Source organism: Camelus bactrianus, chromosome 35, assembly GCF_048773025.1.
Source record: "Camelus bactrianus isolate YW-2024 breed Bactrian camel chromosome 35, ASM4877302v1, whole genome shotgun sequence".
Lineage (NCBI taxonomy): Eukaryota > Metazoa > Chordata > Mammalia > Artiodactyla > Camelidae > Camelus > Camelus bactrianus.
Window position 1 is genome coordinate 19,394,142 of NC_133573.1, and position 1,153,433 is coordinate 20,547,574.

General features: G+C 41.3%; 9 protein-coding genes, 2 long non-coding RNA genes and 23 pseudogenes across 48 annotated transcripts in view; 19 read left to right on the forward strand and 15 right to left on the reverse strand.

Annotated features, from left to right (window-relative positions):
• Window positions 1–46,646: 46,646 nt before the first annotated feature.
• Window positions 46,647–50,695, reverse strand: LOC141576046 (uncharacterized). Its single transcript, XR_012504273.1, has 2 exons — window positions 50,556–50,695; window positions 46,647–50,379 (listed from the first exon to the last, which is right to left on the reverse strand). It is a non-coding gene; the product is annotated as an uncharacterized LOC141576046 (long non-coding RNA).
• Window positions 50,578–171,237, forward strand: ARHGAP21 (Rho GTPase activating protein 21). Of its 5 annotated transcripts, none has more exons than XM_074358339.1 (26): window positions 50,578–50,716; window positions 52,719–53,160; window positions 100,211–100,390; window positions 102,921–102,945; window positions 128,216–128,308; window positions 129,855–129,933; window positions 132,428–132,482; window positions 139,537–139,566; window positions 140,906–142,799; window positions 150,423–150,581; window positions 150,727–150,829; window positions 153,899–153,935; window positions 156,224–156,349; window positions 157,455–157,739; window positions 158,909–158,973; window positions 159,053–159,189; window positions 159,736–159,878; window positions 160,617–160,772; window positions 160,871–160,949; window positions 161,626–161,699; window positions 161,780–161,869; window positions 163,151–163,276; window positions 163,466–163,507; window positions 163,837–163,942; window positions 165,865–165,896; window positions 168,748–171,237. In XM_074358339.1, exons 2-26 carry the CDS (start codon window positions 53,083–53,085, stop codon window positions 170,443–170,445), a joined length of 5,892 nt encoding a protein of 1,963 aa, XP_074214440.1. In that variant the 5' UTR covers window positions 50,578–50,716; window positions 52,719–53,082; the 3' UTR covers window positions 170,446–171,237. The 5 variants fall into 5 exon arrangements, with proteins under 5 accessions (XP_074214440.1, XP_074214437.1, XP_074214441.1 ...); XM_074358336.1 differs by lacking the exon at window positions 50,578–50,716 and adding an exon at window positions 51,227–51,362; XM_074358337.1 differs by lacking the exon at window positions 50,578–50,716 and adding an exon at window positions 51,456–51,769.
• Window positions 171,238–196,229: 24,992 nt separating this feature from the next.
• KIAA1217 (KIAA1217 ortholog) lies at window positions 196,230–869,392 on the reverse strand. 18 transcript variants are annotated; one of them, XM_074358470.1, is made up of 23 exons: window positions 868,768–869,392; window positions 629,423–629,577; window positions 463,972–464,255; window positions 342,814–342,894; window positions 329,420–329,618; window positions 292,016–292,214; window positions 288,059–288,152; window positions 256,713–257,545; window positions 238,064–238,168; window positions 237,506–237,555; window positions 232,459–232,625; window positions 222,012–222,187; window positions 216,557–216,687; window positions 215,880–216,027; window positions 213,116–213,563; window positions 212,017–212,200; window positions 208,830–208,993; window positions 208,005–208,169; window positions 204,812–204,931; window positions 200,929–201,006; window positions 199,215–200,816; window positions 198,575–198,697; window positions 196,230–197,870 (listed from the first exon to the last, which is right to left on the reverse strand). In XM_074358470.1, the coding sequence occupies exons 3-23, from the start codon at window positions 464,083–464,085 to the stop codon at window positions 197,376–197,378; spliced, it is 5,676 nt and encodes a 1,891-aa protein (XP_074214571.1). In that variant the 5' UTR covers window positions 464,086–464,255; window positions 629,423–629,577; window positions 868,768–869,392; the 3' UTR covers window positions 196,230–197,375. The 18 variants fall into 18 exon arrangements, with proteins under 18 accessions (XP_074214571.1, XP_074214570.1, XP_074214573.1 ...); XM_074358469.1 differs by lacking the exons at window positions 629,423–629,577; window positions 868,768–869,392 and adding an exon at window positions 551,968–552,359; XM_074358472.1 differs by lacking the exons at window positions 629,423–629,577; window positions 868,768–869,392 and adding an exon at window positions 474,741–475,178 and having other exon boundaries at window positions 196,230–197,561.
• Window positions 361,755–365,134, reverse strand: LOC123612130 (galactoside alpha-(1,2)-fucosyltransferase 1-like; the record flags this gene model as incomplete). Its single annotated transcript, XM_045505045.2, is given in 2 exon segments — window positions 361,755–364,468; window positions 364,471–365,134. Coding segments are annotated over 2 exon segments (1,086 nt in total), but the record flags the coding sequence as incomplete, so codon positions are not given.
• Window positions 371,984–373,977, forward strand: LOC105079237 (heterogeneous nuclear ribonucleoprotein F-like; annotated as a pseudogene).
• LOC141575970 (caveolae-associated protein 3 pseudogene) lies at window positions 376,778–383,243 on the forward strand (annotated as a pseudogene).
• Window positions 434,714–435,275, forward strand: LOC105079258 (transmembrane protein 134 pseudogene; annotated as a pseudogene).
• Window positions 513,519–548,560, forward strand: LOC141576057 (AP-3 complex subunit sigma-1 pseudogene; annotated as a pseudogene).
• On the forward strand, window positions 561,567–562,307 carry LOC141575965 (transmembrane protein 250-like; annotated as a pseudogene).
• Window positions 592,836–593,453, reverse strand: LOC141575987 (neural retina-specific leucine zipper protein pseudogene; annotated as a pseudogene).
• On the forward strand, window positions 613,318–617,072 carry LOC105079265 (nucleus accumbens-associated protein 1-like). Its single transcript, XM_074358213.1, is given in 8 exon segments — window positions 613,318–614,222; window positions 614,225–614,529; window positions 614,531–614,756; window positions 614,845–615,000; window positions 615,003–615,017; window positions 615,571–615,676; window positions 615,781–615,875; window positions 616,431–617,072. Coding segments are annotated over 8 exon segments (1,797 nt in total). The 5' UTR covers window positions 613,318–613,591; the 3' UTR covers window positions 616,694–617,072.
• LOC105079266 (keratin, type I cytoskeletal 18 pseudogene) lies at window positions 642,055–643,991 on the forward strand (annotated as a pseudogene).
• On the forward strand, window positions 650,691–654,480 carry LOC105079240 (RNA-binding protein Raly pseudogene; annotated as a pseudogene).
• LOC105079241 (fascin pseudogene) lies at window positions 666,630–668,322 on the reverse strand (annotated as a pseudogene).
• LOC105079243 (vasodilator-stimulated phosphoprotein pseudogene) lies at window positions 692,280–698,262 on the forward strand (annotated as a pseudogene).
• LOC105079267 (diacylglycerol kinase zeta-like) lies at window positions 700,046–703,530 on the reverse strand (annotated as a pseudogene).
• On the forward strand, window positions 721,050–722,448 carry LOC105079268 (plasmolipin-like). Its single transcript, XM_045505050.2, has one exon. The coding sequence runs from the start codon at window positions 721,428–721,430 to the stop codon at window positions 721,803–721,805; it is 378 nt and encodes a 125-aa protein (XP_045361006.2). The 5' UTR covers window positions 721,050–721,427; the 3' UTR covers window positions 721,806–722,448.
• LOC105079244 (obg-like ATPase 1 pseudogene) lies at window positions 757,972–759,397 on the forward strand (annotated as a pseudogene).
• Window positions 778,674–796,492, forward strand: LOC105079245 (BTB/POZ domain-containing protein KCTD1). Its single transcript, XM_010967966.3, is given in 4 exon segments — window positions 778,674–779,033; window positions 779,197–779,377; window positions 779,380–779,607; window positions 779,610–796,492. Coding segments are annotated over 4 exon segments (765 nt in total). The 5' UTR covers window positions 778,674–778,727; the 3' UTR covers window positions 779,660–796,492.
• Window positions 796,633–799,202, reverse strand: LOC105079269 (RAC-gamma serine/threonine-protein kinase pseudogene; annotated as a pseudogene).
• On the reverse strand, window positions 825,919–828,610 carry LOC105079247 (beclin-1 pseudogene; annotated as a pseudogene).
• On the forward strand, window positions 832,118–834,539 carry LOC105079270 (prolyl hydroxylase EGLN2 pseudogene; annotated as a pseudogene).
• Window positions 852,047–868,755, forward strand: LOC105079271 (SWI/SNF-related matrix-associated actin-dependent regulator of chromatin subfamily A-like protein 1; annotated as a pseudogene).
• A 12,856-nt stretch (window positions 869,393–882,248) lies between the features above and the next one.
• Window positions 882,249–883,849, reverse strand: LOC105079248 (AP-1 complex subunit mu-2 pseudogene; annotated as a pseudogene).
• Window positions 883,850–885,959: 2,110 nt separating this feature from the next.
• On the forward strand, window positions 885,960–891,108 carry LOC105079272 (ezrin pseudogene; annotated as a pseudogene).
• A 64,706-nt stretch (window positions 891,109–955,814) lies between these two features.
• LOC141576001 (group XIIA secretory phospholipase A2 pseudogene) lies at window positions 955,815–959,338 on the reverse strand (annotated as a pseudogene).
• Window positions 959,339–969,110: 9,772 nt separating this feature from the next.
• On the reverse strand, window positions 969,111–995,550 carry LOC141576063 (uncharacterized). 7 transcript variants are annotated; one of them, XR_012504296.1, is made up of 8 exons: window positions 995,459–995,550; window positions 993,200–993,248; window positions 992,116–992,264; window positions 988,412–988,522; window positions 981,233–981,319; window positions 974,771–979,912; window positions 974,590–974,680; window positions 969,111–969,357 (listed from the first exon to the last, which is right to left on the reverse strand). It is a non-coding gene; the product is annotated as an uncharacterized LOC141576063 (long non-coding RNA). The 7 variants fall into 7 exon arrangements; XR_012504299.1 differs by having other exon boundaries at window positions 974,771–977,427; window positions 978,457–979,912; window positions 988,412–992,264; XR_012504297.1 differs by having other exon boundaries at window positions 974,771–977,427; window positions 978,400–979,912; window positions 988,412–992,264.
• A 21,443-nt stretch (window positions 995,551–1,016,993) lies between these two features.
• OTUD1 (OTU deubiquitinase 1) lies at window positions 1,016,994–1,020,207 on the reverse strand. The gene has a single exon (XM_010967967.3). The coding sequence runs from the start codon at window positions 1,019,685–1,019,687 to the stop codon at window positions 1,018,230–1,018,232; it is 1,458 nt and encodes a 485-aa protein (XP_010966269.2). The 5' UTR covers window positions 1,019,688–1,020,207; the 3' UTR covers window positions 1,016,994–1,018,229.
• Window positions 1,020,208–1,042,992: 22,785 nt separating this feature from the next.
• On the reverse strand, window positions 1,042,993–1,045,416 carry LOC105079273 (ATPase family gene 2 protein homolog B-like). The gene is given in 4 exon segments (XM_074358112.1): window positions 1,042,993–1,043,094; window positions 1,043,096–1,044,741; window positions 1,044,744–1,044,993; window positions 1,044,995–1,045,416. Coding segments are annotated over 4 exon segments (2,310 nt in total). The 5' UTR covers window positions 1,045,307–1,045,416.
• A 22,925-nt stretch (window positions 1,045,417–1,068,341) lies between these two features.
• The window catches only part of C35H10orf67 (chromosome 35 C10orf67 homolog), a 105,266-nt gene continuing 20,174 nt past the window's right edge, over window positions 1,068,342–1,153,433 (forward strand). For 4 of the 11 annotated variants that reach the window (XM_074358267.1, XM_074358270.1, XM_074358268.1 and 1 more), the window contains exons 1-14: window positions 1,068,342–1,068,790; window positions 1,078,010–1,078,130; window positions 1,084,829–1,084,972; window positions 1,087,675–1,087,749; window positions 1,104,045–1,104,200; window positions 1,110,200–1,110,347; window positions 1,111,452–1,111,510; window positions 1,120,664–1,120,729; window positions 1,132,676–1,132,735; window positions 1,133,390–1,133,557; window positions 1,145,064–1,145,123; window positions 1,145,807–1,145,889; window positions 1,145,964–1,146,029; window positions 1,148,807–1,148,894. In XM_074358267.1, coding sequence (XP_074214368.1) covers window positions 1,068,681–1,068,790; window positions 1,078,010–1,078,130; window positions 1,084,829–1,084,972; window positions 1,087,675–1,087,749; window positions 1,104,045–1,104,200; window positions 1,110,200–1,110,347; window positions 1,111,452–1,111,510; window positions 1,120,664–1,120,729; window positions 1,132,676–1,132,735; window positions 1,133,390–1,133,557; window positions 1,145,064–1,145,123; window positions 1,145,807–1,145,889; window positions 1,145,964–1,146,029; window positions 1,148,807–1,148,894 — 1,404 coding nt within the window. In that variant the 5' untranslated portion in view covers window positions 1,068,342–1,068,680. Of the gene's footprint in view, window positions 1,068,791–1,069,112; window positions 1,069,228–1,073,435; window positions 1,078,131–1,078,411; window positions 1,078,724–1,084,828; window positions 1,084,973–1,087,674; window positions 1,087,750–1,104,044; window positions 1,104,201–1,110,199; window positions 1,110,348–1,111,451; window positions 1,111,511–1,120,663; window positions 1,120,730–1,132,675; window positions 1,132,736–1,133,389; window positions 1,133,558–1,145,063; window positions 1,145,124–1,145,806; window positions 1,145,890–1,145,963; window positions 1,146,030–1,148,806; window positions 1,148,895–1,153,433 lie in introns of all 11 variants that reach the window. The other 7 variants (XM_074358278.1, XM_074358274.1, XM_074358275.1 and 4 more) reach the window with 7 other exon arrangements.
• On the reverse strand, window positions 1,086,244–1,086,780 carry LOC123612129 (ubiquitin-conjugating enzyme E2 D3 pseudogene; annotated as a pseudogene).
• LOC105079251 (ADP/ATP translocase 3-like) lies at window positions 1,115,642–1,116,992 on the reverse strand (annotated as a pseudogene).
• LOC141576038 (paxillin pseudogene) lies at window positions 1,121,863–1,130,387 on the forward strand (annotated as a pseudogene).
• Window positions 1,148,906–1,153,286, forward strand: LOC141576039 (E3 ubiquitin-protein ligase RNF130 pseudogene; annotated as a pseudogene).

Sequence of the window (1,153,433 nt, forward strand, 5' to 3'; positions counted from 1 at the left end):
GTCATTAGAGCAAGAAATATTGGTTCCTGGGCTGGGCATCCAGGAAGACTGGGCAGGGAGCTCACAGACACACATTTACTCAGGGCTCAGCACGTGCAGTGACCACCTCCATGTGTTTTGATATGACAGCGTGCAGGTCCTCACCTGGAAGCTGGACTTGACAAGAACAGACTTGACAGCGACCTTGATCATTTCCTCTCTGACACAGAGCCGACAATTTTGGTGCTAAACAATGGTGTTTGAAGGCTTGATTGTAGAAAGTGAACCAAACACCTGGGCTGTTCTTGAGACTGCGGTGCGGATCTTCAGAGCACAAGGAGCGAAGATAAATGTTTCCCACTAAACACATGTGTGGATGTGTGTGTGTATGCATGTAAATCTGCGCATCAGCTTGTCAGTATCACTCTCTAACAAATACAGTTTCTCAAGGTCTGCCCACAAATTTTAGAGTAGATGTAACTTAGAACATGAGTTAAATAAATACAAGTACATAGGCATCAGTTTAATTCCTTACTGGCTACATTTCCAGTTTTCGCCATTAAAGGTGACCCTAGTGTTTATTACCAGGGCAAGGGAGAAAATGAACTTCCCCCTTTCCAGTCACTGAAAAGAGAGAATCGTGGCGAGGGGTGGTATAGCTCAAGTGGTAAAGCACATGCTTAGCACACACGAGATTCTGGGTTCAACCCCTGGCATCTCCTCCAAAAATAAATAAGTAGGTTTAATTACCTCCCCCCCAACAACAACAACAACAACAAAAGAGTCGCTGTCTCTCTTGTAACCAGCAGATAAGGAGTATTAAAGATGTTCAAGGAAAAGGCACAGCCTAGGAACCAGTGTTTCCTGGGACAGTTATTCTGTTTCCAATCAGGAAGAGGTTCTCTTGATAATCAAGTTCCCCATTTCTTCTTCACTCTTCTCTCCTTGGCGTGGCAATGAAAATAACTTCACAGGGAAGACTAAGGATTCCTTGCTAATTCTGTTCCCTTCCCACTCATCCTCCATGCCAATCTTGACTTTTGCCAACTTTTTTTTTTTAACATGAAAAAGCAGAAGAAACAGGCAGCAGAGAATGAGAACAGATCAAGCTGTAAAACAGAAGTGTTAATGTGGTTCCCTACCAGGTGTATTCCTTCATCTAGAGATTCGTAATCTGAGCTCTGCTTCCTCAAGGAAAATATCCAATATGGTAGGTTGAGCAGCCCCTTAAGGATAGAGGATGCATCGAATTAACGTCACTTTCTAATACAATTGTTGTTCTTCAGGGTTTCCAGTGAAAAGCAAATTTAAACAAACACAATATGAAATATATCCATGAAAAAAACCACCTGTGAAATAAAATTCACTTGTTTAGAACATCTTTGCAAAACAAGCTAAATTGGAGGTCATCAGACGTTTTTGCTCACAGCTCACCTCCCCCTCAAAGAAGTTTTAAAAAAACTCTGCCATTCCTCACCTGTTTTAAAGATAACATCCAAATTTTTTCAATGTGAGTTTAAATGATTGCCAAGGGTGCCGTTTCCAACAGACTGTAACTGTTAATATCTTAGACGAAAAGTACACATCCCTCTGAAATGTGTCTGATGGAATCTAAACATCTAGACAATTTGATACTCATTTGCATCTGCTAAAAATTATATGAAAACTCTTAATACATGGAAATGGTGTGTCCTTTATTTTTAACCTTTCCATTTGGCACAAAATTTCATACTGATGGAATTTACTTTTATCCTTGAAAGTCTTTCATTAATCATGCTGTTACACTTCAACAAAATGGGTTTACAAACTGTGCTTCTGGCTGGAATTTGGAGGGAGGATTGGAGATAGATTTATGGTCCCAGGAAGGGACGCTGCCCTAGGAAAGTGCTCGCCAGGTTGGTTCAGTGTGGGAGGAGCAAACAGCATGGCGCCCGGGCATAGATGATTCCGCTGGTTCATCTCCTGGTGAACAAGCTGTGGGGTCTTCATGGGTGAGATGGGGAAGCAAGTACAGATGGAAAGTTCTGCTATTGTGCAAAAGTCTCTGTAACACTCTGGGAGCATAAAGCAGCACTACTTTGGCCTGAAGGATGAGCTCATGGCCTGAAAGTGAATGAAAAGTTCTGTCCCTTCTTCGATGAGGCCATTTCTGGGCATCATGGACACAGTGAGACTGTGGCCCTGGGAAGCAGGATGCATATCAGCATGTGTAGCCCAACTTGGGTGGCAGCTGACCCCCAGGCAGTAGAAGAACCCACCCCAGAACCAGCATCAGGGCGACATCTGTTGTAGGCAACAGCCCCATTGGCAGGACCATGCTGGTGGCACCCACTGGCCAGACACACCCCAACATTGCGCTCAGCGCCCCTACAGCAGCCGTGCCTTCAGTGGTTGCCATGGCTTCAGTGGCAGCTAATAACGGAAACCGTGACCAATTGTCAGTTCTTCTCTGTGGCTGAGGAGCTTTGCTGCAACTTCCAGGGTGATGGCCCCCTGCAGGAGCCCAAGTAGTAACAAATGGTGATCCCAGGAAATACTTGTTTGCAAACCCATGTGAGCTACCAGCTGGGCCCCTCTCAAAAACATTGGTGTGAACTGCAGTAGCCGAGGGAACCCTGAACCAAGGAAGGTTTGATTTGCTTTTCGCTTGACGCAACCCTGTTTTGGCTTCAGACCTTCATAGCCTGGGCAAACTTGAAGTCCGACAGAATCTCTCCAGAACTTCCAACAGACCAGTGCATCATTATGAGATAAGCAGCAGCCAGAAAATCGGAGATTCTAAAATGGAAGGTGCCAGGATGGTATCTGACTTTAACCCAAAGTGCACTCATCTTATTCTGTTAAGATGTAAACTAGGAAATTCCCAGTATGGGAGATGACCCTGGTTGCTTAAGGGGAAATGCTATTACTGTAGGTCAAATCAGTAGAAAGTGGTAAAGAAAAGCAGAAGTTGGTGTTCTTACACCAGAGGAGAAATAAAGGGGCATTTGCTGAACATCAGCTAGAACTAGAGAGTTCCTGCCTAGAAAATGTTGAATGCCAAACGACCACGACCTTCACCGGAGGGCGCTGAGCTGAGTTTAGCTGCATTTTCAGAGTCTGAAGTTCTCTGAGACGTAATGGAGATGTGCCAGGTATTTTGCTGATGCACGAGTCTCCCTCCTCTCTGTGCAAAACAGAGGGAGGCAGGTAGGAAGAGGATCTGGGAGAGACTTCACGCTCTAAGACAGAGGCCCTGCTTCTAGCAAATCACCGAAACTTCAAAATCAGTAGGCAGCTGAGCCTGGCCAAGAACTTGTTCTGAGAAGAAGTTGCTGTATGCTCTCACAAACTACCTTTGTTTTTGTTGTTGTTGTTGCTGCTGCTGTTGTTGTTGTTGTTTTCTTCCCCGAGAAGGTGAGAAACCTTGGACTGGAACAGCTCTGGGCTGGGAAAGCATTCTGACTCCTGAAAACAAGTCAGCCCATGTACACGTTCCCAGAAGACCCCAGACCCTGACCCACATCAGCATATAACCCCCTGAACCCCACTTAGCCTAGAAGTGCTTAACTCTGTGGTACAGGAGCCACATACAGGCATCAAAGCTTCATCTCTCCCACTCTGAACATCAATAAGACCCACAGACTTTTGTCCATAGTCCGTCACTTGGGTTTGTTCTACATTACTTACCTCCTTGTTGGGTTTCTTCTGCTAAACTCTAAGCTCTTTTCTTCTTCCTTTATACCCGCTGAGAGCACAGGACAGGCCTTAATAAATACTGTTAAATTGATTGGATACACAGGATTCAGCCACTGGAGGAAACAAGCCATTATCGGAGGTAATTTAGGCCAGCCCTGAACACTGGACCTTTGCACATCCTTTAAGTGAATGTCCTACAGAATAATCATGAGGGCCTTGCATATGCTGGTGTTGTCTGGACTGACCCGCTCCTGCAGGGGGAGTCTTGGAGATGGGTTTTTGGACTAATAATCATGCATAGTAGAAAAAGGAGAGAAGAATGAGAGGAAAGGGGTTCTGTCATCTGCAGAATAATTTCACATCTGCTCCACATTACAACACAACACTGAGAAACGAATTTTACAGATGAAGGAACCAAAGTTTATAAAGCTGTGAGAAGTTGAATCGGGGTAAAATTGGAACTTGGATCTGACAGACTCTGAATCCTGGGCTCTTTCCAGCACATCACAATCCTCCTTGGAGAAGGAGTCGAGGTTAGGTCATCTTCAGTTCTGCTCAGCGCGCTGGCTGCCGGCTCCCGTGTGCAGGTCCCTCCCACCTGCCAGCCCCTCGCGTCCCCTCACCTTGGGCAAGGGGCTCAGTGGGGCAGAGAAGGCATAGCAAAGACTCCCGCTTCTCACAAAAGCCTCCCTTCCAAATCTGAAGCTAGTCATGGCCTTCTGAACACATTGCATCTATTTATAGAAAAAGAATCAGATAAGGAAGGGAATTTCCTGAAGAGGAGGAAAAGGAAATCTAGGGTTGTCACGTGCGCCCAGGAGGAGTGCCCTGGACCCACTCTATTCACATGCGGAATATGGACTTTATCAGGCCAACTCAAACTTTCGCTTTGGAAATATTGACAACAAGGAACAAGGTGGGTCTTCAAAAAGGAGTCTCTTGTATGTCATTTGAGGTTTGGTTGCTAAGAAATTAGCTCCGCATCTTGTATTTGATCAACAGCTGTGACTCTAGACCATTCGGTTTTGTTTTGACATCTAATGAGGCCCTTAAAACCAAAGTGACCGTCTTAACATCCCGTCATTTCAAATAACAACAGCAGTAATCATAGCCAACAATTATATGGCACTTAAAATGCAGGAGGCAGTATTTTAATTTTACTCTCACAGTTACCCTACAAGCTGGGTACTACTGTAGCCCCATTTCACAGATGAGGAAACTGAGGCATAAGAGATTAAGTATCTTTCCCGAGGTCACAGAGCTAATCAGTGGTGGAACCAGGATTCAAACCCAGGCAATTTGTCCCCAGTGTGGGCACCTAACAAGTCTAGGAGAAACAGCCCACAGCTGTCCCTCCGTGTCCACAGGGAGTGGTTCCAGGATGCATCTATCCCTCCACCCTCCTCAACCCCTCCCCCTCAGGTACCAAAACTCGTGAATGCTCAAGTCCCTTGTATAAAATGGCTTAGTATTTGCATATAACCTACAGGCATCCTCCTGTAGCCTTTAAATCATCTCGGGGTTACTTGTAATTCCCAATACAATGTCAATCATTGAAAATACAATGCAAATGCTATGCAAGTAGCTGCCAGCATGTGGTAAATATTTATTTCCTGGAATTATTTTTCCCCCTGAATATTTTTGATCCGTGGTTGGTTGAATTCACAGATGTGAAACTTGTAGATTTGAAGGGTCAATTGTTCTCTGAATTAGAAGGATAGTCATTACAGAGATCACATCAAATGCATCATCAGAAATCCAGCACAGCGGCGGTGGCATCGTGGTGTCAGTACCTTACTTTCTTCTTGCCTTTGCTGAAATTGTTATAAAGAAAAAAAAAAAGGAATTCAGTCTAGTGCCCTTAAGATGAAGTAACATCTGGTCCCTAGGGTTAACTATTTTAATAATTTCTGTATTTAGGTCAGATTTGTAGACTGGCACTCAGAATGACTCCTGGCCATGTATGCACCAATCGGTCCAAGTAGGTAAAACCATAGATCTTTTCATTGTTAGCAACAGAGGAGGGACTGGTGAAGACAGAAAGAGATAAGACTTCAGGCAGCAGGGAAAGGCTGAAACTGATTGTTGTCTTTTACATCATTTGCTGCCAAGAGGCAAGGAGTTAATGTTTACTAAAGAAAAGGGAAATCATATATTCCTCATTCTTTGTTCTGGTCAGAAACATTTTCCCAGTAACTCCTTCCACTGCAAACTATGGACATTTTTGCTTCAGAGTTTCACTCGAGAAGCTCTTTGGATTTCTGGTGAAGATCTGGCGGGTTTCACACAAGCCTAATATGTCTAATAAGATGTCAGGTATAAAATGTCAGGAATAAATAGGTCAGAAGTCCAGAAGACCAAATGAATGATATGTTAACATCTCTTTAGTTTAAGAAAAAGAGAATGGATGCGATATGATGCAGAATGGAGGCCGGCCACCTAAATGCCTGCGAGAGCAAACAACAAAGAACAGAGAACCGTCCCCTCTGCTCCCCATCCCCCACCCCAGGGGCTCTAGAAAGCCTGGTCTTGAAGTCACCACGCAATATGAAGCTTGCTGAGGCATGGAACCAAAACCATGGATGAAAGACTGCGTACACAGGGCAACTGCTCTCCCTTTCTCTGTGTAGCCAAACTGCCTGCCCCACTACACACAGACACACAATACACACACAGGAAACAAGACATTATTTTCAACCTGAGTCTCTTGATTTAAAAGGGCATGTTCAGCACCTCCCACAAAGGACCCAAACCAGAAACATCTCTGGGAAATTTCTGAACATCAAAAATTAAGAGAAGATCCTAAGAGGATCTCTCTAGAAAAGAAAAATGAAAAGTGTTCACATTAAAAGTATCAGGAACCAAAATAACACTGAACTTCCTCATAAGGACAGTGGAAGCTATAGGTCAATGAATCGTTACCTTCAAAAAAATGTGAGGGATATTTTTTTCCTGCCCTTAGTCTATAACCAGCCAAATTCTTAGTTCTATATCCAGCCAAATTCTTAACCAAATATAAAGATAGAATAAAAGATCTTTTTAGATACTAGAATCCTCAAATGCCTCACCTTTCATATGCTCTTTCGCAGAAAAATACTGAATGATGTTTTCCAGCAAAAAATGGAGAAAAACCAAGAAACAAATTAGAGGACCAGAGGATGCAACAGAGGATGGCAGCTGGCTCGGAGGCCAAGAAAGCAACTGATCCAGGCTGGAACATGAGAAGGAAGCGCTTTGGGGAAAAGATCTGGATAAAAAACCAAAACGAATGCACTTGATTGTGCAGAAAATAGAATTGAGGGGCGTATTACAAAGCTACTGGAGTATTTATAATTTATGAATGTACAAATTGAGAAAAAAATTAAAGCGTCAATTAACAACTCCAGGAACATGAAAAAAAAATTGACTAAGGGAACATAATCATGCTATTCTACTCAACTGAAAAAGAAACACATTTTCACAATCATCATAATGACAACTCTGAACGTCAATTTTCTTAAAGTTATAAATAGGAAGGTAGAACTTTGATATAAATTGTGATATAAATTAGGAAAAAAATGGGAATCACCACTGGATTTCTAAAACTGTGTCCATAAGTTCCTTTAATAAAAATTGAAATTAATTAACCTGAAAAAGCACCCCAGAATGTGTCTACCAGGCACCTAGGATGACAGATGCCATGTCTTTGTGTTTGTTTAAGCCTCGCAGAGATTGCTGCACAGAGTGAAATAAAGTGAAAGAGTAACAATTTTAAGGCAAAATACACAAAACTGAGAAAAACCAAAAAGCGTTTGAAGAAGAGGAAAGGTAGCCAGCAGTTTATACTCGGCTTAATTACTGAAATAATCACTAATAGTTTATGAGGGATTTCAAGAGATAGTAAAGGTGATTTGGAGTTTCTTCTCATTCCATATAAATATATCTATATAAAAGTAGCATATTGTATATGTATATATACAAGCATATATATTTATAGTAAGTTATATATATGTGTGTGTGTGTGTGTTTATGTTTTATATATATTCCAAAATGCAAGCAATGATGGGTATTTTGGTGTTAATATTGTGAATGATTTTGGATTTCATCTATGTGCTATTATTGTTATAGTTAGAAAAAAAACAGTTTTAAAATGAGTTCTTTTTATAAAAACTGTGTTTTCTGTTTACTTTCCCTTTTTCATTTGTAAAATTATGCTGTGTAGAATTCGAAGAGACAGGAGATTGAATTAAGATAGCGAACTGAGCACAGATGCCTAAAAATGACAGAAAAGACATGTTTAAAATAACAAACCTGCCATATAACTGGAAAACTGGAAGAGATATTCTTGGCAGACCAGAAATAAGAAGGAATTCCTAAATAAGAGAAGGCAAGCAGGATTGGGATAATAGAGGAAGATGTTTTTCAAAAAGCAAAAGGCTGTCGTGGAAGGAAGAAATCATTCTGGAATGCTCCAAGCCTCCAACCCCAAGCTATGAGAAGCAAGAGAGGAGCCCAGAGGCTAATGTAGGGGTGACTGGTTACAGAAATACAGTGGGAGCAGTCGGATGGGACAAGTTCTGACCCTCCTTGCCAAGGAGAGATTTCTGCCTTCAGGCAGGAGCAATGAATGTGAGCTTTGGAAGGCGGCTCTAGAAACATCCAGAAAGAATGGGGAATCCCTACACCCAGAAGACTAACTACCGACACACCCCACCTGACAGCATGACCCATTCCTGCTTAAGAATACTAGGAAGCAGAGAAAGCATTCACAGACCGTCTCCAAGGAGATTCCAGCTACAGTGATGAGCTCATAGCTAAGACTGGTCATCATTTGAGACAAAACAGTATCCTGAATAGTGGTACCAAACTCAGTAAGTGGAAGTATCTCTTCCAAGGACACAAGGTAATCCTATGAGACATAACAGGGAATATAGTTTCTCTGAAACTGAACAGGAATTTTTTTTTTAAGGAAATTATCAGAGGCTTAGAAAGAAAAGCTATGATGGTCAAATAGGATCGAGTCTGTATTTCCCTTTCTACTGCATTCCTGATCATCTCTGTGTCAACAGGGGATTATCTTAATCAAGCAGTCTATTCTACTCTTGAAGAGCTCAAATTTAAAAGTTGAACAGTTCTCTTTCAAACTGAATCTTGTTTCTTTGCTCTTAAATCTGGGTCCCGGGTACTAGGTCTTTTTCTGGAACAAAACTAAGCCGGCTTCCTCTTCCACAAGAAAGCCTTTCAAATATTTGCAAGCATTTATTATCTCTCTCTCTTTAGTCTTCTTGTCTCCAAGCTAGTCAGTTCATTCAGCTGTTTTTATCTGGCAGCTTCCACTCTCCTTATTCTTCTGCTTTTTCTAGATTATCCTCAATACCTAGGGTAGAGGCTACTTAAATCAGGCCTGGAATTGCACACGGTATTTCAGATGTGGCCTCATTTTCCCACAGCCGTATTATTACTTCCTCTGGTTACTCAACTACTATTTTTAACATCTACGCTGACATGCGTGTGGTGCTTTCCTTGAAGAATTCCAGGAAATGAGTAAGTAGGTCTGTTTCTCTAATGTTTAGTATTGGGTTCATCTCTCTAGTAAATACTCATTAACCACAGGTTGGGCTCCAGAGAATGTCCAAGGTGCTCCTGGGGCTTCGAGGATGAATGCCATGTAGTTGCTGCCCTCAGGAAGCTTACAGTTTAAGTAGGAATTTTAAGACACACGTATAAATAACCTCCAACAGAGAAAGTGTAAAGGATGGTGGAATAGTTCAGATGTAGAGTTAGGGGACCCAAAGGAGATGCATAACCTAAAAGCAGAAGTCCTTCCTGATAAACGGTACCTCAAGAGGCCGACCGTGGAGTCCTTACTGCTCAGGTTCCCTCACTAGACTTTACCCCGCAGTCTCTTCCAGATTCCTCCTCAGTTCCAGTGCTCAGCATGCATCCCTGTTTTTTCTTATTGTTCTGTCCAGGCTTGAAAATAGCCTGAGAGGCCTGGTTTTAAGAACCAATCCTAGGGGGAGGGTGTAGCTCAGTGGTAGAGTGCATGCTTAGCCTGCACAAGGTCCTGGGTTCAATCCCCAGTACCTCCATTTAAATAAACAAACAAACAAACAAACAAACAAACTTGATCACCCCTCTAAAAAAAAACTAAATAAAATATTTTATTTTAAAAAGAGAGAGAGAATCAGTCCTTCCAGTGAACTCACTGCTGGGTAATGTCCAAAAATATTAAACGCAGGAACTCAAATAGATATTTGTACCAACATGTTCATAATAGTATCACTCACAATGGCCAAAAGGTAGAGACAACCCAAGGGTGCATTGAGAATGAAAGAATGAAAAAAAGTGTGGTCTATACATACAATGGAATCCTTTTCAGCCTTAAAAATAGAAGGCAATTCTGACACATCCTACAATGTGGGTGAACCCTGAAGACATTATTCTCAGGGAAATGGGCCAGTTAGAGAAGAACAGATACATGTGTGATGACATAAGGCACCTGCAGTAATCAGTTCACTGAAACAGAAAGCAGAATGGCGGTTGCCAGGTGATGGAGCAAGAGGGGATGGGGGGGTTGGGGTTTGATGGGGACAGAGTTCAGTTTTGCAAGATGAAGAGGGTCCTGGAGATGGATAGTGGTGATGGTTGTACAACAAAGTGAGTATATTTGATGCTATTGAACTGGACACTTAAAAATGGCTCACGTGGTATGTTTTATGTTATGTGTATTTTACTGCAACAAAAAAAGAATCAGCCTATCCTTGGGCCTTAGATAGTATAGCGTTCAATTCTTTACCTCTTTTCCTGGCTCTGATCTACAACTTTGCCCTTCCTTCTAAAGCCTGTGTTGATTTAGAGATACTCCTGACGTGGCGCTGTCCCAAGGCTGCTGTGACCGTGACAAAGGAAAACTGTGTTCCCAGAGCAGAGACTTGTCTTCAAGGGCCACAGCCAACTAACTAATGCTAGAATCTACTGGGGGTGAGACTCATGTGCCACTCAGGGTCTCATCTGCCCATAAACCTGCAGGGAACCTAGCCCCATCGATTAACCAAGAGCCTGTTTGGCCCTGGTCTGGAATGAGCCCGAAATGAAGGGCCCCTCACCCTGTCCCTGCCAATCTGGCATTTTTCGCTGAAACTCATTTTGAAGGAGGCTGTTTGCCCAGCATTCCGTTCCTCCGTTCTCAGGAGAGGGCCTCACCCTCGGAGTTTTAAAGTCTGTACACAAGCCGACAGACTTGAAGAAACTGAAGTAACGGGGTTAGAAAGAGCAGTCTATTAATTCATTTTGACAAGGGTTGTTTAATTGAATTATTTATAATGCTTTATCGTCCACTAGAGACTGCCCAGAATCCATTCAATAGGAGGTGAGCGGCCGAGTAACCTGACACCTTGGCTTACCTTTCAACTGTCAGGTCCTTCTTACGAGGAAGGGTGAGTCTTTTCAAGAAAGAAAAGATTTCTTCATTAATTCAATAAATATGTATTGACGTTGATCTGCCAATTACATGGTGTGTGATAATAATAGGGTTATGATAATAAATGAGTCTGTGATTAAGTGAAAATGTATTGGTGGCAGGTCCATAAGCATTCTGCTCTTAGATGAATCTTACAGGCCCCAAAGCCATTGTATTTTCTGGGCGTTCAGGGAGGCCACTAGTGACATCTTACATTCTGTCCCCTCCCCTCAAATTCATATTTTGAAATCCTTACCCCCAGTACATCAGAATATATTTAGAGAAAAGGTCTATAAGGAGCTAATTAAGGTCAAATGAGGTCATTAAGGTGGACTTAACCCAATGCGGCTAGTGTCCTAGGAGGAGATTAGGACACAGACACTCACAGAGGAAAGACCATGTTGCGGCACAGGGAGAGGACGGCCATCCACCAGCAAAGGAGACAGACATCCGGAGAAACCAACCCTGCCAACACCTTGATCTGACACTTCCAGCTTCCAGAATCATGAAACATTAAATTTCTGCTGCTTGAGCCTCCCAGTCTGGGATGCGTTGTCATGGCAGCCCCAGTAGTAATACATCCCGCCATTGCCCAGTCCGCCTCTCTGATGCCTTAATAACCCATTACCTTCAGTGACATCAGATCCAGGACATGAGGACCCAACTGTTTGGATTCATGAAGGAGCTGAAGAAACACACAGCTCATAAATTCTCCCAGGAACTCAGGGTGCCTGAGGAAGGGAAAAACAGGGTGGGAGGGGACGGGGATGCGCCATGTCACAGCTCAGCAAGCTGGTAATCTCCTGAAAAAGCAGATTTGTTATCACTCACATTTCCTCCCGGAGTGGGACTCTTCCAGCTTCAAAAGGCTTCCTGGAGCTGGCATTGCCCCGAATAGCTGCTCAGCCAGGCATCTGTCCACCATGGAGACCGTGCAGTCGCTAAATAAGGCCCGTGCTTTGATTGGACTTTCCATGAACGTGAAAACCCCCAGAGTGTCATCCCGGAAGAAGCATGCCATTTCCAGCAGGCAGAGAACGCAGGTGGGCGGCTCCTGAGTTTTGCGCTCCTGGAACGTCTGCCGGCTGCCTTCACCACCATCACCTCCGACACACAACCCCCCCTGGAGGAGCCATATGGTCACACCGCCCACAAGCCTGGCCAGGCCAAGATGCACTTTTGCTTCTTCGGGAACATTACAGCCTCCAGCCTGAGATGCCTGGAGCTTGGTTCTTTGGCTCAAGCATGATTCTGGTGCTGTGGGCTCTCCCTGCTGCCTACAATTTCTTGCCAGGATGTGGAACTGTTTTCTCGGCTTTCCCCTCAATTCTTGAGCCTTGTGCTGTGTGCTTCTTCATCTATCACCACTCCTCTGCTCCAGGTTTGTCCATGGCTGCTCTCCTGACACTTGGGTACTAGCTTCCAACTCTCATCTGCTCACTTGGATGGTGCCCACCAGTTTTCCTAGTTGAGGGTTGTAAGCCGGTCACTGGTGGCCTGGTTAATACTGGTAATACCTTTCTAGACCTGGTAAGAACTCCCACGCCAAAAACACCCTTTGCACTTTTTTTTTTTTTTTTTTTTGCTTACCTATTTAACTGCCCCAAATCTGGCTAACATTTAAATACTTCCCCCTTCTCATCTTGTAGAAGGAATCTTTGTGCTCCAACTCCATGGCAAAGCAACTTTGATATTTGTTGAAAGCCAGGCAAAAGATTTCTTCCTAATGCCATCTTCCCACAGTTTTACTGATAGCAAAGCTAAGAACCCAGCCTACTCTCACATTGGAATGTATGTTAGAGGCATCAGAAAACATCGTTCACAAAATGTAAACCAAGACTAAGTGCGCCGCTCCCAGCCTCCATTGGGAATCACCCCTTTCTGTTTCCGGGGTTCATCAATTGGAGCAGCTTCACCACCTTTCTTTGAAATCAACACTCACCTAAACCCTCACCAGCTGTTAGACTAGGTGACAGGTTTGCTTCTGCCATTTTGCCACTTTGTCCCCATTTTCTCCTTCCTCTTCTAGTTGGCCACAAACACGCTGTGTCTCCTAGAATTCTGGGACACCTTTCTTTGCTCTTCCATTTCTCTGCACGTTAAGACTTTCTTATTGTACCATTTCTGCTTGTTCAAAACCAGAGGCTGTGGGTGCAGAGTGTTTATGCCCAAGGCTGGGCATTGTATGCTGGCAATAGGGTGATGCTGCAGCCACTACAGCGTTGCCCGGGGGAACACTAATTGCCACGCTGATAAACTGAGAAAGAAAAAATGCCTTGGGGACAATGCCAGACCCTTTTAAGAACAGAATCCTTAAAGTACATCTCCAGAAACTTCAATCTTTAAAAGAAAACAATCTTTTTCTCTCCCTCTCCTCCCCATTTTTTTTTAACTTCCTTTGGCTTCATCCTGTTCTCTGAGACCATTCTAGGATGGATCCTTCCCAGACCTGAACAAGACATATCAAGCTTAAAAAAAAAACAAAAAACAACAGAGCTCAGAATCAAGGTCTCTGCTGTTGTCAAGTTCAGGATTAGCTGGAAAAGCCCTGCCTTTCTAGTCGTGTCTCACTATGGTGAAACGCCATTTTCCCAAGACATTCTTGTAATCCATCGCTGTTCACCAATCAGAAAGCCCAGTGGGGTGATATTTAATTCATGCCTGTCAATCACGACACAAAGAGAAGGCCTTCAGCTGGCCACCGAGAGAATCCTCTGCAATGGAACAAAGAGTCCGTGGGGATCTGTGTCCCAGCCTCGCCCTGCGCTTGCTGCTGGCCCTTGTGTGGTTTCAGAATAATTGTGGCTTTGGAAGCAGCAAGGCAGATTAAAGAGATTAAATCTGCAGTGCATCCCTTCGACATAGTCAGGGGAGAGTGAGATTGGGCCTTTCGTGTTTTAGCCTTTCAATCACAGATCAGCATGTCCTTGGCACTGGACCTCTGCATCGAATCCAAATATTTGAATTTTAGAGTAACTACGGTCGCCTAGCCCTCTGGACTGGTGGCTGTCTTAGCTCCGTAATTTTTACACTGACGTATCAGCAAAACAAAGCAGCCGAGATATGAATCTAGTGTATGAAAATGAAAAGGCTTCACTTCCCTGCTTTGCATTTATCTTTGGAAGTTGGAGGGATATGAATAATAAATAAACGAAATGAAACGCTTCCGTGGCAATTGTCGGTGACACAAACACAGGATTTGAAGGCAGCAGCTGGACAACAAAGGAACAGTGCCTCAAGTTCAAGATTAGCTCACCAAAGCTTTTTTTTTCCCCCTTCAGAAACAGTCATGGGGAAGTCCAGTGTGTGTCCCTTCTCTCTGCCTCTCCTGTACCAGTATTGGAATCAAAACGGTTTTGTGTATGTATACGCGTGACTGGGACATCGCGCTGTACACCAGAAATTGACACATTGTAACTGATTGTACTTCAATTAAAAAACAGACAAATGGTTTTGTATGTTGACACTGTGTCTGGACTTAAGCTGAGGCTCCTTGGTAATGGGAGCCATGTTTCTTTTTACTGCAAATATCCTTTAAATATATTTTGCATGTTATTCATTCAAAATACTTTCACATTTGTTCACTCAATTTTAATGAAGGTGAAGGATATTCTACTAGCCCTTTTCTAGGCTCTTTTTACAAATGGAAAAAAAAAACCAGTAAGAGAGGGTAAAATAGAAATAAATGAAGATTCACGGTGGAGGAACAAAAAACAGAAGCAAATAATTTGAGGATGGGAGAGACCTAGTTTTGAATCTCACCCTCTGATTTCTAGCGCTCTGACTTTGGCAAGATCCCTAAACCCTTTGAACTTCAGTTTCCTCTCCTGTTAAATGGAAATAATTCCTTTCTCACTGTCTTCTCACTACAATTAAATCAGGTAACATTAGTAAGAGTTCCTGGCACGTGACAGAGATGGCAGTTTCTTCCTTAAGTCAACAGCCAGATGACCACAGATCGCAAGCTCCCACCTCTAAGCTGGATGCCCCGGCCCTGGGCCGTCTCAGTTGACCTCGCAGTTGACTGGCCTTGCTGGCTTTGCTCCGTAGGCTGGACGCCGAGGGGCTCCCTCCTTGCTCCAGCAGCAGCAGCATCCTTTCCAGAAGTTTCCTACCCACCGAGTCCTTCACTGTATCTGCTGCCTCTCCCATGGAAACTTGAGAGGGGAGGAATTTCAGGAAGGAATTAACCCAGTGAGACCCAGCACCTTCCTACTGCGCATACCTATCGTCCTAGGCTGCAATGAATATTTCAATAGTAGAAAATCTCCGGGAAATTTTCCTTTCAAACATGCCTGCCTTACAAATGGAGATGCAACAACCACAGTGTTCAAGTTAAAAAAAAAAAATGCTCATTGGTATAACCAGCATTTCCTCCAGGCTTAATCTTTGAACTTGAAGACCCATTTAGCTTTTCCAAAACCTGTTAGCTCAGTGGTAAAATGAGGTGCGTGAATGAGAACAGTTCTTCGGTTCTCATTCTTTATGTAGCTTCTGTATCTAAGTACTATAAACACGGGATAATCATACCTCACACATAAGTTATTGTGAGGCTTGAATGATATAATCCACATCATAATTCTGATATACACGTCAATCCACAAATTCTGATATAAAAGAAATATATGTGTGTGTGTATATATATATATATATATTTTTAAATCACATATTCTCCAAGCCCTAAGCCTCTGCGTTACTAGAAATTTTACTTCGGATCTTCTTGGAGCTTTGTCCCCACATCCCCAGACAGGGTTCCAGGGCCTGATATGGTACCAGGATGTAGTTGGGGTGAGAGGTGAGGGATTCTAGTCCATCTTTGCGATGTCTGCTGCCCTTGCCACTGTGGGCCTTTCGGTCACTCTCCTGCCATGCTTGTATCAAATGAAACAAAAATATACAACTGAAAATTTGATAATTTTGTTTTATATGGCAGACTTACTGAGGACTTAAGCCCAGGACACAGCCTCTCAGAAGCTCTGAGGGACTGTTCCTAACAGGTATAGGAGCCAGGATACACGGGCGTTTTCTCCACAAAAACCAAGTTGTCCAAACATCAAAAATTACTGTTAATTAAAGAAAAACCAGACATCGCAAGCTAATGAATTTAGTACTTTTCTCTGTGTAGGAAGAGGCAGGAGTCTGGGCTTATGGCAATCATCCCTTTGATATGCACCTTAACTGTCTAGGGCCAATCTCCTGTTTTTTGCTGTTTTTTCTTTTCCATCCTGAACCCCTCAGGTGCACCACTGGGGTGGCTGATGGCTTGACGGCTGAAACATCCTTTGTTGACTGGTACTGGCAGGCGGCATCCTTCCTCCACACTTGAGATGAGAGAATCTGTGATTAGGCTGGGAAGTCCAGTCCCTGTGGCTCGTTCCCTCTCTGAAGTCTTGCCCACTCCCCAGGTCACTGCCAGGAAGCCCCTCTTCTTCCCCGTGGACCTGGGACCCATATCTTCTCACCACCGTCAGTAAATTCCCTACCGCTGTGCACAGCAGGAAAGATCTTCCTGGTCTGGAAGCCACCGCTTTCCCACTCCTCGTCCTGCCATCTTTCACAGGTGTCCTCCATGCCAGCCACGCCAAGGAGCTGCCTGCAGCTCACCACGTCGGCCACTTTCCCTCCTGCTTTCCTGCCTTGCCTGTGTATCCTTTCTACATCGAGTATCTTTGCAGACCCCGCTCCCAGCTTAGGTCAGCTGTTATTCGTTCTTTTAAGCTCACTCACCAACACATTCAAGAAGTCTTCTTTCTGCTGCCCCAGACGCTCTGGGCTGTCTGCCTAGCACAGAAGTTCCACGGCACTGATTCTGTTGCCCTGGAACAGCCTGGGGACTGGTCTCTTCACTACTCACCTCCAAGCAAACTGAGTTTCACCTCTAAGTGCAGCTCCTGCCTGAAACACCGCAAGCACCCGTGTAGACTTCAACCAGTTTTCTTCTTGACTGCAGCTCTGTCTCAGCCTTCCTCTTCCCTCTCTCCTCTCCCAACCAGCCTTGCCCTCTGCACTTGAGTCCTTGGCAGCGCTGTCCACATCTGAGCCACTTGGGTATTAATGTGACGACCTGGTGACTACAGATTTGAATGAGTTACATGTTCCCTCTCCCAGCCGTCTAATTACAGAGCCTGGAAGGGAGCTCAGTGCTCAGCCAGTCCAACCTCCTGTTTAGCGCAAGACCTGCCTAATGGATGGTTGCTCAGTCTTGGCTGAAATAACTCCTAAGGCTTTCCTCTTATGTGCATAGAATGGAAGCATCATGGAAGTCACCAGCACGTGGGGTAAACATTTCCAAGATGACACCCTGCCCACAGGAGCTGCTTCACTCTGTTGGTGAGGACAGAGCATCCAGAACCAACAGAGGCTGAGAAAAAAAGGGATATTCTGTTTTCTTCAGCAAAGCTTGTTTGTTTTTCAGATTGCCATCCAGGTGAAAAGGATGCTTGAATGCCTTAATCTTGCGGGCTGTGGCCTGTGGGCTGGTTTTGGCTGAGATTCTACAGGTGAAATGACTACAGCCTTCTGCTCAGTCTGCGAGGAGCCTTTGTTATCTCCACAGCGAGTTTTGGGCCCTAACAGTTTTTGGAGAAGAAAAAAAGAGGCCAGGACAGTGGCTCTTTGTGCCTCTCAAAGGCAGCACTGTTCCCTCTGGCTGGCACAGCCCTTCATGCGAGATTGTTTCACTGCCCCGACACACGGACTGCCCGGTGCCAGCCTTCCTGCAGGAGAGAAATGCTGGATGCCCCCTGCAATGCCAGGACAACTCACACAGCAGCAAACGGAGATCACCTCCTGATGATGCTGTCAATAATCCATCATCTCTTCTTACGTCCCCGTGAAGCAAGTCTTGGGCAGTTGCTTCCTATTACCTGACTGACCCATGGCGCCTAGCCGTCCGTCAACAGTGGTCTTGAACGTGGAAATGAGTTTCTAAAGATCTCTCTCCCATTTCCTTTATTTAGATTCATTTTCAGAAGTGAAAAGTCAAGGGACAGCTCAACCTTTATGAACACATATCTGGTTTTTTAAATTGAATTCTTGTTGATTTACAATATTAGTTTCAGGTGTACAACACAGTGATTCAATATTTTTAGAGATTGTACTCCGTTTAAAGTTGTTATAGGGAATGCTTATCTGCTGATGTAATCTGAACCCTTCTGTCTGTGCCTTCATTCACTGATACGTTTAACAGGCGTTTTTGAGGACCAAGCTCTGTGCCACCCACTGAGCCTGGTGCCGAGGTACCAAGAGGAAACGCTCCTGTCTTCAGGGAGTGTTATAAATAAATGACAGTTCACCAGGATAAGTAACAAAGAGGCAGCGTGTGCCACAGTTCCCAGAAGCAGGGTCATGGAACATGGCCAGTGGGAGTCATAGCGCCCCACGATGTAGGTGGTGACTGGGTTGGAAAAACAAGTCAGCCGGGCGCCAGTGACAAGGATGGGCATACAGCATCGGGTAGGCAGTGGGAAAGCACAGCACACAGGATACTGAGATTGATTTAAAATAGCTAGAGGGTGGTAGGGGGACGGCCCGAGATATGGAGAAAAATAGTGATTTTGAAAACAAACCGTGGGTGCCCTTCAGATTTCAGGTGGATATTCTAAAGGTAACTGGGAGATTTGGGAGGATTTTTGCAGGATGGTGACACGGTTGGGTCCGCCATGCAGACCATGAGTCTGGACCATGGATAAACCAGTCCCACATAGAAGGCAGCACATTGCCAGTGGGTGACGCCAAGCCCAAGGAGCAATGCTGCCATAGGAGTCACAAACACAAGGTTCAGAAAGCTGGAACCTGTCTTTTATCTGCACTAGACACTGCTTTTTGAGGGCAGTTTTTTATTCTGATGCCTCTAAAATGTGGCTTAGTAAAAAGTAATAGGTGTTCAAAAGATGTTTGTTGAATGAATGAATGAATGAATGAATGATTCTGCCCTCTGGGAGAAGAGGGAGCAAGTGTAACCTTTCTTCTATGGGACTTTATATGAGATTTTCTGATACTTGAAGACCACTATTCCTTTAGTCATGTTTTCTGTTCCACACCCTGAGATCCTTCAACTATTTTCCACGTGATATGATTCATTCCCCATCATCCTTGTTGACCTTGTTCAGATTTGCCATGGCCCCTCTGATTACAGTGTGGTCCTGAGATATAAGCGCAAATCCCCAGGTAAGCTCTGGCCTCAAGAAAGTCTCTCAGGGACCCTTCCTCTGATTGCACTTAACTTGGTTTCACCTGGTTATTTTGGCAATCACTTAATCCTGATGACTCAGATCATGCTTACAAGTAAATTAAAATCCTGAAATATTTCCCATGCATTCTATTTTTAATCCTTACCTCCTTCTACAATAAAATAAATTTTAAAATATGTCTCCTATTTGGGATATTTGGTTTACATCTGTCAGCTGAGGGAGGCTGATGTGGGGTTCTAGGAGGTGAGCAGCCCAAACAAAAAAATGCACAAGGAGTTGCCATACCACCAGACAGACTTCAGCCGGAGACACCATGGGGTTAGCAACACTTTATTGCCACAGGGAGGTGCGTACCTATGATGCACCTGTCCTGCTTTTATCTGTTTTTTGTCAACACATGCACAGTCTGAGTTTCTTTGCTCATTAGGCTTACAGAATATCTCTAGCACATGCATACTTCTATTTTCTTTGTTCTAAATCTTATATAACTGATGCATGCGTGGAGCAATTATTTACTGCATACTATAAACATGCTCTGATCGTGGCCTTGGGTCCCACAGCCTTAACTCATCTCAAGACCAGCTCACATCTTTAGGCTCAAGTGTGGGGTTACACATTTAACTCTTTTAAACCTCAATTTATCTTCTTGACCCATTGCTGCAGCCTATTAAGGACATACTAGCTACATTTTCCAGTCTAATATCATCCGTCTGCAACATGATCTGTGTTCAATGTCCTACATCAAACACTAGGAGAAACGTTTAAGAGGCTAGATCTTGTGGCACACCAACTAGAAACTTCCCTCAGGTCACTGTTTTCAAGCTGAGGTGGTAATCCTTTAGTGGGTCATGAAACAGTTTAATGGGTTGAAATCAGCATTTAAAAAAAAAGCATAGGATAGAACATATCAGAGTTTATTGCATGTAGTAAAGACAAGTTAGATTTTGTGAAGCTTTGTCTCAGTTACACATGTACATAGACATAGTAAGGTCTGTGTAGCCCAATTACAGACAGATACAAATAATCTTGTCACATGAATCACATAATTAAATTGGAGCACAAATATTGTACTACCTCTTAGAAACATCGTAAGTGGATTTACATAGAAATGGACCGAAAGCTTCATTTTCACATTTCCAATTCTTGACTTTTTTAAGTGAAAACATTGTTTGACAATCAGGTAACTCCTTTCCGTTGAGATATGTTCTTGAAGCTGCAATCTAGGGTTTTCCAGGGTTTCTGAAGTGTCTCAGGCCCTCTGTGGGAACTCTGGGCCTCCAAGCCCAGTTCAGGTGGCTGAGATCCACTTTGGTTTCGTATGCCAAGGTGCAACATAAGATTTTATTTGGGTGTCCACTGAGGGTGAAAGTTTCCTCTGGATGAACAAAAAGATTAAAGTCTACTATCAAAGACCATGTTTCCTAACACAACTGATCAGAAAATGTCTTTGGCTTGCTAAGTAAGCATACAGAGAGTATATTAGCAAATCAGTCTAGTTTTGCCTGGAAGTTTATGTTTGGACCATTTATTGCAACTGCTTTTATCCTTGTGTTCAACTTATGTGATACATTTTCAAGGTTCTAATGTTCATGTATTGATTAGCAGTAAATGTGAAAGTTATTCTTTTGAAGACAGCAAATACTTTCTGGTGGTTGGTATTAAGAGTTCCCGTAGATTCTCCTCGCATGTAATAGTCCTTGATCTATCACCATTTTTCTTTCTTCAACTGTGATGTGATAGCCATTAGAGCTGGTCACAAATATTCTGATCCTCCTTGCTCCAGGCATATGTAGATTTGCACGTCACTCGATTGAAGTTAGTCATGGCCATGTGACTTACTTCGACCAATGAAATGAAACTGAAAGTGACACGTGTCACTTCCAGGTAGAGGCATTTCATTGCCGGTGCTGGGGACTTCAGTGCTGTAACCCCCTTCCCATGTTGACTAAGGAAATACTGGTGACAAGAACGAGCAACTCCCTTTTTGCAGATCCATGCCAGACACAGAGCAGAGTGAAAAATAAACTGTTATTGTCTGAGATTTGGAATGTATTTGTAACTAAACCATAAACTAGCCCATCCCAATATGTGGTCTATTATACACTTATTTTCCTGTATTTTAAGCCATATCTATTCTCTGTTTTAATTTGTGTCTTTGTTTCTATAGTGATAAATCTTCATTTTTCTTCTATTTCTATACTGTTTATTGAGCTGTAATAATCTGCTCTTCTGATTTTCCAGTGGGTTTTTTTTTTCCTGTGAAAGAGTCACATTGCAAGAATCTTTCTTGAATGAATATCAATAGTGGGGCAGTTGGAAGTCATACTTTTTTCATTATATTTGGCAAAGAAAAAATATACTTCTTTTTAGAGGCTCCCCACCCTTCAGCTGCAACTCATTACTGTCTACCTAAATGCGCTGAACTAGCCAGAAAGCAAATGTTTCCCATTATAAATGACATTTATCAGCTCGTCTCAGGAATAGGTCTCCTTCAAAATTGATCTAGTTTGGAAGTAACAATTATGACTCACTACTGGATCTCCCAGTGCTTTCAAAGTGAAAAAATTCGATGGATGATATGATGAACATTGACCTATTGTAACTTTTGTATGTATATATCAAGTATAACATTTCTTTTTCCAATAGTACATTTTCTTGGCTCCCAGTATTTGAATGCCTTCCTGAATATGCCTGGTAGCCTTTTGTGTGCATTAATGCTTTACATTTTAAAGTTTTTCATATAACATACTCTTTATTATATCCTTAGAATCTGCGATTTTATTTTGTTCTGTTGCCCATAACTTTAATTATATTGGTTAAAAAAAAGTGTTTGAGCTAATATCATTCAGACTTTAAACCTGATTGAAATATAGAACGTCCCCAGCTGCCACATGGATTATGTTTTAAGAATTTACAGTCTCGTTTTTGGAGCTTGGGTGACATTTCCCAGAAATAATTCTGAAATCCATGATTAGTTCCCACCCTAACCAAGCAAAGCCAATCTCACTCTTAAAGTAGTTGAAATATATGGTGTGTGTGTATCATCTTAGACGTCTAATCACCATACGTAACAATGTTTGAGAAGACCAATTCTTTGGCATCAAAAAAGGCACACATTTAATTGGAGAAAATGTTTGTCCCCCTAAACTTTCTTATGAGAAGGGAAGAAATGTGGCAGCCCTAGAAACACCTTTTTTTTTTCTTATAGCCATGGAAATAATAGTGTACTGAGAAATAGTGTACACACACACATACACACACATATATATACACACACACACACACACACACATATATATATATATATATATATTTTTTTTTTTTAAGCATATGGAAGTATAGGACTCTTCTGCCTCTTCAGGTAGTTGAGGTGAGCCTCTAAAAACATCTGGTAGGGACTGAGATGGATGGTAAAACAAAAAAGTCTTTGTAAATCAGATATCTCCTTCAAAATACTTATACTTAATTTCACAGAGTAGCTTAACAGATATAGATCCATGTGGAAGCAATATAATGCAAAATGAACCCATATGGGGGTCTCACCTCATTCTGATTTTACAGCCATAAAGTATTGATCACAATCTAATTTCAATCTAATAATAATTTTTAATGAGGTAATGTAGCTGCAAAATTCACCCTCTAACAAGTCCATCCATACACCCTGGGGAGGAGAATTGGTATGACTTTGAAATCCTAAATTTGGAGATGTGGGACAGTCAGCATCTGCTTATTTAGTGATAAATTGTGGGTGGGCTGTGTCTTGCCCCCTTGACCTAAAGATGAGCTAACTCAGTATTGAATCAGCAGGGATTTTGTTTTTAGGACTTGTTTGCTCCCCTTTGAAAGCAACAAGATGGTAGCCCATGAACAAGAGAGGGAAGTAAAGAGGAAAATCTATGATCCAATAAGGAATTTATACCATGATGCTGCCTTTGACCATAATACAGTACTAGAAACTCAAGAAAAATATTTTTTCTCTAAGAAAAAAAAAAAAAAAGGAAATCAAGAAAGAGATCCAAACAGTATTGAATGTTTGAAATCTTTTAAACAGCTATGCCTCAGACAGTCAATAACATTGACAACTAAAGCCTTCCCATCACTTCTTTAAGAGTAAAACTAGAGTCAACCGTGAGGTTAAATGGTCTTGAGAAGATTATCTTATCGTAAAACTGCCTAGAAGGCAAATGGAATTTTTGGTAGGTCACCAGTATGAACTTGTTTGCTAAACTGAATAGAGAACACCAGGAAGTTTGAAAAATCTGGAAGAAAGGTGAAGCAAAATAAAGTATGGTACAAGAAAGTACACCAGACCCTGGATTTCAAGCCAGGAGGTCTTGGCTTTAATTTCTCTCCTGTACTAACTTCCTGGTCACTTTGATGAGTGAGAGTTTAATCCTCTGCAGATATATCTCATTGGCTTACTTGCTCTCTAAGTCTTTTCCAATATGTCCATATCTCACCTATCACTGGTCTACTCAGTCAGCTAGAGGCGTCTCTATGTACTAAGGGGTGGTAGCATCCAGTCATCAATGTTGGTCTTAAGTAACCATAGTGACAGCAGATACATTGCCATTCACTGAAATTCACTAAGTAAGCTTCTACGCTGAATCCTTTACACGCATTAACTCACATGATCCTCAAAATATCGTTAGAGACTTTATGTATTTTTTTCCTAGCCCTCCCAGCTATAAAATGCCTAATGTGGAAAGAAGTAGTGGATATTGATCTTTTTATCATCTGCTTCTAAATTAACCACCATAGTAGCTTTCAATAAAAACATAAATCTGATATATCCATTCGTACTGGAAATTAGATGTCTTTGTGTGTATTGGCAACAGATTTTAGTTTAGGTAACATTTGGATCCATCCATGGGTGTTATTTATATGCACTAAGTACACTCATAAAGTCATACAATGTTAGAACTGTTAGAGATCTCAAAGGCCATCCAGTGATGCGCTATCCAAAATAGTAGGCACTAGCTGTGTGTGACTATTTAAATTTCAATTTTAACTAATTAGATTAAAAACTTACTTCCTCAGTCACCAGCCACAACTCAACAGACACATGTGGCTGCCATGCTGGTCAGTGCATTTATAGAACATTTCCATCATCACAGAAGTTGCTATTGGACAGTGTGACTCTAGGGACTAAGTTCTAATTGAACCCCTCTATAGCTAGTAGGATGCTTTGGGTTGCAAGTAGAAGAAAACCTGGCCAAAACTGACTTAACCGAAGAGTGAAAAAGTGGGGAATTTATTGGTTCACATAATTGGATAATCCAGGACTTGACTCGGGTTCTTACGGCTGTATGGGTTCCTACTCCTGTTATCTATTTATCTGTCATGTCTACCCTCCCCTCACTTCCTCCCCTCCCCCCAAAGCCTCAGCTTTGTCTTAATGCCAGATCCATTCATGGTGACAAAAGCTCTAAGAGTTCCAGACCTTCCCATCAGAAGGAAAGCTTTTGGCGAGGGGCAGGGGTAGTTAGAAGAATAAGGGAACTAATTTCTCAGAAGCTTTACCCTGTATATAGATGTGTCTCATTGACCCAAATTCGATGATGTTTGTCTTTGAGTAATCCTTATGGCCAGAGAGAATGTTCTGATTGGTTTAAGCCAATCAAGGCCCATGCCTGGATCAATCCCACTGTAATGACTATAATTTCATGACTAATATACAATGGATTCACAAAGAGACCTCCCGCCTCAAAAAAACTCAGACTACTTTAAGCAGAAGAAAAGAATAGATTTTGGTGAGTTACCACTCAGATATGCACTATAGCCGTCATCTTTACTGTTTCTCCAAAATGATGTCTAGATTATGTTAAAATGCTGCACTGGCAGTCACAGAGCTCAGGCAATAGGTAGCCTAGATCAGGTTCTGTATTCCTGGGCACCAGACTTTCTACTATGCTGTGACAGCGTAGCAGATGTTTACATAAAAAGGAAATAGATAGATATAGATAAATATAGATATATATGTGCATGTGTGTGTGTATATATATTTGGGTGGGTATCACAGAAGGTATAAAATTATTGGATGCACCACAGTAATGGGAATTCAATTTCAAGAGCTTTGCCCAGACCTAAGGAGGGGGGACTCGGTGTATGGCTAACCTCCAGGAATGCTACTACATAAACTTGGGTAATTTAGTTAACCACTACTAGTGCTACTACTTAAGCTTTTGTAAAACATTTCTCTTGCATTCCCTATAATGCAAGTCAGTATCACTGAGGTCTCTGAGTCTAAACTGATGTTTTCTAAGGCTCTTTGACACTCTAGACCAGAGGGTGTTATTTAGGTGAAGGATATTGTTACCCAGTTTCACTTAACATGGAAGGAAATGGTACCAATAGTCATCAGTTACATTTCTTTCAAGTCTTTGCTCTTGATTTTTAATAACTATGAAATCTGGACCTTATATTGTTAAATTTCTAAAGTTTATATAAATGTTGAAAAGAGGGAATGCCCCAGCCTGCTCCTTCCCCAAATATAAATATACAAAAGAAGAATCCACACAAGTCTGTTTACAATTTAGAACAACAACCCAGAAAAAAAAAAAGAAAGAAAGAAAAAGAAAAAGTCATGGTGATGAGTCCAGAATGTTCAAGCCAGTTTTAAAGCAGCTGGCCTTTGAGTTGCTAAGTGTGTTTATTTCTTCCATTCTCTCCTGAAACCATAGTTGCTACAAAATCCCAGAAACAGAGCTGCCCTGAATTGACAGAAATGCTTTATTCCATCAAACCCCCAGTCACCGAGCTGTGATTAAATGGGTGTGAAGGAGTAAAACAGCCCAAGGTTCCTAAAATGTCACATATTTGTAATTTGACCAAAATGGAACCAAGCCTGTAGGCTTGTCTCGTTGCTTTTTGGAAAAAGAGAAGTGAATATCCATGGAAATGCTCTTAAAATTGTCCTTATTTTCTTCTGAAAAATCATACCAAGTCATAAAGAAATCTTAGTCCTCGTCAAAGGGGTCAGCACACCCAGCAAACAAAGACTCTCAAAGAAGGATCCAACTACCCCAAACTCTGGTGCTACTTTGATGCTCTGAGGTGCTAGTTGGCCAAGTAAGCGTACATTTCAGAACATGCTCTCACCTTGATTAGCTCGTAATAAGGGGCTCTCTCCTCCTTCTGTGAAGCCTAGATAGCTAGCCTTTCAGGAATGCAGCTGCAGCTTTCCCCTGAGCTGAATGGAACAGCCTCTTTGGACCCACAGGAAGCGTGTTGTAATGACCATTGGTTATGAGGGGGTTGGATCCTATATATAACTGCCCATCATAGAAACCAGCAGACCCAAGATTCTGCTCACAGATTCCAAAGATAGATTCTACCGCTAGGACACTTTTTCCTTATTTGTTTGTCTGTTAATTTGTTTTAGAAGTTTTTGAAGATGCCAACAGCGTATATTTTTCACATTATCGTCTCATATTAGCTTCTTATTTAAGACAGCAACCAAACCTATCAGCTGAACTATCTCCAGTGTCTTTCTTCCTTTTTAAGTTAAAAAAAAAAAAAGAGGAAATTCATAAATCAGAACCCCCTGAGCCTTTTCTCTACCCCTCACCACACACCTGTGCCTTTCAGGACGCACATTCGATAACACTGGGCCAATTAGCATGCTGTTCTGGGCCTGCTGGTTCTATAATGTACTCATAAAATGTTACTGGTATTTAAAATGTTATTGGTATTCTTGTACGACTTTCAGATAACAACAGTATGTCACTAATTAGATGGATTACGTGAATACATATACGAGTCCTTAATAATGGTTAAACCTAAGGAAACCTGTAGAATTGATGAGGAAAACTTGGCATTCTCCTTAGATGGAGTTCCCTGCTCTAACAGAAAAAGAAATCCCCTGATATTTATTTACCAAAGTAATTTCAAAAAACACCACCCTGTGACGGCAAACAAAGATTCTGAGCATTTACTCCTAAGTTATTGACAATAGCTACTAATATTAATCTTTTTTTTAATTAAAGTATAGTCTATTTATAATGTTTTGTTAACTTCTGGCATACAGCATAGTAATTCAGTTATACACATATATATGTGTGTGTGTGTATATATGTGTATTTGTATATTCCTTTTCTTTTTTTCTCTTTTTTTTTAGATTCCACATATATGTGATATCATATGGTATTTTTTCTTTCTCTTTCTGGCTTTTTCTGGCTTACCTCACTTAGTATGACCATCTCCAGGTCCATCCATGTTGCTGCAAACAGCATTATTTTATTCTTTTTTATGGTAATATTTCATTGTATACATATATCACAATTTCTTCATGCAGTCATCTGTCACTAGACATTTAGGTTGCTTCCATGTCTTGGCTATTGTTTATAGTGCTGCTATGAACATTGGGGTGCATGTCTCTTTTCAAATTATAGTTTTTTTTCTAGATATGTGACCAGAAGTGGGATGGCTAGATTCTATGGTAAGTCTATTTTCAGTTTTTTGAGGAATATCTGTACTGTTTTTCATAATGGCTACACCAAACTACATTCCCACCAAAAGTGTAGGAGGGTTCTCTTTTCTCTGCAGCCTCTCCAGCATTTATTATTTGTGGACTTTTAAATGATGACCATTTTGACTGGTATAAGGGGATACTTCACTGTAGTTTTCATTTGCTTTTCTCTGATAATTGGTGAAATTAAGCATATTTCCATGTGCCTGTTGGCTATTTGTATGTCTTAATTGGAGAAATGTTTGTTGAAGTCTTCTGCCCATTTTTTGATTGGGTTTTTTTTTTTTGTTTTTGTTTTTGTTTTTTTTTTTTGTTATTGAGTTGTATGAGCTGTTTTTATATTCTGGAAGTTAAGCCCTTGTCAGTCGCATCATTGGCAAATATTTTCTCCCATTCCATAAGTTATCTTTTCATTTTATTTATGGTTTCCTTTGCTATATAAAAGCTTATAAGTTTAATTAGGTCCCTTTTTGCTTTTATTTCTATTGCCTTGGTAGACTGGCCTAGGAGAACATTGTTACAATTTATATCAGAGAATGTTTTGACTATGTTCTCTTCTAGGAGGTTTATGGTGTCTTGTCTTATGTTTAAGTCTTTAAGCCATTTTGAGTTTGTTTTTGTGTATGGTGTGAGGGAGTGTTCTAACTTCATTGATTTACATGCAGCTGTCCAGCTTTCCCAACACTACTTGCTGAAGAGACTGTCTTTTCTCCATTTATATTCTTGCCTCCTTGTGTCAAAGATTAAAAATTGATCATAGGTCTGTGGGTTATCAGGATCTAAGACAAGTGTTTTTATGGGTTTCCTCAGGAAATAGACAATAATGAGATGAATTGAAACAGATTATATGTCTGAGAACAAGCATGTTTTTCTGAAGACTCTCAGAAGGAAAAGGATGCAGTGTGGTGTTCAAGGACAACATCAGAGATGGCACTGGGGTCAAGATCTGGTGCTGATGCTTCATGACTCTGTGGCCTTGAGAAAGCCACTTGAACTCTCTGAGATTCAGCTTCTTCATCTACAAAGTGGTGATAATAATGCTCTCCACTTTGCCCTATGGATTATCTTAAGAATCAAATGATTCTTAGAATACATGGATTATCATCACGAGGTTTGTTCATTATCTAATGATCAAAGCCAATGACCCTTTCTGTCTTTGTGCTACTCAAGCTTTCTACATATTCAGTTAAGTAACCTCAGACTCTCTCCTTTTGTAATGTTAACACCGTACGGGTTCTACTTCCAACTTTAGAAAACTTTCTTTATCCATATCTTTTATTGACTTCTCCTGCCTCCTAAAGTGAATGCCCCTGAAAATCGTCTCTTTGGGCTTCTTCTCCACTCTGTCTCTGTCTCTCTCTCTTTCTCTCTCCCTCACCAATTTCATCATTCCCTAGGGCTAAGTATCCCTCTTAGGTGGATGACTCACCTATGTCCCTAATCCACAGCTCTGTTCTGAAATCTACACTGTTTCCAACTGCCTGATTAATAGATCCCCCTAGAAAGCTCATAAGTAATTAACGCTCAGGATTGACACCTAGAGTCAATTAATCTTTGACAAAGGAGGCAAGAACATACGATGGAGAAAAGACATTCTCTTTGACAAGTGGTATTGGGAAAGCTGGACAGCTACCTTCCCAAACCAGCTCTTCCTATGAGATTGCTATTTCTATAAATGACACCATTTCCCTCCCAATTCCCCACTAGCAAAATGTCAGATATATAATTGACTTCTCTATTCCGTCTCCTTCCCAGTTTTCATATTTTGTTGGTTTGCCCTCTACAGACTCATCTGTACCTGTTTCCTTCCACTGTCTATGACACCACCATGGCTCTGGCTTACTTTGCCTCCTGTCAAAACTATTCCAGTAGCTTCTCTTCGCACCCAGCTCACCTCCTCTAATTCATTCACCATACGCTGCCAGAAAAATCTTCCTAAAACACAACTCTGGACAAATCGTTCTCCTAAAACTTTTAAAGACTCTGATTGCGTATGAAATCAAATTCAGACTTCTTATCCTGGCTCCATTTATTTGTTCATTCAATGAATATTCATTGTTAAATGCCGGAACTACAACAATGAGGAAGACAGGCATGATTCCTGCCCTCACTGAATTTTCAGCCTAGAATGGAAGACAAACATTGCATTAACAGGCAAACAAAAAATTAATTAGGAATGTCAGCACTTGATGGAAGAGAAATTAAGCTTATTTCAAACAACTTTCCCTGGTCCAGAGGATCAGAGAAGGCTCTCCCACAGAAGTTTTGTGTTTATATATCATATATGTAGAGACTTCAGTCTTCCCAAATCCTCGACTCATCATCGATCTGTCAAACTGAATTTCTTGGAATCCTTGATTATGCCTTCTTCTTCTGCACTTTGTTCACACTGAAGCTTTTATCTATAATGTATTCTCTTTATCTTTCAAGTCCCACCTCCTCCACTTAGCCTTTTTAAAAATTTCTCCAATTACCTATGATTTCTTGCTCCATTAATCCAGTGATCCAATGATCTTGTTAAAACCATGCCTGTTTAGAGCATACAAGGTCAAGATGCAAACATTAGTTGTATTTCTAGGTACTAGAAACAGCAAATGGGAAATGAATGCTTGACCATCCATTTGGAATAGCATCAAAAATTATAAAATATGAACTTCTGCTTCCAGCCCAGTTTTACTCTACCACCTGAAACAACCAAAAATCAATAAATAAAATCAATAAATAAACTCAGACAAACTATATGAGACAATGACTTTAAAGACACCAAGCATGAGGCAGGGAAGGACAGTGATCTCTTAAGAAACAGAAGTAAATAAAAGGAGTGGTTGCCTAAGCTTGAGAGAATTTAGGGGCTTCTAGGCTTCAACATTGAGAGAGAAAACCAGGCAAAACCCAGTTGATTCTTTGAATTGAGGAGATGGCACTGAGAGTCCACAGAGACTGTGGGAGTTAGACTATTCAGGACAGAGTAATAGGGAATTTTTGCACAAAAAGAAAAATCCAGGTACCCCCTCAAGTATGCAGCAGAGTGTCAATCAGTGGATGTGTGTGAGGCAACTACTGGAAAGTGGACTCAGATTAGTATGTATATTAATAGTCAAAAATGTATATTAATAATAGTCAAAAGCTGGAAATAACCCAAATATCCATCAACAGTTGAATGGACAGATTGTGATATATCCCTGTAATGCGGTATATTCACACTCAACAATATTGACTGATCCCAAAAATAGGATGTGGAATGAAAGGTGTAAAAACTGTATCTTTCCACACAGGAAGTTAAAGAACAGGCAAAGCTAATCCATGGTGATAGGAATCAGGACAGTAGTTGCCCCCTGGGTGATGAGGATTAATTGAAAGATACATAAGAGAACTTTCTGGAGTGATGGAAATGCTGTCTTGACCAGGGTGGTGGTTCCATTGGTTGATACACTTACCAAAACTTATCAAAGTGTATGCTTCAGATTTCTGCATTTTATTCTACATACATCTTGCTTTAAAAATTAGACAAATATTGAACAGTACCTATATATAAATTTAAAAGAGAATTAGACAAATATTAATAGATGCTTGATGAGTGACAGTTTATAAAGCTTATGTTTCTGAATATTTACTTTTTTGAAGTAGGCTTCACATTTCTACTCTGTTCATAAAGCTTATGTTTCTGAATATTTACTTTTTTGAAGTAGGCTTCACATTTCTATATGACATCTATTCAGACTTAAAATGTATCTGTTTCTAAAAATGGTAGATATTTCTGAGACTTTACTTCATCAAAGGGTTAAAGCCTTTCAGAACTAAAAAATTGCTGACCCACATGTAAAAGACTCAGAAAAACTATAAAACATGCTACCGAGATAGCTCAGATAAGATGGGACAGGCTTCAAGACTGAACTGAAACTCTGCAATAGGGAAGAGCAAGAACAACGAAGAAAGGGAAAACCAACTAAAAATTATAAGAATAATTAAGCACCCTAGGACCCGTGCAATCGAAGTCATGGGTGGGAATAACCACCAAGCAGTGATCCATCCCTAAGTCAGGAAATATGCGTTAGAACTGGGAGCCCCGCCGTGACCTTGGGTCCTGTTCTCATACCAGGCATACCTCTCATTCCACGGGACACAAATATGCCTTTCATATTAGAAAGAAGACTATTTCCTATATGCTTGGCCTTTCCAGTGGCCGTCAGCACAGAGACAGACACTTGGACAGAAGCTACTTATGTTTTCTGAAACCCTTATTTCTTCCCAGACAACTGTATCTTACTCTCTGAAAGTTTACTTCTTGGACTTATTAAGTACTGTATTTGAGGACACAGTTTTAACATGAGTTTTCAGGAAAACGTTTAATTTGAGAAATAAGATGCATTCATATAATTAATAAAGATCTGCTAAGAAATAGTCATGCTGGCTATAGCCTCTTTCTCCCAATTTGTTTTATGTTAGAATTATTTATTCACTCTATTTTCTCTGTTCAGCTATAAACAACGTAAGGGAAGAAACTGCATTTTACTCCTCTGTGTATCTCCTTCAGAGTCTTGAACGTGACTGGAGATGAACTATTATTTATTCAATTAAAATTAATCAAATTGCCGTCACTTTTTCCTCTGCATTTCCAGGCACTCCAGTGTCTCTCTGTCACAAGTTCCTCTAGTCTGGATCCTTCATTGATCTTTGTAGTGTGTTTTGAAGGTGAATATTTTTTATTCATTCATGCAGCTCTTAACTGATTTCTTCCCCCTTTCCCAAGGAGTTCAGCAGCTAAATAGGTACACCGTTTCCATCTGTGGGAAAAGTCCTATTTTTCTCTATGATTTCCTCTAAAAGAAAGAGCAATAAATAAAGCAGGGCAAACATGAGCTGTGCCAACATAGCAAAACACCTGTAGGACAACAACTCTAAGCTGACAAAGACTTACGCAACTTTTTAATGGTTTGTCCTGGATCCAACAGTAAGATTTTCCTGACAGTAACTCTCTCCCTGCCAAAGAGATCATGACCCTTGAATCTGGTAGAGAAATTGAATATAATACTGCACTGTTGCCTCTGAGAACGACAGAATAAAATACATGGTTGGAATCTTGGTCACAAAAAGATGTTGTACATAGATTAGCATATGAGATGGAAAATGATCAGAGCCGTGCAGCCACAGCATCTAAAATATATGCAGGGTATACAGTTTGCAAAGCAGTTTTACACATGTTATAGCCCCTCCTCCTTCAAAACACTCACACTCACACACACACAACAAACCAGGAGGGTGGCTGTAATTTTGTTCACTGTGCAGATGAGAAATGGAGGTATTTACTCACATAAAATCATGTTCCACCTTGATATTTCTGACTTCTAAACATTAATCATCTAATTCAATTTATGAAGTATGCAGTATCATTGATCTGTAGTAAAGCCATTCCTCAGCTTTGACACAATATCATTTAAAAATTCATGAAGGTGGGGAAAAGGGGGGAAGGGATCGATTAGGAATTTGGGATTAACAGATACAAACTACTATATACAAGATGGATAAACAATAAGGACCAACTGTATAGCTCAGAGAACTAGACTCAATATTTTACAGTAACCCATAATGGAAAAGAATCTGAAAAAAGAATACATATGTATAACGGAATCATTTTGCTGTACACCTGAAACATTGTATGTAAATCACTGTGTGTTTCAATTCAAAAAAAGATAACAAAGAGGAAAAAAAATTCATTAAGGTAACTTCTGGTTTAGAAAAATATAAAATTCCTCCCAATTGCCCATTAAAATAGCTATGAAACTACAGAATAAAGAAGAAAAATTGTCACAAGGAAAATTAAGACAGTTGTACAACTTATTAGAATCTGGGGTAAACCTTGCCTAATGGAGGAATATACTTGACAGACGTTAATGGAAAACACCAAACACTTATCTCATGCCAGGCACTGTGCAAGGCACTGGGAATATATTGTCAATAGATGCAATTGCAATCAGCCCTTACAGAGCATACAGTCTAGCTCAGCTGACTAGAATCTCCCAGACAGTGGTATCATCATCTACCTAAACTGCCAGAAAAGAGGGAGGAACACGATTTTTACCATCCCAATTATTCCTGCACTCAGAGACCCTGTATCTGTGCCAACTGGAATACTGGGCGGATGGTTCTTGGTCTACAGCTGCTGACCTATCTGGCAGCCAGAGCACTGATTCTTCTTGCTCCTCATCTCACTCTCCATTCCCATACCCACCCACCCCCCGCATTTCTATATTTTTGCAATAGCTGGGACAGTAGGCATAAAGTCCTTAGCCTAGTCCTTGAGTCTGAATAGGTTCCCATTCACATTAGGCATTTTCATGCTCAATTTTATCTTTATAACTCAGAGGTGATTGTGATTCCAGAGAGTGACTGCACAGAAGTAGGACTCAGGAAAACTGGTGGTCGTATCTTGCGGGTGTAGACTCCATGCATAATGTTCCAAAGGCAGAGGGCCAAGACTGGAGAACGCCAGTAGGAGTGCTCTATGAGTCAGGGTTCTCCAGAGAAACAGAATCAACAGGATGTATATAGAGTGAGATTTATTGTAAGGAATAGATGCACCCAATTTTGGAGGCTGAGAAGTCCTGAGAGCTGCAGTTTCGCAAGCTGAGGACTTGGGAGAATGATCATGTAGCTGAAGTCTAAAAGCTGGCCAGCTTGAAGAGCCAGTGTTTCAGACTGAGTTCTAAGGCAGGGAAGAACAAACAATGCCCTAGCTCGAAGGCAGTCAGGCAAAAGGAGTTCCTGCTCCCTCAGCCTTGTTGTTCTATTCAGGCCTTCCACTGATTGGATAAGGCCCACCCACATTGGGGAGGGCAACCTGCTTTATTCAGTCTACCCATTCAAAGATTGCATTCATCCAGAAACACCCCTACAGACACACCCAGAATAATGTTTGATCAAATATCCAGGCACCCCATGCCCCAGTCAAGTTGACACAAAAATTAACCATTATAGGGGGAGGGTATACCTCAAGTGGTAGAGTGCATGCCTAGCATGCATGAGGTCCTGGCTTCAATTCCTAGTACCTCCATGAAAAAAATAAATAAGTAAACCTAATTACCTCCCCCTGCAAAAAATTTAAAAACATTTTTTTAAGTTAACCATTACAGATACCTAGTGAGAATATTAATTTTTCGACCATTCCCTAATTACAAAGTGCAAGGGGTGAAGATAAGATCCCAAGAGTAGAATCACAACAATTGAAAATACACTAAAAACTGGCAGGTGTACAAATAGCATTTTAACCTGCTCTCAAACAGTCGATTCAAGAAGGGAACTCCATCTTCCCACACAGGTGCAGAGCAGGGCCAGGACAGTCCACGCTCCTATCTGGCAACCAGAAAAGTCTGACTAGATCTCAACTTATTGAAGACTGAGAAAAAGAAGAAAAAGAAGTGTCTACAAAATGTAGTAAAACACCAGAGGGAAAGCATAATCTTCACAACGTCTTGAAGAATTTCAGGAATCTCTTCGACTTCCTCAACAGAGTGCAGGAAGATGCTGTCTCTGAATTAAAGCAGAAAGACAAAAGAGGAAAGAAAAAGACCAAAAAGATGATAGGATGGGATTAAAAAGGGAAAGCAAGACTTAAAAAGCAGAGTGGGTAAAATAAGAAGAACGTCAAAACAGTAAAAACAAACAGCAGAGGGAAAATAAAATTGTTTTTCATTTATGAAGACAAGATGATGACTTTTCTATCTATGCAAGGGCTAAGTAAGTATCTAGTATTTGTTCCCTCAGTAATTGCTGTTATTCAGAATTGCCCTGGTCGTTCTACTCATCAAGCATAATAAGAAAAAGACATTGACACAAATATTAGAAGAGGAAACAGAAGCTCTTAGAGCTAAGGAGAGAGTTTGATAAGTTGGCCAGTTATAAAATAAATATGCAAAATTGATTATTTTTCTGGATACCAGTAAATGGTTTGTATATATATATATAATCACAAACCATTATAAAGTATAAAATACCGAAGAAGAAGCGTAGTAAGAAATAAGTTGGAAGGACAGGAAAAAAATGATAAAACTTCACTGAGGATGATAAAAGAAGACAAATCACTGAAGAGAAAAATCTGTGTTCATTAATAAGAGAGTGTGATATTCTATTCTTATATACTAAAAGTGAATTCTTTCCAAATTAATTTATCCATTTAATACCATTTTGATTAAAATCTTAATGGGATTTTTTGAGATGACCAGTCAAACAAGAAGAGCCAAAAGACAAATTAGAAACACATTATTAAAGGAGGCTTACTTTACCAGATATCACTAATGGCAGATACAAGATAAAAAACGTACTTTCAGCTCCAATCTTGTTCTGACAGCCAGACTCAGCTTTGCAACTACTGGCAGAACTGAAATTCAGCCAGAACTTTGAATCAACACATCCAAAGCTCCTCCTCCCCAAATAGCTCTCCTATAATCAATTAAATCCCACATCAAAGAGATTCAACCTGTCCAATAATTCTCTTCCATTTCCATTACTACTCTTCCATTTCCAATCCTGCTCTTAACTTCCCTATCTCTAAGCTACTGCCATGGTCCTTGCTCAGATTTCTGACTATTCTCTCCTCTATATGTGAGTTCCATCCAGCAGTCCCTCCACCAACCATACTGCTACTATCTAGTCCCACTCTGCAGAGTTTGTTTATAGTTTTCTGCCAAAAATGTCTTTCCATAAATGCTTTTGGATCTATAAATTGTACACACATTATATATAATCTATTTTAACTCATCTGAGATAATTCTATACCTACTACTACCTTGCACATTTAGTGCACATTTATTTATTTATAGCCAAATGCCTATTCTCTATGGGGATAGCTTGGTGTAGTTAATCAAACTCGTTTTAGAATCCTGTGGGGTTTTTTTTTTACTGCAATTGCAGTATAGTCAGTTACAATGTGTCAATTTCTGGTGTACACACAATGTCCCAGTCATGCATATACATATGTATATTAATTTTTATATTCTTTTTCATTAAAGGTTATTACAAGATATTGAATATGGTTCCCTGTGCTATACAGAAGAAATTTGTTTTTAACTATTTTTATATGTGGTGGTTAACATTTGCAAATCTCAAACTCCCAGAATTATCCCTTCCTACCTCCTTTCTCCCAGTAACTATAAGATTGTTTACTAGGTCTACAGGTCTGTTTCTGTTTTGTAGATGAGTTCATTATTGTCTGTGTACTATTTGTTGTAAAATATGAGGACACTTCTTACATGATTTGTAGCTATACTTTAGGGATTAGATAATGATGGGGAAGTGCTGTGAAATTATTATTACGGTGCCAATGATTTGATTGTCCCTTTTTTGTCACTCAAAAAGAACTTTTCCCATCTCTGCTCTTTAAGGGTATATTTTACACTTTTAAAGATATGCAAATTTTAAAATACTCAAAATATTATATTACACTGAACCTTAGATGGAGAGTAAATGTGAGTAAACCTTGTTTATATCTTGGGTTTTGAATAGAATAACCAGGTTTCAAAATTGTCTCCCTCTCTGCGTAGCCCTCTGTTCTCAATTCCTGGAAAGACCAAAGGAATTTAATATTAGGTAAAGAAAGTGTGTCTTACATATGCTTAGAAATTAAGAGAATTTGCACCAAATATACCCATGACTCTGAGGTGCAGAAGCATTTGCAGTTTCCGGCTGGAAGACTTTATGAAGAGACACCCCCGTACATAACTGATGACAGGTGAGAATTGTAAGGAAAAATTAAAATCCCCCAAGCAGTATTGACACACCTGGAAAACACCACTTAAAAAAGGAAAAATAGATTGGCATCAGAATAGTTCTCTGTAATATTAAAAACCAGACCAGTGGGAAGCACATATTTAAATTCTGTGAAATCATACAATCTCATTTTATGAAATGCATATGAATCCTCTACAATAACTAGAAATAATTGAACATATTCCTTGAAGTGATTTGCATTAGTTCATTAGATCCTCAAAACAAGGTAAGTGTTATTCCTATTTTGCAGATAGGAAAACTGAGGAAAGAGTAATAGACTAAGTTTGCACAGCCAGGATGTAATTGAGCTAAGATTTGGACCTTGGCCATGTGAGAGCAGAACTTGACCCCTTAACTGCTATTCTACTTTGACTCACCATAAAAGATAATGTGGTATTTTCCTTCTTGCTGCTGCTAAATACCACTGAAAACCTGGACAGTATATATAAGACAAACATAAGAAGAGTACATGAAAAGACATTTTATGTCAATAGCCATCAGGGAAATGCAAATTAAAACCACAATAAGCCATTACTACACACTTATCAGAATGGTACAATAAAAAATAACAATGCCATAAAAATAATGATAACACCAAATGCTGGCAAGGATGTGAAGAAACTTGATCACTCACACATGCCTGGAGGGAATGTAGAGTGGTAGAGTCACTCTGGAAAACATGTTGGCAGTTTCTTTAAAAACCTGTAATTAGCATATGACCCAGCAATTGTACTCCTGGGTATTTATCCCAGAGAAATGAAAACTTATGTTCATGCAAAAACCTGGACACAAATAGTTTTATTGCAGCTTGATTTGCAAATTGGAAAGCTGCCCCAAATTGGAAAGAACCCCAATGTTCTTCTTCAGGTGCCTGGTAAAACAAACTGAGATAAGCCACAGTGTGGAAGACTACTCTGTTAAGAAAAAGGAGAAAACTATTGATACACACAACCTGGATGAATCTCCAGAGAATTTTATTGAGTGAAAAAAGAGATGATTCCAATAGTTTACAGAATGTATGATTCCATTTATGTAGTAACATTCTTGAAATGACAACATTATAGAAATGGAGGACATGATGGTTGCCAAGAGTTAAGAAGGGTGTGGAGTGGGAGAGACATGGGGGTGTCTCAAAAAAGGACAACCCCAGGGATTGTTGGTTGCCGTGATGGAAGTGTTCTCAGTCTTGGCTGTACCAATGTCAATATCCTGGTTCTCCTATTGTTTTGTAAGATGTTACCACTGGGGGAAACGGGAACTCAGGGTCTCTCTGCATTATTTCTCACAATTGCATGTGAATCTACAGTTTCCCCAAAATATATATAGAAATTGATAATGTGCCTAAATCTGGAAAACCACATTTATATGTTCAAGGGCAACAGAAAGACACACTCAGATTTACCACTCCAGTGTCCCTTATGAAATGTCCCTTATGGGTGTCCTTTATGTGTCCCATATATGTCCCTTATGGTGTCCTTATGGGGTGGCATGGGTGGAGCAGGGTGGGGTGATAGCAAGGCTGGAAGAAATTCTTCAAATGGAGAGGTTAAGAAAATAGAACTCATGAAAGCATATGAAAAACCTATTAAAAGACACAGCATAACCAATAAAAGAAATAGAACAGTGTTGAGACTAAACAGTTGATATTACGGTGATTACCTCCAAACACCTCACCCACTAAGTGATGGTAAAAGCATGTTATAGAGACCATTTCCCCCCTCGCCTCACCTGCCTACATTAATGCTCCATGTTTTCAGCTTGGTCCTGAACTCAAGTACTTTATACATTTTTAAGCTGTTTCAGTTTTAGTAGGGCTTCAATATTTACTTCAAATACCCATTAGTTGGATTTATACCTTCTCCTTCATGAGAATAAGAAGTTGAGCTCTATGTTTTTATTAAAGCCTTTGAAGTACTAGGATTTATTTTATTTCTTGAAATAATAGACTCAAATGAAATCTTAGCTATAGAAATCTTTTCTATGGAAATAAGGGAGAAGGAAAATTTAAAAATCCCTTTGGAAAGGATGAATACTCTTCTGTACCACTCAGAAAGTCAAAGCTATTTTGATAGGTTTTAATTGCTGCCTCACCCGACTTGGTTCACTCCATTGGAAACCAGAATAACTTCCTGTTGCGTTGCCAGATGGTTCAAGTGATTTCATGGCGGCAAAATCGCCCACACGTGCTTTCATGAAGTCTAAACAGAACAGTTCACATTTCTGGGCTAAATCAGAACTCCTAAAATGCCTTCTGCTCTGGAATAAAAGAAAGCAGAGATACAAAGCTTTTTAAAGGGTCAGGCTTCTGCAGGCTTTTGTAATCTAAGTTCCCTTTTCCTCGATTTGCATCTACAGCGGTGGGTCTCAGTCTTGACTGCAGGATGGGATCACCTGAGACTCTTTCAAAAACACTGATGCCTGGGCCCCACCCCCAGAGAGCTGAAATGATAGGTTTCCAGTGTAGCCTGAGTCTCAGGAGTTTTTAAAGCTTCCAGAAGTTTCAAATGTGCAGTCTGGATTAAGAAGCACAAATCTTGCCTGCATTTGATTAAAGCCAGGTGCTATTTAATTTGCTGTTTTTATCAACTCAATTTGATGAAACTGCATTTTTCAAAAAATATCATTGGAATTCGAAATCAGACTTTTACATCAAGTTCTAAGTTCCCTCTTTAGTAAGTAGCTCAATTTTAAATTAGTAAATTAGTTATCTTCACCTTGGTAATCATTTTACAAAATCTGTGTATATCACACCATCACGTTGTACTTTTTAAATACCGACAACTCTGTGTCCATTATTCCTCAATAACATTTAAAATAATGCATCTAAATTTTACTAGTAAAAAAAAATCAGTAAATTAGATTTTGCAGTTTGGCTGTTCATGAACAAACTGAGGTCTCTGACATGTAGCAGTTCGTAGCTTGGCTCTAGCACAGATTGGAACAAGATCGCTACAGGAGCATGTACCTCTCAGTTCCATTTTGCAGTTCACTTTGGGTATGGAGATAGTTACCAGAAACATTCAATTGTGGAACATTTTCCTTCCTTTGTTGATGTTCTGACATTTTGGTTTTGATCACCTGTGTAATACATATATGGTCAATTCTTACAACTGTTTCATGGGAGCCTGACAGAAAGTAGCCTTTTATTTTCAGAGGAGGAGTTTAAATAGAAACTTATTATTTCAAGCTTGTTAATTGTTATTCTGGTCCTCAGTGTTTTAATTTTTTTGTTTGCCTTGACAAGGACTGAAGAAAGGCATTTAAAATATGTCACTTAAAAAATGGAAGTAATGCTTTCTCATAAATAATTTTAGAAAAAAAAAACAAAACTCCAAATGGTGATCAAGGTGTTTCTTCTTCTCCCTCTCCCATTCTCAGTTCCACCCCTCAAAGACAAATGCTGTTAAGAGGTTCTGGTTTTACAAATATATGTATGTTTATGCATAACTGGGACATTGTGCTGTACACCAGAGATTGACACATTGTAATTGACTGTACTTCAATTTAAACAAAGAGTTCTTGGTTTTAGTATGTGTTGTGGAAGTAGATAAATAGAGTGTATGGTATACTAAATTATGTCTAAAGTATATTGTATATGTTGAAGAATACACATATTATATGTATTCAGAGCTTTTAATTTTTAGTGGAGGTACTGGGGATTGAACATAAGACCTCATGACTGCTAGGCATGTGCTGTCCCACTGAGCCATACCCACCTCCCCCTAGAGCTTTTTATTTTAAAGAACTAAAAATGTTGCCTCTAAACACTTGCCCCCTCCCTCTTTTCTTTCCTTCCTCCTTCCCTCCTGAAGTGGATGTTTATCATTCCACGATTTTTACACTTTAATTCTGATATGTATATTATAAACAATATATGTTACATGTATAGATATGTAGATACATATATACACATCACCAAACTGCTCATCCATCCACAATTTGCCTTTTCATTCAACGTAATTCTTTTGATATAAATTGATAGATGTTGATATATTTATTTTACCTGCTAAATAGACTTGCATTGTCTAAATCAAGCTGATTTTATCATTTACAGACTGAAGAGCATGTAATTTCTGCTTTTCTAGAAAGGGTTACTTTATACTTTCTGCTTATGTACAAAGGGGACAGTTTCTCTGGGTGGAGATCCAGAAGGAGATTTTTCTTTTAGAATAGAGTATGTGCATCTTCAACTTTCCTAGTTACTGTATTTTAAAATGTGCTTTCCAAAGTGGTTTTTATTTTACCCTTCAACACTTATTTTATTGGGTGTCTAGTATATACCGGGTCTGTTCCAGGAACAGGGATTTAGCAATAAACAAGAGATTTATTTCCTGTTCTTCTGAGGTTCACATTCTAAGCTGGGGAGAGAGGTAATAAATAAAAATATAAAACACCGGGTGGCAATTAGTGCTTTGAAAAATTAAAGTATAAGGGATGGAGAGAGCAGTTGGGTTGGGGTGGGAAGGGTGGATATGATGCTATTTTAAGTGGTGGAGGAGTCAGGGAAAACCTAATCATCTAATAAATAGTCTGTCTAATACATAGAATACAATCTTGTGGTTGCCAAGGGGGTGGGGGGTGGGAAGAGACAGACTGGGAGTTCAAAATTTGTAGATACTGATAGGCAAATGAAGAATAGATAAACGAGATTATACTGTATAGCACAGGGACATATATACAAGATCTTGTGGTAGCTCACAGCGAAAAAAATGTGACAATGAATATATGTATGTTCATGTATAACTGAAAAATTGTGCTCTTCACTGGAATTTGACACAATGTTGTAAAATGATTGTAACTCAAAAAAAAAATTCTGTCTAATAAAGTGATGTTTGAGTGAAAGACTGAAAGAATTGAGGAAGAGACCCGAGTGGATATCTGGGGAAGCACAGTCTAGGCTTGGGAAACAGCACGTGAGCTGAAGGAGGGCGCGTGCATCCCTGCGAGCGCGTGTACACATGCGTTTGAAAAACAGCAAGGGTATCGGCGTGGCTGCACTGGAACCAATAACCAGGAGGTGGATCCAACAGAACCAAGATAAGCCATCCTAAGAATTTGGGCTTTTTATCTGGGTGAAATAGGAAGCCCATAGAAGGTTTTAAGCAAAGACATGACCCAATCTAATTTAGGTCCTCAAAGGGTGCCCCTGGCTCCAAGGTTGAAAGCAGACGCAAGCAAAGTTGTGGGCAGAAGCTCAAGACCAGTTAAAGACCATCATCATAATCCCAATGACTGATGACCCGGCTTGGATTTGAGTGTCCGCTGTGGAGGCGACCAGATTCCGGGTACCATTCGATGTTAGAGCTGCCAGAATTTACTGATGACAGGATGTGGGGGCTAAGAGAAAGGAAAGTCAAGGCCGCCTCACAAAGGTTTTGGTCTCAAGCAAAAGGATGAACAGAGTTGCCACTGAATATGGGAAAAGCACACGAGGGCAACTTCAATTTGAGGCTCCTTTTGAAAATCAAGGTGGAGATAATGGTCAACACGGCTGTTGCAGACAATCCAGGGGCTGGAGCCTGAGCAACCAGAGTTAGCATTTCCAGGTTTTGTGGATTTCTGTTTCCCGCCTTCAGTGTGCAAGAGCTTCTGTTTTCATCAACACTTCAACACCCGCTGTCATCAGACTTATTTTTGCCAGTCTGATGGGTTTGAAATGGCCTCATTATCATTTTAATTTGCATTATTCTGATTCCAGTGATATTGAGCATCTTTTATTATGGTGAGTGGCCACATGTGTTTCCTCTTTTGTGAATTGCCTACTTAGCTTTTCTGTTTTATTTATTGGTTTAGAGGGGCTCCTCATAAACTGTCGATAGAAATCCTTGGTGGGTTATATCAGTGACATAGATCTTCTGCTAGTCTGTGGCTTGTCTTTTCACATTATTTCCAATTATTTAGTCACTCAACACCCCTGCCTTAAATACCATAAGAATACTATTTCCATAACTCCCTATAACTTTGAAGAAATTACAGCAATTAACACTTTTTTTACCTTTCTCCTTCTACCTCTCTTTTTTTTGTATCCTCATTTTTTTCTCGTATATTATAGGTACTACAATATTATTACTTCTCATTGTAGTACTTTTTCCAGATTTACAACATGTCCATTCTGTATAATCACAATAGCAATCAGTTTCAGTTTCAGTTTCAGTCCCTTTTATATTCACTTTAAATCCCCTCTTAGTGGATAACAGTATCATATTATATAATTCTGGGGGGAAAATTGATATATTTCCCAAATCTTTACAGAGTTGCGAGTGTCTTTCCGCTGCTTTTAAATGTGGATGACTACATGGTTGTCATTCTTTTTTTCTTCAAAACCCTTTTTCTATCAATTAATACTGAAAAGAGTTCTGAGGTCAGTAATTTTTTCCTTTGGGCCAGAGGTCAGCAAACTTTCTGTAAAGAGCCAGATAGAAAATACTTCACCTTTGTTCCAATTACCTGCCTCTGCTATTACAGTGCTGAAGCAGCCACAGACACGGAAACGAATAACCGTGGGTCTACTCCCTAAAACTTTATTTACGGAAACAAGCAGCAGACTGGATTCAGGCTGGGGGCCATAGTTTGTCAAACCCTGCCTTCTGTGATTCACTTTGGTTTACTTTTAGGATTCCTTTTTGTTTAAAGTTTCACAACTTTATTATTTATTTATTATTTATTATTCTCTTTTAATAATTCCTGTAACATGGTAAGTCCTTTTAATCTTTGGCATTGCAAAAAAGTATTCACATATAGTTAAGACAAAAGCTAAGCTCCTGTACCAAAAAGATCTTAAAAATAGGGTGGTCCTTATGTATAGAAGTGGTGACCTCGAAGTTTATGTCTGTCTGGTAACAACCCAGATGTAGGCAATTCAGACCTGCTGCAATGGCTCTGCCTTCTTCCACAGGTGACTTCCATCTCTGGGGCAAAGGAGATGCTCCTGTTCTCAGTATCTACGGAGGGTTCCCAGAGAAAATATAGGACACCCAGTTCAATTGGAATTGTAGATAAACAAGGTATAATTTTTTAGTACAAGTATGTCTCACACAATAATTGAGATATACTAAAAACATGCTCATTGTTTATCCGAAATTCAGGTTGAACTGGACATTATTTATTTTTATTTGCTTAATCTGGGAAGCCCTGTTTCCCAGCCATCATGAGGAGGAAGAGCCTAGGAAGGTACAGGTTCAATGCTTTTAGGGAAGACCTCCAGAGTAGCAGACACTCATTCCTGCCCACATTTCATTGCCTAGAATGGAGTGTTAGGGCCACACCTAGTTAGAAGGAAGGCTGGGAAATCAAGTTTAGCTGATTGAGCCCATGGCTAGCTAAAATACTCTTCTTAGGGAAGGAGAGAACAGATATTGGACAACATTTAGTAGTCTGCTACATTATATCTTTTAACAACTGTTTAGGTCCATTAGTTCCAAACTCTTTGATGTGTCAATTTCTCTAAGTTTGCGTTTTGGTTACTTGTCCTCCATATTTTCCATCTCCTGTCCAGTCAATTTAACCTCTTTGTCCTTTTCCTTTACATTTGAAATGCTTTTAAAAACCCTGTCATCCAGCCACTGTTTTCTGTCAGCTGTTTCTTCTTATTCTTTATTACTTACAATTCATTTATTACTTCTGCTATGCTATGGTTTTTTTCCTCTCAATATCTTCTCTGAGCTTTTCTATCTCCTTTTAGATCTCATTCATTCTCTTGTCATTTCATTTTGGGTGTATTTTATTTCCTTCAGGATATAAAAACATTTGTCTCTAGTTTTCTTCTATTTACTGAGGTAAGCTGTCTTCTATAATACAACTTTTCTTTCTCTTTAAAATAATATGCTTCTTTATTTCATCTTCCCCCTTTTCTCCCCAATTTAAAATGTTTACATCAGTCTTTTTATTTTCTTCCCATTCATCTTTGATCAGATTAGCTCTCTATACTTTCTATTTATATAAAGACACAGTGGCTGAATTATCTTTGAGTGGATCTAGCCAACGAAGAGCCACAGTAGGAGTCTGGAAGAAGGCAAGAGGGTAGGTTCACAGAATGTAGCATAAGACTGCTCTCTCAAAGTTGCCATATCTATTTGTTTTCTTTACATGTTACAATTTTGAAAAATTAAAATGTAATTGAAAAAATCTTTTAGGAGAAAAGTTATGCAAGCCTGCATCTATCCTACTGAAGCCCAGATGTGAATTCTACAAGTCATCCTGCAAACCTTTCCTCTCTAGAGATAGAACCCTTGATTAGTTGACTTTGGGATCGGATAGGAATGCGGGCAATTCTAGGAACAGAGGAATGGGATCTACAGGACAAGGGAGGATTGAAAGATGGCAAATTTCATTGAATCAAGGAATGGAGAGGTCTTTCCACATCTCTCCTACTTCTGCCCTGTGAAGATAAAAGGGGAGGCTATGATATATATATATTTTCATTCTGACAAAAAAAAATTTTGGTTGTTCTGGATTAGGCCTATAATATCAAAATCAATTGCTAGCCCAGTTTCCTAGTTGGAATTTAGCGTTCTATTCTAAGACGATGAAGAGGTATTTCAGTTCTCCAGTTTGAATCTGAGTTTCTGCCCAGATTGCACAGTATTTTCACAGGATGTGACAGCCTGTTGGGTGGGTGGAAACATTTAAAAAACTAGCATCGTATTTTGAAGAAAAAATGGAATGCTTATAAGTGGAAGTCACGATTCTTAAGGTAAAAAGAAAAACGTGTACATTTTTATTCTTTTTTCCCCTCAAAATATAGAAATGAACTCTGGAAAATGCTGATGAATAGGAAGACCATACCACTCAATTTTAATTATGGAGCTACTGGTGCTGAAAGATAATTTGAATCCAGAAGAAAATGTTTGCTTCATGATTATGGCTAAACTATGGGTTTTATAATTATGGCCAGAATGCAGGCGATATTAATTGTTGGCAGGCTAGTGTGGCCAAAAATGAGCTCAGTCACCAGAGGTGAAGTTAGGGAAAAAGATAAAATATGGCATTTCTGGAAATTGAGGCCCACATCAAGTGTTCTCTCTGTGGATACCTCTTGTAATTTACACTTTCCCTTTTAGGCATGCTCACACAGACATACACACACATCTTCCAGCAACCCAGAGAATTGTTGGACAGCCAGGAATTTCTTGAGGTATAAATATTTATAAATAATAGTGATACAATAGTGATACAAGATACAATTCTTGAATAATTTTGTAGTGAGACGTGTAAAAGCTGTGGTAGGTATTATGTCAGTCTGAAAAAGAAGCGAATGCCCTAGGAATCTGCCCTAGAGAAATTTATATAATCTAGATAGAAAAGGAGATAATAACCAGGTAAATAATAATATAAGATTGTTTATAATCACGTAACTAATTAACAGCAACAAACAAGCCAAAAAGAAGCATTCAAGTAGAATACTAGTCCAGAGAAAGGAAAGGCCACACTAAGCAGAGGGCAGAGAAATTATTCAAGTGTATCTATTTCACGTGGTACTTGCTAGGCACTGTGGACATTGAATTAAATAGCATCAGTACCCTCTAGATTAGAAATTAATAATTGAGGATAGATAGTAATCACGTGGACAGAAATAATGTCATATTTAGCAGATGCAGAGCCTTAAATTAGTAAATCATTTACATTATTGATTTAAGAGGTGATGAAGGAAGAAGAATCTTAGAAATTATTTATTATAGAAAATCACTCCCTTCCCTTGATTATAACAGTTAAATACCTTGCCAGAGAGGTGAGTTTTCTGTAGCTTTTCAATCCAACAAGAAGGTCTTTTTCAAAGAAATACTAGGAGATAATGTGTCTTTTTAGTATTGTATGGATAAGAAAGAAAAACTACAGTATTGTCCGAAAATCAAAAAAAGGCCTTATTCCTCAGAGGGCCGTTGGTCTTAACTGCCTCAGACACATAGTTTTGTACATGCTTCATCCCTGGTTACACGTTTCATCTGTGGAATTCACTGGCAAACACTTGTGCCTCTTAGAATTGCCAGCTTCTATATTGAGAGTAGAAATTGTCATAGATTATCTCAGAATGACATTAGACCAGGGGCGAGGGCATTTTGGTTCTATTTCTGGCTTTGACATATTTCCTTGATAATGGTTCACCAAAACAGTATTACTGTGTCATTAACAAAGTCAAAATGTAACGTTTTGAGGATATAGTTCTCATCTTTAAAAATGTCTTGCCTACATTGCAAGAATCATAGTGTGCAAAGTTCTCTTGTAGTTATTGATATGGCTGTAGTAATTTCTGAGGCTATTTCAAGGGAAACTCGGAAGTTAGATTCTAAGAAATCCACACATTTATTAGCAATGCTTGAAAGAGGAAAACATGAGCCTTTCAAAGTAAACAAAGCTAGATTTACTGTTAGCTCTTGCTTATCCACGCTATTTGGGATAAAGAAAACTACCAAGATGTCAACTGCGAAACCCGAACCTTGTTTTAGTTACTATGATCTCCAAACCTATTGTTTCACCGAATCTCTCAGTGGAGCAGGTTAACAAGTAGCCACAGGGTTTAGGTTTGGCTGGGTTTCCTTTCTCCTGCCCTCCCTCTGGTGAAAGTGTTAATGAGTGAAACACCCAAGATGGGCAGCTGAAGAGAAGCCAAGAGTTTGATTAGCGTCCGGCATCCTCCACAGATCAGACAGTCAGCCTTTAGGATGGAGAATGCCTGGCGGATGGCTGCCACTTCCCTAGAGGGCATCCACTTTGCTCTACTCAAAGCATCAAAATGAGAGCTCAGTAGTTATTAAAGTCTTGTTACTGCGCATGTCTTCAGAAAGTAATAGAGCTAATTTTTAATTGGGTTAATATGTTCCTAATAAATACCAAAGACATGCTATAAAAGCATAGGGTTCCTGTTGGGGGAAACAAGACAAGCCCCTCTTTCGTAATAATATTTTAATTGGAATAATATTTTTACATTTTTAAAACTCGTTTACATCTATGGTCTCACTGGATGCTCTCAGCAGTCCAGCAAGAGAGGGAAGGTGCTGTTCTTCTTGGAGGACCCAGGTTTCCCAAATTTTAGTTCTGGGCTTTCCCTCTTCGCCATCTAGATAGCCTAATACTCAACAGCAACTTAGAATAGCACATGGCATGCAACTTAGAATGGTTCTTAAAAACAATCTCAGGTTTTAGAACAACGTAATCATACCGATCCCAGAAGTAGGATTACATGTTACCCTCAAAGCACAATGATCAGCATTTAATAAGCTAAGTAAATGGTAGCTATTGTTATTAAAAACTGTGTTAGAGGTAGGATAGTGTTGTGGAGAGAAGTGTAGAGTCTGGACCCTACCCAGCCCCGGGGCTGGAATCCTGGCTCTGCGACATACCTATCTCATTAAGTTGTGTGTAAAGCTCTTGGATGACTACTCAGCAGGGAGGCAGAGCTACATAGATGGCAGTCACTGTTATTACTTGATAGCTCCAGTCCTTTCACACATAATAATTTGCTGTAGGTCACGTGGTAAATGATGGCGCTAGACTATAATCCCAGTCCATTTACCTCTTACAGAAATGTCTTTCTAGGTTACTTTCCCACAATTCCTGAAACGTGTTTTACCTCCTTTTCATAGTCTCCTTCCACGGCCAACTTTTAGTCTCCTTTACCACACTGAAAGCCTTTTACAAAATCAACATTTATAAAAATTTCCATTACAAATACCTTAACCCTAGACATCCTCAGCTGTGAGGTACTCAGTTTATGTCATGCACGCTCATCTGCATTTGTAAGAGCTGCTTTGTGCTTAAAATCGTTTTTCCTTTCTGGACCTTTTCTATAAGCCCTCTAGAGGTTCCCTACTTGAACCCTGCATTTCTATTCACTTTTAGTTCATTTACTCTACAGTATCCAGGACTGGATACTGCTCTAGCCCAGTGGACCATTCAGTAAATTACCAACTGACTGGCAGGCATTCCCTCCGTTTTATCCTATTTTTTTTCTTTGTTATTATTGGCTGACTAGTTTTGTCAGGGGCTGTCAAGAACATGCAAATTTCATGGCCATATAAAAATGATCTAGTCAAAACCGTTCAGGCTGAGGATTTAGTTGTCTGTTCTAAATGTTGGGCACCTCCCACTCTTAGGGAGATCTGAACAACGAAGGCACAGGTACTCAGGCTCCAGGGAGTGGTTTTCGGTCTTTTCTCAACAGAGAAACAGGACCCGAGGCAGCGGATGGAGAGCTGGGTGGGGAGGTTGGGGTGGGTGGAGCGGGGAGGTGTCTCTAAATCTTCAGGGGAGAGAGTGCTAAGAAAGGACAAGGTAAGCAGACCCCAAAGCTTCTTGGTTTTGTTCTTTTTCCCTCAGGACAGTGGTGGCAGCAGATCAGACACAATAGCTGGCAGTTCCCGGCCAGCATGAGGATAAAAATGACCCTCAACAGCACCAGCAGGAGGACTGGGAAAGGGAGGAAGGGTGTGTCTGGGAGGAGGCGAGGATGAGGGTGACAAGGTGACAAACCCCACCGCCTCGGCGGGCTCCCCCACTTCAGCCCGGCGAGGACATGAGCTTTGAGACACCTCCCCCCGAGCGGGGCGGGGTGGCAAGGGGAGACCGAGGGGCGGTGGCTTTTCCTACTGGGGGCGGGGCAAAGGGTGGAGGGAAGCCTGAGTCAGCAGCCCCTGATTGGCTGGCGTTCTCTCATCGCGTCTTCCGATTGGGCCATTTGCAGCGGGAGATGTTGTGAGGCGCGGCAGGGCGGAGCGAGCCGCCCGGGGTCCGGGGCGAAGGCCCGGAATAGGGCGGGGAGGGGCGGCGGTTGTGCTCGGAGCCGGCACCGCTGCGACCTGCGGGGTGGAGAGCGTCGCCTCCTCTCCTCAGTTCCGCTAGCCGCTTCGAATTGTTCGGCTGCCCTGAAGATGTAAAAAGGGCAAAGGATTGAATGAACGACGCTTCCCTGCGGCCCCCCTCCCCCCGCAAAGCAAAGCTATTTTGCTGTCGGGAGTGAAAGGACACTCCCTTATCTTGAAGTCCCACCCCGCACCGCAGCTTGTCTCCCCTCCCACTGCAAAAAGGGGCAAAAACAAACCTAGACGTGTCCGCCGCGGTCTGGGACCTGTGGTCCCCCAATGATGCTTGTCTAGCTGTATGAGCGCCCCCGTCCCCGGCCCTGACGCCGAGCTCCGAGTCTTCCCCAGTAGAAACCCGGGTTCCTGGCAGCTCCCGCTTGCGCTCGGAAGATTGGAGAAGGCGAGGAGGGTTTTGTGTGTCTGGGGTTTTTTTGGGAGGGGGTGTTGGGGGGAAGTGAGGGCTTGCAGGTCCCGACACCCATTGGGAGGGGCTTGGCGAGCATCCCCCCACCCCCGCCCCAGGCTAATCCCCCTTCTCCAGCGTCGGTTCCCGGGACCGTATTATTCAAGACAGAAAATATTCAGCCCCAGAGCCTCCCCTGGGGAGGGGAGGGGAAGGAGGTGGAGTGGGAGGAGGTGGATCCAGGGAGGAAGAAGCGAGAAATCCGCCCCCGGGAAACAGCTCGGCGCGGCAGCGGAGCAAGGCACTTCTGTCACTTGGCGATTGCGGGCGCCCGAGCACGGCCCCGGCCCGGCCCGGCCCGGCCCGGCCCGGCCCGGCGAGGGGAGAGTCCGGCGGCCGCCGCCCCGCCCCACGCCCTCCCGCGGCGGCCGAGAGCCCGGGGCCGGCCGGGGCAGGTCGCGGCGGTGCCTGGGAGCGGCCGGCCGGGGGCGGCGGCCTCGGAGCGCGGCGGCGGCGGCGGCGGCGGCGGCAGCTGGCAGCGCCGGCGCGTCCTGCCGCTCCGTCCCGTGCACTCCGGGCGTGCTGCGCGCGCCGTCCGGGGGCCGGCCGACCCTGTGCGGATCTACTCGGCGCGCTTCCTCTGGTGCGTGTCTGCTTTCTTGTTTCGCTTCGGCCCAGCGGGCGGGTGGAGAAGGAGAGCTGGGCTCGCCCCGGGCTCCCTCCCTTCCCGCCACCCCAGGCCACCCCGCCCCGTGCTGGCGCGGGGCCGGAGGAAGCCGTGGCGGGTGCCCGGCGGGGGCGGAGGGGCCGCGCCCGCGTGTGCGGAGCGAGGGAGGGCCGGCGGGAGGAGGGAAGGGCACAAAGGCCGGCGGCGGGCGCAGGGGTCCCTCCGGCCGGCCGTGGAGGAGGGGCGCGTCCCGTCCGCTCATGAATATTAACCGCGCCTGCGGCCTAGCGCGTCCCGGCCGGGCCCGGCGCCCGGCCCGCGTCCCCGTCGCCGCCGCCGCTCGCCGCCGCGCCTCGGAAGCCCGGCGAGGCGGGGCGCGAAGGGTGAGCCCCCTCGCTTTCGGCCTTTCCCCCGGGTCTCCCCACTCGCTTTTGAAAGTACATATTTGGGCCGCCCTTCCCGGGAGCTCAGGATCCCCGACCCGCCTCTGGAAGGGGCGGGGGAAACAGTGGTAGGTGGGTGGGTGGGTGGTAGTTTTCTTTTTCCGATTTTTTTTTCCTTAGGGGGACACGGGGAAAGGGATCGTTTCGAGGCGTAGTTTGGGGCGCGGCAACTGAAGAAAAGTTGCTGGGGCTGCGGCTTCATTTCTGTAGCTCCGGAATAATGCCCCGGAGAGGGAGTCCCTCCCGGCGCGGCGCACGCCTCCCGGCCCGGCCCCGCGCCGTCCCCGCCCAGCCCCGCCGCGGGCCAAGGAAAACAGCCGCCTCCTCGGGGACACCGGCCCGGGCGGAGGGCGGAGGGCGGCGGGCGGGCGCCCCGGGTCCCCCAGTTCGCCTGGAGACGCCGGCGGAGCCGCTGGCTGCGTCCGCGCCTGGCTTTTTGTTTTTATTTTGGGGAGCGGCGGAGGTGGCGGCGAGCAACGAGGGTTTTTGAAAAACTATTACCCAATTTAGTCTCGGGGAGAGCAGACTTCCCTGGGTGATGTAGGAGAACATACACTCCCTCTTTTCTGCCCAGAAAATACATGAATTAAAATGAACTTGAAGAGGGATTTTATTTTTTTTTGTGAAGTCTGCCCAACAGCCAGGCGTGTTTGAGGCAACCGTTGTGCAGTTCTGATGTTTCTCATCCCCCCCCCCCCAATTTATAAGATTTTTCCTTTTTTCTTTCCTTTCTTGTATGAGAAGATTCATCTTTCATACGTGCAACTCATCAGCATGGACCGAATTGTCTTTCCAAGTGTGGGAAAGGCGAACTTGGGGTAGACCTGTGGGCAAGGCTAAGGTTAGCATCCGGAGAAAGTTCATGCCCTTTAACTTTTCCCTCCTCTAGGAAAGGTCTCCTTGGGCGAGCCTTCACGACGCTTTCAAATTGCTCTTGAACTCGGGAGTAGCGCTAAGACGGAGGGGACCGATTTCTGCAGTTGGCATCATCAGCTGCCAGGGAAACCTGTCTTTGTTTTTTACGTCTGGAGAAATGGACGAAGACGGTGAAGTCAGTTGAAGTCCGAAGAAATAATCAGGGCATTCCGAAGGCGCTTCATCCAAACCTTCATTCCCTGGCGCGTTGTGTATCTCACTAGCCCTGCAACTCCTAGGAGCCTGGTGTGGAATTCTTACCTTTTTGGTGTGTGGTGGCATTTTCCCTCCAATGTGGACTCCCACGGGTTGGTCCCTTCTTTGTAATCTGAAATGAAATGATGGCCACACGTCGGACTGGTCTGCCGGAGAAAGATGGTGACAAGCTCAAGGCCTGCGGGTCCCTGGCCTGCGAGGTAAGTGCGGAGGCAGCATCCCTGCCCAGCCCGCTGTGGCCCGTATCTGTGAGCTGTCCTGCCAATGCGGGGGTCAGCTCCCTCCGGAGCCTAAGAGAGGCTTTGGGGGGCTTTGGTCTGGTTGGTGGGAGTACTCCAGCTTGACCAGTAGGGAGGTGAAGACGTACCCATTTTTGTTTTTAGGAACTTCCATTGATTCTTTTGCAAGGACATTTTTCTTGCTTTGAAATGTTCCCGTCTTGGTCACCTCAGAGCGCGGCATTCTCCCTTTTTAGGTGGCTGGGAATACTCCAAGCCTCTTATTTTCCCTCAGTTCCCATCCTCCAGTATTTTTGGAGTTGGGCTGGTTAAAGGGTGGCTTTGTACATTTCGTGTGTGTATCCAGGGTTTGCTCTGGAGGTGGAGAGAGGGCAGTTGGTATGCATGTTGCTCCTGGACGGACCTGGCTGTTGGTGCTGCAGATCTCTGCTTTGGGTAGAAAAACAGGTCTTTTCCCAGGGACAGTTTAGGCACAGCCTTGGAAAACTGCTTTGTGGAGCTGTAATTCCAACTCCTGTCAAAATCCGCTGCCTTTCCCGTTTTTTTAATTTATGCCCTTATTTTCACTGCTCAGAAATCCTGCCTGGGCTGTCAGCTGGCTTGCGTTGCCTTCAGACCAGCAGCATCTTTGGAAGGGTCCAGAAGGCTTTACACCAGGCTTTCTGGAGTTTTTTGAGCAGGCAGGACAGAAAGAGGAAATTCTTTGATCTGTGGCACCCCTATGCCCTGTTGCCTCTCCCATCTGTTTTCCACCTTACATCTGGAGTTCTGTAACAGTTATTTTGTGTTTACTTCGTTATTGGTTGTTTCTGTAATTTGCTTAGCTAAATGTACTGAGTATTGTTTTCCTTTAGACTTTGCTTTTGAGAGGCCTGTATTTTTATGGGAAGGTTGAAGATTACTTCAGATAACAGTAACATCCCCCAGTGAGAATGATTTATTTTGTGCCTTGTAAGTGTTACATTTGAACTTCATGGTCATCGGATCAAGGTCTAGTTCTAAGTGTGTGAGTTTTGGCATTTTAATAAAAATGAATCAGAGGTTAAGTTTTGGTTGGTAAAGCAGGCAGAGGGACTTGCTTCATGCAGCTTCTTACTCCATACTGGATTAGGAAGTTTATGCAGAAAACAGCAAGGTAGGTACAGTGTGCAATTATTGTACTATGTATTAGAACTGTAGGTTTACAGTTAGAAACTGTTTTATTTCTCGACACCTGTAAACACCTGCATGCAGGTAAAAACGTGATTAAGCATAACACCACAATCCTCTGATTATGGTGAACCATAATAACCCCTTTTGGAAGGCCTACCTACAACTTAGCGATGGCTTACTGTGTATTGTAGGTCCATAATGATAGGTGCTGTGGTCCTAAGTCATTGTCTGGTGAATACTTTAATTAGCATGCTGTTTGCATTGTATTTGCAAGAACTAATGTTATTTGATTTTTTTTTTCTGGTCATTTAAGGGATATCCCAGAAACCAAGTATTTATAATAGACACATCTTGTCCTTGGCTAGAAGGCAGTGTTTCCAGCTGTATACTTGGCTTTTATTAACAATGACAGTTATGTATTTTTTTTTAAGGGGTGTGAAATTTGTTTTCATTTAGACCTTACTGCCAACATAGCCATAGTAATTCTAGTTTGGGAGCCAAGAAAACACTGTATTGCCTGTATTTTGCACATTTAGAGACCATATATACAGTACTTGAGTTTGGTATTAAACTATGATGTTGTTTGGCTTTTTAAAGAATAGGCAGATAGTTTGCCTTGATTCTATATGCAAGTAGAAATAAAGGGGCTATGTGCTGTCAGAAAACATTTAAAAATCTCAGAGGAAGGAATGAGGGGAACTTGTGTAATTACTGCTTCTGTTTTGTTGTCTCATTGATAATCCCGATGCACATTTAATCATGTGAATATTTATTAGTAATGAAAAGAAAAAGAGTTGCCACTGGAATACTAGGGGTATCAACTTTGGGTTGATAAATATTTAAGTCTTTGAACACTGCACTTGATTTTTGTGTTTTTATTAGAATTACATTCTGGAGTAGTACTGTCATTCTTTAAAAAAATTTTTAAAAACCAATTGCTGTGTTCCTAAATCTGAATTGAGTAATAAATTTGTATGTGTTTTTACCTTACAAAGAGATGAGCATATGTATCTTAATATTAATGGTATTAATCAGCCAAAAATTAACTTTGCAGAACAGAAGAAATCAGTGTAGTGAAGTAAGAGTCCCTGTGTTCTGCTTTGTCTAATTGGCTAACTCCACCTTCCATGAATAAGGTCTGCTGTTTTGTTTACAATCAGAAATTTCTTATTCATCTTAAGTATTAGAATCTAATTGTGTTGCTGTATGAATAAATGTAGGTACCACCCCGCAAGACTATACTGGAAGGTTCCAAAACAAATAACAAACAAAGCTCTTCAACTAAAGAATTGTGACAACTTAGTAGAATATATCTGGGCGTTACAAAGTAAGGATAGCACAGTGGTATTCACACAAAATTATGTACTTTGCACATCTAAAGATGTATGTTTCAAAATTGGCTTCGCTCACTCTGAGCCAGATGAGTGTTTTTTTGGGGGGAGGGGGTGCACTTGTGTATATAGCCTGATCCGTGACACCTAGCCTCACATAACTCTGCTCACCAAATCACTTTGTGTAGACTCTGAATCCTCTTGGTGTTATCCCCCTTTTCATATCATATAGTGTTTCTTCTTTAAGGTTCAACTGGCTCGCTTTCTTTCTTCCTTCCATCCTTCCTCCCTTTTTCTTTTCTTTTTTTTCTTTCTTTCTTGCCAAAGCTTTGTAGACTGCATTGTTTCTCCCATTTCTGACATTTATTTCACTTTTTTATCTCTAGTCCAGAGGGTTGTCCAAGTGTTCAGCACTTTCACTGTCTATTATTAGAACAGACTTATTTACTCCTGCTCGTTAACTTAGTTGATTTTATGTTTCATTTCCTCAGCTAGGCTAAGGTGATCCTACAACTGAAATGTATTATAAGCCAATGAAAAATATTTGTTGGTTGATTTTGGAATAGTGTAAATAATAGAATAATTCATGCATTTTCTGTGCATGAGTTCATTTATATAAAAATTCATACTTCTGCGGTTCTTCTTGGAATACTTTACCCTTTGCTTTTATCCCAGACTCTTGTTCCTTGTCAGTCTCTTATCTCTTTCTGCCTCTCCCCCTCTCCCCTTCCCCCTCCTTCTCTCTCTCTTGCTCTCTCCCTTTAGGCTTCTTGCTCTGCTGCCTCGTTCATGTTGGTTTTTACAGAGCCAGGCGTTTCCATTCCTCTGCTGTCTGCCTTCTCACCCCCGGGTTTCACTTTACACCCTCCCAGGGCTTTCGTCCGCATGCCCGTGATTCCTAATTTACTACTCTATCTCAGATTTTATGACTGCTCTCTAGACCTAGATAGCCAATTGCCTATTTGCCAAACAGTTTTTTTTCTTTAATTCTTTCTTTTCTTTTCCGATAGCCTACCGGTGCTTCAAACTTAAATTCTACCCTGAGCACCACCCTGCCCAGCTCCCTGACTTCCTGCTCTTAGGGAGGAGTTACCTGTCTGTCCAAGTGAGAAGCTAGGCTACCATCCCTGACCCCCTTCTCCTCCTTCCTCAAGTCAAAGTCCTGTCGAGCCTACCTTCGAGTGAATCCCACTGCCGGTCCCTGAGTTCAGGTCAGCTGCTTCCAGTGGCCGTGAATCAGGCACCAGGCTCCCTAAGTAGTGTCCCAGTCTCTCCTGGCCTCGCCCCCTTCAGCCCTCTGCAGGATGCTTCTCCTGAAATAGAAAGCTGATTATTGTATTCCCTGCCCTAAAACAGTTTTCTGGCCTCCCAGTGCCTTTGGTATAAGGTTCAAACTCCTAAGAGAAGTCTTAAAGGACACTGCTAATCTGGCCCGCCCTTCTCCTATGTCCTCTGTCACCTCCTGTACTTCCGGTATGATTTTCAGTCCCCCTCCCCCTCCTTGCCAGGCATCACAATGTCTCTCTTCACTTCAGATCCTTACAAATCCTGTTTTCTCCTATCTTTCCTTCCAGTCTCCCCTCCTCCACTTCTACCCATTTCCTGATTTTTACTATAGTTGTGGTCTTTTCTTCAAGATTACTTCCCCCAGGAAGCCTTCCCTGACCTTCCAGACTTGGTTAGTTGGCTCTCGTGTGTTATCCTCAAACATCCTGTGCTTTATCAGGAATGGCACTTACAAGTTTATGTACCTCTGTTCCCCTGGATTGCATGTCCCACAGCAACAGGGACCACATCGGTTTCTGCAGTGTGCGGCACACAGTAGATGCTCAGTAAACGTGTGTCCCGTGAATGAGTGAACCTGCAGGGAGGGCTTTACTTCTCATTAAATGTTTGCTTAGATTCCAGCACACTGACCACCCGATTGTCCTGCCTCACTGTTCTTGCCTTGTCGGTCTCTGAAGTTGCCACAGCTTCCTGACCTGCTAAGTCTTCATGTTCCTCCTGACTCAGTGTGACCATTTTTTTTCCTCTCCAGACTCAGTTTCCTGGGTGTAAATATCAGGTACAAACAACTCTTGTTCTGTGGGTACACAAGCAGAACGTTCCCCGGAGCATCCCCACTCGGGTACCCTCTCCTTGGAACACCTTCCCCCAGGTGTCCTCCGGGTTCACTTAGAAGTCACCTTGTGGGAGAATCAGTTCATTGAACGCCCTTTTCCCCTGCTCCCCATGACACAATCTGTCCTCCTTCCTCGCTTTTTCTCCCCATCGATAAACCTCCATCTGACATGCTTCTCCATCTGATTTGGCTTATTTCTTTGGACAGAGAAATATATGTAAGTGTTAAGAGTACGGTTTGTCCATTTTGTTTACCTGGTATTGCTTGTGCCTGGAAGGGAGCGTAGCACACAGTAGGCCCTCAAATATATTTTTTAAATGAATGAATGAATGAAGATTTAAGAAAAATTTCCAAAATGTTCTGGAGTTTGCCTCTAGGCATGTAATACGTGAATACTTAATTGAGATTGTACAACAGTGTGCAGAGTGAGACGCAGGGTCTTCCTAGGCCTCCACTTCCATTAGGATGGCTGTTCACATTTTTGTTCACATCTTTCTTACCTTTGGGAAGCTGGTTACTAAGCAACAGTAACCAAGACAGTGTGTAGTACAAACGTATGATAATTTGCACAGTAAGGTGAGATAATGATAATTAACAGACTAGTGGGAAGGGACTCAGACTGAGGTGGGGGGGAGACTATAAAAAGGTAATACAGTCATTCCTCAGTATCCACAGGGCACTGGTTCCAGTCCCCCCATCCCGTGGATCTAGAATCTGAGGATGCTCAAGTCCCTTATATAAAGGGTGTTATATAATAAGGGTATTATATGTAGCCTGCATATCCTCCCTTTTGCTTTAAATCATCTCTAGATTACTTACAACACTTAATTCAATGTCAGTGCTATGTAAATGGTTGCCAGTGTGCAGCGAATTCAAGTTTTGTTTTTGGAACTTTTTGGAAAATTTTTTTCCTGAATGTTTTTGATCCTCCATTGGTTGACTCCACAGATACAGAACCTTCAGATACAGTGGGCCAACTGTATGTCTGATGTTTTCTTTCTTAAAACAACTGGCCAGTGTATGAATGTTCCTTATATTTTTAATTTTTTAATGTCACAAATATTTCATTGTAGGTTAAAAAGTGATCATTGACTATGGCAAAATGTTAACAGTTGTTAATTCTGGATGGTGAGAATCCAGGAATTATATTATTTTTATATTTTCTCTTTTTTGTTTAATTGCAGAATTACAATAAAAAAGACATCATTTACAGATTTTAAAAATAGGTGATATGTTATCAGTCTTGTGAAAATGCGGTTTCTAGCAAACCTACACTGCTTAAAATTATAGGCACTATTTGAAAAAGATACCACACATTATTCAAAACAATACTTAAACATTTAAAAAATGTTTTCTGCAGTGGAGGATTCATTCTAGGCTATAGGACAATATAACGTAACGCTGCTATTTAATTTAAAATGTGTGTTCCTTCGTATACCTGAATCTCAGTGGCAAGAAGACCACTGCACCTCAAAAGCTTTCTACTGCAAGTTAGGATTAAAAGTACAGCCTGTTGGAATGAAGAGGCGGGGCACAAGTCTGGATTTGGAGGGGTTGGGTGGGACCTGGTAGTCTAGCTAAGAGCCATCAACAAAGTGAGTACCCAGGTCTAAGAAAATTTCTCCGTACGTTGTTAGTGTTTCTTAGCAGTCATTTCTCCCAAGTGACACATTTTATGAAGCCCTTGGGCCTTGATTACAGAATCTCTAATCCTTTCCTCATTTCTTTAGTTATTACTGGGTCACATCATCTGGTACAAAAGTGATGCTCAGTTTCTTTTGTCCTTGGCTTTGTGAAGGGACCTGTCGTCTTACTCCACTGGGCAGCGTGCTGGCTGGAGTCTGGGCAGTGCTGCGTACAGACGCACAGACGCTGTTGCTGAAGGCGGCTATTTTCTGTTACAGAAAGACCATATGGCAGGCACTTGTTTTCCTCTCTGGTTGATGTGATTAGATGAGTAAAATGAAAGGTTATTGGGCTTAGATTGCTCTAGTATTTATTTAATTTTAATTGCCCGTAAGGAAGTAAAAATACTACGAGCCGTCTGAATATTCTGTTGGTTTGAAGTAGGAAGACATCTCTGCTCGACTTAGTTTCGGATTGCTTCCACCGGAACAGTTTTTCAGTTTAAGTGGTCGTATTCTTAAAAATATTGAGTGCTGTGCCAGAAGTTTATTTAACAATAAAATTTGGAAGATGGCCTTTCATACGTCTAAGATAATCTGAAAGGCAAATGGTTATATTGTACTATAGGTTTAAGAAACTTAATGTGGTGGAAATGGTTTTTTACAAGTCCTCTTTTTTTTCTAGTTGTCTATTAATACGCAGAAATTCCACTGTGTAGATTTGTGAATAGTAGATTTAGAACCCAAATTTGATATTTTTGAATATTCATCTGTTTTGGGGAAGGCCTGTGGGCAGACCAGTACAAAGTATTATTATCAAACAATGGCAAGCTAAAGAGTTTATTTTTTCCTTAGACTAGCTACCGTTCGGCCTTCCTTCTGTTTGATCCTGGGCGTGGTTTTGATTCAGACTTGGTTACTTATTGCCTTTTCGCCTTGTTGCTTATCTCTGTGCTGAATGGACACCTGGCATGGTTTGCAGGACAGGGGATATGTATGTGTGTGTAGAATCCCTCCACTTGTTTTTCCTTCTCTGACCTAATGAAAACAGTCTCTTGGCATCTACTCTTCTTTTGTTCACTGCATTCATCTTTAATATATCTTGACAGGGCTTATATTCTTAAGAATATCTTGATTTTTCTTCTCAAAGTGGAGAGTGTCCTAGAAAACCAGGAGTCAGAAAGCTGGGTTTGTGATATTTCTCCTGGGTATGTCATAGCTACTGTGATCTTGGGGATTAACAGGTATCTTTTTTTTTTTTTTTTTAACGTTGAGCTATCTAAACTTCTTTAATTCCCAGTGTTTATTCAATAAATACAGATTCTGTATTTAAAAGAATTTGTGTTAGCGAAATCAGTGAGACCTGCTTTCTCCTTCAGGTTTTGCATATTGGCCTCTGGAAACATTACGCACCTGTGAATGTGAGGGGAGGGAAGTACTCTGGGCACCCAGTTTGAATGAGATCTTTATTATAATGCTTTTAGGAAACTGTTTTCAGTTTACTTATTTTCCATTTAATAATATGTTACAGATACCCTTCTCTGTTCATAAGGGAGATATATATCAATTTTATAAATGGAGGAAAAGAAACTCTTAAAAAAAGCACCATAGAAAGATATTTTCAAGGATTGTAATATGGAAGAGAGATAAGATTTATTTTGTGTGGCTATGAAGGGTAGGGCTAGGATCAGTGGATAGACAGATGGGCCACTTTCCAGAATTCAGAAGAAAACTTTTTGTTAAATTAGAAGTTAGCTGAAATTGAATGTGTTCTTGGCAGAGGTGGAATGCCCTTCAGTTAGGGGATTACAGGTGGGATTCCTGCTTCGGTGGGAATTTAAATCAGGCAAATCTGGATGATCTTTAGAATCACTCGGGCAACCTTTAAACTACAGATTCTTGTCCCCTCCATTAAGTTAATGAATCAGAATCCTTGGAAATGAGACCCCCAAACCTTAGCTTTAAAAAGGTGCCCTGGTAAATCTTCCATGTTTGAGAACAACAGAACTAAATGACATTCAAGGTTTCAGTTCTTCGGCATCCTGATTTTGGAATTACATGACCAAATTGAAATCAGTATAAAGAAAACAGCAAAAATATGGAGAGGAAATTTAAATGACTGTAAACCAGTGAGAATTTCAACCTTAAAATTATAATTATTTCCTTCAGTTTGTAATCAGATGTATTTCTTTTACATGTCATTAGTATAACAAAATAATACCCTTTTCAAATAAAATACATTTTATGTCAAAAGAGCACTTTACAATTCTACAGTAAGAGGTGTTGTACTCTTTTGTATGTAACGCTTTTATCAAAAGTTAAATATTTTAAAGTGATAGAACTCTGACTTTGGTTATATCAAAGGTATTGTTCCTTTTTAGACTTATTATAAAAGTAGTTTGTTTCATGTCATTTCCAGATGGGCATATTTTCTTTAAGCAGGTAACTGTTAGAATGATTTCTTTGTAATCATTTGTTCATATTTACTCTTTATCAAGAGTAGGAAAAGTTACTTTGAAAGAAAAATTTGTTTGTCTTTACCTAAGTATACGTTGTGAAGGGTTTCAGAAATCATTCTAACAGAAATAATAATTAGGGAATCATTAACAAAATAATTCTCTCTACACCCTTCCTCATTTAACACCAACAGGCACGCCATCTGTTCATTGAATCCATCTTGTCTCTCTCCCTTTTTTTTTTAATTTAAGTATAGTCAGTTTACAGTGTTGTGTCAACTTCTGGTGTACATTACAGCACAATGCTTCAGTCATACATGAATATACATATATTCATTTTCATATTCTTTTTCACCATAAGCTACTACAACATATTGAATATAGTTCCCTGTGCTATACAATATAAACTTGTTAATCTATTTCATATATATTAGTATCTACAAATCTCGAACTCCCAGTTTATTCCCTCCCACCCCCGGTAACCATAAATTTGTTTTCTATGTCTGTGAGTCTGTTCTGTTTCTGTTTCGTAAATAAGTTCATTTGTCTTTTTTAAGATACCACATATAAATGATATCATATGGTATTTGTCTTTCTCTTTCTGGCTTACTTCACTTAGAATGACATTCTCCAGAGCCATCCGTGTTGCTGCAAATGGCATTATTTTATCATTTTTTATGGTTAAGTAGTATTCTATCACATAAATATACCACAACTTCTTTATCCAGTCATCTGTCAATGGACATTTAGGTTGTTTCCATCCATCTTGTCTTTAAATCTCGCTGGTTATGAGATGCACTGGATAACATACTGCAAAGACAAAGTAAACCAAAGCGTTCCACTACCAGTTCTGCAAAAGAAGCAGGGTTCCTTGACATCAGAGAAAGTGATGTTGGAGAAGGAGGAAAACCATGGACACAGAGGGTCTGGCAGAACGAGACCAGTCAAAAGAAGAAGAAAGCATAATCAAAGTGGTTAGGCATCTCCGAAGAGAATGATTTGAATCTGAAGGAGAAAACTAATGTCCTTGAAGGTGATTGTATGGGGAAGTGACATTATCTGCTAGGAAGTGATATTTAATGCTTTAAGCTCTGATTGCCAAGAGACCCTAAAAAGTGGGTGTGAATCTAGAAGAAGGCGTAACAGTAGTGACCAGACTTCTCTTGTGCTTTCTTCTTCTAAGAGACAGTGCCACTGAGAGCGAATAGAATATCCTGGCTTCTCAAGTTGACTTAGAAATAAAACTGTTTAAACAGGGGTCTAAGAGTAGCATCTTGAAAGATCCTGCTATTACAATAGTTCTTAGGTGGACAAATATTTCAGAGTCTGAATGTTTTAGATGCCTTCATCTCTTTTTTTAAAAATCTGTTTATTAAGGTACAGTTGACATTTTAAAAGCTGTATATATTTAATGTATACAACTCAGTGAATTTGGGAATAAAATACACCCATGAAACCACCTCCACCATCAGGACCATAAACGTATTCATTTCCTCCTCCCATTCTCTTTATTATTATTGTTGTTGTTAATATAACTATTATAACAAACATAAGACCTACTTAACGTAAAATCTACCCCATTAGCACATTTTAAGTGTACATACAGAATTGTTAGCTGTAGGCACCATGGTGTTGAGTGAATTTCCAGAATTTGTTTCTCTTGCGTAACTGAAACTGTACCCTTTGACCATCACCTCTTCATTTTCCCCACTTCCCAGCCTCTGGCAATGTTCTCTCAGCTTCTAAGAGTTTCTCTATTTCAGATTCCACATATAAGTGAGATCATATAGTTTTTTCTGTACGTGGCTTATTTCACTTTGCATTAATGCCCTCAAGTTCCATCCAATTTGTTGCAAATGGCAGGACTTTCCTCTTTTCTTAAGGCTGAATAATGTTCTCTTCAAGATCCTGCTTTCTGTTCTTTTGGATGAGTACCCAGAAGTGGGATTGCAGGGGCACATGATAATTTTTCGAGGAACCTCCACGTAATGGCTGTACCAGTTTACATTCCCGCCCGCAGTGTACAGGGGTTCCCTTTCCTCCGCATCCTCTCTAACTCGTGTTATCTTTTGTATTAGCAGTAGCCATTCTGAGAAGGGGAGGTGATCTCTTTGTGGTCTTGGTTTGCGTTTCTCTGTTGATTGGTAAGGTTGAGCACATTTTGATAAACCTGTTGGCCATTTGTAAGTCTTCTTGGTAGAAATGCCTGTTCCCATTGTTTGCCCATTTTTTAATTGGGTTATTTGTTTGTTTAGCTGCATTTATTTCTGACTCTCACGAGTCTTTGCTGCCTAAAAGCACGGATGATGCCTTAGCAAAATGTGCAGTTGATTAAAAACCAACCTAACCATCCTAGTAGGAACAGTTACATTCTAGACTTAGTGGGAAAGACCTACCACTGGTGTCTTCCTTGGGGTGGCACGAACCAGACTAGGATCCCTAGCTGAGGATATTGGCAGAACTTCATAGTTCATGGCTACGGCCGCTGCCTCTGCCTTAAACAAAGGGGGAATGCAAATCCTCTTCCGTTTAGGAGAGGAGTAATTTTCTCCAGTTTAGTCCTTGGCTACCGCTACATCTCTTGGCTGTCTTTTTGTTTGATCACCATAATCTTTTTATCTATTATTTTCAAATAAGTTACTGAAACATTGTGTTTGGAGAAAGTGGGCTCTCTAGGAAAAAGGTAGGCAGGTATATAAAGCCTGAAATACACATATATTCAGGGAGTGCAAGGGTACCCCAACACACATGGCTTAGAGAGGAAATACTCCTTGATTTCTACAAACTAGGGTGAAATGTTCGGCATATATTTGACAGGAAGAAGGTATGTCTCTTCCAGTTGGCTTTGAGTTTGATAGCAGATGAGACAGGGATCTCTGAAAAGGGTTTCAAATATCAGAAATCAGTTTGTGTGATTAACAAAGAGGGAAAACCTAAAATGCCAATATCAGGAATAAAAGAGGGGACATCATTCAGAGCCCACAAGGCATTGAAAAAGATAGAATGTTGAACAACTTTATGCCTGTGAATTTGACAGCTTAGATGAAATGGGCAAATTCTAGATAAGGATTCTGATACCAATTCAGAGACGTGTGTGTGTGTGTGTGTGTGTGTATGTGTGTGTGTTTGTGTTTGTGTATGTGTGTATGTGGGTGGTGGTCGTGGGGTTCCCCCACCAAGCAATTCTCTGACACCAGCTCAGTGTCCTACAATTCAGCTTAATTCTGATGCTGTCTGCCTGGAGATAGGGTCAGATCCCACAGGTTAAGAGCTCAGTCCCACAGGACTGCCCACCCCACCTGCCCCCATAACTTCAGCTGCCAGTTGCAAGTCTAGGTTGTCACCTGAGCTTCCAACCTGACTACAGACTGGAGGTTTCAATGACCCCCTCCTTGGGTTTGATTAATTTGCTACTGCGGCTCACAGAACCCAGAGAATCATTACTTACTAGATCACAGGGCTCCTAACAAAGAGTATAACACGGGAACAGCCAGATAGGAGGGATGCATGGTCGGCATATGGGGTAAAGGTGTGGTTTCCGTGCGCCCTCCAGGTGTACCATTTCCCCAAGTCCGCATGTGGCCACCAACCCGCAAGCTCGCTGAACCTCATCCTTTTGGGTTTACACAAGCACATTACACAGGCACAATTGATTAAATCATTGGCCATTGGAGGTTGGACCAACCTCCAGCCCCTCTCCCCCTCTCCCCCTCCCCCGATGTCAAGGTGGGATTGAATGTTCTGACCCTCTAATCACTTGGGTGGTTCTCCTGACAATCAGCCCTTTCCTCAGGTGCATTCCAAACATCACTTCATTAACATAACAAAAGACACCTCTGTTGCTGTCATCACTTAGGAAATTCCAAGGGTTTTATGGGCTCTGCCAGAAATGGGAGTGAAGACCAAGTATGTACTTCTTATTATGAATCACAATATCACACCTTGAAAGATATAAATTACCAAAACTGCCACAAGGAGAAATTAAAAAAGGAAAAAATCTGGCTACTGCCATATGCGTTAAAGAAATTGAATTCAGAGTCAGAAACTTCCCACAAAGAAAACTCCAGATCCAGATGGCTGCACTGGTATGTTGTGTCACATGTTTAAGGAAGAAATCATACAAGCTTGGAAAATAGAGGTGGAGGGAACACCACCCATCTTATCTTTATGATGCCAGCTTAAGCCTAGTAACAACGGGGCAAAAACAGTATAAGAACAGGAATTCGGAACAATAACCCTCATGGTTGTAGATGTAAAAATCCTTAACAAAATGTTCGCAAATCAAATCTAGCAACATATGAAAAGGCTACAATATCATGATTAAGTTGGAGTTATCTCAAGTGAAAGATTCGTTTATCATTTTAATGTAGCAACAACATACGAACCGTGAACGTATTAACAGAATGAAGGAGAAAATCTGTATGATCATCTCAGTAGACACAGAAAAGGCATTTGACAAAACCTTAGCATTCATTTGTCATGAAGACTCGGAAAGTGGGGAATATAAGGAAACCTACCCAGTTTGATAAAGGGGATTGATGAAAAAACCCACAGCTGTCATGCTTGGTGAGGTATTGAACACTTCACTGACGAGCGCAGGAACGGTACGGATGTCTGCTCTCAACCGTCTATTCACGGTCCTACTGGAGGCCTTACTTGGTGTGATATGTCAAGAAAAGAAATAAAAGGAAGGAAGGAAAAACAGACAGAGGAAATAAAGCTCTTTATTTGTTCGCAACATGATTGTGTACGTAAAAATACTACAAGGAATCTACCAAAAAACATTCTAGAACTAACAAGTAAATTCTGCATGGTTGTGGGGATAGAAGGCTACCAACAAGAATACAAGGTTAATATACAAAAATTAGTGTATTTCTATGTTCTAACAACCAACAGTCGGAAAATGAAACAAAAAATAATAGCACTATTACTTTAATATTTTAAAGACAACCTCAGTAAGTTGAGAGAGATGCTGTATTTATGGATTGGAGGACTCTGTTACTAAGATGGGACTTAGACACAAATTGCTGTGTAAATCTATTTCAATCCTATTTAAAATTTCAGTAGCGTTTAAACATTGTTTTGGTTAGAAACAGAAAAGCTGCTTCTAAAATTTATATGGAAATGCAAAAGACAGAGTAGCCAAAACAAGATTGAAAAAGAACACAGTTTGGAGGACTTACACTACTATTTTATAATACTGACTCAAAGCTGCAAAAATCAAGACCATGTAAAATGATGTAATGATAGATAAATAAAACAATGAAAGAATTCAGGGTTGGGAGACCCATGTCTATGTGATCCTTTGAATTCAGTGGGGGTGAATTCAAGTCGTACTGGAACAAAAATGCTCCTCCATGTTTACCTCACACAGAAAAGTTAACCTCAAATAGGCTACTGATGTAAATGTGAATGCTAAGACAAAACTTCAAGCCAAGATCAAAATATGCATGGCTTTGGGGGAGACAGAGATTTCTGAGACAGGACATAAAACCACCAACAGGAGAAAAAAAATTTTAAATTGGTCTTCATCAAAATTAAAAACTTCTGTTCTTTGTAAAAAAAACACCATTAAGAAGATGAAAAGTTAAACCACAGATGGGGAGAAGATACTTCCAAAATGTATATCTGATCAGGGACTTGCTGCCAGAATATATAAAGAACTCTTGTAACCCAATAATATTAAGACATCCTAATTTTAAATATGAGCGAAAGTAAACTCCATAAAAGAAGGTGTATGAATTGTTTAAAAGAACATGAAAAGATGTTGAATTGCATCAATCATCAGAGGAAAAAATGCTTAACATTTGTTATTTTCCATTTAAAATATTTATTTTATTTTATTATAGCCAACCTATGTATGTATGAGGTAGTATCTCATTGGGGTTTTGATTTGCATTTCTGTAATGACTGGTGATATTGAGCATATTTCCATGTGCTTGTTGGCTATTTATGTATCTTCTTCGGAAAAGTGCCTCTTCAGGGTCTTTGCCCATTTTTAAATAGAGTATTTTTTTGTTGTTGTTGAGTTTTAAGAGTCCTGTATATAGTCTGGATAGAGTAAAACACACAACTTTAGTGCTTGGAGCCTGGAACTTATTTTTGCTACTTAGTTCAAACTGTTTTTGATAGATTCGAGTTCTACATAGGGAACCTCTGGTATATTTTATGACAAAAATCTGGTTTTTAAAAAAAGCTGGAATAGCTAGCTGTATGTATGTAAGTGAGTCATTTTTTTTTTTTTACAGAGTCAACCTGTATAATCTGTTAATTCTCACAAGCAAGTTGGTCTGAGGACCCTGGGAAACAGTGATACTGTTTTTAAGCTTTCTTTTTTGAAGAGTTAAATCAGATAATTCTTCTTCTTTTTAAATATTTTAATGTATTCTGGTTCTGTAGCTGCCTTCATTTATTTAATCTTTGCTTCTGCTAAATTCCTTCATCTACTATTTTATAACCTGTAAAACTGCTAGGGTTTTATGGCGTGGTTTTGCTTTTCTATGGATGATCTGAACGAGCAAGGCCAGGAAAAGTGAATTTGTTTTTGTTAAATTAATGACGAATATTTCTAGAAGACCATCTGCCAAGATGGTCTCAGACTTCTGGTAGGGGAAGAGGCCAGTTGGATTTTTTGGTCTTTGACTAAAATTAAAGAACCATCAGAGTAAATTCCCAATAGCTGGGTATAAAAGAGTCATTAAGCCTCTGCAAAGGGTTGATAAGGATGTATATAAAGTCTGTATTTTATTTTGCCTAAAAATATGTAAATCAGAATAAAAAGTTAGTAGTCCTTTAATTTCTGGCATACAATACGTATCTGTTTGTCTCCAGTTTTGAGTGTCACAGCCTTTGAATATTTTTTGTTCAAGTTATAATTTTGGTATTTATGCACTTGACATTTGCTAGCCTTAATATTTATTTCGTCTTCATATACTGTTTGTAAATGCTAGGCTGTAATGTCTGTTTCCTAGAAACAGAGTGAAGCAAAGTAGATTTTAGATAACTTTTTAGGGTTTTCAGAGAGAACACTGAGCCCTTACTAAGTACCTTAACACTGGTTATTTACCTGTTTAATCCTCGAAACAAACCCATGAAACGAGGTTTGACTGTTATATCCATTTTAAAGATGTGGACACTGAGGTGCCAAGAGCTTAGTTAATTTAACCACCATTACCAGCCAGGAGGGGAAGATAGTAAGTTGATGGATAAAGTCTTAACTTGACCATAAAAGCTTTAGTAGCAGGAAGAAAAAAACATTAGGGAGAAAATCTTTACTTTGACCTAGATTTATGCATTTCATCTGGATGGAAATACTTTGTATTTGATTAGCCAAATGGTAAACAGTTCAGTGGCAGATTGATAGCTTGACATTTTTGTCAATCCTGTGTTTGTCTCTCTGCAAACTGGGAAACTTGATGACTTATGTATCTTTAAAGTATCAACGTATGATACACAGATGACTAGAGTCTTCTGTTGCTTCACTGTGTTAAATTAGTGAGAAAAAGACATGTGCTGAATTTATTGAGCCTCAGGTATGGTCTTTAAGACAAAGGTTTGGAAGATAACTTTTTAGAGTCTCTTAATTTTCTGCTCATCATTTCTCTAGAGTGACAGATGGATCGTCACATAAACATGCTTTTCTGAAGGAAGCCTGCAGCTCGGTTAAAGCTGAGCGGCTCTAACAGGATGTAAAGTACACCTGTTTTTTCCCCACAGTGTCCCACTGTCCCGCGGGAAAGCGTGATTCAGAGCACGTGGCAGCTTCGTTGTCCCCTGAATATACATGGAGTGTGAAGTGTTTTTGTGTTTGTTCACGTTCATTTTGCCAGAAATGCCTTTCCCGTGTCTTGTCATTTATATAAACCCCGTACTTCAAAGTCTGGCTGGCATTTTACCTGCTTACAAAGCTTTCTCTGACCTTAGTGACCGAAGGTAGAAAAGATGTTCCCAGTCCTGGGGTAGACTGTTTTGCTCTCTGTAATCTTCTTCCCTTGTTCTTTTTTTTTTTTTCCTTCTGGACTCCTGCTGTCTAGTTACCCTTATTTCCAGTTCTTTTTGTGCAGATCTATAATCCAGTATCCAAAACCCTTGGGTCTTCCAGAATTCAGAAGTTTTCATGTTTTAGAAATGTGAGATGAGGCAGGTTTCGGGACTGCCCCCAGTTATCAGAGTAGTGATTTCTGCTATAAAATGTATGAATATTTATACTAATAAGGACTTAGAAAGAGCTTCATGGCAGGGCAGGTTTTGCTATCAGTGAGTTGCAAAAATGTTTTGACTTTCAGAGCTGTTTGAATTTGAGAAGTGTCAATGTAGGATTATAGATACATATTACCTAATTTTTTTTAGAAGTAAACTGTGCACATTGAGAAACTATCTAGTAATCGTTTGACACTATGATTTTTTTTTTCATTCTTTCCTTTTACTTATGGAAGTGAATCAGTACCCTAACCAAGTTTCAGAGGTGACGTGTGTGTGTGTGTGTGTGTGCGTGTGTGCTATTTATCTATCTAGTATTAACTGGTGGATGTTTCGTTTCTTACTCTATCTCCATTTGTCCCAGTTTTGACTTGTGGTAGCCTCTTCAGGCTTCCTCCTAAGTCCTTCATATATGAGCCTAATTGTCTTTGGTAGTTCCCTTACTGTCCAGTATGATTTCCCAGCGTTAGCTTTTATGTATATATCCTGCCCAAGTCCTGGAATCAGCCATTCCTCTAAAAAGCCCTGCTGTTTTTTGTTTTGTTTTTTTTTTTTTTTTCTCTCTCGTGGTGAGTGATGTGCAAGATCACATCTGGAATTTAGAGATGTTCATTGCTACTGGGTTCTGACTGTTCATGGTCCTTTTCATACTAACTTTTTATTTTGAAGTAAGTTTAGACTCACAGAAAAGTTGCAAAACAGTTCAGAGTTCTTTTATATCCTTCATCCAGATTTTCCCTAGTGTAAACATCTTAAATAACCATAGTACGATAATCAAAATGAGGAAATTAGTATTGCAACACTATTATTATTAAATTGCACACTGTGTTTAGGAAAGATTTATAAAAGCTTGATTATAGCTGTGCTTTTAGTCTCCAGATCCTTTTTTGAGATCTGAACTTTTGTTTAATGGTTCGTAACTGTAAGGTCTATGAGAATCACCTAGGAGCTTTTGAGAATCAGATGTCTGAAACCCTTCCCTCCCCTCCCCTCCCAATTATCTTTCACAATTTTTCAGAACCTCGAGGTAAAGCGCTTCTCGGCCTTCCGGCTAAGATCAAGTGCAGAATCTCGAGGTAGGGATAGATCACGTGCTGTCAGTGCAGGTACATAGGGATTTTGCTAGAATCCCATCTGCTCCAACAGCTTAGTGGGATCACTTGAGGAAAGAAGCAATTTGTATTTTGCTCCCAACTAGTGATAATGACCCCCTTACACCCCAAAATAAAAATTATTCTATCTTAAAATGATTCAGGTTTGCTGCTTCTAGTGCCAAAGATTCCTGTTCCACTCGGAGTTGTCCTTCCATATTTCTTAACTGATTCAACAGATTATTTGTTGAGTGCTTTCTAAGTGCCAAACACTAAGTGGGGATACAGCAGTGTGAGGAAATACAGACACGATCTCGTCTCTGCATCCATGGATGAACTTGGATAGTGGGAAGTGGGAACAACTGAACAAGTCATTCTCATGTATTTTACTTTATTGGGGGGTAGTTCGGTTTATTTAATTACCTCTTTAGTGGAAGTACTGGGGATTGAACCTAGGACCTGGTGCATGCTAAGCACACGCTCTACCAATTGAGCTACGCCCTCCTCCTGAACAAGTCATCCATATCAAGTGTGGAGAGGGTTTTTATAGGAGGAGATCAGGCAGACCACACCTCATGTGGAGGTTGGGGAAAATCTTCCTGGGAAGATTGTGTTCAAGCTAAGGCAGGTAGGCGTTCTCCAGGTAAGAGAGAAGATTCTGGCAGAGGGAAGCAAACTTAGTTTCTGAATATGCCCCATGGCTCCAGCTACAAAGAAGTTTTAATATCCCACTGGAGAGAAACATACAAGACCAAGGAAGAGAGAAATGTAGACATGAACACTAGCCTTTATTGGATGTTTTCAAAGTCTTCAGGTTTTCATAGAAATAGCAACTCTCATTTTTACTCATTGCATCAGCTTCCGTATCATCTAAGCTACATAATAACAATACCAAAAGTAAAACCGACATAAAGAGATACCTGCAAAAATGAATTGACTGTGTTAAGCTTGAATCTTGTTTGATGGGAGCAGAAATAAGTGGCTGGAGAAAAATCTTCCCAGCTTGCCATGGGTCGGCCAGTATTCCTACAGCAGGAGTTGAGAATTTTGGTTTTCTTGGCAAGTCAGTTAGGTAGAGGTCAGTTAAGCCATCACTGACTATAATTATAGTTTGGGGAATAGATGAGCTCATTGAGAGGGATGCGGAGAGAGAAGGGCAAGGTTAAAACCTTAGGGAACATCACCAATTAAGTGAAAGACAGAGGACAACAAACCAACCAAAGATGTTAAGAAAAACTAGTTGAAAACAAGCTTTCCAGGAGGCTCACTTTCTAGATTTTGAGACCTTTGAATCTGACCTTCCTACTTTGATTCTGAGCAGTCTTGCAACTTTATTTATTTTTGTTTAACCTGTTTTTTTTGCGCTTGTTTGCCATTGGAGGCCTTTTCTTTTTTTCTTTTTTTAAACGTAGCTAATTCACATTCTATATCCTATAGAAGAAGTAACACCCTACCTTGGGAAACACTGCTGTAGGCAGCAATGAGCAACAGAAGGGACTTGGGCAGGTAGATACTGATTAGCTGTGGCTTCAGATTCTTCAGGTGGTCCTCTATGGGCAGGACTCCAGAAGGGAGTGAGACAGGATGTTTGGAAGACCAGCTAGAGGCACTTGTGGTGGTCCAGGAGGAAGCTGACGAGGGTCTCAATAGAGGCCGTGACAGTGGGGTTGGAAAGGGGACAGGCTTACTGTGTGTTGGAGCACCAGGAGTTAGTAACGGAAAGTGAGAGATAAGGAAGAGGGAGTCTGGATTATGCTGGTTTCTCTTTGCGTGACCAGGGGGATGAATGGTGCTGCCATTATGCAGGTGGGGGGATGCGGAGCTGGGGCAGGTTGTGAAAGGGAAGATGAGTTCCGTTTTGGACATGTGGCGTAAGGTATCCAGGGACACGTGCAAGAATTCAGACAGGAAGATTTGGAGCTTGGGAGAAAGAGTGGGGCTAAAGAGAGGTTTGGAAGTAATTCACAATGAAACTCATGGGTCAGGAGGATGACATCATCAAGGGATAGTGTGAGATCTGAGAGGTAGAATTCTGATTTATTAGACAGGAAGGAAGCTCATCGTAAGGACAGTAATAATCATTTATTAGATGTTTCTTAGAAATTGTTTCAAGTATGTCACAGATGTTGTTTTATTTCATACTAAAAACCCCAAGAGAGCAAGTGTTATTGTCTCCATTTTACAAATGAATGAGTTGAGGCTAAAAATTAAGCCATTAGCTCCTGGTTGTACATTTGTAGGTGGCAGTTGAAGTGAAGTCTGTCTTACTAAGGTCTCACTTTTTGTTTTTGTTTTTGTTTTCGTTTTTACAAGGGAGGAATGGTTAGGGAAGCAAGAAGGAAACCAAGAGAGTGGGAACAGGGTGCCCAGGATGAGACATTTAAGGAGTTGTTACAATTAAGATGTACTGAGAGATGACAGAAGGACCATGAGATACCCTTTGGATTGAGCACCAAGGGGTGGAAAGTTCACTGATGCCGCCTCAGCCTTGTTGTGGGGTGCAGTCGGCATGGCTCCCCAGGTTGTAATTTCATTGAATGTATAAATGCTAGACTGTGATACCCAGAGAGAAGGAAAAAGCAATAATCTTTTTAAAAAGCAAATAGTAACAAATACAGAATACGACTTTTTAGGGAAAGCCTTTCCTTCATGATGTAACAGTCCGAAGGTACCAGTGTTTAGGAGGATGATGCAGTTCTGCCAGTCAGCCATCGGGGCTTGGGGAGGAGAGGAAGGGGAAGAGCCTGTTTGCAGATCACATCACTGCAGAGCTCCCACAGCAGCCCTGGTGCCGACAGAGGCTGAGTCAGAGAAGACGCGCAGGCTGCGCCCTAGGCAGTCATGGCCCAGTTCAGGATTTTAGACTGCATGAGCAACCAGAATTGGAGTTTCTTGTGCAATCTGTATTGTGCGTGGAGTGGTCAGGTTTGTCTGATAAATATATATATATATATGTGTGTGTGTGTGTGTATGTATATTTGCTTTTTAATTCAAAACTGCTGGAATGTATAAAGCAAAAAAAAAAAATCAATGAAAATGCCGGTTATGAAATCACTGTTCCTTTAACAGCAAAAGCAATCTTTAGGCTATTGCTTTTTATTGAAATACTTGTTTAACAGGACATATCTCAACTCTAATCATGTGGATTTCTCTAAAAGAAGTAAATTAGCTCTGAAGTTGCACAAATGAGACTTCATTTGTAGAACTTTAAGTGGTGGGGGAGGGGAAGTTAGAACAAATTAAAAAATGAAACTAGGAAAAATTAAAGCAGTAAAATTGACATGGTAAATGTTACACATTTTTAGAGACACTTAATATTTTTATCTGTAAGAAGGTAGGCAAGATTTGGAATGAGTTACTTTTTGGCTGGTTTTTCATTTTTAATGAAATACAATTCTGGATTTCTTTCACTATGGGATTAAATGTAAATTCTATTTTGAATTCTGTTACTAGACAGGCTTTTGAGAAAATAGTTAATTTTTTGATAGAGAAACTTTACCAGTTTATTTTTTAATGATAGTTATGATATGCTTTTGAGTTTTCTTCCCTAAGAAGCAGAAACTATTCCTCCCTTCAGCCTTCAGCCAACATTGTTATTATCAGGTAGAGTCTGCTTTTGTAATTCATAAATAATATTGTACATATTTAGCATAAAAGCATCTTGTACAAAATAGGAAGAAACCTGATTGATATCTTTTGTTCCAGTTATCAATGAATCTTACAAATTATTTACCTTATAAAGGTTGTTAATCACTTTGTGGTTGTCCATCTTTGTTATTTAAAAAAGTTCTTTAGTATTGCTTGAATTTAGAAGAAAGCTAAATTTAAAATATTGAAAGCAGTGAAAAAGTGAAATGTACCACCCCACCCCCCACCCCTCCAAAACACACACACGCCACCTTTTCTCAGTTCCCCCCCATAGCCATGGCATGAACAGAAGTTTTAGAGACATGAACTTAGTTCCAAGTAGGACTTTCGGGTCCCTAAAATCTTTCTTTATGCCTATTCTCTTTATTCTGGGGTGGTGAAAAGATATTTTCATAGTTTACGTTGGACACAATGGACTAATGTATCAGAGAAATTAGAGATGGAGAAGGTCATTTAGTCTACATTTCTTCCAGTGAAAGATTGATCCCTCAGTGCACTTTCTAGTTCTCTCCCTAATGGATTTACATTACCGTAAAAATATGGATTTCAAATGGCTACTTAGAGAGTAAAAGAAGATAGATACTCCAATTATCTTAGCATGTAAAATTCATAATATCGGGAGCCTACCAGAGCTGAAACTTTATTAAAAAAAAAAAATCTAGTGTTTGGTAACCAGTTTGCCCCTATGACTAACCCTATTAGTCCCATCATTGGAAAACTTTCTAGTTTGAGACCCAGGACCTTGTCAAGGTGTCTTCATTCTGGCTAACCCCTAAGGAGTATTTGGGTTGCAATCCAGGGGTGAGTTGATCCAGTAAGTCAGCAATACAAAGTGCTTTTGGACGTGCCTTGGCCTGGGCTTTTGCAGGATTGCTATTTCTCCTTATGCTGTGGTTTCGATCTGACAATGGGCTATTTAGTTGCTGGCATCTCTCAGAAGGAGGGTTTGCAGAACGTAGCATGAAGTAAAAATAGCATGTGGCCACATCTCCTGTGGCTTTTATGACACCACTTAAAGCATTTGGTGGAAGTCACCGACTGCGTTTGGGGCTAGGCTAGTTCCATAAAAGAGTGAGGAGAATTGGAGACACTCCACTGTGGGTCAACAGGGGCTGGTGAAGACTGTGGCTAACTGGGGATTCAGCTTCAGGAGATGGATGCCATGTTGGACCTACTGTTGTCAAAGTGCTGAGTTTTCAAGAGAAACTAAAACTTTGCATTTTTCATGAATTCATCCTAATTTAAAAATGATGACTAATTCAAGTTTTTCAAAATACTGAGATCTAAGCAAAACACATCTGTGGCCAGATGTGGCTCTCAGCTTCCCGTGTGTAATTTCTGATTTATAGAAACACTTAGGGCAGCAGCCGGTTTTATTTGAGTTCTACTTTCGAAGCTTAACAGTGCCCAGGGATGCTGCTGGATACCTCTGGAAAGCTCCTGCCTGGCGTTGGGAGCGGAGCGTGGGAGAGAAGGAAGAGGAGGGAACAAGAGGGCAGGATGTGGGAGGCTCTGGCTCTGTGATGACTCTGGCATTACTCACTCACCTCTGTCTCCTTCCGCATTTCTCACAGCACCTGCGTCTTGGCGTGTTGTGAAGTTTAAATAAGGTAACCTGGTTACAGCATCTCACACAGAGCCTGGCACAAGAAGTGCTCAATACAGGCTTACTATTATTAATACGTTCTACGTTAATACAGCATACCTAGGGGCAATGCTCTATGAAGTTTATATTGGAAATAGACAGGAGTAAAGCAGTTCCATTAAGTTAATTTTTTAAATTGTAAAAAAAAAAATACCCACTGTAAATAAAATGTATGGTTACATGTAAAAATTGGAAAATATAAATTAAAGATGATTTACCTAGTTCGGTACTAGTTTTGTTAATATTTTGATATGTATACCGCCAGGTTTCTCCCATGCACAGTGTTTTTTTCCTTCTATGTGTGTGTGTGTATTTTACAAGTTGTAATCATATTATGCACTATCTGCTGTGTTGTAACATCATTTTTAATGGCTGCATAATATTCTAGCCAGCAGATATATGTATATGCACACATACACATATGTAACATTATAGTTAATATTTTATGTGTATTTAATTATCATTTAAATTGCTTCTACTTTTTTGCTCTTAGAAATAAAGTATGGTGAACATCTCTGAGTAAAATTGTTTTTTCCTGTTTAGGATTATTTTCATTGGATACAATCTAAGAAGCAAAATTACCAGGTCAGGATGATGATATTTTTAAAGCGTAACTTTTACAAAAGACATGTCTTATATTAATTGAGAAAGACTTTGAGAGGAGAGTGTTCTTGGATTTTGTGAGAGATGAGTGATATTTTAAATTTTATAGATGGTAATAATGTTAATTCCCACAGCAATGTTAGGAAGAGGAGAGCCCTGTGTTTTTCTCTCTTTTTTCCATGTTGATATGTGGAGAAATTTCATTTCTTTTTCATATTCTTCATAGGTTGCTACAAGATAATGAATATAGTTCCCTGTAGTATACAAGATGAACTTGTTTATCTATTTTGTATATAGTAGTTATCTTCAAATCTTGAACTCCCAGTTTATCCCTTCCCACCCCCTTTCCCTCCTGGTAACCATGAGTTTGTTTCCTATCTCTGTTGAGTCTGTTTCTGTTTCATAAATAAGTTTATTTGTGTCTTTTTTTTTTTAGATTCCATATGTAAGTGATATCATATGGTATCTTTCTTTCTCTTTCTGGCTTACTTCACTTAGAATGATGATCTTTAGGTCCATCCATGTTGCTGCAAATGGCATTATTTCATTCTTTTTAAATGGCTGAGTAGTATTCCATTGTATAAATATACCACACCTTCTTTATCCAGTCATCTGTTGATGGACATTTAGGTCTTGGCTATTGTATATAATGCTGCTATGAACGTTGGGGTGCTTGTATCTTTTCAAATTGAAGTTTCCTCTGGATATATGCCCGGGAGTGGCATTGCTGGATCATGTGGTAACTCTATTTTTAGTTCTTTAAGGAACCTCTTACTGTTTTCCATAGTGGCTGCACCAATTACATTCCCACCAACAGAGTAGCAAAGTTCCCTTTTCTCCACACCTTGTCCAGTGTTTATCATTTGTGGATGTTTTAATGTTGGTCATTCTGACCAATGTGAGGTGATACCTCATTGTAGTTTTGATTTCAAATGCTCGGATCAGTATTTAAAGTAGGGGCCGAATGTATGGTGATAGTGGGGTCAGATACAAGGAGTTGGGCATTAGAAGCTTCATGTCTGAACATATCCCATCATCTAGCTATTGATTTTCCCACAAGCCTGGTGACGCGTGAGATTGCACAACTCAGAAACGATATTCTGGGAAGTGCCAGGCAGGGGAGATCCTGGCATTATTATCATTCTTTGTGTATGTTTGTGTACAGCCTGCAGTCTGTTTTTAGCTCAGCAGCCAGTCTGATCTTGTTCAACAGGAGAACGCATTTCTCTACTCAAAGCCCCCAAAGACTGCCCAGATCACTCGGCATAAAAGCCAAGGGCCTTATGTGATTTATCCCCCTTCCTCCGTCATCACCATGACCTTGTTTCCACTTAGATCTTTCTGTCCTCTTTTCTGACCATACCAGGCTCCTTGCTCTTCAACCCCAGGGCCTTTGCTCTTCCTGTCTGGTCCCTCATCCTGAAATGCTCTTCTCCCAGATCTCTGGGGGACACCTGCTTCACTTTCTTTAGGTTTTTACTGCTTGTCTCCTTCCCAAATCAGTGTTCCATTCAAATCTGTGATAAAATGTTAATGAAGGGAAAAATTATCACACCACTAAAGAAGAGACTTTTTTTCTCTGAAAAAAGATTGTAAAAACAATTAGGAAACTATCATTTAACGGAAATAGTCATTCTGTGTAAGGCTGTTAAGGGGAAGGAGAGTCAGAGAGGAATCCTGGTTGTTTCCTTGAATTGGAAACCAGTAGGTGGCTGCACCAAGGACCCAGGCATAACTGTGTCCTCTCTCACCCCTGCAAATCAAATGGGAGACAGAGGAGAGGGTGGCGGAGAACTTTTTCTTTTAATTGCTTCCCCCTTGAAGCTCCTCCTTGATTATGAAGAAGCAGTTGGGAGCCCAAGGCTCGCTTTGTCCCTTAGAGCTGTTGGAACAAGCTGCTGCTTCTCACACCAGTCGAAAGAGGCTTTCCTCGATAAACTAGGAAATTGGGAAGAGGGCCTTTTGACACTTAAGGTATCTTAAATTCTCACTGCTCTGTGTGGTCCACAGACCAGCAGTGTCGATGCTGCTGGGAAGTTCATAAGAAATGAAGACTTTCAGGTCCCAGCCCAGACTTAAGAATTGGCATTTTAACAAGATCCTCCATGATTCTCCTGCACTTTGAAGCTCTGCCTGCAGTGAGAGTTAAAGCTGTTTTTTGTTTGTTTGTTTTAAAAGATGCTTAATTTAACTTTTTCTGTAAATATTACTTTACATTGTATCTTCTTTTAAAAATTAAGGCACCATATACAGAATAGATAAGCAACAGGATCCTGCGCTATAGCACAGGGAACTATATTCACTAGCTTGTAATAACCTATAATGAGAAAGAATGTATATATGTATAACTGAATACATATGAATACACTGTGCTGTACACCAGAAACTAACACAACATTGTAAATCAACTATGCTTCAGTTAGCAAAAGATTAAGGCAAATGCCAAGTATTATGGTGTTACCACTTATTAGATCACTTAAATAATTGTATTCGTAGAAAAATTCTAAGTGGTTAAATGCTGCTTTTTTAATCATTGGGTAAGAGACCAGTTAATCCAGAATACCTGAACATAAAGAACAAGGGGTCAACTTTTCTTGTTTTATGCTTCATTATTTTTTTTTAATTGAAGTACATCAATTACAATGTGTTAATTTCTGGTGTACAGCACAGTGTCCCAATCATGCATATACATATGTTTATTCATTGTCATATTTTTTCCATTAAAGATTATTATAAGATAATGAGCATAGTTACCTGTGCTATACAAAAAAAAAACTTTAAAAAAATATATATATAGTGGCTAACATTTTAAAATATCAAAATCCCAAATTTATCCCCTCCCACCTCCTTTCCTTGGTAACCATAAGATTGTTTACTAAGCCTGAGAGTCTGTTTCTGTTTTTTAGATGAGTTCATAGTGTCTTTTTTTTTTGGAGTCCATATATGAGTGATATCATATGGTATTTTTCTTTCTCTTTCTGGCTTATTTCACTTAGAATGACGATCTCCAGGTCCATCCACGTTGCTGCGAATGGTATTATTTTATTCTTTTTTATCACTGAGTAGTGTTCCATTGTGTAAATATACCACAACTTCTTTATCCATTCCTCTGTCAATGGACCTTTAGGTTGCTTCCATGTCTTGGGTATTGTAAATAGTGCTGCTATGCACATTGGGGTGCATGTGTCTTTTCACATTAGAGTTCCCTCCAGATATATACCCAGAAGTGGGATTGCTGGATCATATGATAAGTCTATTTTTTGTTTTTTTGAGGACTCTCCATACTGTTTTCCAAAATGGTTGCACCAAATATTCTTCATTATTAACAGAAAAGACACCAGAGCTGTCTTTTATTATTTTAATTCAGGTAGCTTGAAAAGGAGGACTTCAGGTTATTACGGACCCCAGGATTTTCCCTTGTGAGGCACAGTAGTGTAAATGGCCTTTTTCTTGGCTTGACCTCCAGTTCAGCCCTCTGTGTAGCCTTGGGATGTGCTGTTTGTGTTATTTCCTCCCTCACTTGTGTGCACTGCCCGCTTCCATGCAAATGGCCTGGTGCTGGAGATGTTAGGGGATCTCGGATGTGTAGGTGATACCAGCTGGAAGACGTTGCTGGGCAGGCTGAGCATGAGATTAGCAGGAACACTTCCGTGCTCGGGGGTACAGTGCCAGAATGCACAGATGGCGAGTTTTCCACGGGTAGAGTTTGCAGGTAAAACCAGGGGGTCCGAGAATTCAAGGAGAGAGACCTCCTAAATCATTTAATCATTGTGAGGAGAAATCCAAGCAGACTGTTTCTCCATTTCACCAGTAGTGTTTGAGAATTGTTGGCCTAAATTGTAACTCTCAGAATTATTGGTCTTAGGCAGAAGAGAGGAAAAACATCCCTGTGCCCCTATGACTAGCCTTTTAACACGAAGCCTCTAACATGCTGGAAAACCATCGCAAGGAGTTTTAGTTCAATATTTTGTGAGAGATAAAAAGTGGGTAACATTTAGTGAGCACTTAGTATGTGCCAGACACTACATAGTTAACCTCCTTTAATTCTTATGACAACCCTACAGAGGTGATACTATTTTCATGTTCCCATTTTACAGGGAGGAAACAGGTGAAACGGGGGTCAGGTGACTTCCCGGGGCCATACAGCCAAGAGGCTGCAGAGCACAATGGGGTGCAAACCTGGGGTTGGGGATGAGGGGTCAAACCCTGTCCTAACTGCTCACACTGTACCGAAGGATTTGATGTGATGTTCAATTCAGTAGCTTTTAAAACTCGTAATTCTAAAGCTGTATTAAGAGTGTAGAGTAAACAGTAAAAATTTTTTGGTATGTATACTGGAATATATATATATATATTTCCAATTGATAGCCAATTTAGGGAGTAGTAGAGAAAAATGGAAGGAAAAAGGAGCAGGGAAGGGGGAAAAAGGGAAAGGAATGCCTGGAATGATGGATACGCAGGACTGAAGAGATAAAAGCTTGACGAGCAGGCTAAGAAAGGTAAATAATAAAAAGGGAGCATTGGTTTTACAGTAACTAGATGTTGCTGTGAAGTTTAGGTGAAGCCTTTTGTATTGTTGATTTGTTGGTAAGTCGCTTTCTTTAGCCCTTCTGATACTGAACCTTCAGCATTGTTAATATTTATGACTGTCAACATAAATTTATTACGAGTTGGTCACCATGTTCATATAAGCAATATCATTATAAACAGTGAGTCTCCGTGAGCCAAGTTTAATGTTGAAGTAAAGTTTAAAAAGTAGCATCATTAATGTCATTTAGCCTAATCGCTGTTGAGCTGGAAAGTGGTTGAGTTCCGCTAGTTTATGTTGATGGTTATCATCGAGCCGGCTGCTTCTGGATCTGTAATTTAGCCCAGAGGCTGACTCTGTCTTGCTCATTTTTGGCTTAGGCGTCCTGCCTGGGAGCTTTTAATGAGTGAAATCAGGTTTAAATGAATAAGAAATGGAAATCTCTAAAGAAAAGGCAGGTTTCAGAAGGACAGACCAAATGGGATGTAGCTGGACGGAATGGTCGATCCTCTGGCCTGATGGTGGTTGGACTTGACTGCAAGGAGAGAAGCACTTACAAATATCACCTCCTCCCCAGCTTTGGGGGAAATGGCTTGGCAAGTTGGATGGTCTGGTGGAAAGAGAGCCTGGGACTGAGTTGAGGCTCCTGCACATCTGTCCCCTCTGCCACCTCTTGGGTGTGGATTCTGAACAATTCTGTTAATTCTCTGGATTTTAGTGTTCTTACCTATAAACTGATCAGAGGATTTTTCAAGGCTTCCTTCTTCCAGTCTTTACAGAAAGTAATTCTTACGTCTTAAGAAGCAGCAAAGGGGAAGAGCCAGGGAGCGTGTGGGCAAGGCAGACGTGGCGGCCCTTTGTGATCTAATCTTAGAAGTGACATCCGTCACATTTGCCGAATTCCATTCATTAGAAGCACATCATCAGGTCCGGTCCGCACTCGAGGGGCGGGGTCTGCGCGGAGCAGGGGGATCCCAGCCGGAAGGCGGGGTCACCGTGCCCTTTCTCCTTTTGTTGTTCTGCGGCTGTGATTCATCCTCGTCCGCTTCACAGTTGGGAGATGCGTGAGAGACTCCCCCAGGTCACCGCCTGTTTCGGTGACTTGCCGAGAGGACTTAGAGAATTCATGATACAGTGGTACTCAGAACTGTGACTTCTTACAGCCAGCGGACAGAAAGCAGAACCAGCAAAGGGCAAAAGCCATGACATAAAGCGCCGAGAAAACACGCACAAGCTTCCAAGGGTCCTCTCCCGGTGGAGTCACGTAAGATGCACTTAATTCCTCCAGCAACAGATGTGTGAAATGTCGTCAACCAGGGAGGCTCATTCGAGACAAGGTTTTTATTCAGAGCTGGGCAGGTGAGCACCTTCTGATGGGCATGTGCCAAAATGCCAGACTCTCACAAGGAAAGCAGTTCAGGGTTAACCACATTGCCTGCCCTGACAGTGGAGGGGCCAGTGGGCCACTCTTGCCTGTTCGGGAATGCGGGACCCTCCTGAAGTCCAAGTTCGCAGATGCTAACCAAGGGCCAGCCTCGTCAGCAGTCCTTCTGTGGACAGCATCTCAGGCCTGCCATGTCAACTCCTCTCTGCACAGAAGGGAACGGGAAAATGATAAGTTTATCGTCAATAATGATTATCAGTCAAAGTATTCTGTTAAATTGCTGATTCTGGCCCTGTGCTTAGTGGGGCGGGGGAAACGGTGCTTTTTAGGGCCTAGAGAGTAAAGGAGCCTAAGGCAGGCAGTGGTCCTGGTATTCAGATCCTGCCTGGGCTGTTACAATACATACGGTAGTGAGCTCAGAGGAAACGAAGTGTCAGTGGTCCGTGGATGACCTGCTTCTTTTGTTTCCAGACATACTCATTCAGTGCCTGGTTTTTGCCTGGCTATGATGTTCAGCATTGCCTATAAAATGGTGAGCATGTAAGTCGGTGTTCCTGGAGATTATAATTGAGTCGGGGAGACAGATATTAAACAAATAAACACAGAAATAAAGATACAATTACAAATATAAACTTCCCCTGACAGGAAGAGAAAATACTCATTTTCTATTCATTCACTACATTTTTTATGAACCTCTTTGTGCTGCTGTTCTGGCGTGAACAAAACAAAGTCCCTGCTCTTTTGGACTTTACGTTTTAATTAGGGGAAGAGAGGGAGCACAGACAATAAATAATTAAATATGCAGTATTGTTTCAGATTGTGGTAAGTGCTATGAGGAAACATAGAGCAGGATGGAGTGATGGGGAGACTTCTTTAGATAAAGGTGGTCAGGAAAAGCCCCTCTGAAATCACTTCTCTGAGTCGATAATGTGTAAGCAGAATCCTAAATGAATTAGGAAGCAAGTCGTACAAATGTCAGCCCTCCAGGTAGAGGGACTTGCCCAGGGAAAGTCCCTGAGATGGGAAAGAGCTTGGTCCCAGAGGGTCTGTAAGAGGAGTGTTTTGGATTTTCTTCCCAGTGTGATGGGAAGCCTGTACCATAGGGTGTTTAGCTTGACAGTGACATAGCCAGATTCGTGTTTGAACAAACGTGAACACATTTTAACAAACATGTAAACACTGTAACTGGAAATATAACAATCATAAAACGCGTCGATCATAAATATATATAGCTTGATGAATTTTACCAGGTGAACGCACCTGTGGAGTCGTTACCCCGATCAAGCTGTAGGACATGAACAGCCCCTCCGCAGCCTCTGGTTTACCCCCCGGCAGGTGCCTTCTCCCCTCCAAAGTTGATGACTCTCTGGGCCCCCATCACCTTGTATCGGTTTGCCTGTTTTAACTTTTATTGTGAATATTATCGCACCTTAGTACCCTTTTGTGTGTGGCTTTTTCCCTTAAGACTATCTTTCAAATTCGTCTATGTTGTTGCATTAGCTTAAACCTAAACAAAATTATTTCTAGTAATTGGCTGTCTGTCTTTTTTTTGCTGCCATTCGGCTTGTTTCTAGTTTCAGCCACTGCAAACAATGATGCGGTGGCTAGTTTTGCACGTGGCTTTATATGCATGGATTTCTCTTGGGTGTTTGTCTAGGGATGGAGGTATTAGGACGTGCACATTTTATGGCCCAACTTTGAAAGATACTCCCAAGCAGCTTTTCAAAGTGGTTGTACCAATTCATACCCTCAGCCGCAGTATTTGAGAATTCCTGTTACTCTCCAGCCTGGCCAATAGTTGTTTACCAGTTAGAAAATATTTATTTTTAGCCATTTTGGTGTATGTGTTGTAGTGTCTTGTTACGGTTTTGATTTTCATTTGTCTGATGACCAGTGAGGTTGAGCACCTTTTCACTAATTGTAAGAACTTGGAAAAGTTACCTAATTTCTTTGAGTGCAGTGTTACAAATACATAAAATAGGGATACTGTCATCTAATTTTCAGTTTCTTTGAATAGTCTGTTTGAGTAATGAAAGCAAGTTAGTACCCTTCAAGCAACTTCGTCTTCCAGATATCCTTAAGAACTACTTATTGACTATTTTCTGCATTGACAATATTTACTTGAATGTAAAGATTTTTAAAGATAGAAGGTCCAGAGAGTGAGTGGCAGTGCCATTGTAGCCTAGGTAAAATGGATACAGAGAAAGCAGTTTTCCCAAAGCAAGATAATTTTATAGGAAGACAAATTCTTGTTTCTTCCTATGGAAATGATAATGATGTAATCAAATTTGAATTAATTCAACAACAACAATAATATCAATGTCACTAACAAAAATCTGGAAATTGATTTGGGAGACGGTCCAGCCAGCTAGTATTTAAAGAAATGCCCTGTGGCATCCAACTCAACCATAAACTGCTTGCACTAAAGCCAAAGCAAAAGAATGTAAAGGAGGGTAAAAAGTCCTTTTAATGTGTAATTCCCTTTTGGCTGTTTGGGCTGAACTGAATGATTAATGGTTCTTATTTCTACCTTACACATTTTTAGTAAAATTTATGGTGTGTTGGATTTGTATGTGTGTGAGGACCGTATGTACTTTATAATACTTTAAGCTTCTCCTCATGTAATATGTAGCTGGTATAATTATATTTATTTAAAAATTGTGACAGTTTGCATTTGTAAATGATTATAGGGGCTTCCAATAGTTAAATCTTTGCTTTTCTGATGTATTGTTGAATCATTTCTGTATTTTAGCCAATTAAAGCATTTTTTCCTATGTAAAAATGTTGTCTTTTCCAAAATTCATTTCATAATGTAGTTTCCAGAAAAACATTATGTTGAAAGGCAGTTGTATTTATGGGACATAAATTATGGAGTGATTAAGATAATTTATTGCTTCCCAAAAGGCTTCAGCCCCAGGGTTCTTTCAAATAGTAAGCTCCACCAGTGCCTGTAAAACATGTACAAAATACTTCTTGATATTTAATCATAACTTTTCACGAACAAGTTATGAAACAAGGACCTCCTGCATTTGGGATGTTTTTACTCAGCTGGGTTTTTGAAATAAATAAGACACAATTGAGTTGGATTTAGAAACAGTTATGCATTTGGAAGGGCTAAGAAGACAGTATGTTGGTACATTACCACATTGGAAATTGACAGCAGCCGAGCTGCTCCCTTTCCAAGCCTTGTCCCCCTCCTCCCCACCATGGGTTCTGTGGATGCAGTTAGCTCCCTGTGCATCACCTCCCTTTGCTGACCTCGCACCTCAAAGCCGGACCTGCTCTGGTGTCTCCACCTGAAATTGGGGTGCATCTCAGCGCTCAGGTTAATCTCCCTTTCCAGTTCCCAGGGATTTTGCTCTGGTTTCTACTGCTGTGTTTTAAGACATTCCTATTAACTGTCACTTTATATGAGAACTATGTTCTGAACTCCAGTGACAGCATGTTCTTTTGCAATTCAATCTTAAACAAGTTGGACGCTATCTATATATTCTTTTCTATGTCATTTATATTGTAGGTCTTTAAGAATGAGATGAAAGTTACATGCAAAGATGTTTAGCCTCACTGCTAATGAAAGAAACAAAATTAAGACAATAAGAACCATTTTTCATCTTAGCACATTGGCAAAGATTAAAAACCAAGTACTCGATGTTGGCTAAAATATGGATATAGTGGTCTGATATGCTGTCAGTAGGTTTGTGACTTGGTTCCCCATTTTATAGACAACCCTTTGACATCTTGTGTATAAAACTGTAAAACAAGGAAAGAAAACACAATGATTTGATCCAGCAACTCCATTCTTGGGAATTTATCCTAATGACCTTTTCATGGTTTTCCACAGGGATTGGTCCACAGGTGGTTATGGTAGCAGTAGTGACACTAACAGCGATAAAAACCAGAGTAGTGGTTTAAAAAAGCTTAAAGAACTGTGTGCATTCCTAAATGACAAAGAGAAAAGTGAATACATAAAATTTGGTGTATTCATGTGGTGAAATACCATGAAGTCTTTCAAAATAATGTGTAGATATATGTTAACATGGAAAGACATTCATAACATATTAAATAAAAAGAAGTAGTTTAGAAGAACATTTTTCTAAAGCATATATTTATATATATTTACATATGAAAAAATCTGAAAAGATATATATATATACCAAAATATTGACATCAGTTTAGAGTGGTAATGTTACATGAGTTAAATTATTATTATTATTTTTGCTTAGCTTTATTTTCTAGCTTGTCTTTAATGAACATATATTATGTATCTAATAAATACCAATTATAAAAGGTATGTCACCTGTTATCCTCAAATTGCTGAATCAGTCTGTTCGTGGTGTAGCCTAGTGGGAAAGTTCCAGGATCAGGGGATAATTGGAAACCTAGGTTCTAGCCTAAGCTGTGTCACTAATTAGTCACGGGACCATCAGCAAGTCTCTCTGGGCCTCCGTTTTTATATTTGTGAAGTAAATTGGTTGAACTACATCTCTGATTTTTAAGCTCCGTATCAGACTGTGAGGATTTCCGAGGAACTAGCCAAATGCGGCAGGTTTCTGTTTAAACTCTCCTGCCCGGCTCCCCAGACATAGCAGCTCTGTATATGTGATTATTTTTGGATACTGAGTTTTTGTTTTAAACTATCTTTGAGCAAAAGGTAAGGAAGAAGTAAATGGGTAGGGGGAGAATACACTGTTTCGAAGATTCAGTAATTCTCAATATATTTTATGTGACTTCTTTAAGCTTAAGCTTCCCACCCCCTTCCTGTTCACTAGGGCAAGTTTCCTGTAGGACAGAACTTACCTCATATGTCAGGATGCCTTCGCTCTGCTGGAAGTGTCAGACTGGGATAGTCTACGTTCACTGAGAGCTAGTGAGTAAATGAATAACTCGCATTACAGGGGTGCCTTCACCCGCGCTCACAGGGAGACCTGTATTTTTACACGTCTAAAAAACCATCTTAGCATCTTTTATGAATTACTTCCCCATTTGCTCCTGATCCATTGGAGTGTGATAGTTTCTACCTGGTCTCTCCTACTTCAGTTTGGACCCTGATCAATAATTGTATACCTTTTGGCAAGTTACCCCTCGGAGACTCAGTGTTCTATAAAATGATGAATGATCAAGTCGGCTTATGTTATCTCCACGTTTCCTTCTAGCTGTATCAAATTCTGTAACATTTTTCTGTAGTTCAGGCTAACGAAGTTGAGTCAGCTATTAACACTGGTTGCCAGTGTAGTGTCTTTGATAATCTGAAACCAGCATGGATTCAGAAAACTTAACTTGTGTGTGTATTTAATGAGTCTCTGATACTCTCGAACACTATAATGCTTCAAACAGAATAGAAACCACACCGTATGGGTCTGACCGTGCCCGTATCTTCTCCAGCCTGTGTACGTGCACATCACCACTGTGTCTGCTCAGACAGGACTGCAGTATTTCATTGGTAGCTGGGATGAACTGAAATTCAAGTTTGTCTCTTAATTGGGAGATTCCTGTCTACCCAAAGGATAGGGAGGTAATTGTTTTGAACTTAAAAAATACAATCTGTTCTCTGATTCAGAGTAAACAAAATTTTATTCATATCAGAAAATAAGTAGCTTCTGAAAATAACTCTATTATCTCACCATAGAGCCTCTTGATAAGAAAATATGTGTAAAAATAGACACCTATGTTTGAGTTAATGTCTGTTTCACTGTCTTTGTCTATCTGATGTGAAATAGGGCTGTATGCATTTACTGTTTCAGATGAGAAAAATGGGGAAATAGGTAGAAAGTTTTAAAGTAGTTGTTTTGTTTTGTTTTTTTATTATCCTTGTTTTATGTAAACTCTACTCATTTAATTCATTTAAATGTAATTTCTGGGTCCTACTTTCTGTCCGGATTTGTGGTGGGCACTTGAGTAAGACATAGATCTCTCTCTGGAAGCTGCTCTAAGATTGAAAAGATAGATGTATCAGCAAGTAGTTATAATACGGTAGGGCCCATCCTTCACTAAAGATGCTCTGTGCATACAGCGGCTGGGAGAAGACTGTTTCTCAGTATTGCAGTGCGCTGGTTGGGATGTTCTGCTATAAGGCACTTTGGAACCAAGAGAGAAATGGCTTATTCAGTTAGCACAGGTGAAGTTTTCAAAACACAACTTGTTACCAGTGGATGGGCTGCACAATATTGCTGGCTGATGTGAAAAGTACCATTCATATATGTTTCTTATAGAAAAATCTATGAATTGTTTAGAGAAAAGGAACCGGGCTCCTTATTCCAAAGTGTGTGTGTGTGTGTATGTATGTGATTAAAATAATTTTAATCCTTCCATGACACTTTATTTTTTTCCTTTTTTTTTTTAAATTGAAATATGGTCAGTTTACGATATTTTGTCAATTTCTGGTGTACGGAAGAATGTTTTAGTCGTACGTATACATATATATTCATTTTCATACTCTTCCATTATAAATTACTACAAGGTATTGGATATAGTTCCCTGTACTATATAGAAGAAATTTGTTGTGTATATTTTTTATATATAATAGTTAGTATCTGCAAATCTCGAACTCTCAGTTTATCCCTTCCCACCCCCTTTCCCCCTGGTAACCATAAGTTTATTTTCTATGTCTGTGAGTCTGTTTCTGTTTTATAAATAAGTTCATTTATGTCTTTTGTTTTTTATTTTACATGTAAGTGATAGGGTATTTTACTTTCTCTTCTGGCTTACTTCACTTAGAATGACATTCTCCAGGTCCATCCATGTTGTTGCAAATGGCATTATTTTATTCTTTATGGCTGAGTAGTATTCCATTCTATATACCAGAATTTCTTTATCCAGTCATCTGTCGATGGACATTTAGGTTGTTTCCATGCTGTGACACTTTCATATTACCTTTTCCCTCAATATTATATTTTGGGCATTTCCCTATGCCATGAAAATTTTTCCATAATTCTGACTTCAGTAGCTGTATCATAATTTACTTTACTCTTCCTCTTTGTTTCTCTTGTTGGACATTTAAATAGTTTTTAATTTGAGCTTGTTACACCTTGGAATGAACATCTTGTAAAATGAATCTTTGCCCTATCTCTTACTATTTCATTAGTTAATAGGTTAAAAGGTACAAAATTTAAGTCTCTTGATAAATGTTGCCAAGAGGGTTCATAGGCAGTTTGTGCTCCCAGTAGAAGTGTTTGAAAATTCTTATTTTTTTTCCTGATTGATTTTAGTGTAGTATCTTTTCTTCAGTGTCCTTTCCTGCTAGTAGAGAATATTGGTAATGAGAGACTTCCCTAAACTTGAGATTAGTAAAGTAATTCCTTCAGAAATCCTTTGCAGAAAAATATTTTGGAAATGTAATATCTTTTTCTTTATAATTTGAAAATCTTATGGCATGGAATGAGATTTTAGGAATGCTATATTGAAGAAGACAATTCTATGTATAGTATTATATTTTTGAAAGAGGGTTTTTTTTTGTTTGTTGTACTAAATGAGCATTCTATCTTTGCATTTTTGTGGTTAGCAGATAGTTTCTGGCGAATTAGCAAATAAGGCAAGTAACTAAAACTATGTCCCCTGATGCTGGTAGACATGCTTAAAGAACAACAGATTACAAATGCTCAGTATAGCTAGTTAGGGTTTGAGGGTACAGGCAAGATGCTTGGCTAGTGTAAGTTGTGTTAAGCTGCAAATATCGACATTGATGCAAGGCTCTGTTGTTGTTTTAGGTGTGTGCTAAATGTGGCTGACTACCGCTGTAATCTCAAATAGGTGTTTAATAGCTTATTCATTTCTTTTTATTATTTGGCTCTCTTCCTGCCTTTAGGAAGCTTCATATTTATTAAAATGTAAGCAAGGAAAAAGCAATTAAGCAGAAGTATTTAAACTTATTAGTATAAGGCTGCTACATGGCTTGTTGGGGAAGAACTTGAACGGCTCAAGTTACATTTTAGATTTTTTTTTTCATTTTGTATCTATTTCATTTAGTCATTCTATTCTGTGCTCCTTTACTAAAAAAGAAAAGAAAAAGGAAAAGAAAGATAAGAAAAAAGAGGTAAATAAAAGTTTACACAAAGCAGATTTAAATAGTTTTGGCCATCCAAATATCAGTCATTATTTGTTCCAAACCCATTTCCAATATGCTTGGAAGATGTTCAGCGGTCAAACGGATACACTTCTTTTCATAGGTATTTACTTTGGAATTTTTGTTTCTGCAAAATCTATCTCAAGCTTCATTAAAAAAGAAAACACTTGAGCTGTACAGTAGACCTTCTGTGTGCACTTAAGTATGCCACGTAATGTAAGGAGAATCGCTTATTGAAATAAATACTTGAGTTAGTTTAATGTGTATTTAGTTTTATTTACTAATAATAAGTGGACTGATGAACATTATTTTAAAAATGAAATGCTGTTTAGAAGTCATTAGTATCATGAGGCTTAGCAAACATTCTTTTTCTGAAAAATATAGTCCTAAGTCAGTAAGTAAAGATTTCATTGGAATATATAAGAATCATATTGAGTTCTTGCACTTTTTTGGGTAGAGAGCTGCTTTTAGGTAAGAGGTGTCTAGCATTGAAGTTATGTTTTATGACTATGGGAAAGTCACTTTACTTTTCTGAGACTCATTAAAAAAAATGTAAATAGATGCCTGTCAGTTGTTGACAGTTGTTCAATACGGCAATACTGATGTAACACGTGGGGCGTACTCAGTACTTGTTTGCTGAATGTTACCTGAACTTTTATCCTCATGTTTAGTTACGGTTAATAACTAGAGAGTTCTTGGAATAGTGATGTATCCTGGAATGCAACTATTTCCCTACATAAAGTAAAATGTAGACTTTTCTATCCTTTGAGAAACAACCCTGCAATGTAATGTAGTGTGTGTGCAAAATGCTTTATAAAAATATTTCCCATGTGATTTCTTCGTCTCTAAAAACAAATCAATAAACCATTTTTTTTAAAAATGAGAGCTGCTTTTTTATATTTCCGAGGATAGCACCAGGGGAGTACGTGTGAAACTTTGAGGGTGGGACATTGAGCGGTCTGTGCATGTTCAAAGACAGGTGGTCTCCTACCCACGTGCCCCTCTCGGTGGAGAAGGATGGTGGGGATAAGTGATGGGGAGTGGCCACTCGTGGTCACGGTCCAGGTCAGGTTCCTGAACAACACGTTTGAAACTTCCTATGTTAACAAGCCACCATCTGTCATTATACTATAAACATCTGGCCTGTACCAGCTAAATACCTTAGAGCAACCATCCAAATCCTGTGTAAACGTACGTAAATACCGTAAAGAAACCGTGTAACTACTTTGTAAATACCTTAAGAAACAATGATATGAAGGATGTCTTTATAATCAGGAGGTGTTTTTAGCAACATTTTTTTTCTTTTTTCTTTTTCTTTTTTGTAATAGTAAAATAACTGGGGGGGGGGACCTATTTCTATTCAGAGGAAAATAGATAAGATGTGGTATATTCACAATGGAATTTTATACACGAGTGAAAATCAGTGAACCACAGCAGAGACTGGCTGTTCATCAACCCTTTTCCTCCTCTTTCTGGTAAACAGCTGGTCGCACTCTCCAGCCTCCCTTACTTTAATGAATATATTTAATAGCAGATTTAGGAAGTGATGTCAGAGGCTATTAAAGATGAGAGGATGAGTGCATAAAATATGCCAGATTTAGTCATATTTGCTTCTGGAATCAGGAATAGAGAGGAATTCCTTCACACTATATGGAAAGTTATACAAATGCCAGGTGACAGGTGAGGAGTCTCATTAAGGTGTCATCTTGAAAGTGATTTCTCTATTTTAGGAGACAAGCTCAGATCTTCCTCTAATATCATGAAGATACTTACTGTTCTTCACAAGGAGGTCCAAGGGGGAGAATTAAGTGGATACACTCTAAAGCCACCATCGCTGCTAGTGAACAACTGAGTATGAGTAGGAATATGCTTAGGAAATGGGTCTGAATGGGTAATTTATGAAGAGAGGTACATTCTGATCTTTACCATTTTGTGAAACTGGTAATATTGTTACCAGATTATTATATGTCTCAGAAGTCAACTAGAAATAGGTTTTCAAAGTCTTAACAGTTGTCAGAACTAAGCTATTTATAGGACATTTCTAGAAAGTTCATTCCATTCTTTACAATTTTTTTCATTTACTTCAGATTTTAAAATAGCCATCTTCTATGAGTAAATTTCTAAAATTGAGGAATTAAGAACTCATGTCTTTGACGTGATGGGATCTGAAAGTAAATAAGAGAGAGAAGAGAGACAACACTGTCTAGATAAAAATTACATTAAAAACCAGAACCCTGGAAAGGGAAGGAAATCACATAGGAAAATTGCAGCTGATTTAAAATAATCCATAAATAAAACCAAACAGAAACAGAAACAGAAAGGACCCATATCGACAGTCAACTTAGAGGAAAGATATTATAAATGAGTGTCCAAGTAAATAATAAACTTAAAATTTAAAGATTTATATTTGAAAAAAAGTCCAAACATTTAATTTGAAATATTTTGAACTACATCATCTAGATTTTTTCAAGTCATGAGAGCATTAGAATGTCTTTGGTCATCTTTCATTTTTTAAATATTAACGTATCTACTGAAAACTAGAATTAATTCTCGGAAAAATACATCTAGACACATTTAGATATTGAACATTAAAGGAGTTTCAATTGTTTTCAACCTGGATTGGCAAAAACAATTTAAAAACTTTTTTTAAGGAAGATACTTTATCGTAAGAAGCTGTAAATCATGAGTTGCCAGGTATACATAGCAGATAAAGAAGATTTATTCAAGATTCTTTTAACTTGGTTGGAATTAGACAAACAAGCTCTTTAATTAAAAACACAAGGTCTCCACGTGATGTGCATTTTGCAGAGAAGTGCCCCATCAGAGATACTCAATATGTGAGGAATAATTTGCAGTGAGATTAACTCTCTGCAGCATTAGGACTATGGAGAAAGTAGTTTAAAGATGGGCGATACCCAGATGTTTAAATCCACATGTTATTCCCCTTTTGTTCACGGTGTCTAGTAGGCTCTATCCCTTACCAGCTGTGTTTTGCCAAACTACTCAACCACCCTGAACGCATTTCTCCATCAGGCTTCTTGTGTGTACATAAAAATCTATGTTTTAAATGCTGTTCTTCTGAGTATCTGAAAAGTGTTACCATGTAACATTCTTCTGAAATAAGCCTTTCTATATTGGGGACCCCTGTGATTTAAAAAAAAAAAAAACCAGTTAAATAATGCTTGCTACGTGTGTTGTACTTTTTTAAACACTGGACAAACTTTAACTCATTTAATCTTCATAAGAAGCTAATGAAGTTGGCACTATTATTATCACCCTCATATGGAATATGAGGGACCAAAGTTCAGGTGTGTTAAGGAACGTGCCCAAAGTAAATTAGGGACCCAGGCCCAGGGACCCGGGCTGCAGAGTCCATGCTTTTCCCCTCTGTGTGCACAGCTCCCCATGTAGTAAATGAAAAAGCATCAAACCAGATGACAGTCATAACTATGAGAGTTGAGCAATTCAACTATGAAAAAAAAAAACCTCACATATTCAAATCCCTTGTGTTTTTCTCAGCAAGTGTCATCTTAAAAAGGGGTTGCATCACCACAAAAAAGTCAGGCCCTGAAATAAGGGAAAAAAATCTTACTTTAAGCAACTGTTACTATTAATGTTTTCAGTGGTAAGATTAAAAAAAAAATAGCAAAACATTTTCAAATAATCCCTAGGAGTAGGGCTCATAATCTTTAGATATATGATGGAACCGATAATTACAATCTTTTAGGATGAACATAATATAATACTTTTTTTTTTTTTTTTGCTTTGTTGTGAATGATTCCTGGAATATACTAGGAAGCTGTTCCCTTTCAATTTAAAGTACAAATGATGACAAAAGCTAGCTTAGGAGCTGTACAGTTGCTGGGTATACAGAGATTCTTTCTTCAGTCTCCTGTGTTTGCTGTGTCTTTCACCTCTGGCAAACATTCAGACTTTGTACTTTTTACCTACGCCAGTTTCTTTTTTTAAAACACCTATGTCGAAGTGTAATTTACATACCATAAAATTCACCCATCGTAAGTGTACATTTCAGTGGCTTGTAGTAAATATAGACAGTTGTGAAACTCCCATTACAGCCTATGTTTAGAACGTTTCCTCCATCCCAGAAGGGGCTCTCCTGCCAGCGCAGGTTCCCTTCTGTGAGGTTTTTATTACCTTTACTGTTGTATGATTAGCGTTTTCCCCTTGTACCTTCTCTCACTCCTCTTTGCTTTGTCTAGCTGTTATATCTACTTTTTGTCCTTTATTTTGGTTTCTTTTAACCTTGAGCTATTACTCAATCAAGTGACCTTGTTATGAAGTCTTTTAAGGGAATCAAATGACAGTTCTTAGTCCACAGGAATTTAACTGCTGTTATTCCAGCCACATTTTGGCTTCTTACACGCTGATGGTGTTGGTCCATGAACTGGTGCTCATGGTGGGGAGATGAGACACGTGCAGAGAGAGAACAAATTAAGGGTCTTCAAGGGGAGAGATCTGACTGTGTGTCTGTAGTTAGCCCTTGTTATAAAATCCTGCAGATCAAAAGGCCCCACGGGTGAGGAGGAGAAGGAGCAAGAAGGCACATATGTATATGTCTTTTCATCTTCTCTTTCTCTGTAGAAAGAATTGCAACCCTCCCTTCTTTCCCGTAGGGAGCAGGTAGGGAGACCAGAGAGGACTCAATGCAATGTTCTGAGGAGGGTGGAATAATTGAAACAATGGAGCTTTTGTTGCATCAAAAAATCTTAGTTTGGAGGGAGCAAAAAAGAAATTGCCAACCCTTCATCCCATCTTCTCCATTTTAGTAAAGAACTCAGTAGAACAAGACACAGCAGGCTCAGTTCAGAACCTTGAAGCATGACGCCATGATCCGAGAGCCTCATCCATATGGTTCAAAGGAGAAGGAAAGGAAACTTGAATATATTTGGCAGCTGTGAGGCCAGACTGCAGTAATGCACTAGAAATAAATTTAATACGTGTAAAGTGTTTGAAGTTGTGAAATTAGGGTCCTGCAGAAAAATGAAATATAAAAATAGTAAATCATATCAAAGAGCTTTTGGGAAGAATCAATGTAGACTACACAATAGAAGAGATGATGAAAAATACCGTGACACAGGGGAAATACTCCAGCCCCAGATTCAAAAAACCGTGATTTTTATTCTTGCCCTGATACTAGGCAGCAGTAATCTTGGACAAATCACTTAACTAATCCAGGCCTCAGTTTCCTCATGTGTAACAGGAACAGGTTCACTTACATTGACTAAATCTTAAAGATTCTTTTGTGCTTTAAAATTACACAAGAAGATGGCAACTAAGCACATGAAAAGATGCTCATCATTGGCCATTAGGAAAATGCAAATGTTACAAGACATCATCACACACCTGTCACAATGGCCAGAAGGAAAAATAATGACAATACCAAATGTCACTGAGGATGCACAGATATTGGATCACTTACACATGGCTGGTGGGAATTTAAAATCATACAATTACTCTGGAAAAGTTGGGCAGTTTTAAAAAAAAAAACATGCAATTACCATACATACAGCCCAGCCACAGCATTCTTGGACATCTGTCCCAGAAAAATGGAAATTACATTTACACAAAACCTGTATATGAATGTTCATAACACATTTTTCATAATAGTCAAAAACTAGAAACAACCCAGATGTCCTTTAAATGCACTGCGGTACATCTATACCAAGGAATACTACTCAGCAATGAAAAAGAACAAACTGTTCATACACACAACCACCTGTGTGAATCTCTAGAGAATTATGCTGAGTGAAAAAAAACAATCCCTCAAATTTACTGACTGTATAATTCTATTTATCTAACAGTTCTTGAAACAACAAAATAACAGGACCAGATTAGTGGTTGCCTAGGGTTGGGGAGTGTGTGAGAGCTGAAGGGAGAAGTGGGTGTGGTTATGAAGGGGCAGCAGGAGAAATCTTTGTCGTGATGGACACACAAACCTCCTCATGTGATAAAGCTGCATAGAGCTAAACACACACAAGTACAAGTTAAACTGGTGAAATCTGGATAACGTGGATGGATTGTATCGATGTCAGTATCCTGGTTGTAATATTGTACTGTAGTTTTCCAGGATGTTACTGTTGAGGGACTCTGCATAAAGATTATGGAGGATCCCATTGTATTATTTTTTACAGTTTTATGGGAAGCTGTAATCATCTGAAAATAAGAAGCTTAATTAAACTAAATTGTACATACTGCACTCACCCCTGTGTCTCCATTGTGGAATAGTGTTGAGTAAATAGTGGGTGCTCAATAAATACTTATTTACTGAATGAACTGGGGGGAAGGGAGAGAGAAAGAACAAACTTGTGTGCACGTATGAAATAATTCTCATTTGGATCTCAAAAGGAGGAGCCAGCCACTACTAAAGCTTAATTAAACTATTTGGATAATTAAGCCTAGAATAATAACTTTTATCCTACAAGTTCTACCTGATCATACGATCACTTCCGCAGTTATTCAGGATTCAACTGGAGTCTCCCATGTTGATGTTTGATGTTATTCCCCCTCCCCCTCCATCCCCGAGCCTTGGAACGGGGGATAAATTAAAATGCATTTATGATAAATGAGTTTCCATGTGCAGTCTCCGTAGTGCTCAGAGTCTTGCTGACTGTAGCTTTATGAGAAGTCTTGTAGCGTTAAGTGCTCCAGTTTTGTTCTGCTTCAGAGTTGTTTTGGTTATGTAGGTCTTCTTCATTTCAGAGGGAATGTTAGAAACAGCTTATCAACTTCTTCACCAGAGTCTCCTGGGATTTTGATTGGGATTTCATTGCTTCTGTAGATCAGGGTGGGGAGAGTTCATGTTGTAACAGCATTGTGTCTTCTGAACCGTGGCACATCTCTCCATTTCTTTAGATATTCCCCAAATCCCTCAGCAGTGTTTAGGAGTTACGGTTTACAGGTCTGGCAAATATTTTGTCATATTTATCCCTAAGTATTTTACATTTTAAATAGTATTTAAAATTTTTCAATTTCTGATTGCCCATTGTCAGTGTATAGATATGCTGTTTGTTTTGTATATTTAAATTACTTCTATTCCATTGAGTAGGACTCGGTCACAGCCTCCCCCCACTGCAGGTTTGGCTGGGGAATGTTACTATCAAGCTGTCTTCCCAAATGGAAAAAATAAAATAAAATTGATGAACAACTAACTAGTAACAGCCCAAATGTTGACTTAGGATGAAAATGTTCAGGATTAGAAGACTCTTGAAAAAATGCTTCCAGGAGCACTTTTTAAAGTTCAAATACCTATATATATATATGAAACAAATCATTGTGGAAGGATAAGATTCACTAGTGAAGCATAATGAAAACGGTAATAGAATCAAGCATATTTAAGTATTTGTTGTTTGATAAAGGTGACATTTCAAAGCTGCTGAGATGAACTTGGAGTTGTAATTTAATACAAAATCTTAGCAGCAAGGTACATGTGTTAAGTTTGAGATACCTATGAGATTGAGGAGATCTCTGAGCTGGAGATAAAAATTGGGAAAATCACCAAAAAAATAGTAGCGGTAGAAAGATCCATTGACTGAGTCCTGGGTATAAGTTCAGAAGTTTAGCAGATGAGGAAGTAGTGAAGGGGACTGAGAAGGAGCCGGTGAGTTAGGCAGAAACTCAGTGTGGGAAGTCACATGGAGAAATTCTTCAAGAAGGAAGTAATCCTTGCAGCAATTGATAGGTCACGAGAGCCGAGAATTGACCTTTCAGTTTAGCGAAGCCACTGGTGACCTTGACAAGAGCATTTTCAGGGAATTATGGTGGCAAAAGCCTGATTTAAGGGGATTTAAGAGACAAATGGGAGAAAAAGAATTAGAGATAGCAGCTGTAGACAACTTTCAAGCAAGACAACTTTTTCGCTCTAAAGATAGGCAGGGACGCAGTGTGCTGGCTGGAAAGGGCTGTGGTCAAGGGAGGATTTTTGTTATTTTAAGATTAAAAAACTTAGAAAATGTACACACACATGCTCATGGGAATGATGCAGTGAAGAGAAAACAGATGATGCCAAAGCAAGAGGGAAGAATGGCCGAAACCAGGTCTTTGTCTGGTGAGAGGGACTGGGATCCAGTGCATTAGTGGTAGGCAGATACAAGGCAGAAAACAGGAGCATGTGGCCCAGTCGCAGGTGGGTGGGCAGATGTGTAAACCCCCTGAGTTCCCATCTTACCGCTTGTGTTTTCTGTGTAATAAAGCAGGGGAGAAGGGATGAAGTAGTCGTCCTGGATGAGGGACTGGAGAGAAATGGATTATCACTGACAGACAGCTCTGGAGGCTCTCTTGAGGCTGGTGGTCATGAACTTAGCGTGAAAGCAGTCGGCTTAGTTTTTGTTTGTTTCCACCCACGTTGGGCCATGTAGGTGCAGGTCCAGAGTAGGCAATGTTGATTGATCCAGGGTTAGGTTTTCTCATGTGGCTTGGAGGAAGTGAGAAAGGCCAAGGGGTGAGTTGAAGCTGGCTTAAGAGGGGAAGTGAGGATGTGGGGTGGTGAGGGATGGGGACAGGGTGGTAGGGTCAGCCTCAGATGGAAGAATTGTAAGGGTTGGCACGTGAGAGGAATGAAGTGTGAGATCTTGATTTGAGATTGCACAGGGTCTTCGCTCATGACCAGGTGAAAGCCAGGAGTAGAGGAGAGGATAGCAAAGAGCTGGAAAGCCAGGACATTGGAAGGTTATCTATGTGGATACTGAATTTGTGCTCAACACCTGAAGCCGTCTCTCTTTTATTTTCTAATATTCTTTGCTGCTGTTGGACTGATAACAGTTTCAGTGTTCTTACTCAGCAAGAGTTTCATGTCTCTTCTTTCAGTTTGTTTCCTAGTCCTCAGCGCTCCATGGGATTTTTCTTCATAAAGAAGAAAGAAGTGCTATCTTTCATTCCTCCCATTGAATTTAAAATTTTCGCCATTCTAGTTCTCATTTCCAAGAGTTTGTTCTTGCTTCTGATTAACTTTTCATAGCATCCCCTTCTAGGAAAAAGAAATTGTTTTTGATAATCTGCATAATTTGTTGTACCATATACAGTTCATGTGTCAGAATGTGGTTCTTTTTCTCCATTAGGTTCCTGTCTGCACTCAGGTATTTTATTTTTACATATAATTTTTTCCCCATTGTTATTTTTTAACATTAACTTTGAATTGTCTTTTCATTTTAGGTATCAAAAAGTAAAGATGGAAAAGAAGAAAGTGAAACTGTATCACCATCCGAAGATGAAGCGTTCTCCTGGCCAGGTCCCAAAACAGTTATGTTGAAAAGAACATCTCAAGGTTTCGGTTTTACATTAAGGCATTTTATTGTTTATCCCCCAGAGTCTGCAATTCAATTTTCATATAAGGTAAGAGAAGTGATTACGGTGGAACACTGGGCAGTTCCTGTCTCCTTCTCATCTTCCTCACATACTGCCTTCTTTCTGTCTTAAAAAAGGATTAAGTGTTATATCTGCATTTTTATTATATTCTTTTACACCTTTTAGATAGTTTTTCTACCTTCTAGAGCAAAAATTTTAATCTGCTCTGAAAAGGTCCTGTTGATTATGAACGCCAAATCTTTCTCACTAGAGCGTCTAATTCTGATCGTCATTCTCCTTTGTGTAATATGGAGCTGGTTTTCTAATATCTAGAAAGCTGGTGAGTTTTCTGGGCAGAGGGTGCAGAGGAAACAGTTTGTTAACACATTTGGACAGTTATAAAACGTTATTGGAATTAGACTAACACTTAACTCCCAGACACGTAATATGATGGCAAGTCAGAACTTAAAAACACAGCTTCTCACCAGAGTGAATTACCTTAATATACCTTGACATACAGTAACGTGGTCTCGTGAGAGGCGGCATGGAATGATGACATGCTGGGTGCTTGTTCTGAGTTCTTTGCTGTCTTTATGAGCGATCTCTCCCTTTATTATTGGCCCTGTGTAACAGATGTGGGAACTGGTCTGAGTCATATAACGAGTAAGTGGTGGACCTAGGAACGTGAACTTGGCCAACATGGATGCCTGATGCCTGGCTGTTGTACAACAGGGTAATGGAAAAAATGACGTTCAGGAGACTTGTGAGACTTCGGCCAAGCCTCTAGATTTCTATTCTAATTTGAGGGAATTGAACTAGAAGATTAGAAAGTCCTTTCTAATTCTAAATATCTACGAATCTAGGGCTGTCTTTTTAAAATGTAGTGTCAGATCACTTCTGGAGACCACACTCTTCTTATATCTATGTTAAATGTTTCTTTCTAGTCAAATGTCTTACAGGATAAGGTTTTAAAAGTACTGAATAGTTTTTAAGAGTTATGAATAATTGCTACCTTTGGAATTAAAATGTCCCAGTTTGGCTTTCCTGACATGTATAAAGCAGTTGAACCAGATTCCCTAAGAGTCTGCTTGATCTTAAAATGTCCTAAATACTATCACTTAGGTATTAAGGTCACATGTGAGAGTCATTGAAAATTTGAGTCCCTTGCTTTTATTTACATACTAAGACTGAATCTTTTTTTTTTTTTTTTTCATCTTTTGTTTTTGTTTTGAAGAAGAGCTCTGGGTCATGATGAACAGATACGCAGTACAGTTTTTATAAGATAATTGTACCCAACACAGGTTTAAAATGCATCATGATCATGATCATTATTATTGTTATTATTGGAAAATATTTCTAGAAATTTTAGTAGTGCAGCGTAACTGTTAACAGCAGACAGCAACAGCACCTTCCTCCCAGGTGGCTGTGTTGAGTAAGTGATACATACATGTGAAACAGCACAGGAACCGGCACACAGTAAGTGCTCAGGAAACTTCAACTATTAAGGCTATTATTTAACACAGATGTTCTTGCAAATAGTTCCCAGTCTTGTAAATTTTACATGGAAAATATATATTAAAATCTTTTCAATTATGAAAATGTGTTCATTCACTTCAAAGGAGTTTATAAAAATTAATACTATATAGCTTTCAGAGAAGGTGCAATTAATACAATGTCTTTATTATGTTACGAACCTGGCAACCCTAGCAGGCTCAGAACAGAGCTTATAACCAGGAAAAAAAGAATGTATTTGGGCAGCGAGAATAAAGGTCAAAAATTATATAACAAGTTATCAGCCCTTTGCTAGATGTCTGTTTTTCTTTCCACAGTACATTGTATTTTTCATATGATAGAGGCTCAACAAATATTTGAATCAATGTGTTTTTATGCTGGTTTTTCAAAGTTGCTTTTCTAATTTCCCAGCTAGAGGTAGATAACTTGGCAGAGAGAGAGCTCGGTAGCAGTGAAAGCAACCAAATAGATAACAGCTCAAAATTGAATACAGGGAATTAAGTAGAGAGCAATTTGGAGCCAGTTTATACCAAGACAGTTCTGGGTCCTGTAATAGCCTACAAAGGCACATTTTATTAAGGTATAGTGCATAAATATATAATGACCCGACTGGCCCTCTCATCCAAATTCTAGATTCATCTATACCGCTGCCCACTTGGGCAGTTCTCTTTGGATGTCTGTTTCATGTCTTTGTTTGTTTGTGTTGGGGGGAGGGAATTAGGTTGATTTATTTATTTAATGAAGGTGCTGGGGGTTGAACCCAGGACCTCGTGTGTGCTAAGCACACACTCTACCCCTGAGCCATACCCCCCCCCCCACCCTGTGTGTCTGTTTTAGACACCCTACACTCAGTAAGTTAAATCTGAACTTCCGACGTCCTTCTCATAAAGTTGGCTTCACCCACCATCTTCCCATCTGCATTCACGGGAGTTCCATCCTTCTGGCCAAGGCACTGTTAGTGAGCTTGTTGAGGGAGAGCAGTTTAAACTGAATTGAGCCTCACTGTGACTTCACCAAGCTATAAAACATGCATTCATATGTGAATATATATTTTTTTATTTTGTAGGATGAAGAAAATGGCAACAGAGGAGGTATGTTGTAAACGTTTTAATTTTTCTCTGTATGTGTTTCTACCCGTGTGCTTCCATTCTTTAAATCATTTTAAATGAGATGATGTAGATTTTGGAGTTCAAATGTATAACAATCCTTAGAAGTGAGAGCATAGAAATTAAATATTCTCCTATTTTTCCTGTGGACTTGAACATGTGATGATTTTATTGTTAATTATGTATCAGTATTCACGTGGTGGACTAGATCATATGATTCTGAGGGAAGTAATTCTGAGATTTCTATTCAATTAGTAATCTTTTAAATTCACTGATTTCTTTTAGTGTGTGTTCTATCTACCAGATTTATTGGTTCAAATATTGAGATGTAGTATTTTGGTTCTTAGAGCAGTCTTACTCTTGATCTAAACATATTTAATGAGCTTAAAAGGAAAGTCAGTCTGGGGGTAGGTTTATGTCTTGAAAGTTGCCATTTATTTTTGTTTTAATTTTATATGAGCTTTGAATTAAAATTTACACGTAACTTTTATAAAATAAAACATTTATTTCTAGATGGCTTTAGACATGTAAAAAGTTAGAAAAATAGTGAAGAGTTTCCATATATCCTTCATTCAACTTCCCCTAACGTTAAAAACATGTAACTGTGGTGCAGTTAACAAAAGCAAGACAGCAGCTTTGGTACGACACACCTGCAGGCTTTATGTTGGTTTTGCACCTTCTCTGTTGCCAGATCCGACACTGCATTCACTGTCACGTCCCCTTGCTCCTCCTAGCCTGCGACGCTGCCTCAGCCTCCCCTGTAATTCATGGCCTCGATACTTCTGAGTAGTACTGGTCAGTTATTTTGTGGAATGTCCTTCAATTTGGTTTTGTCTGACGTTTTTCCTATCATTAGTTTGAAGTTATGCATTTTTAGCAAGAAGATCACATTTGTACCTAATTGAAGTGTACTGTTACACTTAAGGTTTTGTTTTGATAAGTATGTAACTTGGGAAGCCACCATTCCAAGCAAGATGTGATGTCAGAAAGAATCTTTTCATCATTCCACAAAGTCCCCTTGTATCACTTTGCTGTCAACACTCTGCTGGCCCCAGACCAACACTGATCTGCTTTCTGTCACTATTGATGACGTTTGCCTCTTCTAGAATCTCTTACAAACGAATAACACAATATGTACTCTTTTGTGTCTTTGACTTGGCATAATATTTTTTACAATTCACCATATTGTACATGTAGGTACTAATAGTACTACCTTTTTTTAAATTTTTTAGATTTTTTTTTGCTTAGTGGTTTTCCCTTGTAATAATAAACCATAAATTGTTTATCCGCTCACCTGTCGATGAACCTTTGTAATACCCTATCTGATTTGAGGTCTTGGAATGGTTCTGTTAAGTGTTAAAATGAGAGGAAAATGGTTTCTTTCAGCACTGTCAAAGTAATCGGAGAGTATAGGGCGAGGTAAGACCCTCCCTAGTTGTCACCATTGTGCAAGATGGGCCACTCCTGTGTCACCATCTGTCATGCACCAGGGCTCAGGATGAATTCCAAATATTACTTGGCCGTGGTGGGGAAAGGGAAAACGGACAAAACCAGTATAGCAGAAGAGGACATGGGTCTTCTGTTTCCCTGTCATCCTACGGAATGATGTGCTAAAGCCTGGGTGACCTACCAGACGCACAGCACCTAGAATTTCGTGCCTGTCATGTTCTAGTTTTTATTGGGAGAAATATTCTTCTAATAAATATAGAAGGACATAGTTATAAAACTTTACTATGCAGATGATTATATATCTGACTTAGCTCACTGAAATGAATGGATTTAGTTATATGCTTTGACTGGAGAGAACAGACTTAAATATTTGTAAGGGAAGACTTGATCTACATCTAACAGGAGATTGGGGGAGGCAGAATAGAATAGGACTAAAGTCTGTGATCTGCTGGGGAAAATTACAGTTTAAGTACTATTTTATTTATTAATTTATATTTAATCTCATTAAAAAAAGAGTTTGTGTCCATATGCAAAAATACATGTATTTATAGTAAGATAAAAATAAAATTAAAAAGTTCATGGTAGGGGGGAAATGAACAGACATTCAGGAGATTTAAAACATATGAAATACATGCAGTATGTAGAATCTTACACTGTTGTCAAAAATGGGCTATAAATTTGCTTTTGAGCTTTTCCAGTGGCAAAAAAGAAAGGAAAAGAAAAGGAAAAAAAAAGAGGAAGGAAGGAAGGAAGAATTAGTTAAGGATTCACATTATGCATAAGAAAACAAAATCTGGTTTGCACTGAAAGTCTGAGACAGATTTCTCCTATGGCTCCTCATAATGGAAAACAAAGGCTAATACAGTAGACAGTATCCTCAATACTGTTTATATGACTGTTTATAAACAGCCCTCAATGTAAGCTGATTTCAAAACCCCATGGTCCAACTTAGTGTAGAGGGCTTCTTAACTGGGGACAGTTTTGCTCCCCAGGAAATACATGGCAACATTGTGGACATTTTCGATTGTCACATTTGGGGATTTGGGGTTGTGTTGCTGGCAGCAAGCAGGTAGAGGCCAGAGATGTGGGTGAGAATCCTGCATTGCACAGGACAGCCCTCCCACCCTCTCCCCAAACAATTACCTGGCCCAAGATGTTATAGTGCAAGTGTTGAGAAACCTTGGATTATAGGGGTGGACACCAAAACAATGGCCCAACCATACAGGTCCCCAAAAGTGTGGCTTGACCTGGTGACAATACTCAGACCATTTAGAAGAATAAGTATTCAAGACTGCATATCCAGTGATGTTTAATGATCATTATCCCTCACAACTGAGTTTTGATCTGAACTGAGCTACTGCTATAGTTTGAGGTTAAATTATCATTCTTCTGGCATTGCATGTTGTCAGTGAAGGAATAATCATAAGAAAAACATTACAGTTCAAGAAAATAAATAATCAGTATATTAAAAACTACAAGATAAAATAGCTAAAAGAAAAATCAAAGAATGTAAATAATTGAAATGTAATAAACTTAACATGAGGAATCGAACAGATTGAGGGAGAAAATAATTATAATAAGCTAGGTTAACGCACGATTTAATTTAAAAGACTAATAGAAGAATTGAAATAAACACAACATAACTAAGGTTTTAAAATAAGAGAAATAATGGTCAAGCACCTTAACTTCCTACAAAGCAAGTCCATCTAAGATTAAGTCCAGAACTGTGTGTTTTCTTGCTAAGAAGAAGAATATGAAAAGATGTGAGAATACCTAAAGAAATTATTTTATGATATGCTTGTAAGATACTTAAAAGGAGAACTGCCTGGTTTTTTTTTTTTTGAAGGGTGGTAGAAATTAATATATGATTGAGGACTTATATATTACTATCCTGTTTAATCCTCATTATCATTCTGTGAGGTATGAGACAATATCCCCACTTTGTAGGTGAGCAAACTGAGGCTGAGAAAGATGTAAAGTAACCTGCCCAAGATCGCACAGCCACATGACAGAGCTGGACTTCCAAGTCAGGCATGTGGGACTCTGAAGTTCATCTTCTTTAAACTCTGCCATCTTACTTCTGTTGAGTTAAAAAAAAAAGAAAGAAAAAAAGTTTGACTTATGTAGGGTCTAGAATTAGTAAATTAACACAGGGTATATTTCCTATGTTAGGAAATTAACTCTGTGAAATGTCTCTGCACTGAGAAAGTTAAAAACAAGGAAACTTGTCACATATTTGTGAACACTTTAGGACGAAGAATTCACAAGAAGAAGGTCAGGGAAGCCCCATGTTTAGAGGCCTCGAGCATCTCCGAGGAGCACCCATCACTGAATACCTGGCTGGCAGTGGACCCGGGAAGCTGAATGAGTTTAAAGAGTTCCCAGGGGTCTGTCTCCTTTTGCCTCCCAGGGCCTGGCTTGCTTTCATCATCCCAGTTGGCAGTGGGGGTCACAGGCTGCTCTTCAGAGACATCCTTAGCTTAAGTTCAGTCCTCATAACACCATTTCAACCAAACTGATCAGATCATCCATCAGAACATACTCTCTATGTGAGAAAAGTTCTGATTCGTGAACAGTTATTTAGAATACCACCTATTTAGAGAAAGACTACATGTAATCTATCATTTTGATTCAATGGAATGTTTCAATATTTATTTTGTAGTCTCATTTCCTTTTCAGGCTTACTTTCAAGTGTATTGAGATTATGAAATCCTTGTATGTGAATTTTGTTTTAATGAAATAGAATCCCAGCCTCCGGTATAATGATCTGAGTCAGAGTCTAGAATCACTGGAGAGAAAATAATTGCCAGAATTTTATTCAAGCTCCTAGGAGATCCTGCTCTGTTGCCAAAATTCTGTGAAACAGTCGAAAGGTTTTGTTTTTGTGTTCTTTCTTTTTGGCAAATTAGTGGAGTCTCTTTTTGCCACTTAATTTTCTGATTATGCTCCTTTATCCAACTTTTCCACTCTATTATATTATTTCTCATATATATCTTGTATATGTGTACTCACTTGTGTTTTAAAAATTATTTTTCTTTCTTGTTGGTTAGTTTTCTGCACTATAATGCAAATAGTGTTTACAAGAACGTAGTAAAATGTTTTCTGGTGATAATAATGCTAGTGGATAACTGCTGTCTGTGGATGTCCTGTTTTCCCTTAAATCATAAATTCATAATAAAAATAATTGAAGGTTTATAATTACCATTATTTCTTTTTTACTTACTCTGTGAGTAAAAATTCTACCTCAGTGTAGTTGTAGGGACATTTTCAATGTTGTAAAATGTGCTTCAATAACTGGTAGGTTTCTACTTTGGCATTAACATGTATATTCAAACACGTTAATAGTAGGAAAGAAGTGTCTAAGAATTTGATAAACTTTTTCAGTAGTAAAAGTTTGTATTTTGTGGTTGCAGTCACTTCTAACTAAACAGCTCTTTAGTCTATGTTCAAGTCTTCTAATGCAGGATAATAATTATAAACCTTCCTCAAGCCACCTCAGGAAAGATGTGATAATTCTTTTTTTTTTTTAAATTGAAGTATAGTCAGTTACAGTATGTCAATTTCTGGTGTACAGCATTAATGTCTTAGTCATGCATATACATACATATATTTGTTTTCATATTCTTTTTCATTAAAGGTTATTATAAGATACTGAATATAATTCCCTGTGCTATACAGAAGAAATCTGTTTTTTAATCTATTTTTATATAAAGTGGTTAACCTTTGCAAGTCTCAGACTCCCAAATTTATCTCTTGCCACCCCATCTTCCCCGATAACCATAAAATTGTCTGCAAGTCTGTTTCTGTTTCATAGATGAGTTCATTAGTATCCTCTTTTTTTGTTTTTGTTTTTTTTAGATTCCACATGTAAGTGATATCATACAATATTTTTCTTTCTCTTTCTGGCTTACTTAACTTAGAACAATGATTTCCAGGTCCATCCACGTTGCTGCAAATGGCATTAGTTTATCGCTTTTTATGGCTGGGTAGTATTCCATTGTATAAATATACCACAACTTCTTTATCCAATAATTTGTCAGTGGCCATTTTAGGTTATTTCCATGTCTTGGCTATTGTATACAGTGCTGCTGTGAACATTGGGGTGCATGTATCTTTTTGAATTAAGGTTCCTTCTGGATATATGCCCAAGAGTGGGGTTGTTGGGATCATAAGTCTATTTTTAGTTTTTTGAGGAATCTCCATACTGTTTCCCATAATGGCTACCAAACTACATGCTGTGCTAATTCTAAAAAAAAAAAACCAAAAGGACATATCCAAATTCAAAGTCAAGCACTATAGGATATCCAGGGTGCCACAGACACCAGATTAGGACCTGAGAGAGCCACCCAATGCAAAGAGTAACAACAACAAAATCTTGGCATCTGATCTTCTAAAGGCCCAAATGCTGGTATTTACAGGATGATTTAAATGAGTTTCACAGTTCATGTGATTATACGTGACTGTCTCGTGTGCTGACTCTGTAGACAGTACGGCCCTCGCTATCTTCTTCCTTCCTTCCTCTCTCATCATTGTCATTCCAAATCCCCTGAGAGGGAAATCTAATTGGCCTAGTTTATCACTTAATGAACTGCACTCACTGTGATTAGAGATCAAATGTTCTTCAGTTTAATGAAGAGCTAAATTCTGTAAAGCTGACAGAATTGAGTGTATTTTATGCCACTGATTTCCATTAATAGGTTGAAAACCTATTTCCTCAGAATAACATAACACTAAAATATGGACCTGAACATTAGTTGTAAGAAAAAATGCTTATTTTGGGTAGACCTGTGGATGTCAGAATTGTGCTCATGTTACTTTTGAAATGTAGTGGTCCTAACCTGACCGGGTGGGCACCATGGAGCTCATGACATCTTTGAAAAGGAGCATTAACTGAGCCCCTTAAGATCCATTTTTAACTCTCTTGACAGTTAAATTATTTGAGTTTTGAGTTTCTCTGGGAGTTAGGTAGATACACTAATGAGCTGCATATTTTTACTAACTTTTAGTGCTGTTCAGTTGACGGATCACAGATGTCTTAACTGGTCTTGAAGATATTTTAGAAAGTAGAAATGATGATGATGATGAAATGACCGTGGTGCTGGTGGCAGGGTGGTGGCTGTGGCAGTTGCTAGTTTACAACGTGCCAGGCTCTGTTCTAACATTCTGCGTGGGTTAACTCATTTGATCATCACAGCAACTTTTAGGGGTGGGCATTATCGTCACCTCCATTTTTAAGATGAGGAAACTGGTGCAGCAAGTGTCTAAGTCACTAGGAAGTGGCCGAGCTGGACTACAAACTCAGGCGGTTTGATTCTAGAGTTTCCTCTCAATTCCCACCCCGGCTTCTCAGAAAGATCTTTACTCCCACATAAGTCATTCTTGAAAATGTGTAAGAAAGGGGTTTCTGGTCCTTTGAAATTCAAGCAGTATTAAAAGATTGCTTATTCAACTTTCAGATATAATTTTTAAAAAAATTTTTTTTCTAGGGACAAGGAGGAGGTAATTAGGCCTATTTATTTGTTTGTTTGTTTATTCATTCATTTATTTATTTAGATGGCAGTGCTGGGGATTGAAACCAGGACCTTGTGCATGCTAGGTATGCACTCTACCACTGAGCTATATATATACCCTTCCCCCTGTAAGTTTGCTAACATAGTGTAAGCGTATCATACCTGTTCTTTAGTTTCCTTCTTCATAACTGGACATGGACTATTGGCTTACATCTGCTGAGCTTAAGGATAAAGCATTGTTGCTTTAATGTCTGCGACTGGTTTTCATCTTTGATTCAGTTATATTATGACTGATAACACTTTCTCTTTTTTTACTGATTTTTGTGAAATGATAACACTTACAGTTTATGAAACATGCTTGCAAAAATATTTGTACAGAGCTGTTCATAGCTGCTTATTCATATTAAGTAAACACTGGATTTGACCTAAATATTCATCAGCATATGAATTGATGACAAAACTGTGGTATGTTCATATACTGGACTACACATGGCATCACTGGTCAATCTCAAAAACATTTATTTCATTGAGGTGGAATTCACCTAACATAAAATTCAGCATTTTAAAGTGAACAATGCAATGACATTTAGTACAGAATTAAAGGATGCATATGCAATTTGCATCTCTGTCTAGTTCCAAAACATTTCATCATCCCTAATGGAAACCCATGTCCAGTAGGCGGTCACTCACGGTTCTCTCCTCCCCTGCGTCCCTGGCAACCACCAGTCTGTTCTCTGTCCCCATGAACTTACTTAACCTATTCCAGATATTTCATATAAATGGAATCATACAATATGTAATCTTGTCATATGGCTTCTTCCACTTAGTGTAATGTTTCTGAGGTTTGTCTGTGTGTTGCATGTATCAGTATTTCACTCCATTTTATGGCTGAATGATAATTACATTGTACGCATAGACCACAGTTTGTTTATCCATTCATCCACTGATGGACATTTGGGCTTTGACTATTGTGGTTAGTGCCGCTATTAAACATGCAAGTAAAGTATTTGTTTGTGTCCCTACTTTTAATTTTTTGAAGTATATACCTAGAAGTGGAATTGCTGGGTCATATGGTAAAATGCTACGTTTAAGAGTTTGAGGAACTGCTAAACTGTTTTCCATAGCAACTGTACCATTTTTACATTCCCCTCCGCAATATATGAGGACCCCAGTTTCTCCACATCCTCACTCACAACACATGTATTCCATTTTTGTATTATAGTCAACCTAGCGTGTATGAAGTGGGATCTCATTTTGGTTTGCTTTGTATTTCCTTAATAACTAAAGATATTGAGCATCTTTTCATGGGCTTGTTGGCCATTTTTATGTCTTTGGAGAAATGTCTATTCAAAGTCCACTGCCCATTTTTTAATTGGGCTGTCTGTCCTTGTGTTTTTGAGTTATACGTGTTCTTTATAAATTCTAGATACTAGGCCCTTATCAGATACATGATTTGCATATATCTTCTCTCATTCTGTAGGTTGTCTTTTTATTTTCTTGGTAATGTCCTTTGACGCACAAAATTTTAAATTTTGATGAAGTCTAATTTCAAAAATCAAAATTTTCAGAGTTTTCAAAAATCAGAATAAATTTGATGAACTCTAATCTACTTTTGTTGCTCATACCTTTCCTGTCAAACTCATTTTGATTAGTGAAGAAGCCAAGTACAAAAGAGTGTGTATCTAATTCCATTTATATGAAACTCTAGGAAAGACAAATCTAAATAAAATCTGTGGTTGCCTGAGTTGACTGGGCAGGGGCACAAGGGAAGTTTTTGGCATGATAGAAAAATGTTCTGTATCGTGATTGTGGTGATGGTTGCATGGGTGTATATACATTTGTCAAAACTTACAAACTGTACTTAATAGATACATCTTGTCTTAGGTAAGCTATAATATAATAAAGTTGGTTTAAAACAGACAAGAACCTATACAGTTTAGTTATTCAATTTAATGTTGATGGACATTTAGGTTTTTCCCAATGCTTAGCTATGTCACATACTGCAACTATGAGCCTTGTTATTACATGTACTGATGTGCATATATATGCTCATTTCTAGTCGGTATATACATCTAGGAATGTCGTTACTGAGTCATAGGTAAGCACACAGTCACATTTAGTAGATACTGCTAAAAAGTTTCCCAAAATGAGTGTACAGTTTTTCACAACCACCAACAAGGTATGGGAATTCCGGTTGCTCCATATCTTCACTAACACTTGGCACTTGTCAGTCTTTTAAATTTTATTCATTCTAGTGGGTGTATAGTGGTGTGGAATTTGGATTGATTTAAAATTTCTTGATGGAGAAGGAAGTAGCTCAGTGGTAGAGTGCACGTTCAGCGTGGAAGAGGTCCTGGGTTCTATCCCCAGTACCTCCATTAAAAAAATAAAATTTCTTGAAAGTGATGAAATTGATTACCTTTTATTTGATTATTAGCTATCAGTCTCTTTTAAATAATTTGTAGGAGTCTAAATATTCTTGATGAAAATTTGGTTAGTTTTATGTATATATAATATATATAGATATACTAGATACTCAGCTATGACTTGCCTTCAATTTCTTATTAGTAATTCTGATAAAGGAAATTTCGTAATTTTAATGTAGTCCAAATTATCAGTCTTTCCTTTTATGGCTAATAATTTGAGTGCTATTGAAGACTTTTTTTCTACTTGGTGGTCATGAAGATATTTTCCCTGTGTTATCTTCCAAGGTGCTTTATTGTTTTGTTACTTAACAATTAAACCTGCAATTCACTTGTAATTGATTATTTTTACATGTAGTATGGGATCAAGATTAATTTTTTCCCCATACGGATATGCATTTGGCCCAGCACGATTTAGTGAAAAGACTGTACTTTTTCTATGGCTCTCTAATACCACCTTGATCATAAAGTGCCTGTATATGTGTGGCTGTGTTTCTGGAGTTTATTCCAGGGGTTGGCCTGTGCCTCATTTTTGCACAGCTTCCAAACTAAGAATAGTTCTCTATTTTTAAAGGGTTGTTTAAAAAAAGAAGAATATGCGACAGAGCCCATGTGAGTCCTGCAAAGGTTAAAATATTTACCATCTGGCCCTTTACAGAAAATTCTCACTCAGTTTGCTAGTACATCAGTACTTCATTGGATGGTTTGCTGCCCATGTCTTTGTCCCGTTAAAATAACTATTCTGTCAATAGTTATAATAAAATCACTAAGGTATTTGTACTTTGCTATTATGGGCAGTGCTTCCTAATGTAAAAACGTATACCCACATGTATGCACTTACACACAGATAATAATAAGTGATTCTGTGTGTTGCTAGTAACAGGTTAGCTTGGTATCTTTGATTTGTTCCTCTTCATTTGACAGGTGGGAGACATGGGAAAGGAGGGCTCCAGGGAATTCTAAGTAAACAGGACAAAACAAAACACTAGGGAGCCCCAGATGTAAAGGACAGTGATGGGGGGGTGTGTGTGTGTGGTGATATTTATGTATTTTTTGGAAAGATTGAAGGAACTTGAAACTTATGCTTAGGGAGAGAAAGTGATAGCTTTCAGTACATTCAATAGCTTTCAAATGTTTGAAAGGCTATTTTGTATAAGGTGGCTTAGGTTTAGGTTGATGTTTTACAATTTATGAAAGACGGAAAGAGGCTCCTTCCCCAGTTTCAATCCCGACTCATATTTTGGAGACAGTTAATCTGAGTGATTGTGGTAAACAAGGAAAGACTTTCTGCTTCCTACTGTACCTGTTCCAGGGAGGTGACAGCAGTAACATAGATCTGATACAGGAAAATAGAAAAATAAGAAGGGTGATGATATGCTTTATCAAGAATTGTTCTTTAGAATGTTCGAAGTAAAATTTTCCTGCATACCCAGACTATTCTTTTTTTTTTTTTTTAACGTTTTCATATGTTACTTTAAGAACAAAGGTCACTAAGGGTGGAAACTGCCTTTCATTGTTGAATTTTCAGTGCCCAGTAAGTACATGGTATGTTGTTGGAGCACAAACATGTGTTGGGTAAATGTACTGAATACAGGGTGGTACCACCACCTTCACCGGGCACAATTTAAAAATCACTGTTTCTAAAGCTGCAAAGTTGAACAAGTTAGTGTCTGACCTCAGCTGTTGAGGAAGAAAATTACCTCTCTCTTCTTCCTTCCTATTTTCCAGTCCTAGACTGTTCTGGAAATCACTTCTCTATAGAAAGTGTTTGTTCCAGAGAGGACCTGTAATTCAGTGGTTTTTGAGCTGTCTTTTCCTAGTTGCTCCATAACTTAAGACCTTGATCAAAGACACTTAACTGGATGGGCCCATTTTTCCCCTGATTGCTCTTGGTTAGTCTACACTCAAAATATGTGATTCATAGATCCAGTTAATAAAAAGTGAATTCTGCTAGCTATGGTCCCTGTTCTTGAAGTTTTTGTTTGTTTGTTTGTTCGTTTTCCAACACACAAAAATTAGTTTTATTTCTTTACACTGATAATGAACAAACCAAAAATAAGAAACAACTCCATTTACAGTAGCATCCAAAAATAAAATACCTAGGAATAAAGTTAACAAGATGTTAAGACTTGTACACTAGAAACTAGAGAGCACTGTTGAAAGAAATTAAAGAAGACCTAAGTAGAAGGAAAAATATTTAGTGTTCATTGATTGGAAGACCCAATGTTGTTAAGATGGCAGTACTCCCCAAAGCAATCTACAGATTCAGTGCAGTCCCCATCAAATTTTCAATGGCATCTTTTTGCAGAAATGGAAAAGCTAATCCTCAAATTAATAAGTAACTGTAAGAAATCCCAAATAGCCATAACAATATTGAAAAGAAGACTAAAGTTGGAGTATGCACACTTTCCAATTTCAAAACTTACCACAAAGCTACAGTAACCAAAACAGTGTGGAACTGGCACTAGGTAGGCACATAGACCCATGTGACAGAATTGAAAGTCCAGATAGAAACTCAAACATCTGTGACCAATTGATTTTTTTGGTAGTTTGTACACTTTAAAAAAAAAAAACACGCCTTTATTGTGGTATGATTCCTGTACAGTAAACTACACACATTTTAGATGTACAGTTAGATGAATTTTAATAGATGTATACACCAATGAAGCCACCACCACAATCAAGATAGCTAACATTTCCATCCCTCCCCAAGAGGTGCAATTTTTGAATCCCCAGTTTATCCTTTTTCCTCCCTAGAAACTGTACGTTTGTTCTTTATGTCTGTGAGTCTGTTTCTGTTTTGTAGATAAGTTCATTTGTGACCTTTTTAGATTTTTTTAGATTCCACATGTATGCGATATCATATAGTGTTTTTCTTTCTCTTTCTGACTTACTTCACTTAGAATGACAATCTCCAGCTCCAAGCATGTTGATGCCAGTGGCATTATTGTAGTCTTTTTTGTGGCAGAATAGTATTCCAGTGTGTATGTGTGTGTGTGTGTGTGTGTGTGTGTGTGTACCACAACCTCTTTATCCAGTGGACATTTGGGTTGTATCCATGTCTTGGCTGTTGTAAATAGTGCTGCTGTGAACATTGGGGTCCATATGTCTTTTTGAATTATAGTTTCCTCCAGATATATACCCAGGAGTGGGATTGCTGGATCCTATGGTAAGTCTATTTTAAGTTTTTTGAGAAACCTCCTTTCTGTCCTCCATAGTGGCTACACCAAATTACATTCCCACCAACAGTGTAGAAGGATTCCCTTTTCTCCACAGCCTCTCCAGCATTTATCATTTGTGGACTTTTTAATGATGGCCATTCTGACTGGTGTGAGGCGATACCTCGTTGTAGTTTTGTTTTGCATTTCTCTAGCAATTAGTGATGTTGAGCATCTTTTCATGCTTGTTGGCCATCTGGATGTCTTCTTTGGAAAGATGTCTGTTTAAGTCTTCTGCTCATTTTTTTATTAGGTTGCTTTTTTTTTTTTAATACTAACCTGTATGAGCAGTTTGTATATTTTGGAAATTAGTTGCTTGTTGGTCACATCATTTGCAAATATTTTCTCCCATTCTGTGTGTTGCCTTTTCACTTTTTTGATGGTATCCTTAGCTGTACAAAAGCTTTTAAGTTTAAATAGATCCTATTTGTTTATTTTTGCTTTTATTTCCATTAGTCTAGGAGCTGGTTTGAAAAAAATATTGCTGTCATTTATTTCAAAGGGTGTTCTGCCTATGTTTTCCTCTAGGAGTTTTATAGTATCTGGTCTTATATTTAGGTCTTTAATCCATTTTGAGTTTATTTTTGTATGTGGTGTTAGAGAATGTTCTAGTTTCAGTCTTTTACAGGTAGCTGTCCAGTTTTCCCAGCATCACTTGTTGAAGAGATACTGTCTTTTTCTCCACTGTATATTTTTACCTCATTTGTTGTAGATTAATTGACCATAAGTGTATGGGTTTGTTTCTGAACTTTTTATCCTGTTCCATTGATCTATGTGTCTGTTTTTGTGCCAGTACCATACTGTTTTGATAACTGTAGCTTTGCAGTATAATCGAAGTCAGGGCACCTGATTGCCCCAGATCTGTTCTCCTTTTTTAAGACTGTTTTGGCTATTCAGGGTCTTATACAAATTTTAACATTTTTTTGTTCCAGCTCTGTAAAAAATGTCAATGGTATTTTGATGGGAATTGCATTGAATTTGTAGATTGCCTTGGGTAGCCTGGCCACTTCCACAATATTGATTCTTCCAATCCAAGAACATGGTATATCTTTCCATCTGTTTATGTCATCTTCAATTTCTTTCATCAGTGTCCTGTAGTTTTCAGTGTACAGATCCTTTGCCTCCGTGGGTAGGTTTATTCCTGGATATTTTATTCTTTTTTGGTACGATGGTAAATGAGATTGTTTCCTTAATTTCTTTTTCTGCAATTTCATTGTTAGTGTATAGAAATATGACTGATTTCTGTATATTAATTTTGTATCCTGCAACTTTACCAAATTCATTGATGAGTTCTAGTAGTTTCTGGTCGCTTCTTTAGGGTTTTCTATGTATCGTATCATGTCTTTTGTAAACAGTGACAGTTTTACTTCTACTTTCCCTATTTAGACCTGCACTTGAAGTTTAGCAGATAACTTTTCATCTTTGGTATAGAACCACAGGAGAAATATTTGCATGCGAATGCTAAATGCATCAAGTCTAGAAATCTATTTCCTGTTGTTTAGTGAGCATTTGTTGAGTCATTGCTGTGAGCCAGTCACTGAACTAACTGCTGGGAAGGGAGCAGTCTGACCCTTAATCTCACTTCCTTTAGGTAGTGGTTCAGATGTCACCTGCTCGAGATGACTTCCCTGACAGTTTCCTAAAAACAGTATCCCAGCCCTGCCTCTCACCCTCCCTTCCCTTCTCACGATGTTTATTATTCTCCGTAACACTTTTCACCAGCTCTCATACTACTTACTTCTTGTTGAACATTTTTCTACCTCAGTTGGATAAGAGAGCAGGAACTTCACTTTGTTTTTTACTTTTTTTCTTTAAGCTCAAAATAGTTTCTGGCATATATAGTGAACATTTATATAGGACAGTGGAAGGTGAAGGTGTAAAAGAATGACATAGTGGAGAAACAGAGACAACTACAATTGTGGCAGGGTCACAGCACAGTGAATCATCTTACCACTGGGGAAGGCTTCTCAGATGGAATGTGCGTTGTGCTGAATAGGGTTTCATCAGGACAAAGGAGAAACAGCATTCCAGAACAGATTTCTGAGATACTTAGAAGTTGTATTTGCCCAGATTTGGTGGTAGGACTTGGGGGTAGATAGTGTGTCACCAGTTAAAGATGACTTGTGGAGGATTCTGCGTGGATTTTCTGGCATGAAGAGTGGATAAGTGGAGGTAGCATTACCTGAGGGTTACTGAAAGGGAAACACAGCTACCTCCTTCTCCTGGGGAAATGAGTAGTTTGGGATGAGTTACATTTCTGATGCTGGTAGAATGTTCAGAACTTGGTTAAACACTGGAATGTGGAGGTCACAGAGAGAGGTGGGGGTTGAAAACAGATTTGGAAGTCACCATTATAAATGCTGTAATTAAAACCTAGGCGTAAATGAAACATACATACACACAGAGCATGAAGACATGTGCGTAGATAGAACCGTAGGGAAGACAACATCTAACTGTCGGTCAGAGAAAGAAGGCTCAGAAAGGGGATCTGAGAGTAAAATTTGGAAGGTATGAGGACAACCAGGAGGAGTCGATGATTTGCTAATTAAGAGGTGATAATTTTAGGGGAGGGTGGATGATTTGTCATTTGTCCTTAGAATGGGGACTAAAAAGACACGATTGGACATGACCTGATAAGTAGCAAATTGGTAAAGTTACCAAGAACAGGTTCAGTACAGTGGGCCGAGGGGATAAGGAAACCAAGTATCAGTGGCTTGCAACATAAATTAGAGCGATGAATGGATGGGAGTGGGGTGGGTGGGCGGTTCTGCCCCCAGGGGATACTTGTCAGTGTCTGAGAAACCCTGAATTAGAAGCACAGAAATGAGGGTGAGCTTAGACTGTTCTTCAAGGAGAATGAAAATGAAGGGATGAAGCATGAGAGATGATACCTGTGGGGAACGGTAGGGAAAAGATTTGTTGTTCTCTTAAGGTGGGGAAGCTCTTTGTATGTTGTGAGATCTGGAGAGAAGAGAGTTTGGCTAAAGTTAGTTTGTTTTTAATAGAGGTACTGGAGATTGAACCCAGGACCTTGTGCATGCTAAGCATGTGCTCTACCACTGAGCTATACCCTTCCACACTCCACCCCCCTCACCGAATTTTTATACTCAGAGACCATTTGGGGAGCAAGGCCCTGAGGAAGGCTGGTAACTAGTCCTCACTTGAGATAGAACTGAGGGAAGTAAGGATAGGCAAAGGTTTGGGGAAAAAAAATTGAGGATACAGCAGTTGAGATACAGTGAAAGTAAAAGACAAAGTCATCCAAATAGAAAATCCAGATGGAATAGCAAGTCCAAGAAGGTTATTAGAAGCTGGAAACAGCAACCGTGAGGGAATGGAAATTAAAATACAAACAGCAGGAAAGGATGTGGAGAAAAGGGAACCCTCCTACACTGCTGATGGGAGTGTACTTTGGTGCAGCCATTATGGAAAACAGTATGGAGATTCCTTAAAAACTAAAAACAGACGTACCATAGGATCCAGCAGTCCCACTCCTGGGCATATATCTGGAGGGAACTCTAATTTGAAAAGACACATGCACCCCAGTGTTCATAGCAGCACTGTATACAATAACCAAGACGTGGAAACAACCTAAATGTCCATCAACAGATGACTGGGTAAAGAAGGTGTGGTATATTTATACAATGGAATACTACTCAGCCATAAAAAAGAAAAAATAATGCCATTTGCAGCAACATGGATGAACCTGGAGATTGTCATACTAAGGGAAGTAAGCCAGAAAGAGAAAGAAAAATACCATATGATATCACTCATATGTGGAATCTAAAAAAAGAAAAAAAGAGGACACTAATGAACTCATCTACAAAAGAGAAACAGACTCAGACATAGTAAACAATCTTATGGTTACTGAGGGAAAGGAGGTGGGAAAGGATAAATTAGGGAGTTTTGAGATTTACAAATGTTAGCCACTATATATAAAAACAGATTTAAAAAATTCTTTATAGCACAGGGAACTATATTCAATATCTTGCAATAACCTTTAATGAAAAAATATGAAAATGAATATATGTATGTATATGCATGACTGGGACATTATGCTGTACACCAGAAATCGACACATTATAACTGACTATACTTCAATTAAAAAAAATACAAGCAGCAGGCTTTAATGAGTAGTGCCAAGCACTTTGCTGAGCTTGGAAACTCTAAATCAGGGGGTTATGGAGTTTTACCCTGCTGAAATCTCAGAGGAGGGGGTCTGGTTGGAATTCTCCATGGTTGGACGTGGGCAAGTGGAATGCTTTGAAAGTTCAAGGGGGAAGAGAAGTTGAGGTTGTTTGTGAATGTGGCTATAATACTGATCTGTGGGCAACCTTAGTGAGAAAGTGATTTCTGGGAGACCGATAGTCTTGAAGAGCAGAGAGGACTAAAGGGATTGATTGGAAGGTCTCGAGAAAGATGAATGGCAGGTTTAATCAGTTAAAGGGTCGGGCAGTGGTGAGGTCAGAGATGGAAAGATAGTTGCCCCTGGTTAGAGCCCTGCAACAAATTTTTCTGGGTTTGCATAGAACTTAAAATCTAGCACAACTGGAATAGCAGGGCTGTGAATCCACACGTGATACATACTTTGTGAAATTCCTGGAGGTTTAGAGAGAGAAAAAACGATGCTGCATAAACTTCAGGTACTCCAGAAGACAGATCCCAGGACTGTTTTGTCCGTTGTAGGGTAATCGGCTCCTGGCATTTCGTAGGAGCCCAGTAAATATTTGTTGAATGAATAACACCCTCCGGAGTCTTCCTTGCCTACATAGTTGATGGCGCCGGAAAAGTTCTGGTTCACGTCTGACACCTAGTGGTATTGTACTCCAATTACAATTAAGTGGCAGCATTTTCCTTCTATTTGAGGTCCTGAAACAAGTCTCCGAGTTGGTTTTGAGCAGCCTTGCTATTGGCATTTACCAGGACTTTTAATTTACCAGCAGTAAATATTCATTGAGCACCCACTAAACGTCAGACACTATTCTGTGTGCCCTAGATTTTCATACAGCGCGTGTTCTTTTGCATGTATGACCTCACTGAATTTGAATACATAGGCAGAGCATTCCATCAAGAGCAGGAAACTTGTTCCAGAACTTAATTTTGGGCTTCTATTGTGATTACACATATGAGACCTTTCTAAATTTGTTTCACAGTTTTTGGTGCTACCATTTCTATGTCATGAAATACTGCTTTTCATTAGTGCCAGGTATGCTTTTAGGAAGATGAAAAGAGAAGGAAAGCTTGCCTTTGTTGTCAGTTTATATGATCCACATTGTGCAGGACACCACATAATATGGAAAACTGTGAACAGGATTTTGTTCTCTTTAAGAAGAAGTAAAAGTTCTTATTTGTTAGTGATGCATACTGAAGTATTTAAAGAATTTATGAGTGAATGGACATGATACCTGGGATTTGCTTTAAAAATACTTGAAAAAAAATGTGAGTATAAATGAAACAAGATGACAGATTTTTAATAATTATTTAAATTATGTTCTTGGGGATTTATTTTGCTGTTTTTCTCCACTTTTGTTTATGCTGGACATTTTCCACACTAAAAAGTAAACCCCCCAAAATTAGATGGGTGTGGGCTGGAAGAAAGTTTGTCATGATTAAATTAGAATGTGATCTGCTTTTTAGTATTTAGCAGATTTCCTTACTTCACTTTGTTCTATCTGATATTACTTGAAGATGAGGTTGAGTAGCAAGTATGTGTTTGCTTATACCAGTTGAAATGTTATTGAAGCCTGACAGGTGACTTTCTACTGACATTGTCTAGAGGTTATTGGAATTTTCAGTTTGAAGCTCAAAGATTGGAGGCTTGGGAGATAGAATTTTAAAGTGCTGGCTGTGATTTTGGAGATGAGAGCATCTTAAGTGGAAATTTGGCGACACCTAGGTTTAAAAAGCTGTGAGTTTTTTGTTTGTTTGGTTGGTTTTTTGTTTTTTGCTTTGGGTTTTTTTTAATTTTGTTTTGTTTTGTTTTGTTTTGTGCTTCTGCCCAGTACTCTGCCGTTGCCAGTCTTCTTATATTGGAGTCTACTTAATTACCATATAGGATGTATTTATCATATGATACATCTAGATTTTTGATGTTTGGTGATGTATCTCTGTTGGGCTCTTCAGATAGTTTTGTATGCCACTAGCAAACCAAACCCCTCAATAAAAATTAGAAGCCTGTTTTCAGCAATAAAAAACCTCTATGAAATATTTCAGGCAAACATAAAGGGGAAATATGTAATTTCCAAATGCTTGCCACCTCTCTTTGTCATCTTAACATTTTTACACCCCCATCCCCATTTCTCCCTCCTTCCCTCCCCGCTCTGAACCCCCCCCCCAACATAGATGATTATAAATATGGTTGAAGCCCTTCTCTACCACTCGTTCCCTGTTCTCTTCCCCCAGAGGTCACCACTAGCCTGGATTTGGTGCTTATTACTCCTTCTGTTTGTTTTTTGCCTTTTGCTCAATAAATGCTTCTCCATGCCCTGTTTTTCTGTGGCAATCTACGACCCATTAAAGAGAAGCAAAGATCATCTTTCATTTTTTAGATAAAACTTTTTTTTTCATTGAAGTGCAGTCAGTTACAGTGTGTCAATTTTTGGTGTACAGCACAGTGTCCCAGTCATGCATATACATACATATATTCGCTTTCATATTCTTCTTTTATTAAAGGTTACTGCAAGATATTGAACATAGTTCCCTGTGCTACAGATTTAACTTTGATATCTATGTGTCTCATTCTATATTTGGTTTCAATTATTTTTGGTCTGAAAAATAGATATTAATTTCAATAAGCTATTTAGTTGATTTTCTTTAAATAATGCCTGGAGCTTTAGTGCTACATTATATGACCTCTTTAGCTTCCTGCCTTTGTTCAGAGCACGTGCCTTGCAAGGCTTATCTAACTTTCATATGAAGCACAGATTAATTTCAACAGCCTTTTCTGTTGTAGAGGTAGAGGGGTTGTTTGGGGTTTTTTGTTTGTTTGTTTTTACAGCAAAGAAACCAATTAAAAATACTTAAAAATAATAACTATCATTATAAAAACAGAGAAGATTTGGTTCCATTAAAGAAATTGTTAACAAACTTAGGGAGTACCAGGGGGTAAAGGGAGTGGGGTGGGAAGGGAAGAATTGGGAGTTCGAGATTTGCAGATACTAAATACTATATATAAAATAAACAACAAGTTTATACTGTACAGCACAGGGAACTGTATTCAGTATCTTGTAGTAACCTATAATGAAAAAGAATACGAAAATGAATATATATATGTATGACAAACATTGTGCTGTACACCAGAAATTGACACAACACTGTAAACTGACTATACTTCAATTAAAAAAAAATTGTTCAGTAGTATCTGTGAAAACTCAGAGAGAAGGAAAAATTCTTTAAAAACCTTCAGTCTCTGTGATAACCATTATTTTCTGCTGCTTTGCTTTTGGTTAAAATGTAAGATGGTATTTTTGTTTGTTTATTTCAAGTATTTTTTTTTAACTATTAAAAAATACATTTCTCATGTCCCTAGAATTATAGGATTCCCTGATCTATACATGTTTATTTCTCTGTGTATCTTCATTACAGGGTCTTTTTTCTAACTGGTAGCATTCAGAATACGTTGTTTCTGAAAATAATCTGTTTGCTTTTAGTCCTGCTTGCTTTGTAGACTTAATATTTCAAATTTTTTTTAGCATTCTCCAAAGAAGAAGGTCACTAGAGCACTGTGGCTCTTAGACCCCAGCCTCTCTGAAGACAGATGTGCAGTACCTGTCAGAGCTGAGGGACATTTTTTAGTACAGTCTTTCTTTTTCTACCTTCTTTCCTTCAGTGTTTTTGGTCTTTGATTTCTGCTCTCTGGCTCCCCCTACTGTATGCGAGTTAAGTTTGTGTAGTTACTCTTTTTTTTTTATAACATTTTTTATTGATTTATAATCATTTTACAATGTTGTGTCAAATTCCAGTGTAGAGCACAATTTTTCAGTTATACATGAACATATATATTCATTGTCACATTTTTTTCTCTGTGAGCTACCATAAGATCTTGTGTATGTTTCCCTGTGCTATACAGTGTAGTTACTCTTTGAAGCAGTACCTAATCTAGCACTGGCAGTGGGACAAGCGCTGTGTCCCCTGGCCTCAGTCACCCCTGATCTAGATGTAAACTTTCTGAAGGTTTGTCATCGGACTAGCACTTATTAAATACTCTCTGGTACTAGGCGTTATATAAGTATTTTAATGAATTCTCTCTTCTAATCGTCACAACAGACCAGCCAGTAAAAGTAAATGATCATCATCCTCATTTTTCAGCTGCGTTAACTGGGGCACAAGTAAATAATTTGTCTAAAATCACTTGAGGATGAGGTTGCCAGATAAAATACAGGATGCCCAATTAAATTTGAATTTCTGGTAGATAATAATTTTTTTGCAAAATCCAGTTACCCTACTTGGAAAATAAGTAGTAGAACTGGGATTTTAAACCATATAATCTGGTTTGGGGGCTAAGGCTGTTACGTACTGCATTTACACGGGATATGGAGACACTAGATACCACATCACCTGGATGTTCATCCAGCATTTGGATGGCAGCTGCTACCTACATATTATTATTATTTCTTTTGGTTGAATTTTTTTTCCCCAACTGATTGTATTTACTAGAATGAAAAGTATGTGTATTCTTTCTGATTTCAAAGGGTAACATTCAGTTTCAAGTAAATTCATATATGCTTTTTATATTTTCTTGTTTAAAGTCTTTACTAATTGTATGCTAAATGGCATAAAGTGGGTACCTGGTCATTTTAGCCATTCTCATCCATGTAAGATCCTTGTCTTTTGACTTCCTTTTCTCAAGTACAGAAAGATTTAATTACGTGTGTGTGTGCTAACAAGACACATTTCCCTTTCCTTTGATAAAGTGAAGGAAATGACACTTGAATATTCAAGTTATTTGGCAGTTCTTTGAAACCTGTCCTAAAGTGTTCTCAAGAAATTGAGAAATTATACGATACAGATGTAGAGCTAACTGAAAGAAGCTTTTTACTAAGAACTGCCAGGGAAGCCATTAGTCTCTGCTGAAAGATCCTACAGGGAAGGAAGTAAGGAATCAGTTTTTTCCTGAAGAATTGCCGCAATTCATGATCGGAATTTTAGTTCTGCATATCTAGAAATTGACTTTAAAAAACTAGAGGCATAAGAGATTGAATAACACACACTTTAAATCTGTTACTTACGATTTCCAGTTCCAGTGGCTTTGCAGACAGCATATATTAAAAAGAAGACACTCTTACAATTAATGAACCACGAGTTTAACACAAGACTTTTAAGTGTCAAGAAATATGGAAATTGAAGAGGAGGGGTATTTCTTAGTTAAACCTGCCTGTAATTAAAAGATACCTATGGGAAAATTTTCTGTTGTCCAGAAGGAATTGGTTAACATCTAGGTAGTTTTAACAGCAAGTCAGAATTTTAGAAAAAAGTCCAGGAAGGAGCATGAACAAGAAGAATCAGAGAACAGCTTCTCAGCAGGTGTAAGAGTGCTTGCTGTCAGATTGGCCCTTCTTTTAGTCTATTTCATTTTCATGTGTTTTCAGGCACAATGTACTGAAAGATTTGTCAGCGACAGAGTCTCTTTGATTTTATAATGGTGGTCATTGCAAAAATTAGTATTTCCTTCATAGAAATTAAAACAGAATTATTTTGGACTACATTTGTTCTGCATAAGTGACATTTCTTATCAGAATTTTTACAAGTCACTACATTTGCTACCCAGCCAGCTTTTTATTATTTGGTAGAATTCATTAATGCTCATTTATACTTTGTATTTTTAAATATAAGTATGGTATAATCACCTTTGGGATATAGTGGCCTAAAAGACATTAATAAAAAAAAAAGTGCTCTCTCTTTTATTATATAAATCTTTCCATGAAAGCAATGACTTGGCACAACAAAGCTTATTCAACCTTCAACTCTCTAGCCAGGAAAAAATAGATGGTTTTTCTCAAACACCAGCTGTTGTAAATGTTGAGTTGGCTACATAAGGACCTAGCCTGATTACCAACTTGATTGGAATTAAGTATTTGCCTTTTAAGTGATTCACATTGAAAAGAAACTTCCCTTTTAAATTAGCTGTGAGTGGACTGTCTGCTTGCATTCAGTAAAGCTTGACAACTGAATGAGTAGTTCATTCACTTTGGAAGCATCAGGGAACAGCATGCTTGGATGCGGACCCGGGTTCAAATCCCTGCTCTGCCTCTTCGTAAGTTACTTGGTCTGTTTCTTCCTTGTGCAGTGGCAGTATTAGGATCATAATGCCTCTCTTGAAGGATTGATGTAATAATCAAATAATAAATTTGCTTGTTTACTGAATAATGACTTAATGAATGCCTGTTATGTGCCAAGCATTGTTCTGGGTGCTTTGAGTATCAGTGAACAAGACAAAAATCTCTTCTCTTTATTTTAGTATAAAAGACAAGCAACCAACATGTCATTTTAAGTAGTGGATGACAAGTTCTATGAAGAAAAATAAAGCCTGGAACGTACAGAGCGTTTTATTATGATTTTCAAAGTATCGCAAATAGTTTGGTCCACCTGGATTCAACAAATAACGTGTTGAATATGTATTTGCTTTATCTGACCATCCATATGTGTGTCTGGGTGTGTGGGTATCTTGGTTTATTTTTTCCCCAAAACCATCTGAAAATTAAGTTTCAGATATCATCATCATTATAATAGTAGAAATGTACTAATATAATACTGAACTATGATAATGTAATGATTACAATTAGCCCCTGAGTACTTCAGCAAGCATCTCTTAAGAATCAGGGCATCCTTCCTTGTGTTAGGGATTTAACTAGTATTAGTTCTCTTTCCTCCAGACCTCATGGAGAAAGCAGTCAGGGCTGTCTGTCAAGCTACTTAGAAGGGACAAAAGGATTTATAATACTTTCATGTTATCTCAACATAGAAAACCGTGTAGAGTTTCCTTGGGAAGATATCTGATACATACGTTTATGGTTTTTAAAGTCATATAATAGGTACTTTGCAGATGTGTTTTTATTTTCTTTGAAGTTTTCAATTTTTGAAAACATAAAAAGATGACCCTAGTCTTCATGTAAGCACCACGGAGAGTGGAAATACACATTTACTGAGGAATTGCTCCAATTCCTGCTATGCTGAGCGCTTTCTCGTGTTACTGAGTCTTCATAGAAACTTCAGGAATGCAAAAGCATAGAATAATTATCTCTGAACTATAAAGGTAAAAATTTATTTAAGTAAAAAGTTTTATTTAATTGCAATTGGACTACCAAGTGGCAAAGCAAGGCTTTGGATCTGTGTCTCCTGGCTTCTAAAATGCAGTCAATTTCCGCGTTTTGAGTAGAGTTGGCCATTTTACTACTTTTAGAGGATTTCTTTTCAGAGTAAATAGCTAAATATGTGAGAGAGTTGCTGATGGATGTTCCTTCATTAGTTTCTACTTCTGTTGAGCCAACTTTTGTAATACACCTGGATAAAAATTTGGTTTACATGGCAGTAATTATGGATTCTTTATATTTGACACTCAATCATATTCTTACATTCTGCCCAACTTGGCAGTTTAACAAGTATGAGTAAATTACTCCATACAGGTACATGCCTTATTTTCTCGGTTATCTTCTTCTTTAAGAATGAGGGCTGTGTCTTCTGTTTCAGCGATTCTCAGACTTAATGGTCACATCAGTCTCTGATTCAGTAGATCTAGGGTGGAGTGCACAGATCTGCATTTCCAGCACACTTCCTGGTTATATCAGTGCTGCTGGTCTGGGGACCACACTTTGAGAACCACTGTCTACCTGTTTGTCCCCTCTCAGTACTTGGTGCTTAGCACTTAGTTTAAATGTCCTCTCATCTGTGACTCATTCTTGGACTTCTGTGTATTCCAACTGTCAGTTGTTCGCAAATGTTAGTATAGAAGGACCATCTGGAAACTTGTTTGCAAGGCAGATTCCTGACTGAATCCCAAATCGTTGATCTTTAGCAAGCACCTTAGCTGTTAACGCCGATGATCCGTGGATAGCAATGTGTGAAATACTGACTTTCAGATCTGATCACGGGCTCCTCATCCCCATGATTGTGCGTTGCATCTGTCTCTGCTTTTTATACTGCAGTGTTAACTGTTTGTTCATGTGTCTGTCTCCCTCCAGAGTCCCTAAAGGGAAAGAACTATGTTTCGTTTAACATCATGACTTAATGCTTAACACCACGCAGTGTTAAAAAGCAGCAGAAGGGGTACCACCAGTGCAATCTAGCTGTGTGACCTTGGAGGATTTATGTAATCTCTCTGAGCCTCAGCGTCCTCTTTTATTCACTGGTGGTAGTAATACTTGCTGAGGAAATTAGCTTCAGGTATGTATAGTATTTAGCGTCATAATTTACGTACAGAACATTTCTAGTAAATGGAAACCACGACTGTGGTGGTGGTTGTGTTATGGAATAAGCAAAATGTATTTGAGTTCATCAACCCCCCTTAATGATGACTTTAGCATCCAGAGTCAGGATATGTGTTTACCACTTCATTGAAAGAATCTTGGCTTACTTGTTGCAGTTAAGTATCATTTTATGTTGCTATTTTAAGAAAACATGGGGAGGTAAAATCTTGCCTTGGATCTTTTCTCTCCCACAGGAAAACAAAGGAACCGCCTGGAACCCATGGATACCATCTTTGTTAAACAGGTGAAGGAGGGAGGACCTGCTTTTGAAGCTGGATTATGCACAGGTGCTTATACTTTAATTTAAACTTGCCTTTTCATTTCTTTTTTATTTTGTTTCTTCCACATTTCATTTTCCATTATTCTTCCTTCTCCCTCCTTCTGTGAATTTCTTCCTTTTTCTTCACATCAAGTATTACTATTTTCCAGACCTACTAAGTTAGATGTTTTTTGATACCCAAATGGATGGGTCTGGACAGAAAGAACGTGATATGAATTGATAAATTGTGAAAGCTTTGAGTTATCAGTCACATAACAGACTCTTGGAGGCCCTTTTAAACAGCCTATTTTGCATACATTTAGTTTTGACAAAGGTTTACCAAACAGCAAAATGATGAAGGTATTTTTTGATATAATTGAAATAGCCTTCTTGGATCTCTGAGTCCTGGAGGTGCCTGACCTGCCAGAGGTGAGTGAATCACTGCAAGACAAAAAGCAGTTTAAGTCTCCAGTGCAACAAAGGCCTGGCTTCATCTGTAGATGAATGTGGATGTGGTCTGGCAGGTGTATATTCTAAAGTATCTTGTGATTTGGGATTTTAATTAAAACTACGTAAGATTTAGTTTAGATTAATGCGCACGCTAAAATTTTCTCGCCTTTAAACATAAAATCATTTAAAATGGGAATTAGTGAAAAATATTTTTTACTGCCTTTTGAATAAAATGTCATCTTTTCGGCTACAAATATAGTTTGGAAGTGTCATTGCCAAGATTTATTAGGGATGCACCATTAATTTATTAATTATCTTTTTAGTCATAGTTAAAGGAAGTCTAATTTCAGTATTATTAGTATATATAATCTGCATATCAGTGAACATACAGGATTCCATTACCTAGAATCATCTGTCATGTTCTAAGCCTCACAAGGCTGGGAAGATGAAGTGGAGGGGCTGTGTGCACAAAAAGTACATTTTAAATATTTTCCTTTTTTCCCTGTCTCTTCTCATGATTTTCCTTTCTGCTCTGCTCAATTTTTCCGAGTAATCCAAATATCCTTTTCCCCATTAAAATGAAGAACGAGTTAATATATATAAAGTCAAAGCTATGTGTATAACCATGTTTAGTTCTGTAATGTAGCACCAATCAATGAACTAAATAGATGGGGAGAATGCCACAAGGAAATCAGCTGGACTGAAATTAGAGGACACTGAGATCACAATCAATCAGTTGTTTAAACCTGTTAAAGAATGTTTCTCTATTAGAAATGACAGGGTGAACAGAAGAATAACTAGTTCTACAACTCCGAAGACAAAGGATAGGGATGTAAATGTAACTAGTGTACCTGTGGTCACTTGGTGATTATACTTTCTGGAGTTTCCAAATTCATCAATGCCTGGGCTCTTATTTAAAACACAGTTATATTTCATAAGAAGCTGGATATATTAAAATTTAGATTTATTTTTGTAAGAGGTACTTGAAAAAGCAACAAGCAAGGATATATCAAACATAAGTATATTACTCAAGAAATATTTCAAAGGTACTCAGAATTGACTTTTTAAAGGAATTCCTCATGTGGTTTTTTGTTCTTTTTTTTTTTTTTAACTCCTCTTTGAAGGTGACCGAATTATAAAAGTCAATGGAGAAAGTGTTATCGGAAAGACTTATTCCCAAGTAATTGCTTTAATCCAGAACAGGTAAGATTCTTGGAATACGATTAATTTTGGCCAAAGATGGGTTTTATAAATCAATGAAGCAAGTAGATTTAATGCAGCATTGTATTCCTGTAAGGAATTGATACAATATGGAGATAATGGAACTTTCCTGAAAGTGGAAAACGCATTTGAAAGTTGCCAGGAATGAACTACCTGAGGTTGGCTTATTTGGTACCTTTGTTTTGGCAAATTTTTTGATTTGTAATTAAAATCCTTTAGAGCCTGAGAGGCATATATTTTAGATTTACTGTTAAGTTTCCTACTTTTACTTAAAGTGACAATCAAATTTAGAATTTATTTATAGTAAGTATATAAATAAATGCATAATTTATTTTAAACCCTCCTACTAAGAAAACTTACCTTTAAATAGCTTACTGAATAATATTCTTAGCTCATATTCATTTGTCTTAACAAAGCAAGAAATTCCCTTTTAATTCATCTGTCCACTTGCATTCTACAAAATAGGATTTAGAGTTCTAAAGGTAAATATTTATAGAGTGGTTGACTTAAAGATAATTTAGTCCTGCTCACTTTCTCTGTGTCAAACACATAAAATTTTTTTTTTAAATTACAAATAAAGCCAAAGAGGTTACCATATTGAATTTCTATCAAGAGTAGACCATGACTCTAGGGTCTGACTTCCAGGTCATCACTCTTGTAAGAGATTCTTCCCAGATTCAAATACAGCAACTTTGGGGATTATCTGTTGCTTGCTATTAGCCATACTCACCTGTCTGTAATTAAATTGAAGTTCATGATTTTTTTGAAGACTTCTATCAAGCTCCTCTAACCATGTCTAAAGCAGTTCATGCGATAATCTAAGTTATTTACACTAATGTCCTAATATGTTGCCACTTTTACAGTAAGGTGATGTGATCATGATTTATTGATCAGTTTTGTCCGTACTCTTGGGTTCTAGGTATTGCTGACGGTGATGCGTGTTTGATCTTAAGTATTAAGCAGACCTGGGGATTGGTGGAGAATTGAAAGCTTCTCCAGAGGCACTGGGGAGATCCACCCAAATTTTCTTTTACCAAAAACAATTTAGATCGTAATAAATACACCAATATGTTTTGTCAACCTGTAATTTAAGGAGTTTTAGTGTATTTATTAACATCTCTTCTTTTAAAATACTACTTTTCCAAACAGCGATAACCTAATCTTTGTTCTCCTCAAAATCCACATTGTTGGTTTTTTTGTTTGTTTATTTTTATTTTTGTTACTGGTGCAGTTTATCTTTCAGAATAATAACACTTGGGAATGACAGTCTTAATTTTTCAACCAGTAAAGCAATTTGAAAAATAAATACTGTTTTTTCATGATCTTATTTTTCTTTTACAAAATTGTGTTCCTTTTGTCTGCAGTTGGTAGCAAATGGATTAATGCAGCACAAAGCCATTGAGATTCTGCAGTGTATTAATGTAAAAATGTATCCTTGCAGAAGAATTTATCTAAGCATCAGTATGTATTTTCTACCAACTCTAAATATTGAAATACAAGTATCTACGTATTTTCTTAATATAATCTCTTTGAACCTGTGGTTCTTACTGGTTTACTATTGTCTCAGCATTTATGACCTGAAAATAAGGGTTCAAATAGAGACACCAGTAAATTATTAGATTTTTGGGTTTTTTGTTGTTGTTTGTTTCTTAATCTCTTGATTGTATTGGGGGGAAATCTATCTGATCTTTTTAGGTTAGATATTGAAGTACGTGATGGGGCTAGCACCACTGTCCTTGCCTTTCCTAAATGTAATTCCAGATCACAGGACTCTCTTAAACCTAGCGAAACTCCTCTTATTATTTTTAATAGGACATTTAGAGTACCAAAATAAAACGAGACTTTGAGCTGCTCCTGTAAATGCTCTAAAACTAAATCACAGAGAAGAAAGCACATAGTTGAGAATGCCGCAAGGTTTTTAAAAATAAGGAGTCATCTTGATGGTTGTGACGGTGAACTATGATTTCTTTCCCCTCTGAGGCCAAGAGGGAATATTTCAAAATTAGGATGTTTAATGTTGTTTAAAATGTTTAATTTGAGGGTTCTCTGGTTATTTTTATGTTAATGTATTTTTAACTTGATAGACAGCGAGAATATGTGGTAAAAATTTGTAATTTGTTCTGTGACTGGAAATAAAATAAAACATAATTATATATTAATGAGTTTTGTTCCAGGAGTATTCAATAGAAGTAATATACTTCATGTTTCTAAATTAGAAACATGCTATAAAGAACACTTGACCAATTATGAATAGCCAGACATGGCAGGGTGCCCTCTTTTTACATAATTAGCTTTTATATATATAAATGACTTCTTTTCATTTTAATGAGTTGGATTTGAAAAGTAAAGATTAAAAAAAAACCAAATTAAACTCATAAACCATTTAAGAATTACTTCTGAGTTAACTCTTTTTCCTTTATGTCATTCTTACATACTTCTGCCTTCTCTAAAATAGTGTATGTGTATTCAATTTCAGTGATACAACATTGGAACTTAGTGTTATGCCAAAAGATGAAGACATTCTCCAAGTGGTAAGTTTTATTGATTAAAATATGGGTTGTTTCATAATCATGACAGTTAATAAAAATTCTTTAAAGATGGAGATATATTAAATTTTAAAAAAGATTCTAGGGGAAAAAAACCCAAACCCTCTATTTTTCTCTCTATTTAAAAAAAGAAAGAGAGAGAGAGACTATTGTCAATTTTTTTACAATTAAGCAACATGAGAACTTTTTATTGATTCCACAGTAAACTCATATTATTGTCATTTGGAATGAGATTCCTAAAGAGTCTTTTTGCTCCAAAATTGCATTCTAGGTAGTGCTTTGACCAAAAGCCAAAGCTCCTGGTATAAGTACTTGTCCCCAGAAATTAGATTTTTTTTTTTTAAATCAAGCACAGAAATTTTATGAAAGCCATTTAAAAATTTTCCAATAAGTATTAAAATTAACTTTGTAAATTAACTTACCTAGCAGATTTCTTTAACAGTATCAACCCATTATGTTAGAAGTGATGTTCACAATGAAGAGTCTCCACTTTAAGGGAAAAATATGTTCGTGTCTTAGAGAATGAAACTGTATAGTTGAAAACTTTAGCATTTGGCTTAGAATACTTTTCTCATCTTTAGAAAGAAAATAAATTGAATCAAACACTTAACTCTCTTATTAAGCTTAGATATTGCTGAAGGTAAAAAGATGATAAAGTTCATCCAAGAAAATAGTATCTTTCTTAAATTGACTTTGTAGTTCAGTGGAATACAGTAATTATTAAGTCTAGGAAGTAGCAGTGGCTACTGAAGTTTGTAGTTTTAAAAAAGTTCCTTTTAGCAAATAGTTGTTGTTTTCTGTTTTCTTACCCAGAATTCAGGGATTCTTTGTGGTGGGACAGGAAATGGTAATGCTTTTCATTTGTCACGCATTAGTTTGAACTTCATTCAGTAATCTTCTGTAAACTTTCTTTTTAACAAGAAACCCCTAAAGCCTGATCCTAATGATTCAGTTTATTCACGGACACACAAAATATAATTAACTGAAATCCAGGGACCTTGTGTTTTCAAGGCATGCTGATTTTATTTCAGAGTGACTTTTTACTGATAACTGATTACCCTTAAGCAGACAGTTCTGTTGGGGTTGGTGCCTGAACAAGGAAGAAGGTGTAACCATCCACGGTGGTTTTCTTTGTCAGGCAGAACTAGTTGCAGAGTTCTTTCCCTGATAGTTCGGCACAGCGAGGATGACACACATAACCAGGGAAGGCCTTGGAAGTCACGAGACTGAAAATAAATAGGGGCCCCTCCTCTGATGCACCACGTATGCAGAGGACTCGGGGGTGATGCGCACGTGGTAGGGGAGACTGAATCCTCATGCAACCTCATGACTCAGAGTGCGCTTCCCAACAGAGCTGATTTCTCATCTTCAGTAGACTCTTTCCTTGGCAAAGGGAAGGCACTGATGGGGCGCTGTTCAGAACAGTGAAGTGAACAGCTCATTTCACAGAACAGCTGGCTTTGTACTCAATTCCCAGGGAAGGAATCAAGCACAGAATTACCACCCCAGCCTGCTGTGTGGTAGATGCAGAGAAGCAACGGTTGGAGGTAGCAGCAGTGCGAGGAATAATTTTCTGATGATGTGATCAGTGAGAAATCAGGTTAATTAGTCTCCTTATATTGTACTTAAGATAAATACATTTAAAATAAAGGAAAAATACAAAGTGTTGCAAACCCAGGGGAAAGCTGGTTCACTAAAGTGACCTGAGCACACAGGTTTTCAAGGGTCCATCAGGAAAGGATCCTGATACACATATTGTAACAAAATTCATTCTTCAAACATGTTATTAGAGTTATTTTAATCATAAGAAATTAAAAGCTCAGACCCTTAACAATGAAAGAAAACCTCACTTTTAAACCTAGTCTCCTTTCACATTTGAATGTACTGTAACTTGTTAGGAAATCAAAGGAGAATATGTCATTAATGCAGACCATGCGTTGTTCCCTGAAGGAAAATGGGGCACCTTCTTTTTTGAATAAATGTTTTTAGCTGGAATATCTACACATGTCATTTTTTTTTAATTGAAGTACAGTCAATTACAATGTGTCAATCTGTGGTGTACAGCACAATGTCCCAGTCATGCATATACATACATGTATTCATTTTCGTATTTTTTTCCATTAAAGTTTATTACAAGATATTGAACGTAGTTCCCCGTGCTATACAGAAGAAACTTTTTAAAATCTATTTTTTATATATAGTGGCTAACATTTGTAAATCTCAAACTCCCAGATTTATCCCTTCCCACCCCCTTTCCCCAGTAACCATAAGACTGTACACATGTCATTTTAAAAGCTATTATAAAACACAGATAATCTGTTATTTAAAAAACCGTATGTGGAAATACCTCTTAAACAGATTCTAGAGCTAAAATGTTCTATCAGGGGCCTCAGAAGTATTTATGTTGGTCTTAAATCTGTTATCCAAAATATATACATCTTTAAAAAAGATGTATTTGTCCCTGTGAGGTTGAATATTCATTGTAAAAAACAACACAAGCATGACCATTTTTACAGCTGCCATAAACATTATTTACCCAGGAGAAAGCCTGTCACCGTTTGTGTATGTTTGCCTGGGTAACAAACCCAGGATTGGGTATGCATGAAAGTTTGTTTCCTCAAGTGATGCATGGACCAAGTTGAATGTCCTGGAGGTACTCAGCTCTCTGAGAGGTGGCGCAGAAGATTTAATTTGGTGGTGGGGAGAGATATATAGCTCAAGTGGTAGAGTGCATGCTTAGCGTGCACAAGGTCCTGGATTCAATCGTCAGTACCTCCTTTAAAATTAATAAATAAACCTAATTACCTCCCCCCTAAAAAAAAAAAAATTTTAATGAAAATAAGTAAAGAATTATTAAAAAAAAGAAAATTGAACTTGGTTTGAAACTTGCCCCATGTAAGGACAGATATATAATAATAAACTTAATAATTTATAGAAGGCAGTGAAGTAATGTTTTTGACAAACACGAAGTAAAATTAAGAGTTACTATGTTACTAAATTCATGCTGGTAAGAGTACTCCTGTACTTGACAGTCCCATTTTTTAAACTAACATACATTGTTTAGATTAACAATATGCATAGTACTGTATTCATGTCAGTCATTTGATGAAGTAGCATTACAAAATAAAAGGCACTTCCTGTTGCATTTTCAAAAAGACAAAATGATTTTGTTACCCTCTCAGACACTGTTCATGAAATCACCACCACCTATCAAGTCACCTAAACAGTACTGCTGACTGAAAAAAACGCATCCTCAGATAGGCCTGTGGCGGGAGTGCTATGTTTCCATGCACGTCTCAGGATGCTTCGTTAAGCCTTTGGTTCAGTGGACTCAAAATTCAATCTTAAGTCAGATGGCTGTGGAGATTCTTGGGTGTTTAATGTTTGACCGAGGCATTTGGAGCTGCTTTGTGCTGCTCTGGTTCAACAACTTTGCAAGCAGAACAGGGAAGAAAGTGATGGCGCTGGGACTTGAACCCAGGCAGGTGGGAGACAGCCTGTACTTTCAGCTCAAGCACAGTCCCATGCCGCCCTTGGGTGCAGACGAAGAGTCCAGGGGCTGCCCCCGCCCCACTACCAGTCAGTGGCAGAGCCGCTGCCCTAACTCACCTCTGGACTCTGCATCTGTTGCTCTATGTCGCAGTCCGTGAATGTGTGATGGAAATTGAAAACTTCCATTTAACCCAAGTTTCTCTTCAGATTTAACAGAATTACTTTCAGAATAATTATTTACTATTTTCCACAGTCAGTATACTATTCTATTTAAAATTAGGTATTTGTCATGCGGAGATCAAGGTGGTCCTGCCTAGAGTGGGGAAACAAGAGTAGGAATTCTAGAGGGTTCTTTTGTATTTTGCAAGTTTGAAGCAGTTACTTTGTTCTTTTCTTTTTACAAAAATTTTAACTAATTATAAGAACAGTATATGCTTGTTAGAAAAGTTTCAAATAATTGAGAAAGGTATAAAATAACCTCATCATCCCCGTCTCCCATGCCCCACTGCAGCATGTCTGGTGTGTACTTTAAAATTATATAGGAGAAGGAGTATCAACTCAGTGGTAGAGTGTGTACTTGGCATGAAAAATTAAATTAAATAATACAAACAGATATGTAGTTATTTTTGCTTTTATCGTAGGTAATGGCATTAAATTAACAGGTCAGCCTGTTAACAGTGAACTGGTGGGCAGGAATTTTAATCTTAACAGCTTATTCTGCACTTTTTTTGTTTTGTTTTTACTATTGAAAATGGTACAGCAGTGGTCACAGGTATGGTAATAGTGACTTTGATGCAACTCTGTTAAAACTGATCTGAAAGATTATTTTAGGATTTTTTTAGTTACTGTTAGGCATTGTACATATAATCAAGATCCAGACTGTTAATATTAAATTTTATTTAAATGCTCTTTACAATTCTGATTCCAAATGAAGAATTCTGTGAGTCATCTTTCCTTACTCAGCCCCAGCCCCCCCTTTTAAGAACCTTTTGGATCTGTAGGCATGATAGGGCTGCTGTTCTATTTTTATTAGGTATGGTTTGAATTTTAAAATACAAACTTTTGAACTGCTAAATTATTTTCAGATATAAATCTAAGTACAAAGGTAAAGGAAATTCAAGAAGAAAATGTCAAGTGATAGATAAAAGGACTAAGGAAAAAAATTGGCTAAATTTTTTTTTGTCATATGCTATTGAATTCTCAAGCTCCAGTCAGAAAAAATTTGAGTTGTTGTCTAATTATATCAGAACTTCGGATACATACTATGAAGTATCCATTTGGGCTTAAAACAAACATAAAAATAAAAATTATTCTGAGCCAAATATGTAATTCTTATGACATTGGTTTCAAAATTTCTAGGCCATATCATTTCAGACAAACTTATTAATTTGGGGTGATTTTGATGTCATTATTAAAGATTATAAATTGACATCATTATGTAAAAATTACTTTGATAGTTTGTGTTGTTTAATTGGTGCCCACTGACAGTTCAAAAATTCCCAGTGGGTAATTAAAACATTGAAAATGTCTGACTATGATGTCTCAGTGAAAGATTTGGGACTTTCTGACCAAGCACTCAAGAGAAAGCATCCACAGTCACAGCTGTGAGCAAGCTACAGAGTTTTTAATTCTGTGTTCACAATGTAAAACCTTATCTGGTGGGTTCCATGTTCACCCCAGACAGGCAAACGTCGTAATCCCTCCTAGTGTGAACGCAAGCCTCGTCCAAAGCTTTCCTTAGTCGGCAGTTTGTTTTCTAGAGCAATACTTAAAGGTATCATGAGGGAGGAGGATGCCTTAAAATGCACATTGTCCACTCCTAATTTACTTCCCTAAACTTACCCCAGGGCTCATCTGTGTCTGTGCCACACCTCTCAGGAGAGCCATAGAGCTTACTCCCGTGACCTACCTGGAACACACTCAGCAGCCTCAGAGCACTGCTCATTTCCCCACGGATGTTCATTGAATGGTATTGGTTCCCAAACCTTACGGGAATGAGCAACTGTTACATAGACAGATAGGTAAATAAGCTTTTTTAGTGTCCATGAACTGAAAGAGTATGTGAGGAAATTGAATACTACTACTGAATGAATTTACATTTTATTTATCTCAACTGTATCTTCCTACATGAGACAGTAGTACTGTATGTGTAAAATACTCTGTTTAGTCAGCCCACTGTTAATGCAGGGTTCGTGTGTATGTATTTAAGGGCCCCTTTGCCATAACTTTACCCAGAAGTGGGGACCCATGAATATAGACTATTCAGTATTTAGAGCTGGCTGTGTAGAAATCTTAGAGGTATCTAAAGTATATCAAATACTTTTTCAAGTATTTCGTAGTTCTGGTCATATACTTTTATTATTAAAAGATAATCTTTCTCCCCAAATTTGAATAAAGGAATTATCTCTAAATTACTGGTTCTAGAACAGCATTTCCCAGCAGAAATTCTAATCATGTGTTAAAACCCCCGGGGGAAAAAATGGGTACCATGGTTGAATAAGTTTCTAATTCCATGTCGAGTTTTACATTGTACATTAATGTAGGAGAGGTTTTGAGAAGTCAGGAAGCTGACCAGCTGACCTTTCCTACATCATCGAGCATAGTGGATATCCTCTCCACTGTCGCCCCCTTTAAGGCGATGCTTAATAAAATTGCACAAACACGCTGCGGAAAATACTGTCTGACTCCACTCATCCACACTTGGTTTTCCTGTCGGTATCGGTGTGACTGTAATCCGCATTAAAAAGACAGGCCTGTGTGTCACTGGCACATACCCCAGAATACATATTTTGATTGACTGTATTCATACCTTAAAAATATTACGGCATGCCTGTTTTCTTTTATCTACTTGGCTTGAATTTCTCACTGCATCCTGGTTTAGGTTCCGTAATAATCATTCTAAGTTAAAAAGAATTATTCTGGAAGTCATACTTTTGTGCTCCATTCAGTGGTTATTTTCATAAGCTAATAAAACAAGACAAAAGGTACAGTGTTGAAAGGCCTTAATTTTGGAGGGGAACCCATTTAATGAAACAGTCATTCTTTTCTTCCAAATCATAGTGTGAAGGCAGCTGTAGTCAGCTGACAGCTTGTGGCTATGCTCTGAGTTACAGGGGGAGGAGGACGTTGTACTATTGTAAAAGCATAACAGAGCGTTTCGTCATCTAGAAGCAGAGATGGAAGAAGCTCAGGGGAAATGAGAGGCATCAATGTTGCTCTCGTGGAAGGGAAGGTTTGCAGCACATTGTCAGACAGCCGTGCACACTGAAGGAATTATCTGTCATGAATGCATGTCACCAGATGTATTTTGCTTTCAAGAATGGTAGACAAAGCAAATAAGGACCAGATAAAAGCCTGAGAAAAAGATGCTCAGAAGGATACTGAAGTTATTCTTTATGCCTCACTGCCCTTTACTTCTCTTGGTACCTTCCAGAGGAATCAGTGTAGATGTATTTTTAGCTTGCTGTTTTCCAGCATCAGTGTGACAACATGATTCTGTCTGTATATCAGTAAGCAGCTTCTACTATGTTTTCCTATTTTCTGCTAGCTACAGTTTACAAAGGATGTCACAGCTCTGGTAAGAAATGCACAGAAGCCATTTCCTTGCTTTTTAAGTCATGTTTTGTAGAGATTTGTAATAAGCCAGTCTATTAAAACTGTAAGTTTGCTTAGAGGAATCTCTCCGTGGTGTTAATCTTACTAATTTGCAGAATGTGTTTGTGATGTCTTGTTTTACTTTTCCTGTTTATGTTTGGTTTTCTTTTGTATCCTGTACATAACTGGCATTAAAGCATAACATTTATCTGCATCTGTATTTCTTTAAGCATCTCACCCTCTCTCTTCTAGTACTTTGCTGTTACGTTATGTTTGTGGCTGCACTTGAGCTTTGCAGGCTGTCTAATGCAAAGACAGGATGTGATGATAGTCTTGAATTAAGCTTGTTTTGATTAGGGGAGAATATGTAATATGACACCACACCTAACTGTCTCAGCTGCTGTACACAGTCCTGAACTGCATCGATTAGCTGTTTTGTAGAGTCGTCTGTATTTAATTTGTTAGTTTTAAGTTTTAAAAAATATTTCTAGATAATTTCATAAATAATTGATAAAGAATAATTTGAGCTGCATGCCTGCCTGATAGTAATAGAGCAATGTCTCCTTATAATAGGTAAAAGAGACCAAATAAATTTGTACAATATAATCTTGCATTCATGTGAAATAAAAATTACAGATTATATACAGGAAGATGAATCACCTTTTTTCATATCTTATGCCTTTAGTAAGTGTTTAATTTCTTAAATGTACATATTCTCTATTTTAAGTAAGTATTTAGCATGGCTGCTGGAGGACTTAATTTATCACAATGGATTATTTTTAGTGACTCAGTAATCATTCATTGGCAGGACAGCCTTCAGTATATTATTTAATTTATGATAACAGTAGTGCCTCAAATAAAGGTGTATTTGGTGAAGATTTTTCATATTTTCACCTTCGCTCTGGCAAAAGACCAGGTTCTTCTTTTGCTGAGATGTATTAGCAGCCATTTAACCTGCCAACTGCTGGAGAAAAAAAAGAAAAACTATAAAACTTGAAAGGGGAAATTTTTAGAAGCAAGACATCTATATCTGATTGATGGTGGTGGTGGTGGGGAATTTGGTGTGTTTCAGACCTTTTGGGGAAAAAGGCCATTACAATTTATATTTTTTGCAAATTCTACAATTTATTTGATTTCTGAGAGACTAGCCCCTTTCTGCATTTGTGGAGTACCCTTATGTTGTTACGTTTGCACGCATGCTTTAGTGAATGCCATTCAGGCATGAGGCCGGGCACTGTAAAGTAAAGTAGTGCATTGCAAGAGTGGAAGTGAGTGTTCCTTTGATGAATTTTAAGTGACCCCTTTCTCTCGTCTCCACGTAGGCGTATTCTCAAGATGCCTACCTGAAAGGCAATGAAGCCTACAGCGGCAATGCCCGCAACATACCCGAGCCCCCACCGATCTGCTACCCCTGGCTTCCGTCCGCCCCTTCAGCCATGGCGCAGCCAGCTGAAACGGCTCCTCCAGACTCCTCCTCCAGCAAACAGCAAACCAGTCCACCAGTACTGACGCAGCCCAGCAGGGCCTACCGGATGGAAATCCAAGTGCCTCCGTCACCCCCAGATGTGGCCAAGTCAAACACAGCAGTGTGTGTCTGCAATGAAAGTGTAAGGACTGTCATTGTACCTTCTGAGAAGGTTGTAGATTTGTTACCTAATAGGAACACCCACACGGTTCCCTCGCACAGAACTGAAGAGGTGAGGTATGGCAGAAATGAGCAGACCTCTTTAAAAACAGCGTCAAGAACCACATCACCACTGTCATCAGTTCCCACTGCCCATCTAATTCATCCAGCCGGCTCCAGGTCGTTGGAACCTTCCAGGATTTTACTGAAATCTGGCAATTACAGCGGACACACAGAGGGACCATCAAGCAATAGATCTCCAGCTGTGGATTCGCCTTCTGTATCTGTCAATCACTATTCTCCAAATTCCCATCAGCACATAGACTGGAAAAACTATAAAACTTACAAAGAGTACATTGATAACAGGCGGTTGCATATAGGTTGTCGGACAATTCAGGAAAGGTTAGACAGTTTGAGAGCAGCCTCTCAGAGCACTGCAGACTACAACCAGGTGGTACTGAACCGCGCCGCTCTGCAGGTACGACGTCGGAGCACCTCTCAGGACCGAGTGCCCCAGTCCGTTCAGATCCGGCAACGCAGCGTGTCCCAGGAGAGGCTGGAGGACTCCGTGTTAATGAAGTATTGCCCGAGAAGTGCATCTCAAGGAACGCTGACGTCTCCATCTGTTAGTTTTAGTAATCACAGAACTCGCTCGTGGGATTATATCGAGGGACAGGGTGAAACTTTAGAAAACGTCCATTCTGAACGTCCGCTCCCTGATTCAAATGGAGACCGAAAGCAGACTTACAAGTGGAGCGGGTTTACCGAACAGGACGATCGGCGAGGTATTTATGAGAGACCCAGGCAGCCAGAAATTCACAAATCTTCTCGGGGTTCCAATTTTACGGTGGCTCCAAGCCTTGTGAATTCTGACAACCGTCGGGTGAGTGGCCGAGGGGCGGGATCAGTGTCTCAGTTTAAAAAAATTCCGCCAGATCTCAAGACACTGCAGGCAAACCGAAATTTTCAGACTACTTGTGGGATGTCCCAGCCTCGAGCTATTTCACAGGACAGGTCACCTCTTGTGAAAGTCCGAAGTAATTCTCTGAAAGCGCCTTCTACGCATGTCACAAAACCCCCCTCCAGCCAGAACTCATTTATTTCTATTAAAGACCAAAGACCAGTAAATCATTTGCATCAAAACAGCCTACTGAATCAGCAGACATGGTTAGGGGCCGAAAGTGCTCCTGGTCACCAGGTGGACACCGGGAAACCCCCTTCTCTAGCTGAAGCTTCTGTTAAGCTCACACCTCTGATGAATGAGAGTTCTGGCACACCAGATTCAGAGTTACCCATCACTCAAAGGAATCAAGATTTAAATTTACAGGAGGCTGAAGTTCAGCAGTCCAGTGCTGTAGATAATAAAGAAACTGTCATCCTAAGAGAAAAGCCTCCATCTGGTCGCCAGACGCCGCAGCCTTTGAGGCATCAGTCTTACATCTTGGCAGTGAACGACCAGGAGACGGGGTCAGACACCACTTGCTGGCTGCCCAATGACGCACGCCGAGAGGTCCACATAAAAAGGATGGAGGAAAGGAAGGCCTCGAGTACCAGCCCACCCGGTGACTCCTTGGCTTCTATCCCATTTATAGGTGAGCTTATTTCACAGTCGTTGGCTAATGTGTCGAACATTGAACAAAACTTTTTCAGCAAAGTATTTCAACAGGCACAGGAATTTTACACTGTGATTTTAAAATACTTGTTGTGCATTTTCTACCCTGTGCTAAAACCAGAGCCATAAGCTTTTACTCTCAAAAATTATTTCTAGTATTAATTTTTTTTTAATTTTACGTACTTGATACCCATTCTTAATTTTGATTTTGATGGAACAAATTCCCACCTTCTGGGGCCAAGAGACTCGGCAAACGAAATTATACTTGTTGATTCAGGTCAAACAGTTTTAATCACTAGTAATCAACTTCGTTCAACTAGTGCTTTTTTACTTTCTAAAGCTTATTTCTTTGTAAATTTAACTTGGGCCCAATGGAAAGACCTCTTTATTGTCAAATTACTTTGTCTTAGAATAAATCCTGGAGTAGATGGGGGGAAATTATTTAAATGACAAGTATGCGCCCTGATTTGGGACAACTATCATGTTTACTGAGGCTTTAGTCTGCTCCCACACCGCCCCCCCCCCAGGTGTACTGCCCACAAGGCAGCCGGTGTGATGTTTTAAAAATGTAAATCAGATCATGTTACTTCTTGAGGGGGGCAGATATAGCTCAGTGGTAGAGCACATGCGTAGCATGCATGAGGTCCTGGGTTCAATCCTGGTACCTCCATCAAAAAATAGATTAATAAATAAACTTAATTACCTCCCCTCACCAAAACAAAACAAACACACAAACAAAAAAAACCCCACCAAGATCATATCACTGCTCTGATCAGAACCCTCTTTTACTTCCCATGTTACTCAGAATAGAATCCAAAATTCTTTACTGTGGCAGGCAAAGCCTGTGACCATCCCCCCAACGCCACTCCCATCTCTCCACCCCCATCTCCTGTCTACCCACGCATCCCGTCCTTGCCCACGCATCCCGTCCTTGCCCACGCTGGTCCCCTGCAGTCCTGGAACGCGCCGAGCTGAGGGCCCTGGCACCAGTTCCTAGCCCTGGAGTGCATTCCACAGATACTCACAAGACTCTGTCTCTCAGTACATTTGGGCGTCTGTTCAGATGTTACCTTATCAAAGCAGCCTTTCCAGAACAGCCTGTCTGAAATAGGTACCCTCCACACATACACAGAACCTGATATTTTCTGTCCCCTTAAGCTACTTGATTTATCTTTGTACCACTTGTTTCCACTTGACGTTTGTATTTTTTGTTTATTACATGCTTCTTTGTAGAGCTAAAACAGAAGCTCCATGAAAGCCAGGATTTTAGATCTTTTGTTCATTTCTGTGTCCTTAACGCCTAGGACCACTACCTGGCGTATAGATGGCACTGAATAAGTATTTGTTGAAATGATAAGGTGAATGATAATTTTGAGATGATGGTTAAATGTGTAGCAAAATTTTTTTAAAAAGTTCTTATAATTACTATGGACCCCTAGGACATCATCTGCCAACAGAACTATCATACATGTCCTTTGTGCTATCTTTATTTACTAAATGAGAAATTTAAGCTATCGAGAGGTTAATTAACTTCCCCAAAGTCACACAGTTACTAAACAGTAGAGACTGGAACTCGGCTTCACTGATTTCAGCCTCATCGCAGAGGACAACTCTAGAGGGCACCATTTGTACAGAATGCGTTGTGCAGAGCGCCCTCTGGAGTTGTATGATGCAAGGCCTTGCTTTGAGGCCAAGGCCATACCCTTCCTCACCCTCTTACCCCGTAGGTTCATGAAGAGTTAGTTCTCCATCATTTTATAATGTAATGTGTTTCCCTTTGAGTAATATTTCAGACTTTTTCTTTTCTAGAAAAAACTTTCTAAAGCTGTTGCACTATTGGAATGTCAAGTGACATTATCAGAATCAGCTTTTTTAAAAAAAAGTTCCACATAACATGCTTTTTATAAATATGACATATTCAAGTTTTAAACATCATGGGGAATCTCAACCTAAATTGTACTATATCTGTACCCTTAAGTCCAACCTCAAAGATTAGTAGAATTTTATTGTAGATGGAACCTTACAGATGTTTTATAGAAATGATTGTTTCACAACTTTTTTAAAACATTTACAAACATTTTTTAAACATTTTTTTTTAAACATTTACAACCCATGGCTGTATTTCACAGGCCTATGAGATCTCAGCAGAGTAACAGTATTGTATTTTTTCCCTGTGTAATAAGAATAATATAATCAAATTATATTGGAGTAATAAAAAGTTTCCTAGTTATATCTGTTAATATTTCTTCCTCGTTACCACTAAGTACAGGAATAAAAAGATCAATTACGTTATTGAAGAGAGAACTTTGGCTAAAATATAAAACAAAAATCTAATTCTATATACATAAAGATTTAGAAAAATGATTAGACCATTTTGTTTATTCATTAAAAATGAAAATACTATTTGGTTCTGATCAGATTCTACTTTAAGTGCTTTTTTAGACTCTCCTTTATAGTTCTTAGTGAATGATATTTTTTGTTTTATGAATTACTACTTAAAAATCACCCAGCATAGAAATGTCTTTATAATCCATTTATTTCCTGTATGTCTCCCAGGACCTTAATATATAGCACACAATTACTCTGGTGTATCAGCTGAACAGCACCAGTGGAACAGGGTAAAGAACAATTGATTTCACTGTTTTGACTGTGAATGCTGTCCGTGGATGTAAGCGTTCTTAAGTTCCAGAATTTAATATTGAAATCTTTGTATTATTGAGCTTCAAAGTTTTATCTGACCAATGGATGTGTGTCTTTCCAATCTAGCTATTTCTAAAAATGTATGTTTTACTGGGATAGACACCAACAATGAAATGGAGTAAAAGAGACAATTTGCAGTGTTTCCCAAAGTATTTTCTAGGAACACTTAATTCCATTTGATTAAGGGGGGGGAAATAAGATTAGTGATCAAATAAATTGAGAAATGCTGAGTTTTAAAAGTTTTGTCTGTTTTCACAGTAGAACTCTCAGAATCATTAACATGTTCCTATATATTGTGAATTTTCTAGGCAGGATATAATACAGTTTGTCTCAGAAGTATTTGATCATGAATCCTTTCTTTTTTAATTTAGAGTATTTCAGTTTTAGTACACCATAAAATACACTTTGGAAAATGTTGGTCTAAAATCTGTGCTATTTTATGGAACATTTAAATTAAAAGGATGAAGGGAAAAGAGTTAAGGCTTGCTTTTGTATTGTCACACTCCAGAATCTTATAGTCTGATTTTTAGTAATTATTTTTGTTACTTGAAAACATTATAACCAATGCAAAGACAAATAAATAAATGCCTTGGCTTTATTCCCAAAATATCAGAGAATTAAGCCAATTCATTTATTCAGTTATCTGTATACTACAGAGCTAATGAAACATCTTAACGGAAAGACAGTTTTCCAAAATTTTGCTACACATTTAATATCTGATACTCCTTTTGGGTCACAAAGACTTAGAAAAATGAAGAAAATAAACCACTTTGTTTTTAAAGTAGGAATATTAGTCATTAACAGTATTTTGTTTACGTCTACTCATAAATCTTCAAAATAAGTCCTGAAAATAAATTTCAACTTCTTTTACAAGTAAACACAAAACACAACATGAGTAATGAATTCATAAATAATTTGTTGTTGAGTAGCAGGTTTTAAGGTGTTTTCTCCAATCCTGACTTTCTACCTTTGATTCATACCACTCATAACTATTAATATAAAGAAACCAGCCGTATGACTCACATCGAGTTCTTCTCGCATCCATTCTCCTCTGTTTTTTTTGCCGTGTTTTTAATACTCCTCCCTGTCCTCCCCACCGCAAGGTTGGCCAGCATGCGTGTACTTACTTAGCACTGGCCTAACTGAAACTGACTTTGCAGCCTTGCTGGCACTGCCATTTTAAACCGATTTAGAAGTTTTAAAGCTTACAGGCTATAGCTGGATTACAGCATCTCTACAGGTGAGCTTAGCCCTCTGAAATTCACCCAAAAGCGATAGAACTGGGTAACTGTCACCTTGAACCCAGCCTCCTCCTCGGGGAGCTCTAGTCTCTCACTCCAGCAGGGAGGCTGCAGCCAGGACCCCAGCCCGTCTTTTACACAAATACGGACTGGGTCTCTCTGCAAAGCTTATAATCCATGAAAGGAAAAATTACACTGTATCATCTTATAATCCTTTTTGTATATCAGCTTTCCCCTAAAATTTGATTCTGTTAGTTCTTAAGCTTAGAGATAATTTTGCTTCTATTATTTGAGTGATGATGTGAGGTAATCTTTAATATAATGACAACTCCCCCCAAAAAACCCCAAATTATGCAGTACTTTAACCTACCAAGTATTTCATGTACCAGTCCTTAGGATAATCATGTAGGAAATTTTGGTCAGGAATAAATACCCACTTTATGGATAAGGAAAGTTAAGTCCTTGACTTAAGGTCTGTCGGCAGGTAACTGACGGAGCTGATTGCCTGCTCCAAATCTCGTGTTCTTTCAACAGTGCCCTAAAAATGTGCTAAAATTTAAATCCTGGCCTTTTACTCTTTTGAATCTTAGGCTAAAGGATAATTCTGAATTTAATATTCACTCTTCTTAGCTCAGATTTCCCAGGTTTGAATTGGCATCTTCTTACTAGATAAATTTATGTGTTCCAAGTTTAAGAAAACTGCTCCCCACAGAATAATTCTAGGTGTTCATTTATCTTCCTTTTGGTAGTAGCATGGCTTTTATCCTACAATATTTCAAATTTATCTGCAGCACCCCTTGTAGAATACTATGCTTATTTACTTTGGGGAATAATTTTTTTTTTAACTTCGCACATATAAAAATTATAGAATCGCTTCCCTAAAGCAGACTTACTGGATTTTCAGCGAGTTCCTTTAATGTTGAAAATAAAGCCAGTAGTAAGTACATTCTCAGCCAGATTTTTCAGTTTTTAAAATAAATTCAAACCTCAAAAGCCCCCTAAAAACTCCCTGGCTTATAAAAATCCAGAAGTATTTTATATTCTTACATAAATTAAACAGATAATTTTACCCCTTTAGTGGCTTTATTGTTATAGTCCTCTTGAGCTAGAAATGACCCTTCTGATAATCCCAGTCCAGTTTCTTTACAGGGACAAATTTAATACCCAGAGGAATTCCAACAAGACAGGATCCAAGTCTCTTGACCCTCCCCTGGAGCTCAGTCTTCTCCATTCCTAGTAGCTGGCTTATTCTGTGTGCTAAAATTAATCATTCCAAAGATAGACTTGTGAAATCAGTGCCTAATATTTATTAAATTCTTTGAAGATAAATGCTAGGTTCCTTGAAATTAATACTTCCAATATTTGTCAGCTGGTAAGCGGGGTCATCTTTCATACACACGTGTCTCTCACATACACGCAAACCCACGAAATCTTATCACCACTCATTAACTTGTCTGACCCACGGAGGCTGCAGAAATTCAGCCAAGTAACTGTGACCTGCGGCAGGTCTGAAAGCAATACTTCCACCTGCCTTTTTAAAATCCAGAGCTTTGTGCTGCTGTGATGTTTGCTGCCTGTAGGCGAGCCTGCAGTCCCAGTCCGGACCATAGTCGCACATTCCTGCTTCTGCTCTAATTTCGCCACCTGCCTTTCAAATACCTCCTCCAACAGCAGCAGTTAGATTTACAGCGCCACACTCTGTACTTGCGGCCATGTGGGCATGGTAGGGTGAAAAAGTCTCTATTCAAAGTTCTACCACTTCTTAACCTTTTATATCTATTAGGAAGTTATAGCACTGCATTTTTGATTATCAAAATAATGCAGTCTCAAAATGCCTTTCAGATAGCCAGATGTTCATATAAATGCATGTTTACTGACCTATGAAAGAAGCTTGGTCTTAATTAAAACACAAATTTTCATTACAATCATGAGTTGGGTTATTACTATGACACTTCGGGATCATTGAACTAGGTGACGGCACCCCCTTACCAGTTGTTAACAGGTGTATCACCTCGTGAGCTCTGTTTATAATTAGTGAAAAAGCTTCAGTGAGTGTCTAGAGATCTGTCATTTGATGGTCAGTTTTGGAGATCAGAAGCACATGTTAATTTATTAGTAGCTTGATTTTTTAAAGCATTCTTTTTTAACCATACCTCTTTAATGTAAGTGGACTTTCTTGAGCATGCCACTTTTATGAACCTCAAAATTTTTCACCTTATGGTCACTAATTGGTACTAATGAGGTGAAGTAAAATTTTCCTAGGGAGATCAGTTTTTTAAGATGACCTTATTTCACTGGGTTGAAGTTAGATTTAAAAAAATAATACCACCTCTGGTGTTGCCAAAGATTACTAAGTTGTTACTTATAAAGGGCTTCTATTTGCTTATTGAAGATAAAATTCAGCCTCATGTAACTGCTTTAACTGAATGTATGCATCTCAGAAGGCAAATGAAAAGAAATGTTTGTCCCAATTGAATTTCTTCGTAAGATGAAGACTCCATTAACAGTATTTATTTATTCTCCTTTTATAAACTGTACTTTGTTTGAGGTATAGATTGGATTTTAGGTCACTTGCAGTGAATGTCCCTTCTCCTAGGACTGGACCAGAAACAGTGTGTTCAGTTTCCTTATTTCTAGTAAAAGAGATTTATCTGTACATGCTTTTGGGGCACTATGTATTTTTATATATACTTTCATATTAGTCACCATTTCTTCCAACTTACACAGACTTTCTCCTCCCCTTGTGATGTGTGATTTACTCCATCATTGAATATTATAGCATTAACATGCCTCATTATGCTGTGATTTGGGGAAAGGGGAGAATAATCTCTTCCCTAACAGATGTGAAATGAAAAGCAAAATTACTCGGCCACAGTCTATGCCCAAAATTCTGATAATTTCACTGAGTTGTGGAAGATGATTCTCAGTCTCCTGGCTCACATTGTATCCTCACATGGTAGAAGGGGCAGGGGAGCTCTCCGGGGCCTCTTTTGTGAGGGCACTAATCCCATTCATGAGGACTCCATCCTTGTGACCTAATCACCTCTCAAAGGCTTCGCCTCCTAATAGCATCACAGTGAGGATTAATTCTCAACGTATGAATTTGGGGAGGACACAAACATTCCCTCTGTAGCAGTGGCCTTGATGATGAATAAGTTCTTTTGGAAGAAGCTATAGCTTTTTGGACAAGAGCTGAAGATACACTCATTTGTGTATTTGTGTGGTGGGAGGTGGGAGGTGTAGGTTTTAGGAACTGATGCCTTGAAAGTTGAGCCTTGCTTGCTTCCTGAGATGATAATGTGTGATACACTTAAAATTGGGGAAGTAATTCTTTTACCATGGTGTGTGTTTATTCTGCTTTTATAGGTCTAGGTTCTGAATATCTGTGAACTTTGGTGTCTTATCAGTTTAGTGAAGGTATTAATTGTTTGGTAGAAGCAGCAACTCATTTAATTTCTTAGATCACATTCTTGGAATTACTTGGAGTTACTGTATAAGGAGATTTTTAACAGACCAACTATGTCATTTATTGTTATGTCTGTGGATGTGTTATCTTTATCTAGTTTTTACAGTAATGAATACTGAATATTGATTCTGCTGTTATTGTTAATAGTAATTAGGCCATTTAACATCTGAATATTTATTTTCACTTTATCTGACAGATGAACCAACTAGCCCCAGCATTGATCATGATATTTCGCACATCCCTGCTTCTGCCGTCATCTCGGCCTCTACCTCCCAGGTCCCCTCCATAGCAACCATCCCTCCCGGCCTCACAACGTCAGCTCCTTTAATCCGACGTCAGCTGTCCCACGACCAGGGTATGTTTCAGTGAGTGGTTATATGAACTGTCTTGCATTCTCAGTTTTCCGTATAGAAAACTGTAATGACACACCATGATCTTCTCGCCAAGAAAAGCATCTGGAAACCACTTGCACATGTCTAAATGTTGAGTTTTAATTGCAGAATCTGTTGGACCCCCCAGCCTGGACGGCCAGCCCAGCTCAAAGACAGAACGATCAAAATCATACGACGAGGGCCTGGATGACTACCGAGAAGATGCAAAATTGTAAGTCTCAAGTGTGTTGTTTTAAATACTTGTTAGGGGTGTTAAGCATATCTTTGACATACAAATGCTGAATTAATGATGCCTTTTGTATTTTCTAACTTGATGACATTAGACATGCAAATGAAAAATCAAGGTTGTTACGTGGTAATACATTCGGTTGAATTTTTTAAAAAAATTAATATTTCAAAGTCAGTGATACACAAACATAATACAAAAATACATGTAAAACTGTGTATATTAAATAATCACTCCCGCTCTAGGGCTCCGGCCACCCAGTCCTGCTCTCACACATAACTATGTTATCATTTTTTTAATATAATTCCAGAGCTATTCTTTGCATAAAGTCATACTCACATTTACATATGCTTACATATGTGTGTGTATTCTAATTATTTTTATAAACAAATGATAGATGCCCTACACACTGGATCTTGAAGAGTATTCAGTGCATGTATTCCTGGCACATTCTTTTTCATGATTGTTTAATTTTCCATTGAGTAGTTATACCATAATATATTTAACTGGTATTTTATATTCTGTTAAGAGACATTTAGATTGATCAAATCTCATGCTAAAACAAATAATACTTCAGTGACTTTATACCGTGTACTTCAGTACATAGCTCATTTAGCATATACAGGAGTGAGTACGGTTGGAAAAAGGATTGTTACATCAAGGGGTCTGTGTATTTTTTATTTCAATATCCATTGTCGGTTGCTCTCCATAAAGACTAAACCAAATCACAGTCCCTCCAACAGGGTACAGAAGTCTTTGCTGCTCCTCTCACCAACACAGCATGTTAATTAACTTTGGTGGGTTGTTCTTGTTATTTTTATTTTTTTAACAACTCTAATGGTATCATATTACAGTTTCAATTTGAAAATTTCTTATTAATTGCACATTCTTTCATATATATTTAAGGATGCTTATGTTTCTTTTTCTGCAAACTGCTTTTTCCTGTCTCCTAGCCATTTTCCTCCTGGTTTTTCTGGGTAACTTCTGGGGCTTTTTAAACAAAAGAAACTAGCTCTTTTCTGAGATAAGTGTTGCAAGTCTTTCCTCAATATTTTTCATTTGGTTTTCTGAAGTTTTTTGTTTGTTTGTTTGTTTGTTTAAACCCTGCAAAATGTTAAACATTTTTTTGTGTGTGTGGTCAAATTTAGGAATTTTTTTTTTAAGGAATTTTTTTTTAAGGCCTTTTGATTTTGAATCATACTGAAAAAGCCTTTCTTTCTTCCAGAATTATAACAGATTCTTTCATGTTTACTTCTCAAATTTGTGTGTTTTTCTTCATCTTTTTCCTTTTTGTACATTTACAACTTTGACTCATCTGGAATTTATTCTAATTAGTGAGATAAAGAGCCAACTGTGTATTTTCCAGTGTGTCTCAGTTGTCCCGAGATCATCTATTAAATGTCATACTTTTCCCACTGATATGTCATCTTTATTATAAACGAAATTGTTATATGTCTTTGGTTTTATTTTTAGACTCTGTTCAGTTTATTTGTCTGTCTATCATGTCTGCCAGATTCTATTAATTACAATGGTTTTGTAGTGTTTTTATCATCTGGTGGGGCTTTTCTCCCTCATAATGTTCTTGCAGAATTCTGGCTGTTTTTATTTTACTATTTGAACGTTAAAATCAGTTTCTATTTCTTAAATTCTTCTGGATATTTTCCTTGGCACAGAGTTTAATTTACAGATTAATTGAGGAAATACTGACATCTTTCTCATACTGATCCTTATTCTGTCAAAGAACGATTTGTCTTTTTTATCATAGAATTTTTGTACAGATACTCTGAAACTTCCATTTGATTATTATTTATATTCTAATACAATTTGTTCTTCCTGGACCAGCTACTTGGGGGGGAGTGTGTGTGCAGTGTGGCCAGGGCAGTGGTGGTGGCGATGGCAGTGGTGGCTAGCAGGGGTCTTTCTTATGGTGCCGGGGTGGCTTTGTGAACTGTTTCAGCCTTTGCTCTTCCCCCCTGGAAGACAGCAGTGATGGCCCCATTTCAGAGTCGGCTTCACTTACCTCTTCCTGCAAAGATGGCAGGACTGCATGTTTCTCCTTCCTCCTCACCTCCCCTGACACTCCGTGGTGATACATGAGGCTCCGGTCCCCAGCACCAGCATCCCAGTTCCCACTGTTCCAAATAGAGGGAGCTTGGTTTTACTCAGAGAACAGTGCTCTGCAGTTTTGTTTGAGACGTGCAACCACTGGTGACCTCCTTCCCCGAATCCACTTTTTACTTCACGGCACTTAACCACCCTTATGCATATTTCCTAGTGCAGAGTTCCAGGGGTCCCCTGACACTGGAGACTGAGTCTTCACAGCTGTTGCTGGTGGTCTTCTTGTTTGGAGGGAAAGCAGGAGGCAGATTCTGAGAAGAGAGGACAGTGCCATCTCAGCCACACCTTCCTAAGTTCCTTCAATGAATTTCAAATTAACAGCAGCAGCAACAAGATAACTTTGTCCCCTAAATTTAAGCTGTTTTGAATAATTAATGTGAACCCCTTCTCGAAGCCCTGAGCCTCTTCAGTGGCAGCCTTTGTCCTCTGTACTGAAACATCCAGAACGTGGTTGGAGGGAGAAGCAGCAGTCATGATCAGCCTGCACGGTGCTTTCCTGCCGCAGCGTCCAGGCTGGACCAGTGCAGACGAGCTGTCCTCTCTGTAACTCACGGCCAATGGTGACCACTTACCCATCATTACTGACCATGTGGAAGCTCTTAATAGAGCATGACAGCTGTGGGTACTAATGATATAAAGCCCAGCATTTAAGTCTGAGTAGCTTTTTCTTTGAGCTTAAAAAAAAATGGATGAGAAAAAGTCACCTTTTATGCAGAGACAGTTTTAATTTCCAATCTAGAAAGCTTCAATCATTGAATCAGAAGTTTTATAAAATTAGCTGCTATTCCTCACTTGCATCGAACACTGAAATGAACATGGTAACAATGAAATACCCACTTATTCATGAAAGGCTAGTTGTCATAATCAGATCATTTTTACATCTTTAAGGTGTTTTACGCACTTACTGCAAATACTGATATACTTCTTCTCCAACAGGTCCTTTAAGCACGTATCTAGCCTGAAGGGAATCAAGGTAGGTGTTTTTTTAAATACACAAATTTTTAAAATATCAGCAAATGGGAAATGTTTCTGTTTACCTTAATTTACTTTAGTTCTCCATAGAGAATTATTTCTTTTATCCATTAGGCATTTCATACTTAAATGTCATAACCTTTTATTCTGTAAGTTTCGAGTGCATCTGGAAAATATCACTGTAAATTGTGGTTTCTAAACATACTTGTCACATATGTAATTTCTTTAACATACAATTGTGCTGATTTTTCTCACTTTATAAGTTTATGGCCTGAAAATCTGACCGCCTGGCAATTTGTCTGTTTTTCTATCCTGAAAATTATTATTTCATTCCTCCCCTCCACCCCTCACCTAGTACAATCCTCTGTATATCTTCGGGGAGATCTCTGGATAAGATCATCGAGGAAATGAGGGTCGATGGAGAGGAAAGAGGGGTCAGAACCAGCTCTAGACCTTCCAACACTGTAAATATTAGGCAGCAATCCAAGCAACCATTCTCCTCCTGTCTACTTTTTCCTCCTTGAAAAAATAAAAGCAGTTAGACAGGAATTTCCTCATTTTACCTTCTCCAAAAATATCAGGACCTTCTGCACACCTGCGCTTTCAGGCTTCCTTACTCTTATCTTAATAAACATCTTCTTACTTGGGACATTATGCTATTAAACACCAACCCCACATTTCTTCTTTGGGTTCCATCACTTTTCACTTTCTCAAGACCCCTGTCTCTTCTGTAAAATCACTCTTTCCAGCGGCTCAGTCAGCATCATATAGAAGCATTCTACTATTTCCTGTGTTTAAAAGAAAAATCTTCCTCGATTCTACATCCCCCTCTACTTACTGCTCCGCTTTACCCTTCTGCTTTTCACAGCAACACTCGTTGGAAAAAAAAAAAAAAACTATCCGCAGGTTCCACTTCCTCACATCATGTCTTTCTCAACCCACACACCTGACAATGACACTGTCAGGCCAAGGTTACTGGAGACTCTCAGGTTCCAAAACGAATGATTGCTTGGATTTTTTATTTGACCTTTCATTAAGTGGGCAACACAATTTCCCAGTCGCTTCCTGAAACGCTGTCCTCTGCTGGTTTCCATTTTTGCCTCTGCCTGATATTTAGTGTTGGAAGGTCTAGAGCTGTTTCTGACCCGTCTCTCCTCTCAGTCGGCCCTTATTTCCTTGGCACTCTTATCCAGAGATCTCCCCAAGGATACATCTCCAGACTTGACCTCTTCCCCAGACTGCAGCTCACAGAGGCTCCTGCCTGTGCACCGTCTGCATGTGGATGTTTAATGAGCAGTTCAAGGTTTCCGGGGCAAGTGGACCTGTATGATGCCCAGACGCGTCTGTCCCTCCCGTCTCCCCATCTCACTAAGTCCCCTTCCATCCACCCAGTTGTTCAAGCTCCAGATCTAGGAATTCGCCTTTTTTCTTTTCTATTTCAAGTGCCACCCACTCTGCCTCCAAAACATAGCCTGAATCTTTACATTCCTCTCTGCCTTCACTTTAGTCAAGTCCCAGCTGCCATCACCCAGCACCTGGGCTCCTGCAGTAACACCTCCTTTCCTGGTTGTCCCTTTAGAACCCCCCTCCAGGTAGCAAGCAGCACGACCTTTCGGCTGTGTCATCCCATGACGATCCTCCCCGCCTTCATCAGTTCACGCCCTGCCACAGCCTGGGAGACCCTCAACAGTCTACAGTTAGCTATTTCTCTTACTCCCATCGAACACTGACCATTTAAAGTGATAGCAATGAGTGCACCTTCATTAGCTGTACCTTCTCTCTCAACTTTCTTTCCCCTGACCTCTCGTGGTTGGCTGTTCCTTTAAATTTTTTCTCTGAATTTCATTCTACGTGTTCTTTCTGCACAGAGGCTTCCTCTCAGCATCACCAACTTACAGCTCCTCCTCAGTTTCCTTCTCCAAACGGCACTGATCACAGTCTGATCATTTTCTTGTTTATTTTTTACTCTTCTTTGTCTTTTCCCAGCAAAATGGGAGCTCTTGAGAGCAGGAAAATTATATGACTTCTATTATTGTTAAGCGGTTAAAAACTTCCTTCAGGTGACTTTTAAAAATGATGGGTGGTCGATTACCATTTAAAAAAAAAAAAAAAAAAAAAAAACCCAGAAATTTTTCTGATGTAACTGATAAAGTGAAGATGGTTCAAAAATAGCTCTTCCCTTGGAAGGTTAAATAGAAGACTTTTTCAGCAAAGCAGTTTCACGTTGCAAATATATTTAAAAAGGAAAATGCTGACACTTTGCTGTGTTTTCTTCGGCCTTTTCTGTAGATAATCGACAGCCAGAAGTCGTCAGAAGACTCTGGATCCAGGAAAGATTCTTCCTCAGAGGTTTTCAGCGATGCTGCCAAGGAAGGGTGGCTTCATTTCAGGCCACTTGTCACTGATAAGGGCAAGGTAACATGTTTTCTCAGCTACTGTGAACGTATGAAATGCAGGCCCTGAAAAATAAAGCATTAAGCCTGTGTACATAAAATGGCAAAATATCCAGAATAAAGAGTGGAAAAACATCACTGATAGCATCTTTTTCTATGTAAAGGAAAAATTATTTTTAAAAATTCTAATCAGTGATCTCATTTTTATACCATTTTCATCCTTTGTATTGGTTACATGTGGAATGTGTTGCCCTGTATCTTGGCAATGTAAAAGAGACACCAGAGTATTGAAGAAGGAATTCTGCTTTCCTTATTAAACAGTTTATTGCCCACAGATTGTGACAGGGTAGTCCTTTAGGGAGTGGCAGTTCTCCATATTAATCATTTAAAAACTTTTATTCAGTGTTTCCCAGTTGATTCTTTTAAGTTGCCTTTATAAGTTTATTGTTTCCCTTTGTAAGTATTGAGTCGCATCAGTGAATATCACAATATCAATATGTGCCTCGTTAAGTCGGTAACAATATAGTAAAAGTTTGCCAGAAAATTTCCTACAATATTTGGACAGCTTATTTACAAGAAAGCCTTAACACTGTCAAAAGAGTATGAAAAATTTTTTTAAGAAAACCCACCTTGGATGTAGATACTGTTGTTTGATCGTGTAAAGCTGATCAGTTTTGTTAACTAAGTTCATTACTCGTACATACGTGGCTTTGGGTTCTCCTTACGCAGTGTTTGTCATTTGTGTGATTTAAGACTTGTCTTAAGCCTTGCTTTCACTCAAGATTTTCCTGACCGACCTTTTTCCTTATTTTCTGTTCCCTTACCTTTTTTTAAAATTCAGTTTGCTACAGCTGCTCTATCCTAATTACTTTGTTCATTTCATTTTCTCCACCAAATGAAAGTGAGTTTTCACTATCCTTGACTTTGAAGTGAACACATGGCCCAACTTGGTTTACGCTCCACAATTTTTGTCTTTCCTCCCCTGGCAGACAGACATTGACATAAAGCGGGCGCCTGCTGCCTTGGGTGCACGCTGACACGTGCTGGCAGTGCCGCTGAGGGTGTCTGTCCTGTCACTAAGGTTTAGCCGAGGATTGAGCGGTCCTGATCTGCTTCCTGTTTTCCAGCGGGTTGGCGGAAGTATTCGGCCATGGAAGCAGATGTATGTTGTTCTTCGAGGTCACTCTCTGTACCTGTACAAAGATAAACGCGAGCAGACCACTCCGTCTGAAGAGGAGCAGCCCATCAGTGTGAACGCATGCCTGATAGACATCTCCTACAGCGAGACCAAGAGGAGGAACGTGTTCCGACTCACCACCTCCGACTGCGAGTGCCTGTTCCAGGCTGAAGACAGGGACGACATGTTAGCCTGGATCAAGGCCATCCAGGAGAGCAGCAACCTGAACGAAGAGGTACGTGTTCAAGGTGATGTATGCGGATAAAACAGGCACCTTCGTGACTTTTTTTTAAAGAAGACTGAAAGAATCTGATAGATGACCTCATCTTTGAAACACAGGACTGTTTTAAGGACTGAATGAGATAATGCTTAGGAAGCATGCAGCGTGGTGCCTGGTAGATCATGAACACTGACTTCATGTCAGCCTTTAGAGCAGCATCGTTATCATCCAGTGTTAAGACACAGGGAGCTCCCCCAGCCTTGTAGATAAGAAAGTGATCAGTCACTGAGCATATACCATATGGCAGGCAATCAGAAGCATTTACATTAGTTAATCCCAGCAATCTCAGCAGTCATATTATGATAATAACCATGTTACAAAGAAGGAAACTGTGTGGCAAAGAGAGGTTAAGTGATTTCTCCAAGGTCACCTACTGAGAAGTGTAGGGCTAGGATTTACACCCAGGCAATCTTATTCTAGATCTTAACCACATCCTCTTTCAGTTGGAAAATGAGAAGAATCGATTTGAATTCAAGATTGTTCAACTCCAAAGCCTGTATTCATTGTAAGTTACAATGTTCATTGAGATCAAAATGAGACAAGTCAAAAAAAAATATGTGAGGACATGTATCAACATATAATTGGAATCAGTAGGGGAAAAAAAAGTCACCACCTAATGGTCAACTCTGAGTTCTCCATATAGCGTGTTTTCTAAGTTAGCCTGTTGAGGTTAAAAACAGTTGAGCTTTTTTCTTCTGATAATCTAACTGCTACTTCTGATCCAAACTGATTCTCGATCTCACTGCTTCTCCAAATTAACCATTAACTGATTTTGGTAGGATTCCACTTTTTGTCCAATTGGATTATTTTGAAACTCCGATCATTCTTTCTGGTATGAGAGAAAAAACTGGCTCCCTGCTTCACAGTCATTTATTTAAAATGTCAGGTCAAGAAGTTTCAACACCAGTGACTTGCTGGTACTAGTCTAGGTGTTGGCAGAGCACAGAACCTCAACGGAGAACTCTTGTCCCACAGTTGTGATTTGAATAGAGGTTTTAACACAGCTCCACAGTGTCCGTATTGAATAAACAAAGTAGCGCAATATAGAGCCCCTCCCCCCAAATGAGAATTCCTATTCAAGTTTAGAATCGACTTTCTAATTTTACCTTCTGTTTATTCCACAGGACACTGGAGTCACTAACAGGGATCTGATAAGTCGAAGAATAAAGGAATATAACAGCCTGATGAGGTGAGAACCCCACCACGCCTGCGAGGCGGCTGGGATGTAAGATGCGCGCTTGTTCAGGAACGCCCCCTTCTTCCGGCAGCAAAGCGGAGCAGGTGCCCAGGACGCCCCGGCAGAGCCTCAGCATCCGGCAGACCCTGCTGGGTGCCAGAGCGGAGCCTCGAACGCAGAGTCCACACTCGCCCAAGGAGGAGCCCGAAAGGAAGCTTCTCAGCAAAGGTACTGGCGTCCGCGCTTCTCATGAGTCTCGGCTTCGCCCCGGGGCGGTGTGGGCGCTCCCTGTTTCTCCGGGGCGTCTCTGCAGACGTGAGCGCAGGGCGCGCGCGCCCCGGGATCACGCCCTCAAGGGGGGGTCCTCGCAATAAAGACCAAGTGAAGGAAAATTCAGCACATACATCTACATAAAAAAATATAGATAGGAGTAATGCAGAGGATACAGGTGCTTTCATTTTGAAATAAAACCATTCTATTTCCTTGGGCCAAAATCTCACAATAAAGATCTCACAGTTATTATTTTTTCCTGACTGTTTTAAAGAAAATCCTTCATGGTACAGATTGTCAAAGGGTGAAGAAACATAAATTGTATGGAAGGTTGAAAGGCGTGCTATATTAGGAAGACAGTAGAATATTTTTGATAAGTAAAGGATACGGTACTTATAGTACAGGACTGATTTATATAAATATTGATAAAGGATCGTTAAAGTCATGATTTAAACACTCGTTTCCATTTTCTTATGTCATTTTCTTTTGAATAATGATCAAAAGAGGACACCAGTCCCCCGAAGGACAAGGGCACATGGAGAAAAGGCATTCCAAGTATTATGCGGAAGACATTTGAAAAAAAGCCCACCGCTACAGGAACCTTCGGGGTCAGACTGGACGACTGCCCGCCAGCCCACACTAACCGGGTAGGAGACCCCCGCCAGCCGGATTTCCTAAAGCCAGTAATTCAGCCGTAGTCATAACAGAACCTGAGCACACGGCCGTGCAGACCTCAGGGGGTGTCTGTCGGTCTGTTGGGTGTTTTCCTCTTCTTATCAGGTCTTAGTTTCTCTAAGCATTTCTGACCTATACAAGTGTGTTGAGTAATTTTATCTACAGTGCTTTTTTCCTGATGCATTGACTTTGAAATAGAATATTCAACCATTAAGAATGTATCTGGAAGGGTTGTAAGAATTCATTTTCAAATCGTGTATTTCTGTTTTTAGCATCTTAGAAGGATGGGAACAAGGACTTGATTAAGAAAGTATGATAAATATAAATGTGCATTTGTGTGTGTTTAGAACATCTGTGTTAGGATCCGTATCACAAGTGGATGGATGTTTTTCCTTCTCCCCCTTCTTTTACTCAACTCAGCTGCTCCCACCTGCTCACCTTTCCTCTTGGGATGTTCTCTCTCCATGAATCCTCCTCTTTCTGTGTTGACCTAATGGTTCTCCTTCCACTGACTCAAGTATCTCTTGCTGGTTGTTATCTATTCCCTGTTCTGCAATGTCTGTATTCTCTATTTTCTCTCTATCAAAGAACAGCAATTTATACAGTGGTTCCTCCTGGATGAAAGGATCTCTTACCTATGATACACATCTATTCATGAAAGATAAGCATTCGTGCTACATTAAATAAAATGTTTCTTCCTTATTTTGCAGTATATTCCATTAATAGTTGACATATGCTGCAAATTAGTTGAAGAAAGAGGTCTTGAATATACAGGCATCTACAGAGTTCCTGGAAACAACGCAGCCATCTCAAGTATGCAGGAGGAACTCAACAAGGGAATGGCGGACATTGACATCCAAGATGATGTAAGTTTATTTTATTTCTATTTGAGTAACTCATCTTTGTTTTTTCTCTCTGATGGTACTGACTTTGAAAACACTGTGTTTTTATTTTGCATACCTAGAAATGGCGAGATTTGAATGTCATAAGCAGTTTATTAAAATCCTTCTTCAGAAAACTCCCTGAACCTCTCTTCACAAATGGTGAGTTAACGTCCATGAATGATACCAAGTGGAACCGTTTAACATGGCACTTTTGGGAAAACACAGCATATTAAATCGAACTGGGAGAAAATATTTCTGTCAAAGGAACAGAAGATTTTGTTCAGTTCTTATTTATATACAAGGCATGGTTATGTGCTACTTTTTGCCATCTGGATTTTTTTTCTCCTGATACATTTCAAAAATAAGAATTGATAAAAAATTGTTTAAGTTCAGTAAAATATATATTATGCTGTTCATTCATGTTTACAATCAAGTTAAAATATATTATTCTGTCAAAAGTCTTGATATGTAATAAGGTACAGTTAGTAAAAAACCATTTTTTCAGTCAAGCCAACTATTTGACTTACACAAGACCGTGTGGTAGAGGTTGTGGTCAAGGGACAGAGAGTGGCAGACTTTATAAATATAGAATGTACCGTCAGAGAACTCACATTTTAGGGAATTTCCTGTATTTGATGATAATTATCATCATGTTCATTAAAAACTTATAGCAGTTTTAGGGAGTTAATATTTCAAACGCTATTTGGGGGGGGGTCTTCCCTACTTTTTTTTTTTTCTTTTTAATTATGGTTTGAAATTGAAAGGAAAACTAGATTATAGTTCACCTAAACAATTTAAGATAAATTCGCTTTTCTGTTCTTGATGTTGTTGTCAGATAAATATGCTGACTTTATTGAAGCCAATCGTAAGGAGGATCCTCTAGATCGTCTGAAAACATTAAAAAGACTAGTAGGTATTATTTTGTATTTTTTGGAGATAACAACAAAAAGACCAGCATTTAAATCCATCATGAAAATAATATGTTTCAGATTCACGATTTGCCTGAACATCATTATGAAACACTCAAGTTTCTTTCGGCTCATCTGAAGACAGTGGCAGAAAATTCAGAAAAAAATAAGGTGTGTAAACTGTATATTGAAAAGATGTCTTGTCAGTGGCTTTGGTCGAAAAGACATGGTTCAATGCTTCATGCCAAATAGTCAAAAATAGGTTATAATTAAACAAAAGCTCTAAAATACATCATATTGGTGATCAGTTCCCGCTAAAGATCACTCTTAAAGCAGAAGATCCCCAGAATATCCATTGTTATTTTTTAAAGACATTTTCTTTTACATTTATCCATCAAGAAAAGTGAAAAAGTCAGAAATTTTACTTCTTTTTATTTTTCAACTGTATAATAACAATTTAAATGGGAAGTATTTACAATACAATTCAAAAATGTGCCAAATAGTATACAGTGAAAAATAACAGCTATTTTCTTGTTTAGTTTTGTTTAGACTTAAGAAGATAAGACTTTTGTTTTGTTTTACCACCACCATATTACCTTTATCAAACACAAAAAGAGCACATAGATACAGACAACAGAGTAGTGGTTACCAGAGTGGAAAGGGTCGGGGTGGGGTTGAGAGGACAAAAGGGTAAAAGGAGGTTGAATTTTTTTTTTTGAGTTCTGCAGTGATTTTTCTTTTACCTTCTGGTATGTTTTGGGGGTTGGTTATTTAACATTTAATCAAATCCTAAGTTCAAAAACTTTCACCAAACACTGTAACAAAGGAAAACAAAGGATTTGCACCTTTGATAATTAACCAGGAATACAGAACACCATGGAAATGAACACACAAACATACAGGCATGTGATATTGAGGTGCTCGTGTCGGCGTACAGATAAGCAAAAAGCTTTGGAAGTTTTGGTTGAAGTAAAAATTTGGTCAAAAAAATATTTTCAAACATTAGGTTTTAACGTATTAGTGATCTTGATGTTACTACAGGGGTAAATTTGGAAATTTTTATTTTAGTTTTTGTGGGGAGGATTTCCCTGTTCTTTTGAGAATTTATTCTCTTTGATTTTAATATTTTTGTCAGTTAACCCAGCTCTGGTAATACTAGTTTTGAACCAAATCAATTGTTTTCAATCACAGACTTCCTGGGGGAAAAATGAATGCCAGTTAAGCATTATACATTGTCATTAAAGCGAGAAAAAGGACTTCCATAAACCAATCTGTACGAACATTCTAACTAGGAAGTATTATTACTATTTTTTTAACACACGTCAGTCAACCGTTCTTTGCATTCTTTTTCATCAAAAGAGCCTTTCAGAAATAAAATGCCAAACATGCAAAGAGAGAATTTAAACCTACTTTCTTAAGAAAAGTGGTATCTTACACCATCCTTTGTTTCAGATGGAACCAAGAAACCTAGCCATCGTGTTTGGTCCAACTCTCGTGAGGACATCGGAAGATAACATGACCCACATGGTCACACACATGCCAGATCAGTACAAGATCGTGGAGACCCTGATCCAGCACGTAAGTCCAGGCTTTATCTCATTGAGAAAGTTCTTTCTCGTGAGCAGCTGATATTTGGTAGGGAAAAAAAATTTATTACCAAATTCTGTCCTAAGAAAATTACCTTTTGTTCTATACTGTCCTCCAAATTAGATCGATTTCGGGGGTTATTTAATTTCTCCTTTTCACCTTCTTTATTTTAAATTTTAGCATGACTGGTTTTTCACAGAAGAGGGTGCGGAAGAACCTCTTGTAAGTATTGTTCATCAGTGCTCGGGCTCTGTCATTTTCTTTTGGGACGCCACAAGATCCTGGCCCTGCAGCAGTGTCAGCTTCCTGCTTTGTATGCTATATTGTCTGCTTTGCATCCCGGAAGCAGGTCACCATAGCTCCTCAGTTTCTGATCTAATGAAAATACATGTATGATGCCTTTTTTGCTAATTAATTATATGCAAACAGTGTAAAAAAAATGAAGCACATGTCCTCCACTCAGAAATGTGTCTTTTACTAAAATGTTGTTTGAATTTTAAAGAAAGTATCTTTGAAGAAATGATGGAGAGATCTTTGTTTATTAACCATAGACGACAGTGCGGGAGGAAAGCACAGTAGACTCCCAGCCAGTGCCAAACATAGATCATTTACTCACCAACATTGGAAGGACCGGAGTCTCCCCTGGAGATGTATCAGGTAACTCTTGCCTGGGCAGCATTAATCTCTAGGTTTTTAAAAGCTAAATTCTTGTAACGTGAAAAAGCAAAACTCAATCCTAAGTTAACAATTCACTGTGATTTTTTTTTTCCTCTCCTTCTTTTTCTTCCTTTCCACTGATAAAGAACTTAACCTTCCTTTTCTGATGGATCGTAATCATCTTCCAGTGACTAAAAGCCATTGGCAGTGCATGGAGTTGTAATGCTTGTCAGAAAAGGGAATACGAGGGAAAATGAGCATGCAAACCACTGTTTTGTTCTTTCTTTTTTTTTTTCTTTAAATTCACAGTTTCCATGTAATAGTCATCACAAGGTAAAACAGATGAACGCTACTGAGTATGTGGTTGCTGTGATGGCAGAAAGTGTGGTCTAGGCTGTATGAGTAGTTCTGATGCTCAAGCTGGACGTTCTGTTAAAAAAGCAGCAAGTTAAATATGTGAAATGCTCCCGGGCACCGTTTCCATAATATACAGTGTATTACTTGTCACCACAGGTGTCATCGCAAAAGTCGATCTTCTTTGACAGTCTTCTGTTTTCTAATTGCCGCCCTAATGTTTCGGTTAAAGTATTAGGTTTTATAGGCTCTTCCGATGCAGATTTTCTCCTGCCAGCCTGTTGCACTAACCTAGCATGTCGTCTGACATCATGTTCTCCCTTTGTTCCCTCTAGTTCTTGCTTTAGTCCTAAAGGGTTTTTTTCAGCATTACTGACACAGGCAAATCTATACTGATGTTGACCAGGTGAGATGGGAGGAGTCTATCACACGGTAATGTCGCTAGTGGATTCCGTGGTGTCCCTGATGGACAGCTGGAACTGTAGGAAGAAGGAGGGCTGCTGTCCCCACTGCAGCTGCCTTGTCTGCAGAAACCCCCGCTTCTTGTAAATGCCAACCGAGTTGATCTGTGGTGTCCATTTTCTCTCAAGATGCTTGTCAACAGATCACTGCTACTTTCTTAAAAGTCTTTCTGCTGTTTCTTGTTATTTCTGAAGCAGACCGTGAGGAGAAATAGCATGGTATGGTCTACCAGTTCTTAAAGTCATAAAAGCATTGAGCCATGTGTTGAAAGGGGCGTGGCATGGGGCTCAGCTCATTTAATTTTGAAAATCCATTTCCCTGAAGTTCAAAGGAGAAAATTTCAAAATTGGTGTTGTTCTTAAGAGTGCTAGCCCCTTCCTACCCTCTTTTATACTTGTATACCCTGAGTTTTTGCCAGACAGTGAAATTATGCTCTCCATTTTTCCATTTCCATAATAGCCTTTGTTAGTAGATAATGGCCAAACTGGTAGCAATTCTAACTAGTCAAAAGGATCCCTGGCTGCACAGACGTGAAACAGGGCTCCAAAGCACAGAGGTCAGCATCATTCAACATAAAACCAAAGTGACCCGGCAGCAGGGTTATCTACGCATAAGTAGATGCTTCTAAAATTCAAGATTGACAGTCTGACAAAAATCCTCCTCATTACACCAAGTATAAGTGTCTCAATTTGTAGCAAGGGCAGCCAATAATCTTAAAAGTTCTACATTGTGTATCAGTTTCAGATACAGGATGTGGCACATGGTGCAATTCTTCAAAAGGTCTTGGAGCTGCTTTATTGCTAGACATAACACTTGGCTAATTTTATCAACCCTAGTGTCTCTGTTTCGTTTAGTACAGGGCTCCTTTGCCATCCCTATCATTGAGCTGATTCTGCCTACAATTCACAGCATCCTTTCATGGCGGTGGCTTTCTGTGGTGCAGCTTGCATCTCTGTGAGCTCTGACTATCCACTGTGTTCTATTGTTTTTGAGTTTGGCTTTCACATGTTGTTCTGTGCCTGTCTTTTCCATAAGTTTTGCATTGTTTGTTGAAAGCGGTGACGAATCTGACTAATACTGACCGTGTTCTATTTAACTTCTCACAGATTCAGCCACTAGTGACTCAACCAAATCTAAGGTAAATTGTTTCGTACACTTTGGAAATATTTCAGTGGTGGGGGAATGGCTTTGTGGCCAACTGTTATGATTCAGATGCAGACATACCCCGGTCCGTATCAGGTGATAGAAACCAACAAAGTCTTATGAAGGGAAAAATCAACGCTTAAAAATAGAATACGATGAATACTAGATTGTGAGTTGGGATGTTGGGTTTATCTCAGCATAGTTTAAGAAGTAGGCATTTTCCAGCATATACAAAAGTAAAGAGAATATTAGTATCCTGAGTCTTCATTATCCATCCTAACACACAGCCAAGATTGTCTCATCTGCATCCACCCACTTGCTCCTCCTCGGACTATTTTGAAGCAGATCCCAAACATCCAGTTTCATCTGTAAATATTTCAGTAGTAGGATAGACTTTGTTATTATTATACACTGTTTATGGAAAATAGGTGCCTTCCTTTCAGCAAGATCACTAACTTTGTTTTTAGAATCAGTTTTTAAACATAATTTGTGTTCTGTTGACACCTCCAAGAAATTCCTATAGTTCTTAGACAGTTTTTTATCAGTTGGTCCAAATTTTGGTCTGCTGAGACAGTAACAAGTAGAATGGTCAATAAATTTCTAAAAACGCTGTTCTATTTAGAAATGAAACCTGAACTTTACATATCATTTCTAAATATAATGGGGTCACATGTGACTAAATTATAATTTAATTTCTTGCAGAAAATTTTACAAAGTATTTTAATGATATATCATTCACTATCACTTACATTGTGATTTTTACCTTTTTGTTTTTGGCAGGGGGAGGTAATTAGATTTTTTTTTTTTTTAATAGAGGTACTGGAGATTGAACCCAAGACCTCTTCCATGCTAGGCATACCCTCTAGCACTGAGGTATACCCCTCCCTCCACCCCAACTTTTTATTTTGAAAAATTTTAAACCTACAGAAAAGTCCCTGGTGTAATAGGACACAAACCTTTTGCCCTAGATTTATCAGTTAGTGAATCTTGATATATATATATATGTCTATATATATGTTTTTTTCTAAATCACTTGAGAATTACTTATAGACATGGTAAGACTTTACCCCTAAATGCTTCATTGTGCCTCCCTAAGAACAAGGACATTCTCCTTTATAATCACAGTATAATTATTGTACTCAGGGAATTAACATGATACATTATTATTTCTGATGTATAGTCTTTATGCAGATTTCCCGAATTGTCCCAACAATGTTGTTTTCTGTCTCCCTGGACAGGGATGCAGTCAAGGATCACTCCTTGCATTATGTTGTCACGTCTCCTTAGACTTAACTTGGAGCAGGTGCCCCATCCTTTTTTGCCAGAATATAAGATTTTAGACTTCATGCCTGTTTGAAGTTCCCTCCTTCCCACTTACTAGATGCATATTTTTTAATCTTTGGTTATAGCAGTCACTTTATCTTAATTATGGTGGTGCCTGTATCATGCCTGTAATATATAATGGATACCCAAATAATGTAATTCTTTGTAACAACTTAGGAAATCTTTTAATACAAGAGCCTAAATTTTTACTTTACTTTTCAAGGCTTCAATATAGTAGTTCCAGCTTGTCTAAGATTTTTATGACAATAGAGAAATGTGCTGCCTGCCTGCCTGCTTGTCTTAAAGTGTGTATTAAACCAGCTAATGTTTTGACATCCCCCCTGCATTTACTTAGCCGGTGGGCATTATGAACAGGTTAATTAAATAGTCTTCAATAGTTGCCGTCAAGAACCCATAGCTGGCAGAGCCGGTAGGCTGCAGGCACCCACCGCTTCCCCCAGGCGGTGCACTCCAGTGTTGCTATGGTAAGGATTTAAGATCTTTAGTTGACTTTCTGTTATTTAAATTTTCTGATTTTTGTAGTTACTTGAGATCAGCCTGACTCCAAACCAGTCTCCAAACCCAGCCTGGCTGAGCCAGTGGGAGCTTATTTGACGCAGGATCCATGTCATGTGGGATCTGTAATGAGAAGATTGAAGGCAGTCATAAATCTTTTGTATCCGATGTCAGAATGTTGTATCCAACTGAGTGGGAATATTGACTCTTTATGAATCCCATGTTCTAGATGAAGGGACCTGAGGACCCTCTGAGCCTTGCAGGAGCAGGGACGGTCAGTAGATTCAGGGTAGTTGACAAGAATAGGAGACTAGAGCAAACCAAGCAGCAAATATGTCCCTGAAAGACAGGCGTATGTGAGCTGTGACTTGGCACATAAATAGCAAACAAATACCACCAGCCAAGAAATGGGCTAATTAAATAAAGAGAAAAATTTATCTTAAGTACAAGTTAAAAGGAGGTATAAGAAAGCATACTCTGTTAGTGCTCACCTTTAGTAGTTAAGAAATATCCGGGGGGGTGGGGGGGGACTTTTTCAGAAAATGAATTCAGTAATGTTCTTGTTACGGAAATGACAGGCCAGCCAAGAAACAAGCACCACTCGTAGGGTTGGAGTACTCAGATTTATTACGGCGGCGGGCTCAGAGGGGCTTCTGCTCTGAAGTTCTGAGCACCTCCAAGACGTGCACATGAGGTTTTATAGGGTTAATTACAAGTATGGGGCTATTAGCCAATAAGGTTCAAACAACAAAAAGCAAGGAATCAGTACACTAGAGCTTATCAATTTGGAACAGATCACGTTACTGACACTTGTTGAGCTTGGATTTATGAGTTAGCTTGTTAGCCCAGTAAACTGACACTAAACTTCAGATTTATGAGTTAGCCCGGCAGAACTTATATCAGTAAACCGACACTTATCACACTTAGATTTGTGACTTAGCTCGTTAGCCCATCAGGGCTTTTCCTTCACATTCTCACGTTCAAAGTCTGGTTTCTCTGCTTCTCAGGGTTCTTGGGGATCCGGAAAGGACCAGTACAGCAGGGACCTGCTTGTGTCCTCTATCTTTGCGGCCGCCAGTCGCAAGAGGAAAAAGCCAAAAGAGAAAGCGCAACCCAGCAGCTCAGAAGACGAACTGGACAATGTGTTTTTTAAGAAAGAAAACGCAGAGCAGTGTCACAACGATATTAAAGAAGAGACCAAGAAAGACAGCGAGACCCCGGGCAGGAAACATAGGATGGTCCCTTCCAAGGAGAGCAACGCCAGGAAGGACGCGGGCGCAGCCAAGGACGAGAAGGCAGGGGCGCGGAGGGAGAGCGCGCCGGTGGGGGAGCCCCCGCCCCCGCCCAGCGCCAAGCAGCCCAAGTCGCCCACCCCTAGCTGTCGCCTCGCCGTCCTGCGGGAGAGCCCCAGGTCCCTCGCCACACAGAAGGCCTCGCACTTGGAAGACGCGGGGTCCGACTCCGGCGCCCTTAGCGCTTACTCCCAGGCATCCTTGGCCAGGTTTTCCACCAGGAAGTCCACCAGCCCCGAGACGAAGCGCGGCGAGTACCTGGCCAACGTCAGCACCGTCACCTCCGACTGCTCCTCGACGTCGTCTGCCACCTTCCTGACCGGCCTGGACTCCAGCCGGCTGAGCCCCGAGGTGCAGTCGGTGGCGGAGAGTAAAGGGGACGAGGCCGACGACGAGAGGAGCGAGCTGGTCAGCGAAGGGCGGCCGGTGGAGACGGACAGTGAGAGTGATTTCCCCGTCTTCCCCGCGGCCCTGCCGTCCGACAGGCTCTTCCGGGGAAAGCTACAAGAGGCCCCTAAGACGAGCCGGAGAAATTCGGAAGGCAGTGAAGTTAGCTGTACGGAGGGAAGCTTAACACCCAGCCTGGAGAGCCGGAGGCAGCTCTTCAGTTCCCATAAACTGATAGAGTGTGACACGCTGTCCAGGAAAAAATCCGCTAGATTCAAGTCGGACAGCGGGAGCCTAGGAGACACCAAGAATGAGAAAGATACCCCTTCGATCACAAAAGTGTTCGATGTTATGAAAAAAGGAAAATCGACAGGGAGTTTACCGACACCACCAGCCCGAGGCGAATCCGAGAAACAGGAGCCCACGTGGAAAACAAAAATAGCCGATAGGTTAAAACTGAGGCCCAGAGCGCCGGCAGATGACATGTTTGGGGTAGGAAATCAAAAACCCATTGCCGATCCTGCCAAAAGGAAAAATATCAAACGTAGACACACGCTGGGAGGGCACAGGGATGCTACTGAAATCAGTGTTTTGAATTTTTGGAAGGCGCAGGAGCAGAGTGGGGAGAGAGAGCCGGAACTTTCAGCTGTGAACCGGTTGAAGCCGAAATGCTCAGCCCAGGACCTGTCCATCTCGGACTGGCTGGCCAGGGAGCGCTTACGCACCAGCACGTCCGACCTGAGCAGAGGGGACGCAGGGGACGCGGGGGACGCGGCCCCCGAGGGCGGCAGCACGTTCCGGGCTCCCGCGGCGGACCCAGCTCGGTCCTCTCAGTCCGATGCAGACGGTTCTCCCAGCACCTTGGCTTCAACCTCCAGGCCCCCGGTTTCCATTCCACCACCGTCACCCGACCAAATAAACGGAGAAAGCTTCCAGAACACGAGCCAGCATGCTGGCTCTCCCGCTACCGCCCAACCTCATCACCTGTCGGAAACCCCAGGCAGTAAAGCACATCCCTGTCTTTAAACTGGGGGTACGTCCCCTCGAGCGAATCAAAGCTACTGTTACACGTTCCGGTCACTGTAAATATTTTCTTGTACCAGAATTGTTATTATGCAGCCTTCATTTGGGCTGGTTTCATCATTTTGCACTGTGAAAGGGCTTTACAGTGCATTACTACAGCCAGAAGAACATATATAAATATATATATATTTAAAAATATATTGGATAGTTGTATACAAATGAGGAAAGTATTTGTTGCAACTCACCACATAGTGTAATACCCAAGATTACTGAAGAAAATAGCTGTCACCAGTATGCAGCAAGCCTGTTCTTTTGATCTCATCACTAACAGAAGTGCCTCATCATAAAAACACATTTGGTTTTTAGGGTGCCATACTGTTAAAATTAGGTAACTTACAATGAGTAAACGAATGCGTCCGATTGGTAACAAATTTCATTACATTTACCAGTTTTAACACAGGTGGATACAGAACTTCCATTCTTTAGTCATTCCAGGTGGATCTCTGAGTTTTATATTCAAACTTTTAATACAGTTTTTGAGTTTTGTGTGACTTGAATTTTTAATCTTTCTGTAAAATATGTAACTTAAATGAACATATTGTATGTGTATCTTTTCTTCAGATACCAGATTTGATATAAATGTTGTAACATAGGTGTGTAGATAGTGATCTGGATGGAACTGGCTTCTTTATGGAGAAGTATATAATTCTGCATGAGGACTTAATGGATCCAAACCTGTGTCATGCCTGTGTGCATACCCAATTAAACACTGGAAATAAAAATTGTTTTGGTGAACTTTGCGTGGCTTGAAACTCATTCTAGTATATATACATATATATATTTGAATGTCATCCACTTATAACTGCCTTAATTGGTCCAGACTTTTAAAAAAATTACCTATTCTAAACATCCCTTTTTTTTTTTTTTTTTTTTTTGCTGTGTCTGGCAGGGATCTTTTGTGAATGTTTCCATTGGCCCAGCTTCACTCATGGACTCAGATAACATTTAACTTAAATGATGATGGTTCTAGGTTACGTTTGGAACAAAATAAAATACATTCTTTCCTTAGTTTTCATGCATATGACTAGAAAAGCCAGTGTATCATTAAAACTATTAAAATACTTTTTATACGTAAAAGAGAAGTTAGGTTCAAGGCCCAAAGGATATTTCATTCATTCCTCTCACTTTTATCCCTCAAGTTAAGTTGGGTTGTGCTGCAATAACAAATATGAGCTCAGGGGCTCACAGCAGGAAATGTTTCTCCCTTTCTTGTGTCCCCTTCGTGGGTCAGCTGCAGCCCTGCTCCCTGTCTTCTCCACTCTGGACAGAAGGTGGTAGAGCTGCCTCTATCCAGACCATCGCCAGGCACCACATCACCAGCCCTCTGGTGCTCACCGAGCAAAGCCAGACCCGCATCCGGCTCCCCAGGGCCTCGGTGCAGGATCCTCCCGCCAGGTGGGCACTGAACCCAAGCGGAGATGCTAGACACCTTCCTCCTCCAGAGGCCATTCTGTTTACCTCATTACATCCCAGTCTCTGCTAACCCTCCTACCCTGTCTATGAGAGACGGGTTTTTCAATATAAACAACTTTGTATGAATTTCCTATCATCGCTGTTAACAAATCCACAAATTGACCAGCTTAAAACAGCACACATTTATGTGCTTATATTTCTGGAGGTCAGAAGTTCAAAGTCAGTTTCACTGAATTGAAATCAAGGTAGGATGATGCTCCCCCGGAAGCTCTCGGGGACAAGCTGTTGTGTCCTCTTCCAGCTTCTAGGGCTACATCCCTTGCACTCCTTGGCTCACGGCCCCTTCCTCTGTCTTCAGAGCCAGTGCCCTAGCTTCCTGCTTCACTTGTCACGTTACCCTCTCCTGCAGTCAGATCTCCCTCTGCCTCTCTCATAAAGGCACGATTACATTTAGGACCTACCCTGATCATCCAGGATATTCTCCTCTTCCTGAGATCCTTGACCTAATCACATCTGCAAAATCCCTTTTTCTATATAAGGTTATGGGATTTACAGGTCCTGGGCATGAGGACCTGTGTAGCTTTGGGGGGGCATTATTCTTGTTGGACAACCGTGATCTACCAAATTTTTTTTTAAATTGAAGAATAGCTGATGTAGAATATTATTTAAATTACAGCTGTACCATATAGAGATTCACAATTTTTAAAGGTTATACTCCAATTGTAGCTATAAAATATTTGCTGTATTCTCCATGTTGGACAATATATCCTTGTAGCTTGTTTCATAGGCTAATAATTTGTACTTTTTAATCCCCTAACCCTGTCGTGTCCCTCTCTCTCCTCTCCACCACTGGTAACCATTAGTTTGTCCTCTGTGTCTGTTTCTTTTCTATTGTATACACTGGTTTGTTGTATTTTTTAGATTCCACATGTAAGTAATACCACACAGTATTTGTGTTTCTCTATCTGACATTTCTCAGCATAATGCCTTCCAAGCCCATCCATGTTGCTGCAAATGGCAAAAAAAAAAAAAAAAGTTTAAATGACTATATTCTAAAGACATACCTTCTTTCTCGTATAGGTTAACCCTAAACATACCAAACCTAAGGAGGCAGAGGCCAAGAACTTGACTCAGTCTTAACTTTCTCCACGATGCTTAAGCAGCTGAGTTTCTGACAGCTGCTACCATGACAGCGAGCACTATCATTCTTTAGGAAAGGACTTAACGGACAGCATCAGAGCAGAGATGCAGCTCAGTAGGGCTCCTCTTCAGCACTCTGGCCCCCAGAAGATCGTCTTTACAGCCTTTCTCAACCAAGATTTCTCATCGGAACCACACAACCCTGAGGATGGTTTGAGCAGCTTTTTCTCAACTCATCCAAGGCTGGGTGGTCCGTGTCCAATACCGCTCTAGAGTCATAAAAAAGCCAACTCATGACTGACAATGGATGTCTTCGCATCACCACACTTAGATACTCAAGCAAAACCATTACCTAGGCTGAAGAGGTGGTGTCATGTAACAGTTAGTAGCTGATATCCTGAGGGCGGACAGACCGATGTCAAACCCTAGCTCTGCCACTTACACGTAAGAACAGTAGCATCTACCAAGGATTCAATGCGTTAACATCACGGCTTAGAACGTGCCTGGCGCAGAGTAAAGGCCGTATGTGTTAGTCATCCAGACTATAAACCCCACCATGGCAGAGATCTCTGGTTTGCTGTCATATCCCAAATGCCTGGAACAGTGGCAGGAACAGAGTGGGCAGGCGCACAGAAAACATCTGTTGAATGAATGAAGATCTTGCGGAAAGCCTAGAGTGAGGGGGGGAAGGTCGTGTGGTTGGATATAGGGTCACTACATAATTTTTTATCTAAAACTGGACACCCTTGAGAGAAAAGGATCTTGATCCACATGACTGATTTTTTTGCACTTGGTGAGGTAAAGATCTGTATTTTTTATCCTATGGTCCTAATCCCACATACTTAATGGTGGCCCGTTTCCCCACTGGTGTGCAATGGCAGCTTTGTCATGTATCACATCCCCATCCATGTGCAAGGCTGTAGCACTCACTACTCGATTCCACTGGTTTCCTCTAGTCCATTGGTCCTGCCTAACATACTTTATAAATATTGATGGAAAACGTCCCTTCCTCATTCCCAGTCTCTTCTGGGTCCTATGAGATTCCTCATGAATTTCATAATGATGTCTTTAATTTTTCTTTCTATGGGAGAGAGAGGGTGGTGTCATTCTCTTCTCTTTTTAATTTCTCAAGTTGAATGCTTAGGCTAAGGAGCTCAGTTCATTTGTTTTCTGTCCTTTCTCTTTTGAAATATCATTTAAGGTTGTACTTTTCCCTCCAAATAGTATAAGCTATATCAAACAAGTTGCAATGCTGAGTATTTTTAAATTTCCTCTGTGATTTTTTTTCTGGACACATGGGTTGTTTAGAAGTATATTTTCAATTTCCCAAAGAGACAAGGGTTTTTCTAGCTTATCTTTCTATAATTTTTTTCCAAACTCAACTGCATCGTGGTACAGAGTGGAGTATGTGGTTCCTATGATCCTAGCTCTTTGCAAATTATCTAGACTAGGACACAGTTCTGATGAATGCTCTATGTGGGTTTGGGAAACATACTCTCCAGTTGTAATGCAGACACCACTCTATGTACGTCCACTGAGATTTGCAAATCTTTACCCTTTTTGACTTTTAGAGGTCAGTCAATTACCAAGGATGGCTGCCCACTGGGACGGTAGATTAGTCACGTTCCCCTTGTTCTTTTGGTTGGTTGGTTGGTTTTATTTCTGGAGACTTTTTTTAAAGTCTGTCTTACAAATTTAGAACTGCTTTAACTTCCTGCCTCTCTCTTTTAAAGACACTTGTGATTACGTGATGATTAAGCTTTTACCATGTCCTACTGATTCTTTTCATCGATTTTTACTTAAAGCCCATTTTGTATTTTGTCTTATATTAATATAGCTATACTAGCTTTGTTTTGATTTGTATTTATTTGGTATATTTTCCCCATCCTTTAATCTTTAACCTTTCTATGTCTATGTCAAGCTTGTCCTTACAAACAACACAGAGCTGCATATCCTTCCCCTTTCTTTCACGTGTTTCTCAGTTAGTCTAATGAACGATCATTTTACCTCCACGATTAGTCTTTCACGTTGACTGTGCTCATTGATTTGTTTCTATCATCTGTTGACCTTGATTTGTTTCCGTCTGGTGCATTGCCTGCTTTTTCTTGTTTTATTTTCCTTTCACCCTTTCCTTCCCTTTCCTTAATTTGGATTGATTTTTTTCCCCTTTCCATTTTCCCCTACCAAATTTCTACCCTTTTAGTAGATGCCCCCTGAGGAACTTGAATATGCATACTAAATAAATGTAAAATGAATAAACAGCTGTACAAAGATGTAAGCATATTTAATTCTACCTATCCTTGCTCACTTTATATCCTGTCATTTCCTAGAATTTAGTTTTTATTTTTACTCCACAGTTGGGCGTCATCGTTGTCGTTTTGTGCAGTCAATTTCAGTGCCTAGGGCTACTCGCACACTTACCGTTTTCACTGAGCGCTATTGCTCCTTACACTCCAGGCCCACCTTCTGGGATCCTTCTAGGCAATTTGGAGATCCCTTTTGTTTGGATCACATTCTGAGCCCTCCTTTTTTTTTGTCTATAAAATGTTAAACGTGTTGATGTTAGCATGAATTCTAGAAACAGACCTAGACTCTGCCGTTTACAAATTGGATGAGTTTGAACAGCTACCTAACTTCTCTGTGCCTATTTCCTCACATGTGGAATGAAGGACAGACTAATCCCTGCCTCATAGCCACTGTGACGTGTGTTTGCTGCTGCTGTTGTATTTTGGATCTGATACTTGCCACAGCTTCCATTTTACCAGGTCTCATTCTTTCATCTTTAACCTTCAGTTCTTTAATCTGATATTTCTACTGACCTTTACTTATGGTGATTCTGTTTTCTCATATGGTTACAGTTTCTATTCATATAAATCAGAAAGATAGATTTATAACTTTATCATTATCATTTTTGTGCCAAAAAAGTAAACATTTTCATGGTATACACAGTTCGATGTACCCAAATGATAATTTTCCCTTTTTCAATTTTTTAAATTGAAGTACAGTTGATTTACAATATAGTGTTAATTTCTGGTGTACAGCATAGTAATTCATATATATAATATATATACACATACATATATATACATTTTCATATTTTTTTCATTATAGGCCATTACAAGGTATTGAATACAGTTCTGTGTGCTACACAGAGACCTTGTTGTTCATCTATTTTATATACAGTAGTTAGTATCTGCAAATCCTGAACTCCCAATTTACCCCTCCCTACCCCCTTCCCCCCCCCCCCCCGGTAGCCACAAGTTTCTTTTCTATGTCTGTGAGTCTGTCTGCCCTTTTTCTATTTTTGAGAATACTAGAAGGCTGCTTTTCGATAAGAAAGGGGGAGGAAGAATCAGGCGTCTTGGTGCCACTTCCTCTGTGGCTTTGAAAGTCAACTCAAGACTCCTAGTAGCTCAGAGTCACACGAGAGCCTCTGGAGAATTTGCTTAGAGGAGCCTTTATCTAAGAACCAGAGAATAAATATCTATGGACTAACACCAGCCAGAACCGCTGTGAAGCCAGGTAACTGGACAATATTTCACTTTTCTGTGGTTAGTCTCAATCACTAAAAACTCAAATCCTGCTAACCCAGGCAACAAACGTCGACATTTTAACATTTTAGACTATACTGTTGACCAAAAAAACCAGTCTCCTTCGTTTCATTTTTCAAGAAGCCAGAGAGCTTTAAATGTAATGTGTTCATGATCTATTCATTCCGGCCAGCATGACTGATGTGAGGTCGTCTTTTAAAGTGTCCCTTAGGCTACGGAGGCTTTTTTATCTTTTAATCTTCCAAATTTTTCCTTCTCCTGAATTCTTAGAAGGAAGGAGATACATCCAATTTATTTCCTTCCCATTTTCCATGATCGACCTGTTCTGAAAAACCTAAATCTAGCCCCGTAGAACCTTTAACTGTGGAATAATGAAGGAAGCCAGGACGTTGATTTCAGACTTGGTGGTTCCTAATGGTTGACTATTAGCGGTTAGCAGACACCTCCCCTCCCCATCTTGGGAAAACATCGTTCTAAGGGCGAAGGATTCACCCGCAATCAAAGACGGAAGGAGCAAAGCCATCTCCTTATGCATGTGGATTTCTCACCCAGGGAGAACAGAGCAAAAACTCAAACCAGGGCGCTTCCCCACACATCAAAACACAAAAACAGAAACATAGCTTTGTTCTTTTTTTTTAAATGAACACTATCATGTTTCTAGGATAGGTAACATTTTAAATGTTGGGAAACCATAATCTTCCGTTGCCTCCAGCCCATCGGAATTGACATCAGGCAAAGAAAGCTCTCAAATCATAAAATTTGTAGTTTAAGTATTCAAACTTCCTTCCCTGGGCTCCTTGTCCTGCTGAGAAGGAGCTGCGGACTGAAGGACCGGGAGCTCACCTCGCCCCTCGTCCTTTCCCACGTACATTTCACAAGCACGCCCTCCAGCTCAGGCTCCTGATTGCTTTCTCCAGCCTGCCCCTTACCTAATTATTTTCATCTCATGCCATCTTAGTGGACTGATTGCTTGCCTGTGGCCATAGTAAGAATGTCCCTGGTGCACAAAAATATGTCATGTCAAAATCCAGCTTCTTCTGAAACTGGAAGATCGGGCAGCACTGAGCCCACATTCCCACAGAGCAATAATGACAAAGTAGCTGCCACTCCTTGTAGAGAGAGCACAGGCTTTCTGGCTGCCCCAGTGCCCCCAGCCCTGCCCCCAACCTGCTGGAGCCACTGGACACAGCAATGCAGTCTCTGGCTTAAGCCCCAAATTCCTACCCTGACTCCTAGGGTGAATCAGATGTCCTTGAATAAAGAAGGGTCAGCTGCAGCCTCTCTCCCCAGCCCCAACTCCAGTGTCTAAAATCAGGGCTCAGAAAGAATAGAAAAGGACAGCAGAGGGAGTTCTTTGACACCCCTGCACATGCGATGACAACGGCACGTGCGAGGTGCAGAGGCTGCCGGGCACCCAACGTTCTAAGTGTTTTCTGTGCTTGCCAACTGGCTGCAGGTCGCACAGGCCTCTGCCCGAAGGGACTGGGCTTTTCTTCCCAGAACTAGCTGGGGTTCCCACCGCAGGGGGAACCAGAAGTGGGCGGCACCCTCTTTGGAAGCAGGTAAGGCAGGACGGTTCTGCCCTGACCGATTAGAGGGGTGGTTAGAGCCCTGGGGTGGTAGATGGTGTGGCCACCCCACAGGACTGGTTCTGGGAGAAAGCTGGAGGAGCATCAAGGCATTTGCCAGGAGATCTGTCCGTCCTTAGGCTTTGGTGTAATTGAGCTGATTTTTCAAAACTTTGGTCTCCAGTTTAAAAAAAAAACAAAACCTTTCTTTCTTTTCTTTTTTTTAATATTGTGTTTCTCAGTGCCATCTTGCCAGCAGCACCTGGTATCACCATGGCAACAGAACGAGGGCCAGGTGCTTGGCTGCGTGAGCAACGCCGAATGCGGGTGGAATTCAGAGATTTCCCTCTCAGGAACGTCATCCGTGGGCGAGCAGGATGTTTCCATGTTGCAGAAGGCGAAGGTGGAACGAAGGGGCAAGAGAAGTGAGACTCCAGGCCCAGTGGAAACACAGTCCCCACACCTCCAGTTAGGACCAGATGGAGTCTGTGATCCAGCCCCTTAGCTTCCGCACAGCAGCAGTTCACACCCATGAGCCTGCCCACCTCCCCACACCACTTCCGAAATGCTTTTCAAGATGCAAATCATGTTACTTTTCTTCTTAAATTCCACTCACATTTCCCTTCTGCCTACCAGGAAAATTGCTCCCTTTGTTGCTTACTAATGCAAGGTCTTTCTTTTTTTGGTTCCAACCTCCTTTTTGTGACATCGCCTCTGCTCCTCCCCTCAGGCACCAGCCCCGCCAAGTAGCGTGGGTCCAGCTCCTGCTTCTCCACGTGGACCCCACGTCTCCAGCTCCCGGCTGCCCGGGAGGGAGCGCCAGCCTACTCGGCGCCCCCGCGGGCTCCAAGCACCCCAGCAGCCCCAGGGTGGTTCTCGAGGCAGGTCAGCAGTGGGGACGGCCATGCTCTCAGGAGCTCCAGAGACTTCAGGTGGTGGTGGCCAGGGCCTCCTCAAGGGCAAAGGGCCACTATCTCAGGGGCTGGTTGAGCGAGACTCATTGTTAGACAAAGGCCCTGAGCACAGTGGCCGGGAGCCCGTCTCCCCTGGCACCCACAGGCTGCTCCCCGGGCTCCCAGTGGCCCCAAGACGGTGGACTGCTTGGGCCCCCAGCGGACACGCACGCAGCATCCTCTTTACCCACCTCTCTGCCTCGTTACTCCCCGCGGGTCCGTCAACTCTCAGCTGTGATGACAGCTCTCCTGTGGGGGTCTCCTTCCCGCCCCTCCCCCCAGAACACAGGTTCTCTGTTTTGGGGGTCCCACAGCATTGGGGGTGTCCTTTATTCTTGGAGGGGTGAGAGCTCTCAAGACCCCAGGTCACCCTGGGGAGGGGTGAGTTTCTTCCGGATGACACGCTCCCTCTTCAGGGAACAGGGTTTCTGGAAACCAAGCGTGGAGCTCACACGTTTTCCGAAATGGGCGCACCAGACAGGATTCCCTACGTGGGGCCCTTAGAGTGTGCGGGGAGGGAGGGAGCAAGAAGCCCTGACGGTCTCACAAAGAAAGTTGAAGGTGCCTCAGAACTGGCACTGGGCCTCCAAGCTGCGGGGGATGGAGGCAGCACCAGGGCCTCAGACCCACCACCTCCACCCTCCTCCTCTGGCGGCTCCTCTAACCGGGGCTCCCGGCTTCCCTGCCCCAGCCACCTCTCTGACCTAGGCGGGCTCCCCACCTTGGCCCTGCTGCTCGGAGAATAAATATTCTCAGGTCAACGGCTCCTCAAACCCCCAGCCACCAGGACTCACAAGAGCAGGTCACTGACACCCTGCGAAGGTGAGGAGCCGGGCGGGGCCGCAGGGCCACCAGGTGGGCCTTGTTGGGAGAGCTGCCCCCGTCACCTCAGCCCTTTCCTACCTGGCAGAGCTTCAGACCCACCCGGTGAGCTTTTCCAGCAAAGTCTTGGCCCCCGCCCAGGCCACAGTTAACTGTCAGGTGTGGTCACACTTGAGACCATGGCTGGCCTGGCAGTTCCCACTGCAAGGGGGCAGGACCTTGCAGCCTGTGATGTCCGAGGCCTTCAAAGCCCTACCTGTGACAGGGGTTTGTTAGGTTAAAACAAACATGAAAGGGTGAAATTCTGAAAAGACTAAATGGTGGGGCCAAGGGGTGTGTGGGCCAGAGGAAGGAGGCCCGGTGCCCTCAGGGAAGCAAAGGACATTTTCCTTCTTCCCCACTGGGGGGCCACGGTCAGCCCAGCGCACAGCCATCGACCTGAAGCCCAAGGCAAGAAGGGGCTCACTTTGGGGCAGGGCTGCAGCTGCCCATCCAGTGCCCCTGCTGTCCTCCCGAGATGGCAAGAAGCTCTTCCACTTGCTAAAAAAGCAACTTGGCTGTTGGTGGTAAACTCAAGGCTCCTGCCTTGGGCATCAGGTCCTCACATCACAGAGCCTGGCCAAGAATAGCCTGTGTGCCCTTGGAAGGGACACAGAGCTCGTTCCTGTCCCTGGGAGGTGGGGGCCCAGGCATCCCCCTGGCCATATGAGCCACCCGCCCAGGAAGAACACATCTGCTCACTTTCCAATCTCTTCTCTCTACAGAGAGCAGAGACCAAATGCTAAGGTGGTAAGGAGATTCTTGCTCAACAAAGCAGTGGGAGTCTCAAGGATTATTTTATACCACACACACGATACCACAGTTGGCGGCTTTCCAGAGACTACAGGGGTGCACATATCTCCCCAAGACCATATGGTCTCAACGTGAAACTGCCTCTTAGGAGGCCCAGATGATTCCATACCTTTGATTCTCAACACATATGAATGTCAATCTTCATTACAACCAGAAGGTCAAAGGGCTACAGGAACAGTCTGTCTGTGGTTGTCACGACCGGGGCCACACTCAACATTTGGAGGGTTACTCCTTCTCTTGGAAGGCTAAGAGGCAGTGAGGGAGGAGGCATTTGTCCCAGTGACGTGGATGTTGGGAACGGAACCATCCCGAGGGGCCATTCAATTACCCAGCAGCGCGGCCAGCTCAGTAATCCACCCTGGGGCTTACATGTTGTGGGCAACCTGGATGCAGTAGAAAACAGTGGGGTGTCTGAATTCCAATTTACTACATCATTCCACCGAAAAACTATGAGAAATAAATGAATTCAGTAAAGTTACACAATCATTACACAAAAATCAACTGCATTTCTAAACATTAATAATGACCCATCAGAAACAGAAAAGAAAAAAAAAAAACCTATTTACAATTGCATCCAAAAGAACAAAATACCTAAGACTCAATTTAAGCGAGGATAGGAAAGACCTGCACACTGAAAACTTTAAAAGGTTGATGAAGAAACTGAAAAAGACACAAACAGATGATCAGATATTCTCATGGAATGGAAGATTAATATGGTTAAAATGTCCATTCTACTCACAGCCATGGACATAGTGAATGCAATCCCTACCAAACTAGCAATGTTTTCTTCGCAGAAATACAGCAAATCACCCTAATTTTTGTGTGGAACCAAATCACAAAGGACCCTGAATAGTCAAAGCAACCTTGAGAAGGAAGAACAGGCTGGAGGCATCTCACTTCTCGATGTCACATTACATTACAAAGCTACAGTCACCAAAAAGTGTGGAATTGGGACCCAAACAGCTGCATGGACCAGAGAGCCCAGAAATCAACCCACACGGATAGGGTCAGTTCATTTATGATAAAAAGGCCAAGAACCCAGCATGGACTCAGCCCCATGTTGTCCAGAAGCTAAAACCCCGGTGGGTCCTCAGGAGACTTCACCTTGGATCAGCACAGACGCTGACATTTTGGTTTCCCCAAGCCCAGGTGGTGCCTGAGAGACAGAACTTTCCTCTACACTCAGAGCCCTGTCCCAGGTGGAAAGCGCATGCGCTATGAGTCAGAGGCAGGCTCAGTGCCCCGCTGTGGGCAATGCGGGAAGTTCAGGCCAGGCCTCCTTCACAGTTCACCAGAGACAGCGACCCTTGGAGGCAGACCTGCTGAATCCATTAAACTTTGAAAATTCAACTTGAAACGGAGTCAAATATCCTGTAACTTCTCCAAAATAATTAAGGAACAACTCATTGACAACTGTATGAAATGAAATGAATGTAGACACAGACCTTAATGTACATCAAATTCACTGAAAATGCAAAACTATGCAAAATTATAGAAGAAAACATAGAAGAAAATTGACATGAGCTTGGGTTTGGCACAGTAGATCATGAGCTTTCAGTTTTAACACACAAGACAAAAAGGGAATCCACAAAGGAAAACAAGGAATATCATGGACCTTATAAAATTAAAGGTTTCTACTCTGTGAAAGTACTCTTCTACTCTTATTCAGAAAATCTAAAGACAAGTCACAAATCAGGAGGAAAATATTTGCAAACACATATCCAATAAAGGATTTGTCTCAAATATTCAAAGAATTCTTAACACCAACAACCTCATTAAAAATAGGGAAAGATCGGAAGGGACACCTGGCCAAAGAAGATACACAGATAGTATATCCAATTATGCCCAAGATTTGGCAGCAGAAAAACAAAGGTCCAGCTCAACTCCCTGAGTCTTGTGTGACCTTGGACTAGTGCTGTCCTTCTTGGAGGCCTGAGTTTTGGAGTGGGAGGAAGGGGAAGAGGGCCAGTTATGCTTAAACCTAACTCTAGCCCTGACCACTCTCACCACATCCATGTGACATGGTCTAGGAAGTCCTAGCCATAGTAATTAGATGAAAAAAATAAAAAATAAAAAATAAGTCAAAGGAATCCAGTGGCAGGAAAAAATAAAACTGTCACTGATTGTAGATGACATGATACTCTGTATAGAAAATCCTAATGACATCCAAGAACAAATAGACTTCACCTGAAAATTCAGTTAAGTTACAGGATACAAAGTTACTCTACAGAAATCTGTTGCATTTCTATACATTCACAACAAACTATCAGAATGAGAAAGGAAGAAAACCACCCCACGGACACTGACATTAACAAAACTGAAATACCCAGGAATACATCTAACCCAGGAGGTGAAAGATCTGTTCTCAGAAGACTGGATGACACTGATGAAAGAAACTGAAGACAACACAAACAAATGGAAAGATACACCATGCTCATGGACTGGAAGAATGTGCATTGTTAAAATGATTCCACACCACAAGGCATCTAGAGACTTGATGCCATCCCTATCAAAATACCAATGGGATTTTTCAGAGAACTAGAAGAAAAAATTCTGAAATGTATATGGAAACACAAAAGAACCTGAAGAGTCAATACGATCTTAAGAAAGAAGCACAAATTTGGACATAGCAAACGCTCCCTGATTTCAAACTATGCTACAGACCTAGAATCGGAACAGCATGGTATTGACACAAAAGAAATCCACAGAGATCTATGGAACAGAACTGAGAGCCCAGACATAAACCCACACTTATATGGTCACTTCATCTGTAACAAAGGAGGTGAGAACATACAATGGGGGAAAAGATAGCCTCTTCAATAAATGATGTGGGGAAAACTGGACAGTTGCATGCACAAGAATCATACTGGAATCCTTTCTCATACCATCTACAAAAACCGCCTCAAAAGAAATCAAATACTTCAACGTAAGTCCTGAAGCCATGAAACTCCCACTCCCCAACTATCCTATCAATATTCTGTGTGTTGGGCACTATCATCTACAAGGACATGTCATGATCACCAGAGTCCACATTAGGGTTCACTCCTGGTGTTGTACACCCTATGGGTTTTGACAAATGTATCTCATCATGAATGTATCACACTGAATAGTTTCACTGCCTTAAAAATCCTGTGCTCAGGCTATTTACCACCCCTCCCACCAACCCTGCCACAACTCCTAGCAACACACTGATCTATTCACCCTTTCCATGGTTTGCCTTTTCCTGAATGTTATATATTGTTGATACCCTAAGATATGCCACCTTTCCAGATTGGCTACTTTCAGTGAGTAATATGCATTCAAGGCACCCCACCTGTCTCCTCATGGCCCCATATATCTCTCATTTCTTTTCAGTGTGGAATAACATTGTATTGTATGGGATACAGTACATATGTCCATTCACCTCCTGAAGGACATCTTGGTTGCTTTCAATTTCTGGCAGGTATTAATAAAGCTGCCATAAATGTCCAGGTGCAGGCTCCTGGGTAGATGTAAGCATTCAACTCATTTGGGTCCATTGATACTAAGGAGTTTGAGGGCTGGATCGTATGCTAAGAATATGTTCCATTTTGAAAGACACAGCCCTGTTCAGAGTTTCTGAAGATGGTAGCTGAAAGCATGTCAGCATACAGAAGAATCAAGCCAAAGAAGGAGGCAGAATTCAAAGATGCCAGCAAGAAAGATGTCGTCAAGCCAAAACCAAACCTCCACCCTCTAAGAGTTGACAGCTGGTCCTGAAAATTTAATGGACACCAGGCGTATCACAGGAGAGAAGCATACACATTTATTTCTCGTGAGTTTTATATGACAAATGGCACCCTTCCGAGGAAATGAAGAAAGACCCAAAGAGGTGGACTGAACAAAGAGGCAATTGTGGCAAAGGAACTACATTATGTTGGGAGGCTAAGGAAGATGAGAATTATGTTTAACAAGGTCTATTTGTACAGAATTCTCTCATTCACAACTTTTTGCTCTTGACAATAACAATGTCACTCTCCTTCCAGCAGCGGGAGCATGTCTTCCATGAGGTTGAAGGTCAGAGGTGGATATGTTACCTCCTGTCCCGGAAAGAAAGAGTAGACAGTCCTCCTGCCCTTACCACCCACCACCCCTGGGGACAGAGGTTCCCCCCTCCCCCTGGGAGTAAGGTCAAGAGACAGAGGTACCTTCTCTCTCCCCCCAAGGGGGTGAGAAAAAGAGCTTCTTCCCCTCTCCCCATGGGTAGGGAGGAGCAAGAGAAAGAGATTCCTCTTTCCTCAATAAGGCAACAGAGATCTTAAATGGAACCATAGAACAGATAGACTTAGTTGATATTTCAGGACATTACATTCAAAAAAAAAAAAAAAAAACCCCAAAACCAGAATGTTCATTCTTTTCAAGTACAAGTGGAACATTTTCTAGGCTGGACCACACACTTGGACATAAAATAAGCTTCAATAAATTTAAGAGAACAGGAATCATTTCAAGTATCTTTTCTGACCATAACAGCATGAAACTAGAAATCAACCACAGAAAGAGAAACGAGGGGGAAAAAAACCCCAAAAAACACTGCATAGAGACTAAACAACATGCTACTGAAAAACCAATGGGTCAACGATGAAATCAAAGAGGAAATTAAAAAAATACCTTGAGACAAATGACAATGAAAACACAACTACACCAAATCTATAGAATGCAGTAAAAGCAGTCCTAAGAGGGGAGTTCATAGTGATACAGGCCTTCCTCAAAAAGCAAGAAAAATCTCAAATAAACAACCTAACCTACCACCTTAAAGAATTAGAAAAAGAACAGTCAAAACCTAAATTCAGCAGGAGGAAAGAAATAATAAAGATCAGGGAGGAAATAAATAAAATAGAGATTTAAAAAAAAAATAGAAAAAAGTCAATCAAATCAAGAGCTGATTTTTTTTGAAAGAGTAAACAAAAACAACAAAACTCTGGCCAGGCTCACCAAGAAGAAGAGGACACAAATAAACAAGATAAGAAAGGAAAATGGAGAAATTACAACCAACACCACAGAAATACAAAAAGCCATAAGAGAATACTATGAACAAATATATGGCAAAAAATTGGACAACTTAGAGAAATAAACAAGTTTCTAGAAACATACAGTCCACCAAACCTGAATCAAGAAGAAATAGATCATTTGAGCAGACTGATCACTAGAAGTGAAATAGAATCAGCAATGAAAAATCTCCTTGCAAACAAAAGTCCAGGACCAGATGGCTTCACTGGGGAGTTCTACCAAACATACAAAAAGAACTTACAGCAATCCTTCTCAAACTCTTCAAAAAAAAAGATTGAAGAGGAGGGGACACTCCCAAACACATTCTATGAAGGCACCATCACCCCGATATCAAAAGCAAAGACACCACTAAAAAAAGAAAACTACAGGCCAATATCTTTGATGAGTATAGATGCAAAAATGCTCCACAAAATATTTGCAAACTGAGTCCAGCAACACATAAAACTTTTCATACACTATGGTCATGTTTGATTCATCCCAGGGTCAGAAGGATGGTTCAACATATATAAATCAATCAATGTGAAACACTATATCAACAAAAGAGAGGGCAAAAAATCACATGATCATCTCCACAGACGCAGAAAAAGCATTTGCTAAAATTCAACATCCATTCATGATAAAAAAAAAAAAAAAACCTCTTACCAAAGTGGATATAGAGGGAACATATCCGAACATAATGAAAGCTATTTATGACAAACCCACAGCCAACATAATACCCAATGGTGAAAAGTTAAAGACCTTCCCACTAAAATCTGGAACAAGACAAGGATGTCCACTCTTACCACTTCTATTCAACATAGTATTGGCAGTCCTAGGCATAGCAATCAGACAAGAAAAAGAAATAAAAGGGATCCAAATTGGAAGAGAAGACGTAAAATTGTCACATGACTATAGAAAACCGTAATGACTCCACCCAAAAATCACTAGAGCTAATAAACAAATTCAGCAAGGTAGCAGGATACAAGAGTAACACAGAAATCTGTTGTGTTTCTTTACACTAACAATGAAATATTAGAAAAGGAAAGTAAAAGAAAAAATCCCTTTCAAAATCACATTAAAAATGCTTAGGAATAAACCTGACCAAGGAGGTGAAAGGCTTATATGCTAAGAACTATAAAACATGCTAAGAACTATAAAGCATTGATAAAAGAAATTAAAGATAATTTAGAGAAATGCAAAGATATCCCATGCTCTTGGATTGGAAGCATGAATATTGTTTAAAATGGTCATACTGCCCAAAGCAATCTACAGATTTAATTCAATCCCTATTGAATTACCCATGACATTCTTCACAGAACTAGAACAAATAATCCTAAAATTTATATGGAATCACAAAAGAAAAAGAACAAAAAAGAACACCAAACTTCAGACAATACTACAGAGCTACAGTCTTCAACACAGCATGGTATTGACACAAAAACAGATATATGGATCAATGGAACAGAACACAGCCCAGACATAAACCCAGACCCGTGGTCAATTAACCTTCAACAAAGGAGGCAAGAACATGCAATGGAGAAAAGACAGTCTCTTCAGCAGCTGGTGTTGGGAAGACTGGACATGTGAGGGTCAATGAAGTTAGAACACTCTCTCACTCCACACACAAAAGTAAGCTCAAAATGGCTTAAAGACTTAAACATAAGACAGGACACCATAAATCTCCTAGAAGAGAATAGAGGCAAAACATTCTCTGACGTAAATCATAACAATGTTCTCCTAGGCCAGTCTACCAAGGCAATGTAAAGAAAGGCAAAAATAAACAAATGGGATTTAATTAAACTTATAAGATTTTGCACAGCAAAGAAAGCCATAAACAAGATGACAACCTATGGAATGAGAGAAAATATTTGCAAATGATGCAACAAAGGCTTAATTTCCAGAATATATAAACAGTTTGTACAACTCAATAAGAAAAAGAAACAAACAACCCAATCACAAACTGGGTACAAGACCTAACAGGCATTTCTTCAATAAAGACATACAAATGGTGGATAGGCACATGAAAAGATGTTCAATATCACTCATTATCAGAGAAATGTAAATAAACACTACACTGAGATTAAGACCTCACACCAGTTAGAATGGTCCATTAAAAAGTCCACAAATGATAAATGCTGGAGGGGGTGTGGGGAAAAGGGAACTCTCCTACACTGTTGGTGGGAAATGTAATTTGGTGCAGCTACCGTGGAAAACAATAGGGAGATTCCTTTAAAAACTAAAAATAGAGTTATATATGATCCAGCAATCTCACTCCTGGGCATATATCCAGAGGGAATGCTAATTAGAAAAGACACATGCACCCCAATGTTCATAGCAGCACCATTTACAATAGCCAAAACATGGAAACAACCTAAATGGCCATCGACAGAGGACTGGATAAAGAAGTTATGGTATATTTACACAATGGAACACTACTTAGTGATAAAAAAAGAATGAAATAATGCCATTCGCAGCAACATGGATGGACCTGGAGATTGTCATTTTAAGTGAAGTAAGCCAGAAGAGAAAGAAAAATGCCACATGGTATCATTCATATGTGGAATACAAAAAAGAAAAGAAAAAAGCGGACACTAATGGACTCATCTATAAAACAGAAACAGACTCACAGACATAGCCAACAGTCTTATGGTTACTGGGGGAAAGGGGATTCGAGGAGATAAATTAGGGAGTTTGAGATTTGCAAATGTCAACCACCATATATAAAAATAGATAAAAAACAAATTTCTTCTGTATAGCACAGGGAACTGTATTCAATACCTTGTAATAACCTTTAATGATGAAGAATAGGAAAATGAATATATGTATGTATATGCATGACTGGGACATTGTGTTGTACACCAGAAATTGACATATTGTAACTGACTAAACTTCAATAAAAACAAGCAAACAAACAAGAAAACTATATTTCAGTAAAAAAAAAAAATGTGAATTGTGTGCTCAAAATGAAAGAAGATAAATCTCTGGGCCATTCCATCTCCTGTTTATTTGCTGCAAGAGAAACAGGGGAAAGGAATGAAAACAAGGACATTACTACACTTTTTAGGCTTATGCAGCTCTTTGTTGGACTCTAAGCTCCTTTAGAGGCCAAGGACTGTCTACTTCACATGTCTGCAAGATGAGAAGACTCAAGTAGACAGTCTGGAAAGACTCTTTCGGCCCTGGACACCCTACATTCTATGAGCTCCTAAAGCTGCATCCCATCTTTTTGGTCCTCGATTATGGGCCATTTGAAGGCTCCCTGAATGACAGCATTTTAGATTTAGAAGTCGTTTTAACAATATGAATTGCTAATATCATCTCAGGTGTTTGCTAGACAATGATTCAAGTTCTTCACGGGTATTAATTTGCTTTAGTCTCCCAGCAACCCCATCCGTTAGGTACGAATCACCCTTATCTTGCAAATAAACTGAAGCATCGAGAGGAAGTTACTTGCCCAAGATCACATGATTGGTAATTGGTAACAGCTGACCCAGAGCCCAAGCTCTAAACCACTGTCCTCGACTGCCCCCCTGGGCTAGGACCCGAAAGAATCATTAAGTCCAAATACTTGTAGTCACCCCTCTCCCATCAAGGGTCTTGCATAAAGCAGGTGTTCACTAAGGTCCAGATGACCTGGCGGGGAGAGCATCAATATTTAAGGAGTTGTCCTGCTCAAGTACCCTTGTGTTCCCCCCACTTTCATATGTGCTCACTCCCAGTTCCTCAGAACGTGACCTTGTCTGGAAATAGGCACACTGCAGATGTAATTAGCTGAGTTACAATTAATTCATACTGGAGTAGAGTGGGCCCCTAATCCAGTAAGACTGGGGTCCTTATTTTAAAAAAAAAACAAAAACAAAAAACAGGTGCACACAAGGAGAACACCATAGGAAGGTAAAGGCGGAGATCACAGTGATACTTCTTCAACCAAGATTGTCTGTAAATCACCAGAAGCTAAGGGAGATGCATGAAACAGATTTTCCCTCCAGCCCTCAGAAGGAACCAACCCTTGGGCATGTAGCCTCCAGAACAGAAGACACAATAAATTTCTGTGGTTGAAGCCACCTTGTCTGTGGCCATTTGTAACAGCGGCTCTAGCAAACGAATAGAAAATTCTTCCAGCTAAAAAGAGTTTCGAGTCCTGGCTATGAGTTCGACCTCAGCAGGTATCTGCAAACGCAACTCAGCTGAAACAGGATTCAACACCTTCCAAAAGCTCAGCCAGGTAATTTTCCTCCCTCAATGGGGAACCTGAAGAGCCAAGATTGTAAACACCTGCAGAAAACCCTCCCCCTTCCTCCAGCCAGGGTTCCTCCTCCTTCACCATCCTAGGGAAGAGGCAGAAGACAGGGCCGTGTGGTCTGAACTCCCTACAGATCACTGCGGGTACTGGTTTCAGAACGTGACTGCAAAAGTTACCATTTGTTGAGCTCTTAGCGTGGGCCAGACCTGTGATGAGTACTGTATATGCATCATTTCACCAAATACATCCACGACCCTGCCAAACAGATATGAACATTCCCATTCTATAGGGAAGGAAACTTAAATACTTTTCTGAAACAATCTACTTGACCATTCTTGTGTATCGGTGACAAATCTGACCTAAAGTATCAGACTTGGGGCATGTAGACAATGTAGAAATACCGAGCAGGCCTGGGAGGCGAGACCAGCACACCCCCTCTTTACAGCAAGTGAGTCAGGAAAGCCCAGGAGCCTGACTTTCTGGTTTTCCCTGCTACCAACCTCTCAAGAAAATCACAGTTTCTCCTTGGAAGAGGAGGCATTCTCCACACACTCACACTCATGGTGCAAAATCCTTGACTCCAAGACCACCTAGACATCTTCCCTTCTAGAAACGCCCAGGTTCACACAACAGCAAGGCTCAGACCTGAAAAGGAAGCCCCAGATTCCCCTTTCAAAGAATTTCCTGGGCAGTACCCGGGCTGGGGTCAGACAGAGGCTAAAGGCCAGGCCTCCCCGGGCCTATCCTTGGAGTTCCTATTAAACATACAGGCTAGGCCCACGGGCTAAAATAAGGCCCCCGACTCCACATGAGGGGCCGATGCCCAGGAGGAGCTGGACTGCTTTTACAGGATCCATTTATTGTCACACTAGCTCTACTGCCTTTCCGGGCTGACACGGCTGAGCACGGCTACCGGACTGAATATTCCCACAGGCCCAAGCAAGCATCAGTAGGTCACCGGCGAAGCCCACTAGCAACACCCGAGAAATAAGAAATACAATCTGGGTAATAAAAGAAACTCTAACCAACCCCCTCCTACCTTTTTAAATCCCTGTGTGCTGCGCAGTCTAGCTCAGAGGGCATCCTGTGCAGAGGTCTGACCCCGGGTCCTTCAGGGGAGAGCTCCCGGAGGCAAAGGGCTGCTCCCGGCACCGCGGCTCCGCCGGGCCCCGCGTGCAAAAGCTCTGCGCCTGCGCCCTGCGGCCTGGGCAGCGCAGCGGCATCCGCTTCGCGACAGCTTCGCCCGCCTCCGCGCTGATGGGAGCCCTAGGAAGCAGCCGCCCAGAGGGCCTTTCACGGAGAGCAGGGACTCCCAGTGTGAGCTGGCGTCTCCCCATTATTTAATCAAAGAAGCAAACTTTCCTTGGCTTCTGAACTGACTTCAGTCTTGTTCTATTGACTCCAGGCAGGAGGACTAGAAAGGGTCGGTAAGGGGTGTAACCCCATAGCGCTTTGGAACAGATTTGGATTGCCTACTAAGTACAGTCGCCTTCACTGGCATCATGCTGTAGTGCTCACAAAGCGCTTTCATGTTCACTAGTTCATCAGAGCCTCAAAAGAACGGTGTGACAAGCCCAGCATCGAATACGGGGCCAATTTAATAGAGGTTCCAAGAAGCGAAGTAGCCTGCCCAAGGACACAGAGCAAGTTAGAAGCAGATCTGGGGCCAGGACTGAGGTCCTCAGACTCCCAGCCCCAAGGCCTTTCTAGAATGTTACTCTGCCTCTTAAGAACAGCTGCCGCTCATACTGTTACCTCTCTTCTCTCGCCTGCTGTATTTCAGTCACCAAGTTGTTAATGATCTTATCTTCCACACAGTGATCAAATACATTCGCTTTTCTCCATTATCACTGCCACCGCTCTGTTTCACGCACTTTTATCTGTGGCCTGAATCACTCTTAACAGGAACCTGTCACCAGCATTCTGGTTCCCTCCAATGCAAACAGCAGCCAGGATGCTCTCTAGCCTTGCCATTCAAGGCAGCATTAGCAGCACTTGGAAGACTGCAGGAAATCTGGAACCCCAAGCTCCACCCCCAGTCCTCCAGAATCAGAATTTTAGTAAGACCCTAAATGATTCCTGTAACTTTTACATGTGTGTGTCAAAGTTTGAGAATGAGAGGAGAAACCAGAGACAGAGATAGGAAGGGGAGAAAATATTTGCAAAAGATATACAGTTGGCCCTCTGTATCCACGGGTTCCTCATCCATGGATTCAACTCACAGATCAAAAATATTTGAAAAGAAATTCCAGAAATTTCCAGAAAGCACATAGCATTTACATTGTATTAGGTATTATAAGTAACTTAGAGATTATTTAAAGTATATGGGAGGATGTGTATAGGTTATATAAAAGTACTATGCCATTTTGTAGACAGGATTTGAGCATCCATGGGTTTTAGTATCCACAGGGTTCCTGGAACCAAACCCCCATGGATACCAAAGGAAGACTATCTGATAAAGGACTGTTATCCAAAATATACAAAAAACTCTTAAAACTCAGCAATAAACAAACACCCTGCTTAATAAAATGGACAAAAGACCTGAAAAAACATCTTATTACCAAAGAAGATATTCAGTTGGAAAAGATGCTAAACATCACATGTTATTAAGTGATTGCAAATGGTAACAACAATGAAATACCACTAGACATTATTTAGAATGGCCAACATCCAAAACTGAAAACACCAAACGCTGACAAGGATGTGGAGCTACAAGAACTTTCATTCATTGCTGATGGGAATGCAAAATGGTACAGTCAGGCCATTTGGAGACAGGTTGGCAGTTTCTCACAAAATCAAACATAATTTTACAGTCCAGCAATGATGCTCCTTGGTGTCCACCCGCCTGAGCAACCTTGGGGAGATGGGGAGTTAGGGAGCCCTCTATGTCTGTGGGAAGGATGGGGAGCCCTCTCTCACTGTGGGGGGGATACGGAGGCCTCTGTGTCCATCCGGTGGGGGAAGGGAGCCCTCCATCCACGTCTGGATGTTCAATGCCTTGATTAAACGTTGCCCGCCTCCTATAGCTCTAAAGTGCTTAGAAGGAAACAGTTTTCTAGTGCTTTTTCACTTTCCCCCAAAGAGAAATGATGGGAGGCGGTGAGTCGTTCTGAAAGGGAGGCCCTGAAATGTGGAAAAATGCCACCTGCCTCACACATTCATCCAGGGTCCCGGCCGCATCCCACCGGTGGTTTATACATTTTTACAGCTGTGGCCAAACCTGGGATGAAGGAAGTTGGATCCAGTGAGGACCGGGGCTTGCCATAGTCTCTTAGAGGATGTTCCAGAAATGACCATCAGGTGGCAGCAAGTGAACGGTTGTTTTCTAAGATGCCGCAGAACTCATGGGCGTCTTTAAGCTCTGGTGAACCTATGTGAGCCTCCCATCCCCTTCCACGAGGTTCCACAGAGGAGCATGGTCTCCCATGGTTTTTAGCAGGTCCTGCTATGGGCCCCCCAGTGTGTCTGTGTGGACTTTAATTCCTGTACTTCTTAAATTTTTATTGACTACCTCACACCACTATATAGTGCCAACTCCTCCAAGGATTATGCAGGAGAAGGTGTACATATCAGGGCCCTTGATCCAGGCTTCCTGGAGAGAACATTCCAGGCAGAGGGAGCAATGTGTGGCTCGGGCTTGTCTGATGGGCAGAACAGATAGCAGGGCAGCTGGAGCAGGGTTGGGGTTGGGGGCTGAGGGGTGCAGGGTGCATGCGGCAGATAGTTTGAACTGAGGTGACGGGCAGGTAGCAGCCAGATCTCATTCGGCAGGAATGCCTTACTTTGGGGAGCATCTCCTTGAGAAATTTTAGACAGACGAGGCGGATGGAAGTCACAGCTCCTTTCTCTGGGGTCACTCAGTGAAAGGACGTTCTTTCTCCAGGATCTGCAAGGTGTTTTAGACCTGGCGGGGCCCCTTCCACTGTGTGATTCTGTTTATTTGTGGAAATGAAGGATGTCTGATTGCAACCATCATAATAATGGCATTTTTATCCCTGAAAGTCTTCTTCCCTGACTCCATCTCCAGGTGAGCGAACTGTTTCTTGTGTGTAAAACATTCCCTCTTGGCTTTAGAAGGACTTTTAGGCATTTGTGAGAGGTTTTCTAGTTGTCACAGTGATGGAGGCAAAACTGGCATTTCGTGGATGCTGGCCTAGGATGCTAGGGGTCCTGTAGTGAGTTCCCCTCCAGCAGGACCCGGTGGTAACGTTCCACCAGACATTTGCATAAGTGAAAAAACCTGTATATAATGATCTGCGTCCAGAGACCAAGTCTGTTTTACAAATAAGCTTTTTCACATGCTTAAAACAGGCAATAAAATCTTCAGGAATGTGTAAAATGAGGGAGAATTGTACTTTCTTTGAAGCTTTAAGCAGAGTCGTTCACTAATTTGGGAAAGTCACATCAGCCAAATATGTTCATGGGGTTGGTCTCTAAATGCAGCTAAAGCATTTGTCGCTAAATTCTGCTTATCTGGCATGTGATGGCTTTGTTACACTACCTACCGTTAGGGCACTGTATTACGTTTTGTTTGGAAACTAGGTAAGTAGGTAGGGTATGTCATCAAGCATTTCATCTCAAAACACTGGGAACTTAAGAGGAAGTGTAGGATCAGATGGGACTGAAGCCCCCGTCCACGCATTTCAAAAGCTTTCTCTGAGGAGCTGAACTGCCCCCTCACGTCTGTGTCTGGGAAGCCTCTGGAAGCAAATTTCTGAGAAATATCTCTTAGGGAGCATTTGGGAGCCACTTATGTTGAGACTGGGATCCGGACCTGAGAAGAAGCAGTTCAACCAGGGACCAGGAATGAAAAAACCGCCCACCCCGAGCAGAACGGTCAAGTGTTCGCCACCTCACTCAGCCTCATCCCGGACGGGCGCCCTGCACTTCCCATCTCTTACTCAGCCTGTGTGTTCTGCAGCGCCATGGGGCGGGATGGCGGTAGTAACTTTCTCACAGGGCTTTTGTGAGGATGAAAAGGCAATATATGCAAAACACTGTAGCCCATCAGCAGGCCCATAATAGGCGACAGATGGCAGTTATTGTTGTTCTCTGTTCACAGACGTGAGGATTAGACTTCCCCACATATGCGAGGCCATTAAACTACTTAAGCATTTTGTGTAAATCTAAGGTCTGCACCGTAAGCTCCCTTGCCTTCTTGGTGGAGTGCGCAGAGCATAGCTTGACCTTCCTGCCTCCAGGGTGAGCTTGTCTCGGAAGTGGCTCTGGAGCCCTGGCAGAGTCTGGGATTTTTTGTACCTAAAGAGTGTTAAGATAATGAGCTTCCTTTCTATTGCTTTAACTTTGTATCTATCTGAGATGGGGGATGTTCATTAAACTTCCTGTGGTCATCACCTCATGATGTTTGTAAGTCAGATCACCAGCTGCAGACCTTAAACTTGTAACAGTGCTCTATGTCAATTACATGGCAATGAAACTGGACAAAAAAGGGGGCAAAAAAGGATGACTTTCCTGTGTGTCCTGAAACATGTGATTATAATTAATATAATAGGTTGAGACATACATTTCTGGTGAAGGCATCCCAGCTCAGTAAACTGGAAGTTTGAGAAAATCAACAATCAGGTGCTAAAATTACAGTAATATTTGTACTTTATATCAAATCAAGTTAAATATTTGGTGGGGGGGGACAAAAAATAATGGTAAGTGGGTTCCTGCGATTTCTTGTAGTCAATTCATAATCTTGGTATTATTTTCACCAGCTTTTCTCATGATTTTTAAAAATGAATACATACGGTGTAATGTTAGCTAGCATATTTTCCTCTAGATCAATAATTTTTTTTAAATTGAGAATTCAAAAAAAAATCCTCGTGATAAAGGCATTTTATTTCTATTTTACTTCTACTGGCAAGTGAAAAAAAAGGCAGAACAGTAAGAATTCATCTGGTAAATGAGGTTGGAAACTTGCCATCAGCCAAACCTTGGTAAGCCACCGAGAAGAGAGTTAGCCAGTTTCACGGGAAGGAACTACCCTTCCAAAGAATTTATCAGAAACTCATCACGAGTCACCCCGGAGCTTTCAGAAAAGTTGAGCTTTCCGAAAAACCAGTTTGTGTCTGGTTACATGTTTACTAATCGAGCCCTCAAAGCCAAAACTGAATTCAGTAACAGTTAACGTTTGTTCTTTGCCTAGAAATTCGTTATAAAAACAAGGTACAAAAAATAATAAGCATGCAGCCCTTTATTTAGTTTTGCAAAGTCTCTGCTTATAGTTCTGTATTTTACATGACTGTGTTATACAAATACATTTATTTACAAAAACACTCTAGCTGTGCAAACTTGTTGCTTTTTAAAAATGTCCGTGAAGTCCCATTTCTGCCCTTCCCAATATATGTTTTTAAAGCATGCATAAAAATTAACTTTGGTGTGGGAAAACTACTCTGTGTGCTATCACATACAGTACTTTTGGTGTCTATTTATATATTTACAAAAAAAGTTACCAGTTTACAGAACCGTACAGAAGTGTACATTTTAAAATCCACAATGCAATAGTGTGGGTTACCATGTCTCACAAAACAAAGGATTTAGATACTGCAAAAGAAAACTAGAGAATCCCAACATGTTTTAAAAAAAGAAAGAAAAGCAAAGAAAACTAGCTTGCTTGGGCTGGCAAATGATCATACATAGTTTTCATGGCAGTGCAACAGGGTTGATAATTGCTTTCTACATGTGCCTTTGTTGGCCTGTGTGGAATTTCACTAGCTTACTGTCTAGCACGCTACTTCCAAATGTACAATGCTACAGTATCAAAATGTTTTGGCAAAAAAGATCTTGAAAGGAACCATGAAGTTTTGACAAAAATAGAAATCTGTAATAAAGCTAAATAACACTAAAATAAAAGGAAATATTATAGTATCTGTTTTACAATTTGTATAGTCACACTTGTGTATTTCTCTGTTCACTTCTAGTCTCCGTAATGAAAAATATTTTTATACAAAACATACTAAAATTCTGGAATCATATGTGTTTTACATGCTCAGTACATCTTTTTTTTTTCCTGTCTCACGCACACCTTTCTCTCTCGCCAAACTCTCTTTTTGTAACACATGCTTACTTCATATAACAGGTATTGCATATAGACAGTAAATGCTATGTAATTATAATAGCAACAAAGTAAAAAAAAAAAAAACCAACAAACAAGCTTTATGGAAATCTATTAGTCCAGTATTTAGCACATACTTAGCATTAAGCCTCAAACAGTACAGCAATATGTTACATTCTCTTGTAAAAACAGTTGCCAAAGACTGTTTAAAAAAATTTTTTTTTCCTTAAATGTAACTCCAACTTGTGCCTAATAGGATTTTGGCCTTTAAGAGGTTTCCTTTGCTGTGGATGGGGTGGCTTTGCTTGAACTTCCATTCTGTGCCTTGTAGCTGGTGAGGCTAGGAGTATGGATGGTCCTGACGCTCTTGGCACCTTGATTCAGTGAAGTGGGGGAGGCGGGGGAGGGGGGGGAGGAGGAGGAGGCAGGAGGGGCTGCTCGGCCATTTTGAGTCTGCAGTGAGAATGAGAGATGGTGACCTTTACCTGTATGAGTGGGGCTCTGAAACTTTAAGGAGCCATTAGAGACAGAGGGGATGAGGGAGGCAGAGGGAGCAGATCGTCCTGTTTGGGGGCTGAGAGGGTTAGAAGGAACCGATGGTTTAGTAGCAGGTGGATTAGGGAAGTTAGAGCTGTCACCACTAGAAGAAGGCAGAGAACTGCTTTTCCCAGAGCTGGGAGAAAGGGCTGGAATCTTAGAAGCAGGTAAGGAGGGGAAAGCAGGCTTACAGTCCCCACCAGCTTTCTTAGCACTTCCATTAGCCTGCAAATAAAGATGGCGGGAGACAGTTCGTCAGGAAGCTGGTAACACCATCAATCCACAGGGCCTGGCAACACAGCCCTTCTGAGAATCATTCAATGAGACATCAAACCAAACCAAACCATTCAAGGCCTGAGCTAAGTCTCGTGGTGCTGTGCTGGACCTGGTAGGAACCCCCAAAGTGCAGAGCTGAGGATGTGCAGAGCAGAAAAGAAGGAAGAACGCATTTGGGAGAACAGGCACACCCTCCTGCTCCCATCTCTGGGTGCCGGGTGGGCCATGCGGGGGGTGTTACCAGGTGGGGTGGGGGTGGGGCATCGTGGCGGAGAGTTAAGGGGCCTCCAGTGTGATGCAGTCAACACACGTTAGTACTGGTGACTTTCAGGGCAGGTTTGTCTGTCTTGGTCTCCCAAGGTGTTCTGATGAACCACTATGCTCCCCCAGGTAAAACCAACTGGCTTGCCACCTCGTGTTAACAGGTCAACTTTGGCGTCACAAAGTAAAAGATGTATTATTGCAAGCATGCAAAAGCGTGGTGAGAAGTTCAACAAAGGCTTTTAGACTGTCTTCATGGCCCCCAGATCCAGGGTGTCTACGTAAACTGGATCTTACAAAGAAAAACGCAATATTTGGTATAAACTAAGTCAGCGACTTGCTTCTTAAGCGCAAAGAGTGTCCATCCGAAATCGGGGTTAAGGTAAAACTACCTGACGATATTGGCGGGGATCCTGCAGTTTGGACGGCTTGCCGGGTTTGTCCAGGCTTCCGGGTCTGTTCTTGGAGCTCATGGGAACAGGCATCCTGCTCGTCTGAGGGGTCCCACTGGAGCCCTGTGGGAAGGAGCAGCGAGAGGGGGGGACAGAAAGGATGCTCGTGAGCAGATTGTCACCAAGGCCGCCCCACTGTGTGCAGAGAAGCTCAACGTGAGAAGCCACAGCCCTACATGCAGGACAGATCTAGGAGACGGACATCAGGAGACACCACTGGGGTTAATTTGAAGAATCAAACAGAATAAAACTGCTCCACTACTGATCAAACGGATTTTAATGTGAGTATCAGAGCAATCACTTCAACAGCAAATCCTTGCGGTTTTCCCAACACCAGTCAGCCACAGAGGTAAAAAACAGAGTCGATTAGCTGTTAGACACCTAGTTGTTGTTGTTTGGAAGGCGAGGGAGAAAGTGTGAGAGAGAGGGATCATGGTGAACAGACAAAAAAACAAAACAAAACAAAACGAGCCACCTGAAAGGAAGCAAGTAAATCACAAGACACCTTTTGCTAACGGTGATTATGGCAGATTTTAAAAAAGCAGCTGGTTCTTTTCACTTTTCCATCAGACCAAGATACCTTACGTGAGGCTGAAGGAATAGACGAGGGGGGCTCTAGGGCAGTGGGAACTTCATCCGGGACTAGCAAGGACTGGGGACCGGCCCCCTGGACCCTGTGGGAGGAGCTTGCAACAGAATCTCTGCTGGAAAAACACGAGGTATCAACTAGGGCTTTGGGACTCATCTCACTGATCGTGTTTTCCAGCTGTTTGATGGTCTGCTCCAGGCTGTCCAATGTTCTGTAGGTGTTTTTTCTGATTTCATCAGTTCTCGAAATCAGAGCCGTGCTCTCCAGACGGGGCTGCTCTGGTCTCCTGAGCAGATTCTTAGGGCTGTCTTCAGATGGAGATCTGCTGATCTCAAATCGCTTGGCTTCCTTGTGCTGCTTCAAAGTGCCGTCCTCCTCCTCCTCTTCGTAGACCACCACCTGCAAGGTCTTCTTCCCTGTCTTGGTTCCTGTGCGAATGGCTTGGGTGAGAGCGGCAAGCTGCTTCTTCGGGAATTTGAATTTGAACTTTTTCTTGGGGCTTTCAGACTGGTCATCAGTCACGTCCCCCTGGTTTTCTGAGCTTAGCGAATCGACTTGGCTGAACTTGCTCGGCTCAGTTTTATTCACCTCCTGTCCTCCTGACAGTCCAGTCTCTGCTGAAAGGAAGTGTGGCTGTAATTTACTCTCAGCCTGCGGCCCTGATCTGAGGCTGCCCGAGACAGCCTCCTTAGGAACCTTTTGGGAAGTGTTATTCTGGACCACAGGATCTCCATTCTCCTCCTCTTCCTCTTCCTCTATCTTTTCCTCCGTCATCATTCTCTCCAGTTCCTCATCGCATTCCTCAAATATGGTTGAAAGTCTCTTATATGCAGACCGGATGTCCATGGGTTCGTCAAAAATGATGATCACAGGTTTCTTGTCGAGGCACACGACCGGCTCTTCACTTTCAGTGCCTTCTTGCGGGGCAGTCGCCTCTTTTTTGGCATCAATGTTGACTGTCTGTACATCTTCTCCCTGTTTGCTCACTATATCTCGGACCTCCCCACTGGAGAGAACTTGGACCGCGGTTTTGGTGATCATGAAGGCAATGTTGTCGGTGGTTGCATTTTCCTCGGTGGGAGAACTTGGTGTCGATTCCCCACCCTCATTAGGGATCCCGTTAGCATGCCTTGCTCCCTTGGGTCTTAAGATAACTTGGCCAAATTCTGTCATGGGAACCTCTTGGTCTTGCGTTTTGATGTCACGAATCGTCGATTCAGCTGATCTAGTGGGAGAGGGAAGGTGGCCCTTATCTGTATTTTCTTGTCCTTGCTGACTCACCCTCTTCGTCTTCCCGTAATTCATCTTCTGATTCTCAGTGTCAGAAACAGGATACTGCAGCCCTGGGATCGTAGGTCCTTTGTTGATTTCATCTTCTAATGAACTAACACCAGAGAAACTAGAATTGACCTTAGACACATTTTTCTGGGAATAGTTTCTACCGTCTCGAAGCAGACTCTTGGTGGAGATGGAATTTCCCTTCACGAAGATGTCAGTTTTGTATTCTGATGTTCTTGGTGCATCAGAAATACTATTCTCCTTTCCTCTGTCCCACTTCGGATGGTCACTAGGTGTGAGAGCCCCTGCGGGAACCTGGGAGGGAGGGTGGAGGAGGGAAACCACATATAGTGATCAGAAACTGATCTGCAAAGGAAGGGCATGAATCTACACGGTAGCGGTTGGAACACACGTCTGGTGAACTCACCTTCCAGGATTCCACTTGGGGGCCATTTTCATATTCAACATCAGATTTCCGTACATCTTCATGGAAAAATTCCAAATTCTGGTAGAACAGTGTAGGACATGTTACTCCACAAAACCACATCCCCCCCAAGTGGACACTATACCTAGACTGTTCCTTTAATTACACTTCCAAAACATGCGGGCCAAGCACATTTGTAACACACCAGTCCAGAGCCTACAGCTCTGTTTACCTTGGTTTGCTTGGGTCTCCAACTTCCAAAAATGCCCTGTGTTTGTACAAGATGAAAATCTCAATTAGCCAAATACTTCAAGGATTTGACACTGTGTTGGGAGGAGCAGTTAAGAGAATAAAGGGACGGGTTCTGTACCAGCACGTCCTCTTTTCAACATCTGACTGTGAGCTTAGCAGACTCTAAAACCAGAAGAGTAGGGGCGGGGGCATTGCTGGAAGCACACTGTATCAGCAGGCAGATTTTGATTCTAACCCAGATCTGCCACTGAACTGTGTTATTATTTTTAGGCAAGTCCTTTCATGTCCTTCCTGGGCCTCAGTTTTCTTGCTTCAAGGAAACTAGACCAGGAAAAGTTTTGCATCTCTGCCGGCTACTTATTTCAGTTTCATCTCTGCTTCTTTTATGGGAATTTTCCTATAAGAGGTCTGCATTGGTTGGGTGTGGTACTTGGAGATGGGAAAAAAAAAAAAACCCACATTATTTTTCCCTGGTTGAATCACAGATTGGAAAACATACTTGCAGTTTGTACTTGCACTTGCCAAGTAAAGTGTCAAAATAACCTTCATACTAATAATAGCCAAGATGATCAAATCCAAATGCAGAGTTACAAGGCTGTCAAAAAGTCATCTAAACAATTTACAGAACAGAAATTTGAGGCTCAAGTGGAGACCGTGACATCATGCTTCAGCTTTGATTCTCTGTGTGCTCTCATGCAGAGGGAAGATGCATTTCTGAGGGCTCTCACCAGGATTCAGAAGGTAAGAACCCAGCCAGCAGGGAGGACCAGGCATGGAAGGTGCTCCCCCAGGAAGCACGGCCTTTTCCGGCATGGGTTGGACCAGTAGCCTCGGGCCCCTGCCACAAAGCTATCACTAGCCATGCCCTGTCACTTCCAAGGCACGGCTGTCCTTTCTTCTTGCTGCAGAAGCCCAAGAGGAGGAGGTGAGAGCAGAATGGGACACGATCCCAAGAAGGCTGTTGGGTTAAAGCAATGACAACATGACGAAGCACAAGAACCCAGGCCCCACTGAAGACAAGCCGGAGCCATCCTACTGCCCGGTTAGAAAGGGAAAGAATGTTCGTACACATTCAGGGAGTAAAACACACAGACAATGTCAGTATTAATCACGGGGAAACATGGCACGGACACCGAGGTCCTATTTTTAACCTCCTCTTGCCCCCCACCCAGCACCCCCAACCAGGGCAGTAAGATTCAGCTCCTGCAGTTGAACAACATAATCTCTTTTGCGGGATTTTATGTTTAGATTCAACAACCAAGGCATCAAGTAAAAGGTTATAAGAAGAAACAGAAATGAGGTTTCGGCCTAAAGTTTCCACTCCAAACAGGGAGTTTGTGTAGGTCGAACTAGGACCTGAGTGTGAACTGATCCTCGAATCAAAGGAGGAACTGGCATCAGCTGATATTCTTACTGGGCGGTTAGGGCTTGGCATCCAACCTGATTGGCTGAGGCTGGGTGACACCATCGTTAACTATTTCAGGTGCCACCCAGCGATATACGGACTTTAAACTGGCTCTGGCAGCAGGAATACTCCACCAGGGAAGTCACTCAGAGAAAGATGTCAAGTTTAGCCTCCATGTGATCTAGCATTTTTGGCCCTGGGCTGGAAAAATGAAGGCGTGAATCAAAGCAAGCATGTTAACTTTATCCAGGGTCACTTGTTCACAATTGTCATGTAGTCTCAGACAGTCTTAGACAGTCAGGTCTCTGCATGAGAGCTGATTAAGCCTCTTTAATATCTGTTCTTAGGTCCTGAGATTTGGGTTGTTTAGACAACTGGTGAAGCAAGGACAATATGCATTTGGGCAACAAATCAAAATCAGAGACATAAGTTGTAGAAAAATTGCATAAGAGTAAGTACTAGGCTAGCACTTGATGATGAGAGGAGAAAAACTCCAAGAAACATTTAATTTACAGAAGAGCAGAGGAATAGCCCAGGAAGAGGTTAATAATGACAACAATTTGGGGACAAGTCTGACAGTCACGGTTCTCATGACGTACATCAATCTCCTGAGTATAACTATCCAGAACAAGCACCTGTAATTCAACCTGGTGTCTAATGCCCCAGGATCGGGCACTCAGTACAGACCCGCTCAGTATCTGATGGACCCTTGATGGAGATAAATGTCATCGATGGGATATGGATTTCTAATCACAGGGCAAGAAACCCCACACAACTTTTCAGCAAGTGAGCAGAATTCTACAATGACTGTCTACAGAGGGGTCTCTGAGAAGTTCCCGGTCAGTATTTTAGAAGACACAGTCTCACTGGCCTGAGTGTGTCATGTAACATGGGACAGGCCAGAGCCTTCTATGAGTTGGTTTTAATAAAGCCACATAAGGAAATACGACAGATTGAAAAAGTAATGTATTTCCAAGGTGACTGTCATGGGTTCAATTCACAGCAATAGGAGGCTTTCTTCATGAGAAAGATTTAACAATGACAATCTCACAACCTCCCCAGGTGCGGCAAGAGGGACCCCCTATCACCTGGCTAATGGTTTCATTTGCCAGATACGTGGCGCAGATGGGGTTTACACGAAGGCCCTGTGATGATGTGACCGGGGGAGCGGGTCAGCCTCTGTGGCGGGGCTGCACGGCTGGGAGCAGAAAGCCCCTGGACTGCATCTCTTGAAGGAACGTGCTAGAACAGACCTCCCATTTTGTGCTCCTATATCTCCTTCACTGGGCTTACTTATGCCTGGACTGAGGTACCCACTTGGAGTAGCTCCTTGGCTACCTTGTGGCTGATCTGTTTGACTTTACTTAAGGGAAGCTAAAACCTTTGAATTCTGAGATACAAGTTCCTGGCCGGAAAAAAAAAAAAAAAGTTAAGACTTGAATTGGTCATCATAAGCATTTTATCCTGAAATTTAGACAGAGGCTTCAATCAAATAAGATGGCTCTACATCCCAAAATCACAAAAGCTCGAGATCCAACTTAACGACGTTGAAGTTCAAACCTTCAGGCTAACGTCCTCCCCCTAAAGTACTTAAGTCATGACAGTGACCTTTGTTTCAGAGCTTGGACATCTGTTTTGAAACCATGAGAGTGGTACCCAGTACACTAGCACTAAAACTATACCGAACTTCCTATCTTGGGAGGTACACTTTGAGAATTCCTAATAGTAACAAAAACTCTGGCATTCTTGAACATGTGTGCAAATACATATGTGTGTGTTTCCACCAATGCACCTGTGGATGATGGCGAGGATACAGCTCTGCTGGCACCTAAAGCTTTCACCTGCTTTTAACATAGATGTCTTTGGTCCAGAAGAGAAGTTAAACATTAGAATAAGTGCGACCTACGTGGTTAACGTTTCCATTTTTTCTCCCCCCAGAGCTGTTCTGGAAAACCTTGAAAGGTGCATGTGTATCTTTGGTTTGGGAGGAAAATGCCTAAATTCTGCGTCTGTAATTGTATGCTGTGCACAGGAACACAGCGCCCACTCTGGAAACCTGAACCAGATATCTCTGGTGAAACCCCAAGCTGTGTCTCCATTAGTTTGAAGGAAAAAAAAAAGGGAGGAAACGGAAAAGTCACAGAGGCTCAAGCACAGGAGTGGTGTTAGTGTCAGAGCAAGGAAAGAAGGATGGGCCACTGGGTGGCAAACGTGTAACTGCCACGTTACCTTCTTCTCCTTGGGCGGGACTGTGGCCCCCGGCCTAGTGTCTTTAACGTGACTGTCAGCCCGGGACTGCTCAGCGTGACTGTTTGAATTTACATCCATAAGGGGACACTTCTGGAATGCCTAAGGAATTAAAATACTTAGGTTAACAGGGATCCGAGTATAGCAAGAAGGTCAGAGGGAACAGACAGGGAATCTGGAGGAATTCCCCATCCAGACCCAGGCCCATCCTGCGTGAGGGCCAGGGAGGCAGTGCCCTAAAAACCGGCTTCCTGTTTGAGTTCAGGCTGGCAAAGCCCGGGGCAAAGGCTTCTTTATTTCCTGGGCCAGACCAAGATGAACTAGACAGAGCCCTTGAAATGGACAGAGCCCTTGAAAACAATGCCCTTTCTTCCCATCTGCATGAAACTGATTTGCACTTAGTAGGGCTTCTCTTAAAGGGCTTTGACCTTTAAAAAATGCTAAATATGTGAATGAATTCAGACAAAAGGAGACGCTATCCTTCTTTTCTCTTCATTATTGTTTTAACCAGTTTTATTGAGATTATAGATAAAAGGGCACAAGGTATTGCAAACTTTTGAACCTTAAAATGAAAGTAATCCTTAACAATTAATTGTTCACAGCCACAGATACTCCCACACTCTGAGCTGTTCTGAGGCTCATGCAGGGTCAAGTGAGGCTCTAGCAGACGTGCGATTCTGAGCGGCCTGGGAGCTGCCTGATCCGCCTAGACTTGTCTCTGAAAACTAACGATTATAGTTACAGCCACCCGTGGCCACTCACGGGGACACTGGGGGGGGGGGCTGGGTCTCAGACACAGAGGAAGCATCAGCTGTGTCTACAGGACAGATAGGGAGTCACAATGTATATGATCCTTAGAGCTGGAGAGACGGTAACCCAAGCCCCAGAGTTTCTTGAAATCAGGCTACGTGACACCCAATTAAAAAAAAAAACAAAAAAACTACTGCTACCCAGGCCTCACCCAGAGAATAAAGTCAGACTCTCCACGCTGCAGGACTTTTTTTTCAACTCCTCAAGGTATTCTCATGTGCAGGCAGGATTAAAGGTCAGTTATTTAAATGAATAATTTCAAATAATCACCTTATATTTTCTTAATGTCAAATACTGTCTTTTTTTTTTTAAACGAATATTATTATTTGGAAATAACTGCAGACAGAAGGAACCACCCACGCCCTCCCCAAGGGAACATTTCAGCAGTGGTTTTAAAATCAGAGCGGAGCAGAAGCCTGGACCTTCCGCAGCCTGCTCTTCCCCGGCTCTGCTGACTGACTCCCTGTTCCCGCCGTAGACACCCTGGTCCTCGCTGGCCCTGGAGATGCCCAGGGCTTTGCTTACTAGGGCTACTTGCCATCTCCGTGGGCCGTCAGACCCCAGGCTTTGTAGTTTCTTCTGAAGCCTGATAACACGGAGCAGGACAGTGGTTCTGCAATTACTCAGGGGGCTGCAGCTGTTCCCTGTCCTGCCTCAGCGGGAGCTGAGGCGGGTATAGACAGAGCCCGCAGAGCCGCAGGCCGACTCCTTGATGCAGCAGGTTGGGCCCTCCCCGTGGCAGGAAGGGGAACAAGGTCACGTTAGGGTTAGAGCGCTTCACTCACGCTGGGACCCAACCACCAAGAATGTAACAAGAAGCCAGATACTCTGCCCTTTGAGAAGCTTTCAGTCAAAGAAAGCATCAAAGATATTCTGACTTCGATGGGAGGACAGAGTCTCAGGTGATGGGCTCTCAGTGTCTGGAACAGATGAGTGACTTCTCCTGAGGGCTGGTGCAGGGCTGCTGACAAACCTAAAACCTACAGTTCTTTGATGGCTAGTGGTTGTTCACCTTTCACAGGTTACAAAGCTTGTTTCACATTATCTAGTGCTTTCTCTTCTGTTTGAGCCAAACCGGGCTGTGATTTATTCACACCATGATTTATTTATTATTTATACGGTATTTGTTGTATATGCCATAATTTGGGGGCAAATGCTATCATGACTGGCCCCAGCATCTGCCTGACACAGCTCAGGCCGGGCACCAAGTAGCCTTGACACACTGGTATCTGAGTCAGAGGGTCCTCACTGGGTAACTGAGTGATGGAGACCACCATGCTCCCAACTGTTTCGTGAGTCACTAACTTTCTAAATCTACGGTTCCTAAGAATGAAATTCTCCAACCTGTCTAAGCACACTGTTTGATGGAGGGCATGGGTCGGGCCAGTCTGAGTTTTAATGGGTCTGGAAGGGCTCGTGTGTGTGACAAATCAACCAGCAGCTCTGTTTTCCCTGGAAAATCCAAGCATCTCAATGTTGGCAGTTATCACCATGGAGAGCAGATGGGGAGAACTGGGGTGGGGATGACATGGTTTGAGAACTCTCTCTACTCCAAATGAACAATGCAGATCCCAGGGCCTGCTCAAAACCATTGGTATACTGGTGAATGTGTTTTGGAGCCATAGGGAGGTTGTGATCTGATCATCGAATGGGCAAGAAAAAAATCCTACCTTAATTCATGGATCAAAATGAAATACTCTATGAACAGACTTGGGTCTGGGACTTGTGTTTATGACTCTGATTAGACAAGTTCTTAGAATGAACACCTTGGGCAGAGTCACACCCGTGACGTGAATGTGGGTGTAGCCCTGTATCCCATCCTCAAGCCTATGGGTAGACGGTGACAATTTGTTAACAAATAAAAACAAATGAAAATAAGTATTTCTCAAAGAGACCAGAAAAAATGGGAAACAAAACCATCCAGCTTTTCAGAATACTTAAAAAAAAGATGAACGGGAACTTAGTCTGGAGGACAGGAGGCCACATGATTTCAGGTCTATCAGCCCAAGAATGAAAGCCAAAGAATGGGACCCCATGTGAAGGCAGAGACTGGTAACACTGAAAGAAAGGAAAGGAAGTTCTACCAGCCAGAGCTAAGGAAAGCTTGCAATCGGTTTTTCTGTATAAACTTCCTGAGTTGTTTTGTGCAGCGGTCATTTCCTCACACGTGTCTTAAAGGCGCCCGAGAGCCTAGTTCAGCGCCATCTTGGAAAAGTGGTGGCCGAGGCCAGAGAGGCAGCTGATACATCCCAGGTGCACAGGGCTCTCTTCCAGCCCTTTCTAGCTTGGGAATCTGTGAGAGATGCAGCCAGAGTCCCAGACAGGAAGGGCAGGGAGCCACGGTCAAGTCACCTCATCCACATACCTGGAGTTCTGCCATTATTTTGTCTCCTTCTTCCTCCTCCTCCTCGTCCTTTGAGGAGGAAGCAGTGGCAGGTGGTGGCGATGGGGTCCAGGCCGAAGCAGGCTCCTCAGTGGGACACTTGGTGGCTCTAGCCTGCGGGCTTGCTCCAGCATCTTCACTGCTTGCCTGCGCAAGATTCAGACCAAAAGATACTGGCTTAACACCCCCAGCGCAGGCAAAAAGAGGGTCAGATCACAATCCAGCACACGTTCCCTCACTGTCCGCTGCACTGGCTTCCCAGCTTACTGAGCTGGAAGGCTGTTTTGTCCACTTGCATTTAGTTTGGGTTTTTCTTTGCCCATGCTGTCGCTTTGGTGCATGGATTGAAGAATTATAATAAAACTGTAACTCCTCAACTTCAATTTCTTTAAGAAAGGCCCTCCTTGGAGACCGTATTTTACATTTAACATAAAAGACACAACTTGCCAAGTTAAGTGGAAGTTAAAGCTCGCTGAACCTCTTTCTGTATAGATTCCCTGACTGTGTCAGCTAGTCTCAGTTACCTCTGTGAGGCGATCTTCCTTTTGCTTCCCCCTCTGATCCCCATTTTCAATCTTAGGATGCTTTGCTGGGGAAGTAGCTGGGGATCGCAGCTTAAAGTCAAATAGGGCTACAGCTCCTGGTGCTCAATCTAGTCCAATAACATTGGCTGACATTTTCCATCTGTGGTGCATCCTTGGAGATTTACTCTCCACTTCTCTGCCTGGCTATGAGAGCAGAGAAGACTTTTTCTGAGGGCATCATCTGAACCCAGAGACCAGTTTATCAGGGCTTAACCCGTCAGACCTTAGCAGCAATGTTCTCCTTCCTGCTGGTGTAGACCACGTCGCCGGACCTCGTGGTGGTGAGCCCCGATCCTGGCAGGTAGCTCCGCCGTGGCGGCGGGGGAGGAGGCGGTGGGGACTTACCCCCCAGCTTGTCCAAGTCCTGTTCTGAATTTGGAGAGTCTTCTGGAAGACAATGTGTCATTGCAAAAATCATCTTTCAAGATAACATCCAGAAAGTCCAGTGTAGTTCTATAAACTCAGACTTAAAATTTACTTCTCTGTTCTCTCCATAGTATAACAATGAAAGATAAAGACCCCAAAGCCTGACTGGTTTAAAGTCCCAGAAAGGCCCTGCGCAAGTTCATTAACCTCTCTCTGCCTCAGTTTTCTCATCTGTTAAATGGGTATGCTAATTATACCTTCGCCACTAGGGTGTTGTGAAGATTCAGTGGTTTAATATACATAAAGCATTTAGAATAGAGCTTGGCTTATAGTAAATGCTATGCAAGTATGACCTGTTATTATTAAGCAAATTTGTTACCCAAAAAGTTGGTGTTACTCGGAGAAATGAAAGATCGGGGCCTAAAGGCAAATCTAGGGGCCCCTGCATGGTCTCCAGGGCCTTCATCCCTAGTGTGGAAAACATCATCCCTAGTCTGTTAGTAGGAAGGATTCATGTCGAGGATGTTCGAGTAGAATCTGGCCCAGGAAGAGCCAGAAGGGAGGGGAGACAGATGGGGTCAGAGAAAAACATCGGAGAAAGTGGATTATTTTCTTCGATCATGGTTATACGGTTAGAAAAGGCTCTCTGCTAATGCACGAAGGCAGCAAACACAGAAAGGAGGGATTAATAAATTTAGGTTAGGAGAAAAAAGGTTAGGAGAGGCAGCCAGGTGCTGAGTTTCCCCAGAAAAAGGCATTTTTTTACTCAAAACTCAAACAGCTTCATTCCTTCATCAACACCCCTTGCCCCTGCCGGTTACTAACCCTCTACCCAAGTGCTCACAAAAGCCGTGAAACCAGCAATGTGGGCTGGAAGCTTCCAGCTGGCCTTTGCCCCAGCTCTGGGGATGTAGCCTGGCCTCCTGGGAGCGTGTCTGTCTTTTCCGAGCAGCTGAGACAGTTGCTTAGAGGAGGTGCTTGAGGACTTTCTACTTTAAGTTGGAATGAAGACTTGGGGAAGTCGTCAGGGTGACACACCAGTGATTCTGTGTAGCGGACAGTCTCTGTCTCGTGCAGAGCCCAGCCTCAGGATGGCTGCTTCTGGGGATGGGCACAGGCCGAGGGCCCCTGGAGGTGGGCTCCGGTCTCCCCCTCGTATGTAACGACACAGGCTCCCTCTATGCCCAGCTTGATTCAGGCTCCTCTGACCCCTTTTGTGCACTAGACCCTGCCCTTGGTCTGCTGAGCCTAGTTTTAATAAAGACCCTCAGGTTAGTTTAGCAACCCCCTACACCCCCATCTTGACCTTCGGTCTTCATTCATTCTTTACCACTGACAGCTATGCCCTTGGCCTGCCGTTAGCATGACCCCCCTCCCTGATACGCGGCACCCAGAGTGAAGTTCAGTTTCTCTCTCTCATGGCAATAGTCTTGAAAAAAGCCTTCTTTGCTGTTTGAAAACATATGTCTCGGTGAATATTTTTGCCTTAACACTGAGGCCACAAGCCCCCAAATTCTCCATTGATTTTTGGGGGCCATCCATCCTTCCCAAGAGGGAAGTACCTAAGATCTAAGTACTCAGACAATTCACACAAAAGGAAATACAAATGGTTTTAAAAAACCCCAAGCTTAGAATTTTACCTTGTTAGTAAGCAAAAATAAATAAAAGCGGTAACACCCATGACAAACAAATAAAAATTACAGAAATCAGCATTTACAGATTTATACACTTCTGGTGGGCTAAATATGACATTCTATCAAGAAAGAACTCGGGCCATGAATTAAAAAAGAAAAAAAAAAAAGAAAGAAAACAACAGTAAGAACACTTGAACGGAGTAAAGATACTCTGGAGAGTAATTTAAAAAATAATGTATGCAAAATTTTTTAAATCTGAAAGAATAAAAAGCCCAAACGAGGTAAGTTAAAAAAAAATGTAATGTGATTATTTTTGTTGTACAATCGTGGGAAGCAAAAATGATCACTGATTTATAATTTATTTATAATTATAAGACATCAAAGGACTAGATGAGAAAATTAATAATGAGAGGAACCAGAATTAGGCCAGAGAGACACCCTAATGAGGTAGATCATTTTATCCGCTGGAATTCCTGCCTGGGAACTTTGGGAGAAAAGCCATCTTTGTGAGAGCAGAGACACATCTCCCATGTCCAGGCCTTGTCTGACCCTCCAGGGCCCTGGACAGGGCTCACACAGTTAGCAGGTGGGAAAGGAGGTGAAAAACTCAGCATAGACTGAGGGGAAAAGTTTCAAAGAGTGATGTTTTAGAGCAGCTGGGGGAACAGAAATTTGGGAGGAGAGTGTTACACTGGTCATTCCACATTCACGCTCCTTGCCAGGCAAGTCAAGATGGTGATTCTTTTTCAAATTAATTTTAGTCACTGCATGAGACATCACTGAATGGGACTCTGAGAAACATTGGCTGCAAGTAAAATAATGTCTTTGTCTATAATTTTAAGATCAGAATAAGGCACGTGGTTTGTAATTGGCTTAAGATTAAGTAGGTTTTTTTTTTAACAGCTATTTTATACTGTTATTGACACATTGATGCTTAATTTCCATAGTTTAGTTGGTTAAATATACCATGTAATAATTTTGATTTAAAAAATGCAGTTTGGCCTTATGATCTAATATGCCCCTGAGAGCTCATAAAAGCTGGCATTTTCTTTCTGCAGCCCGTGAAAAGCTCTCCATTTAAACGCAGGCCTCATATTCTCCCAGCTGGTGCTGTGAAGGGTCATAAACTCGTAGAAAAGGCAGAAGCTGGGACTCTGCCTTTTTCCTTAGTGGGCATTGTTCTAGAATCCTAACGCAGAACACGGCTTCCCTACTGTGGTTATAGTTAAAAGGTAGGAGTGAGGCTCGAGGGACACCTGAGGCTTTGTTCTTCCAATTAAATTTTTTTTTTAATTCATAAGATTCTTAGGAAGTGAGAGATTGGTCCCGTTGGCCGGCACGTGCAGACGTGGGCAGCACCACACTGCCCGAGGGCAGCCAGTACGTGCACTCGGTTAGTACCTCGGTTACCTGAAAGTTCTAGCTTGTCTCCTAGAGCATCGCCCTTTGGCTGTGGGCCCGAGGCTGGCGGCATCTCCAGGTTTGGAATTGACTTCATAATATTGGCTTGAGCTTCCTCTAGGAGCTTCTCAAACTCTTTCCCATTATAGTGGTCCAGATTTTGCCTCTTCTCCTCCCACTTCCTTTCTGCTTTCTGAAGGACAACAGCAAGTGAAGAAAGTTTAAAAACCAGCTGGAAAGGCTAATTGATAGTCCCGAGATTTCATATCGGGGTAGGGGAAGCATAACACGGTTAACGCGTTGGTAAAATGATGCTCCAGCTTCCAAGCCCAGGGACATGTCCGCACATCAGACAGACCTGACCCGTGCTGTCTGTTGCGCCTCTATAAACAGGCTACCACGGAAGCCCAAGTGATACCCATTTGCAGAGAAGCAAGCTCAGAAATCCCATCATCCATTCATCAAATTATTACTGAGCACTTACTATGTACCTCTACCAACGCCCATGGAAAGAGATACAAAGATGTGCTCGCAAAGGTATGGATCCTGTAACTCTTTTCCTACACTGAGTTTTCATCATAGTGATGTTCAAAGAGAGAGAAACCAACACCAAAACACTCGTTGATATCAGTTTACATCATATATAGATAAAATAGAAAGTTATATATATTTTTTGGGTAAAAATATAAAATGCATATTTTGATAAAACATATATTTGATAATACACATTTATTTGATAAAATGTATTTCACATTTTATAGTATATTTTACAAATATTTTATAAACTTATGAAAATTTTACATTAAAATGTGTGAAAATTGGATAAATGAAGATTTCCACGGGCCTAATCGAATTGCATTCCTAATGTAATGACACTGCTGAATGAGGAATCTCTTGCATTTTTTTGTATCAGCTTTTCATATTTTTGTTTCACTTAAAGAAAAAAAGCAAAATAAATAAAATATTTAGTACTTCCATTTCAAATATAAAAATATACCTTGGATACATATATGCATTATCTCTACAACCAGACTGTAAACCCTGGGAGGGAAAGGACCGTGTCCCTTCCTCCTTCACCGAATTCCGAGAAACCGAAAGCGAACTCTACCTCAATAGACACGGCCCTGTTCCTGGCGCTCACGCCGTGGATCTCCTCGATGAACAGGCTCTGCATGGCAGAACCATTCACGGGCATCTGTGGGGACTGAGGACCCTGCGCCGTCTGCAAAGCCGAGGTCACCTCCTGTGTGGCCGCGGGAGGGCTGGCCGGGTGAGGGCCGGCCCCTCCAGGCGGGTGCTGGGCAGGGTTCAGCAGCGCGGAGGAGAGCTGGGACGGCTGGATGACCACAGGGGAGCTCTGGGCGTGGTGCACGGTCAGGGGCACCACTTCCGACTTCACGTCCCCAGGGACGCCCGCGCCGGGGAGGGGCTGGCCCGAGGCGTGGGGAGCCTCCTCCTGCGCCTTCAGGACGTCGGCGGCCGTGGCCTTCTCCATAGCGACATACTGTGCGGCCTGGGCTGCGTCGGTGCCTTTCAAGAGCCCATCGGTGACATGCCTGGAGAAAGGACGCACAGCAGCGTTAACTGCTGAGGCTCGCATTTTATTTTTAGGGGATCCTTGAGGGCTGTGTCATCCCAAAGCCCGGTAAGCTCGCGTTGCCCAACGAAGACATTCTACAACCCCGAGTAGCAGCTTGGCGTGGAGGGTTTCCATAGCAACCTAACTGCCCCCTGGTTATCTCGGCAGCTGCCTTCTTGCGTCTTCCCTCAGGAGAGGGTCTAGTGTTCCCTTTCCACTCCCACTCTTGTGTCCAGACTGATGTCCTTTCATCACCCTTTGGGTGGTGGTGGCATAAAGTGAACACATGATTCTAACAATAACTCCTCCACCCAATCCCAGCCTGGGCAGCAGCCAGGGATGCTCAGTTCTAACCCCCAAAGCTTCCTTCACTCTCCTCCTTTCACTGCCACGCATCCTGGGAGGGTGGTTTATATTCTAATTCCTTTTGCTTGCTCCTCCTGCCGCTCAGTCTGGTGCCCCCCCACCCCCACCCGGCCTGACTAGGCCTTTCTTCAAATCTAACAGCTGGGTCAGCCCTCATCCTCCTCTGCTCTTTTAGGTCATTTGATGCGGAGTGTCTGTCTCCATCCACGGTGCAGAGGAAAAGACACGACCTTCGGTGTCAGGCCTATGTCTGAATGTCAGTTCTACTGTGTTCTGGCTCTAGAATGTTGGGAACTTTACCTCTGTGAGCCCCAGATACTGTTCTATAGAAAAGCAGTCTATGAACGGTACCAGTGACGACGACGACAGTGGTGATGGTGCCTTTCAACACCGCCCTCTGGGCTGGTTGCTGTGACCACTTTAGTTACACGGAAGACATTGTCGAACGTAGTACTTGACCCATAATTTTGATTTAGTCCCTCATTCCCTTCTTACCAAAATGCTATCTTTTTTTGATTTGAAAAACGGCACTATGACCACTTCTTGGCTTCTGTTGCTCTTTATCTACCTCATCCCTTCAATCCCAAATCCCCAAGGATCTGTTTCCTCCTTTCCTTCTTGTTCTACCATAGCCATCTCTTCCATTGCCAATAATCATCTTCATGAAGGTGACTTCCAATTCTAAATCTCTCCTTCCTCTGAGTTAGGCAGGGACCCCGTCTAACTCTGTCTCTTGAACTTCAACCCACATTCCAAGTGGCTCATGTGCAACTCTGTTTGGATATCCCTCCAGCACCTCAGATTCAACAATGGTAAATTCAGGACTGCCACTGTTGAGAAGTGGTTTATTTGTGGTAGTTGTGTCAATTTCCCACGTGAGAGAGGCAATTTTATGAAGGCAGGGGTCCTGTTTGTTTTATGATTATATTCTTGACAACCAACACGTGAGCTGGAGCAGACAGAATGTCTGATATTACTGACTGCCTGGCTGTGAGATCAGAACCAACAGCAACTCTGGGGTCAAACTGTCAGCCCAAATCCCAGCCCCACCTCCTACCCTCTGTGAGCCTCCCCAAACCTCCGGGTCTACCTGTGAAATGAGAATAACATGAGTGCCTTCCCCATGCGGTTTTTAATTAGGACTGAATGGGCTACAACGTGTAAAGGGCTTAGTTCAGTGCCTGATACACGGAAAGTACTCATGGCTGTCAGCTAGTCTGTGGAGAAGAAAGAGACCTAATTGTCACCCAAAAACAGAGTCTATCATGGTGCTCCGAGCAGCGCAAACCCAGCATGCGTACAGGACCGGCACCTTTAATGTAGGTGTGAAGTTGGGGCATATTCTTTTCAATGAATGTCATGATGAGCCAGTGATTTTTCAGTCTTCCCTCCACTGTGACTTCCTGTGCGGGCGGGCGCATCCGCGGTGCGGGTGACTGGCCTGTGCCACCCAAGGGGCTGCAATGCTCCTTACTAAGTGGGACTTACATGCTCTTCCAGTGGGTCATTCAAGAAAGGCTTCATATGTTTCCACTCATTTTCTTCTAATGGAAGCCACCTATGCTCCTGAAGTGAACGAGGCTGATAAAATAATTTGACCCATCGTTCAACTTCAAAATGTTATGAAAAGTGGGTTTTTAGACTCATGCAAATGACTTTTTAAAAAATATTTACTGCATTCACTATTTTTCAGCCCTAGGACATGCCTGAGGTAGCAAGCTGTGCTGAGGAGTCAGGACCTTAAGCCACATGGCAACAGAATTTTCAAGGTGGGAAGGAGCCACTGTTTCTTCTCAGGACACTGAAATAAGGTGTGATTAGTCTCGTGACAATGAAGATGGGGCGAGGGGGGGAGAGCCCCAGGAGTCCTCAAAGCTCCTCCCCATCCTCCCAGGACCCACCCTGTCCCTCGGGAAGCCGCGGTCACCTCCGCAACATGGTCAGAGTGTCCGTCATGCTCCTCACTCTCTGCAGGAGACTGTCCAGCCGATGCGGCTCCTCCTTCAGAAACCGCACGGCCTCCACTTCTATGCGCAGGATGGCTCGCATCTTGTTTTGTAAGGTTGGGAATTCTCCTGAAGGCCAAGAGCAGTGGTGAGCTGTAGGAGAAAAGGCCAGAACAGCAAGCCCCCTGCCCCGCACCCGGACACCGGACAGGGTTGAGAGGTGTGGGGTTCGCCCTCCACCGCGCGGCTCACGCGTCTTCAGGAGGCAGTGCCGCAGCTGGGTTCAATGTGAGCTCGGGCAAGGGCGGAGACCTGCTAGGTCTCATTTCCTATCTGTAAATCAGGGACAAGTTCAAGCATCCCTTGGACTGTCTTTAATACATTTGTCACAGATGCCCTGGTGCATTGTTAAGAGCCCAGAGAAGAGAAACTGTTATTGGTACCATTTAGTCCTAAGCATCACAGCACTCTCTGCAATGTCGGCTCCAAGAAGACAGGGGTGCTTGCCTGTTTTGTTGAATGAGGTATCCCAAGCGCCCAGAGGAGCACCCAGCACACGGGCTGCACCGCAGGCGTGCGTGACTCCTTCAGCATTAACAGATCTTTAAACACCTCAGGAATCGCGCTTAAGACTTCTGCCTCCAAGGAGGCCGCTCACCTTTCAGGGAAGCTACGGCTTCGCCCACCTGGCGCAGGAGGAAGGCCCCGTCTTCCACGTCTTTTAGAGTGACCACGCGGCTGGCCGATGCAGAGTCCTTCTTTAAGTCTTCAACGAAGTCTTCCAGGTCACTGGCGGGGGGAGCAGACCGTTCGTGGAGTGAGCACCGAAGCTTTCAATAAAGACAGTGCAGGGGCAAGGGCTCCCATCCAGGGGACGGCGTCCCGGCCCCTCCCTTGCCTCCCACTGAGACGGGGGAAGCACGGGGTAGAGGAGTTAGCTTGGTCTGGTTAAGACAGCCCGCTGCGGTGTGAGGTGGGCGTGAGGAAGCTCTCCCAGGGCTGTCCACGGGAGGCGGGGGCAGGGGGGGCGCAGGTTGGCCACTTGGCTGACAAAGGACCCATTTCTTCATTTTAAGTGGTGCTGACGCCAACTAAGAGGGGGGGGTGTGCACTCTGTGATGTGCAGAGGAGAGAAAGAGCTGTGTTGGAGCAAAATGAGGAACCCAGATGGCTCTATAGCAGGCCTCTCAACCTTGGCACTTGACCACTGGAGCCAGGTCATTCTTTTTTTGTGGGGGGCTGCCTGTGCACTGTAGGATATTTAGCAGCATCCCCGGCCTCTACTCACTAGATGCCAGGAGCATCCCCTCCCCCAATCTGTGACAAACAAGAATGTCTCCAGGCATTGTTAAATGTCCGTGGGGGAGGGGAACAAAACTGCACCCGACCGAGAATTTCTGGTTTATACTGATTGTCCCACCAATAAGGATTGAGTGTCCTCTCCAGGCCACAAAGAGAAGAAATGATCACAGATCTGATTTCTGGGGCGTGTGTGTGTACACAATACACACACCTCTGAGGGTACTGCCAGTCCCAACAGAACTAAATTAAGGTCTTCCACTTCAACAAATGAACACACCAGTAACGGCATTCTGTCTCCTGGCACATTAATAACCCCACCCTAAACAGATGTATGCATCATTTCAGTTTGCAGGTAAATCTGACAAGACTGAAAACTCCCTCTAAAAGAAACTGGAAGAGACCTTTGATTTCAAAACCACTAGGTGGCAGTAAATGAACAGCTTTCCAGGGCTGGCATCTTCTGTGGCTCAGGCTGCTGGACAAGAAAAGTACAAACTCCCAGTTATATGGTAAGTAAGTGCAGGGATGTAATGTACAACGTGATAAATATAATTAACATGGCTGTGCGTTATATATAAGAGTTGTTAAGAGTAAATCCTAAGAGCTCTCATCATAAGGAAACTTTTTTTTTCTATTTAATTTTGTATCTATAGATGATGGATGTTCACTAAACTTCCTGTGGCAATAAGTTCATGTGTGTAAGTCAGACCATTATGCTGTACTTACACAGTGCTCTTTGACAATTACATCTCAATAAAACTAGGAGGAAAAATAGGAAGGTACCATGGCTCGCCCAGACCCTGCCCACCAGGTGGGCCAGCCGATGGAGCGGTGGATGGCATGGCAGCTGTCACGGCAGCTGTCACGTGTCAGGCAGCATATCACACGCATTCAGCAAGGACCACAGGCAAATGACAAATTCATCTACCTCCAAGAAGGGGGATGAAGTGGTTGGTGACGTCTTTCATTCTATTATGAACCAAACTGCCTACGGCCGCTTCCAGTGAAACGATGCACCATCAGGACCAGAAGCTGGAAAGTCTCACCCGCTCAACGTCCTCATTTGCAAACTATGGAAAGGTAACTGGTTTTGTGTGAACTCGCCCATAGGAGGCTTCCTAAGGGCTACTGCATCCCTGAGGTGGAGGGAAGGTGTGCTATCCATCATAAAGGCCCAAATATGGTACCTCTGTGTGGAAAAGTGCTTTCCCATTCCATTACCAAACAGAACTATGTTCATGTGTAGACTGGACACACTGTCCAGTTTTTTTTTAAGCTTTGATGGAAGAACTAAGACCCTAATGTTATCATGGTTCCATTAACAACACACAAGCCTGCCAAGTTACAATTAATACTCCAAGGAGCCGTCAGCTGACCCAAAGTCAGTCTGCCTAAAATTCTATTTTAATCTCTTCTACACAGTGTGCCTCTTGGGTTTCATAGCCCTGCACTCAGGAGACCCTTAAATGTCACAGCTCTTCCTCTGTTGCTCATGGAACACACACAAACGTGTATGGATGTTACTGTACGCAACAATGTTGCTTCTATTCATGTTTATGAGATCTATTTACAGACAAAGCATTCAGATGAAACTTAGTCAGAGGCCATGAAGCTAAAATGAGTGCCGAGAATACATTTTCAACATCACAGTCATCAGTAAGACTTTAAAGATGTGAACTTTGCTCAGGAAGAGTGTCAGACATTCAAAGATGCTGTGGTTTATAGGTAAATCCATTCTATTTGTTGAAGGTGCTTTTCATTCTACCGTGGTTAAAAAGCAGCATTAATTTGAGACAGATTTCATCTGTTATTAGAAGCCCACCTATTATGTCCACATAGAAACCCAACAGAGAGAAATGATCTTGATCCAATTTCTCTCCATAGTTTTAGACCCAAATTTCATTTCTCTGCCATCTGAATGGCTCACCAACAACTTTCCCTAACATGATTTCCAAGAGAAATTATTTTCCTCTGTGTATGTGTGTGTGTGTGTGTGTGTGTATGTGTAAGGAGAGAGGCAGGGAGAGGAGGAGTTGGGAGGTGGGGGAGGGGAAGGAAGACATAATTGAATGTTTTCCTGACATATGAGAGTTGAAATTTCAGGCTGTCTTTTATAACCCACTCTTTCTCACCACTCTGATCCAACCAATTCGTCTATTATGTATTTGATTTATTTTCCCATCCCTACTTCTACTTGGTTTGGGTCTTACGGGTTTTTGTCTGGACCGTTATATAGTCACTTCCAACATGGCTTCCTTGATACCAGTCTCTTCCTCCCACAATCAGTTCTGCACGTGATTGCACCTGAAATACAGCTTTTACTTCCTTGATCAAAAAGTTCCAGTGACCTCCTCACCAGGCCAGGCAGTAACTCTCAAATGTGAAGATGCTTCAGAAACTCCCCCATACCTTTGTGAAGTGCACATTCTAGGCGTTGGACCCAGGAACTTGCACAAAAAGCCAAAAATCCAGGCTTCTGTTGCATGATCTTCCAATTGCAGTAAACACAGGCCAGAGAGATACCAAGCAGGCAAGCTGGGCGTGAGTAGAGTCTAGATATGGGCTGGCACCATGCAAATGGGAATGGCCCAACCCCAGTATGAGACATGATAAGCATCCTGCACTCAACTCACCTGCCTATCTGGACTATCCCCACTTCTCCAAGGACATCTTGCACATTCCTGGCCCTGACACTTACTGGTTCTCGGGCTCCTCTGCCTAGGAGGCCCCTTGTCTAGCCTCCACTGATGAATTCCCACTTGGCTTCAAGGCCATCTCAGTTTAGTTTAACAAACCAATGCACATGGTACCACCCTTGGCTTGGGGGCACATGGTGCAAGCCAGAACTCAGGGTAAGTCTTCCCGACCCCTGGGGCGTGAAGCAGTTTCTCCTTTCACCTGGCGCACCTGTAGTTCACCTGCTTTGTGCCATCACATACTCCTGTGTTCTGCTTTGTCCCACTGAAGTTCTTCACGTGCCCTGTACACACTGTAGTCACATGTGACTGTCCCACAGAGCTGGCCACATAAAGCCCTCTCATATTGGTTTACTCCACGCTCCTTCCTAACTCACTCCTTCGCTGGGCTGCTAGTGTCAGGGTATTATTGAGATCAGAGACGCTGCTTCTAGGCCAGAAGCAAGTCAACCACTAAACACAATTTTTAAAGGAAGGGCATTTACTTTTTCATAATTTAATTGAAAATTCTATAGACATATTATTTAAAAGGCTGTATTTTTTTAAAAAAGAAGTTTCCAGAAGAACCTTGTGACCTAGTTGTAGACAACTGGGCTGTCACAGAAATGGTTTCAGACAAGTAATAATAACCTTATTACCTCATGGTGGGTGATTAACTGTCTATAAATGCATGAACTAAATCAAAATTTAGAGGCTATATTTTGAGATGTTGATGAAGAGTGGTCAAACTTAATTCTTAGGAAATTAATATCTCAAATTGATATTTTTTCTCTAGTCTGCTAAGAGGGATATTCTAATTTTAATCAGACACATTGGATTGGCATCTGAGGTGACATGAGTTACAACTAGAATATCAAATTGGAGATACAGCATATAACTTTCCCCATCATGTAGACTTCTGGTGATTCTGGTCATAAAAAGGATTTGAAAGTTGCCCCCTTACAATCCCAACTTGGGAGGTTTAAGCTTTCCAAGAAATGAGAGAATTACCTATACACAATGGAATACTATGCAGCCATAAAAAGGAATGAAATTTTGCCATTTGCAAGCAACATGGATGAACCTGGAGTGCATTATGCTAAGCGAAATAAGTCAAAGACTGTATTATCTCACTTATATGTGGAATCTAAAAAATACAACACACTAGTGAATGCATAACAAAAAAGAAACAGACTCACAGATATAGAAAAGAAACACCTGGTTACTGGTGGGAAGAACAGGAGAGGGGCAACATAAGGGTGGAGGAGTGGGAGGTACAAACTGTTGGGTATCAGACAGGCTACAAAGACATATTTATTGTACAACATGGGGAATGTGGCCACTATTTTGTAATAATTGTAAATGGAATGTCACCTTAAAAATTGTATAAACATTTTTAAAATAATCAATAAAAATGGCTTTGAAGAACTCAAAAAAAAAAAAAAAAAAGAGAGAGAGAGAGAATTACCAACACTAGAAGAACTCAAGCCAAAGACTGTTCACTAAAAGATGAAATGGTTCTATGATAAATCTTCATCGCATAACAAAACATACATTAACGTAAAAGATGGGTCTGCCCCAGTGACTGGGAGTAATAACCCTCAGCTCATATCAATACTGGGACTTGATAGATGCTTTCAATAACAACCTCAGCAGACTGGTGACGTTCAAGGAAGCATCTTTCATTCTGGATCAGATATACTCTACATTTAAATTCTTCTTTTGCGATTTTAACTACCGTTGAATAATCGTAGGGTAATTTTAGTGCCATGTTATTTCAGCTATTAGTCTTAATTTATTGAGATGAAGTGAAGACTTCCCATTTATCACTGGGGTTTTGCCACTGGCTGCTTTTCATTTCATGTGTGGCTGATCCCTGCAAAACAGCGTGATGTTCCAGCTTCAAAAGAAACTAGCTCAGACCCCCGAGGATTGCTGGATTTCCTGGACCTGGCTGGAGGGACAGTGGCTGAGGGTCCACAGAGACCTAGAACCAGCCGAACTCTATCTGTACACAGTAGGTGCTCCATAAAGAAAGAGGGCGAGAGCACCGTGTAGGAAGGGCCTCCTCTTTAGCAAAGACAGGTTTCCTTTGTAGGTTGCACAGCTACGCATGCAGCGAGGGGCTGCACTCACCACAACTTCCTGACCACCTTCTCCTCCTCGTGCAGGTACTTCTGCCTCTCCTGCTCCACCAGGACCCGCTGGCGCTGCACAGGGTCCTCCAGTCTCTTCATCGTCTCCATCACTTTGCTGCTGATTTCCAGCTCAGCCTTCTTCATCATTGCCCGCAGCAGCTCCTGGTTCTGCAGCTGTTGGACAAAGGAAATTGAGCTCCCTGGGCTCTGCCGGGTGGACACAGAGGTGCCGGAGCGCCCAGCAGTCCTCAGGAGTGAGTTTGAGTGAATAGCCCTGCAGCAGAATCTTTATTTCAATGAGAAACGGAAGGGAGCACAGACTGTATACAATATTGCTGCCTCAGCCAACATTCGAGTTTTAGCAGCCAGCTGACAACCAGACTTTCACGTCCGCGTCTGCAAAAACAGGATCCTTTCTCCACACTGGTAGTGCATCCTGGATGACGGATGTAAACTCTCACTGGCATGTTTTTATAAGAGCACCAGCTTTGGCTCAAACCCTAAACCCTGTCCCTGATGCACTGTGAGACTTTGGGCACATTCCTCTTGGTCTCCCATTCCTTATCTCTAAGGATCAAGACTCAGTTCTCTTGGTGGGGCTTAAATGAGTTACTGCTTGGTATAGAAAGGTTCTCACCCAATGTTGATTTGACTACGGACCATTTCAGCATATCAGTTAAAAGAGAATCTGTGTCCCTCTTGTTAATGGGTCCATGTACCAAATACCAGGTAATCCCAGACCATTAAAACACAAGATTTGATGTCAACAGAGGCAATGATAATGAACCCACATGAGCCCAAGGCTCTCAGCAATGAACTCATTTCCCTGCATTACACATAGGCTGCTTGCATACCTAAGGCCACAGTTTCCATATAATTTTCCACATAGTTTCCAGAGCACTCTTGTTACTCACCCCAGAGTGCAGGATGTGTGGGTTTGAATCCAGGCTTCGCAAAAATCTAGCCAAACACTTGAGTCCTGTTTCCAAGAAGGCATTAAGTGCTTCCCAGGGGCAGGATAATTTTCTGACAACACATACATCAAGTGAATTCATTCAATCGGCCTCAAAACCAATAATTATGTTATACCTATTACATCGTACCTAAGTTCCCCTGAAATTTCAATTAACCGTTATTGTTTCCTTCATTTTCTGGTTTCACAGATTGTGTGTCACATCCTAGGAGTGATGACATCTTTGTCAACCTATCCATTATCTGAGCCCATGGTAGGGGGAGATGCCATTGGACCGTGTTACTAGCCACTTGAAACCTCATCGTAGCTTCTATTTTCTCTGAATAAAGGTGAAAAAATTTCAAATGAGCCCCAAGCAGAGCCAACATCATGTTCCAGCATCAACACAGCACCGCGATCAACTGGCCATCCAACGAGAGACTGCCTGGGCCCATTTCCCAGTTTTACCACTTTGTAGCCGTGCAGTTGTGGGTGAATTATTCATCTCTCTGTGTCTCTCCATAAAAAAGCACAGTAATAGTCCTATCTCACAGGCTGGTAGTGGAAATTCTGTGAGGCAATGAAGTGCTTACCATAGTGCCAGGTGCAAACCTGGCCCTCAGTGCATATGATCTATTGTTATGAGGGAGCATAAACCTGGAGGGTGGGGCGTGCGGTTCTGCCTGGGAGGGAATCAAATAAAAACGTGCCACTCTTGGGTGACCTCCTCTAGATGACTCATGAGCAAGCTTGCACACTGTTCTTGCTAATAATGTCTTTTTATTGTGGTCTTAAAAAGAGTTAGTATATTGCTGAAAGGCAACACGTTTGGAGATGATGCACAGACGGCAACTTCCTCCCACAATCCCTGCAGCTACAGCTCCGCCCACGGAGCATGGCGGTCTGCTGCTTTCCCACAGTGCCAGCCTCCTCCCACTGCATGAAGCCAGCACCCTCTCTGCTCCAGCCACGTGACCATCCTTTCAGTTCTTCTGACTGGCCAACCCCCTTTCTGCCACAGGGACTTTGCACGTGTTATTCCCACCACCTGGTTAATTTCTGCTCTCCACGGAGTCTCCAGGACACAGTGCTTGGCACATAGCATGCAGTCAACAAATATTTATTGAATGTGTGAATTAAGTTAAGCAATAATGTTGGTAATAACAGACAATGAAGAACCCAAAATTCTTTCCTAGATGGTAGAAATACGGGGTGACCCATGGACTCAGATATGCCTTAAGCTCAGTGCTAATGCCCTGACTTGCTCTGAATACAGTTGTTGTGAAATACACACAGCAACACCAGCTGTTATCAAAATGGTTATCAAATTCAGTGCCATGTGTCAGATCTTCCAGACCTACTTTCTTTGGGGCTTTGGGGGGTGAATGGTAATGGATATGAAAGGGACAAATAAATAGATGATTAAATGTGTTTAAACGTGACTGACTCCTAGGTCCATCCCTGGGAGATTCTGACTTAACTGGGCTGAGATGCAGGCTTGGCATTAGGAATTTTTTTTTTAAAGTCCCCAGATGATTCTGATGTGACACCAAGGGTGAGCATCATGGTCTAAGAAAAGGGTTCTTGAGTGGATAGGTATCACTGTGCTGTGAGCTGTGTGGGACAGTCCTGTGCAGCTAACCCTCATGCCCAAATCTCACATACAAGCTCGAATAAAGTTATGGTCCAGTCAGCAGTAGATAATGACAGTGGCTGTCAAGCTGGAAATGATTCCTAGACTATTTCAAATTCTTGAAATTTGAAAGATGGGAGATGTGAGGCCCTGAGAGATTAACTGACTTGTTCAGAGTCACTCAGCAATTGCAGGGTAGAATCAGTTTAAGAACCATGTCTTTCAAATTCAATCCAGTAACTTTCCAATCACCATCTGCTAAATAGGGAGTACTAGACAGCAATGTGTTTTATTCCCAGCCACAAGCAGTTTCTGGCACACGGTAGGTACCCAATACGTATTTGCTAAATGAATGACAATACAGTTGACCCTTGAACAATGCAGAGGCTAAGGGTGCCTACTCTCTGCGCTGTCAAAAATCTGGGTATAACTTTACAGCTAGCCCTCCATATCTGCAGTTCCGCATCTATGGATCCAATCAACCGTGGATAGTATGTATAATGTTCCTGAGAAGCCTATGGACATATCAGAAGAACCCAACTGCGTGTAATATGCAAATTATTCAACTGGTTAACATGGTCAGATCACATTCACATTACTGCACTCAATGGGGAGGCAGGGAGAGACTTGACTGGAGTTGCAGGCTGTATGATCCTCCTTTCCAGAAAGAGAAGCCTACCAGAGCCAGCTAGAGAGAGACTAAAAAGCGAATTTTCCATAGCACACTGGGTGGCGCACAGGCAACAATGAGTTAATCATGAAGGAATAAAGATGTGTATAGGCTCTTTCCACTGTCCCTTGGTCCCCCACCCTCCCCACATGGCATTCTTGCTACTGTCTCCAGGACTTCCTCCCAGGGTGTGTAAAAAGCCACGCTGAAGGCAGGATGTGGATCAACATCTCTCACTAAGTGTTTCAAATAAATTAGTCACCAGCACTTCAAATCGTTACATTTATTTTTGCTTAGCAGGGATTCTAAATTTCAAACAACTTTAAAAAAAAAACTATTAAGGTATAGTTTACAGACAGTAAAATGTACCTATTTTGAGTGCTCAGATCAATGAGTTTCGACAAATGTATACACCAATGGAAGCACCACTAAGAAGGTGGACAACGTGTTCTCACCCTAGCGAATCCCTTCATGACTCTCTGCACTCCATCTCCCAACCCCCAGCTCATGGAAACCACCCATCTGCTTTATATCCCGCTACACTTAGTTCTTCCTGTTCTAGAAAGTCATACAAATGGAACTGTGCAAAGTGAATCTGTGTCTGGCTTCTTTCCTTCAGTATCTATTATTTTTGAGATCCAGCCATGCTGCTGAGAGTTTCAGTAGTTCATTCTTTTTCACACTGAGGGGTATTCTAAATTCCATACATGTAGATTTGATTCTGGTGATCTTGCTTACATTCATTTATTTCTGATAGCATGTTTTTGATTTGATAGGTACACAATCACGACTGCAAAGTCACTTGTGAGTAATGCCAATTACACTTTTAACTTTCCCATCCATACGCCTTTTCTTTCCTTTTCTGGCCTTCCTGCGCTTGCTAGGACATTCCGTACAGAGTTAAGCAGAAGTGACAGGAGGCTTCTTTGGCCTTGGTCCTGACTTTGTAGGAAGTATGGTCGTGTTTTACCATTAACTATAATGTTTTCTGTAGAATTTTCAGACACCCTTTATCACGTTAAGGACATTTCCTTCTATTACAAGAGCGCTGAGTGTTTTTTATCATCGGTATTGAATTTTGTCACATTTTTCTGCATTTATTGAAATATAATTTTTCTCCTTTATTCTGCTAAAAGGTCAAATACATTGATTCTTTTTTTTTTTTCATATTAAAACAGTCTTGGACTTCTGGGATAAAATCCAGGATAACGTATTATCCTTTTTATAAACTGCTGGATTCAATTGCTAATATTTTATTAAAGTTTTCTTCCATATATTTTCATGAGGCATATTGGTCTGTGGCTTTCTTTTCTTATAATACCTTTGACTGGTTTTGCTTTTAGTGTAATGCTGCCTTCATAAAATGAGTTGAGAAGTGTCCTCTATTTTCTGAAGGAGCTTTTTAATTTCACTGGTTTAAAGCTGTCATTCCATTTTTTTTTACTTAACTTCTGTCTCTGTCTCTGAGAAGTTAATTTTTTTGTTTTGTTTTTCAGTGTTCTTATCTATGGTTCTTTGTATGTAATGTGTCCCCCCACTTCCCTCCAGCTGCTTGTAAGATGTATCTCTTTATCCTTGGTTTTTAGCACGTTGATTACAATATGCTTTAATGTGGTTCCATAACTGCTTATCCTAGGAGCTTGACTTTTTTTGGTCTGTGGATACAGAGCTTTCATCAAATTGGGAAAAATTTAAGCCATTATTTCTTCTAGTAATTTTCTCTTCCCTTTTGACCACCTAATATTGTTCCAAAAATCATTAAGTTTCAGTTCATTTTCTGAACAGCCTTTTCCTTCTCTATCCTTCAGTTTGGACACCTGGAATGCTGTGTTTTCAAGCTGACTGATATTTTGTTTCAGCTGTGACTAGTATTCCATTAAGTCTGTTCAGATGTTGTGTTTTTCAGCTCTTGAAAGCTCCACTTAGATACTTTTAACATCTTCTATTTTCCGTCTCATTGTGTTCATGTTTCTCTTTGAATCCTTGAGAATTATCATAGCTGTTTAAAAAGCTCTTGCTGGTGATCCCATGATCTCTGTCATTTCTGATTGGTTTCCAATGACAGATTTTTCTTAAGGTTATGGGTCACATTCTTCAGCATCATCACATGTCTAGTCACTTTTGATTGGATGCTGGGCATGGAATTCTGGATTTTGTTTTTTTCCTTTACAGATTTTGGACTGTCTTTGGCAGACAGTTCAGTTCCTTGTGGATCATTTTTATTTTTTTGGAAGCTTGTGTTTAAGCTTTCAGAGTGAATAGCCTTTACTCTAAAGCTAGTTTAGTCCTAAGACTAAAGCATAGCCCTTCTCTGAGCACCACTGAATGCCCCAGGGAATCAATAAACCCTCTTTACTCTTGCTGGTCAAGACACAAACATCTCCCCGCCGGGTGTGAGTTCTGGGAATTTCTTAGCTTGCAGCCTCCCACTTCGTGCCTGGCTTAGTGGTCTTTCACAATACACATGCGTGGCTTCTTAGTCGACAAGAGAGCCACAGATTTACATCATTCTTTCTCCACAGAGCTGCCTCTTACTCGGCACTTCACTCCAAAAATCCTAGCTTCTTCAGCTCTTTACCTTCAACTCAGTCGGATGGTCAGTGCGCTGTTGGGGTTATGCCTCTGCATCACGATCTAAAAACTGTCCCCAGACAGAAAGCTGAGGCGTTTATATGTTTCACCTCCTTTCTTTCCATTCTTCTAAGGATCACACTCCTGTGCTGTCTGTTGTCCAGTATCTGAATAGAGTTGTTTCATACATTTATTTATTTTTCGGTGTTCTAGCTGTCAGTGGTAGGAAGGCAAGTACGGTGGCATTGATCCCTTCACCTCTGGAAACTTGTTTATTGTAAATGCCGTGCCTTGACATTTTTATAAAAATAAACAGAAATAACGTTTTTGGCTATTAAAAGCTGAACTGGACCAAATAAGTTATCCATATCAACTTCATTGAGAAGATAGGAAATGGCCTAAACCTAATTCCACCCACCTCAAGATGGACATGTCCCTCACATACTCATCTTGATTTCTTAGGTAACGTCTATCAGTCTTGCCAGTTTAATTGAACTGATTTTGCTGTTCAGCAGTGACAGTGAACAGTGGTTGTGCCACAAATCAGGAAGTTTCATGATGACAGCCCATCCCCAGAATGACTCCTGACCACTTGGGTTAACTCCCTAGGCTGAGGGAACAAGGAATAAGATGCCTGTTCACAACCACATGTTACCTGGGAGATGTTACCCCATCTTAGACAGTCCCTGTGTGCAGGTCTGTTGAGGGCTTGGTACATTGTCTGGCAGCCTGATCGTCAAGTCCTGTGCTAGTTCCATTTATTATTCCTGCCTGCTAGGGGAAAACACTCCTCTTGCATGCTTTTCTCAGGGATACACTTTCCCATGACCGTTATTTTTAATGTCAGAAGATAAATGAGACTCTGGTGCATTTCTGTGAGGCACTAGCTTATAAAAAGACACCTTAAGACTACGGTACTGAATTATATCATTTCAAATACTAAGGCTCTGTGTACTGCTATGTTTCTTTTTTATGTTGCTGTTTTACCTCCTCCCTCTCTTGGGAAGACATAGTAGATTCTCAGTAGTCTTAAAAATGGAACAGTAAGTTCAGAAATAATCCAATTTTTAATTTATCAGGAAGCAGGAGATAAAGGACCAAGAAAAAACTGTGGGAACTAGAGATGTAGGAAATAGCTGTTCTCTCTTCATGCCAAGTCTCATCTAGCCCCCAAGGAACTTGAACCATCTCTTCCAGAAAGTTCTCTCTCCCCTCAACCCACAGAGAGGGACAGAACTGCAGCCACTTTGGTGGATACTCAGTGACCCTGGTAAAATCCAAGTATTGTGGCATTTTGGGGAAAAAAAGATGTAGCTCATCACTTTTTTTTTTTTCTTCCCTAAATCATATTAGAAAAGGTAATAGACAAAAAGACGATCATCTTTTGAAGGGTCCATTTGTTAGATGTAAGACCTTCACCTGTCTCTCTTTCCATTGCTATCAGCTAACTGCAGGTGCAATTCTTACCTTGGGGCGGGAACATAACAAAATAAAGGGTCCATATGGCTCTGGTGTCAGTTATGACTAAGCAGAGAACACGTCTGATTAGCCAGTGGGAATGAGGCGCATATTTAGCATCTGGGCTTTGAAGTCACTGAGTGTGTTTTTCACGTTTACAGGGTGTTTCTGCTTCTCTCCTTCTAATAGCTGACTGAGAGCTCAATTTCCAAGAGGCATCTCTTGGACTACGGACTGAGTGTTCACAGTATCTGAGAACAGCAGTTCTCACCCTGGAACATTCTAGAACCACTAGTGCCTGGCTCTTGATCCACACTAACAAAGTCAGACTCTGGCAGTGGTGTTCAGGTATCACTGTTTCTATGAAGGGCCTCAGGTGATTCTCCAGGGGTTAAGAATGGGTCCCTTAGGCTAACACTGCATGGGAGACCGGAGAGCAGGGAGTTTTAATAACCTTGATCATCTTCTCAGGCTGTCCATCTCCCTCTACATTTCCCCCCCTATTTAAATCCACCCACCCCACTGTGTCTACATCAAATTCCTCCTTCTGAGAATAATCCATCAATCCGGCAAATGAAATGCTCAAATAGGATGTGCTTTACAGTCTAGGATTTTCCCGTTGATTTAATTATCTCATTACTGGAGCCGGCTGCCAAGCACAGACTCATTTGTTTTCACTATTTTGTAACACAGTTCAAGGAACATCTGAATTTCTACTTCAATTTTGGTTCTTTTGAGACTCTCCCAGAGTTCCGTAGGTCTCTGATGGTAGCTCTGCTATTGGGCTTACAATTACTTTGGGGTTGCATTTTACTTTTGGCGTATAATGCATGTGCTGAGATGGCTTCATTATTCCAAACTGGTTTTGTCTTAAGCAGACTCCCCTGAAAGCAGGCTGGGGTACAGAGGATACAGAGACTGGGGCAGAAACAAGAGCATCCAGGCTAGGAATCAAAGCTCCCCCTTCCCCGCACGTCTACGCTTTAGACCTGCACCAAAGCCCGAGCTCAAGAGCATGCCTGCTCTGTGTTCCTTCCTCCAAAAACCCGGAAAGCTGACCAGCTTCAGGGCAATAAAGGAACTTGTGTGGTTAAGGGAGTGTCCCACACTGGACTGGAGAGCCTCTTTGTTTGAGAAGCTCTGATTCTGCAGCTGAGCCTCCCCAGTTCAAGGGTTACAAGGAGTGGCAAGTTGTGGGAGACCCCTCCCTCCCAGCCAGCCCCTGGCAGGGTGATGCCACAGCCCACACATCGCCCCCTGGGTATCAAATTCACCACACTTCACGGGAGGGGTCGTATTTACAGCCATTCCATCTCCACCCCCACACCAACAAATGCTCGCTTTTGAAAGCAGTAGGTACTCCTACATAAACGACACTTTCAGAAAGATTTGTGCGCCCACCTAGGAGCGCACAATTTCCAAATGGCCAGCAGGTGGCACTAAAAGGCAGGAGTGGCGTGAGATGGGGTTTAACCTCCAAAACCCCCAGGTGAGAAGCTGGGAGCCCACTGACCCTCTCTGGCCTGCAGAGTATGAAATTACTGATTTTTAAATTACTTTCCAACATTTTTAGAATGATTACAGATATTTCATATGAAACATCTATTTCCAGATTCTCCTGAAATATTGAAACACCTAGAAACACTGGCCTCTTCCACCCGATTAAGAGCTACCTGGAGCTGAGGGGTGACTGTCCTTTAGAGGAGCCAACTTGCCATTGTCCCTCATCCACTCACTCGTTAAGTTACCGCCTGGACACTGTGGGCATTGGACTTGGTCACTCTGCACACATCTTTGGCCCGACCTGTACACTATTTCACTGCAAAGTGTCTTTAAAATCGCAAAGCAAGGAGAAGCAATTATAAAGACTGGGGCACTTCCTCGGTGACATGGTTCAGAAGAGGATTTAAGTGAATTTGCATGAGATGTCCGAGGAGTGTGGGACGTTGCCTGAGAGACAGTAGCTTTTGGAGATCTGGGCAGTGTGATCTGCGATGGGACCTCAGGGCCAGCTCTCAGGCTCCCCTCCCTTCTGTAGGTACAGGGCAAGAGGAATTCACCTTCTTAGCTTTAATTAGGCGGTGAAAAATTCAGGGCACAAGTATTAGTGAACTGAAGAGGGAAAGCAGCTGTGGTTTGAAGCCATTTCCTCAACGGACTCACGGGCACCAGAGCCTGCATCCCACTGAGGATGCCACACCTGTGTGGCTGCTATGGGCTCCTGGGTGTGTTTGCCTTTTACCAACATCTGGACTATGAGCATCTCCAAGTCAAGGAGGATGCCTGGGCACAGTACAAGCCAGCACTACATCCTTAATGACTAACCTGCCACCAAAGGCAGGGAGGCGTGAGGCTGATACACGAAGAAGCAGACATATAATCTCATGAAGAGATACACTCCCCCAGTTCCTTATTGCTTTGAACTGGGACACACGTTATCCCGCCTTGTCAGATTTATGGGATTTGTTCACCAAGATTTGTGATATGAAGGCTCACTTTCCCCTGCCCTCTGATTGCCATGTAGTTCATATATTCCTCAACAACGGGAAAAGGGTAAGGAGAATAATGTGAAACACACACACACCATCCAAATAAAATGCAGATTTTTTTCTCAAATCAGCCATGATGGCTTCTTTTCCTTCTGAATTCATCCTCTGATCCAAACTCCTACTTCTAAATGCATCATGGTTCCTTGCAAAAAACAAACAAACAAAAAAAAACCCCCCAAAAATCCCTTAGCTGCCTACAGCACCTTTGCACATGCTCACTGAGGAAAAGCAAAGAGCCAAACACTATTAAGCAGGAAGTCATAACTGGCTGTTCGAGTGCTCCATGGGGCTCCTCTCCTTTAGCTCTCCTCCAAAAACCAGATGTTTAATGTTTTTTTCATGTGCAAAAGCGTGCACAGCTTAAAGAAGAGGGTATAGATAAATTATCATTGCAGCAGAAGGCTCTAGAGAAAGAGTGTGTGCAAAAGAGGAAACCAGGACATCATGGTGCCTGCATCCTGGTCCTCAGTTATCCCAGTGAAAGGATGGTGGATGAAGCCCGGGAAGATTCTGTGGGGCTAGGGATGCAGGAGGAGGCGGACGGGAGGAGGAGAAAGCTGACTTTGGGCAGCTAAGTAAGAGGATGCTGTCCACAGGGGACAAGGTCTGTACCTGGAGCTGTCGCATCTGCTGGAGCTGAAGCCTGAGTTCGGCCACACTCCGCCTCATGTCCAGCAGGCTCAGATGGACGGCAGAGGTGCTGGCAGGCGGGAGCTGGCTGAGTGTCCCCGAGGACTCCAGGGCGCCGAGAGTCTTCCCGCCGGGAACTTGGGGCGTTCCTATGAGAAAAGAGCAGCCCTGAGAATGGCAGAAAGGAAAGTCGAAGCTGTGAGCCGCATCCCAGTACAGATGACTGATAACCCTGAAAATGCCTCTTTCCTTCACTGTGAAAAAAAAAATTTTTTTTAAATGATGTTAGTTTTCTCTAAAGGGCCAAAAGAAGTAATTGGGTTTAAATAAATTATGGAATGGTGATGCAATGTTATAATATGCAGTCTGTAAATGTCATGTTCCAGAAGTCTGGTGCTATAGGAAGGCAGATCACAGAGCAGGATGTACAGCATGACGTCGTATTAAGGAAGCTGTCTGTCTGTCTGTCTGTCTATCCATCCATGCAGCTTCTTTAATAAACACACAGATTTGCATAGAGAAAAGATAAATGTATATATGACAAAGTGTTAAAAGTAACTCTACCTGGTAAGTATTCTGTGAGTTTTATGTTTTTATATTACTCCTTTTTGTACTTGTGAATCTGTATAGTAATATAATTTTATAATAGAAAAAAGAATTTTAAAACTCTGGGCCCCAACACAGGGTGCTAATGTGACTGCTCCCTGCAGGCAGATGTACCCCAAGAACATGCACTCTTAGTTCTGGGCAGAGATCTGGCTGAGCACCAAGTGGAAACTAGTAACAATTGGGTACTCTCCTGAATCCCTTCAGGTTTCCAGACCTCTGCACACATCTCTTTGGGTGAAAAAAATCATGCATGAAGTGAATATTCTTTAGGAGAAGAATCAAAAAAGGCAGCAGAATGAAACTCTGCCTAAACTCTTCCCAAAGTTTTGTCGCTGCCATAAACTTTGCTTCCTGAGTCCAACTTAAACAATCCTCATGTATTTCCCAAGTCCATCTGGGCAGGGCCTGATTTGAGCAAGTTTGCTTTAAAAATGCCCCCAAAAGGGTCCCGAGTAGCAGTCACAGGATCAGCAGGGTGTGGGAATCAAAAGGAGATGCTATCTCCTTTTTAGGGCAACACAATTTTAAGGAGCAGGCTTCAAGCAGAGAAGCAGACAAGGAATCTGCAACACATATACACATACACAAACACACATCCATACACAAACACACACATCGGAAGGCCTGTTTCAGCTCTTTCCTGTAAGATACAAAGTGGAAGGTTTGCAAGAGTCTAGGCTGACCTTGCACGACAGAACCCTTTTGTTGCTTTGTGTACCTGGAGTTATTACAAAGTAGCGGCCCCTCTTCCTGTCTTTCCTTTCCCAGAACACACAGCCTTGCAGGCCTGACTGAGTGGCTGCTGTGGCTATGGGGGGCTGTGCCGGTGAGCGAGGACTGCCCCCAAACTCTCTGCTTACTTGCTTGGTCCCAGCAATGCCAACGGAGAGCTGATGGAATCCCAGATTCCTCCTCCTTGGGTGCCCGTCCCCAGAGAACCGGTCTCCCAGCAATCACGACCCCCTTGCAGAGCAAGCCCCAGCAGACCAGACAGGGAGCCTTCAGTTATCTTTATGAGCCCAACTGGCCACTCCTGTCATCACCAGTTGTGCCTCTGACCAACTTTGGGCCATTACCACTCCCTTCCACCAGAATCAAAATCACCCTCAGAAGAGCAGGATTTGGCATCCCTGCAATTGTCCCCAAAGAGTGTTCTCCAACTGCGAAGGTCCTCAGTGAAAGGCTGTGCAGAGACGTTTCCTGTAACAGCAGCATGTCTGAGTTAACACAGCACCTCGGATCAAGTGTTCTCAGGGGAGAACAATAAACCGAAAGTTTTCCTTTAACATGCATGCACGCGCACACACACTCACATCACACAACATCATTTCCTTAAGGTACTTCTCCAACAAAGACGACACTGCACCAGCTGTCCTATTTGGTGCAGTGGTCCCCGGAACACACCTTCTGTGCACTTCATGGCCTATTCTTCCTCCTGCCAGGTCCGCTCATAGGTAATTTACTTCAGTCGGGGTACACCCTGATGTAGTCTTACTACATACAGATTTGATGGGAATTTAATATGTCCTTTTGCGATTGAAAGAACATGGGTTTTAGGGTTGGCCAGACTGGCTGTGAAACTTACCAGCTCTGTGGCTAACATCTTCCTAGGGTTATGTGTTTAAATGGCATAATACACTAAAACACATGGTACGCCTTTGAAATGGGAGGCTCCTTCTGTTCTCTTATGTCCACGGTAAGCCAAATATTCCTAAAGGAACAGGAAGGCTGGGTTTCCCTTTCTCATGTACCCTTGGCCAAATGAGCGCCTTGCAATAATTCTGCATCCTTGTCTACAGAACAGCAATAATAGTTCTTGTCGCTCACTTCCCAAGATTATGGAAGAATTAATATATTTTGCACACTGTACAAGGCTGCTATGGCAACGAAAGCCCTGTGGACCACATGTAGCCCTGACACATTAGAATGAGAAAGACCAAACCCAGCAGAGACCCAGGGGAGCAAACACATGTGCATGTTGCCGGTGGCACTGCAAATTGGCTCAACCTTTCCTAAGTGAAAACTGGCAGTGTGTCGCCAGTGCTACTCAGCTTTTTGTCCCTTTGGACTTACTGATTCCACCTGGGGCAATGCATCCCAAAGAAATTACGCCTGCTCCTTCCCCCATGCTTCGAAAAAGATACTTGCAAAGTTGTTCAAAACAGAGAAATGAAACAACCTACGTTTCTTTAAAGAAGCTGGGGCTCCTTAACACGAAAAGATGAGATACAATGACAGGTTGGTGGAGCACGTTGATGGGGTCACATGTGGACAGATGTGTGTTCAGTTTCCACATCTAGAACATGGGAATAATAAGTGTACCCATCCCATGAGGCTGCGTCAGGAGTTAATGAGTCCATGCGTGAAAAAGCACTCAGAACAGTGCCTGGCACTTAGGAAACACTCTTTAAATGCTTCCTGAAGTAATAATAATTGTAATTACATTAATTATAATTATATTTATAATTTATTATTATTATTATTATTATTATTATTATTATTATTATTATTATTATTATTATTATTATTATTATTATTATTATTTCTAGAATAGAATCCAGAGGAATGGAATGCTTTAGTGTTTGGTAGCTTCATTCCCCCCCAACTTCATTAATTTTTTTTTTTTTTGCTGGCCCATGATATATTTTTATATATATGTTTTTTATTGAAGTACAGTCAGTTTACAATGTTGTGTCAACTTCTGGTGTACAGCATAATGCTTCAGTCATACATGAACATACATATACTTGTTTTCATATTCTTTTTCACCATAGGTGACTACAAGATATTGGATATAGTTCCCTGTGCTGTACAGTATAAACTTGTTGTTTATCTGTATTAGATAAAATTGACATATAACACTGTGTAAAGTGTAACTTTAAGGTGCACAGTGTGTTGATTTGATACATTTACATGTTGCATTACTGTCTTCCTAATGCACCCATTCCATCCCGTCACATAATTTCCATTTCTTTCTTGTGGTAAGAATATTTAAGATCTATTCTCTATTGGCAGCTTTCAAGTGTATAGTGCAACATTGTTATCTATAATCAGTACATTCTGGTCCCCAGAACTTACTCACCTTTTAACTGGAAGTTTGTACTTTTCGGCCAACATCGCCCATGTCCTCCACCCCCAGGCCCTGGCAACCACCAGTCCACTCTCTTGTTTCTATGAGTTCAGTAAGGGCCCCTTTCCCCCCATGAGTTCATAACAGATCAGAAAATAAATGAATACATATCTCCAAAGCAAACTGGCAACTGCTCTGAAGACAGGTTCAGCAATTTCCATGAAATAATTCTCTGGCCGCAGCCAAGGTCACTGAACGATTTCTAAGTAAACCAACAAATTCCAGGAGGACTGGGGAGGCTGGAAGACCAGCCCTGCTGGCTTTACAGCTGAAGCGCCTGAACTTCGTGCAGAACCAGGACCAACAGATGTCTCAACTTAAGTCCCCAATTCTGTTCTCTCCACCACGTGGCACCACACTCTGTGGCTTCCCCAAATGAGGGGTTTCACCCAACTTGCCACATGCTTCCTAAGTAATTCAGTAGCCAAACATGTCCCTGGTAACAATTTCTACTTCTAACCCAATGGAAGGGAAGACTTCATATTCTTGACAGAGGCCCACCTTGAGCCTGCAGGATAAGATCTACATCCAAGAAACCTGGATACCAGGAAAGTCCACAGGAAATATAACTGAGGCTCCCTAGTGGGGGGAGGAGGTGCTGGCATCTAAAAGGAGGCCCAGGTTCAAGGACACCTGTTCCTGCCTGGACCCCTGATGGCCGCCTATCAGCTCTTGCCCCTTCTCAACCAGTCACATACTGCAGCTGGGCTGAGACCCTCAGTGTAGAACCTTCCAACGGCTTCCCTCTGCACTCAGAATAGTAACTAAATTCCTCACCAGGGCATTTGCACTGGCTCTGCTCCCTACCTGGATGGCTTCTCCCCAAACCTCATCCTTTTGGCCTCCGTTTGTGTTACTTCCTCAGGGAAATGCCGTTGGTGGAGGCTAGACCTGTTGGTTAAATATGCATCCTGCACTTTTTCTGAACACTCAACACACATGTACAATTACCCATCCCAGATCCATCTTCTGCATGCGATTAGGAGATAGGCAGCCCCGTCTGAGTGATGCCCACTGTTCTTGCCCGAGACCAGGTATTTGTTGGATTTATGGCCTCATAAATGAATAAATGAGTAAGTGAATGAACGAATGAAGACTAAAGGGAGAGGACTGAGGGGATCAGGCCCCCTGAATTAATGACTCATCTGGAATTGCAGTATAAAGCAGGGAAGGAGTGGTGGAGTGGTGAGTTATCCCAGATGACTTAGGCAGAGATTAATAGGTCTGGAAGCAAGCCCGGGTGCGTCAAAGGCAGCCTCCTGGCCTCCTGCTGCTCCGAAGAACACTTACCTGCACCGTCTGTGTGGTTCTTACTGGCTGCGGTTTTCATCATTTTCTCGCTGAATAAAAGAAAAAGAGAGTCATCTCTCCCGTCTCTGAAATGCCTTTTCCCCCTTTCCACCCACTATTCTAAGCGATCAGCAGCAGCTAGTGATGGGATTAAGCAATGAAGGTATTTCAGCATCAGCACCACTAGTGGCCAGGATGGAAGAGGCTTCCCTGGTGTGCAGCTGACACCGCTGGTGGAATGCAGCTGAGGCGCACTCGTAACCTTCAGATGATGGAGGATGTGGAGATGCGTGGATGGAGGGTGCAGCCACTGCGCAGTGGTCCACGAAGCCACATGCACTGGGAAGCCCATTTACCCTTCTTGGGCCAAAGTGTAACCTTCGACCAAGAATTACCAGAAACAAACAGACAGACAAACAAACCATGATTCATAGAGATGTGGATATTTTCAGCCTTGAAATGATTATGAGAAAACGATTTGAATGAATGAATTATCTTAATAATTAAAGAGAAACAGATTGAATTATTTTGAATCAGCTTGCTTTCTTCTTTTTTTACCTAGACGCATCTTTGCTATTACTTGTAAGGGGCCCTTTAAAAAGCGCAGACTGAACAAGGCCAGTTAAACTGGCAATCTGTTTCTCCATGGCTTGCATCCTCTCTCTGTAAAACAAGAGAATTGTTTGTTAAAGCTCTGTTGACTTTCAGACTGGTCTGTCTAGGTGAACGATCATCTGAGGGTTATAAAGGGTTCCACCTAGGAGGCCACCAAAGTTCACCCCAACTTGGCTTGGGGAAGCTACAGAGGCTGCAAATCCATGCTGAGCTCAAGATTTGATGATCAGAGTTTAGTATTAACCCGGTGATCTCACTAAAGACACTGGACAGACCAGCAGATGCCACGTGGAAAACAGAAAAGCTTCTCCCTTGGAAGTAATTCTTTGTGCATCTTTGTGTTTTTGAGCCTTTCTGCCCTGCTTTTGCTGTTTGACCCCTGCACCAGCGGGGTCCTAGGCCAGCGAGGGCCCCATGGCAAACACTTCTGAGCTGCAGTACCCCCCACAGCTGGGAGGCTGCTGACCGATTTTGATGTAAAGGATGGAGACGTTCGTTGTATGTATAGAGCAAAACTTGTTTGACCGCCCAAGAGCAACACAAGTGGATGTCTCTTTAAGAGCACAAAGAAGTAGGGTTGAAATCAATCTTACTTGAGGGTAAAGGGTATTCAAACCCATGTCATGGGAACCTGGGGCTTTTTCAGGATGAAGCAGAAAACAAATGCCCCTAACAACTTGGTTATTTCAAGCCATGCATGAAAACTCTTCCCAATTTTTAAATTATGCACACAGACACCACGCCTGTCTGGTCAGGGCTCTCTAATGCTACACACGCTTTATCTGGCTTTTGAAACAGGCTCACACTTTCGGGCCTCAGTCAATGGCAGTGTCATGGAACCATTCCTGTTATTTGTAACACATCATAAAATCACCACAACAGACTGACCTCTGCTAAGTGCAAAGGTCAGGACACACATCGTGGCACGTGAATTCAGTTATCCTCACTTGGTAGTTTAAGGCAATAAAAGAAGAGGGGAGAACAGTCAGAACAGTGTGGACGCCTGAATTACCATTGGATCCCATCAGCAAGTGTCTAGTCTGAGCCTGAGACAGAGAAGGGACACCACTCATCACTGGGGGGGGGGGTGTCCTCTATCCCATTGGCCTCTTGCAGTGGGAGCAAGTGACACTTTCTGTGCTACACTCAGCAAATTCAGACATTGTGGCTTTTAAATATAAGCCAACTACTTTATCTGGGGCCCCGTGAAAAAAAATCATGGTGGCCTGTTCTTTCACTAGAAAAAAATAATGGGCTATGGGTTATGTTGGATTTCATGAGAGATGCTGTATCTGTATCTTGAACTTCATGGCAATCAAGAGCATTTTCAAGGGTAATTTTGTTCATACACAACTTACTGGGCTTTGCGTTTTGCCTTGGGAATATAACCTTTAGTGCCATAGAAAACATTCAGATTAATTTCCAAATGATAAGCTTCTGATTCCAGAGTTCTATGCATTTTCTTTAGTTTAACATGGATGGTTCTGTCACAATGTGGGGTTTCCTGGATGGAAGTCATGCAGTCTGGAGAGTGGAAGTTTGTAAACCCACCGGGTGCGGGGGGCAGAATAACTATTTATAATATGATCTCTTTGTTCTAATAGTGAGGAAAGAAGAAATCTCAAATAGTAAGACTATCTTTGCATCTATCCAGAGTGACTTTCCAAGGGTTTCCAGGCATAGCAGTGAACGCTAAACCTGAGCTATAGTGCATTTTCAGTCATACCTGTGTTCTGGGCATCCTGTTGGCCATAAAGCAGAGCGTGTGTCAAGAGAAAAGCTAGTAAGAAATTCCACTCAGGAAAGCAGGTTAGTAAACACCCAATGGAGATCCCAATTTTGTCAGACCCGAGTTGCAACGGCACCTGAGAAATGATGGGGTGGTGGCTGATCACGCCACCCGCCACGCAGGAGGTGGACTCACACAAATGGGTTCCTGGGGAGTGGCTGGCATCTGAGGGGACCTGCTGAGTTCTGGTGGATGCTGTCGAGGGCCCCTACTCTTCCCACAGTTGTGCTGGAAGCCAAACTCATGACACTAAGAGTGGGGTCCTTCAGAGCTCCCTTGAGATGTATTTAGTTTATCGCTCTTACTCAATCCTAGGCAAACGTAAAGGGTTTCTTTTCTTTTATAGTGGCAGGACATTCTTAGGGTCTAGACAGCTCTGGTTTGGAATGGGTTCTGTGAAGCTGGAGTGTAGGACAGGAAGGTTAACTACACTCAGGGGACGATAATATCAAGAAATGTAAGCGATAGGCAAGTCTACGGTTCTAAGCAAAGTCTGGTAGGAGAGAAATGGCAGGATGGATTCCAGCACTGGCCTAGGCACAGTCCTAATCAGGGCAAAGTCAGTGTTCTTTCTGGTCCCTCTCTGGTTACCACCTTTCATTACCTGGTCTAGCAAAGGAGGGCAGCAGCATTAAAAACTGCAACAAAGCACCTGCATCATTCCAAATTCAAGACATTGATCTTAAATGGATTCATCACCGTAGTGAGAACTGCAGAATGGTCCAGCACAGACTGGTGCATCCACAGGGCTTCCTATGTATCTATGGCATCCTTCAAGGCTCACTAGGTACTTGGCTTCCCCTAGACAATGGTTTTAGGATGTAGAGAAAGAAAACCTCCAAACACCACCCATTCTCCTTACTCCCCAGGGATGATGTGAATGTAGCTGCAGAACTACCAGGGATGAGGGTTCAGATGCTTTCAAGCAAAAGCCCTGCATTCAGTCCAGGTATCTACACATTTGCTTCTCCTTTTTGTATCTGTGATGACAGGGACGGATGCTTCTTGGGTGGCTTCCTCCAGGCTGTGTCACCAGTGGGGCCACCAGGAAGGAGACATGATCTGTTAGAACCTCGAGAGTTCAGTGTACTTAAGCTTGATGGTCAAGGGGGAGCAATTCTCTCCCCCTGCCCAGAAAAAAGTGTCTGCCCCAGGTGCCGCACACATGGATTGCACATATGTGTACAACAGCTTGGCCAAGACCTCTTCACGAAAATACAATTCTTTTGACACATGATAATGAGAAAACTTTTTCCCTCCTGTTTAATCGTCAGAGTGTTTCTGGTTTCAGGATTCATTTGCGGGAGATTATCTGATTTATAAATTCATAAATAAGATTGTCTTTCCATTTCATGGTTGGTAATCTGGAAACAATTTTATGGTTTAACTAAATTACAGCAACTGGAAACTTACGCAGGCTTCTCCCATGATGAAATGTTATGAAGTACATTTTAATGTGAAAGGGGAAAAAAAGAGGAATGCAGTGGAAGAAGAGAAATCAAAACGACCCTGTCATTTTATTGCAGTGGCAATTTTGTACGATAATCACCAGAATATTAAAGATGTTTAGGTTCATTCTTGCCAATATTGCTTGGTTTAAGGTATTCTAGGGCTGGTATGATTATTGTTGAAAAGATAGTTTGAAAATGATTTCATAAACCATTTTATATCGTTCCATAAACCACATTTATGTGATTAGTATGTATGGTTAACTAGTCATTTAGTGTTATAAGTCAGCCTGGCTGAATGAATCTTCTCGGGGCCCAAGCATAATATTAATAAAAATTCAAATCCAATCCAGAGAAAGTGCTGATCCCGGGATTAAATTCCTGCTGCTACAAGCAGCTTGCTGGTGAGCCCGTGTGTTTGCGATCATGAAGCACCACCCAGGCTGCTCCTGGCCTGCGCTCTGCCGGCGCAGTCCAGGGAAGGAAGAAACAAATCTGCATTTGGGGGGCTGTTTTTAGCCAGTAACTCTCTGTATACACCTTCTTGATTCAAGTTTTCACCTTCAGCATTTCTTGACTGGGTACTTGTCTTTGGACTGACCGAGGCCTCATTAAGCCTGAATTAAGTCTTTATCATTGTGGATCTAAGGAAATTAATGGCTCTTAAAAGGCAGGCATGAGGTTGGTAATTCCCCTATAATGAATCCCAAGGAAGTGCTGGGAGCTGGCTGAAAACAGCCAACCTAGCTGACAGGATTAGGCGCCCCGTCTGCATTCACCTTCCTAACCAGTTACTAACTTTGGAACCCAGTGGTGCGGGATAGTCAGTAACAACTGTAGTGACCGGGCTGGCATTCTGAGAGGACTTACTCGGTCCGCCATTCACTTCTAGCTCTAATATTTTGTGATTTTTCCCAGTTCCTGCTCTCCCTCTGGAAAGCAGTCAATGGTCAAGGGTCATCAACAAACATTTCTGAGCACTGCACACATGCTAGAGATGCCATGCAGGCCGCTGTGGACACAGCAGTGAATAAAGTATCATTACCCTTAAGCTGTGCCTTCCTTTCACAAAGCCTTTTTTTTTTTTTTTTCTGAGCGCAATCTAAGTGAACTAAGACCCTTTTGTCTTGGCAGTGCCAAAGGCGTTTTCCAGAACTGAACAGTGAACAGGTTTAAAGCTAGGCTATACCCTTATTTGCTCATGCCCTGATTCTTGGGTATGAGGGGAAAAACCCAGAGTAATTAAAGACACTGTTTTTAGATGAGTTCAACAGAACACTGGAATTCAGATGATCTGAATTTGTGGTAAAGCTTTAAATAGGACTGTGAGCCCTGAATGTTCTATTTTTGCCCAATGTTAACCTATTGGGGAAAGAGCTGTGTAACTAAAGACATTCTTCCAAAAATGCCCAATAAATTTAACTTGTCATTGAAACATCTAGACATACTGAGGAAATAGTAATGGAGTTGGTGGTAACTGCAGTACACCTACAATGCCACCTACCTCTAAGTGTTTCGTAGGCATCAACACCGTCCTGCTACTACTGCATGCTCTTTCGGGATAATGACCCATCTTGCGCTTTTCCTTGCATTCTCAGTCCTTAGGTGAGGACTGGGCACACACAGGGTCATGATGGAGTATCATTTATAACCCTGACCTCGAAGGCAGCTACCTCTCCCGTTGCCCTCTGCTCATGAAGAATGAGACGGCGGATGTTCTATCTTCCCTTAGCCACTTCAGTCCGTCATCTGTCCACCCGCTCAACACCTCCCCTGCTTCTGAGTATGAATTACTCATCCTTAAATTCCCCTACCAGCATCCAGGAAATCCCCTCACATCCTTGGATGACTTCAGCGCAGGAAGCTGGCCTCCTGTCCACCACACCCCAGTCCATCACCCTTTGTAGCTTCAACATCCTCCCTGATAACCCTTTCAAACATTCGGCATCATAGATCCTCAAACCCTTCTTCAGACATATGCTGACCTTAAATTCTTACTTGATATGGTAAAAACATTCTAGATCGGAAACACCACATTCGTCTTGAAGTATAGAAAACTTTGGCTGTCTTCCATCCCTTATTCACACAAACCAGCTCTTTGCCTGCCTGCTGGCCTGACTCCCTTCATCCCCGGCCATCAATACTATCTGGAAATTCATTTTAGTTTTCTTGCTCCTGACCCGGTGGACCCCACACGTGTTCTCCACTGTCTTGGCTTATTCTCTGGCTTCCAGCCTCTTTCTCCCCCTTGCTGTTCCTCGGCTGGCCTGACTCTGCTCCCGACTGAGGAAGGGAAGAGGTGAGAAGAAATGGTTCTCATGTCCCTTCTATTTCTTCCCCCATCATTTCCTTTGGTGACACTTTAAGGAGATAGAGTGGGGAACCCTCTCATCAGGCAACCAAGTTTTCCCGAAGTCAGGGAAGAGGCAAAGCCCAAACCAAAGGAGTCTGTCTGGAATGGTCAGCATTTTAGTTATGATCCAGGAAGACAGACACATTAAATGATACCCATGAGGAAAGAGGCAAAAAAGGAGCTTCATTTATAAGGATATAAAATTTTAAAAAAGCGATTCCTACTCTTTCTTCATAAATTCACCAAGACACTGAGAGAAGGAAAATTTATACTGAGATGTGAAGAGAAATACCACAGAGATGACGACATTTCTCGGAATAAGGAATTCTTCACATAGTAACGACCAGTGCGTTCACCCAGAGCACCTCAGCTGATGTCTGATTCCCAGCAACTTCAGTTCAACAGTCACTGCTGAGGGTGGGCACGTGATAGCAACGGAGGGGAGATGCTGCCAGGGTCTCTGTCCTTGACCTCGGGCTGAGATGATGGAGCTTGGATGCGCACAGGAGGCGGGATTCTGCGGGGGTGGGGCACGTGCTCTCCGGGGTCAATTGCCCCTGGATGCCGGAGCCAGAGCAGTCAGCGGGTGAAAAGCAAGTCCTCCTAAAAGGAGACTTGTGAGCGGGGCGGAGGGGGATGGCAGGATCTCGCTGGAGGGAGAAGGGGAAGGAGGAGGGGAGAATGGAGTTCTAAGCAAGGAGAGTTCTAGGCAAGAGCAGAAGCATTAGACTGAGGAAGAGTCAATGAAAGTCAGAGCCCCAGGCCAGGAATTAACTCAGGCTTGTGCTCTGACTCCATTACTTACAGTGAGGGGAACGTTCTTTCATCCATTAATTCAATAGATGTTTACTGAGCACTTCCTGTGTATCCAGCAGTGTTTGGGTGCTGGGGATGGAAGTGAACAAGCAGACAGAAATCCTTGCACACGAGGAGGTTACGCCCTACTGATAATGTGCAGAATGAATAATTAACCTTGGACACTAATGTCAAGAAGGAGAACAACAAAAGCCAGAAGGGAGATAGGAAGGGGATTTAAGATGTTAGATGGGGTGACCAGAGGGGACCTCACTGAGAAAGTGATTTTTGAATAAAGGCCCATTGGAAGATACGGAGCAAGCCATGTGTATTATCTGGAGGAATGTTCCAGGCTGTGGGAGGAGCAGATACACGCGTCCAAGGCAGGAGCATGCTTGGCTGGGCTGGGGAGCAGCTGGGGGCCAGTGTGCCTGGAGTGGAGTTAATGAAGGTGTCAGAAAGGCAGCAGAGGGCCAACCTCGTCAGGGATTATGGGGGCGGGGGTCATACAGTTTACCTTCCAAACCAGGGTACTTTTGAAAGTGAAAGGAGGAGCTACTGATTATTGCAGAAGGACGCAGAGATGAACTGGAGTCATCCCAGTCCAACTGGGAAGTCCATTCTCCCCACCTGTAGGTCATTTTAGGAGGCTCTGGCTTTGACCCTGATGTGGTGGGAGTCACCGTGGAGATGTGAGCAAGGAGGGACACCAAGGGGCCAGCATTTTAACCAGATCACTCTGGCTTCTCTGCTGAGAACAGACAGCAGGTGGGCAGGGACAGAGTGGGGAGACTACAGAGGAGGCCATGGCGGCAGAACAGGTGAGAGCTGTCGTGGCTGGAACAGTGTGGTGGCCGTGAGGTTGAGAGCAATAGCGGGAGTTGGGGCATCTCTGGGCAGAGAGCTGATAGCGTTCTCGGGTGTCCAGTGTTGGGTGGGAGAGACAGTATCAACGAGACACCAAGGCTTTCGGCCTGAGTGACGGATGCAAGAAGCTGTCACACTTGAGATGGGAAGACCGGAGTTCCTTTTGGACATGCCGAGCTGACCAACAGACATCCGAGGGGACACCCAAATCAGCATGACAAACCATGTCTCCGAGCCTCAGTGTCCTCCACTGTCAAACTAGGGTAGCAGCCGCCTTACCTGCCCCACTGGGCTGTCCTCCTGCAGGGACGCGGGCCAAGGGGGCAGAGGAGCAAACACCTGTCCCATCACATGACAACCTGCAACACGTATGGACGCAGAAGGTTTCCTTTGATCCCTTCAACTTCATTCATTCAACGACTGTTTTTCTGGCATTGATTATCCCAGGCACAGTTCTCACTGCTGGGGACAGTGCGGTGACTAAAACAGCGGTCTTTTCCTAGTGGAACTTACATCCCGGGGGTGAGGATAAAGGTATGACAAAATAAGTAAAAAAAAAAAAAGGGGGGGGGGAGTCTATATGTAAATATATAAATATACGCGTATTGTTTGTTTATATTACTTGTAATATATTAATTATACCATTATGTGTGAGTGCGTAGGGGTGTGCGTAGGGGTGTGTGTGTGTGTGCGTGCAGGTGTTCCAAGTTCAAATACAATGGCTGGAAAAGGCCTCGCTGAGCTGATGGCCTTTGACCGGCGCCCTGCGGCTGGGCGGAGCCAGGCAGGCAGACGCAGGTGGGAGGGTGCACGAGGCAGGGCAGGCGCAGACGCAAAACCCCGGAGGGAAGAAAGTCCCAGCAAGTTCAAACACAGGAAGCCAGCGAACGGGCCCATGGAGGGGATGGGAGAGGCTGAGTGAACTCGGCACACAGAGGAAACAGGGCCCGCCCCCGACGGCCCCCACCCCTAGTTAAACAGAGGTGCCCGTTCTCCCGACCCCACTCCCTGGTGGACACCGCACCTGAAATCCTGCCAGGCACAGAATTCTAGACTCACACAATTTTCTGGTTGGAGAGAACTTTTTAAAACCCCACAGTTTCCTTCCCACTCTGGTTTGATGATTTTGACTGAAGCAAAAAGAAAGGGGGGAAAAAAAGGCGTGGCCAGCCCTGCAGGTCGGGCAAAGCTTAGCCACCCCCGGGCCTGTGCCCCCGATGGGCATGATCACCGACTCCAACGCGCGGACGGGGTCCTGCCCAGCAGGGCAGCCGCACTGGGGGAAGCTCCAGGTTGCCTGGAATCTGTTTCACAACCTACTTTCCAGGCAGGCTGTTCCGGGTGAGACCAGAATGCAGTCCCGAGTCAACCACAAGGACGCGCAGTCCCCAAAGGGCCCGCACCCCGCTGGCTCCTCTGTGCAAAGGGGCTGTGGCTCCTGGGTGGTGTGTGCCAAAGGTCTTTTCTTAATGGAGAACTTCCCAGGTCACAAAGGGACTTCACACCTATTTTCATTTCAACAGAACCCTTGGGAAGTCCCAGCTGCCGTCTCCTGGTTACAACCAGGGACGCTGAGGGTTATTCTTGAGGTAGGGTCTAAGGAAATGGCTGGTTGGCCTCCCCCTACCCCGCCCACCCAGTGCTCCCAGCATGGCTCTGGGCTCAGGGCTGCCTCCCTGTGACTCACCCACCGTCTGGGGTGAGGCCCTACTTCTGGGTGACGAGAGCCTTCTCTCCCCAGGGCAAGCCTATACACCCTGCCTTATGAAATCACCTACTTTGCATTTTCTTTCTCTTCCTTGAGGGCAATTTTTCATATTCCTGCTCTGGAAGTGACATCTCTCTCTCATTTTTTTCTTTGGTGCAGTTACAAACCAGTATGAATAGCTGTGTTTGTATTCTGGCGACCTGAATAGGGGCCTGCCATTTACCTCCCAAGGAGGCAATGTGGCGCAGGCTCCTGGGAGATGGTCTCTTACGTGACCCTCCCCTCCCACCTGCGTCTGATCTGGGAAATCTCAGGGGGGGACTCCAAAGAAATAGGGTAAAGACTCTCAGAAGGAAAGCATTTCCTATACCTGGCCTTTCTTTCTTTTTTTAAAAAAGTGTGTCTTCTTAGAGACCTGTGCCTGCTGGAGGAGTGAAAATACACTCCCTTTAAAGACAAAAAAAAAAAAAAAAAAATCAAGACCGCATAATAGTGAAACATCATCTGACCAGAGGAGTGGCAGTCATCTGTCCTCTGGGAAATGTCCTGTGTGTTTCTCCTTCTAAAAGTCAGCAATTAAGAAACTGGATCCCTTCAGCTCTGAAGACGGACAGAGGGAGAGGAGGCATTACTGGCCCTGTAAGAGTCAATGCAGATGTTTTTAAGACCTGCAATTTTTTTGGAAAGTTTGAATTAATGCTTCACCCTGGCTATAATTTTGAATCACTTCATTCATGAAAAATAAAGTCCCTAATTCAAATAAGGACACGTGAAACCTCCGTGAACTCCGCCAGACAGCAGGTCAACTAACCACAAGAGCCGCTGAATGGCCGGGACATCTCGACAGCCCAGGACCATCCAGCTGCTGGGCCGTCTGGGCACTTAGACGAGCCCCACCTTCAGGCTGGGCAGCAGCCACATTGACTCTGCGGTGAGTTCATCTTGCCGATTTTCAAGGAGGCTCAACCTGTACCTGAACATCTATTCCTCTTCTCTTTGAAGAAAGAGGCTCCAGTCGGCAAGGAAAGGGGCTTGTCTGAATCTCACAGAATTTAGGTTACTCTGGTTGAGTTTTGGGTTTCAGGTCTAAGGCATTTGACAGCACCTCGTGAATATTCAAAGGAGATACAGGGGTGCATTTTAATTTCACTTAATTAGTGACAGATGATGGCCTTCCCATTTTAAGAAACTGGTGACAGACCTTGTGACAGTCATTCCACTGGTATTTCTGATGGACTATCCCTTGTGTAAAGAGAAGGGCTATGCTTCATAGCACGGCTATCAACCATAATCTTCATATTGGTTGAATATCATGTTTATCAAACAGCTCTGACTAAACTCAGCAGCCTAAGGAAAGACTAGCAAATATTATTTCACTATGAATTTATATTCCTATGAATGAAGTAGTAATTAATGTATCAGCACCAGTTTGATTTTGGAGACTGGCAAAACATGACATCTGGCTCTCATTTTTATAGGTAGCATAATGGTAGAAATATAGCAAATTTTGGAGAGAGATCAGTCTGTCTTTCCAAATGGCATCCTTTCATTCCATTATGTAAATTCCTTAAATTCGAGGCCAACTCAGCATTCTCATGAAAGCTCCCAGATCAGCCTTAGTTCAGGAAAGTACTCCCTTTTGTGAATTCACAGCAATTACTGTCTGTATCACTTCTTTGGAATTAGTTATGTACAAGCCGTCCCCAAATTATGGCAAGCTTGTGATTGAAAAGTTTTCTTCTACTTCCATTGTTTAGAACTTGGAATGAACTGTGGTTGGATTTCCAGCTGGCCCACGGAAGCCTCTTCAACCTACAGTGTATTGTTAGTCTGTTCATTGTTCCTCATTGTTTTCAAGGAAAACGTGTCCTGACTTTCCAGCTGAACTTGGAGATGCTGGGAACAGACCTCCCCCAGAGCTGCAGCCTCAGGGAAAGGCACTTTCCCCCTCAGTGGCTTGCACGGCCTCCTCCCTTCTCTCCGCTTCGCCAGGAGACACTGCCATTCCTAGGGTGACAAGAGCACCCTTGGGCATCACCTAAGAATGAAATCTTATTGTGGTTGTTCCTGAAAAGCAGTGGTTTAGTAAGCATTTCGTAGCTCAGAAGCCTCCTGTCCTTTAACCGCAGCATCGCTTACACGTTCGCATCATGCCTTTAATGTTTTATGACTGTCTTCCCAGTTTATATTCCTTGCAGGTGGGGACACATCAAAGTTTCTTTGTATCCTGCAAAGCATCCAGTCCACAGCTAAGCACATAAAGAGGAGCTCAATAAACACTCATTGATCCCTAATTAGAGCTACACGGGAAAGCAATTCAGACACCAGCTGCGTCAGTCAGGCACCGTTAGGCATCAAAACAGGCATCTGATAACCTAATAATTTCAGCTCTACCTGGCTAAGTGTCCTTAGCATCCACCATACAGCTCAGGTGCAATTTTAAAGAGACGCCATTAAGTTGGGGGCTAGGGCTCAGGGGTAGAGCGCGTCCTTGGCGTGCACCAGGTCCTGGGTTCAATCCCCAGTCCCTTCATTAAGGAAAAAAAAAAGCCTTATCCTGGCTTGTCTCTTTGCTCCTGGACCCAAGAAAATGTGAAACACACCCCCTCCTTCCGAAATGGATTTAAAAGTGGCTTTGATATTCTCAACATTGTAACTGGAATCTTTAACCCCAGCTAATTCCATCCTCTGTGCACTTACTTATGTTTCCCACCCACCCCCCACCTGCTTTATGTTCCCCCTGGTATTATATTTGACCATTTGTCTCTCTGCTCTGTCTGGCACAGTCCTTTGTCTGCACCATCTCTGTGTATTCACCTCTGGGTTTAGGAGCATTGGGTAGACTGCTTTGGTCAAAGTGGGAGCTCTCCAGCACTTTGTCTGTGCCAGGCACGGCACAAGGCACTTAATTGCAATGAGATGTTCCATCCTATGAGGTTGGTGTTACCAGTGTCTCTATTTTACAGAGGAGCAAATGGATGCAGAGCAAAACACAGTGATCTGTCAGTTTCCAATGGCTAGCAAGTGTCAGAACAGGGATTTGAACCTAGGCAATCTGGAACAACCAGGCGTGTTCATAAACACTGCACCTTACTGCCTCTCAATAAATGGCTGATCGCAGGCTGATTGAACCAAAGGTCCCAACAGCAAGTTCTAATAATAATGAAACTGCTTGATCAAGAGGTAAAGTAAAGGGCAGATTTGAGGTGATAATCATCAAGGCCCATGTTTTTGATTTGACAGCATTTGCTGACATCTAGAGACATCTTTGGTCATCACGACTGGAGTAGCATTTTAGGGGAGTTTGCTACTGGCCTTTGGTGCGGTAGAGGCTGGAGATGCTGTTCAACATCCCATGATGCACAGGACGGGCCACTGATATCAAGAGGCAGAAGTTAAGGAACTTTGCTCTAGAAAGATCCCAAGTCTAACTACTTAGGAGATACCAGACATGGCTCACTTTTGATGATACGTTCAGGAAGAGGAAAAATTAACCATGCTCTTCCAATCATTCAGACTCATCTCACCAGTGGGATTTATGGCACAGTTTAGAGAATCTTCAAAGGTCTGCCAGTCACTGGGAACATTTTTTGAAATGACACAAATATGGATTTAGACTTTTACTCAGACAACGGGTAAACCAAGGCTGCACCCTATCCCTCAAAGGCACCAACATGGTAACACTTAATCCTCATAAAATGAGAAAGTGGTGTCAGATGATTAGGAACAGACCCAAGCTACCCGTGAGCATGCAGACTTCCTTCTGTGCACAGAAATTTTCTTCCCCCTTCTTTCTGAGAAAATCTGTGATGCCTTAGAAATCATAGCAGATCTCGTGTGGTTTCTCTTCCTCCAGATACAGGTGCTCCGATGGGGCAAGCATTTGCTCCATGTGGATTCTTGACTTTTTTTTTTGTTGAATTGAGCTACTGCAGGTGCAGAATAGTGTAAAAAATATGATCTCAGTTCAAGTTTACCATGTCTTGAAAAATACAACATTAGGAGGACTCTGTTATACATTTGGAAGGAGAGCTATTAGTCACTTTGCAATGAGCACCCTCGAATTTCGAGTGTTATTTTGATGGAGACGGTTCACACATTATATGAGCTAAACTATAAACAGAAAAGAGCAAAACATAAATGTCCTAGAGTTTTACAATTCTTAAGGGCTGTTTTATGTTCCATGGATAGGGATAACGATGCTGTTTAATGAAGTAATTTTATAACCTAGAGAAGACAGAGCCTCCTGCCTTAAGTCATCTGCCACACACCATCTCCTTCGAGAACAGCCTCACAGTCACAGGGACCCATGCTTTTCTTGGAGTCCTTGTTGAAAGGAAATCATCCGGGTAAAACCACCTCACTGCTCAAGATCATTTTCTTTCTAGAATCTTGGAGGTGAGAATTACAGTTGGCCCGCCATATCCATGGGTTTTGTGCTTCCCCAGATTGAACCAACTGCAGATCGACTTGAGCATCCTTGGGTTTGAGTACCCACGGGGGCTCCTGGAATCAATCACCTATGGATACCAAGGGAATAACTGTACCATCCTGTACTGTGCTGAAGGTCAGAGCAGTTGTAACCTGCTCTTCTACCCCAAAGTCCTTGGCCACCTTAGGAGGAGAATGCCACCATCATATATGTTCTACACTAGCTTTTCCAGATCTCCTATATATAACCTGTCATCACTAGATGCTTTGTGGAAGTATCTTCATAAGAAAGGAGATGCCAAATTAATTAAATCAAGGCACACATGAACTAAGTTCAAGAATCAAGATGAAATTACTTTGTCTTTAGCTCATTTTCAAGTCAATAGAACTGTTATATAAACTCATGTTAAAAAAAAAAAAAAGCTGCCTTTGGAAGTTTCCTGAGTACAGATAAGAAAGAAAAAATTTCTCTCTGATTTCGAACATCCCACTGTTATTGGGCTACTTCATAGAAGTGGTTTTCTGAAGACTATGTGAATCCAGCAATCCCCAGAAAGGAATCATGTCTATAGATTTCTCAGTCACCCTCCTGTGTTTTTGTAGCTTCACATCTTAGATGTAAAATTTCACTTGAGAGTTTTATATGCAAGAAAAGCACTCACAGATTTATTTGCTTTTTAATATAATGAAACTGCAAAAGAAATTGGTTTGGTGCTTTATTCCTGAAGTTTATTTTTGACCCTGTATTCCTAAAGTTGAGACTTTTAGGAGTTGAAGACTTTTAAAAATACTTGTACAGATTACATATATCTAAAATAACACCACAGCATAGGTGTAACAATGGACTATAATTTTGTGCTATAGTAATTGTTTCTGGCGTTCTTGTTTTTAAAAATTTTCTTTCACATGGTGCTCACATTCATTTTCTTTTCAAAATAAAATCTACAAAGAATGTTCTCTTCTTTCTTCCCCTATTTCTGCATAATTGTGCTAATATATTAGCGAGGGCAGTTACATTTTAAATGACATGTATATATTTAGCAGCATAATTATGCAAATTCGACCATGTTTATGATTGTAAATATCTTTTCGGAGCAGCTACTTAGCATCTAGTCCTGGCTGAAATGCTTAGAATTCACTCCTGAATTCGCTTCTCTGCTGGGTGAAGGCAGGGCTAAATAGTTCTCACTCACCAGGAAGAACACTGCACGGTGTGGGAAAGGGTATGGATTCCTTAAAGCACCTGGACATTCTATCTCACTTACTGGCTTTGTGACCTTGGATGAGTTACTTAACCTCTCTGAGCTCAGTTTCTGCATCTGTAAAATAGGGATGATGACAGTATGGATTCACTGGGTTGTCGTGATGGTTACAGCATATGATGTATAGAAACTGCTTTGTGTTGTGTTTGGCCCATAAACAACTCTCAATAAATGACAGTGTCATTCTTCTTCTTATAATATTACCCAGTATTACTCAGCAGTGCCACATTTCAACCTAGTCATCAAGCTGTCTAAAAGAGTGCAGAACTGTAGTGGAAGATGGCGAGTGGGGCATTTCTTTCTTTGTTCCACATTCTGACCTGTCCAGGTAACAATGCGGTGGTGGGTGGGAGTGCTGAGAGCAAAATGTCCAGACTTAAGTTCCTTTTACTAGAGAATCATTCTTTTTTTTAAATTGAAGTATATTTCATTTACCATGTCGTGCTACTTTCTGGTGTACAGCATAGTGATTCAGTTATGCATACATATACATTCTTTTTTAAAAAATATTTTATTTACTTAATTTTTGTTTTGGAGGGTAATTAGGTTTATTTACTTATTTATTTCAGTGGAGGTACTGGGGATTGAACCCAGGACCTTGTGCATGCTAAGCATGTACTCTACCACTGAGCTATACCCTCTCCCCCATACATATATTTTCCTTTTCATTATACACTATTACAAGATATTTATATAGTTCCCTGAATATAGTTCCCAGGGCTATACATTAGGACCTTGTTATCTGTTTTATATATAGTAGTTTGTATCTGCTAATCCCCAAATCCTAATTTATCCCTCCCCCTCCTCCTTTCCCCTTTAGTAATTAGAAGTTTGTTTTCTATGTCTGTGAGTCTGTGTCTGTTTAATAAATAAGGTCATTTGTGTCACATTTTTAGATTCCACATATAAGTGATATCATATGATATTTCTCTTTCTCTTCCTGACTTTTACTTCACTTACTGTGATATTCTCTAGGACCATCCATGTTGCTGCCAGTGGCATTATTTCATTCTTTTTTATGGCTGAGTAGTATTCCCCTGTAAATATATACAACTTCTTTATCCAATCATCTATCATGGACATTTAGGTTGTTTCCGTGTCTTGGCTATTGTAAGCAGTGCTGCTGTGAACACCGGGGTGCATGTGCCTTTTCAAATTATAGTTTTCCCTGAATATATGCCCAGGAATGGGGAGAATCACTCTTTATATACTTTTGTCATGTGCCTGGGTTGAATTAGTGGGGATGTTTAGATGTTTCAGTAACAGAAACTCTAAATGTAGAGAAGTGTGTGTGTGTGTGTGTGTCCATCTGTCTGTCTGTCTGTCTAGGGCTGCTGGAGAAGGGAAGCTAGCCTATCTGTGTATACACACACACCCCAGTTCCACCAACTCCATCCTCTGGAGATAACCTGATGAACAGGTGAGGAAACACCTCTGCAAGATGTGAGATAAAATTCAACCTCTGCTATTTCACATTTACAGGAATGAAAAAAAATCAAAAATGTAAAATTATATTCCAAATTACAACCAAACAAGTAACCAAATTACAACCATACGTCAGAATATGGTAGTGGTCATGACAGTATATTTTAGGTGAGCATTAATCTTTTTAGTCAATTTTCAAATACTCATTATTCTAGAAATAAGATAATTTGGATTTTCTAAAAGGAGTTTCTAACACGTAAGACAGAAATCCACAGCATTTTCTGAGCCTCAGTAGAACAGAAAACTCCAAGGAAGCAGAGGCTTTGAAAAAATACTGATGCTGCTTCAGGCTAAAATTCTTCAAGACTCTGACCTGGGAGCAGTACAGAGGTGACCACACGTCAGCAGAGGGTCCTTCATTTTGGTCCCGCCCATAACCCTACCCTGGGAACTGTGTTCAATGATGTTCAGTTACAGACACGTGGGAACATACATCAAGCTCACATGACAATGAACTAGGTGCTAAGGGAGAAGCCAGACACCATCATTGGCCAAAATGTGCCATTGTTGGCCAACAAGGTGTGAATGGCTTAATGTGCTACAAGGTGGAATCAAGCTCACAATCCACTTCTACCCACAAGGTGGGTAGGCATGGGGGTCGGCAGGGATGGCAGGGAGGATGGATTCTGGCCCTGGAGATGGAGAGTTTTTATTGTTCCCTGGACTAAATTCTTATGACTCGAAGTCCCACCCTATCAGTGACAGGCATGTCCCAACCAGCCCTGCACAGCCCACTGCAGCGGAAGCTGCACCCTTTCTTAGAAGCACAGGGTGCAGGCTTCCTCCCCTTCAGGCACGTCTTGGGAGAGTTCCTCTATTTGCTCCAATGAGCCTCAGTATTCATTCCACACCCTCAGCTTTCTATGGTCACAAGAAGCATCTTTTTCTTTGATTCTTAGAATTTCACTTCCTAGGGACTTCAGAAAGGAGAGAATGAACACCGTTTTCTGATTGTTAAATTTTTAAGTCCTGCATAATCCAGCCAGTCACTGTTGCTGGCTGGTTTGTTTGTTTTTCAGCTGTGTGAGAGGGTTACAATTTGTTGGTGCATTAATGGTCCCTAAACTTCCACATTTCTTTGCCTTCCACCTTCCTGGAATCTTTCTTCTGTGACTGTGGCCCCTTCATGATAATGTTCTGCCAGTGAGGACAGAGCTTTCTGATTTGTGTGATAAGGAAGATGGTAAGATACACAACTCACATTCCAGTCACAATTTTGGCCTTCCTTCTCATGACGCTATGTAATAGTAAGTGATATTATCATTTTTGGTGAGGAGGAGGGAGCAGCAGTTCCAATAAAGTACTGAGTGGCTGAATATCTGATTTGTGTTTTTCATGCCCCTTCTGAGTCCCTCTAGGACAACAGGCCAAATGCTTCACCTCTTTTCGACTCATTTCTTTGACTAGATTTTTGTGATTATAATTATTATGTTGGCTTTCTTCAACCAATTCAGGCCAGGGAAATTCCCTCTGCCAAAATTAGTTTTTCCCTGTAATAAACTACAATGAAAAAGAATAGGAAAAAGAACGTGTATGTGTATGTGTACGTGACCGAATCACTCTGATGTACACGAGAAACTAACACACATCATAAATCAACTACACTTCGACAAAAAAAAAATTAGCTTTTCTATTACTATATGAACTTTGGAGGGTTTTCAAGATGTAGTAGGCAGGTTCAGAGCTGGTAAATTATAAAAACATGTATATTAAAAAAGAAATTTAGGGGCAGGATATAGCTGAATGTTAGAGTATGTGGTTAGCATTCAAAAGGTCCTGGGTTCAATCTCCAGTACCTCCATTAAAAAATAATAAATAAATAAACCTAAATACCCCCAAAAAATTAAAAAAAAAATTTAGATACCCAGAGTATCTCATTCACTAGAATAATTTTGCTGATCTCAGTACCACTCCCGAATGAGTATTACATCCACACCATTCTATTTTTATGCCAATTCACATTTTATCACCCTGGATGACAGACAATGACACCTTCTTTCCATTTCCCCAAAGCAGATGAGAAAACAAAAGGGCACTCTACAAGGAAAAACTCGAATTACCATTTCAAACAGTTAACCCTTGAACCACTCGCTCCTTACTTTCAGTGGGAGATCCATTACTATCAGCGCTTGACTGATTTGTCTGAATGGTTTCTGAAAAATCATAATTTTCCTCCGAATTACTCAGACTTACACGGATGATGATGCTGGTAGACCCACATTCTTGTTGGGGTGCCTGCCTACCTTTAGCCTGGTGACTGGCCAGCCTGACTTGACCACCAGATTTAGAAGGGCCTCTGATCCCATTGTTTCCACCCCCTCAGTGCCTGCAGGGCACACTGCTCCAGGTTAGTGCTCAGCTGACGCTATTCTCTTGGTGTGACTCCCACAGATCAGAACTCAACAACCCACATGTAGGTGTGGACCACCCTCGGCTCCCCCATCACCGCCTTACCTGGTGTCTCTGTCTTTGGGTATTGTAGCCGTGCTGTAAGCAAACACTTGCTTCTCAACAAGAGGAGGGCCGAGGTCCACCATCCCGGATAATCCTGGAGTGGCCCGGGGCTTTTCAATGTACACCAAGGCGCCTGGCTCCTTTTTGAAGGCCTGGCGGCTGGGCGAAACCCGGTCAGGCTGCATGGTGTGGGGCGGCCCCAGGGCGTTATGGTGAGCCTGCAGATCCACCATCCTCAGGTCACTGACTCGGTGAGGAGAGGCCGGGGGCGTTTTGGCGCCCAGAGTAGGCAAGTGGCTCTCTGGATATTTCCTTGATTTCTGCCTGTACAGTGACTGCTCCATGTGCATTTCCGCTTGCAAAGAGGGGTTGCAGTAAGCACTTGCGGACCGAATGGCTGTGCGGTGATACGCAATGATGTGGTCGGGGACGTCCAGCGGGTGCCCGCCGTGCGAAGAGGCTATGCTCATCCGTCCCTCGTGATAAAGGTAGGGATCAGCATAGAATCCCTCGTTTCGGTACATGGCCATGTTCTTGCCGCTCAAGTCTTCATCCGGCTTTACGTCTCTCCTTTCCAGGATGGCGCTGGGGCTGGGGGAGATGGATCTGGAGACAGGCAGGCTGGAGAGTCTGTCCCTGGGGATGGTGGCGTTACCAGGAACAACCATGGGGCGGGTGCCCCCGTAAGGAATTCTGGATGGGGAGGGAGGCATGGAATGGGGCACAGGAGTGGACGGCGGAGAATTTGGAATGGCGTGGGGTGGATGGGCTGTGGGTCCGGGTCGAGAGGCACCCGGCCCATCTCCTCTGGCATAAACAATTTCTCTCTGCATCTGAAAATGAAAAGAGAAATTAGAAAATCTGCTTCGATATTCATGTTTTTAGAGACATCTTGGTGGGGCTTCTCTGATGAAGTAGGATGAATAGTGGCCTCTGTAAGACGTCCACACCCTAATCCCTGGAACCATGTTCCCTTACACAGCAATCGGACTTTGCAGGTGTCCTTTATTAAGGATGTTGAGATGGGAAGATTATCCTGGATTATCCAGGTGGGCCCAGTGTTGTCACAAGGATCCTTATACGTGAAAGAGGCAGAAGGGTCAGCATCACGGGAGATGTGATGACAGATGCAGAATCAGAGACATGGGAAGATGCTACACTGCTGACTCTGAAGAAGGAGGAGAGAGCCAGGAGCCAAGGAACACAGCAGCCCCAGAAGCTGGAAAAGGCAAGGAAAGGCATTCTCCCCAGAGCCTCCAGCGGGCGGGCAGCACTGCCAACACCTTGATACTGGCCGGTGAGACCCATTCTGGACTTCTGAACTCCACAACTGGAAAATAACAAATTTGTGGTGTCTTAAGCCACTGTGTTTGTGGTGATTTGTCACAGCAACCACAGAAATGAATGTCAGCCCCTGATAGAGGGCTGAACACTGGGGATTGTGAGGGAAAAAGACTGCAGGGGTTTAGATACTGAGGTCACAGCTTCTTAGAGACAAGAAGAAACTATGGGAGTCTTAATGTATCAAAAATGCTAAAATTAGGTTTTCTAAAGCTCATCCCAAGCACATTTTCCTGGTGTTAGCCCTGGAAAACAGATAGTAAACACCTTACCTGTTTTTCCAAACTGATACAATGTAGGGGCATGGCCACAGGAGGAAAGGATACAAGTGGGAAAAACTGGGAGGGAAGTTCCACTGATCTGCCAACTCTCTACTTGAGCCCGTGAGAAATCAGCTCCACCCAAGAGGTCAGGAGGAAGTAATGATTCAGTAGGTAACAGTGCAATTGGCAGCAAACTCACAGTGGGGACCATAAGGAAGAGAAGAGGGAAGAATCCCGCCCTCTGGGGCTGCCGTGTGATGATGAGGAGTGTGTGGGGACAGGCCATCGTGAGCCCCGTACTTCTCGCCCAGGCAGCAGTGACTTCTGGGCTGTGTCCTGACCCCCAGTTCAGGAGAGTGGGGACCCTCCCACCCAAGGTCTCCCATCAGCTCTCCTTTAGAAGAAACAATGACTCAAGAATTGACCCAAGAGTCATAGATACAGGAAACAGATGGGTGGTTGCCAGCTGCAGGAGGTGAAGCCTGGGGCGGGCGGGGACAGGGGGGTGAAATGGGTTAAGGTGGTCAAAAGATATAAACTTGCAGTTATAAAATACATCAGTCCTGGGATGTCATGTACAGCATGGTGACTATAGTTAATAATAATGTATTCAAAAGTTGATGAGAGCAGATTTTAAAAGTTCTCATGACAAGAAAAAAAATTGTAACTATATGTGGTGATGGATGTCAGCTAGACTAACTGTGGTGATTCTTTTGCAACATACGCATATATTGAACCATTAGGTTGTACATCTGAAACTAATACAATATTATATGTCAATTAGATCTCAATTGAAAAAAGAATCAAGTTAATGGGAAAACAGGATAGTAATTTGCAACCGCACTATTGTATTTACCAAGGGGCAGAATTAAAAAATACAAATCAACTCAGGATGTGAATTTCTGATACTTTTTTTGTTTTGATCAAAGCCCAAGAGGGTCTTGCTTACTGAGATTCTCCAAACAGCTACAAGGAAGGGGATGGGCATCCAATGGGACCTCCCAAGCCCATCTTCAAGTTCTAATTGTGCTGTCACCTTCCCACACGGGCTTCTGGAAGATGTGACAGACGGATAAGGAGAGCATAAATGGTTGGGGGTGGGTGAGGTAGGGGCACGGAGGAGAGGAAATGGGCTCCTGAGAGACTCATGGTGTGGGTGACGGGAAAGAGAGAAGAAAAAGACGTAACAGATGATGGTTGTAAAGGAAGCAGGGCCCAATGCCCTGAATGCATGCTGATTGCTTATCTTAAACATTTATTCATGTGGTGAACGTGATTTATCAAGCACTTGCTGAGAACCAAGCATGCTTCTAGGACTAAGTTCTAAACAAGCCCCAGAAGCTCCTGCCCTTGAGGGGAACTTCCGGCCCTGCAGGGACACATTCTTGTGTGCATCTTGTAATGAGAATGCAGGAATGAGCCGGCCGGACTCTCATGATTCCCTCATCCTGTCTCTAGAAGGATCCAGCAGTGCAGAATCTCTGACCTGGGGCCTTTATATACTGTAGCGGGTTTTAGCATAGAAGTGGTCAACAAAAAACGCAAGCTAAAGGCAAATATGGAGCCAAAAAAGGGGCCCTTTGAGGGGTACATTACCTGTACTGTAATGTACAGCCAGCACTATCGAACTGGCTCCTCAGTCCCCTCAGGGGATCCCCGAGTATGCAAGCTCCTCACTCGAAATTACAGTTTTATCTCCACTAACCCCACCTCCCCAGCACATGCACACACTCCCCCAACAACAGGCTAGTTTGTCCTCCCCCTGTAAACCAGACTTGGGATATCCTCAAGCTGTCCTCACACCTGGGACCTTCTCCCCAGTTCCTAGCCCTTGTGGAGTCACACTTAGGCTGAGGTCAAGGTTGACAAGCACTACAGGTGTGTCCACTCCACACTGGCCCAGCCCAGATGCTCCAGCCCACGCAGCCCTCATGGCTCAGGGGCTCAGGGCCTTAGACCAGGAGGGCATGCCCAAGGCCTATACCCAATTGTCAGGCAATCTTTTTTTGAGATAATTAGGTTTAATTACTTTTAGAGGAGGTACTGGGGATTGAACCCAGGACCTCATGCATGCTAAGCGTGTGCTCTACACTTGAGCTATACCCTCCTTCCCTATAGCCGATTTCTCATTCCAGAATGGCTGGAGCAACCATATAGCCAGGGTTTCTGCAGTAGATCAACACAGATCCTCTATGAATACCTCTCCCACCCACCCTGTCTTCCTCCATGCAGGGCTCAATGAAAAGAAAGGTCTGGCTTAGTGTTAGCAATGCAGGGCCTCGCAGGTGGTAAATACAAGACAGACTGGCTCAGCCAGCAACGCATATTTGACCAAATTCCCCACCTAATCGGGCCACACGATGCCAAAATCAACCCAAATTCCCCACCTAATCGGGCCACACGATGCCAAAATCAACCCAAACAAACGTAAAGATAAATCCAAACAAGCCACTGCATATAGTATCCCATGGTACTCAAGGCCAATCAGGTGCAACAAATGGTAAGTACTATTGTTATTACTGTTATTAATTCTAAAAAAAAAAAAAAAAAGAATAGGGTTTGAAATGCCTGTAATCCATTTAATGAACAGTAATCCTAACAGGATTAGTCACGATTCCTTGTTCTCTTTTCCCTCCGTATCTGGCTTCACATCATATCTTGATTTGAGGGCTCCTGACCCTAATGAACACACAGAGAACCACCGTCCCCCCAACTTTTCTGGCAAGAGAGTATAAAGAAATATCAATATTCCTAGGAGTAGAGAACTGTCCAGAAGAATAACAAGTATTCATGAAAGAAAAATGTAAAGTTAATTTTAATTAATGAAAAGTCAAGGAAATTTCTTTTAGAGCATCAGAGGAGCCTGTATAGGTGTTTTGAAAACATGTTTGGTGATGTGAAAAGAAGTGGTCAGGAGGTACATTATATAACTAGATGAAATTAAGTTACATAAAGTTAAAAATGAAACACACACCAAAAAACTCACTAGAAAAAAAATCTCACCAGACTTTCTGAGTGTCATGTACAGATGAACTCATAAGGAAATGTAATAATGAATGAACAATAATTGAGACATGCTGTGCATTCATGTGGGGGATGCGAGTGATAGTCAAAATATTGAACATCAGTAGCCAGCATGGCGTAGGTACCACGCAGCCAGAATGAGACCTCAGCCAATGAGGATGGGTTTAGCCATGAGCAATCAGCACCATGTACCTGATGATAATGCTGTGTATCAGACCTGCCTTATCCACTTCAAAATAATCTTGCCAGCATCCAATAGGGTCACTGAATCACTGTCCAGCTGAGTTACCCACAGTGGAGGTGAATACAAGCACACAACTATGATAGAACAGGTAATCGAAGGTTGAATGTCTCTCTCGATACGGGTGATGAAGAGGCTGGAAGCCTTTGGCAAAATTCTTATGTTGCCTTGCCAACCCATGATTGACTCTCCAACATGAACCTTGATAATTTCATCCTTGTCTCTGCAGAGAGCCCAAGAAGAGAATGCTATGATCTTCCCACGACAGAGTGGGGAAAAGTTTCAAACCTACAACTTGAATAAATCCTTCAAGTTAGAGAACTTGGGTTCATACACTAAAGGATACAGATCAACCAAAGGCAACACGCTCTTAGGATGTGGTGGAAGGTATGGCGTGATAAAAAGAATCTTTTCAAGTCTTTGCTATTCCAATAAAAAGTGGACTTTGTATACTGCAGGAGATACTCATTGTTTGACTGACTGAACCAGGATGATGATTAAGATTCTATAATTCATAGTTTTAAAAAAGCCCCAGCCCTTTATATTAGTGTTCTTTCCATGCAGATATCTTCCTAGAACCAGGCACCTGCATAGTCTGGTTTTGTTTTGTTTAACTGTGTTTTGGTTAATGAGTAAAGAAATGGCATTAAATACACACTAGGATTTTCCGATACTAGTACTCAAAGTCAGAGCTTTTAGGAGAAAATTATATTAAATGTGAACTTAAGTAAGCAAAACACGTACATACACACAAACGCACACAGTTGCTATTCACCCCAATATATCTGAATCCTTTACTCTCCTACCAGTCTCTCTAATGCCACTGATTTTCTCTATCATCTCATCTCTCTGAGAAAGTGAAAATGATCTGAATATGTTACATCTTTGACGCTTATGCCCCAGAAGATTTCAACCCTAATGTCCTTGTGAGCTTTAAGGAATTTCATTTTACAGTAAGAGATGAGCAAAACATAAAAACAAAGGTCCTTTTAACACCTTCTCAGAGCACAACATGGGTATTCATTTGCCAGCACCTTGGTCCAGACAAAGAGCAAGTTCATTTATCTGCACTAGGTGTGCTGGCAATGCATGACGAGGCTGTTCTCCAGCCTCCATCTGCTTTGTTGGGCATCATGTCTCCCTCTTTCCATTCCTCCCGAAAGCACTGCTGGGTCTCGGTTGAGTCCTTCTGGTTCTGGTAAAGAGCATGGTTTCTTCCAGAGCCTTTGCACCCTGGCCTCAGCTGAGAGGCTGCTGTCCCCTGCTCAGAACACACGGCTCAATACGCTGTTTGGCTTGTACTGCCTAAAGACCAGAAAAAATCTGGGGCGGTTTCAAATTAATCACCTGAAGTTTGAGTGAGGAATCCAAACATACCTATATTTGGTTCCCCCCAAGCACTATAAGTTAAATCAAATATTACTCATTTACAAGTTTCTCAAATGTCAGATAAGAGGGGGAGAAAAAACTAAAAATTACTTCTGGAAAAACATCTAGCATGAAAAATATTGATTTCAAATCATTTGGGAAACTTCTCATGTAATCATGTCTCTTTGTGGCACATTAAAAAAATGTGTATATATACACATATATCTCTTTGCGGAAAGGGATATCATGTACAGTTTATTGGATTTCAAACCCCACCCTTCCAAGTCTAGAATTTGTAAACATACCACTCAATCAGACCATACAATGAAGTCACCGGACAAAACTGAAAATGATTCTTACAAGACACTTTCATCCTCAAAGAATTAAAGCCACTTACTTTTTCTTAAGGAAATCACCTGTGTAACTAACGCCGGGAAAAAGCACATTGGCTGAGCTCCCAATTACACGATTCCTTTGTTTGCTGGCTTCATCTAAATCCTCCGTTCCACACTTGGATAATTTAGACAGCTTTCTCTTCAGAGAAGAAATCACCAAAAAACAAAACAAAACAAAAAAACCAAAAAGCCCCCAAAAAACCCAACCCCCCAAAACAAACAAATCCAAACAAACCCACAGATCCTAAAATGTTCCCCAGCTTGCGTATTCACAGCCAGGAAAGACCATTTTGTTTCACCCCGTCTTCCGAGCGAAGCTGCTACAGGCATGGATAAAAAGTTGTCCACCCCATGATAAGCCAATTCCTCCTCCCCTTGGAAATTAGTCACTGAATAACCTCAGCCCACATCCAACCACAGGCTACCGCACGGGTGACTCAGTCCTCTAACAATTGCTTACACAGAAAACACACCAACAAATGAACTCTGAGAGGCCTAGGTAAACGGGTTAACAATGAAGGAAATATTATAAGACAGATCTCACCAAAGAGGATCACTAAAACTAGCGAACAGTCAGGCACCAACAAACAAAACCATCAGAAACCCCAACGTGCTAATTATCCCCAGGACCCACTCTCAGATCAGTTGTTCTGTTGGGGATGGGGAGGGGAGGGGTGCTGCTGAGAAAACCCAGAGAGGCTAGCGCCCAACACCCTTTCTGCTGCCAGACTTCTGAAGTCCGTGGATTGGAAACCCAAGGAAACGTGAGCCTCTTCCCCCGGTTTGTAACACCGGAGGGAAAACAAGAGGGTGACAGAGGGGAGGCTGTCTATTAATTAACCAGCCAGCTTGCACCAAGCTGAACTTTGAGTAGCAGCCGCTCACCCATCCTAGGCGGCCTCAGGCAAGCAAAGTCAGTCATCCTAGGAAACATACCTGAAAGGAGAAGGAAAGAGGGAGAGGGCCAGCCAAGGCTGAGCAGAGGGTATTCCAGAAAGGTAACCAGCGCCCTGATGCCCCACCCTCAACATGGCAGACGAGGAGAAGGCCAGGGCGGTCCCCAGAGACCGCCCCCCACCGTGGGCAACTGCCATCAACACAGCTATTTCCTTCCCAGGGAGCAGGCGCTGGGAGGTGCGGGTACCAACAAGAAGTGGCTTGTGCGGCCCTCAGCGGAGACAGGCATCAAGACAATACCAACAAAAGGGGAGAGAAAGGAGGCATTTCCTGAGCTCACAGGTCGGCTCCCTTTAATCCCCATCCTGCTTTCGGGCCCTCGGGGGCCAAGCGGGGTGGAAAATGGAAATCCAGTGACAAGGAGCTCCAGGCCCGCGGGCCTCAAGCCACCCGCCATGACCCTGCTCCTGGCAGCAGGGGCATTTCTCAAACATTTTCAGGCCTTTAGAGGTTGTTTTTGCCATGACTCCACCCCTGCCGCACCCCTCGAAGCCCCCGTTTTAGGGCCTAAGATGTCCAACCCAGCAGTGTTTTTTCTTTTTAAATTTTTTTTTGACGGTGGAGGTAATTTTTAAAAAAATTTTTTTTAACAGGGGAGGTAATTAAGTTTGTTTTTTTCCACTTATTATTTTTTTTCTGATGGAGGTACTGGGGATTGAACCCAGGACCTCATGTATGCTAAGCATGTGCTCTACCACTGACCTATACCCTCCCCCCAATTTTTTGCTAACTTTTTTTGGGGTGGAGAGGTAATGAGGTTTATTTACTTATTTAATGGAAGTACTGGGGATTGAACCCAGGACATCATGCATGCTAAGCATGTGCTCTACCACTGAGCTATACTCAGCACCGCTCTTGTACTAGTTTCCCCAATGCTTATAGGCGCAGGACTGTTTGGGAGAGTGAACAAGATTGAGGTGTCTGGGTGATGCCACCCCCGCCCCCCAGGAAACAGACACTGAGCTCTCACTGCCCCGCCAGACTCAGCACGCGAACCCCCATCAGCTGTTCTAGAGGCAGGCGGCTTCTGAGGACCCTGCTACCAGGGGAGTCAGTGGGTGTGAGGTGAGAGATGGTCCTGTTCACCCCTCCCATCTCTTTCCTACCCAGTTCAGAGCAATTTCCTTTCACTTTCAAAATGCTTCTTCAGGGCCCTGTTGGGGAGGACATCCCTGGCTTCGTCAGTATGTCAGTTAGTATGTCAGTACCGGAGCAGTAATCCACTGTCAGGAGTTTGAAAGCTGGCCCCATCCTGCGGTGAATCATGATGAGTTAAATGCTCAGCCTTTGTGAACCTGCTCTTCCCAGCAGTGTGTTAAGTGTCCTACTCTTGGTCCTCCCTGCTCCTTTCACTGACTGGCACTATAAGCAGAGTGGAAGCAATTTATTTCTAGTGAGTATTAAGAAAAGACATGCTAATAAGTCATCAGCATTACCTCAACAGGAAATGCTTTTTTTATGCTCTGGTAAGGCTAACAGTCTTGTGAAATTTATTCCCATTTTCCCTTTCGCATTCACGTCTTTACTGACTTAAAAAAAATTACATGTACTAAAAGAAAATCTCAACTATGCTTATAAACGTGAAAATACTATCGTGAAGGTACGTGATTTGGATGCTGGAAGAATTTCAAATTCATCTTGCTTACACTGTTAAAATTGGAAAGATGGTCACTTTTGCGGTCTTAACTAACCTATTAGTGTTTCACTTGGTCATAAATGGAACGTCTCCCAGACACGAGACAGACAGGCTGTTGCCAAAATTATTTAATTCTCAGGAAAGAAATGGTTAGCTGACGGCTATATTTAAGATGAGCATTATTCCCACAAATATTTTGACATGGGGAACTCTGCTGAGCCGTCCAGTACCAGACCTGCTGGCTGCCTTAATACTGTGCCCAGTGATGACTCAAGATCTCAGTGTGGAAACGAATAAACAAACAATGTTAAATAAATCATGTAACTTCTAAGCCACAATCAGTAACTGTGTGGAGCTGCAGCACAGATAAAAGAATAATGTCTTTCTCTTACTGATACTCAGTCTTCTGTTGGGATACCTCTGTATTATCCAGGCCAAGGACAACTTCTTTTTATATCTAAAATAGTTACAGTTTGTAAAGTGATATTTTTTTCTACTACTTGCAACAGATAGTACAAATAACTCATTACTTATCTCCATCTCTGTATATCCACCCGTTTCCTAGACGGACACTATCTTTCATACACAACTCCCTTGTGGTGCTTCTAGATAAGCCATCTCTCTTACCCCAATATAAATTTTCAGAGCCTTAGATTTTGTTTTTCTTTTTGGAACAGTCCTCTAAACTCCTAATTAACTGGTCAACATCATACTGCAATATATAATATACTGTTTAATTATTTATAACATTTATTCTACAAAGGATTTTATTTTATTTATTTTTATTGAAATAGAGTCAGTTTACAATGTTGTGTTAATTTCTGGCATACCGCAGAGTGATTCAGTTATACATACATACATATATATATATATTCCTTTTCATTATAGGCTATTAAAGATATTGAATATAGTTCCCTGTGCTGTACAGTAGGACCTTGTTGTTTATCTATTTTATGTATCTGCATCTCAAACTACCAACTTATCCTTCCACTCCCTTCTTCTCCTCCTAGTAACCATAAGGGTTTGTTTTCTATGTCTGTGAATCTGTTTCTGTTTTGTAAATAAGTTCACTTATGTCATTTTTTTAGATTCCACATGTAAATGGTATCATATGTATCATAGTATGACAATCTCCAGGTCCATCCATGTTGCTGCAAATGGCATTAATTTATTCTTTTTTATGGCTGAGTAGTATTCCATTGCATAAATATACCACAACTTCTTTATCAGTCATCTGTTGATGGACACTTAGGTTGCTTTCATGTCTTGGCTATTGTAAATAGTGCTGCTGTGAACATTGGGGTGCATGTATCTTTTTGAATTAGGGTTTCCTCCAGATATATGCCCAAGAGTGGGATTTATGTATCATATTTTCAGTTTTTTATGGTATCTCCATACTGTTTTCCATAGTGACTGCACCAAACTACATTCCCACCAACAGTGTAGGAGGGTTCCCAACAAAGGATTTTAGTTATACACACACACACAAATCATCCAGCAGTTTGCCGTTTAGACAGTGTTTTCAAGTGTGATTTTATTTCACAAGCCTCTGGCCTCAGTGAAAGGCGCAGGTCCAGTGTCACCATCCCCATCTGAGTGGTTAGGAAATGGACGTGCAAGGAGATGAGAACCTGCCCAACTTCACATCGGACTAAGCAGCAAAGCAGCAAGACCCCCCATCTACGGCCTCACCACTGTCACTGTTTCCTTCCCTGTTTCCGTGTGAAATCCCGTGCCCTCCAGGACATCAGGCAGCTCTGAGAGGGCTCGTGCTCCCAAGGCCTTCCCTGCAGGGCTTACTGAGGGTACGTGCTTGAGTTTTGACCCTGAGTGGGCAGCCCGGTGAACTCCGTTTGAGCAGCACCTCGTTTGCTCCACTTTCAGGTCCAGATTTTCACAGCAAAGGAAAAGAGTAACAGGACATCTCAGTGGGTTTAGGCTCTAATTATCCAGATGCTCTCTTGACTTTACTGTTAGGTTTTATCTTCTTGCCTCAAAATCAGTTATATTAGTTATATAATTAATTACACATTGTATTTACCTAATATACATGTTAGTACCTACTATGCTTATATATAAAATATACTGACATATACTCATGCATTATGTATCATGAATCAATTATCATTATATAGATAACATGACATCACTAGTTATACATGTGTAAACATGTGTATACATACACATGTGTATGTATACACACATATGTGTATATTAGTCACAGACACCAGATTACTTATGGGATTAAATAGCTGGGCCTCATCTGATGAACATCCTTCCCCATCATGGCCCCAGTCCCACTACTGGGTGACATTCCTGGGACCACACCTCTCAGAGATGCATCCATTCCATCTCTGTCACTGTGCCTTAAGCCCCACTGATCATTCATTAAGGAAACTGATCAAGTTGATTATGTCGTAAGTGAGAAAAAAAGCTGATACAATATTATAATAGCTTTAGGATGATCCCAACAATGTAAGAATTACAAAAAAATTTAGTTTGACGATATGATAAAACCTCATCATATCTAAAGATAAACAGTGAACCAATTACAAATGACACAGAATTTGATGCTCTACAGTGGCAGCTTAAAAGACAGATATTCCTCAGAGACCTCTGGAGAAAATGCTGGTAAACAAACTGATGAATGGTGGATGCCAATTTGGAAAACAAACGGTCTTTTATTCTTGGTCTATCACTGTCCTCTCACAATGTAGCCACTCAAATCTCGGGGCCTCCTCTCCCTGCATCAACCCCTTTGTCAGGGCTACGAGCAGTCTCAGCTTCTTAACACTAAGGGTTCCCTGATACATTTAACCCCTTTGCGCCTGTTCCCTGCCCCTCTGCAGCTCTCCCTCTTCATTCCTCCCAACTTCTCTGTAATCAGCCCTGTGCACCTGCGTTATAACAGTGGCCCCTCTGTTGGCCCCATCCCATGGCCTGCATTCTGCTCTGTTTTCATATCAATCAGAGGAGGCTATGCGCTGGTTCTATTACCAAGTAATAGAACAAACAACACAATACAAGATGAGCTATGCCAGCCGAGCCAATTTTAAAGGGAATTTTATGGATGGCTTCTGATGAAAGGTGGTTTCGTTGTGCCATTATTTTGATCCTCAGCTGAACAATATTAGCCCATGTGTCAAAAGAAGAAAAGGCTGTGGGAGGGAAGAGCCCCAGAGGATAACACTGGAGGACAATAATTCAACAAATCCACCAAATTCAATTTTTTTCCTCCAAATAGACATGGAAAAACAGCGACGATGATCTGGATCAAAATGGCCCTCGTGCCAATTTTTCCTGGGTTCAGAAGAGTCACTGGCTCTCCTCTTAACGACAGCTCTTGAAACTAAAAGAAGCTCTGTGTGTACCCCTGGGATGCTGAGTATGTGAACTGGGGAGGTTCCCTCATGTACGATGGGGAACAGACACCATGTTACATAATTCAGTAGGGCTTGAGAACTTTCCCAGTTCTCATTCGTTATGAAAGAATCAAAAAGCTTCCCGGTTATAAATTACATGAACACACCTTTGAACCCTCCTTTGGGAGGCTTCCCCCTGCGTTTTCCTTGGGTTTGGTTGGAGTCTGTGGCAGCAAACAAAGAACACCTGCTAGTCTGGACCAGGCAGGTGGCCCGAAGGCCCCCACTCAGGTCTCTCTCCCCCATCAACGCAGCATGAGGAGAAGCAAGAACACTAACCAGGGAATCGTGGAACCTGCCTTCCGATCCACTTGTTAACAGCTGCTTTATCTGAAAGCAAGACGTCTGAGCTCTTGCTGTCTCTAAGGCTCATTCCAGCTATAACATTTTGTGGGTCCCCGAAACAGTTATCAAGGAGTCACTATGCCTGCAAAGCCCAGGCTTAAGGCTGATGAAGAGAAAAGAATCTTCAAGCCATAATTCCTACCTTTTAAAAGTAGAGAAGACAAGGCATATACGTGAGTATTAAAAATAAGACAGAAGCCAGAATAACGTTGGCAAGTTTGGAACGAGAGCAACAGACAAACCCTCTGGAGTATATAGAAGAATACGATTTTTCAGGCTGGGATAGTTAAGGAACACTTCTCCAAGGAGGTGAGATTTAAGTGGGTCCATAAATTACAAGCAGAATTTCAGAAAGAGTTTCCTTTCTTATGTATTCCAGGCAGAGGGTAAGGCATGGCCTGAGACAAGAGGTGGGGCAGTGGCAAGTGCCCTGGGGGATGGACAGACCTCTGACCCAACTAGCAAATTATTCTCGGGCAGTGGTTCTCCAATTCAGAATACATCAGAATCACCTGGAGGGCTTGCTGGAACACAAGTTTATTGGTTTCACTTCCAGAGTGTCTGATTTAGTAGGTGTGGGGTGGGGGGCTGAGAACTGTCTTTCTAACACGTCCCCAGATGATGGTGACCTGCTGGTCCAGGGACCACCCTTGGAGAAAAACTGTTCCAGGGAGTCAAGGGAAGAGGTAAGCTCACACATCAGAAGCTCCATTCTAGTGTGGACTTGGTTAAAACCTAATTCAGAAAGCCAATCTTATTTGGGTGACATTCATAATTACCTGGAGTTTCTCCATCTGTAAATACTTTCAATTAAATCTGCCAGAAGAAGATGAAAATAAGGAAAGAAAACTCATATTTTTGGAGACTTCTCATTTACCAAATGCTTTCCAGAATTTCCATTTAATTCCCAGCACATTCCCATCAGATAAATGAAATAATCCCCATTTGACAGATAAAGGAACTGGGGTCCCAAAGTCAAATAACAGGGCCAGAACAATCTCAAACTCTAGGGTTAAAACTCAGAGGCCTGAGGTTCTCTGAATACCCTTCAAAGGAAGGCAAGTGGTTCAAGGATCGCTAAGATCAGAATTATTCTGTCTAAAATCAGGTCCAGAAATACCTGAGCGAAGTCATCCGGGTTGAGTGTTTTAAGTGGCACAAGAGGAGAGAACAAAGACCAGACCACATCACTGTTATCTACAAATGTGGGGAGAAACCGCCTTCCAAACGATGACTCCAGGGCATCCGTGAGCCCCAACAAGAGTGCTCCATTTCAAAGGAATACCTTTGTGTTTTCAGTTCAAATATCAAGCCAGCCAGCAAGCCAGCCAGTGGACATGGCTTGGAAATCTGAGATGGTCAGCAAAACCACTGCGTCTCCTTATTTGGATAAATAACAGCCTCAAAGACAACCAGTTTGGGAGTCGTGGGCTTGGAGAGCTTCGCCGCCCACGCCCCGCCTGGCCTGGCCCTGCTCTGACAGCCAGGTCCCTGCTCCCCACCAGGTTCTAACACTGCCAGGAGCCTCTCCCAGAGACAAGATCTGCTTGCCTGCATCCCAGGGACACACTGAGCATTCCTAGAGTGACACCCTGCATTCCTCATATGGGCTAGCCCAAGAGGAACCAAAGGGACAGATATCCGCCCAGTAAGGAAATCACACTCCACGTGACAGAAAGCCCACTTCAGGCAACAGTCTAGATGCACCCCTCTCCCCCAACACTGCCCCCTTAAAAGAAGGAGTCTCCTATCACAGAGGAGGTGAGGCAGGTGATGAACAAACTTTGTCAGCATGGAGTGCCTTTCAATGTTCATGATTAGCAGCAAAATCTTCCAAATCACTTCAAACAGAATCAGGATCCAGGCTGACCTCAAAGTAGCTCATTTTCCCCCACTGCCCACTCCAACCTCCAGCTTTTTCTTCTTCTTCTTCTTGTGTTAGCCTTTCTCTCCCTTTTCTTCCCTCCTCTGAAAAGTAACATTGGAGCAAAATTTCTCCCAGAGAGGATAGCAAGATATGGGTCACTAAACAGACAAAAGGAGTTTCTTAAAATCAGAAGACATTGGCTTGATTCCAAAGACCCTCAACTCCCAACTTCTCCTTCAATGTGCTGAAGTCTACCAATCAGTTTCCAATTTTTTTTTTAAAAGGATTTAATCATCCTTCCTCTTCGATCAATACCCTTCTCCATCATGACATGGAAGGAAGCCAGTATAGGGCGATGGTGAGAACGCTGGATTATAAATGAAAAGACTTGTTTTTGCTTCCTGAGAATCCCCCTGGGCTGTGGTCTCATGCTCACGACTGTGGTCCTGCCGCTGAACTTTTCTGAGACTCTGATTCTGCTGCTAAGTTGGTTCAGGAACACCTTCTTCACTTACCCTTCTGGTTTGTGAATATCAAATGAGCTAAATTATTATTCTTATATGACTTCGCATGCAGAGAGTGCATTCAACATGCGATATGATTAATATCGCCTACAGACATTCATGGGCTCACTTCACGAATTGTGAGAGCAAAACCAATAGGATGGATAACCCCCACTTTAATATATGGAGGAGGAAGAGAATGACACACTGTCTTCTTGAGATACAAGAGCCCAAGAAAGAATGAAGATTCTAAATGCAGTTGGTATAAGAACACCACGCTCTTATATTCCAAAGACCTCAACCTTGAGAAAAAAGTCCAGTTATACACCAAGGACTCTCATTCAAGGAGGTACTTTTCCTCATTTCCATTCCCAAATTAACTGGTGATGCTAAATCCAGATCAGGCTATATAAGACTCCCCGTCCCCTTTATACTGGTACCAGCAGGCTCAAGTATTAATTATTTAAAAAATTTGTGAGATGAGTGACGACCCACATCTTTGTTTTGGATCCTTCTTCTTCCCATCTTATCACCTGGGAGAACCTCTCTTTGAGAAGGAAAAGATAATGCATGTCATCACTTGCATGTGGATGGAATAAAGGTTTTGGCTGGTGAGAAGGAAGCTGAACCAATCAGCTAAAGACAAATTTTTGCATGCTCTCAGAATTTTAACTCTACAGTCCATTCCTGTCTTGTCCCACAATTGTATTAAAAACAGGGATCTGTGTGCATTAGGATAGTTCTTGGTAGAAAAATGTTTATCTTGTGGTATTGCTCAAAAAAATAATTTTTGGCTTTTTTGTGGGTATAGCAAAGTGGTGATTGAATGCAAAAGCAGACATGTTGTGTTACTGAGCATATATGTTGAGATGGCTTTTGCACATGTATTCGCTGTACATTTAAAATATAAAAATGCATTTGGGTCATTTTCATATTATTAAAATGCACCATGTATATGCATACATATCTGTAGATAAAAATTCTCTGCCCAAATTAAAAATATCAAAATACCACATTTGACTCATTTTCATGCTGTAGTCACAAAGTGGTACTGAACAGAAACTTATTAGCATTTCACCAAGTTTCTTCAGATCATTGTTACGAATAATAAAAAAAAATACATAAACATTTTAAAAGAACATATTTCTGTCCTAAAATGGTCAGATTAACATAATTATAGCCTGAGGTTGCCAACAGGGGCACATTTTTCATTTTCATGTGAATGCAGAGGTCCTGTCGTATTGCAAGCTAATAGGCTCCTTGGTCTAAATATATACAGTAAAATCTGCAGCCAACTCCTCAAGCATTAAGATCTGAACCCTGGAGATATCTAGTGAGTAATTTGCGCTGCAGTTGAGCAGATTTTTTGTTGTTTTGCAGTTACACAGCTGCTGGGATATATATTTTTAGATCTGCTTTTAAAGACAAGCAAAAATGATATCCACTTTGTGGATATGTATCCAGAATGTTCCCTTGCTCCCTCTAGCAAGGGAGTTAGGGACCCACCTACAGAATATTCCATTCAGTCACCTTCTTCCTTGGAAGTGACTACAAGGAACAGAGCGAGGCACTCATCCTGGATGAAGCCATCAGACCCGGACCGTGACACCCAGGGCTTCAGAGGCGTGATTCACGAGAAATATGCTTTGAACTCAAAGCACAGTGTAGATCCAGTCCCTGCTGGGTCTGAATTACCTCATCACTGACATCGTTACGATTTGTTGTGTAGCTTTTTCCACGGCAGCTCTTGCTACCATTATCAACGGCAAACGGAAAGGAACAGGTCCAAAGACCTCAATCAGAACAAGGGAAAGCATGACCTTTGATTTCACCGGAAAAGAAAGAAAAAAAAAAAAAAAAGAAAGAAAGAAATGAAAGAAATCAAGTGCACATGTCGGTCAACCAACTGAGGGATACATCTTCTCTGGATTTCAGGAATATGGAGTGAATTAGCGCTGCCCGAGCCAGAAGGAGCAGTCCTTCAGCTGAAATGACACACTCCACATTCACAGCTTTTACTGGAACAGGTCTTAAAGAAATAAGTCCGCACCAAAACAATGTACTGAACAGCTTGTCTTTTGGCAAGAGCCTGTCACCACTTTAGCCATATCCTCACAGCAATTGTATTATTATTATTATTATTATTATTATTATTATTATTATTGTTATTATTATTATTATTACTACTACTACTACTACTACTCTTTAATGCTTTTCTTTGTGTCAATTTTAAATTAACTTTTTAAATTTAGTTTCGATGAACAATAAAATTCATTAATTCTCAAGTTCTTTGTGCTACTTACCTTTCCAGTACTAGCTACAACATTTTATAATTATGAAAATGTAAAAAACCTGTTTTTCTATGTGCTGCCAAAAATCACTGGTTCCAAATGAAGAACAACTCTGCAAGTAGTCTGAGTAGGGACATATGAAAGTTTCCAACAAGGTTATCATAGGAGCCATTTGAGCAAAGAGGCTGACTTTTGCAAATAATGCTATAATACTACTCAACCCTTTTAAGCCAAGATTGCTTTATTCAAAGAATCTCATAATTTGAAGCAGCTGGTATTTTTCAGTTGACTTGATGGCTTATTCTCCTTCCATAAAAATATTGGATAATCTAAATCTGGTTAGCTCAAAATCCATTTATTTTTGGTCCAGGCCCATCCATGCATTTCCAATTAATGAGCTCTGGCCCCACGGCAGGCCTGTGTTGCTATCCGGACAGGATGGGAAACCTGGCTGTGTTCAACCACAACAACGGATGGCTAAGCGCAATCAGATATAGGGTGTTTGCCTAAGTCAATGAAGAAAACACACCTTGTGAGGCCCTGAGGGGTGGGAACAAAAGCAGGAAGGCACTGGAGATGGAGAAAGACGGACTGGCGGCCTGAGCTCCAGCCCTGTTTTTGTCACTTCCGTATTCTGTGATCCTGACCAAGTCACTCCATCCACGCCAGGTCTTGCCTGGCAGGTGAATGGGTTATAAAAGGTGATGCATAGGCACTTCCTTCCACCCCTAAAACCCTATGATTCCTAGTCAGCCAGGCCTGTTTCTTGAGGTAACATCAATGACACAGATCAGGTGTATTTTCTCAGCTGCGAATCCACAGCAGCAGGTCTAGTGCCTCAGGACCAGATGGTACCCCACCTGCAAATTACACGCCGACCCCATGGGAAAAAGTGGGACAGAGAGGAAACAGCCTGGCATCAGGTGATGTGCAGCTAAAAAAACGTTTTCTCCTCTTTACACAATGAACGTGTGCTTTTTCGCCTACAAGTATGTATAAAAACAACATAATTTATAAAAAAGTATTTATATAAAATGCTCACCTGAGAGATTTTAGGAAAAGTGTGAAGAAAAGAATGGTCCCCAGATACACCCTACTATATATAAAGTATATAAGCAAATGAACTGCATAGCACAGGGAACTATACTCATGATCTTGTAATATATATAATGGAATTATAACAGAAAATAATCTGAAAAAAATATATATATAACTGAATCAATTTGCCCTACACCTGAAACTAACACAGTGTTGTAAATCAACTATACTTTAATTGAAAAAAAGAGAATGATTTCCCTGGAAACCCTCTACAGAGTGAAATCTTGCACCAAGGGAGCCTGTGCTGAAGTAGTTGGACACAATCTCATAGAGTCAGGGCTACCCTGATGGGGACTCACAGAGGAGACAGAAGCAAAACCCCAGGAAGAAAGGCATCGTGCAGGTGCAAAGGATACAACTTGAAAAATGCCAGGACTTAAGCTCCCCATAAGGGGCAATTTCCGCTAACATCTATATAGATATTTATGACAGCCAAGTCAAGAGATGCGGTTTGGATATCAAAGGGCAGAGGGTGTGGCGTTAAACCTCTTCTGATCTCTCCAGCAACGGCTAAGAGCCCCAGCCCAGGCTGGAGCAAGAGGAAGGTCCTGCTCCCATCGGCTTTCCATTGTGTTGGTTGTTAGCCAGCCCTGGATTTTATGCAGCAATGGAGTTGGAAACAAGTTGCCTTGATCCCGCAGCCCAAGTTCAGGGCTGGGATGAGCAGCTGCATCTCTGCTGATGTTGTTGGCAGTAATTACTTTGCATTGCAAATCACCAGGATATTTTTGCCTCCGTGTATATGTCTCAATATTTGGGCGGTACGGGTCCGGGGTGGGGGTTGACGAGAGCAACTAGTCTCTGCTTCCAGAACCCTCCCCTTCAATGCTCTTTAACTCTCCTCCTGTCCTCTCCTGACGGCTCTGCCAGAAGTCTGGAAGGGCAGCAGACATGTAGGCAGTCTCCATTCAAAGAATTCTCACTTCCAAATCAGGCTCATGAATCAGCTCCCTGCCCTGTCCTGTGAAAAGGGTTTTTATGAGTGACACAGCACATGAAGCCAAGAAGGAAGCGGGAAGGAGGAGAGGGCAGTTCGTCCACAGTGCTCCTTGCTACCCCTGCACTGAAGTTCACTGTGTTCTTTTCACATCGAGAAAGTTGCACCAGGTCCCTGAATAAACAACCAGTCTGATACTAGGTTTTGGATGCTACGGAACTAACAAAAAAATTTCCAAAGTTGTACGAAATAATTTATCTGGAAGCCAAATAAGCGCTGCTTGTTTATAGTTATTACTTTCAAGATCAGTTATCTGTATCTGACTCCAGACTTGGAGATCTTAGCTACTGGTAAGGAAGGGTGTGCAGAGTAGGATTTAAAAACAAGGACTAGAGAGACAGTCAGGCTGGGGTTGAATCCCAGATCTGCAGCCTTCTAGTGTGTGAGCTGGACACTTAATCTCTCTCAGCCTCAGTTTTCCAATCTTAAAATGGGCATGATAGTACCTATGCCACAGGATTAAAATGATGACTAAATGAAAGAGTATATATCATTTAAACCACACTGGGTAACAACTTCTTATCCATACTAACTCATCTAAAAATTGGGAGAAAGATATCCACAGGGATATGAATAAGCAAATCTATGCCCACGTGGACTTTTAAAAGGAAACAGATTGATTTAAAGGGACAGTGCTCTTATTAAATTTCTTAAAAAAGAAATAAATGCAAAACATTGTGACAACTGTTGCAAGAGTAAGACAGAATAGTTATCTCAAGTAAATATAATTTCTGCCAAAGATTTTTTCCCCCAGGTAATCATTAAACCTGATATAACAGGCTTATATCTGTTATAAAAAAAAGTAGACATTTTTAATGTCATACATAAGGCTTAAATTGATATTTCTTAAGCAATATTTAAAAATCAAGATAAAAGAGCACTTTCTACTTTAAAATTTAAAGTGATTTTCACAAGGAAAAAACAAGTAATTTTTCTCTTGAATGTTGAAAGACACATACAAATTCTCCCCCCCACTCCATCAAAACTGTACCACGCCTTCAAATTTTCATTTGTCTCAGAAACTGAATGCAAGTCAACATCTTCGTGAAAATACTGAAAATTGTCTCAAAGTGCATAAATCAACGAGATCTGAACCAGCAAACAATGTTGACACTTGAAATCCTTTTCTAAATTGTAAGGTTAAACAGAAACTAGTTTACAGATTTATAGAGTGGAGACAGCCCAAGGTAATTTAAATGGATTTTAAAAAAACAGACTAACGCCAGTAACAAAGAAGTTCCCTTCTAAGCCGTGTGCAAGAAGTTAAAATAAAAACCTAGAATTTAAATTCCACACTGAATTGAACTTGAATACAGAAAAGTTGACTCAGTTGGATATAAATGTGCTGTAGCAGGACAAAAAAAAAATTCTGAAAATCATATATTGTCAGTAAAGGTGCAGGTCTTACCTTACATCTCCCACGAACCAGTCTCTTCTAGAAGAAACTTTCTAGACTCGCAGGGACCTTGAAACCACCCATCTCTTGAATGCTTCCAGCTCTGCCTGTCTTGATGGTAACTAAATGCAAGGCTTGGGTTTTTTTTTCCTTTCTTTCTTTTTCTTTACAGAAGGAAGCTTTTAGTCAAAATATGTGGTTTAAAGAAGCAGTATCCACCCTTGTTAAAACTATTTCACGGACATTCAGAGGTTTTGTTTCTACTCTATGAAAGTTAAATCTGAGTAGGAAGGCATTTTTCCTGTCCCGGAAATCAGCATAACTAAAAACCAATGCTGAGTTAACGAGAAATGTTTCTTCCATGTGTTCCATCTGGCAGAAACTGCAAGCCATATCAAGGGAACACGTGATGTTTATAAATACAATATGGTTCATGTTGTCATAACCTTTCAATGACAAAAAAAAAAAAAAAAAAAAAGCACAAGGAAAAGCCAGAAGCCACACACAGCAGGAAAGATGAGATTTGTATCACTTGGAAGCCACATATCAGATATGCACATATTATTCTTTCTTGCTTCTTAAAAAATAAAGTAGAGCTGGAAGCACTGAGGGGGGAAGAAAATACCTACTTTGTTCTGGATAGCCACTGAATTAGAATGTGTTTGCCTAGCTAATCATTTCAATGAGTAATTCCTTATGAACTGCAACACACACATCTTTTCGCCTGTCAGAAAGACACGTCATAAAAGGGACATAATTACGTACATACCTCCTAAGCCAGTTCCACTGTGTTAACTCAAGCAAATAACAGAATGAAAGCAAGATGTCACAGAGCCTGCGACAGATGTGAAAATTACAGATGTCTGTACCATATTGATGACTGACTTTCCGATCTATGGAGATCTGTGACAGCAGATACCATTACTTGGTCACTGTTATGTCTTTGGAATCTTGTACAACAAGCGTGAACCACAGGAGGGACTCAGGGACTCAATGCATGAGGGCTGGGTGACCGAGGAAGTGAAGCTTCTCAACAACAAAGGCAGGTTCCAAAATCATCACTCCTGTGTCTGAGTTTGGAGGTATTTGAAATATTGATCACCAATTCAATTTCAAAGCAAGATGTGTCCTGCTGAGTTATAAATACAGTAAACCAAGATCTGTCTTATTTAATTTTTTTTTTCTTTTTGGGGTAATTAGGTTTACTTGTTTTTGTTTTTGTTTTGATGGTTCTAGGGATTGACAGGACCTTGTGCATGCTAGGCTTGTACTCTACCACTGAGCTATACTCTCTTCCTAAGACCTGTCTCATTTAATTTATTATCCAGAGATTTGCTTTCTTTAGACCATGGGTGAATCTAAGTCTTGAAAATAAAATGCAGGTATGTGTGCATTTCTGACAATCACTTAGTTTAACCTGACAAATCTGTTACTCTCATCTTAAATTATAGGGTAATTAACTGAGGTAGAATTGTATTTATAGGATGGATCATTTTGTTAAAATAGACATTCTTATTTCTCATTTTGGTCAGGAACTACTCCTGGGATAAACAAGGAAGTGTTCTGTAAACCTCAAATGTTTACATGTGCAAATCATTGTACCGGTCTGAGCAGAGAAGGCATTAGCTGAACGTTTCACGATAGGACAAGTGCTGACGTGAGACCCTTTACTGTCCAGAGATTTAATGAGAATTTTGTCTAAGCAGGACATTGTCCCAGGGAAACACAGAGAGTGTGAAGATGAATGGGGTAGGGGCTTTGCCCCCCAAGAAGCTTGGAGTTTAGAGAAGAACTTAAGAGATAATACATCAGTAAGTACAGACAGGCAGGGAAAGGTAAGTGTCCTAAAAGACAGGGTGCGGGAGAGACTGGTCAGGGTCTATGAAATCAGAGAAGGGACAGTGGTGAGTGAGGCTTGGAGAAGAGAGGAGTAGGGAAGGCTGGATGAAGATAGTGGCTTTTGAGTTGGGTCTTCCAACATGGGCAGCACAAAATGTGTGTGGGGGGAGGGGGTCCTCCCATACTGTGGGTGGGACTGTAAACTGGTGTAGCCACTATGGAAAACAGTATGGAGACTCCTCAAAAAAGAAAAAGAAAAGAAAAAGAAAAAAAGAATAGAACTATCATATGACCCAGCTATTCTACTTACGGGTATTTATTCAAAGAACACAAGAACACTCATTTGAAAAGATAACTGTACCCCCATGTTCACTGCAGCATTATTTACAATTTCCAAGATATGGAAACAACCTAAGGGTCCATCAGTGGATGAATGGATAAAAAGATGTGAAACATACACAGGCATACATATACATACACAAAATGGAGTACTACTCAGCCATGAAAAAGAACAAAAGCTTGCCATTTGCAACAACAGGGATGGACCTGGAGGACATTGTGTTAAGTGAAGTAAGCCAGACAGAGAAAGACAAATACCATATGATTTCACACATGTGTGGAATCTAAAGAAACAAAAACACCAAAATCAATAAGCAAACAAAATAAAAACAAACTCACAGATGTAGAGAACAGATTGGTAGTTATCAGAGGGAAAGGAGGTTGGAGGGAGGGCGGCATGGGTGAAGAGGGTCAACTGGATGGTAATGGATGGAAACTTGACGTGTGGTGGTGATCACTCTGTAGTACATACAGATGCTGTACACCTAAAATTTATATAATAAAAAAAAATGGTGGCATGTGGACAGTGATGATGAAGATGTTAGTGTAGGGCAGGACAGAGCAGTGACCACTGGAGTGATCAAAAGGCCACTTCTGGAGCTGGCCTGTCTGGCTCTGAATTGAGCTCCACCTCTGATGAGCTGTGTGGCTTTGAGCAAGTTCCCCAATGTCTCTGACCTTCACCTTCCAAATCTGAGACAGGGGATCATAAGAATTCCTCCCATATTGGGTTGTTTTGAACAAATGAGAGCGGTTACAAGCACAATGCTCAGCACAGTAGCTGGCACAAAGCAAGCGCACCATGAACGCTACTTGTTAACATCACTGCCATCACGGGAGTGTAAGGAACACCAGGGCGGCTGGGTCAAGGAGGACCTTGAACGAAAGAAAATTAGCTAGAAGTGTTTTCCAAAACTTCTATTTCTAAGGGATTCTCTTGTCTTTCATTTCTATAGGATTACTTCATCCTGCCTCAAATCCCAAACCTCTTCTTAACCAGAGCACTGCCCTGTGGAAAGAGGGCTCTGAGCTTGAAGGCATGACCACTGTGGATGGACGGACGAAATGGCATGCACTTCTTTTTGTCTATTCTTTTTTGTTTTGTTTTGCTTTTGGTGGGATATCTTTTTAGCCCAGCCAGAAGAGAACAGAATGGAGTATGTTAAGTATAAAAAGAGGCCAGGAAACAGACGCACTATAGAATTAAGAAGTGTAACAAATATTTAAAAAGGATATTTTATATGTTCTAAAATCTCATTAGGAGGATCATTTCAAGACTTACAAAACCTGAAATGTCAAGGAAGGGAGGCCATGGGCTAAATACAGAGTCAGAAAGAACTGGGTTCAAATCCAATGTGCGACACGCACCAGCTGTTCGGGCCTGGGCAAGGCATCACTGGTCTCAATTTTATCCTCTGTAAAAATTGAGTCGTTATCCCTACTTTGCAGACTCGTTGACTAATTTAAATAACATATAACTATTTAACACACTGCCTTCTATGTGGACACAAAAAGATCTATTATCTTATAATCAGAAACACAATGATATAAATGAATATGACTTAAATCCTGACTGATTCCACAAAGAAATTAATAGAGTTCACATAATTATAATTCTGGCCCCCAAAAGTCAAAGTGGAACATATGACAGAGAGAAGACGAAAGTAGGAAAATTAAAAAGAGGAGCCAGGCACGAAGCCAGCACACAACCAACACGCACGCTGTAAACGCCTGGACGCTGGCTGTGGGTGGGCCACAAATTTAATTCTAAGCTTTACAGTAGCAACACAAAGAGGGAAAATGATCACTTACAAGATTCAAAGGGTCCATACGATAAAAATAAACCAGGAGCAACACAACTATTTCTGGTGATGCGAACAGGGAGACATGTTTCCAGTGGGCTCTCATTAATGACAGAAAAATGAACAACACACTATTTGTAGCACCGTCATGAGAGTACGATGCGTGAGTTTCACAAGCATTTACACTCACCATGGGTGAGACAACACGACTGGCTTTTGGAAGGATAACAGATGAGCGTGAGCTGTGGGTGCCGCTGGAGAACTCACATTCTTGTGGATGAGATAAACACGCATCTAAATGATGCAAATACCAGGGGAATGTGCAACATGCTCCCCAAAAGCAAAGATTCAATCTGACAGGGAAAGCTTTGTGGGGTAGGCAGGCTTTCATTTGGCCTCTAAAAGCCAAGTTTTTATTTTCTTAACCTTCTATTACAGATAGTTCACCATAAAAATAAGTAAAGAAAATAACAAAATGAACTCCCATCATCCAGCTTTGACATTTTTCAGCATTTTACCAATTTCGTGTCACCTAGTTCTACTTTTGGGGTTTGTTTTGCTGGAGCATGTTAAAGCAAATCTCATCTGTCATGCCATTTTAGCCTATAAATACTTGAGTGTGTCTCATTCTTTAAAAACATAAGCACCAAGCCATTATTATACCCAACAGAATTACTGGTGATCCCTTAATATTATCTGATTTCTAACACATGTTCAGATTTCCCAAATAGTTTCAAAGATGTCTTTTACAGTTGGTTTGCTCCAATCAGGATCCAAACATGGTGCACACATGGTCTTTGGCTGTTACGGGATAGAGGGGACCTGAGAAATTTAACAGGGTCCCCTCCCACCTTTTTTTCATGCTGGCAGCATGTGCATTTCAGTGTATTTCAGAGACTGAGTGAGAACGGTGAGGCTGCTCTGCTTCGGTGCTGGGATGGAGATGATACTGACCATCAGCTGGGCTATTCTTTGTACAGCATGAAGTTGGGCTTAGGGAGATGTCTTGGAAGGTAGTTGATAGATTGGAATAAAAAGAGTTGGGGAGACTGGTTAAAGGCTGGTCTATAACCGACTGATAAAAAAATGGTGACCGCTATAACTCCAGCACCAGAGCCATGCTGCTAAGAGCCTGGGACCTGCAGCCAAGCTGCCTGGATTCAGATCTCGGCTCTGCCCCTCTCCAGCTGCTGACCTTGGGCATTTCTTAACATACATAAGCAACTGTTTTCTGAGCTATAAACACAAGGCCTCATACCAACACCTGCCTGAAAATGTTGTCTTGAGGATTCAAATGAAATTATCCATGAAGGTGCTTAGTCGGTGTACAAAAAAGTTAGCTATTATCAGTATAGGGGTCCGGGCAACAGCAGAAGGGTCACCTGTAAGAGGCCCCTGTGGAGTGAAATGGATGGGCTCTGGTGACTGGTTGGGTGTGTTGACAGACAGGGGTTAGGCAACTGAAGAATCAGTGATAACTCTTTAAATCTCTTCTCTCTTCACCCTTCAAAACATACGGGGCACATGCACTCTTATATGTACCATCACCATCACTCCATCATTGGCAAAGATAGAAAAACAAGGAGGAAAAGGCTTGGGGAAAAAAAAAACTAAGATTTTTTTCTTCAATAGGATACACTGGAAGCATATCCATGTGGCGACAACCACTTGGAAGTGGAACACTGGTCTTGAACTTGAGGGACACGGTAGAGCTTAGGATAGAGGTTCAAGGGTCATCTACATTGACATAACGGTTAAATCAGAAGTGAGACAATAATGTCAAGTGAAAAGGTGCAGATTAAGCAAAAAGAGCAAATTAAGACATACACACAGAGGAGAAGCCTGCCTGAAGTCATGGAGACCATTTATAAGGCGGGAGGGAATTAGAAGACTGAGTGAATGAAAGAGGCTGAGGTGTTTGCAGTCAGGCAAGGGATTTTGAAATGGCAGTGTAATGGAAACAAAGGTTTCTAAGGAGACTGCCCATCGGTGTCAGATGAAGAGCTCAAATAGAAGAGGTCTGAGAGGCAGCGACTGATTTGGGTATCAGGAAGTAATTTAAGATGCAACGCAAATTTGGGGGTACGTGTTCTAAATGCAAACCTGGAAGCTGTCTACACGGAAGTAAAAATTAAACACATACAGGAAGGAGAGAACTTAACGATGGGAGCAGAGAATCTCAGGAAGTCATCTCAAAGCACACAAGAAGGTGGAAAAGCCCCCAAACTGTGGAAAAGCCACTGGGTTTGCTGAACAGGCAGCCCCTGGTACCCTCTGAGAGTCAGGGGATGGAATGGCTCATCTTCCAATGTGTGAATTACAAACCCGTGAGTACATATATAATTTTGGCAAAAGGGATCGTTCCATGTGGTGAGCTCAGTCCCCCCGGGAACTGAACTATCAAAGCTACTATCTAATGTGACAAAAACGAAAGCAAGGCGATTCATTTAGATCAGAGTGATTTGTACCCATGTGTAAAGAATCAGGAGAAGCTCAGTTCCAGTAGAGAACCCCAAGTCTCACTGCCCAGCCCAGTCTCAACTCCAGAAGAAACAAAAACTCTAAATGGAAGATACATGTACTGCAATGTTTATAGCAGCACTATTTACAATAGCCAAAAAGACATGGAAACCCAAGAGTCCATGAACAGATGACTGGCTTGAGAAGATGTGGTGTACACACACACACACACACACACACACACACACACACACACACACACACACTGGAATATTACTCAGCCATAAAAAGAATGAAATACTGCCATTTGCAGCAACATGGATGGACCTAGAGATTATCATACTTAGTGAAGTCAGACAGAGAAAGACAAATACTATATGGTATCGCTTATACGTGGAATCTACTAAAAATAATAGTAATGAATCTATATACAAACCAGAAACAGACTCATAGACATAGAAAGCAAACTTATGGTTACCAAAGGGGAAGGGGAGAGGGACAAATTGGGAGTATGGGCTTAACAGATACAAACTACTGTACCTAAAATAGATAAGCAACAAGGATTTACTGTATATTCAGGATCTTGCAATAACCTATAGTGAAATATAATCTGAAAAAATAAAACTGAATCAATCCCTTTGCTGTACACCTGAAACTAACACAATATTGTATGTCAACTGTACTTCACTTTAAAAATTAATTAATTAAAAAAATGCTCAGCTAGATGCTCGATGAAAACTTAGGCACGTGCCTTCCCACCAAGCATCTATTCCATGCAAGCCCAGGGTTAATGCTCAGGCTACCATGCTTCCTGAGTGACCCCACGACCATCATGGCCCTGCTCTGGAGAGCTGACTGTTTTAGATCCAGAGTGTTAACATTTTCTTTTTCTCTCCTAGTCAAGATATGAAATTCATCACGTAAGGAAAGTCTCTGAGGCCACTGCAAGGATCTGGTGTTGCTGGTGTTGTGACTCTGCTTGGTCCTACCAGGGTCTTCCATGATATGCATCTACATACTGGTAATGCGTGCACAACTGGGAGGTCTGTCCACCCTCTGGAGGCTTGTGGATGAGGACGAATGACATCAGGTCCATGGCTGCATAACTGATTCAGGTGAGCAGTTATCCTCAGATTCCTTCCCCACCATGCACACACTGCACACATACGGGAGGATGGAGTGCCCCTCAACCCACTGTGCAGCTGGGTTTAGTCTATAGCAGTGGGCCCTGGCTTGGTTCTCCATTTCTGTTCTGTACCATCAGCAACAAGGGTTGTACAGGTGTTCCAGACAGGACTCAACACAGCTTCCTTTCCTTCATCAAGAAGGAGGGAGAGAATCCCAGCCCCCAGAGCCCAAAGCTGAGGGTGAAGGAATTTCATGTCCTTTAGCTTCCGGAATCTGGGACTACGAGCCAAGTCACAAACTGCAGGTGTAATCACACCTACTTGGTTTTAAAACTGCATTCTCTTTCTCATTTCTAAGTTGTCTTCCCTGAAACATGAAGGCTTTTCGGTAGGTTGGATGGTGAACTTTTGTTTTTCCTCCTCTGGGGTTAACAGTTTGATGTTCTCCGCCAGAACACCGCTGTCTAAGGTAGGCTGAGGGCAACTCAGAAAGTGACCATGAGGGTCTTGTCTAAAATAAAAACAGAGCAACTTTACTGAAATCCATGGCAAAAGTTCTGAACCCTAGTAGGCTCTGCCCATATGGTGTCTATTTGAGTTTCTCCGCGCTCACCGCTGGCCCTTACAGAGGTACCACATCTGCTTAAGAGTTAAAAACAGGTGTCCTCCCCAGCCATAAACAAGAATTTCAGAGGCAATTCTGGGCCCCCGGGTGGGCTCTGCGTAACAAAAACAGAACTCTGAACATGAAACTCCAGTTTGAAGGCTAGACATATCGAAAAATGAAGATATCTGAGGGAGCAAAGACGCTTAAGAATGTCACTGAGAAAAAGAGAAATGAAGTCATGAAAAGCCATGAGTCCCATCACAGTCAGTGCATGCTTCGCGATTAGCGTGACTCCATCTGTCTTCATGTGGTGCTGGTTTACATTTAAAGTGTCACCGCCTAAAAATAAACCTCAAACCCCTCGCTTTTCTGAAGTAGCAGCACAGCCTTCACTTGAAATCACACATCGTTTCTGACATAAAAAAGCAGCTGTGGAGCATGTAAGAGGCCTTTTCCTCCAAAAGGATGTAGGCTCTGATCCCGCAATGTCAAAACCCATATTCCAAGTCCAGAATGACGCAGAAATCCTTCTGGAACTTTCTATCAGAGCTCCTGGCCTCTTGGTCCTAAATTCACAGACTCCATGTGGTAGGCACAACAAAGATGCCCATGTCCTCATCCCCAGAACCTGTGACTACACAGGAAAGCAGACTAAAGCGGCCATTGAGCTGACCCTAATATAAGGAGATTATTCTGAAGTATTGGGCCCAATGTAATCCCGTGTCCTTAACAGTGGGAGGAGTAGAGCTGGAGATGTGATGACAGAAGCAGGGTCAGAAAGATACCATTTTGCTGGGTTTAAAGATGGAGAAAGAGGGATGGAAGCTGAGGAGTGTGGGTAGCCTTTAGAAGCTGGGAAAAAAAAAAAAAAAAGGAAACATACTCACAGTAAAGCTTCCAGAAAGGAATGCCAGTGACCCCTTGACTTTAGTCCACTGAAGTTAGATCAGACTTCTGACATCTAGAACTGTTAGATAGTAAATCTGTGTCGCTTTAAGCCACTAAATGTAACAGTTTGTTATAGCAGCAGTAGAAACCTAATACCTACTGCCAGGAAGCAGAGAGAGTCTTATTTCAAGAATCCTGTTGCAACTCCAGGACAGACGGTGCCGGCGTTTCTTTGGCAATAAAACCTACTCATTTACTTTTTTTCTAGTTAAAGTCCAGCATCCAGTGCTAACCCTTAAAAAGGATGATATAAAATGTGGGAGGCACCCTCTACATTTGTGTAGGGTGATGGGGTGGGGTAGGGGGGAAGGTGCATCTGGAGAAGTTAATCATTTTTTCCCCTCATTTTTACCGCAGAAGGTAGCACTATTGTCAGTAACTCAGTCCCACCTAGTGGACCTGCATTAGTGTGATTTTACAATCTGTCTTTTCAGTTTCCCTGTTCTTTAGACTTCAAAACGTTCCTGTGTGTTTTGAATGTTTGGATAATCTTCTATGGTGATCTAAATGTAGAGATTTTTAGCTCCCAAAGCATGCAGATTTTTGTACTATGCCCTCAACATGATCCAGGTTGAGATTTGATAATATTTAACACAGCACAACAGCAAACAGTCCTGAATTAGAGGGTGAATAATTTAATTAGAACGCTAGGACTTGAAACAGCTGATACAAGAATATTAACAGATTCTACATGCAGTTGTGCATGGGTTTTGTTGTCATTTGTGTTAGTTTTGTTTTAACCAGAAGAAAAATAGCAAGAGATCCTCTGAGTAAGTTAAGGTATTGTGGACCTGGGACCCTTTCATGTACAGATTTTCAGGACACCCCCGTGGAGTGAGGACATAACTAAACTCCATGCTTAGAGATGAATTAGGATGTGTCAGGCCCTGTTTCAATCCGTTTGCTCCAAATGGCCAGGAAATCTGATTTCTCTACTAAGGAATAAATAATGAGTCATCAGACAAGAGGAAGAGCCCCCAAAACCTGGTATTGGGGTGTGATTATACCTGGAGCACAAGACAAAGGAAGGGATGGTTCAATTCACCGAATAAAAGTGAAAATAGAACTGAGAAGACTTACCCTCATGTCTCCGTTCACAGTTTTCGGCGTGTGGTTGAATGCGTGGGCAGGGTCCTTGTTGTACACTTTGAGAAGGGATCTGTCCTGAATGTTCCTGGAATTAAAAACATCAGTAACTATGGCAGATGAAAGGAGACTTAATTTGGCCATTTCCTTTGTCTGCCCCTAAGAATCAGGTAAAAGATATTCACAGACGATTCAGCTGTTGTCCGCCATCAACCAGACATTAAGTTCCTTTACCATAAAAATAGGCAAAACAAAAAAGGCAAAGGAGAAAAATGACTTCAGCTTTTCTTTTCTTTTCATTCCTCAAGAAAGTATTATTCTTTCTCTGCAGCTCTCCACCCATAAACATCGGGTAGCATAAATTTTCTTTCAAGATTCTGAGCAAGGAAAGCTAACACTTTAAGAAACAATAAAGCGCCCATATTTACAACACGTTCAAAGAGATTTGGTTAATATTTAAATATTTAATTGTTTACTTTGCCCAGACACCTGGTTTTCTGCTTATCTCATGAAAGCACACAAATGAAAAATGCTTTTTCCCCCCTTCAAACACCTTTAGCAAGTGAAAGAAAATGTATTTGCAGTCCAGAAGGAAAAAAAAAAGTACCACAGAGATCAAAGCTAGTATCTTTACGATGCCTTTTTTTTCCTCTTCCACAGTGGATTTTTAAAAAATACTGTTCTACATACAAGTTAAATTACTGGGTAGGCAGGGTATTTTAGAAGGAAATGCAGGGGATAGATTCTTCCCCTGGTCTGCCTCTCCAAAGGCAGCATTCAGAATCCTGGAGTCAGGCATAATGCAGCATCTTGCTAAGAGCCTACCTTAAAACTATTTGAGAGCATATGAGTGTCTGCGAAGTCCTTGTCCCTCCAAATTTGGCTTTCATCAGCAGAAGGGCCACCGAAGGCAGTTTCCACCCCGGCTACCCCGCGATTCCTGCCAAGGCCAGGGCAGGAGCTCAGGGAAGCGCGTGCAGGAGGACACGTCCCTTCCCTGCAGGTGCAGCCGCACATTTTGTGGGCTGATCACAATCACTGGGATTACTGGGCGGTGTTTTCATTTTCAATGAAGTGGAGGATCCTTGGACTAGTCTTACCTCCCGCCTTCAAATATCCACCAGTAATCGCTTTGAAGCAATGACTAGCCCAAGCTTGCAGGGTTGCTGCAAACTTTGAGCAGCTCATTAGAAGTTTGCTTGGGGGTGGGGGCGGGGGGTGTGCAGTCCTTGTTATTAGAAGAGACCAGGTTCCCAGGAAGGGACGAGTTCACAGAAGGAAAGGATGCGGGGATATCACTGCAGGAACTCATCCTGGGGCTGGGGTCGGGGGACAAAGCCACAAGGGACGATGTGAAGAAACTGAAAACCTTACTTAAGCCACCAACCAAAACTTCATGTGGTTCTGAAGGTATTTAAAACACAGGAGTGGGTTTATAATTAATTTAGAAACATGTTCATCCAAGATGAACCAACAGGAAAGGCCCAGACTGCATTTACCATGGCAACATTTACAACACAGAATTTCAACCTAAACTCTCTGTCACATTTCCCGCAGGAAAATATGGAGAACCCAACACCATGATGAATGAGCCAAATGTTTAACAAATATGCCCTTGCTTCAAAAATACCGGATGTGAAATCAGATTCATCTATGGGTTTAGAAGATTAAAGCCAGCATCTTCAGGTAAAATCTACATGCTACTTTCTTTTTTTTTTGGTGGATTTGAGGTTCTATTTCATGCTGATGGTGAGAATTTATTCTACCATTCAAAAAAAATATAATTGAGGCATTTTATGCATAAAAGCAAAGAACAGTAATTCTTTGGAAAGGGCGTCCATGTGATCATCTAGCACAAATATGATATTCATCACCAAATAAACAGTTTGTCCACTTAAATATTTTTAGATCCACTTTTTATATGTAAATCCAAACACTGAAAAGTCAAATTATAGACAATCTATAAACCAGTGACTTTACACTTAAATGTATTAAATGAGTTTTTTTTTTTTTGTTTTAAATCAGGCTCCCAGGACTGCAGCCTAAGGATCAACAAGACCATCACTTTTGCAAACAGAAACAAACTAACTGAAAATTATTAAGATTTAAGTGATCCCTTCTCACAAGCTCTGTTTTCATTTTGTCAACTGAATTTGCATCAAGAAGGATCGTCTCAGTTTGGAAGTTCGGGGACCTTTTCTTCTCTGTCTTCCCTCCCATTTATCTTTTTGGGACTAGGTCACAACACACCCAAAGAATATGTGAAAGTCTTGGTAATACTGTGAGGCTTGGGAAAGCCTCTAGAAAATCATGACTCACTGTAATACAAAAATTCTTGCATGGGCTGCAAGACAGTGGGGCCCAATATTTATAATAATCTCACCAGCCTTGAACTCCACAGTCAAACATGCCTTTATGTAGTTTCATGCGTATCTATTATTACCATATCCCTCAATTTCTCTAACTGCAAAATGCAAAAATTCAAGAAGATTGTCCGTAAAACAGCACATCCGTGTAAAGATGACACGAGATTATACTGGGAACATACTCTCTAAATATAACGTGCTTAGTTCACGTTTAAGTTTATGCTTTGTAAATTGAAAATTTTTTTGGTGACAGCTTGATTAATAATTTACTTCAAAAAACAAACATGAATTTTCTGATACCCATGAATATTTAAACGTGTTTTTAAAAAGCAGGGAGGGTGTGCAAGAGATACAGCACCTATACCTTCGGGTATGTGTCAAATGTTGAAAGCTCTAAATTACTCATACACCTTGGCACACGCCTAACTATATCATTTCTGATCATTGTCAGATATCTGTCAGTTTACATTTATCATTTACTGGAGGCATATTTTTTTAAAAAGTGGTTCTTATTAATTCCACAATGAAGAAACAGGACAGCCTGCTATCCCCACAGGGAAGGGACTCATAAATCCACGGTGGGGCCCAGCTGCATTGGGGAGAAAACATTTTGAGGGAATAAAAAATTCCTGACCGAGAATGTGAACAGTCAGGTTGGGGCTGAGTTTGGAAATTAATTTGCTCTGTGACTTTGAATAAGTCTCTTAATGTTTATGCATCTGAGTTATTGGTCCCATCAGATCAAAGTCACTCAATCATTTTTTCAATTCTAAAATATTTAGCAGCTGGACTAGCAACTGCTTGTTGTGTTGACTGAAGTTCTGTTTCTCAGGCTTGTTTGGCTGGAAGAGATCAGACGGTCCCTTCTGTTCTATACACACCACCACTACAGTCCATAAAGGTACTTCTATTTCCCTGCCACCTACCAGAGCATGGATCCATTGCACCTCGTTTTAGACTACATTTTACCAGGGACCCTGGAGAAAGCCCACCTGGAAAGTGAGACCCTAGAATAAAGACCACTGATGTAAGAAACAAATGGAAAAGGACAAATGCTTCTCAGCCTCTTTTCTTGTGGACCACAGCATAGAGTCCCCTAAAATTCTAACCTGTTCTTGTAAATAATGGCCCAGTAGGGCCACTGCCTAACACGCCCACAGGCTGTGTCTCGGCAGATGAGAACCCTTGAGAAGGAGCTGGTTAAGTTCCACCTGCGAGTGTGACCTTCAAGTCATCTGGTCTCGGCCCTTCCTGGGTCATAGTTTCTCTTAACTCTTAGATAAACAGTGGATGGGCTCATTTCTGCCATTCTTTTCAGACATGACCTGCAAAGAGCTATGTGGCAGAAGTCTGTCCTCACCTTTGTAAACCAGACTTTGTAAAGGACTTCTAGAAAACCAGATAGTGGATTTACATCTGGGTAGGATAAGCCTGCCAACAACAGCTGTCCTTACCTCCCCGGGGGACACGGAGAGGAGGAGGACTCAGTACCAACTGTCAGTGCAAGATGGTGGACACACACACGCACACACACCTGCATGCACACGCGCACATACACACACACACAGGTGCTGTGACCGCTTACCTCACATCACTTAATTCATAGTAGACATTTCTGCTTTCATCTTTGATGTAAATGGCGACACTCGGCGACTCCAGCATTTTCATGGTGAGCTGCTGTGGAAAGGCACTTACGAACAGAGCACGGATTGTGTCTGCACTGGTAATTTCATTCGGCATCCTGAGCTGCTTGGTTTCATCTCCATACTGGAGATAAAGAACCCCTGCAAACAAGAGGCACAGAGTTCTCAGGCACAGATCAAGAGCCACACGACACACAGGCACACGCTAAGCCACTTTTGTCCTTCCCAGAGGCAGGAATGTTCGGAACATGCAAAGCATGTAACAGGAGACGTGTGTTTGGAATTTCCGAGGAATGCACTCTCCGGTTATGACAGAAATACCCACTTTCATTCTTTGGAGTCCAGGCAGGCTAATTTTCAACCATTTTAAAACCAAAAAGACAAGAAGCTAACCTTTGGTAGCCTAAAGTACAAGACAATACTTAACTCCCTTGAAAGGTCTACTTAGGAATTTGACATCATACAGTGATTTCCCGCCCCCCACATCTTTCACTAACTAGGAGCACAATCATGACTGCAACAGTAAGCTATAAAGTTTAAGTCCTTATAATCCGCTCAGAAACATTTTAAGTGAAAATGTTACAATATTTCTGTGGCTCTAATACATATTTATTGAATGTTTGTACCAAATGAAATTACCTACAGGAAGAATCTGGCGCCCTGATGGTTCAGAAAGAAAATGGAGCACTGGTTACATAAGGAAGAACACAAGGGCAGAATCACAGAATTTTAGAGTTCTAAGAGGCACATGGCTCCCCGTGAGCCGTGCCTCCCAGCACCCACACCCCCACAGGGTGTCGTCCCTTCCCACATGGAGTCTGGGCTTGGCCATGGGACTTGCTTTGGCCAAGGGGACATTAGCAAGTGCCATGCAGAATGGAGACTTGATACGTGTTTGCACACGAGAGCTTGTCTTCTTGGTAGCCGTGGTCTTGGATGCTCCCTCATGGAACCAAGCTTCTGTGGAGTCCAACGGAGCCACCTGGGGAGGCCACATGAAAAATGGAAGCCTTGACCAGTGGCCCCCACCAAGCATCCATGCTACAGCCAGGACCACTGGCTAGTCATGTGGGTGAGCCATCTTGAGAGGGGAACCCTCAGCCCCAGGTGAGCTGCCCCAGCTGATATCCTATGGAATCAAAATGAGATGTCCCCTCCAAACCCTGCCCAAATTGCAGAATCATGAGCCAATAAATAACTGTGGTTGTTTTAGGTCATTATGTTTAGGGTCACTTGTTCAGAGAGATGCCTGAGACAGGGGATGGGAGATCCTGACATCTGAGTTGAATCGTACTTCTTGGGAGACTCTACGGGGCAGGCTAGTACCATTAGAGAATCTTTGGCAGACGCAGAAGAGACTAGAATAGTGGTTAAACATGGCAGTTCTTGTAACAAAGTGACTTCTGGCTCCTTCTGAAATTCCATCCCAAAAAGCATACATCAAATTAAGGGAATGAGAGAGGATACAGAGTAGACAGAAGAAAGCTGGCACTGAGGTCTTCAGGTGGAGGGCTCCACAGCCTTGCAGGGCCCGGGAAGCTCAGGGCATGGGGCACCAGACCCTGCTGAAGGAAGGAGCACAGAGTGAGTGGAAAGCAGGAGGGCTGATTGAACCCACGTCTCTACAGCAGAACCACTGAAGAGGTTGAGCCAACAGACTGAATCCAGCTCCGCAGGTGCAGGGGAGGGGGAGTGAGGTGCCCTCAGACAGAATTCTGGCAAAGGGGCTAACACCTCAGTCAGGAAACTGGAGGAAGCCCTGGAGGAAGGCTGACTGACCGCCCTCCAAGAAGAGACCAGTAGCTTTTTGAGGGTAGGGTTCAGATTCCGTCTGGTCACCCCGCTGTGAAGCAGCTGGAACCATCCACAGAAGTTTCCCATCAGTGCGACCAGGCCAGGCCTCCCTCGTGCAGGGACAGACTAGCGAGGATTAGCAGGCACTTCATAAAAGCCTCTTTCATGTCAGAAATAAACAGAGAACAGAAACTCAGAAGAGATGAGGCAGTCCAAGAAAAGGGGAACATTTGGAGAGCAAGAGTGAGCTCTGGGGACCAGGAGAAAAGGAATAAAAAATTCAGTGGAGAAAAAAGTTGACAAAATCTCAGAAAGGGGAGGGAAAAGGATGGGGAAAGGATGAGAACTAGTTAACAAAATAGAGAATTGCTTTAGAGCCTCCCAATTCCTAAGAATGCGGATTTGGGTAAAGAGGTCAGGAAAAACAGCAGTTTTCCCCAAGCATTATACGATTTTTTTCTTCTCCCCGAACTGAAGAACATGAGATTAGAGACTGAAAAGGTCTGATATGCTCGACGCACACGGGCTTGTCACTGAGACGTTCCAGATGGCAGGGGAAAACCAGAGGTTCCTACAAGTTCCCGGGGGTGGGGAGCCAAGTCACAAAGGATCAGGAGTCAGAAGGGCATTTTGTGTCCACAACGGTAGCCCAGAAACCAGAGACCATGGGAGGAACAGCCTCAAAAGTCTGCAATGAAATATTTTCCACCTAAAGTCTACATTACCCAAACCATCCATCAGGTCTTTTGTTCAAGTCAGCTTCTCAGTGAGGCCTCCCCTCGCTGCCTGACCCAAAATTTCAGCACCCATTTTCTCTAATATCTCCCATCCTCTTCCCTGCTTCATTGCCGTTCCTGAGCATTTTTCACACTATAATTCATATTTTGATGATTGCTATCATTTATTGTCAGTCTCTCCAGCTAGAATGGAAGCCTCATGAGGCCAGGGATTTTTTGCAGGGGGAGGTAATTAGGTTTATTTACTTATTTATTAAATAAAAAAAAACTGGGTGGGGGGATTAAGTTTACTTATTTATTTACTTTTTAGAGGAGGTACTCAGGACTGAACCCAGGATCTCGTGCATGCTAAGCACGTGCTCTACCACTGAGCTATACCCTCCCCCCGACCAAGGATTGTTTTTAAAAACATTTTTTGTTGATGATGCTCACCATGGTATCCTTAATACCTGTGAGACTGCCTGTGATATCATAGTAGGTTCTTAATAAAAGTTTGTTGAATGAATAAATGAATGTATAAATGATTTATTAATCATCCAAAAAAAATGTTCATTTGGCGATCCATCTGGGCTGTAAGAGCTTTGGCTGCCTGATGCAAACAGCTTAGGAATCTCGTCCCTGGTTTGGATACAGGGGAGAACCACATTCTGAAGTGGCCATTTCCATGAAGGGAACAGACCTTCTGCATCGGGCAGAAGCAACTTCAGTTTCTCCCCTCTGTCCATCACCACTTCGATCCTCAGCTTCTTTAGGGGGTGAATTTTCCAGACTTTCCATGCTGTTAACACATTTTTCACAGAGTATAGAGAAAAACTTTTCAAGCCTGTTGGATCACAGATTGTGCAACATTTTTGCCCCAAATGGGAGATGTGGTGACTGTCCACGTGATTGCTAATGTCATAGCCAGAGGCCAAAACCACTCTTGAGGTCTGAGCCCCAACCAGGCCTGGGCGAGGCCCCTATACATGGACTACTCATGGCCTCACCACAGTCAAGTATCAGCTTCATTCCCCAAATTGGGCCTGGTTTTTGTTCCCACATCTGCATTCTGTACATGTGTGTGCTTGAAATAGAATTTGTAGGCTCTGAGTGAAAAAGTAAAAATTGGGCCTAAACTACAGTTACCTCAAGGTCTGGCTGGTGCAGCTGCCAGCTGGGTACACAGGTCCAGTTACAGATCATGAAAATCTAGAGAAGATGGGGAAAATGCCTTTACAAACAGAGAACTGTCTTTTTACACTTGGTTCAGTTTGTCTTCCCAGTTCAGGAAAGGTATTTAGAAATGCTTAAACTCAGAAGGAATTCTCTTAATCTATGACGGCGTTTTGCTGGCACAGTGAAGAGATTCAGCCTGCTCTGGCATCCTTCCCTCGCTCGGAGTTAGTGCTGGCTGTTCCAGGTTCAGCGGAAGTCCGAAGGGCTTTGGATTTAGAAACTCCCCATTTATGAAGAAGGGCAGAGGACAGGGGAAATGCATTGACAGGATGTCTGCTGTGTGTCGGAAATGGTACACATGCAATTTCACTGAATCAGCACCTCTGGTCGACTTGGTGTTATGGTCCATTTCACAGAGAGGGAAAAGGAAGCTCAGAAGAGCCAAGTCACTTGTCTAAAGTTACAGGTAGCAAATGGCTTAACTAACTTATGTATTCAATTTTGTCAGTCCGCAGAAGCCACCCTCTCTCCCTAAAAGCATACAGTCTCTGACATTTTGCATTTAGCCACATCCATCTCCTCCAACTGTCCTCTCTGGACCATCTTATCTGTCCTCACAACTTATACCCTGACCATCTGCTGGAAGACGTGGAAGCATGACGGGGGCAGCTTGGAAAAAGATTCCTGTCCTGAAGTCCATGATGACACACGGTTAGAAGCAATCCACATGCTGGGCGGAGTGGTGGAGGGCCCAGAGCTCTGAAAGCAAGTGTTAAAGGACCCTCACAACTCTTGGAGACCTTCTGAGAAGCTTGAATACTCAAGAGTTCTTCCATCCCAATGGCTTTGCCAAGAGAACATGCGTTTTTCACCAAGACTCTTGGTGACATTCTGCAAAACATATAGTGCACCTGGCAGGTCATGTTGTATGACACGTCCTCATAATCTTTTGAATCTCAGCATTGGGTCCAGAAGGTGGGACATCTTCTAAAATGTTCTTTATCTTAATATGGCACGCAAAGATTTTTACCGTGTAGCCTCGCTATGGACTGAATTTTTGTGTTCCTCCAAAATTTGTGTTAAAACCTTAATCCCCAGTGTGGTGGTATTTGGGGGTGGGGACTCTGGGAAGTAATTAGGTCATGAGGGTGGAGCTCCCAATGGGACCAGCACCTTTATGAGAAGAGGCATGGGAGAGTTTCTTTTCTCTCCTGGCTCTCTGGCTTGTGGGGTTACTATGAGATGATGGCCACCTGCAAACCAGGAAGCCGGTCCTCCCCAGACACTCTGACCTTGGACTTCCCAGTCTCTGCAACCATGGGAAATGCACTGTTGTTGAAGATACCCTGTCTTTGGTAATTTGTCATAGCAGCCCAAACAAACTAAAACAGACCTCAACCTCCTGTTCCTGCCTTAGTCCCTTAAATCATGCCACATCCCTAGGGCATCAGAGTTATAATGGACGTCTTGTTGCTCTGGGAACTTACCAAGCACACCCACCTTCCATGCGGTGCCATCCATTCGGGGGGCCCGCCTACCACCTCTTCACTTGGCACATGCTCTACCTCTGTCTGAGCCATCTCCCCCAAACACTCCTCCAGCACTTTTCCATTAAGAATTCAGGAATTTTCCTCAAATATGTTTTAGTGAAATTGCAAGCATGGCTTTTAATTTTGCATTATGATTTGCTGTATTCATCGGATGGTAATATATAGTAAAGATGCTCAAATAGCTTTTAGTTGAAATGAATTCACTTCCTCCTGTAATGTGGCCGAGTTAATCTGATGTATGCCTGCGTTCTGGAATGCCTTCTACAAATTTTCCCCTAAACAGCATTTTTCACAGGCAGATGGTGGTGACAATTTCAAATGACCTAAATCCCTGTTTCTCCAAATCCAATTTAAGATTATGCAAATCAATACTTAACATACAGCTATGGCAAATGGCTAATGCCTTAAAATATAAAGTGCTCTTTTAGTCCTTTCTGATGGGTAACTAACAGTTTCCAACTTAGTAAGAAACATATAAATATTAAAATAATATGATAGCTTTTTACACCCATGAAATTAGCAGAGGTTTTTCCAATAAAATACATGGTGCTGACAGGGGTTCAGAATGAGTCCTCTTACATATCACTGTTGGGAAAGTAAGTTAACACAAGCTCTCTGAAGGGCTATTTGTCAATATGTGTCAAAAGCCTCCCCAATATACATCTGGTTTGAACTAGTAATTGAATTTCTACATATTTATGCACAAAGATGTGTTGTTTATAAGAATAATGGGGTGGGGCAAATTCCAACATTAGAGGATTCATTTACTCAATCAATTCATGTAATAAATCCATTCATCGGAACACTACAGGGTTATTTACAGGGATTCTGAAAGAAAAATGGCAATGAGAAAACAATTCATATTTTGTTAAGTGGCAAAGTACATTATAAAACAGAAAGGAACTAGATTTTTACAGATCAATTAATCACCTCAATGGCAGGGATAGATCCAAGTTTTGAGGGGCCTGAAGCTTACTACAGTTTTGAGGGGCCTCTCTAAGAATAAGAATACAAAGTCAGAAACATAAAATTCATAGGAAAGGGAATCATGCATTTATAGGGGGCTGACCCTTGGTTTCACCAGGGTCATGGTTAAATCCATGTATTTGATGAATGTCAAGAGTAGCTGTCTTTGGGTGGTAAGTTCATGGGTGATGCTCTGTTCTTCAAGATTTTCTGTTTTCTAAAATAAGTATGCTTTGACTTGATCATCTTAAAAGACAACCCACACAGATCTAAAGAGACTGGCCAAGAAGGTTCCTACTCAGTTAATTGAGTAATTTTTTTTTAAGCCAGAAGAAACGGGCCAAGGGAGGCACACATATTAAAACTCTCAGTGGAGTTGGCATCTGAAATGGGGAGGACACTGCTACTTAATATAAGCAAGAAATGCCAATATAGTTAACATCGTGGTATATCCTTAGGAGACTGAATTTCAGAAACATGGTTTTAAAAAAGAAATGTAAATGCACTGAGAGGTACCTTAGAAGGCTCTGTAGATGTCGCTTCCTTCATTCACAAGACCAGCCCCTAAGCTGTGTTTGGTTCTGTGCCAGGTACAGAGGGGCAGGGGGTGGAAAATGATAAACAACTAATCACAGCCCTCACAGTGGTTCCATAAATAACACTGTTATTTAGAAATTAATGATTCAGATCTGACACCAGCTGACATTTTGTTTCAGACACAGCAGACATCTGAAGACAAGGTCACGTGTATTCCTTGAAAAGTACTAACATGCCCTCTGATGTTGGGAACGTTTCACATCCTGGACAGACTCATGCTTCGGTGTCCCTTCCTACGGAATAGCTTTCCAAGTAGGTGACAAAGCAAGATGGTGAAAGTTGTCTTGCAAAGAAGAAGATAATAGAAAATCAGAGTGGGGTAGGTACAGCTCAATGGTACAGCACATGCTTAATGTGCAAGAGGTCTTCAGCTCCAGCTCTAGTACCTCCATTAAAAAATAATAAAAAAAAAAAGAAAAAAATTTATTCTCCACAGAAAGTCTGAATAATTTGGGGGGGGGGAATAATTTTACTCTCAGATTTCAGTGTCTTTGGGTAAACACCAGATCTTTGCTGCAGTATCTGAAATGGATTATACCAATCGAATGTTTTCTATTTCATTCAGATACTTGATATTTAAAGACAAGGCAAGACTCTATTAAGTCTTTTAACTCATTTATCTTCTATTAGTTATAACTGGGGAACTGTGGAGACTCTCTGGAGAATCTTTATGAAAGACTGAGAAATTGCAAGAGCAATTTTAAGTGAAATTCTAATTTAGAATGTACTTTAAAAGAGTCATAATTGTGGTGCAGCCTGTGTTAGCATCATGGGAGAACATGTTAAAAATAACGTTGTAGGAAATGAAATATGGTAGAGTCTTACCCATCCAACAACCTGACAGACAGCAGTCACAAGACAGAGACCTTGTTGAGAGGGATCAATTCTTGATAGAGAGCCTTAGTAATGGCACCATCAGTGCTTAACTCCTTAACTTTGTCTTGTTCCAGACAATCTGGTAGAGTTGGGGCTCAAGTGAAATGATAATACCGTTGAAGTGACCATCTGAAAGCATTTCTCTAAAAATAATACCTTGAAGAATCTGATAACTTTTGGAATTCAGCCTGTGTTAAAGATGTGAATGTCTAAGATGCAGATGCTGATTTCTTGTGCTGTGAGCCTATCACGCCCTCTTACGTGGATTCGTTAGAGACCTGTGTATGAAGGAGTTAATAGTGCAAAGTCACTACAGAACAAACAACAACATCAACAGAGTCAAGAATTTAACCTTAAAGGTTACTCAACAATTAAGGCAGAACATAGTATAAGAAAATGCTTTGAAAAACATTATAACTGACTGCAGATACACTACAAGCGTAACTGGATTCTTTCTTACACTTAGGGCGACCTGTTGGTTAAGTTAAACATTGCACTATCAACTCATATTGTAAGGCTGGTATTAACCTGGATATTAAGAAAGTAATAAAAGTAAAGATTTCAAATTTAAATGCAACTCCCTAAATTAAACATTAGCAAAGCAAATTTAGCAATGTATGAAAAAAAAAAAACCCATCATAACCAAGAAGAGTTCATCTCAGGAATGTAAGGATGGTTTAACACCATAAAGTCCAGTACTATTATATGCTGCAATAATAAATAAGAAAAACTCTACAATAATCTTGATAGTGTCAGAAAAAATGTTAAGAAAAATCCAAAACATATTCAAAATTAAAAACAACAATAATAATTTAACAATTAAAGAGAACTTTTTTAACATAATGAAAGGCATCCACCAAAAACCTCAAACAAACATAACGCTTAATAATGAAATCTTAGAAGCATTCTCTTCAAATTCAGAATTTGTGCTATTGTTGCATCTAAAGTCCTGGCTAGCCCACTTAATACAAGAAAAAGAAACGCAAGGTATATGGATTAGAAAGGATAAATCAAAACTGTGATTATCCTCAGATGATATAACAGAGAGTCCAAGGAAACCTGCAGACACAGTATTAGAACTAATAAGGATTCAACACGACTGAAAGATAGTCAATTATAAACTCCAAAGCAACCCCAAATACTAGAAAAAAATCAGAGAATATTGTTTGATAAAAATACAGCACTTATATCACCAACAATATGACAGATTTGAAGAACAACAGTAAGAGGGAGTACTTTTCTATAGCAACACTACTAAGACAGTGTGGTTCTGGTACAGGGATAGAGCAAGGAGGTTCATCGAACAAAACAGAGCCTAGAAAAAGACATAGGCTTTACAAAAGCTTGATGTATGACAGAGATGGTGGTACAAGTCCATGGAGAAACAGCTGTTCCATAAACAGTGTCAGGAAAATTGGTGCACCATATGGAAAAAGTAAAAAAATATATCCTTTCCTTACAACATAAGTAAAATAAATTCCTGATGGACTAGAGTCCTGTATGTGAGAAGCTAAATGATGAAACTTAAAAAACAAACCAAGACGAAACACGGTATTATCTCCTACTATGTTGGTAGAGGGAAAGACTTTTAAAAGAAAGAAAAATCATAAGCCACAGAGAAAAACATTGCTTAATTACACTACATGAAAATGAATATTCTGCACTACAAAAGACATTGTAAACAAAGTAGAGAAACCAGAGTCTGAGAGAAGACATATTTATCACCCGTTTGCTCTACCAGGGATTAATAGTCAGAAAAATTAAAGAACTCTTATTTATCAACGAGAAAATAGAAAATGGGCCAGAGTGGATATACAAAAATGGATATAATTAGGTAATCCATACAGGAAGAAACTCCAGCAGCCAATAAATATAAAAAAGCCCAATCTCACTAGTAATTATGGAAATGAAAATGGAAACAATGAAACATTCTTTTAAACCCATCAGATAGGCAAGAGTCAGGAAGTCTGCTAACTTCAAGTATTGGCCAGGTCATGGGAAAATGGAGTCTGTGATTCACTGGTGGTGAAAGTACAAATCCACACCATCATTTTAGGACACCTGGTGACGTGGAAGATGTGCATCCTATAACCTGGCTATTTCTTTTAAATTATCTATCACAGATGAAATCTCATGGGCGGGCATCTGGTCCACGATGCTCACTGTAGCATTGCTTCCTTCTGATTTGTTGTTCTCAGTGGTTCATTCTTATCATGGAATCGTCAACAGCAGTTATCATGAATGAAATAGAATCACACCCATCAACATGGAAAAGTCTCCAAAACACAAAGTTGAGTGAACACGTAAGGTTACAAAAGGATACATGCACTATGACCCCACTTATGCAAAGTTGTGCAACAGACAAAATAGTAATATACATTGTTTATGTGTGGCGGCCACACCCTGTGACTTCAGCCAGACGCTTCCCACTAGCTCTGGGAAAGAAGAAGGGGGATGGAAAGATGATGGGATTTTAGATTTTACTTTTTAAAAAAATATGAGGCCTAAAGCTGTTATAGAAACATATTTTTCTTTCTAAAATTTAACCCCTTATATAGCACTCACTATGTGCCAGGCACCGGTCTAGGCCCTTTCCAAATAGTAACTCATTTAACCTTCTTTATGAGGTTGCACTATAATTATCCCCATTTTACAGATGAAGTAAAGAGAAGTAACTTGTATGACTCACTCAGCTAATTATGTTAACCATTGTGCTAGGCTGCAAATATCTGTTTGATTTTGGTAGTGTCTATTATAGAATTTTTTTTTATTGTCTGTATTTTTTCCATCCATAAAATTAAAGAATATTTTTATTTAATTTTTTTTGTTAAAATCATAGTGTCTGAATAGTGTCACTTCTACAGAGCACCCAGATCCGACTGCGGAGCTTAAACCTGGATGTAATTATGAAAATTTGGAAGTTTTCCTCGTCTTTTCATAAAAAGAAAAAAAAATGGGTGCAGAAATTCTATAATACAGAACCAAAGAGTAAAGGCCACAAAAGGAAGGAGATTTTCTTAAAGAACAAAAATATAAAAGTACGATAACCATGATCCCAGAAACAAAGGAATTGGCCTTTTAAGGATATGAAAGGTGCAACTTTTACAGAATTTCCAATGAATGTTTTCAAAGTAGCAGAAAGATTTTGGCTATAAATCAGAGTGCATGTGCCCATCTCCACCAGAATATTTATACATCCTGCCTGGTCTTCAATTATACTGATGAGCAGATTTAAGACCAGAGATTATGGGCATTAGTAAGAAACCATCTGAGTTAATCTGAAATTTATTTTCTTCTCTGCTAAGTTATCAGTATTTTACATCATAATAACCAGTAATTATTATGGATGAATGAATATTTCTTGAGGAAACTTTTCAGTATGAAATGTTAGTTTTTATATAAATTACATGTAGATTTTTTTAAAACCCCAATATAGAGTATCAAGAATTTTATTGTTCATAATTTCTTATATTTTTTACTATTATGTGAAAATTATTTTTCTTGAAAAGGTACAACCACTTTAGTCCCTGTGTTGGGGGAGAAAGACACTAGGGGGTAGTGACAGGACAACCTTCTTTTCCCCTCTGGTAAGCGTACCTCAGAATCACCAACAATTTCCAGAAGAAACTTTCAGGGTAACTGGAAACAAACGCACTTCTTTATACTTTGACACTCTAAGTCACACAAATGACAAAAAACAGAAACCATCCTTTGATGACAAATGTTGTAAACATACGCCAGTACACCCATATCTATGGATTCCACTTCCCAAGACAGTCTCCTCCCTGTTTCAAATTACGTTTTAAAAGCAGTAACTGTGGGATGCTGGGACCCCAGAGAGCCATGCCGTTTGGTGCCACTTCTTCCCACATCTTTCCTATCCTCCCTCTCGCTCCTGGACTCCACATCTTGGTGTCCTTTGTGGCCCAGCCTTCTGCCGGGGCTCTTGTCCCCCAGCGATTCTAGTCCCCATCAGTCTGGGACTCTCCTGGAACTGGTCCACTCTCTAGCACCTCAGGGAAGGATCTGGGGAAAAATCCATCAGTCTGCAAACAGCTGGCCTTTGCCACCCTTAGGTGCACCCACTCAGGTAACGGGGGCAGACGGCAGGAGGGTCTCTGTGGAGGGGATGCTCCAGCACAGGCAGCCCCCGCCAGGGGTTCGGGAACACTCACATTTCACTCCTTGCTTTTCTGCTCCCAGGTCTGTGGAGAAGGCAGTGCGGTTGGAAATGTGACTGTCTGGGAGGGTGAGGCACGCGCTGAGTTGAGTGGCTGTTCTTTTTTGGGGCTGCCTTTTTCTCAGCTGCTTCTTGGGTGTTTGAGGGGGAGGCTCAACATTTTTTTCCAGAGAATGGTGAGAAAGAGGATGTGGGCAGTTGGGGGAATTCATCTACCACTGGCCTTCATTTTGAAGGTCTTAAAAAAGAGACTGGCCCTATCAGTGAGAAAGTAACTCATCTATCCAATGCTGGCTCTCACAGCAGTGATCAGCTTCCCCTAATTTGATTTGATGGATGTGCAGGGCTTATGTCTGTAAGTCCTGATGGAATCAGGGTCGAACTGTGTGATGGAAGAGGAGGGTGGCAGAGGGGGCCCCCACCCAGGGGGTCTACACTTTGGAACCCCTCCCCACCCCCAACATCGCTGAGTGCACCCCAAGTGCTGAGGGCGGTCAAGGCTGTAAGCAAGAAGCATGGGGGTTGGGGGCTTGCCCCTGCAGGTTGGGCGTCATGCACACAAAACATGAAAAGAGATGGCGGGAGAAACGGGAGGAGAGTGGGCTGCTACAGATCAGGGCTGAGGCGGACACTCCTTCATCCCGCGATCTGGCAGAGAACTCGGAAAATTTTAAAAATTCTAAAATCACATCTGCCTTTCTAGGTGGTGGTGAAGGGATCCTGGTCAAAGCATGAGGCTAGAACATATTTTACCCAACTGTTTGTCAGCCTGATTTACAGCTTTCAAAATATTTAGGCACACGGTCCAGATGTCTCTGTGCAGGTCCCAGGCAGGCTCGTGTGCGACAGAAGGATTAGGAATGTTTCCTGAACATTGGCGTCAACGCTAGGAATAGGTCCTTCCATCAACAGATGTGACGTTGCTGACTTTCTGAGTAGTCCTGATGGACGCAGGTACCTGGGTGTCCTCTGCTTCTCCCAGACACTTGCTTACTTTATTTTTGGCTTCACGTTGGCAGGAGAGCTCAGTCGTGCTGAGCTACTTTGTGTCTCCACGTCACAGTCATTGGTGACTGCTTCTGTGACTATTTAAGCTTCAATAAAAAAAAAAATGTTTTTTTGCATTTATCCTGTTTGGTGTTCTCTGAGCTCCTTGGATCCATGGTGCAGTGTTTGAAATTAACTTGGGGGGAATTATCAATCTTTTAAAAACTTTTTTTCAATATTATCTTTTTTTTTCACTTTATTTTTTTGGGGGGAAGGAGGAGGTAATTAGGTTTATTTATTTATTTATTCATTTTTTAATGGAGGTGATGGGGATTGAACCCAGGACATCGTGCATGCTAGGCATGCACTCTACCACTGAGCTATACCCTCCTCTCCAAGTTTCAAATTTTTTCCATTATTATTATGTGCTAATTATTTCTGTTACTTGTTCACTATCGGGTTCTTCTGAGCTTTCAGGAGGCTGTCTCAGGCTGTTATGAAAGTTCTCTCCACCCTAACAGGCCACAGCTGCCCTGTGGACACTCCCAGACAAATCCAACCAGGCGGCACAGGGACAGAGGGAGAGCCAGGGGCTGGTCCCTGGCTGCCAGCCCCCACCCCTCCCTGCGTCTTCCCTGCCGCTCCTCCTGTGTCCCTGGGTCCGTGCCAGAGGGTGTGGCTCTTCTGGAAGCCTCTTCAGCATCACCCCGTCGTCAGCCCTCTCCACACCCTGCCCCTCTGGGGACATCTGGAATGTTCTTTTTTCAGCCCTGGCCAGAGGAATGAAGGGGTTCCAAAGTGAGGTGCCTCCTAGGAGAATGCAGACCCCTGGCAGTGGGCAGTACCCCTGCCCTTGAAGGCCGGACAGGTGCTCCGGATCACATGTGCAAGGCAGTGTGAGCTGGACAGCGGAGAGCATGGGGTTGAGATGGATCTGTCGGTTGTGTGTGCCAGGTGAGGTCACTTGGTGGCACTTGTCCTGGTTGGAGCAGGGCTTTTAAAAAGTTTTTGAAAGGTTTATCTAATTTCTGTAAGACATCTCCTTGTAGGCCCCATCTCGCTTTACAGGCAAGTGGAAAAGGGCAGAGTTGCTGCCGGGAGAATTCCAGGTGCACTAGGGTAATAAGATCCTCCCAAATGCCCGGCCTCCGGCTCGCAGGGGCTCTACGGAAGGGCTGGGTGCCAGATCCCATGATGTGAATCCCCAGGGCTGGGCCTGACAAGTTGAGCTTTCCAATCTGCCCTCGAAAGAACCCAGAGAGACTTTACTGTTACCGTTACCTTCTGTTGCCCTCCGGTGCTTTCTGAAGGGGCATTTAAGGGACATCACACATGACTGCTTCCTCCTCCTCCTCCCCATTTCCCTTTGTAGTTTCAGTGCTGCCTTTTGAACTTAGCTTCTGTTCTCCAGCACATGATCACAATAAAGAACAGATGTCTGAGGGTGGCAAAGACAGCCCTGGGAGGGGTGGTGAGGACAGACCGCGATGACAAAGTAGCCCTGCTCAGATCCATGTCACCAGGTCTCCCCATCACTGTTGACAAAATACAACCCCTGTTTCCAGGCCCACCATGAGCAACCTTTCTCCCTGCTTGCAGAGGTAAGGGTCCTCCCCCCCAATCCCTAAATGCCTCAAGATCAAAATGACAATTGTTGGCCCTCCTACCCAAAGGTCCTGGGAAAGAAGCAATAAACCCACAATACTTCTACTCGCTTCAATGGCTGAAGAACTTATCAAAGGCATCTTGGGCTGCCCCATCACAACAGACATTGAATGAGTACATACCCTGGGCTGGAAGTCACCTGGAGAAACGAGACCCAGCCCAGATCACTATCACATCCAGACATCTGTGCATTCCCTTGGCTCTATCTTCTACAATGCAGTTCAACTGATATATAAATATTATGCTTTAAAACAAGCATAACAAAAGGGAGAATCGTATGTCCCTTCTCCACAGGACAAGTGCTTCAACCGACAGGGTGTGCTTATGCAAGTTACAACAACTAAAAGCAAAAGCAGATTGAACTGTTATTTTGATCCTTAGGTGAAAGCCTTAAGATGGGAGAGACACTGATGAAACTCAGGGCTGTTTTAGGTTTAGAGCAGCAGCAGTGCAGAATGAGTACCATAAGAGGCAGATGTCACTCCTAGAAATATTTATATAGTACCCGTGTGTGCCACACAGTCTTCCAAAGGCTGGGGATAGACGGTGAATTCAGATCTTCATTTCTACTGATGTACAATAGACAATGAGTTCATGGACAAGAGTGGAGAGTGTGCCAAACAACAGGGAGTGAAATAAAACAGGGTGTGGGGGGCAGAGAGCAGTGGGGTGGGAGTGGGTGGGTTGCTATTTTATTCACAGTAGTTGAATGTCCTGCTGGTAAGATATTTGAAAGAAGGCTGGGAGCAAGGCTTGCAGATATCTGGACTAAGAACAGTCTGGACAGAGGGAGGAGCATGCCTGGTGCATCCCCGGGCCCACAAAGGACTAGTGTGTTTGAAGGAGAGTGAGAGAGATGGGAAATGGATGACATGAGATCAGAAAGGAAGCACGTGGTCAGACCCTGCAGATGCAGACCCTTCACTCTCGATGAGCTGGGAAAACAACAGAGGGACGTGAGCAGAGGTGGGATGAGATGAGGTTCATTTACCAGGGCCGCTTTGAGGAGAGCTCACGAAAGGGGACAAGGATGAACACCAGAAAACCACAGGAACTTAAGGCAACAATCCAGGGGAGAGATTTTGGTAGTTTGGACCTGGGCAGAGAACCAGAGGTGGTAAGAAGTGGTCAGATTTCAGTTTGAAAGTAGAGTGAAGAGGATTTCCTGACAGATTGGATATGAAGTAAGATATATAAAGGGTTAAGGAGAATGGCAGTGGCTGATGGCAGGAGAGGGTTGCCATGTACTGACGCTGGAAGATGTAGGTTTTGTTGGGGGAATCAGAAGTTCACTATTGGACCTGTTAAGGGTGAGATGTCAAGTAGGTGATGTGAAATATGTATCTGGGGTCTTCAGGAGAGGTGAGGGCCAGAGGAGACATCACCATTGCTGCAGACTGAATGTTTGGTACCACCCCTGTCCCCAAATTCATATATTGAAGTCCCAACCCTCAAAGTGATAGTATTTGGAGGTGGGGCCTTTGGGAGGTGATTAGGATGAGGTCATGAGGGTGGGGCCCCCACTGATGGGATTAGTGCCCTTGCAGAAAGAAACACCAGAGAGATCTTCTTTCCCTCTCCATGTACAGACACCAAGGAAAGGCCATGTGAGGACACATCGAGAAGGTGGCCCTCTGCAGGCCAGGATGAGAGGCCTCACCAGAACCTGATCTTTGACTTTCAAGCCTCCAGAATTGTGAGGAAATAAATTTCCATTGTTTACCGCATCTACAGAATTTGGTCATGGCAGCCTGAGTTGGACTAAGAATCACATAGGTGACATCTGGCCCTGAGAGACTGGATCAGACCACTTAGGGCACCAGCAGAGCTGAGAAGAGAAGCCATCTGTGGGCAGTGGCCAATGTTTAAGGGTGAAAAATTGAAAAGGAATCAACAAAGAAGGCCTTAGAGGAGCGGCCAGTGAGGTCAGAAGATAACTGGGAGTGAGGGGCACTCAGGAGGCCAGGAGAGGTACATGTCTTAAGCACAGGAAGTGGTCTAGTGTGGCAGGTGCTGACAAGAGGGCTTTTTAACATGCTGTGGGGGGTGGGGGGGGTCACAGGTGACCCTGACCACAGCTGTTTCTATGGAGTGGTGGTACTGTAGGTCTGGATGGATGGGTTCAAGAGAAACCACAAGAGAGGAATTGGAGATGGTGCTTATAGATAATGTTCTAGACATTTTGTCACGTAGCTGGAAGGGGAGTTCATAAAACATGGAGAACTTAAGCTAAAGCATTGGGTAATCCAGTCTCAAAATAGTCCCAAAGGATTGCGGAAGACTGGCAAGCAATTCAGATGAGACACTGCTCAAATGCCATCAGTAATAAGAGAAATATTTATAGAGGGCTCAGATTTCTCTTCTTCTTTTTCTTCTTCTTTTTTTTTGTTTTTTAACCAAACATTTTTGTAGTTTTGTCACAATCTTAATGGAAAAATTATAACAAACATAAAAAATTGCAGCGGATCTTTCTTTTAGAATTCTGCAGACGCAAACAACTTTTAATCCCAGCATAATATCTGGCAGTCCAGCTAGAGTTTGTTTCTATGCAGATACTGCGAATCCAGCCTCGGTGATGATGTCCCTTGTTTTATAAGGCATGCTCTGTTCATGAGTTGGACGTTACCTCCATGATCTCTCTGTGGTATGCCTGGCCAGAAGCAAAAGCATCAATTTTCATTAGCAACTTCCTACTGGTAGTATCTAGACTCCAGATTCTAAAGAGAAACTAAAAATATTTAACATTCACAGCTAGGCTCGAGGAAACATGCTAGTGTCTGTTTAGATGTGAGACGTGATGCAAATGAAAAAAGAATCACACAGGAGTCTTAATTTTCCATTGTTTTTTTTTTCTCTCTGCTTGAACAGGCTTGCCTAAGATTACTGAGTGATACTTACAAGCATAGAAGTTTGTCCCAATTTAAGAAAATCACGTATGTGTGTGTTTATATATAAATATATATATATGTAAATATATATATATATTTACATATATATGCACACACACACAATTACTCATGCTAGATAACCAAGGAGTAATTATTAACATTATGAAAGAATTCACCAAGCACACCCTTTAGGTAGTAATTAGTATCTAAATGCACTTAAAATCACAACTATAAATTGATCAAGAGTCTTAGGGATATACGTGAAATAAATGGGATAAACCAATCAATTTAAAGCTGAAAGAAAGATTCCCTAATGATTCAAAACAAAAAAAGTAGTTTTAAGGATCTCAAAACACAGTATGTTTTCTTTGCATTACAAAATATTTGGCATTGGTTCTAGTCTGTCTCCTTGAAAGTTGGTCTGACTTCTTTGAATCCCTCTGTGCACTTTCCATTCAGTAGGTACTTAGTAGCACATAATAGGAAAATTTAAAAATAAGTGTCCATTTAAACAGAAAAATATTGATCAGCTTGAGAGCAGCTGCTCTGCCAGGAACAGATTAATTACAACGTGGCTTATTTGACCACATTAGGTGGAATTTCAGCCTTAACTTGACCTGACACGTACACCTTGCTGATTCCTTTACTGTTTTCTTTTTTCCCTCCAGTTCTCTTGATATTGTTTTTAATAGGGAATGCATCTCTTAAATAGTAAATATAAAAAAAGAGCTTAACAGTGAGTCCTGTATGTGCCAGGAGGCATTTAGAATGCCTCATTCACAAGGGAGAAAAAGAAACATGCTCAAAGGATTTTGAGAAACAGATATTTTTGGTTCTTGGGGGGAAAAATGTTACAATGTGCCAATAAAGAATGAAAGGAAGGAGAAATGTGGCTTTCATACTGAGAAACAAAATTCAGGGTTATCCAGTTTCTCATTCCCGTACCAAAGCTGCTGTTCTATGCGACCCCGGTCAAATCATTTAATTCTCTAACTTGTACAAACTAAAATTTCTAAAAATCTGCAATTCCTCAAATACTATCCAGTTACTTTTGGCTATTTGATTTTCACTTAATTTAAGGAATGGAACTTGACGTATGTGATAGAGAACATCTCCAAACCTTAAAAGCACGGTTCCCTTTTTCCACACGGAGGAATATATAAATAAATGATATTGTAAATTGAGAATCATTACTGTTAATGACCCAAGGATCTGCCAATGTGGCTCCTGTCAAACTTTGCCATTAAAATGCTGTGTGATCTTGAAAGTTACATAATATTTTTTTAAAAAACAGCATTTTTTAAGGTAAAATAACATACCAACAAATTGTATATATTTAAAATGCACAAACTTGGTAAGTTCTGATATATGCACATATCCATGAAACTATCACCACAATGAAGATACTGAATATCTGCCTTGCTCCAAAATGTTCCCTCATTCCTTTTGTCATCCCCCAATCAATCACTGATCTGCTTTCTGTCACTGCAGAAGTCTTTTTGGGATCAGACCAATTTTTTATTGGTGTACATGCAAGAAAAGAAATTTGCTCCATGCTGATTTTCTACTTTGTAGAGTCAAATACAATTGTGTATGTACAAGTGCTTTGAGAGTCACATAAAGAACTACATCATCCACTCCAGTTTGCTAATTTATCCATCACGTATTCATTGGGCATCTAACTCTATGTAGGCATCATATTAGAAGATTGTAAAATAGCAGCAAACAAAACAAGACATCTGCTGTCCTAGACCTTTTATGTGAGTTGGGGAGAGGTAGGGATGTGCCAATAAACACATACTATGTTAGGCAGTCCCCAATTTAAAAGAGTTTGACTTAACAATTTTTTGACCTTATGATGGTGCAAAAGAAATACGCTTCAGTAGAAGCCCCCGTACTTCAAATTTTGAATTTTGATCTTTTATTGGACTAGAGATATGTGGTAGCTACTCTCTTGCGATGCTGGGCAGAGGCAGTGAGCTGCAGCTCCCGGTCAAGCGCGTGATCACCAGGGTGAATGACCTACACATTTAACAACCATGCTGGACCCACACAACCATGCTGCTTTTCACTTTCAGTACAGTAGTTAATAAATTACATGAGATGGTCAACACTTTACTGTAAAGCAGGCTTTGTGTTAGGTGATTTTGCTGAACTGTAGGCTAATGGAAGTGTTCTGAGTACGTTTTTTAGTAGGTGAGGCTAAGCTACAGTGTTTGGTAGGTTGTGTGTATTAAATGCATTTTCAACATAGGGTATTTTCCACTTACAATGGGTTTATCAGGATGTAACCCCATCAGAAGCCAAGGGAGATCTGTAGTCTACTGTAGGGAGATAAAGCAGGTTAGCATAAACCTAATAGGAAAGGGAACAATATTTCAGAAAGGGTGGCCAAGAAGCCCAGTTCAGATGAGACAACATGTGAATAAAGATTGAATGAAAAGGCCACCCTTCTTATAGATGTTTAGGAGAACATTTCAGACAAAGGGAACAGAAAATACAGAGGCTTGGGTAGCAATAAGCTAGGCTATTAAAGGAACTACCAAGACATCAAGTAACTGGAACAGAGGGATGGGGGTGGCAGAAGATGAGGCCGGATGGCGGATTCACTTGAACTCGTCCAGATGGTGGCTGGGCTGGTACTTTGAACAGATGGTGGGCCACGCAGCACACAGAAGAGTGATGTGACGCAATTCAGGGACTGGGACGACCACCCAGGGTGCTCTCTGGAGACTACTGGTGGCAAGAAGGAGAGCAGGGGAACCACTTAGGAGGCTACTGCAATAGTCCTAGAAAGAAGTGGTGGTGCACTAGGAGCAGACGAGGTAAAAAGCGGTCAGGCTCTAGATACATTTTGAAGATGGGCTGATAGCCCATGATTTATTTGCCCACAGTGGCTTTATGAAATGCTTAATAATAACAATATTCCAACTATGTAGTACTTAATATGGTTCAGGCACTATGCTGAGCAATTAACATAAACTAATTGACGTCTCACTACAACACTAGGAAGTAGGTTCTACTTTCATACCCATTTGCAGATGAGGAAATTGAGGCAAAGAGTAGTTAATTTGACCAACATCACATGACGGTAGATGATAGAGCTGTGATCTCAAGCAATCTGGCTTCAGAGTCTGTGATTTAACCATATGGTATCTGTCTTCTCAAGATGAATGTATAAGAGAGTTAATAACTATTTTGATCCAGGTGAACCTTATCCAATAACAAAATTGAGAAAAATATTATAATGGCCATTCATGGAAAACTTAAGAGTCTCAAACAAAAATTTCAGAAATAACCTTTTAATCTTTTGTGGAGAATAAGATAAACCAATATTCAGTGAAGCCACTGTTCATAGGTCCAACTGGATAAGGTAGAGTTACCTGGCCACTTTTCATGACGTATGAACGATGAGTGCTGTTAACATTGCACTGAAGGTGACCCTTTGGAAAACCATCATCTCCAAAACAGGGCAGGGCATGATGAACCACAGCATTATGGCCGTGGCTGCCTGCCTTTTGGGGAATTCTTTCTTTCTGGTACTTTCCTTTTTGTTTTTGCCTTGTAACTATCTTCACTTCATCAAGGGCACAACATAAACCAGTGGCTCCTTATTTTATCAACACCAAGGATTTCCAGGAGACATTCTGTTTTTCATAACCATTTGTCTAGATCTCCTTCTTCTCAGATCTCCTGGGAAATGGGTCAAGATTTTATGGATGAGGAAATCAAAGCATAAGAAGGATGTGAGATCTGCCCAAGATCTCTGACCTGGTCCTTGACAGCTGGGACCAGAATGCTCCTGGTGTTTCTAGAGACAGTGGTGAGCTCAGCCCCATGACTGGCATTTTTGTTGATAAGATAAAACAGTTGTGGAAGAGCTGGGCACACACATTCTGTAGTCTGCACACAAACAGGTGGGCGAGCATACCTGTTTTCAGAGTTTGAGGCTACATCTTCCTTAATGCTCTATTTGAGTTTTCTTCAACACTTCCTGCCAATGCAGAATTGTGTACACATTAAGGAAAGTTGGACGGTTCAGTAATCCACCTGATTATAATTCTAACCTCGGGAAGCAACATATTCCAAGCCTTTTCCCAGTACACTCGCGATAGTCATCCTAAGTACAACAGATGAGGCATAAAAGCTTTTATGAGCCAGTAAATAGAAGCTTCTGCTGAACAATGTTTCAAGTGAGATAAAAGTACCCCTTCTTTCCAGCCCTATAAAATGGAGAGCTATACTCATTTATTCCAGACCAAAAGGAGAAAAAGCCTGCTAGAGCAGAGATGAATCTGCAGGGGTTTTTTTTTTATTATTCAAATTTGTTCAACAAACAGGAGAAACTAAACCCTAACACCTCTTAGAGGGACACATTACCAACGTGTGTGTGTGTGTGTGTGTGTGTGTGTGTGTGTGTGTTCTTCCTACAAGCTCTGTGAATATGTGTGTGTAAAAATGTATCTTCACATACTTGGGCTCCAAGATCATTTTAGCATCAGGAGAAAAAGAAATAAGATTTACCGATGGGAAGTTAATCAATAGTTCAATGACTTGTGGTTTTCTTTGATCTTCAAAATACCACCTCCCTTTTCTCATCCACACAGGGTAAGATTTTAAAAAAATTGTATTTCTAGGCTCAGAGCTTGACTGAGAAAACATTAAATTTGAGAGTTAATTGATGCTCTTTATTCTTCCAGGTAACACAACTAATTGAATGATGGGCTCTTGCGATCCCCAGCTTCCCACGACTGCTCAGCACTGACAAAGGAAAAGAGAAGATGTGAAAGCTTTCTATTTTGCCCTAAGTCTTGCCCATGGTTGGGTGACAAAATGAAATGCCAGGAGTAGATACAAAAGCTTTCTGTTTTGCTCAGAGTTTAGAGATAATTCATATTTCATTCCATAAAAGGTCAAACTATTTCATCTTCAAAACACAGCAGACATTCCCTTTTGGAAAATTAACTTACTTCAATATTCATTTTGCCCAGGAGGGCAGAGTGGAGTCATAAGAACACAGGCTTAGGCATCAGAGAGCCTTGGATTCAGACTCTGTTTTGTCACTTCCTGTATGACCTTTCATATGTCATTTACCCCTGTTTAGGATCTGTGTTTCTATAAATGAAAAGGGGGTTAAATCACCTTCTTTCACGACTATGATGTCAGTAGGTTTCCAGACACACAGCAGGTACTTGGTAAGAGATTTTACTATGAGTTAAAATAGCACTGGTTGGTTTAGACACCAGTCTACTGTTTCATCATAAAGACTCTTCAAAACATACAGTTTTCTGTCCTAGAAAACAAGATTTTAGAATGCTTTTACTCTGATCACCCTCTCTGGTCTTTTTATTTTATTTTGCTTTTAACTCCCTTAAAAAATTCGTTAGGATTGACACTTACATACAGCTTTCTGGAAAACATGACTACCAACTCATTTTTCTCACCATAACTTCCCATACTCTACTTTTTCCTCCTAGGTTTAGTATAATTCTTGGTACTTTTTTTTTTTTTCACTTTTTATTTTGAAATAATTATAGATTCACAGGAAGTTGCAAAGAAATGTACAAGGAGGTCCCACGCACCCTTCACCCTGCCTCTGCCAACACTGACATCTTGTAATAACCATGTACAATAACAAAACCAGGACACTGAAATTGGAACCACCTACAGAGCTTACTCAGATTTATACATGAGTGCGTGTGTGTGTGTCATTCTGTGAAATTTACCTCTGCGTAACTACTACCCCAATCATGATACGTAACTATATCATCGCCACACGTCTCCCTCATGCTACCCCTCTGGGAACACCCCATAAACCCTGGAAATTACTAATTTGTTCTCCATTTCTATAATTTTATTTTAATAATGTTTTATATAAATGGAATAGTACCTTTAGAGATGGGTGCTGCCCTCCACCCAGCCCACTCTGCATAATTCTCTTCAGGTACATCCAAGCTGTTGTGTGTATTAACAGTTTGGCCCTTCTATTGCAGCAGGATTCCATTGTGCGGAGGGACCATACTGTAATTAACTCTTTGCCCACTGAAGGGTATCTGTGTACTTCCTAGCTTTTGGTATTACCAACAAAGCAGCTGTGAGCATCTATGTACAACTTTCTGGGTGAAGAAAAGTTTTCATTTACTTGAGATAAATGCCAATGAGTGTCAACTCCTGAGTCATACTGTAAGTCGATTTTTAGGGTTTTTTTTAAACTGTAAAACTATTTTCCGGAGTGGCTGTACCATTTTATATTCTCACCAGCCGTGTATGATTGATCCAGTTTATCTGCATCCTTGCTAGCATTTTGTGTTATAATTATCTGCAAAAGTCAGCCTCTTTGCTGAAGTAAATGGCTCCTATGATAACCTTTAAGGAAAATTGTAACCATTCTGTCATACGTGTAGTGCTATCTCTGCACAACATTTAAATCTGTACATCCCAAAAAGCCAATGATGAACATATTTCCATTTCTTGTTTACTATCTTGTACCTCCTTTTCAGTTGAAATGTCTCTTCCTGTATTTTGTCCTTTTTCTAATTGGATTTTTTTATTTTTTTATTGTTGAGTTTGAAAATTCTCTATACATTTTAAATATTAGTCCCCTGTCAGTTACATGACTACAAATATTTTTCTCCCAGACTGTAGCTTATCTTTTCATCCTCTTAACAAGGTCTGTTTTTTTGGCCTCTGTTTTGGAAGAGGTCCATTTTATCAATTTTTCCTTTTATGGATTGTGCTTTTGGTGTTACATCTAAGAACTATTCACAAAACTCAAAGTCCTGAATAATATCTCTTTATTTTTTCCGAAAGGCTTCAATTTTCAACATTTTACATTTAAGTCCATGATCTAGCTTGAGTTAATTTTTGTACAAGTGTGAGAATTAAGTTAAAGTTCTCTTTTCGGCCTGTGGATGTCCAACCAATCCAAATATCACTCGTTGAAAAAGCTGTCTGTCTTCCACTGAACTGCTTTCACAATTTCGTCAAAAATCAGTTCAGTATAATTTTCTGGGTAGAGTTCTGCGTTCTCTATTCTGTTTCATTAATCTACATGTCTGTCTCTCTGCCAATACCACACAGTCCTGATTGCTGTAGCTCTGTGGTCAGGCTCAAAATCAGGTAGATTGATTCCTCCCATTTTATTTCTTCTTTGTCAAAATTGTTTTACCCTTTCTAGCCCTTCTGCCTTTTTATATAAATTTTAGAATAAGCTTGCTTCTGTTTCTAAAACAAAACAAAACAAAAAACTTGCTGTGATTTTAATAGGAGTTATCTTAAACCTGTAGATCAATTTGGAGAAAACTAACATCTTTACTCTGTTGAGGCTTCCAATCTATGAAAACAGTATCTCTTCACTTACTAGGTTCACGATTGCTTTCATCAGTGTATTGTAATTTCCAGCATACAGATCCTGTATGTGTTCTGTTAGATTTATACCTAAGTATTTAATATTCTTTGGAGCAACTGTAAATCACATTATGCTTTTCATTTTGGCTTCCATGTGTTTGCTTTGTGTATACAGAGATGCAGTTGAGTTTGTATGTTAATCTTGTATCCTGTGACCTTGCTGAACTCACTTATTACTTCTATGAGAGGGTTCTGTTGGTTTGTTTGTCTTTTTTTTTTTTTTGGGTACATCCTTTGGGATTTTCTATGTAGATAGGTCTTTTGGAAGCACAGAGAGTTTTACTTCCTCTTTTCTAAGTGGCATGCTTTTTACTTCTCTTCCTTGTCTGCTGCACTGGCTAGAACTTCCAGAATTACGCTGAATAAGAATGGTGAGGTTGGATAGTCTTGCCTTCCTTGTTCCCAGTCTTAAGAAGGAAAGCATTCAGTCTCTCACCGTTAAGCATGACGTTAGCAGTAGGTTTTTTGGTAGAGGCTCTTTATGTGTTGAGAAAGCTCCCCTCCATTCCCAGTTTGTTAGTTTTTTTTTTAATCATGTATGGATACAGTTTTCTTTCAAATGCTTTGTAATATGTTAGTTGATGTAATCATACGATTCGTTTCTTCTTTAGCCCGTTGATATGGTAGATAACATTGACTGAATTTCAAATATTCAACTAGCCTTGCATACCTGGGATAAACCCCTCTCAGTGGTGATGTATTTTTTTCTAATAGATTGTTAGACTTGATTTGCTAATATTTTGTTGAGGATTTTTATGTGAAATACATGTTACCAGTTCTTTCAGCCAGAGTCTTTGGATGCTAAATACTCTTAATCTGCTCACCTGAAAATGTCTTCTCTTCACCCTCACTCTTAAGTAACAACCTTGCTGGCTAAATGAATACTTGTTAAAAGTGATATTTCCCCCAGGATCTTGAAGACATTATTCCACTGTTCTCTGACTGTTTTCTGCTTTCCCTTTTCAGTACAGTACAGTGGTTTAGTACATGGGCTCTGGAGACAGACTGCGGGGGGTTCAGATCCTGGCCTTGCTGTATAGCATGTTAGATACCATGTATCTGGGGGGCCAATGTCAGCTACTCTGGTGATTTCTTACATAGATATCTCTCCTTCATTAGAACCTCTGGATGGCAAGGATTCTTCTTACTCTAATTTCAGAACACATACAGAATCCAAATTCTTCTCACTGCTTCCACTGCTAACACCCTCATCTCCTTAGATTACAGCAAGACTAACTAGTCCTCACAAATTCTGCTTAGTCCCCCATTATTCTACTTCAAACCCAGCAGCCAGAATACAATCTTTAAAATGGGATCAATGCCCACTGCTCATAATTCTGTGATATAGCCATTCCCATTGCAACGAGGACAGCGTTGTGCAGATATCTGCTGTCGTCCAAGCCCTATATTATCCAGCTCCCGTTGTTTATCCAGACTCATCCCCTAACTCCTCTGTTACTGTGCCAGTCACAGTGGTCTCCTGGCTGTTTCCTGAGTGCGCCAGGTGTGCCCTCCCTCAAAGCTTTTGCACTGGCTGGTTCCTTTGCCTGGAATTCTCCTCCCCAAGATGTCTGCATGGCCTGCATCCTCATGTGCTGTGGGTCATGGCTCAAATGCTGCTTTCTCAGTGATGCTCTCCCTGTCCACCCTTTTCAAAATGACAACTTTCACACCTTCATCACTGCAGCACTCACTGGACCCCTGCCTCTATTTTATTCCTCTCCATGGCATTTATACCATCTATTCTGTATTCTACTTGTTTATCATCTCTTCTCCCAACATAATAGCAGCTCCAGAACATCAGAGGGTTGTGATTCTTTGGTTGACAGCACCCAGGGCTGCCTTAGTAGGAACTCAGTAAATATTTGTTGAAAGAATGACTTACTTTCTTCCTACCTAATACAGCACCACGGGCATTCTAGGTATTTAATATGTATTTAATTAATATGTTAAATTGAAATATTTTACTCTTAAAAGGGTTCCTGTATTACCTGACTCTTCGTACAAAGGCAAACGGGAGCATATGAAAGAACGCTGCCCTAGAATCATGCAAAACCAATGACTGAATCAAAGCATAAAGCATCTTGTCCCAAGGGATCTCTCTTCTCCAGCAAAATTTTCAGCTGCACTGGACTCATCCACCAGCTTTTGCCCTGTCAACACCATATCAATACCAATACCTGGGTCCTAACTGACCACGGCTGGTGCAAGAGTTTCCCTGGGGCAGACAAGGGCAGGACACTGGTGTGGGGGGGCATCTCTGAGTTCAGGAAATCGAGCTGTGGGTACAGAGAGGCATGATGTCCTATGAAAAGGCCAGGCACATTGAATCTGTACATTTCCAAGTGCATCAAGCTGGGTGATGAGATGGCAGATAAAGGCAGGTCACAGATCAAATAGGGATCAAAAATAGGAAGGGCACAGAGCAGAAGAAGGCGAGGCAGGTTGGCTCTACAGTACACTGCAGGAAGGATGCGTGATTCTCACACTTCTTATGAGGGCCCTCTGAGTCAAGTGAGCTGCAATTAAATACTCCAGTTCAAGGACGTGATCTGCAGCAGACATTATGGTCTCCATAGTTTCCTGCTAATGTAAGAGGACTGCTTTCCATCCACTATGGAGACTAAATAAAATGCCCTCATGTGGTGCTATGTTGTAATGATACTTTAAATCTTTCCCAGGGAGTAATATTACCCTGAATCAGGGATCCCCTGACCAGCAGCATCCAGGTGACCCAGGAACTATTTAGAGCTGCATATCCGTGGGTCTCACCATCATTCTACTGAATCAGAAAGGCAGTAAGCAGAGCCAGACATCTGTGTTTTAATACGTTCTCTGCTAAAATTGGAGAACCACTGTTCTAAATGATGTATCATGAGAAAGAATGTAGATGGGTAAGTCAAAAGAGGTTGGCAGGGTGGGTGCCATCTTACTCAGGGGAGGGCTCTCTGATGAGGCTGTTTGAGCACAGCTCTGAATGCAGTGAGGAGGGGACCATGCAGACATGGGGGGCCCACAAGTGGGGGGTGGATCCAGACAGAGAGAGCAGCATGGGCATGTTCCTGATGTGGAAGATGCTGGAACAGCTGGGAGCCAGTGAGGCTGGGTGTATGCACAGCTCCATCCATGCAGTCTTTGATTTATGTATATTTTAATGGCTTTACATGGTTACCATGTGTCTTCAGTTATACTGAAAATTCCTTGAATACAAGAACCAGATTTCATATATTTTTTTAAATAACTCACCATGGCACCTTTAACAGTGCCAGGAACTGAACAGATTCTTAATAAATGCATAAATACATAAATGGAGAAAAAAAATTGAGAAATGGGCAAAACCTATAAAGAAAAAAAAATGGAAGGATTCAGTTCTTAAATCATTTTTAGCTTTATATTATTGGGAGAAATTTAGCCAGAGATGTCTGAAAGCCAATTAACACCTAAGAAAAGTTCTGAAAGTGTCAAGTTGGTGGGAACATCATCTTTAATGACATCACCAAACTTGCAAGAACTCAAATTTGGCATGATGAAATTTGGAGCTTTTCTTGATGAGATACAGTTAAATAATTTAGATGCGAAACAATTTTCATTTGCTAAGTCTGAGGATGGGGCTTGGGAGATGCCAGACAGAAAAGTAGTTATGGAAGTTGAAACTGTCCCAGGGGTTTAAAATGTCCCCTTGCAATGCTAAGAGACCAAGTCGATGTACTGTCCAAAGGCTGAAAGGCGTAGCAATAAAACCCAAATTAGAATAAACAGAAAACCTGACTAATTGAATTTTCACTGTCTTGAAGAAACAAACACTTTAAGTTTGTGACAACTGCTTCAAGCCTGACTGTCTCCTTGTATAAAAAAGGAAAGAAGAATGTCCCGTGTTCCTGTGTTTGCTTGCTGGCGCTGCCATTTCATCCACACACTGGGTGACTTCACGACAGAAATCTATCCCTTCACAGTTTCGGAGGCTGAAAGTCTTAGACCAAGGAGTCAGTGGAGCCGATTTCCTCTGGTGTCGCTCCCCTTGGCTTGCAGAGGGCCATCTTCTCCCTCTGCCCTCACACAGTCTTCCCTCTGTGCCCGTCTGTGACCTAACCTCTTCTTGTAAGGACACCAGCCCTATTGGATTAGGACCCACCCTTATGACTTCATTCTAACTTAATCACCTCTTTAAAAAGGCCCTTTCTCTAAATACAGTCACATTCTGAGAGACTGGGGATGGTGGACGTTAGGTCTTCGACATACAAACTTGGAGGGGGGTAGTGAGAGGAAGATACTGTTTGGCCAATAACAGCCCCTAAGAGAGTGGCTAAGCCTGACAAGAAACTGCAGACCATCTTGGTGCGGCCTCGGGGCTCACCTACTCTCATGCTCAAAAGCAGCTTCTGGATGGAGACTGAGTCCCCAGGTGGTCTACACAGGACCTCATCTCTGGACCTTGAGGCTGCTTAGTTGACATCCTGTGTCACAGGGGTTACTTGAGAAATCTGGATGGAATTCACTGATTCCTTCACCTATGAAGACTTACAGCGACCCTCTAACAATGCAGACACATACTTCCCTCTCTTCTTACACTCTGCCTGAAACAGAAGAAACTGCCCCAAATCTCAGTTTCCAGACGCCCCTGGGCAGCTTTCTGGAGGTCATGTCTAGGATGAGGGCACCAAGGATGGAATTCTACCTGGGTGTATAACATAAAGCTGGTTTGCATCTTAATATTATTTTTAGTAGTTCATAGAATAATCTTTAAAAGCAGGTGCAAACAATGTGTGCAATCTCTTAGAGAATTAGATGAGCATCAAGGATTATATTTTAAAGCTGGCTTTGAAAGAACAAAGTTAACTTGGCAAGAAACTCTTAAGGGTGCAATGAATTTTACATTTACCAAAAAAAACAGCAAGTCATTGTCAACAGATTTTAGGTAGAGTTTTCGCAGCAAAGGAAAAACAACAGCATTCAATAAACTAAATCTTTTCCCCGCAAAGCAGTTCAGGCAACATTTCTTAAAGCCTCATCTTCTGTTTCAACCAAACCGCAGCAGAGCATATCAGGCAGGGCACATTATCTGAATCCAGATACCTCCAATCTCATCCCCGGAAAGAGTGCAGAGCAGTGGTTGGTATTACTAGGAATTTGGAATTTGGAATTTGGGGATTCTTCTCCAAATCTTTTGCCTTTCAAGCATTCTACAGTGACCTGCCCCTCAAATTCTCCCCTCTGTCTGAAGTTACCCACCCTAATGAGACCATTACTAGCCAAGAGCCAATCATTTGGGGGCCAGGTCAATTATCAAGACTAGATGAACTTTTGCCATGTATCCAATTACATCACCAGAAACCTACAAGAGTCCAAAAGACACAACTTCTAATAAGATAATTTCATACTATGTCCTTGGATTTTAAAGTTTTCTACAAAGAATCTTTCCATAAAACAAGTGTTAAATATAACTGTCTATTACATAATACGATGTCAACAACATTAAGATACAGGAGTTCTTGGATTATAATGCTCTAAATGAGCTGCTATAAACCTCTTCTTAAATAATGAAATCCACTGAACTCATTATATTTCTTCTTTTATCTTCTTTTTTTTTTTATCTTGGCTGCAATTAACAGCAATTATTCTTATCTTAATTTTCCTGGCACACATATTGTGCCCAACTGCTACTTGTATTAATTCTTAGTTTAATGGTTCTTATATACTTTTATTGTTTTAAGCCAAATCAAATCTATTTTGGATGTAGAGAGGTATAAATAATGGATGAAACTTGCTTTTTTCTGTTGTCTTATGAAACTTGATGATGACTTTTTTTTTAACTTTTTTAGTTGATTTATAATCATTTTACAATGTTGTGTCAAATTCCAGTGTAGAGCTCAATTTTTCAGCTATACGTGAACATGTGTATATTCACTGTCACATTTTTTCTCTGTGAGCTACCATAGGGATCTTGTATATATTTCCCTGTACTATACAGTATAATGTTGTTTATCTATTCTACAATTTTGAAATCCCAGTCTATCTGTTCCAACCCCCCACCCCCTTGGAAACCACAAGTTTATATTCTATGGATGACTTCCTCTTTGAATAAAGGATAAGCATAAACATTATCTAGGAGTCTGGGTTTGGATGGGGTTTCACGGCTGTGACATAGAGAAAGAAATATTTCACACCGGTTTACCAGCAGTCTGATTTTCTGAAATAGCTTTGGCAACTAAAGTCACCTTTCCAGTTATTTAACCCTATAGCTCCACCTGCAGTAGAGAAATGTTTTCTGATAACTTTACAAAAAGGTGACCTGTGATCCAGGTTTAGGAACATCCCAGCGATAAAGGAAGAAACAGAAACAGGAGACCCACAGTCTTCTCCACGTCTTTTCACTGGTACTTCCCAGCCTCAGACAGACCCTGTAAAATGATGGTCTCTCGGGGAGGGCTCCAACTCTGAGAATCCATCAAATCTTCTATCCACCTTTGTTGACACTTTCCCTACCTGCATCCTGTCTGCAAAGTAACCCTCAAGATGTTGGTGATGGGCACAGAACTCCTCAGGTACCACATTAACTAAACCATTTCCTCAAAGTCTGAGAAGCCTATTCTACAGTTTCAACCCAGGAATGTTAATAGCAAGGGATTTTGAAAGACATCTGACTAACTTTATTTTTTAAAGTAAGTACAAACAAATCATGAGTCTACACAATCTTTTACAAGAACATTCTTTCTTATGGGTGAACTGAGAGCCAAGTGGGTAAACTTGGATAAGTACTCCCTTCTTTCAGAAAACCTCACATATGAAAACCCAAGCTTATAAAGGAAAATTCGGGGGTGATTACTTGTATCACAAAAACATGTTTTGCTCTACCAAGAGGATTTGTTGAAATGTTTCCTTCAGTGGTTAATTCCTGGTCCCCCATCCATTCCCCCTCCTCCTTAGTTTAAAGATTGATTCAGTTTTTAAAAGCTACCTTTCAAGACATTTGTTACATCAAGTGCAAAAAAACAAAAACAACTAGGAGGCAATCTTTTTGACTCACTCAATATGGCAAAAGAGAAGTACTCAAGGATTCTTGCTGTCTAGAGGAACTTTCTTCATAACTCCCCTATTCTTCCATGCCCCTTGGTCTACTTAATGTATTTTACTGTGTGTTAGAAATTTAGCATAGCTCATTTTCCAAATGAAATCTTATATGAAAGTGCAATATTTACAGTAGAGAAAACACCACAAAACTCCAGAGTTCTAAGGAACACAGTTGGGAAACCACACCTCCAGTTCATTCTCCAGTTCACTCTCCAGTTCACTGCCAAGTCTCTAAAAGTCATCAGTCTGTACTGGTACTTGTCATATTTTCTGAAATACACACAAGAGGCAGCACTACAATTTCTACAAATACAGCAAATCAGACCCCTTGTAGCAGCTGGGGTTCAGTTGCAGAAAACTGAACTGAACTGACTCCAGCTGGTTTAAGCAAAAAAAAAAAAAAAAAAAAAAGGACTTATTAAGTGGCTTGCAGAATCATTGGGCCAAATTTTCACTCTAGAAGTGGGACAATGCAGAACCCATTTGACAAAGAGGAAGCTTCTGGCCACCTTGGACCCCTGAGACTCCAAAGCCATGGCTGTCTTGGTCAGGAAGCTGCTGGTTCTGTTAGAAAGCTGGACCACACCTGCATCCTTAGTAGTAGAAAAATGGATGCTTTGCACCCTGACTTCCAACCCTACCAAGCGAGTGACTGTGCTCTGAGACCTTTGATGCCAAAGAGAACCCAAAACCTCCACCAGTGCCCTGCTCCCTACGTCTGGAAGCCTGCACATCTCACATTCCAGAATGAGTCTTATCAGCTTCTAAAGTAAAGAGAGGCATGCTAGAAGGAAACTGAAGTGGACCATGCCAGCCAGTCGTCATAGTCCCCCACCCCTGTCCACTTAGTTTCCATGCTAGAGAAAATCCTCTTGTAATAGAAGAACAAATCTGACTCCATATTGGATCTATTGTTCTTACTTTAACCTCTGTATTCTGTTGCCTTTGCTACAAGTTTAATCACCAAAAGAATGTTGCCTACAGCCTGAAATATACAAGACAGTCCATTCTCCAGACTCTTAATCTTTAAAGGTATAACACTCTTTCCATTCATAGAGATAAAACGTTGCAGAACAGAGAATAGCCTTTGTCTTGCTGGAGGTTCATAGGAACACCGTGAACAGACCTACAGAAGACAGCTGCAAGCACAAAAGAGTCTGACACCAAGAAGTCTGCAAAAACCAACCACACCCTCTCCTTTAAAACTTGTGAATCACTGTATTGTACACCTGTAACTCATATAATATTGTACATCAACTATACTTCAATAAAAATATAGAAACAAAAAACTTTCTCCTGTAAGTTTTAGTGTGTATAATATTATATTTCAATCACTACTGGCATTTAGGAGGACAAATTCCATAACTGCTTCACTTACTCTATAGAGTAATACTTCTTTCCATTTGTCTGAAATTTATTTCTTTTTTAACTATCCAGAGGATAACTTCTTCAAGCTCAAACAAGCTCATAAGCTAGTAAGAGGCTTGCAGTCTTTGCCCATAAGCCTTCTTGGTTTTCCACTTTGCAGATGGACGTTTCCACAATTTTTTTCTCTAACCTCCTACTGACCCTTTTGCACAGGAGGGGAGATGCTGGCAGTGGTGACCCTTCTGTTCCTTAAATCCCCCCACCAGGAAGCAGTCACCAACACTGTTACCACCTTGAAATAGGAGAACAGCCACAAAGATACTCAACAAGTCACCTATGTTGGGAAAGTTCTCCCTCAATTAGTCTAAAATCCTCCTGAGCCTTTTAAAATCATTCTTGCCTGTTGAGTCGGAGTGTTTAAGAGGTAATTTGTTACAGAAATGGCAGCACCTCTGGCTGTCAGGCTGGGAGGAGAGGAGTCTCTTCCAAAGCTAACCGTTCAGACTCCCATCAAGGAAAGCATCTGGCTGCAGCGAGAAGGAAGCTGCCGCTGCTGCTCTGTTCTCAAATTCCTGAGGGCACACAGAAGGGTGGGGACATCTTGTGGCTACCCTTTCCCCCAGGGCCCACCACCGAGCAGCCAGACACCAGCCCCTGCCCATGGTTGCATTTCAGACAGACATTTATAAGACAGCAGTGATGAAAAGGAAACGACTCCATCACTCAGACCCAGACCGAGTTTCAGCGGGACAATTTTTCATGGAAATTATTTTTTAAAACCCAACTCCACTGCAAAATGGTCTTTCACTTTCTTCTGTAGACTTCCTTTCTCCTAATTTCACTAAAGAGAGAGGGAAGCAGGGATGGCATAAATACCACTGAGAAGAATTTCATTTGGGCTCTGGGTGGGTGGAGCCCACAGGGAACCCACCACTCTGTACAAGTAAAGATTTAGAGGTGCTGGCTCTTTGGAACCTGGTCACCTTATAAATCAGAGCCGCTGAGCAAATTTCTTTCTTTACCTTTCTGTTTTGTAAATACCCAAGAGTGCCTGGTTGGCCCTCAACCAACAAAAAAGATTTCTGGGTTTTGTCACTTGGCCCTGCCTGCAGTCCCAGAATGAGACGCTCACATCGTGCACGCAGGATGCATCAGAAATGATAGACACCAATGACATCTAACTTCACTGTCCGAAACAGCCGCTTAGAGCCATCCCTTCTCCCTCCTGCATGTCTTCCAAGCCTCTGCGCAATGCAGCAGACGCAGCCTCTCCGTGCTCCTCCCATCCCCTAAATACGCCAAAGCAATAGAAAGGAGGGATTATTCAAGTGGAAAAATGATTAAGCCGGCAGGTTTATCTCCAAGCACAGGCTGCTTGAAATGAGAGCAAGGTTGCATCCCATCCAGGGAGCAGGAGGGGTCTGAGGATGGGTCCAGTCCCTGCTCCACCCTCAGGACTGGGGCTGGGCAAGGTCACCAGTAACACAACACATGTGCAGAATGCAGCCTAGGCGCAGGGCTTTCCCGACTCCGCCTGCTTCCTGGCTCTGAGATCACCCCGATGGTGTGTGAAGTTCCTGGGGTGACACACAGGGGGCATCTACTGGGTTTAGGAGAGTGAGGTAATTTACGGGGCCCCCTCGAAACTCAGTAATCAAGGTAAATAATATTTTAATGAGATATTTTAAAAAATCAAAATTAATGCAATAATCCATGATGAACCAAGTGTGACGATTTTAAATAAACACCACATTAACAGGACTTTGGGGGAGGTCGTAACATTCGGTGGATTAAGGGAAAAATGACATTGTACAGATAGAACCCAAAGGAAACTCGGGGCTTCCAGATGGCACCAAGAGTGGGTTCGCAGGAGGTCACAGCTCAGTCTCAACCTGCAGCCTCTGAGGCCGCAATGCTAGGGGGACATCCACTCGCTGCTCCTGGCCCTGGACTCTCTGGGGAGCCTACTGTTCCCAGGAACCTGTCTGGGTGTTATATGCAGCCAGGCACATGGGGATTTTCCCCAACACAAGGCCACTGGCAGGGGGACTGTGTTTAGACTCTCCCTGACTCACACTTCCCTGTTTATTTCCCATCCAGGCTCAACTGAGTTAACACCACAAAGGCCAGGTGAGGCTGGGAGGACATTCCCAAATCAGCCACAGAGAGGCGGTCAAGGGCAGTGCCAAGCCCACTGGCCCAGTGCCAGCCTCATTTTCTGGCCTCAAGTCTCCCCACGCTGGGACAGACTGCTCATCCCTCCCCTCCCCTCCCCTCCCCTCCCAGCTCCTCTCCTCTCCCTGTGTTACTTTGTTTCTATCCAGGAGTTTTGCAAATCACTGGCCAAAAACCTCCTATTGGAGCTAGAAGAATAAACACCTCATATGCATGTTTTAATCAGCTGTGACTCGCCAGAACTTCACAGCAAGGTGTGCTCAGAGGAAAACTGAGTGTTTTGCAGAACCTCAGCCACCCCACGAGAAAACACCAGCCACTCTCAGCAATTCCTAGGGCAAGGCTGCCATCAGCTTCTGCATCCTGAAGGCTGCCAGCATCTACCTGCATTGCCAAGTGCACTTGGCTGTGGGGAGAAGTTCCTGTCTGCAAGACAGTGTCCATTCTTCAACAAGCTCACTCTTCCCCAGGTATGGGGGAGGGCACACAGGCAGTTATCCTTATCTGCATTCAGTTTTGCAAAGCACAGTCTATCTTTACAGAGACCTGAACCTTGTTCATTTCCTGCAAAGCACAAGGGAGAAATTCCACTCCTTGCCTGGCTCCGGTGCTCCTGCCTCAAGCCTGAGTGGGGTTAAGAGAACACAAAGCTCTGTAATCCAGATGGAAAACCCCAGCCTGTGTCATCCTGTCACTGCCGGAGCCCTGTATCCCTGGGTAAACCCACCCCTGCAAGTTCCATGCCTTCATTTGTAAATGGGGTGAATAGGAACTGGAGGGACTTCCCGCTTCTGCCATTTAATTAACTGATCACACACACACACACACACACACACACACACACACACACACAAGCAGATTTTCTGTGGCTTTCTTCTTTCATTTGTAAAATGAGGACCCTGGATTATTAACCTAAGATGAAGTACACAAAATTTAATGTTAAAAATTAATATCAATAATGCAAGTAAATAATAGGGATTTGTTTGGTTTTTGTTTTTAGAACAGCTCGGACAATGTCTGAACCCAATCTGCTCTAGTTTTCAATCTGTAACTGAGGAAACAAAATCAAGATGCCTCCCCATGTCCTTCTTATCTTTTCTTCTTTAAGCAAGGCATTTGCTGAGTTTTAAGAGGCAGAATTTAACTGTCTTTTGCAGGGGCCAGACCCTGAAGCCTTTGTGCGTTGACCCTGTTCCTGTCCCCTCTTTCCCCTGACCCCAAATATCTGCAGACACAGGTGTAGTGAGTTGGAACCTTGAGATGGCAGGTCAAGCATATGAAACACCAGCACAATTTGCAAAAAGGTCAAAATCTTCATGGCCTGCACATTTCATTAAAGGGCCAGCATGGGGGGGGGTGCAAAAAAAGCAAAGCAAGATAGAAAATGAATATCTAATATGAAAAAGTAAGTGACGAGTGGTGGAGGCAGAAAGATAGAATCCTGCTTTTCTTAAAAGCTTCTTGAAAGGCAAAGCTATGCCAAACTCCTGCCAAGCCCCTCCCTCCTTTCATGTGGCATTGGGGAGTACAGCCCTGTATTTCCGGCTTTCATTCCCAGTTATGGGGGTGTTAGCCACATTGCACCTCTTCCTCCTGGAGCCATCAATGTCCTCCCCTGGACTGCCAGACAGTGGAGCAGGGCTCATATTCCATCCGTGCACAATTCTGAAACTGGGGAGGAGGTTCCCTAAGAAATGAGGCTCATTCTCCCTATTCCAGGAACACAGGCAAGCACAGCTAGCCTCTTGAGTGCCCAGCCCAAAGACAGCTTAGACTTGCTGTTTCCTCAGCAGTCCTCAAGCTTGATGCTAAATCAGTGAAGTTTCTGATTACTTTTGTTTTTACAAATCAAGATCAAATTAACATTCAGATGCAGGGTATCTGTTCAGAAATATAAACATACACACATACAGTAACAAAGTGTGAAGCTTACCCAGAGATCTTTCTTTCGTCTGGTTGGCCGACCTAACCACCGGAAGGCTCGCTCGAGTCCGGCTGCCTCTGGAAAAGGGACTGGGGGCGTCTCCCTCAGACATGGCTTCCAAAGAGTCACCAGACGCCTCTGATAAATGCTCGACTGGGTCGCCCAAGGTGGGAGGTTGAGGACTGTGAGAGAGTTTGGGGCTTCTTGTCTGCAAAAGGCATTGGAAAGAAAGTGGGAAAACAGATGATTATTCATTAGGCTGAAAATATTTTCAAGGCCATCAAGGTGTGTTAATCTGGAAAAACAACATGGTGGCGAGAAGTCCACTGGAAGGACTCGATACAGAAATAAAGACCCAGTGGGTCAAATTCTTGATTGTGAAAGTTACTGAAAAAATAGTTGCCCCTGAGTATTCCACTCAGATTTTTATCACTGGACATTGTGCAAATGCCATTTCAAGCAAGGCACTGAGGATGGGCCACATTACAGGAAAGAATGACGGCAAATCAATTCCTTTTGTCGGACAAATGCTCACGGTTGTTATCATCACAGCAGACAGGGCTGTGCATTAACATAGAGGATGCGCTCACACCAGAGTAAACTGAACACAACCAGTCCTTTAAACTCTTCTATCAAGACTGTTTCCAAAATCAGTAAAGTAAGATTGTGAGGGAGATAGCACAGTTGATCTTTTTCCTTTTTGAGACAGAAATCCCATAATTCAGATGATGTCTCTCTAATTGGCTATTACTTACCTCACCAGTCAACAGAAAGTATGTACAATAACTTACACACACACAATACATGACTGTGTATAATTACAGTATAGATGTAATGGCAAGGGACCGAATGTGTAAAACACTCACAAGCTGTACCGGTCAATAACATTCCTTGAACATACACTACCGGCTGAGCACTGTGGGACATTCAGACAAACAGATGCATGTCCAAGAGTTGCAAAACTAATTGGTGAAATTACTGAAGGACAACAGATTACACAAGATAAGTGTATAATTAAGTTTAAACTATGAACTGTGTCATACATCCATTCATCCTTTCAAAACAGACAACTATTTAGTGCCTACTATGCCCAGGTACATACTAGGTACAAGCTAGGTACGTGCTAGGTACATGCTAGCACATGCTAGGTACTGGGGACAGAACCATGCACAAAACAGACGTGATCCTGCCCTCACGGTACTTACAGCTGAGTCAGGGGGCAGACACTGAAGCAGTGAGAGTGTGTAACCCAGATTGGTGAGTGGGTGTATGTGGGTGGAAAGTTGGAAAAGCAAGTAAACTGTGATCTTAAGGATGAGGGAAGTTGGAACGAGGGGGCAAGCCAGAGGGTGGGGATGAAAAGAGAAAGGCATTCCAGATAGAGGGGATGAAATGTGCAAAGGCCCTGAGGCAGAAAGTGGCAAGCACTGAAGACTTGGTGGGGCTGGAATCCAGCAGAGTCCAAATCATATGAAGCCTTGGAGCTGAGGGGAGAATTCTCAATTTGACTGTAAGATATCAGAACACTATTGAAGTATTTGAGGCAGAGAGAAGAGGGAAGAGGGCCAGGATCCAATACATTTTTTAGAAGATCACTTAGGCTATTGTGTGCAGGCTGGAGACCATGCTTGTAGAAGATCAGAGGAAGGGAGGCAGTGATACTGGGGGGATTAGGTTGAATGAATGCACGATTTCAGTTTTCCCCTCTCCCAAAGCCCCACCCTCTCTGGAAGGCAAATTGATGTGAATTAGGCAGGTGAGTTTTCCCTTACTAAGGTGCCACAGCTGCTGATGGCTGGTGGTGGGATACAGACAGTCCCCAGGAGCCAATTTTTTTGGGGGGGAGCGGAGGGAGTAGTTTGCATCCCTTAATTTCCTCTAAGTCTTCCTAAGGATGCTAATGCACTGTGAAGTTAAAAACACCGAAGCACTTAACATTGAAGGTAGGACCAGCTTTGTGAGTGTACAACCCGCCCAGTGCTTAAAAGGGCTCTGTGCTTGGTTTCATCCTCTGCTGTGGCCATCTTGAAATTCTTAATAATTTTTGGAACAAGCTACACTAAGAATCAGACAGCTGGTCCTGCCTCAAGGCCTTGGCTACAGAGCTTTTTCAGGGACACCCCAGGTGCGCCTGGTACTCTAGGGGAGCCCTCCGAGGATGCGATGATCAGCTTCTTTCCCTTTTCTTGCTAAAAGTACCCCTCTTGGCAGGAGCACTACTGCATTATCCAGACACCCGAACCTGGCTCACCCCTCAGGACATTTCCATAGATGAAAATGGTAAGAAGGTCAGCACATAGCCCGCTGCACCCCCTTAAGTGCAGGATGTGGCTTTGGGGAGGTGGGCAGCCTGGGTGTTCCAAGGAAACCCTCAGCTCAGATTACTGAGCTGATAGCACAGCCAGAAAGGACACCCATTAATGGTTAATTTGTCTCTGCTTTGGGTTCATTTTTCTGTGCAAGGTCCCAAAGTGGTTTATTTTTCATAAAGTCTGCTTCTGTTACAAAACCTGGGATCTGGCTTTGGCATTCCTTAAGAGTATTATTAGACTAGAAAAATCAACCCTCAATCATTGCTCAGCTTACCAAGAGTTACATAAATTCATATGGTCTTCAGTGAAGTAGCTACCTGGTTACTATGCTCAGCAGAATATCAAGCTAAAATGTCCTCATCTCTGACTTAAAAAAAAAGAAAAGAAAATACATTCAGTTTAGCAAAATAGCCAAGAAATAATATTACTTGAAGCAACACGGCTGCAATCCCAACCTCTGCTGTCTAGTCATCTTTGCAGCCTACGGCAGACACGATGCATTTGATGAGTTGTCATTTTCCATTGCAAAAGGCAATAATCCTTGAAGAAAATCAAAATCAAATTTTGATTTCTTGCTCAGGGTCATTGTGGTGGGAGTATGTATAAAAATAAAGATATAAGGGCTAAATCTTTTTTTTTTTTTAACTTCCTCTATATAGCCTTTCAGTTCCAAATATAAACTCTGGCTCTTGTTTCCATGTCATTCACTTCTTCTCACTGCAAACTATCACTGCATATTAGCAATCTCCGCACATGGTCCCCTCCCCTCAGTTGCCAGCTCGCTGCTGAGACATCATTTCGGGCAGAGAAAAGACAATGGAAATTGCCGACACTACTGTCAGATACCCTGTGATTTGACATAGTTAAAAAAAAAAGGAAAAAGGCACTTGGAATAGGGACTTGGTATTGAGCACAGGGTGAGGCTCCAGGGGTTAAAAGTATATGGTTCTTGAGCTCATAACACATTTAAGGTATATTTGGGGGCCAAGGCTATGATATATGTTAACAGTTGGACAGGAAGAGCTGAGAGTTGTGTCACTGTGACAGTGCCATGCAGCAGGGACGTGGGGGGAAAACTGCCAACATGAAAGGATGGGTCCAGAGAGGAGGAGGAGCAGGGGTGAGGAAGCGCTAAGGCTGGGTCTGAGCAAAGTCACCCACCCATGTTTGCGGGTCTTTGTGCACTCAGGGGGCATGCCAGAGGAGAAGTGGGACAACTGGTGGTCTCTAAAGGAGGTGTCACCACTGTGCACACTCTGAGGTCTTTCTCTGCTCTCTCAAATGAGCCAACAGTGCTGAACACCAGAAACTGACATACTGTAACTGACTGTACTTCAATTAAAACAAACAAGCTAACAGATACATCATCCAGAATTAGCTGAGTACCAAATTGTCTTCAACAGGCAACCTGGTGTTCCCGCAATGCTCTCTAGTAAAAATGAATATGTGAGAAAGTTCCACTTTTATTATTTGACTTGACACTTACCCATCTTTGAAAGGGTTCTGGGCCTCAACAATGCCCCCTTCCCTGGGGAATTCCTCCCTGCCCTTCATGGATCAGTTCCTGACCCCCATGTCCCACACCCAGGGTGAACACAGACACTAGCATCCCTGGGACCATTTTCTGCTCTGCACCCACTGTCCCAGTGTCATTATTAGTAGCAAACCCCCTTTTCATGCTCAAAGGTCTACTGGTTTGAGCAATGAAGTGTATGGTCACCCACTCCCAGCCCAGCCTCGTCTGACTGAACCAAGCAGGAGCCACCTGATCTTGGCTGGACCAATCACATTCTCTCCCTGGAAATGGAGCCCTGGGACAGGGGAGCTCTTAGCCTGTGTCCACTGGGAACTTAAAATGCGAGGTCATTTGAAGTGGTGGCTGACATGGACAGGGAATGTGAAACAGACAGAGAAGGGTACCGAGAAAGGATGGAGCAGATCTGTACAGGAAATGGGGCCCAGGAGATCCCATGACTCCAATGGAGAGCCTAAAAGATAGAACAGCTATCTAGGCTCCTGGGCGCCCTGGTTCCTGAGTCCAGGACACAGTGAGGTCCTTCTGATGGACTCCTTCCAACTAATTCCATTCTTGTCCTTAAATGAGTTTGAGATGACTCTGTCTTACAAGCTGACCATCACTGACAAAGACCTAACAGCTCCTCTGACTGGACCACTGTGACGCTCACATGTTTATAATGCTGGTAATAACTGTGGAGAAAGCTCAACTGTGGAGCAACAGTTCTCATTATTCTGTATTTCACAAATTAAATAGTAAAATAAACAGTTGCTAAGATTTTATTTTGTAAAGTAAGGGGCATCCAAAAATGCCCTCTCTACTGAAATTTTCTCTCTATGTGGCATTATTATTGCCACAAGAAAGAAAAGATATTTTAATACCAAAGAAACCAGGAAGCAGGGTACTCACACAATTCAGATTTGGCCTCCCAAAAAAGTCTTTCTGTTGGGCATGATTGTCCTCATTTTGGCTCAGGGAAGCCTTTTCTTGCATGGTCATGCATGGTCTATAGCATGGCATTTGGAGCACCTGCCCTTAGATTCTGAGTGGAGAGCTGCCGCTAACTGGGAAGATTCGAGTAACAGAGGATGGTGGACACACTCTTTGGGCCACCTGGGCAGGACTCAAGGGTCTGGAAGGCTGGATTTCACCTCAGCATTTCATGGTCACCTGTGACACCCACCCATTTCCCTCTGTTCCCACTGCAACCTTCGAAGGTTTCCCCCCAATCATAAGGGGACTCCAAACCTACAGACCCAAATGAGAAGTCCACTGGGGACATCAGGAAGGGGGATCTCTTTAACCAGGCCACCTGAACCCCACTTGTCCATTCTAGTCTTCTCTTCTTCAAGAAGGGCTTTCTATCACCAAAGAATGCTGGGGTAACAGGCTTCACACAGACCCTCTTTGCTTCATCTGTAACATACGCAGATTGGTTCTCTGGGAAGACTGTCTTCCTAATGAAGGCGTGTGGGAGAGAGAAAGGAATGCACAGATTCAGTGTCCACTGCACTCTGACTGGTGTGTGGCCATCTATTTAACCCTCACTGCCACCTCCTCATACTGGCGACACTGAGAAGACAAATCATGAAAGCAACATACCCAAAAATTACAGCAAGTGAAGGAACTGGGTCCCAGTCCACAGGATTCCAGAGCTGACAGCGGTAAAGTCATTTAACCAGAAGTCTGGAGATGCTGGCTGGAGTCCAGCTTGGACCCAAATTGGGCAACACAGTCTCACTGAGTCATAGTTCCCTCTTTTGTAAGATCACAGGTTGAACGAGTTGGTAGTTAGTCCTTTCAGGACTAAAACTGCATCACTCTAAGATCCACACCACACAAAGAAGAAAAAAATCATGTCACCCAGAAAACCTCGGTCTACTCTATACAGACAGGTAGCTGGTGTGGGCACCAGGATTGAGATTCCTCTATCTGTGTTCTCAAGTGCATGCAACTTAGCTGCATGGCCTCAATTTTAAAAAAGACTGCCGTTAATGCATTTTATCATCTTGAACAAATATTTGCTGAAATGTTCACCATGCTTGCTAGGAGATGAAGTTTATGCTTATTCTTTGCAATGTTGTATTTGGAGACTAAAGCCAAAGAGAAGAGAAAGAGCTAGCGACGATGTTTTGTCATTCCCATCTTTTCCCCAGACCCTTTAAACTCTATGTTGAAATGCTGAGGTCCAGAAAATAAAGTCTGTAAGTGTAGCTTTATGTAATACATTTCACTGTCAGCACCAGTGGGGTGTCTGGTTAGCCGGGGCATCCACTTCGCATCAGATTACGTTCTGTTTTGACAAGAAAACTCAACATTGCCTTACTAAAGTTTTACTTCATTTTAACGAATGCCCAGTTTCCACAGAGAATTCGAGAATAGAATAAAGCTTCCCACATGCGCATGCAAATGCATTCGGCGTGCCTCATTATCCTCATGCTCACTAATTGACAGCGTTGATTTAATCATGACATTCATTCACTTTCACCCCATTTGCACTTGTGAAGCTTTCAACTCAGAAATACAGTCAAAATTCTGACGCCAACTGAAGAGGACTTTCTAGGTGTTATGTACTCTTATGAGACATACAAGGAGCTAAATATTTGAAGGTAACAAAAGTTGGCTGATTCCCAGACTTTTCTTTTACCATCCCGGCTCCTCTAACCACAAGATAATTAACAAATTATCGCTGTGGAAGGTTCAAGCCTTGAAATTTGCTCACAGAGTCCTTTCTAGAACCACAGCACACAGTCACTTTCCTCCCTTCTCTGCACCCCTGTTTCCCAGTCTAAGTTATCTGCTGGTTTGGGTCTGGGGGTGTGAGGACTCAGAGCTCCCGTAGACACACCCAGCTCTTCCAACTGCTTCTCGTCCTTACATAAACCATCCAGGGGCCACCTGGGCTGAGACCCTCTCTCCTGCCACCTGCCATTCTCAGGTGAATCCCAGGCCCCACACCCTGGGGCGCTTCTGATGCAGGGGCTGTTTGGTTACCTCCTACAACTTCCGAGGCTGATGGGCAGAAGGACAAACCCTGCCTCAACACCTCCTCAGCGCCAGTCTTACTCACAGCCAATCTGGGGAATAGCCTGAGGACATCCCCAGTTCTAGAATATGACAGAGTGATGTGAGAACTGCAATACAAATGCAAGAGAGAACTGCACTTACTTTGGTAATAATTATGACACTTTTGGGTGGGCCTGGTGCTCGAGACTTAGAAAAGAAGAAATCAGCTTTTTTATTTAATAGAAAACCTGGGTGCAAACACTCAAGGGTCCTGCCGGTAAGACAAACACACACGACTGAGTGTTTAGTGTGTGATCTGGGTGCTGCGTGTGCGTGGTCTGTGGACACATGCCAGGTCAACTGGTAACCAGGAGCTGCTGGCCCTGATAACCAGAAGACATAAACGCACCCCACCTCGTTCTAATATCAACTTCCAACTGTGCATATTTGAGATTCTCTTAAGGACAGACTTAGGTTTAGCCCTGAAAATTATTATATCCCTCCCCACCGTGGACAAAGGGGATGCATTTTCTTGAGTATTTGTTTTGATGAATTATCCTTGATAAACTCAGTTTCTACCCTGTTTCTTCAGTGGTAATATTTCAACCCCTTCCTCCGTCTTTCCACCAAAAGGGCACCCAGACATTTTTCATGATTTTCACCTGTGAAAACAGAAAGATGTTTGGGCTGGAGGGAAATCAGACGATTCAGCAGTTGAGCGAAGTACAACTGTGTCTTTTGTTTCCCCATTTTCCTTTAGCGCGCGTATTACTTCATTATCAGATCAGAAAGATGAAAAGGCCGTCATGCTGAGTAGTTACCACCCCTGATCTCCCCTGTCTAGAGCCGGCCACAGGCATCCATGCGGGAGGCAGGCACTGCCCTGAGCCGAGTGAGCAAGAAGGACCCCTCTGCCAATGCGCTCTTGCCATGCAAAGCCCCCTGCAGACGCCAAGGCACACAGGACAAGGACACTTGCGTGCAGACAAGGACGTGTCCTCATTATTTAAAGAAGCATCACATGACACAGACACTCTCTTTCGAGGTATCTGTGCATCAGATGCATCTTCTGAGATATAATCAATCTATCTTGTCCTGGTAGTTGTTGGCAACAAACAAAAAATCATGGAACATCTACCCTTATCCCCACCTTCTTGGGAAAACTGCCAAGCCTTTGTGTTCTAAGATCTTCCCAGGGAAAAGGGCTTTTAGCCGTGTCTCTATGCTACAGAGGACACCTGAGGACTCCCTCCCTAGACTGGGCTCAGAGGGTAGACATTTGGAAAATAAGTCTGAGGTTGCCCACTCCCCCACCCCCATGGGAGAGGAGGAAGGCTGCTGATTGGGCGGGAAGAGGTGGGGTGACTTCCCAGGTCCAGGAAGAGGATGCTAGTTTTATTGTTGGTGGTGATGGTGAGGGTGTTCTTCAAATTGTGGAGACATGACTTCCGTTTACAAGGAGTGGTCCCAAATAGGAGGAGGGATGGGTGCTGTGCTCAGAGTGACTGAAGTGTGTGCCTTGGCTTAGCTTGGCAGAGAGCCCCATTAGCCCACCTGCAAACAGAATATTAGGAGGTCATTTGCTGTGCCCCAGGGACCCAGAAACCTGACTCAGTTCTATAGGACTAGATACGTCCCCTAAGATTTTCTTTATGACCCCAAATGATGAGAATCAATTTCTCAATAACTGCTGAAGTGAAGTCAGATTAATTTGATTTACACAAATTAAGGAAAGTGATACTTCCTGTTCCAGGGGGTCAGGGAAAAAAATCTGTACCTAATACACCTTTTACAGAATAAACCAATCTAGAAACAACTTAGAAGGTTGCTTAGCAAGTTATACTGTAGCCATACAATGGAGTACTATGCAGTCATAATCAAGGTGTTTGTAAGAACTTTTTTTTCATAATTTAAGAAATGAAAGCAATACACCCAACTATTAGCACTGGTTTACTTTATATGGCAGTATCATGAGTGACATACTTTCCTTTTTGTTTCTCCAAAATGAGAATAATATTGTTTTTGCAAATCAGAGAATTACTGAGTAAGCATGATATTTTTAAAGAGTGGGTCAGTAGAGGAGAGGGTATAGATCAGCGGTAGAGTGTATGCCTAGCATGCACAAAATCCTGGGTTCAATCCCTGGTTCCTCCATTAAAAAAATTAAATTAATTAGTTAACAAACAAACCTAATTACCTCCTTCCTCACCAAAAAAAGTTAATTAAAAAAAGGGGGTGGGGAGAGTATAGCTCAACTGGTAAAGCGCATGCTTAGCATGCATGAGGTCCTGGGTTCAATTCCCAGTACCTCCTCTAAAAATAAATAAACCTAATTACCTACCCCTCGGCCCCTGCCAAAAAAAGAGAGAGAGAGAGAGAGAGAGTGGATCAGGGGAAGGGAAGGCTTTGAATCCCAAAAGATTCTCATCTACGGTGACCTGAAGACACCCAGGCCCATTCCTGTCTTTTTGTGTGTATTTCATATGATTAGATTCCAAGAAAAAGGATTCATCCTCATAGGTGGCCCCTAAGATGAGGACACAAATTCATGGGGAAAATACAGGAATGGAGACACATTTTCATTTTCATGCCATGCAAAGTTCTGCAGGAATCCAGGATTGCAAAGACTTCTACTTCCAAAAAAAGAAACGGTTAAGAAAGAAGAGCGAAAAGCCATCAATTAAATTTTGGACACGAAGATCACGCACTTCACTTTTTAACTAAGAAGGTAGGCTCTCCCATTGATGGTTCTGACATCATAACAGTAACTTCATTTTAAGGCTCTGAAAACCTGACTCCTGGTAAATTTGGAATTTTGCCCATTTTCTATGATCTTTCAAATATTTTCTACTTTTCAACCCCTTTGTAATGTGTAGATGAATCAATTCTCCTTATTTTATTTTCCTTTAAGAGGTTTGGCTGTGCCCAGAGAAGCAGCTCCAGCCTGTTGCCCCACAGACAGGGCGGAGCCTCTTCTGGTTCCAGGATTTTTTTGATGTTGAACTGCCACCTGCCCACCTGCTGTCCTGCCTAGGACAAGACACAGACTCGCTTCTGAAAACAGCACCTTGAATCAGCTGCTCTGACTTCCCTTCAAAGCCAGAAAGACGTAAATCCTATTTTAAGGAGGTAAGATCTGGTTTTCCATCATCTCTACTTAGCATCTTTCCATCAAGTGAAAAAGTTTCACCATCAGCAAGTTCCAAATCTGGATCTGGTTAACTCAGCCCCCCACCTCTTTCAGACACACATTCCCGCAATTGTTATTTTGTGTTGTGCTTCCCCCTTGAAGGAGATGATGTGAAATAAAAGGCCGGCTGAAGAACCCTGCTGTTTTCCATCTGACCCCATTGGTGATGGTAATGCATGTCCCTTTCTTGAAGGCATGAGCAAACCACTTTTTTTTTTTTTTTAAGAATTTCAAACAAGGAAAATAATTTTGCCTTGTAAAGGAATAATAAGTATTACTTTGTCCTATAACAAGATGTGTATCCAATATACACAAAAATATCACATATATCAGAAAAGCTGAAGCTAAATTTAATGTTCAAGTGAATCACAGTTATACCTGTAAATTTGTTTCCTCAAAATTTGCTTTTTGATTTTTAGTTTATCCACCTGAAGGTAGATGTCTCTATTGCAAGCTGCCTTGAATAAGTCCCCCTCCCCCCTTTTTTGGTAAACTTTTGAAGCAAGAAGATGTGCATTATAACAAAGTTTCAGGCTTTGGCTCCCAGACCCTCCCAGACCCAGACCCTCACTGGGAGACAGGCCTTTGCAATTCAGAGAGCCTGGGATGCACTTAGAACGCTCTAGAATAAAAAAGGTGTCTGTGTGAGGTTTGTTATTCTTACAGTGATGAAAGGAATGGGAACTGTTTGCTGGGTTTAGAATCTCAAGTAAAATACAACCAGCATGACCCATAGAGCTAAATACTCACCTTAGAAGGCATCCTTACAAAAGCCATTATTGAGCTCACTCCTGCAGCCTAGACTTTGGTTTGGAGAGGATGTGGGGCCCCAGGCCCAGGGGTGGTGCCCTATAGCTTAACTACATTGTTGTGAAACCAAAGAGGCCTTTCCTGATAGCAGAGGCCCCTCCCTCAGCCTATCCTGGGAGATCTGAATATGTCCTTGCCCATCCCACAGGAAAGACACAGAGAGCTGGAGCAGAGGGGACACCGTGGGGCCCGAGGGCACCAAGCCTTCAGTGCCAGTGGCCAGACCCTCTCCAGACCTCTAGGGAGTAGATTCTGCTGTTATGCTCAAACTGTCATTTCTAAACACACACAGCCCATCACCACTCCTGGCTGCCCTCCCAATTTCCCTGGAATGACTTTCAGATGAAAAAAACACCTTGTGAAAATTCTGATGTGCTTTCCAGGCTGAAGGTTCTTTTCCTCTCTAGTTCTGTCTAGAGGAACGACCACCAGGCTTTGGAGAGATGGAAGGAAAACACGATTGCGAGCAAGAGGACTTCACTCTTTTTATCACACTGTTCTTGCAGGATGCCGATGCCAATCCTGCCATGTGCTGGGAGCACCATCCCACAAGAAAGCTCTTTGAACCTTAGTTCTCACTTTTATAAGAGAGCCAGAGTATCTCCTTGATGTAATTGTGGTGAGGAGTAATTTTTAAAAATGCACAGAAATTTGTCAACTATAAATGTTGGAAGGTGTTGAGCTGCTTGCCCTTATGAACCCCAGTCCTTTCAGGATGCTTCTAGATGGCTTGGCTCCCTGTACCCGGGAGACCCCATGGCCTGTGGGGTCCTATGTAAGAGGTGAGGATACAACCAACCTCTTACAGTGCCCACCTTGCCTGAAGTCGATTCTTTCCAACTTCAAAATAGAGATTCGGACACTCTGAGGCCCTGGGAGTTACTCTCTTAGTAGAGATGGGAGAACACCTTCAGTTTCCAATCATAACTTTCATCCCACTCTTCCCCCCTCCAAAACACCACTGTCACTGTGTTTAAATGCTTAGGGGGAAAAAAAGAAGTTCTTGGAAAAATTCTCAAATATCCCATTGTTTGCTGATATGTCAAAAAAAAAAAAGGCAAAAATCAGTATTGAGAATTTATTTGTATCAAGCTTTAGGAAAAAAAGAATGAGACACTCCCTAGAAAATCCCTCATCCTCATGCCATATCTCTGTTCTGAAGGTAGAAAGGAGAGGTTAACTGCAGTGGCTCGACTTGCATGGAAGAGAGCGCCAGGGTGTTTGTTTCCTTTCCTGCATTTGTATTTGGTGAACAACATGCGTGCCAGGAGATCAGAGAGACGTCTCTATTTTGCATGAATTCTAGAAATGTGAAAACGATTTAGAACTTGTGGAAAAAATGAATGGTAAACACCCCATCGGCACTGAGCTAGTGGAGGGATGGACAAGTCTCTGCAGTATGTGTCACCCAGCTTTTACTTCTGTCTATTTGTTTGGGAAGGAACTTTCTAATTTGAGCTTGTGACCCTAAAAAGGATCAAAGGGCCTGATTATTAAGAAAAGGAAGGCGAAGAGGTCACTGAAGACTGACCGAATGGACAGGAAGTCACACAGGCACAAAAGCCAGATGGGTGGAATCTTCCAAAGCACAGTATGTTTCAAGCCTCACAGTAAAGACCAAATGGTTCTCATCTGGGCAAGTGCGGGAGACCATAAAGAAATAGGCCACATTTGGGGGACAGAAAAGATGTGAGTGGCCATGTGCCAAAGGGCCAGTTTGCACAGGTCTTCAGTACTAAGTCAGGTACCCAAGCATTGGAAACTGTCCCCACTCCCTTCCAGTTTTAACATTCTAAACTGACCTATTGTGAAACAGAGGACATTGAGGGTTCTGAGGAAATAGACCATATGTTGAAACTGACTCTGGGGCCTGACTGCCTGGAGTCCCAAGTCTGTAACTTACTAGCTATATGGCCTTGGGCAAGTTACTTAACTTCTGTGTGCCTCAGTTTCCTCATTTATAAAATGGAGACCATAGGACGCCTACTGCATGGGGTTGCTGTGAGAGGTAAATGCTTATAAAACATTTAGGACAATGCCTGGTGCCTAGCAAGCTCTATCTGAATGTGTCCATTCTTATCATTTTTATGATGAAGACATATGTCAGTGAAATCATCTGGGCCCCACACTGGATGTTTTGGAGCCAAGTGAAGGGGAAGTCCCAGAGCTCTGAGATGGTCAGAATGACAGGTCGGTTTTACTTCCACCACCACTCTGCCTGGAGTAAGCTGGCGGGGATGGAGCCCCATTCTCAGAGGAGCGCACAGCGATCTCTCCATCGTTGCCGCATTACTGCTGATCCCACAACTCAATCTGGGGAAAGTAAATGAAATGTTTCAAAACAAGCATGCTATTAGTGCTCATTTTTAGTATTAGGTCTCACAGAAAAAAAAAAAAAGCACACATTTCAGAATGCTGCAAGCGTTTGGCTCTGAGAGCTTTAAACCAGGGCTTGGGGTAGACAGGGAAAGGGACAGGCTGACACTGATTAGAATGCCACACGCAGCCCAATAAAAAGACACGCGGCGAGGTGTGACTCAATGCAGAGAAGAAAAGGTAAAGTACTAACTCGCTGAGACGAGTCAATTTTCATCAAGTACCTTTGAATGTCAAGTTCTGCCTGAAGAGAGATCAGCATGCACTGCAAAGCCTGTGTGCCAGGAGAAAAAGAGAGAAACAGAAAGTGGGTGAAAACAGGCACAGAAAAAGAAGAGTTGACCCCAAGGGATCATCTCTTGGTTCAGGATGAGAACGTAGCACAGTTAACGCCTCCCCGCCCTCAAAGAAAGGTGGCAGGTCCGTCCTTAGGATTTAGAGACATGGTGAACACAAGCCCTGACTGGCAATGAGTTTGCCCCCAAATATCTTGCCACAGGCTCTTCTAAATTCACCTTGTCATTTGAGACCATGTCATCCTGGCCTCTTGTCCCTGAGGTTGCCCCACAGCTGCAGGGGAGTGACCAGAGACAGAGTGAAATGCCTCCCTTGGTCAGAACACAGTCTGGTGGTGAGCCCCAGCTGCCATCTTGATTGGCACTGGCCGCCGGGACACTGGCCACCACCGGCTGCTCCATGAAGACAGGATTCCAAGTACAGTGGTCCGTCACGCAGGATGAAAAGCCTTTTTCACGAATGTGAATACAGGGACAGAAGATCAGGGAACAAATTCTGACATCTGAACCCGGCTGACTCTGGAGAACACCTTCCTTTTACTATGTTTACTACATCAGTATTTAAATATTTCAGTTCAGGTTGAGCCACTGACTCATTTTTGGACAACTTAATTAAAAAAAAAAAACCCATGGTGGAAAGATATTTTAGTGTTTTAAATAATGACAACTGCATAATCCTCATGTGAGAAGAATGCTTTACTTTGCATCCAAAAATCAGCCAGTGAGAAGGTAAAGTAGGGTCTCAAAGAGATATTTGCACCACCCCATTCATAGTGGCATTAATCCACAATCGCCAAAAGGTGGAAGCAACCCAAGGATCCATCAGCCGACAACTGGATAAACAAAATGCGATATATACAAAAAATGAAAGATATTCAGCCTGAAAAAGGAATTCTGTCACGTGCTACAGCACGGATCACCCTTGGGAATATTACACAAAGTGACATAAGCCAGTCACAAAGAGACAAATACTGTAAGCGGCCACTTCTGTGAGGTGCCTAGAAGAGTCAGTTTAGAGAGATAGAAAGTAGGATGGTGATCACCAGGGGACAGGGGACAGGGAATGGGGAGTTGTTGTTTAATGCATATAATTTCAGGAGTCTGTTGTTGTTTTTTTTTCCCTTAATGGAGGTACTGGGGAATGAACCCAGGACCTCTTGCATGGTAAGCATGCACTCTGCCACTGAGCTATACCCTCTCCCGAATGCATACAACTTCAACTTGGCAAATTTCAATTTCACAGAATGAAAAGCGTTCTGGAGAGGGGTGCAGAACCAGTGTGAACATACTTAACACTACTGAACTGTACACTTAAAAATGGTTAAGGCGCTAAATTTTATGTTATGTATATTTTCCCAGAATTAAAAAGAAAGAGGAAAACAAAATCAGTCAATGAGGAGTCATGGCTTGGTGGTTCACTTCATAACTCACTGTGCACGCATACAGAGAGCAGATATATACAGTTGGATAACCAGCACCCACAGAGCCTCTAAACACGCCATCACTGAATGACACAACACCCATGATTCAGACCATTATAGACTTAGACACAGATATGTACTACCTGTGTATTTCTATCATTTCTGAATAACGTTTATAACATTTAGAATCTAGTCTCACACATAGCAGCACAAATCTCCACAAGAAAAAGAACTCTCAAATACAGAGGGCTGTCTCCAACAGCCCCAAGGCTAAAAGAGAGCTCTCCAGACAAGAAGGTACTAAAATGTTCTACCCAGAGTGCACTTAGGGGTTAAAAAAAAAGAAGGAAGAGCCCTCGAAGGGACTTTTCAGAGACAAGGGGAGTGACACCATTAGAAGAATGATTAGCTAGACTGACCTCCTAAATGCCTTTTTTGAGATGAACACATTCTCGCTTGAAAGTGGGGTGGGGGTTGCCTTAGGGCCTCTGATTCTTCTCTCCCAAGCTTACAGGCTTCATCGACTAGGGAAGAGCTGTTCCAACGCAGACCACAAATAATAATGCCCCGTGGGTGCGTGATAAATAAAAGTACAGGATACAAACAGGATGATAGATCTGAAGAGCTGCCGTGGACAGACGAGGGGGGAACGGGTACGGAAGATCAGAGTTTCCATTGCAAGGAGATGGGGAATAAAACAGAATGGAGGCAGAGGACCAGGTGGGATGCAGCCCTGCACAGAGATGATGGAGAACAGCAGGGGCTGGAAAAGACCAGGATCCTGATGACAAGGCCGGCAGGAGGGGCAGAGACCCCAACCTCTCTCTGCAGGGCGACCCTCAGGAGAGTAACCTGCAACAAGAAGAGAAAACCTGGACAAGAGTGGACAAGGAAAGTCCCCAAGGCAGTTGCTTTAGGTGAGAATCAGTTGAAATTCAAGGAAGAAGGGGCAAGATAAACACATAAATGGTCAAAGACTTCCCTCTTGGAGCAAATGCAACCATGATTGTGTCTTTCTTGCCTCCGCTGACTGAGTTCAAGGCAATGAGGAATCTGGAAGAGTGTCCTTGGGTCAGAGGAGGGAGGACCCAAGGGTGCTGCATAGACAGGAGCCCATCTCAGAAGATGCAACGTCTCCTGCAGAGAAGCGACTCCCAGCTCGAGGCCACAGGAGTGTTAGTCTCTACGATGATGTACATTTTCTCAGAATTACAAAATGAAACTCACAGGAGACTCACTTCTCACCAGGCTCCATCTGCATGGGAAATGCTTTGAGCCCTAAATGTTCTGAGCCCAATGCTAAGAAAGCAGAGAAAGAAAAGTTGATTTTATCAGGCTCCTCACATACTCCCGTTAAATCAGGTGTGTAGGACTCAGAAGCCTGATTTATGGATTTGACTATAAACTAGAAAATTGCTCAAAAAAAAAAAAAAAAAAGACTGGGTGGGAAAAGAGCTGAGTGTGTGCGACTCACTTCAGAGAATTACAATGATAATCAAGTACTTTATCACTATAAGGAGGTTGCATCAAGATTAAGGGAAATATAAGTGGAAACACAACAGCTCACAAGGAAACAGCTGGAACAGCCAAAATAATAGTGCTGTAAAAATTAAACAGAAGGATGCTTTGATTACCTCAAAGACTCCTGATAAATCCAATGCCTCTCCTAAGAGGAAAATGGTAGGGAAATTACAGATGTTGCTGTTATTCTGAGTGGTACTTGGGATCTCTTTGAAAGGCTAAGCGTGGCTGGAAGGAAAAGGGTGTTTCTCCCCTAAGAATAAAGACAATGCTGATAAGCCCCCAGAAGACCTGATCGGGAATAGCAAATACTGGGGAAATGCCTAATGCCCAGAGGTGCCAGAGAGAACTGTAAATAAACAATAAACATACAGCGTTTGTAACAGTGAGTGGTGAGTGACATTTATCTTCTTTCTTTTGCTGTGTCTCTTTCTGAGTTTTCTATAATAGAGTTACATGAAAACATACAAAGAAGAGTATTCGTGAAGGTGGAAGAAGTAAAATGTAGGTTTCTAGTGAGTAACTACGAGAGAGAAACCATAAGAAATGTTGGAGATCACCAAATTTTTTTTAAAAAGTCACAAAAAGTTCTGGTTTTGTTCAGAAATTGGAGATTTTCTGATAAACTTTAGCCTGAGTCAACTTTTGATGACTTGGGAGCAGTTTAACCAGTTTGAAGACTAACTGTGGTTAAAGAATATGCATCCGGGGAAACAAGTTATAAAAGCTGGTGAAAACACGTCTATATGAGGAGTTTCCTAGAGTTTGTAATTATACAATAATCATTGAATTGTGTAGTGTATCTTTTAACATGAAGGTTTAAATGCCAGAGGCTTAACTGAGATGTCTCCTTGATGTTTCTAAGTTTATGGAAGCACAGGTCCTCTTTCTCCCCTTTTACTGTCAACATTCTTTTCTTTATTTTACAGATGGAGAATTACTAATATTAGTTCCCACTTAGTTCAAAATTCAAGGGACGCCAAGTGCCTTTTTACCTAGTTTCTGAAAGCCTACTACTGTCTTCCTGCTTTTGAAATAAGTCACACAATAGCTATTTAATTTCCTTAAGCCTGACTTTCCTTATCTGTAAGGGAGGATATTAACAGTATTTACTTCGCATGATTGTTGTGAGGATTAATTGAGATACACAATTCCTGGCACAGGCTAAGAATACAAATGCTAAAAACTTGAAGCTTTTTTTTAAAAAAAATTACATTATCAAAAAGATGCTTTACTTTAATAATGAGGCAATAAATATCAAATGTCTTAAAATTTTGCACACCCCTTTGATTCAGCCATTCTATTTTGTGCAATTGACTCTAAGGAAATAACCTGCAATGACCCACAAGAAGGCCCTATGTGGTGTTGTGTTTGTATACTGCGGCACGTGCAACACAATGGAACCAACCAAATCAAGCAACACTAACAAGGAGGAAGGTGTAATAACACAGAATGAAGTTCACATATATAATCACGTTAGAAAAAAGTGCACGTTTGGTTTTCTTTTGAGTCTAGATGCCTAGAAAAAAATGGATAGACAACAAAATGTTAATCCATGTGGGTTGTGACTTTGTAAATGATACTTTTACCCTTTCTCTGCTCATTCTAATATTTCTAGAATATATACTTATTACTTTTGTAATAAAAAAATAAGAAATTATTTCTAAAGTCACCTGGGACTTGGCATCAAATTATTTGGGCTTGCTTTTCTGATTCATGTCTACCTCCCAAAAATGTATCATTGAGTATGATGTAAGTAGCTGCAGAAGAATTTAAAATCAAAAGAGAAAGAAACGTCTTATTCATTTGAGAACCTTAAAAACGAGGAGAGCAATAGGATTATATCTAAATGCACTGCCTCCTTATCACTTGTAATCTTGCCATTTTGTTTTCTCATGTTGATGAGTTCAACTGCACCACAAGGGGGAGCCTTGAACTTAGCAAGTACATTAATAGTCACTGGTGTGATGGAAGGAAACAGCTGACTTCTGAAACTTGGGAGGAAACAGAACACACTCCACACTGAATGCTTTGAGCCAGTCTTTAACCTTCTCAATCTAACTCACAGAGTCCCTTGCACAAACTCACCTTGGCTGTATGCAACCAGTCTTGAAAAAGCCACAATGGACCGACCGCTTGCATAGCTATTACCAACGACAGAAGGGAAAGACAGTTGATTTAAAATTAGTAGCCACTGTGACATACAGCTAAAGAACCTAACAAAAGCAAATGTTGGGGAAATAGTCTTGGAAATAATTCTATCCTAAAGACACAGAGTTCTATCAGTAACTTGGAGACCAAAGCAATTTCAAGTTATTTGAGGTAAAAAAAAAAAAAAAGTTAACTCAGCTGAGAAACCCAACTGTCATATAATTCCTTTTCTAAAAGGGTTTAAAATATTAAAGATGGAATAAAATTAGGTAGACATTTGAGACTTTGTAAGTCATGCTAAGCTTTATAATTGACCTAACCATGCAATGGACCCAACCATGCAATGGACCCTTGAACAACTTGGGGGGTTAGAGTTACAGCACCACCACCACCCACTCCACTATGTGGTTGAAAAATCTGTGTATAACTTTTAATGCCCCCATAATCTAACTACTAATAGCCTGCTGTTGACTGGCAGCCTTACTGATAACACAGTCAATTAACACATACTTTGTATGTTATATGTACATCTATATATAATTTATGCATTCACGACATACCTTTTTCTTAATTTTTTTGAGATTTCTAGGCTATGTAGTTCATCTGTGAATTTTTTCAAACTGTTGCAAATCTTTTAAAAATTTTCCAATATATTTATTGAAAAAAATCCACATATAAATAGACCCATGTAGTTCAAAACTGTGCTGTTCAAGGGTAAACCAAAATCTTAAAAAGTCCTCAGGATAAAGTCTGAGGACCCTGAAGGATAAAAAAATACACACACAAAAAGGCTGCAACATGAAACAAAGAGAGTTCAAGACAGACATCTTAAGAATTTCTAATTAACTAAGAATCCTAAGAAATCTTAAGAATTTCTAATTAACTAACAATCCTAAGTAATTCTGTAGTGAATTGAGGACAGTGATTGGGAATACAACTTTTGGAAAGAAAACTGGGCTTGAACCTCAATTTCAACACTTGATTTCTGAGAGACTTTGAGCTTGTTGCCTTGGGCCATGTACCTTGGAAATGCTGCCTTCCTTGGTCGTGTATAATTTCCTCATCCATAAGAGAGTAGAAATAGTAGCAATAAGGCTTAAATTATAGTTTGTGGCATGGAATAAGGTAATTTACGAAAAAGGCTAAACCCAGCACCTAGCATACAATAACTCAACACCCAGCTTAATAAAAGGCTGTAACCACTGCTTCTGTTTGGTACGTGGCCAAGGGAAGTGTCTGCACCCCTCTGTGCTTGTGTGCTCATGAGTCAAATGGTGGAAAGGTGTCTGATTTAAGGAAAACAAACAAACAAACTTAGAGTACTGATGCACACAATGGAGTGATGGTCTTCAGAGTAATAGGTTTGTAAGGTCCCACAATGATCTCTATGACTACTATCTGCAAAAACAGATGGGGAAGTAAGGACACAAACCTGCCCTATGCAGGGGGGACATGCAGCCTGTTCCCCTGTCGCTGCACCGCCTTGGTTTCTGGCCACTTCCCGCAGTGGCTGTGAAACCTGAACACGATCTCTTGTCATTCATCTTCAGTTTTGTGTTTCAGTCTCCACTCCTCCCACCTCCTAGGGTATGAGACTTAAGTGATGCAACAGATCAATGACAGATCTGGAAAAGCTAAGTCTCATGGAAGTGAAAGGTGACCATGGGACAAATGTTTCTAGGAGCTGTTTATAAGATGGGCAGGTGTCTCCGCACAGATACCCGAGTTCCTTCCTGAGCCTCCACATTCTCACACAGCAAAGAGGGGAACAGAAGTGAGCTGACTTGGAAATAAGCCTGCCAGGTGATCTGGAATGTTTGGAAAGTGAATCCAGGTCACCTCCACGAGGGTGACAGATACTCCCCAACGAGGTGCAGCCTACGGCCATCAGTGTGACTAGCTCCTGGAGAACTTTGCTGGTTTTTCTTCCACAGCACTTAACGCCACTGGATACACTAGATATTTCCCTTACTTGACTGTTTCTTCTTTGTCCCCCCAGCTCCCTCCCTCCCTCCACGCAGACACGAATGTAACCACCAACAAGGCAGGGTATCTCCAGGGCTCAGATTTCCCTTCCAGAAGGAATGGATGAAAAGCTGGAAGAGGCATTGGCTTCCTGCAGCCTGCTTGATGTGAAGCTGCCCCCTTGACCATAAACGACCTCGCTGGGTCTGCGAAGTTCAGACATGGGTCTCAGGCAGCTGTGGTGACACCCCGGCTGGCTCGCGAGCGGCTTCTCCAGCCAATCACTGGTTCGTGATCTGCCAAGAGCATCCCAATCCGTCACCAGACTCCCCCGCGCTTCTGTACTCCTTGGCTCATCTCACACCTTGAAAGGGAGGAAAATCTCCCATCTGACAAGGAATTTCTGTCTGGTGGGGCTTCTCTTCCATTTTCACCCAAACTCTCCTGCCCTGGAACACTGAACTCCAGTGAAACAAAAATAATCCAAACCCACCAAGTAAGTAAGAACTTCCAAACCAAAGGTTTCTGTTTCTTCTTCACCACACGAAGGCTGTGCAGCACATTCCATCCTTGCGTTAGCGGGGCCTGGCCGCTAAGCCTCTGCAGAAGAGCTCAGCTTCGTGCCAGGGCCACGGGTACCAGTCAACAGCCGCCTCGGCCGTGATCCGACTGCACTTTGCTTTGGGAACAGGCTTCTCAGGCTCAAGATCTGACTAAAGGCAAGGATTTTCAGAGGAGGGGGATGTGGGATAGGAGATGGGGTCATTTGTTGAGGCCGGCTGGGAATGCATTTCTGATTCCCCTTTTCCTCCCACAGAAAACAGACACAGAGTCTCATCTCTTAGATTCCCAAACCTCAGAAGTGGGAATGATTCCCACCAGCCCAGGCGCCAGCGCCCAGACCAGCTGGAGGTCGCTTCTGAAGTGTCTCATCTTCCCTGACCTGTAATCAAGGGGGTGTGGCCAGCCTTTCACACAACTTTTATTCTGGAAGCTCCCCTAGTGGCTGGCGGGGGATTCAGGGGGGTCCTGTGCACTCTATGAGGGAAAGTAAGGCTCAGTGGTCCAGAGAGCACTGGGCTGAGAGCAGGAGACCCCCACTCAACATAACTTAGACATTTGCCTGGTCCCCACTTTCCTTATGTGTAAAACAAAGAGTTAGATTTGACCTCTATGGCAAATCTTAGCTTTGGGTTGCTCTAGACACAGCATGCCTCCCATCAGTCATGGTCCCATCAAAGCCATTGCCAAGGAAGGCTTAGCACGTGGGGTCAGAGCTGCAAGTCCTCCATACCCAAAGCACCATGCGCAGGTCGGAAAAACCTGAAGTCAGAAGGTCCCGGGTTCAAGACCTCCGTTCTGCACTCATTAACTGTTTCACTTTGGACACATTACTTGACCCGACAATAGGCTGCACAGGGGGCACATTAAATCATTGAGTCTTTGCAAAATGGCAACAGCTGTCCCGCCGACATCGCAAGGTCACCGAGGAGCACAGGTGATGTAGGTCAGACAGAAACCCTGCTAACTGTAAAGCTCTAAAAACTAATCAGGCAGTGGTGTGATTATTAAGGAGAAGGAGCTTGAGGCAGGCACACAGGAACAGAGTTGCTAAAGTGTTTTGCTGCTGAAGGATGAGGTCTGGCTGTGCCCATCCTGGCAGGCTTGGTGCAGGGACAGAAGGCCTTTGACGTGCAGCTGCAATTCATAAACAAATGAAAGTCATGGCGGGAGATGCAGGCACCCCCATCCCCGGCTGGGGGCCTGGGCCGAGCCGTGAGACTCGCTGTCCTGAGAGCTGCAAGTTCTCCTGACCCCAAGCTAACTCCTTGGTTCTTTGCCGCCGTGAGTGTGGGAGCCCTGGGGAATGGGCTCCACCACCCTTCCTGCCCCCAGAGAGCTCAGTGCTGGCCTCTGGCCTCAATTCCCCGCTTCTGGCCTTTTCATCTCCAGAAACATATTTTGGGGGCTGAAAAATTAATATGAAAATGAGTAAGTTTTACTGGGAGAAAAATACCTCCTTATACAAATACTCTTCCTGAATTTCACTGGGAATCGCAAGCACGTAAGACAGGGGTGCTACTTCTTAAATTAAAAGATGGACTGACATTATTTGCATAGACAAGGAACGTGAGCTGTCACTGTTTGCCAGTTTGTGTGATCAAATATCATCATTATAGGAAGTACAACATATTTACAATGGGGCTATAATTACAAATTAGTATTTTTAACATTGCAATTAAGGTAAATAATCCGTGGAGAAGCAAAACCACCACCACCACCAGAACCCCAGACATAGCTCTCTGGTATGACTTTTTCATGGTACGAGAGTAGAGTTTGTAATCCTTCTAGGTGGGTGACTTACAGCTGGCTGCCATTCTTAATATCCAGTCAAGTCTCTTGTTCATAAAATAAGTAGAGATTTCAACCTTTTGAAACAGAAGGTTGGATTCCGGCAGTTCTTGAAGTTTCAGACGCATCCCTCTAATTACAACGAATTAAAATAGAATGTGTGCACATAACAATTCAACTCTAAACAGACTTTGCTAATTGCTTGGAAATAGCAGAAGCAAAATGTTGAAAGCAGGCTCCAAGTTCACCAACAGCCTCTGGCCTTCCACTGAAAAATGGAGAGACTGCAATCGGGAAACAGAAGACAGCCCTTTAGCAAAATTAAAAGTTGTGGAGCTCCTGCTTATCATCATAAATACGGAATTTGAGGAGCTGGGGTGCAACCACAGTTCACAAACAGCAGGGCATTGGATGATGCCAATAAAAAGCTTTCAAAAAAAAAAAAAAATTTAAGAAGATTGCCAACTACCCTTCCAGGAGAAGGGCAAAAAGAAGTGGATGTGGAACTTCTCTGAGACCCCTCCCATCAAAACGTCACAGAAATTGAAAATATATGATGGAACACATCTAATGAGGTATATGTTGAAAGAGAAAGAAAAACAGAAATGGTAACTCACAAACAAAATACAGAGCTATTGTAAAGGTGGTTTTCACCATAAATAAGCCCCAAATGGGTGCTGGGGTGACATTGTTATTTCACAGACATTTCCATCTGGACCATCTGCTGGGGTTGCCCCATCTCCTGTCCTTGAGAGCATCAGGCAGGGGCAATACTAGAATGTCTACACCACGGGGTGGAGGGGCTTTCTATTCCTTCTTCTGAAGGAGGTCTGGTTCCACAGCTTTGAGGTAGAGGAAAGGCATGAGGGAAACTGCAGTCAGGAAGCAAAGAGGAAATCACATCACTGAGATGAGGCCTCGCCATTGGTCTGAACACATCCTGCCTGGAACACATCTCTCTTCTGCCTGGAAGACCCACGACGCTGCTGTGTAGGCATGTGGGGTCATTCTAGGGCTCAGCACCGTTTTCACCCTCCAGCACTCCCTAAAGAATCCCATAAGAACTTGGCCAGCCACCATTCTCCCCACCCCCAAATCCCTGCCAAGCCACATTCCCTCCATGGGTTTGCATCCCCCAGGCAGGAGGGTTTAGGATGAAGTTGAGAAGGTCACTGACAATTTTCAGACTATTTGCTCTGTGGTATTTCAGCTCTTAGCCAGGGATGTCTAGCATGGAATCTCTCTCTTTTTGACCCCCCTGGCCTCTCTCATAATTTACCAAGTACCCCGAGAGCCTTCTACTTACTTCACAGAATTAATAAATCCCACTTGCATAGCATCAGCTAAAGCTCAGTGGCAGCTCCTCTGCCTCTGGGAACAGTTACTCACTCTTTTCAGGCAAGACTGCAGAAGAAAGAGACTCTCCACTTACTCCCAGAATGACACTGACCTTCTCACCTTAGAGCTGATTTTGAGATGCAAGAGCTTTAAAATCCAGAGCAGAGGACAGAGTTTAAGCAGATAGAGCATTTGATTGGTTGGCATAAAAAAACATTATATTCTGGCCACCATAATCTACAACAGACAGGGCAGTGCCCACTTATGAGAAAGGGAAAGCAGTGCTTTTAAGTTTATACTTAAAGTATACATATATGCCTTGCAATTAATTGCCTATAGATACAGAATTACTACTGGCCCATGATTGGCCCATGTGGAACTCTGGAAAGAAGGTAAATGTTCTATAGACCTGATCTCTAATGGATTATCTCCGTGAGTCACCCTCCTCACCATTCATAACGCCATTCTTTGGTCAGTTGAAAAGACTTAGGATGAAGGTGCAATAATCCAATGTCTAGCTCTGTTGGAGACTGTCTACCACCACCCCCCCCCCAGCACACTCGAGTTGAGGCTCAAGGGGGAAGGCAGGATTCCATAGGAACACACGGAGCCATCATGCTGAAGGCATCTTACCACCCAGGAATGAGAAAGAACAGCCCAGCCAGACAAATGATTCAACCAAAAGATGTCCGGAAGGTCCGTTCCTGACCTTGAGCTGCATCACCCCCCCCCCCCCCAGGTAGGAAGATCCAGTTCTTCCCTATCCTGTTACCAGCCACCAGTGTATACGGTCCCTTGTCCTGTTCATCAGCCACAAGGGCAGAGTCTGCCCTGTGAACAGGCAGGACAGTAGCTTGTGGATGGGTCATGAGAAGAGGGTTATCTCATAGGCACTAAGGAACCATCACCTTGTTCCAGAAATGCCCTGCCAACCTGCCAGCTGAACCCTGCAGATGCCCAGCTCTGTGGTGAGCGGAACAGGGACTCTGGGCTCCATCACTGAAAGTGCAGACACCACTGGGACAGAAACAGCAGCAGCCCTTATCAGATGGCTAGACTTAGTGTCAATAATGTAGAAGAGTTTTTCTGGAGAGGAGATTTTGATGAGATGCAGGAAATGAGATCCAGAAATGAAATCACCGATGCAGAGGCAGATTCCTCACTCCATGGTTTTGAATGAGTTCACAAGCCCAGACCCAAGGTTGAGGAATATCCGGTATTCTCTCGGGCTCTCAGGCGCTCCCTCTCCTGCAGGACGGACTCCCAACTTTACAATGGGCAGCAGGACCAGACTGTGGTTAGTGTCCTCTCCCGCCAGCACACCCACAACCCACCCACCTGCTGAATGACCAAAGGAAGACGTGAATGAACGCTGACCTTGAACTGTGCTGTGAAGGTCATGGTTACTGAGACTGACGGGCTCCAGAAGAGAATGAAGCCCAGGACAGGGGAGAAAATGAAGACTCTTAGACAGGAAGAAAGGAAGCCAGATAGAAATTTATGAAGGGTTAGACTCCAAAAATCTATTTACAAGCCACGTAGTTACCCTTCCAAAAAGTAACAGTTGAAATACATGGCCCATTAGTTCTGATCAACCATAAAAATCTCGTATCTACTGTCAGCTAGCTCCAATGAATGTAGGAGGGCAGGATTGGGGAATTCATCTGTTTTACCAGGTTTCTTTTGGGTCTAACACTTAATCTCATTCTAATAAGGCCAAAACTGAGACTCACTAACACACTACTGAGGAAATACAGATCCTATTTCAAGGTCAGCTCCTAATGGGCAAAAAGAGTTGACTGTGTCCCTCCAGAGATGTCAAAAATTAAATAACAAAAGCAGAGTTTCCTTGATTCTTCTCTGAAGGAGAGTTTTCCTTAATTACTGGTGTGTTACAGTCATCTTGGGTAATCTGAACTGATCATGAAACACACATCAAAAGTATGTCATCCACACAAAGACCTTTTTAAAACCGCAAACAGGCAAGAGAGGTTTATCTGCAGTACTGTCTCAGAAGTCGAGCGCAATGAAAAATTATCTTTACATCCAGCAGAAGTCACACTATGAATAACTTAGCTTCGGTTTGTTCCCGATCTAAATCAGACTGCCTCCCCTTCCTCCTCAATTCGTAAGGACTACCCCACGGCTGCTACTGGAATTAACATGATGTGGAAGATTGTCTTTCTGAGTTGATGTCATCATTAGTTTAGAAGCCAGGTCATCGTTTTTTAAAACCAGGAAGCATCTGCAGCATATAAAATTACATTCAACCTCTCAGGCTTCTAGGACTAAAGCCAAAAGATAATGAGTTAACTTAAAAATGTCTTCTATTTCTTTAAAATGAAAAAAAATATTTGGGGGGCGGGTGAAACAAAAGTGATCTACACCCCGTTACCCAGGGTGTAACCCTGGGAACCCATCACGCCTACCCATCACGCCTGCTTCTAATCTTCCCATTTTCTGTTACCTGTCTTTTCTTCCAGGATCAGAATTCTTTCCACACTCAGATTCTACCTCCTTTCCACAGCAGTTCCCCCAAAGGCCCGCTCTTCAGCTCTGGGGGCTGAAGGCATTCCAACCCACAAGCTTTTCATTATTTCTTAAATTTCTTTGCTGCTGACCATGATCGCATGTGAACTTGCCAACAGGCTCTACTCAGGAGAGAGATTCAATTCTTTTTAAGAAGCAAAATCATTTGGTACTTTATTCCTCTGTGAAGCTCTCCTAATCAAAAGAAGTTCAATGCATCCAGTGAGCGACTCATTTTCCCTTACTGGCTTTCAGACATCAGCATGCGCCCTCCGACGTTTACAACTGCAGGACCCTGAGCAGAGAGGTAGCACAGCCTCGGGTGATGGGAGGAAGGGGCCATGACCACTGCATCTGGTACAGCCAGCTGGCCAGGCGCGGGAGGGTGTTTGAGAAAGGGAAATGGCTTGGAAGCAGACTAACCTAGACATAGATATTATCCACCAAATAACTTAGCCTGGCTGAGCCTCATCTTCTCTTCCGCAAAATGGGAATACCACCAAGGTAGCTTATCCGAAGTTTCAGTGAGGAGTAAATGAAAAACCACTTCTGTGCCTGGCACACAGTCCATGCTCAACAAATACTTTGCTTTGCTCATTCTCCAACCTCTCATCAAAATGTCCTGCTAGAATACACACAGATGGTAGGGGAGCCCCAGGCTAGGTGGGTGTTTTCTTTATTACACAGTGGCTGATTCCAGAGGTCATTTTTCTTTTCCTTCCAAATGTCCAAGGTTACACATTCTTCACAAAGTCACTAAGTGAATATGCATCTATTGATCATGAATGTAACCCCCTGGAGAAACATTAGTGCCCGGCTCACTCTGTGTGCTTCGGTCTACACCGGGGGAGCTGGGACTCACTCAGAGCATCATCTCCTCTTCGCTGGGGCCCCATGTTTCTCCCAGAGTCATTGCTTTTCACTGAATTCACTGCTCAAGGAATGGGTGTGAGGATGTGGCCTCCTTATTCTTGAGATAAGAGATTCTATCCTTCACTTGGATTTCTAGTTTCCAGTATCTACAAAATTCCTTTGGAACAACCAAGAGATGGCTTTCCTGACCTGAATATGATATTTCTTCTTTCTCTCCAAGATCTCACTCATTTTTTATTAAAAAGAAAGTCATAACTTCTCCTTATCTTAGCTAATTTTTACCAAAAATGTAAGATAATTTTAAAAGATCTCTTATATCCTTATATAAATAAGATGCATATATATGTACACTCATATAAATAAGATATATAAGTACACAGAAATACTTATATACTTATGTAAATAAATATATACTCATATAACTAAGAGTATTTATACTTTTATAAATACAGAATAAAAAGAAAAGAGATACTTGCTGTGAGCATATAGTCAAGGCCAATAAATATGCCCATTTGCTCCACTGTTCTAAAGCCACTGCCATCCACAAGCAACAGCCATGCAAATGCACCTACACATTTCTAGCTGCTTATACATCAGGTTTTATAGCAGTTATATTCCCCCAAAGTTGCCTAGAAGTCAAAGAAATTTTAATGGAATTAGAGTTTTCGTTTCTTAAATACTTAATTATTAGGATTATGCCAGTGCTTTTAATTTCATTTGTAATTTATCTTCATTAAATTTTTACCATTAAAATTTTACTTTTATTATATAGCTCTCAAATACCTCGAGTGTGTTATGTCAATGCTGAAATGAACTAGTCACTTCTCTTCGGGAAGTAAGTTTACTGGTAATCCTTCTGGGATAGGAAGAATCGTACCCTACGTTCACTGGGTGAGTAATTAGCTCTTAGTCATATAGTAACGTTCTTAAGGTAAGGATATGCAAACGGCATACACAGAGGGATCCCGTCCCATCTGAATTCAGGAAATTCAGCCTCTCTTCACAAAACTGACGTGGAATTTGAGTATCTTTGTGTCTGTGTGTACTCTGTATTTTGGTTTTTTAAAAATTAGTACTCTCTTTTTTATTCTACTACAATTTTTTTCATTCTCCTTCCCCCCATGCTAATAGAATAACCTCCAGCTATGAAAACAAAATATTTCAAAAACAAAAATTATGATGTAACGACTTATGGCTTTTTCCATGGCATCACCCTGATCATTAATCTCCCACTCACTCAGTGCCTAGTGGTCAAAGCTGGCACGTCTGTAAAAAATAAATGTACCAAGTTTCCACATCTTTCTTCCCCTGAGAAATGTGAGGAAAGTATTGAGTAAGGAAAGTACCCCAGGGCAGAGGATGTGAAATAATCTCAGTGGTCCCTTCCTCCCATTTTCCGGACCTTAGAGCATTTACCTACTGGAGCCTCCGAGAACGTCTGGTGAGAAAGATCACGTCCTGTGTCTTTGAGGAAATAAACCTCAAATAAACCACACCTCGGGCTTGGAGGTCTGAAAACATGGAAAACACACCTTCCTGGATGCCGGGTAGAGGGAAGTCAATTTAAGAAAGTAAACATCTCTCACCAAATGGCTGCCACCTTCATCCTTCGACTTCCTTGTGGCTCCTGTGGCTGCCTGAACTTGACATGGGGAAGATTTGAGGTCTCCAGACCAGTGAACAATTGCGGTAACTTATTTCTAAAGCCATTGTTTGGACTACTGTTATGTGCCTGAACACCTACTAAGCCAGCTCACTGTTACTGACAATAAATGTCTAACTAAGGAAACCTCTTAAGATTCTAAAACGATTTGGTTGAGACACAGTCACAAGGATAATGGCAGTGTGGGTGTATTTTATTGATTAAAAGTGAACAGAACCTGAATGCTCACTGGCAGAAAAATATACAAACAAGATGTGGTCTACACACACAATGGAACATCATTCAGCCTCCAAAAGAAGGAAATTCCAACACACGCTACAAGACAGATGAACACTCAGGACATTATGCTCAGTGAAATAAAAAGCCAGGCACAAAAAGACAAATACTGTATGACTCCACTTCTGTGAGGTGCTTAGAGTAGTCAGTTCACAGAGACGGAGAGGAGAATGGTGGTTGCCAGGAACTGGGGAGGGAGGGAGGGTTGGAGAGTTGTTGTTTAAAGGGTAGAGCATTTCAGTTTTACAAGATGAAAACATCTCGGCGATTAGCTGTCTAACACTGTAAATATACTTAACACTGTTGAACTGTACACTTGAAGATGGTTAAGATGGCAAAATTTTGTGTTACATGCACTTCACCACAATTAAATATTTTAAAAAATAATAAAATTCTGTCAACTGTCAAAATAAATTAAATGAGAGGAAAAAAGTGAACAAGAAAAGATAACCTCCAGCCTGAGTTCTCTACAAAGTCTCTAAATATATAAGGAGGGCTCAAAGGGCAAATTATTCCTAGTGTATCATCTGTGATGGGGGGCAACTCTTTGTGTGTTTAGTCAAAGCTAAGTTGTACCTGGATGGCTCTCTCCAGAGTGGAATGGCTCTGGACTCAATCAAGTTCGAATGAAGATCTTAGTCATATTCATTTGGCCTGATGGTCCTTTGGCATTTCCCCAATCTTTTGATTCCTTGAGATAGGTGACCATGCTCTTACTCAAATGCTGGGCTATATACAGATACTCCCTGGATAGGCTGCATTATCCGGTGGTCAGTCTACACTGCCCTTCTTACTGGGGTAGAGTGTAATGTACCAGCAAACACTGGTGTATTTGTACCCAGTGGGCAGCTCCATGCAGGGCTGAGGGAAACTCAAGCCAAGCACTACAACTGTCCCTCACGTGCTATCTGCCACAGCTTTTCACAGATGTTTCTTGTGTACTGAAGGAACACACACGTGTTCATTTTCAGTGCTAACTGTCCATGAAGAAATCACTATTTTGGTGTCTCACCTACACTGCTTCTCTGACTGGGGTCTGGGATTAAGAAGTAACCATGTTTGTTTCATTGAAAAGACACTATCAGGGAACTAGATTCAATATGTTGTAATAACCTATAATGGAAAAGAGTCTGAAAAAGAATATATCTGTGTATATGTTTAACTGAATCACTGTGCTGTGCACCTGAAACTAACACAGCATTGTAAACCGACTCTACTTCGATTTTAAAAATTAATTTAAAAAAGAAGCATCAAACTGCCCATTGAGATGAAGACTGATCAGCCTGGACAGCTGATATCAGATTCTCTGAGAGAGTCCGCAGGGTTGATTCTGAGATGAGATCAAGGCTTTGTTACAGCGACTCATTGAATCCACCGTCTGTTTTAACTCAAAGTAGATACGAGATACAATCCTACCCCTAACCATATGGAAGACAGATAGAAAGAAATCTCATTTATTTTCTCTCCACATAAATGGTAAGATCTTGCCTTTGAACTATAACATGTACAAATAAGGAGATTTTAAAGCAGGGACGGTTCTCTGGCCATGTTTAAGTACAGATCTGTGTAAAGTAAAAAGTTAAAAGTTACATTCCTATTATTAAAAGTTCAGACTCTTTTAGAAAATACTTAATTAGCTCAGGGGGAGAAAAGATCCTTCATTGTTCACATTAAGGAAAGGAAAGCGTTAGGTTTCCACATTCCCCAACAATAAGATCAGAACTGACTCTTGGAATCTACCCCAAAACCTCAACTTTCTGCTCTGCAAGATTTACCTCAGAGAGTGACTAGGTCCCCACCGTTGCCAAAAAAGACCTTTATATGAAATCAATCAGGTCAGGACAACCCATAACTCTATTTGATGTGCCACATACTAAAAGACGTGGTGCAAGAAATACTAATACTTTTCTGGCTGAGCTACAAATGGGTGAATAGTTACAGTAATGTCTATTTACGGAACATTGCCACCAAAGCAAGATTTCCAGGTAAGATTTTAAAAATACCTCTTTTAGCTGCTTAAAAAAAATCTTATTAATTTTTAATTTGGCATATGTTCCATTTTCTTAAGCTTCGTCATCACAGCAAAAAGTTAATTCTTTTTGGATTATACGATGTCACTGTGAACATTAGTTCTGATGTTAATAGTGAAAATGGAAAACAGAGGACCCTTCATTAAGTAGTCTTTAGACAGTGAGCCTGTGAATCGAGAAGAATGATGGCTAACCTTCTTCTTGCTTGACTCATATCTGAAAATACAGCAACTCAAACACACTGGCATTGGAGAAGGAAAAAAAAAAAACAACAGTTCAGTGGGACCAAACATGGAGCTCAGGAATGGACTCAAAAGCAAGCAGCATCTGGATCTTACAAGGTGGTATTTTTGAATCAGTGGGGGAAAGGTTAATTATACATTCAGTGGTAGTGGATCCACTGATCAGCCACTTGGAAAAAGAAAGAAAGCTGTACCCCTGTCAAACTCCTTACCTCAAAAGAAACTTCAGAAGGGTCAAATATTACAACCTAGGAAAGTTAAACTCTAAGTACAAGTACTAGAATAAAACACACACGATTGTTAATATGTAATATTGGAACAGGGAAGTCTTTCCTAAAAACTCAACTCTAAAGGCAGACATATGAAACAAGAGCTTTCTAAATTTGAGTACATGAAAATTTTAAATTTCTAGGGAAAAACATTTCCACCAACAACATCCAAAGACAGACTGGAAAAATATTTGCAACAAGTATGATAGAAAGTTAATTCTTTTTAATTTATGACTCCATCTTACAAATCAATATGAGATAGAGTCACCATCCAATTAAAAATGGGAAAAACCACAAACTGGAACCTTATACACATACACAAATAAACTAATTAATATAATAGGAAAATAAACCTCAACATTATTTAATTTTAAAAGATAAATCAGAACAATGAATGTCTTTTTCCCCACTTATTAGATTTCCAAAATTTTTTACAAATTTGATATCCAGGGTAGCAACAATAGAGAAAACAGCATTCTTATATGTTGCAGGAAGAGTTAAATTGTTTCAGTCTTTCTGGTAAAACTTGTAAATGTATTGAACAATCAGTTTCACTTTGAGGAATTTACCCCATAGAATAGCTGGGGGGGGGGGGGGGATACCCAGATACAAGAACAGAATGAAAACAAGAAGAGAAACACAGGTGTTGCAGGTTGAGAGAAGTGGAAACAGAGAAATGATCATTTAATTTGCAGGGGAGATTGATTTTAATATGATCATCTATACTGCAGAAAATAATCTAGACCAAAAAATGAGTTGATTCTCCATTAGACAAGTCTGTGAATATACTAAACAACATTGAATTGCATAAATAAAATCAACATATTGTATGATATACAAATTACATCTCAATAAAGATGTTCAAAGAAAGAAACAAACAAACAAATGAGTCGATTCTGTATCACCTGATGTGGGGTATCTTAAAATTCATCATTAAGAAACAAGGTATAGAAAAAAAATCATACATTATGACAATTTATGTAAATATAAAAAGAACCTTTGCCTGTCGGTACTAGGAGACGCACATGCTATCTTTAGAAATGACCAACAAGAAACTATTAACAATGTTTACTTTTAGAAAAAGGGACTGGGAATTGAGGGTAGAAGCTTTTAATTGTGTGGGTGTATGCAGGGCTTAATGTATGATTTTAAAGATTTTTACCATGGATCTGTATTACATTTAATCTAATTTTTTTTTTTTTTGGTGGTGTGGACTTTTCATTCATAACTCCTTCTCTCCCACCTATGGCAGCTGAATAGAGAATAGTCCCCCAAAGCTCCCTGAGAAGACTAGAGAAGAGCTTCAATTCTCAGACAACTCTGTAATAAAAGCATCTACCTCCACTCCCTTCAAAAAGCATCAAGGGGGGCCTGAAATCTGAGTCAAGAATCACATCCTCTTTGGCCAGATCCTGTGCTCCTGCCTGGGTGGGAGCCCAGTCTGGGGTCTGCATACATTCTGGTCTTTTCATCTCTGACTTGCCTGAAGCCAGATTCAGTGGTTCTGGAAATTCAGAGGCAGATAGTGGTTGGCAAAGGGCACAGTACCTGCAGCTTTCTGCAAGCCCAGAGGGTACCCTTATGCCAGCTGGCTGTCAGTAAATTGACCTCATCATCTCCAGCAGCCTCACTGAAGAGGAGAAAACATCCTTAATTGGGAGAGACATGCCTACCTTTGGCAGTTTGGGGTTTTAAAAAAAAAGCCCCTAGATTTCTGGAGAGCCTTGCCCTTAAGCTGCCACTCTCCCTTTCCCCGCCTCCCACATTTTAGCAGATCTGTGGTTTTTTCAGGGGCTGAGAATTTGGGTCCAGTTTCACTCTGTTCACAAACTTTCCCAGCTACAGACCGTTTACCTTCCATCACCTTCTAAAAGCGGTGAGGTGCTGCACCCCTAGTTGTATCTTCATTAGCTTCTTTGCCAAGGTTATCTGGAATTCCAGAATCCCATCCCCTCTGAAAGGGCTCCACAAGTTCTTTACAGGCATTAGACTCGACTCTAACGCAAATCCCCCCTCTAAAATCACTCCAGAAACACTGAAGGGGAGTTGGTAAATGCTTGTGGTAGAGTATCCACAAGTTTCTTCAGTCCTGATGACCCAGGGGAGGAGAAATATCCCGTCTAGAAAAGACTAGGCTGGTCAAACACTGGAGTGGGCAGTTCTTTGTTCCTGGGGGTGGCAGCCATCTAGAAGTACTCTGGATAAGGACTGAGAAGAACAGATAGGTACTATGCCCTCTAGAACTGCCATGAGCTTCTCCAGACATTGCCAGCCATCATGAAAAGATCTGCTGGTTCTAGAATGTTCAGGCAGTTACAGAAAGCCCCTTCCTTTTTTTTTTTTTTTCCCTCAAAGTCTAGCCAACTAGAATCACTCTCGAAATGGATGCCTGCCTGCTGCAGGAACACAAGCTCCTCCAGAAGCTACTAGGCTTCCAGAGACACATAATACTGGTTCCAAGTTGGTCAGGCTATTCCAGAAAGTTTCCCTGCTGCCCAGCCTACATCTGGAGTGGAGACAAGTCTGCATTAACGCCCACCCACTCAGGCAGGAAGGCAGCCTCAGGTTTAAAGATTTTCAGGAATTTGTTGTCAGGCAGGGTGAAGTTGGCCAGGTAGACAGTGTCTCCACCAGCCAGGTAGGCAGCCCAGAAGCCAAAGGTGCCAATAGTCATGATGGTGCGGTTGCACTGCACGAGGAGAGCGAAGTCCTTACTGGGGGCATCCTCCTGCCCATCCCCAGCAAAGACCACACGCCCCCGGGAGGTGTCAGTATTTTTCCGGCACCACCCCATGCCGTTGCTGGTGACCACAAAGATGGGGGCTTCATGCCGGGCCCAGAACCAGTCCATAGCCTGCTGGAGGTAAGCGCGATCTCCCACCACACCCTTCCAGCAGTGGGGCATCACCTCCAGATAGTCACACCCACGAAGGTGTTCGGGCGCTTCCCGGTGCGTCGCAGGCGGAGCTGACTCAGTAAACACTGGGCCTCTTGCCTGAGGTGGTCATGCAGAGTGAACTCGCGGCGGATCTGTTCCCGGAGATAGTGGAAGAAGGTCCAGGAGCAGGGGAAGCCGGTGAGCTTCAGCCAAGGCTCCTCCAAGTGGGCGTACTCCTCCAACACCCAGTTGTGCTGCTCGAGTTCCCGCCAAGGCGTGTGGCGGTCTACCTCGGGCGCCAGCACGGGCAGGGTGATGCGGAACACAGAGGCCAAGGCAGCGTGCATAGTGGGCTGGATGAAGGCCCGGCAGCCGTTGAGCTGGGCCAGGGCCAGCAGCGTGGCGTACTGCCCCATCTGGTTCCCGAACCAACCGTCTGGGTAGATAGTCCAGGTTCCTGAGGACGAGGCTGGATGCTTGGGACAGGAAATGGAGGTGTTGGGGTTCACAGGTGTGCCCGACAGGCAGAAGATGGCCACAGGGCATGTCACCAGGTTATGGTCTGGACACAAGGCAGACAGGTCCAAGCCATTGTGAAAGAGGTCTTGGTGGATGTGGAAGAAGAGGGTTGCAGCAGAAACACAGACCAGTAGGAAGGTCAGACAGAGGTGATGGCGGCTGGGGGCCCACGTGGCTGAGCTCCTGACTGATGGCAGATCCAGTCACCTTGGTGTGGCCGGAGCTCTCCATCTGCAAGTGCAGCCCACATTCTGTATCCCCCGGAACCCTGCACTCCAGGTTCCCTGGCCAAACAGCCCTCCCCCTCCACGCTGCCTCCCCAGACTGGCTGTGAGGGCTGGGGAGGGGAGGTACGAGAGGGAGCGGTCCGGAGGTTCACAGCCTCCGCCCCTCCCGGGCCAAGCAGGTAGCTCGGTGGTGGAGCCCAGCTCCTTCCCTGGTGGCAAGCCTCACTCCCCGGGCTAGGGTGACGGCCACTGCCCTCTGAACCCTCCCCGGATGGGGAGATCCGCGCCCCAGCCGCCTCATCCTGCAACTGGCCAGCCTGGGGCAGCCTACTAGGCCTCCCAGCAGCTTCATCCTTCCATGGACGTGGATATCTAGTGCCAACTGCAATGCTGGACTCAGACGTTCGGGCCCATCGACCTCTCCTCTTCCCCTCCAGTTCTGGGTTCGGCCATCCGCCCTGGGCACCTGGATGCGCTGAGTCCGACCACGCCGCAGTGACTTAATCTAAATTTTTGATAAAAAAATTAATCTTCTTTCTGCTGTCAGCTGCCATCTTTCCGTTGTCACAGTCTCCCACTAAATTGGCAGGTGTCTCTCTAATTGAAATGCTTAGGATTAGTGCCAAGCATTCATTTCATATTTTAAACTGAAGTATAGTTGATTTACAATGTTGTGTTAATTCCTGGGGTCTGGCATAGTGATTCAGTCATACACACATATTCTTTTTCATGATAGGTTATTACAGGCTACTGAATATAGGTCCCTGGCTATATAGTAGGTCTTTGTTGTTTATCTACTCTGTATACAGTAGTTAGTATCTGCTCATCCCAAACTCATAACTTTCGGGATGAATTTATGGCTAAATTCCAGATGTCAGTGGTGCTTGTTCTCTGTGATTGTGGCCTTGTACACATTTGTACCCAGAGCTCAAAGGCCGCTCTGACATCTGCAGTGGGTTGCGCGTCTCAAAAACAAGCTAACTGCTGGAACAGGCCACCGCGCTATGCTTCGAGCGTTATTTCATGCCGCAGGAACAGTCTGGTAGACTTCTTCAAATTTTAATTATTTGTGCAAGATCTGTGTATCAGTGCTCCCTTCAAACAACGTTAATTATTATAAAGGGTGATTTTTTGGAACAAATAAGGATATTTTCACTCTAAGCAGCTAGCTTTATTTCAGAGTCCCGGAATGTTGACACTAAAAGGAATTTCCAGGCCATCCAGTGCAGCCCCCACACTTAAGAGATTGGAACCAAAGTTAAATGCCTTGTCTACAGTCACCAGGTAACAAGTGGCAGAGCCAGAGGGAAATCCTATCTCCTGAATGTCAGTTTCATCCTTTTTGCTCTGAAAGCCACATTGAGGAAATCAAAACTACAACCTCAGTTCATAAAAATAAATATTAAAAGAGCCATAGGATATGACATAGAGGATGAAAGGAAATAGGCTTTGTTTTCCTGATTCAATTTCCTTAAGTTTTTCCAGGAGGGTGGGGTTCAGATAAGGGAGAAGTTATACTTAATCTAGAGGTGGAAGTAATGAAATAAACATCAAGTCTCCACCGAAAAGGAAAGAAAAAGGAGAACTCAACTCTGGATAGTGATTTAAGAAAATTTAAGTAAAAACAACTTTTCAAAGTCCCTGTTTCAGGAACAGAGGAGGACATGACAATCTCCCAAGTGATCTGATTGTCATCTTAACTGAGCTTTCATAAAGATTTCTGCCTACATGCAGAAGACATGAAAAAGGGAATCCTGTTACATATGATGGCAGAATGCTTCTAGAAAGAAACAGGAAGTTCATTTGCAAGCCAGGGCACTGAGTCCCACTTCAGCCCAGGAAGAATGCATTTCTGGGTTTTTCTTTTGCACAGTGATGGTTGGTTATTTTGACAGGAGGAGCAGAAGGCTCTAATCCATACAGATTTGGCAGCCTGTTGAGCACAACACAACATCTACAGGGAAGGAAAGAGTGAAGCATCCAGAGAACAGGATTTGTACTTTTAGGATTATCTGACAGAGAACTATCTCCATACAACATGGGCCAGACACATTTACACATACACACACACATACTCTTTCTTTCTAAGAATATTCCCAGCACTAAAAAGCTAGATTGAATGCTGAGGTATTTCTGCTCACTTGAAAATAGTTTCCAAGTGAATCCTAGGAGTCCCTGTGAGGCGGACATCACAGAAGAAAAGAACATTCAGCTAAATGTGAGATAGTCAGCAACAGAAGAGAGGGTTCATTCGATGGCAGTTTAAGGCCAAAGAAAGCTCCCAGGAGTGAACTTCACAAGGAATCATTCCGCTGGGGTCAGGGGAGCCCTGCCCAGCCTCAGGGATAGGAGGGAGAGACGGAGACTGGGAGGGAAAGATGGAGGTTGGGAGGGAACCACACAGCACCTGTGGTTGAATTCATGTTCCTCTAGGGCAGAGGCCCGACCGGACAGGCCTCCTTCCCTCCCCATCCCAATGGCTTGGAGATCAAGTCCTGATCAGATTCCTCTTCCGTTGTATGGAGAAGTGCACAGCCTGCAGCAGGGCTGTTTCCTGACATCATGACACTGTGATGATGGGATCAGCTACATTGATTAACGCACTCTAACCAATGACCCCATCATCCTGGCAGGCAGAGGGCAGCGGGAGAGAAGACAAAGGAGAGGAGAGACTGTCTGGTGAGACAAACCAACGTGGCTTTGCTGGGATACTGATGTTCTGCGTGTTAAAGACGTCATCCTGTAAGCACGCCCCCTAAACGCAATCAAATTGTGGAAAATACTAAAAGTCTCAGGCAGGCCCAGGTGCAGCCTTGGTCTAGAACTTTCTCAGAGTGCCATCCTGAGTGAGCTAATCAACCTCTAAGGACCTTCATTTCCTCTCTCATGAAACAGGGATAAGGACACCCATGGGAGGGCTGTGAAGATTAGACTAGAAAATGCATGTAAGTCACGTGGCCTCATTCCTGGTTATTAAACAAATAGGCAGCAACATTCCTGCCTATCGGCTCACCTGTGAGTGTACTATCTTCTGAACCTCGTAATCCCACAGGTCCATGCAAGGTTGAGGCCAAGCCCCAAATATACTACTTTGACACAAAGAAAACAAATCCTTTTTACATAGGATGATGGCATGGGATTTCTTTCCACGTAGAAGGCTAATTTTCTGTAGCTTGAAAATTTAGATTTAGATTGTAACTGATGAACTATACATGAACATTTATTTGAATGGCCCCAAATTAGGTAGGAATGGCCAAAAGCGGGAAAAACATATTCAATGAATTGCAATAACCTAGAAGAAATATATTTGCTGTGCTGATAAAGAGATGTCTGACAATGGGATAGTATATGTAAGAAAAAGAAGTTAAGACACAAAGAAGGTGTGGGAGAGAAAATGATTATTTGAGAAGCTACTATGTTTACCTGATTCCTATCAGATTCTTTTTACATGTAGCATTTTATTCAATCCACACAATACTGAGAAAAACATGTTTGTTTATTTTATAGATAAGGAGACCAAGCTTGAAAACTTGCTTCACAAAGCTGGTTCAGGCATCAGATCAACCTGGATCTAAATGCATCACTTTGACTCAAAAGTTTTCCTTCACCATGTAAACAGAATTTATTCTAGAAACATTAGTTTGTATTTTCCCATACGTCCTTTTAAAGGATAGTTTCCACGTGATTCTGTTAGGATAAAATTACTCTTCCTTAAGAGTCATCTGTCTTATAAGAATCCATCCTGTCTAAATTTCAAAGCCACAAGCAAAGAAGAAAGGAAATAAACTTAAAATGCCTTAACTTGACAATCGTTTAAAAGGAACATGTATTACTTCCAGAATCAGGGGAAGAAAGACATACGTTTACATTAGTGTAAAGCAAATCCATTTCAAACCAGTTTTAGGTTGGACACAAACATCAAAGTCAAAATTATAAAATACAGTTAACATCTTAAAAACGTGACAGCTACCTTTCTTAGAAGGATTAAGTTCAGCCCAGCTTGAGTGAATGAATAATTTCAAAGTTCTTTCCAGCATGAGCACATCCTATAGGATTTGAAGAGTATCTGTCAGTCCTCCAGAAGAAAGAGGCCATTGAGGTCATTTGTTTCAGTGTCATTTAGGTGTGATTGTACAGGACTGGGGGACTCAGGCTAAGATTGCTTACAGTTCCATAAAGGGATAAGTATTGTGAAAGGTACCAACAAGAGCTCTGCCCTTTAGACACGAGAATCACCTGGGAAGGGACCCTGGAGGAATCCTTGACAGGAGAACCTAGAAAGATGACCCACACTGGGACAAAGACTACTCCTGATTTCTGGTGACTCTTACACCAGATTGGGCATTGAATTTGGTTGCCTTCTAGACTTCAAACTCACTTAAGTTAAATTTAGAAAACATTTGGAGAGATTACAATGTCCTTTTCTTTGCCGAACCTGGCAAAAAGTCTAGGAAAAGGGAAAATGAGAAACAATTGTCTAAAGATTAACAAATTGCCATGCATCCTGCTCCCAGAAAGTGAGGTATGCATGGACACTCCAACCCAAGATGGCAAGACATCGGTCACAGAAGAAATAATGTGTATGCAGCATCCATTTTCCAGATCTCTTTCCAAGCATCAGAATTACATTTCATCATTATCAGGAAGTCTTTGGTTTCTAGGAAGAAATAGCTCATGAGATGCAGTACTCTCTTTCAAAAATATACTATGTATAAATATACTTTTAAATTATTGAGTTGAGTACATCAGTATAAAAAATATTACTGCACCAATTACAACAACAACAACAACAACAACAATCACTATGAAATCTCATGGAGTTTGGCCCAGATGATGAATATCAAATCCCAGGGTTTACAATAGTGTATTAAACACTGTCAAAAATGTCAACCACTGCTTGGTTCACTCAGTAATTTTGAAGTAAAAGCTGTAAAGAAACCTGGATGAGTTCATGCTTGCTGTGCTTGCTATGGTCTAGAAGAAGCATCTGAGGATACTTCTGCTGGGACAGGTGACATGGGACTTTCATGGTAGACCTGTTTATTTAAGTAATGTGTCAACACATTCTAAGGGAAAAGAGTTTGTTTTGTAGAAAAGGTGTTTACCAAATATAATTCTTAAATACCCTTTGCCAAAGGCAACCTGGACAGTAGAACAAAAACTGAATTTTGTGCTGTCCGAGCATGTTCTTCATGCTCTTTGTCTCGCTAAAGGCCCATTATCATGGTACCTGATGCCCCATGAATGCACCTATTAAAAGTGCACAATTTAGCACAGGGAATATAGCTAATATTTTATAATAATTTTAAATGGAGTATAATCTATAAAAGTATTAAATTACTATGTTATACACCTGAAACAAATATATTATAAATCAATTATACTTCAAATAAATAAATAAACAGGTTTTTTTTTTTAATTGTAAAAAAAAAAGGTGTACAACTTCATGGTTTTTTGGTTTATTCACAGGGTCGCACAACTATCATGGCACTCAACTTTAAAACATTTTTCTCATTCTGTAATGAAACCCCATACCCATCTGCAGACAATTCTCATCTCCCCTCAGCTTTCTCAGCCCTAGGCAACCACCAGTCTACTTTCTATCTCTGGGTTGGCCTATTTTGGACATTTCATATACATGGGATCATAAAATATGTGGTCCTCTGTGACTGGCTTTTTTGACCTAGCCTAATGTTTTCAAAACAGGTCCATGTTGTAACATGTGCCAGTACCATAAGATAAACTATGAATAGATAAATAATTGTGGGTTTCAAAAATTAACAGATAAAGATATAAATATATATACATATATATATATATATATAAATTATGTTGTCCCTGAGGACCTTTTGTAGATATAAAGAGGGGAAAAGGGATACGGTCATGGAAATTTGAAAACTTAACATATCAATTACTCATTTATTCCTAGTAAATAAAAAATAAGGGCACTGCCATGTCTGTTCATAGAGCTGTTTTACAGCTCAGTAGCCCCGTTTGGATCCCAGAGAGTCACAAGGTCACACCCAACAATGACTAACATTCCAGAACGGAGTGTACCACCATAGCGTGGAGCAGATGGAGGACACTAGGTCCCAGAATGCTGAAACTGAAGGAAATATAACATGGATTTAAGATTACATTCTCTGGAACTAGAGTTTCAATCTTGGTCTGCCATTTGTTGAGCTGTGACCCCAGGCAAGTTACAAAAATCCTCGGTGCACTGTTCTTCATCAGTAAAATGGGAATAAAAACAAAAGTACATATTCAAAGAGTATTTGAGAGGCATTAACACCTAATACGTAATAATATAGAAAGCATGTAGGACTCAATGAGCAATTCCCTTAAATTTATACCGAAAGGGGACTTTACAGCAAGTAATAAAATAACAAAAGCCCACTTAAAACCACACAGGTAACGACATTTTTGGGAAAGATTGTTAAAATCTCATTGCTAGTTCTCATCAAAGAAGTGATGCCAATTTGGAAGACAGCAACTAGCTTGCATCCTTTCTAGTATAAATGCAATGAGTTTGCACTTTTCATCTTAACTTCAGAAAACAAACAAAAACCATTTTATGCTGTCTTTTGCTTGTATTGTTTGTTTGCTGGGGGGGAGGTAATTGGGTTTCTTCTTTGATTTCCGCTTGCAGGAGGTACACGGGATTGAACCCGAGACCTCTTGGGTGCTGAGCATGCACTCTACCGCTTGAGCTATACCCTTCCCCCTATGCTGTCTTTTGAAATAACCAAGAAACAAGTATAATCCAATGAAAGGAAATCCAAAAGTGGTATGCACAAAACATTTCTACCGTGGACAAGAATTCACCACCTCACTCTGCTTAAATTATTACGCATCATTTACACACCATCAGCTGTTTCACATCACTCTCTTCCCTAGTTACCAACAAAACACCAGTCTACTTCAGCTATAACTTTCCTATGTGTAAGAATTTTGAGAACCAGTATTAATTCATATAATTTTGAAAGAAAGGAAACACAGCAATTTATATTTCCATTCCTTACTGGAAAACAAGAACGCCACAAATCATACTGTGGATAGCCCAGTTGAGAAAACGCCGAAGTGTAAGAGTAGGAAAATCCGTTTTTGTTTGAGATAATACATGGCCGACAAATCAAAAAGCATGACATTTAATAACACAGCGTCGTTCACTTCTGTTTGTTTTTGGTAACCATGCCCTTCACACCTTTAGATCTGAGAAATGTTAGAGCACCCTGGAAAAATGAATTAGGGAAGCACACCGTCTGTGTTACAAAGAGCTTTTGTCTCCGGCTCGGTCTTGGAAGTGGGACTGCTCCGCGTCTTACTGGAGAGAAAGGATAATTCGTTGTCTACCTGGAGTGTCTCTGACTGTGGGCATCCTTCACTGTTCTCTCAGCCACAAGAAGTGGCACCCAAGCTTGTCTGACGTCTACCCTGTCAAGTGTCCATGATGTTGAGCCCCAAGGGAGGTGAAGGTTTTGTGGTCAAGCTCCGTGGCCTGCCCTGGTCCTGCTCTGTTGAGGATGTGCAGACTTTCCTCTCCACCTGCACAATTTAGGATGGGGCCGCAGGCGTTCATTTTATCTACACTAGAGAAGGCAGGCAGGGTGGTGAGGCTTTTGTTGCTTGAATGAGAAGAAGATGTAAAAATGGCCCTTAAAAAAGACAGGGAAAGCATGGGACACCGGTACATTGAGGTGTTCAAGTCCCACAGAACCGAGATGGGTTGGGTGTTGAAGCACAGTGGTCTAAACAGTGCCGACACCACCAATGATGGTTCTGTGCGGCTTCGAGGACACCTATTTGGATGCACCAAGGAAGAAATCGTTTAGTTCTTCTCAGGGTTGGAAATCATGCCAAATGGGATCACACTGCCTGTGGACCCTGAGGGCAAGATTACAGGGGAAGCCTTTGTGCAGTTTGCCTCCCAGGAGTTAGCTGAGAAGGCTCTGGGGAAGCACAAGGAGAGAACAGGGCACAGGTATATCGAGGTGTTCAAGAGCAGTCAGGAAGAAGTCAGGTCATACTCGGATCCCCCTCTGAAGTTCATGTCAGTGCAGCGACCGGGGCCCTGTGACTGCCCCGGCACAGCCAGTAGGTACGTCAGCATTGTCAAACAAGCAGGCCTGGAGAGGATGAGGTCCGGAGCCTACAGTGCAGGCTATGGAGGCTACGAGTAGTACAGCGACCTCAGCGATGGCTACGGCTTCACCACCGACCTGTTTGGAAGAGACCTCAGCTACTGTCTCTCTGGGATGTATGACCGCAGGTATGGAGATGGCAAGTTCACTGTCCAGAGCACCACTGGGCACTGTGTCCACATGAGGGGGCTGCCCTACAAAGCCATGGATAACGACATTTACAACTTCTTCTCTCCGCTCAACCCCGTGAGAGTCCACATTGAGACTGGCCTTGATGGAAGAGTGACGGGTAAAGCTGATACTGAGTTTGCTACTCATGAAGAAGCTGTGGCGGCCATGTCCAAAAGCAGGGCCAACATGCAGCAGATACAGAGAACTTTTCTTGAATTCCACAACGGGGGCCAGCAACGGGGCTTATAGCAGCCTGATGATGCATGGCATGGGGGTGTCAACCCAGTCCACTTACAGTGGCCTTGAGAGCCAATCCGTGAGTGGCTGTTAAGGGGCTGGCTACGGTGTCCAGAACAGCATGGGAGGGTGCGACTAGTTTTGTAGCAGCATTTGAGTTATTTCAATCAAAATTTCACAGGCAGCCAACAAGCAGTGAAAAGAAGTTATTACTCTAGAGGAAGCTGTGGGGCCCGTTTTGCACCATGAGTTTGTGAAATCTGGAAGAAAAAAAATTACCTCTTCAGTGTTTTCTCACGCAAACTTTCTTCTAGCATGTGATATTGAGTAAACTAAAACTATTTTCAGCTTTTCTCAATTAATATTTTGGTAGTGTACTTCTGGAGTGATGTTATCTGAGTTGTAAAGTAGATTTAAGTATGTTAAATGTGGATCTTTTACACCATCATGAACACATTGGGGAGGTGTGCTTTTTTCTCTCTCTCTCTCTCTTTTTTTTTGAAACCTCAAGGTACTACACCCCTAATTGAAACAGGAACATTTCTCATGTTTGTTCATTCTATTTTATTTTCATTTAAAATCTTTTAGGTTAAGTTTAAGCTTTTAAAAAGTTAGTTTTGAAAATTGAGACACATTTCTAATACTGTAGGAACTGGTGAGGCCTTGACTTAAAACTCTTTTTGTACTGTGATTTCCTTTCGGGTGTATTTTGCTAAGTGAAACTTGTTAAATTTTTTTGTTAACTAAATTTTTTTCTTAAAATAAAAAGACGTTTTCACAATAAAAAAATAAAAGAGCTTTTGTCTGTTTTTCTCAAACTAGGCTACCACAAAGATTTGTACTTCATGAGCTAGATCAATGTATTCTGCCATAAGAAAAAACATTTGCACTCTTTTTAACTTAAGTTGGGGTGAAGGAAGCAAGTAGAATTTTTGTGATTTAAGGCTTTCTCCTCTAAGATGTTAATTTCAAGATCCTGGAGATATGGTGAGTAAATTGATAACTTACTGGAACCTTTACAACTTAGGACATCTAACAGCATCCACAGAGGTATTCTAGTGATGGAAGAGCTTGATGGAAAAGATAAAGGAGTAAAAGCTGGATAGAAAGTAAGTTCCCTTTAGCTTCCCAGGTTTCCAAAGTCTGCATGTGGTGCTTCCATCCAGACAGTCCTGAAACTTGCTGAAATGGAAATACTGCTCCCAACAAAGCCTTCACAGGGAAGGTCAGGGCCCCTTTAATTGGTATATTTCTGACTTAAGATACTCTTTTCCTGGGGCTCATTGCTGAGTTATTCATCATATCATCCATGTGAAGAGATTTTAATGTCTAGTAACAATAATAATTTCATGTATTTAAAAAATTAACACAAGTATTGTACAACCATGAAAAATAAAATGACAAGACATTAAGTAATAAATACTCTTCTAAAATATGCCCAAAAAAATAGAAAGACATTTCTACCTGTAAGACAGGATATTTTAAAATGCTTTTTGAACTTTCTGAATTTTCCTAATGGATGTGATTTATGTAAAAAAACATTTCCAGAGGACTAAATATTAATCCTCACCTCTACTTGTGATTTACTTTTAAACTGAGTAAAAAAGAAATTTTAAAAAGGGACATATTTTTTAAAAAATCTATTAAAAATATTTGAGCTTAAAAAAAATTTACTAATCTCAAATTGAATAAATGCTGGTAAATGAAAAAAACAAAAAAACAAAAAACCAAAAACTTCTACCTATTACATTGCTCACACAGTCTTTTAAATGAAAATCATGCTCCCAAGTTTTTCCCTGATATGAGAACTTGGCTATTGGACCTCTGGACATCTGTCCTCCCCACCACCCACCCCGTCAAGGACCCTCAGGACAGTTGGCCATATAGGGCATAGTTCAAACAATGCACAGTCACACAGTCAAATTGAAGGCATCATGATTAAACAGTCAGAAACACTTTCCAGTGATTCCTCAACCCCACGTGGGTCTTAGCCTTCAATCCCAATCCTCCTTCCACTTCAACACACCTAGTTTGGATTCTGTGGTCCAACTTCATGATCAATTCCTTGCCAATATCTTCATCTACCTTGAGCCTCTCTTCCGCCATTGCACCAGCCAGGCAATCAATACAGGTTGAACCTAACTAACTATTTGCAATTGAGCAGCTAAAATTGCTGGAAAGGGAAAAAAACAAAAAACAAGACAAAACCCCGCACAACTCTGCTTAATGGTCTTACCTTAACCTCATTACCACAGATCTCAAGGGAGAACTCAACTCTGCTCAACGATTCTTCCACACTTTCCTCATTAGTTTGCTTTTTTGTTTTTCAGGATGACAATCTATTTCATAGGTTTTCCTCTCTCCTCAAACTTCCAACATCCTTTTCTGACTCTCAGCAGATCACCTCCCCTCATTTGTCATTGACAGACAAGAACTACCTTATTCCCTTACCCTCATCCACCAAATCAATGTACCCAAATACTATCTCTTTCCTACTGTAAAGATAGAAAAACTGGCTCTGTTCCTAAGGCCAACCCTTCCACTAAATCGCAATCCTTCGTTCAGTTTCTTCCCTCCTAAAATCACCCTCCACTCTTCTCTGGATCATTACCATTAGCATACAAGCTTGCCTTACTATTGCTCATTTTAAAAACCAAAAATGATAGTTTTATGTTCATTTCCCTTTAACTACATAATCCAATGATATATATGCATATACATCGTATATATACACATTATATACACACACACACACACACAACACACACACACATATATGATGAAGTGGAAAGAAAACATTTTAGCTGCTATGATGATGATCTATTTAGCTGAGTAGCTCTAAGTACATGAAAACCAAGCAGTTTTCAGAAAATTATTATGCTGTTTTGTTAACAATGTACCATAAAAATGGAACAAGACCACATACAGTATGAACAAAATTTAAAACAAAAAATGTGAGTGTAATTATTTGGCATTCCCAAGTGAGTTTTTTTCCTTCTAAATTCATTGGAGGGATCATTCAGAGAGTGGATTCTCTTTCAAATGCATGGATGCCATGATGGATAAGTCTTCTGAGAAAGAGGTGAGGTACTTGGGAATGGTACCCTCTTTTCATTCTGGGTTGATGAGTCTAGGAAAAAGGAACGATGGTGTTCTCTTAGAAACGTCTTGAGCTGGCCTGGGATCTGGACCTGCCTGCCCTCCCAGGGGTGCATGGGAGGGAGACAATCCTGAAAGATGCTAACATACATAGTGTGGATGAGACGACTAGAGGCAACAATGCCTAACTTACAAAAGAAAGAGACCAGCACTCCAGATGAGGGACGATGGGGACAAGTGCATATCCTAGGATTCATCCTTATGCTGTCTCCTCTAAATTCCAATTTACAGAATAATGTTCAATGTCAGAATAAACTCCTTTTCTTAATAAATGAATGACTAAAAGTTTGAGCCAATTTTTCAGTAACATGCAAATTTTATTTAACAAGTTACTCAATGGGCCCATAAGTAAGTGTGTTGGCGAGGGAGGTGGCAGTGACCCACCCTTGTTACCGAGGGCTCCACAATTGTAAACCATCAATGCAACCAACTAGAGTGGACAAGTGACTTAACCAGTGCATACGTTCCCACCTGTAAGCTCAAATAATTCTAGAACCTTGGATTTGAAGAACAAGAACCCTAAATTGAGTCCCATAGAAAATAATTCAAAGAACACAAACCCCCACAAGAACATGGCACAGGGTAGAAAGAATATAAAATATAGAGATTGACCTTAGGAGAGAACCTAGCATATTAAGAGTGTTCTTCATTTTCTTCTCTTCATCCCCACACCAAAGTGTACATACATGCCCATACATGCCCGTTCATACCCTCATGCAAAGCAAAACTTCTGCCCCACGACCTGTAACTTATTACTCTGCATCGAAAGCAAAATTTTCTCTACTCTTAAAGCCAGACCAGACAAATTGGTGCATTACAGTATCAACTGGATGCTTGTAATTAATCTTGTCTGAGAGGTTTAAGAGAATCCGTCCAGACCGTGTTGTAAAATGCAGTTGGTAAGGGGCATGGTGGCTGATTTGAGAGCTCGGTCGAGAGCTCCCCCATTGTCTCTGAGGTCTCATCTGTAAGTTGAAGGGATGAATCCAAGATGACCTTTCCACTCTCATTCTTAGGTGCTCACCCAGGGACCAAACACACCCTTCTTTCTTATCTCATCTTGCTTCCACATCTCCCCACTTAATAAATCCCAATTTATCCACAACTCCAGGAAGAGACAGCTGAACTGCCACAGCCTGCCTGAGCTTTCCTCTCTGAAATCCAAGAGCCAAGCTCCAACCCTGAAAGGGAAAAGAAAATTCCCCAAGACAAGATGCCACCTTCGAAGAACCTGCAGATCACTGCCCCACACGTCTGTAATGAGGGAGTGCTGAAAGAATGAAGACCGGTCAGAAAACTGAGCTGCTATTTCCACTTACTGCTCACTTCCAGGTGGCTCTGGCATTGCTCCTTGATAAACAGAAATGAGAATTTCTAGGATTATTTCAAGTTGAGAAGGTGGCACTCAACTAGTACCTTGCTGATCACCTGCTTATACCTTCCCCAACTTAAGTTCTGCACAGACAGGATCTCAGGGGTCAAGTTCATGATCAATCCAGGAAGGCAAGGCTCTTTCAAGCAGTCTCTGAGTAAAGGCAAGTACACGCATTATTATGAACACACATGATGAGCTCAGGCTCCTACCCAAGAAATTAGCACAGGAGCAGTACAAGTTTGCAAGATTTGACAAGACCAGAGCACGAACAAGTATCAACACCACCTTTCTAAAAAGCAGAGTCTAAGATACAGAGATTACTGAAGAAGCAGAACTACAAAATAAACAACTAATGAACCACAGCTTGGGAAGAAAATTCCAAGAATTCTTAATAATACTTCCACCCGGCACTCAACCCCCATCTGTATTTTCCTCTCCCTATTTACAGGGGCTTTTCAGCCCAAGATCTAATGCTTAACTTCATAACATCTTATGATTTATAATAAAATTATAAGATTTTTACGACCAAAATGATTATTCCCCCTTTGGTTTTTAGAGACATTTTTGTTCATAAATCTAACATTAACCAGGGCCATGATTTCTGGTACTTAAAAAAGAAATATGACAAACACCTTAAGTCAGTCTCTCACACACACTCCCCTCCCCAAAAGAAGACATTGCCATTTGGCGATCTTAATGCTACACAAATTTTTCTTCCAGAAAAGATTCAGTCAATACTTTTTTCCTTCCTAGCACAGCTGGTTTTTAAATGGCATTATAAAGCAGATGGAATGCTAATAACCAAAAGCCAGGGGGCTGATCAGGCTGTTTGCAATCTGCACTTCACAAATAAAGAAGTATTACTGAAAAGTAAAGGTCACTCAAAATGAATTGTATTCCATCAAGAGCTTCAGCAGGGACACCAGGGCTGACTATCATTGATTGCCATAAAATTCTCTGGAAAAGGAGAAATGCAGCATCATCAGGAATTTCTCCTGGCATGGAAGGATTTACTCAATTGAACAATGGTTCGTCTTAGCGAGCCACTGAAGCACCCGTGAAACTCTCTGTGCACGTGTAGAAACTGAATTGATGCAGAGGTCACTCCATTAGCCCGATGTTCAATAAGGTGCTTCTGGGCCAGAAGGTTCACGAGGAAACAAAGGGCTGGACCAAGGTTCACATCCTCACAATCAAAAGAGGGAAGGATCACTTGCAAGGCACGTCACCACATCTCTCTCAGAAGCGTCTATACAAGTTTTTTATTCTATCATGAATCACTGGGGTGGAAAGTAATGTGGTCCATTCATTCTGAGCCTCCCTTCTATCTCTGCTTCACTCCAAGCAGATGCGTCACAACTATTTTCTAGATTCTCACCTGAGCAGCAAGACCCGGGGCAGAGATGGGGCTTCTTGGAGGCATGACAGACATCCACCCATTCTGCATGCTTTGAAGGACACAGTAGCCCAGATGTGACTGAAAGACCCTTCTGGCCCATATGCACAAGTTATTCCAAGTGTCTGCAGTTTCACTCACTGGATTAACTCCTTGGCTAAACCAGGGTCATCTTTGCTGGGCTCTACCTTCTCTCCTTCCGGTGCTTAGCTGTCCCCTCCCATCACAGGGAGGGAGGGCACCCCACTGTTGGCTGTACCACTCAGGTGTAACCATTCCAGAGATCAGCCCAGGCCTTAGACCAGAGTCACTGCAGCTACCCAGAACCGAATTTCTCTGGTGAAGCCCCCTCCTCTGCAGTTTTTGATTTTGTTTTTTCCAATGGTGGTAAAATGAACATGATATAAAATGGCCATCTTAACCATTTTTAAGTGTACAGTTGGGTGGCATTAAGTACATTCACACTGCTGTGCCATCTCACCATCCATCTCCCGAACTCTTTCCATGCTGCAAAACTGAAACTCCGTACCCATCAAATAATCACTCCCTATTACCCACTCCCCCAGCCCCTGGCAACTTCCATTCTACTTTCTGCCTCTTTAAGAATTTCACTACTCTAGGGACCTCATAAAACTGGCATCAGATGGCATTTGTCCTTTCTTGACTATCTTTACGTAGCTTAATGTCCTGAAGGTTCACCCATGTTGTAGCATGAGACAAGATTTCCTTCCTTTTTAAGGCTGAATAATATTCCATTGGATGTGCAGACCACATTGTGTGTATCCAATCTTCCACTGCTAGACACATGGGCTGCTTCTACCTCTTCTCTGTAATGAATAATCCTCCCCTGAACATGAATGTACAAAAATCTCTTTAAGTCTCAGCTTTCAATTCCATGAGTACACACCACGAAGTTGAATTGTTGGGTCATATGGTAATTCTATTTTTAACTTTTTTTGAGGAACCACCACATTGTTTTCCTAGCAGCTACACCATTTCTTCTGTAGTTTTTAAGGTGTCCTTAGGTGTCTGTGATGAGAATAAGAAGGTGAAGAACCAGTGCTGGGCCCGCAAAAACCATCTCCTTTCCATTAAATCAATGCATGGCAACTACTACTGAAAGTTGTTTTGTTTTTACACAGTGAAAACAGCTGTGTTTTTCTCAGTCAGTTCTGGTTATTCTGATAAATGGATAGGAGCTGTGACGTTCTGAAAATTGCCCAGGTCGATACTTAGTTTAATAGGAGCCTCCTCAAGATCATACTTTAACCAAAAAGGAATGAAGAGTGTAAACCAGGATTAGGAGAATTTAAAAATTAACTTTCACTTCAGAGTCACACTTCAAAAACGGTGCAGCCTAAGATCTAAATTCTTAATTGTATACAAAACTGAGGAGAAAGTAATCAGCACCGGCATACAATTTATTCAATTTATATCTGTGATTAGCCATTCCATGTCTGATTTACGGCTTTCAGGTAGATGGGTACCAATTTATTTTTCCTCCACAGAGCTCCATGCGTGAAGTGTAATTACAAATTTGTTTGCATTTTCTGTGGTGTGGAATTAAAATCATAACCTTCCTGGAGACTTGGAACAGGATGATTTCTTGTCTTTTAATGTTTCCTCAAAATAAAAGTAGATGCCAAGTAGAGTTTCATATTGAATGCAAAATAAGCCCACTGGTTCTAGCCACATGACTCTTGAAATTACTGTTTTTACCTGATGAAACAACCAGTTACAAGATGATAGTAAATCCCCCCCAAATCTGGAATTTTGTGTTTACCGATGTCAACTTTTCATTGTGTCACACTGCTGTATCATTAATACGGGCTTTAGTTAATGGATAGAAAAACTTTACCTGAATGGACCCTTCGTGAAGCTAGATCGATGAATCTTCTTGTAGGCAAATTTTCAGTAAAAGCCAAGAAACTTCAAACTCCGCCTGCCTGAGTCACGGCCAAAGCTGGGGAGGAGCCGGGAAAGGCAGCCCCAGCCCAGAGCGCAGCCGGCGGCTGCGGGGAGAGCCAAGCGGGGCGGTCGGGGATCAAGGGGGAGAGTGTGCTGGAGCCGGGGCCTGGGCCCGGGCCGCCGCCGGGGGGCCCGGGCCGCCGCCGGGGGACCCGGTGCACACGGTCACCGTGGTGACCCTGCTGGAGAAGCTGGCCACCATGCTGGAGGCGTTGCGCGAGCGGCAGGGGGGCCTGGCTCAGAGGCAGGGGGGCCTGGCCGGCTCCGTGAGCCGCATCCAGAGTGGCCTGGGCGCGCTGAGTCGCAGCCACGACACCACGAGCAACAGGCTGGCGCAGCTGCTGGCCAAGGCGGATGCTGCCCAGGAGCGCGCCGCGCGCCGCGCCGCCCCGGAGCAGCGGCTGGAGGCCGACCACGGGCTGCTCCACGTTCTGCTCTTCCAGGAGGAGGCAGAAATCCCAGCCAGAGCCTTCCAGACGGCGTCGGAGGAACAGGCCGAAGCCGGCCCAGAGCAGCCGGAGGCCGAAGATGAGGAGAGATCAGACGAGGAGCCCGTGGAGTCCAGGGCGCGGCGGCTGCGGCGCACCAGGTGCAGAAGGTCCAGAGCCTGCGAAGGGCCCGACCGGACCGTAAAGGCCCTGCTGCGCCGGCACCCACGACTGTTAAGCCCCCTCGCCTTGGGCCTGGCCGGAGTGCTGAGGGCCAGCCCGAAGCCCAGCCTGCGCTGGAGGCCAAGCCAGAGCCAGAACCTCCGCGAGACACCGAGGAAGATCCCGGGAGACCTGAGGCTGCCGATGCGGCTGTGCTCCAGATAGAAAGTGCGGCCTGATGGCTGGTGCCGCCAGCCTCCCCCGTGTCTATGCCTGGTCCCACAGTAAATCTTCCTCTCCGAATGCAGCATTCCCACCCAAATAAGGAGTGAATCCTGCATCCACAGCCCAGCTCTGGCCCTCCCTTCCCGGCTTCTTCAGCCTAGCACCCTCTGAAAGAGGAACAGCCACTCACACCTGCTTGCACTCACTATCAATAAAAATAATGTCACCCCCCCCCCCAAAAGCCAAGAAACTTTAAGTGTTTTGGTAAAGACTGATATCTTTACTGCTGGCTTGAGGAAACCAAGGCTGTGTGTTAAAGCAGGGCCTGACACCATCCGTCCAGGTTCTTTTGCTCGGGTCATGTGCAAGTGCAGTACTAAGGCTCACCCCATGTGTTCCTCCCAGCTCCACTCACCTGGGCCATTCTCACGCCCTCCCCAGGGGCCGCTCCAGCCGTGCTAACCTTCGACCTCCTGCTCCAGTGCACGGGGCCTTGGCTTCTACTTGGGGTTTCCTTGTATAGACTTCAGCCAACCTGCTCTACCTCTTACCTCCCCAACTCTACTGAACATTTCATGAAGAAAACCAAACCTGGAAATATTTTTTCCTGTTATACCTTGTTTTATTATCTCTTTCTGCCTAATCCCGCTCTCCCCCCAACTCACCCAGCACACGCACGCGCGCGCGCACGCGCGCGCGCACACACACACACACACACACACACACAGCTCAATGCTGGAAATGGATGGAAAAAAGGAAAAAATAAAAGATCAAGTGTGTTGAGTAACAGGAAAGCAAAAAAAAAAAATGTTTTTCATGGTTGTAAATATGCCTTTCTTCATTATACAATGGAGACACAGACATGTAAAAAAAAGGTGGAAAAGATAGAAAAGGGTGAAAACATTACCACAGCCCCATTCTCCTAACTGCAACCATGTAAGCATCAGAGAATATTTCCTCCAGCCTTCTGTCCTTCGCCTGGGTTCATTTCTTACCTGTGATCGTCTTTTCCTTGCTCTGTTGAGACAGAATATCAATTTTTTCCTATATCTCTAGTCTCCCTTTAGAATCTCCTCTCAGAAGCTCTTCTTCTGCTGCTCTTCCTTGCTGGTGTTTTCTGGGGCTCATCTCTAATCTCTGTCTTCGCTAATCCCAACCCCACGACTACTGCCAAGCCTGGACCCACAATTCCCAAACTGTTGCGTGTAGGTGCTGGATGCCACAGCCAATGCACAGAGCGCTGTGGGATGTGTGACATTTCCAAGGGGAATATAGCCATGTTTGACACTTGTTAGATACCGTGCAAAATACTAGCTTGAGGTAGCTCCCAGTATCAACATGAGATCACCTACATTCCTTTGAATGATGTCATCTTTGCAAAGCGGGGTTCTGGGAAGTAGTTGTGATAAAAAGCAAGCACCGTACAAAAATCACAGTGGAACAGGAAACAATCTCCCATCTGTTTCCAAGGTTTGAGAAGTCGTGCAGTGCCCCACGGTGCACACATACCATTGCTACGTGTTCTCCAGAGAAACAGAACCAATAGGGTGTGTGTGTATGTGTGTGTGTATGTACAGAAAGAGACTGATTTTAGGAACTGGTTCACACCATTGTCGGGGCTGGCAAGTCCCCAGTCTGCAAGGCAGGCTAAGGCCTTAGGGGAGAGTTGATGATGCAGATGAGTCTGAAGACAGTCTGGAGGCAGAATTCCTTTGTCCTCCAAGGACCTCAGCCATTATCGCTTAAGGTCCTTGGAAGATTTCCTGATGCCCACCCACAGTACGGAGAGAAATTGCATTTCTCAAAGTCTACCAGTTCAATTCACATACAAGCAAAATCTTAAAGAATTTAGCAACACTAAACCCATGCTAAAAGAAATATTCATAGGTCTACTCTAAATAGAAAAGAAGCAGGATGCTACAAAAATGAGAAACTCATAACTGGAAAGGAGATAACTGCCATGAATTACAAAAAGAATAAATATAAAATTGTAAAAGAAAACATCTAAATCATTAAGAGTGGGAGAGGGAAGCAAGGAAAGCCACTGTGGAAAACAGTATGGAGATTCCTCAAAAGACTAGGAATAGACTTACCATATGATCCAGGAATCCTGCTCCTAGGCATATATCCAAAAGGAACCCTACTTGAAAATGACACCTGCACCCCAATGTTCATAGCAGCACTATTTACAATAGCCAACACATGGAAACAGCCTAGATGTCCATCAACAGATGACTGGATGAAGAAAAAGTGGTATATTTATATGATGGAATATTATTCAGCCACAAAAACTGACAACGTAATGCCATTTGCAGCAACATGGATATTCCTGGAGAATGTCATTCTAAGTGAAGTAAGCCAGAAAGAGAAAGAAAAATACCATGTGAGATTGCTCATATGAGGAATCTAAAAAAAAAAAAAAAAACCCCAAAACAGAAATATAAAACAGAAACAGACTCATAGACATAGAATACAAACTTGTGGTTGCCAAGGGGGTGGGGGGTGGGAAGGGACAGACTGGGATTTTAAAATGCAGAATAGATAAACAAGAGTATACTGTATAGCACAGGGAAATATACGCAAGATCTTGTGATATATTACAGCGAAAAAAAGTGGCAATGAATAACTGTTCATGTATAACTGAAAAATTGTTTTCTACACTAGAATTTGACACAACATTGTAAAATGACTATTACTCAATAAAAAAAAATGTAAAAAAAAAAAAAAGTCTACTAGTTCAAATCTCATCTAAAAAATACCTTCATAGCAACATCCAGACTGGTGTTTGATCAAATATGTGGGTACAATGGCCAAGCCAAGTCGGCATATAAAATTAACCATCACTCGAGGATAAAAAAAAAAAGAAATATATATATATGTTTCCCTTTCACTTATATGATTTTATTTTCAATTGCCCACTAGGTCATTAGGACATAAACACTAAGTTGTTAAGACTTTACCACTTAATGACCAGAAGTGCTAGGTCTTTCTTTTGGCCTACAGGCACTGAGAATGCCATAAACAGAACAAACTTGAGAACACACCTGTATACACCAATGGCTGCAGCCCACACTGCATTCCTCAAGTCCAGACACACATATTCTAAACGCTTGTGAATATGCATATATTCCAAATACATTCCAATACACAAGTAGGTTCTAAATGTATGTCAATATACATGTGTATTCCAAGGAGAACTCCCACAGTTACCTCATCTCAAATGTCTCAAAACTCAATTTCTTATTTCTTCCACCAAACCCACTGTCAGTGCGACTTCCAATAACATCTTTTTTAATCCCCACCACTTCTCCTCCCCATTAACTGTCCCAATCCACCCCCACCATGGCATTCTCTTGATGCATAATACAGTGATTTTTACCTATGCTACATTTTATTATAAAGATAAAATGAAATAGATGAACCCTAATCTCAAATTATGGGTTTATCATTTTTAGGGGAGAATATTTATTTTTCACTTCTTCCATGTCTTCATATTTAGAAAAAGCAGTCAAGATAAGGTAGAGAAATTACCCAGCCGGGTGATGAGTAAGGTTTTTTTTTAAGGGAAATTCTCCTTGATTTAGAAAAGAACAACACTTTAAAATGTTGCCTCAAAGGAAACATTCTAGAGGCAGAAATTTCATTAAAATGAGTCTTGATAGGATGAGGCCATCCCATAATAATAAACTTGAGCCAGTCTCTGTTCTAGCCATGAGCCCAGCCCCACTCAAATAGCTGAGTCTGTGGGTGGCTTAAAAGACAAGTGTAACATTTGACCTTATAAAGCAAAAATCAAAGGCAGATAATGCTTTAAAAAGAAAAAAAAAAGAAAAGAAAAAAGAACAACAACATATTCATTGTATCTATTTTCCCCTGAGAGCATAAGCACCTTAGAGTGAAAGATAGCCAACTATTACCAGGCAAAAAACTTTGATCGAAAATTCTTTTTCACTTATTTCTCATAATTAAAGCTGAAAACCACTATAAGTTATTTCCTCTCTTATTTCGCTTTTTTGTTTTTGTCGGCAATATTTGCTCTATTGAATAAAGATGTGTTCCATCATGCATTGTAATACTTATGGAACTGCTCTCCTGAGATACCAAGGCGATATGATTTTTCTCTCTCAAGAAGGGGAACTTGTTATTCATGGAGGGCAGTTGGTTTGCCATTAAAAAGAAGCCAATCCATTCAAATGGGGCTGTGGGCTCCCGCTGGGTGAGTGTTGCTATCACCAGCCTTCAACAATACCTCAAGACCTAGGCAGCCCTGTAAAAAATTCAGTATTGTACTGAAAGCAAACATCAGAAGGCTAAAAAGAAATGATAACTCAGAGGAAGGCCATAAAATATTTGGTTAATGCTAAAAACTAGGGAGCATTACAGGTTGCATGTATTCATCTAATAGAAAAACAAGTCTACATGATGAGATTTACAATCAAGGCAGCAAAATATAAGTGAACTCAAAATTGGGGCTTTTTGGATAAGCAAGAAATCTAATAAAAAAGCACATCTGACATAGGAACAGCACAGTTAAGCGTATTTGTATTTCTCTGTGAAAGTACTTTCTTGGTTTATTCTCCTTGGCCAATGTATACATTTTTGGGCAGTGAACTAGGGGAAAATCTATAGGCTGACATATATTGCAGCATTTTGGGGAGATGAATTTTGCCACCCGGTTGATGTTTATAATAATTTATAATTCCAGCATTTTCTAGACTACACAATCTCACCAGCAACCCCAGACACTCCGAATAAACATAACCTGATTTTTCCAACACCATTGCTAAAAATAAAAGGACCACACAGGGGGAGTATCTTTCATGATCACAAGAACCATTGGAACAGGAAGTTTTCCTTAAATTCATTTCATTCAAAGCCTTTTGAAAATTAGCACTTCTCCATGGAAGACCACAGAACACTGGAGCCAGAAGGAATATGCGGGCATAGTCACGGGCTTGGAAATATACTATTTTTTTTTAAATTTACAATGCTGTGTTAGTTTCAGGTATACAGCAAAGTGATTCAGTTATCCATATATGTATATTCCTTTTCGTATTTTTTCATTATAAGCTATTACAGATATTGAATATATTTTCTTGAGCTGTATAGTAGGTCCTTGTTGTTTACCTATTTTATATATAGTGGCATGTGTATCAGTTAATCCCAAACTCCTAATTTATCCCTCCCCACTCCCTTTCCCCTTTGGTAACCATAGTTTGTTTTCATTGTCTTTGAGTCTATTTCTGTTCTGTAAATATGTTCATTTGTATCATTTTTTTTAGATTCCACGTGTAAGTGATATCATATAATATTTGCCTTTAGGCAAAGGGGATACCCTGTCTTTGCAGCCCACCCTGTGCCCCAGTTTGCAGGAACAAAGAGCTCCCAAAGGGGAATGAAGCCATTCAGGAGTCATTTTGGTGTTCTTTTCTAGAAGGAGAGAGTGAAGAGCTGATCAGCTAGGCATGGACACAGGGTATTTTGGGACAAGTCCACTGTATTCGGTAAAAATAAGATCAAGAAAATTCAGAATGCCAACCGTTTAATCTTTTGAAATGTAATCCTGAAGTTTCTGGTCCAGTCCATTACCTCACACAGGATGACAGTTATCCCGGCTTGCCCAGGGCTTTCCCAGTAAGAAAACCGGAAGTCCCAGGTCCTGGGAAACCCCCGTCTGCTGGCCAGGGGGGGACAGGGCAGTTACTCTACCCTCCAAGTAACATTAGAAAATTGCTCCTGCTGGCAGCTAACCTCCCCTCCCTTTGAAGTGACTCAAAACACAGTCATCCAGCAACCAATGAAGAGCCCAGATGAAAAATACCTGTCAGAATCGATGCACCACCTGAAGGAGGTGGAGGAAACCTGGTGTTTCCTACATCATCATCAGACTGTGTCCTCAACATATGAACACCACTAGCTGACGATGCTGTAGATGGGGCTGGATCTCATCTTTTAGGTAGAAAGGGGTACTCAAAGCGTTTAAAGACACATGGAGGCAAACCTGAAGTTACTGTTTCAATGATCAAAAGTTAAAGTCATCACAAGTAACAAGATGTGTGAAGTATAAACTCATACTCTTTCACTGTTCATAGTTTTAAATACTTTAAAATACTTAACTCCCATTCTGGCAACAGACAACATTACAATTGTTTCTATCAGTGGATGTCACATTTGAAAATATACTAAGACTTAGAGCCCAGGGGCAGGAGGTCTGGCTGATCAGCTGTGCCAATGTGGGGCGGGAGGGGGTCTGCCCTCTATGAAAACAGGAAAGTGCTTTTTTTCAGGATTCCTCAAAGCTGCAACCTCCTTCCTTTCAAATAGTCTCCAACACTCAGAATTACTCTCCAGGAAGTAGATGGAGACGTGTGTTTACCCATGTTTCTACCTCCTCTAATGATAGGATTTCCATTTTTGAAGTAGAAGATCTGACAAAGAGAAGAATTCTGATTTGTCCTGGTAATCCTGTGAAACTCTTGGGCTCATTTCCACCTTTGAAGAACACTCACTCTGTCTCAAATTTGGTTATTCCTTTCTTTAAGGAAACGGCACTGGTTTTCTGCCCTTATCTTTAACATCAGTAGCTGAGGCAACTTCTGGTGCTCCCAATGGCTTTGTGCCACCTTCTCCTCTTTGTAAGTTTCCTGTTCATTACCTCCCCCACCCCTACCACCCTGGCCCCCTCCTTTCTCTGCATCAGCCTTCCAGAAATGCCTCTGGAGGTCCCACGGAAGACCCTGAGTGTTGGAGACTGATGGAGAGCCACCCGAAAGACACACATGGGTTCTTGGGGAAACAATGGGTTTGTTTTGTAGATAGCAGACATGATGAAATAGCACATCTGAACCTCCATCAGTAACCAAGGGAACTAAGTGGAGCCATAGGACAATTCCTCCCGCACACACCTGCACTCACGGGGCCAGTTAAAATGCCGCCCCGGACAGATGACACAACTTTGCTGAGCTGCGGGGTTATTCCTCTGCAAAATGGTTCTAAGCCGTCCCCTTAACCGCCCCAGACAAGTCTTCACCATGTTCTCAAGATGCTTACATTTTAAGCAGAAATGTTAGCACAAATTAATGGGGCTAGTCCTCTGCAGAGCCATGTAATGGAGTCTCTTCATTTTATAACACATAAATAGAATGACTGGAAGAATTGCATTAGGCTAAACAAGGCAATACGAATTTATTTTCTAAACAAAAGTATGGTAATAATTGGTGTTTTTGAAGCTCTCTTGCTAGGATTAAATTGCCTTTCAGAAGCAAATAAGGTTGTCTCCAGCATTCCCAAGGATGCCCACCAAAACCATTACAGCATTTCTAGCAACCCACACTCAGCTTTAACGTCACAACCTACAACCATTAGCCATATGGCAGTTCCATACGCTGTCATCGGATGAGAAGAATCCACCCAAAGAACCTTCTCTCACCAGGCGGTTTAACCAGCTCTCTGCAATCCCTCAGCAGTCAAAATCAACACATTTCTGCAGGTGGTACCCAAAGAAGCAAAACAATCATTCTTTAAAACCAACCCCTCTCTGTAGGAGGGCACCTGACATGAAAACACACAAGAATTTCACGTCGACTCCGTACTAAAAAGCTCCATTGCGCTCTAAACCCAGATGGCTTTAGTTACACAACCCACTGATATTTCAGCCTCTCTTTCTTCTTAATTGGACTGTTGGTGAGCCTCACACTCAGCTTAATGGGCTCTTCAGAACACAGCCACACTGCACACTGTGAAGTAAGAACACTGGATCGCCAGGCTGCTCTCCTACCAATGAGAGCACTCTATCCCGCACTCATGTCAGCGCTTGTCAACAGACAGAACCACAACTTCACTCTCCGCTCTGCTGACAACCGGGGCTCCCATCACTGTCTCCAGAGAAATGTTTGTACGTCTGCCCTCCCAGATCCCCTACAAATCAACAGTAAAGCTGCAAAATCTGGTCAAGGTAACTGCTGATTTTCATCAAGAGATTAACTGGAGGAGGTGATGGAGGAAAGAGGGAAGGAGAACACAGGAGATGCTAAATTTCCCTTCATGTGTTATTAAAACAAAATATCTTCTGCCAGCTTCCGCACCTGGTGTATTCTTAGACATCAATTTTCAGAAAAATCTATGATTTAGGGTTCCACTTTCAGAAAACGTATTCAGCTTTCCAGGCACTGCTATTTATATCCATTTTCCTTGAAATGACTTGTAGATTGGCCCCTATTAGCTAGAATCTTCTTCTTGGTTTTGTGCTGAAAGGCTCTTTGTGGGAGCAGGCATCTTGGGCATCAGTAAGTCCCCTTCCTCTGGAGGAAAAGCATCAGCCTTGAAGAGGAGGCCTGGATTCCACAAATAAACTGTGATGTTGGTATCATCTGCTTCTCCCCCTGTCACCTGAGGTCTCCAGAGAATCCAACACCGGCTCAGGGAGGAAAAATAAAATTCCACTTCAAGAAGAGTCCACTTGGCAGGGCAGAGAGCGTCTTATCAGTGGGCCGTGGGGTCAGTGAGTCATCAAAAAGCTGTGTTTCTGTACCTTTCATCATGTCTCCACTGCTGAACAAAGTTCAGGAGCCACCTGTCAAGTCCCTCACTTTTCTCATCCACAAGAAGCTCCTCCCCATTTCAAATGCTTTTCTTTTTCACCCTCAGAAAGTAAAAAGGAGACATTAAAAAAAAATTCTGGAACAGTCTTTTTTTTCCCCAGATGACAGAAAAGAGCCAAATGATTTTTAACATCCTGACTCTAGACACATGTGTCTCTTAGTGAGATACAGGGCACCCTGACTCAAGCCTAGAGGCCACCCCTGTAGTATCGCCTTGCATGAGATCAGTTATCAGGGACTGAAGGTAATTATTTCAGGTAATCAGGCAGAAATAGTTATACAGAGCTGAAATCACTGGCTAGGAAACGTAACATGCTCAGAGTCAGTGATTCACTCAGAGAACAGCTCAGAATTGGTCCTGGGGATATTTTTCCCCCATCACTGTCTCCGTAGCAAACATCAGGGAGTACACAGTGGATACCCAAACATCTGCTGATTTCTTCAGCCAATATTTACTACTTGACTCCTGTGTATAAGGCAAGGTGTGAAGCTCAGACCCTCGTCCAGCTCAACTTAAGTTCATTGCCCTCAAGATACTTAGATGACAGCAGAGTATCTGGCAAAAGAAAGCTGCCTTTCTCACCTCTGCAAATACTAATCAGTCGCACTCACTCTCCCAATGCTTTCAGGGCACAGCCTATGACCTAGCACGTTTCTGATCCTGGGGCTACATTAAAAATGCAAAGCACAAAGCTCTGAATTTGGGGTCACTCTAAATCACCCAGAGAGCCTGAGATCCCCCGTTATGATTGCTGGCATTATGGGAAACAGCAGTTTTTGACTTCAAGGAGACCCCTGCTCAAACTTTACGTATTTAAATTGTTAATAGTAATTGACATTTTAATATTTGACAAGATTCAAATGTACATGTCTCATCTCATGAAAGTTTTAGAAGAACCTGTGGAATGAGGTCTCTGAACTCAGTAGAACCCCAAGGGATTCTGTTGATCTCATTGAAAACAGAGATATGAGAGAGAAGGATGCCTAATCTGTGATTTTAAGCTGTGAGATGTGTTATAGCTAATTTTGTGTGGCAATATGATGGGGCCATAAGGTGCCCAGATATTTGGCCAAATGTTATCCTGGGTGTGTCTGTGAGGTAAGTATCTGAGGGGTAGACTGAGTAAAGCAGACTGCCTGCCCTATCGTAGGTGGGCCTCACCCAATCAGTTGAAGGCTTGAATAGAACTAAAGGGCTGACCTTCCCCTCTATACACGAGTAAGTGAGAACACTTCGCTCCTTCCTGTCTAAGCTGGGACATCAGTTTTTCTTGCCTGTAGACTTGAACTGAAACATCAGCTCTTCCTGGGTCTTATGCCTGCTCCTTTCAGACTGCTCCTTTCTACCATGGGCTCTCCTGGGCCTCCAGTGTACTACCTGCAGATCTTGGGACTTCCCAGTCTCCAGAACTGAGTGAGCCAATTCCCTCAAATACAGCATAAATGTGTACACACACACACACACACACACACAAATCCTGTTGGTTTCATTTCTCTGGAGAACCCTGACTAATATAGGATACGTAACTTTTGTTTCCTGAAAAATGAAAAGTTTTCACCTAGACTTGGTGAAAATAAAGACCTCAAGGTTCACAATGAGAGGGTTTTCCAGTCTTCAGCTTGTCCCCATCCCCACTCATCATCAGAGTCATCGCCATCTTTTATTGCCTGGTGGCCTCAGGCTTATTATTCCTAAAGCTTCGGTCTCCTCATCTGCAAACCACAGAGAAGAGCGCATACTCATTGGGTTGTTCTGAGGAGTGAATGAGCTACAGCCGCAGAGTCCAGAGCAGTGCCTCGTACGTGGTAAAAGCCAAACAAACGCTCATGGCTGTCATTCGTGTTATGCATAGTTTTCAAACAGCCATTTATTTGGTAGGCTAATAAAAAAAAAAAAATTCCAGAAAGACCTTTCTGTTTTAATACCCAATTTAGAAGAACCTGGAGAGTCAAGGAAAAACCAGGAAAAGAATGTCACCAGAATTTAGGCAGAACAACACCCACACATGTAAAAGTAACTATGAGCGCTCTGACATACTTTGCCTTTGGGGGAAGCAGTTTTTTAAAAAGACAAATTTTACAAGAGAAATGAAAATTGTCTGCCACTGGTTGTAAAGACTAAGGAGAAGAGGCAGCATCTGCAGAAACAAGAAACCCCTCATGTGGGGCCAGCGTGCCGCAGAGAAGTGCAGGGCATCAGTGTGGAAATTAACAACCAGGAAGGAGCCGCCTTGCGCTACGTGCCCAGAAGATGGTTTACCCGCTTTATCTGCTTTAATTCTCATACTTCAGGAAGTGGACATTATCCTCCTCTTGCAGATGAGAGAACCGGAGACTAGAGCTTCCTTAATTTGACTTGGGATCACAGAGCTACACATGGTGGTAGCCATGATTCAAACTCTTGTCAGCTGGACTCAAGTCTATGATGATTTTGTAAATTGTTGCCAGAGCTGGCCAGAGTGTGTTCAGTGGGTTCTGGTTGTAAAGCGATGTAAAGCAGAGAATTCCACAGGCAGATATTTTGGGAGGAAAGTTGAGTTACCAGGTTGTCTTCACTGCAGGTCTTTTAAGAGACTTCAGTGTGCAAATGTTGATCCCAGATATGATATAGTGTCCAATGTCTGCAGATTACAGAAGCCTCTGCACACGTGTGTGTGCAGATAGGTGTGTGCACGTGTGATCTGTCATGGTCTACTGTTCCACAGAATAGTTTGGTAAACCCACACTTGCACCATATTGCTTCCTCCACAGCACTGAGTGCAAACTCTTTATCCTTAAAATTAGGCTTTGTTGTTCTCACCCTTTCCTCCACTCATTAACATTTTCCCTGGTTTTGACACCATTGCTATTCATTCATTCATTCACTCATAAAATGTTACACTAGACACTCTGCCTGGGACAAAGGAAATGAATGAGTCATGGACATCTGCTGGCATTTATCAGAACTTACTTCAGACCCCTATGTCTGAGAGAGAAGGACAGGGGGATAAAAGAAGTAATTGGATGGATAAGCACTGGTTTTTTTCTGTCTGTATTCAATATCTTTGTCCCTTTCAGAGAACAAAAGGCAAAACTCAGGGCCCACGACTGAGTTAAACCCAAAGAAAGTTGATGACTTGCCCTGTTCTCCACGCAACAGACCTCACCTCATTCTAAAAGAGTATGGGGATTGCTTGTGATTTTGAACTTGGCCTGCGTCCAGGTGTCCAGACCACCCTATTACTGCTTCCCTGCAATCAATTATATTAGGTCCACAATTCCTTTGATTCCTTTCCAATCCAAATTCCCCCCTTTCTGGGGGTGACTCTCGATGGTCTAGCCAGTGTATTACGGGACAGCGTATGGAATCTGGAATGGCATTTCCATATGAGGCCTCTGTGCATTCCTTTTCCAGGTTCCATTCAGAGACATGTGCTATCAGTTAACACAGGAGGCTGAGGAAGTGATGGAGAAGAAGAGTCAGGGACTCAAAAGGAAGGCTCCTCACATGACCCAGCAGGAGAGAACGTGGTTCCTGGACAACAGTCCTGATAGGTCCTAACAGATCTGATAAACTGGTTATTGTATCCAATTAGCTCAGGCTAGAGTTTTCATTTATAACTGTGAATGTCATTGGTCAGTGAAATATGGCTGCTAGAGTCAAGAAGAATGTTCTAAGTCTTGGGTAGTGAACCTACGGCTCAGGTGATGACTTAATGATTCTGTTTCCCTCCATCACAATCCCCCCAGCAGCTGCAGGTCCACAGGAGGCGTTTCCCTGCACTGGGTGAGACAGTCCGCCAGCTCTGGCATGCTGGGTGGATGGGGACACTCTTCTGTCCTGACAGGAAGGAGAGAGCGTGGGGCCGGGCAGTGCTCACCCAGAGGTGGATAGTATCAGCTCTCTGCCAAGTCTCCCAGGGGGAAGCCTGACACAGTAAACAGCCCCAGCAGCCACACTCTCAGTGATCAGTTAACATCCCAATCCATCCCTCCCTCTGTGCTGATGCAGGCTTTAGAACGGAAGAACTCTTGAGAAGGAGTCTGGCCTGGAGCTAATGGGAAAGGAGAAATTATAGCCACTAGTCAATAAAGGTTTCAAAAAGGAGACTTGTGAAGGACTTCAGAATCTACAGGTTAATTCAACAGTGCACAGGGAAGACATATGTTATCAGAATGGAGGACCAGAAAGAACACTTTGTGATGGGGGAATAAAATAAATTAAGGCTTTTTGAGAATCAAGGACAAGAAAGGTGGCCAGTAATTACATAGCTTAGGCTTTAAAAAGTGGAGAAACAACAGAAATCAAAGTACAAACATCTATGTTAGTTAGTGCCTGGCAGGAAGCTGTCAAACTCTCCCTGTATGGATGAGAAGTAGACGTGAGGATGAAAAATGCAAAGGCTGAAGAGGACAGGACCCTCAAAATTTACAAAAGGAGACAGACAGCTAGATACTAGACAGTTAAACGAGTGAAACCAGAAATGTCACATTCCAAACCGTGGAAGACAAGATGTTCCCTTGCAGGACCCAACAGAGCACAGGAAGTGAAAGGGGACACCTGGATTCAGGGCTACTGACCCAAAGAAGTTATTTTTATCACTTGGAAGACACAGCTGCTGGAGCACTGTTTCCCAGGCACGTATGTGATGTGGGTCCGGCCCGCCCTGACGCATGCTGTGGCTTCAGAGAATAACTCCTGTTAAAGGCCGATGGCTTAGTGGCCAGAGAGACAGCTTTAAACACCAGAGGAAGGACCTGGAGTTTTGGGAGAGAATTCACAAGTGTAGGCCTTTATTATTCTCCTATCTTACCTTGCAGGAATCCACACTGCTGGTAAGAGGAGGCTGTTTGATTTTGTTTTAATTGTGGCAGGTTGGAGGCAAAATGATGCTCTATGTCAACTTGTTAAAAAGACTCCTGAAGGCTCAAGCACCACGGACAATGTACAATATCAAGGATGGAACAGCTGTGCCCTAAGTTGCAAATTACTGATGCTTTGGGGGAAACCAGAACATAGTTATCAAAGACTGAACTTCCAAGTTGGTAGTGGTGGTTTCAGAGTAGAAAGTGCATCTTTTTAAAATCTTGACATTGACACCATCTGGCACTGTCTGAAGGGCGATCAAATAGCTTCTATTCCTTTCTTTCTTTCTCTTTTTCTTTTTCTTTCTTTCTTTCTTTCTTTCTTTCTTTCTTTCTTTCTTTCTTTCTTTCTTTCTTTCTTTCTTTCTTTCTTTCTTTCTTTCTTTCTTTCTTTCTTTCTTTCTTTCTCTCTCTCTCTCTCTCTCTCTCTTCCCTTCCTTCCTTCCTTCCTTCCTTCCTTCCTTCCTTCCTTCCTTCTTCTTTCTTTCTTTCTTTCTTTCTTCTTTCTCTTTTTGCATTGTCAGCAGGATGTTGGTCTTTTGTTTTTAATTAAACAAAAATATGGTACTATTTTCCTAGGACAGGTACCATTTGGTTGGCCAGAAAATCTTAGTAAGAGATTAAATCAACCAGAATTTGGAGATAACTTTTTAAAATTTATTTATTTTTGTGGGGAGAGGTAATTAGGTTTGTTTGTTTGTTTGTTTGTTTATTGATTGGTCCTGGGGACTGATCCAAGGACCTCCTGCATGCTAGGCATGCGCCCTACCACTGACATCAATTCTACTCTACCCCAACAACAGAGTAGGACCACTGGTATCACAGAAACTCTCCCTGCTTTATTTCCTTTCCTAGAATGATCTCTTTCTTTCCTATCTAGATGTTGAAGACTTCTAAATGTGTTCCAAACATGTCCTTCCAGGCCAAAGTCTCAGCTGAGCCCTGGAGCTCTATCTCCAGCTGCCTAATGGATGCTCCAAGGACCCCATAAGGAGGATGTGGGTCCAGGCAGATCTATGGCACCAGGTCAGCCTCCACCTCACCCCGCCTGCTCCTCGTTCTGAAATGACATCACCACTCATCCGAGTAGATGTCGCAATCCCACCCGTCAGATGTCTCTCTGAGAATTTGGTGTTCTCATCCACATCCCAAATGTTTCTACTTGCATTTGTTTAATTTAATTTTATAAAGACTTACATAGTACTGAATGCGTGCCAGTCACTTGTGTAAGAACTTAACGAGACCATTATCATCTTTTGCCTTCATCACCAAGAATCTCCTTACCAGTCCTCCCTCACCTCCCATCTGCTCTTTCTAATGGTGGTCAAAGCTGCTTTGCCTAAAATACAACTCTCATCACAGTAATTCCAGACTCTAAACTTCTGAAACTCCTCACTTTCTGTACCCCTTGGCATAGCCCACAATGACCTTTCTTTTCTGCTCATCGCCTGTTCCTCACTCTCTTCACACCTGCTATGAAGTTTTTGGTGCAGCCACGACCAGCTACCCACCTGCCCTCACCTATCTCTTCCCTCCCCCAGTGATGGCTTTCTCTACCTGGACCCCCCACCATCCTGCAAGTTTCAACCAGGGATAAGGAAGTTTCCTGAGAGAAGGATTTCCAAGCCTGGAGAACCCCAAAGGCAAACAATAAAACCTGGAGTGGGTCTAAAACAAAAACCCCCAGGGCAAACAAATGGAACAGTTGGTTCAACAGAATGGAAGACAGTTGCCAAACTTTCTTAACCATATGGTCAGACCAAAAAAAATTTTAAAAAAAGGAGAAGAACCTAATATAACATTGCAAATGATGAAGCAATGACAAACTGGAATACTTTCTCCAAGCAAAAAGGAAATGTGGAGGAATCACACAGCTGTAGTCACAGAAGCAGCTCCTGAGTCAGCCAACTCCGGGAACACAGGCCTGGGAATCAGAGATTGATGATTTATGCTCATTTACTTACATTTGGTCTGAGTTCTCTCTATTTTGTACTTCTAAGCCTCCCGTCAGCATCATTTCTGGTCCCACCCATTTTCAGCAAGTTTCGTACAGCCTTTTTTTTTTTTTTTTCTCCCAATTGTCTCTTCTCTGCTTTTATAGATGATCATGAAAAAGAATAAGAAAATGCAAGTGGAACCGCAGGCCACTTTCAGAGACGCCCACGTATGCAAATCTGAATTCCAGGAACGCACACACAAGCGTCAGGCTAAGTCCTGTGAGCAAGGACTTCTACAAACTGACTGGAGAACACAAAGGTGATGAAGACATGACCTTGAATTCAAGGACTCAGAGTTTTGGAAAAAGACTCACAGCCCACAGTCTTGGGTGTATGGCAGCCCTTCAAACGTAGGATGTCTAACACCCAACTTGAGTTTGTCCCTCAAACTCGACCCTCCTCAGACCTTCCCCATGTCAGTAAATGAAAACATGAATCTTCCAGCTGCTAAAATCAAAAACCCTGTTTATGATCCCTCTTGACTTCCCCCGTTCTCTCATGGGCCTCCACAGTCAGACCAGCAGCACATCCCGTCTACTCTGTGAACCAGGTTCTGACCACTTCCTGCCCCTCAAGCCATCACCCCAGTCATGGCCCCACCGTCTCTCCCTAGTCCATTCAGGAGCCTCCTTGTGGGTCTTCCTGCTTCCAGGCTTGACCTACCCTCCTACACAGGAATCAAAGTCAATCTCTAAACAAAAGGGATGTCGGTCCTTCAGATGTCCAATGACATACTGTCTTAAGTAAAAACGCAAGTCTCACCGTGGCCCCTAGCTCCACCTGGCCTTGTCCAGCTCTGTCTCCAGACCCGCCCCACCCCGGTCCCTCAGCCATGCCAGCCACACGGCCTCCCTGCCCCCTGGTTCTCAGACACCCCCAGGAACTCCCACCCCCGGGCCTCTGCTGTTTCCTCTGCAGCCTGGGCTCTTCCTCTAGACCGATATCCATGTGGTGGCCTCCTGCCCACCTTCCTCAGACTATCCTTTCATTTGAAAGACCTTCTCTAAAAAAGCACCCCTAATCTCTCCATTTTCCTTATCCCACCTTATTTTTCTACACAGCCCCTATACCACATGCCATTTCTTAGATTTGTTTACTGCCTGTTTGCTTCACTGAAATGTTAGTGTTAAGAGGGCAGGTCCTTCGTCCTGTTCACTGCTGTGTTTCTACACCTGCGCGGTGGCACATAGTATGTCCTTATTAAATGTACGTCCTTAAGAAATGAAAAGTTAAAAGAGAAACAAGATATGCACACAATAATTGAAATGCCAGATCAAAGGTAGTTCATTTAAGTAGAAACTCTACTCTAAAAAAAGACTCATTTGCCTCCTGGGAAAGTTTCTTCTAAACAATGAGCATCTCTTTGTGTAGGATTCCATTTTTAAAAAGTCAATTCACAGGCAACTCTATGCATAGCTAGTGTAGAAGTGGTGTCTACCTGATTACCTGTTCAGAACACACTGGAGTGACTGATGGATAGTCAGTGCATCAGACCTGGTGCAGTTAAGTATGAACTGGTCATCACCTGCCCTCAAGGAGTTTCTACTGTGTTACATCCAGGAAGACAAAGTGGGGATATAAAAGATGGAATGTGGAACCTCTGTTGCCTCTTTTGCAAGCAAGAGACCTTTTGGAATTCAGAAAAGGGCAAGCCACTTCCAACTAGGGTGATCATGGACCTGGCTGGACCTTCAGCAAACGTGTTAGAGCAGGCAGGTACTAGATATGAGCAGAGAAAGGGGAACATGGGCAAACTGTAGAAAACCATTCATCCTGTAAACAATGGGGGACCTGGGACAGACGAAGAAAAACAGAATCCTCTGGACTAATTAAAAAACCATACCTTCCAGGTTGACAATTGTCCTGGAGGCAGAAGGGTGGGGCAGGACAGGAATCCCCACCATCCGAATGTAACCGTTTGTTCATTATGACCTCATCCAACTTCCCGATCTAGACTAAATAAGGATGAAAAATCCCTCCTCCCCACCTGGGAAGGTGGAACTGGGATGAAGATCAGAAAAGATGATCCTGAATCCCTCCCCACCGATGAATATTCTGCCCATTCATTTTTATGCTCATATAACAAGGTTGCCAAGGAAACTCAGGACAGCCACCCATCTGGGTCTGCCTGCTCTTTCCTCGAGAGCGAACTACCTGTCCCTTAATAAATCCTCACTTTGCTTTCTTAACCTTCGCGTCTTTTCTCTGAATTCTTTCTACAAAAGACAAGAACCTCTCGACCCCCAACAAATGGAGACAGTTGGACTTGGGGGAGAGGTAGAGGGAATTTGGGATCAGAAGTGGAAGATGCTTGTGGTACTGAGGGGGAAGCTGCACATGGGACTGTGGTGACCTGGGACAGATGGTAATTAAATGTCTGTTTTCCAGGGGAGGATAGAGCTCAGTGGTAAAGCATGTGCTTAGCATGCATGAGGTCCTGGGTTCAATCCGCAGTACCTCCACTGAATAAACAAAGAAACAAACAAACAAACAAACTGATTTTACCCCCCCAAATCTGTTTTAAAAAATGTCAGGTTTCCAGATACTGAATACCTCGGTGTGAAGTCACTCAATATGCTTTATAATCAATTTTTATTGAAGAGGAGACGTGAAAGGTTAGTAACCTTAACTATGAAATGCTTCAGGAAATGTTCTAGTCATTTTAAAGGTTTCTTTGGGGGGTGTTCTTAACACTTGATTATTTAGTGCATTATGAAAATGTCATTGATACAAAAATAATGACTTGGGTTTAACTGTAATGAGCCAAGACCAAAGAGAAAGGTCAGAGCAGAGGGCATTCTCTGCCCCAGATGCACTGGATTTTACTGTCTGAGATGCCAAAGCGTAGAAGCAGCATTATGAAGGCAGATCCTGCCCAAAATGCAGACCACAGTTGAAAGGAACCATGCATGAAATGCTAAGAGAGCAGCCTTTGTACCTGGACAGGAGAGAGATGTCTTTATACCACATGTAACTGAAGACAATCTTGCCAAAGACAGAACAGAAGGAACCCTTGTGAACATTCTGTGACAAGTGACTAAAAAGGTTGTGAAGAGAAAAAGAATGGACAGGAAGGTGTTAATAGACTCGGGGCCACCTGGTCACTTTTCTAATGACTAGCATTTAACTTTCAAAGGAAATCTGAAGTAATTCTTCAGATAGTGAAATGAATAAGACACCATCTCTGCACGACAAAACAGGGGACTCTTCATTATTATCATTTAAAAGGAATTTTAATGCAAAATAGTAACTCACATTGTCTCACAAAACTCACATTGTCTCCTTTAATCCCCCAAAATGTCCTGGGAGGGAGGGGAAGAGGCAGCCAAGCACTGCTATTTGCATAGCCTTAAGGATGCCCCAGGTCAAGTAGCAACCATTCTTAAAAAGGTCTGGAGCACTTGGGAAGGCTATCCCCCTGTATCTGAAATTAAACAAACTAGTAAAGAATTTCTATAAGTTGTGGCTAGATTGAGAGTTTGCATTAGTTCCCAGGGCACGAAGAGAAGGAAAACAGGAATGGCCTGGTGGGGAGGGAAGTTGGGGTGAGAGGGAGATTTGATTCTCGGGAAGCCTCCAAAGGAGCGAACAGCTGGAATCCAGAGAGAAAGGCGCCGGGGCTGCAGGACAGAGCTCAGCACCCGGTGGGTCCTGGGGAGACCAGTAGGAAGAGCGCGCCTGCGGAAATACCTCTGCCCGTCTCCTCCTCCTTCCTAAAACTGCAGTGACTAAACACTAACAACAACTAACAGGTGTCAAAGACACAAGCTGCCTCGAGAAAGTCACACGGTTGCTGGAGGGACTGTAGGATGCTTGGTGTAATTCGATGCAAGGGTCCCTTGCGGGTGAAACAAGTCTGGGGGCTTTTAAAGGGAGAAAGTGGTTCAAATCAGGAGTTCTACCTGCGGTTGGGTCCGAGTGTCCGAATAACCTAAAGAACCTGGGTTTTTGAGCCTGGACCCAATCCAGCCCTGAGGAATCAAAGAAAACTCAGTCAACCTCCCTGGAAGCTAGTGTTCTCTCTTCTTTATTTGCCATTTTCAGAGTTATATGATATTGGGGTCACTATATGTAGTATTTATGGTTTTCAATATTTTTGCACCTCTATGCCAAGTTAAGGTCATTATCTCTAATATTCACTCTGACCCTACGAGGATGTGCAGAAACCTGAGCCTGACCAAGGCCACCCAGTAATAAGTAGCATGGGAGGGCTTGGCACCACGAAATGGTCTCTTCTGCCCTATACGTGCATCCCCCGTAGCAACTCCAAACCATGCTTCTCACTCAGCGTCTCCTCCTGGGGGCTGTGACTCTTCCCATTCCTACCCCATGACTGAGTCTGAGCCTTCACCATCTTTAGCCAAGAACTAATGAGCCATCTACATCAGACAGCTTCTCACACCTATCAGATCCCACGCCTCTTTTTATATCCTGAGATGTAATTAATTAAAAAAAAAAACTGCCTGGTTATATACAATTAGAAAAAAAAAATCAATAGCATGTCCTAACCTAAATTACATAAAGGAAAAATAAGAGAAATTCATAACAAATAAGATGCACTTCAATATACAAACGCTCAGGTACAACTCACACCAGCAGATGTTAGAAGGCGGATGCAAACACCTGTAGGTAAGACCAGGATGAATTCAACAGCTACCCATGCAGACTGATAGGAGTAGTGACATTATTTTTCTGAAATAAACGTATAGTAAAGTTCTAAATAAAACAAATAATAACTTCTCAATCAACATGGTGGTTGCATACCTGGAAAAATCACCATGTATTTAAAATGTTTTTTGTATATATATAAAAATACAATATATATAATATGTACATATAACTATATATTATATTAAATTATATTATATATGTAATACATACTATGTGTTAATTACTATACATATTTTATAAAATATAAATATATAAACTTTTATATAAATTATTTTTTATATAAAATACAAATAACTAAAATATAAAATAGGTTTAGACTTTAGGTTTGTGATGTAAACAATTTTTCACCCCTGGATATGTCTGGCCAATGTGTTCCAAAGTCATGGTCACAAGGGACAATTCTTCACAGTGTGAAACAATACTACGCATCACGGGGCATCCCTGGCTTGCGCCTGTGCAATGCCACCCTCTCGCTGTCGTGACAAGCAGCAGTGGTCCCATGAGTTCCTACCATATGCCACCGTGGGTGGTATTTCTGACTGCTCTAAACTGTCAGCAATACTCCTCCTCATGTTACAAGTCTTTCCCTGCTCTCCTCCCTGCTCTCCTCTTATTCCCAAGCAGCTCAGGATACTTTAATATCAAGTTCTTTAGTGCTTTCAAAGTCTCAGCATATCACATCGTCTTCTATCTCCTTCCCTGGCTATTAGCAAATCCGTGTGAACTGGATCACTCAGCTTTTGACCCCGTGACAGAGAACATCCCCCTAGCCTTCAGTTGTCACTGACTTGGTCCTGAAGGAACAGCTGCCAACACGACAACATGGTACATGCCACACGAGTGCTTATTTTCAGACATTAGCCATTATTTTTTGCACATAATCTATATTTAGACTCAATTAGCAAGCTTTCCTCTGTATTTATTTACCTAAGACCAACACTACCCTGGGAGGGAACTTTTTAAAAATGAAAAAAAAAAAAAACCCAAAAAACCCAAACCCCCCCAAACCCCAAAGACCAAAAACCAAACAACTACCAAGGTGACCCAAAAGTAAGAAATCAAAGATTTTTAAAAGGAAAAAAAGCTCAGTCATAAAAAAGAATGAAATAATGCCATTTTCAGCAACATAGATGGATCTAGAGATTATCATATTGAGTAAAGTAAATCAGACAAAGAAAGACAAATATCATATGATATCACTTATATATGGAATCTAAAAAAAAAAAAAATTACAAAATCTATTTACAAACCAAAACAGACTCATAGACATAGAAAACAAACTATGGTTACCAAAGGGGAAAGGGCAGGGGGAAGGATAAATTAGGAGTTTGGGATTAACAAATACAAACTACTATATATAAAATAGATAAACAACAAGGACCTAGTGTATAGCACAGAGAACTATATATTCAACTTCTTGTAATAACATGTAATGGAAAAGAATCTGAAAAGAAAATATATATGTATGTATATGTATAACTGAATCAGTTTGCTATACACCTGAAACTAACACTGTAAATCAACTACATTTTAATAAAAAAAGAAAATTAAAAAAAAAAACATTTTAAAAGGAGAAAAGGGTCTGCATGATTTAAGACTAAAAATGGTCATAGAAAAATGATGTACTCTGGGTTACATTTTCTATGTTTGATTATGAGATAATCTTCCCAGAAATCAATGAGAACAACCTCATCTTTTCATGCCATTGATTCATTCAACAGATACCCACGGGGTCCCTGCTTCACACCAGGGTCTGTGCGATCTAACAAAGCAGAGCTACCCCAAGTTTCAGGTGTGTTGTAATCATCTCGGGCACAGATGGTAGGGGGACGTGTTAACATGTGGGGTCTAATTCATCAGATTTGGGATTGGGACTGAGATTTTGGATTTCTAGCAAGCTTCCAAGAGATGTTGATGCCGGGGGTCAGCACATCATGCTTTGAGTAACAAGGTTGCCTAAATGGAATCAAATAGTTACATTAAACAGAGAGACCCTGCCTTTGAAGAACTTAGGTCAGGAGATGCATATACCTTTCAAGTAAACAGAAGAGCCACCTGCTATAAGAGCGATACAACAGACAAAGTGCTATCCAAGGTCAAAGAATGACTCCTGACTTGGCGGTGGCTGGGTGTCTGGGAAGCAATGGTGAGAAGGTGGTACGTAGGCCGGTTCCTTAGTGGATGTGGGACTGGGCTTGTCGCCACAGGGATGATGTGGCTGGCAGACGGACCAGGGCCAACAAAGGGACAGAATTAAAGAGTGTAACATGCTCAGGAGAGGAGGGAGAAGTCCCACTGGGAGGGAGTGGTTGCAGGAGGTGTGAATAAAAAGGTGAAAGACGGGGTTGTGAAGCCAACTTGAGAGAAGACGGGGAACCACCCAGGACACCCCCAGTCAGGACCTCTAGAACCGAGCACATGACAACCATCCACAGAGCAGCGGGAGGGACAGAGTTGGGTGAAGGGAAAGAAACAGAGGCTCCAGACCAATGAAAAGTCTCCTGAAATAGTCCAGAGAGAGAGAGTTAAGGAAGACCCAAAATAGAGACAGTCATAAATCTCTGACAAGAAAAAAAAAAAAGCTCAGCCATTTATATCTGAATTTCCTATACTGGGCTTTATTTTGAATAATGCTCTACCTTCTCCTGATTTAACAAGCAAAGTTAGACGCATTTCTTAAAAGGTTTGGGCAAAACAGGTACATGAATTAAAAGTTATGCAATGATGCTCTCATTCCTAGGTTATATTAGCCATAACTAAGAAATGCTGTCACTTTCCCCAGAGGCTTAAGATTTAAGTTTGCTATGAACGAATAATGTCCCACCTCACGCAAAATACTGGGTCATTTTTCATTCTCAGAAGAAGTGGCCTCGGTGTCATTAACTACGTTTTCCCTGACTCCGATGCCTGGCACTGTGTCAGTTTTGGGTCACCTTAGAAAGAGATGGATTTCCAGAGAAAAGGGGCTGGCTTTAAAAAAGGGTAAGAGGCTGCCTCCAAAACATTAGTTTACAGAGTGAGAGGATGCAAGCTGTCCCAAGGCAGAAAATATAACTTTAAATTCCCCCATTCCCACATTATCAGGCAAGGTCGTGTGATTTGACACTCTGGTAATGTGGACAATGTCTGAACTGTGCCTGCCGTTTGGATCTTAAGGTTTCAGATCACCGATATTTTTTCCCCTCTCAGCAGGAGTATGGAACGGACCACACGGAGATCTTAAAAGTTTCCAAGTTCCTTTCTGAATCCTGATTAAGTGAAAGTTCTTCTAAGGAGTAATTTTGCTCTGGAGCAGTTTGTTGGATTGTACAGTGCAGCAGAGCCACATTCTGTTAAGGAAACAGATGCACCGACTGCATTTCTGTTTACCAAATACATATTCAGTAGTCTAGTTCCTCCTCGGTGTGAGAGTATGTAACTGCCACTAATTTGCCTAATGGAAGCAGCAAACAGCATGCCCCTTGATGGGCGGAAAATGTGCCATGTCAGTGTTCAGTCTCCATTTCACTGGCATAAAAAAAAATTAGGGCCTTTAACTATTTAACTACAAAAAGTATTTATCTGAGTAGCAACTGCATTAAGAAATTGAATTGATGCAAACTAGCAGAGGGAAAGAGTGAAATGTCCATGAAATAAGAGAAAACTGTCTGGACCATCCTGGAAAAGATGAAAACTCAAGGTAGCCAGTCCCACCCCCTCCCCCTCTTGGGGGAAGGACAGCTGTGGGGACACTCATGCCAGGTGCTGGCAATGCCAGTAAAACTGACCCTGCATGGTTTTCTGTGTCCCAGGTGTTAATTTCATAACTCTGGCTGTTAACGGAAGACCCTGTTGAGGACGCAGCTGATAAAGAGCAGACAACAGGGAGCTTCACAGGTTGAAGCCCACACACAAGACATCCTGGACATCTAAGCCCCACGGCGCATGCTCAGGGTGGAGAGCCACAACGGAAGCTTTGAAGCTGAGCCCCCTCTAATCCTGATGGCTGCCAAGCCCAACAAACACACCTGGTTACAAGTTAGAAGAAAAGTCCCGGAGCATTTGTGTCATTTCCTGGGTATACAATGAAAGATGCAGAATGCCAGGTGCTTTCCTCTGGTAAGTGAGAGGGAGCAGGGGGGTGTGGGAGGGGGGCAGTGAGTTCAGGGGGAGGAAAGACAAGACAGAGCTCATCAAATTACTACCATTAAAAAAGACTTCCTGACCTTACAGTTAGGTGCATTTTGAAGTACAACTTGCAGGAAGCAGAAGTCAGATTTCTGGTTCATAGGCTGCTGCAACTAAGTCCTGGATGTCTGTATATTTTCAGAGATTGCTTAAATAAGAATATATTAGACCAGCTTTTTTTGTTTGTTTGTTTCTTCTTAAAACCAGGGACGTGCTCCATATCCCCTCCTCACCCCCCATGAAGAGCTTGCAGAAGTGGTCACAATAGGCAATGTCTCACAGTCAGGATGCAACAGCCTGAATTTTAACTTGACTCAGACTCTGATCTCCAGACAGTTCCCCTCAACCACCACCTGGCAGTTTTTCCTTATCAAGGACATAGAGCAATGCAATGGGTTTCTCCATCTTTGGAGTCAGCACGTGAGCTATGAATGTAATTCCACTACAGATAAGAAGCCCACCATAGTCTGGGGCAAATTCCACCTAGGTTTTAAGAAGTTAACGTATTATGTTTAACTAGCTGAGGGGTAAGGACACCCACTGTTTCCCCATCCTTCCCCCTAACCTGTCCGCAGCTCACAGAATAAACTCCGGGCGAGGCACCAGACTTCCTTCAGAGCCAGAACCACATGGGTCTTGGGGAACATTTCCTTGACCAGACTGAGCCAACAGGGCAGAGGAAGGCATATTTGGATGGGCAAGGTTTGCGATGACAGGAATACATGGGTGACACTTAGCCCCGTATCATTGGTCCAAACTGGTCCAATTCAGTGCCTGGGCCCATCTTCTGGAGTTTTCCATCAATCCACCAATTTCCACAGCAAACTGTTGTGACAATTTGGCCCTAACTCCAAACTACATCAACTTAATCCTTTGGGATTTTTTTAATACCACCATAATAATCCATTTCATACCCAGAATCATGCATTGTTTTGACGGTTTTATTTTCCCATGCATGTCTCCCTTAGTTCTCCAGTGAGCCTCTCCTGATAAACAAGAGCTGAGAACTTGTCAAAGCATCTCCATCAGAGACCCAGAAAATGTGCTTTAAGTATTACTGAATTTTTAAGCCACTAAACAAACCCCCTCCAATGCTGCTTCATTTGATTTCAGGATACAGACTGTGTGTGCAAGCGACAGAGGTGGGAACACATCTTAACTACGATTTCCCTAAAGCCTGTGTGTATATATATATATATATATATATATATATATATATATATATATATATATATGAGAATTAAACACATGGAAGATAAACCAAATGTCCTTAGTCTTAGATTCTGGGAATCCCTTATATTTCAATAATAGCTCCTGATTTGAAAAATCTGCAAGGGATATATAACCCTTCATGGGACTCTTTTTCAAATGGGGGTGGAAAAGCAAGATGCAATGAGTTAATACCGTCTGAGATGGGTTAATACTAACTCTGTGATAGGACATAGAAATAAACATTGCAGTTTGACCAAAAACATACTTCTGATAAAAAGCTCATGAGTAGACAGGAACATAAAAGTCCCCACAGACTGCCTTAGAAGTGTCCCCACATGCCAAGGAGGAATGGGAGGAACAGACGCGGGTGGTTCGTCAAGGTTTTTTAAATAAGATAAAAGCTGGTGGGAATTTCCCACTGGGGATGGGGCACTGAGGCTGCCCATGGGTACATGATAAGAAAATGTAGCTTGGGTCTCTTTGTCCACAAGACCATCTCAAGGGGGTACACTTCCTATCCCAATGCCCACTGCAGTCCAGGTGAGGCTGGCGGCATTGTAAAGCTTAATATGAAACAGAACAGTCCATGTAATTGATGGATGGAAACCAAACTTTGAAAAGAGAGGAGAGCTGGCTGTCCCTACAGGATATGCTTTAATCCTCCCGAAGTAAAAGTTCTTAAGAGAGATGTCTGTTCACACGACGCTTTGCAAAAGCCTCTTCCTGTTGTACTTATGACTGTGGTCAGATAAAACTCAGCAGAGGAGAAAGGAATACACCCCCCCCCTCTCTTTTTTGGAACCTATAAATCCTCTCAAAACTTCAGGGTATTTTCAGAATTCCAACAAATTCCTACTTTGGGTCACTTTTACCCTTTTCCATTGTGAGAAATTGTGATACAAATCAGATTTTAAGAGTTACGTTTAATTTCCTTAATGCAAGGAAGAAGCTTTTTTTTCTACGGATGCACACACCCCGTGTTACATTAATCTGTACTCCTATTCAGAAAATGACTGCATTGTTCCCTGATGATTGGAGCCCTCCTCCCCTCTCTCTTCACTCTAATTTCTGCCCCCACCTTGAGTGGCCCCAGTGCACTGAGGATAAGCCTTTCACACCTCTGCCTCCAGGATATTTGGTCTCCTTACCATAAAGGAACCTTGCCTGCTTACCTACATTAATGGCCATTCCTTGGAACTGAGTATTGCCCACAAATGTTGCCCCAGGTCTGAAACTTCCAGCTTTCTTTTATCCTCACTACTGATCACACCCTTTCATTTCTCACAATCCCCTCCTCTGAGTACATCTTGACTTCTTTCAGTTTCCTCATTGTTACACATCTATTCCTAAACAGACTGCTATTATCTATCACTTTCCACACTTTTCTCAAACCCTTCATCCCTTTTGACTGGTCCTCTCCCACATCTAACCAACCAAACCTTAATCTCCAGTCGAGCCAGGAGGCAAGTGGGAAGGGCACAACCATTAAAAGAATGATATAGCTGTTGAGGACATGTATAAACTGGTTAGAACCAACTAGGCCCAAGATGGCAGAAGGTTTGACTTCCAGTGGACCTTGAGTCTTATTATACACTCACTGTAATATATTTGCATGCTAAATGACACACTCACAGGCACCAAGACAGCTCCTAGGCTGACCATAAAAGGCCAAAAAGTGGACAGGGGGCCCAATTCCTGGAAATCCTTGCCCCTTCCCCAAAACAGTTGGAATAACCCGCCCAATTGTTAGCATATGAAATTACCCAGCACATAAAAATGAACCATCTCTGCACCCCAGGGCCGCTCTCCCTTCTGAGACAAACCACATTGTCTGTGGAATGTGTATCTTTCAAAATAAACTTGCTTTCATTTTGCTATGGGTCACTCTTGCATTCTTTCCTGCGTGAGACAATAACCTACTCTCTGGTAACACAGTCAGTGCCCATATGGATTTCCTCTGTTCCCACATTGGGCTGCTGATCACTGTGGAAGAAAATCCCCCAGCCTTGCTGTGTGGCACTGCATCCTACCCGTGGTCTCCAGCCTGGGATGGGCTCTCACAGAGCCTTAGTCATAATCCTTCCCACACAAGCACGCCCTCGAACCTTGTCCGTTCTCTTCAGATTCTTTCCTCACCGGCCTCTTCTCCATTCTCAGGAGAAGATCTTTACTGGAAAAAGATTGAAGGGAGGAGAAGTAAGTCTTCTCTAACTTCCCACACTTCACAATTTCATCTACATTCAAGTTCTGGTCTCCCTGCATCGATAGTGGAAAAGACATTTCCGTCCCTCTTCCTCCTCCTCTTCTTTCCCCTCTTGAAGGCAAATCCACCCACCAACTTTCTCAGGCCTTCAGGCTCTCCCCTCTCAGGTTTCCTTAGGGAACACACACCTCTCACGATCCTCTTTGGCTAACTCCTTCCTTTCCTTACAGTTCCCAGAAAGAGCATCTATATTCTCCACTTCGCCTTCCTGACCCGCCAATCAATTCCTGACCCACTACTCCTGTCCCTCAATTGAAATGGCTCTTTCCAAGGCTGCTGAATCCAACGGTGATGGCAATATCCTCACCTTAATAACCTCGTAGTGTTATTATTTTATTTATAACATTGGACTTGGTCATGTTTATAAACCCAGGATGGGATGAGACAGGTAAAAGTCAGTAGAGAGAAAGGGGCACAGAGTACAGGAGAGAGCACACAGCACACCTAGGCACACAGTAGGGCGCCACCCCGTGGTAGCTGCGTAAGTGTGAAGGGCATCTGGGAGCTGCTTTTTCATAAGATGAAACTCAAACCCTTCCCATTGGACTTGCCTAAAATGCACATTTGGTCATGACACTTCCCTAATGATGAACTTTCCATTGCTTCCCATTGTCCACAGGACAAAATCAGACTTCTTGGCCAGACATTCGAGTATGTCACCGATCCAGCCCCAGCTCCCTCACTTGCCAGATGCCTCCCCAGGTACACACTGCATTGCAGGCTCATTAAACTACTTATAAGCCATTTCTTGGACAACAGTGATCTCTTTGCTCCCACCTGACTCTTCTGTGTCTGGCAAACTCTGAATCATTCTTCAAGAATCAGCTTCAGGGTCAGTGTCTGTGGACAACCTTTCTGATCCAAATCACCTCTCATCTCGTTGCTCCCTCCAGGGTTAGGTGCCCCCCACCTCAAGTCCCACTGCATGTTCTGTCCTTCAAGCCAGCAGCTACATCTTATGTAGCAACCCTGTGCCACCTCCCGCAAGAGACTTGAGGCCAAGGGCTGAACACTGTCCACACTTGAAGTTCCATTGCCTGGCACATGGTTGCCATCCAATACAGGCAGACTTTGTTTTATAAGGCTTCACTCTGGCCATCTTTTTTAAAAAAAAGAAAACAACATTTTTTTTTATTGAGTTAAAGTCATTTTACAATGTTGTGCCAAATTCTAGTGTAGAGCACAATTTTTCAGTTATACATGAACATACATATATTCATTGTCACTTTTTTTCACTGTGAGTTACCACAAGATCTACCACTGTGCTATGCAGTATTATCTTGTTTATCTATTCTGCATATGCCTGTCAGTATCTACAAATTTTGAAATCCCATAAGGCTTCACCTTACTACATTTTTCACAAAGTGAAGGTCTGAGGCAACCCTGCATCAAGCAAGTCTATCGGTGCCATTTTTCTAACAGCATTTACTCACTTCTTGCTTCTGGGTCACATTTTGGTAATTCCCACAATATCTCAAACTTTTTCATTATTATTATATTTGTTATGGTGATCTGTGCTCAGTGATCTTTGGTGTTACTGTTGTAAAAAGATTACGACTCGTTGAGGGCTCAGGTGATGGTTAGCATTTTTAGCAATAAAGGTTTTTTTTTTTTTGGTTAAGGTATTTTTTAATTAAGGTACGTACATTGTTTCTTTTTAGACATAATGCTATTATTGCATGCTTAACAGACTACAGTATATTGTAAACAACTTTTATAAGCACTGGAAGCCAAAAGATTTGTGAGACTCGCTTTATTGTGATGTTTGCTTTACTGCAGTGGTCTGGAACTGAACCCGCAGTATCTCTGAGGGGTGCCTGCATATAATTGTTAAAGGAATGGTAAACAGAAGTAGGACTCAGAGAAAATGCTCTATATGCAACTGCCTTGCATGGACTGCAGTGAAGAGCAGAAGAAAAAGCAAAATAAAGATCAAGTCCTGAGAGCATAAGCCCATCAAACTCATGTCTCAGTTTACAAATCTGTAAAATAGGAAAATACTTGGTAATACACTTTGACATTTTCAAATTAAAATAATACACAGGAAGAAAAGCAGTCATAATATATGTTGTCCGACCTCCAACCCAATTATCTTCCAAATAAACAAGTTGTGTTGGCAACGGAGTAATTAGAGGAATATTAGAACATGGACTCTTAAGCAGCCTGTCTATTACATTATTTTAAAATCCTGTAGTACTTTTCAAATGAGAATAAATTGTAAAGGCTGGATGAATTTCAACCGGCAGGATTACATTCTGCCAACTCAGTCCTTCTCCAGGCTTTTGAATTGACCTAAGATGCCCTTCTAAACCCATGTGTTTCTCTGGTAGTTACCAAATGCCAAAGTGACCATTTAAAAAGAAAAACAAAAGCCTCTCATATTACCAAGTGAGATACACTTTATATATCTGAATTTTAACCAGTTTGGAGAATCAAATGATGGTTTCATTTAATCAATACTCAACTTGTAAAATTTAAAGCAATTCATTGGTCACAGAATGAGGGGTATGGAATTTGATAGATATCAGAGGTCAAAGGTCTAGTTCAGTTTAATCATGAGCAAAGCAAACATTTTCTTTAAAAATGTTCAACCACTTCTACTAATAGACTCTTAAAAAATCCTATCAACTAATTTCTTTGATTTCAACAAAATTCATTTCCAGATCCACAGCAGGAAGTTATAGAGTGCAAACTATAAGCATGAAAGAGTATAGTATTTTTTATAATGAGCTTAGAGAAAAAAATTAAAAAGACAAACAAGCTTCTCCCAAAGAAAAAGGCCTTTAATTGCATCTACAGTAGTTTGTGATTATTTTCTGTAATTAAAAACTTGATTTGTCAGACCAAGTCTTCTCAAATATGAATGTGGTCCTTTTTGACTCACAAAAGTTCTCACTGACCTAAACAGTCTAACTGAAAGCAAGACAGAAAAGCCTCTGAGAGGTAAAGTATTAAATCCAAAGTATTAAATCCAAATCCATAGGTATGGACTGGGGAATTCTGCATTATTAGATTTACTCAAACATAATTATAACCACCCCCCCAACTATGATTTAAATTGCAATAAATGGGCTGACCAGGTGGCTATTCCAATTACTGATAAGTAGAAAAATCAAGAAAGGGTGGACATCTTCTGTTCATCAAAGCTTCCATTCCTGGAAGGGACAGCATGTTTTGCTGAGAAACTACAGAACAGAACCTTAGCACTTAAGAGTCGGGAGTAAACAAAATCACCCAGAAATCAGATTTTTTAACACCACTTCAGAGAATGCAAAAATGTCTCGGGAAGACTTCAGAAGTCTCCAAAGCCAGAATCAGCCAAGGATAAAAAAAAAAAAAATATTTATGGGCTAATTGTTCTTGAAACTTTCTGCCTTGTTTCCCATCAAATTAAATCTATAATAATACCTCCCATTGATTCTTCCTTCCTGAATCATAAACTTCTAAAGGAAGGGTCCTTGTCTGGCTCATATGATGTGGATGAATATACTTTTATATAAATCTGTTGAAGCTAAATAAATAAATCTTCTAACCTGTATTAAGAGAAGAAGGGTAAACCTTATTCTAAATTAATAAGAAATCCTGTAAAAGTAAAAGTTGATAATAGCACTTAAGGTCTCTTAAAATATGTAGAGTATTTTGGTTGTGAAATTATACAGAGAACTCTTAAAACTCGACAATAAGAAAACAAACAACCCAAATAAAAAATGGGCAAAAGATATGAACAGACACCTCCCCAAAGAAGATACAAAGATGGCAAGTAAGCATAAGAAAAGATGTTCCACATCTTATACCATCAAGGGAATGCAAATTAAAACAACAGACATCACTGCACACCTATTTTGGTGAAGATGTGGAGTGACAGGAACACTCATTCATTGCTGGTGGAACTATAAAACGGCGTAGCCACTTTGTAAGACAGTTTGGTGGTTTCTAACAAAACTAAACATATTTTTGGAAAATGATATAGCAATTGTGCTTGTTGGTATTTATCCAAAAGAATTGAAAGGTTATGTCCTCACAAAAACATGCATATGGATGTTTACGGCAACTTTACTTACAACTGACAATCTTTGAAGCAACTAAGATGTCCTTCAGTGAGTCAATGGACAAATAAACTCTCTATGTTACATCCAGACAGTGAAGTTTTATTCAGTGCTAAAAAGAAATGAGCTATCAAGCCATGAAAAGACATTACCAAGTAAAAGAAACCATTCCGAAAAGGCTACATACTGTATAATTCTACAAAAAAGGCAAAACTATGGTGACAGTTAAAAAAAAAATTAGTGGTTACTAGGAGTTGGGGGGTTGGAGAAGCAATAATGATCCAGAGCAGAGAGGATTTTTAGGGCAGTGAAAATATTCTCTATGGTATCATAATGGTGGCTACATGTCATTATTATACATTTGTCCAAACCCACAGGATGTACAATAAATATCAAGACTAAACCATAATATAAATTTTGGGCTTTAGGTGACTACGATGTGTCACTGTAGGTTCATCAGTGGTAATATATGTACTCCTCTGCTGGGGTTGGGGGAGGCTATGCATGTGTGGGGGCAGGCGGTACACAGGAAATCTCTGTACCTTTCCCTCATTTTGTTAGGAACCTAAAGTTGTTCTAAAAATGTCTTAATAAAAAAAAATCAAACAAATTGAAAAAGTACATTGAACAAGTCTCATCTGAGGGGGAGTCTGCAAAATACAGGACCAGTACTCCTTCAAACTGTCAAGGTCATTAAAAACAAGGCAAGTTTGAGGAACTGTTACAGCCAGGAGAACCCTAAGAAGACATGGCAACTAAATGTACTGTGGGATCCTGGGACAGAAATAGGACAACCAGTAAAAACCATGCAAAGCTGAATACACTATGAACTGTAGATAAAATAATAACATCTATCAACACTCATTCATGTTTGGGACAAATGTATCATGAGAGATGGTAATAACTTGGGAAACTATGTGTGGGGTAAATGGGCAATGTGCTATCTTTGTAATTTTCCTGTAAATCTAAAATTGTTCTAAAATTTTAAGCTTATTTTAAATTTGTAAGTGAAGTTTTGAAAACTACATTATTTTCTACCAAATATTGCCTTGGTGGTCTAGTTTAAGTAAATAAAAAATATCTATTTGAAATAAGCTATCAACACACCGATCTAAGGAATACTGGCCTTCAGGTGTGTTGAGATCACACTATTTAAATATAAACAACATTTTCTTGTATATTTGATAACTTTGTTTTCTTAAATGGAAAAATATCTCTCTTAAGTTGAAGAATCATAAATAAATTAGGGTTTTTTAATTGAAATAATTTTGTTTACATATGGGGGAAAGGTCATTTTCAACTTAGAATCTAGGTAAATTTCAAATCATCAGAGAAGTTCAACACCCTCTCATTTGTCACAACTGATGAAACCACACTGATGTGCGGTAATCACCCAAAGTCCACCTTTTGTACCCCAGATTATTCCAGAAATTCCAGCAAAGCAAAATTGTCTTGCTTCTTTCAATTTTCTGTTACATGTTCGCAAATGTTTTGTCCTTGAGACATGGAACTTCCTTCCTTTTCAACTCAGTCAAATCATTGGTCTTAGTCCCATTTAGAATTCAGCAGCATGAAGAACATGAAACTGCAGATATTCACCTGTTTTTGACATATGTAAGTGTCTATTTCATATGGTTCCATGTGAGAGACCTCAATATTCTTCTAGAAGACATCATGAGTAACCTGAGCACAAAGGAAGAACGTCTATCTCTACAAACCTACCCTCATGCTAGGTTAGGTTTGTTTTTAATGCTCAATCAAGGGTCCACATGTTCATTTTCTTTCAGGGAGTTATTTCTTCAATGAGATGAATCTTCACCGAATACACATGAATTTTCAAAGTAGTTTTTAAAAAGTCAAACATTGATGGAGAATCAAATGGCCAAGACCTTCCTTACAGCATAGTTTGGAGCGATCAGATGAACTGAAGCCCTCTCAACACCTCTCACTATTTTTTCTGTCCACTAGCAGTATGATTTTTCACTTCTCTCCTATAATAACATGTTTATCATGTAATTTTTTCCCTCTGGCATTGCAAAAAGAAGCAGTAAAAAGCTTTAACTGGAGTTGGTGCAATATCTTTTATTTCTTACATTTTTAGTTTTATATGTTCTCACATAAATTCCAGATTCTTCATGATAGGCTCTAATTTAATTACTCTTTTTAATTGTAATAAATATTTTAATAGCTATTTGCATTTAATATGCAGAATTCATAAACCTTTGATTTATAATATCTTTTTCATGTGCTCTTTTGCAAACATCCCTCATTCCTTTTCACAAAGACTTCATTTTCTAGATAAATTTCCCACATATTCATTAATCAGTAATATCCCCCAGTTAAGTCGTAAAAACCTCCACTCAAGTATTACGGTAGATTTTATAGTGATGTATTCTAAGACAATTATGTCTCAGTCAGATAACATCAGTGCTAAAGGACGTGGAAATCAAGGATGCTACTATGATTTGAGGTAAAAAAAAAAGCATGTGATAGACACAAGTCTCTTTTTTTTTTTGACACACCTGCAAAAAACAGATACAAGGGACCAGAAGGAGAAATCTTAAGCCCCTATACCTACTCTGTCCTCTCTGAAATCATTCCTATTAATTTGAGTCCAAGGGGATTCAACTGCCTCATCTCTTCATTACTGATGCCTGCACAGTAAGCAATCTTCAATCTCCTTTTTATGTAAAAACAGAGATAAATGGTCATTTGATGGAGGCAAGTTTCTATCTAGCATGACATCATAAAGCATGGTGGTGGTAATGCCCAACTCATTTTGCAAGGAAATATCAGGCTACTGGAATTAGTGAACTCAGAAACTGTTGTGCCTTGGTTCAATTCTGATTTTCTAGAACATACCTCGTGCCTTGAACTCGAATTGGTGATTTACATTAGCCAACCACCACCCGTGTGTGATGGAGTCAGGAGCAATTCTGGGTCCTGTTATGCCAAAGCCATATTTGAGGAAATAAGACTAGAGCTCATTCACCTACAGTAGTGAGTCCTTGAAGGTAGACGTTATGTAATGTAGTTTCCTTAGCTGATCCTGGGATACTTTGTACGTGACATGATTAATTTATGCTTTCTGATGGAGACGGTAATAGTTATGACATGCTACACATCCAGCTGGGATTCTCCACAACTGAATGCCATAAATAATGGACTGTCATTGCCCATCACATAGTTAACCTGACATCTTTGGTATAAGACAGAATAATTATAATTATTTCTAAGGGTGTTATGACAAGGTAATTTTACATTTACTGTTTAAAGACACTCACTAGGAATAGGGTTTGCTGAACAGCAGGAAAGGGATTGGAGAGTTGGAATAGGATGAATTTTCAGTTTTAAGAGGATGTGAGCAAAGTTAATTTATATTCCTTATTTTGATGACTTGAGAATATGCTCCCGAAAAGTTGACAAATTGAAAAAGACCAGAGTGTACTAAAAGATGCTACTTTTGTCTAAAAATATCTACCCATGGATAACATACTGAAAGTTATAAACAAAAAATGTGAACAAGAATTACTTCTTGGGGCTGGTTTAGGAGGGAGTAGTTTTCATATTTTTTGTGACTTTTTTACCCAGAATTAAAAAAAAAAATTAATTAGCATCGACACCACCCCACAAAACCTAGTGATGACCTCCGTCCCTAATAAAACTGAACCCTGGGGTTCAGAATATGCTGAAATGCATATTATGTTGGACAGGGTGGGTCGGGACAGACAGGGTGCAGCATGAGAAGGGACACACAGATTCAGAGTGTGGGGAAGGTCAAAATGCAAATCCTGAGTCTACCTGAGAAGCAGATGCTGGACAAGTCTTTCAAGGAAAATGCTTTCAGCAAAGTTCAAGGTACTTCAATATTTTGCCCAAACAGATGCAATTAGGGAACCGCTCCCACCTATGGTGTCTGGGCGGTGACTTCCTTAGATAAGACCATGCAGCTGCCTGAATCAACTTAGGATTCCATGGGAGGGAGCTGATGTGACCTAAGGCTCAAGAAAGAGTTTGCATGGCCTCTTAGTCACCAGAACCTCACACGTAAATGAGGTATGCACACTACCTCATCTCCAACCTGTTTATTAACCTCTAATTATAGAACCACCACGGTCGCTGTAAACTAGCCAGATGTTAAACCCCTTTATGTGAAGGTGCCATTAACTTGTAACTGGAGGCACAGCAGGGGATTCTCGGCAGCCCCTTGCAAGTCTGAGTTACCTTGCTAAGAAATTAAAAGTGTGCCTTGGACACGTCTTCATTTTATATTCTTGGCTTTCCATACGATCTAGATCATTAACTCTATGCCAATTTCCTCTGCAGAAATTACTTTAAATAAAGTGCCTCAAATAGAAATGCAATTTAGAGATAAATAAGAGTAAGTTTTTCAAACACAGAACATCGTTTTCCTAATGTGCACTCTGGAGGGTTTTAGCGCACCCTTTCTTGACCCAGGGACCACAGCAAAGACTTTTAAAAACGTTAAGCTGGATCCCAGTGAATGGTAAGGAGTCTTCTTTCTTGCGCACCTGGAGAACTTATCCTCACTGCTAATCACACAGGAAATCTTCACAAGACTAAGAGTAGAACATGCCTGCCAAGCTTCTCAAGCCATTCATTTTGATGCCAGCACCCTTTCTGCAAACCTGCAGAGCTTCAGGGATTTAAATTAAAATATCCTCCATGTTACTGAAGGGAACACTTACACAATTAAAAACAACTGTACTTCCCTGCAGAATAGAACACTTTTTTTGTTCTATTTTATTTGCAAAATAAGAGTTGCAAGGGAGGTGTGGCTAGAAGGGTTCAAATCCTACCCCCGAGAGAGAAATTCCATAAACCCCTAAAGAACAATGTTTAACTGCAAAGCCCTTCAGCAATTAGACATCAGTTTTGCTGTCACTGAGCCTTGATCTACATAAATAATTTCCCTAAGGAATGTCTTACTTTCTTAGAGTATTTTGTCTCTATAACGTTCTCCTCACCATTTTTCTAAACTTGTCCAAACCTGTTTTATTAAAATATAGTTTTGTTTCTGCTGTTATTAGCCAAAAAAAAAAATGTAGAAAATCCCCTAACCTTTCTGTTCACCCTTATGTGATGGCTGATATTAATGAATCAAAATTGGTAAAATGCAAAGACGTCTCGGAGAGAGTATTCAACTTTTCTGGTCTACAGGGTTGTCCTCTGTCATCATCTCCTTGCTCTGCCTGCTCCCCTTGGCCATGCCATCCACTCCCTCGGCTTCAAATGATCCGTATGTACATCAGCCTCAGATCAGTCTCTCTAGCTCACATTTCTCTCCTGGATCTAACCTGTGTTGTTTAATTGCCTAGTGGACATCCCCTCTTGAACATCCTCTGTAATCCCAGACACAGTAGCCAAAACCAACTCCTTATCTACCACAACCTCTCAAGCTGCTTCCTCATCTTGAGAAAGACACCATCATCCACCTGATGTCCATCCTAGAAACTGAAGAGTCGCTCTTGACTCCTCTTTCTGCCCCGCCCTCTCCCCATCCACCAAGTCCTGTCCACTTCAGCTCCTTCATACACCTTAAATCCATCTGCTTCTCTCCGCCCTCCCTGCTACTCACTGAATCAGGCACTCCTCCTCTCCCATATGACCTTCTGCATCAACCTGCAGTCTTCCAACAGCCTGTCCCTCTGTCTCCACTCTGCAGCCAGTGACCTTTCTAAAAGCAAATCTTCGATGGCTGTCTGTCACCCTTAGTGCAGCTCCACCAAAGACCCATGCTTTCTTCTCCCTCCAGGCCTCTGCAGATGCTGGTCTGTGTACCTGGAAGCCCAGCCCCTCCTCGGCTGGCCTGGCTAACACACCTTTACAGCTCAGTGGAGATTCTTCTTCCTCATGGGAAAGCTCCCTAGCCCCACAAGTGAGGTGCCCCTTCTATGTGCTGGCATGACACCCACTTCTGGTATCACCAAACATCCTGCAGTGTATTTTAACTGCCTGTGTGTCGGCTGTCCCCCCGAGCCTGTGAGCTCCCCATCTCTCTTAATCCTCTTGTCTCCCTAGTGCCCAACAGGACACCCAGGCCCAAACCAGCACCCAAACATTCGGAGAATGAGTGAACGAGACTCAAGTATGAGGTGGCTGCCACTGACCTAAAAATGAGCACTACGTGGCTGCACCTGCCAGATGCTTTGACTGGATTATCTCTTATCCACACAAGCGCTGTCTTATTTTTGGATGTTTTACCAATTAAATAGCTTTCTCTAGGTCACACAGCTCATATGTGAATAGAAAAGCAGGTCTGCACCACTTCAAAAAGTCCTTATCTCCCTGCAAATGCTGCCTCTCCCTGTAGCCCAGGCACAAGGACCAGAGCCCTGGGCACTGGGCCTCACAGAGTAACTCTAATCCATCTTCAACACAACAGTCTTTCAAAAATGAAGACCTGCCAGAGGCTGGTGGTTGGGTTGACCCTTCGTGCGCCCACTGTGGTTTGAACATGCTTCTCCATGGTGCCTGTGGCCCTTCCCCAAGTGGCTCACCAGGGTCTGACTCCTCATTGCTCTCACACGGAGCCTAGGAGACCACATCCCCATCCTCAGCCCTGCAGCATCTCACCCACGACACCCCCTCCAGCTGCCAAGACCAGGCCTCCACAGGACAGAAGAAATATATCATCCAGTTGCATCCACAAGCATCACAAAGTACAGTCAGCACACGATGCCTGACAACAGGGGACACTGAAGTCCAGGCCTGGCTGCTGGCTGGCTGTGCTGGCTCTGGTCTGCCTCAGGTGAGGGTGAGTCAGAGATGACACGGGACAAACACAGACAGCAGGCTGGCTTCTGTCTTCCTATTTGAAAGCCACCCAGGGCAGGGTCTCCCCCCCTTTGCATACGAGGCTTCCCGTAGATGGTCGACCTGCCACAGAACCTTCTGGCTCCACTGTGTGTGGGAGCCACTCCAAGGTCCATCTCAAAACACATGAATCATTGGAAGTAAATTCAGCAATTCAGAAAAAGCCATGCTCTGGAAGCAACAAACCCAGGCTGAGGGACTGACAGCCTATATTTGAAAAGTTGCCACCTTTTAATCAGGTTAGAGTTAAGACTTGGCCCCAACAAAGTAAGAATTTTCACTCTATCCAAACCAGGAATGGGGCTGGAAGAGGATGAAACATTTGATGATTGATATGAACGCTTTTAAAAACTTCACACGCAGATGTCCCCAGCATTTAGTAGCTATCTCAGAACTAGGAAAGGGTGCTCTCAAACCAGGCGGAACCAGATAGAGTTGGAAGTCTTTTACTTTTAAGTTTTGTCTTTTACACTTCTGAAAAGATCTTGCCTTTTCAAAGGACATCAAAGCTGAAATGCCACATAATTCCCTTTGTGTTTCTGCGTCCTGTTTAATGACCTCAAGATGACGGAGGATCACCAAACCGCATCTAAGGCTGTACTATTATTAGAATGAGTAGAATGATAACACGGAAAATACGATATGAAACAGCACTGATGCCAATGATCTTGCAGCCCTGATCAAAGACAGTTTTGAGAAATAAGAGCCAAATCAACAGGACTCAAGCTGTTGAACTTATGAATTAAGTTCAACTTTTCTTCCACATTCTGAGTAGCCCTGGGCAGAAAGAGAAATGGTTGGCCCTGGGGCGGCAGCTCACCTCTCCTTCAATATTCCGGACAATGCTGCCAAGTTCACCAGAGGGTGGAGTCTAGGACAGGTTAGAAAAGAGAATCAAAGAAGCCAAGAAGGAAGAAGTGATGGTCAGGACTCCAGCTGCCAGAGTGGTGGGTAAACTCTACTTTGAAATAGTCTATCAAGAAAAAGAATATATATATATACTTAATTACATATATACATATATGTAATTGAATCACTAAGCTGTACACTAGATGTTAATATAATGTTGTAAATCAACTATACTTCAATAAAAAATAAATGAATAAAATCAGCCAAAAAAAAAAAAAAATTACTCTGATGCTAAAGCCAGACAAGAAGCACCAATTTCACCTGCATTTTTTTTTTTTTTTAACTTCTGGTCAAAAAACAAATGTTTTTTTGTTACTGAGGTATAACTGACCAATAAAATTGTGAGATATTTAAAATGTACTTCATTTACCTGCACCTCAAGCAAAAGCTTAATGGGGAAAAAAAAAAAAAAGACCCTGGAAACCACTGTATTATTATACAATCAATTCTCATTACTCACAGATTCTGCACTTACAAACTCGCCCACTTGCTCAAGTTCATTTGTGACCCCCAAACTAACACTCCCAGCATTTCGGCAGTCATTTGCCGACATGCACAGAGCAAGGAACAATGAGTTGCTGGTAGAGCATGGTCCCAGCCAGTGTTCAATAAGAAGACTACCATCTACCTTCTTGTTTCAGCTCATGCTATAAAAAAGGTGTCCTTTTTGCAGGCTATGTAGTGCCAGAATTTTTCCTGGTTTTTTGGGGGGGGGGTGATTTCACTATTTAAAATGGCCCCTGAGTATGCTGAAGTTCTGTCTAGTGCTTCTAAGGGCAGGAAGGCTGTGATCTTTTACAGACAAAATATGTGTCTGAGACGAGCGTCCTTCAGGCATGAATTATAGTGCTGGTGGCCATGGGTTCAATGTTAATGAATCAACAAGCGTTTTCAAACAGAACAACCTACAACAAGCCTTTGTGTTGACTAGTTGACAAAAATGTGGTGAACAGAGGCTGACAGGAACTTAACCTGTATTTCTTGCAGAAAATTCAGTATACATGAATTAATTCAGTATTCTCTAATTCAGTATTTGCAGCCACTTTATAGAACATAACTACTGCAAATAACAAAAATTGACTGAATTTTCAAATTGCAGCAAAAACGTCCTAAGTGTGTAAAATAGGCCTTGGAGGGAAAAAAGCCAAGGAGATTCAGATTATTTTTTGTTTTGTTTTAAGAATTTGACAATTTCTGATCACTGGCTCACACAGGAGAACATAGATAGTATTTACAAAGACCTTTATAACTTGTGATGTTTAATCATAATTAATCAGAATTTTTATGATAAACTGCTAAACTAACGTATATTTTCACCTGAAAAAAAAAAAGTTTACACATCGTAACCACCTGCAAAATGGGCTTCCTGGAAATGAAGATTTCACAGGTGTACTATACATATTCATGGGCCAGTTAAGACTTCAAGCCTTCAAGTCTAACCTTCCCTGTTCTGCAAACTAAGACGAATGTGTGCTCACTCTGCAAAGCTGATCATTAACAAAAGCAGCGTGAAACGTTAGGTCACTGCTTCCACTCAGGAACAGTGTGCTTACGCCGCCTATGTCACATTGCCATGGCTCTCCAAGACCTATTTTTTATGGAAAGCTCAATTTCAACAACTTGGTTGTTAGAACAAAAACAGACAAATCTTCTTAATACAGACTAAGTAAAAGTTATTTAACCCAGTATTGACACCTTTGTAACCACTGTCATCTGATTTGGGTACCACTTTGTCAAATCTATTTCCAAGATTTTTAAGGTAATCAATAGTTGAATTTCCTTATCGCCAAGTCCTGAAAAGCATTCATTATCCCCCCGAAGTATCCAGTGCTATTGGGCCTATCTGAAAATCAGCCTCAGTCACTTCAGGTCTTCCCCTGATTCAGAAATTTCCAGTGATCTGCATAAGATCAGTTCATATATATGCGGGCTGTTGAGGATGACTCTGGTAGTATGTGGAACACAGCATATTACCTTATTATTTATGAGATTTTAGTGGTTTTTGTTAGCTTGTCTAAAGTATGTATTTCTAACTCATTGGCAGTGTCCTGGAAAATTCACTGCACTAAATGTCTGTTCTAGTCTGGCTCCAGATCTTAAATGTTCAGGTTTGGGAGTATTATTCACATTCTCAAACTGAGATAGGGAAAGGGATGCACTGTGCTCCTCTCAATGACAACCTGGGCTTCTAATTAAGAGTGTGGTGTGGGACAGGCACACATAGAAGGAAGCAAAAGGTCCTTCTGTGGGATCCTCACTGGGTTGGGATAGTGAGCTAGATGTGAGAGATTCTGCCATATCATTTGCCTCAAGTACTCCAAAAGGGGGAACTGAAAAAGGAAAAAAAATGACATCAAAGTAGCAAGGGTATATTTTGCTTCAAGGAAGACTGTTAATGCCTGGCATGGACTCTCTAAGAATATCTCTAGAGAAAGGGGGATGAAGGAGAGAGTAATACTTAATTCAATGATGATTTTTGAAGTGTTCTTTCCCTGTTCCCACTTTGTAAAAGTTAGTGAGAGTCTGATCTCTTGGAAGGTAACCACAGGGAACTTTCTCAGTTTCTAAACATAATCCTTACTCTCTCCCCTGAGCTGGGCAAAGGGAAGAGGCATCTCACAAGAAAATGCCAGCTTCTCTTTCTTATTTATTTAGTGTGGCTAAAATAACTCATAGAAAATGAACTCATTTTTAATATTTTTTTTTCTTCCCAAAGGCTGTTCTCCATAAATAGTCAACAGACCAACTGTCTTAGAAGCAGAAGGGTGTGGACTTTTATACAGTGGGAGTCCCCTGACATTCCTCCCACAGTCAGAGGCCTCATTCTCAGAGCCCGGATCGCAAAGAAAGGATTGGGGTGGACGCTATTCCCATGTTTGCTCTTTTCATTAAGACTTTTCAAAGGACACTTTATTCTAGCATGTATTTAGAAGAAAAGTTAGGAATTTTTCCTCTAGGAAAATAACTCATAAGGAGGAAAAAACCCTTCAATATGATTTATGTCACAGGGATCAGTAAAAAGTATGTGAAAACAGATCTCTGCTAAAACTCCAAGATGGCTGATAATACTTACCCTAAAAGAAATAATTAAAAAATTTCAAACACAAGTATTAAATCTGTTACTATATTAACAGCTATCTCAATTTGCCTGGAAGGTGGCTAAAATTTGTGTACATACATTTAATTTGACTAGAATTTGACAGGCAACCTCCATATTTTATTCTCAACAATGACAGGGTGGCTTGGTGAAGTCGGGCTCCCTAGAGTGTGACTTCAGGATGACCCTTCACTCGGGGACTTTTAGAGTTGGAAGACATCTCAGACATCACTTCATCATCTATGAAACTTGAACCTTTTTTCCAATAGATGAGATTGTTAAGAGTAGAGCCATCTGGCCTCCTGGTTGGGGCTCCCATCACTAGCCTGGGCCTATAGTGAGAGCATCACTGCCATCCCTCCATCCCTGAGTGAGTAGTGATTTTCCTGATGGTTCCCTCTTATCTAATTTTACTACCTAAACATACTGACATCTGTTACAGGAGTGGGACCCTGATAATGTGGAGAGAAGGGAGGAGGCCTGAGGGACCCTCTAATGCCATTGCCAGTAGACATACAACTGAGGGTAGAGAAATGCCAGGTTGCCTCCCCAGCCTAGAGCCCCTCCCACCATATTTCTTGCTCTTCTAAGCACCTCCACGGGCCTTGGTCTCTCTGTGTTTCTTGTGATCAGCCTATATCAGAGGTGAGTTGGGCATGGGCCCGACAATGAAGGCCATTTCATCTCGTGTGTGGCCAGGTCATATTTTTGAATGAAACCTCATGTGAAGAGGCTGGGGGGTGGGGAGCGGGGCCAAGAAGTATGTATATCATTAGAGTGGGTGATGCACAGGGGAAAGTTTTTTAAAAGGCCTGTGTGTGTACAATTTCATTATCCTTATTCTTTGTCAGTAAAAGCCAGTGCTCACTAGTGAAATGGTTATTGTAAGAGCTGAAATTAGCACTTATGATCTGGAATCTCAATCAAGATTCAGTTGCTTGGTTATACTGGGAGATTTCTTTAGTATCTATAACCACTACATTGCATCCCGAGGGAAGTGATTACAAAGTTCAATTGAACTGAATTCCTTACCCAAAAATGCATTAATATTTTCCCCTTCAGAATGCTATGTTTTATGTCATTCAAAATAGAAAATAATCCTAAAATTAAATGCCATTTAAAAAAATAATGTTGATGCCAAATTGGAAAAGAAAGCTTCAAAAGTGCTTTGAAAGTAGAACCAAAGTACCAATTAAAAGAAAAATTACAGACAAATTAACAATATGTCTTTTCCATCAACACTGAACCTCAGTAATTTTCTCCACAATGATTTGAAAACCCTATAATTCTCATAGAAATCTGGCAATTTCACCCATTTCCCCTCAGCAGAATAAATAGAGAGCTATATGTTGTGGTTTGGAGTTCAAAGAAATATTCCTTTACAATGGAAATGGGGGGGACGCACATGCCAGGACTGCTCTTCTGTCTCATTAAGAAGAAGAAATCAAAGCTACACTTCACCACCATGTAGTAGCTTAACTTAAGTAGTAAAAACCTTTATTTTTCATGCTTGCTAATTGGCAAAAAGATGAAAAAAACAAAGATGTCCAACTACACGTAATGTAATGACAGTGTATTCTGTTTTGATGGAGTGTGTGCACATGAAGTGCCTTTAAAATGATGGAGGGATAATTTGTATTTGATCTGACATCCCACTGGTAACAAGGAGATTGCCATTGGAGCCTGTTAAGGGGGTGGGTGTGAACCACCTAGGACAGAATCCATGAGAGTGTCACAAAGCTGGAAGGGATGGTGATCAGTGACCCAACTTACACTTTCCATCAACAGTCTTGGTTATTGGTCCAGGGTCACCGTTTAATGTGAATGATTTACTAAGAGAGATGATGGATGATGAAGACTGATTGTTCTCCTTTGAGTGTGTACTGAGGATTTTCCATTGCCAACACCTTCCTTCTGAAGTTAGAGAAATAGACCAGATCACTGACTTAGGTTGACCTAGTCCCAGAACTCAGTAATCTGACCTGAGTTCTAGTTCCATCACCCACTGCCCTCTCCCACGGTTGGGGAGACACTTCCCTACCTGTACTGACATAGGCATGAGCCTACAGCAGACGGAGACATGTCGGGAAGAGATGAGGGGCCCTCTCTCATTCTCTTACAACCACAGAATCAAGGTTCATTTAAGTTTATACAGCATGGGGTCCCAATCTTTAGGTGAGGGGGATCATTTGATACTCTACAATTTCTTGAAGTGCCCCTTGATAAATATCTGCCTTGTTTGAACATATCACAAAACCACGCCTATTCTGTGGATTGCGCAGAACAAAGACCAACAACCCTTGGTCCCAAAGCCACATTTCTCCGAGAAAAAAACTGACCCCACTCATTCTGCCTTCAGCATAATAAGCCCTGAGTGAGTGCTCTGATCCAAATATTAGCCTTCATGCTTCTGCCAGAGTATAATCTGCTATATGCTTTTTGATGAATGTTTAAAGCAATCATTTTTAAAATGGACAAATCTTGGCAGGAAGTTAGCAAGTCAATTAACTGGCAGGAAGAAAGCGTAGTGCAGTTTTACACCTCACTTTAAACAGTAATTTCAAATGTAACAGGCTGTAGATGTATTGGACACAAGGAACTGTTAGTTCGCCCATGAAAATCCAATATAAGAAAACTGACCTTTCTACCCAAAAGAACTAGGGAACAAATGATTTGCACCAGAATCCTTTCCCCTACTCCCTGACAGTTTTTTTTCCCCCAATAACATCACCCCTACTAACTTACTGTTAGTCTAAGGGCACTGGTGATTAACTGCTGGGGAAGGGGGCTTTAGGGCAGGAAACAGTTAAAGAAATAGCCACACTGCCAATTATGAGGTAATCAGAAGACACACCACTTCTTTAATTAAATGTAAGATAATGGGAAATGTGATTTGATTTATGAAAGTCCAACCCACACCCAAATTTCAAGACTCCATTTGTTGCATAATGTTAGACAAAGCCGGCGGCACTGAGCAAAATACAAACTTGTTTCTAGACCAAATATGACACCTAGATGAAAAGGAAACAGGTTTGCTTCCATTGGTGCTTTTTCTCTCTTTAAAGCATTGTTACTCATGTTAAGCCTTAACTCCAAAAATAATCTGACTCTATAAAAAAGCCTGTTTAGCTGTATTAGCAGTCTATCATTCTCTTAAAATCAATTCAAATACCTCCTTCTGTCTGAAGTCCTTCCAATTTCCCTCACCTGGAGAACTCTCTCCTCCTCTGGATTCCAACAAAGCCTTACTCACATTCCCCACAAAAGATTTATTCCTCCATAGATCTGAGTCTCTGCCACCAGACTGAAGATCCTTGAGAACACAAATCATCTTTATTCATCTTTCTGTTCCCATCAGTGACATGAATTCTTGGCTCTTAGTGGATGCTTAGTGAAAACTGATTTCATTATATTTATGGAGAAGAGGAAAAACATAAAGTCATAAATCACTCAATCTCATTGTAATCAAAGCTGACAAATTTCTACTCCAAACTTTTCACCTCCAATGACAGTCACATGATCACAAGAGCACACTGGCAGCTTTGTGGTGGGGAGGGGGATAGAATTCCTGTCATCCAGTCACAGGGGACATTGCTGTTGAGTGTGTAACAGTCAAAAGTAATGTTAATCTGAGAAAGAGAAAAGATGAAGTATCTGGAAAACCAATAAAAAATGACCAGTCTTCATAGATGCACAGATCTGGAATTGAATATAATGTAGCATCCAATGTTCTGGATTAAAAAAAGCATCTTTTGCCCTTTCCCTTTGGAGCTGCATTGCTTTCTCCATCCTCTTCTCTAAAGATACATTTTAGCGGTCAGGTCTTTGATTTCCTCTCTGGGTCTCCTCATTCAGACTTCCCTGACCCCTCAATCCCACCCACAGACATTCCTTACCATTTTTTTTCCTTAACACTCACTGTCTTTCTAACTATTTAATGTTTTGTTCCCCGCTAAGAAGAGAGAAATTTTGTGAAGAGAGAAATTTTGTGCATATTGCTCATTGAGGTCTGACCATTGCCTAGCACAGTGCTCAGGATGAAACAGACACTCAAACTCTTTATTCAGTGAATGGAGGACAAAAGGGAAGAAGAAGAAAGAACTTTCACAGGAAGATGGGTCAGATGAAGACATCAAGATGGAAAACACTAGTGGGACGGCCAGTGTCTCGTCACCCTCTACTCTTCCCACTGAGAGCTGCTTCAAGAAAGTAGAGTCTTTGTTTAGACACTGTCTTGGGATGAAGACAAGAGCTCAGGAAAGCAAGCTAAGGGGAAGGCTGAACATGGAACACTGCATGAGGCTGTGGGATTAAGGAAAGCAAACTGCTTGAGGGTGAAAGTCACAGTCTTGTCAGTTACAAATGATTTTCTAGTATTTTCTAAAGGACCACACTCATACACACTGATTGTTATTTGACCTGAATGAAATGTTGGTGGATCTAAAACTTTGGGTGTGACCAATTTTAAGCATGACTTACGGTCGAAGATGTGAGGTCTTCAAGTCCAGATCGGTGATGAAAGCCATGACCAATGTCTCTGAAATACCAAGGCCAACGCCATCCACAGGAGGTTCAGATTAAATTAAGAAAAACTGCTGATAATCAATGTCATGTCAGATAGTTCCTTCCTGGTTCTTTACAAATGCCTTGTGCTGTTTTTATAGTACTGGTCCTTAACCCCACTGGCCTCAAACAAATCTTTGAAGGAGAAGAAGGAAGTATGTTATCACCCACAGCTCAGTCATGTCTGGAATGTTCTGTACGTGCTTTTCTTTTTCTTCTTTTTTTCACCTCGAAAGCATAACAAATTCAACACGTTACCACAGATCCCCTCTTCCGTCCCCTTACACAACTGTGTCAATGGGATAAACTCAGAACTTTTCTGTTTCTGTTTCCTCTTGATCACCCTTTCCTAAATTACCACCCGGGTGTGTGTTCGCTGGCGGATCCCTCTAAAAGGCATCTTTTTCCTGTCCCTGTGTCTCAAGAATATAACAAAAATAGGGAAAGACAATGTCAAGCACTCTTATAGTTCTAACCTTTGTTACGTGCATTTTCCTCAGCCTGCTCACCTCACAGCAGAGAAAGAAAAATCACCCTGTGCCTGCATGGATGTGAGGTGTCTGACTGATGGAGTGTATTTGCCACTAAGTCTGTGATTACCCTACATAACCTTAAATACTCCTCCCAAACCTACTCTCCAATAGACTGCAAAAATTATTTTCCTACTAAAAAATGTTAGCAGCTCTCCATAGAACTGTGACCACAACTCCACGCCATTGAAGGAAACAGCCTCTCAAATCTAAAAAGAAGAAATGTTTCATGGCTAGTCTCCCAGACACATGTGGGAGATGAACAGCTCATTTACCCTGGGCTGGAACACAAGTTATCAAGAGGTTAATAAATGCCTTTCGAGAGTCCAGATGAGTCAGTGATGGCAGATGTGGGGGAAGGGGACACAAGTTCTGGCCTTTAAGAGCCCTGAGTCCCTCCTGTAAGAGCCTAGGTCCTCTCCTGAAGCCCAGGCAGGGGACAGGGAAGCAGCCCAGCATGGCAAGCATCTCCCACGAAAGCTGAGCACAGTGGGATGTCCCAAACCTTTCTCTTCAAGCCTTTTTCTCCTCCCTCAAATGGGCTAGCATTTTTGCACCTTTTTGGTTCAAAGCCACCTGCATGCAGACACTTGCCTCACAGCCACCAACATGCAGTGAAGCAGTGGATGGTTCTTCAGGAAGTGGGATTCTTAAATGTATAAACAGATGCTAATTGTCTGTGGATATTTCCACACATGGCGTGGGGGGAGGAGGAAGATGGAGAGTGGGAAAGGGGGAGGGGGAGGTTGTGAGGGTGCCAGGCTCTGGGCGAGGCCCTGACATGCACATGCTCACATTCACGTATCACGAGTGTCTTGGACAGAGACACAGGGAGACTGAATGGGTGACTTCAGCTCAAGGAGGTGCCAACAGCCAGAGAGAAGAGCCTTCCTCTTGGGAGCACTTCACATGGGAGTGGACCTTGGCCCTCATCCATGATAGAGTTACCAAGACTACATTAATAAGGTACCTTAGCCTTAAGGACACCTCAGGGGGAACCCCCACTTTCGTGAGCCCCTTCCACTGGGACTCCCACAGATATTCACTCTTTAAGACAGATCATCATCCAGCCTCTGAGACAGCAATGACCCACCTACCTAATCGGTCACAGAGGTCAATGTTTTGTCACAGCAGCTTGTCCAACTGGGCCAACCAATATTTTGCCTTAAAGTCTTTTCCTTCCTGTGAGGTGTGGCTCTCTCTGGACATTTGAAATCATATCTGAATCCTCTCCAGAACAATTTCTATACTTGCAGACAACACACATCTCCGGCAGCCTTCTCTTCAATAACAACCCCATTCCTGGGTCATCTGCTGTCTTTTCCTCCCTGAATCCACCGTGATGACTAGCCCGGGCTGAACGCTGTGATATGGACCTGATACACTGCAGGGACCCTCGCGCATCCATATTTTTGCACACACACAAGCTTTGAGGAGTTTCGTCCTCCTATGAAACTGGATCCTTGTATGTCAAAAACTAGATTTCCCTAAGGCCAAACCATTTTCTGTGTCTTGGCTCAGGTGCTGGAAAGAATGAAGGTCTCTCAATTTAGATTTTTCCCATGGCTTAGCTCAGACAAATGTCCTTTCCATGCACCATGCACAGCCGCAGGCCCTGCAACTCTTCCCAGCCGTCAATGGCCCCCAGTCTGCCCTCAGGGCCCTGGTGATAGTCACCAAGCTGACACTGCACCCCTGCCTCCAACCAGCAGCCCCACCATCCCTCATCCCAGGCCGAGTCTGCTGCCCCTAACCCCGGCCCGAGACAGAACCGTTTCAGAAGTTCCTTCTTCCCACCTGGGCAGACAACCCTGGAAGACCCTCACCCAAAACACAGCCTCTCTACCCACAGTACAGAGGAGTGGCTCCCCTCTCATGTACCACTCCCCTCCCTCCCAATCACCCGATCACCCACCCGCCACCTCACAGCCAGGGAAAGAAGTGCTCACTAATCCTAAGACAGAATTAGAACTCAGGACCCATTTCCCACAATAACAACAGAAAAACCAGGGCACAGGTGACCAGCTAACTTGCAGAATGAATGCACTTCTGCGGGACTCTTTGGAAGGCAGGTGCCGCACAACCAGCTTAGAAAATAAACTTTTGTAGCCATAAACAGTCATATGGGGAATGACATTTTATTTTATTTTTATTTTTTTGCAGGGAGAGCAAATTAAGTTTATTAATTTTTTTAGTGGAGGTACTATGGATTGAAACCAGGACTTTGTGCGTGCTAGGCACGCAATCTACCACTGAGCTTTACCCAAAGAGGTCTTGATACACTGGTTCTGTGGCTTTGAGAACCACCACCCAGGACTGACACCCTGAAGAGTGACTTGGTCATATAGCTCGGTAACTTGGTCTCTTCTATGAAGAGGAATTTTGAGCCTCCACCCCTACACAGTGCATCCAACATAACTTCTCTTTTCATCATGACAGTCCTGCAGTCTAGGTAAAGGACGGACACCTGTGTTCACAGACAGAACAGGTGAGGCGAGGTAAGGAATACAACATTCCAGTACTTAACAATTTCAAAGTCTAGAGGAGAGGTTGTAGTCTAGATAGAGCCGACAGTGGACTCTTTTACTTCCCCCAAATCATCTTTTTAAAATATGTTTGTGCCTTTCAACTACAAATTCAAATGCTGACTGTGGCATGAAGGAATACAACAACAAATACTTTGTTTTGTTTTTCCTGATGTTTCCCCGAGTCAGCGGCTCCCTAACCACTTTCAGAGAGCCTGTCCGAGGAAGATGGATGAAAACTCACTGCCTGGGGTGCACCTGCTCAGATGCTGCATCTCCTTCCCGATCCATCCAAGAGGTCTGACTCGGCCTCCATCTCTCCCGCTGGCACCGCGCAGACACGGAATCCGGCTTATCACTCCACAGAGTACTTTGATTCCAACTAGCTTCCCCTTCTGCTTAGGCCCTCCCGACCAGGCCGAAATCTTTCTGTTTCTTTACAGGGTGAGGAAAACAAACCCAAGGAAGGCCCCTCAGTCCCCTGCAGGGGACAGAGCTGCAGAACCAAATTTTAAAGCCATGAGAAAATTCTAAAGTCAGACATCTGGGCTCATTTGAGCGACTGAGCCAAAACACAGATGGAATGGTTGGGCCCCTCAGAATCCAGTTTCACAGGAGAAAGACTCTCAGCCCTGGGGGGGTGTGTGTGGGGGGTGAGGGGTGTTGGGGGTCTGCCCTGGGGGCAGGGAAGGAAATATAAGACTCTTTGCTTTTTCTCTCACATCCCTCTCTCTCTCCATCTCAGGGAAGAAGGGATGAGAGAGGTGGGAGGTGCTGAGACAGAACATCCTCCTTCACACCTGGGAGTGACCTCTTGGTAGGACAGTTGGAAGTGGGACCCAGCACAGGAGCCACCCCCAGGCTACCCTGTGAGCCTGCCATCTTCATGGGTCCTCTGGCTCCCGGAGGGACAGAGATGGGGGAGCACAGAGTTCAGTTCCAGATTCCAGGACTTTCTAGGAGGGACCCCTCAATGAGGGCCCATTTTTAGCACCAACCATTTTGACAGGGTTCCTATTAGGGTAAATCCCAGCAATTTGGCAAGCACGCTTTCAGTGAGGAAAGACAATGAGAAACCGCCCAAGTTTAATTCGTGAAAAATCTGTGCTCTCATTTTCCTATTGAAATACTTGCAAACACAGACACACAGACGGATCACTCTATTAAAAAAAAATACCAGAGTCCCCTGCAAAAACAGTCCCCTAATTACTGACTTTGGCTGGAATCTCATCCTAGTTGAACGGGGCAGAAGTAGCTTAATGGCCCCCCGTGTACACCTGCTAGAATCTGACAGTGGTTCACCTTTGCAGAGCTGCCCTGAGCCCCGGGCTTTGAGGGGAAGATCGCTTGCTGGAGAAAGCTATCACTTTTGTGATGACATAATGCTGACAGGCATCTAAGGCTCATTAAAACGTAAGCCCCCAGATGACAGGATGTCTCCTGAGTGCTGTCTGCACCCTGGGCCCGCTCTCGTTTCAGTTACCATAACACTCAACTTCAATAATAGACTGTAGTCCCAGCCACAGGTCCCCGTGCTCAGCCTGGACCTTTCACACATTTGCCTTTTTTTTAACATAAGTATATTATTTTTATTTTACTTACATTTAAATTTCATTATTCAACACCAAATGTAAGTATATGCTGGCCTTGTGTTCAGGTTTTTGAAATAAAGTCAGATGGACAATTTGAAGAGTGTGAGGTATTAAACACTGCACGATCAAATAAACAACTTGTACCCCTTTTTACATTTAGTAGCACAAGTATCTGGACAATTGGAGGAAAAACCTATCCAGGACTGAACTGAGAGGTCTTGCAAATTTGCCTTTTTATATTTGCCTAAATATAATACAAATGTTGGCTTCGGATTTTCAAAGCCAGTCAGGATTTCAAATATCCCGTCCCATGTGTCTGTATGTGTGTATCTGCGTTTGGGGTATGGATAACAAAATAAAAAAATCAAGTGTGGGGGCAGGCGGCCTCAGATGGCGACGGCACAGGGCACCTGAGTGGTCCGGGGCCATGAGCACCTCCTGGCCCCAGTTCAGCATGGATGATGCCTTTGAGCTGTCCCTGGAGGACGCAGGCCCTGGGCCTGAGTCCAGCGGAGTCGCCCACTTTGGGCCGCTGCATTTCGAGCGCCGGGCCCGGTTCGAGGTGGCCAACGAGGACAAGCAGTCCCAGCTGCGCTACCAGAACCTGGAAAACGATGAAGATGGAGCCCAGGTATCTCCAGAGCCGGACTGGGGAGTCAGCACCAGGGATTCTGGCCAAACATCCATCCACAGCTCCCAGCGGTCTTTTGGCACCATCAGCAGCAGCACTCGGCGCTCCTACAACACCTGCTGCGGCTGGACCCAACACTCTCTGATCCAGAAGAACCACCAGGTAGTGCTAGCCTCCTTCCTGCTCCTACTGCTGGGGCTGGTGCTGATCCCGATCGCCGGGTGTCTCCAGCACCATCTTCTTCGTGCCTGGCTTCCCGTTGTTGGTCCCGGGAGTCTACCACGCGATCTTCATCTACGGTGCCATGAAGGGCCACCGGGGCTTCCAGTTCTTCTACTCGCCCTACTTCGAGATGTGAACTGCCTGCGGGTGGCGGGATCCAGCATTGGCTCCGAGAGGCCCGGTGCAGCCTCCTCGTGCCCCTAGAGGGCTTTCCTGGGGCCCTCATCTCAAGGGAAAAGCCCCTCCAGAACCCTCGAGCCCCCAGTCCCCTGGGGAGTTTGCTCAAGAAGTCTGGGGCATGCGAGCTTCGGACCTGCAAAAGTCGCCCCCTCCTTGCTCTGTGCCTTAACTTATTCTCGGGCCCTGGGGTTGCTGGGTTGGTGATATTTTGTGCTAATAAAAGGGGTGCTTGATTCCAAAAAAAAATTGTGTGTGATAGTTCCTTCTTCCCTGCAATCACCATCCTCTCCCCATCCAGAATGTGTGTGCCATATAACACTTGTCACAGAGTGTGCTGGTCACCAGAGTTTGTCGCAGAGACACGTGAGCCCTGGGGAGGTGCTGCCTGGGTGAGACCCTCCTTCAGCTTCTGGTGCTGCCCTGTGTGGCCCATCGAAGGAGCGTGAAGAGTCCAGAGGTGGGGTCTGAATCAGGCTGGGGAGCATCTGAAAGCAGGAGCCTGGGCCCCGGGGGGTGCCATCAGGCCATGTGCCCTAGCAACCTGTGCCTCCTCAGTCAGTCTGCCTTATCCATGTTCTCCTGACCATTCCTCAAGGAGGAAGTAAAAGTCTCAGGAAGGCTGAGCTGTGACCCTGAATAAGTCACCTAAGCTTTCTGGCCTCAGTGACCTCATCTCACACTTAGGGAGGGCTTGGCTATATTTTTCAGCTCCTGTGTTCTCTGATTCTCTGAGTGAGAGTTTGCTCTGAGTTAGTTTGACTCTCAGATCAAGACTAAGAGGACTTAACTAGGTGGTAACCCAACAAGGGTCTTAGAACTGTGTGAGGGAGTCAGGGATCCACTGGATCCAGGATCTGATTATCTTGGGGAATTCAGAGTGTGGACCCAAGGCACTCTCCCCTCTCAGGCCCCTCCATCCTCCCTCAAGTAATACACCTGGTGCTTCTGGTCAGCTCCTTCTCTAAGAAATGATAGCTTCCTTTGCCTTTCCTCATAGGCCCTAGTCTTAAAAGCCATTAGAAAATCAGGTGGAAACAGAAGGATCCTCTCTAAAACAGAATGCTCTTAAATCCTCTATTCTGGAAGGGGACAGAACTCCATCATCACACTTCCTACCATTGCCACCAACACCATGACTGTGCATTTCTTGACCTCACTCCACTCACACCCTCTTTGGTAAGTGTTTTTCCTGACCACCTTGGTTAAGTCCATTTATACGTACTCCACCGCCTTTGCTCTGCCCAGTCCATGCTTCACAGTCCTTGGTCCGAGCCTTTCCCTCTTCTCTGTGTCAGTGACTAGCATCTTCTTTCTCCTGCCCACGACCTTGTGTGACCTATTCTGTAATTATTCCCTGCTGACCCAACATCCCATACCTTGACCCTCAGCCCTTCCGCTGCCAGCTCGGTATCAGCTTGGCCCAAAGACATCAGAACAAGGCACAGTGGGTCAGGGAATCAACTTCTTAGACTGAGAGGGTGACAGAAGTCTGAACCAAAATGTTCCACTGCTAAAACACACAGCAAAACACACATGCATACATATGACAAATCCTCGTATTGTCCAACATTTCTATTAAAACTTAAAACTCAGGTTTTGAAAACCACAGTTGGTTCAGTTCCTTCACGAAAATTCTTCTTTTCCCCTCCATCCTATCCCTGCATCAAACTTGATAACCATGACACATTTCCTAAGGTTTCTTTTCAGGACACCTTAATTCTGGCAGTGAGAAGTTAGGCACGTGAGACAGACTCATCAAATGAATTCCTGGTTTAGGGCTTTTCATTCTTGAAATTTTTCTTTTTTTCTTTCTTTTTTTTTTTTTTTTCCCAACACAAGCTTCAGCCAAGATCTCTTGGTGGCCTGCTCTGCCTAAAAGCATTTTCCTCCTGGGAAGAGAGCCAGTCAACTTCTCAAACCCTGGGAAGAGTTGAGGCTTCTCCTGTCCCAGCTCTGTGGGCTCCTGGGTAGTGCAGCACTGTCTGTGAGTAGGGATTAAGTCAGGAAGGAACAAGATGGGACATGCCAAACCTCCTCCAGGCTTTGAAAAGGTGATCCAGACCGGTTCTGAAGCAGCCATGCATGTCTTAAGAGACTCCTAACAAAAGTTAGCCACTCTGAAACAAAGAGGGAGGAGGAAGGAGGAAAAAGCACTCTTTTAGGTTTCTGAGAAAATTCTTAACCAGAAACACTTGGTTTGCTAATCTTGGTGGCATTTCCAAATCAGGATCCCACTGCCATTATTTCAGAGCCCCGCCTGGGAAGACAGATTACATCTTACCTGGAGACATTCTCTATAATCACAGAAAAATGCCTCCTGCCTTTGTACAGAAAATGAAGAGATTTTTCAAAATAAAGAAAAGCAACTTAATTATCGTTAAGCAAACTAACTGCTGTGAGCATCATCCTCTGCACCGAAGCACAATTTAACTTCAAAGAAACCGCAGTGACCACGGCCCTCGCTGGCCCTCCCCCAGCAATGAGTGGCCAGGAAGAGCCCAGACCCAGGTGAGCCGCCCCGGTGGCCAGGAGTGCATGGCACAGCAGAGGGAGACCCCTAGGGAGGGACAGCCACCCCCAGAATCGGGCCACTTCGGTACCTTGCTCTTGTCTGCTGCACAGCAGGGCCCCCGACAGCAGAAACTCAAGAAGCCACCTTCCTTGCTTGGCCTTTTCACGGGTGGGTGCAAAGCTGGCTCCATGTCCAGCTCTGAAAGCGGAGTGCAGCGGTCACCTGCCCAGACCTCGGGTGGCGGGGCCCTCCCCGTCCACACTCCGCTGGCCTCCAGCCGGGCCCATCCTTCCCAGAAGCCGTTCTGACCCACCCCTGACAGACGGAAGCCTAGGATTTGGAATGTGAATCACGGATAGAAAATACCGGTTTTTCACAGCTACGCAAAGGCACCAGGGGTGGGGTTTAGGTAAATCTGGATGTGGACACCAAAATGCAGGGCAAGACTGTGCCTCTCTTCCATGTTTCCCTTGGCCAAAGGGGCTCCGCCCGCCCACCACTCATTAAAGAAAACTTGAGGCGATCGGAGTGTGCAGGGGTCACCTAAAGTTCATCAGCACCGCTGGGCAGTTCACGTGCAGGTGAAGTTTCAGACTAGAAACAGACACATCTTTACTTAGTTCATACCGAAATCTATGCATCATGTCTCTGCCGCCACGAGCCACATCACAAACAGCCAACAGTCTCGCACCACTGGTCAAATCGCTTCATCCTCAAAGGCAGGGCAGTCATGGTGAATATACTTCAAAACCCACCAGGCCAGAACTTCTAGAACAGGATCAAGAAGTGGGGAGGCCACAACATTCAAAGGCTCGAGAACCACCCAAAGGACAAACCCCCAATTTCCTGGTGGCAGGACCTGTGCTACGTGCTCCCCGTTCATCTGACCATTCTCAGAATGTCGTTTCCACAGCCGGTGTGCAGAGGTCACTCAGAGTCAGAATCCTGGATCCCACAAAGTGCGAGGGTAACCTAACTCACATCACTTCCCTAAGCCTGTTTCCTTACCTGTAAAATGAGGGCAATGAATGCTACCTACTCACCTTTCCAACATTTTCATCATTTTTACTGACAAAACCAAAGCGGACAATGCCCAGCATCAAAGGTGTTAGCGGGACTCACACTGTCTACACTGCATGGTTCAGCCAGCCTTCTCTGGGGGCCATCTGGTGGGCTCCCCGTGGGACCTGGTGCTTTCCACTGTTGACCTCAAATATCTTACTTCAAATCAACTACCACAAAACAAAAAAGCCGAGTAGGACTGAAATATAAGCTAATGATTTCTTTTTTCAGTTGAGAGCAGCTGAAAAGGCACAGGTATGATGTATCATGATATCCTTGGAAAAACCCAAACTCAGGGACGCATGACACATGTATCCTGTTTCAGACAGGACTGCGTCGACTTACACCTTTTTCTGTGGTCGAGGGGAAACATTTTAGTGACCTGAGAGCGAACACAGTACATGAGAGCAGATGGAAGTGCTGAGAATTTGGAAAAATACAAACAAAAAAGAACAGAAGTCCCAGCTTTCGGCCTTTGGGTTAATGACAAGAACATGGGCTTGTGTTTCTGGACACCAGGCAGAGGGATCCTGGGTGGGCAAGTCACAGACCTTTGGGATTCTGTAACCTGCCTGCACTGGGGTCTCCGTGATGCATTATGAGGGGCCCTGTAGAGCCAAAGAGCCCCTTTGGAGACCCTCCCAGAGATGGAGGGAGGGGAGGATGGTATAGTTAAACATCTCCTCCCACCAAAGGGACTTTTGCATGAAATAGTATTTGAACAAAAGCTAAAAATATTCTATACTCTTCCAAAAACATTTGCACCACACAAAGAATAAAGTTCAAACCCACTGTTGTGGCTTATTAAGCCTCTGGCCACCTCTCCCAAGTCTCCTGGTTCTTCAGACAGGACCTTCCTGCCTTGGGGCCCCTACACTAACTGCTCCTCTTCCATGCCTGGTCCCGCTGTTTGCGAGCCGGGCTCCTCCTCACACAATCCGCTTTATTTCTCTCCTGGAACTTTTTCCATCTGAGGCCATCCCTGCATCTGTTTTCTCCTCTGCCCCTCCCACCCCACCCCACTGAGACTCCAAGCCCTCTGAAGGCAGTGGCGCCTGGCACAGGACCTGTCCGGCCTAGAGACTCAATCCACGCTGATGAATGAATGAATGAATGAATGACAGTTCATTCTTTCTAAATCTGATGATCCTGTGTCACTGGATCATCTTCATGTTAATCAAAATTACCTTATTCTCACACTTAACAATTCAAGAAGCACTTTCACAGACTTAATCCTCAAAACCAGACTCCAAGGCCTTTTTGTGGTTTGGCGGGAAGTCACTGGCCCTGGACTTGTCTGCCATGAAATAACAGAGTTATCTCAGACCAGTCATCTCACAGCTTCCAAGTCCTTCTCCATCAACCAGGGTGTTCTCTGAAGCAGCTCTAATCTCCCTCCCACCTTGAACAACCTGTATCTGAGACTTTGGCTGGTAGACACTGACCCTTTCGTACAAAATGTTGTGTGAGATTGTCTCCATGATGTTGCCTCCATGAATCGAGCATCCCTACATGCCGGGTACTGGGTTAAGTACTTCTCACACTCAGGTCTCTGATCTACAAACCACCCGGCTGGGTAAGACACCTTAGCCCTTCTCTACAGAAGCAAAATGGAAGCTTCCTCAGCTCAGGAGTCTCACCCAAGACCACACCAATAGTAACTGGGAAACCAGTTCCCCAGCCTAAGTCTGTCCAACAACAAGGGCCAGGTTCCTCCCACTTCCCAGCAGCGAGTGTCACATGGAGCAAACCTACAGAAACCAAAAATGAGGGCTCTCCCCATGGGAGTCAGGCAGGTAGGGAGACAGGTGTGGGATGGAAAGTCGGGGGCTGTCATGACCCTATGAATCTGTACCCCACCTCATCTTAATGGTTGCAATGTAGCTCTAGTAGAAATTATAACAAAGGAATCAGAGCCCCGTGTTCACTGATCATCTTCTTTTTTCCCCCTTGTAACGTAAGATATGTGACTCATATATAAAACTCCTAATTCTGCAGAGTTTTGGTGGCTTATCAAAGTGTGTAGAAACCATTGTGCAGGCCTGTCTGGAGAACCTGGCCCCAGGCCTGTGCCTCTGACCCACAGTTACTCTGCCTGCACCAGGAAGGGGCCTGTCAAAATTGCACAATTCATCCCTTCAGTTCCAGTGAGAACTTCCGCAATCACACGGAGAAGTATTTTGAAGGGGAGGGTGCGTGTTTGGGGGTTATTGTGCAAAAGGCATGAGCCACACCGTCTTGTGAATTTTCATTTCTATGAACCACCAGGTATTTTCCTTTCTCTGGGGTGAATTCTAAAGGTCTGTTCACAGGGGCACAGGTTTCTGAAGGAAGGAATTTGATGGACAGATGAAGCTTCTCCCTATAATGCCGGGAGGATGGTTGCTTCTTGAGTGCTTTCCTGACGAGCCTGCTCCAGGCTGGACTTCAGAAAAACTGCAAATAAGCAGCAAAACGGACCACCGTTCCAACCCCTCAGGTTCCTCAAAGTCCACCCTTTGTCGTAATGTTGAAATGGCAAAAAAGGTAGGAGGTGGGAAAGAGAGTGTGAGGCTATGGGTATAAACCCTTCCCCGTGTGACTGTACTGCCTGGACATCCCGCCTTGTACAAGGAACAGCACTTCTCATACGGAACCTCTTAGGGAGCCCAGGAAAATGCCGCAGGTTTGCATCAGAACCACTGGGTTCAAATCCCAGCTCTGTTGCCTAAGGACTCAACTCTAGATTCTTCTGAGCCTTGGTTTCCTTACTCAGATGTATGTTTCTACACAGGTTCATAGGGTTTTTTAGAGGATTATAACTTGTGTGAAAGTTTCCACATATAATACGCAATAATTGTGGCCATCAGAATGGACTTATTTGCCGCGGTTTGACTGCATACAGGGAAATTTTTTTTTTATTGTATTGTGTTGGCATTTGAGATTTTTATGTATCTTAAAAAGCCAGTGGTATTTAAAATTTGGAGGAAGAAAATATTGTATTTACCCCATGATACTGAAGTTTGGTCCATTTTTTTTAATGATACAGAAAAAGTTCAATTAGGCTTAAAAGTGACCTGCCACCACCCCCAGGCTTCAGTAATTACCTTCTCTTTAATGCAATTGCTTAAATTATAGCTTGCCTTGTTTTGCACATCACAGCCACCATCCTACCCTTTTTTTCTCTAAGCATAGTTATTCCTCATTATTTCTTAGGTTAACTGACAAATGCCAGACATACGCTTATTTACAAAATACCAGATTAAGGGACATTTATTTTATATAGGCTTCTTTTTGCAAATATTTGCGGCTAGCTGCAGAAACATTGTATTTTATGAAGTTAAAAAAAAAAAGAATATGTCTGGGAAAGAATGTGATGTTTCAAAAGTAGCTTTTGAGAAGGAGAAATGAAGAAAATCTAATTACAGTGGAGATACATACTGATTTGTGTGAAAGGAATGGTTTCATCACTTGCGGTTTTAATGAATCCTGGCCATCTGAATTAAAAAGAAGCTGGAGTTTAAAATCATGTCTAAAGCTTTCTTCAGTGATTTGGGAACATTAAAAAATGTTGTTTCCTTTCTTTTAGAAGGCACCTCCGACAGGATGCCTTCTGTTCTCAATTTGTCCTGTTGTAAAAGTCTTTTCAAATAGAGATATTCTGTATATAAAAATAGGGCTTTTTTTTTTTTTTCATCAAGGAGACTGAATCAGAGTTCTAGAGTTACAGACTTAACATAAAAGCCTAAGTACCCTTTACTGCAAACGGATCCCCTGAAACTGGTAAGGGGTGACATTTGGTTGTATTTTCATGAGACCGTGAAGTGAATGTTTTATACGATGGGTCAGGGGATGATGTGACCAAGGAAAGGTGGATTTAGTGCTTTTGGTGACAAGTTCAGGCACCTTAAGCATATTTAATCCAAACACCTGAGGCTCAGAACCCCAAACAGCATTTATTTAGTATTTTGGGATCGTGATTGGAATGAAATGGTTTAGGGAAGATTCTGGAGGGAGTGAAACCACTGATGTCATCAGCAGTGACTGCTCCAACAAAGGAGAAGGGGAAAACCACTTCCTTCTTCAAGGGACAACTCACTCAGAGTGCAGATCCTTCTCCGTCTCAAAAGACGGGAAAGTCAAGGTGGAGAAAGTCACTTTCTCAGGCTACCTGGGAATGGAGGGCCTCTCTGCAAGAACACAGGCTATACTCCAGGGAAGTCTTCTGCATATGATAAAACTACAAATTGTAGAGATGTGAAGAAGTCAAAAATAAAAGCTTCTGTCCTCACTAGCCCACTCATCCCTCTTTCTGATTTATTAGGCATCATTCTAGAAATTTTTAATGGATGGATAAGCACACAGAAGATGGATACGCTTTTTCATACAAATGGGATCCAGCCTTTTAAAAATAAATGGATCACAGGATCTCCACTGCTCCATGAATAGCACTGCTCATTTAACACAGCTGGGTTATGTGTCTGCCTCAGTGATACAGACTATTTCATACGTTGTCACGACTGCAGAGAACTGGGTCATCTGAATGGACAGTAACATACTACCATATTCCTATCAACAGAGTAAACTGGTATTAGTAATCAATTACTGATCAACACCAGTAATGCTTGTGAACTAACAGTAGAAAACCGATAATTTGACATCTAGGGATTTGTGTTTCGGATTTGCTCACACATGCACCACTACACAGGTCGCTGCAGTAAGTTCATAACAGGGAGAGAAAACAGAAGCAATTGAAACAGCAATTAAAAGGGGTCAAGTTAATATATTATGGGGGTCACTACTTTAATTGTTCTGAAGAGAGAATAGCTCTAAATCAGTTTGTGCACTTCTCACCATTGTAGACACACCCACACACACATACACACACACACATTCCCCAAAGACAAAATTGAAAATGGTCCTTTATGAGTCAATTGGCTGGAGTTGCTATCTTTCATAGTCTTGAAACTTACCCTGAGAAAGGATTCAAGTAAAGTTACAGTTAAAGGTAGAGGGAGTCCATGCAACATTTCCTTGCACAGAATTCAAATAGAAGATTAAAACAAACAAACAACCAAAAAAAAAGGGTCCCTTGGCTGCAGCAGGCTGCATGATGGTGGCACGTTCACCTGACTAATGACTTCCGTGAAAATGTGACGGGATGTTCATGTGACATTCTGAGTAGTGTTTACAAACATTCTTAATGTCAAAGACTGTAAATGACCACAGGTCCATCTGAATCTGCTTTCTCAGCCATTCTAAAAAGTCTGTGAGGCAACAGACCACTTTCCTTCCAAGTGGCAAGAAGGAAGGTCAAAGAAAGTCCCTTTCGATAAGTTGACAGTGTGCACTATTGACCAGTAAAAACCCCTCTCAGTCGTTATGCCATCTGCGCAGATCCCAGAGCAGGGCAAACAGGCAGGGAGGACCCACAGCTACAAGGACAGTCCCCCCATCAGGTTTCTAGGAACCAACGTGATCACCTGCATTTGGGAGCCCTAGTAAAAATGCTAGTGGGAAACCCGTCATCACTTCTGTTGCTTTAATCTTGAGCAAATGAGCAGGAGTGGAAGTTAAGGGCACCACATGTGAGTTGAAACTACAGTATAAAATCCTAGGTCCGGACGGGGCCACAAAAGCTGTCACCTGCCTTTACCCTGGACGGACTGTGCCTATGTCATCATATACAATCAGCTGTATGCTCCTTTCCATAAGATCTCCAGAGAAGTATTTCCACAACTATGTAATAGTTTATATTTCCTCTTGGGTTTCATACAAAGGAGTAGTTCAAAATTCTTCCTGCTGTCCGGAAGTCTGGATGCAAAAGCAGTCTCCATCCTTTGTCCCTCCCTCCCAAGTGTGTTTGGAATTCCATCCTTTCCACCGTGGCCCACAGTCCCAAGGCCTCCAGTTGCCCGGATGTCACAAAACCGTCCGCATAAACCAAGGAGGACTTGTTTTGGTCCTACAGGGGAGGGCAGATTTGGTAACTTCAGAATCCTGCCCACCTTCCAGAAAAAAACAAAATCCTTCTCCCCCATATTTTCTCTCATCAAGCTACAAGTTAAATGTGTACATCAGGGAGTTTATGAGAAAGCAAGCTGTATTGAAACGACTTACAAAGAAACTTCACCCTGAAATACCAAATGGCCAAAATTCAGACTCAGAGCCTGGCCTTGGTGCCCCACAATTCAGAATAAAAACAAAGCCCTAACTCAGGCCTGAGGAATTTGAGCTTCCACTGAATTATGGTTCCCCTGCTTAAGAAACAGTTGAGGCAAGAAAATGGAGAGGGAAAGGGATTGCTGGGGGAGTTCATGTTCTCACACGTAGGATTAGGACGCTTCCAGCCCCCAGCTCGCTGCTGTCCTCCGCCGCCACCACCGCCACTGGGGAATCCTCCTCGGCCACCACCACCACCACTGCCACCACCTCCAAAGCCTCCACGGCCCATGGGTCCTCCTTGCCCTCGGCCTCCACGACCATTGCCACCACCCCGATTAAAGTCTGCTCGTTGAGTACCAATGTGCTACTAGGAGCTGGCTGCTGGCCATAGCCAGGGTATGAGGACTGCTGCCCATAAGATGACTGAGAACTTTGGCTGCTGCCATAGCCACTAGTTGAGCCATAACCCTGGGGAGCTGACTGTGTGCCATAGCCTGTGTTCTAGGTCTGTCCATAAGAACCACCATAGCTGCTCTGGCCATAGCCTGAAGTGTCCGGTGACTGGCCATAACCATTGTAACTCTGCTGTCCGTAGGGCTGATTGCTCTGCTGGGAATAGCCCTGCCCAGGCTGGGTAGGGTAGGCCCCATAGCTTTGGGTTACTTGTTGGCTATAGTCATTTGAGGCCATGTCCGCGCACGCGTGCACAGGCCGAGAAGCAGTAAAAATCCAACACTACAGAGCCCTGACGCCTCAAGGACTGAACCCATGACTCATTTCTACTTTAAACTTGTAGCAGGGTGGTTCATACTTGGAATTGAAACTTTGAATGAAACCAATCTTAGCTTTCAGACTCAGAGATCTGCCCTTGAGATAACCAGTGCTCTTTCCAGAGTCCCAAACCAGCGCCGTGCACCAGAGCCCGCCACCCAGCTGATGCTGTCAGATGACCACAATGAACTAATTATCTGGGACAGAATGAGTTCCCCCTCAGCAGCTCAGAGATCAGAATGCCTTTAGCATCCCACTCGGAGTCTGCCCAACACTCCTGCTAAGAGCCTTCTTTCAGGGGTGTGGAACCTCAATAATTCTGGGCAGTCTGCTGTGGACCACTTGGAAAAGTTGAACAAGCCATTAGGAAAACCCTGGGACTAACGGAGTGTTTTCTCTGGCTGGAAGCCCCTGTGTTATTAAAAATAACACAATGAAAAACATACTTGCCCCTGACATACAATGGATGGAGAATATAATTATGAGCTGTTTCGGTCTGAGAAGTGGACAATGAAGGGAGGTGTCAAAGTCGAGAATACAAAGGAGAACAGACAGCGTGTCTAAGCCCTCGCCCCCTGTGGCCATTCCCACAGCCTCTTGGTGTCTTGGTTTCCTGCTCAGGTAACAGTAAAACCTCACTCCCTGACTCTTCCTGCAGGGCCCAGAAACATCGCAGTGAGTTCAGAGTTAAAACTGCAAGCCTGGGAAATGATAGTGTCCTATCAGTAGGTGCCAGTAAAAAAAAATTAATATCACTTCTCTTGTCTCTCTAGAAAAAGTGTCACAAATATAATTAATGTAAAAACACGAATACCCTAGCTCCTCTGACATACTTAACAGTTTGTGTTTTAATTACTTTACAGTTGCCGCTGGGAGTTATTTCAGAAGTACATTAATTTTTTTCACCTGGATTCCTAAAAGGAGAAAAAAATAATAGGAAATGGAGGACAGCTTATTGTGTTGTGTGTTTCAGCAGCTCTCTGAGCCACGGTTTCTTCATCTGTAAAGTGGGGATTAAAAGATTCTGCTAATCTCACTGGGCTGTTGCAATGGTAAGATGAAGTAAAAGGTGTGAAAACACTTTACAAACAGCTCAGTACCAATGAGGAGTAAACAAAAACAATCGCTAACACATGGAACTTAAGTCTGAGAACTACGCTATGTATAGTTTGTCATTTAATCCTCACGATGCCACTATTATCACTCCCATCTCATGAATGGAGGAGAAAACTGAGGCTTCAGGACATGAATTTACTCTCCTAAGCTTACCCAGGAAGGAAGCAGTGAAGCTAGGATTCAACACCCAGGCATTCTGATGTTAGGGCCATAGTTTCTGCCCCTCGACTTTTCTGCAGTAACTGCGGTAACCCAACGATTTAATATGAGTATCAATTCTGGTGCTAATCCGCATTATCTGACGGCCAAATTTCAGGAGGCTCTCTTTCTCACACGTTAGTCAGTTTTTAAAATATCTGAAATCCTGTCCACTTTGTTCCTAAACAGTTTTGGTTTCAAACGCCCAAGTTCTCATTACACAGGTATCTTTAAATTATTCTTAGCTCTGTTTGCACCTTATGCAGCGTATGAAAGTGACAAGATATGATTTTCGCTTTTTAAGCTTGGTGGACCTAACTACTCACATCGCAGCCTGATGGCCCCAAACTAACCCCTTTAAGTCAACTTCACAGATACACAGCTACCTCCAGTGATGGTTATCACACCCATAACGCTGGCAAGACTGTTTACTCAGTCTTGCTAGTGACTGAGGCAAACAGAAAACCTTGTACCACCAAAGTGAGCTTTCCTTCTTAAAGCACGCTTTAAAAATGACTTTTATCAACCATTACCCCCACCCTAGAAGCATTTATCTGTCTTCTTAGAATTTACAATTCCTGCTTCCTTAAGTCCAGAAACTCTGATATCTCAAACAGGATATTTTTCTAGTCTTGTAAAATGCCTCTGTGAGAAAAGTATACAGACACACTGGAAAAAAAAAAAGCAGGAAAAAAAAGTGCAATGTTCGTAAACCTGACTGTTTCTGCAACATTCCATGGGTTGTATTTTTGGCATTTTGCAACTCAAAAATACAGAAATACACATCATCCCAATTTCAGATCTGTTCTAAGACTTAAAGAAAAAAAAAAAGAGAGAAAGAAACCAACATCTGGGAATAATCCACAAATACATATAGTTTCTCAATTCTCAGATCGTCCTTCTAACCCTTATCTAGGCATTTTTACAACATTATTCACAGGGCAGAATCAGCAAAATGCATAAAGCATCACTTGCTTTTCAGCTCTATTCAAAAATCTCAGTTCATTCAATAAAAAAGCCCTGAAAAAAACAGCCCTGAAGCACAAATACTCAGTGTGGGAAAGCTGTGGTTCTTGATTCAGTGTTTTCTGCCAAGAGAACAATGCATAGAAACAGACCTCAATGTTTCCAAATAATTTTTGGCAATAACTCGAAAGAAAAAAAAAAAAAAACCCGTATTTACCTGTACCTGTAGGTGAAGCGGCAGTTAAAAGGGAGAATCTAATTCGGCTTCTGGAAGTTTTCGTCTGTAATGGACTCCCGGGTTATTCTTCGGAGTTGTCAGGTAAACCCCCCCTCCATGTCTCTACTGTTTTCTTTTGCAGTTTTTCCCAGTGAAGCTCTTGTCATTTGCATAAAAGCTACTTCCAGCCTATAGGACTTTTTGAGTAGCTGCTCGTTAAATTGGCTGTCTTGACACGCTCTTTCAAGCGTGACATCATAAATCTCCACGGAAACCCGAACCCCACCTGCCTACACACCAACGTTACCTGTTGGGTGAAGACTTAAACAATCGTCTGAAATTGCTCATTAATGAAACCTTTTGAGGGGCTTTGGATCTCTGCACAGTATAATTTGTGCTGTTGGCAGAAACTTTGCCAATAACGATGGCTTCATTTTCAAAGCCTGAGCTGTTTTGCAGAAAACAATGATCAAAATTATAGGCATTCGTTAATCTGCCCCTCCCTGTCTAACAATGCACTTAATCGGTCAAAGAAAACCCTACAGTGGTCCCTGTGCCTCTCTCTGCAGGATAAAGTTACGTTGAAAACTTAGGTTTTGAAACCCTTCTATGGGTACTTCTAAGGCTTTTTCATTCTGCTCCCCAGCAACCCCCTTCCTTCTTTTTACCAGCAAAACTTGCAAAACAGGTTCTTTGCTGGAATGTGAGTGTGTGTGTGTGTGTGTGTGCGCATTTTCTCTTGGCCTCTGTGTTTGTACAGGCGGTAGGAGGTGTTGAGAATTTTTTAACTCTTTCCTGACAAACTCATGTCTTTTGTACGTTTGTCTTCCTTTATACCTTGTTACCATGATGGCACTGAAATCCATGTTCTTGACTTTTCTTGGGAAGGGTCAATAGGCTCTAAGGTATTCAGTCCTTCTTTCTTTCATTCACTTTTCACTATCCCAAATTTTATGGGGCCCCTCAGGTATGCTCTCAAGTCCAAGACTGCCGACACTTGGGTACCAGAAAGGTTAAAATAGCATTTGCTTCAAACCCACAAGAGTTTATAATAATGTTGTCAAATGGTTGTCAAATGCCATCACAGAAGATTCTTCAGCAGGGCTGAGTCGGGAGCAGGGAAGCACCTGAAGGCAGCTTCCAGCAGAATCCACGACACTGCAGAGTCCTGGGAGCAGTGGCTCACAGCGCAGCCTGCTTTAACTTGCCAGGATCTGGCTGCAAACTTCAACGGGCTCAGCAGATCTGTCCTCCCAGGTCAGAGAGCAAATATGCACCCCCACACCTTGCTGAACCCGCCCAGGTATTTGCAGAAAGAGGAGTCACCTTCACAAAGCACCACCTTCACAAACACAGAACGACTCTTTTTGAGGAAGAAGCTGCTTTGGCTCCCCAGCTCTGACAGTTCTGCGAGTTTTGCACTGCCATCGCTCACAGTCAACAGATGGGACATGACCTTCCAAGGGAACCAAGAACTATCCTGGTTTAATATAGCAGCCCAAGTCAGAACGCTCCTCGGAGGCAAGACTACTGTCAGAGATTCAATTACTGCCTCTGTGAGATGAAAATACATCCCGATGAAGCCCATGCTTGTGCTCTACTCAGTGGGAAACAAACAACGTGAAACAAACAGAAACAACATATAACCAGACTTAGGCTTTGTTTGGTGAAATCCAAAAATGAAGTGGAGGCTTTATTCAATGACGTTTATTCCTCAAAGTTCCATTAGGGAGAGGAGCATGCAGAGTTGATGCAGCCATCACAGTGGTTATAAATTATGCTGCATCTTTCCTTTGGGTTATTTAGGAAACAACAATATCTCAGCTTTTACTTACGGAATTAAAGCTTGGGGAAGAGTGTGAGAAGACAGAATCTGAAGGTAGGCAAACAGAGACAGTCCCACAAATAAGTCAGATGTGAAAGCAACCCAACTGACCCATTCACTCATCACCGGCTGAAGGGTTTGTAACCAATGATGACATCACTGTGATGTGTGAGGATCTTGAACTACTTAGAGTGGGGGAAAGTTTCAGGCAGAAATCTCAGAAATAAGGACAACACGTGTGAGGGCTGGGCAGACATAGCCAGATTTGCTGAGAGGTGACCAGTGCAGTAATGATTTTTCCTACCGTCTCTCAAATGGGGAAACCATCGAGCAGGATGGAGCTTTAAGAGCGCTGAGACTTGCCTGATAGCAACTTAACACCACATTAGCCAAGTCAGAGCCCAATATATCCCTGTTGATGGGCTACATTGTTTCTAAATTTAGCAACATCTTAGGTACCCATTACTGACTTGGATGGCAAATAAGATTTTTTCTCTTGCATTTGTTTCATCAAACCTATTTTATAACAGACATAAAAAAACTGCTCACTGAAAAAGTCTATGGAAAGACAGGAATACAAATAACAGGGGAAAGAGGTTGGCTCTCACCATTGATGGCCTAAATTTTTGTTTCTTAAAAAACATGTCTTAGAAATTATCATGTAGAGGAGAAATACCACTTTGAGTAGGAAAAAAAAAATACTTTCATAATGAAAATAACCAATCCTTACTTCATTTAAACTTCATAACAATAGTATGATGCAAGAATGATTAATACCCCATATTGCAGGAAGAGAAAGTGAGCCGAGAGGTTAGGATTTGAGTGATAGCTATTCAGTGTTGGGAGTCTTGACTTGAATTCAGGCAGACCCGAGATTTGAATCCAAAACTCATGTGCTTGGCCACTAGGGACTACTATCCCTAATTTAATAAAATTGCCTATAATTCACATGGTAACGATAAAACTCCCAGAAGAGAACATAGGCAAAACATTCTCTGACATAAATTGCTGCAATATTTTCTTAGCTCAGTCTCCCAAGGCAAAAGAAGTAAAAGTGGAAATAAACAAATGGGACCTAATCAAACTTACAAGCTTTTACACAGCAAACGAAATCATAAACAAAACGAAAAGACAACCTACAGACTGAGAGTAAATATTTGCAAATGATATGTCTGACAAGGGCTTTATTTCCAAAATATACAAACAGCTCACACATCTCAATATCAAAAAAACAAACAACCCAATTAAAAAATGGGCAGAAGACCTAAATAGACATTTCTCCAAAGATGATCATGAAAAAATGCTCCACAGTGCTAATTATTAGAGAAATGCAAAACTACAACATACAACCACTGACACTGTTGCTAGGAATGTAAGCTGGTGCAGCCACTCTGAAAAGCAGGATGGAGTTTCCTTAAATAACTAAAAATAGTTACCCTAAGATCACTCCTGTGTGTGCATTCGGAAAAAAACCAAAACTCTAATTCAAAAAGATACATGCACATCATAATCTGTCAATATCTTTGCCATAGATATTTGCTGAATACCTACTCTGTACTGGGCATTAAGGGAATGGATGATGAGGACAAGTCTCCTGTCTCCAGGAACCTTCAATCATTCGATGAGACTCCATTCAACAACTTTTTTTAAAAATAATAAAAAAAAAAAATTTAGGGGGGGTGGTAATTAGGTTTATTTGTTTGTTTTTCACAGAGGTGCTTAAGGTATAAACTGATACCCTGAGATTCACAGCATGAGGTGTGATCCAGTGTGATCTAAGTTCTGCTATGATACAATTAAATTCAGGACCTTGTGCATACACACACTCTACCGCTAAGCTATACCCTCCCCTCCATTCAACTTATCTCCTGTATGAAATCTTCCCTCTCTGAAATCTCCCACTGCTCTGAATGTAAGCTTTCACCTTCCATTCCACCATTTTCTAATATATCCCATAAAACAAAAGTCCCCAAAACAATAATTCTGTGGCCAAATAGATCTGGGAAACATTGTATATTTAATTCCTACTCCCAGATCTCCAAACTGACATCCACAGCAGACTTTTAGCATATCAAAAGGTCTGACCAGTCCTGCGTATAGAAATTCATTTAACTTTGGTTAACCAAGAGTGTCCCCCAAATTAGAAACTTTCTCCCTGTTCTTCAAACAGCTCTTAACAGCCTGAGGATTTCTAGGATTCTGTAGCATACACGCCTCTCCAACGCTGGTATAGATCATTGCAATTTAGGACTTAGGACGTGCACTGTCTCCTGCTGCCCTGATGGTACTGGCCTTCACTTCCCCACAAGAATGCTCTTCTTGATGAGAAGAATTTGGGCATGCATTCAACACCCGCAAAAGTGGTGATGTATTATCTCATCTAACCAGCACCACAGCACTATTATCTGTCTCATTTCTATGGTTAAGAAAGGAGCCTCAGGGAAATGGACTGACTTGCCTGCAAAAGACAATGCTGAGTGTCCCAGCACATAAACACTCATTCCTATTGGACTCAAAAATTGGTACTCTTTCTGCTAAAGAGATGTATCCTTGGCAGGGCAGGTATTGTGTTTTCTACAATTTATACACTGCCAGATGCCAAGCTCATAGTGTAGGACCGTGATAAATAACCCTTTGACTGAATTTATCCGAGAAAACACTGCAGGAGGAAGAATGAGTAACAGCAAAAAAGGGAGCCTGCTGAGTGAGGAGACGGAAGGACAACTTTGACATTTATAATCTAAGCTCTGCATCCATGCACTGGACTGAACCACATCGCTCTTTTTTGGATTCTTCAGTACTGAAATTTCCATCAAGTTTAGTGCAATTTTCTCTAGGTTTTCCTAATGATCACTTTCCAGGTGTCTCCTGCCACTGCATAGCTATACTTTGCTTTTTGAGGCCCCCTAACTTTTCCACCTACTTCCAGGCACCCTTTAGCAGATTTTCTGTTGGAATCTTATTTTAATTTCTTTTTTTTTTTTTTTTTTTGGCAGAGTTCTTCTTAATATAACACTCCTGCCCTTCCACAACACTAATTAAAATGAAAGCTAGTGCAGGGGTTGGTAGTACCCAATTAACAATGGCTCAAAAGCCAGGCATGATAAATGATCCCCATTCAGGATTCCTCTTCTCTTTTTCTGTATCCTGGGATGATTAATGCCAACTTGAAGTCAATTTTGTGAGTTAAAAACTGCAACCCCTTGAATTTAGTCTTTTTTTTCACTGAGTCTCCACCATGTCCTACTCCGAACTATTCCAAATCTGCTGAAATGCACTTACTTCTCCCATCTTCTAAGTCACAATTCAAAATAACAGCCTTCTGGGAACTATTTCCAGGACAGCTCCTTCATCTAGTCCCTTGAGAAGCATCATCTGTTGAGTGTCAGGCTGCTCTTTCTGCTTGTTTTTTTTACTACTGTTCTCCATCACACCCACATTCAGACGACTATCGTTTCTGACCACACTCTAATTTCCCTTTGACATATCCAGTATTATTTGTTATTTCTGAGAACAAGAAACTGTTTTCATACTGACTTTTTCCATCCTGTCACAATTTTTATTCACAGGCCTTTGCTAGTTCATTAAACACACACTCACCCAGACACTAACATACGTTCTCTAAATACAACATGAAATTCCCTTAGGACACATGCTCCTTTCATTTGGAGGCGTTGCTCTGGTGACGGTAACATTTTCTCAATTTTTACCTTTCTCAGGGACACACCACTACTGATGCCATTGCTTCTTTTGTGCCAAATTCCTTTTCTCCCCCAAAGTACTAAAGGCTGATCTAATCAGGAGGTGGCATGTCAGCCGATCCAAGAACCACTCAATTCTTACATCTTGACACTGGGCAAACTGGGTCCCCCAGTCCAATCCTTCCTTACGTCTTCTATGTGTTAGAGTATCTTTGGATTCTGTCACCCCTCAGGGAGATGGGATAATTGGAGGTTAAAAGCAAGGTCCCCACCCTGGTCATGCCACTTGCTTGCTGTGTCTCTTTGGGCAAGATCCAGCTGCTCTGTGCCTCCGTCTCCCATCCTGTTAAGGAAATTCAAAAATACATATTGCCTACTCCACAAGGTTTTGGGGAGGATGGACCCTACTAATATGTGTAAAAAACAAGTGTCACTATTTTAGCAGCTGCCAATAATATGTTCTCCTTGGGGGTCTTCTCCACGTTTCCACCACTATAGACAGTATCTGAGAAAACAATGTTAAAGAAAAGCTGGGCATTTATCTAAGATTCTCCACATTCACAGCAGTCTCTGTAAGGGTCTTTCTTCCCTCTTCCTATTGTGACTTGGTGTAAATACTATTTGCTCTGCATACACTGTATTAGATTTCTTACCTGCCAAGAAGCTGTTTCTTTTTCCCTTAAGGTTTAGGTAAGAAATGAGTCTGTGAACCTCCACTCAGTCATTAGCTCAAACAGCTAAATACGATTCTGCTGCTAATTGTGGCTACTCCACCATCATTTTCCACTTTGGATTAGAATAAATTAACAGTGCTAAAGAGGAAATTCTTAGCTGGGGGTCTGTTTCCTTTACTAACTTATAAGCTTTCCATTTGTGCATTAATTTAGAAAACATGTATAATTGTTTAAAACCTACCCCTCGACAATGTTAGCCTTTTACCGGACCTTCACCGTGGCCTAAGGCTTCCACTAACTGAATGGTCTATCGTCTTAGTGTATCTTTAGTTCCAATTAGCCTTACCTTCCAGATTTTGTTAATACATCTATCCATGAATATTGATGCATATTTATGAATTTCAAACACTTTCACATATCCAGGTTGATCAGGGTTGAGACAAATGTGATACACAAAAAAAACTGATTAATTTGGAGTTTTTCATACAGGATGGAGAGAGTACATCTATCCCTCAAGGTATAAACTGATACCCTGAGATTCACAGCATGAGGTCTGATCCAGCGTGATCCAAGTTCTGCAAGGATACAATTAAATTCATCAAAAATAAGCCAAAAGTTGCCATTTCATGGGGATTGAGAGGTACAAGTTATTATGTATAAAATAAGCTATAAGGATATAATTGTACAACACAGGGAATAAAGCTAACGTTTTATAGTAACTATCAAAGGAGTACAACCTTTAAAAATTGTGAATCACTATATTGTGCACCTGTAACTTATAAAATATTGTACATCAACGCTACTTCAATTAAAAGGATGATGTCATTACACGCAGATTTATATTACACGTAGATGCGATTGAGACTATTGTACAGATCGGTATAAAGTGCTGCCTACATCAAAGCTGGTAAAACCATTCATTACAGTTGGGAAAGCTCATATAAGAAAACAGCAGGATTTCTTTCTTGAACTACATTTCACAGCCCAAGTCTGGATAAACCCAACATCCCCGTCAGTGCTAGAACCAAGACGCTCTGGGGGAGGAAACTGACATAAGCCACTTCTGGGCCAATGTATTTAAGAGTCTGTGCAAAACCATTAGCTCTTTCTTTCCTTTTCATGATGACTTGGAATCCATGTGTTAAGATGCTATCATCACATGATGGACATAGCCTGAATCACTAAGTTATTTGCAAGGACAGCTTCTCGGGAGAGTTGCCCAAATAAAAGACTTCGTGTGTGTGAAAAATAAAATGTTTTTGTGTCATATCACAAAAAACCTACAGGGTTTACTTGTTATGCAGCATAATCAAGATCACCCTGATTGACACCAGTTTTAAGGTCTACCACTCCTATTGACGCCTTTTTAAATAATAACTCCCATTGGAATGGGGCCGGCCAGCTCCTGACAGGTAGCAGGCAAAAGGGAGAAGTCAGCAGGGGCAGCCTGCACCACCGTCTCTGATCTGTGACATCAAATGCCCTCGCCACAATAGCATGTTACTTCTTTGCGCTAAAATCACGTTACCCTCACTCTTCAATCCCGTGGCACTGAGTGTCCATGAAACACACAGCACATGGCCCTTTAAATCCCAGGCTTTCTGTGTCTGGGAGTGTTCTGATCTGGTAACACTGCCTCCTCTCATCCATGAACTCTGCTTTTCATCCAAAAGCTTGGTCTATGGAAGGTGAGGTCAAGATCATACAAACTGTTGGTAGCACATTTTCTTTAAAACAAAAAACAAAAAACTATTTCACTTTCTACATTCTGTGAATACTGGGTTTCCACAAAAACATTCCACACTTCCTGATCATTTCCCTGTTTCTTGCAAGATGAAGTTTTTTTCCCAACTTTCTCTTTCCATTGTTAACAGCCTTAATTGTTTTCAGTGAGTTATGAAGGAACAGGAGTAAGAATGCCTTCATTTCACCAACTTAAAGTAGTGCTTGCTTAAGACCTACTCTTTGGATTCAAATGCAGTTAAGACCTCTCTTGTCTTCTGTCTTTAACTGTGTAATTTTCCATGATTCTTGACAAAATCAACTATATATTATCTGAAAAGGAGATGTTAGTCAAACAAATGGACATTTTTTAAAAATTGAAGTATAGTTGGTTTATAATATTGTGTTTCAGGTGTACAACAGTGATTCAGTTATATATTTTCAGATTATTTTCCATTATAGGCTACTATAAGATATTGAATACAGTTCCCTATAATATACAGTAAATCCTTTTTCTTTATCTATTTTATATATAGTAGTTTGAATCTGTTAATCCCCTACTCCTAATTTATCCCTCCCCCAACTCCCTTTCCTCTTTAGTAACCATTCAGCTTGTTTTCTACGTCTGTGAGTCTGTTTCTGTTTTGTATATAGATTTGTTTGTATTATCTTTTAGATTCCACATGTAAATGATATCATATATTTGCCTTTTTCTGTCTGACTTACTTCACTTAGTATGATAATCTCTAGGTCCATCCATGTTGCTTCAAAAGGCATTTCATTCTTTTTAATGGCTGAGTAATATTCCATGGTGTGTGTATACACACACACACACACACACCCCATATCTTCTTAAACCAATTGTCTGTTGATGGGCACCTGGGTTGTTTTCATGTCTTGGCTATTGTAAACAGAGCTGTTATGAACATACATCTTTTCAAATTAGAGGTTTCATTTTTTTCTGGATATATGCCCAGGAGTGGGATTGCTGAATCATAGGGTAACTCTTATTTTTAGTGTATTAAGGAATCTCCATACTGTTTTCCATAGTGGAGGAATGGATAATGCTGAGCTTGAACCAAAGCTTCCAATTCCAAGTTCCAGGGTACAGCTCTTCCCCAACGAATAAAGTGCTTTAGAGGTTGTTAAAAAGACTAGAGTGAACTAGACCTTGAGATGTTTATGAGTAAACAGACAGGTACTTTCCTTGTTTTCATTTCCACAGCTGGCAGCATAGTTCCATGTGGCACCAGGTACACCGGACTAGAGCGGACAACGGTGAGCGGTGCCAACCTCACCAGGCACGGAGAAAACAGCCCTACTGCTCTTTCCACATGGACACAAAAGAGGCACGAGGGAGGCATGCGGGCACTCTGACAGCATGACCACGGACAAGATGCCTCCCTGACCCCATTTCAGATAGTCCCATGGTTCATGTTCTTATCTCCTTTATTCTAACCCTCCACAATGATCGTGTTAAAGGGAAATAACCTTTACAGCTCTCTCAACTTTGTATTGAGTGGAAGAACTCATCAAACTTCTAAGTTAAAATGTACAGTTATCCCAGGTAGCCATGGGGGACTGGTTCCAGGACCCCCCTCAGATACCAAAGTCCAAGGATGCTCAAATCCCTTACATAAAATAGCATAGGATTTGCATATAACCTACACACATCCTTCCACAGACTCTAAATCATTTCTAGATCACTTATAACACCTAACACAATAGAAACGCTATATAATTAGCTGTAAATGCAATGGAAATGCTACATAAATAGCTGTCAGAGTGTAGCAAATTTAAATCTTGCTTTTTGGAACTTTCTGGAACTTTTCTTTTCCAGTATTTTCTATCTGTGGTCAGTTGAATACAAGGATGTGAAACCTGCAGATACAGAAGGCCAACTGTGTTCCTCTTTCTGCCAAAGATTTGACCACATTAGATAAAATAAAACACATTAAAATCAATTTTAACCACAAAACAGGTACTCTGTACCTAGTTAGTTAAATAGAAATTCTGTGGATAACTGGGAAAAGACTGAAAAAACGTTTTCAGAAGAGTTTCTGAGACCAAGAGTGGGCAGCTGGTTTCTGCAGGTGAGAGGCCTGTTGGACATCTGTTTCTTCACTAGTGAAGACATGAAAAGAAGAGCTTTTCCAAACTGTACAGTGACACAGTGACCATGACCGTGAGAACTGGTGGACCTGCAGACTTTTCCAAACTCAGAGCTATTTCAAAAAAGTAACTTTCTTTCAATATAAAATATATACAGAAATCTACTTTCTATGGTTATCTCATATGCTCTGGAGTTGGATAAGACTTCTCTTTTTAAAGAAATGGCAAGAGGACGTCTCTACTGCTTGACCCGTGTGACCTACCTAATTTGCTATCAAAATTTTAGAAAAATTAAAGGCAGAGGGAGCAAAGCTCAAGGTCAGAAATGAATGGGAAGACCACAGACCTGTGCTTTTGACTTGAGAGAAATGACTTAGCCTTCCTTCCTTAGCTGCTTAGCTTCAATCCTGTCTGACTGCCTAACTCAATCTCTTAATCCTTGGATTCCCTGCCCCCTCCACCTGTACCAAACAGTACCTATCACATTCTAACAGTATTAGAAACATTAGCTTGTTCATTTATTCACACAGCAAAAAGTGATCGTGCCTCATTTAGGTTGTGTACTCCTATAAACGCTGGCTTTACGAGGTGATCTAGACAAGGTTCTTGCCTTTCAAAAGCCTCCCCTAGATGGGAGAGGCTGTTCTCAGTCTACTAACCTCATTACCAAACAATTTTATCTTCCTCATGCAGAATGTTGATCTTACAGCAAAACTGGAATCTGCATTTTCAAAATTTCTCCATCTCGAGGCAGAAAAAAAAAACTTTGTCAACAGGAGCTATTATCTACAAATGTAGTGCAAAAGAAATGTGAAAAACTAGAGGAGGAAAAAAAGAAGCTGGCAGAAGAATTAGTAAACCTCAAATGTAACCTAGAAATTAATACAGTGGAATGCAGTCAAGTAGAGCAGTACTAACGGGAGACTATAGAGCGAGCAAGACAGGATGTAGTAGAAAAATTAAGTCAACCAGTTTTTACAGGTGAATTTACTTATCTGTAATGTGCTCTAATTCACTTCGCTGTGAATTACTGTTTGGATGTATACATTTTATACGTTCCCTCTACTTCCCATATAGCAGTTTGTTTTGTAGATTTCTGGAAAGAAGGTGGCATTTGTTACTCCCTTTTAATATTACAGTTTTCCATCATTACTATCACTAAATTGATCTTTCAGGACAATTCTCACTAGAGAATCATTTTATTTTTAAGATCAATTGGTATAAATCAAGACTACTAGGTGAAAAAGAAAATATTGTGATTTAAGTATTGTACTACATTTGGATTACTCTTAGATTGTATTGTTCAATTTTAAAAATTTTAAATTGATCCTATTATTCTTTGAATTATCACATTACCATGAGTACTAATATAAGAGTGATTCAACTTTAATTTTATAATTCAGATTTAATTCACTTGACATTGATAAGTATTTTAAAGCTTTTTTTCACAGTTAAAATTACTCTATGAATCACTAACTCAAAACTAAAGGGAACTCTTTCTCAGTCATCTTGCATATTACAGTTGTTTTACATAATAATAAAAAGTCAGTGTAGTGGAATGTCTTTCACTGTACTTCTGTGGAGATTTGCTGCTTCCTGAAGGAGACTGTGGCCAGCTTATGCCTTGCTGTGACATGACAGAAAGTATGCCTGCAAAGGTAAAGTCCATTCCTTTTTTTCCCCTCCATTCAGACCTTTAGTTTTTCACCCAGTGCCTCCCACTTCACTCCAGTTCCCATCAAATCATGGTCATGGGATCTGCTGACTCAGTTTACAATATAAAGGAAAAGTACAATAAAAGCATGATGACCTGCCAGAATGCAGGTACTGCAGGATGCTATGACCAGCTCAGAAGGTGTGACTCTTAGGCTGGATTTGAAGGACTAGTCTCTGTACACAAACATCTTATTTCTTTTACTGACTTGAAGGCAGGGACCACGCCTCACTGTGTGTATTTCTCACAATGCCTTTTCCAGGGTAGGTGCCAAATAAATATGCATGTGATGAAGAAGTGAAAGAAATCCAAATTTTAAGCTTTTCATGAAGGAAAAACACAAGTAAGCTTCAGGAATATAATAAAACTGTGCTCCGACAACAGGAAAAATTAACTTCTCCAGGTACTCAAATGGGCTTCGATTAAAAAAAGTGAAATGATGTTAAATACTAATTTGAAAATAAGCGCCTCTGGAATCAGAAATCAGAATACTGTTAATACTAAGAGATGCCATTGAAACAGGAAGAGGATTCACCATTTTCTTTCCCAATTCTTTTGCTAGAGGTATTATCTGCCCCTGACAAATGAGGTAATCGAAACAAAAAGACGAAGTTACTAGCCCCAAACCATACAAGGAGCATATGGTGGGGGCTGGATTCCAACCCAGTCCTGCCTCACCCTACAGCCAAGCCTTTAGCCGCCAGACGGTGTAGCTGTACAGCCTGGCTGCCCTGCACAAGTGTTTTGGGGAGTCAGTGAAGATGACATCTACCACTACGCAGACAAGCACTCTGCTGCAATGGTGGCCATCAGCATTTTTTGAAGATGGTAGAAGAGAGGTAAGAAAACCTTATTGCTTCTTAATAATTTAGACTGAAGAAAATTCGTGATTGACTTATTTTCAAAGATGCAAATATAAGTTTTCAACCATGAATCTTTCAAGTGTTTGAATTCATATTTCAATACATAACACATGCTCTAATTCTCTTTATGTTTGATACCAAGGAATTAGAACCTGGATTTCCTCAGCACCAAGACGTGCAAAGTGATGCAAAGTGCTGGGTACAGCATTTCCATCACATTCATCTTGATTTCTCTCATTGGAACTCCTCTTCCTAAGGCCCCTTTCTCTAGGAAGCAGGCAGGAAAACAGCCACCAGAAGAGTGCGTGGTGTTCAGAACCCCTGTGTCTGGAAAGTGCATCAGGCTTGTGTTATTTGCATTCTCCCTGATGGCTGGTCACGTGACCTTCCTGCAAAGGAAGCCTGGAATAATCCATGGCCAGGATGTCAGGGAGGAAGCAAGGGTGTTGCAGAGAAGAGAAGAGGAAAGAGGAGAAAAAGAATGAAAAAGACATAGAAGGTGAAATGCTGTCAGTAGGCATTTCCTAAACCATCATCTCAGCTCATCTTCCGATGTTTACTGTGCCGAGTAGAGTTCGTCAGCCAACACAGCAATGGAATGAAAAACGTATACACAGATCCATGCATGCAAATCCTTCCCCTTCTAGATGGCCAGCTTGGGATGCACAAGAATTCATTTCAAATTACCCAGCAAAGGGGCCTCTGACCAGCCGTGGCCAGACGACATTATGGTGGAGACATGAGCGACAGGATATTGGAGCTTGAGGTCACTAAGCCACATTCATTATTCCCTGTCTTCTGACACCATCACCGTTTACAACCTTCTGGTCACGTTTAGGCTCCCCATGTAAAAGTTTCATCCAAAGCCATCACAATAATTATGACCTCACAAATAATTACAGTAACAATCATCACCAAAATCTTTTAAAATGGAAAATATACCATTTCTGGCAGACTAATTTCTATATTTCCCAGTAAAATAATACATTTTTACCTTAAAAATATATATATATTCAGCTTCCTCATTCAACACATAATGAACTTTCTAGCCCCTTTCACCTAGGACTCTGTCCCTGTAGTCACACACACACACATGCCCTCACCATGTCCCCAACATCCCACGTACAGAACAGATGATGCTCTGTAAACAATGATCTTAAACTTATGGACCAGTGGAACAAACAAGGATTCAGGCTTAACTGGATTAAAATTCCAACTTTCCCTTAGCAAACTGTTTAATCGTAACTAGCCTGAGTTTCCTCAATCTGAACTGTGCTGGGTAAAGTGTGGTGCCTCACACATTATGACATGGAAAGAGGCACAAATTCCATTAATTAAACAAACAGTGACCAGCATCACTAACAGATACAGGGGTATTTTTGTTATATATCAATTATATCTCAGTAACATTGGGGGAGGGGGTAAATGAATACATAAATGTAGATAAGTAGAAATAAAAGAGAACAGGTGTATTTTCTATACATGCTTGAAATGAGGTTGGCCATCCTTTTCTTAATTACTGGAAGAGTAGTCTGCCCATCTCCACATCAACCCAGATTCCTGTTTGTTTTCTCCTCTTTGGGGCCTACTGCCTTTTGGCAATGTGAACTTTTCAATACACAGTTCAGAAGGCCTATGTCACACTTTTAGGCACTCTGATAAAGATTTCAAAGCAGAGAAGGTTCCAACTAAGGGAGAAGATGAGAGCGAGGATAAAATACAGATTTCAATGATTCAGGCGGCTGCCAGTCTCCATTTCCACAGATGATCAAAAGCCGAGTTATTAGCCATCACTTTTTATAAGTAATGACTGACAAGAGAGCAGATGGAAAACACTGAGCTTGTCTCTCTACCTGGAGCATCGAAACAGTAACAGTCAGCCCTCCTCCCAGGCCATGCGCATCCCTAAGTGTGCTCTGCCTCCTTTACTGTGTCCTCCATCCTCAAAGGCCCATCTGACAGCATGCCTGTGGGGGCTACAGAAGAGGCCAGCCTCCCATCTCCTGTGACTCTAAACTGGCGATGTCTGCTAAAAAGGAACTGCTCACAGACAAGAAACAAAAGCATCCCAAGCCACAGTTGGGTGATATCTGTGTGGCTGTCAAGATAACCTGAGAAAACAGGTAGCTGGTGACAGCAGAAAGCCAAGCATGCAAAAGGAAAACATCTGTGATTAAAAAGAAAAAAAAAAAAAAGTAGAAAACAAGACCCTCATGTCAGCTTCTTAAGGAAAAGGGGTTTATCACAAGTCTATCCCTCTGTGCTCTGTTTTAGCCTGGAAATGTATTTGTGTATTCATCCATTCATTCATTCATTCTGTCACCATGCTAAGCACTCAGTGCTATCAGGGTGTATATTAGTTGGCCCTCTGCTTTACTCAGTCAAGTGACATTCCCGCATGGCCTGCATTTTAGCTGTATTTGTGGTTGAATATGGGACCCTCTTTTAGGAGAACTGCATGCTCTCTGGGTCTCTCCTCTCCCTCTGGCTGTTGCTGGTAAAGAGGGCTGAGCCTTCAGGTCAAGCCTTTTCTGCAACCTGCCTCCTCCCCTCAAAGTTCCAAAAGAGATCTGGGACAACACAGTAGTGGCACTGTCCACTCAACTATGTTTTTCCCTCTAAGCTGAACGTCTCCTTGCTTTCCCTCATGTTCATTAAAGAATGAGCATTTCAGGGGGAGGGGGAATTGGATGAAGGTGGTCAAAAGGTACAAACTTGCAGTTATAAGATAAATATCTACTAGGGATGTAATGTACATGAGAAATAATCACAAACGCGGCGGTAGGTTACATATGAAAGCTGTTAAGAGAAGAAATCCTAAGAGTTCTCATCACAAGGAAAAAATATTTTTTTCTATTTCTTCAATTTTGTATCTATATGAGACGACTGACGGATCATCACTACATTTATTCTGACGATTTCACAAAGAATGTAAGTCAAATCATGATGCTGTACGCCTTAATGGTAAAGTGCTACTAGCCAATTATATCTCAAGAAAAGTGGAAGAAGAAGGAAAAACAGAGCTTTGCAGAGTGAAATGGCAGCATGTTTGTACCTGGTCTCTCAGCCTCTCTTGATGGCCCATGATCGCTGTGGCATGATGCGGGTACTTCTGCTTTAGATGCTCCAGGAAAGCTTCTCTCTTCCTGTCCATCTCCGATGTTTGCATTCCCAGTATTTCTTTGGAACTTCGAGGCCCACCTAGGGTGTGTCTCCTTGAGATGTTGCGGGAAGATTTGGAAACTGAAACCCGACTGTTTCCATTAGAAAGGCGCTCCTTGGTTCTGCGACATTCTGCATCTTCTAAGGATGTTACCTGCAGGTTGCTTTTTCCTTGTTCTAAAACAAAAAAAAGATACAGCTCATGATGAATGATTTCAACTAGCAACCTCATTCACAGAACCCTAAGATGGCTTGTGGCAGTTCTTAATGTATGAATGCAACTTAGCAAAATTTTTTAAACATTTTTTTATTGAGTTATAGTCATTTTACAATGTTGTGTCAAATTCCAGTGAAGAGCACAATTTTTCAGTTATACATGAACACACATATATTCATTGACACATTTTTTTTTTCGCTGTGAGCTACCACAAGATCTTGTATATATTTCCCTGTGCTATACAGTATAATCTTCAGATTTTTTTTTTTGAGGCCAGAAGGGGAAAAAATCAACAATTGAAAGAAATATGAAAAACCGCACTTTAGAAATGAAGGTGTTGCAGCAAAAACCACAATTTCTGACTCTTTCCCTGAGGTTATTCAAAATGAGATCACCTGGTCAGACTAGCTTGTGGCCAACTGGGTTACCCTTAACCTTCATTTGTAATTATAGAAAAGTTAACTTCAGGGATTCTGATAATTTCTTTAGCTTTAAATACAGTTCCATCCTGGTAACAGGATTTTCTTGTACTTTTCTAATTTGAAGGTGGTTTCTGAAACATTTGTCTTATCTTCAAGGCCAAAAATAGCTATTATAATCACTGACACTGAACCACTTGGAAATTCTATTTCTCCCTATTAGCATAAACCAAGCAAGCATACAAATATTATTAGAGGTAATAATCAAAGGGGTGGAAAGTAAAGGTTTAGACACATTTTATTTGAAGTGGACTTTATCTCAAACACCCAATAAAAAGGGAAAAGATACGGTGAGTTTTGAAGGTCTTGACCTAGATGCCTGGCCTCTGAGCTGGCCTTGGAGAGACAAGTGATTTAGATCTGAGCGACAGAGGCAGGCGGTGACAATTCGAGTGCAGGATGTGGACAGGGAATCTCCACTCCCTCTCAGCGGCTGGCAAATGGAGTGTCAGGTTTGAATATTCCAGTGAACTGAGAAAGAGGGTTACTTCTTAAAAAAAAAAAAACAAAACAAAACCCAAAACAGAATACGAAAAGAAAGTAATGAGCATTCTAAATACTTTAGAAGCTTGCCAGGTTCTCTTCAGGGAGAGCAGACTTTATACAGTATTACAGATGCAGGCAGAATAAGGCATCCTTGTTCACTGAATTCCCTAGAAAAAGCACAGGGCTGGGTCTCAGGAGTCCTGCCTTTAATCCTAGATGGAGGACAAACTGACCTCTCTCAGCCTCACTGTCTTCATTAATAAAATGAAGATGGTTGGACTAGTATTAGATATGCAGAGTCTTTTAGCTCTAGATCCTTTAAATCTATCCCAAATTATTTAAAAAAATAAGCTTACAATCTTTTTATTTTTTAATTTAATGGAGGTACTGGGGATTGAACCCGGGACCTTGTGCATGCTAAGCCTTCACTTTACCACTGAGCTATACCCACCCTTCTAGTTTCCAATAAGAGCTTATTTACTCATTTGTCTTTAAAAGTTAAGGATAGAAAGGAGATCCAATATTTAAGAGTTCTAGAGTTGAGTCTCAGATAATCTTCACGCCAGCAATGTAAATCAACAGGTGTCCAGAGTTTACACATAAACTAGCTCCTCTCAAAGCAATGCCACCAACACAGTTTCCCTCTTCTTTGCCTGGAAATACCTGTGTCTAGAACTGCAGGTGCAACACCCATTGGTTAGACACAGAAAATATTGTAATCCTGGACTCATTTTCCAGCTCCAGTTTGTCGCCCTCACATGCATGTTCTGGGGATAATTCTTCTTGTTTATCCTTCACTTCTCATTACATTGCTAATTATAGCATCTCCATCAGACACTGATGAGGAAAGGGAAGGGAAAAAATAGCCCAATTAGTTCATTCTACTTTTCATTAGTTTCAGCAAGATGTTCAGAAGGAGGAGAAAAATGGAACTATTGGTTAAAAAGATATTGAAGAAACTGATCCATAAAAAGGCTGTGGGACCCAGTGTTAAATCAGTGGGGCACGAATCACTGCTGAAATAATGGAACTGAAACTGGGATCTAGAGGGATGAGTATAAATTGTTCCCTTTCCTGAAATCGTGAGGAGTCTTCCACTGAAAATCACCTTGAACATGAGAGCCCCTCAAGTTACTTGCAACTGTTGAGGGAAGTACTTAAGCAGGGAAGGGGATGAGGGTAGGAATTCGAAGCCCTGAGTACTAGTCCCCCTTCCACTGCTTACTCCCCATGGGGTTTCAGCCAGGCATCCAGTGCCTCTGTCTTGCTTTCCTACCTACAAAAGGGAGAGTTTGATCATATTACCTGAGCTATCGACACTGCAGGATCAGTTAGAAAATTGTGAGAAGAGAACTTGACTCTCTCTGTGAGCTTCTATGCATGTGTTTCTTTTGAATGTCCCTTAGCACTCAGTTCATATGAGTCACTAGTAAGCATCCAATAAATATCATTGAGTTGGAAAAAAAAAGCTATTAGGAGATTAATTATAATTCCATTTATTTAGTTTACCTTCTCATTATATGGACTCACATAATGGCTACCTTTTTTTGTGGTTTCTTCTTTAATGACACAGAGGTTAACAGGATCTATTGAATAAAGCCAGATGTACAAAATGCTGTATCTCAGGTGGGAAATACATGGGCAATCTGAAGAGGTTTAGCCTTATCTTTTTGAGTGAATGTGTACACATGAGTTCTATATTAGCCAACATTGTTGTATACTTGATATAACACTGTTGACTTCCAAACAGATCTTTAAGATTACTTTTGACATGAAAATAATATTTTTAAAGTTATTCAGGACATAAAGAAATTGTGGTGTATATATATATATGTGATATATGTATATATACACATATACATAAAATAGAATACTACTCAGCCATAAAAAAGAATGAAACACTGCCATTTGCAGCAACATGGGTGGACCTAGAGATTATCATACTAAGTGAGTAAGTCAGACAAAGAAAGACAAATACCATATTGCTTACATGTGGAATCTAAAACAGTGACATGAATGAACTTATCTACAAAACAGAAACAGACTCACATAGAAAACAAACTTATGGTTATGGGGTGGAGGGGTAAATTGGGAGTTTGGGATTTGGAAACACTACTATATATAAAATAAACAATGGGTCCTACTGCATAGGGCAGGGAAGTATATTCAATATCTTGCAGTAACCTATTATGAAAAAGAATATGTATGTGTATATAAATAAATCACTGTGCTGTACACCAGAGACTAATGCAACATTAAACTGACAATACTTCAATTAAAAGAAAAAAAAGTTATCCAGGACAGCTAGAGGATGGAATCTCCGGGAAGGCAATCTCCTCACATGGACATAAGACTCAAACATCCACATCCACCCATAAGGATAAACACCTGTGTTCCTTACCCCCCAAAAAGGGCAGAAAGTTCCACTGTGCCTTGCTCTGCCACACAGACTCACAAGAACTATTCTGTTTCATCGAAGGATTCTCAGAAGAGGTCAAAACAGCCAGAACAGCCAGCCCCTTGGAGACCGAAAAAAGTTTTCCACAATCTTTGAAATAAACTGGGGAAGAAGCCGGGAGGGGGTGCGTTGGAGTTCAAAGTCAAAGACTTTATCAACATTCACTTTTGAGCAGCCCCAACTTTCTGACCCTCGAAACCCCCTTCCTTTCTTGGCACAAAGAAGGTCATGTCAATCTTACGTTACTTTTCCATTTTTCTGTCTGGTGGCTTCTTCTAAAATGTCTCCAGTTGCTTAATGAAAGGACAGCGGCACATAGCACCGAGGGTTCACGTACCAGGAGCTAAGGACTGTGCCTTTAATTGTCCTGCAAGCCCCCTCCCTCCCGTCCACACCTCCCTGCCCTGCGGCTCACTCAGCCGTGGGCCCTACCAGCTCCCACCCCACGCCAGGCACCTGCTCCACTTTCACCCACAACATCCCAACACACGTTCCACACAAAGCCTCCAGGTCCCTTGAGGTTTTTCCTCTATGTGACTCAGTTCTCAGAAGCTACCAACTCCCACATCTGAGGGAGAAGGGACCCCTCTCCCATTCCAGTCACTGGGAGAGGATGCCATCTTTCAGCTGAGGAGGAAACAAAGGAGAGCAGCAAAGGACATTTAGTCACAATTCCACGCATGGAGTCAGAGATCCCGAGTCCCATTACCCACTTGGACAGATTACTCAAGGCATGGAAACAGAAATACAGTTCTACCCTTTGTCTGGAATGCACTTTGGTGCTAGCAGTTAAGGATGGGTGTGCCTAGCTGTGGGCTATTCTGGGAATCCATGTCAAATAAATAAGCTGGAGCCTGAAGACAAGGCTACCAGCTTTCCCCTCGTGCCCCTCCCAGCCTCTGCACTGCCCAAAGGGAGCACAGCTCCTCCTGCAGCTCATTTTAAGCAGGGCAAAAAGCAACGATGGGCGCTTCCAGTGGAGAACAGACCCTCCAACGTCCCCTGGAGCAGAGGTGGGAATGAAGGGAGCAGAAGGGCCAGAAAGAGACTTTCCTGAGTTTCTAAGGGCTTCCTGGGTGGGATGGAGACTTCTGGAAAGGAAAAGCAGAAAGTGGGGGCTGGTGGGAGCAGGTAGCAAGCAGGCAGAGGATTATGGGAGATGGGTCACCCAAATTATGGGAGATGGGATACCCACACAGAAGATCCTGCTGCAGTCAGGAGACGGTGGGAGCTGCTGAGGCTGGCTTCTTGGCACCCTACCCCCGCTCAGGTTGCCAGGCTGGGTCAGCTGACCCACAGCCCCGGATCTGGACCTTGCATTATTCAAACATTCCACACCTGCTTCCTACCTGAGAGCCAGGAACAGCACCGATGACTGACTTCCCTGAGGTTCTATTCCTGGATCAGATCAGGCAGGCCCCAGTCTCCTACTGAAGGAGTCCCCCACTGCTTCATAGTGGCTTCTGGTTAGCTGTCTCTAAAGTGTTGCTTTTTAAATTGTGCCGAGATGCTCTCTTGCACCTGAACTTAGTGGGGAGTTGCTGTTTTGTCTGGCTGTACAACCTATCCAGACCTACCGTGGCAGCAGCCAGACTTTCTGTGTATTCAAATCATGACATCCTCCTAGGCACACATGGAAAACTGCATTTTCCAGTCCCCTCCATCTAGCTGGGCCTTGTACTAATTCTGATCAATGCAATGTGGGCAGAAGTGACAATGGGCCACCTTTAGACCTGGTCCCTGATTTCCTGAATAATCTTCCGTGCCCTTTAACTTTCCCCTTTGGCCAGTTAAATGCAAAAAAAACTCCAGCAGAAGCCTCCAGGACCCTGGGGAATGGCCTTATGGCTAGACAGAAGGAACCTGGGTCCCAGAGTCGCCTGGAGGTAAGCCACCCAGCAGATCCGCCCAGCCAGGAACAGCCACATTCCACTGTGTTCAAAAGAAGTTAACCTTGATTACGCTAAACCACAGAGAAGACAGGGTTGTTACAGTAGTCAGGTTATCTGACTCATGTGTATCATGGAGTCTGTTGGGGGCACACAGAGCTCGTCAGTGTTCCAGCCCCCTTGTTAATATTACACAGATCACCACTATACAGACTGGCACAGAAGTTACAGCTGAAACCAACTTATGGAATATTTCTCTAAAGAAAAAAAAAAAACACTTTAAAAATTAAACAGAAGGTTTCTGGTAGAGATTTTAGACCAAATAGCAACAGCCCCTCCCCTACCCAGAAAAGCATTCTTGTCTCAATTGCTGCTTTGTTGATTGATTTGAGTGATTCATTTTTCCAACTATTTATTGAGTGCCCGCTCTGTACACTGAAAAGTTTGGAGATGTCGCGGAATGGTAATCAAGATAGACTTAATTCCCTTCCCTCAGAGATGAACCACTTTATAATTAGGAAGGCAGACAACAAACACTGTAATATAAATGCAACATGGTGATAAGTGCTCTGAAGGATAAAGCAAGACAAGAGACAGAGACTGATGGGGCAATTTTAGAGTAGACTGAGGAGCAAAGAGCAGAATGTCTGGGACTCTCCAAGCTTGCTGTCTGCAGGGCTGCCAATACTATTTTTCTTTTCCAGCTTCACTGAGATCTAACTGCTATCTAGCACTGCCTGAGTTTAAGGTGGACATTATCATGAAATGATTACCACCATAGTGAATACTCGTGTCTTAAAACACCGGTTTCACTGCACCTGCAACAGGGGATTCAAGAACTCAGGAGTCAGAGCAGAAGCAGACAGACACCTCAGGGCAGCTGTGAGCAGATGCGAGCATCTCAAGGAACCCACCTCCAGGGCCACTCTGAGGAGCCCACGGCCTTCAAAAGAAGCATGATAGTTAGATTCAAATCCAACCAGTAATTACTCAGTAGCACTCTGTACTTCCAAGCACCCTTTCACACTGTTATTACCCAAGAGCTGACTGCTCAGCCAAGGAAGTCTCAACAATTAGAGCTACCTTCCTGGTGACCATATGCCCAGTTTGTCAAAACAGTTCTGGGTGACAACTGTTGTCCCAGCGAAATTATTTACAGCGTTCCTTTCCACTTTCAAAAGTGTCTCGGTCTGAACAACTAGTTACATGATCACCAAGGGATCCTTATCTACAATGGGCTGATAAAGTCAAAGCCGTGGGGGGGGGGGTAATTAGCCTCTTGTTCAGCACATAATTTACTGGAAGGCATCTACCTTCCTGATGCTCTGTTAGGTGCTGGGAATGTGAAGATGAAGAAGGCATGGTCTTTGCCCTGAAACACCATGCTGTCACTGGTATTACAAGGCCAGACACCAGCACAGTGACAGGAATGGGCACATGGTATACAAGTGACGTGAGCATCAGAGGCCTGGTCCTTTAACGCACCAAAGAACTGGAGGTGAAGCCACACTCCTTCACAGCATCATTTTTGCCCAGAACTCAATGGGATCTGAAAATCGAACCTGAATTCTCGGCCCCCTTTCACAATGTCTCAGCCACCCTGTCCAGGCTCCCTGACCTGCTGGAGTGCCCCAGGGCACATCTCTGGAAACTTTCCTTCTGCACAAGGACCCAATCCTAGTCCAGCTTTCACAGTCCTCCCTCCTCAAATTAGCCACGACTATCCAGGTTGCAATCAGCACCTCCACCTGGATGCCAGATAAGCTCCTGGATCCTAGTGTAGCCAAAAGATTTTCTGCTCTCCACCCACTTCCAGGCTGTAAGCACCCTCTCAGATACTCTGAGATTCTCAAACGCTTTCCCCTTGAGGTAAATGGCAACTTTTTTCTTCTAACTATGCAGACCAAAATTTCTGGAGTTATCTTTGTCTCCTCTGTCTCTCTTACACATCCAATCCCTCGGCCAATTTGTTTGATCTTCAATGTACACCTAGAACACATCTCATTTGCAACACCTGCTCTATGACACATTGGTCCAAGCGAGCGCCTGGTTTACCGGGGAAACCTCTTAACTGGCCTCCCTGCCCTTCCCCCACTCCCTCTTGGGTTATTCTCAGTACAGCACCCAGTCTTCACCTTTTATAAGACCAGTCAGACCTACCAGCAGTTCCCACCACCCTGGAAATAAAACCCTAAGTCCTCACCAAAGTGTCACAGCCCCTACCTGACCTGGCCTAGAATTGGGTCTTAACCTCTTTTTTTTTTTTAATAGAATTTTTTTTTTATTGAAGTAGAGCTGATTTACAATGTTGTGTTAGAACAGCAAAGTGATTTAGTTTTACATACATATATATATATATTCTTTTTCTGATTCTTTTCCATTATACGTTATTATAAGCTATTAAATACAGTTCCCTGTGCTATACAATAGGACCTTGTTGTTTATCTATTTTATTTTTGTAGTGTGTATCTGCTAATCCCAAACTCCTAATTTATCCATCCTCACCGTCGCTTTCCCTTTTGTTCACCATAGTTTCTCTTCTATATCTGTGTCTATTTCTGGTTTAAAAGTAAGTTCATTTGTATCTCTCTCTTTTTTTTTTAAGATTCCACATATAAGTGATATCATATGATATTTGTTTTCCTCTGACTTTTTTCACTTAATATGATAATTTCTAGGTCTATCCACGTTACTGCAAATGGCATTACTGCATTCTTTTTTATGGCCAAGTCCTATTCCATTCATTGTATATGTGTGTGTGTGTGTAATCTTTATCCAGTTATCCACTGATGGACATTTAGATAGCTTCCATGTCTTGGGTATTGTAAATAGTGCACTATGAACATTGGGGTGCATGTATCTTTTTGAATTTAGAGTTTTCTCCCGATATGTGACCAGGAGTGGGATTGCTGGATCATACGGTAACTCTAATTTTAGTTTTTTACGGAACCACCATACTATTCTCCACAGTGGTGGCACCAATTTACATTCCCACCAACAGTAGGAGGGTTCCTTTTCCTCCACACCCTCTCCAGCATTTACTATTGCAGACTTTTGAATGATGGCCATTCTAATCAGAGTGAGTTCTGATTTGCATTTCTCTAATAATTAGTGATATTGAGCATCTTTTCATATGCCTGTTGGCTATTTGTGTGTCTTCATTGGAGAATTGCTTGTTTAGGTCTTCTGCCCATTTTTTGATTTTTTTTTTTTTGACCCCTTAACCTCTTTTCCTCCCATCCTTTCTTCATGCTGTTCTTTGAAAATGCCCTTTCTGTTCCCTTCCTCACCTCTTTGTTCAAATATCACACCAGTGAGGATCTCCCTAATAATTCTACTAGTTTCACTCCCACTCTCTCCCCACGTTCCCTATTCCCTTTCCCTGCCTTAGTTTTCCCCACTGCTTTATTCCTACCTAATAGGGTTGCTAGATAAAATACAATATGCAGTTAAATCTGAATTTCAGATAAATAACAAATAATTTGTAGCATAAGTATGTCCCAAATATTGCATGGGATATACTTATACTAAAAATTATTTGTTGTTTATCTGAAATTCAGATTTAACTGGGCCTCCTGTATTTTTATTTGCTAAATCTGGCAACCCTGTCCTCTAACACACTATTCTACTTATTCATTCATTACCTTTCTCTACCCCTCCCCTTCCCACAAACTTGGCCCTTAGAATATAAATTCAATGAAAGCAAGTATTTTTGGTCTACTTTGTTTATTGCTGGATCCCCAGCAGCTAAAACAGTGACCATAACAGATGCTCAATATTCACTGAATATGTGAAGAAAGAAAGTGATCACACTCCCTCAGTCCAACCATCTCCAGCCTCTGAAGTGTCCTTGAATTGCTGCGGTTGTTTGAAAGTTGTCTCTTCAATCGGTCCCACTCTAACTGCCCCTCTAGATTCTGAGACATTTCTTTTAACAGAAGCCCAGAGGTTGAATTCCTGCTGAAGGATCCTGTCTATCAAAAGGGGAGAAAGGAAGGGGAGGGAACCCCACTGACCGGGGCCCTTAAGGAGAGAGGGCTCTGCTTGGAAGCACAAACACAGCCACCTAGACGATGACTAGACTCCAGGAATTCTCTGGGGTTTACTCGTCTTAAAATTTCTTGCATTTCAAGATGGGGAGGGAGGTGGGGGTGGAGGGGCTTTCTATCCCAATTGAATTTTTCTTGTCTGGCTTAGCTTTGCATTTTCAGTGTGGATGAGTCATTTGTTACTTCCCTTTGCCTTTTTCAAAAACACACACCTTTTCCCCTGTGCATTGTCACTACTCCCACGCACAGCCCTGCAGCCCCTCAAGCACAGTGACTGACTGGCCCCTGGATGAACCTGGGTTAGGGTGGGTGCTGGGTGGTTCTGGACTGTGAGGTGTCCCAACACGCTGCCTGTGTGATACTTCAGGAGAGGCTCTGGAATCACAGACGTCAGACACTGGAGAGCAGACACGTCCTCTCTCCACCCAACCCCACTGCAAAATTTCTTTGGAACAACATGAGCTTCTGGAAATTCCCTACGGAAAAGACAAGTCTATTGTAAACACAATTAAAGGGAAACCACTTGGAGAAAATTGACCAAAATTGTCTAACAGCTCCCAGCTTTTGAATTAAAGCACACAGATAATTCAGAGTTCCAGCTATCCTCCACATGTACAAGTGCCCCCTTGCTGCTCCGATCTGTAAAATAAAATATCCCCCAAACTCTGCAATTAATCTCTAAAACACAACAAAACTTGCATGGAACATGCATTTGCTCCAACCAATGAATGGAAGTGCTGCCTCCCCAGAAAGAGGTCCTCTCTCCCACGGCTGGAGCAGTGAGGATTAAAAGCTGCTTTTCACGATACATTTGTCACTGCCTAGAGATCTAGCACATACTGACTGCTTACTGTGCTACAAATGTGACATCACCCCTCCACTTCTTTAGCTGCTTAAAGAAAATCCTGCCAGAGATCAAGTCAAGCTCACAGCTCTCCAGTTTGGAAAACGCATCACCCCAAGAAATATGCCTTCTTCTGTGCCAGGCGCCCCGTCTCCAGTTCTAAAAAAGCAGCAGCAAGCGGCAAGCGGCAAGGGACACTCGTTAACTGTAACTCCATCTTTGAATGAGCCTGTTACTTACCCTGCATCTGTCGGCAGTCTGCTGAGTAAGGAAGGCTCGGCTCACATTTCTGGCTTTCATTTTCTTCCATTGTCCCTGCCTATGGCCCCAGCTCCTCGCTGTTCTTCAAACTTCAGAGCGCAGTTCTGAAAAAGCTCCCAGAAAGCGCCTGGAAGGGGGCCCCGGGGGGCGGGGAGGAGGGGACGGTGCGAAACCCCACCCCAAACTATTCTCCACTCCCATGCAAAGTCTCTCTCGCCGCGGAAAACTGCATTCCAGCGCCGGGCCTCCCGCGTCCCTCGGCGCGCGCGTCCCCGCGTCCGTCCGCCCGTCCGCCCGCTCGCCCGCCGGACGGGTCCACGAGGAATGCGCGCTGCGCCCCCGCCCTGCCCGCGCCGCGCGCTCCCGGAGGCCCCAACAGGTGATCGGCTCGCCTGCCCCGGGCCCCAGGCGGCCCGGTGCCCGCGCCGCAAACGGCTGTGACTCCGCGGCCGGGAAGGAAAAACATTTCAGTGGATCACAGGCAGGAGCCCTTGCTGGAAGCCGCTTCTCTGGTCTCTTTAATCTCAGGCTCAGAATCAGCCTCCCCAATAGGCTGGTACACATAGAAATAAACAGCCAACTGCTGAACGTCCCAAATTTCAGTGAAATCGGTTTTAAAAAGAACAGTGAGAAAGAAGGGGCCTCTGTGGAAGGTTCTTAAGGAAACACTTTCTTGCACCGACTGTTTAGAGCCTGATTAACAAACACGAAGATGTAGTTGACTGTTCACACTGTCAATTTCAGTCACTTCAGCGGGACTTCTAAAAGTTTGTGCTCATTTGCCTAGACTTTCTGGACTTCCCCCTACCCCCTACGCCCCCACCCCCACCCCGCCTTGACCACAAAATCTGAAAAGTAAACTAGTAAAAAATCAACCTTCTGACTCTCTCAAGTGAATTACTTAAAAATATCTGAAAGGCAATTAATGTGCTTTTTTCTTTGGATGGGCAAAGTTATATCCACTGGACTCACTCTCCTTTTAAACTACCTACAAATATTTATTTAGTTCTTTACCCAGTCCTTGAAACACTGGCAAATTTCCCAGAAAGTGAAAAGAGGAGGCACAGTGTCCAAAAAAAAAAAAAAAAAAAAAACCAGGAAAATAATCTGAGCAACGTTGGCGCTGCTATGTGGGATATCAACAAGTAACACACCCACTGGTAAGAAGAGCGTGATGTTTTAATCGATGGGGGCCCCTTCATTTGCAGAGGAAGAAATGCACAATGGTTAGCCCGCTGACCATAAATTGACCCAGTTTACTGGCCATTCAGGCAAGGTTGTAGATTAATTTAGATGAAGAATGTGGGCAGAACAATGGCTGGCCTGTCCTCCAGATTCTGACCTTGAGTCACCGGTGTGTTTTGGCAGCATGGGGGACAGATTTTGTCCATTTAGGACAAAAAGACTCAGTAGGCTGTAAAGGACATAGGAAAGTAATGGTGCCAGGAAGTGAGCTCAACTCACATCAGGAGAAACAGAAGAGACCCCTCAATTCCTAAAAGGATTTCTCTTGAAACCCAGGAGGATGTAGTGGATCTTCCAGAAAGTTACAGCCAAGCCGGGCAGCAGGGAGGCAGAAAGTTGGGTGGCCAGGGTAGATTACTCAAGGACGCCATGACTTTGCAACAGAATGACCTGGTAATCTTGCTTTAAGGAGGAACTAATCTTAGTTTCTGGGCTGGTGGCCTGCGGCAAAGGCCCAATGAATCTCCTTAAAACTTAACTATTTCCTCGGGTACACAGTGTTCAGGAAGAAGGGATCTGTGCTCAAGCCCCCAGATCCAGATTATCCAGACCCTTGTAGAGATGTTGTGTGTGTGTCTTCAAATTATTAATGCCAGGAAGGATGGAGGCGAGGTAGAATGAGAGAGACAGAGAGACATCATGCCACACTGCAGCACCAGATCATCAGCCTACACCAGATGCCCTGGGCTTTGGGCTCTGACCCTAACCCGACTTGAGCTGGTGTGTGAAGAGGCTGCTCCTGACAGTTTCTACCTGTCACTTGACACAGTACAGAGGCAAAAACCAGGATGGAGGAGACAGCCAGGCATCTCCAATTGCAGTCCTCCATCACCAACAGCACCCTGTGCTACCTGGGGCCCTTCCTGGCAGCCTCAATCCAGGCAGAAAAGATCCATTTTTAGATGCAGATTATGCTCGCCTGGGTCTGTCTGGAAAGTGTGAGAGCAGATAAGCTCTCTTGTTGATTCTCAGATAAGCAAAATGCGGGACAGCTCTCCCACCAGCCTGAGTCTCCAAGCAGCCCAAAGAACCCCCGGTCAACCACGTGGTCCAGCTGCTCTGACCCTCCCCTCCCCCACAGGCAAAGCGGGCTGCTGCCTCTGTGGACATTCCTCCAAGCAAATTCTTTGGGGTATGCACAAAAGAAAAAGGCATTACCAGTGGAGGTAAGAAACATAAATCATTAAGGATCACGAAATCTAGACATTTACAGTAAAACATGTTCTCTTGAGTAGTCAAACTTTCTGATCATCCTGGGGAAGAGCTTCTATTGTATTAGTTATTGGCCCTTTGTTCCTCCTGGAGAGCTGGAACTGAAAACAGCTTGAGAAGGCTCTGCATTAATGCCAGGGCACTGACTTTTCTATACATCTCTCCCTGAAGCACACAGACCTTACTAACAACTTTTCACTGATTTCCAGTTTCTCTGCGAAGGGTCTCAGGAAAACAGTAACTGTACTCTGCAATCTGCATTAGTTTAGTAACTCAGATCTTCATGAAAAAAACTATCATTTTCACTGCTGTTACTGTGGAGATGTTCTTTCTGGAAGAAACCCTATTTGAACTCGAAGTACATGAGGCTTTTTGGTTTAATTTAATTTCTGGGTTAAAAAAATTGCTATTATGACCCAATCTGCCTACTGCCATACTTTGAAATTGGCTGTGAAAGGTGTAAGGAAAGTGGGGAAGAACTTGCAATGTGATTTTTCCTGCAGTCACAGACAGCGTGACAGGAAGGAGACTGACGGGCTAAATTTTCAACTCCATTTCTGTTAACCAGGAAAGGTGCAAGACGATTTCTCGGTTAATGGCTCCATATGTTGGCAATTCATGACTCCAAATGAGCTAACACAGAGAAAAGTGTCCTTTAAAAGGAAAGACAGCTGATGAGATAAGAGTGCTGTAAGGGCCAACGGTGATTTTGCAGTCAGAGGAACCCATTACAGAACTGGGCCATTATTGGTTGTGATAACCCAACTCCAACGGGCGTCCGCCATGATGGGCGTTAGTCACAAAAATCATAAACTATTGCGTAAGACTTCTCAGCAGGCCTGTTTAATTACAGGGCTGAAGAAAGCATGTCAGCTTCCTTTGTGTAAGCTTTTCAAGAGAGAAATCATCGCTAGCATCAAGCATTAGTGGAATTATGCTGCTATGTTTCAGTTTTGTTTTTGGTTTTTTTTTCACTTTAAACCCTATTAAGAACACACTGGTTTAAAATGATTTGACATGGGGACACAAAAGAAATAATTAATGCTTGCTGAAGTCATAAAATGCCATTTTCCAAGGCAATGATAACGGTGAAAGTAAAACAAAACAAAATGAAAAACAAGTAAGAATGTTTCAACCAGAGACCTCATGTTTGATGTGTCACCCATCTGCTTTTCTAAAGGACACGCTGTTGTGTGTCACTCTGTAAGTCAGAAATAAAGGGCTTTTGACAACTGGGAAAACATTTGCTTAAATGGATGATCTGGTGAATGAAATGCAGGATCTTCAATCCTACTTTTGCCAGCAGGGTGTCAGCTGGCTCGGGTGACCTTATACTTAAATATAAACCAGAGCACTTGTGATCAGGAAAGGGGACACCATTAATAATGACAACAGGACAAGATGCAGAAACTACGACTGTCCGTGGCAGACCAGCACAGATGATCACCTATCTGTAGCCCAAGATAAGCCCTATGCGCTCCTCTGGTTTCCAAACGTGAAATGAACATAATAATGCTGTTTGAGTTTCCAGACGCAGACCTCACAAGAGAAATCGAAGCATCAATTAAAGGTGTGAACGTCATCAGAGCTGCATTACAAGCACCACCAACAATTTCACACTGGAAAACACAAATTCCACAACACGATACTCTGCATGATTCATTCACCAAAACAGATTTTCCTTTCTGTGTTTAGGGCAAAGGTCTTACCGATGTGACCCAGTAACCATGTATATACCTCCAGCATTCTCGCCAGAGAATAACCCATCTTCCTGCTCTTACTTGCAGTTCTTAAAATCCCAGTTGCTCCACGGAGACCCTGCCGGCCAAAGAGAAGCAAGGTGGCCAAGAGCCCCCTCCATTGATTTCAGTCTCTCTATTCTGACGTCTGGGAACTTTCCTTCCCTACTCCATACAAATTCCTCATGTGCTTATAAATATGCAGCAGACTTAGATCCAATGTGTTAATGCTTTAAGCAGATTTGCTTTCTTTTCAAGAGAATCCATTGATGTTCATTTTTACTGGGGTTTCTTTTTATCTCTTTTAAGCTGCTGGATACTGAAGAGCAAAGACCTCATCTGCAAAACTCTGTAGCTAAGTTCCACGTGTGCAGCACATCAGGGAGAAACCAGGGCCTGGTCACTGCAGACCAAGTCTGGATCCCAGGTGGCAACGTTTAAGTGAAAATTGCAACTTGCATGTGCTCACGCCTCTCCTCCCAGAGAGAAGTAAACCGCAACAGACTCCACTGAGTTCCTAATGGCCCCAGGGAGGAGTCCATGGCACTGTGAGAACATCCACAAATACCAGATCCTGCTTGCTTCCTTGTTTTACCCAGTGGGGCCATTGTGAACCCTTTCAATATGGAGTGTTTGGTGAGGCCTCCATGGAAAGGCACTTCCCTGGTCTATGTCTGCCTTGGAGCTTCTGCACGTGGCCTCCCTCAGAGCTGCACTGAGCTGTTAGGAGTGGGAGGGGACAAGAATGACAGGGAACCAACCACAGAACCAGAAGACCCGGCTCCTATGTGGTTCATGTCTCCCCGTTTCCTTCCCCCATTCTTCAGATGAACAAACTGAGGCCTGGAGCCTTACCGCCAGTCAGGCTCCTGTCGCTCCTGTATCCCAGCCTTCACACTATCACACTTGGTCAACACTTAGGATCTTTTATCCTCTTTTCTTTTGACTGCCCTAGGGCACCCCTCAATTATACTAATTCCTCTTGCTCTGCGGAAATGAAGAATCAAGTCAGGATCTGTAATTGGGAGGGTGTACCTAGTTTTTTCCAAAACCCCTCTCCCCTCAACTGTAGCATTGGATCTGGTATTATTTGGGGGGGGAGGGGGACTGCTGTACAAGCCTTGAGGCATCAGACATTAAGGTCCTCTCTGCTCACTGAGACCTGGTGTGAGCTGTGTGTGCCTGCCCATGTGCTGGTTCTGTACCACCATGGACCGTCCCAGGGGGGCAGGGCTTCCCGGGGAGGGGAGGCTGGGACCAGCCATCGGAGATGCTGGAGAGGAGCCTAGACAGGTTCAGCAGCAGAAAGGGCCTGTGAGGTGAGCTGGGGGAGGCACAGCCGTGAAAGCACACCTGTGCAGCACAGGGGTAGGGAGTGGGGGGCTCTGAGAGCCTGTCCTGGAGATGACCTCGATACACTGGAAAGCCAGACCTATGACAGGCATACTGGGAGCCCAGCCGGGGGGAGGGGCTTTACTGCTCTCTCCCCTGAGCCTGTGCTCTCCTCTGCCCCATCCTCTAGAACTCAGACCTCCTCACCTTCTCTATCAGCACAGGGGAAACTCACTTGAAACTGGACTGATCGCCTCTGTATGCTTCAGTGCCAAGTAAATGCTGAGCTAGACTTTGTTTCAATAATGCATCTAGATTTGTTTTTTAACTTTTGTCATCAATTCTTAGCTTCAGTGATTAACAGCCAGACTTGATTTATAAGAGAGCCACGGACAGCAGAGAATGCAGGAGTCAGTGCCAAAACCTTTCTGTTTCACCCCCAGAGGCTGATAGGTGTGCACAGTGACACAGAGATGATGAACTGCGCTGGCTGTGCTCTCCACAAATGGAGGGCAGTGCTGCCAAAGCCTGGAGATGGAGACGTGGGGTGCTCTCAGGTTGCAGGGTGCCCCGGGGGTGTGAGATGCAGTGGTGACAGCACCACCCTGCCTGGAACCCTGGCTCTCTCCAGCTTTTCCACCCTTTACTTTTATGGTCAGTTCCTGAAAATCAAACATGTCCTTCAGAGCTTAAGTATTTTTACAGTGATTTCATTTTTCTCTCCCCCAACCCAGCCCCCAGAATTTAAGGGAAGGGGAGAACTTCTGTCTCTTGCAGATGGGAAAAACAGTTTTACTAATGAAGGACCTAATTTCTGGGGCCAAGTGGGTGGGTGGGGTGCTGAAATTGGCCAAGTAGATGAAGACCTCCAGCAGTGACCAACTGCTCCGTGGCTCAGTGTCTCTGCCTTTAGTCACTGTGAATTCTGTCTTCATCCTCACATGCTATTAGAGCTTAAAAGTCAACATTTCCCAGATTCCAGTGTTCTGGTATTGAAACATTCCCTTTTGCAAGCTTTACATTCTCTGGAGTGGACAAGGTCGAGTGGGATCAAATAGAATTAGAAGTTGGGCCAGGGTTTCCATAACACTTTATGAGGAGTTTAATCTGTGGAACATGATTGGTTTCATAAAAGTAAAGGGGATGAAATGATAACAAGTCATTTCTACCGACTCCCCCACATATGCACACACATCCCCCGTTCAATGCATCCGCACCCGATAAGCATAAGGAGCCAGGATGCTGATAAATGACACACTGTACAAAGTGAAAAGAGGACCTGAGAAGAAGTGACAGTATTTCCAGGCTTGCTCAGCTCACAAGTCCCTTCTGAGAAGGATGCTGGGGAAGCAGCTCTAGGCCACTCCCAGGCCTGACTTCGGTCCAGCCAGTAGGGATAAGCATCCTGATGGGAGAGCCTGGTGGGAGAGTCTGGGTGCTATGGGCTGGGGAAGGGCTAAGAGACCCAGTCAGGTCTCCCCTCTTCTTTCTTACAGACTTTGAATATGAGACACATAGAAAAGAGATGATTTGCCCAGGACTTTGGGTGTTTCTAGGATGTGGAAATTTGGGGATTAAAACCTGGAAAGTCCCAGAGAAACTGAGTTGAGTTGGTCACCCCAGATGTAGGCAGTATGGTGGGCAAAAGCTGAGACCCACAGAGACATTAGTGGGTAAAAGCCATGGAGGAGAGAGAGAGAGAAATAGTTGAATGGCAGCTGCAGATAGAAGAGACCAGGCAGGCATGGAACAGCTGAACGAGGGACAAGGACAGATCCCTGTTGGTTTCCCAGAGTTGCTGTCACCATCGTGTAGCTACTGCTATACCCTACATGTCAAAGAACTATGCCCAGTGGCTCAGGGGGCCTGGGAAAGCCATTTCCTCATCCTCCTACTTCCTCATATAACCCAGCCTTTGTGTGCTCACCTGAACAGGTCACACCTATGAAAGGACATTGAAGAGGAGAGTTTACAGAATCACTTCTAAGTTAAAATATAGAGACTGCAGAGTCAGGAGGCACCATATACACACTGTTCCTCCTAGCCAGCCTCCTGGGCGTGGGTCATGAAGGTAAAGCTTGGGAACCAGCTGCACTGCCTTCCTGGAGGATCCCTGTACCCTCCACATGTCATCAAAACCAACCCCTCACTCCAACTCTTGCCTTTACATCTTAACCTCATGTAAATCATCATCATAAACAGAAAGGAGTGAGGTTGATAGACGTGGAGCCAGATTTTAATTTATGTACAGACAGAACCCCAAATCTGGGTATTTTCAAGTAATCTCCCATTGAGGGAAATAAACCTGATCTTTAGGTCACAAATAAATACAAACATAAATGAAAATGTGGTTTGGTACACCTTCAAAACACACACAGTGTTTTTGCCCTATCTTTTAAAAGATATATATTGCCCTGGGTTGCACATTTTTTACAGCAAAAGATTTGCTTCAAGAGATTCCCAAAATTCTAAAGGCAAATTTATACAGACTGGATTCAGGGAAAGAACAAAACCTAAAAAAAAAAAAAAAAAAAAGGAAACAATGAAAATGATCTTAACTCAGTATTTCTCAAAATTCAGCAAGTTGTTTTCTGCCATCTAATTCTTACATTATAGTATATTAGTATGGACTTAAAAAGATTAAACTTTTTGTCACCTATAATATTGTTAACAGTATGGGTTTGATAAACAATTATATATTTTCCTACATACAGTAAACACATAACAGTTTTTTTTTTTAAGGTAAAATGTTTTGTTCATGTAATTTAAAATTGCCTCATAAGGCGTTGCAGCATGGAGTACTGATTTAGGTTAAAGGTGACCAGTCTAACCATCTCATCATTCATTCACACCTTCATTTGTTTGAGAAATCATACAGCACTGATTTGCCATTGGTGGATGCTAAGGATGGGGGGATGGATAAGACAAGCCATAGATTTGTAAACGTTGAATGCACTGCACAGTATTTAATTGTTTATACGTGAGCTTGTCTCCTGAGACTGTGAGGTCTCAAAAGAATGGGAATCCTTTTAGATCATCTTTGAGTCCCCAGCTCCTGCCACTGCCCTTGACCCACTGAGACACCGAGAAAATGTTTTGCATGATGGGATCCGAGAAGGAATGATGATACCACATAGACTAAGAAGATGATATCCAAGTTCACTTAACTAGGGAAAGAAGAGAAGAGTTCTAGTAAAGACATAATTCAAGGGCATGGGAGGAGGAGCAACCATTCTTGTCAAGAACAGGAAAGGCCTGGGAGAGAAGGTGCCATGTGGTCTCAAAGAATGAAGAGACTTTCACCAGCTGACTCACTGGGGAAAGAGAATGTCAACCCAGGGACCCCAAGTGCATTAGCCAATGCCTTGAGAGTAGAAATGTGGTGTGCATATCAGGTGGTGGCAAATAATGGCAGAAAGTGAAGGTGTTTTAAAAAAATGAATAGTGGGTGGAAGACCTGAATAGATATTTCTTCAAAGAAGGTATACGGATGGCCAACAGGTACATGAAAAGATGTTCAACATCCCAGGGAGATGGAAACCAGAACCACAAGATTTCATCTCACACCTGTCAGAATGGCTATTGTCAAAAAGATACAAATAACAAGTGTTGGAGAGGATGTGGGGAAAAGGAAATTCTCATGCACTGTTGGTGGGAGTGTAAGCTGGTGCAGCCACTATGGAAAACAGTATGGCTATTTCTCAAAAAACTAAAAATAGAACTACCATACAATCCAGCAATCCCACTCCCGAGTATATATCTGAAGGAAATGAAAACACAAATTGAAGACACATGCACCCCAATGTTCACAGCAGCTTTATTTACAGGAGCCAAGATACGGAAGCAACCTAAGTGTCCATCATTAGATGAATGGATAAAGAAGATATGGTATGTACACAATGGAATGTTACTGAGCTATAAAAAAAAGAATGAAATTCTGCCATTTGCAACAACATGGATGGACCTGGTGGTTATTATTACTTCTTCAAGTAAGTCAGACAGAGAAAGACAGATATTGTATGTCTTCACTTATATGTGGAAACTAAAAAATAAAACAAAGGAATGAATATAACAAAACAGAAACAGACTCATAGATACACAGAACAAACTAGTGGTTACCAGTGGGTAGGAGGGGGGAGGGGTAATTTAGTGGAAGGGGATTAAGAGGTAAAAACTACTAAGCATAAAATAAATAAGATACAGCACAGGATGTAATGTACAGAACAGGGAATATAGCCAATATTTTATAATAACTTTAAATGGAGTATAAGCTATAAAAATACCAAATCACTATGTTGTACACCTGAAGCTAATATAACATTGTCAATTAACCACACTTCAATTTCTAAAAATGTTTAAAAATAAAAATAAATAAAAAATTGATGGTGAGGATGGGGATTTGCAGAAGATTGATAAAATATGTAAGGGCTATTCTGAGGGTTTCTTGCATTTCAAATGAGAAGTTTAAATTGTAAGCTCTAGGCAGTGAGGAATGAAGGGACCAAATAGGTGCTTTAGAAAGTGATTCTCTTGGTACAATGGAAGCTGTATTGAATGGGGGGGGGGCGAGGAGGAGGGAGGAGGTTGATGAGCGGGAGGGCAATTAGTTAAGAGCTGTAATAAATGTACAGTTTCATGGTACGTCTGCTGAGAGTCACGGACAATGTCCCTCTGTTACCCCTTCCCACCTTCTCTGTGTATTTGTTCATAAGAACAAGAGCCCTGCAGCCCTCCAGCCCTGGTTTAAATATTCTCCCAAGTTAAAGCTCACCCATCTCACACAGGTTCAAGTCACAATGACACAGAAATCACGTAGACCATCAGACCAGCATCTACGTTTATTCACTAAGAAGAAAAAAATCAAACCAAAAAAATCAAGCCCTGTGAATGAAAATTCCAAAGATCACAGAACCAAGGCAGAATGTAATCATGAACAAAGCTGGTTTGATTCAGGTTCTCAGTTTACCCAGAAGCAGACTCACGCCCTCTCCTGAGCTGTGCAATCCCGGATGAGCGGTTATTTAACCTGTCTGGGCCCTGGAGTTTCTCATCTGTGAAGTGAAGGCTTTAGTCTGGATAAATTCTGAGACTCCTCTCAGTTATAAACTGAAATCTCAGTTTTTCCACTGCAGCTTTTCCAGACAAGCCAGGTCCCTATTAGTGAGGGAAGAGAAGAACCCATCATGACAAGCAGCCCTCCCGGCCAGTGCCCCAGCTGTATGAATGGGAGGGAGGGGACAGTTACTTGGGTTGATGTTCGCTGTTCTTCCTGGAACTCCAATGCTGACAACACCTACAAGCTACTGCCTAGTTCTCGAGGCCTCACCTTTACACAGGGGCTGAGCAGGGTGCCCCACTGAGCTCTAAGGTAAAAGGAACCACATGGCTTTAAGCACCTTGGGCTGCTAATATTTCATATTTATTTTTGATGAAGGTACTGGGGATCAAACCCAGGACCTCGAGCATGCTCAGCACATGCTCTACCCCTGAGCTACACCCTCCCTGGAGCTGCTAACATTTCTGCAGGAGTGTCAGCATGGAGAGAGCACAGACATGAATCCAAGCCTGAGTCTCTGCTCCATCACTTACTTGCTAGGCCAGACTGGGCAGGTGACTTCCATTTTCCTACCAATAAAATGGAAATAATAATAGTACCTACCTCCCAGCGTTGTGGTGAAGATAAAAGCAGCTCAGAGCCTGGCACATAGTAAGTGCCAGTTTAGTTGTGGTACATGAATGAATAGAATGTCACAGGTCATCCTGTGAATCTCGGTCATAACACGATAAACCAGCCTTTATCATCCCACTGTGGGTCACGATCCCCAAGAGACCCAGACAGGTGACTAAAGCTGGTGGGTCAAAGCAGAGAGTGGCATTACTGGGTGGGACCCCTTAATATTCACCAGGTCACACCCACATGGTGGTATTGATCGCTCTTCCCTCTCTACTGAATTCAGGGAACTTATTTTGTACCTTTTGTCAATGCCTAGCACTCTCAATGACAATAAAATGCAGGGACCTCAGTAATCAGGGACCTCAGATTTGAGTGTGGCAGGCCTAGTGACAGTGCATTTGCAAGACGGATTAGGGAGGTGAGACTATGTCGAAACTGAGTGTAGAAAGCACCTGCCAGAAACAAGCTCTTAAAACACAGTCAGTACAGACTCATGACATGTTTACAGTGGGATTTGGTCACCTTGGGGCTACATGGATTTACAAAGGAGAAAACTCACAAGCAATATGGCACAGAGCAGATTTATGTTTGGATAGTCATCTGACAGGTCCACAGACCAACTCAGAGCACCTGCAAGACCCTGGCAGGAATGTGATGGGAAGGATGATGGAATGATGGTGGCTGTGGCTGGACAGGTGGTGGTCTCCTGCGTTTGATGAACAGAAAGCTTGAAGTTTATCCTGTGAGCGCTGCGGAGTCACGATCTGTGCTTTAGACAAATCTGTATGGAGAATGGATTTCAGAGAAGCAGGAAAAGGGACTCCACTAAAATGCCTATTATACTCGTTCAAGAAAAAGAGACATGAGAATCTAAACTAAGGAGGAAGTAAGGGTGAAATGAGCAGACAGATTGGAAAGCCACCTGGGAAATTGGCATGAATGAAAGATTCATCGCATGCCGGGTGGCAGACTCAGGGAAGAGAGTCCCACCAAGCTGCACAAACTGAAGTGACATATCAACATCCCACCTAGGTTTTTCCACTGATTTTAGTTGGGTCAATACTACTGCAGATAGGCCCAACTCTTCCCAAACAACTTCACTCTTCTAACAGCTTTCTGTTGATATATTCATTCAATGTCAGTAACTCAGCATTGCTCATTCTAGGAAAGGGGAAAAATTCAACATTCTGCCAAGGCCCTTTTACATATATATATATGAAGTTAGGAATAGCTCTAGGCACATCACATGGCATTAATTTTGTATTATATGAAATCTGATTGACTACTGTGCCAAATTATAAATAGTTGCCAAGAAGTCTAATGACCATTTATCAAAAAGACGCTGTATGTATGAGTTATGAAGAAAGAAGGTGGCCAGAAAATTGGAGTTCAACTGAAAATGGATCCGTCATTTTGCGATTCTAAAATCCCTGTGCCTAGTGATGTGTGTTCAGTTTGCCTTGGGTGCGGTTTCTAGAGTGCTGCACAAACTCTTAGGTTTAACTCCATGTGTCAGACGTGATGCCAGCACCCAGCACCATGCCTGGTCCACAGTAGATACTCCGGTAATGTCTGTCAGGTGAATGAAGGAACATTAAAGGCAACTGTGGGCAGATTCCATCCCCAGGACCTGGAACCTCACTCGGGAGCCACATGAAGTGGGAGGAGGCAGCAGCACAGCCTGCGACACCTCTTCCCGGGTCCAGGCGCCACCCAGGCTGGCTTTGGGGTTTGGCATCTGCCTGTACCTGCATCTTCTGACGTCCTTCTCAGTTATGTCTCTTGCTGCAGGTAGTCCAAAGACACGAGAGATCCTAAGCAGGAACTCAACCCCCCGTTTAGGCATTTGGCCACTAGAGGGCAAGAAAGTCAAAAGCCTGCTTCTGGATGTCATGTTGCCCTTCGCAGGCTGGAAACGTCCACGCTCCCTAGGCAGCACCCTCAGCATTTCTTCTCACTGACAGTTCCCCATACTTGGTACAGCAGGAACTAGTGTGATTTCACCCCCAAGCTATTTGAAATAGCCATCTTTGGCAATGCTGTCCCCCCCCCCCTTTTTTTGCTAATAAGTTAGAAACGAAACCAGAACACAATCGGGAACATTTCCCATGGTTGACCAGGCAGGACTCTGCTAGGAGCAGCTTCCTGTGCCAATTGCCTGGAAGCCTTGAGGCTAGATGTGCTTCTTAGAGCAGCCAGGCAGTGTGCCCTGAGGCCCTCTGGGTCAGGTGGGGGCACCAGGTAAAATATAGGATGCCAAGATACATTTGAGTTTCAGATGAAAAATGAAAACTTTAAAAATATGTCTGCCCCAATTTGGGGGGGGTGTTACCTCCTGCTTCCTCCTCACATTGACTTGTGTGCCCCACAGCGCTTATCACACCCACCTAGCGTGTCTGGCAGGTGTGTGCCTGCGATGGGATGGGTGATTCTCCAGAGGGGTGGGACGGGAGGGGACAAATTTGTGTCACCTGGGAGGAGGAGTCATTCTGCAGGTTCCTATATACAGGAGCAAAAGCAAGGTTGGAAACCACTGCCCTGGTTTACCAGCCCCTTGGGGGCAGGTTCGCCACCCCATCTGGTGCTCACCTTCCTGTTCTCTGTGTCCAGCACAGAGACCAGCTCCTCGTACAAACTCAACACTGTTACATGTTCTTAAAATCTTATAATTAGCAAAGTTCTAGTTCTTTGTTATTTAAAAAAAAAAAAAAACCCTCCCGTTGTTCACTTTCTGGTATGTTTTATCCCTCGGCTGCATCTCCTCCTCACTTCCTCTCCGCAGTCTGCCTCTTCCTCACCCATCCCATGAATGAGAGCCCTGACCTGATGACTTGGTGTCATCAGGTTTTCCCACAATCCTACTTTCCCGGGAGTTTTCACACATCACCTTCCTGGCTCTGCTGCCCCCTGCTGCCCTCGTCCCTCTGTGTACCCACCTTTCTGTTGGTGGATGCTGTAGAACAAAACCCTTTATCCCCCATCCCAATAACTGATACCCAGGGAGCCTGGAGGATGGGGCAGGTGCACAGCGCCTCAAGCATGAAATCCTGGTGCTCCTGGAGCCTTGTACTGGGCAGCGCGTGGGTTCACAACCATCATCCAAGGATGACTCAGGTGTCCGTTTAAACAAGGACAAATGCCCCAGGGCCATCTGCCTAGTGTTTGGTTCAGTTGGGGTGTGGAGTAAGAAGAGGTGGCACCCTGCACCGGCTACTGAGGAGTGTTTAATAAATGGACTGCACTGTTTACACAGGGGTGGGCAGGTTCAAATCATGCCCACCAGGGCTGCTGCAGTCAGGGTGGGGATGCTTACCCACCTTTTCTACAGAAAGCAAGAGGAGGGAGCACTCAGTGCGGCCTGCAGGGAGAAATCTGAAGGGCTGCCTGGAGGAGTGTGGCCTTCCCTAGAGGGCAGTTCTCCAGGGTGGGGGTGGGGTGGAGGGCCTGCCTTGTTCTCCTTGACCTTAAGTTTTTATTAAGTGGTTGTTGAATTGAATTAAATAGCAAGTTCACCAATCTGGGGATAGAAACACTGTGAAGAGTGGAGACAGTGTGGCCCAGAAAGGTCCCTGGATCTGCCCTCACCTCTGCTCCGGGCTCCCTGAAACAAGTCCAGCTGCTTCCTGTGTCCTCTGAACAGAGCAGGAAGTGACACAAAACCTGGGGAAATGGTGTGATGCCCACCATGCACAGGGCACTGAGGGGCGTGGAGGGAGGAATGTGGAACATGCGATGGGCAGAGAGAGAGAACAGGTACATAAAACTGATGCAAATACAGGTTGCCTGTGCTAAGGACCAAGGGAGTTCTATTGATGCCTGGATTGAAAATTGAGCAGAGGGTGAAAATAAAGGCCAGGATTGGTGGGGAAGGTCGCCTAGAAGGGTTGGCAAGTTATTTACAGTCTCCTTGGAGATTCTTAATGAAAACAAACAGCAAAATACACAGCGCTCCTTCCTTTATTCCTTCAGAAGCGTTTGTTCAGGGCTCCCTCAGTCCAGGTCAACTGCATAATCATTCAATCTCAGTTGAATTGTAACTGCTCACAGTGAGTGACCACCTTGGCAGGGGGCACTTCTTCCCATTCCCTGACTTCCCAGAAGGCAGGATTCCCCCCCAAGCCCTCTTAGCCCACTCCTCACTCCTTCCTAGGGAGGAACAGGGCATGCCTAGTCTAACACCCTCTCTGTCTCTCTCTGGGCTGCCGTGTTGGGAGGCCTGAGATGGTCCCCATGGGTCTGGGATTGGGGAGGAAGCCTAATTCTGGGGCGTAGTCCACTGCTGCCTTAACCCTGCGCTATATTGGAGCGTTGGGTTTATCAAGGAACCAAGCCAATAGTTTAGTTTCTTTTTGTCTTATTCTTTTGTTTACCTCTTCATTTGTTCAGCACTTGAGTAAGGACAGTGGTATACGTGAGGCCTTTTTAAGAATCCCAGACTATCCCTTAGTCGGTGTTAGTCACTGTTCTAACCTCTTTAAGTGTGCTTTCATATTTAATCCTCACTACAGTATTAGGAAGAAGGTCTCCTTATGATTATCTTGCAAATGAAGAAACAAGACATTCATTAGCTCAACAAAGCGCACCCTCTTAGGATGGGGAGGAGCTGGGATTCAAACTCACATTTGGGCAGTGGAGCCCAGAAGCTACCTCCAGGCAATGCTGCCTCCACTAGGATTTCTTTTGTGTTATAATCTTCTCTCTCTCTCTCTTTTTTTCTAACCAAGTTATTTTAAATTCTCTTTCAATCAATAGACCAAAGTGCCAACAGGACTATTCTTTTTGTTAAAAAAAAAAAAGCAGGGAAGGGGGAGAAAACACCAAGACAAAACAAATGCCCTCCTTGGAGAGCTGAGATCCGCTCTCACACGTCAGATGTTAAGGACTGAACTATTTTTCTCATCTACTGTTGACGTGGACAGAGCTATGTGGGTTAGTGCATCTAGCAGCATACTTCCCTCCTCAAGGAGAGCCCATTTAAGCCATTGCTTTTGTTCAGGTTAGATGGCAGCAATTTAGAGAATTCTCTCCTGTGGCTCAAGGAAGAAAAGTGTCATGTCACCTGATGGTGGAGGAAGAAGTTTCTCACGCTGTATTTATGATTCAGCAGGACAGACGGAGAGCCAAACGACAGCCAAGACCCTCTTGTCTACATGGGGCTCAGTGTTTGGATCCTGGAGGGACACTGCCAAGAAGCTGTTTAAATTGGACGCTGGCATAAATCTTGTATCAGATATCTACTGCTGCAAAACCAATAGTCTCTGCAGATTGAAACTAAGCAGGACACTGTGGGGCTCTCCTGGGTACAAAAGCCCCTCTCTGTATCCTCCACTTCTTATTTGTAGGAAAAAGGCTTGAATCTCCTAGGCCTTCCCAGAGTCCCAAAGGGCAGACCCATGAAGTAACTAATTAGGGAAGTAAGGGAATGCAGAAACAAAGGAAAAGCAGTTTGAAGAAAATTAATGATACAGTTCAGCAATAAAACAGATTCCCAGTTTCTCCTCAAGGGGAAACAGAACAATCTGAAGAATATCTTTGAGTCATTCTGTAGGGACTACAGGCACCCCCACCCCAGCCCTGCCCAGGTGGGGGACGGTGACTCCAAGCTGAGCACAAGCCCTTACACCCCAGACTGGCTGGCACCAGGAGGATGATGACTGAGATTCCTGAAACATCACACCCCGTTATCTCACCACCAACCAATCAGAAGAAAGTCATGCATCCTATAGCCCTCCCCTCAAAAGCTGTCTTTAAAAGCCTTTCCCCAAAATCTTCAGGGAGTTTGAGACTTTTGAGCATGAGCTACCTGTCCTCCTTGTGAGATCCTGCAATGAATGCTGTAATTTCCTTCACCACAAGCCAGCATCAGTAAACTGGCTTTGCTGCACTGCAGGCAAACAGACTTGAGTTCGGTTCGGTACTGAAATCAGTCCACAGGATTCCAATAACAACAGAACTATAGGATTTGCTGGAGACTAGGAAAAAGTTAATAAGGGAGTGTTGAAGCCAGAGATTTTTAGTCATTATCAATGTAAGCTTCCCAAGGTCTTGAGGGAAGCCCTACCCTGGCCACTGCTATGTCACTTCTGGTCACAAACAGAATGAATTCACTAGACCCTATGCTTTCCTCCAGGCCCTTAGGGATCTTGCTGGTCCTCACCTGGGTGTGCACTTCAGCTCTGGTTGGAGGACTCTAGCTTGGCCTCATGTCATCTGTCTTGAATGTGCTTCTCTTGGAAGCCTGGGCCATGAATAAAGCACTTAACCTTGCAGAGATGGCTTTGGAAAATAAGGTCACAGTACCATTTTGCTGCTTCAATCTTTGATCCCCATCTGATTTCTTTTGCAGGAGCTTCAAAACTGTAAATATTGCCCCTGAATGAAAAACTTTTCTATTCTGTGCCTTCAATGTGTCTTACTCCTAACCAAATCAATCAGGTAACAATACAGGTCTTAAAATAAAACAGAGTAAAACTGTGCTAGGAAAAAATAGACTCTGTGTTTCAGGGTTGCCTGATAACTTTTGAGGAAGACAGCATGACAAACCTATGTACGTGTGATCCTTTCCTCACCGTGAAATCACCTGTTCATCAGAGCACTTCACTGATACAGATTATACATTGTTTTCTTATAGAGTCCATATAAAAGCTAATTGGAGCATTCTGGTTGGCATCTCCTGGAGTAAATACCAAAGGATGGGAAGATGTTAAAAAAATAATTAATCAGTAGTCTGTCTCCCCTTAAACATGACACCGTCAGTGGCTCGTTCTAATTCCGGAATTCCTAGAGCATGCTGGGCTTTCCCAGGACATATGGGGGATGGGGCAATCTGTGGATAGGAGAAACTTTGGGGCTTCTTATGCTTGTCAGCCAGGGCAATCCTGCCACGAGAAAGCTCCAGGGCTAACTTCTAAAGCTCAGTGGGAGTCCAGGGCTGCCTACGGCTCTATCTACTGTGAGCTAGGTGGTTCAGTGTCCCAGGCATGCCAAGCTCTTCCGGGAAGTTCTGACTTTAGGAGAAAAGGATGAGAAATGGCTGCAGCATAAGACCTGTAGGCAAAACCTTCCTCTACTAAGTTACTATTTTTGGGTAAGAGTGTATGCGCATGCATGGGGGAGGGGGGAGGGGGAAAATAAATGATTATATTCATTGTGGGAATTTTGGAATTTCACACCAAGGCAGTTAATTATTATCTGGAGCTGCTTCCTAGTCTCTGGGTCACATTTTCCAAGTCTTTTTGAACAAAATGTTTTGGGTTTGTCCTATGAGCCCTCCATGTCTTCAGTCAACTTTTGAGCAGTAGGGACATCTGCCTTTTAGTAAGTGCACACGTGTCTCAGGATTTGAGTTGAATGTTTCCACAAGTGGCATCATTTATCCCTTTCAACAACCGGATGAGGTGGGTACCATCATCATCCCCATATATACGACAGGTGAGGAAATGAAGTCTTCACAGGTCAACTAAAATGCCCATAGACACACAAACACCAGGAGTGGTGCCAGGGTTTGACCACAATCAGGCAGTTTGAATGCAGAGCCCAGGCTCCCAGACAGTCCACTGGGCTCCCTCACTGAGGCTCAAGACAGTGTCTGGTGTCCTGGAGACTAAAAAGGAATCACCAGAAAAAACCTATTTCAATAGCTGACTCCTGACCATCAAAGTATACACAGACATTATAGATGATTCTTTAAGGTCCCACCTCCATCTGTCCTTCAGTACAAAGGACAATTGCAGGTTAGTTAGAACAGCACCAGGAATCAGCCAGAACAGGCAGCAGCTTACTGTAGGTAGTGAAGAAATCTTGTGCTGTCAGTTCCAGTCAATTCCACAAACAATTACTGAATGCCAATCTGCCCCTGGTATGGTAACAAAGGCCAGGGATTCCAAGATGCAAATGAGGGACCCTTTTCAACATGTGATTTATTCAAGGCTGCCATCCTTGTACCCCTCAGGATCCCCCAAGGACATCCTAGAAAGTTCTTGAAACCTCATTATTATTATTACGGCTTATCTCTTTGAGGCTTCAGTTTTACTCAAAGATTAGAGGTGGGATGCAGGAGTTAAGTAATTTAATAGCTGAGCAATTTGAGACACTTCAAACAAACCTTTTAAACAAGCACAGATATTATGGAGCTGAACAAAAATATTGCCTTATTTTTAAGGTAAAATGCTGGACTTCAAAGAAATTGCATGCATGAGGTCGACCTCCTCATCATTAGACTCTTTAAATTCCCTAGGGTACTAACAAGTACTTTTTTCTCTGCTGATAGGGGTTCCTTCATAACTAGGTGGAAACAGTTTAAAAAGCACAAAATGTATTAATTAGAGAAGGGAAACAGACACATATAGACAGTGATACTTTCTAGAAGTTGGACCTTCCAAACTGAGAAATAGATGATGAGGGAGGCAGGGAAGAGGGAGAAACTGAGGAGATGAACTGATTGGCTCCGTCAGCTACAAAAGTTATGTGAGCAAATATCAAAAGAGACAAGAATGAGCGAAAGAGGCTTAGTGAACCCATAACGTTGTGACGAGGGAGGAAGCTCAGGTTAGGAAAAATTGAGTGCAAAATTGGGTTGGGAGGAACGTTTCAAAGGCACATAAATAAAGCTATCTTAGAACTGAGGCAATGTTGGAAGAAGAAAAGAGGGGGAGGCTACAATGCTGGAAAGACAATCTGAGTCAGAGAGTAGAATTGAGGAAACAGAGTGAAATGAACTAAGGGGCAAAAAAGGGTGAAAAGTGATTAGACCAAAAATTATAAGGAAAACAAAAGAGATCCAACTGGTCAATAATGGGTATCTCTGGAGAAGAATCAGGAAGAAAAAAAGGTAGAATTCTATGCAAAGATCATTCAAGAAGCTTTTCTGAAATAAGGCTTGCATGTACAAATTGAAACATAGACTTAGAACAACAACAAAAAAGTGGATACAGATCAAATCAGGAGAGGAAAAAAGTCAACCCTGGAAGGCAGAAGGTAAATAGCACAAAAGCTTCAGACGTGTCAAGTGTGACGTGAGAATTTTACACTCAGCAATGTCATGCAAGCGTAAAGGCAAAGGGTTTTCAATTTTAAGAACTCGGGAAAACAATTTCTGTGAGCCCTTTTGAAGAAATATTGGAAGGCCAAACCCCAGTCCTCCAAGAGACGACTGAAAACACTGGAGTCAAAGGGCTGCCTCGGGGACAGAATGCATCTGATGCTAAAACTGACAGCTGCAGGAAATACAATTTCTGGACGTATTTTTATGAACAACAGCCATTTAAAAATAACAATATTGCTAAAATGTAAAGGGAAGTGGAGGGAGGAGAGACTAGTACTTAAGAGTAGGTATGTTGATTCTTGGTTTTTCCTCTTGTTACTTTGTTCCTTTGTTGATTCCTTTGTTTTTCTTATGGAGAGTCAAAAGGCATTCCTTAAAGTTGGTAAATAGGTAAGGATTCTTTTTTTTTTAAATCATATTTACAAGTTATTTTTCTTTAATTTTTTATTGAGATATAATTGACATATAACATTGCATAAGTTTAAGGTGTGCAAAGTGTTCCGTTGATATATTTGTATATTGCAAGATGATTACCACTGTAGCACTAGCTAACCTCTCCATCACATCACATAATGACCACTGTATTTTTGTGGTTAGAGCATTTACAAACTAGCCTCTTAGTAATTTTGCAGTTTCTAATATAGTGTGACTATAATCTCTATGATGTGCATTAGATCCCTGGGACTTACTCATCTTCCAGTTACAAGTTTGTATTTTAACAACATCTCCCCATTTCCCCCACCTGCAGCCCCTGGTAACCACCCCTCTGCTCTCTGCTCCTAGGAGTTTGACTTTTTTAGATTCCACATATAAGTGAGATCATACAGTATTTGCCTCTCCCTGCCTGGTCTATTTCACTTAGCGTAATGCCTTCAAGCTCCATCCATGTAGTAGCGTGTGTTAGTATTTCTTTATAATTGCTAAATAATATTGCTACAGATTACTTTTTAAGATAAATTAAAAATAATAAAGTAACAGTTACAAGGAAGAGCTTAAAGACTTCCAAGGAGGATGCTGATGAGAATGTCTTGGAGGGGATTATTTTTACCTACCAAAGGGCAGGACTGAGTAGTGTCCTGGTACATGCACTTGTACCTTAGCTCAACTGGAATTTTTTGTTGTTGTTGTTGCCCTTTTTTTTTTTTTTTACATTTTTTATTGATTTATAATCATTTTATAATGTGTCAAATTCCAGTGTTCAGCACAATTTTTCAGTTATTCATGGACATATACACACTCATTGTCACATTTTTTTCTCTGTGAGTTATCATAACATTTTGTGTATATTTCCCTGTGCTATACAGTGTAGTCTATTCTACAATTTTGAAATCCCAGTCTATCCCTTCCCACCCTCCGCCCCCTGGTAACCACAAGTCTGTATTCTCTGTCTGTGAGTCTATTTCTGTCCTTTATTTATGCTTTGTTTTTGTTTTTGTTTTTTAGATTCCACATATGAGCGATCTCATATGGTATTTTTCTTTCTCTTTCTGGCTTACTTCACTTAGAATGACATTCTCCAGGAGCATCCATGTTGCTGCAAATGGCATTATGTTGTTGGTTTTTATGGCTGAGTAGTATTCCATTGTATAAATATACCACATCTTCTTTATCCAGTCACCTGTTGATGGACATTTAGGCTGTTTCCATGTTTTGGCTATTGTAAATAGTGCTGCTATGAACATTGGGGTGCAGGTGTCATCCTGAAGTAGATTTCCTTCTGGATACAAGCCCAGGAGTGGGATTCCTGGGTCATATGGTAAGTCTATTCCTAGTCTTTTGAGGAATCTCCACACTGTTTTCCACAGTGGCTGCACCAAACTGCATTCCCACCAGCAGTGTAGGAGGGTTCCCCTTTCTCCACAGCCTCTCCAGCATTTGTCATTTGTGGATTTTTGAATGACGGCCATTCTGACTGGTGTGAGGTGATACCTCATTGTAGTTTTGATTTGCATTTCTCTGATAATTAGTGATATGGAGCATTTTTTCATGTGCTTTTTGATCATTTGTATGTCTTCCTTGGAGAATTGCTTGTTTAGGTCTTCTGCCCATTTTTGGATTGGGTTGTTTATTTTTTTCTTATTGAGTCGTATGAGCTGCTTATATATTCTGGAGATCAAGCCTTTGTCGGTTTCACTTGCAAAAATTTTCTCCCATTCCGTAGGTTTTCTTCTTGTTTTATTTCTGGTTTCCTTTGCTGTGCAGAAGCTTGTAAGTTTCATTAGGTCCCATTTGTTTATTCTTGCTTTTATTTCTTCTAGGAGAAAATTTTTGAAATGTATGTCAGATAATGTTTTGCCTATGTTTTCCTCTAGGAGGTTTATTGTATCTTGTCTTATGTTTAAGTCTTTAATCCATTTTGAGTTGATTTTTGTATATGGTGTAAGGGAGTGTTCTAGCATTCACTGTTTTACATGCTGCTGTCCAGTTTTCCCAACACCATTTGCTGAAGAGACTGTCTTTATTCCAATGTATATTCTTGCCTCCTTTGTCAAAGATGAGTTGACCAAAAGTTTGTGGGTTCATTTCTGGGCTCTCTATTCTGTTCCATTGGTCTATATGTCTGTTTTGGTACCAATACCATGCTGTCTTGATGACTGTAGCTCTATAGTATTGTCTGAAGTCTGGGAGAGTTATTCCTCCAGCCTCTTTCTTTCTCTTCAGTAATGCTTTGGCAATTCTAGGTCTTTGATGGTTCCATATGAATTTTATTATGATTTTTTCTAGTTCTGTGAAATACGTCCTGGGTAATTGGATAGGGATTGCATTAAATCTGTAGATTGCCTTGGGCAGTGTGACCATTTTAACAATATTGATTCTTCCAATCCAAGAGCATGGAATATCTTTCCATTTTTTAAAGTCTTCTTTAATTTCCTTCATCAATGGTTTATAGTTTTCTGTGTATAATTCTTTCACCTCCTTGGTTAGATTTATTCCCAGATATTTTATTACTTTGGGTGCTATTTTAAAGGGGATTGTTTCTTTACTTTCTTCTTCTGTTGATTTATCGTTAGTGTAAAGAAATGCAACTGATTTTTGAATGTTAATTTTGTAACCTGCTACCTTGCTGAATTCTTCAATCAGCTCTAGTAGCTTTTGTGTGGACCTTTTAGGGTTTTCTATATATAGTAACATGTCATCAGCATATAATGACACTTTTACCTCTTCTTTTCCAATTTGGATCCCTTTTATTTCTTTCTCTTGCCTGACTGCTGTGGCTAGGACTTCCAGGACTATGTTGAACAGGAGTGGTGATAGTGGGCATCCTTGTCTTGTCCCAGATTTTAGTGGGAAGCTTTTGAGTTTTTCACCGTTGAGCACTATGCTGGCTGTAGGTTTGTCATATATAGCTTTTATTATGTTGAGATATGTTCCCTCTATACCCACTTTGGCAAGAGTTTTTATCATAAATGGGTGTTGAATTTTATCAAATGCTTTTTCTGCATCGATTGAGATGATCATGTGGTTTTTGTCCTTTCTCTTGTTGATGTGATGTATTACACTGATTGATTTGCGTATGTTGAACCAGCCTCAACTGGAATTTTTTATACTGCAGGGTTAACATACAGTGTATCTTCTGGGGGCATTAGTATTACCCAGACATTGGGATCTTACCCATGATTTTACTGGTACACAGTGCAGGTGGAAAACTTTTACATCAGTGACAGTTGGGTAAATGGTGATCCCAAGAGTCCACTCTCGAGGAAAGAATGTCCCCTTTTAGATCATAGATAAATGGAGAACACAGGTTGGAAGGGGAACCTCTTCTTGAGGGTCTCCTATTTCATTCTAGGTCAAGCTTTTAGGTAAGTGATTTAAAAACTATTATTTCAGCATGTCTCTCTCCCTCTTTTTTTACATACAGAAACACCTATTCTATAAATGATACATGTATCTATATTATATACTGTAGATAATGAGAGAAATACTTTCTCTTCTGAGATAATACATTTTTGCCCCTCCATCAACCAAGTGCAGGATGCACCAGCCCGTCTGTGATATCTTTCTTGTTTTAATGACAATCCATGGGGCTAAGCCCCCAAATCCAGCAGTGAGGTTAATTAGGAAAAAGAGTAATGTTATGTTGCTCCTGGCTTTGAGTCTAATACTCCCAGCTATGGGGCCAACCTTCCTTTTCTATTAAACCTGCTCTACTGACCAGTGACCTCCCTATTAGCGGAAAGCCTGCCCCAGACAAGTCAGGGCACTGAAAGTTTCTCGAGGCCAAGAAGGAGATATGGTTCCATCCAGACCCTCCAAGACTTGGAGTAGCAGATTGTGCCCTTGGAAGGGCTTAGCCAGGGTGGGTGACAGTCTGAAAATGCCAGACAAATGGAAGCTTATTTGCATTAGAAAAAAGATCTGGGCTTTCAAACATCTCCTCATGAAAAGGCTTTTGCTAGGTGTACTAAAATAAAAGATACCATCTAAAATGAACATCTGTTCTAACAGCTGTTCCGAAAAGCAGATTAAGGTACAACTGCAACATAAAAAGTGACAAAAGGAACTATCTTCCCATTTTACTTGGATGGAATTTAAAACCCCTCCCATTTATTACCGAGTCATTCCACAGGGAGTCATCAGCAAATTTCAAGTCCCACGAATGAAAAACCACTCTGTTATAAACCCAACATCAATATTCCACCTACCGCGAGTGCCTCAGACTTCCAAAGACAACACACATCCCACAGAGCCCCTGGCCACCACTCGCTGTCCTCCATTTAAAATGAAAGTGTTTGTCATTAAACATAAGCACATGAACAATGAAGAGGCTGCCGTCCCCCTGGACGTGGCCCTGGTCAGTGTGGGTGTCACTCAGAAGCTGGTGCCTGCCACTGGAAAGGAGACACATTATAAAGATGCTTGAGGAGTGTAGAAATTGAGCCTTATACAAATGTATTGGAGGGACTTGGAGCTATTTAGTTTGCAGAGGAGAAGACTTGTGGGGACACGGCAGTTGCATTAATAGATCTGAAAGGCTGTCACGAGGAACATGGATTTATTCCGTGTTGCCGCGAGGTGCAGAATCAGTGTCAGCAAGTGGGCTTATTTTGATACATTAAAGGACAGATATTCTGTCTAATTGGATTTAGTAACAAAGTTGGTTGATCCCTAAAATAGAGGGGGAGCTCCCTGCTTGCCGAGAGTACCCAACTAGAGGCGAGTTGAGCATTGCTCAGGAGTTGTGTGGGGAGGTTTCTCATCCCGGAATGTAGGACCAACCGAATGACCTATTTTTACCTTCAGGTTCAGTTGAAAGCCTGTTATGTAAGTTTTGAAACAGAGAATAATGATTTGGGGTTGATTTTTAAGACACAGAGAGTAATTTAGCCCTGTTGCTTCTTTATTCATTATTCTCTTTGTGGTGATAAATGAGAAGCAGATAATGAACAGAAAAAGGGAAGGGAAATCAGAGGATAGAAGGAGAACCCACAGCTTTCCAGTATCTTCCCTTCCTTGCCAATTAGACTCTGTTTGAATAGTCATATCAGATGTACACCACTGTATAGCCAAGTGAGCACACCTTTGTCAAAGACCAACTCGCTCTTCCAAGTAATCTCCTAACATCTCTCAGTGGACCTGAATTTTCACCAGCAGGACTGCAACGTTGGTACAAAATGATACAGTTCTTGTTTTAATTTGTTCTCTTCATGGAAGTTCTCTCCCATCTTCCAGGGTAACTGAGTTCATCTATAACTGGTTAATATGCTGCCTTAAGGAAAATATGGGTTATATTTACAGATGCACACCTTTACAAAGCCTGCCCCCAACCAAAGGAACAAACAAATGCATGCAAAGAGCCTCACTGATCCAAACCACTTCTCAAACAAAACAAAACTAAAACAAACCAAGCCATCATAATCTCCTTGGAGAAATGAGTCATTTTCAAAGATGAATTTAAAAAGTAGAGAACTCAGCTGCTCACCAAGTACCAAGAAAGAAGACACAGAGAAATCCCCTTGCTGGATAAACATACTTGTGGTCTTCTAACTGGATCCCCATTGGTGCTCATTATTTCCACAATTGTCTCAAAGGCCACTTAAGTTTCACCATTTCCATGAGAAATATGAAAAAGGACATGACAGGGAACACCTAACTATTTCATAGGTATTTCAAAATCTGTACACCTGGAATGGAACTTATCATTTTGTCTTCATGCCCTGGTCCCTTCTTAGTATTACATGGCTTCAACAAATGTTACCAAAACAGAAACAAAAGCCTTCCTTTACACTTCCCTCTCTTTTACCCCAATAACCCCAGTATACAATGAATAACTAAATCCCAGCTTCCCCATCTCCTAGGCACCATTTGAATCCACCCTACCATCACTGCCCTGGGCAGACCCACCATCTTCTCTCTCCCAGACATGTGCAAAAGCTTCTCAATTAGCTTCAGGTACACTCTTGCTTCATTCTAGAGCCAAAATGATCTGAAAGACAAAGCGTACCTCTCATAGCTGCCAGCTGCCCTTAGGGTAACTTCCAAACGCTTTAGCCTCAAGGCCCTGCCTGATCTGGCCACGTCTTACCTCTCTGGATGTTCCTCCTGCCACCCTCTCCCTCGTGCCTGAGGACACAACTCCTGTTGCTCCACGTCCCTTGCTCTTACCCATCTCAGAGGGTCAGAGATTGAAGGAATAGCATGTCCCTGCTCCCTCTCTCTCTTCTAGAAGGATCCTACTCCTCCTGCAGATCTCAACCGCACATCCTCAGGTAAGTAGTCCCCCTCTCAGATATTCCCACAGCTCTTTACATCTCTCCTTGGTAACTCACATGCTACTTTTAAGTCCTTGTTCACCGTCCGTTTCCCCACCTAGGTTAGAAATTGCAAGATAAAAAGGACCATGTCTGCCTCAGCCACTTCTGCATCCCAGGTACCCAGGATTTAATTTGTGCTCCAAGAGTTGTGGAATGAACAACTTAATGAATGATGCATGGTCTAAATCAGTGATTCATAAATTTCGCTGGGCAGAGAATCACCTGGGAAGCCAACTGGTAGATCCGAGATCAGTCCCAGAATCTCCCTTTTCAACAAGAACTCGGGATTTTTGATGCAGATTGTCCTCAGCTCACAAGTTGGAAAGCAACACTCCAGGATACAGAGAACAAGCGGAGAGAAGCAGAATTGAGGTTCCAGAGACCAAAGAGAGCAAAACTTAAGTGAAATGACAGGAGACAATTTACATAACTGTTCAATCACTGAAAATCTGAAGGACTAAATGACAGATGGTCAATTAATTCCTCAGACAATGAGAGCCCAGAAGGGTTAGAAGAAGAAGCTACCTGATGTGGCTGGAGGTCAGAGGAGGGAGTAAAATAATAAGATTACTTTGATCTTCTGCTGAAGGATGGATAACGTTAGAAAAACAGAAGAGGAGAAATGGTATCATAGACAAGCAGCAAGTTGGAGCACAGGTTCAGAGGAAGGGAAGTACAGGCAAGAAGTGGAGCACTTTTCTGAAAAGAAGGTTCAGAAATTAAGTAGTTGGAGATATGATTGGAAATATAGAGGTCCCTGAGCTTAATGAAGGGTATCAGAACATGCCACTTTGGTCTAAGGATTATTCTGACCTGAAGGCAACTGAGAAACAGCAGATGCAGAAGGAGATGCCTCTTGTCACTGGAGACAATGCCAACCTGAGTCTACAGAACAAATCTTACTAAATCCTTATCCCGCATAAGTTTCTCCCATATATTTACCTTCCCACAAATCAACCCTCCTTAGAAGCCCAAATCTATTTTCCTCTGTCTTGTCATGTCTCTACAATTTATCACCTTTTGTTAAAATGGTATATAAGATTCCAGGCCTAACTGCTTTCAGGGGGTTTCAATTATTTTATGTGCGGTTTCTTGTATACATGTGAAATAAATCTTTTTCCACCTGTTAATCTATCTCCTGTCAATTTAATTTGCAGACCCCAGTCACTAAACATAAGATTGGTAGAAGGAAAAATTCTTTTCTTCCCCTTCATTAAGCAACGGAATGACAGGAAGAAACTTCCCCAAGTAACAACTGACTTAAAATTTAAATAGAAGTCCCAAATTTGGGATGTTTAAAAGGAAATACTCTCTTTTTTATGCTATACTCCATTTTCCTTAAGCACTAAAAGGCTTCTCCATAAGGCAACCTTCATGTGTGTTATAAAAATATAGAACCAAAAAAATCAAGGCTAAAGGAAAAGGTGACGCATACATCATGTCATGGAAGCACTTAGTTCTAAGACCATGAGCGCCGAGAATGTTGAAAGGAAATGAAAAAACTGAAAGGTAAGTTTAACTTTGAACTCAGCATAAGAAGAGTTCCTTTTTCCTGTCTTACTTATTTCATGTCTGCTTTGATAGGTCATGGAAAGGAATGGAAGGGGATCAGGATCCGCCTCCCTAAAATACACCACTTTTGTGTGAGGCTTATTTTGAGCTGAAAGCAATTAAGGAACAGCAGATACAGGAGAGACTGTCTGCCCTCCCTTTGTTGGGGGTAGGACACAAACTTCCCTTGGTGAAGGTGTCCCCAGTTCCTGTCCCAGGAGAAGGTGAGCAACTCTTATCCCAGGAGACAGAGTCAGCACCGAGATGAGTCCTCATAAACAAACCTTATTAAAATAACCCTTCTCTTTGGTTAGTTTCCCCTTATATTGTCTGGTCACTTTCCCATAATTCATTGTCCTTTGAAGCCCAAACAAAGGAAAGCCTTTGTTAAAATGGTAAAGAAGTCCCTGAGTCTCACCATTTCTTTGAGTTTTAATTCTTTTCGGAGAACTCTCATGCATGTAAAATATTAATAAAATTTACATTCCTTTTTTCCTCTTAATCTGTTTTTTGCCCTTTAAATTCACAGGCCCCCATGTACTGAGCCTAAGAGGGTAGAGGGAAAGTTTTTTGGTTTTTGTTTTTTTCCCTTAACAGAATCTACTTGCTGGAATTAGAATGGAAGGGTCTATTATGTAGTGACTGACTGCATCCAAGGGAGATACAAAGGAAAACTCCAGAATTTCACCCTGACTGGATCATGTCAGAGCACCCATCACCAGCAACTCAGCTTCTATGGATGGAATTTGCAGGTGCTCAGGGATGTAGCTCAAAAGACTAGCCTTTCTGTCCTCGTTCCACCACTTCCAAGCCAGATGGATCTCCCTCAACTGCAGAATCTGCATCTGTGAAATGGGGATGAAATTTCTTGCCATCTTTACAGGGTTATGAGCAACCGATGTGACACCATTTAAAAACTGTAAGTCACTCTATAAATAGAAGGCATCAATAAATCCTACCAACAGGTAAAGCAACTAAAGGAGATTTAATTGTTTTTTTTTTTCCCCTTACATTATGATGCAAGTGACCTTCAGGGAAAACTTCATTATAGGAGATGATGGTAAAATGATAAAACAATTATGAATATTGCATAATACTCTAAAAGTGTACTTCATCTCTTCGGCCTCACTTCATTTGCTTTCCTGAGAATAAACATCTTAAACCCCAGCAGTCCGTGTTGTTACTCTCTGAAGACTAAATACTGCAAAAATTTATATCTGATATTTAGGAAAAGTGCCAAACCTGGTGATATCCATACACACATTGGATAAAAGATTCAGCAAACAGATGCTCCTTGCAATCAGCCAAGAAGTTCTAATATTCTGACAACTTGTTAATCAACCAACATATGGCATCACTTTAGTAAACACAACACTCAGATTTTGCTTTACGGGGCACTTTCTGAGAGATCTAATGGTCCTTAGTCATCAACACTATTCACTTGAAATCAAGGGAAACTAGCCTCCACCACCACTTTAAATTTGTTTAATGACTCGGGGAAAAAATAAATATGGGCACTGATTTGGATTTTTGCATTTTTTTCCTGAGTTGAGTTTTTTTAAAAATGCCATCCTTTTTGACATTTGTAAATGTAGTAAAACCCTCCTGTTACACAGATCAACATATATATGTGGCATGTCAAAAATGTCTTTAGTTCTTATATTAGTTTCCTGAGGCTTCGGTGACAAGTTACAGAGAACTGGGTGGCTTAGAACAAGAGAAATGTACTTTTTCATGCTTCCGGAGGCTAAAAATCTGAAATCAAGTTTTCAGCAGGTGCAACAATCCTTCCACCCCTCAGGGAGAATCCATCCTCACTATTCCGGCTTCTCGTAGACATGAGCCTGTCTTGGCAGGCTGCAAATGGCCATCTTCCGTTGCATCTGTCTGTGTCCAAATTTTAATCCTTTTTTTTTTTTTTTTAATTTATTCATTTATTTTTGTTGTTGTTGGTGGGGAATTAGGTCTGCTTGTTTCTTTTTTTGTTTATATTGATAATGGAGGTACTGGGGATTGGACCCAAGACCTTGTGCATACCAAGCATGCACTCTATCACTGAGCTATACCCTCCCCCAACCCAATTTTACTCTTGTTGTAAGAACACCAGTCACATTTAGTTAGGGCCCCCTGTACTCCGATATCACCACATCTCAACCTGATTACATCTACAAAACCACATTTCCAAATAGGGTCACTGTCACCAGTATGGACGGAGTTAGGACTTCAACATATCCTTTTGGGGTACAGAATACAGCCCAGAACGGTTCCAAACAGACCCATCTGATCTTATGAGAGGTTCCTATAAGATATCTGTCAGCCTTTTCTCCCAGTAAAGTTATTAGGGAGGAATTTCCTTCTTTTTTATGGCTGAATAATATTCTAGAAAAATCACTCCCTCCACCCCAGCATCCTGTATCCAATTTACACAGTAAAATCTTTTAGTTCTACCTTAAAAATATATCCCAAATGCATCTCCTTCCCCCTCCACCACTGCTCCCACCTTGTTGAAATCACCATCTCCTCCCAGGTAAACTGTTGGAAGAGCCTGCTAACCCATCTCTCTGTGAACAAGTTTGTAGTGGCTCCTTTTAAAAGGATATCACATCAGATCCTCAATTTTCTCTCCCTAATTTCACTTATGCTGCAGGTGTATGTGTGCCTGTGGGCGGGCACAGATGTATTTTTTGTCCTTTCCAAACAGAGTCCCTGGGATTATACACTAAGCTTTAAAACTTAAATTAACTTAATCAATTAAAGTTATAAGCAGTTTATAGAGCTCTAGAGACTTGAATTTAACTTTGGGGGCAGGCAATAGGCTTTTTAATCAATGAAATGTAAGCAAGAGAAAGACAAAAATGTACCACCAAAGAAGTGTCCACATGCAGGTGTTTCAGACTGAGATGTTAAGTGGTCTGAGTATGTAACGTAAACATTGTAGCAGAGCCCTAGCCCCAAATGCACTAGTTTGAAACAACACATTCTCAAGTAAATTGTTTGCTTGGAGGAGGCAAGAACACCCTCTGGTTAGGAGGACGTGGTTTCCCTGCATAGGAAATGCGGTCCTTGCTCTTCAGTCTCCTGGAAGAATCACCTTCTGTGATAGGAAATTGGGTGTATGGGTGTGCATGTGGGTGCAGGCATGTGATGGAGTGGGTGGTGGTGGGGAAATGGGGGTGCCTTCCTCTCTCCTAGGCTCTGGCACTGGTTTGGCATGGACTCTGTGATACGGAGATACCTGGTGCACACCCTGTGATGAGGGGTGAGCTGGCCTGGTCACAAGGCAACAAGCCCAGAGCTGGCTGACCTGGAAGGGCCCAGGTCTTGGGATTCTGAGCAGTAGTAACAATAACTCGTGCTCCACCTGGAACTGCCCTTACATCTGCACAGAAAGTCTGGGAAGCCTGTCTCCATTCACAGTGAGGTCCTGCCCCTGCTGGGCCCCAAGTCTGTTCTTCAGAGGCAGAGGAGCAGTAGACCTGACAGTTGACCTTGCAGAAAACAATCAGCCCCAGAGATGGGACATTTCCATGGTGAGCTACTAACTCAGAGGCCATGGTGGCCACAACTAGTAAAACATGACGGATGTCTTAAGGGATGTGGTCCTGAGGGTGCCAAAAAGCCCTGACAAGGTGTTCAGAAATGACTGAGGGGCACATGGACATTGATAATCTCATGACAAATTAATGCAGCTCAGGCTTCACAATTGGAAATTAAAAAGGTGATTGACTTCCTTGTAGTCACAGGCTTGGGAGGCAGAAGACTTGAGTTACTCAAACTAATGCCAACACTGATATTAATAATCTGGTTCATATTTATTAAGCATTTCCTATGCACCAGGCCATATTCTAAGCTTCTTAAATTTTAGAATTATCTAGGAAAAGTTCTACTTTTAGAATCAATTTCCAGTCAGAGTGTCTACAGAATATTTTAATATGATAAAGTTGAATCATCCTTTTAGATAGAGGATTGAACCAGACCAGTTTAGAAGCTGAATCCTTAGACTATGTAACAATTATATCATCTAAGAAGTTCCTTTAACTTTTGAGTATTACACCCCTGTGAATCAGCTTGTTAATTAACTTCACTGAAACTTTCTAATGTGGAGGCAAAACAAAGGAAAAGTTCATGGTTCATTTAAGAACAAGCCAGAAAGATGAGAACGGGTCTGAAACATGAAGTCAAAGGGAGAAAACAGATGTAACTAAAAAGACCCTGAACACCTTTAAGAACAAGATGCATGGACATTCTGAGTTTGAACTTGTGGACAGACAGGGAATCATAAACAGTACTGAACTCTTTGGGCACCTCTCGGGCCTTAAACAAGGGTTATTCCAATGTAGGCAGTAGTAATAGCCAACATTTATAAAGTGCTTACTATGTGCCTGGTATGTGCTAACCACTGGGAAAATGTTGACTCATTAAATCTTCACAAAAGCTCACTGAAATAGGTGCAATTACTGTCTCAGTTCTACAGATGAGAAAATGGAAGCACAGAGAGGCTGACTAACTTTTCCAAAGTCACACAGCAAGTACGTATTCAGGTCAGAACTGGAGCCCAGAGAGTATGGCTCCAGGGTTTGCACTCCTAAGAATTACAAAAACTATTTCTCAAAATTGTGACAGAGCTGTCATCTCAGAATCCTGAAGCAGGCTATCTATCTATCCTGTCTCTATGAATTTGGACATGAAAGAACACCTTCTTGGCATAGCAGGACTAGGAAAACAGCTCCTGTAGGAAAGACAAATTATTGAACAGCTTTTCCTTTAAAACTTTTCTCCTTGTTCACCACTTCAGGGCAAGTCGCAACAAACCCTTAGCCCCCATTCCCATTCAAAGAGCTGCTCTCTCATTAGAAACCCAGAATGTCAAATTTACTCAATTTTCCCCTCTACCAGTCTGTGTGAAATACACACTCAGTACAGTAGCCAACACTTCTGGGCTTAAATTCTGGTTCCATCACTTACCAGCTATATGACTTTTGTCAAGTTATTTGCACTCTCTAAGCCTCAGTGTCCTCTTTAGTAAAATGGGGATAAAACCAGCACCAAGCTCAGAGGGTGTTGTGAGGATTAAATTAAAACAATGCATGCAAACTGCTCCCCATGGCTCCTGGTTGGTAGGAAGTCTTCAATAACTTCTAGCTATTTGCTATGATTTGATTTATGATGTTGATCATCATTACTGAAGGGAAAACAGCATTTTATTTTCAATAGTTTAAATGCTTTTTATTAAAATTTGTTTTATAATCATTTATTTAAAAAGCTCTTCTGAGCTCTTCGTAAATATCTAGACCAGTGAGGTCCCTTCCAGGCATGCTATACCCGCTATTCATGAGATATTTTCAATGAAAGGGCTTCTTGGAGCTTGTCTTGTCATTTTGGTGTTATAAGTTCACTATAAAATGATGATGAAGGTGATGGTGACAGTGATGAAGATGGCAGTGATAAACCTTTCACTCTGAGCACTCACATTGGAATGGTACCTAATTTGGCTGAGGATAATTCTGAAATTCTGATGGAATGTAGTCTCCGAGCGAATGAAGTGCTTTATGCCTTGTTTGTTCTTGGCAAATTGGTCCTGTCCATCTAGGCTTTTAGCTGTCCTAAGTGGGTTGGCAAGGCTCAGTTTTGCTGATGCAGCTTAGAGAAAAGATGGTGTTCAGAAAATTACACCAGAACTTCGCTTTTCCATGAACACTGTCCTGAAAAAAGCAGGTCCATCTGGGATCTCCTTCAAGGCAATTTTATAGTCAGAAGAATCAGAGGACATGAAGCTCCAAACTATACTATTTAAGAATTTTTTTTCTAACTTTCAAAACTTGTAGACAAAGTTTTAGGGCATCTGTTAGATAAGCGTAACTTTGGCCAATTCAGAATAGAAAGGGATGGTGACAACTTCAGTCTTTTGTTATATACGGCAGTAGAGGTGGTTAAGGGTGTGAACAAAAAGTCCAAAGTGGGGAGGTGTTTTGACCACTGTATCCATTCACCACTGCCTCTGTCCTCTCCCTACCATGGAACCTGGGCTTATTTCCTGAGTGCTCATCCCCAGACCGTAGTAGGAGGAAGGTGGCCAAGGAAGAGCCTCCTCTGGGAACGCCTCCAGACAGCACATTCCTGCAAACCCCAGTCACTCTCCATTTCAAAGCCAGGAAAATAATGGAGTCCCCAAATGAGGCAAATTCTACACAGTGGACTTGGGAACAGATGGGAGAGTGTCTCTGTTTCCTTTAAAAACCAAAGAACAGAGATATCTGAAAAAGACTCATTCATCAAACACAAAGGCCAGTTCCCCCTGGGACTCCCACCTTCCTTTCCTGCTTTCAGAAGCAACTCTATTTCCCTGCTCTGACGTCTCAAAGTGCCACCAGGCACAGAGCAGCAAATAATGCAAAATATGGAATGTGGAATAAAGTCTTTCCAATGCTGCTGTATTTAGAACAGAAACAAACTAGCACTTAACTTAGTTTGGGATTTTGTATAAAGTATGAACATATATAGATAATCAGACCCCCCCAGTCTCTATACTGGGACAAAATCTGTTCATTTTCTGTGGTTAGCAGAGATGGATTGGTGTAACATATTCAACTTCTGCTATTAAGTAGAGCTTCTTTCTGGGAAAACAGCCCCTTAAACCTTTTTGAATATTAGTAAGCGATCTTCCAAAGCAGTAAGGTAGCGAGCTTAGATTTTTTCTGTTTTATGAGTGTTGGGTACTTTATCTCCCAGAAATTGCTCAGGGTCAGAAGTACCATGGATGGGCTGCCATGAAAATAAGATGGTGACCAAAATGAGAAGAGAAACGTACCCCATCTCTCTAAGAGAAGCACCCTCTCCCTTGGAAGAGTCCGGGCAACCTAGGTTGCCTGCCCCTGGCACAGTGAACCCAGGGACAGGTTAAGTGCTCACTAAAATCTGCCTAACTTGCAGACTAACTGAGTACCACCGTCTTTTCCAGACCTATATTTCCTTCATTCATTCCTCATGGCTTTTTGGATTTAACACGTAACTACTAGGCATTAGGATACAGTAGGGAACAAAATTAATTCCCCATCCTCACAAAGCTAGCCCTCTGGTGGCATAGGCAACAGCAAACAAAGACTGATAAATGCAGGGAAGCAAGACAGAGCAGGATAAAGGGTAGAGAATGGTTGACAGTGTTATCTGGGGGATGGGGGCTGGAGATTAGGGAAGGTGTCTCTGATGGCGTAATACCAATGCTCTGGTTACTTAAATGAGGCAGTGGAGAGAGTCATGCATGTACCTAGAGGAAAAATGTTCCAGGTAGAAGGAACAGCAAACACAGGCAAACATCTGGAGGCAAAGCATGTCTGACAAGTACGGGGAGCACCGCAGAAATCTCTAGGAGAGACCAGAGCAGAGGGAACAAAGGGGAGGGGGCAGAACGGGTAGGAAGGTCTGGCATCAGCCAAACCATTAGGGGACTTGTAAATGTCATGCCAAGTGATGAGAGGTGATAGCGTATTCATTGAGAGACTTCTTGCCCCAGAGCTCTGAGTTTTAACGCCCTTGGTCATTTAAAGGTAAATAAACAAGAATAATAGTGGCCACAGCACAAAAATTCAATACGCTGAGGGTCTTTGGAAATGCTGTTGTAGCTCATGAATCTGAAGAGTTAACTAAGCTCATCAGAGTGGCCAACCTTCCGGCCTGGTTCACCAGGCCCTGCTGGCAGCTGCAACCTCGTGAGTTAGGCTCCTTCAGCCCCTGGATCGTGTACTTGGCAGGCATCCCCTAGAGCGGGCTTAGACACACCTTGCAAGCCGCTGCCTGCTGGCCCAGATGAAAAATGGCCTCTTTAGGCTTTTTTGTTTCATTTCATTTCGTTTCGGTTTTTTTTTTTTTTTTTTTTCTTAAAAGAAGAATGTCTCCAGGAACTGAGAAGAGGGGCGCTCTGGTAATGCAGGTGTCCTTGGAGGCTCAGGCATGTGAAGCCTGATAATGTCAGGCGGCGGCCAGGGAAAGCCTGGGACTGGCTCAGGGACGGCGCTGAATGGGGCCGGCACCTTCGGCTGCTGCCAGGGGTGTCAGGAAATCCTCCGATGGACTGGCGAGCCCGCTCTCTCTCCCCACCACCCTTTACCATAAGGAAAGGAACGTAATTCTTTCAGAATCAGCTATTCAGTCTGTCATGGTTCTTTTAGAAAAGAAAATGCAAGGATCCCATGCTGGGAGAAACTTGGCCCCGTCCCCGCCCCTCCACAAAAGTTCCCCACCGCCCTGAGGAAACGGCCTGCAACATCTCAGCTTTCGCTGAGTTTTCTTTGGAAGGACGCGGTGCTTCAGGCAGAAAAACTCAGGACTGAAAGCCAGCGTATCTATCTACACATGTGCTCATGCGTCCCTAGGCCAGTTACGTAGTCTTCAAGCCTCAGCTTCTTCATCAGTAAAAACACGAATTCCCTCCTTATAACTAGGCTTTAAGGGTTGGAAATCATATACCTCTATCTATAGCTAGACCCACACCTCCATATTACCTAGCACCTGGCTGAAATTTAATTATTGACGGGCATCAATTTTATAACTATTACTATTATTCAACAGTTTTGTTACTACCATTACTAATAATTCAAATCTTACAATTTTTAGGTTTCTGTGTCACATGTCCCTAGAGACTCCAAGGGTTAGATGCAACAGCAGTCTGAGAAAGAAGTATCTTCTAGAATCAGGATCCTGATGGTCCCTCCATCAGCACAGGTCAAGGGTTTAAGGGAAGACACAGTGCTTAGATCAGGGAAGATGATGTTTTGTAAACAGGTTACCACTCTCTGCCCCAGGACTTCTCCTATCCATCACATTCCTCTTTACCACTGAGTCCCGCCCAGAAGCCTGCTCGGAATCCTTCTCAACACAGTACCTTCAACATCCTCTAATAATAGATGGAAGTTGTCTAGAATAAGACTGAGGCATAAAAAAGAATAAGGTAATGCCATTTGCAGCAACATGGATGGACCTAGAGTATGATCATACTAAGTGAAGTCAGTCAGACAGAGAAAGATCAATATCATATGATGTCACTTACATGTGGAATCTAAAAAACATAAAAGTGAACTTATTTACAAAACAGAAACTCACAGATATAGAAAATAAACTTATGGTTACCAAAGGGGAAAGGGGGTGAGGACGGATACATTGGGAGTGCAAAATTTGTAAATATTAACTACTATATATAAAATAGATAAAAACCAAATGTCTTCCATATAGCACAGGGAACTATATTCAATATCTTATAGTAACCTATTATAGGTTATGAAAAAGAATTATGAAAAAGAATAGACATATATGTATAACTGAATCACCACACTGTACATTAGAGACTAACGTAACATTGGCAGATTGACTAAATTTCAATAAAATTTTTAAAAAAATTTGTATAGATGAAAAAAAAGATGGCCATTGTCAAAGGAGATAAAACCTAATTTCTCTACTTGGTCTAAATGATTAGTAGAAAATATTGTTTTTGTGTGAGGGTCAGTGAGGACAGGGGTTTGTTGACAGATATAATCAAACAATGGGAGGCCAGTGAGGAGTTCACAGTTGTCAGTGTTGGGCAAAGGCGGACCAAGCCTCAGGCCCCTGGGGGGTGAGAGGGTGTGCGCCTGGCCCCTTACAGGATCCCCACCCCTTGGATGCCAGAGAGGGTCAGGGGTTCCTCCATCTCAGGCAAGGTTTCTCATAGGATGTATAAACTGAGGGAAAAATAAAGACACCTTGAGTTTTGGCTGTTAACCAACAGCTTCACAAATACCATGACAAAGTTTTTGACTCCCACAAAATTCTGAAAAGGACAACTACAGGACATTGCTTTGCTTCACATTTTTGTTACATCTAAAGCCACACACACACACACACACACACACACACACACACACACACACACTTGTTCGTACACACAGCCTTTCTAATATCTCTCATAGGTGTTAATGTGTTATTCAGTGCTTTTTATCAGGAAGATGAAAAGGCTTCTTGGAAGCAGAGTCATCATAAAACAGAGATTAGAGAGGTCCAAGCAAGATGGGATTTCACCAGTTTACTGTCATTAGATACCTTCCCCCCCCTCTTTTAAAGAAAGTCCATTTTCTGATTTTTTTAAAAACCAGTCAACAAATGATTTTTCCTTTTAAAAACAGGTTATGTAAAACCCCAAAACTATACACTTAACTTTTAACTTATTCCACTATCATTCCTTTCCAAAAATTTTCTCCCCCAGCTAACTACCACCAAACTAAACTGTTCCTTCCGACCCCGGTCTTATGCACATGATCTCAGGAGGTCTGTCCCTTGTACTAGCTGTCAGCAGCAACAGGAAATGCCTTCCCAGGACAGCCCCCCATTTGGGAACAGCCTGATGGGTTTTCCTGGTGATTTACTTATCAAAGAAGGAGGGAAGGAAGGTGGTGTTTTTCTCTAGCCACTCTGTTTTAGTAAAAAGTATCTTTGACGTTTTAAAAATGATTTGCCTGAAGGTCTAAAAAAAAGTCTTTTAAAGTGACAGGAAAATGATTTTCACAAAATTAGCATTTAGTCCTCTCCTGGGGAGGGGAAGAGTGGTTGACCCTGCAGTGCTAAACAGTGGGTCCTGAATCATGGATTTTATGAACAGTCTTGTCATCTGGCTCTCTGACAAAAAGCAGCAATGCTTCAGCCAAAGAAAAAGCAAATGCTTGAGAAACTTGCTTACTAAAGGTCCATCGAAATGTCTTTTCTTGCTATGACCAGGTGATTGGATATTTCGTACTCAGTGTTGAAAACATAAATGGCTTAATTAATTAAGTTTTCCCAGCTCCTGGGGGAAACCATGCTCTGTCACACTCACTTAATGACAACTCTGCTAGATCCTGTTGATTTCTGGTCACTTTCCATTATTAAAAAGTCCAGGCCAGTTTAAAACTCCAATCTCATTTGCACTTTAAATCTCTTCTCCTTCTGTCCCCTGACACAAGCTGGGCTGCAGCTCTAGGGATACCCGACATGAACAGGGCATGGTCTGTCTCTGGGCTCTTCCATGCCTCCCTCCTCTATCGGACTCCTCGGTGGGTTCGGGGGCAGCAAGGAGGGATCAGGGGAAAGCTCCCTGGGTGGTTTTCTTTGCTTCTTGGGCTAACACTGATGCATCTACTGTGGGACAGGATCTAAATGTGGCTCTTGGGTGCCTGACCGAAATTTCTGGTTGATATGGCAGGGTCTACATAGCTCCTGGAGACAGATGGGAGATCAGATTGTTGTTCAACCTCTCCACACAGCTCCCACTACCAGCAGCATCCCTCTATCTCTGCCCCTACCCCAACTCCCAGCCCCATACATGCATCCTCTTAGAAACTTGGGAGCCTTCTCTGCTAGTGGGAACTTTAAAGATGGCACCAGCCAGCCCATGGTCCATGCAAGAATCTCATCCATCCTTGCCACCCCAACCCTGTAAGCACCATTGTCTTCATGGTCAGTTCTTTTCTCTGCTTTGCTCCACCATCCTTCTCCTATTTCCTCTCCCCAGGGCAACAAGGCACAGGAGCTGACTGGCCAGCCTGACACCTAAGCAAATGTCCAGCCAGCAAGAGAGGTGCCTGTCTTCCCCTCTGGCCAGCACCCTTCTCTTCCAAGTCAATCTTCCCTTGGTTTTAAGAAGAGAATAGCATCTTTCCTGTCCCCAGGGGAGAGGCTTCCATATGCATTCAGAGTGGTCCCAATTACTCTGGGAAACACTTCTCTCCTCTTCTCCCCTTCCTGGGACACAGTTTTTGGTTCTAGTAGCCAGGCCTGTTCTTCTTGAAGCCTTAGGGATGGTGTCTGCTCTCCTTTGTTGGGGGTTATCTTTGGTGTGTGGGAAACTTGAAGTCTCTGTGTTCTCAAATTCAGTCCTTAGTTACAGATTCCAAGGGAATAGGAAAAAGGCCCAGCTGATACTCTTTTATACCACTATCCAAACATCTCCTGAAACTTGCCTCCATCAAGCCACAAGGCTTTCAAGACTGATCAATTTGTTCATCCATTTAACTGGTATTTCTTGAGTGCCTGGCTCTGTCTGTGCTGGGAACTAACTGTTGGAGGCACTAGAGATACAGCAGCAAACAGAACAGCTGGTGTTACCTCTTTCAATTTACATTCTGTTGGAGGTGAACATCTCAAACAGGTATGCCAGCAAGATGACTTTAGATAGTGCAAAATGCTCTGAGACAGTAAAATCAGGGTAGAATGATCGCAAGACCTCTCCTGATGACTGCTGGCTGGAGAAAGTGTATCTGAAGGGGAGATCATTGAACTGGACCTAAATGACTCCCAAATGCAAAGGCCCTGAAATGAGAGATTGTCTGGCATGTTAAAGGAAAAAATTTAAGGTAAGCAAGTGGTGGTTTTCCCATTCTCATCTTAGAGTTAAACCTCCCAAGATACTTCTCCCTGTCCTGTGCTTGCTTCAGGCCAGTACATGAGATAAAGAACCCCACTGTGTACTCTGTTCCTAGTCCGCCCTGTGTGTGCTAGGTCACCACAGCTGTCTCTTCAGACTTAGAGATTTTAGATATGAATGAGCACTTCCATCCATTTATTTGGGTCATGTGCCAGGGAGCATCCTTATCACAGCTCTGGCCAAAGTGCTACCCATGTCAACATCAGCCACCAGGAAATGGAAAAACAGAACTCAGAGGTTTCCTGTGCTCAGTCCCTTCCTAACGGGGTTTATGGATGAATTCACTTGCATATTAAGATTTGTATGTTACACCTTAAAACATTATACAAATAAAAATGTGCTATTGTGAGTCTTACTTACTAGACTAAAACATGGATAATGAATGAAAAAGAAACAAGGTCCAAGAAAGCTCTAGGACACCATTTCCCGAGTCAGTTTGTGACTTTGAAGTAAAAGAACCTCACTGGACTTGCCCATTTTATTAAAACCACCTTCATAACATTCATGCCCCAGATGGCATATTCCTTAGTGGCATGGAATTTTAGAGCTGAAAGATATCTTTGTGATTATTAACAACAGCCCTGAGATGTCAGATGGGATAACAGATACCCAAAAAGGTTAAGCAGCATTCCAAATTCACATAGCACTCATCATTGTCAGCGTTACCTTGAATCCAGACCTATTTACTCCCGTCCACTGGTTTTGCCTCTACATTGCAGGACCTCTAAGCTAAGACATGTTACCTGATATACATTATATCAAAGACCAGGGCAATTGTGTTCTTAGCACAGTTAGATTATAGGTGTTGGGGAGGCATCCTTCCAGATGGCCCCCAGTGATCCTTCTAATATTACACCCTCATATAGTCTCCTCCTCTATTATACCAAGGTTGGTCTATATGACCAACAAAATATGATGGAAGTGATGGTATGTCGCTTTCAAGATTAGATTATAAAAGATTGTGGCCATCATCTTGCTTTCTCTTTCTTGGATCACTTACTTTAGGGAAAGCAGCTGCCATGGTGTGAGTATGATCAGACAGCCTACGGAAAAGCCCGTGTGGTGAGGAAGTGAGATACTCAACCAACAGCCAGCAACACATGAATGAGTTTGTAAGCAGATCTTCTAGCTCATGTGTCTACAGCCCCAGCCAATAGCTTGAATGCAACCTCATAGGAAACCCTGAGCCCAAATCACCCAGCTAAACTGCACCCAGATTCCTAATACACAGAAGCTGTGAGATAATACATATTTATCATTTAGGCTGATATTTTGAGGGGGTTACATTTTGTGCAGCTTAAATAACTGATACAGGTGCAGGGCTTTGATTCTCCTAAATCATCCTCAGGACCATGTGATGGGTTGTATTACTCAGGGGTAACACCATCTTCTCATCCCTTCTCACACAGGAGAGAGACACACAGACACTTCCTCTGCTCAGGGACCTGCCTCTGCTCAATCTCTGCCATTAGGGATGTAGAGGAGAGAGGGTGGCCTTGCCAAATGCCAACAACACCTCCTTCAGGATAACTCATGGCAGGTGTCAGCCTGTGCTCAACCTCCATTGGAAAACCTGGAACAAAGATCCTGGAAGTAGTTTGATGTTCACAAAGAGTGGATACAAAGCATGGCTTTAGGCAGACTTCCTTTAAGCATGCACAGTCTCTTGCTGCTATTTTCATGCTTTCAGAGAACTGGAAATTTCCAGAGGCTGCTCTTCCCCTGCCCTGGATATGGTGGAAAAGATTTTTGAAGATGTCAGTGAGCTCAAATTGCATATTTTCTTAACCAGTTCCAGGCATGTGGACACTAAAAAATGTGCCATGTAGAACATGGGATATACTTATGCTGGTATGTCTTGTGCCTTAAAGGCATTCCTTGGCACCTGAGTCATCCTACCCTCATTTATCTCCTAGACTATGTCTTGTTTCTTCTTCAGAGATCAGTTTGAGCACACTAGATTTATAAAGATTTTTAGAGATGTTATCTAATTAGTATTGATACAGGGAAAAAAGTGGGGCAAGAGGATGGCCATGTCCTAGGTCTGGGTTGGGTCCCTGGGATGCGATCCACCAAGTGTGGGTCCTTGGCTTTGCACAGGAAAGAATTCAAGAGTGAGCCACAGTTGAGTAAAGGTAGATTTATTCAGAGAGATACACACTCCATAGACAGAGTGTGGTCCATCTCATTCAGAAGGTAAACTGGCCATGAGGTGTGGGGACCGTTAGGTTTCATGGGCTCAGTAACTTCATATGCTAACAAGTGGGAGGATTATTCCAACTACTTTGGGGAAGGGGCTGGGATTCCCAGGAATTGGGGCCATCACCCCTTGGCCTTTTATGGTCAGCCTTAAAACTGTCCTGGCACTGTGGGAGTACCATTTAGCATGCTATTGTATTTTAATGAGCATATATTGAAGCTCAAAGTCTACTGGGAGTTGCATCTTCCACCACTTTGGTGCTAACTGCTGTCACTCTTTTAATGGCTGTGCCCTGCCCCTTCCCTCCTGTCTCAGTATCATTTCTTACCCATCTCCTCCTCACCATTAGTCTTCATGCATGAGTAGAGCTGAGCTTGGTTCAACATTTCCCTTATCTCTGTGGGTGACTTTCCTGGCTCCCCACAGTAATTCTCTGAATTGAAGGGCACTTGAGACTTTGAACAGTGGGGACTTAATAAATGTCACCAAGTAGTGCCAGTGCCTGAAAGGCTGGCATGGTAAAGAAGGAGTTGGATAATGGTAATAAAGGCAACTCAACTCAGATACGAACTTTCTTTAGGGTGACTTTGCATCATAGTGTGTGTTATCCTCTCAACTTTCCTCTAAGGGAAAAAGGAAGGAAGGAAGGAAGGAAAGTAGGAAGGAAGGAAGAAATGAAGAGGGAAGGAAGATGGGAGGGAGGGAAGGAAGGAAGATCTGTGACCCACTGTTACATAGTTGGGGATTTAGGGATTGAAAAGTCTTAGGTGCATCAGTAACACCTTTCAAGACTTGGAGCCCAATCTTCACGTAGTCAGAGGTGAAGGTTGGATCAGAACTACCGAAAGGCACGACTAACAATGAGAGCTGAGGGGATATTGGAGTCTTTCTTGCCCTTCTATGATCTTCATTCCCACAATGCCTGAAATCCACTATTACAGTAACTGTTACCAATAAACATTAATGTCATGGTCTTTGGAAATGCAAATACTCTTAGGAGTGTTAACCTGTTCTCTGTTCTTAATATTTTATGCTCAAGCGATTTAACAGAACACATTTCCTCAGATCTGAGAGAATAAAAGTTTTATGGAAGAGATCCAGCCAAATCTAGACCAAGAGAGAGCTTGTGAGGACAACTGTTTCTTTGGGAAGATAGAGTCGCTCACTCATGTCTTCTAAAGACTTGATGTCAGAGGTGAGGTTGTTTGCTTTTTGAAAAGTTTACAGGTAAGGAATTAAAAGTTAGGCACTCCGAGGAATTACAAATGGAATAGTTGAATTTTAAAATCAGAATTTATAGCCTTGTGGGGGCCTGGTAATTAATGCTGTTAAATTCAAGCACTTGGGGACTACCATGTTGGTATTTCAATTTTAGCCATCATCAAGCCAGGAAGTGCAAAAGTTGAACTTCTCACAGCAACAGTAATTTATCCCTATTACACACTCTTGACAGAATTCTTCCATTCCCCAGAAATTTGTGTCTTTAATATACTCAGTTTGATGAGCTGCTTTTGCAAAAGAAGACAGCACAGTTAGCTCTTTCCAGGCAATAGGGTTACACTTTCAGCCTCAATATAGGATTCTTGGCACTTTGTTTGAAAAGAGGAGAGGTAAATCCATTTGTAGAACTTCTTCAAAGAGGTAAGGACCAAAATACAACAGCGAAATCATTGTTTAACTTTTCTCTATGGAAACAGAGCATTCAGGTTTGATGTAAAAAGATTTTTCCCAGCTGGAAGTTGAAGTTAAGAAAAGAAGACCATTCACATAGCATCAAAAATGCAAACTACCTAGGGATAAATTTCACAAAATATGTGCAATACATGTACACTGAGAACAACAAAATATTGCTTGAAAGGCTAAAGAAGACCTACATTGATGAAGAGATATATACTGTGTTTGTGGGTTGGAAGATTTGATATTGTTAAGATGTCAGTTTTCCCCAAATTGATTTATTCTGGTTGACATCTGAGAAGGTTTCTCTGTGGAAGTTGACAAGATGATTCTAACTGTATATCCAACGGAGAAGACCTAGAATGCTCAAAACAACTTTGAAAAAGAGTAACAAAATTGGAAGACTAACACTATCTGATTTCATGACTTTCTGTAAAGCTATAGTAGTCAAGACAATGTGGACTTAGTAGAGGTCTCAGAAGAGAGAATCCAGAAATAGACCTACATGGACCTGGACAATCGATTTTTGAAAAAGATACAAAGGCACTTCTGTGGGAAAGAACAGTCTTTTCAACAAATGGTGCTGGAACAACTGGATATCTATGTGCAAAAAAAGCAAACACACTTTAGTTGGTATCCTGCATCAGATAAAAAAAAGTAGTACTACATAAATCATAGACCTGCCTGTGAAACCTAAAACTATAAAACCTCTAGAAGAAAACAGAGGAGAAAATTCTTTAGAATTTTCAGAGGCAAAGATTCTTTAGATTTGACACCAAAACTAAAATCCGTAAAAGAACAAATTGACAAAATGGACTCATCAAAATTTAAAACTTCTGCTCTTTAAAAGACACTGTTAACAGAACAAAAAGATAAGTCAGGGACTGGAGGAAGATCCTTGCAAATCCTAGATCTGAAAACATTTGTATCTGGAATATTTAAGGAGCTCTCAAAATTCAACTGTAAGAAAATAAATAAATAAATAAGTGAACAAAGGATTTGAACAGATACATCTCCAAAGGAGAGATAAGGGTGATAAATTTGTACACAAAAATATTCAGCATAATTGATCATTAAGGGTATACAAATTAAAACCACAATGAGATGCATGGCTTTTAGAATGGTTACATTTAAAAGACTGATCACACCCAGGGTTGGTGAGAAAGTGGAGCTACTGGAATGCTCATACATTGCTGTTGAGAATTTAAAATGGTACAATTTGGAAAACAGTTCAATAGTTTCTTAAAAATGTGAACACACACCTACCATGTGATCCAGCCATTCCACTCCTAGGATTTACTCAAGAACAATGAAAAGTGTCCTAAAAATGTACCTGGGATTTGTTTTCATCAAGTCCGTTGAGACACACAGACACAGAAATGATGGTCAAGAAGGAAGATGTTTGACTTACAGTTCCCTAGGAACAGGAGGCATGGCACACCAGGCAGGGGTTAATCAGGAGGCAAAAGCAGTGAGGGGAAGATGCAGGCAAGAGCTTTTATCATGATCTTCGAGAGAAGGAATGAGCGAGTCAGGGTGAGCAGGCCAGGGAGGATTAGGGTTGGCGAGTTTGAAGGATTTCAGCAGTCTCCAAGGTGTGGAGGTTGCTCCTCGTTGTCTGATACCTGGCCTGGGGGTAATCGGGGCAGGTGGACTGTGGACCAGAGTTTAAGAGCACCAAAAAGGAGGTGCTGGGGAGGAGGTGCTCTGGATTGGTAAGTTTGCACCTGAAATGTCCACTTGACCGGAGGGGCAGCCTCTCCAGGATCACCAGATGTCATAACATCAGCAACACGTGGTTAATACAGAAAGCAGACATCCGTACAAAGACTTTACATGAAGGTCCAGATCAGTTTTATATGTAATAGCCTCAAACAGGAAACAATACAAATATGTGTCAAAAGCAAAATAGATGAACAGATTGTGATATATCCAAACAATGGACTACAACTCAGCAATAAAATCAAACTATTGTTCAATGCAACGACAGAGATGAATCTCAAAATAATGATGCTGGGTCAAAAATGGAGTAAGTGTGATTCCATTCATTCTAGAAAATGCCAACCAATTTACAGTGACAGAACGTAGACTAGTAGTTGCCTGGTGATGAGGTGGGATAGAGAGAGGTATTAAAAATGGGAACCAGAAAATTTCAGGGGTGACGGGCATGCCTTTATCTTGATTGTGGTGATGGCTTCCTGGTAATATACATATGACAGGGCTTATCAAATAGCACAATTTATTATTTTTTTGAAGATGAAATAAGTCTTTAATAAACTCCAGTAGAGAAAGACTTCCTGAATTTCAAAGTGGGAGAAAAAAATCACCAAGAAAAAGATTGATAAGTTTGACTGTAGAAAGAGTTGAATATTCTGTTATGCCCTCCAGGAGAGTACAATTTAAATGTGTCTAGTTCTGTAGATCATTTCTACCTCGATAATGTTATTTAGAACAACTGCCTCTCAAGGGAATGTTTTATATCCTAGTTTCTGTGGTTCTCTTATCACAGTATAGAAAGCCCTTTATTTCCAAAGCCTGAATCCTTCCATTATTGTAATCAGATAATAACACGTTCAGTGAAAAGGCAGCGTTCTAGCAAAGAGGACAGAAGATGGACAACACTATATAGGTCAGTAGAATTCATTCAACTTCCAGTCCTAATTATGCTGTAACAGACCCCTAAAACCTTAGTGACACAGTTTCCCCATCTCTATAAATTAGGTGTGTGTGTTTATTTGTTACTTTTTTAATTTATGCTATTTAGGTTTATTCCTAAAACCAAGGTGAAATAAACATGAGTTAGATAAAATGTTTAAAGCTCTAAGTTCCTCCTGAAAGAAGTCTAATAGCTCATAACCACAGTATATGTTTTTATTACCGCCAATGATTAGAGTGAAAATTCTCTAGAAAACACAGAATACAACTCCAGCAGACATAATCACAAGCGGTGCTCTCACCCTCAAAAGCACAAACTAACCCTTTCCAGGCTGCTGTTTCAGCTGGTGGTGAATCCTGGGGCGCAGGAATTTGCAGTCTTTGGTGTTAGATGTAGGAACGTTTGCTTCCAAGACCAGCTGCAGTCAATCAACCCCGGAGAGAACCAGACAGCCCCGCAGCCAGACTTCACGGCGGAAGGGGTACAAGCGCCTGTGACAGGCCAGCGGACTTCAGGGTAACAGCTCATGAAGGCGACAACAGGCCCTAAATCCCAGGAACAGTGGATTTGCACCCTGCAGGGCACCCTTCTGAGTAAGTCACCCTTGTTGACACTTAAGAATCTTTTTTTTTTTTCCAAACAAAACTGTTTTTAGGTTTATTCTGAACTCCACAATGCATGAATTTCTTTCCTTTTCTATTCTGGTCATTTAAGACTTATTTATTCATTAATAAAGAATTTAGAGAGCATTCCACAATTTCTAGGAACAGATTGTTTTTAGTGAGTAGGAAAAAAAAAATCTAAACTTAGAGTCTTCCTGTGTTGCTGAAAGATTTGGTATTGCTTTAAAAATAAAGCAAAGCAATCTTTCTTGACAAACAAGAATTTGTCTTTTTTTTTTTTTAAGGTAATAGGAAGTATAGGGTAGTAAAGTTTTTTTCTTTTTTCTTTTCTTTTTTTTTAAGTGTTAGACACTAGATGAAAAAGGCATAATATATTCTCCCTTATTTAGTCCAAAAGGAGATTTACTGGATGGCGAGGGGGATTTTGAAGTCTCACAGAAGTAACATAATCTCCCCTTTGTAAAGACCATCATTACACTTAGAGCCACTGCCTTTTTCTGTGTCCTTCATGCACAAAGGGAGAGAAAATGTTATTTGGCAAAGTAAGTTTTTTTTGGTTTTTTTTTTTTTGGTAATTCATTAGCGTTCAGTTTTGACACATACGGCAAATCTTTTACATACTGATTCATACTGAAGGGTTTTTAAAAGGCTAAGTACTTAGCTTACAAATGAGAAGGAAAGGCATTGGGGGCAGACACGGGTGCTCTCTGTCTCTCTGTGGGTATTTACCACAATAATCACATTTTATGTTTACAGCACCTTGCTACCATTTGCAATCTGGGCATTTCCAGCAAAGGCATGCCAGTTAAACTGGAGTTTAAAACACAAAAAACCACATCAGAAGAAAATCCTACCCTCATGGCACGATATACTAAATGCTGAAAGAACGAGAGACAGAGAGTGAGTTTATTATCCATCTCCAAGAACCGGGGCGTTCTGGAGACAGTGCAAGCTAAGGAGAATGAGGGAGAGAAAGGCAGTTGGAAAGCTATTCTAACCTAAAATGTCACAGAACTTGACTACTTTGGTAAGCAGCAAGGGACTTTTATTTGAAAATTGAAGTGTTTGGGGTTAGTAGGGAAAAAACACCGGATTTGGAATTAGATGAGATTCAAGTCTTGGCACCACCACTAACCCGTTGTGTGACCTAAGGTACCCATCCTCCTCTGGCCCCCAGTTCCCTAGCTTGTAAAGTGAGGGGACAGGATTAAATCCTTCCCACGGGTCTAAGTAGCATTTTAAGTCTATAGTTAAGGCACACATAGTGCATCTCACAAAGGACCCTCAATGTGACACTCAGCAAAATGTAGGGAGGAAGTTAAGCAGAGAGGAAGGCAGATGTATTCTTTCCCAAGATGAGAGAGCTTTCTCTCTCCAGAGAGCTTTTACGTCCTCACAAAGCACTCACACCCAGACACCATGACTCCCTACAGCACTGTGTCCATCCCTCCATTAGACATGTCACAGCACTGTATTGATGGGATGTCCCCCTTCCAGCTTGCATCGCAGAACCCTGAAACATGCCTGGCACATGTTAGATGCTGAATGAATGAACTCCAGGAAATCCCCTCCTCTAGCCAAATTCTAGCCCCACCTGGAGCGAGTGACATTGGGCAAGTGACTTTCTTAGTCTCTTAAAGCTTCAGTCCCCTTATCCTTAACATGAGGTTTTTATTCAATGAGGTGAAACATGCAAAGTTTGATCTGAGTAGCTCAAACTACCGCGGAATTGCAAACCATGCAATGCCTGCCTTTACAAAGCTCTTACAAACAACAGATAAAGACCTAGGTTGCTTCTTTAGAACTTAGTTCTAGCAATTGCCTCAATGGTGCCCCTCTCCTTCCTCAGCTTCAGGGACATCAGGCATCTGCATCTTTGGTTTAGTCTCCAGAACTGGAGGCCTGCTCTCAGCTTCTCCATCCTTCTGAGCCTTACCCTCCTGGTTCATCTTACTCCAGGCCCCTTTGGGTAACATGCTTGTCCATTTCAGGTGTGAGCTGGAATCCAGAATTCTCAAGGCTGCCAACCAGGCCAGTCTTGCCTCTGTGTCTCCCGGGAGGGGTAACACTCTTCAGTTCCAATTATTGAAATCTTCATGGGAAAATAGCACCCTTTTTAAAGATGTCAGCTCTATGAGATCATCTACTTACTGAGAATAAGCCACCAGAAAGGCATAAAGAGCCTAGAGAAGGAGGAAGGGGAATTGGTTCCTGATGACCAAGATCCTGGAGGCAGCCATGCCTGATGCTGCTCTGCTCTTAGTAATTTTGTTACATAATCAATGCATTATTATTATCCTTAGCCCGGACCACCTCCAGGCCAATTTATATTGATTTATGCTCCTGGCAAGTGAGAGAGACCTGATAGCTGAACTCCACCCAAACAACTGACAGAATGCAATAAATAGTAGAGGGAGGGAAGGAAGGTAGACCTGGAAATCAGTGGACCCTCCAGGATTGCTTCTGAACAAGCCCTTCTGTCCCCTCACATCTTCCCTGGTCTGGCCCACACTCCCCAGTGGACCTAGAATCAGACCAGTCCCTGGAGATATGAAAGCAAGACTTGACCATCCTCTTAAACAAATTCTCAGTGTTGGCTCTCTTCTTAAATAGGGACACACTGGTGAACAAGGTCTTCCTGCCTTCTAAAAAATGCTTATAAATGCTTTAGAAAAATACAGAATATCTTGCTATTTTACTGAAAAAGAAAATGTCTCTACTATTTATTTTTCTTACCTCCAGACATTTCAAAGTCACACACATGAAATCCAATATCTGTTTATAAACAAGCTGCCTCTGTTTTCTTACATGGAAACCGCCCCCCCCAAAACAAAAGACCTGTTCTTGAGGAAAAATTTGTTGTTAATATTATACCCTCTTATAAACTGTCAGTTCCATCAAATCATTCCCACTGGGCATCTGTAAAATCCAGGAGGCTTTAATTACAATGCCATGGGGGAACTCATGCCAAGCACTAAGCAGAGTGTTTGCAAAAGCTAAAGATTCTCACTTTTGCACAGAATGAGGTTATCCATGTCAACAATAAAAACTCACTGCCGTTTTCCTATTATTTTAAGACACACAAAAGAGATTCAGATCTGAGGATGAGGAATAAACATCTTTTAGAAATGAAAATATATATTCAGATAAAAAATAGTATACATCTTTTAAATGAATATACATATGTATATGTATGACAGAACTATTATGCTGTACACCAGAAATTGACACAAAACTGTAAACTGACTATACTTCATTATATATATATATATGAAAAATACTGTTTTTTTTTCCTTTTCAGCTTTAGAAAATGATGTCTCTATTTACTTGTAAAAGATTAGCATCAGAAGTAGCAATTCTTCCACATAATACGACATAAGTGTTCCATACTACTCAATTCAAATATGTGCAAAAAAACCCTTGAGTCTATTCATAGGAATGAATGCTGTAGTTAAGAATGCAAAATAGTTTTAGTAATTTAAAACCAAGAAAGAAAAAAGTCTCCTTGAGGGATAAATATTCCATATATGGTTTTTATTCAAAGTAAACTTATTTTTAGGGAGCTGGAAAAAAAAAACTTTTTAGCTCTTTTGGACTTATATGCTCAAAAGTGACTATACTTAAGACAATATTTTAACCTTAAGTTTTGTTTTTTTTTTTTTAACAGCACTTTGGTAATACATATTTTAAGTTTAACAGCTTTTATTTTGTGTTTTCTAAAATGTCATTGAAAAGTAAATCCAGTTACAGAGTAGAAAGTTCATTTTTTAGATGATGAAAAGATTTTGTTCAACATACATCTCTGATATTAGGACTATTTTCCCACTGTTAAGACACAGCACATCTGTTGGACAACTTACTCTCTAAAACTCTGATATATTAACTTGACCCTTCCAAGAAATCCCAAAGTGGTGCTTTCAAGGTTAAGAGAGGCTCTCTAAGAACTGAAAATATAGATCATTTTTAAAGGTTTTTCTTTCCCTACTAAACAAAATGTGTTCCGAGAAAGAAAGGCAATCCACTCTTCACCCTCACCCCATTGGCAGTGAATTCCAAAAATAAAGAAATAAATACATTTACAAACTTTTGAAGGGAAATGGGGTGCTTGTTTGATCTCTGCAATGAACACAGTGGTAGAACAGAACAAGATGTCTCACATCCATCAACCAGCAGAAGCTCCTAGCCAGACAATTCCAGAACTACAGAGAAAGGGTCATTTAAACTGCAGATCCTGGGACCTCACCAAATCTTTTCCCATTGGAATCAGAATCTCCAGGGATCTTTTTTTTGTTTGTTTTTAAAGCATGCTCCCTAAGTGATTCCTAGGTGCAGTGAAATTTGTAAGCGTGTGATGTTGAAGAGAAGGAGCAACCGTCAAATTCCTAAGGAAGCACCAAATACTTTCCAAGCAACTCTCTCTGACACGTATCTGTTTTGTGAACTTCTCTCTTCCTCCATATTTGGGAGGTGGAAGGGGGATCATCCCAGCCTATCTCCTCCTACCAGGGTTTAGCAGACAAAGGTTGGGGCTACTGATTCGCCTTGTTCAATATATCAACCAGGGAATGAATAAATTCTTGATAATAATCAGATTGTGTCCAATTAGACTCTGTTCCTCTTTAAATACACATGCTGATGCTCCCTGCAACAGTGTCTCGATTCTTTTTACAGTAACAATTTCTAAAATGAGAGTATTTCTCTCTAAACCTGATACAAATTAGTCCAAAAATGACAATGGGCAACTCTCGAGTTTTCTTCAAATATCAAACTGTATTCATACAAAAGACTTTGAGAGTCACTTAAAAAAAATACAAAAATGTACATGCAGGAGGAACTTTTGTGTGACTCTATCACTGTATCTTTCCTGACCAAATGTTGTAAGTACAAAATATAGTGGTTGATTCTTATCACAAGTAGATGTTTTCATAAAGTAAATGCTGAATTTCTTACAAAGACAAAAAAAAAAAAAGGAAACCTTTATGCTAGTTACTCAGTCAACACTTATTTTTCTGGCTTTGCTTTCTTGAAGTCCTGTTTAATATGATCCTTATATAACAATTAATGGCCAAAATAACTCATAAAAGGCCCACCTGCATAGGTGTGTACAGTGCTTAATTACAGTTTAAACCCCAAACTAATCTCAGATTATCAACACTTGGATGTGTTAATGAGCAAAGCCTAACAGCCTAGTGAAACAGACAAGGAAGGGCAGAATGGAGTTATCCTTGACCACAATGTTTAAAGTTTTTATCCCAATTTTCTAACAATTCAAGACCTGTTTGTGTAGCTGCTGCAGACGGGGCAGAGATAAAATAAATAGGAACTGCAGAGGTAGGTTTGGAGAACACGAGCTAGTTCAAGTGGAGGGAGACTTCACTTGCATTCTTCTCTCTGTGCAACTTGAAAATGTTCAATCTCATACTTAATCAAATTCCAAAGTGTTCTTTGATCTGCACGGAAAATCCAAATAAGATGATAATCATTAACTCAAATAAGTTCCCTGTTTACAAAACCATTGTGACCATTTGGCAGCTGTAAATAACTCTTTGTCCAGGATTGGGAAAATCACGAAGAAGCAGGATATATAAATTAAAAGGAATGTGAGAGGTGGGGTTAAAGAGAGAAAAGCAGATGCCCCGAGTAACTTGGAGGACACTAAAAGACAGGCTACAGGAGGACCTGAGGAAGGAGTAAGCACAAAACATTTAAAAATAGCAGAACCGTAGGAAATGGTCCCAGAAGTATTTGATCTGCCATTGTGCTCCAGGATCCTGCCATTTCCAGTTCAGAACTATAAAAAGGCATCTTTTAAAAATACATCATCTCCTTCCTATGCATTCAGTTAAAGATACTGATTACATATCCTGTTTTGTACTAGTGGTCCTTACACCCAGATTTCTGAATTTCTTCCTTTAAAAGGGTCAGTCTCATGGTACATCGCTTTCTCTTTGTGAATTTACCAGAATCGCAAATTGAGTCAATTAGCATCTCCCCCTTTCATCATAGAAGCACCAGGATAGAACTGATGTGAGGCTTGCAAACACATTTTAAAATCTGCGTCCATTCTGCTCTTAGCTGGGCTCACTCTATGTTAATTTTTGCTCAGTGTCTTTTCTTTTATCTCCTTTTGCTTTTGCTTACAAGAGATGTTGTATATATATTCTTTTGCACAGTTTTCCTATCATTTAAAGGCTTCTGAGTTACCACTATGTCACAGATAACTGATAAAGATACATACTTTGAAAATTTAGTCTCGCACTGAAGATTGAAAAGTACCATACTTTAAGGTTTGAATGCCTGCATGAATAAAAATAAAATTCTTTATGTAATACATTTTTTATGACTCTTTAAATTCTTGATTTTTAATTGAAGTATAGTTGATTTACAAGACTGTGTTAGTTTCAGGTGTACAGCAAAGTGATTCAGTTATACACATATATGTAAATACCTGTATTTTTCATTCTTTTCCATTACAGTTTATTATAAGATACTGAATATAATTCTCTGTGCTATAGAGTAAATCCTTATCATTTATGTATTTTATATATGGTAGTTTGTATTTGTTACTCCTGTACTCCCAATTTATTGCCCACCCTTCCCCTTTGGTAACCATAAGTTTATTTTCTATGTTTGTGAGTCTATTTCTGTTTTGTAAATAAGTTTATTGTACTGTTTTTTAGATTCCAAATGTAAGTGATATTATATATTTGTCTTTCTCTGCCTGACTTACTTCACTTAGTATGATAATCTCTAGGTCCATTCATGTTGCTGCAGATGGCATTATTTCATTCTTTTTCATGGCTGAGTAAATACTCCATTATATATATAATATATACATACACATGTATGTGTCTGTGTGTGTGTATATCTTCTTTATCCAGTCATCTGTTGATGGACATTTAGGTTGCTTCCATGTCTTGGCTATAATAGCTCTGCTGTGAGTACTGGGGTGCATGTATCTTTTCCAGATATATTCCCAGGAGTGGGATTGCTGGATCATATGGTAAATCTGTTTTTAGGTTTTTAAATTCTAGGTTTCTTATTTATTGCTAGATCCTTCATTTTCTCACTTCTCCATCTAGAATGTACAAATTTAAGTCTAGTTTAACGATGCAGACAGCCGACAGGTGCAGTACGTTTTACTCACCCAGAGGCTGGTGGCTTGCATAGGAGGCGGCCAGGTATCCCCAGCTCAGTGGTGACTCACTGAACCAATCAAACACAATGAGACTGAACAGGGGACACACGGGGAGGATTCTCTAGTAAGTTACAGCAGCAAAAGAAGAACAGAAAGAGAAGGCAGCTGAGCCCCTGGGTTTCTGGGATGAGAAGATAACTGTGTGACAACAGCTGTTGTGTCCAGAGAGCAGCACGACTCCAGCTGTATCCTGTATGGCCTTCCTGGTCCATGAGGTTTCTGTGTAGCTATGGAGACACTTCCCTCCTTATTTCTTTATTTAACTTTAAATGTTCTTCAACTAAAGAAAACTGTGTATCGCTGTGTCCTTTGCGACCCTAAAGAATCTACCTGAAACATTCGGTGAACTGCTCCCTCCTATTTCTCCTCTCTGCCCTACTTTTAATGGTGCAAGAAAATAATTTCAGCCTGGTGTAGATTCACGTCTTACCTCTGCTGTGGAATTATGGTAGTTTGGGTTTTTGAGGGTAGTAATAATGCATTTTTTTCTTCTTGTATATATGCTGGTTTTTTAGTATCAAGAACAGTACCCAGGGGTTCCACCCTGCCCTCCCCCTCCCCTCACTCATTTTTTATTTTAAACCCATGGGGGCTGTTGTGATGTTTTCAGTAACAATTCTTTGTCACATGACATTCTGGGAGGCTGAACTTGTTTGTCCTTTTTAAACTCGCAACAGTATTCAAGGTTGACAGTCACTCTGCCCACCTGTCTCCACCGGTATTTTTCTTTTCATCTTTCTAGCAAAAGCCCCTAGCATCTTCTTTGCAGTTTTCATTCTTTCTCCAAACCATCTCATCTATATCAAGATAATGCCTTGACACTTACCCACACGAAGGCCATGTCTAAGAATGTTGAATCATATAATTTAGCAAAGAGATCTCCTTGTCCAGGCCCCTCAATTTATATACATAAATTTAAACACTTGATTAACTTATATGAAAACATTGAGGTATGTTTGGGACAACTTGAGTATGTGAATCTACATTTTCAATTGTAAATTTTATGAAGTCTAAATCCAGATCAAGTATTTCTAATGAAAATTTAGTGTCTGAATTGAGTTGTGCTGGAGGGAAAAATACACACTGAATTTTGAAGACTTAATAAAAAGAGAAGAGTGGAAAATATCTCATTAATGTTTTTAATATTGATTATATGTTGAGATAATAGTTTCGAACTATCAGGTTAAATCAAATACATCATTAAAATTAATTTCACCTATTTCTTTTTACTTTTTTAAAATGTGGCCCCTAGAAAATTTAAAATTACATATGTGGCTCATATTACATTCCAAGTAGCAAGGCAAAGGAATGAAGAGGAGAATCAGTGTATGTGTACAGGATCTGCCTGGCCTTATGTAGAAATTTCCTGTTTGACAGGTAAGCTGAACCCAGCCATGAGAAACAGGGGAACAGTTATTATCACCCAATTTTAACTTCAATATAATCAATAAATTGTGTCTCTTTTTTATTTTAATCAAATGACTTTCCTCTTCAATAGGCTGGTTTCTGAACATTCCCCAAATCAAACTTTGGTTCTGAATACTTGGATCAAACTTTTGATTATGGTCAATTTCTAGTTGAAACTCAAGAAAAACCACTTGACTTTACTGGTATGTACAAAGCTGTATGTGTTTTAGTTGCTTACAACTTCATGAGTTTGGGGATAAGTATACAACCATGAAACCATCACCACCAAGAAGACCATAATCATATCCATCACTTCCCAAAAGTTCCTCCCATACCCTTTCTAATAATTACTGTTTGTGTGTGTGTGTGTGTGTGTGGTACTAACACTTAACAGAAGCTTTACCCTCTTAGCCACTCCGTGTCATAAAGCCCACCTCTGCCAGGGCCCTCACTGCTTGTTTCCCTGGAGGATACGACACCCCAAGTACAGGTTCCATCACTGGGACCAACACTTTGGGAACTGAGGAAGAAAGAAATAGGTTGACAGGGTTGAGGGAGTGAAGCCTGAGTAGGACTTCCTGAGGCGCTGGCAATCTCTCTATATGAGTCGACAGAAAAGTTAATTCTAAACTGAATTAAGGAAGCTCAACAAAGTTCTAATTTTTTTCCCATGAGTGCTCAAATCTTCATCTCAAATATACATTATTATATAAAACATTTTTATTCAATTTTTGTTTGTTTGTTTGTCTTAGTCTCTTCAGGCTGCAAGAGCAAAAATACCAGAGACTGAGCGGCTTATAAACAACAGGAGTGTATTCCTCACCATTCTGGAGGCCAGAAGACCGAGACCAGGTGCCAACAGGGTCAGGTTCTAGTGAGGACCCTCTGGGGTGCAGACTGCTGTCTGCTGTCACATGGCAGAAGGGGCAAGCTAGCTCTCCTGTGTCTCTTTCATAAGGGTACTAATCTCAATTATTAGGGCTCTGCCCTCATGACCGTGTACCTCCCAAAGGTCCTGTCACCTTGGAGACTAGGATTTCAACATGTGAATTTGAGGGGGACACAAATATTCACCCCATAGCAAGGATTTTAGTGTTTCTGCTTTGTTTCTACCCTGAGAAAAAGTGTAGTCTGCCCACTGGTTCACCCAGTGAGAGGGTACACATGAGTCCTTCCTTAGCTGCCCAGATGGAACACTGTGTGCCTTCTATTCTGTGTCTGAAATTGAAATACATTTTCCAAGAGAAGGAGGTTGTGTGTGATGATAAGTTTCCAAGGTCCAGGTTTATTATAGATTAAATAGATCCTCAAAGGATAGCCTAAGAATCTAATCATTATTTATATTATCATCATTGTTGTGGGTTACTTGGTTCTAATTTTTAATGTCAATTAAAATATCATTTAAAAAATAAATATGACAGCGCCATAAACTTGTACTACGTATATATGTGTTGATCTTGGCTCCTTCCAAGTGATCCAAAGTAGAGATAAGATTCAATTGGCTTTTATCTTCTATGTCTTTTTGGCATCAGACGTTCGATGAACCTCAGATACGTATTTGTTAAGGAACAGTGGCTGAATATAATTAGACCACAGCTGTTCAATCCAGTGTCTGAACTCAGAATTCCACAGAAATACTCTGGAGTCATGACCTGACCCTCTCCAATGGAATCATCAGAGGGTTAAGAACAATGCTAATTTACAATGCTAATAACCATCTGAGGGTGAAAAACATTGCTAATAAATTCTTTACCCAACCCACACAGATATTTAAATGCTGTTGCAAGAGCAACACTAACTCTCATGTATTCCTTTCTTTCTTTTTTTTTTAATCCATTTGTTCTGGAAGAAATAGTTATTATCATTCTCATCCATGATACATCTCAAGTTTATTTCTCATTGAGATATTTGTCACTTTAAAAATTTGCCAAAACTGAATACCCAAAGGCTCAACATCCCCACAAAGAAATCACCCAGCACTCCTTTCTCAGTGTGGTTGCCACAAAGTCACAAAAGCCCTGAGAACCTAAAGACAGATCACAGAGGTGCGAGCATGGAGTCACCTGTGCCAGAACCACAACTCAAAGGAGGCCAGCCGCCTCCCCCAAACCAAGTCTTTCAGCTAGAACACGCTAGCAGAGATCGGGACGCTGTCACCCACTAAATACCTGATGGCTTGAATCCATAGTCAAGGCAAGAAAATGACCTCACTTCAACTTAAGAATTTGCATTTCACTACATCCTGAGCTGATCCTTTGTCCTTCCAAAAAACTCCCCTTTGTGCAATTTTGAGCCAAGCAGGCAGGATTAGTCTTCAATACAACGGAAATCTCTGGACTTTGAATAAGATATTCTTTGATCCAGAAAACATTCCTTCTGTCTCTAAGGGGTCATCTTTTACATCCCTCATGCTCTATCCTGTCCACAGACCTCTGTCCACTTACAATCTGGGAAGGCAAGCATCCTAACTCTGTGCATTGGATCATTTTGTTTCCATCAGCAAAGAAAACCTCAGGAGACCCTTGAACAAAGACTTAATTTCTTAATCAAGTAACTCTTTCCGTTATCAAAATTTACATGCCAGCAGTGCAGAGCAACTGTATGAAAAAGATTAGTGTGGATGACTAGACAAATTCTGTGATCGCCTGAATATTGCAAAATAAAGATTTCTAAGTTGGAAAAGGGGAGAGGACAATCTTTTTCTGCAAAAATGTGATGATTGGTCTCAAATATGCTGTAACCTACAGGATAAAGACCACTAAAATTCTGGAACTACTTTAAAAAATTTTTATGCTGTCATAATTTACCAATAAAATTACTTTTATCTCATAGAAACCCTAGTCCCTATGCCTACTCATGCTGTTATTTATTTTTAATTGATATACAATAAAGTTGATTTTTGTGTGAGTATGTGTGTAAGCTATGAATTTAACAGTTTCATGAATTTAAACACATACCTAGTTTCATATAACTGCTACGACCATCAGGATACCTAAAAGTTCTATCACTCAGCAAAGTTCCCTCTTGCTATCCAGTTGTGGCCACACATCCCGTAACACCTAACCACTGATCTTCTGTCACTATCCTTCTGGTTTTTGAGAACATCATATAAATGGAATCATATATTAGGTAAACTTTTTTTTCTGACTTCTAATCGGCATAACTATCTTCTGATTTATACAAGTTCTTTAATATACACAAGTATGTATCAAAATTTCATTCTGTTTTATGGATGAGGACCATTCCCTTATAGGAATTGTAAAAAAATTAATAAACAGAAACCTCAGAGTTGAGAGACCAGAAGGGGAGTTGTCATCCCCTGCACTGATTGTCCAACAGGACGAAGAAAGACTTCTTTCCTGGCAAGGACTCAGCCAACGACAAACCATGGACTTTTTGTTTACGATAGTCCTCCCAACTTCCTTTTCCCCTCTATGAAAGCATTTTCCTTGCCTTGCCCTTCCAGGACTTGCACATGGCTCACTATGGTTGCAGATTCAGAACTGCAGTTCTCTGCTGATCCCGAATAAACCCATCTTTGCTGGAGAAATAGCTGGCTGTCTATTTGTTTCAGGTCAACAGTATTTATCACAGTATGTTTAACCCACTACCCCTCTGATAAGATTTAGGTGGTCACCAGTTTTTGGAGATTATAAATAAATCTATGAATATCTGTATAGTAGTTTTTGTGTGAACACACGTTTTCATTTCTCTAGGGTAAATACCTAGAAATGGGATTGCTGGATTATATTGTAAGTGTATGTTTAACCTGATAAGAAACTGCCAAGCTATCTTCCAGAGTGGCTGTACCATTTGGCATCCCCACCAGTGGCATGTGAGTTTCATTCGCTCTGCATTCTCCCCCACACATGGTATTGCCAGTCTTTAAACTTTATCTAGTCTAATAGGTTAATCGTGGTATCTTATCATGGTTTAACTTGCATTTTCCTAATGACTAATGACGTTGAACACCTCATCATGTGCTTATTTGACAGTCATATATTCTCCTTTATGGTTAAGTGTTTGTTCAAGTCATTTGCTGTCTTTTAATCAGGTTGTTTTCTAACTGTTGAGTCTTAAGTGTTCATTATTCATTCTGGGTACAAGTCTTCTGTCAACTATATGATTTGGGAATATTCTCTCCCAGCCCATAGTTTGCCTTTTTATTCTTTCAATGGTGTGTTTTGCAGACTAAGTTTTAATTTTTGATCAATCCTTATTGTTAACTGTCATTATCTATAGATTAAAATTTTTTCCTTATATTTTCCAAATCTACATTAAGAATGTTAGTTCTAGATGTTAAGTTTGGTTATTTAAAGCAAAGCAAACAATCTCTGCAATTAAAAAAATCCCCAAAAATCATTTGTGCATTTGAAAGGATTGCCGATTCTGAAATGACATGTCTACCTAAACCATGGCTTTATAAGACCCTGCGTAGAAAAGAAGTGTTTTTAATAAGATGTCATAACACAGTTTAATAAGAGAATACATAGATAATTAAATCTTAATGCTTCATAGTCATTAAGATTTGATAATTCTAAAACCTTCCAAATGCCACATACTCTCTTTACTGTTCCCATTTTCAGGCTTGGTGCATCCTGATAGAGTTATAAATGGCTTATGATACTTCATGTAATAATAGGACTTTACCCTACATTTTAAAACTACATGCTTTAAAAATGAACTCAGTTCACAATAATTTGAAACAAAGTCTGGGCAAAGAGTGCTGGCTCTGGGCCCACCTTCATGGCGCTAGACTAGACATCTCAAGAAAAGCAGATGTGCTCAAACGTGGTGTGGCCTTTCAAAGAAGGTGTAGGTGGAGCTGAAGATAATGCTGTTTGCAAAGTGTCAGCCTCTGTTCTGAATCACCACTGGGAAGGCGGTCTCCTGAAGGCCCGGGGATATTCTGTGACAAGCCCGGGCATCTGTAGTCATTGAGTCTTGGCAGGATTCAGTCTTCAACCTGCCTGACTGCCAGGGGCAGAGAGAGAACACTAATCCTGCCCACAGCAGTGAGGGTGAACTTGAGGTCTGCAATCTCCAGGTTCCAAGGCAGCGTCCAATATGACAACAATCTTTTTACTTTTGTAAAGGGATTAATAATAATCAATGCTTTCTCAAATGTGATTCTATGGGATGCATTTTAAAAATAAATATGCCATAATATGCCAGAATTTACATAGTAAATGAGCACTGTCCCCTTCAAAGGAGTCACGTTACTTTAATGATGCCACCGTCATTCAAGCCACCTTTAATACCCCACTTTGGACCCTGACACCAGGGTTTATGGAACATTTAAAATAATCTTTCAGGTGGGGAGGGAGCAACTCAGTGGCAGAGTGCATGCTTAGCATGCACGAGGTTCTGGTCCAATCCCCAGTACCTCTGTTAAAATAAATAAATAAATAGGTAAATAAATAAATCTAAATACCTCCCTGGTCCAAAAACAAACAAAAAAACAAACAAAAAACAAAATCCCCAAATAATCTTTTCAATTGTGGCAAGATTGTCGACCTTTAGGGTACACTTTATGTTCTGTAAGCCACCAAAAATTGAACAATATCCCACCCCGCAGCTCAGGGGCATGAGGGTACGGGTGGGGAAGGATTGCCAATGGCAAGATCCTGAGGTGAGGCTCACACACCCCCCCCCACCCCGGCCCTGGCCCTGAGCTCCCACCCCGTCTCCCCCGGCTCAGCCATGATTAAGGCGATCCTCATCTTTAACCACCACAGGAAAACCACGGCTCTCCAAGATCTACCAGCCCTACTATGAAGATACACCACAGCGAACCATCAGAGAGACATGCCATTTGGAATTTAAGAGAGATGAAAATGTTTGTAATTTCCTAAAAGGAGGATTATTAATTGGAGGATCTGACGACAAAACTGATTTATAGACATTAAGCAACATTATATTTTGTCTTCTGTGTGGATTCTTCTGAAAGTGAACTTGGCATTTTAGATCTAATTCAAGTATTTGTGGAAACATTAGACAAGTGTTTTGAAAATCTGTGAACTGGATTTGACTTTCCATGTAGACGAGATACACAATATTCTTGCAGAAATGGTGATGGGGGAATGGTGTTGGAGACCAACATGAATGAGATTGTTACACAGACTGATGCACAGAACAAACTGGAGACGTCTGAGGCTGGCTTAGCGGGAGCTCCAGCCCGCGCTGTATCAGCTGTAAAGAATGTGAATCTTCCTGAGATCCCAAGAAATATTAACATGGGTGACATCACTATAAAAGTGTTAAACCTGCCCTCTTTTAAATAAAAAATTTAAAAGGCCACGCCCAGGTAAAATCCAGGGGGAAAAGTCATCTAAGTTTACCATGCAGTTGTTTACCAAAAGTAGAGGAGGAGAGTCTTAACTTTCGCTCTTGGACTTAAGTCAAGGTACTGCATAGAAGTTACATAAAACCAGTATGGAAGTTCAATGTTGCTTTTCTTGCTCAGTGATTCTGAAGTAATTGAGTAGCTCCATTGTGATTTTTTTTTCTTCCCTTTCTAAACTGCATTCCTGTGGCCACCTAAGGCATGTGTCTATGTGTTGGCTACTACAGTATTTTGAAAAGTGTTTGGGGCATTTCTTTAAATTATGTACAATGCAAAATGTTGGTGTTTTGTATGAATCACAAGTGCAGCATTCCTTAATTCTCTTTTCTGTTGTTTGTCATAATTGTTATTTAAAGAACCAAGTATGTATTGCATGGAAACATTATGACCTTTTTCTCTTAGTTTAAACTCCAAGGTAACTGGACTTCTAAAGCACCTTTCTGTTTGCCTGATATCTACTTTAGCAGTATTTTTTATGATCCTCTGACTCAACAAACTAAATAAAAGTATATTTTATCACTGTTTAAAAAAATAAAAATAAATTTAAAAATTGAACAATATGAGTAATTCAGTCTCACTCTGAGCTAATTTCAAGGGCCAGCCAGGTGTCCTGACAGTATAGAGTTAAATGCTCAGCCAACATTTTCTAGAAGAACCAGGCTCAAAAAATTTTCATTGGTGGTTTTCTTTGTAAATGTTATTTACTTGAGATTCTAAAGTAAGGAGGCTGTTGCCTTATATTATTGTAAACTCACTAAAAAGGCTGTATCTAGTCAATAAATACAAACCATTCTAATTTACTTTTCTGTTTTGGCTGAATTTTGCATAGAGGAAGTTTCAGATCACAGCCTATGGGTAAGTGAAATGTCACTGTAAGTCCGTGTGATGGAGAAATCAAGGCTCAGAAAGCTTAGCAGAACTATGACGAGAGCCCATCTCTTGACTCTTACATTTCTTTCTGCTTCCAGGCAGTGGTCCATGCTGTTTTCACTCTCTGAGCTGTCCCATCACCCCGTCACCTGCCTGGCTGCAGTGACATGTGACGTCTCAGGTCTCTCCCCTCTCCCATCCCTGCCCTCCTTCCAAGCCTGAGGCCGTACTGGAATAACATTCAAACTCCTGCTCCCCACTCTCCATTTTTCTCCTGCTTCCCAGATGACCTTAAAACACTGAGGACTTGTGACCTGCAAACTCAGCCCCACCCAGTCCCTCAGCCAATCCCACCCAAGGCCAGCAGACTCAAAATTGCCAGAGGAGGGGTGTTCCTCGCCCCAACCTCAATGCTGAGGGGATCTGAAGACCAACTGTCCTAAAGCCTCCCCCTCTCATTCCCACTGATGACTTGTTCCACGAAACAGGGCATCTGCTGTGGGTTCTGGATTTTCCCTGTAGTTCCCTCACCGAGACAGGGACCATACCCTGATAAGCAGCCTGCTATCAGGAATCTCCATCCTCCTCCTTTTGAAGCAAAGAGAAGAGAGGTGGCTTCCCTGGTTGCCAGGCACCATGCTGGGCAGTCTGTGTGTCTATTGAGTGCTCATATATTATTACTGACTGCTTCATAGATGAAGCAATTGAGGCTTAGAGAAGTGAGATTACTTGTCAGAGGTCACAGAACTGACGTGTTGGAGCGGCCCGTCTGAAAAGAAGCTTTTCCCATCTATACAGACCTGACTCACAACCCTACTCCAAGATGAAATGACTACCTTCAAGTACAACTTATTGCATTTATCATCCCCACTGCCTAAAATTCCTTGTTTTCATGCCTTAGTCATCACAGCCCCCCTTGGATATCAACTCAGTCTACCTAGATAAAAACCGACGTCGTCTTGTACCTTGTTGGACACTGTAAGGTAGACATCAGGCTACCTACCATGAAGGTCACCTCAGCCACAGGGGTTCTCCTTTTGCCCTGGTTGCCTGCCTCGTCCTTGCTTCCTTGCCTTTTCTGCCTTATTGTCCACTATTGCCCCATGCTTGGCTTCAGCCAGATGGAACTAATTGCTACTCTATATGCACCTGCTATGTTTCCCTGTCTCCTTGCCTATTTTTTTAAAAGACAATTTTTACAGAGTAGTTTTAGGTTTACAACAAATTGAGTGGGAAGTCAGGAGATTTCCCGTATCCCCCCCTGAACACCTGCCCCCACCCAGGCATAGCCTCCTCTGTTATTAGTATCACTCCCCAGAATGGTACTTTTTTTTTTTTTTTTTTTACCAAGGATGAATCTACATTGACACATTCCTTGCTTTTTTTCAATGCTGTTTGCTCTGCTAGAAATGCTTTTAACAAAGCTTCAGAGCCACCCCACCCCAAATCTCTGCACATTTAAATCACTTTATCTTTAAGGTCTGATGCATGTGCCTCCTTCTCCATGCATCCTTTCCTTGGGCACACTTCCACTCCAGCTAGAAGCGAGCACTTTTTACTTGACCTCTCCGAGCTCTTTGTTTGTACTTCTCCTGGGGCACTTCACCAGAATTCAAACACAAACGGCACACTGAACAAACCAGGTATGTCAGCTGCAGTCATGAAAGAGTACTGCTTTTGCCTGTGACTGTCCCTTTAAGCCTGATCAAAGAAATTAGCTCTTCCCCTGTTCCCAATGAAAACTCCAGCAAAACTATGATTTTTCTGATCATTCCTAGTTAAGAAAAGGTTCTACATTCTCTGCCGGTTACAAACCACAATCTCATTTCAGAAATAAGAATGTCTAGCTCAGTATTCATCAGCCCTTGAGCCATCACTCAAAGCTAACCATCATCATCTCCCATCCAAGACTGCCCGCAGGCAAGCTGGTGTCTTCAACATAAAGAGTGTGTTTGGCTTCCTCTATCTTTCTCATTCCCATCCTCCTTCACTCACAAATTGTTGTTTCAGACCAACCTCCATCTCCCCAAGTTGAGGTATGGAAGAGAGATGAGAGGGAGAGGAAAGATCTCTTGATGGACAGCATCCTGAGACAAAATGTCCAATGTGGAAAGCCAACTCTTTCTCTCCAAGATCACTTTTGTGGGTTCTTCAGAGATTCTCCCAATCTGAGGTCTTCTGACTTACTGACTCAGGCACAGCAGTTCTAGTCCAGCCTGTGGCTCCTTTCTTAGCCCCTGGGTATCTAGCATTCCACCTTCAGCATTTCTCTGTTGAGGTCCCATTGCCCCTCTGGGCTGCCAAATTGAACAGAATCTCAGGTGCCCCCATGCCGGCTGATTTCAGCCTGACAACAACTTTCCTTTGCTCCTGACATCAGAACAGCTCACCAGTCATGGTGTAGCCTCTTCCAGACTTCTCAGAATTGAGGGATACAACAGTCTACTGTGTCCCCACTCCCAACCTCAGGAGACAGGGTCAAGTTCTCAAGATGGTCCTGTTGCAGTCAGTCTTACTAGCACTTAGGTGAGGTGGCAGAAAGCACTCAGATCTCATCCTTAGGGATGTGGGTGAAAACACAGCATGGTTTACAATTTTGTTTTACATTTATTTTTTAAGCAAACATCCTCTTCATACAATCCTCTCCCAGCTTTCACTCTCAGAAACCTTTTAGACAGATCCTCTTTGTAGCTAAGAACATTTTAGGTTATAGAGCCCATTTTTTATTTTTGGGGGGAAAATCTGCACCTTGATCTGGTAGATAACTTTGGAATTTCATATCTGTTAGAGCTTGGAGTCTCAGTGGAAACTTCCAATTTAACATCCCGTTACATCAGCTAGAACACAGCTAGTTATACAGACAGCCTGCTCCTTTAGGAGACCGTATACTGCCTGAGGTCAGAGACAATATCTGATTCATCTTACACTTATCACAGCCTCTAAAACTGAGCACCCTCCCTAGTAGGAAACATATAGCTACAGCTTCCTGGGACGGACACCCCTGGTCCAATATTTTCTTAAAGCTACCAGCATTCAGGACCAACCAAGGGGCTATTTTCACATACCCTGTTACTCAACCCCGAGTCAAAACTATTGAAGATGGGACAGAGATTGCTCAGGTATTCATCACATCTTATTTCTTTTTCCTCTTGGCAGCCATTTAGGTTTCATTTTTCAGTCTCCTCTGCAGTTAAATGGGGTCATAGGATTGAATTCCAGTCAATGGGATGACGGCAGAAGGAGTATATACCACGACCAGCTCTGGCCCTAGGAAACCTCCCTGAAACCCTCTGTGATGGGCTTCCATTGGCAGACTGAATATAGAGAAAACAGGCTCTAGAAACTGCAAAGCCACATGTTGGGTCCCTGAGTGATGGTTTAGAGCAGAACCCTCACTCTCCTCATCCTCACACCGCTGGACTATGTTGTGAGTAATAAGCACATCTTTTAGTGATAATGTGGATACTGTCTCTTTCAGAACTGTGCCCACTGACACAGAGAGCTAGATCCTAATAACATACTCATCAAAGCAACCTAGGGAAATTCGCCTAGGAAGAATTTTTTTCAAATTCCCTGAAAAAGTGCCAACAGTGTTACTTCCTTGGGTTCCAGGTAACACCATTTATATCTTTCTGTGACAGTTCACATGCTCCCCACCTGAAATATAAATTTCACTGCTGTTTTTAAGTTAAGTCTCTTCACTTTTAGTTAAAAAAATAGAGTAATTATTTTCTTCTCCCACCATTTTCTCAGAAAGGACAGGCTTGTGGGCTTAGAATTCATTTTTAATTAAAAAATTGTTACTGGGTATGAAGTTGTGGAGTAGGCATGATTGCAGAATGCTAACTCAGGGACTTGGCCTCTTTTTTGTAGGGCTGCAGTTTGGGATGTGGTAGGCTGTATTTTTGGAGCAGGAGAAAGACAGGTTCATTCAACCATGCAAATTAAATTACAAGACTTGGAATCATCATTTCTGCGAAAATGTGATCTCCATACTGCGTTTGTTCTGACATTCTTTTCAGATTTGCACCATAACAGTTCTATTTGGCCTTTAAATAACACAGGATCAGTGAAATGTCTCTGGTGAAAGAAGTGATGTATTAAATTCCAAGGTTGAATTTGAACATCTTTGCTTCAGTGTTCTAAAGTTAAAAATACCTTGAAAAAAATCATGTAATCAAAGAACAGGGGAACTATTATCCATAAGTGTAATATCCTAGGTTTGTAGAGCTTAAAGTAGTCTCCAAATCCACCTTGGGTCTCACGGTGTTTACCTGTTTTTAATAAAATATAAGGAAGGTGACTGCATATCTTGTACTATTATCTGTTTCAATATTCAATAACACTGAACTGGAATAATTCTTTATGTTTGAATTCAGTCATTCGTGTAGTAATTTAAAGATATGTATTCTCATTCTTCCATGGGGAAGAACTGTTGTCATTGCTTCATCAATCTTGAAAAATGTTAACTTTGTATCTTTTAGGTATATCAAGGGAAGATGGAAACTCACACCTTTAGGGTAAAGAATGTCAGTTTAAGTTGTGACCCACCAACTGCTACACTGATTTCACAATGGTCTTGGGATTCTTGAAAGAACTATAAAACAGTTATAGATTTTGCAGAAAAACTGACGGGAAAAGTTGATGATAATGATCAATTATATGATATTAAAAACATATTCCAATGGTGATAGATTTAATGCTTATAGACAGTTTATATATGTCAGTCATTAGGCGCATGAAAAAGTAATTCCAATGGAGATGTTCTGATTTTTATGAGCATCTGGATGCCATTTGGGTTGTTTCCTGGATACTTGTTTCTTTGTAATTTTCAGTTCTTAAAGTGTAACACGGGAACACCATGGTACTCTGCCAACTCTATATTATAGGTATATATTTTCTAGAAGTTCTTTAGGGAGTTGGATACCACCACCATCAGCTGCTGAGACATTGATTATGCAAATTAATAGTTCGTGGATTCACACAAGATGCTACAGGAATCTGGTATCCAGCAAAATAATGAAATACAGCCTTCCCAATGCATGTCAATCACACATATTTTAATATAGCAAAGGAGTGTTGCTCAAGTTATACATCAGATACCCAGTGGTCCCAAATCAAGTAAGTTTGCATTGAAAGGTTAAGCTATAATTGATGTACTGAGAGCAGAGAGGGTATAAAAAGAAACAATTTGTGTGAGAGATGGCAGGGGAGAATGATCAACAAGTTTCTCGATGAGTCTTAGATGCTCAGGATGCAGACTCTATTAGAAAGGAAGAAGGAGGCAGGGGGAGTCAAAGGTATTGGGTATATGGGTGGGACAGGGTATATGGGCAGAGACCCACGGGGCCAGTGACCAGTGACCATGAATCTGGACCTGACTGGGCACAACCATGGGCCAATGGAATGCCATACAAAAGGAAAGAAAGAAGAACTCGATGGAAAACTGGAAAGAGATGGTCAGTCTGGACAGGATGAAAGGACGTTTAAGCCAGGTCTCCAGGGATGAGAAAAACTCAGTGTGAAATAAATGAGACAGAGAAGTAGAAATGGTAGGATACAAATACAGAGGGCAAGAAATGGTAGAGTCACACGGCAGAGGGAGGGCTGTGAAGAATCATGGTCACCAATGGGAGTGGAGAAGAATATAACAGTCTCAGAATTAAAAATTAATGATTATATACTTTAAAGATATTGAAGTTATTTTTATTGAATATGTCCCCGTATTCACTTATGTCACCTAGAAATATGAAGTCTGTAATATACAGTGGCTAAGTGAGATCTTCAAGAGTCCTTTCACACATCAAGGCTAAGGTCTTAGGGAAGGAATGTGACCTTCCCTTCCCTGTCACCCCGAGTCCCAGCAACTTTCTGACATGAATGATTTTATTTATCTGACATCTTTGACCAAATACAACAAATAGCAGGTAACAACTATGAGTTCTTCATCCTGCTTCTCCTCTAATCTACTTATTCCCCTATTACATGGCAGCAAGGCACATAATTGAAAGTTTAAATTAAAAAGCAAAAATAACTGAAATCCCAAAGCAGAACCATCTGCACCAAGATTTTCTGCACATTTCTCACCAGCTCAGCATGGCCCACCTCCAGCACCTACGTCATCCCACATGACCTCAGGCAGCATGAGATCACTTCCCTACACAAAGAGGGGGAAGAGGACTTGGAGAAAAGTCCTCAGACTAAACTTTAGGTAAAGCAAGTTTAATTTGAATTCTCCTGAAAAGAGGTACGTTGCCTTTAACAGCTCAGCCCAGTGAGGGTCTAGGTTATGACAGCTTAGGTAATAACGCTAAAGGTGCAGCATTTATTATTAATGCAGAATTATGAATGCAGTTTATGAAGCTGCCAGTGACTGTCTTATCGAAAGCCTTTGGTCCTAGCTTCTCCTGGTTCAGGCTTGATAAGCTTGGGGCTGAGAGCTCATCTTAATGGGTGATGGAAGACTGCTCCATTGCTCCTGGGACTGTATGCTTGTTAGTCACAGACGCCAATTAACAGCTTTGTTGGAGAGCTGGAGGAATGTGCTGCAGCAATGGAGGGGCCCGGAAGCCCTTTCACGTCCAGCAGGGGTGAAAAAGCCTCCGTGGCATGCCAAGCCACACATCAGCAGGTCATGTGCATCAGCACGCAGCATCAACAAACCAGCACAAAAATTCTAAGGTCAGCACTTTCGGGAGCCAGCCCATTTCATTCCAACTGATAAGGATTTAAATATTTTCATGAGCCTTGCTGATCTGAGTCATTTAAAAGGACAAACACATTATAATTATTTTTAAAGGCAAGTTACATAAGCCAGGGTACAGTCCATACTTGATAGTCTTCTAGAAATGATTACTGACCCTTGTATATCTCTCCTGTGACCATCAGGGGTCAAGTCGAGGTTAATGTTCTGGCAAAATACTTAGGATCCAGAGGAACAACTGTTTGGGTAGGGATTACTGCCATTGGAAACCACTGATGAGGGTTTGAAACGGCGATTCTTAATTAAGTAAATAAAAAGACTCAGCGTCTGTGCTCTGATCATGCAGCTAACAACTGACTCCACCTCAGTCCAAACACAAAATGAAATCCAGTGAGGAGATGGGTTTATTTTTATAATAATTTGTTTTAGAGATTTAATCTAAACTAATATGGGGCAGTTTCAGAAATAACTTTTGAGTATCAAGTGTTGAAAGAATATTTGCTATGTTTTTTGTTTTTTTTTAATGAATCCTTTATTTTTATTTCAACCGTGTGTTATTACTAACTTGTTCCTTCCAAACAGAATTTTGGGGCAATATATGTCAAAATTATAGCATGTTCAACAGAAGTTATAAAAACTCCCAACAGTGTATATTTTGAAATATGTCATAGCATTCAATAATTAATGTTCTCTTTAGTAGGCTAATTATTTTGTTTGGCAGTGTATTCTTTGATGTGTCATGAAAATTATATGTGGACAAATCAGATCAAGAAATATTAACAGCAAAAAAAGTTGAATAAAGGCCCCATAATATCTGTGGACTTGCTAGAATGTTATGGTGAATGGTAGAGAGAATGGGAGAGCATTTTGGGGAGATAAGGCAACTTTGATTCCTAGGATTTGGTTACAAAGCTACACACAGGCTATAAGATTTGCTGGGAGTTCAACATGGTTGGAAACAAGAGTTAAACAAAAATCTATTATGGAAAAAATTAAAATAAATAAAAATTTTAAAAATCTATTATGTTTATATAAACTGTCAGCCAGTAGTTAAAATATTTCAGAAAAAATTAAATTTACAATAAAAATAACTCACTTCAACAATAATTATAAGGTTCCTGGCAATGAATCTAACAAACATGTGGAAGATATTTGTAGGGAAAATTGTAAAATATATTGAAAGACATGAAAGTCAGCTTAAATAAATTGAGAGCTAAATTATGTCCTTGAATGGGGACATTCAAATTTAGTTAGAGAAATCATTCCCCAATAATCTATAAATTCAATGTAATTATAAGCCAAATCCCAACACTGTCTTCCATGTAACTTGAAATGGTGATGCATATACATTCATATGGTACTGTGAATAATCAGGAATAGACAATACATACTTGTGAAAAAATAGTTTAAAAGGGTTCATTCATTGTAAGACTGTAATAATTAAAACATAGTATTGGTACAAGGAAAGACTGGAAAAAAGATGTACGAGGTCTCAGTAGCATTAAATATCATTGTGAAAAGGTGGACTGGTGGACTAGTTAGTAAATTGTACTAGAACCAAAAAAAAAAAAAAAAAACCACAAAAAACAAAACAAAAGAAAGATAAACTTTGCTCAATACATTGCACCATACAGAAGTATAAATTCTAGACAAATTAAAGATCTCATTGGGATAAAGTATAACTGTAAAACATTTTGAAGAAAATATAGAAAAATAAGTTTATTAAATCATGTGGGAAAATACTTAAGATTTCCCATTGTACAAACCATAAAGAAAAACATTGACAGATTAAACTATACTAAAAATTTTAAACTTCTATACATGATAAAAGATACCACAAATAAGTGAAAAGATAAATTATTGACTAGGGTAGATATTTGTCAATAATATAGCCCTTTCTCACAATTACTGTCCAGAATATGAAGAAAGTGCCCATAAATCAATAATAAAAGGCATTTAAAGAAATAAAAATGGGTGAAATATACCACATATAATTCTCAACGGAAGGCACTGGAATGGTCAATAATATTATACAAATACACTTAGCTTCACCAGCAATGAGAAAGTCCTTGCACCCAAGAGATTAGTAAAACAGAATGTCTGATAATACCAAATACTGGAAAAGATGTGGGGAAACAGAAATGCTAAATCAGTGGTTCTTAACCCTAGATGTACATTAGAATCACCCAGGGAACTGCAATGAAATACCGGCCCTGGTTCCCATCCCCAGAGACTCTGATTTAATTGGTCTGGGGTGGGACTTAGGAATTGATTAATTTTAAAATGCACCTAGGTGATTCTGCAGACAGAGTTTAGAACTCCTGCTCAACATTGTCGGTGATCAGATGAACCAGCAGAGTTTGGAGAACAATTTAACAGTCTCTAGTGAAGATGTGTATCCCTGTGACCTGACAATTCAACTTCTAGGTTGAACTCTCCTTGAGAAATTCTAGCATAAGTATAAGAAGATGTGTACAAGGACCACTGCAGTACTGTTTAGCAAAACTGCAGAGACAATCACATTTCCCTCAATAAAAAAATGGATAAATCAGCCTTTGACTATTTATGCAACATGGTACTATTCTGCAGTTAAAATAAAATTGACCAGATACCTATGTATCGACATGGATACATCTCCAAAACAACTCTGAATTAAAAGTTTAAAGAATATATAAATAAAGACAATGATTTACATATTTAAAATTTGAACACAAAGCAATAGTATGACCACAAATAGATATTAGCTATAACCACATATAGATACATCCATGTCTGTATCTAACAGCCCACCCCCTCAACACATATACACACATACACACACATAGTAAAAACACTCAAGTGCATGGGAATCATATATAGGAATTTTAGGATAATTATCTCTTGGGAGGGAAGAGGGAGGGAAAGGTGGGAGTAGGGCTTTGACTGTATTCGTAATGTGTTTCATTTTATTTTACACATTATCTTAAGTAAAGATGGCAAAGTAACGTATATTTAATCTTGATGGTGGATTTGCAGATAGTTATGATATTATTTTTGTGTGTTTTAGATATTTTATATTAAGATTTTAAAAGGCAAAAGAGCCCTGCAATGATCATGGAGGCATATCTTTATTTTTTTAATCATCAAAAAAAAAAAATATACTAAAAACAGAACTGAAAAGTAAACAAAAAAGCCACTGGATTTGGAAGCCAGAGGCTAGACTTCTCATCTAGTTCTGTGGCTAATTAGTGATGTGTAAACTCACTTTTTGACTTCAGTTTCCTCATATAGAATGTTGGATAAGACAATCCAAAATTGACTCTAGTTTCAGGTTTCTGTGACTCTAAAGTTGTGAGAGGACAGTATTTCTGAATTCAATTTTTTCTCTCTTCGTGGATGCCATCTTCAAAGTACACTACTTCTGCTCCCAAATGTAATCATGGATTATTCCAGAAAGTGATGCCCTAAATGATACTCGATAAACAATCATTAAGTCAAAGATGTAATCAAGGATGCAAATTAGCTTAAAATGTTCCCATGACCCAGGTTAGAAACAATACAGAAACAACCAAAAAAAGTGTTATTAAATATCCAAATGACTTCCATTCCCCAATTTATAAATGTATTCTTTCTTCATTCATTTATTCATTATTTCATATGCCACTCGTCCTGAATGATAATCTACAAACCAGCTTGTCTCAATTGTCATATGTCAATAAAAGTTTTATAACAGTAGATATTAATAGTAAACCTTACTTAAAATATATGTTTTACAACTGCAAAACAACAATCTCCCTCCATATTCCCCACCTTCTGGTAACTTGAAAGACTTTATTGTACCTTCTAAGTGTCTTATTTGTCCTCAGCGAGAACCTGATCCAACACAAGCAATTAAAACACATTTGCTCACGAATGTGCTGTTTTCTCCCCATGATTTTGATGCTTTTAGCTGACAAAGTTTAATTATCCCCGTAACCTTGCAGAAAGTGAAGCACAGAGAAGCATGACTTGGGGTGAAGTCACACTCCACATAGAGTCTAACACAGAGCAGAGAGAAATGAAAGCCATTTCTAATATGTGTACCAAAGCTCACTGCTGAAGCCCCAGTTTCTCTTCTTGCTTCACCCCAGCCTGCTACCTATGTTCTGCCAGAAATATTATCCATGAAGTAAAGTAACACAGAAAGGAGCTTGGACAGTCCATAACCTTGGTGGTTAGACAGTTGAAAGAAAGATACATCAATGACAACAAACAGAAAGATACAGGATGCTAGTTGATAGGAACATTCTTAGATCTTTTTAGCTCCTCATCCATTGAAATATGTGAAGGAGGCTGTCTACACTACCTGCATTATAGATAAGGCAGGAAAGATACAAAGTCTCAAGTGTCACAGAACATTCCGTATCACACCTGGCAAAGGGTGGCAGTCAGTACTTATATATCATCATCATCATCATCATCATCTCATCATCATTGTCATTACAGGATATAGTACTTCACAGGACATATGTGCTACAGGACACAATACTTCCGATTTGTCCAGGACATAAGTTTATAAAAAGAGATGCTCAAAGCAAATTAAATTTTCTCTTTACAAAGGAAGTTCCCCAAGGTTGATGACCTGATGGCTTTTGAAATTCAGCAATGTAATTTCCATTGGTGGTGGAGGGAGAAGTCATAAGAGGTCCACTGTCAGCAGGTAGACAATGGACCACTTAAAGAAGGCAAAATCTACTGAACATTTTCTAAATTGATGAAGGAGGAGCATGACGAGTAGGAAAACTCACCTCCTTCATGGCTTTCCTTCATAAGAGTGGAGCCCCAATCCACCATCCCTGGTGGGTAGCCAGTATCCATAAAGGGGCAACCCTATGCCCCATAAAAGCAGCACAAATCCTTAGGCACAGCTAAATCAGGAAGCAAGGAACTCCTCTAAAAGCAACAACCATTCAGGATGTCGAAGAGCAGACTCTCACTTGGCTACATTTTTCGCAGTTCCCAGTTTACCCCCACCCTTTTGAGCCACCCAAAATTACCCCATTACCACTAACACTTTCAAAAGTGGGACATAGATTCCCGTTGCTCTCAACAGGACTTAACCCTTGGACTACATTTAGCTACTACACAACACTTAGGGGGGAATTTAAAGGATACCTATAGAACTGAAATAACACCATCTCCTAAGGGAAAATAACAGATGGCTTGGCAGATAATGATCTTTAACTGATGGGCTACACAGTAACAAGGCCAGTGCTGGGAGCGCTTGGCTTTGGCAACCACTGATGAACAGGAATCATGTTTCCAAGAGGCCAAGACAGCCAGTCTCTGCAGACCAGGGGAAACTGGAGGGAGGAAGGAATGCAACTGTGTCCACTCACGGAAGAGGTTTTCACCATTATCTTTCTTTTGAATACATTGTTTCAGAACCAGCAGATGTGCAGAAAGCTCTGGTCCAGATGATGGCTTTAGTGGGGGCAGTGCAGGCACTGGGGTGCAGAGAAAACACAGATCATTCCTGTGTTTATTTTTGTCCAAACATCAACTAGACAAGGCTTGACTTTGAAAGCCTCCAGCCCTCTGTTTATGATTGCTGGAGAGGTAGCAGGTCGTCTCCAGGAACAAATTGCGGCTACCACATCGGGAGGGGAGGGCAGAAGGATGGGTAGTGGAAATTAGGCATCTGGAGGGAAACAGGGTATTTTGGCCACTTCTGGTTGCCTCTCTGATGATTTGTGCACCATCTAACCACATGCTAGACCAGCTTGACAGCTCTTGACTCCTGGAGTCTTGAGCAGGCAACAGCAAATGCATTGCTAGCGCTCAATTTAATAGTGTCATCAGAAGGAGGGCATAGCTCAGTGGTAGAGTGCATGCTTAGCATGCATGAGGTCCGGGGTTCAGTCCCCAGTACCTCCTCTAAGAATAAATAAACAAACAGACCTAATTATCTCCCCCAACCAAAAGAAAAGGAAAAAAGAAAAAAAAATAGTGTAATCAAGAAAAGGTATTTGCAGCTGAAATATTTTAATGTTTCAATGCCCTTTTGCCACTGAGTAAGCTTTTTTTTTTTTCACATTTACCATTTCATCCCATTTTCAAAAGGTGGGGTGTTCACAAGAATCAGAGCTGTAGCAAATTTGACTCTGTAGATTTACAGATCCTTTAGCAAATTCTCCTGAAATAGTCCAGAGAAGTCGACAAAAGCCGATTTGCTTGCTGGGGCGACAATGCTCTTTTCAGAAGACATTTTTACTGGCTTATTTTCCAATCTAAAATAGAGTTTATATTACCGGAGGAAATGAGGCAAAAGATACTCAGTTGAAGCATTAATGAAATTAAATAATTCTTGGCATAAAAACACAAACATTGCTATAAATATTACCTGCTACCTGTTAAACAGCATTAAGAGCAGAACACGTCTTACCTCATCTTGTAATTAATTTATGAGCTAGCAAATTACTTTACTTCTCTTTAGAGTCCAACTGATAACTTTACTGAGATTACAACATGCAAAAAAGATGCTTATTAGAGGATTAAGAAGGAAGAAAAGAAAACAAGAAAGACAAAGTACTTACTTGCAGTGATACTTTTAAAGTAATCCTGAATTTCACATTTGGCTTTTTTGCTAAAGAGCAAGGACTAATCTGAGCTACAAGCCTTTGGTCCTCAGGGACCTCTGTGCTTCCATAGGACAAATCTTTGAGAAATCTTCCTTTGATATTTATTTCTCCAAGTATCCAAGTTCTACTAGGAAACAGTCCAAAGCAAAAGATTGTCCTTAAAAAAAAAAAAAAAAGCCCACGAAGTCCACAGTGTAAGCAGCAAAGGGAAAAATAAAACCTCTCCCAAAGTAATATCTAATTCAGAAGTGTAACTGCTCCCCTATCTCCGCTGGTAGGCGTCCCCTCCTATTCCTGGTGACATTTCTCATTATCTGGCCAATGCTGATTTACAGCAATGTGAGCGTGTTTGAAGAGAAATGAACTCATTCTCTGTGAAGTTCCTTGTAGTAAAGGAAAACATATGGAGGATTTCCTGCTGAGGCTTCCCGATTGAGGCACAAATTCGAGGGGGTGTGGAATTTACTTGTTAAGGCTCTTGGTTTTCCAGACTCAGCAGTATGTGCTCAGCAATGAGCCCACATGGGCGGCTGCTCCTCTGCAGAGAACTCTGTTATTCTGCAATAACCCCACCAGCGGGGATGGCTTGTGGGCAGCAGGTCAACAGTGCGTCTGTGCTCTGGTTGTCACAGTCCCTGTTTCAATCACATCTTACCTCCAGGACCAGGTAAAGCCTGCAATACGGGCTTCTTTCCCTCCTTGTTTCCTCCCTGCATCTTTGCACATCCACCTCCTAATTCCTAATCTGAGACAAACAGTTTCACCTACGGGCACTCTGTGAGTTCATTCCAAAAAATTAATTTAAAATGTCACCAGTGTTTTCTTTCCCCTTCCACCCCTTCCCCATTTGAAAATGTACTTCTAAGGATGGCACATCTCAAAATATGTTACGAAGACACCAGTTGGCTCAGGAATATTAAATTGTACATATAATGAAAGCAGCCCTCTAGTAAGCCCCTCACGGCTACAGAGCCCTGCCCACTGACCCCACAGAAAAATACAAAACCGCAAATAGCAAGTGTCGCAAGGTGTACCTTTAAGACCACTATTTAGAGTGACAGTGAGGACACTACTGCCTAGCAGAGGAGTTTTACCCTAGTAATCCAGCAATCCCATTAACAATGCATCAACTCTATATTAATCTCAATGACTCTAGTTATTTGCTCTCTGTATCCATCTTTTATGTTACAAACTGGTGTTAAACATCCTCTAAAAATAAGTTCCACACCATCTCTTTCCATGTCCACGTCTTTGTGCAAGAATTTACTTGGTGGGGCACATATTTCCCTAAGTCCAGTGTAGTGACAGCATGAACAATGAAAAGAGGTAAAGAATATATAACTAAACCGAATTATCTTCCCTCCAAAAAAAAAAAAAGAAGAAGAAGAAGAAAAGAGATAAAGACAGGAATCCAGAAGACAGTGTGTAAGTCATATGTGGAGCTCCAGCTCATCTGTGTTGGGGGGAGAAAGAAAACTTTTGTGGACTTAATAAAAAAAATTTTTTAATTATCTGGAAGGATGTTCTACATTAGAGATACACAGACTGTGGCCCAGGGTCCGAATCAGGCCCTCTGCTAGTATTTACAAAGTTTTCTTGGAACACAGCCACACCCATTTGTTCACATACTGTCTATGGCTGCTTTCATGCTACAGTGGCAGGGCTGAGCTGTTATGTCAGAGCCTGGGTGGTTCACAAAACCTAAAAGATGACTGTAGCCCTTTACAGGAAAACTTGCAGACCCACCTTCTATATGATAGAGCATCACTAGATAATTATGAATACTTAGGCATTTTTTTTTTTCTGAGCTGTGTAGTCAGAGATATCATTATAATTGTATTTAAGGAATGTCTCTCCATGTTCTCCCATTTCTCCCGAAGTAGAGGTGGGAGGAGGGCTTCTTGGGGTGGGGAGGGTCCCTGAGCTCCCAGGGGCCAGAACAGATCAGACCATACATTTAAGGGTGGTGAAGGATGGCACTGTCAGAGGCAGAACCCGGACATCATCACAGAGGGAAGGCAGAGACGCAGAGCTGAGAGCGAGAAGTACAGAAAAACCATCAGTGGAGGGAAAAATAATGAAGATTAATTCCAAGTCAGGAAGTGGCTGGAGCAGGCTGTTAGGACTAAGACCTTGAGGAAAAAGATAAGGATGCAGGATGCTGCCTTTCTGGTGGCCTGTTGGCAGGGTGACTCAGTTGTCCCCAGTGGGACTTCCCTAGTTTTAAAACTGAAGGTCCTGCATCTGGGAACATCCTTAGTCCCAAGGAATCCAGACATCTGGCTGCCTAATGCTGGGACTGTACAGGAAGATAGGACGTCAACCTGAAAAGAAAAACCCGAAGGACAGTAGCTGTGCCCTCCCAGAGCTTAGTACCTCTGTCCTTAGGGAGCTTATGTAAGAAGCAGGGAGCCACTGTGGTGGGAGCCACTGGAGAAAGACAGGGCTCCTGTTCTCAGCAAGCAAGTGGTTTCGCTGTGAGAACTCACACCATGTGAGCAGGAAGAGAATAACCCCAGAACAACCCGTAAACAAGTGTGAGATCATCCGTCCTACTGGACAGTGCTTGGCCTGGCCTTTTCACCCCAAAGCCAGCCTGCACTTTTTCCGGAACAGCTGAGCTGCTTGATTCGATTACTGCCTGCCACTCTGAACTCTCTGCTTTAATTTCCCCAAACTCCCCAGCCATCCCAAATTTTGCTCAGGTTTTAAGTTTAATCCCTTCTCCCTAAATGACAAATGCTGATCTGGCTTTCTAGATCCCACAAATGTAGCTATTTTTTTCATTCATCAATCTGATCAGTAAGTCAGTCAATTAACAAATATTTCTTGAGCTGCTATGATGTGCTAGGCACTGTGCCGAGCTGGAATCACACAGGCAAGCTCTCTGGACTCATGGAGAGGAAGGGGAAACTCAGAAACAAATCATACAAACAGGATAATTTCAGATTGTGATGTGTTTGGGGAGAAACACATGCGGTGGAGTAATAAGCAGCTGCTGAGTTGGGTGGGGCTTCTGTCCTAGGTCTGGTGGCCGGAGATGACCTTTCTAAGAAGGTGACGTATTAGCCGAACGCCAGAATCTGAGAAGGATGGTGCTGTGGAGTGAACTATAAGATCTGTAAGTTCAGGTGGGGATAGTACAGCTCAAGTGATGGAGCACGTGCTTAGCATGCATGAGGTCTCGGTTCAATCCCCAGTACCACCAATAAAAAAATAAATACATAAGTAAACCTAATTACCTCCCTCCCCCCTCAAATAATAATAGAATTAAATTTTTTAAAAAATCTACAAGTTCAAAGACAGACATGATATGTTCCTCAAAGCAGAAAGGACACTGGAGGGGCACTGTAGGCATGTGGGGAGGGTTAGAGACAGGCAGAGATCAGATGATGTCTCTGGTCTTGCAGGAATGATGTGGAGGTTTGGCTGTTTCCCAAGGGCAGGCCAAAACCAGGGGACGAAGTTAAGCAGGGGAATGTCTACAAACTGATTTATGTTTTCAAAAGGATTTCCCTAGCCGCACTGTGGTGGAAGGATGGGAAGAAGGTAAGAGTCAAAATGAGGAGACCAGTTGAGAGATGGGTGTCAGCTGGGAGAAAATGGTGCCACAGAAGTTCAAGGGAAGAGAATGGCTTTGAGATGTATGTTGGAACATAGCAACTCCACCCCCAGAAATGATCATCTGAAGTCACCTCATTCGGTTGTTTGGGCATTAATTTTTCATTTCTACCCACTTGAGGAAAACTCCAGAACAGGGACCCCATCTTTCTTTGTCACCACTCCATCCCCAGCATGCAACATTTGCCTCCCACAGAGAAGGAAGGCGGGTCATTGTCAGCCATGTGTCAAGCTTTTTGTTCCTGGCCAGCTGAACCAAACAGCTACAGACACGTGAGGATCTTTGTGTGAGACTTCGACGTGAACACACTGTCGTGGAAGTAAGTGAAAGACACTGCAGTTTGTTTTACCTTCAGACACATCCTACCACTCACAGTACCTCTGTAGATGTAGTAATAACTCGCTTTCTTCCAATGCATGTGTCAGAAAATCTTAAAGTTACAGGGAAATCCCCATATTTGACCTGAAATGAACCATCAAAGCTACCAGCCTCCCCGTCTAGAATATTTTCTCCGTGAATGCACCCCTCCGATTTTGTTCTGCCCAGGGGAAATTCCCACAGTACCATCAGCAAAGGACAAGTGTTTGTGCAAAGGAGAAAAATGTCAGGCATGCTCATTGAAACCAAGGTCGCTTTACCCATACACAGTGATGACTTTTTGCATTTCCAAATCAAAAAACAATGTAAGCTATTTTAGATACTTTTTTCCCCTAGTTCAATGGGATCCAATTCTTTAAAGTTGAAAAAGCAAGTATTTTCCCCCCAAAATGAATACCTAAAATATAGCCTTAGGATGGAGTTTTGCTTTTTTTCTTTTGGGCATAGAAGAGAAGATTGCATTACTGATCTAGACAAAAAGCCATTCCATCAGAACTTCTTTGCTGGATTTCACTGCACATATTTTGCCATGAGAGAATTACATTTATCAGGCAGAAGTGAAGCTATTTATTCCCTTCTTATTCTATTAATTAAACTGTAATACAATTACTGGGGTTACCCATAACCAATCTTTGGAAGATTAATATAGGATGCTATTCTTTTGCTCATATTTGGCCTCTGCATGATAATGAGACAGCAATAAAGTTTATGTTCCCATAACATGTAAGAATTGTATTTTGCACCAAATAGCTAACATCAAAAATAACTACTAGTATAAACAAACCACATAACACAATCCTTCTTGGCATACATTAATGTGTCACTAAAAATGTTAATACAATGCCCAATGTAGCTACAAAAATCTGAATATTTAAGTTAAAAGGATGCATAAAGAAAAATGTATTAAAAACATGTCATGCCTGGAAAAAATAATTTGAAAATAGGTTTTGGTGGTTAGCTGTCATATTACCTGACTTTTACTATGCACTTTGAGGAAACAAAAACTTGCATTGTTCTAACGTAACTATTTTCCCATGATAATTTAAAATTCAAATTTACAATGCAGAAACATTACCGGCATAATAGGCACTTAAAACCTATGCCATTTGGCAACATTTCACATTTATTAATGAATTATTTTCATAACACTTTTCAAAAAAGGTTTATAATCTATTTGCATTACTGGAGTCACAGGAAAACAGGAAAAAAGCTATTGATCAGGACTTTGCATAAAAATGCCTCAATCTACATGTATATTTCTTCTCTAGCTACATAATTACATACTTCCATTTCACTGTGAAAGGGATGCCAATCTTAAATTTGTATGTTTTTATTGCCTAATCATAGCAATCATTAATAGTGAACGCAAACTTTTGGAAAATAAATGGAAAAAATGAATCTTCATGTTTTACTCTCTCTTTCTTTCTTTTTTGTTTTATAGCTTCCTGAAGGCAATGAATAAAATCACAGAATATCCTATTTTACCTAAGGAGAAAGGAGAGCTCTGAACTCTGGGCTGATACTTCACTTTCCTACGATGGATACCAATATACCACTAGTCCATCTTTATATGAAGACAGAGATTAATTGATTTACCAACACTGACATGGAAAATTATGACCCACAATTCTCTTGTACAAACTCAGGTCCATAAGACTGTCCAAAGTCCAGTTCTCATCCATAGTTACATCAAAGCCATTCTGCACTTGACGAGCTTGTAAAAAATGATGAATGAAAAAAAAAATACATGAATTTTCAGCAACGATCAAACGGAATATTTCAGTTGTCACCAATTCCAAATTGCTCTCAAACCGAACCCTCTGTTGCTGTCTTTGATCACTTTGACAGCTACTCAGTTCTTCCTCTATCTTTTATCATTTTCTTTTTATTCCTAGCTCTTTTTGTATTTATTCCTGGATCAGTCATTCCATTCATCATGCTTCCTTTAACTTTTAAGCTTTTTTTCCTCTCCTTTTCAGCATTCTTCATTTCCCCCTGAACATCCATCTAGATTTCTTTTCATTTCAGATCTCCTTTAGCTTACTTTCTACTCCATCATCCAGTTTCCATCTGTTCACCTTCTGGCTGATTTTCTCCAGCATACAGAGAATTATTGACAAAAAGTGGGAGGCATCCTGAGACTACAAAGCTTTGGATCAGTGCAAATCTGCTCAGTGATATATCCAGTGAGCTCAAGTGTGTTTTTAAAAAAGACCATAGTTCTACTGAAAAACTGATGAACCCAACTAGCTGCATGAAACAAGGTAGTTATCGCAATGAAAAATTTAAAAGGCAACTGGGAAGGTAGGCCAAAGAGTTGGTACATTTCTTCCCACTTGTGACATTAAGTAATTGAAATACCCACAGTGGCATTTTGTTTGTTTATTTTGTTATTATTCATTGTGTTGACCCCATTTTCAGCTTTAATGAAAAGTGAGACTCAGGCTATAGCCAGTTTGAAAGCTCTTTGCTTTCCCAAATCTCCCCCATCATTCATTCTTAGATATTACCTAGATTTCCATCTGCTTTTTAATCTAGGGGACATATTTAGATCTTGAACTCACTTATCAGGTAAAATTCAGTGACATGGCAAAAACTGCTTCTCGAAAGTTCAGATATATTATGTCTATTGCATTCTCCTTGTCCATTAATTTTATTATTCCATAAAAAAACAATCATGTTAGTAAAAAAAAAAAAAAAAGATTTCTAACTCCTCATTTCTCTAAACTTCAGTTGGCTTAAAGGTTTCTTTTCTCTTAATATTTGTTCAACTATTTCACAACAGATTTAAGCTAGGCTTTCTGGGTAGTAAATTCTAATATGTATTTTGCTAATATCATTTAAAACTAAAAGCACCACATTTTTTCTTTTCCCTCCAGTTCTTATTTACTATTCCACCTACAATGTATATTTAAACTTAAAAACCTTTCAGTCATTGAATTCTAGCTAATAACATGATTATCAGGTGGCTTTATCTGATTTTGGCCACCAAAATAGTTTTGGCTCTGAGGTAGCCCTAGCATTTCTGTCCCTGCCTCAGTCAAGGTTAGTGTTTTTCTGAAGCCATGTGATTTCCTCCTATCACAAACAATCCCTATGGTTACACAGGCACTCATAGCTAGTGGGTAAAGTAAAATGGTCTGCCTTACAATGAGAGGTCAAATCTGACACCTGCAGTCTTCCGGAATCTTCCTGGCTACTAATTCCCACAGCAGCTTTCTCTTCTTCCCCTCTTCCCTGCCTTGAGATGCCTGCTGGGTGTTCTGAACCCCCTCCTAGGTGAACCCCCACCTAGGTGGACCCCCAGACCTGCCTCTGTGTGGGCAACTCCACTGCATCACCTACCATGTTGCAAAGTAATGCAAACCACTAATAGTTCATTTATTTTTTTCTCTTTCACTTTACTAGCTCCATGACTAGCAGAAAGTAACTTAGCAATGATATCACAGCCAGCAAATTGCCAGGATTATTCTGCCCCTTTGCAACACTAAGCAATATTCTTCATCCCTTGTGTGAGTGCAAGGGTCTTTTAAAAGGAAAAAGATTCTGATTGCTAGGAGATTTGATGTGGCAAGACATTACAAGATACACTATATATATTTATACTGGTGATAAAATAGTTGATGGGAACTTTCCAAGAGGACTTGGTCCTATCCTGTACATTTAGGCAGAAAAATATGTAAACTGATCAGAGCAGATTGAGATGTATTCTGTTGTTCATCTGGCATAGAATCTTGATAAGAGAAAGGTGAAACAAGCTGAGATACTCATTGAGAACCTATTTTCTGGCTTATTATTCAGCTAGAGGTAAGTGATTCGCCATCCCCAAAACTGAAGCATAAACATACACGGGTTTTATTCTGTCATGTAAAAGAAGTCAGCTCACAGGCATTGAATGGAAGAGATACATACTCAGGACACAGTTTTCTTTTGTCTTTATAATCTAGTATCCAAGAGTTGGCTTTTAGACTCCAAGTCGATTTACCTCATGGAACAAAATGGCTGCTGGAGCTCCATTCACTAAATCTGCATTCTAGGAAGGAGGAAGGAGAAGGAAGTTCTTGCTCCCTCTTTTAAGTAATTTAACTTTTACTTTTTAATTTATTGAATTATAGATGACTTACAATATTTTACTAGTTTCAGGTGTTCAACACAGTGAATTGATATCTTCATAGATTACATACCTTTTTAAAGTTATTATAACATATTGTCTATATTCCCTGTGCTGTACATTATATCCCTATGACTTATTTTATAACTGATAATTTATACAAAACTCTTAATTTCCTTCACTTACTTCCCTTGCCCCCAACCTCCATCTCTCTTCCTTTTGGTAACCACTAGTTTGTTCTCTATAGCTGTGAGTCTCTGTCTTTATTATATTACTTCATTTGTTTTGTTTTTTAGATTCCACGTATAAATAAAAACACATAGCAGTTATCCTCTGTCTGACTTATTTCCATGTTGTTGCAGGAAATTTTTTTTTTTTCCTTGAGCAAGAGTTCTCTTTTTATTGAGGTGTAACTGATGTAACATTATATTAGTTTCAGGTATAATTGTACACACTGCAAAACGATAGTCACAATAAGTCTAGTTACCATCCATCGCCATATAGAGCTAAAATTTTTTTCTTGTGATGAGAACTTTCAAGATTTTCTTTCTTAGAAAAATACCATATGAGACAAGCTCATATGTGGAATCCAGTGTGGAAGGAGTGAGACAAGTCAAAGAAGAACCCAGAGTTTGTAGCTTGGATGATGAGAGAATGACAGTGCTCTTAAATGCCTGGCCACCACTCATTATAAAGGGAGTTGAAAAATTAAATCTTTTCTCCAGATGCCACACCCATACCTATTTGTGGGTCACATTTTACACAAAGAATCCAACATCCAAGATAAATAAACTACTGTTACAAAATTTAAAAGGACACAAGGTAAAAAGAAAAATAAAACATAAGTCAAAGCACAATATGACCATATCAAGAAAAATAAAATATCTAGAAATAAATTTAAGGAGGTTAAAGTCCCGTACTTGGAAAACTATAAGATACTGAAAAAAGAAATTGAAGATGACACAAACGGATGGAAAGATACACTGTGCTCATGGACTGAAATAATACTGTTAAAACAAGGATATTACCCAGAGCAATCTACGGATTCAATATAATCCCTATCAAAATGCCAATGGAATTTTTCACAGAACTAGAACAAACAATTCTTAAATTTGTTTGATAACACGAAAGACCCTGAACAGCAAAAACAACTTGTGAACGAAGAACAAAACTGGAGGTGTCATGATCCCGATACTATAAAACTGCAGTAATCAAAACAGGATGGTACTAGCACCAAAAAAAGACACAAAGATCAATGGAAGAGAATAGACAGCCCAGAAAAGAACCCACACTTAAATATAGTCAATTAATCTATGACAAAAGAGGCAAGAGTCTACAATGGGGAGAAGACAACCTCTTCAATAAATTGTGTTGGAAAAACTGGAGAACTACGTGCAAAAGAATCAAAATGGACGACTTTCTCACATCATGCACAAAGATAAACTCAAAATGAATTAAAGACTTCCGTATAAAACTTGACACAATAAAACTCCTCGAGAAGGCTGGCCGCGGGGCGCGGGAGCCCCTGGCCGGTCGGGGTGGCCCGGGGGTTGGGGGGACGTGTGAGTGTCCTGGCCGCTCCGTCGTCGGCACCAAGCGGCCGCCCTGCTCCCGCAGCCCCGAGGGACAGGGGGCCGCGCGGCTCGGGACGCCGGCGCGGAGAGGGCACCCGGCCCACGCCTACCCCGGGGCTCAGCCTCAGACTCCCAGGCCCAGGTGCCCAGACCGCCTATGCTGACCGCCGCCTGGACGCCGCCACCGCGGCGAGCTAGCGCCGATGCCGGCCAGGCCCGTCCCCCGGCGGGCGCGCTCCTTCCACGGCCCGCACACCACCTACCTGCACGCAGCTTGTGGAGCGGCGCGCGCCTCCCGCCTGGCCCGCACCAAGTGCAGCAACTTCCACTGCACATTCGGGCGCGCCGGCTCTGCGGCTTCATCGGCTTCCCGCCGGGCTTCAGCTGCAGCCTCTCCACGGCCGCGCTGGCCGCCCGCTTCTGCCTGCAGTCCCTGGGCGTGTGCGTCCCGCTGCGCCCCCAGCTCAAGCTGCCGGTGCTGCTAATGCCGCTCGGCCGCGGGCACGTGGACTTATGCTTCCTGAAGGAGCTGCTCATCCAGGGCATCCACGTGACTATGCTGCTGGCTGGGGGGCTGGGCAGGTGCTTCATGGTCTTCGTGGACATGTGAGATGTGAGGGCCCACGCCTGGCTCTGGGGTGGACTATTGTGACCAGGTGTCGATGTCCCTGCTGCGTGGTCTTTTCTTGGCCAACTGGGTCAGGGCCCATTCCGCTCCCTCCCGTGGACATGCCCCTAGCCTAGGTCTCTGGCCCCGGAGAGGAAAGGGCTGAGGCTTTTCCGTTAAGGGGACGCTGGCGCCCTCCCTCCTGCTGATTTTTGCCTGGACCCTTATGTGTGTGCTTTAGGCCCAGTGTCCCCCGGGCCCCCTGCTTGTGGTTTTAGCCCGCACTTATCCAAGGTATGCTGTGTGGTGCGGCCCATGGGTTCAGTCTACACTTGGAGGGCCTGTGTCCCTGTCCCCTCTCCAGGACACTGGCATCACCAGTGGTGTGGGAGTCCCCAGGGAGGGGTGTGCTGCCCAGGTGCAGGTCTGGAAGGCGGTTCTCCTGGCCACACAGCCTCCTCAGGTGCACTCCTGACCCCTGCCCCAGCCTTAGGGAAGTGTCAGGCTCCCCCAGCTGATGCACTGCACTGCCATGAAGCTGCTCACTCTGCCCTAGGCCATTCAAGTCTGGGTTCAAGCCACAGATTCTTCTCCATCTGTCACCCTGTGAGGCAATGGGGTCTTGAGTCGCAGGCTGGGCTTCAGGGTCACCTTGGTCTGCTTGGCAGGTTCCTGGATCAGGGGCCAGCCCAGAGGAGGGTCCTGCCCAGGGAAGGGTCCAGGCACACCAGTCGTCCTCCTGGCCAGGTCTGTTGAGGATGCTGTCATCTCTTCACGTGTGGATTTCTGAAGAGGCACCTCAGTTTCTTTCTGGCTTTTGGGGGCTGCTTTCAGTCCCTTCCCTTGAGGAAGCATCCAGGATTGAGTCGTGTGTGTTGGGAGCAGACAGAAAAGGTGCGAGTGCAGAGAAGCCGCTCTTGGAGTCAGGGGTGCACCAGGGCCGGACCTCTGACGGAGGGGCCCTGCTGCCCCTTTGTTCCTGCCCTGGCAGCAGTTAGAGCAGCTGGGAGTGAAAAGTAGGCATAAATGTGGGCCAGGAAGGAGCCCTGGTCCGGGGGGCTTTTGGTTGTAGAGAGAAGAACATGCCAGGGTGCCAGCGTCTCACCCAGATGGCCCACCCTGGCCTTCTCTGTCAGACAGTGATAAGGCAGCTGTGGGCCTTGCAGGCAGGTGAGAGGCACTCTGAAGATGTGCTGGGACAGCAGAGGGACATGTGGGATGAAGGGCCCCACACTGGGGTGACAGGTAGGCCGATGCCGTTTCACCCCAAGTTGTGTTCCCACACCCCCTGGGCACGGGCAGGGGCAACCCTCAGCCAGTCCTCAACCCGGCCTAGCCAGGTAACCCTGCAGCCTGGGGAGCTGTCGGGACAGCTGCGTGCCACTGGAAGGAAACCCAAATCAGGGAGAGAAAGCAAAAAACACTTGGCTGTAAACTGTGCTCTCTAACATGTAGCCAGCTTGTGTCCGTTGGTCGTCCACTGCTCGGAGGAGGAGGCTGGGGTGGGCCTGTCTGAGTCACCTGGAGCCAGCTCACGTGGACCCCACTTCTCGGAGCTGCAGAGAATCTTTTGCACTAAATCATGCTGTTTCCTAAAAGCTTTGTTTTGTGTTAATTGACTCACATGACTCAGATCCTCCGAGGCCCCCTGTGAGGTGGGCATGTGTCCACAGGGCTGGGGTGGAGGGGTTGTGGCCGTGCGGACACAAAACTGCTCGGTGTCTTGAGTGCCTGCGAAATTCTTTATGAAATGAGCCATCTACATTAAACTTATTTTTTTAACATCTTGAAAAACAACAACAACAACAAAAAACTCCTCGAAGAAAACAAGCAGTATGCTCTTTGACATCGATCCTAGCAATATATATGTATATATATATTTTTTTTGCTTATGTCTCCTTAGGCAATGTAAACAGAAGCCAAAATAAACAAAAGGGACTACATCAAACTAAAAATCTTTTGTACAGCAAAGAAAACTATAAACAAAACAAAAAGGTCACCTACTGAATGGGATAAGATACTTTCAAACAACATGGCCAAACAGAGATTAATATCTGAAATATACAAAGAGCTCATACAACTCAACATCAAATAAAGAACAAAATGGGCAGAGGGCCTGAATAGATGGTTTCCCAAAGAAGATACACAGGTGGACAACAGACACATGAGAGGATGCTCAACATCACTGATCATCAGGGAAATGTAAACCAGAACTAAGCAGTGAGACAATCACCTCCCACCTGCCAGAATGGCTATCATCAAAAAGAAAACTAACCACAGGTGTTGGAGAGGATGTGGCAAAAAAGGGAACCCTCATGCACTGCTGGTGGGAATGTAAATTTGGTGCAGCCACTATGGAAAACAGTATGGAGTCCCCTCAAAAAATTAACATAGAGCTATCATGTGCTCCAGCAATTCCACTTCTAGGTATTTTCCCAAAGAAAACAAAAACACTAATTTGAAAAGACATATGCACTCCTATTTTTGCTGCAGCATTATTCATAGTAACCAAGGTATAAGACCTAAGTGCTTGTGGATAGGTGAATGGATAAAGCAGATGTGATATACACATATATATACACACAGTTATTTATATATAAAAATGGAATATTTCTCAGCCATAAAAAAAAATGTGGCACTTTCCCATTGTAGTAACATGCATGGACCTAGAGGGTATTAAGCTCAGTAAAACAAGTCAGACAGAAAAAGCTAAACATTGTAGATTTCACTTACACGTGTTATCTAAAAAACAAATGAACAAAATAGAAATAAAGTCACAGATACAGAGAACAGACAGGTGGTTGGTTGCCAGAGGGGAGATGTGTTGGGGGATGAGTGAAATCAGTGGGGGAAAATAAGAGATACAAATCTTCCCCTCACAAAATAAATAAGTAATGATAATAAAATGTACAGTGTGGGAAGTACAGTCAATAATAATATAATATCTTTGCATGGTGACGTGTGGTTACTAGATTTATCGTAGGGATCATTTTGAAATTTATAGAAATAACAAATCACTATGTTGTGCACCAGAAACTAACACAGTGTTGTCAGTCAATTATGCTTCAACCAAGAAACAAAGTCACAGAGAAAGAGATCACATTTGTGTTTACCAGGGGTGAGGAGGTGGGGGCAGAGGGAATTCGATAAAAGTGGTCCAAAGGTACAAACTTTCAGTTATAAGACAAGTACTAGGGATGCAATGTACAACATGATTAATATAATTAACACGATGTATAGTATATAGGGAAGTTATTAAGAGAGTAAATCTTCAGAGGTCTTATCACAAGGAAAAATTTTTTTTCTTTTTCTTTTATTTTTTAACTATATGAGATGGGGAATGTTCACTAAACATACTGGTCAGCATCTTATGATGTCTGTAAGTCAAACCATGATGTTGTACACCTTAAACTTACACCGTGCCATGTGTAAGTTACATCTCAACAAAACTGGAAGGAAGAAAAGTACAATATGACTGATTTCCAAGTGAAAAATACTAGGCGAAACATTATGCAATTGTCATTTTTATAGGCAAAATGATCTAATGTGGCAATCTAATTGCACATGGTTCAAACTAATATTTAGGTCAGGATGTTTGAGTCACTGAATTTTTTCAGAATACCTTGATGACTCTAGCCTTCAATTTAACTTTAAATCAGCTCCCAGGCATAGTAACAATAATATGTAACCAAAACCTAAATAAATGAAAATTGCAGATGTTTTCAAATCCCATTCAAATCCTCAAATCCTCCAGTGTTGTCATTATCACCGTAAGAATGGATGCCCTGGCCAGTTTCCGTTAACTATTATTTATATGCTTAAAACCAGTTTTAACGAAACTTATTTTTACAGTATTTAAACTTGTTAGGGGATTTCATGAATAATTTATAAGCATAGTACAAAGCCCCACTGGCAACCATTTGAGAAAAAAACACGGAACTCATACCAAGACTGTGCCCACTGCACGTTCTCCTCCTTAGGTCCTCATCAGCCCGGCTGTTGCAGGAGTATCTGCTCTTAACACAAGGATGCCACCTTCTCCCAGATGTGACTATATTCTGGCCTTGACTGTTAGGGCGATTTGATTGAGCAAACCAGTTTGTTGTTTTAGTTATTTTTAGCAATAATAATGTGGATTTTTTTGTTTTTGAGAAGAAAAATCATAAAACCTTAAAAATGCTGCTTAGCAGGGCTAAAATTTCCAGCAAAATGGCCAGAAAGTTCCTGATACTAAACATCCTCCCTTGGATATATTCTTTACATGTGTTTTCCTGCAGCAGTTAACAACAGGCTTAGACAGCTGTATTTTTTCCCCCAGCCCATTTTATGAGAAAAATGTCAGCAAAACGATCACCCTAAAATTGATAATAAAAGGAAGAAAATGAAGGCACAAAGTATCTGGGCTAATTTAGATTATTTACAATACAAATTGCACTCCACTAGAAATATATCCTTGATGGTAAAAGTTGATATCCTTTTAGAAGCGTTTGGAAAGAGAAGAGTTAATGATATTTCTTGTCTTTAAGGCAACTCTCTAAACTGGGCCAGGACACAAACCAAATGACAGTCTTGCTAAAAGCAATATTCACTTTATGTATTAAGTGCTACTCTTACATAAGAGTGAAAATGCATCCTATTTACAGGAAAAGCTGAGGATCGGTAGATAGACTTGAGAAAAAGTGTATTATACTTTGGCAACTTTTAGTTAACGTTTATTTTGCTGTCATTCTATCTTGATCATTTGGGTGCCCCAAAGCATGGAATAGACAGTATTTCGGGGAGGGTCATCATCTCCAAATTATGAACGTCCCACTGCTGCTTCCCTGACTTAGTGCTAGGAGTCACGGAGAGTTCTCTCCGGGGACCTTTAGAACCTACACCCAGAAGGCTGCCATCTGCAGAGACAACTTTTATTCTTAGTCCATGGAACAGACATGCACCCTGGTGTCCTCAGAATTTGTTGGCCAAGTAGAGTAACAACTTGGGGTCGGTACCCACAAGACTCCCGTAACAGCAGCCTCAATACCCCGGTTTCCTGGTGGAGGGATAAAGAAAGCCCTCAAAGATCTGAAGAGCACTGAGATAAGACACCCGGATCTTGCAGGTGGAGTGCTGGAGGGCGGGCCGGAGAGAAGAGGGGGCAAGTAAAGAAAAGGGCTGTCCCGATGATGCACGTCTACAGGACTTTTAATAGCTACAGTCACCCTCCCATCCGGCAGGATGTTACTCGCAGGCAAACTAAACACAAATAAATCAGATCAAGTCTTCCTTTTAAGGCAGGCGAAGCTTGGCAGTGTTGCAGGTGGGAGTAATCTCCCCAGTGGCAGGACCAGGGACCGTGACCTCTACAGGGAGTGTTAAAAGGGCATGCCCTTCTTCCTCCTACAGCCCCGAAATAATGTGCCTACATCAGAGTAGGATTCACAGGTGGAATGGGAGAGGGAGCCTTAAAGCCTTTCTTGCTGTTGTTTTTTTCAGCCATGGTTGGACTAAAGTGGATGCAGTCTGGTCTTGAACCCCTGCCAAGATGGACAGCGGCCAATTCAAATGGAAGGTGTTCTCTGTGTGTGTGTCTCTGTCTCTGTCTCTCTCTCTCACACACACACACTGTGAACCACAAACTGCTCTCATCAGACAAACAGTCGAGTCTGAACAAAGACTAACTCTATGGAGCCCAACAGAAACCCACTTCCTGTCTCCCCATGGAGCTCAGAGAATTTCCCCAGGTTCCAGAGCTGCCAGCAAGAGGCTGGCACGGACCTTGCTCCACTCAACTGCCTGAGCCCTTAACTTGGGGCTCTGGTCTCTGTAGACACAGCTGGGCAGAAAATTCTCCCCTCCCAGACCAGGAGGAACCCCTCCAGAGCCTCAGCTGAATGGTCTTGGCTTCCTCCCTATCTGGGTTTTTGCAGTTCCATATTTCAGACACCTCCTCTCCTTGCGCTGCGTAGCCGAAAATCACTCTTTCTTCTCCGTCTCACTTTTAGTGAGGCACAACAGTTCCATCCCCCCAACCTCAGGCGGGATCTCAGCCCCTGAACTGAGCCAGGTCTCTGGCATCTCTCCTCCAGCCCCACCCCTTCCAGGGCCCCCTCAGTTTCTGTTTCCACAGAATTGCACCTCAGTGATGCCCACTCCTCTCCCTTTGCCTCCAAAAACCAGTTTACTGGGTCCATAACCCACACACCCACACACCACTGGAGCTAACTGGCTTTTCTTCTAGGTCACCTCTGCCAGAGGCCGGTGGCAGCTCGAGGGGAGGCATGAGGAAGGGAGGGTAGGATGCCCTGACTGTGGAGACAGGTACCTCCTGACAGCGCTGTGGCCTCCACCACTGTGTAGAGGATGTGGTCTGGCCTAGCACAATTCTGCGCCCCCCACCAGAAAAGGGGACCACCTGCGGAGAAAATTATCTGCATAAACAGCAATTTCACTCCAGCTTTCCCCGCAGATGGTCCTGATTTGGAAAAGGCATGCAGACAGTCTTTGAAATACAACTTCTGTTTTTTTGGCCACTTGGAACTCTTTGTAAGCCTCAACGTCGCCAGGACAATTTCTTGACTGACATCGTTAGCTTCCTCTGAAACCTAGTTCTCTCCTCTTAATGACTTCTTATTTTAAAACTCACCAGATTCTAATTTCTAAATCTATGATTCCCCTTTGTGCTTCCAAATACAATGTCATCAAATCCTATAAGATTTTTTTTCCTCTCCATTCGTATTGTCACCATTCTACTCCAGACCTTTATTACCCCACACTCTGCCTATGACATTATAAGCTCCGTGTTTTAGGTTTCCCCAATCTCCCCTGCACACGACTCCCAAACTAACACTCTTTGACACATTGTCTTTGCACGCACTGATGTCTTCAGGAGCTCACTATTACCTACACAATGCACTGTGCTGTGTATTACCAAATTCATTAACTTAATTTTTATTTTCTTCCAACAGATATTTATTGAGTACCTGCAGTGTGTCCCACATCATCCTTAGCTCTAGGGAAATAAACAAGACAGACCCGTTCCTTTCTTGCCTTTTAGAAAGGGGGACGTTGATATTTAAGATAAATGCTCAGAAAGAGAAACTGTGAAAGCACTCAATGAGGGAAGCAAAGCAAGTCTCTGGGTCTCGCGAGGCCTCTCCAGAAGTGACATTTAAGCTGATGCTTGAAGGAGGAACAATGATTAATTAGTGAGGTACAAGTGAAGGGGACAGGAAATGAAGAAGGCCTGATGGGGGAGAAAGTCTGATGTATCTGTGGGGAGAGGGAAGGCTGGTGTGGCTGGATGCAGAGACATGTGGGCAAGCACAGTGGGGGAGAAAGGCCAAAGGTCACCAGGGGCTAGACCATGCAGAGCCTGGGAAGATGTGCTGAGGAATTTGGGCTTCATTATAAAAGCCATGGGAAACCACAGGCAGGTTTGAAGCAGAGAAACGCAATCATTTCTTGTGTTTTTAAAAGATCACGCCAGCTACAAAATGGAGAAGGCTGGAGGAAGATATTGCTGGATGACCAAATTGGAAGGGCAGCAGCGTAGACAAGAGATGGGGTGGGTTGGACCAGTGTGGCACCATGGACATCAGTGGAAATGGAGAAAACACATGTATTCAAGAGAGAATGAGATAAAGAAGCATATGCGGTGAGGGAGATGGAAGAAGCAGAGAAGGAAGTTATGGATGAAGTCCAAGTTCTTAGTCTTTAACGAGTTGGGGATCCAGGAGAAGAAGAATCAGGTGTGAGTGTGGGGAAGGTGTAGATGCCAAGTTGAGCTTGGGATAGTTTAATCCAAAGTGGGTATGTCTAGTAGGTAGCAGCACACGCCACTCAGAAGCTCCGAAGAGAGGTCCCGGTGTGAGAGATAAATTAGAAATTTATTAGCATATTCGGTGACCGAGACCCTGGGGGTGGGTGAAGTTGTTCCATGAGATGAGAGTGGCCTGATCCTGGTCTCAAGAAACAATAACAAGGAAAGTTTGAGTAGAGAAGAAAGAGCTTGTAAAGGAGACTCAGAAAGAGAACCCAATCAAGCAGGGGAAAGTACGAGGGTACGGTGCCAAGAAAGCGGAGAGAAGGAAGTTTGGTGAAGGATAGGGGTGTTGGAGGCAGCGTGCTAAGGACCATTAAGTCCCCCTGGAGCCATGGAGGTTATTCGTATTATTTTGGTTTTTCATTTGTTAGTCTGAATTCCATTTGGCATGGTCCCCCATAGCCCAGCTGATAGTTTGTGAAAGTTAATATATAGTACAATTTACTCTGTGCTGTAGAGTTCTCTGGGTTTTGACAAATGCATAAATTCATCTATCTACCACCACAGTCATGATACAGAATTTTTCCCTTGCCCTCAAATTTCCTCATGCTGCCCTTTGTAGTCCAACCTTTCTCCCCAATTCCTGATTGGTTTCCTGTTTCTAGAGTTTTGTCTTTTCCAACATGTCACATGAAATCGTACGTTATGTTGCCTTTTGGGCCTGGCCTCTTTCACTTAGCAAAATATATTTAAGAATCATTCATGTTATTACATGAATCAATAGTTCATTCCCTTTTCGGTGCTGAGTAGTATTCCATCATGTAGATATGTGTATGTATGTGTGTGTCACAAATTGTTTATCCATGCACAGGTTGAAGGATATGTTGGCAATTTTCAGTTTCTGTTGATTATGAATAGAGCTGTTGTAAACATTTGCAGGCAGGTTTCGCCTGAACATAAGTTTTGATTTCTCTTGGGAGTATGACTGTTGAGTTCTTCTGTAAAGCTATGTTTAACCTTATAATCATTAGTCTCTTCAAGACTTTGTGGTTTTGTTCAGGTGGTAAGGTCAAAACAGGATTAGAGAGAGCAAAGAAGTCAGAGAGAAGGGAGGAGGTAGATACAGTCAGTGAAAGCAATGCTTTGGAGAGTTCTGGTGGACTTGGAGATAGTAAACAGGGCTGTGGCTGGAGGTGGCCACAAGGTTAAGGGAGGGAGGGTTTGGCAAAAAATCAAAAATATTTGACTGTGTTTAATAACAGTGAGAAAGAGGAATCAGACAGGGAGAGGCTGAAGATAAGGAAAAGACAGGGTGTGGGGGGAAGAGGGGGTGGTAAGATTTCTGAGAGGGTGGGAGAGACTGGCTTTTGATTAGAAAGAGGAACTCACTCCACTTTACTGAGACAGCAAGAAAGCACGGAGCCTTTCACAGCCCTAGTCTGACCTTAATGTGACTGCCTAGGGGATGGGAGAAGACAAGTTCAGATCTTTCAAACTACCCAACCGCAAAACCTCTGACTCCACCCAGACTGTCTCATGTTCTCTAAGAGCCAATCAACATTTTTGGAGGAGACAGTCAATCACCTTTGCTTGTCCAGCGGTGATGGAGCGGGTGCTAAGGAAAAGCAAAAAGTTTAGCAGATTGTTGATATTTATCCCCAGAGGTATGCTGCCTTATTTTCTACAAAAACACTCCTATGATATTCAAAGTTTGATCTCAAGTCACAAAGAACCACCAGATCACCAAACAGCCCCCTCCTGGTCACAGGACCTGGGTATGTACAGGACCTGGGGGCAGCTGACTTGGTCATGAAAATGTCCCTAACTTTGTACAGTTTGGCCTCTTAGCAAGCTTTCTTAATAATATAAACATGTTTCCTTGTTAGAGGCCCTGACATTGACCCTTGATAATTCAAAGCAGTGGTGCCTTTTCCTCTGACTCATTAATGAATAAGACAGGCTATATTTTTTCCTCATCTATTTCTACCCTTAAAACAAAAATAGTGTCACAACAATGACCCATTAAGAAAAACAGCATTCTATCAACCAGAGTGATGATGATGCAAGTTGCTGGGCATGTTGGGGAGGAAGTGATGGATTTAAGGCCTTCAGGGGATATTTGAAATGATTCCAGCCACTCATCCAGGTTCCATGAAGCTTCACCGTGATATGGAGCAGAGAAATTTGTAAGCCAGGACTGATAATAACACAGTTAGTTGTTGGATATCAGATTTAATACCTTCAAAACTTCCAGGAGCCAATAAGTGTTTCGTGGAATAGTTCTATACAAAAGAACACGCTATGGTAATCTCATTTTAATGTACCTGAAAAAAAGTGAGGGGTTTAACCTCAGGAAACATAATTTCTGATTTTTGGAAAAGTCCTGGAAAAGCCATAAGTCTAATATAATCAAGGAAGAATTCTGCAGATGGCAACTCATGCTGTGAATCCAGAAATAATCTACACAGGTTACTAGTGTTTTAATGATTTTGGGTTATTGTTTTGATTTTCTCAGCCACGTTATTATATTTTGCAAGCCTGCCATACTATAAATACATTTGCTTCTACATTGGGGAAATTTCTTCCAGAATGCTTAGCACTAGTAAAGCAGGGCCAAGAATGTTAGGAAGTAGCTCTGTGATTATAAAGACATGGCTTGACTTAGAATCACTCACAGATTTCCACTGAGCACCCACCCTGTGCTGGGGGCTGGGGATCCGGTGTGGATTAGAGACAGGACCCCCCCGCTCAGAGCCCTCACAGTCCCTCCCCTGTCAAATATGCCCTTGGAAAGCAGAGACTAGAATCCAATGTGATTTGTGTCATTGGGAGCACAGCAAAGGGAAGGTTAGCTCTGTTTGGAAAGTCTAGAGAAGACACATTTAAGAAAGTGTCTACAGAGGCAGAATCTCATAAGCAGAATCTTCCCAGTGGAGGAGGCAGAGGAGAGCAAGGCAGAGTGGCCAAGATGCACAGGAACACAGAGACTTGGATAACACAAGTTTGGAAAGCACTCCTCGAGCCTGGCTGGAGCAGAGCCATGCGTCCCAAAGCCAGAAGCCACTTCTCCAGGGAAAAATCATTCTCGACCTATCCTTGGTGTTTATCCTACACAACATAGTTGTAGCCACTGAGAGATGTGGAATGGGAACAGACCACGGAGCCCAGAGGAAGGACTTTGGGTACCTGGTCAATAGTGGATGTTCTTCTTATGTGTCTTAGGAAACCAAAAGATGCCCTGCTCTTCCACATCCCATCACAGGAAGCCCTGGGGAGCCTGATGCAGCTGTGGTCTGTAAGGAGAGACTGCCTAGCAACATGCTCTTTCTAACTCCTAAGCAGCCAGGAAGCACATGCACCTCCTAATTCCACCTACTCCTAGATGAGTAAGTGTGAAGCATTTAGAGATCTGTCACCATGAGCAAGAAGACTCTGTGGTGATGTCACATGGCAGTAATATGTTCTCCTTTGTGGCAGCTCTGGACTGAATGCTTGGGTCCCCACAAACTTCATAGGTTGAAATCCTAATCCCCAATGAGATGACAGTAGGAGATGGGGCCTTTCAGAGGTGATTAGGTCATGAGGGTGGAGCCCTCATGAATGGGATTAGTGCCCTTATAGAAGAGACTCCAGAAGGCTCCCTGCCCCCTCCCGCCTTGTGAGAACAGAGCGAGAAGATGGCCACCTGTGAACCAGGATGCAGGCTCTCACCAGAATCCAACTCTGATCTCATCTCCAACTTCCACCCTCCAGAACTGTGAGAAACAAATTGTATTTATTTTTGTTTATCAGCCACCCAGTATATAATACGTTTTCATAGCGGCCTGAACTGACTAAGCCTAGATTGTACACATGGCCTTTGCAGATGGCATAAACAGATGGTCAGAATTTGGGATTCTGTCTCTGCAGAATGGAATAAAGTGAAGCCAACTAAAGGGTTTGAGGGTTGAATCTATGGCCTTTTGCCACAGATTCATTCATTCATTCACGAATTCATTTATTCAAACATTTATGTTTGTCAAGCACTGTGTGAGCGGAGAAAACCTGGGATAAAAGAAGACTATTACAATAATAAAACTTCATAGATTTGGACCCCTTTAGTTAGGAATTTGAGATTCACTTGAAAAGTAGGTAAAATTTAACATTGAAATAAATACTTAATAAGCCAATGAGGAGCATCAGTGCAGTCTTAGAAGAATGATCTAGGACAGTAGTTTTCAACAACCTTCTCTTTATATGCACACAAGAAAAACACATTAAAAAACAGACCACTCTTAAAGATGTCTCAATGTTTCTTAAAGAATTTACATTAGGCCAGGATCGATCCTAGTTACTATAAAATTTTTTTGTTTTTGTTTTTTGGTTTTTGGGGGATGGGGGTGGGGGAGGTGATTAGGTTTATTTGTTTATTTTTAATAGAGGTACTGGGGACAGAATCCAGGGCCTTGTCCATGCTAGGCGGGCACACTACCACTGAGATATACCCTCCCCCCGATCCTAGTTTCTATAAATCTGTAAAAGTAATAAAACTACATTTCTTACAACTTTTCTATGACTCATACTTGCAACTAAATCAGACCAACATTTTCTTCTGCCACCCATAGTCATGGTTGGTATTAGACTTTGTCCTGCAAAGTAGCTTTTATTGAAGGATTAATAGATTTGTTGAGTTTGGATACCACAGATATCAAGCACGAATCTCCAAATAAGATGAAGGCCCCTACCCAGAGCCTTGGAGGACAGTGGCATGACCAGGATGACCTAGGGCCATGTCCTGGAAGCACCATTACAATAACCCTGCACCAGCTGGAAACCTCAGTATCATTTAGGCACAAGTGTGTTACAGCCCCTGATGAACAAATGAAGGAAACACAGGCATGAGGCAGTTGAACTGCTGGGTCAAGGTCACCCCAAGCCCGTCATGGGAAATTGGGATCAAGGGCCACCCAGGTTGTGTCTGTTTCAATGTCTGTGACTGTCTCCCTCCCATTCCTGGTGATAAGAAACTTCTATTTTTACTGCTAATTTTGATATTTTTGAGCTTGAGATGGCATTTCTCAGTCATTCGCTCTCTTCCTTCCTTCATTAATGTTTGGCGTATCTATTACATTAAAAAAAAACACACTCCCCATTAAACAGCAAAGTTATGACATTTATGGAACATTAGCCAGAAAATATGAAACTGAAGCATTATTCCAAGTTCACTTAGGCTGCATCCTTGATAAAATTCAGAATTCTTACAAGAACAAAAATAAATAAACTTGGACATACTCCTTATTTAAAATCTTATACACATGGACTTCCAAAGGGGGTATAGGAAATAATTAGGCGAGCAATCATTCACATGTCTTTGTTGACATTAAAATATCCTGGCTAATGTCAATCTGATAATGAATGAGTATCTGCACTCTCTGAAAATGAGTTTGAAAAATTGTCAGAAGCAAAAGGAATGCCTAATTTGCTCACCCCCTGGAGGCAGAGCTGGCTCTGGAAAAAAGCCTCCTTTGTCAAGGATCTTGTTTATAGAGTTACTTCTGCCCTGTTTTAGTATCTTCTCCTTTTAAATCCTTATTCTATTAATAGTCAGCACCAGACATCACATCACATAGAATCTCACCTGCCCAGTGGCAGGTGTGTGTGTGTCGGGGCGGGGGGCAGAGAAGGTGGCCAGGGGACTTGCCTTAAAGTGACATAACAAACACATTTTTAAATTGAGATGATATGGCTGTGTATTTGCTTGTGTTGTGGGATGGGGAGGCTGATGAAGATGATCGGTCAGAGGTGCTCCAGACTTTGCAGGCTACTGCCTGGTTGGATCCAGAATTTCACAGATGTGAGCCACGGCAAGCAAAGCAGCAGGGGAAATGAGAGTTCCCACAAGACGGTGACTTGTTGGAGGCAAAGGACCCTTTCTCCAAAAGGATTTCTGTCCTGCACTGAGGACCCGAACCCAAGCCACCAGAAACGATCTTTTTTGTCTGGGTTTTGTGTCTCCTAAATGATTCCAAATATATTCATTCCCTGTGGCCAGACCACCTCATATGCATTGAGCAGAATAACGAGACGACTGGCAAATGAGTCTAACATTTCCATGACCCATTTTCTTTTTTCCCCTCAAATGTTACTGGTTCATGATATCCCAAAGTCTAGGAACCACAGAATTATACATCACATCCACTCTGCCATTTATATCCTTGTAATATGCTTTGTCTGAGAAGATAGTAATAAAATCCCCTCTATCCCTTTTGGTCAGAGGTTTGTCAGCAGGAGTCTGATTCAGGTGCTGCAGACGAGCTGGAGAGAGTCTACAGGTCCATCCCTCTTAGTCACCTTTTGTTCCTTACCTAAGCTGACCTCTCTGTAGCATCCGACACCTGCCAGTACTTCCTCTCTCTTGAAACGCTCCCTCAGTTGGCCTGACATCATGAGACAGCAGCTTGGCTTCCCTCCTGCTCTCTGAGTGACTCTTCTTTCTTGGGTTCCTATAAGTGGTCCATTTCCACATTTGCCTGCCTCTGAAAGGAGGAGGCCCTTTATTTCTTTGTTCTAGGTCCTCTTGTCTTTTCCCTTCCGCACCCTCCTGGCACTTCTCATTCATGTCCATGGTGCTCATTACTAACTAGAAAGCTCTAGCTCCTGAATTTATTTCTCTCACCTGGATGGAAATAGTAAAGTGTTCAGTGTTGGGCACATAGTAAAGGCTCATTCTGCCACTCAACAATGATTTATTGAGACCTTACATCTACCAGGTCCCATTCTGGCTGCCGTAGAAGTAAGAAAAACGGACAAAAATTCCTGCCCCCATGGAGCTTACATTCGAATAGTAGAGCATCGCAAGCAAAATTAATAAGTAAAAGTAAGTAAAATATATTGTCGTTCAGCTAGTGCTACATGTTGTGGGGGGAAATATGATGCAGAGAAGGAGGACAGGGAGTGCTTTGGTAGAAAACACTTGCCAGTTAAAATTGGGTGCCCAAGAGGGTCTTACTGCTCGGATGACACACTGAGCAAAAATCTGAAGGAGACAGGGAGTGAACTGTGCAGATTCCCAGAGAAAGAGTGTTCCAGACAGGAGGAGGGCAAATGCAAAGACTAAACGCCTAGCAACTATAACGTAATTGCTTTTAGGTTTCTTTCCTGAGGTCCAGCCTCTAATTAGATATCTCCTCTAGATGCCCGACGGACACACTTGAACCTCAATGGGTCTGCCAAAATACTGATGATCATCCACCTTGTTTGATGCCCTGCCTGGGTGAACAGAACCGTCATCCACCCACTGCCTGAGGCAGAAACCCGGGCAGCCTCAGCTCCCTCCCCTCACCTCCTGTATCAAACTAGTTACAATTTCTTAATGCAGTAATTTTAGATTTGTGTTTGGCTTTCTATTTGCTCTATCACCTCACCAATTAAACAAGCATAATTTAATTAACATTTAATGGATAGGGATGGAGGAGGAGGGATAAACTGGGAGTTTGGGATTAGCAGATACAAACTATTATATATAAAATAGGTAAACAAGAAGTTTATACTGTATAGCACAGGGAACTATATTCAATATCTTGTCATAAACTATAGCAGAAAATAATTTGAAAAAAAAAACATTTGATGGACAAAATATTGAGAGATTTGTGCCCAAGTACTTCCAAATGTAAGGTGCTGTTCTTCTACTGTGACAAAGTGCTGGGTTAGACGTGGAGACTAAATCTCCCCGAAGATACATAAAGGCCTGTATATTACCCCAAATCTTACACCATGAAGCTAACTAGCAATTATTGAGTACTTCTTCTTATGTTATTTAATTGTGTTTTTCATAAAACCAAGGCCTAGAGAGATGAAGGAGTCTGGCTGAGGTTATACAAACAGCAAATAGTAGGGTCTGGATTAGAACTCAGGTGGGGTGACCAATGCTTTGTGCTAGCAATGTCCTGGAGGCCACGTGCCCACTGTGATTAGGAAACCAGGGCTGGAGGGAGGCATGGAGACAGACCACGGTGTCAGGAAACAGCAGTAGCAGGATGGCCCTGGGAGCAAGGTTGAGCTCATGTCTTAGATCCTGTTCTCTCTCCTGTCCCTCTTTAGGAAAACTTGATTGTGGTCTTTCAGACATGCTTGAGATATATATATATATAAATATAAAATAAAAACTTGTAAAAAGGAAGTAAAAGTGCCAACCAAATAACAGACATCCTCAGAAATGCCGAAGCCCCAGGGCATCGGGACAAAGGCTGGTAGCCTGGGTGAACACAGTGGATTCCTGGGGAGGAGGGGAGTCGCCCACAGCCCATCAGCCATTCCTGCCCAGACACTCAGCTGCAGGTGGGGACAAAGCACCATGGCTTCCAGCAGCAGAAAGCTTCTTTTCATCTCCCTGTACTACCTCTGGCAACGCTAACCCTGTGCTTAGTCCTGCCTTAACTGCTGGGGAGATCCGCCCAGGGCACGCCTCTAGCAGACTTGACCTCATGAAGTCAGAGATGCTCTCCTGGACCCAACTGGGCAAGGCTGCAGCTTCCACTTCTAATGGGAAGGAACACTGGAAAGGAAGCAGTTTCCAAGGGGTTCTGAAAACTTGCCTTCATTTTCAGGCATGCTTCATCCGACCAGACTGTGTGGATAATTTCATGGGCTCAGGTGAACAGGGAGGCAGGAAGCTGAAAACATCCAATGCAACAGAAAGGGAGAGGAGGCGGGAGGAGACGCCACCGGGAGATGAATGGTCAGCGTGAGGCAGGCTGTCTTGGACTCAGCAGCAGACATGGTCCCAGGGCCAATCCAAATGCTGTGCCCTGCTCCCTCTTCCCAGCTTTTATCTGTTTCCCCCACAGAAAATAAAAACTCAGAGCCTTGAGCCTAGCTCTTAAGATATCTCTATTCGCAGCATCAGTTTTGGCCTTCCAGCTCATTTTCTTTAGACTTCATAAACAGCAAATAAACAATCAGGAGAAATGATACAGGGTACCAAACATTCCATCCCAGGCTTATTTTTGTCTATCTTTGCCTCTTTGTAAACTGGAACTGTCATGTAAAGATCACAGCATTATCAAATGTGCAGGAGAAATGAATTTCAGCACATTTGCAACACAATCATCCCATTAGATTTAAAAAATCAGCTTCATTTTCAACGGCAGTGTAAACCCCTGTGAAAGATGCAGAAAAGCTTTCAAGCAGGTTTTCATGACACTAACTCAACCCATTTGTTCCCCTAATCACTGTCATATTGATCCAAAAATAACAATAATCTCTACAATCCAGGCTCTCCTTGTTTAAAAATAATTTTGACCAGTGTTAAGATCAAGGTAGTGTTTTTGATGGGAAAAAAGCACTTGCTAAACTATTAATACTCTAAGAGTGTAAATAGAATGTTTAAATTGCCTGAAAAAACAAGCTGTCCCTTAAAGACCATGCCCATAGCAAAAATGAACATATTAACGCCATGTGCTATCTAGAAATAATTTTTACTTATATATGAAGTCAAATACAGTTGGTCAATCTAATTTAAATCACTATGTAAAGTTGGAAGAGATTAAAATGTTGCTTCTTTTAGAACCTTAAAATTGAAATGGGCTTTTCCTCCTAATTATGGTTAATTAGTGAGGTTTTATTGTAGCAATAAATCACAGGGAAGCTTCTAGTTTCATGGGTGGTTGGTGCTGATTCAAATCAGGATCACTGACCTGATGCTTGAGGAAGGATTGGCTGCTTCCAGAAGGACCCATTAATGACTTAGGAAAACAGATGTGCCACTGAGCAGTGCTAGCCGTGCCAAGGACAGAATCTCCCTTCTTCTTCCTCCATCCTTTTAAATAAACCAAGGACAGACACCGACCCAGGAGCACTGGATAAATAACCAAGCAATATCATCAGAGTTTGAAAAAAGCCTGTGCAGCCAGCAGCCACTACCAACAGAAGGAAACTGCTTTCATCTCTCAGTCTGCTCAGGTTTTACCAGACCCAGACACACCTGCAAGAAGCCCTAAACAAAAATAAGAAAGGAAAAAGAAGGTCTTGGAAATTGGAATATTTAATTAAAGATCCTTTTGTTGTAAGCAACAGAAACTCATTGAAACCAGCCTACACAGAAAGACTAAAAGGATGTGGGAGCATTGCATACTAGACACTCAGATACACAGAAGGGCCACAGGAGAGTCTGGACTCAGCACTCCCATTTGTCTCTTCTGTCTTATCTGTCTATCTGAATACTTTTATTTTTTCCCCTCCCTCTTAACTATTTCTCTCTGATTCTCTATGTACTGGGCCAAACATGGATGTACCAGGATGTTCTGGTTTAAGTACCAACAGAAACTTCCTATCATCACTCAGATCCAATTTTAAATGTTCAGAAGAGATTATCTCTTATATCAGTATTTCATTTCATTAGGGGCATCTACGGCCTGGCATTGGGGATTCAAATATTGCTCCAGACACTGGGGCCATGTCTGTGGGTGATAAGGATGCAGATGGAGGCTGTGCCAGCATCCCAAAAGTTATCCACGACCAGCATCAGGGGCGGCACTCCCCTTTGCAAAAGATCAGTCTGGGTGAAAAAATATGTCCTGTCAGAGGATGGGTAATTCCTTATCTGAGATCATCCATAGATCCTTTACAGGAAGCACTTTTCAGTATTTCAAAGGAATAAGAATAATCAGATAGCTTACTTGCATTTAAATAGGCTCATCTTATTTCCTTTTAATGTCAATATGATATCACAAAGGGGTAAATGGTATTATGCCATTCAGTTTTTTAAGGGAAATGGAGATGGTGAGGTTCAGAGAAGGGAACAGTCACCCAGCTAGTCGGAGGAAACACAAAGGTTAAAGTCCAGGTATCTGCCCAGCACTGCTGGTGAACATCCAGTGTGAAAATTCTCACTTGGGAGAAAAACGGTGCAGTCTGAAGTCAATGGATTTGGCTTTTGCTGGAGAGGAACCGTAGAAAGTTGCTGGTTTAAGTCTCTATTGCAGAGTAAGAACATTCCTTCTACAGGTGCCCTCACTTCTCAGGGTCCCCAGAGCCCTGGGACATCTGGGCATCCTCTCTGTGATAGTGGTCAGTCCCCAAACCCCAAGGCCCAGTTCCAATCCTTGGACCAGATTCTTCCCTAAACAATGTTTCTCCCCTTGACCCTCATAGTCCTTTACCCCTGAATCTCCTTTAAATTGTATTTTCACCATTAATTTTGAAACAGTTTTAGCTGATTAGATCTGAGAGTATCATAGCATCCTTTTCTTTTAAATATTTCTGAACTCACAAGATTTCATCTCTTTTTCTAGTTTTCCCTTAGCATAATAAGGAGAGCAGGCTTTTATTTTATGTTCTTGGTTAGGAGAAGGGAGAGCAGGGGAGAGAGGACCCTGAGTTTGGGTTGCACTGCTCTAGCTTTGAGACCCCTGGATAAGGCACTTAACTTTTCTAAGCTTCTGTTTCCTCATGTAAACGGGGCTTGTGGAGGCTGAAAGAGATGCTCTGCACACCTGGAAGTGAAGGTGAGTCCTAGAGGCAGGAGAGGCTCCCAAAGAGAGTAAAAGAAAAGATCCACCTGCCACCATCCTGATGTTCTTGAGCCCTAAGTTCCAGAAACACGAGGATGAGCCGGCTGGGCTCTGAGAAGAGGCCAGACAATGAATCCACAGGTTAAGTACCTCATCTTCATGGTCACAGTGCAAAGGTGTCTGCTTATGTCCACAGGTAGCCTTGCGGCCAGGTAATGGGCAGCCCCAGTGTCTCCACTCTGCTTACCATCAAGTTCCCCAGGCAGTGGGTGTTCAGTCTTAAACATGGCACAGTTCAATGTCAATCTTTAGATCAGCTCAGCAGGAAACTAATCCCGTGGCCTGGGGTGACTCATGGGCTGGCAGTGCTAGTTTGGGAATGACTGAAGGATACAGGAGCTGGGTACCAATCTCAGGTTTCAGTGAAACCAAAACAGAGCCAAGGTCCCACTCAATGTCCCACTCACACCCTCCAAGGCCCTACTTCCCACAGGACCTTCCCATGGAAATTATCTCCACTTGCCTGGACTAACAGAAGAATTTTCAGGCTTCTCTAAGATGCTAAATCATCTTCAGTAATGACCTCTCAGAATTAAAAAAATAATTCAGATTAGTTAATAAGCTCAGTAATGAGAATGGATGAAATGCTTTTATATTAGGGGGCAGAGCCAACATTTTCAGGTCACTAGGGAAACCATGAAAAGGCAATAGCATGAACATGAAATAATCAGGCTGAGGCCCTACCTTGTTCAATAAATGTAAATACTATATCAAATTTAACTGAAATGAATCACCACTGTGACAATGAAGGGAAGGAGGAAGGAAACTGGAAAGGATAAACCCAAAATAAGTTGTAAAAAATGTCGATGACATGTCTTTTCACCAGAGGCAAAAATCCTATAAGACATCCAGCAGTGGTATTTGAAGAGCAGCTGGGAAGGGGCGGAGAGCATGTCAGCCTCCTCCATCCCAGTATCTCCATCCCTTCCCCTCTCCTTATGCTTCCACAGCTTCATTCTATCTCCCACTTAGGCAACGTAATAGTCCATCAACATATAAGGGGGTAAAGAAGATGTGGTATGTATGCACAATGGAATACTACTCAGCCATAAAGAAGAATGAAATTCTGCCATTTGCAACAACATGGATGAACTTGGAGGGCATTATACTAAGTGAAATAAGTCAGACAGAGAAGGAAAAATACTGTATGATATCACTTATATGTGGAATCTAAAAGATACAACAAACTAATGAATATAACAAAACAGAAGCAGACTCACAGATACTGAGAACAAACTAGTGGTTCCCAGTGGGGAGAGGGAAGCAAAGAGGGACAAAATAGGGGCAGGGGCTTAAGGGGTACAAACTATTAGGTATAAAATAAGCTATAAGGATATATTGTACAGCACAGAGAATATAGTCAATATTTTATAATAACTATAAATGGTGTATAACCTTTAAAAATTGTGAGTCACTATATTGTACACATGTAACTTGTATAATGTACAACTATACTTCAATTAAAAATTAAAAATAAATAAAAATAAAGAATAGCTCTTAAGAGATGAACATTCATTCACATGAGGTATGAAAAAATAGTAATAATTTGAAATGATATTTTGTACATTAGTAGGGAAAACTGCTTTAATTTGGGGAGTGACATGCCTGAGCACGTGAGGCAGAGGAAGGGGTGTGTGTGTGTGTTTGTGTTTGTGTGTGACCAGGAGGAGCAGAAGGACTTTCTCAGCTTCCTGGAGGCCACACGAGGGACAGGCAGCTCTGAGACAGCGGAGGGAAAAGTTCAGAGAGCTACCCTGACAGAAGGTGGAGGAGATGGAATAAGAATCCCAGGTAATAAGAACCGAAGGAAAAAAGAAACAAGGAAGACATTAGAACTCAAAGAATGAGACATCGTACAACCTGCCTGTCTTGGCTTTTCTCTTTTTTATTTGGTTTCTTTAACATCTTTTAATGTGACAAAAACTGAGTTTGTTACTGACAGGTCTTTATGAAGAATCAGAGGAAGAGAGAGGAGAAAATCAGAGAGGAGTGGGGCGAGAGGTAAATATGACAGAATGAAAGCGTCTGCAATACCCAGAGGTGGGTTTACATTTATTTTCCCAGAACAACCTCAAACCCTCCCAGTCGGGACAGTCCACTCACTTTCTGTCACACTGAAATTTTGCTGGATGTCACCCCGGTAGGCACACAGTTTATCCCAGAATCTGAGGGTGGAAAGAAGAGGCAAAACCCATGGAACTCTGCTTCCCACTTACTGCAGAAACTGCTCTACCTCATCTGCCATTTGTCCCCGTGGCAGGAAGCTCACTGCTTCTGAGGCAGTCTGTCTGTCTGTCAGTCTGTCTGTCTGTCTGTTCCAGCTGTTCATTCGGTCTCTTTCATCTTACTCCCAAAGCTCCCTCCACTGACCCCCTGGTTGGTCCCAGCTCTGCTCTGGAAGAACAGGGGAGGCCAGGCCTCTGTGGGACACACTCATGCTGGAGTTGCCTTCATCCCTCAGTCTCCCAGGCTTCCAACCACTTCCCGTATCACGAGGTTGCTTCATGTTATCACTGCCTCTTCCAAAGTGTAGCAGCTAGAAGACCATCTCAAACCCCTATGCTCCCATCCTCAGCCCTTGACATGTGTTCCGGGCAATTTTACCCACAGCCAACACTTAAACAAGCTGATGACTCCCAGATGGGTATATGCAGCCCAGAGCCCACCTGTTTCAGTTCTGTGGATCCAGCTGGTTCCTGGACATCTATCTACTTGGGTGTCCTTCAGATACGTCAAGCTTAATATGGTACTGACTGGTTCTAGCACCTTCCTCCAGGTGACTGCCAGGCACCCTCCATCCCACGGCTCTGTGAATGGCTCACCAGCCACATGGCTGCCCCAGGCAGAAATCTAAATCCTTCCCTCATCCCAGTGCTGTCTAAAGGCATCCACCAGTCATCCCTCACACTTCTCTCCTTTTGCCCCCCAACTCGTTGCTTAATGCGGGCCACGGCTGAACGTGTCTGCAGTGATGTGACTGGTTTTGTTTGCCCAAGGCCGCTGTGGCATCTGAAGAACTGAGTCTCCCTTTTGATGGGATCCTGTCCTGCTTTGTTGGGTTTATGTCCTCTCTGCCCATGTTCTTAGTCTCCATCTCCCAATCCTCCAAACTGCCCCCAAAGTGCCCTTGACATCATAAATCTGACCATGTCACTCTCTTCTTCTCAACACTCTTCAAGGTCCTGCCGAATTACCAGTGTTTGAAGCACAGCTTGGGTTTCTGCAGTGGTGGCTACTTCACAATGACCACTGTCACCTGACCTTTGAATGGCCCATTGACCCTTGAAGCTATTTGACCACATTTGTCACACACACTGTTCCTCAATGAATCTTACAAAGGTGAAATGTTATTGAGAGTCTAAGATTAAACATCTAAAGAGTAGCACACAAGTGATTGTGTTATTATCATTTATATTACCTTATACATTTAGGAAAGAATAATATTTATTTCTTCTTTCCTGATTAAGTGACTAATCTTCCATTTAGGATGTCTGCACCGAATTAGTGACTCTCAAGCTCTCTCTCCTCAGAAACTGGGTTTTTATTATTAAACATTTTCCCTTTTTGCTTTTTAGTAACTTTCATCAAAAGTAAGGCTGAGGAAGTACTTCTTAGTTGAGGATTCTGTCTGCTGAGTTAAAACGTGGTGAGATAATCATCAAAATATATTCTATTATTTTTGTTGGTTTCCAAATATATTTTCTACATCTCTCTTCTCTCTCTCCCTTGGAGCCATCCTTCCCCATTTCTTCCTCAGCGCTCACCACATTTCTTTCCTACTTTCTGGCCATGATGAGCAATAATGCCTTCTGGGGTCACTGCTACAGTCATGGTTCATGTTTATTGCCACCTGGTAACCAGTGGCATTTAGTCAAGCATTTAGCACGGTGTAGATAGGCTCTTCATCTTGTGCAAGTCCACCCTGGGATTTTATGTCCTTGATCCTTCACTCACTTTTTGGCATTAGAATGTCAACAAAGCAGACACGTGACTTCCCAAGACATGTGTTTCAAAATCAGAAACCATTAAGCAACGTGTCTATTTAATAAAATATTAAGTTATAAAGAAAGACTTTAAAACACCAATCCTCTTCCCTCTCCCTCTCTCTTTTTTTCTGATTTCATGAAGCAATTAAGGCTTAGATCTGGAGAAATACTGCAATTACCTGAGTACAAATGGAAAGAGGAAAGCTAGCCTTAGGATGGCCAATGTTAAGTGTGTTAAGCTCCGCTGGATAAAGTTTTAAAAGTATAAATGAGCCAGTGAGTACAAAAGTACTTATTAAACCATTTTTTTTTCCCCAGTGAAGGTTTTATAAACAAAACTTGCAATATTTTGTCCACCCCTGATTCACTCATAGGGAAAAGGATTGCATAATTACCAGCACAGTTTTTAGAATTTCTAGCTGCATAGTTGGGTAAGTGGAAAAGAAACAAAGCTTTATAATACCTTCAGTAATTGGGGATTATCTATTAATGGAAGATCTAATTCCCTTGGTGATGGCACAATGTTCCCGTTAATCGGTCTCAGTAGTCATGCTGACACATATGGTGATTTATTTAGTAGATAGAGATCTACTTTCTTGAATATTCAAGACATGATGACTACAGCAATATCCTTAAAAAATATTAACAAGACTACACTGTCATCAAAGCAACATGACTACCTGTTGAGTTCCACAGAGACACGCATACACATGTTCAAAATATAAAACAATGATCTTCCACGCATACACATGTTCACTAGGCAGCTGGGGACACTGCCAACCTGGTACCATTAAATAATACTCTTGGCTTTTTTGAGGGGAAGGATGGTTTGCTTTTTTCCCCTACTCCACAATATTATAACTTTAGGCCCCAAGACCATGTGAGTGAAAACACAGGGTTGTACATACTCAGGATGTTTTCTTTTATTTTTCTCTACCCAGAGCTGAGGCTGAGTCAAGAGCTTTCTCCAAAGGGTCTCCCTTTGGTATTTTTCCTCGTTCATCCACAGATGGTGTCAACTTGATTATGTAGAGGGCTCTAAAATGACTACCACTCTTTCTGGCACTTAGGACATACTTCTCCATTCTCTGTGTCTATTAAAATTTCCTGGGCTCCAAAGAAATCGACAGAGACCAATAGAGCAAATGTTGGCTCTGGCTTTGTTATTCTTTTGCATTGAAGTTTTCTTGGTTTTTGGCCTCTGAGGAATATCTTTATTTTCCTGTCAGGTTAACCAGGCATTACAAAAGAGACACATGGGTTTTTTTTTGTTTTTTAAATCTAGCGTTTTTAGCTTTCTTCTTTGGGGAGGGCACACTTTGAACATCTGTTATGTGTTATTCCCATTAGTACCTGTTACTGATATTTCTAGTTACAGCCCTTTAAAAATCTTTGTGAGATAACTTTAATGGATAGGGCACAAATAGAATAGATTGATGATTTTTCTAGTGTATTATTTTTAAATATTCAAGATGCTTCTTCACAAAATTTGAAGACTGTAAAAAGAAATTTCACCATAAAAAATTCACATTACACTGTACTAGAAACTCAAGTAGCAAATTAGTCCTCACTTTCTGAGAGAGAAGTCCATAACTGAAAAACAGAAAACTCCCCAAATAATAGCAGACTATATAAAATAATTTTGTAACACAAATACTCAATTGCAAATGAGAATGGAAGGTGGTTGAAAGTCTCTTTTAATGGCTCCCAACTGCCGAGTCTTTCTTTTTAAAGTGGAGTATGGGTAGCTAATGATATGCGACAGACTTTTGTGGATACCTGCAGCTATAAATTAAACATGGTTGAAACATTTTAATTCTGATGGTAATTCAGTTAAACATGATGTTATATTAAATAAACAGTATATCATAAGCTAGAGTTCAAGGCTTGCATAATTTTAAATATGAAACATTTCAAAGAAATGCCTACTTGAGTTATTTGTTTGTACCCACAGAAGAGGCATGGATGCATTTGCTTCTACTGGAAGAGAATCTTTAGAATATTCTGGCCTGGAGTTTTAAAAGAAAGTTGTCATGTTGGTGTACATGAGCCTTAAGATTTTGGCCCTACCCCTGCCCCTGCTCTGACCCTTGAACGCTGGGGTGCTTCGGGGTCCTGGGCCACCTTCTCTTCTCAGACTTGGGCTGCATTCTCTTTTCTATACCCTCCAGAGGTGATTTCATCCAGTCCCATGGCTTTAAAAAGTATTCATACATTGATGATCCACTTATTTCTATGAGCTGATACAAGCAGCCCCTGCCCTGCGCTGATCTCTAGAGCCATGTTTCTAACTTCCTCTCCGGCATTGCCTCCCAAGTGTTTAATAGCTGGACCACATTCACATCACAAGCAGAACTTTTGGCTTTCTCAGCTCCCTGCTTTGCTTCCTTTTCTCCTCTATGACTTTTCCTTGTTCAATGTTTGTCATAGAACCCACATTATAAACCAAGCCCTGTGGAACCACAGCCTTCATCTACTATGGCTTTCAACCTAGTTAAAGTCTAGAACCATACCTGACACGTAGTGAGGGCCAATTCACTGTTCACTGAGGGAATGGAAAAGCGAACATCCGTTTCTCTCCTGAATTCATTCCAAATGGCGCCCTCCCTGCCTTCACCTCTTCTGGCCTCAGTTCTCTTTCACTCTGTTTACTTTGCCATTTTCTAAATGCAACACGGTCTGTTGTAATTCTTTCTCCCCTGCCTGGAAAACTCCTACTACCTGAGGGAAATAGTCTGCTCTGCTTTTTCCATGCACTCACTTCCATTTTGTACATAAATCTATTCAGAGAATTCTATTTAGATCAGATAACCCAGATATCTCAGTCATTGTATGATTCTACTTAAAGGCAAGAATCATTTTTTAGGTTTTCGTTTTGTTTTGTTTTGTTTTTTTAATTTCTAGTATTTAGCACAATGCCAGACACATAATCGAGAGCCACTTTTTTTTTTTTAAATGACTGAAGGCATTGTAGCAATTATATTATCAGAAAACAGTTTAATGACCAAAGTCAAATACTAAAATAGTGGCTCAAAAAAGTCTTCTAATGTATATCTAACATGTATTCAAGTGGAATGTCTTATGTTTATTAATTTAAAAAAATGAATAGATATGTAAGGTAATACACCAGCATACTATTATATATACTCATAATGTATATAATAAACTGTCAGATGTAAGCATAATATTCTTGATCTAAATAAATAATTGTGTTCAAAAATGAATTTCCTATCTAGTCTAACTTGTGTATTTGTAAAGATGATTTCTCAAGAAATATAAAATATAATGAAAATTCTATTCTGGACAAAATTATATAAAATTTCTTGTATAAGAAAAGATTCTTTGCTTATTTGTGGTTCTCTGTAGTTTCTCTTGGTAATGTAAATTGTACATTTTGGAAACATGGAAAAATAAAATGAATCTGAACCCATCTGAGAGTGTTTTTTCCCTGTTGCAAAAAGGAGTAGAAAACCAAAGAGGTAGAGTTTTTGACTTGAGACCTAGGGATCATTAACTCAAGAAACTGTAATAGTTAACCAGGTATAGCAGAATCTCCAAGAAGGTCTTTCTTCTGTGTAGATTTTCAAATTCCCAGACACCTATCTTACCTACATCTGGTCATGAACTAAAATGTGTGGTTATTAGGTGATTATAGAAGAGACAAGTGCTTTAGAGGCAGACAGACAAGCAGAAACTTAGGACAGTTTGCTCCCAAATGGCCAAGATTAGTGAAAATATTCTCAAGAACATATACAGCAGATAATGATATGCAGAGATGATTTATTTGCTTGGGAGAGTTTTTATAAATATATTCTCAAATAACAAGGTAACCACACATTCTTTCATCTATACTAACTCTGATTTTTTTTTTCCCCAAATGGCCAAATTCTGATTACTTAAATGGATCAAATGGAATAGAAGGATTTTGAAGATAAGCTGGCTCATTAGACCTGACAACTTAAAGCTAGAAGCATTATACACAACAAAGTAAAAAACCTGAGTACAGGGAGTGAAAGGGAGAGTAGCTTGGGTAGTAAAATACTCTACTGGGGTTGGCAAAATTTCTCTTTTGTGGTTGTATACAATCTCTTTACAGAAGAAAAATGTCATGGGGGCACAGATCTAAATTTTGGAAGGTACTGAATAAAGCAGATTTTAGAAAAAGATTTGTAAAAATAGAGTTGGTTACTTTAGGTTTGTAGCTGAAAGAGAAACAGAAAATCATTTTAGGATTTTTCTAACTTAATCAAACCAAGAAATGTATTTTGTTTACAGATTCATTAGAGATAAACAACCAAACATAAACATAGTAAGAGACAGTGCTCACAATTTTTCAGCATTAAATGAGCCCTGAGTATAACTTAGTTACATATATAATATCCAACAAAGAATCAGCACAACCATGGCCCACTCACTGCCCAGTTATCTTGAACTTGGAGGAGGCAAGAAACAACAGAGAACTAGGAGTGTAGGTTGTGGAGTACAAGAGACAGTATATATCAGAGGTCCACAAGAGTTCATGTCAAAGACATCTGAAGGGAAACCACAGGATGTTCTAGTAGTTTTTGCCTTTTCCATGTAGGCTACAGGAAAGAAAAAAAAGCACTGAGTTAGAAGGCATTGGCTCAGGTGTGCACCTTTAGTCTTGATCAAAAGAAATAATTCTAGGTTTTTTCCATATGTGTCAAAAGAGAGAGATAAATTAGATGATTTTAAAACTTTTATCCCACTCTAGAATTCTGAGACTGTTAATTCTCCTTTTCCTCATGCTTCTCTGATGCAGATACATTTAATTTTTGATCAGACTTGTGAGTCATTGACCTCTCTAGGATAAATGAACTATGCCAAAGTAACTAATAATACACAGATCAACTCAAAGAAAACCCTGATTAATTTTAAGAGATGGTCTCATCCTCCTTTTCTGACATGTTAAATTTTAACAGACTCAAGTAAGCAAATGAAATATGGGAACACATATTGTATTTCCTACTTCTCATCTGTGACTAGATAGAAGACAAATATAGATTAGATTAATCAAGGGAAGTAAGAAGAACGCTAGAAGAAGTGATTAATTTTCAATATTCACACAGTCATAGTTTATACCATGTCTGGTTGGAGAAAAGTTGCCATTAAATACAGATAAGCAGCATGAAGTATGTTTTGATGTCACTTATAAAACAACTGTCCAAGGTAGGCCATGTGAGTTTCAGTAACAGGTTGGAGAGAGAATCACTGACCTATACAGATGTGTAATGCAAGACTCTGGACTGAGTGGTACCAATAAAGAGCCAAAACAGTGATTTCAGTAACTGAGTGACCATGCTACCATTGTCCTGTTGCAGAAACACTCAGCACTTGACCTCAGCTCTCCTCAAAAGTGAGTGGTATTGGTCACAATGGCAAGGAGATAAAGGAACACACATGATGAGTATAAACCCACTGCTGCTTCTGGAAAGTACTAGACAAAGTGCAGGCCCTACCAGTGGGTGATGGCTGTTTACTGGCATTATCAGCTTGTTACGGGTAAAAGCAGTCCATTGAGTACACTTTTCAGAGACACTGTCTACCTATAGATATGATTACCTTCCATGCTACTTCCCTGAGCAAAGTCTCATTCATGTACTAAGGCCTAATGTCACTATAGTCATCAGCAGTATCCAGAATGAATTTGAACCCTACTAGGGAGAAAACACACTCCCTGTGCTCCAGTTATTTATCGTTTTGACTGCTAGAGGGGAACAGCATTGGACTCCTGGTATCCAGAGAGAGTCTCAGTCAATATGTGCTATGGCAAATAAGATGCATGTGAGGTTACCCCTTGTGCACACAGGATAGTGCAAAGCATACGCTCAGGGGTTGAGTTTTCCTGGTGTAGGTACATGGGTGAGATCTGTGACAAAATACGATTCTACCTTCCACAGTGACTGAAGGTAAATAGAGACCCCATTGTGCTTGACTTGGAGTATCCACACGGCACATGTGCTCTTGAAATCTCTGGACACACATTAACTATGTCATTAATCCTTACCATGACTTCTCCCCATAAACCACATATCATTATTCTTTAATGGTTGACGAAACTCACTCAGGAAAGATAATTGCCTTGCTCAAGGCCACCGAGGGAGCCTGTGTTTGAAAAGAATTAGACTTGAGTGATTTTTGGCCTACAGGTTTGTACTTGGACCACCAGGTCATATGTGATGGAAGAGCCTTTTTTTTTTTTTTAATTGCAAGAATATCTAGCCAGTAGCGTAGAGTTCTGCCTGGACTTCAAGTTTAATTCACAAAAGCTGCATTCTCTCAGCTCCTTGTCATACTGGGGAAAGTCTCACCTCAGCCCGCAGAGAGGCAGGAGGCCAAGGCAGCATGAAGGGAGCAACAGAGGACCAGTGCATGGGCTCATCCACTGCCTAGGCTGCAGTCAGGAAGCTGGAGCTGGAGTTGGGGGCTTCTAGGGGAGACCATTAGGGATCCCACGCTGAGATGCCAGAACTGAAAAAGTGTCAGAAGTCATCCAATCCAAATGAGGATTAGATGAGGCAATCAAGACCAGGGAGCAAATGGTTTGCTCAAGGTGACAGAGGCATCCTGTGGCAGAGCTGAGACTAGGGCCCAGGTCTTCAGATTCCTGTTGGGTGTTCTCTCTGAGCCCACACCCACCACAGGTCTTGCTGCTTTGGGCCCTGGAGGCCACTGGGTTGCACAGGAAGAGAGCCTCTTGAACAGGGCTCCTGGTCTGCCTTGATACTGGGAACTGAAATGAAAATGCAGTAGTCCTGAAATGCGGAGGCTGCAAGTCTTGGAATGAAAACACAGCCTCATTGCTAATTACCACCTTAATGCTCTACAGGTTGAAAACCTTGAATTAAAAGCTAAACTGAGGGAGGGGCTGCACCCCTCCCTCACCTCCCATTCACTGTGTCACCCAGCCATCATCCACGCTCCCTTCCGTCCCCCCCATATACACAGTGACTGGCACTGACTCTTGCAGATTTCAGTGTCCTGGTCATGGAGAATGGGGCAGAAGGTGGAAGATTTCTGTGCACGTCCTGCGTGAGGGGAAGGGACCCCTTTCCCAGAAAATGACCAGCATCTATCCCCGGAGTATGCCTTCAGGGTCCAGGAAATTGGGGGATAGTTGTGTGGTCATCCAAAGGAGTATCTGGCACCAGAAAGGGCTCAGTAACCATCTAATGAGTGGGACAGCCGCCTCCGGGGTGGAGTACTCCGCCGCTCCACGGCCAGCGGCTCAGAAGCAGCGGGAATGGCCTCTGGCTCCGAGCCGCTCGGGGCCATCCGGGCACAGCGAGCCTGGCAGAGGTCGCGCCCCCTGGCCCGGCGGGCCAACCAGCCCGCGCCGCCGCCGCAGCCGCTTGGAGCAGCGGGCCCGCGTGTGCCCGCGGCTTTTCGGCGCGCGGCGCCCGCGGCCCCGCAGCTGCGTTTAGCTCCCGCACGGGCATCGGCACCAGCGCCGCGTCCGAAAACCGCTCCGCCGGCTGGGCATGTTGGGCTCCTGTCTCCTCTGGGCTCCCTGGATAGTAGGTGTGGGAGCCCTCAGCAGGGACTGGGCCCTGACCCCGCAGCAGCTCCACGGCCGCCCCAGCACTCAGCCCCAGTGCCTCCCCAGCCCCCAGCTGCCGCCGCAGGGCGGACAGCTCCTCCAGGCCTGGCCGGCTGCTGTCGGTGGCCCCCACCGTGCCTGGGTCACTGAACGGAGGTGAAGGAGGCACTGAGCTGCAGGGTGTGGAGCCCAGTGAGGCTGTGGCGGGGCCAGATCGCCCCTCAGAGGGTCCCTCTTTACCTCAAATTTCATCAAGTCAAAGTCATTGATATATTCCATGGCCAGGGGACTGGGAGGGAGTGCCATTCTGGGGCTGGAATGGGAGGGGTGCACTTTAGGGATAGCAGAGATGATGTGTCCGTGTCAGATCCAGGCAGGCACAGCTTCCCCAGAGACTGGAGGCCCCGTTGAGCAGGGCCTGGTGCCTCTGTGTTCAGAACAAGGGGCTATGGGCACAGAGCCCACTTGGCACTCTTGGAAGAGCCTTTTTTGAATTGTACACAGAATGTTTGTGTGTGTGTGTGTGTGTGTGTGTGTGTGTGTGTGTGTGTGTGTGTGTGTGTGCATACACACTCAAGCCTGCAGGCAAGAGTGTACATCTTGGGATCGCAAAGTCCCATATTCGATGCGTCTTTTCACTTCTCAATATTAGAAAAAACATTTACAGCATTGTGATATAGTTATTAACTCCAGAATTTGTTCTCTTCCTTTATCATGTCTTTGTTTTGTCTGAGAAACAGCAACAAATCAAAAGGCTGGAAACAGAAAGGCATATTCTGAACCACAGAATGTCACCAGACAGTTATTTTCAGGGACCAGACCATCCAATCTTAAGGTTTTGATTCATTTGTTAATAACGTCTTTGATGAAAGAATTGTTTTCCTGTCTAGAAAGGTGCTTTAGCACAGTGGTGAAATGTGTAGGTTCAGGGGTGAAAAGCACCAGAATTAGAATGCTGGTTCTCGCTTTTCCTGTCTGCCTTATGATCTTGGGGAAATAACTGAAACTCTTTGACTCAATTTCCTCATCTGCAAACTAGGGCTGCCGTAGGATTGTTACAAGGATGGTCTGAGACAATATATGGATAATGTGCTTAGACTTGTGTTGGGTGCATGGGACGAGTACAGCAGACGTTAGACTGTATCACCATCATCATTACAAACATACAGGAGACAGAACCTGTTTTTCCAAACCAAGCTAGTGGTCAGTGCTCCTGCCACTTCTTTATTTACAAGCACTAAGAGGCTACATAAATAAATAAAATCAGGACCAAACAATTTGAGGGAATATAGCTAAGCAGAATTCAGGGGAGTACAGAAAGCTCAGGAAGAAATGTCACATTCTCAGATGTGACTCACACCCTAATTCTGAATCAAATTGTTGGCACATCTCCACATACACTGTAACATTCATCTTCCAGATGGTGAGTTTGCATCATGAAGAAAGTTCTTCATGGGTGAAAATTGGATATCAATGCTTTTGTCCGAAAGTTTGTTCTCTGCCAAGATCTTTGGTTCTAGGGGCTGATGTGGAGTATTGGCTCAGAATGAAAGGCACACTGGCATCACAGTGATGTAGTGACTCACATCATTAAACGTGGAAGGGTGGTACCGTCAAGCTGGAATAGACCAAGATAACTACATCAGGTAAGATCGATCTACTGCTTATAGATAGAAAACAATACCATGTATTCTGGTCTCAAATAATCAAGGCAAATCTTCTTGGAAATTAAAAATACGAGGATGAACAAAATTAAACAGTAGAGGAGTTGGAAGATAAGGTCAAAAAATCTAGAAAACATGAAAAGACAAGAGATAAAAAATGTAAGGGAAAGATAAGTATGAGAAAATTAATGCGGTAGATTTAACAGCCAAAGCATAGGAGATCCATAAAAGAGAAAATTAGAGCAAATACAGAGGAAGAAATTATCAAAGAATTCATAAATAAAGAATTCCCAGAACTGAAGGTGACTGCTCTTTAAATCGCAAAGGGCCCGTCGAGTAGCCAGTGAAAGTGGACGGGAAGAACCCCACACTTTTAAATACTTCAGAGAAATGTCAGATCATCAAGGACAGAGAGGATGTACTCAAAGCTTCAAGAGAGAGAAAAAAATCACCCACAAAGGAAAGTGCGAACATGTGAGCAACACAGGACTTTGCATCAACACTTCTCAATCCCAGAAGATAATGGAGAAAAGCTTTTAAACTGATGAGGAAAAAATTATTTGGGGTCTAAAACTCTATGCCTATCCCAACTATCACTGGAATGTGAAAAGAAAATAAAGTGGTTTTTTTGGACATGTAAAAATTCAGGACGTTTACATCCCATTTAGTTTTCTGGGAGGTAGTTTTTCAGGAATGTGCTCCAGAAAAGAGTGCTGTCTAGAGGTCTGAGAATCATTCAAGGAAGAGGAGGACAGAAAGAGCGAGGGAAACAGGGAGAAGTTATCTGGAAAAAAAGGAATTTTATGAATAGAGTCATATATTGTCCTTGGGAGAATGAGAAATGCTGAGAAGACTAAAAAGAGTCAAGACTATAAGAGGAAATGATGATAGCACACTTCTGGGCTTAGCAACGGAAATATTTATGAGGTCCTATTACTTACACATTTATTGATCTTCAGTTTTCATAATTAGCCTACAGGTAAACCATGGAAGACTTAAATATGATAATGGAAAAAAATAAATGTTATCAATCTTTTCAATAAGAAAACAAAAGTACAGAAGATAAAATTTAAGAGACAGAGAGGAACATGGAACAGAGGTGGAGGGAAAGCTCATGGCACTAATTTAAGAAATAAACTAAATGAGAGACTCACATTAAAAAAAAAAAAAAGTTAAAAAGGTGCCAGAATGCACTTACACTACCAAACAAATTACTCAAGGGGGGAAAAAAAGGAAGTCAGATCCACGAGAACGTACATGAAGATCCTAAACTAAACCTTATGGATCAAATGAAATAAACATTCTAAAGAACTAACAGTAAGATCCTAACGCCAAGGGTAAGAATGCACGCCAACTCAACCCAACCCAAGACGCAGGACTATTACTTGGATTTCTTGATCTTATAACAAGCACTTGAAGTAAAAGCCTATAAAGAGAGCCCTAGCCCTGTACTCCAACAATTAAAGGCTTTTATTGGTTCTGTATGATATGACGTCTGGCCAGGAAAAAAGGACCCTGATTAAGAAGAAAAACAAATACACATTCTGATGAGTGTTATCCTTCAAAATGATCGAGTCCTGCTGCCGATTTCAGAATTCTTGCAGTGAACATTTTCCTTTTGGACAGCCTGGGTCCTCTCAGGGAGACACAAAGGGAACATCACCACAGCAGTTTATCATCAGTCCCTGGTTGTTTTGTTTTTGTTTTTGTTTTTGTTTTTTTTACAAAAGTGTGCACTGTCTCCATTGACCTGTACCCTGATAATCATTCTTGGTTTCAGATGACTTTTAACTAACCCCCAAACCATAACAGTTTTCAAAGAAAAACTATTTTTACCCACTAACTCCATCCAAAGATGTTCTCACAGGTTGCAAAAGAAGGTCAGTATTTTGAATAATCTTTGGAATAAGCATTTAGCTTCAGATTGTTTGTTTAGAACCCCCCTCCCTGGTACACCTGACACAAACACAGATATATATGCTATATGAATGTTTGCACACTCTTCCAATTGAGGTGATTGACATTCTTTTTTAGAAGAACTTTTTAGACCTTTACACATATTATACCATCAAAAAGAACTTTGCTTCTAAGCAGCCAAAATTCAGTCTATTAAGCAACTTCCACCAGTACTTTCAGAGTCCTTCAGGGTACAATGTATGTGTCTCTTATACAGTATTTTGGTTAGCAAAATTGTTTTTGTACAAACATTCCAGTGATCATTGTGGATAAAACAATAAATAAGCCAGATCAGGACAAAATTAAAATTTTCCAGACAGAAATTTACACCTTTGAAATAGCACCTGGCACAAAAGTGTATTACTGCGTGTTCATTTGTAACGTTTTAAAGAGAGGAGGTCAGAATTAAAGTTATACAATGAAATTATTTTTTTCTGTAAAATAAAATAATTCCAATTATAAGAATGAGAATATTAAAACAATTTTTTATTTTAGTATAAAATCAGAGGACCAAATATTACATTTTTGGTTGAGCTTAAAATATATTCAAATAACCACTTATAAAGGTTATTTAGTGATTTAATTTGTGGTTCTTGGAATAATGGAGGAAATAATTGTGATATTTGAAGTTATGATTTCATTGCCATCAGTGATTATACACACAAAAATAATAGATAGCCTTATTTGGTTACAACATTTCTCAATTCTAGGTCAAATATTCAACAATGTTCTTGCTCAGTGAAACATTCTGACAATCACCTGAGAAGACCCACTTAAATGCCCCAGGTAACAATGTTTGCAGAGATTTTTGTCATGCTTCGCTAGGAGAACCATATCATTAGATTATCATTTCAGATAGAAATTCATTTTTAAAAGAGACTGCAAAACACTAAGCATGCACAAATTCTTTTGCTAGTTAATGATCTGTTTTTAGAACATGTTCTTTTCTTTTTTCTGTTTCTTTTCATATAGATAAGCAATGAAAAAGAAACTTCATGCGAACATAACTGGATTAAGAAAGACGGTGAAACACTACCAAGAGTAAAATCTCTCATTCTCAAAGAGAAGTGGAAACAGTCAGTTTTTCTTTTATCATCCCTTAATGAATGAATGAAAGTCCTATTACCTCTATCTTCCTAATTATTGGTTATTTTTACAACACACTCTAGGATTTTAGAAGGGTCACACACAAACGGATAAGTTTTTGAAACCATAAGAAGTCTCATTCATTTAAGTTATGTAGCAGGATTATTAAGAAACAAGTTTTTAAACCTGAACTGACAAAAGCAGCTGATTTGAAACATTACCTTTGTGTGGTGAAGTCTTCCGCTGGGCAGGAGTGGCTGCCGTTTGCACCTGCTGCTGTTCAACCAAATTTCCTTTACTCTCAGTTCTCAAAATCTTCTCCCCTAAGCTGCTTTTTCTCTGTTTGCTGTTTAAATCATCCCTTCTAGATGATGGCAGCTTAGAAGCTGCATTAGCAAAGAAAGGTCTAGCCAAGCGAGAAGGTTTGGACATTTTAAATAGCAGGGAAAAAAAAGACAACAATAATAAAAAGAACCAACCCCAGAAGGTTACCTGCTGGGGCAGCAGCTTCTAAAAAATCCTTTGAGCTTCACTATTCAGTTGCCACAGTTAACAGTATAAAATGCCACTGGGTGGAAAGTGCTGGGCTGCCACTTGGATTTCTTTTAAACAAAAGGCGTCATGCGGTCACATAGCCCATTTGCTTGACCTGTGGAATGTACATGGGTGTTTCGAAGACGCCAGTGATAGTTTTGCAATGGTAATGCTCCAACTCAGAGTGAATGGCAGATGCCGGAAAAGGGAATGTAAAACACACACACACACACACACACACACACACACACACACACACGGAACTTCCTAGCGTGCACAGACTAGATTACACGGGACAGCCCAGAAGTGGAAAAAGAATGCAAGTATCACCCACCCACTCAGGTACAATAAAGGAAAATGAGCCATATGTGTGGTTTATATTACTATGAAGTGGATACGATGTTCAGTTTCCAGGCATTAGTTCAAACAAATATTTCCTCGCCTTAGAACATTTCTCTATTATATTCCAAAGGGTGACTGTGTAACAAATGCCCAGCTACATAATTACTTCTCCTGCTGTTTACAGAACACGTGTAGCACCATGGAAAAGAGTGAAGACAGAAGAACGTCATATCCATGCCTGTTTGGACTGCCACAGGGTACCTACTAACTGGCGAGAAAGGGAGTTGTGTGTCCATGAGATGTGGTGTGTATGGGATGGGGGGGCAGGGTCCAGGGAAGAGAAATAAATTATTTCACCCTTTAAAATCTGGGCTTTATTCTAATGCACAAATGAATACTTGCCATTGCCATGCTTTCTGAAATAGTAGTGATATAAAAATAAAGCATGTTCAAGGGGTCATATTTTTTGAGGCTGAAGACATTCCTTCCATGAACACACAGCTGGCACCAGGGACGCATGACCTCTTCCCCACTCAGGGCAACCATTTTCCTCTTAGTTTCCTACGTCAGTGATTTTTATGACTTGGGGTTAAGCTGTTTCCAACCTCAATTATTCTGTTTTCCCTTAGGGAGCATCCTACACAAACTCTCTATGAACTAGAAAAATCTTCTGGGAATATGTAATCACACAACTGCATTCCAAGTGTAAATACCATGCTATTCCCTATATATAGTTGATAAGTGTGCAGCTACTTAGCACTTTATCAAAAGCAGAATTATGTGCTGGAAAGAGTATACAATTTGGAATCAATTGGACCTGAAGTTACCTCCAAAAAGCCCTGGACAAGTTTCTTTTCATCAATAAACTTGGGATAGTAATTCAACCAAAGTGACAAATCTGCACCTTGTCTGGCACATGATAGCACCCCATAAATGTGAATTTCCTTGCCCTGTCCTTCCAAAAGTTTATAGTTTTAATGATTCCCAACAGGTCCAGTACAGCCTTATAAAGCATGACAGCTACAAAGTCAAGTCCTCACCCAGCCCAGAGAGACCACAACAAGATTACACTCCTGATTGCCGACCGTCAACCTGGGAGAAAGTAATGTGAAAGCAGACCCTTAGCAGTATGAGAAATGTGTCCTGCCAACGAGATGAACTACTCACTGCATTTGCACACACTGAGCTATCATAAAATCTACCCCGTTAAATACCAGAAAGCTTAACTACCAAATTTAAGCGACCCCTTTACTCTTTATAATTCTTTCCAAATAGGACAGTCCTTGCTTTAATTTATCCAAATGATCTTTTACTTCTGCCTGAGAACCATTGCTTTCTTTGGCCCCTACGGGTTTCTTCACTGTCTCCATCAACAAGAGCAGTCAGCTTTCTTTTCAACAAGAGATTTCATGAAGAAACTGACTCCGACCACATCATAGGCAGCCAAGAGGAGAACATCAGAGTTGTGTTGGGAGCCAGCAGTCAGAAAAGTCCACGCACCAGCCAAGTGACCCCTTAAGGCCAGGCTCACATTTTAAATCAAGCCTCAGAACCATGACCAAAATGAAATGTCTCAGACCCTGAAGGGCACAAAGCACATGCTGCTGAAGACCTGTGGTGCCTGGCAGTGGGCAGCTGGGTGCAAGGATCAGGCCCAGGAAAGAAGGATGATGTCATCCTAACACCGCTGGAAACAGGTGGTTTATCTGTGCAACGCGGATGGAAGCATTTCTGAGGAATGGAGTTATGGCTCATCACAGCACAATTTCATTCTCTGGGAGAGCCCAGTACAATTAGACCCGGTTTATGAAGGAGAGAGAAAACACAAAGTAGACTATGTACCAGGCTCCTTGTACAGGTGGGGACTGTGTTAGCCAGAGTTCTGAGAAACAGAACCAATAGGATCGATCTATCTATCCACGCATCCATCCTGTTAAACACAAACATACACATATATATATGTATTTGTGTATATATATAAAACATATATCCTATTTATATATATCTGTCTCCTATAGGACCTGTTTCTGGAGACCCCTGAGAATATACATGTACACATACATGTATATACATAGAAATACATTCCACCGCAGGCCCGGTGAATTCAAATACCGGGGAAATTTACAAAGTGACTCTGATGCTCAGTGGGCTTTGGAACCCCTCTAGGACATCTCCCTTCCCTGTGCCCAGGCCAGTGGCTGTCCTCTGGCAGCCGCTGCACCTCAGCAGGGAGGGCCACCTGTACGGCTGTTTGCTTATTTTGCTCCTTCCATTTTTAAGGATCACTTGCTGTGAGCAGGTTATACGGTGGCTCTTACGGGGGGTTTCGGGGAAACTCTCTGAGAACACCAAACCCATTTCACTCATCAGCTAATCAGAGTTTCAGTTTGAGCTGCAATATTTGGGGTCTTCTCCTATCACTCAGGAAATAGACTTCACATGTCTGCAGCAAAAATGCATCTGTTTAAATAGCACTGGTTCATCCACAAGGTTAATATTTTAAAGCACAATGAAGAGCATCACACGGTCCAACATCTTTTCTCTCTACTCACTGGAAGTGTCCTGGGATGCTTTGTCATTTAGTGTATATCAAACCCTCAGGCCATCATAAATTCTGGCCAACAATGGTGGTATATTTTTATTTTAAACCAAGAAAAGAACTGGAAGCTGACACAGAAGCTTTTGCCCAGCCATGCAACCCAAACCAGCCCAACAAAACCCTTCTAAAAATGGAAGATGAAAATAAAGAGGAGAGGTTTTCTTAATTTTTTTCTATCTTTGCTTCATTTCAAAAAGGATCTTAGTTGACTTACAAAACACATACACTCCTAGAATGAACGTAATATGAAGTTAAAATAAGAAATAAATAATAATAGAGGCCAGAGGAAAAGTCGGAACATGGAAATGTATTCTATACTTAAGGCAGATAGAAAATTTGGCTCTGAGCTTCCTAGCACCAAAGGGAAAAGGGAAAGAGGAAAATATGTAATCTATGTTATTTTATAATTGTTGGATTCTAAAGTTAGGAAGCTACCATTGGAGCACAAAGATCTTGTCTGAGTTGTGAGTGACCTCAGGGCAAAGACCAGCCCCTACAGAACAAACCCTCCCTTTCTCTGGGAAGTAGAGCACATCTACCAACTTACTCCAAGAAAGTTCCTTTAATCTACAGTGGACAATTTCTCTACTGTGACCAGCAGGCAATTTGCTCATCAACTCCAGATCCTAATACTTCCAGACTAAGATCTTTCCCTAGCTGAGTTTTTGGACTCAGATTTACTTTGAATTCTTGGGCTTTATTTCCGCCTGTTTCCTTTCTTGATTGGTGTCTCCCCACAATGACCTAAGCACAGCGTTGGTCAACACTCTGGACCTTGAAGTTACCTTTCTCCTTAAGACTGTAACAAGCCTCCAGCGTGTACTGGTGGTAACCTTGTCCCCGCAGCACTCTAGGTTTTCTCCCCGAGTCTCACAATCTCACTGTCACTACCTCTAGAAATGGCTGACCTTTCTGTCCAAAAAGAGTGGGGCCAGTTTTCTTCCTCCTCTAAAATTTGAAGTACTTACCCTGTCTATTCTAAACCAGCCACCACCACTTTTTCAGTGTTAGAACATCTTGCTGAACCACTTTTAATGATTATCACTATGGGATTGTTCACTGGACTCTTGTCCCTCTCCAAGCCCCTCCCCACATGTATCTTTACTTAGCTTCACATCTGGATGCCTCTAGCTCTGAACCACTTCACAGAAATCCTGGGAGATTCTGCTGACATTATTCCTCACCAAAGAAACAACACTACGATGTTCAGAGCATGGGGCTTGGGTAAACCAACCCTTCCCGTAAACTCTCTTCCTCCTGGCTCTGATCCTGTGCTATGGCTCCTGAATTCAGCTTTTGTAACCACCTCAGCAGCCTTGGCCCAGGGATGATCTGGGAAGGAGGAGGCTGCTGGGGTGCGGCTCCCAGAGGCTGGCTCAAGGCCACCGCCTGCAGTGACCCTGCACTTGGCCGGCCTGCACCCGGGCTCTCTCACAGTCTGTTAATCTGCCACTTCCACTTTCCCATCAGGATTTGACACCAGTAGCCACCTACACATGACTGGTCCTTTGATCCAGAATACCTCCCAACTCTGAGTTCTCTCACACCTCTCTGAACCTGTTCTGTTTTTCAAATCCTGATGGCTTAAACTGACACCAAATCTCCATGCTTACTAGTTCTTTCTTACAGCTAACCCAAACTCCTCCTAGAAGCTTTGAACAAACTTTCTCTTGTTTTGACATGGAAATTGAGATCATATACAAGGGAATACCTTCCCTCATTTCTTCATGATCCACTTTGTGTAATGGGAGTTCTGTGTACTAACTGGGGTTTTCCCCATGATCTGGAGACTTGAATTGGCCCTGGTCACCTTCCCAGGTAGCCACACCTGCCTCACAGTTGGAATGATTAGTGTCTTCCCAGTGCACCTTGGAGCTGCAGACAGGGACTGGGTTAGGTCCACCTGCAGGATGCCCTCTGGGTGGGTGAGAAAATGTAAATGACAATCCACACCCAACTGAGGCGGTGAAGGCAACAGACAAAAAGCGATGCCTCCCAAGATGAAAGTATGCAGGCTGCTGGTGGCCTGGTTTTCCTTGAGACAGTAACGATTATTAATATTAATTGTTAGCACTTACTGTGCATTTTTCAAAAATTTATTTATTTTTTATTTTTGGAGGGTAATTAGGTTTTTATTTTATTTTTAATGGAGGTGCATGGGATTGAACCCAGGACCTTGTGCCTGCTAGGCACGCACTCTACCACTGAGCTACACCCTCCCCCAATATTGTGCATTTTTAATACATACAACATGATTCTAAGTCAATTATCCCTCACTGTCAGCCTAAAAGGTAGATTCTACCACCCCCATTTTACAGATAAGTAAATTACGGCACTCATAGGCCTGGAAATTTACCCCAAATCTCACAGATTGAAGGTACTGAAGCTGGGATTTGAACTCAGGCTGGCCTTGGCTCTAGAAATCACAGTGTCTGACTGCAATCCACACGGCCCACTGAGCGTAAAATTCAGTGATTGTTTAGTCACAGTGGTGACCTGGGACAAGTGCCTTTGTCCTCTTGGATGTCACATGCCAAACCGCCAAATGCACTGGCAACCTGTAGCTGCAAGGGTCCCCGCATATGTACCTGAGTTTTGCATCACGGAGATCAGGCAGCTCCAGTCTGGAAGCAGCACATCCTGTGTTGGGGAGCAGGTGGGAGAGCGGCAGTCTGGAGGGAGTGAGCAAGGAGCTTCTGATGTGGAAACAACACGACCGACCGTGGAGAAGGTGAAGGGGAGAAGGGGCTTGAGGGCGGCAGCCGCTCCCCTAGGAGGACAGGTGCCTGCATACCAGCATCTCCCAGGCGTCTCGCGCTTCCCCGTCCCTGCCTCCTGACCTTGCTTTTTGCCATGTGTCTAGCAAAACAACTTGGTGAAATTGGTCTGCCTTCTGAGCTCACCCTGCCCATAGAAACACCCCAATCTGTTAGGTAACTGCAAAGAAGTCACTTTACCTCTCGTGACCAAATCACCTTGAAAAAAGTGTCCTGATATCTGTCCTGTTCATATCACAGGGCTGTCGCAACCATCAAGTGAGAGAATGAACATGAAAGCACTCTGACAACTGTAAAATAACACATGAGTTAAAGGCAATAATTTTGTAGCTGCAAGTGATCAATTTTCCTATTTATCCTGAAGACTGCTTAGGTATATTAGAGTCTTAATAGCAGCGGGTCAGTGGATGTTTTCTGTAAAGGGCCAAACAATCAAAAATTTCAGCTTTGAGAGCCATATGATCCCTGTGGGAACTGTTCCACTTTGCTATCAGAGTGTGAAAGTAGCCACAGACCAAACACGAGTGACTAGGCAAGGCTGTGTTCCAATAAAACTTGATTTATAAAAATAGATGTGACAGAGTTACTCACTGTTTGCTATAGAACAGATGTGACCCCTGTTCTATAGCAGCCAATTAACCACTCGTGAATGACAATACCATTCGAATTCCTGTCTCCTTGACTAAAACCTGCTTTATGGATTCCTTGCCTCACCCTGTCTAATTGAGCACACTCTGTACTCTGGCTCCAAATCTAGATGTGAACTATTTCTTAAATCACTTCCCCCCACTAGTTGGACCTTACATCACATTCAGGGACTTGAGGTAGGTCTCATGATGGTCTCCATGAACAGATATATTGATTCTAACAATTATGAAACACAGCGGGGACAGGACTAACACCCACTGCTTTGGCTAGCTGGAGTCTACCAGGCTTTCTCATTTTGTACCAATAGTTCATTTATACAGGTTGCCAGATGTAAGAAGGCATAGTCTGAGTGTCTGGATAACTGAATCCATGGTCTGAACTTATCTTGTAAAAATGTTCATGCTTCGTAGATTCAAGACAAAGGCTTGTAAGTTCAGATTCCTCAATTTCCTTCTTAAACGCAACAGAGAGGTTTCTTGATTTAACAACTCTAATTTCTAAGAATCTTTTAAAAAGCATTTTTTTTATGAGTTCAATAAAAGTTGCTTTACACCCATGATGTCACCCATCTGTGCTTCTATATTGTAAAAGAACCTTAAAATTATTTAGGACATGCTTCGGTATGTTATGAAATTGTCAGTGCCAAGAAGAACTTTTTTGGTTTTTATTGCAAAACCTCCCATACATAGGAGGCAGAAAGACTTATCTGAACCAACAGAAGATTTGGAAGCAGTTTGAAAAAGTTGTCCAAAAATGTGTTAGACAGCCAGGTTGTGACGGAGGCTGGAATTTAGTAGTTACAGACGGTTGGTTTTCCATGTGCCATTTTAAGAATCATATCGGCTCTAAGTGCAAGTTAAAATTTTATATTTAAAAGTAGAATCCTGAAGTAAAGATAAGCGATTTCTTATTAGGCTGGTCTTCAGTGATATTGTCGAAAGTACAACTTAAAATAGAACAGCTTGAAAACACTGAGTAATGTAAAGAAGTTATTCTTATGACTTATTGGTAATAGCAGTGTGTTCAGATTTATCCATGAGGTTCTAAGTATTTGTAACTATAATGGGCAGTACTTTTACTTACTCTAAAATGCAAGTGAGGCAACAGTGTTGCAAGACACCCGCTGCCCCTCCCCACTTCAGATACTAAGTAGATCTACACAATTCTGAGAAGGAAAAAACAAATCCAGTGAAAACAGGAAAGAGGCAACCAACAACACAATGGTTATCTGACAAGTGGATGAGCTTACTAATTCTTGCTGTAACTTAAAAAGGTTCTGGGGCTCCATGTTTATAACTTCAAATTATTCAAGTTCTTAGTTATTGTAAAACATCCAACATATTGAATAGTCCAGGTTAGTAAGAGCCAAATCTTAAAAAAGGAAAAAGTAAGAAGAGGTTATTTCAGAACTTCCAGGCACTTGTGGAAATATGGAATGACATTTAGTTCACCAGACACCTGCTGCTTTTCTGAAATACCAAAGAAATCCTTTCTGGTTTCCATAGGCTTTAAAATGCTCTGATTTAATGGTGGTAAGGGGTTTGAGAAATCATGATATGAATGCAAAAACTGAATAAAACTAACAGTGCATTACATATTCATTTAACTTTTGAGGAAGGATGAGCAGAAAATGTAGCTGCCGAACATTAAACATTTTGAGATGTGATCCGTCAACAAAGACAATGCAAATGTTGTTTTTAAATGTTTAAAGATTACAATTCCCTTTTCCCTGTATTCAAACCACAGTAAATTTTAGACAAAACTAATAAACAAATCTGACTCCAAAATATAGTGAAATTAAAAAATGGCTCTTTGAATATAAAATTGCACGGCTTTAAAAAGTATTCAAGGCCAAGAATCACGTGAAAAGATGCTCAAGATCTTTAATCATGAGGGAGATGCAAACCAAAACCACAATGAGATATCATCACATGCTGATTAGGATGAACATTATAAACAAACAAACAAACAAACAAAAATCCCCCAAATCAGATAACAAGTATTGGGGAGGATGTGGAAAAATTGGAACCCTTGTGCACTTTTGGTGGGACTGTAAAGCAGTGCAGCCACTGTGTAAAATGGTATTGGTGGGTCCTCAAAAAATTAAATGTAGAATTACCATATGATCCACTGATTCTAGTTCTGAGTATATGGCCAAAATAAATGAAAGCAGGAACTGGAACAGATATTTGCATATGTTCATAGATGTATTATTCACAGTAGTCAAAAAGTGGAAGTAATCCAAGTGTCCATCAACAGATAAACAAAATGTGGTGTATGCATACAACGGACTATTAGCCTTAAAAAGGTAGGAAATTCTGACTTATAACATGAATGAACCTTGAAGACATGCTAAGTGAAATAAGCCAGTCATAAAAGCATAAATGTGTATGTTCCCATTTATATCAGGTACCTACAGTAGTCAAATACATAGAGAAAGAACAGTGGTTACCATGCACTGTGGGGAGTGAATAGGGAATTAATGTTTCATGGGTGCGGAGTTTCAATTGAGAAAGATAAAAATAAGTTCTAGAGACGTTAGAGATGGATGGCGGTGATGGTTGCACAGCAATGTGAATGCACTTAATGCCACAGAACTATACACTGAAAAATGGTCAAAATGGAATATTTTATTGCAATAAAAATTATTCAGGTCCATATTTGCTGGCACTATAATTTCTCCTTGTGAAACCAAGGTTAGACAGTGGTCCCTCTTCTCCCTCTTTCCAGTTTCCTGTAGCCTGGGCAATACCAAATGCAAATTCTGTTTTCACAAGATGAATTTAAGGAGATGAGCAGAGTCATTTGGCTCCCTGAAAAAAAACATGATTTTCTCTTTGAAGCCTAACCATGGCTGCCAGCAGACCCAACAACTCCCCTTTCATGGTCACACAGCCACACAGCAAGCAGAGGATGCAAAGCCTTTGGACATGAAATTTAATTCCATTCTCTCTCCCTTCCTTCAACAAAGACAAATGCAAACTACTGCTCCAGTTGTTATGAGCAAGACTAGAGATGGATTTACCTCAAAAAGACTCTGAAACCACCTTTTCAGAACTTGTCTCCTGCCTCTGCTTCCTTGCCCCTCTCCTTTCTTTTCCTTGGAGAGCACCTCTTTTTCTTGAAAGATATAGCAGACCTTCCTCAAAGTGAGGGAGAGGTTTCCCCGCATGGCTTTAGAATCCTTGATGGCAAATCCTTTGGCTCTGCCTTTCCAAAATTTGCCCTGAATTATATTATAGAAGCTCCTGTACTGAAGTTTCCCATTTTTTTCCTAAGTGAATAAAGAGCCAGTGAACAGTCCGCATTTGTTTTTATGAAGCAAAAGAAGCTCACCCTGGTCCCTGAATCCTCTTTAGAGTGGGTGAAAGGAAGAATTGATGACATGCTGTGCAAGAATAGTCTATAACCCTCATATCTCTGCAGACTCGTGCTCGCAAACAAGGCGGTGTAGATATTTATGTAGAGAAACAGAGCAGCATGTATTTTAAAGAGAGCTTTGGTGGTACTTCATTTTTTTAACCCTTCTAATTTCCAAAACCAGATGGGGCTCTAAAGGTCTTTTTTGGATTGTCTTGCATCTCCAATCCAGGGTAGGATTATTCAGATGATCCTTCTACTTCTTAAAAAAAAAAAAAAAAAGACAAAAAATTACCCACTTACGGGTAGTTAAGGAAACTGTGAAATACAAGTTTATTTTCCATTATATTTTAATGTCATTTCACAGCCCTTGGCTTCCTTCACTTCTTCTTTCTTCCTTGACATCTTTTTTACATCCTCAGGAGGCCCCTAATTTTAACCCATGGAAAATATTCTCTCTGGAAAAGCTCTTTATGGGATATTTATAATGTAGAATTTTTTTTTTTTTAGCTTATGGCAAAAAGTTTATTTCACAGTATTAAAATTTTAAAATATCAAATATAACATTTATGGAAGCAGAAAACTATTGATATACCACAAGTGATACTTAGATTTTTTAGTACTCCTCAGATAATTTTTAAAAATTTTGACATACAGCAAATATAAAAAGTATCTATACCTCCTGGGCATATATCTAGGAGGAACCCTACTTCAGGATGACACCTGCACCCCAATGTTCATAGCAGCATTATTTACAATGGCCAAGACATGGAAACAGCCTAAATGTCCATCAACAGATGACTGGATAAAGAAGATGTGGTATATTTATACAATGGAATGCTACTCAGCCATAAAAACCAACATAACGCCATTTGCAGCAACATGGATGCTCCTGGGGAATGTCATTCTAAGTGAAGTAAGCCAGAAAGACAAAGAAAAATACCATATGAGATCGCTTATATGTGGAATCTTAAAAAAAAAAAAACAACAACAAACAAAGCATAAATACAAAACAGAAACAGACTCACAGACATGTGGTTGCCAAAGGGGCAGGGGGGGTGGGAAGAGATAGACTGGGATTTCAAAATTGTAGAATAGATAAAGAAGATGATACTGTATAGCACAGGGAAATATATACAAGATCTTATGGTAGCTCACAGAGAAAAAAATGTGACAATGAATATGTATAACTGAAAAATTGTGCTCTACACTGGAATTTGACACAACATTGTAAAATGATTATAAATCAATAAAAAAAGTTAAAAAAAATAAAAAGGATCTATACCAAAATGTAAAGTTAAAAAATACAAGACACACATATACCCATTTCCAAGCTTTAGATATAAAATACTACATTTAAAGAAAATGTGAACTCCTCCAAGTATTTCCAGTTGGTCACATGCCCTTGAACCCTGACATGACAGCTTCTCTGGATTAAGTTTTAACTATTCTCTTGTTTTTCTTCATGTTTGGTTTTACTTTATTTAAAAGTTTATATAAATGACCTCAAATAGTATTTGTTCTTCTGTGATTTACTATTAGCTCAGCATTGTTTCTTGAGATTCATATATGTATGTACATGGAAGACTGTAATTCATTCAGTTTCACTTCATAAAATAGCCCATGATATGAGCATATTACATTCTACAGTTGATGAATATTTGGTTTGCTTTTAGTTTGAGGAAAGGATTTGTTTTCTTTTTTTTTTTTTCTACATAGATAATCAACCAATCAATTACACCTCACCATAAACTATCCTTTCCCATGGATCTGAAATGTCAGCTCTGTCATTAGTTCCCATTTTGTGAGTGTTTTCTGAATTCTTGAATATGTTTTGTTTATCTATTTGTCTACCCCTGTGCTATGTTGTCTTAATAATTAGAGCTAAATAATAATAAAAATAGCTAATGTATGTTGACATTTGTGCCAGTTACTGTTCCATGTACTTTTTACATGGTAATTCATTTATTCCTCATCATTACTCTGTGAAGTGGGCACTATTATTATGTGGATGAAGAAACTGAGGCTCAGAGAAATAAATTGTAGGTATCCAGGCAAGATTAGAAACTTAATCTATCCAAACAGATTGTGTAAATCTGACTCATTATAAATCATGATATCTGGTTGGGCAATGGTTCTTCTTAAGGAGTGTCTTGGGTATTCCTACTGCTTTGTTTTTTTCATGCAAATTTTATAAACATCTTGCTAAGTTCCATGTAAAACAAAAACTATTAAAATTTCCACTAATTCTAACAAGGAAAAGTTCATGACCAGATGGCTTCATTGCTAAAAATTTTGCCAAACATTTAAACTTACACAATGTTTTATGTCAATTACACCTTAATAAAGCTGGAAAAAAGTTTTCCATTGGTATTGCATTGAATCTATAGATAAATTTACACTATTGAATATTCCTATCCATTAACATTATATTCTCTCCTTTTACTTAGGTTTTAAATAATTAATTTTTATCATGTTTTCTATATTCTGTAATTTGTATATCTTTTGTTAAATATATTACTGGGTACTTCATCTTGTTTTTGCTACTGAAAAAGGTGCCATTTTAAAGTTACATTTTGTTAATTGACTTTAACCAGTTTCTGGCTTGCTTCTGGCAACCATAGAATAAAAAAGACCAGATTTGCTCTTCTTCAAACAACTAGGAAAAGAGACAAAATATATGAAAGAATGGTTTTCAAACATTATACGATGCATAGCACAGGAAAGTGATTGCTGAGAGAATAAAAACAAATGAGGTGAGCTCAACAAATGTCCCTGGTTATTGTCTGGGAGAGTTTCCAGACCACAGTGAAGGGAAGGGATACCCAAACAGAGGCCAGCTATCTCTCTGAGTTGAGGAGACAGAGTCCATTGGGCAGGGAGGCAAAGGCACACTTCTCAGGGCAAAATACACAGGAGGGTGCTGTACAGAGATACGGAAATGCATAGAGTATTTTCTCTGATTGCAACAGAATTCAATTATAAACCACTAGTAGAAAGCTACTTGAAAAATCCCCACATATTAAATAATCCATGAGTTAAAGGAGAAATAGTAAGTAAAATTATAAAATATTTTAAATTGAATGAACATGAATAGATAACATAAAAATACTTGAGTGATGTTGCTAAAGCATTCTTCAAGGGAAAGTTATAGTATTATATAATATTATACAGGCTTACATTATAGGTATTTTTTCCAGAAAATAAAAAATGTCTCAAACAATGATCTAAGCTTCCACCTTGAACAAATTAAATCTGGAGTAAGTATAAGGAAAAAACCAACGAAAAACACAAATCAATGCAATAGATAACAGAAAAGCAATGGAGAAAAATCAATGCAACCAAATAGTAATTCTATGAGAGGATCGAAAAAATTTATGAGGTTCTAGACAGCATAATCGAGAAAAAAAGAATTACACAGACTATCAATATCAAGAATGAAAGAGAAGGTATCATGACAAAAAGACATAGTTATGAGTAACTTTATACCAATAAATTTAACCTAGGTGAAATGTACAAATTGCTTTAAAGATATAAACTATCAGACCTCACTCAAGAAGATATAGGTAATTTCCCATATCTATAAAAGAAATTGAATTGATAATTAAAAACCAGACCATGATGAAAACGTCAGCCTGAGATAACTTCATTATTGAATTCTAAAGACATTTAAGGAAAATATAGCACAAATTCTATCCACACTCTTCCAGAAAATAGAAGCAAAGTGAGTATTTCTTTCCTAACTCATTCTGTGAGGCCAAGTTAACATGATACCAAAACTAGATGACATTATCAGACTACTGACCAAAATGTATCATAAACATATATGTAACAGTCTCTAAGGAAATTTTTAACAATTTGAATCTAGCAATACATAAAAAGGATAACATATTATGCTAAGGATATATCCTAGAAATGTGAAGTTACTCTAACATTTGAAAATCAATGTAATTCACCATTTTAACTCATCAAAAAAGGAAAACAAAATATGATCATCTTGTAGAACCAGAAAAAGAATTTGATCAAAATAAACACATATTCATAATAAAAACTTTTAGTAAATTAAGAATAAAGAGAACATCTTCAATCTGATAAAAAAAAAACACTGATAAAATAACTTAGCAGCTAATATCTCGATGAAAGAATGATTGCTTTCTTTCTGACAAGATGTTTGCTCTTGTTTCTTTTCAGGAATTTACTGAGGGTTTTTTTCCAGTACAACAGCACAAGAAAAAGAAATAAATACATTCAGATTAGAAAGAAAAAATGTAACACTCTCTTTATTTACAGATGACATGACTTCTATGTGGAAAATCCACAAGACGCTACAATAGAGCTACTGGAACTAAGTTTAGCAAGATCACTGGAGACAAGGTCAATACATAAAATTAATTGAATGTCTATATTTTAGCAAATAATTATTGGAAAGCAAGAATTTAAATACTATTTATAATACCCTCAAAAATGTGAAATACTTCAAGATAAATTTAACAAGATAAATCTAATACTTCAAGATAATTTAATGTGCAAGACTTGTAACATCAGAAACTACAAAACTTTGCTGAGGGAGATTAAGAAAGACATAAATTAATAGAGACTACCACGTTCATGGAAGACTATATTGTTTGCTTTCAGTTATCTGCAGATTCATGGCAACTTCAGTAAAAAACCTAGCCAGCTTTTTTGTAGAAATTGGAAAACTGATTCTAAAATATATAGAAACATAAAAGAACTAGAACAGCTAACACAATTTTGAAAAGGAAGAGCAAAAGTGGAGGACCTATGCTCCATAATGTCAGATCTTATTACACAGCTACATTTGTCAAGAGTGTGTTTAGAATAAGAGTAGCCGTACACATCAATGGAACATCACAGAAATTTCAGGTATAGACTCATACATATCTGGTCAGTTGATTTTTGAAAAGAAATTGAGGCAATTTAATGGGGAAAAGGATACTCTTTTCAATAAGTCACACTAGAATGGTTGAGTATCATAAGCAAGACTTGAACCTTTACCTAACACCAAACACAAATATTGGGAATATTAGTGTACTGCTATCAATTCCTTTACTATTTTAAACTTTAGTTTTGAGTTACTTTCTTAGGGACTGCTCAAGGGATTACAATATTCATCTTAATTTATCACAATTGACTTCAGGTTAATACTGACTACATTCTAGTAAAATAAAACAATTTTGCTCCAATACAGCTTTACCCTTTCCCCACTTTGTGCTATTAGTGTTATATATAGTGTAAGTATATCTGTAATAAGCCCAATAATAGTCTTAAATTATGGCTTTATATAATTTTATCATTTTTATTAAAATTAACAGAAAAAAAATATTTCAGTAGTATTTTATTTACTTACATATTTACCATTTTTGATCTCTTCATTTCTTCCTTTGATTTTAAGTTATTGTCTCATGTCATTTTTTTTAAATATTGACTTTAAAAACTGTTTCTTCTGGCCCACAGTGAATGGGCGCTGAGGCTGCAGCTGCTGCTGAGGCGGAAACCTCGGGGGTCGCGAAAACCGCGGGGGGTCGCGGAAGCCGCGGGGGGCCGGCGCCCAGGCCCTGGCGCACGGGGGCGCGCCCGAGGCGCAGGCCCGGCCCCAGCAGCTGCTGCAGAGCCCGCAGGAAGCCCCGTGAGCGCAGTCTGGGAGCAGCCGCTGCCACCATGGGCCAGATCCTGCTGCTGGAGATCCCGAACTTCGGCAGCACCATCCTGGAGTTCCTCAACGAGCAGCGGCTGCAGGGCCTGTACTGCGATGTGACGGTGATGGTCAAGGGCCATGCCTTCAAAGCCCACCGGGCCGTGCTGGCCGCCAGCAGCTCCTACTTCCGCGACCGGTTCAATAGCAGCCGGAGCGCTGTGGTGGAGCTGCCGGAGGCCGTGCAGCCCCAGTCCTTCCAGAAGATCCTCACCTTCTGCTATATGGGCCGGCTGAGCATGAACATGGGCAACCAGTTCGTGATCATGTATACGGCCGGCTTCCTGAAGATCCAGGAGATCGTGGAGAAAGCCAAAAACTCCTTCCTTAAGGTGAGCTCCCCCAGCTGTAACTCCCAGGGCCTGCATGCTGAGAAGGCCCCCTTGTCTGAGCCCCAGAACCTTGTGTGCAGAAGTCAAGCTGGCCGGCCTGTGACAACCCGCTGGCCCTCGTGTGTTGTGTCAAGACAGAGCATCAGGAGTCGGACTCTGTGCAGTGCATGCCCAAGGCCAAGCGGCTGTGGGGCAGCAGCCAGAAGGAAGCTGAGGGTGACAGTGGTGGCAATGGCAGCCGCAAGGTGATCAAGTTGTCCATGCTGGACCTGGCCACCAGCCAGCAGTCCCAGCAGGCCCCGGTGGTGGTGGCTGCGGCACAGCCCACCCGGGTGGCTACAGGGGCCCGGGCTGGGCAACCGACTCGGGGCAGCCGCAGTGGAAGCGGTGGCAGCAGCAGGGGGAGTGGTGAGTGGGCCCAGCACATCAGAGTGGTCCAGCCCTGGCACCTCCAGTGACAACACCAGCGACAGCCCCAGCTCCTACCACAGCAAGGCGGATGAGGAGGAGGAGGCGAGCGAGGAGGGCACAGACGAGCAGTACCCGCAGATCTGCAACATGCACACCATGAGCAGCATGGTGAATGTTGGCCAGACAGGTGAGGTGCCCCCCCCGGCCCCCAAGCCTGGTCCCATTACCCTCCTGCTGCCCCCATCCCCAGCACACCACTCTCTTCCCCCTTCCAGCCGAGAAGGTGGAGGCCTTCCATGAGCATGTGGCCCCTAAGTCCGTGAATCGCATCTGGGTGCAGCAAGACCAGGAGTCTCTTCTGGCTGAGCTCGTCAAACAGATTGGCAACCATTGCCACCCAAAGCTCTCCGAGGAGGGTGACCCCTTTGAGAAGCGGAGCTGGTGACAGGTGGGCCAGCCTCACTTCCTCCCTGAATTCCTCCTTCCTCCACCTGGGGCCGTGGTGTCCTCTGGGCCGGCAGCCTATGGCGTAGTGGTTAGAAGCCAGACTCAGGGTCCAGTCTCAGCCCTGCTGCCCACTGGCTGTGTCCTGGGGCAGCTGACACCCCCTCAGCATTGATACGAAGCAAAGACTGACCTCTAGGTGGCCACCGCGGAAGCTGGTGTAAGTGTTGGCAGCACTGTTGGCCACATGGGGGTAGATCAGTGTTTCCATAGCGTGGTTTGAGGGTGAGCTAACACAGTGGTTAAGAATTTGGCCCTTGGAGCCAGGGAGCCAGGGTGCGAGCCTCTGCTGCCTGCTCTGGTGTTTGAGCAAGAGCCCGTCATGGGTGCCCCATGGCTGGTGGCACCACAGTCTCTGTCCTTTCCTGAGTGCTGATGTGGCCACTTTGGGTTGAGTTGTCAAGGAGGGTCTTGGTCCAGCCCAGGCCAGAGCCTGGCCATGTGGGGGGTGTGGCGGTTTAGGCTCCCTGGCCATCCTCTGGCCCCCCCACTTCCAGGAACCAACGTGTATATCACGAGGGTGGGGCTCATGAACTGCCACGTCAGCGCAGGCATGGAGCACAGGATCTTGCTGCGGCGCCTCCTGGGCACCTTCTTTGACCGGTGAGGCCCACGCCAGAGCCCCCGGGGTGGGGGGAATGGGGCTGCCCCATGCCCCCCCCCACCACAGCAGGCCTGACTCCCCTCCTCCTTGGCCCCCCACCTAGGATCACCCTGGCCAACAGCTGCAACACCGGCATCCGTCCTTCCAATAACCTTAGCCGCAAACCATTGGATAGTGGCATCCTCCACGCCGTCAAGTGTGAGTGCTGGGTTGGGGTGGTGGGGGGCCTGGGGTGGGCAGATGGTCCTTTTCCCTGGTGTTGATCCTGATGGATGGGTAGAGTTAGGTGTTAAGAAGGATTCTGAGGTTCATCCTAGGCTTGTTGGGAAGAGGGCTATGATTGGAGATTTCTTGGGGTGGGGTACACTGAAGGGAAGCCACAAAGCCTATGGGAGGGGGTCTAAAACGTGCCGGTTGTCAGGAGGGAAGGCTAGGTTTTCACATGGAATCGCCCAGCTTCTAAATTCTGGCAAATGACCCACATTTTTCAAGAGCACTGGGACATCTCGTATCAAATCCACACCTCATGGCCAAGCTCGGTCAGGCCCGGGGCCCAAGGATGTGTTTTAGTGTGCTGTCTGCAAGGCCTCAGTTCTCTCACCTCTGGGGGATGTTGAGGGGTGCCATGCGTGTGTGTGTGTGTGTGTGTGTGTGTGTAGTGGGGAGATTTTGGAACAGCATGGCTGAGTGCCCATTTGGAGGATGGGAGGCCAAGGCCACGGTCAGTGTGAGCTCCCCATTCTGCCCACACAGGCTACTGCCAGAACTTTACTCCCAGCTTCAGGGAGAGGGAGATGAACACCATCGCGGCCGACATGTGCACCAACGCCCGCCGCGTTATGCGTAAGAGGTGGATCTCCAAGGTCAAGACGCTCATGGCCAAGGGTGATTCCTCCACCACCTCCTTCAGCTACACAGGTAAGACAGAGCCGGATATGATGGCTGTGGAGCATGGCTTTGAGACGGCCAGCCACGACGGCGAGGCTGGCCCCTCAGCCAATGAGGCCTTCCAGTAACCCCCACCAGACCCTCCCGTGGAGCCGTCACACTCCCCCTCCTGTCACACCTTCCCACCATCTTGGTCATGAGCTACTGTCTGCCCTTCCCCAGGACCCGCGGGGGGCACTGCATGCTCCTGGACCCTCTGCCTCCACTGTCCTGCCCCCTGACCCCAATCTGATGGGGGATCGGGCTGGGAGAGGATGGCAGGTGGTGCGAGGTCTGTGTTGCCTACTCCAGCACACACTCATGCACAGTCGGGGAGCTCTTGCCCCCCCCCTCCTAACCCCTAGCGGTTGTCTCCCCACTCACTGGGCCAGGGGACAGGGAGGAGCCGGCCTGGGGGGATTGGGAGGTCCCCTGTCTCAGGGCCTGGGCCACCTAGCGGCTGGGGGAGGGGGGCTGCTGCCTTTCCCTCCCTTCCCCACCCCCACCCCACCCCCATGGCAGGGCTCCAAGCCCCCACCCCCAGTTCATACTTTTTAAAAATTTTTTTAGCTAATGAAATATTAAAGTTTTTATTTTTCAAACCAATGGGACCATATCTGATGTTCCCTTTGGTCCCTGAGGCCGTGGAAGACACGGTAGGGCGCCGGGGACAGGCTGAATGTGCACATGCATATGGAGTGTGGGCTTGCGTTTCCAACGTGGGGTCCCAACTCCCGCTCTGCCTGGGCTCCTGTGGGTCTGGCGAGTTCCCCCTCACCCCTGATGCCTCTACCTCGGAGCTACATTGGAAGGGCATCCCTGGTGTTGGTCACTTGGCAAGCCGTTGGGCCAACCAAGGCACCAGTCAGACCCCAAATGGAAGCAGGAGTCCCCAGTCGCTCCCCTCCTTCCAGGCCTTAGCGGGATCAGCTCTCTGGGACTGGGGTCTTCTCCCTCCCCACCCCTTGTCCTGGGCAGGCCCCTGCCCAGCCCCTCCCTGCCTTTTTCTTCGGGTGGGGCTTGTCCATATTCCTACTCCAAGCTCCTGCAGCACTGGGTTGGGTGGCAGAGCCCTCTCATTTCAGGTGCCCCTGGCTCCCGGGACTGTGGGGGGGGGGCTTGGGGGGTTGAGGGGTTGAGAAGAGGGGCTGGGCAGGGGTGCAGGGGAGGAAACTCCTCACCGGAAGAGCCAAAGACAGGATTGTGCCTTACCCCAGGGGCCACACCTGTGCCCCTCCCACCCTGCCCTCCCTGCTCCTGGGCGGCCTGCTGCTGTTCCTTCTCCCTTCCCCGCCCTGCCCGACCCTGAGCTGCATGGACCTCCCCCACCCTGGGCAGCCAGGAAGAAGCATGAGTGGAGAATCACTGACCAACACAAAAAAGACTGTGGAGGGCCCCCCCTCCACCTCCCCTGGCTGCCCATTCACCCGTACCTCTTTTACGCAGGACAGACGACCCACCTGTCCACTTGGAGTGCCAATGCCTTCCCTGCCCTGGACCGAGCCCCCCTCCCCAGGCTCATAGGTGAGATTGCACACTAACTATTGTAAGAAGAGGAGCCGCACTGGGAAATGTGAATCGTGAGAATATCAGTGATACTGATGAGGAGAATAAACCAAGTGCCTTTGTAACCAAATAAATAAATAAGTAGAAAGTAGAAAATAAAAAATAAAAACTTTTTCTTGTAAGGCAGATCTATGTGCAATGACTCTTTTGTCTTTGATCATTTGGAAATGCCTTTATTTTCCCAAAGTTTTGAAGAATAGTTTTGCTTGGGTAGAGAATTCTTGGCTGATAATTTTTTTCTTTCAGTATTTCGGATGTCACTTCACTATCTTCGGTTCTCAACTGTTTCTGATGAGGTGTCGTATGTTAATTACTTTGTCATTCTCCTAAACATAGTAAGTTAATTTTCTCTTGTTGCTTTCAAGGTTTTCTCTTGATCTTTGGCTTTTTCTGTAGAGTAATAATAATGATGTGCTTAATTAGAGGGGCTCTCTCTCTTTATCCTACTTGGGGTTCATGGAACTTCTTGGATCTGTATATTAACAGTTTTCATCAAATTTGGAAAGTATTGGGCCATTAATTTTCTATTTCACTTTCTTCTCTCTTCCTGGGACTTTTGTTATATGAATATTGGTATAGTTGATGTTGTCCAACAGGTCTCTGAGATTTTGTTCATTTTCCTAAAATATTTTTTCTCTCTGATATTCAGGTTAGATCATTTCTATTGATCTATATTCAAGTTCACTGATTATTTATTCTGCCATCTCAAATGTGCTGTTGAGACCATCCAGAATATTTCAAGTTTTGATCATTTTACTTTTCAAATCTAGAATTTTCATTTAATACTTTAAAATAAGATATTTTCTTCTTTAAATCAATTTTAGGTTCACAGAAAACTTCCCATATACCCTCTATCCTCTTGCACACTAACATCTTGCATTAATGTAGTATATTTAAAATTGATAAACCAATATTGAAATATTATGATTAACTAAAGTCCATGGTTTACATCAGGTTCACAATTTGTGCTATGCAGTTCTATGGGTTTTGCCAAATGCACGTCATGTAACCACCTTTTTACAGTACAGTATTGTGCAGAGTAATTTCCCTGCCCTAAAAGTCCCTTGTGTTCCATGTATTCAACCCTATTCTCCTTTTTCCCTTCTCCCACCTGGCAACTACTGATCTTTTTAGTGTCTATAGTCTTGCCTTTTACAGAGTATTCTACAGTTGGAATCACACAATATGTACCCTTTTAAAACTCTTAGTTCACTTTGCAATATGCATTTAAGCTTCCTCCATGTCCTTCCATGACTTGATAGCTGATTTTTTTTTTACTTGCTGGATAGTATTCCATTATATGGATGTATTACAGCTTGTTGCTCCATTCACCTATAGAAGGCTGGCTTTTTCTACTTTTTGACAGTTATGAAAAAAGCTACTATAAACAGTCATGTGAAGGTTTTTGTGTAATTTTCCTACTCATTGTGTAAACACCTAGGTGTGCAACTGCTGGATCTTATACAAAGCCCACGTATAACTTTGTAAGGAACTGCCAAACTGTCTTGAAAAGTGAATGTACCATATTGTGTTCCTTTTGGCAATGAATGAGAGTTCCTGTTGCTCCACGTCCTCGCCAGCATTTGCTATTGTCAAAGTATTAGATTTTAGCCATTCTAATAGGTGAGGTTTAATTATCTTATTATTGCTTTAATTTGCAATTCCCTAATGACAATGTTGAGAATGACTTCACGTGCTTATCTGCCATCTGTGTATCATCTTTGGTGAGGTATCTGTTCAGATATTTTGCCCACTTTTAAATCAGGTTGTTCTTTTTCTTATTGTTGAATATTAGGAGTCTTTTGTATATTTTGGATGCAAGTCTTTAAATCTATAGATCAACTTGGAAAGAGCTGACATCTTTAAACAATATTGAATCTTCCTACCCATGAATCTGAAATATCTTTTCAATTATTTAGATCTTTGATTTCTTCCATCAGAGTTTACAGCTTTTCCTCATATAGATCCTGTGCATATTTTGTTTAATTTATACCTAAAGTATTTCATTTCTTTGGTGCTAACACAAATGATATTGTGTCCTTAATTGCAAATTCCAATTGTTCATTGCTGGTATATAGGAAAACAATAGATCTTTAAATGTCTTTCTTGTCCACTGCTCACTCAAATGGGACCACAAGTTCAAGTTGAAGAGTTGCAGATTTTCCCCACTCATTTCCTGTCAACTTTGCTACTTTCACTGACAAAACTCTAGAGTGTGGGATTTTACCTTTCATTCCAAGTCATTCCTCTCAGACAGTTAAACTACTGGTTTTCACATCCAGCCCCACTCGTGTAAAACTATACATAGCATCAACCACGCTGCTGCTGGTGGTGGGGTGTCTGGACTAACTCCAGTATGAAGATCTCAGGCTTCTACCATTTTCACTCCAAGTTCTAGCAGTTTTCTGTAAATAAATACTTCATAATTATTGTTTGTCTTGGGTCAATTTCCAGGGCCATGATATGGTTATACTTTTGAAATTTTTGTCCAGTTTCCACATCTTTTTAGGGGAATGGATTTAAAGATTTTTAATGGCAACTTTTAAAATCTCTTTGTCATTCTTGTCCTGCAGTTTCACAATAATTTATCTAGTTGTGAATTTATTTTTACTTTATCCTGCTTTGGATTTTTTGGCCTTATGAATCTGAGAATTGTTGTGTTCTATTATTTCTGGAAAATTCCCAGTGATTATTGTACCTTTTCTTTTGAGATTTAATTATTTTACATTGGGGAGGGGGCGATATCTTGATTGAGATGTAATCCACTATCTTCTCAAATTTTGTTCTACCCTGATTTCCTATCATTTCCTAGTCTAGGAGCTGACAAATTATGGCCCATGCACCAAAACTAGTATGCTATCTTTTTGTAAATAAAGTTCTGTTGAAAAACATCCAGGCTTATTTGTTTACAGCATCACCTACAGCTGCTTTTGCACTACAATGGCAGAGTTGAGTATTTCTCATAGTACTTCTGAGTGTCATTTTGCACGACAATGGTAGGGTTGAGAGAGACCTTGTGACCCACTCAGCCTAAAATATTTACTGTCTGATCTTTTACAGGAAACATTTGCCCAGTCCTGTCCTAAATCTCCAATTCGATATATGGTCTACCTTCCCCACTGTATTTTCTTCATCTTTAAACTCTTTCATATTAACTCTTCTTTGTCTATATGGCATTCTTCTTCTCCTTCTCCTCCTCCTCCTTTTTACAATTTCACATTTTCATTTTTTAAATTTATTTTTTATTCTTTCTTGTGGGGGGTAATTAGAGTTTTATTTATTTATATTAATGGAGCTACTGGGGATTGAACCCAGGACCTGGTGCATGCTAGGCATGCTCTCTACCACCGAGCTGTACCCCCTACCACATGGCATTCTTAATTATTACTATTAATCTATCTTCCAGTTTACATATTCTTTCTTCAGTTAGTCTAATCTGATATTTAAAGCTGTTTCTAATTTCAATTATTATATTTCTCATTTGCAGGAATTTAATTCTTTTTCAAATTTCACACTTCAATGTCATGTAACTTTATGATACTTGCTATATATATCCTTGTACTTTCTTGAGCATATTAAAGACATAAAACTGACATATTTCTGGTATAAAAATTCCAGTTCTGAAATTCCTCACTATGTTGTTTCTCCTGGCTTTTGTTCATAAGGTCATATTTCCTTGTGTTTGGTGATTTTTGTTTGTGAGCTCATGTTCCTTAGAAACCTTTTTTCCTAAATGTGAGGCTTAGGTTTAAGATTCATTCTTTCAGAGAAGATTTGCATTTCTCCTGTCAATCACCTGGGAGACTATCAACTTGATGTTACTTTAAACTCAAATTTTGCCCCCTTTTGTGTGTGTGTGTGTGTGTGTGTGTGTGTGTGTGTGTGTGTGTGGCTACAATAATAACCTGGTAGGGTGAGCTTAGGCATTTTGAAGACAGATATTTTCTTTTTCCCTGCTCCTCTCAGAGTGAAGTCTGAGGCAAGCAATTATCTCCACTAATTCTTCATGAGATGCGGGTTTTTAAATACTAATCCTCCTCCTTGCTTTTTATCTATGTCTCCAATCTATCTTCTCATGCTGCTCTGGTCCTAGGCTTTATTTTTTATCCCGTGTATAACCATTGGAACCCACGTTCTGGGTCACAAGGAATAGGCAAACACCCCAGAATAAATGCCTGTACTTCTGTGGAATTTCACTTTCACATGATTTGTGGCCTTTGTAATAATTCCTTTACTTTAATAACTGCTCAGGTATATGTAAAAAGTAATTGGATGTTTTATTTGATCTAAAATGTTAGATATGCTGTATTAGGAAGTGTTTTGTTTAATCAAAACTACAATGAGGTACCACCTCACACCAGTCAGAATGGCCGTCATTCAAAAATCCACAAATAAATGCTGGAGAGGCTGTGGAGAAAAGGGAACCCTCCTTCACTGCTGGTGGGAATGCAGTTTGGTGCAGCCACTGTGGAAAACAGTGTGGAGATTCCTCAAAAGACTAGGAATACCCTTACCATATGACCCAGGAATCCCGCTCCTGGGCATATATCCAGAAGGAACCCTACTTCAGGATGACACCTGCACCCCAATGTTCATAGCAGCACTACTTACAATAGCCAAGACATGGAAACAGCCTAAATGTCCATCAACGGATGACTGGATAAAGAAGCTGTGGTATATTTATACAGTGGAATACTACTCAGTGATAAAAACTGACAACATAACACCATTTGCAGCAACATGGATTATCCTGGAGAATGTCATTCTAAGTGAAGTAAGCCAGAAAGACAAAGAAAAATACCATATGAGATCACTTATATGTGGACTCTGAAAAAAAAAAAGCAAAGCATAAATACAAAACAGAAATAGACTCACAGACATAGAATATAAACTTGTGGTTGCCAAGGGGATGGGGGTGGGAAGAGATAGACTGGGATTTCAAAACTGTAGAATAGATAAAGAAGATGATACTGTATAGCACAGGGAAATATATACAAGATCTTATGGTAGCTCACAGAGAAAAAAATGTGACAGTGAATATATACATGTTCATGTATAACTGAAAAATCGTGCTCTACACTGGAATTTGACACAACATTGTCAAATGATTATAAATCAGTAAAAAATTTAAAAATGTTTCATTTAAAATTCAGTGTATTACATTGTTTAAAAGAAAAAATTAGCCACTTGAAGCTTGATTCCTAATTATAAATAAAAAGATTATACTCTAATGTTGGCATCTGTGTGGAACTGGAGGAAATAACATTGAGGAAGGATGTTTATGTGGACGTAGAAGACTACTTCATCAATAAAATATATTCATTATTTATTTTAGGAAACCTTTATTGTGACTTATGTGGGCGGATCTATGCTAGTTGCAGTAGAGGATTCAAGAACTTAACATGATAGTTCTTCATTGTATTAGTAATTATATTTAACGTTTTGTGAAGGACTCACTAAGCATGTTTTAAATGCTCACTGCTCTCAGTGCTTTACATATCTTATGTGCAATTTTCATATCAAATATGTGACGTGTGTACTTACCACGTTTATTTTTTAGTAAGGGAGCTGAGTTACAAAGAGGTTGAAAAATTAGGTAAGGTAAATAGCTAGGAAGTAAGGAAACCAGGATTCAAACTCTTGCAGGAGCTTATGTCCTTAAATACTATGCAATACAATGTATATACAATGATACGGTTCTGTACGAGACTATTCTACACTACACTGTACTATTATAGGCAAGAAGCTAAGAGTCTAATAGGAAGATAACAGATACAACAGGTAGAAAGAATAAAGACTATGAAGATTATTTGCTAAATGCCACTGTAACATCATAGGTAAGAGTATCACTATGGGGTGTGGTGAGATGGTCAGGGAAGCTTCATGGAAGACTTGGATCAACCTCAACTGTGCATGAGATAGCACAAAAATTATGGTGTCAGACGGTGGCCATAAATTATAATAAATTGTTAACTCCATTTAATGGCTTGCTAAGAAATAAACTGAGTGTACTGGGAACTTGAAACCTTTATTATCGCTGAAGAATCAAGAAAGCATATCTTCTTTCTTTTCTCCATGCAAACAGGAAAACAACACCTCCCAGGATACTCCGAAGTTACAAGTTACAGCTGTGACCTAAGGAGGAGATTCTGGTCTAAAGAATATGAGTGGAAACCATGTTGCTATTTTGAGGCCTGGCCCTAAACCTCCCCAGATGCCTTACAAATTCTTTCTTTTCCTCTGAGACTGGGGAAGCTATAGGGTGGAAGAAACAATTTAAAGGAGAACCCCCAGAGGAGCTAATTGACACTTACACAACTATGACATGAGCAATAAGTAAATCTTCATTGTTTTAAGCTACTGAGATTTTGAGCTTGCTTGTTATAGCAGTGACTTTTCATTTCCCTAACAAAACAGATATGAAGGCAGACCAGCAAAATCATTGCATAGTCTTTTACAGGCAATACCTTGGAGGATTCAATAAAGTGTCTTACATTGGTGACCGTTTTCATGGACGTTTCAAACCATGTTTCAAAAGTTCTTTGTGATGGTGAACCCTGAAATATTCCCAGGAAGTCAACATGATCCTTTCCCCCAGGGACTCACAGCAGACTTGCAACTGGCACCTCCTGTCTGCAGAGACACCTTAGGTCTGCTTTAGATCACAAAATGGAAATAAATTTTCAACGTGTTTTCCAAGTTGCCTTGAGATTTTCTAGTCAAACATAGAAATGTTTCTTCCTTTTTTTTCTTTACTTTTTTTGTTTTTTTTGGTCGAAGAAAATTCTGTCTGAAAAGAGAATCATGCCATTGGATACTTGGGGAAAGAAACCCACATGAAACATCTGCCCAGATGTTATGGGAGAAATGCTGGTTTAGAAAAGCCTTTGTTTTGTGGCTGAGGCTGCCTCGGTTCTTCCATTGCATCAATTCTTACTTACACAATTTAAAGAATAAAAACATGCCGACTGACAAACCACAAGACCAACCAAATACCAATTACCGGGGAACAGAACGGCTTCAGTGAGAGGTGAAGCGGGGCAAAAAGCAACATGAAATGAGCTTCAGATTTCTTAAGTAGAGCACTGAGTCGAGAGTTTCATTTCCCCTATAACTGATTTCTTTTGCTTCAAGAGAAACCCACAACTTGTTGGAATCTGGCTTCTACAAGGTTAACATAGAAGCAACAGTACTTGCCAGCAGTCTGTTCTTTAGGATGTTAGGGGGTCAGAAGAATGCTTCCTTGAAGACAACTGCCCAGAAGAACATAAGGAAATACCTCTCCGTACACCTGGAGCTCCCTAAAGTAATGCTACACTTTATTATTTACCTCTGCCTGGCTCACCTGCTGTGTGACCTTGGCCAAGTGACTTTGTCTGCTAAGACCATGTTCCCTCAACAGCAGTCTGGAGTTTATTATCAAAGTTTATTATCACATCAAATTGTTACAAGGTCTTAATAAGAGAACAGATTTACAGCCTTTGAGTGCCTTGCATTTAAGCAGGGGTTGCTGTAGATTTATTATTTCTTCATCATAATCCCATCTCTTGGTCATTCTACATTTTCCATGCCTGCCCTCCATAGCCAGCCGGAGCCCACACCCCAGGGAGAGAGCGTTTGGGGTGACAGATGCCTCATAAGCAGGAGAAACTGTTCAGGGCCAGAAAAGCAGTCAGGCACCAGAGAGAAAAAGAAGTTAGCAAAATTCAAAGTGTCTTTATTACAACTCAACTGGTTTTAAAATTTCCATTTCTTTTCAGCAAAATGTGTTTTCTTCCTCTCATGGAACTAAGAACATATGTGCTGCCTGGCAGATGATTTCTGCAATTCTTAAAGTCAGGATTGGGGAAGGCTGACTCACAATTTCTTACACTGCATGTGTGAAATCTTTCAAGAAAACTCAGAGGTGGGGGGAAGAGTCAGGATTTTTGGTCATGCTCTCAATTGCTTTTCAATTAAATTGGTGAAAAATAATCAATCATTTACCTCTATTTCTGATCCTTTTAAACTATTTTTTTAAAGCAGCATGAAGAGATGGGCTGAACAAAAGGTAATAACAAGGAAAAGAACAGAAAGAAGATAAGAGTTGTAGAGGGTTGTAGTTTCCCCATCATCTGAATTATTTGATCGAGTGGCAGCCCTCTGAGGCAGGTTTTATTCATACAAGGACAAAGGCTCTCAGAATACACAGCCATTGAGACTTTATGTTGACTCTCTTCACTGAGTTCTTCGCACCGTACCACCCCCCTTTTTTTTTTTAAATTCACATAGTTCAGTTTTGATTAAAATTAAAGTAACATAATGTATGGGAAAGCTAGAACATGATTCCTGCAAAAATAATACACTTGAGGAAAGGTTCTTCACCTATAACTGTAATTAATCAAACATGCGAGTTATTCTAGTAGTATGTGGTCCCTGATATCCAGGCGAAAACACCAGATCAGGGACCTTACTTATGCAATAGGTTAGGTTGTACAAGGTGTCAGTGATCAAGTCTGACCGCCTGTGGACAGACAGACTCATTCAGTGTCTTGAGTTGTCTTTCAAAGAAAGTCTTTTACATGTGGTACACAAGTTAAGCAACAAGTCCAGCAAGGGTCCCTCATTACCCTTGAAAAGGATGACAGACTTAACAAAGTACTTCCTTTAAGCACCTTCTTCATCACTCATTCTAGGGGTTGCTCGCTGCAGAAGGCCTGTGTGTGATCAGTGGAAGTTTGAGAAGCCAGGGCAGGACTGAGGGAATTGGGAAGGCGGGACTTGGGAATGACGGATCCCGGCTGGAAAGTGCCCCAGCTCAGGAAGCAAAAGAGCTCCAGTAACTCCTGTACCAGAGGCCAGAGGAGGAATGAGGAGCCAGAAACACCAATTATAGGCCAAGTGGCCATTGTTTCTGACGCATCCCAGAGTTCGGTTCCAATCCTGGGCTTACCACTTAGTGACTGAATGACCTTGAGCAATGCACTTAAACTTTGTGGAGCCCTGTTTCCCTGTGCGTAAGTGGGGATAAAACACCTCCCTGTGCGTGGCTGGGAGGATTAAAAGATATCACATTCACTGCACAGCACGTGCACACAGTAGACATTGAATAAATAGTGGGTATTATTTTGAATCATTGTGATTATCCACAAACCGGGGATTGTTAACATCACCAGTGCTATAATTTAAAACACATTTATTCTTTACGTTCTAGCAAACTAGTTCAAAGCCTGTTTTTCAAATACATTATCCAGTTTGGGCTTAAAAAAAAAATCCCTGTATATGTTCTGCTCTGCTTATCAAAGGCGCTCCATAATGTTGACCCAAGGGCAAGTCAATTACACAGGATACTGTTCTGCCTTCTATTATTCTTCTTAAACCACATTCCATGGGGTAATGGGTCAATTTCTTTACTTCCTCTTCCCTCCTACCACATTCCATACCCTAAAAAGATGCCAGTTAAGTTTTAACCCTCCTTTGAAACTGAATTTTCATCTCGACTCTTTTTTTTTTTAAGTTATTTAAAGTAGCCACAAATTCTTTGAATGCCCTCCAACCCCAATCCATGCAACAAAAGAGCAATAGGAGAAAATTATTAGTGCTTTGGCCAGCGTCCTCCCGCTGAGCACGATGACTTTGTAATGAACTACGCATCCATAAACGGTTGACTCTTTGATCTCTGGCTGCTTGTACAACTCTAAAGAGAAAGGCATTCCAGTCCAAACCACACAAAGAGAGAGGAACACAGTTTATTTATGGCAGCCCACTGACTCTAAGTTTAGCCTGGCTCTTTCAAGGTTCAGATACACACATCATTTTGACTGCCAAATCTGGTCCCTCCCCTTATGGTGTCTAATGGGGCTTCAGCATAGGAATGTCTGATCTCTGGCTTCTCCCTGGGGTGAGAAAGGTAGCCAGTTTGGCAGAGAGACAGACACAACAGTATTTATAGAGACAGTAGAAAATCGACTCCATATGCCTACAAAGGGAAATCAGAGTAAATCACCGGGAGCTAAGAGGACTCCCCAACTCCCTTTCTGAGGCCAGTTCAGCTTCTGGCTGAGAGTAAACAGGACCTACTAACCAGCTCACTAGCTGTACAAAATCCAGCATCCACATGCACCTTTTATTTGATGGGGTTCCACCAACACGGTCAATTGACAGAAGGAAGGGGTACTCCCTGGTGCCTTGAATTCAGAAGCTGTTTTGCAAGTGTGACCTTGTATTCCTCAGTGAATTCCCTGCATCAGAGCTGGTACAAACCCAGAAGCCACGAATTCCTGATTCTGAAGTTGGTGAAACGAAGTTCAATGCCTACTTTGCCAGTGACTCTAGAGTTCTTGGATGTGTGTGGGTACATGTTTCCTGACATGTCTGTTCTTGGGTAATGGGTGGTGTGGCTGTGCATTGATTCACAGTGCTCACTGAAGCAGACCCAAGTTGAATAAAGACTGTAATGGCACAGGATCCTTCTACTCTCTTTCCTAGCTTCCACTGGTTCAAATATCAGAATTTTACAATGTGGTGTCAGAATGGAGAAGGATGTATGAGGCCCTCTGTCATGGGAGAAAACTCAAAATGGAAATCACTTTTATGAGTATAAAATATTCAACTGGTGGATTTATGATCATATTTGGGGCCAAAGGAGTATAGCCAAAGGTGGGGGTCAATTTGGTCATCCCACCCTTGTGACCCTCTCAAGTCCACCTAAGTAAGCTGATTTGGGCAAAGCAAAAGAACCTCAGTGAAACTGGCAAGTTAATTTTGCTACTTTTGTGGGACCCTGACTTTGATCAAAGTCATATCACTGGGAAGGCCTAAAAGGGATCTTATTTTTGATTCATTCTGCCCACTCCATAGACACAGAGTCATCAGATACCTACAGAGGTCCACGGATTGCTTGCCAAACGTTCATAACCTTTGAACACTCTTATTCTTTAGTCATTATGGTGGCTTCAAGCCAGAGTCTGAACACAAAGACAGGCATATAAGTAAATGTGAAACAGAGCCTGAAAAGTAACACCTATGTGGATGACACTGCCTGCAAGCTCAAAGAAAGAGTGGCTAAAAAAACCAAAAAATAGAAGAGATGCATTTCAGAATGAATTCACATTGGAGGAAGAGTTCTTGGTTCAACTCAGATATTTTGCTCCACTGGGCTCAGGGAGGAATTAACAGAAGCCAAGTTTTATAGAAAGGACTTTAGCTCATAACTCGTTCACAGTCAAGATGATAAATGCTCACTTTATGATTTAATAGCAAGATAGACCTACCCAGAAAGAAAATGAGAAGCAAGAGTCCTCCACAGAGAAGCAGTGCAGTCTTCTTGGGCGATACCCAGGGGCTCTGGATTGGGGCTCCAGCTCTGTCTCCAGGACACACAGTGCTCAGGGCAACCAGGACAAATTTAGGGCCACAGTCTCTCCATCTGAAAAATACAAATAATAATGTCATGGTTTCCACCAAGTAACTGCTGAGTAATTAAAGATTCATGTTGATTAAAAAAACATAGGATGAACAGAGTACATTACATGTGTGATGCATAGCACAGAATGCCTTGTAATCCCATACACACCTTTGGACAAGATGCCCACAGTTAGAGGTTCTAACTTCCAGTTTCCACAAAGCGTTAGTTAGACACTACCAAGGAACATACACACATCAAACTAGATCAGCCATGAAAATAAGAGCAGCCTTACATAGCAGTATGCAGAAAGAAACCAGGGGAGGCCAACTGAGAATCAGAGAGGCTGAATGAAAGGCTGAGCCACCTCTGACTTGTCCCTCTGCTCCCTCTGTCGGAGGGACGGGCAGCTGTGATTGCTGCATCATTTGAAGAGCCTGGTGCACAGAGATGCCTGGATCCCACCCCCATGCCAAGTGGGAGATAACTGTGGGGTTGAGGACTGGAAGCGGGAGGCTGGGCCACCAAAGTACATGAGTGGCCCAACATAAAGATACTGAAATCATGAATGAGATCAACAGGCACCCCGCAGGCAGAGGAAGATTCCAGGACCATTGAGGAGCCCCAGAAAATAGAATTTGACTTTGCCATCTTCCCCTAGAGTCAGCAGATTTCTCTGCTGCCGGATGCTCTGGTGTTTAGTTGATGTCAGTGAGCTGAGTGCACACAGAATAGTACAATCCTTTAGAACAACATTTCCCCAAGTGGAAATTTGTTCACATCAATCTTTATCTATATATATTTTTATTGAAGTATAGTTGATTTACAATGTGGTGTTAGTTTCTGGTGTACAGCATAGTGATTCAGTTATACACACATATACATCCTTTTTCATTATAGATCATTTTAAGCTATTGAATATAGTTCCCTGTGCTATACAGTAGGACCTTGCTCTTCATCTGTTTTATATATAGTAGTGTATATCAGCTAATCCCGAACTCCTAATTTATCCTTCACCCGACTTTCTCCTTTGGTAACCATAAGTTTGTTTTCTATGTCTGTGAGTCTGTTTCTGTTTTGTAAATAAATTCATTTGTGTCTTTTTTTTAGATTCCACATGTAAGCGATATCATATGATATTTGTCTTTGACTTGCTTCACTTGGTATGATCATCTCTAGATTCATTCACATTGCTGCAAATGGCATTATTTCATTCTTTTTTATGGCTGAGTAGTATTCCATCGTCTATATATACTACATCTTCTTTATCCAGTCATCTGTCAATGGACATTTAGGTTGCTTTCATGTCTTGGCTATGGAAATAGTACTGCTATGTACATTGGGGTACATGTATCTTTTCAAATTAAGAGTTTTCTCCAGATATATGCCCAGGAATGGGATGACTGGATCATAGATAGTCACTCTATTTTTAGTTTTTTTAAGGAACCTCCATGCTGTTTTCCTTAGTGGCTGCAACAATTACATTCCCACCAACAGTGTAGGAGGGTTCCCTTCTCTCCACACCCTCTCCAACTCAATGCTTCCTAATATCAGAGACACACACTGCTATGTGGAAAGAAAACCATGGATGAAACTATGAAAAAGTCATTGAACACAATTAAAATGTGTCACAACACATTATTGAGTGTTGATCCGAAAAAACCATGTTATTAAAACTTGAGCTACACCACAGTTAAAATGTATCACAAACATATTATTCAGTTTTGACCCTGGTTATTAAACTTTTAAAATATTGGCTATGTCCATACAAGTTAGGTTATTTCTTGTGCAGAGTCCAGTTAGTTATAAATGGTATTACAATGGACGAGAGACCCCTAACTCTGCGAACCTATATCCATGCGTTCTAATGCTGATTCTACTACTAATTCATGGTGACATTTTATGCACAGTCTTACTTACTCTAGGTTCTTTCTTTGATTAATGCTTGTGACATTTCTTCCACTCCCCATGCTAATTTCCACTGGCCACTTAGGTGACAAAAATTATGAAATGCTGAAAACTGAAAATCACTGTCACTTTAATAAGTCACCCCACTAAGCTCATTAGTATTACTTTAAATCCCACCAACAACTCTTTGATAAAGGAAGACTTAATTCCCCATTACTGACAAAGGAAGAGAGTCTCTAGATTAAAAATGATGTTCCTGGGGGGTGGGTACAGTTCAGTGGCATCATGTGTACCTAGCATGCACGAGGTCCTGGGTTCAATCCTCAGTACCTCTACTAAAAAACAAAATAAAATACACAATTAAAAAAAAAGATAAACAAATTAAAAAAAACCTAACTACCCCCCAAATAAAATAAAAAATGAATTAAAAATTAAAAAAAAATGATATTCCTAGTGAGTAGAAGACCCAGGACTTTCTTTTAAAAACAGTTTTTATTAATTTATAATCTTTATAATGTTGTGTCAAATTCCAGTGAAGAGCACAATTTTTCAGTTATACATGAACATATATATATATTAATTGTCACTTTTTTTCTCTGTGAGCTACCATAGATCTTGTATATATTTCCCTGTGCTATACAGTATCATCTTCTTTATCTATTCTACAATTTTAAAATCCCATCTATCCCTTCCCACCCTCCACCCCCTTGGCAACCATAAGTTTGTATTCTATGTCTATGAGTCTATTTCTGTTTTGTATTTATGCTTTGTTTTTTTGTTTTTTGTTTTTTTAGATTCCACATATGAGTGATCTCATATGGTATTTTTCTTTGTCTTTCTGGCTTACTTCACTTAGAATGACATTCTCCAGGATAATTCATGTTGCTGCAAATGACATTATGTTGTCAGTTTTTATGGCTGAGTAGTATTCCACTGTATAAATATACCACATCTTCTTTATCCAGTCATCCGTTGATGGACATTTAGGCTGTTTCCATGTCTTGGCTATTGTAAGTAGTGCTGCTATGAACATTGGGGTGCAGGTGTCATCCTGAAGTAGGGTTCCTTCTGGATATGAGCCCAGGAGCAGGATTCCTGGGTCATACGAAGACCCAGGATTTAAACCCAGGTCAATCTGACTTCAAAGTCTGAGATCCTTCCATTTTTATAAACCACTGACCAGGCCAACAAGTGATTATTTTACTAAATAAAACATTTTCAACATAGTGATTTGATTGATTTAAAATTTTTATCAATACTAAATTTATTAATTTTAAAGTTCATTAATAATAAAGATAAAAACTAGCTCATGTTGAGTGCCCAGCACCGCTCCCCACACATTGGGTCACATAATCCCCATGACCACACTGCGAGCGAGGAATCATGGGCCTCATTTCACAGATGAGCCCCTGAGGCTGACAGAAGTTAAATACGTTGTCCAAAATCACATGGTAAGTGACAAAGCCTGACCTCAAACCCAGATCAGCCTAACTCCATAGCACATTCTCTCACTGGTTACTCTCTTTCTGTATTTGTGATCGTATGCAACAATGTGCAAATCAGTTTACTGTTTGGAACATAAAATCCCAAGCTGTTTCCACCACCTCCACCTTTTCCTTGACAGCCACCCCATTGTGGCCTCTGCATGACATCATGGCAGCTTCCCAGCTGCCCCTATTAGCAAGGTTGACAGCCCTACCTTCTAGCAGGATACGTCCAAGTCCATCCATCTCTGAAACATTTTTATTCATCTTTTCTGCTCCTCTTCCCAGAAATCTCTACCCCAGTGGCTGCCTCTCACTCTTTTCTCTTCCCTTCCTACTTACAGTACCACATGTGAGACAAAAGGAGGGTCATCTGAGAAAGCACACAAACTGTGTGGGAACAGAGAAGATATTGCAGCAGGGCAGGAAAATACATCGTGAATTATGTTTGGTCACTGTGAAATGTTGGGAAGTAATAATGACAATGATCCGTTGCTTGGATATCTTTGTAGAAAAGTTGTCTAGGGTCAAATCTGGTAAATTCAGACTCACTGGGGCAGGTAATTAAAAAGCATATTATAATATATTTTTAAATAGATACAGTTTTATTAACGTTACACAAACAGGGTAACTACTAAAAATGCCCATCAAAATCCTTAATGGATTTTGTTACAAACCAATGAATAAGAACATTTGCAATCATTTGGTTGTTAAAAAATAAACATACTTGGTATTACCTGAAAATCTCGTCTTTGAATAAAATACAAAGTCCCCTGAAATATTTTGAATACTGCTAGCCAATTTGTGAGATTATGAAAGCGAGAGCTTGCTTAGTAAATATTAACTTCAAACCAGCTGAACTCCAAATTATTTCAAAATGTAGAGACTTTGAGATAAGAGGAATGGGAAACTACTGGGTCTGAATGAATGAAGTGTTACTGTCTGACTACTGCAAATTATTCTTAGGAGCAGAGTTACGGAAAACATCCTAAGATTCAGAGTAACATTTCAATCATCAGAGGGTTCTCTTGTGCCAGTACAATCTGTGTGGGAAAAACAATTCTTTTGTGACAGAATTTCTCCCTTTGGTCCACTGGCTACCGGTTTAATTTTCTCATTTGAGAACTCCAAACTGGTTGGCCAACTAGACAGAATAACAGAATAAAAGAATGTGACATGAGATTTCTCCTAAATGTGAAGTAGTGGATGGTATTCAGAGTTAAGGAAATACTATTTGAAGAGCATAAAGGTCAGGGGGTCTTGTTAATTTAGTTCCTATTAAAGACAGCATTTAAACTCTTTGCCGGCTATTGATGGTTTCATGTGAAACAAGGGTGATATCTGAAGCTGCAGAAATGACATGACCCCGAAAAGCATGCATGTTGTATTCCTCAGTGCCTGATGGCAACTGTATAAAGGCATATTCTTTTCTGAGATGGATTTTTAAAAAGTATACAATGCTAGAAATTATTACAATGTATTAATCATGCTTAGAACAGTGTTATGAGCTCTACAGTAATCTTTATAAATCAGCAGAGGGCATATGGAATTTTTATTAACCAGAGTCTTCTAATATATTTTCCCTGTAAAATGAATGTTGAGGAGGGCAGTGGGGGTTGCTGTCCAAAATCCAAGGCCCCTTTCCATTCTTGGGAAATTCTCTCCACTGTACAGACATGTTGAGAGAATCTGTCCCTTCATCCTCCAATCTAAGGAAGCTGGAAGAGTCCAATATTTTCCTCTCCTTTCCCCTCATCACTTTTCAGCCATCCTGGCAGCCAGAGCCCAGGGAGGTGACCTCAGCTCCTCTCTAAACCCCAAGGGAATGTCTTAAAGACAACAGGAGGGTTAGACATAGTGGTGGTGGCCAGGGATGGCAATGACATTGCCCTGGACACACTGCTCCTGCTCCTTCATTGTCAGAGCCCAGCTGGCTCTGCCCATGGTTCAAGCCTGGCCTCAGCAGCTCAAAATCTGTGTAAGAACCCTCAGCCTCCTAGTCCAGGTTAGCTTCTTGAAATTTCTTGCAATTAGGAACTCTCCCCAGAGCAAACACACAGCCTTCATCTTGTTCTTCTGAATCCTCCTGTTCAAATCACCCAACAGATTGAACAAAACAAACACCACCAAACACATAAAACAATGCCATCTAATTTATTTATATTTTCATTTTTAAGATACAATGCAGAGTTCTCTTATCAACTGTTTAATATTAGTAGCCAGAATAAAAGTTTTAAAAAATTGGAAAAATTATATATGGCTGTTTTAGTGACAGAACTATTCTCAGAAATGTGACCATGAAAGTATTCCAAGGTAAGAGATACAATTTTGCGTATTCGAATACATAGCTAAACATATTGTCTGTTCTACTGTAACTCAGTCAATGCCTCCTTTTTCTCTTGGGAATATTTCCAGAGTGAAAATAAAGAACCCTAATCAAAAAATGAATCTGGAACTTGCACTGAAGTCTGGATTGTATTTAAGTCAGTAATCTTTCTCTATTAGACTCATGCCTGTGTTTTTGCTCATAAAAGGCCCTCTGCTTATGATAGCTCTTTTTTCCATCCAGAGTCATGGTGACCTTTTATAAGAGTCCAGATCCCTAACCAATTCTCCCCTTTTATTCAAAATTAAATTCAAAACACAGTGTCATGGAAACCCAACTGGCCTTTCAACTGTATCAAATACAGTTGAAAGACTGAAAAGCATGAGACAGCACCTTAAGATTTATCCAAAGACACGACCTCCCTTGGCTGTTGGCCAGCACTTTGCCTTAAAAATGGGGAATCACTCCAGATATAGACAGAGCATGGTTACCTCCCTCATAGTCAAATTGGCACAGGGAGATAGAGTGATGTAGAAGAGGGAAATGAGGTCCTAGAAAAAGGTTCCCTGGGGGTAAAATGCATGGCCACTGATGCCTGAAGCTATGGATGGAGATCAGATCATCTCTTGAGGCTCTTCTCTGTATTGAGGTTTGATTTTATCGTATTAACATGTTAGAAATAAAGGTATTTCAGAATAGGGCTGGACCGCGAAGGACATAATAGTCAGAAAGTAGATCCCAAAAGAGAGCAGCAGCAGAGAGAGAATTTCTATTTGAAGACTTTGGGAAGATTAAGTCCTTTTTTTTTTTTTTTTTAATTTAAATACAAATGAACTGATGTTTGAAGGCAAAAGAGAAAGAGCCAAATGTAGGATAAAATTGAAAATAGTTGAGGGAAAATTCCTGGCGTTTGGTATAGGTAGGATCCCCAGCACTGGCAGAGAGATTGGTTTTAGAAAAGAAAATGAAAGCATCTCCCCATTTTCCTCCTGGACTCAGAGAACCATGCACAAAAGCAGTCAATTTCCCCAAAGGGCAGTCACTCAGGGATGGACATGGCTTCCCCCTCCCTCCATCCTCCGGCATTCCCTGTATCTCCCATGCCAGCAATTTTGCACCGGGAGGGAGAGAGAAGCAAGAAAGAGAAACAGGACCCCCAGAAACAGGTACTTTGGAGGAACTACATGGCCACTGATGCCTGATGCCTTTAATTCCTTTATGAATGGAATGCCCCCCAAAAACTGTCAGTCGAGTGCCTGAGCTTGTTAAGTCTGTTTATTTGAAATTAGATATAAGGTATTTGTTTGACTTCTAAGGAATAAAATGAATTGTCATGGTAGAGAAGATTTCATGTAGGAAATATTACCCCGAAGCCTTCCAGCTTGAGCCCCTCCCTTCATAACTACCTACCACAAATTATTTTTGTAATAAAAATGAGCTCCCAGAACAAACTAATTACATGGGAGAGCAACTTACAGTTTACTGCAGTCTTCACAATATAATTTTTTCTCATCCAATATGAGTTAGCCTAAGTAATTAGAAAAAATGATTAGCAAAGTTCTTTACTGAATATGGATCCAAGTCATTAAAAAAAAAAGGAAAAAAAAAAACCCAAAGCATTTCTTTTGAAAATGGCTTTAAACCTATATTTTCTTCCCAGCAATAATCTATTTTCTTTTCAACAATAGTTTTTGGGGGACACGTGGTAACTTCTCCCGAAATAATACCAAGTTCTTTGTTCCTTTCATGAGGGAACTTTCTCTAAGTTGGTAGAAAGTCTTGAAATGTGGCTGTTTCTTTTCAAGAAAACACTGAAAGAATGAACTGCTGAAATTCCAGTACAAATCATCTGTAGGTGAGACTTGGGAATCACTTCTACATTTGAAAAAGATTAGACGACCAAACTATGCTGTTTTTCAATTCTCAAGTAACGCTGGGCTTCTGAGAAATAACAGTAAGTTTTGAAGGCATTTGCATTTCCTCTCATACCTTTACTTTTTAAAATATTTTGGATGCTTAGGGATAAACAAGAATAAAATCCATCTGACTGAAATTACATTTTCCCCTCTGAGTGGCTTAGATTTAGTTGGAAATTCCACAGTATAAGTTTAAATTAGCCTCTCTCTCTCTTTTTTTTTTTTTTTTTTTGCATTCTTGGCACTCAGGCTTGCAGAAAATTTTGACTGCTAAAAATACCTCCAAAGAACAACAAAGATGAAAGTTAAAATTCATTTTTTGAATGTACTAAATTTTAATTTTATGCCTACATTGAGATAAAATTTATTAGTATTACTTCCTGATATTTCAGGATGATTTTATTACTTAGATCTTCACAGAAAATGCAGCTTCTAAGCACTTTGGTGTGGCCATTAGCATTGCCTAGTGAACCAGCTGATTTCCCCCCATCTTTCCTTCAACAAACATTTATCGTGTGGCTACTTTCTGTCAAGTACCGTAATGGCTGTTGGGTACACAGTAAAAAAGAAAATCGCCTGGTTCCAGGTTTTCTGCTCTCTGCCTAGTGAGGAGAAACCCATTGCAAGAAGTACTGGTCCAATCCTCTCCTTCTCTCATAGAGAAACTGTCTCCTTTATACATAATAATGCCACCTTGTCCCTGCGTTCCCAAACTCCACACCATCCCCATCACTCTGAAGCACCTGAAGCAGTCCAAGCACAGCTGCAATAACTTGGCTTTCACAGTCCTTGCTTCCTGAAGGATGTAAAGATAAAATGCTTCCTAAATGTCTTCGAAATGATTATACGTCTGCTTCACATAAAGGCAAGAAGAGCTCGGTAACATTGGAGCATCTGGACATAGTCAGAGGTTAGAGGTGGGCAAAAGAGGAAGCAAAGGGCTTCCTTCTCTAGAAACAAGACACATGACCTTTGTAAGGGGTTCACATCAGCACTGCAATGACACTTGAATTTGCAAAGTGTATTTCCATCGTTTGTGACATTAATCACAGCCTCCCAGTGAGATGGGCTATTCTATTACTTCCATTTTACTCCAGAGAAATAAGAAACAAGAGGTTAAATGACTTTCCCAAAGTCAGTAACAGACTGGGGACCAGGATTCAGAGTTTATAAATCCCTATCCTGTGCTGAGCGCACTCAACCACATGCATAACCTTGCCAGAAACTTGGGGCTCAATTTTGCTGTTTCTAACTAACTAAAATTAAGATACATAAGGCAAGAAGGCAGCACCTAGTTCATAACACAGTGATATTATTTTATTGCTGTTTCAGCGGAAAAACTCAGTGTTCTTCCAAACTTCTCAAATGATTTTATGAGACAGTCCAGAGATTACCGTCTCCACTTGTGCTCTGTTCCCGAGTGTCATATATTTGCAAGATGTCCTAAGAAAATACTAAATACTACTGAGAAAAGAATGAACACTTTAGGAAAAGGGGAAAATGCTCTGTTAATAATGGGGAAGCCGTTTATCCCTATTTGGCTGTAATGGAATTGACAAAGTAGAAACTTCACTTGAGGAGTATGACCCCAAAATCTGAGATTATGAACATGTCATGGTTCCAGAAATTACTCTACTGTTTCTTCTTTCATGTTCCAAATTGACCAGTTATTTCCTAAAAGCTAACAGAGTGCCAGGGAGCTGGCTCTTCTGTTATTCTGTCTGATCCCCAGGGAGACTGTAAGCTTTCCGAGGGTAGGAGCCATGCCGTTTCCAGGGCAATGCTGGACACATGGCCAGAGCTGAACAAAAAAATTCATCTGAATGAAAATTCGTCTGAATGTATGTATATGTATGACTGAAATGTTATGCTGTACACCAGAAACTGACACAACATAGTAAACTAACTGTTGTACTTCAATTATAAAAAAAAAAAGGGAATAATTCATCTGAGTGTGAATCCGTCTGCTGCCCTTGTAGACTTTAAAATTGTCATAACATGGATTGGAGGCAAAGCTTTACAAGACACAAAAAGCCTTTTTTTTTATTACAAGTTAGGGCAGAGCCATTCCATAATGCATTCTTATTCAAATCTACATTCTTATTTCGGACAGGGAATACAGTGAAAAATGACCATTTCAATGAGAAAATGAACAGCACCATAGTCCCAGTAAAACTTAATCTGGTATGGGTTTTAAGAGGAACATCCAATGTACTCTTAATGATACTGTTGGATTTACTAAACACTGCTACAGCTTTAAAGTTTAAAAGCCCTCTGAGGGCTTTCAAGAAGCTTCTGTACAGGACAGAAAGGGTTGTGTGGTTTGGATTTAACTTTTTGGTCAAGACCTAAACTATGAGTCATGGACACAGCTTCACATTGCCCCCTGGCGGTGACATGCTCAACGACGCTCAGAAACTTCCTCAATGTCGGTTTGTAAAACCTGGCAAGGTCTTTGGCTTCCATGACAACACCTTCAAGAAAGGCTTCTGAGTTTAAACTTCTGAAAATTTAGTCTTAGACCCCTCTTCTATTTTCACATATCCCGTCTGTTTCATTTCTCCAAAGCTTGCCATGGGTAGCAGGGAGGAAAGCAAACTCCTCATGAGGGGGATTTAGGATTTCAGTGAACCCAGTCACCCCAATAGCCCATGTTGCAAGATGGTGTGGAACTGTCCTAGGTCCTAAAATCAGCACAAAGTGCCTATCATCAGCCGTCCCAGATCCCCCATTACCCAAACTCCCACAAACCTGCACGTCCAACCCAGGTGTGATACGGCAGCTAAAGGACCACTGAGGTCATGTTTGGCTTCAGCAGTCGTGAACTTGTGGGTTAGAAACCATGTGAGGGTTTCTCCAGCCAGGCTGGGGCAGGAATACAACACAGCCATTACCAGGGGAGCCCAAAGAGAGCTGGCTCTGTCACTCTCATCTCTCCCTTTTCCTTGAGGGATCCCCAGATCTACTTATGAGCTGAAGCAGAATGTCCCTGTCCACCAGGGAGAAGCAGGAGGGCTTTTAACCTCAAAACCATTACTTTGTTCTCCAGAAAGCCTAGGAGCTGGGCTGAGAGCCAGGAGGACTCAGAAGACCTGCCCCCACCCAGTGTCTCTTTAGAAAAGCCTGCCTATACACAGCCAAACTCCTGACTCTGAGATGTTTGATATGGCTGGACAGCTACCTGTTCACTAGAGCGTCACACAGAGGTCCCAAAGGTACTGACTGCTTCCAGCTGGGACTAGAGCTGGTCAAACTGTCCAGCACAAGAAAGGACAGACAGCCATAGAGGGGGCCCTGAGGCCTTCTATTCAGTCAACTTATGCAGGTGGTGATGAAAATAAAGACTCCATGGGGAGAAGTGACTGCAAGTGTCCTAAATGACACGTTTGTACAAAGAAGAGTGAAGTGAAGCTGGCTGTGACATCACTGATTCTGTTGTCCTGCAGTGTTGATTCAGTTGATCTGGCTGGTTAAGTGGGTCTGTCCTCCTGTCCTCCCCCTCAGCCCTCCCCACCCCTCCATATGTGTCCCTTCTGGAGTTGCAAGCTCAGTGGAGTCGGACAAGCTGTGTGACCCTGCCACAACCCCCACATAGGCTCTTCTGATCCATTTGTAGGAATCAAGGGACACTGAGCTTGGGACCGCATGACAGTTCATACCCTGACATCAAAGTCTCCTTCCAGACCACTGTCTGGGACATCCCAGTAAGAGGGTCTTCAAGAAAAAGTGATGGAACTTGATTCCCATGACTTGTTATCTGCCAAACAAATACATCTCATGGGGACCATCCATCCTTTATCCTGGTGGATCCTCACCCTCACATCTGGCCATGTACTTATTCCAGTGATTTCCTCTCCCTACATCAGCCCTCATCACATTCCGGTTTCTCTCAGGTCTCATTTTGAACTTTAAGAGGTCACTCTCGGGTTGGCAGGGTGTTTCAGCTCCTTTTGGTTCAGTTACACAAAATACTGATATATTTATTGGAAATTCAAGCCCTGTCACTTTGATTTCTCTACTCCTTTGTCAGATCCATTGCCTTTTTAGTTTCTCCATGTTGGAAGCTTTTGCTTTTTGAATGCCCTTCTGAACACATATTTGCCAAAACAATTTCCACAATGAAAGAGCTATAAAGACTTATAAACCCACACAGGGAGCACAATCCAAAGTGCTCCAGCTCGTTTCAATGTGGAGGTTTAGAGGGGATTCTTTTATATTACTGCTGAGTCAGAAAAGTCATTTTCCCCGAGGAGTGGCTCATGAAATGATGGGTTTTTGGGAAATCAGGCAACTTGGCTTCGTGTCATTATTTTAATGGATGGCAAAGCAATTTATTTTCTCTACTTTCCACCATGAAGAGGTTAAATATCCACAGAGGCCATTTAAGAGGTTAATAATTCAGAGGCTAATAGTGAGTAAGACTGTTGTATTTAATGAAATAAATATAAAGTGTTTCAGCCTGGTATTCAAGTCCCTGCAAAACGTATCTACCGAACTATTCCTCACCATGAACCCCTGCTCCCCCCACAGAGCATTTTCCTTTTTGGCCCTGATCTATATGGTGTTTATTACCAACTTAAAGTGTTTTACACATGCTGTTCCTTCCCTAGAATGCAGTTCCCCATCTCCTTCCCCATCTAGGACGTATGCACGTTTCCTGGTCCAGCTCAAATCCAGGGCAGAAGTCACTCCCTTTGCTGAACCACAGCTCTGACTCCTCACACACACTCAGGCAAGCGATCTGTCACTTCCCGTCTGTGCCCATCTATTTCTTTCCTAATTAGATTGCAAGCTCCTTGTGCTTTTACAATCCCATTAAGCACTGGACCCAGGGCTATGTCTGTCTGGGTTGCTGAGTAACTAGATGATGGGCTATGAAGAAGATAGCAGAGAAACCAGTGTAAACAGGACAGTGGGAAGGTAGTTTTCAGCACAGAGCTGACCTGTGGGTGATGCTAAACACTGTCCAGGTAGCCTCAGCGCTTTAAGATCTGACTCTTCCTCCCCCCACCACCATGGGCTAGGTTTGCAAAGCACAGCTTTGAGCAGAAATCAGGAAGACACCCAAGCAGTTTGATGACCTGATCAACTTAGCACAACTTGAAAATTCTGGTCCTAAACCTAACTGGAGCTGAGAGAAGGGCTCCTGTTTTTCACTTTCCCCTTTTCATGTCCAGATGTCTCCTGATTCTGCAGGGGGTGGCTTCTCAGTTTTACTTTCGTTTTACATCGTGTTCCTGCAACTTCCTCATTTATAAAGTGAGGGATCATTAAATTGCTTCCCAAGATTCTTTCTACCTCCAGAATCCTATGCCTTTATAACCTACTTCATTTCTCTTCAGCCCTTCTCTCCTCTCTGACTTACACCTTATCCATCAGTTTATTGCCCACGATACCCAGTGCTACCAGGTGAAGAAGTCATTTTATCTTCATCAGGGCCTCTTGTAAAAATGATGTTGAGCAGCAATTTAAAAATAATTAAGACGGCCCAGCACCCGAGTCCTGGCCTCTTGCTTTCGTCGCGGAACAGACACCGTGAGCTTCAGCACCCAGTCCAGCCTCTCCACCTGCCGGTCCACCGGCTCCGTGCAGTCGCGCTACGTGCCGCGACCACTCAGCAGCGTGGCCAGCGTCTATGCAGACGCCGGGGGCTCGGGATCTCGGATCTCCGTGTCCCGCTCCACCAGCGTTCGGGGCGGCTGGGGTTCCGGGAACCTGGGCACGCGGATGATCTGGTGTATAGTGGGCATGGGGGGCATCCAGGGCGAGGAGACCATGCAAAACCTGAACAACCGCCTGGCCTCCTACCTGGAGAAGGTGAGGAGCCTGGAGGCTGACAATCGGAGACTGGACAGCAAAATTCGGGAACACCTGGAGAAGAAGGGACCCCAGGTCCGAGACTGGGGGCATTACTTGAAGACCACTGAGGACGTGAGGGCTCAGATCTTTGCAAATTCTGTGGACAACGCCCGCATCATTCTACAGATTGACAATGACTGTCTCGCTGCTGATGACTTCAGAGTCAAGTATGAGACAGAGCTGGCCATGCGCCAGTCTGTGGAGAGTGACATCCATGGGCTCCGCAAAGTCATTGATGACACCAATGTCACTCACCTACAGCTGGAGACAGAAATCGAGGCTCTCAAAGAGGAGCTGCTCTTTATGAAGAAGAATCACGAGGAGGAAGTAAAGGGTCTAGAAAACCAGACTGCCGACTCTGGGTTGACCGTGGAGTTGGATGCCCCCAAGTCTGAGGACCTGAGCAAGATCATGGCAGACATCCAGGCTCAGTATGATGAGCTTGCTCGGAAGAACCAAGAGGAGATGGACAAGTACTGGTCCCAGCAGGTTGAGGAGAGCACCACAGTGGTCACCTCGCAGACCACTGAGATAGGAGCTGCCGAGACAGCCCTCACAGAACTGAGACGGAACGTACAGTCCCTGGAGATCGACCTGGACTCCATGAGAAACCTGAAGGCCAACTTGGAGAACAGCCTGAGGGAGGTGGAGGCCTGCTACGCCATGCAGATGGAGCAGCTTAATGGGGTTCTGCTGCACCTGGAGTCAGAGCTGGCCCAGACCCGGGCAGAGGGGCAATGCCAGAACCAGGAGTACGAGGCCCTGGTGAACATCAAGGTCAAGCTGGAGGCTGAGATCAACACCTACCGCTGCCTGCTGGAAGATGGGGAGGACTTCAATCTTAGTGATGCCATGGATAGCAACAACTCCAGGCAAACCATCCAGAAGACCACCACCCTCAGGCTTGTGGATGGCACCTCAGACACCAAAGTTCTGAGGCATTAAGAAGGCGGAATTGATGCCCTTTGGGGAGTGAGAGGCCAATAAAAGTTCAGATGTTATTGCATAAAAAAAAATAAAATAATTAAAACACAATTCCTTAATTTTCATTTGATCATGGCTCTGTTGTTCTTCTTATAGGAATTTAGTTTTTATAAAGCTAGTGACACTTTAAGCAGATATCCCTCCCCTGGGGGAAAAAAACACAGGAAAAAATAAAGCCTGTGCTTTTCTTAAATATATTTTAGATAATGTCTTTTTTTTTCAGCACCCACAGATATGACTCATCATTAGGAGAAGAGAAAGGTACTCATAGAAACCAAATTAGGAAAAGAATGTGAATTCTTGTGATTAAATGTAAACCAGAAGACCACCTCACTTTAAAAAGGATATTAATAACCATGAAGGAGTTATACTGATATTTATTGGAAAGAGATAAAATGACTTTTAGAGGTTTTAATGAAAAGAGGTAGAAAAGGGAAAGGTTTAAGGAGAATTCATAAATGAAAAGATGAAAATCCAATCCCTTGACTCATGTGGTGCTTTTTATAGCACCTGCTTAGTTGGGAAATAAGTGCCATGATTCACTTTTGAAGTTAGGAGACAACATGTTTAATCACATAGTTCTTCTCTCCTCTGCATTGTTTATCACCAATGAATTAATCCCAATAAAAATATTTGCAATACATCCAGCTCCTTAATATTTCTAAGCTTCATTATATATGACAGACTGAGAAGGGTGACATGAAGTTATTCAAAAGCACTTAAAACATTATAGTAACTTTTATTCAGGGCAGGGTCTAGCTCAGTGGTAGAGCACGTGCTTAGCATGCACAAGGTCCCAGGTTCAATCCCCAGTACCTCCATTAAAATAAATAAGTAAATAAACAAATCTAATTACCTACACCCCCCTCAAAAAAAAAAAACCCAAAAAAGAGAGAGTACACCTGAAACTAATATAATATGAAAATTATAGTACATTTTATATTCAGAAAAAGATTTAAAGGTCCACTGTTTTCAGAATACTAAATCCAGAAGGTTGAGCTCTGGATATTCTCTCTGGCCAGTGAGTCTCAGGTTCCATTAACTGCTCTAGAGCCCAGAGCCAGGGCAGTAGCCATGTTCTAGGTGTGTTCTTGGAACAGTCACTCGCCTTGATGGTTTTTGAAATCTGGAAAATGAACTGACTTGGTATTTGACTTCGAAGACTGTTTCTTATAACAAACCTGTGTACTTCCAAGCCACATCATTTTTTGTCTTACAGACCTTAGAAGACAGCTCTAAGTTTCAGGGAAATCTAGTCTTACTATAGGCACACACACACTACACAGAGACACACACACAAACACACTCTGCAATACTGCAACCATTTTCTCTAAAGAATATCATTGCAATATCTGTCTTCCTTACACTGTTGGTAAAATATCTAAATTAAATAAATTACTGATGGTGAACATTCCCTACTTCTACCAAGCCGAGGTATGATATATTTTGTTGGTGCAGTGCAAGGTTTCTGCCCCCATCACTAGAGGTTGCATTTCATAGGACTTAGCCTGTGCTGATATTTCCAGAAGAGTTAATGAAGTAGAAATGTTCTCAGAAATTAAAATAAAAAAATTAATGGAAATTTTGCTTTTCATTAGTCACATCACCAAATCAATGTTTTATATCAAGCTATTCTGTAATAATTCTAAATTATGTTCCTGAGAATTTCTGTGTAAAACATGTCCATATGGTAAGAGTTTGTAAAATTTTATAACACATTCACAAATCATGGTGACAAGGAACACTGGTATTAATTTCTGAAAGTCAATGTCATTTCTCTGATACACTTTTATGATTTCATTTCCTCATACCTTGAAACTCAAAAAAAAAAAAAAAAAAAAACCCCCAAAACAAAACAAAACAAAATAGAACAAAACAAAAGCCCCAGAACTGAATGCCTTCTTAGGAAACCAAAAACAGATACAGAATTAGCACCATACAATATCTTGTAGTAGCTCACAGTGAAAAAGAATATGAAAATGAATATATGTATATTCATGCATGACTGAAGCATGTGCTGTACACCAGAAATTGACACAACACTGTAAACTGACTATAACTCAATAAAAAATTCAGCATCATAAATGAACAGATTATATAGTTCTCATGTATACATCTTTTAACCTAGAGTAGTGTCTACTCTTAGTCTTTACTCCTGCTCTCATTTTATTTCTCTCGTAGTACTTATCATAGTCTGCATGCACTTTGTAATTTATTTGTTTATTTGGCCTTTGACTCTCCAGCCACAAAGTAAGCTGGCTCAGGAAAACAAAACCTCTCCAGGTATTCCAAGCAGAAAGAGATATAAATAAGAGAATTTGAGGGTTACAGAAATGTTGAAACCGTAGGAGAAGAACAACTCAAGTTTGCCACTAGCTTTAAGACAGTCAGGAAATTTCTGGAACCACAGGAAATGATTAGTGATGCTCAGGGCTGTGAGAATCACTGAAGCCAATGATTACAGCAATACTGAGAGCTGCTGAAAAAAATCTCACATCTGCTGAAGCCCAGACACCTGTCCATGGAGAAATATTTTGGCTTCGGTCTATTTTCTACATCTTGTGAGAATGTGTCTTATTGGCAGAATCTAATATGAAGCCCTCCTGGTAAGGGATTCTGGGAGATGAGTTCTCCGGCTTCCAGCCCTCACAGTAGTGGGTGGTGTATAGAAGAGAGTGAGTGTTTTGGGGCTGCCTACAGATAATTCAATATAATCTCCAAAAGGGAAGAATACATCCTGCTTTAATTTTCTCCCTCAGTAAGTCTGTAAACTTTTCATTCCCAGGATTCTTTATACTCTTAAAATTTTTGGAGGGTACCAGTGTGTGCTTTTGCTTATATGGGCTATATCTATCAATATTTACCATAATGGAAAACAAAATTGTGAATATTTAATAATGTTAATTTACTAATTCATTAAAAATAATAATGAAATCATTACATAGTAACATAAACATGATACTTATGAAAAATGGCTGTATTTTTTCCAAAATAAAACAAAAAATAGTGAGAAGAAGGGCACTGTTTTACATTTTTGGAAATCTTTTTAATGTCTGGCATAATAAACTATAGGTTCTCTTTCTTCTGTTAAGATATTAAGAATAAGAGTGAAAATGCAAGTAACTTTTTAGTTTTATCATGGGAATAGTTTGGCCTTTGAAGACCACCTGAAATTTCTCAGGGACACTCAGGAGCCCTAGATCATTTTGTTAACACTGCAAAAATCACATCCTAGGCCACTAGCATCATTATCTGACACACAATAGATACATAAAAGGTATCTGTGAATGAATTAATGAGTAAAAAGACACTACATTGTTCCTTCTGTAATGCATGTAGGCAGCAATCTGTACGTGTTTTCAAAGGAAGACTTTCTCTTGCATTCATTCTCACTCCTTCTCATAATTCTGTTGTGGGAAGACAGGGAGCATGTAAAGCCACATTTCAGAAGTGACATCATTGATTTAGGCAGCTTAATACAAAATTGTGACTTAGATCAAGTGTTCAGTGTCCCCCTGAAACAGAGCAGGACCTATGGGGTCCTTCACAGGACAGATCCCTCCCGCTGCCCCTCACCATGTCCTCCACCTGCCTCTTGTCTACAGAAAAACTTTAGTCAAAGAATAAGTATAATCAGAGAAGAAAATACAGAAACAAAGGGAAACAGTCAAACAGGACAAAATAATGATTGTTTAGTCATTAAACAAAGCCAAAGTCCTTTAGTTCCTCCTCAAGGGCTACAGATAATATTCTGAGCCATATCCTTTGAGCTGTCTTGTAGCTACTAAAACTTCACCAGGTAGAAGAAGTTAACTACATGACGACCAGACAGCAGCCAGGACATAAGCTGCCACAATTCTGAGAACTGGCCTCAAAGAAGTGGGAGCAAACCAACCCTGGAACTGGAGATTACCTGTTTACTTAAAACAATCAAAATGATGCTGATCAGACCACTGCAAGACTAACTTCAAAATGACTGTCAGCAGCCTCTCCCTCCACCTGCACACCCTGACACTCTCCTCTAAAAGCTCATGGTCCACTGGCCACTTCTACTACTCGTAGGGGTATTTCAGGCAGTCTTTTGAAAAACATTGTGTAGGGAAGAGCCCCAGCCTAGAGCCAGGAAGCTTGGGTCCTAATGCTGGTTTCCCCTCATTTATTCTTGGCGGTGGGATCTTGGGGATGATCATGCTGTTTTTCTAGTACCCAGTTTCCTTCTTGATAAAGTGTGACTTGTTCTCTTCCTTCACTGAATTCAGAGGATTGCTGGGAAGAAAGAATAGGAGATACTGGATATGCAGATACTTTGAACACATAGTGGGCTCTGTAACTAGGGGAGCTTTGGTTAGTACACGGTCTCTGCCAGATCTCAGGAGCATCAGTATGAATTACTTCAGGACATGGTGCACCCCTTCCACTTCCAGTCAGCTTTGGGGGAGTCCCACTTTCTACCCACCGTGCCTCTTCCACGCTGGAAAGTAAGTCACTCACAATTGTTTTCTTTGGTTTGGTCCCATTATAACTGACCTGTCCTTGTCTCTTAAGGCCCTGTTGAACTCAGTGGTTCTAATTATCCCAAGACAACAGCAGCTGAAAGTGTTCCTGGTGTATTTGCACTATAATTGGAACTTTCATGAGCAACCCCCCTAAAATGACTAGTAATGAAAAGTTCAGGGCCACGTACAAATCTCCACTAGGTTAAGAGACCTGCAATTATCTTACAGTATAGCTTGCCTGCAATTAACACTGGTCCTTGTGTGCATGAAGAAGGCACACATTTCCAGGAGGAAATCATAAGCCATTCAGGTAAAATAAAGTCGTTTGCTCTGATTATAAAATAATTAAAATTGAAGTCCTTGCAGAGAGTAAAAAAGTTTGTTTTTTTTAAACCATATTAAGTTGTTAGCTGTTCTGAAAAAGACCCTCATCTGCTTATGGGTATGACAAAGGCTTGCAGAATCAAAATTATTCTCTGAATTAAAAGTCACCAATAACCCTTTTATGTTCAAAAAGCACTACTGGTACAAAAAAAAAAATGGGGCCTTCACAATTGATCAAGGAGCATGAGACAAAATTTTGGCTGACTAAATCTAGCAAATGCTTTCCAAAGAGGAAAGCTATGCTTATAATTCTAAGATGAAGTTGTTAAAACTTCAAAAAATTATTTCAGGAAAATTTCTCTAAAATGAAGACTCAATCTAAAATGCCATAGTTTGAAATGAATATCTGAATTTTAAACAAAATTTCCTTATAATTTCAAAGTGTACCAAGACTAATCTCATACATGTTACTGATAAATGTCTTAACCAGTTTAAAATCATGGCTATCAGAGCAAGTAATAAGTTTTCTGTTTTTTTAAAGGATCCCCTGGCACACAAACAGCATTTCTCTAGACTGTGATCTAAATATAAATATAAATTAAAATATTTAAAGCAACCTTGAACAACTGACCATATAACTAAAGTTCCTTTATGGAGATAATGGCTAATACTGAGAGGGCAAAGGAAGCCTACTGATACCAGATTTTAAAATAGAGAATTAACCACACCCACCTATCTCCTCTCTTTTGCAAAACTTAAGAAGGCATTAACCATATGGACATGGAAAACTTGAGGAAACAGCAAAGATGAGAAGTTTTAACACACACTGGGGAAGGGAAAAGGGAAGAGGAGTGATGACAGATTGAACAGAGCAGAATTATGGCTCAAGAGCTGCTGAGGGCCCAGGCCAATAGGGAGCCAGCTGATTCACCCTCCAAAACCAAGGAAAACAAGGCTCTTGGAGACACCGGGTACCAGGAAGCTGGGGGATACAGTAGGGGAACAAAGCCAAAGTAGGGGGATGGTTGAACGAGTAGTGGGCTTCTCTGATGCCTTACCAAATGGCTCTCCCTTCCTTCTCCATCCACCCAGCACACCTCGCCCACAGGAAATCTGAGGCATTCTCTCTGGATGAACCCAGGACTCAAAGCACCAGATGGAGTGAAGACTGTTGGGCAGAGAAGGGCTCAAAATGGGATGAGATAAAACTCTACATGTTGAATGCTGGGATCTTTGGACACCTTCCCTGGTCCTGCTTCCAGAACGCTGTCAGCCAGTTAAATTGGATGATTCTGCTCTGCAGAAACTTAAGACCTCAAAGAGACAGTCTCCAAATAATGCCACCTGCCATCTATCGTGTTTGAACAGTCCCCGGATCACCTGACAGTGAGGGTCACCTGTCAGCACAGCCAGTCCTCCCAACATGAACCCTCAGTCAGGCTTTCAGGACAGATAGCCCAGGTCATCTGACACTGAGCAAAGCTTCCTGCTGGAAAGAGACAAACCAAGACAAACACCAGGAAGAAAGATCACAGTGGAAAATAAGAAACCACAGAGAACAGAGGAAAATTTGAAATATATTCCACGCTATCATCAGAGAGAGAAAATGTTGTCTCCACAAAATAAATCCAGGAGGCTATAAAAGAGAAACAATCAGTAAACAAATGATAATTCTTGGAAAATGAAATGAAAACTGCCAACATTTAAAAAGTTTAAACATTGATCAGTGCGGCTGGGCGCGCGAGCGGCGCGGGCGCGGGGCGGGCTGATCGGAGAGAAGCTGGGGCGGGCGGGGTCGGGCGGGGTGGGGCGGGTGGCGGTAGCGGCGGCGGGGCCGACGGCCTGCGCGGGTGCTCAGCTCCCCAGGCCGCGGCCCGCGCCGCCTTCTTCCTCCGTCCCTCCCTGCCTCCCTGCCGTCCGCCACGGTGCAGCGGCATCGCCTCCTTCCGAGCCCCGGCTGCCTCCAGACCCCTCAGCGCGGGTGAGCTCTGTTCCCTAAGGCAGTTGGTGCTGACCCTGCAACCCCAAAAGAGGAAATTGCTGGCCAAGCTCAGCCTTGGTACTGATGGTCACCATGTCCTTGAAGATCCAGACAAGCACTGTAACCAACAAGAATGACCCCAAGTGCATCAACTCTCGGATCTTCATTGGAAATCTCAACACAGCTGTGGTGAAGAAGTCAGATGCGGAGACCATCTTCTTCAAGTGTGGCTGTGTGGCCGGCTGTTCGGTGCACAAGGGCTATGCCTTTGTCCAGTATGCTGACGAGCGCCATGCCCGGGCAGCTGTGCTGGGAGAGAATGGGCGGGTGCTGGCCGGGCAGACCCTGGACATCAACATGGCTGTAATGCCCAAGCCCAACAGACCCAAGGGGCTAAAGAGAGCAGCATCTGCCATATACAGTGGCTACAGCTTTGACTATGATTACTACCGCGATGACTTCTATGACAGCCTCTTCGACGGGGACGCCTGCCGCCAGTGCCAGTGCCCAGGGTGGTCCCTGTGAAGCGACCCCGCGTCACAGTCCCCTTGGTCCAGCATGTCAAAACCACCATACCTGTCAAGCTCTTTGCCTGCTCCTCAGCCATCACCACTGGCTCAGCCAAGATCAAGTTAAAGAGCAGTGAACTGCAGACCATGAAGACGGAGCTGACACAGATCAAGTCCAACACTGATGCCCTGTTGGGTCGCTTGGAGCAGATTGCCAAGGAGCAGAAGGCTAATCCAGATGGCAAAAACAAGGGTGACAGCAGCAGCAAGGGTGACAGCAGCAGCAATGGTGACGGCGGCAGTGGCAGCAGCAGTGGTGGTGGCAGCAGCCAGCCACCGCCCCCTAAGGAGGACACAGCTTCTGAAGCAGGCACATCCCAGGGAGAAGCACAGGCTTGAGATGATGGTGATGAGGAAGGGCTGCTAACACACAGCAAGGAAGAGCTGGAGCACAGCCAGGACACACATGCGGAGGATGGGGCCCTGCAGTAAGCAGCCTGACAGGAGCAATGGCCCCTGGCAGAAGGGTGTGCACTGTACCAGAGCTCAAGCTGGGCACTCCCCCGGTGCCATCCCCAGCAGGTCCCAGAGGAGAGCTGACAGCAGGCACCTTCTCCCCGACACATCTCAACCAGTGCCACGTTCTCTGCAGGTGGAGTTACTGGCATCCCCTCCTCACGCACCCTCCCTGTTGGCGCTGCCCAGGTGAGAGGGCAGAGCATGGGGTTTCCCCACAATCTGCCTCTCCTCCCCAGGACACTCCCAGCTTGGGGTTTTTCTATAGGTTTGGATGGGAGTGGGGCACAGGGAAGGGACCCTGACAATAAAGAGATTGGATCCCCCCCCCAAAAAAAGCTTAAACAATAAAAACTTAAAAATTGATCATCAAGCTGGAGGATAAAGTGACAGAAATCCTCCAGAAGGCAGAGCAAGGAGATGAGGAGTAAGAAATAAATTATTTATTTTCAAACAGAAAATCAGTTGGAATCAGCACAGAAAAGTCCCAGGATGAGAGCTTTGCAGCAGTCCATCCAGAAACACAAAGATGGGCGGGCCTGGGAGGCAGTGGGGCTGAGTGAGATCTGGGAAGTTCACTTCCCTAGTAGAGCATCAGCTGGGAGAGAACAGAAGTGTAGGGGGAGAGGCAGGGCTGAAAACCACAAGCATCACTGAGGGTCAGGCAAGAATAATCCCAAATCTCCCCTGGGAAAACAAATAAGTAAAAAATGTTTTGCATGGTTTTCTGTACCTATGTTTTATTTTACAATACAATTGTTAAGAAAATTATCTTAAATGAGAAAAAAAGGAAGGGCACACATGAGACTTTATTACAATATCCTTTCCTTTAAGAAAGGTATGAAGAGAAAAAGTTTTAAGGGAGCATAAAATGTGGGGTTGTTCATGCTTCAGGAATGCAACACTTTTCCACCTTAAAATATAAATTTTACTAGAGTGAGAATGAGCAGAGAGGGGTTTGAGCATCAGATGTGCCACCACTGGGAATGGCTACATAAACTTGGGCACATCAGTCAACTTCTCTAGGACTCAGTGAGAATCACGTCTAAGATTCCACTAAGATGTCAAGTCCCTAAGTCTAAGTAATGTTGAGGAAGAGTCATATTTTTTTCTTCTTCTATTTTTTGTGGTTCAAAGCAATTTTATATAAAAGCATTTTAATCAGGTTGAGCCAAGATGGAATAGAGAGACTCACAGCTCGCCCTCTTCCACAAGGACACCAAGAATTAACAGCTACAAACCCACTGACTCGCACAGAGCACCAACTGAACTCTGGCAGAGTATCTCTTGCTTTGAAATACAGAAGGGTTCTCACAAAATCCAGTAAGAAAAAAATAGAAAAAAAGAGTCGGTGCAGGACCGGTCCTGCAGGGAGGGAGCGGCATAGGAAGAAAGGCACCCTCACGCTGGGACGCCCCCCTCTCCAGCCAGGAGGTCAGCGGGGGCAGAAGCGGAACTTCCGAGGCTCGAGGCTCCAGGCCCAGAGGAGAAAGCGGCAACCGCTTAGGTGACAGAACTAAGGGAAATCGACGTGTAAGGTCCCTGCGATCCCCTACCCTAGATGTGAGCCGGCAGGGATGAGCCAGGACTGGCTGCTGGAGATCAATAAACAACAAGTTCATACTGTACAACACAGGGAACTACATTCAATAACTTGTAGTAACTTACAGTGGAAAAGAATATGAAAATGAATATATGTATGTTCCTGTATGACTGAAGCATTATGCTGTACACCAGAAATTGACACAACATTGAAAACTGACATACTTCAATAAAAATGTATTTTAAAAAAGACACAAAGTCATTCATTGGAGACATGACTTTGAGGGGAAGATACAGTTGTGTCTCCACCCCACTGTTCTTTACCTGATGCTCCAGGTATTTGGGAACATGAGACTGTAACATGTGTCTTGCTCATTTTGCAACCCAGGTAATCAGCAAGTAGAAATAATTCAAGTAAAATACATGAAGATGACTCTCCCTCCCTACCATATTTTAACAGGACCATCAGAAAGAAAATGGTGGGTGGAACATGATGGCTAGTCCAGTGGCCTCATAAGAGGACCTTAGTGGAAAAAAATATGAAGACGAATATATGTATGTATATGAATGACTGGGACATTGTGCTGTGCACCAGAGATTGACACATTGTAATTGACTGTACTTCAACAACAACAGAAAATAAATAAGAAAACTTTAAAACTTTGGTTAAGGAACAACTTCAGATGAACCTTTAAAGTAAAGGAAAAATACAACTCCCACGTGTAGTTAGATCATCTTTTAGTTTGCATTTTCTGTGTATGTTCTTAAAAGCATTTTGTGTAGAAGTATATACCTGTGTGTCTACTATATACAAGGGGGTGCATATATTACTGGAAATATTTAGAGTCTATTATTTCTACAGCTAATCCCTTAATTCTCCATAGTGTTGTGCGTCAAGGTCAACTTAGAGATGCACAGGAAAGGGGTAGGCATGTACGAAGGCCCAACATGAATTCAATGTGAAACATTTACTGCATTTGAGATATTCTGCTCTAATATAGGTTAATTGATCAGAGTAGCTTCAAACCAGTGTCAGAAAAGACACCAGCATATTTCTTGCATTTCCTGTTCAGAGAAATAATTATGTCTGATCAGAAGAGCAGGGGGAGCAAAGAACCTGGGAATATTCAGAAGATTCACTTTTCCTTGAGGGAGCTCAGGCTGAAGGTTAAAGGAGGGAGCTGCAGCCTCAGCACTTCCAGAATGCCTTGAAGAGTTGGCAGAATCTCAAGGATGCTGTGAATACTCAGCTCGGCTCTCAGACTTTGGACATTTCCATTCTTCATCTGAAATCACCACGATGATGATCATTGCCCTTTTATGAGCAGAATGTGTCAGCCTGCTCCCCTATCGGTGCTGGGGCAAGCAACTGTGTTTAAGGAAAACATTTGAGAAATGAGGAGTGGAAGAGAAACTCAGTGGGAGTATTGTGATAATTAAATTCTACTCTACAATTACTAGGAGCCCACAAGCTTTTTTTCTGAAGGATAAGAAATAGGGGATGTTGTTGTTAAGTTGTAGCTCGTGTGCCTCTAATGACCTCAGATGTGGTCCCAATGGTAGTACCTGCTCCTGGAGCTCTCTTTTCAAATTAGAGGGCTGCTGAGTGAGCAATATGAGTTACTCCTCCAGGTCTATTTGGTCTCTTCCAAATTACCTGGCATCTGCATTAATGGAAAAGGAAACATCACTGGGAGCAGCTATTAATATAGAAAATAACTTTAACTTTAAATTATGGCCCCAGGGAGCTGGGCAATGAAATCTTTTACAGGTGTTCATTAATTTTTCATTCTATATGACACTGGTGAGGGCTTTAAAACATATTAAAATGCAGAGGATTTTCTTTTCCAACTGTTTTGCTTTTCGGGAAGCTGGGTTACCTTAGTAAGTATCCATCGGTCCTAACTCTTGCCTTTCTTGATCTTCCTCCCTTTTTTCTAACTCCAGGCCATTAGACTATGACAGAAAGCATTGGATGAAATCAAGAAAGACCAATCTCCTCATCTAACTCTGCCACTTATTAGTATAACCTTGGGCAGGCGTCCTAACCTCTCTGAAGCTTGTTTCTTCATCTGTAACATGAAAGGAATAATACTTGCCCTCCCCTCCTCTCTAAGCAGGGAAATGAAAGTGCTTTATCAACTTCAGAGTTACATAAATTCATACCATTCTAAAAACCAGGGCTGGAAGATGGCACTTCACTGGTTAAAGAAAATAAGTTTGACAAACTTTGAAACCACTTCAAGGTCTGCTTGTCCAAAAAAAAAAGTTTCTTCTGTATAGCATAGGGAACTATGTTCAGTATCTTGTAATAACCTTTAATGAGAAAGAATATGAAAATGAATATATGTATGTATATGCATGACTGGGACATTGTGCTGTGCACCAGAAATCGACACATTGTAATTGACTGTACTTCAATTTAAAAAAAGAAAATGTGCCTGTCTTCTTACAACAAAATCAAAAGTCTTTTCAAACCCTGGGTGGCAAATAATCCACATGGAACCAAGAGGGTCTAATTCTAGAGACAACATTGTTTGCAAGGGTACCTAACATTCCATTTAGATATAAAACATACATGAAAAAGACCTCTGTCAGCAGAAAGGCTCGCAGACTAAAAGTCATAATCATCTTTAACTTTTAGCTATTATTCTGCTAAGAAAGCAAGTGGTGTCCTGTGGGGTTTTATGAGCTCTCTGACTGCAAATGACTTTGCTCCTGTGCTCCCTTAGAACAATTTATACACACACACAGAGTCTTGATTTAAGCAAAGTAGAGCATATTTCATCTTGAAACATCAAAAGTTTTCCTTTGACCTGGTCAGGGTGATACAGCATTGTCTTCAGTGGGACTTTATATATAAAATCTTTGTTCCCCACTTGCCTACCAGCAGCCATTGGGCATTTCAAAATCCAGCATGTCTTTGGGAACCAAAGCTTTTGGACTTCTTCCTTCTAAAGTTCCTCCACTAGCAACTTCATTCTTCTATGTCTATATTGGCAATTTTTTTCTTTTCTTCTAATCTCTACAACCCCTAGAAGAGCACGGAACCTATAGGAGGCACTCACTAAATACGCACTGACTGAGTATTTTGGGATATTATCTTGTGTACAATACATTATGTGAGTCTGAGTCAAGAGGGAGAATGCTGGCATAGATGTATGTGTCATCTGCCTAGAAATGGAAGCTGTGCCTTTGGGCACAAATTATCATATTTTAATATGCCTAAATTGTTATTAACAATTTAACAGTTGCAGTTCATTTGGTATTAGACCATTTATAATCTTGTAGAGGAAGAATACGTCCAGTTAAGCTGTTACTCAGTAAATTCCCACTGCTTGGTTACAGGAAAAGAGGCAGTTGGGAATGATGAAGAAAGATCTGGATTTCCAGTGCCAGTTTTGCCACAAACTGCTTGGATGATTGTGGATTAATTGCTTTATTTCCCTAAGACATTTCAAGCCTTCATCGGTAAATGAGTGGATGTGATTGGTTGATCTGGTTAGTTCTGGCACTGAGATGGGAGTCTCTGAATTCACTCTGGATCTGTGGAGGATGAATCAAAGGAGAGGCAGAAATTGCTATTAGGAGCTGTCCCTACCCAGACAGGTGCGTTCCTCGAATCTGCATGGCTAGCCCTGACAAGTTGTCTGGAAAATGGGTGCAGTGGGTCAGTAAGATACTTGGGCATGGGACTGTGACAATGATATGGGGCCATCTCTATTTCCAGATAAAGAACTCCTACACAGGGATCCTCTGTGATGGTTTCAGAAGTGGAGGAAAGCAAGATAATCAGAAATCTCCAGGAACTCAACACAATATGGAGGTGTATTGTTTGGTGGCAGCGTGGGGCTTCTGTATCTGCGAGGCACTGAGTATAACCACTGGTGTCTCAAAGTCAGCTAGGAGTAGTTGACCCTCATGTCTCCTCCCATCAGTAGCATCTTCCATGCGAAGTCACTTCTTCCTGGTAAGTGATCTGAGTCCCTCTCTGTGAGCCCCTTGTGACTCATACAAGATGTCAAGGAGGCACCAACCTGTGCATTTGCATCAGGACCAAAGAAGGGCTTCATTTTTTACCTTTCATTTTTAAAGACAATTTTGGTATTTCTAATTTTGTTCCAGGGTAGAAAGGAAAAGCTGGAAGATGCTGCTGTGGGGACAGCAGGTTGAAATCTTTATTTCAGATACTTGCCTTTTTTTTCTTTTTAACATCAGATACTTGCTTTTTAGAAAATGTGTCCTGCCTGCCTGCCAAGCATTTCCCTGAAACTTGATCTTACTTCTCGTCTGAAGGGAACTGGGGAACCAGACAAGAGGATTAAAGGAGCCGTAAAATCAGCTGGTGAAGGAAGTTTCGGGGACCAACTTCTCCTGATAAAAATAATCTCTGCCTCTGGGGCCAGTGGCTTCCACGAGATTCTTAATTGAAGATGTGTATTTTCTGTGTAAGGAGAAGGGGTGCTAGCAAGCCATCGCCCCTGCCACTTTGCTTCTGTGATTCTCAGCTGTGTGCACCACTGACCCAGGAGACACGTGCTTTCTGCAGTGAGCTTTGGGTAATTAACTATGAAGGAGAAAGACAGAACATAGGTACACCCAGAACTCGTGAACAGGACCCAGGAGTTTTCTGCATTTTTGTTATGGCTAAAGAGGCAATGCCTGTCCATAGGAGGGAAAGATAATCACTAAACTTATCAATATTCTTAAAAATTATGATGTGGGGAAAGAACAGTAATACATACTGAGAGACTCTTCCCGGTAGGCATTGTACTTACTAGGTGTTTCACGTAGGAGAAACGGTAGGAGTAATTGCAGTGATGATAACAAACAATAAAAGGTACAGGTATAATGTAATAATGTATAATAATAATAATATATAATGGTCCATGCATATAGTATGAGCCAAGTTCAATTTTGTGTGCTTTATACATGTTATGTTACTTAATCTTCACAAGCCCTCTGTATTAGATGCCACTCATAGAAGAAAAAATTAAGGTTCAGAGAGGCTAGCTATTTATCCAACAGCATACAGTTGATGAGAGAAGAAACTAGGACTTGGATGCTGGTGCAAATAGGTACAAAGTCCAGGTCCCTGATCTCTATGTCAGACTACGTATTTAACAGTTAATACCATCTTCATTTTATGGACAAGGAAACTGAAATTCGAGGCTTTGTAATTTCTCCAAGGTTATCATCTTAGGAATTGTTGGACATAAACTTCAAACCCAGTCCTTCACAACGCATGCTTTTACTCCTCTGCCTGGTATAAAACCTTCATTATGCAGCATATTAATAATGAGACCCCTTAAAGTTAGGGACTAATAAACCTTTTAATCTGTGGTTTTCAACCTGGGGTATACATGCAGTCGGCACAAATGCATCTTCCCTTGAGTCAATAAATTAGCTTCAACTGCCTTCTCTATCTATGACATCTTTTTCCATTCTCAACTTTTAAAAAATTGGTTATGTATTTGGAGGTTATTTGGGTAACATCTGATTCTACGCTTGTTCCAGAGGGTTGAACATGCAAGCCCATTGGGCATGCTGTCATATTTCTTTCCTGAGCTGAAATGTGAGAGGTTTTTTTTTTGAGTTATACTTTCTTGATCAGAAGTTGATTCCATGGGGGAAAAAAATTGCTGACCAAGATCGGAACTAGACTCAGAACGGAGACCAGTTTGTCATCATTACCTCTGACTGCCCGTGAGAAAGAAGAACTTTGCAGGAGGGAACACTGTGCTTGTCTGAAGTATATTCAGCAAGCTATGAATTTAACTGTTTTTTCTCCATCTGGGCAAAATAAATGTCTTTTATCTGGACAAATACATGAATTCATTCCCCCATGATGACATTTTATGGAATGTCAGTATAAGCCCTCTGTGAGGCTGGGAACCATTTCAGGAATGGGCAGTTAGCTGTCTTTGAACTTTAAATTCAGGTAGATCTGGTTTTGAATCCCAGCTCTTCCATTTATAAATAACATGACTTTGGAGATATTACTTAATCTTTCTAGTCTTAGACTTCTAATCTTAAAATAGGCTGCTTTGAGGATTAAATTAGATTATATATATAGTGCAAAGTAAGTGCTCAATAAATGGTAGCTGTGGTTATGATGATCAGGCTAAAACTCTTTAATAACTCCCTTTTTCCTCATTAGAGCTATTGTTTTCTCCTATAAAAATTTATTCTCTCTGCACATAAATAACAAGGACATAAAAAATTTTTTAACTCATCAGCATCAGCTGACAAAGTGATTTCACAATTTTATGATGACAGAGAAAAACCAAAGACATATAGCCTTTCAAATTGAGCCTTTTCAATTCAGGCAGAATCTTAATATTGATAAATGTGTATGAAGACTGGAGTGTAACAAAAAGCTACATGGTAATTTTCTCATGAAATGTAGTGTAAATTCTCTCACAAGAAAGGAAATTTTTGTTTAACAAAAAAGCCATAATAATTCCTCAACTATCAATCAGCATTTGACTCTAGAATATTCAGAAGGTGATTCTGGCAAGACAATTCAATGAAAGAATAGTTTTTTTCAACAAATGGTGTTGGAGTAACTACATATTCACATGCAAAAGAGTGAAGTTGGATCCCTTTTTTATACCATAAGTAAAAATTAACTTAAAATGGATCATGGAACCAAATGTAAGAGCTAAACCTACGAAACTCTAAGAAAACATAGGAGTCAAATATGTGACCATAGATAGAAACTTCCTTGCTACAACACCAAAAGCAAAAATGGCAGAAGAAAAAATAAATAGATAAATGAAGTTCAACAAAATTAAAGACTTTTGTGCTGCAAATGATTCCACAAAGAAAGTGAAAAGACAACCCACAAAACAGAAGTAAATAATTGAAAATCATATATTTGGACTTGGATCCAGAAAAATGTATATGTGTATATATATATAAAGAACTCTGATAACTCAATAATAAAAAGATAAATAATCCAATTGAAAAATGAGGAAAGGTTCTGATTAGACCCTTATTAAAAGAAGATCTAAAAATAGCCAATAAACACATGAAAAGGCATGATATGCATTATGGAAATGCAAATCAAAACCACAATGAGCTACCACTTCACACACAGTAGGATGGCTATAATAAAGAATAGACATTAAGTATTGGTGAAGATACGAAGAAATTAGAACATCATGCATTGTATTGGGAATGTAAAATAAGGAGATCATGAAAGGTTAAGTATTAGTCTCTAGTCAGACAGATAACAAGCATCAGAAGCAATATTATAATCCAGGCCCTCCAAGTCTAGGACCTTCTCTCTCAGCCACTCTCCATGATAGTCATGCCTAACACGATCCTTGGCCAGTGCGGGTCTGTGTGGTCAGACAGGCAATCCATCTGTTATGAGTTAAATTGAGTGCCCTCCAAATTCATATGTTTAAATCCTAACTTCCAGTATCTTAGAATATGACTGTAGTTGGAGACAAGGTCTTTTCCAGAGGCAATCAAGTTAAAATGAGGTCATTAGGGTGGACCTTAATCTGATATGACTGGTATCCATGTCAGAAGTGAAAATTTGGACACAGAGACAGACACTCAGAGAGGAAAGACAATGTGAAGAGACACCGGGAAAAAAAAATACCTTCACGCCAAGGATAAAGCCTGAACCAGACATTCCTGTCACAGACCTCAGAAAGACCCCATCCTGTGTGGACACCATGATTTTGCACTTGAGAGGATAACTTCCTCTTGTAATGAGCCACCCAGTCAGTGAAGCTATGTTACAGATGCCTTAGCAAACCAATACACCATCTTAGCCCAGGTGCTTCCCAAAAGAACAGTTCTGGGCTGAATTAGATATGTTTAATTCAATTTGCCACATTAAAAAAATATTTTTAAGATAGTTTCTAGGTGTGACAACACATGAGAAAGGGCACTTTCACCAGCCAACCCACGGTACACAGAGCGAGAAATGGGAAAAACTATGAATGCCATGCTTGCTGAATATTTTTTTTTAATTATAGAAGCGATCATGACATTTCTTGCAATATAATATTCTTACTCAGAGATGTTTGAAAGTCTCCATTTCAACCTGCTCCCAACCCATGGCATTGTTGACTAATAGTTTCAGAAAAATGTTTCTCAGTGCCTTTTCAAATTTTATTTTTGGATAACATGGACTGTAAAAGACCAGGTGACGCAGAATGAATGTATAGGTTTATATTTGAGTATAACCCTAAGGAAGTATAACATAAAAAGTAAAAGATGGGCTGATTGTTAGGTTACAGCTGGAGGAAAGGCACAAAGATAAATAAACTAAAATGTATTAATATCATATTTTATGGAAATTGCACTTTTACGGGGCCCTACAGAAGTCCTTAGTGACCCATGAAAATTCCCATGTTTGAAGTGTTTTACGAATTCTACAGAATGGCTTCCAATGCAAATTCTAAAATTCCCTGGAGGGTTTGTAAAAATCCTACAATTTATAATCCATAAAAATATAATTTGAACATTCTTAATGCATTGTAATTTCATATTTTAGTGGTTTTGGTTTCCTAAGAATATCACAATATCTCTTTTAAATATAGTATGCTTTAAATTATCTGCCCTCAGATATACTTGTTCAAATCCACAGCTGTCAAATCTTATTTTGTTATTATAAAATAAATAATGTAAGCATGATTACATGAAATATAAGATGAACTATTGAGCAATTAACCCATATTCATCTGTTCTTCTTTAAAATGAATCATTTTGAACATATAGGGAATAAAGCCTTAATGAACCCATTAGGGTGGGTCAAACTGGGTTAGATTCCCGGAATTTTAATGGATATTTGCTTTGCTTTGTTTAAATTTCTGAAGTGAAATATTGGTTCCATTTATTTATTTCCCCTTAGCTCTCTGGGTCATTATTCAACCATGAAACAAAGTAGAATCAGAAGCAGCAGAGTATGTTCAGCGATTTCCTTTTCTGCACAAATATTCTTTACTTTCTGGAATGAAAAGCTCTCCAACTTCATTAAAAGAAGAGCATAATCTTTCAGTTAACCAAACCCAAGCTCCATAAGAGGGGGCAGGGAAAGGCGGACTTTCTATTATTTTTCAAATTGCAAGCAGGGTGTGCCGGAGATGATATTTTGGGTCATTAGACAAATGAAGGCCACGAAGAGGCATGTGAGCAGCTGTGCTGATCTGCGGTCCCCCAGTACGTGACAGTATTCAGCACTTGGGATGCTGCGCGCCACAGTGTATGGAGCAAACATCTACTGTATCGTCTCACCAGGCCTTTTCCTTCTTTCCTGAATGGAGCCCATCTTTGTTCAGAGAGCCGTCCCAGCAGACAATGTCAAGTTTAGTGTTCTAGAGAGTGGCTGCCACAGAATGCATCTTCCAAGCCCTGGGAGTGGATGTGAAGCCCAGCTAGGTCACTGAGAGCCCTTCTCCAGGAGGTTGCTAAGAGCACCTAAAGGAAGCATGGTGACAACCTTTGCAAGAAAAAGCTCACAAAGTGCCTGAAAGGGTAAAGCTGATACCCAAAGTAAAGCAAAGATGAATGATGACAAGAAGTAAGAAGAGCCTCCAGCAGCAAGTGAGCCTCTCCCCACCACGGCAGTCAGCCAATAAATTCTCCACTTTGCCTAAGCTCGTTGGGTTAAATTCATCTCTCTCACAATGGAAATGATCAACCAAAAAATCTTTCTCTATCTCTCTCTTTCTCTCATTTCCTGGAAAAGTTAAAAAGAATTATTTCAAATGAATGGACCATTTACAGGGGAAAAGTCATAGTTGTTCTCAATAAACTCATATTAAACTTGCACTTGATTTCAAAGTGAGAGGATATCTTGGTGTTTGCACCATCTCTTCAATCTGTCCCCTGCTTATATTTGCACCATTAGCCTAGTTCAGGCCTTCTCTTCTGCTTTTTTTTTTTTTTTCACCTAGAAAGTGTTGCTAAAATCATCTGGGATCATGCCCTTCTCCCTCCCAAGGACAGTGAAGGCTGTGTTTTATTTTAAGGCTCGCCCCAACTTTTTGGTGTGGCCTTTAAGGGCTGCCTCCCGTGCTTTTCTTTGAATGGGAGGAACTTTCCTTCTATTTTGCATATCTGAATTCTGCTCCTCCTTACCAGTCCCCTTTAATGGATGGAGATTTCCTCAGTCCCACCCCAGGGAATGAATAGCTTTCTTATCTGTACTCCACAGAATTGCTTTCTTTCTGCTAGGTTAGTTGCAAATCATCCTCTTCTCTCCAAGAATAGTTAGCTATTTCACGTATTCATTCTACACATATTTAACATCTCCACCTGTGGGGCCCTGTGCTAGGTGCGGGGGATACAGCAATCACCTCCTCATGAAGGTTTGTGAGTTTGTTTTTGTGGGACTTGCAACTTAATTATACAATTAAGTGTGTGAGTAAACAGTGATGATGGAGATGCGGGTGGGTGAGAAAAGCACAGAGTGCCGCAAAGGAGGAAAGGAGTTGGCTCGGGAGGAAAGCTGCGCAGGCAGAAGGAGCAGATGTGTAAAGTTCGTGGGGCAGGAGGACAGTGACTGAGAGCAAGTGAGAGAGAAGAGCAGTGCACTGGAGTGGGAGCCTGGGGATGCTGGCCGGCACACCCGGGCCCTGCAAGGTCAAAGTCACTAGGGTCATAATGCTGAGAACAGCTGGGTACCACTGAAGAGTTTTCACTGGGGTGGGTGGCATGATGAGATTTACATCTTAAAGGACAGGCTGTTGTTCGGAGGGAGGGATGAGGATGGGGAGGTGGGTTAGAAGCAGGCCTGAGTCATCTGTGGTAAAGGAAAGGCAGGGAGGAGGTGGGGTGGGGAGGGTCCTCCCAGTAGATATCACAACATTTAGTAACTGACTAGAAGGTGCATCAGGGTGACTGCTGCAGACATCTTTTTTAATGCAGTGAGGTAATTAGCCTACCACCTTGAACATAACCTGTCCTCAATGATGTGTATTGAATTGAACTGCTGTAACGTTCCCATCAGTTACCAAAGACACGCAACCATTCATATGACAGGCAGTAATGTTAAGACAACTGTGTGTGCGTGTGTGTGTGTGTGTGTGTGTGTGTACTGTATATTTTTTAGGTCTTAAATGTGGGGTAAGAATCTGTCAAGAGATCTAGAAGCACAAATTTATCAAGAAAGACAATGTTCTCCCTTAACCTTGACTTTTGTTTTATTCAGTGTTAGAAGAAGAAGCTGAAAATGCGGCCATTAGACGTGTTCATAAATTGTAGCTCCCTTACGGATTCACCTAAGGAAATGACTCTGAGAGTTTTCTGTCTTCACTGAGTCTATGCTTTTGCCTGGAGGTTAGGGAAATGTTTTCCTAGAAACTTATACGACTGCTCTCTGTAGTCAATAATAGTGTATTATCTTTCCGTTCAGCTAGCAAGTAGTTCCCTCTTACAGTTTCCTCCAAAGTCATCAGATGTCATAACTAGTCTAGAGATTTCAGGCCTTCCACATTTTCTCTTATTGTTCCTGTCTATTTACCTGCTCATCTGAAAAGAGCGCTTCTCTCCATCTCTTACATTCTGTGATGAAATGGACTAGAAGAAAATGAGGAATCATTCTTAACGATTCGAGCTAACAAGAGGAATAATGGTGAATCAGTTTATGAAGATTATAGTTAAGCTCACCAATAGCAAAAACCAAATATATGATAAAATCTCCAAGCAGTCAAACTATCCAGGTAACTCACCATTTGGGGGATGGTCTCAAATGCCATGATTTGGGTCCTTAATCTCCTTGCATTTCATCACCCACAGCCTTTCCACTGGGCAGACAACCTACCTGACATAGACTAATGGAGACTGGACAGTCCCACCCCAAATTTGTTTTCCTTAAGATAAGAGAATTTACATATGCTTGTTCCACAGAAAGACAGAATTCATGACTATGTAATGGGTGGGAGGGATGCATTTTGATGGATTAAGGGAATGAAAAGTCATTCACAGTTGGGCCTGTGGTCAGAGGTCCTAAGGCCAGGTTGCCCCTTCTCAGAGGGAAGACCCCCCTTGGAAATACCATATCAGTATTGCAGATGATGTTGATAATGACGTGTATTCACCGAGGCCCTCCTGTGGGGGGTACTGCACTTCATGTGTTTGCTAATTTGTTCTGCCAGCATTATTACCTTGAACAGAGGACAGCTGGGACCTAAGGACTCAGGGTGGTGACGGGGTGGCAGGGGGTGGGGAGTCAGAAAACTTTGGTTTGAATTTACACTCTACTGATTACCGGCCATTGGACATGGCCGTTGGGCAAGCTGCTTAATCCCTGAGTGTTTCAGTTCTGTCTTCTGTAAAATGGGAATAATAATGTTGCCCATCTCAATGACATAGTTGTGTAAGTTAAGTAGGTTAATATAGGTAAAGTACATTAAAAGAACTTGGAAGAGTAAGCCATGTAAAACTTCCTGCCGATAAGCCCTATATGTATTGGTCATTACTGTTTTTGTTTTTTGTTTTTTTTTTGCAGACTTGCATTATTTTATTTTGCTCTTTCCAGTCTGAAGCTACTATCATGGGCATCTAGAGTTATACAAATGACAATTACAAAAAATAAAAGACCAAGACACCCAGAGTGAGATGCATGGTGGACACTAGCCGGAGATGAGGGAGCTGGCAGGGGCAGGGCTGGGAGCCAGGGGCCAGTGGCTTCCACAGGGCTCTGGGCTGAGGATGACGCCCCGCTTCATCGCACTGAGATGGAGGAGTCCAGTCATAGGAGGAGCACTGATCACACCGGGGGCTCTGGCTGAGGCGGTTTGAGGCCCAGCACCACCAGATGGGGACACAGGCCTCGGGCCAGTGAGAGCCCCCTGGGAAGGTGGGGGGTGGGTTCTGGATTCGGGGAGGTACCTCACCTGCCCCACCACTAGACAGGCAGAGGGCACTGAGGCCCGGAGATGCCGTCCATCTCAAAACCCCACAAGACCCCTTTTAGCCCACTCATGGCTACTACCAGGCTTGCCTGAGGCTCCCACAGCAGTAACATTTCATTAAAAAAAATACTGATTTGGTCATTTTCTACTTCCAGTCAGGCCAGGTGAAAGAAAAGAGACAGGAACAAGGCCCCCTGTGGAGGGGGCAGGCCTGGACGGCCGCCAGGCCAGGCCGCCGCCAGGCACAGGTGCACGAGGGGCACACTCTGGTTCCAGCCCCACGCTGTCCGGCTTTCCCCCGATGCAGGGGTGGTGCCCCAGGAGGGCCACCCTCGGACAGGCCTGGGGCAAGTGCTTGGCTCCTGGGAAGTTGGGGGCAGGGAGCTCTCAGGAGAGGACAGGAGATTCCAGTTACACACCTCGCCATACCAAGGGGCTTGGGAAGTCCTCCCAGCCCCCCACTTCTACCTGGCCTCTTCAGGGAAATAAGGCTCAGAGTCATCTGAGGTCAGAAGAAAGGTTCCAGCCTCGCCCAGGGCAGAGGAGAGAGGGCAGCAGGATCTGAAATCCCTCCGAGGGTCAGGCCACAGCTGCTGACCTGCCTGGGGGAGGCCACATAAGGCAACGGGTGAGGGCATCGTTTTCTCTGGGTTTCCAGTTTGAAAGGCAAGGGGCTCGCCACCTGCGGCGGAGCCCACGTGGAGAAGAGAGTTAGCAGGAGGGGTCTGGGCAGGGTGGGGACAGGGCGGTGGGCGGAGGCTAGTACTCCCACAGCGTGGCGGGGTCAGTGGTGTCAGTGCAGGCCTTCAGGACCCTGGCATGGTCCCCCTTCAGGTAGTGTCCGCCCACCCTGATGGCCACCTTGTTGTAGTCGCAGAACTCAAAGAAGTCCACAGGGATGTCACTGCTGCTGGTGACCGAGGAGTCGTTGCCCACCATCCAGTACTTGCCCGTGGAATCTTTGATGTAAGCACCGTCCCTGAACTCCAGCTGGAAGACATCTAGTTGGAGCGGTTGGCGTCCAGGGTGCCTGTGACCTTGCGGCAGCCGATGAAGCCATGCTCCCAGCGGAACACGATGATGGGCCGGTAGATCAGCTTCATGAGGAAGAGCTCCGAGTCCCCTGCTGTCTCCACCGAGGCAGCCAGCTGGCCATTCTTCTTGGCTGTCACAAACTTGCCATTGGATGCACGCAGTATGATCCGCCGATCATGCCACTCGATGTTGAAGTAGCAGCTGGCTGCACGACCTGGGCGCAGCTTTGCTCCAGGGCAAAGAGCTCGTCCTTGCCCACTTCGGTGGCCTTGCCCACCTTGAGCGTGACGCTGGGCCCCGACGGCGCAAGGTAGTGGCCCTGGCAGTCGCAGAAGGCCACCTTGCCAGAGCGGAACTCGAGCGTGTGGCAGGCTCGGGGTGCGCCACTGGGCGCCCATCGTGGCGCAGGAAGCGGTGGTCAGCTGTCTGCAAGCTGTAGCGCTGGTCCTGGAAGGCCAGCGCGATGAGTGAGTCAACACCCCAGGGCACGTCGCGGTCCACTGAGATCTCGTCAGCGGGCTGCGAGTTCAGGGGAGTGTAGCGCTTGCGGGCCAGGCTGTAGATGTTGGCCTGCGGGTGTATGGCGATGTGCACGCTCCACTTCTCAGCCGGCGACACCCTCTGAGCGAAGCACGACAGGCGGTCCTCGGTGCCGCCAAAGTAGCGCCAGTGCGCCTCGGACTGCAGCGACCAGCGGCTGTCATCGTGTGCCACCATCAGAAAGCGGCAGTCGGCGCCGGGCACCTCATGTTAGCAGGTCACGTTGCCATCCTTGTCCGCCGCCAGGTAGCGGCCCAGGTGGCTGCACAGGCACAGGGCTGCACTGCCCGCCTCGTCGGGCGGCTGCTCCAGCGTCCAGATCTGCTGCTTCTTCAGGCTGCTGGCCGACGCGTTCACCTTGAATCCAAATGTCTCGGCCGTCAAGTACTTGTTGCAGTAGTTGATGAGCCCGGACTGGATTTGCAGGGCCTCGGCCGTTCCGTTGCCGGTCATGGTGGCTGCGAGCGAGTTGGAGGCCCTGGCGCAGCACGGGAGGTCGGTGGCAGGTCCCCGTGGCGGCTGCGCCCTGCTCCTTTGTTCAGCAGCCGCCGCTCGGCGCGCACTCTCAGCAGTGCTCCACTGGTCATTACTGTTGATATTACTTCCTTCATTATGTACAGATGGATAAATGGGATTAAGTAACTTAATCAAGATCCAGTGTTGGTAAGAGGCAAAACCAGGATTCAAACTCACCTTTCTCTCATTGCAAAGTGTATATTCTTCTGATGACTCCCCCCCCCCCCCCCCGCAAAGCATGGCTCAAAATCCAAGACCTGCCATTTACTAGCTCTGAAGATCCCCTCCCCGAGACTTAGTTTCTCATCTACAAACTGAGGGATGGTACCAATCTCACAGATGCACTGCGATGATTAAATGAAATGACACATCAAGAGCTCAGAGCAGGTAATCAGCACATGTTCATTTTCCCTCGCTTTTCATTCAGTGGCCAGGATGCATAAGAATTTTTCTGCCTGCTGAATAGATCTGGTCTAATCTTTCTGGCAATTTTGACTTACTAGAGGAAGAAAGCTCCAGTTGGTTTTAAATACAAACAAAATAGGCAACTGAAAGAAAAAAAAATCACATCTTGGTCTTCGACAACTGATACAGAAAATGACCAACCCTTCAAACAGCTGATACCGTATCACACAAATGCATTTTCATCTGGTCTTTGGAGAAAACTGACCTACATCAAGAGAATATTGGTTTTATAGCAAGAGAAGAGCTTCACTGAGAAATTATGAAACTCATAATGTTTTAATCGGTGTTGGAAAAAAACCTCAAAGCCTCCTGGAAATAAACTGATTCTAGTGCTGAAGGCTCTCCATGAAATAATTCCGAAATCAGCTCCTAATACAATTGACTATTAGGCCAATCTGAATCACTAACAGCAATCATACCTAACGTGTATTATGTACGTGTTCTGTGCCAGGGTTTCTGCTAAGTGTTTTATGTACATTTTCACTTGATCCATCTGCCCAACAGCCATGTGAGGGAGAAGCTACTATTACTTCTATTTTATACATGAGGAAACCTAACTTGCCCAAACTCCCTTGGCTAAGGAGGGAGTGAAGCTGGGTACAGTAGAGACCCTGAATGCTTCCCCATATGGAGTCTCCACTACGGGTGGCCCATGCTACCCAGGCTGGTAATTAGGCAGAACCAGAAGACTTCTCCAGCCAATGCAACATGAATGGGAAGGGTGGGTGGCACATCACAGCCAAGGCATTCAAGAGCTGGTGGGTCAATTTTATACTAACTTTTCCCCTTTTCTTGGCAAATCTGGAGGTCATATGTTGAGATAGCAGTGTCTCAAGTTGGGAGGAGCCTGAATTCCTGAGACACTGGAGATGGAGCAGAGAATTGTTACTGACCTGCTTCAGATTTTACATAAGAGATCAAATAAACTTACAGTAGGTTAAACTACCAATATTTCAAGATTAATTTGACCTGATAGCATAAACAAGTGCAATCCCAACTAAAACACTGTTAGAACATTGGGCAGCCTCCAGAGCCCCGAACCCTTAGCCATTACGTGATACCTTCTAGACCATGTACCCGATGTTTGCTAAGCGCCCAGTCCTAAAGTTAGTCTTTTAATAATATTTAAGATATCATCAAACAGAATTACAGAATTTCTCCACTGTCTTCTCCCGGAAAGTAGACAAGAAGTGACGCTATTAGAACCTCCGGTGTGAAATCCCTGAGATCTGTGTTGTTGCCCTTTGTCATTCTGTGAGTGGAGGCAGTCAGGTGATATGGAGATGCTACTGACACTCAGCGATGTGTTTCTACATCATCGAGCCAAGTCCTCCTGCTTGAAACGATGGCTGGTCATAGAGAGCTGAAGTGAAAACACCCAATTGTATCTCAATCCATGGGTCATAATAATAATATTAACAGCTTACATTTATGGAATGTTTTATGGTTTACAGGTTCACACATATTAGCTCATTTGTTCCTCATGACAACACTATGAAGCAGGCAAGTCCAGTGTTATTCTCCCCATTTTATAGATTAGGAAACAGAGGCTGGAGGTAGCTAAGGAATCCTAAATGGCAGAGCTAAAGCTGAGACTTGGATCTTCCAAATCCTAGTGCCTCATTCCTAGATGGAAGAAAAGGGCCAAGAAGAGTATTGAAGAGTCTTGTTAGCACTGCCATCAGAGAGGAACTCTTGAATCCCCAGCTGATTCTGGGTATTTAGAATTGCCCTGTTTGTAGCACTCAATGGGAGGCAATTTCTCTCAGCAGTAGACATTATTACAGCCCCTTGTGGTTTCAAGAAAAGATCACAGTAGGACTGCCTTTTACAGACTTGAATTTCACCATGTTCCTACCTTTATAAGAGACCTGCTGAGCACACAGAGATGACGGGGAGACAGAAAGGTCCAGAGCGCATGGGTGGTGATGGCTATAGCATAAATGTAAAATAAGAGGACAGAAACATTTCCACCTCAAAAAAAAAAAAAAAAAAAAGTGTGGTTCTATGGGTAAGGACAAATGAAGTTTCCAGAAGAAGGCAAAGCTGGCTAACAGATGATGGAGGATGAGTGCTGTGTGTCCACATGGTATCAGTTGGACACAAGCCCAATGTTCCACTGCTTAGTCTCTGCTTATTACAGAATTTGATCCAACAATTGTTGAGCAATCATTCTCTTGGAACAAGGATGATAATCCCTGTGTGCAAGCTATTTCCCAGGAGAAAATCAGCCTTTTTGGATGGTGCATAAATTCTTCCAATCCTTTAAGTTACCTTGATTAAATGTACATATTAGCCCACAAAAGGCAGGTCTGGTGTCCTAAGTAAGTGGATACAAATTTTTATATGTTTATCTTGGTCTCAGTCTGCATCGTGTGGGGAAAAAAAAACCCAAAAAATTAGCTGTGTGGTTCTCCCAAGGACTATGTTCAACGGCAAAAGAGGGGATTAATGCTTTCCACGTGGAAAGCTATAGCCACATAAACAGGAAGGGAGCACTGGACACATGAAAAGAGTCTGGTCTGTGAGGTTACATATACACAGCAGACTAGAAAAGCTATGGCATTTGAATGCAGATAGAACTGAGCTGGAATCTTGATTCACTGAGATCTAGGGCCAATTATTTTACTTTCTGACCTTCACTTTTCTCAAAAGTAAAACTCGGACATTAAGAGAATCTTAGAATACGCATCCCAAGGTTCATAGCAGCACTAATTACAATAGCCAAGACATGGAAACAACCTATATGTCCATCGATAGATGACTGGATAAAGAAGTTGTGGTATACATATACAATGGAATACTACTCAGCCATAAAAAATAACAAGTAATATCATTTGCAGCAACATGGATGGACCTGGAGATTGTCCTATGTGAAGTAAGCCAGAAAGAAAGAGAAAGAAAAATATCATATTATATCATTTATATGTGGACTCAAAAAAAGGAACAGGGACACAAATGAACTTACTTACAAAAGAGAGATAGACTCACAGACATAGAAAACAATCTCATGGTTAGTGGAGGGACATGTGGTGGGGAGGGATAAATTGGGAGTTTGAGATTAGCAGATATGAACAGATACATAAAAAGATAAAACAAGGTCCTACTGTACAGCACAAGGAACTATATTCAATACCTTGTAATGGCCTATAATGAAAAAGAATATGAAAAGGAATATATATATATATATATGTATAAATAAATCACGATGCTGTCCACCGGAAAGTAACACAACACTGTAAATTGATGATACTTCAATAAAAAATTAAAATTAAGAAAAGATAAAATCTTAGAGTTCCCTGAAACTGCTTTGCTTCTTCTTACTTGTCAGTCTTTTTCGTCTTATTTCCTTTGCCTGAAATGCCCTTCCCTCCAACTTTTCTGGCCTCTGCTATAAGGCCTTAGGTCTCAGCTTTGATGTTCTTGCCTCTTTCAGTAAGGCCTTCTGTCTCCCCAGGGGTGGACTAGGTTCACAGGACCACACAGGTGCTTCCTGAATTCCTGCTTTCACAGTAGTACCTTTCACATCAATGGTAATATCCCATTTTTGTGTTCACAAAGTGCAAGTTTCTTGAGAGCCAAGGCAGTTTCCTTCATCATAGACACTCCGGTACTAGTGAAGTGACTGGCACAGCAAAATGAATATTTATAAAAGCATGCTTTCATTCAATACCTGAGTATTCACCCTTACTATATCTTAGGCCTTGTTTTAGATCATGGAAATGCAACAGTAAAAAAAACATAACCTGAACCCTGATGAAGCTCATATTCCAGGAGAGGGAAAAAGGCAATAAGCAAATAAGTAATATATGGGATATGCTGGATACTGATATGCTGTCTCCAACCTCTCCATCCCCAACACAAAACCACCTCCTTCCCATCCTTTTCTATATCCTTGGACCCAACCTCAGCCCCATCCCTACCCCATTTTCCTCTATACTTCTCCAACTTGAAATTTATTTCCATCACCATCCCCAGTGAATGAATTAATGAATAAATGAATAATAGAATTACTCTGTGCATTATTTGAGATAATACTTGCAAAGGCTCTAGCCCAGTCCTGCCCCAATTATGTGCTCAATAAATGTTTCTTTCCACTCCCCCCTCTCCTCCTGTCTGTGATTGGCTCTTGTCATTTATGCCTTTAAAACTCCTGTGGATCAGAAATGATGAAATATAAAGCTAAATATTATGAAAACATACAAGAAAAAATGTTGAAATACTCCATCATCCAGCATTTGAACTTGATCTTCACTGCCGTCTTCTCATAAAATATTCATAGAATTCTAAAGCACTTCAATGTAATAATTACCCCCCCCCCCAAAGTCCTAATAATCTTACAGGGAGAAAGACAGAGGCTGGATTGTTGCCATAGTTACATCTACTATATAACTACTATTTGCCTGCTGGCTCAACACACTTGGTTCAGGGTCTTTGGGGATTATCTAGTTAGAGGGAAAGGGATCTTGGTTCAAATTTCTACTCTGCAACTTACTGGCCCTGGAAGACTGCAGTTCCCTTAATGCCTCTCATTTGGTTTATTAATCTATACAATTGAAGTAGTAAAATCATCAGCCTCCCATGGTTATGATAAGGATCCAATGAGTTAAAAAAATGTAAAGTCTTAGAAGAGAGTCTGACATTTAAGAGGTGTCCTGTCAACATTAGCTGTTATTATTCTGATTCAAGACTGTCACGCTGTCCCACTGTATTTACTTCATGTGCAACCAAAGATGGTTTAGCAAACAAACCAGAGACTTCCAATTATCAAGGAGTTATAATTTTCTAATTTTGGTATTTCCCCATTGCTTTATCTACACAAAATTGAACATTTTTCAACTTTTTAAAATAAAGGTTTCATTCCCAGGTCTTGCATTGTCAAAAGCATAAATGATTTTCAGCAGAGTTGCTTTTTTAAAAAAACAAGACAATCTTTTTTCAATATCATAAAGATTAAATCTTAAAAAGGTAAAAAATAAAGAAATGTTGATGTCTGCTTTTCTGGTGAGTGAAATTTATAACTGCAATTTCTTTGGGGTATCTGGATTTAATGCATTTGTAATGTTACTCTGTATGAATATAAGTAATCATTGCCAGATACATACATTCTCACTCTGCAGATGTCATATAATCCTGTGTATTTCTACAAATTAAATAACATAAATAACTCTGAGAAGTAAAAAAACAACTAGAGGTGTAAATATATATGAGTCAACTGAAAAATAATCAGACTTACAAAATCTCATCAGGGTTCCCTGGAAAACAATGGTCCTATCTCCCTGCTTCTTTGGTTCTGTTTTGTTTAACTAGAACTCCTCATGTATTTTCTCTCAGGATTTCACAGCATTTGTGAACTTGACAAATACCTTAATTTTCAAAAGATTTATTTAAGATGACTTCATGGGACAATCACACGAATCAGCCTGAAAGACTCAAGGCCAGTAAGGAATCTTCTCTGATTCCTCTAGTTACCTCTCCCACTGGATTGAACTCACTTTTTAAACTTAATTTAATTTTTTGGGGGGAGAGGAGGTGACTAGGTTTACTTATTTATTTATTCTTAGAGTAGGTACTGGGGATTGAACCCAGGACCTCGTGCACACTAAGCACTCACTCTGCCACTGAGCTGTACCCTCCCACCTACATTCACTTTTTTTTTTTTCTTTTCAGAATACCTAGCTCTTTGTACTTTGTGTTATTTATTTCTGTTCCTTTCATATTTATGCCACTAAATTGTAAGCCTGTTTAGGGCCCACAGTCCAGCAGATTTCCTTATATAGACTGGCATTCCATAGAAGTTCCAAAAAAGAGTAAATTTTACAGATAGATAAGTAATAAAGCCCTACTGGGATTAGTGGCTAAATGGAAATACTTTTGCTGCTTTGGGTAATTAGGTGAATTAAAGCTGGCTCCTCAGACTTCTATTTACATTGTATTTCATTCATTCATCATTCATTCATTCTTTTGTCCATTTATTTATCCAATGTATTGAATGTCTACCACGTGCCAAACATTATTCTAGGTACTTGGGGTACATCTATAAACAAAACAAAACAACAACAAGGCAAAAACAGAAACAAAGCAAAAATTAAATTCTTATCCTGTGGAGCTTACCTTTTAGTGGAAAGAAAAAGACAATAAAGAGTAAAGAATAAATAAAGCTTTTCTGATATATAGGGACTCCGTTTTCCTTGAGAAGAACCACAACATAACTAAGAAATACAGCCTTTCTCACGTCTTTCAGTCTCACAGAAAACTTCACTAAATCCAGTATTGCTCCAAGGTATTAAACAAAATAGCATTTATCCACAGTGTTTGAGAAGGGAGTGTGGTATTGGACTTAATATTCAATCCAACCTAAATTTGCAACCCTGGTGAACAAATACCCAAAGTGGTCTTCTCTGTATTGTTTTACTTAATAAACAATGTATTAGTCACTGTTCTAAGTGCTTTGTATACACATTAACACAACAACACTATGAAGTGTTACCATCCTTACTCTATAGCTGAAGACACTGAGGCACAGAGAAGTTTAGGACCTTGCCTGTTGTCACACAGCTGGTGAGAGCTGGGATTTGAACCTAGGCTGTTTGCTCTACAATCTGTGCCTTATCTACTAACAGACTAACTTCCCATGTGTCTACAGGGTCTCTATTGGTACCAGCAGCAAACACTCAGTCCAACTGACATCAGGAAGGCAAACAAATTGATAATGTGTAACATAATTTTGTATATAAGAGCTCAGATGAGATGATCAGATTAGGTCACAGTCATGTTGGAAAGTCTCTATTCCATGTTGCATTGGAAGGATCCCAATTTATGATTTAAGGAGAAAGATCATCTTCTCTATCAGGGCTGGGATGTGATGGGAATGCAGTAACTTCTCAATTATCCAAAACTGGATTAGGTGCATCTCCCTTTATCCAGATGTTTCTTCTTAACTTTTCCCCTTACTAATTATCACCACCTATGATCTCATATATGGACTTCTCTCATTTATTTATTGTCTGTATCCCATAACTAGAGTTTAAGCTCCATGAGGGCAGAATTTTTGTCTCTTTCATTTCCTGTTTTGTCTCCTGGCCAAGAACAGGGCCCGCTACATGTTAAGGCACTCAGTAAAAACTTACTGAATGAATGAAGGACTATAATGGTAATTTTACCATTTTAATACTACTGCAGCTGCCACCTATTAATATCTCTTGTGGAAAAAAGAGAGGAGGAGAGGAAAGATTATGAAATGCAAAAATGCTACTTTTGCTGCTTGGAGTAATTAGGTGCAAAGATTTGGTGTGGGATGAAACGTGTAGGACTGGCTGAAACAAAACCTGGGGATATCTATCTATGGATTGCACATAAGTGATTACTCTCATTACAAGTCATAGAAATGGAGAATTAGCTAATGAGATTAATATTCGTCACTTAAAACTCATAATCCAGATTTTTGGCAGCTCAACAATGGCTCTTCTGAAATATTCTTAACTACGTTTTTTTCCAAGTCATAAATGTTTCATTATATATATATGTACATTTGATCTTCATACTTTAAATCTACAAGGAATTAATAAAGTCTTTCCAAAAGTTTCTCTCCTCACCCCATCCTTTCAAACCAGAATATTATCCAAACATTTTACCCATTAACAAGATGGGCCAGCTAAGTATTAGAATAATAAAAAAGAAAAGAGAAAGATGGAAAAAACGCTCAGCAATGATCATTTCTACACAGGGCTGTTCTACGTTACTGTTTTTTAATTTCTCTGGAAGGTGAAGACATCAATTGCATTTGCCTGAAAATTTGTTGTAATGGGCAGGGTGAATTTACACTCAACCATGGCTGTGCATATGGGTAAAATATGAATTTAAAATAAATACATACATAATTAAAGAAACACAATCTGAGCCCCCTGAAATAAATCAGGAAGCCTTAATGGGATGTTAGGTTGTTTTTCTACACGATTTTCCATTCTACCTGCCAAATAGCTCCCGTTTTTTTAACAGAACAGACATTGTGTATTTTCTTGAGGCAGAAACCTGCAGAGAAGGACTGGAAACTGTCCAGAAGAAGGGTTAGCTGTGTTTTGTAAAATAGGTATGGCCGAAAGGAATGCTGTTTGGTTTATAACTATTATCTGTGTAGATTTTTACAAACCATTAGACTAAGTTCTACAGTCAAATATTCACAGGGTGTGAAAAACAGACTTTACAGTTACCCAAGAGCTGAAAATAAGTACAGAGAGTGGTGGGAACCTTCTGTAGTGCTGAATACCCTTTAGACTTCAAAACAGACCTTCTAACTTCTTTCTTGCTAATAGTCCTATAATTTCATATATACAGAATCTTACAGAAATGGACCCTTAAAATAATTATTACCACTATTAGAAATTAAATATACTGGAGAAGAATCTCCAAGTTTCTGCAAATGCACTACTTCTTTTAAATTAGGAGATATTTGATTTTTAAAAAATCTCTTCTGCATAATAAAAGAATTTTGATAGCCCCTTAGTGTTTAGCCATTCTAGTTGGTGTGAAATGATACTTTACTGTGGAATTATTTAGCATTTCTTTGATGACCAAAGATGTTGACTACTTCTTTATTTGTTTATTGGTCATTTGTATACTTTCTCTGACCAGGTATGTGTTCAAGCCTTTTCCCAACTTTTTTTTACTGTATTTTTGTCTTTTACTATTATTTTGTGGGGTTGATTACATAAAGGGAATATAGTTTTTCATTTCTTAATGCCTGTCTTCTTTTGATGAGAGTAAGTTTTTCGTTTTGATGAAGTCCATCTTGTCAATTTTTTCATTTACATTTAGAGATTTTGGTATCTTTTCTGAAGAAAATCTTTGGCAAACAAGGTCATGAAGAGATAGACTTATGTTGACCCAGATGCTTTATGGTTTTAGCTTTTATTTTTTGATCCATCTAATATTAATTTCTCTGTGTAGAATGAAGATGTCAAAGTTCACTTTTTCTTTGTGTATCCAGTTTCCCCACATCATATGTGGATAAGACTTTATCTACAGAATTGCTTTGATGCTTTGGTAAAAAAAAAAAAAAATCACCAAAAACAAAAACAAACAAACAAAAAAACGTCTATTTCCAAACTATGTTTCAAACTAATCTAAGGCCTTTGTTTTTCCATATAAATTTTAGAATCAATTTGTCAATTTCTACTCAAGAATTGCGGGGTTTATTTTTTAATATTTTTTATTTATTTATCATCACTTTTTAAAATTATTTTATTTTGGCTGAGGGATGGGGGAGGTAATCAGGTTTATTTATTTTTGGAGGAGGTACTGGGGATTGAACCCAGGTCCTCATGCATGCTAAGCATGCACATTACCAATTGAGCTACACCCTCCCCCTAAGAATTGCGGTTTTGATCAGAATTGCACTGAACCTGTGCATAAATTTGGGGAGAAAAAATTCTTAACAATATTGACTTTCTAAACCATGAGCATGGTATGTCTCTCCATTCATTTAGATCGTCTATAAATTCAGCAATATTTTATAGTTTTCAGTGTACAAGTATTACACAACTTTTGTTAAATATATTCCTAGTTACCTTGTGTTTCTTGATTTAAAAATTTCATGTTACAATCATTTGCTTCTACTGTATGGATATACAGCTGATTTTTGTATATTGACCTTGAATTCTGAGACCGAGGTAAATTTATTGTAGTAGTTGATTTGTAGATTGCTCCAGAATTTCTTAAAAAAAGAAAAAATCATCTGTAAATAAAGACAGTTTCTACTTATCATTTTTTCCTTACTTTCCTTATACTTCCATTTTTTGGAAGTACCATATACTTTATACATATACACAGTTGACTCTTGAACAATACGGGTTATGCGGGTCCACTTATATGTGGATTTTTTTCAATAAATAAACAGAAATAGACACGCAGATGCTCTTGGATTGGAAGAATCAGTATTGATAAAATGGTCACACTGCCCAAGGCAATCTACAGATTTCATGCAATCCCTATCAAATTACCCAGGACATATTTCACAGAACTAGAACAAATCATAATAAAATTTATATGGAACCATCAAAGACCTAGAATTGCCAAAGCATTACTGAAGAGAAAGAAAGAGGCTGGAGGAATAACTCGACCAGAATTCAGACAATACTATAAAGCTACAGTCATCAAGACAGCATGGTATTGGTACAAAAACAGACATATAGACCAATGGAACAGAACAGAGAACCCAGAAATGAACCCACAAACTTTTGGTCAACTAATCTTTGACAAAGGAGGCAAGAATATACAATGGAATAAAGACAGTCTCTTCAGCAAATGGTGTTGGGAAAACTGGACAGAGGCATGTAAAGCAATGAAGCTAGAACACTTCCTTATACCATACACAAAAATCAACTCAAAGTGGATCAAAGACTTAAACATAAGACAAGATACAATAAACCTCGTAGAAGAAAATATAGGCAAAACATTATCTGACATACATCTCAAAAATGTTCTCCTAGAACAGTCTACTCAAGCAGTAGAAATAAAAGCAAGAATAAGCAAATGGGACCTAATGAAACTTACAAGCTTCTGCACAGCAAAGGAAACCATAAGTAAAAGAAAAAGACAACCTACGGAATGGGAGAACATTTTTGCAAATGAAACCGACAAAGGCTTGATCTCCAGAATATATAAGCAGCTCATATGACTTAATAAGAAACAACCAAACAACCCAATCCAAAAGTGGGCAAAAGACCTAAACAAGCAATTCTCCAATGAAGACATACAAATGATCAATAAGCACATGAAAAAATGCTCAATATCACTAATTATCAGAGAAATGAAAATCAAAACTCCAGTGAGGTATCACTTCACACCAGTCAATGGCCATCATTCAAAAATCCACTAATGACAAATGCTGGAGAGGCTGTGGAGATAGGGGAACCCTCCTACACTGCTGGTGGGAATGCAGTTTGGTGCAGCCACTGTGGAAAACAGTATGGAGATTCCTCAAAAGACTAGAGATAGACTACCATATGACCCAGGAATCCCGCTCCTGGGCATATATCCAGAAGGAACCCTACTTCAGGATGACACCTACACCCCAATGTTCATAGCAGCACTATTTACAATAGCCAAACATGGAAACAGCCTAAATGTCCATCAACAGGTGACTGGATAAAGAAGATGTGGTATATTTATACAATGGAATACTATACAGCCATAAAAATTGACAACATAATGCCATTTGCAGCAACATGGATGCTCCTGGAGAATATCATTCTAAGTGAAGTAAGCCAGAAAGACAATGAAAAATACCATATGAGATCGCTCATATGTGTAATCTAAAAAAAACAAAAACAAAAACAAAAACAAAAAGCATAAATACAAAACAGAAATAGATTCATAGACATTGAATACAAACTTGTGGTTGCCAAGGGGGTGGAGGGTGGGAAGGGATAGACGGGATTTCAAAATTGTAGAATAGATAAACAAGATTATACTGTATAGCTCAGGGAAATATACACAAGATATTATGGTAATTCACATAGAACAAAAGTGACAATGAATATATAATGTTCATGTATAACTGAAAAATTGTGCTCTACACTGGAATTTGACACAACTTTGTAAAATGATTATAAATCAATAAAAGTGTTTAAAAAATAGAAAAAAAAATATACATGCAGAACTTCGTGTTTGCAGGACTTGTATTGAAGTGGATGGCCTCTCCTTACATAGGTGTAAGGTGAGATTTAATATAAAACTAATAACGTGTTAGTTTTCTTCCTATGTTATAACTTTGTTTTCAAAGAATTACATTACCATGCAATATATGCCTGTCTCTCTCACAATGGAAGAAACTGCGTTATCAGCCTATCGTTAGATGTAAGTGGTTTTAAAAAAAGTAACAGTTTCCCATACTGTGTTATGAATATGACTGCAACAGTGTATGCTGTATAAATCTTATAATGATTCAGTCACTAGTCTACAGGCAGTTGTTTCAGTTACACTGGGCCACCATAAAGCAGCCATGCTGCTGCTGCTTCATCTTCAGTGCACAAATCATTACACCTATAAGTAAATATGAATTTCTTTTCCACGTTATCTTTTCAGTTTTGATGTCTAGTGTTAGTGATGCATATAACACCCACATCATTTTTTTATCATATTAAGACAATATTGATGTAGGTACTGACAGACAATTCATCTTGTAAACAGATGATGTAAATGTATGCTATCACTAAATACAGTACAGCACTATAAATGTATTTTTTCTTCCTTATGATTCTCTTGATAACATTTTCTCTTCTCTAGCTTACTTTATTGTAAGAATACAGTATAGAATACATGTAACATACAAAATGTGTGCTTACCAATTATTTATGTTGGGGGTAAGTCTTCTGGTCAACAGTAGGCTATTAGTAGTTAAGTTTGCAGGGGGGTCAGATTTTATACACAGAGTTTTGACTACAAAGAGGTTTGGCACCCCAACCTCCATATTGTTCAAAGGTCAGCTGTGGGTAGATTGATTGATTGATGGATTGTTTGGTTGACTTATTCTTGGCATGATACATTGGCAAGGGTCTTCAAGACTAGGAATAGAAGTGGGGAGAGTACGGATCCGTGTTTATCCTTATTATATGTGTGTTCTCTTGCTCCCTGCATTTTTATTTGTCAAACTGTACAAACAAAATAACCATTCATCTTTCCATTTCTGAATTAACAAAGACGTCAATGATGGAGTGTACAATAAAATCAAGGACCCTAAAAAAACCAAACCAAAACAAAAAAAATCCCAAAAAACTCAGCAGAAGACTTGGGAAGGACCTTCTCCAGATCTCCAGTGCTGTCTCTCTGAGTAGTTCTCTTCTCTTTAGTACCTTGCCCTGTGAACACCAGCCAACCTGGCTGCCCTGAGCTTCCAAATCTATCCTCTCAACTCGATACTTCCCCCTAGTTTATTAGTTGTTTCAGGAACAAGGAAGAGAAAAGCAGGGACCTGTTACTCCAATTTGGCCTGAAGCAGAAGTTCCTAATTTATGATGATGCCAAATTAAGAAAGATGCTGTAGGGAAGCAAAGAAGGGATTAATTGACTGGTCTATGGATCCTCCTGTCAGCTATCTTTTGTAAACTGGCTTTTATTTTTTTTGAAAGCAGCATATGAAACCTTGGTTAGTGGGGCTGGGAGATGCAAAGATGCTGGTGAACAGAATTGAGGCAGCATGGCCTGGCATATATAGTGAAGAGGGTGGACTCTGGAAGGAAGACAAATACAAGAAGGTCAGCCTCAGTGAGCAGGGAGGACAGGTTCTAGGAATGAGTCTCGGGAAAACCTAGGGAAGGCTGGTTGGTCAGCATGCCACAGAGTAGCCAGGGGCACATTTGTTTGTGTGAGCCTAGACTCCAACCCAGGAGTCTAAGAACACTAGTGTTCAGTCCTTGCAGGTACACCCTCCCTCACCTCCAAACACTCCCAACCCTAAGATTACACCGTATGTTACCTAGCTTTGGGGCTGTGATCACATGACTGAAAGAATCAAATGAAGGAGAATCAACAGTACTTACATTCCAATGGTACCGGACAACATGGCTGCTTTATGTGTATTTGTTTCCTAGGACTGACAGAACAAATCACCACTAACTGGGTTGCTTAAAACAACAGAAATTGATTCTCTGGAGGCCAGAAGCCTGAAATCCAGGTGTCTGGAGGGCTGTGCTCCCACTGAAGGCTCTAGGGAAGAATCTTTTCTTTTCTCTTCCTAATTTCTGGGGGCTGCTGGCAGTCCTTGTTGTTCCCTGGCTTGTAGCTGCAACTCTCCCATCTCTTGTCTCCATCATTACATACCTGCTTCTTCCCTGTGTGTATCTTCTGTGTCTCTGTGTCTAAATGTTCCCCTGCTTTCTCATATAGACACCAGTTATTGAACTTAGGGCCAATCCTGACCTCATATGACCTCATCTTAATCTGACTGAATCTGCAAAGACCCTGCTTCCAATTGAGGTCATCAGGGTTAGAACGTGAACATATCTTTTGCAGGGGGAATACAATTCAACCCACCACAAGTAGAAGTAGTGTGCTAGGTGTGCCTCTGACCTTCAACCTACACTCCACCTTTCTCTATCATTGAACTACATTAATAGACTCCTAAACCTCAACTACATCAGTGGACTCCCATGATCTCTGGCTTCCAGTTGGGTTCAGAGGATGGGAAGCCCCAGAAGGAGACTGGAGGGACTGAAAAGAGTGGGGCCAGAGTTACTTCCAGGGTTCCTCTCTGTGAGATGACCCCAGCCTGCTGTGTGCCTTGACAGAAGGTCACCAGGCCACCTGCTCTACCCAACTCTGTCTCATTCCGGGTTCCAGTAAACTCTTCTTCTGGCTCTTTGGAACAAGGGGTGGGAATAGCTTGGCTTCTGTTAGCTCTTGCATATCTTATTTTACAGCCTCTTTTGTAATCAGTCCCTCTACTAACAAGCCATCTAGAAGCATCCTAATTTGTGTGTGCCATCTGTTTAATGTTGGGACTCTGACATTTACCCACCATCAGCCATCAGCCAGGCTTCTGTTCTTCTAAGTAAGTGAGATATAGAACATGAAAGCGAATATATGTACATATATTTATCACTGGGACATTGTGCTGTACACCAGAAATTGACACATTGTAACTGACTATGCCTCAATTAAAACAAACAAATAAACAAATAATATATATAGTAGCTCATCTCTTACAGCACCAAAACTTAAAAGAAAAATTAACCATTTTGATGAAAACCTTTAGGTTTAATGTTATACACTGTTTCTCAAATAACTCCGTATCTCATTAACGGTACATAACTCTATTATGAATATTATTTATCATTTCAGTTACACAATTTTCTGTTTACTTTTTGTTTATTTTATCTATTCTTCAGAGTCAGGCTCTGAAACCTCATTTCCCTTGCCTTTATTATGTGTATTTCTAAGTGTCTCCCTTTACTTAGCTCCAACTTTATTTATACCTTGGTCTGAGGATTATATATAGTTTACAGAATTTCAGGTAAAACTGTAAAAATTGAGAATTCCAAGTTAAATTAGAACGAATAAATGCTGAATGAGGACAGACAAAATAAAATGCACTGCAGGCCACTACTGTGACATGTTCAGGTGCTTTTCCCTCAGTGCCCTGGGGTTGACAGAAGTCTGATATTTGGATAATCATGTCCATTTATATTGACTTGAAGTCAGTTTAATAATTAGCAATCAATCCATGGTCTTTAATTGCCTCCTATTCTTTTTTTTTTTTTTTTTTTGGCTTTTGTAGCTTTGAAACAGGCCAAGAATTCAACACATGGGAGGTGCCATCACTTTCTCGACATTGTCACTCATTTCCTTATAGGACACAAACCTTGCTTACTTTATAAGAAAGAGAAATGCCACCAGTGTAGCAGTGGAAAATATGAATGGCCCATGGATTTTCAGTTATCAATTCCACACTTCGGGCAATATTCATGGTAGTTACCTTTGGGGGCCAGAGAAATTAATGCATTTGTTTTGAATATGTTTTATCTAGAGAACTATAAAAATACTCTCTAAGACCACTTTAGATTTTGGTTAGCAGAAAATTATGGAACTTTAAAGCTGGAAAGCAACACAGCAACCATTAAAAGTTAGCAAAATGATTCTGCAACTGAAGAGATGAAACCAAGAGCCTTGCTCTAGGCACAAGGGTTAGCAGAGCACACGTCCTGTGTCCCCAGAGCCCTATTCCAAAACAGAACGTTCATCTCAGAAACCAATTCAGCTTTTGTGTGAAGAGTGCTGCCCTCTGAGGCTTTTCAAATAATATCCTTTAGTCTGAAAATCTATCAACTTGTATCATCAGCTTGTATCATTCAGAGTGTCATGAAACACCTTGCAGGGAAAATGTAAACATGGAATGCATGCTACTAGACCCAGGCTCCACAGTGTTCAGCAAAGAATATGCTGAGTTTATTACACCGGAAGTGAAACTGGCAAAATAACAGCAATCATAAGCAATGTGGAAATGCTAATACAATGCCTCTACAGCACTTACATTGGAAACTGCCTCCGGTTCTAGCTAATAGACTAACTAATTGTTCATACAGCTTCTTAGTATATTCAATTTGCCTGTCAAAGTAACAACCAAAAAACAAAACAAAACAAAAACAACAGCATTGCTTATAAATGGTCCTAATTTTGCTTAATATTTGCTATTTTTCAAGGCACATTGATTCATTTTTGCTTTATCATGATGTCATTTGTTAATTTCAGTGTGCCACCAGTTCTTTTCTAATCTGAAAACCAGAAGGTAATGCTCAATATCACCTATTTGGCTACTCTAAGGAAAGACAGCACCTGATGTCTTCAGAACTCATATTTTTTAATGTAAAAACAAATGTTATATCAACAGTATGAAGTAAAAATGATGCTAAATGTTACTATCTAAAAACCATCAAGAAAAATCTCCATGACGACAGGACTCCGTAGTCTTCTGAGGAAATTCTGTGTGTGAACAATTTTACAGTTATTCCACACTCCCCATGTATAAATTTATTCACAGTTGTGTGTTAGGCCCTGGAGTTGATGATGCATTATATTGCCCAAGCATCTTTGAAGAGCTAACATTTCCAAGATTCCCTAAAGTTGCACTTCAAAAACTAGAAGAATCTGGCTCAATTTACATACTTTGACTAGCACGTATGAGAAAACTGCCTAGCATGTATGAACAACAACTAGTTACTGAAATGAATGCACATGGATCAAGTTAGAGTTATAATAGGTCATCAGTACAGTTTTGAACTCTGTGGGCTATTGTTGATGTAAATAACCAACAAACAACCTATAACAGGGATAGAAAAGAGTTTTACTCAATGGACACTGAGGACTATAGCCTGGGAGACACAGATTCAAGAAGCACTTGAATTGTGTTCTGCTGGACTCCAAAATGGGATAGGCTTATGAAGGCAAAACCTGCAAAATTACACAAATTGTTTGTTAAGAATCAGGATTGGAGCTGGCAAGAAAAAAGGGTGCTTATTAAGCAAGGAATAGTTGAGGTCTGAAGTGGCTGCATAGTTCCATGGGGAGACCTTAAGACCCTAAGATTGCAGCTGGCAACTGCCAGCACATACTGTTTAAGACTGGTAGTGTCCTTGAGTTTGATACCGTTCAGAAAATTCAACTTCTCAGGGATGCAGGAACATGTCTGAAACCATATCCACAATGTTCACCAGCTCCCTTCGAATGCTTGAACTGCAGTTACTCCACTTTGATTCTTAAATGCCTTCTTTTCTTTAATGGTTAAAGCAGATATACAATGCATGTTTGACAGGCCATAAGACAGGCTGTTTCCAGTTAGTTCAAGCCAAATCATGCGTAAGCTGGAATGACTTCGTGGTACCCTAAAATGTGAAAACCTCTTCCATCACTATGCTCTGGGCTTTGCTCACAGGTTTTGATGAATATTGTCTGCTTGCTCCACAGCCACTTTCTGCACTTCATCTGTGCCCAGGAGACTGGCTTCAGGACTGCAGCAAGGGTTCCCTTGCACCTTGGCTTCCAATTACCCTCAACAGACAGGAAAGATGAACAGGAGAGGGAAGCGGGAGAAGGGAAAAGCCAAGGTTTAGTCTCCTGTTCCTCCCTGCTGGGCTGCTGTGGCTGTTTTCTACCCCCAGCCAGAGCTCTTGCCAGCTGGTCTTCTCCATTCTGCTCTCTCTCTGGAGCCTAGGACCATCCCCACCCTTGCCTTTTCAAGTGGAGGGGTGATGACCCCTCCAAAGCCACTAGCCTTGGAATTCTGTACTATATTTTGCTGCATTCCTTGAAACCCTGCCTGCCTCTTTCCAAACAGCCTCTTTTTACTATACTCCCCAACTACTCAGTTTGAGTGAATCATCTATTTCCTTCCAGGACTCTGATACAAAAGAGTTCTAAGAAACTGCATATCTGCTATCTATTAAAACAAAATATTAGAAGATAAATCCAACACCACCAAAGAGAAAGGGAAATGGTACTGATTTGTTGCAGGCAAGCTAATACTTTCAAATCAATCTGATAAGGTTTCCTGTACTTGAACAGGGATAATCCATCCACCAATAATTATCATGCAGAGATTATGTGCCAGGTGCTGGGCTGGGTCCTGGAAAATTGTGAGACATAATTCCTGCCTCCAGGAGCTTACGGTCTAGTCTAGGTAAGTGTTAGATGGAGTCGCCCTGACACAGTGAATCTTCTTTCTCTTGGTATCTCTAGATAAGAGGGTAAAAGACAAGGGTACAGGTGAGTGAGTAGGATTGTCTAGATTCAAATCTTAGCTTTCCCATTTACTGGGTACCTGATGTGACTGAGGACAAGTTACTCATCATCTCTGGGACTTTGTTCATCTGTAAAATGGAGATTCTAATGCCAGTACCTGCCATCCAGGGGTGTTGTGGGAATTGCTTGAGGCATCCAGGTAAAGAACTTAACATGGTGTTTGACCCTCAGGAAGCACTTAACAAACACTAGTGCTGTTTTAAGTGATACATGATAGAGACAGGCAGGGTGGGTTAGCTCAAGTCTAGACATAGGGACAGCAGAAAACTACAGAAAAGCATTTAATGTAACATTCTGTTACTACATTCCATATGGTGATGATACTTCCACCAGACTTAGGACACCTTATGTATCTTTTAATTTTGAAAAAGACAATGAGGTAGTTGAATTAAAATTCCATATAACTGACTGGATCCTTCAGGAAACCAGTGTAAGGGATATATCTGAGGAAAGGCAGGGTCAATACTGAGGGGTTGTCTATGGTTGTCTAACATACAAGGTCAAGGGACTGCTGAAGGCACAGAATCCAGGCCTCAACTTTGGGAACATCATCTTCATATGGAGTTAACGTCTGTGAATCAGGTGGAGCTAGAGTATAATAAAGAAAAAGGCAGAATGCGCTCATATGTAACTCCTTCCTGAGGAGTCATGCGTACACTGGAAAGATTTACTTCACTGGCTCTGGCTTCTGTTCAAATGGTAAATAGCTCAATTTTCATATTGTCCTTTCCCAGCAAGATGCAGAAATGGCAACTTCTGAAAGACCCTGCCAATTATTTTGGTAGCATATACACGTACTTCTTGATTGTAAGATGCAAACCAACTCTGAAAACATCCAGATGTGAGAAAATCCGTGCCGGAGAATTGAGATCCACAAGCTTATGATACAGAACAAATGCGGACAGCGATCTTGTTGAAGCTCTACCGCCATTCGCTGGGAACTCCAACCCACTTCCAGTTTGAATGTTTACATCATAACTATGTAAGATGACATAGAAGCAGATGTTACTGATGCCTGACATTTTTCTGTATTTCTAAAAATCCAGGAGTCAATTTAAAAATTCCTTCATTGGATGTGTCTCCCATTTCCTTTTCTTTCTAACTGGTGCAGACTTCATGGTCATTAGCCCAGAAGAAAAACTGTATGAATAATCAACAGTAAATGACAGGTTTTTGTGATATTAAATTTATTTTACTTTTTTGGCACTGCAGTATTTTACAAAATAATCAATGTTCACATTCTCTCCTTTTCTTGGCTGACAAAACCTAACCCAATTTGGCTTCTGGATCACCACCTCACTGTGTACTTTTTTCCCTCTGACTTGCCAGCCATGCTTGTCTTCTTTTAAATGCTCTATAGCACCAAATTCATTTGTGCCTTAGAGCCTTCGGACATGCTGTTCTTTGCACAGTTGACTTTTCCTGGTTATTCAGACCTCAGCTTACAGGTCATCTTCTCAGAGAGGCCTACTGTGATGTCTCCATTGAAGCTAGCCTCATTATATTTTAATGTTCCATATGGATGTGAAGGAAATACAGTCTGGAGCCATAGCACCTGTAATCAGTTAAGTCCCTTATGACTTATATGAGCCTTGGAGCTGCAAGGACCTCAATTTCCTCATCTGCAAAAATGCAGATAATAATGGTATCCTCCTCATAAGATTGTTGGGAGCATGACAGATAGTGAGCACTGTATAAAAATGTGTGCATGTAATTCCTGTTTCATTGACTTTTCCACATCTGAAGACTCCAAATTCTATGAGAACAAGAAACTTCCTTATGCCCTATTCAATCCTCTATCTCCAGGGCCCAGAATAACTGCCCAGCATATAGTTGGCACACAATAACTACTTATTAAATAATGACATTTATAGAAATAAATCAATGAACACAGAGACTATTAAATACATAATCATTAGCAAAGAGAAAGGCCTGTCGTGATACTAAAAAAAGAAAATGATAACACTGCAATTTCTAGGAAGCTACATTCTCAGGGAGCTGGTTTCAAAGGCAATGTTTTCAACTAGAATGTGTTATCTGCTTCAAAAATGATGAGCTAGAAACCATGTCGGTCTGGACTACGGTCCTACCAAGTCGAACCTGCTCTCAGGGGAACCTGGGCCATTAAGCAGAAGCTTCCAGATGGGGTTTGCTTGTGAAAGGCAAAAGCATAGCGTCTCAAAGAGGGATTGAAATGCTTGATGATTCTGCAAAAGGCAGCTCAGCCTGCAGAGGCAGATAGATAGCTTCACTGGTTCTTGTTTTAAGTTCTGCATTTAAACAGAGAGCAAGATTCCATGTCAGGAACTCACACTGGCCGATTTGCTGGGGACTAGTTGCTGCATCTGACCTAAAATTTAGCAGCACTAGTCCTCAGTGATTGGATAGTCCAAGTTTATGGTGAATTTTTTTTTATCATTTAATTAGTGATTATCGTGATATTTATTCTCATATGTGAGTTTCCCATCTTACGTTTAATGTGACATTTGGTTTATCGCACAACAGCTTCAGAACTAAGCCTGAAATAGAACCTGACAGTCTCTGGAAGCCAGAATGGCACACCTGTTAATACCTGTATCTGTGCCACAGGACCCATGACACCCAAAACAGGTGACATTCAGGGGACAAAAACCAAGGAAACATCCAGGCACATTTATTCTGGGAAATGACAGAAGGTTGATAAATCCCATCTCCAAAATACTTGCCTGAACGGTGAAGGCATAACCATTTTATCTTCCTTAAGATTTTCCTTTCATGAACACGCATCCCCATGAGCATCTCTCTGCATGATACCATCCTTCTTTTATAGTAAAATAAAAAGCGACTTTAATGCCTCAAAATACTATCTTAAATTTATTGGAAGTTTTATGTAGCACTAATTCCCAGATTACTCCCATGTTATACTTTAAATAGAGTAATTATCAGTAGTATTGCAAGAGGAGACCCACAACTTACAGATAACATTCAAACACATACACACACACACACCCCTTTTTTGTGACTTGCTAGGGAAGGACAGGTGAGAGAAAAAGGTACTGTTGCTAGAGCAGAAATACACTAGTAGTAAACATTTGCAGGCAGTTGAAACAAATTGGGTAGATTTGTTTCTAAAATAACTTCCTCTAAACAGAGAAGGAGGGAGGTAGGGATGGAAGGAAGGCAAAGAGGGAGGAAAAGGGGAGGGAGGAAGAGAGATAGGCAGGTCACAATTTTCCAGCACTTGGATATAGAGTCTTCCCTGTACACCTCATTATAGTCATCAGATTAACACGAGATGAGTATTTTAAAGATGAGAAGCTCAGGTATTAGACTCCTCTAGACTTCTGATGCTTCCTTTAAATGCCGGGGGGGGGGGTGTGCCAATGGGTAACTTGTGGCTTTAAGCCCCCCTGTTTATCCTGCTTCTCCAGGAACAGGTCCCAGTGGGCCCTGCAGTGACGAAGGGTGGGTGAGTATGCACATCTGAGATTCAATAAGAGAAAGTCTACCAGCCCGCAGCTATAAGCCAAATTCTCCTGCATCATCTTTGCCCAGAACACAGGTGTCATTTTGACACCCATCTGCTTTATGACTTTGTTTCCACTCTCAACTGATCAAATTCCAGGCAGCAGAGAGAAGTGTTATTTTTATTGGGGGCCTCCTTGAATCCCAAATCCCAAGTTGAGGGATGTTCAGTAAGTTGTCACAGAGCTGGAAAGAGACAGGGATCAGAAATTAATCCAGGCTGTCAACACTCACTCAGGGCTCCATCTACCTTTTTTTTCACTCCAGAACGATGAGCCAGAGGTGACAAATTCTGAAAGATGATTATGGATTCATCAAAGCTAACCGTTCAGCGGCAATTCGCCCAAGAAGTTCTTTCAAAAACTTGGAAAGTTATTAAGAAAACTGGAAAAGGCAGGGACAGTCAGGGGATACTGATCCTGGCAACATGCAGGGTGGAGGTGGGGTGGGGCAGGAGGGGGCTACTTGGCATGGGCCTTCTCTGAATAGGTCTCTGATTTACCGCTGGTCTCAGCACTGGAGAGAGGCTCCCACAGTTTTGTTCCTGGGTGCCTCCCAGGCCTGGCTCTGGCTTCATGGATGTTTGTGGAATGGGTGCAGTCTACATGTGCTGGAGGAGAAGGAATGTGGGTGTCACCATCCTTTATACATTGTTTCTGTCTTCTTTCCTTTGGTGCTGTGCTGTTGCCTGTGCTGCTGCCTCCCCTCCCCTCCTTCTTCTACATTTCTAAGTAATTTTAACCTTTGAGGGACCCCCAAAATGAGATATTTTCAGATCAGGGGAGTGGTAAAAAACATGTCAGTTTCCAGATCTCTCCGAAGAACATGATTCTGCTTCCCAGATTAATACAAATGTTTTCTCCCAGTAAATCGACATTTTGGAATGTCTAAATTGAAATTCTTTTTCATAACAGTCAACTCCATACCCTAATTTAGTAGCATTTGCAAATGGTGATGATGTCCTTCACTCTCAGACCAATGATAAAATCATAGTGAAGAATGAGCTTAGTGCCCATTACTGAGGCCCTGTGCGCTGGATTTTATCTACAGCATTTCATTTCTCCTTTCATTACAGATTATTTGCAAACTTTTAAATATAATGGAGTAGGAGAAAAATCCCCGGAGGGGTTTGGAGTCAAAAGGCAAAGTTACGTCCCTGTTGGCTATGGTCCTGCTGTGTCTGACTTTGGACTATTTCCCTAAGCTCTCCACGTCCAAATTCCATCATCTACAAAATGGGAGAGAGATAAGATGACCTGAAGGTCACTTTCCTTCTAAAATACTCTGATTCTACTGCAGCTTTCTAGTCTCATTTTGTTACAAAATTTGTATAACCTTAACATCTTCCTCTTACGATACACACATATTCAACAATCTTACATTTTCTTCTTATGTAGAAGCCTCCGAATTCACTTGCACATCTAATTGTTCATGATTAGAACTTTCCACTTGTTCTTTGGGCATTCCAGTAATTATGGTTTCCTTTGATCAGTCTGCAAGATTTTGACTTTCCTTTAATTACTTGAAAAAGTGCATAAGGATAGGTGTATGAGTTTCCTGTTGCTGCTGTAACAAACGACCAGACCTCGAGCCAGGGGCGCCCCGGGAGCACCTACCCCATGGGCTCTCCACCTGCCCGCCAAGCAGACATGAGTGAGACTGTCGTCTGCTCAAGCCGGCCATTATGATGCTTTACAATGACAACAACAAGTGATGGATGCCTGCTGGCATGGGCTCCCAGGCCTTCAGACGCACAATCTACCACAACCCCACCGCCAACTCCTTCTGGGTGGTCAGTCGGAAGATGCAGCCGGACCAGCAGGTGGCCATCAACTGTGCCATCGTCCGCAGTGTCAAGTATAACCAGGCCACCCCCAACTTCCACCAGTGGCGTGATGCCCGCCAGGTCTGGGGCCTCAACTTTGGCAGCAAGGAGGACACAACACAGTTCACCACCAGCATGGCCAGCACCCTAAGGAGGAGGGCCTCTGCCCCCACCACCACCTACAGCACCTCCTACCTGGTCCGTCCAGAATGGCCCCTCCGCAGAGGAGGTGGAGCAACAGAAAAGGCAGCAGCAGGCAGAGCACGTGGAGCGCAGGGTCTCCAATGCAGGAGGCCCACCTGCTCCCCTGGCATGGGGGCTACCCCCACCTCCTGGACCTTCCCTTCCTCCAGGTCCTCCCCCACCCCCTGGTCTCTCCTCCTCAGGGGTCTCAGCTGCGGGCCATGGAGCAGGGGCAGGCCCACCCCCTGTGCCCCCTCTCCCTGAAGCACAAGGTCCCAGTGGTGGAGGGACCGGGGCCCCTGTCCTGGCCACAGCCATTGCCAGAGCCAAACTCAGGAAAGTCAGCAAGCAGGAGGAGGCCCCAGGGGCATCCTTGGCCCCCAAAGCTGAGAGCAGTCGAAGCACGGGTGGGGGCCTTACAGAGGAGATGAACGCCATGCTGGCCTGGAGAAGGAAAGCCACACAAGTTGGAGTGAAACCCTCCAAGGATGAATCTGCCAATGAGGAGCCAGAGGCCAGAGTCCCAGCCCACTGTGAATTTGTGCAGAGACCCTGGGAGAAGAACAGCACAGCCTTGCTAAGGATGAAGTCATCTTCTTAAGTGACCACTTCCGAGGCCCACCCCTCTACACCCAGCTCCAGTGATGAGTCAGACCTGGAAAGTGTGAAACAGGAGCTTCTGGAAGAGGTGAGGAAGTAATTGCAGAAAGTGAAAGAGGAAATAATTGAAGCCTTTGTCCAGGGGCTGAGGAAGCTGGGTTCCCCCTGACCACAGGGCCCCAGAAGATCCGGTTTCTCCTTTCCACACATGCCCTCACCAGTCACCTGCTTTCCCTGCCTCAACTTGACTTGGAATTGGCTGAAAGCTACACAGGAATGCATCTTCTCCACTCCCCATTCCAACAGGATGTGGCTTTCCTGGCACCATGCAAACACCCATACTGGCTGCTGATTGGCTGGGGAGCCTTAATTAATGCTTAATGCCTTTGAAGTTTTGGTTTTTTAAGGAAAAAATATATATTTATGTTTGGGGGGAGGAAATTTTTTTCTCTTTGGTTTTGATAAAATAGGGTGTGGGGAGTTTTTAATGCTGTGCCCTAGGCTTGTCCCATTTGAGACAGCTATTTAATGGGGGGGGTGGGGGGGTGTTCCACCAAGGCTGGGGACGCCTCCCCCCACACCAGGACTTCCCTTCCCTCTGGCTCCTTCCCTTTTTCTATGAGGAATTAAGATGCTGTAACTTTTTGGAACATCAGTTTTTTTATTTTTTTATTTGGGTAGGTTTTGGGGTCCAGACCATTTTTACCCTCTGGGGAAAATAAGATGAGGGAGAAAGGAAAATGGGGAGGAAACCTCCCCTCTCCCTCCTTCACCTTTAGCTTCTTGAAAATGGGCCCCTGCAGAATTAATCTGCCAGTTTTTATAAATACTAAAAAAAAAAAAAAACCAAAAAAAACCCCCCCACAAAACAAAAAACAAATGACCAGACACCGAGTGGCTTACAATGACACAAATTTATTCCTTACAGATGTGGAGATCAGAAGTCTAAAATCAGTTTCACTGGGCTTAAGTCAAGTGTCAGCAGGCTTGGTTTCTTCTGGGGAGGAGAAACTTTTTCTTGGTTTTTTTTTTTTTTTTTTTTTTAGCTTTTCGTGGTCACCTATATTCTTTGGCTTGTAACTCCTTCCAACTTCAAAGCATATCACTCCATTTCTACTTCTCTGTCTAGTCAGGTCTCCTGCGTCCCTCTTACAGGGGCCTTAAGATTACCCATAGGGCACACACAGATTATCTCCTGTCTCAAAATCCCCCATTGAAACACAGCTGCAAAGTCCCTTTTGCCATGTAAAGTAACATTCACAGCTTCCAGGATTCAGGATTAGGATGCAGACATCTTTAGGGGCCATTATTCAGCTGACCACAGTAGGCTTTTTTTTTTTTTTTTTTTTTTTTAACTATGCTGAGCACAGAATTATTCTTTTTAAAAGTCTTCCTTGGCTTACCATATAATCTGCATCAAAACTATGTGTTTTACTCTATCCTTTGAAGTATTATGTTTCCACTTCTGGTTTAAATGCTTGTGTCCTCCCAAAATTCGTATGTTGGAATCCTAATCCTAAAGTGAAGGTATTAGGAGGTAGGGCATTTGGGATGTGATTAAGCCTTGAGGGCAGAGCCCTCATAAATAGGACTAGTGCCTTCACAAAAGATGCCTGAGAAAGCATCCCTGCCCCTTCCGCCATGTAAGGATACAACCAGAAGCCACTCCGCAACTAGAAGAGGGCTCTCAGAACTGTGAGCAATAGACGTCTGCTCTTTATATCTGCCCAGTTTATGATATTTTCTTCCTAGCAGCCCAGACCGACTAAGACACCTCCTTTTTTGTAGCTAATGCCCTCAGTTCCAGCTAAGTTCTCCTTTACTTTGTCCCACGCTGACATAATCCTTAGCAACATTTTCCATCATGAAGATAATCCACTTCTAGCCTTTAATATCTGTTGGACCTGATGCTCTCATCACCTGAGTGAAGGATACACATAGTCACAACCTGGCAAATAATTATGTTTTGCTAATAATAAGTTAGGAGCAGTGCTATGAACCAGGCACATCGACACCTGTTCTGAAAGGGAAGAGGCAATTATCTCCAGCCGCAGAGCCACCTGGGAGAATCTGCTCTTCCTCAAGCACCCTCCCAGAAGGAAATCACCAGACTCTGCAAAGATGCACTGAGCATCCACCTGAAAATATCACACATTTTAAAATAGGGGCTGTCGGAGTCTCCTGGTGACTGAATTCTGATTTCCCCGGCAAAGTTTCAGTGGAGTCCTTGCACTGTCCCTGAAATGTCTGTAGAAGAGCAGATATGCAACACTATATCCACTATAAGAGAAGGAAGAGACAACAATGTGCTTGAATCTCAAACTAATCATTCAATAATCTGGAGCCAGGAAAACCCAAAGGGCCCTCCCTGGTGGAATCTGCTCATGGGATCAGAAAATGGGGCTGCAAGGAGTCTGCAGTTGTCTGTTTTGGGCTCCAGCTGCAGGGAAGGGGGCATTCTGTCTCTCTGACCCAATGTCATAGAGAAATCATTCATTTCCCACTGGGTGTGGGAATCCCAACCCACATGCTTCACCAAAGACAAAGGTGTCAGTTATTGAAATGGTCCTACATCAAGATGAAAGCGATGCTTTGTCTTTAAAATGGAAACAAGTTTAATATAAACTGAAACTAGGTTCCCATAGCAGGAGAACTTTCTGTCCATTAGAGCTATCAGTGGGCCGGGCCACCTTGAGGTAGAGACGTCCTGTCACTGATAACTACCTGTCAGAATGTGGCAGAGGGATGTGAGTGACAAGTAAGGACAGAGGGGATTAGCCTTAATGTCTTCAAAGGTTCTTGCAAATGTGGTGTTTGCTCACTCTAAGGCGAAGTCCAAAGTGTTCCAGTGACTCACCTTAGGTATCAACCAGAAAGACCTCAGAGGGGCCAGGGAGCTCTGTGGCCACTCAAAAAGCTCAAGGTGACTTCACAACAAAATTTGATCAGTTCAGTTGCTTTAATCAATCCATTCAGTCAGAGACCTTCCCAGAGGAGAGGACAGGAAAGGACAGGATGACTAGGGACTGGAAAAGAAAGTGTCTAGTTGCCACCTCCAAATCTGCATCCCAATGGTTGGCCCCAAGTGAAATCCCAGAAAATGACATCTAGGACCTCTCCCCTTCACCTGAGTCCTCCCTAAAGTGCTCCGGGGCAGAAAAAGGCTGTGAGTCACCACTTTGGTGGAAGTCCTAGTGTTGGGGTGTGGAGTGCAGGGGCAAGGGCTCTGTAAGGTCCCTCTGCAGGAGTCACCTCTTGGAGGACTGACCCATGGTTTGGTCTTTCTTGGAAGCCCTTTCATTCTGGATGGGTCCTATAAAACTCCTTGCTTCTAGAAGCCAGAAAGCTCTGGAGAGTGCTCTGCTCTGCAGAAGCCACATGGGAACTAGGCAGTGGAGGAGAATGGAGGCACAGGACAGAATTTGGGGGTCTTCCCAGTCTTCCTGCAGAGACCCCTCCTGGATTCACATCAGCTTTCCTTGGCCAGCACCCACAGAATGCAGTTGGAGACCAAAGCCTTGGGTTAATTAACATTGTCATTTGCTCCCAGAGCCTAGGACAGTGCCTGAGCATGTAGTATGTAAGAATAAGTATTTGTTGAATGAATGCATGAGTCTGCATAGTCACAGCTTATTAGGGATTTATTGGGGGTGGTTGTAGCCAAGGTAAGTGACTAAGTTATTCAAACGATATGACTTTAGCTTCAAACATAGCTAACATTTGGTGTTTGGCACCTTCCTGGTTAGAGACTCTCAGAATACTATTCAATGAGATAAACCTTCATCCAGATGATCCCAAACCAAAAAAAAAAAAAAAACAAAAACAAGCACTCAGTGATGGGGACGGGGTGTCATTTCTATTTCTCTCAACATAACAGATTGACAGTGAGCCCTTTGTATCAGTTACTGATGCCACATGCCCTGCCCTGCCGCCTTACTCCTCAGAAACCTGCCTTCAACCCCCATGTGCTTGTTGAAGACATGCATGGGTCAGGGACACCCAGCTCTGGCTCATAGCAGCCCCTCTGGTGCAAAGACATCTGCTCTCAGCAAACTTGCCCTCTGGGGGCAACTATTTTGTTTGCTGCTGTATTTTCACTGATTGTACATTCTTCTTTAAATTCTTAAAGATCACAAACCTGCCATGATATACGCGATGTAAAATCATTCATGTTCCATCCAGTGCGGGGAACACTCTGGACTTTGTTTTTGTCCTGAGCAGGATTTGGTGGCAGCCTGTGGACAGCAGCAGGTCTGACATGGCCCAAGGGCTCACAGATGCCTTCCAGCTGAAGAATCCGTGGGAATGGTGACATTCCCAGGGGGCCTCAGCCATGACCCAGCACTTGGCCTCATGCCGAGGTTATCCTGGCTAAAAACAGCTGCCCACAAGGACTGGCCAAGGGTCAGTTATGCCACATCACCCTGACAAGATCCATTTGTGACTGGTTTTTTTTTTCCATTTGCTTTTCACATGGATGAGATAAGCCAATTTGCCCTAGCCTCTTGGATTTTTCTTTTTCTTTTTTTAATCTCTGAGAATAGTGGGATAAAAAAATGTGTTGCCTCTCAAAAAAAAAAAAAAAAAAAGAATCTTACTTAAAAATTTTTAAGCTGACACTGGTCTAGCTCATCATATACACACATGTCTGGGCAGGTACACATACTACATAGCATGGTCCTCAAAGTGGGCGATCAAACATCACCAAAGGCAACCTGGAGTTCCAGGCTACTCCTAGCTTGAGGCACTGGAATCACTTTCCTCGTCCTCCCATGATCATACTGGGGAGAGGGAAGCAGACATCTCTTGTCTGCGACAGCTGTTTGGAAAGTTGAGGAGAGTTTTGTGTTACTTCCTGGGAACTGTCTTGTTGGCTCTTTTTTGTGGACCTTTCCTTCATACTGACTGTGACAGACAAGCTCTGGGAAATAATAATCTACCATTCAAACTCAAGTCACTTTTCCACTCACACAGCCAGAATCCTGGACTCCAGATCTCCGATCTGTTCCTAATCTCTCTGCTTTTCTCTCTCTCTCTCCATGGCCCCCAAACTTGTCCCCTGCCATGGCAGTCCAGAATCTCCCCTCTTTCTTCCACTGCCCTCTTCTGACCAGATGGAGGCTTGCAGCCAGGTACTCACAGAATTTCTCAGTCTGAGAATTTCACCATCTGCATATCCCCACGTCCCACTGGAGCAGGGAGCACTGCTGTCCTGGTAACTGAATGGACTGATATCATGGTGGTTCCTTTTTGGTGAATAAGAGTGGTTTTGGAAGCTGTGGTTTTGGAAATTTAGCAAGACTTCCATTCTGCACATTGAATCCGCTTAGGGTCTCTGTGTGATGCTGTCCTTATCTGAGTTTTCCTCCACTACTTCCTGTTTAATTTGGGCATAATGGCCACAATGGTGTCATTAGCACACTAAAATGAACTATCAAGTATGGCCTAACATGCTAAAAGAGTCAAATGCAGGGAGTCCACTGGTGTACATATATTCTATTCCATAAGAAGCAAGGGGGAAAAAAGAAACAATGAGCCAAACATTTGGAATTCTGGGTTACCAGGGGGTCAGGATATGGGTCTAAGCTACATGGGTAAGAAACCCTCTGGTCACCACTTCTAATAACCTTTACAAGGAAATGCTTCAATATCGAGCATCTGAAAGATGGAATGTACTTATTTTAATCTAGCTCCAGAGCATTATAAATAAACAAATGATTGCAACACCATGAGATAAAGCTACCTCCCACTGAAGCATATGGTGCTGGCCGTCGGTGAGAGAAGTGAGTAACATTACCGGGCTGGGACGTCAGAGAGTTCAGAGGAGGGACCATCGGACCATGGTTGGGTCGGAAACACTTACAGCCAAGGAAGGAGGCAAAGGATGAACAGCATTCATTTCACTTCCCGCAGACCCACAGCTTATGTGAAACTGAACAGACGCATCCTCTGTTAGTTACTATGAATACAGACAACCAATAGTTCAGCCAGTCTCATTGGACAGTCGTCAATCTGTAAAGCTACCTTGAGATGAATATTTTCATTAGATTGGAGCCAGCAGACAGTGTGACAACAGTAACCTGGACTGGGTGTACGAAACCAGAGGCTGAATGTTATTAAGTGACAGAACGGAATATTGAAAGCTTCATACAGTAAAGTGCCTGCCATCCCCCACGGCGCCCAGATCTTCTACATTGCCCTCCGCGTTCTTCCAGTCCCCTTATACACTGTGGCTTTTTGTTTTTTTTGAAAAAAAAATCCACTTTACTGAGTCCCACCCAGCTGTAAACATGTCTCCGTGAGAGCCCCATCCCAACCCCCAGGCCACACAGTCGAGGTGAAATGACTTGGGTACAGGAGGAGGGTCACGTGGTAGGTGCTAAACAGGGCAGCGGGCAGGCAAACGCAGCAGGCTCTGTGTTTCCAGGAGGAAGCCCTGGGGAGGGTGGGCTCAGGTCAGGAGAGGGGGCCCAAGGACCAGGAGGCTTAGGAAGCCTCTTCCTGAAGGCTCCTTGACAGGGCCACAAGCCTCTCTGCCCTCCTGGCTGCAGTCCCTAAGCTCCAGGACACCCGCTGCAGTGAAGGTGAGGGCCGTTCTGAAGTGGCTGAGCCCCAGCCCCGCAAAGGCCTGCCCAACCCAGTCCAGTTTCCTGTTCCCCTGTGGGCCTCTGGGTTAGGCTGGGGGCTCAGGGGGACGGGTGAGACTCCCCAGCTCCTCAGAGTCCAGCCCTAGGTCTGGGCAGCTTCTCAGGGGGCAGCATAGGGCTCCTTTCCTGGGGCCTGGGTCCCCTCTGCCCGTCCCCGTGGCTGTCCGACTAGAATGTGGCAGTGAGGTGCACAAGGAGGGACTCATCCTCTGGCCTCATCCTCTGCCCGGCTCATCCTTCCTGCTGCTCCGGTGTTGGCCTCACAGCTACAGAGCCGTTTCCTGGTCCTCCCTCTGGATCATCTGGTAGTGCTGCCAGTTCTCCAGATATGTGGCCAGTTCGGTGTCCTGAGCCTTTTTTAGCCTGCTGCTGGGGAGTGTTGCCCTGCTGGTTTGTCTTCATGAGTGAGGCCCTGGCCTCCACAATGTAGTGTCAGATGGTGCGCTGGCCCAGGGCTGCCGCCTGGTGCAGACAAATCTCCCCATTTTCCTCCACAGCATCTAGGATCTCTGTGGGGGCGTGGTCCAGCAGGTAGCAGACCACTTCCTTGCTGCCAGTGCTGACCACGTGGTGCAGGAGAGTGCGGTCCCACTCGTCATGGTGCATGAGGTCCCCCCCAGCTTGGTGCAGCTCCTGGAGCTTACAGAAATTGTTCCTCCTGGTGGCCTCAATCAGCTCTTCACCTTTAGGGGGCGCAGCATTCCCTGGCAGTGACCGGGGTGTGGGCGAGCAGTGCGAGGTGGGGAGAGGGGGAAGTAGGTGTTGGGAGGTCAGGCCGGCAAATGCCCCCAGCAGCTCAGGGTCCAGGATATAAATCTTGCCCTGTGCGATCTCAGTCACATAGTTGAGGTGTCCCTGGGCCCAGTCGATTCTGTAGAAGTGGCTGGCAGTGGTGGCATCCAGGAAGCGCCACTTGGGGGACAGTTTCTGGCATGTCAGGGACTTGGCTCCAGCACCTCCGGGCTCCTGCTGGAGCCTCTCGATGTGGGCACGGCACGGCTCCAGGTCACTGTCTCCCGGGACCACCACGGTGCCCAGTGGCACAGAGGCCTCTTTTACCTGCTCCTTGTCGTAGTGCAGGGCCTCGTAGTCGTGCACGCTGACCCTGCTCACCTGGATCTGCAGCTGCTCTGGCACCAGCTGCTGGTCGCTGTGCAGGGGGGGGGGCACTCTGCCGCTTTGCCTTCTGCACCATGGTGGCCTGGTTGCGTAGGGTGATGCAAACTCATGAGGCTGCAAGCTTGCAGGGTTCACCATCCTCCTGGACTGGGATGGCCTTGGATGTGGTGAGCAGCACCTCTCGGCACTGTGTCGGCCGCTCACCATGCCTGCCCACCTGCAGTGCTGCCAGGGATGTCATGGTAAAGCCAATGACCTTGAGGTAGCCATCATTGTGCCACTGGGGCTCAAAGTCGTGGTGCTCCCCAGGGTGGCCCCAGGGCATGGTGCCTGCACAGTACCTGGGGATGCTCAGGAAAACAATGCACTGGGGTTTCAGGTCCTGAATTTTGGGGGTCAGGTCTGTCCCATCACACACCACGCGGATGTGCTTGGCCAAGTCCTTGGAGCTGCCCATTAGGAAGTCGGAGAAGGCTGTCCCAGAGTAGAACATCTTGTTCTGAAAGTGGCTGTTGAATTTCTCTGGGTTGGTCTCTTGAGACTCGTGAAACTCCAGGGTGACATGGGCATCAAAGCCCAGGCTGAAGTAGTTGTTGAAGACATCCAGAGGCAGGCAGTTGGTGGCGCCCTCATCTCGCTCCTCAGGCCCCGCCTTAGGGTGGCGCTCAGCATGGAGGTCCCAGTGGTCCAGCTGTACCATGTTGCCCTCCTCCACGTGAGACAGGATCATGCATAGGCTCATCTGTGTAGCCCCTGCCCCAACTGAGGGTGTGGGACAAGTCGTTGCCAGCGCCCAGAGGCAGGATGGCGACAGGTGGTGGCAGTTTTAGGCACAGCTGCTCGAGGGTGGAAAGGATCCAGCCAACCGCGCTGTCCCCCCTACAAGCCAGGATCCACAGGTTGTGCACTTGGCGGTACATCTCCAGGGCCTCCTTGGGTCCTCCCTGGCTCAGGTCAAAGACTTGCTGGGGATTGAGATACCAGAGGAAGGACTGGATGATCTTGGAGCCCTGGTTGCCCCCACTCTTGGGGTTCACAAACACCAGCAGGGGCTTCATAAGGGGGGACAGGGTGGGCCTGATGATGAAGGGTCTCCAGCGGCCCTCCTCGGGCCCTTTCTTGCTAGAATCTCTTGAAGGATGCCGTCTTTTTCTTCTTGCTTGCTTTGAGGGTATTCTGGGGCCTGCGGGCATAGAGGATCCAGATGGGTGGGGTGACCACGGCAGCATGGACCCCCAGGGAGCACGGCTCCTCAATCTGCTGCAGCATGAAGCAGGACACCTTGCTGTGGTATACTTGCTTGCACCAAGAGCAGCTGATGGCCATGATCTATGGCCACGATCTCCTTGCTGTGGAAGGTGAACTTCTGCTGGAAGCCCTTCCCACAGTGCTGACACTTGCCATCCTGGCATTGCCTGTGTACCCAGTGGTGTCACACAAAGGTTGGCTCACGGATATTCCCGGAACCTGATTCACAGAAGGATGGCTTACAGTGGAAATTTACCTTCTCCAGCTGTTCAAAGCAGGGAGTGTGCACCACAATCTTGCAGACGGCACACTTTCTCCAGGACACTGATTTCAGCATCTTAGCAACACAGTATTGCCCCCCAACATAGCAGAAGTCCCCTGACACGTTGGTCTCAAACCAGATATGCTCCCCATACGTCGCCGACTCGCTCCAGTCCACAGTGCTCGGGATCTGCCGCTCAGGCTCACTGCACGGGGCCCCAGGAGCAGGAGGTGGGGGTGCCAGGTGCTGGAGGCCCGACCTGGTGATGGCTTTCCTGTGCCCGAAGAGCCGCAGCCCCGGGAAGCGCCGCTTGCTGAGACGCCGCGGAGTCTTGTCCGGCTCAGGACCAGTGTCGGGCTCGAAGCCGCTGGACGAGGCGGAGGCCGATTCGGAGTCGCTGCTCCGGGCCTCGGGGCTGCCGTCCCGCGGCTCCATCCTGCCCTCGCCCGGCCAGCGCCGGGCCCGCGGGAGACGCCCGTGCCGGGCCGCCGGCCGGGGCTCAGCTCGCCGGCTCCGCGCCGCCCGCCGCGGCCAAGGCGCACGCTCTCTCCCAACCGTGGCTTTTAGAAGACTCTTCACTCCCTTCATCTACCAATTCTTCCTCCCTCAAATTAGCCAATAATAGAATCTTCTCTCTGACACAGTAAGCAGATCCCCTCCAGGAAATGGCTTTGAACTTCCCACCATCACAACTACAAACATTCTTCTCTATCTGTCCTAACCTGCCTCCTAGGTCTGGTCACTGGCCCTGCCTTTCTACCAGTCTTGCTCCTTTCTCACCTCGTGGTCTCTCATTAGAGGCATCTTCCCAAGAGCTCACATTAAAATAAACCTATCGTTTTGGAATACTTTCACATTTCCAGAAAAGTCGTAACAATAGTACAGAGAGTCCCCGTATATCCTACACCCATCTTACATCACCATGGGACCGTTCACCAAAACTAAGGGCCAATGCTGATACATTACAGTCAACTCCAGACTTCATTTGGATTTCACCAGTTTTCCCTCATCTTTTTTTTTTTGTTCCTAATAGCATGTTAACAAACCCAAATCTCTACAATGTTAAAAACAAACAACAAAAAAGCCTCCATCACAAATCCATGGCTTTAACAGTTCCCACCTTGTCTCTCCCTTCTTCCTTATAGATAAACTCTTTGCACCTCAACTCACGACAATCACTAAAACAGTCTTTGCCCAGTTTATGGCCTACCTGTTTCCAAGCCCAAGGACCACTTCTTTTGTCTTAGCTACACGACTTCTCTGCAGCCCTGCCTCCTCCCCCTACTCCTGTGCAATTTTGATTTCCTGATTTCCACCTTCCCTTCCAGCTATTTATTTTTCTTCCTCCCTTCTCCCCTCCCCTTCTTCTCTTTTCTCTTGTGAGACTCTCCCTCTCTTCCCTGCCTTCCCTTCAGTGTCGGCGACTCAGGTCTGATCTGTAATTCTTTGTCTTCTCCCTAGTGATGCTCAAGGGGGATTTGAAGCGTAGACAGATGTAAGTTTGAGTCACGAGATCTATTTATTAATTCAGGACTTGAGCAAGATGCCCCACTTGACATCAGGTTGAGAGTTTGGATGGTACCTAAGTTGGATCCAGGGTGGCTGTCAAACATCACAAAACAGGCAGCTCACCAGGCAATTATTCACCCCCACCTTTTTTTTTTTTGAATAGGTTTGACTAAAAAGGAGAATCGTTCTGGGCCCTAAGCACAGAGGGTTAACAGGTGTTCACATTGTCCCCAAGGCTGGGCTGGGGTGACATGGGGTGAGAGAGGATAACTTGTTGTGGCATCTGATTATGCCCAGGAAGCCACAGTGGCTGAGTAAGGGCTGAAACCAGGATTTTGTACCAATGTGGAGGAAAAAGATGGAAGTGTGTGTACTGGTGACTGGCCTCAGGTGTGTCCCTGTTACCCTGTCACATCTTGTGCCAGACCCATTGTAAGCTGCAACCTGCCATTAAGAAGCTTTCTTCCATCTAGAAGGGACTTCCCTCCCTTGAAGCCTGGCGAAGACACACCCATCCTTCAAACTTTTGCCCCAGTGTCCTCCTCTTCAGGCTGTCTTACTGAAGCCCTTGGACTGTTTGGGTCCCCTCTCCTGACTCAGCATCCCTGGCCTAGTGTGGTGCCCAGCTCTCTACCACTTAGGGAGGGCGTCGGTCTTGACTGCTCCATCCCCAGCATCTAGGAAGTGCTGGTTCTGAGAAGGCCATCATGAATGGCGCTTAAATGAATGAAGGATTGAAAGTGTGAGTTCAGATTGGCCAGCCTTGCCTTGCATGCGCGAGGACCACAGATGGAAGGAACAGGAAGCAGGTACCTCCACTCCCTCACACTATCTGCCTTCCCAGTGTGTAAAGGCAGAATTAGAAAAGAAATAGAAGAAGTAATATTTTTATTGGTCTACTTAAAGGATCTGGCTGATTTTTTTCCCCTCTCTTGGAGAGTATGCCAACTACGAGTGCCAATGCTGTTCTGAAAGCAGCAATTTCCCTGGCAGCCTGCCTCGTACTCCACCATCCCTGGACTTGCCAGTGGCCACTGGGCACTGCCTCACTTATCTCTCCATTCCAGCCCCTGGTCTTCTAATTAAATCATCTTCCCACACTCCTCACTCCCACAACTTTCATCCAAAAAGCACCTCCAGCCCCACAACCATGCAAGTTTATAAGGCACATTGTGGGGGCAGGGATGACAATGGAGCAAAGGGAAGCTTCTTTTTCTTTTTTTAGGAACAGAAAAGCACTGGGTAAAAAGTCAGAACTGCGCAGCTCTGCTAGTCTTCATTTACAGCATAAACTCTTGTACTTGAGACGATGTCTGTTCTCTGGGCATGATTTGGAGTGACAGCTCTTTTATCTGCCCTGCAGTGAAGGAGGCAAATGCAGGGCCTTCAGGGGAGTTCCTCCCAGTAAAAGGAAGGTCTCTATTAAGAGGCTGGCTGGCTGTCACAAGTCATTGTGAACTCAGAGGCTGTCTTAGGAAAGGACAGTTACCAGGGGTGACCTTTGTTCCTAAGGATACATGCTTCAGCTTTCTCCATAGCTGGACATGCTATGTTGGATGCTATACAAACAACTCAGGAGAGAGAGACTTTAAAGAAAACATCACTAACAGACTGGCTGAAGTGGACGTGACTGTGTCACTTTTCTGATGAAGGACGATGAGGTGGCACTAAGACCACTGGCAATCCAAGTCTCCTCTTGCTACTGAGGCCAACATGCCTGCTCTGTATCTCAGCCACCTTAACCTGCTTCTCAAATCCTTTCCAGTGGAGCATGTATTCCATCATTCCTATCACACTGAAAGGCAAGTGACTATTTTATTATGGGCTGTCTTGAATTTTACCTGAGAGCCAAACAGTTCCTCCTGGTGCTCCCAGGCCTTCTCTAAAAGACTCTGTTAAATGCTCATTTAAATCTGGTTGCAGAGGGTAGACAGTCAACAGCTCCCGAAGACTCAGAACCTGAGTCCTAATCCACGGGAACCATCACCTCTGTGTCAATTTAGGTCAAGGCATTACCTTTCTCAAGGGCATCTGCTCTTAAAGCTCTCCTCAAAACTGGGGAGTGAGGGGGCTTTATTCTTTGTTAATGGCATGACAGCATCAGTGAGCAGGTAAATGGGAGGGGAGGGAAGGGATGCACGTCGAGGAACCATGCCACGTAGTGGCCAGGACGTGGCTGCTTCCCATGATTCTAATGGCAGAGGGGAGAATTTATTAGGGCCCCTCCTGCTTCATTACCTGCCACAGCTGATGCTGTCACAACTCAGCTTAGAACTGCACTGAGCCAGGTGGTTATTGCCAAGGGAGTCTCACCCCAGTTGCTTACCAATCATGAAGCGCAGCTCTACGTAAGAGCCGAAGACATTGCACACTTACAGCAGTCCTCCCTGGGTAATCACTCATATCATGCCTGGACAGTGACCCACACCATGGAAGACAAGACCAGCTCCATCAATGTCTTGCTAAGATATTTGGGTGATGTGGGTCCAGTTTTGCCACACGTATCATAAATAAAATTTCCTTCTCAAACCTATTACTCATGCATTTTTAATTTGGGAGTTGGGTGGGGAAGAGAATGGTTGATTCAGAGAAACAGAACCCCTACACACACACACACACACAAATACATTTAAAAGAAAAAAAACTTTGCTTCATATAGCAATTGTTCTTATATGTGATGGTGACATGAAAAGGTTTGCATTTCAATGGGAGAAGCTATAAACCTGTTGATGATGAAAATAGTTCTAATTTGAAATAACCACAGGCCAGTAACTGGGTTACCAATACCTACATCACAGGATACTTGCATGAATGAAATGAATAATACATGGATGGACTCAACAGCAACTTTCACATTGTAAATATTCTTTAAGTGTTGGTTGAATCTAAAATGCATTGGGGACCAGGAATGATCATCCATATCTCTGAAATTACAGGTTACCTATTGTAAGTAATTTTCCATCCACCAACTCCCACCTGCTCCTTGGCTACAAATCCCCACTTTTCTTTATTGTATTAGGAGTTAAGCCTGGTCTCTCTTCAAATGGCAAAACCCCATTATGGTAATCTCCCTTGAATAAGTCTTCTTTACCATCTTTAACAAGTCACACACACACACACACACACACACACACACACACACACACACACACACGACAAATGAAGTTATATATAAAACAGAAACAAACTCACAGACATAGAAAATAAACTTATGGTTACCGGGGGGAAGAGGGTGAGAAGGGATAAATTGGGAGTTCAAGATTTGCAGATACTGGCTGGTATATAAAAAAAAAGATAAACAAGTTTATACAGTATAGCACAGGCAACTATATTTGATACATTGTGGTAGCTCACAATGAAAAAAATGTGAAAATGAATACATGTATATTCATGTATGACTGCAGCACTGTGCTGTACACCAGAAATTGACACAACACTGTAAACTGACTATACTTCAATTAAAAAAAAAACAAATGTAAATTAATTTTTCTTTAATATGTACATTACTGACTCCAATCCTAAGTAGCACAGATCAGTATTTCCTTAGAGGAGTCAAAGCCCACCATTGGCAACTCCATGCTGGTGGACCCACCAGGTTTGAGCATCTTGCTAATCAGGACTGGACCAGCGGTCTGATTTCTCTCATAGCCAGCCCCCTTTATGCTGCTCGGGGCCAGACATCACCATGGACCAGCCTTCAGGCCTGTTCATAGCAGTGATGTGGAAGGATCAGCTTACACTTATTGTCATACTGAAATGATCAGCTTCAGGCTGTCTTTATCTGCCTTGTCATTTGTCACACCTCTGTTTTCTTTATCCAGGATTTAATTTTCTTCTTGAGCATATTTTACTTCCTTTTACTTAATCTAGAGCCTGGATCTAAAGGAGGTCTCCCCCAATTAGGGAGATCACTTTCCTTTCCCCGGTGAAGGTTGTAACATGGGGCCACTGGAGCCATTGCCCACAACCTAGTGGAGGAAGTATGGAGACTTCCCTGGCTGGCTGTCTATCTTGTCTCCTTCCTATCTAGAAATCCTCACTCTTCCCTGCTTCTTCAGAAGGCATTTTCACCTGAGGTTCAGAAATAATTTGCCCACTTTTTCCTCTCCTACATAATTTCCATTTACTAACCATTTTTCTGTCCCTTCTTTCTTTTTCCCAAATCATGCTTTGACTCGATTTCCTTCCTAAAAACTTTTTTATGGGCTCTTTAAACAAATTTAAGCACATTCTTCATTTTGAGTTATTTTCTCTGAGGGCATATTGGTTATCTCGAACTCAGTCATCCTCATCTTTGACTTCTGGTCTCACCCGTGAACCTAGGAGGCCCTGTTCATCTCTGTGTGCTGAGCCCCTAGGGCACCACCTGACACCCATTTGGTGGCCAGAGGTACATGGAACAAACTTTTCAGTGAAGTGCGCTTGGGGGAAAAGTTGGGGTGGTGGCTAACCTATGAGCTGCCCTCTTGGTGTCTCACAGCCTCGGGAGGAAGATACAGGTATGTGGTTGAAGATGGAGCATGGTCAGAGCATAGAGGGTCACTCAGGAACTTTGGTTTCATCCTTTGGGGGAAAGGGAGACATTAGAAAAGTTGACACTGAAAAGTCTGGACATCTCCCACTGGATGTCCAGCTGGCCCCTACACTCAGCTGAGAAGTCAGGGTTGGGCTGGAAACTAGTCATAATAGAAACCACGGTCCAAAAGAAGTCACCCAGAGAGGGTGTTGAAAGAAAGAGGACTGTTGAGGGTGATACCTGGGCATAGCAAGAGCCAAGGGGTTTGCCGAGGAAGAGTATGTGAATGAGCAGAGAGAGCAGTCAGAGGGGTGGGGAAAAATGAGGAGTGAGTAATGTCACCACCTTCGGGGGAGTAGGGGACCACGGTTCCGAAGGGGAAATTATTAGCCACAGAACTGGAGGACGTGTAGCTGAGAAGATGAAACCCAAATTGTGGAAAACTTCTGAAACAAAATGATACAGCAATAGCTTCTTCAATCTGAATTCCTTAGCAGCAGGCAATCCCACGTGTGCGATCTGGGTCCTGGCCACCTTCTCATCCTGCATCTGTCATCACCTGCTGTCATTGCTCCAGCCACACAGGCTCTCAGAACCGAACCCGCCCTCTGCCTTCTGCGTTTGCTTCAGCTCTTCCCTCCTCCTGGGATTCTCTCCTCCATGTCTTCCCAGGGTCACTTGCTCACATTTCAAATGCAGACTCCTTCCCTGGCTACCCAATCTGGCATCACTGCCAAGCCCCATCCCATTAACCACACAGCACTCATCCCTCCCTGAAATGATCTTTCTCTATTTGTTGCAATGTGTCCCCTTTACTCTCAAATGTTACCTGTAGGAGAAGACAGTTATATCTTGTTCATGGCAGTTCCTCCAGCACCTAGAAAAGCCTGTAGTTACCCCTCAATAATTATTTGTTGAAGAAAGACAACAAGGAATGAAGAGGGCAGTAAGGAGAAAATCAAGGAGGGAGAAGAGAAAATAGAGTCAGCCTATCTGTTGAGTAACACAAGCAAAGCAGCAGTCCGACACTGATCCTCAGGCCATTTGCTTTAATACATATGGGAGAACACCGTGCAGATTTCATGTCAATTATTTATATGTAGAAATCCATCAAGGGCTTTTAAGCTGCGTCAGACCACTTCATATACACTGGCCTCAACACCTCCGTGTATAAATATTTGAGTCATTGTGGAATGCAGTTATTATTCTCATAAACATTCTTCCCATGATAGAATTTAGCCCATTAAATTTCACATATTCTCAAAAAAAAAAAAAAAGGCATTCATAAAATGTAAAGGCACTCAGTCATGGTGGGTGGCAGTGGTCTGTCTGATCATCAGTTACTAAGAAATTGAGCCAGGTTGGGGGGTGGATTTCACATCAGCTCTACAGCAAGACTTTTCTGTTTTCTGATGTCCACAACCTGTTGGGCTCCAGTAACCAGAACTGCTTTTTTGCCTGTCTGACCTTGTGGACTGTTCCCATACATTCCACATGACCTCACAGCAATCATGAAACCAAATGCATGTTGGGGACTTAGTCTTGGAGATGATCCACTTTCTTAAGCCATCCATCCAGAACTATTTTCCCGAACACAAATCTACAAGAAACTGCAAATTGGGGAGCTTGTGTAATATTTTTGGTAGTAAGACTACTTTATAGAAATCAAAATAAAAATTGGCCCTAATTAGAGTTTTACCCCAAATTAAAAAAAAAAAAACAAAAAACTAAAATCACATATAATCCCAAACCCCTAATACCTACAAAAATCTTTTTTTTTTCTCCACTTCTTATTTGTTGTTTAAGTACATTCCTTTTTACATCTGGTTATTCTCAGAAAGGAGTGAGCAATGAAGAGACTAGGAACATAAGATCGTGAGAAAAGTCTTGATTGTATGTTTGGGGTGTGTGTGTGCAAGTCTGTACACATGTTCACTCTTTCCTGCCATGACACACTCAGTCTTGATTTCAAGGGAATGGTTCACACGTATTGTTCAATGTTTGACATTTGTTGGGGGATGATAATGATAGACTGATTTATGACATAGTCATTAACTCTTTTCCCTTTTACCAAAGAATGGACTCTTTCCAGCAGATGGGTGCTGGACACCCCCCTTCTTCCTCTTATCTGCTCTCAGAAGTTCACAGCAAAGCATTCTGTGGGGCCCCTTTTAAGCTGTCTGATACAACCAAGAAAGGTCTCTCTGAGGATTGTGGAGTCCAGGGCTCCCACTCCCCCATCCCCTTATCCCTATGACCTTGGACAAGTGATTGAACCTTTTAAGGACGTGCTGTCATCCTCTGTAAAGTGGAAACCACACTTTGGCCCCCAAAGGAAGGCCGGCTGATGGCTGAACTCCCTCCTTCTCCGGGCTGGTGGCTGTGGGTGTGGAGCAGGTCATGGTGGGACACATAGTGGGCTGGTCTCTGAGTGGAGAGGTGTGTAGAGACAATCTCCAAAAACTCACTCTGCTCAGATCCTCTGGGGCCACTCAGCAGACAGCGGGTGTGCCCCAGGGTCCTGGGCAGATTTCCCCCTGTGCACCTGGGAATTTTCTCAGCAGCAAAAAAACAAGCATTGCAATCCTCCTGCCCTCAGAGTCAGATAGCTGGCTGCACACTGATACTTTAGATACATGCTTGCCAAGAGGGTGACTACTCGGCAAAATAAACCAAGTCAAGTGAAGTCTGTTCCTAAACACACACTCTGAGCGATGAACTCATCCCTGTGACGGGTGGAAAGAATAAGAGGTTTGGAGTTCAAGGGTTGGGGTCAAAGGCTGGCCCCTCTCTTACTATTTGTGTGGCTGTGGGCGTTATTCAACCTTTCTGGTTCTTTTTTTTTTTTTTTTTTTTTCACCTGCAAAATAAGAGTACTAAAATTTTGAGCCCATTGACAGACTCAGTGACAAATTAGATAATGCAGGTGGAGTGACTACCCTGTTCACCAATATTTCATGTTTTCATTTCTTTCTGGGTCACAGTGAAACTGAGTGCCCCTAAAACTGAATTCCTCTGCTGAGTTTATGATTAACTTTCATTCCCTTTCTTGTCCTGCACTGTTCCCCTCAGGATGGAGGAGTGTCAAAGAAAAGGGTGCAGGGGGGCTGGAACTGAGCAGGAGGCCCTCCCCAGTACAATCCCCTCCATGCCTCTTGTTTCTTGTGGGGCCCTCCCCAAGTTCCAAAGAGCAGACTCAAACAGTTAATGGTTACAGAAATGAGGGACTGCGAAATGAAGGAATGCACTCAAGCCAGAAAAGTCATGGTAGTTTGCACAATAGTTCAAGGATAAAATAGAGACACAGGACTCCTCATTCCTCCTCAAGGGATCTACGTAACAATCTGATGCATATCTTTGAGTTGTTCTGTGGAAACCAAGACCCCCACCCAGGTGGAGGATGGTGACTACATGCTGACCACAAGCACGTAGTCTCCAGGCGGGTTGGAACCAGAAGCTGATGATTAAGATTCCCAAAACACTGTTACCCCACCACCAACCCACCAGAAAAATGTCCACCAGCTGATCACACACCCTGTGACCCTCACCCTCTAATGTTGCCTCTTAAAACCCTTGCCTGAAAGCCATCGGGGAGTTTGGGTCTTTTGAGCTCTAGCTGCCCGTTCTCCTTCCTGGGCACCCTGCAATGAATGCTGGGCTTTCTTTCACCACAACTTGCTGTCAGGAGATTGGCTTTGCCACGTGTCCAGTGAGGGGACCTGAGTTCAGTTCGGGAACAACAGGATTGCACTTGCCAGTTCCTTTAAGGCTTGATGGGACGACATGACTTGTTTAATCAAGTGAAATCTGAGCAGAAGGGACCTATGTCAATTCCAGGTGGAAGCAGTCAAAAGCTAATATATGATTTGTCCCTTTGCTTGCTGTGACAACCGTGGTTGCACACTTTGATACCGAAGAGCCTCAAGCAAAAGCAGTCCTGGTCAAGGTCTAGGGGACCACTTCTCCCCACAGCTGGCTTTAGAAGAATGCGACATGAACCTTTGTTGTGTTAAACCAAGAATATTTTGGAGATTGTTCTAAGTACGGCCAAACTTAGCCTATCTTGACAAATATAATCTAAGAAAAGCTTTGCTAAATATAACATGCTTTATAAATATTCATTATGGCTACTACAGTTATAAACTAAGATCACATGATTAATACCTAACACAGTAGCATTATCTGGACTACTGTTAAGGTCACCCATTCTTAGCATTTCATTGCCATCGCCAAATGTCTACACAGCACCCACTGTGTTTCTGATCACTCCAGGCAGTGTGTATGCCATACATTCTTATGATGTTAAAAATACCTTAAATACCCATTGCATTTATCTCAGCATGCCCTTTGAAAACATAATGATGGCTGAGCATCAGACCAAAGACTCATACAAGTAAGTCTTCCACTTGGTAGAACTCTCCAAGCTACTGTTAGTCATGGGTAGAGAAGGGCTGAACAAAAAATATTTCAGTATATATGGTGTAAGGGAGGAAGAAATTTTCCTCTACCCTTCTAAGTTCTTCTGGTTGGTCTAAGAATTAAATTGAAGTGAAACAGATTAACAGGAGAAAATCAAACAAAAGTTTAATAACATGGAGAGACACAGGAGAACTGAATATCTCCCTCCAGTGGCTGAAACCCTCACTTTAAAAACCATCTTTAGCTGAAGACAAAAGAGGATGTTGGGGTAGTGGTTTGGGACTTTAAAAAGGAAGAAGATAATTGTTCTCTTGTTTAAAAAAATGTGTTTTACACCCACACATACATATTCCCAGGCATCTCTCAGTCAAAAATGTTAGACTCTGGTCCTCTGAGCTTTCTCATAGTGGGGCTAGTAGACCATGGGCCTTCTTTCATTCAAATCTTGTGAGCAGCATCAGAAGGAAAGAAATCATTCAACAGGGGGTTTAAAGGCAGTGCTCATTTTATATATTTAAATTGCTGCACCGGGGGGAAAGCTGCCAGAGTTAGCAATCAATTACAGAGTTACAGCTACAGAGTTAAAGTTTGGAGATAGAGAAAGTTTTCTGTTTCTCCCTCAAGTTAGATTTCTTCACTGTTAGTCCAAACAGGATTTGAAGATTCAAGACAGACATGCCAAAAGATCCCCTAACTTTGTTAGCAATTAGGGAAATGCAGAATAAAACCCTGATGAGATATCACTTAGCGCTCACCAGATTGGCAGACATGAAAAATTCTGACAATATCAAGCACTGGCAATGACATGAAGAAACAAGAACTCTCATGCAAAAAGATAAAGCGGTATAAATACTTTTGGACATGAATTTGGCATTGTCTAGTAAAGTTGGCTTGTGTATACTCTATCACTCAGCACATCCCTAGGTTTATACTCCAGAAAATCTCCTGAACAGGTACATACAACACAAGCAAGGTGCCATGAGCAAGACCTCTCCAGAGGAACTGGTTATAACATAAGCAAACCAACCAACCCTAGAAACAACTCGAAGTCCACAAAAACCAGAATGGGTAAATAAGCTATGGAATGATTATGCAGTGGAATAATATATAGCAGTAAAAATTAAACAACAATAGCTATAAATACCAATATGGTTTAGCCCACGAGTTTAATATGGATCAAAAGAATGACGCATTAAGCCTTAAAAAGGAAGGAAATTCTAATGCATACTACAGCATTGGTAAAACTTGAGGATATTATGTTACGTGAAACAAGTCAGTCACAAAAAGGCAAATAACATATGATTCCACTCATATGAGGTAGCCAACATAGTCATCAAGACAGAAAGTAGAATGGTGCTTGATAGGAACTGAGGGTCGGGAGAAGTTTAATGGGTTAGACTTTCAGTTTTGCAAGATAATATTTTGGAGATTGGTTGCACAATAATATGAGTATACTTAATAGTACTGATCTGTACACTTTAAAAGAGTTAAGATACTAAATTTTATGTTAAGTGTATTTTACATTTAAAACTTTAAAAAAGATTTTGAAGAAGGTTGCAGAAGAAAACAGAGTATAATTCTATTTTTATAGATCTCAGACACCTGCAAATTTACCATGTATTTCTTAGAGATACAAGCATTCATGGTAAAGCTATCATAAAAAGTAAGGTGATACATGAAATGGGAAAGCACGTAGGGGTCTTCAGTGATAATAGCTGTGTTCTTCACTTGGGTTTTGGATACAGTTTGAAGGTTGTACATGTATAATGTATACAACTTATAAATATATAAACATTTTTTTCCAAGCCAAAAAGTTGTGGTCTGAATGTCAGAATTGAGATCAGTATGATGGAGTATATATGAAACGAAGTTCCAAGTTAGAAAGTCATTCTGTTGTAATAAAGCACCCGCTCTTCTGGTTAGAGTCAGAATTTATGTGCAGTCTGTTCAATAAAATATGAGTAGCCACTGTTTTCTTATACTCCCTTAGCAACAGCTAAGCATTGGCATCAGAGAACACAGCCATATCACAGATGCTCTGGCAGTTTCTGAACTTTGACTATTAGCCTAATCCAAAATAGAATTCTACTCACAAAAGAAGGGAAACTGAGGATCCAGGAGAAAACTTTAAAAAAGTGGTTTTTTTTTTTTAATTGTTTACTGTTAAATAAAATGTCTTGTCATGTCAGACTACTCTTAGATATTAAAATTTTACAATACATTGTAGAATTTTTTTTAAAATTTTGGTCTATTTAAGAAAAGAATGACCCTTTTGATTCCACAAGGTGCAGTGATTTGTCATCGTGTCAAATAAAACTAAAAATCATTGTCCTGTTATCATTCAGAGTTCAGCAAAGGTCCATGAGTGTTCACAGCTCCCACCCTCAGCCCTGGCTGCCATCAGGGAAATTCACCAGCTGAAGCCCCGAGTCCACTGATCCTCTTACGTCAGTGAGTGCTACAAAGCATGGAGATGGTTCAGACTTTAGCCAAGAGCAGAAAGACAGCCAGTAGATACACAAAAGGAAAAATTAAACCAAGGATTTCCATCAAGACAATTTTAGTCATGTCAGCCAATTTGGGCCACTGTTGCAGTAGGAGCAACAACATTTGAAGCAAAAAACAAACAAATAAACAAACAAACCCCAGGAAACCAAAAAAAAAAAAAAAAAAAAAAAAACCCCAAAAAAACAAAAACAAAAAAAACAAACAAACTTTATTTTAACTTATAAATAAAATGAGAATGAAGGAAGTTGATGAAGACCCCCAGATCACATGCCTGATTTGGTGAGCTGACAAGCTCATTTTCAATCTATGGGACCTATTAGTTGAGAATAGCACTGCTTACATTACTTTATTTATACCAGTGAGGTGGTTAAAATAGATCCTGATGAACAAGTTTAACCACATGAACATCTAGGAAGGTTCATATTCTTACCATCTAAAAATTTGCCACTAATTTCCCCCAAAAATGTTATTAAGGAAATGTAGGAATGTCTCCTTATAGTATTAAATGGACCACAACTGTTTCCATCAAAATGGAGGGAGGCCAGCCAGCAACTCAAAGCAGCAAAATTCCTAAGTGTCCACTTAGAGTTTCTAACCTTCAGAATGTACGAATCACCACCGACTCTCAATCAAAGCTTCAGTGTACAATGTCGATTCTCACTTGATTCAACTTTGTTAAAAAAAAAAAAAAAGATCCAGGTCTCAGAAAACAGCAAGAATTTAAAAATAGACCTGAAAATGGAAAACATCTCAAGCTTAAAGATGTTTTTGCAGAGAAAGCAAGTGTCATCCAGGTTAAGCTACTCAAGACTTCCTCCAAGAGATTATTAACCCAATCTTTAGGACGCTGCCCCTAAAAGAACCTGCTGAAACATAAGAGTTTGTTTCAGAAATTATTTTTCACAAGGTACCATCATTACACATTACCCAACTGTATGATAGGCCAGAGGCCCAAATGAAATCAGATATGATGTACCTAAGCAAGAAATAGCATTGTAGATGTCACCGACAAGATCTCTATCTGCAGCTTGAACTGAAGACATTATAATCAGGTGATGACTTCTTTGGGGTGAGGTTAGGGTGAGGAAAGGAAGAGGACAGAAATATATAGCAAGAACTCCTTAGAGTATGTGGAGTGTGAGTGTTAATAAAAGAATGACACATTCATTCAGAAGAAAATTTTTACTTGTTGAGGTAAAATCTAAAGATGTATTCCAAAGTAAATTGGATAAGTGTAGATGATGATTAGAGAATTAACAAAACAAAGAAATAACTTGGAAAATGAACAAAAATAATCCTGTAAATAATCCTGTAAATGGAATATGAGTCTCTTTGCCTTTGATCATTCTTCTTTTTCCAGAGAGACTTTAATGTCTAGTTGTGTTTTCAATACCATAAATCAGCCAGGAGGAACTGGACACCTATTTCTTTAACCACCAAGTCATGGTTAGTTGATGATAGCATTACCTATTTTAAGTTATGGATTTATTTTTTACCCCAGTTCTATTAAAATTCTTAACTGTGGTATCTTTTCTTTTATTTATAACACAGAACAAATGACTCAACTTTGTGAAGTTTGAATAAAACTTAAAACTCAACCATCATTATTTAAATAATTTTAACACAATAAATGAGGTACACTGTGCAAATTATCTAGGAGATTTCTCCTCCCTGGGGGAAATGGAAATTGATGCTTAATGAATGTCATTAATAACTCTTCATTCAAGGGCTGATTTCTGTTACTGAGAGGCCAAGGTTCAACAGCAGACTCAGTCCGGAGGCCAGCAGACACTGAACGTACTATGAAAGATGATCCACTTGTCTCTACCAGATGCATAAAACTCAACAAGGTTTCTGAAACTTGCCACTGGGGACTAGAAGCAGCCTTCCAGATTACTGTAATGGTAATTTTATTTCCATTAGTAAGAAGAAACCAGACTAAAGGAAAAATCTCACAAAAGTTACTGTTTGTTTAAATGTTACTCATGTCCTCATAAAAGAAAACTCTACATATATTACTACCCGACAAGCACCATTTAAAAGGGAATTTTCAAACTGAACAGACATTAAAGCATTTAATAAGGATATCTTTTCTTCATGTTTTGATTAAAAGTTTGTTGAAATCACGGCATTTATAACATGTATTTATATATAGTTTATAATATATATGGCTTTCATTTAAAAAAAATCAAACAAATTCAGAGAAAAACTAATCTTTTAATTAAACAGTATAAAAACTGATAGTTCCAACAATAAGGAAAAAAACTGAAAAAGATTGATGAGGGAAAATGATACAAATCATGGCAGACTTCTCAACAGGAACAATAGAGGCCAGAGAACAATGGAAAAACATATTTAAAGTGCTAAAAGAAAAATAAAACTGTCAACCCAGAATTCTATATTTGAATGAAAATATGCTTCAAAAACTAGGGTGAAATATATACATTTAAGATAAATGAAAGCTATGGTAATGCATTGCCTGCAGACCTAAGGCTGAAGGAAAAGAATACTAGATGAACTCAGAACTGGTAGAAGTGATCAAAACTCATTTCCATCCTGGAGGGATGAATAACAAAAAAACCAAAAAATAGGCCGGGCAATATAACAGATAATGTTTCTTATTATTCCTCTAAAAGACAACTGCCTGTTAAAGTAAAAATAGTGTAACTGCAAGATGAGGTTAATAATGTATATAAAAGTAAAAGAAATAAAAACAGCCTAAAGTACTGAGGGGGACAGTTACATGGAATTATACTGATGTGAGACAATTAAATTTATACAGGGAAAGGCATGAAGTGTAAGAAGAGGAATGTGGGGAGAGGATGTAAAGCAGTGCAGTAGTGAAACTAAAGAAATACTGATAAACTAAAGATGAATATTGTGTCCTAGAGCAACCACTGAAAGTAATAAAACAGAAATAGGTTAAAAAAAAGAAAAACAAGAGGAATAACATGAAAAAGTAAAAGTTTTTCAATGAACCCAAAAGAAGATAGAGGGGGAAAAATATATGGGACAAGTGGGGAAAGAATAGCAAGATTTATCTTGAACATAGCAATATCAATTGGTATATTAAATGCAAATGGACAGAACAATCCAATTAAAAGGCCAAGACTATTATACTGTATATTAAAGAATGATTCAGCTAGATAATATAGTTTATAAACTAGAAAGATTCATTTTACAAATATAGAAACATGCAGATGTGTTGAAAGTAAAAGGATTGGAAAAGATTTCCAGGTGAATAGTAGGATAAGAAAGATGATGAGACTCTATAAGTAGCAAATTGGTCTTAAAGGCAAAGGTATTAGTTGAATAAAAAAGAGATATTGTACAATGGCAAAAAACCCACAATTCATTAGGAAGACCTAGCAATCCTAAATGCATATGCACTAGTAATAGAAATACAAAATATATGAAGCAAAAACTGCCAGAATTAAAGAAATAGACAACATAGTTGAGGTTTTTAAATTACTTCTTCATCAGTAAATAGATCAAGTAGGCAAAAAATCAGTAAACATATTAAAGATCTGAAAACACCATCAACCAACTTCACTTAATTAACAGCTACAGATGACTTTATCCAACTGCATTATACATACATATTTGTTTCAATAGCACACGAACTGCTCATTAAGATAAGCCATATGCTGAACCATAAAATAAGTTAAATAAATTGCAAAAGAAATGGAAACTGACAAAATATATTTTCTGATCATGAAAGAGTCAAATTAGAAATCAGTAACACTAAGATATTTTAAAATTCCCAAATGCTTGAAAATTAGACAATATATTTTAAAATAATCCATGGATTGAAAAAGGAGTCAAAGATAATTAGAAAAAATTTCAAAATAAATGATAATGAAACACAACACATTAGAATATATAAAAGATAGCCATAGTGCTCAGAGGAAAAATTATAACTAGAAATGACTACATTTTAAAAAGAGAAAGATTTAAAATCTGTTATCTAAATGTCTACTTTAACAATAATTATGAAAAGATCAAAATAATCCCAAAATACATAGAAAGCAGAAAATAATAAAAAGCACAGATCCACACAAAGAAAACAATATTAACAAACACTGTCTTTGAAAAAAATATGAAAAATGATAAAGTCCTAGCAAGCTTAATCATGAAAAAAAGATAAATTATTGATATCTGAATTACCAAAAACCACCTCAAGAGGAAACAGAAAATCTGAATGGCTCTAATTCTACTGAAGAATTTGAATCTATAATCAAAAAGCTTCCCACAAAGAAAACTTTATGCGCAGATGATTTCACTGATAGATTCCATTCCATTAATATCAATCTGACACAAACTCAGGAATTAGAGGAGAAGAAAATGCATCCAAACTCATTTTCTGAAGCCTGTATTAACCTGATACTAAAATGTGTTAAAAACATTACATTGTTTCTCTTTACATAAACAAGATTGTGAAAAAAATCCTAAGTAATGTATCAAAAATTAATAAAAATTAATAACTGAATTTAGCAGTGTTGACTCACACAAGATGAACAGACAAAAATCAATTATGTTTCCGAACAAAAAAACCTAGAGGAAGAAAACTCAATTCTGAAGTGGGCAAGTGTTTCTTAGGAAAAAAATAAAAGAAAATGCTAGCCATCAAAAAGTTAAAACAAACAAAAAAAAAAAATGATAAAATGGACTTCATCAAAATTAAAATATCTGCTCCTCAAATGTTAGTTTTAAGAAAATTACAATGTGAATCACAAACTGGGAGGAAATTTTTGCAAAACATGTATCTGGCCAAGAATTTTTATCTAATTTATATAATGAGCTCTTAGAATCTGTAATATGAAGACAATCTGATACGTGTGTAAAAGATGAGAACAGACACTGCACAAAAGAAGGCATGCAAATGGGTAATAAGCCATGAAAGGTGCACATCATCATTAGTCATCAGGAAAAGCAAGGTGAAGCCACAATGAGATACTAGTACATACTCATTAGAATGTCTACAATAAAAACCCTGCCAATACCAAGTGTTGACAAGAATGTAGAGCAACTGAACTCTCATACATTACAGGTAGGAGTGTAAAATGGTCCCATCACTTTAGAAACAATTTGGCAGTTTCTTGTAAAGTTATATATGCACTTATCTAAGACCAAGAGTATCCATCAAGAGAAATGAAAACATATGTCAACACCATAGCCTGTGCTGAAAAGTCAGAGTAGCTTTAAGCAGAGTAGCTCCAACCCATAAACTATTCAAATGTCCATAATTCAGAGAGATTTCATATGCACGATCACATATATAACTATCTATTCAATATTAGTACATCCCACTTATTTCTCCCTAGAGAGGAAGGGAGGGAGAGAGAGAGAAATTGGATGAGAAGAGGGGAAAAAGCAGCCCAAGTAAATGTCTATCCTAATTTCAGTCTTGGTATCCTGTCTGTTGGTTAACAGAATGAGGTCAAATTAGTGTTAGTTCAAGTTTCAAGTCCCTCAACTTGGTTGCAAGGTTTAATTCCAGGAAGGTAGGAGCCTGGTAAAATGAGCAACAGACAGTTTAGTAATCTGTTCCCAGCACGTGTCTTGGACATGCTATGTGACAGGTGGAAGTGTTTGGAAAGGTACACAAAACCAACTGTCGGTAGCGCCGAGATCCGCAGCGGGAGCCAGAACCCTGCGGGAGGAGCCGCGAAGGAGCCGGCACCCGCCGAGGGAGCGGCGGCGGGGGCGACGGCCAGAGCAACCTCGGGAGGCAAGGGGAGCCGCCATGGCCGAGTTCCCGACTAAAGCGAGCACACGGACCAGCAGCCCCACGAGGGAGCCGGCGCCTCGGTCTCGGCTCTGCGCCCCGATCTCCGCGCTCCTCCCCGATCTCGGCGCTGCTCCCCGATCTCGGCGCTGCGCCCCTATCTCCGCGCTCCTCCCCGATCTCGGCGCTGCGCCCCGATCTGGGGCTTCGTGTGCTCCAGCCTGGGTGCGCTCATGCTGCTGCAGTTGGTGCTAGGGCTGCTGGTGTGGGCCCTGATTGCCGACATCCCATACCACCTGTACCCAGCCTACAGCTGGGTGATGTTCGTCGCTGTCTTCCTTTGGCTAGTGACAATCGTTCTCTTCATCCTCTACCTGTTTCAGCTGCACATGAAACTGTACATGGTGCCCTGGCCGCTGGTGTTAATGATCTTTAACGTGGGCTCCACCATTCTTTACATCACGGCCTTCATCACCTGCTCTGCTGCGTTTGAACTGACATCCCTGAAGGGCACCGGTCCGTATAACCAGTGGGTAGCTGCCTCTTTCTTTTTGTGTTTAGTGATGATTGCCTATGGAGTGAGCTCTTTCTTCAGCTTCCAGGCCTGGTGAGGAGTAGGCAGCAATGCAGCCACCAGTCAGATGGCTGTTGGCTATGCCTAAACCCCCTGTGCCACAGGCCACCTTGGGGATGAAGGCTGCAGCCGGGTCCCCATGCGAGTGGCCCCTCCAGCCCAAGGCCTGAGCCTGGTGCTTTTCTGCTGATCAGCCTCCTGGGGCTCACCCGACACCCCTAAGGAATCAGGATCCTTCCTCTGCAGGCGCGTGGGCTGGGGAGAGGCCAGCAGCCAAGACCTCCTCTCCATCCCCCACTTTCAGCAGAAGGTGATGAGGGTTATGGGACTCTCTCTGCTTTTTCTTTAGGACTCCGGTGCCCAAGGCTGGGACCTAGCCTTCTCACTGGCACTAAATAAACTAACAATGACTCTGGACCTGCAGCCCCTGACCCTCCATAGAATAAGCCTAACAAACAGCATGTATTTATCCTTATCTTAGTTTTTGTTCTGGGATTGCTGAGCAAGCTCATGAAGCTGTTCTGATTCCTTAAAACAATTCTGACCCCGCCCTCCACCAAGCCAACGTGTCACTTGCAGGGATACATGGAGAAAGAGGGTTACGATTCTGATAGCACGGTCTTCCTTTCCGGCATTTCAAACATGCCAGTTATTTAAAGCAAATCAGTTTTAAGCAACGTCTCACTGATGAAAAACTTCAGGCTCCCCTCCCTCTTCCAAGCCCTTGTTTGTAATATTCCTTTTGGAAAAAGCTAACATCAGTACCTCCCTGACACTGCTGACAGCACCTGGGATGGGAAGGAGGGAGGGAGACCAAGACCTTGCTGGCGAGTTGTCCTGTGCTTGGTGGTGACTTTGTTGTTTTTGGTTTTCTTACAAAAATAAAAATGGAAGAACTTATTTGGAAAAGCTGTTGGGGAATTATGGTTATAGAAGCTTATAAATTTCAGGAAGCTGTGGCACAAGTCACTACAGTCGGCCCTTCATATGCATGGGTTCCATATCCAAGGATTCACCAATTGTCTGATATAGCGGGTCGGGTGTATTGAGTGTACTCAATCTTCTATATAAGGGACTTGAGCATCTGTGGATTTTGGTAGCAGTCCTAGAACCAGCCCCCTGTGGATACACAGGCTCCAAATGCCTATTAGAAAGCAGTTCCAGTCCTGGAGTCACTCAGCAGCACCAACTACTTCTTGGACCTGAGATGGGAAGGCCAACTTCCTACCTGCTTTGCTGGGGCTGCCTCATTTATGCTGTTCGTCATGGCACAAATTTAACAGCACCCCCTCCTTATTCTCAAGGGTCTCAGTTTAACACTAAATCATTTAGTCACCTTGCTGAGCTTGAGATTGCTGTAATGTCACCTACCTTGAAAGTCTGTAAAGTTCACAGATCAGATAATCTAGGTGCTTGATGTGTGGAGCGTCTACAGACAGTAGAGAGAGGGGGTGGCAGCAGAGAGGGGGGTCCTCCTGAGCTTATTTTCCTTCTACCATAGAGCAACATGCTCTGAATAACAAGCCACAGGCATTTCTGTGCATCCTTGGTCTTGTTTTGAAAAACTGGGAACAATTAAAATGTAACTAGATTCAAAAAAACCCCCCAAAAACAAAAAAACAACTTCCAACTTGTTTTATATTGTTTTGCAAATGTAGATTTCTGCTAAAGATATTGCAAAGATTACAGATAACAATCTTGCCTATGCAGGAATCGTAAAAAATTACCAAAAATTTATGGGAATTAGTATGACTTATGCAACATTTTAAAGAAAACCACTTCATAAGGGGGATATATAATAAATGTTCACTAGATACTATTTCCTTTGGGTTTCTCCAAAGCCAAAAGAATCCAAGTCACTGAAAAAAATTCTCATTTTTATATTTCAGGTTCTCCTAGGCCAGTCACATCTGGGTCTTCACAGAAAGCTGACAGGGTAGATTTTTATTTGGAAGAAGCCAAGAAAATGTGATATAAAAGAGCTAACTAAAAATGAGTACTTGTATAGCCTGATATCATGGCTGGCTTGCATTCACATACATAACTTTGTTTGTCTTGGGTGACTATAGATATTGACCCCTTAGGACAGAGATGTGAAAAGAGTCACATTATTTAGACACAGAGTCTGACTCATCCTAATGGTTGCCTGTAGCTGTGTTTCTTTCTTTCCTTTTTTTAAAAACTCTGTTATAAGAACATCAGTAATGGAGAAGTTTCAAAGGAATCTGATTTTGAGATTAAAACCGAACACCACCCCTCCAGCAATTACACGATCCAGTGTTTACATCCAGATCTTGTCTAAACAGAAGCACTGACATAATAGTTTACATTGTTTAGAAATAACTCTGACATACTTTATTAGATATGATCATCAAAAAATGTAAGACACTATTATCCTTTTCCTTTTTACAATTGGGGAAACTGAGGCTCAGAGGGTTTAAATGAGATCCCCAGGGTAAGAAAGCTAGACAATGCCAAGTCTAGAATCTAGGATTCCTGACTCAATCTGTTTCTCTATCAAATACAGCCCCAAATATTTTAATGGTAAAGATGAAATTAGGAGGGGTTTAAAATCCCTTACATTATGGGCAGTAGACTTACAAGGTAAGACATGGGAACATGTGTTCTCTACTGGTACAGCAGTTGAGGAATTTGAGTCCAAAATCAAAATACCTAACATTTTAGCTGGTCCTTTAAGAATTCTTTTAAAAAGTTAAAAAGGTTCCTAGCTCCAAGCACCTTAATAACTACTCTTCTGTTATCAAATCCCAGTTTTAGGGGAAAGAAATATATTCAAACTTATAATAAAGATCATCAGCCTCAAAGAGGCCACATTAGCAACAGAAGACCTGTCTGTTCAGATAATGAACATGGAAAATGAACCTGAACCTGAATGTTGTGTCTCTCCGGTTTGTTCAGTTGTCCTTGATTCAAGTCAATTGTTTGGCTTTCAGTGGTTGATAGCTTCAACCTCAGAGAACTCCAGTGCACGTGTTCCACATGAAATAAATTTACCAAAGCCCTGCAGATTCCTCGTTCTGACCCTCTAATCTGCAAGCACAAGTTGGCCTCTGACTGACACAGCCACTTCTGCAGTCACTTTCCCCAAGCGTGCTCAACACAGAGCTTGTGCCTTTCAGAAAGGGCTTTGAAGAAAAAGCAACTGACTGGTAGGGTCAGGCACACACTTACACTGGTGACAATCCTTTTGAATGAGTGAACAAGACACTAGATTTTCAAAGAAATGTGTTTCAGGAAAATGTTGTTTTCTGATTCAAATATGAACATACCCAGGTTGACACCCGCAAAGCTAGCAATAAGAGTGATATTGTGGGGGAGGGTAGAGCTCAGTGGTAGAGCATGTGCTTAGCATGCAAGAGGTCCTGGGTTCAATCCGCAGTACCTCCATTAATCAATCAATCTAATTACTCCCCCACACACACACAAAAAAAGTGATACTTGGTACTCAGCCATAAAAAAGAATGAAATAATGCCATTTGCAGCAATGTGGACCTTGAGATTATCATATTAAGTGAAGTAAGTCAGACAGAGAAGGACAAATGTCATATATCTCTTACATGTAGAATCTAAAAAAGAATGAACTTATTTACAAACCAGAAGCAGACTCACAGACATAGAAAACAAACTATGATGACCAAAGGGGAAAGGGTGGGAGAGGGAAAAATTAGGAGTTTGGGATTAACATATACACATTACTGTATATAAAATAGATAAACAACAAGGACCTCCTGTACAGCACAGGGAACTATAGTAAATATCTTCTATTTTGTAATAACCTATAATGGAAAAGAATCTGAAATATAACATACACATATATGTTTAAATCACTTTGCTATACACCTGAAACTAACACAACATTGTAAATCAACTATACTTCAATCAATCAATCAATCAATCAATAGTTCTACTTGGTACTCATGGCTGCTGGAAATCAGGGAGGCTTACTATAGTGCCACTAGAGTGACAGTTTTTTCTTCTTTTTTTTTCACTCTTTGTAAAGTCTAGGCAGATTATAAACAGGGCCAACTCCAAGATAATGATTTATCTACTAACAGCTGCAGACTCTACAGCCACCCTCGGCAATAAACGCATTACCAACACTATCAGACCCAGAGTGGAATTGGAAATACAAGTCATTACATTTCAAATAACAGGCAATGCTTCATATTTGTGAAGTGATTATGTGAAATAACTATTTTGTCTGGGCACTTTTAGTTACACAAATAATCCACTACCCACAGGTATGACAATTGTTAATATATCATGACTTGAAAGGCAGCTCAATTTAGAGCTGATTGTGCAAATGAGTTATATAAGTACATAGCTTCAAATAGGGACTCAGAGGAGAGATATTTGGGGATAAAACCAGAGGCAAGAAGTTTGTTTCCTCTTCCCATCACTCCATCAAATGTATTCAGTGATTAATTGACCACCATTCCTGGTTCAGCTGTGTGTCTGTGTTCTGTTCAGTGCATAAAATGCTTATCGAGTACTCCTAAGTGCCAAACACAGGACTATGTTCTGAAGATACAAAGACAAATAAGACACTGTTCCTGAACTTATGGAGGTCACGTCTATGAACAAGCTGGAGAGAGAAGCATTTGTCATTCCAATTTGCCCCCTTTGTTGCTTCTTCCCCCAGTGAAGTCCCTCATCTTCAAATCTACCCTTTGGTACTGTCCCCATCTAGAGATTTCAGCTTAGGTGGTTTGTAACAGTGAAGTATAAAACTCAATAAACACCCAGTTTCTTTGGTTGGAGAAAGCAGAAATGCTTCCTTCCCCCAAACAGCAGTTTAAGTAACCAGGAGAGGATGGTGTGGGGTGATAAGAGAGAGGAAAGAAGGAAAGGTGGCCAAGGTGACCCATCCCAGTCAGTGCTGTTTTGAGTTAAACTTCCAGGCAATGAGTTGAGGACTAAAAGCTAGAATTAATTACCAACTATGGAGAGCTGTGATCCTTAGCATCCGGGGAAACCAGCAGGTGCCAGACCCTCTACTGTTCCCAAGAACAGAGTGCTAACACATGAGTTCCCTGGAACAACCCTGATGCCTGCAGTGAAGGGAAAATCTACTGGAATAATTCCTCTAATTCCACCATGTATCAGTGCCTGTCATAGGATAATTAGAGAGGCAACTGGAAAAGCAAGAGATTTATGTATTAGTGGCTGGATTTCATTTTCCCCTGGATTACAGTCTGGCAACCAATGAAAAAGATACCTCGGTACCTTGAAAAATCATTTTGCTTTTGAGACTATTGAACTGGCAGTGTACTAACAGGCTTAATTAGTATAAAAGATAAAAATGACAAGAGCTAAGGCTGTGGCTTGCCTGCTTGCTGTTCTGAGAAGGGATGAGAAGGCCATCACCAGCCTGACAGCACACTTCCCTTCCCTGTTGTTGGTATATTTCCAGTAGCACGTTTCCCTTCCCTGTTGGTATATTTCCAGCAGTCAGATATCTCTGGGCATCCATGGAGCACACTTTCAGCTCTAGAATACAGGAATACCTTGGAGATCTTGCAGGTTTGGTTCCAGGTCACCCCATAAAGCAACTATCACAATAAAGTGGATCACATGAACTTTTTGGCTTCCCAGTGCATATAAAAGCTATGTTTATGCTATATGGTAGTGTATTAAGTGTGCAATAGCCATGTGTCTAAAATAATCAATGTGTATACCTTAATTTTAAAATTTCTTATTGTTAAAAAAACCTAACCATATCTGAGCTCTCAGCGAGTCATAATCTTTTTTGCAATAGTAACATCAAAGATCACTGATTACAGATCACCGTAACAAATATAATAATAATGAAAAATTTTGAAATATTATGAGAATTACCAGATGGTGACACAGAGACATGAAGTGGGCAAATGCTGTCAGAAAGATGCCCTGATGGGCTTGCTGGACTCAGGGTTGCCACAAAACTTCACTTTGTAAAAAGTGCAGTATCTGTGAAGTGCAAAACAGAGCAGTACAATCAAACAAGGTGTGTCTATCATCAAGGATGGGTAGAAAAGGTACACTCATATCTTTTTTTGTATGCAGCAATGAACACTCAGGTGCAAAGTGTTTCTTTAATTAAATTTTACTTTTTAAGCAAAAATAGCTCACACAATGTCCCACTTTTTATTTGGCACGATATAAATTTTGAAAGCTAGAATCTGAAATATTGTTCTAGGCTCAGGCTTTTCCTTTAGATGATTCAGCTTAGGTCAAGAGTGAGTCAGAACACTGAGTGGATCTAGCCAGTGTTCCATCACAATTTTGCTCTGTTCAAGAAACTATTATTTCAATAAAGCATAGTATTATTTGGCTGGCTCTTGAAGTGACTGTAATAACTCAAGGAATACATGTGCCCTTGCCTTTGATTCTTTGATTTTTTTTCTTTTTAATGGAGCATGAGCTGAAAGCAGCTATGACTATGATACAGAACGTTCTACGTTCAAGTGTCAGGTGGCCTGTCTTCCAGGCGAGGTCCATTTAAAAGTGTAAGCTCTCCCACCACAATGAACAGTTGGCCTGTCTCATCATTTCTGCCCAAGCTTTTTGAATTGTTTTCTAATTAATTTATTAATTGTGGCCTTAGCCACAGTTTTACATTCTTCCACCCACATAAATGATTATGTATATTCCAATCTATACAATGCCTCACAAAGAGGAGAATTTACAAACACACTTAAAACCCAAAGTGAAGTAGGAGACATTCCAGTACTTAATACTTAGCACAAGAAATATTGTTGGGAGGAACCCCTGGGAAGGCCACCTTCTGCCTTCAGGGATGAACACAGATTTATGTTCAGGTTTTGTTTCTATTTAATTACCATGACAATCCATTTCCCAACTGCAAATCAATCAATCAATCAAGGTAAATCAATAAAATGGGTATAAGTTAGTTCCATGTACTACTCCATGCAAAACAAAACAAAACATAGTTCAAATGTGAGTGAGTACTGAATCATGTTTCCCAACCGCCATTCAATGGACAGAGAAGTGAATTTGGAGCACCGTGCACCCTCCTCCTCCATCCCGGGTCAGCAACTGTGTCCTCGCCCCCTTCAATGCTTTCCTCTCCCTTACTCATGGGGTCTGCTTTAGAAAGTATTAAGTAGTCCCGCCTTCACAGTGACATGTCTGGTCTTCATGAAACCACTAATTATGTAACATTAGTTATCTAAACAGCCATACTTTTATATCAGTAGATGACAAAGCCTCCCAAATCATCTCGTAAAGGAAATGTCTGCTGGACAACGGCTCAGATTCATGACATTGCTGTCCGTACGGTAGAGTTGATCTGAGAGTGTGAACATGATATTGCATTCTGTTACATTATCTTGTTATGATATCTCATTATCTTATAAGAATGAAGGGAAAACAGAAAAATGAAAACTCTGATACTACTGATAAGGAACACAGATTGTTTAACAAAATAGCAAATCTCTAGCCTCAATTGAATGCTTATTAGCTTTAAGAACATGTTTGTGCAATTATGAAGAAAGAAGAAAATTTAAGGATACATCCTGAATAGTAAAAACTATATCATGGAAGCTTATAGGTAAAATGTAATTAGAGACAATTTGTTAAATCTCTATAGAGAATAGAAATCCCTTGTAACATGTAAGTCTACTTTTCAATTTTCCCACATTTGATTTTCCCACATCTTTAGGAACACATTATATGTGAAAAATAGAGGATTTTCTGCTGTTTTCTTCAATCACGATTCAAACAGGAAAACTTTAGACATCCAACCCACATAGCAGTGTACGCTATACGCAGATAACATACTACTTCTGTCAAAGACCTGTATCTAAGCATAGTAGTTCAAGGGAGAAGTTCAAGGAGAGTCAGCCACCTAATAAGGTGTATAAAGCCACCTTATTAGGCTCATGCAGGCTCCAGACTGATCTCATATGAAGGCAAGACAATGTCTGGTGGACAGAGACTTGAGAACCTTGAAAACAATAATGAATACTTTTAACTTAATCTTGAACCCTTCTCACTGGTATGCACCACGAGACTGAGGGTGAGGAGAGACTGACTGAAACCACAAGATTCCCAAATTGGGAAATGGTAGCAAGCATTGAGTCATCTCATCTTAACCAGGAATTCAGTTAAACCTCAAGTCTGGTATTTTCCTATGTGTTTTGGTTGTTTTTAAATGGATTCAAAATTTTATGCTGGTTGAAGTTACACTTTTGGAGACCAGAAAGAGGCACCCCATTTTGCAGAGCAGGAATCCATATTGTATCCTAGTGAAAGGGATAAACAAGTTAATGTTACCCTGCACACCTGTGATGTGATTACATCTTAGTACATGAGCGGGCAGGCTCCAGTATCAGACACCAGAACAGAAGCCAGGACCAGTCAAAACAGAATCCGTGGAAAGTGACCTGTGTGAACAGAGACAACCATATATGGGCCACCATGTCTGGTCCTCATGCTAACAGAAAATGGTAGTTTTCATCCAATCAGGGAAGTAGGCAATGAAGCAAGGCATCCAAGATGCCCCCTCCAGGTCAGGGGAGTGAAAGGTCATTGGATTAGATTGTAGGGTGGCTAAACCCCCATTCACATACAGAAATTATGAAGCATAATAGAGAAAATCTTATCAAAGTCAAGCATTTTATAACTCTGGCATCCATCTTATAGAACATAATTTTATCAATTATATTTTTGAAAAGTATTTCTTAACCACAGTAAATCCCTTTTTGGCAATTTAGAAAAAACTAAAGTGATTTACAAAATAGGAGGAGAGATACATTATGTTGTTTGTCATCATTTTCCCAAACCACTGGGGTTAAAAAGAAGCATAAATATTGAAAAAGTTCTCAGTGTAGTTCAATTGTGTCTTTGGCAATTTACTACTTTACAAGAGACAGATTCCTAAGCTGTATTCTAGCAATCACTAATTGTTTTTAGATTATGCACTAATATATTCATTTCATAATTGTAAGTGAAAGACTGCATACTAATGCTCAAAGCTGTAGTCCTTTTTGCATAACTTAACTAATTTTAATGGTTGAAAACTTAATTAAGTAGATTCAAAGGGAAATCAGCTTCAGTGATGAATGTGCTTAATTTTTATCAAAATAGACGATAGTTTCCTGATATAATGAACTACTGGAACCATGTCTTCAGCAATTAGTTGACCCTATAGATGTGGCAATGCTGTAATCCTACCATTTTTTCACATGCTTCACCCCCTGGTGTTCTCTATTTCCCTCAATTATCATACCTTGTAGGGTCCATCATTATAATCACGTGATTGCATATAGCTTCAACTCTGTGGCCCCCTCTTCTTTCATCCTATTCACCTGGAAGACTCCACCCTGACTGAATCCAACACTCCAGGTCCTCTGTACCAGACAAGCAGCTGAATGTAGCTGCAAAACACATACATTACCATGTTGCCGATCTCCCCCCAAACCTGTAATCCTTGAACTGCCCATCCACTCCACATTTCCCTTGTCCACTGACTTATTCATTTTCCTTATGTGTGTTTTACACTGTGCTCTTTCCTCAAACCTATGACCCCTCCCTCCCAGGCCCTCTCTCATCTAAAGACGTTGCTTCCTATTTCCCTGAGAAAACAGAAGCGCTCAGAAGAAAACATCCGTAAGCCTGGGCGACCAGAAGCATTCACCTATCTGCAAATGGTCCATGTACTCAAACATCCCCTCCTGTTAGGATGGAGCAACCAGCCATGCTCCCATCCAGAGCAAACCATCCACTGTACACACATTCCCCTCTTCCCTACCCAGTAGGGCTGTTCCACCCATTCTTCCTTCTTTCTCCTACATCATCATTTCTCCTCCCTACTGGGTAATTTCCAAGAGCATAAGGTCCAGGAGGCAGAAAATTTCCTCTACCCTTCTAGGCTCTTCTAGCTGGTCTAAGAATTAAATTGATGAGACAGATTAACAGGAGAAAAATCAAGCAAAAGTTTAACAATGTGCATATATAGGCAAGACCTAGGAAAAAATGAATTAACTCATCAAAATGGCCTAAGCCCTCCCCTTAAATATCATCTTCAGCTAAAGACAAAAGAAAATGTGGGGGTTAGTGGTTTGAGATTTCCAAGGGGAGGAGGGTAATTCACATGAAGAAGGAAAAGCAAATGTTTGGTAAACAAATGTCTGCTGGGCCCCGCAGAGACAATGGGACACAGAGTGGGCACTGAAATCCAGGCCCTGCCTGATTACCTCTGGCCCATATTTTTTGCAGATATCTCTGGTGATAACTCTATTCTGGGAAAAGATCCTTCATCTAAACTTTTTTAGGCAATTAAGGGAAAGGTCAAAGTTTCTTCCTTTGTCTTTTGTGCCTTTATTGTTTTCAGCTCAAAGTAATCCACCTGCCAAAGACATTTTGGGGTGGCAAATTCTGCTCCCCTATAATACAAAAGTAGTATTATTTCCCCCCATCTTCACACAATAAAACTCTCTTACTCTCATCTCTCCTTCCAGCTGACTCCCCACCTCTCCATTCCCTTTAATAGAGAAATTTGTCAACAGTTGTTTTCTCAGGACTCACTCCAATTTCACTCCTTGAATCCATTCAAGTAAAGCTATGGCCACACTGAGCCATTGATACAATGCTTGTAAAAGCCACCGGTGACCTCATATTGCTAAATCCAATGGTCAGTTCTCAGTCTTCATTAGGTTGACTCTTTCACAGCATTTGGTACAGCTGGTCACTCCCTCCTTCTTATGACACAGTCATGTGTCTTCCAGAATGTCTGGGACCCACCACGGAGAAATTAGAAAAGCATTTCTAAGGATGGAGGCAGGCACTCATTTAGAATCACTGCCTTAGATGATCTCATCCAGCCTCACAGCCCTGAATGCCCTCTAAGAAGAGATACCCTCCAAAGTCCATCTGTATCACAGGTCTTGCCCCTGAACACACTCCAACAGAGTTCACACTTCTCACTTGACTTCTTTCTTTGCATGTCAGATATGCATTTCAAACTTCACAGATCTAAAGCAGAATGCCTCATCCCACTTTTTCCAAGCTTGCTTTTGTAGTCTTTCTTCTCCATGCGAGTAGAGGACAACGCCATCCTATAGCTGCTCCAGCCAAAAGCCTTGAAGTCATCCCTGATCATTTTTCTCTTACCCCACATGCAGTCCGGAAGAAAATTCTGTCATTTCTCCCTCCAAAATAATTGAAGGACCTGTCTCTTCTCACCATCTCTGTCAGTCTCACCCTTCTCCAAAACCCCATCACTTTCCCGCAGACAGGCACATGGCTTTCGCCCTACTGCCTTCGACTCACTGCCCAAATGCCATGTACTCAGGGAGGCCTTCCCTGATTACATAATTTAAAAGAGCACCCTCTCCTCACCCTGCAGGCCCTACCTGAACTCACTGCTTTATTTTACTCCACTGCATTTATCACAGTCTGCCACACCACATCTTTTACTTACTTGCTTATTAATTCTGTCTCTCCCTAAGAATACAGGCCCAGGGTCTGAGACAGAGCCTCAAACATGAACATAAATATTTGTTGAATAAATGACTGAATCTTTTATAGCATAGCAAACAAACTCCTCTGGAAATAAAACTATATAACTGAATTGGGAGGAAACAATATGATCATTTTAAACAAGAAGGAAGAGCTGACCCCTAACTGTGACTGGAACACCACCCTCTGATGTTCTCCACTGGTTTGCTGATACAGAGAAAACATTTTGGCCCATAAGGATGCCTCCTCCCAAAATTGCTGAAAGTGACAAGTCCGTTATTTCAATATAAATCATGTCTGGGTTTCCCATGCCGTGATCTGAGTCAATGTCTAGCGCTGCTCAGAGCCAAGTTCTCATTAGTCAGTCTTCTTGTTTTAGAGCTTTCCTGCCAAGAAAAAAAGCAGAGGGCACGTGCGCCTCTTTACGGTGACAGAGTGCATCTGTGTTACCGCTAACTTCCCTGCACTCGCCGCAGACACAGCCGAACCATGTGCCCCGGGCAATGTGGCTCCCATGGTGCCTCTGCAGGAGCTTGACAAGAAACAGTGGAAAACCGCTGCCTCTCTGTCACCGCAAATCAAGATTTCACAGTGTCCGGAAACCTCTCTATCAGGAACATTGCATCCAGATATGAATCTTTTATACTAACCTATGTTTATTTGGAATACAACAAAACAAATGCTAGCTAAGTAAGAGGAGAGATTTTTAAAGCCTATTTTATATTCAAGTGTCAATTTATATCTAACGTTAAAAGCTTGGGTAGTGAACACTTATTCAGAAGCTATCAAAGAGAATCAGCTTCCTAATTTTTAAAGACCATTGTGCATATCTGACAGGGCAGAAGATATATGGCTCACTGAAAGCTATCCATATACTCATAGAAAAACTGTAATGACTTTCGGCAAAAATATATTAACTTCTCAAGATGCCGAAGCACACACACTGTTAATGCAAGCATGGCAATTGTGGAGTTGTCTCACTTATCCAATATTCATTATTTCTAGCTCTAGAAAGAGTTTTGCTTATGGATGAAGAATATTAGGCTGAGGGCCCATGGGATCTGTCCCAGAAAGTTGAAAATAATAAATATAACTTCACATATCAGGACATTAAAAAAAAGAAATTTTCTCCTACAGATATAAAAGCTTATATAAAATTAAAGTGAAGAATCAGACTGGATGTCATAACACAGCTGGGACTTATTGCCTGGTCTAATGCCTACTATTAGAGGAGACGGCCCCTGGACCCTGCCTGACATGTGACCACAGCTCATAAAAGTCTTAGAAACTTCAATATCAAAAGAGGAAAATCAGACAGACAATCCATTTGTTTGCCAAAAAGCGTGAAGCCAGTGACACATAAGCTTGAAATTATGGAAACTGTCTGCAGAAAGGACCCTTAGATTTGATTTTTGTCACACACTCTCATTCCATAGTTTTGAAAGTGGAGAACTTTTAAAAGTTAGAAAGAAGTTGGCAGGATCAAGTCACTTAGTGGCAGAGTGAGGATAATTTCCATGCAGAGGGACACATAAACCAGGGTCTCTACCGCTTTGCCTCTCACCCCAAACCGAACTCGTGATAACTCACCCCTCATTGCTGTCATTAAATACAGGTATGGAATTTCATGTGGTCTTGGAGAAAGAGAACGTGACAATGAATGTATGTATGTTCATGTATAACTGAAAAATTGTGCTCTACACTGGAATTTGACACAACATCTATTTCTTTTCCGTTGGAAGAAAGGTAAATGTTTCAAAGCCAAGAGAAAAAGCCCTGAATTATAGATTCCAGTTCAATTGCTGCAAAATGGCTTTGCAAGGACGTAAAATTTATGAAAGGGGAGGCCATGAGCGATGGGACACCAGCCAGTATTATGACAGATGTGTGACTGCCCCTTGTTTGTGGAAGAGCTCCATTCTAGCAATGTTGACCCCAAAGCACATTCATAAAGCGTACTCTGTACCCTGCACTGTGCCTGATAAAACTGGAGGTATATTTCCATGGGGAAAACTTATTACAACAAATTAAAATGGAGACCAATCACTTTTTTTCTTGGTTATTCTGGAACTCTACCACCCAAGCCTTTGAAGGATTATACTCTGCACCTAGAAAATAATGGTTCCTTTGTAACACCTCCCACAGCCATGATGTCTCCTCTGCTATTGGCTGCTTTTCTTCTGCCAGATATCTGGCCCCCACTTCTATAAAGAGGGATCTTAGAACACTTTTCCTTTTTCCTTCTATCTGATTATTTGTAGTATTGACCAGTGGAGACACAAAAGATAAAATGGCGATGTCTTAGTGAAGACGAGTAGTTGATTCTGGCTGCAGATTTGAACAAACTGGAAACATAGCCAGATATATGTTGCTGGACTCCACCTCCAGATATATTTGGTCTGGAGTAGGGGCCCAGTATCAAGTATTTTTAAAAAGACCTTGACATGATGGTGTACGTATTACTACAGCACTTTTCTAGATAAAGGAATGTGAGCAAAGATTATAGAATCACAAAGTATTAACTGGATCATAGAATAATAGAGTTTTAGAGCTATAAGGGACAGTAGAAGCTTAAGGACCACCCTTTGTCATAGTGATGAGGAAACTGAAGTCAAGGGATGCTAAGTGAATATACCAAGATCTCAAAACTGAATAGCAGCAAAGTCAGAACACTGGTCACATGACTCATGAGCTAGCTAAGCAATGAAGAAACATCCCTTGACGTCTGAAAGAGAGAATTTAGGATATAAATAAAAAGGAGTTATAGTTTCATTCAGAAAATACCAAATGTATGGCAATCAAGAGGTAAATGTCATAACACCACCCAGGAGGGATTATTAGAGAAATTCACGATGGCTCACAGTAGACTTTTAGAGGCTGGGAGCTTAAGCTATGATAACAAATCATGAAGGGTGAAAATAAGGGTAAAAACCAAATGTGACTTGGTTAATATCAAACAGAAAGCAAATTTGCGTAAATTACAGAAATGATTCCATGAATATTGCATATTTTCTTACCACATAAGTACATAGTAGATCTATTCTGAATATACAAAGTGCAGCACTTGGCACAGAGTAAGTGCTCACTTAATGGTAGGTGTTGCTTCCCTTCTCTGCTGCCGCTACGCAAAGTCCAGCTGATTTGGACTGTGCCAGTTCATAGAGCTGGAGTGCTTTCCTATAATATTGCATGTGTACTCATGTTTCCTTGCCTTACAAGGGTGTAAGACTGGCCTTTTGTAATCCACATTTAAGGCAAAGAATATTTTAACTTTCAATTCTGAGCAACGAGAGAGACAGAGAGAGCAAGAGATTGGTTGGAGGACCAAAAGAGAATAGCTGTGGGACTCCACCTGCTCTCCCTCCCATCTTCTAGGCCAAACCTGCTTGGGATGAGGTCAGTACGTGGAGAAGAGGTCATAGCGTCTTGATCAGGCCTGGCATCTCCAAACATTGCTCAAGTCCATTCACCTTACTGTGACTCATCGTCCCCCTCTTTTATTATTACTTTTTTTAACAGAAGTACAGTCAGTTTACAATGCTGTGTCAATTTCTGGTGTACAGTGTAATGTTTCAGTCATACATATAGACACATATACTTGTTTTCATATTCTTTTTCATTATAGATTACTACAAGATATTGAATATAGTTTCCTGTGCTAGACAGAAGAAAATTGTTTATCTAATCTGTACATAGTAGTTAGTGCCTGCAAATCTTGAACTCTCAATTTATCCTTTCCCACCCCTTTTCCCCCCGGCAACCATAAGTTTGTTCTCTATGTCTGTGAGTCTGTTTTGTTTTGTAAATTAGTTCATTTGTGTCTTTTTAAAATTTTTTTTAGATTCCACATATGAGTGATATCATATATTTGTCTTCCTCTGTCTGACTTACTTCACTTAGTATGATAATCTCTAGGTCCATCCATGTTGCTGCAAATGGCATTATTTTATTCTTTTTTATGGCTAAGTAGTATTCTACTGTACCTTTATCCAGTCATCTGTTGATGGACATTTTGTTTGTTTCCATGTCTTGTCTATTGTAAATAGTGCTGCTATGAACATTGGAACACTAATTCAAAAAGATACATGCACCCCAATGTTCATAGCATTGTCCCCTCTTAAAGTTGGGAGTATAATACCTAACTTACAAGTAAGAGAGGCTGCAACATACTCCATAATATATACTAACACAGCATCTAGCATCTTCACAGAAGATGTATTCCACATAAAATCATTTTTCACATAAATTACATTCCTTTAGGAGTCATCTTTCAGGTAAATCTTATTTTTATTGAGTTATTTATAAACAACATTAATCATGACCCTGTTTTTTTCAGTGTATACTAAACATAATTTGATTTTATTCTTGCGACGAGTATGATTAGCAAGTATTTCATTTAAAAGCTGTGGTGCTCTGAAAAGACATCAAGGTGTGGCAAGTTGTTTATCCCTACACTTAGTGGCCCCAGATTATTGTCCTTATACTGTGTTGTTCTGACTGTGATTTTCACTATTAGAATATCTGGCTTCTCATTTGGTTCTTTATTTTTCACATAATTTCTAGCTAGGCAGAGCATCTGCACTTCTAATTGTGTAAAATACACAGGCTTTGGAACAGACTTTAGTCACTTATTTGGTACTCAATTTCAGGCTGTTTAGTTGCTTATTCTGGCTTGTTTCATTCTGAAAATACTGGAAATCTGACCTCAAAATATTGTATGCCAATGATTAACTCTGGGAAGAACCATTGTAAATAGATCTCCATGTGTAGTTCTATTCTAAAATTAACTGTATGTAAGCGTATAAAGAGTTTCCATTGAGTACAGTTGTTAGAAATTAATCTCTCACTTTGGTTGGCTAGCTTTTCTGAAATGCCATATTTTTGCAAACCATGCCTTGAGAACCGTGGAAGCAAGCTTGATGAGCACATAAAAGTGCTTAGGGTACTAATCGAGGCAAAGCAGCTTTGAAAATAAAAAAGCAAGGGGAAAAAAATCCAAATAATTAACTTGCTAATTGTTTCCCTTAATGTGAATGCTAGTGAGTGGAGATACTTCAGCAGTGGTAAATGAAGCTCCCTGCAGTCTCGGCAAGGCTGGTGTGACGCAGTCTTTGGGGGAACTGTCCCCATGAGGCTGACGGAGCAGCCAGCCCTGCAGCTTCTGCTCTCTAGAAATGTTTTTCTCCTTCAAGTTGAGAATGAGCCTTCACAGTAATGTTCAAACTTCCTTCACTTTCTATTTCTCTTAAGTGTTTGAGAGGGAAGAGGGGGCAATATAGGGGTAGGGGATTAAGAGGTACAAACTATCAGGTATAAAATAAGCTAAAAGGATATATTGTACAAAAAAGGGAATAGAGCCAACATTTTATAATAACTGTAAGTGGAGGATAACCTGTAAAATTGTGAATCGCTATATTATTTAACATTGTACATCAGCTATACTTCAATAAATAAGAAAATCCATTTACCTTTCCTGGTTTGTTTGAGGAGCGCCCTCCTCCATCTGCTCCGTGAAGCCTTGACCTTTTGGAAGGTACTCATGATCATCTTCCTAAGCTCTTCCTGCATTTCCCAGACCACGTGGTCTCACTCTGTGGCTCCTACAAGTTCTGACCACAAATATTTGCAGTACTTCTCCTGAATGAAACTTTGGGAGCTGTTTTTTAAATTCCGCCTCCACCCCAAACTGGCAAATGCAATCATATAAAGATCCTGAAACAAAGAGGTCATTTGACCTTCTCAGAAAAGCTGAGTAAAACTGGAGAAGAAGGCAGCTCTGTGGACACAAATGAGTCTACAAGGGCCTGTGGACAGATCCAGAACTCAGTGTCATAGATCCCTGGGGCCTAGCACAGTGCCTACCATGAAAACACTCAATGCATCTTGTTCTGAATTGGAAATTGAAAATGACATATTGCTGCTGCTTACGATTACTCTTGCCGCTATTAGCAAATGGTTATTGATTGCCACTGCATTTCCACAGCAGTTACTGAATCCTCCTAACATCCCGAAGTTAGGGTTAGAGGCTTGAAAAGGCCTCGTCATTGAAGGAGTGGCCACTGACAGGTCATTCAAACCTCCCATACTTAGAAAGGCTTGGCAAACTTGTAATTGATCGACTTCGGAGGAAGGGGATGGAAGTGGGGAGATGCTCGGGTTAATCCTAGCCAGTGACTGAGGGTAAGTGAAAACAGAGTCTGTGTTCAAAACAGGGGAGTTGAAACTGTGCTGATGACTTTCCAGTGGTCAAAGGTTAAGAACAAGGAATGAGGATGGAGCTTCCATCTTGCAGTGGGTCACCTGTGGGGGTTGGGAAGGAAGCTGCAGCTCATGGAGCTGCCTTAGGTAAGGAAGACCAGCTCTAGATCCCACCAGCACTGGTGGGTGGGAAGATCTGATACATCACCAGGCTTGGTTCTGATTGGTTGTCAAGCTGGCAGCCTAGTAGCTCTTGGTGGGTGGGATTTAGAGTTGGTCTTGTTTACCGCATTCTGGTTGGCTCAGGAATGAAGGCACTGAGTCTGAGAATGAAATGTTATCAGCGTCTGAATGCAGCATTCAAAGGCAGAGATGGGCAGTCCCTTCTTTTTGGAATGCATGTTCCAAGGAATAGTGAACTCTTCCACAATGCACAAAACCTGGCGCATGGCAAAATTATAATGATAATAATCAGTGACTAGAAAATGATGCTCTACTACAGGTGAAAACTCCAAGCTGTCAGGACAAATACTGTTTTCAGAAAAAAATTTTGGGGACATTTCACTTTCATTTCCATTATATTACTTTATTCAGAAAACAATGTGAAACAGAGTCAAGACTGTGGCTTTGTTTACTAAGAGACCTATGTTCAAATCCCGGCTCCCTGGTTTCTCAAAAGACTAAAAACAGAACTAGCATATGACCCAGTAATTCCACACCTGAGTATTTACCTGAAAAAAATGAAAACACTAAATTGAAAAGATACATGCACCCCAGTGGTCATAGCAGCATTATTTACAATTGCCAAGATACAGAAGCAACCTAAGCATCCATCAACAGATGAACGGGTAAAGAAGATATGGTTTGTATATACAATGGAATACTACTCAGCCATAAAAAAGAATGAAATTTTGCCATTTGCAACAACATGGATGGACCTGGAGGGTATTATGCTAAGTGAAATTAGACAGCCAAAGAAAGACAAATACTGCATGATATCAATTATATGTGGAATCTAAAAAATAAAACAAACTAGTGACTATAACAAAAAAGAAACAGACACAGATATAGAGGAAAAAACTAATGGTCACCAGTGGGGAAAGGGAGGAGAGAGGGGCAAGATAGGGGTAGGGGATTAAGAAGTATGAAATACAGTGTATAATTAAAACGACCATAAATGGAATGTAACCTCCAAAAATTGTGAATCACTATATTGTACACCTGAAACTTATATAATATTGTACATTAACTATGCCTCAATTAAAAATAAATACCAGCTCACTCACTGCCTGTTGATATTTCCAGCCACAAGACCTTTGTCACATTATCCCATTTCACTGATCCTTGGCTTATTCAAATATAACATTGGGATAATAAGAGCTACTTCAGAGAAGAGTTAGTGAAAGTAACTGACAGAAGGTAAGTTAACTTGGAGTACTGATGACATGGCACAGAAGAGGGGTCAAGAGCCTTGATTTTGGAGCCAGACTACCTGAGTGTGAATCTCAGCCAAGTGCTACCTGGGTGAGTTACTTAATTTCTCTGTGCCTGAGCATTTTCACCTGTAAAATGCAGATATTAATATTACCTATACCATGGAGTTATGGAATAATGTATGTAAGGCTTAGCCCCCTGTCTAGTACAGGGTAAGCAGTAAAAAAGCCCTGACTGTAATCACCACTCCTTGGTGTTACCTTACCCATTTACTGGTGTCTCTAAAGTGTCTGTGTTCTGTGGGAGTAGGGAGGTTGGAGGAGGGGAGGAGAGAGCTGTTCATCATAGCTGGGATCATCTTATAAGATGCCTTGGGATAAAGAAAATTTTAGAATAGAAAAATATGGAATTTGAAATTCAAAGTACTCAGACTCCAGCAGCTCACTCTCTGTGAGCCAGCAGCAAAAGAACAGAGTCAGAAGAGCAGCAGAAATACTCCAGAGATGCTTCTGCCTCCAGAATCATCACCACCTCTAGACACAGTCAGTGTCTGTTTCCCCCAGCCACCACACCCTGGGTGCATGAAAGTTCTCACCTGCAACCACCTTCACAAAGAGGGTGCTTAACCAGAAGGAATGCAAGGGGAGGTTCAGCCCAGTAGTTCACACACGGTGGGCCATGTTTCAGAGATACTGCCTTCTTCAGGCTGTGCCCAGATGTTGACAAAACATTGACAGGATGTTGGCAAAATATTGACAAAACATATTTTTATGACAGTAAGGCAGATAACCAGAAATGTGTGGAGAGTGGTATCCAGCTGAACATTTGATAGGAAGGTAAATTAGAAAACTGGTCATTTGAAAAATTTTTGCTGGTGATGACACTTGTCTTACCAGGGTGGCAGCCATGTCTCCCACTCCTCTGCCTCTCAAGAAACCATTTCAGAAGGTGAGCCAGTGAGAATGACATCACAGGGCTAAACTTATCTGCACTACAACTATCAACTGTTTGCAAATGTTGGGACTTCATTCTTAGCAGCAATAAATTACTTAACCTCAGAATCGATGGAGGCACACTGGTGTGTAAAATAACGCACCTTAGGACTCCCCCCCCTTGTCTGATACTTCCCTTCTGTAGTCAATAAAAGCGATGCTCAGGAAACATAAATAAATTGCCAGAGGTCACACAGGTATCGAGTAGCGAAGCTGCCACCTACTTGAAACCAAGTCTGCTGACTTGAGGCCAATGCTCTTTTGCAGAACACATCGCATTTCCTTCAGCCAAGGCCTAATGTATCATGCAAATGCACGTCAATTTAGGAGAGCTGGCTGGGACTCACTTTTCCTCCAAGACTACCTTCCCACTAGGAAAACTGACTACTCCCCATTGAGCCCCTGGACCACCTTTTGCCAGGTGATTGGCTATACCGCTATTTCAACATATACGCTACTTATTCTAAAACCTACATCTCATGGCCACAAGTTAAGCTGCAAATATATGTACCTTGGACTGAAAATGCATTTACAAAAACTTTGGACTGAGCGTTGCTTAGGCAAAAACTGGTGTTTTTACAGAATTATTTATGGTAGCAGAGACTCTTTAATTCCAATGACAAGGTGGCCTGCAGCAATGTTTAATATTCATTCACTTTTATTCAGGCAGAAAATTGACATTGGGACAGGTCTATTTTTATAAAAGATGCTCTGGCTTTTCCAAAGGGGAGATACTTTTTTGAATAGTATTCAAAAATGTGCGTGGAAAGTGCAGGGATGACTTTGTACGAGCTACTCCATCCAGTAAAGTGCTTTTGCAAACATCTTGACCACACAGCAGGCTTGAGAGCTGGGACTTTGCTAATAAAGAGGACAGATAGCTCAAGCTCCACCATGTGTCCTAGGCGTAGGTCACAAGAGGAATGAAGAATCTTCTCCTTCTGAGTGAACTGACAGCCATTTATTTGCTCCATGTCTAGGCTGCAGATGTTGGAAAATGTCAGCCTTCAGAAAGAACAATGAAATAACCACTGCATCTTGACCCAAGCAGACTGCCAAGAGAGTCATGATACGGTGACAGATGGATGGATTTTTTTAATCCCATACAAAGAAGTATACAGACAAGGACAGAGGTGGGGGCTCACACACTTGCTCATCCTTCCCAGAGCCATAGGCACAACTTGAGCAGTGACTTGAGTGTCCCTGTGCCCTGGGGCCAGGGCATTCTCTGCCCAGGCTTTGCTCAGCCTGTCTGCTGGTCTATCTTTGAATCCTTTATGCCAAGACTGGATTAACTGAGCAGATGGCCATCTGGGCTGCTTTCCCAGGGACAAGGAAAACCCTGTGGTCCAGAGGCATTTTGGGGGTTGAGGAAGGGTAAAAAGTAACACAAAAACCTGAACCAGAGGGGCCTGAAGAAACACAGACAGGCCCATGTCGTGATTGCAGGACAAGTGTTCATGAGCAGTGGCATGGGGGCTCGTGGTCTACAGAGCGCAAAGGTCTGGGAACAGGGTGGCCAGGTCAAGAGGCTCAGGTAACCTGAGAGAGAAGCAGCAGGGAAGCTCTGTGGCTCCTTCACTCCTAAGTGGGGGTAGGGTGCCCAGTGAGGTAGGTCCCTCCCACTAGAGGAATGCTAAGGGGGCAACAGCAGCTAGGAAATCAGCAAGATGAAACCAACCCCCAAACCACCAGGGCTCCTGTGAAAAAGGGGATTTCTTGGAATAATCAAGAGTGAGTAAGTCCAATGTTCAGAGCAGCACTATTTACAATAGCCAAGACATGGAAACACCCTAAATGTCCATGATAGATGACTGGATAAAGAAGCTGTGGTATATTTATACAGTGGAATACTATACAGCCATAAAAAGAATAAAATAATGCCATTTGCAGCAACATGAATGGACCTGGAGATTGTCATTCTAAGTGAAGTAAGCAAGAAAGAGAAAGAAAAATACCATATTATATCACTTATATGTGGAATCCAAAAGAAAAAAGAAGACACTAATGAATTCATTTACAAAACAGAAACAGACCCACAGACATAGTATATAATCTTATGGTTACTGAGGGGGAAAAGGGTGAGAAGGGATAAACTTGGAGTTTGAGATTTGCAAATATTAACTACTATATATAAAAATAGATAAAAATCAAATTTATTCTGTATAACATAGGGAACTATATTCAAAATTTTGTAGCAACCTTTAATGAAAAAGAATATGGAAATTAATATATATATGTATATGTTTGACTGAAACAGTATGCTGTACACCAGAAATTGACAGACTGTAACTTACTATACTTCAACAAAAAATGAATTAAAATTTTAAAAATAAAAAATAAAAAAACCCCAAAACATACAATCATTAAAAAAAAAAACCCAAAAACAGCGGGTAAGTTGACAGAAATTATTAGGTCCTTATCTAGCAAAGACAGAAGCTTGCTAAGATATAAAATTTATTTTACTAAATGTTTACCTCCTTCTATTTTAGTGCTTTTTAATCAATAAAATAGAATCATCCAGGCCCAATGGGGAAAGTTTTCCTGAAGCTTTATCAATTTGAAGCAACTATTACAATATTAGTTCAGCAAATAAATAACTTCTGTTGAGATAGGAAGATTCAATATCATGAAGATGGTAATGTTTCTCCTGGAAATAATCTGTAATGCAGGTAGAAGTAGAATCCTGGAGGTTGTATGTTAGTTTTGGTACAGTGAGGATATTTTATTTATTTTATTTTTGGAACTAGGTGAAGTAATTTAATGTTCACATGGAAGAATTAGTCTCCAGGAGTATTCTGAATTATAAGAGGAATAGAGCATGTGGTATTTGAGGTTGAGAGGTCACTGACTTGCCTTACCAGTTATAAAACTTATTTTAAAGTTTCTTTAATCAAACCAACACAGGAGCAGACAGACAGATCAATGCAGAATCCAGAAAATGATCCAATTATCCATGGGAAATTGTCATGTCACAAAAATGGTATTTTACTTCAGAAGAGAAAACATGGCTTATTTAGTCCTTTCTCCACTAAAATGAAATTTAATAAGGTTTGATAGACTTTGCTGGCATCATTGACTAACCATTTTGAGGAAGCAAGTTTGGACCTCATCCTACACCAAATACAAAAATAAGCCCTAGATGAATAAAAGGTTTAAATGTTTAAAAATTTAAAAACAAAATGAAACTTAAGAGTTCTTAAGCAACAGAGGAATCTCCAAAACTATAGAGAAAAAGGCAGTTTTGATGAGAAAAAGAAACTGAAGAACAATTTTTGAAATGATAAATGATTCCACAATGTCGAGACAAGTGACAGACTGTAAAAATTACTTGCAAAGCCCATGCGAGATTGAGAGTTAAATTCTATAATACCTATTTTGATAAAAGAAAAGGCATTATGGAAATCAGTACAAAAATGAACAGGGAATATGATTCAAACCTCAAAATACAATCCACAGAAGAGTCCAAGTGGTTAATAAACAAATAAATGAAAAGATGGCTCAACTTCACCAATGGTCTGGAAAATACAAATTAAATGTACCACGAGATGCCATATTTCATCCATTAGACTGGTACTAATTACAAAGAACACTAATCCCTAGTGCTGACTAGGACCAAGGAAAAATTCCTCTCCCATGTGCTGGCGGAAACATGAGCACTACAGTTTAAGAAAGTAATCCATAACACATAGTAAAATAATTGCATTGTGTAGCATTATTTGTAGTGACCTTTCCCCATGAAGAAATCTCTGAAAATAACCTGAATACCTATCAATCAGCAATGGCTAACCAAATTATGGGACATCATACGGTTAAAAATATATAAAATATGTAAGATATGAGGTGTTACATGGCTATTAGGAACAATGAGTTAGATCTGTAGCTACTGACATGGAAGAATATCAGTGATATCTTATTTGTAGGAAAGAGCCATTGATAAAGAAATACATTGTGATGGCTAATTTTATGTATCAGTTTGGTTATACTATGGAGCTCAGATATTTGTTCAAGTACCAGTCTAGAGTCGCTGTAATGGCATTTTGGTATTTTTTAGATGTGACTGACATTTTATAAGTAGACTTTGAGTAAAGCAGATTATCGTCCATAATGTGGGTGGGCCTCGCCCAATCAGTCAAAAGCCTTAAGAGGAAAAAGACAAAGTTCCCCAGAGGAAGAAGGAATTCAGCTTCCAGACTGCCTTCAAGTTCATACCTGAAGCATCAACTTTTCTCTGGGTCTCCAGCCTGCTGGCTTGCCCTGAAGATTTCAAACTCACCAGTCCCCACAGTCATGTTTGTGCTTTCCTTTAAATAAATCTGTCTGTATATATGCATCCTATTGATTTTGTTTTTCTGGATAACCTTGACTAATACTGGCATGTAGTATTTCCATGGCTGTAGACATACAAAAACCCCATGTGTGTGCATTTATACTTGTATAGGTTTATATGAATATGGGGAAAATTGAGGAAGAATCTGTACCAAGCTGAAAATAGTGATGTGTGCGAGTATCTGTGTGTGTGTGTGTGTGCGCGCGCACGCATGTATGTTGAAGAAGAGAGGAAAGAAATAAAAAGGTGTAGAGCAAAATGGAGCTGGCATGCTATAAAAGAAAGTACAGTAAAACTTCAAGTATATAAAAATTGAACTTGCATGAAAATAATGACATAAATCAACTAAATTTTAAAGGTATCAATTGGAACCAGATAGTGAAGGGCCCTTCACACCAGGTTAAAGAATACCGACTTACCCTGTGCACAGTGGAAAATCATCAGGGGTCTGAAGCATGCGGAACAATGGTTGGAAGCAAATTTGCCAAGATAAGCTCATTTCAGGATTCAGCAAGAGCAGTGTTTAGAAGTTTGGGCTTTCCCATCAGGCAGATTTGGGTTCAAATCCCAGCTCTAACACTTACTTGACTACGATCTTTTATGTGTGATTTAATTCCTCTGAGTTCCAGTGCCTTATCTGCATAAAATAGGAGTAATAATAATACTTGCTTCACAAGGCGTTTGTGAATCTGCAATGAGATCATATATGAAAAGCACTAGATAGGCTGTCTGCTGGCACAGAGTAAACGGTTGCATTTATTCCCACTGTTGTTTCTGTCCTTACTATTAGAGGCAGTGAGATGATTAGGAGAATCATATTGAAAGAGACCAAGCAAAATCTGCAAATAGTTGAGTGGTTGGTAAGGTAGATATACAGCCAGAGCTCATAAGGAAAGGAGTGTGTGTGTGTGTGTGTGTGTGTCTGTTCATGCCTGACACTCATAAAGGGAACAGGAGTGGCAGTAGGAATGAGTGGAGGGGGCATCTCAGAGGTAATAATCTGCAAGATTACTTCAATGTCCCAGCTGACTGTTTCTGGATAAAACAGTGATGCTGCTAACAGAAGAAGCCAGCTTGGGAGAAGAGTGTAAGACAAGGAGATTGGTTGGGGACATAATAATAGCTAATATTTATTGAGTACTTATCTCTTATGATCCTCACAACACCCTATGTGGTTGTTATAATTACTCTCCCCATTTCACAGAAGAACAGAGACATTAGTCAACTTTCTCTGGTCACAGAGCTAACCATTGCTGGAGCTGGCTTATAAATCCATGAAGAGAATTTCAAAATGGAGGCATGGCCAAAGGCATTAAGTGTTGCCAAGAGTCTGGAAGGATAGATACTGAAGAAAAGACACTGGATTTGACAATTGGGAGGCGACCTTATCCTTAATAGGGTCTGCGTTCAGTGGCTTTAAGAGAAGAGTGTACCTAAGAAAGAATGGTAAACACTATTTTTTTCAAGAAATTGAACAGCCAGTAGCAGGAGGCGGGAAGGTGCTTGTGACTTGCCTCTGCTTAAAACCCTCCAAAGGCTCCTCAGCTCTCTAAGAAAGAAATAAAATCCTTATGTTTACCTACAAGGTCCTATCTGACCCAGCCCCCACCTACCCTTTTGGTTGTATCACCTGCCAATTTCCCCCGACCAACTATGCTCCAGGCTCACCTGCCTGCTTGCTGTTCCCAACATATACATTCTCCTGACTGGGGGACAGCACACTCTACTGTGCCTTCAGCCTGGACCACTACTCTGTCATGTCTGCTGGTCAGAAGCCTTCCCTGATCAACTTACCCAAAACAGCATTCTTTCCACCCCCTGTCATTTTCAGTCACTCTTCTTGCTTTAGTTTTCATCTTAGCCATCATCACCATCACTATACAGTTACTTGTTTAGTGTTTGCCTTCCAACATCAAACATGAGCTCCTAGAGAAGAGGGGCTTTGCTTTTGTTCCTGATAAGACCTCCAGTAACTGGAGTAGTTGTTCACACATGACAGGAGCTCAATAAAGCTTCATTAAAGGAATTCAGAAATAATGATGGGAGGGAGGTATAGCTCAAGTGGTAGAGTGCATGATTGGCAAACATGAGGTCCTGGGTTCAATCCCCAGTACTGCCTGTAAGAATAAATAAATACTAAATAAACCTAATTACCTTCCCCCACCAAAAAATAAATAAATAAAATAAACTTTAAAAAACACTTTATTTAAAAAAAAAAAAAGAAATAACGTGGGAAGGAAGTGTACCTCTTCCACAAAGCCCACAATGTAATTGGATGTCTATAATGTGCATAGACACACACACACACACACACACAGTACTCAAGTCAGCACAAGTTAACATAGTGCAAAAACAGCACATAAGCCGTATAGAATAGACAGTGGGTTGAGGTCAACCAGAAAACACTTTGTACAAGTGAAGAGGTTCGAGTGAGATTTGGGGGGAAGAGGACAGGAACTTGGATTTGTAAGCAGGGACGGGTAAGTGAGGAATGAGTAATGTTTTATCTGAAGACAGCAGGTGAAGGAAGATTGAAAGAGGAAGTCCTGTGGAGATAATCAGTCCTCTGGAGGGTTCAAAACAATTTTTTTTTTTTACTTTGATACAATCCATAGATTTTATTCCAATTTTCACACTTTTACTTGTACTCATTAGTGGGTGTGGGTGTATTACCTTCTATACAGTTTTATCACACGTGTAGGTTCATGTAACTACCACCTCATTCAAGGTACTCAACAGCACTGTTATCACAAGGCTCCTCATGAAGGCACCCACCTCTTCCTCCTCTACCACATTCTGTTGATTTTAGAAGAACAAATCAGGTGTTTTTTTTTTTTTCAGAGTTAGCTTCCCTACAGGAAATAAAACTAGCTTACTATGCAAGCATCAATAAATGTGTTGATAATATACATTTGCTTCTTGAAATTTTCATGGTTATCTGGGGACCTGTCTATAACATACAGCAATCTGAGGGACAGTCTAGAGCAACCAGAGGGTACTGGAAAAGAACATTGGGCTTGGGTTCCAAAGACTCAGTTCTGTCACTTATTAAAGCTGTGTGGCTTTGGGCAATTCCCTTACCCTCTCAGAACCCTCTCAGTTTCTTTCCACAAAATGGGGTAAAAGCTCATTATGTTGTTACAAAGATTCTACCCCTTAATGGATGTGGAAATGTTTGGTAAATTGTTCTACAAATACAGACCGCCAGTGTCTTCTATGCGGGAGCAAGTGTGTGACTCTGAGGTCAGCAGGTACTAATGTGCTTTCTGTTCTGCACTTCTTTTCTCTCTCTTCAGCACATTATGAGTCTTCACTAAAACATCTTGATTTTATCTTGGTGTCACCACTGGTCACTAGTATAAATAATTAGATAGAGGAAATAAAGGGAAATGATCTAAGACCCCTCTTTATAGAAGGGGGGGCCAGACATCTAGTAGAAGGAAAGTGGCCAATAGCAGAGGAGATATCATGGCTGTGGGAGGTGTATAAAGGAACCATTATTTTCTAGGTGCAGAGTATAATCCTTCAAAGGTTTCACTGGTGGAGTTCCAGGATAACCAAGAAAAAGAGTGGCTGGTCTCCATTTTAACTTGTTGTAATAAGTTTTCCCCATGGAAACATCTCCAGTTTTATCAGGCACTGTCGTGGGTACAGAGTATGCTTTATGGAATGTGTTTTGGGGTCAACACTGCTAGAATGGAGCTCTTCCACAAACAAGGGGCAATCAGATATCTGTCATAATTCAGCCTCCATCTCATCTCTCATGGTCTCTCTTTTCACAAATTCCATTTCCTTGGAAAGCCAGCAACGGCAGGTCGAGTCCTTCTCAAACTTTGAACCTCTCTGACCTCCCTTTCTGCTGGAGAAGCTCTCTGATCTTAAAGATTCATGTGATTAGATTGGGCACACTCAAATAATCCAGGATGACATCCCTATTTTAAGGTCTGTAACCTTAATTACATCCACAAAGTCTGCTTTGCCACATGATGTGACAAATTCAGCTTCCAGAGATTAGAGCATGGAGGTCTTTGGACTCTGTTCTGCTTACCTCACTGCTCATAGTCCATAAAATGACTACCAGAAACACCCAGTGTCTGTGAGTTTCATCATTCAATCCAAGTTAACGTGAAATGTCACAAAGTCTACTTTTCCTCATGCAGGTTTCATGCCTGTGTTATTTCTACTGCCAGTCTGTCAGGGCTGCTATAACAAACATAATATAAATTGGGTGGGTAAACAACAAATGTCTATTTCTCACGTTCCTGGAGACTGGGAAATCCAAGGTCAAATTGCTGGCAGACTTGGTGTCTAGTAAGGGTCTGCTTCCTGGTTCATAGACGATCTTCTGCTCCATATATCCTTCCATGGCCAAAGGAACAAGGGAGCTCTCTGGAATCTCTTGGCACTAATCCCATTGATGGGGGCTCCACTCTTATGATCTAATCACCAAAGCCCCTCCCACCTCCTAATACCATCACAGTGGGGATAGGGTTTCAACATACGAACTTTGAGGGGACACAAACATTCAGTCTACAGTCCTTACCAAAAACTTTTAAGTGTCAGGTTCCATGTATATAACCCAGGAATAATGAGCTATTTCCCAGAAAAAAAGATATAAGAGAACATTTTTTAAAATGTGATGCTTCTTGACCTCTCCTTTGTCCATAGCGAGTTGAAAGCACATCATTGAGACAGTTACCATCTGCATGGTTAGCACTATAAAAATTCCTTTATTTTATTATTACTACAGCAGCAATGTACTTGAATAGCTTTTTTTTAATGGATGCTTCAATTGTTTATAAATAAAGGAACAGAGGAAGTATTTAGAATAACAATTTTAACTCCAAAACTCTTTTTTTAATCTATTTATTTTTAAACACAGTTTGTCCTGCATGTAGATATTCCATGACTATGTGTAATACTAATGCCATTAAGTGATATACTTTTTACAAGAGGCAAGGGAATCCTGCCAGCTTTGATGGGGGCATTATGGAGTGGAAACACACCAAAATGAATATGGAAAAGCAAAGTGGAAAAGTTTTCAAGTAGTTTGGAAGTAAGGAACAATGATGTTGAATTATCGCCTAGGAAACCAAAGTATAAATTTTTAAATATCTCACCATTAAGGTGGGTTAGAGTTTAGTGCCAAGTGTATGCCTCTAGCTCAGCTGTGTGAGGGAAGAGAAAGTCAGAAAGAACAAAGCAAGAATCCAGGAGGGCCCTACACTGGGCTGTGAGCCCCGGCCTATAGCTGCTCCCCATGAGGAAGAAGAGGCTGAGGAAGTCAGTGATGGGAGAGGCGGAGCTGCTGGTGTACGTGGGTCCTCCTGCTCACCGTCACCCCTCTTACACTTAGACAAGCGACATTCAGCACCATGGCTGCAGATGCCACTAGGCAAATGAGCAAATGGCAGTGGGCACATATGCCTTTGAAATTCTACATGATATTCTAATTCAGAAGCCAAAGTCTTACATGGCTGTGACCCTGAGTAATTGTTCTTATACTGGCTGCCCCCCAAAATCACAGTAAAGTCATTTTAGACATTTTAGTCTAAACACAGGGATGCTTTTATAAGGCTAATAAACCCATCTCTACAATGTTGTAAAGTTGTATATTTAGAAATTCTTCTGAAACCATACAACCTTGTCCGAAGTACACATCGTACTTGTTTTTTGGAATGAAAGCTTTGCAACCTGCCACGGCCAAAAGTAATAAAGTTGAGATTTTAACGTGAAATATCGACACAAAGCTGCTTATATGTGGAGGAACTCCACCTATCACTACGGCTACAGTCTGACTGTTGCAGACAGTGTTTACCCCTTGGGCACCAGAGAAAGGATGGCCTAAGGCAGGGGGTTAGTGGAAAGTTATGCCATTATTTCTCCAAATATGATTCTGAATATATTTTTTTTATCACACCTCAAGTTAGAAAACCAAGCCACCAACCAATAATGACAATTCCATCCAAAGTTGCTCATGTCATGACACATAGAGAGTTTAGTGCCTACTGCTGGAAGCTGTAAGTAGCCACAGCTATTAATCAAGGTCAATACCAAAGGGCAAAGAGATCCAGGAAGCACTAAACAATAGAGCTGGAATGAATCTTACATATTCTCTAATCCAGATGGCTTCGTGCTAATCCATGGGCTTCGTGCTGCTGTCATAACAAAGGAACTGTGAATCCATACATGTAACAAACCTCATACATAACACACACATATACACACAAACACATTCACACACACTCATTACATTTTCAACTATAATATATTAACTACTATATATAAAATAGATAAATCACAAGTTCCTACTGTATAGCACAGGGAACTACATTCAATACCTTATAATAGCCTATAATGAAAAAAGAAGATGTAAAGGAATATATATATGTGTAACTGAATCACTGTGCTGTACACCGGCAATTAACACAACATTGGAAACTGACAATACTTCAATTAAAAAAAAAGAAAGGAAAAGAAATAAACTATAATATATTGAAAATAGTTGTGTTCCCTTCTCCTTTCCAAAAGAGTATTCAGGTTCATTTGTGCAACACTGGCTCAGAATAAGTCTGAATTTCTCCCTGCATTTTATTTTCTGAAATCCTAAAGATATTTGGAGGAATTAAGAGTAGGGGAGAGAGATGGAAGCTTTAAATCAAAGAAAGGGAGGTTTTTCCATATTGAAAAAGTGATGAAAGAATTTTGAGATTGTCCAGGAGACTGGAAGGAGCAATAGAATCAATGGGGCAGGGAATTTTCTAGTTTCCTAGGACATCTGGCATGTCTGGGATGGTACATCATTCATCCGACAACCAGGACTTTTAGACTCGGCAAAGATGACCACGCCCAGACAACCAGCAAAGGAGGCAACAGTAAAAAAGATTAAGTGGTTTTGGACAATGTTTCAGGAGTAATCAGTGTGGGGTAAAAAATAGAGGGTCCCAGGATTGAAGGGGGAACCCCCGTAATGACGGAAATTAGATAAATTACTATACTGACAAAATAATTTTTGTGATATTCAGAGCCAGATTTAAGTAGTTTTTAAAAAGTGACATTTCATATATACCAGGACTTATGGAAAAAGACTGCTATCTTTCCTAAACATGTACATACAACGACTCTGAAAATGTATACAGATACTGTTGTGGGAAATAAAATGAAATTTTATTTAGTTCCAAGTGTATCATTCTTTCAGAATCATCAATTTTCTAACCAACGGTCACTAGAATTACGGCTGCCATCATATTGGTTTTCTCGTGATAATATTAAAATGCTGACGTAGAAGCATAGATTCTCACGCCAAATTGAAAATCACAGCCCTTCTCCATCCCTCTCATTTTTCAGGAGAGGAAAATGAAACAGGAAGATGATGTTACTTTCCCCAGAAAACCTCACAAACTCAAGTCTATGCTGTCACAGAACCCAGCTTATCCCCCTGGATCATAGGAGAAGCTGGAAGAAGATGGAGATCTGGCCTGGCCACCCCTCCTTGAGAGGTCAAGGCAATCCTCTGATTGCTTTTTCCCGCTGCACCTGAGGGAAAATTGCTAAGCACACTTCTAATTCATCCTGGTTCTCTGGCTCTGCCTCCTCTCTGTTGTCTCCCGTTTGAGGCCTTTTGAACTACCCCCTTCTTTGAACCAGATTTAAATGTTTAAAATGTTTTTAGATATACACTTAATAAAATTTTATTTTCCCTGTCCTTAACTTTTACATCAGAAGAATTGTTATCATATCTATGGTTTTCCCTGTACATCAGTCAATCAATTGCTTTTCTCTTCCAACGTAGTACAATGGATTCTTTGTTAATTTCTTTTTTTTTTTTCCTATTCAGATATAACTGACATACAAGATTATATTAGTTTCAAGTATACAACATAATAACTGGGTATTTATATACATTTCAAAACAATCACTAAAAGTCTAACATTCATCACCTCATGTATTTTCAGAATTTTTTCTTATGATATGATCTTTTATGGTCTATTCTGTTAGTAATTTTGAAATACACAATACAGCATTTTTAACTATAGTCACCATGCTGTACGTTACATTCCCAGGACTTTTTTTTTTTTTAAAAGATTTCATGTATAAGTGAGATCATATGTTGTTTGTCTTTAACTAACTTATTTCACTTAGCATAATGCCTTCAAGATCTGTCCATGTTGTCCTAAATGGCAATATGTCTTTCTTCTTTTATGGCTGAATAATATTCCATTGTGTGTGTGTGTGTGTGTGTGTGTGTGTGTGTGTGTGTGTGTGTGTAAAACATTTTCTTTATCCATTCATGCATCAATGTGAAGTTCCTGAGAAAAGATTCCCCATTCCTTCCTTAAAGGGGAAGGCGTGGCACGCCACTCATAGTGGGAATTCCTAGAGGCAGTGTGGTTTCCTAAGAAGCTGTGTATCAGAAACACATGAACCACTTGTGAAATGCAGATTCCTGGGTCTCAGCCCTGAAATCTTTTGATTCAATATACCTTTCACCTGCACCCATCACTCTCTAGGTGATTCTGATGCAGGCACAGGCTTGGGGATGTCTATCTTCTCTAAGGCAGAGACACAAATAAAGCTACAAAGTAGTTTTAATTACAGCTAAAGATCATCATGATTAATGACAGAGCTTTGCTTCTAGCAAACGCTTTCTTTAATTGACCCTTTGGTTCTCCTATCTCTGGCCTCCTATTCAGTCCTGTCTGTTTTACTCTAATATATAATTAATCAGCTGTATTGGACAATATATGTTCAATAGAAGCAACAGAGAAAACTCTTGTAGTCTGAGGAATAAAATTTACTGACCCTTGAAGTCCACCATAAGCTACTAAGGTGTTGAGTTCCCCTTCTGAGATCGTAATTTATTAATCAAAAGTGCTGCAAAATCTTATGTGAATTTCTTTCAACCAACATTAATTGAAAGACTACTACATTTGATGTGCTCTATCAGGAAGAGGGCCCATGAAGGCAAGTTACTCTTTGTCCCTTCCTTCATGAAAAGCCCAGCTTAGCAGTGAAGAGGAAAATTATCCTGTCCCTGGTTACACTTCTGCATCTGCCTTTTCCACTACTGTGGTATTGTCAGCCAGCATTCTTTGAAATTCATAATAAAATAGTTTTGGAGGAAATAAAAGAATTGAGGCCATGATTACTCTTTTCTTTGCTATTCTGGGAGACTTAACAAAAATGAAAGTAAGGAGCTGGTGGCACTTCAAACAAAATTACCTTAGCCTCTAATGGCCAGCTCAGCTCTTTGCCAGGGTTAATTTTGTCCAGAGGACATTAACCATGGAGCAAACTCTTCTGTTAACTCTAAAGGCTGCTGAATTATCCTGCAAACTAGAACAATGAGGCACCTGTGGGTTGTTCTTTTTAATTAAAAACTCTTTAATGGTATGGACTTTCAGGCATTTACTTGTGGTAAATGCTAGAATTTGGTCCACCTCATTTTGCAAAGTTCAATTTGTAAATTCGGTTTAAAAATAGCCTCCAGGTTTGAACACACAGTAAAAAATTCACAGCAGACTCTGAAGGATGGATTTATAGGTTATTCAGATTACAAAGCAAGTAAGATTGCAATGTGTCTGTTGGATGGATGGATGTTTATAAGTGCCTGGAAATTGGCAGAGGGCTCCTGAGAGAACAGAGCAAGTCAACCAGGAGATGGTCACATTGGAAGACCTTAGGTCATTACAAATGAGAATGGGTTGGAACAGAAAGTCTTCTGGTCAATCTAGGGAATAAGAGTTGAATTAGCCAGCGAGGTGAAAGGATTTTTTTAAAAAAAAATCCAGTGAGAGCAACTGTTAAGCAGTTAGTGAGGTGAGAAGCTCAGCTGTATTTAGGAGAATCCTATCCCGAGATGAACTTTCAGAATGTTCCTTGGTAAGGATCAGTGGAGCAACACTGTTACCCAAGTGCTACTCTAGGAGATTTTGGAGTAACTGCCTCACTTCCCCTTATTTCTACACAGATCCAGGATCCTTGCCCTGAAGAGAACTTGAGCAAAGAATTTTCCATGGAACTAATTTCTACTGAAGCTCCTTATACATCAGAGTTTGGATGGAGGGTGACTGCATGCATAAATGACAACTGGTTCCCAGAAGAGACAGCTCAATGCCAGCTTCTAGCTTATTTCCAGCATTAGTTCCTATTTCTCAATTGAAGATTTATATATTTCATTGATAAACACCACAAATTAGAGCAAAAAATCAACTCCTTTATTTATCTGTTCTAACAACACTTAAGGCAAGCTATGTGAGGAACTGTTAACAGTAACATTAAGCTTTAGATAATCCTTTCATTTATTCATTCATCCAACATATAATTTTAAGTACCTTTTACGTGCCAGGTTCCAGAGATACAAAAAATGGACACAGTTTCTCCACTACTCAACCTAACAACTTAAAGGATGACAGTAAATTAATAACTAAAAGAACACTGTAAATTAACTATACTTCAATTAAAAAATGGTTTAAAAATTAAGAACTGAAAGGAATGTGTAATTATAAACTGACATATACTGTATTAGTCAGGATGACCTCAATTATGCGGTGGCCACAAACAATTTCAGCATCTCCAGCTTGCAATGACAAAGGTGTATTTCTTGTTCACAAAATAGTCTACTATGGAACCATGCAATTCTCCAGAACAGACAAGGATTGACCTCCAGATGGGAACTCACTATATATATATGAGGTAAAAGCAAGAGAAAATGGAGATGTATTAGATTTGTGGCATGAGCAGCAGTCATTCTGTATATAAATGACTATCAGACTCAAGAAATTAGAAAATAATCTGTATGAAATAATCCAGGCTCTTATTATGTGAGAGAGATTCTAACCACAACCAGGTGGACAGTGAGGGGCATCAGAGAGAATTCACTTGCCCTGTATCTTGATAAAAGCAGACTCATTCATTAAAGATGAACAAATGGGAAAAATGAAATAAAATAAAGAGAAAACAGCCTGCGACCCCAAAAGGAAGGAAATGTCATATTTAAGATGAAGAATAATTACCTGCTTAAGAAAAAGTCTACAAGAGTTATAAGATTGTCAGCAATAGAGCTTTGTGTTTCCCAAGTGTAAGCAGGCTGTAAAAAAAGAAAAGAAAGTAGTAAGACAGCAAGAGATTAACAAGAAGGTGTTCAAGACAGAGGAAGAGAAGAACAGGGAACTAGATAAAATACGGAGATATTATAAGAAAATTAGAAATGTACTGGCAGAATTAAAAATCTGCTCCAAAATTATTTTGAAAGTAAATTAAAATTGTAGAAAAATTGAAGAAATATGAAAAAATTGAGATGCTCTTACAGAATATAGAGGGAAAGGATCGAGATAAATATAATGATAAAGAGCATGACAAATATGAAATGGAAAAAATTCCTTGTGTATGTGTAATTGGTAGTCCTAAAGATGAAGTAAGAGTAAATAGTAGATTATTGAAACAATAATCAAACTCATAATAGAACATTTATGAGTTAAGAAAGTCTTGAGTCAACAATATATCAAACAATTAATGAGAAAAAAATATTTTTTACAAAATTAATGGAAAAAAAACCCCCAAACACTTGAAATAGAATGAAACAAAAAACAAGAAAACAAGTTGTCAATAAATATGTAAATCTATTCTCTTCCTAGCAATGAAAGAAAATGTTTGAAAAGCATCATTTGTCATTTGATTAGGCAATTTAAAACTTTTGGGCTGCTGCTGATGTGCGTGCTGCTTGGTGGAGGGGCCTGGCCTGCAATCTCTCCTTCCTCCCCGCCTCCCGCCCCTGGCAGGACCCATCTCCTGCTGCTGCTGGGACCCTGTGTCATCGCCCGCCCCGAGCACGATGCCTCCCAAAAAGGGAAGTGATGGAATTAAACCACCTCCAATCATTGGACGATTTGGAACCTCCTTGAAAATTGGTATTGTTGGATTGCCAAATGTTGGTAAATCTACCTTCTTCAATGTATTAACCAATAGTCAAGCTTCAGCAGAAAGCTTCCCATTCTGCACTATTGATCTGAATGAGAGCAGAGTACCTGTGCCCGATGAAAGTTCTGACTTTCTTTGCCAGTACCACAAGCCAGCAAGCAAAATTCCTGCCTTTCTACATGTAGTGGATATTGCTGGTCTCGTGAAAGGAGCTCACAATGGCAAGGCCTGGGAAACGCCTTCTTGTCACATATTAGTGCCTGTGATGGAATCTTTCATCTAACACGTGCTTTTGAAGATGATGATATGAGGCATGTTGAAGGAAGTGTAGATCCTATTCGAGATACAGAAATGATACACGAAGAACTTCAGCTTAAAGATGAGGGAATGATTTGGCCCATTATAGATAAACTAGAAAAAGTGGCTGTGAGAGGAGGAGATAAAAAACTAAAACCTGAATATGACATAACGTGCAAAGTCAAATCCTGGGTTATAGATCAAAAGAAACCTGTTTGCTTCTATCGTGATCACAAGGACAGAGATTGAAGTGTTGAATAAACACTTATTTCTGACTTCAAAACCAATGGTCTCCTTCATTAATCTTTCTGAAAAAGACTACATTAGAAAGAAAAACAAATGGTTGATAAAAATTAAAGAGTGGGTGGACAAGTATGACCCAGGTGCCTTGGTCATTCCTTTTAGTGGGGCCTTGGAACTCAAGTTGCAAGAATTGAGTGCTGAGGAGAGACAGAAGTATCTGGAAGCGAACATGACACAAAGCGCTTTGCCAAAGATCATTAAGGCTGGGCTTGCAGCACTCCAACTAGAATACTTTTTCAATGCAGACCCAGATGAAGTGCGTGCATGGACCATCAGGAAAGGGACGAAGGCTCCTCAAGCTGCAGGAACGATTCACACAGATTTTGAAAAAGGATTCATTATGGCTGATGTAACAAAATATGAAGATTTTAAAGAGGAAGTTTCTGAAAACGCGGTCAAGGCTGCTGGAAAGTACAGACAACAAGGCAGAAATTACATTGTTGAAGATGGAGATATTATCTTCTTCAAATTTAATACACCTCAGCAACCGAAGAAGAAATAAATTTTAATTATTGATCAGATAAACATGCAAGTTCCAAAAGGCATATGCTTTTTTTAAAATTAAAATTTCTGAAAACTGAAGGGGCAAATAGAGTTGGGGGGGATGGAACTTTTCTACAAACAGAATTATTTTTATTTGTTTTAAAATTAAAATACTGTGTACCTCCAATGAAATGCAAGTTCACTAACTGTCAACAGCTTTGCTTTTCATGTGATTAAGACCCTACTCCAAATTGTCGAAGCTTTTCAGGAACCATATTACTCTCATGATACTTCATTAATCTCCGTCATGTATTTGCCAAGCCTGACACATTTGACAGTGAGGATAATGTGGCTTGCTCCTTTTTGAATCTACAGGTAATGCATGTTTTACAGTACTCCAGATGTCTATGCTCAATAAAACATTTGACAAAACCAGCAAAAAAAAAAATTTTTTTTAAATTCATTTTTCTCAACTCTGGGAAATTTGTAGTGAAATATGCATTCTCATGCCTCAATGATGAAAAATCACTACAAGCTTAGTGAAAGGCAATCTGATGTTGTATTTTGAAAGTCTTAAACCTTTGGATCCTGTAACTATACTGCTAGGTACTTATTTGGGTTAAGTAGCACAGAGAGAAACACACAAAGATATATGTACAGGGAATGATATTCACCAAAGTCTTACTGAATAATAGAAAACAGGAAACAGTCCCCATATGTCCAACCATCATTAAGCCAATTACAGTGTGTCCCAGTTGCAGACATGGAGAAGACAGGCTTTCAGATTCATCCAGGTTTAGGACTTGCCAAGATGTAACAGGAAGATAGTAGAACAAGAGGGCTCGGGCTGCTGGTAGAGTTTGGTTGAAGGACTGGGTCACGGAGTCCAAGGTAGGTGAGGAGGAAGTCATGAAGAGCTTCCAAAAGATCAGGGAGAAAATCTAGTGGATAACAGCCAATATGATGACGTGGTTGAAGAATCAGGATATTAAAAATGACTGAGTGAGAACGCTGTGAGGGGGGACATGTCATTTCCAACGTGAAACTATCCTGAGTGAAAATCAGAGGATGGATTTGGGAGTGCTTGGCTTGAACAGAGTGAAGGAGGACCTCAAGGTAATAAAAATTACCAGGGTATTCAAAGGACCATTTCCGCTGACACTGAAGTCAGCCAGGAGGAAGGCAGGATGGGAGTGGAGAGGTCTGTGAAATAAGTGCCAAAATCTTCCATGTATGAGAGGGGTCTATTAGTCTGCTAGGGCTGCCATAATGAAGCACCATACACTGGCTTACAAAAGGGAAATTAACTTTCTCGCAATTCTGGAGGCTAGAAGTGCAAGATCAAAGTGTTGGCAGGGCAGATGGCTGTCTTCTCCCAGTGTCTTTACATGGTCTTCCCTCTGTAAGTCTGTGTCCCAGTTTCACTTTCTTATACAGAGATCAATAATATTGGATTAGGGCCCACCTCAATGACCTAATTTAATGTTATTCACCTCTTTAAAGACCTTATCTCCAAATACAGTCACATTCTAATGTACCGGGGGGTGGGGTGTAGGACTTCACCTTACGAATTTGGAGAGGGAGGCACAGTTCAGCTTATAACAGGGAGTGGCCAGGAGGTCTGTAAGTGGCAAAAACCAGAAGAGACAGAAAGGAGTGTATCAAATGAGATGAATATAAATTAAGGAGAAGTGAATTTTTGTGGCTGTGTGGTATGGTAAAACACCAACTTCACCAATCCAGTTGTACACAGAATGGGAAAGAAAAGGCTCTCCATTTAAGAAAGTGACCACTCATAGGATTTTTCCTATCACCAGTGGTGAGGCAGGTGAAGCAGGTGAGGCAGGTAAGGAAGAAGATAAAAGAAATATTTAGTAAAGAAGTTAAGGACTTAGCAGAAAGAAATTTCAGTCAAAATGGTACAGTAGATCCATAATTTCTCACACTCTCACTTTGCTAAACACATGCCAATGTGACCAAATAGAAAAAGAGCAAACAACAAAACATAGCCAGGCTTTTAAAGAAGCTAGTATCACCCTGGACCAGGAACATAGTGGAATCATCAATGGCTAAAGCACAGTCCTGCAGAGTGCTAATGCAGATGCTGGCAGGTGCTGAATTGTTCATCATCTCTGGGAATAAATATGCCCCAAGGATTGGGGATGGTCCTCTGTCTCTCCCTAGAAAAGCTAAAATAAAATCACTTAGAGTTTATGAAGTATACCAATGAGCTCCGTTTTACTAAATCCAGAAGTCAGTTCTCAACCCTCGTATTCTTTTTCCTACTGTTTTTAATCACGCTGTCTTCTTTTTGAATCCTCTTTGCAATTCTTTTACACTTTCCTCTGAAATGTTTTCTTCACTTGGCTTCACGAACACCTTCTTCTCATATTTCAATGGCCTCTTTCTCATCTTCTTTATAGGCTCCTCTTCATCTCCTCCACCTCTAAACATGGGCATAACCAAGAACTTGACCCTCAGCCTTGTTGATTCTCTTCTCTGTTCACATTCTCTTCCTCCACGACTTCACTCATCTCCTGGCCTAACAACCATGGACAACTCCCAGATTAGATGACTGTCCCAAAGCCAACTTCCCACCTGACATCTCCACTTGGATACCCAACTTCCTACTTCACATCTCCACTTGGATATCTTGTAGGCATTCTAAATGAAAACGTCTAAAACTAAACTCTTGCTCTCTGCCCCTTCCTGCCACATCCCCACCGAACCCACATGGCCCAAATCTGCTCTTCCTGAATTCTTTGCCATCTTAGTGAACAGCAACCCAACCATTCCAATACAACACAATTATTGGAGTTGTTCTTGATTTCTCTCTTTCTAGTTTAGTCCACATCTAATCCATTTAGTGAATCTTCAAGATCCTAATAACCTCCATCACTTCCACCCTGATTGTTCACTGCACTCACTCCAGCTGCACTGGCCCCCTTCTTGTGTCCCAAGTAGGCAAAGCTCCTTCTGCCATAGGACCTTTGCACTTCTTTCCTCTGCTTAGAATTCTCCTCTCCCTTATTCAAGTCTTGCTTGAATATCACTTCCAGCAAGTCCTTCCCTACTCATGTTACAATAAGAGAGCCAGAATGATCACTCTGCCATAGACCTAGAAAGTAATCTGCCCAAATTTGAACAGAGAAGCAAAGGGCTCAAGAGAATGCCTTCAAATATAACAAACTGGGCTATTAATGAGCTCATGACCCTAGTCATCAGGTGAAGATGGGAAATTATTTTTATGTCAATTCAAAAAGCTGCAGCTGAGAATGTACATAAACAGTGATAACGTACAAGTCACACTCCAGCTGACCAGGGTGGATGCTCACTGAGAGGCGGTAGGAGCTGGAGGTTGGGGGTTGCCCACGTGGAATACTGGCCTAATTTATTGAGAATTCACTAAGTGCTGGGCCCTTGCTAAACACTTTGAAAGGATTCTCTCATTTAATTCTTATAACAGCCTTATAAAGTTGGTATTATAGTTATTCCCATTTTACAGATGTATTGAGGACTAGGTGTAATGCCTGAGGTTGATGTATAAAGAAAAAGATATGCGTACATTATTTAGCATTATAAAAAGCAATTAATAACTGGATCATTAATAAGAATAAAATCCTTTTATAAATCATACAAGCATGCTAAATTCCTCATCTTTCACAGCACAGAATCAATATATATTGCATAAAGTTAAAGAGTATAGCACAGAATGAAAAATCAAGAGATGTACGCATCAGCACATCACCTGGGATGAGTCTGGAGGTAACCAAGGGAACACCTGAGAGAGAAAATGGGAGGAGACCAAGGATCCCCTTAGGGGAGGAGGTGGTTATTTTCTATATGATCATCTCTATACTATTCAAATTTTATGATCAATACACACATTACATTTCTAAGAAAAATTCCTTAAGTGTGTAAGTGGGGAGTTGAAAAAACAGCTGTGCGGACAGTTGGCAAGAGTGGTGGCATGTAGAGATCGAGAGTGTCCTCAGCTGTTTCGAAAGGAACAGCTGACAATCCCGGAATCCACAGAGAAGACACGTTCCAGAAGAAGGAGTCAACTCAGCTCAGGACTCCCCAGAGTGGTGTCTCCTGCCCACCCCATCCCACTCCCTCACTACTAGCTCTGTGCCACACTCAGTGTCTCTGAGCACTGGAGGAGCCATCCAGACTTGACGTGAAATCTGCAGTTTTCATGTCTATTTGGTACTTCCTCTGGTCATTAAGCATATATACATATCAATATAATTATACACATGTATTTATGAATATTATACATGACTGTAAGGGGTGATTTGCATGTTGCACATCAGACGACTGGGACTTAGGTGTGTGGGTCAGACAGAGCGAAGCTTCCAGAAAGCGAAACACTGGACACTTCATCACAACAACAGACAAGCACACAGCCTCTACAACTAAACTCTTCTCAGTCAGTCCTGGACAAGGCCCTCTTCTATCAAGATCACATCATTTTGATTATAAGCAATTTTAAACAACCATGTAATTATCATACGGGACTACCATCATAGACTTGGTTGTCAATGAAGTGTTAATATCCTAGCACAGGGCTCCGTAGGTGGAACATTTTAGCCCAAAACAAATTGGAGTGCAGAGAACTTCTTTTTAAGGGAGCAAAGAAAGATGCTTTTCTGCAAAGATCCCCTAAATTGATAATTTACCTTAAGAATGAAGAAGGGAGATTTTACGGAAGATTGCAACTATTGAATCATTCTGTTGTTAAATCAATTATTGCATCTGATTAGTTTTCCAGTAATGCTTGGAGTGGAGAAAATGTTGTTGGCAAAACAGTAAAAATCTGGCAGCTCAGAAATTTAAACATTAGCAGCCATTCAGAAACAAACAGAGGCAACTTAGGACAATGCAGAAGAATCCTTTTGATCTAATTACTTCCACTAGTAAACCCTGCCGGTTTTTCTTCTCACTGATTTATTTAGTTTCACACCATGAGCTCAATTAATTTCTTTTTACTCAGAGGTCATGTAAATTCATATCTTCACTATAAATATTTTGAAATGTCTAACAACTGTGCAATGCTTTGTTAACCCTTTGGTACCTGAAATTACCACATGCATGAAAAGATTACAAATACCTGCTACACAGAAGGCACTCAGGAGAGCATTATTTAAATAATATGATATAATTAAATCATATTAAATGACTATAAAGATCAGTAATAGTTTAGAAAGTGAGACCATATTTAGACTCCGCAATGAATAAACATAGAGCAGTTGGATTAAATGCCAAGCCAAGCAGAAAATTGTCAATGTGCAAATAATTAAACTTTTGAATAAAAAAGAGCAAATATTTAATAACTGAAGACTACTGAAATTCCAGATCACTGTGAAGGAGTTTTGTTTCTACAGTGTTCCCCTTTGGTGTATTTCAGCTACAAGTTCTTAGCCAAAGCAACCTCTGCATTTCACCTGTGGACATGATGCCTTCAAACAGAATCGACAGAGACAACAGTTTACTTTCCCCTTCAGGCATCACCATCAGATAGCTAGGTATAAACCTTTATTCAAGCCCCAGACAATTATCTAAATATCAGACAGGAAAAAAAAAAAACCAGATGATCAAGGAATATACTTAGTAAATCACAGCATTTGTTTTCATAACTCAGTTGAATTCATCTTAACCTTCTAAATTTTGTTTTACAGAATCAGAATCATCTTCTAGGCACTGTATCTGAAAATACACCTTGGAACAGAAGAATCTGATATTCAACTTCAGCTGCAATTCCTGCCAAATTGAATAATGTTACATTGTCTTACCCTTTATCGAGCACTTTGAAGCAAAAGTTCTTGGGAGGAGGGATTTTTTTTGTACAGCAGTGAGTGATGTAGAAGGATAAAGGAAAGAAAGTAGTATTTTTCTTCCTACTTATTCTGGGGCATTTTATTTATTTTCAACCTGTTTTACATTAATGACTCACCAAAGCCTCTACAGACACTGTGAGATGTGTATGTAAAATAAGAAGGCAGAGGAAATCACTAATTTAATCAAAAGCCACATTCCAAAAGTAGCCTGGCATTGTTGTTACACACTCAGCTTTTAGTAGCTACACGCACCTGGATTCAAATCCCCAGTCTGTCACTCACAAATCCCATGATCAGTAAAGCAGATAGAGTAATGCCACACATCTCGGAGGGCTGGGAGAAAAGTAGACCAGGAGTAATGAAAGTGTAGCACATAGAGCGTTGGTGCCTGATCAGTAATCAATAAATAGCTATTGTTACTCAAAAACATTTTAGTTTTTGGACCATGGTTTACTCTTTCCCTTAGGCAAAAATGTGTAAATAGTGGTTCAAATTCCAGGTTAGGTTTCCAAAGCCATTTTCCTCAAAATGTTTATAGCCCGGCATTAATAGTTTTATAAAACCAAACAACCAGCTTCCCCGGATCACCAGCTGTGACTTCCATGAGCGTCTTGCCAGCCAAGCCCCACGCCCACCCTCCTACACCAGACTCTGCCTCCTTCGGCGCCTTCAGAAGTTTGGGGATGGGGAGTCCCTACCGCACCCGCTGGGGCTGCATCAGGAAGAAGTGATCCCGGTGACACAAGCCAGAGTTCTGTGCCTTTCCTGCAGAAACACTGCCACCCCCAAATGTGGCTTTATAACCCCATGAAGCTGGGTTCTTGGGAGACTCCCAGAGCTTGGCAGTGATAGGGCATCACTCTGGCCAACCAAACAAGAGCCTTGGAGCCAGACCAAGGAACACTCTGTTCTCGAGCAGTCTTACCCTCCTGGGGCACAGTGCTCAGAACATTGCAGGAAATCAATAAAGGTTAATTAACTTCAGATCACAAACGGCCCCTCACAGTTGGCCTCCGGCTCCTCAACGTACTGTGTCTGTTCGTGTCTCTGCAACTCGACTGGGAGTTTTCCTTTTGCCTGAAATGCTCTCCCTCCCATTTCCTCCGTGTGAGCCAATAATCATCCTTGAAGACCCAGCTCAGAGGCCACTCCCTCCCAGCACCCTTTCCTGGGTCCTGTGGAAGTCAATCTCTCCGAGGGTGCATGGCAGCTCTCCTCTCCCTGCTCTGTCCTGCACTGAAACTTTGTAAGGGCTTTCTGGCTCTCATGCAATTGGAGTCATCTGGGCAGCTTTGTGAACAAAGAAGATCTTTGGACCTCACACCCAGGGACTCCATGATAGGCTGGTGAGGGAGCCAAGAGCCTGCTCAGCTAACAGACTCCCTGGATGGTTCCAATGGAGGGGAAGGCATGGTGTGGGAAACAGAGCATCCGTGCAGAGATGCAGTTGTACTTGCTGCCATATCCCCACCACTTACAGTGCCCCAAACATAGCAGGTGCTCAACAAATGTTTGCTGTTCAAAGAGGGGGGGCATTAAAACAAGTGGGTATTCATCTACTCACAAATGAGTGTTTATTGAGTGTATACTAATTATACAAGGTCCTACCAACCCTGAAGCAGGTCGTCATCAACATCCACTATGGAGCATGAGGAGCATGAAATCAGTTGGAAATAAAGGTTCCAAAGACGTGGCTGTCACCCTGCTGCAGAGCCAGTTAATTAGAATTTGTGAGGCTTGTCTTTAGGCCAGTGGTTCTCAACTGTATCTGCACACTGGAATCGCCTGGGGACTTTAAAATCCTGATACCTTGACCTCCATCCCCAGGGCTTCTGAATATGACTGAGATCGAGTGTGTGCACCAAGATGTTGAAAAGCATTCCTGGGTGAATCTTCCATGCAGCCAGGTGTCTGGCCAATTGACATCCTTCAAAGTCCTATGACCCCCATTCCTGAGCTAAATAAAGTACATTCTTTACTGGGCGTGTTTCCTTCAACAAACTAATAGCCCTAGGCAATGCTCAGGCTGGCTTGTTTCAGCCCACCTTATCAGAGTCAAACCCCACCACCCTCCATGGACTCTAAACTGTTTACTTCACCTACAACCAATCAGAGACTTGGGCACAAGCAGATCAGGCACCTTGTGACCCTGCCTTAGAAAAGACCCCAACAGCTGGCCCTCAGTGCTCATAAAAGACACCTCTTGTCTGGGTGGCCCGCTATTGTCTATGACAGTGTGACCTCATAGACTCCTTTCTATTCCCATACTTTATTTCTGAAAAATTCTTTTACCAACCTGTGCATCACCATGTCGCCAATGGGCCCCTGGCTGTGGCGCCCGGCCCCAGGGCCGAGTCGTTGCTGCAGGTTCACATAGCACACTATTTGCACTTCTCCTACAACACTCAGCGTGTACCTGTGTATACCTGCCTCCCTTTCCCAAATCTGCTTACTGAACTCCCTCTCTCACTTCTCACCTGATTCTAAGCTTCTTGAAGTCAGGTACCAAATCATATTCCTCTTTTGTTTCCCTATAGTGCCCATGACAGGAGTCTATTCTTAGGAGGTATACTATAGTGATTTATAATAAGAAATATATATATTTGGTCTTGTCCCTGTTCCTTGCACGGAACATCCCTTGATTTTAAATAGTTTTAAGTTCTTAGAAGTCATATTCATATTTGAATGCTAATTAATCTGTGTTGTGAAAACATGTGTAAATAATGGTGATAAATAAAAGAGCAAGTGACCGATAGGAAAACTAACTCTGGCTTTAATGAGGCTGTATTTCAGGCTGCTTTTGGTTTTTAAACCATGTATAAAGCTCTTGCCTTACAGTTATTACACTCTGCAGGACTGGTTATTTGATTATTAGATAGTTTCAATATTGGTTTAAGTAAAATAGGTTTTCATGGACTACATTGTAGTTCTGAATATCTGTGTATTATTCTGAATTGTAATGCCTTTAGGAAATAGTGAATAAGGGATATATTCAATTTTCCATAGATTAAAATGGTGTGGTGTGCATTACCCAGGTCTGGTAACATGGCAGAATGTAGATGGACCAAATGCTGGCTTTGTTCCGTAGCAGCTGTGTGACCTCAGACAAGTTGCTCACCCTCTCTGATATTCAGTATCTGCATGTCCCAAGTGGGGATGTAGTATCAACCTGTGGGAGGGGGGGATGTTGATGAGGATTAAGTGAGATTAATGAGAAATCCCTATCACAGTTTGTGGTACATAAGCTGAGTTCAAAAATTACTAGTTACCATCACCTTACCCCTAGAGGTGTCTGGTATGCTAATATGTGAACCTAGTCCTCGACATCCAGCCTGACCAGAACCCTAACTTTGTGATGGAAGATTTTGTCCATTTAGATGTAATATTCTTTTTATATTGTTTTATTATATTTAAAAACTTTTTTCCAGTTACATCCTCATGGTTTACTAAAAGAAGTATTTTATGACCATTAGCTAAAGCACTAATAAAAAATGCTTTTGCAAAAAAGATTAGAAATTTGAAATTTCATAACTGGGCCAGAAACACTAGAATTTTCTTATTATAGCAGATTTATCATTTCAATAGCAAATGTTCCTAGTTGAAAGGTCTTACCGCAAGAGATTAATGTTAGTAATTCTTCTCAAGGGTAGCCAAAATCTCCTTTGTGTTGCATGTTTTGTGGAATAAAAGAAAATAGCTTTGATTGGTGATTTGAGGACAGGGTCACAGTCCCTGGGATGGGGGTGGGAGTCCTTTGGTGCCTCCTTTATGGCACCTTCCAGATGCCTCTGTCCGTGGTGCTGACCTCCAGACAAACTGTGCTCCAGTTTAAGTATTTGACGACCCAGGGTTTCTACCATGCCAGGCACCTAGAGAGCTCCCTTTGGTTTGTTGTTGCTGTTCTTCTCTGTTGGGTCTGTGTCACTTTAAAGCTCTTCTTAGACTTCCCCAATTCTCAAAAGGCCAACTTGTTCCTGGTTACTATTTTTTAAATGCTCTTGTCCAGTGTCTTGTTTCATGCCATAGTTCAGAGTTTTCTGAAATGTCTCCTGGCCCAAGTCACTCATGATTGCTGAGATTTAAGTCCCCTCTAGTGATATTCTCATTCCTTCATCCCACAAACTTTTAATGCTCCCTTCCAGTTTAGAGAAATCTCAGGCTCCCTGCTGTGTTTCTCCTTTACTCTCACACTATGATCACCCAACACTTCAGAGGCCAATTGCAAGACCAGGTTGTCACCTGTGCTTGTGACTGACAGGCTACAGATCCCAGGTTCCAATGACCCCCTTCATTGGATTCCACTAATTTGTTAGAGTGACTCACAGAACTCAGAGAAACAGTTTATCTACTAGATTACTGGTTTATTGTAAAAGGACATAACTCAAGAACAGCCAGATGGAAGAGATGTAATAGAGCAAGGTCTGGGGAAAGGGCACAGAGCTTCCATGCCCTCTCCCAGCACATCACTCTCCCAGCACCTCCACATATTCACGAACCCAGAAGCTCTTCTAATCCTGTACTTTAGGGTTTTTATCAAGTCTCCCTTACATAGTCAAGGTTAATTAAATCATTGGCCATTGGCAGTTGACTCAACCTCCAGCCTCTCTCCTCTCCCTAGAGGTTGGGTTGTGGGACCAAAAGTTCCAACTCTCTAGTCAATGGTTGGGTCCCCAGGAAATCAGTCCCCACCCTTAGGAGACCTAGGGGCTTTCCAGAATTCACCTCATTAACATAATAAAAGATACCTTTTATCACTCTTCTCTTTAAGGAAATTCCAAGAGTTTTAGGAGTCTACTAATTTAAAATGAACCCAAATGATAAAGAAAAGCTGAGATTTTCATCTGGAAAAACCTAAAATACTAGAAAGCATATTTCAACTAAACATCCAAAATATAATGAGTTTTCAGTTTCCTCCCTCCAAAAAGCATAAGATTACATTTTAAACTATATGTTATACAATAACATATTGAAAAAAAGGGGGAAATGTGTTTAAAGAAGAACAGTACAGCCATTTTCTAATACCACTAATAAAGTTCACAGACTGTGAATGTGAGAGACAAATAGAAATAAAAGATAAATTCATGAATTAGAAACTCAGTCCAGGGACCTGAGTCATTCGCTGATGAATTTCACACATTTTAAAGAATTCTGAGGCCAATGCACATAGAACAGATGTCCTGGTAACATGTTAAAATGTGCAAAAAAAAAAAAAAAAGGCTAAGTAGTTAATGTATCTCCCAGATGGAACCCTACTTTAGGGAGGATTACTATGTAATATGTGGTCCAAATCAGGACACTTACGAGTGAAAGGGATGCTACCAGTAAATACTGCCAGAACAACCAGAGCAACCTGGAACTGTCTCAGGAGATCTAGGAAGTACGGTCAACCAAATAGATGACAAATACCCCAAACACCACAAAGACCTTCAATTGTCTTCACTTAAAGCCTACTGACTTCACACATCTGCTTTCTCCTTTACATAGCTTTATATAGCTTTCCTTTTTCCAGTTTTATTGATATATAACTGACAAATAAAAATTGTGTATTTTTAAGGTGTAAAACACGATGTTTGAGATATACAGAGACTGGAATTTCTACCATAATCAAGTTAATTAACACATTGGTGTGATGAGAACACTTAAGATCTACTCTCTTACCAACTTTAAGTATAGAACACAATATTATTAACTATAGTCACCATGCTGAACATTAGATCCCCAGAATGTATTGATCTTATAACTGAAAGTCTGTATGCTTTGACCAACCTCCTCCTGTTTCCTTGACTCTCCAGCCCCTAGTAACCACTGTTCCACTTTCTGGTCCTATGAGTTTGATTTGTTTAGATTCTACATATAAATGAGACCATATTTGTCTCTCTCTGTCTGGTTTATTTCATTTAGCATTATGTCCTCTGGGTCCACCCATGTTGTTACAAATGGCAGGATTTCCTTCTTTCATTGTATATGTACACCACCTTTTCTTTAGCCATTCAACCATCAACAGATATTAGGCTGTTTCCATGTATTGGCTACTGAGAACAATGCTGCAATGAACAGGGGAAAGCAGACAGTCCTCTCTCTCCTCTTTCATCTTCTTTTTCTGTGGCTATGATTCCCTACATCAATAAAGCTCTCTCCTTATTCCCTTTCCCCATTTTAAAATAAATTCTTTCTTCTAGATTCTATGTTGCCTCCATTCTGCCAAGCCCATCCCAACTTGCCATTACTTGGAACTGAAAAATAGTGTTAATATTTTTGTTACATTTATGGAAGAGTTTAAAGTGATTTGTTTTCAAAGTTAAAAGCAGTTGAATTGACTGTTTTATAATTCTTTTTCTACAAAAAGACATTTTGATAATTAGGACAACCACCCCTCCCACCACCACCACCAAAGATATCCATTCCCTAATCTCTGGAACTTGTGAATATGCTGAATTACATGACAAAAGGGGTTTTGCAAGTGTGACTAAAGTTATGGATTTTAAGAGAGTAAGATCACCCTGGATTATCTGGGTAGGTCCAATACACTTAATGAGCCCTTAAAAGTAAAGAACTTTCTCCAGCTAGACACAGAAGGGACACAGCAAAAGAGCAAGTCAGAGGGATTCTAAATGTGAGAAGAATTCAAAGCTTTTATTGACTGTGAGTTGGAGAGGGTCAAGTGATGGAAGGGGCCTTGTGCCAGGACCAGAAGGAGCCTCTAGGAATGAAGGGTGGCCCCCAGCTGACAGCCAGCAAGGAAGCACAGTCCTACAGCCACAAGGAACTGCTTTCAATCAACAACCAGAATGTGCTTGAAAGTAGAAAGGAACACAGTCCTGCCAACACCTTGGTTTTGTCCCAGTGAGATTCTAAGTAAAGGACCCAGTTGAGGCATGCTGTACCAGGGCTCCTGGTCTCCAGGACTGTGAAAGAATAAATAAGTGCCTTAAGCCACTAAATTTGCAGCAGTTTGTTACAGCAGCAATAGCAAACTAATGCAGTATATATGCATTATAGTTGACCCTGCTTAAGCTGGGGAGGAACGGTTCATGGGTTAGTGGCTCCTAATAAATTTAAAAATCACCTCCCTCATCTTTACTTTAGGCTGTTTGGACATATGGTGAATGTGCTAATTGATTTCTCAATCACTCATGTTTTCAGATCAAAGGATAGACATAGCAACCCAGAGGGACTCCTCAAAGCTCACATCATTACTGTCCAACTTAGTTCGTTATTCTCAACAAAACTCTCAGGGAAAAAACTTCCTCATTTGGCTTTTTCTAAACACCTCTCCATCCATGGAAGAGACATAAGCAAAACAATTTGCTTCTTTAGCATGCAAGGGACATGGGACCCTGCAGTACATGACCAGAAAGGAAGAATAATTAACCTGAATTTATAAATGGAACAAGAGATTGGTAGGTCTTTGATGCAGAAATAACCAGTCAGTTCTGGATGTTGACTCAATTTATCAGTCACATCAACCTTAAGAAGACCCTTGCATCTTATAACACCGAGCAACATCAATGTTAACAATAAAATAAATTAAAAATGTTGCCAATTTTCCACTAATCAAAAAAATTCCTGTTTATCTTTTCATCTGCCATAAATTCCTATAATATGTCTGTGGCAAGATAATCTATTAAGACACAAATTTATATTCTTGTTTCTGCTACTGCAGTAGGATCCAGGAAAAATAAGGCAAATTTTACCCCCTTCTTCTAGATAAACAGGCTTGAGCTCTGAGTTCAGGGATCCCTGAAATGTCAGATTTAGGAGTTGAAAACAGAAATTGCCAGAAACCTGAAAAATAACTCTGTCCAGGCTTTGGAATCTGTTACTAGCCAAAAAGATGGATGTGGCTTTGAGTTTAGAGATGGCAGAAACAGCCTGGAAATTAGGAGACTGGAGTGGTAAATGCAGGGCACTGCAGGGCTTGCCCCCTGGCCCACTGACTGTCCAGGATGTCTGATGGGAAGGTCTGGGATGCAGGAGCCTGAACACAAGAGGCTGTGACCTTGGTTGATGTGGAGAATGATGTCCACACCCACACCTGGTACAGCAGGAGAAGGGCTTCCTGACTCACAAGAGACCATAACACACATCTCAGCAGTGACCACAATGGCCTACAAACTTGGAGCCCCTTCCCCAATTCCTCTACGCTGCAGAATAGCAAGGGACTCCTGGGTCCCTCTCATATGCAGAGGCCTCCAGGAATGACTGATACTGGGTAGCTGGCTAGCCTCACCAACGGATGTTAAAATTGAGATTTAATAAGATATAGAAACATACAGCAATATGGTGTTTTGTACACAATCATTGTGGAGCAAATTCATGTCAGCCACCAGTGTATATGTGGATGAATATGTGGGGAGAGTGGATGAAAGCAATCCAAGAAATTAGCTATGAAAAGAAAGGAAAGTGGAAAGGGCCCTGCTCATTTCTTCTCAAGGTTTTCTCCATCATTTGTGTTTGCTGGTGTGCCTGGGTATTTCCCAGGCATAAGCAAGACTGTAGAGGAGCCTGGAAGAAGACCCGGGAGGGAGGGCTGCTTCCAGGCCTCTGCTGGAAACCACAACCAGCATCACATTGGGTTGTAACGTGCCTGCATTCCTTTTGGGTTGGGCAATCCAGTTTGCTGCAGACCATGGCGTGTTATCTGAACATGTGGCTTTGGGCTTTATTCCTGTGACAAAGTCCAAATCAGTGCTGAGGAACAATTATGACTCTGCCAGGCATATTTGTGCTGCAAAAGGAAGAGATGGGAGCTGACACTAAACACTGTAGCATTTTCCCACTTCTAATGCCTATGCTAGTTTCAGTGACGATACACTCAGGTAAATACGCTGCTTGCAATAAATCAGCTGCCTACTTACTCCCTTTGCATTAAATCCCTCTCTCACTCACACACACACACAGAACTGGAAGAAAATTAAACCCATGAAGATACTTTATTAGTGGAAAGTCACAGCTGACTTAACTTTCAAAAGTCAGGCAATTCGAAGTTCCTTCTGCAACTTTATCTCATCTCCACCACATAAGCACACAGTGAAGCATGAAACCTAAATACGCAGATGGAATATCTTTGTACAAAGGGGACACATTCTTGCAGTGATGATTTCGCCATTTCTTGCTCTGTATCTTTAAAACGACTTCCACCAGAGTTGCATTCTCACCCATCTCTCTTCTACTTGAGCTCCTTCCATGCTCAACACAAACACTGGGCTTAAAAGATGTATTTCATGCTAATAAGAGAGTCAGGGCAGAAAAAAGAATGGCAGGAAAGTTCTCAGGTCCCAGTCCCCATGGCCAGCTTGGCCACTACCTGCCACAATGATCATTCCCAACTCTGCCCCTTGGGAAAATCCATTCCCCATGATGACTTGAAGACGACTTCCCCACTTCCCTGACGACCCACACTTGTCACCTCCCTAGAACTCCAGCTCAAAACTCACCTCCTCCAGAAAGTCTTTTCTTATTTAATTGTTCCATCAACTCTTTTGACACATGGGCATTCCGTTACTAATAAAATGCTTTGCCCTCATTGACATGTAGATTTATAAGTGAGATAAAGCACAGCTAATGTTAATTAGAGGCTGAACGTTCCCATAGCAAGCAGATTATTCTTCGATGAGTAATAGAGTAGAATTGTAGCTTGTGGTATTCAATACAATTTTTGGAATTTCATAAGAGCTCTGTAGACCACATTGCTGGGTCAATTTAATATGTGGAGCTCTGTAAGAGAAGGAACATGGGACAGAAGAGACAGCATTGAAACAGGAGTCAGAAGGAAGCCCATTCAAAATCTTATGACTTGCTGTTTGCCTCGTGTTCTGCATAATCAGAATGTAAATTCCCTGAAAATGAGCTTTGTGGCCCTCCTCTCCCTGACACACACATATCCCATATAATGCATAACTGGGTGATCATCGACATTTACCAGGCACTCCACAAGTATTGCTAACCTTTATGTACACGTGTGACTGGGGCCAGAATCAGTTCCAGTGCTTTTACAAGGAAATAGGCAAGTTTATAAACGTACAGCCTACCGCACTTGGAAGAATTGATGGAGACAACTTAGTCTAGAATTTTTATTTAATTTTAATTTTTTTTGGAAGGGCTAATTAGGTTTGTTTGTTTGTTTGCTTATTTATTATTTTTTTAATGGAGATACTGAGGATTGAACCCAGGACCTGGTGCATGCTAAGCATGTGCTCTACCACTGAGCTACACCTTCCCTCACAGAACTTTATGTTACAGAGAGACAGGGTCAGGCTGGCTTATTCAAGAAAACAGCGCCAATAAGTGACTCAGGTAGTTCAGATTCAGCCCTGCGTTCCTCTCAAGGCCTCACGTCCAGCATGTAAGGGGAAATCCGGTTCAAAACCTCAATATTATGATGTGAAAGCTTTCAAGCTATGGAGGAAAACTGCCCTTTACAACGACATCATATTTTTGTGTCTACTGGCAAAACTTTTTGCCTGATGATTTTTTTCTATATGGGCTAAACATTTTGCATAATATTTTAAAGCTTGTTTAGGATCATACATGGCTGCATATATCCAGAGATTCCCCAAGTAGTAGTGGCTTAAATGAGAATGACATTAATTCTTCTGTCACCTAAAGATGCCCAGCAGCAGGGGAGCCAAGCTTGCCATGGGCCCATGTCCCTTCTGCTCCACATCTTTCCCATATTACTTTTGGGTTCAAGGGTCTCCTCGAGCTCCATCCACCTCCTCCAGCAAGAAGGAGAATGGGCAGAGGAGGGCATGCCCTTCTCTTTTAGAAGCCCTCTTGGAGGTCCCAAATAATAGTTCTGTTTATAGCACCTAAATTAGAACTTAGTTATGTGACCCCACCTGGCTGCAAATGACCCTCTGTATAGCATGGGGAACTATATTCAATATCTTGTAGTAACATATAATGAAAAATAATATGAAAAGGAATATATACATATATATATATATATATATATATATATATGTATATATATACACACATAATTGAATCCCTATGTTGTACTCCAGAAACTAACACAACATTATAAATCAGCTATACTTCAATTAAAAAAAAAAAAGAGGAAGAAGATTGCTGATTCTTCCTTCCTATTTCTCACGGCGGGAGGACTACCATGAGGAAGTCTGGAAAACACGAGTGACTCAAAATTTAGGTTTTAAATAAATGCAAAAGATTTTTCACTTTGGACTTCACCAGCCCCTTTAATCCCTTCCCAGATAGCTGCTCAAAATGAGAGCCTGGCCCTTATACTTCATGTAGAAAACATGTGGAAAACCTACATTGCTATGAGCCAAACACGCTTCTGAAATGCTATCTCAAAATGAGACTAGTACTAGTTCAACACTGTAACCAAAGTCAATGAAATACTCCTTCTCTGAACAGCCTGTCTCCTCTCCACTGCTCCCATCTCCAATGTCCTATTGTCAACAGTGAAGAAATTTCACACATCCATCAACCTTCTTCACAATTAATTATAATAATACTGTGATTGTTGGGATTTCTGAAGGCTCCTTTTACCATTAAATTCACTTTACATCCTACAAGTTACCTCACCTCTCTGAATCTCTGTTATCTCATTAGAAAAAATAAGCACCTTAGAAAAGACAGTCCCTAAAGTCTGTCCCAGCCCAAACACATCCCACGATTCTGCGACAGGATGACCAAAGAGCAAAGCCATCATGTGTCATGCAAGTGAAGCTTTAAACATCTCTCGCCATGTTTCAGAAAGAACTACAGCCATTTAAAAATAATATGACAATTCTTCTGGATGAATTCTTCTGAAGAAGAAATCGTTTGTGTACATCATCCAGTCTTATCACACTCTCACAGCTGCCGACGAGAGGCAATACACCATTTCATTTTCGGAGGGTTGGTGAAATGAAAAGTGATCGAGCCTCTCAGGTAAGTACCAATTAAAATGATTTCCAATCATTTTAAATGACTGTTATGTAATTGTCACTGCTCTTAGAAGAACTAGGACTTTGTCTTTTTGCAAGGGGGAAGGAATCCTCTTGCTTCCCAAGTAGGCGGAATTATCTGATTTTGTCAAGTGCTTCTGCAACACATATTCTGCAGGGCTCACTGTAATTTCAAGTTCAAAGCAGTAGGGACAACATTGTGTGCTGCAGCCTGAGAAGACCAGAGTCGTCTATTTTTCTATTTCCCTCTGTTGCCTTGGCTTCTTGTCCAGTATCTGTGTGTGCCCCACTCAGTCACATAAAGAACAGTGTTCTATGGACAATTTCTGGTGCTCCCTTCCTGCCCAGGTCTCTCTCATGAGTGATAAATTATACAAAAAGCTTTAACCTCCAAGCACTCGTCCATTTGCCCTTCAAATCATAGTGTAAAATGTAGTGTTTTATCTCTAAAGCAGTTTAGATTTCTCACTCCCCCAGAGTTAGATAAAGGAGAATTGTATTTTAAATACAGTATCACCCAAAAGTGAAAATGGGAAAGCGCACCTCCTAAGAATCAAAGCAACATTTGCAAAAACAAAAACAAAAACAAAAAACTTTTTGCAGCCCAGTGACTACTTTTGTGTACTCAAAATGTCACTCAATACCTTGCACACAGGACTTGCCTAGCCCCAAGTAATATGAATGCTGGCTACCATGAAATAACTCTCTTCAAGTTTTGCTTAAGGGAAGTAGCTTAACTGTTAAGTATAGGACCCCACAGGAAAAAAGGAAGCTCCTAAAAGACTTCATTAACCTTTATTAATTTCTACATAAGTTAACCTCCAGAGAGGATTGCTCCCTCCTTGTATGTAGTTCTCCAAAGGACAAGGCTGTTTGGCTAACTTACAAAAAGCGTGGAGACTGGGAATTTAAACTGCACTGCTCATGCAGCAAAAACATTTTCCAAATGCTAAACTGATCAATTCCAATGAACCACTCATAATTGAAAGCTCTCATTTCAGATTTTTAAATGCACCTTAGGACAGTAACATTTAAAACACACTCCAACTCATTATAAATGAACTACATAAGGTTACATTTTCTTGCATTGTTAAGATAAAGAACACAGTCTTGTATGAATACTTTAGATTTTAAGTTTTATCATCCCTTATTTTTATACAGAGTAAAGGGACTTTGGTTCTAAACAATGTGATCTTGTAAACTCACTTCACTCTTTTTCATGCATGAAAATGAGAAATTTGGACCATAAAACCTCTAACAATCCCTCTGGCTGTGAGATCATAGGAAATGATAAAAAAAAAAAAAAAAAAAGAAACTTCAGCTCAATTTTAACTTTTTCACATTTTTGCTGTGCTTGTATCCCCTGCATTATAATGATAGTGTTTTTGATTTATAAAACTTAACTTGAGGCACTTTCAAATCCATCCACTCATTGGAAAGATGCAGTTGGGGAGAAAGGATCTTCACATTTTCACTCACATGTTTTTCTCTGACAACTGCTAAGCCTGGAGAATTTATCAGAGCCATAAAATCTTGACCTGGAGGGCCCCAGTCACCGGCTTCTCCAAGCAGCATCTGCGGCCCGCCCGGTACAGCCGCCTCCCCGAGCCCCCAGCTTTGGGGGGCAACGAAGGGGCAGTGGAGGGGCCCTGCTCCTCGGGCAGTACTTAGAGAAGCCAGACCACCCTGCCGTCCCGCCGGCCCTCCCTCTCTCCCGCCCGGGCCCACGTGCCACTTTGCCAGAGGGACAGTCGGCCCAATATGTCAAGACCGCTGATCACTAGATCGCCTGCTTCTCCGCTGAACAACCAAGGCATTCCTACTCCAGCACAGCTCACAAAGTCCAATGCGCCCGTCCACATTGACGTGGGTGGCCACATGTTTACCAGCAGCCTGGCCACCCTCACCAAATACCCTGAATCAAGAATCGGAAGGCTTTTTGATGGTACAGAGCCCATTGTTTTGGACAGTCTCAAACAGCACTATTTCATTGACAGAGACGGACAGATGTTCAGATATAGCTTGAATTTTCTACGAACATCAAAACTCATTCCTGACGATTTCAAGGTACATGCATACCCTGCCTTCTTGGGACCCAAGCGCGGACCCCACTGACCCGAGCGTGGGCAGGAGAGCTTCTGGAGCCCCGGGGAGGGGTTGGATGTGGTCCTCTAGGAAAAGCCTGTTTGTGGCCAGGGTGCACGAGGTGGGCCGTGCCACGGTGATTGAGGGTTACACTTTGTTATATGAAGAGGCAAAATACTTCCAGCTTCAGCTCATGTTGTTGGAGATGGAAACATGGAAGCAGGACAGAGAAACTGGCCGCTTCTCAAGGCCCTGTGAGTGCCTAGTGGTGCATGTTGTCCCAGACCTCGGAGAAAGGATCACACTCAGCGGCGACAAGTTCTTGATAAAAAAGTGTTTCCAGAGATCGGTGATGTCATGTGTAACTCCGTCAACGCAGGTTGGAACCGTGACTCGACGCACGTCATCAGGTTTCCACTAAACGGCTACTGTCACCTCAACTCAGTCCAGGTCCTCGAGAGGTTGCAGCAAAGAGGATTTGAAATCGTGGGCTCCTGCAGGGGAGGAGTGAACTCATCTCGGTTCAGCGAATACGTCCTGTGGCAGAAACTGAGGCGGATCCCCGTGGACCCTCTGTCATCCGGATAAAGCAAGAGCCTCTGGACTAAATGGATGTATTTCTTACGCAAAAAAGAAAAAAACATACACAACAAATAACGCAGACAAAAAAGGGACATTTATATGCAGTTGCGACAGCAAACCAAGTCCTCGACCTAAAACTGAATAAAAGACACATTTATATCCAATAGAGACCACACTTGTATCCGTATGGGAACAATTGGGAATAGTGATATACTCAAGGTGTAAAAAATATATAAATATATATATATGTCAAAAGGTAGGAAATGCAAAAAAAAAAAAAAGGAAAAAAAGAGAAAAAAGGTGGTAGCTACAGTTGGTGCTGTGATGGCCGTGAAGTGTCCTGGGCCCCCAAGGCCTCTGACCAATAAACAAGCCACGAGCAGTGAGGACGAATCTCCTTACGGTTTCCATTGCCAGCAACCATCCAGTGTTTCTTTTTTCCTTTGTCTTTTTTTCTTTTTTCTTTTTTTAAAAACAAAACAAAACAAAACAAAACACCTAGAATTGTGTCTCTTTGCATATGGATATTTCGTGTCTCTCTTCAGACGGGGACTAGGCAGGACTTCAAAAACAAACAAAAACTCTCCTGAGCACACTGCATTCGAAAGACGTTAGACATGAAATTTTAAATGTAGTTTGTACAGAAGTCACACTTTTTTGTCCGCCTCCCAGATGTGAACGTTACTTTGTTTTTAAACTGATCAGTTTTGCAAAGGGGCCAGAATTATTACTTGTTAGAGTTGCTCCATTTTGAGTCTGCTGCTTTCCTACAATTTTTCAAATTTTATAATGTATTAAATACAATAAACTCTGTTTAAAAAAAAAAATCTTGACCTGGGAAGGTCACTTAATTTATACCCTTTTGCAGTCTCAATAAAGCTGAGGATCTGAACAACACTGGATTTTTCACACTTCATACTGTGGCTCTTGATTAAATCAGACTCTAAGTGATTTTTTTTTTTTTTTCTTTCTTCTCTCTCTCACTCTCTCTCTCTCTTTTTTTTTTTTTTTTTTTTTTGGTTATCTGCTATATGACTTAAAATAACAGAACTAAAACACAATGCATATCCCTGCAAGAAGAGAAATATGGCAGGCTACAAATAATGGTTGACTTCAGAGTAACATCTCAACAAGGAAGCTTAAGTAGATAAGTTTCAAACGTGAGATGGCTTCATTTTGAAATGGAGGACTATGAGTGGCTGATAATATGAAAAACTGGCAGGTTTCTTCCCTATACACTCTTTTCACTTTTTCCATAACGTATTCATATACTCATGTAATAACTGCATTGACTACTTGTTATCTGCTGTCCCCAGTGCTTGCTGTCCTTTGTGAGGATATGGAGATGAACAAAAATGGCAAAGAGCTGGCATTAATTGAGAACCTAGTATGTGCCCAGCTATGCCAAGTCTTCCTCTACATAGAAGGCCAACCCAAGGCTGCAATGCCAGAAAATGGTAGCAGCTGGGTTCTAATATTGGTCTTCCTGCCTGGACTGTATGCTGCTAAGTGCCTCTCATTTTAATGAGTAAGCCAGAGTCCCGGCCCTCAAGGAGATCCCCTAAATCTAGTGAGCAGGATGATCTGCTCACTTCTCCCCAAAACTCGATATTTGCCCCTAAACTATTCATTTGTGTCCACAATTCCTGTCCCATCCCTCTCTTCCCAAAATAAAACACTACCTCAGAAGTTATCTTTATGAGAGTTTTTTTCCCCCAGTTTCTTTTAGAAAATGCTTGCTAATGACCTGGTAATTGTTTTATGCCTTTTTAAATGAAGTGTGATGTCACTGAAAAGTCACAGAAACACTGTGAAAGCTTTGGTAGAATTTATGGCCCCCTTGGAACCTGCATTATACTGGAATTGGCAGCTACAGTCTCAAGTTTTAAGTAAATGAGTGGATTAGGGCATCAAAGAGAAGGGTCCTACAGTTACTATTTGATTTTCTAAAATATTACTCATACCGGTAAGAATAAAATGAATCAGGCACCAACTAGGAGACCCTGAGTTGGCACAACTTTCTGAAAAGCAATTTGCATTCAGTCTAGAAAGATGCTCATGCCCTTTGACCCAGTAACTCCACCTCTTAACTAAAATCTATTCTAGGGAAAGAGTTAGGTATTTGGATCATGGTATGTGCTAGTTCACTAGCCCTTAACAGTTAACACCACAATACTGAAAGCAACTTATAAGTGTGCCAGAATACGGAAATGATTAAATACATTACGGTACTTAAATTACACAGTGGGATTTACAGCCATTTTATGTGACCTTTTCCAAATATTTTGAATAATATTGGAAAATACTCACTACAAAATTTTACGTGAGAAAAACAGGATTAAACCATTATATACATGAAGATCTTTTTTAAAGATAGGTAATTAAGAGAGAAAGCGAAAGAAAGGATTGGACAAGGTATATATGCCTTAATAAGGGCTATAATGAAACAAAATAACATAAACAAAAATAAAAGTTAATTTAAAAAAAAAAGGGAAAGCGACCTTGGATTGAGCAACAGTTTCTTCCATATAACATCATATCACCAGCAACAAAAAAAAATAAACCGAACATCATCAATATTTTGTGCTTCAAGGGCTACGCAAGAAAGTTAAAAGTCAACTCACAGAATGGGAGAAGTTTGCAAACCACACATCTTCTAAAGGAATTTTACCTAGAATATATAAAGAGCTATTACAGCTCATTAATAAAGACAAATAACCCATTTTGAAAAATGGACAAAGGAACTAGTAGTTGTCCAGAGAAGATACACAAATGCCCAACAAGCACATGGAAAGATGCTCAGATGATTAGCCATCAAGAAAATGCAAACCCAAACTACAATGAGATAGCACTCCACACTGACCAGGATGGCTACAATCAAAATGTCAAATAATAGTAAGAACTGGGGAGAATGTAGATAAACTGGAACCCTCACGCATGCACTGCTGGTGGGGATGTAAAGTGATGCAGCTACTTTGGAAAACAATCCAGTAGCTCCTTAAACAGTTAAACAGTAAGTTACCATATGGCCCAGCTATTCCACTCCTAGGTACATACCTGGGGGAATGAAAACATATGTCTGCCCAAAAACTTGTACATGAATGTTCATGATGGCATTATTCATAAGAGTCCAAGTGGAAACAACCCAGTTATCCATGAACTGATGAATGAATACATCAAGTGTGATCTATTCATATAATGGACTATTATTTGGCAATAAAAAGAAACGAAGTACTGATCCATGCTACAACATGGGTGAGCCTTGACAGTGAAAGCCATCAGTCATAAAGAACCACATATTGCATGATTCCAGCTATATGGAGTATCAGAATAGGCAGATCTAGAAAGACAGGAAATAGATTAGTAGTTAACTAAGGCTAGGTTGCAGGGTGGATTGGGGATGGTTTTTGGAGGGGGTGACAGTTACCCGGCACGGGGTTTCTCTTTGGAGTAATGACAAAGTTCTAAGGTTGACTGTGGTAATGGGGGCACAATTCCATGAATATACTAAAAGCCACTGAATTGTGTGCTCTGAATGAGTGACTTCTATAGTATGTGGATTAGATACCAATAAAGCTGATTTTTAAAAACCAAGAGAGGAAGAATAATTCTTCTCATTATTTCATCCATCAAACTTATACCAAGCTCCTACTATGGCTTGTGTCAAGTACAATGGAGGATACACAAATAAAGTAAGTTTACATGAATTTCACATGTGAACTTCAAGGAGTTCACATGAACTAACTCTAATACATGCCAGAAGTAATAGTTACCATGTATATACACCTAATTACCCAAATTATAAATATATTTTCTCACAACACTACAAAGAATAGGAAATGTGGGTTCACAATTCTCCAAGGCCTTTTTCTAAGCTGTCATATATAAATTCATTGCTTCATATAGATTTCTACCAAATCATATCTATATTTCCAGTTGTCTCATGTAAATATCCACCTAGGTGTCCAGCTAACATCTCAAGCATAAATTTTAGATATTTTAATCCTCCATTCCTGCCCTCTTCTAGCTATACCAAATGTATACTCTTTCTGTTTCCACTTATCGGACAATGCATGGCATGGCATCCTCTCAGAAAGCTGGTCTAGAAACCTCAGAATCTCCTGTGAGTCTGCTCATTGCCTTGTCTCCCAACCTCGGGCATCACCAAGGTCCTACAATACTGCCTCTTAAATGTCTGTGGGCTGGTCTTCCACTGTCTCCTTCTACTATTGCCCTGGTTCATGCCTTCACCATCTTTCATCAAGAATAGGACAATTTCCTAAACCATGCCTCTAATTCCAGTCTCCCTCCCTCCAATTCTCATCCTCATGTTACCATTCAGATGAACTCTCCTCCCACTTTAACTGTATCATTTTAAAAGTTTAAAACACACTGACAGAAACTCGTATAACAAAAACCAGGGGGAAGGGTATAGCTCAGTGTTATAGCACATGCTCAGTGTGTAGGAGCTCCTGGGTTCAATCCCCAGCACCTCCTCTAAAAGTGAATAAGCCTAAATACCTCCTCCCCATCAAAATACCTCCTCCCCATCAAAACAGTGATAAATTAAAATATTAAAAGAACAAAGAACAAAGAATTAACACATCTAAACACAATGTAGCTTTTGCTATAAATATAATTTTTTCTAAGAAGAAACGGAGCATTTCAGAAAGAACTGAATTCACCTTTGTTTTCCTCTCAATTCTAATCCTTTCTCTCCTGCCCCAAAGACAATTTTATGAATTTGAGTGTATAATTCCAGTAGATATACTTTCATCACACACATACACACCTATGTCTAGGATACACACATATATATTTATATATACTACATATATCCATAAACAATATATAGTATTGTTTTGTGTATATTTGTTTGCTTGCTAACTTTATCACTGAGGTATAAGATAAATACAATAAATGACACTTAAGGAAATGTCTTGATGAATATCTACAAACTGAACAAACTTGTCACCACCCCCTAGATCAAGATATAGGGCATTGTGAGAACCTCCTTTGAACCTGCCCCCTCCCAGTCTTTATACTCCTTCACCACTATTTTCACCTCTATCACCAGAGATTAATTTTGCCTATTTTGATTGCTATCTGAATGGAACTAAATAAATAAATAAATACATAAATAAATAGCATGTGTGAGTTCTCTTTTGTATCTGACTTCTTGTACTCAGCATTACACCTATGGGGTTCATCCATGTTGTTGCATTTAGTAGTCAGCCATTATTTTTCACTGCTGCATAATAGTCCCCTGTATGTACAGAGTATATAATGGATATTTGGGCTGTCTCCAGTTGGAACTATAATGAATAATCCTGCCATAAATACTTTTATGCATGTCTTGGAACACATATGTGTATGTATTGTTATTGAGCGTATACCTAGAATGGAACAGGTGTGTCCTTAAGTCTGTCCATGCTCAGCATTAGCAGACCCTCCAATAGTTTCTGCCTTTACACTCTCATCAGTAGTAAGTACAAGTTCTGGTTGCTCCTCAACATGATCGATACTTAGTACTGCCCTTTCCCTTCTTAAAATCCATTATGGGGGATATCTGATAGCTTTATTTCCCTGATGAGTCACATTGAACACTTTTTTATGTACTTATTGTCCATGCTGATCTTCTTTGGTAAAAATGCTTCTTGTAGTCTTTTGCCCAGAAATTATTGGATTGTTTTTCCTGTTCATATTGATTTATAGAAGTTCTTCATGTATTATAGATAGTGGACATTTAAGAAATATTTGCAGTACAAGCATCTTCTCCCACGCTATTTCTGGCCTTTTTAGTTTCTTAATGGTAAGAGTGAACAGGAGTTCTTAATTTTAATGAAATCTAATCTGTCTTTTCTTATAGAGTTTTTTTTTTCTATATCATATTTTAAAACTTTTTGTCTGTCTCATCAAGATGTTTTCCCAGGTTATCTTCAAGAAACTTTATTGTTGTACCATGTAGACCTATGACTAATTAAAATTCATTTGGGTACACAGTATGAGTAGGGGTCAATGTGCATTTTTGCATAAAGGCAGGTGCATCCTTTCTATACTACATTTGTTGTAAAATCAGGTGACTGGATATGTAGAATCCATTTCTGAACTCTATTCTGTACCATTTGTCTACCCTTGGCACCAACATTAAACTCTTTTACTTATTGTAACTTTATAAAGTCTTGACATCTAGTATTATTAGTCCTCCAACTTTGTTCTTCAATATTTTCTTATATATCTTTTTCCATTTGCATTTTTATATAACTTTGGAAATCAGTTCATCAAAATTTCCATAGAAAATACTTTCTAGAATTATTACTTGGTACTTCAATGACTCCATAGATCAGTTTGGGAAGATTTCACTTCTGTACAATACTGAGTCTTCAAATCCATAAATTTGGAATATCCTTTCATTTTATTTAGTTTTTCTTTAACTTTTCTAAGCAATGTTTAATAGCTTCAGAATTAACCACTATTTATCATCCAAGCCTTCCCCTGGAAGATGCAAATCCTCAGTAGTCTCTGGAGTCCCAAAATGGTTACACCAGACAGATCCTGCCAATGTGATTATTGTCTAGGTGGAGAGACAGATTCCCAGTGCTTCTCACACTCAGCCATCTTTCCAGCAGCCATGGTCTGCATTATTTTTTAAGATGTGTTTTTAATTGTTGCCATTACATATTATATAATATAGTTAGTGTTGGTATGTTGAACTTCAATTTAGTGATCTTTGAAATTACTACTAATTTATAGCTTATCTGTGAAAGGTCTTATCTTTTACAAGGTATGTTTACAGCATTTACAGTTAATGTGATTGGTTGCTTACACATTTAGACTTACTGTGCCATCTTATTTTGTTTTGAATTTATCTTGCTTTTCTTTGATTTCTTTTCCTTAAATTGCTTAAATGATAAGTAATCATTTTCTTTATCCCTTTTAATTTATTTTTGCTATAATCTTTTGTTTCCCAAACTTCATGCATTCTACTTCTTGTAATATTTATACTTAAAGTTTTCACATGTAATTTTAATTTAAGTAAGTCTAGATTTAATCAATGTTTCTAATCTCCTTCCAAGTAACACAAGGACTTGATTCTATGGCCCCAACACCCATGTCTTACGTTATTACTGTGTAATGTTCACCTTTCTGTTAAATTTCCATAGTCATATGTTTGAATACTACTTTACTTACATACCAGTTTACAAAATTCCTCATGCATCATTTTGGCTTTAATTCCCTTCTTTCTGTAGAACAATTTTCAACTGTGGAGTCAGAATAGTAAATGCCCTTTTCTTTGTAAATCAGAAATTATTTCTACTTTAGCCTCACTATTAAGTAAGAATTTATCTGAGTAGATTATTCTAAACTGCCAATTAATCTTCTTCTGCACTTTGAAGATATTATTTCATTGTCGTATGACTTGTCTTACTGCAGATGCAAAGTGTACTGTTATTCTGTCCCTCCTTGTTACATGTTTGTTTTTCTCTATATAAAGTTATAAAATTTTCTTTATGCTGTTCATATTCTGCCTTTTCACAGGTTTATATATTTTTTTATTATCTACCAATTATATTCTAGACACAGTATGCTCCTTCACTTTAACTCTGGAATATTCTCGCCACTACCACTTTGAATATTCCTTCTTTCTCATTATTTTCCCTCCTCCTGGAACCTATATTAGATGTGTGTTGATCTTTTTCAATGTGGCCGCCACTTCTTAACCTCTCATATATTTTCCACCTCTATCTTTCTGCACTGAATTCTCCATGATTTCCTCAGATTACTTCCAGTATTTCCAATTCACCACATCTCTGTGTCTCTTTGGTCTATTATTCCATCCACTTACATTTTATTTAAATGACTACAGTTCTCATTTTAGAAAGTCTACTGGTTATTTTCAAATATACCTACTTTTACAGAGTTCTGTACTTGCCCTATGGTTTTTCTTCTTTTCTTTAGTTCTTTGAACCTTCTCAATATACCTATGCTGATGTTTCTGGTTTATTATGTCATTTCTAGTTCCTGGTACCTACATCCTCCCACCTGGTGGGTCTTCTAACTCTCTCCATGTTACTTCGTTACCCATATGGTGTGCACTTTTTGAGTGCGAGTTCATTTTCAGCGGGGATTGTTTTCCCATTAGTTTTATTGGGAAGAATATCAATGTGATGGTCGCATATGCTTCTGCCAGAGGTCTACCTCTTCCTCCTGTGCCAGAATGGTTTTTCACATTAATCTCTCAATACTAGATCCTCTACCCCATAGACAGTGTAAATCTGCAGTGACAATAGCCTGGAGTTCTCATTTCTCTTTGGTGATGTTTTCCCCTATTGCCCCAGAGGCATGGTGTGCTTGGTCACCAATTCCCTGAGCCAGTGCACAGTTTTCTCAGGCCTTTTGTTAATGAGCCAAGCAGCTCTTTAGGACCCCTGGTTTGGTGCATGTAGCTCAGATCTGAGATTGTGGCCTGAACTCCCTCTCCATGGGACTTAAAACTTCAGTTGCCAGCAGTTAAGGTCTACATCTTTATAGCTTTCTTTCATGGTCCATTTAAGATTCAGTTCCTGCTCACTGATCTGGCTTTGAGTTCCTCTTCATTTCTGACAGCTAGGGAGTTCCATTTCTCTATTTTGAACCTGGCCTAGGTATTTGCCTTTTTCTATTATTTTGACATTCCTGTGTGTTGAAGCAAAAGGCCAGGGCTGTTTCACACCAACTCAGTCAGTCATATTCATCCAATATTTCTAAACACAAATATGATCACATTGCCTTTAATGGGCACCCATTTACTTGAAGGATAATGTCAATCTCCTTATCTGGCTAATTGCTTTTTTTTTTTAAGTTGGGGGAGGGAGGTAATTAGGTTTATTTATTTTTAGAGGAGGTACTGGGGATTGAACCCAAGACTTTGTGCATACTAACCATGTGCTCTACCACTTGAGCTATACCCTCCCCAACCCCCCTTATCTGGCTATTAAAAACTCCACATGCAGGTGGGACTCTGGCTCCCAGACTTCACCTGCAATCACACCCCTAATTCACTCCCCTACCCTGTGCCAGAGTAATAATGGCCCAGGTTTCATTCCCCAACATTCCAGGTAACAGCACATCTCTATTTGAAGAAACTTCATTTAGAGGTGGATTCTACATCCAGTTTCCATCTCTAATAGTAATATTTTGTGACCTTCATCCAGGCTGTGGACTCTTCAAATCTGTGACTCCTCCATTTCAGAAAGTGCAAAATGAGTGTTGAAAGCACAGCTGACTGTGTTATCCAGGTCACCGATGCGCTAAACTAACCAAAATGTAAACAAGAGAATGAACATGTGCATTCAGAAGGCCAGAAGGGCTCTGTGCAAGACAGAAGCAGCTGACCCAGTGGAAGTGAGCTGTTGGGTTTCACACCGATGTGGCCTTCCCATGTAGACAGTCCCTTAGAGTTCATTAAGAGAGCTCTCTGCTCTCAGAGAACATTTGCTCTGCCCTCTTTAGAAAGGGCTAGCCTGCTGGGGAGATAGCAGTTATATTTAGTGTGCTTCATCAGAGCAAGGAAATATAGTTCACTGTGCTCAAACAAATCCTAGCTGCAAATGGGCCATATATTGTGAATGTAGGGTTAGAACTGCTGGGAAATCAGAGAGCTGAAGGGGGAAAAAAAAGAAAAAAGAAAAAAAACCAAAGAACCAAAGAAATTGCATTTGTAAGCTTCATTTATATACCACATAGCAAGTGAATCAATAACTTGAAAATGTACAGTGAAGGCCAAAATGGAGTTGATTGCAATCTTCAAAGAGTCGGCAAAAAGAAAAAGTAACAGTGCAAATTAAACTCATTCAAAAGAGTAAAGACAGTTGGTTTGAACCTAAGAAGATTCAACTAGGTTAGCAAAAAAAAATCACTATTCCTAGAAGAGATGACAGAGGAAAGTAATGGAATATGAAATGTGAATACCAAAGGAAAAAACCCACCCAGATGCTTGAGAGGTTTTTTTTTTTTTTTTTCCCTCACAGAATAATTCATGAGACTGTAAGATGGCATCCTTAGGAAGAATGATGCATGCAAAACTGGAAGGTCATCACCAAGGTGAATAGAGTTAGTAATTAGGGCAAGAGCTGAAAAAAATAGAAAATTACCATCTGAGCACCCAGTTCTATGCTATTATCCAAAAATATAGCCAGTTTAATGTAAAAAAAATTCAATTGTTTTTTCTTGACTAGTTTTCAATTTGAACTTTTTATCCATCATTTTTAATTCGCACTTAGATAAAATATGCATCCTTTTTACTTGTAGGAATACTGCCACATGACTGATCGATGACAACATTCTTTTCTACACAGCTTTCCCATTCTACATCTCCTCCTTACTCGTCTTTCATGCGCGCACACACACACACACACACACACACCCTTCAATCAACTCTCAGACATCTCTAGGTTGAAAGTCTTGGGAATTCCATCCAATCAGATGATCAGAGATCTTAACTAGAAGAATTTGTCTCACAATGTCCTCTTCCAGGGACCTGGTCTTGAGTTCAAACTGAGGTTCATTCAACACATGAGGACTGAGTTCGTTGACTAAGGGATTCATAAGAGTGACGTAGTCTGGCCTATCGTCTCAGACTACACACCTTCACTCAGCCAGCTCGCTCATCAGTGCACACCACTGGTGCATGAGACACTGGGCAGGGCGTGCATATATCTCTACCTCTGCACTGAAAAAGGAACTCAGAGCAAAACGCAGACTGATAGAAGTACCAAGGACAAGACTCATGTTCACACTGCCCATGCATATATTTTCTTTTTAAAAAATGAAAAAAAAAAGTTTATCCAAGGAATTGTCCAACATTTGTTCATATGTTTCAAATATCTAATAGTGTATCATGTTAACCAACTACAAAGCATCTGAGTGCGGGGCTCCTCCAGCCTGCACTCACAAGAAGAGAAGACATTCAGAACTTTCAAAGGCACCCCTCACCCAACTCTGTAGCCTGCTCGCCTCTACAGAAAGCAAGCCATTGACAAAGGGATCGGAAAGAAAGATTCACTCACTGCCCTGCATGATTCTGCAGCACATCAGCAGCATAAAATCATACCCCTCCCTGAACCATCCCAACAGCTGAGTTCAGCCATATTTGAACAGTTTCACTCTACCCATTCTCCTAAGAAAGGGGAAATATCAGCAGTGAAGAAAAAAAGCAGTGTTACACTGAAAACAGGAGCCAACAGCAAAATTGCACATCTATGCCCATGGCTAAGTCCTTGTCTGTGTGTCTATAGTTTTGTTTATATTTAGTCTGTATACCTATGGAGTGATATGTAATGATTTTTGTATGTAAAACATTTTTATCTTTATGTCTATATTTCTGTTCATCTTTATATCAATATTTCCCAAAGTTACATATAATGATTTTAATTTTACAGAAACAGACATATAATAGTATGAGTCTGCATCAATTTCTTGGTCACTCTGGATGTGTGTGTGTGTGTGTGTGTGTGTGTGTGTGTACAAAGCCACAAAGTAAAATCATGGCATTCATTTGGTACTTTTATCAAGATGCAATTACAGATGTATTTCTCCCATAAAGCAGTGGGATATAAGAAAAATAGATCTTTACATAAAAAAGTAACTTAATAGATGTCTTGTGTGAAATGAGAAAGCAATCTTTCATTGATTTAAAACTGAAGAAAGGAAAATTGTAAACAAAGATAGATATCATAGATCAGGTTCTCCAAGAAACAGTCTGAGATCAAAATGTGTCTGCATAATGTTTACTGAAGAGTGCCCTTGGGAAGAGCACTGTTACAGGATGCCAGGGCAGCAAGACAGGGGAGAGGGAGGAATCAAACTGCTATTCATTTGCAAAAGAAGCCTCAGTTGACCCCAGAGGAAGCCCTGGAGCTGTGGGTGGCCTTTCAGAGATGTCCCAGATTGAGGCAGGGGTCTGGGCCATTACACTGCTGCCTCGCCCAGCCAAAGGATGTTGGCCACCCCTGGTGAAGGAGTAGAATCTTGACAAGGAAGGGCAATGCCTAGGGATGGACTCCACTGTGAGTCACCAGCAGTGACACTCCCAGCAGCTGGGGAAATGCCTTAGGCATGAAGAGGGGCCTAGGCAGTGAACCCTAGCATCACTACAGGACATTCATGAGTCCATCTCATTCTTTAATGATGGCTATGATTTGTTACTCCAAAGCATAAGTCCACTGTTCCATCAGAGGTCCCTTCTAAACCTTATAATTTTTCCTCCTGATATTCTGCCTTTCTAGGTCACTGAGCCAACAGTAGTCCAGTTTTCCCACATGGAAAAGAACCTTCAATCACCTTGTAAAAACATTTGACTGGCATGATATGCTTGCCCACTTTGTGGAAAGGGCTTCAGTTCCTTTATCGGTACAATAAGGGTGGTAACAATAGTAACAACCTCATGGGGTGTGCAGAATAAATCTAAGTATCCATGCAAAGGTCTTAGAAGAGGGTTGTCAGATCATCAGCTATAACAACCATGATTATTTCTGCAAAACTCTATGAGCTCAACATCACTTTATGGTTACTTACGCTTACGCAGAATCTGCCTCCTAAACCACCTGAAGGGTCAATGTCAGGAGCCTCGTTTCAGGGGGTAGACCAGTGATTTCACATTGCCTTTGGTTGACTTCCCTGGCATGGCTAAGAATAAAGGTATGTTTCTCCTCTGTTCTTGTGTTTGTTTTCTTTCCTTTTTTTTTTTTTTTTTGAGGGGGGTGGTGGTAATTTAGTTTATTAATTTTTTAGAGAAGATACTAGGGGTTGAACCCAGAACCTCATGAATGCTAAGCATGTGCTATACCACTGAGCTACACCTTCCCCCTGTTCTTGGTTTTAACATCAGGAGATAATTGCTTCAAAAGACAACTGACAACAGTAGAAAGAATAGTGTTAGGTCAACTATTCTCAAATCAAAACCCACCATCATTGTCAGAGGTCCTCCAACCTTTAAATTGCTTGATGCCCTAATTCTATGCAACAGGTCAAGTCAATCAGATACCTGGGGGCACAATCTGCAGAGAGTTCATCTAGGGAGGGTGCCAGCAAACCACATCATTTCAAAGGAAGATACACTGTACACTGTGGCTGTTTTATTAAAATTTTCATATGGTTTCCACATTGTACTGCTAGCACAGTATTTCCCAGCTAAAATGATATTGTAAGCAAAAACCTTTGGTGCCTCAATCAGTCCTTCATCCATGTGTTGGGACAGTCCTGAACAGTCTTCTGCAGGGGTTCCCTGGCCAACTTCTCTGCTTGTGCAGCAAAAGGACCACCCCACTCAGTGACCATCTTCAGCTTTCATGAGACGACTCCCGCCTGACCCACATCATACCCGACTGTAAAAACTCATGGACCTTTCTTAATCTGCAGCTGAGCACTTCTAAAGCCCCACTGCTGCCATCAACCAGGGCCCTCAGCTCTCTGCCCTCCAGTCCCACAAAGTCCTGATGAGAGAAATATTTCCAACAATGTCTGAAATCACATTCCATCGTTCAGCCTTCACAAGCAGGGGCTCTTTAATCTATTTGGAAGATGCTCAGGGAACATCAGAACACCGTAAAGATGCAGACTTTTGTCTTTACGTTCACGTGCGTATTTTTCTGGAGAGACAGCTTAATGCTTTTCAGCACGTTATCAAAGGGCTTGGCCTGGGAAATCCTGTACAATGGTTAAGAGCAGAGTGAACTCAGACTGCGAGTGCGAGTTATACCTAGGTCGGCAAGTGTGTGACCTTGGGTGAGTTACTTATCTTGGGGGGCCTCAAGGTTCCACCCTATAACAGTGGCTAATAACAGTACCTATGCCTGGGGTTTACTACACAGAGTAAACAAGATCATCTCAGGTAGCGAGTGAAGCACTCTGAATGGTGCCTGTCCACGGCAGGTGCTCAGTTTATATTTGTCATTATTATTCTTATTAAATAGGTCTATAACCCCCAAAAGATTCAGGAATGCTGCTCTGGGTATTCTGAGTAAAACTCTTAGATGGAGTCAGACCACCAGAAAGTTTGATTTGGACCATGTTTTTTGGACTTGGCTTTTGTTTTGAATTAGGCCTTAGTGTTCTACCACTGGCCTTCACGGAGAGATGACGCAAGAGGCCAACCACGTGGTGCCCGGGACTTCTCTCCCAGCCCCTCCCATCATCACAGTATTTTCCCTGTGAAGTCCCCTGGAAGAAGTCTCTCTGCAGACAAGAATCAGGGAAGCTGCTCAGGTGAGGAGCTCATTAGCAGCACCGTCTTAGAGAGCCCAGGCTCTGTGGGATGAATGCCCTGGCCACTGAGAAGGTGGGTACCATCCAGCCGAGGTCCGCCTCCAGCAAGGACACGGACCAGGTGGTACGCATTTTCACTGCATTAAACCTACCCCGAGCTTTCTAACTTTGTCACCCATGTTTTCCCCTGGACCCCGCTTCCCTCAGTTGTTACTTAAGCCTATTGTCATTTATGTGGTTTTATGAAACACATCAAATCCACTGAGGAATAAAGTCATCTGATACCTAAGCGGAGCAACAAATCCGTACAAAATGGGTATATGTCTTGTTTCCTATTACACTGTTTGCTCTGTTTCATGGGTGTTTTCCATCCTGTTTAAATGAATTTTGATCTTCTATTGTTGTGAAAATATAAGAGGCCTGGGAGGGAAGGGGGATCGGTGGGTTGTAACCAAATGAAAGAGACATCACAGGATTTCTAAGACAGCCGGTGGTGACAGTTTTTAAAGCAAACAAAATTGCTCCCAGGAAAATATTACACAGGCACAGAAATCACTTGAAAATTAATCTTGTTTATCTCTTAGAAAGGCATTTCTTGTAGGGCTAATATATTCTTAATTCTTAGTCTAATAGTACTCTAGCTTGTTTTCCGCCTCTTTGAATATAAACCCTTTTCTATACTTTAAATCTGACATTCCAAAGAAAGTGGTCCTCAGGCTTTTCCACTTAAGTGCAGGATGGAAGCTACTAGGTTTCCTTTAACAGAACATTTCAATTTCATACACAAGCCCAGAGGCCTTGAGTACAAGAGTGAATCTTAATAAGTCCAATAAAAATTCTGGAGGAAGTTTCTTGGATTCCCTCAGAAAATCAGAAATTAATTAGTAGATCCTAATTCTTTAGAAGAATATGCTAAGGGCAGTTTTTTTTCCCCTCTATCTCTTTTTTATTTATTTATTATTATTATTATTTTTTTTTTTTGCAGATTGACATAGTGCTTTACTTAAGCTGTCTGTACGAAGGAAAATAATGTGCATCCTTATCATATACGTGTAAAAATACTAAGGATGCACAGTGTACAAAAACAGTTTCTTGTAGTTATTTCACATCCTTGTGGGTCATATACTTAAGGAAATAAACAGTTTTAGTATGACCAACAGTAATAGTAATGCAGTTTCTTGGGTTCATAGTTGCGTCTGCTTAAATTCCTTAACCAGATGACTAGATCTTGTGTGGATCTAATGAAAGAACTAGCAAGGTCAAGAAATGTCACAAACTATAAAGCTACAGGGAGGTGATTCAATGACCAATTTAGAAGTTTTCTTTTTATTGAAATAAATCCTTTACTTTTCATGCTTGCCTGTAACGCACTACCAGGAGCAAGGTAAGGACACTGTACTGTGGACAGTACAAACATTAGCAGCGAAGTGTGTACACTGAGGTGTGATGCAGAAACCCTGCAGTTAGTGGGGGGGGGCCCTTACTCTGGACTCGAAGAGAGGCAAGTGGCACCTGCAAGAACAGTCAGCTTTAAGAAGCCAGAAATCAGGTATGGGAAATAGAAAACACCGGAATCATGCTATGTAGTTAGTGTGGAAAGCAAAGCTGTGAGCAGCCCTGCTGAAAATCCAAGCAGGAATGGCCCATTTCCTCCAAAATGGCTGCATCATGGCAAGAGGCAGACTTGGTACAGGATGGATTCCGCAGAGCCAGAACTCTGTACTCAAAGACAGTGGCTCCCGGTTCAGGCCTTTCCATCTGCCAGAATCCCAAACTTCAGCTAAGGGCAGACACACGGAAAGCTTCAGAATCTTCATCTAAACACATTTCTATTTTTCTACGCCAGCTGACTGAGCTCAGGGAGTGAAAGTAAGGAATTCTCAAGATTGAAGCCAAGAAAACACCTGTGTGACACTCATGGAATCTCAGGACTGAGCCCTGGGCACTGGCTGGGGACGGGAAGCCAGCTGTGCAGAGCAGCCAGCCTGGGGCACGGTCAACGCTACCTTGAATCTTTAGGAAGTGTCCTTGGCCAAGGTCATGGAAATCACCTTAAGATTTGGGGAAAAAAAGCCCAAACTCTCAGTGTGCTTAGTGTATGGTGTCATACTTTCCCTCTAAAGAAATGTATACTCTGAACACCAGTCCAGCTCAGCTGTCCTCTCTCTCATGTTTCCTTTTTACACAATGGATACAAGGCAACTTACAGGACAGATCTAGTCTACTTTCTTGTTTTTTTCCCTTATGGCTTAATTCAGTGATAAATGTACCATGATCAGAATAAACACACTAGGTCTTTACCTTTTAACTGCCCACTTCGTTAACTACCCGAGATGTGTTCATTTTGCCAAGTAAAGTTCATTTCTTATCATCCAGGTCTCAATTTGCTTCATTACAGTATACAGCTAGGCCGTCAGCACACTTCCATTCTCAGAAGAGCAAACATCGACACTCACTGGTTTCAACCCCTTGGCATGGAGAGTTGGGGATTTCTCATTTTTAGCACCAAGGGGTTAAATGACAGCATCTCTTCTCCCAAAGCCAAACTCTAACCTATATGTACAATTTCAGAGCCTCATCAAAGTTTGTTTATATAGGAGAAAAAGTGCATGGTTCTCATCGGCATGTACATTCCTTGCACATGGGTCAAAATAAACTGCAGTAAGTCTATTTTATGTAAATTGGAGCTGCATTTGCTAACATGACATACAATTCTTACCACTAAAAAATAAATACTACCACAATATAAACAAAATCATAAACGAACAAAGTTTTAATATTCGAGAAAAAGCTAATTCACATAGAACTGAAAATAAAAAAATTAAAACAAGTAAGGCAAACGCCTATTTACCTTGGTGTACAACTTTTGGTGAAAAGCAGGATCATTACACCAGTCCACATTCTTCAGCCATCAGAGGTGATAGTAGCAAGAAGGGAAAAAGGTTTCCAAGCACGGGGGCGAAAATACTCTCTGGTGCAAATTGCATCACAGATCCTTTAAGTGACCTTGACTCTTCTGTGCATATGCTTCCTTCCTTGGTAGAAAGTGTTCCTTTGGCAACAACTGCCCATGGAATCTGGACGTCCACGTGGAATAGCAGGCTTCCTCTGCAGTATCCAACAGGAATTTAAGTTTATATATGTATATCTCTGTCTTAACCGTTGCTCAGTCCTTCTCTCAAATGCCTCCTAATGAATTCCAGCCAGATCTCAGTGCTACATACCTACTTTGTGCACTGATCTGATCTGCTTTATTAAAATTTTGCATATGCACATGACCATACTTCAACTCCTTGTTCTGTATTATAAACCAAATCTTCCTAGTCTAATTAGTTTTTGATTTCTCTTCTAGAAAGTTAGAAAATGTACCTAGAAGAAGTGTATCTCATGTAGCCTTCACTGTTAGGGAGAAACAAAAGCTGAAAAGATCAGAAGATGACAGTTCGTGCACAAATGAACGGTGGTCTCATGACTTCCAGAGACTGTAAGATTATCTCTTAAAGTTGCTGTAATAGTAAGACAGTAGCAGCAACAGCATGAGTCCTTAGGCTGAGATACAATTTCACGCAAAAACAAAAAGTCTAGAGTGTTTGCGTATATGTTTGTTCTCGTGTGAGTGAAAGGAAGCGAGGGGTGAAGACCTTGGACTGGTCTGGGGCGTCTGAAGGTGCTCCTGCTATCTGTAAGAGCTGGGACTGGTGTGATGTCCAGGAATCATTTTCAGTAATAACTCTACGATGACGGTGAAGTAGCAGAAGTAAGAGACCTATTCAGGGCCACTTGCAGAGTAGGAAAACTGAGGGAATTGCGGCTGTCTCTCACTGTCTGTGCAGTCCATGCCGTCCTCATCATATTTTTCAGGTGGTGTTATTGTAATATTCTGGGCTGTAAATTCTTCATCAAAATATCTGGTGTCTGCCTCTGATGTTACTTGAGGTTTAAAAGGAGGTACCAACTTTTTATCATATACATCTTGCCAGTTTACTCCAGAAAAGAAACTGTGTCTCATAATTTCTTTTCCATCATCTGGTCCTCCACCAAGGCGTTTATTTGGATCCTTTATCAAGAGCCCTGAAAGCAATGATTTTGCATCTAAAGAGAGTGTTTGAGGAAATTTAACGTCTTCCATTACAATTAGGTCAAAAAGTTTCTCATGATCCTCGTTGTAGAAAGGCACCTCCCCACACATCATTTCATACATAACAACCCCAAGGCCCCACCAATCCACAGCTCGGCCATAGTCATTATCTTTTAACACCTCTGGTGCCATGTATTCTGGTGTACCACAGATTGTACTCATGGTGGCTGCATCTGTGATCCCTTCTTTGCAAAATCCAAAATCTGTAATTTTTATGTGGCCATCTTTATCCAGCATCAAATTCTCCAACTTGAGGTCACGGTGCACAATCTTTCTGGAATGCAGATAGTCAAAGGCAGAGACAGTTTCTGCACCATAGAAATGTGTGTGGTCCTCAGAGAACACCCGCTCTCTCGACAAATGGAAAAACAGGTCTCCCCCACTAAGATATTCCATCACAAAACACAAACGGTCTTTTGTCTGGAAGGAGTATTTCAAGGCTGTTAAAAAGGGATGTCTAATGTCCTTTAATACTCTGCTTTCAGTTAAAGTTTGTGCCACTAGATCCTTGGCAATTATAAATTCTTTCTTCAGAATCTTCATAGCACAGTATTTCCCACTTGCCTTCTCTAGAACCAAAATAACTCTCCCAAAAGTGCCTTTACCTAGCAGTTTCAAATAGTCAAAATCATTCATTGTCTTTCTTTTATGGTGAGTTGCAGAAGCACCCATCTCTTCCTCCCCTATATTATCATTTTGTGAACTCACTCTCTCTTCTTCTTGCCTCTGAAGTCTGTCTGCTACAGCCTGAATAGCTTCTGCCCATTCTTCCCTTTCCTCTGGAGTATCTACTTGAAATGTTCTCTCTATAACAGTGGTCGCCTGGAGAAATCTGATAATAAATGTGTTTGGTTTCGGTCGTTCTGTTTTCATTAACTGGCATTTTGCCACTGAAAAGTTGTTGAGGGGATCAGGTAAATCCCCATGTTGGGGTTTCTCTTTATAGCCTATGAATGAGCCATCTGTCTTCAAAAGGAAATACCTTGGCCTCCAGGTTTTTATGTATTTTCCCCTCTTCTGAACCCAACCTTCTTTCACAATGGTAACATCGCTCATGATGGGTCCCCTCCGAGCCCCCAACTTGGAGAAATGGTACTTTGTGATACCAGCTTTGGGGTTTGGATTCTCTGCTGCTGCTGCCCTTCCCACTCTCTAGTGAGGAATCAGCCTGCAAAGGCGGCGGCGGCGGCGGCGGCGGCGGCGGCGGCGGCGGCGGCGGCGGCGGCGGCGGCGGCGGCGGCGGCGGCGGCGGCGGCGGCGGCGGCGGCGGCGGCGGCGGCGGCGGCTGCGTAAGATGGCACCAGGGGGCGGGGCGGGGGGAGAGGGGGCGGGGCGGGGGGAGAGGGGGCGGGGCGGGGCAGGGGGGCGATTCGGGGGTCCCCCTCCCTTCTCCTTCCCTCCTGTCCTCCCCCAACCCCGCAGAGCCTCTGGCCCCCTGGAGCCCTGCCGGCGGGAGGGCAGGCGGCGGGCTGCAGGGGAGGGAGCGGGCCAGGCCCCTCTATCGCTTAATAATCCTGTGGCAGCAGAAATCTTTTGCCTTCTTTATCCTTTCTACACAGGCTGCTCTGTAATGTCCAAAAAAATCAGAGGAAAATGGGAGGAAATTGACTGAAAATGGTAGAAATACACAGTAATGACAAGAGTAATAGTTCACATCTGTGTTGTGCTTCACAGTTTGTGAAACACTGTCACAAACATACCTTGCATTATCTTAAGCAAAACTCTGATGACAAAATCTAAACTTCCCTTTGAGGCTCTACAAGGCTGTTAGAAGTTGAATTGCTTCCTGCAAAATTCATATGTTGAATTCCTAACCCCCAGGACCACAGCATGTGACCTTATTTGTAAGTAGAGTCTTGAAAGGGGGAATGCAGTTAAGATGAGGTCATCTGGGTGGGCTCTAACCCTGTACGACTGGTGTACTTACAAAAAGGAGAAGTGTAGACACAGACGTACACACAGAGAGAAGGCTATGTGAAGACAAGGGCAGAGAGGAGGGCGATGCTCCTATTAGCCAAGGATGCCAAAGGTTGCCAGTCAATCGCTGGAAGCTGGGAGAGAGTCAGGGAACAGATTCACCCTGAGCCCCTGGAAGGAACCAACCCTGCCAACACCTTAATCTTGGACTTCCTGCCTCCAGCACTGTGAGACCATAGATTTCTGTTGTTTAAGCTGCTCCGTTTGTGGTCCTGTGTCCAGGCAGCCCCAGCGAACTCATAACGCAAGGGTTCTTCATGATCTGCCGTCTTTTCTCACTGGCTGAAGACCTGGATTCATAACCTCTCAAGACGCTGGCAGGGACCCCAGAACTCTTCTAATACATCACTCCTCCCAGTCTGCATCTCCTGCTGTGGTTCCAGAGAACAGGTGGGAGTAGAAAGCATAGATGCTGTTGGTCGGCTAAGATGAACGGCCACTTTGACCCTCACTGGGAAGAACAGAATCAGTTCTGGAGCCAGGCATGTGTAAGTTTGGAATCAGACGTATTTACTGACTGGGGCCTTGAGCAAGCTGCTGAGCCTCGCAGAAATTCAGTTTCCTTCTTTCTGAACTAGAAATAAAAATATCTTCTCTTGGGTGGTTGTGGGCAGTAGAGGGATCATGACTATAGCGGCCAGTGGCACCAGGCATGTGAGTGGTCCATGAAGACCCCCTGCCATCACCCAGGGGCCAGGGTTCCTCCCTCACCAGCCCTCAGGCCTGATAATACCCTCACGTCCACCCAGCCCCTCCTGGGGAAGGGTGATATGGCCGGAACATTCCAGACATACCTGATAGCATGGTCAAAACTTGTATTAAAATGTACGTTTTACAAAGTGCTTAAGGCATTGTACCCAAAGTACCCTATTCCTCCAGAGGGCTCCGGTGTAAGGTCCTCGTGAGTGCAGTGGATTTCTTAATCCCATGGGCATTTTGCTGAAAGCTGGGGCTCTGGAGCCACTGAGCCCCCCAAGATGTCAGCCCCCCAGGATGTCAGCCCCCCCGAAGGTGGGAGATGAATGTGGCAGGCAGCCTCTGAGGAAGGGGAAGTGGGGGTTATTATCTCCACTGTACAAACGGGGAAACTGAGGATCAGAGAGGTGAAGTAACTTAGACAAGGACATCCAGAGAGGAGGCGGCAGGCCTAACAGGACCCAGGTACCCTGGCTTTCCGGCCAGCACTCTTCCCTAACACACACGGGGCCTCGGGAACCTCAGCTAAAATCCGCACAGCGTGTAACAAGATGGAGGTCATTTTATATTCCAGATTTCCTTTGGGAAATGTCTAGATAAGCACCAGGGTAGAGGCTGAGACCTCCAACAGGACTGGTGAAGGGGAAGGGGAGGTGTCTACTTTTTCAGCAAGGGCTTGTGGGAGGGACCAGGAGAGAGGGAGGTACGGTCAGGAAGACACCAGAGGGGGGCCACTTCCTGAGTGATCCCTCCCCACAGTCCATCCATTGTCAATGCAGGCCACCAAAATCAGGGAATGTTATCAGGGAGGCTTTTCTTGTGAAAACTGATTAAAGAAGGAGCTATGGTGGCCAGGCTGGACCAGGCGAAGCAAGAGACCCGCACACACCCGGGAGCACTGAGGCCAAGGGTCCCTGAGGAAGGACGCTCCTGTGCTTCCCAGCCTCCCCCAAAAGGACTCTGAGGTGTCACAAGCTGGGAAACTGGTCAGGCCAGGTGTAAGCAGATCTTCAAAGAATAGGGGGGCCCCCAGATATTTGTGTTACAAGTGGTAAAATCACCTGATTAACAAGTGACCTCTGACAATCATGTAAAAGAATATGTCCCCATATTTTTGTCATCAAAAGAGATCTGCGCATACACGCAAAAACCAGCACACGTATTCCAAGCCATTTTCAGATTTTCGGGGATTCCTGGTTCCCAGGTTAAGGTAATTAATTATGCATTTATTTTATTTAATCATCTTTATAGGTCAGGTTTTTTTTCTACACAGGGTAAACCACATACCTCATGTTTATTTCAAAAAAAAAAATCTAAAATTTTGTTCTGAAATGTGACAGAATGAAAACCAAAGCATGTATTATATGTAAAAGGACTCACAGTTGTTAACAAAAATCAAACACTCCCCTAAAATAGACAAGCACAATTTTGTCAGCTAACTAAAAACTTGAGCAACAGCTTTTGCCGCTTTTGTAAGCAAAAGAGGGATGAAAAATTGTGTTCTTTAGTGAAAAGTTGAGTCTTTATAATTTGAAGGTGGTGAAAAGCAGAAGCTGGGATTTCCTTACCTACTCAACTTACTCCCAAGTCAAGTTATTGTATGAAAATTTTACCTCCCCCAAACATTTATTCTGTATGTGTTAGAATATTCCCCAAATATTTAAGTACCTTCTGATCAGCAATAGTGGACATCAGTGAAAATCCAGCATCTCAGAAGGACTGAACACTGAACATGTATCCACTTAAAAAAGCAACTTGCCAAGCAGGTGGGAATAAATGATACATTTCTCTCTGCACTTTGGTCTGTAAATGAACAACTTAAAAGCAAGTTGGAAAGCAAAATTGAAGAAGCCCTAGAAATTCTGTGATCATTAAAGTATGCTCTTTAAATTGAAACCTATTTGAAAGCCCCATAATTTCCTCTTAATAAGTATTTGCTTACTTTTCAAAACAATGGTTTTATAATAATAGCCAAAATGTCTCCAATGAATGACTATTAAAATTAAGTTCAGCTTATTTGAACTGTGGGGAGAAAAGGTCAAAATGAAGTTGTCTCATTTTGCTTTTAAGTGCTTTTACTGGTAGAAGCCTAAATTACCTCTGTCAGCTTTGAGCCCAGAGCTCCTACGGACAAGTCTGCAGCCAGGCTATGCCGTAGGTCAGAGAGGCGGCAGCCACTCCAGCACCAGGAACAGCAGAGAACCCAAAAGCCCGAAGAGCAGGTCTTCCGCAGTAAACATTTTATATACAAAATTGTGTACACTTAGTAACTATCAGTGTGTCTTAGGCAGCAGATTGCTATCAAAGGCATTGTTTCCCTTTCCAAGAATGTGCTCAGTAAAAGTATATTTAATAGTGCTAAATATTCACTAAATGACTGAATGTTCTCCTGGACACAGTGCATACTGTCCAGGAAGAAAACAGTACTACAATTGGAAGAAGAGGTGGGAAAGATGAAGGAAGGTGCGGGCAGGAATGTGGTTTCCTCACACAGTCATCCAGTCCTTAGCCAGGGAATCGTCAGCATCGTGAGATAACCAAGTGAGCAAAGGAGGAAGCAGACACTGCACATGTGCTGTCTGGGGTGGCACAAGAAGGGGCTCCAGGTGCTGCCAATGCCTGATTAGGGCACTTTGTGAGCTGCTTTTCCATGAGTGGAAATGTGTTCTCTGGGCCTCCATGCTTGTGACCACTGTGGGACAACTGAACAGAGTTGGGGGTCTCATCCTCATGGTAGAATATGTAGAGAAATGAGAATAAAATGCTCACAACTATTACTAAATAGAACAATGCACGAAACTTCACTCCTTTCTTCCATGACATGATCTGGAGCTTAAAGGACCTTGCATATTTACTGCCATCTCTTCTCCCACGTGGGACATGATGGACTCTGGATAACCACTCAACCCACTGGTCTAACCATCTGTAAGGCACCCATGAAACGAGGCTACAGAATACCGTTGGTCCCATGTCAGCCTATCATTGGATCAGAGAAGGAAAGCAAAATGAGTCTCAGGGAAATGCAATTCTGTAAAACAGAGCATTTAGAAGGCTACAGGAGCTTAGAATTTTTACACACATTCATTCTCACTTTAAGACAAAAAGAGTAAGAACAGGATAATATTTTAATAGTTATGACATTCAAATATGATTTACCATTTGAAAAGGCTAATATATGAAAGCTTGCTATAGGAGAACTAAATCGATATTTTTTCAAGGTTAAGAGTAATGTATTCCTCACTTTGCAAAAGGATTCTCTGCAATTCTCCTTAAATATCCAGCTTCTGTATGCATCAACAGCATTGCTGGGCTCTGAAAGTAAGATTTACCAGCAACCATTCTGGAATAGCTATGGCAGAGAAGGAAAAGGCTTGCCCTTTTCCTAACCCTGCTGGGCAGGCTAAATGTTTGTTTTGCCCTCTAAGTGTCCTAGTTTATAAAGATAAAATGTATCATAAAATGATCACCCAAAAGAAGGATTTTCTATTTAATTCATTTCTGGGGTACTCATTGCTTTTAGGGATGAAGGTCATGAAACCATCCATAGATATCAATATTTTTCCAGACAGAATGTGGTGCAGATGGAGCTCAGATTGCAAGACAAAGGACAAGTTTGCAATAGGCTTCCAGAATATAAAATTGGAAATACAAATTATCCTGCATTGGGCCTAGTTGACAGTGTCTGAATAACAAGGGGGAAAAGATCAGTTCTGATCTGGCAGAAATATAATACAGTATTGCTAACATCCAATGTGATGCCCACCTTTAATAATATCATTTCGGATCTAGTTGCATCCAGCAGTTGCCTTGTAAAATTCAAGTACTAAGATATATTTTTCAATAACTTAGGTGGTATAATTTTACTCCCTGAGAGCAATTTCCAGAAATTACTATTGTATATCACATGAACATAAATTCACAGTAAAAAGTTATTTTTATTTAATATTTTTTTCATTTTCCCTTATTCACAATGGGTACTCAAACTATAAGCCAATATTCATAAAATAACTGGAGAAATTTGAGAACTGGCTGGATATTTGATGCCAACAAATTAGATGACCTTGAGAAGATGGACAAATTCCTAGAAACATACAAGCTACAAATACTGAATTATGAAGAAATTAAAAAAAAAATCTGAAAACACCAATGAGTAAGGAGATTGAACCAGTAATCAAAAACTTCTCAACAAATAAAACCACAGGACCAGACAGCTTCATGGGTGAAACTACCACACATTTAAAGAAGAATTAATACCAATTCTTCTCCAGCTCTTACAAAGTTTCAAAAAAGAGGGAACACTCCCAAACTCTTTTTATAGCCAGCATTACCCTAATACCAAAGCCAGATAAGGACACTACAAGAAAGAAAACTTATATCCCTGATGCATATAGATGCAAAAATTCACAATAACTTACTAGCAGACCAAATTCAGTTGCACACTAAAAAGATTATTCACTATGATCAAATGGGATTTATCCTTGGGATGCAAGGATGGTTCAGTATATCCAAATCAATAAATGCAGTACATCACATTAATAGAATGGCAGAAAAAATCATATGATCATCCCAACAGATGCAGAGAAACATTTGACAGAATTCAACATCTGTTCATGATGAAAACTCTTAACAAATTAGGTATAAAAGGAACATACCTCAACATATTAAAGGCCATATGTGACAATCCTCCAGCTAACATCATACTTAATAGTGAAAATCTTTTCTTCTAAGATCAGGAACAAAACAAAGATGCTCATTCTTGTCTTTTTTTATTCAACATAGTGCTAGAAGTTCTAGCCAGAGCAATTAGGCAAGAAAAAGAAATAAAAGGCATCCAAATTAGAAAGTAATACTAATATTATTGTGGCAATCATTTACAATATATACATGTATCAAACCATGCCATTATATACCTTAATCTTACACAATGTTATATGTTAATTACATCTAAATAAATCTGGGGTTGGGGGGAGAATAAAACATAGAAAAAACACTGGCCATGTATTGTTAACTGTTGAGGTTAGGTGATATGTATATATAAACTTATTAGACTTTTTTTTGTACATGTTTAAATTTTTTTTTCATGATGTAAAGTTTTTAAAAGCAGCATTCAAAGACTGGACTATTATTATGGTCAGAAGTCATATTACTATTAGCTTAAGAATATCTACATCAGTAAACCAAATTAAAAGACCTTTGAAAGAAAGCTATCTATCAAAAGATTTAAGATCTCATAAAGAATCCATTCTCCCTCACTTTGCTTGGTAGTACAATGGGAAAATATAACTTACTCTTTTAAAATGAGCTATCTGCACCAAAAGAAAATTTCTGCATGGCATTTACTACAAATATCACCACTGTGATCACTTATTGGCAGCTTAGTAAGTGTTAGAGAAACATATGCTTCAGCTCCTATAACTGAAATTGGCCATTTCTCAGTGATGGAACTCAAGGTCAGCAAAGGTACAAAAGTTTAAAATGGGAAATGCAATCCAGAAAATTTTTAAAATTTTACATAACCAGTCACATTATATTTTGATAGTATTTACTGAGTTCTTAGATAGGCTAGGTACCTTGCTAAGAGTTTTATCCACTTTATCTCGTTGAATCCTCACCACAACACTGAGATGTGGACATTTTTTTAACAAAAGAAGAAAGCAAAGCTCCATTTTATATCTTTGACCACTAGTTAAAAGGCAAACTCTAATTTTGTCATCAATATTATGTTACAATGATTTAAATAGTAATTAAGCACACTGTAGTTCATGCAAATTAAAAAAGACAAGCCCAGCTTTTTTTTTATTTTTTAACATGTTTTATTGATTGATAATCATTTTACAATGTAGTGTCAAATTCCAGTGTAGAGCACAATTTTTCAGTTATACATGAACATATATATATTCATTGTCACACTTTTTCTCTTGTAAGCTACCGTAAGATCTTGCATATATTTCCCTGTGCTATACAGTATAATCTTGTTTATCTATTCTACAGTTTTGAAATCCCAGTCTATCTCTTCCCACCCCTCGCCCCCTTGGCAACCACAAGTTTGTATTCTGTATCTGTGAGTCTATTTCTGTTTTGTATTTATGCTTTGTTTTATTTGTTTGTTTGTTTGTTTGTTTGTTTTTAGATTAAACATATGAGCGATCTCATATGGTATTTTTCTTTCTCTTTCTGGCTTACTTCACTTAGAATGACATTCTCCAGGATCATCCATGTTACTGCAAATGGCGTTATGTTGTCAGTTTTTATGGCTGAGTAGTATTCCATTGTATAAATATACCATATCTTCTTTATCCAGTCATCTGTTGACAGAGATTTAGGCTGTTTCCATGTCTTAAGCCCAGCTTTTTAAAAGATGTACTCTCTGCTAAGAAAAGTACTAAGATTGACTTAAAATATGTGTATCTGTCTAACAGTATGCAAGTGTTCACATGACAGCTTGGCAAAGATGTAGAGGCTCTCTGTTATGTTTTAGTGTGGACATTATTGTCACCCAATTGTACAAGTGAGAAAACTGAGTCTTAGAAAATTTAAGTAAATTTACCCAGTTGTCTTTCAGATGTTAAGAGGCTAAGTTAGGCTAGGAAGCCAAAAACACTTGATTCTAGAACCTGCATTCAAAGGAGGTTCTGAACTACGTCTACAGAAAAGGAAGTTTAGAAATGGCTGCTCTCTGTTGCAGGTGACTAGTGAACTGTATAATCCCAGATTATACACACAGTGGTCTGTTTCAGAATTCAAGACACAAAACTTAAATCACCAAAGATTAAAAACAAAGGTCACCAACACTGGGAAGAATCACGAGCTTCTAATATGGATGACTTAACTTGTTCCAGTGTAATAAAAATACAAAAAACTCAAGAAAATAAAAGTTATTCCTCCTTTTTCTTATAAAGTTTTTTGGCAAAGGAAGGGAAACAGGAAAAAAAAAAAAAGGGTTTCTCATTTGGTCTCAGTAAGAGCTTTATTAAAAATCAAAGAGATGCAAAAAGAGCCTGGCATTTTATCTGTAATGGAGAGTTCATTTACCCCATCACATTGTAAAGAAATTTATCAAAAATTGTCCCCTGTGACCTGCAGCTCATCTCTTTAATGTCACCAAGTTCTCTGGCCATCTGAAGCATCAAGCAAAAGGACCTTGAGAATTGTAATAACAAGTCACTTAGCTTTATTTAAAATGAGCCTCTAATCGTTCAGTCAGGAAACAGCCTAATTGGGGTGTTTTGCGTTATGTCCTTGGTGGCTTCTCCCTGTCCCTGTCCTGCCCCTACCCGACAGAGCTGGCTCACAAGTGCCACATGCGGTAATTAGTCATGTAAATGAGCACTGTAAAGAAACCGCTGTCCCCAAAATGTGCACACATAATCACGCTCAACAACTCAGAGCAAAAATCCCATCAGAAAATGAATCATTTGTCACCTGACCTTTCATTAATTAACTGAAAGCTCCACATGGGGAGGAGGGAGGGCAATGCCAAGGATAATGTCACACTAGGCACTTTACAAAAGAATTAGCAGATCCCTACAAAGCTTCTGCTGGAAAATTTAGGACTAAACTTCAGGTGTTAGGGGAACAGCACCCCCGGGGGGGATTTAGAAACCTAAGCTGTAGACAGATCACTCTTGCCCTGGAGGCTAAGTGACTTGGGCAAAGTGCTTCCTCTGTCTTGAACTTGGTGGCCTCCTGGGTGGACTGGGGCTGTGAAATTCCAAGAGGAATTCCCGCACAGATATTCCAAGTTTCTCCCACTGGGCTAACTACAAAGGGTGTGGAAAGGGATCTTACTTGTTTGCAAATAACCAATTATGTTTAAAAAAGCATTTGTCAAGGACAAAACTCAACGCAAGCTAACAGACTTTTCACAAATTTCTGTCCTAAAGACTATACTCCAAAAGGAATTCCAGTAGATTAACTTTTTTTTTTAATTATATGTTTCACCAATTGGTTTAGAAAAGAAATACCAGTCAAGGAAAGCTATCTCTGTTTCAGAAATACAATGTGTTTACTGCACATTGAATACGGAAGCTGGGCGGCGTGATGGATTTTGGTTTGGTTTGCTTTGGTCTTCTCATGACTCCTTGCTACAGCCCTTGCAAGATTGCTTTCTCTCACCTTGGAGCCTCTGAATATGCTGTTCCTTCTGTCCAAGAACATTACCTCCAACCCTAGTTACCTCCTTTGGTTTACTCTACTTCAATGGCCTTCTAGGATCCTTCCTGGACCCTCAAGACTGGGTTAAGTGCCTTCCTGCAAGCTCCTGAAGAAATATGTGTTTACCACTATATCGACATGGTCCAGAATTGTGAGACCCGACTTGCTTTTCCTGACCCTCCAATGACACTGTCAAAGAAGTTTCTGTACTATTATATCCCCAATGTCCAGCCTGGTACCAGACATAGCATCAGGTAACCAGTATTTACTGAAAGTTAAATAACATATATCTCTTAGAAGCTCATATATTCTCATTCTGTTGTCTAACAAGAGGATTTTCCATTTATCAAATTCTATATTTAAATTACCCCAGAGAATCAATGTGAATAGTGAACATTTGGAAATATGAGATAATTCATAAAGATGAGGAAATTGTTTTTTAAAAAAAATATGGAAGTTCCCATTTTACTATCTTTTATATGATTGCTTATAACACACACAAAAATGATTCAGAGTCCACTTTAAATTTTAAAATGCTACTAGAAAGAAAAAGATCATGTTCTTGCCCTCTAACATTTTTTAAATGTCTGTAAAACAGAGGACATTTTTCCCCTTTCTCATTGTCATACTCAATCTCCTCTGTCGAGGACCTGTGAGCAGCACGCAAAGATAGCTGTCATGACCATTAAAGGTTAAGCTTTGATGACTGGAAAATATTCTTTCTCCATAGGCATTGAGAATTTTGAGCAGCACAAGCAGAAGGTGAAATTCCACGGGAGCAGGTGCAGCCACGTTTCAGTGCCTGACCTGGGTTCGCTGTGCCTGCTGATCTTAGCACCTCATTTAGCCTCTAGTTCACTCTGGATGAGGTACTTTCATTCCTTCCTTAGGGAACAAGGCTGTGAAAACCGCCACCACCACGCTAGGGAGCTCACTTCCTAGTCCCCACGTTGCATTTAACAAGGTCGGAGTTACAAGTTACTGTCACTATTTTGACTAATGTTCTTTTGGTTACCTCTGAATGTGTTTAAGCTTTTGGAGAAGTAGAAATAGTATTTGATGACTATCATAACAGTAGAAAAGCCAAGACAAGAGAATAAGGTGTGTCTAAGTTGTTAGATTTGTAATGATAGAGTGGCCCCCCCTCCCTGTGAGCCATCAAAACTGAGTTTTTTGGCCAACCTGGATTAATCCCAGTTCCCCTGCACTCCTCTTCACTCTTCACTCTACCTGGACTGTATCCCTCCCCATCCTCTCATTACCCCAAACCCCTGCCTCTTATTCATGTTATGCAAAACCTCCTGGTTCCTCAAGTCCAAGGTTGTATTATTCTTCCCTTCCCAGAGCCTTTGGCTACATGAAATTTACTCCCCTTTGAAGTCCCATAAGAGCTTCATCTGTACATCCATTTGTTCATTTATTTATTCATCAGTGGACTTTTACAGAAGGCCTATTGTCCCAGACACCACTTGCTTTGCAATTCTGTGTAGACACCTGTTTTAATTTCCTTTACTACAGAGAAAGCCCTTTGGGGGCAAGTTGCAAGCCTGATTTGTTTGTATCCTACAAGACATTTTGGTATGGACATTGTTAGTTGCCTACCCATAATCAGTTTCTTCCTTTTTTCTCTCTTTCAACAGAATTCCATGTTGTTCAGGTATCCTCCTCCCCCATGCAGATCCCAAGAAACACTTGGCATCATTACATGTTCCCTTCCTCGCTCCCTCTCTCCTTTCCTTCCTCTTTCCTCCCTTTCTTCCTTCAAGTTATTCCAACAAACATGAACTGAGTTACGCATTTTGAGGGGTGCTAAGAACAGAAAAAGGAGTTAAGAGAAGTGATCTTATTTTTGGTGGATCCTGGGTTGAGATTTTTAATGACTCATCCAAAGTCCCCAAACCCAACTAGCTCAACTCTTTAATGAGGAAACTGAAGTCTCGATGTAAAATAACAGGCCCAAGTTCAAAAAACAAGTGGCAGAGAGGAGCCAGGGATATATATGTATAAACATATTTGTACGCACTTATACATGTGTACATATTTTTAAAATTTAAATTCAGAACTGAAAAAGCAAAATAGATCAGCATTTTAAGACAGTCCCTGCTCTCAAAGAACCCACAGTTTAACGGGGGAGGCAAACACGTTCTTAATTACAAAAGAGAGATGAGGGGGCTCCTGCATCTGTGGGCAAGGGAGCAGACTCTGGAACAGCTTCACAGAGGAAGACACTCTGGAGGCGACTCCTGAAAGATGAGTTGGTCAGATAAACAGGGGAAGGAAGAATATTCCAGGCAAAGGTCCAGGGCCTTGCGGCATCTTTGGGAACCCCCAGGTGTAGGTGGAGAATGGGGCTGCCAGAAGGGAGGCTCAGAGAAGATGCATTCAGGGCCTTTCACACCAGAATAAGCAGTTGTTACTTTATCCTACAGATGATAAGAAGCCTTAATGGATTTTAAGCAGGAGGATAATTAGATTTTCATTTTAGAAAGATCATTCTGATCACACAGTTGGAAAAAATAGGCCAGAGGGGTAAGCCCAGGGACAGAAAGATTTGTTAACAAGTGTCTTTTTGTTTTTAAATCCAGGCAAGAAATAATGGAGGCAGTGGGATATACAAAAGGGAACAGGCTTGTAAATTAAGAGATTGGGATTTTAAAACTTGATCACAAAAGGAAGGATTGCAACTCTCTATTTTTTTTTCTATTAGGTATGTTTTAAAAATTTCTACTATTTCTTTGAAATAAATACTATTCACATGAGTGCCCATTAAGTGATTATCTGGAGTGAAAAGAAGAGCTATAAAAATCCTAGAAAGCATATACACATAAAAGACTCTATTACAATATTAATATTCAGTACACAGTAGAGCTTTCAAAGGAGAGGGTAAAAATAAAATAAGAACGTTGACAATTATTCAATAGCAGGGGTTCATCTTAGAACTTGTGGTCAATTTAACTTCTAGTTAAGTATCTATTAGTCACCTGGCCTTGACCGTAAACATTCACACTGACTGAGCTTTATGTGATATAATGTCCTGAATAAGCAGCATTGGAGGCTATTTATAATGACTAGCTTAAAGAGATTCCCATCCTGGTGAAGGGCATAAGTTGCCATCCTTACTAATTCCAGATGAAGGAAGAGGAGGGAGAGAGGAAGAAAAGGAGGTGGAATTTGCATCCTACAGATGCAGCAAAAGTGATTTTTATTTTTAAATCATAAGCATTTAAACACCAGGCAAATGTGATTTTTTGGCCTCCCTCTCTAGGCTCCGGAAGTCCTGGACAGTGTTTACTAATTCTAGTGATCTTTGATTCAGCTCTCAAAGTATATAGTACATGAGATTTGACCAAAGGAAAAGACACGAGTTACAAAAATTCATCATTTCTTTCTGATCCCCAAATAGAAAGCAGACATAGAGCAGAAAAGTCATGGCATGAAGCACTGAGTAGAAGTATTTCTTCTACAAGTAGACATGAATATTGATTGCAGCACTGTTCATGATGGTAGAAAGCTGGAGTCCAAGTCTATCAGTTGGAGAATGGATAAATAAATTATTGTAGTCACACAATGAAATACTATTCATTGGGTAAACATGAATAAATTTGAGGTTTGAGTATCATGAAAGACTCACAAAAACACAAACGGACAATGGCCAGGCCACATACAGAAACAGAACTCTGACCCACAACCTGCACCCATCTGCCCAGGAAACTGACCCCTTATCTCCAATAAACAGCCTGGGAAACCAGCCTGGTTTAAGTCAAACTTTCAGGAAGCTGGACAGCTACCTTTAGTAACAATCCAGGAGGCCACACAACAACTTTGGCCCCAAATGGCCAGGATTTGATTAATAATTGGCAGTTTCCCTAATTTTTGTCCTGCTTTCAACTTAGAACCAAGCAAAAAAAGTCAAATATGTACTCCTAATCAACGGAAAAAGAAAGTAAAGAAACAACCCCCTTTAAAATAGCACTCAAAGTAATAAAATACCTAGGAATAAATCTAACCAAGGAGGTGAAAGCCTTACACACAGAAAACTATAAGCCACTGATGAAGGAAATTGAAGAAGAATTTAAAGAATGGAAAGATATCCCATGCTACTGGATTGGAAGAATCTATATTGTTAAAACAGTCATACTGCCCAAGGCAATCTACAGATTTAATGTAATCCCTATGAAATTACCCAGGAAATATTTCACTAGAATAAATTGTAATAAAATATATATATGGAACCACAAAAGACCTAGAATTGCAAAAACATTACTGAAGAAAAAGAAAGAGGCTGGAGGAATAACTCTCCCATACATCAGACAATACTACAGAGCTAAAGTAATCAAAACAGTATGGCATTGGTACAAAGACAGACATATGGACCAATGGAACAGAATAGAGAGCCCAGAAATGAACCCACAAACTTTTGGTCAACTAATCTTCAACAAAGGAGGCAAGAATATGCAATGGAATAAAGACAGTATCTTCAGCAAATGGTGGGAAAACTGGACAGCAGCATGTAAATCAATGAAGCTAGAACACTCCCTTACAGCATACACAAAAAGCAACTCAAAATGGATCAAAGACTTAAACATAAGACAAGATACAATAAACTTCCTAGAAGAAAATATAGGCAAAACATTATCTGACATACATCTCAAAAATGTTCTCCTAGGGTAGTCTACCCAAGCAATGGAAATAAAAGCAAGAATAAACAAATGGGACCTAATTAAACTTACAAGCTTCTGCACAGCAAAGGAAACCATAAGGAAAACAAAACGACAACCTACGGAATAGGAGAAACATTTTGCAAATGATGCAACCGACAAAGGCTTGATCTCCAGAATATATAAGCAGCTCATATGACTTAATAAGAAAAAAACAAACAACCCAATCCAAAAATGGGCAGAAGACATAAATAAGCAATTCTTCAATGAAGACATACAAATGATCAATAGGCACATGAAAAAATGCTCAGTACCACTAATTATCAGAGAAATGCAAATCAAAACTATGAAGAAGTATCACCTTACACCAGTCAGAATGGCCATCATTCAAAAGTACACAAATGACAAATGCTGGAGAGGCTGTGGTAAAAGGGAACCCTCCTACACTGCTGGTGGGAATGCAGTTTGGTGCAGCCACTGTGGAAAACAGTATGGAGATTTCTCAAAAGACTAGGAATAGACTTAACATATGACCCAGGAATCCCGCTCCTGGGCATATATCCAGAAGGAACCCTACTTCAAAAAGACACCTGCACCCCAGTGTTCATAGCAGCACTATTTACAATAGCCAAGACATGGAAACAGACTAAATGTCCATCAACAGATGACTGGATAAAGAAGTGGTATATTTATACAATGGAATACTATTCAGCCATAAAATGACAACATAATGCCATTTGCAGCAACATGGATGTCCCTGGAGAACATCATTCTAAGTGAAGTAAGCCAGAAAGAGAAAGAAAAATACCATATGTGATCGCTCATATGCGGAATCTAAAAAAAGAAAATGAACATAAATACAAAACAGAAACAGATTCATGGGCATAGAATACAAACCTGTGGTTGCCAAGGGGGCGGAGGATGGGAAGGGACAGACTAGGAGTTCAAAATTTGTAGATACTGACAGGCATATGCACAATAGATAAACAAGATTATACTGTATGCACAGGGAAATATATACAAGTTCTTGTGGCAGCTCACAGTGAAAAAAAATGTGACAATGAATATATGTATGTTCACATATAACTGAAAAGTTGTGCTCTACACTGGAATTTGACACAACATTGTAAAATGACTATAACTCAATAAAAAAAAGTTTTAAAAAATGTACTCCTAACCAATCACAGAGGATGCCTCACTTCTGGTTTGCCCGCCCACCATGTCCCCATGCCAACAGCCTCCATCAGGGCAGACCTTAAGTCTTCCCTCTTTCCCCACAATAAAGTTGTAAATATTCTACTTGACAAGACGAATACAATATCTGAAGCAATCTAGCAAGTTGCCAGGTTTTGAAAAAGCTGGACTGTGGGCTCATGACTATTTCATTCTTCTCTATATGCTTCAATCTTTAATGATACGAAAAAGAAATTGTATTGGTACCTCTTCCAATTATGAAGTAAAAATGTTTCTTATGCAGCAATGGATGCTTCTACCTGCCACAAATACATCTTTGGTTAAGACACGTAGTCAGTGACATTTTAAAGAGACAGACAGAAAGCAAGTATTTTCTGTAGTTCAACTTCTTTTCCATTCTACAGGAATGGCAAGACAATTGACAGTTGCTCTCCTTTTTTCCATTTTTCTTGGCTTTATTATTTCCTTTTAGTGAATGTATGAGTGTGCATGCACGGAAGCCTTCATGTTCCCTCCTGTGACCTCACCCCTCTGTTCCTCATCCATATATGACCATGTGTCTTTTTTCTTATAAAATAAAATATTTCTGTATTCCAAATATAAGAATCATGTGTTCATTGGGGAATTTTTGGAAAATAGAGGATATGTATAAAGAAAGAAAAAGTACCACAGTCGTACCATTCAGGACACATACTATGTATTTTTTCCAGTAATCCTGTCTATACATCTTAAAATAATAATAGGTCTTTAGATTTTATTAATATTCATATTCACCTCAGATAATATCTATAGCCAAGAACACCAGTTATGGTATAAACAATTGTAACCTGGGAGAAGAGGCTGATGATATTATGAATAAACATATGAAGTAAATGTGTGAATAAACCAATAATTAGGCTCAGGAATAGCGTCATCTGCATCTTCATAGATGAAAAAAATTTGTTGAGAGTATTTGGTCTAATTTGATTTAGTTGAATTGCTGACAACATAATCTGCTAAAGGAATAACCCTGGAAACCCAGGAATAACTAAGAGAAACAGAGTGTCATTCTGAGGGTGCCAAGAGAACGTAAGGTTTTGGTTTAATACCAAGTGTTATAGCCATTACCTGGTCAGAAACGACTCTATCTTCTTTGAAAACCTGGGTTGTATAACCTCACTGACCATGGAGCAGAGTGTTCTGGAGATTAGAAATAGTTCATAGATGAAACATTTTAAATATACACACACACACACACACACACACACACACACACACACACACACACACACACACACACACATACATATATATTCCCAATAGTTCCCCAAAGTTCATCAAGTTAACATTGACTAAATTCCTTAAAGAATCAAGTTATAAACTACACCATTACCAATGTCCTTTGGGGAGGAATCTGAAGACTCAAGCTTACTGGGAGGGAGGCTACACCAAGGAGACATGATGTGGATTCAAGTTCAGAGGAAACCAGGTTATCATCTTCGATGTCTCTCAAGGATCTAGGCACAGATCCAATGTAATTCCTCTACTTAATATTTGATTCTTTTCTGAACATGACCTGCCCTATAATTTTAAAAGAAATCATTAGAGTTCTTTACCCTTCTCAGTGAAAGTCATTTTGATTTAATGTTCCTTTCATAACATTTTCTATTATGTCTGAGGGACAATTATGTTTTATAGTTACACAAGTTATAGAAGTTAACAGGGTTACAACATAAAATGGTTTACATTAAGAATACATAAAATACAGAGAGAAGCCACTGACCAGGAGGGAAAGTCTCTGATGCACATGTCATGCACTACAAATCGGTCATATTGAAGGGAGAAAATGCAGATTTATCCCATTTTAATGCAATACACCTAGATAGTTAATTTAATCATCCTGAAGTTCTGTGTAATGTGAAATACTAGAATGACCTAAAATCTTAAGCCCATCATAAACTAAGTTTAAATTCTTAAATTAAACCAAACATTTAGTCTGTTTAGTCAAGCTGATCATTAATGGTCATTCATTTGGTCGGAAATGTTGATCAAGTCACACACGCTACAGTGCATCTGTGGCTTGGCGGTGAGGAAGGAAAAAGGTTTATGTGCAGCTCTGACCTTTCTGCTCCATGTCACCCAGCATCTGCCACGCACTCAGCCCTGGATGTCTTAGAGACCCTCCAATTTAGGGTACCTGCACCTGAACTTGTCTCCCCCCACAAACCCTCTCTGCCTTCCCATCTCCACCAAAGGCTTCGCCATCCTCACAGTTTCCCAGACAACAAAGTAAGTCATCCTAATTCCTCCTCTGAGTGCTGTTTCTCTAACTCCCCATCTCCCATTCAGTCACCTCCCTCCATTAACCTATCAAGCAGCAGAGCTCACTGACTCGACCTCATAAATGTCCCTCAGATCCAGATCCTCTGCATCATCCCACCTGCACCTGCACTGCCTCATCCTTTGTGAGCCAACCACCTGCAACAGCGTCTAACCCACTCACTGCCTGAAGGCCATCCCAGCTCACACCTCACCTTGCCCCCCGAGTTGTCTTTTATAAAACTCATCTCATTGGGTGACTCTTAAAAATGTCTGTTAGCTGTGTGTTGCTACTTGGCATGATAAGTCAAGCCCTTCATCCTTCGACTGCAGTCTGTCTCCCCAGCATCACAGGCTGCACGGTGTCCACCTTTACACTCGTGGGGCCCTGTCAAGAGCAGAAATGGAAGCACCTATGTCACATGGATGAAGAAGAAGACTTACAAATAAATCAAGCTCATAAACTGTTAGGTGTGCTCAAGTGATCTATCTTCACAAGCGTAACTGCTTAAAGGACGTGGAGATCAGGGGTGACTTTAGAATCCTCGGGCTCCTCAGAGTCTCACATGGGAAACAGCAGCAGAGGAAGACTGTGAGCCCCCCGCCTGCACCCCATCCCCCTTTTTCTTCCACTCCTTGGTTCCCTCTGGGACCAGTGCGGTGGGCAGGATGTGGACAGCCCTGGCGGATGTCAGAGTGCAACCACACCCTCAGCAAAAAGCCACCCGTTGGGCCAAGCTCAGGCTTAGAGATGGTTATAGCCACCCTGCTTTCCCACCCTCAAGAGAACGGCCAGGGGAGGAGGTCTGCACGGACCTCAGAAGTGAACTTGGGGGTCATCTGAGTAGGCATGCCGAGGTCCCCCATACCTGGTGCACAGGGGGCTTGGGCTCCAGGTTGGCAGGTCCCCCAGGCCTTACAGACCTCTTGCCAGAGTGACAGCCCCTAAAGAGCAGGAGCCAGGACAAGGTGCCAGTCACCCAAGTTTAAGGACAGCACACCCAATACACCTGGAAACAGAGATGCCTCTGGGTTTCTGGAAATCATCTTTTCCCAGGGAAAGTTAGACACATCTTTGTAGCTCCTCTGTATTCCTAACACTCACCTTCCCTAGTGGACCCTGGGACTTTGATTGTTCCCCCCTCAGCTTTGAATCTCCCGAGTCTACAGCATTGCCTGGTACATAATACCCTTGATAACAGTTTGATGAATGAGGAAATGAATTAACAAGTCACTCAATTACGTCCATATCTCCAGCCCATGTCTGTTTTTCTTTTCACCTTCCACTCTCTTTATTACATTTCTAAATCCACCAAGGGTTCCAGGAAGAAAAAAATAAAACTCTACTTCATTGATGGGAGTGAAACAAGTCCTTTACACAAGGACACAGAGAGAAGGGAAACTAGAAACAATAAATTAGGGCTTGTTTCCAAAAAATCGGCCTCTGCACCCCGAGAAGTGGATTCAAACTTGGAGGCAGAGTTTTGGGAGCAGAGAAAAGAGAGGCTTTATTGCTTCACCTGGCAAAGGAAGTCACTGCAGGCTCGTGTCTTTAAGACTGTGAGCCCTTCTTGGGGTTGGGGTCCTGTGACTTTGTAGAAAAACTAGATGGAACAGAAAAGGTTATAACAATTGGGCATTTAACAGGGTGCTCCATTCCTCTTAACCTCCATGAATCTTCAGGAGGAACTCCAGAGGGTCCGCCCATTCTTCTGAGATTATCAGCCTCTTATCTCCTTCCTGGCCCACAGCCACTGGGTTATTCTCAGTGAAGAATGAATGAGCAAACAGTTTCACATCAGGGAAGTCAGTTTGTTAGTTTGTTTCATACTCCTTCAGGCTCTAAATGCAAAAGTGTGAAGAAATCACATGGATGTGTCTCCTTGGTTGTGTCTAAAGGAAGTTAGAGGGCAGAAAGTTTGGTATCCCTGGTTGTATGCCAGGGCATACAAATTCTTGCTTAAGAAGTATGTTGTCACAAACATAACTCTTAATTATCCGAAAGGATTAATTCTAGAATGGGGCAGGGTGAAAAGACTGCTTTCATTCTCCTTTCCATTTTCTCTGCAAAATCCCTAATAGTTTGTAGAGTGTTCATTCTAAATTACCAACAAGATGTAAAGGGTTACAGTGGGGTGTGGCCTTCCCTCCAGGGTAATGTGTTTCTGCCTAAAAAGGGAATTACCTCCCACCTACCTCAGAGGGTTAGTGTAAGGACTGAAAGGGTCCATAAATCCAAGTGCTCTAAAACAAACCCCAGCGCTCACATGCATTAACTAATCCTCTTTTCCATCTATTTTCCTTCCTCTCTACTTGTCCTCTTCTATCTCCTGATCTTCATTACTACTGACCTTCCATTTCAATGGTATTGATATTCATGCACATTTTCAACACTGTCACCAATACTGCCACTTGTTAAGTGCCTGTTTAGCACTGATCTAGAATAGAAAAAATAAAAAGATTTTAAATCAGAATGTCCATGGACATTAAGATGATAGCGCATCAGTCATTCATCATCAGAGATTCTAATGCATGTAAAGAATTTTATGACACATGTTGTATCTACCAAGGATGGTGGATAGTTCTGGTAGCAGTTAGGGTCACTGTCAATGGCATAAATACTGTACCAATTGCTTTGTCCATCAGCTTTGAAATCACATAATTCAGATTATCTTAGAATTTAGTATATTTTCTTTTTTCAACATTTACACATCAAATGAGATTCTGCTAATATTTACTAACATTTAAGTCACACTTTTGAAATTCACTTAGTTTAAAATTCACAAAATCTCACAGGGTTGTGTATTTTTAGATGCTTTCTTAAATGTTCAACACGGGCTGTACCGCCAAATTTTACAAGGCAGAAATGAAAAAAGACAAATGGCAAAGGAAAAGGGAGGGTGTGAAGGAAGCGAGGAAACAGTTGTGACACAGATGGGCTGGCCGTGGACCACAGCTGTGTCTTCTTCCCCCTGGGCACACAGCTGGACCCCAGTCTCAGCTTTCTTGCATGTGACCAAATTCTGCCCAAGGAAATGTGAGTCAGAGTGGTGTGTGCCACTTCCAAGCATGGTCTTTAAATGCAGTCAGTCCTTCATGACTTTCCCCCTCTTGTGGTAACAGGGAAGCCTTGTACCAACAATGGCAAAGCCACAGGATGAAAGAAAGCTGAGTTATCAAATCTAAATCATGGTCTGGAAGGATGCCACCCACTAATCAAGAACACTCATGATGTAACCAAGAAATAAACTTCCATTGTGTTCAGCCCTTAAGATTTTCAGGTTTATCTGTTGTTCAATGGCCAGGGTTACCAGTTCCAATAGAAATACCATAAAATATCATCAAGAAGCACCAGTACCTTGATTCACGGGCTTGGACCGGAGTAACAGGTTTTGGGGGATTTGGCAGCAAAAATATATACTTTTCACTTATATCTTACTCGTGCTAATATTAAAAGCTTGCCTGCATTTTCTAAATCAAAATCTATGGTGCAAGGAAGTCATTCAAAATCATGCTGTATGAAGAGGGAAAAAGTGGGTTCTAATATTCACAGCAAAAACTCTATGCATTGGGTAACTTAAGTTAGGAGAGAGCTTTACTCACCCCCAACTATGTAGGAAACAAAGCCATGTCTTTGGGAACCATCTCTGCAGTAGATCTAACTATGGTATAAGAAATATCATAACCAAACCTGGTGGCATCATTCAGTGATAGTTCTGCTCTTACAAGGGACACTTCTTTAGAACTTTCAAGCACCTGAGGGCTTCTATCAAGGTGATGAAAGGAAAGATGGGTTGATCACAGAAAGAGTGCTGGGTTGAAAATACGCTACGTTATGATATCACAGTAAGGGGGGAGGGGGGTGCCTCAGACTTGACCAGAAGTACTTTGAACGTGCAGCACTACTATTGCCAATCATACAAAGATGATTTGTATTCTCTAACCAATTCATTCTTTAATCCTCTCAGGTTTCCCACTCCATTCCATGATATTGGAAAAACTGATGGGCTCTTGAGAGCCACAGGAGATATGCATCGGTTAATCTGTGCACAGAGGCTAATCCTGTGTCCTGTTTACCTTGGGGACATTGGGAAGAGCTATAAATCAAGAAGATTCTAGAGGACCCAGGTTGACACAGGGGTGAATAAGAGGAAAATTAATATCACCCTTAAAAAAGAAAATTGGAGCTAACTTTTTAGATTGAGACTACAGTATAAATTTCTTCACAGGGTCTTTTCCATCCTGGAAGGCCAATGGAGCAACGTTTTGATATTGCTTTTGAAGGGATGTGTCACAAACTCCTGGGTTTTCCTCCCCCTTCTATCAGCACAACTGAACACGCTGAACTTCACCAGTGAGTAGTTGGTGAAAATTGAGCTTAGGTCAAAAGGATCTTTTAACCAATCAACTAAATGCAACTAAATGCAACTCAACTGAAGCCTAAGCAGAGATGGCAAGAATCAAAACTCATCCATGTGTAACCACTCGAGGAATGGGATCTGCACATTTTAGTACAGCCTTTGGCACAGAAGACAAGAAAACCACCATGCTAGGCGGGAGTGGGCTTGGAGCGCAGTGAGAAAGGTGGGAACAAGCCCTCCCACACATCATCAGCAAGAGTAGAGACCCCACACCAAATTCCCAGGTATGATATTAGAATTGTTCTCCCCGGCCTCCCAAGGGTTCTAATCTCAGATTCAAAATTATCTTCACTGACTTGCCATTGTACGTGGGGCAGGATAAGGGAAGAAAAGAAGCATTGATTGATTACCAGTTAATTAGGTCTGATTACCTATGTTGGTCGCTGGAAATATAAATGCCTATAATTAATTTTGAGTTTAAAGGGAGCCAGTTCCCGTGGCAGGCACTGATTGCATGTGTCAAAGCCAAATGTGCTACGGTGTTCTGAAGAGAGCTGCTCATCCTCTAAGGTCACTACAGCAAAGCCTATGAGAGGTGCACTGAAAGAATGATGTAGTAGCAACCGACCTCACTTCTTTGAGAAAAACACATTCACCACCTTGCCTCCCTCTCCGTGACATGAAGACCTCACAAGACTTGAAATTCTGTGGGAATGAGGGTTGCACATGGTCCAGCTGAGGACCCCACAGCCCCAGCAGCACAGACGTCACAGTGTAGGGATCGATGCTTATACTGTTTTCATGGTGGCTGCACCAAACCACATCCCCGCCAACATAAAACTAACACAACATTGTCAATCAACTATACTTCAATACAACAACATTTTTTAATGCTCATTTACCTGCCTGGCCTGCTTCTGGAAGGCTGTCTGCTGTAATCTGTGAAGCTCTGGAAGATCCAGGCAAACCTGCACCACCCTTAGCTCCAAGCACCCCCACAAGGCACATTCAGCCCAGGATCCTTGAATTAACCCATCCCTGGGCTGACTAAGTGGTAAAGAGCCACGTCCAGCTATTTTCTCAGCTCCTCATCTCTTGTGACACTGATCACAGTGAAGCTCAACTGTTACATTTAAAAGTCAAAACTAACCCCCTACAACCTTAAAATGGTAACTTATACTTTTCTGGTAAGGAGTTCACAAATGTACCTTTTTCCTGAACAGCAAAATGGAAGGTTAAGTATCCTTCAGTAGACAGGAGGCATTCAAGAAAACCCACCAGCAGATTCAACAAATATTTGCTGAACGTGTAATATGCCCATAACAGACACCACGCTAAGTGCTCAGAACACAATGATGAGCAAAACCAAACGTGATCCTGGCCCTCATGTGGCTTTCAGTCTAAGAGGACAGATAAGCATTAAACAAATAAGCATGAAGAAATATATGGAGCTGTTCAACAATGATAAGTGCTCTGAAATTCAATAATAGACTTAGGGAAAAAAAAAAAAGAAAGAAAAAAGAAGACACTGATAAACTCATCTACAAAACAGAAACAGACCCCAGACATAGTAAACAATCTTATGGTTACCAGGGGAAAGGAGGTGGGAAGGGATAAATTTGGGGAGTTCGAGATTTGCAAATATTAACCACTATATATAAAAATAGATAAAAAAACAAATTTCTTCTGTATAGCACAGGGAACTATATTTGATATCTAATAATGACCTTTAATGAAAAAGAATATGAAAATGAATGGATGTATATGTATGACTGGGAAATTATGCTGTACACCAGAAATTGACACGTTGTAATTGACCATACTCCAATTAAAAAAAAAAAAACTAAAAGCAAAAATCAATATTTGCTACGTTCATTCTGTCACACCCCTCACGACAATGACAAGGCATGAAACCACGCTTGATTTAAGAGCCAGAGAAATTTCTTAAGGAAGGACCCAGTTCCCTTTTAGAATACATGATTTTCAACCTGTCGTCCAACTCAAATCTCCTACACTGAAATCACCAGTAATAAGAAATTTAACTACTATCTACCTTCTTGTTAGCCACATTTTCCTCTGTGAGTCACCTTCAAATTTTCCCTTACTGTGATAATTCAAAAAAATTAAAATTACCAAGTAACCCTGATAAGACTTGGAAATTTGAAAGTAGCAAGTATTCGGTAGGATAGCAAACAACTTCCTTTTATTCTGATGTGTCATGCAGGTTGCTGGGGTAGGAAAAGGGGTCTAAAGAAGAGAAGGAAAAGGGAGAACAAAGGAAAGAGCTGTCTGCCCAGCTGTCCTACTTCGCTTATCACGACTAACACTGCAACTAACAAGAAAGTTCAACCTATGTGCCCAATTACATTGTTAAAAATCAACATTTAAGATTTAGTGACTGAATCTGGGACTAGATCAGCCTTGAAAGTGGATACTTGTTGAAGTCTCTGACCTTGTATTTCCTTACCAGTGGGTAACTGTCTCAATAGAAGCATATGCAGGGTGTGGGTCATATTGACATTTTGATGCATTTTTTTCATCCCCCACCCCATGTTGCTACCTTTTTTTTTTTTTTTTTGCCTTTGCTGTTACTCTTCTCCTTGTTATTGGCAAAGGGTTAGAAAAACATTAGGATGTTACTATAGGTGCACTATGCCTATATTATGACTGCTAGAATTCAACTCCTGTCCCACTGTCCATTCCAGATCCTTCTGCTTTGCTTATTCCTAAATGTTTCCATCTCAGTGCATACTGATGTAACCCTAGAATGCAAACTCTTTATTAACTTCACTTTCAGTCCTATTCAGACAGAGTGGGAACATTAGGGACTCACCAATCAGCAGTGAGGTGGAGAGAGTAAATTTCATCTGCCCTGTGCACATGCTGTAGTGTGCACATCACCATGGCCAATGCTCTTGACTTTACACCCTGGGTGCTAGTGTGGAAGGGAGCTTGACCCATGAAGGAGCAGGCAATGCTCAGCAAGTCACAATGGGATGCTCCTTCCGCTCCTCACCCTCTTGGTTAGACCCGCAGATGCCCACCAACCTGTCTGTACCAACTCCTGAAAACGTCTATGAAATGGCCTGGGCGGTGAGTTAAAACTTCCCTAAACCTGGGAAGAGTGAAAAAGTCTCAGAATAAAATAAAACTGGCTAGTCCCCTCCATGTATGTAAAATATGAGGCAAATGGGAGAAGTGAGCTAAACAGGGATACAGTATCAATGAAATAATTTCTTCCTCCCTCTACTGCAAGGAACACCGAAGAGTAGTGTCTTCTTCATACACACAATGCAGGTGTGGGGACAGAAGCACCTGAAACTTTTAAAACACACATACAACTTTTTGAGGGTAATTCCACAGGTAGGAAACTGGCGGCTCACAGAAGTGAAGCGCCTTGTTCAAATCCAATAACGGTAACACTGAAGAATCAGTGAATCAGCCCAAGGCCCATCAGACACAGTTATCTTCTGTCTACACCATTACCTAATCATTACGAGCGTCACTATTGTTTCTGTTACTGCCTTCTGCACAATAAAGCTGAAGTCAGGCTTCAGAGGAACTGTAACATTAAAAATTAAGCACTAACGTACCTCAACAAAATAAAAGCCACATATGAAACACCCACAGCATACAACATACTAATTGGGACAGACAGAAAGCTCTTCTCCAAGATCAAGAATAAGGCAAGGATGCCCACTGTCACCATTTCTTTTCAACATAGCACAGATTTTTTCTTATTGAGTTGTATGAGTTCTTTATTTTGAATAGTAACCCCTTATTGGATATATGGTTTGCAAATATTTTTCCCATTCTGTAGGTTGTCATTTCACTCTGTTGATGGTTTCTTTTGCTGTGCAGAAGTCTTTGTTTGTTTGTTTATTTGCTGTAGCCCACTTTTTATTTTATTGCTTTATTTTTTATTTTATTGCTTGAGCTTTAGATGTAAGTTCCAAAAAATCATTATCAAGACCCATGTCAAGGAGCTTTTCTCCTGTGTTTTCTGGAAGTTTAATGGTTTCAGGTCTCAAATTTAACTCTTTAATTCTTGTTAATTTCTATGAGCTGAAAAGGTACAAAACTGCAGTTACATATAACTACTAGGGATGTCATGTACAACATGATGACTATAGTGAACACAGCTGTATGATATATAGGACAGTTGTTAAGAGAGGTGATCCTAACAGTTCTCATCACGGGAAGACATTTTTTTTCTTTTTATTGTATCTATATGAGATGATGAATGTTAACTAAACCTACTGTGGTCATGGTTTCACAATATATGTAAATCAAACCATTATGCTTTACACTTTTAAACTTATACAGGGGCATATGTCAATTATTTCTCAAGAAAACAAAGGGGGAAAAGAGTTTTTAAAAAATAGTCCTGAAGTTCTAGCCAGAGAAACTAGGCAAGAAAAAGAAATAAAAGTCATCCAAATTAGAAAGGAAGAAGTAAAAATATCTATGTTCACAGGTGATATGATTTTATATGTAGAAATCCTAAAGATTCCACACAAAAATCTGTTAGAACTTATAAACAAATTCAGTAAATTAGCAGGATACAGTCAACACACAAAAATCAATGGAATTTCTATTCACGAACAATAAACAATCCAAAAGGAAAGTTAATAAAACAATTTCCATTCACAATAGAATCAAAGAGAATAAAATACTTAGGAACTGACTTAGCAAAAGGAGGTGAAAGACTTGCTCAATGAAAACTACAAAACATTTCTTAAAGAAATTAATGAAAACATAAATAAATGGAAAAAGATCCCATGTTCATGGATTGGAAGACTTAATACTGTTAAAATGTCGACACTACCTAAAGCAATCCATAGATTCAGTATAATCCTTATCAAAATATCAATGGTACTTTTTACAGAAATAGTAAAATCCATCCTAAATGTCATATGGAATCCTGAGGGACCTTGAAAAGTCAAAAGAATTCTGAAAGAGAAACAGCTAGAGTTCTCACAATTCCTGATTTCAAAATTTACTACAAAACTACAGTACTCAAAACAGTGTGGTATTGGTGTAAAGACAGCCATATAGACCAATAGAATAGACAGAAATAAACTCTTACCTACATGGTCAAATGATTTTTTAACCAGGGTGCTATGACCATTCAATAGAGTAAGAACAGTCTTTTCAACAAACAATGCTGGGAAAACTGGATATTCACATGCAAAAGAATAAAGTCAGATCCTTATCTAACACCATAGGCAAAACTCAACTTAAAATGGATCCATTATGTAAATTTAAGACCCAAAACTATTTTTTATCAGACTTCAGTAAATCTTTTATTACAAATAATTAAATCTCTCTGTAATATCTCAAACAGTATCAAACACTGTTTCATATCTCTAACACAGAGCAGAGTAGGCATTCAGTACTAGAACCGAGTGAGAAGTGTTAAATTTCAAGCTTCTGATCACATCACAAGGTGACCAAAGCTTATATGTCATTTTCTCCCTCACATTATCCAGCTGCATCTCACACATCTCGTTGTCTCAGTGGAGACAAAAGTTTCTATTTCATATAGTAAGTGCAGGAAGTTGAGAGAGAGAATCCAGTGAAAACACATCAATCTCAATTCAACTCAGTTCTTTAAAAAAAGCAAACTTAAATTAGTTGTTTTGAGGGGACAGAAGGAAAGGAAAGCATTGGGTTAATAGTCAAAACTATGACAAAGGCTGGTCACTATACATGGCATGTTGTAGCTCTGGACACTATATGTCATATGATATTTTAAAATAAAGTGGCTTTTGTGGATTTTTTTTCTTTTTTGGTATTGTAAACATGTGCTGCTTAATAGTACCCAAATTTAATTTAAAACTTTTTTTTTTTTTTGTCAAACAAAACAAAATAAAGCCTTAAGGCAAACAGCCCCCTAAGGAAAAAAGAAAGTCAGTCATTTGTTATAAAACTGTGAGGATACCCAAGCAAGACCCCGCTTCAGATTCGTCAGCATGAACTTGAGAGCTTTTGTCCACTGTTTCTCAGAGTTAAACTGGGTTTTGATGGAATAGGAACCACCACTGCCTCCCGTGTCTTCAATCTTGCCTTTCTCCACATTCATCCTGTAAGGAAGACAAAAACATGTCTCGCCTTTCTCAACCTCTTCTTTGAGCTGCTGCACACAGTCCAGGAAAGCCACCATTGCATGGTTAAACTTGTTGTCCCAGAAAAACCACAGCCCCCTGGAATAGTATAACGGCAGCTCCTTAGATTTGTCTGTCAGAGACTCCAGATATGAATGGTTTCCATAGGGAACAAGTCAATACCTCTGAAATTTCAGACCCATCTTATTGGCCAGGGCATAGAGCAGAAACACGGTCTGGCCCCAAGCAGCATTAATCTCATTCCATTCCACAGGCACACTGGGCAGGCGACCCAGTCCGAAGTTATTGATTGTGCCAAATTGTCCACTGTGCCAAATGTGGAAGGTCACATTAAAGACATTGGTTTTCTTCAGCTTGTCCAGCTGCATCTGGGCATAACGCATCTGGTTTTCTACACTCTTCAGCTCATCATCCAGTTCCAGCTGTTGTCGTTTAAATTCACTGTATTCCCTTTGATACTGAGCTTCCTCCTGATCCAATCTCTCAGCCTCAGCCTGGACCTTCTCGAGATTTTCTGCCACTATCTTACGGTTCTTTCCCACATCTTCCAGCTCTTGGATCAGCCTCTCCTCTTCTAATGCCAGCTCATTTAACTCCATCTGGAGCTGTTCGCTGTCATCTTCATTCATTTGCTCTAACATCTCCAAACAGCGTTCGTAGTTCTGACACTCATTTTCAGTGACATTGAGCTGAGTGTCCAGCTGGTCTAAAAGAGTTTGCATTCCTCACACAGTGGGTGACCCACATCTGTCTGGCCTGACATAATGTCAAAAAGGTCCCCAGTGACCTTCAGTCTTCAGCTGAGGTTCTCCATGGTGCCGCCATCAGATGCCTCCCTGATCAGAGTGAAGCTGTTGGCACTTTCTGTAGACGTCATCCTGGCTGGGGGGATGAATCTGCGAGAGACACCATCCTGGTGAGTTTCAATACATGGCTCCTTTCCTGAGTTAGCCTCTTCCTCCTGGGTCTCTCCTGGTTTCACCTGGGCTGTGGCAAGTAATGGAGCTGTGAGCTCCTGGATGACACGGTCCAGGATCTTTAAGCTTGTGTCCAGTTTTAGGGGCTGGCTGCAGCGCTGACACACGAAGCTCACCTACATGGTGCTGCTGGTTGTCTTAGACCCCTCCATCCCTGCTCAGGACCCAAAGCCTGCCACCCTGGTCCGGTCAACCTCAGGGGCATCGTGGCCTTGGGTCTACCTGGGAGCGGGGCCTCCAGAACTGCCATCTCCCAGCCTTCCAAAACTATTTAAACAAACAAACAAACAAAAAACTCTTAGAAGAAAACACAGAACAAAAATTTTCACAACCCTGGGTTTTTTACATATGATACCAAAGACACAGGCAACGAAAGAAAAAATTAAAAATTGGACTTCATGAAAATGGAAAAATCTTTATCAATAGAACAAAAAGGCAACCCACAGAATGGGACAAAGTATTTCCAAATTGCATATCTAATAAGAAATTAATATCCAGAATATATAAAGAACTCCTAAAATTCAACAACAAAAACAACAAGCAGCCTAATTAAAAAATGGTCAAAGAATTTGAAAAGACATTTCTCCAAAGAAGATATACATTGGGCATGATTACATAAAAAGAGTTCAAGATTACTAATTACTAGGGAAATGCAAATCAAAACTATAGCAAGATAACACATGACACTCATTAGGAAGGCTATTATTTAGAAAAAAAACAAGTTTTGGAACGGATGTGTAGAAATTGGAATCCTTGTGCATTATTAAATAATTCTGTTTAAAATTGTATTACCATGTGATTGTGATCCAACAACCCCACTTCTGGATATATACCAAAGAACTGAAAGCAGAGTCTTGAAGAGACATTTGTACACCCATGTTCATAGCTGCATTATTCACAGCAGCTAAAATACGGGAGCAACTCAAGTGTCCACTGATGGATGAAAGAATAAACAAAAAATGTGTATATACATGCAATGGAATTCTATTCAGCCTTAAAAAGAGAAGGATCTTCTGCCATATGCTACAGCATGGATGAACTTTAGGACATTATACTTAGTGGAATGAGCCAGTTTAAAACAAAAAGACAAATACTGTGTGATTCCACTTATATGAGATACTTAGAGCAGTTAGAATCTCAGACAGGAAGTAGAGTGGTGGTTGCCAGGCACTGGGGGGAGGAAGGCATGGGGAGTTACTGTTTAATGGTTACAGAGTTTTAGTTTCACAAGATGAAAAACATTGTGGAGATGGATGGGGAGGATGGTTGCATAACAATATGAACATACTTAATGCCAGTGAATGGTAACCCTGAAAACAATTAAGATAGCAAATTTTATGTTATGTGTATTTTGCCACAATAAAAAAAAATAGAAAAAATGTTCCCCCAAATTAAACACTGATAATCCGAAAACTGATAGCAGTCCTTTCAAAAAGAAACACTAACAGCACCGTATATTTAACCATCAAACGCATCTTTAGCATCCCCAGTATTATTTTTCAAAATATGAATCCACGTCAACTCCTGTTTATTTCCCTATAGCTTTCTATTTTTTTAACCTTATACTTTAAGGCGGACGTGAGAGTCACATGCTAGACAAAGATAACATGTGTGTGAGAGATTAGAAGGTGAACTGAAGTATCAGCGTGACAATGTACCAGCTCCTCACGGTGAACATCACAAGACACAGATGGTTACTTGAGGTGAACTGGGGCCCCTGTCACCATCAGCTCACAACCAGTCCACGAGGCTCTTGGAGACACACCGCATGGCCAGACTTCTTGTTCTGACTCCCGACCTTTCAATCTTTGTGCGCTGGTATTGCTAGTCCCACAACAACCTATTAAATCTTCTCCATCTAGGCTGATGATTTTCCGTTTCTCCTCTGTTTCCTTCCTCATTGGCGGTTGCTTCGTATTCATAACAGTTATAAGTGCTTCACTTCTCGCTCGAGGCCGCTGGGGAGAAAAGATCATCCAAGTTCATCTCCAAATTGCACATTCTGCACACTCTCACCAACGGGATCACAGAAGAATTGACTTTCAGTGCTCTGGGGGACTTGAGGATCACTGAAGGTGACAGAGATGAAGAGGCTTGGATGAGATGATATGACCACTGGGAAAGAATTTCAGAGACTAAACCAGGAGTCTTAATTCCCTGGCTCATGGCAAAAGACCGGTGGTTACGAACAGCCACAGATATTTACTTTTTTTTTCCCCTTTGGGTTCCTAGGATTTCATCAAGATTTTAATTTCTCCTAGTCAGCTCCCAGGATCTAAGCTATCTTCATTTCCAGACTTTTTGTTTCATTTGCTCTACAGCTCAGGAAAGAAACTGGGCCACAGCCAGAGGCAGCTGGGCCTAGAAGGATCTGCATGGAGCTAGGGAGGGGGTACAGCTGCAGATCTCCAGATCAAGAGGACCAGCCCCAATGGCTACACAGCCTGTGATTTGCCTCTGTGTTTGTACAATGAGGATGAAATGCAGTTTATATTTAATTATTGTTTTGATAATTTGGTGGTTTTAAATCACTTGGCAATGGTATTTTAAAATTCCCTTTCCTTTGATTTTATCTTTCCTCTTAATGCAGCTATTAAATCCACTGATTGAGGCTCACAAATGGAAAAAATCTGCAAGACTCACAAACACACACACACACACACACACACACAAAAACAACATACATTGTAGGAAATGTTACAATGGATGTAACAACTCCTTCTCTCAGAAGATGCCCGGGGATTGAGGAAACGTGAGAGGGAAAAAAAAAAAAAAAAAAAAGGAGCATTTAGAAATTTCACAAGCTGAAAGTCAAAATTAAAAGGCCCCAAAGAGAAGCTGGCAGGGCAGAGTCAGAAGAGGAGGGACACTTTATCCTGGAGACCCGTGGACATCAAGGATGAAGGTGGAAGAGAGGGGTGGGGGACAATATGGAGGCAGCAGCCTCCCCGGGCCTCCATTGTGCCCTGGTAAAGGCTGTCATGAGCACAGGATCCAACAAGATCCGCAGAAGTTCATAACAAAAAAGGAGGGGGAGTCTGTCTGTGAGACCATCTGGGAAAACGCGGGGAAGGTTCCTGGTCAGAACAGGTGAAACTTGGGAGTTCTAGTAAGTTTTCAGTCTAAACAGACCCCTTACAGGGGCGGCAGGAAGGCCACTGTGAATGGTCACCTGGTTTCCTTTTAGAACAGAGAAGATTCATTAAGGGTGGGATTCTTTTCTTTTGGGGGTCCTTCTGGGCAACTTCCCCTTCCATTTCTGTCTCTTTTTTTGACCTGATTGTCCTCAGTACATGCACCTTGCCTTAACCCTGTGTTAATCATTCTCTTTTTTTTAGCCAACACCAAGCCCCGCATGGTACCCTGCAGATTAAAGACTAATGACCCGTCCACCCCTCTCTGGGCTCTCACAGCTCAGCAGAGAGGACAACCAGTAGGGCCAGTCACTACCAGTGTACAGGAGACATCGGGGAGGGGTTCACTCCGAGGGGACCAGGGAGGAAGGAAGAGTGAGCAGTAATTAGGGGAGAATTTACAGATGAGGGCACTTGGGAGCTGGGTCTTGCAGGGAAAAATGTTTGTCAGTGAGACAAGGAGGGTTAGAATAATTAGGTTGGAAAGGCGGAGTTGAAAGTTAAAGTATGAAAGGTTTAAGATCTATGATTTCTGAGGGGGGGCGGAGGGTCGCGGCTGGTGGGGGCGGGGTATGGCGCGCTGTGCGGCACGGGGCAGCTGGCACAAACCGCGACGCGGGGCGCCTGGCACAAACCGCGTTGCCGGGCGGCTGGCACAAACCTTATTGCGGGGCGGCTGGCACAAACTGCAGCGCGGGGCGGCTGGCACAAACCGCGTTGCGGGGCGGCTGGCACAAACCGCGGCACCAGGCGGCTGGCACAAACCGCGTTGAGGGGCGCCTGGCACAAACCGCGGCGCCGGGGCCGCGGCTGTAGGAAAAGCCTCGCAGCCTGGACAGGTCCCTTGTCAAGTCCCTAGGGACAGCAGAGGACTTGGGGGCCAGCAAGCACCCCTAGGGCACGGGAAAAGCCTCTGCCACCTGCCCGGCTTCATCCTGCCCCACGCCAGGCCCAGCCGCCCCAGCCCCCGGCTGCATCAAGTGGAGAAGGAGGGTGGCACCGTGGGCCTGGGCCGTGCCCTCCATGCCCGGGAGATGAAGACATTGCTACCACGGACAGCCCGTGCCAGCCGCAGCCCCTGAGTCAGGCTCTCCCTCAGTTGCCGGCTTCAGTGTCAGAGCCCTTGGAGCCTAGCCGGGCCAGGAGGGGGTGGAGAGTTATCTGTCCTGTCGCGTGCTGTCCTACCACCGTCCAGGAGCACCTAGTGAGGCCTCGGCGGGGAGTGGGACCCCCAGAGCCACAGCTAATTCCACCACAGCCAGCCCCCTGCCAGAGGGCTTTGGTGGGCAGGATGGCAGGGAGCTGCCGCCACTGCAGAGTGAGGGTGCTGCAGCGCTGGTCACCAAGGGGTGCCAGCGACTAGCAGCCCAGGGCTCCTGGCCTGAGGCTCCCAAACGGAAATGGGCAGAGGCTGGTGGGGATGCCCCTGCACCCAGCAAGCAGCCCTGGGCCAGGCAGGAGAACCAGGAGTTGGAGGCGGGGGGGCTGCAGCAGTGGCAGTGGTGAGGGCAGCGCTGGGCTGAGGGAGGAGGTGCTGCCCTATGCGCCTGAGCGCCTGGCCCTGGACTATATTGTGCCCTGCATGTGGTACTACAGCATCTGCGTCAAGGACAACTTCCTGGGGGCGGCACTGGGCAGCCGCGTGCTGGCAGAGGTGGAGGCCCTGAAGCGGGGAGGACTCCTGCCTGATGGGCAGCTAGTAAGTCAGCAGGCTATCCTGCCACGCAGCATCCGTGAGGACCAGATTGCCTGGGTGGAAGGCCATGAGCTGGGCTGCCAAAGCATAGGTGCCCTCATGGCCCACGTGGATGCTGTAATCTGCCACTGTGCTGGGAGGCTGGGCAGCTGTGTCATCAACGGGGGCACCAAAGCCATGGTGGCGTGTTACCCAGGCAACAGGCTGGGGTACATGAGACATGTCGACAACCCCCATGGCGATGGGCGCTGCATCACCTGTATCTATTACCTGAACCAGAACTGGGACGTCAATGTGCATGGCGGCCTGCTGCCGATATTCCCTGAGGGCCGGCCCCTGGTAGTCAACATCGAACCACTCTTTGACCACCTGCTCATGTTCTGGTCTGATTGGCGGAACCCTCATGAGGTGAAGCCAGCCTATACCACCAGGTATGCCATCACTGTCTGGTATTTTGATGCCAAGAAGCAGCCAAAAGAGCAGCAGCCAAAGACAAGTATCAACGAGCATCAGGACAGAAAGTTGTCCATGTACCTGTATCACAGCCGACCACGCCTACCTAGTGGCCAGCCCCAGAGCTGCATGGACAGACAGCTTGCTGTGACTTCAAGAGAGCCTTGGCCTTCTGCTTCCCTGCCAGCAGCCCACCAGTCTCGGTGCCTGTTCCTTCCCTGCCACTGCGGCTGCTTCTGACTTTGCCTCTGTCCTGCCTGGTGTGGAGGGCTCCGTCCATCACTGAGGACCGAGGAGGAGGAGAGACTTCTGCTGCCCTGGGTTGGGGGCTGGGGTTATGACCTGGGCAGGGGCCAGTGTTGAGGGCTACCATTACTGGATTCGGGGGCCTGTGTCCTGCTCTGTCTGGTCGTGCCCCTCTCAGGTTTGGAGAGCTGGAAGGAGGCATTGCCACCTCCCACCAGGATGCAGGATTTGGGGTTGGGGTGAGTCATGGCCTCTTGCTGGCAAATGTTTGTGGGGGGAGTATCCCCGAGCCCCCCACTCCTCCAGCCTGGAATATGAAGTGACTCCCCAACACCTTTGGCCGTGGCACCTTTTGAACTTGGCTGCTGCTGCTTGGGCAGAATCAAAGATGCTGGGAGGAGCATGGGTGTGAAAGTCTTGTCAGCCAAGAAAATAAAAGAAGGAAAGAAAGAAAGAAAAGAAAAAATCTATGATTTTCTGTTCTAAAAACTAGATGCCACAAAACTCAAATGGGTTGTTACATCAAAAGATCTTAATTATTTTTCATTGACTAACTGTTCAGATTAGCGTGGATCCTGGATGAACAGTATTTTCCATCATTAAAAAGATGAATTTGCTTACTATGGAATAGACTCCCGTTCTCTTCTCCAACGTTCTTCCAGAAATTGGAAGTTTAGATAACACTTGCTTCAATCAGGAAATTCCTGTTACCAAATGTTTTCAGAGTGTATCACAGAGAGCTGGGTCAACCCAGCTGCACACAAGACGCTAAGCCCCAAATCTAATTCCGAGCTTGCATCCCAAGTTTTCTAAAATTACTATAGTTACTACAACCAAGAAAAAGGTGGGTGGCTACTGGACTTTTGATTATATTCACAAGCAAAATGGGCAGGTGAAGCAGGCATAACAGAAATAGCATGTTACAGTACAAAGCTCTCAAATTATTTCTATTAACAACTGTGATCTTAGCGGTCATGCTTCTCGAGGAACAAATGGTCTCCTAACCCTGGTACTGAGGATGTCAGCTTTTCTTTCTATAAGGCTTCTAGAGTGTCCTCAGGGGTGCTCTAACTCTAACCAGAGCCACCGGTGTTAACCAGTTTTTCTTCTATTATTGTTTGAAATCTGCTTCATTGGGTCCACTGTTTATCAAATCTGGAATCCTCTTTCAGCTAAGTACAAAATAGTTCCTAGGTAGAAAATGCAGCATCCATAAAAAATAAGAGGCATTAAACTGGAGAATCAATGTGCAAAGCGTCTATCACTAATTTCTAAGGTCTACAACCCCAAATCCACCAACTGCTATTTGTGTGAGCCTGGGTTAGGCACTAAACTCCTTTGTGCCTCTCCATCCTTCTGTGTAAACTGGAGATTTTGATACTTTGTAGGGCTCTTCTATGGTTTAATTCCATAACATATATAACACATAGCTTAGCAGAAACCCGACCCATAGAAGGCACTCAGTAAATGCCTATTTGCTTTGGCTCAAGATAGACTTTTTTTAAGCCAACAATCTAAACAGAATCAAATTAAATCTAATGATAGGATTTAATAATAAAAATAGTCTTTCCTTTAAACTTACATTCATTAGTAACAAGCCATAACTAATGCTTTTGATACAAGAGGAAAAAAAATCATTTCAAATAATTGTAATCAAACGTAAAATACCTAACAGAAATAGAGAAAGTGCAAGATTGCATGAATAGTGGGGAATTATATTTATAACATGCTTCTTAATTCTGAGTTAATGAAAATAAAAGTAAATGTCACATGTGGTTATTTTAATGGGAGCCTATATCAATGTGAAAATAGTCAAATTTTCAGAAACAATGCTTCTGCATTCAATTAACATTTGGATCAAAGTACAATTATTTCCCCTGCAACTCAAAGCAATAAAATCAATCTACCTTTTGAGCAAAAATATTTTGTTCAATGATGTCCACTCTAAGAAAGGCTTGCTTGAGCCCACAGCTAAAGAGTAAATAAAATGTAAATGTCTTAGGAACCCAGAGAAAGGGAGACAAAGTTAATACTATTTCAATTCATTAAAAAATCACTCCTGACACGTAACACAACACTTGCAGCTGCTAATTAATGACATTCTGAGATTCTAGGAATTGATGAAAATGTTCACAGTGAAATGTTTCATTATGAAAACTATTTTGGGCTTAACATATACCACAGGACAATTGAACATGGATAGAAACTGGTGTCCAACTGTCTCTTCCACTGGCTCACAAACACCCACAAACTGCCTCAGTCTTCCCGCTAACCTGAGGGTGGATTTTGAGGGCTGTGAAATATGGAGTCCACTGTCAAAAGCAAAACAACAACACACCAGACCCACTTTTTGCCTCTAAAAACAACTTTCCCAGAAAAATGTGTTTAAAAGCAGACATGATAAAAGATGTTTGCTGATGTGCCCTCATCCCAACATTTTTCAAAATCCGTACCTGAACCATCTTGCCTCTAGGTTCCACCACCTGTAATCAGTTACAGATATTTTCAAGACATGTAATCTGACAAGGAGCCCCTGAAGATGTCTCAGAATATAGTAACAGAAGCCAGGAAGTTAAAACTTTTTCTTCACATTTTTCTTCCCCCAGATTTGCTAAACCAAGGAAATGATTTTTATTTGCAAGACCATTAGCCACACTAAGAAATTAATTTCATCAATCTCAGTAAAATGGGATGAAATTGAATTTTTTTTTCATACTGAAAGTAAATTCCATGGCACAAGGGAAGAAATGGAGAAATGGGACATTTGAGCTCCTGGAAGGACTTTTCGGCTCATAATGTGGGGAAGTGAAACCAGGAGCCCCATTTCCAGCAATGTATTTCAAAGTGCTTCAGCACACATTGGTTTCAATCAGTAAAATCTGTGAATGAATAAACCTCCCAAACAGCACATCAGTTCCTGGGCACAGGATGCCTTACACAGATTATTGTAGACTGCATTTTAATGCCCAGCCTGCTGTGAGAGGAAAGGCAAGGTGCATGCTTGCTGATGAAAGACTAAACTTCAACTCTTTTCAAGCCAAGAAATTACCTGAATATATTCATGATAATAATAAGACAGGACCAACAACTTCATCTGGCCAAGGTGCTGCTCCTAGAACTCTTCTGCCTCTACGCCAGCTTTAGTTAATCACAGCCTCTCATTCAAACTCTTAAATTAGTCATTCATTAAATCAATAAGTACGTTGTGAGACAGATGCTGTCCTGGGCCAGGGGTGGGAAGTGAACAGTGAACACGATTGGAATGCCTGTGGTTGAGAAGCGTTCTGAATAGTAATGCAGACACAGGCAAACACCACGTACAGGGACAGGGTGGTGAAAGAAGGAGAGGCACTAAGGCCAAGATAGGGAGAGCACAGAGAAGATTTGTGCAGAGGTGGCCAAAAGAGGGGCACAAGGCAGGCTGTTTTCAGGCAACTGAAACAGACTTGAATGAAAGTTCTTGCATCCTCAGGACTGCCAAGTCCTAATGTAATTCAGGGTGGAGTAGAGAAAGGAATGGCCAGAAACAAAGCAGAAGAGGTCATCTTGGGTTAGATTCTGAAGGGCTGAGTATGCCATGCCAAGAAGTTGAGGCTTTTCTTAAGGGCAACGCAGAGGAATGGAAGGGTTTTAAGAAGGGGAGTGAAATGAGCAGATTTTAATTTTAGAAAGATGACAGTTTGGATCTGAAATCGGATGGAGTTAGGAGGAGATAGCTGGAAAGCTGTTTAAAGAAAGGGTTGCAGTCACTCAGACAATAAATGAGATGGCCAGAAGAAGGCTGTGCGGGTGGAGCTGGAGAGGATAGACCAGAATTAAGACATATGAAGAAGGTTACAAAATAAAATGAAAGGATACAGGGGACAAAGCCAATGTGGAGATATGGGTAGGAAACAACATGTCTAATTTATAACAGGCTGGATTGGAGGTCATTGCTAGTCCCTTAAAAACAATTAACCTGTGCATAGCAGTGAGTTATCTATCTAGACCTCAAAGCTGGTCTGAGGTGGATCTAAATTTGGAAGACATCTTTAATGCAAATGATTATCCAAGGGCTAGCAGAGATAGCACAGGTAAAAAGGGTAGAGTTAAGAGAAAAAAGAGCAGAAGACAAAACACTAAAGAACCCCAATATTTTGGAACAGGCCTCAGTGGAAGGACTTAAAGAGAGATGGCAAAGAAGATAAGTGAGGGACCGTGGGTGTACAAATGCTTGATTGGACTGTGCCGGGATTCCTATCTAGGAGCTGAGGAACTGGAGATACTTGTGTAAAGGAAGTTTCCATGAACTCTGAAGGTCCACTTCTGGAAATTTATACCCATGGACATAAAAATGTCAGATGTGGCATCATTCTAAGTCAAGGGAGTGAATGATGGCAGGGATGTGGAGGTAAGGGTTACTGGTATTGATGAGGTCAAGGAACCAAGAAGCTAGTGTGCAGGGCACATTGTCTTCATGGACACTGAAGTTCCTCCGGGCTTGGAGTAGCAGAGAGGCTGGTGCAGGAAGCAAAGCATTCATGATGAGGGGGTCAGAAGTGAGGGCAGCTGCTGACAGTGACGGGGTAGTGGGTTTTAATCGGGTAGCATGACCCTCAAAGGGGAGGCACTGCTGAGTGGAGGAAGAATGGTTATCTGTAAGATACTTAGGGGAACAAAAGGGTCTCAACCCCAACTCCTGACTCTGACAACACAGGCTGTGACAAATGAGCAAATTCTGTATGTGTGCAATCATTCATTCAAGGTGTATTTCTTGAGTACCTACTAGTGTGAGGGCTGTACCTGATGCTGGGAGGATTCTGGGTGAACAAGTCACAAGTGCTTCCTGCTCTCACAGAACCCAAGGTCAGGAGGCTGCTGGAAATGGGAAAGCCTTGACGAGGAGGAAGGTGTCAGAGAGACCCAGAGGTAAAGAAAATTTCCACTGAAGAGGACAGAGGAAGGGACTTTGCTCACTAGGGAACCAGAACTCTGTAAGACACAGAGCACAGATTGTGGTGAAAGGGTGTGGCAGAGGCTGGGTCAGGAAGCACAGAGCAGGCTGGGCTGCACAGAAGGGGTAAATGACCTTGGAAGGACTTTCATTAAGAATGAACTAAGAATGTCAGGGTTGTGCAGCCTGGAGGAGGAGCTGGTTAATGGGCCTTGAGGTGCCCAGTGGAATTCGTCCCAAATGGGCAAATCTTGATTAACTGGGCTTCTCGGGGAATCCAAGTGCCAGACACAGCAGCATCTTCCGGGCCCTGGATCTCATTACAAAACAAGCCTTATCCGTAAATGCTCACTTGTGATGCATTGAAGTCTATTCTCCATGTCTCTGTGGTAATCAGCAATATGAAAAATTTAGCAATCAATTTCCAAAGATGCCTAATGTATGTCTGGGAAGGTGCAGAACCTCCAGCCAGACATACTGAATAACTCAGTGCAAAAAATAGTATGTTGGTACAAGCATTCTGGGCCAGGATGGAAATAACTGAGTGTTGGATGTGTTTCCAAATAACTGAAAATAAATATTTACTCTATTAATTTCACTTATCCAGCACTTCTTGAGCATCTACTATGTGCCAGGTAATACTATTGGTACTGAGGATACAGCAACATGGAAAAAAATAATCAAAAGTCCCTGATGTTTTGTTGGCAAAGAGATGATAAAGTGATACCAAGTTCTAACAGAGAATCCTCCTTCTGCCTCAGTCTCTGGAGGCTGCAATAGTTAATTTTATGTGCCAAATTGGCTGGGCCATGGTGCCTAGGTATTTAGTCAAACATTATTCTGGATGTTTCTGTGAGGGTATTTTTTTCAGTAATATCAATATTTAAATTTGAGTAAAGCAGATTACCTTCCATAACAAGGGTGGGCCTCGTCTAATCAGTTGAAGGTATTAATAGACCAAAGAGTAACCTTCCCCAGGCAAGAAGGAATTCTGCCTGTGGATAGCCTTTAGACTTGAACTGCACTATGGGCTCTTCTTTGGGTGTCTAGCCTGATAGCCTACCCTGAAGATTTTAGACTTGCCAGCCTCTATAATCACATGAGGCAATTCCATATAGAGAGAGAGAGACAGAGACAGAGAGAGACAGAGAGTCATGATGGACTCTGAGCATGGCCCTCTCTGGGTTAACAGTATCAAGGAAAGCCTGCCCTTTGAAGCCCCACCTTTGGCACCTTCCCCTGGCGTCCCCTCAGTGTCACTCATTCTGGTGTGTTCTCCAAGAAAGCACTCAGTTCGGCTGGCTCTAGAGGTCACCAATGAACCTTCCCAATATCAGAAATCAATCTTCAGATCGAAGCAACACCAGTTTGGATCTGCTAGGGTAACACCCATGTCAGAACCAACAAGAAAGTGCCACAGTAAGAAATGACAGTCATACTGCTCCAAGGGACATAAATCATCTAGTGGCTCATGCACTTGCTAACTGGAAACCTTGGACAATGCAAAGTCCTGCTTCTGTTCTTCATGCCCTGAATTCCAAGACAGTCATCTTCTCATTGGACTCAGCCTAGATCTAAGCACATTGGGCAATTCGACTTGGCCTTGACTTTGCTCATGTTTTCTCTCTGCATGGAATGCTTTCTTCTCTTTTTCTACCAGAAAACTATCCAACCTTCCAGCCTTGCCTCAGATGTTACTTTTTTTTTTCTGGTCTTTCCTGACCACAGCCAGAAAAAAAAAATTTTATTTCTCCTTCAACTGTGTTCCCAGAGAGATTTGTTTTTCTTCTGAAGATTAAAAAGGACACATAAAAACATGGTCCTATTAGTGAAACATTCAAACACCAGCCCAATAAAAATTGTTCTAGAAAACTAGTCTATATATGAGAAGGTGCAAATTTTACTGCTTATATTCTATTCTGCTTTCAGTTCCAGTCTCTGCAAATGCAATTTGTAAACAGAGGTTCGTGGCACTGGATAGCTCAGAACAATAGGTTGCTTTTGAGAAATTAGTTAGCTCATAAATTATCCATATCCCTCAAATAAAAGGACTCCAAAACAGAAAAGCGTAGGGTGCAGTCTTGGTGAGGTGGGCACTGGTCATTTCTTTCAGCACAGCAGGGTGTCAGCTCCATAACGATAACGGGTTTATAGTATAACCAACCTAATTACCTCTATTCTTTACATCCTTCCTCCCTAAAAGTGAATGGAATTGTATGATCTTGAAAATAGTTCAAGCAACTAACCATTTACTCCAGTGGAATGTCTTAATAAAATGTGCCTTCTTGTTGGGAATTTTCAAAATGAACACTGGTCAACTCCATTTAAATGCCAGAGAACTTGTTCTCCCTCGGGCCGATTCTAGCACATATCATGTGCTCGACTTAGAGGTGATTTGCACAAGAGAGCATAAAACTGAGCTAATTGTGGAAAGAGATGTCCAATGGGATTACCAACAGATGGTAGTGAGAACTACAACCAACACTCATGGATTTTTACAAAGTTCATCCTTCTTCTGGAGCCTCCAGGGGACCATTTCAGTTGTGTACCCTTAGTTCCTCAGGTTTTCCATTCAGGTCATGTTCACACACACCATAAAGGAGATAAAATTACCTCAGTCTTATTGAACTTCTGGCAATCTCTGTGTTCTTCTGCTGCAAGTTAGTGGTACCATTTTGGTTTTTACTCCAAGTACCCAACTCATCACTTTTGATACTTCTGCAGAGGCAGGGCTGGGTTTGGGCAGCTTCTGCACATTCTGCTTTCCTTTAGTGGTTGGCATATCAGAGGGACTGCTCTTTCTACACTTGACCAAAAATTAGTCCCTGTCTGGACCCTCTTCCATCTCTCCCAAACCCTGGCCTTGATATTCTAGGATGATGATGGCATATCCAACAGTCATTTTTCACTCTCAATTGAGAGGTCAGTTCTGGCCTCTATCATCAATTCTCAACCCAGCAACCAGGGTAATCTTGCTTTAAAAAAAAAAAAAAAAAGTAAGATCCTCATCATGCCTCTGCTCCAAAATCCTCTGCTACATTCCCATATTACAAAGCCAAGAAGTGCTGTGCATCTGGTATCCAAGCCACTCTGACATCACTTCCTCCTACTTGGTCCCTCACATTGCCCAGCTCAAGCCCCCTTCACATTCGCCATGGTTCCTCATACACACCAGGTATGCTCCTGCTAACTGCTATTGGACTAGCAGTTTCTTCCACCTGGAATCCTCTTCCCTAGGTATCTTTACCTTCTTAGTTTAAAAGCAGCCCATGCACCCCCACCCAACACTTTCTGTCTGCTTTCCCCACTTTATTCCTCTCTAGAGTACATCTCTCCATTTGATGTATAAATTCTTTGCTTATTTATTTATGTCCTGTGTCTCCCTAGTAGACTATAAACACCATGAGAGTGGTTTTTTTTTTTTTTTTTTTTTTCTTCTGTTTTGTTCATGACTACATCCCCACTGCCTGAAATTGTGCCTGGCACATTGCAGGTGCTCAGTAGATATGTGCTGAATTAAGTAATCAATTGTCTCTCCATAAATTTCTCCTGTCCAAGAAAAGTAAAGCAAAGTATAATGGCTTAATGGAAAATTCTCTTATTGCCTTCTAACCAGGCTCACATTCACACAGACTTTAAGAAACCAAAAAACATTTTTAAAGAATATCTACTTGTTGAGTGCAATATAATAAAAGAACATATTAAGCAGGGATTGGGGGCTGGCCCTCCAGGCAGTTGAAAATTGGCACATAACTTAGCATCAGCCCTCCCTACCCGAGGTTCCTGCACACCTGCGGTCCCAGATGCATGGATTCAACCATCCTTGGATTGTGGAGCAATGCAGTATTTACCACTGGGGAGAAAAAAAATATTTTTTAAAAACCAGGAATGGAATTAAATACAGCCAGCCCTCCTATCTGCAGATCGAATTTCAATGATCTGGTTGGTTGAATCTGTGGATGTGAAACCAAGCATATGGTGGACCAATGGTACTACCCATTTCATACAAGGGATTTGAGCAACTGCAGAATTTGGTACCAACATAGGTATGCGCTGAGGGGGGCGGGTCCTTATAACCCCCCAGGGATACTTTTCTCTATATGCCAGGATTTTCACATGTGAATTATATTTCTCTTATAATTTAAGAAAGTTAATAAGAAAATGACAAACTAATGTAATGCTCAAAAATTAAGCTTACCTTTTATAAACAAATTAGTTTTACTTTCCCCCAAAGTTCTAGGAAAACAACCCAGGTGGGTACTATAGAAAAGTAAGCATCATGAAAAAAATAAAGTGAACTTAATACCCCATAATAATTACAAAGAAGAGAAGCTAAATTGAGTTGGAGCCATGGATAAAATTAACAGAGAAATATTTCCTTGAATGCAACTAAAAGGACAACATGAAGAAAGAAAACTGCAAAATCCTTTTTCTCCCCACACAGATGGGTTTTTTTTTTTTTTTTGAGTGAGCAAAGGAAAGAACACCAAAACCTAAAGCACATTTTTCAAATGAGAAATTACATCAGCTTGAACTTGACTTTTGAGGTACAGACATTTTAAAACAACAGGATACAAAGGTGGGGAGATGGTGTGCATTTCTATTAGCAGACAGCTGCTTATAATTTTGGTTTAGAGTTGGAACACTATTCTTGGAAAAACCAATTGCGTTCAATTTATAACAGATGTAACCAAGTGTTTATTACAGTAAAATGTTAGTTTCCATAAGTCAAAAGTTCAATGAATAAACAAGTCCTGTATGTAAGCAGAATGACATTTATTGTTCCAAACCAAGAATTCACTCTAATCATCAGTAGACATTAATAATTCCATTAACCACAGTGTTCTGCTTTTACTCTACTTGGAAGAAAGAGAGGCAACCAGCTCATTTGTTGTGTTATGTTTAATTATGTCTTCTCAAAGATTCCATACACGATTGCAATCATCAAGTTAAACGTAGGAAAATACCTAAACATGTCACGTGAATCAACATTTCACCCACATAATGATCTTTAATCTCAAGAAGGGGAAAAAAAGCATCATTCAAGACCTAGTTCACAGTTTCTGTAATTTACCTTTAACATCAAATTGTGCCAGTCTTCCTGCCAAAATGGCTTTCTGTGTGCCTTTCATAGGAGTCCCTAACTCTGTGGTTCTCCACTTAAACTGTTCTCACAGACCACTCTCAGGCAAGTTTCTACACTCTAATCGGTCACACTAGTGTATGAAAATCTTCAGTTTTCGGTCTCACTCCATGGAACAGGCTGAACCAGGGTGCTGATGGCCAGGTAGCAAGAGTCCAAATTCAGTTTCAAAGGGAAGAAAGATGCCATGAAAAGAGAAGCAGTACACTTGAAGGCAGAAGAGGGGAGGGAACCTGTGGGGTCAGTAGCACTTTGGAAGAAGGACTGGTGCAAAACATTGGGCATAGGGAGGCTCCCATGGTGAAGAACTGACCCAGACCCAATGGCTTCAAGCCCTGGAAGAATGAACGCGGAGAGCTTCACGTGCACATGGTGACGGTCAGATAGGCAAGTCCTCCTGGGCATGGGACAGACTGAAGGCACAAGTTATCAGATAAACATGGGCATGTATTCCTGGTGCATCAATTAACCCAATGACAAGTAATCAAATCATAATTCCTATTAAAATAATTACACATATTATGGTGGGGAATGTGAAATTTACAGGGATTTTTACACTGCAGCACAAAAGCTCAGATAAATGTCGATGGGCTTTTTGGAACCATTCAGGGCTATCCACCCAAGTTGTGGGATTATGCCTTCATTCTCTTCCACCTTTAGGGATACTTAGGGATAAAATTTGGGAGGATCTGCTAGGTTATCCAGCCTGGCAATCAAAATCTTCCACAATCTTGTCCACCTTTCAACCTTAACTTCCACTACTGGTAAACCAAATGCCACTGTGAAAAACACCTTGGATAGCACCTTAAGAATGCTAAAAATTCTAATTCTACTAATTTCATAATCACTTTGAAAAATGTAGAAGTATTATATAGTCTTATGTATAACCTCAAATGTTCAGTTAGAAGTTACTCATAAGCCAGTCTCAACTACTAAGAAACTTGCAAAGCTGTAAATGTTCAAAAATGAGTCTGAACAACAAAAAGTGATGATACAGGTTGCACGCATCAAAGCTCATGCATTTTTCCCCTTAGGAGAGACCGACATGCCATTAGTATTAGTCTATCTTTAAATTTTTATATAAAAGCCTAATAAGGTGATATTTTTTCATCTTCCCGGGTACAGTAGCTAAGAAGCGGATAATTAAATAATCCAAGGAGGAATGGGTGTACTGGTGGGAACACACTATAGAAACTGGAAGGAGCCACTTACAGGGACAGCAAGGGTTAGAAGCTGTAATAAGCCAGATATAATCACACAGGAAGCACAGAAGCAGAGGACCATTCAGTGCAGAAACAGATTGAAAAACATCAAAAGCCCTAAGAAAGTGGCACAGGATGTGAGAATCAGACAGGATACAGTGGTCATGATGGTGGGCTCCTCAATAGCATTTGACCCCAAATTATAATTTAAGTTCACCATTTTCTGCTGGCCAGTCTAAGAACGGGCATGTGGCCCAATCCTGGCCAATGAGATATGTGATGAAATCTAACAAAGGGCAGTCTGATGACACTCAAGAATTCCTTTCCCCACTTGCCACCAGTCTGAGAATGGGGCCAATACACTGGGTAAAGCAGAATTCAGGGAGGAACAGAGGGACAGCTAGACCAAAGATTCAAGACCCAAAACCTGCCCATCAGGAAATGGAATGTATGAATTATATTATCTCCTTGAAGCCAGTTTCCACCGGGAATTCTGTTACATGCAGTCAGTCCAAAGCTTATCATCACACAGGCTAAGCTCAAGTCCTGGCTCTGGTACTGCGGGACTTGGAATAAAGTACATAATTTCTTTGAGTCTCAGTTTCTTCACTGATACTTGTGAGGATTTAACGAGAAAACAGAGCTAAAGCATATTGCATCACATATGGTCTGTTACTCCAAAGGATGGCTCACCCTGAAAACCCAGACTATAAGTAGACTATATTTAAGAACATTTGGAAAAGAGTTTTATCCAGAATTATTTGAGTTTTAAAATAATTAATAAAATGCTGGCAAGATGTTTTTCTTTAGTATGACAATGGGTATCTTAATCCAAGAGCTATTTATGGGGCTTCAAGGAAATGTGTTAAACCCATTTACATACATATGCAAATATAATCTTAACTGTGGTAAAATACACATAAAATTTACTATTTTAACCATTTTTAAGTGCACAGTTCCATGGCATTAAGTACATTCACATGGTTTTACAACCATGACCACCATCCATCTGCAGAAATGTTCACCTTTCCCCTCAGAATCTCAGTGCCCATTAAACACTAATTCTCCATTCCCTTTATCCTCCAGCCCCTGGCAACCACCATTCTACTTCTATCCATATGGATCTGACTACTTTACCTCATATAAGTGGAATCACACAGTATTTGCTTTTTTGGTAACTGGCATCTTTCACCTAACACAGTGCCCTCAAGGTTCATGGTTCATTCATGTTGTAGCATGTATCAGAACTCCCTTCCTTTTAAAAAGTGAGTAATTTTCTATTACACACACACCCTATTTTATTTATCCCTTCATCTGTTCATGGACACTTGGGTTGCAACAGCAAGATGTTTTTAAAGCATAAAAGGTAAGAAAACTGAATAGAAACAAGAATAATAAAAGAAAGTAAAATATAGGAAACCTTCTGTGCCTGATTTAGTGGAAAAGCAAAATTTCAAAAATGTATTAGAAGCACCCCCACTGCATGTGCTTTAGGCATTAGGGTTGCTTTCTTTGAAACTCTGAACAGGTGGGTTTATGCTAATTTTTTTACTGTCTCAGAAGGCACATTGCCTGGTTCCTAAATGAGAGAAATATTTCCGGAAATTTTTAACAACGTATTTATACTGAAGGTAAACATACTTAGAGAACATTTTTTAATGACATTTGCTAGGTTGAATTGGTTTAGGGAAACAAGAACACGGGTTATGTATTTACTTATACTGTTATATGCAGTGAAAAGGAGGGGTGGACACCGGTGGGGAAGGCAATGTCAGTTCATCACAGGTTTTTTAAAAAAGGGAATAAAAGATGTTATTTATAACAGTAACCCTGACTCCAGCGGATGATAACTCCTTACCTATTATTTCACTCACACGCTGTGCAACGCATGGGGTTTGTCAGAGCCAGTCAGGTGAAAGGTGGCAGCTCTAATTAAAATAATCCTGGGAACAGGAAGCTTTAACCTACCTTCCAATTTCCCGAGCTGTTGCACTTTAGGGGCAGAGTGGTCAGGATGGGATGATGGCGATTTGGAATTCCCAGAGTCACTTTGGAAGTTCCATCTGAATTTTCAAGGGCATTCTCTCAGGGAAACTGGCTAATTTCCCAGATGTTTTATGAAGTTCTCACATATTTCTTTCTAAAAATGATTTTTTAATGGGCCTAGAAAATAGAACTTAAAGATGACAAAAGCCTGTACAAAATTGGGTGCATAGAAGCTATTATTAATGCCCTGAATCCAAAAATATTCTTAGGGTCTTCAATAAGTTAAAAAGGTATCAGTAGGAGTCATACCTTTTCATTTTAATTTTCTAAGCAAAACCTAGATGCAGTTTTTTTTTTTTTTTTTTTTAATCCCTTAGAGAACATGAGCCATTTCCATTTGGGTGACCTGTGAATGTTGGTGAAATAATCCTAGGCTTAAAGAAGTTACTCTACTTACATTGAATTTTTACCTACAAAATTTAGGAGAAGTTTTCCTATCCCAGAACAGAGTATTCTTATAGTAGTTGCAAGATGCAGCTGTGAGATTCCAGTATCTTTTTCATTTACCCAAATAGAAAATTGAAAGCAAAGGAAGTGTTTAGAGCAGGTGAGAAACAAAATGGAGAGGAAGTAACCAATTTTTGGATTCCTGTTATCTCTACATGTATCTTGGGGAAGTTCTTTCCCATGATGCCCTGGGACTTCAGCCCAGCCCCTCTGCCTGTCTCACCACATTCTGTTGCTCCCCCATCCCCAATTCACTTCATTAACCTAGTCAGCTTAACCTTGAAATCCAGCTCAAAACTCATTTCCACAAAGAGATTTCTTGAAATCACCCTCAATATTCTAAAGGTTTACTCAATTTTTCACCAGGATTTAGCTATTTCATGAGTATCTACTGTATATTGTTACAAAATATCAGTAAGTAAACACTTTTTAATTTTTAAATTAATTTTATCAAGTGACACACACACGTGAGCAGGTTAAATGCTACTGCAAACTTTAAAACAAGAAAACTATGACACTGGCCCATCTCTCCACAAACCGCCATCCTTCTGTCCTAGAGGCAAATGCTTTTGAACCTTCCAGCTGTTTAACCTGGCATTTATATATTTATATATTATATATTTCCTTATTTCCACATAATATGACTATTTCTTAATTTATTGAGGTGAACTTCACATAACATAAAGTTAACCATTTTTTTTTTTCAGGCCTTTTGGGTCAGGGAAGGTAATTAGGCTTGCTTATTTATTTATTTATTTATTTATTTATTTATTTATTTATTTATTTATTTATCAGAGGTACTGGGGATTGAACTCATGGCTTTGTGCATGCTAAGCATGCACTCTACCACTAAGCTATACCCTCCTCCCCTAAAGTTAGCCATTTTAAAGTGGATGATTCAATGGCATGGGGTCCATTCACAGTGTTGTGCAACCACTGCTTCACTCTAGCTGCAAAACAATTCCGTCATTCCAAAGTTAAACCTCCCACCCATGATGCAGTTGTTTCCCGTTCATCCTTCCCCCCATCCCTAGCAACCACCAACCTGCATCTGGTCTCCATGGATTTACCTATTCTGAATATTTCATTTAGATGAAATCATACAACATGGAACCTTTGCGGTCTGGCTTCTTTCACTCCAGAATGTACTGGAGGTTTGTCCAGGTGGTAGCATGCATCACTCCTTCACTCCTTCCTATGGCTGAGTAACATTCCATTGTATGTAAATGCCACAACCGTGTATCCCTGCATCCACTGTCAGACACCTGGGCTGTTTCCACCTTCTGGCTACTGTGAATAATGCTGCTGTGAACGTGTGTGCATGTATTTATCTGAGCACCTGTTTTCAGTTCCTTGGAGTATACACCTAGGAATGGAACTTTGGGGTCACAGGGTAATTCTATGTTCGCTTTTTTTTGAGGAACCATCAAACACAAACACTTATTTTGTGTGAACATTCTAAATAAATAAGTTTCTTAAAGGGAAGGAGGTCTTTGTCTTTAATTAAGTCTGTATTTTCTTTTCTTTCCTTCCTACCGTCTCTTCTCTCTTTATCTCTCTCTCTCTCTCTCTGAGTTATATGGCTCCTGATAGGCTTCTCAAGATGCTCCAAAACTATTTATTAAATACTTATCTATATAAACCTTGAGACTGCTGTAAGAAACTATTGTAAAGAATAATGTTCTTTTTAACAAAGAGAAAGCCTGTCAATCATCTTTCACTAAACAGATTTTGTTTTTTTTTTAAAGTATAGAATAGGAACTTTCCATCTCTGTAAATTTATTCCAAATCAAACCAGTCCTGATGTTTCTACACCCACATAGTCTTCACCCCAGATAAAGGATTTATCAGTAATGAAAAAATAATGCAATTTAAAAAACTGTTATAAGCTTGTGATGAATAACAAAACAAGCAAAAAGAATTATTTTATTTTATTTTATTTTTAAGAATTATTTTAAACACAGGAAAAACAAACTTGGGACAAATCCTGAATCATGAAACATTTCCCCATGACACAAAACTTACTTATAAACAAATGACTTTTCACAATATTTCTGCTACCCTGTAAACCACATTTAAACATTTTGAAAAAGAAAAATGAGAAATAAAACTGTTCTTATAAGTAGTAAGATAGTTAATAGATGAAGGGCTATGTCAGAGGCAGTCACAGATATTTAACTACTACCAACATGCTTTCTATTGAGGATGGAAGGTGGGAAGGGAGAGAATGCATATTTATTCTGTACTTACTGAATCATATAGCAGTGGAATAAAATGGAAAGAAAGAGAACTTAGGGAAACCAATAGGAAAGCCTGAGCATGATGGCTTTGACACTAAAACACAGCTCAAGAAAGCCAGAAAACCCATATGAAAACATTTTTGAAAAGATACATATATTTTAAGGGGATTTCTATGTAATTCTCTGTGATCACTGCAGTGAGGATCTGGGTCTCATTATCAGGATAAGCTGCACTTTCCCTGAAGAGCTGCTTTGTTTTCAGATTGTGGACACAGTGAATCAGGCATGTCGCTGATGATGTTTTAGCTTTGCATTGGCTGAAAGTGAGCTCACAGCCCGATTTTCTGGTCCACATCTCCAAGGGCAGAGGATTCCCTAGCATATGTTTTGTATACCAACCTCATCATTGGTTCTTTTCCTTTTTTTTTCCTTATCCCCGTTTCTACTCTCATGGTATATATCTTTGCTCTGACTTCAGATCTATCAGAAACAATGTAAGAATAAAGAAACTAACCTCTCTAGCCATCCCACTCCCAAATGGACTTGTGATTTGAGGACTCTAACCTTAGCACACTTCCAGCCATCTATAACTATTCAGTAGGCTGCAGTGATCTGTATTATCGTGCTTGACAGCATGGGCACACATTACTGTGCCTCATTTCCCTTAGTTGTGAGTGGACAAAATTCTTACCTCTTCATGAGGTGGTGCGGTATAACTTACCTAATTCATGTAAAGTTTAGTACACTGTCTGGACCATAGTAACTGCTCAATAAAAATCAGCTCCTATTAGCTACTGTGTGTTAACAAGTCCTCCTGTGAACTCAACTTAGAACAAACATTTATATATGCACAATTCAACCTTCATTTTAAAATACACTAGCACAGGGGTAACCAAGTATTTCTTAATTGTAATCCAGAATTTTTACATACTGCGTTGATTTAGCACAAGGGATGCTTACCACAAAAGGATGATGAGTTTACAAAACATGTGTGTAAGAATCCAATACAAACGGACTTCAATGATCCAAAACTGAGCCCTATTTTGTAAATTACAGGGTTTTTTTTATTTTAGATGGATTTAAAGAAAGGCATTGCCCACTTCTTTCATAAGGAGAAACTTTCCAAATGCCCTGAGCATGGTTTCACATTGTGTACACAAAGTCTATTTATGTTCATATATTTTAATGATGTATCCTCATCAAATGGAAATATGAGCATAAGTTTCCTGCATACAGCATTAGCCAGAATGCTCCCATAAAAGCTTATTTAAGGCATAAAAGGAACAATTATGTCTCTCAAAACTAAACCACACATTTGTATCATTTATGTCACAATTTCTGCTTTCTTATCAGTGTTGAGGCAAAAATATAACCATTAACTTGCACATTGGGGCAAAGTGTTCCCATTTAAAACAAAAATCCTCTCTTTTTTAAAGATCATGACTTTCAAAGGTGGACTGGGTAATGACCTTTATCCTTTAAAGGAAGTGTAAAAGTTAATGTCAGCTTTGTCTTTTTCTTTCACAGGCAAGTTTAATTGTTACAATTTGGGTAACATGATTACTTCTTTCAGAATCAGTTCTACCTTATTTTTAAGAAGATAATATTTGTAGGTAAGACAAAATGAATACGTATTTTTTTTAAATATGTATGTTTTCACACTAAAATTCCCAAAGTTACATGTTAGTCATTGGTTTAATGCTCATTTTAAAATCTCTCTGGCATATATCTGAAACTTCACACTGTGAGTCACAAAATAAATGTAAACTCTTAGAGCTATACTGAAGAGACTCTAAAATTGCTACAACTTTTTTTGTTTTTACTAAGAACCCATGTTCTTAATCGTATCAATCTTTATTTTTTTCACCTTTAACATTTTTTATTGATTTATAATCATTTTACAATGTTGTGTCAAATTCCAGTGTAGGGCACAATTTTTCAGTTATACATGAACATATATATATTCATTGTCATATTTTTTCTCTGTGAGCTACCATAAGATCTTGTGTATATTTCCCTGTGCTATACAGTATAATCTTTTTTATCTAGTCTACAATTTTGAAATCCCAGTCTATCCCTTCCCACCCTCCACCCCCTTGGCAACCACAAGTTTGTATTCTATGTCTATGAGTCTATTTCTGTTTTGTGTTTATGCTTTGTTTGTGGGTTTTGTTTTTTGTTTTTTTTTTAAGATTCCACATATGAGCGATCTCATATGGTATTTTTCTTTCTCTTTCTGGCTTACTTCACTTAGAATGACATTCTCCAGGGACATCTATGTTGCTGCAAATGGTGTTATGTTGTCAGTTTTTATGGCTGAGTAGTATTCCATTGTATAAATATACCATATCTTCTTTATCCAGTCATCTGTTGATGGACATTTAGGCAGTTTCCATGTCTTGGTTATTGTAAATAATGCAATACAAGTTTTATCATTTGGTCATGTAATACTCAACAGTAAAGAGGAAGTAACATACAATAGGAATCACACGCTCCACAAAATAAATTATTTAGGACAGAATATTTACAAACTCTGGTCACGGTACTTTTATCCAATTTAGTTTCCCTTTCATTCACTTCATTGACTTAACAAATTTGGAGCTAGCCACCAAAAGGCTGAAATGAAAAGTATCTCTCCTCCACCATCAAAAGGGAGAGACTGTCATGCAAATGGAAGTTTTGCAAAACAATGAAATAACTGTTGTAATCAAAGTGGGTACGTGGTGCTATGGGAGCAGAGGAGAAAAAGCTAGCGGACCGAAGAACCATCCAAGCCTTCACTAAGAGGTCTTAGCAACTAATTGCATACGGAAGTGAAGTCAAAGAAGAAATCAAAGATAAGTTCAGATAGCAGGCAGCGAGCTGGTGCCAAACTCTGAGTAAGGAAATTTAGAAAGGGGAGCAAGTAGGGGTGATGGTTTCAGATCTGCGTGGATGAAGTGTGAGGTGCCTATGAAACAGCTGGGCGGGGCACCTAACCATCAGCAAGTCTGCATTCAGAAGGGAGTTCTGAGCTGAGCAGATCTGAGAGTAAGTTTAAAGTCAAGGATATAAATAAAATTGCCTAGAGGTGCCCAGAAATAGGAGATCACGCAGCATTAATTTTGCTGGCGAATAGAGCAAACTAAATTGACTATCTTTTAGAATGCCTTCAACTCCAGAATCACCTCACATATGCTAGTGGGAATTAAAGCCAAAGTTTATTAGAGATACTAAAGAGTTTTAATGGGTGTCTCATGTAAGAATAACAACTATTAATAATAGTGATAATGATAATAATATTACCGTGTAAATTAATACACGTTCTGAGAAATCAGGTAGAACCTTAAAAATGAGACTGTCTGAGTCAAAGAGCAGACCTTCCATATTAGCTGAAAACATGATTTGCAGAATGATCATTACTGTTGAAACCATCATTCCTATGAGGCTGGTAAACATGAAAAGGACTTTTAAAATGTTTGCTGACTGATGCATTTTTAGAGAAGAACAGTATTGAGACCCACGTTCTGGTCCATGAGTCTGCCTAGGTAGGAATCAGACTGATCTGCTGGGAGGACAAAAATAAAATCTCAAATGATAATGTAAAACTGAAATGATGAGTGACTGTAAATGGGAACCAAACGCTCTTGACATGGGCCTTGTGGTCTTAGAAACAGAGAAATGACTCAGGATGATAACCAGAGACAAAGCCAAGTGAACATAGGTTTACAGACCAGAACAGGTGCTGGATGGGTTTACCAGGGCCATCCCAAGGACCTGGGCAGGTAAATGCAGTCCAAAGCACTCTAGCCTCAAATGGTTCTATCTGGTGATGCTGTAGCAACTTGCTCCCTGAACTCTTAAGTTCTGCTATTTCAATTCATCCATGATAAATCCCGGCCATGCTATTTTCCAAACCCTTAGTTCATGGCTGGAAACCTTGGCTTTACTTGGCTCCCTCTGCCTTCAATTTATAGAGATTCCTAGTGGCCCCTGGTGTTACCTCTGGGTGCTCCCCACCCTCTTCCTCTGAGATTACATAACAAAACCAAATGCCTTCATGTTACATACACCCCACCTGAACCACTCCATCCTCTTCACCACTTTTGGCAAACCAGAAACAATTCCATACCCTCAAGAAGCAATTAAAGATTGAACTAACAGGTTACATAAACCTCCTGAAAATACTTGATTGAGACCAGTAAGAAGTAAGGCATGCCGAGTTTATTCCTGTGTTGATTAATTAATGGTATTTATACTGATTAATAATTAGGTAACAGTTACCTGTGCAACTTTATCAAATTTTTAAAAGTAGAAATCATGGCATGATAACATTTTATCTCTCCCAATAAACACAGAAGTTCAAAGGCCCTATGAAAATAAAATTCAACTGCTTCTGACATTTTCAATGAATATTAATTTGGCTTAAATTACTTGTTAAACACTTCAAAAGAAAATGTCCTTGAAATGATGTAGGTTCAAAACAGATACCTGGTAAACTGTCATTAAAGAATAACACAATCATTTTAAATTTCTCCTTTAATATTCAATTTCACATCCATCTCAGATCTCTTGGGTACTGGGTTCACCAAACAGCTGTGCAGTAACTTTGACTTTGCCACTATGTTCATTAACGTACCCACAATGGTGGCTACCGCCCCAAGGTCAAGGGAGCAAAGGGCCTAGGGGCTGTAAGGAAGAGCACCTATGCTCCCATATTTCTCCCTCCAACTAGAGAAAAGCAAACTTCTGTCATCATTTCTCTTCACCCTCTCTGCCAGATTCTGTTGATACCCTGTACACTGCACCCTTGAGCTTTTGAAGGTAAAGTCTAGAAACCCCATTTCTCCCTTGCCTGCAGGGCCCCTGAGAGAGTCTACCATGGAGACAGCCTCGTGAGATTTGGAAGGTGAAAGTTACCATTTTTTGATGGTGGCTGCAGGCAGGCTGCTGGGTAGCAGCAGACAGCAGAAGTAAGGACACGGCACCTTCTGAGACCCCACTTTCAGATTTCCTAAAAGTGGTCATTCTGGGCCTGGCTCCCCCATCTTCCAATGGCTTGTCATTCTCTAATTCTTGTAATTAAACTTCTTCCCCACTGAAATACCTTAATTAGTGAAGGAGGGAGTGGCCAGTTTGATCTGTTGAAATTTGCCATTAACTGGACAATGGTTTACTAGTGGGCAGGGTTGCCTCATCTTTTTCACTTTGGGGGGATGGAATCCAGAGAGCCCTTGTTTGTTTCCTGTTCCCTTATGGGAAATACAACTAAGCAGGTCCTCAAACCTTCTGTATTAGCTTCTTATTGCTGCTGTAACAAATATCACAGACAGAATGGCTTAAAACAACACAACCCTATTATCCTAGAGTTCTGTAAGTCAGAAGCCTCACTGGGCCAAAATCAAGTGCCTCAGCAGGAGGCACTCCCTTGCCTTTTCCATCTTCTGCAGACTGTTCACATTCCTTGACATGTGGTCCTACATCACTTCGACCTCTGCTTCTGTGGTCACATCTCCTTCTGTGGCTCTCTGGCATCCCCCTTAAAAAGACCCTTTTGATGATATTAGACACATCCAGATAATCCAAGATAGTGTCCCCATGTCAAGGTCCTTAACATAATCACAACCACATACTCCCTTTGCCATGTAAGTTTAAAAACAATCACAGTTTGGGGAAATTAAAATGTGGACAGTTCTGGGTGGGGTGACCTGCTTACCACACTTTCCTTCTGGAAGCAGCCTGTCAGTCTCATCCATATTCAAGCAAGTGGTACTGGAGTCTGTCTGAAGATCTGGTGCCTCCCTCCTTCTGCAAGCACACCAGACCCTGTGGGGCCCAATTCTCGATAAAGGGTAGGAGTAAAAAGTTCCACTTTGGATGAAGCTGAAAGCATATATTCTAATAAGGATTTCACAAAACTCTACATTGAGGATCATACAGACAAGCAAAATCACTATTTATATTTTCCACTTGGCTGGTAATCTTGCTTCGTTGGTTTGCCTTACTGATCAGAATCCTCGGGAATGAGAAGGGTGGATGATGACCCAGTCCCCTAGACTCATGATTCCCACTCCATAGATACTCAATGAACTAACGACACGATGGTGCTTCTGTAATAGCCTTTGTTTCAAAAGTTCATATTCTGTAATTCAAGTTTTGTATAACATGTTTTTCAAAATCAAGGCACACCTGTATAAATCTATATTTGAGTAGAAGTTCAACACAACTTGAATCATCTGCAAAATATAATGAATTTTCCAAAAATACCCTGACCAGTTGATATTAAAATACAATAAAATCATAGCACTTAATATTTTTCAACTTTCTATCAGCCCAGGACATAAAAGCCTTCTGAATGCTGATCAGGGAAGCTACTCTATTCATTCACATTGGATTAGTAAGCATACACTGCACTGTTCACACTGCCAATTTCTTCAGCCAATACAATCCTCATTAGCTACAAATAAAGTCATCTTCGTGGCATTCACAATTGAATATCTGAATCAATATCAGATGCAGAAGTGTCCTTGGTGACAACAGAATAACTGTGTTTCAAGAGCATAATACCTGCCAGTGCAGGCATTTCATCATGTGTTTAACTGAGAATAGCATTATTTGATTAGAGCATACGGAAGGATTACATTTTAAAGTCATATGATAGCAACACTAGAAATTACACTGGCCTGAATTATCATGCAGCTCAGGGATTCTTTGGCTTAGAAAAAGTGCAGCCTGCATAAGGTGACAGAAGGCCCCATCACACTCCTGCTACTTCATTCTCTTAGTCCCTCAGACATCCATTCATTTATTCACATTCATTCATTCACTCACTCATCCTACATCTATTATGTACCCGTAACTGGGGATAAAAAAATAAACAATGCACAATCCCTGCCTGCCATTTGCTCACTCTCTAGAACCAAGCTGGAGGACTCCCACTTTCCAGGTTAAAAAGTTACTACAAAACCACAGTAGTCAAGACAATGTGGTCCTGGCATAAGGACAGAGATATACATAGATCAATCGATTAAAACTGAGAGCCCAGAAATGAACCCCTACATTATGGTCAATTGGTTCCACCAAGGGTGCCAAGACAGTTCAATAAATGATGCTGGAACAACTGAATATCCACGTGCAAAAGAATAAGTTGAACACCTTCCTCACCCCATACACAAAAATTAACTCAAAATAGATTTGACTTAAATTAGGCAAGAGCTAAAATTACAAAACACTTAGAAGAAAACATAAGAGTATAAGGAAAGAAAAAAACGTAAGATTAAGTCTTAATAAATTTGGATTGTTGCACAAGTGACAAAAGAAAAAATAAACTGTACTTTATCAAAACTTCTGCCCTTCAAACTAAACCATCAGAAAAGTGAAGAGACGACCCACATAAAAAAGAGAAAATATTTGCAAATCCTAAGTCTGAGAAAGGATCTTGTATTTGGACAACTTATAAACCAATAATAAAAAGACAAATAACTCTAGTTAAAAATGGACAATGTACTGAACAGACATTAGTTTCTCCAAAGAAGATACAGAAATGCCCAATAAGCACATGAAAAGATGCTCAACATCTTTAGTCATAAGGAAATGTAAATCAAAACCACAACGGGATAGGGTGAACAACCCCGCCACAACACTACCTCCAGGCCCTGCTCCTGAAATAAAGCGGGCAAACTGACAGCATTAAAATACCGGCTCCTAACCAGCCACCCGGAGAAGTAATCTGGCTGGGGAGGGCTCTGGAGACGCGCCTGGGTTCAGGGTCAGCCACGAACGTGGCTTGCTTTCCAGACCTCTCTCTAGCTTTTGCCAAGTTTCTGATTAAAGACTGACATTCCTGCATGAGCGTTTTCCTGTTAAAATGTTCTTGCCTCTTACAGACGAGCAGAGGAAAAAAACAAGAGAATCGGCAAAAGGCTCTGGCCCATAGAGCTGAGAAATTATTGGCAAAACAGCATCAGAACGCAGGCTCTGGCTTCTCCATTGCTGCCACACCTTCCCAGTCCAAGCAGGGCCCTTCTCAAAACCTCCCCAGGGATCCTTCTAAGTCAGGGAGCCATGGCGACATTTTCAAGCAACAGAATCCCAGGAGTTCATCGAATGGTGACCAGAGACCCCCAAATTCCCAGAATTTTCAACTCAGCACCTCAACATGGGCACAGGGGACATGCAAGAGGCAAGAGAAGATGCCCACAGCCTGCCCAAGCCACAGCCCACCCAGCCAAATGACTGTCACTGGCATCTCCCCTCCCTTGGCACACAGTCCTCCAGAGGTCACCAGCCAACAGCTCTTGGGTTGAGTTAGGTTATGGTCATCCTCAGGCATCACACGAGACCAAACTGACACATTTTGCTAACACAGCTCATGAGCCTTTGGCCAAAACAAAGAATTCCCGGGAGACAGCAGCTTCTGCCTCCCGATCCAGGGATCCTGAATTAGAGGCCAAGATGTCAAGACCCTCCCTCCACCTACGGGCAGAACATTTCTGACATCTGTTGTGGCTCAGGAAGTGTGATGCCTAAGACAGAAGGAAGACTCCAACAGAAAGCTGGGACCCCACTCCAGAAAGCGGCAAACTCCCAGCAGGGAACGTGTATAAGGGATGGAGACCATTTCCAGGTGAAGATCAGGTACAATGTGGAGCTCATTGCAGTGTTTAAGAGTCTGCCCAGCAGACGTTATGACCCTGCCACCAAGACATGGAACTTCAGCATGACTAATCTTTGACAAAGGAGGAAAGAATATACAATGGAATAAAGACAGTCTCTTCAGCAAATGGTGTTGGGAAAACTGGACAGCAGCATGTAAAACAATGAAGCTAGAACACTCCCTTACACCATATACAAAAATCAACTCAAAATGGATCAAAGACTTAAACATAAGACAAGATATAATAAACCTCCTAGAGGAAAATATAGGCAAAACATTATCTGACATACATCTCAAAAATGTTCTCCTAGAAGAAATAAAAGCAAGAATAAACAAATGGGACCTAATGAAACTTACAAGCTTCTGTACAGCAAAGGAAACCATAAGTAAAACACAAAACGACAACCTACAGAATGGGAGAAAACTTTTGCAAATGAAACCGACAAAGGCTTGATCTCCAGAATATATAAGCAGCTCATACAACATAATAAGAAAAAAAAACAACCCTATCCAAAAATGGGCAGAAGACCTAAACTAGCAATTCTCCAAGGAAGACATACAAATGATCAATAGACACATGAAAAAAAAATGCTCAGTATCACTAATTATCAGAGAAATGCAAATCAAAACTCCAATGAGGTATCACCTCACACCAGTCAGAATGGCCATCATTCAGAAGTCCACAAATGACAAATGCTAGAGAGGCTGTGGAGAAAAGGGAACCCTCCTACACTGCTGGTGGGAATGCAGTTTGGTGCAGCCACTGTGGAAAACAGTATGGAGATTCCTCAAAAGACTGGGAATAGACTTACCATATGACCCAGGAATCCCACTCCTGGGCTTATATCCAGAAGGAACCCTACTTCAGGATGACACCTGCACCCCAATTTTCATAGCAGCATTATTTACAATAGCCAAGACATGGAAACAGCCTAAATGTCCATCAACAGAAGACTGGATAAAGAAGATGTGGTATATTTATACAATGGAATACTATACAGCCATAAAAATGACAACATAGTGCCATTTGCAGCAACATGGATGCTCCTGGAGAATATCATTCTAAGTGAAGTAAGCCAGAAAGAGAAAGAAAAATACCATATGAGATCGCTTATATGTGGAATCTAAAAAAAAAAAAAAGCATAAATACAGAACAGAAACAGACTCAGACATAGAATACAGACTTGTGGTTGCCAAGGGGGTGGGGGATGGGAAGAGATAAACTGGGATTTCAAAACTGTAGAATAGATAAACAAGATTATACTGTAAGCACAGGGAAATATATACAAGATCTTATGGTAGCTCACAAATAAAGGAATGTGACAATGAATATATATATGTTCATGTATAATTGAAAAATTGTGCTCTACACTGGAATTTGACACAACACTGTAAGATGATTATAAATCAATAAAAAATGTTAAAAAAGAAAAAAAAAAAGTCTGCCCAGCAGACATTACGATCCTGCCACCAAGACGTGGAACTTCAGCATGACAGACTACGGTGCCCTAATGAGAGCAGCCCAGCACCTCCCTACTGTCACCCTGCAGACTTTGGAAGCGGCCGAGGGCCGCAGGGAGCCACCCTCTACTGGCAGTGGCAGCGTGGCCCAGGCCTGCCTTCCTGCAGCTCCCGCCCTCACCTTTGTCAAAGGGCAGTGCATGCTCACCTCCCGGGCCAGCTTTGAGGCAGACATCAGCTACTCAGAACGCCTGGTTGCACTGTTTCAGCAGATGTATTCCAGAAATTATGATGTCAAAACCAGGAAGTGAAACTTTCTCGTGGAAGAGCACAATAAACTAATTGAAAGGGCACACTGCCTTCCCCAAGTTCAGCTGGAGCCTTTGCCCAAGATGCTCACCCTGGCTTTCGCTTCTCAGCTCGAGAAGACATCTCTCTGTCCAGTGGCAGACATCCCCGAGGCAGACCTCTCTGGGGTGGATTCCAAGCTTGTGTCTAGCCTGCTGCCTTTCCAGGGGACTGGGGTCAATTTTGCCATAGCGAAAAGAGGCCGCCTGCTGCTGGCTGATGACATGGGCCTAGGGAAGGCCATCCAAGCCATCTGCATCGCGGCCTACTACCAGAAGGAGTGGCCGCTCCTGGTGGTGGTACCCTCATCCGTGCGCTTCACCTGGGAGCAGGCCTTCTGTCGGTGGCTGCTGTCTCTGAGGCCAGACCGCATCAATGTTGTGGTGACCAGGAAGGACTGCCTGACGGCTGGCCTGGTCAATATTGTCAGTTTTAACCTTCTGAGCAAGTTAGAAAGGCAGCTCAAAACCCCTTTTAAAGTTGTCATCATTGATGTACCTCACTTCCTCAAAAATATTAAGACCGCCCCCTGTCGTGCGGCTATGCCCCTCCTCAAGGTTGCCAAGCGGGTGATCTTACTGTCAGGCACGCCAGCCATGTCCTGGCCTGCCGAACTCTATACACAGATCCTTGCCATCAAGCCAACCTTCTTCCCTCAGTTCCTCACCCTTGGACTTCGCTACTGTGGTGCCAAGCGGATGCCCTGGGGATGGGATTATTCGGGCTCCTCAAACCTCGGAGAGCTGGAGCTCCTGCTGGAGGAGGCAGTCATGCTGCAACGCCTCAAGTGTGACGTTCTGTCCCAGCTCCCAGCCAAACAGCACAAGATGGTGGTGGTGGCCCCAGGCCAGATCAGCGCTGGGACCAGAGCTGCCCTAGATGCCATGGCCAAGGAGATGACCACCAAGGACAAAACTAAACAGCAGCAGAAAGAAGCCCTCATTCTCTTCTTCAATAGAACAGCTGAAGCTAAAATCCCATCTGTCATTGAATACATCCTGGACCTACTGGAAAGTGGAAGAGAGAAGTGTCTATTGTTTGCATACCATAAAGTCTGGTAAACAAAAGAGATGCAATATTATCTATTTAATACAATGATTATATATTTATTTATTTTGTATATAACATATACTGTATAATGTATGCATATGTAATATATAATCTCCTATTCTGTTGGATATATCAATAAAGAGCCACGGGAGAAATTATTTACAAAAATGTCAGCCTAGATCTTTACAGGGTAACATGACAGAAACTAGGATTTTATTAATTAGAAATGAAGACCCATTTTCTCATAAAAAAAAGCAAACTACAGTATCATTTTTTAATGCTCAGCAATGAATTAAATGGGCTTTTCCCAAGGCAGCTGGGAACCTAAATTCCACATGTAACATTGTTTCTAGGAGAAAAAAATTTTCCAAAACAACCTACTTATTAAAAAACGTTTAGAACGTGTGTTTGTGAACTAGGCACAAAGGAAAAAAAAGAGAAATTATATGTACACAGTTGTTTGGAAAGCTAAAAGTCACCCCCTCTTTCTTTTCATTGTTATGATAGTTGGGGTTTCTATCCCAGGGTCTACTGTCTCTCCCGACGTGTGCACACACACAAACACACACACATAGTCTCTCCTGAAAAGTTGCTCTGGCTGCATCTCTTACAGTTACAGAGGACCGGAGTTCTCATGGCTGTACTTCAAGGTTGTTGGCCCCATTTTTGCTGCTGTGGTAACTTTTCCTGCCTCCAGAAAAGCTACTCTAATCTAATGCAAATTGGACAAGGTCACAGAGCATGCTAAGAACAGATCTGGTAACCTACAAGTACTAACCCAAGGCTTCCTGTCCATTTCTAGAGCAAAAAATGGGCACAACACAACATTTTTCTGTTAAGGCAAAATCATTATGAACGCTCAGGATTGCAAAATACTGTCCATTGAGTAAACTCATAAAGTGTGACTTGCTCTGAGCTAGCAGGAATTACGAGCTGAAGGGCTTAGCACAGTCATTTTATAGAAATGTAATAGTGTACCCAACTTAAACACATGGGCACAATGTATGCTCACAATATCCTGGGCTGGAATGTAACCAGGGCTTCATGAATGGTAACAATTACTATCATAAAAAACAAGACTCATAATTACGTATAGAGAATCCAGTCTTCCTAAATTTGGCTTTCGAGATCTTATTTTTGGAGCTCTTTAGTTTGACTACTTTTTTTTTTTTAATTTATTTTTAATTCTTTCCCCTGAATGGAGGTACTGAGGTTTGAACCCAGGACCTCGTGCACGCCAAGCATGCGCTCTACCCCTGAGCTACCATTAATTGTAAAAAAAATCCTATCAGTTCAGCCAACAGTGCATTTAAACAGTTTCAGCCTATTCTTAAGCAGTAGTTTTATAATTAAGGAGTGATATTTAGCACACAGACTATTCTAAGCCCTGGGGATAGCTTTACAGGGGTCATTTTAATTAATTTTTTTCATTTAGTATCTCATTGGTTAACTGATAATGGCCTCATAACTCCTCCTTGGCTAAAATTTGTTGTGCCAGGAGGCAACCAATGAGAATGGTCCTGTTAAGACAAGTAAGAAACAACCAGCATTAGGAGACAAGAAAAGTAGTTAAGTGGCCAACCTGTGACCTATAAAGAAAGTCTCTCTGCCCTTCTCGTGTTTTGGTTAGATGACTCCATTAAGAGATAATGTTCCAGAAACAGCTCAGTTGCCCCACTGGGCCCTGATCTCCACTTTTGGCCCCTGGGTACCACTCTTCCCAGCCTCCCACTGCCACTGCCATTTAAGGAATACAATGCGATTCCCTAGGGGATGAAGACCCCCTCCCTTGCCCCATTCCAGGAGTGCCTGCAGGGTATAGAACCTGATACTCTCCCCCTGAGGATGGAACATACAGCAGCAACCTTCCAGAAGCCTCAGGGCAGAAGGCATCTCCTGGAAAGGATTAAGCCATATCTTAGACAGTTAACCACATTTATTTCCTAATTATTTCCAGCAGCAGATAAGAACAACCGTTGGGGCTCCTTCAAGGTCATTTCCAGAAATAACAGCTAAGGATCCTGGGAGTGCTAGGCCTCTGACCACAGCCCTGGGCAAAGGAGGGACAAAAAGTCCAGACCAGAGCTGACACCAGAATAATCACATCTGATACTAATTAAGCATGTCCTGTGGGCTAGGAGCTATGAGCAGCACTCAACACCCTTTCTCACTTCATCTTAACAAGACCCTATGACACAGGCAATATTTTATCTCCATTTATTTGTTTGACAAATATTCTCTGAACACCTACTATGTGCCTATCCAGGCACTAGGGATACAGAATCAAACGAAGCAGAAAAAAGGCTCTACCTTCACAGAGTTTGCCTTCTAGTGGGGGAAACACAAGACCTGAGTAAGGTAGAATGTATGAGCCTAATAGTCACAAGAGCCCAAAGGGAAATCAGTGCAGGAAAGGGGGATTAAAAACTTAGAGGGGTGTCACCTTACATAGGGAAGCCAAGAGCGGCCTCACTGAAAAGAAGAATTTGAGAAAAGAAGTGAAAGGAATGAAGAAGTGAGTCAAGCAGGTGTCTGGGAAAGATCATTCCAGAAAAAAGGGCACAGCAAGTTCAGACTTGCTTAGGGGCAGGCATGGCAGTGAACTGTAGGAACAGGAAGGTGATGGGTGTGGTGGGAGCACAGTTACTGGGCGGAGTGTAGGGAGCCAGAGAGTCAGAAGTGGCTAGATATTGTGGGGTCTTATTCATTTAATTCACTGGAAGGACGTTTTCTGTTCCTCTGAGAAGAGATGGGAAGACACTGGAAAATGTAGGCAGAGGAGGAACGCTCCGTGACTCAGGCATTCTAGTCTTGCCCTGGCTGTGTGTTGAAGCTAGACTTTGGGGTGGGGCCAGGATGGGGGCAGAGAGAGAAGTTAGGAGGCTGCTGCAATAATCCAGGTGAGAAATGATGGCAGCTCAGTCCAGGCTGGTGGCCAGGGAGATGGTGAGAGGTGGTCAGGTGTGGAATATCTCATGCAGGCACAGCTGCAGGATCCGTGAGTGAACTGAATGTTGGCTGTGAAGGAGAGGCATGAAGGATGACTCCAAGGGTTTTGGGGCCAAGCAAAAATGGGGGAAAACTGCAGCTGCCACTGGGTAAGAAGAGTAAATGGGAGGAGTGGGTTTGGGGAAAGGACATACCCTGGGCTCATCTATCCAGAAAGCGGTATTGGCAAAGGGATCAGGATTTTAGATTCCAAATCTCTAGAAGGATATGGCGCTCATATTAAGAATTTCAGTTCTACCTAAGTGATGATGTGTCCTTCACTCAATAATTATTATACACACACATTCATTCATTCCTTTATTCAACAAATGTTTATTGAGTGTCCATGATGTGCCAGTGTGCTAGGTGTTGGACATGCAGTGAGCAAGAAATACTCAGTTCTTGTTCTTATAAAAGTTACAATCTAGAGGGGAAACAATAAGCAATTATGCAAATACATCTCTACCCAGACATAGGTAATAACCTATAAATGAAGCAAAATTGTACTAATAAATAAAAAGTAACTTGCCCATGGTTGCATAGTGGGGGAGAGACAAGGTTGGGACATCAACACAAGTTGTTTCCCTCCAGGGTCCCCAGGGTTACGTTAACAAAGGCATGGCTCCCCACTCAGTGAAAACAGAATAGAGTCAAGGAGGATCAGAACCAATTCATGAAGTCCTTGCCCTATAATACCACTGTCATGGACCCTTTTCTGGACCGGAGTTCCCTCATCTTTAAGATGACCTATACAGAGACCAGATGATCTCTAAAGCCCCTTCTGGCTCTGAAACTATGACGTTAGGATGTGCATTGGTATCAAAATGTAGGAAACAAGATATGGGGCTCACCCAATGCACTTATTTCACAGGCCTGCTGAGGCACAGACCAGTGTGTGGCGCTGGGAGTCATGGAAGCCCGACCAAGTCCTTTGCTTCTGTGTCCTGTGAAGGACCTGGACAGGCAGCAGGAACAGTAAGACTTGGGGGTGGGCACGTGGGATTCGTCTCAGAGATGGAGCAGGTGGGGGGGGCTGGGGGGTACTATGAACTGGAGAGAATAAGAGAAAAGAGGAAAGCCAAGGATGGTGGATCTGTCAAGTGGCCCTTTGATTAGGTGCCCCGAGGGTGTGCTTTTCTGTCAAGCCTAGAATGGACAATCTGAGGGACTCTGGTGCATTCGAATGTGATCCTGGGAAACTAAGACCTTTCATCTTTTTAGGCTCCAGTTTTCTCATCTGCAAAAATGGAACTAGATAACCTCTAAACTTGGTAATCTATAACCCTACACTCATATAATCTCAGCATTTCTGTACTCTAACTATATTTCTAAAAGAAAGGTCCTTCACTGTACAATTTACTCCTTGTACCTCTGCAAGATTCCTTCAAGCAGTCACTTGATGTAACAGCGTGATTATGGTAATAATCCAAATCAAATATCCACAACAGAAGAAACATTTCAATGCTCAGTGAAAGAATCCCGAAGTTTAGCTACCCTTTTTAGTATTTATTTACATTTAATTCTACAACATATTGTTAATCACCATATATAGTCCACAGCCACAATTCTCTTTCTAGAACTCTGATAATGTCCTAAAACATCTATGAAATGCCTAATAATGGAATATATGGATTTTTTCTATTTGTTAATTACAAATTGCTCGTCACTGTTGGTGTACCAGACTAATGACATTAACTACAGAATACAATGCCCCAAATAAAATAGTACTCTCCATTGACATATTCTGATGTTAAATGCCTAATTAAATTATTTGAGTAAAATCATCTTATTTTGTAAGTAGAAAAAATGAAGTTTACAAAAATTCTAGAAATGCCCCAAACCACTTATCACTGAGAAGGTTCTAATAACTAAATCCTGGATAATTGCTTATAAACTTTTGATTCAAATCACTGATTTATTATTACTATTAATAAATACCAATTTTTAAAAGTAGTCCTGTTGTATGTGTAAGAAAAATATATGCCACTAGTAAGTACAATAAAATTAATGGAAAAAAGTCTCTATTACTTTTCATGGAAATTGAGTGCACCTTGAGTTACCACCCTCTATCTGAGAGCAGTAGGAACCTGGGTTCAAATAATTAAACCAAGGACAGTCTTGCATATATATGTTTAATCTCCACTGGTAAAATCTAGGTATAAATATTTTAATCAAGTCTAAATTAAATATGGTTAAAGGACAGGGGTAGAAACATGCTTATAAAGTAGCAGAATATTATGAGATGTTCAGAGGAATTATTTTGGGAATTCTAAAGTAGTTTTCAGCAACCTGTCCCACAATCCGAGATACATCCCAATCTCCATATTCTCCGCATTTTCACATGAGCATGGCATTATGACTTCCATATGGTAAATTAAAAGACCCTGCTATAAAAAAAGTTGTAATCTAAATATCCAAAGAGATTCATGTATTTCATAAAGAATTAAGTTGGGTGCTGCTAATTTCCATTGTGTGACAATGAGAAATGGAATTTGTTTGTTAAAGAATATATACCTTCAAATGCTTATAAATCTTGTTTTCTTTTCTCTCTTGCCCTCTCCAGCTCCCTTTATTTCTTCTCCTTTCAACTCACTCTTTTTCTTCTTTACATGATCCCCCAATACAGCAGGTTACCTTCCTTTAATACTTTTCATCATGAATAATTCATCCATTGATCCCTTCATTTAATGGCCTTGGTGATGACCTACTATGTGCCTGGCACAGGGATGGCCTCTGGGCATCAAAGATGAATAATAATGTCCCTGACTTCAGGGAAGACAAAATCTAGCAGATGTTGTACCCCACAATTAAGAAGCTGGAAGTGAATCCCTATAGTAAAAAGCAGGTATCACCTGCCCTTTCCTGTATGCATGTATATTTTTTCCATCCTCTTTTCAGACCACTTCCTCTACAGACTGTAACCTCCCTGACAACTGGGACCACACACCAATCATTTCCAGCGCCCCAGCGTGTAACACAATGCCTGGCACATACTGGGCCTCATAAAGCGTTTTGCACGAATAAATGCAAGAATCTGAGTAAATGAAATTGGATAATAACTGTGCATCATGAATGACTTCTCCCCCCAAAATGGCATTTAATTAACAATCTCCCTCACCCCACAATGTGTACCCTTGGTGCCAGAAGCTGAGGGGGATATTGGTTTCCTAGGCACTGACGGTCCTACTCTGGAAAACGATGCCTTCGTTGCCCTTCCAGAAAAATCGCACCCCAGTCAATACAAAATTCCCTTTGAACCCTCCCCAGGTGAGAGGACGGTGGACCAGCTGCCCGCCCCGCCCTCTTCCGCCCTCTGCGGGGCTCTGCTCCAGGGAGGAGCGCAGCTTCCGTGAACTTTTTTCCCCATTAGAAGTTTGATCGGTTGAATAAAAGCTCCTTCAAGAGTCCAGTTAGAGAAGAGGGAACCAAAAAGAGCTGAACATGCCGCGACAAGAGAGCAGAAAACCGAGGGACTCTTGAGTAGACCGCGTCTCCGCAGCCCTCGCGGCCGCGGGGAACAGCCTGACGACTGCGGGGACCCGCGGCGGTGCGGGAGGGCAACCGGGGGTGAGGGTGGGGGTGGCAGCTGGGAGGCCCAACCGCTGTCGCCCTCAGAGAAGCTGCCCAATTACAAGAATTAGCCACCGAGGCCCCAGAGGCGGCCCGCAGCAACTGTAGCGACCCGGAGCGTCACACCTGCTTTCTCCCTAGACCACTGTCTCCCCGGTCGAGGCTGGAGCATCTCAGAGGACCCCAACTTCCCCCTCAGAGCCCCTGAGTCCGGGCTGTCCGGCGTCCCCACCCGCTGCCTGCGGCTGGCTTCTCCCTCCCCTTGCCGGCGTCTTCCATCGTCCTGCAGCGATGACCCCCGCGCAGCCCCGTGTGAGAAGCCACACCATCTCCTACAGGCGCACCCGTCTCCATTCTCCTAAAAGCCCCTGGCTCGCCACTCCAGGGGGGCACGCCAAGGTCACCAGAGAAGGTGTGACAACCTCCACCTTCACTCTCCCCAAATGCCTCCCTTTCCGAGGTCCCCAGGGTCAGGTTCCTTTCACGTCCCTCAACGCAGTTGAGGGTCTCCTCCTCTGGCACCCCCTCGCACCATCGGGACCCCTCCCCCTCGGCCCTCCAGGTCCTTGCCCCTCCGTTATTGCTCACTTTCTCTCCCGGGGAGGTTCTCCCGCAAGTCTGCCCTCACTATCCTCAGAAAGCGAGGTCAGGAGATAAGCCTCCCACTCGCTCCAGGGAAGCAGCGGGGAAACCGATGCAAACTTCTGTTGCACTTACTTCGGGCCGAGGCTGCCGCCCCCTCGCCGCTTCTTGCTCTCCCACAGGCAGCTGCTCCGCGGCGACGACCCGGAGCCGGCCTGCTCGCATTCCCCACACGAGGGCCGCTGCGAAATGCGCAGGGTGGGGGGTCGCTCTCGGGCGAGTGCGCCCGGGGTCCGAGTCCCGGGGCCGAGTCCTGGCCGCCGCGCCGGGCGGCGAGCCGAGCGGTAGCCGCCCCCCGCCGCCCGGGGTTGCTGCGCACGGGGCCGCGCGCCCTGCTGCTCCACTGGGTCGCTTCTGTCCGAGTTGCAGTTTCAGTGCCTGCCAGGACTGCAGCACCCTCGCCGTCCTCCCTCGGAACCGACTTTCACCTGGCGGCTCCCGAGGCTCCCCCAGGGCGGGCAGCGTGACAGCGGGTGCAGAGGAGAGGGCGGAGCGCGGGAGCGGCTGCTGCCCCAGTGCACCTCCAGCTTCCTAGGCGAGGAGCGCGCGGCCCTCTCCAGCCGCTCTCCTCGGGACTGCAGTCCTGACGTCACCCCCACCCTCCACCCCGCGGAGGGTGGGGTGCAGCGATCGAGGACGCCCGAGTGTGAGCGGGGAGTGTGAGCGCGTGTGTGCACGCGCGCGTGGGCCTCGGAGGCCTGGGGACCAGTCGGAACCGCAGCTGGATCCTGCGACGAGCCAGAAGCCGAGCTCCCTGCAAACAGGCTCCGAGGGGCGGCCGTGAACAGCCGGGGGCGCTCGCTTCCAGGTTGGGGCGGCGATACTACGGACACCGAGTTTGGAAGCGACCGAAGAAACTGGACTAACGCGATAGGGGCGATGGGAGAGCGGGAGTTGGGCAGGCTTTTTCCAGTCCCCAAAGTTTGAGGATGCACTAGACTCCTTTAAAATGCTGCACTAGAGGTTTAGGAGAAATAGGGGAGTAAACCGTGCGGGAGGGTTTATTGTCACACTCCTGTAGGGAAGAGGCGGGATGGGGACCAGGAGCTCTCAGTGTCCTCCTGGCCTCTACTCCTGCTGCAAGGTCCTAGCGGGGAGCCCACTTTGGTGCGCCAAGGAACCCTCTCGCCTACTCCCAGCACACATGTAGCCCGCGACCCTGGTGAACTGAGAAGTTGCTGCAAATGGATCAAAGGGACAGGGCCTTCCCTGCCTAATTCCCCGCCCTACGTGAACCGGGGGCAGTTTTCCAGTAGCTGGGCAAACGCACCCGGAACCAGAGAAAGAGGTCAGGCCAAGGCCGGACTCTGGATACGCCATAGCCTGCCCTTGGGTTGTGGGTCTGAGGCCGTGATGGTTAGAACTCGGAGCCGAGTCCCTGGAGATCATCGGTGTGAGTCTTCGTCACCCTCCAGGACCTCAGTCCTGAAGGGGGCCTGAGTAGTCCACCGCGCTTTCCTCATTCTCAATAGTTATCCTTGGGAGGGGGGCGCAAAATAGAAGAGACTTTCCTCAGAGGCGCCAAATGAAGGGTCTTCAAGAGGTTCTAGGGAGGCTAAAGGTTGTCCCTGGAGCGTTTGTCCCTCAGCAGCGACATGGCCATCTTTGAGGCAGAGTTCGGGGCTCCGTACGCCTGCAGCCCTCTGTGCCCCGCCGCTCTGCCCAGCCCGGGCGGGAGCAAAAGGTGCATTGAGCTCCCGCCTCGACCGGATCCGCTGTCAGCAGCGAGGCGTCAGACTCGCACTGCAGTGACCAAGAGAGCAGCCAGAAATTTTGCCTCGGTCGAGTGGAATTGGCTTTTAACTGCGCCTTCCTTCCTGAATCCAGAGCACTGTTTGATCGCCGAGATGCCTCACTCAGGGAAACACCTATTTAAAATGAAGAAGGTGAGGGTGGGACATGGGAAGTAAACAGAATGGGCGAAAAAGATCCCCTGTCCACAAGCACTTTGTAACTTCAACTTCTTAAAGTTGCTAAAAGTAGGATCAGACTTAGTGGAAGCAGCAGAAAGTTTCATTGCAATCCTGAATCTCCAAGGAAGTTGAACAAAATAGAAGCAAGTATGGAATCTTGGTTTACTGCCTTAAAGTTAATAATCTTAGGAACTCCCAGATTTGAAAATTAGAATTCTAGCTAATTAGGCAGTATTGTGGATTAATTACGGGTTGAAGTGAACAAATAAATAGAATAATTAAAATAAGTAAAGATGAAGCAAGTTCCTAATTAGAACATAGGACAAGGGAATTTCAGAGAAGAACATGGGGTACCAGCTTCCAGGTCTTCTTGCAACCGTCCTATTTTTTTAATATATAAATTTAAAGACACCCTGTCATCATGAAGGCATTACATAAGTGGGTCCTAGTTCTGTGCATTTCAGAAACAGCAGTTCCTGGGTAGGAATCACTGTTCCTGAAAATGTTAATTCAGATTAATAGTGTGGGAATGAGCAAGTCATTGGCAAAGAAAAAGCCTGAAAACAAGATTGTGACATGGCAGCTGTGCTGGTACATGTGAACCTTCTAACTTGGGTCACAATTTTGCTTCTCGGTGCTCAATGTCAACAGCTAATTAGTGATGCTGTATTAGCAGGTATGACAACCTGGCTGATGCAGCCATGGTTAAGTCAGGGCTATTTAATGTGGCAGGCCTGAGCGCTCCTTACTTGATTTCCTGTCCTATCTGGTTCACACCTGCAGGGTAACTTTTTTCACATTCTAATGTGATTGGTTGTTTGCATATCTGTCTTCCTCCTAAATTTATAATCTCCAGGGCAAGAATTTTGTCTTCCTTTCCACGGGACCCAGCACAGTGCCTGGTAAATGGCAGGCACTTCATAAATATATGGTGACTTATTTTAATTGTGTTTTAAAGAGTATAAAATAACTACAATTTAAAATCTGTTTTAAACTAATTCATATGCCATCAATGTGAAACAAACTCTCTCTATATGTATTTATGCATATATTTTTTGTATGAGGTGGAAAGGGAGGGGAGAAAAGGAAAAATCAATTCTCAAAAGAATAACTGTCGATAGCTGAGTGGCCGTTAAAATGATCTATAGAAACATCACTTGCTGCTTTTATTCTATAAGAATTCTTTCATGTTTGTCTATTGACATTTACATGTTTGAAAAGTTTTGTTTTTAAAGTTTCGTGTTTGGAACTCAGATGCGTTGTCCAGAGGGTATTACAAATATTTTACTATTGTTCAGAATGCAGCATATCATTTAACTTGAGTGTATGTATTTCTGAGAAGGTAAGAAACTGTTAGCTCAACTCACCCTGGTCTTCGCCCTAATCAATGTGAGGACAGCTCATGAGGGTCCAGTCACTGCCAATTTGGCCTAATAGGCTACAACCCAATGCTTTTGTGTTGTGCTCCCAAACAGGATACCTATGGCCAGGCAGTTCAGTTATCAGGCACATTCCAGAGGACAGGTGGAAAATCAGCTACACACACACAGAGTTACACACACCAATCCTTAGTTACCATAGCACCAGAAAACTAAGTTTACAAAGAAGGGATAGCAATCTTTGGTGTGGGGGTGGGGATGTTCTGGTGGGGGGGGGTACACTATCTTAATATAGCAATGGCTTTTCATAATACACTCTGTAACCATTTAAGTCTCTAAATCAAACACGTAGCAAATACATATTGTCAAAACTCTGGACACTCATAATTCTGTCCTTCCAAAAGCTGTCCCTGAGCAAAATAAGCTCCTTGATACAACTTCTCATTTTCTGCAAAAAAAAAAAAAGGCAAGAATAAGGATATAAACTATTTCACATGGGACTTACCTAAAAACCAGTTAACACACATATTTCATATCTATATCAGTTATAGATTATGGTCAAAATTATTTTTAACAAATCTATTCAATTATGTAATACATTTTCTAGGGAGACATTTAAAAAGAGCCTAAAATAGCTCATGATAAAGAAAACAGTATCGAAAATGTTAAACACTGTCTTTAGAACATAGCAAATTTGGTATAAAACACTGGGGATTTTCCTGAAACTTCTCTCAAAATTTGGATTTGCTCTTAATATTTTATGCTTCATGATATATTAATGGCTTTGTATTTGAACTTCTTGTGTAGTGCCCTCCAATCTTGGTAGTTAACCCCAAAGACAAAATCTAAATGTCTAATTTCTTTTGAGAAGTTAGAGTCCTAAAGTGATAAATTCAAATTTCAAAACTGTTGCAGCCAAGACAAGTAGTTGACATGTAATTATGTTAATTTATAGTTAAGACTTCCAAGGTACAACTATAAATTAGCAATAATTTTATGATGAAAGTTGGATTTTGGGGCTGGTGTTATGACATTAAAAAATAATGACAACATTTTACTTATACATGTGTTCATATATTGTAATTACACTTCACCATAGATTTTCAAATAGGACTTAGGCCATTCCCTGGAGATGCTTTTTCATGAATTACAGAGCACTCATCCTAAATGGACTATATTGGCATCAAGGAACATTGTCGCCACATTATAAAACGTACAGAGCAAGAGTGAAGAAAGAATTTGTCATTGTTTTCAGTTCAAATTTGAGGAAAGGCTTCCTCAAAGGGCAGACTTTTTATAGGGTGGGTTTGTATATGAGGCACTTCTATATGTGGATGTGCTTATATGTAAACTATGCTGCTAGTTACAAGTGTTCATTATTCCTATTACAGGCATCCAGGCCAGAAAAATCCTAGCCAAGAGAAAGGATTTAGAAGGTTAGATGCCTATTAGACTTGGTCCCTGCCCTCAGAAAGCCTGCCATCTGGTACCTTTTTTATTTTCCTGCTTTCTTTGTGAAGTCCCTGTGAGTGGTACTCGGGGATCTAGGAAATCCAGACAGCTAGACCCTGGCAAGTGTGGAGAGCTGAATTTACAGAAACTGCTTAAACTTTCTTAAAAGGTTTCAGGAAGTATTTGTCAGTGAATTTAGTTACAGGATTGGATTCTCCCTGAACTGTAAGGGGCAGCTTCAGCCTCCATCTAAAAGAATGTACGCTTTCATCCTTTGGTCCTTCAGGAACACTTATTTCATTAACCTCATTTTCTACCTGGTCTCCTTCCACTTTTGCACAGAGTAGCTTTTTTTTTTTTATTTATCTCCATTGTCTAAGTCGGTCAATTAGAACGGAGACAGCACTGGGCAGAGCCCTTGTCTGCCTGCGTGTTTATCAAGCATTATGTACACTTACTGCACTCCATAAATAATAATAACCGTAATCACCCTCTATACAAAATTAGAATGTTAGCATATTCAGCCAGTCTAGTATGCTGATTTGCTTTAGTGCTTCATAATTATCTCATGAAACCAATGGTATAATGGGCACTACATTATACAATCTTCCAAAAATATGCTACTATATATTCTGGCAGGGAGATGCACCTGCGGCTTTTCTCCACCCACCTCTAGGATACAGAAATGGCAGGGTGATGCTTAAGTTGTATCCATCTTGCACACTATTCAAAGTCATCTTCTTTTCAGCCTTTTCCACCCAAAAAGCAGCCAGCATTAAGTATGGTTAAGATATGTCCAGAAGGAGTAAATTGAACAAGAAGATGGGAATGTATAATTCGCCCCATAATAAAGAACATGGGAATTATAGACTGCCACTCACTTATTGCAGGAGATGTAGGGCCTGGGGAATATATATAAGCATTAGCCACTGGTAACTACCAATGGCCACCACTGTGAGCTGGTTGAGCTTTCATTGCTTGGTGAAACAGCAATCCAAAAATCAGCCTTGACTTTGTTGTAAAAATAGCAAGCTGTCTCTCATTTTCCAACTCAGAGGAAATAGCAAAGAAATTGATGAAAACACACTCAAAAATACCTCCTGGTTTTTATTAAGCGGCACTGTGATCCCTTCCTGCAACAAACTTAATTTAGCAGGCACTGCAGTTTAAATCATTAAGTGGCCAGGTTACATGCCCCAAATACCTGTGACAGTTGAAAACATATCGTGCTGAAAGAGCTGTGCTACATAAAATTGAAAACCTCACACCATTTTACTACCTAAAAAGAGGTAGCTCCCTGCCTTCCTTGCTTTTTGCCCAGGGGTTTTCTTCTGATGCAGTAATGTTATTTTAATGTGCCAGGACAGAAACCTTGGCCAGAGACTTCTGCAGTCACAAATTCCAGTGTCTCAAGCTGTATTTTTAGTCTTCTGAATTAATTGGATATAGCACCATACAGTAAGAAATCCCTTTGACACTGCAGCAGAAATACATAAGGCGTAGTTCCCAGAAAGAACCACTGGCTGGCCATGGAGCCGAGACACGGCCAAGGCCCCGAACCTGCACTTCAACAATCCTGCCTCTTTCTGCTCTTTCCAGCAGAGCAAAAACCCAGGGATTTTTACAGTACATGGAGTTGACCTGGGATGATGTTACCACTTGAAACATCGTCCAGTCCACCATAATAATCACTAGGTTTATATGTCTTCATTTGCAACTGCTTAAAAAAAAAAAAAAAGATGCCTGACCTAGTCTTCAGATTTGTGTGTAAAAGACCATGGCAAACTAGGAAGAACAGTATGGAGAGTCCTTAAAAAACTGAAAATAGAGTTGCCATATGATCCAGAAATCCCACTCCCAGGCATGTATCTGGAAAAGATGAAAACTCTAATTTGAAAAGATGCGTGTACCCCAATGTTCATAGCAGCACTATTTACAATAGCCAAGATATGGAAGCAACCTAAATGTCCATCAACAGGTGACTGGATATACACATACACACATACATACACACACACAGTGGAATACTACTTAGCCATAAAAAAGAATGAAATAATGCCATTTGCAGCAACATGACCTAGATAGCTAGATCAAGAGATTCTCATACTATGTGAAGTAAATCAGGCAGAAAAAGATAAATATCATATGATATCATTTATATGTGGAATCTAGAAAAATGGTACAAATGAACTTGTTTATAAAGCAGAAATAGACTCACAGACATAGGAAAAAAACCTTACAGTTACCAAAGGGGAAAGGGAATGGGGATAAACCAGGAGTTTGGGATTAAAAGATACACACTGTTATACATAAAATCAATATAAAAGACAAGGTCCTACTGTATAGCACAGGGAACTATATTCACTATCTTACAGTAATCTATAATGGAAAAGAATCTGAAAAAGAAGATTATATATAATAGAAACACTTTGCTGTACACCAAAAATTAACACAACATTGTAAATCAACTATACTACAATTAAAAATAATAAATTAAAAATAAATAAAATTTTAAAAAATTTTTTGAAGAGACCATGACATATGAGAAACGCAAGTCATAATGTCTCCAGGACAGTCCCATTAAAATGATAAAAGGAGAAATACACAGTATCTGTTCTCTAGGGACTACTTCTGAAGTTTGGAACTAGATATCTTAGTTAAAACTCCATAGAAGATACATGCTTCTCAGTGCTCATTTGGAAAAAATTATATATCAAAGGAGAAATATTCATACAGTGAGGGATGGGTAGGGTTAAGGTAAGAAACGAAATGTTCCAACTTGAGTTGAAGCTTGTGTCCCAGAGGTCTGTTGACAAGAGGCGTACATCCGTCAGGGTTCAGGAGAAGGAACAGAAATTACTCTGGATATTTTAAGAAAATAGTGCTTCAATGTCCAGAATTAGGTACTCACAAAATCATTGGAAGATCTGTAGGAAAAACTATTCACTGGAGACTTGAAACTCCAGAAATGCCATGTAGAAAATACAAAACTGAACCCTCAAGCCAGCCATGACCTCTGAGGCTGCCTCTGGAGCTATGCGTTCAAAATAACGCTTCGCTTCCTCTGCGCTGCTGCAGCCATTTCCGGACATTCAGAAAGCAGGAGACTGCCAATGCAGGGAATTTTTCACTTCTGTGACCGTCTCTCCCAGCAGAAACAGCTGTAGTGGAGAGGAAGATGGCTCTGCCTCACTTCTGCCATCTACATCTTGTGTAAGTGTCTGTCGTAAGTGAACCCTTGAATCCTGAACCTAAGGTCAAAGAACGTGGGAAATGAAGATCGCTTTCCAGCCGCTCCAACTCTGGGGACAGAATGGTGGTTGAGTGAGTGAAGAACAGAGCCAACCACAGAAGCCAAGAAAGAACTTTTACAAACACTTGCCCCATTCTCAGAGAGAGGCGGGGTTTGAGGAAGCTGGGCTGTCACAGGGAATAAGGTAATTTGAACAACAGTAAATGTCTGTCACTCAGATGTTCCTCTCACTCCCATCACCTTGTGTCCTAGAGAAAGATACTAATAAAACTGAATGAGCCATTGATGAAAACCATCTCCAGGTCCCTAAGCAAACAAAAGCAGTCCTACTATGAGCCTTAGTGATGGGGGGTATACACACAGGGGAGGGGAATCTTCCTTCACAGAAAATGCAGCAGGCATAGACGAGATCGTGGAGACGGTCAGCAACAGAAAACTCCAGCAGTCCCCCCAGCCCCCGGGGCAGCATGGACAGCCAGCTGGGGATGCACATTGCTGGGGATGGCACCTGTGCTGGCAGCAACACGAGAGCAGAGGCCACTTCCCCACTGTTCAGTTCCCAGGACCAGATGGAAGCCGCATGCTCTGCCAAGGAGCTGAGAGTAGCTTTCCTGAAGGAACCCCGCAGAGGCTCAGAAATAATCGGGGTGTCTTGGGGCAGGGGCTGCTGAACAACCAGGGGTGGAGGTGACCAATTCAGACAACAGACAAGTTGAAAGAAACAATCAAGCCTTTATTCATTTACTGTGACAGTGCAAGCAAGGGGCCAAAAGTGGCATGGCTGCCCAGTGTTCTATTGTCCCCAACGTAGTGGCACTGGGCAGGGGTCAGGTGGATCAGTGAAGATGGGGGGAGGGAGGGAGACAGCCTTACTGCTGAGGATCCCTGAGCTAAATGCTCCTGCGTTTTTAAGGACCGATGAATGGGTAAGAGGGAGAAGAGGAATGATTAGGGATGGAAAAGTACTGATGCAGAGTTGAGAAAAGTGCTCAGTCAAGGCCCCCATCAGGAGGCCTCTGAATGGAGGTGCCTGGGCGAAAGGAAGGCAGACGTGCAGGTGAGGGTGGCTGGCCTGCGGGTCCTGAGTCATGACTGCAACTCCCTCTGGAAAACTGCAATGCGGTGGCTGTGCACCAAGGCTGGTGTGATGGGGACAGACTCCTGCCGTGGGGCCAGCCAGGCAAAGCCTTGGTAATGCCTGTTCTCAGCCCTGAACAATCCTGTATAGGCTTTTGGTCTGAAGCTGGACTCCTCAGGAGAGTGTGAGGAAAGTCTTTAGGTGGAGGATTCAAGCCCCCCAATCGGGTGTGGGTGGGGGAGCAAATCTATAAATACTGTATGTGTATGTACCTATTCGTTTATATATGTGTGTGTGTGTATGACTACTAACTTTCTGCTCTGGTGGTGGCCTGGAGAAACAGATTACATATTTTTAGACTATATCCACATAAAGCTATAGAAAAAGTTATTTTTTAAAAAATCCAAGACGTCTATGAAGAAAGGTACTATGCTTTCAAACCTTACTCACCAATTTGTCCCCCCAAACACCAGGAATGCCCTAAACTATAACAGCAATGTTAACAATGACTAGATTTTTTTTCCCTGGAACTTCTGAATCTTTTAAAAACAACAATGGGAAATGAGGTGAGGGAAAAGCCCCAAGACCCAGGCACTAATTCTTCTTGAAACACGTCCAAGGAGGTGGTCCGTGACTGCTCACATTAGCTCACGCTAATCACGCGTGGCCCCCTTTCTCCATTTTCTTGGTGACTCCCTGGGAGGCAATGCAGATGGGGCCAAGGGAAATAGGTCATTTCTTCTCAAACTTTTGATGGAGACTTTCTGCATCCCTTAAGCTATTTTTTGTTTTTGTATTTTGTCTTCCTGAATGCCACCTGCACAGTTTTTGAAACTAAAGTGGATCAGAGGGATGAGGAGATAGATGTACATCCTACACAAAAACACAGGCCTTTCTTGTCTTGAGAACTAACAAAAGGATTCTTACACATCTAATTTAGGGAGTTTCTTTTAAAATACAGCTGAAGTGCAATTATTTTATGTTGATTATTTTTAGTATTTGGCCTAAAAATGGGGCATATGTTTCTGGCTGCCCAACGCTTTTGAAAACCCTTCTAATTTGGGGAAATGTTCCACTTTGTAAGTTCCACCTTTTCAAGATTAAAACAGTGGATGTCAGGAGGTGGGTAGAGCTCAGTGGTAGAGTGCATACTTAGCATGCACGAGGTCCTGGGTTCTATCCCCTGTAATGCCACTGAAAAAAAAAGAACGTGGATGTCTCACTTGCTCAATGTGGCTAGAGGTCCTTTGTAGCTGAGCACAGGCAGGTAACTTGGCACCAGGAGTCTGTTACACCCACAGGAGACTTCAGTTCAGAAGTGAGCCACAGGAGAAATGAGCTCCATATGAAGAATCCATTGTACTGGGGAAAGAGGTGGAGAAGGGTTTCAGCTTTTAGCAGAAGCTGTGACTTCAAGGCAAAGTCTTCACAAGTGGAATCAGTTTTGGCAGCAGGAGCAGTGAAGCCAAGTTGAGTTACTGGCAGCCTTGCAAAGCCAAGTGTATCTAATGCAGTGGCAACCGTGACCATAATTTCTTCTAAAGCCAATTCTAGTCTGCGGTTTAGAAGCTTTAATAAAAGGTTAGCCCTCAGCTTGTTTTTCTATGTTGGAATTATGTTGAACCTATAGATCAATTTGGAGAGAACTGATATTTTAACAATTTTAAGTCTTCCAACCCATGAGCACAATATATCTCTCCTTTTATTTAGATCTCTTACAATTTCGCTCAGCACAGATTGTAGTTTTCAGTGTATAAGTTTTGCACATTGTCAGATTTATGCCAAATATTTCATCATTTTGGTGCTGATGTAAATGATACCTTTTTTCTTTTTCAATTTCTGACAGTTCGCTGCTGATATATAGAAACACATTGACTTTTGTATGTTGATGTTGTATCCAGTAACTTTTCTAAATTCAGTTTTTAGTTCTAGCAACATTTTTATACATTTCCATCAGATTTTTCTCCATAGGTGGTCACGTCGTGTGTGAATAAAACATTTTACTTCTTCCTTTATGATCTTGATGCCTTTTATTTCTTTTCCTTGTCTGGCTGTGCTGGCTAGAAAAGTCCATGCAGTGATGAATAGAAGTGGTGAAAGTCGACATCCTTGCTTTGTTTCTTATCTTGGGAGGAAAGTACTCAGTCCTTTACCATCAGTGTGAAGTCAGCCATAGAATTTTTATATAAAACCTTTATCACATTGAGAAAAAAAATTTTAATCAGGAATGGAATTTTATCAGATTTTTTTCTGTGTGTATATTGAGGTATCCACATGAGTTCTCTTTTTCAGTTGTTAATATGATTAATTATTTTGATAGATTTTCAAATGTTAAACCAATTCTGCATTCCTGGGATAAGCCTCACTTGGTCATAATATATTATCTTTCTTTAATATACATTGTTAGATTTGATTTCTTGTTTGGTTGGATTTTACATCTATGCCTACCAAGGATATTGCACTATATTTTTCTTTTCTGAGATGTATCTGTCTGATTTTGGTATACGGGTAGTATTATCCACACAGAATGAGCTGGGAAGTATGCCCTATGCTTCAGTATTCCAGAAGAATTCATATAGAATTGGTATTATTTCTCCCTTGATTGTTTTGCAAAATTTACCAATGAAAATGGAAATATGTTTTAGGGAGACTTTTAACTATATGTTCCATTACTTTGACAGATATAGGGCTAGACAAATTATCTACCTCTTCTTGAGCAAGCTTTAGTGGTTCATGTCTTTCAAGAGATTTGTTCATTTTCTTGATGTCAAATATATTGGAATAAAATTGTTCATCATATTTCCTAATTATCCACTTATTATCTGTAAAATCTATAGTTATGTCACCTCTTTTATTTCTGATGTTGGTCATTTGTGTCTCATCTTTTTCTGATAAATATGAGGGTTGTCAATTTTATCTGTCTTTTCAAAGAATCTCAACTTTTAATGTCACTGCTTTTTTCTATTATTTTTTCACTTTTCACTCTAATCTTCAATTACGTCCAATCTTCTGTTTACTTTGGGTTTAATTTTCTCTGCTCTTTCATTTCTTAAGGTGGAAACTGAGGTCACTGATTTGAGACCTTTTTACTATCTAGTAATATTGACATTTAGTGCTCTAAATCTCCCTCTAATTATCTAATTATTGATTTAATGGCATCTCATATATTTTGATATTTTCTGTTAGTAATTTCATTCAGTGTGAAATACTTTCCAATTACTTTTTGATCTCTTAATTGACTCATGGGTTATTTAGAAGTGTGTTATTTAGTTTCTGAATATTCAGAAATTTTCCAGAGACCTTTCTGTTACAGATTTCTAATTTAATTCCATTGTGATCACAGACCTGTTGAGACTTTATTATGGCTCCAGACACAATCCCTCTTGGTGAAATAGTTAATACACCTTTGAAAGGGATGTGTATTCTGTTGCTATTGAACCGTCATTCATTGCTTAATAAATTAGGTCAAATTGATTTATAGCATTATTCAAATCATCTAAATGCTTACAGATACTTTCCCCACTTCTATCAATTCCATTATGTTTGTGGATTTGTCTGTTTCTCCATGCAGTTCTATCCATTTTTTGCTTCGTGTATTTTGAAGCTCTTTTATTAAAAACATTTATGATTGTTTTCTAGTCTCAATGAATTGAAGTCTCTATCATTATGAAATAACTGCATTGATGCAATATAATATTCTTTGTCCCAAAGTCAACTTTGATATTAATATATCCACTCCAGCTCTCCTTAGATTAGTATCAGCATGGTATTTATCCTTTTCCATCTTTTTTCTTTAATCTGTTTGTGTTGGTTTCTTGTAGGCAGCCTGTGGTCGAGTCTTGCTTTTTTAGTCAATCTGAAAGTCTCTGTCTTTCATTTCGAGTGTTTAAATCCTTTAAGTTTATGTGATTAAGTATATGTTTAGGTTTAAATTTATCATCTTGCTATTTGCTCATCTTGTTTTCCATTCTTCATTTCCTGCATTCCTTTGAATTAATGAAAAACTGTTATAGTTCCATTTTATCTCCTTTGTTGACTTGTTAGACATAACTCTTTGTCTTGTTATTTTAGCAGTGGTCTTAGAGTTTTTAGAACCATCTAAATAATTTATCTTTAGTATACATCTTCAACTCATCTTTAACTTTTGATATTATATCATGTCACATATGGTAAAAGAACCTTCCAACTTCCATTCTACCATCCTGTCTTTTGTGATACTGTTGGCATCCATTTTATTTTTACATATGTTTTAAACTATACAATACATTATTATTGTTTTTTTTGTTTTTTTCAAGATTTATCTTTTTAATGCCATCCTAAAACAGAATGGGCCAGCGGGGCCTCTGGGCTCAGCAGCTGTGGAGGAGGAGGGACCCACTCCACAACTCCTAAGGCAGGTCACTGCACAAAGGCACTCATGAGGGGGACTTCAAGCCCCTCTTGTATTTCTTCATATAAAATTGGAGGAGGAGGGGAAGGGCAGGAGCCTGGAAAACATTCTTCCCAGCCTATGGGTAAAGGAAAGACTCAGGGAGCAAGACACTGCTAACTCAGGGTCTACCCTCACACACACACACCCCATCTTCCATCCCTCTCTAGAGTCTGCAGTAGGGACCTGGGGAGAGGACAGCCCGGGTTCAAGCCCCCACCTCTTCTTCCTTCTAGCTGGTATGAAGTTGATAATCACCACTCTGAGTGATATAGCGGACCCATGGCAGGGCCTGCTAACCACTCTTCTCAATGATCTTCATGTATCGGACCTGGATCCCAGAGACAGTGAAATAGGGAATCTCAAACTTGACCCCGATGGGGGTCCGGCCCTCTACCTCCTCCTTCTCCACGCTGGGGAGGCCAAAGTGGGCTCGCCTCAGGTACTCCTTGCCCCCCAGGAAAGACTTGATACTCCAAATAATGACATTCTTTTCCAGCACGTACTTGGCACTGCCCATGCTGGTCTTGAAGCGTGAGGAGTCAGCGTCACTGGGTACAGGCACAGATATCTCCACACTTTTGGCCACCGACTGCTTCTTAAATTGCCCCTTGGCCTTGACCATGATCTCCATGTGGCTGTGGGAGAATTTGTCAATGACAGATTCAGTCCAGATCAGTGGCTTGACCTGGGTGCTGAGGCGGTAGGACATGCGCTTGAAGGCACCATCAGGCGGGATGAAGGAGATTGTTCAGTCATTGTTGAAGCAGGAGAGCCACGCACACTGGTGGAATTTCACATCCTCCAGTTCCACGGGCTTGTTCTTGCTCTGGCCAGTGATCTCGAAGAGCACATGGTCGTTGAGGCCCAGCTGCAGCTCAGGCGTTCCGGACAGAAACACCTTGGGCTTGATGGTGCCCACGATCTCGCTCAGCAGGACACTGCCATTGGCATTGACCAGCAGATTGACCGACTCTATGACATCAATGAAGACCTCGTTCTTCTTGTACCTGGCGCCCTCAGAGCACCAGGACACAGCACTGGTGACGGTGGGCAGCACCTGCGACTTGCCCACTTCCAGTTTGTTGCCCTGCTGCGTGATGTACTCCTGCAGGATCTTGCTGTCAGTGGTCTGCGGGAAGCTGAAGTCCATGAGCTCATCCAGCAGCTCATAGATGATGACAGAGTTGTCTTGGATGCTCTCCTCCTCCAGCTCCTTGAAGTATTCAGAGAATACCTCCACTGTCTTGTAGAGGAAGGAGTACACGAGGGAGGCGTTGGCGTTCTTCAGTGTGGTGGCCACCAAGTAGAGGTTGCTGTATTTGATCCACAGGAAGTGGACCCCACCATGGCTGAGCAGCAGGGTCAGGGCACCCTCCTCCTCCCGCTGCATGAGCAGAGGCATGAAGTGTTCAATCGTGCTCATGGCCACACCGCCCTTGTAGTTGTGGCTGATGAGGGGCTTGCCCTTGACGTCGAGGATGAAGACAGTCAAGGCAGACATGGTGGCGACTGGCAGACATGGGAGGTGGGGAGGGAGCCATACTGTTATTGTTTTTTTTTCTTTATATGGTCAACTATCCTTTACAGAGATTTAAGTAAACAAGAAAGAGGCCTTTTACATTTACACACATAGTTACCATTTCCAGTGCTCTTCACTCCTTTGTGTGCATCCGTATTTCCATCAGATATTTTCATTCTGTTCAAAGGACTTCCTTGAACATTTCTTGTAGTGTGTCTCTGTTGGTGATGAGTTCTTTCAGCATCTGTATGTCTGGAAAAAGTCCTTGTTTCATGTTTGTATTTACAAGTTATTATCACTGAGTACAGAATTCTCACTGACGAGTTTTCTTCCACTACTTTCAAAATATTGTTCCATGGCCATCTCATCTGTATTGTTTCTGTTGAAAAATCTGCTGTAATTGTTATCACTGTTCCCCTCTACTTAATGTCCTTTTTCCTCTGGCTCCCTTTGAGAATTTCTCCCGATCACAGTTTTGAGAATTTAATGATGATGTGCCTTGATGTAGTTTTCTTCATAGTTCTTTTGGTTTGGTTTGGTTTTCTGTTTTTTGTTTTGCTTGGGGTTCACTGATCATTTTGGATATATACATGTTTAGATTTGAAAAAAAAATCAATCATTATTTCTTTAAATATTTTTGTCTCAACCTCGCTGTACTTTCTTCTGTAGACTTCAAGTTCACACACAATAGGCCATTGAAGTGGCCCCACATCTCAGTAATTCTCTTGTTTGTTCTTGTTGTTTTTTTCTTTTTTCTGTCTCTTTTTCACTTTGCATAGTTTCTATTGGTATGTCATCAAGTTTAATAATCATTTCTTCTGCAATGTTTCATCTGCCAATAATCCTATCAGTGAATTTTTTCATCTGAGATTTTAGTTATCTTTAGAAATGTGATTTGAGCTTTTTTTATTTATAGCATGTTTCTACTTGGTCAGTGTTTCCTCTAGCTTTCTGAACATCTGGAATACAGTTATAATAACTGTCTTAATGTCCTTGTCTGCTAATTCTAGCATCTGTTTCAGTTCTGAGTCCACTTTGACTGATTTAGTTTCTGTCTGCATTATGAGCATATTTTCTTTGCATGCCTGATAATTTTTGATGAGTGGCAAGCATTAAGAATTTTGCCTTGTATTGTGTAGCACAGGGAAATATATTCAATACCTTGTAGTAAACTATAATGAAGAAGAATATGAAAAAGAATATATGTATGTACACGTATGGCTGAAACATTATGCTGTATACCAGAAACTGACACAACATTGTAAACTGACTATACTTCAATTTTAAAAAAGATTTTTACCTTGTTGTGTGCTGGATTTTTTTGTATTCCTATAAATCTTCTTAACCTTTGTTCTTGGATGCAGTTAAATTATTATAAAACTGATTTGTTTGGATCTGGCTTTTCTGATTTGTTAGGCAGAGTGGTGCCAAGTCTAATTATTCCCCACTTCTTAGGCAAGATCTTTCTGAGTGTTCTACCCAATGTTCCCAGGATTATGAGTCTTTTCATTTTGGCGGATGGCAACAGGTACTGATGTAGACCCCATGTGAATACCAAGTATGTTCACTCTAATCTTTTTAAGTTGTTCTTTCTCCTGCCTTTGGGAGTTTTCTCATATGCATGTGTTTATCAGTACCCTGCAGAATATTCCAAAGGCACCATCCCCAGACTCCCAACAACATCACGTACAGTGCTCACATCATTTGTTTCGCACTTCTCAGGGAAAACATTTCTTCATTAACTGATATTCAGTGTCTTAAAAACCATTGTTTAATATATTAGTTCTAGGGGTTTTTTTTCAGTTGTGTCTGTGTCTTCCAGGAAAAAATGCCTGTTACTCCATCTTGACCAGGAGCAGTTGAAGTCTGTTGGATAATGCATGCTGACTTACGACACCTTTGCAAAGTTCTCTTGCCTATTTCCAGGAAGCTTCAAAGGGCATCTCACATGTGTCCTCCATAATTATCTGGGTTGTTCCACCAGGGACCTAATCTTACCTGTAGCAATCTCAATGAAAATTCTGGAGGAATTTTTGTATCTATCAACAAGCTGACCTAAAATTTATGTAAAGGCAAAAGAAATAGAAGAACTAAAACAATTTTTTTAAAAAAGCAAATTTTGATGCTATATATTAACTGACTTTAAGTTTCACTCTAAAATTACAATAAGACCATGAGATATTGGCAAAAAGATAGATGCATGGGATAGGATATAAAGTCTAGAACTAAACTCACACAAATATGGACAATTTATTTCTGATGAAGGTACGAGGAAATCCAACAATGAAAGAATCATCTTTTCAACAAATATTGCTAGGAAAATTAGACATATGTACATGAAAAAAATAAATCTTGAATTATACCTCACATCTTTACAAAAATTACTTCAAGATGGTTATGATCTAAATGGAAGATTGAAATCTATAAAACTTCTATAAGAAAACATAGGAGAGAATCTTTATGAACTTGGTTAGGCAAAGAAATCTTAGATATGACACTAAAAGTATAATCTATACAAGAATGAATTGATATATTGTACTTCCTGAAAATTAAGAGCTTCTGCTCTGTGAAAGTCACTATTATAGGAGTGAAAAGACAAGTCACAGGCTATGAGAAAATGATTGTAAATCAGACATCTGTAAAAGCACTGATATATCCAGAATATATAAAGAATTCTTGAAATTCAACAATAAGAAAATAAACACCCCTATAAAAATGCACAAAATATTTCAAAAGATAGTCTATGAAATGAGATATGTAGATGGCAAATAAGCCAGTGAAAAGATAATTAGCATCATTAGTCATTAGGAAAATGCAAACTGAAACCACCCTGTGATACCACTATTGACCTATTAGAATGACTTAAGAAACAAACAAATCCTAATACTATCCTGGTGAGATTATAGAGCAACTGGAACTCTCATGCATTGCTGATGAAAACACAAAATGGTACAGTCACTTTGAAAAACAGCTTGTCAGTTTCTTATAAAATTAAATATATATTTACCATATGACCTAGCAACCTCCCTCTGGGGGGGGGGCATTGAAATGAAAAATCTATTTCCATACAAAGGCCTGTATGAAAATGTTCATAGCAGATTTATACATAATCACCAAAAACTGGAACCAATCCAGATGTCCTTCAACAGAGGAATCGATGAACAATCTGTGATACATCAGTATAATGGAATATTAATCAGCAAACAAAGGAATGAACTGTTGATGTATGGGACAGGATGGACGATTCTCAGGTGCATTATGCCAAATGAAAGTAACTGGACATGAAAAGGTAAAGAAGAATGATTCCATTTATATGATATTCTAGAAAAGTAAAAACCTTAAGAGTGGTAAAGGTAGCAGTGGTTGCTAGTGGTTAGGGCTTGTGGGAGAAATTGACCACAAAGCACAAGCAGGAGGGAATTTTGGAGGATGATGGAACTGTTCTATTTCTCAATCGTGCTGGTAGTTTGTGACTCTTTTGCATTCGTCAAACTCATAAAACAGTAAACCCAAAAGAAAAAATACTACTTTATGTAAATTAAAAAGTAAAATTTAAAAACCTCTATACTGAATATTGAGACACCCACCACTTTTCCATGACTCAACTGCAAGAATGCAGGCAACTAGGCATATTCCCCAAGGCTGGAGACTAGAGAATTCTTTTCTCTTGAGATATAAAAAGACTGAGTGGAGGATGAAGGGAAGATTTGCATATGCTGACATTTGATAATACTCACTGAAACAGCTGGGCCTCTGCTATGAAACTCACAAGGAGCCCTAGTCGACATGGCCTGCCTGCATACACATATTCCAAACAGCTTCTTAATATAAAGTTACAACCAAAAAGCCATAGGCATTCAGGGGAAATAAGAATGCAGAAAGTTGAAAGAAAAAAAAAATTAAAACCTGAAATTAATACCCTCAAAGAGCTAAGAGAAAATATTGACTCCATAAAAAATTAATAACAGACACAGAAAACAATAAGAATTCTTGAAACTTAAAAACAGGGTAGACAAAATAAAAAATATCACAGATACTGGAAGGTAAATTGAGGAATATCAACCAGATAGTAGACTCTAAGGTAAAGAGACATAAAACAAGAAAGAAAAATTCTGGAAAATTATGTAATTAATTCAAAATCCCACATCCAAATAATAGTAATACAGAAAAGGAGACCAAAGAAAACACAGGAGGGGAAATTTACATGACAAAAAATAAAAAATAATTTCCTAAGATTGAAATAATGAACCAAGCAAAATGAAAAAGAAAGGACCCAAGCAAAGCATATCATAAAAAATGTTTAAAACACTAGAGATTTAAAAAAAAAAAATCCAAAAAGCTTCCAGGGAAAAACACTCATTAATTTCAAGGATAAAGATAGAATAACATTACACTTTGTATCAGAGACATTGGAAGGTAGAAGACAATTGAGCAATACCTTCAGAGTTGTAGGGGGAAAAAGAAACATTAGGATCCATAGCCAGGCAAGCAACCAAAAGTGCAAAGATGATGTAAACACATTTTAGACACTCAAGGTCTCAGAAATGTTACATGCTATGCACTATTTCTCAGAAAGCTAGTGGATGAGACAATGAAGCAAAATAAGCAAGTAAACAAGAAAAACAGAGCAAATGGAAGGAACAGGGGCTGTAACATAATAGTGAAGCAAAAGGGAGTCCCAGGGTGCCATCTCTGCACTAGACCAGGTCATGCCACCGAGACCAGGAAAGAGGGTTAGGACTGAAGAACCATGTCTCCAGGGGGAAACAAACTAGAATTGATAGGTTACCTTGTAGAAAAGTGTTTAAAATAGGATCATGGGTTTTATAGTTCCTGTGAAGAATTTGAGGAGAATTTATGATGGGAACGTTATTTTAAAAAACAAACAAGTAAAAATGAATCAAATGTCAACTCCAAGGAAAATAGAAAGTTTCATAAAAAAGAAAATAGAGTCATAGAACAAGATTTTGCTCAGCTGTGAGTGGTAATTTCATAGCCATGAAAATACAACACTGGTTATTGATTTTATTTAAAAGTTATATAAATATATTGGGAAAATGGAGGAAGTTGAGGGGCCAAGTGCTCTCATAAGAGTTCCAAGTGCTCATCTTTCATACGAAGAAGTCAGCAATCAATGTCTAAAACTGAAAAATCAAAGTGAGAGTAGTATTTTAAATTATATAGGTAATTATCAGAAAAAAAAAATAGCTCCAAAAAATGAAGAGGGTGCTTCTGAGAAACCCAACTTAGATATTAGAGCAAGGGAGTACTGTTTGTTATTAGATGTGTTAATATTTTTTTAACTCGATGCATGTTTTACTTTGATACAATTAGAATTTAAACATTTTTTAACTGCAGTAGCCTGTTGTAAGAATGTCAGAGCCAAAGGCTGCAGGATAATATTTTTGGAGAAAAGGGAAAGCTGTTTTCTGTTCCTCAGATCTGCCTGGGCACAGAGCTAGCTGTTAGTTTCTCTAGACGGAAAGGTGCTCAGCATGAACCGTTAAGTTTCAAGCCTTCTTCTTATAGCATTGTTTTCTTTAAAGGAAGTAAACTTTGTATTTTAAGTTTTTAATTCTGTTTTCTTTTTTTGTGGGCTTTTAGAATAGAATTTTTTCTGCCAACATAGTCACCCACGCTTTGATGTTGGTAGTTTTTTTGCTGCCCTAGACAGCTGAACATCAGCCTAAATAATAAGACTGGCCCTCACACTATGAAATTGGCATAACTAAATGTCACGATAGATAGGAAAATGTGGAATCAGATTTTAGTAAAGTTAGCCCTTAGGCTCTCCAAGAAAGAACTGTCCTCAGAAAAGGCCCCCGAATGACATCTTGAGGCTGAAGTCCTATGCCAAGGTCCATGATGCTCCAACAGTGAAGAGCTTTGTACAACTGCTTGGTTGAGTGGTCAGTTTTATGGAAACCAGAGACACTGCTCAAGGAACTGCGGTGTTGGCCTAAAATACCTCACACCCTCAGGATAGTGACTGGTGAAATAAAAACATGCCTGTGAAGGGCTGCAAGAACCTTAGAGGCAAATTAATTCTGACTTGGGTAACATTTGTTGGCTCAGACTTCTGTGAATTTCTATTGTATTAGGTACCTTATTTCCCAGAGACAATGGACATAATTAGGTTATTCTAGGGCAGGTAAGCCAGGTGAAGAAAATTTCTGTCAGCTTGTACACGTAAACAGTATATAGTGGATTTTTAAAGCCAGTCTATCAATCTATACATTTGACATTCATTGTGATTCTTCATATATTTGGCCTTATTTCTTCTTATTTATTGTTCAATTTTTTTTTTTCGCATTTCTTCTTTTTGATCTTCTGATCAGGAGGAGGGCGAGCGCCTGGAGGCCAACCGCACGGCCATGCTGCGAGCCAAGGAGGAGCTGGAGAGGCAGGCGGCAGATCAGATAAAGAGCCAGGAGCAGCTGGCCACGGAACTCGCAGAGTACACGGCCAAGATCACCCTCCTGCAAGAGGCGCGGAGACGCAAGGAGAACGAGGTGCAGGAGTGGCAGCTCCGGGCCAAAGAAGCACAGGATGACCTGGTGAAGACCAAGGAGGAGCTGCACCTGGTGAAGTCTGCCCCCCCACCCCCACCCCACGTCGCCGCTGCCGCCGCCGGCCATATGCGAGCCCGTGATCATCTACCACGTCTGGGAGAGCCCACAGGAGGAGGGCACGGAGTACACGGGCTGCAGCGCCGAGCTGTCCAGCGAGGGCATCCTGGACGACCGCAACGACGAGAAGCGGATCACCGAAGCCGAGAAGAACGAGCGCGTGCAGCGGCAGCTGATGACGCTGACCGATGAGCTGTCCCAGGCCAGAGACGAGAACAAGCGGACCCACAATGACATCATCCACAACGAGAAGATGAGGCAAGGCCGGGACAAGTACAAGACGCTGCGGCGGATCGGCAGGGCAACACCAAGCAGCGCATCGGCGAGTTTGAGGCCATGCGAGGGGCGCAGCCGCGCGGGCTCCGGAGGGAGGCCGCTGGCCGCCTCCAGCCCCTACTCCTAGTTCTCTGCACCCACACCTACGTCCTTTATAAAGAGTAGTTATTTCAGTGGGGATGTTCTGGGGCTGGGACCAATGGAAGTGTCCCTGGTTTCTCTTTCCCAATTGTGTCATAGTGCCAAACAGGCCTGATTTTTTTCTTCTTTTTTCTTTTTGTCCTTTTTCTTTCTTTCTTTCTTTCTTTTTTTTTTGCCTAACCGTTAGCTGCATTGTTGGACTTAGACACCTAAAAAATGATCAGCTATAGAGTATAGTATTTATATGTAAGTGATAATAGGGTTTGTAACTTTAGTTTAAAAAAGGGAACAATTCATTCAGTATATTTTGTTACCTTTTACAGAATAATAAAAGATTACATATTAAAAACCAAAACTAAAACTAAAACTCATAGTAATCAGTATCTTCACCTGTCTGCTGAATAATATGAGTTATGAATGCTTTGACTAGATCACTCATCTTAATGCTTACATACTGTTGTCATCTAGCCTTTTAATTCTATTGAGTTTTTATTTTTAAATTTTTCATCATTACTTATTTTTTGTTCATACCTGGTTTGGATACAGGTTTCACTGGCCTCACAGAATGAATTTGGGAATACTGTTCTTTTTTTTTTCTTCTGCTACCTGGAGAGTTAGTAAATGATTGGAATGATCTGTTACTTAAAAATCTAGTAGAGTTCATCTGTAAAATTTTATGGTCCTGAGAAGATTTTTAGCTAGTGTTTTAATTTATTTAATACTCAGTTATAGCAGGTTATATTTTTCCAGGAATTCTTCCATTTCTTTTAAGTTGTCAAAACATACTGAAAAACGTTACTGATGGTATTCTCTTATTTCTCTATGTTTGCTGTACCTCTGGTTGATTTCCTTTTTCATTCATATTAGTTATTTGTATATTTTTTCTCTTTCTTTAACATTCTTACAGAGATTTATCTACTTCTAATTTTCAAACAACCAACATTTGGCCTTTTTATCCTCTATTGTAGCTTTGCTTTTTTTTTTTTAATTGATTTCTGCTCTTATCTTTACTGTTATCATCTGTTACTGCATTTTCTTACTTTTAAAATTGGAAATTGCATTAGTTTTCAGCCTTCTCCTTTTCTAATATACATTTTAGTCTATAAATTACCCAGGAAGCATCTCTTTGGTTGCATTCTACAAGTTTTCGGTGTCATTTAGTTTTCATATTTTTTAATTTCCACTTTGATTCATCTTCAATCCATGAGTTATTTAGCTATTTTAAATTTCCAAATACATTGAGATTTTAAAATTCACTTCTTTATTGTTAACTTCTTAATTAAGTGTAGCCAGAGAATGTGCCCTATATGATAACCATTTACTGAAATTTACTGAGACTTGTATGCCTTACACGTGATCAATGTGTAAATGTCCATATTGTTGGAGAATATTCATATTCTTTGACTGAATTTTATATTGTCCATTGAATCAAGCTTGTTAATTGTGTTGTTCAGCTTTTCTGTATTTCTCATGTTATTCCTGATCTATAAATAATGAGACAGGTAAGCTGAAATTTTTCACTCTGGTTAGTGTATGTCAGTTTACTCTTGTAGTTCTATTAATTTTTCCTTTATATCAGTCCATTGTATTAGGTGTATATATATTTAGAACTGTTGTAACTTTCTAATGGATATATTTATCCATGCTTTAAATAATATACTGAAGTCTATTGTTTTATTTTCAACCACTGCCAACGTAGCCCTCAGCTTACAGTCTGTGTTTGCCCAGTTGTTTAACTCTACATGGTTTGTTGTGACCTCCATAAATTAGACATTATTATTTTATAGTTTCAATATTGAGTAGATTTAGTAATATACTTATGATTTTATTTGTATGCCATTTTTCCCCCATAGCTCAAATCTTCTTTTGGAGATTTCTTCCTTTCATTTGAAAAACATCCTTCAGAGATTCCATAAGGGAAAATTTGTTGCCAGTAAATCTTTTCAATTTTATTATACAGAAAATTTTTTCCTCTTGTTTGTGAAAAAGATTATTTTGCAAGGAGCACGATTCTTGTTTCACAATTTCTGTCAGTAATTTGAATATTTAAATATTTGACTTTCTTCAGTCTTCATTGCTGTTGTTGACTCAGCATTCAGTCTAATCATTATTTCTTTTCAGGTAAATTGCCTTTTCTTTTGCTGCCATTAATGATTTCTCTTTATTTTCTGCGTTCTGCAGTTCTACTAGGATGAGTATAAGTGTGGATTTCTTTTTATTTATCTAGATAGCGATGTGTTGGTCTCCTGGATTGGAGATATGTGTTTCAACAATCCTGGAAAATTCTCAGCCATTTGACCTTCCGTTTACATTTTCATCTGTTCCCCTAAACAGCATTTCTCAGAATTGACTCTTCAGCTACGTCTATTTCCTTATTGAGCCATCCCATTACGTTCTTCTTTTAAATAATTTTTTTTCATTTCCAGAATTGCTGTTTGGTTCTTTCTCAGATCTGTCTGGTTGCTACATAGCCTCTCTGTCCTTATTCTTTTAAAACAAATCTCTCTTTTATTTCTGTAAAGATATTAAACTTTATTGTTTTACTGCCCTCTGCTAATCCTTTGTGGATCTGGTTTTGTGTTTGTTATTTCTGCTGACTCTCATTCCTATTGGCTTAGGGTGTGTGTGTGTGTGTGTAAGTAACTGTGGGTTTTATTGTTGTGGGTACTCTCTTTTTGGGGATGGCTACATAGAGGCTACATTACTCCAAGGAATAATTTGCCTTTTCTTCTGAGGTCTCAGCAGGGTCCCCTTTATGTTAGGATTTTATACATCGTACAAATAGTGCACATTCAAAGCTGGCCTCTTGTGAGGAGTCCCTCTGAGGTCACCCAAAACCCTGCTTTCCATTTTTCTAGTAAAGCTGCCTGCTCCTATTCTATATCCTCTGTTCCCTCATCCTCCAAATCTGGCAACAGAAGAGACTGTTTCCCCAGCTTGACTCTTCCTTACTGTTCACAAACTGAAGGTATGGACCATACACTCTTGAGGGGCTTACCAGTGTCTCTGCGGGGAAAAGGAAATTGAAAAACAAACAAGTAAACAAAAAACTATAACCCGGGGCAGTTACATGCGTTCAGAGAATCTTACAGTGTCTTCATGGTCAAGATCTCTGGGCTACAGTTCCTAACTCCTATTATTACTGTTTTTAATGGAGGTGTTCGGGGTTGAAGCCAGGACCTTGTGCATGCTAAGCATGTGCTCTACCACTGAGCTACACCCTCCCCACCCCCAACTCCCAGTCTTGATGCCTGGAAACTTCAGAAAAGGCTCCCAAGTCTCCAGGATTAAGTATGTCAAGCACCCCTCTTCCTCAGAGCCCAGATTTAATGGGAAATCACGTCCAGCTCCCACAGCCCTACTCACAGAAGCCCCTAGTCTAGTTCTGGCCTTGCCGTCCTTTGCCCACTTTTGGCCCTAAAAGGGGTTCTCTCCTCTCATTCCCCTCTCATGTCTTTATTTTTCCTCTCTTCCAGTCCCCATAACCCCAACTAAAGTTCTTTTCTCCAAAAAGTGTTTTCTGTGGCATGGACAGTTCCCAACCATAGCTCGTAGGAAACTCCAAGTCTGCCCCTGGTAAGAAGAGGCTGGACCTGGTCTCTTGACCAGAAGTCTTCCACCTCATGAAATTTCAAACAAGTACGGAGATTTTCTTGTTTGTTCTGTTTGGCTATGTTCTAAGATTGTAGAACACACTGAATTCTAAGACTGTTCCCTTACAAAATTAAACTGTCACGGAAGGGGCAAAAGACCTTTAAAAGCCTACAGGCATCTTTAGAAAGAATGAATGAGGATGTGGCAACTTGAAATGATGTTATTTCTGCTTTGAGACAGCATAATACCAGTAAGCCCTTAAAAGCAGGTTTACCGCCTAGCTGGGTAATGCTCTTAAAATGTTCCAAAGTACAAGCACCACATTGCACCCAAAGGAATAGGATTAGCTGTGGCTAAACATGCTGAGAATTCTTTATTATGTGCAGAAGAAGGAATTTTCCTTAAATTACAGCACTGAAAACAGAGCTAACTCGTTCTCATTGGCTTCCTCATTTTAAGTGAGATGATGTGTTTCTGAGCAGCTGAGTAAAGCAAAGAACCTGTATAAGGCATGAATACTTAGGAAAACAGAAGAAAAGTAAGACCAGAGCACCTTAAAGTAGAGAAGTCTAAATTATTCAACAAGAGTGATATCTCATTTCTTGGAATTTGGGCTTCACTGGAAACTCACTGGGACTTTTTGTGCCCTAGATCAGAATTTGCTAAACCATATCCATAAAGGCATGGTTACTGAAATATCCACCTGATAAATTATTCTCACTTGTAAGTATTGTGATCATATATCTCAGACTTCTCTGGGACAATTCCAGTAAAAATTTATTTTACTCTCTTCTATAAAGGTAGCGCCTTCAATATCTAACCATGTGTCATTTCATATTATTTAATTTAGAGATTAGAAAACAACAATTGATGGACCACGTGTTATGATTTTAAGTTTATAAAATAAGGGCACCATGAACCCTCAAAAAATGGTGTAGCGCTATTCCCCTATATTTATAATCCTCAGAAAGCTGAGCTAATTTAGCTTAGATTCACAAACTCATTGGAATGGAAAAGCACTTGTAAGGCAGTGTAATTTATCCTTCTCTTTCAGGTGGGCAGTCACACCTGAATCATCCCAGACTAAGGAGAATGTATCCCGTCTCTAAAGACAGTCAGAAAAGCAGACCCACAGATCTCTCCCGTTTCTTTGCTCCCTCTCTGCATGCACAGCCATGACCTGGAGGAGAGAATAAAGTTCTAGATCCCGTCATCCCTCACCTGTGGTGAAGGCTGTTTGCCCCACATCTAACTGGTGATAGGGTCCAATTTTCTGTTTATTCCCTAACCCATTTCCAAAGTTAGTAAAAATGACTATTATCTCCTACTAGCAAATTTGTGACAATATGAAAGACCCTGCCTGTGTCCCTATGCTGTGGCTTCTCTCACTGGTCCTCTCACTGCTGTGTAACTCATGGGCCCTCTTGAACTCTGCATACCCAGTAGATAAGCTCCCTGATATCATTAACTTGGTCACTGAACACTTACTCCAATTCCTTCCTCAACTGAAATCTCCCTCTACTCTGAAGGACACTGTGTTCCCACCAGCTGCTGGAGATGCTCATCTCCCAAGAGTGTTCTTCTAGGATCAGGAGGTAGAGTTTGCATTATTTCTCTATCTTATTATAAAAATGTCCCCCCTTTAATGCTCATACCACCTTACCATAACACCTTCTTCTCCCTTTCTAGGTTTACTGCTGAGGTCCTGATAACTTCTGTCGTTCATTAATGACATGTAGTTCACATCCTCACTTTCTATCTCAAGTCTTTACATATTGTCATTAGTGGTGCGTCAGTACTTCCACTCCAGTTGCTCTCACCTCTAAGCCTTTCAGCCCCACGGTGCCATGGCCACACCGTGGATCTTGTGGTCATTGATAAACATGCCTCTGAAATCTTCAACTTTTTCTATACTCTGACCTAACTTTTTCTTCTAAATCTTTCATGACCTCAATTTATCGACTACCTGAAGGACCCTCTCGCTAGCTTACTCAGTTCCCTTGCACCCCAGGCCTCTTACAATAACTGCTTGGGGCTACCACCCTGGATTCCTGCTACAGCGCATCTTCTCCAGTCCCACGTGTAGATAAGTAAACCCTTCTGGAACTGCAGCTTGCAGCCATTTCAAAGCCACAGTTTTCAACCTCAGCTCTGCCCTCAGTTTTACCACCTGGAAACCCTGTGACTTATCATCGGTCGGTCCCCAGATGATCATTCCAGGTCAACCCTGCTCTCCTCTCCACATGTTCCAAGTGCTCAGTTCATCTTTCATTCCCTCACTTTCAGTAGACAAACTGGTCTCTTGCTACCTGGAAAAAAACAAATCTATCTGATAGGACTTTCCTTAAATTTTCCTTCTCTTCTCCCTGCCTTTATAAATTGTTGCTTCTTTCACACCCGACCTGGCCTCCTGGCCTCTGACCCCAGGCCGTGAGCTTGAGGCCATGGCCAATCGCTCAACCTGTGCCCTTGATCTTCTCCTTTTATGCCAACTTCATGGCCCTGAGCCACCAGCCACCTTCAGTTTCTCCTTGTGACCTAGAGGACAAAGGCCATGCATCCTACTATGTCTTATTCCAGCCTCATCCCTTTTCACTCTCATCTGTGTTCTAGAACTGCATTGACCAACATGGCATCTACTAGCCACGTGTGGCTATTTAAATTTAAATGAATTAAAATGAACTAAAATTAAAATTTAGTCACTCAGTTACACTAGCCATTTTTCAAGTCCCCAGTAACCACATACAGCAAATGTCTATGTGAACAGCACAGACATAAAACATTTCCATCACTGAAGAAAGTTCTCCTGTATGGCACTGCTCAACTTTACTAAAAATCTTGCACATCCATGAAAGAGCCAAAGTTTCTTCTGTCTCTGGACCTTTGCACAGAGAGATGCCCCAACCATTTCTATGTCACACCATTCACTCTGGCATCCTACACATTTTATTATGTGGACATCCACTTCCGGAAGCAACTTTTGGTGTCATTGCAAACAAGCATTGAAGTCCTTTTTTTTTTTTTTTTTTTTTTTTTTTTGAGATTTCTTTTTTTTTTTTTTAACATTTTTTTATTGAGTTATAGTCATTTTACAATATTGTGTCAAATTCAGTGTAGAGCACAATTTTTCAGTTATACATGAACATATATATATTCATTGTGACTTTTTTTTCTCTGTGAGCTAACATAAGATCTTGTATATATTTCTCTGTGCTATACTGTATAATCTTGTTTATCTATTCTACATTTTGAAATGCCAGTCTGTCCCTTCCCACCCATCCCATCCCCTTGGCAACCACAAGTTTGTATTCTCTGTCTATGAGTCTGTTTCTGTTTTGTATTTATGTTTTTTTGTTTGTTTGTTTTTTAGATTCCACATATGAGCAATCTTATATGGCATTTTTCTTTCTCTTTCTGGCTTACTTCACTTAGAATGACATTCTCCAGGAGCATCCATGTTGCTGCAAATGGCACTATGTTGTCAGTTTTTATGGCTGTATAGTATTCCATTGTATAAATATACCACATTTTCTTTATCCAGTCATCTGTTGATGGACATTTAGGCTATTTCCATGTCTTGGCAATTGTAAATAATGCTACTATGAACACTGGGGTGCAGGTGTCTTTTTGAAGTAGGGTTCCTTCTGGATATATGCCTAGGAGCGGGATTCCTGGGTCGTAAGTCTATTCTTAGTCTTTTGAGGAATCTCCATACTGTTCTCCACAGTTCCTGCACCAAACTGCATTCCCACCAGCAAGCATTGAAGTTCTTAACACCAATCTTTATATGGTAATTAGTGTACCTTTAAGGCACCTCATGTGTTTTTCTCTGTGGGTAAAAATAAAGACTAGGAAGATGTACTAATGTGGAGGTGGAACATTAATACCCCAAGGAGGGATTTTAGATTCCATGGTCCCATTCTTTCCCAATCTCCATATAATCAACAATTAAACCATCATTGGCGCCAGAGCAGTCATCTTACCTTCCAGCAATAAGCCTTCACCTTGGAAAATCTTTTTCAATTTTTTAAAGAAAGAACCCACAATAGACTACCTAATTATTTTTGTTGAAAATTTGTTTTTAGTGTATCCAAATGAGTAGATTCTCATGCAGCAGATAGAATACTTGGACATTCAACCACAACACTATGTTAGAAAAGTTTAAGAGAAGTTGCAATGAGAAAGAGTAGAAAAGTGAATTTTTTCAACTCTGCATAATCTGCCTAAACTAAGCCTTTGTGGTATGACGTGATTATTTCATTTAAGATGAATTCCTAAATTCACTAGTAAATAAAGACCAGGAATAGCAACATTTAAATATAAACATAAAACAAATTCAAAGCCCCGATATCAAGTGTGTGGTAATGACTTATCAATCTGAATCTGCTTCCCAAATATCAGGACTGGAGTGAGAGGTGGAGGGCTGTGTCTGCCATCCGCTGGGCAGTTCGCTCCAGCTTCTGGGCCTGCATCTCATGTATGAAGTTACAGAATCAGAGCTGATTCTAAGTTCTCTCTCTGCTCTAAAAGCAATGGCTTTGCTAGGTGGTGGGGGAGGAAGGGCATTCTTTAATAGAATCAATATTTTCTCAATGTCCTCAATAAAGAGCAATGCAAATCCAGCTTCAAGCTCCTCTCCTACATGATGCACCAGCCCTTAATTCTTTTGCGTAGACATCCTGGAGTCCCCATCATCTAAAATTATGTTGTCAGTTTTTATGGCTGTATAGTATTCCATTGAAATAAATATGAGTGCAATGCATCTACAGGAGTAACTTATGGAGAGGAGACATGGAAGGGTGTAAGAGGAGTAGGGTGTAGGGTGCAGGAAAAGAGAATTCACAGGCTGCTATGACCTCATGAGGACCAATGGGTGTCACCTTCGGTCTTCAACTAAGATGCACTTGCCTTTGCAGTACATAGCACTCTGCTCTATTCACCTTGGTTCTTCGTTTGTATATAGGCATACTTCTAGCATGAAGTAGCCTTTTGAAAGTATTACAGATACACAGACATTATTTGGAAATGTCATTTCAAAAATATTTTGTTGTTTCAATGTCTTTGCTAAGACTAGGGGCCCCGTCTGCAGGAGCTGGTATATATTCCTGTTTCAGTGTTTGAGGAGAGAAGGTTAGACATGAAATGCTGCTCTGGTTTACTATTTTTCAGTATTATGGTGATAAATGAGTGGAGAAAAGGACATGCACCAAGGTGGAAGAAAGAGTTTATTTTTCTTCTACAATATGAAACTTTTAATTATTTTAAATGTGTGGCTCAGTCAACTTGGAACCAGTCCACCTCAAAGTAAAATAAAAAGAAATGAAAATTGATGATACAATGGTTCAGCAACTAAAAAATTTAAAGTTATTACAAATGGAGTATAAAAACCTCCCTGACCTAAGCAGTTGCAACTTCTGGTGTGTGTGTGTTCAGCTAAAATATCATTATGCAGGTTACTTTTATTTTCTTTGAAGGCAAAAATAAAGGTTATTTTAATGTACCTTATAGATACATGTATTCTTTAGAAAGCATCTCATGCCACACATTTATTTAAAGAATTGTACACAGACTGCACTTCCTAACACCACACACTCCAATTCCCTCCTCTCCAAACACAAAGAAACAAAGAGGCTTGTTTTGCTTGGAAGTGATTCTGAATTAACACCCAAAAGCAAGTCTAGCTTTCCAAATCAACTGGAGAAACCGTCAGTTTAGGCAGCCTCCATGTTTGCTAACTTTGATAAAGATCTAAGGAGGAAAAGGTGAAATTCCTACTTTTTAAAATTATCCACCATATATGCATAGATATAAAAGAGGCAAAACTTATAAACTTCTAAATGTCTATCCATACTGCATTGATGAAATAAATGATAGTGCAACCAGCCATGAAATACTACGCCACTGTTCAAAGGAGAAAGAAGCTCTGTCAGGGATAAATGAATAAATATATTTAATTTTTTTTAATGTAAAACTGTATGCTAATATTCCTTTAGTAAAAATACTTATTAATTAAGTAATAAATTATTATGGTATAGCATATGTATGTGTGTGTGTGGTATGTAAGTGTGTGTGTGTATGACACAAAACTGATGCCAGTGGAAGACAGGAGAAGTGAATCTCATTGTCTGTATATTTCTGTATGATATCACTTTTTAGTGACCACGTTTACTTTTATAATCAGAATATTAAATGTTTTCAAAGAAACTTCATTGGAAAACTTTTGAGACAAACATGGCAGCCTGAGCCTAGGGTCTCATCCCTTCCCTCTCCCACTTTTACACTGAGGAGAGGGACCAAATACAAGGATAAATCCTGTGGCTCTGACATAAACCAGAGCAGGACCACAGCATGTGCAGGAGGGCTGAGGGGATCTCAGGGAGATGCTGGCATGTGAAAAAAAGAGAGGGATAAAGTGAGACATGGATGATAACCCACCACTGTCCTTTGCCCTAGAGTCTCACAGACAAATCGGTAAAGGGCCCCTGCCTGCCCTGCCCTACCCACAACCTTGTTAACAGGGGACAGGACAAACTCAGAAAAGCTAGGGCTGGGTCCTAAACTTCAGTCTCAAGTTAGAATTCCCAGGGGGAAAGTTTCAAATCAAAGTTTAAAAGAAATGTCAATTTATCAAACCACAAATAGTGAGGGTTTGCCATGCATTCATAAGATACAGATGCGGAGCAGGAAAAACTATGGCCATTATTTCTCATTATAGAGAAGGTTTCTATCTAAGGTGAGTTTGGAATGCCAGGGTTAGTATATGAACAAAAATGAAGTTCCTTGCCTGCATCTTTTTTGTCCCTAGGACAACAATAACAAAAATAAAAGCAGATCAGTTATACCTTTTCTCACCCTACTGCCTGGATCTGAAAAAAGGAGCATGGGCAGCCAGGGAATTCAGAGAAATAAGAGTACCAATTACCAACCAGTGCAGAGGTATTTAAGTTTTTGTTTTGTTTTGTTTTTGTTTTTGTTTTTCACATCTGGTATGGCCATACCTCTGGGCACCAGCTAACTGTCAGGTCTGTGAGCATCCTGGAAATGGAGCTCATGAAATTTGCTCATGACCTGCTTGGGCCTAATCTCTTATCTATGACTCAAAATAATTTTATTCTGGATATGGATTTGCCTTCTCTGTCCAAGCGTTTCTGCCACAGTGACCGTCCACGGACTTACTGACTGTCTTCTTCATTGTCCTAGTACTTTGCACAATATTCCTTCTGACATGGGAACTCACTTTATATTTTTTTTTGGAAATGAGACAATGGACTCATTTACGAGATTCATAGCTCTTACTCTGTATTCCAAACACCTTACACAATGGTGGGATGGCCCACTGAAAACTCTTCAATGCACCAGATGAATAACCCCCTGTGATATTGGAGACAGTCTTGCAACATGTTGCCGATTCTCCTGTCGGTAAAATACGAGGATCTGGGACTCAAGAGGGTACAGTGTAAGTGGTTCCTCTCAATATTATACCTAGTTACTTGCTCGCAAAATTTTTGCTTCTTATTACCATGATTTTGAACTCTTCTGGCTTACATGTCCTATTTCCCAAGAGAGGGTCCTTCCCACCTATGACACAGTGATTAAACTGAACTGAAAGGTGAGTCACTTTGGGGTTCTCATGCGACTGAACTGAACAGGCAAAGAAGAGAGATTTACATTCTAACTTGAGTGACTGACCTTGATTATCAAGCAGAAATTGAGTTACCAGTACAAACCAAGGGCAGGAAGGAGTATTTATAACCCAGAGAATCCCTCGGGATGTCTCCTAGTTCTTCTCTATCCAATAGTAAAGATTAGTGGAAGACCACAGCAACCCAATCCAGGCAGAACCAGGAAGGGCACAGGCACTTAGGGAAGGAAGGCTTGGGGCACCCCTCCAGATAAAGAATGCTGACCACTGCATTGCTGGCTGAGGGCAAACTGCCATAGAAAATTGGTAGTGGAGAGAAGAAGTTATAAATGCCAACTATATGCTTCTGACCTGTTGTAGGACCAAGGACAGTAATAGCTGTACATATTTTTATTCCTTGCTTTGTTATGTGTATATTTGTATGTATTGATCAATTCTTCTATTTTCTTTTCTCCACTTTGTTTCTACGAGGTGATGGTTAACTGTAATGTAGTCTTGAGGTTACTGGATACCAAGAGAGATTTGTGGCTGAACTAGAAAAGGATGAACATCTTCAGGGATGGATCCAGCGCTCAGTGGGATTTGGGTATTTTCTTTGGGAAAGGGTGTGTTTTATTTCTGTGTGGAATGGTTACATAGTGTTAACTGGGAGAGACTTGTTGCCACTGTGGCTGTTTGGAAGACTGCACATGCATAAAAACTTGTTTGTGAGTACTGAGTGGGCAGAGGTTCAGACTGTGATAGATTGGTTTGACTCTCAGCTCTGACTTGATACTTTATTTCTACTTGGAGATATTTGAAAGCTGAAAACCACATTCCTCAGACTCTTGCTGCTAAGATTCTGGATGTAAATTTAGTTCTGCCAGTTAAACACATTTGTATGAGCTTTTTTGAAGGCAGAAGAAACGAGTTATACCATCTTTCTGAGACAATGTGGACAGACAAGCAGGTTCTAAAGGGTGAGGGGGTTTGCAATGGCCACATGTCATAATCTGCCATCTGGTCACCAGCCCCATGGCTGTGGGTGGCAGTGATTCCAGCAGCCCCAGGAGCAATGGCTGGCAGTGACCACCTAACACTGGGCTCGCATCAGCAGTGGTAGAAACTGAAGTCAAAGTTCCAGTGAATTACCCTGACTTTTCACACGCTTAGCACTTACAATTCTTTATCAACAACTTATCTCTAGGTAGATCCTTTTATGTTTGGAAAATCTAGAATATTTATTTATATATACCAAATTCATAATAGCAATAACTTCTTTGGAAGGCACTGGCATTGACGGTGGTGATAAAGGAAGACTTAAGTTTTATGTACAATGAGTTTTACAGTTACAATATGTTCTTGTATTACTTGCTTAAAAAGAAATTTAAAAATAATAATTATGGCTGTGAAGAGTAAAGCGATTGTAAATATTTTTAATATAAAAATGTATAATACTTTTAAATTACCTGGAGCTACTTGAACAAAATCTAAGAGAGAATTGGAGAAAGAAGGATGTAAAGCAAGCTAACCTTTCATCTTCTTTGGGAAGGAGAGGGAGACAGAATGAGAGTACAGAGATATTACTTTGTTCTGGAGAATGACAAGGAAATTTAAGTTCAACTATATTTTTAATGTAAGGGTAACCAGTAATAGAATAAAACTTGGACATCTCACTTTCAAACCACTGGAGAAAGGGATCAAAGGAAATCTGATCAATAGAACAGAAGACAGCAAGGGAACGAAAGAAGCTAGAACACGTAGTCAATAGATGATTTTATGGGAAAATGTAGCACACCAAAACTGACTCGAGACCATATCAAATTTGCATAGTGCACTGACTTAACCAGGAGACAAACTGAGAGGGTTAAAAATAATAATGCTGTAATGAGAAAAGAAAAGAAAAGGCAAAAGACCCACATGGTTTATGGACAAGTTCTCTCTTTTCATTGAAGGTTTGATTAAGTCACTATGTTATTTGTGCAATTACAGAAGACAGAAAAATTGGAATCTTTCCCAGTCTGTTTTATGAGGTTCACATTGCCCTAAAGTTAAAAATGAACAAGAATAGCACAATAGACATGAACAAATAAGGACCAATATCATTTCTAAATAAAGTTGTAAAACTCCTATATAGAACATTATAACATTAAACCCAATGTCATAATAATTCCAAACTTGAATTATCTCTAAGAATTTATGAATGGGTCAACTTTAGGAAATCTGTTTGTGTTAATTCATTACTCAAATGAGTTATCTGAGAAAAATCGTTTGAATATCTTCATAATTGCCACAAAGATACTTGACAAAATTCAATATCCAATCCTTATGTAAAAAATTCTTAGCAAACTAATGAATAAAAATATATTCTCTTACCGTGATTGAGTATCTATTAAAAACAAATAGTAAAGATCATAGCTGACAGCAAAACATCAGTGGTACTCCCACTGAAGTAGGATTAAAACAAGGATATCAGCTTTTAAGACTATTTGCTACATCATTTTGGGATTATTTACAAAAAGATGAAAGAAATAAGGTACAAATTCTTAAACTGAAGGGCCAAAACTAAAATGATTTGCAGATAGATCATTTAGTTCTAAGAAAATAAAGGGAAATGACTAAACATACAATAAAACTAACAAAAGGTCAGAATGTCAACTGAGTTCCAAAGATACAAAAGAAACAAAAATCACAATAGAAGCAAAAAAGAAGGAGGAGGGGAGGGGAAGGGAAACGAGGAGGAGGAGAAGGGGGAGAGGGAGAATTGAAATGGGAAAAAATCCCATTCACAACAGCAAAAATATTTATAAAATGCTTAAGAATGAAATACTCAAGACATACAGAAGAAAAAACACTTTCTTGGAGAGTATTAAAAAAAATTGGAAATAATGGAGATACACTAGAATGTTCCTGAATGGGGAAATATTCAATCTTGAAAACATTCAATTCTCTCTCAATTTAGTCTATAAATTTATTTTAAGCAGCTAATTGCTTCCTGTTCAAAATATTTTTGCAGCAATCACACAGTTTTGGAAAAGGTGAAGCACAATGTAAGTACCTGATTTTTTTCCTGAATTTTTTGAGAGTAAATCACTTTCCCATTTTCCTATCATCTAAAACTTCAGTGTGTTTTTCCCACAAACAAGGATGATCTACATAATGTCAATATAGCCATTAAAATCAGGAAATTATGATTCATATATTACTGTCTTCTAATCATTAAACCCCATAATCAAAGATCATCAATTGTCTCAATAATCTTTTATAACATAAATATCTAGTCCAGAATCATGCATGGCATTTAGTTATGCTTCCTTAGTCTCCTTCAGTCTTTAATAACTCCTCAGCCTTCCCTTGACTCTCATGACCTTGAGACTTTAGAAGACTATGTAGGCCAGTTGTTTGATAGAATGTCCTTCAGTTTGGGCTTGTCTAATATTTCCTCAAAATTGAACTCAGCTTATGCATCCTTGGCAGGACTACCATAGACTTAAACCATGATCTGCTGATTCCCAACTAGGCTGTCTCCAATTGGTGGATACCCTCCAGGTCTGACTCAGGCTGTGACACACAATAACAAGCAATGTTTCCCTCTTTTTCCTACCTGGACTTCGACATCCTACTCCAGACTCCCTTTCTATGAGCATCCTTTTTATCCTGCTCTGACTCTAACACCCCATGGCAGGACTCTACAAATTTAAAACAATCTAAACTGTAATTCCAAATAAAATCTATTTAGAACTTAAAAAAAAAAAAAAGCTAGTAAAATTCTACTTAAAGAACAATTTGAAATAAGCCAGGATATGTTGAAAAAGAGGATTGAAAAGACTTTACCATATATTGTAACATAGTAAAACCACAGAAACTAAAATAGTTCGATTCTGACTCAGGAATGGACACATTCATGGGAAAAAAAAAAAAAAAAAACCAAACAGATTAAAGAAACAGATGGAAGAATACTGAGGTACTTAGAATAGAATTAATAACAATAGTGATTTGGAGACAAGCATCAATTTGCACTCTATATTAGGATTTACACAAAAGTTTAAGTGTGAAAATATAAAATCATAAAGCAAAATTGATTTATAATGTAATTCTGGCCAGAGAAATACCTTGCTGGACATAGCAAAGGAGAAAGGGAAAGACTGAAAACTAAAGACTATTTACAAATTAAAATATCCTATATAATAACAAAACAAAGGTGACTCCTTTTCTCTCCTGCACTTTCCTTCATATGCAAAATGAGGGCTTTGCATAGATGATTTTAAAGATCTCTTCAAGCTCTGAAGTGATTATTATCAAACATGCATATGGTTGTACTTCAGTTGTGTCCACGTCTGCCTAGCATCTTTCATGTAGGCTCCTTGATTCATATTTTTTAAATCCATTCTTCCAAACTCTGCCATTTGATTGGAATGTTTTATTTACATTCAGTGTAAATATTGATAAAGCAGAATTTATGTCTGTCATTTTACTTTTTTCATTCAGTCTCGTGTCATTTTTCATCTTTTGTACCTGCAACAAAGCATTCAGACTTTACAGAGTTAGCCCAGGAAAGTTGATAAGCAAATAAAACCCAAGAACAGCAACCACAATGATAACAAACCCATAGGGGTGAAGGGTGAGCTGATTTGCACACTTGCAACTGAAGTCTCTATTGGGCTTGCCAGTGACTGGACACAGATTTTCTCAAATGCCGGCAAGTCTCTCAACCTTTGCCAAAGTGTCGAGGGTATGAGTTACAGCAAACATTCAGTGCTCCAGCAGCTTGTAACTCTGCCTTAATCTTCCCTTCCTATTTGTATAGCATCTTAAAGAAAGGTAGAGGTGAGAGACTGGGACCTTCTCAGGTCTTTTCTGGATAGGAGCACAGTCCTGCATGGGTGGGGCTTTCTAGGCTGCCAGAAATAGGAATGTTTCCCCTAGTGTTCTGTGGACATCTCACTCCCGTGCTCTTTTTCCTTTAAGTCTTTTGGTCAGCCTCTTGCGTATCCCAGCTTGCATCCCCATCTCAGGCAGTTGGGACTGATGTGAAATGATTTCCACTGATTGTTTTTGACAAACACCCTGAGGATATAGACTGTTCACATAGAGCAAGTTCTGTGTCCAGTCAAAAAGACAAACCTTGAGAATGGGGCTGGAGCAGCCAGACAGATCAAATAGAAACAGTTCTCTGGGGAGAGAGCTTTTGGGGCAGCTCCAAACTTGGCTGCTCCCGCCAGTGGCTGCTAGGCTTCTGGCTTTCACAGTTACCATGGTTACAAGGCCCTTCGTTTTCCTGGCTGCTGTGGAGCTAGGGAGAAGGGGCAGTGCCACCAAACTCACTGTTCTTACCAAGATTCAGCTGTTTTTCTTGCACAGATGTTCCTGCAATTGTTGTAAACCCATTACGTACACCCCAGAGTTCTGAAAAACTTTATTTTTGGCGATTTTTGTCAGTGTTCTGACTGCTTGGATGGAGGAGTGGTTTTTTGAGGTCCTTACTCTGCTATTCCTTAAGAAGCCGGTGTGCTTCTGCCATTTATTTTTGATTTGGTTTTCTACCTTATTGATTTACAGAAGTTTTCCATTTAACATTTTAATTGATTCTAGATATAAGTCTTGGGTCAAATATATGACTTGTGAATTCTTCTCTCAGTTCGTGTCTTATCTTTTCACTCTGTGGATCTAATCTTGGACTTTGAGGCTCACCTGAATGATTTTGTCATGTACAGGAAGATTAAACACTTTGGTTCACCTGCCAGGTAGTCAAGGATATCTACTGATTCAAGTAGAAAAGGGTTGGAGGTAGAAATTCATCATTACATTATGTGGTATGATCAAAATTCTTTATTAAATTATTTTATTTTTATACTTTATTACTTGATTGCCATAAAATATTTAAATAGCAATAAATGGGAAAAATGTAAGATTTTTCACTTCCCTTCTCTTCTGCTTATGACTTAATCTTGGTCATAGATCCTCCCTAACCTTTTCCCATGAATTCACACACAGACACACATTCACATCCACATATATGTTTATGTGGTAAAAAGATTTATAAATGGGATCACATTAGCTCTGCTTTGTGACTTGATGGTTTTCTGTGACTGTTATTTTTCAAGGCTATATAATATTCAACAGTAGCTGAAATACTATGTTTTGCTGAAGATTAAATTGTTTCCAGTTTTTCATGCCAGGAAGCAATACTGGAACATCTTATACATATGTTTCCAGATTTAAATGTAAATATTTCTGAAGACTTGAATCCCCAAAACAGAACTCCTAGGCCAAATGATAGAAACTTCCTATCATTTATAAAGAGTAGCAACTTGCATTCCAGAAAGGCTGCATCAAGATACACTTCGCCTATAGTTTATAGAAATGTGCTTTCTTGCATCCTAACCCAATAGTTCGTATAGCATTTTTTAAAATTTTGACAGTAGGATGGTTAAAATATATTTTAAGGTTTCAGTCTGTATTTCTTTGATTAACTGTGACATTGAGAGTCTTTTCATTTGTCCTTTTTTTAATCTCCACTTCCATGCATTGTTTATTCATATCTTTCAACTGTTTTGTTTTTTCTCATTGATTTATGTTTTCTCTTTGCATAGTCTGAATAGTAATCTTTGCCTATTAAACATATTGTAAATATTTTCTCAGTTTTACTGCTTATCTTTAATTCTGCTTATGCTATCTTTTTTATTTTTTTTTAAAGAATACCTGGTTTAACTTTAGGTTTCTAGAATTCTTGTCTTGTTTAGGAAGACCTACCTCAACTCAATACTATAAAATATTTTTCTGTATTTCCTTCTAATAAGTTTATAATTTTGCTTTATAATTTTGTTTTCTCATTTTTATAGAGATTGACAAACTATTTTCCAAGGGGGATTTTTTCTTCTTCATTACATCTCTTATAAATGTATGGGCTTTATAGTGACTTTAGCTTTATGTTTTTTGATATGTGTGGGAAATTATTCAGCAACCATTTATTACATTGGCCACACTAGCTTGTATTTGAAATGCTACCGGTATCAAAACTAAATTTTCATGTCTGCAGGGGTCTGTCTGGGGCTCCCATGTTGCGCTAATTGCTATGCCTGTTTCTGTGCCTCACTGCCTCACTGTTTTATTTACTATAGCTTTGTGGTATTTTTTCCTGCCTGGCAAGGAAGAAGCATCCCTTTCCCTGTTCTTTTTTATAAATGTCTCTGCTATTCTTATTCTCTTTTCTGTTTCATATGATACGTAGAATAAACTTCAGATTTCTAACAGAAATTCTGAAGGAATTTTGACTAGTGTTATAGCTAATTGATCAATAAATTTGTGGTAGATTTGATGTCTTTGTAATGTTTGATATTCTCATCCAGGAGATAGATAGATAGATAGATAGATAGATTCCTTGATTTATGTCCTTAACTTTTGTGTGTTTGCTTTATTCATATACTTCTAACATTTCTTATTAGGTATTTTATAAATGAGTTGCAAATTGTAAATGGCATTCTTTTATTTATTACATTTTCTAACTGGTAATGGTAGATGCCATCAATTTTGCATGTTCTTGTTTCCAACTACATTTGTTAATTCTCTTATAAATCCTAATAGTTTTCCAGATCATTTACTTGATTTTTTCCTTGATTTATTCCAATAATTAGAACCTCCATAAAATATTGAACAGTAACAGTGGCAGTGGCTTTCCTTATCTTTTTGCCAGTTGTAGTAGAAATGGCTTTTAATGTTTCACCATCAGGTTTATTTTGGGATTTAAGAAAGTTCCCTTCTTTTGAGTGTTTTTAATAATCAGTTTCATGACTGAGGATTGAATGTGGTCTCTCTTTTCATTTGTTAATGTAGTGGATTAGACTAATAGGTACCCTGACGTTGAACCACCTTTCTATTCATGAGATGAAACTTATTTGGGCATCATGTATTTCTTAAACACCATTAAATTTGACTTCTTAATACATCATATATGTACTTGCACCTATAGATTCAAGTTGGACTATAATTTCCCTTTATTTGAGTGCCATGCCTGTCCAATGTTTACATCAGGCTTATGCAAGCTGTGTAGAGTAAATAAGAAAGCTTCTCCTTTTCTTTCTTAATACTCTTCCACAGTTTAAAATAGTAATTATCTGTTAGTTGAAGGTTTTGCAAGAACTCATCCATAAACTGGCTTATTGACTTTTGGGAGGTGTAGATACTTATCTACTATTTACTATAGTTAAAGATCGAAACAAATTTTCTCTTTTTGAGCCAATATCTTTTTAGGTTATCATCTATTTCACCTGGATTTTCTGATGTTGAGTGCTGCCGCGTAGAAAGGTAGACCAAAAAAAAAAAAAAAAAAAAACCAGAAAAACAAACAAAAATACCCCAAAACTAATGTTTCAAATAAATGATGTGATGAGCATTTCCTTGTTTGGATTAAAGATGACAGTGTTTCTTTCTCCTTTACAATGGGGGAAAAAATGCCAGTTTAGATAATACTTGGAGGAGCTCTGATCCAAGCCACATTTCTCTATTAAGCAATGTATAAAGCAAAACAATCCAGTTTTAAATGTGTCTTGATCAACACTAAATTGGGTTCAGATTGTCATAAGACAAACCTGTATATGCAGATTATATAATTTCTTAAATTCCTGATGAAAAACTAAACCCCTCAGAAAGGAAAAACAATGAAGAGGTACCTGAAAGTAGGTGCAGCCACTGAGATTCCTGACAAATGGTGCACACTGCTTTAGAGATGGGGACATCTCAGTGGGTCACGTGTTGGGAGGTTCTGCAGCTGACATCCTAGAATTGCCACAGGACAACCAGGGAGAACCGGTGTTGATGTCGTGGTTGTTTGCACAGTGGCTCCAGTGGGGTCCATCCATCCTTTCCCAGGTGCAGGGGAACCAACCTAACACCATCTGCTCTGCTGCTAAGATTGGTTCTGGTAACCAGACTGAAGCAACTCATCCCATGGCACTTGTATATAACATTTATGGGGTTGCATTGTCGGGACTCTGCTCTGATTTTGAATTATATTCTTGTGTCTGTACCTCTAAGTTTCCAAGTAATTTCTGAACAGCCAAGCCAGCAGAGTCCGGCATTGGGCTTTACTACTGGTGTTTTCTGCTGCTTTGGGAAAGGACATGACAATTTCCTAGTCTCCTGGGCTCAGGCACAGGCTTCAGAGGCAGCAACTCCAGATGGATAAGGAAATGGGCATCTGGTTTCAGGCATCATCTAAGTGAGATAGGGACATTAGGCTGGATTTTTAGAGATGGGATTCTGGAGTTCTAAAACATGCTTAAATTGTTTCCACGATAAAGTACATTTTCCTGGGAGAAATTTTATTGCTTTTATTAGATTCTCCCAAGGTGTCAATAAATTAAAAAGTGTTAGTGTATTAGTGAGGGTTGTCCAGAGATACAGAACCAATAGGAGATCAGAGACAGAGACAGAGACAGAGACAGAGAGAATTGGCTCATGCTATTATTAAGGCTAGTAAGTCCCACAAATCTGATGTCTGCAAGCTGGAGACCTAGGAAGACCAGTGGTGTAATTCAGTTCAAATCCAAGGCCTGAGAATCAGGGGAGCCAATGATGTAAATACTAGTCAGAGGGCAGGAGAAGATGAAATGTGATATCCCAGTTCAATCAGTGAGACAGGGTTTAAAAAAAAAAAAGAGAGAGAGAGAGAGACAAATTCCTCCTTCTTCTGCCTTTTGTTCTGTTCAGTTCTTCAGCAGAGTAGATGATGCCCAGTGACTTGGGGAGGTTCATCTGCATTAGTGAGTCCACTGATCCAAATATTAATCTCAACCAGAAACACCCTTACAGACACACCCAGAAACAGTGTTTAATCTGGGCACCTGTGGTCCATTCAAGTTGACACATAAAATTAACCCTCACAGTTAAGAACCTTGGTGGAGGTGTCACAGGCCATTTTCCTTGCATTCAGGCAAAACTGCAGAAGCAGTCATCAAAGGTTCATGAGCATCAGGAGATAGGGCCAGGTTTATACCACAGGTAAGAGATGAGATGTGGATCTCAGCCATTCCGGCAGTGGTTCTCAATCTTGTTTGCACTTGGACCACTGGGTAACTTACAGAAATTCCTGACTCCCAGAGGAATGCCCCGTGAGGTTGGAGGTGCTTGTGTTTCTGTGACTTAAGGATTTTCATCAAGAGAGCCTTGAGCAGATTCACAAGAGAGGTCAAGCTCCTGCCTTTGGTTCTGCAGTCCCATAACAGATCAGATCATAGGTCTTCAAGATAAAAATTCCCTTCCCTTCAAGTAGATAGAATCAGACAATTTATAACATCTAAAGAAAATTACTTTGGAGAATAATTACTTTTGGTGGAGTTAAAATTCAATCCTGATGCACAGACACCAAAGTCTTACCTGCTCAGGATCTAAGGGACAACACTAGAAGTGTGCTTGATAATATTCTTGAATGGCATTTAGAAAGCAGAGGAATGTTTCTTGCTGAATAAATATCCCCGTATTTATGTTGGGGCTTAACTGACATGAATACCCAGGACTTTTACCTATTCCTCACAAAGACTTCCACACAGTCTAAAAGTTTAAAACTTTATGTTTTCTTGATTATCCATCCCAAATTTTCCAATTTCATTTCATACCATTATGTCTGTGGCCACCCTTTATATCACATTATCTCAACAAATCACTCATCCAAGCAACAAATTATTTCAGAGAAAATTCATTCCGAGCAAAAGCATTTGTTTCTAAGATTTTCATTCTCCCTGCAGCCTATGAAAAATGATCACTGTAATGAGGTAGAGTCCTTATTTAATTTTGGTCAGTGATTTACAAAGTAAACTGTGGAAACATGAAATAGCCAAATCAGGAGACAGTCTGAACAGAAGGCATGTTAGCAATATACTTTGGTAAAATATTTAAGACAGGTTTATTGCTTAGCTATTTTTAGCATTTATCTTAATTATTTAAAACTATTTTTTAAGCATTAGATAATGCTTCCTGCAAATCCCCCTTTGGTTTGAAGTTAAGTAGGCATTCACTTTTTTTTTTGCAGACAATAACAAAAGTTTGAAATTAACTGCCCCATTCCACAGTGTTTTTGGGTTTCCCCTGGCTCCCCAGTATATATCTTTTAGTTTCTCATCCTTCTTGCATGATGCATCAACTAGATTCTGCATTTTTTAAAATAAGAAGTATCAAATAAGACAAACCTATGGTGAAAATTCATCAGGCACTTGAATTTAGTATAGCAATTTGTCTCTTAATTCTAATCAGATAAATACCAGGGTTTTTTTTTTTTTTTTTTTTCTGATAATCAGCTTAGGAACTGAGTGATGGTGGGTGTCTTAAGTGGCACATCTAGGAAACCTGAGGACCCTACATCCCAGAGTGGCTGACTCTTCACTCTCCAAGTTCTGGGTGCTTGAGGCTCTAGACAGAGGCTCTTCCTCTGAGCTGTCCTCACTGCTGTGAAACAAACCAGCAGAAAAGGTTGAGACCTCAGAGCCATCATGTGGCCCTGGTTCACATCCCCTTTCTGTCACCCGGTGCCTTGTGACCCCCGTGAAGGTCACCAGCTCTGTGAAGCTCCGTTTCCCGTTTGCAAAATGTAACTACTGATATCTACCTCTGAGGATTTTATGAGGATTACAGAAGATACCTGGCTGGGGGAGGCGGGGGTAGTCAATAAACGCAAATGATCATTATCACACACTCCCAGGGTCTATTAGCATCACTGCATTTTTCTTTCAGCAAATACAAACTTATTAAAGTCCCTTTAAGAGCACTCGCTTCTCTATAACTGTACCTCCCAACATTTTCTAGACCGATAGCTAACATTTATTGAATGTCTCCATTGTACCAGGGATGGGGCTCCATCCTGAGGCTAGAGCAGTGAACAAGGCAGGCCCCAGCTTACCATGGTGGCGTCTCACAGGGAACCAAGCCCGCCCGTCCACTTTGTTTATTGTCATTTGTTTCAGCAAGAAGTCTAAGAAGTCCTCCCAGTGAACAAAACCCACAAAGTATATTATTCCTCGTAGGAGTTTACTGAATACTAATCATAATGAGCATCTATATCTCAATTCAACTAACCCTCACAACCATCCTGTGAGGAGGATTAGGAGGAAACCAAGGCGCAGCGAGGTTAAGCGGCGTGGTCACATCACAGCAGGAACGCGTGGCCGACCCTGGCCTGTGGGTCCAGGCAGCCTGGCTGCGGTGCCCTTGCTCAGAGCCTCTGCTGTCCGCTGTGTCACATGGTGGAGCGGGGCCCAGAAGCAGCCTCGTCCTCTCAGCCTCCAGGACACACAGCACATGTGGGCAGGCTGTGCTGGGTGCCAGGGGTGCAGTTCAGACAAATGTCCGTAGGCTCTGGGAAGAGCAAGGACCCAGGCAAATTCTGGCTATCAGGTAGTTCTAGATCTAAAATTCTCAACAAGGAGGGGGAGATGGGCAAAGGATCACCCCGTCCTTCCTGGGAAGGGCTCAGTGTGCAAAGAGGACTCACCCTGAGGTGTGTGGTGAGAACTCCTGTTTCCTTCTGGGAGGGAAGGACTTTTATTAACAAAGAGTGAGCTAAATGAGTGTTTTCTTTACTGGGGACATCAGGAGACAGTAGTAGTGGGCCCTCCCCACCATGGGCTTAATACATAAATTGTGGCTCTGCAGTTGATGGGTTGGGTTTGAAGCGGAGGACCACACAAGAAAGGAAGAATTAAAGCCGGGTGACTAGCACTGACCCAGGAAGGATGGCTATGCAGAGCAGAGCGCCATCGCTGTGTTCCGAGCCTTGCATGGTCCCTACAAGGGACTGTCTCACCCACGGCCCCCTCCACACCAAATGTGTGCATTCTAAAATGTGGTAGCACCGCCCAGACCATAGATGGCTGAACCAAGGCCAGACTCCCAACTCCACGAAGCTCTCTAGGTTGGTCAGTAGTTCTCCTGGGGCTTGGTGAGAAAACCCTGTCCAGGAAAGTGTTCCACAAAGGACAGGGATTGACCGGCCACCCTGGATCCATTTCTTATGGAGTTTGTATGCAACACATACAGAAGGAATCAGCACCAGAGGAGGCAAAGCAAAAATGGAGACACCAAGACACAGTAAGAGAAACCATAACATATACAAACAATAGCTCTTAGCTATAGGAGCAGCAAAAGAGACAGATCGTGGCTGAGATGCCCTTCACCATGGAGCAGTGGACCCCCGCAGTGATGCCCAAGGTTGGGTTCGCAAAATGATCCATTGTGGCATTGGAAGAAAATGCTAGAGCACCTGTTTATATTTGTTTCATTACTTTATTTCATTACTTATTCATTTTTATTTTTTGTGTACCTTATAAAATGCATATATTGGCAGGGCGGGATCATGCTCCAATTTTTTCACTGTTGAAGGATCAAAAATGTTTGGAAGCCACTGCAAAAATGCGTACAAAGCAGTAGATGCCCACATCTGCAGGGACAGCCACCAGAGTGATGTGACATCCTGAAAATGTCCCCGTTCACCATGAGGCCCAGACATAGGGCTGCTGTCTGCGCCGTCTTCTCTCCCTGTACTTCCTCACCTCAAAGGCCCACTAATGAGGTACCCCAAGTGTGTCTCTGGAAAGAGCCCAACCAACAGACAGTAGCCCATTTTGGTTTATGGTTTATGAGGACAACCAACATATAAGAGGCTGAGGATGGAGGGAGAGCAGAGCTATAAGCCCAGAGGGAAACTCAAATGTCACAGGAATAATGGTGAGCTGTCCCAATACACCAACAGCAAAAGGAGGAATTTGAAATTGAGGCTACAATCCTATTGACCTGCATCAAAAATTGCATTTTTCCTATATCCTTCACTCTCTTTTGGATGTACACCTCAGAGGTGGTTGGGTACGTTAAACTGAACTTCTAGGTAGCTACATCATGGAGCTCCCTGGGGATCATTTAACATTAAACATTAAAAAAACAAGAAGAAATTTCAAGGAGAGGTCTCTAAAAGGAATCAAACTTTCATAGATTTTTATCAAATTTCCTACCTACTTTGTAGGGCCGGTAGCTAGAAAATTTCTCCAATAGAGAGGAAAAAAAGAAAAAAGCTGTAATAAGGAAATGATGAAAAATCCACTAAAAAACCAAAATGGAAGCAATTTCCAATCCAGAATATTGAAAGGATTGTAGTGATTTTATTCCATGTCACAAAGCAAAAATGAAACAATTGCAAATGTAAGGTAAGGGGATATTTTATGTCTGTTATGTTCTAAATTCTGTAATTATTGCAGTTGATGGTAGAATTCATGAGTGTGGTAGCCGAGATCAGTGGTGACTGGCCATCATTTCAATATTCTACACACATGAAAACCTGATTATTTCTTCATAAATTATTTTTCTTGCTAAAGGAGAAAATATTTTCATAAGTAATTTCAACAGTCTTCTTCTACCTATGGATAGCATTCATCTATGTCAATTCCATTGGTCCCAACTAAAAATGTTTAAGATACTGACATACTGTAAGTTGTTATTATGGTACTCATGATACCTTTGCTCCCAAAGACCCATCCAACCACCAAAAGGTTGGTCAGCTTTCTGCCAAGACACCCCTCAGCTCTGGTTATGTGTCCGTTTCTATTCAGTAAGGCTGACAAACTCAGAAATTAATCATGGTCTCTGGGCTGAAGGAGTTTGCACTCTAGAAGGGGAGAGAAAACATGTACATAAATAATAATGATTTAAGATAAAATACACTAAAGACCACAAAAATGACATCCATAAAATGTGGAAGGATGTCAGAAAGGGAGCACTCACTTCCAGTTTAGAGGGGGTAGGTATCGTGAGGTTTACAGACAAAGGTGCCTTTGATCCAGGCATTAAAGGACAGGGTATGACTTCAGAAGCCAAAAGAAGGGGAGGAAGGGAAGAGAGGAGAGGGAACAGGAGGGGAGAAGAGTGGTGGGAGCTGGGGAGTGGGGTGGGAGGGTGGGGAGAAGGAGAACCCAGAAGAATCACATCTTCTAAAACAAAGAATAGAAAAATTTAGAGTCCAGTTAAAAAGCAAGTGATGGGACAGAGTTAGCTCTAAAGTCATTAGAGACGAGTACAGGAGTGGGTAATAAAGAGGGGTAGATGTGTTGGTTAGCCGGTTGATTATTTGGTTGGTTGGTTTGTTGATTGATTATTTGGTTGGCTGGCTAGTTGGTTGGTTAAAAGGTTGTGGTTAAAACATCTTCTCTAACCTTCATCTATTTCCTTCTTCCAGCCTTGTTTGTCCTAACTCCACTTTAGAAACCCATAAACTACTGGTTTTGTGTACTTAGCTGACTTTCTTCCAGGACCAGTAGCTTCCTGAGGACAGGACTGGTGTCATTTCCCTCTTTGCAGCCACAAAGCCCAGCATGGAGCTTGGCACATAGATGTCTGCGGGATGAATGAACGCCACGCTGTAAGAACAGTCTCTGTATAATAGTCATCTGTTTCTGTTCAAGATTTTGTTGTTTGGGACCATGTCTAATCATTAACAAAGGAGTAAAAGAGGACAGTGGCCCAGCAAGCCATCGGGACAGTCCAACTGGCTTTTGGAGTCCACCTCTGCAGCTTTTTAAAGTCAGTCTATTGGAGTTTTTATTGGGATTCCATTGCATATTTAGATTGATTTAGGAAAACTTTAAATCTTTAGTATATTGCCTTCTTATATACTTTAGTGTATCAAATCCATGTACATGGCATATCAACTCCATTTATTTAGATCTTCCTTAATTTATCCCAATAAAGTTTTGTGATTTATTTTTTCTTACAGAGTACTTGTTCTTGTTTTTTTTGTTTTTTTTGTTTTGTTTTGTTTTGTTTTGTTTTGCTAGATTTTTCACTAACGTTTACGTCTGGGTTCTTTTCACTATACACTATCAAGTCATTTATAATATCTTTCATTTATTGGGCTCTTTCTGTTTTTTGGATGTCTTACTAGGCACTTCACATACACTATGCATTATAATCCTCATAACAACCTTATTAGCTACTCCTACAATTATGCCCATTTTACTATGAACATACTAGTGCTCAGAAGGGTTAAATACATCACTCAAGGTCTCACAGTTGATAAGAAGCCAAGCCAGAATTTGGACCCAGACCTAACTGATTCACAAATCATGTGATGCTACTAGCTCAGTGGGAGCCATGCCTTGAGGAACTGAATGCATGTCAGATACTCCTTGATGGCAGGAAAGATCCAGGACGTGGGATGCTGACCAGGGAGGATGCAAGGAGGGGAGGGATCCCAAGCACTCAGGAAACTGAAGTAAGGTGTTGAGGAGAGCAGTGATGGGGGAATCACCTAAAGTAGGGAGGTGCTGAAGACAAACATCGCTCAAGTCACCATTATTCTTAAGGCAAAGACAAGTCAGTCAACTGGGACCTCTGTGGTGTCAGGTTTGCTTCAGTGATGTCACACCTGGACACACAGAGGCCATTTCAGCAGTTTATGTTATCCACTTGCTATTTTTAAACTCAGTTTTATTACCCAATTTTCCAGTCTCTTTCAACTGGTCCCTTTCATTCGGATTTTCATCTTGGCATACACATTTCCCCTAATGCTTACAGCTGTTTGCTCAAGCCAACTCTGAGGCTAATTTTGGGAGAACTCATCTATATTGAATACACAGGACATATGAGAATATGCTTTTTCTATAGAAGATTTTTATGAACAAACATTCTTTGATATAGTTCCGAATCATCAATTTGCATTTTTAAAATGTAGTAAAAGAGTGCAACTGGCCAGGAACTCTTAAGAGGCAGGATGACAGGACAGATGGTCCAAGATTCTTAATGTCTGACGCTAGACTTCAAAATGATGCTGCTTAATAGTATTGATCTGCCTGCCTCTTGAATTCCTCAGAAAATGCAGGTGGCATTGTAGTTGATTCTGAAGAGAGATAGCTGTACAAGGTGAACAGCCATTAAATGCAGCTTTGGAATAATTGGCCTTTCTCCATTGTTCAATTCATAATAGTGGCAATAGCTCAGGCTGCTAAAATAGATCCAATTATGGAGAAAAATATTAAAGGAACAGCAAGCATTTCCTCAGCTCCTGTACCTTGCTCACACAGTAAGCAAGATTTTTTTTTTCTTTTAGTTTAGGACTCTACATAAATTAAAGTCCAATAAAGTATAGAAACCCAGAAAGAAAAATAAAGAAGAAAAGCTTCCCTTAGCATAGGTTCAGACAAATACTGAAAACTTAAAGTTAAAGTAGGTAACTTGGGGGATGGAGATATTGCAAGATTATAAGAGAGGCAGGATTTGTTTCATTAATTTAAGAACTTTGACACCTATTTAACGCAGTATAAATTTATTTCAGAAAAAAATTATAGTACACATCTCTATAAACAACTGGTACAAATACATACAATTTTAAATTAAAAATTAGTAAATAAATAAATTTGTATATTTGGTATGTATTTTATCTCATGGCAAAGGTACGTTATCTGAGATAAATTCTAATAAACTATGTCATACATTTAAGCATAAATATAGTTTGTAAATTACTGAATTGTTTCAAAGTAAATCAAGGGTTTTTTTTTCCCCCTTTGCCCCAATTGTAGCGTCTCCTTTTGTGAGCCATTTCTCATTTTACTTGCCAATTGTTGCATTCCTACTTTGGGAAATGGCTTAGGCTCTTTTGATTGTCCCTTCCGTAGCTCTTCAAATTTAAGCTAGTCCCATCTTATGATATTTTTAAAAATATTTTAAAAAAATAAATTGTTAGGAAATTGGGAAAACACTTTATAGAACAATTATGTTGTCCACAATTGGTGGCCAGTTCACAAAAACAAAACAAAACAAAACAAAACCTTCTCTCACAAGTTGTTGCTGGAGTTTAGCTCCAACAAGTCTTCAGTCTAAATACCATTTCTTACAACTGTGTCACAGGAAATACATTCCTTTTTGAGCTGAGATGTCAGAAATGAGTTTTGTTCCCATGCTGCAGTGGGACTTGGACCTTCTACCTTCTGAGGTCTGACAACGGTGAGACCTTCTCCAACCCAGGACACTTAGAGTGGCTTCTGTAGGCTGGTGCAGGGGCTCCAGGGGCAGGACCAATGGTGGGTTGCTGGGAACTATGGAAAACAAGGTGGTGCCCTGGGTGGAAGTTTGGGAGAAGTGCAGTTTCAGGGTCAAGTTTCTGGGTCAAGGCTTGCTTTCGATCTTCTGGCTTAGCCCAGGTTTTACCTTCCTCCGTCAATGTTTCATTTCTGATACTGTTCACAAGCAGTGGTCCGCCAGTCTCTCTTTTCCTTCCTTCTTCCTGTTACCTCTGCCCAAGATGTTATTCCTCCCGGACCAAATATGAACGTGGTCAGTCTGCCTGCTCATCCCCCGTAGCCTTCATGCAAGGACACAAACCCCTTGAGATGTTCTTAAGGGTTTTGACCACTGGTGGTAATTGGACAACACATGGGTGATAAAATGATTCCTTCTTTCTGTCTGTCCTCTATTTTCCCCCAAGAGCATGGAAGAGAAGAGCAGGTCTGCACATACATGTTGATAATCTTGCAGGTAAAGGCTCAAGTTAAAGTTCTCCCATCTCATGGGGTCTGAAGCTAAAGCTTTCTGGGAACTTATTTCACTAAAGGAGCTAGTAACTGCCCCCTTCCAGGAATGTACAGAGGATGAATCAGGGTAATGTGGGTAAAAGCACTTAGCACAGGGCTTGGCACATAGAACATCTTTGATAAATGATCACTTATTTTCCCCTTATGGGCCTTTCAAAGTTTGGCCAAATGAGGGAAGCAGCTATGTTCACAAAGCCAATAACCCTTTGGCAGGTTTAATTTGAAAATTAACACACCAGTATGTATTCTGCAAATCCCGTTAACAGAGGTTGTCAAATAGTGGGTCCACTGAATTAATTACGCTTGACATCGTTAACAAGTAAGCACAGATGGCAATTTGTAGTCAATGGTAATCTCAGATCAAACTATTTTAGCATCAAAATTTGACTTATTATGAATTAATCTTCTCACTTTGGGGTTTTCTTCCATGTAGAAATATTTGCTCATGAGTTCTTTGAACACAAATAAACCCAAAAAAACTAAAGCATAATTTTTGTAGTTAACAATAGAATGAAAGTAAGTGAATTTTTTTTGCCATAAAAGGTATTGTTTTAGGGATGAAGTTCATAATATGGGGGAAATTATAATATAAATGATGCTGTCAAGTCCTATTTTTCATGCCATTACTCTTAGTTTGATGTTGTAGCAGGAAAAAATAATGAAACTTACAGTTTCAGAGGGCATTCTCACGGGAGGGAGAAGTTCTGGCTTGTACACCTCAGTGTACATCAGGTTTTGTTCATTGGAAATGGCAAACCATTTCAAGGGGGTTTCATTAAAAAGGGGTGGGAATGAGCGTGAAAGGGAACAAAAGAAAGCGGAACAAAGGTGTTAACACCAGGTGGTCTCCGGTTTGAATCCCAGCTCACCCCTCACTGGCTCCATGATGGTGGGCAGTTTAAACTCTGCAGGTACTAATTCCTTCATCTGTAAAGAGGGAGTAATTCTGCATCATAGGACACCATGAGGGCTAAGGAGAGCAAGCCTTGCATCTTAGCACAGATTCTGACACATAGCAGCTACATGGCAATGCTAGTTCCAAACCCTCTCCCTTTCTAGATGAAGACATATAGACAGCATGCTTAGGGTATTTTAATTTACTTTTCAATAAGAAAATCTTTACATAATGTTTACTAGTGCCTGAGTCTGTCCTAAACACTTAAAAAAATTAACTCATTTAATTCTTATCACAACCTGTGAAAAGGACTATTCTTTTCTCTCTGCTACAGATGAAGAAACTGAGGCACGGTGGGTTAGCCACTTGCCCAGTGGATGTGATGGTAAGGGCTGGGCCAGCCTCAGACCTTGGCCGGCTGGTTTGCACTTGAACCCTACATGTGCTGACTCTCATAGAAACAAAAGAAAACACTCAGTAGCATTCTTTGTTGTCTGAATTTCATTATCAAGGGTGAAATATAATTTAGATGATATCCAAGAGATGGTCATACACAAAAACATTATTAAAAATAAAATAATACTAAATATGCCCCCCCCCCAAATATTGTACCTTAAGGCATCTACAGGGCACAAGGAGAAAGCAAGGTATGAGGGTAAGAAGAGAGAACGTCACAGTGGTGAGGTGATTGGGGGCAGGGAAGCAGAGAAAGAATGCCAAGGCCAAGGCTGTTGCCAAACTCAACACAGCTGAAATGGTGGTTCCCCATCCAGGAGAGTAGAAACTGTGGCTCTGACAGAGCTTCTCCCCAGCCTGTAGAAGGCAGTACCACTGTCACCGGGTGCCAGCCGTCTCTGCTTCCCTTGAGTCATGAAGACTTCTTTACATTAAACATTCTGCCCTAATTGAGCTCTGTTTCTCTAGGTTCATGGGTTGAGTTGCATCTGTGTTGAAAAAAAACTCAAGAATTTTGTAGTGGATGCTCTACTGCACGTCTCCCCCCAGGATGGAAGACTTTCCCTCAGCTGCTGAGTGTTTCATTGTGAGAGACCCTCCCCACCTGCCAAACCCCTATGGAAATAGTCTCAGCTGAAGAGCCACCTCCCACAAGGTCACACTCTTTAGGGTGGACCAATCCAATGGCTGGGTCAACCTAGAGGTATAAGGGGATAGAATCCCGGGTCCAACTGGGACAACACTGAAGAACAGTCCCAGCATCTGTGCTTCCCAAGGTTGCTGAGACTGCATCTCAGCCCAGCTTCTCCATCTGCCCAATCCTGCTACCGCTCTTTCCTTCCCACCCAACAGGTGTTCATCCCAAGGGCACCAGCAAGCATCCCACAAACTACTCTTCATCCAGTCTGTTCCCCAGGAAACCCAACTTGCAACAAACTTTTCTCATGTACTATTGTGTATGTAGGTATGTATGTAAGTATGTACCTGTTTATGTATCTCTCAATCTGTCTACACTTGTCTGGCAAGTCCAAGTTCCAGTAATCTTAACTTCAGCAGACTTCTAATCTCTCCCTCCTACACAGGTTGGATGCCCTTGTGGTGAGTGATTAATTCGGTCATAGAGAAATGACAGCAGAAGCACCTCAGGCTTGGGTCCTACTTGGCAATCCTCACTGACAGATATTTCATGGCTATCTCAGAAAACTATTCCCTTGAGGACACAGACATAACACTATGGTCCTAGATTCTCTAGTCTGGAAATCTGCCTGAATGCTAAAAAATTCTTAGTAAAATATTTCTACTGGAATCAAAGCTAGTATTATTCCTGAAGAATACTAGGAATTGTACGAATGAGTCTAAGAAGAAATATGTTTTTCCCTAGTTAATTGGTTCTTGCGTGTGTGTGTGTGTGTGTGTGTGTGTGTGTGTGTGTGTTTGATGTGTTTTGTTTTAGGTGGTGGAGGGCTGCACAGAGTTTACAAGCATATCTTTGAAACAAGAATGACCAAATTTCAGGCCTGCACATTTTTGTGGGCTCAGTGATGAAACAAGAGTGCTGCTATTTTAAGAAGTGATTAAGAGCAGCTTTTTTTAGACCCAAAATTTAATCGAGATTTTTCTTTCTTTTGTCAATTGTTCTCTGACAAGCAAATTCATTTCCAAGTACATTAGGCTGAATGAGATTCCAGGAGGCCCATGAATATCCTTCCAGACTCCCTCTCAACAAGGGAGACAGTGTCACCTTCCAGATTAAAAAGCCCTCTTCAGAGGGAGCACGTCACAAGCCTGCTGATAACACCAAAAGCTGGGCAGGGTCCCAGGAGGAAGCTGGCGAGGGGCCATGGACCAAGAATTCAAGCTTATGAAATCCTGATCTGTTCCCCTCCTCTAAAGACAGCTGGAAGACATACGACCTCTTTGAAAATTCAAGTTGTTGATCTGCTGACATATAGTAGAGTTTCCTAGACTCTTGCCTGTCACCTTTTCCATTTGGAAGCTTTTTAATCTAAGCAAAAGGGCTAATAAAAACTGACACCAGCACCTTTCCTGGAGTTTGGTTTGGCCAGCATTAAAGGGCCATGATCTAATTGGAATAGTTCCTATGAATGATATAACCACAGGATGTAGGAAAGTATGTTGGACGTGAAATGCAGTATTCACATTCAAAACAAATATAATGCAATAGATCGCAACATATATAAACTCCTTTCTTGTTCAATAGGTCTCAAAAAATCAGCATATAGACGCTGACCTTAAGACTGATTATAGGATCCTGAAGAGTTGTACTTTCCCACTAAGGAAAGAAAAAGTGTTGATGTGATTTGCTTCAGAAAAAATTCTGATTGCACCCAAATTCTTATAAATATAAATAAGGGATAAGTATCCAGTTTTCACAAGTCTCCTCCCGTCTTTTGCATTTGGTTGGGGGAGGGGAGCAAACACAGCATCCTTTCTCCAAGTGTAGAGAGTGCCACCAAGGGGGAGGCGGGGAGCTGGTCCAAATTACATGCCAGGAGGTCGGATGTGTGCATCTCAGTACGGACTTGCCCCTGCTATTCTTTCACATTGCCACCCAAAACTTCTGTCACAGGCTTGAACCTGTGCTAATCCCGACCGCAAGGCTTGGCATTCTCAAAGCCTCTCTGGTGGAGGAATCCACATCTAAAAAGCTTAAGGTTACCTCTTCCTATTTTTCACTGTCCAGCATTTCCCCAAGGGTGGCCTGGGGGATGTTAAAAGGTATTACCCAACAAAATCTTCCCTGCACCAGTACATCTGAGAAAGAATGGGCTTAAGGAGAACCCAGATTCCCTCCTGCAGAGGGTTGCAGGTCCTGCAACGTGCTACGTGCACCATAGCTCTCCAAGTAAGAAGCACAGTATGCACTGTCCCCCAGTTTTACTGGGCCGTGTCACTTCTTTTTTTCCTTCAGGGAACAACTTGTGGGGTCACTGTCCCAGGGAATCTATGTTGGGAAATTTTATAATCATTTGAAAGAAATCTTACCCCAAAAATCTTACAGTTGTTTCTTAAGTTGCTCATTTTGGATCCATATTTTAACATGATTGGTTCCTACAGGTCATACAGGTACTTACTGGACAGCATGTTGGTAAATGTGAAAGAAATCTAATGAACAAACTGTGCATTCTGACTCAACTTATGCAGCATTTAGCAAAAGGATAACTCTGTGGGCTCAACCCTTTCAGAGTCTGGGGAAATTTCAACACGAGATTTCAGATAGATAACAGGCAGCTAATAGCATAGTTCTTTAAGGCCTTGAGTCAAAGACACCCACGCAGACAGCAGACTAGTCCCTGCTGACTGAGGTCCCGTCACGGTGACGGGAAGGCCTCCCCATGGGCTTGCTCTTTCACAGCCGCAGCCCATTCTATTTGATGGAGCATTTTCTGATCTGCAGCCTCTGATAGTATCTCTCAACCCCCAGCAGCCGATTTTGATGCCCTGCTGAAGGGCAAGCCAAGCAGCTGTAACTTGAAAAGGATCAGAAACAATTGCAACATTGAATAAGGTGCTCCTGACGTGGCAGGAAGAGGTGCGTAAAGAAGTGAAATATCACGAATGTGCATTCGTCAACCCACAAAGCCAGCCAGACTCCGCCTGAACCCACAAAAAAATAAAAAAAAAAAATGTGAAAGCCAACAAGAGAACGGCTAGTGTGCAGAAATCACTTAGCTAATCCCCATGCCAAAGCTGCATAATCCTTAAAATGAACTACAGCATTGACATTAAGCAGGCTTGTTTAAAAAATTACAGTGCTTGACACATAGTAGGCACTCAATAAATATTATTATTATTATTATTACATAAAAAGATGAGTAACCAAAATGCTGTCAAAATTCTAGTAATTTGCTAAAACCATCAACAATCTCAAGACTCCCTCAGGATGTTAATAAAGAGCAAATACTAGGAACCAGTCAATGAAAAACACAGATCTCATTCAAAGGAGAGGAACGGAGGACGTACATTACAGATGGAATTTTAATCCAAGAATCACTGAGATTATTTTTTTTTCCCAAAGGGAACTCGAAGTTTTTGCTGTCAGTTACCAGGTCCTCATGAGGGCTGACAGTTATTAAATTTCCCCAGAGACTGATGATATGGTTTAGAGACATCCACCAAAGAGTAAAACAAAGCAAATTTGGGAAGCTTCGTCCCTGACTTGCAGCTATTCTAATGCAAATTACTATATGATATCACTCATATGTGGAATCTTAAAAAAACAAAAGACAAATGAACTTATATATAAAACAGAAACAGACTGACAGACATAGAATACAGACTTGTGGTTGCCAGGAGGGAAGGGGGTGGGAAGGGATAATATGGGAGTTTGAAATTTGCAGATACTGACTGGAATATATAAAATAGATAAACAAGTTTATACTGTATAGCACAGGGAACTATATTCAGTATCTTGTAGTAGCTTATGGTGAAAAGGAATATGAAAATGAATATATGTATATTCACGTATGACTGAAGCATTGTGCTGTACACCAGAAATTGACACAACATTGTAAACTGACTATAACTCAATAAAAAAATAATGATAACAAACTGCCTCTGAAGGAATAGGCATGAGGATCTCAGCCCAAAGCTGAGGAATCTTGATGTAAGGAATCTTGGTCTCAGGCACCCCAGGAATGATGACATGGTAATAAACTCAGAGGAGGTCTTACTGGTCCCTTGTCTTCTGTTTTCTATGGATCCCTGCTCTCACGTGCCCATCCTCACAGGTCAGGCATTATGCTTGGCCCCATGCAGAGCATGTTCAGGTTGGTTTCTGCTGCCATGGAGTTTCCAATGCGTTCTTCACTCTTAAGGCAGATGGAATATTGAGTTGCAAAAAAAAAAAAAAAAAAGAAAAAGAAAGAAAGAAAAAGATGGTTTGCTTCACACTAAATTCTCATTATTATCCCCAGGGTTTCTCTTTCCATACAAAAGCACAAGGTTTTGCTAGAAGGGAGGAGGCTCATTTTCTTTCAGTGGAACATTGGAACTAAATCCTTGGCCATTCATGTATTTCAGGATCTATTTGCTGGACAACACATGCCTATGACTGTAAAATATTCTGTCCCTGTGGGACACCACTTGTCTCCAAACCGGAAGACTTGACCTTCATTTCAGCAGGAAACTGAAAGGAATGTCATTTTCTTTTGGTCTGTTAAACAATGTGACATCTTGTTCTGCACAGGCCTCTGGCTCCAGCCCACCCAGCTCCCCTCTAAACCACTCACTCTTGAAGATCTTGCCTTAGACTTTTTTCTTTGCTTGCTGAAAATTGATGGTGGATAGTGATGCTGGAATGTTGTCAAATTCCTTGAGGAAATAACATATTGACTTTTGACAATGGAAGGGGCTCAGTGCTAACCTGAAGATCCTGGATGATGCAGACCTCCTCTCTGCAAACCTAGGGTATTTATCCCTGCAGGAAGCCCTGGCCTCTCTGGAGAGCAGCCACTCAGTCAGGAATGAGTCTGATAACAGAAGAATCTAACTGAGGTTGACACATTCTCATTAGAGTAGCTGAAACAAAAGCACATATGGATCTTTCTGAATCATTGAACACACATGGCTTGATAAATTATAGTCTCATTTTCAGAGGCTCTGTCTCGGAACGTCTCAGCAGGTAAGAGCCATCCTGAGCTCCGAGTTGCTGCTTTTCACCACCCATCAATGGATTCAGTGGATGGGTGGGAGGGAAACAGGGAAAGGTAACTGTCAGCTGCTGGTAGGTTTGTCTTCGACAAGGCCCAGCTAAGTGAACTCCGACATGAAACCTCAAGACACCAGTGTCTTGTCCAGATCTGCTGCTGTCCATGAAAGAACAGTAATTTAACCAATGTTGAAAGGGTTAGAAAGGGTGACATTCACCTCTTGCTTGAAATTATGCTTCTTTGACTCTGTTCTCTGTGAGCTGTTGGTGACTGCATCATTCTCCTTCGAGCTTTGAGTTGGGCAAGAAAAGTGTCCTGAGTGAGATCAGGTGAGAGGGAGCAGGTCAGACTTTAGAAAGGCCACCTGCATGAGGTTCTGTGCTGTGCGACAGGGGCTCAGGTTAACTTCTACATCTCCAGCTCAGTTCTCAGAGAGAGCCTGTGTCCATGAGCATCTTATTGCTAGCAACAGAAACCCACTCAGAGTGGCTGTGGCAGAAAAAGAACATGCCAGATGCACATTGAGTAGCTCCCAGAACTGGCCAGCAAGAACAGGGAACTGGGACCAGAAATGTGTGTGTGTGGGTTCCTTGTGGGTCCTGCTCCCCTCCCCAGCACTGGACACAGTATGGCCACTGGCTCCACTGCCCCTGGGAACTGGAGCTGTCCGGCTTCCATGCCACTCGCTCCTCCTTCTGAGCTATGGTGGCGCATGCGATCGGACAGGCTGGACCCTGTTCTCACACTTGGCTGGGAAGAGGAGGCTGGGGACAAGTACCTGGCCTTGCTCAGCTCCTATGGTGGGAAACAAGGGAGTCTGGATGCTCAGTAGAATCTCCCCTGACCCAAAAAGGAAAGAAAGAGGGAAGGAGGAATCTGGACAAATGCTCACTCATTTGAGAACCTCTCAACAATTCTAACAAAAGGCAGCACTAACCAGTTTGAGAAGGAAAGAGACCGCTGCCCTCCCGATATCACCTTCAGCCCCCCCCCCCCAAATCTGTCTTGCCTTTACTAAGCAAACACAGCTTGAAAAAAGCAAAAAACAAAAACCAAAAAGCCACTGGTAATTCTGCTTTAAGACCTTACCCTAGTCCTCCAAATCCCTGGGGAATAACTGCCGTAAAACATTATCCACATTCCTCTGCTTTACATTGCCTTTTATCTAAACTGAAGGTTATTTTTCTTAAAAAAGGTATGAACTGTTTAAAAAGAAGAAAGATAAAAGGGTAAAAGCTATTTGTGATTTTTGAAGAACAATAATGAAAGCAACCTCAAATCCCCAATTTTTCTTCCACCTGAAAAAAAAAATTCCTAAAAAAAGAAATTCTTAATTTCTCAGAATAGCTTTTAATTTTGTTTTTCTTCTCATTGGCGTACCTTAATGACAGCCCTGCAGGAAAAGATAACAAAGCTAAAAAAAGTTTTTTTAGAATCATGACACAGAGAATTTCACTGTTTTTAAATAGTAGAACGAATACTATTCTGGTTCTAGAATCTGCAGAAGGAGAAATAATCTTAGAAGAAGAAAAACCAGAAAATATCTCTTTGGTCTTTTTTTAAGTATATACCATTGCCAAATCCCCCTGAGAAATGGATTCCCCGCCGGTCTTGCTTCCAGACAGGCAATAAACTATGTGACCCCTGAAATTCCTTTCAGTGAGCCTTAGACATGAGTTGTTAACTAAGGCAACACATGGCCAGGTTGAAGCAAACAGAAAATCACAGAAGCAAACAGAAAATCGGGCAAATTCCCAGGGGACTCGTCCTCAGCAACTGCCCCTCCAATTGCTGTGAAAAGAAAGCTCATTTGAATTAATTGCTTTCTTTTCACTTGTGGAGACCTGTTCAGAAGGACTTACTTTATAACCCCAGAATAAATGTTGAATCTTTGCTTTGTCAGTAGTGATTTGGTTTTGGGGGTTTTTTGTTTTTGTTTTTGTTTTTTGGAGCAAGAACCTGTTCGTGTATCACAGGTATAATTAAACACTGGTTTTAAAATGGAAGGAGTTATACAGTTATGATTATCTTCACAGTGGTCCAGCTAGGAAGTTTTATAGGAATCTCACATTTTATGATGGCTATTGATTACTGACTGCTGGTCATGTTGTTTAAGACCAAGCAATCCAGTGAATCTAGTGTGTTTTTCTAATGCAGGTGTAACAGTTGGTTCTTTCCAACATTATCCCCATTTGGGAACTATTTTCTAAGTGTGATTCTCACTTAATCTACTTTATCACAGCACCCAGAGGATGACTACATCTCTGGCTCAAGTCTACCTGGTCCGGATGCTGCCCTTAATAATAACTGAAGAGTCTTCAATTTTGAAGGTGTATAAAAAGAAGGAAGTTTTGGTTGAGAGTAACTAAAGCTACTTATTTTGTTACAAGTATACAGGCAGCAAGTTACAAACAATTTAAGTCAAAATCCAGCCTGGGTGTGGGATTACCTACCCATCTGTTGTCTCTTGGTGAAGACTTTGGCCAAGAGTAGTACACACAGAGTCATGACCTCCCTGCCCCATTTCCTTTTCTGTTCCTGTGTCTCCATCCTCAGATCACATTCTTTACTCCTGTGCTTCTCATGGGGGAGCTGGTTTGGTGGCTTTCCGGAACTGTCATTAACGTGTCATCCTTCGCAAAGAGTTCTGTCTCATTATCTGCAGTTGCTCCAAGTTTAGCCCTTGGAGGACAATCTTTTGTCTTGAGAGTTGTGCTATTACTAATGATGATTGCACAAATCTCCACAATGTAGAGACTGCAAAGTTGTGGCTTTTCTCAGGACTTTCCAGCAAAAGAGCAAATGCAGTGTCACGTTTAACAGACCTCCGTTTTGGAAAGAAATTTGACAGTTACTCCCTGTGTGATTTTGCACAAGTTATATAATTTCTCAGAGCCTCGGGAAGCTGAAGTCTCTTCCTGTGGTTGGCACCCAATAAGCACTCACGGAATGCTAGCTGTTCCTATTATTTCTTCAGGATGTTCCCTCATGGAAAGGTGGGAACAGGTTCATGGAAATGTAAGGGCTTAATTGAAACATAACTATTGCCCAGTTGAATTGCTGCCTAAAGAATCTTTCTTATTATCCCAAACCCTTTTTCTTAATGGTTTTCTGAAACCACCCTAAATATCTTCTGGACCCACTCTTCCCATGCAAAGGAAGTATTTGCTCCCAAGACTGGGACTCAATGGGTTATAAAAGAATGTATGTTATTTACTATTTATGTATCACATGAACAGTGGGAATTTGAAAATTCAAGTATAGTTCATTATAAATTGTTCATTCAATAGAATTCATTACCTGGAAGCTTCTAGGTGGTTTTGTGTTGCAAGGTCACTGACAAATCATGGCAGTTCCTCTAAGCAGCGTACTGGCACCCACAGGCCCTTAGAGATGAAGGCTCAGCAGACCTGCCACATGGACGATGCCATTGTTGCAATGATGCAATTTTGCAACAGAGAGCAAGTTAAAGTCGCCCTGGACCTTCCTAAAAGATCTGCTTCTAAAACACTGTGAATCTGTGTTTGGTAAAATAAAAAGGAGGGGTGAAGAAAAGTGCCCACCAATAAAAAAAGAAGATTGTGTAAGCACTCTGGGGGAAATGGAGAGTAAAGAACACTGTTAAAGAAAGCGCCTTTTTTGAAGCATAAAATTGGTGTCAAAATGAGGAATAAGGAGTGTAATAGGAACCAGAGATGCGTTTGAAGTGAGGATGGGTCAAGGAGTCTCAAGTACGTGATTGAATTAACAATAAATCCGCTGTCAGTGAACATGTAATTAAAAGGTGCTCATTTGAAGGAAGGTTGATGGCAAACTTTATAATGGAGACACTAACCTGATACCACCTGCTCCCCTTGCCCAGTCTTAGCAGGTCTAAAATGGTACAGCCATTACTCCGTACCTGTGACGTGACGCAGAAAGAAGTAACGCACACCACCTGCCAAGTCATCATGCCTAAAAAAATTTAAACCTGAATCTAACCAATTTTCTAGACTTAAATTTCAGTTGTAGACAATGTGGAGGAGAGAAGAACAAATGTGTTGGCGTGATGAGGTGGCACTGACTGAGTTCACAATGTGAGACTTTCTACAGGATAAATGACTGTTTTCTAAAAGCTAATGGCATGAATCAGGGGGGTAAGGGAGATGTGTGGTTGTAAGACTACAAAGGCCTAATGGTCATTAAATGCAGCATGTGAACCTTGTAAGGAACCTATAATAAATAAATCAGCCATAAAAAGGCAGGTTTGATACAATCAGGGAAATTTGAATATTGTCTTGGGGTTAAATTAAATAAATTATTGTTGATTTTAGTATCTATAACAATGGCATAGTAGTTATGCTTCTTTTTTTAAAAAATAGGAAGGGGGAAAGACCTTGTTAGTTAGAAATATATACATAAGCTTTAGGTATGAAATGACATGATGTCTGGTTTGTTTTTGGTTTTTTTTCTTTAAACACTGCAGCAAAAAATAGGTGGAGGGAAGAAAGTATAGTTAGCAAAATGTTGATAACTGTTGAAGATGGGTACCTGTGGGTTTATTATACTCTACTCTCTGTCTTTGAGTATTTGAAAGTTTCCACATTAAAAACTGTAAAAAGTGTTTACTTTCTCAATTGTCTGCATATTATCAATGTGCATAAAGCTTAAGAAATTCTGTTTATTTACAACATCCTAGGAACCATCTTTAAGCTATATCTTAGTCAGTTGTGGCTTCTATATCAAAAATACTGTAAACTAGGTGGCTGATAAACAAACATTTACTTCTCACAGTTCTAGAGGGTGGGAAGTCCAAGATCACGGAGCCAGCAGGTTGGATGCCTGGTAGGAACTCAGACATTATAGATGGTGCCTGCTTGCTGTGACCACACATGCTAGCTCTCTGGGAGCTCCTTTATAAGGGCACTAGTCCTGCCCTCATGACCTGAGCACCTCCCAAAAGCCCCAGCTCTTGACGCCATCACCTTGGGGGTTAGATTTCAACATACAAATTTAGGAGGGGACACAAATATTCAGTCCAGAGCAAGCTAAAAAGTGGGAATTTCCCCTAAGTGTGGGCTCAAACAGTCTAACTTTGGAGATAGGACAGTTGTCAAGAACTGTAGTTCCTTGGGCGTAACTGATACGCACATAGATTTTCACCATCTCATGAAAAGAATGCATATAATCAGTCTCCCTTGAAATGTCAAAGGGAACCTTTATAGTCCCCTCATGATAAATGTACTCTTTGTGTCCTGTGGACTTGACTAGAAGATGGAAGGGCCCTGTCAAAATTGACTGGTTTTGTTACCAATATGCTATGATAAATTGGAAGCACTGATTTAATCAGATACTGAATGGAAAAAAAAAATACACATCTTTGAAAAGGAGATATTTCTAACACTATCTGCCCCACTGTTATCCCTGGATACCAATGATAGAGCAGGCTCAGCTGTAGCACTCAGTTTTAATACATTAAATATTTAAAAGACTCAAAGTCTAGAGAGAAAATGCAATTGATGTCAAAAGAATAGGAAAGCCTTGGTCAGCTGGGCAGGGCACATGAAGAGAAAAAGGGTTGAACAAGTTTCTGAATGGTGCCTTTACAGTGAGGACATGGACTTGGTCAAGTCGAGGGTAAGGGGGGACAAGGAACACACCTTTATGGCGCCAACAGAAGAGGGGTGGTCCCAGCCTGCAAATACAAAGGAGGCTGCCTTGGACACATATAAGTGGCATGGATATTTCCAAACAGAGTCAATGGACTAAGGAATGAGATATAAGCCTTCATGTCCCCCATGGCTGCTTTAAACACTCAGAGGGGTGTTGGTGTTAGGATGACCTATGTAAGTCCTCCCAAGGCCATTGTTAGTACCCCCTGGGGCTCCCACTGTCTAATTCTCAGTCCAGGGGAAGTTCTCCCAAAGGACTCCACTTTGGGGACAGTTCTAACAACCTCATTTGGAGATCATTATAAGCCAATGCTAGGATCCTCTATTAACTGGAAGCCCATAGTTGGCAGTCTTTAAATTTCAATACAGAGAAATGAGATTTCACCACTCACAGCTCAAGCCAAATCAGGAAATCCAAGTTATTCCATGATGACCTTGTATCACTTAGAATTTCTACCTAATATTTTATACCTAGTAGGAACACAATATTTTTAGAAAGAATGAATGAATTTTCACACTCTCATAAAAAGTTTCACTTGCTCTTGATGGCACATCCCAGCCTGTTCCTACTGCTCATGGCAAATACCAGTCACTCCAGAGAATGAGCAACTCCTAAGTACCTACTGTGTCCAGCACTGTCGTAGGTTCAGCAGGGTTTGGATTCAAAGGAAGATGATGTATATGCTCTACCTCATGAGGAATTGGCAGGGCCTGCCCTCCTACATCTGAAAAGCATTACATCTTGTCAAACTGTAACAGTATAGACCTTACATTTAAATAGGTACCCTACAAATGATGCGTCTCAAAGCGCCTCTTCATTAAACTGACGTGGACATTCACTGCTGACATCTGTCACTTGGATTTCTTCCCTTAATAAAATTGATTGTGAACAAGTTAACAAAGAGTGATTGCTTCAGGACACCTGGCATATGAAAATGGTCCCGTTGCACAGAACTGGATGTTAAAGTGTTTTCATTAAAATGGTACCTTACCTGAGCTATACAAGTGTTGGTAGAGTAAAAGAATTTTTCCTCCATCTAAATGAAGCTGGCGGTATACAGTTCATGGGGCACGGATGTTTCATGGGAGAATGAACAAATTATGCCTCTGAAGGGAAGGCGGATATTTTTTCTGACACAGCTTCCACAGGACAACCAGCAACCTCATTTCAAATAAATTCCTTAGTCTATTCCAATAAGAATAATTGTGTTGGAACTGTGTTCCCTGCTCTAAAGGGGTCAAATCCATTTAGTGCTGCAGAAAAGTCTCTGGGATGGATCTAACTTATTTGCTTTTGTGGGTTTTGATGCTGCTGAGTAAGCCAATGATGTTTCAGGTTGGTGCTGGTTTGGACACAGTTGAGAGAGTTTGGTGGCGTGTTCTTTTCCTTCAACAACTCGATCATGACTGCAAAAACACGATCAGCATCAGAGATGTGGAGTGGTAACTTGTCTTGACAGCAGCAAACTAATAAACATCCATCATGAGATTGTTCGAACATCTTTCAGAATTGAATATCTGACTTAATAAAAGGAATTGTGGTAAAGTCTTTGGCATTTCCCTAGCATTCATCTGGGGCAATCGGTGGTGTTAATCTGTAGTTTAAATGCAAAAAGAAAAGAAAAAATCACACGAATGTTTCATGCAAGACTACTTCTGGAACAAAATTAATAATGGCTGCAATTTGCAGAATGGTTCTCTCATGTTGTGGTGGCTAAATCTGACTAATTTAATTCCCTTGCAGTGATGGCTTAAAATGTTGCAGAAGAAAACATTCAGGAAACTGTGCACATGGCATAACTACACAGCCCTCTGCTGATCAGTAGCCTTCAGAGAATGCCCAACAAGATTATTCTTAGCTCAGTGATGTGTTTGCTTTCCTCCATCAACAGTGTTTTTACAGATTCATCCATTTTCATCTTTGGTGAATTCTCATTGGCTCCCACTGAGGCTTGGCAGCCACCAAACTAATCATATGCTGGTTTAATTGACTCCAGGGATATTTAACAAATTGGTCACTATTTCACTGTGCACTGAAGGGTAGCTGTCACTATTCTTTTTTTCCGTCATAACCGTTGTGGCCATTATGACAGTCCTGCACATGATTTATTTTGTGGCATAATTTTCTATGCAGGGAAAAATAATACTGCTTCACTACCTCCATATCATCTACCACTGAAAATATGATTAAGATCAAAGATAGACTCCTGCTTATACAGGAAGAATAATGATTGCTAGCTTGTCAATTTGTACAGCAAATTGTGACTCAATTCCATATAGCACTGGACATCTACAAAGATGTATTGCAGTGAAATCATTGTGTTACCATTCATTCCATTCTTCCAAAATGAGCATTTAATCAGCTTAAAAAAAAAGGTAATAGACCTATTCATCAGATGTTTAATGAATGAGTTTTAAATAACATGGGATCATAGAAAACATCTTTGAAATATTTGAGTCCAAGTTTTTGTTTCTTTAAAAACAAATCCATTAGAGGAAAAAAAATGCACTTCATCATATTGTTTATAGACTACAAAGATTTAACTTCCTGGTGATAATTCATAAAGCAGTGAAATGAAAATATGCAAATTTTCAGGAAGCATTCAACATCAGAGGCTTTTCTTGTTTAAAAAGTTCAGTCTCTCTGATCCTTTCTATTCAGTGAGTTAGCACCGAGCGCCACAGACATCCCACATTACAGGGTAAACTGTGACTTATAGCTTGAATTTAGGCAAATGTGCGAACTGGAGGGACAGATGGGTGAGCAGCATGCAGAGATCAGGAGAGCACCCCCTTAAATGGAATATGCTATAATCAGAGGCAGGAAGACAATTCTTCTGCTGACTTGTGGGGCCCAAAGAGCATCATGACCGTTACATTGTAAATGAGCCCAAACGCCAAATGGCAGAAGGTGCAGGGAGCCGTTATAAATTTTATAACCTGCTCTGCTCTCCTCTGACAAGCGTTTAGGATTATAAAGCTACATTTTCACACCATGAGTACAAAAGGGCACTTCCCCAGACCTCCAGGAACCCTTCATTCTTTTCTTCACTTTTTCTTTTTTTGTCCAGTTCTTTTCCTTCAATCTGCTTCCCAAGTGTGTGCCCAAGTGTGCGGGCATTGGATATGTTGCTGGAACTCATTCACTTTGGAGCCAGCTGCTCTAACCTTCGGTAATGTTAGGGCAATGGAATAGTCCCTGGAGTGTCTGTGCAGCTCAATTTCCCCCACCAATGTCACCAGCTATTAACGATAACAATTTACTGAGCACCTACTCTGTGCTCATTATTTTAGTTGCTTATGATGCACTAGGGAAAAAAACAGAAAAGGGTCCTAAGGAGTCCAACTCTGGGCCAAAATCCTATGTGATCTCTTTCAGGCCTGACCATGGCCAATTACAAGGCTTTGCTTGGCAGCGGTCAGGGGTGCACAGCCAGTGCACGGCATTCTCTGCAGAAAGTGGCACTCGGGACTCAACCTCCCCTGGCTGGCCAAGCTTCTGCACAGACCTGTGTCCCTAGCCTGGGTGCTTCCAATTGAAGGCTTCCTTACTGGGGGGAGGGACACTCAGCTGAGACACGGTTTGGACACCTCTGCCAAGACCTCTTTCCAGGAGGGGGGATCTCGGAGACATCTTCTTCCACTGTGTGTCAGTACCCACTACTCTTCCACTCCTAGTTCTCCTCCCTCAGCAGCGTGCTGGTCCACCTGCCCCTCACCCAGTGCCATTGCTGCGGGGAGACAGGGAACAGTGTAGGGGAGCCAGCACCTCGTCTCTTTGTGGCGTCTTGCTAACACTGTTGCAGTAAGTGTATAAAGGCTGAATTGTTGGGCTCGTTGTCCTAAATGACTCCCTAGACCCAGGGCAGCTTTCTAGGCAGTCCTTGCCCTTGTGAAGCATACATTCTAGAGTGTTCTCTGATTTGGATTTAAAACCAAAAACCTTTCAAAATTAAATTAGAAGAAATGCAGCACATTAATACATTATCAATAACAGCTGAAATGTTTATTTTGAGAGTGGTACTTTGGAGAAGGTACGAAACACAAAATGCTGCCCAAAGTTATAGGTCTGGGTTAAGAATTTTCTGGAAGGTCTTAGTCACCTCTGGAGATCATATCAAAGCACCATAAACAATAGACATTGATTTCTCACAGATCCAGAGGCTGGGAAATCCATGATCAAGGTGCCAGCAGGTTCAGTCCCCGGAGAGGGCCTTCTTCCTGGATTGTTGGTGGCCAGCTTCTTGCTGTATCCTGCAAGCTCTGGTTTCTCTTTCTCTTATATGGACACTAATTCTATCATGGAAGCTCGACCCTCATGACCTCATCTAAACCTAAGTGCCTCCCAAAAGCCCACCTCCAAATACCATCACACTGGGGTATTAGGGCTTCAACACATGAATTCGGGGAGGAATACTAATCTACCCTCACTTCAGACACCAGCTGCAAGTTTGGAGGTCCCAGGCCACCCTCACTTCAGACTATCTGGCTACAAATGCAGGGATTCCCATGAACATCCTCGGGTTTGATCATTTGCTGTAACAATTCAGAGAACTCAGGCAAGCACTATACTTATGACTATGGTTTTATCATAGCAAAAGGATGCAAATTAGAACCGGAGATGCATAGGGTTAAGTTTGGGAGGGTTCCAAATATAAAGCTTCGATCATCCTCGAGGACACTTTACCCTCCCAGCATTGAAATGTGACAATAGTCAAAGAATATTGCCAACCAGGAGTTCATCCAAGCTTTGTGTCCAGAGTTTATATTGGGATTTCATTACATAGGCATGATTGAATCATTGCCCACATAATTGGATTCAATTTCTAACAATTCTAACACCCTATCCCTACCCTGATTCTGGACTGATCTCTCATGGCTCAAAGCCCCAACTCTCTAATCCCACAGTGGACCTCTCTGATGTGCCATGTCCCCACCCTGAGTCACCTCATTAGCATAAACTGTCTGGTGTGGTCCAGTGGAGCCATCTTTAATGACAAAGACACTCTTAACACTCTGGAATTCTAAGGGTTTAGCGATTGCCTCCCAAGGGCTAAGACAAAGGCCAGACTTCTTCTTGGGGAAAGTTATTTCTTTACTACACAGTGGGGCTGCCAACCACTGACTCAAGGTTGTCAGCTGGAATAGCCCATCCTCTGACAGCGCTCACTGATTTGTTCAGGGTTGATTACACCTCAGCCTGATCCGTTAGATTTTCCCTAAATCCCTTCCACCAGAGCTGTCAAGTAAACTTTTACACGTTGATGTGCTGCGATTTGGTGAAAACTGTGTGTGTGTGTGTGTGTGTGAGAGAGAGAGAGAGAGATGTGATAATATCACCTGGGTCTCTGAATTCAGCCATGTTGGAAGTCATCTCCTAGAATCCACTCACAAGAACTGTAGATTCTTTCTTTTGACTGGAGCTAGTCCAAGCCAGGTTTCTATGACTGGCTGTCAAAAGAGCTTGTGTAAGAGCTGGAGGGTTTCATGGCTGCAGAAATGGAGATGAGGGACAGACACAGACAACCTCTATCTCCTTCATGTTGCTGCTCGTGACCGTCTCTGCTGCCTTGTTTTCTAAAAGCGCCACGTGGCTTGTTTTACTTGAAGTCAATCAAGGAATTAAAATTGATCTATACCCCACCATAAAGTCATGACAATCAACTAATCAGTAATTTGATGCTTTTAAAATAACATAAAGTGCTATTTTAAACCTTGAAAGAATACTGGTGACCTAGTTTGAATCCGTAACCCACACCCCCGGTCACCCACCATAACTGACAAGAGTGGGCCTATCACCCAACTTTATTTATAGGTACATTTAAGAAGCTGAAAGGAAGGTTATTCTCACTCAAAACCAGTTTTTCAAATTGCAGTTCTAAACCTTACTGTGGCACCAATCCATGTTATAAACATGTGCTATATAATAATATATGTATATAAAAAAACTTCAGTGGTAAAATACCAAATTTTACAAATTATTTAATTTTAAAGTAAATTATCTGTTGGGCCATCTGCCATCCTTCAAAGTCCAATGACCCTCATGTCTGGGCCCTCAGATGTCTGCCTGGGATCCCTCAACAGATAAAGTGCATTCTTCACTGGGCGTGTTTGCCCTAACAAACTAATAGCCCCAGGTAATGCCTACGTTCACAATAGTTCAGGCTGGCTTGTTTCAGCCCTGTTTATCGGTCATAGACCCCACCACCCATCACAGACCCTCAACTTCTTACTTCACCTACAGCCAATCAGAGGCTTGCGCACAAGCCCATCAGGTACCTTGTGACCCATACTTTATTTCTGGTAAATTCTTTTACCAGCCTACATGTCACTGGCTCACCAACCGGCCACCGCATTGTGTCTGACAACATCATCTTTCGCATTATCCATATCATGACTCACATGCACTCTGATCAGATTTCTTAAGTGAGACAGAAGTGCATGGTACCACAGGTGCAGAGCGAGGATGGAATGAAAGGCACCGTTGAGCTCACCTACGCCTCAGCCCCCAGGGTGTTTTATTTATGTAAGCATCGTCTGTCACAGGTAGTAACTCAGGACGAGAACCAAAGGGAACTAGTCAGGTAGAGGAAATAAATTTGTATATGCTTATAGTCTTGACATCAAACCCTCTTTTCTGAAGTACCTTATGGCAGAGAATACCTCTCGTATTTGTTCTTACTCTGTTTCTGCAAAGACAGGACTGGGAATACATGTATGAAGCCTGGAGGCAGAGGGAAATATTTCAAATTTGTTTTTGTTAATTCTGAGCCAAGCATTGCTTTTGTCAGGACCATGTTTAAAACGATCGACTGCTAAATCTTTCTACTCGGGATGGCTTTGTTTCTCAAATAGAATGAAAAGCATCTAACAAATATATATATATAATTCTTTAACATTCAATAATTCTTGCCAGAAGCAGCACAATGCATTCAGGAAATCCACCTTGACTTTGCATGAATATCATCATGCAAAAACGTTTTGGAGTCAACACATAAGAACTGTAAGTCTCAGGTGGCAGGTGTTAGAAATATGTTTCTTTGCCCAACAAAAATAAGCCTTTCAAAGTCTTCTGGTCCAGTTTTAAAACATTTTCCGCTCAGGCTTTAAAGGCCCTATTATGTCAAATTTTATTGAGATTATCCAACAGATATTTTGTGAGACATCTCAGATTCCCTCAAATACACCTGCCTCCCTCCCATCCTGCTACTGCTAAGTGCTAATCAAACACTTGTTCTAGACACACTAGACCCTCCCCATCCTCAGATGCCCAAAGTTTCTGGCTTCTCTCAGAACTTCTAGACTTGCACGAAGCCCCACGATGCAGAAGACAGATGATGCGACCTAGAAATATGAGGAATTAATTTGCCACCAGGTCCTGTGATTTCAAGAACCGGCCTCAGAAAGAGGCATGGAGGAGAAATTGGTGGCAATCTGGGTTCTAATAGCCATGCTCCAAGGTGGGCCACAGGGAAATTCTTAATGAGATTTGGAAGACGGAAGAAAGGAAGTCACCTTTGTTGCTGACACACGTTACTGAATAATAGGTGAGATCCTTCAAGAGGAACACTAGCCATGATCATCCTCACCTTGCTTCTTAGTCCAAATGACAGTATTTCAGTGCCTTATGGGTAGTTTGAACTCTCTCTCCTCAGGGCTTTCACATAGAACGTCCCTTTACCAGGAACAATTTTCTCATCTCTGCCTTTCCCAACTCCATCCTTCAGGTTTCAAATTTGGCATCATTTTCTCCCGGCAGCCCTCCTGAGCCCCCTAGACTAGGGGTGATGTGACCTATGGCTCTGTTCGTGCTGTAACACATCACACATTACTGTGGCTGCTTGTTTAGTTGCTATTTCCCCTCCCCCCCCCTCACCAGGCTGCATAACTGGTTTACCTTGCTTACTGCTGTAAGCCTGATGCAGGGCATGGGGCCTGGCACAGAGGAAACACTCCATAAATATTTAATGGATGAATGACCATCATTTTAAAGAGACAGAATGGCTCCCAGGCTGGATGAATTTCACCATGATTTGATTAAATATATTGACATGTCTAAATAAAGAATGTATCAATCACTAAAAGGAGCCAGTCAGTTAGGAAGCACAGAACAAGGCGAGTCACTGAGATGGATGCTAGAATGCCTATCCAAGCACATTTAGGGATGAAGGGGAGTTGGCTAATGGGCTTCAGATCTTGTGATCCCATTAGTAAGAGCATCCCTTTTATGAAAGGGACACATCCAGCTCTTCTAGCCAGATGCTATTAACTCCCTACTTTCTAATTCCATACTTATGTAGCAGTTTTATAATTATTATTTGGCTTCCCATGTAAGTCAGTTTACAGGGAGAATGACATGCAGATTCTGAGCATTTCAGGCCTCTGCAACAGTGATTTCTCACTATGAATTAATGGATTGCCTTTGGATTATGGTGTGCACAGGTTGTGAACTGACCAGGATGGGGTCTCATCCACTCTTTGCTCTGTGGATATTTTAATGTCCCTTATTTTACTTCTCAGGTTCAGCAGCCAGTGGTTGCAGGAGCAAGTCCCCGGAAGCCACAACAGAAGGCGGAAGGAGTTAGACCAGGGGCAGGGGTCATTCCCTATAACTGTCAATTCTTTTCTGCCCTCAGTAGGTTCCCGGCTTGCTCAGGATTCTTTGCCAAGGAACACAAGCAGGCAGTTTTTGTAACATTTCATTCTTTGGCACATGGAATGAGTTACATTAAAAATGTCCTCACTAACCTGGATAATTTCTAAATCACACTGACCAAAAGCACACAAAAATGAGAGATTTTTTTCAAAGCAATTTGTTTTAAAGTGACCACATGAGGGTCACTAGAAATACAGGCTCTTGGATCTGACACTCTACAGCAAGGTTTTAGGTGCATATAAGATCACAGAACTGAGAGTTCATATCAAAAGAAAATAGACATTCTTGTTGTTTTTCCCACCTTGTTGGTGGGAAAAAAAAGAAGCAGGAAATCCCAAGGACATTTATTCCCATAATCACTGTGCACGATAAGAGATAGTTTGACATGTAAAATATAGTTTATTATGTTTCCATATATTTTCAATGTATATTTCCATTTATATTCAATTTTTATAAGGTGAATGAAATTAGCTGCATCAGCTTAGTAAAAGGACTAATGAAAGTAAGCGAGGAGCAAAATTGTGAAATTGATGTGGGAACACTGTAGAGATATATACATTATACCTCACCTACTCTCTTGAGCAGCTCATAAAAATATCAGCAATTAATGCTCTGGTTCATACAGGAAGGTACAACTCCTCATGTAGAGTTTCATCCTTTAAAACCAAAAAGGACACGAGATAATTGGAAACAGTCTTGGAATTGTGCTACTTAGGAATTTTTCTGAGAGTGGGTGTTGGCCTTATTTCTGTCCTTACATTGGAGAAGGAGGTCCAGTTAAATTAATGCAAAGTACAAGCATGTTTAGCATTAGATTATTCCTTTCATTTCTCTGGTGACTTGAGCAAAACATGAGTTTCCCTTAACTAAAGTATGCATGGGGCGGGGAGGGGGTAGCTCAGTGGTAGAGCGTGCATGTAACAGGAACGAGGTCCTGGGTTCCATTCCCAGTACCTCCTTTAAAATAAATAAACCTAATCACACCCCCTCAAATAAAAATAAAAAAAAAAGTATGCATGGGGAATGCTAATGAAAATTTTGCTAAGGTTATAAACACCTTTTGAAAACAAACCTAACCATACACTTAAGAGAACAAAAAAGGGGGAGAAAGAGAAAGAAATAAGAAAAACAAAATAATAATAATAATAATAATAATAACCTAATCAAACAGAAAAGTGAAAGTGACTTTCTTCACTCCCTTGACAGTTGGCGCCCTGAAAATCACAGCTTAGCACTTCAAGAAGAGAAGATAATGGGATGGAGATGTTTCAATTGTTAATAAAAACAGGTCAAAATCGTTGCTGTGGGAAATCTAAGAAAGCAAGCAAAATGTATTAGCATTCAATCAAAAGATGAGGAGTGGGTAGAAGCTCTCTTTTCCGTGTATGTGGAGGTAAACATAAGATTGCAAGTCTTACTACTCATTTTCCACATTTTGTCTTTTTTTTTTTTAACCTCCTAATTCTGAATCTTCAATAAATCTTTAGATGAGATGTGAGGTCACTCACTGCTCCTCTCTCTAGTGTGCTAAGCACCATTATGTAACCATTCTCGGTCAAACACATCTGCACCCACCTGTCAACTCTGTTGCCTGAGTACAGAATGAGTGGCACCCATGAAAGTCTTGTGGGATGGATGTTAGTGACAGAAAGAACTTTATTACCCAACTTTCATTTTGAAAGTGAAAAAAAAAAACCAAAAAAAAAAAAACAGGAGACCAGAGAGAGGATTCAGGGCACCCATGTTTAGAGGCTGAGCTGTGGTGGAAACTCACAAATCCTAACTCCTACATCCAATATTTCCTCCATCTCTCATGGAGTATCAGGGAAATTATACTGAACCAGGATCACAATCTGTGGACTTGAGATCAGCCATAGCTGCTCATCAGATGTGCGATCTAAGGCAAATCCAGGCAGCCTTGGAGGACCAGCTTCCCAACCTTTCAAACAAGGGGCTGGACCTGATGCCTCTAGCTTCACCTCCACCTTCTGCATCAATCTTAAACTTCACTCATTCTCCAGTGGAGAACAATCATCCATTTCCTCTTTCCTTTATCTGTGATTTAAGGAAAGTAAATTGGATTTCCATAATAAAAGAAGCTTCCAGTTGACAGAGCCATATGCCCATCCTGACTACCACTGTTCATCATTGACTCATTCTCTGTGGGTGGCCCCTGCCACACCCAGAAGATTTCATTTTCTGACTGCACCTCTGAATCTGATCAGATGCTAGGACACCGCCCTCTACCTCGGGAAGTCCTCCCTGGAAGGCTTTGCTCTGGGCTGAGGTAGGGACCCTGGACCAGACAGGTGTCCCAGAATTCACTTAGGAGCAGACTCGAAGTGCCAGAAAAACTCTTAAATGTCACTGATTTCCAGAAGTGACTTATGAAAATCAATCTAAGGTAACCTTCACCCAAACTGAAATTTCCACAGCTGCCCATGTTGGAGCCAGTGAACAAATTTTTGGAGAGTTCAGACACATTTTTAGCCTTCCTCAAGGGGCTTGTCAAGATACACCACTGAGGCAAAAAGGAGGAACTCTCAGACAAGAAATGGTATCACATGGTTTTTGTTATGGGCTGAATGCCCCTCCCCCAAACTTCCCCATTCATATGTTGAAGCCCTTACCTCCAGCACCTCAGAACCCCACTATTTGGAGACAGGATCTTTAAAGTGTAATTAAGTTAAATGAGTTTGCTAGCATGGGCCCCAATCCAGTGTGACTGACATCCTTATAAGAAGAGGAAATTTGGACATAATTGCAGGAGGAAGACCATGTAGAGACACAGAGAGAAGACAGCCACCTGCATGCCAAAGGGAGACTTCAGAATGAAGCCAACCCTGAATGAAACCTTGATCTTGGATTTCTAGCCTCCAGGACTGCAAGGAAACAAATTCCTGTTGTTTAAGCCACCCAATTGGTGGCACTTTTTAATGGCAGCTCTAGCACACTCATACAGTTCCCCCTTTTGTTTTATTAATAGTCTTCTTTATTACAAAAATAACATATTTTTCTGCTCAATATCACTAACTATCAGAGAAATGCACATCAAAACTACAATAAGGTATCATCTCACACCAGTCAGAACGGCCATCATTAAAAAGTCCAAACAATAAATGCTGGAGAGGGTGTGGGGAAAGGGAACCCTCCTACACTGCTGGTGCGAATGTAGTTTGGTGCAACCATTATGGAAAATAGCCTGGAGAGTCCTCAAAAAACTAAGAATAGATTTAACCTATGATCCAGCAATATGTATGGGAATATATATGGAGGAAACTCTAATTCAAAAAGATACATGCACCCCAGTGTTCACAACAGCACTATTTACAACAGCCAAGACATGGAAGCAATCTAAATGTCCACTGACAGGCAATTGGATAAAGAACTTGTGGTGTGTATATACATATACAAAATGGAACGCTACTCAAAAAAATTAATAAATTAAAATAATGCCATTTGCAGCAACATGGATGGACCCGGAGATCATCATAACTAAGTGAAGTAAGCCAGAAAGAGAAAGAAAGATACCATATGATATCATTTATATGTGGAATATTAAAAAAAAAGGACACAAATGAACTTATTTACAAGACAGAGACAGACATAGCAGACTCACAGACAGAAAACAAACTTATGGATACCAGGAGAGGAGAGAGGGGAGGGATAAATTGGGAGTATGAGATTTGTAGATACTAACTATAATATATGAAATAGATAAACAACAAGGGCCTATTGTATTGCACAGGGAACAATATTCAGTACCTTGTAATGGCCTATAATTAAAAAGAATATGTTTGTGTGTGTATATATATATATATATATATACATATAACTGAATCACTATGCTGTACATCAGAAATTGACACAACATTGTAAATTAACTATATTTCAATTTTTTAAAAAAGTGCATTTTCCAATGGAGAGACTAGAAGCCCCATGAGGGCAGTGTCCTGTCTGCTTTATTCTCTGTTTTATCCATGGCACCTACCATCATGCCTAATTTGCAGCAGATATCCAAAAAGTGCTTACTGACTGACTACAAACAACTTTAAAAGTACAAATAAATATTAGTAAAAAATAAAAATAGCAGGTAACCCCACTGCCTACTGAAAACCATTATTTGCACACAGTATCACGCTTCTCGGTCTTGAAACATTCTCAAAAACATGCTGTGTAACACCTGAAGGAAACTTTAGTAGGTGGACAAACCATAATTTTTAACTGTTTCCTTACTTTTAGATATTTTAACTGTTTCCATTTTTATCATATAAAAAAATGAAAGATATCCTTGTAAACATATCATTGTGCCTGTTTCCTCAGAATAGATTTCTAGAAATAGAATGGTTAAGTCATATGTATACACATCATTAAAGCTGTATGGGTTTTACATTGTATATATGTCAGATGTTCATTCTTAAAGGCTTTACCAATTTATACTCCCCCTTTAGTGTGCTAGGGGTCTAGCTTCCTATGATAATAATTATTATTCTAATATTAATTGAGCATTTACTAAGTGCCAGATGAGGTATTAAATACTTTATTTCACTAATTCCCTCAAAAACCCTGTGAGGTGGTTAGTAATATTATCTACATTTTAGAGATGATTAAAATAGTCTTCAAGAAAATAAATGGCATGACAGTTTCCCTTTGCTAGTACGAGGAAGAGCTAGGAGGCAAAACCAGTCTATTGGACTCTGGTGAAGCCCCCATAAGCTTGGCCTATCCTGAGTGTTAACTCTTTCTTATATCTGCAAATTTGGTAGGCAAAACCAGATTTTTTAATTTGGACTTCTAGGCTTGTTAATTAGTTTGAAGCTCTCTTTTTCTGTGTTTTGACCATTTTGTTGCATTGCTTTTTCAAAGTGAATTGTCTGCCTCTGTTGTCTTTTCTGCCTTGGCCTGCAACCCCGCTGCAACTATATAGGGAAGCTGCCACAAACTGGTGATACTCATTCGGAATCCCTGAAACCTCATCTTGCTAAGATTTGGAACAGACACTTCTGATCACTCAGTGCAGCCACCTTTTCAGGGTAGTCTCATCATCTGGTGAGCAACCTGCATTTGGAGATAACTCACTCAGCTGCTAATTCCTTTGGTAATATTGTAAATTATCGATTGAGTGTTTTCCTAATTTTTACATTAAATTCAACTTCATTGTTTTTAACAAATTTGACACCTTTCCCTCAAATTTCAAAAAGAAAAAAGAAAGAAGGGGGAAAGCACCGCCACCACTTCCCTGGCTCGCTTTACCTTTGTGTAATCGCTATAGCCGACAACAGGGTCGGAGCAGCAGCAGGAAGGCCCCGCGGTCTGCCTGGCGGCGGTGGGGCCATGGAGCAGGCAGAGGGAGGAGGGCCCGGTTTTTGTACTTTGTTGTTCGTGCTGCAGCCAGCCGTTAGCCTTGCAGAAGCATTTGCCTTGGAGCTAGATTCAATGCGTGGGATGGATAATTACACATCGAGGAGCTTAATTTAGGGCCATAGAAGCTACTAATTCATGGCAGTCACCCAAGGCTCGGGTGAGGCTCTGTGCTGTTGGGTCCAAGTGCTCCGTGGTGTGGGACCCAAGTCAAAGCTCCGTTAAGGAAGCATAGATCACGGCAGCAAAGAAATTCAAACAGCAGCTCGAGTCCGGAGTGTCATTAAGAGCTGCTTGCCTATTCAATATTTCAGGGTCCAAGCTTAGAATTAGAATACAGGGAGAACCCTTTAGCTTCCCTTAACAAATGCTTTGTTTGTTTTTGCTAATTTAAATTAGAGAAAGGGAAAGCTGCTTTCTCTGAAACACAGTTGATTGCGGGCCCACCCCACCCCACCCCCCGTTCACAGGACGTGTGCATTAAGACGTGGTTGACCCTTTAATAATTAGGAGCCATCTCCGGATTGTTGACCTCCAGCCTTATTCGGCTTATCAGCAGTCACAGTCCGCAGTGTCTGTGGAAAAACCAAGCCATAGGGAGCTGGACTGTTGAGGCGACAGCACACATGCCATGGGTGCCCATGTGGATGAGTCCCTGGGCTCGGCTCCTTCACCAGCTGCGGCCAGAGGATTCATGCCACACTGGGAGCTTTAGTTTAGATGACTCTGTAACCACTATCAAATCATACGAAAATTGGAGTTTAAGCTGCTTTCCTCAAATTCCAACGAAGTATCATTAATTTGCAGCTGTGAGCAAAAGAATCTGTAGCTAGTCTCTTTGAAAGGCTTCATAACAGAAAGTGGCCAATTAAGGGGACCTTAAAAGTAGTGGTGGAAAGCGGTTCATACTCATCATTAAGTGCCTCCAAAAGAGAAAGTATGAAAGGATGAACACTGTCGAAAGTGCCCAGTGTTCTCATCCCCACTGGTCCTACTGGCGGGCCAGGGAAGGAATCGTCGGTACCGCCCCCATCAGGGTACGCTGGTGCTTCTACCCCTCTCGGCAAGGGCTCAGGAGCCAGGCAGCTGCCCACGTACTCGGAGAAGGATCAGCTAAAGCCCTGCTCAGCCCAGCTCTGCTGCTGACCTGGATAAACCCAGATAACCACTTCATTTTCCCTAAGGGGATAAAAGGAGACCTGCTCAGGCAGCTGAATGCTATAGTCCACAAATACAATATTTTATTGGGGTCTGAGAATACAGGTGAACAGGGACACCACACTGTTTCTTTCCCAGACACCAGATATGGTGTAATTGGGATTTTAAAAAAGAGATTAATCTAATAAATAGATCCAAAAGGCCAACTCTTTCAAATGCCTCTCCAAATAAAAGATTACTATGTCTTAGATTAATATCAATTTCATTTAGCAAATAATTTGTCAGGAAACATTATTTTTAAAAACAATCAATTTGTGTTGTCAGTCATCCTTCGTAAGCAAAAACTGCTTTATACTTTATGACAAAACAGGACATTATTTTCCTCAGAAGATACAACTACCATAAGTTTGGATAGATTGTTCTATAATTGCTTGGAAATTATCTCTCAGTTTAACTAGCAAAATCTTTATCTAAAATTATATCAAATATGAATACTGTGACTAAATTCTAATTACCAAGGAAAGATAATTACATGCAAAACAAATAAAGCTAATCAAAACCATTAGCAGAACTTGCTAATCAATTACTCAAATCCTGTTTGGCCATCCAGAAGCCCAAGAGTGTGTAGAGAAGGGGGAAATGGGGCATTAATTCAAAGGACACCTCTACTACTGTTTATAAAATAGATAAACAACAAGGTCCTGCTGTATAGCACAGATAACTATATTCAATGCCATGTAATGGCCTATAATGAAAAAGAATATGAAAAGGAATACATATGTATATGTATAAATAAATCACTATGCTGTACACCAGAAATGAACACAACATTGTAAATCAACAATGCTTCAATAATTAATAACAACAACAACAACAACAACAACAACAATAATAATAATAATAATAATAAAGGACACCTCTGAGTATCCCAGAGTTTGACAAAGGGATGACAATATCTATAAATAATATTTGCAAAAGTGAAATTAGAGATAATGGGAGCAGTTGCTAACATGCTAGTTTCTAAAGTATCACAAGCAAGGCTAGCCATTTCCTGGTGGTTTTTTAAGATGCTTCTAGCAAAGTTTATCTATTTATAGCCTCTGATTCCCACAACATCCAAGTGGCTGAGACAAGGAAATATGATCTTAAATAATTTTGCACTATTTCCTTTCCTCAGAGGAAATGGGTTTTAGTCTTCAAAATCAGCTCCTCAGCTATTGACCCTTCCCTGGTCCACGTGTGATGCCCCCTTTACCCGGAGGGAGAGGTCTCAGCTCAGGATGTGTTGACTTGTACTTTGAGCATTTTAACTGAACCCCCTTTTGGGCTGTTGTTGATTTTAAAAGTGAAATGCTCTGAAAAGGGCACACGCAATACAAACCAGCCTTCAGAAGGAGTAAACAATGAGAAGCAAGGCAAAGAGGAGGTGAAATGTGATTAAACAGTAGAGGGAGCAGAGAAATACTGGAATAGAGATGGGAGAAAAAAGTAGCTGCATGTAAGAAAATCCATCATGGGGGAAGAAACGGCATCAAGGCAGTTGCCAGACTCAGGTGAAAAGATTTACTGTAAATAAAAGAATTAATCAGCAAGGAAATGATAGAAATGGAAAACTATGAAATTCATTAAGGAAATGTAGTCACACCCATTTCCTAGATATAAGGAAGATATTTTTAAACCTGTGAGTATACGGCACTGAGGTAATGTCGGAGAAGGCTTAGTGGGGAGTCAGAAATTTCACTGTGGCCCAGATATTGCAGTATCTGTGGAGAGCAAGAACTCCCCTCCCTGCCCAGGTGTAACGAGGAGCCTTCTTGTCTGGTGTCAACAGAGACCAAATGGGGAACCTGGGCTGCTACTTCTACCCGGCAGTAATCAGGTTCCCCTTCCCCTGCCAGAGCACTGTCAGAAACTACTAACTAAAACAGATGAGTTAAATAAGATCCCAACACAGTATGAAGATGTCTAAATTTCATTTAAAAAGTCCCCCATCACACCAAGATCCAGGAAGATCTCAAACTGAATGCAAAAAGACAATCAGTGAATACTAACATCAAGTGACAGAGTTGTTGGAATCATCTAACAAGTATTTCAAAGCAGCCATTGCAAAAATGCTTCTAAGACCAGTTGTGAATGGTGAAAGATTCCACTAAAAGGATCAAAGGACTAGCTACAGGCTTGGGGAAAAAAAATTGCAAACCACATATTAGACAAAGGACTGATATCTAGACTATACAAAGAACTCTCAACTGTTCAAAAGTGTTAAAAAAAAAACAAAATAAAAAATCCAATTAGAATATGGGCAAAGGCATGAGAAACTTCAATGAAGAAGATATAAAAATGGCAAACAAATGTATGAAAAGATGTTCAGTATCATTAGCCATTAGAGAAATGCAAATTAAAACCATAATGAACTATCCCTATATCCATATCGAATGGCTCAAGTGGAAAATAATGACAATACCAAATGCTGCAAAGAAAGCTGAGAAATTGCATCACTCATACATTGTTAGAGGGAACACAGTTCTGGAAAATGGTCCAGCCATTCTGGAAAATGTTTTGGTAGTTTCTTAAAGAACAAAGAAACAAACACGGAACTACCATACAACCCAGCAATCGCATTCCCTGGTGCTGATCCTAGAGGAAAGAAGACTTATGTTCACACCAAAGTGTACACACTGATGTTTCTGGCATATTTATTTGCAATAGCCAAAAACTGGAAATGGGTGAATGGTTCAACAAACTGCAGTACATCCATACCCTAGCAATAAAAGGGAATGGACTGTTAATACACGCAACCACCTGGATGAATCTCCAGAGAATTACTTTGAGTGAAAAAAGCCAATCCCACAGGTTACAGACTGTGATTCCACTTATGTAATATTCTTGAAATGACAAAATTATAGAAATGAAGACCAGATTAGTTGTTGCCAGGGATTAAGAAGAGAGTGAGCAGGAGGGAAGTGGGTGTGACTATTAACGAGCAAAATGAAGGACCCTGCTGGAGGTGGAAATGCTTCGCCTCTTAACGGTATCAATGTCGGTATCCTGTTGTGATATTGTTTTGTAGTTTTGTAAGGTGCTACCGTTGGCTGAGACTGCATACAGGTCACATGGGATCTCTCTGCAGTATTTCTTACAACTGCATATGAATCTACAACTACCTCAAGATAAAAAAGTTTAATTATGAAAAAATATCTAAATATACTCTTCCCTCATGGTAAAATAAGGAGAACGAATCAATGCAATCCATTCTAATGAAAGAAACATTGAAATGAGTTTTTCTGTAATAGAAAATCATTGCAATATTCCAGAGCAAATTTTAAAAGTTGTTCATGGCAACAAAATTGTATTCAGGCATGCCCTGCTGTATCTATCTCGTGTGACACTCCATTTCTAGTCTTGGGCTCTAGTCTGTGTGTGCAATATTTGTTCACCTTTATTATTGAGTTAATTCATTTTTGTAGTGTAATTTGAACTTAAGGACAGAGCACTTCATCAGCATGGTGTTCCCTGGTTGTTTCTTGCACGTCTGATATTAGCATGAAAGGGTAAGTTTCTTCCTGGTCACTCTGAGCATCATCCGCTGAATGCTGATCAGGTGTTCAGTGAGAAGGAAGAAGCAGAGACAGTCACCTGCCTCACATAGGAGGTGAGCCTGGTCAAATGCATTGGAGATTATGGCCATGAAGATCAAAAAGAGGAAGCCGACAGACCCAAAGCTGTGCATAAGACAAACAAGACTTTACAGAAGGCTAGTTTACATGAAGCAATAAATGGAAATAGAATTATGAAGTTTAGCCTTCAGTGAAAAAAAGCAGTTTCTTCAACACCTTTTCATTGCCCCTTTCATTTTGCTCACCCCCTTTACCTCCATTGACTGACTGATTTATTCAACAGGCATTTATTGAATGCCTACGGGTGAGGAAGGCACTCTCAGGAAAACGTACAGACAGAAAAGGGAAGGAAGCTCTCTTCCCTTGAAGACTTTATAACATAGTGGGAAGGCAGGAAGAGGAAAACAGGAAAGCCAAAACAAGGCACCGTTGACCCAAATACCAATTGAAACATAAGCAGTCTGTTCTGATAGCTCAGGGCATCAGTAGTAAATACCCCTTCCCAGTAGATTTAAACCCCTGTGGATGGCCCACTTCTTCCCAAGGGTCTGAGTCTCCCACCCACCCTGACTTGTTTTTCTCCAACACAACTTGCCTCGGGACTCTACTCTCTGCTAGGGTTAACCAGAGCAATTAATGCCAGTGAAAGTATTAATACCTTATTCCAGCTTAACCGATGATTCTTCCAGATAATGTAATTCATGGAAATAAGTAGATGAAAGCTTCAATCTCCTCATAGTTACATCACAGGAGGAAGGAGAAAGATCGGGGTGTTTGGGGATTGGAGGGGCTCTTGTGGCAATTTTGAATCTTCACCATACAGGGGGCTGCCCCCTAAGTGGTGAGTCAGGTTATGAAAATAACCTCATCTCTGAAAGGAAAATTCTGGGTAAAGTCCAATTCACTAGAACAGACTTTAAATTTAATGCTGTTGTTGCACAAATGTTATTAAATCAACTCTAGCTAAAAACCAGAATATATTCATTTGTCATTAGCTTGAACTGATTATATAATGTGACTCATTAATCTTTTTCACTGAACTAATCTTAGGCTGCAAAATAATTCCATCTCCTGGATATCAATCCAATCTTCGGGCTGTAACTAGATTTCTAAAGACTTCCTTGATTGTAATGAACTCTTTCCTTGCTGATGTCACTGGCTACACAAGCAGCAGGATCAATATGAAATAGTGACTTAGATTTAAGGCATATCTGAAAATAACACGTAGGTCAAGGGCATTTGTTGACTATACATAATAATTTATGCCAGCCCTGTTCACACCTATCATTTCATTTAACTCATATTAACTACCTGCTGGGATGGATAATTGAGCTCCACTTGAGAGTTACAGAAAGAGAAATTCAGAGAGTTCAATGACTTTTCCAAAATCACACAGCTAGTAAGTGGTGAAGCCAGGATTTAAATTCAAGTTTGTCTGCCATCTGAGCTTATGTACATCCCATTCCACATGCAGTTTGGAGCCAGAAGGACTAAATAACTATCTGTCATTCTCACCAAAGATGGAACAGGAACACATCCCTTACATTTCAAAAGTTGGAAAGTTTTTCCTAAATAATAATGCCTGTGACACATGGGGATATGTAACCATAGGCAGGCTTTGAGATATTATTAGAAGAGATTGGACGACTGACTGGAAGTCCTGTCTAAAAGCAGAGGTTGAGTTAGAACAGCATGCTTCTAAAGTTCATGTCTCACATCCACCTTTCTGTCTCTACTGACTACTAGAAGACTCTTTAAAACTGCCAAGGTGAGACGCTCTAAAATCAACTTATATATTCTCTCAATGGCTTGAATCAGTCCAAAGCAGAGAAGTCATATTGAGAGTCATCCACAGCAGGTCCTGAAGGCCTGGTCAAGCTGGGGTCACGAAACCTCTTCATTCCCTTGAAATGAAGAAAAGGACAAACACAGGGGAGGTAGTTACCAACACTTACTATTAGGAGTATTGAAAAGGAGGAATGACCATTCGGGCATTCTCTCTGATGACTTCCAGCCACTTCCATGCTCCCCGCAAAAAATAAAAGGATGAATAAGATATAACCTGGTTTTATTTTGTCCATGGCCACAATTTTCTCCATTCTCCATTCTCCATCCATCCCTGCTTTCATACTCATTCCTTTATTTAGTTTGAGCATCAAATCATAAATATAACTTCTATAGTGTATGCTTAATCACATGCTATAACAATTCCTTAGTTTTAAACAATGCATCATTTTCACCATTAGGAGAAGACAATAGGTTTAATAGCAAAAGCCATATGCCCCAAATCACAGTTTGTCTCTCTCCTGAGCAGATGGCTACAGGCCTACTAAGATGATTCAAACTTAATGCATGATTCTGAATCATTTCCTTAGATGAGCAGAAGGGGTTCCAGCTTGAAACTAAACTGTCATCCTAGGATTCAGACTTTCTCGTCATGTCTGGAAGGGCCCAGTGATGAGACACCAAAGCTCTGTGGAACCAAGACTGAAGAGACTGGTGATCAGCACACAAGCTTGGTTCAAGGTCAGGACCACACACCCAGCTGGACACGTGGAGAGGCAGGAGATGTTGGGCCAACAGTCTGAGCAGTCGCTCAGCACAGCCAGCTACCTAACCCCATGCAGACAGGTATTTGTGGATAGCCCAAGATGGCTGTCCTCTGGCTGGGTAAGAATGTTACATGATGTTTAGAGACAGAGGGGAGAGTCTCCTCACTTTAGTAGACAGCACAGCAGGGCTTTTGTGCATCTGCTACAGCATCTTTGGCACAGCGTGTAGAATGTCGGTTGTGGCCCAGCTGAAGGGCAGCATGACCCTGTGCTGGACAGGGCCATGAGTCACCTCCCAAGTGGCATCGTGGACATCAGAGAGCAGTGCATCAAGTCACCATGGAGAAGGCACAGCAGGAGAGGGGGAGATGTCAGGCTCTGCATGGACCCTAAGAGGATCATGCTTGTAAATCCACCAAGATGCCCCTGAGGGTTTCCTGAGGTGTTTGAGGGGGACTTCAGACTGAGAAATTAGGGATCTTGCAAGAGTTGCTGTGTACGGGGAAGAGGAAGTGTCGCTGGATACTGCCATCATCACCTTCATTTTAACCACTCAGGTTGCCTAGGAAACCCAGATCACAACCTGCTGTGCTGAAAACCTGGGAAGATGGAAAAATGCAACTGCAACCAGACCTTGGAGAAAGGGGAAGTGTGTAGGAAGCGTGAGCAGCTTTGAGTTCAAGAACTATTTAATCCACTAGCTTCTCAAAATGCGATAAGTCAAATAAAACTCCTGGTGTTTTGTTTCCCCTTTATTAAAAAAGAAATTTGCAACTGTAATGTTAGAAGCTATTGGATTTGTTTTCAAATCCAGTAGTTTCATTTTTGGTCTAAAAACCACATTCTTCCTCAAAAGACCTTATGGACCATTCACCTTCCCCTTGCCATTCTAAAAATGTCGCCAAAATGAATGGTGCAATATTTGGTATGTATGTCTCCATCTTCATTTCTCATAAACATCTCAGGCAGAATGCATCTAAGCAGATCTCATTATCTTTTTATCAAACTCTACTCCTCCCCCTGCAGTTTCTGTCTCAGTAAGTGACCTTCCTATACATCAATAACCAATTAAAAAGCTAATTCCAGATGGAATATCTACCTTCCCTCTAATGAATTAAAAATACAGCTATAAATTCAATTAAAATATTGAAAACACCAACATTATAAAGATGAAATTTATTCCAAAATTAATCTATAATTTCAACAAAGTTCCAATCAAAAGTTACACAGTATTTTGATGAAACTTGACAAGTCCATTCTAAAAATCAAAGGGAAGGGAAAATGAGGAAGGATCACTAAGAAAGTTTTAGGAAAAGGAAAATGAGGGGTGGTGTGCCCTACCATACAGCAAAACTACATTATCAGGGTAAAGTCCTCACAGTGGAAACACTAGAATGAACAAATCGAGTTCTGAGACAGGTCCATCCGTATCGATGAAGGAGACAGGTTAGATTAATGAGAAAAGGATGGACTGAATCTTAGGTAGATAGCACTGATACAACTGGTTAAGTTTTATAAAAAGATCAATAATTTATATACGATTATTTATCCAATTTATATAAGTCAATAAATTCCAGATGGATTAAAGATCTAATTATAAAAACATTAAAGCTATAACATGGATGAAACTTGAAAACATTATGCTAAGTGAAGGAAGCCAGTCACATAAGGCCACATATGATACAACCCCATTTATGTATGTCCAGAATAGGCAAAACTGTAGAAACAAAAAGAGGTTGCCTAGGGTGGGAAGATAAGTGCAGGTTTGAGGGGAAATGGAAGGTTACTACAAATGGGTATGGGAGTTTTGGGGGGGCTGATAAAAATGTTCTAAAATTGATTGTGGCGAAGTTTGCACAATTCTGTGAATATATTGAGAACTATTGAATGGGATATTTTCAATAAGAGAGTGGTATAGTATGTGATTTGTCTCTCAATAAAGCTATTAAAATATATATAAAGCTTAAAAATTGAAGCAAAATATAAAAGAATGTGCTTATTACCTTGGACTAGAAAATTCATTCACACACACACATATGCTTTTAAATAAACTGAACTCCATAAAACTTTGGAGACCATATAAGAAAAGACTCTATTAACACAGTTAAAAATCAAACAATAACTAGAGAAAAAAACCCTGCAAGATGTATAAAAGAAAAATAATTGATACAAGAACACATTCACCTTCATACATATACAAACATACCTATAGGGAAAAGACAACCAAATAGAATTAATAATAGTTACAAATGAGACATTAAACCTCGAAAATCATTTAATCTCATTATTAATGTAAAATCCAATTTAAATCAGCATTTTTGATCCATCAAATTGGCAAAAATTATTTTAGACTGATACTATCCTATTGGCAAGGGTGTGGAAAAATGAGTATTTTCACATATTATTGTAGGAGTAGGAATTTGTCAAACTTGTTGGAGCGTCATTGTGCAGTAATGTATTAAAGCTTTATTTGTACATACCATTTGGTCCAGCAATTCCACTCTAGTTATCTGTCCTGGAGACATATTCATATATGTACATAGTAAGCATGTATAAGGATTTTACCTGGAGTATCGCAAAAGTGAAAATTTGGAAACATTTTAAATGCCTATATGTTGAAACATGGTAAAATCGTGTTATGTCTATATACAGTAGCTTCAAAGGATGGGACAGATTTACATTTACTGATACAGGAACTGATATCAATGTTTGCTTGCCTGGTTGTTTTGTTTTTTTCAGGAGATTGATGTTGACATCTTGCTACATCTGTGTAGATTTTTTTCCTGAAAAATTATGCATTACTTACATAATAAAAAATAAATGAATTTACTAATGTGTAATATATTAATGAGGAACATTTTGAGAAAAATATCAATACCAGAATTTGCATTGGTCTCCAGCAGAGAATGACCAACTGTTTTTTAAATGGACCAATTTAGTTAAAATAAGAGTATTTAAGGATCTTATGATCCCGCTTCTTGAAATTTACCTTGAGGAAAAATATGCACACGTGTGTCCTCCCATCCCCAAAAGTACCCAGAAGGATTCCTATTCCAGAAATTCTCAGTTTAAAAAATGGGCATAAATTAAATGTTCACATGTGAGGGGATGGTTATATAAATTACAATAAACACATTAAATAAAATTCACTATAGCCATTTAAAAAGATGTAGTTTTTTTTTCCAGGCATAAATGTATATTTTAAATTTCACAGTAAACAAACATACTTATAAGTGAAGATTTCCCCATATTTCTAAATAAGACAATGTTGAACATATCTTATAATAAATTTTACATTTGACTTAATTTTTTTGGTAAATATAGTTGTGAAAACTGAACTACAGACTCTTTCTTTTAAAAAATTCTCCCCTTAACATGCACCCATTTCTCAGATTGGTCAAGACAATTTGGCACACCAAGGCAGCAACATCCAAGAAGATAACCTCCATTTGTTTCAGTTTGAAGTTTTAGTGTCAAGGTCTTAAAATAATCCCTTCACAAAAATAAGGCAGCTTTATGCTGTAAAAACAGTTCTTGTCAAAAGTTATGTTCTTCTGTCCTCATCTGCTGTCACCACCTCTCAGCATCTTCTTTAAAGATCAGTCTTTTCTTCGTAGCGGCACCTACATGCAGCTCGTTGGCTGTCCAGGTACGACTTACAGCCCAAATGTATAACACTGTCAAACAAGAGCTCCCTGTGGTTTCACACGCCTGAACATGCTGAGCTAGTACTGGTGTTTTCTGCACATCTTGGCAGATCTTGGAGAGGCAAGACTGGAACTCCTCATCACAGTCGTTTTTGCTTTTGCCGCAGGCCTCACAGCACCTGTCGTGTTGGTTGCAGCACTTTGTCAGGGAAGGGATGCCGATGTTCAGATGAACACCAAACAGTGGGGAGCCACATCCATTTGGCGGGGATGGTTTCTATCCATACGTGGGAAAGGCTTAGATCCGTCACTGCACTTATGCTGGCAGAGCCTGTCCTCTCCTCCCAGAGGGTCCAAGGCAGCGTTCAGGTACGTGTCTATTTTGTGGACGCGGTTCCGGATGGTCTTCAGGGTGGCCCTCCAGTCGGTGGTCTGGGCCTACTCCTGGCACTTGAAAGCGGCGGTCAGGAGGAGGAGGGTGAGCACAGGCCGCGGGAGCACGGCCATCTGAGCAGCGCCCGGCCACGCCCGGCCTCACGGGTCCCCGGAGCAGCGTGACGGGCGCGCCCCCACGGAGCCCTCGGGACGCCCTAGGCAGCGGCGCGGCCCGGGGCTCGGAGGCAGCGGCCTGTTCCATGCCCACGCCTCCTTCCCCGCTGGGAGGCAGGACCTCGCCGCCTGCAGTGCTAGATTTTTTTTTTTTTTTGACTTGGAAAATGTCTTACAACATATACTTAAGTGAATAATAATAAAATACAATATATAGTTTGATCCCATTTACAGAAAAAAAATGGTTTCCATAGCCTTGTGAATTTACATACATAGAGAGGTCTCTCAAGGGATCCTTAGTGAATATTGATATGGTAATTAAAATTATAAAAATCATTTATTTAACCTTTTGTTAAAAACTTAATATGTATTGAGACTACGTTAAGTAATCTATACTCATTATTTCATTTGATCTTCATTATCCTGTAAATCAAGAAGTATTATCTCCTTTTTTTTTTCTTTTTAGGTTAGAAGTTGAGGATGGAAGAGGATATAGCTCAAGTGGTAGAGTGCATGCTTAGCATGCACAGGGTCCTGGGTTCAATCCCCAGTACCACCTCTAAAAAAATCAATCAATAAACCCAATTACTCCCCCCAAAAAAAAACCTAAAAAAAAAAAGAAAAAGAAAGAAAGAAATTGAGGATAAAAAACTTATACAAAACCCTCCAGGTGGTAAGTGGTGGGGTTGAAATCTGTCTTTCTAACTCCAAAGCCCATGCTTTTGGCCACCAGCTCCTCTATTTCTTTACTGCACACATTTTCTTACAGGTATTTAATAAGTGCTTTATGGATTGATGGTTATTGTGTTCTTTCTAAGCCTAGCAGTTGCCCACACCAGGAGTTACTGAGAACGGTACCCAAGGGGTAGTCATGAAGACCTTTCATCTTCCTACAGTATGAGGCCTCTTCAGAAAGCAGTGGACTGAAGATGAGGCACTTGTTCATCCCTTGCTCCTAACAGACCCAGTTCCCACCAAGGCCTGGGGAGCATCTAACACTACACTTGGAATCACAGCTCAGATGGTGCTGGACACACAACAAAACACATACACAGTGGCATTCTGAATGGCATTTTTTGACCTCCCTCTTTCTACCCTTTGAGAATCTATAAATTCTTTAAGAAAAAGCTGGGCTTGCTAGAAACTCTCTCTCAAATGCCCTACAATTGTTTGGAAAAAAATGTGTGGCAGAGGTCTTTAGCAGACATTTTGAAGAATATATTTGGGGGTCTACTTAAAAATTCAAACTGCAATTTAACAGATTCCTTATAAACAGATTGCCCTTCCATCCTGGCACTGTTGTATAAGTGCATGACAAGTTAGCTGGAATTCCCGTGGCTAGGGTGGGTCCTGTGGATGCAGTATATCTGGATTTTAATAAAAACATCTCATTTAAAAGCTCAAGTAATTAGACGTTCAATACAAATAGGTCCTCACAAATTCAAAGCTGATTGAAATCCTCTCCTCACCCTCCCCCAAAAAGAATACAGATAAATATCAGACATTAGGAACAAAAGTATAGAGAGAATCATAGATAATATAATTAGGGAGATGGAGTAAAAAAGGAATGCTGCTGGAAGGACAATTAGGTTGATTTCAACTAAAGCAGTAAGCACACAAATATTATCTTAGGAAAGAGAATTTAATGTGCATGCATCTGTAACTCATAAAGTAAATATTCCTTTGTGTTCATCTCATCCCAGGGTAGGAAAAGGCTGTTCATAGGAGAGATGCCCTGCTGCTATGGTAGTGACTTTGGGGTCACTGAGAAATGGCTGTGGAAGGCAAGGAAAGAGTTTAAGGCTATCTGTCCCCATATAATGCTCACCTCATGGTCTGTGGCCAGTCATTTTGAGTAACAGTAGTAGTTATCCCATGGACACCTGTAACTTGTACTCTGCTTGAAAGAGTAACTCAGGCCAATGTGTAAAAAGTCCACAAGGATAGAAAAAACATGAAAAGCAACCAATTATTTGATATTATAATAAATATATATATTTAAATATATTTAATGTGTTCCAAAATAAATACAATAAAACAAAAAACTATTTTATGGCAGAATGAAGGAAAAAGGGAATTAATATTTATTGGGTGCCAACCATGTACTGGGTACTTTAGGATCACAATTTCATTGAATATTCATTTCAGCACTGCAAAGTGTCATCAACCCCATCTTACCAACAAGGAAATGGTAGTCCAGACAAGTGACTCACACAAGTCAAAAAGGCAGGGACAGAAACAGAACTCCAACCTAAGCCAGCCTGGCTCTTGAATTCATGGTCTTCTCATACTATGGCATTACCTCCCTGGATCAGGCCTGATTTTCCCACTAAATAGACATGCTTAATGTGTATCGGTGTACTTGTAGCATGAACTACTGTAAAACCACTCATTTGTGTCCATCTGACAGAATCCTTGGTTGAAAAGAGGGAAGAGAATGAACATGGCACTTTGGTCTCATTTGTCCTTTCCAACAACACTAGGATCTCATGCAATTATTTCTCATTACCTGGCTTTCTTTTCTGTAATGAAATTTTTATGAGTAACAAAAATAACCTCAGAAAGAAATATCTTGATGTGAGTAATTATTGAAATAATATATGCCTTAGAATCCAAATCTTAGGGCACTGGGCTGCACCTGCATCCTCTCACAGAGTAAGCATGCTTCAGGGCCCTCAAAAATCTTAAAAAGGCCAGGATGCTAAAATTGCTCTAAAGCGCTGCTGAGAAACCTCCAACCTAATAATTTGTTTTAACACTCGTGACCACCCTGAAAATTAGTGATATTATCCCTGTCTTAGACATGAGGAAAGGGAGGATTGGGGAGGCAGGACAGCCCAGGGTTTAATAGCAGAAATCCTCTTACTTAACAGCTAGGGAGACAAGGCACCTGTCTCAGCGTGGTTCCATCCTATGACATCGGCAACTCTTGTACTGCTGATGGATGTGCCACTAGTAGGGTCTGACAGTTGCAGGATAATCATTGATTGGATTTGCCTTGCAGGAAGAAGTAAATGTCTGTTGGCTGGGAGGGAAGGCAGATGGTGGGGAGAATGGATGATGATGGTGTGAGGAGAGTCTGTCATTTTCCAAACAGTTGCTGCCAAGAAGAGAAAAGCAGCTGATGAAAATCATGTGTTTCATAGGAAGGAGACTAGGAAATACTTCTTTTGTTTTAAAGACATTGTATGTCTTATTTGCAATGGAAAAAAAAAATCTCATTTTCAGAAAGAGTAAGTACCAAGAGGCACTATGTAAGAAGCCACATTTTGTAGTTAAGTAGCTTACAAGGTCAGTAAAAGACAAAACAAACAGGATTCACAAATGTCTTACTAAACAATAAAACTTATTCAAAGACACAGCATTACAATAGCATACTGTAGTGCGTGCTACTATGTTGATCCTGAAATTTTACGAAAAAAAAAAGTTAAGACTAGCAAAATAGTAACAGAGAAAAAGAGAAAGATTTCAAGATATTCACACTCAGAGCTCACCTCCAAAAGACCCAAGTGAAGATGACCCCACAATAAAGCTCAAAATTAACAAGCCTCAACCACATTTACAGAGATTCTAATCAATTTTGTTTCCCTAATCCTGAACTTGGTCTGTCAGACATATGAGAAAACCCTTCAATGTGGAAGATAAAGATCAAAGCAAACACAAAAACAAAACAAACAAACAAACAAACAAACAATAAACCTTGGAGGAAACCGAAACAATGCAAGGAGAGGAATGTTTTAAAAACAACTGTAACTAGTATCCTCAGAGGCACAAGAAGAGTATTGCATTCTGTAAGCAAGAACAGAATCCTCCAAAAAGGAGCATTCAGAAAACAAAAGGTGTTCTTAAAGTTATAAAAGATGATAACACAAGTGAATTTTTTAATATAAGATTTAGAAGACCCAGAAAACTTGGGGGAGAGAGAAATAGAAAGACAACTAAAGAAATAGAAAGTTAAAAAACAATTCCAGGAAATCTACCATCAGAATGATCAGATTACCAGAAAGAAGAGAGAAAACAGAGGAGAAGAAATAATGAGCAAAATTTCCTAGAACTAAAAGACATCAGTTTTCAGATTGAAAGATCCACTAAGTACCAAGACAGTAGAAGAAATAGACCCACCATAAAGGCCATCAATTCAGAATCCAGGCAGACCTCAGAGATATTGTGGGTTCAGTTCCAGACCCACACAATACAGCAAACATCACAACAAAGCAAGTCAATTGAAATTTTTGGCTTCCCAGTGCACCTAAAAGTTATATTTACACTATACCATAGTCTATTTAGTGTGCAATAGCGTTATGCCTAAAAAAACAATGTACATATCTTAATTTAAAAATACTTTATTGCCAAAAAATGCTAATCATCATCTGAGCCTTCAGTGAGCTGTAATCTTTTTGCAAGAGTAACATTAAAGATAACTTATCACAGGTCACCATAACAAATACAATAACAATGAAAAAAATGTTAAATACCATGAGAATTACCAAAGTGTGATACAGAGACAGGAAGTAAGCAAATGCTGTTGGAAAAATGACACCAAGAGACTTGTTCTACACAGGATTGCCAGAAACCTTCAGTTTGTATCTGCAAAGCACAATAAAGTGAAGCACAATCAAATGAGGTATGCCTGTACTGTGGACCAAGAAAATCTCCTGCAAGTTAGAGAGGAGAAAACGGGCACATTCAAAATGTCAGGGTTCAAAATGCGTTTGTACTTCTCAAGACCAATACCGGTTGAAGAAGACAATAAAATAATGCTTTCAAAATTTTGAAGGAAAATTACTTCCAACTGAGAATTCAATACTCAGCCATAAATAACAAATAAGATAAAATTAAACCACTTCTGGAAATACATGGTCTCAAAAACCTTGCATTTCTGCACAGTTTCTCAGGAAGCTACTAAAGATGCCTTCACCGGGTGAGAGAGTAAAAGAACTACACAGGATACAGGGAAGAGATGATTGAATACAGTAAAGAGAAAAGGAATTTTCAAGATGATAGTGAAAAAAAAGTCCTAATGATACCTGGGCACCACATATACAGAATGAATGAAATAGTGTGAGTCATGGGATGGGCATTCTGATTCCCTCTGCTGTAACATCTACTGAGAGAAACACACAGAGAAAGTTATGAGTTTGGAAAGCCACCCAGGCCTGGAATGGGACCAAAGGCAATCCAAAGGTGATCACCGTCCTGTCAGCTGAGAAAGGTCTCTAGGGCAGGTATCTTTAAAAAATATATCTATAGGAACTGATAGGCCAGCTGTTGTGACTGATTTTGTGGAAAGCTTTACCAAAAGACCATTAGAAGAAATGGAAATAATTTAAAATAAATACAAAGAAAACTCAGCAAGTGAAAAAAACAGGCATCGTTAACTTTATAAAAACAGAAAGGAAGGAAGGGGAAATAACCATAGTACACAGACATGATCAGTTATAAGGGATATGAGAATAATCTTCATGCTAATTTAACCAACATTGTAGTAGAACTATATTGGGAAGATGAGGAAGGAGGAACAAAATGATGGCAGAAAAAAGAGGTAGCTGTACCTTTCATGATAAGAATTCAACAAGTAATATCTAAAATGGGCAGATCAAGAAACAGCAATATATGCATAGTTTTAGAACTTTGGGGATGTGTAAAGATCAGAGGAGATTTAAAAGAATTGAAACCTGTTGCCTTTGAGGACTGGGACCAGGGGACGTGAGGTGGGGTGAGTCAGGAAACAAATTTTGTAATAGATCTTTTACTACTGCTTGCCACTTTAAACTACATGCATGTAAAGCTTTGATTATAAATTTAATTGAAAAATGAAAGTAAAGAAAAATGCTGAACTTCCAATATAAACAGGGAGGCTCTCAAGTGATTCATTTGAATATTAAGAAGAGATGGAGTATTATTTGAACCCCTGCCAGGGGAGGGGTATCATACACACTACACCTGGAATAACCCGGCTCTTTTCGCCGTAAATACTTTCACTTGTATTTCTGTGGTGCGTTCATACCTTTTTAATTGTTTGCATAGTCAGGGACCTAATCTTCTCCAGGATTCAGAATTTCATCCACAGGCAGAACAGGGTCTGTTACTTGCCCACATTACTTCTCTCAAACAGTGGCCCAGGGGGGATTACCCTCTCCCGGGGGATTACCCTCTCCCATGGAATAAGAACAGACTCCTCACTGTGTATGTAACCTTCACTGCCTTGAATAATCCAAGTCCCTCGGAAATGTACAGTACTTTACAGTTTTCAAAGTGCCGTCTCATGTTTTGATTTGATGCTGCAACAGCTCTGAAAAGTGGGCCAGACAGAAGCTCAGAGAGTTTAAATGACTTCCCTAAGGTCCCTAAGGTCAGCTGGTAACAGCTGAGCCTCAAGTAGGTCCCTCCCTCGTGACTCTCCTCGCCCCCCGGGCTGTACAGCCATCTTGTTTTCACATCTCCTAAAGTGGAATAAGCTCCAGTTGCTGGCAGCCAAATGACCAGATGGTGGGAAAAAGAAAGAGTGTGTGTGAATTTTCTTCTCTAAAGTCCAGCCACTGTGTTCAGACCTAGCCTTAGGACAAACTGCCCTCTGCTCGGATCAACCCCAGAACCCGTCATGCAGACAGCACACATTTGGGGGTCTTAGGACTTTTCCACAGTCAAGGCTGTCTTTTAAAATTGGAAATGTTCCTGAAAAAGAGAGTAAGTACCTTACCACTTATCCCTAGGCAGGACTGGTTGGCAGCCAGCTGAAAATAAGCCTGAGATACTGGAAAATGGTTAAGGGAGGAAGAAAGAGGCACTGATTTATCCTAATTCTGTATTGTTCCCTGGGTTAACCTTGGTCATCCTAGCCAGAATTATTTTAAAAGATTCCTTTAGCAGGAACGTCATAAAGGGCCAACTCTCATTTTATGACCATTATATAGAGTGATTGGAAAAAATGACAAAAACCAAAACCCAAAAATCCCCCCAACGCAGTTCAGGTCACTAAGAAACATTTAGGATAAGCTGACATTAGAATTGTTAAGTTATTTGTGTGTCAATTTAAAAGCAATTGAGTGTTTCATCTTGTTCATCAGGAACAAGATTTTCTTCCTATTTTTAGCAAAAATTGCAAGCTGGGCACGTGCAGTCTCTGCTCAACAGAATACGAACCAGGATTTTCTCGTGGTTCCTGCATGTGTGGGGAGCATGATGAGGCTCAGGGAAGGGCAGAATGGAAAACAAGCCGTGATTACCACTTGGAGATAACTGAGCAACAAGTCCAACTAACTCTGGCTTCTGAGCTGGTTATTAGTACTCTAGCTTTTTTTTTTTTAATGAGTATTACACATACATTTAAATGTATAGCCATTTGTAATAACTCTATGTATACTAAGTAGCAAAATCCATGCAGAGTTAGATATAAAGGATAATTGTCAGGGACCTCAATCAGGGATTCTGCACTCTTCACATATTTTAAAGGCATAACACACAGAGGTTACATAACTGCCTCTACAGAAAACCCTACATTCAGAGTTGTTTTCGAAGCCTGTTTGCAGCTGAGAGTTTACTAAATCAAGCACTAAAAACTAGATTTACACTGGTTGTTCGAAGCTGAAAGCCAGCTGCAGCTGCCATTACAGCAATTCAATTTCTTTTTTATAAAGCACAAGTAAGGCTCAATTTACTAAAGTTTTATTTCCTTTTTATGCATCCCATATGCTAGGGGAAAAAATTAAGTTTATGAGATTAAAGATGAGTTTTATGCTAAATGTTCATGAAGTTTCAGCTGGTTGCATTTGCAAGCCCTCAAACCTACCAAGTTCAGCTTCTGGGTTGTTTTTTTGTTTGTTTGTTTCTTTTTTCTTCCATTCCAACAAAAGAAGGTCTTTGTGTTTGTGAAAGAATATTGCCCGGGCCCTCTTCTCTGTTCTCATCTAGTTCAATCGTCCTCTTTCACATTATACAATTTTATAACAGTTGAGACAGACAGTTGTAAGTTTCCTCATGATGTCAAAATCTTTAAAAGGAATGTTCTTGTATGGACTCAATTGCTTTTTTAAATGGTTCTTTTTTTTCCTCCATTCCCTGTCTTGATATAGCTAGTCTGGTGATGTTTTTCATTTCTGCAATCATCTCTAAAAAAGCAATATAGCTTTTACTTGATAGAAAGAAACATCTACATAGCTAACTGCTGTTGAATTTGGAGAAGAGTACATTTCGTCACCTAATTACAAACTACAGTAGCCTAGAAAAGGATGAGCATTGCATTCTTTGCTCCAAAATTAATGGGCACAGCGAGTTATTATTTTATAAACTGTGCATACATCATTCAGAAGACCCCAAGATAGCCATTATTAATAGATTTCACTATGGAAACTCATCCTCCCTCTGAAATACTTTGGTTTTTCTTAAGATCTGTTTTTTAAATCCTCCATTTCAGATTAAGCTCTTGGAGAACCTGTCATCTTAAGAAACATTCATTGAAAAAGACAGGGTAGAAAAATACAAAAAGATGAAAAAGGCATCTAGACATAAGGCCAGAGAAACCATCCAAATTATCAATGGAATAAGTCCATTTATGTTCGGTAACTCGTCCTGCCTCTACTCAACTGTCAAAAAGTTGAGTTTCAAGCCTTCCTAGTAGCAGTAAAGGAGAGTCTAGTGTCTTAAAGAGATTGGGAAAAGGAAAGAAAAAAACCAACATGTAGATATCAGGGTAGGGGACAGATGGCAAGGGCCCTGTGAGAATAAGTTGTCATGCTGTCTAGGGGAGCTCAGATATGTCCAAGCATGTCACAGAAGGTTCTATTAAGGGTTCTCAGCTGGGCAGGGCTCACTGAACCTCCAGCACTGAAATCCTTGAGCAAAGAAAAGAAATGAAGGTCATCTCCCAGGCATTGCCTAACATGAAGGAAGCGTTGACCTGGACCAACTTAAGCCAGAAATACTAGCTATGGGTCAGTAGACTGAAATTCTCTGGAGTGAGAAGAACACTAACCACATAGAAATGAACAACCCCCTTTTAGAAATGAAAGTTGAAAGATGCCTACAGAACCCTGACCAGTCTCAACCTGCAGCCTACAATAGCGGAGATGGAGCACAGAGGAAATGGCCATGGGAAGTGGATCTAAAGTGCTTTTAGCAGCAAAGGAGAGCACCTGGGACTCAGCCAGGAGAGGGAGGGACTTGAAGGCTGGGATTGCCCTGATTTTGCAGGAAGGGGCTTAGACTGTCGATCACTTTTTGTTGCCATGTTACTTGTCCCCCATTCTGCTTTAGTTGTACCCTTTCAAACCATTGCAGCTTAGAAAATGAGTCACACCAACAAACCATCAACCACATCCTCGATTTTTGGATCTTCAGCCTCATTAGAGGAGACAAGGCACATGTTTATGAAACCAATAGAAACAATTAATACCTGTTTGTCCAGGTGTTCCCCACAATTCAGCAGAAACTTGGGAAAACAGAGGGACCTGCGTATGTAGGAGTGGTCAGAGAAGTCTTTCTGGAAGAGAAAGGTCTTGAAGGATGTACAGCATTTGGATAGAAGACCAAAAGTATTTCAGGCATAGAGAGGGATGTGAGCTCTAGCATTTGATGTGAGTATGAGAAAGGCATGTTTGTAGAAAGAGGGACAGCAAGGAGGAGGCCAATGGGAGCACAGGGCGAGGAGAGTTGAGAAGATAACATTTGAAAAAGGATTGGACTCAGGATTCAGAGGATTGTCAACAACAGACTGAAGAGCAGTGACAAGCCTTTAAAGGTATGAGAAGAAAAATGAAGGGGCATCTTAAAGAAAGTGTGGTCTGGTGATAGGGCAGAAGGACAGAGCGGAGGGGAATGAAGATAGACCATTGAGGGAACATGAGGTAATGAAGGACAAATGGGAAACTGGAAGCCACAAGGAGAAAAAAATTGGGGTCCTTACTCTCCCCACTCCCCATCCCATGCCGCACGAGATTTCAGCAATGGCTGCGTTGCTCTAGGAATGGGTGGGTGGTCCCACTTCATTAGATACAGCTTTCTCTGGACTCCCATAATGTCATTTACTTCTTTTCAAGACTAGGGGTGGTAACAACACCCCCCGTGGTATTAGCACCTGGGAGCTTCCCCATCCCTTTATGGTTTCCTTAATTATATCTTTTTTTTTTTTTTGAATGGGCCATTTGTGCCTCTGCAGACCCTGATGGATATAAACACCAAAAACATTTTGAAAGAAAAGTAAAGAAGGCATAAATTATCTGTTGTAGAGCACAGAGAACTATGTTCAATACCTTGTAATAACCTTTAATGGAGGAGAATATGAAAATGAATATATGTATGTATATGCATGACTGGGATAGTATGCTGTACACCAGAGACAGACACATTGTAATTGACTGTATTTCAATAAATTTTTTTTAATTATATAAAAAAAAAAGAAGGCATAAATTGGACTGCAAGAAAAGAGAAGGCTGATGAATACAGTTTTGAACGTGGGGACTTGGAAAACATCACATAGGAATACAGAGCAGTGGTCAGGAGAAAAGACTCTTAGTACTGCCTGGGTCAACCTTGGTTATTCCACTTGGTAGCGTGTGATGTCAGTTGGGGGCATACGGCTTCACCTCTCCAGGCCTGAGTTCCTTCATCTGTAAAATAAGGATAATAATTGCTTTAAGAACTAAGTGAGTCAACACACATAAAGTGCTTAGAATGGTGCCAGGCTTCGTGTACATGCTGCATAAGTGTTTTCCATTATTATTATTACCACAAGAATTCACATGGGGAATATTGATTATGACCTAAACCTTATATACGTGGAGCTTCACGGTGACAACAGAACACTTAAGTGGAAACTTCCAGGAAGCACTTGGAAATAAATCCTGACACTTGGGTAAGAGGAAATTACTAAGGAGCAGACAGATAAACTTTGAAAATGGATGACCTTTTCAAAGGGAAGAACACATCAGAAGAATAGCAGAGTTCTGAGAAGTACGCTTTGGAGAAACATACAGCGAGTGGAGAGGAGAAAGAGGAGGGATAAAAAAAGAATAGGAAAAAAAGTTGCAGAAGGCTTGGCCATAGAGAAGATAAAAGAGCCAGAAGCCATGAAAATGACAAATGCCTTTGAACTTTGAAAAGCGATTACCTGAGTGTTCAAGAGAGGAACTTGAGAAAGTGGAGAAGTGGGAATGGAAGGAAGACTTAGGTCTTAAAAAATATATATATAAGAAATAGATACAGCAACAACAGGTCACTCTATGCTTTTCCCCCCAGGATGCAATAGACATGAGCGCATTTAAATGGAAAGAAGAAGAAATTAAAAGAGAAGAAGTGAAAATTCTAGGGAAAGAAAAAACAAGGTTGCAAAATGCTTCCGTGAAAATATAAGAAGCTAGGAATAGAATCCAATCAGAACTTCTTTAGAACTGAGAACTCAACATTCCAAATGTTTGCAGGATTTTCCCACCCTAATGGAATTCTTGTCATTTGTAACAAAGCTCGCTACTGAGACTTTATTATGGTCCAGCTGTGAATCTGAGCAATTATAAAGCAAAACCAAAAAATGGCAACCTGTCTCTTTCATTGCAAAATAACCTTGTGGTTTTAAGAACATGATCTCTACAGTAAGTAAGGGCTGAGTTTATCAATCTTGTCATTTGGTAGCTGTATGCTTGGGACAAATTACTTTATCTTTCCATACCTAAATTTCCACTTTTCTAAAATGGAGATAATAATAGTGCAGGCTTCACTGGGCCTCTGTGAGGAATAAATGAGATAATGCAAATTAACTCTTTAGGACAATGCCTGGGATACAGTAAAGATTCAACAATGCTTAGTTATTACTATTCACATGTATCTACCTTGTACAATCATTATATCTTAATTCTTTCTCCTTGGGGCAGTACTCTGATTTCTTTCAATTCAAATCGAACATTATTACAGAAAAATCTCTTGATATGCAGACCCCCAGGATACTGTCAATTCAGATGTAATGTAATTGGATATTGGCAAGTGTCTTTATCTGTGTCCAACCCCACTTTTCAAGTGGGCTCAGGGCAGGCAAAGTTCTCATTTCCTGGAGGGGAGACACATGTGGGGAGGGGCCAAGACTGGGCACAGAGACTGCAGGCAACTCTGTCACAGAAAATAGGGATACAAAGGTAGACTTGCAACACCCACAGTCATCTCCCAGCCCAGCTTCCCCACACTGGGTGGAAGAAATGGGCATCAAGTGAGCCAGAGGCTTCTGGAATCCCTGCTGCGGCCCTGAAAGTCCAGCCAGATCCAAAGGCCTAGAATCATCCCCATTGGTATCAGCCAGAGTGGCGCCAATCTGCATGTGGGACCAGAAAGGACTTCAATGGTGTGGCCAGCCAGCTGCTCTGGCGCATCTCATTGCCTGATTTATCTTGCCATCATGTTGAGTCCATATTTACCCTGTCGGAAATTCTGTTCCCTCATTTATCAAGTTATTATCAAGGGTTTTCCTGTGCTTCACTTGTCTTCACAAAATTGTTCTAGGTTGATGAATGGCCTCTTAAACCTATTAGTTTTTCTATCTCCTCTGGCCAAACTGTAATTTTCTTGAGGGCAGGGTTCATTTTAATCAAGCTGTGTTTCCGCCCTCAATCTCCCACTATGTCCAGTACAATGTAGTAAAACAGTTACCATAGCAACATAAGAAGGGGGTTCATGGAGCCTAGAGGGATCTAGCCTCACTGTACATTCCATAATCCCCATCAATCCCCACCCACTCCCCTTTTTAAATGAATTTTGCCCCTAATTCCCTTTGTCATAGAAATTATAGAGCAACTCCTGAGTTGGTACCAAATAAGCATTGCTGACATTTTCTGATATGACCAGTCTGATACATCCCTTTTTCTGTCCCTCAAGTGTGTCTCTAGCTCCCCTCTGTGGAGAATAAAAACCAGGGTATCTCCAGTGGCTAATTCAGCTGGGTCAGGCTCCCAGGAGGAAAGAGACAGAGATCCTGAGACTAATTAAGTTGACCTACAAAGAAAGACAAATGCTGGTTTAACAGCTAATTGCTAAATGTTATCAAGAAAGAAGTAGCCTATATTAAAAAAAAAAAAAAAAAAAGGAAACACACTGAAAACAGGTGCCTAGCCAGCTCCTTTGAGTTGAGAGCATAAAAATCCAAATTGTATCCACCCTTCTATTTTAGTCTTCATAAAATCCCACAAGCTCCTTTTCTCTCTTGCATCTAGAAAAGCCTTTTCCAATCTTTTTTGGACAAAAGGTTTCATAGTTGCCCATTCAGACAGCTGCCACTGTTTGTTATAGCTGCTTAAAAGTTCACAACAGAGCAGAATCTCCACCCAGGTTTTATGACACAGAATGAAATGACTGCCTTCCTCCCACCCTAGCTTATGTCGGCTTAAGTTACCACCTTTCATCCTCTCACCCACCCATCTGCTCTGCGAGGAGTGGGCGGCTAATGGCAGGAGGCTCCCCCTTTGCAGTGTCTTTTATCGATACTAATACAGCAGTGCCATCTTCATGTTTCTTATTGATCGCTTCAGAATTGATGCTGCCCTAGTGTAAAGTCCAAATGGTGTGATGAGTAAATAGTCCATGGTTTTATTCATCTTTGAACGTCTCCGTTGAATGAAAGACTCTGTTTATTCATCCAATATCCAGGTGCTAGTTTTAGCTTCAAGGAGTTGGGGAAAACACAGAAGTCAGCATGGAGTAGGAAGGTTGGGAAAGGCTTTCTGAAGGAGAGTGCCTGAGCTGAAGAGTGAAACTGTGCAGGCAAGAGTGGTGGGGATGGTCGTCATGTAAGGAGCTGCCTGTGCATGGAGGCAAAAGGGGGCACAGCACATTCAGGAAGCAATTCTCATGGCTGGATGGCAAGTACCATGGTAGGAAGGGACTGGCTAAAGATTATGTTAGAGAGGGAAGGAAAGCCACACAAAAGAACTTACAATTCTTTGGCAAGGGAAGTAATGAAAGGTTTTTGAAACATCATTATGAGATTCTTCAATTTAGAAAGCCTGCTCTAATCCCCCTCTTGGGCATATATCTGGAGGGAACACTAATTCGAGAAGATCCATGCACCCCAATGTTCACAGCAGCAATATTTAACTATTTAACTATTTACAGTAGCCAACACATGGAAACAACCTAAATGTCCATCAATAGATGACTGGATAAAGAGGCTGTGGTATATTTATACAATGGAATATTATTCAACAATAAAAAAGAATAAAATAATGCCACTTGCAGCAACACAGATAGACCTGGAGATCGTCATACCAAGTAAAATAAGTCAGAAAGAGAAAAAAAAATCATATGATATCACTTATATATGGAATCTTAAAAAATGACACAAATGAATTTACTTACAAAACAGGCTGAAACAGACATAGAACACACACTTATAGTTACCAAAGGGGGAAAGGGGGAGGGAGAAATTGGGAGGTCAGGATCTGCAGATACTAAATTCTAAGTATAAAATAAACAGCAAGGTCCTACTGTATAGCACAGAGAACTATATTCAACACCTTGTAATAGCCTATAATGAAAAAAAATGAAAAGGAATATATATATATAACTGAATCACCATACTATACACCAGAAATTAACACAACATTATAAACCAACTATACCTCAATAAAAAAAAAAAAGAAAGAAAGAAAGAAAGCCTGCTCCAGAGAGTAGGATGATATCCAGTGGTAGATAACTCAAGGCTGGGAGAAAAGTTAAGAGGTGGTAAAAATAAGCCATATAAGAAATAATATGTTTATTGACTAAGGGTGTCATGATAAGGATGGAAACAAAAGAGAAGCACTTGAGAAGTAAATAGCATGGAAAAATCATAGTAACTGATAAGATGGTGGGGAGAGGTCCAGAAAATGAAGGAGTCACTGTTGATTCATAGGTTTCTGGCTCAAGCAACCAGGTAAATGGGAAAACACTCTCTGACCCAGGGAATATGAAGAATTCAGGAAGAGCTTAGTTGTTAGATGTATTGATGTTGAGATTGCTACAAGAGTTTTAAGAAAGGAAAAAGAAAGAAATGTTCAATACACAGTTAGATACTGAGTTCAAGAAAGAATTCAGTAATAGAGACACAAATTTGGGAGCCATTAGCACACTGGTGAGAGCTAAAATCATGAGAGTAGGTAAGTTCATTCAAAGAGCCTGTGAAGAATGAGAAGCGGGCGGGGCATTAGGCCAAAGTGAACACGAGCAGACCTTCCTTTAGTGGATTTCTACTACTCCACGTTAAAAATGCACCCAGAGCAAAGGAAAGCCCTACCCCTCATTATTTCCAGGGTGGGTTTACTTACTGTTCTATAGTCTTTTGGGGACTTTTGAAGTTCATTTTAGAATTTGTGTAATTTCCTGGAGAATACATTTTTCAAATTTGAATTGGTCTAAGGAACTAAGAGTGGGAGTAGGAATGGGGATGGGGATTGGGATGGGGATGGGCGAGTCAGCTGATACCAAACATGGCTGCATAGGATTGATGTGTTATATAAGGATATGCTGGCTAGTTTTACTCAAACAGGGCTGTGGGCATAACAGGCACCCATACTGATACAGCTAGCATTAGATCCAACCCAAAAACTCTTATTAGGTATCTTGGTACTTCCCAGTTGTAGAAGTTAGTCATCCCAATGTTTGGTACAAATTTTAATGATGAGAAAAGATTTTGAAGAAACATGCAGTCTATAAAAAATCCCATATCCTCCAGCATTTCCTCAGACCCCCACATGGGTGCATCTACTTCTCATGGCTGTTACATGAGGTTGGTTATCCTTGCTTTGGTCAGCACCACGCCTTGGCGGGCTCTCCTGATCATTGTCTACCTGATTCTTGGGGCTCTAGGACCTACTCTTTTTCCTCACCTTTCAGCATGTTCTGTTCACCATGACCCTTGAACCAGTAAGCCACTGGTCCATGTGCAGGCAGCATCTGCTCTGTGTTCATCAGGGCTATCTGGGTTGCAAATGACAGAAACCCAAGTCAAACTAGTTGAGGCAAAAGGAGAAATGTATTGGTTCCAAGAAGCTTGGCTCACACACTCACTCTCTCTGTCCTGTGTCTCTGCCCTTTGCTGCATCTTGGTTTCCATGGCTCATCTTCTGGACTGGTTTTCTCCACACAGCCGGAGGCAGCATCACAATTTTCATCTCCCAGGCTCCACTCCAGAGAAGATCTCACACTTGTTCTCACTGGTCCCAGGGTCAGAATGCCTACAGAATTTCTCTGATTGGCCCTACAACCACACATTTGTCCAGAAAGATGGTTATTTCCAGAAGAAGAAAAAAAAAAAAGGCAAAATAATGGATACCCACCATAGGCTCATTGCAGAACCCTTCCTCAGTTACCTTGCTCCCCCATAGATCTGCCTTACAGATCAGAGAAACTTTTCCTCTTTTAAAGCCTGTTTCATTGTTATTCTGCTCAGTTATTCCTGAAAGGTCTCATCCACTCCCAGGCTGACACTCTAAACTTCCATAGATAGTCTGCTTCCAGGAATCACTTGTGAAAACTACCTGCCTTCTGCTCACTTAATGAAAGCACAGATGAGATGGGAGGAGGTCAGACTTCAGACATGCAGGATCACCAAAAAGAGAGAATATTTTTTTCACTGCTGATTTCTTATTACGACTTTGCAATCCTACCAAACAGGGAGCTTGGTGAATTCAAAGAGGACAAATCATTTGTTTGTGCTAATTCTGATCTCAAACAAACAAACAAACAAACAAACCAAACAAAAAACCTTCTTAAGAGGCATATGGCAATTTAAGAAAGCAGGAAACCTGCACCCCAATTTTCATAGCAGCACTATTTACAATAGCCAAGACATGGAAGCAGCCTAAATGTCCATCAACAGATAACTGGATAAAGATGTGGTATATTTATACAATGGAATACTATGCAGCCATAAAAAATAACAACATAACGCCATTTGCAGCAACTTGGATGTTCCTGGAGAATGTCATTCTAAGTGAAGTAAGCCAGAAAGAGAAAGAAAAATACCATGAGATCACTCCTGTGGAATCTAAAAAAAAATATATATATGTATATATATATTTATAAACATCTATTTATATATAAATATAAAACAGATACAGACTCATATACATAGAATACAAACTTATGGTTGCCAAGGGAGGGGGTGGGAAGGGACAGATTGGGATTTCAAAATGTAGAATAGATAAACAAGATTATACTGTAAAGCACAGGGAAACATATACAAGATCTTGTGGTAGCTCACAGTGAAAAAAATGTGACAATGAATATATGTATATTCATATATAACTGAAAAATTGTGCTCTACACTGGAATTAGACACAACATTGTAAAATGACTATTACTTAATAAAAAAAAGTTAAAAAAAAAAAAAAAAAGAAAGATAGCAGGAAACCAAAGAACCTGACATTCTTGGATCAACAAATAAAATGAGAAGCCCCTTAAAAGTTAACAAAGCAAAGACAAATGTGAATTCTAACATGTGAAGTTAGCAGTAATTACTGAGTGCTGTGGCATTCCTGGAAGTTATTACCCCAGAACAGAGCAAACAGCATGGAACTGAACTTGATCTACAATTCCCAGTTGAAGAAATCTAAAATTAACTGCCATGCAATCCAAGTATGGAGTATTCTAATGGGTCACTGAACAGATTGGCAATTACCTTTTTGTTCTTTGAAATTAAGAAGACATGAGACTGATGAATGACTGGAGGGCACATTTGGAAAACAGGACCACACCCAACACCATTTATCTAAGGTTACATTTGAACACAATCAGTTCCAAAATGCTTAGTCATTTTAGTCCATTAAATGTTTGACAGCTGTTTCTTTGTTACACATACTGAAAGCTTCCCCTTCATCAGTGAACTATGTCTTGGCATTTTTATTTTCTTGGCTATGTGGCTTCTAGTAGAAGAAACAAAATAAGCAAAGAGCTATGTTTTTTACAATTTATCTTACAACATTCAATCTTCTACCAATAAATAAATATTAATTGGAAAATCTGAATGTATACCATGGTTATGATTCACTTTACTTAGTTCACTCCTTGTCAGCTGAAAACTGTTAAAGCCTTTACATCATGTTTCAATATGAGAAATCTTATTTCATGGACGTTTACCACTAGGTGGCTTAAGTGGCTGAAACACTAATTCAATACATGAGCAGGGGGAAAAAAAAAACTTGAAAGATTATATCTTTATATTTTTTTCTGTTGTTGTGTGCTTTATACATTTATTTTCTACAAACTTGTATACTATTTATAGATTATCCGTGTAACACTACACATGGGAGACAATCACTTTAATGGAGGTCATCCTCACGTATGTCGTTTTTATGAAGGAGAGAGGATTAATGGAGATGAATGAGCTATGTTACATTTTATCATAAAAATGTAATAATAAAATAAATTAAAATCTTACCAGCCAACTGAGAATGTAGCAATCAATGGAGTCTAAAGGATCAGAGTCATAGGTTGTATTTCATTTTAATTTATCCAGGCATTTCTAGAGATCATCTGCTTAACTTTCTGGCAGTTGTGGTTATTTATGTCTCTTACAGGCATGAGACTTGCAGCCAGAGCTCAAGCTCTCTGTAGTGCAGGGACCTTGAAAATCAAATCATTCTTCCTTATAGTCTGTTACTGAAATAAGGGATGCTTGGGGGTCCACATCCATGACATTAGATGGTTGGGACTCTCTACTCTTTCTGATACAAAGAAAACAAAAGCAGGAAATGATTATTTCCTTTCCAACTTTAAAAAAAACATGTTATAATTCTATGAACTGTTCAAGATAAGAGTACCAGGAGGTGAAGGAAGAAGGGGTTCTCTCCAAGCTGGAAGAGAAAGTATTGAACCTTTTGATTCTGTCAAAGGAAAGGAAACACAATGGGGACTTTGGACGAAGGGGGTCTTATATGTTTCCTAACCAAGAAGAATCAATACGCCCTCCCATTATTCTGAAGATACCTAGTTCTCTAGGCTTTCTTAGTACTTACAGAAGCTCTGCCTTAAGTTTAAAGCTGGGGACAACTGAAATTATAAATTATAAAGAAACTCTCTTTCAAGATGTTGGTTTTATCTTTGGATTGGTTGTCTTTGTCCTTGAATTATTTGCCTTTATAGTCACCAGCTTTCAAAACTTACACTCTAAAAGTTATTTAATTGGCTTCACTTTGGGGAAGAAGCAAGATCCTCTATAGGAGGAGCTTAAGGGATGACTTTTTTCCAACTCTTATTATAGACAAGTAGCATTTCCCCCCTAACTTTAAAAACACTTTCCTTGGCTATTTATTATTTGTCATTTGGAAGTACATGTAAGAATCTGAGTCTGGCTTAAAAGAAAAGTATTGATTCTCCCTAAGGGAGTAATAATTCAGGTTCAGCGTGTCCTGGTATTTTTATATTGATGTTCAGGCACCTGACATTTAGGTTTTATTTGAATGTAGAGTTATAAATATAGCATGAACTAGTTAGCACATAGCACTTAAATACTGAGATCTAATGAATTCTCTCCAAGTTTAACAACTATAGTTGGTCAAAGTTCTAACCAGTTAGCTTTTGAGAAAGAGAATCTTACTTTCCCAAATTATAGCCATGAAGAATTTCCACTGACTGATTAAAAAAAAAACCTAACAATTCAAATTGGCTTAAACAATAAAAGAGGAATAATGGCTTACAGGACTGAATGCTAGAGGTAGAGCTGTTTTCAGGGTTGGTTTGACTCAGTTGCTCACCAGTATCATCCAAGCCAGTTTTACTTCTGCATCTGTCTGCCCTTGGCAGTGGCAGCATCACTTCCATTCTCCTACTTGTCTGCCCACAACTGCCTAGGCTGCGCTTCCATTCATGTGTAAGGACAGAGAAAGAAGGTGGTTACTCAAAGTTTTTCCAGAAGAGAGAGGATACTTCTCTCCCTGAAATCCCTCAGCAGTCACAGTCTGCAGGCTTACTGCCCTCCCCTGATGCAATAACTCCATCCAGGGAATGGGAGCCCATGACCAGTGTGGGAACAAGCGACATGTCCCCGGTCAGCAGCCAGCAGTGAAGTCTGCTTCCCCTAGTAAGTGGACTGCGTGCAGGAGGTATGAGTATCAGTGTAAATGTCAAAGCTGTCAAGGGAAACAGAGACAATACCAGTTGGGGAGTAGGGAGGGGCAAAGGAGGGGTGTATGCTAATTAGTACACTTGACTATACAAGGGGAAGCAAACTGCCTGAGTTTGAACGCAGGCCCTACCACCTGTTGGCTGTATAAGTCACTTGACCTTTCTTATTGAGTGTCAGGTGAGTCGATGATCTGCTTCATCGTTTATATCACAGGGCTTTTCTAAAATCCATGGCATTAAACTAAGCATTTGTTACACTCTTCTTTGTGTGAGGCATATGGGATTGTGGAAAGAACACAAAAGGGACCAAAATGATGCTCTGCTTTCAAAGAGCCAGCAATTCAGGGGAGGAAATGGGAGCTAGGAGTTAGTGGTAAAAGATAGATGGGATAAGTTACACAGAAAAGATGTTTCCTAAAATGACTTTTTTTCTAATTAAATATTCTTTAATAGCAAGCACATTTTCTGGTGGTTTTCAAATCCTATGTGAAGTCAATATAATTTTTCTGGATAGTCATTTATTAATAATGAATTTAATAATAAATGTCAACAATAATCAATAAAAAAGAATAACCAAATTGCAACTATAAACTGCATAAAATATAATGTTCTTAATTTTCTAATATTTACTATAATGGAGAGGAACAGAGGTGAGAACCATTAGAAAAAAAGTCTCTGAAATTTTTTTCCTTGGAAGTATTTTTGTGAGTTCAGTGAAGTATGTGACAACTAGATATTCTGAACCTATCCTCAGATCACAAACCTAACCATAGACACCTAGAAAATGTCATTTTTCGGCCCACTAACTCTTTCCTCAAGTCAGGAATAAACAGATTTCCTTTGTTCTAAACAGAGTTTATTCCCAGAGCAGAGGTGCAGCAGGTCAGCAAATAACTGTCACCCTTAGAGGGCGCTAAGGTGCCTTTTAAGTCACCCAAGTTGACTTCCTTCTCAGCACTGCTGGTCCACAGGTCCCTGGGCATGCCTTCCTTCCAACTCCATGAATCCTCAGAATTTTGAACATCCTGCTTCTTACGTCACATTTTGGCCATTGTTTTAAAATGTTGTCACAGTAAGATAGCAACTCTGCAAAAAGGAAGTAACCCAACCAAATTAATTATAGACGGAATGTACATGTTGTCTTTGCACCAAAGAAATAGAGAAAAATGTTCATCACCATTGATATTTATAGCTAGTAGCATCTTAATTTTATCCTTCTGGAAATGCATAAATAAAATTCTCAGGGTGGCAGAGAGGTAATGTTCATAAGCACCTGGGGTCTTAAAGATGGAATTTGCAAGAAAGGAACTAACTGGCATTTCTATCCAGCTGTGTGGGGCTGGGGGACTGAGCCAGGTCTTTTCCTATCTGTGTTCCCAGTGTGTGACTCAATAAATATATGGCTAGTCGCTTTCCATTTTTCCAGAAAGTTTGTAAAGCAACTCAGATTAGATGTGAATAAGAAAACAATGATATGAAAGATAAAAACCACAGGACTCAGGTGGAGGCTGGGGAAGATTACAACTAAAACATCTCAAGAGAAGGGAGTGGCCAGGCAGGGCTCGCTTAGAGCTGGAAGAACAACCAGTACTGGAAAAAGAAAAAGTCCACAGCATTTCAGGAATGATCGAGCTGGGAAAGACCATTCAGGTCCTTTCAAGTCCATCCCTTTATTTTATGGATAAAAAGAGAGGTCCATAGTGGGAAGGAACTTGTCAATGGTCAAAGGAGAAAGCTTGACTGATTTCATTCCCCCAGGTGAGTCCCAACAGCTCCAGTTGGCGGTGACCACTTCACCTGTCCCAGGCATCCAGAACTGGCTTAACAAGAAGAGAGGGTTTCTTGAAAAAATAAGCACCACCTCAGAGTTTCTGTCCAAGTTTCACTGAGTATTATCAGGGCTGGGCCAAGTGGCTCACTGTCCAACTAGAATGGATGGCAGTCTCTTGATAGGAGATTCAGAGCTGGGAGGATTAGGGAGGAGGGAGGAGCAAGGTCTGGAAGGGGCAGTGTGGGGAAAAGGAGGATGCCTGTCTCACCTCTGCATCTCAGGAGACAGAGGCTGGGGACAAGAAAACAGCATCCTTTGAAAGGTCTGCCGGGGAAGCAGTGGCCTTGGGGAAGAGCTGGGTTTCACTTACAGCAAGAAGATGAAGGAAAAGATTAGAGAAGAATTCACAAAGGTAGAGTGTGCTGCTGACTGCCTATGAATTTGAAAGGGCAGAATGGGAGAGTCAGGGCATGGTGGGGAGTAGGAGATGGGGACAGAAAAGGGCATGTTCAGAGCTGAATGGAGATGAGAATCCAGGGGATGGGAGGTCCAGGGTGCCCTGAGTTCTGCACTCCTGGGGTGCTCGGAGTAGATGGGGTGTGGTAGATGCTGCAATGCTCTTCCCAGATGCCCACCTGCCTTCCCAGGACTGAAGTCCTCATGTCCCATCACTGGGATGCTGGTGGTGACAGCTCTTGGATGAGTCTTCCTCCAGGAACTGCCTGTGGATGAAGAGAGCACCCTTGCTCAACGTCACAACCGTTTCATGACCCTCTTCCCAACCATGACTGGTCAGTGCAGAGTCTGAATACCTGGGCTCCTGGCTGACCTGGCTCAGTCACTGGGAGAGACTGTGAGAGCTTCAGAGCCCTCTGAGCACTGCGGGATCTGTGCGGGTCCCTGTTGTAACCACCCTGCCTCAGCCTCGGCCTGCCGCCTACTCTCCCTCATAGGCTGGCAAGGCTGAGAGAACTCACCAGGGGAACCATCTGAGTGCAAATCTCCCTCTCAGGGAGCTCCATCTGTGACACAAGGGAAGTGATGAGGTGAATCCTGAGACCCTCAGAGCAAACGGTGAGGGGGGGCTGTGAGGGCTGGGATGGGTTAGGGTGAGGTAGGGGGTCTTGCCAGGGATCCACATGCTCCAAGGTTCCCTTTTCACCCCCAGCACACACGGCATTCCAAGACTGGACTCACTGTAGGACTCATATTGTTTGATATTCTTCAAGGGAAGGGAAGACAAAAATGGTTAGCCTTCTGCCCTGAGACCTTATAGAAGTTTCCATTTCCAGGTTGAACCTTTAACAAAGCTCAGTAGCCACTGTAATAGCCTGTATTATTATCAAAGTTTTCTCTGGATCTACCTAGCTGGGCATCTCCCTCCCAGAAGTCCCTGCAGGAGAGACATCCTTCCTCCCCCAAGATTCAGCCTTGTGACTCACTTAGCCAATGAAACAGGAGTGAAAGTGGCATGGGCCACTTGCAAGAGAAGTTTTAAGAGCTATTACGATTCCGCCTTCCCTCTCGTGCTATTCCATGTCGGGGCTGCCCCTTCAGCCTGCACACTGGAGGGAAACATCGAAGCTGGCCCTCAAAGATTGTATCAGATGAGTGAGAAATACCTCTTTGTTGGAAGCCACTGAGGTTTTCAATCATTTGCTACTGCAGCATAATTTAGCCTCGGTGGATTAATACAGATACCCAGAGCAGGGGCCAGCAAAGTGCAGAGCCGGAAAGTAAGGATTCAGGCTTTGCAGGCCCACCAGTCTCTGTCATGACTACCTAAGGCTACCATTGTCATGCAGAACACTCACAGATGATGGATAAGCAAATGAACACACGATGGATAAGCAAATGAACATACAATGAATGTTCCAATAAAACTTTACAAAAACAAGTAGCAGACCAGATTTGACCCTCCAGTAATAGCTGGCTGATCCCTGATGTAGTTACTCCTGAGGGAGTCACTTAGGTGGTTTAGCCACTGGCTAAAAGTTCTATAGGCAATTGCCTAAAATCTCATCTCTGCTAATTTTAGCCACCATTATTTTTGGTCCACTTTATATTAAGATGACGTCTCGAGAGTCCATTTATTTGGTAAGACTTAAATTGCCTCCCCACCAAAAAAAAAAAAAAGTTGTATTTAGTAAGGCTTAAATGGATGAAAAGATAAAGGATGGCTAATATAATATTTTTTGATGGGTTGGGAGGAAAAAACAACTAGATTGGTATCTCTGCCTTCAAAAGCAATTGGGAAGACATGGAAAAAATCAGAGAGGAGAGATAAACAGCTGAATTAGCGATTAAAAAGAAGGGTAATGAAAATATGAAGAAAAATAATATGAATGTGAGAGGACACTGAGTGAAGCTAGAATTCCTTACTGGCTTTTCTCAGCATGAGGACCAGACAGATGTTTGTTCCTCTACTGCCACCTTCAGTTCTTTCAAGATCCTGGCTCTCTTTTTCGCAGTTTCCACTTGTGAGGCTAAACTGCCCTGGATGCAACTCCTAGGGGTGCTTTTTCCATTTTTTTAATTTTAGCTACACCATTAGTCCTTTAATTTTAGCTAAACCTTGCTGAACTCCACAGGGGCTCAAAAATGGCCTGACTTAAGTAAATGATGTTTTGAATGGAGAGAAGACGGTAAGATCAAGGATTGAGGATGATTAGGGACCACATGAATGTTGGGAAGGAATGGGGGAGACACTGAGCAGAGGTGGAGGTGGTCCAGGGACAGAGGTACTTTGGAGGCAGAACCTAATTCTATAAACCAGAGAAGTGAGTGTGCATGCATCTGGGCAATTCCTCAAAAGTGATGAGTGAAATAAATTGATAGACTATTAATTAAGACTGGGATCTGAAGGTGTGAAATGCAAACAGAATTATGACATGAAAAATAGCTCTGGGTAGGTCTGGGATAGAAAATCAGGGCTTGACTGCCTGCCTGCACTTTATCATGTCTGGTCAGGGAATCAGTGGTAATAAGATCACGGGATACAATCTTTTCCACAAATTAGCCAAATCTACTCTATCATTGCGCTATGGATGTTTAACAGCCCATCTACATTGTAAGCGACTTGAAACATAAAGAAGTCTTTTTGTTAGGCAGTTAGATAAAAATGAGCATTGGGCAAGGGGAGAGGAAGGGGGAGGAAGCAACCCAGAAAATAACAGCATGCCTGTGTTCAGGACAAGGGGCTCCAGAAACTTTTAATTTCTCGAAATGAGGGCCAGCAAAGAAGCCAGCTAGAATACAATGCTGTGGCTGCACAGTAGAGAGAAGGACCTGCTTAATTTGACCCAATGCTCATTATAATGTTATTAGCTTGCAGTTACAGCCCCTTCCTGTAGCTTTCTCTGTGTATCATGGGTAAAAACATGTGGAAAAGAGATGAGCGTACCTGAGCACAAGGAACGTGAGCTGTCAATCAATCAATCACAAAAACGCCCCCTAAGCCAGGATATAAGAACAGGAAAAAAAGGAGCAGCCCCATTTTTCATCTCTTGGGTTGGCCCGCCTCCAGTTCTTCAGGGTGTATTATATTTTACTACCTTTGTACTTCCCTAATAAAATCTTTTGTTTACATCATGCTTTGTCTCTTTTTAAAAATTCTTTTTTTTTTCGGGTGACTACGAACTGAGGTAAATTTTGTTCCTCTCCTCCCCATAACATTTTCATCATTCATTATTCATTATAGCAGCTGCCCAAAAGTTACACTCAATTAATTCATGTTGAATTAAATTGTTTCTTTTCAATGATAAAATGCCGAATTTTGAAAATTTCTTGTGGGAAATTGTCAATTCATTGGGACGGAGATGGAGAACCTTTTGTCCCTGGAACCTCTCAGAATTTGCCATCTGTTTTCTGTGCCTCCGTCCTAAAGCTATACCCTTCTTCATTTCAGTCCATTGTTTGCATTTCCTTACCCACCAGCACAGAGTCCAAAGCAAATTGCTTTGATCATTGCTTTGCTCTAACCACTGCAATTATAAGGGGCATTTAGTGTAATAGTGACACTAGGCTGGGGCTCTGCCTGCAGCCACTCTAAGTCTCTCCAAGTTGATGTGCAGCCCAAGAAAAGAAAGACTAACAGGAAATGTCCATTGTCACCCTCATCACATCTCCTGGCAAGTTGGTCAGCCCTGGTCCAGCAGTGGGTGCTGGAGCATGCACTGTCTAGCTGTCCATTATGATATAAGACATCTAAGCTATTCAGAAGGTGATATGCTTTTGCTACTGAAAATAACTGCACAGAATAGCAGAGGTACAGTTACTAAGATAATCAAAGAAAACAAAACTAGAATAATCAAATAGGGCACTGTACCTCAAGAAACAGCCACACCCGCTGTGGTCTTAACTGTAGGGTACCTGAATTTTGATTTTCTCTTATGGTGGAGGACACTTCAACTTGGCAAACATACATGCAACTCTCTTCTCACTCAAGTCAGAGGTCACTTCTTTTGGGCACCCCTTCCTGACCCTCTCCCCCACACTCCCACTACTGGTTCGGTGTCCCTCCTCCTTTCACATCACTCTCTTTATATCATATTGAATGATTTGTGGATCCCTCTGCCTCCTGCACCACCCTGTGAATTCTTTTGGGGCAGGAACCATTTCTTAATTGCCTCTATCACTTTAAGCCAAGCACAGAGTCTTATTAAGTGTTTTTTTGATGAATCATTTATTGATGATTTACAGAGTCAAAGAAATCACAAATTCAGTTCTAGGGATCATGGCAGCTTCTCAGCCTTGCTAGTCAGCTCAGTCATGGGAGAAACCAAATAAGTCCCACAGACTTTTCCATCACCCTGGGCTGTTGGGGTCCCATGGACGGCTCGGGCACTGGTGAGCAAATGTCAGAGATGCCACAACAATGCAGTAATGGATATTTGCCCTTCTGTCTTCAAACTCAGCAGGTGTCCTTTGTTGTTTCTGAATAACCTCACAATAGTTTTGGGCCATGGGAAGAGCCACATGGAGATTGCTTGTGTCCCAGCTTGCTTCAAGGTCAGAATGACCTTGAAACAGATTTCCTATCAATCTTCATACTTATAGGTCCCTTACCATTTAAGGATGTAGAAACTTTCTAGTAAGATTTGAGTTATTTTTCAGTTGTGATTAGTCCTTCTCAAAAGAACACTTTGCTTCAGAATCCACTGCAGTGAGCTTTCAGGAACGATGTAGCTAGAAAGGTCATTACCCACCATTCTCTTGCTTTATCTCTTAGCCAAATTAATAGACATAAATGGATGTCCTTATGCATTCTTTTGCCAAGCAAACCATACTTGTCCACTGGAAAAGATCATATTCTAGAAGGTGGATACAAATAACAGGATACCGTTTCTAAGGGAGCAAAATGAACACACACTTATAATTTTAGGTAGATCTACTGAGTCTTCCCTTGAGTCATAATTATTTGCAAAAAAGTAAGCAAATCAGATTCAGACTGTGAGCCCTTTGAGCTGCATTAAGCTGCATATCCAGTTAATAAGAACAATGGCTAATTGCTTTTAATGGGCAGCACTTTGTGACAACACTGTCAAAATTCCAGCACCACTTAAGCTTCTTTTTGTTTTGTTTTAAAGACACAGTTTTTCACATGGAAGATCTGCAGAGCATTGACTGTCATTTTTCCAATTCAAACAAATGGGTTTGTTTATCTTCTGGCTGAGAGGGAGAAACAGGCCGGTAGCCAATACACTGACATTGGAAGTGCATCCCATGCTGTGGTGCAGACAGTAGACGCTTAGTAAGAACTTGTTGAAAGAATAAAAACATTTTCAGTCAACAGCAAGTCATTTTCCTGAAAATACAATTCAATGCAGGCAAAGGCACAGGACCAATTTTTAAAGCAAACACATGTTAATATACATTCTGTGTATATGCTCTATGATTGTTTGGCTCTATTACTGTTGAAATCATTTTCTTTCTAATTTGGGACTCTTGTCTGAATAGCCTAAGCTTTGAGAGTCAAGCAGACTTCCCTTTCTGGCAGTTTGGGAGTTGAGAAAAACTAAAAACGCTCCTGCTGCAAAACTAAAGATAATAAGGCAAGAGAAATACACAGTGGCCAACGATGGCTGAGAAACCTAAACAAGAAAGGTAAGGATAAGTTGGTAACATCAGACAGCTCTACAGCGTTTCACATGTCTTTGCAACCAAAAGGTTAGGTTCCTAATCATAAGTAACAGATGAAGTCCGGGGCCTTTTTGAGGAAAGGAAGATTGAACTGAATCAAGAGAGATTCCAGAAGGTTTTACTCCTTTGCAAAAAGTATACTGTAACAACAACAACAAAATGCCATCCAAAAAAATGACTGTTTATCTTGGCCTAGGCTTGGGGTGGAAAAAAAATTATTATTTCTCCCAAAAATGTGTAGTCATGAGCCTATTCCACTGTCTGAAGATGTTTGAGCCCAAAAGCTAACCACAACAGCAACAAAAAGTCCTGCCAACTTGGAAATATCCTAACAGTAGAAATTAAAAACTGCTCTGGAGGATGTACAAGATTCCCACCAAAAAGTCCCACTTAAGATGAGTTCATAATCCAAAATTTACAAATAAACCAGGAAACCATACTGAAAATCAACCTACTTTACACATGGTGGAAGAACTTCAAATAATAAAATATCAGAGACAAGAAACAAGTGTAAATATAATAAAGATATATAGTATATGTATTATAAAAGTATAATAAAGACAAACAAAAAATTGAACACATGAAAGAATAGTAAGACACTATAAAAATAAGGTAGATTTGAAAAAGAATAAACTACAAGTTATTTAAGTGAAAAATAGAGTCATTGAAATTAAAATTTAATGGAAATGTTAAACAGCATATTAGACACAGATGCAGAAAAAAATTAGCAAGAGGTAACTTAAATCTGAGGGCATTGCACAGAAGGCAAGACAGAGAATCAAGGATGTGAAAATTTTTTTAAAGAAGTCAAAAAACATGGAATATAGAATTAGAAGGTCCAACATAGTTATGAGTTCCAGAGAAAGAAAATAAAAAGAATGCAAAAAAGAAAATATTCAAAAAGATAATGTCTTAAGTTTTCCCAGATATTGATAATAACCTGATCTCTCAATTTCAGGAAGCTAAACAAACCACACAGGATTAATAAAAACTCTCCCATTCTCAGCATAGAAAACTCAATTCAATAAGTTATGTTAGAATAATTGGTTATTTATATGGAAAAACAAGACAAAATTAGATTCCTATCCCATATAATTTATAAAATTCAATTGCAGATAAATTAAAAGCTAAGTAGGAGGAAAAAACACTCTAAAACAGTTAGAGGAAAACTTTGGAAACTAATTTTATGATCCCAGGGTATATAAAACATTATTAAATAGAATTTTTAAAAATAATTAATGAATGATTATTCATTAAAAGATAACATTTAAAAATCAAAAGCCATGGACTGAGAGAGAAAAATATTAGTGACTAAATATTATAAAGAACTCCTATAGATGACTAACAAGATAAACAAACAACCTTAAAAGAGCAAAAAGATATGACAACAGAATTCTCAGAACAGGAGAAACAGAATGAACAATAAATATACAAAAAGATGCTGGACTCTTTGCTGACAACTTCAGAGAAGATGACTTATTCCATTTTTCCTTCTAGCTAATATATGTAATGTTATAACTGGGGGCTCACTCTATGGCAGACATAGTTCTCAGGGATTTACATGCACTCATAGTTAATTCTCATAACAACTCTATAAGGTGGGTACTACTGTTATCCCCATTTTACAGATGAGCAAACTGAGACACAGAAAGGTGATAACAAATTAGTAGTACCTTCAGGTGGTCCAGGGGATAATTCACCTGTTCAGTGTATAACTCAAAGCAATGTTCTAATATTTTGGATTTCAGGTGACTTAGAAGGAGAAGGATAATCCCACCATTGGCCTGTAAAAGACAGATAGATGGATAGATAGATAAATGGATGGATGGATGGATGGATAGATAGGTAGGTAGATAGATATGACCATATAGTGGTTCTCTAATCTTGTGTGGATGGCTATTACATTTCACCTACCCATGGGGCTGACTTTTGGAGATGTCTGAGTGTCTGTCTACCCTTGAGTCCTCATATTACTGAAGAATAAGATCATGGCTTCACGCAGTCTTCATATTTATCATCAGGAAGACCTCCTAGCAGTTTTGAAAATTTAGCTAGGATATGCTTCAGAAAAGTCCATGCATCATCTTTAAAACTTTTTTCAATTCATAGAAATCATGTGATATCAGCAATATCCTTTTCCCTTAGACACTAATTAGGATCTTTGTAATGCATTCATTATTTTATACTCTACTTGGTTCTAAAAAGAATTTGAGCCACCCTCGTTTCATGTTAAATATAGTTGATTCTCTTGGCTCTACCTGTTACATATTTGGGAGTTCAGTAACAATCAACTAAGAATCTTTCTAGTCATGCTGTAAAAAAAAAATTTCTATAGTCATTCATAAGTTATCTCCACTACAACTTCAAAATCAAAAGATAAACTGATTTCATAAAACAGAAATGAAAGAACATTTTACATTACCTTTTATGTGAATAGACTGACCCGCATGAAACAATAACTTGATTTCATTTATTTTGGAAAGTTCTCTAAACACTTCAAAGACAAATATAATAGAGTTGATTTCCTTAGGGTTAAGTGTTAAGAACTTTAGCTCATCAGCTCTAAAGCTGAAACTAAAACTGAAAGACATTCAAGCAATGTCTTTAACACCATCTTCACCACCCTATGTATCACATGAACACAAGCAAAAGAGAGGTAGCCCAGTCCAGCTTGATAAATGACAGAAAAACCGGTTCTTATGTAAGAGGCTATGCACACCTCACCCAGTTACATAATTAAGTATATTTGGCAGGAGAATCTGACAAGTATATCTGACAAGACTGGAATACCCTGCTTGTTTGTAAGTGTTACAACACAAGTAGGGATGGGAAAAAACACCAAGAAAGACAATTTGATGTATTCAAAACCTAGGAGACATGGTCTTAATGGACCATGTCTGAATAAACAAATCACTGATTTGCATGGGGGCTGTCTTAGCTTGGGATGCTATGACAAAATACCATAGATTGATGGCTGGAACAACAGGCATCTACTTTCTTCTCACAGTTCTGGAGGCTGGAAGTCTACGATCAGGGTGCTAGCATGGTCCAGTTCTGGAGAGTCTCCCTCTTGGCTGGCAGATGGCAACTTTCTTATTGTGTGCTCACCGGGCCTTTTTTGGGTGCACGCACATGGAGAAAGAGATCGCTCTCTTTTTCCCTCTTCTTATAAAGGCACTAACCCCATCATGAGGGTCCCACCTTCATAACCTAATCTGGACCTGATTACCTCCTGAAGGCCCACTGGAGGTGGGGGTTTCAACATATGAATTTGGTTGGGCCACAACATTCAGTCCGTAACAGGTGACTACATTAGGGAAGTCCTTAATCTTCAAGCTACCATTCTCTTGTCTTTTTTCCTTTTAAAACCAGTTTTTTTCAAAAAGCAAATTTTCACTTATTGCCTCTGCTTCCTGGCCCTCTGCTGTTGGGGGACTTACACACCACTCCCCAACAAAAACACTAAAGGGTTTCTTTTCAGGCAGCAAAATCTACTTGGACTTTTCCCAGCCTCCATCTCACCTGACCCCTGTGCAGTGTGGAGCACTGTGCCTGCTTCCCTTCTCAAACCCCCTCATCTACAGACATAACAGAATTTGGAAACAGACCAACTGGGGTTCACATCTGGGCTCTAAACAATTACAAGTTACTTAAACTTTCTGTGTCTCAGTTTCCTGCCCCATCCGTAAAGACAAAAATACCATTCCTCACCCTTAGGAGACTTGTGTAGATTAAATGAAATGACACAATGAAGGCACCTATCATGAAGTCATCAATACATTTTGGATTTTCCTTGTCTCTGCAGCCCTGTTCTTACTCCCAAGTGATGGACCACAAATTCTACTTGGCTTTAGCACCCCTCCACCCAGACTTCCAGCTCAACTTGTACAAACCCTTCTAACTCCTGCCTATTCTCCAGCTGATTCGGGGCTAATGGCATCAGCCTCTCCCCATCACCACTTGGGCCAGAATTCCAATGGTCATGAAATTAAATGGAGATATAAAACCGCAGGTCTTAGAGTTGGAATATCCATGAGGGGTCTCTGTCTGTGTCTATTAGCCACAGAAGTGTTCTGGTATCCAGGTAAGCCCTGTGAAGACCATCCCTCTGAATATTTAAATCCAAGTGGGATTCTCAGGCGAGAAGCATCAGTATCTCCTAAAAGCCCATTAGAAAGGTGAATTCTTAACCCTTCTCCAAACCTATTGAATTAGATTATTCTGGGACCCAAGGTGTTAGGTCCTGTGTTCTCCAAGGAATTAGGAGCCAAGCAAAAGTTGGAGATCTAGTGGTATGAGTAATCTGCTACTTTGGGCCTTAGGAGAAGACAGATACTTAAATATTATTGTACATGAATATTTAACCATTAGCATGCACTGAATTCAGTCAGTATAAAGCAATTTATAAGACAGAAATCATCTTGATGTATTTTACTCCATTATAAAAAGTTAAGACATAATCTTGGTGCTATAAAAACTAAAAATATTCCCATTTCAGATCCATGAATGCAAAATATTTAAAGAACAAGACTGAAAAGGTAGTTAGCTTAGCTCTGTGAGAAGAGTATCCTTAAAAAACAAAAGGTAACTTAACAGAGCAAATTCCCACTTGAATCTGTTACACAACAATGAAATAAAATGGACTTTACAGATGGAAAGGTTGAATTTATCTTTATGTTCATTGGAAACACCTCCTCCCCCAGGTTTGAGTAGCATGTGAAACACAGGCTCAGTGACATTTCAGAGGCCAGGATATGCAGAGGAAAAACTTAGCTATTTAAGTATCCTATGTTAATTGCTGTCTTTAAACAGATTAGTTTAAACTAATTGGTACATTAAAAATGCCTTTTGAGACTCAGGAAATCTCAGATCCACTTTCCACTAGTAGAACAAGGAAGCATTAACAAGATAGATTTAAACTGGAGAGCTGCATGTTCCTTCACAATAGATCATACAAAAAGCATTAAAGCAACATCGTCACTGTAGGCAACATGGAAATATTGTGGGGGAGAGGGGGTTACTAACCACAGAACTCCTCGCCCTGCTTCCGGACTCTACAAAACCTATGAATGACAGTCAACAATGAAGAGGTTCAGAACAATGAAATAAAATATAAACACAGCCTCCTATTGTTCATGAAGACTTGTTTTCTCAAAGGATTATTACCTAGCTAGGAAATCAATCACCTAAAGGAGACTTTACCTTTTAAAGGTCATTCAGTTAAGTCATTGCCACACACAGGATTACAAAACACGTAGCACAAGTAAATTAAGTCCCATCAGTGCTGAAAAATTAATGTCAGTCATCTGTAATTTCCCTGCTGCTGAATTTAAGTTACTGACCATATACAGAATGTATTTCAACTATATTTACTTACCTGTTATCTTTGCTGTCTGGCCTTTCTCAATTGTACTTTGTCATTTAATTTTGTCTCAAGTATCAAATGGACTCTTTTCCTCATTTCCTCACAGTTCAGCAGGAAGTGGGCTGTCATTTCCAGTAAGTCTCACTGTAGTTTTGCCAATACTGGTGAGACAGGCAGGTGGGAAGGGGACAGGGCACAACCATGAAAAGAATGACGTGGCAGTTAGCACCAAGGTGGCAGGAGACTCAACTCCCAGCAGACCTTGGGGCCCAAAATGGCAGGAGATTTGACTCCCAGTGGACCTTGAGCTTTATTATACACTCATTGTGATATAGTAGCATGAGAAATGACACACCCACCGGTGCCATGACAGTACCGAGGCTAACCATAAAAGGTCAAAAAGTGGGTGGTGGCTCAGTTCCTGGGACTCCATGCCCCTTCCCCCGAGTAATTGGAATAATCCTCCCACTCATTAGCATATGAAGTAACCGAGCCCATAAAACCTAACAATCCAGTGCCTCACTGTCACGCTCTCTGGCCTTTGGAAATGACCCACCCAGGCTCTGACTATGGAGCGTGTAAACCTACTTTTCCTTTAACTGCCCTGACTGCCCTCACATCTCCTGGCCAATCTCACTTTCCTAGATGACCCTATGCTGTGCAACCACCACCGCTCGCCTGTTGCTCTCTCCTGCCTTCAAAGACCACCGGCACTGTGTCTATGGAGTGAGTATCTCTCTGAATAAATCTACCTTTGTTCAACTGTGGCTCACTCTTGAATTCTTTCCCATATGAAGCCAAGGACCCTCACTTGGCAGGACACCTCCTGGGGACTCGACCAAGACCTGGGACATGGCCAACCTCTGACATCCCATTTTTCCTGTATCACTGGGGAGTAAGTACCATATGCAGAATGACTCAGAATTTCTACTACTCATGTGCAGTGCATTTCCTTGGTCATGAATAAAGCTGATTCGCTCCCAGCATTCTCATGTCACCATAGCTGTTCCCACTTCAGTGAAACTGCCCTGGAATCCTGTTCCTCAGAGTTTAGACTAAAGGAACTTTTGGTGTTAAAAAGAGAAATGCCTTTTACCTTAACCTCAGCTTGCCTTCCAAGTTTCAGTCTCCAGGATTGACCAGCCCTAGGATGACACAGCAGAGACATCTGTTTCTTTCAAGAGAAACCATAACCTCAACAAAGGTATATGATTTGGCCATATGGTCCTTTAGAATAAAATCAACCAATAATCCATCACCAACCAATGGTCTGACTTAAGTATATCAGCACAATAAATGCACCATCCATTACCCAGTGCAAATCAGACTGCAAATCTTAGTTCAGTTTATTTTGAAGCTCACCTCACCAAGGATTCAAAAACTACTAGGGTTCAACCTTACATAACATTCTACTATTTATATGTTTAAAATCGTCTGAGACAATGTATACCAAAATTTTAGCAGTTGTTCATCCAGCTGGTGGATACAGGTACTTTCTGTTTCTTATTTTTACATATCTGTTTTCTGATCTTTTTACAATGAATAGACATTGCGGGGGCGGGGAAGTTAATACATTTTTAAAGAAAGTAATAGCAAAAAGAAAAAAAGATTATTCTCTTGGCTTTGCATAGTCTGCAGAGGATTAATGCTAGAAACTGGGAAAAATAGTTAATAGGGCACCTGAACTAAGGCAATGGGGATGAAAAAATATGTAAGTGTCAAAATTGACAGGAATGAATGATATTTGGATATAATAGTGGTAGTGAGTGTTCAAATACTCATAGGAAATACTTCTGATTTCCTAACAAATATGGTCAAATAATGTCTTTTGAAGAAAGTAGCTTTACTTTCTTACTTAAAAGGTAAGGTTAATTGAAAAAGTTATAAACAATCATTTTAGAGATCAAAAATAGTCATTTAAACAGCCCAAGAAATACATAGTATTTTGATGTATCAAGTAATTCCGGGTTGTTCAGTGTCATCAGGATACAGGTAAATGTTTGCAAATGGATTAACAAGAGAACACCAGTTAGAAATCAGACAATTATGCAATATAAAAAAAAAAAAAAACAGGATTTTTGGACATAGGTAACATAGGTGCTTTATGGAGCATGGGAACAAATTAATAAAATACTATACTGTAAGTAAATAGAATTCAAGGATGTGAGTGATTATGACTAGATTCTTAGGCATTCACTGAATTTCTCTGATTGGCAGATGGCTATCCAAGAAAAAAATTCTGAAGCTCTATTTCTCTCGAGATAATAAATTTCAATATAAAAAGACTGTATGTAGAAAAAAATTCAGGGTTGTTTTTGTTTTTCTCTTTTAGAAAGTAAAGCATTCCAAAAAATAAATATTATTTTTGCTAAAAGTACAGTAGCTGAATCCAAGATATTTATTTTTGTTCTCCTTCAGATTCATAACAATTTTCTACTCCTCAGTAAGATTGATATGGATGACTCCAGATTTATAAGAATTGTACAAAAGGATATAACTGACTTCACTAACACTACAGGGGAGTGACTGAAGGAGTGATTAGGAATCCTTATATCCTGGCTCATTTAGTCCTTTCCTGTAATCACAAGTCATATAGTTCTTTAAAGTAAAAGCACTGGCCCACAACCCAGGGCCCTAAACAAATGATACACAACATCAGTGACAGTGAAACCTTCAGAAACCAGCTATACAGCAATAGATAGTTCTAATTCCTATCACATAAAAGTTGTTGACAAACTTGGATGACAAAATCCTTAAAAGCATGTAGCACATACAGGGCCAGAAGTCTTGTAAAAGCTTCATACATTACATTATGAAACAACATAAAAACAAACTGATGCATTTAGTTACAGGAATTCTTTCAGTTTAGCTCTTGGAGTGACTAAATGCTTTTAACTAAAATGAGGTGAAACCAAGTTAAACTCTGCTTGAAAGTATTCAAGAGGTAGATATACACTTACTTTAAAAATTAGCTAGCAATTTTCCCTTAAACTGACACGTTCAGTGGCAATTTTCCCAAATTGTATAAAAATTTCTATTTAAAGGTCCACCATTTTCTAGTATTTCAGAATTTTTCTCATCATTATTTGTGGTCAAACTGTTGCTATAAATGGTGTTATAATTTATTAACAGTGTCTAAAATAGGATTTCCTTCATATGAATAAAGAAAAGTGGCCCGTCTTTTGAAATTTATCTAAAAAATCATCCTAATTTCTCTATTTGGAAAAAAAAAACGACTTCATATTTAAAAACTCAATCTTTTAAAGTATTTTCTTTCATATCACCAAATATTGTATGTAGTTTTGATTGTACTTGACAAACCAAGAACCTTAATGACAAAGTACCATGCACTTACCCAAACAAAGTAGGTATCTTTCTCTTTCAGTTAGGGGCGTTCCAACATGCTTCAGCGCAAAGCTCTTGAAGTCAATATAATTCTGCTAAATCAAAACAAGAAAAAACAAGGCAAGCCTCAGTCATATTCTAGTGTTGCACTTGTTCCCTTGCTGTTTGTTTTATTTAACATTCAAAAAAATGGACTTAGGCAACAGCATGTAAGTTTCACATGCCAAATAAGAATTACTATAATTTGAGAAGCAAACCTTAGCTTCTGGAATGCTGCAAAAGAAGATCATTTTAGAAAGTTAGGAAAGATTGAAAAAAAAAAAAAAAGATGAAATGTACACACACACAAAAGATTATGCAGCCTCCTTCTAGAAGGGTTTCCAGTATCCTACAGTCCAGCCAAAGATTCCCCTAAGGGCCATGGAGTCCAGTCACAAGCTTGCTGTGGTATACCAATTTTTAGATTTTAGAGTAAAACAATGCTGTTCTGGAGACCTTTGGTCCAAATGCTCCTGAATGAGCCTTGGAACCCTGATATTTAGCAGTTATTTTTTTCCCTCTCTATGGGAGAGAAAAAAAAAAGAAATTAACAGACCATGACTACTATTAAGCAACTTACCACAAGGCTCTGCAAATTCTTCCCCAGAAGACAAACATTGCAATGAGGGAAGAATATATTATGTTTACAAAAGGTCTGTAAGAATTTTCTCTCATTTCAAAATGTGTGCACACTTGCCAGTTAGGGTAATTATTAGAGAAAAACCCACCCAGTGAACATGTCTCCACTGGGAAGAGAGTGATGGCTGAATGTCTTCTCACTGACACTTTCCATTTCAGATGAGGTGGTAGGGCCACCCTTTCGAGGAGAAACTCACTGCTGTCACAGAGCCCAGCTGTGTGCTGCAGGCAAATTCCTTTGTATTCACTTTTGCCAAGTAAATAAAAGTCCAGGACTGCTTCAAGATTTTATGAAGAAATATCTCATTTGTAGATGCCCGAAAGTCAATGAGCGTAATATCTAGATATGGCTTAACATGATTTTGGGTAGAAAACAAAGAGGATGGTAGAAAAACCCTTTGACTAATCATGAAATTTTGGTGCCCTCAAAGTTCTGCTCCTTGATAACCCTAGAGAAGCAAAAGTATGCTTTATAAGAGAAGTTCTTTACTCCTGATTTTGGCAAGGTCCTAAAGCAATTATCTTTTAAGATCAAATTACTTTGCAAAAGCACGCACAAAACCAACCTCCAATGCTGTTACATGCATTTAGCTAAATCCTACATTCTGTGTTTCTTGAATTGATTTAATGAGAGTGAAATGAAAATAAGAATCCAAAGTACCATGACTTGCCAAATACCATGAAGTTGCATCATAAACAAATTAATGTACGAGAATATATCAAGGGAATGTAATTATAAGCCTATGGTATGGAATAAAAATGGGAGGAGGAGGACAAAAAGGCAGAGGGGTGAAGAGGAAGAAGGAAGAGTGGGAAGAGACATGAGGAGGAAGAGAAAACAATTTAAATAATGCTGGTGATTTATCACAAGTGGATGCATGACTGTGTGTCCAGGAGGTCAAGCAGCCCTGAGGAGGGAGAGCTCGACCCATTTGAGACAATACTCTTGGTCATCCACATCCATGAATTCACAAATAGCTCATTGAAGAAATTATATTCCCAAACGTACTTTCACTAAGTGCTGCCATTAGAATATGCAAAACGGTTTACTATTTAAATTAAACTTGGTGACAATATCTTAACACTACTTCCTAAATGGTATTATTTAAGAATCATTGTTGGGGGAGGGTATAGCTCAAGTGGCCAAGTGTATGCTTAGCATGCACGAGGTCCTGGGTTCAGTCCTCAGTACCTCCATTTAAATCAATAAATAAGTTTAATTACCTCCTCCCCTCAACAACAACAACAGAACTTTTTTTAATCATTAGAAAACTTTTTGCCACAAGATGATAGATAATCAACTCACTTAAAATACTCTTCAACATGTTTAACATATTTAAAATGCAACTTCTCCATTGTACAGACATACACAAATTTTTGAAATGCCAAACACTCAAGAAACAAACTCCTCTGGGCTGTGAAGCATATGCCTAGGTCACAAATCAAAGCACACTTGGAGTTCTTAATTGGTTCTTTGGTTTTTCTTGAATTATTATGGGAGAGGAGGAAGACAAAAAGCTGGTTATTGTTGCCTTAAAACAGACTGCCAGTTATTTATCCAGTAAAAAAAAATGGGTTTATTTGAGATCAGCAAAGAATTGCAAATGGCATCTGGAACCATGTTGAGCCAAGGGCAAGTACTCACAGAGCAAGGAGGAAACTCTTTAAAAGAGGGGTAAAGGAAGTCTATAGTAACCAAAGAGTCCACTGGAGGAACTGAGAGTTCCAAGTATAGTGGCTTTTCATTGACTGAGCTGTAGTCTCTCATTGGCTGAGCTCTTACCAGGCAAGAAGGGGAAGTCTTTCTTCTTCCTATGGGGCTCCCCCTCATGGGCTCCACCCTCCTGGCCTCCTGAGTCTTTTAATTGAAGTTTCTGTTTATTAATTTTTATACTATAAAAGTCTATTTTCTCTCTATCCTGATTAACTTGTTCTATTTTAGGTAAAATCAACAGTGATATTTTGAGGAACAAGTGACATATATAATACATCTAGCATATTGAACTACGTGGATCATTTTTTTTAGAGGTTTAAATGCATTTACCATTTTTATTTGGCTATGCAGAACCATACATTCACCATGTGTGATGCAGTTGACAGCGCAATGGAGTAACATACATACATACATACATACATATATATATATATATATGGGGGGGGCATGGGGTGGGAGGTAATTAGGTTTATTTATTTATTTATTTTTAGAGGAGCTACTGGGGATTGAACCCAGGACCTCATGCATGCTAAGCATACACTGTACCACTTGAGCTATACCCTCCCCCTAAGAATATATGTTTTTGAAGGCTATGTAACATTAGTTTAATTGCAATGGAAATTCTGTACAATTTAAGGCTTGGCTATGAACTAGGTTGTAAATATGGGCCAGATTTGGAAATAAGACACTTTTTTTCAAGAAAAGGAAGAAAAATCAATTTAAAAATACAAGAAAGAAGAAACAAAGAAAGAAAACAAAGCAACAGAAGCCCATCGGGTTTTTCTAGAGTGAAATTTCACAATATAGTAAACTAACAAAAATACAGATTTTTTTCTTTCCAAAATAATGACAATTTACATATTGAGGACTTTTTTGGGAATTCTGGGAAGCTTTCCAGACTGAACACAGACCAAAGTGTGGATCATTTTTAACATCCCCTTCTTCCATATGCCAAAAAGTAATACTCATGCAATAATCACTAATAATCATTATTTTCTTGATTTGCTCTTTATTTTTAAAACAACTTATGATTGAAATAAGACACAAAATGTCCATTTTAAAGATATTATTCAAATTTAATAAAATATCTCACATATGAGCTAAAACGTGCACTTACCAAATAAAAATATTATAGGTGTATCTTGGAGATATTATGGGTTACAGTTTCTGATCACCACAATAAATCAGGCCACATAAATGTTTTAGTTTCCCAATGCATATAAAAGTTATGTTTACACTTTTGCATATTAAGTATGCAATAGTTTTATGTCCTTTAAAAGTATAAATCTTAATTTTAAAATATTTTATTGTTAAAAAATGCTAACCATCATCAGACCCTTCTGCAAGTCATCACCTTTTGGCTGGTAGAGAATCTTATCTCAGTGTCAATGGCCGCTGCTTGATCAGAAGGCTGGAGTGGCTGTGCAGATTTCTTAAAATAAGACAATGAAGTTTGCCACGTCGACTGACTTTTTCTTTCACGGAGAATTTCTCTGTAGCATGCGATGCTGTTTAATAGCACTTTACCTACAGTAGAACTTCTTCCAACATTGGAGTCAGTGCTCTCAAACCTTGCTGCTGCTTTATCAGCTCAGTTTATGTCATAGTCTCTCATTCTTGGTTTTCATTTCTATCATCTTCACAGCATCTTCACCAAGAGTAGTTTCTGCCTCAAGAAAGCACTTTCTTTGCAGATCCATAAGAAGCAATGCCTCCTCTGTTAAGGTTTTATCGTGAGATTGCAGTAATTCAGTCACATCTTAAGGCTCGACTCAAATTTTCTCCATGTCAGCAATTAAGGCTGCTGTACTTCCTTATCACTCGTGTGTTCACTGGGGTAGCACTTTCAATTTCCTTCAAGAACTTCTCTTTTGCAGCCACAACCTGGCTAATTGTTTGATGCAAGAGGTCTTGCTTTTGGCCTGTCTCAGTTTTTAACATGCCTTCCTCACTAAGCTTAATCATTTGAAGCTTCTGATTTAAAGTGAGAGAGACATGTGAGTCTTCCTTTCATTTGAACACTTAGGGGCCACTGTAGGGTAACTAACTGGCCTAATTTCAATATTGCTGTGTCTCAGGGAATAAGGGAGGCCTGAGGAGAGGGAGGGAGGTGGGGAAATGGTCAGTCTGTGGAGCAGTCAGAACACACACAAAATTTATCAATTAAGCTTGCCGCCTTATATGGGTGCTGTCCATGGCTCCCCAAAACAACTATAATAGTAACATCAAAGATTACTGATCACAGATCACCATAACAAACATAATCATAATAAGAAAGTTTGAAGTATTTTGAGAATCACCAAAATGTGACACAGAGACATAAGGGAAACAAATGCTGTTGGAAAAAAAGACGCTGATAGACTTGCTCTGTGCAGCATTGCCACGAACCTTCAATTTGTAAAGTATGCAGTATCTTCGAAGCACAATAAAATGAGGTCTGCCTGTACACTTTGCAATTTACACTCTTTTCCACTCTTTTAAACTAAACACAAATAGAAATCCAAGGAGTCAGAGAGAAGGAAGGATCTGAAGTAATTCAAGTTTCTTGTCAACACATTCTTTCCCAAGGCACATTTATATCAATCAAGTTGCTTTGCTCTGGGGTAGAGTCTAATGGGTCCCAAATCAGGGTGCACATCAGACTTGCCTGAGAAACTTAGAATATACAGATGCTCAGGCCCCACCCCAGATCTACTGATTAAAAATCTCAGCAGGATAAGCCTGGAAATCTGAATTTTAAGACACCACCTTTCTCCCTTCCCTCCACTTCCCACCCCATAATTCTGACATATGGACCAAGAGCCAAAGTTTGGGAATAGTCTACAAGACATCAATGAATCTCTTTAAGGGGACATTTATTTTCAGTGGGGTAAAGGCACTTTGCATCACTACTAGCATAAGAATTACCCCAGACTCATAAATATGCAGAATCTTCCCTCCTACCCAGGACTCTAAGGGTGGGGTACTCAGGTGAGCCTGAAGCACCTAAACCTTGAGGACAATTGCTTTAAAGTAGTTTTTGTTTGTTTGTTTGTTTTTTAAGTCAAGGTATAAATGACATGTAACATTAGTTTCAGGTGTACAACACAATGATTTGGTATTTATGATCACCACACGTAAGTTGTAGGGGAGGAAAAAATTTCCTCTACCCTTCTAAGTTCTTTGGCTGATCTAATAATTAAGTTGACATAAAACATGTTAGCAGGAAAAAGACAAATTAAATTATGCACATATGGGAGTCCAAAGCGTATGATACCCAAGGGCAAGTCAGGCTGTCAAGGCTTCTATGCTGTCCTGAGCTAAGGAATGAGATAGGGTCCTGGAGCCTCAAAGGGGAGGAGGGTAATTCACAGGACAGTTAGAGCAGGTATCTGATAATTAGGTGTTTGTCCTGCCATACATATAGGTCATTCCAATAAACGTTAATCTCTGTTATTAGCTCTCTCTCTGAGCTGGGGCCCCGATCTGAATTCTTTTAGGTAATTACGGGCAAGAGTAAAAGCTCTTCCTAAGTCTCTGGGGCCTTGGTTGTCTTCATCTCAAAATAACCCATGTGCCAAAGTGGCATATATTGGGGAGGCGCACTCTGAACCCCATCAAGGTCTAGTTAACAATCCATCACCACACATAGTTGCAAAAATTTTTTTCTTCTAATGAGAACTTTTAAGATCTCCTCTCTTAGCAACTCTGAAATATACAATAGAGTGTTATGAACTACAGTCACCATGGCGTACAAGACAGCCCCAGGACTTTATTTTACACCTGGAAGTGTGTACCTTTTGACTAAGATGGCGTTTTCTAAAGTTGAGAAATCTAAAGAATTCTGACACATTTGTGAACTGTAGGGATTCCACTTCCCACACCCTGTTCAGGCCAATTGAAACAGAATTTTCTGGGAGGGTCTTGGCAATCTTTAAATTCAACAAATCCCTCCAGGAGATTTTTCTCACTAGGCAAATTAGTTAACACCACTGGAACTCAGTAGCAGCTCCCATTTTTTTGAGCACACACTGCACACAGGGTACAGTTCTAGGTACTTTGTGTGTATTTTCTAATTTACTCCTAATAGCAACTCCAGGCAGCACGTCTCAGCTTCAATTCACAGAGTAAGTGCCCCTCTTCACCAGTCCATTAAGGGTGGATTTTACCATTTGAATCTCAGGGCAATCTCATTTCACATAGTCATAGTTTCTTAGATTAGATTCTGAGCTCTCTAATGGCTTGAGGTTAAGCACCGATTCACAGTTCTCTTTATTTTATAAAGCACACCTTAAACTTCTTTGCATAACACAGACGTTCCTTACATATCATTGCTTCTAAGAAATCAAAGTCATTCTGCTTTTTGTGCAGTGCCTTTGGCAGTGGAAAAGTCTACCTTGATTTTGCAGATGTGGAGACAGAAGTTGGCAGTAGAACTTGCTGCTGAAAGCAGAGACCTTTTGAGTTACTCTGGCTGGGAGTCAGAGTCCTGCAGAAATTGAACCAGGAAAAGGGAAGCAGAAAGATCATCTGGTTTGGCTGGCTCTCCTGGCCCGGATCCTGGCTGGGGAAGAGAATTGCTGTGCAGAAGAGAAAGGTAATAGATATTTCCAGTTTCCTGTCACACCCCTTCTACCACAGGCTTAGCCATGTTGTATTCAGCCTTCCTAGACAAATAGATTCCAGTTTACTGAAAGCCCATACTCATCTTTCCCTTTCTAATTCTTTTATATTTGCCTGTACTTTACAATTTGCACATTTTCTGCATTCCTCGTCTCCGATTATTCAATAATGCAAAATCTAACACTTCCAAACTTTGCATGGTTCATCTCCAACCTGGAGACACTCGGAATATATGGGGATGCTGTTTTCTTTTTAATTCCTTTTTTGGGGGGGAGGGAGGTAATTAGGTTTATTTAGTTTTGGAGGAGGTATTGGGAATGAACCCAGGACCTTGTGCATGCTAGGCATGCACTTTACCGCTTGAGCTATACCCTCCCTACCATTGGTAATGCTGTTTTCTTATCAACTGTTATCCTAGCTCCTTCAGTGTGAGGACACCTTCCTTGCTCTGAAATTCAAAATCCCTCCTTGAAACTTAAAACATACTTTAAGTACCTATTATCGTTCAAGTTTTCTTTTCTCAATTTCTATTCAGGCTTTTTATTTAATCCTAACTGGAAAAGAAAAAAAAAAGGTATCCATATTTCCATTTTTTTCCCTAAGGTAAAACTAAGAGATTTGATGAGGTTAATAATTTACCTAAAATCATGCATTTGGTAGGAGGAAGAAGCAGGATTTCAAACTATTATGCCTGCTTTGGAAGTCTATGTTTTTTTTTTTTTTTTTATCATACTGTGATACTCAGTGTTCAAGCTATTTTGTTCATTGTTCCACATGTGTATCATCTCCTCAAACAGATGAAAAGCATGCTGACTTAAACACGGAGTGCTACACACTCAGTCGGAATGCCAGAAAAAGAAGTGATGACATCTCTCCTCAGCCACACCGACCTCACTACGTCATTGTCTGAAATGTCCAAATCAAAATGCTCCACCAAGACTTTTCAGAATTCTTATACCAGAATTATAAATCATTTGGTGATGTCCCTGGAGTATAGGGCCAAAGCTAAAGCAACCTCAACATTTGTTCCTGGCAGTTTCATACCTTATAGGACCTCCTTGCATGATGCGTCTCCACTCAGTAGGCAATTAACTACAGTGATACAGGAACTGTGTTCTCACCAACTATTATCTTAGGTTATTTAACACAGAGGAAGCGTTTCCTTGCTCTGTCCATCGAAAATTACTCACTTGGAACTTTTAAAAGTTAATATTTAATGAGTCTATATGTCCTGTTGTCTGTTATCTGTTTTGCATACCCAGTAGTATATTTCTGTTCTAGGTCTTACTATCGAGTGGATGAGATGGCAGTGATGTGTAGCTCTCGTCCAAAACTTCAGGTGAAAAATAAAAAGAGAGTAAAGATCATCTCTCATCTAAGAAAAAACTGTTCAGGTATTGGGTGGAGTTCAAATACTGTTCACTCCACTATCAGTTTCATGCTGCCAGCCTTTCTTGCCTTTACTATTGTAACAGCCCCTTCATTCTTGCCTTAACTACCATTTATTCTACTCAGCACAGGTATTTTTAGACAGCAAATCAAACTTTTGTTTACTCTCCTGTTTAAAATCCTTCAACTATTGCCCAATTTGCTTGCAAAAAAGTCCAAACACCATGGCTTAAAATAGACCCTACATGGCCTGGCCCCAGCCCCTATCTCCAACCTCATCTAATTCCTCACTACATAAAGATCTGTTGAATAAATGAATGAATAAAATTTTCCTTAAATTTTCAGATATAAATGAGCTTCACAAAAACCAGAGTGCTGGAGCACAACAAATATATTGTCATGTATTCATCTGGATGGCAACTAGTTGGCAACTGATGCAGGTAAACATGTCTGTTAATCTTTCTCTCTGCTGTGTTCAAAGCAAAGAAAATTCACTCTACTCCCACCTTACCCCCATGGCATTTTGTGAAAAACTCTTATTTTTCCTTTTTACTTGACTGACAATTAAATGTAAAATCCTGCAATAATATCCACAATATATTAGCCAAATAATATACCCCATAGAGTAATCATGTTTGTACTAAGAATCATCAGTTGACTGATATCTATTAGTTAAAATCAAGCAAGCAGTAGTAGCTGTTTTGGTGATAGATTTGATTGTTAATTAGTCATAAAATCAATTAGAATTTCTTTAAAATTCATACAAAAGGTTTTTTTTTTTTTAAAGAATCTGCTTTGGGAATTTAAGTATTTGTCATTGTTTGTCATTTTGGTAAGCTCCCTGCCTTTTTGGTCTACCAGCAAAACCTAATGAAGTCAGTAGCCAGCAGTTAGTCAAATTAAAAGACTCAGAAAAGAAATATAAATACAGGCATAATCTGTGAATAACTGACAAATATGACTCAGTTGATTGATTTTGGGTGGACGATGGGCAGGCTTATTAATGTGCTGATTCTATTCTGGGACTTCTCAGCAGAAGATGCTGCTTTATCTTTAAGATGTCAAAATTGCTTCTAATGGATAAATTATCACGATGCAAAAATAGACTGCAGATAAAGCCCTCAATTTTACTCGGGTAAATCCAAGAATAAAATAACCCAGATTGTTACTTGAATTTTACATTTAGAAAGGTAAAAGATTTCAAGTAAAAATATAAGGTTAGTTTGAAATCATAGATTATTTTTCTAGATTATGATTTTCTTACCTATCATTTATTTAACAAATATGTATTTACTCTGGGTTAGCCAGGTCAAAGAGCTATCTGGATTCTTGAAGTAGACTCTTCAAGTCATGCTTAAAGGTGCAAACTGAGCTCTTACCTAAACAGATCAGTGATACATTTTCATGATCTAGTAAGAGGTATGATCCACAATGTCTGTCCTTCATTTCTATTTTGTTTACTAGAGTAGCTGAAATCTCACTAGATCCCATTCAGCCTGAAACTCCACTTGCATGTGTAAGTCAGCTACATTACCTCTCAAAGGCAAATGCAAAAAGTGTTGAGTCCCATTTCCCAGAGATCTTTAATCTAGACTGAAAGTAAATCCAGATGCTTAAATATTCTGACATAACTACACAGGATCATTTAGTTTCTTACTTTCAAAATATAATCTGTTAAATCTAGATCAGAATGACTCAAGTGGGCCAAATCAGCAAACACGCAGAACAATAACACAAATTTATATGAACGGGTTTTATTATATCAACTGAGAGTCATAAGAGCTTCACATGGTCTAATAAACCCAGGGAATGCCTAAGAGCCAACAATGCCAAGAACAAATTAAAAGGAAATTTCAGATGTCAGACTTGGTTCAGTGATATCTTTGGAAATGGATTATTTTCAAGTTGAAAAATCTAACTCATTTGAAAATAAACCTTACCATTATTTAAAAAGAATTAAAAAAAAATAATCACTAGCATAAGGAAAGGTCTTGGTTTAACAACAACAACAACAACAACAACAACAACAACAACAACAAAACACCCTAAAGTCTAACAGTAACTCTTAAAAAACATCAAGGGAGGAAATTAAAAGATAGAATATATTGTCTAGGCCACAAGAAACTTGGGCATAAATTGAATAGTTCTTTAAGTTGAGGAATAGACGGCTCAAATATAATACTTCTCATAAGGATAAATTGCTCTAATATATTTTTCTTTACTCCACAGCATCACAACACAACTTGGGCATAAAGGAGAAAACTGTGTCAGTTAACTTTCATCATGCTGCAATTTCTCTTCCTCCAAAATCCATTCCTGCGTTATGTTTAAATGTTAACATGGTGAAACTTAAAGAAAACTTAATCAAGTATACAAAGTGAATTAAAAGAATCCTTCCCTCCCAAATTTAATTTAGTGAATTTGAAAAGACAAACAGGAATAAACTATTGGTACCTAACAGAACTGTATGCTGGCTCAAATTGTTTTTTTTTTTTTTTTTTATTCAAGCCAACATCTTTAACTCATTCTCTATTTTAAATTAACATTAATTTATTTTTCAAAATAAGCTTACAGCTCAAAATGGCTTTAACACAAATTGCTGGAAAGAATTTCTTACTAAGAATTATTTCAAATAAAAAAAAAAAAAAAAAAAAAACCCACAGTGTAAAAGGGACTTAGTCACTGTTGCTGTATATTACTTTTTTCACTACTACCAACCTAGTTAAATTTTTCTCATGCTTTCTACAAAAAAAATTTATAGGTGTATTTCATTTGACAAAAATCTGTATTTATACAGCTATACATTTCCCCCATTTCTAGATTCTGGATAGCCCAGAGACTTGGCTAGAAAGTGTCTATATTTACTCATTACTAGTCCTTACTTATTACCAAACCAGAGACACATTATGAAATTTGGGTCATTCTTAAGTATTAAGGTACATCTTGCATTAATTAGAATTGATTTAATTGCAAGCATCCCAACCAAAGAAATGCATCCCTGAGATTTACAGCATTCCAGAGCACTGAAATGGACATGAATGTTATAAGCATCTTAATGCTTTATTTTCATTTTTATTATAATCTCAAGCTGCAAAATTCATGTTCCTTAGAAAAGATTATTTACCACTGCTCAGTGGTAAACTGGTAAATGTTTAACAACAGCTCTGTAGAAAAGGAGAAGGCGACGGCCACTCCCTTGTTCTGGAGACTACCATCTTTAATACACCAAATCCAAACTCTTCTTCCTGACTTTTGATATCTTCTATAATGTAGCTCCCTCATACCTCTTTAATACTTGCTCCAGTGCTCGCTCCACAGAACTCGACACTATCAGCCTTTTTAATTTTTTTTTTTTTAACACTGATCTAAATACACCAAGTTCACTACCACCTCTGTGTGTTCACAGGTGTGGTCCCAGAGATGCCGCCTCCTCTCTCCTTTGCAATTCTAATCCTTCCTCCCTTCAAAGTCCACTGAGTCCTGCCTCCTTTGTGAAGCTCTTTTGACAACTCAAACCTTCTAATTTTCCACTTTTCTGAACTTCAAGGGTGAGCTTATTTAACAACAAAAAAATTTAATACATTTGAGTTTGAATCTTCTCTATTATTTTATGTTCCACTAGACTATTAATTCCTTAAGGGGAGACAATATCTTAGTTTAAATCCCAGTGGTGCACTGCAACCCTCTGCTTATCTGAAAGCAAGGTCTGTGTTGAGGAGGTATGAATTTTCCAACCATGATGGATGACTCAGTGATTAACCAGTTTATACCACTGCAAGAACTTACTTACTATACCATGGAATTAACAACCAGCTGGAGACTCTAGTCTCCTTTCTTTTCCATTTCTCCTGTAACTTTCAGCTACTCTTATGCCCTGAGCTTGTTTTCCAATCTATGTAGAAAAGACATAAAACTAGCTTCACTTAAATATAGACTGAACATAACTATATTCACTCCTCCCCGCCTCCATCACACACCCATCTCTCATTTATGCCACTTAAGGTATTACACACTAGTACAAGAATTATAGACTTCATTATTGTACCGTAGCATCAAGAAGAGTGCTGAAGCACTATCTGCAATAGACAAGACATGGAAAAAACCCAAATGCCCACCAGCAGCAGACTGGTTTAAGAAGACATGGTATATACACACACATATATATGCAATGGAATATTACTCAGCCATAAAAAATGAAATAATGCCATTTGCAGTAACATGGATGGATCCAGAAAATATCATACTAAGTAAGTCAGAAAGAAAAAAGACAGATATTATATGATATCACTTTCATGTGGAATCTAAAAAATAATACAAATGAACCAATGCACAACAGAAACAGACTTGTAGACATAGAAAACAAATTAATGATTACCAAAGGGGAAAAGGAGTTGGGGAGAGATAAATTAGGAGTATGAGATTAACAGATACACACCATTATACAAAAGATAGACAAGCAGTAAGGATTTACTGTATAACACAGGGAACTATATTTGGTATCTTGTAGTAACCTATAATGGAAAATAACCCCCCCCCCAAAATATATAACTGAATCACTTTGCTATATACTTGAAACTAACACAATATTGTAAATCAACTATACTTCAATTAAAAAAAAAAAAGGAACAGCACTGAGCTAAAATCTTGGACATAGAACTTGCAAGAATATGTAATTTATTAAAGTAATTGTCATTATTACATACACACATATATATTTTAATCAAATAGTTCAACACAGTTTAAAATGAAAAACAAAGAGTCCCCTACCACAACCTTCCCCTTCCCCAGAGGTAACTAGTGTCAATCCTTTAAACTTCATTCTGGCATTTGCCTCCATATTTTAAAATAATGTGCTTATATGATTATAGTCATGTGAATTTTTAATTAATATAAATGTAATCTGTATTAATATACATACACATGGTATAGTTATATTTAATAGAAATATTAAAATACTTCTTGATTTTTAGATATTATAGATTAATTTTCTATTATGGAAGAATTTAACTCTCTTCTCCCCTCCCACACATACACACACTTCCTCTCCCTTCTCAATATATTTCATTTTTGCTAAATTAGTTTTCAGGGTGTACGTTTTATGATTATGGAAGGCAGCTATGCTCACCACTCTACTGCCAATGCCATTTTATGATAATGTGTTTATCTTTCACAGTTGAGTATACACACTTAATGGGTTTTGGTTATATTTCCTTGTTTTGTACAACTTTTTGTTCTCCCTAAAAGTAGTAATTGTCTTCCCTTCCATTGCTTAGTTTTCTGTGTTCCTCTCGCTGGTCTATCCCAAACCTATTCAACACAGTGTCAATCCTTACCAAAGATACTCACACTTGTTAAGCAATTTGCCTTCTGCATCTTTCTTATCAACCACTGTCCTTGTTCTATCTCTTGAAAACCTATTAATCAAATATTGGGCTTCCAAGATTAGTCTCATTTTCTTATTTTGTCCCTGTTTTCCATTCTATGTCTTCTTGTTCCACTTTGAGAGATTTCCTCCACTTTATCTTCCAAACTTCTACTGAATATTTAACTTGAGCAGTGCTATTTTTAATTCACAAGAGTTCTTTTTAAAAATAGCAATCCCTTCTCCAGGATCTTGATCTTTTCTTATCTCTCTGAAGATATCAATTATAGATTTACTTTTTTCTTATTTTAGCTTTTCTTCCACTCACTGCATTGTTTCCTACTTCTTTCCTTTTCACTTGCTGTTTCTTTTTCATTTGTCCATGTCTCTCTTTTTGAGATGATGTAAACCACCTCAATTTGAGCCACAGCCAACTTGGCTCCAAAGACTTTTTTTTTTTTTTTTAACTTTTAAAATCTATGCATTTTATTGTTGGTAAATTATACCTCAATAAAAAAAGACAGAGAGGGATAAAATTTGAGGATCAAAAAGCCATAAAATCATACCAAGTAAATTTAGACTCCGAGCAATACAATGTTCTATTTTCTTGTCCTAGACCTGTTGGCCACCTGGATGTCTTCTTTGGAGAAATGTCTAGATCTTCTACCCACTTTTTGATTGAGTTGTTTGGTTTTTTGGTATTAAGCTGTATAAGCTGTTTGTATATTTTGGAAATTAGTCCCTCGTGGGTCACGTCATTTGCAAATATTTTCTCCCATTCTGTAGGTTGTCTTTTTGTTTATGGTTTCCTTTGCTGTGCAAATGCTTTTAAGTTTACTTAGGTTTCATTTGTTTATTTCTGCTTTTATCTCCATTATTCTAGGAGCTGGGTTGAAAAAAATACTGCTTCCATTTATGTCAGAGTGTTCTGCCTATGTTTTCCTCTAGGAGTTTTATAGTATCTGGTCTTATATTTAGATCAAAGATCTTTCTTATGAGCAAAATAACTTGTGCAAGATATGATTATTACAGCCACCAGTTATTAGGGATCTACTACCACATAGCCTGTGAGTCTGCATAGTACTCAGCACAGCACCCACTCTTCTCCAGGCAGTCAATATTTGTTGAATGAATATTTACTTTGTATTTCCAACATGTATTTCCCTTTACTTTTCTTACCAATTCAGCATATTAGCAAGGCTTGCTCAGGGCATCTTCTCACCTCAACAAAAGCAGACACACTGGCCCATGTATTGTTGCCTGTGTTCTTGGCTCTCTTTTCTCTAGGCATCAAACAGACCACCACACTTCTCCTGTGACAATACATTCTTGCAACAGGATAGACAGACAGACATATAGACAGATACTACAGATATAGATACTTGAGTCAGTCATGGCTTTCTTCACATCATGCACTTTTGATTTTCTCCTGCTAAGGGTATGCTTGTAGTACAGCTGCCCTGACTTAACTGAGAGAACCCCCTCCTGCTTAAAAAGAACTTTAGTGACCATCTCTTGGGGTAGGTTATCTTCGCATTTGGCTGTTCTGACCCAAGTATACAAAGATTCTTATTAACCTTAACTTCAGAGGGGAAGTCTCATCCTTAAAATTATTCATATGATCTTTATGTGGAGCCTCTAGCCCACTAAGTACCCACTAATGGTATGTTTGTTTTTTCTTTTTAAGAAGCTGAGGTTTCCTTATTTTCTTTTAAAGACTTAGTAAATTAGTAAAAATTAGGAAAGATCACCTAATTTTAAGCAGAGTAGAGCACATAAAACTATTCTAAAAGAAAATCCAGCAGGACAATGTAAAAGAAAAATAATTTAAAAATTATTAAAAAGAGGGAAAAGCAAAATTAGCAACACCCTAGAGAAGCAAGATCTGAAAAAACCTAAAAAGGAAAAAGTTTTATATACTCTTCTTTCTGAAAAAACCCAAGGTTTGTGCTGAAGGCTAGATTTTCAAGACATTTCTCATATACTAAAGAACAATTATGAATAGAAATAGAAATAGAGCAGCCTTCTCAAGATATAGAAGACTTTTCATCATGTATACCTGTGGCAAATGCATTGTTGAGGAGCCAATCAGGAACCCTAAATTATGGCCACATTAATTCTTTTGTATCTTTGTAATGTGAAACAAGTTATGTAAATATTATTCACTTTATTCCCAGATACCTCAATATTACAATTTTCTTCTTAACTTCTTTTTATTACAACAGCTTAGCTTTACTCTTAAAACTGCACTATCTATTCCTGTAGGGTCAAGATGTCTTCTAAATCAGTATAGCCATCTCTTTGCAAACTGCCACAATTCTGAGTAGTAGTGACGTCTGCCAACAGTCAATCGATAAAATGAAAAGATAATGAAAATCTGTCAGAGAACTACTTTCTATTAAAAAATTCAACATACGTCTTAAATCTCTCCTTTGTCCTGGAATTCTGTATAAACTGGAATTACTGAAGACTTCTCTACATACCTGGAATATCTACTATTTACTGAGACATGAGCATTGTTTAAAGTCAAAAGCGTAATTGTTTGCTCCCCCAGTCTGCACTTTTCAGCAAGATGGCAAAGGCAGTGAAAATGACACCTAAGTAGGAATTTCCTGTGTTCTTCTACTTCTTTCATTCCTATTACATCACCAGGATAGCTCAAGTTTCACTGCGAGAAACAAAAAGTGAATGTTTCCTGTTGGTCATTAGAATGGAAAACCTTGAGTTTATTTTACAAATTGGCTGCACAGGTGTTACGTGACACACCGGAATAAATGCCCTCCACAATTACCTATGTTGTACTCCCCTCTGTTATACCTTGATAAGCTAAGAAATACAACCACATGGTCCATTGCTAAAATTATTCAGAGAACTTCTAAGTGGAACATTTGTTTAGATGCAATCATTACTTCAAGCGTACATCATTGAGATTGCCTGTGTACACATTGCCCACCTACTTGGCATCAACACTTGCTAAAATCATTCCAGTTCAAAGTATGAAAGGCCGAGAGGAAGCAGGGCAGGGGGTGGGAAGAACAGTTGAGGGCTCTACTTTAAAATATAAAATGCACATATACAACTGGAATTTTTTTCAAATTGTCATTGTCTAAGTTCTATCTGTCAGCATATAAATGCAGGGGGCCTACTGAATCTGTTCAACCATTCTAATCAATATGATAGAAAAAAATTTCCTTTCAGGGAAAGGGAAGGCCAAGAAGAGGAAGATCAAGTTATTTACACATTGCAGACATAACACATTTATTAAAGAAGGATCAGAGAGGGGAAATTCAAAAAAGAGCAGGCATATCTATACTAGACCTGTGTATGTACACCATGATTTGGAGTCTTCAATGTATAGCTGATATTTGAACTGCTTCATAATTGCCACATCTTGGTGGACTGGAAATCTAAATGCAAAAATGCAGAGCATAGTAACTAGACTTATTATGGTGATCATTTTGAAATGTATAGAAATATTAAATGACTATGTTGCGCACCAGGAACTAACATAATGTTGTAGGCCTACTGTGTTTTAAAATCAAACATACGTATAGAAAAAGAGATCAGGTATGTGGTTACCAGAGGTCAGGGATGGGGGAGGAGGGATTGGATGAAGGCAGTCAGAGGGTACAAACTTCCAGTTATAAGATAAATAAGCAGTGGGGATGTAATGTACAACATGATAAATAGAATTAGCACTGCTGTATGTTATATATGAAAATTGTTAAGAGAAAGTCACTCATCACAAGTGAAAATTATTTTTTCTATTTCTTTAATTTTGTATCTATGAGATGATGGATATTCACTAAACTTACTGTGGTAATCATTTCATGATGTGTGTAAGTTTTATGTTGTACGCCTTAAACTCACACCATACTGTATGCCAATTATATCACAATAAAACTGGAAGAAAGAAAAGAATCATGAAAATTCAAAAGATTTACCTATTTAAAAAGTTAAAACTTTGGTATGTTAAAAAAAAACACCCTTAGGAAACATAAATACTATTGATAAAAAAGCATTAAGCAAAAAAAGACAGTGGCAGGTTCATGCTACAAAGGATTACACATGGCAGAGAGGAAGCAAAATATTACCCAGGTAATGCCAAGTCAACTCCAATTTTACAGATTAGGATAACCCCATGTTGTTTTGTTTTGTTTTAATATGCCAAAGCACACCCATGTTCCTTAACCAGACACACTCAGCACTTCCATGATACCACCAAAGAATGCAAAAAAGAAGACACAGATAAAGGCAAAAAAGGCTCTCTGGTTGACCAAAAACTAAAGCTTAAGCTCATTTCTCATAGCAGAGCATCCTAGTCCCAAAATGGAAACCCATTTCCTATTCTCTTATTCTGACAAGCATGTTGGATGGTGTCTCTAATTCAACACGGGAAGTCATGGTGGAGAATTAGCGCTGGAAAGTGACAGTGATGAGAGAAACCAGCAAGAATATGAGGGAGGAGACAGGAAAATATAAAACATGAAGCTACAAATCCCAGAACTCTGAGATCCTTGAGAGTATAAAGCACCTGTCACGCCTCAGCAATCTACCCAAGGCTTCACGGACCCATACCCAAGCCAACGTGAGACCCCTCAGTCATCAAGGGAAGATTAAACTATACTCAGTTATTTTACAAAGGCAAATAAGTATACCACAGATCGCTTCTTAAGGGATTTTATCAAAAGCAGTTATTTTATATTTTACAAATAAATGGACTATTCAATTACTTAGAAAATTCACTTCTGAGAGACCAAGCTAGGTAAGGTTTTACTATGAGAAATGATGGCAGTGAACTCTTTGACCTTTGCTCATAGAATAATTGTCACTGACCTAACTTACAGCAGGAGGAAATACACTGACTTTCCCCTCAACAGATCTGTTCTGATCTGATTCATGCTACTCGCCCAGGCCCCATACCAATGGCATAAGCATGCAGTCAAGACTATTGAACACAACAGTCCTAAATAAAGCATGCTTGAAATCGGTCCAGCATCTCCTCCCCAACAACGCCACTGAACGAAAACACAGCAAAACTAGGAATTGCTGTAGACTGGACTTGGGATAGGTGTAACCCTTAGAGCAAGTCAGAGCAAGTCCCTTCAGTCATGGCAACACCTTCAAAATCACTTCAAATTAGTGAAGTTCTACTTTTAAATAACCTCAGCTCAGTTCTCAAGACGTTTGGAAGATGACACAAAGATAAAATCAACAAATTCTAATTTTTGGTTTCAAAATCTATTTTTTTCCATTATAGAATTCAACACTTTTAATACTCCTTTTATAACACTACCTCAGTTTAAAATGCTCAGAATTACTTTGTCAGTGATAATTCCCAATAATTGTGGAGTCATACCATGTTTACTTAATTTCACATCCACCAGCTAAGTATTTTCCAAAGCTCGTATTTCCCCTCAACAAATATTTACTGAGCATTTACTCTGCTAGGTACTGGGTTGGAACCCAGGGACTCAACAAGGAACATAATATAGTCCATGCCCATTGCACTTAGCACATTTGAGGAATGAAACTGAATTAAATGCCACCTAGTTTCTCAGTGCCTCTGAGTTTAGTTACAGACACTCTAGAGATGTCGGGAAAAAAAGCCTGGATTTATGATTTCATGTGACAAATAACTTAAATTTGAACATGTTACACATTTGAAGTATACACTCTTGAATTCTTCCAGTGCATTTACCTATATATTAAATTATCTTAATGTCCAAAGGTCTAAAATCTATTTTCATTGTCAATGCTTTCCCATCATTCAAGCACACTGATTACCATGGAAAAATTTTAAACTTTCTCATCTCTTTGGGAAAAAAGAAAAACACGTAAAATAAATTTTAATAAAGTAGTGAGATTATCTAAAGATCCTTTTTTTTTCTCAGTACGAAGAATATGAAAACATTGCGATGTGAGTCTATATTTACCCAAGATGAAGCTAACCAATTTCGATGTTCGAGGGACGCTGAGGCATTTCCTCTCCTCTATAAAATGTGGCTTCTGAGAAAAGGCTTTGTGTCTAATGAAAATGTGGCTGTATAAAGCATACGGACCCCAGGTTTAGAAGACTGCAACTGAAGAATCACATGTACATGTCCTGGTGCTGCTTATCACTAATGGTTTACTACTCAGTCCAATTAAACATACTAGCACGAGTCAATTTTAGAGAAAAAATGTGAGTGGAAAATGAACAAAAGGATCAAGGAATTAGGTTTTAGGTTTTCACCAAAATCATTAAGTACTGTGCCATTTTAGTTTTTTAATGAAACAGTAATAAAAAAAATCACACTAATAGTTATTTGTATCATAGTTTTTATCTATGTACCACTGGAGTAAAATTTTCAAGTTAATCATATGATTTCCATATTAATTTATCTGAAAACAATTGGATTTACTTATAGTTTATCCTCCCCATCACATTTTATGGTGAATGCAGTAAACTCTAAACTTTAGCTCACAGCATGGACTGTTTCCTTCATACAGCTTTGAGCCTCTTAGCTTCTATATGGGTAACTGGAGGAATGAACTGTTGAATAAATGTTTGCTAAAAGGAAATAAAAGTCAACCACATTTCCACCTCTTCCACCGCTCAAGTCCTCAGTGACCCAAGATTGCTACTGCTAACACAGAAAACTGGTATGAAAGTAGAGAACAAACATGGAACATAAGGGAGTGATGAATATTGCATTTCTTCAAAAAAAACTAAGCCATAGAAAGAGGATGGGAAAGACATAAACAAACCTTTCAGGCAAGACAACCAAAATAATATGTTGCCATGTAACATAATCTTGGGAGCCATTTAATTTTATGTAAACATATCACTCTCTTTGAGAATCTCAATCAAGGACTCAGGATCCTAATTTGAAAATGAAACACAACAACACAGAGGAACCTGTTTCTTCAAAGCAGTAATGGGCTTACAGAATGCTTTTTAGGAATTCGTTATCTAATCAAGTCTGTTCACTCCTTGTGTAAATGTTAAGTATCCCCCAAATTCATACACATCTAAATCAAGTGGAGAAAAGGGGAGAAACCACACTTGCTGCATAATTCAAGTAAAAGAATTTCTTTCTTCCCAAGTTGCATACTTAGTGAAACCATGAAGCAAGCCTTATCTTACCTAAAAATCAGAGATTCATAATTAAGGCAATATTGAAACCTTTGACAAATTGTCTTTCCTTGAAAACCACCCTTTCAAAAATGGTTAAGCAACAAACTCAAAGACAACTTGTGTCTATATAACCATGACATCAACTGAAAAGTGAAAAATCCAAAATAGCCTTTGTTTATTCTGCAATAAACATACCGACATTATGTACACAGAGGCACTTGTCAACTGAATGATAACACATCTTAAAATTAATGGATTCCCATGATCTCAAGAGACTAGTTAAAAGTTAGGATAAAAGGGTGCTGCTTTGGTTACTGTTTAAAACATTAAAATCTGTGCTGAGAGATTTTATATACTATAAAATCTATAGACATTGTGCTAGTTAATACCACACTTGAACTTCCCTGTTCATTAGCCAATGGGTACATCTATAGTTTTCAGTAGGATTATAATTAGAAATAGTGAGAACAATTTCCTGAGTTATTCCACTTTTAAATTACATTTCATTAAGACTTATCCTTTGAAATTACTGATTATCCTACCCTGTTCATGTGAAAACTTAAGAAACCTCTCATAATTCTGACATCTTTACACATGAAAAGAAAAACTGTATATATGTAAGAAAAGTTACTACAGATGTCACTTTGTCATTTAAAAAATCACTTTAGCCAAAGACACTGTAAAAGTAAAATTATGCATTTTATTCACTCATTCCACCAGCTGAGAACTGCTCTATTGTACAAACACAGTATTGTACAAAAAAAATCACAAAATGTTACAAAATAAAAAAGTACAAACTGCATTACTTAATAAATAGAACTAAAGTAGTTAAAAGTGGAAATGAGAGAGGTTTTAGGTTGGAAACACTGTTTGACCCAGCAAACCATACAAGCTCTGTATACAGATATTTTTATTTGTACATAATACAGGCAGTCCTATTTTGCCTTTGGAAAGAATTTTAAAGGAACAGACTATTAAAACAGTATTCTCCCGCTATAAAGTAACTGCAAAGGTTGGCTGGAGGCATTTATGCCATTCATTTTTGAATCTCTCCATTGAATCCAAGAAACTATATATAAAGCAGGAGGCTTATCTTGTCACCAAGTCTTCCATCATGTTAAGATTCCTTTTCAACAAAACGACAAATATAAATAAAAATAACAGAGAGCACCAGACAGTCTAAACATCAACCAGAGTACAGAATAATCACTCTGCCATCAGCAAACATCAGGCTTGCATTCAAGTAAGAGCTGGTACTAGCCCTTAAAGGAAAAAAAAAATTCTTCCCACAACCTCAAGTATTTCTTTAAAGGTTGGCCATTTCTAGAAAAATAATGATTTTCAAAACAACACATCTGTTTCATCAAAATGGAATGGGCCATCAACTGGCAATATGTATGCATCAACATCCATTTGAAATAATTGTCTAAGTATTGTAAAATTCAAATTCAACAACAGAAAATATTAAATCACAACTCTTCAAAATAATAAACTTCAAATAAAGCACTTCTCTCGATTTATGCTGGAAAGCTGTTTGTCTAGACAAAACACATCATAGATGATGGTACACCAGTTTTTAAAAACGTTGTGCAAAAATACGTTTTTATAGAAAATAGATTATCAGGAATGAACAAATTTACATTGTGAGAAACCAGCTTACCAATTAAGTCGTGCCAACTTTATACAGCAACTCACAAATAGCAGTAGGATCACCCAAAGCTATCATAAAACATCATTTAGGTGCCCAGCAACCTTCAGCTCTGAGGAGAAAACATTCAAAAAAACGATTAAGGCATTACACCTAAAGTAAATCTACTAGAGAGTTTGAAAGTGCTATTACCCTGTTAGAGTTCATATAATTCTCCAAACACAAATAAGGTTTGCCATTTTCCCAGGGCGGAGGTTTCTCAGACACTTCAAGAGCATGCATTTTGTTCAATATACATTTTGGATAGGGATATGGCCATGGACTTGGCAAGTTCTTCGTCGCGTTTTCTCTGCACTTGAGTCTGCCTGCACCAATTGTCATACTCCGGATTAGGATAGGAGTGATCTAACACCGCATCATAATGTCCGTTGCTGAGCCAACTGAGCCAAATGCTAGGCCTTAGGGAATCCTCTGGGCCCAAATAGTGAATCATGGTAGACACCGTGGGGCTCTCCAACCTCCCTCCAGTAGTTAGGTGTATATTCACGTTCAGCATCTGACCCATGGCCAGCAGTTCGGGGTACCCGGCCCACACCCCGTCTTGAGCAGCAGCGATGATAAACTCCCCGACGTCGCCCTCAATCAGGGGGCTAAACTGGTCGAGGTGGTCGGCGATGTAGTGCACCGTCTCCTCCCTCAGCTCCCAGTGCAGGCTCTGGTCTCCGTACACCGCCTTGCTGACTGCTCGGTAGAGACAGTTGCCGTCGGGAATGATGTGAAATCGATACTGGTTCCTCTGTCGCAGGTACTTGTCCTGCCTCTCCACCTCCACCAGGTACAGGGCCAGTTCCTCGTCCGGTGGATCCGACGTGGAAACGACCACTGCCTCCGCCGCGCCGCCCTGGGCTGCCTCGCCGCTCCGAGCCGGGGGCGCCTCGGCCTCCGAGTCGGGCCGCCGCGGCTCTTCGGCGCCGGGAGGCTCGCTACGGTCTCCGGCCCGGTCCCAGCCCCGGAAGCTCCTCTCCGCCGGGCGTTCCTCGGCCCACGGGCCGCGGCCGGGGCCGGGCTCCAGGCTCCCCGGGGGCGGCGCGGGGCCTCGGTGCTTGGCGGCGGCCAGGGCCTGGCGGTGCTCGCTCAGTCGGAAGTTTCTGTCGGGACCCTCGCGGGCCGCGTCCAGGCCCGCAGACTCGGCGCCGTCTGGCCTCAGCAGCTCCTCCAGGGGCCAGGCCATGGAGCCCCGCCCCTGCGGGACGGGTGCGCCTGGCAACGGGGGCAGCAGGAGGCAGCGGCAGGCCGGGGCGGCGGGCACCGAGGCGCCGGGCTCGGGGCCGCGCAGCAGGAGCCGGTCGGCGCCCAAGGCCCGCACGGTGATCTGCGCGGTGGACGTGTAATGCGGCGGCAGCGGCGGCTTGCAGGACCCGCCGGACGGTCCGGCGGCGGCGGCCGAGGCGGGGGCGGCGGCCCCGGACACCACCTCGAAGCAGGAGGAGAAGGCGGGCATCTTGGCGGCGGGGGCGGCGGCGGCTTCGCGGGGCTCGGCGGCCGCGGCCGGCTGGCACTCACCGGTCTCGGGCTCCGGCGCGCCGCTGGCAGGTCCCGGCGGCTGCAGAGAGACCGTGAACGGCGCGGGGGCGGCGGCGGCGGCGGCAGGCGGAGCGGGGGCTGCGGCCGTGGGACCCGGGCCCCCGGCTGGGTAGTGGGTGTAGACGCTGCTGTAGAGCTGCATGTCCCTGCCCGCCGCTCGGCCCCTTATAGGCCCGCGGAGCCCCGGTGAGGGGACACACCCTCCGGGCCCGGGGGAGGGGGGCGGCCGCGCGCGGTGACCCAGTGCCCCGGGAATAGAAATGAGCGAAGGGCCGCCCGAGCGTCAGGAGCCACAAATAGCGCCCAGGTCCCCGCCAAATTCCTGCTGCGCCACAGCGCGCGGTGGGGGCGGGGAGGGGACGCGCGCTCGATCCCGGCCGGCGCGCCCGGCCCGTAGACCCGGGGCGCCGCGCCCGCTGCCGCTGCTCCGGCCCGCGGCAGCCGCTGGGGACACTCGGAGGAAGCCGCCTGCCCCGCTGGAGCGCGTCCCGCGGGCGAGGAGCTGAGCAGGGCGCGTGGAGGGGCCGGGAGGCGGGGCCGCGGTTGTTTACCTCAGGCTGCGCGGCAGTGTCACGTGTCCCCGCTGGAATGCGCGGCTCGTCGCGGCATCCCGGTTAACCGAGCGGGCTCGCCCCGCCCCTCCTCGCCACGCCCCCTTCTGTGACGTCACGGGCGTGGCCTGCGGCGCGGGCGGGAGCGCAGAGGCTCCGAGTCCTGCGCAGTTAAGGGGCTTTGGCCGCTCCCCTGCATCAGTCCCAGGTTTTGGACCCGCGGCTGGGTGGGCGCTGCTTGGGCCGTGCTAGAATGCTTGAAAGAGTGCGTTTCGGAATGGAGGACCGATCGCTGCCCTAAAAGCCGCGTGGCCTCTGCAGGATCAGAGCACCAGGGCAGTCTTTTTCATTTCATTCCTCTGATGATATTGTTAATGTAGCTTGACGCCGCCTTTCTCCCCAGGACCTTGCTGCCCTGCTAAACCGAAACTTTTCTGCACCCTTAACCCATGTCGACAAGCAAATGCAAGACTTGGGCGAAATACCAAATGCCTCACTACCTCTGGCCTTTTGAAAATGGGTGTAGCTGCTAACCAGAGGCCAGAGGCAAAGTAGACGGGGTCATGATGGATTCTGAGAATGTTGAAATGGAATAGAATATTGAAAACAGTTCTACCTAACTGTGTTAGTTGTCCATGTTTGTATAGGAAAGCCATAATATTCATATGATCAACCGTGTACTGACTATAGTAGTGGCTGCTTTTGCTTTATTCTGAGCTTTGATCACATGCTGAACTAGGGCTCTAAACTTTCAAAGTGAACCTAGGAGCTGTCTCAGCGTTTTAGTGTGGGGGGAAATAGCTGAGGTTATGATCTATGCCTCCCCTCACCCTTCTGCTGAAATGTAGATTCCATGAATGGAAAGACTGCATCTTGTTGGCTATTACGGTTACAAACCCAAGCACAGAGCCTGGCACAGAGTTGAAACTAATTAATATTTACTGAATGAATTAATGAAAGAGGAGTTTCCAAGGCAGTGAAGCCAGAATTACCATCTCCTGACCAGGGTCTTTAATTTGCCATGGTAGGTGTGACTGACAGGATCCCAGCAGCTTTTGCTCAGGTCACTTGAACCTGTTAGGTAAATCAGCTCAGAAGGAAAAACAACCATGTAAATATGTAACCAGCTTTTCGCTTGTAAACCTCACTGGCTGAGTAGAAAAGAGAAATTACTTAGGTTTCATCAATGATTTGGGGGTTATCTCCTGCTCTGTGTATTCAGCTGTCTTTAGCCTTTCAGTAGCTGGCGTTCTGAAACAGAAGACAAAACTATTAGCAATAAAATAATCCTCAAATAGTATTTACTGAGTGCCCATTGTGTGCCTAGCAGAGCTAGAAAACGGGAGCATGGAGGGAGATAAGGAAACTTTTTTTTTTTTAATTTTAATCCTAAAGCAAGTTTGTGTTTTGAACAGACTAGGGTAAACACAGTGGGGGGAAATAAGGCTAGGTACACAGAAGACAGACTAGATTTGATGTACGAAATTAGGAATGTCAAAAAAACCAAAATTCAGTCATTAAATTTGATATTCTGATTGGCTTTATTAAGCAATCCAGGCTTAATTCCATCAGGCAGCATCCCAACTAGCTACTAGAAGGGGTTGAACAAAATGGAAACTTTTTTAGTAGGAAGAAGGCTGGGGCCTTCTTAATAAAGAGTCATTAGCAAAAAAAAAAAAAATTATTTTTAGTTCAGGACTTTTGGAGGAGGCGAGAGGTTAAGGTCCGTCAAGTGTTTTATCAGGCAGATTGCTTCTTCTTCCTCTAGGGGATGAAGAAGGCCTACAGGACAGATGACCTCATTGGTGCTGAGCAGATGATTCCAAACTGGTTGATTAAGATTACATTTCAGCAGAAGGTTGAAACTGCAATTTAATCTTTGTTAGTTGTTATGGGGCCCATTTTGGGCCTATTTCTTTCTTTCTTTTCTTTTTTATAACAGGAAAACAAATATAAACAAAGATGCAAAGATTCGAGACTTGAACGTATGTGAAGGCTCTTTGTTGGTTTTTTTTTTTTCCTTTTAGTTTCTGCGGGGACAGTGCGTCTATAACACTGCATATTCACTGCGAGACTCAGTGTCACTCTGTACCTTGGTCTGGAAAATCTTCCTAGAAGAAATGGTACTTTAAGAAGCTCAAAGCAGGGATGATTGCCAGCCTTGGAAATGAGAGTTGTTTTCTGCCCTTGGAGTGTGACAGAAAGCAAGGCCTTGCAAGTGATAGCAAAAAAGTTAGGGTGGAAAAGCGGGAGCAGCAGATCTGATTCCTTGATACTCCATCTGAAAAGAATTCCTAATGATTCCCTTCTGGAAAATCATCTGTCTAGCATATTTGGGGGCTGTGCAGAAAACTGGCAGAAGTTTAGGAAACTAGGTTTCTAAACCAAACCAGTTATTGAATAGGCTAGAAAAACAGGAAATTTCATCAACTGTCCACCAAAAGATAGCAACAAGACAATCCACAGATTAAAACAAAACAAAAAGGACAAGTCGTTTAATCAATGAATACTTATTGAGCACCTGCTATGCTTCCAGCAAGGTGTCAATTACAGGGACTTTAGAAACAGATTCTGTCCTGCAGCCCAGGCAGCAGAAATCTAGGCACCAAAGACATCTTTGTAAAATAGCATTCAATCCTGGCATGTTTTTTGAAGGTATATGTATCTAAATACCACCATCTCTAAGCTACATTCCTTAAAAGACAGTAAAATTCCCAACCTCTTCTCCTCCCCTCAAAATAAAGCTTTTAAAAATATAAACATTTGTCGATTTATTCACTTATTAAAGAATCATTTCTTTACAAACCTAGCATGAAAAATAATCTTGAAAAAGAACAAAGTTGAAGGACTCATGTTCCCATTTCCAAAACTTACCACAAAGCTACAGTTATCAGGACCATGTGGTACTGGCATAAAGATAAACTTACAGATCAATGGAATAGAACTGAGAGTCCAGACATAAAGCTATATGTTTATGATCAATTGTCTTTGACTGGGTGCTCAGATAATTCAATGGGAGAAAAGAATAGCTTTTTCAACAGTGCTGAGACAGCTAGATACAAAAGAATGAAGTGATACCCCTCAACATATATAAAAGTTAACTTAAAATGTATCAAAATAAAGAGTGGAAACTATGAAATCCTTAGAAGATATTTGAGGCAGAAATCTCAGTGCCCAGAAAGTAGGCAATAGTTTCTTAGCTATGACACACACACACACACACACACACAAAACAAGAAAAAGAGAAAAATAGTTTCATCAAAACTGAAAACTTTGTGCTTCAAAAGACACCATAGAAAAAAATGAAAAGGCAAACAGAATCATGGAAAACTATATTTCTAAATCATATATCTGTAAGGACTTTGAAATATATAAAGAATATACAAACAAGTATTATAATTCAATGATAAAAAGACAAATAACCCAGTTTTTTAAATGGATGAATAATTTGCATAGACATTTCTCCAAAGAAGGTATACAGTCAATAAGTGCATGGAAGAGCACTCAACATCATTAGTCACTAAGGAAATGTAAATTAAAACCCACAGTGACATACACTTCACACACTTGGATGGCTATAATTAAAAAGACAGACAGTAGCAAGTGTTGATGAAAATAATGGAGATATTAGAACTCTTATACATTGCTTGTGGGATTTTAAAATGGAACTTTGAAAAACACTTTGAAAACATTTTGAAAGACAATTTGGCAATTCAAGGCTACACGTAGAATTATCACATGAACCAGTAATTACACTGCTAGGTGTATAACCAAAAGATGAAAAGACATATGTCCACACAGAAAATATACATCAGCGTTCTGAGTAGCGTTATTCATAATTGCCAAAAAGTGGAAACAACCCAGTTATCCATCAACAAATGAATAAACAAATGTGGTATAGCCACACAGTGAAATACTATTCAGCCATAAAAAGAATGAAGTGCTGATATGTGCTGCAACATGGGTGAACCTTGACAACATTATTCTAATTGAAAGAAACTAGACACAAAATACCACATCTGTATGACTCCATCGTTGTGAAATGTCCAGAATAGGCAAATTCATAGACATAGAAAATAGATTCATGGTTGCCAGGGGCTGGGGAAAAGAGGGGATGGGGGGCTCACTACCAATGAGAGTGGATTTCTTTTGGGGCATGATGAAAATGTTTAAAATTAGATTATGGTGATGGTTGCACAACTCTGTGAATATACTAGAAACCACTAAATTGAACATTTTTAAAGGATGAATGTTATGGCATATGAATTACATCTAAGCGAAGCTGTTTAAAAAAAACAACCTACTATGTGCCGTGGACTGTGCTAAGTATTTGATATAAAAAGATGATTATGTATTACTTATATAAAGTGTCTCAGCAGCAGCAACACTGACTTTGTGACATTATTCCAGAAATCACAGACATTTTATGTATCTTAATGATTTTTCTGACAAATTCCCTGTATTCTGTATAGCACTTAAACATAATTGTTAAATGATATCAAGGAGTTGAAACTTACCAAAACCAAATCATTTAGGCCTAGGTGGAAGGGATATTTGAAGAGCTGGGCTAGTGAAATGCTATTTGAATTTATACTTTTGTATTTTCTTGAACTTTTTATGTAATCATCATGATATAAAAAATAATTTCACACTCTATCCAACAATGAATAAGCACCAATATGTCTAAAGCATATGGAAATATGTCCCAGTTTGACCGTACATAGAACCAGCCAAACTTAAAATATATAATACGTGGTGGAAAAGAGTCTGAAAAGTGCTTGAGACACAGCAGGCTCTCAACAGGTATTTCTGAATGAGTAAAACTGGAATGTCAGCAATGAAGGCAGGCATCCTGGGAAGCATTGTGTGGGTTGATACATATTCGTGCTATTAAACTGACTATTTAAAGTGAACAAATAAATAAATAAAGGGCACCACCTCATGCAAGCACCACAATGTTCTTTCTCCAGCACATTTACCACTGCTGACATGTCACTGGCTGGAAGTGAAATTTCCAGGCAGAAGCGAAAGCTCCTCTTAATTTTTTAAACCTTGTGGCTCTTCTGAAATTGTATTTATGAATATCGCTGAAAATCCTATTATCTACAGATCTCATAACTCCAGAAAATCTAAATCAATTTATGGTAACTGGATCAAGTCATCAAGGTTTTTGCTTTTTATAGGAAGAAAAAAATAAGATGAAGAATGGAGAAAAAGCTGGAAAGTATATATAATCATTGACTTGTAGGTTTAGGCTGGGGAAAATGTGCAGATCCTTTTGGTGTATATTCCAACGGTTCCCCTAGTGATTAACCACGTGTTTCAAGTCCCTACCTGTGCAATGGCATTTTTTCATCTTGTGGATTCAATGGAATATTGAAAGAAAGGAAAGAAGGTCAGAGCTGTCATTCACAAGTTGGTTCCAGTGGCATCATTTGCACAGAGTAGTCAGTCCCCATGAATAGTTTTGAATCATTCTAGCATGAAGGGGTGAAGCCCCAAACCTGAGGTGTTCCCGGCATTCCACTCATCAGACTTGGAATTATGTTAGGAAAGGAGTTATTAAACCAGACACTGTTCTGCTGCCTGCTTCTGGTTGCCTTAGCCAATATAAAGATCAGATCTACTAATAACTAGGTCGGCTAGTTGCAGAGGGAGAAATAAAAACATAGCCTATGGCCCATGATATGGTTTGAAAGTCTGTGTCCCCCCAGAATTCATACATAGAAATCTTAACCTGCAAAGATGATGGTATTAGGAGGTGGGGGGCTTTAGAAAGGGTTTAAATCACAAGGATAGAGCCCTCAGGAATGGGGCTAGTGTTTATAAAAGAGGTTCCAGAAGTCCCTAACCCCTTCCATCATGTGAGGACAAAACAAGATACCCACCCTCCTCCGGCCCCAGAAGAAGGTCCTCACCAAAGCCCACCATCCTGGCACCCTGATCTCAGGCTTCCAGCTTCCAGAACTTTGAGAAGTAAATTTCTGTTGTTTATAAATTACCCACTCTGTGGCATTTTGTTATAACAGCCCAAACGGATTAAGACAGCCCCTGTTGATAAAGGGCTTAACATCAAGTAGGGAAAACAAGACATTAAACACACACACACAAATGTAAAATAACAAAGCAGTGTACACAGTAATCTGTTGCCAAGGGTGGTTCTGTTATAACTCAGTTGTCTGGTTGTGTGCCAACAGGTTAAATATCCACAATCTTCAGTGTTCACCTAGTAGTTAAACACTTGTAAGCACGGAAACACGATAACACGGCTTATGCCTCCTAGAGACAGATGGAGAAAGAGGAGGTTCCTTCTCATGCTGCTCTCCCTCTGTGTGGGTAGAAGGCCAGGCTGAGAGACACACACCCTCAATGACTAAGAGGTCAGCTGTAAAAATGCCCAACTGTTATGTAACTATTTCACCAAGACTCAAGGAAATGAAATGATGTAGGGTAGCTGTGAAGTTCTTTCAAAATCGCTTTGTATTATTTTAAAATAATACATGTTGTAAAAAATTACAGTGATGCAAACATATAAAAATAAAAGTGAAATTCCCTTACATCCCATCTCCCCTATTTCACACACCATTTGTTACAGATATTTCTGGAACTTTTATAAACATATAAAGATTGTATATTTTATATGCATAGGTGCCTGTAAAATTTTTTCATAGTAAGATTATACTGTGCATATATTCTCACACTTATGCCTTTTTTCTTTTTTTTTTTAACATTCTTTATTGATTTATAATCATTTTACAATGTTGTGTCAAATTCCAGTGTAGAGCACAATTTCTCAGTCATACATGAACATACATGTGTTCATTGTCACATTTTTTTCTCTGTGAGCTACCATAAGATCTTGTGTATATTTCCCTGTGCTATACAGTATCATCTTGTTTATCTATCCTACAATGTTGAAATCCCATCTATCCCTTCCCACCCTCTGCCCCCTTGGCAACCACAAGTTTGTATTCTATGTCTGTGAGTCTATTTCTGTTTTGTATTTATGCTTTGTATTTTTGATTTGTTTTTGTTTTTGTTTTTTAGATTCCACATATGAGCAGTCTCATATGGTATTTTCCTTTCTCTTTCTGGCTTACTTCACTTAGGATGACATTCTCCAGGATCATCCATGTTGCTGCAAATGGCGTTATGTTGTCAGTTTTTATGGCTGAATAGTATTCCATTGTATAAATATATCACATCTTCTTTATCCAGTCATCTGTTGATGGACATTTAGGCTGTTTCCATGTCTTGGCTATTGTAAATAATGCTGCTATGAACATTGGGGTGCAGGTGTCATCCTGAAGTAGGGTTCCTTCTGGATATAAGCACAGGAGCGGGATTCCTGGGTCATATGGTGAGTCTATTCCTAGTCTTTTGAGGAATCTCCATAGTGTTTTCCACAGTGGCTGCACCAAACTGCATTCCCACCAGCAGTGAAGGAGGGTTCCCTTTTCTCCACAGCCTCTCCAGCATTTGTCATTTGTGGATTTCTGAATGCTGGCTATTCTGACTGGTGTGAGGTGATACCTCATTGTAGTTTTGATTTGCATTTCTCTGATAATTAGTGAAATTGAGCATTTTTTCATGTGCCTATTGATCATTTGTATGTCTTCCTTGGAGAATTGCTTGTTTAGGTCTTCTGCCCATTTTTGGATTGTTTATTTTTTTCTTATTGAGTCTTATGAGCTGCTTATATATTCTGGAGATCAAGCCGTTGTTGGTTTTATTTGCAAAAATGTTCTCCCATTCCGTAGGCTGTCTTTTTGTTTTACTTATGGTTTCCTTTGCTGTGGCCTTTTTTCTTTAACTAGTATATACTGAGCATGTCACAATATATTTTCATATATATTTCAAGTATTTTCATTTAAATATATTTCAATATTCAAATATTCATTGAAATATTCAATATTCAAATATATTTCAAATATCTTCATGCCACAATATAGAGGTCTATCTCATTCTTCTAATGTTCAGAAAAAATTTCCAAAGTATGAATGTGTGATAATGTATGTTTAATGACATTTAGATGGCTTTAACCTCATCACTAGTCAAGCAGCATCACAGAGAGCATCTTTGCACTCATATTTGCACCTTTATATGAGGGGTCCTAGGACAACTTCTAATAAACATTTTAGAAGGTAATTCATGAGAAGGCTTGCCAACCTGGGGAGGTTTTGAATGCCAGCAAAATCTGATTTGTTTAGGAAGTTATTGTATTTGCAAAATATATTTTGTAACTCCAGTTTTCTGTGACGCACAGGGAAAATAGCACATTGTATTTCTAAAGTCTTTCTCTTTATCCTATGTAAACTTACAGTCATAGTGCTAATAAGCAGACATTTTGAATAAATGAATTAATGAATGAATGAAAGCAAAATGAAAAAAAATCATAGTTGGTCAACCACTGTAATTGTACATCTGAGCTTCCTATTTGATTTTCCAGGAACACCTTTCTGCTTAAGAATCTCAAACATCAAAGTTATAAAAATAAAAACAAAAACAAAAACAAACTGCTGTGAAGCCAATACATTTTTCAATGTTAATGCAGTTTTATGGGATTTTTCATTATGAAAATAATACATGTTCATTATAGAAAAATCAGAATCTATAAAGAAGCAAAAGAGAGGGAAAATTAAATACAATTTTAAGAAGTCCATCCACTAAAGAGACAACTCCTTGGCCAATTATATTAGTATCAGTGGTTCTCAAATGGGATGATTTGGCAATATCCAGAGACATTTTTGGTTGTCACAACTGGAGGGACCAGGAGGTGCTGCTGCTGGCATCTAGTGAGTAAAAGCCAAGGATGCTTCTAAATATCCTATGGTGTATAGGACAACCCCCTACAACAAATAATTACTGGGGCAAAATGTCAATATTACGAAGGTTGACAAAGCCTGATATAAACACACAAACACAATTTTTAACAAAAATGGGATCAGACCTTCAAAAGTATACTATTTTTTACTTGATGTGTCAAAATACCTTTCATATGAAAAATATACTTCTACAACATTTTTCTGTAATAGCATTTTAATAAATCAGTTATCTTTGAGTCTCTTACAAATCTTATAACATCCTTACATGATGGCAGTCTGCAAGTTAACTGCCAAATAGTATTTGCAGCAGGTGGATTTGCATTGTGTTATCTGCTTAATAATACCTTGGAATATGAAGAAAACTAAAGCAACTAAAGAATAGACACTTTAAGGTAATTATTGCTTCTTCTGACTCTGTAATTGCAGCGAAAGCTTTTTTATTTTTCACTGTGCCTCAAAGTGTGTCTGTTTTAGTTACCTTGTTGATACAGCTGGCTCATCCAGTAGCTGACTGCAAAGTGGTATAAACTACCATGAATTTGCATCTTCCTTTGTAAAGCTCTTTAAATTCTGGATTTCTCTATGCAATGGCTTTTCCGCTTTTTTTTTTTTACTGCTACCCACAAGAAATAGATTTTACACTGAGAACAAGTACACTACTGTATATATGTATAATACATAACACTTAACTTTACTATGTCTATGCACTGTATTTTATCTACTATTCCATTCCTTCTTTTAAAGATTGATTATAACCCCAAATTCATTTCATGGCCCACCAATGGTTGTGACTTGGAGTTTGAAAATCACTGTGTTACATACAACCTGAGTTTTACTCCAATTAATCATTGTATTTACAGTATAAGCCAACCCTTTTACTTTGATACATTTGCTGAGCAAATGGAATCATCGAAGAACAAGAAATTTTTCATTAAGTGAGCCAATCTATAATTTATGTCCTGAACCAGTACAACTTTTGAAAGAGAAAGAGGCTCCTCTTAATAATTGTTCCAGACATCAGGGGTAAATCAGAAGTGTCCCAGACAATAGCATGTGTGGTCCCCCTGTCAATTCTGACAGGAGAGAGAAGAGTTATTTCATGGTTTCCTGTTTTCTCCCACAGCACTCATTCTTCAGTTATATCCATGAAAACCTAGGATTTCTGATATTTGCTGAAGGAGTCTTATAATTTGCTAATAGAAGCTAGAATTGGGGTTGACTTCAAAACTAAATGATTGATTTTGAACAAATCTTTACCTCTCCCTGGCCCTTCATTATTTCAACTACAAAATCAGGGTTTAATGATTTCACTGATTCCTTTTGTCCTTAAAATTGTATGACTTTATGCCATAGGAAATGACATGCAAACAAATTTTAAATATTAAAAAATATAAATGGGGGAACCAAATTATGTAATACCCTAGCCTTCCCCCAAAATACAATTTCTTAGGACATTTCAATACAAATACCTTAATAAGAATACCTGGGCTGGAATCAAACTGTAAGCAACCAAATAACAGAATTGGAGGCCTCAGGAGTGTTCCCTTCTCCTGTCAACCCAGCCACAACTTAAAAAATAAATAAATTTAAAAAAAGATAAGATGATTACATCTCAGATGTAACACAGAAGGACATGTAGAGAGAGAAGCAGAGTCTGTGACTGAAGAAAATGATGCTAAGAGGTTAAATGAGACTTCACAATTTTAAGAGTGCACCCTATTTAAAACCACAGTTGCCGAATAAGTCAATACTTGTAATTGTATTCAAGCTGAATAAACTACAGCACATATCATTTTAAGAGTTGCTGACCCTAAAGGGCATTTGTCCTGTTGTCACTGCCCAAGATCTTTTAAACACACTTTTCTTACAGTAGGAGCCTTTCCTCCTTAGCTAGAAACCCGTGTTCATTCTTCCAGCCTCCCATGAAACTAGGTCCAAGATTTGACCTAGGCTGCAACATTGAACCCACCCATGGGCCCAGGATGTAAACTCTGAATGGAGTAACAGGAAGGAGCAGGCACACAGGGGAGGTCATTTCTGGCCAGGGTCATCAGCATCATCCATGTGAGCTGTGGTGTCCAAGTGAGCCCTGGCAGGGGGATCAGTGTCTTTCCTGGAGTGGTTCTTGATTCTTTGGGGTTGTTTAAGCTCAACGCCAACTTTCCTGGGGGGTTCTCTGAACCCCCAAAAGCTATTTAATGTATTTAAAACTACTTAGATTCAATGTTGTTGTTTACAACTAAGAACAGTGAGGGATACCATAGCTGGAGTCTGTTTGGTTCAGGAGAGTTTGGTTCAGGAGATACAGGGTTAATTTTGTCCCAAAGCTGTCTTCATGGCATCCTGGCTTGTATTCCCCAGAGAAAGGACTCCACAAAGGAGCAAAGCAAAAGCTTCAGTGGCCTTTATGACCTAGCCTTGATATCACACAGCATTACCGCCACCATGATCTGTGGATCCCACGGGTCAGCTCTCATTCTGTGTGAGAGTAGATTATGCAAGAAAGTGATGACATAAGGTAAAGATTATTGAGGCTCATCTTGGAGACTACCTATTATAAAATAAGAGAAGTGTGATTAAGAAGAAGGCAGTACTTCTCCTTCTGGTAATAAGACATGGAAGAGATCTTAAGATTAGTATGTTGGGATTACTGGGAAGAATGGAGAAATAATTATAAAGAAGCATCTCAGGAACCTAGGATCTAGATTTGGATGGAAGAGAAAGAGTGGTGGTCCCGAGCAGAGCTTAGCCCCTTGGGGGTAGATTTTAGGACAGTAGAATGTAGAGGAGAAAAAGCTGAAGGGCTGGCCCTGGAAGATTTGTACGAGCCTCTTCCTCAGAGCTTTGATCGGTAAGGGATCCTTTATATTTCCTAGAGATGCTTCCTCTAGGGCATAATTCTCACTTCATCAAAATAGAAAGGGATCCAGGTATTGAGGAAAATGCTATTTAACAGTAAAAATTGTGAACTAGTAAAAGTAGTAAACTAGTAAACCTTGTGAATTAGTAAAACTTGTGACCACATCTTCATGGATGTGACACAGGATGACAGTGACTAGACTGGTACCACGTGACTGTTACTTATACCAGGTCTGCTTTGTTCCCTAGCTGGGTCCTCTGTAAGCAAGAATCCTGTGGTCACCACCAGGGCCACCATTGCATGAAGACAGGGAGGGGAGAAACCAAATATTGTTGAGCACTTAGCATGTGCCAGGCACTGGGCTCAGTAGTTTCTACACACGGATCATTCAATACGCTTGTCTGCATCTCCCAGAGGTGAAAAGGGGGCTCAAAGTAGTTAAATGTGGCAGAGTCTGGTAACAGTTCCCCAATATCCACTTTTTCTTTCTCCTTGTATTACTAGAACCTCCATGGTTTTAGGTAAGTGCATGACTGGCCAATGAGAGATTACAATTCTCAGTCTCCCTTGCAGTTGGATATAGTCAGGTGGCTCAATAAGAGCCAGGTGACAGGAATTGATGAATGTACTTTGTAGGTCCTGCTGTTTAAAGGAATACCTTCCGCTCCTAGATTCCGCCCCACCCCACCCCCATTCCCTACAGGCAGGAACGTAGATGTAGTGTTGAGACACCTGCCACAACACAGGTAAGACCACGCCTTGCGGCATGGAATTGCCCAAGTCCTCCAATCAGTAACCACCTGAAGCTGCCTGCCTACCAGCGTGGACTTTTAAATGAAAGAGAAACAGAGTAATGTATTTTATTTCAGCCACCGTTAGTTTGATCTCTATTGAAGCAGTTAAACCAGTATTCTAAGTCATACATGAACTCGCCAGAGGTCACGCAGCAGCACATGGCAGACCCGCGACATCTTCGCTTTCCAGCCTCACCTCCTGACATACGCTTTGACAAGGAAGCTGTCCTTATGCATGGAGAGTGTTATTTTTGCTCTTGGTGTTCTCGTATATTCTAAGAGCCAGATAAATATTTGAAAATGGGAGTGCATTCTGACAATTTCATGGCCTTTTTTAGTGAAGAACCAAAGCTACAGTTCCTCCAGTGTTGAGCGCAATCTATCTCCATTACGATAAATGTTAACACTTTCTTTAAAAAATCTTGGGCTCTGCTTATGCTGTTTTGAAGTTCTGACTCATTTTCTTTGGAACATAAGACTATTTGAGGGGTGTGAAATTTACTGATTGTTTTCAAATGCGGTGTTCTCTGAGCATGTTTTTCCTGTACCTTGTACGGATGCCTACCATCTTGCCATCTTTTTATAGCTTTTCCTATTCCTACTAAAAGTAGGAACACGTATAGCTAATATTAAGCCAATACCTACCGGTAGAGTCACACTGGTTGGTAACAAAATATTGAAATATTTCCATATTCCTTGGGAAACAGCCAACACCCTATGACCTCTGAGGTCTCCCAGCTGCTCTAGCGTCTGTGTGGCTCCTCCTTCGGCACTCCAGATACCCCCAGCACCCAGAACCCAGCAGGGACCCTCCAGGTCTGTGATCTGAATCCTTTTTGACTAATTGGTACTTGTACCCTTTTCATTGCTATCTATTTTTAATGTCAGTTCTGGGAGCATGTCCAGACTATGGCTGGCAAAGTAACTTCATGATAGTTTCTACAGCTCTTCATTTCAACAATGTTTTCGGCAAACCTTTCAGTACAAAGATGTTACCCCTCCTGATAGTTTTATGTCTTCTCAAAAACATAATGTGTACTTCTGTAATTCAAGGCACACATTTTAAACTTTTTTTTAAGGCTTTCCCACCAAATCCCCACTTACCACTTAAGTATTATGCTAACACAAAATTGCACTATAGGGAAATGCATTAAGAATAATTCAGACTTATTCACAGCTGCTCTGTAGTTTAACCACTTTTCCCAAATAATTTTATGTTCTCGAAATGAAAAGTCTCCTGTTTGTTTTCATTGTCAAATTATGTTCTCTAAAGCTGGGGTCCTTCTTGGCATAAAGCCACACTCACATTGGTAATCATGGAACAAAACCCTACTTAAGTAAACTGTAATGTGTTTCTCCTTACCACCTTCTGACAATTATAACAAAATGCACACAGCTTTTATTGTCAGATACAGTAATCTTACTTGAAAAATATATTAAAGAGTGTATGATATAAAGCATTTAGCACACTGTCTGGTATATTATCAACCCAATAAAAATTAGCAATCATTATTATTGTTGTTATTATTATTATATATCAAAACTGCATATCTCATCCTGTTACCCTCCTCTGCTTAAGGTCCTGTGTGGTTCCCCATGGCTTTTCTGAACAGTTTAGCAGGCTCCTGGCTTCCTTTTCAGACCTTATCTCTCAATACTCATGATTTGTCTCCCCTTTATGTTCCAGACATAAGAAGTGACATTAAGACCCCTAACTGGACCCTGTCTCACTTACCTCTAGGCTTTTAAACATATTGCTCCCTTTGCTTGAACACTTCACCCAGGTAACTCTGATTCATGAAGTGTTGGCTTAGATGATGCTTCTTCCGGGCAAGTCTGGGTACCATTCCGTTACTTGCCCAATTCCTAGATTAGAAGCTCTGTGAAGGTAAGGAAATGACCTGTCTCTTTTCCCTGTTGAATCTTCACTGAGGCTCTCTCTCCACTAATACTATAATGGTTGAATAAATCAATGTTTAAAGAGGAACTTGCGCTTTCCACATGAAAATAATAAATCCTTTCAGTTTGAGGAAGTTCACATATACCTGAAAAGACTAAAATACAAATATCATATGGTATCACTTTTATATGGAATCCCCCCAAAATAACACAAATGAACTTATTTACAAAACAGAAACAAACTCACAGAGGTAGAAAACAAACTTATGGTTACCAAAGGGGCAAGAGGAGGTGGGAGTCTGGGATTAGCAGATACAAACTACTACATACAGAAGAGATAAACAACAAGGTCTTACTGTACAGCACAAGGAACTATATTCAATACCTTATAATAACTTACAATGAAAAAGAATATATATGGATAACTGAATCTCTGTGCTGTACATCAGAAACTAACACAGCATTGTAAACCAACTATACTTCAATTTACACAAAAGACTAAAACAAAACAAATCTGTATTTATTTTACTATATGTAAATATATAAAAGCCTATTACACTTAGACTACAACCTATAAAATGGAGAAAAACCTATAAAATAGGGAAGGATGTTTACTCAATTGTATTAAACTTTGAGGACTGTGAGACAAAGAAGAAATTATAAATATGTATTAATATAATTATTTTTTAGTAGTAGGTTAATAGGTATGCAGTTATATAAATTTTATACCTTTTCCCCATTAAGCACACTTTCAGCAAATTTCTTTTAAACAAGTCTTTTTGAAATTTAAAAATGCCTGGGGTATGACTGAATATACTATTTTTTAAGAGATGACATATATTTAATTTACCACTTTCCTAAATGTCATGATTAGAGCATCTTTAATTAATGTTGGTGTAGGTATTTTTTTAATCCATCTATCATGTCATATGAGATATAAATATTCATATATACATTTAGAACTAAAAGAGGTAGATGAATTTTAAACCTTAAAATAGATTCTAATCATTAATGTAATTAATTACATCATATTAGGAATTTCCTTTGAATTTACTTGTGTATACCTGGTTATATTTCTATTCTTGCATGGTAAAAATTTTTCTGTATTTTTGATGAAAGCAGTGTGACAAGCACTCAAATAATGACTTAGTTCAAAATTAATGCCTGAAAATAAGAGTGGGGCCTTCAGCCTTCTGAATATTTTTTTGAACCAAATGTCTAGAACCCTTTTTCAAGCAAAAACTGAATACATTTCTTGTTACAAATAAAGGAGAATTGCTGTCTTTAGACTATGTATAGGCTTTCCCACTGGGATCTGAGATCACGTTTTCTGAAGAAAGCAGGCAAGTTTATCAGAACTACTTGTTTTTATGGAAAAATAGTCAAGTAGGAATGGATTATTCAACTGCCTGCCTGGAAAAAAATATGGGGAGGGTTGCAAGTAAAGATGTTCACGTTTAAGGAGGGGAAAGGAGTCAGATCTGTTGAGGTAGTCTTGAACTGAATCAAAGATACAGAGTTTCCAGAAATAAGGAGTGATCAAAAGAATAAGTTACTAAGTGAAGAAGCAACTCACAGAATGGGAGAAAATGTTTGCAAATCACATACCTAGCTCATCCAGAATGTGTAAAGAACACTTATACTCAACAATAAAAAGACAACCTAATTTTGAAAATGAGCGAAAGGATTTAATAAACATTTCTCCAAAGGAAATAAAAGTGTGGCTTATAAGCACATGAAAAGATACCCAATGCCATTGTCTTTAGGGCAGTGTAAACCAAAACCACAATTAGATAAAACTTCTCACCACTGGACAATCTTTAATGAAACTAGACACAAATCTGTAGAGACAGAAAATAGATGAGTGGTTGCCTAGGTCTTTGGGTGGAAAATAAGGGGGAATGGGGAAGTGAGAGTGACTGTTAATGGGTACAAAGTTTCTTTTCGGATGATGAAAATGTTCCAAAATTAGATGACAGTGATGATTGTTCAACTCTGTAAATATATTTTTAAAGCTGGCATGTACACTGTAAATGGGTGAATTGCATTGTACGTGAATTACATCTCAATAAAGCTGCTGAAAGAGAATGAATTACTAGGTATTTTATCAACATTCAGTTTTTAAGCTTTTACTTTCTTTCTCAAAATGTGTCTCATCCTTTTAACTGGCCATAATTCTTGAATAACATGGATATTCCTTGTACCTGAGTAAATTATGTTGAATATTTTCTGTTTTTTCTCGTAAAAACCAAGTAACTAACTTAGCATTTTCTTTCTTCCTCTTTCTGGTGTCAAGGATTACTGTTCTAAAATTGAGGGTCTAAATGAAGCAATCTGCACAGAGATATTTGAGTAATCCTCCAAGTAGGCAAAAGTTATTCTTCTTATTCTGCAAGACTTCCTAACCTATGCTGTACAAAATCTGCTCGCACCGCAAAACTTCTGCCATCACTCTATAAAGCTCACTAATGTAAAGATTTATGACTCATTAAAAGAGCTTCTGGTCAAACGTTTTTGAATTGTGAAATCTATTTTTTTTTAAAATCTGAATGCAATCTCTCCTTCCCATTTCAGGCAGTCACGCATCTCCAGAGCTAAGAATATAAGGATAGGAAGACAGACAATCTCAAAATACTTGATGGAAAAACAGAAACTTCTTTTTCTAAAAGGCTTCTTTATGTGTTTTTCTCCTCCTTCTCCCTCTCCTGGTCTTCCTCCTCCTTCTCCTTTTTCTTCTTTCTCTCTCTCTCTCTCTTTTTTTTTTTCCAGAGAGAAATTTCCTCTGTTACTGGCTCTGTAAGTGAGATCAGAGCCTCAAAAATACCACACTGTATCATTTACTTGGACATTTTCTCAAAAGAGCATTAACTTTGGGAAGTTACAAATGACTCAGAGAGATACAAGATGAGTCAGTAAATGTTGCTAAGATTGTGGTCCCTTCACTATAACCTTAGGGATATTGGATTTCTTGGCAACTTGGCTACCATGAACATTTATTGATTAGGTTAATGGATTCCTTGTGAGTGTGATAGTAAGACACAGGCAGAGTGTTCTTAGTATATCAGTAAATCCTATCAGTCATTATTTGATGCTTGAAAAAAAAATCAGACTAAGGAAGCAAGGTATTAAGTACATAGCAATTTTTGCATTACTGAAAAGCCATATAGGAAGAAAGTCATGTTCAGTTGGATCTCTATTTACTCAATAATAAATGAAGATCAAAGGACCTTTATTAAAAAACAAACAAGTTAAAAAAAATAAAAACTTATTTGGGAAGCTCTCGCCCAAGCCACTAGTTGAGAAATTTTCTGATTACCTTCAATCAATATCATTTTTAACAGAATACTTTTGAATAAAACCACATACAAATGACTAACATTATTGAACCCTTAGTATGTTCCAGGCACTGTTTAAGAATATTCCATGTATTCAGTTCAACCTCACAACCACTTTACAAGATAAACACTATTATTATTACCATTTTACAGATGAGGGAATTAAGGTACAGAATATACAGCAAGTGGCAAGAGATGGATTTGAACCCAAAGCAATCCCACTCCAGAGCAAACATTCTTTATCTTTGGTGTCATTCATCTATCTTGAGAGAGTACTCAGTACATGTCCTGGTCCAAGGTCTTTCCAAGGAAGAAGGGAAATTCCATTTAGTCTCATGAGTAGAGCTTTGTGATGAAGATGAGTCTAATTTGTGCTGATCCTGAAGATCTTTGGGTGCTTTTTTGGATGAAATTTCTAGGAATCATCTGAAAACCTTATGAAACTGAAAGGGAAGGGTGTTACTCTATAAATGTGGTCCTTTGAGTCAGGTTAATAATAAATTGTTTGATTACCTAAGTGAATGGAGTGATAATCTTTGTCAGGAATAAAAAGGCGGCTCCTAATATATAAAGTTCTTAAATAGTATCTTAATTTAAAGAGTGACTTTAAGATTATGCCAGTGATGACTGGTATTTTGCATCCAAGACCATCCAAAGGAAAACTGTAAGGACTTTGACATTTTGGGATCCAATTAGAAGCAAATACCACTTAATTTAGGTGTGTTTCACAACTTCAAAGTAGTTTACTATGTTTCCCCTCATAATGGATAACCAAGAGCTTTATGTATTTTAAAGACATTTAAAAATCCTCAGGCAAATAATAATAAAACTGAGAATAGAGATTCTGACCTATTGAGACATTGGTGTTATTTGCTGAAATTTGTGATATGATCAGTGGTTCCCACCAGGAGTCTAGGAACATAATGATGGAGATTTAGAGCTATTTTTAATACTTTAAAAAGATCAGTAAAACCACAATTTCAAAAGGTTATACACACTGTTTCTTTGCTTTTTATTGAAACACATTGACTGTGTGGTTATCGCACTGGTAATTCACTACAAGCTCTCCAGAAAGGGACTGTTTCATTCATCTATCTTGGGAAAGTACTTAGTACATGCCTGGCACATGGTGGAAAGTAAACAGTTATTTAGTCCAGTGACTACATACCAACAGAAGCTCTGATTGGCGTTGATGACATCATAGAGATTCCTGGAGTTTATTAGATGAAGCAAATGGTTACCAGAGGGTTCCAACATTCTAGAGTTTTAACAACCCCAATTTTATCCATCTAACACATAATTAATGTCATACATAAGTACAGAGTAACTACTAAATTTTAGTGAGCAATAATAACAGTGAACAGTGCCAATGTGTCTGTGTATTACTTACATTATCATTTGTTGGTATCAACTAACACTTCTGCTTATTAACATCAGAACAACAGCTCTGGTCTGTGCAGTTTTTAATATCGTTAAACTTTTGATAATGATTTTTACCTGATGGAGACATGGCTCAATTTTGCAATAGACACACAATTGCAATAGATCCTCTCCCAATATATGTTTTTAGCCAGAAGAGCTCATTCAAAAGATTGCAATCCATTGGGGAAGATAATGAAAGGAATTACTGTGGATAGACAAGGTGATGGAAAAAAATATACATCTTTGTATTTCTGAGCCTGCTGGTCATGGCCAACAGTTCTGGAACTGTATGTAAGGCTGGCCTCATGACTTGGACTGAAGTCAGATACAGGAAGCACTCCCTCCCCCTGCCGGTCTGCTCCATCACCATTCCTGTCCCCTCCATCCCTCCACCCTTACCTGTCCCATTGCTCTATAGCCTAACTGCCAACTGGAATCCAGATTTATCCAGGTTCTCCGAAGCTCAGAAGTTAAGTAACAAAGAGAAACTTTGTTTCCTGTGGCCATTATTCAAAGTGGGATGAACAAGTCAGAGACAGAAAGGTGACTGGCTGATCGGCAGGGCAGGATTCTGGCATTCCTGGGTCCCCTTACTAAAGACCTTCAAAAATTCCTTTCTGAATCACCCAAAGTAACATAACTTGCATTGCTCTTTAAATCTCGGGAAAATACTGAGTCTCTGCTTTGAGAACAGGACATAGGTTTATTTTTTTCTTTATATTCACTACATTGTCCAAAGTTTCCAAACACTGAAATTGATTGATATTGCTTTTGTAATTAGAAGAAAAACAAGAAACCAATAAAGAATATAGGAGGGGGAACCAAGAAAACAGCTTCACAGCTGTTGTTGGGAACAGTTTGAAGTCCAAACTCTGGGGGATGGTTTTCATGACCACTAAGAGTCATGTTAGGAAAAAAGTAAGTGTGGTTTACAAAGTGGCTTCATGGATATTTTCTAGTGTATTTTGTTAGGACTTCCTCCCCACAGGCTGATGACTACCTAATTGCTGAATTCCTCTCCTATGGGAGAGATGTGTGAAGAATCCAGGGAATATGAGTCAACTCCCAATTTCCTCTGTATTCATTTAATTAGTCAGCAAATACTGAGCATCAACTATGGTCCAGATAAAGACTAGGTGCTTTGAATATAACAGAGAACAGAACAAGTTTGGTCCCTGTCCTGTGGAAGCCTGCTGTCTAGTTGTGAATACAGGAAAAAAAAAAAACTAAACAGATAGTATAATTGAAACATTTAGTCCACGCTATGAGAGGGTCATTTCCCTCCAGCCAAAGACCATCATGTGTGGCTGAACAGGTTGGTTTAATACTCATCACAGCAAGGAGAACACACTGCACGTGGAATCATGGGGCGTCTCAGTGACAGGGTGTTAGAACCTGATTGGGTGACTTGGAGGAAGGCTTAAGGAAGGGAGGGCTTTGCTCCATGTTGAATGCTGCCAGAAAGCGGGGGCCTGTCTCTGCCTGGGTACAGACATGGTCATCACTCATTTAGTAAAAGAGCGAATGTTTGCTGTTCTGTGGCTTGTACAGTGGCCTGGCTCTGTCTGTGCTGGGATGAAATGATGAAGTGGCCTTGCTTTGTCTCATTTTATCCTGGTCTCAGAGCAGCCTTGTCTGAGCTTGATACTCCATATGATTGTTTATGTCTAAGAGCAGAATAACACGGTCACCTGTGAATGCCAGGACAGCCTCTGAATGTCGGTCACCCCTCTTTTTTTTTTTTTTTTTTTTTGTCCTTTTTGTTTATCTTTCTCCAGGGAAACAGAGGAGGGGCTGCAACAGTAAACCACAGGAGAGAAATCTTTATTCATTGGGGGTGTTCAGGAATTACTGGTATCTTCCCCAGAATTTTTGTATCATGAGAAATCCTTAGAGGGACTTCTAGAAAGACATACTAATCGGTAATGCAACTAGGTATCACTTTGTCTCATGTAGAAAGAGAAATGTGTGTGTGTGTGTGTGTGTGTGTCTATGTGTGTGTGGAAGGTTCTGGGCAAGGTAATTTTACAGTCCACATATCTCAGCCTATTTGTGTTATTCTGTCCTGTGCCCCTGACAAGACACCACAGGCATGTTCAGTGACAGTGTAGTTGCCCTGCATACCTGATCAGTAAGTCATTTTGAGGATCATCTATTTATAGTTAACAGTAACTCAGGCGTAAGACACTCCAAATACACAGTGGCAAGTTCCAGGAGTTTGACTGCCTCTGAAGATGGCTATGATACTGACTGGAGTTTAAATAATGGTACCAAAAATGGGGGGGATAAAAACCCCACACAATGAATTATGGTTTATTTTTCCAGTCCCTTCACCCTACATCAATGCACTGCTCTCTCCACTTTCTATTTTTATTAGAAAACCTATATTAGGAAGATGTTTGTGCTCTGTGAATGCTGTCTCAAGTGCCATGGCAACCACTTGCTCTTAGTCAAGCGTTTGGTCTAGATTATACATTTAGAAAAAATTTTAAATGATGCTTAAGAGGATGGGCATAGCCCAGGAATAACTGTAGACATGGAATTCTTGTTCAGAGGGCCAGAAAGTTCAATGTTGAGGGAGAGAGGGATGGGAGATGAGGACTGACTAGTGTCTTTTACCAACAATGGAGGGCTTGAAGGCATTGTCCCATTGGCAGGTAAGCTTTCCATCACCACCACACAAATGTCTACAAGTATTGAGATGAATGGAGAATGGATGTTCTGTACATCTGGAGACCCTGGGTCCATGTGCTGGCTCATCTGCTAAGCATGTGACTGAGCGCTGTGTGACTCAGCTTCCCCATCTGGACGGAGAGATCTCTTAAGTTCCACTGGCTTTGTGCATCTGTGATTACAAATTTTCCTTCTTGAGGCCGTCCTCTCAAGAACTTTTACCCTGTATTTCTTCTTAGATGTAGCAGTGTGGTTAAAAGTTCAAGCCTGGAATGGAAACAAACCTGAGTTAAACCCTGGCTCTGCCCACTTAACTTGCTGTGTGTCCTTGGGAAGGTTCTTTACTTGTGAAATGGATCTTATAATAGTAACTACCTCATAGGGTTGTTGGGAAAGCTGACATGAGTCTAATATTAGTATCTACCTCATATGTTGTGTGGATTACATCAGACAATACACACAAGCTTGTTAAGTACTGTGTCTGTCCCATCAAAAGCAACCAATAAACATTATTGATATATTGGTAAACGTTAACAAATATCAATTAAAAGACATCTTTCTCTTTAGAGTGTCCTTAATGCACAGTCCACCAGGTGTGTTGAATTAAAAATAGACCAACCAACAAATAAATAAAACTTTTAGGCTAAAGCAAGAAAACCTTGCTATAAAGTATTTGTAGCATAGTGGTGCCTAGTCACTTTTCTTAAACTATCTTGAAACAATTTAACATCTGTTACCTAAAGCTTGCTGGTTCATACCACTAACCCTCACTGGTGGGATTATTCAAGCCTGGGTTCGAGGGTAAAATGGGTTTCGGTACAGCTATCTTAAAAAAAAAAAAAAAAATCACTCTGTGTAATTGTGTCCCAGACCTAAGCCTTTCTGGGCTAATTTGCGTCTGGTCAATGAATGTTTACCCATCAGGCTCTGTAGCTTTTACTCTGTATCTTTATTTTACTGTTTAGTTTTTTTTTTTTTTTTCAGGAGCAAGTTTTTTTATTTATAGGAAATACACAGAGTGTGCATATGTAAACTATAGTGCAAGTTCACATTTCAATTAATCCTTTGGCAGTTATGTAAAATAATTTTTAAATATCTTCTAAGGTAGAAAATCTTGGTTTATGAAATATGTTTCTATATGAAGTCAAATCCTTGTGACTTAGGGATGGTTTTACAGTTTCCAGTGATTTTTAGAAAATGCTCTTGTCTCACTATGGTTGCTTCTGGTCCATTTTCTTGCAGAGCCAGCAAGGTGGCTTCTTTGCAAAGGTTTCCAAGATCAGCTCCAGAGGAAAAACAGGTTTCTGCTGTTAGCTTTTCTAAGGAAACATCAGGTCCCACTGGCATGTTTTTTGTGCAGATTTTCAAAATAGAAAGCCTGCCCTTTTCATCTGGAGGTGGAATATGAATGATCGTATCTAATCTTCCAGGCCGTAACAAGGCATCATCTAACACATTAGGTCTGTTTGTTGCTGCAACAATCATGACATTGCTACTAAAAACTTCTTGAAACACTAGCTCTTCATTTTTTTCCAGCTCCTTGTATTTACCATGTTGTTCTGAATTACTTCCACTTCTCTCTATAGTCTTCAGTCCAGCCCCATCTAATTCATTTAGGAGAACAGAAAGAACATGCTCTTGAACATTACATCCTGTTCTCCCAACTGATCAAGAATCCAAGATTGAATCAATTTCATCCAAAAACACAATTGCTGGAGTATTTGCTCTCACTTGTCGAAATACCTGAGACAAGATTTTTTCTGAATCTCCAACAAAAGATGAAAAGAGATCAGCTCCGCTCACTGAAACAAAAGAGCAGTGACAGCTGGTGGCCAGGGCCCTGACCAGGGTGGTTTTCGCACAGCCAGGGGAACCATACAGGAGAACCCCCTTTGGTTGTGCCAGGCCCATCCTGACAAACTGCCTGGGGAATTTCAGAGGCCATTCAATGCTCTGTTTTAACTTCAGTTTTACATCTTCAAAGCCACCAATCTGCTCCCGGTCGACAGGCTTGATGTCCGTCTGTCCAATGACACTTCGGAATGATGAGGGTTGGATCTTTTTAAAAGCTTCAAGGAAGTCTGTTTCATCAATCATTGGATTGTCCTGGTTCTGAAGAAATTCACCCTTCTCACTATGAAACAGAGCGTTCATGGCAGCCTCGCTACAGAGTGCGGTCAGGTCTGCACCAACATAGCCAACTGTCATTTCTGCAAGGAGGCTCAAATCGACTTGACTGGACATGGGCAACTTTGAGGTAATCACTTGTAGAATTGCATTTCTTTGTCTAAGTGTGGGAGTCCCAATGACAATCTCTCGGTCAAATCTCCCAGGTCTGCGCAGCGCTGGGTCTAGCGCGTCCCGCCGATTGGTGGATCCCACCACTACCTCGCGGTCCCCACTGATCCCGTCTAGCAGCGTCAACACCTGGGCCACCACGCGGCTCTCGAGGGCTTGGTGTGGGCCGCCCCGCCGAGGACACAGGGAGTCCACCTCGTCCAGGAAGAGGAGGGTGGGCCTGCGGCTGGCCAGCTCCCGGGCGCGCTGGAAGACCCGACGCACGTTCTCCTCGGCCTCCCCGGGCCGGGCGCCCTGCAGCGCCGGGGCGCTCACGGCCAGCAACTCCGCGCCCGCCTCCCGGGCCGCAGCCCGCACGAGCTGGGTCTTGTCCACTCCGGGAGGGCCGGCCAGGAGCACCCCGCGGGGCACTGCTAGCCCCAGTGAGGCGAGCGCGCTGGGGTAGCGGAGCGGCAGGCGGAAGAGCTCCCGTAGCGAGTCGGCTACCTCCGAACGGCCCCCCAGGGCCACCTCGGGCTGCGGCTCCACTTCCGAGGGACCCCGCTGAGACCGATGTGGGTGCGAGGGGTGACCAGCCCGGCCGGATCCGAGCTGGGCGCCCCGCTGATGATGTGCAGGGCGGCCACCGGGCCAGGAGCGTCTGGAGGAGCGGCCACCACGTGGCACAGAGAGACTGGACGGTTCCTCAGCAGCTCCTGCGCCGCCTCCAGCACCGCGGCTGGATTCGGAGAACCGGGCGAGCCCGCCTGCTCCCGCAACACTGGCCACATGGCGAGGCGCTGAAGAGGCGGGGCAGGGTACTAAGCGGAGGCGGCTGAGGTTGAGACTCCCCGGGGACCCCCGCGCCCCCACTGCCATCCCGGGACTCGCGCACTGCTGATCCAGCTGCACAAAGCCGTCCGCTCCATCCCGCCGTGGCCAAGCGATGCGGAGACAGGAGCCGCCCTCAGGCAGCGAGATCTTCACCGCGGAGCCCAGGTGCGCGCCCAAGGCGCGGAGGGCGGCCGGGCCCAGGCGAGAGCGCTGGGTGGCCCTGTCCCTAGTGTCTACGGGTAGCAGCTTTAAGAGAGGCCCTTCGGGTAAGGGACTTGAGTCCAGAGCCATTGCACGGAAGGCCCAAGGAAGGTACTGTTTAGTTTCTTTAAAAACAGCCTTCTCTTTGAACCAGACCCTGTGCTAAGTTACCCGCACAGGGGCGGAGTCATATTTGCATATTTGGCCTCAGTTATATAACACCTGTCAATTGGTTATAACAGCACTGTATGTGTATTAAACTCGTATTAATATAGTGATTAGTTTTGATACCTCTAAATTTATTTAAGAAGACTATTTTAAAATCTACCTGTGTATATATTATTTTTCCCATCACAAAATTATAAGTAATCATTAAAAATTAAAACATTGTAGTGTTAAAAAATGATTCATGACCCTTGTTAAAGATGGTAAGGTAGACTTGTTTTCAAGTGGGTGGTTAGGTGTAGGCTACTAACAGGGTTTTGTAAAAAGTGAGACTTCACTCCAACAGGAACAAGTGGGGATTTACATGCAAAGAGCAGGCTGGGGTGTCAGTGGATGGAAAATTACTAAATGGAAACCTCAAGGGTAGGGGATTCATAATGGATCCAAGAGAATTCTTGCTGACAGCAGGCCAGAATGATAAAATATAGATGGTGGAGGATGAGGAATTTGATCAGCAACCAAGGATGGGAGATTTTCTTTAATTTGACCTAGCAGCATTCTTGCTCAAACTGGGTTCTGCAAAGACAGAGAGGGAAACTCAAGATTAGGCTTAGTTGAGCAGAAGCCTTAGAAGAGCCTGATTAAATTTAGGTCAAGAAGAGAATCTTGGTCAGTAAAATAAATATCCTAAAGTGATAACTTCCCAAAACACTACCCACGGACAAAGTCTCTATTAATGTAGTGTACAGTCTTCTAAATTTGTTCCATGCCTAGACTAACTTCATTAGGATAAAGACTAAGCTGTTACTACAAAGGGACTCAATGACTTTAAAAGCACAGAGGTTTATTTTTCTCATAGCTAAAAATGCCAATGTGAGAAGAGGCTAAATACGATGTGATTTCAACTGTATATAACATTCTGGAAAAGGCAAAACTATGGGAACAGAAAAATGGTCAGTGGTTGCCAGGGGTCATGGGGGGTGGGGGAGCAGGTAGGGGAAGGATGACTAGGTGGAACACAGGGCATTTTTAGGGAAATGAAGCTACTCAGTATGCTACTGTAGTGGTCGATATTTGTCATCTTACATTTGTCAAAACTCATAGAATCTACAACACAAAGAATGAACCCTGATGAATACTATGAACTTTAGTTAATAGTAATCATCCCCTGCAACAAATATACCATGTTACTGTGTGATGTTAATAATAGATGTTAATGATAGAGGAAACTGAGGGGGTGGGGTGGGGGAATTGTGAGAACTCTCTGTAATTCCTGTTCAGTTTTTCTATAAGCCTAAAGCTGCTTAAGAAAATAAAGTCTTTCTTAAAAAAATACTAAAGTGAAAATTCTACCTGTTAGGGAAGTTTCTAGATGTTAGGGATATTCTGCTCCATATGGTCATTCAAGGACCCAGGTTCCTTCTGAGTCATTGCTCTGCCATCCCCATGATATTGTCATTGTCTGCATAGAGAGATGCCACCGTCTCTAATCAGGTGGTTCCAATTGGTGGAAAGGAAGAAAAGAAAGTGGAGGAGGTACATCCTCTGTCCAAGACCCTAGCCCTACCCACTACTCCAAGCCATATTCTATTGTGAGACTACAGTCACTTGACCACACCTCACTGCAGGGAAAGCTGGGAAACACTATACAGATGCCCAGGCAAAAGTGAAGAGGAGATTATGCTGAGCATCCAGCCACATGCAAACACACACACAAACATTTGTATTTTATATTTTTATTAAGTATTTTATATATAACTGTATAATTATTTTCATTTACAAATATCTTATAATACCACAGCACATGCTATTCTGCAACTTGTTTTTTCAAATTTATAATGTATCTTGGACATATTTACATACTTTTGAGCTATCTAATTCTTTGAGAGTGGTATATGAGTCTATTTACAGATTTGTCAAAATGGTTGTAAACTTTTAACCTGTCACGAACTTTATGTCATTCCAATTTTATTTCTATTTCACTTATCCAGACTGGTCCACATCCTTTAATTACATGTTTTCATCGTGGCCTGTACTTCTCCTTCATTTGGAATTAAATAATATGTAATGTACTTCTCCTTCATTTGGAATTAAATAATATGTAATTAAATATAATTTGAATAATTTGTTGTATTTGGGGGCTTTTTTGTAATTTTAAATTAAATGTCTAAAAAAATCATGAATAGTGTGATTTGTTGTTTGATATCTATGCAGTCTTCTGGAATAGAAACTTTGTGACCATTCTTCATTAAAGTTGGACTACAGCTGATTCGTTCACTAATCTATCTCTAGAACACACCCCCACACCTATTACACTGTAGGTACCCAATAAATTTATGTCAGTTGAATGTTGAGTGTATGAATAACTGAATATCAAAACTGCCACAGACTTCTCAGAGTATTTCTGGCATAATCCTTAAAGCAAAGTTACTTCATCAAATTCATGAACATCTTGTACTTTTATAGATTGTGCCAAATTGCCCTGCAAAGAGGATGTACCAATTTAGTTTTAAGATTTTTTTTTAATAACAGAAATATGTAAGACCAAAGAGAGGAGTTATTTTGAAACTCAGTTTGTTACATCTCTATAATTGTGAAGAGATAAGTGTTATTTTGGTTTTGGGGAAGGACATTTTTTAAAGATAAAGTAGAGAGAGCCCCCTTTAAATGAGAGATTTAGGTCTATTGAACTTCATAAAATTTTCAAACATTAGTTGATCTTCGATACCATTCAAATATGTATTGTCACGTGTATACAGTGTACTGTTGCAATTGCTCACATTTTTCCTCAAAATGTTGAAATGTAATACAGAAAAGTGTGCATATCATAAGTCTTTGGCTCAATGGATTTTTGCAGACTCAACCTGGATCAAGAAACTGAACGCTCTCAGCACCCCAGAAAGCCCATCAAATAACAGTTTTAGTCTACCTAGGTATTTGTCTCATTTATGAAAGCAAACTGATACGTATCTCGGTAATTGTAGTAATATGCATTTGATACGAATATATTTAAAATACCTTTGCATGCATCCACATATACTATTGCATAGGGTTCCTATCAAATTTTTCTCCTAATTTCTTTCATCCTGACACTCTGTTATTTTAAAGATAGGTCACTGGAGATAAATAGAAGATCCCTTACATCATGCATGGTTAAAATTAAAGTCACTGATCACCCTGCACATTCTTAGAGGTTTCCAGATAGCGCTGAGAGCCAACCACGCAAGTCGTGGAAACAGCTGAGGACTCTGTGACAGGCTGTGACGTGGGGTGATTCAGGCGCAGGGGCTATTATTAGAGTAAGCAAGTGTTGGATGTGTACACAGACTATTAAGTAATCCCTCTGGAAGAGGAGGAAGGAAAGGAAAAGTGAATCTGAGTCTCTGGTGCTTTATTTCTCCAAACTGTACCAGTCACAAGCCAAGTGTAGGGTCAGCAGGTGTCCACGTCGCCCTGCTTCTTGGACTCCGTGTGTCTGTAGAATTCCTGTGAGCTGAGCCAAGCTCCATGTGTCTCTGTGTCCCTTTGAGTGAACTCAGGGTCACTGCTCTTCATAAAGTTCCCCCAAGGAGGAAAGGAAGACATGCACGTGATTACCAAGGAAAATTCCAGAGACTTCAATAAGCATATATATCTCTTTTTCTCAGATCTTCTATCCCATGTTACTTTAACTTCAAATATGATTGCTTTTTTTTTTTTTTAAGGATTTTAAAAAGAGCCAGAAATGAGGCAGTATTGTACAGTTTTGTTGGGATGATAATTATTCTACATTTGAAGGCCCAAGTATGAATGACAAGCACCTGTCAGTGGTATAAATGGAATCAAAGCAGAATCATTAGCAGAGGTTAATACAACTCTCCACTAAAAACAAAGCCAACCGCAGAAAGAAAATAACAAAATTTAGAAAAAGTATCTGTCCTACCTTTACCAAATAATTACACACAAATCTGATTTTCATTTGGTAGACCCCATCCATATTCAAAATATCCCAGAAAATTAGAGAAATTGTAATATTGTTAGTGAATAGTGAGGCCCCTAAATTAGGATGTCCACCAAAATGCTGCACATCTTCAGAGAAATTCATTTTAAACTAAGAATGAGTTCTACTTTTAATAAACTACTGGATTACTGAAATTTAATATACGCAAAGCAGTATAACAGTAGCTATACAGGGTCAGAAACACTTGGGTGTGAATCCTCATTTGAACATTCACTATCCATGTGAACTTGGGCCTCAATTGGATCATCTATTTAAAAGGCTATAATAATACATCACTCACCAAGTTGATATGATTCAAAGGAGAAAATGTGGACAGACGGTGTAACAGATGGTCTCGCACATAGTAAGCACTCAGTAAATGATAGCTTGGCTAATATAACGAGCAAGGAAAATTAGCTTATTGCCAGAGTTTCCCAAGGACAGTCCTTGGGTACCAGGGAGTTTCCCTGCTATGAAAAGTGTGACCTTAATGCAAAATCTCCCACTGCAAATCTCTACTTGCAGATGATTAGGATTTCTACAATTTCCCAGGTGTTTACTTTGTTATCAGGCCATGGTCAACAGAATTTTGAGTTCATCTTGATTTTTAACATTGTATCATCTTCCTTTTAAAGATAAGATACTTTTCTGTAGCTTCTTCAGAACCAGTGTGGCTGCTGCGGTTTGTTTGGTTAACTCTAGAGTAAGCAGTAATGTAAATTTGCATTAGCTCTTTTGGGGCCTGTAATTTTGCAGTAACCAGACCTTAAGACATGAATGCATTGTGGCTTAAGTAGGAATTATCCCTACACTTCTTTCTAAGATGTTTTTGTATATTTGAATAACTTTTTCACTAAAAGTGAGACTAGGTGGACTTTGGTCCCAGTAAAGTGGACCATGATCAAATGAGATTTAAAACATGACAACATAATATTCAAGACTACTCCTTGGAACCGTGGTTGTTTTTAATGGAAAGCCTGATCATTTTTGAAAACTATTAACACATCTTAGAGCATAGAATGTAAGGACTGTGGAGTAATTGTCCTCTAAATTTGGTACTAGTCATATGCTTGCAAACAATATATTTAATCCTCGGCTTTGTATCTAAAAGGGGACAGAAAACTTGGAGAGAGTTTAAAGGAAAGCTATAAAAATGATTAAAGCTTTGGGAAACAAGACCCATGAGGAAAAGCTAATGAGACCTTGCTTATTCTGTCTGCAGCAAAGAGCCTGAGCCCAAACTTGAGAAAAGCCTTCGACTTAAAAAGAGCTATTGTCTCTAAACTACAAATGGAAAGAATTTCACTTAAATATGAAATACCCTGACAATGGAGTACTTTACCCAAAAGACTATAGAAAACCCCTAAGCAAAGGATTTTACAAATAGAGTAGATTTTCAGTTGCCACATAAGAGAATTTGAACCTGATGATAAGAAATGTATACGCTGTTTTTTTGAAATGTCTTTCAGTCTCATGATCTGAGGATTTTTTTCTCTCCTAAGTGAAAAGCTAATGTTAAATTACAAATGGTGAGATTCCAACCTTAGAGTTGTGTTGAAGATCTTAATCAGACCCTGATGATCTGGTTGAGTAATAAACCTTGTGGTAATCCAGTAAGTGTGATTCAGCAATGACCATGACAGTACTGATGGAGGGGAGAACCCAGTTCTATTGGTGTTTACACCAATTCCTGAATTATGTGAAGAGTTCTCTGATTGCAGCCCTGCTTCATTGACAACTCTAGAAAATGTGGAGGAAATCATAGGGAACTTTGCTTGTTCTATAGGTTGAACTGTGATGACCAATAACTCAAAGACACTTACATGGCAATTTTAATAGTCAAGAAATTTTGTTTAAGATCAGAATGCCATAAGCCAACATGTACCTTTCTCTGTATCGCTCTTTACTGGATGTTTGACCATGTGTGTTCTCAACAACTGTGTAGACCTTTCAAGGTACAGATGATGAACTGTGTAATGTGCACATGAGTGTTCACTGCAGGAGTGAGAGCAGGGGACCACAATACTGTGCATTTGCTTGGTATTAGGAAGGTTTAAAAGGAAAGTCTGCAAGACACACCCTCTGGCCTCACAAAAACAAAACATACTAAAGAAACGCGTCTTCTATTTGGTAGTAGGACCATGCTGTTTATTATGTAGAACAATTTTTTTTTAAACCAAACTTGTTTACTGATGATACCAGAAGTTTGGGGAAGCCAATAATACCAAATAAAGAAAATCCAAGATTTGTTTTTAAATACAGCTTTAACAGCAACATAAGTATATCTGCCAGATTTGATTAATCTGAATCTAATAATGAAGAAACAAGTTAGAGAAATTCAACATGTGAGATATGGTTCAAGATTCTTGGGGGGCAGGGGGAATCATTGGTGTAGAATATTTTTTTAAGGCAGGGAAATTGTTCTAAATTAAAACTAAAGAATAATACAATGGAAAAATCTTGGTTAGAACCCAGATTAGGAAAACAAACAAAACAAAAAAAAACTCAGTTATGAGATATTTTTGGAACAATTAAGGGAATTCAAATATGGACTGTATATTAAATGGTATTATACAATTAATGTTAATTTCCCCAAGTATGATAATTATCTCTCTCTCCCTCTTTCCTTCCATATGTGTGTATGTGTGTATTTAATGAATAGCAAGCAGGATTCTTTTTTTTTTTTTTTTTTTTGCTAAACATGGAACAAAGAATTTAATTAGCAAAACAAGGCAAAACATTTCATGCATATATTTGTACGAGTATGTGCATAGATAGATAAACAGATCAGGCAAATGTGACAAAATATTAAAAAGTGGTGAGTTTGGGTAAAGACCATATGTGTTCAAATGAACTTACATATAAAACAGAAATAGACTCACAGACATAGAATACACACTTATGGTTACCAGGGGGAAGGGGGTGTGAGGGATAAATTGAGAGTTCCAGATGTGCAGATACTGACTGGTATATATAAAATAGATAAACAAGTTTATACTGTACAGCACAGGGAACTATATTCGGTATCTTGGAGTAGCTTATGGTGAAAAAGAATATGAAAATATATGTATATTCATGTATGACTGAAGCACTGTGCCGTATACCAGAACTTGACACAATATTGTAAACTGACTATATTTCAATTAAAAAAAAAAAGACCATATGTGTTCATTGTACTATTCTTTTGACTTTTCTGTAATTTTTTTGTTTGTTTAAAAAAAATGCACAGGAGACATGGAATTGCTTCAAAACAATGCAGTTAAAAAAAAACTAATATATAGTTAAGGACCCATATTGTATTTGAAATAACAAAAGACGTGAACTTCTTTTAGTTGTCATTATTTTCTGGTAGCTTCTCTTATTCTCAATTTAATAATTGCTCTTCAAGAAGTATTTGCTTTAAAGACAAAAACTTCCAAGGCTAAGAAATGAAGTGATACAGAAATTAAATACAAGAGAAAAAGTAGAGGGAGTGTTACAGCTCAGTGGTAGAGCACGTGCCTAGCATGCATGAGGTCCAGGGTTCAACCCCCAGTACTTCCATTAAAGGAAAAGAAAAACAAAGAAAAAAGTACTAAATCATTTAGCAATATGTACAGTCATTATGTGGGATACCTTAAACTTACACAGAGCTCTATGTCAATTATATCTCAATAAAACTGGGGGAAAATAAGTATTATGGGAATTAAAATGTAGAGCCATTGTCTCATGATTCACAATTCTTTTTATTCCTGAGTTTTCAGAAATCCCATCTGTGTTTGCCTGTGTGATCATATCCAACGGTGAAAAAGTGAATAAAGATGAGAGGCATGATTATAAAAAATCCTTTGAGTTCCTATTCTTTAAGATGTCAGACTGTAGACCATGGCCTGTAATTTTCTTAAAAACCTTAATAGCGTGTAAAGTTCATTCAAGCAGACTGCCCGTTGAGTTGATCCCACTAACCCAAACCGTCACAATTTAAAAATATTTTTGTGCTCTGATCTTATCAAGTGTAAAAAAATTGATGAAACTGTACCAAATTCAATTACATTTACCAGCATCAGCCTTTTTATTGTCTTGGCCTATCACAGTCCTCCTGAGGTTCATTTGCAATCTGCCAGATGAGTTGTAACTTGCGTATTTCATATTTAGGTTAGGGAATCCTTCTGGAATGCTACAGACTTGTTGTGCTTTGCTGATTGAATTCTTTGTTGCAAATGTTGCAAAAAAAAAAGAATTCAGCTGGACCATAAGAGGGTACACCCAGTCAGTGCTTCAGAAACACAGGTTGGACCAAGCATTTCGTTTTCTGCTCAGCGGTTGCCTGAGTCACCAGATGACTTGTTGGATCTTGAGAACCTGCTTAAGCAGAACAGGCTTGAGGCATGAATCAGAGCAGCTGTTTGTGGTGTGCTTATTACACATCGGGTTCAGTAACTGGTCCCTGGATGTTTTTTTTTTTTTTCCCTTGTAATAGTCACATTATCAGATTTCTTCTGAAGCATTTATTATTGAAAAGCTATTCAAATTCTTTTGTGTTGGCCTATAGGTATTAAACAATTTGGGAGAGTCAGAGGCTGTTAAAATATTTCACCAGGGAGCATGCAGCTCATTCTTACAAGGAGAGGTGAAACATTTTACAATGGCATGGGAGTAGTCCTCTATGTTTTGTGGAAGGCAAGTTCAAAGTTCTCTGATTAATCACCAAAGAGAAACCTAGTAATTATGATGTACTTTCTTTCTTGGCAAAATCAGGTTTGTGCCATGGATATGTTTGTAGCAAATTATTTGTTACATAATATGGCATAGATCGGATCTGAGGAGTAACACTTTTGCACATAAAGGTCCACTCTTGAGTACATAGGGTTTGTGGATTGCATTGAAACACTGCAGAGAAAAAGAATCATCAATTGAGCATCATTTCCTACCATGGGGCATTTTGACATTAGTGGATTAAGAACAACTCAGTCATCACAGTAAACGTTCTTTTCCCAAATGGAATGTACAGCCCTTTGTCATGTTTTATTCAATACGTCACCTGTATATAGGAATGCTTCAGTAAATGTTTACTGATTATTAATTGATTGGGAAGAGACAGTATGAGAAAATAAAGGACAATTAAATCTGGAATAAAATGTGTAGCCTGGACAGCCAAGACAAAGATGGAGCAGGACACAGCCATTCTGGTGCTACTGGGAGCAGCTTCCGAACCCATAAATTCAGAGAATTTATGAGCAAGTGGAAATGGCCCTTCAGTGCCCTTTTATTCTTCCCTCTCTTAATGCCTTCACTTCTGAGCTTTGCTCTCCGTGGAAGTACTTGGCTACTGAATTTCTGGGCAGCAGGAAATGCTCAGAAGTGACTCAAATTGTGATCCAAGTGGGCCCCCTTGGAAGTCTTCTGGAGGAAAGAGTTTTTAAATCTACCTTCTTAAAAATGGGTTGTTGTCTCTTTAATGGTAGCTTTTAAATTGTGTTTTGAAAAACCCTGGGCTGGAGTTCTAAATGATCTCTAAAAGATAAATGATCTCTATCCTGCCCCCTTTGTCCATGCTTATTTATCATCTCAAAGAACTGTCTTAAATTACTAAGATCTGATTTCTCCTTTATCTTTGCTTCAAGATAGCTGATGTCTCTTTCTTATCTCAGAAATCTCTGAGGATGTGACCTCTGTGTGTGTGTGTGTGTGTGTGTGTGTGTGAGATATGTAACAAGCTGGATAAAGCATTGGTATGTTTTAAACAATTTGAAATTCACTTTTTAAACACAGAGAAAGGAAAAAACTAACAGGCCATGATCTGGTTCCAAATGAAAAGGTCAGTGGATAAGTTCCTCTTCGTGTTTCTCTACTTCAGGGAAGCCTGGGCTAGTTCCTCCTCCCTGAGTCAGAGAGGAGCTGATAAGACAAACTCACACAAAACTCTGTGTGATTCAATAGTTATCCTCTCGGGAGGAAATGCATCAAGGATGTATCAGAAGGCATGACATCATACAAACAAGGAATTGTTGAAGCTGGGAATTTTGATCATTAGCCAGAAAAGGAGATATTTCCAAGCTTCACATCAGTCATTTGTTCAGTAAACATTTACTGATTACTTTCCATGGCCAGACATTGTACTAGCTGTTAGGGATACTCAGAAGCTCTGGCATTCAAGAAGACTGTGATTTAGTAGGGGAGAGAGAAAAGACACAATTATGATACATTATCCTAAACTAACAGCAGGTTAAAGACCTGCCTGGGATACAGGATGCCAGGAGAAGAGACGCACAAGAACAGAAGCTGTGTTTACTCCACATCCACAGCACCTCTTTCTTCTTCGTAGCAGACACAAGGTTAGAGGTTTGAGCCCACCTCTGAGGGATGGGCCCTGAGGCATCTAAGTCTATCAGGATCCATTTGCTTCTCACTGGACACTGGGCAACACCCAGGACACTGGTCTTTGTTTGTGTGCTGCAGTTCAAGTCATTCCTTTGTGAGGAGAGGTTTTCCGAGAACTTTTAGCAAAGAAGTGTCCATGCTTCTTTTTTCATTAATTGAGATGTAATTCACACACCATAATATCTACCCTTTTAAAGTGTTCAATTCAGTAATTTAGGCACACTCACAAAGTTGTGCAGTCATCACTTCCATCTAATGCCAAACACTTTCATCACCCCTCGAAAGAAACCTGGTACCCATCCCCTTTTCCCTGCAGCCGCTGACAACCATTAAAGTTGCTTTGTGTCTTTTGTCTATCCTGGATACTTCATGTAAAGGGAACCATACAATACATGGCTTTTTGTATCTGGCTTCTTTTGCTCAGCACAGTGTGTTCAAGCCTCCGCTCTGTTGCAGCATGTATCAATATTTTATTTCTTTTTATGGTGGAATAATGTTCCTTTACGTAGATAGACCACATTTTGGTGATCCATTCATCAACTGATGGGTATTTGGGTGGTTTGTACTTTAGTATAGTGAATGTTATGAACGCTGATATGAATGTTATCAAAAGATTGGTCCCTGTCCCTGATGAACCAAACTGAAACTTAGAGACAGGGTTTTGGAGCTTAGAAGAAAAGAGACAGCTTTATTATTTTGCCAGGCAAAGGGGACTCACAGAGGGCTAGCGCCTTCAAAACAGTGAATGCATCTTGGGGATGAGGTAGGGTGATTATGTAGCCATCGCTCAAACAGTAAAACACATGGAAAACAATCAACAGAACCTTTTTCTCGTCATAAGACTTCTGATGCCTCCAGGTGACCAATGCTATAGAGGCCAGAGGTTGCCACTTTTTCAATCTCTTTATCTTGTAAGCTCCCAAGGAGTGGTCTTTATGGTATTTAGCTTATTTTGTAAGATTACAGTTCCGTGACCTTCTCCCTCGAGAAAAACTCAGAAACCAAGTATGACGATTACTTTCGATTACTGGAATAAAGCAGAAACAGTAACATTAATAGCTTTATTTTCACAACGGGCCTGGAGCTGTGAGTAGCAACTGATCAGTCAGGTCAGTTGACCGTTTTAAGGGCGAGCATGAGAATGAGCAATCTGTCAGCCTAAGTGTGGCCATTTTATTAATCCTCCTTCATGAACAATCGTGCACACATTTTCATGCGTGCCTATGTTTTTAATTCTCATGGGCAGGTAGATACCTGGGAGTGGAATTGCTGGGTCATATGGAAAATTTCTATTTAACTATTGAAGGAAATGCTAGACTGGTTTTCCAAAGTGCCTGTACCATTTTCGATACCCACCAGCAGTGTACAAGTGTTCTAATTTCTCCACATCATCACCAACCCTTATTGTGTCTTTTTGAATAACTAACCTCCTGTGTATGAAGCGATTATCTCATTATGGTTTCAATTAGCATTTCCCTAACAACTAATAGTGTTAAGCACCTTTTTTACAGGCTTATTAGCCATTTGTATGTCTTCTTTGGAGAGATGTTTATTCAAATCCAATTTCCATTTTTAGATTGTACTATTTGTCGTCTAATTGTTGAGCTGTAACAGTTCTTTATACAGTCTGGATACCAGACCTTGAATGGATGTATGTTCTGCAAACATTTTCCCCTCTTTTGTGCATTGTCTGTTTGTGCTCTTTTGAGAGAACTCTTGCATGTTACCCCCTCTCCCTCAGCCTGTGGGTGTGACTTTTTTCCCTTCCAGTTATAGTGAGATATCATTGACATACAGCACTGCATAAGTTTAAGCTGTCCCTCTGTATGTTGACATAATTGAGGCTGGACTGGTTGTAGCCATCCTGCTACGGGCCAGAGAATGAGCCAAAAGAATCCTAAGACATGGAGGTGGCGCTACTGGACTGAGCCAATCCTTGGGGGACTTTTTATCTTACCCAAGTTCATGAGCCAATGCGCTGATTCATTGTTTAACTGTGATGTTCAGTGACCTGCTGCTGAAAGTCTCCTAAATGACACAGGTAGCCAAGCCAGCCTGAGGGGGAGGAAGGCTTGAACATTTCCTTCTCCTCCAATCAAACCATAAAACTTAAGAACTAATGGTCAACAACATTAATAGCAACAACTGGGAGTTTATCCGAACATTTACAAGAGCTGTGTGTAGAATCACCTCACAGACAGGGAAACAGATGACAGGAAGTAAGTGGTTAGGGACATTTCTGTTGCGTTGTTATTTAACTGTTAATTTAACAAACTTTTATCTCTGCATTCAATTTTCTGAGGTACAATCTATATTTTAATGGCCTTTGGGCAGGTCAATAGAGGAAAGACTGAACAGGTAATCTACCTCCTCAGTCAGGAAATCATTCTGACTAAATGGGCTTCTTAATAAAGTGCAACATCTTCGCCAACCCCCACTTCCTCTCCTGTGGCACAAAGGAAACATTTAGCTCTTCTGTGTTCAAAAACTTCAAGGTGTATCAGTTAACTAGCTGTACTGGATGTGGCTTTGCTCTTTTGTGTACTGCTACTGAATGCATTATCAAAGAAAAGAAAGAGAAAGCCAAAAAAAAAGCGTGGAGAGAAGTAATTACAGTAAAGAGACCCAGAGCACCCATGGGTGAATTTCATCCTTGTTTAGAAATTCTAAAGCTGGTGGAGGCCACTTAACGCCTACTTGATTGTTTTTTTCCTTAAAAGAGAATTCCTTTGCTCTAGGAATCAAAACCCCTAATCATTTTTGACAACATTTTATTCTGTGGCTCTCTCAGTCCATCTTCTCACAAAGAGTTAGTAACAAAACTTCCCATTAGGTATCCTGCCCCCAAGACTTTCCTCTAAGACAACACTGAGTCGGGGTGGGGGCTAAGTGCTTAACCCACCCCCTGGGTAGCGCTCAAACAGCTGAGGAAAATGCATGGATCTTTCAGGCAAAGTACCTACTCAGTGGGTCCCAGCAACAGACATTTTAAAAAGGCACATTTCCCTTGCAAAATCACCTGGGCTGGGCTGGGCACCATAGAAGATTATATTCATGTTTTAGTCCAGTGAAGCAGTGGTGCATTGAGATGGTGATGTTGTACACTTTGGTTAGTGCTGCTGCCCCACCAGGAGCCTGCCCAGGACCACACAGCAGAGGGCACCCCTTCAAACCAGCCAAATACAGAGCAGGGGTACTCCTGGGCTAATGTACCTCAATCACCCTGGCATTGAGAACAAACACCACTATGCTGTGTAAAATGACCTCCAAGGATATTTTGCTGCTTTCTCCAGCCCTGGGCTCATAAGAAGCTTTAACAAATGCTTGCTTTGAATTTTATATGCTCATGTCCTTTTAGTTGAATCATTTATTTCTCTATCATCTCTGCATCGTCCCTCTGACTTAATCCTCAGCTATTGGAAGTTGCTCTTCTAAAAAAGCCTCCCCTGACCACACTAGCAGATGCTGGCCTTCACTATCCATGTCCCTCTCCTGCTTTATTCTCTATCACAGCACTTATCACCACCTGACACAGAATATATTCACTTATTGATTGTTTATCTCATGTGCAGTCACACACACATACATGCACACATTAATATAAGAGACACAAGAGAAGGGAATTATTTCTTCTGTATCTTCTTCCAAAAGCCTAAAAAATTAAATGGACAATGAACTTTTTACAGGATAAACAGTTCAATGAGTCTGCCTCTTTATTCTCTGATTCATCTATTTAAATAGCTTGCATAGAGGTTAGGATCATGGGCTCAGGACACAGACTGGTTGAAACCCAGTTCCTTCACTTACAAGCTGTGTGAATTTGGGCAATCACATAACCTCTCTGTGCCATAGTTTTTTGTCATTAATATAGCAGGAATAATAACATACATCTCATAAAGTTTTTATGAGTATTAAGTGAGATAGACATAAAGCACTGAGAATAACACCTGGACCATACACAGCACATAAGCGCAATTCCTATAAAATCTCATATGCTCACTACATGTTAACAATCATTACTCATTTATTCAGCAAATATTTATTGAATGTTTACCACAAGCCAGGTGCTGTGCCAGGTGCTGGGAATACACTGATGAACAAAACCAAAACTGGACCCTGCCCTTATGAAGCTTATAACATAGTGGGAGAGACAGTTATTAATCCAAGTAGCCACACACAAGAATGCAGAATTAATACTCCCTTAAATATTAAGAAGAGCTAGGGCAAGAGTAAATTTATATGGGTATTTGATCCGGTCAGAGATAGAGGAGAAAGATTTCTGGGGGAAGATATGCACAGAGGGGGAAAAGTGGGTATAGCTCTGTGTAATTGAATCACTTTGCTGTACACCTGAAATTAACATTGTTAATTGACTACATGTCAATAAAAAATTTTTTAATAGATGTAACATCCAATTTCAAGTTGTTTTGTGTTCTGTGCTATTCTGCAACCTCTTTTTCTTCAAAGAGTCAGCAAAACAAGAATGAGTGAACAGCCTTAATTAGACAGTGATTTTTGCCTTGAAGGTTGATCTCTGCTTAGGGAGCTGAGCTGAGAGTAGACTTTAGCCACAGACACATGGGCAAGTGGAAATGAACAAGGGAATAAAATTTCCTTCTCCCACATCTATGCTGGGGATCAAAAAAAAAAAAGGAAAATATTGAGATGTATAATTAAGCCATTTTATTTGGATGTAAAAGGAAAGTCAGAGTGCTGACGTCTGAAGGAGTTTTGAACATCTGTTTATTTATATTTATTTATATTATTTATAATATAAATATTTATTTATATTATTTATAAATAAACAGATGTTTATTTATAAAACAATGGTCGGAGAAAATTTAGAGGAAAGAATAAGTTCATTCAAAATCCCACCTCCGTAAAACATAATCATTTTTCCTTTTTTGTTTTCCCTCTCATTCTTGGGTTATTCTAACTGCAGGCATTCTTAAATGGCTGTACTCAAAGGGCACAAATAATTTCATGTCTTGCTTTTATGTGGTGGTGTGTAGTCTTATAATTATTTGTATTAATCATCATCCTCTTTTTATAAGGGGAGAAATAGGAGCCTTTAGAACCTGGCTGATCGCTGCCCTCAACAAATTAAAGTCAGGGTGGCAAGTCTTTCCTTGGTCTGGAAAATTCAGTTAGTTGAAGCATCTTCTGGACCTTAAGGACCTGTGCAAACATGAGATGTCATCATCACCATCGCCACCATCATCATCTTCATCATTGGGATGATCTCCATCACTATCTTGTTGCTTGCAAAGTTGTTTAAGGAGGGTGATACGATGGAAGAAATACCGGTAGATATTACTAGTGTTCCCCAGTATCAGGTCCCCTCTACTTCTGAGCACTTGGAAGAATAGACTTTCCAGTTGCCTTCGCCTTTGATGGAGCCATGTGCCTCTCTCTGCTCAACAGAGTGGGTGAAAGGGGCCAATGTATTTAATCAGCAGTGCCTGAAAGTTTCTCCTTCCTTCTCCTGGTAAAGTGACTCAAGAGGCCTTACATTCCAGACAGATAAAATGTCTATCAGTGGATCCCTAAACAGCTGTGTGGAACAGAACTCACTGCCACCTCTGTGGGACTTGTCATGTGAGTAAGAAATTAACTTTTATTGTATTGATTCACTGAGATGTGGGATTATTTGTTATTGCAGCATAACATAGCCTAATGTGACAAATACACTGTGATGGACCAAAGGATAAAGAAATCCTAGAGGTAGCTGTGGCCTAACTACCTAAATGTCCTTGAGTGAGTGGACTCAGGTATGCCATCTCTAAGGTCCCTTCAGCTCTGGAAACTCTGACATTACAACACCACAGGGCAATCCCATGCAAATGACAGAGAAATGTTACCTATCATTTAAGGAATGAAATAAAATTTCAGCTACAGAAAATCATCTCAGAGAATGAATCAAGCTAGAATAACTTTTAGAATTAAGACAATATATTTTTAACTGTTTTATACACACACCTGCCTCTTAAAGAGAGTGTGTTAAAATAGTTGCATTAAATACAATGACTCATGGTCATTATTATGAACCTTAGTTATTTTACAATATTATCCTCAGGGCCAGTGATGAGTGTAAGTCTCTTGATCGCTCACAATGGCCTAACCCTCTCACGTGACTGGAACGTCTGTTGTGGATTTTTTTATAGTCTTTTGGGGTGTGTGTGCTAGACACTACCTTTCATTGCTGTCAATCTACTGACGGCCTTCAGCAGCCTAGCTCCCCACTTTCATTGGCTGCAGAGGTAGAAAACAGATTTCAACTCTGTTAGAATTGCACATGATAGTTAGGCTTTACAGGATATAAGTAAAGCAAATAGGTTTTCAGCAGGAACTTTGTAGCCTCTGTGGGTACACATTTTTTTTGCTTGATTTCTTAGTCTCACTAATATTGCACAAAGGTAAATTTCCCCAATAACTGGGCTCTGGTAGACAGTGTGTTAATGTATTTGATTCTCTACAGCAACCCCAGCAACATATATTCATTACGTTGCTATTATGTGCCTGATAGCTTTAGAGATACTTCTTAAGCCACTGCCAAAACTAACATCAGGGAAAAACTGCAATAATTTGTCCCACGTGAGAGTTTGGTGAGGCAATATAGCATAATGATTAAGTGTGGAGGCTCTGGAGCGAGACTGTGTTCAGAGGCCCGTTTTACCATTTGCAAGCTCTATGAACTTGGGCAAGTAAATCAACCTCTTGCTGTCTCCATGTCTCCTTTTTAAATAGTGAGTAATCGGCTAAATGAGTAATGTGTTAAGTGCTTAGAAGAGTTCCTGGCACAGTCAGCATTCAGTAAATATTAGACTTGTAAGAAGTATCTTTCTCAGTTCTTTTAGTATATTTACTGTATTGGTCAGGGGTAACAGAACCAATAGGATATAGGGATACAGAGAAGAACTTATCATGAGGGATTGGTTCATGTGATTATGGAAGCTGCGAAGTCCCATCACCTAAAGTCTGCAAGCTGGAGGAACAAGAAGGCAGGTGGTGTAGTTCCGTTCCAAAGGTGGAGGCCTGAGAACTAGAAGCCAAAAGAGGAAGTCCCAGTCCAAGTTCGAAGGCCTGAGAACCAAGAGTGTCCATGTCTGAGGATAAGAGTAGATAGACGTCCAGGCTTAAGCAGAGAGCAAATTCACCCTTCTCTCACCTCTTCATTCCATACGGTTCCTCTCCGGATTGGATGATGCCCACAGACGTCAGTGAGAGGGCTCTTCTTTACTCAGTCTGCCTGTTTGAATGCTAATCTCTTCTGGAGGCACCCTCCCAGACACACCCAGAAATCATGTTTTACCAGCTATCTGGGCACTCCTTAGCCCAGACAAGTTGACACATAAAATGAACCATCAACATTCACAATGACAGATATCAAGAGCAGCAAAGAGGATAATGGTATCCCTGATTGTTAATTTTTCATTGGTTCTGTGTTAGGTCAGTTCTCCAGAGAAATAGAGCCGATAGGGTGATTATATATATAATATAGAGGTAGATTTATTTTAGGAAATTGACTCACGTAATTATGGAGGCTGGTGAATCCAGATCAGAGCTAATGTTACAGTGCTAATTTGAAGATCATCAGGCTGATGACTCAGGAAAGGACCCATGTCACACTCCAAGTCTGCAGGCCATCTGCTGCAGAATTCCCTCTTGTTCAGGTGAGGACAGTCTTTTGTTCTATACAGGTCTTCAACTGATTGGGTGAGGCCCACCCACGAAATAGAGGCCAACAGGCTTTATATAAAATCCACCAATTTCAATGTTACTTTCATCTAAAAACACCCCACAGAAATATCCAGAATAATGTTTGCCCACATGTCTGGGCACCGTGGCCCAGCCAAGCTGACACATAAAACTAACCATAACAGACACATACCATTTTTCCTTACTGGGTCAATTTCTTCAATCAGCAGCTTGGACCTAGCCCTATAATTTCCTGATGGGAAGTTCTCACTTGCAATCCTTTCCCTCTCCTCACTTATACATTGATAATGGGGGTTTCCTTCTCTGTGAAGGAGGCGACAAATGATTAAAATCTCTCTAGGCTGAAATACCTTGTTTCTGCCCTGGAGTGAGAATTTCTGCATGAATTTCTGTAGCCATCAGACACTGGCAGCTTGGATTAATCTCTCAGCCTACCCTTTAGAAAGCAGCCAGCAGAATTTTTCTGCCTAGACTTCTGGGGCCAACTGCTAGGTGCACAACTCTTTAGGAATGGCTCTTTTAAAGAACTTACTCAATTACTTAGTCATTGATTCACTTGGTAAATACTGGACACCTACTATGTGGATGGCATGGATTGCCCCGGGGATACAAGGATGAATAAGACAGATACATATTTTACACACCAAAATCAGTCCTATTAAAGAAGATTTTATGATTTCTTCTGGTTTCTCAGAAAACTGACCTAATCTGGTCACATGCAATTAGGTTTCTTTGGATAGAGGCTGTATCCTTTAAAGATGTTTGATGAAGATCAAGTTTGGCTATTTCCCCACAACTTTGCCCTCAGTCTATAATGAAAGCAAGTTTCAGACATTTATTAAAAAAACAAAAACAAAAACAAAAATCATTCACTAGCAAGCAAGACCCAAACAGTTTATTCAACCTGTTCAGAGAGGTCCACCAAGTCCCGCCTTTCTGTTCTTTTAGGTGCTCTGACTACTGCCAGGTTTGAATGGTTTCTTCTAAGCAGATGTGATAACTTTCCGGAAGCAAAGTCCTAGGCCCTTTTAGTAAGCATCAGGCCACTAGACAGCAAAGGCTGGACAGAAGACTGTTAGGGGATCAAGCCCCATCTCTCAGGGTCTTTGTGAGGTTCTTGCATACCTCCTGTAAGGGTGCGAGGATTTCTGAACCATGTTAGCTGACCTCCATATCTCGAGGATCTTTAAATTCAACAGTTCAAGCCTACTTCTAACATCTACCATGATAGTCAATAGGCCACTACATTCAGTAAAAGCCCACTGCTGATTTCCGTATACTAACTGGCACAGTGTGGCTTGTTGGTCTAACAACAAAGCTCATTAACAGCAAAGCTCGGAGTAGTCCCTTGTATTGTGTGAGATTCCTGATCTGAGCAACAGTGGGTGGACCAGCCCTGGACTGTGTGCTGCTGATCAGCACCTTGGTTATGTGCTAGGTTATGGCAGAACCCATGGGCCATACACATAATACCTCTCTGTGTGCACTGAATTGTTTCCAGGTAAATACATCCAGGCAAATAAACATACGTCACAAAAATAAACTGAGCTTCGCACCACTATATTCTTCCACATCCAGCATTCCCCCAAGAGTTCTCAAAATTGCTACAGTCAAAATTTTTCCACCATATTTCCAAGATAGGCTTTGAAGCTGAAGAAAAATGAAGGTGCCTGATTTTGCAGCTACAGGCTGTTCATGAGAAATGAGCTGACTGCCCAGGTGGAGCCTGACTTGGTGGTTTGTTGTGGGGAACACACATGGGGGCAGGTCTAAAGCCTGTATTTTATAAGTTTGTTAGGTCAGGGGAATCCTCATACTAACCTAAAATCACACTTTCACTGTCTAGACCGAGTCTTTTTTGGAAGTCTCTCTACCTGTGACTCTGTGTTAGTTATGGGCAAGCTACCTTGTGACACTGGAAAAAGAATAGAGAACTACATGGTACTATGTGGGTATTTTATCCAACTCATGGAAAAGCCTGATGAATGTTCTTTTCACGAGACTAGCTCCCTCTATGATCTGATGAAATGGAGCCCCCTGAACAGGACTTTGCCTGATAAATCCTTATTAGACCTTTTTCAACGGATTCTAAGATTCACATTTTGAACACCTTTGTATAAAATCTTGGATTGCATGAAATACGGTCACTGCCTTTATGACACTCCATTCAGACTTTTTCCTGAACCACCTCACCATAGGCTGCAAAGGACGTGTTACAGATTTCCTAAGAGCTGGGCGTGAAGATCCCCTCTGGTCACATGACCAGACCTGGAGATTTCCCCATTCCCTTCAGCAGCAGGTCCCTAAATCTCTCAGGTGGATGGCTCAATTCTCCCATTTTCTTCCCATTTTTCTTGAGCTCCCTTTTAAAGATCTAAACTTAGCTCCAAACAGAGGATGCCCTATTATGACACTGCTGGAGAACATTTGGCAGTAAGATCCAAATTCCCTGTCCAAGTCCCTCCTGCCCAAACTCCCTATCCCGTCCCTCCTCTTGCTTTTCAGCTTTAGCCAGATAACAAACACTTACTGATGGATTTTTGCAAGAGCGGACACGTTATCTCATGGCAGCAAAATTTAAGATGTGAAAATGATCACGTCTCAGGAGTTTTTCCATAAAGGATTTAGCAGCATCACATTGTCTTGGCCAAGGACTTTGCTCTTTGCTTTTCCACCCTTTTTATTTAAGATCTTTGGTTCTGGATGAAGCACGACATAAAACTAGTTTACATAACAGAGCCTGCACCACATAATGATAGATTACAGCTGGTGATAAAAGAAAAATAAGCACTTTACATAGGATGACTCTCTAGAAAGAATTTAAATTACAAACCTACACTGAAACCTCTTGGCTTTTATTAGACTCTAGAACTGATAATATCCAACTGGAATATACAAATTACTACGTTTAGAGCCAGCACTTGACTCTTCATCAAATCCTTCTGCTATTTAACCTGAGATGTGAACCCTTTTAATAATTGGTAGGTGTTATTTTCATATAAATACACATGATATTTATACATGTTTCAGAGAAGCACTTGAAAATTTAAAACTGGGCCCTAAGTCCTATTAATTTAGCAAGTAAAAACTATTTCAGCTTATGAAATATTTGACTTTTTTCAAATGGAAAATGGGAAACAATGCATTCCTCAGTTGTGGTTTAGAAGGAACACACTCCTTGAAGGCCAGTTCAGCATCGGACTCGCAGTGTGTTCCCTGGGCTGCCTGCTTTTCTCGCTTTCTGGACTATTCCCAACCACCCCAAAAAAGGCTCCTTATTCAGTTTATACTGGTGAGAAAACGGGGGCTCAGAAATGCTATTTAAAAAAAAAAAAAAAAAAAAGCTTCCCCCATGTGCTAAAGCAAGTAAGTTTTAAAGCTACTATTATTTTTTAATGTTTACTCCAGAGCTAATGAGCTTTCTACTAACAACCATCAGTGAATTCAACACGTGATACAAAAGGCCTGGATTTAGTATAAATGCTTTGCCAGTGCAAGCCCTGGGTATTAGAGGCGGCCATAGGATCTGAAATGAACATTTTTATAAGGCAGAACGCCTGAGAGATTAATGTAGGTAACTGATAAGAAGTGTTACGTAGTTAATAGTTTGAAAAACAAACATCATCATAACTTGGTCTCCTAGATACTGAAATCTGAAGCTCCTTGATATGCTATATAGCATTGTTTCAAACAAAGAGGTTTTGTTCAGTACATGCTTTCGTGGGATGGTGTAACCACGCATCCCATATAGATCAACAAACACTGCACAGGGCTGACCAATGACTCATGAAATCTACTGTGAAATCTCTCTCCTCAGTTTCAAAATATTCATTAAGCATTCCATTAGTAAAATAGCCAAAGGCTTGTCAGTCTTGTCATTATTTTGGCCCAGTTCTAAGAGGATCAGGCTTTTTATTTTGACTTGGAATTTTACTCCCCTAAAAAATGTCATATGCATTGTGGTAAAATAAACATTCACTTCAGAAAAGACAATTAATTTTATTTACATATATTTATTATACTTACATATATATTTAAAAGTACTCTTTTGATTATATAGTAAAGTTTTCCGAAGAAAACTTAGAAGTTAGATTTTGAAAATAAAACTGGCCATAGAGTAAAAGTAACTCTTTTTCTCCTCTCTTCACCTTCCCGGAGGAAAATGAATCTTCACAAAAGATTGTTTTGGCCCTGGTTATGATTTTTATTTGGCATTTAGGACTTCACATCTTTGTCTTTAAATATAGGAGCAGTGCTAACACTACAGTGATACATTCTTTGTATTTTGAGCTTCCAATACCAAACTAACTTCTTTTTCACACAATTAAGAGAATTATAAGAGAAGAAAATAGTATTTTCCTGTAGACAGTAGAAAGAAATGAAAATGTAGTCTGCTTAGTTCTAAAACCAGGCAATGACATAGTGATGCTATCAAAATAGATGTCTCTCATCATTGCCAGTAAGTGATACACAACTTAAAGGCTGAGCAACAGTTTCCCTATAAGGAACTTGTCTTATTGTTGAAACTCAGTAAAAATGAATTTCTCGCAACACGATATGGATTGAAAGTTAATGCCTTTTAACTTAATGTTCTGACTTTATATTAAATAAGAATGTAAGCCTGTTTAATCTCTGCAAAGAATTTTTTTGTTCATGAACGCCTGTGGCCAAGTGGCAGGTGTAGGCCATTCTCCTGGCTGCCTGCTGCCCTCTTACTATGGGATTGCTCTGACAGCCCAAGGCTCACTAGGTAAAGGGCATTCTTATTAGATGAGCGCCCTATTTTTCATCCTCCCCGAGGACGACCTTTAGCATAGGGCCAGAGTGAGCCTGTGACCTCCCGATGTCACGTGGAGAGGGGTGTAGATGTAGACAAAAGCTCAGGTGTCCACTCCCCTCCCTCGCAGGAGGCAGAAGAAGACACTGCGAGTTCGGGGCGTGGCGGGATGCTGCGGGATGACTATGGGGTCCAGCTCTCCTGGGGACACATCAGCGGCGACCTGGCCCATGCGCACCCAGGGAGAAGCGAGCCTGGTGGTGAAGCCCTGCGCCAGGCGGGCCGTAGACACGGCAGCGGGGCGACTGCGGGCCCGCCCAGCTGTTCCGGGGCTGCCCGCCGCGCCTGCGCCCCGGGATTCTCGCGCTCCGCGGGTTCCCGAGGAGTCGCCATGATAACGGTCGCAGAGTTCCCGACTCCGCGGGAGGCGCAGGAACTGCCTGGCCGCCATCTCGGCGGCTCGGATGGAGAGCTGTGGCGACGCGAGCTGTGGCGACGCGCCCGAGACCGAGGAGTGCTGGAAGAGCATCGAGGACCTCCAGTCCACGATTGAACAATTCCAGTTCAGCCCCAGGTGACCGGCGAGAGCAGCGGCGCCCGGGTCTGCGCCTCCTGCCTCTCGCGGGCCCGCCCGCCCGCCGCCCGCCCGCCGCCCCGCTCCTCTTCCCCTCTACCTTCCCGCGCTCCACCTCCCCGCCGCTGCCCCGCGCCTCTTCCCGCGCTCCACCTCCCCGCCGCTGCCCCGCTCCTCTTCCCGCGCTCCGCCGCCGCCGCCGCCCCTCCCCTCTTCCCGCGCCCCGCCCCTCTTCCCGCGCTCCACCGCTCTCCAGGTCCCTCGCTCTAGGCCACAGGGCTGCGGTTTTAATGTCTAAAGTGTAATACTGTACACTAAGCAGGGCTCTGGAGCCAGACTGCCTGGGCTGGAATCCTGACACTCCACAGGGCCCAAGAGTTGGGCAAGTCATTTAACTTCTCCGTGCCTGGCTACCTCATCGGGAAACAGCTGTGATGGTAAATAGTGCCTACTTCATAGTTTGCAGCAAACATCCAGTGAGTTCATCTGGGTAATGTGTTTGGGAAAGTACCATAGATACATAGTACGTAGAACCGAATAACTTTGCCAATGTAACTGTTACTCCTTGATCCTTTTTTGCAGTCCCTCTCTCATAATCCTTCTTTGCCCCCTCTGCCCCAGCTTTGTTTATTTGGGTAATGTAGAGCTGATGTTTTGGGCCCAGGGTTGGGGGAGAGTAGTATTTTCCTTTCTAGAAACCATCTGAAATCCTTAAGTGGCCTGCACTAGGTAAGCTGCTTTGGGGGGGGGGGTGGGCACTTAAGAGTTCCCGAAGACAGAAGCTTCATGGTGCCAGGTGGGCTGGCTTAGAGGCAAGCCCTGCACACACTGAGGCAGCTCCAGGGGCGAGAAGAAAGGACCATAGCGCAGTGGTGGGGACTGGTGAAATAAGATGGCACTGCCAGCTCAGTTGCCCCCGCTCAACTGTATGAAGTGGGTGCCTCTGTTACAAGAGATGAGGGTGCACACAGAATCTGGTTTATTGGTGGTTGTGAAAGCGCATATTGGCGCTAGCGGATGGTAAGCACTGTGGGCACAGTGTCTAACCTGTTCCAGTTGTTTACTGATAGGAATGACTTCTTGCCCTGGATTCCTTGGCATTCCCTGGTGGGGATCTTCTCCGGCCAAAGGCAGTGGCTGTGCCCAGCGGACAGACTGACAGTGCCAGGTGTTCAGTTAATGCTTGTTGCCTGAACAAAGGAGCCACTGATGCCCATGTGAATTTTTCTTCCCCCACAGTCCTGGGGGGACTGTGTTAATGCTCTGGTATCTGGTATGTGTGGGAGAAGCTCAGTACTGACCGCAGTCCTGGGATTAGGGAAGAATTAGTCACTGCGGAGGCAGCAGTCCACAAACTGACGAAAATCTGTCCTTTGTGAAGTGTATGTTCTAGTCAGGAAACCAATGATAAACAAGCAGACTGTATAATAAATAAGCTAAGTGGTGCTAAGTGCTAAGAAAGAAACAGCAGGGAGGGAACAGGAGAAATATTGTGTGGAGTGGGGAAGGGGCTGTCATTTTAGATACTGTGATCAAGGATGGCTTCTTGGACATGTATTTGGGGGGAAGACCTGCAGGCTTGAAGGGGAACCATTCTGATCTAACAGGGAACTGTGTTCCACGCAGCGGACAGAAGCAGGAGAGAGTGGGCATGGGTGTCACAGGCCCAGCAAGGAGGCTGGTGTGGGGGGAGCGGGGAGAGAGGAGGGACAGGGGGAGCAGTGCAGACGAGGGCAGAGGTGAGAGGATGGTGCCGGAGGGGATGAGACCTAGATCATTGTAAGGACTTCAGCGTTCACCTTAAATGAGGTGGTCAAATGTGTTTTTTTCAACACCACCAAGCAGTTCCTCAATTCTGAGCAGACACTGACTGGGTGTATCCTGTAGTTTGCTTATTGATTTATATGATTTTTAATGGAAATATAGTTGCTGTATAATCTTATGTAAGTTACAAGTGTATATAATATAGTGATTCATAATTTTTAATCATTATGTTCCACTTATAATTATTATAAAAATATCATCTATATCCCCCATGTTGTACAGTATATCCTTGTAGCTTATTTTGTACCTAACATTTGTACCTCTTAATCCCCTTCCCCTGTGTTGCCTCTCCCCTTACCTTCTCCCCCTGGTAACCACTAGTTTGTTCTTATGTCCTGTAGTTTAACTCAATTCTGATGCTGTCTACCTGGACATAGTGTTAGATCCCACATTTTGAGGGCTCAGTCCCGCAAGACTGCCCGTCCACCCTCTTCAAGGGCCGGTTGCAAGTCTAGGTTGTCACCTGTGTTTCTGACAACCAGCTGTAAATCAGAGGTTCCTGTGAGCCCCCTCTTCAAGTTCAGTTAGTTTGCTAGAGTGGCTTATGGAACTCAGGAAACCAGTTTACTTCCTTGGCTATGGGTTTATGACAAAGAATATTTATTAAAGGATATGAAATAACAGCCAGAGGAAAAGAAACTAAGGCTTATGCTGGCGAGGCCTCCTCCTGCTCCAAAAAGCCGGCTTCTAGATGGGTCCAGAGAGAGGAGTCAGAGAGTGGGGTTGCCCCAGGCTATCAATGCTGGGATTGACTTAGGTAACAACATGGGTGAGGGGGCAGGAAGGAAGTGAGGCCTGGAGCACAGGAGCTCCTGTCCCCGTGGAGTTCAGGGTGCACTACGCTCCTGGCACATGAATGTGTTCTTGACCACCAACCTGGGAGCTCTCTTAACCCTGTAGTTCAGGGATTTTTTTGAAGACCTCATTATATAGGCAAAATTGACCTAATCATTGACTTTTGTGATTGATTCAACCTCCAGCGGTCTCCGGGGAGGGGGTGGGGGGCTGGGACAGAAAGTTTCAACTCTCTAACCCCCATCCTAGGGGCTTCCCTAAAGTGACCTCATTAACGTAAAGTCAGGTGTGGTTGAAAGGGGCTTCTTATGAGTCACCAAAGACACCCAGTTCACCTTTTTTCCTGCTATTTCAGAAACTGAGGACAGAAGACGAGATATTATAAAACATTATAAAAAAAGATCCTATTGTGCTTGCCCCTTAGGAAGTTCCAAGGGCTTGGGCTGCTGTGAGGCAGGAAACATGGCTGGAGACCAAAACATATACTTCTTGTTATAAATCACACCATCACAGATGGGAAGACATGAGGCGGTTGATACAGAGGAATGACATAATCTGGTTTATCTTTCGACAGAATTACTCCGCCTGTTGTTTTGCTGTTGGACTATAATGAGGACAGGGGCAGAAAGAGGGAAACTAGTTAGAGGACTATTACAATGTGCCTCATGAAAAATGCCCATGGGGGGAGCAGTGGTTGGAGGTGGGGAGATGAGTCGGGGCCTAGATCTGTGTCAGAGGTGGGACTGATAGGCACAGAGTGCGGAAGATGCTGAAATTTTTGAGCTGAATGATGGGAAGAATGGAGGTGTCATGAACTGGGATGAAGACCAGGAGAGGATTTGCCCTGGGGGGACAATCATAAGCTTGCCTTTGGACATAATATCTTGGGAGTAACTATTAGCCATCCATCTAGGCTGTTAAGTTGCTAGGTGGTTATATGAGTCTTTAGGGGAAGAAAAATAATTTACCCTGTATTCTTCTGAATTCTTGGCTGAGAACCCCCCGCCCCCACCCCCCCACCCCCAGTTGTTCAAAGATTAACAAGAGGAAAACAAACAAGTGTATTAGTGTTTACATAGGAGTTATCCAGGGAAAATGAGTAAGACTCCAAGATGTCCCAATCTAATACCTTGAATACCATCTTCAGTTAAAGACAAAAGAAAGATGTTGGGTAGAGGGAGACCAGTTATGGGAGGTTACCAAGAAGTCCAGTAAACAAGGATAAGTTTTGTTGTGCAGATTTAAATTTGTGCCTTCTCCATTAATAAGATTCCTCCCTGAATTAGAGTCATCTTCCTGGTGAGAGAAAGACACTTACACTTGGAGATTTCCTTTGTAAGTGTAAATTTCTTTTACAAAGGGGGAACTTCTACTCTGTTTCCAGGACTTCTCCTATATGTGCAGTTCCTCAAAATAATTAGCTCAAAATAATCCTTATGCTAACGGGGCATATTTTGGGGGTGCTGTATTCTGCTACCCCTCAAGCCTAAAGTTGAGAAGGGAGCTCCAGTATGGCTGTATCAGTTTGGAGATATTTGGCACAAAATTGCACCTAGAGCTGGGAGACTTAGTGAGATCACCCAGGAAGTGAATGAAAAGAAATGTGCACCTTGGGATGCATCAAATTTGTGTGGTCTTTGAAGAGAAAAAAAAAAAAAAAAAAAAGGGAGCAATGTTTTCCTTGTTTAAAATTGATCAGTACACCATAGTGAAAGTTCAGCATGTTTAATCCCATTTTCTTTGACTAATTCATTAATAAGCGTTTGTTAGGATAGGCTATTCAAGGATTTAGTGAAAAGTGTCATTGCCTTCTATGAATAAATATTCATGAACCTGTTTTCTGTAGTAAGTTAACATGTTAATTTTGTATCTATTTAAAAAAAAATCTGTAATTGCTGTCTTTCCAAGACTGTATTTTATGCATAACAACCAAGCTATTATTCAGAAATCAAATTGCTGAGTCTATAAATAAGGGCTGTGTCGGAATCACATAGCTCATTTGTTGTGATGCGGGTTTCCATTCTAGGCAGCGGGGTTGTCATCTAAAATTGGGACATTTGGAATTTGATGGGAGGCTGAAGAAGGAACCTTCTCATTTCACTTAGATTCTGAATGAACCAGAACTTTCTGAATCAGTCATTCAGAAAGTTAGGACTCAAGGGATGGTAAATCCAGAGACCTGTACTTGCCATTCTCGCCAGGGGTGAATCTGTCACCTCTCCGGCTTATGGTTTTAGGTGAGTTACTTCCTCTCTTTGAGCCTCAGCTTCAAAGTTAGATAACCTGAGACGAAAATGTGTGTGTGTGTATTAAGACATGTACCTTAACTAAGCATGAAGGACAAGTTAAGCATTCGATTGGTAGAAAACAAAATTCAGCCAAGTACATTTGAAGATCTAATCAGCTTTATTAGGTGATTCATGAATTGGGCAGCCACCCACCTAGCAATTAGAAGGGTGTTCAGAAGGGGTTGTACAAAATGGAAGGTCTTTATAGGGAAAAGGATGGGGTGAGGGAGCTGTTAGCACAGAAAAGAAAACATTGTTTTTAGGCTAGGACTTTTTTGGGAAAGAGCAGGGGTTTTTATCATGCAGATTGCCTCTTCTTCCTCTGGGGGTGGGAGGGGAATGGAAAGGGCCGCGTGACAGATTATCTTCTTGGCACTGACCAGAAAATTCCAGACTGGTTCATTAAGATTACACTTCTGGGGGAGGTCAAAACTTCAGTTAAGTCAGGTATTATGTCTAGATCTGGTATCGTGGACTTTAGAATGCCATTTTTCTCTTCAACATGATAAATAGGTGCTAATATATTTTTAGACACCCCAGGGGAGGTATCTATAAAATTCTTGAATCTGATTTGAAAATATCATGTTATATTACTGTAATATTATGGCACCAGAGGGAATAACTGAAAACATCATTCCAAGTTTCTAAATCATCCTGAAGATATATCTGGGGTGTTTTAATTTTACACTTCTATTTTTTTCCAGCTTTGAGATATAATTGACATATTATATATTTATCATAGAAACTACTCACACTCAAAATGTGCCTCCCACCAAGATCTTTTGCTTAAAATGGGAAGGAAAGAAAACATACATGGTTAGTGCTAATGAAAAATGAAGTTGAATAGTAAAAAGCAGCCACGTGGCACTGGGGAGGATACAAGATTACATTTCTAGACTGGAAGGATGAGTCACTGAGGTCTGTTAAATGGGAGGCATTGAAGAAACAGGTTAAGTTTAGGTAGTCGTCTGTATTTATTATATTGATGTAGCACTCAGGACCCAAACAGGAGACAGAAACCTCACCAGTATTTGAACAGGGAATAAATATTTCCTGTTTCTTATTAAATATTAACAAGGATTTTTAACTAGGCAAAGGCTGTCAAGGAGATAAGACTCTAAGCAGCGTTGTAACAGCCAATGCGAATGCAGGGGTGACCCCAGGGGCAGAGGAAGAGTAAACATGGGAGGGACTAAGAATTTAGAAGACCCCCACCCCCACCAAATGCTGAGATTAAGACCTCTTAGGGGAGGATGCAGCTGGTGGTAGAGAAACTTGCCAGAGGGTGCTGGCCAGAACTGGTCTATGGAGATGGCTTGTTGAGTGGCCAAGAAATTTGGTGAAAGATACAGGCAGGCCAAGGTTCTTTATGTAGTTGGGAGATCCAAATCTTCATTCCTGAAGGTCCTGAGTTCTCAAAAGCCCTGCCTTTTTTGGGAGGTTGCTGTATTTTTCCATTAATGTTTACTGTTTAACGTGGAAATACTAAGAGGCACCCCAGAGAGACTCCTGAGTTCCAGACATAGCCCTCTTTGACTCTGTCGTGTATGAACAACCCACTTTCCCCTTGATAATCAGAATTAATCACCTCAACCAGTAGAGTGGCCCCTTTGATACAGGTAAATGGGGCATGAGAAGATGGCCATGTCCTAGGTCCCAGGCGAGTCCCTCAGATGCTTCCCATCAAGTGAGGGTCCTTGGCTTCGCACAGGAAGAATTCAAGAGTGAGCCATAGTTGAATAAAAGTAGATTTATTCAGAGATGCACACTCCATAAACTGAGCGTAGGCCATCGCAGAAGGCCAGAGAGGCCATGAGGTGTGTGTGGGGGTGGTGTTTAAAGTAAAAGTAGATACACACTCCACAGAGTGTGGGCTGACTCAGAAAGTGACGGAGCGAGAGGCCATGAGATGCAGTGTTGCTAGTTTTATTTCATATGCTAACAAGTGGGAGGGTTATTCTGGCTACTTTGGGAAAGGGGCAGGATTCCCAGGAATTGGGCCACTGCCCTCTTTCTGACCTTTCATGGTCAGCCTCAGAACTGTTGTGGCACCTGTGGGTGTGTTATTTCTCATGCTAACATATTACAGTGAGCATATAATGATGCTCAAGGTCTACTGGGAGTCAAATATTCCACCGTCTTGGGCCTCAAGATCTCCTGGGAGCTGAATTTTCTGCCATCTTGGTGCTAATTGCTGTGTCCTTCCTTTAATGGCTGTGCCCTCCCCCCTTCCTTCTTGTCTTGCCTTTCTTTGCCTTTGATTTAGTGTATAAGGCCAGGTCTCAGGTCAGTTCACTCTCATCTAATTCAATGGAACCACTGTACTTCCCAGTAGAAGCAGCCTCCCCTTGGGAACTAAGACCTCCAAGCCAGCAGATCGTGAAGTTGCTGGGACAGGAAGCAATCATTTGAGGGGTGGCTTAATCCTGACTAACTCAATGAAATAGTCACTATTATTTTGCCTAAGAGGAAACTAACGCACAGAAAGGGTAAGTAATTTACATCATGTCACTTAGCCAGACTATCAGGATGCTTTCAGCTAGAGCTGACAGAAACTCTCACCAATTGTTGATTTATTATATGACATTCCAGGAAGACCAGAGACATGACAGGTTTCCGAGCTAGTTGAGTCAATGGTTAAACAAAGTCAGCAGTCAAAATTATTTCCTTGTTTTTAAAAGCTCATCATGGAGCATGGAGCGTGGGGGTTAGCTCAAGTGGTAGAGCACATGCTTAGCATGTGCAAGGTCCTGGGTTCAATCCCCAGTACCTTCGTTAAGAAAAAAATTATAAAATAAAATCTCGTTCTCTATGCACTGGTTTGTGGCTACCAGGTGACTGTGCCAGTTCCTGGCATCATTTCCACATGTGGCAGTGTTGAGAGCCACAGAGAAACCTCCTCCCAGTGCTCCTGTGTTCCCCTCCGCCACAGACCTTTCCTAACATCACACTGCCCAGAACCAAGTCCCACGCCCACCCCTAAAACACCTGCCCAGAAGACTGAGAACAGTGTGGTGGGCTGGACAAGAGATACCCCTGCACTGGGAATATGTTCACCCCCCACAACCGTGAGGCCTGTGGGAGAGAAATCTGAGGCTCTGCCCTCTGTGAGAAGGGTGTTGCCGTGTGTTGCCCCCATCACAGTCTGCTCCACCTGCTCAGCAGAAAAAGAAGGGTAGAAACACAGGTGCTCCATCTACGGAGCCTGCCCTGGGAAGTCTGGAAATTCTATGTGGGCTTTCATGGCTCTCTTTTTTTTTAGCAGACATTTTAGAAAACCATAGTTGTGGTAAGTCTGATCAAACTGACAGAATTCACCCAGAAAATTGGCCTTCCTATTACTGTCTGAGATGCCCCTTGTTAAAAGTCCATAGGAGGACTTTACAAATTCTTGCTCCTACTTAGATTTTTTTAGGGAATCGAGTTTAAAATCAAATAGAGCACAATGGTGTGATTATCTTAAAGAGGGAGTTTGCAGATTTTTGGTTTCAGAACCTCTTTACGGTCTTAAAATTATGGGGATCTTAAAGAATTTTAGTTTATGTTTAGTTACCATATGAGAAATTTTAAAGGAGAAACATTTAAAATAATGATAATCTAATTCTGTGTTAGTATAGATAATGTTTTTTTTTAAGAAAAATGAACTCTACTTTTCAAAACAAAATCTTTAATGAGAATAATGTCATTTTTTACATTTTTGCAAATCTTTTCAATGCCTGGCTTGATAGAAAATAGCTGAATTCTTCTGTCTGCTTCTGCATTCAGTCTGTCAAGCAGTCATATAACCTATAGATTCTGGAAAAGCCCACTGAATATTTGTGAGAGAATGATAGTGGAAAATGCAAATAAAATCTTAACATTATTATGAAAGTAATTTTGACTTTGTGAATTTCCTCAGAGTGTTCTGGAACCCCAGGGGTTCCTCAGACCACACTTTGAGAACCACTGTCTTATTCTTGCTTAATATGCCCATGCATAATTTATAATGGCTTTGAGCATCAGCACATGCAAAACAGTGGATAAGCTATTAAAAGGAGGCTCATAAATTGATCCATAGCTCAGAAAATGGAAATAAAATGATATCAGTGGAGTAATGTGCTGCAGTCCAGGGAATCTGATAATCCAGCAGAGTCCTAGGGGAAAACCCAAATTGTGAGCAGATAATTCAGTGTTTTCCTCGCTTCACCAATCCTATGAATCTTTAAAATATGGTTTACACAAGATATGCTCACTTAATATATTTTTAAGGAAATATCTATTATATCAAGCACATTTAAACTCATCCCCTCTCCCCTCCACCTTTTTCCCCCAGATTTAACATTTCAGATGATTTGAAGATTGGCTTTTTCAGCACAGACCATGCCACCCAAACAGATTACAGTGAGATTGTGCCATTAAAAGAGTTGAGTTTATCTATACAGAAGCTCATGCAGGTAAATCTGGATTTATTTTGAAACTTCAGATAATTTTTAGGTATTATTTGCCTTCATATTTCTTTCCTTGACAGAATTTAAATGGCTAACATTCAAAAAAAAATTGACATCTTTTACAAACCGAGTTGGAGGACAGTTGGGGTTTTGAAATTATTAGTATAAACTACTATTTTTATTTGTGTCATGTTTATGTCGTGCTTATATATGTCAACTTGTTTAGTGAAGTGTTTCCTTAGTCTCTCTGGAATTCTTTTGACATCTGTGAACATTTTCTATTTTAGGATACTTCAAAAAAACATAAAATTTTTTTGGCATATAGGAAAATGTCAAGAATAATATAATGAATAACTGCGTTATCCATTGTCAGAAAAGAAGAAAGTTTCCCCTGTGCGTCTGGATTTTTCTGGCTGGCCTAAGAATTGAATTGACATAAGACAGATTACCAGGAGAAAATCCAACAAAGGTTTAATAACGTAATGTGGGAGAGACCCAGAAAAACTTCATAACTTCCCTAAATAGCCAAAGCTGTCAACTTTGCTAAAGACAATGGAGAATGTTCAGGGTAGCACTTTGGGACTTCAGAGGAGAGGAAGGTAATTCACATGAAGATGGACAAGCAGATACTGGATTAAAAAAGTTTGCTGGGCATGGAATTTTAACAAACAGACTTTACTAGGTTCCTCCCTGTCTACACACCTAGTTCATATTATCCTATAGTCATCTGTAGTGCTAGCCCCCTTCCTGGACCAGGTCTTCTTATACATTCTTTTAGGAAGTTATGCAGAAGATCAAAATTTCCTCTTGAATCTTTGGGGCCTGAAAAGCAACCATCCTAAAGAAATCCTCATGCCAAAGAGACACAATTTGAGGTGGCAGATTTTGCTCCCTTGGATAACCATACAATTTTGTTAAATCTCAGTATTCATCATATTTCCTTCGGTTATAAAGAAACAGAACATTTCATACACATTGGATAACAAGTATTATTATTAAAAGCCCTAAATCAATAAAAATGTGACATAGGGTGGCGTGCTGCTGTAAGTACAGGAGGGTCCTTGCTTCTGTTTTTTGTTTTTTGTTTTTTTTCCACTTAACAACATAACTTGGAAATCATTTATGTCCATTGGTTCATGGAAGGCTTCCTCATCTACTTCACAAGTACATTGTGTCACAAAATGACATCATGTATTTAGCTATCCCCCTAATGATGGGCATTTCAGTTGTTTCTTTTACTGCAGTGAGTAATTCTGTACATCCTCACATGCCAGTCAATCTGTGGTGTCAGATCTTAAAAGTAAAATTTCTGAGTCAAAGGATGCCTGCATTCATCATTTGGAAGGCTGTTGCCAAATTGCCCTGCAGAGAAATTATACCAACTTGTACTCCCACTTTAGAGGATGTCTCTCTTCCCACCCACTGGCCAATGTACTGTCTTCTTTTTAGGCCTTCAGAAAAGTGTTATAACTTTATCACATTGCAACTAGTGTCCCAGTAATTAAGTTCTGGTCAGCAGAATTTAGATGGAATTTTTATATGGCTGCTTTGGGGAATCTTTAAGACATAGTCCATATGCACTGTCTGCCCTTTACTCCCTCCTCCCCTCCCTCTCTCCTTCATCTTTTTTCTTTTTCTTTCCTCTTTTCTGTGCCTAGAACATGGATGCCAGCACGTGCACCATGATTTTGAGGCATACAGGGGACTAAGGAGATAGAAGGGTCTTCGGACGTCTTTACCACCTCGTGAAAGAGAAGTACACTTTCCTCTCTTTTAGGCTTCTGTTATTTGGATTTTTTCAATACGGCTGAACCAAATTCTGATACGATATGCTTAAATCAGGTTAAAGATGTTTCCTTTATTTCTAATTAATGAGGAACTTTTTAAAAAATCATGAATGACTGGATTTGAATGATTTTCATGGATCTGTTGAGATGATCATAGAGTCATGTGGTTTTTCTCCTTTTTCTGATGATGTGATGAAATTCAGTTTGTGAATAGTGAACTTGGAATGAACCCAATTGGACCACAATGCTTGTTTTTGCATCTTTACATTATTTGCTGTTATTTTGCTAAGGATTGTTTTCCATCTATGTGCGTAAGTGAAATTGTCCTATAATTTTCTTCTCATGCTGTTGTTTAATCTTGGTAGCAAAGTCATAGAATTGTCATAAAATGAGTTGAGAAGTGTTCCCTACTCTGTTCTCTGGAATAATTGGCATGAGATTGGAATGAGCTATTCAATGTAAAATTGCACATAAAACTGCTTATTTTTACTGCTATTGTTGTTTTGTTATAGTTATGTTAAGGTTTTCTTAAATCTTCTTGGGTCAGTTTGATGTTACATTTTTCTACAAAATATTAATTTTGCTAAATTTTCTGAATATCAGTTATGATGTTGATTATTGTCATCACTTATTATTTTTAAAACTTTATTGAATCTGTAGTTATGTTTCTCTTAAAATTCTTAATGTTGTCTGCATACCTTCATTCTTTTTTTTTTTTTTTTTGATGAATCCTGACAATGTTATCTATTTTGTTAATTTTTTTTCAGAGACTCAATTTTTGGATTTATTAATCCTCTCTATCATATCATTATTTTCTAGTTCATACATTTCTGTTTTTATTATTTAATTCTTTCTACTATCTTTGGGTTTACTCTGTTTTTCTTTTTCTTATTCCTTGAATTGGAGCTGAGTATCAGTTGGGTTGGCATATAGCTCTATGTATAACAATGCAACTGTACTGACTTAAGTAGCGAGAAGTCTTGGGTTAAACAGTCTGGGGTTAGGGCAGTAGCTCCTGATGTCACCTGTGTACCAGATTTGTTTTATCTTTTCACAGCTCCATCATTAGTGCATGGCTTTTGCTTTCATATTTCCGACCTCATAGTCACAAGATGGCTGCTCCATTTCTAGCCTTCAGCTAGTTTTCAAAAATTCCAATCTAATGATCTCTTTTAACAGGTGATTTGTTCTATTTGTATTGATTATGATTACTGATATATTTTTATTTTTATGCCAACTTACTCTGTAATTTCCATTTACCTTTCTTTTTATTTTTTTTTATTGAGGTATAGTCAGTTTACAGTGTTGTGTCAATTTCTGATGTACAGCACAATTCTTCAGTCTTACATGAATATACATGTATTCATTTTCTTGTTCTTTTTCACCATGAGCTACTACAAAATATTGAATATATTTTCCTGTGTTATACAGTATAAACTTGTTTGTCTATTTTATATATACCAGTCAATATCTGCAAATCTCGAACCCCTAGTTTTTCCCTTCCTACCCACCTCCCCACCCTGTACCTTCTTTTTTATCTATATTTCTTTTTTCTCCTTCCCTGCTTTGTTAGCTCTCCAAGCATGCTTTTTAATTACTGTTTTGTTGTTGAGTTTTAACTCCAGTGCTTTGTTGTCAGTGAACAGTCTTTGTGAGACAAATTATTTAGTGTTTGTTGCGACTTGACCTAAGGCTTTGTGCGAGGTCAGTCTTCATGATTATGCCACGGAAATGGAAAATGTAAAAAGCCCCGCCCTGCTTTCCACTGAATTGATAAACTTTCTTTAGTTCCTGTTCTCTCTTCTACTAGAAATCAAGTCAGTCATTTTATCTTTCTTCTTTAATGGTTGTCCTCCAACGTGAACATGCGTACCTGGTTTTACTGTGTCTGCAGTTAAGTAGAATTTCTAATTTGTGTCAACAATCCAAGAAACGTAGTACCTTTATCTATAATCGCCCCCTCTGTCTGACATATTATTATTGTCAAGTGTTTTAGGTCTACCCTCTTCCCCAATTATTTTACAGTTACTTATTCATATCATTATTTTATACAGTTAATGTTAGTTTTTCATTTGCTCACATTCACCAATTTCTTTGCTCACCATTTCTTCTTATATCTCAGTACTTATTTTTGAGCTTAATTTCCATTGATCCTAAAACTCGTTGGATCCTTCTTTCAGCAAAGATCATAGTCTACTTAACATTAATCTCGCACAACTTCAAGTGACGTGTAATAACCTTTCAACTGTGTACGTGCACTTACCACCCTCGCCTGCCCTCTGCTGCGGTTATCATGTGTATTACATCTACATATGTTATGGATGCAAGTTATAACGTGCTTTAAACAATCATATATATTTCAAACTAAAAAGAGGAAAAACTGGTCTTTATATTTACCTGGATATTTACTATTTCCAGTGCTCTTCCTTTTTCCCTAGAGAGTTACGTTTCCAGCCCATGATATGTCTTCTTAGCCTGAAGAACCTTCTTTAACAATTCTTGTACTATAAGTATTTGGGCAATGGATTCTCATAGTTTTATTTAAAATGTCTTCACATTGAATATCGCATTCTGGGCAGACAAGTTTTTTGTTTTTTGTTTGTTTTTTGTGTTTCTTTCACTTGAAAATTGCTCTTCTGGCTTCCATAGTTTCTGATAAGAAAACGTTAATTGTTCCAAGTGTTTTCTAATGTTCAAGATCTTTTTACCTTAGGTTTTCAACCATTTAATTCTTATGTACCCAAGTGCCTAGGTGTGGTTTGTGTGTATTTATCCTGCTCAAGGTTTGTTCAGCTTTTAGAACTTTTCAGCAAAACTGGGAGATTTTTGGCCATTATGTTGCTGAGTCCAAACTCATTCTGCTCACCACAAGACAGGCCAGTAAATTGGGAGACGAGGTGTTGGGGCAAGGAATAGCAACTTTATTTGGAAAGCTGGCAGACCAAGAGGATGGCAGACTAATGTCTTGGAGAACCACCCTGCTCTAGTGAGAATACAGGCTCCTTTTATACAAAAAATAAGGGGTGGTGGTGGTTGGTGGTTGGTGGTTGGTGGTTGTAATCTTCTTGCTGCAGGCATTCTTTGTTCTTGCAGCCATCCCCATGGGCCAGGTCATGGTGTCCCTGTGAACCTCCCACAAAACAAAGGTTATTCTCTACTACGATTTTATCCTCTCCTCCAATTACTCCTATGTCAGACCCTTGATTATTGTCTAACAAGGCCCTGTACTCTATTCATTAGACATTTTTAAAAAAATCTTCTTTCTCTCTATTGATCTATTGATCGATCTTCAAGTTCAAACCTGGACCTCCCGTTTACCAGCCACATCGTGTTGAGCTGGTCGGTCACTTAACCTCTCATGGCATTGATGTCCTCATCTGCAAAAGAAAACCTTCCATGTGGTATCTGGATCCCAAAATTGAGATCCTCCCCAGATTGCTAGTATACAAGGCATCCAATCCCTAAGGGGGCGTGACATCCCATTTGCAGAATTTGCCAACAGGATGTTGTACCTCAGATCAATGACTCTTAGCTCTTGAATCAGACCAAGGGTAAATTTTTAAAAGGGGGGGTCAGGAGGTGAAGGGGGAAAATGACTGAAGCCAGTTCTTTCGCTGGCACTAGTGCCACGCTCTTTGTGGGAGAGGGGTAGCGGAAGGGCTCTTGCCTAACTCTAAGCCAGTAAGGCGGGCTTCTGTGGAGCCTGAAGTGTACTTGCTGCTGTTGGAATGCTCAGAGGACTGGAGCTGATTCACGTGTGAGGAAGCGAAAATGGGCTTTGAAGAAAGTGGAAGGACTAAGCTGGGATCAGCCTGCACTTGCAGAGTTGTTGGAGTGAGGGATGCGATTGCTTCCTGTGGACCATGTGTAGCCAATGAGAGAAAGAGAGAGAGAGAGAGAGTGCCAGCATGGGGCCATTCTGAGTCTTATCCAGTGGAGAAATCTAGAAAGACAAAGATCCCCCAACAGCGGGGAGAAGAAAGAGAACCCTAGATTCATGGGGGCAAGGATGGAGTTGCAGAGACCACCTAGAGTAGAGAAGCATCTTTGGTCAACATGCATCCACGGGAGAGAGGGTCCCTGAGCGGGCATCTCTAGAGAAGCAGTATCGTCGGTGCCCAAGGGAAGAAGGGTTAGTTCTCATGTCCTGCCAGACCAGGGTGAAGCCCCCCTGCCAGGTGGCCACAGCTGTGCCTCGCTATCCCCTCTGCCTTGTCTGTGGTGGAGACACCCCAGCTGGGTGTGGGGGAGGAAGAGAGAAAGGACAGAGCTCAAGAGTGAATCCCACTCTTTTCCTTAGAGACCCGTAGCTGTCAACTCCTGCCCTTGGCTTGGAGTACAGGGAGCAGCCTTACCCATGAATGAAGTTGGAAATGTCACATTCTGAATGCTACTTTGAGGCTGTGTTTTGAATGATGGTACGACTTTCTGTTCTCAAGAACCCTGAGCATGAACTGCCTACAGTTTCCATTCAGGGTAGAGTTACCTTGTGAATGCATTTTAAATAGGTGGTGGGAGACAAAAGTACATTGTGTTTGGATGATAATGGTTCTTAGTCAACATGCTGGTTATATATTTAGGTACTTGGCTGGTGAAGTCACAATTGTTGATTCTTGCCCATCTTTTCTGATCTGAAAGCCACATCTTGAAAACTATTTTTTTTTGGTAGTTTTTTGAGGTGTGGCAAATGGGACGAAACTGCTAGGACCCTCCTGTCCCTTCCTCCATTAGCATATAGTAGTTGAGCAGATTAACTGGACACCCCCCAATGTACATGATATTCAAGAGGGAGCCTTAGATTTGGGACAGGCCCCTGACCAGGCACCCAGGTTACCTGCCCAGAACCAGGCCAGTTGCTGGAATCTTTACACAGAGGGCCCTTACTCTCTATAGTAATGTCTTTGTTTCCATTTTTAGATTATGAGATCCCTTCAGTTGGATTTTGGGTTCCTCAGACAACTGCTTCAACAGAAATTCGAAGACCGTCTTCAAGAGGAATCTTTTAGGCTCTTCACTTCTCTGCATGACAGGATCCTGGAGATTGAAAAACATTATCAACAGGTAGACGTTCTCTCATTTCCTTTGTTTTGTGTGGAGATTAATTTTGTGCTTGGATGTGTAGGTCCTGCAGTTTTTAATGTAGTGTCTTATGAGGGCCATATAATTTCCATGTGTTGTGTCCCCTCTGATAGCTCCACAAAGCTGTGTAGTACCTGTTGCTTTACGATGTGCGGGAACTTTTGTGACTGCTCCGTGTACAGACTCATTCAGTGCTCACACTAACCTGATGAAGTAGGTCCAGTTATATTATACCTCTTCTACAGATGAGGAAATTGAGGCACAGAAAGGTTAAATCACTTGCTCTAGCTCACCCATTAGAAAACCAGCAGGGTTTAGGTTCCAGACCAGACAGTTTGGTACTTGAATTCCAGCCCTTAACTACAATTTTATGTGATCTTATTTACGCTTAATGGCTCTGTAGGAGCCAAGAACATAAAAACTGCTGCTTTGAGGAACTTCCTAAAGCCTTCGGTCAGATTGGCATATTTACTTGTCATTAGGAACAGACATCAGTGTTATTTTCCTGCTGTAAAACAAAAAGCCCATGTGTTGTTTACTACACAATTCAAAGTACCTTTTATTTTATTTTATGTTTTTTTGTGGGGGGGAGGTAATCAGGTTTATTTACTTATTTTAATTGTTTTTTAATGGAGGTACTGGGGACTGAACCCAGGACCTTGTGCCTGCTAAGCACATGCTCTCCCACTGAGCTATACCCTCCCCACTTCAAGATACCTTTTTTTTTTTTAAGAACAAGAACAGATCATTCCTTTATTGACATGCATAAAATACATCACATTTTCTGTTCTGCTGATGCTATAAATTCAATACCAATTCTCCAGCCACATCAGTTATGAGCATAAAGCATATCATGTAACTTCAAATCTCTAACAGTGGAAGGCTTAAACAAGAATGGATGCTGCTAGAATAATGCTGCTTCCTTTGATGTGACAACTGAGCATCCATCTCCCTCCCCCTCAGATGATTCTTCAGCATGTTAGAGCAGTGAGGAATGGTTTTAGTCTCATGACCAAGTTAGAGTGAAGATATTGGCCACATAATACACATGCTCCATTTTTTTTTTTAATTCTGAATCTTGGGCAACTGTTCTCTTGTAACTACTAGTTTCTAAAAGCAGTTATTGTCCAAATCAGGAAGAACTTAAGTCTTCTCAGATGAGCATGTGAATGAATGGAGGGAGGTAAACAAAAAATAAAATTAAAGAAGATGAGGTCTGATGAGGGGGCAGCCGGATAAGAAAATCAAAAAAGGAGCAGTAATTTAAAGTCTATTCCAGCTATAATGCCGGTTATTCTGACTTTAAGGTAGCATCACATGGCATACTTCTGAGCCCATTCCTGAGATATTCTGTTGTACTTATCTCTGTTTTATAGATCCGTGGAATCTCTGGCACTAGGAGGTCATCTGGGTTTGGATCACATAGCAGTGAACAAATGGATAAAAGAACTTTAGAAATAGTGAAAGCAGGAGACCACTGTGATCTTAGAATATCAAGACAAATACTGCCATTACTGTTAATATTTGGATGTAAATTCTTATTGTAAATGCAATCTTAGGTGGTTTGAAGGGGTAGTCTGTAGGGAAATGAATTGTCAAAACGAATACATGCCTTGATATGGGCTGTCATTAGGTCCCAAAATTGTGGCTTGCCAATGAAACATCATCCCCAACTGGACCTGCAGAACATTGTGCTGGAGGGTCACGGGCCAAATCACTAAGTTCCTTAATCCGTTTCAGCACCATAGTCTGTGCTTTTCGTCTGGCTCCTCACTCTCTCGGTGTGTGCTCAAAGGTCCGGCCAGAACTCTTGATTATCCTTGAAAGGATTGTCTCTTCATTTCATACCAGCTCTACCAGACACAGGCGCAGAGGGGCCGGGGTCTCCCTCAAGCTGCGGCCTTGGCCTCCTCCCGAGGGCGGCAGCTGGTGCCTCCCCAGCCCTTCAGGGCTCACGCGCACAACACCCTTCAAGATACCTTTTTAAATGCATCTCCTCTTTAAGTCCCTCAACAATCTACAAGTGGAAATCCTGTTATCCCTGCTCTACAGATAAGGAAATGGAGCCACCCAGGTTAAGTCACTTGCTTAAAGTCAGACAGTAAGTTGTACAGTGACATTGAAATCCAGTTCTGCCTGATTCTAAAGCCCATTTGTTGTATACACTCCATGTTAGAATCAAAATTGGTAAGAATCAAGGCTATTTTTTTTTAAACGTACTACCTTTCATTGCTATCCATAACAGACAGGATCAAATAATTTGTTTAATCAGAAAATGACTCTGGCTTGCGGATTAACGGCACTGGATTTCTTTTCATGAGCAAAATCCATCCAAAAAGTACAAGGACCAGAAGGAAATGTGAATTCCAAATAGATTTCACTACTTTAAAAAGAATTTCTAAGACACTAAAAAGACTTTGATATGTAAGGTAAAACAAAATGTTCACATTATCTGTATTTATTTTATCCACATGAGCTCTCGATTGCTCTTGGTAAAGTGTGAGTAACAGTGGAATGTGTTGTAATTGCTGTAGGGTGGGGGAAATGATTATGAACTGAAGTTTTCAAGGAAATGTGAGGATTTGAATGCTGCTTGTATACTGAGCCCTTCCCTTGGAGGTGGGAGAATTGTATTTGGAAATATATTGTAGTGCTCACTGACTGTATTTATATTTCATTTGCAGAATGAGGATACTTTAAGAAAATGCTACAATCAGCAGTTGGCCGATGCCATAGCTACCATCAAAGGGATGTACAAGGTGGGTTTTTAGTGCTTTTGTGAGTGAGAAGGGCTTTATAACCTGGGAATTACACAGTGTGGGTCTCACCCCGGGCTCCCTGTCAGTGTGTTTAGCTTTGAAGATCTGATTCAGGTCACCAAAGGGGGATCAGATCTAAGGCTATTCATGTTCAGTTTAAATCCAGAGACTGGAAAATTCCAGTCTGGTGTCTAGTGCACCTGGGTAAGTGGCGAAGTAATCCGGAATTTGGTGAGCACGCAGTTGGGCAGAAGATCATATAGTAGTCGCTAGAGAAAGTTCGTCAGGTCTGTGGTAAATCCCAGTGAACAGTCTCAGATCCTCAGTGGAGTAACTTTATCTAATGACAGGGACACTTCTGTCGGCCAGGTCATTTCCAATGATTATTTTTCAGTCTTACCAAGCACCTTGCAATTCTTTTAGTACTTATAACTATGATCTTGTCTTTATCTTTGTTATATTCCCATAAAGATATGTTATTTTATTTACAGCAAATTGTGCATTGATTGCACACCTTTTTTCATAGCCCTTGATGCATTTGTATTTAATTATGTGTTTGCTCGTTACATGTCTCTGTTCTGTGCTGGACTGTAAGCCCTATGAGGACAGGGCTGCTCGCCTTACTCGCTGGTGTGCCCCGCCTCTTAGCACTGCGCCTGGTATGTAATTAGCAATCGGCTAATAACTACTAAACTGATGGATGGTTGCTGGTACTGGTGGCACCACTGTCATTCTTCTTCCTCGTCCTGTTTTTTAATTAGCAGAGGCACTTCTTACTACGAAGTCAAAATGCTGGATCCTTTCTTTCTCAGCTTCCTTTTCAGCGATGACATGAGCAAGGGCAAGGGCCAGTCCAATGTGACCGGAAAATAAGTTGACTGTGTTTGGAAAAGGAGGTTTTTGTTTGTTTGTTTGTTTTTTGTTTTTTAACTGAAAGAGACTGATGAGAAAAAAAACACTCTCTGTTGTTTTGCTTGACATTATTATGTCTCCTTCTGAGGCTTGGAATTGCTGTAGCCAGTTAAACTGAGGACTGAGATACTCTGGATGTGTACAGGGTAGCAGAGAGGAAACACAGGAAGCACTGGGTTCCTTGGTGACATCACTGAGCAACTAAATAACTCTGGACTTGCCCTGCCTCTGGCCCTTTTATTTCATGAGACAATAACCCCCTTAGTATTTAAGGCACTGTTAGTTGCATGTTCAGTTACTTGAGGCTGAAAATACCCCAGACCCCATTGCTCTGTCAACAGTCTCTGTGACTTTGGGCAAAATTGTGTTCCCAAAGGCAGCCCTGACACTGTCTCCCACTCACCTGCTCTTCTGCAAGGTTACCTTGCTCCTCCTCCACCAGAGGTAAAGCCTGATTCCCCATCCCTAGATCATCTGGCCTTGGTGACTTGGTCCTAAGGACAGAATGTGGAGTAAGTGACATCCAAGGTGAGGGCACAAGAACTACATCCTGTAGCCTCAGTGTTTGCTGTCTGGAGTCTCTCCTTCTGAGAGCCCAAGCCATTTGGAGAGTCTGCATGTGGGTACTGGGTCCACAGGCCCAACTGAGCCCAGCCTTCAGGTCATCCAGCCCCCAGCCATTTCGTCTTTCCACCTGGGGTCCTGGCATTATGGAGTGAGGACAAGCCATCCCGCTATTCCTGTCCCAATCCCTTGACCCACAGAGTTTGTGAGCACAATAAGTAGTTGTTGTTGGGTGCTGCTAAGTTTGAAGAGATGTGTTATGTAGCATTAAGTAGATGGCTGGGACAGGATCCCAATTCTCACATCAGTAAGCAGTTTCTTAATGATGTTTGTTGGCTAAATTACTTCTCTTATGATTCTACCAGCATGATACAGCATAACAGCTCTGAGTTAGCACAGTGTGCATTTCAGAACAAGGACTCCAGAGTCCAACTTCTCAGGTTCGAATCCTCTGCCACTTAATTGCTGTGTGATCTTAGGCAAAATATGACCCTCTCTGTTCACATTAATACTTAATTTTAGGTGTTTAGTAAGATAAGTTGTCTCACTTTCTTTCCTTCTTCAGGAGTGGCTTGAGCACTCACAGCTCTTTGTTCTTCCATATACATTTTAAAATAAGTCTGTGTTAGGGAGGAAGATAATTCCTTCTGCCCTTCTAAGTTCTTCTGGCTGCTGTAAGAATTAAATTGACATGAAACAGATTAACAGGAGAAAATCAAACAAAAGTTTAGTGGCATGCACATGTGGGAAAGACCCAGGGAAGCTGAGTAACTCACTTTAAGTATCACTTCAGCTGAAGACAAGAGGATGTTGAGGGGTACGGTCTGGGACTTCAAAGGGGAGGGAGGAAACAGAGATGGAAAAGCAAATGTTTGGTAAACAAATGTTTGCTGGGCCAGACAGAGACAGTGGGACACAGAGTGGACTCCGAATTCTAGGCCCTGCGCAAGTTCCCCCCACCACACCTCGCCCACATTCTTTACAGATACCTCTGTTGATAGCTCTTTTCTGGAAACAGGCCCCTTCTCTACATTCTTTAGGCAGTTAAGGGGGAGGTAACAAGAAAACCTTTCTGAGTCTTCTGTTTCTTAAAAATAATCAGCCCAGTTAATCCTTTTGCCAAAGAGACACATTTTGGGATGGCAAATTTTGCTGTCCTACAATTCTTACACCATTTCTTCATTCATTCATTCATTCATTTCTGCCAGCTGCACTGTTGGGGCATCTAGTAAAATGTTAAGTAAAATTGATGACAACAGGCATCTTTATTTTGTATCTAATCTTACAGGGAATGAATACAGTATTTCAACATTACACATAATGCTGTAGATACCATCAGGCTATTTCCTTTGCTAGAGACTTTAAAAAAATTTTTGAATGCATTTTAATTTTGTAAAATATGGGGTTTTATGCATCTACTGAGAGGCCATATAATTTCCCCCCCCCCCTTAATCTATTGGTGTGGTAAAATTAATTAATTATTTTTAATGTTAAATCAACCTTTCTTTGTCTAAGCCCAACTTGGTCATAAGGTGTCTTTTTGTTTGTTTGTTTTTAAAATTTGTTCCTGAATTCAGTGTGTATTTTATTTAAGATATTTTAAATCTGTGTTCATTAATGTGGTGAGTTGTCCTTTTCTTTTCTTTTTTTTTTTTTAACTATTCTTGTTCAGGATTATGCTAGTTTCACAAACTGAATTGGGAAACATTACCCCCATTTTTTTCCCTAGGAGCGTTTGTGTGAAATTAGAACTACTTTTTCCTAAAATATTTAGAATTTTGCCAGAGGAGCCAACTGGGCCTGGAGAGGTTGGTTAATTGACTGACATATTTTGAATTCCCCATTCAATTACCTAATGATTACTGGACTATTTGGGTTTCATATTCCTTTTGAGTCAGATACAGTGAAACATTATTTGTCTAGGGCCTTTGTTCCCTTTAAACTCAAAAAATTGATTGGAATAAAGGCTTTATATCTATCTGTCTGTCTATCTGTCTATCTTACTGCTCTTGTATACTTTAATCCTTTATTTTTTAACCCCACTGCATCTTTTTATTGCTATTTTATGCATTTTCATTGAGTTTTAAAATACCACTTGTTTTTTATGACTAGAAGTTTTTCTTGTTGACATTCTATGTTCGGTTATTTTTTAATGACTTTCTCTTTGCCCATAACATGTCCTATTAGTTCTATAAATATATTTAAATGCACTTGATGGGTAGTCCATGTTCCATAATTCCCATGCCTTCCGTCTTTGAGGGTCTGATTAGTGTTGACTGTCACTCACGGTATGTCATTTACTTTCGGGGTCATGATTTTTGACTGTGAACTCATATTTCTGTGGAAATTCTTTGAGGCCTGGATTGGGGATGGGTTTCTGTGAAGAAGATTTGTTTGCTTCCGTGAGCTCTTGGATCTGTGACCACTTTAACCTAATTCTCAGCTTGAGACACTTTAGACCCCCCAGAGGTATGAATGCAGGTCACAAAACTCCTGCTTATAAAACTCAGAAGATTCTTCCCTCCTCTGTGCTTGGAGCCAAGTTTCCAGACAGGAGGCAATTTCACTTTCAGTTGGGTGGGAGGAGACACAGGGTTCAGGGTGATTACTTCTAGTTCATTCTAACGCTGAAGAGATGGCCCTTTGGTGGAGTGGTCTCCTACTTTTCCAGAATCACCTCTTTGAGGGGGACCTATGTGCTGTCTCTTCTCTGTGCCCTGTAAAGAGGTGTAAACCAAAGTTCAAATATACCGGGTCTAGCAGTGCCCTGCAGTGCGGGCCAGCTTCAGTGCTCTGCCTACTGCTCTGGATTTCTGCACTTTTTTTTTGCGCTCAATTTTAGCCTCATCATTCCTTACTTTGTCAGCTTATAGAAGCATTTCACCTATTTTTTTTTTTTTTAGTGTTTATTTTCCTTTGATTTAAAAAAATATTTATTTATTTGTGGTTCATTCTGAAATATATTTCCTTTTTAAAAAAAATTATTTGGTGGGGGGGCAATTAGGTTTATTTATTTATCTATTTTTAGAGGAAGTACTGGGGATTGAACCTAGGACCTCGTGCATGCTAAGCATGTGCTCTTCCACTTCAGCTATATACCCTCTCCCCCACATTTCACCTATCTTATCCAGAATTTTTGTTGTTTACAAAGAGAAAGTCAAAATAACATTTTTTTGGGGGGGGAGACACTTTTATAGTTCTTTGTGTTTTCAACAATTTCTGGATCACTGATAAACTTCTAGTGCGTATCAAATACTCAAAAAATATGGCAAAATAAGTGACTGTCAGTGTTTCTATGTGCTTTCTTTATGTCTAGGAGTAGAAAACTCTGAAAAGATTAAATGCTTTATATGCATCAGTGTTTCATAAACGTATGCTGGTTAAATACGCTTAGCCAACTGTGTATTAATTGTGGTTCGTTGGTTTATCTAAAGAAAGAATTGGTTTAAAGATACAGGAGTGATTCTTTGGATCTTTGCTTTGGCTTGTTGGCATGACTTTGATCCCTGACCTCAGACAGCCTTCCAAATCCTGGCCACCCAGTTTGTTAAGGCTTAGTCTTAAGGAAGAATAGAAGAGTGTTGAAAAAAACAGCCTAAGCACACACTTCTGGTTAAGAGGTAACTTTTGGTTAAGCGTAAATGACTCTCTGCTGCCCTCTGGAGACCAATTCTGGTTACAGATACAAGTGTTTTTTTAAGCTATAGAGCAAGGTTTTAAATCTTTTTAACTATTAAAACAATTTCTTGTGTGATATAGTACTTTATTTGCAGATAGAAGAAAGTATTTTACTAAAACTTACACCACCTTTTCTTTTTTTGGTCTTGGAAATGTATCAGCTCTGATTCAGATAAGAAAACACACTACTCTGGGTCCCTCAGAACAGAGGGATTTGGGAACATATAAAACCCTTAGAAAGACTGGAGGAGTAAAAGTTTGGGAGACTGTCACTAGCTTTCAAATTAATAAGCAATTTTCCCAGTATCTTTTGTTTAGGATCTTTTCCTTTTCTGTTGATATATGATGTTTCCATCATATTCAATGATAAACTGAGGCATATTAAATTTTTAAGTTTATTTCAGCAAAAATTAATAAGTCATGAGGATGTAATGTAAGGAGTAGGGACTCTAGTCAATGATATTGTAATAAGTTTGTATGGTGACAGGTGGTAACTAGACTTACTGTGATTATTTGGTAATGTACACAAATATTGAACCACTATGTTGAACACCTGAAACTAATATAATATTGTCTGTTTATTATATTTCAATAAAACAAGAGGGAATAAATAAATGGTATGAGTATTTTTAATGAATTTATTTGTGCAAAAATTGATTCAAGTCAGGCAGCAATAGAGCAGAAGTGGTTAGGAGCGCTGCAACACGGGAGTCAGGGGAAAAACTTTTATAGAGGAAAGGTGGAAGCAAAGGAAGGGAATTATTTGATTGGCTGTAGCTTAAGTGTTTGCCTTCTATGGAAAAGCCTAGTTGGCTGTTTGTGACTGGTTGTCCTCAGGTATTAATTTATTAACCTTGAGGCATTTACAGGCACAGGTTTGCTTACGTAGGCTGTGAAGGTATTGATGGCCTCCATGTTTAACTAACTTAACACTCATCATACATCAGTAATCAGATAAATAATCATTTATCTCAAGGTTACTTCTGCTGTTTTGTGGCTCTATGTTAAGATTACCTATGCAGTATTATATCTATCCATTGCTTTTTTTGGTATTTAATATTTTTAGCATTATAATACGTTTTAATATCTGGTATGTTTGGGTCTTTTTTCATTAGTTCTTCTTCCCAAAAATGTCTTTGCTTTTTTTATTTATCCAGATTAATTTTAAAATAATTATATCTACTTCTTTTCCATAAAGGCCTCCCTTAGCATTTGTATTCAAATGAAACTGGTTGGAAACTTATTCATGAGTTTTGGAAGAAGTCTGTATCCTTTATAATTAATTGTCAGTCTTCCTATCCAAGAATATTTTTTGATTCACTTATGTCTTACTTCATGTATCTCAATAAAGTTTCATAATTTATTTGCATACATTGAATATCTTTTTCATGGAACTAAATTTTTCCTAAATATTATATTTTATGTCTTTAGAGAACGAAATCTTTTTTAGCCATATTTTAAGAGTCTATTTTGATGTAGATGGAAACCATTGATTTTTCAGCAGCTTTATTGAGATATAATTTATATAGCATAAAATTCACTCATTTGAAGTGTACAAGGGGAGAGTGTGTGCTTAGCATGCATGAGGTCCTGGGTTCAATCCCCCAGTTATCTCCATTAAGAATAAATAAATAAACAAACAAACCTAATAACCCCCTCAAACAAAGAAAAAGTGATTAAAATTTAAAAATAAAGTGTACAGTTCAGTGGCTGATGTTATATTTACAGAGTTGTGCAACCATCATCATCATCTAATTTTAAAACATTTTCATCACCCCCAAAAGGAAAGCTTGTACCCATCAGCAGTCACTCCCTGTTTCTCCCTTCTCCCTTCCGTCTCCTGTTCCAAACCTCCTGCAACCTCTAATCTACTATCTCTACAGATTTACCTATTCTGAACATTTTATATAAATGGGATTGTACAATATGTGCTCTTGTGTGATTGACTTCTTTCATGTCATGTTTAATTTTGCTTTCAGGTTTGGAAGATGCTCACTTCCTGTGCCTTGCTGCATGTGCTTGAAAGCTGCTTTAGATAATGGTCTCCTAGATCTTTTAAAAGAGAATTTTAGGGAGACCTCGAAGCTTTATTCTGTTCTCCATCTATACTGGATGTTGAGGATTTCCTTTTTTTTCTCTCTCTCTCTCTTTTTTTTAATTGAACTATCATTGATTTACCGTGTTGTATTAGTTTCTGGTGTACAGCATAGAGATTCAGTTACATATGTGTATATATATATACACACACACACACACACATATTCTTTTTCATTATAGGGTACTCCAAGGCATTAAATATAGTTGCCTGTCCTATACAGTAAATCCTTGTTGTTTTTTTCTGTTTTCTATATAATAGTTTGTATCCGCTAATCCCAAACTCCCAATTTATCCCTCCCCCCTCCTCCTTGACAACCATAAGTTTATTTTCTATGTCTGTGAGTCTCTTTCTGTTCTGTAAATAAGTTCATTTGTATCATTTTTAAGATTCCACATATAAGTGATACCATATGACATTTGTCTTTGAGGATTTCCTTATACATAGAATACTTTGGGACTAGCCTAGAACTGTACCCAGTGGGCCCTGTGGATATTTATAGAATGGATGCTGACGTGTTCTTGCAGGGTTCTGTGTGTGGACGAGATCTCTGAGGGTGGCACAGTAAGGGAAGAAGGCTTCCCGTTGTTCAGAAGCCTTGGCCCCAGGCTGCTGGAAATATAACCATCAGCATTTCGTTCCCTTAAATCACCTCCCTCTCCTTTACCAGCAGGGGGCTAATGAATGAAGTCATTGCCTTCTTAGTGGGTATTCTTTCTTCCATCAGTAAAACTGGGCTGGACAGAGGACCTTAGGTGATGGACTGTTGGGGGAGTTCGGAGGAGGAGAGGGGGATGGAGGGATGTTTACACTGAGGAGAGGATACAGAGGAGCAGAGAGAGCCCTGGATAAGCTGTGCCTCCGCTGTCCTGTGCGTACCTGGTCTCCTTGAATCTAATGTAGACTGCGGCTCCCCTTCTTTGTCTTAGGTGCCACTGGTGACGGGGCATCAGTTACAGAACAGTGAGTGACAGTGCTTGGGGAAACCTCCTCCTTCTCTCTAGGCAGATAATTAATGACAATGAAAGCTGTTGTCACTAAGTGACTTACTTACTGCGGCCCAGGCCCTGTGCAGAGTGCCTCATGTGTGGCATGATATTTATAACATTGCTATAAAAAGACCTAAAGGACTAGCCTTAAACTCAAATGGATTACAGAAAAATGCAAAGTTTAATATCTAAGTTTTTATCTGAGTGCCTTCCTTTTTGGTGTGACCATAATCAGCATTCAGAACGAAAAGGAAATGAAACTAACTCCTTTTCCGCACGTCCTCACTTGGATATTTGGAGAAAACCCTGTTATTCGTGCCTTCTCCCCTATGGCTGGGCCACCATCTCCCTCATTTGTCCTCATATGAAGAAGATTCCAGATTCCTCAGCAACCTGCTCATGCTCTTAAAATGCCCTCTGGTTTGTTAGTCCTCTCGTAACATGCAGGATAAATACGTAACCAGAACCACCAGCAGTGTCTCCCTAGTGACTCTGAGGAACTTCAAAATCCCAGGAGCATGAGAAAAGTTATCCGTCCTTATTCTAGTTCCAGGCCCCGGGAGTGAGAGGAGTCTTCCTGAAGCAGACCGTTGGCTGTGTATTTTTTTATATTTATTTTTCATGAAATAGAAATAATGCTATTAATAATATTTAAAGTATTCATTCAATATTGTTAAAATGGTCACACTGCCCAAGGCAATCTACAGATTTAACGCAATCTCTATCAAATTACCCAGGACATATTTCACAGAACTAGAACAAATCATAATAAAATTTATATGGAACCATCAAAGACCTAGAATTGCCAAAGCATTACTGAAGAGAAAGAAAGAGGCTGGAGGAATAACTCTCCCAGACTTCAGACAATACTGTAAAGCTACAATCATCAAGACAGCGTGGTATTGGTACCAAAACAGACATATAGACCAATGGAACAGAACAGAGAGCCCGGAAATGAACCCACAAACTTCTGGTCAACTAATCTTTGAGAAAGGAGGCAAGAATATACAATGGAATAAAGACAGCGAATGGTGTTGGGAAAACTGGACAGCAGCATGTAAAACAATGAAGCTAGAACACTCCCTTACACCATACACAAAAATCAACTCAAAATGGATCAAAGACTTAAACATAAGACAAGATACAATAAACTTCCTAGAGTAAAATATAGGCAAAGCATTATCTGACATACATCTCAAAAATGTTCTCCTAGGGCAGTCTACGCAAGCAATAGAAATAAAGGCAAGAATAAACAAATGGGACCTAATGAAACTTACAAGCTTCTGCACAGCAAAGGAAACCATAAGTAAAACAAAAAACCTACGGATTGGGAAAAAAATTTTTGCAAATGAAACCGACAAAGGCTTGATCTCCAGAATATATAATAAGCAGCTCATACAACTTAATAAGAAAAAAATAAACAACCCAATCCAAAAATGGGCAGAAGACCTAAACAAGCAATTCTCCAAGGAAGACATACAAATGATCAATAGGCACATGAAAAAATGCTCAATTTCACTAATTATCAGAGAAATGCAAATCAAAACTACAATGAGGTATCACCTCACACCAGTCAGAATAGCCAGCATTCAGAAATCCACAAATGACAAATGCTGGAGAGGCTGTGGAGAAAAGGGAACCCTCCTTCACTGCTGGTGGGAATGCAGTTTGGTGCAGCCACTGTGGAAAACACTATGGAGATTCCTCAAAAGACTAGGAATAGACTCACCATATGACCCAGGAATCCCACTCCTGGGCATATATCCAGAAGGAACCCTACTTCAGGATGACACCTGCACCCCAATGTTCATAGCAGCACTATTTACAATAGCCAAGACATGGAAACAGCCTAAATGTCCATCAACAGATGACTGGATAAAGAAGTGGTATATTTATACAATGGAATACTATTCAGCCATAAAAACCGACAACATAACGCCATTTGCAGCAACATGGATGCTCCTGGAGAATGTCATTCTAAGTGAAGTAAGCCAGAAAGAGAAAGAAAATACTATATGAGATCGCTCATATGAGGAATCTAAAAACAAACAAACAAAGCATAAATACAAAACAGAAATAGACTACAGACATAGAATACAAACTTATGGTTGCCAAGGGTGCGGGGGGTGAGAAGAGATAGACTGGGATTTCAAAATTATAGAATAGATAAACAAGATTATACTGTATAGCACAGGGAAATATATACAAGATTTTATGGTAGCTTACAGAGAAAAAAACGTGACAATGAATATATATGTTCATGTATAACTGAAAAATTGTGCTCAACACTGGAATTTGACACAACATTGTAAAATGATTATAAATCAATGAAAAATTTTTAAAAAAATATTTAAAGTATTCAGGATGCACTGACTTTTTCCAGTTTTATTGAGATAGAATCAATGTAAGCACTTTATAAGTTTAAAGGATACCATGTAATGACTTGACTTACACATATTGTAAAATAATTACCACTATATGTTTAGTTAACATCCATCTCCTCATATAGTTACTAAAAAATATTTTTTTCCTTATGATGAGAACTTTTAGGATTTACTCATTTAGCATCTTTCAAAAATTACATAACCAGGAAAGATGCAAAGAAAACTTGGTCTACACCACAGTACTGGACGTGGGTCATGAGTTCTTAGTAAACACTACATAGATCAAAGGCAATGCATGATGTTGAGTGCTTTAACTGTTCGTTTGCTCAGGTATTTTTCCATCATCTGATTTTGTGGCAGAGGTAAAAACAGTCCTTGCACTCAAGTGGTTCATAATCTAGGGTCATGGAAGGTAAGAAATGTAGCAATTCCAGCTTGTAGTAGAGGTGTGCACCTGATGGCTGCCTGGTTACTTGGAAGGATAGTTAAGAGAGACTTTTAAGAGGAAGTGATTCTTGAGCTAAGCCTTGAAGGTGTGGGGGAGGGAGAAATTTCCCCCTCCACCCCTCTCTAGTTCTTCTGGTGGGATTTAGAATACTGTTGACACAAGGCAGATTCACAGGAGAAAAAGAAATTTTCATTTGTGCACATGGAAGTCTTACAAAAGTGAGACCTAAGAAGTAGCCAACACAGGAAGCTTTTATTTTTAGATGAAGAAACAATACACTGAGGGATTAACAGGACAAAGAAACAGGTTTTGAGTGCCCAGTAAATAAAGAATGTGAACAGAGTGTGGGTTTCTCAGGTTGAATTTCCTCTCTGGTGATTAGTGTATGCACCTACCTCCAGATGCAGGGAGGGTACCTGTCTTATGGGAGATTTATTTCCTGCTTTCAGGAAGACAGAAAAGAGGGTCAAAGTACCCCCCTTGCATTGACCATTTCTTAAGTAATTTTAATTCAAAGTAATCAATATGCCATTGAGGGGCAGCTTACACTGGGTCCCAACAAAGGATGATGAATTTTGATGAGCTTAGGGAAAATAGGAGAAAGACAGGGAAGTGGCCCATCTGACAACAGAGAGGCATTAAGTTTCAAGGCACAGCCAGGGAACTGGCAGGTCTTTGTTAGGACTGGAAGACAGGGGGCTGGAGAAAGTGGTGAGAGGAGATCCAGGAAGGGAAACCAAGGAATTGATACTTTATCTCAAAGACATCAAAGAATTGTTGTAGAATTCTAAGCAGCTTTCATGACCTGCCTAGATTTGCAGCCTTGAAAGATAAGTATTATTGGAGTGTCTATGAAACTTGATAAATAATACCCATCTCTCCCACCTAGGTTCTGGATCAGTTAAAAAATGAAGTCAGGGAGCCAGCAGATGGAGATGATTGGTTTTACTGAGAAGACAGGCTACTCAGTGCTAAATCCCACAATTTGGCAGATTATCTCCCATCACAGGCAGCACGGGGCTGGGGAGGTCTGTTCCCACTGGGGCAGAGCATCTGCTCCCCCAAAGAGAAAGGGAAGGGGGAGGTGATGGCCAAGATATGACCAAGTTCCTTCTTCCAACGTCTTAATCAGATAACTGTTGGAGGATGTCCCTCTACATGGAAGGAAACAACGTTCCCTGGGTTCTTCTTCTTCACTTAACATATTGAGCTCAACCATTTAGCCTGTGATCAACTCAGTGTGTGTCTCGGCCTTGGAGAGGAAAGCCTTGCTCCCGCCTTCGTGATGCAGCCCCCACCAATAACAGCCATGCTCCTCTGGGGGTCCTGAGACCACCGGTGCCCCAGAAGACTCAGCAGTGGGTTAGAAGAGTGCATGATTTACATTAAACTCCGAGATCACTTTGTCTCCAATATTGAGAATTTACTTCCTGGTTAATTTCTTACCCCAGATTATGTCCAGCTGTGTTGACCAATTTTGTCTGTCAAGAGATTTTGCCCATGAGGTCAAATGACATCATAAAATTACTCTATAATAAAAAGCCAGTATCTGTGCCCCAGATTTAAATATTAACTCCTTCTCACTTTCAACTGTCAAAGGAAAAATTTTAATATAAATATTAATTATTCTTATAAGGCCAAAGGAATTAAAGTCCAAAACAAAATTTTCTTGCCATTGTGAATGAAAAGACCAAAAGACACACTCCTGCCTCTTTCCCTTCCTCATTCCCTGCATCAGAACCAAGCTCTCAGAGTGCGGTGTGGTCAGGATATTAGGTACATGAGGGAGGATGGAGCAAATATCAGTGCATCGAACATCATGGGCACCAGTTTTCTTACTGCCAGAGAAGGTGTTATACTCTGGAAAGGAGACAAGCCATAATAAACACTGTGGTGTTGGGTTGGAATGGGTGGTGTTGGTGTGACTGTGTGGTCTTTAGATGTAGATGTTGATTAGTCACGACTCTCTAGAGAAAGAGAACCAATAGGATGTATGTACAGAAAGAGACAGAAAAAGATTTATTTTAAGGAGTTTGCTCACATGCTTGTAGGGGCTGGCAAGTCTGAAACCTGCAAAGCAGGCCAGCAGGCTGGAGACCCAGGGAAGAGTTGATGTTACAGCTTGAATCCGAAGACACTCTGCTGATAGAATTCCCTCTTCCTCCAGGGACCTCAGTCTTTCTCTGAAGACCTTCAACTGATATGACGAGGCCCACCTGCAGTGGGGTAGTCTGCTTTACTCAGTGTCTGTTGATTTCAGTGTTAATCTCACATGAAAAGTACCTTCATAACATCTAGGCTGGTGTTTGACCAAATCTCTGGATGTTAGAAAGCGAAGCCAGGCCCAACCGCTCTTCTTCCCTGAAGGCTGCCAATCTAAGGGAGGCCAGAACTGGGAAAGGTCAGGAGCTTTGATGGATAAGAAGAGTAGGCTGGATTGGGATTTGGGGATTTTGAGTTAGGGGGGTTTGGGGGGTTTTTTGGCTCTTGCTTTCTTCCTTTTTTTTAAATTCAATTTTGTTGCTGAGAGTTTAAAAAAAAGGCATGGAACTTTTCTGAGAGTTCTAAGAGGAAAAACATGAGGCAGGAGATTATATTTGGAGGGGTGGTGAGAAAAAAAAAACCAGCTGCTTTCTGCTTACCTATTCTTGAGTCCAGGGTGTTCAGTAAACACTAGTAAAACATCAGAAACATTCTGGAAGATGAAGAGAAGTGAATCCAATGCGTTTGGGCCTGAACGATTAATTTTTGTAATGTCAAAACTGAAACTTTTTGTTCTTCTGAAGAACTGTGGTGTGGCCCTCCCTGCCCTGAAGTCCAGAGGGGCTGAGCGCACCCTAGAGGCAGGCCCAGCACAGCGGGGTGTGTGCAGTGTCTCAGCACAGTCCTGGTGGGATTTTAAATGAACTCCCCAGGATGGTTTATGCTGTGTCATCAAGGAGATGATTTGGCCAGCTTGTCAGATGCATCTTTGCTCTGCTGTTTTTTTAGGAGGAAAATAAACCCATCATATTCAGAACATAAAAATTAGTAAGCAAAAAACAAGTAATAAATAAATGGACCCCAAAAGAATGTTTATAAGGTATAGAAAGAAGCCAGCACTGGAAGGGGGATGGGTAGGAGAGTGGTGCTCAGGCTTCCCAGAATACGTGGCATCTGGGTTTGAATGACAAACAGTAACAAGAACAACAAATGCTAAGATAAAGTACAGATGGGGAGCAAATTGCGCTGTAGACACCATCCAAAATTGTTTACATGCATTATCTTACTGAATTCTCATGGCAATTCAGGTGGCATTATTATTTGGCCCATTTCACAGGTGATAAAACTGAGGCAAAGGATTTAAGAAACTTTTTCAAGGTCACAAAGCTACTAAGTGACAGAGCCGGTCTGCAGACCCAGGCCCCCTTGTTCTAATGCCATTCAGGAGACTGACAAGTAAGAGCTCCCCAGCTGGCCTAGGAGTTCCAAGTGCAGAGGCACGGAGGCCTGATCACCATGTGCTTCCGGGAAATGGTGTGCTGCGTGCCAGCACCGGTAGGATGCCCAGTCTGGTGGGGAAAGGGAGAGAAGGCTAGCACAAAACAGGTGAGCTGGCAGCAGGCCCTGAGGGGTGCAGTTTTGTCCATCATGCTAAGAGTCGGACTTTACCCTGTGGGAGCCGGGGAGAGCTGCAATTTAGAAAGGTCATTTTGGCCACAGGCTGGAGATTGATTGCAGAGGACAAACGAAGATGCAGGGAGGTAAGTTAAGGACTGTTGCAATAGTCCAGGTGAGCAAGACAGGGATGATGATTGTAACCAATCAGGACCCGCTGGGGCCTTCCTGGGACAGACCCCTCCCTGAATCCTCTGTTTCAGCTCCTCCCTGAAGTGTCTAAATAACAGTATCTGAGGCCCCTCCGTCACCTGGCCTTTAAAAATGCTTTCCTGAAGTCGATGGGGAGTTCGGGTGTTTCGGCACCAGCTGTCCCAGGCTTCTTGCATGGTGCCCTGCAATTAACACTGCACCTTCCTTCACAACCTGGTGTCAGTAGGCTGGCTTTACTGCGCATGTTTTGCTTTGGTAACAGGATGGGAGTGGAACAGGGAAGGAGAGGGTAATTTCAGGAGTGATTTGGGGGTGGGTTGAGCAAATTTGGTGAGTTAGTGAGGGAGTAGAAGGGGCTTAAAATGACAGAAAATGGGTTTCCGGCTTGTGCTGCTGTTATGGGGGAGGCAGATAGGAGGAGTGGGAAGATGGTGACCTCTCTTTGGACCTGTTGAATTTGAGATGCCCAGTAACTGATGCTCAGGCCACTAGTGGGTTAACTCTCTTGGCCTCTGCAGAGCATTTGATCTGTAGACCTAGAAAAGAAAAGATGTGAAGAACAGGTCTGTGTACTTAACACTGTTCTTTAAAATCACCCAATTAAAAAGCAAATATTGTCATATGGATTGTTCTGTTTTCACTCTTTTTAATTCTACTACATATTCATTTACTGATTTTTTTCCATTGGTGCTGTGTAGACTATGTCAGTGTTATGTCCTTAGCTTGACTCTTAACGCTACCTCAGTATAACATTCTTCTTCTCAGTCTGCTGATATTCATTATATACCAGTAGAACAATTTTAGTTTGTAAATCTAGCTCTTTGAAATATAGTATTAAGTATATTAGCAGATATGGTTAGGTTTTACGACGTTTCTCATATGTCCATGTGTCTAAATATATTAGTAATGAACAAGTGATAAAAAATAAAATAGTTCTCCCATAATTCCCAAAAGAGCCCAAAATGTACAATACGGTTTTGTGTGTCAGTGCTGAAAATGGGATTTTTATATCTTGGAAGTAAGTATCCATGTCTCTGTTCCAAACCATTGAGGGAATTGACTACACCACCGAAGTTCACTTCCTTTTTACATATTAAAAATTTTTTGCTAGCTTCCTTTCTAGAGGAAGATTGAAGTTGGACATTCACCATTATGATGTGGATTTACAATTAAGATTCCCTATTATTATTATCATTTGCACAGCTGATGCAGTTAGGGTAAGACACTATGCTTTGTGTTTCACAAAATAATACTGTGCTGTTTTCCATTATTGTTCAATATGACTATAGTTGTTTACTAAGATGTGTGCAGCTTGCAAAAGTAACTTTATAAGACAGAAGCTTGAATAAAACATGAAATGGTTTCTGCTGGTGCTAGCTTCGTGTCTAATTTCCAACACTGTTTTCTCCCCCCAGCAATTCTTTGAGATAGAAGAAGAGAAGATGCCTGTGCAAGACTCAGCCACTGCCAAAATTACTTTTTTGTTGAAAAAAATGAAGGAGAAAGAAGAACTTATTAAGGAATTAAAAGAAGAACTAGACCAATATGAGGAATTTGGATTTCATAAAGTTGTAAGTTTCACAGCAAAGAGTAATTCATTTAATATATGTAAATAAAGTTACAACTGTCTACAAGCTGCGTTAGGGAGAGAGGAACTACAGTTGATAAAATCAACTGGGAATCTCTCCACGACATAAACCAGTCCAACCCTTTTCTTTTCAACAGCACATTCTAGAAAACCCAAGATAATTATAAATAGGAGTAATATAATTATTCTCAATTCTTATTTATAATGGAAATAAAATAACCTATCTCCCACTGCAAAAATTATCTCACACGAGAGGAGCCTGTGAATAGATTTTTGTTTTAATTTTGAAGATTCCCACCCTTTTTTGCAGTCCAGACAATTTGAAAGACACAAAATAATCTCAAGGCTTCCAAGAAATGAACTTGGCACAAGATGATCTTACGTAGAAATACTGTCCACAAGGAAAATTCTCAGAGGGTTTTCACCCTGTTCTCCCAGTTGCAGTGGGAGCCAGGAGTGGCTTTCCTGCTCAGACAGAAGACTGATGAGAACAGAAATGGGAAGATAGGTGAGAAAGGAGAGCTTAGGTGTCCATCAAGGAGGAGACTTTTAAGGATCTGGAAAAGTGTGGTCTCTGAGGGCAAGTTCATTTCCATCTCAAGTCAGCTCTGAGCCACTGGCTGTCTTGGCCCAACCACAGTCCAGAGCCAGAGGGATTTTTGTTACTCGGTTCTAAGAGCAAGAAGTGGATTGTCTGAGTAGGAGAGGCTAACAGAGAGGCCAGAGAATAGCAATCTGTTGAGTATCAGCTAGCAGGTATCAGGTACCTCATCTGGGGGACCTCCTCACCTGAATCCAAAGGACCACATAAGGAGGTGGGGCTTTATCCTCTATAGTAAGAATGAAAGGTTGCAGTTTATTTATGTATATACACATTATAATATTATAAAGGATTGTATTATTGTATATATTTATATCACAATGTCATTATAATTAATGTACGATATATTAATACATGTGCATATACACATAAATATTGAGCCATGCATATAACATGTACAGAAAAAAATCTGAGAAGTTATACATCAAAGTGTTAACACTAGGAAGAAACACTTGTGGGTTGCTGAGCCCTTTAAGTGCAATCTGTGCTTTATCTAAATCCCACACTATTCAAAACTCCAAAGTTAGAAGAGCTAAGGAATTGAACTTGCACCATTCTAAAGGACTTTGTTTACTAACTGCTGAAGGGGTGTTTGCTTTTTTTAATCTATTAGGATTATTGTTTGTGGTTAAAAAAAAAACTTGGAGCATCTTCTAAGCAATGTAGTATTAAGTAGTATGATTGTAGATCTAATCAAGTTGAATATTACTTCATTTTACTTGTTCTGATTGCCTTGGAGGATCCAATTTTTCCATTCTTTTCTTGGGTCTACATTTACTCTTATTTTTTGGAGAAAATTATTTAATAGAAAGAGCAAAAAAAGCTGTAATAATTTTGGCTTTGAATCCTGCCTTGGCTAAAGATATCCTGCATCGACTGGCAGGGCAATTTTGGTGCATTTATTTCCCATTTGTGAAACGGTCCATGATACCTGCCTAGCCAACAGACAGAGGTATGAGGAGGAGACCTGTCGTATTGAATGTGAACTGCTTTGAGTTCCTTGAGGAAAGGCATGCATATAAATTCTAGTTATCATTATGAGGAAATACACTAATTCTTAATGACCGTCTGGTTTACACATCATGAAATGCACTGAACAGACATCTGGACTGTTGAGAACATCCCAATTCAGTAATTGAGCTCCTTCCAGTAAAACAAGAGGTCTTTCTTGGCGTGTTTATACCTCTAAGTGTCCTCAGCCCATTAGCTGGTCTGTCTGGATGTCCTGGAAGACGGACAGAGGCTTGGTGAGGACCACCGGACGTAGGAGACTCACCCTGCTCTTGTACAAGCAGGGAGGGTGTTGTTCCCTGGCTCAGGATGCCTTCCTGAAGACCTGGTTGTTCTACTGCAGTTTGTCCCCAAGGACAACACATCAGTATTTCTGTAAACACCTTAAGGTCTGAAGAAGATGAGACACTCCTGATAACTGGGCATTGGACATCTCTCCCAACTCCTTAGGACCCCAATAAAACGAAGGCTGCCTGAGGGCAGCGCAGAGCAGAGCTAACGTGCATTTGGGATGTGAACGCTGCAGAGGCGGGTCATGGCTTATATAAAAATCAACTTCTGAAAAATACGTTTTTGAAATCCTCTAGCTTTCCCAGAACTCCGTGCCACTCAAGTTCTGGGTGCTGTACCCTTTTAAATTAGAAATTTCATCTAATACAGCTGCTCCCTCTAGTGGTGTTAGGAAAAAAAAAAAAAAACCTAGAGACGCCTGGTATCTGAGATTAGATTTGGAAAAACGAATTTGGAGAAACAATTAGAAATTTTCAAAGTGGCAATGGAAATAGCTTGAAGAAAACGTGAAATAAGCAAATTAAATAATCAGTGAGGACATACTCTAGTTTTTTCTTACTCATAGTCCAGTTCCATAAATTGCTTTGTCATTAATAGTCATAATATCTCTCCAGGACTATTTTAGAGAAATCTAAGACTGTGATAGGAAAGGGAAAGTTCGATAAACAGCTAGTTTAACCTCTATTTATGACAAAATGGAAATCGGAAAAAGGAAGCTCTTCAAGTTACAGAAGCTTCCATCTCTCCAGGTCAGAACATCCTTAATGCTGAGTTTTCCCCAAGAGCAACTTCCTTCAAGTGTCTTTTGGGTTTTGGGTTTTGTGAAAAGCCACTATGACTTAATGCATACCGCTGTAGTTATCAGGTTGTCATGCTGTATGTTGATAAATCCTCTTGATAATACGAGCATGTGTCTGTCTTTCCATGCACAGGCATGTTTTCCATTGCAATCAGAGTGGTCATTTTGGAAAAACTTTGTATTTTTCTTTCCTACCCCAACATGGATGCACTGTGCAACCATCGCCCATACTCCCACCCTCGTAGGTGAACGTAATTGCTTGTGGCTGACAGTTCGGAAACAGAGCTGTCATTCCAGAGTGGCAGCTCTGCAGGGCTGCACTGCCTAGTGTGCTGCTTTCCTGGTTGTCACTCACAGGGGAAGCACCTGCTCTTCTCTGTGACTGTCATGCAGCATGGGCACACATCGGGACTGCTCCACACACTCCCCCCCAACCCCACCATCAAATTGAGATGTCCTGGAGTCTTCTACGTGGAGCCTGCAGAATTAAGATGCCAATATGGCAGGAGGGAGACTGCTGGGAGGGCACATGTGGTGCTCCTAACAGTGCAGCTCAGACTTTATTGTGTGTAGGGGGGTCACCTGCAGCTCTTGTTAAGATACAGATTCTGACAGTAGGTCTGGGCTGAGCCCTGAGATCCTGCATTTCCCAAAAGCTCCCACATGCTGCTGGGCTCCTGGTCCTTGGACCACATTCTAGCAAGGCTCGAGTCTTCAGACTCTGCGCTTGTCTTCAGAAACAATTCTTTGATGACTCAGTTTGGAATTCTGAAACCCAGAAACTGTGATACTGCACGTCTCGTGACTGTTCACAGGAGAAATGCCATGTCAGCCACCACCTGAAAGTCCTAACTCTCACTGCATGAGAGGAAAACTCTAAATTGGCAAGTTACTTTACGAATGTAAAATTCCAGAGTGATCATGGGTCCCACACAAACTGTCTTAGACTAGAATGTGACTTGAAATTGCTTAAACTAGTTAACCCCCTTTTAATGATCTCCATCCTTCTTAACTTTCATTTTTTAATGCAGTTCATTTTACAGAAGTCTCATGGTTTAAGTCAGGCAAAGCTAGTGGTATGGGCAGATGGTAGAAGGAACACCACCACAAAACCTGCCACTCAAAGTGTAACAGATGACCGTAGCCGCCCAGAACTATCCCTTTGTTCATTTTGCTAATGAGTGTCCTCATTGCTGTGGGAATCTGAATACTTAATGACCTGCAGTTCCTGCAGCTGACAGATGGTGGGGACAGAGCTAAAGGTTAACCTCTCAGAACAGGGGCTGTCGGTGGATTTGTGGGGGGGGGGGAGGAATAACAAAAGCCCTGAGTTGAACATGTTTCCCTGTTTCCTGCTTTTCTATGAGATTTTTAGAAAGTCATTTAGGTATTCGCTGCTATCACTTGTAATTTTTATACTTCATCTGATTAATTTAAATAGTTCATATTTAGTTAACAGTAATGGGGGTGCTCACCTAATCTGCTGTGGGTGTTCATTTTCTGCCACTGTTAGGAAATCTACACTTCAGTCTATTAAGGAAAATATTGTTTGTTTGTTTTTTAAAAAGCTTTTTTAGTCTATAAATACATTCTGTGATGTTCTCAAATTTAACCATGTGGGATAGGAAACTAATGACTGGGATTCTTCCTTTATTAAGAAAACAGCATAGTTTCTTAGCTTTTAACTTTGTTAGTTCTCATTAATTAAGAATCAATTGGGCTCAAACAATTTAAGTGGAATGGTGAATCAAAATCATGAAGATTCATAATTGGGCTTAGTGCAAAATTTAACATTAAGTGTTAACGTTGACGTAACTAACTTCAGTAGTAAGTCACTTGTTTTTTAAGGGTTTATGAATGTCCTGCAAAGCACTGTCACTACTCATTTTTTTCTCTCAAACCATTATGACCACAGAGGAAAACATTTTAATAATTTGCTTTCAGATATCTCTAGAGTTAAAAAAAAATATAGTTTCAAAAGGACACCAGTTATCTTCGGAGAGATGATTTTATTTTCAAGAGGAGATTTTATTCTTGTGTATTTGCAATCATAGCATTGCTACAAGAAATAAGTTATAATTCATCTCAAGATTAAAGTTCAGAAGTATTTCCAGTGTCTATATTAATTTTGAAGGAAGGCATATATAGACACGTCTCTTTTAGTGTTAGAATGTAATGACTTTCAAACAGGCACTTTAGTATTTTGAAATAATCAATTTAATTGCATAATCAATTTAATATTTTACCATCATGAAGTATAAAGTTTTGCACCAGCTTCTCCAATTCATTACGTCTTGATTTAAAAAAACCAGTGTGTGGCAGGAAAATCTAGACAGCCATAAGCAAGTATATTCAGATGTTTTCAATAGCTTTGAACCAGATGAGAAGAAGAAAAGGAGGGTAGCTTTCCCAATAAGCTTCTATCGTGTAAGAAAAAGCTTCTCCCATAATGGACGTGGCAAGATTTAAACAAAAGACACACATAATAAAAATGTAAATGAGTTTGCTTTACTAAAACTATAACTTTAAAAGTCTTTTGTTGGAAGTTATCCTGAAACCTTCTTACAAGGTAATCACTGTTTGCATAGAGATTTAAACCCATGTCTTCAATAGCATTAAACGCCTGCACAGTCCCAGTGTGACAGGCATGCAAAGCCATGTTAATGTTCAGAATATGAATTGCCTCTGGGTGGCTCCTCCACCCAGCAGAAAACCAACTGTGTGGATATCCGTGTGCCTGATGGACTCCATGCGGCTCCCAGCCTGGAAACGTCACCACTTTGACATGTGATGTGCTCCTCCTGACACTGGCAGCGCTGACACTGGGAAATGCCACAAAGGCAACAAGCCCCCCTCCCTAGCCATGCGCTTTGCCACCCCCTGGCGCTGCCCGTCCGCGGTCCCCGCGGCCTGCCTAGTTACGCGCGGACAGCACTTCAGATGCACACAGAGGGAAGTGTGGGTGGAGGGGCCCCAGCTGCCTCCCCGGACACAGCCTCCATAATGAATTGACCTGAATGATGAGGGCACACAAACAGTATGATATGCATTATTCCTGTCAATAAACTGTCCCCATGTGCTGTGGTCTTTGTACAGAACGGACTGCAGCCTTTCTTCCAGCAAGCCCCATTTAGTCTCCTTCCTTTTTACTATTCATATTATAAGTGTGTAATAGAATTCAGAAAATTATATGATAGCTCTTGTGTCTCTGTATTGTCTTGTGTTGCATATTTAAATCCTTGGCTCCCGGCTTAGAAATATGGAATTCTCCATCTTTTAGGACTCTTTTGTGAAAGACATCAGCCCTCTAAAAGCAACTCCAGAAAGGGAAAATTTGGAGTACAAAATGGAAAACGAGAGAATGCTTCAAGTCATTTCAGAACTCCGAGAAGAAATCCGACTCAATCTAAAAGAAAATTCTGTATTAGGTAACATTTTAAAGTTATGTTTGAGAAAACACAATACGTGGGGTACTTTATAAAATTCATAGCAACGTTTGTCTTTTCCAATGTGTTTGCTTATTTACATTTAAAAGATCAGTTTGATAGTCATTTTTGATTTTCATTCTTTTCTTGGAACAGAACTTGGTCGTACTCCCCTAGCCACACGTTTTTAACTCAGGGTGGTTATTTCTTAAGCCAAGTATTGGCCTTTGAAAAAATACACTAATCAGTGCTCTACATCACTTAGAAATATTATAAACAAACTTTTGCTGACTTCTGTTTCATGTGCTTAATCGATTACCTAAAAATGTGTAACATTTTAATACTTAAGCATACATATTGGGATATGCTTTGTGGAGAAACAGAGTTAGCCCTTCAGAAAATATCATACTATTTACTACTTTACCTTCAATTTTAGGGACAAATTTTAAGTACCAATTTCCATTTGTAGAACCCTCCCCCCCCCCCTTTTTTTTTACATACCATAAACATTGGTAAATGTTGCATTTAAATCATCAAAGTTAGAGTGCTCTAAAGTATTTACATGTACTGTTCTCTTTATATGTATATTGTTTATATAATTTTGCCCTTAATCTGCAGAATGAAAAGCTCTGAGTAAGCAATAGAAAATTTATAGCAAAACATTGATAAAATCAGATGCAGGACAGTATTCCTTGAATATGTAATTATACCATGCCAGTGTAGTTTCATTTCTCTTCTGACACAGTGTAACAGTGCTTTTTTCGGGTTTGGGTGGTTCTTACTGAGTCATAAGTGCCACCTGCTAAAGTAGTTTGTATTGGTTGTGACTAACAGCAGAAGTGTCCATTGCTGGTCTTGGTGAAAAGCTTGCAATCCTCAGCCACACTTGGATCTTGAACTTAGTTCTTAATCCCTATCTGACCAGCCGTCTGAACAGCAGGAAGAAGGCTGTGAATGTCAAGGGCAGTTGTGAAGGTCACAGTCCTGCTAGGACTTGCGTCCACCATGCCTGCCAGTGGTGTACAACCTGCCCTGAAGCAGGCAGATTGAATACAGGGGCATAAGCTTGTAATTTCATGGTTGGCCCCTCTCTCCTTTTGTTTACAGAAGATGAAATTATAAGTCTGAAAGAGAAGGCAGAAAAGGATCATAAAACCATTAAAAAGGTACTGTAACTTTTTTTTACATTGATGGATGACTCTTTTAAATGGAAATATCAGCATAATTGGTGAAATAACACTGTGTCCCCCTTGTGATGCAGAGAAAAGCTGACTTCTGTATTTAGTCTCTCCCATTATTTGGGTAGGATCTCTAGTAATGAAAAAGGATTCCAGCTTAAAAATGAATTAATGTTTTCTATATAAAATAGATAAACAAGATCCTACCATGTAGCACAGAGAACTTATATTCACCACTTTGTAATAGCCTATAATGAAAAAAATATGAAAAAGTTTATATATATAAAAAAGTTTTATATATATATAATATATATATAATGTATATAATATGTATAATATATATATAATATATATATAATATATATAAAACATATATATATATAACATATATATATATAACTGAATCACTGTGCTGTACACCAGAAATGAACACAGCATTGTAAACTGACTATACTCCAATTGAAAATGAATTATTGTTTTCTTTGATTTGGGTTAACTGAGTGTCTACCTTGTTGATTGTAAGAAATTGAAAAATCATGTAACATAGGAGTCCAGAGATGTGCTTGTGGAAAAATTATGTTATCAAGAATAAACAGTCTTATTTTCCAATTAGATGTTGGTTTAGGTTCATTTTCCTGTATATAAATGGACTGGGTTTGTGTTACCCAGGTAATCTCTATTTAGAGCAGGGAATTCTTCTGGTGTTTCCTGGTGCATCTGATGGGCCGGACCATGGCAGGTCCACCCACAGGTCAGATGCTCCTGCTTTGTGCTTCCTTCGTTCTCACAAGTGTTGCAGCTGTGGTAGCTTTCAAAACCCTTGCCTGTGATGGTCAGGCTGTCCTGCGATGGCCCTGTGACGCAGAGACAGCACTGTCTCTCAGTTTCTGGTATCCTCCCAGCGCTCAGCACAGTGTCTGGCATACTTATAAAAATGCTCTATGAGTGCTTCACAGAATGAGAATGTAGTTAGAGATCATAAAATTTACAGATAAAAATGTGGATTTACATCCCTGAATTACTCCAAATAAATGTAAATGCTTTCCAGTAACTGGATTGAATATCAATTTTTAATGAAGATTAATTAAAATTAGATAAAACTTCAATTCCTCAGTCACACTAGCCTTGCATCCAGTACTCATGTGACTAAGTTTAGATTCAGATTTCAACCTGATTTTACAGTTGAAGGTATTCTTAGGTTTTAGATAAAATTACCTCCAAGAACTGTTTTTAAAAGAAATGCATCCCATGATGGGTCAGAGTTGGGGGATGTTTTCTGTCATCACTGAATCCATCACAGGCTTCTACAACATGATGTCATTTTCTTGTGCTTCATCCTATTTTCAATGGTGACAGTGCAAATGCCATTCTTACCAAGATAACAAGAGTCTGTGAACAGAAAAAGTTTAACCTTCTTGGCATCAACTTCCAAGAGTGAAAATGAGATCTCAGCTTTCTGGTTTCAATTAGTAACCTTCAAGGGAACCATCTCGGTTTATGTAAATGTTTGCCAGGCTGTTCGTTCTGTACTGTCACTGGTAGAGATGAGTTGGGTGAGCCTAGTAGTCTTTGGGGAGAGTTCAAGAAAATTAAAGCAAAAAGTCTCACCATTAAGCCATTGATTAGAAAGAAACATCCCCACCGAGTGGCTGGTTAGACCCTGTGTGAGCTTAAATATTTCTATTAAATGCTGCCTGAGCTTTCTAGTTCTGCACTGCCCAGTGGTTGTCACCAGCCACACGTGGCTATTGAACACTTGGGTCTAGTACAGCTGAGAAGTGGAATTTTAATTATATTTAATTTAATTTTAATGTAGAAATTGATATTCGTTTCAGTTAGTGAAAAACCTTCATGTATGTTTTGAATAACTCGAATATGTGAATCTACTTTTTTACCTGTATATTTAATGAAATCTAGATATAAATTGAGTATCTCCAGTGGAATTTTAGCCCCTAAATTGAGATGCGCAGTAAGTGAAAAATCACACTGGATTTCAAAGACTTAGGTACTATAAGAAATGTGAAATATCTCACTAATGGTTTTTAAGATTGCTTATTACACATTGAAATAGTATTTTGGATACCCATTGGGATAAATAAAATATATTAAAATCAATTTCACCTGTTTCTTTTACCTTTTTAACAAGGCTACTGTAAAGTTCAGAATTATGTCTGTGATTCACATTATATTTTTATTTGACAGCTCTGTTCTAGACAAATATAGCAGACCCCTAGTCTGATCATTTTTTGGATTCTGGCTCTTTTTTTTTTTTTTTTCTTCGTATGCACTGGCCCTCCACCGAGGCCAAGAATATAGGCCCGATTTGGTATTGAGCACAAGGAATCTAGAACCCTGGGTTCCTCTTCTGTTTCTGACACTACAGCCCCTTATCCGGTTCCTCATCCCCCTTCTTCTTGACTCTTTCTTCCCAAGTCTCTGTGTGGATGGAATGAGATAACATATGTCAGAGAGCTTCATCAGTTGAAAAGCAGATCAGGAATTGTTGAACAAATGGGGGCTGATGTTTCCTGGTTTGTTTCCAGTATCCTTCACTAAATCAATTAATTTGGCATGTTTAGTAGATGCCTTTGAGCACCAGGCACTGCTGAGATACAAAAATTTTATATGTACATCACACACACACAGAGTCCCGTTGTGAAGCAGAGCTAGTCTAGAGGGAGGGACAGAACCCACAGGCCTGTGTGATGGGGACCATAACAGAAGGATGTACGTAGAGAAGAGATGCTGGGCTTGACCTGGAAGGTCCTGGAAAGACTTCATCAGTTCCGCACCTATCTCACTCTCCTGCGCTTGAACTGATTTTTCCAGGTGGCTAGGAGGGGAAGAGCTGCACACAGTGTCAGGTCCATTTGCTGAGCTCTTCGTGACTGGGGTGCGTACAGCTTGCGGTGGAATCCGGTGAGACTAAGCGGTGAGAATTTGTGTTGCGGCAGGAAGAGGAGGAAGTGTGGGTGCGTGGAGGGAGTAGGCAAAAAATGGAAGAATGGAAATGGGCCGCTCTAGAGCCTCTGGATGAGCCACAGGGTCTCCTTTTCAGCCCTGGAAGATGCAAGTAAAAACAAGTTGAAAATGGAACTGAATTTGGGGAGGATGACTTCTGGCCATTGCCCTGGGCTCAGCATTGTTGTGTATGGGATTCAGTAAATTTTACATTTAAATTTCAGTAATCTAATGACAGCTGAATCTGTGTCCCAGCTATGGCTACACTGTGAATTCTTTTCTGAGGGGACAGACCAGTGGTCAGAGATCGCAGCCCAGGTGTGGTTGGCATCAGGACACAGCAGCATCAGCTGCTGTGGGGGCAGCTGGGGGCACACCCAGCCTGGACTGTAAGGGAGCAGGGAAGTTTGGAGGAAGGACACCGAGCTGAGTCCCAGAAGAGAGGTTAGAATTAGCCAGGAAAGGATGAAGGGGAGGTGGGAAGGGCCAGAATGTGAGAAGGGGGCATGCACACAACTTGCTAAGGCTGGAGGGTTTGTGCGAACAGGGTGGTGAGAAGCAGGGCATATTTTGGAGGGCTGTTATTCATGCCAAGGAGTTTGAGTTGCCTTCTGAGTGGATGGGAGCTTTGAACGTTGGGGCAAGATCAGATCTGTGTTTCAGAAAGAAAACAACCAAGAATTGCCAAAGCATTTTTGAAGAAAAAGAACAAAGCTGGAGGAATAACCCTCCCAGACTTCAGACAATACTACAGAGCTACAGTAATCAAAACAGCACGGTATTGGAATAAAAACAGACATATGGATCAATGGATTAGAATAGAGAGCCCAGAAATAAACCCACAGACCTATGATCAGTTAATCTTCGACAAAGGAGGCAAGAATATACAATGCAGAAAGAAAACAAATGGCAGGGAGGAAAAATTCAAAGCCAGAGAGACCAGTTATAAGGTTTCTTTTTTTTTTGGAGTCCCGATTTTATTCTGTAGCTGAATGCCCAACTTAGAACGTAATTGCAAGTATTCGGCTATGCAAAAGAGAACAGTGCCTAAGTACAAATGGGAGACATGATTTGTTTTAAATAAATACTTAAACATGGGTGGGTCCTACAAGTACTGGGAGTCTAGGTGTGCCTTGGCAGAGCTGCCTCACCTGTGGACCCACGAAGATGCCATAATTCCCCAATCAACGCATGGACCTGCGGTGTCGATGGCCACAGTGACAACGCGCTCTCGGCCAGAGCTGCCCAGCCCCCTGCAAGGCCTGGAATTTCTCGAAGGTCAATGGCCCATAACAGTTAGGTGTCAGTATCACTCTCCGGGGCCCTGTGGGCCTGGGCCTGCGGCGCCTAGATGACCTTGTTCAGTCCGTTTTACAGGACCAGCACGAAGGTGCCCTTGAAGAAGGCTTTGCCCCTTTCATCTCAGAAGATCTGCCAGCAGTCCAGGGTGCCCCTGTACATGATGTTGGCTCCTTTGCGGCCAGACTGCATCATCACCGGCGCACGGTATCGAAAGGGTGGGAGACCACGCTGGCCATGGGCGTCACCGCTGCGCGATCATCCAGCTTACCACGATGTGGGTGTTTTGGGGGTCGGGGAGCATGCCTTTGGCTGTGTCATACATGCAGAAGTAGGCGGCCCAGTAGATGATGATGCCCTGCATGGAGATGTTGAAGCCCTGGTACAGGCCTCGGACTGCGTCAGACTTCATGATCTTCACCAGACTGTCCCCTAGGCCTTTGAACTCCCGCTCCTTGCCAGACTTCCCCACATCGGCTGCCAGGCGGGTTCTGGTGAAATCCAGCAGGTAGACAAAGCAGAGGGAGGTGGCTCCGGCTGCGCCTCCAGAGACCAGATTGCCGGCAAAATACCTCCAGAAATGCATGTGCTTGTCCATGCCCCCCAGGAAGATCTGCTTGTACTTGTCCTTGAAGGTGAAATTGAGGGCTTGCATGGGGAAGTGGCAGATGACATTGGCCAGGTTGCCCCTCCAGAAGGACAGCACGCCCTGCTCCTTGGGGATGAGCACAATGCAGTCCACGACGCCTTTGTACTGCTTGTCGGCCGCAATCTGCTTACTGGCATGAGGCACCTGCAGCAGCAGCAGCTTGACCCACTCGATCGGGGCCACGTCTGTCTTGGAGATGGCGGCGGCAATGCCTCTGGCCAGGAAGTCCTTGGCGAAGGAGATGGCCTGCTCTGTCATGGTGGCGAAGCGGGCAGCGAGCAGGTGGAGAGCGGAATGGAGGCGCAGAAACCTGAAGGTTGGGCGCCGCCAGTCAGCCTTGCTGCCACCAGGACCAAAAAAAAAGAAAGAAACAGCAAGATTTCTCGTATAAACCAGGGCAACTACAAAGTCCTGAAACAGAAAGAGGACTGTGACCCTGGAGATGAAGGAGAGGATGAGTTCAAGAGATGATTAGAGAGCAAAAGTTATGAATTTGATAAGGTTGAAGGTGGGAGAGATAAAGGAGAGAGAAGTGAAAGCTGGGTAGCATTCAGATGAGAATGGGAACAGGAGTAGGGCAGGAGGGAAGCAGGGCAGACGCCATCACAGAAGCCAAGCATGAGAGTCTCAAAAAGGAAGGAAGCATTCAGTGTGGCCAGTGCTGCCAGAGGCCAGGTGTGCAAAAGGCTAAAAAGGGAAGACTGGACAGTTAGCTTTGGCAACTGTTAATTCATGAGTGTCATTTGACTGGATCCTGGAAGCAGTAGAGAAAAGGGGGTGAATGCACAAGTAGGGACAGTGAACATGGGCAACTGTCTAGAAGTTTGGCTGTGGGTGGCCAGGGAGACGTCAGGGAGGAGTTGGAGGGGGACATGGGATTGAGGAAGGAATTTTTTAAAAGGTGAAACTAGAGTGTTTTGGGGGGAGGTAATTAGGTTTATTAATTGATTTATTCATTTTAATGGAGGTACTGGGAGTTGAACCCAGGACCTCGTGCACGCTAAGCGTGTGTTCTGCCACTGAGCACTACCTTCCCCCACAAAACTAGAGTATTTTCAAATGATGTCATTGGGAAGAAGAATGAGAAGGGAAAAGCACAACAGAGAGAAGAGATAATTGAGAGATCTAAGGAGGGAGGAAGGGTGGGGCCAGTGGCCAGTAATTGATGCCCATTGGAAACTTAATGACACTTCTTTTTAGACTAAGGTATAATGACTTAACACGAAATCTTTTCCTTTCCTTCCACTTCTCATTGATTTACTTTCTCTAAAGCCTCTGTCCAGCCTTTCACAGCTTCAACTACACCACCTTATGAGGCTCTCATATAACCAGTGCTCCCTGCTCCCCAGCCCTGCTCGGGGACTGCCCTGTACCTTTGGAGACAGCCGATCCTTGATTTAGGTGACATTGCAAGATGCATATGGAGCTTTAACCCAGAGCCACTGTGTGCTCCCTCTCCCCATCCTTTCACTTGGGTCTAATTGGCATGCTTTCTCACTGCCCACTACCACTCTGCCCATCACCACTACTTTTCTCAATTCCATCTCTCTTCCTCTCCTCTCCTCCTGGAGTAACTCACAAAGAACATGGCAGGCACCTGGATTTGTTTTCTCCTCTGCACTCTCTTGCTCACCCTGTCACTTAGCGTACCTAGCCTCACCTTTACACCTTCTCATCAGAAGAGGGGACATTCTTCTTTGCCTTGACCTATCCATCCACCTGTTTGCCTGACTCCATCTCTTCCTTCCTCCTCTTCTGGGATTTCTTCATCAGCCTTTCTCTCTCTCGTGCCTTTAAGCATTTCCCTCCAGCCTACAGACATAGCCAAGGCATCATCCTGGGTGGTATCCCCTGACCTTGACCACCCCTGAAGCCATCACCATTCCGTCTTCTTCAAATATCAACAAAAAGAAATCTGTGTCTACCAGTCCCTTCTTCACGCCCCCACTGCTAGTTTTTCCCATTGATAAGGTCACAATGAGATTCCCCTTGCTCTCAGCCCATTTCATTCTTATTCCTTCTTGAATCTTCTGCATGACAGATCTATGCCCCATGTCAGAGATGCCTTCTGCAGCAATGCTTGCTTCTGATTTTTTCAGAAGCACACTTCTTCACTCTTTCGTGAGCAATACTTGTCGATAGTTTCTCTTCCTCCATCTTTCACGAGAATGCTGTCCTGGGAATTCTCTTTATCCTTGGTTGTCGTTGTTTTCTCTCTGGCTGACCTTAGACTCTCCTATAACTGGCACATCTGTTTACCGTTGACCTCCAGACTTTCTCTCCTGCTTCGTGTTTTCCCTGAACACTACATCCATAATATCACTTCCGTCCTCATCCTCAATTTCCTTGTTACATGCCCTGCGAAGACTTCCTTGACAGTCCCCTCCTGTCCCCTATGGTAATTAGGGACTTCCACTGTGCCCTCGCATACCTGGGACTATCTGCTCCGTGGAGGTCAATAACCATGTCTTATCTTTGTATCCTTTATTATCAGCTCTTAAAAATATTTGCTGAACAAAAATGCCTTCCATTTTCCTCAAACCCAGTGTCAAAACTTGAATTTATTACTCCACAAATTTGGACTTGGTCGTATTCACCACTTAAATGAATGACACTGCCATCTGTCCAGAGGACCAGAGACAAATCTAAAGTCATCCTCTACTCTCTCCTTGACATCTTGTGTCTAGTTGGTCATTAAGTCTGTAGACTTTCTCTCCAAAATTTATCTCCAGTCTCCTTTCTCTGCAGGAACGTTGTCACAGACTTGATGGAGGTCTTCCTCATGTCCATCAGGTCCTACTTCATTTTCCTGTCTCCAAGCTCATCCCCCTGCAAATCTGGCTTCCACGTTGCTGCCATGGGATCTGATACCCTCATCCTAGGTGCTAAAACTTTCACTGGTTTCCCATTGCCTTCAGCATAAAATCAGGCGGTCCCAAAACATTCTGGGTGATTTTTATGTGCCAGGAACAGCTAAGCACTTTCACATTTACTGTCTCAAATTCTTTTCAGAAAAACTCTTCAATGTCGGTTTTGTTATACTAATTTAGAGAAGAGAAAACTAAGACTTGAAGCATAGAATTAATTTACCTCCACAGCTAGTAAGCAGCAGTGCTCTGATCTGAACTGACCCCTGTTCTCTGCATCACACCTTTCTGACCTCCACTCCTAACTGAGGTGGGCAAGGACCCTCATAATTTCCCCTTGGATCACCATCTGCCTTCATTTCCTGCCATTCCTGTCTAGACGTGCCCTGGGTCCAGAAACACCGGACTCTTCCCAGTTCCTCCATCACTCCATGCTTCTCTGCGGTTACTTTGCTGTTTTGATTGCCATCTTCTTTGCCTTTCTCCTCCTCTAGCTTGTTGAACTTATACAGATCCTTCAAGACCCTTGTCCAATAGCACTTCTGTGCCATTACCACCAGGCATAGAGATCTTGTTGTAATTACTGTTGCTAGGTGATGTGGATTTTTATTCTTTTGGACTACCTGAAGATTTGATTGAGTGACCTTTTTGCTTGCGTGTTACAGTTATTTTTTTCACATTGCTCCCCTACTGTACTATATATGCTCCAGGGAAGGGATCTGTTTTCCATTTTTATACCTCCACAGCCCAACAAAATGCCTCGCATCCAAAAGGTGTTCCAAACATGTTTATTAAGTTAATAAGTATATGAATTAATTGAATGGAATGGATGTCAAAAGGAGTTGTTGAATTTTGTCAGTGTATATACCACACACAAATGACAATCATTTAAAGTACTGAGACAAGCCAAATTACTACAAAGGTCCCACAGTATATGCTTTGATGGCTATTTTCAATTGGCATAATATGGCTTGATGTGCATATAAGTATAGCACAAAAACCTAAAATAAGAGAAATGGGTCATATAAAGAGAAAAACAAAATTGCTCTTTTTGATAAACTAGGACTTTTCTTTATTTTGCATTGGTACCACATTTTGGGGGAAGTGGGGTGAGAAAGACTAAATAAATTGTTATTTTCTGTGTATGTTTTGCTTGTTTATATAATAAAATATAATAGTTGTATAATAATGTATTATTATTACATGATAATCTGTGGACTTATTTTTTTTTTTGCTTTGATTATACTGGGATCCATTTTCCCCTCACATTTAGAATCAAAATATGTTTCACTAAATTTTATTAAGGAGGAATCTCAGGTGCTCTGTTCTTATCTTTAATCAAAATGTAACATTCTTCTCTTCCAGCTAATGGATGGTAGAGACAAATTACTGTATGAGCTTGATTTTGAAAAATCATTGGTTCAAGAAGTGGTAAGAGGATTTACATTATTTCTTAATAAATTTGAATCCAGGAGTTTAATTATGAAAGTTTTATAAGCTTTATTTGTAACTATTTGCTGTGAACTCTTCATTTCATTTTTATCAATAATCTAAATGCGTGCATAATTATAAACATTTTTAATGATTGTTTTGAAGAAAACAGTTTAGGTGGTACTGTAATTAATATACTTAAAATGTAGAAGAGTCTTACGTAAGAAAGAGTATTACAATTTAAAACAGTTTACAAAATTCTTGTTTATTATAGGGATTAAAAAAACAAATATGAGAGCCCAATATTTTGAAGGATTTGCTATTTTTAGTTACAAATTGCCATAAGTGAAAACAAAAAAGAGACTAGCCAGATATTTTGGCATTCTGTGTTGGTCTCATAAGAAAACACTGCCTTTTTATGTTCTTTTAAGAGAACTTTCCAGACGGCTGGTCTTTTATTTTATCAGTTGACTACCCACCCCCCAGGATCCCCCACCTCACCCCCTGCCCATCTTATGGTGTTGTACTCTGGCTTTCAACTGATCACCACGAGTATGTCTTTGTTACAGTAAACTGACTGTGTTTATTATAATCAAAAATAAAACACAGCTTGACTTGCGTTCTAAATGTGCTTGAAAAGAATATGATACTGTTTAGAAGAGAAAAGGTTGTTCATAGGAAATCAACACCACTTCAGATATTGAAACATTCCCTTTTTTACAGCTTGTCACACTTTGTGCCAAGTCATGACTGTTTCCCTAACTCTGTTTTGTTACTCTCAGCACCATGTGTTTTGGGTGCCTTGTCATAGAAATTAATGCAAAACAATTCTCGGGGGCTACAATAAAGCCTTCTATGAAACCAGCTTGGGAATGCAGGCTAGGAAAACAATCGTGGTTAGCTAGCCACCAAAACCATGTGTTAACAAATATGTTTCTTTTGAATTCTTTACTTTTAAACACCTGACATATAAAAATTGTCTCTGTGATGGAGTTTCCTTGGTAGATTTCTCCTGCCTCATCCCATCCTCTTCTGTCATTACCCCCAAGTCCAGGAGCTGCTTCTGAAAACAAACAACTGAATGTGCACATTGTCATGAATGGAAATGTATTTTTATAGAGTGGTAAGCCAATGTTAAACTGTCAGTTCGTCAGCAGTATTAGACAAGAAATTAAACTACTTAATCAGTGAGCTTGTGCCTAGGCTGTGAACAGACCCCACGGTCTCTGAATTGCTTTGCCTCTTTATTTGAACTGTAAGCGCTTGCCGGTGCTATTCTCCTGCCCATGGGGGAACCAATCGTGTTTTATTTTGTTGCCTAGAAATTTAGAAGTTGAGCACCACGCTTGTTGCCAAGCAGCGAGATCTTGCACCGCAAACCTCACAACTGCAAAGAGCGTTCAGCATGCTCAGAACTGGTTCGGGGGTTCACGGTTTCAGTAGAGGGAGTGTACTTAAGGTTCTTATGACTGGGTTTCCATGGCATGCCTTTGGGTCCAGCGAGACCTCTATTTGGCACCCCCATCCCCACCAAGGGAGTCTGTTGTCCCCTCAGAGGAAGGCTGACTTTGTGACTGTTTGGGCTTCCTTCGTTGCTCTAGTGCATTTTTCCAGAAATGGAGATTTGTGATTTTGACTAGATGGAGGAGTGGGAGAAGGTGGTGTTGACCAGAGTCATTGTGTAAAAATTAAAAGAACTTTCTCACTGAAGGGCTTTTGTTCCATGCTTGACTATTACTTTTTCAATACAGTTTATTTTCTGGCCTATTAAGAGCCTAGTTTAAAAAGTCAAAGAGCTTGAAGTAAACCACTAGGATCAGTAAATAGAGGTCAGTAGTAAAGTATGGAGCGGCTGTGTCCTTGGATTGGCTTTGAGGGAAGCATATAAAATAATTTTGAATCTTTTTGTGATTCCTACACTTAGTGGCTTTTATTTATCCTTTTTGTGTGTGTGTGTAAAACTGAGATATAATTGCCATATAACTTTATATTAGTTTCAGGAATGGAGCATAATGATTTGATATATGCATATATTGCAAAATGAACACTGCCATCAGTCTAGTAGTTAATATTCATCACCACACAAATGTATACAATTTTTTTCCTGATGAGAACTTTTAAGATTTATTCTCTTAGCGAGTTTCAAATATACAATACAGTATGGTTAACTGCAGTCACTGTGTTGTACATTGCATCCCCAGGACTTACTTATCTTTAAACTGGAAGTTTCTATCTTTTGACCACCTTTACCTGTTTTTCCCACCCCCTCCTTCATCCCCTGCCTCAGACAACCAACAATCTGTTCTCTGTATCTAGGGGTTTAGGGGCTTTTTGTTGTTATTGTTGTTGTTTTTAAAGATTCCACATAAAAGTGAGATCATACGTCACACGTATTTGCCTTTCTCTGTCTGACTTATTTCACTTAGCATGATGCCCTCCAGGTCCATCCATGTTGTTGCAAATGGCAAGACTGCCTTTTTATCCATGGCTGGATAATATTCCACTGTACAAATAAACCACATCTTCTTTATCCATACATCTATCAGTGGACTCTTAGGTTGCTTCCATGTCTTGACTATTGTAAATAATGGTTCAGTGAACATGGTGTGCATATATCTTTTCAAGTTAGTGTTTTGATTCCTTTGGATAAATACCCAGAAGTGGGATTGCTGGATCATATGGTAGTTCTCTTTTTAATTTTTTGAGAAACCTGTGTACTGTTTTCCATAGTGGCTACACCAATTTGCATTCCCACCAAGTGCACAGGGGTTCCCTTTCCTTCACATCTTTGCCGACATTTGTTACCACTTGCCTTTTTGACAATGGCGATTCTAACAATTGGGAAGTGATATCTCACTGTGGTTTTGATTTGCACTTTCCTGAAAATAAAAGTACCAGTTGACCATTTGAATATCTTCTTTGGAAAAATGTCTACTCAGGTCATCTGCCCATTTATTAATTGGGCTATTTGGATTTTTTTGCTATTGCGTTGTATGAGATCTTTATATATTTTGGATATTAACCCCTTATGACACATATGGCTTCCAAATGTTATCTCCCATTCTGTAGTTTGCCTTTTCATTCTGTTGATTGTTTCTTTTGCTGTGCAGAAGATTTCTAGTTTTATTTAGTCCCAATTTGTTTATTTTTTATTTTGTTACTTGTGTTTTAGGTGTCATATCCAAAAAAAAAAAAAAAAATCATTGCTGAGACCCATGTCAAAAAGCTTTTCCCCTGTTTTTCTTTAGGAGTTTTATGGCTTCCAGTCTTTAATTTAAGTCTTTAATCCATTTTGGGTTAATTTTTGTGAGAGGTGTCAGATACAGGGGTCTAGTTTCATTCTTTTAGATGGGACTATCCAGTTTTCCCAGCACTGATTAGTGAAGAGAGTGTCTTTTCTCCATTGAGTATTTTTGTCTGCCTTGTCAAATATTAGTGGTTCATATTCTTGATGCTGTTCCATTGATTTATGTCTCTGTTCTTAATGCTAGTACCATACTGTTTTGATTCTGTAGCTTTATAATATATTTGAAATCAGAAAGTGTGATTCCTCTAGCTTTATTCTTCTTTCTCAGGACTGCTTTGGTTTTCTGGGGTCTGTACGGTTCCATATACATTTTAGGATTGTTTTTTCTACTTCTGTAAAAAGTGTCATTGGAATCTTGATAAGGATTATATTGAATCTATAGGTGACTGAGTAGTATAGATATTTTAACAATATTGATTCTTCCAATCTATGAACACAAAGTTTCTTTCCATTTATTTGTGTGTTCTTCAATTTCTGTCATCAGTGTCTTTTCCAGTGTAGAGATTTTTTCACCCCCTTGGTTACACATATTCTTAAATATTTTATTGTTTTTGATGCTGTTATAAATGGGATTATTTTCTTTATTCTCTCTCAGATAATTCATTGTTAGTGTGTAGAAATGCTACTGACTTTTATCTGTAGATTTTGTATCCTAAACTTTCATTTATCATGAAGCTAACAAAAAAGAGTGTTCTCATCAGAAGAGTATCATAACTGAACTCTTATCCTTAACTGATTTTCCATCTACTTCATTCCAGTGCACCTTATTTCTAGGAAAAATCCAGACTTGAGATTGAAAGGAGTTGCAAATGTTACTCTAGCTTCTCATTTTGAGGGCACAGCACTGAGTTATCTCTGCAGTCAGCTTTGATCTCATAACAGGTTCCCTTGTTGCCTGGGTTCCCTCTGAGCCACACTTCAAGTCTGCCCAGTTCTATTATATGTAACATGGCAGTGTTTGGTCATTCAGCTAGAAAACTGATATTTTGATAACCCAGATATTTACTCTAATAAAATACATGTCTGAATTTCTGTGCCTAGGAACCATCACACATTTCCAGTGGGAATAGATAAATCCATGACCCAAGGCAAGGGTCTTTAGAGGTTATCCTATGTTCTACCATGGTATATTGGCTGTGGGGTCAGATAACTTGCCTCTTCAGTTCCTGTGTCTTCCAATCAAGATAGACTTAGTCAAGGGGCCTCATTTGCTCCTGGACCTGATTTAAGTAATAAGATTCTGACTTCAAGCTGATACTGTTACAGGATGAGATTTTTGCAGGCCTCCACCCCAGTTCTCTCATTCTTGTTCTACCTTGCTGGTTTTCCTCCTTTTGGAGTCTTCTAAATGTTGAGTTTCCTCCACTGAGTGTAGTGGGTTCTCTTGTATTTCTCTGTAGCCTCTTCCTTGGTGAGCTATCCATTCCACATCACTCGTATTCTTATGACTTCTAACTTTTTATTTCCAGTCCACACCTCTCCTTAGCATTCCAGCCTTACAATTCCATTTGCCAACTAAACATCCATATTTGGATGTTTCAGGCATCTTGAATTTGATTTCTTTCTTTCCCTTGCTGTTCATCACCATCACCACCATCAATTCATTCAAATAGAAAAATCTAGCTAATTACCTCTAAAATTACAGCTCATAATCCCATCTTCATCTTCATCACGCCCCTGTTTTCCCCGATCAAGCCACCAACATTTTTCACCTGGATTACCATAGTTATGACATCTTAACTATCTTTTCCCCTACAATCTTACTTCTCTCTTGTTTAACCTCCACTAGGAAACATCATCAACCAATAGGGTTTAATTGGCATATAGGGAACACTCCATACAACAGCAGAATGCTTTTTCTCCTGGTACCTATGGGACTCTCCCCGCAATAGACCACATTCTGGGCCATAAAATACACCTGAACACATTGTTAAAAACTATAATCTTGCAAAATAGATTTGCTGATGAAGATGGAATCAAACTACAAAAGATAAGGGAAAACACTTGGAAATTAAACAACAAGCTCCAAATAGTTCATCAGTTAAAAAGAAGTCCCTCTCTCTATATATATTTTTAGGTACAGAGAACTGAATGAAAAATAAAACATACCAAGCATGTTAGATATAGCTAGAAACGGTGCTGAGAGGGAAATCACTAAATACCTACAGCAGAGAAGAGGGAAAAGGTCTTAAATCAGTAACCTAAGTTCCTACCTCAAGAAGTCAGAAAAAGAAGAGGCGAAGGAAGAAAATAATAGAGATAATGGCAGAAATAAGTAAAGTTGAAAATACTGAAACAACAGAGAAAATCTATGAATAAAGATCTCATTTTTGAAAATAAATCAATAAAAATGATAAACTTCTAGCAAGACTAAAAAAGTATGGAAATAGATGGGGTAAAAGACACACATCTCCAATATTAAGAATGAAATGGGATATCACTATAGAAACTAAAGTCTTCAAAAGGATGCTCAGGGAAACTACAAACAACTTTATGCTCATAAATTTTACAACTTAGAAAAAAATGGAGCAATTCCTCAAAAAACAGTAACTACCAAAATTCAACCAAGATGAAATAGGTGATCTTAATAGTAAAAATAATAAAAAATTGAATCCATAATTTAAAAGCTCCTGAGAAAGAAATCTCTAGGTCTGGGTGGTTTCATTAGAGAATCTAGCAAACATTAAAGAGCAAACAGCAATTTTACAAAGCTGGAAGCAACTCCCATGTCATTAAACAGATAAATGGTTAAACTGTGATACATCCATACTACGCAACACTACTTAGCAGTAAAAAAGAATAGTCTAATGCTGCAGTTGCAGCCTGGACGAATCCAAAGAATTATGCTGAATGGAAAAAACAATCCCCAAAGATTACCTTTGTATGATTCATTCATATAACTCTTTTGAAAAGACAGAGTTTTAAAAATGAAGAATAAAATTGTGGTTGCCACGGTTAAGGATGGGGAGGGGGCACAATAAAGGAGGTGGATGTGGTTTTAAAAGGGCAACAGGGGAGATCCCTGTGGTGGTGGTACTCTTCTGTATCTTGACTGTGGTTACGGATAGAGAAACATACACAGATGATATCATTGCATAGAAGTACATGTATGAATGTATACTAGAAAAGTCTGAATAAGATTGGTGGATCATAATTGCCAGTATCCTAATTGTGATATTGTACTATAGTTTTACAAAATGTTACCTTTAGGGGAAACTGGGTAAAGAGCATCACAAGGTCTTGCTGTATTATTTCTTACAATCGCATGTGAATCTACAATTATTTCAAAAGAAAAGGCCATTTTAAAACATTGAAGTTTTTAAAATTTTATTTGTGAATAAGGGCAGACAAATTGGATACCTAGAGAAACAGTTTGACAGGTTCTTCAAAACTAAACATGCCACCACAATATAGAAACTGTGTCTTGGGTACCAGTCTTGTCAGATACGTGTTTTGTAACTATTTCCCCACCAGTTGTGCCTTTTATGTTCATTTTCTTAACACTGTGTTTTGATGAGAAAAAAAATTTTTTTTTACTTTAAAGTCTAATTTATCAATTGTTTTCTTTGATAGATATGGCTTTATGTATGTTTATAGTGTCTGGCATATAATGTGCACTCAGTAAATATATTTTTAATGAATAAGAGATAATTTATTAAATTTTTTTAGCAATTTCTTATAATTATATGGAGAAAATGATTTTAAACCATTATAATGGAGCTTAGTTATAACATCAGCCTTGAGTTAAAACTCACCAAGACCCTCTAAATACAGTCCCTCTTGGGCATCAGTTACTATCCTTCCTGTTTCCAAGATTTCATGAGACAGGGGACAGGCAGCGAGCACTATGCTGAACCGGTTCCCGGCGCCCCCAGCACGGCCATGGACGACCTGGATGCCCTGCTGGCAGACTTGGAGTCCACCACTTCCCACATCTCCAAACAGCCCGTGTTTTTGTCTGAGGAGACCCCCTACTCGTACCCAACTGGAAACCACACGTACCAGGAGATTGCTGTGCCACCCCTTGTCCCGCCTCCCCTGATCAGCGAGGCCCTCAATGGCACGATTCTTGACCCCTTAGACCATGGCAGCCCAGCACCTCCTGATTTGTCCATGAGTAGCCTCAGTCCCCGTCCTCTGTGTACAGCTCCAGCACCAAAACTTCCAGTGCCTACATCCCGCAGGATGGCATGGGCCCTCCGTGTTCCCGAGCCAGTGAGGAAGAGTACGTGTACAGCTTTCCCAACAAGCAGAAGTTGGCCAAGCTGTCACCCACCGTCATGAGCTCCTCCTTGGGCAGCAACCTTCCGGAACTCGACCGCCTGCTACTGGAGCTGAATGCAGTGCAGCATAACCCCCCGGGCTTCCCCACAGATGAGGCCAACTCAAGCCCCACCGCCTGGTGCTCTGAGCTCCCACTATGGCATCCCGGAGAATAACAGCCCGCTGCGGGGCAAAGCTGGGCCGCTGACCAAAGAGAGGCCCAAGCGGAACAGGGGCCGGGGCCTGGAGGACGTGTGGCCCAGTGTGGAGTCTGTTGGATGAGCTGGAGAGCTCTGTGCCCAGCCATGTCCCCACCATCACTGTGAACCAGGGTGAGATGGGCAGCCCCCAGCGAGTCACCTCCAGCCAGCAGCAGACATGCATCTCGGCCTCCTCTACCACCAGGGAGCTGGACAAGCTGATGGCCTCACTGTCAGATTTTAAGTTCATGGCCCAGGGGAAGATGGGTCCCCAGGGGGGCCCTCAAAGCCCGGGAGCCAACTCGACAGCATGCTGGGGAGCCAGCAGTCTGACCTGAACAAACAGGGAGTCGCCACAGTTGCCAAGGGAGTCTGCGGGGCCAGCAAGAAACCCGTTGCAGGGCAGGTCGTGACTGCCATGGGGAAAACATGGCGCCCAGAGCACTTCATCTGCACCCACTGCCAGGAGGAGATCAGGTCCCGGAACTTCTCTGAGCAGGATGGCCGGCCCTGCTGTGAAAAGGACTATCACAACCTCTTCTCTCTGCGCTGCTACTACTGCAGTGGGCCCACCCTGGATAAAGTGGTGGCAGCCCTTGACCGGACGTGGCACCTGGAGCACTTCTTCTGTGCCCAGTGTGGCGCCTTCTCCGGGCCTGAAGGGCTCCACGAGAAAGACGGCAAGGCCTACTGCTGCAAGGATTACTTCGACATGTTCGCGCCCAAGGGCGGCGGCGGCGCCCGGACCATCCTGGAGAACAACATCTCGGCCCTCGACACCCTCTGGCTTCCTGAGTACTTCGTGTGCCGGGACTGCTTCATGCCTGTCATCAACGGCAGCTTCTTCAAGCATGATGGGCAGCCCTACTGTGAGCCCTTGTGCTCCTGCCCTTCCAGCCTCTCCACGAGCAGTGGGGCTTACTGTGCTGTGGCTGCCAGAAGCCCATCCCGGGCCGCTGCATCACCGCCATGGCCAAGAAGTTCCACTTGGAGCACTTTGTCTGTGCCTTCTGCCTCAAACAGCTCAACAAGGGCACCTTCAAGGAGCAGAACGACAAGCCTTACTGTCAGAACTGCTTCCTCAGGCTCTTCTGCTAGGCGCCCTCATCCCTTCCTTGCACTCCCGTCCCCGGCCCAGCCTCCCAACTGCTACTGGGACCCAGAGGCCCGGGGTTGGAGGGGCAAATCCGACCGAAACTGGAACCACATCCTTGGCTGCTGCAGGATGGCATGAGGACCCTGAGGGGTCCTGCCTGTTTTTGTCACCTGCTGCCAGAGCCTCTGGGCCTCCCTCCTCCTCCTGCAGCTCTCCCCAGGATGCCAGCTCTTCACCCTCCCCAGAGGCAGAGGCTGGAGGGTCCTACCCCACCCTGCATGTGTCCCCACCAACCCACCTGGCCATGTCAGAACCCCACACTGGGGCCATCCCTTCCTCGTGTTTTGGCAGTAGAGCCAGCGGGGAGGGCAGGCAGGGTCACATGGGGGCCCCTTTTCATCCATATTCTCCCCTTTCAACCTAATTCTTGTTTTGAAAGTATTGGGGGACTAAGCTCCCTCCAGACAATGCCAGCATCCATCTGTCCATCCAAGGGTGGGTGGGCCCAGGGGCCACAGAAGGTTCCTTGTGCTCCTGCTCTTCCAGCCTCCCCAGGCCTGGGTGACTGCCCCCACCCCCCATACCTGCTCTGGATCTACTGAGAAGGGCCTCTCTCCAGCACTAATGTTTTATAGTCACTTCCTCTGTCCCCGGGGACGGCGTGAGGTGGGGACATTCACCCCGTGCCTGGACACTGTACAGACTTTGATAGATTTCTACACTGAGACTTGAATTCATATCTTCTGAGTTGTTTTGACTTCTCTATACAAAAATGATTTTGAAGATTTTAAAGACGTTTCCTTTTGTATTCTTCCCCAGTGTCCACCACCACTGGTCCTGTGGGTGACGGTGGCTGTGGTAAATGGGGTTTGCCTTGTACTGAGGGCTTGGGGCGGGGAAGCAATTTGTATTTTATTTTTTCTTAGCATGAACGGGTGAAGTGGGAGCAGCTCTGCGACTCCCCTTCCTTAACTTCACAGCTCACCAGGACTCTTTATAAACTGCTGTATTCTGAAAAACAAAACAAACAAACAAAAAAAACTCTTCCTTACTGCCCAGGCCAGCAAACTCTTCACTGAAACTGGCCTTAAGGGTGTCTTGCCCTTTGGGGCCCAGAATTCTGAACCCCATCCATCCTGTTCCTGAGGGAGGAGAAGAGGGAAGTACACTTTGGGGGTGCTGCTTCCAAGTAATTCATTAGGAGTGTCCACTCCCCTGTGAACTTTCTGGCAACAAAGAGAACATTCTCAGCCTCCTCACTGCTTCTCTGGAGCTCTTTCTTTTGCCTTCTCAGGGACTGGTATCTGATTTTGACTGTTAGCCTTGTTGATTCCACTGAGTGCATCATGTCCCCAAATTTCCTGCCCTCCCTGGAGTCTGGAGGCCTGGGGGAAAGAGCCCAGGTTGTTGCAAGGGGGCCTGATAGGACTCTGGGCAGAGAGACAGGATCCTGCTGAGACAGCAGGAAGCCCCCAGAGTGCTCTTCCCCGAGGATGAAACAGACAGGGCTGGGGTTCCAGATACAGCAGAGGCTGAGTGTGCTGTGGTCCTGAAGAGGGTCCCTCCTTGGTGGCAGGGCTGGGAGCAGCCGGGGTCTGGGAAGGTCAGCCAGGACCCTCCCCCTACAGGTCTGATGTCTCCACTTCCACCCATAGGCCTTACTGGTCTGTTTATAGTGACCTGCCCAGGCCCCTCCCCTAGGGGGCGTGGGGTTTCAGAGGTCCACCTGCTGGGTCAGTGGTTATTTGATGATTTGATTTTTTTTTTTTCCCTCTGTAAACTTATAACCTGGCTTTCCCCCCATTTCAATTCCTGTGATTTATGCCAATAAAGTTTGCCATTATTTTCACCTTTAAAAAAAAAAAGAAAGATTTCATGAGACAGACCTGCTTTCTGTTGAATTCTGCTCTATATTAGTAGGTGAGAGAGAGGTTTGAAAATCTGTTGTAGTTGTTGTTCAGATACCAATGAAATGAATGGTTAGATGTATTTCTCATCATTGTTTAATTTCATAATAAGATCAGCCAGAATTAAAATCACTAGCATTACTCATAAATTTATATTATGAAAAAAAACTTAATATTATTGAAACATGCGTTAATTTTTTTTTTTTTGCCATTTGCAACAACATAGATGGGCTTTGAGGAAATTATGCTAAGTGAAATAAGTCAGACAGAGAAAACTAGACACCATATGATCTCATATAGGTGGATTAAAAAAAACAAAACCCAAACTCATAGATACAGAGAACAGATTCACAGTTGCCAGAGGTGTGAGGTGGGGGATTAAATGGGTAAAGGTGTTCAGAAGGCACAAATTTATAGTAATAAAATAAATAAGCTAGGGGAATATAATGTACAACATGGTGACTGTAGTTAATAATGCTGTATTGCTTATTTGAAAGCTGCTAAGAGAGTAGAAATTCCCAATATAAGAAAAAATTATAACAAGTATAATGATAGGTGTTAGCTAGACTCATTGTGATCATTTTGTAATATATGCAAATATTGAATCATTATGTTGTATACCTGTTACATGTCAATAACATCTCAATTTAAATATATATCAAAATGTGTATACACACACACACACACACACACACACACACACATTGATAAAATGCCTTTTATGCCTGGAAATTAGAATTAACTTTTTAAGCTAAAATTTTGTTCATTACATTATTGAAGTTTGGCTACTATCTGAAATTTCTCCAAAAATATCTTAAAAGGCCTGGGATTTATAGCTATTATAATAATACATGAAACAAATTATTACCTCATAAGCAAAGAATGCATGTTTTCGTATAATGCCTGTTATGCTTAAAGAAATAAACACATGCCAATGACTTTAAATATTTACAATTTTATCTATTCCTGTTCACTTATAAGTACTTTTTTCCTGGGTACAAATTTATTTTCTCTTCTAATTCATATTCAAGATTATAACTTATATTCCCATAATAGTTTTGGCAGTGAAATGTTAAAGTGCTATTCTTTCATTGCTTAAAGAAGTTTTACTGAAAAGCCTCTTTTTTAATCTTTGCAAATGATAACAAATGATATGGGTCTTTAATCTCACAGGTTAATAAACAGAAAGAGGACATTGAAATGAGAAGAAAGTTTGATGCCACAGGCACCAAGGTTTGCTTTTAAGTTCTTTTTTTTTTTTTTTCTTTTTTATTCTGTTCAGCTTTGATTTGGGCATCTGGGTTGAAAAAATTGAACATACCACCCCGAGGCTTTTCACTTTCCAACATCTTAGTTTGAAGGAGAAAATGCTTAAAAGTGAGGCAAGAAGGGTGAATGGGTGACCAGGAGGCTAATGGTGGAGAGCAGTGAGGAGAGAGTGAGTGGAAGGTGCCATCTGATGTGCCAGATCTTAGGCTCAGTGCCCTGTCCCTTCAGACTCCTGTCCCTTCATTCCTACCTGCTGCTCTCCTGCCTCCTTATAAAGAAGATACACACCTCAAGCTACACCTCATCCCACTCCATGAAGACCCCCACCTTTCCAGGTGCTTCCAGGAAATACTGATCTGTTGGCATGTTCTTAGAACAGGAGCATCAGTGGGAGAAGCAGAAAAACAGGCCCCTCCAGCAAATTATATCAGGCCAAGTGGGTGGGGGGTGGTGGAAGGGGAACGGTGGGCCTGGGAGCAAGAATAGATCCAGGCCCTTTGGGGCTGAAAACTTCAGCCCTGGGATTCTAGTTCAGGAGAGGAGGGCAAGGGAGGCAAAGGGAGGGGCATGGACCTGAAGCATGAAACGAGGATAACAGAATGGTTTCTTTTGTGCCAGGGCATCAGAGAAACACTCAAGGGGAAAGAAACCACTTTGTCCCCGCAGCCCTCACAGCCCAAGAGTGCAGGTGTTTCGAGGCCACATTCTTCCTCCATCAGTTTATTGCATTTTAAGACCAAACGAGTCAAGAGTCCAATGAAGCCTTTAAAGGAAGAGCAGCCCACGGTAAGACCCACTCACAGGATGATGCCCTGTGACACTTCCTTCATCTGCAGAGAGGCCACTGTGCTGCTGCAGCCTCCACACCCCTCCTCCTGTCCAGCATGGAGCCCACAGCCTCCAACCCCCCACTCCCCCCGGCTCCCTCTGCACGCAGCTGGGCAGGGGCTCTGGCTGCTCTTCCCTGCAACGGCGTGTCCTTTTCAGTCCCCTCACCCAGGAAGATGCCACCATTATCCTTAGCTTGGTGGTTTATTTCACCGAGTCACTAAGCCTTCGTGGCTCTCTATTAAATTAGCAAGATGGAGAAGCCACATTGCAAGCACTTTCTGGGATGTATCACCCCTAATTCATTACTGCCCAGTATCTATCAGAAGCTTCCTGAAGATTCCTTGAAGGACATGCATGTGTACAGTCCATTTGCTCATGGCCTGTTCTAAATCTACAGAGGATTAACTTGTACTGTCAGGGACATGTGTGCATGAATTATATGGTATTGCTCTCCTTGCCCCACTTGCCTCCAAATAATCAGAATCCCTTCTGCCTGACTGCAGTGGTCCCGCTGGTCTGCATTAAAGGCATGTTAAGAAGCAGATCTGTGACGTTCAACTCAGTGTTGGCTTATTGTGTGGACAGTGCAAAGATGCTGCTAACTGCATTACTCGATCCTCCTTTATAAGGAGCCGGTGGGGAAACTTTCTTCTGCAGTTAGTTATGGGAAGAGTTGCACTTCTCTGAGCAGTTGACACGTCCAGCAGGCACTGTGAATCATGCAGCCAGTCCAAGGTCCTTTTCCACGCTGACTTTCAGAAAGTTTAGAGGCCGGTTGGTGACACACACAGCCAAGGTACAGCCCTTCCTGGAATGAGTCCGTCTGTCCACTAGCACATTTTGTTTTCCCTTATGCCTTTGTGTTGTTTCCACGTGTCCCCATGTTCTTCCTCCTTCCCCCGCAGGGGGCAGATCTGCCTCTCCAACATTTAGGGCAGGAGAGCAGAGCAGAATCTTGCTCGCTGTGTCATCCTCACTCCAAACAGGGGTGAGAAAAGATCTGGTCCTCTCACTGACTCCTCAGGCAGGTGCTCATTGCTGGAACCCAGCTTAGGAGGCGGAGAGCAGGCAGAGGAAGGCCAGGGTGTTATATCACTGCAGGTCACCCCACTGGGGAGAAAAGGCATTCTTCTCTGAAATCACTTACACTTTGCAGAAAGTTAGGAAGTATCAACAACTGGAAAACAATGTCATTTCCCAAAGAGGAGAGAATGACATTTGGGGACTACAGTGTATGACTCCACCAGTGACTGGGTCCTAGATGTAAGATGTTTAGAATCCAGGTTTGGGAAGTTGGGTTTTTTGGTTTTTGGGGTTTTTTGTTTGTTTGTTTGTTTGTTTTTGATGGGGAGAGGCCCATGAGAAAACAAAAAGCAAAACAAAAAGCAACCCCCTGGGCTGAGTGTGAGGTGCTGCCTGCTGACCTTGGTGGGGGCCCAGCCTTACTGGGTGAGGGGATCTGGTCCAATCCTGAGCCTAAAGGAGCCTGTGGTGGAGGTGATGTCCTGTTCCGGAAAGCTCTGTCAGCTGCCATGAAATCAGGTCGTGTGCAGGGGTCTGTGGTCCAAGGCTCTGAGAGGATGGCGGGGAGGATTGCAGAGCAGGGTCAGCAACTGATGGGGACAGAGCAACGGAGCCTCCACCCTGAGCTCACGGCAGCCAGGGGAGATGCCCGGTCCTCACTGCAGGCCCAGGGCAGAAACTAAACCCTAGAATTGCAGATTAGAAACTCCAGTGGCCCCAACGGACAGCTCAAAATTGAGCTTCCAAAGTCACAGCCATGAGGGGCAGAAATACCACCCCTGACGGAAAAGGCACCAGCAAGGGGAGACAGGGGCAGACAGGGTCTCTGAGAGGGTATCATCTCAGTAGGATTTTCCCTTCATGTCACAGCCTTTCCTTCTGACCAGAATGATTGCTACGTAGATGTTTCCAAAGCTTTAACAGTCCATTTTGTTCAGCAGGAGAGACTCTGAAGTTAATGTGTAACAGTAAGTTAAAACTGGGTGGGGGTGGGGAGGGGAGAGATGACGTAAGCTGGTGTTTACATTTTCATGGGAATTGACTCGATTTTAAAGAGAAGTATATTTTTCTAGCTCCCCGTTACTGCTCTCATATACACCTTTGCGAGGAATAATCCTGTTACTCTTAATAATCCTGTTTGTCCCTTCCATCACTTCCGTGCATGCTGTATTCCTTATCACAGATGAAGTCTGCGTGTATGCACTCTGGTTATCATTTCCCTGCTTCTCTCTCTTAAATATTTTATTATGTCAAGGTAGTTGGACTTAAAAATAGTCTCTGAAGGGTTTTATCATCTTTACTGCGTGTAAATGACCAAACGGAGAGCTTGCTGCAGGAACTTTTTTACATCAGTCATTTACCTTATCTAATTAGTCATACTTATTTTTTGAAATCTGTGTCATTTGGTGGGAACGGCACCACGTGCTTCACACGGTGCGCACACAGCGATAAACTGAGTGTTTAGCCAGTCTGAAAAGCCCGGTAGGAACATTGCTGTCTGATTCCTATTTATGAAAGATTTCACAACATGAGATTTGTATTTGGACAGCGTTTTGGTGTAAAGTTTATTTTTTGATAGCTCTGAAACATTTCAAATACTGAGGTTTCACGTAACAAGGTTACATTGGATTCCCAGGTTTTTCCCCTCCCCGCTCCAAGGTAATTAGTTAATTAAGGTTGCACCCAGTAAATGCTCCCCTAGAAGACTTCTGAGCTTTCACGGGGTAACCTGTCGATGCTGATGGGACATATGGTGCGTGCTTAGATCTGCAGAAAGCATCAGGGTCCTTCTGTGTGGGAAATGGGACACGGGACAAAGTCAGTGGTACTCCCATTCTTCAACTTCACTCCACACACAGCCATCTGTACATCGTAAAAAACTTTAATAAAAACTCTAGAACGTGTTCTTTTGGCATTCAAGAATTGTGAGGTGAAATATTCTGCGGTTGTTTTGCGGTTATGGCCGTAGTCACCCTGCAAGCTAGTAATTTTTTAAAAATTATTACTACTATAGGATATAGAACTATGATGGTACATAGTGCTAGAGGCCAGGTGGGTGAGAGGAAAATCTTTCCCACCCCTTTCCTATACATCCCTTTCCCCTGATTGGTTTGCCTGTGAAGTTGAAAATAAGCTCCATCAGAGAAAAAATTAATATAGTCCGTTCATTGTTTCATTATATCATTATTTTTCCCCTGGGCTTGGTTGATAAAGCAGGCAGTTCATAGCTCTTCAGAGCTACGTGGGAAAGCCAGCATTTTGCTCCTTGTCGATCTTGCCCCCTCCCCCCGGGTGGTGGAATAACCCAGAGCTAAGATGTGATGGTCTTCAGGGGCTGCCAAAGAATATTTACTGTATTTTAACAGATTATGTTGACCCAAAAGAATTTTCTTTACCATACTGGATCTTTGTTTCCTAACATGAACAACTTTAAAATGTAGAGACAATTGAAATCATAACTGCAATTACTTGTTTTATTTTAAAACCAAGTTTTTCATCTGCCACTAAAGTGAATTCGTCTTTAGATTCTGCTCTCAGAGACCAAAACTGAAAAAAATCTGAATAATATCATACTTAAAATTCAACTGAAGATCGCTTTTACTTTCTGTATTATTTTATTCTGAGTAGTTTGATGATAAGTTAAATATTTTCAGTATATGTGGAACTAAAAATTTTTTAGTGAAAATAGTATCCAGTGTTTGTTCACAGATGAAAAAAATTTTAAATGTTTTTCTTTTCCTTTTTAAAATTTTTCCCTATTTTTATTGAGTTATAGTCAGTTTATAATGTTGTGTCAATAAATTTTTTTAAATTAAAAATCACCTGAGAGGTTTTACAACCTTGTTTTCTTCTTGTTTATTTTTGTTGGGGAACAATTATAACAATTTACTTGTAGAAATTCTAATATTTTAGTATAATTTAAGGACCTAAGTTATTGGTGTGGAAATCAGGAAAAGATAAACTTGAGATTTGTTATCAGTTTCTATTCATTTACATGCAGTAAAGATGGTAAAAACCCTTCAGACAATTTTTAAGTCCATCTCCCTCGACATAATAAAATATTTAAAAGAGGAAAGCAGGGAAATGATAACCAGAGTGTATACACGTAGAGTTCGTCTACACTGTCAGTCCTGGGCAGATGCTAGGACCTGACCATGGGTGACATCTTGGTGGGAACAGAAGAAACGTCATCCAGGAGCCCGCAGGGCCACCATCTCACTGCATGGGGTTACTCTACTCCATCTGCCTGGGTTTTAGCTGTGGGTTTCTTTCCAGCTCACACTGGGAGTTGGGGCCAGTCTCGAACACCAGGTCATTTGACCAGAGTCCTAACGCTGCCCAGACTGGAGCCTCAGCCCCTGAACTCTTGTCATGCTGCCCCTCATCCTAACGACCATCGTGGCCTATCCCAGTCCTGCTGTGACTTCCATCACAGACTCACTGCTGTCAAACAGCCCCAGGATGGATGCTAGCCCATCGGCTGCTGCTGTTGGACTACTGGCCATGCTCCTTGGATCCAACTCTGCCAACTTGTCATTTTCTCCAGCCCTGACCTCTTCAAGCCTAGTCACCCCAGGTCCCAGGTGTCTCCTCAAATCCTGGGGATTAGTTTATGTAAGTGAAAACATACATCAGTTCCCCTTTCTTTAGGAATGTCTTTTCACGGACAGTGGTACTTAAGACTTTTCTTCATGTAATGCCTTGTTGATTTCTTTTCCTCCATAAAGTCTCTGCTTATTCATCAAAAAACTGAAGTAATCGAAGGACAGTTATTTGCTTTTCCCTTATTTATTCACCTCTTACGTATCACTCCTAACTTGTATTTCTGATCAACCTTAGACAACCAGTCATAGCTCACTGTACTGACTTTATGCAGGCCAAACTGTAAGAGTTCTAATGTTTTATTAGCCTATGCAACTTTATTAGGGAATCAAGGTACACTGATATTTAGACTTTAAAGTATTTTGAAAATAGCCTGAGGGTCTCTGTCACCAGTCTCTATGTGGGAGACATTTCTCGGTCTATTGTAATAATATATATCTCCAGAATAGAATAGGAGTTACCTACACCAGTGCCATGAAGTGTATGGAGTCTAGTTAGTTCAGTGGCTGAAAGCACATGGGAACCCATGTTGGGCTTCATGCCGCCAGAATGATGGACATGAGCTTGAACAACAGAGTGTGGTTCTAGTCCGTCTCTTAACTGAGAGTCTGCAAGTGGATTCTGACCCAGATACATGACATTTCTGTCTGGTTTACATTAAGTAAGGCATATGCATATTTTAAAGGTAACTTTTATATTAAAATGAGAAAGATTTTAATAATTTTAGATTCTTGTACAACCATTGGAAGAGCTAGGCGAACACCTATTAGGAAAGCAACAAAAAAACATTCAGATGGAAGCACCCAAGCAGGTAGTGGACAAGGGATCAGTGAGAAGTCACTGCAGTTTGTAGGAACCTCCAGAAACCTCCCACCAAAGGGCTTAGTCTTCAGTGGTAAAGATAGCATTTTGGTGAGGAGGGTATAGCTCAAGTGGTAGAGCACATGCTTAGCATGCAGGAGGTCGTGGTTTCAGTCCCCAGTACTTCCTCTAAAAATAAATAAATAAATAGACCTACCCTCCCCTATGCAAAAAAAAAAAAAATACAATTTTTAAAATAAATTTCATAAGAGCTCTGCAGAAAGTCACTGTGAAACTCATATTTGTCCATTCAAGCCTGCCTGATTCACAAGTCTCCTGTCCTGCCCTCAGCTTTTCTCACAAGCGTTTGTGGGGACAGAGACAAAGCTGTGAGTGAGAACTCCCCTGTTAACATGGGCTCTCAGCTACTTTAGTCCGCCCTGCTAGCCTGTACCTGCTCCCCGCTACTTTGTATTTTAGCTTATTTTTCTTGCCTGCTTGTGTTGTCCTCTGATAACACAGGCTCTCAGCTAATTCAGTCTGCCCTGCTAGCCTGTACCTGCTCCTCGCTACTTTGCATTTTAGCTTATTTTTCTTGCCTGCTTGTGTTATCCCTGCCATGGTGTTCCTTCTGCTGTGGGTGAGGCTGTTTATTTGTCTCTTCTCTCCTTGGAAGGGCTCGTTCCTCTTTGGAATTCAGTTACCTGGTTGTGACCTCAGTTTTCTGATGAGTTCAAGAAAAGTTGTGATTTTGTAGTGTGTCTGGATTTTTCTTGTTGTTAGTGTGGGAGTGGCATTTTTTTGCATCCTATGAGGGAGCCAGATGTGTTCCATTATTTTTTTTAACAGATTCATACTTAGTACACAAAATTTGCTCAGTAAAGAAACATCAAAAGAAGAAAGAAAAAAGAATCCTGCCACCCAGAGATAATCATTGAAAACCTCTTGTGAGCATCCTTGCAGACAAATGATGCAGATTTGCACACACAGCAAGTTACAGGGAATGTTGTTCAATGCCACTGAATAACTATATCTATGTATGTGTATAATTAATCATGTATAGTATTTCACTCCACAGAAGTAGCACAATTTACTTAAGCAATATCTATCAATTTACTAGTGCCTTTTAAAGACATTTTTGCTATTCTTTTGTTATTATAAACCATGACTTTATCATCTTTCATAGAGAGATTACCGTCATGGAAGAGTTGTGGTTATAAAGGTTTTAGATAGAATCATTTGATGAGAGATGTATGTGCTGCTTCTGTAGTCCTGACTTCCTGCAGTGAACATGAAGTCTAGGATGATGCGGAGCCAGGTAAAGAGACCAATCTGTATAGACTTCCATGACCTTCCAGGCCATTGGGCAGATGTGCTTGAGGTTTGCATATAACCTGGATCAGCCTGGTTTCTATAGGGCTTCATAGTCCAGTCATCTGCCAAGATGTCTCACGGCCCCTTGGCAGATGTGGAGTGGCACCCTTGGGGTACATCAAATAAGGAGTCTTGTCCTATTTTTGAAAGAATTTTGAAATTGAATGCTAATGATTTTGTTAGAAAAAAATTTACCACTGATACACGGAGGTCAGTGTTTTGTTTGGACTTCTGGCCTACACAGTGATTAGGGCTTGCTTAGAGACAACCTCCTGTGCTATATCCTCAGCGTTCCTCATTCTTAAGTCTCTTCTCACCAAACTGTAAGCACACAGGCTGCAATTGCATCTCTCTCCCCTCTCCCCCACACCAGCCACCACCCAGTCGTACATTACTGGTGTTCAAAAATAGTTGTTTGTTTAGAAGGTAATCAGAAAAAAAAATGATAATGTGAAAGTCAAGATTAATGAAATTTTAGGGACAGAAGATCATCTTTCTTCACGAGTTAGAAAGATTGTTTTGATAGTAATGTATTTGACGGTTTCAAGGAGAGAATTAAGGAGGCATTAAACCTGGGACAAATGGCCAAAGTTTCAGAGGAGTGTTTGTGAATTAGAAACATAATTGCACTTCTGTTGTTGCAAACCTGAGCTGTTGATACCAAATTTAGATTATGTGTTTTAAGTGTTGGGTTTTTTAAAACATGTTTTAAGTGCTTAAAAGTGGGAAACAAATTTAAGAATCGTAATTTCTCTTATAAGTAAAACTTATTTCTTAATTTTATGGACTTTTAGTTATAAAAATATATACAAAATCAAAAGAAAATGAGAAATATTTATAATGAATTATTTCTAAACACAGTGTTTGATTATCTTTATTATTATTTTACATTTTCCTACTTAGGGAGTGATCTACATTTATATTACCATTCATTGTCACCTCTACCTGTTGTTTGGCAGTCCAGCATTTGCACCTGTCAATAAAGTAGCCACATAAAGACCAGGACATGTATTCCAGAGAAAGTGGAATGTCAGCAGCTGGCAAAACAAAATGACAGTTTACTGTGGACAGAGCCAGGATTCAAAATAACGTGCTGCAGGAGAGTTGAAAGTTCATCTCAAACTGGAGAGCAAACACTCTAGTCTACATGTGCTGTTTTATTATTCTAACAGTATTGTCTTTGGGAGAGACTGAATAGTTATTTGCTTTACAGAAGATACGCTTTAGTACAGTCTTATCTCTAGCTATGACGGAGTTGATCATTATGTAAGAGTCAGGAAAAGGGGGCCTTGAAAATCGGTCCTAGTTTTTACTGTAGGTGACTTTAAACATAGAATCTTTCTTTTTTTTCTTTTTTAATAAACTTTCAGTTACTGATGGGACTTCAGGTGGAGTGAAATAAGTAAATGTAAATGTCTCTCTAAGTGGACACCTACTTGGTTTTGCCAGTTTGTTTTCCTAACTTCCTGTGGGTTCGTTTTTTAAATTTGCATTAGCTTGTTCCCATTAGCATATGGGCAAGGCCCTGCCGAAGTCTGGGCTCTTACCCCAGTGACTTCCTTGGTCCACTGTTAACCAGATGGCAGTGAACTTACTCTGTACTGCTTGTGACCTGCTCAGAGAGGCAATTCAAGTGGATTGTGCTCTTTGAGAACAAACAGGTGGAGGGAGACCCCAAAATGCATGCCTCCTATGACTTGGGGGACTCCCACTTTTTGGAGGCCAAGGAAGGCTAATGGTAACAAAAGGCTTTCATTGTTTTGTTCAGCTGGTGGTGTTGTGCCTTAGGCTCTGTTTTTGGCTTGCTGCCTGTCACATGGACCTTGGGAAGACTGAGTCACTCTGCTGGTGGTGGGAGTTGGTAGTTTTCTCCAGGGAGCTATATAGACAACTAAGGGAACAATAATCTGGGTAGTTGTAGGACCACCAGAAAGCTCTCCAGGACTGTGGGCACTGATGGAGCGGGAGTTCAGTGAGCTAATGGAAGAGCAGTGGGTTAGGGTCCCAGTTCAGGATTAAGGCAGTGCTGAGAATCCTGTCAGCCTGGGGATAAATCCGAACTGTGCGTCAGCCACACGTGGGCACAGGCTTCCATTCCTGACCTTCTGTTCTTCTCTTTCTAGAAATTTCATGAATAGTCTTATCCGAGTCTTTAGCATCTACTAACACACTGATAACTCCTAGGATCAACTGTACTTCCAGATTTCAAGCCCTTGTCCTGGTTACCTTTTACATGCTTTCATTTGTGCCGTGGGTATCTCAAACTCAAAGTGTCAGAATCTGAATTTACCAAAAAAAAAAAAAAAAAAAAAAGAAAAGGAAAAGAAGAAGAAAAAAAGAAAACTAGCATAAAATTGTCTGTATTGCTATAATTTTTTTAATCGTTGTTAATGGTTCCATTCTCCATCTAGTTGCCACATAAGAAATTATAGACAATTATCTTCTCACCCAAAAAGTGCCCCCAAATTCTCTTTCATAATTCCTTTCTAATATGTCGCCTCTACTTTAGCTCTCCTTGTTTTCTGTTGTACCTTTAGTGCTTAGAACTTTTCCTGTCACATAGTAGGACACATAGCCAGTACGTTTGGCACATAGTGAGTATTTAATAAGTGAAGGAACAAAGAGCATGAACAAAGCAGTTGGACCTGTAGGAAAGTTTATCTAGGAAACAGATAAGAACTTAAAAGACATTTTAAAAAATAAATATATTTTGGAAAAACATTCAAGAGAAACTTTTATCCATTAAACAAGGACAGGTTACCATGAAAAGGAGCAGTTTGAGGAATAGAACACTTTCTTGGAAGTAACAACAAACAAACAAACAAACAAACAAAAAAGGCATTGGGCAGGCTGAATAATAAGATTGACCCAGCTAAAGAGCTAACTAATAATCTAGGAGATAAAGCACAAAAAAAAAAGTCTCTTAGATCATAGTGCAAAGCAGCAGATAGAGATCATGAGAAAAGTTAAAATACAGAGATTAGATCCCAGAGGTGTAATACCTTTCTAAAAGAGTTTTCAGAAAACAAAACAGATACAGTGGAAGTAAGACAGTAATAAAAAAAAAATAAAACTTTCATTAGCTAAGGGGAAAAAACATTAATATTCAGAGGGACAGACCCACCAAGGGCTAACCAGGATTGAAAAGAAAAGCAGAATGTCAACTCTTTTTTTTTTTTTTTTTTTTTTAATTGGAGTATAGTCAGTTGCAATGTGTCAGTTTCTGGTGAACAGCACAAAGTCCCAGTCATGCATGTGTATATATATATATATATATATACACACACACACACACATATATATATATACACACACATATTTGTTTTCATATTTTTTCATTAAAAATTATTACAAGATATTGAATATAGTTCCCTCAACTTTTTAAAAAATCAAATCTCAGATGCTCCTGATTGTAAGATACACCATTATTTTATGTACCACTAGCAAGGAAAACCTGTTGCCAATTAAATTACGACATACACACCAACTACAAGACACCTCAGTTTCAAAGATGCTAAAATGCTGAATGAGACGGAATAAGTGTCTTAGAACTGATGTAGGTACATTGTGGAGAAATTTTAGGTCTCTGAGAATTGAAAAGAGGGAGAAAAAATCCAGTTTACCTACAATGAGACAAAAAAAGAAAACATTAATTTTCTCATCAGGATACATATCCATAAAAAAATAAGGCAAAGTTTTCAAAAGGAAGAAAAAAGTTTGAACTTTTTTATATCCAGCTAAAGTCTAAATTGAGTATATAAGAAAAAGATATTTTGAACATGTAAAGACTCAAAAAGTTTATCGTTCATGGAATCCAAATCAAGATAAATTACTTGAGAATGCTCTTAACTAAAAATTTTAAAAATTCAATATGCAGGATGATATGGGCACAAGAAAAAGGAGAAATTAAGGATGACCCTGCTTGGCAGAGCCCATTCGACCAAAATGGGCAACAGATCAAGGGCTTTCTGGTCACAGAACCCACTAGATAAGACAGTGGTGCTAATAAGAAGCAATTTTTTCCATCTGCTATATAGGAATAGAGGGACAGCTAATCAAGCAGATTTTTATATTCAGTATATTTTCTCACTACCATTTGCTCTCTGCATCATTGGAGAGGTATAGTAGTGAAAATTCATTATAATTATTATTTAAAATAAAATTTTATTCATTTATGGTTAAGTAAATGAGCAAATGAATGCAGTAAAATCTAAAAAAACTGCAGTATGTGATTTACTTAACCATTTTGAAATGCAGCTTTTTAATATCTATAACTGGGATTAATTAAATTTAATCCAAAAGATAGTTGAGAAAAAGTAAAGGTTTTTTTTTTAAGTTTGTAACTTCACTGGGTGATAACTGCCCACTTCATTAAAAAAAAAAAGTATAATGGTAAAATTTGACAAATATATAATTACAAAGTAATGTATTAAAAAACATCCGTAGTGAGAAAGTTGATTTTAATGGGATGTAGTTGTCCAATTGCAAATGCAATGGATAAACACTGAGTCTTGTAAATTAAATAAGGCAGTCATGACCCTTGTGGGACTGGCATTGGCATACTTTTAAACTCATTTGCCTTTCTGTAAGCTGCAGAAAGACCACATCTTTATGCATTGATTTGAAATGTTATATTCACTTTGGTTTATTTTCTTTCCAGGTTAAATATGCTGTACCTGTTGTGATGCATGAAGAAGAGGCAACACCATCAGTGACTAAGGTATAATACTGACTAATATGACCATTATTTTTAACCTAATTATTGTTTATATAGATGCTGACTATTCTTAGAAAGTAGCAGTGGCTTTGAAAGCTACACAAAGTATCAGTCTAATGAAGAGACAGAAGACCTGATTGCCTCTATAGTACGATTCTGGGTTATACCCCTCCCACACCCAAAGAAATGTCATTCAGGACATGCCTGAAATTCCATTGTTATAGATTCATTTCTTTGCTAAAACTTTGTACCCTTGTGAAATATAAGGAATACTGAGAAATGACAGAAAGCTCTAATGTGACTGAGTTGGTCAGATCCTTTCCTGATGACTCTTTTGATAGAAAGAGGAAATAGAGTAACTGGTGGTAGCTGCTGCCTATGAGGAAGAGATTTAGAAAAAGTGGCACCTGGTAAGGGGAGGGGCAATGGAGATACATTTTGGTTGCTTTGTAATGTTGCCTAGAGCCAGCTGTTTTTAAGTGAATCGTTTACAGGAAACGGAGGCATGGGATCCTAAATGTTTCCAATTTATGGGAATTTGCAAGTAAGGGTAACTCATTGTTCCCTCAAATTACTTTTTATGGTAGTTAGAATATGCCCACTAATCGAAATAGACTTTCAGATTTCCGGAGAAATGGGGTGGACTGTTCATGTAATTAACTTTGTGATGTATTTTCTGTTGAAAGATTGAAGAAGAGAAACGTGTTTTGGAAGAGCAAATAGAAATATTAAAGGCTAAGTTAGAGAAACAGAAAAAGAAGACAGAGAGGTACTGGTAATAATAATTCATAATTGTTCATTTGCAGCTAATACAATATTTAACCATCTCTAAATTTATTACAGGTGTCAGAAGGAATCAGATCAGATGAACAAAATCTGGGAAAAGAAATTCTTAATTCTCAGGAACAGGTATACTATGGTGACATATACAAATTCTATTTATAAAAATACAACCAACCATCTTTTAAGGAAATTGGGGGCCTTGTGTTTATCTATATATATTAACTAATATAAAATGCCCACACACTTCTAACAAGAAATGCAAAATAGTTGGCCTAAAATAGAAGGGTTGTCAAAAGTCACTTCAAAGGAAAAATAATTCAAGTCTCTGTTTTATTTTGGATCTCAGTGTTTCAAATTTAAATGATCAACAGGATGGACAGACCTGATACCTGGTTTAATCAGAGTTACACGGTCATCTTCCTCTATAGAACTATTAATCATTTTCCTGCTTGTTTGCACATAATGATATTTGTCTTCAAATATAGAGACCTGAATGAGTGAGGGAGCATGCCAATATGATTACCTGGAAGATACTTCCAGGTGAAAGAATGTCAAGTGCAAAGGTCCTGGGGTGGGAGCTTGCTTGTGTGTTCAAGGACAGTGAGGAAGCCAGCTGGCTGGAGTGGTGTGAGCAGGGGAGAGTGGTAGAGGAGGTCGGTGAGGTACAAGACTTGGAGTTTTTCTTTGAAATGGGAAATCACTAGAAGGTTTGTTTTTAATCAATAAGAAAAATTTCTCATTTACATGCCTAGTGGGTCATTATCACACTTAATACAGTTAGCAATATAAATTCTTTAGTATTACTTACTGACCAGATCATATTCAGACTTCTTGATTATCTCAAGGAAATCTTTTACAGTTGTTTATTTAAATTGGGATCCAGGATAGGTGGACCACTGCATTAGGGTGTTGTCTCCTTTAAATATTTATTTTTTTTCTGTAATGGTCCCACTTACCTCCCCATTTTCTCCAATCCATTGATTTGCTAGAGGAATATGCCCATTTGTTACATAGACTGTCTCACATTCAGGATTTGGCTAATTGTTAATGTGCATGTGTGTAGGTGTGTGGTTCCTCTATCTGTATTTCCTTCTTCAGCTGTATTTTCTACAAACTGATCTTTAAATCCAGAGTTGATCGACTCAGGTTCAGTATTTTAGGCAAGACTACTTCCCTCGAAGTTCTGTGTAATTCCCATTGAATCACCTCTTAAGGCACATAATGTCTAGCTGTATTTTATTCATGTGTTATCAGCCTAGTTCATATATTGTAAAATTCACCATTTTCCTTTCTCCAAATAATTTGAACATCCATCAGGGATCACAAACCATGATCCAAGATTTCATTAGGGGTTGCAAATTGGTGATACTTGAATTTTATCTTACCTTCTGCATTTCTTAGCTGAATTCTATTCAAGAAAAAATTTCTCCCAACTATTTAGTTACCCTGAAATATGGTTTCAGGTGAGATAAGATAAATGCTTGATTCCCTTTATTTGTCAATATTCAGAATAATGAGTTGGTGCCCTAAAACCTCATTGGAAAATCTTGAACTAAGGAAAGACCCAAACTGACCTGATGTCTTAACAAGAATTATTCTGACCTCTGTGTTGATAAAAGGCCCTAGAGAAGTCAAAGGAAAAGCAAGGAGGAAAGTTAGGAACTCCAGAAAGAATAACCCTCTCTTAAGCAAAACAAGATGGTGATTTGACTGGGATGGGAGCAGTGGAGGTGTTAAGAAATGATTAAATTTGGGGTATATTTTGCAAGTAGGATGTGTTGAAATATTGGAGATAAAGTGGGAAAGAAAGAAGTCAAGGATGATTGCAAGGATTTTACCTAAATGACAGGAAAGATAGAGTCACCTTCAACTGAGACAAGCAAGCACATTTTGGTGGGAAGTCAGTTCAGTTTTGAGACATTAAATTTATGATGCCTTAGTCACTTAAGGATAGATGTCTAATGGCAGTAATGAGCACATGAGTCTGGAGTTCAGAAGAAAGTTGAGGCTGGGCACATACATTTGGGATGCATTAGCACAGATGGCATTTAAAGCCATGAGATTAAATGAGATCAACTAAGAGTGAGTGTTGGTGGAGAAAAGCAGAGACATACAAGGACTGAGTCCTAATATTTGTTAATATCTGACTCTCAAAAACTTTTTTCAATCTGATGTTTTCCCTCCAAAGGACCTCCCTCTTTTGTGAACTGTTTTCATCTTTTGCTTTCTTGTCGGCTTGTGAAATTCCTTTATGTATTCTTCATCAATTTTAGATGTTATATATTTCTTCTCCCAGTCTATTAACTTTGTGTATGCTGTCCTTTATTGTACAGAAATTCTTAGTTCTTATCCAACAGTATTTTTGCCCTAGGTTTGTGTTTAGAAAGTCCTTCCCCATCTCCACTAAAATGTTCTCGCACGCTTTTATACAAGCCTACTTGATTTACCTCTCATATTTAGGTCTTCACTCCATTGGGAGGTCGCCTTCCTATGCCATGGGAAGTACTTTCCCCAGCACCATCTACTAAACAGCCCACCCTTTCTAGATTGGGTTGTGGGGCCACTTTAGTCATATACTGTGTTCTAGTACATTCCAGAATCTGTTTCAGTGTTCCTACCCTATTCCATTTATTTTTTCCTCTCCAAACTGTTCTTATACTGTGATTTCTGTGGTATGTGTTAATATCCCGTGCGGCTCTTCCCTCCTGTTTGCTTTTCAGGGTGGGAAGATAGGTAGTTTTAAAAATGAAAGAAATAAGTTCATACCAACATGTTGACATTTTTACTTGTATCCCTTTGCTCTTATATCGAAAACTCTAGTTTCTAATTGCATGAACATAGGACTGATTTGCTCTTTCCTGTAATTTCTGTTCCTTTTCATCCCTCTGCTTCTTTTGTTTCAGCTTTCACACCCTCAAGAACGAGATGTTTACTAGGCACACATTGTTCCGTCAGTTTGCAGTGCTGGCTGATACATCCTTCAGTTACCAGGTAAGTACCTGTCAGGGGTAGATGCTCTTGGTCTCTTTGATGATATCTGCAACATGCCTTCCTGAACCTATTTCACATTTGCTGACCCCTGACGTTAGAGGCTCTGGAGATGACAGTCATTCTGCTAGATGCTGACGGCATAAGGCAGAGTGTCTAAACCCAAAGAGCTCATCTAATGTGCGATATAGATGTATACACAAATTGTTACCCCACAACATGGTTGAGCTATCGTAGAGGCAAGTGAAAAATCTCAGAGAAGGGGTGACTCATTCCAGCTGGGAAGCATCTGTCAACCTCACTGTTTGTGGGTATGGATGGAAAGTGGGAAGATACCACAGCTCAAGATCCAAGTATCCAGTCACTTCCAAAGGGAAAAAGGAGGTAAAAGAGTCTGCTCCAAGTACCAAGCCATTCATTTTCACACTAGAAATCACCTGTAGTTAGAGCCCAGTTCTAAAATAGACTTTTTAAAAAACCAAACATTTACTGAATGTTTTTACTTGGGAGTTGTAACTGTGAAGGTAAATGATGCCTGGGATAGAAATGTAATCAATAAATTGCAAACAGTCAGTTAATTAACATACTATAAATGCTGCTGAGAAATTGCTATTATACTAAGTGTTCTGGGGACAAGGCATGTTTGTGGGAAAGGTCACAAGAAATATAAAATACGGTTTCTTGTGTCAAGAGGCTTACAATCTAAAATCACTTTCTTTTAAAAATTTTTCAACAATTTTCGCTTTAAGATGATTTTCTAAATTCAAGTTGCTGCAAAAGATCAAAGAACTTAAGAACATTGGCAAGATAACATTATTTCTAATTTGTAACTAAATTTACATAGTAATATGAACCTTGCTGAGGAAGTGTTTCGAGTCTGGTCTACATTGCTGGGAGTATATGTAGTCTCTTTCTTTTCCTTTTGGTTTTTCCTCTTCTCAACTGAAGTTTAGATATTTAATCAGCTGGACAAACTAAAACATTGGAGGACCCATGAGAATGTTGTGCTACTAAAACATCGGTCTTTTAAAAGATTATCTAGTAAAATTTTTTGATCCAAATTTGAATTGTCCAGACTTTATGAAACAGAATTCTAAAATCTTGAAATTATACCAGTCCAGGCATATTAATAGAGCCAGTCTTTTCCTTGAGAAAAATCTTGGCCCTGCTCTCAGATGTCCATGCACTCTGTCTTCCTGTGGGGGAGGGGCGGTACTCCATCTAGTCGAGAATACATCTGTGTGCCACTGCTTGTTTGGGATTCAGGCTCATGAATCCTTATCTGTACAGCTACACAGTATGTAGGCACTGAAGACACCCATCAGTGTGGATGGCAAATATTTAAGAAAAATAGACAGGAAGTGAGGGAAGAGGAGAGAATGATGAACGAATGCATTTTGGGTAAAGTAACATTTTCTCTTGGGTCTCTGCACTGCGGTCACTCATCCATTCACAGATACTTGCTGAGTACACATATGTGCCAAGCACTCTGCTCCAGGCTGGGATAAGATAGTGCACATGGCAAACATGGCTTCTTCCCTTACGGATTATAAATTCCACAAGATCCCAGACTGGTCTGTCCTACACCCCAAGGTTAGAATAGTGCCTTCACCCACAGTGTAGACAAGATAGATGCTGATAGGGAAAGTTCACATTTTTGGCTCTTGCCGCAGCGCCGGCCGCGCCCGCCCCGCCTCTAGGCGCCGGCTCTGGAGCCCGGTCCGCGAGCGGCAGCGGCGGCTGCGGGGGGGGGGGGGGCGATGCGCGGTTTGGAGCGGGCGGGCCTGGCCCGGCTCCCCGCGCTCGCGCTGCTGACCTGCGGCCTGTGACCGGCGCGCGCGGACAACGCGAGCCAGGGCTACTACACGGCGCTCGTCAACGGGACGGTGCAGGAGCCCGGCCGCGGCGCCCTGCTCACGTTCCGCATGGACCGCGGGCGCTACGGGCTCGGCTCGCCCAAGGCCGAGGTCCGCGGTCAGGTGCTGGCGCCGCTGCCCATCCACGGAGTTGCTGATCATCTGGGCTGTGATCCTCAAACACGGTTCTTTGTCCCTCCCAACATCAAACAGTGGATTGCCTTGCTGCAGAGGGGAAACTGCACGTTTAAAGAGAAAATAGCGGGCTGCTTTCCACAATACGGTGGCTGTAGTCGTCTACAATAATAAAGCCAGAGGAGCCAGTCGCCATGACTCATCCAGGCACTGGAGATATTATTGCTCTCATGATTACAGACTTTAGGGGTAAGGATATTTTGAGTTATCTGGAGAAAAACATCTCTGCACAAATGACAATAGCTGTTGGAACCCGAATGCTGCCAAAGAACTTAAGCCGTGGCTCTCTGGTCTTCGTGTCAATATCCTTTATTGTTTTGATGATTATTTCTTCAGCCTGGCTTATATGCTACTTCATTCAGAAGATCAGGTACACGAACGCTCGGGACAGGAACCAGCATCGCCTTGGAGATGCAGCCAAGAAAGCCATCAGCAAATTGACAACCAGAACCGTAAGAAAGGGTGATAAGCGACACACCCAGACTTCCATCATTGCGCAGTCCGCATAGAGAGCTATAAGCAGAACGGTGTTGTCCGGATCCTCCCCTGCAAGCATGTTTTCCACAAATCCTGCGTGGATCTCCCTGGCTTAGCGAACACTGTACCTGTCCTACATGCAAACTTAATATTTTAAAGGCCCTGGGAATTGTGCAAAATTTGCCGTGTACTGATAATGTAGCATTTGACGTGGAGAGGCTCACCAGAACCCAAGCAGTTAACCGGAGATCAGCCCTGGGTGACCTTACCAGTGACAACTCCCTTGGCCTTGAGCCACTTCGAACTTCGCGGATCTCACCTCTTCCTCAGGACAGGGAGCTCACTCCTAGAACGGGAGAGACCAACATCGCAGTGATAAAAGAATGGTTTATTATTATTGCCAGCTTTGGTCTCCTCAGTGCTCGCACGCTCTGCTACATGATCATCAGAGCCACAGCTAGCTTGAATGCTAATGAGGTAGAATGGTTTTGAAGAAGGAAAAAAAATGCTTTCTGACTGATTGCCTTGAAGGAAAAAAGAACCTATTTTTGTGCATCATTTACCAATCATGCCACACAAGCATTTATTTTTAGTACACTTTATTTTTTCATAAGATTGCTAATGCCAAAGCTTTGTATTAAAATAAATAATAAAATTTAAAAAAAAGAAACTTCAAATTTTTAAGTTACATATTTGAATAAAAGCTATGAAAAGAAAAAGTTTAACATTTTCTGACTCTTGAGGTGTACTTTACATAGGTAGAGTGCACCAATATTAAGGTTATCATGTGAAGAGTTTTTACCTGTGTGTAGCTGTCACCTCAATGCAGGGGTAGGACATTTCCATCATCCCTGAAAGACAATACCTCCCCACGTCAAACCAACGTGTTCTGATTTCTCTCATGACAGCTTAGTTTTGCCTGTTGTTAAAATTCATGTCAATGGTATCCTGTGGTCTGTACTGACTGAATAGTATTCTGTTGTATGAATAAACCATAATTTGTTTATCCCTTCCCCTCCTGGTGGACACTAAAAAGCACCTATAAACATTCTTGTGCAAGTCGTTTGTGGAAATATGTTTTTGTAAGTCTCACGTAAGAATAGAATGGCTGCGATATAGGAGTATATGTGTTTATAAGAAATTGCCGCTGTTCCACAGTAATTGTATCATTTTCCCTCCCACCTGCAATGTTTGAGTGTTTCTTTTGTTCCACATCTTTGCTAACTTGATAATGTCAGTTTTTAAATTTTAACCATCCTAAGATAGTATTCCATTGAAGTGTCAACTTGGCATTTCCCTGATAAATAATCTTAAGCATCTTTTCATGTGTTTATTGGCCATTCTTAGATCTTCTTTTGTAAAAAGACTATCCAAGACTTTTTTTAAAATTGTGGTAAAATACGCATAATGAAATTTGCCATCCCGACCATTTTTTTTAACCTTTTTTTTAATGGAGGTACTGGGAATTGAACCCAGGATCTCATGCATGCTAAGCATATGCTCTACCACTGAGCTATACTCCCCCCTCCACATTGTAACCATTTTTAAATGTATAGTTTAACAATGTCCAGTACAGTCACACTGTTGTGGGACCAATCACCTGAACCCCCTTAATCTTACAAAACAGAAGCTCTATACCCATTAAACAACAACTCCCCAGTCTCTCCTCTCCCGACTTTTGTCTGTTTTTAGTTTTTACTGAGTTACAATATTTTGTTATGGGTTTTGGATACATATGTGTTTTGTCAGATGTATGTATTGAAAATATTTCTCCCTAGTCTGTAGTTTTTCCTTGCATTTTCAGAACAATGTCCTTTGAAAGAAGTTTCTAATTTTAATAAAGATCAACTTAGCTCTTTCTGTTGCAGATTGTAGAACTATATCTCACATTCCACATAGACTTCTTATGGTATAATTTTGATCTTTCTTTTCCCATTGAATTTTACTGGCTCCTTTGTTCCAAATCAATTGGTTATGTGTATATGAGTCTATTTCAAAACCCTCTATTTTGTTC

Coding starts and splice junctions, on each gene's coding strand:
- ARHGAP21 (XM_074358339.1), top strand. CDS start 53,083: ATGATGGCCACACGTCGGACTGGTCTGCCGGAGAAAGATGGTGACAAG. Junction 53,161..100,210: donor GCGGGTCCCTGGCCTGCGAG/GTAAGTGCGGAG, acceptor TTTTCATTTTAG/GTATCAAAAAGTAAAGATGG. Junction 128,309..129,854: donor TGAAGCTGGATTATGCACAG/GTGCTTATACTT, acceptor TCCTCTTTGAAG/GTGACCGAATTATAAAAGTC.
- KIAA1217 (XM_074358467.1), bottom strand. CDS start 474,810: ATGGAAGAAAATGAAAGCCAGAAATGTGAGCCGAGCCTTCCTTACTCA. Junction 222,188..232,458: donor AGCAGATGCGACAGCTCCAG/GTACAGACCTTG, acceptor TTTGTCCAACAG/CTGCAGAACCAGGAGCTGCT. Junction 200,817..200,928: donor CCCAAGTGGAATCCTGGAAG/GTGAGTTCACCA, acceptor CCTCCCTCCCAG/GTTCCCGCAGGGGCTCTCAC.
- LOC105079268 (XM_045505050.2), top strand. CDS start 721,428: ATGCTGCTGCAGTTGGTGCTAGGGCTGCTGGTGTGGGCCCTGATTGCC.
- OTUD1 (XM_010967967.3), bottom strand. CDS start 1,019,687: ATGCAGCTCTACAGCAGCGTCTACACCCACTACCCAGCCGGGGGCCCG.